Here is a 1,153,433-nt window from a genome sequence, read left to right on the forward strand (position 1 = left end):
TCGGAGGCCAGCGACAGTTTCTTTCACTTCCCTCGCTCAGGAAAGGACGGCAGCGGTTCTGTCCCGCTCTCCACGACAGGCTCGCAGATTCCCGTCCCCACGGAGGCAGGCGAGTCAGCTCCGTGGTCCTGGCCTCTTTGGCCTCCTTCCCACGTCCCTCCAGGATGAGAAATGAACCCGCTTACCGCCGTGCCTGTTTTCCTGTGGGTTCACCCCACGTCCCACGAGGGCACCATCTGCGAAAACCTTGACCATGGAGATGGTTTGAGCCCGGGGTGCCCTGCTTGGCCCCAGTCCCCGCAAGGGGATGCATTCCATACAGACGTTCGGCCAGTGCCCAGCCTCAGCAGTCTTTTGCTAATTTTGGTTTCTAAAAGTTATGTTGGGGTGCTTGGGTGGCTCAGTTGGTTAAGCTGAGACTCGGTTTCCGCTCAGGTCATGATCTCATGGGTCCTGAGATGGAGCCCCGCAGCCCCCCCTTAGGGCTCTATGCTCAGCGGGGAGTCTGCTTGAAGTTTCTCTCCTTCTGCCCCCACACTGTTCAAGACCAATGGAATCGGAAAGGCCTGCTCCTGCTTGTTGGCGAGTGTTTGAACAAGACCTTTTTGTTTCTGGCCTTGAGAACCACTGGGGTTAGGGGGTAGCGTGGAGGATTTGCTCTATTCCTTATTGCATTTATTTAGCTAATTGAAAAAGAAAATATTTTGAATTGTGTTTTAAATAATAGATCTGATATTAACACCACTTAAAGATTATTTTACTTCCATAAACCAGTGAAAAGAGAAAGCCAAAATAAAGATACATTCTTAACTCCAAAAGAAACTTCACAGTTTTCATACGGGTTTGTTTATTATTACAAGACCCATGAGGTCATAGTTAGTGGTTCAGTGTCTCAGGTTGATAAGCAGTTAAATCTGTTATGCAAACATGGTTGGCAAGAAAACAAACACAATCCTCTAAAATAAGCACTTATGGTCAGTTTCCAATAACAAATACAGGGTGTTAAAGTTACAGGTCAGCAGTCTTGATAGATAACATGAAAACAAACTCTGCATATTAGAAAAGATTGTTGCTCTCTTTAATAAACTGACAGAAACTCTGCTTCAACTGCATGAGATACAGGATAAGTATAGACTTACTTGAATGTTACAGTAATTAGTTGGTAAATATTCTCTAACTTTTCCTTCTTACATTTTTAAGCAACAGCTCACAGCTAACCAGGTGCCTCGCTTAGTGAAAGCACTTATATCAACCACATCTCCATTTAAAGTTTTCATAATACCATTGAAACTTTTGGGCCATAGTTTCACACTATAATTTTAACCAAGATTGAATCAAAGTATTTGGACTTTCAATTTTCTACTTCACTCGTACTAACGGGCACTTGGATGGGTTCCGTTGTTAGCCTAACCAGTCCTTGCTTCGGTGACAACTCCCTACACACGTGCAGCTATTGTGAAGGCTAGATCCTTCGAGGTGGAACTGTGGAAAGATTGTGTGTATTTTACATTTGATAGAGTATTGTCAAGTTATAATTTAAAGAGGCTGTTGCGGGGCGCCTGGGTGGCTCAGTTGGTTAAGCGACTGCCTTCGGCTCAGGTCATGATCCTGGAGTCCCGGGATCGAGTCCCGCATCGGGCTCCCTGCTCAGCGGGGAGTCTGCTTCTCCCTCTGCCCCTCCCCCCTCTCATGTGCTCTCTCTCTCTCTCTCTCTCATTCTCTCTCTTTCAAATAAATAATCTTAAAAAATAAAAATAAAAAAAATAAAGAGGCTGTTGCAATTTGCGTGATATATTAAAATATCCATTTTCTACATCCTTGCTAACATCTTGTATTTAAAATTTTTTTTAATTTTTTTTCAAATTTTTATTTATTTGACAGAGAGAGAGTCAGAGAGAAAGCACAAATAGGGGGGGCGACAGGCAGAGGGAGAAGCAGACTCCCCACTGAACAAAGAGCCTGATGTGGGGCTTGATCCCAGGACCCTGGGGTCATGACCTGAGTGGAAGGCAGATGCCTAACTGACTGAGCCACCCAGGCGCCCCTAAAAAATGTTTTTAAACTTTAAAATATTCCAGTAGTGTGCAAGGCAAGGAAGAGTGGTTTCTCATTGTCCTAATTCTATTTACATAATTATGATCCACTTGGATCTCTTCTTCTATTTAAGCTTCTTTCCTAATTTTCTATCAAATTATAGGTTTTCCTTACTAATCTGCAAGTGTTCTTTATATGTTAAGTAAACGAATCCTTTGTTATGTGTGTTGCAAGTATCTTTTTGTTATCTTTTCACTTTATTCTTTCATACAGAAAGTTTTAACCTTATATAATGGAATTGATTGATCTTTGTCTTTATGGATTGAGTTTTAGGCCTTCCTTTGAAAAATTTTTCTTTCCCTGAGATACAGAATGAAAAATGCGTATCAAAAATCCAGAAGTACCTAATTTGTGAAAACATGGTTATTCTCCATGAGCCGTCTGGAATTTGTACCCCCCAAGCAGGATAAGGGCACAGTAGAAATCACCACCCCTGCATCTGTCGGGCCATTGATCTCAGCACTAATCTTGGCAGTTCCCAGGGAGGCAGAGGGCTGGGTTCCAGGGGACCCCATTTGGCCCTTCTAGCCATAATGGCCTTTACTCCATGGGTCAGGGAGACCATGTGAACGTTCTGCCAGTTGCCAAGTTTATCTATTCCTTCTATGCACATGGGATGGAGGAGTGGGTGTCCATGTTGGACATCCTGTGACAGGGACTTGCGCCAGGACGCAAGCCATCACGTGACCTCCATGAGCTCCCATTCTGTGTGGCGGTCCTTAGTGATATTTCAGGTCTCTGGGGATTCATGTCAGTTCAGAGCCAGTATCTGGTAACTCCTGGGAGGTTTGTGTATTTCCTTCTCCAGTCCCAGTTACCAGGGTAAATGGCCACAGTTTGCTCCGGGAAAGCTTTGGAAGAAAATTCTAACTACACTCTTTAGCTGCATTATACTTGGTGCTTGGGCGTTTGTTCTGGGGCTTTGGGTCTGTGAACTGAGAAAGAGGCCATGCATTCCTCTAGGATCATTTGAGTTAGGTTTCTGCTAGTAAATCCACATTTGTCCTTATATAGCTCAAGTTGCGTTTTAGTAGGCTATCTACTAATTTCGTTCCTAAAGACACCATGATTAGTCATGGCCACAAATCCCCGCTGGACTGTTCTGTCCTTGTGTCAATTATGCCCACCTGGTCTATTGGATCAGCGGTAACCCCTGGGCCTACAGAGAACAGCCATCACAGAGCTATTCAAAGAGTTTTGCAGTTGTCCCATCCCCAATACACCTGTCCGTGTGTGTGGAGAGTGCTCCAGGGTCTGCCAGTGGGGTAGGACTGGGGCGAATGAGTGCCAACCAGGGTGCATAGAAAGAACTCATTCTGATCTTTCCACCTCTCTGACCCTTTGCAGGAAGGTTCTGCTTCTCTCTGACTGCAGGCTACTGTGGAAGGCAGAAGAGTTGCCGATGGAACTAAAGTGCTAATTGGCTGACCTTAAGGAGAGGATCCTGGGTCATCCAGGTGGTCCCCATATAATCACAGGAGTCTTTAAATGGAGAAAAGGGAGGCGGAATAGCCAGTGTGAGGGGCTGGTGGCAGGAGAACAATTTGGTGGCTGCTGTTGGCTTTGAAGACGGAGGGAAGAGTCTCAAACCAAGAACTGCCAGGCGGCTGGAAGCAATAGGAAAGCAGGTTCTCCCCTGGAGTCCCCAGAAAGGAATGAAGTGCTGTCAACACCTCGATTTTAGCCTGGGGAGGCCCATTTTGGACTTCTGACCTCCCAAACTTCCAGGTAATTCTTTACATTTGTTTATGTTTTAAGCCACTAACATGTGGTAACTTGTCACAGCAACAGGAATTGACAATAGCTACCACTGAAACCAAACTTCAACATAATGTCATGCCTGGGTTCTAGAGCCAACAGGTTCAAACCTGAATCTGAGACGAGTATGCCCATGACGATACATCTAGGCTTATCAAGCCTTAGAGTCCGTGGTGTGCTGGTAAAGGCTCACTGATCAGCAATCCCGGGCGCAGGGGAAAGCCTGGCTTCTAGTGCTGGCTCATCTCTGAGTTGTAAATATTCCCACTATTGCTCTCTCTAAGCTATAAACATCTCAGCCCTGAAGACAGACCTGGGGAGAGATTCGGAGTGGGCCACGAGGTAGTATCCCCACTACGCAGAAGCGGTAGAGGCAAATAACCTCAAAAGCATCGATAATAGTAAAATGTAGGGGAGAGAAGTCAGAGTGGTAAGTTTTGAGTATTTATTTTTAGTACACCTAACTGTGAGTTTATGCGATTCCAGTTTTAATAAGGTCTGTGTTTCACAAGTACCCCAAGCCCTGAAAAATGACTATTTGGCTCTCACCAGCCCATTCTAGTGAACTCTCCTACACCCCACCGCAGCTTCTCCTCTGCGGTCTGCCCCACTTAGCACGCACTCTTACGTACACTCCCTGGACTCCTGTCACACAAATTGGTCAGAGCAGAGCAAGCCTAGTGTTGATCTGCACTAGGCTGGGATCTCATTCTTCTTAGGAGTCTGGAGGCACCTCCTGGGAGTCATTGAAAGGTTTTAGACAAGTGTAGGTAGTTTCCAGGATGGGAGAGGGATAGCCTCTGGGGACAAAGCAGATGTAAGGGGAACTGGGGGGTGAGGGTGGTTCAGAATTCTCAGCTTCATTTGTGTCTGCTCAGATGTTCCCATCTGAGAGCCCCACTCCTTGTCCACCAGAGCCTTACTTCCATGCAGTGGTTCTCAGACGGCAGCCTGCCTCCAAATCACTGGGAGGACTTGATAAAACCCTGGTTGGAGGCCCCATCCTGACGGTCTGATCCACTGGGCCTTTGGTGAAGCCAGAGAATTGGCATTTCTAATGAGTACCCAGCTGATGCTGTTGCTGGCTGGAATGGAAACTACATTTTGAAATCGTCTAGTTTGAGAGACCTGGTGGGTTTGAATGTTTATTCGTTGTTGCAGTTTTGCAAACCTGACAACCCGGTGTTGGGCTTGGCCAGCAGCCCCATCGGTCTGGGATTACAGGCGACGCAGGATTCCTTCACAGCTCCCTGCGAGGCTGCTGACTTGCCAGTTCTGTTCTCAGTAGGATATTCCTGGCCTTCCATTTCTCCTGATTCCTCTGCACTCACTCTAGTTCCATTAGAAAGTCAGTGGACCCTGCAATCTCTATAATCACTAGTTCAGTTAACCTTGAAAGTGTCACAAACCACACACCCCCACCCCACCCCCACCAAAGAGAATGGCTTAAAGAAACCATCATTTTATTTAAATGCTCACAGTTCTGTGGGGCAGCCAGTACCTTTTTTCTGGTCTGAGCAGCTTGCCTGGTGCCGGATGGTCTAGAATGGGGTGCTTGGTGCCTCAGCTGGGATGCGGGAGATGGCTGGGGCCTCTCTTCACGTTGTCTCCCCCTCCAGGAAGCCCACCTAGGTGTCTCTGCATGGTGGCCCAAGGACTGCCAAGGAGCGAGCCATGAATGCTCGATAGCTTCTGCTTCTGTCACATTTGTGGATATTCCAACAGCCTAAGGAGAAGATGGCTAAGGCCAGAATCAGGGTGGAGAGAGAAACCCTACCTTTCTTAGGAGAAACTGCAAATTGCAGCTGTTCCTTTTTCAGTTTTATTGACACATAATTGGCATGTAACCTATCAGTGTAAGGTGTACACGGTGATGATTGGATATTAGAAAATTTCTTCCTGGGGCGCCTGGGTGGCTCAGTTGGTTAAGCGACTGCCTTCGGCTCAGGTCATGATCCGGAGTTCCGGAATCGAGTCCCGCATCGGGCTCCCTGCTCGGCAGGGAATCTGCTTCTCCCTCTGCCCCTCCCCCCTCTCATGTGCTCTCTCTCTCTCTCTGTCAAATAATAAATAAAAAAATCTTTATATAAAAAAAAAAAAAGAAAATTTCTTCCTAAATGTATAATTGCTGAAGCAGAGCCTTGGCGTGCCAGGAGGGCACACTCAGGATAGTTTGAGGAGCCTTTACTAAAGGGATTATTTGCCAAGGTGTATGCAGAATTAAAATAAATGTGTCATGTTTAGTACAATGTCGTGGAGTTAGCCCTTATGGGGTCCTTTGGGGATTGTTGCTTCCTAAGCTCGAAGGGACAAGGAGAGGGCAGAATTTCTAGAACCCTGAGAGAGTAGCTGCATAGGGATATTTTTCTGCTGGTAGCTGAAGCCTTCTATAGATGATAGGGTCAACTCCTGATAACCCGATAGGGAGGGTGCCAGGGGAATGAATACCTTGACATCTCTGCTTTCATGCCCTCCGATCATCTGCTGATGTCTCCCTTGGCCAGTCCTGACTGATAGCAAAGAGGAGGGAGCCACTGACCTATTCCCTACAGGTCAGCCTCCCAAGACCTAGAACGAGGTGGTTGTGGGGGCCCATAAAGAGCCTCCTGCTGCTCAGGGCTGGCCAGTCTGTCCATGTCTGGGTCAGATGAAGGAAAAGTAATACTCCTTGTGATAACTAGAATTATCACCCTTTCCAATTTAATCATCCATGGATTGATCAAGAATGCATGTGAGCTCTGAGGAGGCTAGTTGCAACAGGGTTCCATTTTGTAGACAAGGCAACTGGGTAAGTACCTGGGCCTCTGAGCTTTAAAGTCCTACAGCTGGTAAGTGGGATTAGAGCCCACTTGAGTTCTTTGATTCTATCACACATGCTTCTGTGCGGCTGAGGCTACGGTGTAAGCAGACTCTCTCCTTAATGCCCATAACCAGTTTGCTAGGGCCACTGTAACAAAGTCCCCCAAACTGGATGACAGCACAACAGAAATTTCTCAGTACTGCAGATGAGAAGCCTAAGACCAAGGTGGCAGCAGGGGTGGTTGGTTCTCGGGAGAATTTGTTCCCTGCCTCGCAGGGATGTGATGGTTTGTTGGCAATTTGGCATTTCTTGGCTTGTAAATGTATTCCTCCCACCCCCACCCCCCGATCTCCATTTTCATCTCCGTGTGATGGTCTTTCTGTGTGCATATCTGCCTACGTGCAAATGTCCCCTTCTTACAAGGACACCAGTCCTATTGGATTAGGGCCCATACGAATGACCTCATTAACCTGATCATCTCCAAAGACCCTGTTTCCTATTAAGGTCACAGTCACGGGTCCTGAGGAGGTAAGGTTCTGTTTTCTCTTTACCTGGTTTGAATCTGTTCTGAAAGGTAGGTGTCGCTGTTGCCTGCTCTGTGATTGTTCTCAACCAAAGCCTGGGGTAGAAAAACCGGGCAATATAGTCACTGAATGAGAAACTGTATCCAAGGTTACGGGAACCCAATCTTTGCAACTGCTAGACATTTTCTTGTTCACTTAACTCTGCAATCCATTTGGGGGCTTGTCCGTGGCAAAATGTGGAAGCTTCCTGGCTTTTCTCTTGGACCCCGCTCAGCTATCATGTTTGCATGCGCTGGCCTCGGGGACGAAAGGCGGAAGACCAGGCACTGGGGAAGTCAGAGCTAAGGCCAAGGCCGTCCAGATCTCTCCATGTCCCGGTCACTGCGTCTGCGCTGCTGGGTAGCAGAGAGCACTGGCTTCCGCTCAGGGGCTGTTGGGATTGTCATGGGTCACAATGCTCTTAAGAAACATGCTGGGGCCTACCATGAACCCTCGTTCTCATCTTTTATCGGAGCTAAGAGGTTTATTTAAAATTCTCCATTGGGGCTCAGTCAGTTAAGTGTCTGACTCTTGATTTGGGCTCAGGTCATGGTCTCAGCGTTGTGAGATTGAGCCGCTTATCGGGCTCCACACCCTTTTCAAGATTCTCCCTCTCCCTCTGCCCCTCCACCCCCTCCCTCTCTTAAAAAAAAAAAAAAAAATTCTCCCCTGGGTTTCCATTTCAAGATTGAATTTAATATTGTGAAAGAAGGGCTTAGTGCCACACAGTAGGGGTGAGGAGGAGAGTGGGGTGGGATCCTCTTATTCAAACACTCTGATTCCCACTGTCTGAGGCACGGAGTCCATTCAGTGATCAGGTCATTTGGGGCCCTCTCCTTTGCTCCCCCTTGTAGGATAACCGATGGCAGGGAGGTGCATTTATAAAGGTCGAGGCTCAAATAATACAGCCCTTCCTTTATTTTCTCCCCCCTCAAACACAAACACGCGAAATGCATGGCTCCACAGGAAACTGCTGGAAAGAATCCTGCTCTGTGGGCAGGATAGGTGGGGCAGGGGAAGAAGAGGAAATGGATCTGCTCAGGGAGCTGGGGGGGGTGCTGGGGGTCACGTGGGGGGGCAGCTGCTCCTGGTGGGGGGGTCGAGGAAGAGGGCCAGGAGAGAGAGGAAGGGGAAGTCAGGGGCAGTGTGCGGCCACCTGTTTCCAAGGCGGCCAGAGGGTTCTGCAGCAGCCTTGTCTCTGTGGCCTGTGGGAGTGGAGGAGTCTCTTCCTGGATTTCCAATCTCAAGGATGCATTGGGTTGGCTATAGGTGTAGATAACCATTCATGTGATCCTACTTACTCGCATAGATGTAGGTATTGCTGTCATTGGCTTAGTTTTAAATTTCCTTACCTGCATTACCTTTCCTGGTTGGGCAGCATGGTGGGCGTGTAACAAAGTGTGCTTTAATTGTTATCCCTTTCGTAAGGGTTTCTGGACAAACGGTCCCATAACTGAAAGAAATTTCTTATCCAACTCTTAGTCAGGATTTTTAGTTAGGGCTAGACCTGTAACCATGGTGACATTTTAGGAGGCTCTCTGATCAATCCGATGTAAATTCCTTGGGGCAGGAGCCGTTGTTCTCATTTTTTTATGTGTACAGCTGAAAAACAAAATCATGGGCCCTTGATAAATGGTGGTTCTTGTTATCAGTGAAGATTCCCTCCCTTCCCCCGTCTAGTTGGAGAGACGAACCAATAATTATGACAACTCTTAACATTTATAGTAACAGCCTTTATCATATCTCAGCCCTTGGGAAGGAGAGCACAGCGTCAGGGACATCTTGCTGGGTTGGGGCCAAGTTAGCGGGAGTCAGAGGGTGTGAAGGTGTCTTCGTTCCTGAGCAGCCTTTGGCGGGGGGCGGCGTGGCCCAGAGAGGAAGGACCAAAAGGATAGACAGTCAGTGTGGCTGGAAAGCAAGGGTGGAGATGGTAGGGAGGCTGGCCCTGGGAGAGTGAGAGCGCTTGGCTCCGTGGATCAGCAGGAGCACTCCCTGCCCGAGGGGAGGATGGACAGGCGCGGGGGTGATGATGACCAGACGCCAGGGGGCCAGAGTAGGAGAAGTCGGAGTCATTAGAGGGGGACTGGTCAGGACCTGAACACGTTGTGCTTTGGGATGAGAGAGGTCAACTGACGCCCAAGCTGTCAAGGCAGGAAGGATGTGGACTGAGTGCTGGGATTATCACACCTCCCTAGGAGATTCTAATAGTGTAGCCAAGTTCGAGAACCACTGAGCATGGCAGGCTTGTATACACCAGGCATGATATGAATAGCTAGGAACATCCCTTTTAACTAGTAGTTCTCAAAGTAGGGTCCCTGAACCAGCAGCATCAGCATCCTCCAAGAACTTGATAGACATGTAATTCTCTGGTTCTTAATGAATCAAACTCTGGGAGTGGGGCCTAGCAGTCTATTTTAACAAGGGGAGAGAATCATAAGGGTTCTCTAGTTGAGAACCATTGACTTAAAGGAGTGAATCTCTAATGGTGGAATTCCAGGCATCAGTGAATTATGTTAAGAAATATACTGGGGACAGAGCGACTTTCTCCTTGCCTCCCAAATAATATCCACAGGCAACTTTCCCATGTTTCCTATTCTTTTAATTGGGGGAAGAATGAACATATTCTGTCTGTACCCTTTGTCTTTCCATAGATTAAAAATCTGTCAAATACAGCAAAGCAGCATGCTGGTGATTATTGCCTTCTAAGATGACTTTCCTCCCAAGTGTCAGAATGAGGAGGGATCATTTTTGTCCTTTTACCCCAGTGTGAGGCATAGACTTTTTTTCTGCCTCTCAACAGTCTTTTCTTTAAAAAACACAAGAGAGCAATTGCTCTTCCACTTCCTGCGCCTGCAGGGCACCCCCCCCCCCCCACATGCTTCTCCTGTTACTAAGAGCTCCCCTGTGTGGTGGCTTCGGAGAAAACCCGGCCTCTGCCCTCCTGAATTTATTCTAGGTGGTGAGGAATGAGGAATGGTGTGCGGAATCTCCTGGATAACAAGCCTGACAATAGCAAAGTCTTACCCCTCCTGATCCCAGTTAGCCCTTTAACGGCCTTTAATTTCTTATCCAGAAGAAATGAGCAATGGGAGTGATGACCGGAACTGATGCAGGCTCTCTGGTGTAAATGCTGGAGAGGGACCCCCACCTCCTCCCCTCAGGTAACTTCCTTTTGCCCCCCTGCCCTCTTGCCCTTGCATTGTGGGGATTGCTCAGAACTCCCGGTGTTCTGCAAAAAAGTACATTAGCAAACAGCTGGGTTTCTGTACTACAGGACTTCTCAGGGCCTTTATAACCCAAATAGGCTTTGGGAAGCTCCAAAGAAGTAGCTGCAGTGTGCAGAGTTGTCTAACTCTTAAACACACAACCTCACTTACCAGGGAGGTGTTCTGTGGACCACATTCTGGGAAGACTGATCTAGTTGTAGCTTTCAAGGAACTAGCAATAACTAGCAGTATCAGTGAAGAACACTCGAATCTGAAGTTTCGGAATATAGTTCCTATAGTCTCCTTGCTCAATAAATGGGCACAATCTTCCCCTCCTTCCTTCCAGCCTGAATTTGATAATCTTTGGTCCTGAATACTTCTTTTCACCTCTAGTTTTCTGCTGGGTTTTAAATGGACAAATGCATATAAAACCCAGGAATCTCTTTAGCTGCTTATGTACGATTCATGCCCTGTCCATAAGCTGTCATGTCATTTTGTATTCTGAAAGTGACACCAGCCAAGCCAGCCTTCAGCAGAGACTGCCAAGTCCTTACTGCCTGGAAGGCGGGAACCGGGCAGGAAGCTTTTCTCCCCTCTCCCATTTCCCATTCTAGTGAAACAATAACTCTGTTCTAGAAGTACCATAGAAAGAAAATGCTCAGCCCAGCTCTTGGAAAAGACCAGAGTTGACCTGATAATATGCTGATGATGCAGATCTGGCAGTTAGTGAATAAAGCATGCTCCTGTTCTATTTTTTGAAAGCCCTTCATACATATTTATCCCCAATGAAATGAGGATAAAAGATCCAGGGGTGCCCCCCGCCCCCGCCCCGTGTAAAACCATCACTAAGATGTTGACTTCTCAAGGGCTTGAGGATTGCCAAGGAGTGTATATGTTGGGGGGGAGGGCGTCATGGATGCTGTTGTACCCCCCCCCCTTGATTGAGTATTGGCTTTTGGCAACTCCCAGCTACCCTTGGTCTCTGGAGAAGTGCCCTTGGCCAAATGGGATCCACCTCTGCCCTTGCCCATGACCAGCGCCTCCCCACCCCCATGGCCAGGGGCAGACCCTGCCACTGACTGAGTGGCAACAGCACAGAATGCCAGCCCCATTGTCCCAACGTAGGACTACTATCTTGTACATTGTGGGTTCCCCGTGGGCTCAGGCGAAAGCCAGGATCCAGCTCTGCCTACCTGCTTGCTTACTTCGCTCCTTTCCCTGACAGTCCTGCTTCTGTTGCGTTCAGCGTTGCCAGACCTAGCAATTAACAACACCCCTTCGATTTAAATTTCAGATAATGAATAACTTTTGAGTTGAAGTATGTTCCACGAAATATTTGGGTCATACTTGCATTGAAGTTATTTGTTGGTTATCTGAAATTAAAATTGAAGGAGACATCCTATATTTTATCAGCAACCCTATTTGTACCCCTTCTCCTGAGAGGATGCCCCCAATAAATCATTCGAAAGAGTTGCTGTCTCAAGCTCTGTTTTCGGGAATCTCCTAAGAAAGTGGGGGAGGGGGCAGAAGGAAGGAATAGACACAGTTGGAGGTGCTCAGGATCCTTTATTCAAAATGACCAGCCTAGTGGCCTGTAAGTAGCTTCCCTTGCAAGCCAAATTCTAGGAATCTGAGGACCAGACCTGGTCGCAGTTCGGCCTGGCCCCTGTGAAGAGCAGTCAGTTCCCAGAGAAACCACAGTGGCCTCCCAATCTCCCCAGAGCAGGATTCAGCTTTCTTAGGTTGGACCTAATTAGGCATGAAATCTTGATGGGAACAGATGCCAACAGATTTTATTCCACTTAAATGCTGCTTCCTTTGCAGCCCTCGTGGGTTACCTCATTGACTTGAGTCCTAACGGCAATGACTGAGCTTCATCACCTCCTCTTTCAGCAGAGTAGACCTCTGGTCTCACATGGCCGTATTCACCTGAAGACCACCATCACTCTCTGAGCTCCATCTGTGAGACGGGTCTGGCCTCATAACCCACTCACGCGCGAGTCTCACGGATCCGACTGAATGATGCATTGCAGTGCACTATTTTCTGGTACAGCACAGTGATTCCAAATAATGTGCAAATATATCCGGGGATCTTGTTAAAATGCAGGTTCTGAGTCTGTCTATGGGCGAGCCTGAGGTTCTGCATTTCTCCTAGCTCTCAGGTGACGCCAGCCATCAATATTCTCCTCCTCTTATAGATGATCAACCAACCAGCCCTGATGAGCACACAGGTGCTAACTGGAGAGCTGAGATTGGAACCCGGTGATCTGGCCCCAGAGCCCATGTGCTTTACCACTAAATCAGGGCAAGAGGGAAGCTGATTAAAAGTCCGGGGGGCTGGATGGGTATGCAGAGGAATTGACAGGGTGCTGGGCCAGGAGACTCCCAGAAACTCCGAGAGGTGGCCAGATCCCCTTGGTTCACGTTCAGCTACTACCTCTCGCTGCATGAGCTAGGATGTCCCTTCACTTGGTGAAGGCACTGTGAGATGGGGTCATAGCAGTGAGCCCTGACAGTGCGATTGGAGGATTCCGTGGCATAATGCATGTTAAGTGCTTAGCACTGAGCATGACGGAGTAGACATGTAATAACTGGTCACTGTTGTTGTTAACGTGACCTCACACCATTGTCCTTGTGCAAGCAAGGCCGTGGGCTGTGAAGGACTTGCAGTGGATACGGGGGGAGCTGGCCTCGGGTCAGGCATGGGCTGGAACGCTGTCCTTCTCTTTCACGGTCTGCTTTTCCTTGTTGTTCTGCAGCAGCTTCTTTTTCTTTAGCACGGCACTTCAACGATGACGTTCAGGTCCTGCTGTTTCTAGAAGTCCGTAGGCATGCCACAGCTAGCACCTATTAAAAACGGATAAAGGCTTCTCAGGGGAGGCAGCATCATTCTCCGACTCTCCTATGTAGCAGCGACACTCTCTGTGCCACCTAAAGACATGTTGTCCCCGGGAAGATGAAGGGGCACATCAGACCACTGTGGGAATAGACAGTGTAGACAGCGTACCCGGACAACTCCGCCCCGAGCCTTATTTGCCTCCATGGAGTTGATAGCTTAATGCCTTCCCTCCTTGCGTCCTTGTGGCAACTCCCTCCCAACAACTGTCACTTGGCTTTTCTAGTGGAGTCTCCCTGGGGCGAGCTGTAAATTGCCATAAATGTAACCCATCCTGGCAGCAGGGTATTACCTGCATTCACCCTGAGCACAGGTCCGCATGTTCTTGTCACCTTCTTGGAATAACTGGGTCTCGGTACGTAGAAGCCACTGCCACTCACAGACGCTGACTAGACTATTAGAGTATCACCGGTCCCCAGGAAGCAAACACAACTTCCAAAAGAAAGAAAAGTGCTGTGTGTTGGGGAAGACTGAGCTTTTTATTTTTAGCTGTGAATGATAGGTAAAATTATGACTCTAGATTGTGATTCCTCAGGATTTGGAATAGGGTAAGGTTTATTTTCATTTTTTAAGTATAAAATAAGTTATTACAGCAACCAGGAAAGTGGTTTTTTTTTTTTTTAAAGATTTTATTTATTTATTTGAGAGAGAGAGAATGAAAGACAGAGAGCATGAGAGGGAGGAGGGTCAGAGGGAGAAGCAGACTCCCCGCTGAGCAGGGAGCCCCATGCGGACTCGATCCCGGGACTCCAGGATCATGACCTGAGCCAAAGGCAGTCGCTTAACCGACTGAGCCACCCAGGCGCCCCAGGAAAGTGGTTATTTAAAACACTTTTCGAGATATGCAATCAATCGTCCTTTGCAGAATAGCATTCTATGGTGGAACTTGGTGCAGTGATGGAAACGTTCTCTGTCTGCTCTGCGCAGCAGTGTGGACAGTAGTCCAGGGTGGCTCTTGAGCACTGGAAATATGGCTTGTGTGATGGAGGATAGAATTTATTTTAAAGATTTTATTTGAGAGAACAAGTGGGGAGACGGACAGAGGGAGAGGGAGAAGCAGGCTCCCCGCTGAGCAGGGAGCCCAACGTGGGACTCGATCCCAGAACCCTGGGATCATGACCTGAATCAAAGGCAGACGCTTAACCAACTGAGCCACCCGGGCACCATAATTCCAAGTTTTTAAAAATAAGTTTTAATAGCCATACATGGCTAGTGGTTACTGTCCTGCATAGTGCAGCTCTAGAGAGAAAAAGAACCTGATGCATCAAAGCCTCGAGAGGCTTACTGTTAGCATATGGAATATCAGGAGAGTCTGAAGGCAGCATGCTAAATTGAAAGTATTGGCCAGCCACCACATGGTCTCCCCTACTTGCCCCTCCCTCCACAGGAGGTGACTCTTCCAGGATGATAATGTAATGAACAAAATGTCTCTTCCTTGCCCTGCAGAATTCGTTGTTATAGTTCAGAGGCTCTTAATGAACAAGGGTGCAAATTGTAAAATCCTACACACTGTAATGTGACTCCGTTACGGGAAGGCAGGGATAATTCTCGGTGTGGGCCTTTGGACCACCTCCATCCAGCATGGGTGTCCTGTTTTGCCCTCTCTTTTTCTTTCCTCCACCTACCTTCTCCCTGTTCCCCACCCCAGTCTATGATTTAGTTGGACCCAAGGAAACTCTGGGAATTGCTTATTTCCTGGTAGAAATGATAATAATACTGTAGCATGGATGACTCTTAGGTGTGATCTTTAAACAAAATTGCCAAGCCGGACAGGAGTTGAATCTCCGGTATTTGGGCAGACAGGCTGAGAGGCAGCCTCGTGGGAGCCACGCTCGGTCCTCTGAGTCTTGATGCTCCTGGAGTGTAGCCAGGGAGCTGGGCAGGAATCCTACAGCCGCAGAGTGGTCTCCACTCCACCGCGGTTTCCCTTTTCTGCCCAGGGTGACCCATCAGCGCAAGCTTACTAGACCCACAGAGTGAAAGTAAAGTGCTCTTTGTGCCCCTGAGGCAAGGGAACATAATGGCCTGACCTCCCTCTTAGAATGGAGGAGGGAAAAAATGATAGAACAAAACCCAAACTAGCCAGGTTTTTAGTGCTCAACAGCCATCTATGGAGAATGTTACTCTATGGGACAGCATAGCTAGGGAACATCTCCATCCTCCCAGCGGGTTCTGTTGAGACCAATCTCTGGTCAGATCTTACATGCATTAACCATTGACCAATGAGTTAGGTAGTAGTGGTGTTCTCATTTCAGAGAGAAGGAATGAAGGCCCAGAGAGGCTTACGATGAACCAGATACCCAATGGCCCAGTACAAGTTTGCAATCCAGGTGTTTCGGACTTTTGATCACCTCTTACCTCAGAGCTTAAGAGGCGACTCACCTCTGCAACGGTGTGTGGCTACCTTAAGACCGTGTTACAGACAAATGTTCAGAATACCCTGTGAGAACATGGTGATTAGAACAGGGAGAGTATTTAGTAACTGGGAGAGTGGAGTGGTGGGCCATATGCAAGAGCAGGAGGTTTTGCCTTGTGAGCCCCAAGTCTCAGCCCCAGAGAGATGTGGAAATCTCCGTGGTCTGTCCTCATTGCCTTAAATAACCTACGATAGAGCCCAGACTTCTCAGACAATGGTGTGATTGTTCAGTGCTCTGCTTTTGAGACCAGCTTCTGTTATCCAGCAGATGGAGGCCTACTTGTGACCAGATTCAGATCTCACCAGTCTGGTGCAGTCATGGGGGCCTGTCTGGACCTGAGCCTCAGTGTCCTTCCTCAGGCCCCCATCTGAGGCCCTCCCAGCAGCCTCAGCTCCATGGGTTTGCTGACTGAAATTAGAGCTCAGGGCAGCACAGGACCCATGTGGAGGGCAAAGGACATCTCTGTACATGTTCCCTGTATTTTTAGATATCAAGGGGTCTGGACAGACAGACAGCTTCTCCCAAGATCAGTGGTCCCCTTCATGGAAATCACGGGTCTAAATAGGAAGTCTGCTAAGAGAGGGTGGAAAAGAACAAAGGAAGACTAAGAAGGGGAGATTAAAGATTTTTTCTTTGATTAATTTTCCCCCACTTAAGGTTTGTAGGCCACACATTGGATTATACTGGAAGCGTTTAAAAAGATTTAACTCTTATTAATATGCCACAAAGCTATGTAAACAAAAGTTTGTCTTAGATGTGGGGTTTTCAAAGGGCGAATGCAAGTGAGGATCTATTTTGTTAAAAAGCCAAAAATGTATGATTGTAATGAAGGAAATTCTTTTTTTTTTTACTTTTTTAAAGATTTTTATTTATTTGAGAGAGACAGAGAGAGAGAGAGCACATGAGAGGGGGGAGGGTCGGGAGGGTCAGAGGGAGAAGCAGACTCCCTGCCGAGTAGGGAGCCCGATGCGGGACTCGATCCAGGGACTCCAGGATCATGACCTGAGCCGAAGGCAGTCGCTTAACCGACTGAGCCACCCAGGCGCCCATAATGAAGGAAATTCTTAATAAATATTTGCATAGTACTCTTCAATATACAAAGTCCTATTCTATACATTATGTCATTATTGGCCCTGGTAGATGGGTGGGATTATTATTCTTCCCACAGAGCCTAAGCAGACTACAAGGTCATGGGATTTGGAATCAAACGGATCCAGATTTGGATTCCATCTGTTCTTTAATCTGTGTGACCTTGGACAAGACCACTTAGCCTATGTTTCCTCAGAGGTTGGATGGCATCTATTTGTCTAGGATGATTGCCACCAATACATTCAACTACAATCCAAGAGCATCAGGAGGGAGAAAGAGTCAGGAGAACTAGTGGAAGCAGCCAGGGAGCAGTGACAAGAATTGAGGTCAAGTTCAGGCCTGGCAAGAAGGATCAAAGAGGAAATCTAATCCTGCAGTCTGTGTCCAATATAAAAGCAAGTGGCTGAGTGTGGCAGACATACCCTGAGGTGACCCCCAGTGAGTCGTACCCTTGTGTCCCCCCTCCTCTTGAGTGCGGGTGAAACTGCACTCAATATAGCGGTTGACAGCTATAGTGATTGGGTAACTCAGCAAGTGGGAGAAGGAGACTCTGTCTGTAGCTGTGAAGAAGGGTGCCACCATGTTGTAAGATGACCACACAGCAGGGGACTGTGGGTGAGCTCTCAGAGATGAGAGCCCCTCCCCCGGCCCCCGCCCCAGCAAAATGCCTGGGCCCAGAGGCCTACAGCCACGAGGAGAAAGCTGCTAACGACTTGGGTAAGCTCAGAAGCAAGTTCTTCTCTAGTCAAGTCTCCCGCTGAGAACCCAATTGACAACCGCAAAGACCCAGAGCAGAAGACCCAGCCATGCTGTGCCCAGACTCCTGACCACTGGAAGCTGTGATGCTAGATGCGTGTTGCTTAAGCCACTAAGTTTGCAGTGATTTGTTAGGTAGCAACAGAGAACTAATACACTGAGGTTTAGAAGAGACTCCCTCCAGCTGCCTGAAAGGAGCACGAAAAGATTCAACAAGAACCTGTGTGCAAAGTGGCCCAGGAGCCTGGCCTGACCATGTGCAGATGCACGGACTGGGGGCACAGGCTGCCTTTGCAAGAGAGTGGCTGGAGCCTCCATCCTCTGCTCCAGGCAGACAGCACTCTTTACTCCATGCTGTTTAAAAGGCAGCTACTGCTGGCCACACGGTCCCAACCAACACCTGCCCACTGGCTGACAGAGAAGGCTGGTGGCCCAGTAGAAGCAATGGCGTGAAGGCCGGGAGAGCAAGCCACTTCTTAGGGCAGTGGGAGGGGGGGATGAAATGAGGCGATGTGTATACACCCCTGCTCCCAAGCCTGGCGGGGCTCAGGTCTACATTCCTCTTCCCCTCCCAGGACAGATGAGGATACTAAGAGGCGTGCTGGATGATCAGAGAGACAAAGATACCAGGGAGTCGATCTGGCTTGCAAATATGACAGTCCATTGACTAGTAGTTTAGCAATCTGGACAGTCAATTGACTCGTTGTTTAGCAACCAAGTTCTTTAACTTGGATTCAGATCCATAATTAGAAGCTCTCTGTTAGCTCCTAGGACAAAAGTCCACATAGCCCCCTGTCTGGGACTTCGGCTCTCCACAGAGGCTGCGAGTGACCAAAGTTCTACTCTCTGACTCTATCGTCTTGCTTGAGCTCGTGGCTATGTAACTTTGAAGCCTGCTCCAGCATCTTACCAGATGGCAGCCCATCGACAGCTGTAGTCTGTGTGCCATAGAGGGCCAGCTTATCTTTGATAAGTGCCAGAGCAGTGTGCTGTCGGCTACATGACCATCTTCTTTCAGGAGCTGTCAACAGAGCATGCTTAACCTCCACGGTGGCCCTCGCTGGCCATACAGGAAGCTGGTTCTGACTGCTTTCCCATAGAAATCACTGTTAGGCTGCCTGGGTGGCTCAGAGGGTTAAGCGTCTGCCTTCGGCTCAGGTCATGATCCCGGGGTCCTGGGATCGAGCCCTGCATCAGGTTCCCTGCTCAGCAGGGGAGTCTGCTTCTCCCTCTCCCTCTGACCCTCCCCCCTGCCCCCCGCTTGTGCTCTCTATCTCACTCACCCTCTCAAATAAATAAATAAAATCTTAAAAAAAAATCAACACTGTTAGAACTGGGGCCTTTAGACTTGAAATAAAACTGGGGTCCTCCACCTCAGGCTCACGTTAGAATGTCCGTGCCGTGACTCAGAACCCCTGGGGCTGGGAACCAGGCATCAGTATTTGGTGCTGTCAAGGGGGGAAGCCACTGAAATAGTCTTTTCAGGTCTGGCATGTAGGCCTGAAATTGGCCGATCCCTGGATATAATATGTATTTAAATATATAAATACATCTGTGGCTATATATATATACACACATATTCTTTGAAGGGAGATGGACATGTATATGTAGATCTCCCATTAAAGTAATAGGCTATGAATTTAGCATCCCATAGTTATTACCCTTTTGAGCTTTGACAATAAAACATTCATTGGTGATCAATAGGTTCATACACTTATCTCCTGCCTTTCGTGTTGACTCTGGACCTGCAGCCATAGGTATGAGTACTTGCTAGTAGATTGTGGCAGCTTTTCAGCAATGGAGCAGAACTATACTTCCTCATTGCTCTTGGTGAGCGCCATCAATCACCACCGCAGCCTCAGACTTGCACTCATGGCCTCCGGAACACCCAGCTGGCACCCAGAGCCTGGTCTGCCCCAGAGTCCACAGGACCTCTATCCTGGGGATGTGGAGATGAACACTGAGGGCCCTGGCCCTCACTTGGCCCCACAATCCTCTGTAGAGTCAAGCTGCCATCTTAAACCGGAAGAGTCCAGTTGTTCTCTCTCAAACCTACTGAGTCATATCCTTGGGATTCGGAGGCCAGGAAGTAGAATGAACATCTGACTTTGGAAAAACTCAGAAACCTGTCTCCTGTTCATATGTTTTAAAGAATTATATTGTTGTAGCGCTATCCTTGGGCTCAAGACACAGATTCCATGCTGTCTCGTTTTCCTTGGCTGGTTTTTATGAGAAGGTTGAATGGTGGAAATGGCCTTGGAAATCGTGATATTTAACAAAAGTCCTGTGTACGTTTTCGCATTATCTTGACTGTTTTTGGTTTAGCATCTCACTCGCCCTAAGTTGCCTTCTACATCGAGATTGAGATGAAATGCAGCAATTTGGAGCATGGACTGTGGTTTTGGAGCATGGACTGTGGTTTTCTGGAAGATACAACAGTTGATCAACTGGAAACGGAAGATAAAGTTCCTGCCCTTGCCCCTCCGAGGATTGGTCTGAGCTGCAATTTCTCCTTGCAGACTTTCTGGGAAAATCCCAATGTGTCCCGTGAACATGCCAGCTCACTAATTTGCTGTGATCAAGTTGTGGCAATCCCAACTACCATGAACATAGGTGTGGCCTCCTGAGGCCTTATGAAGCTGGCCTAATGCCTGGTGAAAGGAACAATGGTGCTAGTTCTCCCATCCTGGAAGTTCTGAGAATCTCTGAGCCTCAAAAGTAAATAGTTCCAGTGTGTCTTGAACCTATTAAAGGTATTCCCACCTAGATGCTGTCTTCCTGACACACAGCCAGAGGTATGGGTGGCTTTTGGTGGTGGATTTTTGGTAGGTAGCCCATTTTTCCATTAGGCAGAAACATCTCCTTTTAGAGTAATTATTACTAACAATTCATATAATCAATATGCAAACATTTTATATTAATCAAAATTGGCCTTTACCCTGTGAGCTAACTGAAAAGTCAGAGACCAGTCTGTTTCTCATACAATATCAAACACTTTAAGGGCGCCTGGGTGGTGCAGTTGGTTGAGTAGTGATCTCAGGGTTGTGAGATCAAGCCCCACGTCAGGCTCCGCACTTAGCGCAGCATCTGCTTGAGATTCTCTCTCTCTATCCCCTTGGCCCACCCACTCCGCTCGTGCTCTTTCTCTCTCTAAAATAAATAAAAATCTTAAAAAAAAAAATCAAACTCTTTAATGAGGTAAAATAGCTGCTTTTAGGTTAAAAAAGCATTTAACTCTGCCTGTGGAAAGAGGGAAGATGTACACAGCCCTGTGAAATGTCATAGTTTGGCAGCATCTTCAGATGGCAGCAGATGGTTTTTACTTTGTTACCCACTAATAGTTTATTTATACATTCAGATACAGGAGTTCTTTTCCACAAAAAAATGAGGCAACAGGATACTTAAGACCAGACCTTGCAACTCTTGCTTTGGGTGTGATTCTTCCGCACGGCTTTTCTCCCAAAAATTCTAGAAGAGACTGCAGACATTTTAACAGAATGTGGCACCCCCAGGAACCCGTTTTCCCAGAACCATACTTAGAAAGCTTAAGTACAGCAGAAGCTGGGAAGGATCAGGGCCCACCATTTGGGCCTTGTCACTCCGGCAGGCATCGGGCGGCGTGGGAGCAAGAGAGCACCGACTGCATTCGGTAGGAAATCCTGATTTAGAAGTTTGAAAAAGGAAAGAGGGGAAAAGATAGACTCTTTAGGATGCCTGACCTGATTTAAAAATGAAAAGAGGACCAGGAAAATAATTGAGTGGTCAAAAATCTGGTAGCCGGGCCCTTTTCTTGCAGCCAAAATTGGATCTTTAATTTGGTTTTTTAAATTTAGTTTTGTTTTTATTTTTTATTTTTTGCCGAGTAAGGGGTTGTGGGAAAGAGATGAGAGTTTTACATTTTGAGGGGTAATATTTTTATTTTTTAGGTGATTTTAGACTCGGAAGAGTTGTAAAAATAGTAAAGAGAGTTACTATGTATACCTGACTTGTTCCTTCCCATGTTAGCATCTTACATAACCATAGACTATTTGTGTAAACTAAGAAATCAACCTTGGAACAATATATGAAGCTACAGCCTCTAATTGGATCTCATCACTTTTTCCATTACTATTCTTTTTTTTTTCTATCCAAGGATCCCACATTGCTTTTAGTTGTAGGTCTTGTTGGTCTTCCACCATCTCTGACAGTTCTTCAGTCCTGTCTTTAATGACCTTGATGTTTTAGAAGAGCATTGGTCAGTTACCTTAGAGATGTTCCTCGATTTGGGTTTATCTGATGTTTCCTCATGATGAGATTAAGATGATGTAGTTTGGGGAAGGATAGAACAGAAGGTTCTCCATGCGTTGTATCAGGAGTACATAATTTTGATGCCTGTTACTGGTGTAAACTTTGGTCGCTTGGCTGAGGTGGTATTTGACAGGATTCTCCACCATAAACTTACTATTTTCCTCTTGTAATTTTTTTTTTTTTTTAAGATTTTATTTGACAGAGAGCACAAGTAGGCAGACAGGCAGGCAGAAGGAGAGGGAGAAGCAGGCTCCCCACTGAGCACGGAGCCCGATGCAGGACTGGATCCCAGGACACTGGGACCATGACCTGAGCTGAAGGCAGATGCTCAACAACTGAGCCGCCCCGGCGCCCCTCCTCTTGTAATTATTAAATGTTTGAAGAGAAATACTTTGAATCTATGCAAGTATCCTGCTTCTGTTGAAACTCTCACCCCCTGACATTAGGATCTTTCCTTGCATCTTGCTTTCAGCAGTGATTACTGTGATGGTCTAATGGCGATTTCCTCCTTTCCTCATTCCTTCTGTATGTGTTAATTGGGATTCTGTGAAGAAGACTTGTCAATTATCTCTCATGTATTTATTTGTAGCAGTATGGATTCATAGATACCTCATTCTTTGGGTTCTAATCTAAACCCTTCATTTATTTTATCGCTCAAATGGTTCCAATTTTGGCCTTTGGAAGCTCTTTCTGGTAGCTCTTATGCCCCTTTGATATGCTCCTATCTTTTTGTTGTTTAGCTCTTCCTTACTTTCTGGCACCATAAGAGACTTCAGGTTCATCTTATATTATTTTCTGCTCCAATCCTACAATTAACCAGTTCTCCAAGGATTCTTGGTTCCTTTTATTGGAGAATGGTGTTAAAAACCAAGATCTGGGGGGCACCTGGGTGGCTCAGTCATTAAGCATCTGCCTTTGGCTCAGGTCACGATCCCAGGGTCCTGGGATCGATCCCCGCATTGGGCTCCCTGCTTGGCGGGAAGCCTGCTTCTCCCTCTCCCACTCGCCCTGCTTGTGTTCCCTCTCTCGCTGTGTCTCCATCAAATAAATAAATAAAATCTTTAATATATATTATATAAATATATATTATATATATTTATATATTATATATTTATATATATTTATATATATTTATATATTTAATATATATTTTTATATATTATATATTATATATTATATATTTAATATATATTATATATTAAATATATTATATATATTATAATATATATAATCTATATAATATATATTTATATATAATATATATTATATAGATTATATAGATTATATATATATATATAAAACAAACAAGATCTGGGCAGTGGATTACTCATTTGCTCCTGGAATGTTACTGCTTCTAGCCTGTATGTAGATAGAAGTAGGTAATTACATGTATGTTTACCACCTCATGGGTGTACACACCTCTCTTGTTATTTCTGTGTCTATTTATCTGTGTGTGTATCTTTCAAAGATACAAATCTATATTGATACCTCTGACTCCGATCTAGTACCTGAGGGTTTATTCTAGCTTTCTTCCTTTCTTCCTTTCTTGTTTATTACTTCTTTTTCCAATAGTGAGAGATAGGCTATAATTATCTGTAATATAGTTGCTTATTTTTTCCTCTCTAGTACACAAATAGTTTCAGAATTTCTAATCCTTGCCCCTGTGAGACACAGATTTACCAACTAGAGTACAGTGTGGTATGTGAACAGTTAATTTTTTACTTTAACTTTACAGGATCCAGTCCAAACTCTTCCAAAGGGCTTTGGTGGATGACATTGTAGGTAGGGTCCTATGATAGTGTGTGTTAACTTTTAAGAAGCTACCAAATGATTTTCCAAAGTGACTGTACCATTTTGCATTTCTCCCTGCAGTATGACATTTCCAAGCGTTCTGTATCTTTACCAGCACTTGATAGTGCAGACTTTTTGGCAAACTACTAGGCCTATTTTTCTCAGTTTCCTCATCTGTAAAATGGAGGTAATCATAGTACCTCCCCCATTCAGCTGTATGAGAGTTAACTGAATCGGTATGTATAAAGCACTCAGAATAGGGTTGTCAGACAAAATACAGGACTTCCAGTCGAAGTTGAATTTCAGACGAATATTTTTTTAGTATAAATCCTTCCACATAATATTTGAGATATGCTAAAAAAAACAGTTTATCCAAAATTAGGCTTCAGCAAGCAAAATAGAGAATGCCCAGTTAAATTTGAATTTCAGGTAAGTAAGTATTTTTTAGTATAAATATGTCCCAATATTACATGGGACATTCTTATACTAAAAAAACTGATGTTTTAGGGGCCCCATTTCGAAGCTACCTAATTCTCAGGCTTCGGTGTAGGTGCAAAAGCTTTGGAGCTCTTCATCAAAGAAATTTTCCAACATCCATGAGGAAGATGTAGAGGAGACTCAAAAGGTTCTTGGGTGAGCTTGGACTATGTATATCTCCTGGTAGGGTATTTGTTTTAAGTAAAATTTATATTGAAGTCAAATATACATACAAAAATGTGAACAAAGCACGAATGCATGGCTGGATCCATTTCCACCCAGTAAGCACACTCAAGGAGCCAGCCTCAGACCCAGAAACCGCATATTACTAACCCACTATCCTGACTTGTAACACAGTAGACTAGTTTGGGGCTGGCTGGCTTTTAAGCAGATTTAAGATACTGATATTTTCTCCTGACAGATTACTAGGGAATTTCCTGAGAAATTTCCTCTCAAAGTGACTTCCTAGGGGCTTTCTACTTAAAAGTAGGTCATTATCCTTTTGAATCAAATTGGCAAAGGTAGACGAGTCTGAGCCAAAGAAAGGGATCTTATAAATAAGGGGTCTCCTGGAATGCCGGCAGGTGCTTAATTGATTGGAAGAACCGGTAATTATATTTACTCTTAAGTCTTTTTCAAAGACCAGGTCCTAACAGCAAAAACTCCATCGCATTAGCCATGTGTCAGATGTTTGCAGCCCTTTACAGTCATGAACTCACAAAATCGCTACCACAGCCGAGACAGGCAGGTACTGCTATCATCCCCATTTTTCAGATGAGGTAATCAGGGCACAGAGAGGTAAAGAAACCTGCTCAAGACCTCCCAGCCAGCACGGGGCAGGGCTGGGATCTGAACCCAAGCACTTCGGCTATAGATGCTCTGCATTTTTAACAACCGCACCGTACAGCCTCACCAGTTTGATGGGATTCCCGGGCACAGCCTATCCTCTAAGTTGGAAATGTAGTTCTCAATCATTTTCCTTTCCTGGCATCCGTTTTACCTCGTCTTTAATAACTGGTTGAACAAGTGAGTTTTGCCTTTTCTTGTATTGTTACTTGGCCTCGCTCTGGCATCTTGGTGGATGCAGGTGGCTGAGGTGCAAAGCGAATCAATATAACAAACTCTTAGTAAGCCCAAGAACAACGGTCCACGCAGCATCGGGGGACAAAGAGAAAGAGAGAGAGGTGCTGGGTAATGAGCTGAGCCCGAGGTCTCCAAACTTACTGGAGAGGGGATTGTAGCTAATGGAGCACTGATTTCTCATTGCGGGTGATAAATCTTCCTAATAGCATTTCAAACACATTGTTCTAAATTTAAATATTTTAATATTAATTTATTCTAATGCCACCTCAAGTGGATAATGAACATTATCAGCTGAATTTAAAGAAAAGAAAATTAAAAGAAAAATCAAAGACAAAACCTCGTGAATTCTCCACTCTGGGAGAATCCAAGGGAGAGTAAGAAACATTTCATCAAAACTCATTTCTTAAAAAAAAAACAACTCATTTATTTTGCAGTTGGGTAATTATGATACCCAAAATCATAGGGGGCACCTGGGTGGCTCAGTCGGTTAAGTGTCTGCCTTTGGCTCAGGTCATGATCCCGGGGTCCTGGGATCGAGCCCCACATCGGGCTCCTTGCTCAGCAGGGAGTCTGCTTCTCCATCTCCCTCTGCCCCTCCCCTCTGCTCATTCTGTCTCTCTCTCTCCAATAAAATAAATAAAACCTTTTAAAAAATCATAGTAAGTATAAAAGTAAGTTAAATTTTTAGCATTTTGAGGAAGGCAAAGCATAGCTGGCTATTTCTCTGGGTGTTCGACTTTCAGCCATTGGCAAAACATAGTAATGATAACTATTGCCAGGCATTTACTGTTACTGGTACTTTCTATGTACTTTACGCAAATTGTCTCATTTAATGGTTCTAACAATCACCTGAGCAGGTGCTCTTTATCCCCATTTTATAGACGAGCAAGGTTTCAACACTTCATGCACAACTTAACTAAAAACTGGGACTGAGCTATGTCTGATTCTGATACCTGAGCTCTTAACCATGGTCTCTCATGACAGGAGCTTGTTTGTGTCATAAGGACAATTAAGCAACTACAGACTTTTCCCCCCAAAGAGAGACCATGAGAAGTGGAGCATGTATTGTAACCCCGTGGTCTGGAATTGTGGGAAATGGGAGTGTCCAGAACAACAACCTGGGAGTGAGCTGGGCAAGCAAGGTCAGTGAAACGCTGGAGTAGATTCCAGAGAGAGAATGAGTGCACTTAGTGGCTGGAAGGAATATATGACAGAGCCCGTGACAATCACAGCAGAAACGGAGCTTATCCTCTTGAGAGCTGCAACTTGGCCAAATTCCCCACGTTGATACCCAGAATGAGTGGTAAGCAATGCCTCACGACCTAGGGATGACGTAAGAAATTCAGCATAGCTACCGACTCAGCTTTGTGAGCTAAACAGCCAGAAGAATGACCACATTTTTCAGTTCCCACTAGAATGTTTGACCTCCTCTGGCAGCTCTCAACTCCGAATACACCCTGCATGATGCTCTGTAATAAACAATGGGATTCCTTTAAGTATTTCTCCTTTAAAGTGAGCAATAAGTAAAATTATATATTTTTATATACGTGTGTATATAGACATATTTGCACACACACATATACAATAAAAAAATGTTTTTAAGTAAGTGAGCTTAAAATGGTAAGCTTTTTCAGTAGAGGGCACTGGAGGGACCCCAGGGAACCCTACAGAGTTTCCTTATATCTTAGTCTTTTTTCATAGTTAATCATTCTTTATATTAAACTCCCTCATTTAACCCAGTGTCTGAAATCTCTCTTCTGGTGGGACCAAAACTGCTGCATCTTCCATAGACCATCTTTCTGAAGCCAATTACGCTGTTGTGGTAGGAAATCCGGGCAGCAAAATTAATTTTTAAAAAACTTCTTGTGCTTTTAAAAATGGACTTATTTTTAATTGTGTTGGTACAGGACATTATATTCGTTTCAGGTGTACAATACAGTGACACGACAACCCTATGTGTTGTGCTTACCACAATGAAGCTACCATCTGTCACCAAAAGATGCTTAAAAATTTGTTTTTAAATTTGTCTTGCTTTTTTATTTTTGGCTTTGAGGGTGGCTTTAGGAGCAAAATTTCTCCAATCTAATCAATTTGGGTTGCATAAGATGATTCTCATCAAGGATGTAAACAGGAGGTTCCGAAAATATTTAGAATATAACACCTTAGCTGAAAACTTCTTTGCCTACCCATCCGCTACTGAATAGAGCGGGAACTCCTTAGGATGACTTACAATGCCCTCCATAATCTAGCCCTGGCCTTCCTTTCGGTTTTATCTCCTGCCATCACAGCAGTGCACTTCACAGTCTAGAAAAATTAAAGTCCTATGGTCCCCAGCCCCACGCTTTTTCTGGCTTCTCTGCCTTCGCCGATGGTGCTCACTCTGCCCGTACTGCCCTCCCGTCCCTCGTGACTGCATCCCCCCCAGGGGTGTGCTGGGAAATGTTCAACAACCATCTCTCTAAGAGGAAAAACTGGGTTTATAGGGTTTGCTGATTGCTGAGGTGGGAATTCTCATGCCATTGCTGATTTCAAGTTACCAATCTGGTCACTAAAGGCAGAATTGGGGAGAAATGTAGGTAATTGGCTTTTTAAAAAAAATTATTTATTTATTTATTTGAGAGAGAGAGAATGAGAGACAGAGAGCATGAGAGGGAGGAGGGTCAGAGGGAGAAGCAGACTCCCTGCCGAGCAAGGAGCCCAATGCGGGACTCGATCCTGGGACTCCAGGATCATGACCTGAGCCGAGGGCAGTCGCTTAACCAACTGAGCCACCCAGGCGCCCGGTAATTGGCTTTTGCCAGGCACACTGAATGGCTTCAGCCCATTCTTGACTCCACCTGTCTGCTCAAATAGCATCTCCTCCAGGATGTCTTCCCTGATTACGGCCTGCTGCCTGCTTTCATGAAATCCTGTGCATTTCTCATCATTGCACTTTGGTAGTAAACCGACTTGGACTTTTCTGTTTCTACATCTGTTTCTTCCTCAGGCTCAGTACCATGAAGACGGGGATCACATTTTTTTTTCCCCTCTGGATTTTTGGTGCCCCTAGCACAGTGCCTGGCACATAGTTGTTCCCCCGAAACATGTTTACTGAACGAGTAAGTATAGCTCCCCTTGCCAAACAATGTAATTTTTCCTCCTTCAGCTGGACTATATTGTCTAGTATTCTTAGGAATCAACCTTATTCCAACAACCTGTTGCTTATCTGGACTTGTTAGACTTGAGCCGCGAAGGTTAGGCTGTATGAGAGTTGGGTCAGGATGGCAAATGGCTGGAGAGCTGGTTTCTCCAGGTGGCTCTTGGTGGCACAGAAACCCCCAGGTTTCCATGTGGGCCAACACTGATAATTACAGTGCCTTCTAAACTCATGCACTTTCTTTTTCTAATACCGTGTCATTATGTAGGCAAGCAGGGACCTTGCAGTTAACTTTGCACTTTCTTTCTAAACCATGGATTTGCAAGGCTTAAGACTTTCCCATTGGCTTGCTAGTTCTCCGTACTTGACCTAAGCCCTGCCAGTTACTGCTGGTTGTACTCACGTGGAAAACGTTGAGTTACTAATGCAACTTGGCATTAGCGAGATCGATGTGAGGCTCAAAAATAGCTAGTAGTTCCTTTTCATCTTGCCAATAATGACTATGCTAGAGTTGTAGGCTTCCAGGGTTGAGACTGACTCTCCAGTGAGGCCACCTACCCCAGGAACGAGCTCCCTAGTCTGCAGAATTATGCCCGCTGGGAGCCATCCACTCTCCTTACCTTGGCATCCAAGGCTCTCCAGGCTCTGGTCTCAACCTTTAATCACTAAAATAACTTTACCACAGTGTGAGCACCGTCAGAGTACGAAAAGAATACAATCGGCTCATTGTAGCAATTACAGCAAAATGGGATACAATTGACTCATTGGCTTTTCACTCCCGGTGGTCACCTTTTCTGCAGTGTAATTCACCTTCTGTTTTCTACCCCAAGTTCAAAGTCAGAACTTCGTTTTATTGCTTTTCTCTCGGCAGTGAAAGAAAGTGAAGTCCTCATTACCGAAGGCCAAAATCTACCCCTCAGATCAAGGGTAAAGCTGCTTACCTGGCAGCACCCAGATCTCTAATTGCTGAATCCTCTGGATCTTCTAAGGGAGTGGATATGAATCAGCCTTTTCTTTCTTTCTTTTTTTTAAAGACTTATTTATTTATTTGACAGAGAGAGAGAGAGAACCCAAGCAGGGGGAGGGGCAGAGGGAGAGGGAGAAGCAGGCTCCCCACCGAGCAGGGAGCACGACCCCAGGGCTCGATCCCCAGGACCCTGGGATCACGACCTGAGCCGAAGGCAGACGCTTAATGACTGAGCCACCCAGGCGCCCCGAATCAGCCTTTTCTTAACACAGAACCCAGGAAAGCTGGAGAAAAGCCCTCCAGCGTAACCTTCACCAAGCATCAGTATCACCTGGCCAGGGGACTCCGAATCGGAGCGGGGGGAGGCAGTCAACTGTATTTTTTTTTTTAAAGCATCCCAGGTGATACTGAGGCCCTACGCTGGCGCTGCTTAGGTCTCCTGGGCAGTGGGCATCTCTGCTAAGGGGCCCCTGATTAGCCCCTTCCAGCCAAGCCTCCTTCTGACGCTACATTGTCAACATGACTTCTGGTCCCTTCTTGGTCTAAAGTAGACTGTTGTCCCCTCTCTTATCAGTCCTCATCTCCAGAGGACTGTTCTGCAGCTTCCAAATTTCCATTTTTCATGCCTCAGGAAGTCAGACCTTTCTTCCAGGTTCCTGTCTTTCCCCTTATTAGCTACCATCAGCCCCAACATCAGTTAAAAATGGGTACAAATAAAAGCTCAGTTTGTGTTTCATCCCACATCTGGAATAGGTTATTGCTGTGATTCAGTCAAAACCCTCAAGGAACGTCCCTTTTTTTTTTTTTTAAGATTTTATTTTTTTATTTGACAAAGAGACAGCTGGAGAGGGAACACAGGCAGGGGGAGTGGGAGAGGAAGGAGCCGGCTCCCAGTTGAGCAGGGAGCCTGACGTGGGGCTTGATCCCAGGACCCTGGGATCATGACCTGAGCCGAAGGCAGACGCTTAACGACTGAGCCACCCAGGTGGCCCCTATTTTTAATAGTGTTATTGAGGTGTAAGGAACATTCCTTGAGTGTCTAGGGCATGCCAGGTCCTGGGCTAGCCCTCAACTTACACAGATGAATGTTTGGTTCCTGTTTTCAAGGAGCTTAACATTGAGAAGGAAAACAGAGAGCCAGGCACATAATTGTAAGGTAGCGTGGCAGGAAAGGGTGGGTGCCACCGGAGTGCTTAGAAATGGTATTGTTGTAAATTGAGAAAGATAATCTGATTCGATATCATAGAAGCTTTCTATAATAAATTCAAACCGTGGACTTTTACCTCAGCTTCAGAAATCTCTGACTTCAACTGAACTGGCAGAGGGCAAGGAGAACAATTATTGTAAATGGACTAGGATAATTTTAAAATAAATGTTTTTTGGGATGCCTGAGTGGCTCAGTCGGTTAAGTATCTGCCTTCAGCTCAGGTCATGATCCCAGAGTCCTGGGATTGATCCCTGCATCAGGCTCCTTGCTTAGCGGGAAGCCTGCTTCTCCCTCTCCCACTCCCCCTGCTTGTGCTCTGTCTCTCTCTCTCTCTGACAAATAAATAAATAAAATCTTTTAAAAAATAAATGTTTTTCTTCTTAGGCAAGTGCAAAGACCAACTCCAGAAGATTAATTGACTTTATTTCAATTATATAAGCATGTGACCATGACTCTATAGCCATTGATATTTACCCTAAGAGAGACAGCATATAGGAAGAGACAGTATTCTGATTATTTCTCTCTCTGGATGTTTTTTAAAAAGTAATGTAAGCAGGCTACAGACTGGGAGAAGGTATTTACAGTATACATATTTGAGAAAGGACTCATCTAGCATATAAAAAACACTCCTACAATTCAATAGGAAAAAGACAATAAAAAATGAGCCACTGACGTGAATGGGCTTTTCAAAAGGGGGATTTCTAAATGTTCAATAAGCCTATGAAACATGTTCACCGTCTTCACTCATCAAGGATATGGCCAGTACAATCACAACGAAAGACTGCTTCGTAGTCACCGTAATGCCAGAGAGTGCTGCTAAGTACGTGAAGCGACGGGCATTCTTGTACCCCGCCAGTCAGACCATCAGCTGCTGCAGCCTTTGGAAAACTCTGGAGCAAAATCCACGTCAGCTAAGTCTGCAACTGTCCCGTGACCCAGCGCTTCGCCTGCGACATGGAGAACTTGTGCCTGTTAGTGATTCGTTCTGTCTCAGCAACATGTTGATCCTTTGTAACTGCTCTGCGAAAATGGGCTTGGGCCCTTCACATATTTTTCCCTTTGCCAGCCGGTACTGAAGCTTGGTTAGTAAAGGCTGTGGGTGAGAAATGACAATTTATGGGGCGCCTGGGTGGCTCAGTGGGTTAAGCGTCTGCCTTCGGCTCAGGTCATGGTCCCAGGGTCCTGGGATCGAGTCCCACATCGGGCTCCCTGCTCGGCAGGAAGCCTGCTTCTCCCTCTCCCTCTGCAGCTCCCCCTGCTTGTGCTCTCTCTCTCTCTCTCTCTGACAAATAAATAAATAAAATCTTCAAAAAAAAAAGAAAGAAATGACAGTTTAGCTTCCCGGCCGCAGGGGGCTGCTCCTCAGTCTCCCACAATGTCCTCCTCCAGCAGCCAGCTCCTGCACCACCAGTGACTTCCTTGCGGTCCATGCACCCCCCCCAACCCCCCCCCGCCCAGAGTCCAGCGCCTGCAGCATGGGTGGCTCCCCACTTCTGAGCCCCTGCCGTGCGGGGCGGCCAGCCACACCTAGTGGCCGGCAGCTTCCGTGGGCAACCACTTCAGTCAGCTTTGTAGTAGAGCGCCTCAGGTGTAACACTGCCCAGTGAATGGCTTTCCTTGGTGTCCCAGAATATGGATTTCCAGCAACTTCCGAGGGCAGATTTCTGGAAGATTCTACCAGTGCAAGAATACAGTGACTTCTCTGGTATTCAATGAGCCACGGGGAAGCCTTCCAGTAAGGTCTGTATCTCAGACCATGTCCTGAGGGCAGGGGTGGGGGAGTGGTTCTTCCTTGAGTACTTTATCTCAGCTCTGAGGTTGGTAACCTCTCCCTATATTCATCTTTACTTCTTAGTAGCCAACCTCTTGTTATTCCTGTTAAAGTTAAGATATTCTTCATATTAAACCTTTTTTTTTTAAATGATCATGTGGTTTTGCTTTTCCTGTTTTTTTTTTAAGATTTATTTATTTATGAGAGAGAGAGAGTGGACATGAGCAGGGGGAGGGACAGAGGGAGAGAATCTCAAGCAGACTCCCCGCTAAGCCCAGAGCCAGATGCATGCGGGGCTGGATCTCACCACCCTAAGACCATGACCTGAACCAAAATCAGGAATTGACTGCTTAACCAACTGAGCCACCCAGGCACCCTGTGGTTTTGCTCTTCTGATCAGACTGAGAAAGCACCCAAGGGAAAAAAATATCCACCAAAAGACATGTACAAGAATGTTCACAGAAGTTTTATTCATAATTGACCAAGACTGGAAACCACCCAAACTCCCATTAACAGCAGAATGGATAAGTGGTGGTGTATTCACACAATGGAGTACTACTCTGCAAGAAAGAGGAGGGAGCTGGGGATGGAGCTCACAGACACAGTTTTGATGGGGGAGGCCAGATGCAAAAGAGCGCAAGTATAAGATCTCATAAATACCAAGTTCAAGAGGAGACAAAGCCAATCAATGGCAACAGAAGTCAGAATAGTTACTTCTTAGGGCAGAGGTGAGTATTGACTAAGAAAGGGCACAGGGATTTGGGGGGATATTTGAAATACCCATGTTTTGATCAAAAGGTAGTTACATAGCTGTATGTTTATGTAAGAAGGTCTCAATTTGTGCACTATACTATAGGTCTATTATACCTTAATTTTTAAAAGCCATTAAAACTAAAAAGGAAATGTAAATATAAGGTCATAAAGAAGGGCTGTGGGTAGCATAGGAGAGCTATGGAGACAAAATCTCCCCCAGCTAATTCCCTTGGCCCCATCCATCTCAACATCACTCAAACACAAGGGTGGTATTTTCCAATCATCCCCTATAAATATTGATGGTTGATGACTATAAACATTGTCCCGAACTCTGCAGTGTTCAGGGGGTGAGGCTGAGGGAGGAGATGAGAACCAAGTGATTCTATCGTGTACATGGCCAGTTAGAGGTGAAAATGGGAACACCCAAGCCTTCTGTTCCCAACCAGAGCACCCTCTGCCCATCATGTGGCCTTTCAGGGGGTTTCTTTCTAAAGATGTTTGAGATGAGTAATGTGCCTTGCAGAATATGGCAGAGAGTTTCATACAAGTAAAGCCAACAGAATAATTTTGAAATAAAATTCTGTCACAGTTGGTTGGCATGGACACACATTTTTTTTTTTATAACGTCTCCGTGACTGCAGTGATAAAGACTGTAGGGGAGTTGGTGAAAGGGAGAACTTGGTGCCGATTTGGTGGCTGTAAGAAATCATTTCACTTCAAAACACAGAGCAGAAATAGGAGAAATCAAAATAGATGATCCTCACCTCCCCGCCTTCCCACTCTGCTTGGGCAAGAATCACAGGAGAAAAAGCTTAGTGGTACACGGCGTCTCCAAGGACTGGTGTCGGGGTGAGCAACTGCCACAGAGACAGATACGTAATTCGCCCCTCGAGAATCCTGGCTGTGCTTCCTGAACATGTGAGAAAACCGGCTCGCTTTGCATGCACACAGAAGCAAAGCCAAGAAAATGGGAGCATGGGGTGAGATTCTCAGCCCTGGACATCATTGCTAGGGAGTTAGTGTGGGTGCAGTTACTCTCCATTAAAAACTGCAGACATGACTGAGACCAAAGGACTTAGCTCAGGATACAGTGTTGAGTCTCCATCTTCTGATTTGGGGAGAGGGGAGATTCAAAGTAATTTCTCTTCTCTCTGGATTCATGCAATACTTTAACTGTAGTTTTCTCTCCATGCTTGTTCCAGTTGATGCATTGCTTTTCAGCTCCACCCCCCCCCCCACTTTTTTTTTTGTCCTGCTTTGTCCTCCTGGAGCTGGACTACTGCGCCTTGCATTTCTCCTTTGAATGGGCGGCTCCCCAGTCCACTCTACAAATAGAGGGCGCTGTGAAGTGGGAGCTGAGGACGCTTGATTCCTATTCTGTTTTGGGAGGAAATGCTAGCAAATCAGGGTGCAGAGGGTCCCAGCAATTTTCACTGTGGTTGTGGCAGCTCTCAGGGTCCTGGGTGGAGCACCCCCAACACCCCATTTCTTTGCTGGGGCATCAACCACTCCCCCTTCTCAAGGGTCTGCATCTCCACCTTGCCGGATCCTCCTCTGAATTTCTAAGTTCTCTCCCTTTTACTTTTCCCTCAGCCTGAGGGATGGTAGTTAGCTGCCTTCTAAGTTTCTACATCTGTTACACCTTCCAGTTCTCTTTTTATCCCTTTTAGTAGTGAATCATCTTTTGCCTAGTTCACAGTTCTTTACACTAGACGTCCCCTGTTCAGATGACTCATGAGGTTTGTCTCTTGACTGTCCCTGATGGATCCAACACTTGACCCATCTGACATGTGCAGTGGTTGTCTGTGTATGTGTCCCAGGGTCCCCTGTGGGGCCTCTATGCCTTTGGCTCCTGGGAAGCAGCCTTCTAGCTCAGGTATATTAGATTGGATATATAGCAGGGATTAATTTCCAGATCCTAGACTTACATGTGTACTCTTTCCTAATAAGATTGGCCTGAGAACCTGCCTGCAGGGGAGAGCCCATGGGAAAGGTTCTTTCCCAGCTCACCATCCATGTTCAAAAAGAAAACTATACCTCTCATTTCTCCTGATCTTATAGTGCATTGTTTAAAGCTGTAATATATTTGTTGTTTTGATTAATTTTGTTCTCATGATTTTTTTTTAAAGATTTTATTTATTTGACAGAGAGATAGCGAGAGCAGGAGCACAAGCAGGGGGAGAGGGAGAAGCAGGCTTCCCGCCAAGCAGGGAGCCCGATGCGGGGCTCGATCCCAGGACCCTGGGATCATGACCTGAGCCGAAGGCAGACGCTTAATGACTGAGCCACCCAGGCACCCCTGTTCTCATGATTTTAACAATAACTCAATCCAAAAGAAAATTTTAACCTTTTAAGGGCTTAAGATTATAGGAAATTAAAAGATCATGTCGATGTATATTATTGTTACATAGGACATGTTAGGGTGATTAATAAAAGGTTTTCAAGCATGAAATACATTATAATCAGGTAAAATTGGGGAAATGGAATGGACTATGAATTTAAAGAAGAAAAGGAACACTAAATGTTCTTTTTTTATTTTTTATTTTTTTTTATTTGACAGAGAACACAAGCAGAGGGAGAAGGAGAAGCAGGCTCTCTGCTGAGCAGGGAGCCCAATGCAGGACTCGATCCCAGGACCCCGGGGTCATGACCTGAGCCAAAGACAGACGCTTAACCGAATGAGCCACCCAGGTTCCTCAGAACACTAAATGTTCTGACTGTTAAAAGATCAAATATTTTAAAATTTGGATGATGATAAATATAAAATAGCTAAGGTATCTGTAGTCCTTTGGATACGTAAAATATGCAAAAGCGCTTGTTTTAAGTTGTCAATATTGACGGCATGCCAGAATTACTTTTACAACTATTTAAATAGAGGGAGAGCTACATTAGATTTCATCTTTAAGAAGTTAAAGAGGATAAGGGCTCCTGGATGGCTCGATATGTTAAGCATCTGTCTCTTGATCTCGGCTCAGGTCTTGATCTCAGGGTTGTGAGTTAAAGCCCTGCATTGGGCCCCACACTGGGTGTGGAGCCTACTTGGGGAAAAAAAAAGTTCAGGAGGATATGTAATTTTCTCAATTGTTTTAGGAGATATGTGAATAAATGAAGTTGCCTCACTTGTAGTAAAACATGAATGAATGCAGACTGATTGGATGAATGGCTGAATAAGTGAATGAATAAGAGAATCAGCAACAAAAATCAGAAATCCTCTTTCCTGAACAAATGTTTCCGTGCTCAGGTTCAGTTTCTTAGCTTCTCCTCTTGGGGAAATGTGCATATGGAAAATGACAACAACACATCATGCTCTTGATATTGGGGCCCCGATTAGGAGCCAAGTCAGTCCAAGTCTTCCCTCTGTCTTTGAGAATAATCTATGGCTGAATGAATGGCTTATAATAACACATTTTCTTAAGCCTTGTGTCTTGTCTTTATTTTGTCATCTGTAAAATGGATTTAGAAATTCCAAGTCAGTGGCTGCTGGAATATTCATTTTACCCTTTGGGGGGGAACAACCATGGAATAGTAGGACAACACTACCCTGGAGATAGAAGACCCGGGTCGATGTATTCGTTTTGCTAGTAACTGGTTGCATGATGGTTATCAAATGCCTTTGTATCTCTGCACCTCAATTTCCTGGCCTGTAAAAAGCAGGTGGTGATAACTGAGCCTTAGCTGAGATCATGTGTGTAAATGTGCTTTATACATGGCAGCCTCTCAGTAAATGTTTGTTGAAGCTAGAACTGAAGCAATAGATGGCAATGAACTCTGGCTATATCCACCTTTCCCTGCCCTAAGGGCCTCCAGTTACCCTCCCATAAACTAAGCTAGTTGGCCGTCAAGGGCTCCACACAGCCCCAGGTCTTGGTCACATACGGGACCTTCCAGCCTAATGCAAGTACGCGGAACATTTGATTGTCGCATGCGGACGGCTCCTCCTTCACTCCCACAAATGTGGTCAGTGTAAGCTTCAGGCTCCAAACAGCACACTCTTCTGTCATTGCCTTGGAAGAAATGCTTGCAGCCCCTTCAACTTCAGAAGAATCGACTGAAGAAGTCATGGTCAAGGGTTTATTTAGGGTCCGTAAAACCATTATGTATTACAGAAAATACTATACACAGGCAGCAGCGCTTCTGGCCAGAGTGGTTACTGAATCCACTCTCTTGTGAGTGTTCGGTACTAGCTGATGTTCACACCAGAGCGCATGCACACACACACACACACAACACAACACACACACACACACAGAGTGGTTTCTTTACACCAGTCGTTGGCAGATCTCTGTCGCTAAACTCGTGGTAGTTTATGTGGCACCTTAGAAGCGATGGAGACCAGCTGACAAAGTGAAGTGCTTGTGCAAAGAACATGATCATAAAATTGGAAGTTTCTGCCCATCACCGGTCCATCTCTGAATGAAGGACAGTGACTGGTTGCCGTTGAATCGGGCTAGGCAATGTTAGAGCTGCCTCCACGCTCACACCGCCAGCCTTTAAAATCAGGATTGCCCACGCAACTCTCCATGCATTTACGCTAATAAGAGGGTTTTAAAATGAGGTTTTTGATGCTCTCTGGAGCATACACCCTCAAGCCATATTTCTATAAAGATTAAGAATCTCATTCCAGACCCCAATTAAACGAAGGGAAGTAACGATTGCCGAGAGGCACAGAGGAAAATCAAGTGCTCCAGCGTGCTCGATGCTGGCTAAGTGCGTTCCCAGCTGATGTCTCCTCCCTCTTCGCGCTGCCAGTGTGGGGAAGGCGGCGTCCCTTCCGCGTCCCAGGTAGGAACACCAACAGGGAGGTTAAATTTGGGACCAGGACTTGAGTCCTTGTCTCTCTGGAACAAGGTCCACATTCGTCCGCCTTCACATCATTGACTCTAACCCTGGCTCAAAAAAGTAGATGTGCAGAAAATGAGGGCTGTGAAGGTGAGAGAAACATTTCTAGCACACAGACCCAGAGCCGTGGTGCTCAGTCTGGGCTGCACGTTGGAATCGCCCCTGCGCCAGGGTCCACGCTCCTGCCTTCTAAGAAATCTGTTAGCGATGCCTGGGTGGCTCAGTCGGTTAAGCATCTGCCTTCAGCTCGGGTCATGATCCCAGGGTCCTGGGATCAAGTCCCACATCGGGCTCCCTGCTCGGCTGGGAACCTGCTTCTCCCCCTGCTTGTGAGCTCTTTCTCTCTCTCTGACAAATAAAATCTTTAAAAAAATCTGTTAGCATGAGGGTTTCTCCACCTTCACATCACCTGGGGATCTGTTGAAACCCATGACTGGGCCCTGCCCCCAGCGTTTCCGATTCCTTAAGTCTGGAGTTGGCCTGAGAATGTGCATTTCTAGCAAATACCCTGGCGCCACTGTTGCCTCTGGTCGGGGCCCTCACTCTGTAAACTGTCCGTGGACGTTGTTTCTCCGAGTCAGGATTACATATAGACTCAAATGCAGATTTTTGGGTCCAGACCCAGATACAGAGGACTTAGTCTCAGGCGGTGGGCACCAGGGTCTGTCTTTTAAATTCTGTCCCATTTTGAATGACGATTGCACAGAATTCCATTTACAAGTGACTATTAGCTGCTGTTGTGACTTGCTTCTGGTTATTTATTTATTTATTTTTAAGATTTATTAGAGAATGTGTTGCGAGTGGGGGGAGGGGCAGAGGGCGAGCGAGCGAGAGAAAATCTCAAGCAGACTCCCTGGTGAGCATGGAGCCCAACATGGGGCTTGATCTCATGACCCTGAGATCACGACCTGAGCCGAAATCGAGAGTCAGACGCTCAAATGACTGAGCCACCTAGGCACCCCCACTTCTGGTTATTTAAAATGCCCATAAGTAAAACCAAAAAATGGAAATATTCACTGATTTTTAAAGTAGTTCAGTTTCTACTTCATGGGGGGAAAGAGGCCTGACTGGTTCGCGGTTGTTTTGCGCTTCCTCACACAAGTGAAATCAGGAGAAGAAAAGCATTCTGTGAAGAGGCTCCTTTCCTTTCTTCCCGCCCCCTCCCTCCTCATTTTACCCTCAGCTATTCAGTTCCATCAACCCCGGTGGAAATGAAGCTCAGACTCTTGCGTTTAAAGGGGGTTGGCTGCTTGGAGTCCGGTGTTCAGCCGGGAAGCTGGGTTACCACCCGGCTTCCTCAGAGCTGAAAAATGTACCCGGAAAGTGCCACTCGGAGGCTGAGGGCAGCGAGGAAGCCTGGCCCGGGGGCAGACGTGCCCTGAGGAGCTGCAGGTGCTTCCCCGGGCCCTGCCCCTCAGCTGCAGGCTCCCAAGGGAAGCCAGCCGCCAAGAAGAGTATTTATAGCCACCTTTGCTGGCTGGTTCCTGCCTGGCTCTCGCCCGGCCACCTGAGGATCCCAGCGCCACTGGCTGACCAGACCAGGGAAGCACTGGAAGGCTGAGGTGGGGATGGCCCAGCTGTCCTCCCTGAAGAGTTGCAGAAATTAGTTCCCCTTATCTCAAGTTACAAATACAATGGAATTGAAAATGAGGGCGAAATGAAGGTCATGGGAAAAGATTTCCCATTGTTCTTCCACAGCTCCAAAATAAGCTGTTCCCCCAAGAGAACCCCAAGGGGAGGTCTGTGAGGCCATCTGCAGAACGGGTGTGTAATCGCTCTTGCTCATAACAGACACACGAGGGTCCAGGAAGCTCCCTCAGCCCCTGCTGCCAATGCCCAACCCTGCTCAGAGGCCCTCGAACTGAGAGGCCAACTTTACTTTCCAGATTCTTAAGGCAAACCTGTCAGCAGAAACAGTGGCCCTTTTTTTCGTTCATGTTTTTCAGGGCTTTGGGTTTCAAGAGACTGACAAACACAGGTCTCAGGGTCGCCGCCTCACCCTGAGTGGATAGCCCAGAGTTGACTCGGGTGACAGAAAGTGCACACTTTCGGGGGGTGTCCAGTTGTCAGTTTAGGGGGAAGGACCATGGGGTCCCCACTCATGCTGAAGAGTATTAGGGAGCCCATGAAATATCAGGTCTCACAGGGGGACACTGTACAGCATACAGCCGGTCAGTGAAGTTTCTAGGTGAAATCAGTTAAATCTCCGGGGGAAAACCAACAAAACAGCAACTGTTCGGAAAGGGTTTCACTTCCTAACTGGCAGTGAGCCTGAGATCAAAACCTGTTACTCAGAGCCCCAGGTGGAATCCCTGTCAGAGGCACGGCCCATTCTGTTGTTCTGGCGGAGACCCTTGCTTCTCCCGGGGCTGCCGTGAGGGGCCAAAGCGGAGACCCCTTAGTGACAGACTCTGGAGCTTAGGGGCCATTTTCCCCATGCGCTTGACCAGCATGTCTACAGTGCGAGTGGTCTCCGTGATCTTCTTGATGGGTGTTAATTTCAGACAACCCTTCCTGGAAGTGGAAGGGAATTTATGTTTTAGTTTTTCTCTTTATGAGGAAGTTGATGAGAGCGGAACGACACATAGTCAGAGGCCACTGAAGTCAGTGCAGAGGCTGGAGCCAGGCATACAAGAATACTACTACCTATGGGCGCCTGGGTGGCTCAGTTGGTTAAGCGACTGCCTTCGGCTCAGGTCATGATCCTGGAGTCCTGGGATCGAGTCCCGCATCGGGCTCCTTGCTCGGCGGAGAGTCTGCTTCTCCCTCTGACCCTCCTCCCTCTCATGCTCTCTGTCTCTCATTCTCTCTGTCTCAAATAAATAAATAAAAAATCTTTAAAAAAAAAAAGAATACTACTACCTAGGGGTGGGCATGCACTTTCAAGTTGCCTTGCAGTGTGCTAAGGGCTTTCTAGACATTATCTCATGTAATCCTCATAGTAACCCAGTGAGGTAGATGCAGCTACTCTTTCTCCTTTGTAGCAGAGGAAACTGAGTCCTGGAGAAACAAAAGGACTTGATCCTTGTCATAGGCCAAGGATGGCAGAGTTGGGATTCAAACTCCTACGTCCCACAGAGCCCCTGCCCTACACTGTGGTCCTAAGAGCAGTTCTGTGTCATCAGGCAGAACCCACTGGCCCTGTGGCTGTTCTTCCCCAAGAGCTCCTCAGGCAGCAGGGCCGTCGGGCTTCCCCCTGGAAGGGGGGCCTGGGAAAGTGGGACTCAGCCTGCATCCCTCTGAGAGCCAGTTTACAGAGATAGCCTTGTGCGCTGGCCCAGGGAGCTTCCTTTGCCCCATTCCTGCAGGTTTCCCCATGACCTTCCACCTTCCACCTGATACTAGCTCCTGGTCAGCAGCTTCTCTGGCCTGGAACTTGTGCCACTGGGGTGCATTTGGGGGCACTTTCTAGAAGCCAAATTCACAGTGGCTCCACTCAGATGGGAGTGTTTTGCCTGACTCTTGGTTGGGGGATGGGATGGGTGAGGGAGACGGAGCCGAAAGCAGACAAGGTGGCTGGCAATGCCAACCGCTAGACCACGCCAGGAGTTGGCAATGCTGTGTCATTGTGTTGCCATGGATGAGCTGAGCTGTTGCCGTCCGGTGGCTGTGGGTAGGGGGGTGTGTACCGTGTGGGGTGCAGGAGAAGTTACGGGGCATGGAACTGAAGATCTCTTCAGTCTGTCGGGATGATCATTTAGCATGCTTTGGCATCCGGTAGAAGATACTGCTTTGAGTCCCAGCCACACCCAGAGAGCACTTTTCCTCCATGGGCTCCTCAAGGCTTTCCATATTCTAAGTTTGCCTAAACAAGATTGTCACTTATGTCTTCCTTATTCACATGATATCCCCTGGATCCAGCACAGTTCCTGGCACATAGTGGGTGCTTAACCAAAGCCTACCAGAGCAGTTGATCCAATGAATAAGGAAGGGAACAAGGGAATCCATGAACCATTAATGTTGGGTACTGGGTTCCTAAAGATAACCAGAGAACCCGACACTAGGATTTTCTCTGGGTCTTATAAAAGGAGTGTCACTTGCAGAGATTTGGGGAGTGTGTTCAGGTCCTGCAAGAAGCAGACACCAGAAGAGAACTGAGTTCAGGTGTACTGGGGAAACAGCTGGGGAAAACGGAAGAAGCAGGGTCAGGTGAGGAAGGCCCCTTTGCCGAGGTGCTGCTGCTAAAAGAATGGGGGGCATAAGCAGGATTTCAGAGCGCACTGGCTTCCGCTGGGGAGTGCCCGAGTTGTGGGCAGCCTGTCAGCTAACCGCAGGTTCTTTCTTCAAGCGGAAACTGAGTGCTGCCAATCCACGGCTGAGAGGGGCTTGGAGTGTCAGGGTTATCTGGGTATGCCCGTGGTTACTGCTTTCCCTTCTCCAAGCCGTGTCTTCTCATCCTATGTGTCTTCCATCCCAGGGCAGCTGTGTCTCCATCACCTCTATACCTTCTTTCTTTCCGACAACACCTCTGAGAGGCGAGGTGACCCAGGGCACCCTGATCCTCTCTCGGCCTTCCACACACTCTCTCCAACCAATTCCCAAATGTCTCAAACTCACCAAGCCCAAACCACACCGGACCATGTTCCTTTCCATCCAGTTTTCTTTCCCGAGGTTCTAACTCTGGCAGAGGCCCATCGATCCAGCCTTCTTCTCTTGCCCTCACCCTCACTTCCTCTCCTGATGCCTCCGACATTCTACCACTTCCAACCCCAGACGCTTGAGAAAGAGCTCTTCAAGACTTCCCTCCTGCCCCGCAGCCTCCAGCTATGGGCCAGGCCGCCTCTGGTGGGGCAGCATCCGAAACCCGGGGCCCACAACGTCCTGGTTTGAGCCAGAGAGGGCGTCTGGTGATCAGAGTCAGAGCAAACAACCAAAATCGAGAGGTCTCTCTTATCAGCAGGGGGGAAAACATGTTTGTTTTCTTGACTCCTTGCATCCTGGCAGTTGGCGCGCTGAGCAAACAATCCTGTTTACTTACAGTAATTCCTTTTCCCTTGAAAATGGCAGGTTACAACTCCAAACTTTTCAGCTGTGTTGTGAATATGGAACTGTGTGTTAGACGCTTCCTCTCACGGTGATGTTTTTGCCCAGCATGGTTACAGTGATTGTCATTGCTTTGTTCCCGATCGTTTGTTCGTTCGTTTGTTCATTCATTCATTCATTCGGTTTTTATTTATTCCACAGACATTTACTGAGAGAAAGCCACATGAAGTTGTTGTTAGTGACGTGGGCTCTGCACAGACTGCCTGGGCTCAGATCCCAGCTCAGTCACTGTGTAGGAAGTGGGCCACGGAAGAATTACTTAACCTCTCCCCACCTCGGTTTTCTCATCTGTAAGTGAGGATCATTAGAATGCTCATCTCAGAGGCTAACAAGGATTAAATTAGTTAAACTGTGCCTGACACCTGGTAGAGCAACTAAAGGGATACCAGGTCAGTGACATCAAATCCTTGCTGTTCACATCAAAGCAAGGCGGTCCCAGTGGAATGGAAGGAATGATATGTCGTCATGAAGAAGGCAAATGGGAGCTACAGCTGCGGCGAGCTTAGGACTTAGCCAACCCGGCACACCTAGGCCACGGGGGTGCTTAGAATAATGGGAATTACATAGCTGTTTAAATTATTTATTGACTAACAAATTAGTTTCAGCCTAGTGGTAGAACTATAAATAATTTTCTTCAAAAATGAATATAGGGGCGCCTGGGTGGCTCAGTCGGTTAAGCAACTGTCTTTAGCTCAGGTCATGATCCCAGGGTCCTGGGATCGAGCCCCATGTCAGGCTCCCTGTTCAGTGGGGAGTCTGCTTCTCCCTCTGCCCTTCCCCTTCTGACCCCTTCCCCCGCTGCTCATGCTCTCTCTCTCTCAAATAAATAAATAAAAATCTTTTAAAAAAAGAATATAAAAATGAAATTCTTTTTAAAAAAATAAAATTGTTCATATATATAAAGCAAGATTTTTAATAAACTATATTGATTAAGAAAATATAAGCAAAATGCAATAATATTGTACATACATAAATTCACATACTTGAATCAGTTTTTCAGTCATAATTGTCTCTTGCAGTAAGTCCCTGGCACTTTTGAAGAATGTATTCATGCCAATGTCTTTTTAACTTTAATTTTTAAAATAAAATTGCCACATCATTTACAGTTGCATTTTATGCTTAATAATTTGAAATTGACCCTTTTCTGTAGACCAAAATTTTTTTTTAAGATTTTATTTACTTACTTGACAGAGAGAGACAGAGCGATAGAGGGAACACAAGCAGGGGGGTGGGAGAGGGAGAAGCAGGCTTCCCGCGGAGCAGGGAGCCCGATGCGGGGCTCGATCCCAGGACCCCGGGATCACGACCTGCGCCGAAGGCAGATGCTCAAGGACTGAACCACCCAGGCACCCCGGACCAAAATATTTTTAATTGAGAGGATACTCTCTAGAGGTGCTGAATTATTTTTTTTTAAGATTGTGTTTATTTATTTGAGAGACAGCAAGAGAGAGAGAGGTAGCGAGAGAGAGAGAGCATGAGCAGGGGGAAGATGGAGAAGCAGACTCCCCACTGGGCCAGGAGCCCAATGTCGGGCTCAGTCCCAGGACCCTGGGATCATGACCCGAGCCAAAGGCAGATGCTTAACTGACTGAGTTAAACAAGTGCTGAATTATTTAGAAAGCTCAGAGCAAGTGCAGATTAATAGAGGATAGTCTTCATTCTAATGTTTCAAATCAGATTGTAATATTTCAGCCCAAATAACTTGCCAATATATGTCTTTTGCTGCCACTCACAGCATCTTTATTCAACAAGTATTTTTACAAGGCATCAATTGCCAAATAATTCCTCACTATTTATGATTCTTTTGAATGTTTCACTGAAGTTAGATGTTGTTAAATTGCAGGCCTTTGCAGTTTCATTTTAGTACAAGATATAAATTGATCCTAATTAAAAATAGGAGCTTCCTCAAAAGATTTTTCTCACAAATCAAGATAGTTTATACCTCTGAGCTCCTAAGATTTAATTTTTCATTTCCTCCCTTCCTTGGGTAGGGACAATTTCAATCTGTCCCTGTGTAAGCTTGTTTTAGATAATTACGATGCATAAAAAGTTTCACAACCTGAATTTTTTTGTGCTCCATCTATTGAATAATTTATTAAAATATTCCAATTGATTTTCATCACAATGCAACCAACATTTAAGGAATTATTTCAAAAGAATTCAATAGTATTCCAGGACACGTAGGGTGATTTACAAAATAGTTATTATTCAAAGGCTCAAACATTTCTAAAACGAGATTGCTGATGGGCAACAGAGAAAGGAAGAAAATGTGTACTGCCAAGCTAAAGTTTTTGTTGTTATTGTTGATGCATGGGGTTTTTTGAGAGGGGTGATCAGAAACTTAATACAAGCTCTGTCACAAGAATTTTGTACTTTGGTTACTTTGTTCATATATAGAAACATTTGTAAGTTTTGACAATGATGGTTTCTGTTTCCTTTGGTGGAATAGCACAGTTGTTTGGATACAATCAGGAATTATGTGCTCCACAGCAATTTCCAAGTACATCCTGCTCTGTGGCTTTCTTAATTTGGTAAGAACATTATTTTTCCATGAGCCTACGTTCTCAACAAAATTTGTATTCCTGCTATTACTGTAGAAACACGTTTTATCTTCGGATATTGAACTTTTGAGCTGAATTTTTAACAGAATTCCCAACGATGTCAGATGTTTTACCTGAGAATAAACTTCCAGCACTTTACTTTGATTTCATGAATTGTATGGGGAAGGAAGATCACACCATCGTTAGAGTTAATTGATTATCTGAGGACTTATCGAAGTATCTGAGGACCTTAATATAAAAAAGACTTCGTGCAGCTGTTTGGCAGCCCTTCTTTGCTAACATCACCAACACCTGTGTAGCTCTCTGCTCACTTTGTGAGTGTACAGACTTGGAATAAAAATGGGCGAAATTAATTGAGAAGAATAGTCATTTGATCTGAGTGAAAAGTCATGCTTCCCAGAGTGATATGTCAACACCCCTCCGGCAGCTGCGTATGTGAAATTGTCATTGGGGACACAGCCTTTTTTTTTTTTTTTTTTAAGATTTTATTTATTTATTTGAGAGAGAGAATGAGATAGAGAGAGCATGAGAGTGGGGAGGGTCAGAGGGAGAAGCAGACTCCCCGCTGAGCAGGGAGCCTGATGCGGGACTCGATCCCGGGACTCCAGGATCATGACCTGAGCCGAAGGCAGTCGCTTAACCAACTGAGCCACCCAGGCGCCCCAGGGACACAGCCTTTTTAAAATAGTTCTAACTTCTGAAATAGAGGCTGGAAATCTTTCAGTAGATTTGTGTCTGGTTTTAATGCAGTCAGTGATGATACCAGAACCCAAGAGTGGATGGTAACTGTTATCAAAGATGGTATGCATGTACATACCCATCAACTTTCTTAATACATGGAAATTCAGTCGTTTTTCATTTAACATGTACATTCTTTGTTCAGTTGCTGCTGCAAACATTTATTGCCAAACAAAAAAAAGTATTAACAAAATAGTAAAATAAATGTAATTTTTAAAAAAGATTTTATTTATTTGACATAGGGAGAACAAGAGAGCACAAGCAGTTGTGGGGGGGGCAGGCAGAGGGAGAGGGAGAAGCAGGCTTCCCGCTGAGCAGGGAGCCCGATGCGAGATTCGATCCCAGGACCCTGGGATCATGACCTGAGCCGAAGGCAGACGCTTAACGACTGAGCCACCCAGGCGCCCCAAAATAAATGTAATTTTATGCCATAGTATAAGTGAAAAACCTCTATAGCAAGAACATTCAGATTACTCATTACATACTTTATTGTCTCTAACTCCTGCATATTTTACACAGGCACCTTGTGTCTAATTTCCCTTATTTCCCAGACTACGCTGACTGGAGCTTGGTGGCTTAGTGTATCTGCCAGGCCCCTGCACCCGCCAAGCCACACCTGGCTGGCACACCAAACAACAGGCAGGAGTGGTGCAGCTGAATACGTCTCCGCCACCTCCCAAGACCAGGAGTTACAGAAATCTACTTCATTGTATCAGCAACAAGTGCAGTGCATACTGTCCCTGAAAGGGAGATGTTCATTATCACCTGTTCTGGTTTGCATCTGGAAAAGTTCAGGAAAGGAGATAGGTTGTTGCCGGTCGTCTTCAGATTTAAGCACCCTTTAAAGTCAGGACGCTGTTTCCTGCCCATGCATCTTACATATCTGCAGACGAGAGCTTGGTAGAAGCTAGAAGTACAAAGTGGACCCCTACCAAACTCACCCCAACGTATGTTGATGCAGTCATCGTGGACAGTATTTTACAGAAAAATAAACATGTGGGACAGATGCTAGAAACTGCATGGGATGCCAAGCATAAACTGGGACAGTTCCAGGGGCAGTGGGATGTATTATCACGCTGGCTATGAGTGAGGTAAGCAGGGAAAGGCACCCAACAGCAAGGGGAGGTCGGGGGAGCTTTCTTGGAACAGGGAGTATCAATCTTAAAAGATACACTGGAGATGGCCAGGTAAAGTATGAAAAGCAGTTAAAAAAATTAGCTCTGGAGGCACCTGGGTGTCTCAGTGGGTTAAGCATCCGACTCTTGATTTTTGCCCCCCCACCCAAACTTGCTCTGGTTTGTTCCTGCCTGCTACTTCCATTTTAGCCACCTAGCATTACCTTATGGTTGCGCTTCCTACCTCCTTTCCTGCTCCATCTGAGTAACAAGCTCATTCTCTTCCTGGCATTCAAGGCTGAGTGAGTCCAGGTGGGCAGGCAGTTGACTCGTTAGTGCTTCATTGGCCATTCTCACTGGTGTGTTACTGGATTTTAATCTCAGTGGATTAACGTTCACGGGTTTTGGTACGTCTGACCAGATCTAGTGGACCTGTGTTAGTAACCTTGTAACCACTAGTCACAGCTGGCTATTTAAATTTAAATTAATTAAATTTCAAAATTCAGTTCCTCAGTCATATTTCAAGTCCTCAGTAGCCACACGTGGCTCATGGCTATGCCTTTGGACAGCGCAGATTTAGAACCTTTCCATCCCTGCAGAAAGTTCTATTGGAACAAGGCAGTTGATTTGGGGTGAGAGTATTGAATATGTTAACAAATTCTGTGGTCAAACTGAACAATATAAAACAAAGATTTGACAGATGAGTCTTCTGGCTTGTTTATTATTTAATATGATGTTAGTAGGATTTCTAGGGATAAAATTACTTTGCAGCACTTCTATAACCATTTGTTGAAGACTCTGTGACTTCTAACAAATCTGTGAGCTCTTTCAGAAGAGGGAATGTGTTTTTTCTTTCTGTCTCCCTGGCAGAGAAAGGGCTCAAGAGGTGATGAGATGATGAATCAATACATGCTTAGAAACAGCATTTATTTTTCTCAATTGCTAACTATAGCCATTTGGCTCAGAAACTATATTCTGAAATGTACCGTTTCGTAACCTATTCTTACTATTTTTGATGCCGTGTAGTCTGATGATATGAAAGAAGAAGTTCAAGAATGAACTTCTTTTGAATAAAATTCATTTGAATAAAAATATGAGAGATGGATATGGTTGGGGACACAGAAGGAAAAACTCCCTAGGGGATCCTCATGGGTTCGGTGGAGTCCGTACCCTGGGGGTGAGGTAACCATCACTTGTCTTTCCTGTGGAGTGGGCGGGAGCTGGTATGAGCGTCATGACTTTTGATGGCCACAGGTGCTCTGCCCTTCAGTCAAGGAAGGCAGTACAGACTATGGAAAGTCAGCTTCCTGTCCCTTGTCTTTCCCTGGAGGGGCCCTCTGCCAGAGCCCTGTGTTGCTTATCTGGGCTCTGCAGATCTTCGGAATGAGGTCATCCAGGAAGTTGAATCCCTTTGATAACAATTATCTCTGCATCCTTGGCCCTTTGTTCTCGTGGAGAATGGCCGGTTACCCCCGTGCTTCTTACGTGGTTGGAACAGCTGTGGTGAGGCGGGGTGCCAGGTGCTCGCCCCTATGTGGATGTGCATGTCCTTCCCCGGCTGTCAAGATGGGGGCCAATAGAGGTAGGGGGGCTCGCCCAGTAAAGCGCAAGCATGAAATTACAAAGGAGTGAGAGGATAAAAGAGAACCTTATCTGTGTGGGGAACCTCACACATATCTACACACACACACACACACACACACACACACACTTGCTTACACATACACACATGTACATTCATCATGACAAAGCCCAATATTTTTCCTCTTCAATTCATCTTAGTTGACAACCAGTTAGACCAGTTGCAAGGGCTCATTCTTTCCTGAAGGAGTAAGGGTGGGTAACTTTCTGGAATAGGATTTCTCTGCAGTCCTGAGCCCATCTCTTCACATCATTTAGCATACTTTTCCCTATTGTATGTGGGCATCTTGCAATATTTTCTACCCAGTAGGAATTCTCCTGTGTAGCAGGCTCCCAACCCCATAACTTGTACCCCCTTTCCTATACAAAGCCTCCCTCCCCAAAACTGGTTTGGCCTGACCTCCTCAGTCCTGCTGTGGGCACAAGATCTCCTCCCCGGGGTCACAGCGAGCCCGCATGTGGAGGTGGCAGAAGGGTTGGCAATAATGAAGGGATGCTCACCACTGTCACTGAGGTCTGGGTCAAATAGCCAGGAGGCTTGTGAAGTGTGCATTTCTTGTGGGATAACTCATTCATTTGGGCCCTGTTCCATTATGAGAATCCTTGTCCACTCTCTCTCTCCTGTTTTCCTGTCTTCTGTTTTCCAGTTGATTATCGAACTGTGCTATGAGCAATCAGGCACCATTTTTGGCACAAAGACCAGGTCTAAAGATCTTAGCATTGTTCTGCCTGAGGTGGGGCTCATGAAGCAACTGGAAGTCCTTCACTCTCAGGGAATGACGAGAGCATTTCTCTAGAAAGAGACAGGACTCCTATTGTGTGTGTATCTGTTTTAAAATATTATTGATATTGTATGTAATCCATAGCAGAATAACACGCTAGAATACTAAACGGTCTGTTAGAGACCAATGAAGGGCAGTTTTCTAGTTTCCCATCAGTGTGTGAGAGGGAGTGGGGGGGAGGGCAGGAGCAGTGGGTAACGGAGGGCATTTGCTGTTATCCATTATTCTTTCCTCTTGGTAACGTTTTCCCAATCTTCACTCAGATATCGTACTAGTAAGAGAAGACACAACCACAGGGTTTAGTGAAGGGGCTAGTTACAGAGACATCAGTGGGAAGGGGACCAACAAAGGACGATGGAGGGCTAAGGGACTGGCAACAGCAGAGAGCTGGAGAGCCATTTCACCCCGTGGCTGATGGAATGAAGGAGGGAACAGGGGACCAGAGGCTGGCTAGAGCTGCCACTGGAAAAGTTGGGGGCCACCCAACAGGAGTTGTCCCTGTAGAAGAACACAGCCTCTGCTCAAGACGCAGCAAGGCAAGGAGCAGCTGGGAAAATAGTTACCCCCACCCTGTTTCCCTCCCACCTTCTGATCTTCCATTGGTGTTCCCAGGATCAAATGCAACTAGAAACTAGAGAGCAAGACAACTGGTGTAAGGCATTCTGACAAGTTTGTCCCTGAGGGTGTAGAACAGAGCAGAGCATGGATCTGGGGACGAGGGTGGAACAGCAGAGGAATTGTACCTCTTCTGCCAGCCCTCATGCTCTGGGAGAGGAGACGACCATTCCAAAAACATAGCCTTAGACTCTCATTAGCTAATCCTCAGTCAGAAAATTCCGTCCCCCTGGCCATAGTGCTTAGTTCAGGACGTACAACCCAATTCAGGCATATGAACCGAAGGAAAGATTTTCTAGAGACTTTTGGAAAAGAAGACATCTCATTTCTCAGCTACTGGGAGAGAGATTTCTTCCCCCTTCCTGCTAGACATGAATGAAGAAACACGTAGCCTCTAAAGCTGCTTCCAGCCATTTTGCTAACATGCAGGGGGTCAGCTTTAGGATGAAGCTGCTATCATAGAAGAGAAGATGAAAAGAAACCATGTCTTGGTACCACCATTGGGCCACTGACATTCACCCTATTACTGTGGTTTTTAGTTATTGAACCAATACTGTCTTTAGGTTGGAGTTTCTGTTACTTGCAACCAAAAGCATCTTACCAAAGCCGGCAGGATTGTGCCTGGAACCAGAGAACGCTTTCCTATTCAGTGCCTCCCAGAAGATGGAGCCCTAGAGGGCAAGACAAGCTTTGTTTGATGGGGAGGACCATACTGTAAGTGATAGGGAGACTAAGAACAGGCCCAAGTCCAAAAGGCCTCAGGAGAGGCAGAAGCAGGAATCATGGAGTCAAGGGTTCCATGTCCAATATAAACAAGATTGGGGAAAATGCAGGTCAAGAGCAAACGAGGAAGACCGAGTCATGGTGGTGAGTGTGTCTGTCTGACAGGTTTGAAAGGCCTGGGGCAGGTTGGACAGACAGTTTTGAATGAAGTCATCACATTCTTTAAGCAGGAGGACACAGCTTTCTCGAAGCTCCTTGAAAATACTTGGCTGTTGAGGAAAACTGTGGTGCTGTGTTCTCAGTGTTCTTCATCATGACTCTTTGTAAGCCTTTGGGCTCAGCCTGTGGTTTCAGTCAAAACCAAGCCAGCCATGGGGCAGAGGGAGGAGGACCAAGTTGTCCCCTGCCTGGCACTCGCTTTGCTGTAAGCGACAATACCAAATATTCTTTGATAACTTCTTCCTTGGGTAGCGATTTTAGTAATTCCTGTCCTTGATCATACTTAAAGGTATGCTCTCCAGGCAGTGCTGGTGGTGAGTAAGAAGATAATGGTACTAGTTACATTTGCTGAGCACTTAATAATATGCCTGGCTCTAAGCCAAGCACTCCATGTGCACTAATTAATTTCATCTTCACCACATTCTATGAGAAAATTACTATTATTTTTCCCAATGGGCTTGTGAGGGCAATGTCACATGGGTTGAATTTTAAGTGATAGAAAAGGTTCTAGTCATTTGGTTCACTCTCTTTAACAAACTTAGAAATGGAGCATATACATAGAAGAACATAAATATACATGTGTATATGTTATAAAGAATAATGTAACCCCCATATGTCCACAACCACTTGAAGACATCGTGCTGTTGAAGGCGCTGTGTTTCTGTTCTGTAACCGAGCCCCACACATTCTCTTGTCCTTCTGGCAAACCCTTGGCTGAATTTTGTCTTGAGCGCTCCTTTGTTTTTCTGTATGGTTTTACTACCTATAGATCTGCCCAACCTACATCAGGCCTTTGAAGACCATCAGACCACTTATGATCCTGAACAATATGTTGTTTAGGTTTATGAGTTTTTGAACTTTGTAGAAATTGTATTATTCTGTATGTATTCTTCAAAAATATGCAACATGATGTGAGAGTTATCCATGTTGACGCAGGTAGCTCTGTTTATTCATTTTTTACCGAAATGTGTTATTCCTTTTTATGAATACGCCACATTTTACTTTTGTTATTGTGATTGCTGGACATTTGGGTAGGGGGTTCTTACTATTCAAATGCTGTCATTATGAACACTCGCATACTGTCTTGTAGTGCCCCCAGGCAAGAGTTTCTCCAGGGTCTGAAGCTAGAAGGCGAGCATCTACGTGGTAGGATCTATGCAGCACTGAGTGCCCTGATATTGACTAGTTATTGACCAAAGTGATTGTGTCAGTTAACACTCCCACAAGCAGTGTGTGAGGGTTTTGTGTACTGCGGAGTCTGGCTTACCTTTGGTATCCACCTCTAATTATGTTCTGCACGGTTTTCCTTGTTGAAGAAACCAGGTCTTTTATTCCCTATACCTTCCCACGGTCTAGATTTTGCAATTATGTTCCAATATGTCAACCAACTTGTTCCACTGAACCCTCTGTTTCCTGTAAATTGGTGGAAAGATCTAGAGAACTGATCGTATTTAGCTTTAATTTTCTGACAAGAATACTTCAGATAATGTGGTGTACTTCATCCATCAGGAAGCATATAATATCTGGTTAACTGTTCTTTATGGTGTTAGCAACAGCCATTAATGATTATTGTCCAGATTCATTATTTAATTCTGGCATTAAAATATTAAAATTCTATCACCCCCACTTCATTTATTAGCTGGGATACTTCTATAAGGAAATCCTTTTTGAAGCGCCTGGGTGGCTCAGTTGGTTAAGCGCCCAACTATTGGTTTTAGCTCAGGTCATGCATGATCTCATGGGTCATGGGATTGAGCCCTGAGTCAGGCTTGTGCTCAGAGTGGAGTCTGCTTGAGATTCTCTCCCTCTGCCCCTCCCCCCACTCCCTCTCTCCCTTGCTCTAAAAGATAGATAAATCTTAAAAAGAAAGAAAGAAGGAAAGAAAGAAAGAAAGACGGGCACCTGGGTGGCTCAGTCTGTTAAGAGTCTGATTCTTGATTTTGGCTCAGGTCGTGATCTCAGGGTGGTGAGATTAAGCCCCAAGTTGGGCTCTGCACTTAGCGTGGAGTCTGCTTAAGATTCTCTCTCTCTCTGCCTCTGCTTCCACTTATGTTCTCTCTGTCTCAAAATAAATAAAATCTTAAAAAAAAAAGAAATCCTTTTCCTCATCAACCATTTGGTATCCTAAGATATAGTTTGTAAACAGATTCAGTTGGCCTGATGCTTTCCCCTTATTTACTAGTTTTCATAATAACAAATTGATTTCCAACATCTTCTAGATATAACCGGTGAGTTTTTAAAATTATTATTTACTGCATTTTAAATATGTTTAATATTTCAGTCCATTGCAGTTATTAAACTTATTGATGCTCAACTGTCGCATCTCTGGCCAGTGGGAGCGTCTCTTTAAGTTGGTCTATATGTCTTTTTGACTCATCTGTAACACTCTTCAGCAGCTTCCTAATTTTCTGGTATGACAAGAAATGCCAGATTCGTTGCATACATTTTATGTCATGGACCTGGAATCAGCCATCTCTCCAGAATCCTGGAAAAAGTTATTAGAAGCAACAATCTAGGTGCTAGGGCTTGTTATTTGCTTATGGTTAATTTATTGTTCTTGGGTTGGTCATTGCTTATCCTTGGTATCGTCGGCTTAAAAAATTTTTTTGTCAGATTGCTGTGTTTAAAATAATTATCTCTTCAATTTGCTAATGAGTTTGAACATCTCCCACATATTTACGGATTCACCATCCCACTCACCATTTGTAATTCCTTGGTGGTGAAAGGCCTACTCATAACCTTTAATTTGAGGTAAGTTAAAGTAAAAGGTTTTCTAGTATTAAACTAATCTTGATCATATGTATTTTACTTTTCTTTTTTTTAAGATTTTATTTATTAGAGAGAGAGAGAGAGAGAGCGCACAGGAGCAGGGAGGAGGGGTAGAGGGAGAAGCAGACTCCCTGCTGAGTGGGGAGCCTGATGCAGGGAGCCTGTTGCAGGGCTCAATCCTGGGACTCTGGGGTCATGACCTGAGCCAAAGGCAGACACTTAACTGACTGAGCCACCCAGGCATCCTGTATTTTACATTTCATACACTGGTAGATTTGGTTTGCTAATATGTGATTTAGAATTGTTGCATTTATATTCACAGATGACTGTTGTGTAATTTTTCTTGTATGATTCTCAATTTGATACATTAGCTTTATGACATTAATTGGGATGTTCCTTCTTTCCTCCTCCCTCATCTTCCTCCCCCTCATCTCTTTCTCCCTCTTCCTGTCCTTCTCTTTCCCGTTCTCCTCTTAAGAGTTTACATAACAAGAATGGCAATGCTGTGATCTTTGAATGTTGGTTAGAATTTACTGAAGTTTTCTTTGTGGGAAGACAAAACCCACAACCCCTGATTAAATTTATTTCAAGCTTATAAGAATAGCCAGGTTTCTTCTTAAATCAGAGTTGGAAGGTTAGACCTTTTTTGGAAACGTGTCTATTTTGTCAAAAATTCCTGGTGTAACAACCATATCTGCAATCGTAGGTCTCATGGGATGTCAAGCCGAGTACACCCACACCTGGCCAGACGATCTCCACCAGTCTTCCACCTGTCCCTCCCCACCCTTCCCCATCTCAGGAAAGCCAACCCTCTTCTTCCAGTGAAATCAGGCCACAAGTCTTAAAATCACATTTGATCCTCTCTCTCTTGCAAGGCACTTCCAGTCCATCACGACATCCTGGTGGCCGTTTTTGCCATCTCCATTATGCCAATTGTCTTAGTCTGCTCGGGTGACTTTAGCAAACTTCGATAGATCGGGTGGCTTATAAAGAATGGAAATGTCTTGCTCAACAGTTGTGGAGCCTGGAAGTCCAAAACCAAGGCACCAGCATGGTTACTTTCTGCGAACCAGCCCTCCTCCTGGTTCATGGCTCGTATCTTCTGGCTGTGCGTTCACATGGGAAAAGGGGCTTAGGGAGCTCTGTGGGGTCTCTTTTATAGGAATGCTGATTCCATTCATGAGGGCTATGCCCTAATGACCTAAGTTTCTCCCAAAGCCTCCACCTTCTCATACCGTCATCTTTGGGAGTTAGGATTTCAACATGTGCATTTTGGGGTGATACAAACACTCAGACCATAGCATGAAGTTGTCTAGGCCACCATCACTTCTTGCTGGGCCTGTTGTATTAACTGGCTCTCTGGCTTCTGCTCTTGCTCCCCTATGGTCTGTTCCCCCAACAACACTCCGAGTAAGCCTTCTGAATGTTAACTCAACCTTCATCATCTTCTTAGCTCTTTAGAACCAATTCCAAGTCCCCATATGGCCCACAGGATGCTCTGTGGTCTGGCCCCCCACTGTCTCTAGGACTCTATCTTCTGTGCTCTTCTTTTGCTCAGACAGCCCTGGTTTAGGAGCTCTTACCTTTTTGGTCCCCTCTTCTTGGAAAGCACTTCCCTTTAACCACTGCCCGATCACTCCCTCATTCCTTTCAAGTCTTGCTTAGATGTTATGTCACCAGAGTCCTTCCTTCACCAAACTATAGAAAATTCTACTCCTATCCAGTCACTTATTATCATCCTCACCCTTATTTATTTTTCTTCTTAGCATTCATCATCACCTGATTTATATATATATATATATATATATTTTTTTTTTAACTGTCTGTCTTCCACAGTTAGAATATAATCTCCTTCAAGGCAGAGCTGACCTGTTTTGTCCATTGCTGTATTTTCAACATCTAGCTCACAGCCCGGCACATAGTAGGTGTTCAATAAATATGTGATGGATGACAAAATGCATGCAGGTTGGCCTTAAGTGGCCAACACATTCTCAGGGGAGACTACTTTCCCTTTCACCTGGAGCCATAGCTCTGCCTTCATGCGACAGTTTTGTTCTTGCTTTTGCTGTCACTCTCCCTTTTCCTGAAGGTGTAGGTAGCCCTTTGGAGATTTAACTTAATTCATGGAGTTAGGATGGCAGAAGAGAGCGTCTGCTTTTTGACCTGATACCTTTTAAAGGCCCAAGACCTCGTTTCTGTCTTCCTGAGCAATGATTATCAGCAAATGTCCTCTGGCAACCTTGGCTTCACCACTTTTAAAAAATTCTGATTTCTTGCTCTCACTTCATTTTTTTTGGTCTTCTGAGGATTCCCCTTACTTTCTTGTGAGCTTAGCTATGCATTTCAACTAAATGATGTTTCTTTATTTTATTTTGCATTTTAGGGAAGGATTTCAGAGGATCTGGTTTACCAGATTCCTTTTTTTTTTTTTTTAAGATTTTATTTATTTCTTTGACAGAGAGAGACACAGCGAGAGAGGGAACACAAGCAGAGGGAGGGGGAAAGGGAGAAGCAGGCTTCCCGCGGAGCAGGGAACCTGATGCGGGGCTCGATCCCAGGACCCTGGGATCATGATCTGAGCCGAAGGCAGACGCTTAAGGACTGAGCCACCCAGGTGCCCCATGGTTTACCAGATTCTTGAATATGACACTTTTCAAACTTTCCATTTTTTGGTGCAGTGCACAGCTGTGCAGCAGAGAGGCTTAACCAAGGTTTCGCTGCCAGTGAAATCCCTGAGACCAGACCTGGGGCTCCTTACCTCCGAGGTAGTACTTTCCTTCCACGCTGGGCTGGTGGGGTGCCTTCTCTCCTTTGCAGGGGTTAATAGAACAGATATTTCTAGCCTGATGAGTATCCATACACAGAGAGGACAAACAAGAGGGAAGACAACAGTAACACAACAGTCCAAGGAACCTGTTGTAGCCACTGAGGCTGTAAAAGCCGTTCGTAAATATGAAATGGGAAGAAGCTCTGGGAATTAGGGTTGATTTCAGCAGGGTAGCTCTTGTTAGAAGAGGCTCCTTTTGCTTTTTCGTTAGAAGTCAGATACGAAGGACTTGCTTTCCTCCGAATTTCTGCTCTGGCATAAGGCTGGATGCCTCCCAGCTCCTGCAGTTCATGTAGGCTGTGCCGCGGGAGGTTGCCTGTCAAAATGGAAACCATGGTACCTTGAAGAATTGTATCGCAGATTTTTAAAAATTTATTATTAGCTCTAGTGAGAGAGTATAGCTGGAAACAGCTGCAGGTTGGACTGCTCAGAATACTATGCAAATCAGTTGGAAAGTGAGAAGTTCAGTCAATCAATCAGTTTTGCTTCATGTGATACCAACTGACTTTTTTTTTTTTTTTTAACCTTATTCGCATCACTGAATTCACTGACTTTGGGCCTGGATTGACTTAATTGCATGGTTCCTTTTGACATACTGTAGACAGTGATTGCTCTGTTGGGCCATCGTCAAATGCGACAAATAACGCCATGAGTGTTGGTGGACAGCCCCAGCTGGGAGATGGCTTGCTAACTTTTTCCTTGCAAAACCAGCTCATGCTGCCAACCTAGCAGTTAGTGGGTTTAAAGAACATGTGAATAATAGGCAATACAGCATCTGTCCGGTGAATTAAAATTTAACGTATGACACTAAATCATTGGGGGTTAATCCAGTACGAGTTTTTGATACACAAGGTTATGATGACCTTCAAACCATAGGCAGTGAACTATTCTGGGGTACCTGCCTTTGGTCTTTTGCTTTGAGGATTTCCTTTTAATAAACACCATGAAATTATGTTTTCTAAAAACTATGAAAGTATTGTTATGATACATATTTGAAAATCCCACTTAGAGGTGGTAACAGTTAATATTTTAGTATATTTCCTTCCAGTCTTTTTTCCATACATTTTTTACTAATCGAGATGATATCCTAATGTGATTTTTTTTTCCCCCATTAACAATTTGTATACCGATGGGGTTTTTTTTCCCACAGAACATGATGACTCAAATATGTCCCCATGTTATCAAGTCTTCGAAAGTAATTTTAATGGTGACATAGTATTTCATTGTATGAATGTAGAATAGTTCACTTACATATTCTATTTCAGGTTGTTTTTTGTTATTATAAATAGTACTTAGTTGGACATCTTTGTACATGAAGTTTTCTTCTGCATCTTAAATTAGTTTCTCAAGCTAGCACCCTATAATTATAGTAGAATTATTTAGTCAAAAGTTATAGATTTTTTTTCAGGCTTCTGAGACAAACAACCAAATTGTTTTGCTGAAAAGGTGTCTTTATTTATATTTACGGCAAGAGAGCACACAAGAGTTTGTCTCACCGTACCTAGGCCAGTATGGAATGTTTTATCCAAAACAAATTGCTACTTTAATAGCTTTTTAAATGTACATTCTTCTGCTTATTCTCAGGGTCAGATATATTTTTCTAATGTTTATTAGTCATTTTTCAAAGAAGGGGTGAAGTAGTCTGTTGGTATCCTTTACCCCACTTATAATTGGGATCTCACTACTTTGTTCTCATAGATTTGTATGCAAACTTTATATATTAATTGTGTCGTTTCTGTCTTATATATGGTAAATATTGTCAATTTATTCTTCTATTTCTATTTTGTGTTTTGATGTGTAACACCTCTACGTTTTTATGTAATCATATCTAACATCCCTCTGTTATTTTTACATTAAATTTAAGTTTGGGAACCAGAAATAGATAGAAGGTAAAGTCATTAATTCCAGTGTTTATTTTTAACAGTGTTTTGTTTTAATTAAAATATTTTCTTTTTTTAAAAGATTTTATTTATTTATTTGACAGAGAGAGACACAGCGAGAGAGGGAACACAAGCAGGGGGAATGGGAGAGGGAGAAGTAGGCTTCCCACTGAGCAGGGAGCCCTATGTGGGGCTCCATCCCAGGACCCTGGGATCGTGACCTGAGCCGAAGGCAGATGCTTAACGACTGAGCCACCCAGGTGCCCCTATTTTTAATAGTGTTATTGAGGTGTGATTGAGAACCCATTGATTCATTTAAGTGGTACACAATTCAGTGACTTTTTAATAAATTTACAGAGTGGTGCAAACCTCACTCCAGTCTAGATTTGGAACATTTCCATCACCACAAAAGACATTTCCTGCAGTCATTCCTCATTCCTACTTCTAGTCCTGGGCAAACACAAATTTACTTTCTGCCTCTATGAATATCCCCATTCCAGATGTTTCATATAAAGGAAATCATACAATAAACAATTTTTTGTGACTGGTTCTTTTTACTTAGTGTAATGTTTTCAAGGTTTAGCCATGCTGTAGCATATATCAGCACTTCATTTCTTTTCATGGCCGAATAGTAGCCCATTGATGGGTACAACACATTTTGCTTATCCATTCATCCACTGATGGGCATTTGGGTTGTTCTACCTTTTGACTATTATGAATAAAACTGCTATGAACATTCACATACATGTCTTTGTGTAGATATATATTTTTATTTCTCTTGAGTAGATGCCTGGGAGTGGAGTGGCTGGTATATAGTAAATTTATGCTTAACTTTTTAAAAAAATATTTATTTATTTGAGAGAGAGAGAGAGAGTGGGAGGAGAGGCAGAGGGAGAGGGAGAATCTGAAGCATGCTTCCCGCTGAGCTCAGAGCCAGACGCAGGGCTCGATCCCACAACCCTGAGATCTTGACCTGAACCGAAATCAAGACACTTCACCAACTGAGCCACCCAGGTGCCCCAAATTTATGCTTAACTTTTTTTTTTTTTTAAGATTTTATTTATTTATTTGACAGAGAGAGACACAGCGAGAGAGGGAACACAAGCAGGGGGAGTGGGAGAGGGAGAAGCTGGCTTCCTGCTGAGCAGGGAGCCCAATGCAGGGCTCGATCCAAGGACGCCGGGATCATGACCTGAGCCGAAGGCAGACGCTTAACGACTGAGCCACCCAGGCGGCCCTATTTAAGAACAGCCAAGTATTTCCCAAAGTAGCTGTGCCATTTCACATTCTCATCAGCAATGCTCCAGCTTCTCCACAGCCTCGCCGGCACTTGTCCTTGTCCCTGTAGTCTTTTTACACTGCATTTGTCTCTATTCTGCTCTATAACATACGGTAAGGATTGAAAATAATTTCGCCTTATCCCAGTTGTTTGTCATATCTTATTATGTTAAATCTATATTTCAATAAAGAATTTTTATGATCTTTTTCTTCCAAGATTTCCTTTTCACCTTCAACATAAAACTTGATTTTTTTCCTTCACATTCAAACAAGTATTACCCTGAAACTTGGTCATACGAAGTCTTAGGATAAACTGATGTGACGATTTAAGTGGTCAGTGACTGCTTTAAATCTTAAATCTTTTTGAAAGTAGTAAGACTGAAAACGCTTTTTAAAAATCCTACTACTGAGTATATTTAAGCTCAAATGAGAATGTTTATCCTCAAGGTATTCAGCTTGAATATTTAATGAAGTTCTCCCTCAGGTCATTTGGGGGACTGTTCTTTTGAAATTGCCCTGCAGAGCCCAGGGCATATTCTTTTGGCTCTCCCTTAGTGGTTACAATATTGATGGCAGGTAAAGTTTGTTTTTAGAAAGAGCATAAAGTCATTTGGAACCAAACATACTCAGTAACGTGAGCTATTAAAGAGAACCAGAAATATGGACTGCATCATAACACACACACGTGTGCGCACATGCACATGCATTTTCTGTGTGTTTCCTAGATTGAACCAGAAAACAAATCTAAAAATAAGACTATCGATATTTTTAAGTGCTAACACTATTAAACAAGAGAATAACCTTCTATGGTATCATTTTTAAAGATAAAAACATTCAAATAGTTCAAGTTCTAGCATATTTGTTTAAACGTTTATCCCACTATTTGATAGGGACATTTGATTTCAAAGTTAACTTTGATAATTCCAAGTTCAAAGTTGTGTTCATACTGAAAATGTTCCCATAGGAGGTTCTAATTACAAAGTCGGGTGTATATGGGAAGAAGAGGTCCATACTTTGGTTTTCAGCTCCCTACTGAGCACGTAATGAGTTTCTGGTCTCAGTGGCACCATGTGTTGAACTTGATGACTATCATGCTCATCTATGCTTGTTATAGGCTTCTTCGGAATGCCAGTGACTCATGTTTCCTACAAACTGCTTGGAGAAATCTTTTGTCTTTGCTTTACTGGACTTCCTCTCACTATATATTCAAGATGTTGGACTGACAACATCGGAGCTGTCCTGAAATGTCAAAAAGGAAACTTTCAGAATTGAGTTGGAAGACAGATGGAACACCCTGGCTGTGGTGTGAGTGAAGGTGATGGAGGGAAACCCCTACCTCTACTGCCTGATAGACAGACTATAGAGGAGCAGCCTGCATTGTGAGCTCTTTGATGTGCTGTGTGGCTTCTGACACCTCCCTGGGCCTCAGTTTCCTCACCTGTAAAATGGGCACAACATGAAAAATATTTGTCTCACAATGTGTGGCAAAATTGAAATGTAATGACACGCAGCACGGTGTGATGCACACATCAAGGCTTCAGGTAATGTAACTTTTAATGCTGTCCTCCTATCAGTCGTCGTCATCATCTTTGTAGGCCTTCAGCACCTGCCACAGGGCCTCTTTCATAAGAGTGCAGTAAATGGTACCTCCTATTACTGTCATCCTTGTATTCTTGTCATCGCTTAGCACAGAGCCTAGCAGACAGCCAGTGTCCAATGAATGAATATTAAATGAAAAAATCTACTTTATCTTGCCAAGCATAATTCGCATTGTAGATTCAGAAAAATGGTGTTTAATGTCATTTTTTAATGAATCAAAATCTTCCTGTTCTTCTATAATGTGCTCTGTGAGGGAGGCAGTAGTGTGTGGTTGTTGTAAGTACAGATGCTTGAGCTGGACCACCTGGGTTCAAATCCTGGTTGCGTGACCTGGGAAAGTTACCCACCCTCTCTGTGCCTCCATTTGTTCATCTGTAAAATAATAGTGCCTTCCTCACAGGGATTAGAGACTTTATACATGTAAGTAATTAGAACGATGACTGGCAAATAGTACAGGCCATATAAGTGTGTGTCGGGCAAGGGAAGAATTTTAAAAAGGGACAAGACAGTGTCTCTCCTCAGAGAAGCTCTCCAGTCTTCAAGAATCCATGCATGCCCATGTGGTGGGCAAGAAGATGAAGGAAAAGCCAATTGTATGTGAAGGATTGAGCATGGAGACATGTACACAGTTACCAACCAGCTCTCTGGGAGAAAAAAGGCCCTGATTTCCCAATTTCTGTGGTATAAATATTCCTACCATGGCCAATTTCAAGGCACCATTGTGATATTCCTAAATGTGGCACTGGGAAAAGATGCTCGCAGCTGGTTCCTGGAGGCTGATATGAGCAGGCTCCAGGACACTACTGGGTAGAAGCTTCAAGACTTCAGAGAAAAACACCACATATTAGTGATAAGGACTGAGTGCTTTACAATTCCACTGGTTGGAGAGTTCTACCTGGTTCTGGGGATAAGGTGGTAGGCTAGAGGGAAGGGCCGCTTTCTTTACACAATCTACTGCTTTAGAAAAAAATCCCTTTACCACTTGATCCCTAAATTCTTCCAGTAATTCAGTTTCTTTGACCATTCAGTCCTTGACCTTGAGATTGCCAGTAGGTAGGACCATTACAAAGACGATTCAGGTTTGTTGAGTTTCAGAGAGATAGGAGAGAAACCAGACCCACGTTGCCTCCTAATGTAGTCTTCTTTAGGCATCTCAGGGAGAAGGAACCACACCACAACCCTAGGCCCACACTCTCTGGGGGACTCTAAGAAAGCACTGAAACTTGCCATTTCTCATATTTTCCATAATACAATGGGTAAAATAATGTGGTGGTGGTCCCCACATCTATTCAACAATTTCTTGTTGCCTGCCTTCCGGTGTCTGATAGGATCAACCACGTGACCAGATCCTGCCTGTGAATTGTGAGAGGAAATGAGAGTGTTACTTTGGAGCGCAACATTGACTTGCTAGAGTGGAACACTCCTGAATGCTCTCTTCCTCTGCCACAATGAGCAGCCATGTTCCATGATGGCCACTCTCAGTGTAGATCCTACAGAGATGACAGGGGGGTAGATCTCCCAGCTGACTCATGAGAGAGAAAGCAAGAAATACATATTTGTTGTGTTAATCCACCAAGATTGTGGGGGTTCATGAGGGAGCACAACCTATCCTATCCTGACACAAGGATCGGACATGAGAATCAGATGCAATTATAAACGTTGGATGGCAATGTTCTGACAACATTAAAGCACTCTACCCAAGGAAGGAATTAGCATCTCTAAATTAGCAAGTGGGTAGAACAATTTGACAAACTCATTCTCAGAAAATTACTTGCAATTATTTCTTTGAAGTAGAACTTGAACTCTGAGGAACTACATCAGGTCTTTACACTAGGTCAAATTTGCTGTTAGCTTTCTTAGACCTAGGCTGGAGAGCAGTCAGCTTTAAGCCTTTGAGGTTAGAGTTTCCAGAAGTGTTAATGAGGAAGGAAAAGATGTTTTACAGTTGTTTAGGAATAGAAACAGTGGAGCACCTGGGTGGCTCAGCCAGGCTCAGGTCATGATCCTGGGGTCCTGGGATCCAGCCCCGTGTTGGGCTCCCTGCTCAGTGAGGAGTCTGATTCTCCCTCTCTCTCTCTGTCGCTCTACCCTGCTCATGTTCTCTCTATCACTATCTCTCTCTCTCTCAAATAAATGAATAAAAATCTTAAAAAAAAAAAAAAAGGAATAGGAACAGTTGACCATAGAACAATAGCACCTCCTTCAGTAAAGAGTAACAGTAAGAATGGCCATTTCTTGAAGGGTTGGGCACCAGAACTTTATATATATAATAATGTCTAAGCCCTGAACCAGCTTTCCCCCTTTCCAGAGAGTGAAAGCTTTTTAAAGATCATATAGAAAGAAAGTACTGGAGCTGGAATTCAAACGAGGTCTGGTTTAGAGTCTGCCTTAGTTAGGTTTTCCTAACTCAGGAGACCCTGAGACAATAATTCAAGTGCAAATAGTGTATTGGGCCATGGAAAGTAATCCAGGAGAGGGGAGGCAGCCAAAAAAGTATACATTATTATATCAGCTAGTACAATGGCAATTATGATTTAATCTCCAAAAGAAAAAGCACAAAACTCATGACCCCAAATTAGCCCACTCAAGAGCTGAGGGAGCTGGGGTATTTATACACCAATACCCGAGAGCCATTGGTTGAATGCCTAGATTGGGGAACAAACACCCTCCGGTGCAGAGATGCAGACCGTGACAATTGGAAGTCATCTGGAATGCATGATTGTCCAAGGGTTGTGGGTGGAGATATGGTAGCATTTGCTCTAGGCTATAAAGCCTGAGATCTGCCCACCACTCTACCCTGCTCCACTACCTTGGTCCCTGAGTCATGGTAGGCTCATGGGCATGCCTCCCCCACCCCCAGGCTTCCCTAAGGGCAGGGAAACCCTTCTGTGGTTCCAATGGGTGGTATCTAGAGGACATCTGGTGCCCAGCAAATAGAGAGAGCTCTTGGATGAAACTACCTTAAATGGCGCTAATGGAATCCTTCCTAGGGTGTGTGTGAGAATGAGTATATGCGGCATTCTTGGAACAGTGTCTGATGCACAGTAAATACACAATAAATGTTGGCGATGGTGGTGTGGAGGACGATGGACTGGGCAGGAGAGGATGAAGAGAAGGAACAACAGAAAGAGGAGGGAGGGAGGAGTGATGAAAAGAAGAGGGGTGGCAGGCTGCCTGGGTGGCTCAGTCAGTTAGTTAAGCGTCTGCCTTTGGCTCAGGTCATGATCCCAGGGTCCTGGGATCGAGCTCCCACATTGGGCTCCCTGCTCAGCGGGGAGCCTGCTTCTCCCTCTGCCTGCCGCTCCCCCTGCTTGTGCACGCTCTCTCTCTGTCTCTCTCTGACAAATAAATAAAATCCTTTAAAAAAAAGAGAGAGAGGGGCGGAAAAGCTCTTGTCACAATGTATCATTCACACTGGCTGTCCATATCAGCAAACTCTTCTCTTTCCTTTTCTCAGGGTTTGAGGGTGCTACACTCCTCTATCAACCGGAACAGTCCGAGATCGCTTCCTGCAACATCTGCAGTTCATATTCCTGTTCAGGGTTATGCTCCTGATGTTGCCACCACTGAAAGGACAAGACAAACCACCCGGGGCTGAAATTCTGTGCTTCAGAGCAGCCGAGGATGGGGTGGGCTTTCCAAATGGCTTCTTGCATTGAGCCCAAGGCGCGGAATGTAAGGTTAGCTTATGTTTAATGCAGATTTAGACTGCCCTGAGAGTGTGTGTGTGTGTGTGTGAGAGAGAGAGAGAGAGAGAGAGAGAGAGAGAGAGAGAGAGAGAGGGAGTACCGCATGTGTTTCACTTGCGCATATACAGTTGTAGACTTTATAGAATTGTAGACTTCCTGGAAACTAATTGCTCCAGATAAGGACAAATGCAGTCACCATTTCCTAATTTCACTGCAAGCTGAGGGAGAGAAGCAATGGCTTGAGTCACAGAGCAAGGGTTTCAGATTAGATATAAGGGGAAATTTCTTTTTCAGATGAATTTGATAAACCCTGGAATGGATTGTCAAGGGGAAGTTTGAAGCCTTTCTCCAGGAGCTTTTAAAAATAGACACTCATCTGACTGAGCCAGTTGCAGCCTGGTGCTATCTGGAGATGACATGATGGATTGGCTTCTGGCTGGGAACAGAGGAGAAAGGAATCTCCTTTCTACTGAGGTCTACTGACTGAGCATTTCACCTCACCTTTCAGAGCATTTCAGCATTGCTGATTTTCTCTGACTAAAGAAATCACAACTGTTCATTATTTAAAATTCAGAGAGGGGCGCCTGGGCGGCTCAGTTGGTTAAGCAACTGCCTTCGGCTCAGGTCATGATCCCGGAGTCCCGGAATCAAGTCCCGCATCGGGCTCCCTGCTCGTCAGGGAGTCTGCTTCTCCCTCTGACCCTCTTCCCTCTCATGATCTCTGTCTCTCATTCTCTCTCTCACAGATAAATAAAATCTTAAAAAAAAAAAAATTAAAAAAAATAAAACATTGGCCCATATTATATTAAAAAAATAAATAAAATAAATAAAATTCAGAGAAACTGTAAAAAAAAGGAAAAACTAACAATCAAATAAAATCCTATAATTCAAAGGTAACCCAAAATGGTTTCTTTCTGATATATATTATTATATTATGTTATGTTATATTATATTATATTATATTATATATAATCTATATAATATAATTTGTAATCTAGCTTTTCATACTTAGTATATCATGGATTCCTTTTCATGTCAATAAATACTGCTTTATGTCATTTTTGGTTGGTAAAGACTAGTCCATGCTATGCGTGTAGCCTGACTTATTTAATGAGCTCCCTCTGTGGAGGTTTGGGTTGTTATCCCTGGATATCCTCGCACATACATCCTTGTGGAATTGTGCAGTTATTTCTTCAAGATAAATACTTAGAAGTAAAAGAGCCAAGTTAAGGGTTTGCCTGTTTAAAATTTTCCTACCTGTTGCTAGATTTCCCTCCAGAAAGGTCGTACCACTTCACATTTCCATCAGCAATGCTGGAGAATATAGTCCCCCCTTTTCTAAATAACACTACTCTCAATATTTTAATAGACCTTCCTTTGAGTCTTAGAGAGGTTGAGGTTTTCAAGCATTTATATTTCTTTTGTTACTTGCCTTTTGTGTCCTTTATCCATTTTTTATGGGGAAACTTAATAGACACATGTATGCATACATATGCACACGTACATACAGATTATATTTTATCTTTATGTGTCATTTTCCAAGTTGTCTTTAACTATACTGATCATGGATATGCTGTTCAGAAGTCTGCTACCTAGATTATTCTTTAGGCTACATTAGTGATGACCAGAGTACAGTGAATTTCTGGAATCCTGGCCATAACTGTGTCACCTGCTTCTGGACCAGATGTCTCAAGTCACCAAGGAGTATGAGGCAGAGTGTGGCTAGGTAGGTAAGATGTGTATACATGGCCAGTGTGTATTTTAGAGAATCAGGTCAAGCATTCCCTGTCATTGAATGAAGTCAGAGCCCCTGGGCTTGACAGCAGAACATCAACTTAGCCTTCAGCACATGGAGCATGTGGTGGTGGACAGAGTGGGAGATGAGGGACAAGGGGAAGGAAGGGATGATGGTCTCTCAGGGCCAGTAGCAACATCTTCCCCTTCTCACTAGCCCATTCCCACAAAGTACACATGCTAAGAGGCTTAACTAACCAGGGCTATTGTTGATTGTCTCCTTTCTCTTCCACTGGGCCAAGACGGGGGACATGAACACTTTTCATACTTGTGACATAGGGCAAGGAAGGCCTAACTACACATGGGTAAGGTAGACAGGGGAAGGGACAGGGCAGTCTCCCTGGGATGGGGCTGCTTCTAGGGAGAAGGACCAGCAGCAAGTGGAGTGGAAACAGAGCGTGTCATCATGCTTTATCACAGAAGATGGAGCTAGAATGAGGACCACATCCTAGTTTTTCTGACTTCAGCTCATCTTTGCTCATTCCTTGTTATTTTAGCTGGCTCGGATTGCAAGTTTTGTGAGTTTTTGACAAGAGTATTTTGTTCATTTCGCTTAGAGTAAAATCCAGATTCCTAACCCTTTACGTATTACATCTGCCACCTCTCGTACCCCATTTCTTACCCCATTCCCCAAATCATTCGAGTCCACTTGCTCCTGGAACAAGCCAAGTGAGCCCGTGCCCCAGGACTATTGCACTTGCGTTCTCTTTGCTTGTAATGCCCTTTCCCCATACATCCACATAGCTTACCCCCTCCTTCCTTCAGGTCTCTGCTCCAATGTCACCTTACCTTAGTGGCATGTGGAGGTCTTTGGCAGCAGCCCTTCTATCTGGGAAGTCTCTCAGAGAGCAGGGCCCAGACATCGGGGAGGGTTCCTGAGGTGGACGACAGGCTGGGGCAGAGCTGACTGACAGGATGGAGGTGAAGCCAACTTTAACAGGGTCCAGGCCCAAGCAGCTCACTGGGACAGGGAGGTGGCACAAGGGACCCAGGTGGGGATTCAGTCACTGGGACTGGATTCCCTTTAGTTCTCCAAGCCTACCTGTCCACTGCTAAGCTGGTCCCACCCACAAGCAGCATCTCTCGTCCTCAGCCTCTTTCCGGGCTCATGCTCAGAACCCCACTACCCTGCATCCCAACCTGCTCCCGCGCCCCATTCCTTGTGCCCCCCTACTCTGCCCCCTTCTGTACTGATACTCATATCTTTCCTCATCCCATTCTGGAAAATCTCCTTTCCCCTCCAGGTGTATTGTGGGTCCAGAACCCACATTAGGGGGTGGGCATTGTCAGCTGCAGCTGTTTTAGGAGGTCTGCTGGCTCGATTTTCCCAGAACATCATTCCCTCAAGCCTTGGCCATGCTGACGTGAGCCCGTGCCTTCCACTTGGGAGCTCACTAGTCGGCCAAGGAAGGATTTTTCAGAGAGCTGCAAATCTCTAAGTACTAAAGCCCCCCGGATGTGACAAGTCCATTTAGGAGATTAGGGGGGAAGGGAGGGAGAGAGAGGCTTAGGCTGACAGGCGTCTCCTCAACTAGGAGAGAAGAGAGTGATATCAGAGAAAGATCGAGGCAAGCCGAACCTACACACACTGCACTTTGGTCACCTTGGCTAAAAAAACCTGTCCATTATGTAAAGAGCTGATAGAACACATGCCTAGGCCCCACACCAAACATTTCTGCTCATTTAGTCTAGGGTGGGGCCTGGTTTGCTTGTTTTTTTAAAGATTCCCAAGTAACTACAGGTCTCACTTTGCCTGCTACTTGGTTGTCCTGTGTGTGCCAGGCAATGCGGCGACATGGGGGGTACAAGATGGGGACCTTATGGGCAGTGATGGAATGGACCAGTCAATGTAATCAAAATGCCCAAACTAATGCTGTGTGACGGCCCTTTCCATAGGATAGCACGACAGCTGCTTGAAAAGAGGAAAATTTAACCAATCAGTAGGATGTTATGTCTACATAATGCCAGATCATCAGATTGATTTACTTTTCCTAAATTGATGCAATTAAATTCGTATTGTTGTTTCTGCACCATATACAGACAGCCAAGCACATTGTCTCTTCAAGCGGAATCCAGGTACCTCCTATTTTGGGAAGACCGTTTCAAGTTCAATTCCTGAACCCCCACCCAGACCTCCTGGATCAGAATCTCTGGTTCCCAGGTTTCTCTTAGGCAGCGGTTCCCACCTTATCTGCACATTAGAACTACCTGGGGAGCTTTGTTGTTGGTTTTTTTTTTTTAAGATTTTATTTGTCAGAGAGAGAGAGCACAAGCAGGGGGATGGGCAGAGAGAGGGACAGACAAGCACAGTCCCCGCTGAGCGGGGAGCCCGATGTGGGATTCGATCCCAGCACCCTGGGATCATGACCGGAGCTGAAGGCAGATACTTAACTGACTGAGCCACCCAGGCATCCCTACCTGGCGAACTTACAAACAGCCCAGGCTTCACCTACACCAATTAAATTAGGAGCTCCAGGTGGAAGTGGCACGGAGCGAACCCAAGCATCCATGTTTTAAAGCTTGCCAGGTGGTTCCCCTGTGCAGCCAAGGTTCAGAAGTGGAGTTAAGTGGCGTGGGAGGAGACAGGCATCAGGATCTTTTAGAAGCTTGCTGTGGGATTCTAACGTGGGATTGCTATGAGAAACTCCAGAGCATGCCCTCCGGGCAGACGTCTTCCACACGAAGAGCCTGGCAGCCTTCTTCCCGCGATCCTAAAGCTGCCCGTGACAGTACGGCTCACGGTGAGTTCTGGCCCAGGGAACGAGGGCTACCAGTCCTGCGTCTGTCTGTTTCTACCACAACGTCCCCACTGCCCAAATCCTCAGGCCCTAACATTTTTCTCGGTGGTTTGCTTAGCCTTCCTGTGTTCGCGCTGGGCTGGGCTCCGGGCCCTCCAACACCCAGGAGCTTGCCTCCTGCATCTGCTTCCTGTGGGCTGGTACCCGTGGGCATCTGTGGCATGCCACCCACACTGGCCACCGAGAACAGCAGACACCCACAGTTCTGGCTGTCGTGGCTAACAAAATCCGAACCCTCTTCTTTTCGGGATTTAATCCCCCCCCTGGGGTCTTACATGCTGCTTCGGACCACGGCTTAAGGGGAAAACACAGGGCGCCAGCCACATGGTCAAGTCAGCACAACCCAGGCTTGGCGTTTTTCTCCAAGGTTTGAATGCCGCCCTCCTGGAGCTGGGAAAGGATATTGGCTCACAGGAAATCCCACATCTTGTTACTCACCAAGTTTGAGAAAACCTGGAGTTTCTCCTCTTCGCTGCCAGGTGCAGAAGGGTGGTCCTTAACCACATGTTAGATGCCCCTGAGGGGTTAGGAAAACTCTCCGAGCTGGGTCCCACTCAGGCAGATTAAATCAGATCTGCCAGTGCAGCCCAGGTTCGGGACTTTTCCACATCTTCTCAAGTTAGTGTGCAGCTGGGTTGAAGACCACTGATCCAGGAGAGGGAGAAGATGGTGGAGCCAGAAAACGAATATTTTCCGAGTATCTCCTATGTGTGAGGCAGTTTACCTAGTAGTAGCTGATATCACCTGAGGGCTTCCTATGTGTAAGGTCCTGTTTCAAGGGTTTTATATCTATTGACGGGTATTTATAACATTCTGAGGAGTTACCTCCATGTCTCAATACAGAAACAGGCTCAGAGCAATCACAGAGCTCATGGGTGATAAAGCTCAGCTTCAAATCAAGGCAGTGCGGTTCCAGAACTCACGCTCTTGGCTGCTGCATTTTGCTACCTTACAGTAACCCTGGCCATTAGGAATGGAGCAAGGAACTCGGAAATCCTTTAACACAACACAGAGGATTTCTTATTCATGCTATCTACTCAGTGAGGGGGCATGAGGAGATGACGGCAGGGGGAGAGGGAAGGGCGTGCTCGGCTCCACAGAGTCACTCAGGGACCCAGTTGAGCCATCTTGCAAACTGCACCATCTGAAAAAAAATGTGGTCCTCTCCATCCCTTGGACCAGGGAAGAGGGAGGTGGGATGATCACACACGGGCTTTTCACCTCAGCCAGAAGTAATACACGTCATTTCCGCTCATACTTCGCTGGCTATGACTAGTCACATGACCCGCCCAGCAGCAAGGTGGTTGGAAATAGAGGGGAGCAAATGCAGTACCCGGTAGCCTTAATTTCTGTGCCACGTTCCGTGAAGTGGCTGTTGTTCCCGGCTCCAGAAGCAAACTTGGAGAGATTAAGAAATGTGCCTGAAGAGACTCAAAACTTGGAGTTGGGCCTCACACTCAGGTGGCTTCGCTTGAATTCTTGTGTGTTGTTTTGTTTTGTTTTTTTTACCCCATCGGTGACTGACTATGCAACGGGAGGGATATCTCTATACCATTTAGCATGTATTTATCCTTGAAGGCATCTGGTCAGTGCTAAACACCGCCACCAAATGTAAGGTAACACTAGAAATTTCTCGGCTGTAAATATAGATAAGTATGCTATTTTTACGAGGTAAGCTCATCAACTCCTCAGGTGAAGTACCAACTGCCATCCCGGGAGTAGAGAAGCTCGTGTTGGGGGCCTGAAAATAGAGGACTGATTCATTGCGGGCTGCTAATAGATGTCGCTTCAAAAACAGGTGTCACCAAGTAGCAGGGCTCCGTCTGGGTGCGAGACCGCGTTTACTCCGTTGAGGGCAGCTGTCCGCCGTCTCTGGAGCTCTGCCATCCCACAGGCTCCAGGTACGGAGCCGCGCAGCGAGGGAAGTGCTCCTTTCTCGCTCGCTCTCTGATGGGCCGGGGCCACGGCTGTTGACTAACCCACCGCGCGAACGGGAGGAAGGAATCCGCTAAACTGGAAACTCCACAACTGGAACCTGAAACTTGGCGACTGATGGAACCTCTCACCCCATCCACTTGCTTGGGGTCTATTGTTTTGATAAGTATGTGTTACAATGCTGGACAGTTTCCAAATGGCCAGCCGCGCGGGGAGGAAAGAGCCCTCCTTGCGTGCGCCTTGATGTGGAGCGGGGCGCCAGCCAGTAGCCCCCACTGCCGGCCCCCGGAGCCGCGGGTGCCGCGTGCCCCTGGGGACCAGGCGAAGGCAGGAAACCCACGTGCGTGTGTGGATGTGGAGGCCGGCGGCGGTTCGGGTCTTAACCAATCAAGGAAAGGCACCGAAAAATAGGCTTTGGGGGGGGAAAGCATTACTGACGAGAGGTAACCGATGGGTCCCTTCCCCCTTCTGTAAGGCCCAGCAAGGTCAGGCCCGGACTCGCTGTGCTTCCACCGGCCTCTGGACCCCAAACTGAGCTGGCCGCTGAAAACACTTGGGGAACTTAAAAAGGCATTAGCCAGGTCCTGCTCCTGAGCCGCTAAAACCGTCCGGGCCCCCCGAAATATTTGACATTAAACTTGATCCTGGGATCAAGTCCCGCATTGGGCTCCCTGCTCAGTGGGGAGCCTGCTTCTCCCTCTGCCTCTGCCCCTCCCTTCACTCGAGTTCTCTCTCTCTCTCTCTCTCTCAAATAAATAAAATCTTAAAAAAAAAAAAAAAAAAAACCAGAAGAAGAAAAGTAAAGCACCAGCGTTCTTACCACCTGGCGTTTCACAGCTAAACTTAGGTGCGCAGAACCACTTCCTGCCAGACAGGTTTCCTGTGTCTGGCTTGGACATGCTGGCAGCAGCACCACCATTTTGCCGTCTGCCCACTTTGCTGAGTGGCGCGCCAGCGGGTGCCTCGTCCCATCAGTAATGTGGGTTTGAGGCTCAGGGCCCCGCTGAAGAGCTGAGCAGCTGGGGTCAGCAGGCTGATGGGATTAAGGAAAGTCTGTGCAGCATGGACTTGCTCCGGTGGAGCTGCCCCACGAGCCACCAGCCCGCCTGCCCCGTCAGTGCCACTGCCACTGGCTGGCTCCAGCTCAGAACCACAGTGTCCAGCCTAGCGGAGACCACCTGTGGCCATTTCATAACCCAGGACGCCGAAGTTCGGGAAGGTAACTGTCAAGCCCAGCTGCCTACCTCCGCGGGCCATGAGTTCTCCTACCCCTGAAATGTAACTGGTTCTGGCAAGGGAATCAGGTGACTCCTAAGGAACATGATGAATGATTGGGCCATCAGAAACAGAGGAGCAAAGCTCGCTGGAGCTTAACTTTGTGTAAATCCTGGATGACCACCGGCTCACCTATTTGCATAACCTAACCATGGCTTAGTGGGGCAAAATCCATCCAACAGACCCAACAAGGGTTGCATGCCTACATTTTTTGGGTGTGACAATACCCCCAGACACCCCTTCCTCCCTTTCTTACTCTCTCCCCCTGCAATGTGATTAGTTAGGCTTGGTCAAGCCAGCATTTGTAATTTTTGAGTATCTTAATAATGGCCATTTAAATAGATTAACTTGTAAAAAATTTGTAGAGGTTGGAAAACTTTTTCTTAAGGTCATATACTAAACATTTTAGGTTTTGTGAGCTATAGGGTCTCTATCACAACTTCTCAACTTTGTCGTCACACAAAAGCAGCCATAGACAATATGTTAATGAATGTGCGCGACTGTGTTCCAATAAAACTTTATTTACAAAAATAGGGGGCCAGCCTGCCAAACTCCTGTTCTCGTGAATAATCACAGCCTCTCTAAAAAGTCTTAGTTATTTGATCCGATGCCAGAAGAGAAATCACTGAATCTTTAGAGTGTGTGGCCAGATCTATTCATCAAAAAAAGTTCACTTTGTTCTGAAAACTCTGCTTTCCCTGTTTTGTATTGACTTCCAGAGCAATGATCTTGCCAAATGTGTGTGTCAGGGACTCCATGTGAATATATTCATAGTGTAGAATTATTTAAGCTCAGGCTAGACACAGTCCATGGGTCTGTCCATGACATTAAAGTGGATGAAGGGTGGGATATCAACCACCAGTGCTAAAATTTCAGTTGTTGTTTAAGCAGAAAATGCTGTCAAAGTAGCTAATTTTTTGTCATGATTGATTCCTATGTCAGTTAGTTGTGAAAACAAACCACCCTAAAGCTTAATGCCTTAAAACAGTAATTATTTGGCTTATGAGTCTAATCACCTGGGTGGTCCTTGTGGTCAAGGCCAGGTTCACATGATGACAACCAGGCTTTCTCGTGGCGCTGGTGGGTTGGTTTGGAGCTGCCTGGTGCAGGGTGGCTGCCAGCGGAGGAAGGGGTGCGTAGGACAGGGGCTACTGGATCGCAGGTCTCTCCTCCAGCAGGCTGGCCCGGGATTGTTGACACTGCGTCCCCAGGGGCCAAGATTGTGAATGGAAGCACGAAAGGCCTCCTGAGACCCAGGCATCCCATTGGCTCAAGCAGTCACAAGAGCAGTTCATACTCCAGACATGGGAAAGGAGACTCTGCCTCTGAAGGAAAGGAGTGCAGAGCAATAGTGCAGAGGTTCACAGATCCAGGGAGGTGTAGACAATTTGGCCATGACTGCAATGAATCTAGCAGAGTTTCTAAGAAAATAGAATAATTGTCTTTTAAAGGTAGGAGAGGAGGGGCGCCTGGGTGGCTCAGTTGGTTAAGCGGCTGACTCTTGATTTTGGCTCAGGTCATGATCTCAGGGTCGTGAGATCCAGCCCTGTGACGGGCTCTTGCTGGGTGTGGAGCCGGCTTAAGATTCTCCCTCCCTCTGCCCCTCCACAATCCCCTCTCTAAAAAAAAAATTAGGACAGGAAACCCTATTGACAATATCATTCACATGGTTGAGATGGAAACAGAACCAGCAGGACTGACATGTATTTTCATAGTGTTTAAAGCCTTTCTTATTGTTGAACGAATCTAAACCATGTCTCGGGTTTGATTCCTGTCCACCACACAAGCCTGTCCAAATTCCAACATTTCCTTAGTGTGCATAATTGTGCTCTACCTTCAGAAAGCCCTGGGTATGAACATTCAAGCTGTCAAAAGAGAAATTAGAATGTTATGCTTTGATTGACAAGAATTCTTTTAATTTTTAACCGAAGGTTTTATTATAGAGTTCCTTGAAATACTGAGTGCTCTCTTTGCCATATAATTTACTTCCCACAAATTTGGCATGGAGATCTTCTGGGCACTCTTATCACAAGAAATGTGACCTATCCATATTTTTCTCATTATATATTGAAATGATCCTCTTAGTTTTGTTTTCACCATGCTTGAATATATGAAAAGGCCAAATCTGCAACACTAGTACCTCTATTTATTTATTTTTTTCCTTTTTAGGGGTCAATCCACACCAGGGCTGGGGGGAAAAGCATTGGACAAAGGTTGAGCAGATGTGAGGAAAGCCTCCGTTCAGTGAGATGGCTCCGGCGGCAGGCTTGGAGCCAAAAGATCCGGATTTGGGTCTCATCTACAAAGGTTTTCTTGTTTCTAACACATGGGTTAAGTCCTCTTGCCTTCATTCGATTAGTGTGGGAGCCTCCAGGATCTATCCGTGCACGGTTCTCTTTGTTAGCTGTGTGACTTCTCTGGGCCTCAGCTTCCTTATCTGTACCATGGGGCTGATGGTACTTACCTTAGCACTTTCACTGGAGGGTAAGGATCAGTGAAGAAATGAGAAGTGAGTTTACCATCAAGCTCCTGAGGATTGAACTTTAGAGCACCTCACTTGCATGGCTTTCTTCTCGATAAATATGCTTTTATGCCTAATTTTATGTTTATAGTTTTGACTCGATCATGGTTTCTTAAGAAAAAAACAAAGAATAAGGAGTGTTGTAAAGATTAAAGAAAATAATATATAATAACTGTAAACTTAGGTTTCTGTTAATTTATAAATATAAATAATAAAGAAAAGAATAAGGCTGGCTTTTCAGGATATCAAAACCTGAACCTGCCTTTGGAGAAAACATTAAGGAAGTGTTTTTTCAGGGCTCTATAGCTTAGAATTGGGGATGTAGTTCTTTCATTTAAATTAAAGCTTTCACCTCTAATTAAATGCGAATACTGCCGAAATGGGTTATCTGCCATTTATACTTCAGAGTGTGTGAGTTATAGCTTTTCCTGAGAGCAAATTTAATAGGGAAAGAAGAGAAAGCAGATAGTGTGAGAACCTAAAATGGTGCGGGAGAACCGAGAAAGAGAAAGTAGGGCGACATCTAAGGTAAGACATACACAGTGACCAAACAGAAGGGATGTCAGCCCAGCCTGGGGTTGGGCTCCGCACACCTTCATTACTGGATCCTAAGTGAGGTCCAGAGATACTGGGGGCAAGGTTGAAAGTCCTTCACCAAAATGGTGACAAAGCCTTTATCTTTGGGTGGCATGAATATTATTCTTTCTGTGTGTGTGTGTATACTTTTATTTTCCCTCAACTATAAAATGGACATGAATCTGCTGTATCAGAATTTTTTTTTAACATTTGAGAAAGAGTCGACATTTCGAAGCAAAGAGTACACAGAGGATATCTGATGCTATTGGACCAAAAATAGACTGAATTGCTTAGAGCTTAGACGACGTTTCAGATAAAGGCCCTTTCTACTGGATGGTTTTATATTTCCAGACAAGCATACCTATTTGAAAGTAGCGTTTTCCTCCTTGAAGCTGATTTAGGCTAAATAAGATTTTTTAAAGCTATATAAAAGTGAGTCTAATTTTCTTATGGAAACACCATTAGGATAGAAACCTTTACCAGGGCTCATTTAATTTAATTCAATTTTATGATCATTACTTATTGAGTGCCAGTAGGTGGAAGGTTCAAGATGAGTAAGGCTTGATCCCTGCTCTCCAGATGCTCAGAGCCGATGCTCTCGGGTGCAAAGGCCAGAGCCGTCATGCTGTCTGTGATAAGTACTCTAGCCCTCTTAACTCTTGCCACCTCAATCTTTTGGTCTTGATCCCAGAGACATGGAGGATTTGGGGCAGAACTTCCTATGGAAGACAGCTTCTCTCTACAGCTGTTCAGCAAGCATCCCTGCCAACACAGGTGCAGATTTCCGCTCTTGTTCCATACGTTGGGTTTTAAAAACTTGGCCCCATTCTCTGGCTCTCCCATGGAGACCTCATCCCCAGATCTGCTGGAATATTCTAGAACACTTTGTCCCCTTCAAACCCACCAGCCTTGTCTACTTCCCTTCATTTACACAAGCATGGCACACACACCCCCCAACGAAAAGGGATGTGAAATTCAAAATGCCTTTATGTGATTTGCCCTAGTTTTTCCTAATTACCCCAAACATCTGCTGCACCATGGACCCATACTTCTAGTAAGGTCCATGAAATAGAGGCACAGGGTGTGGAGGGAGAAAATGAATTCCAATTAGGAAGGGATATCTGAGAAGGCTTCCTGGAGGAGATGCCCTTTAATGTAAGCCTGGAAAGGTGGGTGGGATCTCCATAAGGAAAGGGTCAGATTTGGGCAAATGGAAGGTGGGTTTGGGGTGGCAGATATGGAGTCTGCTCTGGGACAGCTTCACTGCTTATGGACAAGCATGGCTCAGGGGAGGGAATTAAAGGCGGAGAAATGATTGGCAGTGATTTTTGCAAAGAATTTTGGATGCCGGTCTAAGGAGTTTTACATTTATTCTTTGTGCAAAGGAGAGAACCCTAAAATGTGGTGGAGTGGGGAGCATCCATGGAGTCATGTGTGCTGAAAGTCAGCACAGAATTCTTCTCTGAAGACCTCTCTACACAGCCTTTATCCTTAGTTTCTCTCCAAAAGCCAGCTTGCCTAGCATGAGATGCTCCTATAACAGAACTTCACAATCAGCCCCCAGAGGCCTGCAAAAGTAGATGCTCTCTGAGCAAAGAGTTATTTTCTCCTCTTCTGCTCTACAAAGAAATATTTATTGAGTCTAGGCCTGAACCACAGGAGTGCCCTGGTAAGCCTCAAGGCATTGGAACTTCACGAAAAATCATTCCTCGTCCAATTCAAACACCTGAATCCAGGAACCTGCACCAAGTAAAGGGGATGTATTGTAAGAAGTAGGTTTCCTATTATTTTGTTGTGAAAAAAAAAAACAGGCATTCCCTCTTGCCAACTTCTATCATGGGCGAAGGAAGTACATTCAGCTCATAAGGAGGCAAACAGGTCTCCAGGAAGAAACACGTTAGAGAAATAATCTCTCCGGAGTCATTCTGAATATTGCCTCTGCTGATCTACAATGGGAAAAACAAAGGGCATTGGATGAATTCAGCTGAATAAAATCCTGGAAAATTATGAGTTAAAAAAAAAATTTTCAAAGCAGAACCTAAAAGCATTAGCTGGCTTTTGGGGAAAGAACATGTGTGCACACGCACGCATACACAATGGCAATTAATGCCTTATGGTGTAGCTTTTTGTCAGCGAGTGCCTATAACTTCAAGTAGTGCCATTTATTGTTCATTTCCTATGGGGAGAGGGAGGTGGAGGGCCAGCGAGAGGTGTGCATTTTAAAACAGACTCCAGGAGTAAGTAAAATCATACGGTCTTTTTCCCTGGGAGGAACCTGAGTCTCTTACGTTATTGTTGAAAGAGTTGAAGCGTTGGGTCTCGTGGGTAGGACTTCATCTTGAAATTTGATGGCTACATCCAACACCTAGAACAATACATTTGGGGGCACATGTCCAGGGAGGCAAGCAGAATTCTTACTCTTTTGACATTTATGTGCTACGTGTTCTTTATTCTTGGAACAGGCCATGAGAGGGAGGAACCCATAATTACCTGCTCCCTCCCTCCAGTCCCCTGAACTTCGCTTTGTAACACCTGGCCAGGTTGTGATACAGATCTTGCGCCCCGTGGCACAGGGCTTCCTGGAATCCGGAGATGGTGGCGACTCTGGGCACCTGTCCCCCAGGTGCCCGCTGCCCTCACACAGTCGCTCTCCATGACGGCTGCCGCGGCAGACAAGCACCCAGAGCTCTGGGACACAGGTAAGGCAGAGAGCATCTGAGGAGGCATGGAAGATGCGTCTGATGGGGGGAGCCAGAATCATCCATTGTTACCCTGCGTTGTTATGAAGACCTAGACTTCTCGCCAGATTCTGTAACAATCGTAAAATCAGCATTTTAGAAAACTTAACAAAATGCTTAGTTGATGGAGTTTGGGGAACATCACCCTACTTGTGCACTTAGGCAGCGACAGTAATCCAAGAGTAGGAAGCTAGGAAGTTATTTTTGAGGCCTTGTTCAATGTCCTCTCTTGTTGTAACTGTGTGCTATTGATTTATCCGTGTTCAGAGTTCTACCAGGGGCTGTTGAGCCCAGGAAAGTGGCCCTAACCAGAGCAAGCCTGAGAGGCTGTTCCAGAATGTGCCTCATCACCAGATTGAAACTGAATATTTTTTTTTTTGAATGAAAAATATTTTTATTTTTATTTTTTTATTCTTATGTTAATCCCCATACATTACATCATTAGTTTTAGATGTAGTGTTCCATGATTCATTGTTTGTGCATAACACCCAGTGCTCCATGCAGAACGTGCCCTCCCCAATACCCATCACCAGGCTAACCCATCCTCCCACCCCCCTCCCCTCTAGAACCCTCAGTTTGTTTTTCAGAGTCCATCGTGTCTCATGGTTCGTCTACCCCTCCAGTTTCCCCCGCTTCATTCTTCCCCTCCTGCTACCTTCTTCTTCTTCTTTTTTTTTCTTAACATGTATTGCATTATTTGTTTCAGAGGTACAGATCTGAGATTCAACAGTCTTGCACAATTCACAGCGCTTACCAGAGCACATACCCTCCCCAGTGTCTATCACCCAGTCACCCCATCCCTCCCACCCCACCCCCCACTCCAACAACACTCAGTTTGTTTCCTGCGATTAAGAATTCCTCATATCAGTGAGGTCATATGATACATGTCTTTCTCTGTTTGGCTTATTTCGCTCAACATAATACCCTCCAGTTCCATCCATGTCATTGCAAATGGCAAGATCTCATTCCTTTTGATGGCTGCATAATATTCCATTGTATGTATATACCACATTACTAAGTACCAGGCCCTCTAAGAGCAGGACATACAAGGAGAAGAGTGTACAGAGCCCACTTTCTAGGTCCTCACTTTGCAGAGGGGGGCCTTTTGCAGCGGCCCTTGCTGGCCTGCTGGGCTCACATGGAGGAGGGTCCAGGGTTTATGCTCAGGATCCTCAACATCTACTTGAGTGGATCTCACTCCCTTCCAGTCCTTGCTCGGATGTCACCTTCTCAAAGACCTACTCTGAGCACCTTGTTTTTAGCTTGCCACACCTCTGATCCCCTTGCACTACTCTGCTTTTTTCTTTCCATACATACATCTTTTAAAAAAATTTTTTTTAAAGATTTTATTTATTTGTCAAAGAGAGAGTGAGCACAAGCAGGGGGAGCGGCAGGCAGAGGGAGAAGCAGGCTCCCCACTGAGCAGGGAGCCTGATGTGGGACTCGATCCCAGGACGCTGGGATCATTACGGAGCTGAAGGCAGACGCTTAACCGACTGAGCCACCCAGGCGGCCCTACCTACATCTTCTAACACACATAATTTAATTCATGTTATGACTATTATTTATGAAGTTTCTTCTTACCCAAGAAGGTAACCCCCCTCCCCCAAGGCAAAGTTTTTTGCCTGTTCGGTGCACTGTTTTGTTCACTGGCGTATCCGAGGCACCTACTTGTTAACTGACTGCTAACATAACCATCAGCGCAGCCCTGGATGCCCTGGGTCCCCTGGTCGTGCCTGACCAGGGTTGGGCTGTGCTCCCACCTCAGCGGGCTTCTGGACCGTGCCTGAGCTGGGCTCTCTGTTGCACAGCTCAGACCACTGCTTGCTCCTCCTTCGTGACAGAACAGTGGCGACTACAGGGATCTGGGGTGACATCTTACACAGCTCTGCACCAACAACTGGGGACAGAGATGGTTTCTCTCTCATTTCTGCCTTATCTCTGATCACAGTGCCTGGGATTTCACAGGAGCTCAACGAATGTTTATGGAAATGAAACTCAGTTGTCAATGACATTTAGTCCCTCCTTTCCCAAACACAGGAAAAGCCCGATGGCACCCTGTTTCTGTCACCCAGGAGCTGGCTCTACCAAACTGCCTGTCTCCAGACACAGCCATGCGGAGCGGAAGGCTGGGTGGGTGTGGGGGCGGGGAGGTGGTTCTTGTGTTCCAGCGCCAGCTCTCACCACAGCTTTTCCCTCTTCTGTCCCTCCCGCTCCTCTCTAGGGAGTTGCTGCAGTCCTTGCAGATAGATGCCCGCTGTCCTTGCTGGCCTTCCTGCCATCGTTGGGTCAGCCTGGAGTTAATCACACCCCTCCCTGCTGACCGGGCCCCAGATCTCCACTGTCAGAAGTATTATTTACATCTCTCAGCTCCTTTCTGGGTTACCCAAGCTAACCCAGGGGAGGAACTAAAAAATAGGGCATGAGGGCCATGAGATGCCTGAAAGAACTCTAATGGGTCATCAGATCTTTCTGGGCCAAGAGTCTCATCTTTGACTCGTGCTTGATGGTGAGTTCCATTTCTAAGAGACAGCTGTCTACACCGGGGCCAGGTGAAGGATTGCAGCAGAATTCCTTCACAGTCGCTTCAGTTCCAGAAGGCTGACTGCAGATGTTTCCAGCCATTTTTTCCCTCTGGCCAGGGGCGTCTAGGAGGTTTGCGGCAAGTTGGAGGTACTGCACAGAGTCCCCTGTGGCTGTCAAGCGAGAGCTTGTGTGAGGGGAAGAAGCCCTTCTCACCAAGCTAGATCCATCCTCTATAGGCCAGACAGGGCATTAGAGCCGAGAGCTGGTTTTAGACGGTCCTCAGTCCATTGTTCAACCAAGACAGGGAGGCCAAAAGTCTTGAGAAGGAACACCGTTCCCTCTTGCTGCTACTTCTCTGGGGAGCTATCTTTACAGTTCGAGCCAGATCAAATGGGGTGGAGCCAGAGTGTGAGATCAGCTCTGAAGGAATGGTGAGGAGAGGGCTTCCCTCATCTTTTGATGACTCAAAACTTGAAGGTGATGACAACCTCACATGTTTCTGCTGGGACCCCAGCTGGAGTTTCTGACCACTTCCTATCCTATTTTGTTGAGGTTAGAGAAAGCAGGTATGGGAGGACTGGGTGGTATGGGGTGGGGTGGGGGATGTGCTGTATGGCAGAAGTATGGGAGATGTTCTGGCAAGGTTGCAACCTTGAGAAAAACACAGAGGACCCACCATTTGGACCAGGCACCCTGTTTCCTTACCCCCGAAGCTTTCTTCTCCTCATTCTCTTAAAGGACATCAATTATTGTTAGTAGCTAATATAGGGATCTGGGTTCCCACAGCTGTCCCCTCTCCAGATGGCCAGTGGGCATTGATGACCACCGCAAAGCCTCAAAGCAAGGGAATCATGCTATCAGAAGACTGTACTCCCATTGAAAGGACCTAGGTTCCCTTCCCTGCCCTCACACTCTGGCTCCACCCCATTTGATCTGGCTCTAACTGTAAAGAGAGCTCCCCAGAGAAGTAGCAGCAAGAGGGAATGGTGTTCCTTCTCAAGACTTTTGGCCTCCCTGTCTTGGTTGAACAATGGACTGAGGACTGTCTAAAACCAGCTCTCGGCTCTAATGCCCTGTCTGGCCTATAGAGGATGGATCTAGCTTGGTGAGAAGGGCTTCTTCTCCTCACACAAGCTCTCGCTTGACAGCCACAGGGGACTCTGTGCAGTACCTCCAACTTGCCGCAAACCTCCTAGACGCCCCTGGCCAGAGGGAAAAAGTGGCTGGAAACATCTGCTTCTCATTATCCCCAAGTATAGGTGTGAGAGGGCTGACCCACTGGTAGCCTGAGGCTGGGATTCCTTGGAGAATCCCACCACCATAAGGAAGCTCTACATAGTCACACTTTTCCTCAGCCTGAGGCCCAACCATCCGGATGGGGAGGAGACAATGGGCCAGAGGGTGTGGCCAGTGTCATACCTGCCAGGGCCTCAGTTCAATTTAGCATGCCCATTGTGAAAGCTAGCATGCCCATTGTGAAAACAAAGGACTGGTTAAAAATGAGAAGAAAGCTATATAAGGAAATAAATCCTGGATGTTTCTACTGATGTTTGGCTTTCCATTGTATCTGGAACTGGGATATTCAACCCTGTGTCATGTAGGAGATTGGCCTGTGATTTGGTCTGGTCCATTTAGGTTGAAATCAATTTTTAAAATGTATAATAGCACTAACAGAGACTCCCACCTGTGGACATAATTGTAAGTTACAAGTGCCTGCTGTATCTGGGAAATCAATAAAAGCAATGGTAACCCAGTCTTTGTTGTCGGATAATATTATTGCCTATCTATGTATCATGATCATTTCTAAATATTTGTTGTGGCTCTTGTGAATCATATAAAGGGCCCACAATGGGTAGAAATCACGGTTATAAAAATACTTCCCTTTCTTCTTGTTGCCCTGAACTGATTTCAATTCTTGGCCAAGAGGTGTGTTCAGTGTCATCTGCTCTTTGTTTCCTATTAGCTCTTTCTAAAAGAATTGGCTTCTCAGTGAGAAGTGTTTGGTGATATCATCTCTTTGGAAATGTATGCTCATCAACTTCAGGTACGAAGTATTCCTCCATAGAAAATAAAAATATATAAAGGCCGATTGAAAATTCAGGAACCAACTGACCAGTATTTATAGCATCTTTTCTGAAATGACCAGCTGTATACCAGGGAGTTCCCAGAATAGCCTGAGAAGGATTAGGGAGAATAAGTCCTTGTTCATTTGTTTGCTTCTCCTTTGATGGATGCCCCATGACACCGTGATCCCTTAGACGGATGTCTGGGAGAAGAAACACTGAGGGATGAATGAAATGTCAGTTAATTCCATCATGGCATTTACTGACATCCTGGTGAGGCTCAGTCTATCCCTAGGGGACTCTTTACAGGGGAGTACATCTGATGAGAAGTGTGGATTTTTGTCCTAATTAGCCAAAAAGGCAATTACAAGTCCTGGGGTTGGCAGTGGACGATGTCACACTGAGAGCCAACAGAACTGGACAGATTCTTATTCTTCCTCTGTGTGCCATGCTCTGTGAGCTTGGGAGCATTTGCAAAGACTGGGTTAATATTCTGTAATTGGAGCATGAGCGACATACGGAAAATTACAAATGGATGAAAGATCTGAGTTCAGACCCTGTTTCTCTAGTTATCAATTTGTAGCTCTCTTAGCACATACAATGGTGATAACCAGTCACTTGCTGAAAACATATGGAAAACGTTGAGGCAACATTCAAATGTAAGCCATCATTGTCACCATTACAACACATGCCATTATGCCCCCTTTCTTCCCTTTACTTTATCTTCCCCTATTTTACCTTGTCGTAAATAGTGGAGCAGTGTCTTTAAAAAGAGCTAGTAATTTCTTGAGTTATATCTTCATGCTTCCCCCTCACATTGCCCATTAGAGATCGCTCTTCTGACAAGCCCTGGAAAGTCACCCATCTCAGCCTCCTCTTTCAGAGATAAAGAGCCAAGTTGGCAACTGATCTTCCTGAGAAGGGTTGAGGAATCTTTCAGTTGTAAGAATCTAGGGGTTGTTTTGTTTTGTTTTGCTTACCTGCCTAATAACCCCCTCAAGGTGAAACCCTGCTGGGGTAATTAAGGGTAAAAATCAGCAATAACATCCTTCATTGAATTTCCAGTACTCTATGGAATTTTGTGTACTTTTAAAAACATCTTAACCAAGGCTTGCATTTATTAATTAATAATGTAAATTGAAAGAGTATGCTCCTTTATTATTGCTTACTATGGGAAACTAACCATTCCATTCCAGCCTGAATGTTGGCACACTTAGGAAATCAAAGCTTCCTCAATTCATCATATTGGATTGGATAAGTGATAAGGAGTTTCCCTGGTCTCTGCCCTAAAATGCAGAGGTGTTACAGTAGGAGGTAGCTGATGTGAGTCAGCGACCTTGACATGTGAGTCTTGGATAACCGGAAGGAAGCACCAGTTGGGTTTTGCAGGAAGATCACCTATATCTTGGTGATCACAGATATTTAGGTAATAAAGATTATATCAAGGACTTGCAGTTCAAATCATAGTAAACCTAGAACACAGAGCCATAGATTTAGAGCTGGAAGGCACTTTCGAGATCATTTAAACTCCTGCTACTCAGGAGGGTGGTCCAGAGGACCAGCAGCATCAGCATCACCTGGGAGCTGGTTAGAAGCGTAGAACCTCGGGCCCCACCCCAGACCATTGAATCAGAGTCTGCATGTGACAAAATCCCCAGGGCCAGAAGGCACATTAAAGTTTTAGATACACCGGTCTAACCCATCCCTCTTGTTTCATAGATAAACTAATTCACAGCAAGTCTAAAGGACCAAATCAAGAGCCTACAGCTGGTCACTGGCAGAGCAGGAGCCATCCCATCTTATAATCTGGTTCTTAGATCTGTGAATTTGAGTAGCAGTGAGTCATGGGCCTGGTCCCAAAATCAAAGGCTGGTTCTCCCAGTGAAATGTGCAATAGGAACATCAAGCAATATTGAGTCAAGAAGTCAGTTCTCATGCTTAAACTAAACTTCTCATGCTAAACTAAAATCTCACAGTTAAACTAAAATTTCTACACCATCTGTAAAAGTGGGTTAGTCTCACTAAAGAACACCTCTCCTGGTGGCAGTTTATTCTGGTTATAGGTTGAGTACTTAGATGCCTTGGAAATCGAAGTGGTTAACGTGACCACAAAGAGGAACGTTGCTTTGCATCCATGGCATATGGTAATGCAGCACCATGTTGTGATGGGACACACTTCAAGGCCTTTGCTCTTGCTGTTCCTTCCACCTGTGATGCTCCACCTCTGAACTTTCCACCTAGCAGTCTCCATCTTCTCAGCCAAGTTTCATCCTTGGAGAAGTATTTCTTCTTCTCTCTAGTGTCAACCTCCCTCCTCATCCCATTCTCCTTCGTCACTCTCTAGCTCTTGGTCTTGTTTTACTTTACTCATGGCAACTATTAATTTAAATTATTTAGCTTAATAATTTATTGTCTGACTTCCCTCCTATAGCATGTATGGTTGAGAGCAGGGACCTGGCCCCGCTTATATACCAGGACATCTCTGTTAACCAACAACAATGCTTCCCACATAGTGGGGGCTCAATGATTGTTGGCTAACTGAATGAATAAGCAATTTAGAACAAAGTTTGCCATGTTTATGTCCAGGATAATCATCAGTAAGAGCTAACATTTACTGACTTTAGCAATGTGTTGGGCATTGTGCTATGGGCCTTATATACATTGCCTCATTTCATTTAATATTTTATTATTAAAGTTTCAAAAAGTGGGCACTAGCGTTCACTGCTTGGAGGTTGTGGCATTAAATGACTCTTCTTCGAACTGGGGAAACTGACTGAAATCCAACTTGACTTCAGGACATTTCCCTAAAGGAAAGCAGTGAGTGGCCTTCTGCATAAAGTGGTTGACACTGGCTGAGGATCTCAAGGATCCAGACTAAACTTGGACCAGGGAAATCATTACACCCAAAATTGTGTCTCGATACCCTTGTCAGTTTTCCTTTGAGCACATGAATAGGGACAACCAGACATAGAGGTATGGCTGGGAATGAAATGTCGTGATAAGCTTTCTAAGTGACGATGGAAAAATGAACTCTTGTGCATTCCCCCTGGCATGACCTATAAAACCACTGGTAATAAGTTGTGCATGGAAGAACATGATGCCAAACAGAAGACAATCCTTGATCTTCTCAGTTTTCACCAAGGAAACAAAGCAAAGAGGCCAATGGCCAATGGCCTCAACCATTTCATGGCACCTACAAGAAGATAAAGGGCAATCAACTTGCTCTCATGATGGCAACTCAGTATTCCTGCCCATTTTTTTTTCCAATTTAAAATGTCCCAGAGCACTCATCCCCATCCCACTCCCCATCTTGGCTTCCACCAGATCCACACATCCACACCAACAGCGGCAACTGGCTGACTCAGTAGGACTGGGCCCACCAACTGGGAAGTCAGCCGGAAAGGCACATCTATAATGAGAAGCAGGAGGATGGAGGGGAAAAACAACTTGAGTAAATGCATTTTGTTCCAGAGAAGAGCTTTTTAAAAAACTGCTTAACATTTAAAGTTCTATTATTATTTTTGGCAGCATGTTGAGTCCATGTCTCTTTTTGGCTACTTTTCTAGTACTTTATGTATCTGGAAGCAAAATTTGCAACTGATTTCAGTAACACTGGGGAAGAATTTTTTTTTTTTCAGTGTAATTATAGGAGGTATTTAAATGCTATCTAAATGTTATTTTGTGTACTCACCAAATAAGAGGCACAACTTAAAATCACCACATAAAATTACCTATAATATAATTTGTTTATATATCATTGACATAGAAAATGCCTTAAGCATTAGTCATTACAGAATTAATTGTATAACTAAAAAAAATCCAATAACAAATACCCATAAATTCCAAATTCATTACCCAATGCAAAAAACAGGTGGGTTTATAAGGCTGTGGATTGTCCCTTCCTTCACATGGTCAGTGGGGGAGCTTTATTTTATTTTTATAAACTTTTTATTAGGGAAAATTTCAAATATACATGAAAGCAGAGAGACTATGTACCCATCATCCAGCTTCAACAGTTACCTGTTTATTGACCCTGTGCATTGATGGGCAGGGAGGGGGGAGGATGATGGTATGGTCCTTATGATAGTTGGAAAGGCAAAATGATCGTCTATCATGGCAAGGATGTGTCTATAACTGGGTGTCCATATTAACTGTTGGAAGCTGTAGGTAAGATAGGTGGTTCACAAGCTTGATCCTGACTTCTGCTTTAAGATACGAGGCAAAAAAAAATTTCAAGTTTGTAAGCATTAATTATCTACCATGAGCCCATCATTGTCCTCGATAGTGTGTTGGATATAAAGTAGTTGTTAAGATATTGGAATGGTAGATAGTTTCCATTTGCCTTTCCACATATGGTCTCCCCATTACCCCACCTGGCTCTGCATCTCGGTAGAGAGGCTGATTTGTACTACACCAAAACTCCCCCTGCCTTCTGGCTTCTGGTGGTTGATGGGTTTAAACTCACTTTAGAGATGATAAAGTTAAGATATGGAGAGACCCTGACTCTTCAAAGATCATAGTTTACTTGTGGCTGAAAGGGGACTATATGCCAGCACCCTCATCTTTAGGCTGTGAGTGTCATGACAATGCAGAAGTAGCTCTAGAATGGTCCTTAGATATGTTCACGTGGTGGAATGTACATGTCATACTGACTTAGGCCAAGCACCGTGAAGGAAAAAACCAAGCCACGGAATGCTAGTTTCTTATATAAGCAATTGTAGTTGATAAGAACAGTTTTTAAGAAAAAGTTTGTGAAGGAAAACTCCCAGTTGGATGTGCAGTATTCACTAACTTTATTTTCTACAAGTTGGGAAAAGCCCACTGTTAATTGAATTTTAGAATTAGAGAAGTTCAGACATGCAGATTAAAATGTTTCTGCTTTTGCTTCTATAATCTCTCCTTTGCCAGCCAGCATTTCTGTGAGTCAGTTACACTTAAAAGGAAAATCTAACCCTTTTGGAAAGTAAACCCTGTCGAACCCTGTCATCTCTATTAATATCTATCAGGAACCAATGGCATCTCTTTGCACAGTCAATTCTAACTGCTTCATTACCCCCCTTTTGAAATACAGACTCCTAAAACACCCAGCTGACCTCTATCTTTTAACTTCATTTTATTTTATTTTTAAAGATTTTATTTATTTATTTATTTGAGAGAGAAAGAGAGAGCACATGAGAAGGGGGAGGGTCAGAGGGAGAAGCAGGGAGCCCGATGCGGGACTTGATCCCGGGACTCCAGGACCATGACCTGAGCTGAAGGCAGTTGCCCAACCAACTGAGCCACCCAGGCACGCTTAACTTCATTTAATCAACAAATGTTTATTGAGCACGTAACATGTGCAAACACTATTCTGATCTCTCGGGACAGGTTAAAGACCAAACAGATTAGAATCCCTGCCCTCTAGAAGCTTGCATTCTAGCAACTTTGAAGGTAACTTAGTCTTCAGACATTAATGGCATTAAAAACGTTGCTTTCTAAAGGAAGTAGAATCCATTACATTATTCTGATGTAGAGCTTGTTTCCAACCACAGCCTTTGTATTACCATATCTGCAAGCAAATAATCTGAATAAGGAATATCAAAAGGAAATATTCTTATAAATTCAATATGGGTTCTGAATTCTCCTGCCATTTGGGCCCTACCTCAGCTGGGAGTCTGATAAAAGTTACCAGCTAATACCCCTTAAGAGTTAAGGTTAAATTAGAGTCAAGAAGCATTTCCTTTGAAGCAGTCAATGCTAAAGAAACTTTTCCTCCACACCCCACTCCAAGCATTATTCTAACCATCTTCTGCCCAAGAATTTCAGACATAGATTTTATTTTTCTGCACAGAGTTCCATAATAACAGGAAAACCTAGGGCTCAGGGTGTAAACAGGGCAGAATGTGGAGAGAGAGAGAAGGACAACAGGACAGCCTAGTGGCTTAGTATCCTAAGCAGTGTCAGTGGGCACAAAGAGAAATGTTTTATTCTCTCTCATATTGCCTCCCAATCGAGGCCAATCTTTCGGCATATAATACAGCCTTGAAAATTTTTAGAGACTCTTTGCAATTCAAAATCTAAAAGTGTCAGGTAATGGGGAAGTAGTGTGGCTTATTATTTCCTTTAGAAAACGTGTTAATGTATAGATATCATGAATTCTGTAAATACATTTTTAAAAGCTAATGTGAAAAACGTTGAGCTTATATATTTATATCTTTAACTTTATGAAATTTCTGACTCATAAGTTAAGAATTTTTAAATTAAAATTGTTATCTTGAGATAATTATAGATTCTGTGTATTTTTTAATTATAAAATTTAGCATATTCTATGTGTAGTTTGTTCATAAATGCCACTTGGTACTTCCTTTGTGCCCATCATTTAAGTTTTAAAAAATTTGTTGTTCATTAGGCCCAGCTGACAGGAGAAGTTATAATTTTCTTGGTTTTCTTAAAAAAAAGAAGTGACAGTTGACATTTTGTGTCTTTTGAATGTGGGTGGGAAGATGACAAATAGTGGAACGAAGATCGTTAGGCACTGTCACAGAAGTTTAAACTGTGTAATGTGTGTTGGGGATAGAGGCAGAAAAAAAGGAAGATTTCTTAGCAGACCAACAGCTGAGCAGAAGCACTGATAACTGACTGCTGAAGTGTTTAAAAAGTGCTTGGATGCTACACGGGATTGAAGCAGCCTCTTGCTCAAGGTTAAGAAAAAGAAGAAGAAGAAGAAAAAAAGATACCTAATTAGGATTAATAAGATAGTCATCTCCTGTGTGAAAATCTTCATTGTTGTAACTATTTACCCTAAAAAAATACCTTTAACAAAATTTTATTTTTCACACTTTCCTCATTGATGCATTCTAGACTGTTCCTTTCATGGAATTTCTTGCTTTAATCCTCATGGGCACTTCAATTTAATTAGTGTGTAATCTCCTTGGCTAGAAACTAGAAGTAGAGCTCTTTCCAGATTAAACCTCAGAGAGGTATTTTTAACCTTTGTTTAATTGCAGATGGGAAAGATTACTTATCTATCTGCAATGCTGAGATGTGTACGGAGAGAAGTCAGATTCATAAATAGAAAGGCAGAGACTTGGCCTGAGTTATTTTATTCTGACAAGCCTGGTGTCTGTGTGTGTGTGTGTGTGTGTGTGTGCGTGTGCTTTTTAGTGGGGGGAACATTGTTCAGATAAAGAAAAATCAACCATGAGCTGAACCACAGGTCCTCCATTCCATTTACAAGTTTAGGAAATTGAGTTGAAGGAGGTATTTATTGGCTACACAAGCAGTGAATTATGGTCCATCAAGAACCCTTCTTTAATTATCAGAACTGCCATTGGCGTTGGACTGGACCCCACTGGGACAAGTTAGGAGACAGTTGTGTTTGTGCTGAAGCCCTGTGCTGCATCCCTTGCACCATCCTCCATAGAGCCTCACCTCTCTGGGCCAGTGAAACAGATCACTCCATCATGCCCTGCAGTAGATCAGCCCCTGTTTTAATTCACCACTGTTTTCTTCTCAAGATACTGCCCGAAATGCAAAGTAGGGATGCCCTAAAATTGGGAGGTGGGCAAATAACAGTAATTTGAATGGTCCATTAGGTACTCCACAAAAGCTTTTTGGAACTCTATTAGGAGCCTGATAGCATTAACATCATTATAATTCAAACATTACTATAAACATACATGCAAATTCCTAGTTTTAGTCTACCATTTATTGCTTACTCTCAAATTGGAAAAGTATCAAATGTCAAAAAACGTTTTTTTTTTAACAATATAAAAAGCAACATGGAAGTATGAATGCAAATGATAGTTGAGATTAAAAGCTTTGGCCAAGAAACTATTTATAATATTTTGTGGGAATAATGATTGGTTAAAGTTGAATACTCTTCTCTTGAGTCTAATGGAAAACATTGAACAGCATTTACCTGGCAAATTGCAGAGATTCTCTGCTCCTCAATCCTCTACCTGCTGAGAGGTTGGGGAGCCTGAGGGTTGGGAAGGCTTGTGAACCACACATACTTTCCTGACAGTGCATGATGTAGGAATGCAAGCAGGAACTAAGGTCCTGGTAGGTTTTTCTAACAGTTAGGGTGTAGTGGAGCTGATCCAGCAGTTGTCAGGGGACTAATGTGTTCTAGCTCTTTCTTGCCTCTTCAGAGATAGGCCTACCCAAATTTCTATCTTCTGAGAAACCCCAAACCTTGGCTGCCTTCATTCAGAACCCAATACAGACAATGTATATTTGGAAATAAGTGGCCACAAATTAGCTTGTAGGGATATATTGGAGGAGGGGAGTGGTTAGTGGAGAATATGCTGAATGCTTATCAGAAATACTACCTTAAAACTATATTTGACACCAATGTTTTTAAACAATTCGGGGATCCTATTGATTAATATAAATCCTATTGTGTTTTATGTGTGGCAAACTATAAAAATTGTATCTTCTCTGGGGAGACACTATGTCACAACTTTTTTTTTTTTAAGATTTTATTTATTTATTAGACAGTGAGGCAGTGAGAGAGGGAACACAAGCAGGGGGAGTGGGGGAGGGAGAAGCAGGCTTCCCGTGGAGCAGGAAGCCCGATGTGGGGCTTGGATCATGACCTGAGCCGAAGGCAGTTGCTTAATGACTGAGCCACCCAGGCGCCCCATTATGAAGAACTCATACACTGTGGTTCCCTACCTCTTGAGAAAAGAATCTATTGTCCTTTTCCCCAAAAAGCTTTGAGATGTAATTAGAAACATTGAACTAGATGTATATAAGAACCATAGATGAGTCTTAAATACGCAGTGTTGAATGAAAATGGTTTTCAGTGAAAAAGAATGAAGTAAAACAAGATTTACAGAATGCTATTCATTTATGTACATTAAAAACACATGCAAACCATGACATGACACATTTTCTAAGGGTACATGCATATCAAACACTTTAGAGTGACGTACCTCTGGGAAGAAAGAATGGGGGGTTGAAGATGAAGAGGTAAATGAAATAAAGTAAAATAAACAAGGAAGGACCCGGCATAGACCAAGGATGTTGTGCCACAGACTGAAGAAAAGAATCCATTCTCCTCTGTGAACCTGAGGGTCGAAGATAACAGAAGAACAAAACTTCGAGATTCCTGTGGTAGGATTGAGGAGACATGTGAAAAGGGAGGTCCCTGGGCACAGGGAGGGGAAAGGGGACCTTGGGTCATGCTTCCTCCTCCATCTTGCCCTCTACCAAGCATTCCAATGAGGTCTGGAAAAGGGGCCATGCAGCAGGGCAGGGGTCAGCAAACTTCTTCTATAGAGAACCGTACAGAAAATACTGTAGGCTGTGCCGGCCACGTGGTTTCTGCTGCAACTACTCAACTTCCTCACTGTAGTGTAAAAACAGCCGTAGATGATCCATAACAAACGGGCATGGCTGAGTTCTGGTAAAACCTGATTTAAAAAACAAAGAGGCGGGCTGGATGTGGTCATGGGCTATAGTTTGCTGACCCGTGGCTTAGGGAGCTGGACCTCCTCAACTGGCATCACCCCGCCTCCGACAGAGGGCCCAGAGCAGAGCCTCCAAGATGATTCTGTCACTTTCAAAAACACGACCTGTGAGGACAAATGCAAAGGCACCAGGCTTATTTAAATTCAGAGAAGAAGAGCCTGAGGTCTACTGGGGCTTCCATGATAATAGAATCTCAGCCTCACTGAGCCTTCGCTGCTGGGATGAGTAACCCGTGGGCAGGGTTCACATCGTTTTTCATTTGATCAAGTCAAAACCATGTTTCATAAGCAAATGCAAATGTTCAAGAGCTTTCTGAGTTTGTAGCAAGCGGCATGAATTGACAGTCTATGTCTCCCGGTAGAACTGTAAAAAGGGCTTCCCTCCACCTTTCTCAGACACCCTGGCTAAAGTCCTAGGGATATCCCCTCCGTGAGCCCCCATGCTGGGCAAGAGGCTGTCTAGGCGATGGCTAAGCCCATGCCTGAGCCTCATGTTAAGGGAACGTAGGACACAATTTATAAAGCCCTCAAAATGATCATTTCTAGATGAATAGGCCAATTAAGCACTGTTGATTCAGCAGGAAAAGGCAAACAAAATCAAGCAGCTGGCCTGCTCTTCACCTCCACCCTGGTCCACTTGCTTCTAGCTGCTAATTACCGTCTCCTGAAGCCCCTCCCCTGTCTTTCCAGCGAGCATCTTAGGTTCTCTCCCATGGCCGCGTCCCCAACTGTTTCCCAGGCACTGGAAGGATCTGTACACCGATGCGGCTGACATCTTAATTCAGTCCGGGTGACAGTGCGCTTGGCCGCGACAATCCATTTGTTCCAAGTTAGATTTCCCCAGGTGCCCCTGCCCTGCGTTTTACTCAAGTCTTTACTTTCTTGCTACAGCTCCTATGCTATACTCTCCCGAGGACAGGCTGGAAGGCAGCAAAGACCCCTTTTTAAGCCTGTATAAATTAGTGTCAGTCATAAAATTCACCCACAGATTTGCCCAGGAGTCCACGGGTCAAGAGAGGTGAGGAGCATCATTGGCTAAGAATGCTCATCTGCTGGGGGCCCATCAGGATTTCACTCCAGGGGCTGTACAGCCTGCCTATGAAGGGAGGGAGCTCTCCAAGCAGACTTAGGGGGGGGAAATTCATAGTCAAAGTCTCCATGGGCCTGTTATTCCCGTGCTTGGTATAAACCCAGAATGTTGAAATATTGGAAGTTGTTTGCGAAGGAAGACCATCGTGTTAATTTTTCTCTAAAGTCCTGGGAAATTGCCCTCAGCATGGTTAACTGTAGCTGATTGGAAAGTGTATTGTTGGACGAGTGTGAAAATGCTAATCTGACCGCATACTTCCCTATAAATAAGTCTTACCTCAGTCATTCAAAATGAGGTGAAAACGTTCATCTTCGCTCACTCCCACGTAGCCCTGGGTGCCCAGTAACAACTACTTTTGCATTTTCAGTGTTGTGCTGGGATAGAGGGAGAGACGAACACAGTCTTTGAGTGTCCTGTCTTCCCTGCCCCCCTCCCCCTCTGTCCAAATCCGCTGTTGTTGTCGCTTGCTTCAGCTCTGCCACTCTGTCCTCTCTTTTTTTTTCACTGTTTTTCCTGCATCTGGACCCACTAAGCCCACCACCTATGTAACTTCTTCACCTTCACAAACCTGCACTTCCTTGGAGGAGGAAAAACAAGTGTGTCTTCTCCTTTATAGGGGCAAAGCTGACAGTGAACACTCAACAGAGAAACAGAGAGACAGAATGCCTACCACTTCCGGTGAACGTGAACACTCTGGACATTTTGTTCAAAGGGGCGATAGACTGACCTTTAGTTATAATTGGCTAACATTGAGCGGTTGCATATGTCATACGCCTGTAGCCTTTGTATATATTTATGTTCATGACAACCCCATGTGAGAGGCATTAATTGAATACATTTCTCAGATGGGAAATGGAGGTTCAATAAGTTAAGTGACTTGCTCTCGGGTAGAGTTTGAAACCAGCGAGTCTGGCCTCTGTTTTCAGCCTCTACACCACAGTAGGGAAAGGAATAGAGGAAGTACCACCCTGAGTCCAGCCGCTTTGTGGTTATGCAATTTCTCAGGGGAGACCAGTCTCCATCAACTCGTGCAGGATTTACTCAGTGCAAACTAGAAATGCCTTGTGGGTTAATTTGGCAGCTTGCACCTTGTCACCCTCCTCCCCTTATCACGCAATCAGTCCCTGTCTATTCAAGGAATGTAAACTTGCATTATTATTAGCTGAGGAATAATTATGAATTTATATATAATTCATGTATGTAAATTGTAGAAGTGTTACACCTTTTTCCTGTCCTTAATCTTGTCTAAAGTGTTATCATGAAGGGGCATTTTGATGTCTATAACTTAATCTCTTAGAATAGAGTTTTGTTTGTTTGGATTGAATGTGGGTATGGCATAAACCCTTAGAATAATCGCAACTGATTTTTTTTTTTTTTAAGAAAAATGTTTGTACCTGATCTACTAAAAAGATGTCACTGATCCCTTGGCAAATGGAACATTTTTCTAGACTATTTTCCCGGTGCCTTTTTGGAACAATGACACCCATTCAAAAAATGGCCAGGCTGAGTGCAGGTCACAGAACTGCTTTTGGAACAATGCAAAAATAATCGTCTGACATATGCCCCAGACATTAGCATTTTTCTCTATGGAGGTAGTTATCCAGAGACAAACTTAAACACCGACAAAACCCTGCAACCACGGTGACAATAATAAGAGCTGACCTCTATCTTGAGTTTTCTATGGGGTCAGGTGCTGTGTTAAGCAAACTACGCACAGTAAGTTGTTGTCCATTCAAGTACACTGTTACACCAGTGTAGCAGATAAAGAAGCTGATGTCTAGGGAAGCAAATCACACACTTGTAAAATAGGAGAACCAAGATTCAAACACAGATCCCATGGACTTGTTTGGTCCTCTGAGTCACCATGATACTTAGCCAAGTGGCAGTCGCAGCTGCTACAGGGGCCTGGCAGGCAACGGAGAGGAAGGAGGTCAGCTGGAGCAAGAGATCGGGGAGCGATGGGGCTATGGACAAATGGAGAGATTGCAAGCTGGAGAAGGAGAGGCCGCTGCTCTTGGGCAGGCGTGCAGGCCAGGGTGCCCAGGTCTTTTGATTTGTCCAGAGCAGCCAAAAAGCTGGAGTTCCATAGAAATCTCCCACTTTTAAGAAGTTGGCACTTAGGGTGCCTGGGTGGCTCAGTTGGTTAAGCGACTGCCTTCGGCTCAGGTCATGATCCTGGAGTCCCAGGATCGAGTCCCGCATCGGGCTCCCTGCTCGGCGGGGAGTCTGCTTCTCCCTCTGACCCTCCCCCCTCTCATGTGCTCTCTCTCATTCTCTCTCTCTGAAATAAATAAATAAAATCTTTAAAAAAATAAAAATAAAAAAATAAAATAAAAAGTTGGCACTTACTTTTCTAAAGGCACTCTGCAGACCAATAGCAGACACCTGCGGCTCATGCGGAGCCCACGCGCTGCCATCCTCCCCCTGGGCCACACTGGCTCCCTACAACACAGCGTCGTCAGGTGGATGTGCTTGCTCTCCAGTCTCGACCTTCCGTGTGGACGTGCTCCTGGATTCTGAGCTCTAGTTCTCTGGTCAACCTTCTGAGCTCCTGCTGCAGAAGAACGGAGAAAGAGTAGAGGAGGAGCCTGCCCATGTCAGTGCTCCATATTGCAATTTTTTCAGCTCAGTTTCAACTGTGCCCTTAGGTTTTCCTGTGTCCTCTTGGCCTGAGTTGTCATGAGGCTGCGCACTGCCCTGGGCTGGGTGCTAACTCCGTCTTGCCTCGTACGTTTCTCCCGTCTTTCTATTGCACGGCCTCTTGGGACGAGCATACAGGCTGATTCCCCCACACTTTCCCACCTTCCCCTAAGCCTGAGCTCAGTGATTAAAGGTTTACCTTTCAAATATTTACTGAAGTAAATATAAAAATTGCAGCAGGTGAGGCTTGTCTTTGTATACTATTAGCTGGGAGATAGGTTCCGTTGCTTTAATAAAGAACGAAACATACAGTGACTTTGCCCCCTCCAGCCCGTTTTCTCATTTGCTAAATGGTCATCATTACTGACTGCACAGGAATCCTGTAAGAGGTGCAGATGGCTCAGCACAGCGCCTGCTGCAGAGAGGCACTCAGTAGGGGTCGGTTATCGTTGTTATCCAAAGTTCCACAAATTGCTTGTGGGATTTAATATAATACAGCCAGGATTTATTAAACCTCAGGGGGACCATTGCAAGTGGTCCTCACATCATGGGTGGAGATCTAGACAAACTCGTAAAAGGTCTCTTCCAACGTAAGGCAAAACTTAGAGTCCCACGTATACTTCTGTCAACTGTAATTGTTTGCTTGCACCTAGTTAACACTGTTTTCCTTCTTAACAGAAATATACACAGATCTCCCAATGAAGAATGTGTTAATTACTCTCTGTTATGGGCTAAGTTTTTCCCCCCTAAAATTCCTGACATGAAGCCTAGCCTCCAGGATTTCAGAATGTGATTGTGTCTGGAGATAGGGCCTTTGAAGAGATAATTAAGGTTAAATGAGATCATATGGGTGGGCCCTGATCCATTCTGCCTGTTGTCCTTGTAAGAAGAGGAAATTTGGACATGCAAAAGGATGCTGGGGATGCACTTGCAGAGGGAAAGGATCATCTGAAGACACAGGGAGAAAATGGCCATCTACAAGCCAAGGAGAGAGGCCTCAGGAGAAGCTAAGCCAGCTGACACCGTGATTTTGGACTTCTAGCCTCCAGATCTGTGAGAAAATAAATTTCTGTTGTGTTAGCCGCCCAGTCTGTGATACTTTCTTATGGCAACCTTAGCAAACTAATACACGCTTCCTTCTTTGGACCTTTGCATCTTTCCAACCATGCAACTTCAGAATATAGGAAATGGGCATCTGCTTGAAATAAGTTGGCGGGGGGGGGGGGGGATGTACTTTGGTAAAAAAGAGCATGTTTTTCTAAAAACTCCATCTCCTGGCCTAATACATAGGGGATTTTCTGAGGAATACCTCTGCAGCAGATCCTATCCATCCCCTACATATGTTCCCTCAGGCTTTATCCCTGTAGCACACATAGCTTGACTTGAAAGTGCCTGTATCACATCTCTGTGTGTGGAGGATTTATTTTGGTGCCTGAAACCTGCTCTGTCGATGCTCAGGGGGCTAGAAGTGCCAGAGAATTGATGCCCAGTGACTGATGGGAATTGGAGTATAAATACCCCAGCTCCCTCATCCTTAAATGGGATAACTCCAATAACTCTACATTGGCTGCCAGAGTTCTCCAGTAGGATTAAGCTCCCTTGATCTTTTTTTTAAATTTTTTTATTTTTATGTTAATCACCATACATTACATCATTAGTTTTTGATATAGTCTTCCATTTAATCTTTCTTGATAATGCACCTTTCCTTGGCTCCCTTCTTATCCCTGTTGAAGTTCTCCATTCTTTCACTCCATTCTTCACTTGAAAGCATCTCCCAAATAAATTACATGCCCTAGAATTCTTATTTCAGGGTGTGATTCTGGGGGAACCAAAACTAAGACAATCTGCTTTCTGGCTACCTGTGTGTGCATATGAAACTTCCATATTTGAAGATGCTGTTGCAGTTTCTAATTTAATGAGCTGACACTGGGTTCTTTACAGGGTAAGTAGCCCTTCCACCGGTTAAGTCTCAGAGCCTCTCCTTGTGGGGAGGGGAGCTCCACAGTCCTGCCTGGTGTAAATGCCTTTGCCTCAAATCAACCACTCTGCATTTTTTCTTCCATAAACACAAAAGCCCAATCCTTCCAATGCTTATTGGCTTTTATTAGCTTGTGGCTCTTGCATCATATCCGTATGTTTGGTAGGTATATTTGCATCAGTGTTGTTTGATTTTAATAGGTCATCTTGTAGCTGAGCAATGTATTTCCATACGGGCAGCTACAGTAACTGCTGTGAAGTTTGGTTTGCCCATGGGTGTGGGGAGGTTGACTCTAAATAGGAGTCCAGGAGACTGTGACAGAAGCAAACTTCTTAGGAACAATGCAAGCTGCCCTGGGTGTGCAGTAAAGCTTCCAATAAGGACCCCCAACCTAAGGTTGTTCTCTGGTACTTACAGAGGTTTAGGTCTTTTCAGCAACTGCTCAGGACAGTGCTAAGGAAACTCCACGTTAAGTAACATGTGGCATGCTGGGCTCCCTTCACCTTCTGCAAACTCTTTGTACCCAAACTCCATAGTTTTGGACTAAGAATGGCTCTGAGGTAAGGCTGTAGATGAGTGCATTAGCGAAGCCTCACCTGACTATGCGCTTTAAACTTCTCAGGTGTTCGACGGTGAGATCACGCATCTTTGCCACTTTGGGAAATGCTTTGTCACTGAAGCTGTTTTTATGTTGCATCTTTTGTGCATTTTTGGTATTAGTGCATAAATCCTGAGAAGCATTTCTGGCTTAAGGGATTTACAGGGAACATTCAGGGGCCCACTGTCTCCATGTTGAAGCGGCCGGTGATGCTACGTGGTCTCCGGCACAGGACTCCAGGCTGGAACCACAGTTTTAAAGCGCTGCAACTGACTCACTCCACGCATCTCAGCCAACTTATTTACCAGTAAAAAGGAAATAATAAAAGTATGTGGTACTCTATTATTTCCCATCTGATTATCTAGAAAAGCCTCCCCTATGAGTTGATGAAAGTATTAAATAAAGAGAAGATTTCAAATAGGCTCTGGGTAAACCTACTAACTTGTGTAAATCCACCCATTACATTTAAATGGACTTCTTTTGAAGTAGGTCATTCTGTAAAATGACGAGAGCCTTAATCCTGTCTTTAGTTTAAACATGTTCTGTAAGATAATTTCTCCTAGCAACCTGTTGGGGTATTAGCTTGGCTCTGATGCAAACAGCGTTAGCAATGAACTACGATGCACAAAATCCCTTGTCTGGTTTCCCAGAATGTGCTTCCTGGAAGATAAAAATATTTTGCTTTTGTTTCTTGTTTTGTTTTAGTAATGGGAAGTGAGCTTATTAGATTGAAGAGTTGACATTATCTGATTCAAGAGAAGGGCACTGGGCACCACAACAGTATTTGGCAGTTCATCAAAAGCAGGTGTCCTCTTGGCCCGAATCTTCTCTCTCACCTCCCATCCCCCATATCACCGTCTTGTTTGGTTTTGTTTCAATATGTCCAACTCCTCCTTTCCTCTCCCTTCCTACTTAGACTGTTGGTCATCACCTCACCCAGTGTCACTATGATACCTCTGATCTGGCCTCCCTGATCCTAATTCTCCGTATTCCAGGCAACTCTGCCTCCTGTTTCTTGGTTAACTGTCCCAAAACATGCTTCCACCACGTCCCTCCCCAACTCAGAAACCTGCCTCCTCCCTCTGGCTTGCCTATGGCCTGCCAGGCACCGTCCAATGTCCTCTGCCTGACTCCCGCTACCCGTTGTTATCCAGCCTGTCCCACACAGCCCGGCATACTCTCATGTCTCATGACTCAACATGCTTTGCTTTTTCCCCTTACCATGAACAAGCCATGATCATTTCAGGGCCAAGAGGTCTGGTCGTACAGGTCGGACACTTTCATGCCCAGGGCATTGTTCCCAGTCATTATGACCTAAATGACAGCTCCTGGCATTGTGCATCATGCAGCACTCATCGTTTCTATTTCCCTGATTTGTTCCTTCCCACTGCTTGTCCGTCTAATTCTCCTCCCTCACAGCGTACCTTAGCTGTGACATCTTAACCATGCCAACTCTCATTTGTGTCCTCCTCCTTTGAGGTTCTGGAAGTCATCTAAGCTCTTACCCCAAAACAGTTCCTTGTTAGAATTCTCCTGCTCCAAAGGGCGTGAATCCTTTCTGATTCATCTTTCCCTCCTTACAGCAGAACACAGTGAGGCTTGGTGACTTTTGAATAGTTTTCTCCTTTTTCAAATGGGATTGTTTGAACTCTCCCAGTTGGTTTCTGAGCCCCTTAAGGGAATGGATGCTGCCAGCCACATGGGCAGCTAGCATGGTGCTAAGCAGACTGGTATTCTACAAATATTGATGATCTGATTCCTGGACATGGACAATACCTCCAGTGTTGACGTGTGTCTTAAGACAAAACCAGCATCATCTCTAGTCTGTTTCCAGAAATATCTAATGTGATCTCGAAGAAGTAAGACCCTTTCCAGAAAGTTGTCAAAATTTTCCAGAGAGAAGAAAGAATTCGTCACTTTTTAACCAACAATAATAAAGTAGATTGCAAGCAAGCAGCTTCAATTATTTAGAATACAGAGTAGCTATTCAAGGTTATTAATATGCAAGCTGAAAGGCAGAAAAGCTAGGAAAGCAACATCTCTACCCTCTTATTGGAGCTTGAAGTTTTATGAGGATTACCTGTTGTCATGGCAGAAAATTATTCTAAATACATATCTAACAGTAACTATGAGGAGTCGTAAATTCTCCAGTAAATGCTCCAGAAAACACAGCCGCAAAATTCTGTCATCCCATCTGTCTTTTTCTTCTCATGGAGGATCTGTGCTGCCTTAGGAAGACAAATGCAAAACCGGAACAGAAAATCAAGTTGCCTCCTGCAAATGCCTTCTCTTGGCATTTTCTCCTCTTGCATTTACCTCTCTTATCTGATCCTGGGATGCTGTCACTTCTTCAGGGTATTTTTAGGATTCGAGCATAAACAGATGTGATGGATTTCCATTTGTTTTGCTCCTTCCCACACTGCTTCCAATCCCCCCAAATTCTCTGTGTCAGCAGCTAATGGTCCATGTCACACACACCCGCGTGGAGGGTTAACCTTTGTTCATCTTCAGGTTTGTATGCTTTGGGGGTTGGGGGTGGGGAGCACCAAGTTGTACTACTTAGATGTTCACTAAGAGAAGGAGCACTCCTTTTGATTGTAGTTGAATTCACAGTTAATGCCTTAGTGTACATGGGCAGCTTACATCTATCTTTGTTTTTGGCCTGTCTATACATGCTAACATGGACTCTAATCCAAATGCCATAGGTTTTAGAGATGCTGTTATTAGATTACTTCCTTGGAAAATCTGATGAAGCCTATGTCTCTTTCATCAGAAAAGTGCACCGACATTTTTCATATAATTTCAGGAGGTTCCCAGCCATTGTAAAGCCTACGGACCCCTGATAGAAAAGAATAGTAAGTTTAATCTCTAACACATCTGTCCTCCTGACTGCCCCAGCTCCAGTCTAAGTACTTGACACAAAATAACTCGTTTATTCCCCCACACGAATCTAATGAGGCAGGTCCTATGAGTATCCTCATTTACAAATGGGGAAACTGAGGCCAAGATGTGACCTGTGGAACTTCTTGGGACTGGTAAAGGCAGTGGGAGGATTTGAATCCAGCCAGCCTTGCCACAGAGACTCCCATACTACAGTGGTGCTCATCTAGGATTCCTGAATTAGAAACTATAAGGAAAGCTGAGAAGTGAGTTATTAAGATAGAACACCCAGTGCTTCCAAATCTTTCCTAAGATTTCATGGACTCTTGACTTCATTTCATCATTTCTTCCAATGTCTACATCATAGAGATCTAAAACATCACCTTTTTTTTTTTTTAGATTTTATTTATTTATTTATTTGACAGAGAGAAAGAAAGAGAGCACAAGCAGGGGGAGCAGCAGAGGGAGAGGGAGAAGCAGGCTCCCCGCTGAGCAGGGAGCCCCACTCAGGGCTCGATCCCAGAACCCTGGGATCATGACCTGAGCCACTTAACCGACTGAGCCACCCAGGCGCCCCTAAAAATTACCTTGTTCATATAGCCTGGGAAAAACTCTGAAAACTCTTCAAACATGAAGGCTTATTGATCCTTTGAGTGTCCCGTGTAAGTAAATATGAAATTTTGTTGTTACCATTGTGAATGGTATCTAAGAGAATGTTTCAAATCTACGTATTTGTGGGGCGCCTGGGTGGCTCAGATAGTTAAGCGTCTGCCTTCGGCTCAGGTCATGATCCTGGAGTCCCGGGATCGAGTCCCGCATCGGGCTCCCTGCTCGGCAGGGAGTCTGCTTCTCCCTCTGACCCTCCTCCCTCTCATGCTCTCTGTCTCTCATTCTCTCTGTCTCAAATAAATAAATAAAAAATCTTAAAAAAAAAAAATCTACGCATTTGAAAAGTGAAACATTATCAGTTTTAATCTAGAATTACAAGATTTCAGTTCCACTTAATGTCCACTATGCAAAGAACAATACAATAAGTAATGGGGAATTTACATGATATTCACAAGGAGTGACATCAGTCCTTAGGAATTGCACAGCTAAAGAGGAGTCAAGGGTAACAACTATGCAGATACCCCAGTGGACTGTGACCAAAACTGGCTGGTCTTGATTTGACTGGAAAATGGAGTCAGTTTCTCTCAGCCCTGACAATGCATGTTTTAACATTTCACCAGGAGTAAACAGAAACTTAATGGCTAACAGCTTTTCCTACTTCTAAATCAATAGACATAAAAGAGCACCTGTTCAGATGCAGTCAGCAGCTTGGCTAATAGCAGTTATGAATTATCACCTCTTCAGCATCTCAGAGCCGTCCTTTCCTTCCCAAGGGACCAGGTCATAAGGAGAGAATCAGATGAGTGTCACATTTTTAACTTTTTAAGAAAGTTCTTTGTTGCTGCCCTTATCAATATTACCTCTTTTAAGTAGGTTTATTTAGAAATAAGGATTGATATGCCGTAGAGTTTCTCTTTATCTGGGTTTGACATAAAGCATTAGAATAGAAAAACAAATTTGGGGGATTGCCCAGAACACATTCACAACATTTGTGTGCTTGTAAAAATTAGTGCAAATTTCATGTTAACATCCAATAAATGTGTACCCCTGTGTCTGTGTGTGTTTGTGTGGAGATCATTTTGGCTAAATATTCATTGTGGAATTTTTTAGGCTAGACAAATAGTTTGAACATAGAATAGATGGGATGTATTAATGACAACAAATACATTTTTACAACTTGTGAGGTGTTTTCATAAGCATTGTTTACTCTAGCTTTTATAACCACCCCACAGACCGGTTATAATTGTTATATACATTATCATTGGTTTTATTATCCCTTTTTATAAATGAGGAAATAGGCTCAAAGAGGTGAAGTGCTGAGCTAAGTTCACAGAGCTAATCAATCGGTCATTCCCTCCGTCCGTCAATCAATCAGTCAATGTGGAACATGACCTGGGTTTTTTAAGTCCACGTTCAATGTTTATCCTGCTATCCTACACCTGTATGCAGAACATAAAGAATGAGGAAGTTATATTTTGATGGCTGGCAGTAAAGAAGGTGCTTCGGGAATAACCTGTCTCAAGCTGCAGAGTTTGCCTAGACGGGAACTACATGAGGAAAGTTGGGGAAAATGCTATCTAGACCTTCGTTTGTTCATCGGGTCATGCAGTCTCCTTGGGGTTCACCCGGGACTGAGTAATCGCAGCTCTGGCCACATAGAGAGCTACAATTTAAGGGGCACTGTAATTGGGTTAGAGTCTGCATATGTATCTTGTCTAATCTTCTCAACAACCTGGGACTATAAGTATTACACAGCACAGAACATAGATACTCAGAGAGGCCAAGTAATTTAAGGCCACATGACTAGGAGATAGAAAAATCTGGGTTTGAATTCAGGCCCATCTGATTCCAAGGCATGGGTGTTCTCATTTCAGCACCTGGGTCCCTCTAGTGAGCCACCTTTGAGGAAATCACTAGCCTTGTGTCAGGATGAAAGTGATGTTAACTCAGTGAAGGTACCTGGGAAGTGGGCAAAGAAGAAAGCCTTTTAACCTGTTCGCATCTTCTGCCTTTCTTAATATTAAAGATAAATCCTTTTCTGACCATGCCCCATAATAGCATAAAGTTTTTTGGTCTTAGAATCCCTTTACACTCTTAAATTATTGAGGACCCCTAAGAGCTTTGGTTTATATGGGTTATACCAATGGATACTTATTACACTAAAACTTAAAACAGCAAAATTTTAATAATATTAATTCACTTTAATAATAAGCCGATTATATGTTAATATAAATGATAGGTTTTATAAAAAATAACTGTTTTCCAGAACAAACAGAATTTCGTGAAAAGAGTGGCATTGTTTACATTTTTGTGAATTTCTTTAATGTCTGGCTTACTAGAAGCAGCCAGATTCTCCTATCTGCTCCTGTATTCCGTTGGTTGCAACATCATGTCTGTAGGCTCTGGAAAATACCAATGTATACTCATGATAGAATAACAACAAAAGGGGCAAATAACGTTTTAGAATTATTAAGACAATAGGTTCAGCCTTGTCGAATTCCTGAAAGGGTCTTGAGGGTGCCCAGAGGTCTCCAGACCACTCTTTGAGAACTGTTGTCCTACAACTGCTTCTCTATGCACACCAGCCAGTGAAATCACTGGGTTGGAAGGAACATTCCAGGTCATTGCGTCCAGTCATCTGTCTGATGACATGAAATCCCATGCAGTCCAGTTTCACCTCCCCATTTTGCAAGGATGAGGACCATGTGCAAAAGGACTTGAAATGGATAGAAAAGCCTTTACTATGAGAAGACACTTTTTTCTCCGTGGTTTCCTTCTTTGGTCTTAGCTATGTGTACAATGAATCCAATTCCTCTTCTACATATTCAAAATATTTGAAAACAGCTACCTTGTCACCCCTTGAACTCTGCCATCATTTTCAAGGACCTTCTTTGGGTCTAAGAACTTTGGAGACCTTCCTGCTCCTGCAAGAAACCCTAGCTCTTCCTGTTTTTTAGCTCCATCTATCTCTTCTCTCCAAGGTCTTCAAAAGCCAATTTGAACTCATACAGTGTTGCCAGACTCTCTCAGGTAGAGTTTCTCATGGCTTATTCTGTAGTTGGCTTGGATCAATGCTACAAATGTTTAATATTCACAAATAGGAAGCAACATATTCTTGGTGGCCTTTGTCTTGTAGTTGGGCTTGATCTCCCACCAACAGTTATATCTTCCTTTCCCGCTCCTGTCTGTCATCACAGTCCAGGCTCTGCTTCCTCCAAGGCATCATTTCATCTGCCCCCCACCCTTTTAGCCCCCCAAGAAAGGCGGTGTTTTTTGCAAGTGTCTTAAAGTGTACAAACAGCTTTACAAACATCAGCTCATTTAATTAGCACAGACACTTTGTACACAGAATACGCCCATGCAAATAGTGTAAGGAAAATACAGAAGTTTCCATCAACCCAATTTTATGGATTACCATTTTAATACTTCATGCCTGGGATCCTGTAACCTGCTTTGCTGGCTGCCCAGCTTCCTGCATCTCCCTATTCTGAAGCATTTCACATACTGATGCTAAAATCATCTTCCTTCTCAGCTGATCTGAACATGCCACCATCTGGAGTCCATTTATAGCCTCCCCTCACCCTTGGGATAATGTATTTTCCTGCGACCTCCGAGACTCTGCATCTGCTAAGACCTCTGTCTTGCTCTTTTTCTACTTATGATGACAGTGTTTAGCTAATCATGATTTTGTTTATTCATTTTTGTTTATTCATCCATCTGGCATTCACATATGCATGGATTCATTAACTTAGCATCTACTATGTGCTAGGCACTGCGGAAGACACTAGAGCGGAATGCAAAGATGAATATTTTCTGCCCGCAAGGACTTTATAACTTCACATAGGTCTTCTGTGTAAACATTTAATTCAAACATACAACAGATATTCAGACAGACTGTTATAAGGGAGGTGGTAAAAGTAGATTCATAGTTGTAGGTAAACCCTTAGCTGAGGAAGAATTAATTCCAAATGGGAAGAGCAGAAAAGGCTTCTAGGAGGAGGTTTTGTTTGATCTGTGTAAGGGTGAGTAGATTTGTATAAGCAGAGCAGGGATGCTGGGACAAGATTGGCTTGCCTTTCTAGCTATCTGCTGGTCAAGTTAGTTCTCTTACTGCCTTCTTCCTCTGTCTTCTTGAGCATTTGACCACAAAGAATTTTTTTTCTTTTTCTTTTTTTTTGCAAAAGTATCCTAAATACCTAAAGGCCTGGCAAACTTGCACACTTGACTTAAAGGAAGAAATTTCCAAGATGATAATAGTAAATAGCGTATGAAAAAGTGTAAATAGATTTTGTTTCAAGATTATGAGTGTAATGAATAGAAGATGAACTTACCATGGCACCCATCTTTGTCAGCCAGTCTCGGGCTAGAGCCGCTGATGCAAATAGTGTAAGGAGAATGTCTCATCCACAAGGGGAATACTTGTGTGTCCTGCCTTACAAAAATAATAGCACAGCATCACACAGGGCTGTCAGGAGCAGTCTGACAGCATATAGTTCTATTTATGATTCTTGAAAACTAAAATGAAGTGAGTAAGCCTTACTATTTTTAGTTCTGAGACAGGCTTCATCATTTTGCTACATTTCTCCCAATTGCGTATTCATTCCCTAAGAAAACGCAAAAAGAGTGTTAATGTCAAGTACACCGACAGTTATATCTGGATTTCTCAGTAGAGGCGGTATGGGCAGTACCGAGTTACCTGTGCAAGGTCTGCCTTCTGAGCTCCCACTGCTCAATGTTGGCCTTTGGGAAGGTCAGGTTCAGTCCATTTTGATCATTACACACTAAAGTGTTGGCAGGCTCCAATAGGGAGACACCATTGTACGTAGGTTTCTTTTATTTTTAAGGAGCTGGTAAGGAATGCAAAATATCTTAAATGGAGGAAAAATTTAAAAATGAGATGCTGGGAAGGGATGAATGCCAAGAAGACTTATCACAGTCCCAATGGCAATGAGTGTTAGGAGACTCATTAGCATGACCTGTCTTTTGTACATTTATCAGGAGGCAAGCAGGTGCACAAGGTGTGGAAGAACACAAGGGAAAGCTCAGCCAATAGATACTGTGGTAATCCTGGGAATCATATGCGACTACAAGGATTAAAGGAGGAAAAGCCCCAAATTTCACACACCTGGAAGTGGAAAGTCATCTGCTGAGTGTGCTCTGAGGGCCCAGCTTGGGAAGGGGAAAACTGTCTTGCGCCTCTGCTGTCCTCTGAGCAACTTGGTTTAGTCCTACCCTTTGCTGTCAGCCTTGTTAGCACATTGGCACTGGCCTGTCTCTCACTCCCATCCTCTCTCTCTAGCTCCAGCTCGCCCTCTGCCCGCCGGCCACATCTTCATCTGGGTGCCTTCCAGTTTAGTCAAGGTGAACTTCCGTGAAAAACGAAATCCTAAAAACCAGCTCCTCCCACCTCCCTGACTTGTCTAAATCTAGTGACATTTTGAAAATGTAATTGTTGGGGCGCCTGGGTGGCTCAGTTGGTTAAGCGACTGCCTTCGGCTCAGGTCATGATCCTGGAGTCCCTGGATCGAGTCCCGCATCGGGCTCCCTGCTCAGCGAGGAGCCTGCTTCTCCCTCTAACCCTCTCCCCTCTCATGTACTCTCTCTCTCTCTCATTCTAGCTCTCTCAGATAAATAAATAAATCTTAAAAAAAAAAAAAAGTAATTGTTTAGGGACGCCTGGATGGCTCAGTTGGTTAAGTGTCTGCCTTCGGCTCAGGTCATGATCCCAGGGTCCTGGGATCCAGTACCGCATCAAACTCCCTGCTCAGTGGGGAGCCTGCCTCTCCCTCTCCCTCTGCCTGTCACTCCCCCTGCTTGTGCTCTCTCTCTCTCTGACAAATAAATAAATAAAATCTTTTTAAAGATTTTAACTACTTTAAATAGGTAATACAGATACATGTTTTTAAAAAACAAAAACCATAAAAAGTTACACATGAAAAATCTTCCTTCTTTCCTTTCCCCATGTAGCCAGTTCTGACCATTTGCAAGAAAGTTCAAGTTTCTTCACACATATAAATAGCAGTATCAATTTCCTTCCTTTTTACTCACAGGGGAGTATGTTCTTCATACTTTTCTGAACTATGTGTCTGGTCACCTATTGTTGTATTACAAATACCTCTAAATGTAGTGGCTTAGAACAATTTATTATTATCTCTCACAGTTTGGTGGGTTGACTGGGCTCAGCTGGGTAGTTCTTGCTTTGGTTTCTTACCTACATGTGGTTGTAGTCAGATGTTGGCTCGTGCAAAGGTGAGGTGAAGACTCAGCTGGACTGCGTGTCCAAAATGGCTTACAGGTGGCCAGCACTTGGTGCTGGTTGTTGGATGAGAGTTCAGCTGCCAGAGCACCTCTACATGGTCTCTCCAGGTGGCTTGCTGGCCTCCGAGTGGGAGCATCCCAGGAGTGAGCATTCCAGGTCAACTAAGGGCTACTTACAGAACTAGCACTGTTATTTCTGTCGTATTCCATTGGTCACAGTAGTCACAGGGCTAGCCCAGTATAAAGGGAATGGAGGAAGAAACCCTGTCTTGTCATGGAGTGGGGGGGGCGGTGAGTAGAAAGATCATATTGCAGAGAAGATCTTGGGACATACGAGGTCCTGAGTTGGTCATCTTTGTAAGATACAATGGGTAACACCACCTGAAGTACTTTTCTTCTCCTCCTAACACATGTTAGGCCCGAGGATCTTTCTTTGCAATGTCTGACATCTCACCTCCCCCAGTTTCCATTGATCCCACTAATTCAGACCCTCATCTCTTTGTAGTTAGTTAAATGTCAGCATTATCTTCCCAGTCTCCAATTTCCCCTCACTGCAAATAGCCAATAAAACATTGTGTTTTCTTACCATAGGTATTTCCATAAATGTTAGCTTTGACCATTGTCATTCTCTTAGGTAAAAATAGGCTCTGGTACCTGAGTGGCTCTGTTTGACTTGGGTGATGTTGGCACGTATAGGATTTACATGTTTTGTTTTGTTTTTTAACTTCCAATATTGCAAAACTAGGAGATTTTCTGTAAAAATCCAGATTAAGCTCCTTCTGAAAAACTGAGTTCTCATATGTGGAAAAATTCTTCAACTAATATGTTCTTGATACTGAACAAAAGAACAAAAATCAGGTCCTTGTAACATTTACATTCTTGTTGTGGAGAAGCAGATAATAGATGAAATGAATAAGTAAAATATAAGGAATCTTGGATGGCAGTAAGCTCCGTGGAAGGTTAGAAGGAGATAGAAAAAGGAGCGGATGGGAAGGGCTACAGTTTTAAATCACATGGTCATGGAAGGCCTCACTGAAATGGAGACATTTTAGTTTAAAAAAAAAAAATGAAGGAATACAGGAAGGGAAACATGGATTTCTAGAATCTTGCTTTCAATAGGGTAACCCAGAACCATCTGTGGCCAACTAAATTTATATTAATTAAAATTAAATTAAAATTAAAAATTCAGCTTTTTAAGCACACTACATTTCAGCCACATGTGGCTACTGGTACAAAACAGATGGAGAACATTACCACCCTTGCAGGAAGTTCTGTTGGTTAGCATTGCAGACAGAGGGTACAGCAAGTACAAAGGTCCCAGGTTGGGACATCGCTTGATTTGAGCTAAATGGTGGCATAGCTCTTCTGTTTACACATTTCTACATTCCCTGCTGTCTGCCTTATATTATGGCTGTGTGGCAATTGACCTTTATCACCTTAACCCAAGCCAACTTTCCAAAGGCCCTTACAGATACTGAGTTTTAGACTCTTGATCAGTGCCCTAGAATCCATGGGATAAAGTCTCAACTCCTTGGTCTTACATTGAGAAGCTATGTGAAAGAATGGGAAGACCAAGAAACTGGGATACAGAACACCTATGTTCTATTTTGGAGCAGAGTAGGTTCATGGTGTGATTCAATAGGTATTACCAGGGGTGATCTGGCACAAGCCATAACAGAGTTATGTTGACCAAAAGTGTCCTGGAGCACCTCTACTGGACCAGGACTAAACTAAATGTCTAGTGGACCTCTAGTTGGTGTTTAAGGAGGAAGTCTGGAGTACGGGGTGGCATTCTGGGGCTCAAGACGATGACTGATTACCAAATGGAACGGAAGTACTTAAACATTATATAAACTGATACAGTCTTTTTTTTTTTTTTTTGAAGATTTTATTTATTTATTTGACAGACAGAGACACAGAGAGAGAGGGAACACAAGCAGGGGAAGTAGAAAAGGGAGAAGCAGGGAGCCTGACACGGGGCTTGATCCCAGGACCCTGGGATCATGACCTGAACCGAAGGCAGACACTTAACCGACTGAGCCACCCAGGCGTTCCTAAGATGGTATAGTCTTATATGATAACACAAGGGGGATTTCAACCTGGAATAAATATATGTGATAGGTATTTGGAAACTGGAATGGACTATAGAGTTCATTGCAGAACTCTTTCCAGTAAACACACACAACTGAAGGTGACAGGATTTAAAGCCTTCTGCAGTGTCTGACCAGCATGCATTCTGATATTTTCTTCCAGCTTCTCCATTATGCTACCCCTCTCTCTCAGCACTATGACATATTCAGTGCCCAATAGGTTCGGTGTCCTACCACCTTGTGTTTTTCTCATGCTTTTCCTCCTTACCTGAAGGATCCTCATCTTTCTTTTTGCATGATTTAATCTTCTACTCTCAACCTTACGGCATAGCTCAAACACCCTTCATTGACTTTTTTTTTTTGCCCATCTCAGGCCAGAAACGTTTCTTACTTCTGTGGCCTGGAATGCTCATTCTCCATACTCACTTGGCAATTACTAAGAGTACAAAGCAATATCTTTGTTTTTCTATGTGTTTTTCTACTCCTGGGCGAAAATCTTAAGTTCCTTGAGGGCAGAGATCACACACAGGTCATTCTTCTTTTTTCTGAACTTGGCCATATTTTCCCATATGATGGCCAAGCATCTACAATGTGAGGGGCTGAGGGTACAGTACTTAAACCAACTGAGAGCTTTGACCTGTAATCCTTACCTGCCAATTCTTTTTTTTTTTTTTTTTACATGAATAAGCTTACTCAATTTTAACAAGTCTTGGGCAAAGATGGGACCCCAGTGTCCTACTGGTAAGGAGTAAAAGCCCTAGCTGGCCCTTGTCAAAGACAGACTGCATGGGGATGTGAAGATTCGGGGCCATCTGGACTGTAAGGCCCTGCTGGGAGAATTTCACTCCAGATGCTCCACTCTTCCTAGCTCCTGGAATGGCGTAAACAATGATTCACACCATGGTAGGCCTATGCAGTTTACCAAGCACATTCATCACATGCATCAGGCTTTCAGGGAAGGTCAGGTTCCAACACGTTAACTGAGATTCACCTTTAGGTCAACAGACTTGCATCTCTTTTGCTAAACACCTATCCTAGCCAACGCAAGTTTTCTCCCCTTGTTCTTTAGCGATGAATGTGCCAAAGAGGGGACAGTGTGGAGGCAATTCTGTCTCAATGGTGTTTGACTTGTACCAGAATGTAGAGCCTATTTTGAAGTTCTTTGGCAAAAACCGTTTTGAGGAACAGCGATTACGGTTTGGGTCTAGACTGTGCAAAAAGCAAGGAGGGGCCCAGTTCACACGGTCCAAGTCCAAATCAACCCAGGCTGTTAGGTAAAAGGCAGTGAGGGGAGACTTTTCAGCCTCAAGGGAATTGGGGGTGGGGTGGGATGGGCATTAGAGTGGGTTTGGTGGAGGATTCCAGGAATCCCGCACCTGTGGATGAGCGGGTGCCCAAGCTGTCCCACCCCTTCCTCCTGGGTTCCGGGAGTGGCTGAGGGGGGCCCGGCGGCTGGCGGAGGTGAGCCGCCGGAGGGGGCGGGGCGGGGCGGGGCGGGGCGGGGCCCGGCGCACCTGGGCGGAGAGGGGGAGGTGCGCGGGGCCGAGCCTGCCGGGGGCCGCGGCGCGCGCCAATGGGCAGCGGCTGGCAGCGCGCCCCGCGCCCGAGCCGCAGTCGCGCCCTCTCGCTGCCTGGCGAAGGCGCGGACGGCGCGCGGAGGCGAGCGCGGGGGAGACTAGCTGCCGGCGCCGCAGCCGTCGTCAGGGCATGAGGATGGCTGTGGGCTCCGTCAAGATGCAGCCGCCGTGCGAGAGCCCGGCCCTGGCCGCGGCGGCGGCGGTGGCGGCGGCGGACGGCGCCCTGCGCCGCAGCCCCAGCGCCCGCGAGCAGGAGCGCGAACAGCCGCCGGCGCCGCCACGGCCGCGGCTGAGGGACCTGCCGGCGCTGCTGCGGAGCGGGCTCACGCTGCGGAGGAAGCGGAGCGCCGCCGGGGCCCGGGTGAGTGGCCCGGACCCGCCCGGCCCGAGTGGGCACGGGCGGCGCGCACGTGGAGCCCGCGCCCACTCTCCCGGGCCGCAGAGGGGGCATCTGGAAGTTGGGGAGGTGGCGGAAGGGGCGCCCTCCGGCGGGGTCCCGGGACGGCGGGGTCGAGGGGGTGCGCCGCCCACCCCCGGTGAGCGAAGGCTTCCCCTTCCCCCACATGCACCTGACTTAACCCAGGGGCGCCTGGATGTAGAACGGCGGACCGTGGGCATCGCCGGAAGAAGGGCCGTTTGCCTCTCCCAGAGGGGAAGCTGCAGGTGTCCCGGACCTCACAGTCCGCCAGCCCTGTCCCGACAGCAAGCCCCAGGCCCCACAAATGGGAGCCCAGTTCGCAGGAGGCGTGAGACGTGTGAGCTTGTTTGGGACGCCCGGTGGCAAGCGCTGGGCATCGGGTCTGGTTGTGGCCGCAGCTACCACCACCGCCACCGCCGAGGTGGAGACGCAGGAGTTGGAAGTTCCCGGGCGAGCTTCTAGCTCCTGGGTTCTGGCGTCTCCAGCACTTAGTACTTGGTGACGCTCCCTTGAGCGGGCGGGTGCACGCCCCCCACGCCGCCAAATCTTAAATATTGACTTCCCGATGGTGTGTTCAGATACGATTTCCTGGTGAGGGAGTGTCCCTGGTTGTGCATCTACGTGCATTTAATGGCCTGAGCAGGTCGGACATGTTTTGTTAAGAAAAGCGGGATGGCCTGCTGATTTTCTCCTGGGACCTTTCACAAGCCTCTCACTCAGGAGGCCCTGCTGAGGCCTCAGGCCAAGGGGCTGACTTTACTTGGGTTTCCCCTGCCCACCAGGGCTTTGGGGCAACTTTGGTAGGTTCTAGTCAGTTCTTTAGAATTTGTCACCATTAAGCAGGCTTTACTGAGAAGATGCAACAAGGTAGATTTGGGGGGGGGGCTGTAATACATTGAAGTCTTGGTTGCCTGCTTTAAAAGAAGACCTTCCTTGCTGGACGACCTGTAGCTCTTACAAAGATAGGTTTGTGGAAGCGTGAGAGTTGGAGAGAAACCTTTGTTTGGTGTGGCTTCCTTTGGGCGAGAAGGGTATGAATTGGTGTAGGTCTTCAGCCTCTCCAGGTTGTGTTTCGGCTTTCTTACCCATTTTCCTTCCAATGTAGGGATGACTGTACATGATCTACCTCAGAAGGATATTCTGAGGATTAGCTGGATGTAGGACGTCTTAAAGTCCATGAGCAGTGGAGTTAAGGAATTGCCCACAAGTGACCTTAATGTGGGGCATACCAGATTGTCTGCAAAGAAAGCCAGGAAATGTGTCCCAAAGATGTGATAGCTAAATAAACACAAGAAACAGAGTTATAGACTTTGCAAGAATCTAGGGAAAAGTAGGTCAAATTGTGTTCCTATTATCCTTGACAGTTACTTTTTCATGGCACAGAATACTGAAGACGTGAGGGCAGCCAGGCAATCTGTGACGGGAATTGCTGAAGGTTTCTGTATAAATAGATCTGTGTGTTCATCTGCATAAAGGCTTGTGTTTCTTGCTGCCTGGGATGATGTTGTGTGCCTTGCCAATATACATATTTGCTCTTCTTAATTATTCTGAATGTGGTTACTTCTAATAATACATACTTCATTAACCCTTCTTTGATCCTGATACTATATTACTTTGGGACATTCCAAACACATTTCATCGTGCATGGCCAGTTTTTTTATTGGGGAAAGATTGTCAAAATTTCCAATGTTAGAAACCCATACTTTTCAACTATTTCCCTTTCCTTTGGCTTTGGAACCTTACCTTTGTGACTTTGGAACCTTCCTTAACAGAGATAGGAAGGAGTTTGAAAGAAAGAAAAAAACAGGTGAAATGTGTACCTGTATTAGTCTGTTCAGGCTGCTGTAACAAAATACCATCGACTGGGTGGCTTAAACAATAGAAGTTTATTTTCTCACAGTTCTGGAGGCTAGACAGTCCAAGATCAAGGTGCCAGCAGACTTGGTTTCTGGTGAGAGCTTTCTTCCTGGCTTACCTTCTGTCCGTTCCTCAGTGCACATGGATGGAAAGAGAGATCTCCCTCTCTTCCTTTTAATATAAGTCCACTAATCACATCATGGAAGCTCCACCTTCATGACGGAGTCTACCTTGGAATACCTCCCAAAGGCTCCATCTCCAAATACCGCCACCGGGATAGGGCTTCAACATATGAGTTTTGAAGGAACACAGACATTCAGTCCATAACAGAAGGTTTACATAGGAAAGAGAAAAACAGGCAAAATGTCTGCCATACCAGCTGGTGAGCATCTGGGGTCACCTGGTTAGCCTTTTAATTAGATCAGAGATGCTCATGCAAACAAATTATGGCTTAGATCCTTCTGTGGACTTTTAGTTTTATATTTTATGGGCTGCACCTCCAGATTATAGCTGAGTGATTGTAGGGACAAATAAACACAAATTTATTACCACTGGTTAAAAAAGCAGCTCTAGGTATTACACAAGTTGGTAAGAAGGTTTGCAATTTCTGTATTGACCAAGATTTGATTTAGGAATACTTGTGGAACTTGTCCATGCTGCCTTGGGCTCTCACAAATCTGGACAATCTGACATCAACTGTCATCAAGTAAGCTCTTTGTAGGTTGTGTTGCCCAACCCATGTGCCTTGTAGGCTGTCTCTTACCTGGAAAAATGAAGCTGACATTTGGTTAATACAGCAGAACTCCTGTGTGCCTTGGTGTAGTCACTTCTAATCATATTGAATTCAAAATGCAAACTGATCAAGACTCTGCACTCTTTGGGCTAAGTGGGGAAGGACTACAGTTCGCTTTGTGGGAGGACCCTAGCTATCTCCTAAAATAGTGGTAAGATAAGGCACAGCTTGAATTCCCACCAAAACCCTTTAGTCACTTTTTAAAAACTGTGTCATGGAGATTATGAGAAATAGTATGATAAACACCCAACCTTCAACACTTACTAACATTTTGCCAGTCTTGTTTCATTTATTTCTCTTCCCCACTTTTTTTTTTGTGGGTGCTGGTGTATTTTATTTTATTTTATTTATTTTTTTTTTTTAAGATTTTATTTATTTATTTGAGAGAGAGAGAATGAGAGAGCATGAGAGGGAGGAGGGTCAGAGGGAGAAGCAGACTCCCCGCCGAGCAGGGAGCCCGATGCGGGACTCTATCCCGGGACTCCAGGATCATGACCTGAGCCGAAGGCAGTCGCTTAACCAACTGAGCCACCCAGGCGCCCCGGTGCTGGTGTATTTTAAAGCAGAATCCTAAACATCCTATCATCTCACTCATAAATGTGTCAGTTTACATTCTCTGATAAGGACTTTTTTCTTTAAAAACAAAAACAAAAAACAAAGACTTCTGGTGTTTTTCATGCCTAAATATATTAACAGTGATTTTTCTTAAAGATTTTATTTATTTGAGAGAGGGAGAGAAAACGAGAAAGGGGGAGGGGCAGAGGCAGAGGGAGAAATAGACTCCCCGCTGAGCAGGGAGCCCCAGACATGGGGCTCAATCCCAGGACCTGGGATCATGACCCGAACCAAAGGCAGATGCTTAATCGACTGAGCCACACAGGTGCTCCTTAACAATGATTTCTTAATATGATTCCCATATTCACATAAACTCAAAGATCTCTTTTTATTTATGATCTGTTGGAATCAGGAACTAAACAAGGTCCACACATTGTATTTGGTTGTTAGGTTTTTAAATCTATTTTATTTTATAATAGTCTTCCTTCCCTTCTTTTTTCATGCCATTGATTTGATGGAGAAAGACAGTACAGGTCATTTGTCTGGTAGAATGATCCATTTTCTGGGCCAATTTCTCACTTGTGTCATTTAGCTTGTTTCTCTCTTCCCCATGTCTCCTATAATATGGCAGTTAGATGTAGAGGCCTGATTAGATTTAGGTTCAAAGGCGAACATCCTTTGTAGATAGTGCTGTTAAAATCTGTTGTATCACAACCACAAGACACATGATGTCTGCATATGTCTCTTTTGGAGATGTTAAGATTGATTAGTAGGTTCTTACCTTTCTACCTTTCACCTAATGATTGTAACATCCATAGATTGTTGTAGCCTAGATCCATTTCGTTAGGGATTGCAAAATGGTGATGATCAAAATCTATCAATTCTCTTGCATTTATAATTTGGAATTCTGTCTGTAAGGAACTTACCCTCATGAGCTTTTTGTATCTCCTGAAATTCAGATTGTGTAGGAAAGACAGGGAGAGTCTTAATTTTTTTCCTTTTATCAATTTTCTGAGTACCCTAACAATCTCCCATGATAATCGATGAGTTTTTCTTCTTTAAGTATTATAAGAACTTATAGATCTCAATTTATTTGTTTCAGTCCATTGCAATCAATATTTTTTTGGACCCACAAGTTGTCCTTATCTGCTGTATACTTTTTACAAGGCCCCAGTAGTCTCTGATACCGTTCTTGCTTTTTGGCACAAGATACTCTAAGCTTATCTTGTCCATTTCCTCCTCCAGACCTGAAATCAGCCATTTTCCCAAAGAGTCCTAATTCTTTTTACTGAAAACCTTTTCCCTCCAACCTTTGCCTCTCTTAGTGGTTGTGTTATTTTTTACCTTGGTCTTATGCCTTCCATCTTAAGTTTTTGTTTCTTCTTAAATTCTTCTCATCAGGCTGCTTCTAAGACTGTCATTTTCTCCCTCTAATAAAATAGCTGGTAACTACCATTCCCTCTTTCTATATATACTGTCAAATTGCTGGCTTATTTTGGGCTTTGGCGGCTGTGATCTTTTCTGCAGTGTTCTACCACTTTCTTCATCTCTTCAAAATCTGTTTCATTTACAGCAGACAGAATGATTCACCAATTGTGTCAAATTGACTGTTCACCAAACAGTGACAGTCTGCCTTTGGATTAGTCTTCTCTCCCCTGATTTCTTCTCGCTCAGGCAGGGTCCCTGAGGCATGGCAGGTGCTCTTCAGACTTGAGAAATTGGAAGAACAGCTAGTGGCTCTCTGCATGAGGTTCTCTCTTTTTCATTTGTAGTCTCTACCCGGATGATTCCCTCTCAAAAAAGAACAAGGTAGCCTGTTTCCTTTGTCCAAGCTGGAGTGTCTTAGGTGTGACTTAACACCCTCCCCTGCTGGAACTAAGACCTTATTGACTGAGAAACACATACTGCTTCAAGTTGTACCAGTATGCCCGATTTATAGTCATTTTGTAAACATATCTTACAGGCAAAGCATATAATTTTAATTCGTTCTTTGTATTTAAATTCAAATCAATGGCTAACACCTCATAGCACTTAATGATGTGCCGTGTGTGTTCTGATACAGACTTCATTTAGCCCTCACAACAAACCTGGGAGTTAAATGCTATTATCTGCATTCTACAGATGAGGAAACTGGAATAGAGATGGAACTTGCCAAGATCACAGAGGCAGAGGGAGGTTTGAATCTAGCCAGTCTGGTTCCATACATAGTCTCTGCTCTGAATTGACTCTCTGGTTTTCCTCAAATGCACTGAGGACAAAGGGTCTATTTTAGTCTAACTTAATTAGCCTTATAGTACCCGAGAGTACTATATTACCTTACCACTCGGAGAGTGGTCAGTAAATGCTGTCGATAATGCCAGACGCTAATCTTTCTTTCATTTGAGCACTCTGAGTCTTGTGATAGACCTACTGGGTGTGGGGGCAGGGAGAAGGGGGAAATATTGTGGTTATAGGTGAATGGTAACTAATATTGACTAAAATTAAAAGTAGCATTCAGTGTGTCATAATCAAGTCACCCAGGCCCACCTCGATCAAGGCTAATACAAAAAGTTTGTGAATTCACCTGCTTACTTTTTTCTTATCTGTTTATGGTAGCCTGCCAGAGATCAGGGCCATTAAGGGAGGCGTGCATCTTCCAGGGAAGGTGAGTCAGATCAAATATGAGGGACACGTGATGATCTTATTTGAGAAACATTGACTTTGTACCAGCTTAAACCTTGATATTATAAACCTATGTTGACCATGGCTACGAATAAAGTAGAACTCCACGAATACTACCTCTAAAAATATTTGACAAGAAAGAAAAGAAATTATAGATTCATTCTACTTTAATTTCATGTAAATTCGAGTAAAAGACCTCAATGGCAAGTTAATGCCATATTTACTTTCTTTGTCTCTCCTCTGACCCCTGGCGTAGGCTTTGTTTACACAGTTAGATCCAAGGAAAGGAGCCTGCGCTATGGCTTCAGAAACTGGGTTTCCATCCTTGCGTTAGTTATTCTTGGAGTTCTCCAAGCCTCCACTCTTCCTCCAGAATGACATACATCATGGGTCAGGCTTTTCCAAGAAGAGAGACAATGTATGGAAAGTTTGGGGTACATTGGAGCTTAAATTTTTCCTTCCCCAGCTAGATGCTTATTCTGGGCAAATTGACATTTATAGACATATTTATAGGAATCTAGTAACAAAAAAATTTTGCTTTTGTATGCAATGTCAGATTTCATGTTTTTAAAAAAACATAGTATCCTAATATATAGTGAATATCTTAGGTGTTAGCTAAATACTGGTACCATAACAAAATATTCTGTTTCACATTTGCCCTGTTTCTTAAATTGACTTGGCAGTAATTGGTAACTTGTGTAGCTGAAAATAGATGGAAAGGTGGGAGATAAGTCACTGGTGATGACTTTGAGTACTTGTGATTTTTTTTTTTTTCTCAATGTTGCATAACAACCTTTGTTAGGAATACCGATAATCCCAGCAATGCTATGTGATCTAGAACTAGTTCGTGAGAAGTTAGAAAATTTCATGTGAAGGCAAAGTAGTTAAAATCAATGACTTAATTTTTTGTGGTCAATTATTATTGTGATAAATAATTCATAAATGGATGTGAAAAAGGGATGGGCTACAGACACCCCTGTGGATACTGGCATGTCTTTGTCAGGTTAGGATGTCAATAGTCCCCTAAAGACAGGACGTATTTTCACCTCTGAGGAAACTACAGTCTAGAGAAGTTAAGTAGGTTTCCCACGGTCACCCAGCTAGAAAGTAGGAGAGGCAGAATGGAGCCCAGGACTGTCTGATTCCAAAGACTATGGCCTTTGCTCGATACCGTGTTGTCGAAGACTTTGACATAATTATAGCCTGTGGTATACTGAAAGAGTGGATGCACAAGACATTTCAAGGTAGTGTAAAACATAGCTCATTTTCTTTCCGGTGTCTCCAGTAATGGCTTCCAGGATCAGTCTTTAATTACTCACAGGGTTGACAATGGCTTGGGCAGCAGCTGTCCCTCATCTTCCAGCAATACCAGCCATTGTACAAGAAAGAAGGCTTGGCATGACTCATCCCGGAAGCCATTGTTTTCCCAGGAGAGTTGGAAGCTGACTAGTTCCCCAGTACAAATGTTCTCGGAAATTTATAAAGCAAGCAGGTTCCTTTCCTGGCATGTCTAGAAGATGAAGAAAAAAAGGAAGAGTTTCTTGTAACCCAGGATTTGGGTTCCTGATGGCAACTTGTTTGCTGTTGAAGAAACTTCAGGAAGTAAGAAGTGTGCATACTTGTCAAAGTAACTGAATCCATTTACAATTGAATAAAAGTATAGAGAATATACAAATATATTAATAAAATGAAACTTTGGTGTGTTTGCCTTTTAATGTGGTATTACTACCTGAGGCAAATGGCTCATAACTTTTATTTATTTATTTTTATCCCAGGCCTTTTTAAGAATCAAAAGATAGCACCCCAGAAAAATGCACGTATAGATGTACTTTTTGCATCTCTTTTCAGAGGACTTGTCGATATCTTGATCCCTGGTCACCACAGACCCTCTAAAAGCCTTTCCATACTCTGTCTTCTAGAGAGTACCACCATGGTTTTATAATTATTTTACTTTTTATCTTTACTTCTAAACATTTAGCATAGTATTAAGCACTCACTCAGTTGTCAGTAAATATTTCCTTGAATTAACGTATTTTATCAGTGTGTTGAATTAGAAATTATTCGCCTCTGAATGTAGCAAATGCTTCCATGGACCCTGGTGGTGGTGGTGGTGGTGGTGATAACTGTTACTGTTTAACAAATCCTCATATCACACTTGTGGTGTTGGGATTGTTTGGAGTACTCCTAACAACTTCGTGTGGCAGTTACCCTCCTTGTCTTCTTTTTTCCCCAAAGAGGGGAACAGAGAGGTACAGAGGTGCAGATTTTAGTATCTCCCAAAATGAGGTACAGAGAGGCTAAGGAAGATGCCTGAGGTCACCCAGTAAGTAGAGAAGCCAGGAATCCAACCCAGGAAAACAGACTCCATATTATGAAGTCTACCTATTCTGCTGTATCCCCTCTCTAAATAAAATAACTAACGAATTTCTTTAATTACAGTCTCTCTTTTTTATTTCAACGCTTTTGAAATAGGGATGTATATTAGAATTCATGTGAGCATTTAATGGGATACTTTTTCCCCCTGTGAAGCTATTATTAAATTGATGGTATGTCTTAAAATTTTGGTATCTTAGAATAAAAGAACTATAGTAAGTCATGTTTTAGTTTTTAAGTGTAGCTGCATAGTTTATTTTTAGAAATATCGAAGTAAATCACAGCTTTAGAAGGTGCATATAAACACAACCGTGTCTATTTATGAAGTGTGAAAAATGTGGTTTAAGATTATATTAACAATTTATATGAACACTGATATTGCTTGGGTAATAATTTAAATGTCAGGGGAGAATAAATTTAATATTTACCTACCAAAAGCATGAATAGTCTCAGAGTAATGTTGGAGACTGAAGAAACTGAAATTCTTTTAAGTGAAATTATATATATATATATTTTGTATTTCTATGTTTTTATATAACTTCTTATATACAATATAATATAAATATGAATTTATATTATGTGTGATTATATATAATTTATAATTTATTTTTAAAATTATATTTAAATTTAGTTTAAAATTTAAATATTTACACTTTAATTTATAATTTATCGTATATAATGTATATTATATAACTACATAATTTATTATTATACAATTTGTTATATAATATATTGGTTTCACAGGTTTTTTAAAGTAAAATTTAAGTTAAACTTCTTATATAAATTTATTTTTTTTAACTAAGAACTATGAATATACTGAAATGATAATAGATTTAGACTTGTCTTTGAGTCACCACTTTGTGTGGTGAGTTGGCAGATCTTACCTCCTGTGACTCAGTTAAACTTTTAAAATTTTGTCTGCTTTGTTCATGAGGCATTGGCTTCTCCCTTATAAAAATGCTTTTCATTTTGCACTATTTGTCCTAGAAAAAAGCTTTACTAAAGTTAAAAGTTCCGAAAACCAGGGCTTCTGCAGTCTAGCTGGTTGTCTTCCTGTATTTTTTTTCTAACTGGTCTAGCAACTTAAACTCCAGTCCCATTGGTGGTTTTGTTATTCAGTTGAATTTGACCTTGTCAAATCATTTACCTGCAGCTGTTCTGAGGTGTACATGCAAATACTTGTGATTGCCCAACGCTTACACCTTTGGTGCTGACTGTAAATTTGTTTTACTCTCTCCTGTTACTGTTGCGGGAAGTGAACAGCTTATCACTTCTGTTTGGTCTAACACTCTAAATGTTGACTATAATAATGAACAAACACTACAAATGGTTCACTCCATCATTTTGTGCGAATTTATATATAGGTATGAAATCTTTGGTAGAAAAAAAAAAGGAGGGAAGATGTGTGATGATACCTTTTAGAAACTAGGGCAAGTATTATGCCTATTTCCATCTCTTAAAATAGAACTTGATTGTGACATAGTAAACAGTGTTCTATATGTTTGTCACTTAATAGCTGTATGACCTGGAATAAGTTAAATAACCTTTCTGAGTTTCTGTCCCTAAAGTGGAATACCATTGCTCTATCATGAGAATCCGTAGTGAATGGATAGGGGACCAGTTTTCATTTCTTGTTCCTTGTCTGACCAAGGTCAGAGAAGTGGTCTTTCTCCACTGAGATGCCAGTTGAACCCCAGAACACTTTGGGACCTACCTTAGACAGATGGAAAGATGGATCATTAATATTCACCATATCTCTTGAGTTGGGGAGGGGGAAGATAATGCATTAGTAGAAAGAGTATTTGAAGATGCAGGAAGAATCTGATTAAATCAAGAATCTGTCATGAAAAGAGTAAAAAGAACATATCTATAAATCTATTTCTAGAAGATTAAATTGTTTGGCCATAAACAGAATTCTCTGAGAGGTATCAGAAGAGAACTTATGACAGCCAACCCTTTGTGTCCGGGGAGATCTTACCAGGAAGTTTTACCTTCTTTCAGATAAGAGGTTTGTTGCTATTTCTTGTCATCACTGAAAGCTGTTTCTCTGCCTCAAATTAGCATCAATATTTGTTTTCCTCTACTATTTTAAATTTATCACAAATCTTCAAATAGCACCCATTGAAGCATTCACATTTCCTATTCTTCTTGGCACATAGCTCCTTAAAAAAAAAAAAAAAAAAAGCAATCTAGTCATAGTCTAATCTACCTTGAATATCTCATGAATTTTGAGCTTAAAAAAACCCAGCAAATTCAGTTCATTAGTAGTTGGCTGTTCACTCTGCTGTCTTTTATATAATGATTTACATTTACAAAATGCTTTCACATACATTCTTATTTTCCTGTTTTCATAACTTTGGAATAAAGCATTCCTTTCTTGTATGGATTCAAAGGCAAGTTACTGAGTTTTTTTATATGCCACAACCTCAGCATCTGTGAAGCAAAGATAGGATGGTGAGACTAAGTAAATTAATATGTGACGGCTTTAAGACAGAGGTAGTTATGCAGAGAAAACCTAGTGTGGGCTGCCACTGTTGTCATTACCATCATCATCATCAACATCGTTGTCTGAAATAACAGATCTGAGGGAGTCCAAGGTCAATCCCTTTGAAAAGCTGAAAGAGCTCTTACTGGTTGTACTGATAGCAACGGACTAAGAAAACTGAGGCTCAACCATTGCTGTCTTACTGAAGATCATAGTGAGGAAGTTAAAAGAGTGAAGGGCTCTGTAGCTTGGACTCCTGGTTAGTCCAAGGGTCTCTGTAAGGTTATCTGTGGACTCCCTAAAGTCCCTGTCTTTAGCTCTCTAAAGCTAAAAGAAGACCTTTCAAATTTTAGCATACTTGAGAATCCCTGGAGAGCTTGGGAAAACACAGATTCCAGGGCCCCCACACTTGGAGACTTTGAATCAGAGTCTCTAGCATGGGTGGGGCCCAAGAATCTGCATTTATGTCAAGTTCCAGGTGATGCTGCTGGTCCATGGGCCACACTTAGAAGCACTGGTCTAAAGGGCTGCAAGAGTTTGGTGACCTTCATAATCAGAAAATTACTGAGGCCAGGACTCTACCTGGTTTTCTGTTTGCCACTTCCATGATGGAAAACCAAACCAAGATGGAGGACCATGACTGTGAGAATTTTATTCAATTAATAATATTGGAAACTACCCCTTATTGGTTTCTACAGACTGACTGGTAGTTAAAAAGGAAGTGATAAACATTTGAAACATAAAGTGTTTATGGCATCTGTGCTGATTCTCCTGTTTGTCCATCCCATGTACTCTCTACCCTTTTTTGTTCTGCTCTGAACCTTGGAGGCTGCCTCTGGGTGTTCATCATTGGGGACTTTGGTTTGGATTCAGTCAATGGAAGGCCAGGAGAGAGAAGTCAGCAGTATCTGTCCCTTGTGCTCCTTCTCTTCAGTGGTGATGGTGGTGACCATCTAGAACTAGCTACCACTGGGCAGTCACTCCTCAATCGCTTGGGTGCTCTCCAGCCTCCAGGGAAACTGTGTCTTTTCCTAGTACCTCCCACTTGTGGCTTTTAAAGCCTTGTTGTTTCTGGCCCCTGTGTGCTACAACATCTCCTGTGGGGTCTCTGAACCTTGCCTGCACATCTTTGATAGGCTCTTTGCTGAGAGGACCCTTGCCTGATGTAGGGGCCCAAGGAAGAGCAGCGTTGGGAAGAGTGACAGTAGAAGGGATAGTCTTGGGGACATTGGCAGTGATTGAGGCGAGGAATCCAGCCTCTAGCCCCTGAAGTTTAAGTAGAAGATGAGGGGTGAGGAATGCAGGGAAGGGGCCTGGCCTCTAAGGTGATCTGGGCTCAACAGAAGGTCCTGTGAGGTCCCCGGTAGGAAGCTAGAACTTGTGCTAGAATATGACAGAGTGCCCGTCCTGCCTCATTCCTGTGCATGCACTTGGATGGCTGGGGTTCAGAATCAGAGAAGCTTTTACATGAAGAATTTACATCCCTTCTCTATGATTGCCTTAGTTTTGTTTTTTGGTTGTTTGTTCTTTTTCCCCTGCCCCTGCCTTTTTCTCAGACACCCTTAGCATTGCTAGTCTATACATAGGAGCTATAAGACCTTTATGTGGTACTTTGATCTTGGTTAATTTTATTGCAGTATATTGAACATGTTCTGAAATGCCTGGGAACACTGCATTCACAAAGTAACAAACAGTTGAATAGGATAATTACACCTTCAGTTCCTTTGCCCAGGGGTTCCAGTGGTGGGCATGTCAATAAGATAAAAACCATTTTTCATGGTTTTGGTGCTCAGCCAAGTCATCTTCTTCAGTAACCTCACCATGAAGCAAGGCAACAGCACAAACTCATACCAATTCTGTGTGTTTATCCATTCTTTTATATTGAAATGTTATGCTCAGGGTAAAACTGTTTCACACCCTTTATAGATCGTTTTCGGGTAGTACAGGTGGAATGCTACCAACATCTAAATATTGTGTGTTAATCAGTGAAACACTTAAAGACAAAACAGGCTCTCGATTTCAAATTTTTTATTGTTGAAATTTTTTAGGAAGAAATAAATTTCTCTATGAGGGAAAATTAACTCTAGAATTTTTGTCCCTTTTTCTGGGTTTTTATATATTTACGTCTTGGAAAACATGGATGTGTGACGGAATTGGGGCTGTGACCTCATATAATTGAGGCAAATCATAATGAATCCCCTCATGTTATCCAGTGTGGCACAGATTGAAAGCATACGAGCCCTTCGTGTTTCCTCCATTTCCCCTCCTTTCTGGTCAGTCATCCACTGAGGCTTGGTGGCTGGGCACAGAGAGGAGCCCTGCTCTGCCAGGAAGGGGATGGAGTCCAAGATGAGGACTGCCCAGAAGTGGTGGTGCACCTGCTAGTGGAAACTGACCAGAGGGAGTAAGAGGGATTCCAGTGCAAATGCCCCTGGTGAGGGAGTCCAGATCCTTTTCAGACAGCAGAGAGGAGCTCAGTGTGGAGGAGTGGGCTGGCTGCGCCCCAGTCAGGCAGGCTTTCTAGTCTCCAATGCTTGCTTGTTTCCATCTCTAGTCTAGAGCACAAGTCCTTCCAACCCCCCTCACTGGGGAAGGAGCTCTAACTTTTTTTAGTATCTCCTTCTCTGGGTTGGCCCCAAGAAATCTCTGGTGAGCCTTTCTCCTGGGTTTTTGAAGACCATCTCCTTACTCACTTCCCTTGGAATGAGCTATCCATCTTCCTTTGGGTCTGGTTTCCTTTGGCTGTATCATCCCTGTTTTCTTCTCCTCCTCCCCTCCCAACCTTTGTTCCCTTAAGGCTTTGTGGGTGGGCTGTCTGCCCAGAACGTCTTCTGTGAACTAGCTTGGCCTATTTGCTTTCCTTGCTTCACTGAACAGCCCTCCTATTTCTTCATCCTTTACTGGTTACCTGGCCCCCTCTGAGGGCTGTTTCATATAGAAGAGGATGCCAGATGCTCTTCTTAGGAGTTGGGGTGATTCAGCCCATTTTTGCATGTTAAAGAGAATTATGTTTAGACCCTCGGGAGAAGTCCTCATCCAACCTCCCTTCAATTTTTTTTAGGTGATTGACAGCATTTATATCATTCTCTCCTCCTCCCGCCTTTACTCCCTCTCCCCTTCCCCCAACCTCCCACCCCAAAAGAAGAGGAACTTTTGCAAGGGTAACCACTATCTAACTGGTCTGCATGGAGGGATGGAGAATTTATAATTGTATTGATTGCTGATTAGCATTACATTTTCAAAACTACATCCTTTAAATAGGGACTTCTGTTTTGGTCAAAAGATGTATATACAAGAAGGCATTGCTCTCGGAAGAAGTAGGACTGTGAAATTCAAAATCCATTTCATTTCTTTTTTTTTTTAAGATTTTATTTATTTATTTGACAAAGAGAGACATAGTGAGAGAGGGAACACAAGCAGGGGGAGAGGGAGAGGGAGAAGCAGGCCTCCCACCTAGCAGGGAGCCGATGCAGGGCTAGATCCCAGGACCCTGGGATCGTGACCTGAGCCGAAGGCAGACGCTCAATGACTGAGCCACCCAGGCGCCCCAGTCCATTTCATTTCTTAATGACTGTCATAAATGTAGAAGCTTCTATGTAAGCAATTAGCTTTGGGAGTACAAGGCTAAACGGAAGACCAAGTATAGTGGATTAATGATTTTGTTCATTATTCTCTCACTGCAGGCAGCCTCTTGTAACATAGCACCTGCCCTTCCCATCCCAGACTGCCGCCCATTGCAGTCATCCCCACTTTGGCATTTCCTGGTATCTTTCCTTCCTTCTAAAAATCTGTGTTATACAGAACTATCTGACTTGTCAGTCAGGATAGTCTAGGTTTTGCTGTAGTAACAAAAATACACAAAAATCTGTCTGGCGTAACACAACAAAGTTTATTTATTGCTTACAAAAAAGACCCTTTTGTGAGTCTGGGCACTCTCCAGGGTAGCTGTCCTCTGTATGGTGGCTCCGCTTCCATCTTAGGACCTTTCTGTGTCATCACCCTCCACAGTGACTACAACCTGTGAAGAAAGAATGGGGAATTTCACATCGGCATTTCAGTGCTTCTGCCTGAGGTGACTTTTGCTCATATCTCATTGGCCAGAGCAAATCCTATTACCTCACTAATTTCAAAGCACTGGGAAAGTATCCTCTTTCTAGGAGCTTTGATGAAGAAGAGAAGAACCAATATTAGTAACATCTACCTTAAGCATCAGAAGCTCAGAATACAGAAATGAATAAAGCCACAATCCCAGTCTTAAGGCCAACAAGGGAGATAAACATGTTAATAGTATTAAATCTAGTTTTACAGAACCTCCCTGAGCCTGGAGATGAGAGGAAAACTTAAGAGTAGAGGTGACATAGGGCTGGGGCTTGTTGTTTGCCAGCTTCAGATCTACATTACCTTGGTAAGGGTGGTATCTGATTTTATTTTTGTGCTGTATAACATCCAAACTAATAATGTGGGATACAGCTCTAGGAAATAGGCTTTCTCTTCTCTAAGACCTCAAAAAAGAAATGAAAGCTGTCAGCAATAGAACAGATCTGCTAGTTCATATGAAATGCAACACAAAGGTATCTTTTAATGAAGACTTAACAAAAACTACTTTTACTGAGCAATTATGCCACTGACAGTTCTTTGATCTTAAAAATTAAACTCGCTATTACAGTATGAAAGGAATAAAGGCAAGCGTAAAATAACAATCAAGGTTAGTTATTAGGCAATGAAGGTTGCATATACAGTACTTTGATTTGCCCACAGATTCTGACATATTTTACATTAGATATAAATGTGAGTGGTGTGGTAACGGTGCAAGGAATTTGTTTTATAAACAAGAGAAGAGTCTCATCCTGAAATCTAATAAAGCCATATTCTTACTCTCCTTCACTGCTTTGGGCCCCACTGGCCTTCCAGCGGGTGCTTCATCACACTGGGCATGCTCCTACATCAAGGCCTTTGCAGGTCTGAACCCGTTTTTCTTCAGATAACCATTCACTTGCTTTGAGTCTTTGCTCAAAGACCATTCTTTTGATGAAGCCCCTTGGCCACTCTGTTTAGGACTGTAACATCTATCTCCTTCCCATATCCTATTCCTATTCCACCTTCTAACATAAATAGTTGATAATTTGCTTATTTGTTTTACCTATGATCAGTCTTTCACCACTAGTATATAAGCTACCCAAGGACAAGGATTATTGTCTGTTTCACACATAGTTGTATTTTCAACCAGTTAAACCACTGCTTAGAGCATAATAGATTCTCAGTAATACTTATTGAGCACATGGGTGGGGGTTCCATTAGAGTTCCTCTAAACTGTACACAAAGTTGTAGATTTACATGTATTTGTTCCTATAAACCATGACCACTTTTTAATTCAGTATTATAATGTGCCAGCTACCATTCCCTAGGGGAGCAAGAGTGAGGATCATTTAAGGAACTCATAGTCTGGTGGAGAAACTTGTTTGATTCTGCTTGTAATATTTAATTAAGCGTAGCAAGTATTGGAGTGACTAATGCATGTAGATATTAAATAGGATTCCTGAATTCTAGAAGCTTACTGTTTTTAAGTGTGACAGGCCAGGACTGAAGATTTGTCTCTTCGTGTCATGAACTTTGATCAAATACCTCTCCCACAATGTTTCTTGGTTTAGTCCAGTGGCTCTCAGATTTTTCCTCTGTCATGAGACACATGAAGTACGGTGCTGGTGCTCACATGCTTGACCATTCCAGGGGTATATTGAATTCTTGATCAACAACTAGTGGATTGATTTTCTCGTAAGAATTCCACCAAGCTATACATGAAGTTGTTCTTCACCTCTGGTTTGCCCACTTAGGAAAGTATACTGGGAAAAAATGTTTTAGAATATCAGTCTGCTTTGATTAAAAAAAAATTATTCACAAACCTCAGTACTTGTCTTACGAATAATAAAGTTCTTGTGGCATATAGCACCTAAGCAAAGGGTGTCATGACAGCTCATTTTAGAATAATTGGTTTAGAGGATATATACTATGAGGAGAAAGGAGATTGAGCTTGATTAGTAAGATATAAGGAAACTACTGGGTAGAGGTAGGATTTGAGGACTAACTAGTTGGTAAGAATAATAGGTAAGGAAGACCTAAGAACAGGTCAGGGCAGAAAGGAACGTGGCGTGTAATAGGGACATTGAGGGATGGGCCTGGCTGGAACCACGTTCAGGGTTAAAGGGTTGGACTCGTAAATTGAGAAAAGATGATAGGTAACTTTGAGTTTGGCTTTGTATTAACCTTGTTATCAGCAATAGAAAATGTCCATGGAAAACCTGTGTACCGTAGAGGTTACCAGACTTTGTGTTTAATGCCCTAGTAAAAATCTTTTTTTTTTTTAAATAAGAACAGTGAGCATAGCATAACATACAGAGAAATTGAATCACTATGTTGTACCTTGAAACTAATGTAGGGCGCCTGGGTGGCTCAGTTGGTTAAGCGACTGCCTTCGGCTCAGGTCATGATCCTGGAGTCCCGGGATTGGGTCCCGCATCGGGCTCCCTGCTCGGCAGGGAGTCTGCTTCTCCCTCTGACCCTCCTCCCTCTCATGCTCTCTGTCTCTCATTCTCTCTCTCTCAAATAAAAAAAAATATAAAAATAAAAATAAAAAACTAATGTAACATGGTGTGTTAACTATACTCAAATTAAAAAATTAAAAATAAATAAGTAAAAAGTCACAAAGATTCACCTCTAAAAAATAAAATAAATAAAAAATAAAAAGTGAGAACTAACTTGTGACTTTGGACTTCATTTTGCCAAGTAAGGGTGCAAAAAATTCAGTAGGTCTTATATTTCATAAGAGAAAGACATTTTAACACAAAAGCAAAAAAAATCGCACAACCCCCTACTAAAGGACTGCTCTTCATGAGTAAATAAATACAGCTTTATAGAAGACTAGCCACATTGTCCTTATTCTTTTTGTGCCTCATGATGACATTTGGAAACTACTTCATGAGATACATATGTGGGTTTGGGGGACAGAATAAAGTTGAGACTATATGTAGACATGATCTAACAGATGTCAGGTGGCAGTCACCATCAGTTGACAAAAACATTAGAAAGATCAGTGTAGGTGGGTGGTGTGCAGAATGGAGAAAGGAGAGGTTGAAGGCAGGGGAATCAGGGGGCTATAGTCCAGTGACAGAGGCCAGGGTCTGACATGGTGGAGGTCTTGGGGATGAGAAGTCAGAGTTTGGAGAGGACAGGATGCTGAGATTTAGTGATGTCCATTCTGTTTTCATGGGCAGCTAAAAATCAGCAAGAATTCAAAATAAGTTTCTGATTTTGAGAGGAATATAACTCTGTCCAAACTATGACCCAAGATTATCTGTATTCTGTCTTAGATTCCCAAGACTGTTATTTCAGAAATGATGAGAGGGAGAGATAGCACGAGTGCGTGCAAGCTGGTGTGCTTGAATGAAAAATTGTCTCTGTGCGTGTAAGTCACCTTATGTGAAGGAAGAAGAAAGGGGATGCTTTTTAAAGGACTAAGGGTGGTATTTATCTTTAGTATATTTTTTGAAGTTTCAATTTTTTCGTTCTGGGAAGGAGAACTAAATTATGGCAGTCTGCTCCCATTCTGATGGTCCTGTCAGAGTTGGGGCTGCCTTGTGGCCTCCAAGCAGGTGGAAGGGAAGCCTCCCCACCCCCTTCCGTCCTTCCCTCCCTATACCTTGTCCTTAGGCTGCATCTGCTCTGTGCCAGGGCTCCACCTTCAAAGCCAGATAAGCTTCGTACCAGCTGCCTTCACAGCCAACCTTGGGTTAAGTAGGGGAAGGTAAGGTAGAAGATGATAGCCTATGTGGGAAGAGAGGCAACTGACTGGATATAGAGAGGAGTGTTTATTTCCTTTAACCACTCCTGACTTTTTCCAGTTCTTAAGTTTCTGTGTGAAGTCCAGGGAACTGTGGCCAGAAGATACTCAGAGCTGCTTTTCACAGTAGGCTCAGGTAGAAAATTGTGAAGTTCTGTAGCTGTTCACATGAAATCCACCTCCTCCTGCTTGAAGGTGATGGTAACAAACACCACTGTTTCTTCCTTTCATAAATTTCACCATGGCTGTTGTTTCCCACCCTGTAAGATGAGGATTTAGCTCATTTACATGACAAATATGCCTCCCCCTTCCCTGTTCCTCAGGTAATTGACTTGTTATTGGGCCAGAGTACAGTGGAGGCTTTTGTGTTCACATAAGCTTGTCTCTATAATTGGATTTGGGACTGAGTCAGTCAAGGGTCTTGATTGCAAACAAGAGAAACCAACTCTGAAATTACTAGAAGGATGTTGGAGTGCAGGTCAGCCTGCAGAATTATTAGAAGACTGGAGGGGTAGGTTTCAAAAGGGGCAGGAACCCAGGACATTTACAGAGAAGAAGCCACTGAATGTAGGGATGAAAAGCACTGAAACCAACCAGCCTGGGTTTCTCTGCCACTCACCAACTGAATGGCCGCAGGCAAGTTACCTAATCATTCTGTGCCCCCCCAAGGACAGTTATGAGGAATAAATGCGTTAAGGTTTGCAAAAAGTGCTTGAAACAGTGACTGATAAATAATAAATATATATTAATGCCTGATAAGTATTTCTAATTGAATTGGTGTGTATACATGTATATATATTGGCATTTAGCTGCTAAACATAATGCTAGGTTGCTCTCTAGGCTGCAGACTTCCCTTCCATGCCTACAACCTGTTCTTTGCTCAAACTAGCTTTTCCCTTATCACAAATTGCCAACCTTTGTTCAAGGGCTTTGTTTCAGTTGTGGTTCCCTCAGAAACGTCGATTCTGGAACGTTATTCACAGCAGAAGACATAAAGATCATAGTCTGTACAGTTGGGACTTTAGTTTTACTTTACTACTCTTAGGGTTAGTATAGTAAATTTTTTCTGCCACTTTGTCTTTTTTTTTTGATACCATGTTTTCATAATCATTATTAATATCTGCTTTAGTCTTTCCTCCTGTTATTTTGTTAAAGAAGAAACAGCCAAAATGGAAACTCTTGTAGAAGATAAACCATCCTACCTCCATGAAGGTTTTTATAGCCCCCCTGTAAAAATGTAGCATTAATATTTAAGCATATTAATATTTAATAATTAACACTGCTATTGATATTATTAATATTAATAATTTTTAAAAGAACAGAAGATTTCTGCAATACATATTGTTTTTCCTATTCAGTTTGGTTCAAAGAAAGTTACACTATACATTCTTTTGTTGAAATAGCCTTTACTTTAAGTAAGAAGTTAAGGGTTGGTTATTCTGGCAAACCAGAGTAGAATCTATTTAGAGAAGCTTTACTTAAAAAAAAAAATCAGTGACTTAATATATCTCATGTGTTGAATATGCTGTTGTGGGTCCCAAGGTTAGTAGATTAGTCTCATTTTCTCTCTTCACATAAAAACGCACATAATATCTAGGTGTATAGTCTTTGGTTCAACCTGATTTTGAATATGTAAAAATGTAAGTACTTAAATATTTATGTGAATAGTTTGAAGATTCTGGTAGCTAAAATAAAGTGGAAGTTTTCATTGGCAATTTTAGACTCATAATGAAATGTTAACGTTTCATATGAATATATATAAAATAACAGGCTCAGAGTGTATCTCATTTGGTGGGCAGTAGAAGGGAGTGAATACAAGTGTTTTGTTTCAATTATTTACATATATACATATGTTTGTGTGACCTAGGTCATCACATAAAATGTACTCCTTACTGTGGGTGGCAGTCAAAAAAGTTTGAAAGGCATTGGTTTAAAAAAAAAAGTCACAGCTTCTTCAGTTGAGTCTACTCACCTTGTAGTGGGTTGGTTGCTCCCTCAGGCATAGAAGGGTGTGAGAAAGCCAGAGAGAAGGTGGTTCAAGATTTAATGCATCACCTGATGGTTAATAGGACTGTGATTGTGTTGAAGTGTTTGTTGTCCAGCTTGAGATACATTCAGTGAGAATTCTCTGAAAGGAATTGCCTGCCGTGAGTCATAGCATTAATTTGTGGTTGAAAAGCTTTCAAAATAAGTTTCCCCATGTATGTCAAATATAGTCAGGAATAAGAAATGGGGATCACCTTTTGAAAACCTTTTGTTAGCATTGAAATGTGGGTGAGAGTAGAGAGAGAAAGTGCTTTGCTAGGAACGAGCAAAGTTCTGTACCCCACAGGTGGAACAGTCCTCATTTTTACCTTCATGTTTAAGGCTTTATTTAAATGATGACCTTTGTGCTGTATTTAAATATAGTCATAAGAAGAAAACATGGGCACACAATTGTGTTAATTAACTCCTGGAGCTTCATTTGCTTGTGATTACATTTCCAGCCGTTGCCATGTAAAACATCATTGAAATTAAGACAGATCTGGCAAGGCCAAATCTCCACATGGCGTGGATACGGAGGCAAAGTGAGAGTGGCCTGGAAGAGAACCTTCAACCTGGATAGTATGGCTTTTGTTACGTGCTTATGTACTTCGTGTTGCAGATTTAGTTTTAAGTAAATTTGGAATTTCAAAGTCTATCAAATATGGCTTAAATTTTTTAAATATTTAATTGTGGCAAAATACACATAAAATTTACCATCTTATCTTTTCTCTAGTATTTGATAGTGTTAAGCACATTCACATTGTTGTGCAACCAATCTCCAGAATCATATATGGGTTTAATGACAGAGGGAAGAAAAGCATTATTATAAGTATGCTTTTAACAGTATTTCAGTATTCTAAACAAGTGTCTTTTAATTCATGGCTTTTGAGATTTGTAATAGAAGGAAAACCATGGTTCTTTGCTCACTGCTGAATGTACTCCTTTCTTGAAAGTTCTTGGTCAATTCAGTAGCTCTTCTAACTATTTTTTAAACAAGTCTTGGTCTTTTATTCCAAGGGACACAAATAATATCCAACTCAAAATGGTGTAGAAATACCAAGCTGCTTCTGCAAGACTCATACCCTGAAGAGGGGCATAGCTCTTAGAAAAAATGAAAAGGTTTCAATCTTGTGTTCTTTTGAAAAGATTTCGGTATAATTAAGTTTTATATTCTATCAATGAGAGGTATGTGTGTGTGTGTTTAAGATTTGTTTATTTTAGAGAGAGAAGGAACCTGGGGGAAGGGCAGAGGCAGAGAGAGAGAAAGTCTTCAGTGGATTCTGAACAGAACCCGATGTGGGGCTCCATCCCATGACCAGTAAGATCATGATCTGAGCCAAAACCAAGAGTCGGACACTTAACCCATTGAGCCACCCAAGCGCCCCATCAATAAGTTTTAAAATAGTTTTCAACCAGGCTTAGGAACTGATTTGAAAATGACTATCTTAGTGATTTAATCTTACCTTCAGTGAAAGATCTATGTGAAAAATTACCTAAAGACTCTTCAAATCTAATTTTCCTGCCATAGGTCAAGAACTTCATCTCTATCTGCACCCTGATTTACGAGTACTGACACTCGTATGTGACTGGAGAAGCGTCACTCAGGACTCGGGGAGGAGTGTGATGAACCATGAAGGCCACTAGGCTGGAACGAAAACTTAAATTCTTGCTTATGGCTCTGATGGAGTCAGTGTCCTATACATGGAGGATCATGATTAATTAAAAAAATTAATGTGCAGTTTCGTATCTGAGAGCAGTGAATGCAGTACCTGTTCTCTGGGACAGAGAGAGAGTTTAGATTTTATTAGAAAGTACATTGACCGTGTGGCTTCATATCATGTATTAAATGTATTCATCTGAGCATAGTCCATTGAGTGTCTCACATTCTTCCCTTGGAAGCTGATATCTAACCAGGCTGTGTACAGACAAGTTCAAACATGGGCAACCCAGAAATTATTGATATTTGACTTTGGGTATTTACTTCCTGAATTTTTTTCTTTAGATGTTGTTAGTTCTGAGTATTCAGAGGTTAATGGCAAGAGAAAGTGATCCTAGAAACTTGAGCAAATGTCCACAAAACAGATACTCTGAACACTGACGTTATTAATTAGAGTAGGAACTTTGGGCAGAGGAAATTGATACCCTTTGCCCACCAAGGGCACTTAGAAACGGAAGGCCTGCCCCATCTTGTCTTGCTGTGCTGTTTGAGATGATCCCACTGTAGTCTCTCACTGTCTTCTGTCACAGAGGGCTCCTTCTGCTTAACCTCCATGTGCCTCTCCCATGCTCCTCTCTTTTTAGGGCAGGCAGAGATGGGGATCCATAAGCAGAAAGGGGAAATGGGTAAAAACATCCTTCCAGCAGAATCTTTAACTCCATCCTATCTTTTTGGGTCTTTACCACAGTTTATCTCACTCTCCTCAAACCCGTGAATATACTTTGGTTAGAGCTAACTTAAGTTTGGATTTCTTTCTGACTGTAGTTATGTTCTTAATTTATTTATGAAGAGTCACCATCTTCATCTGTGTAACCTGGCCTTTCCTTTATAGAGTTGGAGGTGGAGGATAATGGTATAAGTGGAGATTTTATCTTTTACAGCAGCTTTTTTCCTGGTTATAAAAGTAATATATTTAATATAGAAAAATGGGAAGTTTGGAAAGAAACAAAATTCTACCATGACTATTACTAATAGTAATCTATTACATTACTATTGGAAATATGTTGGCATATTCCTTTCTATTTGTTTTTTTTTAAAGATTTTATTTTTCAGTAATCTCTACACCCAACGTGGGGCTTGAACTCACAACTCTGAGATCAAGAGTCGCACACTCCATCGACTGAGCCAGCCAGGTGCCTCTCTATTTGGTTTTTAAGTGTATTTGACCTTTACTGTTTATTCAGTTTTACTTTTTTTTTTCACTTTTCACCAAAATACTTCTGTGTATTACAAGTTCGTTAAACTATTTGTATGGCTGCATAATATTTCATCATGTACCTGGAGTAGGAAGGGAAGGAAAGAATGTGGGCGGAGGAAGACTAGGAGCATGGGCAGTAGAGGGGGGGCATGGTGTTTCTAGATAAGCAAGGACTGTAAAACCCTTTTGAGTGGTAAAAACACCCTGACAAAAGGTCTTCCCTCTATCATTCATACATGTAGTGTTGGTTAATTCCTCAGTCACCCACTTTTGGAATGTAGGGCACATTACTAGCTTTTGATCTTTCATCTAGAAACAGATTATGAGTGTTAACATACTTTGAAAGGGGCCTCTTAAAAAATTAGGGTTGTGATTGAGTCTAGCTGAGCTAAATGAAGTTAGCGAAGATAATACATTTGTTACCCAATTTCATACAGATAGAAAGCAGAAAGAGTACAGTTGTAGGTCTTTAAGATGAAGTTTGATTAAAAATTGAGGGAGTTCTGAAAATGGAACCCCTTATGAAGGTACCTCTTACAGTAATTATGCTGAAAGAGGAGGGGTGAACACAAAAACCTTGAAGTTGCTTTTGGATCTTTTTTTTAAATTTTTATTTTTAAAAATTTTTTAAAAGAAGTTATTTATTTATTTGTCAGAGAGCAAGAGAGAGCACAAGTGGTGGGGGGAGAGGCAGAGCGAGAGGGAGAAGCAGACTCCCCGCTGAGCAGGGAGCCCGATGCAGGGGCTCCATCCCAGGATCCTGGGATCATGACCTGGGCCGAAGGCAGATGCCTAACCGACTGAGCCACCCAGACACCCCGCTTTTGGATTTTTTATAGCAGAATTCAAGTAAATTGGAATCTGATGTGACTTTTTCCTCTTAGATGGTGAAAACAGTAAAGAGAAGAGGGAAGGTATGTCCAGAAAGTTTGCGGGCATCACAGGCTGGTTTAAGTGGGGGATTTGGTAGCTCTGGTGTTTGGCCTCTTTCCCTTCTTGTTCATCTAGGTTGTATAGCGTCCTGCCAAGGCTGGTCTCTGCTTGACCTCCTCAACCATGAAGGTAGGAGGCAACATCTATTGAACTTCATTAATATCTGTACTTAAAAGTCATTGTTATATAAGCCAGAGGAGTAAGTGCCGTGCTTTGTCGAATGGAGGTGCTTATTCTTTGGAGCAGGCTTCTTAATTTACTGCTTTCCATTTGCACCAATAACGTGCTTTGAGATGGTAACAGATGTTTATAGAAATAAATTTTTTAGATTCCTTGGCCAGATATGTTTGAGAAACGTGGGATTACTGCAGGAGTTTTGTAACATCTCCAATATCCTTAAGTGCATTTTTTTCATCTTTAAGGAGGGAGAATAGAATAAGCAACATCTTCAAAACTCGTTTTGCCCATATAATCCTTTTTTAGGAGGACCTCTGTTGATACCTTCAAGGGCTTTTTATGATTCAGAAACATGTGTAGCAGAAGCAGGATTTTGTATCTAGGTAGTATAGGTGAAACCTCTTTGATCTTTACTGTGATATGATTCACCTGGGGATCTTGTAAAGCCTTGTCTGACTGCATTGGTGTGGGGTGGAGCCTGAGGATCTCTATTTCCCAGAAGTGCTCAGGTCTGCGCCACAGACCACACTTGGTGGAAGAATGTAGATACCTGTTGATTAGTAGCATCTGAGATTAGCTGAGATGAGACCTGAGGAAGATAATACTTGCCAGGTGGTTGTCATTAGCATTCCAGAAGGTTCTACTGGGAGGCCCGTCATGAGCCAGGAGAACTAATGGGACGTTGCTGATGTCTGCAATGGTGGAAGGGGGATTTCTAGGGGGAGCCCCGAGAACTCAAGATCACCTTGAGTTCCAGAACATCTAAACACTGCCCCGGTGACCTGCGGGGTAAGGTCTGTCTTTCTTGTCCTGGCTGAAGGATCACTGGTTATGTTGGCCAGGACTGGAGTGGGCCTTTGTGCCAGAGTAGAAAGTTGGGGGAGGAGGGAAACAGTTTGAAGAAGGACTCTTTACGATGACTTACTAGAGAAAGGAAAAGATGTGTAGACAGGTTAGAAGAAATAATTTAGTAGGGAGATTCAGTGGAGGTAGAAGGACATGTCAGTCAGGGTCCAGGGATGAGCAGGTGTGTGCTTACAATCAGGACAATAAACCCAGTGGCTGCAGAGTGTGGCACAAGCCTGCCCAGCCTCGGTCTGCTTTAGAGAAGGGGCCCTGCGGGAACGCTGCGCTTCGTGGAATCGGATTTTAACAGATTAAGAGAAGTGATAGAGTATCATAGCTGGAAACACTAAAAGGAAAGATGCTCAAGATGGGAGTGGAATTCCGATTCTGTAGTATTATTGGTAGAAGGTGTTGGAGAAGTAGAAGGAAGTGAAAGAAGCTGGCGTGGCTCTACAGTGAGCCTTCAGTCGACCTCAGATTTTAAAAAAGTCAAGGACATGAGCGGAAGGAGGACGTGTGACCCAAGATAAAGTTTCACAAGCCTGTAAGAATCAAGTGCCCGCTGAGTGCTTGTGCAATAAGTGAAGGCCAAATAAGCTCACATTCTCTGGGCATTCAGAGCCTGAAGAGAAGGAGGGCACAGGCCTGCTCGTGGTGGCAAATGGTAAGCTGTTGACCGATGAGATGACACTGTTCTACGACCATCAAGAGAATGATTCTTCAAACTGGAATTACACACGATAAGCAGCAGTTGTTCCCAGCTGCTTTCAATGACTTCGGGGAGCTAGAAAAATGATCTTGCCTGATACCAAAGGTCTGCACAGGGGGTCACAGTGCTGCTGTTAGGATTGTTTGTGAAATTGCAAAGGATCTGTGTCCTAACCCTAGCGTTGCAAGTGTCCTGAACTTTGTAAGCTGCATATGTGAAATTGTAGACTGCTAGGTAAATATTCTCTCCAATTCTAAAATCTGTTATTAACTCAAAGATTTGGGAATGCTAAAGAAGGTAAGTCGTTAATGACCAGAAAGGTATAACTTTCGAATGAATGACAGGATTTCCACTTGGCAGTGTCCAGATGAAATTCTTGTTTGTATAAGAATTGACTATACCTACGGGGCACCTGGGTGGCTCAGTCATTGAGTGTCTGCCTTCAGCTCGGGTCATGATCCCGGGGTCCTGGGATCGAGTCCCACATCGGGCTCCCTGCTCGGCGGGAGGCCTGCTTCTCCCTCTCTCATTCCCCCTGCTTGTGTTCCTGCTCTTGCTATCTCTCTCTCTGTCAAATAAATAAATAAAATCTTTAAAAAAAAAAAAGAATTGACTATACCTAGAGGGTTTGTGTGTGTGTGTTTAGAGAGAGAGCGCATGAGGTAGTGTGGGGGGAGAGGGACGGCAGAGAGGGAGAGAGAAAATCTTAAGCAGACTCCACACCTGGCTCGGCTTGGGCTCAGGCATGGCGCTGGGCTCCATCTCATGACCCTGAGATCATGGTCTGAGCTGAACTCAAGAGTAGGGTGCTTAACCGACTGAGCCACCCAGGTGCCCTGACTGTACCTAGAGTCTTAAACAGAAGTAGCGGCAGGTGATTATCATTGACAGAACCCATAGAAACTCTGCACCCATTTGGGAACAGATCTGGTCTCAAGAGCCTTGTAAAAGCTCACTGATTATGAGTTTGCTCTTGCAGACTCCCAAGTATGGGATATGGGACCTAACCCTCATGAGTCATGTGTGATGTGAAACCCCTGGGAATGTTGCCAGTGGGAGAATTTTCTTCCCCACAAATCCTATTTTCTTTTCCAACCAGGGAGATCCTTGGGTGAGAGGCAGAGAATTCTGTCAGTGCTCTACTCGTGTTCCTTTGTCATAGGCACTCTGTCCTGACCTAAGGATGTGGATGAAAAACATACCGTCCTGTCCCTTGAGAAGCTTACAGTGTAGTAGGAGAGACCCACATTCATGGACATGGTAATAATAGTTTGCTGAGTGCTCAACAACACTAGTTAACACTCACTATACAGCAGGCACTGTTCTAAACTCTTCACATATTTGGGGCCCCTGCTTAGCTCAGTCAGTTGAGCATCTGCCTTCGGCTCAGGTTATGATCCCAGGGTCCTGGGATCAAGCCCCACATCGGGCTCCTTGCTCGGTGGAGAATCTGCTTCTCCCTCTCTCTCTGCTGCTCCCCCTGCTTGTGCGCACTCTCTGTCAAATAAATAAATACATTTTTTATTTTTAAACTCTATACATATTTTAAGCCAGTGGTTCTCCAGGTGTAGTGTATCAGCATTAACATCCTCTAGGAGCTTATTAGAAATGCAGATTCATAGGCACGCCAGACCTCCTGAACCCAAAACTTCTGGGGATGGGACCTAGCAATCTCGTTTCATAAGCCCTCCAGATGCATAAAGTTTGAGAACCACTGTTTTAAGTCATTTAAGCCTTACAACAACCTTATGAGTAGATTTTATTTCTCCCATTTAAAGACGTGAAAGAGAGGCAGAAAGAAGTTTAAATAACTTGTTCAAGGACACATAATACAGATGGGCTTTGAATCTAAGCCACATAAATTCAGAGCTCTGCTCATAACCACCACACAAGGCTTGGGTCCCAGGAGAAGGTGGTGCAGGGCATGGAGGAAGGAGCTGTAAATTCCCGAAGGGGGGAGGGTTTAAGGAAGGTATTATCAGAGCTGGATTTGTTTTTCCTTGACAAGCATTCAGTGAGGATTAACTGTGCAATGAATCATATTAGATATTATGGATATTTATATATATGAGTAAAATATAGACCTTACCTTTAAGATTCTTATAATGAATTAGGGGGAATCCAAATGTTAATAAGTATCTGGAATCTAAAATACTTTGAAAGTACATAAGAAGCTCTAAGAGGGGAGTATTGAGCATATGAATACATTTTAACATAAACTCAATGAAAATTTAAATGTATGAGGAGGAAGTCATTCCAAGCAGAGAGACTACTGTGTGCAAGATTCAGATATTTGAAACAGGATGTTCTTGCATTTACTGGTACTTTTGTATATTTGACCCATTGGCATTAGTTTTGTGAAGTCTAAACTTGTCTACATTATGGTAAAGGTTAGAAGTTCCTAATTTAGAAGGGGGAGTTTGTGAAACTAATTGCTCCTTTTTTGTTTGTTTTAATCTTGGGAGCCAAAAATTGTCTTGACCTGTTTCTTGCTTTTATGTGACATGTAAGTGAAGATGGAAATGTGCCTTAAACATTTTTGGAGCAAATAATCTTCCAATGGCAGTGGGAGATAATGTGGCTCAAGAGGGAAAGAAATTCTCATCAATAACTAATTGAGCACGGGAATGTACTGCTAGGGATTTTATAGAGTAACTCCTGTTCTGTAAAATTTGATAATCTAGGGGCGCCTGGGTGGCTCAGTCGCTTAAGCAACTGCCTTCGGCTCGGGTCGTGATCTCAGGGTCCTGGAATCAAGCCCTGCATGGGGCTCCCTGCTCCGCGGGAAGCCTGCTTCTCACTCTCCCACTCCCCTGCTTGTGTTCCCTCTCTCTCTGTCAAATAAATAAATAAAATCTTTAAAAAAAAATTGATAATCTAGACCAGGGTTGGTAAGCTTTTTTTGTGAAGTGCTGTATAGTAAATATTTTTGGCAAGAAAATAGCCAGAGACCATATGCAAACAAATGGAAGCATCTGTGTTCCAATAAAACTTTATGAAAAACAGGTGGCAGCTGGGTTTGATCTGTGGGCTGTAGTTTATAGACTCCTGATCCAGATTCCCACGTGACTCAGAGTGTAGATGAAGGCTGTGGAGTAGGCCAGGTGACCTCAGGATGTCTTTTCTGGTGCTGTATTTCTGAGGTTGTTCATATGTCTTATATGAGTAATTGAGAAAGAAAATCTAGATCTAGTTTTCTAAATCTTCCTTCTGCTGGAAGACAACATTATCACCTTTATAGCTTTCAAAAATTTTTATATACAAATTACGAAGAAACATTGAAGAGACTAATTTATTCCCAGAGCCAAGGAAGGAAAGAAAGGTGGCTGCTCCAGGGTGTGTTTCTTTGGCACATTTCTGACTTGCCAGTAACATAGAAGGAAAGTGAACGTTTTTTTTCCTCTTGAAGACCCCACACAAAGTGACTTCATGGAAGTGTTTCTCACTACAAAGAAACAATTAGTATTCAAATGTATCTTTAAGTTTTAAAATGAGCACATAAATAATTCAGTGTATAGAAATAAACTATGTATATACTCTTGCTGCATACTCGACCATTTAAAACAGAATTGAGAAATAAGAGAAAGGAAGGGTAGTGGTCTCTCTCTCTCTCCCCCTTCTCCCACCCCCATCAAATAAATAAATAAAATCTTAAAAAAAAAAAAGTGGGGGTGGGGTGTGCCTGGGTGGCTCAGTCGGTTAAGCACCTGCCTTCAGCTCAGGTCATGATCTCAGGGTCCTGGGATCGAGTCCCGCATCGGGCTCCCTGCTCAGCGGGGAGCCTGCTTCTCCCTCTCCCTCTGCTGTTCCCCTTGCTTGTTCTCTCTCTGTCAAATAAATAAATAAAATCTTAAAAAAAAAAAAAAAGGAAGGGCGGTGGTGGTATGGCAGAGGTGGCAATGGGTTTCATGGATTTTGAGGTGGTAATAGCACGTTTGCCACTTGGCCTGAAAGTCTGGAACATCAGGTACTGTGACAAGGGGAAAAGTCACCACTGGGTGGTCATCCCCTGCTACACACCATAGAAGGGCCTTGATTTACAGAAGGGACCAGTAAATACCGGGGGGTTACAAGGCTGGCTGAGGAGAGCCGGCAGGAGGCATTATATCCTAGTGGCAGAGAAAGACAAGTGTTAGAGTGTTTGGGGAACAGATTAGTCATGGGCGGCTTGGGCCTGGAGGGGGCTTCATGCAGCATTTGCGTGGATCTCAGGAAGAGCAGGGTATGGAAACGTAGAGAAATGCAGGGAGCAGAGGTGATGGCCAGGGCTTGGATACAGAGGTGAGAATGTGTACCGTTCGCATAGTAAAAATTGGACAGTCTGCCTGACTAGAGCAGAGCATATCTAGGACAGAAGTGTGGCAGGGTATCATTGAGAGTATCATCCGCTGGGCACGTTGTGAGCACTCAGTGAGACCAAACTGTATTTTTTAAATAGATATTTTATTTAAAAAACAAACAAGGTGATATGTAAAAAGATGTTTTAGGGAGATAAATCTGATTTGTTCTAGAGGTCAGAGTGTGCAGGGCGGCAAGTAGGGTCATTCTGTTTTGCAGCCCGAGATAATGTCATGGTAAGGGCCACGCAGCATTTAGCAAAAAAATAGATGGTTTATTTTGAAATAATATTTGATTTTTTTTTGAAATTTTATTTGTGGGGAGGAAAGAGGCCATTACTTTTTTTTTTTTAACTTTTCCTCTTGAAATAAATTCAGACTCACAAGTTTCACAAATAGTACAGAGTCCTCTTAAAACCTTCATCCAGCTTCCCCAAATGTTAACATTTTATGTAACCACAGTACACTTGACAAAAACAGCATTCATAGTCAATTAACTCAAATATAGACCTCATTCGGAGTTTGCCCATTGTCCCACCAAGGTCCTTAACCTAGTTCAGAATCACACATGGCCTTTCATTGCGTTTCCTTTTGTCCTCTCCAACCTGGGGAGAGCCCCTCAGTATTTCTTGGTCCTTCAGAGCCTTGACAATTTTTGCAGAGTTAAAGGCTTACTTACATTGAAGAATGCCCCTCGATTTGGAGTTGTCTGTTTTCTCATTGAATTCAGGTACACAGTTTTACAAAAATGCCATAAAAGTGCCTTCCTCATTGTATCCTTTCAGCGGGCAGATGATGTCAACGTGTCTCATGATTGGCGATAGCTTTTATCACTTAATTAGGGTGAGATCTGCTATACTCCACTGAAAAGTGACTCTTTTCTCCGTACTTACTATCTTGTGAGAAGCCACTTTGACACTGAGCAGATAGTCTGTATATCACCCTTGTGTCCACTAATTTCAGTATCCGCTGATTTCTTTCTTTCTTTTTTGTCTGCGATATTTAGTACTGTGGTATTTGCCTAACGGTGATCTTGTTTTCCTCCTCTTGAATTTAGTAATTGGAATTCTGATAAGATCTGTAGGGAAGATCTTGTTTTCCTCCTCCTGAATTTAGTAATTGGAATTCTGATAAGATCCCCACTCCCTCCAGCCTGCTTGGCCCAACATTTATTAATTGAATCATTTATATCAGTATGGACTCATGGATATTTATTCCATGGGTTGTAGTGCAGTTCTTTGATTATTTTGCTGCTCAGAGTGTCTCGGTGGGAATATCTTCATGTTGGTGGCTGTGGAAAGGGTTCATCTTGGAGTCCAGGTGTGACTGGGTGGGTTGATATTAATACAAGTAGGGAATCCAGTGACGAGTGGAGGTAAGTAAGCTTGCTAATTTAACTATTCTAAAATCTTTAGTGACTTGATTCCTAAATTTTAGTCTTTTCTGTGATTGCATTAACCAGAAAAGCCCACTGTGTTAGGCAGAACTATTGTCTTGCTTGTAAACGCAGCAAGAAGAAAGATTTTCTCAAGAACTGAGTAAAAAGTTGATGACATGTTGGAGTTTGTTTCTGTTGTACCTATTTTGTATATTTCCCCAAAACCTGCTGGTTCTTGCTGATTTATTTTGGTAGGCCGGCAAGATTTTGAAATATTTGTAAGTATTCCTAGAACCCACTTCAGTTTTCTACTTTAGCTTTTAAGTGAGGCAAACATGTTTATACTAGAAGAGCGTCCTTTACTAATGGGAAGTAAAAACTAAGTTTAATGCTGTGAATGCCATTAAAAGGGTATGACTTTTCAGAAAGTATGTAGCTTCTTCCTTTTCTGCAGACACGAAGGTACCTTGGCTTAGGGCTGTGTCTGGGATGGGGTAAAAATAAAACACATAACACAAACAGGGACGAGGTGGGATTTCCAGAAACACTGGCCCTTTGTTTTACACGAGGCAGACTTAGAAGCTCAGCCACAGATCCCAGTGCTTTCGGTCAAAGGACTTGTATCTGTACTAGGTTCTGAACTCAGCGGGGCCTGTGAAGGAGGCAGTTTGAAGAGTTCTCCAGGTCTCATAGCTGAAGTGGATGATGAGAGGTTCAAGCTGCCAATTCCAACCACTGATTTGTACAGTGGTTACCCATTAGAACCACCTGGGGAACTTGGCAGAAACCGCCCAGGTCCCACTCCTAGAGGTTCTAATTCTGTGGTCTGGGGGTGGGACGTGAGCTCCTGTTGGGTTTTTCTCTTCAGTTTCTCGGATGGCTCATAATTTATATCCAGGGGCTGAAAATCACTGGATCTAGTGCTGTTTGTGACTTCTTAATGCAGTGAGATGCACTCAATTTGTCATGTTACTCTTAAATCATCACAATGTATAAATGACAACTGTGGAGTAGTAACTACAGATGGGCTTGGGCTGCAAACTTGGGTAAATTTTTTAACCTCTTGAAGTCTAGTTCTGTCATCTGGGGAATAGAATTAATAATAGTACCTACCTGGGGTGCCTGGGTGGCTCAGTCGTTAGGCGTCTGCCTTCGGCTCGGGTCATGATCCCAGAGTCCTGGGATTGAGCCCCGCATCGGGCTCCAGCCCCGCATCGGGCTCCCTGCTCCACGGGAGGCCTGCTTCTCCCCCTCACACTCCCCTGCTTGTGTTCCCTCTCTCACTGTGTCTCTTTCTGTCAAATAAATAAAATCTTAAAAAAAAAAAAAAATAATAGTACCTACCTCGAAGTTTTTCACAGATTAAGTGGTATGTTGCATGTAAAATACTTAGCACAATCTGTGGCATGTAGAAACCCAATTATTAATTAATAGCATGCAGTGTATTACAGCAGAGTGGTGGCTTTGGAATCAGTCACTTTCGTTTCAGTCCTGGCTCTGTAACTTTCCAACTCAGGGACTTTAAGTAAATTTCTTTCTTTCTTTCTTTCTTTCTTTCTTTCTTTCTTTCTTTCTTTCTTTCTTTCTTTCTTTTCTTTCTTTCTTTCTTTCTTTCTTTCTTTCTTTCTTTCTTTCTTTCTTTCTTTCTTCTTTCTTTCTTTCTTTCTTTCTTTTCTTTTCTTTCCTTTCTTTCTCTTTCTTTTCTTTTCTTTCTTTCTTTCTCTTTCTTCCTTCCTTCCTTCCTTCTTTCTGGTGGGGGGGAAGTGAGGCAGAGTGAGAGGGAGGGAATGAATCTTAAGCAGATTCCAAGATGCAGGGCTCGATCTCACAACCCTGAGACCATGACACGAGCCAAAATTAAGAGGCAGACGCTTAACCGACTGCACGACCCAGGAACCCCATATAAGTAAATTTCTTAATTTCTCTGTCCCTGTAAAAATGAGAATAGATGGGTGCAGTTACTATTATGGGAAAGTGCTATAGACAAGGGAGGTGCTCAGTAAACATTTCTGCCGCTTTCCCTTTCATTCCATTTTTCTTAACCCTACACTGGGCAGTAGAAAAATACAATTTTGAGAACATGACTGACGGTGTGGCAAGGCTATGCCGAGAAGGTGCTATTACATATGGCTTTGTGGCAGTGACTGACTGGTGGGAGCACATCCCTTGGAGCCCTGAGGACATTGTGGTGGGCCTGAGCCACAGCCAGAGCTTGGGGGAGAGTGGTGGCGCCCTGCCCCATGCTTCCCTTTTAGCAGTTGGCTCCAGCTTATGTAATGCCTAACTTGTGTTGCCGTGTAATTCTCAAGCCCACATACAGGCTGGAGTTTGGTCCCTTTTACCTTGTTCAAGCTCTGATTGAGCTAGAAGTGTATCCTGGGGCTTAAAAAGGACTCATAGTCTTAGACTCATAGTCTTAGAACTCTGCTGGACAGCCTGCTCCATCACAACCCTTATTGTTTGAGCTGGTAGTCATCTCTTTACATAGGGGCCCTCTGGTAACTTCGGAAGCTTGCTGGTTTCCTAGGATTGTAAGAGAAGCAGGTGTATTCATTCCACTGTGATGTCTTCATCTTCTACTTGATGGCCCAGAATAGGGAAAGGGCAATGGCTGCAGGTGACAGAAAGTCATGTCAGGAACTGAATTCTCAAGGCATCAATACATTTGGTAGTTCTTGTTGGTTCCTCTTTGAAATAGACGAGGTCATACTTTTGTGGGGATTGAAATGATTCACTCTTTCTCCTTTCTCTCTCCCCTTGGCCACCTATGTACTTTAATTCAATCTAAGGAGAGTATTAAGGCATGCCCTTTAAGAGCTGATAAGAAATGTGCTGTAAATCTATCATATAGTATAGTAAGATATTTTCACTGACTCTGTAATGAGTTCTATGCTCGGTTCAGACCCAGCATCTTGGACCATTATAATTTAACTTTAGTGGACACCTAACTTTAAAAAAATGAAGGTAATACATGATTGCTAACCAATTACCCTTTTGAGTTATGCCATTGTTTGTTTCTGGAAGTTCATATGTGAATATTAAAGGGCTGCAGTTTTCTAATACATGTTTAAAATATGAAAAATATTTTCCTAGAATCATTTAGGGAATCCTTTTCCATGGTTCACTAAAATGGAAAGGAGAAGAAATAAATTTGAATTAAAATCTAATTTCATTTGTATTGTTACTAGTCTTCTCTCTATGGTAGATATATGTCTTTCATGAAAGTATCATTGCATGTAGCCGAAGTAATTCTAGGAAATTGGAAATAAAGGGGGAAAAAAGCATTATTTCACCTGGACATTTTATTATGAAATATTATGGTGAGAGCCATTTAAAAGAGGACACTCTGTATCACTGGGAACAGCCATCCAAGATTATAGAGTAAATTGATAGGAAATGAAGATCAAGTAAAAGAATTCATGGGTTTAAAACATGTTCTTTAGCTCCTATGTGTTCTGATAAATGGATTTAGATGAGGAATAGTATCACATTCTTGTGTATGTTTCTGGAAGTTCCCACAGTGCCTGGCAAGGAGCTCAGTAGGTGCTTTGTAAATGAGAAATGAATGGAAGTTCGTTGCTACCAGAAGGATTAGATGAAGCCTTGGAATGCTCAGAGGAGAAATAAAACCAAGGGATTCAAAGAAGGGACAAAAACAGCTGATGACATATTAGGAAAGAATATCGAAACAGAGAGGGGTGCATTTTTAAGGGTGTTCTTGTGACACTCTTTCAAGTAAACGCTGGAGAGCAATCCTTGAGGTGATTCAGAGCAGTGATTCTCAGATTCTTGTAAGGTGGCCCTTACCGTGTTCCTGATGACAAAGATTACGTAATTTCCTAATACCTCTTAAAAATCGAGGTCGTGGATAGTCTGTTCCATGTTCTTTTTTCTCAAGGTCTTTGACACTTGCTATTTTGGGTCAATACCAACGACTAACAAAAAGTGGTCTGTAAAGCACATAGTTAGGAGAGCTGTTTTAAGTTTAACACATCAGAACTTTACTGAGTTCTGCAGGGAGCTCTGTGGTTTCCTGGAGCCCAGCGGAGGTTGAGAGCCACTGTCCTAGAGTTAGTGAAACAGAGCCCTCCTGGGACCAGGTGAGGGAGCGCTTCACAGGAGTTTCTGACAACAAATGTAGGTGTTGTGTTCTGGAAAAGGCCGTTCTTGTGTTGCCCTTGCCGATTCCCTGTGGGCTAGTAGCTTATCTGTCACTGTTATCTAGTCAGCATGGAAGAATCTCATGGCTTTATTTACTCACCTTACCGATCTTTTGAAACTAGCCATCCACGGGGAAGTTTCTGTGAAGTACAATTGTGTGAGTGTAACACTAGTGCGGAGACAGCCAGATTTAGGTTGGCAGCTGAAAGAAAGGAAGTGGTTTGCTTTCTTTTGTGAATTTGCCCCTACCTAGTTCTTGAGAACTTGTTTCTACCTAGAAAGCTTTTTTTTTTTTTTTTTTTTAAACTAAATCATGTGAAGTAGTTGCTTTCCTGGGCTGATTCAGGCAATTAGATGAGTAACAAAGACTGTCAGTCCTGGCCTGCCATATTGACTTTTAGAAGTCTATTTAGGGGGAGAAAAATCACTTATGATGATTCATCTTCAAATGATAAAGCTAGTGCATATGCAAATTTTAAATTGTTTGGTATTTCAATAAGTGAATATATTACATAGGCTCAGACGACAGAAGGCTTGAGAAGGGCCGATTGGGAGTGTGTATAATACCACACCAGAAGGGGTGGGTGGATGTTTTATTTTAATACATGGGAATTAAAAATGGCCTGTCTACCTTTGTAAATTTCATTTTCTTTGAAGCCTTTGCAAATCTTCAGCAGAGTAAACCAATTGGCATCTCTGGAGAGAGTTTGTATGTTTCTTTCAGTCTAAGATAAGTAATAGGGGAGCCATGTGGAGTGGGGAAGATGCAGAATGGGAATTGTGCCTTAGATTAAGATTTGGTAGAAGGTTCAGATGCTGGAAGGCGATGACTGGCAGGGTATGTTTTGTAGTTTAGCCAATGATTTTGAGAAGTGGAGGCGGCAGACTAAAAACGATGGGATCTCAAAAGACAGCAAGCCTTGGAATAGAGGTGTAAAGAGCTTTTAAACATAGGTTGGGAGCTCAGTAAATGTTAGTTTCTCTTTTCTGTTCCCCATACCACAGTGGGAAATGATAATAGTTTTCTATTGTGCTTAGGCATATGTGGGTGATGGTGCTGCCCACTGGATCATTAGGTATGAAAAATTAGCTCCTACAATTCAAATCATTCAGCAAATACTTTCTAAATTGATACAGAGATGTAAATATCTATAAATAAATGAATAGCAAAGTAAACATTTCTGTGCAAGGTTGTATGCTAGATGCTGTGAAAGCAAGCACCCCCTCAAGGAGCTTGTGGATTTAGTTGGGGCAAATGCACACTTACTGACGACCAGCAATGCAGAGCATCCAGAAGCTGCTACATGAATAGTACAGAAAAACAGAGCTGCAAAGAGGGACAAACCCCAGTGGACCGGGGCAGGTGGGAGGAGCTTCACCCAGGGGGCGACTCCGCTAAACCTGGACTTCAAAGTCTGGTGGGATTCAGGGAAGCGTCAGCAAAGATGGAGGGCTCTCCAGTGTGGAGAATGGTGTGAGCAGAGGTGGGTATGAGTGGCGAGCTCTTCTGATGAGGAGATCTTGTCCTGTAGGGAGGTGGAGGGAGAATGAATACTGGAAACCTGTTGGAGGCAGACCGTGGTGGTTCGGATGGACTCACCTAAGCAGTAAGAGACCCACTGTAAGGCAGGGGGACAGTTGTTCAGTTGAGGTTTGCAGGGTGGCTTGCAGGGGCGTGACGAGAGGTCAGGGAAATCCACGGAGAGGCTGAAGCAGCAGTGTAGATGTATAGTGATGGGTGTCTGAGTTAGTTGGTGAAAGAGGAAATGAAAAGAAAAGGAGAAACAGAATCAAATCACATGGAGAATAAAATCACAAGTATGAAAACCTCCATCTTTTCATGGTACTCCTTAAAGTTGTAACCTTTCGGTTGGGAGCTGTTCAGATGGAATAACCTGTCCCATTGGAATGAATGTTGACCAGATGCTTGCACTGAGTGAGAATAAGGACATGAATCCTTTATGGCCCATGACTTGAGATTTAATCACATTTTTTGGTTTGGACAACTGCTAGACCTGCCTCATTGCAGACATTGTCCCTGCTGGTACAAAGATTTGTTTAGTTCTAATTTTTCCCCTCTTCTTTCTTTTAAAATAGACTCTATCGAGAAGAATTTCCAATCCATACCTTGAACACACTCCTTCCCAGGTATGATTCTTTGCTTTTACTGCATTTTCTGAAACAATGATTTATGAATCCTGATGTAGAAATCTCTAGTTATAGCTTTTCCGTCTGCCCCTGGGCACACTGTCTTCTTCACCTGGGGATGACACAGCTGAAGTTCTTTGAAATGCTCTGATCATTGTGTCATGGTACAAGATGTTCATCAGACAGGAAAAGAAATACTGTCCCATCTCCCAAGTCCTTATATGAATGTGTTATCAATATGGTGGAGTTAAATATATAGTTTTTCAATTTGCTGTCTTAATAGAAATGCTGTATTTTTAAAATAGTGGGTATTTTACACTAAGAACTTGGTGTAAGAGGGCATTATTTATATTTATAGTTATCTATTAGTAGAATATCTATGTTCATTGAAAAAAGATGGGGAAGCCTTCATTGTGTTTAAAAATAATTTGACAAAGAGTTCCTTTTTTTTTTTTTTTTTCTAAAGAGTAACAGGAGGCTGTGAGCGTTGTGAGGTCTGAAACTTTTTGGCCTTGTTCACTACTGTATCCCCAGAATCTAGAATGGGGTCTGAGAGCCGCTCATTAAATAGTTTTGAAAAACTAAGTGAATGAACATTGATACCTTGTCAGGACCCGTCAAGGGTGAGCTGACTTGTACCTCTTTTAGGGTAGTACTTTTTCTTTTCTTCCAAATTTTTATTTAAATTCTAGTTAGTTAACATACAGCGTAATAATGGCTTCAGGAGTAGAATTCAGTGATTCATCATTTGCCTAGGACACCCAGTGCTCATCATGACAAGTGACTTCTTTTTTTTTTTTTTGAGAATTTTTTTTATTATGTTAATCACCATACATTACATCATTAACTTTTGATGTAGTGTTCCATGATTCATTGTTTGTGTATAACACCCAGTGCTCCATGCAGAACGTGCCCTCTTTAATACCCATCACCAGGCTAGCCCATCCTCCCACCCCCCTCCCCTCTAGAACCCTCAGTTTGTTTTTCAGAGTCCATCGTCTCTCATGGTTCATCTCCCCCTCCGATTCCCCTCCTTCATTCTTCCCCTCCTGCTATCTTCTTCTTCTTTTTTTTTTTTCTTAACATATATTGCATTATTTGTTTCAGAGGTACAGGTCTGTGATTCAACAGTCTTGTGCAATTCACAGTGCTCGCCATAGCACATACCCTCCCCAATGTCTATCACCCAGCCACCCCATCCCTCCCACCCCACCCTCCACTCCAGCAACCCTCAGTTTGTTTCCTGAGATTAAAAATTCCTCATATCAGTGAGGTCATATGATACATGTCTTTCTCTGATTGACTTATTTTGCTCAGCATAATACCCTCCAGTTCCATCCACGTCGTTGCAAATGGCAAGATTTCATTCCTTTTGATGGCTGCATAATATTCCATTGTATATATATACCACATCTTCTTTTTTTTTTTTTTTTTTTATACCACATCTTCTTTATCCATTCATCATGACAAGTGACTTCTTAATGCCCATCACCCATTCAGCCCATCCCTCACCCTAGGGTAGTACTTTCTGTCATCTGACTTGGTGCAGTTTTTGTTTTGTTTTGCTTTGTATACAGTTGCAACATGTTAAAAAATCATTTCCTGCCCTTCACATTTTCTCATCAGGTTGTGTTTAGGAAGTGATAATATTAGGGAAGTGTAAGGATGGGGTTGAAATGTTCCCTGTCAAGTCATAGTCAATATACTATTAGTTGGTTTGCTTCAAGAGAAGATATAAAATATTCAATAGGTGCAAAATAGTGTAGGTGCAGAAAGAGTTCACCAAGAAATAAGTAAACAGATATAGCATGCATTCCCAACATATATTAATTTTAATGAGCATGAAGACAGTTCATTTTCATTTAGCTTTCTTTGTGAAGCAACATTGCACTATGGAGGAAGGTACCAATTATAGAGATAGGAGGTAGGATATAAAGTAGGACATGGACCTCTTTAGATCTAAGGAATACCCTCCATCCTCTAAGAATCAGAGATGCCTATGGGTGAATTAGAAGATAAATAAGGAGGTTAAGTAAAATTTTTATCTGCTAGGTGGAATCGTGATGTAGATGAAACCAGGATGCTTGGAATTAACGATGAGCGCTGCAGCTGAGTGAAGCTTAAGAGTGAAGCAGATAGCAGCCTATCACATCGTATCACAGAGTGAGATGTTCACTAGATAGGAAAATGTTATTTTCCCATCTTCCAAGACTTTTACATGAAAGCATTATCAATATGGCAGAGTAATATGTAATATAAATATACTTCAATTTGCTGATTGATAGAAACTATTTTAAAAAACATATTTTATTCTGGAAACTTGGTATAAAAGATTACTTATAGTTAAAGCAGTTTACTTGGAAAATAGTTACTGTAGCTTAATAGCACAAGTGGACCAATAGCAAAAATAAAATGGGTAGTAGTTGGTCTGTAGCTACGTAGGCTAAAGTGTTTTTAAACTTAGGGACGTGGGCATGATTTTTTTATATGGTATGCTATTGGCAGCTCACAAATTGTCATATTATTCTAAATTTATGGAGAATATTTGTCTTTTTCCATTTAGATTTATGGAGAGAATTCTTCTTGTGCAGGAAGAGCATTGAGGAATATTATTATCGTTCAGGCAACTGACCTGATAAAGGACAGAGTGAACCTCAAGGGATTTTACAGGTAACACAGTTTTCTAACACCTTGTCAAAAATGCTCCTTGAATAATAATAAAAAAAAATGTGTTGAAATCATAACCTTGATCACAAAGAGCTGGGCTGTATCAGTACTGGGAGGATTTGTTTGTTTGAAGGTATTTTATTTATTTATTTTATTTTATTTTATTTTATTTTATTTTATTTATTTATTTGGGGTACTGATGGTGATTTTTCTCTTAAACTCAGCTGAATATTTGTTGACAGTAGACTCCTAGTTCTGAAGTTGGGGTATGGAATCTCCAGGTGCAAGTGGATGGGTTCCTGAGAGAGTCTCTGCTCTGCTTCCTCTGAAATGTGATGTTTTATATATTTGTACTGGGTATGTGCTGCACTGGGACTTCAATAAGCCCAGGCACCTTCTTCAGGGACCTTATCAAGGTTCTTTGAAATACTCTTGGGAGATCTGTGGGAGAGGGAATTCTGCTCTAACTTGCCAGGGGAGGATGAGCCCCTCCTTGGGCGCTGCAAGGAGGGGTAAGGGCAGGTGGCAAACGTTTGGCATTTCTCCATCTTGGCTTGTGAATAAGGGCAGAGGTATAAAAGGAAATGGATGGGCTAAAATGGTCAGTTTTAAAGTATAGCTGCACTAAGAGAATTGTCACTTAGAAAGTTGAGGACACATGTTCTCATTTCATGGAGCCATTTAAAGAAAAAACAAAAGTGGATTACCATACCAAACAATCCCAAAACTAAATTATAAAGATAAAACAAAAAAAAATTTATTATCATTTTTTCTTACAGAAACGAGATTGCGATATACCATAAAGAATAGGAAGAGTACTCAGAATAAATGACACCAAAAAAAGTAGGAAAGGGGCACCAGGGTGGCACAGTCGGTTAAGCCCCTGACTCTTGGTTTCAGCTCAGGTCATGATCTCATGGTCATGAGATCCAGCCCTGCCTCAGGCTCAGAGTGGAGTCTGCTTGAGACTCCCTTTCCCTCTGCAACTTCCCCCCAAAATAAATAAATAAATCTTAAAAATGGTAGGAAAGATTCTCAGAATAAGGACATTCCATTAAGTTAACTAAATTTAGCTTTATCACAAACTCATTATAATATTCCTGTTTTTTCCATTTGTCACAGTTGGGAAAAATTCATGGCCTGGATTTGGGGGATAGTGGATTTGGGAAAAAATCATGGCCTGGATTTGGGGGATAGTGATTCCTAACCTTTTTGAGTAAGAAGACCTCCTTTTCATTGAGACATGACTTAAAATGCACAATTCTTGAGGGTACAGCTTGATGAATTTTTTATTATTATATACACCTATGTAACTATTATCCATACCCTAGATAATTCCTTAATATTCTTTTCTAGTCACTATCCCAGGCTACCAACTACTTTCTAATCAGACTCTTGGCAGAATCTGTTTTCTGAGGCACCACTGAGCAAGGGTGGGAGGGAAGGTTGGAAGAACTACAATGAATTAATACTTTAAAATCCCATATTAAATTTTTTAAAAGATTTTATTTATTTGAGAGAGAGAGAGTTATACAGAACACTAAAACAGAGGGGGAGGGGCAGAGGGAGAAGCAGGCTTCCCTCTGAGGAGGGGGCCTGATGTGGGACTTGATCCCAGGACCCTAGGATCATGACCTGAGCCAAAGGCAGATGCTTAATCAACTGAGCCACCCATGTGCCCGAAAATCCCATATTAAATTAACCACATTAGTACATATATAGGTTTTGAAAAATATTCCTAGGTTAGACATGATCTATTCTGTTGAGAAAGCATGTTTTTGTATATATGGACTTATGAACTTCTTGAAAAAAGCTTGATCCCCCACCTCCCCACCCCCCCATAAACAATTCATAGCCCAATGTCTGAGAACCTTCAGTTTAGAGCCCGGGCCAACTAGACATGACAGGTGAGAAGAGTGGTTGCAGTCCTGGCTGGACCACTTCACATAGAGCCTTTTTAATTTTTTTTTTAATAGATGATGGTATCAACTTTAAACCTATCTTTTTTTTTTTTTCATTTTTAAAAAATAAAAACTCGTTGGATATGACTTTGGGTCTAGTCGTGAACAGGCTCCTATGATGCTTTTTAGCTACCACATAAGGCTGTGTGTAAGATGCGTCATTGCTCTCAGTTCCTTTATGTGGTCTCCATGGATATAGATTGAAAAAAGCATTGGGAGATGTACGTTAATGAGGTTCATGGAAAAGAACCATCCATCCAAGTTAGAACACATTTAGGGTTCAGTGGGAGTAGAATGGGGAGAGAGCATGTGCTGTGCTATTTCAGATTCCCAGTGGTCGGGCCAGAACTTCATCTTTCATAATCTAAGGATTGATGAGTGCCCTGGGTCTAAAGATAAAGTGCTAATATGATTGCCTAGGATGAGTCATTTTCCTTTGTCTGGTAGTAAATTGAGGTGAAGTGTTCCCCATGTCCTACATGAGAATTACTTTCAGAACTTTGAGATCTTTTCTATTCCTTTTGCACTATAGGAAAAATCATATTGGTTTCTGAGACTTCAAGTAAGTCTTTAAATACCATCACCCCATTTACATTTGAGATTAGGGTTCTGTCTGCAGTACCATGAATGAATTGCTAAAAATGCAACTAGAGACAGAAGGAGACCAGGAGAAATCAAATTTTCAGCTCAAAATATTGGAGCTGAGATAATGTTTAATGTTTTGTTATAGCAGTCACCTTGGCCTCGTAGCTAATCACCTCCATATCACAATGTTCCTGCCTCGTATTGCAACTCCAGTTAGATCTACATGTACTCAAATGGTTTCTGGATCCAGTACAAGACTGAAAATACACTGTGAGTAAGAACTGGGTGTTCAGATCGCTCCCTTCCATCTCTCCCTTTTCTTCCTCATTGCTCTCCCCTAAGTCCTGTAGGTTTAGGTACGGTAGCTGGATTGCTGCAGCCCTGGTCAGCAAGCCAGGGGAGTAGTTCAGCGCAGGGGCCCTCACCTCATGCTGTTGGCTTTGGCGATATTAAGGATAGTGTTTGTCCCTATTCCTAGTGGGATTTTCCCTGGTGCAGATGGATTGTTGAAGGAGATTTGAAGCATAACTTAATCAAGTTGGAGGTGGAGGAGAAGGGGATCACCAGCAACTGAAACAGTAGCTTGCTGGCCGGGTCGGGGGCTCTGATGAACTATTGTCACAGCGGTACTCTGGCCATATGTTTAGTGTGTGGACTCAGCCCTCTTCCCAAGATAGAGTGAGCCCTTCCCAATGAGAAGGTAGAGCTGGGGGATTGGGGCTTTGTGGTCACCAGTGTCACCTGGGCCCCGTTCAGCCACACTGCACCCAAATCTACACATTAACCGAATCCCCCAGGTGCTCCTAAACACAGTTTTGAGAAGCCCCAGTCTAGGAAACTTCTTCCCCATCACCTGTGAGCAAGGCAGACATACTCGTCCATCTAGCCACCTTTTGCAATTTGGCAGTTTGGTTTGCTTAGTAAATGTTTGGTTATGTCCTATTCCGGGTGGTCAGACACTGAGAGCAAATTGAGGACTGGATTGTTCTTAGAATAAGGATTACGATGATACAGTGTTTTAATCCATGGGATAAAAGTGCTTTACAAGCTCAAAGATGCTGGCTAATTGACAGAGGGGTTGAGGAATTAATTAACACTTTGAGCCTTTAACATGAAAGGTCTCTTACAGAATTAGAAGTTAATATTGACGGTTTTGTCTAATTGCCTAGTTTATTGTGATCTGTTTTCTCCTTTTTCAAAAAACATCCGTTTATTTGACAGTTAATCTTTCTAATGTCTTAATGCTAACGCGCAACTAAATGTGTCTGGTATTGCCTTAATTGCCTTAGAGTATCTTTCAAATAGTGACACTTCACCAAAAAAAAAAAGTGATGCTTTATCAAAAGCTGGAATATTTGTTCAAATTTCTCAGCAGAGGGGCGCCTGGCTGGCTCAGTTTATAGAGTATGCGACTCTTGAGCTTGAGGTCGTGAGTTCAAGCCCCATGTTGGGTGTAAAAACAAAAAACAAACTCAAAACCACAAAACAAATACCTCTGAAAATGTAGTACCTCATGGCATTTCTTCATATTATTGGTCACTGTGTGATTTCTAGATATTGATGACTATGACCAGTCACAAAAAATAAGTAGTATTTTTCTGTTTTAGGAATAAAATAAATGTTGATGTGTTTTGATCCTTAAATATCAAATATGGAATAAAGACAGCCATTTACACGATACGTCTTTTAAAAAAAAAAACATTTTAGTGACGTTTTCATAAGGGAGAATGATTTTCAGTGAAATTTCTTCAAATGAAAACCGTATTTCAAGAAGTTGTCTTCTTTTGAGTTTCCATCTGAGGCTGATAAAGATGAAAAAGTAGGCATGAAAATACTGCTTGTGATACCCAGACTGGGGCATGCTTCAAGTATAGTTGTGTATTTTAAGACAGATTACAGGGGATATTTTTGTGTATGTGGTTAGCGGAATCCATCACACACATCTGGGTTTATGAGTTTATGATCTAGGCTGCTTAGCTAGATTGCTTAGATGATATTAAAAAGAATAATGGTCATATTTATTGTTCTTTGAGACAAATTTTAGGATTTAATATGTTTGGAGAGTGGCAAACAAAACTCTTTACCACTCACTGTGGTCCTAACTTTGTGTAATCTTCTTGGAGTTATTTTGTTCTCAAAAAGACTAGATAAAAATCTGTAAAGGGTTGAACAAAAGTTTATCACCATCACCTTGATGCTTGTCTTACCAAGGCAGAAGCATTATATTTATATAATGGATTGCTGAATTTATTCCTTCATTTGTTCAAACACATGTTTTGAGAACTTGCTATGTGCCTGGAATATTCTAATTGTTGGGGTTTAACAGTGAGTTATATACATAGTCCCTGATATCCTGAAAATGATTCTGAAGTGAGGAAAGCAGATATTATTCATTCAGAAGGATGTACAATTACTACAATTACTAGGCGATTTGAAGCAAAAGTATAAGAGGGTATGATTCTAAGTTTTCTTATGGAAGTGATACTGGGCTGAAATTGGAAAGATGAATAAGAGGTGCCTGTTCATTTATTATTGAGTCCCTTGTTTAAAAAAGCATGAAAAGGATGATATTAATGATCAATTCTTGGGCAAATGAGTGGCAACACTGTCTTACTATGAATGGCTTTCCTTTTGTTCAGGAGGAGCTGTGTTGGGTCAGAGCTGGTAGACTGGCTTCTAGAACACTGTCCTTTTGTCCAGTGCAGATCTATGGCCATAGGGGTCTGGCAGCTCCTACTGGATATGGGAATTATGTTATCAGGTCAGTATTACATGTTTTGAAAGCATGGAAGCGTTATTTGATTAAGCTACCAGAACAAAATTTACGTTGATTTTCTAGAGGATGTTACAATCTGGATGGAAATTGTTTTCACAGGTAAATATTTGCATTCTCTCACATTTTATAAACGAAAGTGACCAGTCATCTTTTGATTAATTCTCACACCTTTTGTAAAAATAATTAGGTACTTGCTGATGTATAGACTACTACGTCTAAGAGTCTTTCCCTTACCCTCTTCTCTACTCAGAAGGCTGCTCACAATTTTTTTTAATCAGTGACATCTTTAGTTGCTCTAAATGTGTGATTTATCTAGCTGTACTTAGAATAATTATCAGAAACTGATTTTATGAGTGGAATGTTACGCCATTTTAATTAATCATGAACAATTAGAGATATGACCTATGAAAATTAGCTGTTTAAACAGAACACAAAATTGATGTTAACTAGCAACTAAAATAGATGGCAGATAGCACTTTTCTTAGTTGAGCCCAGGGAATTAAAGAATTAGAAGTTAAGCAATCTGGATTCTTAATTTAGCTTTATCATGCAGGTGCTAGTTGGTCACTAGGAAGCCCCTTTGTCTCCATAAGTAATAAATATTGAGAGTCAGAGAGCATAGTAAGGTTCAGAAAGGTATACCCAAGTCCCAGTGTAGTACAGATGGGAATGTAGGTGTAATTTCAGTGAGTTGTTAATACCTAGCGCCTGATATTCTTATTTAGAAAAGTGGTAACTACCTTTGAGGAATGTTACCAGCTTGCTTGTGAGGTTCATGTTTCTGGTGAGCAAAAAAATTTGTGTCAGTGTTTTTTTGGATAAGTCTCTAATTCTTGATTCCTTTTAAAACAGCCTTGGTAGCATTGACACTTTGTGCTAGGTAATCCTGTTGTAGGGGCCTGTCCTGTACATTAGAGAATGTTTAGCAGTATCACTTTTTCTACCCACCAGATGCCTGTAGCACCCTCTAGTAGTGAGAACCAAAAATGTCTCCAGATACCGCCGAACGTCGCTTGGGTGTCACAGTTGCCCCCAGTTGAGAACCACGGTTTAAAACTTGAGATAGTGTTACATTTGTGTATCGCTCAAGTAATTAAATATATCTGTTTGCTTTGAGACACACAAGAAATTCTCCCCACTTTTTGAATTGTTACTGATTTCACCTGTCTGTGAAGCAGAAGAATCATAAAATATATATGAATATGCTGGCTAAAGCCTCAAGTAATAAAAATAGGTTGGTCATTAAGTCCCTTTTAATTCAATGGGATTGTGAACATGAATGGACTTAGAATATATAATTATAATCCTACCGCTGGGTTCTCCCTAATAATTAGTAGGGCTTTCAATTTATTATTTGGTTTATGACTCACTAAATAATAGACTTTAAAAAAATAGATCCTCCCCTTTTTGTTTCCAACAGTGGACCAGAATTTATACTTTCAAGATACCTATGTTTTCTACCAGTTTTCTTCTGATGAATGTAGCTACTTGTACTGTGAATTTGAAAGAGAAGAAGAATGGCAGAATGGTGTCAAACTTTTACTGCAACTTGTGCCTCTCATTCCTGCTAGAGCGGGCATCTGTGAACTGTAAGTAGATGCTCTTTTGTTCTAATATAAAATTATTCTCACTTAGAGAATATTTCCTGTTTCTAGGCACTGTGCTCCACTCTTTAAGGTCACCATCTCCTGTAAGAGATAGCTGTCCCGTTCCCATTTCTCAGAGGCAAGTTCAGAAAGGTAAAAGGAATGGCTGGAGACTAAATCCAGCTAAAAAATGGCTGAAGTGGTATTCAAATCCCAGAAGTTCATGCCTTGCCAGCTACACCATGCTGCGGCTAATTTAATCATCACTGTGTGAGTTGTGATCTAAATTAGGAGTAAAAATGACTTGGCTTAGGTTGAAATAAAATAATAACTGACATATTATCCGCTCTCCAAATCGTGACTTTCCTAAGAAAGAGCTCAACAGACCTTTCTGAAAATAAGCGAGAAGCAACATTTGGCAAATTAAAACACGTGAATCACTATCACATGAAGATAGTGAATCACTATATGATTAAAATGAATTAAAATTCATTAGAGAAGGCTTGGGAACAAGGCTTGAGTCATGAGATGGTGTTGTTGATATGTCTTCGTCTCTCCACGGAATTCATGATAAGCTTATTTTGGAATAATGAATTTTAGATTAAAATTTTCCGTCAATAACTTCTCCATATTCAGTTTTCAAAATACGTTCCCGTACTGTGGACTCTCAGGTCTGTGAGATTAGCAGGGCAAGTGGTGTCATTTTTATCTCATGGATAGGAAGGTAGGTTTCAGGAGAAACACCTACAATCATCACAAAGATGAGTTACTCTTAAAAAAAACAACAACTGGACAGTTAATCCAGGCTTTTAGAAAAGAAATAAGTGTTAGAATATTAATGAGATACTGTGCTAATAGGTTGATTGTAGAAACACATCTTAATGTCAGGAACTACGCTAACTGCTTTATATTATTTCATCTTCAGATGAATTCTAGAAGTTACTACTATTGTTGCTTTATTATAAGTGAGGAAAGTGAGGCACAGAGGCCAGGTGGCCTGTCCAAGGTCACATGAGTAGTAAGTGGAACGTTAGGGTTTGAATCCATGCCTGGGTGACTCTAACAGCTACTCTTCTAACACCTGCCAGAGTGTGATCCAGGAGTCATTCCAGCTTCCCCTCCTAAGACAGTATAAACAGAAACTATAAAAATGTTAGACAGACTCCAAAATGGTTATGACTTTCCCACCACCACCTCGCATAGAGGACCTTGGAATGGTAAAGCAAAATTCAAACGTAATTCTTCAGAAACAGAAAATGTTCTTTAGTATAAGATGCTTTTTTTTTTTTTTTTAAGATTTCATTTATTTATTTAGCAGAGAGAGAGAGATAGCGAGAGCAGGAACACAAGCAGGGGGAGTGGAAAAGGGAGAAGCAGGCTTCCCGCCAAGCAGGGAGCCCGATGTGGGGCTCGATCCCAGGATCCTGGGATCATGACCTGAGCCGAAGGCAGATGCTTAACGACTGAGCCACCCAGGCGCCCCTAGTATAAGATGCTTTTAATAGAGGTGAGAATTTCCTGAGAAAAGTCAGAGAGCATTTTAATAAACTTTAACAAGCTTTCCAAGAAGGAGTGTGTGCTTTGGAAGCTAGAGATGACTGTGCCTTGCCTTGAGGCCGGGAGACTGGCCTTCTCTAGCAGCTCTTCTTCTTTATTTTTTTTTAATTTTTTTATTGTTATGTTAATCCCCATACATTACATCATTAGTTTTTGATGTAGTGTTCCATGATTCATCATTTGCATATAACACCCAGTGCTCCATGCAGTATGTGCCCTCTTTAATACCCATCACCAGGCTAACCCATCCTCCCACCCCCCTCCCCTCTAGAACCCTCAGTTTGTTTTTCAGAGTCCATCGTCTCTCATGGTTCGTCTCCCCCTCCGATTTCCCCCCCTTCATTCTTCCCCTCCTATCTTCTTCTTCTTTTTTTTTTTTTTTAACATATATTGCATTATTTGTTTCAGAGGTACAGGTCTGTGATTCAACAGTCTTGCACAATTCACAGCACTCACCATAGCACATACCCTCCCCAATGTCTTATCACCCAGCCACCCCATCCCTGCCACCCCACCCCCCACTCCAGCAACACTCAGTTTGTTTCCTGCGATTAAGAATTCCTCATATCAGTGAGATCATATGATACATGTCTTTTTCTGTTTGACTTATTTCACTCAACATAATACCCTCCAGTTCCATCCACGTTGTTGCAAATGGCAAGATCTCATTCCTTTTGATGGCTGCATAATATTCCATTGTATATATATACCACCTCTTCTTTATCCATTCATCTGTCGATGGACATCTTGCCTCTTTCCACAGTTTGGCTATTTCTAGCAGCTCTTCTTAACCATTTCCTGTCCTGCACGCAGGATGGAGGTGTCCAGTCGCATGGGCGTACACGGGGTACCAGGGCCATAAGGGCAGCTGAAATCAGCTTGCGGGCAGTCCTCATGATTTCGCTCCACTGCTTTCTCCCTGACTCAGAGAGCAGATTGGAATGCCACTGGGGGAGATGACCTTGTTAGAGGAAAACCCTGAGTCCACTCTAGGTTCTAAAAATTACTTTCAAAATTCGATTCCTAATATTAGTTCCAGATTACCTGCAGTCATTTGTCACATCGATCACTAAACACAAATGGCATGCATCTGGAGTTGAGAATCACTTGTGCCTTGTTTATCAGCAGGTATTTTATTGGTGGTGGTACATTGGGAGTGGTCATTCCTCTGGGGCAGTTGTCATTGGGGAGCTATGGATCCATCTGTCCCATATTATAACTACTAACTATAAAGGATAAAATTAATGAACCACTGTGAGTCTCAAAAGGCAGGAGATGGGTGTATACACATATTTAATATGTGTATATAATATACAAATAAATAATTTTTTTCTGTGCTAGAGTTACAAGCAAACCTCTAAGCTAGGGTAAAATTTTTGCTAAACTTTGGAAAGCCAAGGTTTAGGTTATCCAGACTTGGAAGAAAGTATGGTCGGAGAGGAGGTGCCCAGGGACACTGTCCTCTTCCAGCTGTGATGGCTCAGCCTTTCTGGGGCTCGATGCTTGTGATGCCCGTGGGAATTTCTGCTCTCTGGTGATCCCCATTCATTCTAACCCCCCATCTCACACCCGTTTACTCCCTCCTGTGCTGCTCTTCTTCCTCTGCCTCTTTCCTTATCTGGTCAAATTCTACCCACCCCTCAAGGGGGAGCCCAAGTCCTACCTTGACCCCAAAACTTCCACAATGTCTCCAGTTCCTGTCAATCTGACTTTTAGTAACTAATGGCTCTTGCTGTTTGCATCCCACAATTTTTCCATTCTTCTGTGTCATTCTTCGTCCTGTGCTGTCCATTCTGCTCTCTTAACCCATTTTTATCTGTTCTGCTGAAATGGCCTCTAAAGTCGTTTTGATGCATTAACTTGCATTGTCCTTTCACGAGCTGAAAATCCCGTCCTGTGGGTCGTTTTACTAGCCTTTTTGATATTTGAAGGCTATTAAGGTCTGTGTATGTGGTTCTGCATTAGGTCCCTCTAATTTGCTGTCTTCTAAATCTCTGTAAAATTATGTGAGGAAGCTACTTAACATCTCTATGTTAACGTCTCTATGTAAACACAATTCTGTACAAATGTATTTTTTTAAAGTGGATTTTTTTTTTTTTCCATTTAGAAAAGAATGTTTAAAGCAGGACGGCAAATGGAGGTGTTGCAGGTTTCTGGGCTAATTTGAGGAAAAAAAATTCCTATTGTATACAAAAAAGCTTTTACATCCAAACTGAGTAGATAATTTGAAAGGAGTGTCGAGGGTACTTTCTCTGGGAGAAAAAAATCACAGTCATGGTATTTTATTCAAACTGAAAGCCAAATCAAGTCATCCAGAATGGACTTTTTTCTAACTCTTTTTTTTTTTTTAATTTTGTGTGTGGGGGAGGTAGATTGGGGGTGTGTGGTTGGTTAGAAATGCTGAAGTAACAGCTTAGGGAGAGGCAGCCTAATAGTGCCTTTAGGACTAGTGAGAAATGGGAGGATTTACTCTGTGAGGAAGCGGCTATTTCAGTTGAACCGCCTTTACAGTGGCTGTCAGCTTACCAGGGGTGGGAGCAGTAAGTAGGGCTCTGAATAGACAGAGTCTATGAACCTCGAATACACGAAACTATATTCTCCAATTACAGGGCAGTTAACATTTAAGCTGTTATTTAAAAAGTTCTAGAGGATTGCTAAAATGTAACTCGTGCTACACTCAGACATGTAAAGAAAAATGTGATGTCTTCATTTTTCCTCTGAGCAATCTATTATTTATTGTCCACATGAGCCTCCATCTTGCTAGGTAGCTGGAAAGAAGGAAAAGAAGCCCATAATTTTAGTCTAATCCAGTTAAATTATTCTAATAAGGTAATTTAAAAGGCTGTGGAGCATATTTTGGTAAAAAGGTTCAGTCTGGGCCCACTCCCTCTTCCTCAGGAAGACAACCTCTGGTATGTGGTGAGTGGTGTGGGTCTCTTAAGCCTGGTAGAGGAGGCTCTCCTGTCAGGGTGGGCTCTTTCCCATCCCCACTGATTTTGCCTAGTGGATGGGCAGCCACTTCCCTAATGATCCCTGAGGTATAACTGGGGTGTTCTCTTGGCATCTGCTGTGGAGCCTGGGGCTGGTACAAGTTGGGTTTGTCTATCCTGGCTGGATCAGTGTCTGTTGGTCCTGCCTGGCTGATGGGCCTTCCTCTGTACCTACTGGTGTTGCCAATGCTCCTGAGGAGTCTGGCTGTGGCTTCCACAGATAGTCCATTCAGCCACTTGACATCTGTTGAAACAGCTCCCTCTCATGGCATCCCAGCCTGAGTTTTCCTGATTCTAGTTATTGAAAAAACAAAACAAAAACATGTTCGTTGTTGTTACTCTTACTTAGCAGTGCGCTTAATTGAATGGTATCTTAACCTTTAGATTCCTAACTAACCAACTCTAGGGAAAGCTCAGTCCAGTGGGTTAAGGTGAATTTATTAGCCGGGCACCTGGGTGGCTCAGTCGGCTAAGCGTCTGAGTCTTGATTTCGACTCAGGTCATGATCTAAGGGTTGTGAGATGGAGCCCTGCATTTGGCTCTGCGCTGGGCGTGGAGCCCACTTAAGATTCTCTCTCTCTCTCCCTGCCCCTCCCTTCCATTTCCTCTCTCTCTCTCTTTCCCTCTCTAAAAAAAAAGAAAAAAGGTGAATTTATTAGCATTCATTATTTCATGCTCTAGACAGAGACACAAAAGGGTATTTGAGGTAGATGGAACAGCGTGCAGGGCATGAGGTTAGGAAGAGCGGTGGCATGTCGAGGCAGTGCAAGGCGCCTGGATGTGGTGGGAGCAGTGCGCCACGGCGAGAGGAACTCAGCCTTTGAGAAGGGTGGGGAGCACGTCTCACATGGATGCAGGGCTGTGTAAATCCATGGGGAACACAAGCATTATCTTTACACTGAATAAAGAAAATGACCTAACTGTATCGTTGGTTCTGAAATAAATAAAATACAGTTTGTTACTTGAAGTCACGGTTAACATTTTTGTCATGTGTTTGCTTAATCAACATGTACAGAGTTTATGGGTCTGTGATCCATTTCTATGTAAAAGGGGTCTCCCTACTTAAAAAAAATGGGGAAGAATTGGCGTAGTCACTTGGCCTAAGCTGGCCTGGCAGGGACAACAATAATAAAATCAATAGTAGCAGTAATGATTAACACTTCTTACAACTGAAGTTTGAAGTTACAGATGAAGGAGCTGAGGCAAGGCGGGTTGCATAACTCGCCAAAGGGACAGGCCTTTGTACTTGGTGGCGGTGACGTAAAATGAAGGCAGAAGGTGACTTGGAAGTGACCTCTATGGCAGTGGTTCTCAACCATGATCCTTTCAAAAAGAAGGAGGCATAATCTGAGATCTACTGAGTCAGGCTTGGGATGGAGAGCTGAGACAACCCTATCAGTACTTAATGCCAAGTTCTAAAGGGGAGGCTAATGTACACCAAAGTTGAAGTCAACAGTTCTGTAAAGTCAGCCATACAGAAAGAGCTTGGTTAAGTGATAGGAAATGTGAATGTTAATTAAATCAGAGTTGTAAAATACTATGTAAAGAAGTCAGATTAAAACCATTATGACGAAGATTTTATCAAGCATGGTACTTACCACCACTTGGCTGACACTCCTGAAATTCCGTACATTTAGCTTCATAAGCATTTATATTTGGAAGGGAGTCCGGAGTCCTTAGATAATTGAATTTGCTCCTCTTAGCTTTTAGGTAAGGAAAAGGGACAGGGAGAAGAAGATCTGGGAAGAGGCAACCACCCATACTCTTCCTCAACAGGCATTAACTGACCATCAGGTTTGTGTGAAGTACAAGTTTGTGCTTGGCCCTGTGGGGATACGACCATATGTAAGTAATGTAAGGCCCTTTATGAGGCCAGCATTATTAGGACAAAGTTCAGAAAGAGAAAATGAATGTGAAAACCAGGAACTTTCCCAACAGGGGCGCCTGGGTGGCTCAGTCGTTAAGCGTCTGCCTTCGGCTCAGATCCTGATCCCAGGGTCCTGGGATCGAGCCCCGCATCGGGCTCCCTGCTCTGTGGGAAGCCTGCTTCTCCCTCTCCCACTCCCCCTGCTTGTGTTCCCTCTCTCACGCTCTCTCTCTCTCTGTCAAATAAATAAATAAAATCTTTAAAAAAAAAAAAAAGAATAAAAGAAACTTTCCCAACAAATATTAGTAAATGGTATCCAGCAATTTATAAAAGTGATAATACATCATGAAAAACAGGAGTTTATCCCACGAATAAAATGATGGTTCAAAGTTTAAAAATCAATCAGTATATATAGTTCACCAGATTTAGTCTAACAGGAAAAACTGTATGATAAACTCCATAGATACAGAGAAAGCATTTGAAAAAATTCAGTATCCATTCAGGATAAAAAGTCTTAGAAAACTAGGACTATAAGGAAACTTCTTCAATCTGGTAAAGCTTACATAAAACCTATGGCTTACATCATACTTAATAGTGAAAGACTGAATGCTTTCCCACTAAGGGAACAAGGCTAATAATCTCCTTTTAATTATTTCAACACTAGTCAGTGCAATAAGGCAAGATAAAGAAATAAAATGTATACAGATTAGAAGAAAAAATAAAGCCACCTCTCTCTGCAGATGACTTAATTATATAAATAGAAAATCCCAAGGAATCTACCAAAAACTTACTAGAACTAATAAGCAGGTTTAGCAGGGTCACAAGTTACAAAGTCAGTATACAAAAATCAATTCTATTTTTTATGTACTAGCACAAAAAACACTGAAATACTCAGGTACATATCTAAAAAGTGTGCAAGAGCTGTATGTCAAACACTTCCATGAGTCTGATGGAAAAAAAATCAAATAAGACTTAAATAAGAGGATTGCTCCATGTTCATGGAATGGAAGACTTAATATTATTAAGACCTTAATTCTCCCCAGACTGACATATCTTTTCAATGGCAGTCATCTCCTTGTCTGTTGGCCTTACCATATCTACATAATAATAAAACCTACTTTGGAAACACTGACCTCTGAACAGGGAGCATCCTGGTGCTTAGTCCTCAGACTTCTTTCTCTGCTCTCACTCTGGCTGTGCCCTCACTCAGTCCTTTATTTAATATCCTCCTCACGATGGTGATTTCCAAAATTCAGATCCCTGTCTCCCCTTGGCACCCTATGAACGCTAATGCCACCACCACCTTCCACCCTGTCACCTCCATTCCTTTATTGTCCTTATTCTGCCTAATTTTGCCTTGTCTACCTGACATGTTTAAGCAAGGTGAGAAATCCATTGGCATCCTTAATTTCTGAACTGGTGCTGAATTAACATCTTTTAAGAGGGAGATCAACTTCAAGTCCACCATTCCTGTCCCAAACCTACCTTTTATATTCCTGACTTTTCCTAATTAGATTCTCATTTTATGCTCTTTGGGGAAGAGGAAATAAATACTGGATGAGTAAACATTTTTTGAGTCTTTCTCAAAAAAATTTTGTGATGGAATTTGGCATAAGTTTCGTATTAGGATCTTAGGTGAAGAAAGTTTCCATTTACTACTTTAAATTTTACAAAAAATGCTATGAAATCAGCTGGTCTTAGTCTTTGTTATTACTCATCACCCCCTCCCCCAAGGAAGCACTAAGCCCTCCAAAATTTCCATTGTTTACAGAAAAGGCTTATTCTAGATGTGGGAACAGATTGCTTATTTTTATCAGAGTACATAATTATTTAAGAGTAGTACAGGAATTTTAACAGAAGTTGAACTTTTAGGCCTGGTTGTGCTAGCATTTGAAATGTAGCTGTTTAATTAAATATTAACTATTAATCCTCAAATCTTCAATATAAAATGCAAAAATATCAATAATAATTTTATTCAATTTTGATGAATGTGTAACTATATATCCTGGACTCAGTGAAACCTGTCACATTCACATTTTACTAGTGTTTGGTAAATGGCCTCTGTAAGCACAACTAGTAGCCTGATCCTGTGAAAAATTAACTTCCCTTTAGAAGGTTGAACAGAAGGTTGTATTCATGATATTAAAGATCACAAGAAAAATCTAATTCTCATTTTTCTACCAACCCACTTTTTCTTTTTTGTCGTAAGAATTTGCTTTGTTATGCAAAATAGGTGTGTCCAGAATATAGATGTTAGAGAAGGTGAGTGTACTTTCTTACTCTCCTGGGACCAGTGGGTGTTAGATGTGGTGGAGATTGAGTCTGTCCTGGAGGAGCATTCTCTTTGGCAGTGTCTAGGACTTGATATCAATGATTTCAAAGAAAGAAAAATATCAAATCTGGCCCAGGAAATATTTCTGCAAGAGAAAGGCCCTGAAGTTTCCTTGCCTGACAGTCAGCAAGTACAGAACAGACTCTGTGAACTGTGACATCGTCCGCTGACTTAACATCATTTATTCTCAGTTTGGTGGAGGGAGAGTCTCTCTTTCTGCTCAAGACTCATTCTTCTCTCTGGGCTGAGGGTCCTACCCCTCCTTGGAGACTTCCTTTTCCTGCTTTCTCATATCTCTTTGTTGGCTCTTTTCTTTCAGCAAACAAATGATTCCCTCAATCGTAATAACTGGAAACCACCCAACCTTTGATTTTATATCCTCTTCTAGTTACTTCTCCATCAATCTAGTTACTTCTCCATCAATCTTCATAGCCCTCAGCACAAAACAAAATCTCTTTAGCAGTATCAGATGAGGCCCTGGCTGGTCTGGCCTTGGCTTTGTCTCCTGCCATTTCCTACTTCCTTGCCCTGGTAATCCTGCTACAATTCCAGGGCCACTCCTTATCCCTGGATAGTGGTGTCACCCCAAAAGTGATATTCTGGATATCACTTCTCCCAAGAAGTGGCCTCTGACAATCACAGATAAGGCTAAGTGACTCTCACTTGTGTTGGCAGAGTTATTTTCAAGATGGATTTTGCCAAACCCACTGATTGTCTTGTTTTCTTTTTTTTTAAATACAAACAATTTAACTTTATTGAAATTAGGAAAAAATACACCTCAGAAGCTACATGTTTCTCTGTAGGAATGATAATCTGATTGTGGCAAAACTCAATATTCATGCATTCTTGAAATTTGCCCGATTTTTCTTCTTTAGCCCATTAGATTTCCTGGTATATTATTATCATAATTTGGCTTGCCTTTTCCTGTGTAATTTGTGTATATTTTTCAGAAATGCTGATTAATGGGCACCTGGATGGCTCAGTTGGTTAAGTGTCTGACTCTTTTTTTTATTATTATTATGTTATGTTAATCACCATACATTACATCATTAATTTTTGATGTAGTGTTCCATGATTCATTGTTTGCGTATAACACCCAGTGCTCCATGCAGAACGTGCCCTCTTTAATACCCATCACCAGGCTAACCTATCCCCCCACCCCCCTCCCCTCTAGAACCCTCAGTTTGTTTTTCAGAGTCCATCGTCTCTCATGGTTCGTCTCCCCCTCCAATTTCCCCCCCTTCATTCTTCCCCTCCTGCTATCTTCTTCTTTTTTTTTTAAACATATATTGTATTATTTGTTTCAGAGGTACAGGTCTGTGATTCAACAGTCTTACACAATTCACAGCACTCACCATAGCACATACCCTCCCCAATGTCTATCACCCAGCCACCCCATCCCTCCCACCCCACCTTCCACTCCAGCAACCCTCAGTTTGTTTCCTAAGCGTAAGAATCTGTCATATCAGTGAGGTCATATGATACATGTCTTTCTCTGATTGACTTATTTCACTCAGCATAACACCCTTCAGTTCTATCCACGTCGTTGCAAATGGCAAGATTTTATTCCTTTTGATGGCTGCATAATATTCCATTGTATATATATACACAACCTCTTTATCCATTCGTCTGTTGATGGACATCTTGGCTCTTTCCATAGTCCGGAGAAAGGGGAACCCTCCTACACTGTTGGTGGGAATGCAAGCTGGTGCAGCCACTCTGGGAAACAGTATGGAGTTTCCTCAAAAAGTTGAAAACAGAGCTACCCTACGACCCAGCAATTGCACTACTGGGTATTTACCCAAAGATACAAATGTAGTGATCCGAAGGGGTACATGCACCCTGATGTTTATAGCAGCAATGTCCACAATAGCCAAACTATGGAAAGAGGCAAGATGTCCACCGACAGATGAATGGGTAAAGAAGATGTTTTGTTTTCATATGGGTGTGTGCTGTCCGTGCATCTCTTATTTGTGGGATCGTGTTTGAAAGATTCCTATATAGTTTGTCTTGGTTCTGTTTTTTCCCATGCCCTAGAATTTCATCAGCCTCTAGCAGAGGTAGTCTCAGGTCCATCCTAAATACTGCATTTCCCTCCAGTCCCTCCAAACCAAACAAATAGCACAGGACAGCTCAACATCAGCCCGGCTTTAGGGGTTGGTGATGGTGGGAAGTAGTGAACAGGCCTGCCTGACATCCCCCTAGAACAGACTCTTCCCTGTTAGAATTCTGATTTGGAGAGGGGCATGTTCCCCTCCCTCCTTGGGTCCCAATCTAGAATATCTCTGTTTGATGTGAAGGTTGATGTGTACTGTGTAGGCAAGAAGCACTCAGACACAAACGAAGCCCCTGGGAGAGCAGTAATAGCATTTTACATGAAAGCTGACTGAGGCCACAACTCCTGTTACTAGGTTTTGTAACGTGCAGCTCAGTGTAGTGTTGGCACGAGTACGTCTGGAAAGTCATGGATAACCGCTCAGCGGGTTTGGCTTGTGCCAGTTATATGCAGTCTCCACCTCTTGAACTGCTTGACTCCAAATCTTTGCAATCCCAACAACCATCCAATAGACATTTAACACATTTTCCTAAAGGATCGATGTTATGCACAGTGGTAGCTCTTGGCAGCCCACATACGCTGTTCAGTACTGAGACATAGATGGACAGACAGAATTCATGCACTTTCGAAGTATCAATACACAAATGTAAAGTGGTATTATTTGGATAATATTTCCATAATAAAATGCCTCCAGTTTTCCACCCTGAAATACCATGAAACTTCTTTCAGTTAAAAAGGAAGTAGGGTTTTCCAACTCCAAGATGGTGTTGGTTCCTCTTGAATCTTAAGGCACAAATATTTTGGCCAAAATCTGGTTGAGAAGTGTGGGTTCTGTCTCTCATATAGAAAATTTATGACAAGCTTTATTTTTAAGAACGTCATTGGAATAATCTCAAACCCATTATACTAATTCTCATGAAGGCATTCTCACTAAAAGAATTCTGGGAGACCCTGCAGGGATACCAGTTAAATCCAAGTTGTTAGAAATTACACTGGGCCTGACTGGTATCAAACGAATTCCATTGCCCAGATAATGGCCCCCAGGTGCTGCCTCCTGAGGTTCTTCATTGGAGCTCAACACTATGTGACTATTTGGCTGTCAGAGCTGAGAGATGTTCTTGAGTGGGGATTTACTGTTCTTTTCTGCTGCAGGATGAATTGTGCAAATGATTGTCAAATGATTGGCCAGGTTGTAAACTATCACTACATCTATACTAGTTATTTCTTAGAAGAAGATGAGGAGGTGGGGTGATCCTTGTACTGTTATTACTTTATTTAAGATACTTTCAGAGTTAGCACATCTTTGGTATTTGATATAAGAAAGTCATGGTTGGATTTGAAAGACAAGAAGGTCACTGAAAGACGGAACTGCTGCAGGGAGCTGGGAGAACAATGGAACAGCTCAGGGAAAGCGTTCTTGAGTAAAAGCAGGGTCCTTCAGTTGAACTGACTACAGATAACAAGCTAATATCTTATGCAGTGGTAGTCTTGGGATAGTGATTCATAGAGCATTCCTTGAAGTTTCAGGTACTCTGTTAATTTATTCAACAGTTATTTATTGAATGCCTCTTATAGACTTTCTATAGGTTGTGTTCTAATTGTTGGGGATATAACCAGGAACAAAACCGAAATGTCTAGTCCCACAGAGCCTACAGTCTAGTAGGGGAGGACAGACAATTTCCTAAATAAACAGATTTAAGTTGGTTAAAGATAGAAAACTTCATGAAGATACATAAAGTAGGAAGTGAGGGATATGTAGATAAGGGTCAGGAAAGAAGTTGACAGAGACTTCAAGGCTGTGAGGCAAAAGTGAGGTGGCTATCTGAGGGAAGAGTGCTAGGTTAAAGGGATAGCTCGTGCAGAGGTCTAAGATGGAAACATTAAAGTTGAAGCAAATGTGAAGGGGGGGGAGAGTTGTCAGGCACTGTGAAGACTTTGGTTTTATACTGAGGGAGATGGGGAGTCATTTGAGGATTTTGAACAGAGGAGGGACATCATGATGTGACTTACATGTTAACAAGACCACTCTGGGGCGCCTGGGTGGCTCAGTTGGTTAAGCGACTGCCTTTGGCTCAGGTCATGATCCTGATGTCCCTGGATCGAGTCCCGCATCGGGCTCCCTGCCTCTGACCCTCCCCCCTCTCATGTGCTCTCTCTCTCTCATTCTCTCTGTCTCAAATTAAAAAAAAAAAAGACCACTCTGGCTCCTGGGTAAAAGATTTGATGGCTGGGACAACAGTGGTGGTGATGGTAGAGGTGGTGAGAAGTGGTCAAATGGGAGATACACCTGGAAGGTAGAGCCGATAAGATACCTCTCAAACTACTGAAGACATCTACCCACAGTACCCGCACTCAGGACTTTCTGCTGGAGAATTACTGGGCCTGCCTTGGACTGTTGGTAAGCAGGGACCTTGAGAAGCAGAATGGGAATTTGTAAATCTGTGGTGCCTGCTGGGCCAGAGCTTCCTGCTGGCACACACACTCTGGGATGGGTCTTCCTTCCTGGGGTCACTGCTGGTCTCTTTCTGTCTCATGTCACTTGTCACTGCCATTACCTGCTGATGCCAGCCGGGGTTTCTCCGCTTCCCTTCTCTGAACACTGACAAACCACACGGAGCTTCTCTCTTCCTCTCCTGTTCACTGATCCCCTCGAGTAATAATGGGAAACTAGGCAAGTATTAGAGTTGATTCTTTCCTTTATTCCCCCTTGCCCTGTTTCATTACCTGTTTTGATCTGACATGGGAGAACTTTGTCTTCACTGGATTGCACTGACATGTATTTACATACATAAAATCAGAATTTATCTTATTTCATAAAAATACGTTCGTTGGGGAAAGAGAGTCTGGTATTTTTGGGCATTTTGGCATAGAGCTGGGGAGGGGACACAGTGGTGAGGAAGGAAGGAGTGATGAGGTGTGATCCTCCCCTCTCTCTAAGCTCTTTCACTGTTTGCCTGTTACCATCAGAGCCGCTCCTAAGACCTTACTCTACGCCAGGTCAGATGCAGATGCTGGCCAGTGCAGGGGGGATGGGGCACAGGAACGGGAAAGGAAGAGTATTTCTGAATTCTAGAGTTTTCAGTAGGCTGTAGGATAATCCCTGAAGGTTTGGACTCTGAGAGGAGCAGGACCAGGTCTCAGTTTTAGAAAGATAATCCTGGTATCTATGGGAGATTGGCACAAGAGGAGAAGCCAGGGACAAAGAAGTTGGTTAGAAGATAGTAAAAATAATTTGTGCAAGAGAAGGAGAAGGCTTCAGTTGTCAGTGAGGCTTAACAGGGGGGAACTGAAGGAAACAGAGGGAATGGCCACAGGGTGACCATGGAGCTGAGTCGTGAGAGGCGCTCATAGAACCCGCGGAGGCACGAGGCAATAGGAGTACAATGTAAGTTATGTTGACTTCACGGAGCCCCTAGAAAATAAGGTTCCTGGAATTGCCCCCCAGAGCCCCTTTGAAGGCACATGGTAAAACAAGGTGAGCTCAGGGGAGATTTGGGGGCTGGAGAAAGACTTGAGAGCTCTGGTTGTGGTGATAAAAATGGGATGAGGGCTGCAGGACAGCTCTTGGGAGGTCATCTCTGTCTGTCTTACACACACTTCCTTCAGATTTTTTTTTTTTTTTTTTTTTGCCAAGGCATGTTTTGTGCTGGAAGAATGACCGAAGGTAGTTTTGCTCCTGAACAGGGACTAAATTATTTGTCAATAAACCATCAATGGCTCAGCCATTACTCACGGAGTAGCCATTATCAGTCACATACACAAGAACTTCCCTTGGAATTCAGAGTTCCTTTCAGCAGTTTGTTGAAAACACATTCATGATGGAATCTGTGCTGGTGCGAAATACCTCATGCCTTTGACCTCATCGTTGAGCTATGTGCCGGGGTCTGAGAAGCAGGAGCCAACGTGACCAGCCCCTGCTTCGCTGCAGATGCAGACGGGTGCTGAAGCCCTTGCTGGTGCCCTCGTGCCCAGTGCGTTTGGCTCTCGATTTCCTGTCACATCTGTTCAGTCACCTCAGCTTAACCCTCTACACCTGGTTGGATGGCGTAGGTTATAAAGGGTTGCAAATCTCTTCTCGATGGAACATCATGTATATGGAAACCTCGTGCATAGATCATTTTAATAATAAAGTTCATTGTTCGAAATATGCATTTTCAGGGTAACTTGCTTTTTGGGGAATACGGGAAGTTACAACACTCCGTTCCCACTGTCTTTATATGGGAGGATTTTTAGCTCATGTTTCAAAAAGACTTGGCAGCACAGGTCATTACGGGACTTGACAACGTCAGCCCAGCTTTGTAGCCAGATCATGCAGTTCTTGTAAAGACAGTGGTTTTTCATCCACTGCTCTGATTTAGAGGGTTGTTGTTGTTGGGGTTTTTTTCTATAAAAGGTTTTAAAAACATAGAAACAGGAAGCTGATGCCAGAATCGATCCGACTCGCTTTTCCCTTCTTAAAGAGCTTCTCCTTAGCCCTCCTGCCCTGCCAGGCAAGCACGGGAGCCAGCCCACTGCAGTTACGGAGATTGAAATCAATCGGAGCACTGCCATTTTGATAACACCACCCTGTGGGGCAATTACCGGCGACCCCTCCGAGTCCACGGGAGGCGTCGAAAGGATTGCTGTGGAATAGATCTGGGAGACGAGGACATATGTATCAGTTGGCATGAATTTTTTTTTTCTTTGACCAAGCCAGGAAAAAATGTCATTCTATAAAATTTGCTTTAAGTAGATAATTTTAGTACACCTGAAACTAAGGTAATATTGTGTGTCAAATATACTTCAATTAAAAAAAAAGGAATAGATCATTTTATATATTAGTGTATACATTTGTGTGGTGATAATTTTTTCATGAGTTCCATTACAAAGGTGATTCCCCTAAACAAAGTAATCTTATATGTTGTATGTCTCTTTAGTTATTTAGCATATGCACAATTTTCTTGGCTTCTCAACCGGGCTATGGCATTTTCTCTCTCTCTGTCTTCTTTTTTTGAGAGTTTAGAGCCTTCTCAGGTATAGGCTCTGATATTTTAAAAAAGAGTGAAGAGCGGGCGCCTGGGTGGCTCAGTTGGTTAAGCGACTGCCTTCGGCTCAGGTCATGATCCTGGAGTCCCTGGATCGAGTCCCGCATCGGGCTCTCTGCTCGGCAGGGAGCCTGCTTCTCCCTCTGACCCTCCCCCCTCTCATGTGCTCTCTCTCTCTCTCTCTCATTCACTCTGTCTCAAAAAAAAAAAAAAAATCTTTAAAAAGGAGTGAAGAGCTTCTGCTGCTATTATATTCCACATAATTCCTGTCACAGTATTAGGCCTATAGTAGACCACTTCAAAACAAATCTGTTTTAGGTAAAATTCAAATGTAGTGGGAAATTCATGTGTCAGATTTTCAAAATCTGGACTCCATTTAGGCTAGGAGGGACTTTTGATACTTAACCACCTTCCATTCACATCTGTTTATGCTTTGTGCATGCCCACATTTGTGAATCTCGTGTGTCAGAACTATTCTGTGATACCATTTGGAGACAAATACTCGACCCTCAGGATTTAATTGGTATATTGTAAAGAGGTTCCTGCTAATTGATTTTGAAGGAAGAGTTGGGCCTCAACAGAGCTAGGTCCCCTGGCATTTTCGACGCCACGTTATCTGCATGGGTACTTTCACTCATGTATTAAACAATAATGCCATTGGGGTGCCTGCATGGCTCGGTTGTTAAGCGTCTGCCTTCGGCTCAGGTCATGATCCCAGGGTCCTGGGATCGAGCCCTGCATCGGGCTCCCTGCTCGGCGGGAAGCCTGCTTCTCCTTCTCCCTCTCCCACTCCCTCTGTGAGTGTTGTGTTCCCTCTTTCGCTGTGTCTCTCTCTGTCAAATAAATAAAATCTTAAAAACAAACAAACAATAATGCCATTATTTGCCATGTGTTCCCCATAACTTGGTAGATAAATTTGAGCAACCACAACTAAGAGTAAATCATTCTTTGTTTTTCAAAGGTCTCATCAGAAAATGGAAGACTCAGAAGAAAGCAGTGATGAAATTCTCGCTCGTCTAACGTCTGCGGTAAGGCATGCAGTTTTCCCTGCCTACGAGGGCAGAAAATAAGAAGGGCCAGGGTCTTCAAAGGAAGGCGTTTGGGTAGCAATGCAGAGAGGAACTTGCTCTGTAGGTGCACGTCAATGAAGGAGGCCCACATCAAGGCAGAAGGAGACATGGCATTGACTTGCTATCCTCAGTGCAGCTTCTCCAGCAAGATCATAGATATTCCTGGTGGAAAGTTCCAGAACCGTAGCGGGGGCGTGATATCTGATTTTCAAAGTACAGTATGACTTAACCTAAGGATTGTTGTGACCTGCCACACAAAGGAGAAAAGACCTTATGTTTCATTAGGGAAAAAAAAAAAAGAATTACCTCAACCAACAAAAGACCAGGTCGTTGATTTCTAACGTACTAGGTTGCAGCATTATCGGTTGTTTTCTAAAGCCACTAATCAAGAGTTGGTAATTACCTTGTTAGTTGAGGAAAAGCTCATGCCCTTCTTAATAGAAAAAGCTAGCTATGGTTGCTAATCATTGAGCCCTAGTTTTTGACAGACTCTAACTATCCAGACACAATATTTATCCATTGGTTTGGCTTTTTGGAAACTTTTCTAACCTCTCCAAAGATTCTTCAGTTCTGCTTTAACTTCATTATTGAAATGGTAATTGCTGAAAATTGTGCTGGATTGGGATGTGTACGTGGATGAAACTGATCTTTCACAGAGTTTTATACACCAGGTCTTAGCATCTGCACACAGCTTGAAAGTTAAAAGTTGCCTTTCCTACCCTTCTGGAATGTAGCTTAGAAAAGTAGTTTTTTACTAAATACAGGGATTGGTGGTATAAAGCTTCATGTGAAATGGAATCTTGATAGCATGTTAAGAAAAAAATATTTAAAGTGACCTTTGCAGTTTTTTATTTAACCTTTTTTTAATTGAGGCATAAATGACATACAACAGACATTAGTTTCAGGTGTATAACCTGATGATTTTGTGTTTGTATATATATTGTGAAATGATCACCACAATAAGTCTAGTTAACATCCATCACATCACATAGTTACAGAATATTTTTTCTTGTGATGTGGACTTTTAAGATTTGCTCTCTCTTAGCAACTTTTAAATATACAGTAGTCACCATGCTGTACAGTACATACTATGACTTATTTTATAACTGCAAGTTTACCTTTTGACTCCCTTTACCCATTGTGCCGACCCCTGAACTTCTCACCTCTGGCAACCACCAATCTGTTCCATATATCTATGAGCTTGTATTTTACTATTGCTGTTGTTGTTGTTTTAAATTACACATATATGTGAGAATGTGAGATCCCATGCTATTTCTCTTTCTCTCTCTGATTTATTTCACTTAGCAAAATGCTTTAAGTTCTATCCATGTTGTCACCAATGGCAAGATCTCATTCTTTTTTTATGGCAAAGTGGTATTCTATTGTGTGTGTGTGTGTGTGTGTGTATCACATCTATTTTATCTATTCATCGATGGGCACAGGTTATTTCCATATCTTGGCTATTGTAAATAATGCTGCAGTGAACGTAAGGGTGCATATATCTTCTAGTGTTTTTGTTTTCTTTGGATAAATACCCAGAGATGGAATTGTTGGATCATATGGTAGTTCTATTTTTAATTTTTTGAGGCACCTCCATACTGTTTTCCAGAGTGGTTACACCAATTTACATTCCCACAAACAGTGCACAACAGTTCCTTTTTCTCTATATCCTCTCCAACATTTGTTATTTCTTGTCTTTTTGATTATAGTCATTTGGACAGGTGTGAGGTAATATCTCATTGTGGTTTTAATTTGCATTTCCCTAATGATTAGTGGTGTTGAGCATCTTTTCAAGTACCTGTTGGCCATCTGTTTGTCTTCCCTTGGGAAAATGTGTATTCGGGTCTTCTGCCCATTTTTCAGTTGGATTGTTTGGGTTTTTGCTATTGACTTGTATTTGATATATATATGACTTGTAAATATTATCAGATATATGAGTTGCAAATAGTCCCATTCAGTAGTTGCCTTTTTATTTTGTTGGTGGTTTCCCTTTGCTGTACAGAAGCTTTTTAATTTGATATAGTCCCACTTACTGATTTTTGCTTTTGTTGTTTTTGTTTTTGGTATTGGATCCAAAAAATCATTGCCAAGACCAATGTCAGGGAGGTTACTGCCTATATTTTCTTCTAAGAGTTTTATGTTGTTTCAGGTCTTACAGTCAAGTCTTTAATCCATTTTGAATTTATTTTTGTTTATGATTTAAGAAAATGATCTAGTTTAATTCTTTTGCAGCAGCTGTCCAGTTTTTCCAGTACAGTTATTGAGGAGATCATACTTTCTTCACTGTATATTTTTGGCTCCTTTGTCGTACATTAATTGACCATATATGCTTGGGTTTATTTCTGAACTTTTTATTCTCTTCCTTTGATCTGTGTGTCTATTTTTATGTCAGTACCGTAGTGTTTTGATTACTGTAGCTTTGTGATACAGTTTGAAATTGGGGAGCATGATGCTTCCAGCTTTGTTCTTCTTTCTCCACATTCCTTTGGCTTTTTGGAGTCTTTTGTAGTACCATGCAAATTTTAGAATTGTTCTATTTCTGTGAAAAATGCCGTTGGAATTTTGATAGGGATTTCGCTGAATCTATAGACTGTGCAGTTTAAAATATTGACCAAAAAGGAGTACCTGTTGTGTGCAAAATCATAACAGCCATCTTTTTAGAAAGCACTCACTATGGACCAGTTACAGTGTTAAACATTCTATGTATTCATATATACACATACATATACATTCTGCTAAACTTCACAACAACCCTATGAAATAGGTGGCATTATCCCTGTTTTATAGATAGGAAAGCTTGTAGAGGTAAAGTAACTTGCCCAAGGTCACTCACCTAGAAAGGAACAAAGCCAGAATCTGAACTCAGAATTTTCTACTTCCTAATCATGTTTCCTTACCAACTATACCTCATTTTTTTGGTAATGTAATATATTATCGGGATAGTTTCAGAAGCAGCAAAGACATGTGAGATGTTTCCTACAGCCATACCAGGAAGACAAGTACTTTTAGAGAGTTCAGGTACAAAGTGATTGGCAATTGAGCACTGAATATAGTGGTGTATAGATAGTAGATTCAAGAACAGTAATAACTTAATCAAAGAGTCTTGAACTACCATTGAAGGCAGTCAGGATTTGAACATGTGGTAATTAGGAGGACATGTACTCTAGCAGTGGGGTTTATTGTGTGCAGGTGGAGAAAGGAGAAAGGGAAAATGCTGAGTAGAGCCAACTGGTTAGAGAAGAAGCTCCTGGTTAAGAAAAGTGAAAGACTTTTTGAACAACAGATTAACAAAATGAAATAGATACATAAGAAAAAAGAAAGATGAAGGGCACCTGGCTCAGTTAGTAGAGCATGTGACTCTTGATCTGGGGGTTGTGAGACCAAGCCCCACATTGGGCATAGAGCTTACTTAAAAAAAAGAAAGAAAGAAAAAGTAGAGTTGGAGGTGGGGATACTGATTGAGAGGTTGCCAAATACCTACTTTATTGTGATTTTTGTGGGAACAAAAAGAAAAATGAGTTCAAAAAGGAGCATAAAGAATTTTTAAAAAATCAGTAGGACTAGGTAAAGATAGAAGAGGACTCAGAATGGAAAAGTGATGATACTCTTAGGAAGTTGAGTAAAATATGTGGAAGGAAACATGGAGTTTGAACATGCTGAGTTTGAGGACAAAGAAATATAAAATATATAAATATTCAAGAAACTTCTGGAGATGTGAACCTGGAGCTTAGAGAGGTCAGGGCTAAAGTTAGAGGAACCAGTCACAGAGAGGTTGTCAGTTGAAGAGCATACTTGGGAAATGTCCAAAGACAGGAAATGGAAACATGAGCATCGTTGAGTAGGAGATAAAGCTGATTGGGGGCTTCCATCTCTTGCTTACTTAAGACCAACATCCAAAACAAACCCAATTAGGCTATTTCTCTTTCTTTAGGCTAAATTTTCATGATGGAAATTCTGGAGATAAGAAAACACAAATATCTTCCCTGGGCTTGACTGAAATTTGTGATTTTTGTTCACACAGTGTAATTGTCGAGCCACTGAGGTAATGTAAATTAGGCTAAGTTGTGAATTATGTGTATTAGATGCCTATTTGGTGGGATGGGTACATTAGTGGCACTTACAGAAGAACAAGGGGACATGTGGTGTGGTATGCTGTGCTGCTTGGTCCAGTGAAGTCAGCCATTACTTAGATGGTGAAAAAGAACAGTGCTGAGTATCTGTAATAAAACACTAACCTGGTAGTGGTAGTGATGGAGAGTTTGTGGACATATCTTGAGAGATGAATTAAAATTACAAATCATGGGGCACCTGGCTGGCTCAGTTGGTAGAGCGGGTGACTCTTGATCTTGGGGTTGCAAGTTTGAGCGCCCCTGTTAGGTGTAGAGATTACTTAAAATCTTTTTTAAAAAATGAAAAATCGACTGTGCTGAATCTAGGAGGAAAGATCACTGAGGAGGAGGGCAAAATCTAAAATTCTGGGATCATTAACTAGACATTCTTACTCCCTTGTATTCCTTCTAAAAGCTGATTTGGTTTATCATTCTCATCAGTTTCATTTTCTCTGTATGTTACTGCTCTCTCCCTTTTCTCATTTTCTTCAGTTCATCCAACTTTATCATAGAAGCTCTACATTTAATGCTTTGAATAGAATTTCTAAATTCCTTCTCATAGGCTATAATATCACCCCTCCAAGAAGTACCACTGAGCTGAAAAAAAAATTATAACCCAAATTATAAATGGAGTGTTGGCTACAAGTTCTAGAAGACCTTGAAGCAAATAAATCCCCCCCAAAGCAAAAATTCATGCTAGGATATATAATGTTTGGTGAAAGTGTTAGAGAAAAAGAAACCTGCAATGAAATTTCTTTTAACACGTCTCTAGGAACAAAAAACATGGTTATAACTGACTGCTGCCCATTGTCAGTGTCACAAAAACATCTTCTGCTCAGTGCCCAGAAGTTGTGATGTAACTCCATCAGTTTTCACATCACCTGTGAACTTGTTCTCTTGTGATTTCTAGCATTCTTTGTAGTTAAAGTCTTGTTCTCACTTTTTTTCACATTTGGGATTCTACTTTCTGGATAGAACGGATCTGGTTTACTCTCATTCACTAAGACCTGCACTAAACTTAGGCCTTTGTCTGATTCTTCACCCAATTTGTCTTTTCCTTAGAGTTCTTTTGGGAAATACTTGTTACAGAGACATGAGGAACTGGGTCTTAATAAACAGGCAGTTATCTTGTATCATCCAGTGCCCGATGGAACTCAAGGATGCAAACTTTTCAAGATGCTCTGTCTTGCTGGCTCTCCCCTTCCTCTGCTGTTGCCTGTCCTTGTGTTCTGCTTTTGCATATTTGGATCTCCTCTCCTTTGCCATCTCACCTGAAGCCCAGTCATTTTCTCTAAGGATGTGCCTTTCACAGGACTCTGTTCATACCCTTTCTGGGTCTGGGAAGCATGTAAGGTGACTAGGATTTCCTCCATTTGTCCTTGATGAATCTACACGTGGGGTTTGGTACATTGGAGGAATCCCTTTTTGAATAGTAGTATCTGAAGATAACAGTGACAGCTTTCAAGATGGTACCAGTTCAGGAAGCAGAAATAGCATGGGATTTGGGTTTTGATGAATCTTTAGAAAGTTAGAATTCTCTTAAGAGATTGTGCACCAAGTTAGCAAGGTTTGGAAATAATCTTAGGTTAGTGAGAGTGGGGAAGATTCAGTCACATTTAGTACATGATGAGCACAATCCAGTGATGATTCTTACCATATGTAGAGATAGATTTTTTAAAACACTGAAATGCTAGTTTCCACTCACCCTTTTTCCTGGCTATCTGCCTCTCCTTTTCTGGGGAATAGAGAAATGGAGTGTAGTTAATCTCCCTTTTCTTAGTCTATCACAGACTCAAGCGGGCATGTTTGCTTAGAGCATAAAAGTAAGTTAATCCCCCAGGGAATGACTAACTTTCCGAACGGCCAGCTGCAACAGGATCATGAACATCTTGTTACTTTATATTTCTTATCTGCGGGGAACATAAAATTCCTGCTTGGAATCCTTACTTTGGCTCCACTTTTTCCAGTGGCTTAAGAGCTACTGTGTGATCTGGGGAAAGGCCAAATAGATTGAGTTTTGAGACAAAGTGTCAAGGGAGGCCCCAGAAGACAGTCCTGGTTTCAAAGATCATCAAAAATGCACCAGAGGAATTGTAGCACATTTGGGGGCACAGTATTCATTGTTCTTGTTACTTATAAGGAGCCGTAGGACTCGTCAGTACCTTTCCTCATTATTCTTTAGAGCTACCCTCATCCGCTGGAGTGTCCACAGGGCCTTGGGTGTGGATCATAGGTCTCTGGGACCACTTGGACAGCTGCAGTTTTCCTCAGGTAGGATCTCACAGTGACACTTCACCGAACCGTGATCGTCAATACTTGAACAGACAGCTGAATAATAGATTGCTATCCTTTGTCAATAAAAATGCTTAAATGTGTTATATCTTTTGCACATCAAAATGATTTTCTTTTTTTTTTTTTTAAAGATTTTTATTTATTTATTTGACAGAGAGAGAGATAGTGAGAGCAGGAACACAAGCAGGGGGAGCGGGAGAGGGAGAAGCAGACTCCCTGCTGAGCAGGGAGCCCGATGCGGGGCTCGATCCCAGGACCCTGGGATCATGACCTGAGCCGAAGGCAGACGCTTAATGACTGAGCCACCAGGCGCCCAAAATGATTTTCTTCATCCTGGGAATAGATCCCTAAATGCCACATGTACACACACACGCAACTTTGTAACATTAATTACCGAGTTACCTCTATTTCCAAAGAAACCATCTGCGCATACTCAGATTATGTGGTAATCTCATTTAACTCTAGCCTTGAGAATTTGGTTTTGGTGAGCAACATAATACATGCTGTTTTGCCTACTGAAATGATGCCAGTGAGGGAACATTTATTTAAAAACATTTTTTCAAAAAAAAAACAAAACAAAACATTTTTTCAGAAAGGTGTGAATGTATAGAACCCATTCAAGAATGAAACAGGTAGGTCTCAACAAACCCCTTGTGAATAGGAGTAGAAGTGTGTGTTTGTATGTGTGTTCATGTATGCATTCATGTATATTATGGTATTTGAGTATCTCTTCCCAAGGTGAGGAAAAGCATTTTGATGTGCAATACACATAGAAAACCTAGACATTTTTAGTTAACGAGCAATAGAAATACTCCATTCAGCTATCAATTTATATATTGACCGTCATGGGTTTGTAAAATGTTACCATGAAATCTTATCTGAGGGAAGTTGAAAGTTTTAAGAGGATGATTCATGAACATTTCGTATTAGTTGCTGTTTTGTGCATTTGTTTAAAATACAACTTCTTATAGCTGCTTAGAGGAAATGTAATTTTGCATCCTGAAGGCAATGTTATAGCTTTATACAATATGTCCATATGTGCAGAAGGACCAGGAGGCATATAAAAGAGTGAAAATTACTTGAGTTTTTGTTAATGATGGAATAAGGTAGATTTTGACTTAGTTCCTGTTATTTTATATTGTTGTAGAACTTAAGTATATAATGAAATTTTATGTGAATAGTGGGTAGAGATAATGTGAGTTCTACTGCTATATTTGTAAATGTCAAAATGATGGTAAAGCTGATAGTGAGTTGTCATTACTGTGGGTTATGTTTGCAGTTCTCTTTTATTTATCTGACACTTGGATTGTTTGAACATAAAGACTTCGCAATTTAAAAAATTCCACAATAGAAAAAATTCCCATAATGGAACCATTCATTAGTAACTCATTATTAACTTCAGTATTTATTAGTTCCTAGGTTATTTCTCTTGTATGTATACTTTTTACAAAAAAAAAAAAAAAAGACCCTTTTATTTTGTGGTCTGTACTTTTCACCAAATATGTTTTCAGTGCTGAAAAGCTCCTCCTATGGCATTTTTGTGGCTCTAAAGTATTGTGTTCCATGGATTTTTCATTATCTCCTGTTCTGGGCATTGTGGTTATTTTCAATCTTTTGCTATTATAAACAATGCAGAGATGAACTTCTGTGGGAGGAAATTATTGAAGAAACTTGCTTGCAGATGTCATTTATCAGCATGCTGTTGGTTTAAGAAGACCAAGTGAGAAATGGGTAAAAGGCTAAGACTGGCTAATATTTATTGAGTCCTGACCTTGTGCAGGCATTCTGCTAACGCTTTTTGTGCACTGTCATATTTCAGTCTCCCAGAGCAAGATGTATTATTCACATTAGAGAGATGGAGTATTTAAGACAGGAAATATTGGAGTGCCTGGGTGGCTCAGTCAGTTGAGCGTCTGACTCTTGATTTCTGGCTCATGTCACCATCTCAGGGTCGTGAGATCAATTGAGCCTCAAGTCAGGCTCCATGCTCAGCGGGGAGTCTGCTTGAGATTCTCTTTCTCTTCCTCTCCCTTTGCCGTTCCTCCCCAACTCTCTCACACACACAAATAAATACATCAATCTTAAAAAAAAAAAGTAGGAAGTATTAAGAGTCCACATTAATTTAAAATAACAGTTTAGGGTTCAAAAAGCTATTTTCCACATTGTCTTCACTTAAAATACTTCAGAGTTACTGAATAGGTCTCAGAAAGTTGGGTATAGGATTTGATTATAGAATTCTCTTCTTATTTAAACAATCTTATGAAATGAGACCTATGAAGTTACATTAAATAGTATTTTAATTTTTAACTTGTTAGGAATCATTAAATACTGGTAAACATGGCTGCATAGTTTAGCAATTGAGAAATTCATTCAGACTGGTTCTTAAGGTCTTCTGGTTCCCTCGTGTGAACTCAGAGATACGCTCTGATTTTATAGCAGGCAAATCATGTTCCAGAACTAGGCTGTATTGACAAGTTATGACAAGGCCCTAAAAAGTGTTCAGGGATAATTTTTTGGAAGGCTCCGAGGATCTGTGTCACTATTCTTTAGTAGAGAGAATGGTCCTCCAAAGATGAATACATTACTTGACACCTGCAAATATTACATTACATAGCAAAAGAGATTTTGCAGTTATAATTAAGGCTTCAGACATGGATTGTCTACATGGACCCAGTCTAATCACATGAGCCTTTAAAAACAAAGAAGTTGCTCTGGCAGGAGTCAAAGAGAAATGGCAGAAGAGAAGGTAAGAAAGAATTCCAAGCATGGAAAGGATTCAGGGTGGCATGGCTGGAAGTGAGAAGTGGGATCCCATGTACAAGGACCAGAGAAAGGTCTCAGGAGCTCAGGGCAGGCTGCCAGGGTCCAGCAAGGAAACAGGCACCTCAGTTTTACAGATGCAAGAACTGGATTCTGCCAACAACCCGAATGAGCCTGGAAGCATCTTCTCTCCCGGAGCCTCCAGTAAGGAATATAGCTGTGCCCATGCCTTGATTTTGGCCTTGTGAGTCTCTAAGCAAAGGATCCAGTTGAGCCACCCTGTACCCAGACTCCTGACCTATGGAAAAGTGGGATGATAAATGGATGTCATTTTAAGCCAATAAATGGGTGGTAGTTTGCAATGGCAGAAATACAAAATAAATACACATTCCTTGTTGAATATATACCCACAAGTCTCTTAATTCATAAAAGAACAATTAATCTCTCATACATCCAAAGCTGCCAGGCCACAGCTAGTTAAGTTTATGGATACCTCTGAAATTTGAAAGTGAATTTCTAGGGGAGCCTGCATGGCTCGGTTGTTAAGCATCTGCCTTTGGCTCGGGTCATGATTCTGGGGTCTTGGGATCGAGTCCCACATCAGGCTCACTGCTCAGTGGGGAGCCTGCTTCTCCCTCTGCCTCTGCCTGCCACTCCCCCTGCTTGTGCTCTCTCTCTCTGACAAATAAATAAAATCTTTAAAAAAAAGTGAATTTCTAAAACTAAATTCTGGCCTTCATACATTTGTGAAATCTTGGGAATTCTGTGGACATTTAAAAGTTTATTCTTGGGGTGCCTGGGTGGCTCAGTCAGTTAAGCGTCTGCCTTCAGCTCAGGTCATGATCCCAGAGTCCTGGAATCGAGCTCCGCATCGGGCTCCCTGCTCAGTGGGGAGTCTGCTTCTCCCTCTCCCACTCGCCCTGCTTGTGTTCCCTCTCTCGCTGTGTTTCTCTCTGTCAAATAAATAAATAAATAAAATCTTAAAAAAAAAAAGTTTATTCTTAAAATAAATTCTGAAAATACAAACACTTTAAACACAGTTCACCACTTTTCAATGAAACCCATCAGTCCTTTTATGCGAGTTGCAATGGAGCAGGGGGATAGGTAGGTAGAAAGTAATAAGCAGGGACAACACTGGTTGTCAAGGAGTATAATTCAGGTGAGAAGGAGGGTCTTAAGCATATGAAGTATTAAAGTAATTAAGGACTGGATCCTTATATTTATTGTAAAGCTCAACTATATTAATTACAATAATATGATGATGATAGTTTCAGGCACTGTTCTGGATGCTTTAGGCGTTAACTAGTTTGATTCTAAAAACAATCCTCTGAGGTAGAAGGCTGTGACTCCACCCCACAAACTGGGATCCTAAAACTTCTTCCAAAGTTGACATAAAATAAATGGAGATTTCCTTCTCCTATTTCAGGCTTTTGCATCTTAAGCTCTGAATCTGTTCTTCCAGGGAGCCCTCCCATGTTAGCCATTTTATAGATGGACTTTCTGACTGGAAAGGGTTTTAGTTGATCTGAATTCATTCAAATACAGGTGTTCCTAACGTAACATCCATGCAGATAAGAGACCCTTAGAATTTCTGGGACCTGACTGGTGTTACAGTTACACTGTTGCTGCAGTTGAGAACCTTACCTCTGAAAAGTGCAATGACTGAGAAAGGATATTCTACCATGTAAGGACAGACATGTAATAAGGAATAAAAGAACTGAGTTTGCAAGTTATATTATGTCCTTAAAGACAACTTTGTTAAATAAGCTCTAAATCCACTGAAGAATTATTTAAATGTGGTATAGATTGAAAATACTCTGGGCTTACCAGAAAGTGGAAAAAATAACGAGAAATAAAAACTAAAAATAGGGGCACCTGGGTGGCTCAGTTGGTTAAGCAACTGCCTTTGGCTCAGGTCATGATCCTGGAGTCCCAGGATCGAGTCCCTCATCGGGCTCCCTGCTCAGCAGGGAGTCTGCTTCTCCCTCTGATCTTCCCTCCCTCTCATGCTCTCTCTCTCTCTCTCTCTCTCATTCTCTCTCAAAAAAATAAAATCTTTTAAAAAACCTAAAAATAAAAAGGAAATAAACATAATGTTTTATTTGGTTATTATAACTAAAATCAGATTGTCCAACATATAATTGTTAACTTAAAATACATTTCATATATATGATATTTTTATTTGTCAAGAATTAATACTGCCCAGCAGTTAAGGCTTTGGGGAAATCAGTGATCAGAAGCAGTAAGAGCAGTTTTGAAGACTGAAGGAGCAGATACACCTGTTCTTTGGAGAAGATGTTAGTGTTGTTTAGCTCGCCCTTTTCAGATTTCTTTCAACCAGTACCTCTGTAGCTTCTCCTGCAATTTGTGTCATGAAATTTATGAGATTTCCAAGAAAAGGCTCCCAGCAGTTATTTTTCATCTGTTTAAGATTTGTACCACCTTTATCTCTGTTGAGTGGGTTAGATGGCTGTGACACCACCAACTTTTCAACTGTAAGCTGACAGTTACCACTACCTACAGGAGACCTATGCTTGTTCTCTTTTGGTAGTGAATGATTTGGAAAGGAGGCATTGGTAAAACAAATCTTTAGAACAGCCCTTTAGTCTGAGTGCCTCTGATCTTTACCTTCCCCTATAAAGCATCCTCTACCGAACTTCACATGGTAGACCATTTCCACGGTGGACAGCTCTGATTATTTGAAAGCTCTTAGAGCTAAAACATACTTTTTCGTAACTTCACTCCATTGGCCTGAATTTTACCTTCCACCTTTCAAATATCTGAAGCTCATGATCATGTTCCCCCTAAGTCTTCTCTTCTCTGCAGCAACTACAGACACTTCGCTTCTATTCTCAAGCACAAACGTACATACTGTGAGTGGTACCAAGAACCAGGGTCAGAATGATGGCTAAAGGAGTTCATTTCAGGGGCCTTATAATAAACTATTGGGGACCCCCAACTAAAGGGGAGATTTCACTAGCCTGTGAAAGCCTTATAATTGAGGTAAATGTTATTGGGGTATAAGCAAGGAGGATGTGGCCCCACTGGGGGAGATGGGTAGCATTCAAGAGAAGACAGTAACTAAGGAGGGACCTGAAGGACAAGTAAGTGACAGTCACACAAAGTGGGGAATTGGAGAGGCATTCCAGACAGAGAGAAGAACATGTGGAAAGGCCCAATTGAGGAAAGAGCATGGTCCTTTCAGAGAATATAAGAGTTCTGTTTTCCTAAGACTGGAGTATTGACTTTTTTTTTGGGGGGGGGGAACATAGATTTTTTTGAGAGAAGGAGAGGAGATAGAGATAATACTAAAGACCAGATCAGAAGAATACTACATATGCAGTGTTAGACATTGGACTCTGTCATAGTGTCATGGAAAAGTATTTGAAGAGTTTTTTAGCAAGAGATATAATGTAAAATTTATTTTGTAAGATGATTAGTTTTGCTGTAAAGAATCATATGGTTTGAAGAGAGAAGAGTTAGGGACAACAGTCTGAATGGGAAAAGATGGTGGTGAGCTAAGTCAGGGACACCTCAATTTTTGGCTTGAGACCCTGGGTGCATGGTGCTACCATTCACTGACTTGGTATGTGGGACATGGAGCAATTATATGGGGTATGAAGAAGTGGTAAGAAAGTGACTTCACATTTGGAAATGTTGAGTTTGAGCTACTCGTGGAACATTTAGGTCCGGAAGGTGAATGGCCCTAGAGATACAAATATAATTGAAGCACTGTGAGTAAATGAAATGACCTATGGAGAATGAACAGAAGGAGAAGAAGGTCTAGCGGGCTGAGGATAGATTGCTAAGGAGTATCAAAATTTAAAGGTAGAAGAAAAGTAGAGCCTTGGGAGAAGAGAAATAGCAGCCAGAGAGGAAAGAGAAAAGCCTGGAGTATACAGTATCATGAAATCCTAGTGGTTAAGAAGAGAAGAGGTAACAATGTCAAATCCTACAGAGAGGACGAGGTAAATAAAGAGTGCTGCATTCAGCGCATTTAGCTACAAGGAGGTGGCTATCCCCTAGTTTCCTCCTGTCTCCTCCTCATGAACCTAAACAGATGATGCTCCACACCGAATACAACCCAGATGTTGATCTTTCTGGATTCTACCAGTTTTGGGGGTTTTTTTGGTGGTCTGAATGTCATCTTTTCATAATATTCCTAAACACATTGTTATTTATTCTAAGTAATCTCATTTCCATTGTTAATTCACACTATGCTTGTGATCACCTAAAAACTACCAGATCTTTTTAATGTGAAGCTCTGTCAAAGTAGATGTATATACATATAGCCAACTTAAATAGCAGATTTAAAAACTTAAGTGGAGGAATTCATTCTAACGCATCTTGTTGCTCTCAGGCCACTTCTACATATATATTGGTCTTTGAACGGTCAGCTGTTGTCTATGTTATAATAAAATTAATAGGCCTATCTGTATATGTTCAACAGAATATTCTACATAAAAGATTTTTAAATATCCCTAATAGCCTTGAAATAGATGAGTAAGCATATTTTATCATCCCAGTATGCTTAACAAATACATCTTTGATGTGGTGACAGCAATTACTGGGAAAACAACTATTTGTTAAATAAACTGTTAGGTGGAGAGCAGTAGTGTCTGGACAGATGTATAAACAACTTTCTTAATTTTCTAATTACTGGTTTCTAATTATTGGTTTTCTAATAACAGGTAATTGCAAGATTATCCATGTGTCAGGCTTGTGGCAATATTAGTTCTTTGGAACAAAATAATGAATTTGGAAAGAGGAAAAGAGGCCTCTGAGGAAGGAACAAAGGAAATTGTAACTTAGCTCATGGGTGTTCCTTCATAGGACAAAGGTCTAGCCACCCTCACTGCTCAGTTTGTGTCTTATCTCAAAGCGTGTTGATTAAGGAGCATACATATTTGTTTCTTTCTGGAGTTCTTCATGTCCTTACTAGCTTAAGATTTTATAGTGGTTTAAAAGTGAGTATATTTGGGAATAGAACAGGGAAGAGAATTGAATAATGTTTCTTCTTACATTTAATAGAGGAAATTGAGAAAATAGGTTCTATGTTTGTAAAACATTTCTATCATGGTATCAAAATTTAAATGTTTCTAAAATAGATTTACTTGAAACCTTTAGGAAATCTTTGGCGATTTATTCAAAGTTAGTTTGTAAGGACAATGCTCTGGTTAGCTAAGACTTTGCCACACTTGATCTGTCTCCCCATAATGACCTTCATTCTATCCAGCTTGGTTTTTAAGGGCTTCTTCCTCCATGTCTTCTCAGTTAACCTGTCCCAGAGATGCTCCCTGGCACTCAGAGTTTGCATTTGACACTTTTCTTTTGCCTCTTCAGTCTTGGCATTGCCACAAAAAAACTTCATGAGCATTTGGATTTGGGGGCTGAAGGCACAATTAAAGTGCCAAAGAGAAGAGAAGACAAAATGCTAGAAGTAAGACTGGCTCTTACTCTTGTTGAATTTCAGGGCTATTTTGTGAACAGTCGTGCTGATTGTTGAAGAAGTTTCAAATATTGCAACATGTTTCTGATGGGTAACAAGGGGAGAGGGAAAGTTTCGAGGAATGTCTTCTTAGTCCCTTAATTACCCTATCTATGTAAATATTAACAAGAGCAAATATACCCTAAGCTACAGATGTGTTTTTAATTATTTAGTGCTCTTGCATGTTGAGTCAACTATGTTTTCAATTAAAGTTTCAGCTTCTTAAAAAGTGTCCTTGCAGTTTTCCTTGTACTTGAGTAGTTGGTATCTATGAAACTGCTGATGTAGTAGCTGAATCTTATCATTTGATTGGATTATAGCATAATTCTATAGCTAGAATACAGGGAAGGCCATGTTCCTTTACAAATGAATTAAATTAGAGGAGAACAACATACAAAGTAAAGATGGATTGCCATTTGAAATGATTCTAAGATTAAAAGGTTGAGTCTTGGGAAAACTAAGATACCTTATTGATTAGAGCAGTGATTGTCAACCCTGCATATAGCCTGGAATCACTTAGGGACCTTTGAAACACCAACAGCAGCTAGTACTGATGCCTGGGCTCTCCCCCAGAGAGGCTGACTTAGTTGGGGCTCAGGGTCAGTAGTTTTTTAAAGCTCCCCAAGTGATTCTAATGTGCAGTCAGGCTTGGGAACTGCTGAAATAGATTGATGAAAATCCAAGCTAGTTAAAGAAAGCATTTCTACATAGCTATTTGACAAGAGGAAACATGAAGGGAAAAAATGAGGGAGAGAAGCTTTTAGTGAACAATTTGTAGAGGTTTACCATCTATTATTCACCTCTGAAATACAAAAGCTCTGGACAACAAGTTTCTCCGTACTTGGTGACAAAATCTAACCTACTCTGAACATATACAGTGGAAAATCCCAAGGCTTTTTCTAGTTTTCCATTGTCTCGTTTGGTATGAATAATTACACATTTCACTGCAGAAATATATTCATGTGTCTGATTTCTGATGATGAGTTGCTGCCCCAGACCTCCCTGAGGATGTGACATAGATAGGATCCCTTTCTGAAATGGATAAAAGTTTGAATTCTGAACTACATCTAGCCGCAGGGGCTGCAGATCATAGTGGGGAAGGGTTGTGATAGGGAAGGCCAAGGTAATAATGCATCCTTCTTCCACTTACCCAGGCAGTGGATTAGCACCCACATTAAATAAAAACAAGGGCCAGTATCAGAATGTGGCTCTTGGCTGTGCATGCGTACATGTCTTGAGCCTGATCTAAGAAGAGGGTTCATTTCAATCACAGAGAAACTAAGGTTAACCAATAACATGAGTAGATCAAGTAGAAAAATAGTCATTTTCTTATAAAAGACTCCTCAGTAGAGCAAACTACCTCAAACTTTGGTGGTTTGGAACTACATATTTATTATCTCAAACAGTTCCTGACTGTCAGGAATTCTGGAGCATCTCACAGCTGGATGGCTTTTGCTCGGGGTGTCTCAGGAAGTTGTCAGAATATGGGCCGGTATCCCGGCCGTCCGAAGTTTTGGTGCTAGAACTTTGTGTTCAGTGCCAACCAGTCCCTTCCTAGAAAATTCTAGTTTCTGTTTCTGCAGCTGCTTAGAGTTTCAGTTTTCAATATAAAAGTAATAATTATTGGCAGAGGAAGCCCTGAGTCCTTCTAATATTCTGTTCTGAAGATTCCTGCTGGGAGTAGCTTATTTATTTATTTATTTTTAAGATTTTATTTATTTATTTGAGACAGAGAGAATGAGAGAGAGAGAGCACATGAGAGGGGGGAGGGTCAGAGGCAGAAGCAGGCCCCCTGCCGAGCAGGGAGCCCGATGCGGGACTCGATCCAGGGACTCCAGGATCATGACCTGAGCTGAAGGCAGTCGCTTAACCAACTGAGCCACCCAGGCGCCCCTGGGAGTAGCTTATTAGTGGGGAATGCCTTCCCTTGTCATTTTTCTCTCCCCTAGGTCCTTCCCACATTTTCCCTAAAGTTGTGTATGCATCCTCCTCCTGTGGGCCAATGAATGATTGTCGGTGATTGCTCTGGATAATACCATAAAAAGACAAACAGGTCCCTGCCTCAGTGGAGCTTCCATCCAGAAGACAGGAATTAGTCATTCATTTGAAAATGATTAAATACTTGACAGTGTGCTTTAAAAAAAAAAAAAGGTTCTGTGGAGATGCTATAGGAACATGTAATCAGATCTTAGCTAGTTTGTGTTTTTGCTTGATCAGCACTTTGTCCTTTGTGTTTTGTAGGAAGAATACCTACCCTTGGGGTTTTTGTCAAAAGCCTCCATCCTGGGGCAGAAACATGGAAGCTGTTCCACACCCCACTCTGCATAACACACTCTGAAATCCTCCCTGACTGCAGACAGTCGGGGGACTTTGTGTGGTTCTGTAGAGTAATCTCATTTGCTTTAAAACTTTTTTTTTAAACTTAGGTTCCTTCAACATTCACCTGTGAAGTTCTTGTCTCTCTCGTTGCCCTCTCACCCCTCCTTCCAGCTCTGCCGAAATGTGGTGTCCTTTCCTCACGCATCCCCTTCCTCCCTTTCTTGCCCCACCGCATCTTTGAAAAGATGATGTGTTACACGAAGTTGGGAATCTAATACCATCCTTTTCTGAGCTCTTTGTATTTGGGACATTTCTAATTAGAGAAAGAAAAACTGAAGATCTGCTGAAGAGAATTTCAGGTTTGGAAAACTTAGAAAAGGGTGAGGAAGACTGTTTTTGATCTTCTGTAAGCAAATGAAGGGGTCTGTCTCCGACATCTTTTCCCATCTGTGCTTTCTTCCTGGCCCTGAGCCAGGGTGGGATCTTCCCTGCGAGGTCATAAAATCAGGAAGCCTGGACAAGATTCCAGGGGATGTTTATAGTCTGCATCTTTGCCCCCAGCCCCAAGTATTTGTGACGCTGTGAGGGAGGAAAATCCTGGATAGAGAGGGGGATACATTACAGATACATAAAGTATGCAATAAATGATGTTTTTAGTGTGTGGCTGTTGTTATGTGACTACCCATACGAGTATTTGTAAAGGTTTTTCTGTGGTCATATAACCCTTCTCTTTCCCATGGCCCTCTTTTTCTCCCTAAGTTGTTCAACTGCAAATTTTCCTACCATGAGCATTTTCAGAGCTGAGACTCCCAGGGTTGAAGAGGGACTGGATGGCCTTCTCATTACTGTATAATTTTCCAGAGAGAGAGAGTCTGAAGGTATCAAAGAATGGGCTAAATGAAGAGTATGCCCTTTTGCATGGCATGCATATTAGCCAGGCGGGGACAACACAGCAGTAAAGCGGTGGTGGGGGAAGCTGCCTTCCTCAGGGGCGATGATCGTGGCTGTTGTGAGAGCAGTCCGCAGCGGGGACCCAGAGTCTAGCATATAGATCTACTTTCGCCTTCAAGTAAATGAATATAAATTAGATTAATTTCAATGGCAAGTCTTATGTAACCTTGAACTTGTAGTATTCTCCCTTTAAAATGTCATTAGTGTAATAAGCTGCAGGACACTTCCAAACTCACCAGCACCTCCAAACACCTGAACACATTCGTACTTCTACGCTTAAAAGACTGTCCTAGAGAGGAATGAGCTTGTTCATTATGGAATTTTTATTGCTGCTGAACATAGATTTCCCGAAGATTATCTTCATGGTATCTTTTTTTTTTTTCATCTTATCTTTGAAATTGACTATGATTATCTTTTTTGTCTCTGTTTTATGGTCCTCTTTGGGAATGCTTTTAGGAAAGGATTTAAGCATTCAGATTTGGGGGAGGGGGTTGGAGAGAGAGAGCAAGCAGACAAATAAGTGGGGTTGAAGGCACTTAGGATTTTAAAGGCCGTCTTGTCTGTTCCCATTTCACCTACCCTGTGAGTCGATGACACTTGCTTTTCTGGGGCATATTTTCCAAGATGGTTGCCGTAAACCTGTCAGACTTCAAATGAGCATTGATAGTGTTTGAGTAGAGACCCAGTTACACCAGGACCACCTATTTAATTTTTCTAGAATTTCTAGATAAGCTACAATCGTTGAGGGATAAATAATATTTAGTAACTTTGCCAAGGTATCATGCATGTTTTAATAATTGGTTACTTATAGTATTTCTATATGTTTTACAGTTACAATTTTGAGGCTCTTCCCATAATCATATCAAAAATACCAATGTTTTACAGTGTATACATTCTGACGACTGTCTAATTTCTTTTGAAAGTAAGTCAATATGATTCTTCCAGATTTTTGGCCTAAAATTCCTATGCAGAGGTTTTTCCCTGATACTAAAAACAAACAAAACCCCAAAGCATGACAGCAAACTTAACTTTCATTGCAGTAACTCTTAATTTTGGTGCATACCTAAACATGAAGTACTGCTTTTGATAACTACATTTTTCTTATTCTAATTTTATTTTTTCCCCCTAATATCTTACTAGGTGCAGAGAGAACTAGCAGCTGTTATTGCTTTGAAAGCAAGGAAATCTGGTGAGTAGTCTTTCCTGGGGCTGAGTGTATCTCAGGAAGTTTTGATGCAGAATGCAGAGAAGTATCACTGTTTGTTTTTAAAATTATCTATTCTGCCATTGAAATAGCACAGACTATTATATATAGTTCCTTAAAATTTCACTGCTTTGCTTTAATTTATTTCATATTTCAAGGAAAAATGAAATTAAAAATAAAAAATACATTTGTAGTCCATTGCAGCCATGAAGAAAGTCTAAGTACACAACCCAAGAAAGCAAACCACATAGCATTTACCTATCATAATGACAGAGGAAAATAACATGAAGGTGGTCTTTCTTTAAGGGTATGTTTTTCATCTCAAAGGAGTTTCTTCTAAAAATAATTGTTTAATGACATTTAAAAGCAAGCATTTGGGGCGCTGGGTGGCTCAGTTGGTTAAGCGACTGCCTTTGGCTCAGGTCATGATCCTGGAGTCCTGGGATTGCGTCCCACATCGGGCTCCCTGCTTGGCAGGGAGTCTGCTTCTCCCTCTGACCCTCTTCCCTCTCGTGCTATCTCTCATTCTCTCTCACTCAAATAAATAAATGAAATCTTTAAAAAAAATAATAAAAGCAAGCATTTTATGTAGGACTAATTGCGTGGATCTGATCCCTGATACCTGTAGGACACAATCTGGAAGCGATATGTGGAAAGGAAAAGGGAGCTTTCAGATATATTTTGAAGGAGAGAAAGCCATACTCTGGTGAAATTCAATATGAGATGGAGACTCATTGAGGTAGAAAAACACTTAGGAAGAGTGCGAGAAGGAGGCATCGTTTGCTGTTCAGAGGGAGGAGGTCAATGCTGAATAGAATGACAAACTGAAGGGAGGTGCTACTTGGATCATGGTAAATTGGAATAAGATTTTTCAGGCAGAAAGACTATGAGAAAATCAAAGACATGACAAAAATCGAAGAAATAAATAGAACAGAGATGTCTTGAAAACACAAACCATGCATTTTACATCTTTCTTTCTACACTTAAACTCTAAGAGTTTGCTTTTCCCTCAGTTACTTTTTGAATCAAACACACATTAGTGTGAATTAGCTTATCATATGTAATCTCTTTGTTGATTTGGCTGAGGAGAGGACACAGAGACTGCGTGCCATAAAGGTAGAGAGGAGGATGCAAAGAACAGCCATCTTGACCCCCAGGGTAGTGAACAGAGCGGGCAGTGTGGATAGGGCTCTTCAGTGCCAGCATTGGATCATGGCTGTTTGCATAGGATTACATATGGTAGGCCTGATGGAGAAAGGACATCAATATAAAGGTTTTGGGAGAGAGGGCCTAGAAATAAATTGTGCTAGAGCTGTGCTTCATTCCTGTAATCATAAGGAGACAAAACTTACAGTCCGTATGAGTTGGAATGGCAGTGCTGTAGAAGGTAGGGGGTTTTTTTGTTTGTTTTTGTTTTTTTAAGTTTCAGGAAAAAGGGAGAAAAACAGAGCAAATAAATATAGATAGGGAGGCTGGAGAAGAGGGTTACTAATTCACACAGGGTGGGATGGAAGGCCCTCTGGTAGGGGACATTTGAATAAAGACCTGAAGTCAGTGTAGGGGGAGCCCTGTGGATATCCAAACAAGAGCATTTGGGCGGAGGTGTGCAAAATGTGCTTGAGGAATAGCAAAGAGGTATGAGTAACTAGAGCCAAGTGAACAGGGCAAAAAGAGGTGGATTTGGGATGTCAGGCTAAGAAGTTCGAACTTTCTGGAGATGAAGAGAAGTAAGTAAGACCCACACATATTAGAGCATGCAAAATAAAAGATTGTGGTTGGGGGGGAGTTAATTTAGTAAACCTTGATATGACTGCATGAAGTTATATCTGTCTTCCTTACTCATTTGATCTATGGAGCTTGGAGTGTGAACACAACTTTGGAGGCTACTTAGGACAGAGTGAAATGGTCTCTCACATGTACACTAAAGGTGGGGACATAAAATCATAGTTTTACAGAAAAGCAATGTTTCAGTGTGTTCTAAGAGCCCTAACTCTATGATCCAGTAGCTCCATGACTGGAGGTCATAATCAGAGATGCATGTGAAGATTCAGGTAGAAGGAATCTATTGCGATTTTTTTTTTTAACAATAAGAAATTAGAAACAATCATTAAGTCCTTGTAGTAGAGAAATAATAAAATTGATCAATGTAATGGAATGTTTAAATAGCTTTAAAATGATATTTTAAAGAATTAATATAGTAAAATGTTCAGTGGAAAAAAGTATATATAGTTAGCGTATAGTCTTTCATAATAAAATAATTTTAATTGTTCTTTTTCTTACTATTATAGTGTAGTGTGTGCAATGAAAAAAATTTTGATAGTATGTGAATGTATGAAGAAAGTGAAAAATCACCCATCATCTCACCAACAGAGATAACCAGTTACTTTTCTTGTATTTGTTTCCAGATGTTTCCCTTTTAATATGTAGATACTATATTATTATATATTAATATGCAGATTTGATAAAAGTGGGTCATTTTATCTGCACTCTTTTATTTTGAGGTAATTACATATTCATATGCAGGTGTAAGAAATAATATAGAGATCCCATGTTTTCTTTTCCCAGTTTCACCTAACAGTAACATTTTGCAAAACTATGGGACAGTTTCACAACCAGGATATTGACAGTGATAAAGAATACTTCTAGCACCACAAGGATTCATCTTGTTGCTCTTTAATAGCTACACTGAATTTCTTCCTGCCCCTACTCCTTCCGTAACCCTTGGCAGTTACTACTTTGTTCTCTATTTCTATAATTTTTATCACTTCAAAAATACTAAATAAATGGAATCATACAGTATATATAACTTTTTGGAAGTAGCTCTTTTCACTTGCTGTAATTCTCTGGAGATTCATTCAGGTTGTTGGACATCAGTAGTTGATTATGTTTTATTGCTGAATAATATTCCATCATATGAATGTGTGACAGTATGTTTACCACTCACCCACTGAAGGACATCTGGATTGCTTACAGTTTTGGGCTATTATGACTTAAACTACATCTGCGAATATTCATGTACAGGTTTTTGTGTGAACCTAAGTCTTCATTCCCCTGGAGTAAATGCCCATGAGTATGATTGCTGGGTTGTTAGGTAGTTGCATGCTTAGTTTTTTAAGAAACTACCAAACTGTTTTGCAGACTGGCTATACCATTTTACATTCTCACTAGCAATATGTAAGTGATCCAGCTTCTCTGCATCTTTGTCAGCATTTGGTATCATCACTGTTTTTTATTTTAGCCATTCCAATAGGCATGAAGTGATATCTCTAATGATATTGATCACTTTAGGTTGCTTATTTGCCACCTGAATGTCATCTTTGGTGAAATGTGTCTTTATGTCTTTTGCCCTTTTTGTAATTGAATTATTGGTTTACTGTTGAGTTTTAAGAGTTCTTTACATATTGTAGATACCAGTCCTTTGTTGGATATGTGGTTGGCAAATATTTCCTCCCAGTCTGCTTGTCCTTTCATTTTCTTACCAAAGTCTTTCACAGAGCAAAAGTTTTTAATTTGGAAAAAACTATTAATTTTTTTAATGGATCATGCCTTTGGGGTATGTCTAAGAACTCTTTGTCTAGTGCTAGATCCCAAAGATTTCTCTTGTCTTTTTTTTTTCCCCTTGAAAGTTTTATAGTTTTATGTTTCAAATTTGAATCCATGATTTGGTTTGAGTTTGTTTTTGTATAAGGTGTAAGACTTAGGTCAAGGGTTTTTTTGGTTGTTTTTTCTGTTTTTGTTGTTTGGGTTTTTTGGCTTATGAATGTCCAGTTGCCCCAGCACCTTTGTTGAAGAGACCATCATTCTTTCATTGAATTGCTTTTATACCTTTGTCAAAAATAAGTTGGACATATTTTTGTGGGTCTAGGTTCTCTGTTACTCTCAATTGAATAGATTGTGTTGGTATGCACCAGTTTTGATTACTGTAGCTATATATAATCCACTTTTTTTTTAAAGATTTTATTTATTTATTTGACAGAGAAAGAGATAGTGAGAGCAGGAACATAAGCAGGGGGAGTGGGAGAGGGAGAAGCAGGCTTCCCACCTAGCAGGGAGCCCGATGCGGGGCTCGAATCCAGGAGCCTGGGATCACGACCTGACTGAAGATGTGGAGCATCTTTCCATAACCATCTGAGCCACCCAGGTGCCCCTATAATCCACTTTTTATAGGATTTATTTTCATGTCAATAATGTAGATCTGCATCATTAGTTTTATTAACTATATATACTGTACACTTTAACTAATTCTTATACCTTTATTTAACTAAATCTTGTTCATTCTTGCACAACAACTAATTATTGTACATTTAGGTTTTTAATTTTTTTCCTATTATGAATAATAATAGAAGGACCTAAAGATATATTCTTGTGCTTGTGTTATTTGCCCTTTTCCAATTATTTTCTCATAATAAATTATTAAAATTGGAATAGCTAGGTTGATAGCTAGGTGTAGATAGTGTTAAAGTTTTGTTTTTCACATTTAGGACCTTAAGTCATCTGGAACTTGGTTTTGTATGTGGTGTCAGGTGGAAATCAAATTTTATGTTTTCCTTATGCTAAGCCAGTTACTCCAGGAGCATTCATTGGACATGATGCTAACACCATCACACATGAAATTCATATATATTATTTCAATTACCTACCAGAGCTTTATAATAAAACTTTCTCTAGGGTGGGAATAAGGCAAATCTCTTCTTACCTTTCTTATTCTCCTCATAGTTTTATTTTGTCAGGTTCCGTGAAATCTCCTTTGGAATTTTTTAAAGTATATTGCACTTATAGATCATTAGATAAATTTGACACTTTGGAAATAAGTGTTTCCATCCTTGAACCTAGGATATCTTATTTTTTCAAAATTTTAGTACTGCGGTGGAAATTTCTCCATAAAGGCCTTGCACATTTTGTTTGTATTTTTAGTTACCTTGTGATTTGGGTTACTGTTGTAAATGAACTATTTTCCTCTTCTCTCTCTTCCTTTTTTAGTTCTCTTCTGTGATGGTTTCTCAAGTCTTTATCTTGCATGATGCTTTTTGTTTTAATAGATATACTTTTTGGAGAAGCTTTGGATTCACAGAAAAAGTGAGCAGAGAATGCAAAAGTTCCCATACACACTCTGCCCCTACCTGTGCACAGTCTCTGCTACTCTGAACATCTCTGGGTGGCACATTTGTTACCATCAGGGAACCGTATAGTATACTGACACGTCATTATTGCCCCACGTCTATAGTTTACGTTAGGGTTCACCCTGTATTGTACATTTTATGGGTTTGGACAAATGTATAAGGATATGTATCTACCATTATGGTATCATATAAAATAGTTTCCCTGCCCTAAGAATCTTCTGTGCTTCACCTGTTTATTTCTTTCTCCCAACCCCTGGCAACCACTCATCTTTTTAATGTTTTCATAGTCTTGCCTTTGCCAGAAAGTCATACAGTTGGATTCATACAGTATGTAGCCTTTTCAGATTGGCTCCTTTTGCTTAATAATACGCATTTAAGGTTCCTTCATGACTTTTCATGGCTTGAAAGCTCATTTCTTTTTAGCAGTCGGTAACATTCCATTGTCTCTGTGTTCTGTGGTTTATTTACCCATTCATCTACTGAAGGACATCTTGGTTGCTTCCTAGTTTGTGCAGTGATGGAATAAAGTTGCTATAACACTGTGCAGGTTTTTGTGTAGATGTAAATGTTCACATCCCTTGTGTAAATATCAAGGGGCACAATTACTGGATGGTATGGGAAGAGTATGGTTCATTTTATAGGAAACCACCAAACTGCCTGCCGAATTGGCTCGACCATTTTGCATTCCCACCAGCAATGCATGAGAGTTACTGTTGCTCCGTATCTTTGCCAGTGTTAGTTGTTCTAAGGGTTCTGGATTTGGGCCATGCTAATAGTTGGGTAGTGGTGGCTCATTGGTGTTTTAATTTGCTTTTCCCTGCTGACAGAAGATGTGGAGCATCTTCCCATATGCTTATTTGCCATCTGTATATCTCTGGTGAAGTGTCTGTTAAGACCTTTAGATTAGTTGTTTTCTCATTTTTGAGTTTTAAGAGTTTTTTTTATATACTTTGGGGAAGAATCCTTTTTCAGATGTCTTTTTTGCAAATATTTTCTCCCAGTTTGTGGCTTGTCTTCTCATTCTCTTCCCATTGTCTTTTGAAGAACAGATGTTTTTAGTTTTGATGAAGTCAAGCTTATTTTTCTTTCATGGAATCATGTCTTTGGTGGTGTATCTAGAAAGTCATGCCATACTCAAGGTCATCTAAGTTTTCTCCTATGTCATATTCTAGGAATTTTATAGTTTTGCATTTTATATTTAGATCTGTGATCCATTTTGAGTTAATTTTTGTGAAAGGTCAGCACCATGTCTAGGTTTGGGTTTTTTTGCGTATAGATCTCTAGTTGTTCCAGCATCATTTGGTGAAAAGACTCTTCTTTATCCATTATATTTCCTTTGCTCCTTTGTCAAAGATCAGTGACCATATTTGTGTGGGTCTATTTCTAGGCTCTCTGTTCTATTCCATTGATCCATTTGCCTATTATTTCTACAATGCTCCACTGTCTCGATTACTGTAGCTTTCTGGTAAGTGTTGACATCGTGTAGTGTCAGTCCTCCAACTTTGTCCTCATTTAATATTGTGTTGCTATTCTGGGTCTTTTCCTTCCATATAAACTTTAGAATCAGTTTGTTAATATCCACACCTATTATCTTTTATAATTGGTAATTTTTGCTGTATGAAATTTTGGGTCTAGCAAAAGTGTTGAACTCAAATGAATTCTAATAATTTGTTTTAAAATGATCTTAGGGGCGCCTGGGTGGCTCAGTCGTTAAGCGTCTGCCTTCGGCTCAGGTCATGATCCCAGCGTCCTGGGATCGAGCCCCACGTCGGGCTCCCTGCTCTGCGGGAAGCCTGCTTCTCCCTCTCCCACTCCCCCTGCTTGTGTTCCTGCTCTCACTATGTCTCTCTCTGTCAAATAAATAAATAAAATCTTAAAAAAAAAAAAAAGTTAAAAAAAAAAATAAAATGATCTTAGATTTCCCATATGGGCAAATATATTATCTATCAATAATGACTAATTTATCTCTGTCTCATCCATCTAAGTAACTCCTTTTTATCTCATACTATTTCATTAGCTAATGTCTTCCAATATAAGGTTGACTAAGGTCATTGATAGTTGGCATTCTCATTTTGTCCTTGACTTTAAATATAATATTTTTGGTTAGAAAAGTAACATGAGGGTGCCAACTCAGTGGGTTAGGCGTCTGCCTTTGGCTCAGGTCATGATCCCAGGGTTCTGGGACTGAGTCCCACGTTGGGCTGCCTGCTCCTAGAGGAGTCTGCTTCTACCTCTGCCCTTCCTCCCACTCATTCTCTCAATCTCTCTCTCTCTCTCTCAAATAAATAAATAAAAACTTTAAAAAAATGTAACATGAGTCAACAAGATTATTTTAGAGAGAAACAAAGACATTACTCTCCTGCACTCCCAAACAAATTTGGTAAACAGTCTAGGGACAGAAATAATCAACAAGTCCAACATGTTGTATATTAAAGTATTCAAGGAATCCAGATATGAAAAGTACTAGAGATACTTACCTGTTTCACTCCATACTCTCATTGCTTGAGTTGACATTGAGAGTAGATGAGAAATGACAATGGCAAGGTACAAGAGAGGCTATCATAGGTATTACATTCCTTCATGCCTTTCTCAGATTCTAATTTGGCACCTGCTATATTCAGGTACAGTATAAGGTACCTGGAATATACAGTGAGATGGTATATCTAATGAGGATATAATAGCAAAGATAAATATGGCCCCTGCTGTTTTTAAATTACAACACATGTTTCATAAAGGGAAAACATTAATGAATCACTGGCTGTTTGAAAAAGAAGAACTTATTACTGTGTAGTTAGGAGGTGATAAAATGCAGAGACATTAAGCATAGCCTTAATTAAGTAGAGTTCCAGCTGCAGAATGGTACATTCTGTGTATGCTTGATGTGGTTTTCTAAAACTATTTTGAGGTTGTTTTTTAAGGAAGAAGAAAAAGAAGTTGGTGTACATCTAATAAAAAGTATGAAAATGATAGCACATCTGGGGCTTGACAGAAGGAATTGATTACCCTAATATCTTATGTCTTGCAGTAAAACTGTTAATTAGGGCTCAGGTGGTCATGATAGATTTATGTCTCATTGCCAAGGGTTATTAAAACAAGAATTAGTATAAAGCAAAAGTTTTTTTATTTCAGCTCACCGTACAAACGAAATAAAAGTAAATGACAATCGATAGATTATATAAATGATTCAAGGCTCTAGCTTAGTAAAAGATCCATTTTGTTGTAATTTTCTAAAAGGCCATTAGGATGTGCCTTTAAACAGTTTTCTCCTCCAAATGCTAACCTTAGTGAATGTGAATAGCATTTTAAGGCTTCAAGAGATTTACAAAAATTATCACAGATATCCTTGCACTTTCTTTTTGTTCGATTGCTTATTCCCCTGCTAATGTTAGCTAATTAGAGTCTTGGGAGATATGGTTTTTTTTTTTTTTCCTTTTCCAGGAATCTACAGCCAAAGCACTTTTAGCTCTCATTCTCTTTAGATCATATGAAATTTGTACCGTGGTAGGCTTCTATTTCTGGAAAGCCAGAAATACCATATTGGTAAATCTCCTTGGCAGTTGTTATATTTTACTCTGCTTAGTCCATAGCTAGTTAAGTGCTTTAAAACTGAAAGTTTGGAAAAGAAAGAAAGGGATTCTAGGCTCTGTTTATGCCATTAATTGTCACTGTGACCTTAGCAAAGTGATTTCGATTTGCATCATGAGGGGATTGGTGTAGAATCTGATAACCTGAGAGATGCCTTTCAACTCTAATATTTAATTATAGCAATACATATTTTTATTAATTACCTTCATTATCCTTAATGGAGTCACACCCTTGAGAATATTTTATTCAGGACTCGTTTAGGAGCAAGTGCTAGAAAAACAAAAACAAAACCAAAAACAAACCTGAAAACCACAAAGGGAATTTAAGGGCTCAGAGAATCTCTGGAGTTAATCTCAGCAGAAAGGGAGAAAACCTCTATCCGGGTAGTCTCCACAGACGTCTCGCTGGGGACCTTGTTGGAAGAATGACATGCCCACCTCCGGAGCAGTAGAAGCAGGGTGGTTCGAGAGGTCAGGTGACCTGCACACAAGAGAAGACATATGGCCTACGGCTGGGATGGATGCAGCCCCTCAAGGAAAACCAGCAGAAGAGGGACCCGTGGTGAGTGGGCACTGTGTGTGCCCACCACAGGAGGCGCGGTTTGCGTTTGTGTTGTGTCTCAGTGTCAAGATTTAGAGAGGAAAGGTTACTCCTGAGATCACCTAGGCTAGCCAGCCCACAGCCAGAATGCAAACCCAAGGGTTTCAGTGCCCCATCTCCAGTTTTTCCAACTACACTACGCTCCCTCCCTTGTTAGTACGTTTCTGGATTATGAGAATAATGATGGGATTTGCAAAAAGATGTTCCTATTTTCCACTTTGGTTCCTGGAATGGAAAACACCAGAGTAAAAGCTCATACGTTTTACAGGTAGCAGATAGCAGCATTTTTTTTTTTTTTCTCTTCCCAGGATAAATTAGCCAGGGATTGAGATTAAAGTGGTATTTGTGTACCAAGATATTTTATTATTTCTTGGGGATATTAAAGATATATAATATAAAATAGTATAAAATAGCTTCACTCTACTGTGTTTAATTTGAGCTTTTTGTAAACATTATTTTTAATAGGTTTTAATAGAAAGCATGAGAGGGAAGCCAGTGTTTTACATTGAGGTTAAATTGTCTCTCCTAGCCTTCTAGATCCTCTTGTTGGTTTTCTCATCTTTGGATCCTATAGTCAAGCTTAATTAGGCATTTGAATGGGTGTGTGATTTCAACAACCTGGTTGCTACTCTGGGCCGTGCAGTGAACTCTGTGCATGTAACATATTCAAGAAGGCAACCCCAGATCTGGTCGTCAGGGTGGACCCATCAGACAGGTTGAGGGGCTTCTGTCACCCCTGTAGTCTGGGTCAATTGCCAGCTTTGAAGATCTCCTGTTAGTAACCATCACTGGGCATCAGCAGTACTTACTAGGAAATTTCAGCAGTTTTAAGCCTCCTTCTTAAGAATATGTATGTACGGGGGCGCCTGGGTGGCTCAGTCGTTAAGCGTCTGCCTTCGGCTCAGGTCGTGATCCCGGGGTCCTGGGATTGAGCCCCACATCGGGCTCCCTGCACCGCGGGAGAGCCTGCTTCTCCCTCTCCTACTCCCCCTGCTTGTGTTCCCTCTCTCGCTATGTCTCTCTCTGTCAAATAAATAAACAAAATCTTAAAAAAAAAAAAAAAAAGAATATGTACGATTGGGGGAAGTGAAGTGTTGACAGGAAGCTCTGATGTGAGACTTGAGGTCTGACACAATTGAAAAAACATCTTCAGGGCAGAAGCATTCCAAAGACAAGATATTCATGTTGCTTTGTCATGAAAAATGAAATAGATTATTTTTAGCATAAAGAAGGCTTTTCCTTTTCCACATTTAGAAGAAAAAAAACCATTAAGCCTATGGAATTGCTCTGACTTTTAACGTCCTCTAAATTTTTACTTTTTATTTTTAGTGGACAGATTTCTCCTTTTAATGGAGAACCTGTTTGCCTTGACCCTTTCCCTTTTGTAAACACACAGCTCGTATGTAGAAGAAGGCGCAATAGAATGGGATTTTAGAGTAGGTGTTAATAATACAGTTAGGGCCAGCAAAGACAGCCTCCCATGCTAGTACAGTTACTGCTGTGTCAGACTCCTTCGACCTTTCCAGTTTTCTGTGACATTTTATATTGAAAATTTAAAGCTAGAAGCTATGGTGATCTTCTCTTACAGGTCTTTACTCATCTGGTCTCTGATGGCTCTAATAATGAACGTTGGAGCTAAAAAAGACTCTCATGGCAGAAATCTGTTGGCTGGATTTTAAGTAATTAAAATCTAATGCTTAATTTTTAGGGATACTTTCAACCACTTAAATTTTCTTTCTTTCTTTCTTTCTTTTTAAGATTTTATTTATTTATTTGTGTGAGAGAGAATGAGAGAGAGCACATGAGAGGGAGGAGGGTCAGAGGGAGAAGCAGGCTCCCCGCCGAGCAGGGAGCCCGATGCGGGACTCGATCCCGGGACTCCGGGATCATGACCTGAGCCGAAGGCAGTCGCTTAACCAACTGAGCCACCCAGGCGCCCAACCACTTAAATTTTCTTAAGTCTTCCTTAGCCTGCCCTCTAAGGATGCACCTTGTCCTCTCAGAATTGATATTTCCACACGGTGTGTTTTTTGTCCTTTTTCTTCTCCTTTGCCACCTCCCGGACGCCACCCCGGCCCATGGCCGTCACTCTCCTTCGAGGTCAGCACAGACCCACACGGATTGTCTTGGAGTCCCACTGAATGTGTTCTTTGGCATTCGTCAGCCAAGAGGAAAGAAGTCGCGTGTGTTTTCCCCTAAAACAATCAACACAACATTGTGGTCTTCCTGATTGATGACAATGTAGGATGTTTTCCCTAGAAGAGAGAGCTTTGCCTAACACCATGCTGATTGTTGAAGCTTGTAAAATCTCTCTCCTTCTCTGGTGCCATAACAACTCCTTGTTCTAACATTTCCAGAGCCTGTTCTTCTGTCCCTGCTTTGCTGACAGGTTTTGTGCGTCCATATCCCGTCTCCACCAGTGCATGTTCTTATCAGAGATCAATTCAGTGGTTGACAGGTTAGATCTTTTCTTTTTTTTTTTAATGGCATAAAACCACGAGAAGAGTCTTAAGAGTAGTTACCAATGCATTGTCAAGTTAAAGATCTTTGAAAATGTAAAATTCTTGCAATCAAGAAAATAATAGCACTGGTAAAACCCAGAAACAATTGAAAATGCATGCAGCAGATGCTTTGTAAATTTTTCTAACTCTCCCACTGGGATACAAAGAAAATTGCCTTTAAAAAAAATCCCGTGACACTGTCTTTTGTAATTAGAGCTATTAAGTTGAAATGATAAATAACCACTCAGTGGCATACTATAAAAGAAAATAGCCCTTTGCCCTGATTTCTCCTTGAACAGCAAGAGATCTGAGTGTATCGAAGTTGGGTTCCTTTAACCCTGAGGATTGTTTAGAATTGAGGAAAGCAAGCGAGCTGATTTTGTCATCCTTCAACATGGTCATGTCCATTAGGATAGTAAATGAAACTGATTTGCCGAGGAGGTGAATAATTAAAACCACAACAGAGTGTGCTCCAGAATGCAGGGGTTTTGTTTTCAAAACAAAGTGCTGTGGGGCACTTCAGTGGCGGAATGTAATGCTTATAAGGCTCAATAGACAAAGGTAATTATCGCTCTAAATGGGTGCTTGTCCCTGTCTTAGGGAATCAGATCCTAGGAAGGAGAACTGAGTACTGATGGTAACTGTCTCCAGGAATATGAGAGCTCACAGACCAGGCTCTTGTCCTATGTGGTCCAGGACAACGATTTTATGTCATTCGGATTTTTACCTGTTAGTGCCCATGTTTTATACATGTTGCCAAGCAAGCCTCCTTGAGGTGCCTTTGGAGCAAAGAGGTGGGTGGAAGGCAGGAGAGAGGCTTTAAAGGAAGAATCAAGTTTTCTATTTGAGTGCCTGAAAAGCAGCTTCTAGCATTGCAGCTCCTGGGAGCATTATTTTCTGTGCGGAAACTAGATGAGTATAATGAGTGTACCCTGTGCATAAATTCAATATTAGTTCTACACCCAAGGTCAAATGAAAGTTAATGACCATTTGCACACCAGAGATCTGAAACCCACATTTTACTTCTTTCTCGTAATGACAAAAAAGGAGAGCAATTTATATTTAAATTGATTTAAATTTCAAAGCATAAACACAGAGGTCTCCCTGGTACTCTCTCCTTGCCAGTGAAACTTCCTGGCAGGGCTCGACTTTCATAAAAAATTGAGCCACATCCCATTCCAGTTCCCTCGTGTGGACAGTTTTTGTTTTCTGTGGAACTACCCTCTTCCCACCCTGCTGGGTTGGTGACACCAAATCAGAAGCCAGCAATGCAATCATGGCCACTTTCTTTAATGATTTAGGTTTTGCATTTGTTGAGCTAATTAGCTGATTGAGGCAACTAATGGGTGTCTTTAATCCACTGTTGACTGGGCAGCTTCTCCCTGAAGCCTGCCAGCTCCTTTGTTCTTGGTCTTCTGGGGAGTGGGAGCTGCTTCCCAGATGAACATATGATACATGCTACCCAGTGTCCCGAGGCCAGCCTGAGAGGCTGGTATGCTAATGACCAAGTGCCCTAAAAGGCCGGGCATCCACTTAAAGCTCTGTGGCTGACCAAATCTTTGTGTATGAATAAAGGTTTGCGTTTGAGGGGTGCCCGGGTGAGGGCAGGGAAGAGGATTGATCTATCCATCATCCACTTGCAGAATTGATAATTCTGTGATTGCTTCTTTGTATACCCCGAAGGTACAAAATGAAAGCGATGTAGATGTTTTAAATATTAGAATATTTGAGGACATATTTAAAGAAGATGATTAGCTAATAAAATGGAAAGCTGTATTAAAATCATCTCTCGGGGCACCTGGGTGGCTCAGTCAGTTAAGCGTCTGCCTTCAGCTCAGGTCATGATCCCAGCATCCTGGGATCGAGCCCCCGCATCTGGCTCTGTGCTCAGCAGGGAGCCTGCTTCTCCCTCTCCCTCTGCCTGCCTGTCTGCCTACTTGTGATCTCTCTCTCTCTGTCAAATAAATAAATAAATAAATAAATAATCTTTTTAAAAAAATCATCTCTCTTATGAACTAAAATGTTCCTTTAAAAGAACTCTTGCTATATGATGTTCTTACAAAGTTACAAAGTTCTACAGCCTGGTAAACACACCTTCCCACCCAAATCCAGCAGTCCTGAGCATGTAGCTAGGAAATTTGACTCGCATGCTGTCTTGTGTTCAGTCACTCTGGTAAGTCAACTGGCTGCCCGCAGCCTCAGCTTCCATTTTTCATAAAAGGAAGCGGTCAGCCGTGGTTGAGGACGAGAGTGCCATGCTCAGCCTGTGTGTGGGTCGTGTCCTAAGTACCAAGTTCTAGGCAGCTTTACTTCTCTTTAATTATACATTGATGCCTACTCAGTAAGAATATGGGAATAATAACTTTTGATCATTTAATTTCCTTTCTAAACTTTTGTGATTCGGTGCCTTTTTCCTCCGGGAAAATGTGTGGAAGGTCCTTCCTGCTCCTGCCCCCCTCCTCAGAGAACATTTTCTAACTCTCATTTGTATTGACAAGTAAGAGCTATCAAGGGAAATCTTTGTCTTGGCCACATGACCCAGCTATTGTCCAGCATTCGTCACATTAAAAGTCTAATTGTGTAAACAGGCATGAAAATGGAGCTGTTCTCAGTAAAACTGCAATGACATGAGCAGTGTGTGTGAGTATAATAACGCTCCACAGTACCGAACGCAAAGCGAGCCATTTGATGTAGCTGAGTTCTACCAGGGATGCTGTTGCAATAAAAGTGAAATTTGCTTCATGTACTATTCTTTCCATTTATGTAAGACACACATAAATACTGAACATTTGAGAATTTCTAAATCAGACATTTTCTTTGTAAGCGGCCGAACTGTGGTTCTAGCTATTTGCTTTTTTCAGATAGGTCATAAAAATACTGCATTTTAATGCCGCATACAGTGATTGAGATCTATTTTTGGAATGAGATGGGTGATAGAAATTTTGACCCCAGAGGCCATGATGTCTTGTGTTATACAACTTCTTAAATTTTGACAAAGGGTTTTTGTTTGGAGATGAGGAAGCAGGGATGGATAGATACTTTTAAAAATAATCCTAGTTTTGTTTTTGTCAAGCAGTGTTTCTCACATTTAATTTGCATAGCAGTTAATTTGCAGTGCTTGTAATTCTTGCTCTGCACCCCACCCCCCCACTCCAGTTAAGCTTGGATGGAGGCCTTGGTGTCTGAATTTCTAACCAGCCTTCACCCCTAAGTGATTTAGGTGCCACACTTTGACGGACACATTCCAAAGTCTGTGCGATCTGCAGTCTCAGGGAGTGAGCTAGTGTTTTATGAAGGGTGTTGGTCTAATGAAGCAAGCATGGTAGAGGCAATCAAAATGTTGTTTATACTTAGGCTACTAACTCATTTATTGGACAACTGCCTAACTTGTCAGTGTTTCTCTACGCGACTGGAGATTTTGTCATGGGAATGATAACAGAATTATAATGCTCTCATGGCATTGGCAGTAAAAGCTTTATACATGAAGTGAATTATTACCAAGGTTTATTTGCCGGGCAGACTCAGGAATAAGTGAACGTTCTCACTGAGGTTTTCCACACTAAACTTACCAGGAAGACGTTTGAGAGGGGAGTGGTTGGCACAGTTTAAAGGGGAAGTGAATTTAACCCTGGCTCCCATCAGGTGCCCCTGAACCAAAGCCACATCCTTGCAAAGCCAGTCCTTGTACATTGTGGGCCCATCCCCAATCAGTAGAACGGACGGGTTTGTCTGGTTCCCCTTTTGCTAAAAAGTGGCTGCCTTCTATCTACTGAAAATACGTTTAATAAAAACAAAGCATAAAAGAAAAAAACACGAAGCATTCGCTTTAAGACCTATCAGAATCGATGGAGGAAGTTTACACGTTATCACGTCATTGTTTTCTGGTAGAACAATGACTGTGGGAAATGTGCGATTGAGGTTACTTTGTATCTACCTTGAGGAACAGACGGCAGAGAGCCAAGCCTGACAGATACAGTTGTCATCTCAGTTGTATAGATTCTTATTTTCTTCATTTTGATTTTTAGTTTTGTTTTTATGTGTTTTAAAGGCCCATTTCCATATCATAGTTCCAAAGGTAGAGCTAAGTACAGGTGATGTTCCTCTGTCCAAAGAGGGCAGTAAACAGTAAACACAGAATTGTCACATATTAGCAATAAAACCAACTTCCCCACCCTTCAGATGTGGTGGGTCTTGCAGGGAGTTGGGAGATTGGCCATAAGCCCTGGCTGAGAGCCTCTCCTGCTGACGGTGAAGGTGTAGGGGGCTGTTGTCTCAGCAGCCTGTGGTCCCAGGCAGTGCTGTGGTGTGTCCGCCTTGTCAGGGAAGGGGCACCTTCCACCACGGGCATCACGGTGTTAGCGCTCTACACATGGGCTGTAGGCCCCGACAGTGCACGCCTCGGACCCTCTGGGCCTTTTAGACTCATCGCTGAAACTAACGACCGATGTAGAATTCACACGGAGCCTTTGTACCTAAGTCCAAGTCACTGAAGTTGCTTCATTTTGCTGGTAACATTAGGCCCACGTGAATTAACTGATTTCAGGGTTAGTCTTATAACCAAATGGACAGTTTCATCAAAAGATGACATTCATATGGGTGGTCAGGCCCCTCCAAGGAAATTTTCATTTGGACCTGCTCTAAGTGCAGTTTTTTATTACCTTGATATTTCAAGAAGAAAGACAAATAAAACTACTGATAGTTTTATCAATTTTACATGAAAATTCAAAATACATGTACTTCTATTTGAGAGGAAATATGACTCAGTGCCTTTGGCATGGGTGTGAAAAATAGTTCGTGTTGACAGGCCATGCTGTATGAAAAACTTTTTTTCCCATGTGTGTTTTGGCTTGGTTTTGTTATCTGGTAATCTTAGGAGATTATTTTATTTTATGAGTCATTAAAGCACTTGCATTGACCCTCAGAAGTGGTAATTAATGGATTCTCAGAATTATTCTCTCCGCTGAAACATAGGGGTGGGAAATGCTGTGTTCTTTACTTGAGACCACTGCACTGTGGTCCTCAGCAAGTTGCCACTCCCTGCCAGGGACCAGCATTTGAGCTGTTTTTGATTGAACTCTTTTTGTGATACATGGTCCGTTCAGAATATTGCTCCTGCCTGGGCTGAGGATAAAATATCCCCGTTTGGATCACTCAGTCCCTGACATGGGAGGGTCATTGGACCCCCACGATGCTCCTGGGCTGCTCTGGTCTCAGAAGAAGTGTCCACGCCAGTCATTGCTGCCCCCGTGGTATTTGCAGTGAGTGTCTGGGGCACATCTCAGCCGGGTTAGGGTCTCTGGACCTTTTTGGCTGTCTTGCCCTATGTTGCCTCTTGCTGAGGCTGTAAACCCCACTACTTCCTTGTTGCATACTCCTTACAGCCTATGGCCCTTTATAAGGTGGGCTCCCTTGCAGGCCTCTATCCCCAGAGCATGTAGAAACTTTTGAGTCCTTGCAGATTTCCCATCCTGGGAAAGAGGAGCAACTCAGGAATAATAAGCTCTGGACCTCATCTACCCCTTGCCTGCCCTTAGCTTTACTCTGCTCACTGCCGAATCCACCGTGAGCATGCTGACCGCCACTTGGGGCTGGGGATAGACTGACACAGTCTCCTCTGTGTACTAAGTCACAGTCTGTATGTAAAACTGTGTTCCTGTCTTCAGTGTTCACTCAGCCATCTACGTAATTTCACCGTTTGGAGCCCAAGCCCAACAAGGGAAGATGAGGCCCATAGCTCTTACCTTTCATCTCTGCTGCCTCTTTACTGCCCTGCCCCCCAAACCCGACAGTCCCCTTGCAGTAACTTGGGGACAGCCTTGAGCTTTTCTAGCCCATTACTTACTGACTGCTTCTTGAGGGGGACAGACCTGTGGCTTCGCTATTCCAGGAGAGAGGGATTTGAGATTTGAAACTTACAGAGTTCGTTGTTGATGTACAAAGGAAGGTAACATTTCTCTATAAAGTTTGGCCTTTCAAGGAAAAATTCTAACTTGGATGTCGGAATACAAATAGTAATGACTTTGTTTCTATGTTCCTTATCTTGCACTCTCCCCCAATAGTGGGTGGGTCTGATTAGGAGAAAGGCCCCATCCATGGCTAAAAAGAAAAAAGGGAAAAAGCACATTACTGTGTTGGGAGTAAAAGGTAGCTACCCTCGATCAAGCACTTCATGTCTACCCTTTCTTCCACATAGTCATCCTATGGGGTGGTGGTGGTGATTATCACTCTTTTTCAAGTAATGAAGTTAAGGTTTGGTGAAGTGATATAACTTGATAAAGATCGTATGCTAGAAAGACTGTAGGAATGATGCTGTATTTTTTTCCCAAATGTGTAATAAAAGGAAGTTTCTTTAAATTCTAGCAGGACAGATTAGGTAAGGGTTAAGGAAAATTCACATCTTTCCCTGGCCCCCTCTTGAGGGGCATACCCTCCATGGATTGCTCTATTGATTGAACTGTTTGGTGTCTTCACTTGTATTTGCAAATACAAGGACTCTTAGGGAATTGGTGGTGGTTGCTCTGTATGCTTTAGAATTTTCCTGTAATGTCAGTGGGAAGATTTAGCAGTAGCATTACTGACAATTCAGGAACAAAAAAAGCTTATGAACATCATATGTGTGACAGAAAGCTGTAATGTTATTTTTAAAAGCAGATCGTTGGTCTACCATAGAACCTTAGTTAAGTGTCAGTGTAGATATGACCTGTTGTGTTTTCTTTTTTACAGTCCTCGAGGCGGATTTGTGTAGCTGTGAAAAGCAAACCAAGAAACTCAGGTTCAGTTCTAGCTTAGCCACTTGCTATGACTTAATGGCTTCCGGAGGCTCATTTTCTTATTCTGTAAAATGGAGCTAATGGCATGTGCCTCTGGGGCTTGTTAGGAGTGGGGAAAGTTAAATGAGATGCCGTAAAGCATGTAGCTCCACATTGGCACATAGTTAGACTCAGAAATTACTTTTCTTTTATTCCCTGAGATAAATCTTTTATTTTTTTTCTTTTCAAATTTGTATTTAAATTCTAGTTAGCATACAGTGCAGTATTGGTTTCAGAAGTAGAATTCCGTGATTCGTCATGTTCATACAACACCCAGTGCTCATCATAACAAGTGTCCTCCTTAATGCCCATCACTCTTCTCACCTGTCCCCCACCGACTTCGCTCCATCAACCCTCAGTTTGTTCTCTATCCCTAAGAGTCTCTTATGGCTTGTTTCCTTCTCTCCCTTCTCTCTCTCTCTCTCTCTCCCTCTCTCGTGTGTGCATGCGCGCACTTTCTCTTTTCCCCCCTCCTCATATGAAAAGATACTGAGCATCGTTCATCGTTAGGAAAATATAAATCAAAACTTGGTGAGATACTACCTCACACCTTTCAGAATGGCTAAAATTAACAACACAAGAAACAATAGGTGTTGGCGAGGATGCGGAGAAGGAACCCTCTTACAGTGTTGGTGGGAATGCAAACTGGTGCAGCCACTCTGGAGAACAGTATGGAGGTTCCTCAAAAAGTTAAAAATAGAACTACCTTATGATCCAGCAATTGCACTACTAGGTATTTACCCAAAGGATACAAAAATACAGATTCGAAGGGATACATGTACCCTGATGTTTATAGCAGCATTATCAATAATAGCCAAACTATGGAAAGAGCCCAAATGTCCATTGACTAATGAATGAATAAAGAAAATGTGGTATATATATATATATACCATATATATATATATATATAACTCAGTACATATATATATGTGTATATATATATATATTACTCAGCCATCAAAAAGAATGAAATCTTGACATTTGCAATGACGTGAATGGAACTAGAAGGTATTATGCTAAGCGAAATAAGTCAGTCAGAGAAAGATAAATACCATATGATTTCACTCAGACATGGAATTTAAGAAACAAAACAGATGAGATAAATCTTTTAAAATTTAAATCCTGAGAGAGAGAGTAGAGAAATGCACTGGAGACTTTTTGTTTTATTTTACTATTTTTTAGGGGAGGAGGGGCAGAGGCTGAGGGAGAGGGAGAGAGAGAATCTTGAGCATGCTCCACACCCAGCATGGAGCCAGGACTGGGGGCTCTATTTCACCGCCCTGAGATCATGACCTGAGCCGAAATCAAGGGTTGGACGCTTAACCAACTGAGCCACCCAGGCGCCTCTGCCTTAGAGTCTTTTTAAATGAATGAACATCTTGGAGTGTCTAAGTACCATTGCTGCTCATATCTCTAAGATGTGGTTATAGCAGATTGGCCTGAACCTTCCTGTCACCAGAATATATCTTTGTAAGGCACTTAAAAACCAAAGGCTTTTCTGTCTCTCAACAAAAATGCTGAAGAAAAATTGTAGCTAAGGTTAACTCAGTTTTTTTAAAGTTTTATTTTAGTTTGATCATGTACAAACTGTCTTTGCGTTGAAAGGAAACTTGTGTTTTTCTGGTATGTTTCCTCAAAAGGAGGGCAACCAGACAGGTTCCTGGGCTCAAGTACTGATTACTCTGGCCAATGGAGCAAATATTTTTGATCTAATTAAAGGATTTCATACAGGATACACTTTGTTCTTTTGACGTTATCATTTTTCTCTGTTGAATAACTTTTCCATTGACTGGACATCTATTAGATGTTACTCAAAAGAAAGCACTGTAAAAACCTGTTACAAAGTGGAGGAAAGGAAATTTGAAGGGTCTCGGCTCTAAGACAAAGGCATTAAGAATTGAAGGGGAGCCCTCTCTGCCTGAGGGCAGGATACATCATGCAGTCAGCAAGGTGGGGGGCCCGAAGCAGTCCGGAGCTGGTGTTTCTCTGGCTTGAGTCACCTTCAGCCAAGTAGGCAGAGCATGTAGCGTCTGATGGGGGAAATGGCAGTTTTTCAGCTACCTCTGATTTTAACCTCCTTACTATAGATTTATTATGTTGTCTGAGTGATGTGAATTTCCAGAACATCAGTGCCTGTATATTCAAATGTTAGTAAAAGCAATACCTTTCTTTTGTGCAGCAAACATGTATTATTTCTTTATATAGGATTCGGTGTTTAGGAAGCATGGTGAGGGTTGAAGGGGTATGTGGGAGCACTTAACAGTGAGTAAGTCATTATGACTCTAATTTTTATAGACTGAATTCCTCGTAGGAAATTCAAGTCGGTTCTCGCTTAGACTGTTTACAGTAAACCTCCTGTTTCCTTTGTTTTCAGTCTCACTCCTGTTCAATTCATTTTGGACAATTTAAGTCTTCATGGTGTTGTTGGAGCAGGTAAAGAGTCAGACCTGGGTACTTAACCATCTCCTCCACTGATTTCCTGTGTGATTCTGAGCCAGCTAGTTAGCATTTCTCAGGCTCAGTTGTCTCATGTGTGAAATGAGGATAATCATAATAGCACTTGGAATCTGATCAAGGAGAAGGCCAACCGTACACCTGCCCTAACACATCCATAGGATCTGATTTAACTCCGATTTCTATACAAAATGAATCAAGTAACTATTAAATGGTAAATGGATCCTGCTTTGGCCAGGGAAGCTGTTTGTATCTGCTGGAAGTGTATGAATGTTCCTTGCAGGGTCTGAAAGTGGCCGATCAGTACTTTGTCAGTGAACGTACACACATTACTGAAGGCCCACCAAGGCGGCCCCATGAACCTGTGGACTTGCTGGCTTTTAGTTGGCAATGAGTGATCATTCTGAAACCAAGTCATGCATGGGATGTAGCTGGGTTTGGGGAACACAGTTTTAATCCATGTCGACAATTGACCTTCCTCCTTAGTAAGTGTGTTGGAAAAATTACATATGTGAAAAATTAAGGATTAAGAATGTCAGTTAAGGGACGCCTGGGTGGCTCAGTAGGTTAAGCGTCTGCCTTTGGCTCAGGTCAAGATCCCAGGATCCTGGGAACAAGCCATACATGGGGCTCCCCACTCAGCTGGGAGTCTGCTTCTCCCTCTCCCACTACCCCTCCCCCGACTCGTGTGTGGGCATGTGTGCTCTCTCTCTCTAATAAATAAATAAAATCTTAAAAAAAAAAGAATGTCAGTTAAATTACCAAATGACACAATCCAAAAGAAGCAAATTGCTAAATTCCAAGAAAAAGAATTTAATAAATTATTAAATTTTTTATTAAATAAAAAATTAAATAAAAATTATTAAAAGTTCTTTTATTTATAGAAACTTAAGTTTCTCACGAGCCCTACTAAAAAAGTACTGAATTGATATTTAACAAACATTGGCAGGGGCGCCTGGGTGGCTCATTTGGTTAAGCGGCTGCCTTCGGCTCAGGTCATGATCCCAGCCAGGGTCCCTGGGATCGAGCCCCGCATCAGGCTCCCTGCTCGGCGGGGAGCCTGCCTCTCCCTCTCCCTCTGCCTGCCTCTCTGCTTACCTGTTCTCTCTATCTCTCTGTCAAATAAATAAATAAAAATCTTTTTTAAAAAATTGGCAAAAAGAAGTATTAAATTATTAGCCTGCTCACAGTGGCCACATACCTCGGGCCAGCCTTGCCAGGATCTCCAGCAGAGGGATGTGGGAAAGATCAAATGGGAACGCCCACATTGAGAACATGTGTTTGAAACATAAGAGCTCAAGAACTGTACATCGTTAGCAGAATGATGGTGATAGTTTCTTTGCTCACATCACCTCACTTGCTACTAAGTGAGTCTCCTCAGCCTAACATAGAAGCCCAGCCAACTGTCCTGGCTTTGTTTTCTGGTTTTCCACAACACTGGGTACGGCTCACTGGGCCCATGTCAGGTCCCTTGCTTTTCTTCACCTTACCTTTGTTTATAGCAGCTCTCCACCTTGACTGCCCTTCTTCCCTTCACCTCCTCCACCCATCAGAATCCACCTTTTCCTCTAAGACTCTTCTTCCATCATCTTACTGTCTCCCCCAAACTGGATGGGCCAGTGAGTGTTTGTATCTGCCTTATAATTTTTACTTTCTGAATTGGTCATATTAGTTCAATAGACAATTACTCAGCAGCACTATGTTGTAGAAATTATTCCAGGTGCTTAGAATGGGAAAACATACTCTCTACTCTTGAGGAACTCATAGTGTAGATTAATAAAGACAGAAGTTTGTGTTGCTACTTATAAAACACTGAGATAAGAAAATGCATGCGTACAGAAAAAGAGCTTTGTTCGGCCAAGAGGAAGGAGGACTTCATTTAATCTAGAGTCTTGGGCGCACGTAGTGAGGACTCAAGGATCGTCACTAAGGAGATGGTGTTAGAACTGGAAAGCCCAGTGGACAAGAGGATTTTCGCCTGTTGAAGGCAGGGACAAGGCGTTCCAGGCTAGAAAGAAAGAAATGTGGGAGGTGCCTCTGGGGAGAGAGTCTGGGACCCAGGGACCTGGCCAGCAGGGTCAGGCTGAGGCTTCCACCTGAATGTTTCATAGAATGGGGGTCACAGGGGCAACAGGGGTCAAACCTCACAGTCCTCTAAGCCCCACTGCATCGAGGAAGCCAGGGATGGGGCCTCACTTGGTGCTCGGGCTCCTGGGTGACTCTCATGTTCTCTGGGTGGGAAGAGGCGGGAGTCTAAAGGGATGGGGTGCTAGTGTGATTAGACTCGCCTTTTGGGAGTAGAACCTGGCACCTGTGTGGAGGAGAGAATGAACCAGAGGACAGGCTGGCTGGGAGGCTGTGGCGGTGGTCCAGGGGAGACGTGGTGCAGTCCTGAGCTATGACCGTGGCAGAGAGGAAGGAGGATGGAGACATTTCAGAGGTGGAAGCGACGGGGTGTAGTGAGAGACTGATGTGAGGGCAGAGGGGAAGGAAGAACATGAAGACATCTGGTGGTTACTCAAACTAAAATTCTGCAGGAGGAGGAATAGGCTTGTGAAATCCAGTGGACATGATGCTTGTGATTTCGGACCTTTCTGTCCATCCCCGGGGACAGAGGCTGTGCCACGGCACTGTGAGAGCCGCTTGCCCGTTGCAGGTGCATGATGGAGCTGCTGAGTGTGAAACTGGAGACATGGTCTGGGGCTCTGAGAAGAGAGCAGAGATGGAGACGCAGATTTGGGAATAACCTGCATAACCGTGAAAATTGAAACCGTAGGAACAGATAAGATCACCGAGGAAAGCGGCAGAGAGAGAAAAGAGAGCCTGCAGGGAACTTGCATTTTTAGAGGCTTCGAGGATGATAAGGACCCAGAACAGAGAGTTTTAAAACAACAATCTCAAGTTCAGCTCAGAGGCTGAACTGACTGGGACTGAGAAAAGACAAGTGGGACAGAGATGTCGCAGGCATCGGTCAGCTTTCAAAGCAACTTTCCGATGGTGCTCGGGATGGGCCAGCTTACAGTACTATATGGCCTGTCCTGGTGAATGCTGAGCGGTATTTTTCAAATTTTGACACTAAAAAAACCCCCACAGCAATGAAGTAAAGGCTGTAACTGCTTCTTCTCCCTTACTTTTTAAAGACCAGAAAAGATCTGAGCATTTTGAAGCATTTGTGATTATATATCACTAACCAAAAATAAATAGACTCGATCAGCATTTCTCGCTGCCAGCTCGTTTGTGCGCACTGCCCGCTGAATGGGGATGGAGCCTTGGAGAGGAGCCTCCTAAAATAAATATTAGGGCCTTTCTCCAGGAATGGTACAAAAACATAGCTGGTTATTTAGATAACGAGGAACAGGGCTCTGCCTCGTGTGTCCTGGAAACACCTCGGTGTTTTCTGAGCGTGGTGAAGTCCACAACCCACGGAACACACAAAACAGCCTGACCTGGCATGCGTCTCATCCACGGGGGTGAGAAATTCTTGATATTACTAGTGGGGTTGCATTTTGATGTCTAAACTTCGTTTCTGGGGACGCCTGGGCGGCTCAGTCTGTTGAGCAGCTGCCTTCAGCCCAGGTCATGGTCCCGGGGTCCTGGGATCGAGTCCCACATCGGGCTCCTTGCTCAGCGGGGAGCCTGCTTGTCCCTCTGCTTGTGCTCTGTCAAATAAACTTCGTTTCTGTTCTTTCTATTGTATTATGTTGTGTTTCATTAGAAAAGAAATACTGGTCAGGACCCACGTGAATGGACTCGCCTGTGTGCAGTGTGACCAGCACAGTACCGTTCCGTCCGCGACAGACTCGAACTGCCGCAGATACATACACACGTCATACAGGGAGGGCTAGCGCAGGTTACTGAACCTCATCGCTAAAATGGGGGGGATTTTACCTGTCCCCATCTTCAGGGGGTGTGGACATCAGATGAGACCCTTTATGAAAATTCTCTCTCTGTAAAAATGCTACAAAGGTGAAAGATTCTATTATTGCCCAAATTTTAATTCTTGGCCAAGTACTCCATGAATTCTTTTTCTTGACTGTATTTGCTGGTTTCTCCTACGGAGACTTGAAATGCTAAATTTCTATCTGTAGTGAAATTTAGGGTTGGCTTGTCAATAAGAAAAAAATTAGTTTGGTTGGTTTGCAAAGAACACTTTCAAGTATAGTCACCTAGTGCATTATGATCATTCTGTTTAATATTCTGTGAGTACGGCTCTTTCTTACCTTGGCAAAATTGATCAGAGATTAAATAAGCATTGTTTTGAAAGGACATCAGTCTTCTTTGTGTTTAACTAATAATATTAATAGAGTTATCAAGAAAGTTTTCTTAGCAATCTTCCTAGTAAGTCATGAGGAGAGAAGACCTGTTCTGAAGATAACACAGAAGTGATATGAAGGCAAGCCCTAAAATCTTGGAGGCTGTCTCCAGTAGCTCATCTTGAATGGCTCTTGGCTAACTTACAAATAGATACATTTAAACTAAGTACTCTTCTGTGAATTAGTGCTAAGTAATCCACAGATACACTTAGTTCTCATGCGGGCTCTCATATTCACTGCTCAAAATATATGCTTTAGATCTTGTGCTTGTGACTTTTGTGGTGGTAAGTTATTTTCAAAGGCCTTTTCTTGCTTTTAGACTCTGTGTTGAGAGATAAGGAGGTGGTTTGTGTTGGCAGAGAGGGTGGCTCAGGGCCTCCCTTGGTCCCAGAAGCTGTCATTCCTGTGTACGTGTTCCACTGGAGGGAACTGTCCCAGAATCAATATTTGCATAGGAAATTTTCCCCAGCCTACTCTTACTCTGATCAGATAAAAGAAAATTCGGCTCAAAAATCTAAGTAACTGCTTCCTCCTCCTTCTATCACGTGAGGCATACCACTAGGAGGCATGAAGAAAGAGATTGTCTTTTTATTTATTTCTTGACATTCATCTTCATATTCAGGAGTCACTAGAACACTCCTTTTTAGGTGACTGTATTTCATACATGAGGCGTCCCGGGGTGATCATAAATCCTCAGCATAAGTATATTTTTGTTCCCAAGTAGTATATGTGAACTCCCAGCTAAAATATATTCTTGGAATCATATTTTTTCAGTATTTCCAAGAAAATAATGTTATTTGTGTATTGGAGGAGACCACACTCTTGTCCTTGTCATCAGGGAGCTGCAGATAAGAGTCTCCGAGAATTTTGAGAGTCTCCATTGTGCAGACTGAGATGGATTGCTGAGTTACCTTTGCCACATCCCTCATGAACTTGCTTGTGTTTGTAGTTCTGGCTCTGTGAATCCAACTATAGTGCTGGGCAACTAATTTTGAGGTCTTCAAAGATGTGACAAGAAATGTAGTGTTGTTGTTTGGGGATAAGCCAGGAATATAGGACTGAATCTTTCTCCCAAGTATACTTTTATGCTAATCCCCACCTCCTTTGTTTCTATTTATATGTACTAAGAATTATGCCTAAATCTTAAAAAATAGTGTTCGTGCTCAATTCTGAAATTGTTATTCATTGTCCTGCATGTCCTCTGTTGTAGTATAATGTGAAATAATTAATGCATAGAGCACCAGAATGTTGTTTTTTTTTAAATTTTATTTTATTATGTCATGTTAATCACCATACATTACATCATTAGTTTTTGATGTAGTGTTCCATGATTCATTGTTTGCGTATAACACCCAGTGCTCCATTCAATACGTGCCCTTTTTAATACCCATCACCAGAATGTTGTTTTAAAAACAAAAACATGGACAGGATGGTTTCTGCTCAAGAGGTCCTGCCTTTGCGTCCTCGCCCCTCCACAGTTACTATGACTTAACCAAGCTGGGTTGTCTTCTGGCCTCAGAGTATCCCTTGTCAGAGCCTTGGGCCCCTGGGCCTCTTCACTCAGGACTTGGTGGACCATATCACACCCTCCTACACAGTGGCCACTGGCTTGCCTGGCTGATTCATTTGGGAGAGTCCTTGTAGCCATGGTTTTGTGTAAGTCTAAAGGCATCATGGATGGTCGGGCTCAACTACTCTGGTTCCTACAAGGTTTCCCCTTTGGGATGGCGTCTCTCTCCATCTTGATTGCTTATAGACCAAAACGTCAAAAACACACTTAAAGAAGATATCCAAAAACTTTCTCTACACTTTTGACATTCAACTTCACTGTTTTGGGGGCGGGGCGGGGATGGTGGATGCTGGGGGAGTTTACTTGATCTTTCTACTTTCCAAAAATTGAAGACCCTCTAATTATTCATTATTCTTTCATACGCTCTTGTTGAGCTTGCCTAGATAATAGGAAAGGATTTAAGCTTCCCAATCCTGCAGACTAACTTATTTGGCAGAGGGCTTCCACCTACCTTCTTGAGGCCCTTGGCAGTGTTGGTGCTCTTTCTATCATGTGGATTAAACCGTGTACTAAAACTGCTTGTTGGTATAACTTTGCTCCCACTTTCTGACTAAAACGCCATACCCTTACCACCCCATCTTAGCTCTCCTTTCCCCAAATTTTTTCCACCTTTCTGAACCAAGACAGAGTGACATTTCCACGACACATCAATTCCACACACATTAGGCACCTGTGAGGCAGGATCTTATCCTCTCAAACTTCCATTTCTCACACACCAAGAAAGATAAGGAAGATAAGCAAGTGCCTGGAATGGGCCAGGCTAAGCAGTAACCTAGAGGCACAGAGGACATGCTGAGGAGAGGATCGGGAATGCCTTCCCTGATCGTGCCAGCCAGAAAGCCATCCTTCCCTCCAAGTGGCCCCAAGGACACAGCACTCCATGGTGTGCAGGGGTCTGATAGCCACTGCTAGATGGCTCCTTCCGGTCAGGATCACATCTTAGCTAGATTTTTTCTCAGCAGCTGTCCCTTTGTCTGGCACACAGGTGTTCTATCAGTGTTTTCTGAACCATGGATGGAAACTCTGGTTTAACTTTCCACTTGTTCAGTATCATTCCAGTTGTTATCTGAAAACTGCAGAACCCACTCAGTGTATTCTCTTCTCAAAGAAAAGCGCAGGACTGCCCTGGTGGTGGCCCCTTTCTGTGGGTTCCCCAGTAGGAAACCTGTATCTTTTTCACACTTGCCAATTTTTAGTCACTTTCTCCAGACTCTATATCCTCACCCTCCAGCTCCAGCTTACTCAAACAGACATTCCTGAGCTAGAGATTCTAACTGGAAGCTAGTTACTACCTCTCCCACTCACCTGGTTAGACCTTTTTACTGCTGACTGATCAGGGCAGGAGTGTCACTGACTCTGTCCCCTGACCTTGGCAGAATGTCACCCAGGAGCCATTAGGCTTCCTTTCCTGGAGGACCACCTGTCTGTTCTCTAGGGACTAGACCTTATTCCATTCTGTGATGCAATAGGGCATGTTCTCTGTTTTAAGGAAATATCTATGAGAGACAGCTCCCTCCCCCCAAAGAAGCCCCAAGTAAAAGTACAACCCTGAAAGATTATGGGCTATGAATTCTTCCTGGGAGATATCACTTTCTACAACTAAATCTCAGGTTTTCCTGTTTCTCTTGTGATGAAGGGGTTGCCTTTTGGTAAGGAAAAGGATTTTTATAGAGTTAGACATCATGGAAACCCAACCCAGATTTTTTAAAAGCATGGTCCTCTCAAAAAAGAAATTGTAATGCGATAATCTTAACGTGACAACAACAATATGGCAGATTATTGAATGAAATGGATTAACTCGAATAAATGCTGTGCAATGTCTTCTCTTAAAAATAAAAATAAAAAATAAAAACATGAATTTAGTTGGCAAAATATTCCAAAATTTAATTTTCTTCATTTTCATCTAAACTAAAACTTTAAAGAGCAAAAATTCAAATTAAAGCATAAATGAAGTGCCAAGGTATGGTTCACACTTCATATGGGTGCTCTTGTCCCACATTAGTTGCCCTCTAGGAGAATGAGTCCCCATTACAGGTTGAGGAAAGACTTATTTCAATTAGTTAAATAGAATTCCTTACTTCTATAGCCAATGCATTTCTTTTCAAAGTGGGTTCCATGCCTAGCATAGAGTGCAGTGCAGGACTTGAACTCACAACCCTGAGATCAAGCCCTGAGCTGAGATCAAGAGTTGGACGCTTAACTGACTAAACCACCCAGGAGCCCCTAGCCAATGCATTTTTAAGTGGAATTTACAGTGTTATTCTGTATTTTTCTTTTGGCATTCTTGCCTCTAGTTTTTCAGAGAAAACATGGGAGTTTTTCTTTCTTCTTAAGTTTTCTCATAATCAGGCAACAGTAGCAACAGGGGACCCCCTTTGAACAAGCATGAATGGAACTTTTTGCTGAAAATAGAAGAAAAGCTTCTATCCACTTCCACTGTTCTTGCCTTGCCTGTAGATGCTCGGTGATAGGAGTTTTCCTAGTTATTGGTGGCGTTTAACAGAAGAATTTCCCTCCCCTCTTTTTTTCATAAAGAGTTGCGAAAGCAGTCGTTTCTGTAAGTAGGGGTGGTCACGTTGTGCTGTTTGGGGCAAATGGGGAGGAACCGTTCATCCCGTTAGTTTTGACAGAGCTCATACTGCGTGCACAGTACTTTAGGTGTGCTCCGTAGTAAGTACCACAAAGTAGGCATAAAAGGCATACGAAAGCAAAAGGTATGTGAAATGATACTTTAAAAAAATACAGAGCAGAGAGCACAGTATTTGAAAGTCCACAAAACAATGCGAACTGAACCCGTAAGTACAGTGCGTGACCTCACTGTCAGCAAGACTGGTGATGTTTTTGTCCTGCTTTTGATGGAGAGGGCAAAAGAAAAAATGGCATGGCAGATGTGAGGAATAACTTACTCTACTTAGGAGTATTCCTTGATTGCTTCTTATCCTCATCTCCCCCAACCCCCCATCCATATTCAGTTCATTGACAGGTGGTGTCCATTTTGTCTAAAAATTCAGCTAAGATCCTCCTTGTGTCTTCAGCTCGTTGCCACCTCCCTGGTCCGAGTCATCCTCATCTCAGGTCAGGATGTCAGCAACAGTTACCAAACTGGTCTCCCGGTTTCCTCGTTTGCTTCTCTTGAGTCTCTTCTCTATAAAGAAGCCAAAAAGAACTCTTGAAAATATGCATCAAATCATGTGATTCCCAATTTAATATTCCTTAGTGCTTTCCCCTGTTTTTTGGCTAAAATCTGAATTCACAGAGTGGTCTGTGCTCTCTCTAGCTCCTGTCACCCTCACGTGCCAGTGGGATCTCAACTTTGAGGTCCCACCCCAATAACAGTTCTTCAAGGAATCACCATCCCTGCCCCCCTCCCTAAAGTGGCCTCCCCCAGTTTGTTTTCTGTCATATCCCCATTTGTCATGACCATCTTATTTTTTAAAATATTATTATATTTATAATTATTATGATTGTTATTGTTAGTTGTAGTAGTAGGAGTTGCTGATCATTGGCTGTCTTCCCAGCTAGGATGTGTACTTCATGAAGTCAGGGCTCACCCACCTTTTTCCAGGAGTAGCCCCCATGCCAGGCACATAGTCAGCACTCGGTAAATATTTTGAAAGTGAAAGAGCAAACTGTACAAAGAGTAAAATAATGAAATCCCTCTGCCTGGATCAGGGTTGTATTGAATGTCAATGTGAAGCTGGAGATTAGGAGGAAGCTAGAGAATTCAAGGAAGACCTTCAATGATGAACAGGGAATTCATACTTGATAAGATAAGTGATACATTGACCAAAGCATGGCACTTGTTTTATTTTTTGAGACTGATTATTTAAGCTGTTGTGCCCCAGCTGTATTGTATGAGGGAGAGGAATTACAAGCTTTGTCTTAGGGGATGATTGCACCAGCCCAGAAAATGTGACAAGGACTTGGATAGGGAGATTCTGAGGAAAACAAGGGAGAAGAGGTCGATTCAGGATTCCACAGTTTGGGATTTTGTGGTAACAATACACTGGAGCGGTCTAAATAGACAATATTATGCTTTCTTTATTATGTGACCATAAACTACCAGCCAAAAAAATCTCACATTGTTTAAAAAAATGTTCTCAGATAAACTTGATAGAAGCTTTCAACTACACCCCAACTCCCTCTTGGATGAAGCGCAATAGTGACAAGCTGATGTCAGGATGGGTTTAGGTGAAGAGAAGAAATGAGAGCAAACTTTTCCACTGCCATTGATTTAATAAGCAAGATAATGTACATGAAAAGTGCCCAGTGTGGTTAAACTTTCAACCAAATAATAAAAAATAGTGCTGATATTTACATTTTGTGAATCTACCTCACAGTGTTTTTTCCTGCCAAATTACCATCTGAAAGGAAATGATCTAAAACTGTTTTCTTATGATGCTACATTTTTTTTAAACATTCTTTTTCTTTTTTTTTTTGTTTAAAGCAATTGAACAAGATGAAGAAAACCGTGACAAACACGTCATTGTGACAGAAGCTGGAGGTGTTCCAGATTCTCAGGTATGATCAGTTCTGTGCCCATCTCTCATTACACCTGTCTTCTGCACTGAGAGTGGTGGCATAAGGCAGGTGTCTGCAGATGATACAGGTTTGATCTTCTGTGTTCTGTAAAGAGTGGTATTACTGGGAATAAAGTACTTATTTTTAATAGGGAGGCATTTCACAAGAAGGACCCTAAATTGTTAATTATATTTCTAATTTGATTCACAAGGGAGGGACAGATGGTCAGACATCCTCCACTTCCCAGAGAAAGCAAGGAAAGTAAGTGAAGAACCAGGAGAGACCACCTGAGAGCAGACCACCCCCTGGAGACGGCAGAGAAGAATGAGCTGGCTGCCAGCCGGACAGCTGGGGCTGGGCCACACAGATGAGTGTGATGCCTCACCTGCCAGAGATTCTCTGCCAATGCCCAGTATCTAACTCACAGCATGGACATACTTTTAGCAGCATCTGACCTGCAGATGCTTACCTAGAGAGCAGAGTAGGAGCTTGCCATGCTCTGTGGTATTTCATATTATTGCAATCTTCACTCCGAGCATATTGTAAGCAAGTAGAAATTAGTTTCTCATTCCTTCCCCATCCATATGGGGAAAATACCCTGGGGTTGTTGAAAAATTTGGGTATGTAAAGGGTTAAGATGGAGAGACTGGGTCTCCTATATATGTTTCCCACCTGCCCAGAAGCCCTAATTCTCACCTCATATGTTAGCTCCTTTCTTCCTTTTCTCCCTAAAAATATCTTTTCTGCCTAAGAAACTCCCTGTTTTAATGCAGTGACGTGTGGGTGGTGTGGAGCGAGCCTGTAGACTTGAGTTTGCCTCCCAGCCCTTCTTCTCTATAGCCTGTGTCTTTACACAAGCTCTTTAGCGTCTAAACCTGTGAGTTCCTGCAGGCTAGCATCAGTGTCTTCGTCACCATAGTGCCCCTGCCTGCAAGTGACTGGCATGCAGGGTTTTCATCTCTGTAAAGTAGAGATCTTATAAAGTTGTCTGGAGGTTGAAATGAAACAATGCAGAAAATGCCTGCACGTAAGAGTTTCAGTAATTGTTAGGCAGCGTGCATGAGGTCCAGAGTGCAGCCTCCAGGGCCAGACGGCCTTGGCTCTCCTCCTGGCTCTGCCGCTGTAACCTGGGTGACTTATTCTCTCCTGGCCTCAGAGTCCTTTTCTGGGATAGTATTGAGAGTTCACTTGGGCAGCCCTTTGGATGCAGTAGGCACTTGCCTAAGCTCCTAGTTTTCTTAACTCCACAACAAACCCTATATTTACCGCCACTTGACAGATGAGCTGGTAAGTGCTGGGGCCAGGAATCAAACCAAGGCAGTCCGGCTCTGACACCCTGGCTTTTAACACCTGTCCTAAACTGCCTTTCTAACATCTGTGAATTGGGGATCATTGTGGGGTTGTTTTGAGGATTAGATAAATATATGGGAAACAGAACAGTGCCCAGCACATAGTAAGTAGTCAAAGAAGTTCGTTTCTATGAGTTATTACTGTGATCATGATCATCTATGACATTGCTTTTCGGTTTGAATGTTTAAGGTGTCTAACATGGCTCGGTTGCAATATTACTCCCTGCCTACCATTAGGGTATCTTCACATACATGGACTTCTAGACTCATTTATCACTCTTTATATAGGACTAAAGGATTAAAGAATTTTTTATCAAAATGTGTAGAATTTGGGAGGGTGCCTGGGTGGCTCAGTTGGTTGAGCATCCGACTCTTGATTTGGGCTCAGGTCATGATCCCAGGATCGTAGGATTGAGCCCTGAGTCGGGCTCTGCACTCAACGGGGAGCTGGCTTGGGATTCTTTCTCCCTCTCCCTCTGCCTCTCCCCCAGCTCTCTCTCAAATAAATAAATAAATATTTTAAATTAAAAAAAGTATAGAATTTTTGGGGTACCTGGGTGGCTTAGTTGGTTAAGCGTCCAGTTCTTGGTTTTGGCTCAGGTCATGATCTCAGGGTCCTTGAATTGAGCCCCATGTCAGGCTCCGTGCTCAGTGGGGAGTCTGCTTGAGATTCAATCTGCCTCTGCCCCTCCACCTTATGCTTGTGCACCCGCTCTCTCTCAAATAAATAAATATTTTAAATGAAAAAAAAAAAAAAGTGTAGAATTTTTGCCAGGTTCTAGTTTAGGGCTCTTAATGTGATCTTCAATGAGTAATTTATAATGTACTGAACTTTGGAGATTCTTCCTTTGCTTCAGGTGTCCATTGACCCCTGGATTCAGTAATTATTTTCATGTCTCCTGTCCTCCATTTGTAGCAATCATTTTATTTATTTATTTATTTATTTTTAAGATTTTATTTATTTATTTGACAGAGGGAGAGAAACAGTGAGAGAGGGAACACAAGCAGGGGGAGTGGGAGAGCAGGGAGCCCGATGCGGGGCTCGATCCCAGGACCCTGGGATCATGACCTGAGCCGAAGGCAGACGCTTAACAACTGAGCCACCCAGGCGCCCCTCAATCATTTTAACATTAAGTGATGGTAACTGTTAATTGTATAAAGTAATTGCCAAATATTTCATGATTTTCAGTAGCCAAAATGTGACTTCTTTTTTTTAACATATAGAAGAAAGCTGTTATTTAAGGCTGTGCTAGTGATCATAGAAAACAGATGCTCATTTAAAATGCTTTATGTTGGAATTTACTAGAATTTGCTTTTTTTTTTTTCTTTATTATTTGTCAACTTTGCTGTTCTGCTTAGAGGTGTGGTCAGTGATGTTTACAGACCTGAGATGTAATTTCAGGTCCAAACAAGACAAAATATTGGTATCCTCCCTACTCTAGTATGAAAGTTCAAGGAATCAAGTATTGGAAATAAGTGAACCATAAGCGATGTAAATGTATGGCGATGTATTTTTTTAGTTTTCTCAGAAGAGAGAATTATGTACATAAAATAGATTAAGAAAATATTTGAGGGACAGCAATTATAAATTCCATGTAGCTATGGCTTCTGCCGGCTTCCCTCCTCCCACTATGCTCTGGCAGGATTTAGTTTCATACAGTGTTTGTATAGGATGGGTCTGTCCAATCCAAATGGTGCTTTAACACATGCAATTCCAGAAAGGAGGGGGGTCAGAGAAATGAACCTTCCTGAGGTTGATGCCTTACCTGTACATGGAAGGGCCAGGAGTCACTGGATGACTCTCTGTGATGCCCCAGCACGGTGTCTGAGGCCTGTCCTAGTGATGCCCTGGGCATGAGTAAATCTGCCTGACACTCCCCATCACATGCACTTTTCACTGTGGGCGCCACGTGGCCCTTTCCCTCAAGGAAAGGGTATATTTTTCTAGCCCAACCAGGAGGAAATTTTTCATAATTTTCTTTCCCTCTCTGAAGAAATTTGAGAAAATGAATACTTGCCGCCCTACAAAATAAAATGGTTCTTTATTATTATTATTATCAGTTTATAATTTATTATATTTAATATATTATAAATATTATGATTATATAATTGCCATATGATATATTCTATTATATATTACATTTTATATTATATTATTACTATATTGTATATTTTAACATATTATATTTTATGTACTTGTTATTAATATTACACATAATTTATTATTATTATTATTTAGTGTGAATTATCTTCTGAATTTTCCTAGAAGGGATTCTTAATATTTGTTGTTTAGAACATACGTGCATACAGTTGAGTCATGTAATATATCTTCCCATCCTATCAGTCTTTCATCATTTGAGTTTTCTGTTTAAAGTAGGAAAAAAATTTATGAATTTCTGTGTGAGATTGAATTGTGAAAGAAATGACTCTGTTATGTAGTAATGAATAAGAATTTATCACCGTGCATTTGTATTAAGTAGCATTCTGTTACTGCAAAAGTGCTTACTTGAAAAGTGGGCTCTTTCATCCTGGTTTTCCTTCTGTTTTGCATGATGTTTTTTTATCTAAGTGTTTGAGAGAAAATGATTCTTTAAGTGAAGATAATGCAGACACTGTTTTTATACATAAAATGTGCTCTTTCACCTTTCGTCATGAAGGTTTATTCATATATCATCCTTGTAGCCTTTCCTAAGGGACTCCTGTCCAAGCACCATTTTACCACTAAAAGAATGGGCCCAACATTTTTATGACTCCGTTTATAAAGGAAACAGACTTTAATTTACATTCATAACATTTCTCTCCTCAGACACTGAAAATCATATGAATAGTTTTAATTATACATTACAGAGGTTTTTCTTTTTTTCGAAGCAGACCTTGAAATAAGGCTCTTAAATAACTCTTCTGACAGTTCCAGATTAACCTTTTATTTTTTTTCTGGCTTAGCAATGTTAGGTAAACTGTTTATAATTAATTTCGTATAGCAAATTAAGTAGTTCAAGAATGTGAAAGTCTAGATCAAGGGCTGTTACTTATCTTGCTTCTCCTGCCATAATAAAGCTCCCAAAATATATTAATAAATTCATGGGTGTTTCAAATTAAATCACTAAGTTACAGAGCTGTGAAAGAGACCCCCAGAGAACATCTGGCTGAGCGTGGTACTTTCACAGAGGACTGTCTTAGAAACTATCTAGGATGTATGGCAATCTTTCTGGGCTTCAAGTTCTCCAGGGAATGAAGAAGCATTCATAACCCTCCTTGAAGGCCTTTTTTTTTTTTTTTTTTAAAGATTTTATTTATTCATGAGAGACAGAGAGAGAGGCAGGCTCTCCGCGGAGCAGGGAGCCCGATGCGGGACTCGATCCCAGGACACTGGGATCATGACCTGAGCCGAAGGCAGATGCTTAACCAACTGAGCCACCCAGGCATCCCCTTGAAGGCCTTTTTTTGATAGTTGTTATGTAAAGAGTGCTGTAGAATTGATTATCTTACAAAAATGCATCTAGAAATTGTGCAGAAACCAGAAAATCAAGACAGCAATATTCCTTTTTTAATTATAAATACGAAATAATTAAGTTGCTCTGAAACCCATTTTTAAAAGTAATAGCATTTTGTGTTTAAAGTACATAATTTGTGCACCCAAGTATCTGGTTCTAATAAAAATGTATTTCCTCATTAAAGAAGAGTCTATATTTAGAATCCTAAACATATGATAAAATAGAATGTTTAGAGTTTCTTAAACACTCATGTTCCCACAGCAACCAAAAAAATAGTTAAGGTATCTTAAGTTTTCACTACTCGGTCCCACCCTCTTAATCCTAATGATATTATCAGTTGTTTTATTTTATTTTATTTATTTTTTTTTTTAAGATTTTATTTATTTATTTGAGAGAGAGAGAGGATGAGAGAGAGCACATGAGAGTGGAGAGGGCCAGAGGGAGAAGCAGACTCCCCGCCGAGCAGGGAGCCCGATGCGGGACTCGATCCCGGGACTCCAGGATCATGACCTGAGCCGAAGGCAGTCGCCCAACCAACTGAGCCACCCAGGCGCCCTGTTTTATTTTATTTTTAAGATTTTATTTATTTGACAGAGAGAGACAGCGAGAGAGGGAACACAAGCAGGGGGAGTGTGAGATGGAGAAACAGGCTTCCCAATGTGGGGCTCAATCTTAGGACCCTGGGATCACGACCTGAGCCAAAGGCAGACGCTTAATGACTGAGCCACCCAGGCGCCCCCTATCAGTTGTTTTAAAAGAATGTATATGATGGGGTACCTGGGTAGCTCAGTTGGTTGGGCATCCGATTTTTGGTTTCGGCTCAAGTCGTGATCTCAAGTTGTGAGATTGAGCCTTACTTTGGGCTCTGCACTGAGCATGGAGTCTGCTTGAGATTTTTTCTTCCTCTCCCTCTGCCCCAACCCCCACTCACACACACTCTCTCTAAAATAAATAAATAAAATCTTTTAAAAAAAATAAAAGAATGTATATGGGTCTGTCTCCCATATACATACAAAGGAAAGACCGTCTCCAAATCAGAGCACATGGGAGCTTAGCCCAGTTAACTCTGGAACCCATGCTGGTGAGAAGTAACAGGCTCAGTCTTGTGCCTATTTAGTTCCAAGACACTTTCCTCCTGTGTATCCCCCCTTCCGGCCCCAATCCCACACACACCCTCTATTATACAGGGCGCTGCACTGGGGAGCACCAAGAGATTAGGACTAATCCATCACACTGCAGAATAAACAACCACAGGGCAGGTCCTAAGGTTGCAGGGTCATGAGCCTCCTTTCTCCGCTAGCAGGACAGTATGTTAAAACGCTGTCAGGATGACATGGATGGAGAGAGAAGAAATTCTAGCTGGCTGACATCAATGAATTTTTTAGATAACAGAAATTTATTCCTCTAAGTGTCAAAGCTTTTAAAAGATGTTAATCATTTGTAATATAGGAAATCCGCCCCGCAAAGTCTCCTTGTCTTTTTAGTTTAAAGGAGGATATTTAACACCACTGATCCTCTTGTACCCTCTCTAGTATTGATGAAAAGTGCCTCTTCAAGATCAGCCCATGTATTTAGCATTATATCAGGTTATGGGCTCCATTAAAATCCCGACAAACAGAAATATGCTCCAAGGAGGATGGCTAGTATGTTAAAAGGATCTAAAAATAAAATCAAGTGGGCCCTTAGTAATGCTTGACAATCTTATTCTACTTCCCTTGTCCCGTTTCCTCCCAACTCAGGAAGGGGCAAACCACAGTTGACTCCCTATTTTTGTAAGTAAAGCGTTACTGGAACACAGCTGTGCTCTTTCACCTACCTATTGTATGGGTTGCTTTTGCACTAAAACTGCAGAATTGGGTAGTTGCATGAGAGCCCACATTACCCACAAAGCCTGGAATATTGACACTCTGGCCCTTTACAAAAAAATTGGCCAACCTTGCCACTGAAATGACCACTACAGGTAGCCTTCTTTTCTTAAACCTCCACAGCATCTTCTCATATTCCCTACTCTCAGCTAATAACTTGACTTATTTTGGGGGGAAATAGAAGCATTCAGAAAAGAATTTCCAGGAGTGCCCGGGTGGCTCCGTCGGTTAAGCATCCAACTCTTGATTTCAGCTCAGGTCATGATGTCAGGGTCCTGGGATTGAGCCATGTGTCCAGCTCCCTGCTCTGCTGGGAGCCTGCTTGAGATTCTCTCTCTCTACTCCTCCCCCACCTCGCACATGTGCGAGTGCTCTCTCTTTCTCTCTCTCTCTCTCAAATCTTTAGGAAGTAAAAAAAAAGGGGGTGCCTGGGTGGCTCAGTCGTTAAGTGTCTGCCTTCGGCTCAGGTCATGATCCCAGGTCTCTCGCTGTGTCTCTCTGTGTCAAATGACTAAATAAAATCTTTAAAAAAAAAAAGAATTTCCACATTTTCCCACCACCAAACGTGCCAGCCTACCTGCATATTTATCCCTGTACTTCACCTGCCCTCCTGTTACAGTGAGTGAAAGATTCACAGTCCTGCTTCTGTCTGAGAGTAGATCTTTATGCTCTCTTTGCACCTGAAGGACATTACTCCTAAAAATGCCCCCTCTCCATCTGCATCATGAGGTCTCTCGCTGTGTCTGGGTGATTTCTAATAAGATAAGTAGACTGGAACATCCCTCACCATAAACAAGCAAGCAAGCAAAACTCCTTTCAACATCACTCTTTAGCTAGTGTCCTGTTGCTTGTAACAAAACTCGGAAGAGTTGTTGCTCGTTATTTGTAAACCCCAGGCTAATACAGCTTTTTTCCCTACCACTTTTTTGGTCAAAAAAAACTATCATCAAAGTCACCGATTACTTCCGTCAAATTCTGTCAAATCCGTCATTTCGAACCCATCTTACTTGATATTTCAGCAACATTTGGTACAGTTTTTCTCTCCCTCCTCTTTGAAACACCTTCTTCACTACTCACCAGCTTCTCCTCCTGAAGCCACTCTGTCTCCTTTGCTGACTATTTGTTGTCTTTCCAATATCCAAACAGGGGACTCAATTCCTGGATTTCTTCTCTTCTTTGCTTACATCACTCCACTGGTAACCTCTCTTACTCCTCTGGTTTTAAGTACCATCTACACTGATGCATCTGAGCCTCCAAATGGCCAACCCGGCAACACCACTTAGATACCTAATGGGCATATTCCTTCCCAGACATTCTTCCCCAGTCTTCCCAATCTCAGTAAATGACAACCCTACCTTTCCAGTTGCTCAAGCTAAATACCTTGGAGACAACAAAATCTGTTGCTGTACCTTTAGAAAGTATTCAAATTCTTTTTTTTTTTTTTGAAAGTTTTCAAATTCTAACCATTTCTCACCATCTCCACCACTACCACAAGTTCCAAGACTTTGCTTCTCTGAAGACCAGTCTCCTTATGGGTCTTCTGGTTTCAGCTGCTTCTTCCCACCCAACAATGTTTTCTCAACCCAGAAGACAGAACGATCTTGTTAAAATGTAAGTCAGATGATGCCAGTCCTACATTCAAAACCTTCTAAAAGATTTCCATCTTGTTCAGAAAAAGAATCCAAACTCCTTACCCAGCCTGTAAGGACACTATGTGATCTTTAGATAACAGAAATTTTCTGTTCCTTGAACATGCCAATCACACCCAGGCCTCAGCACCCTTGCACTTCTGTTCCTCTGTCTGACCAGACACTCTTCCTCACTTCTTTTAGATCTCCATTCAAATCTCACTTTACTAAAGAATCCTTCCCTGACATGCCTTGTCTTGGTAACACTCCAGTCATTTCTCTACCCCCTTGCCTGCCTTATTTTCCTTCCTATCATATATTACCAGCTGATATATTATATCTATATATGTTATATAATCCACATCCCCTAGTGAATGTAAGCTTCATTACACGGGGGGTTGTTTTTGTTGTTGTTGTTGTTCAGTACTATATCCCTAGAACCTATAGCTCCTAGCTTGTGTTGGTTGCTCAAATAAAATCTGTTGAGTAAGTGAGTGAATGAATGAATGAATAAAATAGGGAGCTGGGAGGGCATATATGGGCAATATTAAAAGGAAAATATAATAAATATTGGTGTTTAAATGTTTGAAAAATTAGGGCGCCTGGGTGGCTCAGTTGGTTAAGCGACTGCCTTCGGCTCAGGTCATGATCCTGGAGTCCCGAGATCGAGTCCCACTTCGGGCTCCCTCCTCAGCAGGGAGTCCGCTTCTCCCTCTGACCCTCCTCCCTCTCATGCTCTCTGTCTCTCACTTTCTCCCTCGCAAATAAATAAAATCTTAAATAAATAAATAAATAAATAAATAAATAAATAAATAAATAAATAAATGTTTGAAAAATTATCATATTGAAAAGAAATAGGCATAGTTTCAGTTGCTTTAAAAGGTAAAACCAGGGGCACCTGGGTGGCTCAGTCGGTTAAGTGTCTGGCTCTTGATTTTGGCTCAGTTTGTGATCTCAGGGTCTTGGTGTCAGGCTCCATGCTCAGCGGGGAGTCTGCTTATGGATTCTCTCTCCCTCTCCCTCTGCCCCCCTCCCCACTCGCTCGCTCTCTCCCTCTCTTTCTAAAATAAATAAATAAATATTTTTTAAAAATAAAAACAAAAGGGGTGCCTAGATGGCTCAGTCAGTTAAGCGTCTGCCTTCGGCTCAGGTCGTGATCCCAGGGTCCTGGGATCGAGCACCGCATTGCTTCTCCCTCTCTCTCTCTCCCCCTGCTTGTGTTCCCTCTCTTACTGCCTCTCTCTTTGTCAAATAAATAAATAAAATCTTAAAAAAAAAATAAAAATAAATAAAAGACAAAACTCGTACTCCTGGATTTAAGTTGAATGATTTCAGAGTTTTGTCTAGTGTGGTAAGGGACTTTCCAGGAACTGTGGCTCTCCAACAGGGCTCAGGCTGTCTTAGGATAACCTGAGATCCCTGTGCAAGAAGCCTTGAAGACGAACTGGAGGCCTGCTTGTGAGGGATGTTTTAAAAATAAATAGCTGACTTTGGGGGAGGAATTCCACTTGCTGTCTCCTGGGAATCTGTGATTTAGGCCACTTGAAGAATTTTCTGTTTTCTTCCTAATTGTTGGAGACACTGCTAGATAAGAAACTATCTTTGCCCATGGGAATAAAGATAATAGTCATTGTTTTACATGGATGATCCCATTTCTTCGATGCCCACTCAACAAAATGGATATCTTTGGCACAATTAAGACCATGAAGCTGAGCATCACTTTCCGTCCCCCTTCTCCATATTTGGTCCTGTTGCTAAGTCCTTTCAAATCCTGTAGTTTGTATTATAGATTCCCAAATTTTGACTGCTCCTGCCAAGAGTAACTTCAGATTTCATTAGATCATGTCCTCATATGTCAGTATGAACCATTTTTTTAAAAGAATTTGAGCAGAAACAGTTCACAGTTTGTGTTATAATGAACATCTTTTTTTTTCTAATCAAAGTCCTAGATTCTCCTCCTTTGTATTATTGTTACTTAGGTACTTTGGCATAATAAAAAATGTGATGCTTTATGGATCATTTCCAATCCCTGATGACATTTGAAGCTTTCTTTTTGTAGTTTATTTTTAATAAACTTTTTTTTTACCGTATTTATGCAACATTGGAGGTATTTTGCTAATAATGTCCCATAGTAACTTTCCAGTTGTTAAAAAAAAAAAAAAATCTGGTGATCTTGTTAAACTGTGTATTTGTACGTGGAATAATCTGGTGGAGTGAAAAAATTAGGAGCGTGTATACTGTTATTTTTAGTACTCTGTATCATTTCACCCTTTTTGTCACAGTGGTTCCTGGCTAACTTTCCCATGAGTTTTTAACCTCTTGTGAGGCTTTGCTTATGTAACAGGAAACAGGCTGTCAGGAACAAATACTGGCATATCAGAAGCACACTTCAGTCGCAAATGATTCAGTTTGCTCTGCCCTTCTCTCTCTTAAAGTGGACCGATACATGATCTTAACTTTAAGACTTGTGGTGTGACCTTCCTAGGTTAAAATCATTCAATTTCAGTTTTGGAAAGGCAACATATTTGACCAAGACCAGGCATTAATCCAGGCAACAGAGAAGATGAGCTCATCATAAGGCGAATTTTGCAGTGGTGTCATGTCCTGGGACTGCGGATTTAAGTATATCTTCGCTTTTTCCCCAACTCTTAAGGCAGGAGTGATGTGCAAACTTCAGGAGAGAGATGACATCGGACGAATTGAACTGGTCCAGAAGCTGGCGAGAGAAAACTGTCAGTTTCTACAGACAGACAAAAAAGAACAGGAGAAATCTGAACACGTAAGCCCTTTTTCTCTTGGGGACGCAGGTTTAAAGGGGGTGGAAAATGTTTCCGCCTGGTTGTATGTTTGAAGGAAAAGATATTTTAAATTCTTTAGTTTTGTTTTTTCCCCCAAAAATCATCCTCCTTAGTAAAAATAACAGCTGCTCATAACTCCAAGCCAGCCATTTACAACACTGGATTTATAAGAGAACTCTCCTCAAAAGTAAATCTTGTAGAAATAGAAGAATACATGTAAGCAAATCTATGAATGCTTGTCTATGATTTTGATTTGGTGGCTTTCAAGTTTGACTTTGGGAATTTGACCACATCAGATAGTTTGTGGAATATGAATTTTGAAAGAACATTCTGATGTACTTTTATGTTGAGTATGGCGTGGCTCTGGTTACCAAACAAATGTACCCTGAGTCAGTAGAAAAAGGTAAGAGTAGAGTAACAGATTATAGATGCTTTCACCAAGTGGGAGAGTCAGAAGGGAGTTTTCCCAGTATCTTATGAATGTTTGTGTTCCAACAAAAGTTCTATTGTTTGCATGGAGTTAAACTGGAGGAAAGGGACGGACGCTCTGCTCAATTCTCCTGAAAGCAGTAATTCAGATCAAGCCTTAGAACTGAGAATGTTGCCCTCATGCTGGGGTACAATGGCACCACTTTCTTTGTTGTCTGACTTTTTGGGGTTGTTTGTAAAACTACGCTCTCAGTGCTCAACTATCCAGGGTTGCTCACGAAGGGGAAAATTCTTCAGTGCTTATAAACATGTCTTTCTCTGACTTTAATTTTTCCTTGGAATTTTAGATCCAACCCCTTCCAAAGGGGAAAAATTGCCTCATGATTTTTCTGCCCTAAGGCCCAATACAAACACCAGGGTTTTACTGAGCAGGAGGGGAGGTAAGATGTTCAAGGGGGCAGGCTGTTTAGTTGAACATAACATGTCTCTCACAGTGCAACATCGGATGATAATAATTGGTGTCTCAAGGGGGAGAATAATCAAGCAGTTTCAAAGCCTTGTAACTGAGCTGTTTCAGGGGTGACCATTGACTTTAAGTGAGAGTGGACATCTCAGGAGCCTTCACTTCACTAGGTACTATTGAAAATTCCAGGGACTTGTTTAAATTGTTAAAAGCACCCTGACGGTTGACTGTATCAAAGACTGACTCTTAATCTCTGCCATGTCCTTAGAATATTTGAGTGAGTATCCTAATGTGTGACTTAAGTTTCTCAAAACAGTGTACCTTTTGGTTCATTTTAATTAGAAGAGCAACAGTTTTCATATGCCATATTTTGTTGATTTCAAAATGCATATTTCCCCCACATTTTAGCATCTCAGAAATCAGAGTAAGTCTTAATGATTGATGATAGGAAAACACATCATAGTTTAACTGTGAGCACTTTTCTTTCCTAGTGGTCCTTAAAATGAATGATATATTTTACAATGAATTGCATGTTCAATTCAGTGGACCAGTGACAGCCTGAGGGTAGGGCAAGATCTTTCAAAGCCAAACCAATAGTAGAGTACCAGTTCACCAAGGCTAGAAATCATCGGCCTTAGGCCACAGACAACCTTAGGCTTATTTTAAAAGATATCAGTATTGCCTTTGCCTTGTATTTAGTTCAATCCGGAATATTATAGGTAAAGCTAATGAGACTATCGTACCCCCTCCCCCAAATATATATTAGAAATCCAAACTTGGTGCTGGTAATTGTAAACACTTCTAACATGAGGCAGAAATTTAGTGGTAGAAGATTTACAGCTTTGCTTATGGTTATCTACTGTTGCTATGTGCTATCCCTACGGTTATCTAAAATGAAGGTTTAGTCCTTCATTTGAAGACTGTAAAATAGAACACTAGGGTTTGTTACTTCTTGCATGAATGTCATGATGTGAATGCATTAGCAGCTCTGTTTATGCTCCTGAGAGGAAAGATGGTGTATAAATCAGCATTGGAATTACGACATTTGCTACACAGACTTGTCCTCCTGAAGCTTAGAGTAAGGAGAGGTGAATATTCAGGCTCTTTCTTCCTTAGTGATGAATATAATCTCAGCCATTCTGCCATGTCCCTCCTGCAGGATGACAGCAGCTGAACGGATCAGCTCTTGAGACTGATACTGATATCGTGTTCCACTCTCTGGATTATTTGATACTAGATGTTTAACTTATTGCAATAGTGTATTAGGAATAAAAACCATCTGGTAGATTATCTGACTCATTTAGGTCTTGAGCGTTTGATGTGGCTCCACCTTTGCTTACCCACGGAGTTCACCGTGTTCATGAGGTGGGTACAGCGTTTGCCTCTTTCCTGCCCTCGCTCTCTTTTCACTGGTAGTCATCTGCTCTGGCTCATGAAAACTCAAGTTATAATGCGCAGGATGTACAGAGGAAACTGCAGTTTACCTAATGTAAACGCAGGCCCGCAGTTTCTTCTTGTAATAACAGTACCAATAATGACCAAACCCCAGAGTTACATACAGATTTCCTTTCTTTGATGATTTTAAATGCTTCATCTACCTCCTCTGCCATTCCTGGGCCAAAGGTATTTAAATAGACAATGGTAAAATTTGAGTTAGAGTCTAAGTTACCCATTGAGTTTTGCTTTTGTTTTTGTTTTTTTAAACTAAACTACATTGCTTCTCCAGTTCTAGAATACCACATCCCTTTAAATATGTATGTGCCAAAATGAGAAATCTACTTTAAAGTACTACTGAATAGAAAAAGAATAAAGCTTTTGTTGCTGGTACATCTTGTTACAAATAGAAGGAGCTTCAAGCTTTCTGAGTAGGCATTTCTCATATTTTCTCAAACTGGTCAAGACCATGATTATAAATGCAGCCAATGAGAGACACACTTCACTCTGAGCTTTTGCCCAGGTATTTCTGAAAGAAAAATATTTAAATGTATAATTACCACAAGTTTCTCAGGAAGCACTTGGTTGTATTATTTTACATTAACAAGCTGTCGGCAAAATTAGCCAACACTCATTACTAAGTGTTGAAAATCATTATGTGAGAACTTTAGGAAGGGGACAGAAATTGGTTATTTCTTCTAAACATTATGATAGTGGGATTAAAATTTGGTCATTAACTCTTTAAAGTAATTACTTCTTTTGTAGGCATCACATTTCCTAGTCTTAATCTAATTGTATTAATAGGGGAAGGGGCATGTGTTACCAAATGGGGACTTTCAGCTTGACCTGGAAGGCTGACTAATGGCCCCCGCAGGGTGGGACAGGGCAGAGCCTGGAAGACAGAGGGACTCGCAAGAATGCACATGACTTGAGCACTGGGTGATTCATGGGGAATAAAGGGGAGTGGGTTGTGACGGAGGTTACCTTTCAGCTGCATAAGACCTGGTAAGCCACTGTAAGGAGTTTAGACTTGCCTTTCTGGCAAAGGAAAGCCATCAAAGAAGGGAAGTAGCACAATCAGACAGAGTCTTTGTAAGATCTCTTTGGCATTGGCTTAGAGGAAGAAATGAGTGGAAAAGAGGAAAGTGTTAGAGCGAACTCTTGGAAGACTATTGTAGTGAGTCAGGTGAAAGATGAAAGCCTGAACCAGTGTGGTAAGGCTGTAGATGTAGATCATAGATGGCAAAATCGGCAGGATTTGATGACTGGTAACAAGGAGGTGGGAATGTGTGTTATTTTCTATTAAATGGTAGACATAAGAATGTTATGTTTAGCAATAGAGGGGTTGGTCCCCTTTACCAAAAAGCTACAAGACATTTACCTTGCTTTTGTGTTCCTGCAGTATGTTTCAGGTATCTGAGATACATGCTAAAGCGCACAGTGTTTATCTCATTGGCAAATTGTGAGGTGGGGGTTCTGGCTAGCATGGAACTACATAAACCATCTTCTCAGACCAGACCTTTTGAAAATACCTTGGGCAGACAGAATCTCTGGTAGCCCCCAAATGAACTGGATTATTTAGCCAAAGCTTTGGCATTTGCTGCAATGATGTGTGTGCCTTCTTCAGAATTAACTGTGATTTCAGGAATCCTCTCTTGACCCATATAGTCTGAATTGGTATTACCATGCTGTTATTTTAGAGTATTCTCGGTTATTTATTCATTGAGTATACCTTTAGTAAAGCCAATGTCATGGGGGATTCAGAATAACTATGTGGCAGCTACCCTGAAGAAGTATAGTCATGTTGTGGAAAGAAGACATTGACTCAGATAACTGAGATACAAGGAGACAGTATTGGTAATCCCCAGAGATATACAGAGATGGTAGAAGAAGAATTTCCACCTGGGGAAACAGGATTCTCTCTTACGGCGGAGGTAAAGTTTGATGTGGACCTTAAAGTAGGTTTGGGTTGAATTAAACGATTCAAATTAAAGAAAAGCATTGCTAGCAGGCAGAACAGCATTAGAAAATGCACAGAGCTGTCAAAGTACAAGGTGGTTTTTTTGTTTTTGTTTTTTAAAGATTTTTATTTATTTGACAGAGAGAGACACAGCGAGAGAGGGAACACAAGCAGGGGGAGTGGGAGAGGGAGAAGCAGGCTTCCCACGGAGCAGGGAGCCTGATATGGGGCTCGATCCCAGGACCCTGGGATCATGACCTGAGCCAAAAGCAGACACTTAATGACTGAGCCACCCAGGCGCCCCAGTACAAGGTGTTTTTGAACATCAGAAGCCATTCTGTGTCACCAGCGTACCACAAGTGGAGCCAAGGGGCAAGCTGATGATATTGGGACCAGACCATGGAGGATTTTGAGGGCTGAAAAGTTTTACTTCATTCTAGATGTAAGGAGAAATCATTGATGACTTGGTTTTGTTAGTTTTCCTAGAAAAGGAGGAAGGAGCGGGGGCTCTTGTGAGGTAAATGATGACATTCAGTTTGACATATTAGAAAGCTGAGGCTGATGAGTGGCTAGGCAGAGCTGGGCTAAGAGTGGATTCAAGTTGGATGGCTTCTGGGATGTATCTTCTCTCCACAGTCATTACTGGAGGGAGGGCTGATCTGAGGACAGGAAACCAGGACAACAAGAATCGTGATAATCCCAAGAAAGAGGAATGGCCAGGACCACCCTGGAGGAAAGAGACAGAACAATTATGTATTGAAGGGATGGTGGTGGCAGATACGGGAAGGATTAGAGAAAAGAGAATGCTAAGGTGCTTGCTCAGTTTGAGTCCTAACTTAGATTTGAAAAGCAAGTAAACTATTCATATTTTCGTATCTGTGAGATAACTGTATTAAAAGTATTTATCTAGAGGTGGGTCCCTTTTTTTTTTTCTTTCCTGGAATACAACCATACTCTTGACCAGAAAACCAGAACTATTTTTTCCTAACATGTAGCTTTGTAGTGTATTAACTTGGAGAGTAGAAATGCCAGTAGTGGTTGCTAAACCGAGTTCCTCATTTCCAAACTGCAGAAGTGTGGATCTGTGGAATGTATGTGCTAAGCAGCCCTTTCCCTAGGGACTCGGCCCATAACCCGCCCTCCCCCCACCCGTTTTCTTCAGTTCCTTTGTTAAGTCTGAGGACCCACCCTACTTCCTTCCCCTTTTCTCATTCACTTCTGAAAAATGGGTGGGAAGGGGATTTTGCTGAAACTGAATCTTGGCATAGCCCGCTGCCAGGGTAGGGTCCCTATCACTCAGCCTCGACCGGGGCTTCCTTTTTCCCTGTTTCCTGCAGCCTCATCCTGGAATTCTGCCTATGTCAAAGGGTCCCTTGTTCACGGACGACTAGGGGAGAAGTGGTTTGGGGTATCCTGGCAGCTGTCCCTCTTATTTCACCTATTAAAAGTTAGTCTCTGCCTTTTTCCAACTTTCGTTTGGCCTCTTACTTTGTTTAAAAAATAAGGCTAAGTATAAGGTGAAAGCCCTGTTTTTACTCTATATGAAATACTAAAAGCAAAGGTGGTTTTACCATTCTTTATTCAAACTTGCATTATATATCTAGTGAAGTTAAGAGCAATCATGGCATTATTTAAAGTTTATCAGTAATTTCGTTTAACCAAGAAACTACTTAAATACAGAGTTTTACAACATCACTGCTTAATAACGAAAGCCAGGATTCAGATGTGATAGCCAATTCATCATATATTAAGTTGCCCACCTATAAACTGAGAAATCGCTATATAGAAACGATGTTGTTTTTCTTAATAACAGAATCTTGACTTTGTGTTGGTTTGGTACTAAAGTACCTTTTCATAGGAGAGAGATTGCCTTGAATGAACATCAGTTTTAGTTCATTTTCGATCAGGATTAATATGGCCACAGAATAAGACAAAAATGACAGAAGGGAGTTCATGCCTCTAAGAAGTTTACAGTTGAGCTGGGAGGGGGCGGGGAGAATTCATACATGGAAAACAAGGAATCATCTAAGACAGTATTTAATCAAGTGTTTAAATACTTTCACAGGCATTGAGAGAGAAGGAAGTACCTCTGATAAACATTTTTCACAGATGCAACAATCTGTGCTCTTCTCCATTAGACGGCAAGCTTTACAAGTTTGGTTCCCTCCATGTGTTCTTTAAATTCTAGTTTTGTTGGGATTTTTATCTATCTATCTATCTATCTGTCTACTTACTTACTTACTTACTTACTTACTTACTTACTTACTTACTTACCAGAAGAATGGCAGCCAAGCTGCCCGTGAAAGCGATGTGCTCATGCTGTCTGGTAGAGCCATCTGCTCATTAGCTATATTTTTAAGTTCCCACAAGAAGCCCACTGCAAGTCCTGACATTTATTTTTAAAAAATGAGTTTCAGCGTTTTTGAAGAGAGGGATTTGTCATTAGAGTATTTGTTTATTTTTCTGAAAATACTCAAGTTTATTTTAAAAGGCCCAATTAGGAAAAGTGGTAGGGGCTCTGATAGGTTTATCAAAATCACATTCTTGAAGATCTTGTATTCCCCCTGGGACAGATGCTGCTGCCTAGGTTTATTAAGTTCTTATTCTTATAAAATTAAAATAGCCATATCATCTCTAGAATGTCTGAGATATCATTAAAATGAGATACCGAGAAATAGGTTACTTTTCTTTGGTTTATAGCCCCCTCCATGGGCATATCTCACTCCAGACCCTGAGCAACCTTACATTCTTTCCTATTCTACCCCCATCAAGGCCTGATCTGCATTACAATTAATAAAACAATATTATTGCCTTCCAGATGGTTGTCTGATTAGATCACACTGGAAATCTTTTTTTTTTTTTTTAAGATTTTATTTATTTCTTTGAGAGAGAGAGAGAGAATGAGAGACAGAGAGCATGAGAGGGAGGAGGGTCAGAGGGAGAAGCAGACTCCCTGCCGAGCAGGGAGCCCGATGCGGGACTCGATCCCGGGACTCCAGGATCATGACCTGAGCCGAAGGCAGTCGCTTAACCAACTGAGCCACCCAGGCGCCCACACTGGAAATCTTTGTAGTTGAGTTCCATTCGAGTTCTAATGGATGCTTTATGACAAAAAGGTAGGGAAAAGATGTGCAGACAGACAATCCTTCACAGACACAGTCTTTCATGACAATTGTGTACCACTGAGGCTTGGAGAAATAAAAACGTGAAGAGATCTCAGGGAGAAGGGAGACATAGGTACCAACTTAAAATGTGCTTTCATTCTTGCGGGACGCCCTGATAACATCACTGCCTTTGGAGAGCTAACACTGCAGGAAATTCCGAGGCTGAATTCACGGTTACCTGGGGGATAAGTGTTATGCAGAGTGCTTTGGAAGCCTGTCACAGGGAGCTCAATGGGTCTAGGGAGACATGCACAGGTCCCTGAGGAAGAGAGACTGAAGGGCGGAAGCATTATGAGGAGAAGTGAGGAAAGACAGGCGTTTCAGGTGGAGGAAGCGCCGCGTGGTGAGGACGATGTGAAGGGCTCACGCACGGAGGGATGCTGCAGCTCCAGAGGCAGAACCAAGTGGCCGGAGCATGGCACCTAAAAACTGTGTGCTATTCGCAAAATACCTTTGAGCTCTTGTGAATTTAATACGCAAGAGAGAAAAAGGTGATTACATTCAAATTTTGGAGATTGCTCTACTGCACCACGGGAATGGGTTTGTAGGAGAAGAATGGGTCACACTCACTCCCTTTTCTCGTGGTCCTCTTTGTTGGTTTTACACGAAGCAGTCACCAGCATCAACTAAGGATTTCACGTGAGGAGCTCAAGTCCAGACTTGAGCTAAGTCCCTGGGAAGACAGAATGTCCAATTATAGCTCAATTCTAGTTCATTAGCTTTACCCTAAAATATACCACTATATCATCATTTTCTTAAAAAAGTTGACTGTGATTTGGTCCTGTTTTTATAGAAGTGAATTTTGAGCTTGCATGTGGTATGAATACTATCTGTTAGCAAATACTACACAGGCTTATATGTTCACTTTATATATACACTCTGCTGTATGATATTTACCTCATACTGATTCAGCCAAAGTTTGGTGATTTCTGAGTGATTCAAATACTTCAGTTGATAAAGATGAGGAAGACAAATGTAGAAAAGATTTCCATGTAAGATGCAAAAAACTTTTTTTTCCTTTTGCAATGGGAAATGGATGGAAAGGAAAAAATTCCATCTGGCATACAGCAGCCCTAAATGTTGTTTTAAGATAGCAAAAATAGAAGATTGCTTAAAATATCATAACAGACTGTGGGCAAGTGTACAGTACATATTTCTCTGATAAATCACATTAAATACCTGTATTTTACTTAAAACATGACCATGTTCTTAATTTTCATTACATAAAAATTTGTCTTTCATTTAAAAAAAAAAAGTCCATTCCATGGCTGAAGCAGAAAAGACTTGTTTTAGTCTGTAGAAATTGATGTACAGCACTTAGGTTTACCTGGAGTAGGTTTCTTAATTTGTTGTTGTTGTTGTTGTTGTTGTTGTTGTTGTTTTCAAGTACTTTCCTACTGTATTAAAAAAATGGAGAAATAGGATATGGCATGTAGATTCATTTAGGTTACATTTGTATATGATTAAGTGAACAAGGCTCAACAATTTTAACAAACCCTTGTAAATGTCCTCTTTATTCAGGTTCCAGGAATGGCTGGGCATGACTGAGGCAAGCTGAGTCAGAATAAAAGATTAGGGGCTCCTGGAGATCCAAGAAACATATAGAGGGAGAGAATAATGATGATAATAAGACAATTAAGATGGCAGGAAGTGGCTTGGGGGTAGGGATTTGTAAGGAGGCTCATGAAAACTTAATGAGTCATAAGAGCGTATCTTGGTGATTGCAAAGGTGGGGGTAGGGTAGAATATGTCAAGGTAAAATTTTGGCCCTGTGCAGTCAGTGAGAGGAGAGAATGGTACTTTAGGCAAATGAGTCTTTAAACCTTTCATGATCTTGCCTTAGCTAGGATTTATAAAGGTAAAACAAGCTTCATATTGATACTCATATGAATAGAGAAGTCTAATGATCCCCAAATGGTGCAATGCATAATAAAATCCCAAACTGAATTTTATGCTTGATGGATGCTATCACTTTCTCCCTGCTCAGTGAACTTACTGTTATTACAAGTCGGGGGATTGTGATGATGCGTTATTTTTTGCAATCAGTCTGAGTATCCTGGAGTTTTCCTCTGAGAGTCATAGCCATTGGAAAGAACTTTAGATATCCTGTGTCTTGATTGTTTGGGTAAGAAAAAACTTGCGTTCAAAAACTGGCACCTGCTAAATAGGATTATAAAGAGTTTCCTCTAAAATGAGCAATAAATACTATACAATCCATTAATTCTGTTGGGAGTTTGTTAATCGCAAGGAAAGGTTAGAAAAATTTCCATTGATGATATTCTTTTAGTAAAATAGATACCTTTTAACCTCTGTTATCAGAAGCCAAAAAAATCATTAATAAAAATAATAGCTGGGGGGGCGCCTGGGTGGCTCAGTCATTAAGCGTCTGCCTTCAGCTCAGGTCATGATCCCAGGGTCCTGGGATCGAGCCCCACATCGGGCTCCCTGCTCCGCGGGAAGCCTGCTTCTCCCTCTCACACTCCCCTTGCTTGTGTTCCCTCTCTCGCTGCCTCTCTCTCTGTCAAATAAATAAATAAAATCTTCAAAAAATAATAATAATAATAATAGCTGGAGATCTTTCAGGTTTGTTAGAGAAAGTTGCGATTCACTCTTTGTGTTTTTATATGTGTTCCTAAAGATGGATTTTGTGGGGACCTAAAGTGAGGCTAGACTGATTGAAATGACCCTTGCCCCCATAAAATATTTCTGATTAACTGTTTCTCCCCTGCTTATTCGCAGTTACCCTATCAGAAAATTAACACAGCAACTCCTGAAAGGCACAAAAAATTTTGTCAGCAAAAAATAAATGGGATCATCCAGTGCTTCTCATTAAATACCCATAGGGAGTCAGAGATCCAAAAATTAAACTCAGTATTAAAACAATACTCAGATACAACTCCAAAAACATGGGAACCAAGAGGGTAATGAAGCCATGGAGATAATACTGTTTCCTCTAGTAACTTGTATCACCGGAGTGTTAAAAGATGTGAGTGAGTAGAGCTACAGAAAACAAAATGACAGACACGGTAACACACATGGGCCCAAGCTGGCGCTGATTTATACCTACAGGTTTGAAGTTAAGGGATAAGCCATCAAGGTGGTAAAGGGAAGGATTTGAGCTTGGATGAGGCAGAATACAGACTTAAAACCTTGGAACGAAACCTTGGAACGAAACAGAGAGCCAATTTTATTCTGATTGTCTTCTGAGGCATATACTTTAATGCCAGATGCTTGTGGACAGAAACGTTTCGTGACTCGTTGAACTATTAAATGCCATTTGCATTATAATTTGGTAATCAAGTCTGACTTATCTCAATTTTAAGTAGATTCCATTTCCGTCCCAACTCAGTAAATCTCAAACTCCTGTCCTTCAGTATTACTCATAATCTTGGCCATAGGGAAGAGATGTGCACAGACCTGAGAAGAGCTCACCACACCCTGGAAAGATCCTTGTTACTGAAGATCCGAGGGCCCTAGGTATACTCAGCACCTGCAGCTGCTTATTCCCCCGCGCCCCCCCTGCTGTGGCTTGCCAGTGCTGCATCTTTGCCCCAACCTCTGCTCTTATGTACCACATCTGGCGACTTCAGAATCTTTGGGAAAGAATGTAGTGGAAGAGATTTCTGTTGGTCCCTTTTGGCCTAAACCTAAGTTTTGAGACTACTTCAGTCCAGAATAGAAAAGCCAGGAATAACTTCTCTTCCTTCTGAGTGACAGAGGGGAGCAGGCTGCAGGCGTATCAGTCTGGGGGTCCCTAAAAACAAGAGTTAGGTAGCCCAGGCTTATGGAAGACCCAGAGTGAATTGAATATGCATTCCTTGGTTGAATGTGCTGACCCATCAACACTGGCGAATTCGGTTAACTTACCTAACTGCCCTGAGGTCATCAGACAGAAGCCAGCATCCCTCATCAGACATTTAGTTTGTCCATTAGCAGCTTATTTCGGATTCCCATGCTTGAGCTCATAGAGATGATTAGAAAGAATCCTACCAGGTGAGGATGGGTAGCAGCCAGATAGCTCTTTAGTTTACTGCTAAAGCTTACAGCCATTACACATAAAATTAACTTCGCTGAGGGCCAAATTTTTAAGCTCATTAGAACTTTGTCCTTTTCAAATATAGAGCAAATTTTTTAAATACCTGGCTAAGATTAACTTAGTCTTGCCTTCCTTCATTGAGAAAAGCATTTGTGGAGCACCTGTGAACCAGGCACCACACAAAATAGAACAGGAGTGCGCAAGATCTGATTTGAGCCCCAAAGGCACCCTCTAGTTAGTGAGGGAGAAAACAAAGACGGGAGAGTGAAAAGCACTCTGCATGGGGAAGAAAGAAAGGGGCGTACGTTGAATAAGGTATTTGTTTCCAGAGAATTGTTGTCTCACATTCCTTTGAGACATTTGCTAAATTAAGCATCATCTTTTTTACTTCTTGGGTTATGACTGGGAAAGCACATAAATCATAAAAGGCAAAAGATAATAAATCTCAAATCTAAAGAAGCTTACATATTGTTGGCATTTACCATTTTCCCTTCCTCCCACTTTTTAGCTACAAAAAATTTTTTTAAAGATTTATTTATGAGAGAGAGAGAGTGCGAGTGCGAGTGCGAGAGCACGGGAGCGGGCAGAGGGAGAGGAGACAAGCTGTGACTCCCAGCTGAGTGGGGAACCCACCACAGGGCTCTATCCCAGAACCCTGAGATCATGACCTGATCAAGAGTCGGACGCTTAACTGACTGAGCCACCCAGGTGCCCCAACTACAAAATATATATTTTTTAAATAGTATATTGTATGTAGCTCTGGACCTGTTTTACTGATTGATTTTGTTTCTGAAAACAAACTTCTTTTTTTTTTTATGTTATGTTAATCACCATACATTACATCATTAGTTTTTGATGTAGTGTTCCATGATTCATTGTTTGCGTATAACACCCAGTGCTCCATTCAACACGTACCCTCTTTAATACCCATCACCAGGCTAACCCATCCCCCCACCCTCCTCCCCTCTAGAACCCTCAGTTTGTTTCTCAGAGTCCATTGTCTCTCATGGTTCGTCTCCCCCTCCGATTCCCCCCGCTTCATTTTTCCCCTCCTGCTATCTTTTTTTTTTTTTTTAACCTATAATGTATTACTTGTTTCAGAGGTACAGGTCTGTGATTCAACAGTCTTACGCAATTCACAGCACTCACCATAGCACATACCCTCCCCATTGTCTATCACCCAGCCACCCCATCCCTCCCACCCCCCACCACTCCAGCAACCCTCAGTTTGTTTCCTGAGAGTAAGAATTCGTCATATCAGTGAGATCATATGATACATGTCTTTCTCTGATTGACTTATTTCGTTCAGTATAATACCCTCCAGTTCCATCCACGTTGTTGCAAATGGCAAGATTTCATTCCTTTTGATGGCTGCATAATATTCCAGTGTGTGTGTGTGTGTGTGTGTGTGTACCACATCTTCTTTATCCATTCATCTGTCGATGGACATCTTGACTCTTTCCATAGTTTGGCTATTGTGGACATTGCTGCTATAAACATCGGGGTGCACATACCCCTTCGGATCCCTACATTTGTATCTTTGGGGTAAATACCCAGTAGTGCAATTGCTGGGTCGTAGGGTAGCTCTATTTTCAACTTTTTGAGGAACCTCCATACTGTTTTCCAGAGTGGCTGCACCAGCTTGCATTCCCACCAACAGTGTAGGAGGGTTCCCCTTTCTCCGCATCCCCGCCAACATCTGTCGTTTCCTGACTTGTTACTTTTAGCCATTCTGACTGGTGTGAGGTGGCATCTCATTGAGGTTTTGATTTGGATTTCCCTGATGCCAAGAGATGTTGAGCACTTTGAAAGCAAGCTTCTTGAAGAGGTTTATAAATGTTTAACAGTCAAGAACAAGAGATCAGGCAACTTGCTAGAATTTATAGCACATTTCTGTGAAAGATTTTTTTTGTTTAAAATTGTTCTACTACTTGTAGAAGTAATACATGCGTTTTGCAGAGAACTTAGTAATAATAGAAAGCTACAAGGAAGAAAAATTTGGTGAAAACTAACCATGATTCCCCCTCCCTTACCCATATCAGTATATACATTATGAGTCTTTCCTTATGTTTTCATGGCATACTTTGCTTAATCACCCTTCCATTTGGGCAAAAATACGTTTATAAGATTTTGCTGTTACAAATGATCTGACATGCATATGTCTAGAAAAATTTTTACCTAATTTTATATTTCTTAAGGATAAATTCCTAGCTGAGTAATTTCTACTTATAGGTTTGAACTGTTTTAATCTCTTTTATGTTTTTGCTCAGTTACTTTCCATAAAGCTTGTGCCAGTTTTCACTTACATCAGCAATACATGAAAGTACTTGCTTTGTAATGCTCTCACCCTTACCTTCATTGAGCATTATGATTCTCAGGGGGAGAAATTAATTATTTTTTTTAGGTTGATGGGGGGAAGTATTATCTTGTTCAAATTTATATTTCTTGTGAGGTTGGATATTTGCAATTTCTATCAATCCATTATCTTTCTTCTGTAAATAACCCATTCACCTCCTTTGCACATTTTTCCATTGGAATTTTCCTCATTGATCTGAATATGCTCTTTATATTATTAAGGGTATAAATCCTGTTTGTTGCATGTAGTTTTCCCCCATTTGTTTCTTATTTCTTTACATATATGTATGTATGTATGTATATGTGTGTGTGTGTGTGTGTGTATATATATATATATATACGCAAAACTGTTGCTTCACATTTTTAAATTTTTTTTTAAGATTTATTTATTTTTATATAGAGAGTTCGTGAGAGAGCATGTGAACGGGGGAGGGGCACAGAAAGAGGGGGTGGGTAGAAGCAGACTCTCTGCTGAACCGGGATCTCTTTTTTTTTTTTTTAAGATTTTACTTATTTATTTGACAGAGAGAGAGACAGTGAGAGAGGGAACACAAGCAGGGGGAGTGGGAGAGGGAGAAGCTGGCTCTCCGCCAAGCAGGGAGCCTGATGCGAGGCTCGATCCCAGGACACTGGGATCATGACCTGAGCTGAAGGCAGACGCTTGATGGCTAAGCCACCCAGGCACTCTACATTTTTTAATTTTTAAAAATACCCTTAAAATAAAAAAGTCGTTCCCCATTCTGTGGCCAGATATTCAATTTTATTTTCTCTATTTCTTTTAGAGTTGAACTTTTCACTCAAGTCTTTAACATAGCTGGGATTTATTTTTATAATGTAAAAGTGAAATTTCTTGATTACCTATCACATATAAAATTTTTCTTCAATTAATTTACTATTTTGTTACCGACATTTTTTAAAAATCCATTGTATTCTGGAGGAATTGAAATTCTGTTAACAAATTTCCTCCAAATTAAATATATTGAGTACAAATTTAGTGAATCACATTACCCCTCTGAGCTTGACTTTTCTCATCTATAAGGTTAGGAGATTAGAGATCTAAGATTTCTTCTAGCTCTGAAATTCTTCTAGCACCACCCCCCTCCCCAATTCAGCAACATCCATACTTTTGAGTGTTGAACACTTTTTGGGAAATTGTTGCCATTTTATAGCAGATAACAATCGATTACCCAGGAAGCTTTCAGTAGCTTTTTTTACTCTGATTGAACGTGCCTATCAATGCCAAGAATCATTCTGTTCTTTTATGTTCTAAAAATACTCACGTGGATAGAACTTCTAAAAATTTACTCTTCGTGAAATAGCGTTGATATGGGACAGATGGCTGATCTAGCATATCCAGCTAGAAGTATCTCTGCTCTCAGGGTATCATAGTTATATTTCATGTCAAGTCATTAAATATTTGGAATTGTTTTTCTGAGTTCAGAATGTCCTGAGGAGGATTGAGAAATACAATTCCCAAATAATGACAAACTAAAAAAATGTTGGATCTTACTGCCTTGAACTCCTAGAAGTAACAAGAAAGTGGCCTAGTTATTTATACCGGCTAAGTTCATTAATGAACCACTATCCGCAGCCTCGCTCCAAACCACTCCTTAAAAAAATATGGACTTTGAGAAACAAACTGAGGGTTCTAGAGGGGAGGGGGTGGGGGGATGGGTCAGCCTGGTGATGGGTATTAAAGAGGACACGTATTGAATGGAGCACTGGGTGTTATACGCAAACAATGAATCATGGAACACGACATCAAAAACTAATGATGTAATGTATGGCGATTAACATAACATAATAAAATAAAATTTTAAAAAATGCAGATTTATATCTCTCCTGTAAAGAATTTATTCTTTGAGGGTAATCCCCATTTTTATTTGGACTTTTATCCCCAGTGTCTAGCACTAGGCTTTCAATCAATATTTGTGGACCTGAATCCAGTAGAGAAGGCAATTGTGGATGATTTGAAATGTTTCCCCAGTTCACGCACCCAAACCAAATCGGTGCAAATCCGAAGTTGTACCAGCTCCAGGCTTCCAGTTCTTTGGAAATTTTCAGCTTTAAATGAAAGGTTTTGTACTACAGGGAATTCACCTGGAAATGACAAGCAGAAAAGACAAAGAGGTTCATCAACAACAGCCAGTTTGTAAGTGTATGTAGACAAGCCTTTGGGAGAATTCATACTTGGTAAAGAATAGACACGAGCTTTCAATCTTCAATGAATCACAGTTGATGGAGTAAGGATCTTACCTAGGCAGATTTGTTTATGATGATTTCAATCCTCTTTGGTACCCCAAGTGCAAGTTGATACTCAGAAAAATAGAAAATGTTTTTGTATTATCCCTGAAGTACTTCCATTTCTTTTCAGTTCATCTTCCCTTCCCACACCCCCAGCCCCACCCCAGAAAAAAAAAGGAGAAAGACCAATACTGTGCAACGATTTTTATTTTTGTCTTATTTTAACCAAGTCTCTCTTTTTTTTACCTTCTAATTTTGTTTGTTTGCCTCTCAAAGAGTTAGCAATATTTCGTTGCATTTTAAATTCCTTTGATGTATTTTAATACCAACCTTCTGTGGGTCTACAGTGAACCAGGAGTGACACAATCCTACCTTTCTCCCAGTCTGCTTTCAAACTGTGAAATGAGGTTTCTGAGATGGTTACGGCAGAGACCAAACGTGTACCTCTCTAAAAACACCAAGGAATGTACAAAACGTGAAAAAACAAGAGTATTTACTTACATTGCTTGTATCTCCTTGCCCCCATGCCATTTGATCTAGCAGTTGCTACGCTAACTAGGAATTTTTCATTCCCTAACTTGCATAAATGTTCAGGCTGCCTCTTTTATTACTGCTTTGCCCTCCCTGAAGTTACAAATGCATGCATGGGCGTGCACACATCTGTAAACACACATTTACATACACACAAAAGAGATTTGGAAAGAGCTACAGAGTTCCTTGACTTGAAGCCTTTCCGTTTTCCAAGCATATTATTTTATACTTTTTAAATTTTTTATTAAAAAATGTTTTATAGCTTTACTAAGGTATAATTGACAAGTAGAAACCATATATATTTAAAGTATACAATGGGATGATTTATGTATACATTGTAAAGTGACTATCACAATGAAGCTAATTAACATATCCATACCTCACATAGTTCATGGGTGTGTGTGTGGTGAGAGCATTTAAGATCTACTCTTAGCGAATTTCAAGTATTCACTGCTATTTTTTTTTTTCACTACTTTTTAAATTTGAAGAATACTTCTGCTGGGTCTATTCAGAGTCAAGAGCTAGCTTTTTCAAGTAACTTCAGTTTATAAATTAGGTTTCAATTTAATCAAGAAGTATTTTCAGGAGTGCCTGGATGGCTCAGTCATTAAGCATCTGCCTTTGGCTCAGGCCATGATCCCAGGGTCCTGGGATCGAGCCCCGCATCGGGCTCCCTGCTCGCCTGGAAGCCTGCTTCTCCCTCTCCTCCCCCTGCTTGTGTTCCTGCTCTCGCTATCTCTCTCTCTGTCAAATAAATAAATAAAATCTTTAAAAAAAAAAAAGAAGTATTTTCAAACATGTGAATTTCCTACAAGAGGCATTTGGGAGGAGAAGACACAGTGATAGGAAATAGGGCTAGCTATCAAGTGCTGCTCTAAAAATCCATACTATCCTCTTGTTACTCAGATTTTAAAGGCTTCTATAAAACTGCTACTGTGAATTATTCAAACCCCAAGTGACAAGTATATCTGCAGACAGAATGTGGAAACTTAGTCTGAGTCATAATTTAGCATAGGTTATCATCCCATCTCTGGGCTGATTGGGGAGAGTGTCAGGATATTTTCCCTGTAGAATAACTCTGCACGTATGTCACACACACGCATACACATACATACACACACACACTTGAAATGATTTGAGAATACTTGGAAACTAGAAGGTATCTCTATTAACATTTATATTTGTCATTTTTGTAAAATCTCCTAGGAAGCAAGATTTCAGGTATTTTTTTAAACCTCAGGTAACCTATGTATTATATTTTGACGGCCATCAAGATAAAGCAATAGTGACAGGAACACGACAGGGATGTCCACTATCACCACTGCTATTCAACATAGTATTAGAAGTCCTAGCCTCACCAATCAGACAACAAAAAGAAATAAAAGGCTTCCGAACCGGCAAAGAAGAAGTCAAACTCTCATTCTTTGCAGATGACATGATACCTTATGTGGAAAACCCAAAAGACTCCACCCTAAAACTGCTAGAACTCATATAGGAATTCAATAAAGTGGCAGGATATAAAATCAATGCACAGAAATTAGTTGCATTTCTATACATCAACAACAAGACAGAAGAAAGAAATTAAGGAATCGATCCCATTTACAACTGCACCCAAAACCATAAGATACCTAGGAATAAATCTAACCAAAGAGGCAAAGAATCTGTACTCAGAAAACTATAGAATACTCATTAAAGAAATTGAGGAAGACACAAAGAAATGGAAAAACGTTCCATGCTCACAGATTGGAAGAACAAACATTGTGAAAATGTCTATGTTACCTAGAGCAATCTACACATTTAATGCAATCCCTATCAAAATCACCATCAACTTTTTTCAAAGAAATGGAACAAATAATCCTAAAATTTGTATGGAACCAGAAAAGACCCCGCATAGCCAGAGGAATGTTGAAAAGGAAAAGCAAAGCTGGCGGCATCACAATTCCGGACTTCAAGCTCTATTACAAAGCTGTCATCATCAAGACAGTATGGTACTGGCACAAAAACAGACACACAGATCAATGGAACAGAATAGAGAGCCCAGAAATGGACCCTCAACTCTACGGTCAACTAATCTTCAACAAAGCAGGAAAGAATGTCTAATGGAAAAAAGACTGTCTCTTCAACAAATGGTGTTGGGAAAATGGGACAGCCACATGCAGAACAATGAAACTGGACCATTTGCTTTTGCACAGCAAAGGAAACAGTCAACAAAACCAAAAGACAACTGACAGAATGGGAGAAGATATTTGCAAATGACAGATCAGATAGAGGGCTAGTATCCAAAATCTATAAAGAACTTAATCAAACTCAACACCCAAAGAAGAAATAATCCAGTCAAGAAATGGCAGAAGACATGAACAGACATTTCTGCAAAAAAGACATCCAAATGGCCAACAGACACATGAAAAACTGTTCAACATCACTCGGAATCAGGGAAATCGAAATCAAAACCTCAATGAGATACGACTTCACACCGGTCAGAATGGCTAAAATTAACAAGTCAGGAAACGACAGACAGATATTGGCGGGGATGCGGAGAAAGGAGAACCCTCCTACACTGTTGGTGGGAATGCAAGCTGGTGCAGCCACTCTGGAAAACAGTATGGAGGTTCCTCAAAAAGTTGAAAATAGAACTACCCTACGATCCAGCAATTGCACTACTATTTACCCCAAAGATACAAATGTAGGGATCCGAAGGGGTACATGCACCCCAATGTTTATAGCAGCAATGTCCACAATAGCCAAACTATGGAAGAGCCTAGATGTCCATCGACAGGTGAATGGATAAAGAAGATGTGGTATATATATATACAATGGAATATTATGCAGCCATCAATAAAATGAAATCTTGCCATTTGCAATGATGTGGATGTAACTAGAGGGTATTATGCTAAGCAAAATAAGTCAATCAGAGAAAGACAAGTATCATATGATCTCACTGATATGAGGAATTTGAGAAACAAGACAGAGGATCAGAGAGGAAGGGAGGGAAAAATGAAACAAGATGAAACCAGAGAGGGAGACAAACCACAAGAGACTTAATCTCAGGAAACAAACAGGGTTGCTGGAGTGGTAGGGGGTGGGAGGGATGGGGTGGTTGGGTGATGGACATTGGGGTGGGTATGTGCATTGTGTAAGACTGATGAATCACAGACCTGTACCCCTGAAACAAATAATACATTATATGTTACTAAAAACATACAGTTTTGTTTCAAAAGAAAACCCCAATACTGAGAGGTAGAAATAAGTGCTGTTCTCAGCACTAAAGTCATCTCAGCTTTTTGAGGTATGTCACAAATGTTTCAGTCTGCATGGATGCCATGGATTGATGGAATTCATATTTTCAGAATATTGACAGTTTTTCTCCAGTGACCCCAGTTGTTGGATTTTTTCCCTTTCTTCTTCCACGTGTTAGGAAATGCTCACAGATCTAATTTAGAACTTGAAGCATCCGCCTATCTTCTGAATTACCTTCAAATAGGCCTCTGTCAGATCATGTATGTACAAGGCAATGCCCTCCATTGCCTTTGACCTAGACTTCTTAATTCCAGAGAAGCCTAGAGGTGAGTCTTGGTGATTCCCAGCTGATCCTTTGTATATTTCCTCGGGCCCACTAACTAGGGTGAGTGTATGTAACTCGTGAGTCTTAGCAGAATGAAATGACCATCGTATCTGGGACAGAAAATCAACAGAAGCCGTCCTGTTCGGTGCCCTCACCCCACTGACCATGGCGACCTCACACCTTGTTTATTGCTGCTGGTGTTTTATCCTGTTTATGCTTTAGATTTGCTAATGCTAAACACTGCTGACTACTCCTCACATTAATTAACTCTTGAAATTTTATTTTTAAAAATGTAAGAGTCAGAGACAACTGAAATTCATTCTCTCCCTTCTCTTAGATTTTCGCTTCTAGAAGTGTATGGTTTCTTGGCAAGTGAGACTTAGGGTTGAGGGATGAGGTGGGCGCCAGAGAGAAACAACCCTGCATTCCCACGAGAGTGATCCATTTTCTTGATCCTGATCCCAGTTCTCTAGCAGAAGGGCTTGCAGCCTTCTTTCCTCCAGGTTCAGTGAGCTCTGTAATTAACTTGCTGTGATGGCCTCTGGCTCTCTGTGGTGCTTACAGCACCATGGGAGTAGTTTTCAATGCAACTGAAAAAGTTTGAGGACATTATTTGTGTTTCTTTAAATATGGATAATGTTTAAACACACATACACATGAACAAAATTGTAGCAAGGCCCTGATACAAATTCAATTTGTAACATTTCGGTGTTAATATACCAAAATGGCCTGGCATACAGATGGATGACATACAGGTACAATACAGTTTGTATGTCTTTATGCATCCATTTATTGAGGGCTTTCTCTATGTCTAGCACTCATAATTGGGTCAATAAGGTAGATATTATCCCATTTCACAGGCAGGAAAACTGATGCTGAGAGAGATTGGACAACCTTGTTAAGACCTCCCAGCTAGTAAGTGGCAAGTCTAAGATTTGAACCCAGGCAGCTCTGTCTTCACCCTGATGACTGTCAGTTTAATTGGATTCAGGTCATAGGTTCTTTGAAGGGCTATCATCATCTGAGTTTAAGTTTTGTGCTAAGAACTGATAATTACCAATGAAATAGAAATGGACCATACCTCTGGCATGGGGTCTGGTGGAATGGAGGTTAGGAAGGTGTGTTGATCGTTAAATTATTTTACCTAGTCGTTTGTGATAAAAGGGCAGTTGGGTGGGACTACGCTAGGCCTTTTGCAAACACAGTCTTTTTTAGTGCCTAAAAACCTTCTGAGAGGTATAATATCCTCATATTTCAAATGACGGTTTGGGATTTGGGGAGTACATTTCTTCTCCTGGAACACAGCCATTAAATGGTTGTAGGATTTTACTCTGGATAAGGCAAACCCTGTCACTTCTGTCCACTCAGCATAGTTTGAGGGCACCTCTGCAGCTGTGGACCCAGATTCTCTGTGAGGACAGGGCTCTCCCTGGATGAGAGTGCCCCAAGAAATCTCGGAGTCAGAATCAAGCGTCATTCCTGTGATGGGGGAGCTGAGTCCCTTCATCAGACTCTCTGCCTCCATCTGACTTTGGAGCAACTGGTTCCTAGCTACAGGTGGCCTAGGTCTTGTCCTTTGGTCCTGCAGACTTGTAGCTTGAATTTCTCCTTTCTGCCCTAACCTGCTCTCTGGACTGAGTCCCTCTGTGGCTGAATTTCTCCTTTCTGCCCTAACCTGCTCTCTGGACTGAGTCCCTCTGTAGCTGAACCTCTGACTCCTTACCTCTCCCAATCTCTCTGTCCTTGATCTTGGGCCATTCTGATGTATAATATCAGTGCATGCATCCATAATCCACCATGCTATTCATTCATTTAATAGGCACTGTTGTTCTGGACCGTGACAACAGCACAGAGAATGAAATAGACCAAACCCCTGTTCTCATGTAGCTAATATCAGAGTAGAATTTGTCCTGCCCCTTCTCCTCTCTATTCTCCCCTTCATCCTCACCCCCAAATCTGCTCTTCAACCACAAACTTTCATACTGAAACTAGAGGAGGACTTTCTGGGAAATACTTAGCAAAATCTAAGCTTTTTGGAATATTATGCAGCCATCAAAAGGAATGAAATCTTGCCATTTGCAATGACATGGATGGAACTGGAGGGTGTTATGCTGAGCGAAATAAGTCAAGCAGAGAAAGACATGTATCATATGACCTCACTGATATGAGGAATTCTTAATCTCAGGAAACAAACTGAGGGTTGCTGGAGTGGTGGGGGGTGGGAGGGATGGGGTGGCTGGGTGATAGACATTGGGGAGGGTATGTGCTATGGTGAGCACTGTGAATTGTGTTAAGACTGTTGAATCACAGACCTGTACCTCTGAAACAAATAATACGTTATAGGTTAAAAAAAAAAAGAAGATAGTAGGAAGGGAAAAATGAAGGGGGGCAGGAATCGGAGGGGGAGATGAACCATGAGAGACTATGGACTCTGAAAAACAAATTGAGGGTTCTAGAGGGGAGAGGGGTGGGGGGATGGATTAGCCTGGGTATTAAAGAGGGCACCTACTGTATGGGGATTAACATAACAATAAAAAAGAGAATATGTAAAAAAAAAAAGAGGAATCGGAGGGGGAGATGAACCATGAGAGACTATGGACTCTGAAAAACAAACTGAGGGTTCTAGAGGGGAGAGGGGTGGGGGGATGGATTAGCCTGGGTATTAAAGAGGGCACGTACTGTATGGGGATTAACATAACAATAAAAAAGAGAATATGTAAAAAAAAAAAAGAGGGCATGTACTGAATGGAGCACTGGGTGTTATATGCAAACAATGAATCATGGAACACTACATCAAAAACTAATGATGTAATGTAAGGTGATTAACATAACGTAATAAAAAAAAACTAAGCTTTTATGGTAAAAATGACATGTATATGATTTAACAACTCTCAAGGGTCACATGGGGAGTATCGGGTATGAAGCATGTTGTGGGACGTGAATTGCAGTAAACTGATATAGGAAGACTGTTAAGACACAGAAGCATGCAGGAATTAAATTAAGTCAGTTGGGTATTACTGACATGCCCTACTCGAAAGAGGCTAGATCTCTGAGTTGCTTTCCTGAAACAAGATGCTGGACTCCATGACACGTGTGGGGGCATCTCCATTAATGGTGAGTTGACCCCAGCTTCCCTGGAAACGGAAAAGCCGTTGTGCTGCATCATCTGCATCTACATCCTCTCCTCCATTTCCGCTTCTCCGCTCTGTGCTGCTAGCCGGGTGAGTCCTGACTCCTGCGGACTGTATCATCCGCGCTTTCTTGCCTGCCACCTCCAAAGGGGACCTGGCCAGGGGGAGCTAGACATCAGAGTGTAGGAGGAGAGGAAGGTCAGGTGTTTGTGGTTCTCACCTCTGTCCTACTCCTTCCTGCAGTTCTGAGCAGGACCACACCCCTCTGTGAGGGCAGATCCTCCCTGGGAGCCCCTCACTTACCTCTCCAGCTCCCACTGGGATCTAGCACTCACTCTTGTCCTCTTGCCCTTCAAGCCCCAGGGTAGATAAAATCTCCCTCGAGGCTGGTTATGTCACCATTTTTTGGTTAATTTCCTCCAAGCTACTGGCACTTCTGTAAGTAGTCCCTTCATTAAATACTTCCAGAACTCTAGCTGAGTGTGCCTTTCTCTTTTTTTTTTCCCCCAGAATAGTCAATCAGGCTAATACAGCATATTGCAATATACTTGGGATAAGAAGATATTGACTTTATATTTCAAGATATTTCAGTCTCTTCCCATTTCTTCTGCTCTTATTCAGTAGGTTTACTTGCTGAAATTGGCGGATCAAAGTCCTAGGCTTGCCCTAATATTAGGATTCTTTGACAGCTTGTTTTATAGCATAATAATTACTAGAGGCAATGAAATTTAATAAATACGGTTCTTCTCTAGCATCCAGAGCTTTCCATCCAGACATGTTTACCGGTTTCCTGTGGGAGTTTAGTCACATTCACGAACAACTTTGTGTTAGCTTTTATACCCGTGGAAGTCAGACTGTACCTAGATTTTGTGAGTTTGGGGATGATGAATCCTATTAGTTCCATTTAGGCTTTAGATTGAGTTATTAATCTTAATATGTGTGGGATTGAAAAAAGGAACGAATTATCATTATTTAAATACTCTTTCTGCCTAGAGTAGCCTCTGCCAAGATGTAATTGTCAGGTCAGCACTCTGGTCCTGTAAATCCAAGCCACCACTCACCTTGACACACATCTGCTTACTTAATCTTTCTCTTAGTGTATTCTGTTAATCAGCTCTGTCTTGCCAGCAATATTCTTTTGACCTTTTTTTTTTATTATTATTATTCTGTTTACTTTTTTTCCAAGAGAAAAAAGAATCATGAGATACATTGTCAGCAAATTCTATGAAGGTTGTTTTCAGATAAAATTGTTTTTGGCTGGGGAGATTTTTTTTTCAGATAAGTATTTTAATTTTGCTGTACCCACATTTACGGTACAAGAATAGATGTGGGCATTGGTGGTTTGGTTTTCTAAGCTCTATGTGAATTTCCGTAGTACAAGATGAGAAGAGATACTGCTAAATCACGTGCATCTCTCCTATTTAGGAGAGCCTATATTTTGGGCTTCTGTGAGAAAAGTGAAGTCAAAACAGCTGAATTTTTGTAGAATCATAATGCTGGAAAAGATACCAGGGTCATCTTGCCTGGCCCCTACTCTCCCTGAAGAACCATCTTCCCTTCTTCCATAATATTATTGACAGGCTCTGCCCCAGCTCGAGGGAGAGCTCATCCCACCTCTGTTGTTAATACTTCCTTAAATTGAAACACAATCAGCCTCTTTTATCTAGCCACCCTTTAATGGTAGGTCACCTTTCTAGAACATCATGAGTAATCCCGTGGCTCTTTCTCCCACAGGAAGGGTAGGGTAGCTCAGAGAATGGAAATTACCTACCAGGGTTTCATTCTCCCAAGCTTTTCTTTCTTAGACATTTCAGCTGCATGAACTGTACCTCACAGGGCATGTTTCTCAGAACCCCTTGTGACTCCTTGGTGTAGGGCCCCGTGTACCCCAGTCAGCAAACTTCTGTGCCCACAGGCTTATCACAGCCCAGTTTTGGTTTGGTTTGGGTTTTTCTTTTTATTCTTTCTTTCTTTTTTTTCTTTTCTGAGGTAAAATGCACATTTTAGAGTGTATAATTCAGTATCTGCCCAAGGCAGCTAATGCACTGGAAGTCCCACCAGCCTTAACCTGCATGTCTCTGTGTACCCATGTTGTGTGGGCACAGGTGCCCAGAGTCTCACTCTTCTGATTCCTGCCATGTTTAACTCTATTCCGGCTAGCACTTCATTTTTCCTTTGCTGGTTCTTGAGCTCTGCCCTTGCCTGAGCTGGTTTAGTTGTGGTCTTGATACTATGCTCAGCCCTTTTCAACCCTCTTCTCTTTTCAGTCCCTTGATGGCTTTTCCAAATCACATGGGCCATCTAGAACTGAAAACTGGCTGCCCTAGTAGTTTTGAGCCTCACCATGACTTAGACACGCCTGTTATCTGACCCCCAAGCAGATTGGCCTGCTTTGGCTAGCAGGACCAGGATAAACCAAGTCTAGAATGTACATTATTGACCATCTTTAGGGCAACATCTGTGGTTCTGGTTAAGAGCTCTCTTGTTGAGACTGTCTGGGTTCAGCTTTACCACACCCTCGCCCTGTGATCTTTCTTGGCTAAGTTACTTTATCAAAATGGGGTTTTAATAGTATTTACCTGATAGAATTATTGTTAATGATAAGATAATGGATGTGCAGCTCTTAGCTTTGCCTGATGTATGGTAAACCCTCAATAAATGCTTGTTGTCGTACATTTATCTGCGTGGGTCTTGGCTTGGTCCCTTCCTTATCACCCTTCCTTGTGGATCTGTTTGTTGCATATGGCAGTGCTCTTTCCTTATTTCTTGAGTTGTGGTTACCTCCGTTCCCATGATACTAGCTTCCATTGGTCCAGCCATTAATAATTGCATGATTTTTATACTTCGCAAAATATCGATAATGTATTCTCTTAGATAGGGGCCAAGTCTTGGAGCTACCTTGCAGTGATTTTCACATCAACCACCCTCAGGCCAAGACCCTGAACTAGAACAGGTCATTTTGATCTGATCTGTAACCCCTTGCCTATATTTATCCTTGTCCAGTTGGATGAGCATGGCAGCTCTTCTTTTCAGTTTACCTGATCTGAGTGCCTCACCCAAATTGATGGTCAAGATGCAGAACTGCACAAGCCAGTGTCATCCACCACCAGAGTAATTTGATGACCCTCCCTTAGGAAGAGCATCTCTTCTCTCAGCAAAATGTCCCCTACATCAGCACCATCAGACTTCACAACTTGAAATGGATTCTTCGAGATTTCAGGTGTTGTTCTCTAAGCCTCCACTCTAAAATACGCTTTTATCCTTTCATCTTTTGGTTCATTTATTCATGCAGTGTTCTTTGAGTATCTGTGAAGTGTTAAGACCTCATTGGGAATTCAAAGTTGAAGATTTGGTACCTGCCCCCAGGTGAGCTTTTGCTTTGTGCTTCTCCAAGTGCTGAGTCACAAGGAGTCACGTGGTACCATGGGGTCACGGAGAAGGGCCAGCCAAATCAGACTGGAGGCAAAGGGAGGGGTGTTCCTGGAGGCAGCAATTCTTGAAGTGAACTTTGTGGAACAAAAAAAGGTTAGACCAAGAAGGTCATGAGGTGAAAGGAGTCATAACAAGCTATTGGCTCCAGGTCTTAGTCCATTCGGGCTGCCTTCACAGAACACCACAGAATGAGTGGCTTATAAATGACAATGATTTATTTGTCACAGTTGTGGAGGCTAGACGTCCAAGATCAAGGCGCTGGCAGATCCAGCGTCTGATGAGAGACTGCTTTCTGGTTCATAGACCACCATCATTTTACTGTGTCCTCACGAGGTAGGAGAGGTGAGGGAACTTTCTGGGGGCTCTTCCATAAGGGCACCAGTCCCATTCATGAGGGCTCCACCTTTATGACCTAATCACCTCCCAAAGGTCCCACCTCCAGACACCATCACACTAGGGATCAGGTTTCAACCTAGGAATTTCTGGAGGGGGGCACATTCAGTCTATAGCAAATGCTTTCTCATAAGTAAGTTAGCATCTTCAGGTACTGTTTTCATAAACTTGAGGGAAAACAGCTTTGCAACTTGTGCAACTTGTGAACACCACGGTATCAAGCTAGGTGATTCTTTGTGTTCTCCATTTGAAGGGTTCTCTGGTGCTGCCTACTTCAGACGGGTTTGATGATGGAGCACGAGGCCATGTGAGGTTGCTGAAAATCCCATTTGGGGCTGAGCAGGAGAGGGAGAGTAGAGGGTACAAAATACACATCTTGCCCAGTTCACAATTTAGCCCACAGTTCAATCTGTTCATGTCACCCCCTTTTTATATGCCCTAGACCGAGGGACAATACCATTTAGTGAATGCCTTCCTAGTGCTGTGTTAGTTACATGGCTTCTTATATATTAGTTATATGGGACCTTGGTTTGGTAGATGGAATAAATAATTATAACATGCAAGTTCAAAACACAATTAGCTCTTATGATGAGCATTGTAATAGGAAAGTGACTAAGTGAAGGGTGAGGGAAGCCTCGCAGTGAGAATAACCTTTGAGCCTTGCAACATGGCATTCTGCCTTTTAGAGGCAATTCACTCCTCTCTTGCTTGTTCATTAATTTGTAAGTACAGTAAACCTTTATCAAGTGAATATCATGTACCCTGAGCTGTGTGTTAGAAAGAGAAATAGAAGTCACAGTCCCTGCCCTCAAGATGTCATCATTTAATGGAGAAGACGGAGAACAAATGAATAGAGGTCACTGTGATGGGCATCATGACCGGGTTCTTTGGGCATCTTGTCTGGTTGGAGGCTGTTAGGGGCAGGACTTGCAAAGAAGTTTTCTTAGAGGAGATGATAAGTAAAAGTTCCATCGTATGGAATGGTTTGCACTTCTTGGTGTTCGTAGACTTGAGTGAGACTGAGGACTCTGGACTCTGCCTAGAAAATGTGCTTACACATAAAAATTTTAGATACTTTCAGAGGGTTCTCTGAGTCCCTAAATCCCATCCATGAACCCCCAGTTAAGCGCTCTTGTAAGAGTTCATGCTCATAAAGCAGCAGAGACATGATGCCGTAGAGAATATCAATGGATGCTTTATGTGAGTATTTGAGAGAGGAATATTTTCCATTATCTGTGATAATGGAAAAATCAAGCAAGTAGTTGTGACAATTCCAGCAGGCCTGAGAAATCCCTTAGTAATCACTTTTTCTTGCTAGTGCTGGTGATAAGTGAAAATATAAATACAGTCAGAAACTTGGTTCAGGATAATGCAAGTTAAGACCTGCTAAACTACGAGCATCAATTCTTCACCTTATTTTTAAAAAATCAATAGTTTTATTATTTACTAGGTATTTTCATCCTAAAAATAAATGTCTTTCATGTGAATAAATGAAAGAAAAAAAGGTTGATTTAGAAGTAAAAAAAGCTGATCATGATCACTGAAGTAAGTCAAAGGCACTGGTTCTATAACTCATTCAGAATTGACAGGCAAGATAGCAATATAGCCAGAAAGAGGAAATAAATCAGAGCTACCTGCCCAAAGAATGGAACAAAGATGAGGAGCAGGGACAACTTGAAAACCCTCCTTTGTTTTCATGATCCTGATGGGTTCTGTTCAGTGGTCCTATAATTCTGTGATCCATCAGCCTTCCCTGTTGGCATTTAGTACACACACACACACGCACACACCATTTTAGCTGAGGACACCTGTTCGCTTTTGCATTTCCCCTCCTTCCCCACCTCTGCATTTATCCCAAATCACATCCCATAGGCAAAGCTGTGAAGACTCCATCTGGCCCAGTTGTTGGAGTTTCTCATTCTTCCCACCATCCCTTCAGGAGAGCAGGGAAAGAACTGGTTTCTGCAGATCTTGAGGCTCATGTGTGTTTTGGGAAGAGATGGGAATTTTCACTGAACATGTACAAAGCAGGGCTGAACACCACAAGTAAAGGCATGGGGGAGTGTGGTGCCTTCTGGGAATACACCCTGTGCCCCTCGTCACCTCCCATGTCATTGTCACACCTGCAGAAGCCCCTTCTCTCCTGAGGCCTGTGCTACCTGCTCAGGTCATCTTTCCTTCCCTCCAGATGTTCTTCTACTTGTCTTCAGTAGCTTTATTATCTATCTCCTACTTTACCATACGTTGAGCCCTGTTCCCTGCAGTCACTTTCAGGAACATTCCTTTGTATGACTCTTTCATCACCCAGACAAGGAAATGCTGTTTTGTTTTGTTTTGTTTTTTTAATCCTTGCCTCCAGTGACCACCATCTCCACACCACTCCATACCTATGGCCAGGCAGCATCCTCTAACTCTTGTCAATGTCCTCTAGCCAGAGGCCACCAGGGACACACCTGTAGTTGGACAAGCTGGGTTTGTTGCCTGTTGCTGAGGGGGAGACCTCACAATATGGGGAGCCATGGGGCAGATCAGAATGAGAGGGTGCTAGGAGAAAGGACCGATAGGACTTGGGTTTGTGTCCAGTGATTTGGGGGTGGGTTTACAGAAGCAGGGCTTTGCTGTCAGGAAATGGGGTAACTCCAACTGGATATCTTGAGTCTTACCTACAGGGAAGACAGACTAGAGCAAAACTGAAGTGGCAATTGGGAAAGAAGCAGCAGTTGCTCGTTATCCGGGCTTTTGGGTATTTTCTGGCTTGGCCAATGTGCGTGCTTTGTCTGTGTTCAGGTGTGATTACTATGTGGCCATGTGTTTATCTTGTTCCATCACAGTCACAGATTGGCCTTGTCTGATGTCAATTTTCCGCACAGTCACTGATGCTCACAGGAGAAGCCCCAGCCTAGCTGTGAGTGCCAGGCCAGCTCCTGAATATCGGGGCTGCTCTTGTCTTTCTCAGTCTTCACCACTCTGAACTGCTCCACTTCACGTATTTGCCTCCTTGATCAAAGCTTCCACCTGCTTCCTCGTCCACCCCCTGCCTGCTCCCTTAGCTCCTGTGGGGACTTAGCCTCAGCCGTTCCATGTTTTCCCAGTTTATCAATGCCTTTCTTGGCTCACTGCTCTCCCTAACCAGGCAGAAACTATGTGGTGATGAGCTGCGTTCATGGTATGCTGATAACCACCCAGAAGCCCTGCCCTTGTCACCTCCTGTTGTTTCCTTTGCCAGCCCCTTCCTCTGGGTGGGCCCCATCATTCACTGTTCCCCTCTAAGATTTGTGAGCCCTTCAGCAGAAAGGCATATAACCATCAACATGTGTTTCTACCCTCAGCAGTCCACAAAGCTGCCTAGCAATGCTCTTTTTCATAACTTGTTTATCCCCTCTTATATCCCTGGAAGTCATGTGTCCACCAACTTCACCCTGAACCCTCTCTTTCCAGAAGGTATTCTCAATTCCCCCTCTACTAAGAAGATAGAAGCCACCTCATATGCTCTACTGTGGCTTCCTTATTTTCCATACTTTATTTTTTTTTCTAAGTCTCCACCCATCCTCCTTCCCTTGAACCTCTCTGAGGGAAAGAAATATTCATCCTTTCTTAGCCTGCCCCCTCCACTGTGTTCCTGATCTTGTCCCCTCTTCTCAGCACCTGCCTTCCCCAGCCCCACAGCCTCTGTAGTGTGGCCCTTTCCTTTCACAATGCAGTTCCAGGAAGTGAGCTTCTCTTTGGACTCCCTCCTCATTCAGTTGCACCTTAGCCCTTCTCTTCTCACTCCCGGACCAAAGTGATCTCGTCATCGATTTTTCTTAGACGTAGTCTTTGTAAACTGTACAGCATCAGACCAGCGTTTTCCTTGAATCTCTTGAGACCATGCTCTCCAGATTCTCCTGGCTCATCTTGGTTTTATTTCTGCATCATCTCAAGACTCTGACCCTCTTCCTATTCCCCAGTTTTCTGTGGGTTTTTTCCTTCCCCTATTCCCATCTTTATAGTTCCCTTTCTCTCCTATTCCCTCTTAACAATCTCAACCACTCCCAGAACTTGAATAATTCACAAATTTGTCTCTGCCCTTGACCTCTGTTGGAAGCCTAGTTCATTATTTCTAACTGCCTGCTAAGTATCTATAGCATGATATATTATTGGTACTAAAACATCACTTGTCTGAAACTAGATTCATTAGTCTCACCAGAACCAGAGTCTCTGTATAGTTTTTGTCCCATTTCATGGCATTCCCATTCTCTGTCACTTACAGCTGTCTTGACTATCAAATCCCATGCGTTCTACCTTTGCATTGTCTCTCGTATTTGACCTCATCTTAGGGTGCTTGCCAAGTTATAGTTACGTTGTTAGGGAGCCTATTAACTTGTTAGTTAGGGGCAAGGGACTTGTCTTACTCATCTCTGCTTGTTCCTCTGTATCCAGCACAGTGCCATACCCATAAGACACCATCACTGTTTGTTGAGTGAATGACTATAAATTAAGCATTTTAATGCTTTACTTGCCCTTCATGAACTATTTGTGATTGAACAATTTTCCATCATTAGACCTCTAAATACTTTTATTCTTCAAGCAAGCACCAGAACAAAGTTTCCTACTCAGAACCTCAACCATGGTACTTCTGCTCTTTTTCAGGAAGAGCAATTAGGTAAGCATGCATGGGTCATGAGGCATTCATATTCCCTTCCTTTTTGAAAGCCAGATAGGATACCTAGGATTATTATGTTTTCATGGCAATTTTAGATAATTTACATCTCCCTTTATACATTGATTTTTCTGCTTTCTCTTTTCTTTATTTTTTAACAGGTTTTCAAAATGGAAACTATCACTATGACATAAGATGCTATTGATAGTACATCAATATGATTCAGCTGTTTCCCTGCCCAGCAGAGTGTGGCTGCTCTCTGCATAGCCCTGTAATACATATTAGTTACACAGACGTTAGCGAAGCCCTTCCCATCCATATGTATGTGCGTGGCCCTTGGCAGTTAATAATGCCATATATCACGTGCATGTAGAATGTAAAATGTACTTCACAATGACAGCAGGCTCATAGAAAATGAATATTGGCTTATGATGAGAGGAAAACCAGGGAAAGATTTTTGTCCTTTCAAATCCACTGTTGAGTGAATTATTTGTTTCTGTGTCTCAGTATCCCAAACCCACATTCTGCCTTTTTTTTTTTTTTGGGTCACTATATGCCCCTCTCTCCAGCCACCTTATTTCACTTCAACTACATGGATAACAACAGAACCCCTTTGGAGAAATGAAAGATAGCAATTACACATTGGTATTCATGTTACAGGAGTCACGCTGCCATCCTCAGGGAGTTGAACAATGAATATCCAACATTAATTGCCACAGTAACTGAGCTTCTGACCTTGCTGAAATGTAATACACCCATTTTACATAGTAAAATTATTTGCCACTAAAAGATTTTTTAAATTATCATAAAATTATATTGCTGTTTAGAGTTACCAATAATTTTTATTTTTGTCTCTACATTTTCTTGGGAATCAGGACATCAGCAGTTGCAATCATAATTTTATCACCGATTTGGCTGACAATTATGGCAAGATTAGTGCCTTTGTATTCTTAGGAAGGGTGAATAAAATGCATTGCCATCCCTGGTAGATCTATAGAACTGATTAATAAGGTATAGTGGACATAGTACATTTTACCCATTGGGGAGAAAAATATTCTTTTTTTTTTTTCTTTAATGCTTGCTCCTAATTATAGGTTGGATTTTCTGCCAGTGGCAGAAACATGCTAGGAACTCTAGGGCATGTTTCCCTTTTGAAAGAAGTGATATCATTTTTCAGGTGAAGCCTACTGACTATCAACTTTTCTTGCTTTCATCTTTTGCTCAAATCCTCAGAAATACAGAAGCTAGCTTTTCTTACGTGGATTTTACAGTTCTTTTTTCCTGGGCTACCTCACCCTTCCCGGGTGTCACACACTGGGAGAATTTCACACTATATATATACTCTGGAAGTGTTCATCACTCAGGGCCGGCCTCCACACTGCTGGGTCAGCATTGAGCCGGACTCCGACAGAGCCTAGTCAGCGGGCCACGGTGGCTCTGGGCTGTGGAAGCTGTGTGTGCAGAAATGAATGATTGTTCAGCCTTCTCTCCTTTTTAAAAGGGACTGAGGTGAAGAAAGTCAGTGCACTCACCCGTGACATGCGAATTTCAGCCTAGATGAGATTCTAACTAGAGATCCATTTTTGCTTGTATTCCAGCAAAACCAGCACAGGATAAATTTGAAGGCCATCTTACGTCTGGGGGGAAAAATGAACCGAGTGATAGAATGGGTAATTTTTTGCCCACCTTTTAAAGTAGGGCTGTGAGGTAAATGAGTGTGTGTCTACCCTAACTACTTAATATAGCTTGCTCATTGTTTTAGTGTTTAAGTCGTTTATGACTTTCCAGTTTTAAGCATTGATAAGATAAAAGAGAATACATATGCAATTAGTATGTTGTGTCTTTTGAAACTTTGAACTTCGGATTTCTTACTTCAGATCATTCAGGTAGTTTTAAAAGCGAGCTCTCTGAATCCTAGCCCCACTTTATTTATATTCTCCCATTTCCTTTACAGTACTTATGTCTCCCTAATACTTGTCTGTGTCTGTAGAATTTGAGCCCGGACACTCGACCATTAGGGGGAGATTCTTGCCCGGACTCCTCATTTTTTTCAGGATCTTTAAAGAAATCCTGGTGGAAAGCAACTTGAGAAAAACGCAGCTTCAGTTTAGCCCCTGCTTGGGGGTTGGGGTTTGTTTGTTTTTGTTTTTGTTTGCAGGTTTGTTTAATTTCCTCTCCCCTTTTCGTCCCATCCATCACGGCCCTCCCCTCCGCCCGCCGAAAGCAGGATGATGAGGTGAGGACAGTTCAGGTGAAAGAGCAAGAGCACAACGTCCTGGTGCTGAAGAGGGTGCAGTGCTGTGGGCCGGCCCCCCCGGCCGGCACCGCCGACAGTGATTGGAGGTGAGTTCGCATGGAGGCTCGCGCTCCTCTTTCCTCGGCCCTGCCTGCCTCCCCTTCTCTCGCTCCATCTCACTCGCTCCCGCTGCCTCCCGTCCCTCCCTCCCCCTCTTCTCCCCGCCTCTCGCCTCTCGCGCGTCCTAGCTGCCTGCAGAGCTCTTGGCAGCCAGATGGACTCAGTTCCCGGCGAAAGGACAGAGATGGCAAGATCTTTTAGCTCTTAGGGGATGCCTTTGTTAGTGGCCGTTCACAATGGGCAGCTCCCGGCTGAGGGTCTTTGACCCTCAGCTAGAGAGGAAGGAGTCCGCAACGCTCTCCGACCGAGAGCTGCCCTTGCCTACCTTCGATGTGCCTTATTTCAAGTACATTGATGAGGAGGATGAGGACGATGAATGGAGCAGCCGCTCGCAGTCTTCCACCGAGGATGACTCGGTGGACTCTCTGCTCTCTGACAGATACGTGGTCGTGTCCGGGACCCCCGAGAAGATTTTGGAGCACCTTTTGAATGACTTGCACCTGGAAGAAGTCCAGGACAAAGAAACAGGTAAGGCACGGGGGGCGGGGGGGCGGGGGGTGTCTCCAGCTTCCAGACCCACAGCTGCGCCTGCCCTTGTCAGCAGGGGCAAGACTCCCGCTGAAGCCGAAACCAGCATGGGCAAAAACAGCATCTGCTTTGTGCGCCTACCCCCTTGGCCTCGTGCTGTTTTGTTTCCATCCAGTAAATGGACACATGTAGATCCAAGCAGCTGCCTGGGAAGTCGCTGTACAAAGAAAACGATGGGAAGGCAGATGTTCTTGTGTCTTTGGCAATTTTTACGAAATCTCACCTAAAGGCAGTTGGCAAGAGGCTAGCATTTTAATAGCCAGTGTGCATTGGGAAGAAATACAAGGGACGAGCATTCACCTGGCCTGTGGGAAGCACTGAGCTGAGGGGAGTAGCCTCCCTGCGGAAATGCCAACAATTAATGCAACTACTCAGCAACTGGAAGCTCAGCAGCAACTTCTGCCTTTTTCCAGGTGGTTTACAAACTGCTCAGAGCAAGCCTTGCTGTGCAGAATATCCTACTCATAGCTTTGCAGACTAGAAACTGTAACTCACTGAAGTCTTAGTGATCAGACTTCTTGTCCTTTCTATCTAATCTGGGAGCAAAATACCCATTTAGCTTTGTCACCCTTGCACTTTGGGAAACAGTACCATTGCATGTACAAAACAACCTAACCATGCTTCCTTTATCACCAAAGGGCGAGTACTTACTTCTCTTCACCAGAATTCGTAATTTGTTCCAGCGTGGAACAATTATTGCAATGAATAGGCCTCTGGCTGTAGCCTGGATTCTGTAACTTGATCTCCTGACTAAAAGGCACTGTTTGCTGTTATCAGAGCACCTGTGTTTGTAGGTTGAATTCCTGCAGAGTAGCACCTTAGGTTTTTCCCCTCGTTGGAAAGATTGTGAAATGACTGTGTAGGTGGGAGCAAGTTTCCTTGGGTCCCAGTAGTTTTTTGTCTGAACCTAATTGATGTCTGATTCTAAAAAGCATTATGAAGGACGTGAAGAGAAACAAAGTTGTGTGAAATATGTAAATGGGTTAAAAAAAAGAAAAGGAAAATGACCCAATCCCGTATCCTACAGTAATGTTATACTTTGATCTCAAAAATCAAATAGATACTTTATTTTGCGTATGTTTGGGGTGGTGGAAACCAGTAGCTGTCATTTATACCCAGGCTAAAAGAAAAACATTCTCATGGCATTTGCTGGGTTGTTTTTGTATGTCTGTTGGTTAATATTTTGTGCATTTGAGCACTGTTCCCATGTTCTGCTTCATCAGATATAATCATCATGGAACCGGGAATAATTTTCCACGTACTGATTACCAGACTGCTCTACACAGGTGGTTTGGACTAGATTACAGGCAAATAATCTGCCGCAAAGAGGAGACCTTTCAATGTGGATAGATGTTTCAGGGGTTTGAATGCTTGCTTCTTCTTAACAGCACCACAGTTCTGGTCTGTAATGTCAGACTCTGTGTCTAGGTCATGTGAGTGGGTGTAAAAATTATTAATGCCAGTATTAGGCCTAACTTGATTTCTTTTTTCTTTCTAATTGTCAGTGGTTTTTTGAGAAAGATGGCCTAGGTGCCCATAACACGTTCCCACTGTCCACGCTGGGAATGAGAAATCTCCCAGATTACTTTACTAAGTATGCCCGGAGTTGCCTGCTGCTGGGAACGGTGTTGTGCATGGTGTCTAGTGACTGTTACACCACGCCTGGGATCAGATGTGTCACTCTAGCCCCGTGCTCAGCAAAGCAAAGAGGACCAGAGCCCAGTGGTTTGCCCTCGGCAAAGCAGGAAGAGGCCTCTGGGGGTCAGCCTCTCATCGTTCCTACTCATTTCCTCAGAGTTTTCAGAGGACGCATGATACTTCAGATTTTTGTAGTGATACTTGAAAGAAAGCACGGTAGCAACTTTTCCTGTGATTAACAGAGAACTTTATGAAAATGAAAAGTCAAACTTAGAGATTGATGTGTATGCGATAGGGAGGCCTAAGTGAAGTCCTATGCGGTTCTTCAAAACGTCACATTCCAGCACTTGGAGAAAATACAACAGAAAAGCCACCATGTGGTTTTTTGTTGCTACAATGAAAAGAAATATCATATATGTAAAAATAAAATAAATTCCATGGGCAACTTGAAGAAAAGAGGTGATTAGTTTGTTCTAGCTTGAATACTAAATGAATCACATATTTAAAAGAATTGAGGCCCCTTGTTACCAACAGAGGTGAATTTGCGTTCTTTATTTTGGTCAGGCTGGCAACCCTCATTATAAAAGGCCTATGTGAGCAAGAGCCTAATAGCATCGTATAAACATATGGAAGGCAGATGGAGGAAAATGAGAAGGGGCTGCAATAAAAGTATACAGCAGCGTTTTTATGTTCTCGAGCACCCCTCTTAGAGAGAGCGCCATCTGGGGCCGGCTGGAGCCATCTGGTGGTCGTCCACATGGCCCCAATGGCAGTGAGGAGGTAAGGGTACATGGGAGGACATAAGTGCTCCCATAGACCAGGATGAGCCTGTTCTGGATTGTTACATTCCTGTGCCCACCAGAGGCTGGGGGAAATAATGGTGCCAGAGATGTGAGTCACTTCCCATCTCTTTCCCACAAAAGTCACTTAGTTGTGAAAATGGAAGTACAAGGCCCGATAGAAGAGACCTTCTGCACTCACAGAGGAGCAGTTGAAATGATTACTAATTGATACGGACGTGCAAGTGGAAAAAACGTTGACTTAATTGAATGCAATAGGAAGGAGAATGCCACAGAGCTATTGACATGATGTAATCCTGTTGCTACCTGAATCGAGAAAACAACAATTCACATGGTAGTCTATCACCAAGTCAAACCGGGTTTTAAAAGCAATAACATTAGAGATGCTTAAAAGCAGCCTACTAACGATTTTCCCAAGTGATTAGATTCACACAACAAATGCCCCGTGTGTTTCCATCATCCCCTGTGTGCCTGCCTTTCCTCCCTTGTAGGACCAGGCTCAAGGAGTCTTTCCAGGAACAGCTGTAGAATGAATGCATGAATGAATGCATGCATGCATGAATGAATGAATGAATGAGTGATTCTTCATTGTTTCAAATGAAAAAGCTATTTGAGTCTGGCCACTGGATACCTATTTATGAACATGGAAAGTGATTGAAGCAGCTTTCAAAGATGACCTTTTCTGTCAAGGTTCAGATCCTGGCTTATACCTTTGGAATGGTAGAGAAAAATCAAGCAGCTCTTTCATCTTCCCTGTGTAGGGGAGACATCGCTGAGCACTCCCAGCCCAGGAGAATTACAAAGCAGGCAAGGAGAAAGAAAAACAAGGAGTTGTGAGTAGAGGAGCTGGAGGGAAGGAAGAGCAAGCTCCCCCCAGCCAGCCCTGGTCTGTGGGGTCTGTAGGGGTTCATCCTCCTATTTAACTCTTCCCACTCCCTGGAAAGGATAGAGTATGTTTTGTTTAGGGCTGCTATTGTTGGGAATAATGACTTCTGGTTCAAAGCAGGAGGAAAATTATGTATTGGATGGATTACATAGAGAAAAACCTTCTTATTGATTTTTCTCCCTGAATCTGCATTATGACAGGTCCACCTTAGGGAGAACACAAGAGGAAACACATTTGCTGGCCTCTTTTTTTTTTTTTCCGCCATTTTCTTATTCTTCATTCATCCTTTTGAAGCAAATGTGCTTAAGGTTATGTGTTTTTAAGAAAAACAAGCGAGCAGAGAATAGGATAGTAGGAACAGGTAAAGCCAACCAGCTCATGCTTATTAAGCTTGACCTGCTTTCTTCGAGGTGTGGCTGGTTTGGTAACTCAGGAGGCTGTCATTCAGCATACCCTGTGGAGGGTACTCAGGGTGGAAGCGCCTCTTTGGTCACGTGTTACTGGTCGGCTTCCAGCAGCACTGCGTAGGGCGAGCAGATCATTGAGAAACTGAGTCGTTTTCCTTTGTAAGGAGGCAAAAACCTCCGTGAAAGTGCCTGTCTTAGATCGTAGGGGTGTCTCGATCGATAGAGTCCAGAGGCTAATCTCCATTGCCAGCTTGCAGGTGGCCTTTTTAGAGCAGTGCTCTAACAGAACCTTGAGGAAAGGAGGACAGGCACTGATTTTTATGAACTTCTCTGTCCTCTTCCCGGCCAGCACCAAGCCTGTCCTAAGTGCTCGATGCGTGTTTCTTGTGAAGAAAAATTAAGAAGGCTTTTTTCCTGGTCATTGGAAAAATAGAAGGCAACTTAGATGATCTTCCTCCTTGATCTCCTTACCTCTTAGGATTTCTGGAAAGATGTTTGGCGTTTCTGTTCCAGGCTTCCTCTTGCAGGTGGCAAAGACCTCGATGACCGTGTAGCAGCAAAACTTGTGCAGGGCCAAACATCATTGAGGCTAGACACAGAAAATTTTTAGATGGTGGTAAATCTCTCCATGATTTTGCACAATTAAGATGCACCTAAAGTTATCTTGTATTTATCTTTTGTTTTTATTTTTGTAATGTCACGTAACAAATAGACCAGTGGATCTTATGTATGGCTGCACATTAGGGGCGCATGGGGCACTTTTTAAAAATTCCAATACCTGGGTCCCACCCCAGAGGTTCTGATTCAGTTGACCTGAGATGGGACCTAAGCTTTATGGACTTTAAGAGCTCCCCAACTGATGCTCATATGCAGCCAGATGTGAGAGCATGGAAACAGAACATTGACCTTGTCTCTTCCACCACTCCCAACTTTTTAAGATTTATTCCGAGTTTCTAATAGTTACAAATATATACCTGCCTCGGAGAGTTAGGGGCATCATTTCCCCTTTTCTCCACCTCCCCTCCATCCCCCTCCTCCTCTCCAGGGCTTTATGTCCACTGGTCAGCCTCATGTCCACTGGTCCCTGCCTCTGCAGCCTGAGAAGTTCAAAATTTACAAGCTTGCACTGCTGGTCCACCCACTGAAATAATTTTGGAAAAAAGGAAACAATCAGAGGAGACAGAGGTACTGGACACACAGCTGTTGAATTTCCCAACTCTTGGAAAGAGGAGGTGATGATATATAGTGAACAAAACCCATTTGGATTTTTGCCAGGGTTCTGTCACACCATAGAAATCCCTGGGTGGCCCTTGAGTCTCACAGCCAAGATGCCTACTTCTGCAAGAAATCGTGCTTTAAGAAAGGAGAAAATGCACATAGCAGAGGAGAAAGGGTACTAAAATGAGATTCTGAGGTCTTGGGTCCCAGATCTGGGCTCCATTAATAAAAAGCCTGAGACCTTAAGCAAGTCATACAAAAAAATCTTTGAGATGTCTTTCATCACTAAAACACCTTGATTCAAAGGGATCTACATCAGTCTCTTTCCAAATGTCACAGAACTGTGGAATTCTAGGTCTGGAGGAGAGACCCTAGAATTCATGTAGACAGTTTGCAGAAACCTGTGGTCATTTTATGTTGAAATCACCATCACTTAGCCTTTGCACAAGGACATAGGCTATTCAGTCTACCTTTGTATTTCTTATATTACTGCTGCATTTCTTCAGACTCATAGGGCAGTTAGAATGTTGATGGAGGAGGAAGCCTGGAACCCACTGCTCAGTGGCCATACCTGGTGATGATTTATGTGTGTTTATGTGTAACCTTGTTCAGTGGGAAACTTCTTAAGCTCTTTGAGAAATTATGCTATAACATTTCCAAAGAATGGCTTTGATTTATCACCTACTAGTAAAATCCATTTGCAAAATTGTATTACCAAGCCATCTTGGGATAATCAGAAAGAGTCTGTTGCCAAGGAAAAGTGGCAGTTTTCCCCCAGTGGTGAAAGATACTACATCCTATCTCTTATCCTAGCCATCTCCCTGTAATTTCTTTACTTTTAACTTTATACATTGCTTCTGTGATAAAATATAACTGTTCATTTTTAATTACTCAATTTCTGTATGCCCATGAATGAATACCTTAGAAAAACTTAATTCCTTCATTCCACAAATATCTTTAACACTCCCCTGTCTAGATGTGGAGATATAGTTGTAAACAAAACAAACTCTTTACCTTCATGGGGCATATATTCCAGTAGAGGGATTCAGACAAAAAAAAGAAGTAGGGAAATGGTAGATATTAGATGCTAATCCTTATAGGCACTATTTTATAACTATATCCACATGTCTTTAAAATTAAGCTAGAGGAGGGACGCCTGGGTGGCTCAGTCAGTTAAGCCTCTGCCTTCAGCTCAGGTCATGATCCCAGGGTCCCAGGGTCGAGTCCCACACTGGGCTCCCTGCTCAGTGGGGAGCCTGCTTCTCCTTCTGCCTGCTGCTCCCACTGCTTGTGCTCTCTCTCTCTCCCTCTCCAAATAAATGAATAAAATCTTTTTTAAAAATAAGCTAGAGGGTATTTTAATGTATTTAAAGTATTTTCAAGGCACACCTACGTGGCTCAGTTGGTTAAGCATCTGACTCTTGATCTCAAGGTTGTGAATTCAAGCTCCACCTTGGGCTCCATGCTGGGCGTGGAGCCTACTTTAAAAAAAACAAAAAAGGTATTTTCAAGAATTAACATGAAACTATTGGTTGTAGCAACAAAGTTCAGAATCAAAGGAAATAGACTTAATTGAAGAAAAAGGGAAGGGAGGGAGGGAGGGAGGAAGGAAGGAAGGACCTGTGAAAATAACTTTTTCATAGACAAATAACTAGACTAGGTTGCCATTTGAGGTCTTTTTCAGCTTTCCGAAACTGCCACTTTTAAATAATAGGTTAATTTTGTTTGCAGACATGCTTTAGTAAAAAAGTCAACAGCGACTAAATTCATTAGCACCAACTCCAGATGCACAGCACGGCTGTTCGGTGAAGGCTTACTTTTCCAGATAAAGAAAAGGCTTGAAATAGCTATCCATGGTGACGGTGAAAATCCCCAAAGTGCTGTCGAGAGAGAGCTAGAAGTAGAAGTGTTCACGTGAGAATATAGTTACTGCTCTACTGTTTAATCTTTGTACTGTGGATTTGGTTTGCTTTGGTTTGATTTGGTTTTTTGGCAATGCCCTTAGCTTCCCTCCCTATTACTATTACGGAGAATGTAATGTATTAGCCGGCCGTAATTGAAGAATTGGGAGACTTTAAAAATTAACACTGACAAATGATGAGGTATTAGAATTGTGTAGAAGTTCTCTTCTCAGTTGCCTCATTTATGAAAGCAGAAGATTTAGGCCACATGTTGTTTGAGGACCCTTCCAGATTTGAAAGCCGGGATTGGAAGATTACTCAAGATACCCCTCCATTTATCCAAACTTCCTCTCCATCCAGTGGATTTTAGAACAGGATAATTGTCCCCAATCTAATGGACGTAGAGGCTAAGGTAGAAGTTATCTAAACTGCTTCAGAGATAGAATGATCATTTGAAACTGGAAATGAACTCAGGTGTATCCCTAGCTTTTCCCCAGAGATAATTTTTTATCTAGTGACTAGAGTCAGGGATAAAAGGCCTCATTGAAGTAAAAACCTACCATTCAACTCCAGCTCTAAACCCCAAATCAGGTGCTTCGGTAGCTGCTTAAGAGTGCTCTAATCTCCAGCACAAAGGCCTGCTTCTTGGTTTCCAGCTGTGAGCTGGATGGCCACTGGGTGAGCTGCCTGTGTCCCTGTTTCCCGGAGGTTACAAAAGAAGGGATGTGGGGGAAGAGGTCCTAGTACCAGCTGATGGCGGTCAGACTGCTCACAGGAGATGGAGTTAAAAATCAGATTTTGACTGTGGATTTCATTTGAGGTGTTCATCATCTGGACTAATCTATTCGCATCACCTTTAAACATGTGATACTATGTATGATAACAAGGGAATTGATGCTTTTACGCTGCCAGTAGGTTGTGGGTTAATTAATACTCTTGTTGGGAATGAAGCAAGGTGAAATGAAGTGAGACCGAGCTGAAGCATAAGGTCATTAACATACACTGATTAATAATGGAAATGTGGAAGTTTTCATTACCACATAACCAATGGGCAAAGGAAGGTGTGTAATGGATGAGGGTGTAAGTAGGAGGACAGCATACTTTCCAGGCACACCATCCCTGTTTAGAATGAGAACAGATTGCTGGAATGCATTTCTTTTAATTGCATCATTTTCGTGTTGAATCCACAAGACCTCTTCTAATACTTGACGTTCAACTGTAAGTCCAGAGCACACCAGAAACAAACTAAAATATTATAGGGCTATAGAACATTAATTTCAAGAGGACCTGAAGATTTAAAAAAAAGGGAAAATAAGATGCATGAGGAGCAAGAATTACCTGAGAAATGAAATCTTAAACCTCTTGACTGTAAGAATATTGAAAAACTTGGACATCTTGACAAGTTTCTAGACTTTGTTCTTTGAGTACTTTTAAGAAAAACATCAACAACTTTCTGATGGGGTGAGTGAAGGCCTTGTCCTAGAGCCTGGAGGTGAGAAAGAGGGTCTTTGAGGGTTTCCTTCACACAAGCTAGGGATACACCTGAGTTCATGTGTTCGAAATGAAATTGACATGTGACTGTTGTCTCTATAAAGTCAGTTCTGGTGCTGATGTCCTCAACCCATGAACCATGAGGGTTTTTCCATGTAAACTGCAGACAATATGGAAGACATAGAAATGAATGGACTTTCTCCCTCATTCACCTCTGCACATTTTATTTGCTTTATTTCCCTTATTTACATTTTATTTGCTTTCCCTTCACCTCAGATGCCCAGTTTGACACAGGAAACAGGTATTTCTTTATAGTTCAGTGAATTTCTAATTTCCTAGAATGGCTGGAGAATAATTTATTACAAATAATAAAATACTCTGGTACATGGAAAGTTGCCATAAGTATGTACATGAATTATCAATTTTCAAAGAATCTGAATATATAAAAAGTACAATCTGTTTTTAAATATAAACTATAGAGGCCCTATCTGATAAGACACAAAGTTCATGTAGAATCATGAGGCCCTGAGAGTCTTCAGCTTTATTATTGTGGGAATAGAATACTGGCTTAAATCTTTCTAGTCTCTTTGGCATAGGATGGAGGTTGCTTACAAAACACAGATCCTCGGTGCAACTTGAATCTTCTCTCATAAAATAAATTTGAGAAAGGTAACAGCTTTGTTCAGTTTTCATATTGTCTCCCTAATGTGTACCTGTTAAGAATCTCTATAGTACACCTTCTCAGTTTGGTACTAACTGATTTTTTTGTTCTTGTAAATTGTTTCTTTTTTGTTGTTGTTCTTTTAAAAGGAAAATGGGGGCACCTGGGTAGCTCAATCAGTTAAGCATCTGCCTTCAGCTCAGGTCAAGATCTCGGGGTCCTGGGATTGAGTCTCATGTAGGGCTCCCTGCTCAGCAGGGAGTCTTCTCCCTCTCCCTCTGCACTCTACCTTCCTCCCTCCCTCTATCTCAAATAAATAAAATCTTTAAAAAATAAAAGGAAAATGGATTTCTGTTCCTTTAAAAAGAAATGCTGTTCTCAAATCTCTCAGTTTCTAAAATTACCATATTTCCTAGTGAGTTTTGGGTCTTTGGGCATGTTTAATGTTGTACTTTAGTGCAAACATGATTTTGTCGTGTCCAGCTGTATTTCCAGAAACTTGTTTAAATGTGTGATATCAGTCAGGCTTTTTTGGAGGAGCAAATTGGAAGGAGCAACAGATTCTGAAATTCATGAAGACAAGATACTGTGTCAATAGAGTTGACAATCTAGTAATTTTAGCAAGACCACAGTTTTACTGGAACATCAGCTGCTAAAGTTACTGGAGACAATGCTGAAGGATGAAAAAACTCTTTTCTCTTTCTCTTCTTTCTTTCTCTAAGAGATCTTGTGTGTCATCTCCCCAGACAGTTGGAAGATTTAAAGTGAGATCATCAGATGTCCTTGTCTGTATTTTAAAATGCTGTACCACCTTCCTCAAGCAAAACTAGCATCCTATCAGGAAAAAAAAAAAAAAAAATAAGTCATTTTTCTGTGTGAGAGTGTGTACTTCAGGTAGTCTCCTAAGTGTGAGGAAGAAATGTTAGTCAATGGCAATTTGTTGATTATAATCACTGCATGTTAATCTCTCAACAGCATGTTTCAATCAAAGTCTTGCTTCATTGAAAGGGTGCAGTGCCACAGAATTGCTGTAATTGACAAGCACATGTCTGAAAGGAACAGTCTTTGAGCAGGAGAATTTTTGCCTTTAACATACCTATAATTGAGCTTTCTCTCATTTCTCTTTGCAGTCTTTCTCATTATAACCCTCCCCTCCCATTTCCCATTATCCTCATTTTCTGCCCTTGGGGCTTTCTTGCTCTACAATTGAAACCATTCTTTTCATTCTGTTTGCAGCTTTTTGCCTTATACATAAGGCTGCTGCTTGGCTGGCAGGCCTTCCCCGTATCTTTCAATAAATATGAAATTAGACGGAATTGTTAAATATGAGTGAACAGAAACTGTGGAAAACTAAAATATCTTGTAATCCCCAAAATATCTTATTGTAATCTGAATAGCGCTGGGAAATTATTTTTAGAGCAATTCTGTATCCTCTTCTGCTTCAGACTTCCTGTTCTTGTCTGTTTTCTGCATACAAGATACTTTGTGAATCTTTTAAATCCTTTAATCCTGTAAATGAGCATCACTTAGTGTGAAGATGAAAAGTACAAGTTAGAATTGCCTTTTGCATACCTGGCTGGGTATTTCTACTTAAATTCTCAGCCTTAAGTGAGCATAGTTTTTGGTGAATGAGTGGTATATATCAGGACTCCAGATAGATAGTTCTAATATTAAAGCATCTGGTATACTACTTCAATAATTACATCCCTTCAATGTGCCTTAAATATACTTGTTATGAAGAGAGATTTGTATAGTACTTGAAGCAAGTTAGGTTTTTTCCCCTAAATTTTCTTCCTTGCTTGATATCACAAATCTTGTTTTTGTGTAGCAGGCTTAAAGATACCATAAATAGTGTCATGTGTTTTGTTAAGAAAAAAGAACGCAGTGGAGATATTTTCAATTTTGGACCTTATTCCCTAGAGTTGGACATATAAAATGTAAACTCTTGTTGTCTTGTTTCAGTTTGATCTGAATTTAAAGGCATTGCAAGACATTTTTATTTACCACTGTGCTGACTTTTGTAAAAATATTTTAGTTAGCTCAAGTTCTGCCAGTGCTGATTGGCATAATGCAAGCACACGTCTCAGAATTATTATGACAATTTACTCTATTTTACAGTCTCCTAGGGAGGGTGTTTGTTCTTTGGGAAAAAAACATGCAAGGCAAATGTGTCTTCATCAGCATATTCTGGAAATCCACAGTAGTGAGATCAGGATAAATTCACAATACTTATCTCTTGGTAAATGTACTTTGCCTGCTTTTGATAATAGAGAAGCTTGAGAAGCAGACCACATTACTCCTTGTGTGTTTGAGCTCCTAAGAATTTTCTGTGTGTATATATTATTTGTTATTAGGCATGGCTGCGCGTAACAGAAAAACGGATGGTAACTTAAACAAGGTATATACTTCTCTCTCATGTGAAAATAAAAATAGAGAAATGCAGTGTAGAGCTGGTCAGGCCACTCTGGAATCAGCCAGGACTGAGATTCCTTCCACCTCTTTGCTCCAGTGTCCCTGGAGTCTGACCTCCATCTCATAAATCAAGATGGATACTAGCTAGCATCACAGTCCAGGTAGCAGGATGGAGCAAGTCAAGAACACACCTGTACATCACACATGGCTTCTGCTTTTATCCCATGGACCAAAACTTAGTCATAACCACATCTAGCTGCAAGTGAAGCTGGGAAATATACTGTTTGGTTTTAATATATGTGGAGAGCAGGGGTGCCTGGGTGGCTCAGTAGGTTAAGCATCTGCCTCCAGCTCAGGTCATGATCCCAGGGTCCTGGGATTGAGCCTCATGTCTGAGGCTCCCTGCTCAGCGGAGAGTCTGCTTCTGCCTTCCCCTTTTCTTGTGCTCTCGATCACTGTCTCTTTCCCCCTCTCAAATAAATAGATAAAATCTTTAAAAAATATATTTTTCACAAAACATGAAACATATGCTAAAAAATATTTCCTATATTATGACTTCAACTAAGCTTAACAGTAGCACACATTCAATTTGTTCTCATAAAAATAACTTATAGTATATAATTATATTATATTCTTTGTGATATTTCAGAACTCTTATGTACCTGTTACATACCTACTGTGTGGGTCAAATCACCATAAATCATGTGATTTCAATGCTAGGAGAAAGGCCTAAGGATGTTCTTCAGTGTGTAAGTAGTACATTTATTTTGAAACAAAACAAAACTGACTTATTAGAATCATTTGAGACAAAGGAGTTTGTATGAATGCCTTTAGCCAAAAAGACAAAAATACCTTAACCAGTGACAGGTAATACATTTTTAATGGCTTGATTACTGAGATGTCGGAGTAATAGGTATATGTGATCACTGAGGTGAGGAACAGACAAGACTTTGATGTGGAAGTCAGTTTTTTTTTTTCTTTTAGGAAAGAGAGGACAAAATAAAATGTGACTAACAATTCTCAGTATCTGTGATGTTTAATATGGAGAAGTTTAGAAGGAAAGGAACAGTTTTATGGTTTGACCATTTTAAAAGATTGTTTCAGTTTCTACCTTCACACTTCAACTTTAAAAAATATAAATATGTGTAAATGGTCATTAAAAGATCTTAAAAGAGGGGTGCCTGGGTGGCTTTGTCAGTTAAGCACCGGACTCTTGATTCTAACTCAGGTCATTATCTCAAGGTTGTGGGAAGGAGCCCATCTCTGGCCTGCTTAAGATTCTCTCTCGCCCTCTGCCCCTCCCCATCCCTCTCCCTGCCACGCCCCCCCGCCCCCCGCCGTGCTTGTACTTGTACATGTGCTTTCTCTCTCTCTCTCAATAAAATAAAATAGATCTTAAAAGCATTAGGAGTTTGTGGACTAACTTAATCCTTCCATGTGATTGTCAGTTCTACGTTTAGAAAAGGAAATTGGCTGATCCCTTATAGATATTTGCTATTTACCAAGTGTTTGCTAGAAAATAAAAATGAAATTTGAGTAGGAATAAAGGAACTCCAGCATGCTGGTGTATAGATGGAAAATGACTTTATAGGGGCATTTTTGGCAATTCAAAAATAAAAAGACTAAGTTCCTGTATCTGTGGCACTTCTCCCCATCCAAAACCAGGACTCTGTGGCTTTCCTGCACATCCATTACCTCCACGTCTGGTATGGACCATTTGGATTCACAGCCTTAGAAGAGTAGAGTGCAGTGAAATCCGGAGTTGGGCATCAGCCCACCTTGGGACCTAGCCCCCTTCTGATATTAACTTGCAACAACTCTGTAGTTTTTCACCCTACTTAGCTCAGGCTTGATGTCATCATCCCACTTAGAGAGTATCCCTCCTAGAAAGAATATGAGGAGCACAGATCATGTGAGCAAAGCTTCTGGTACAGCACACAGTACGTGGTCAATAGAGGGTGGCTGTTTTGAAGATGTTCGAAGAGAATACCCACTATCTTCCCTTCTCTACTTTTCCTTGTTGCCCATCAAAGCTGCCGTTAACTTCCTGGTGCACACTAAGGAATAGGTGTGGTTCAGAGCAAATTTGGGGCTCTCTAGGGCTAAAATGTGTGCTGGGTAGGGGATGAGGGTGGTAGTGGGGGTAGAGGTTTGTTCAGACATGCCCATGAATGGAATATTTATCAGCTTGGGGCTGTAGGCCCCTATGTGGTCCTTTTATGATCTCACTGATTAAATTCCAAACCCTGTGAAAGTTGAGGCCTTAAAACTTGGCCTTCTCCATGGCAGTGAGCACAGTGCTCAACCCCAAGCAATAGGTGTTCAGTCAGTGGTCGTGAGCAAACCTTTCTTTGTGACCCTGAAGTACTAGTCTCCCTTTCATGGGTGTGAGAAAGAAACCAGCTGTGTGTTACTGAAAAGAACTCCAATGACTGTTCTGGAACCCAGAGCACAAAGGCGTCCCAGCTGTCAGTCACTGGATGAAATATTTGTCCTAGAAATATTTTTAAACATGGGCTGTGCAGTAAAGTAAGTTTTCTAATATTGGACATTTTCAGTTTGTGTAAGGTTTGTGCCAGGTTGTTTAGAAAGAGGCTTAGTTATGTTTAATTGTGTTTATTTTTTAAAGATTTCCTTTTTTTTTTACAAGATTTTATTCACTTATTTGTCGGGGAGGGGGGAGGGAGGGGGAGAGAGAGAGAGGGAACACAAGCAGGGGGAGCAGCAGGCAGAGGAAGAAGCAGGCTCCCCGCCAAGCAAGGAGCCCCATGCAATGCGGGGCTCGATCCCAGGACCCCGGGATCATGACCTGAGCCAAAGGCAGATGCTTAACCCACTGAGCCACCCAGGCGCCCCTAAAAGATTTCATTTTTAAGTAAGCTCCATGCCCAACGTGGGGCTCAAACTCACAACCCCTAGATCAAGAGTCACACACTCCACCAACTGAGCCGACCAGGCACCCTAGTTGTGTTTAATTTAAACCAGTAAATTGGTAGAGGATCTTTTTATCTTTAATATGTCTAGTTATCTTTCTTAGCTTTAAATTAAGGCAATTGACTATTGCCTCAACTTGGAGGAAAATAACTTCTCTCTCATAGCTCTAGAATTTCTGTTAAGGAGAAACAAAAAATAAAATTTTACTCATCTGAATTCAGTGATAATGATTCAGTGACCAGGGTGGAAAAATTAACATTCAGAATGGTGATATATTTCAAGTTTTGGAAGAAAGCTGATAATAGAGATTCTTCTTGGTGCCTGGGAGATAAAAATATCATACCTTGTCTTAAGTTGATTCCACTATTAGGAGTTATTGCTTCAAATAACCATGCCCCAGACTTCTAATTTAAGATTTAATGTTTAAATTAATTTTTTCTTCATTTCATGAAATTTTGGAATGTTTAATTAACAAGCACTTAGGAACACAGTTTGTATCTTTAAGAATGCATTCTGTGATGTTAATCATACCAGATGGAGCAACTCCGAGAGTCGATTGTGTTAGACTGAGTGACTCTTGCGACTGGTTATTAATTTTTTTTTTTTAGATTTTATTTATTTATTTGAGAGAGAGAGAATGAGAAAGAGAGAGCACGAGAGGGGGGAGGGTCAGAGGGAGAAACAGACTCCCTGCTGAGCAGGGAGCCCGATGCGGGACTCTATCCCGGGACTCCAAGATCATGACCTGAGCCAAAGGCAGTCGCTTAACCAACTGAGCCACCCAGGCGCCCACTGGTTATTAATTTTTGTTGGTAGATGGTGGCAGATTGGTATTGAAGACTCCATACCCATGACACTTCCCACGTTCTAATCTATACTGTTAGATAAAATGATACTTGGATTGATCAGGAAGAAATGTTTCCTCCCAGCTTATTTGTGAGAGCTGCAGTTACTAATCAGCAAGCTATAACACCTGCAAGAAGAGTCGGCTTTGGGGGCGCCTGGGTGGCTCAGTCGGTTAAGCGACTGCCTTCGGCTCAGGTCATGATCCTGGAGTCCCAGGATCGAGTCCCGCATCGGGCTCCCTGCTGGGCAGGGAGTCTGCTTCTCCCTCTGACCCCCCTCCCTCTCATGCTCTCTGTCTCTCATTCTCTCTCTCTCAAATAAATAAATAAAATCTTTAAAAAAAAAAAAGAAGAGTCGGCTTTGGGGAAAAACTGTGATGGATGGTGTGAGGGCGATTATCAGAATATCCTTAGTTCCTTTTAGTCTAACTTGGGTATGCCCCTAACATTTTCCAAGGAGCATCTCTCCAAAGCCGTCAGACAGGGACCATCCACGCACCAAATCCTGTGGCCTTTGGGTGCGGATGAAGGCTGATGAACGTCCCTCCAGCAACTTTTGACACTCAGGATCTGCTCTCCTTTCCATCATCCTTTCTTATTGGCTTCTATTACATTTGTGTCTCCCTGTTCTCCTGTTTCTCTCTCTCTTCTCTTCCCCCTTCCTGAACTCATCTTTCTCTTAGCATTGCCCAAATGTGAACATACACCCCAGCTCAACCCTCAGTTCCCTGCTTACAACTTCCTAGGATTGTATCTGAGAGTTTTTGTTGTCCCAGCCACCCTCTTTATACCTTCTTTGTATGGTAGCTCCAGTAGTCATCCAGACCTCTTTTGGCAAGCTCTGGTCTTTGATATTTCTGCCCAGAAATATGGGTACTCAAGCTCAATGTATTTAAAAAGTAAACTCCCCTTCCCTCTCCTTATTTTTCCTTTATCCAGTCTGACTGTCCTGATGCAGCAAGTGTAATCTGCATCTCTTGTCATTTCTCCCCTTGAAAATTTCCATTCACTTCCCTTTTCCTATAAAACAAGCCCCAGGCTTCTTGCTCTAGGGCTCAAAGACCCTCCAGGAATTGGCTCCAACCTACTTTCTAGCTTTACTTTGCAGTTATATATGTGATCCCTTCCATTACTGTTTCCAAACTATACCATAGACCAAGACTTATAAAACTCACCTGTCCACAGACCACTACTAAGAACAAGTGAAGCCGATGAGGGCAGAACCGTGATAAACTGCAGAGTGTGCCCAGCATGAAAAGGGCAGCTCAGCACTACACCATGGTGCCTTATGAGATGTGGGCCTGGTGTTGCCAGATCTTCTGATTTTTATGTTTTGTTTTGTTTAAAGATTAATTTATCTATTTTAGAGAGTATGGCAGAGGGAAACAATCTCAAGCGGACTCCCCACTGAGCGTGAGCCCGACCCTGAGATCATGACCTGAGCCAAAATCAGTAGTCATATGCTTAACCGACTGAGCCAGCCGGGTGCCCCTAAATCTTCTGATTTTTAAACATCTTTAAGGGCTAGATAAGGCCCAGAGGCCACAGGTTTGTGACTCAACCACAGACACACACGCAGTCCCTCCTTTGCTCACATTTATTTCACCGATTGTGAAATATTGTCCACCGATTCTTCTTAGAAGTGCGGGGGTGATCTCACATGACGTGTTGGAGTTTCCTTTCCTGGCATGTTGGAGTTTCCTTCATCCCTTAGAACATTTATGATTGGTGCTGCCCAGTTGAAGTGTTGCCTTATTTAGTTCATTTCACGGGGACAAACGTCTTGGCTCCCTGACTAGTTACGAGCTTGAAGCCATGGATCACTCTGTGCTTTCTTGTCTCTCACCCCCAAATCCCTTAGCAAATGCCTTCTGCATAGTCTGTTCTCAGTACTCGGTTTTCCTTGGTTGATTGGTAGCACTTGGAGAATTGGGACAGGCTCTAAATATTATTTTATGAAAGAACAGGTGGTACTTATTGAGTGCCGAACGTATACCAGGTTCTCTGCCAGGTGCTTGAGAATACACTATGCTATTTCATCCTGACTGCAATTCTGCTAGGTGTGGATATGATACCCACTTTAGAGCTGACTTAACTAAGGCCCACAGAGGTTCAGGACCGTGCCTAAGGCTATCCAGGTAGAAATTCAGCTCTCTGATTCCCTTAGTACTTTCCCCACTGTTTTCTAAGCTTCCCAGCAGGTTTAACAGACACACGCATGAGCCACAAATGGATTGTAATTATAAGTGTGCCTAGACGCTGAGAGCAGCTGAGGGCTGGGACAGCAGGAGCTCAGGGGGCCTGTCACCTCTCTCCCTGCCCAAGGGTGACTTGCAAACATGACCCTTGGTGTGGAGAACATGGGCAAGCCCTGGGTTTATTATTAGTCCATGCTCCGTCTAGTGACGTTTTTAAAAGGCAGCCTGTGGAATGTAATATAGTTCAGAACATAATTCCTGTTGTATTCAAATCATTTTTTCCTAAGGAATGATGGGATTCCAAAACCAAACTTTTCAAGTTACAATAAAAGCAGATTGCACTATTTGAAGAGTGCCACCCAAGCTCTGTGTGTAGTAAGCTCTGCCATGAAAGAGATGACTTTTAAAATTCAATGTAGAAACAGCATTCAATGAATAAGCATTTCTTATGTAACCAATAAGGAAAAATAAAATGAGATCTCAAGATTTGGTCATTTTAGAATGACTAAGCAATACTCTGGTGAATTGTAAAAATGTGCCGGAATTGAGTGAATTTAAAAGCTGTGGTCAACAGTTGCACTTGAGGTCATGAATATTGCTTTCAGAAATGTAAAATAGGGCGCCTGGGTGGCTCAGATGGTTAAGCGTCTGCCTTCGGCTCAGGTCATGATCCCAGGGTCCTGGGATCGAGTCCCACATTGGGCTCCCTGCTCCTTGGGAGCCTGCTTCTCCCTCTGCCTCTCTCTCTCTGTCTCATGAATAAATAAATAAAAAAAAATTAAAAAAAAAAGAAATGTAAAATAAACTGAGAAAAAAAGCATAGCTCTTGACGGCATAGCACTTTAACCTGTGATTCAGACATGAACGTTAGTTTTTCTTTATTTTGTGCTTCATCAAATTACATGGTACATTTGGGCACTGCTTCTCAAAAAATAATGGCAAGTTGTAATATTCCAGGACCACAAACAAGAACTTTCAAGTATGGAGTTTTTCTTGGCTTCTCGAAATAAAGTTTAAGTAGAACTTACTTTAGAGTGCCTTAAATTCCATTGCATCTGAAGTAGAAATATAGGTGAAACAAAACTGCCAACAGTACTTAAGGGAGTATGGGTCACTATAGAAATGCTGAATATTCACATTACCATACTTAGTTTAAATAGCGACTATAGGCAGTTGTCTGTTAAAATTCTTATCATTTGCTTTCTTGGCAATTCACTTACACCCCCCCCAAAAAAAAGCTTTAAGCTTAGACCTTTTTGAAACATTTAGATCCGTTCCTCTGATTTGATTACATTTACATAACAGAACCCTATAAAAAGGATCTGTACCAAACCAATTACTAGTCCACCTGACACAACTCTAGGATGCTCTAGAAACACTTGTGTTTTACAGAAATAAATGGAAGTTTTTAGTGCTTGATACACTTAGAAAATATTTTAATATCTGCGTAAAAGAAAAATACATTCAAGTAAAATCAAATGAAAATGGACAATTCTTTTCTTATACCTTAAAATTAAAACAGTAACAGATGAGAGAGAAAAGTCCTGTATTAACATCATTACAGTAAATAGTAGACGTGGATTTTAGAGTCATTTCTATCAAAGCTTTAGATTTTGACTACACCTTGATGTATTTTAAGTGAACATAGTGCTTAAAACTGTAATATATTTGCTTTCCAGTTTTGATTGTTATCAGCATGTTTCTTTTATACTGCAAGAGTACTTCCTATATTTAAAAAGCCACAACATAAATATTCTTTGATTTGGGGGAGTGAGGGGTATTCCCAAAAGGATGGCTGAATATTTTTGTCCGTGATGAGCCAGGAATTTGTGATTAGATTTAGTGATTGATTTAATGAATAGAATTTCAAAGGAAAGGTTTTCTGTCTATTAATACGTAGGTATTCACAGAGTTAGAAAGCATAATGGATATATCTTTTTATTCAGAATGTTAGTGTATATGGCAACTATGAATCTGTTTAAACAAAAGATACTTTTATACACAAAGGTGCTTTTCTGCCTAGAGTCTTAAATTACTGTTAATTAAGCACTATATAATATAATAGATAATTATAGCATTTTAATGTGGATGCTAGAGGATGTGCTAGTCTTTCTAAATGGCTATTGTTGGCTAATAGTCTTCGGGGGATCATTTATATAGCCATTGTGGTTCTAAAAAATACCTCTGAATACCAAGGGACAGCCTTTTTTAATACATGGCTATTATAAAATGCATTTTTATTTCAAGTGTGTCATTTTGATTATATCATTCAATTACTTTCATACGCAGCAAAAAAATACCAGTGCTGGAAAAGAGTAAGGGAAAGCTCTTTATATAGAGAAAAATTTCATAACAATATGGTAGTTAAGTAGGGAAAGATTTGAATCAAGGGTATTGGGAATCTGTTCTGTTGATGAGGATTTTTAGCAGTTCAGTAGGATTTTAACTGGAGATGTTTTTATGTAGCCTTGTTGTTTTTATTTTAATTAATATTTCTATGGCAAAGAGATAATTAGGTAAATGCTGTTGAATATTAAATATGGTAGTTGCTTAGGGGAAAGCATTTCTGGGTCAAAGCCCTTAACAAAATATTGTCATATGTGAGCTCATTAATTGAATTGAATGCCAAATGGTTTTGCCACCATATAAACCAGACTCTTAAAGTCACTCAGCTCATTATCCAAGGCTGTTCCAGAATGGAAGGACTGGTTATGTCAAAGTTTAATGGCATTCTTTTTCATCTCAGTTGCTAATGGAGTAAATTTTGATTAGAGAATAGTGCCAACCTCCTTAAATCAGCTAAGTGTTAAATCAGCTAAGTGTAAGAACATTCCAAACAGGCTGAACCTATATCCCATCAAGCATTTTGAATGCTGAATGCATGAGGTTCTCAGGGCTCTCGCCCAGTGGCTTCTGTATATCTCCAGCTCTGATCTCTAAGAGCCCACAGAGACCCCTAAAATAGATTCTAGGCTACTCTGTGGTTCTTGCTGCCTGTACTAACACTGGATGCAAAAAAGACTCAATTTCTAATGAGAGCAGAGAACTTGAGGATGTTCATCAACTGTACAGAGCAGTGTTAGAATCGGTGAACATCCCTATTCAGTAGTGTCCCAGAGTGATAGTTTTTAAGTTGTATTTCAAAATACCCTGGGGGTTCAGACATTATGCCACTGTTTGATTTTTCTTGAAACTATTTTAAAAACTGTGATGAAGGACACACAAAGCTTCAAAATGTGTATTTCAAGGTTTTCATTAGGATAACCAAGCGATGAACTTCTGCTGCTACGTTTAACTAGTTTTGAGGGCAGATCTTAGAATACAGGTTCTCCTGCCTTTTCGGGCAGATGAATATTTGAAACTGCATGGAATCTTTCCTGTGAATTTGGAAATTATGTTGGAGGTCACAGCTTGCCAGTAACTTTTGTAAACCGGGCCTCTAGGAGAGGGCTCCCAGGCCTTCTGGGAGTGCGGGCTGTGTGTGTGCTCTCACAATAAATTGTCCAACTGGCCAGACTCCCATAGTTATCTTCAGCATAGAGCTGTAGAACTCTATGCCAGGCTCTTCTTTCCCTTTACACACTTACAATGGATAGGTCTTAGTTTATGCCTAGCAAGGCCCAGACACATCTGTTTGAGAACTTACTTTTACAACTAACAGTAAGCTGGAGCAGTAACTGTTAATATATTGTGGTGTGATTAAATTTTAAGTGTCGGCTTATTTTACAAATAGGTGCCATTTGTCAAACTTATTTTTTTAATAAGGAATACTGTTACTTAGCATAAATAGATATCTTTGAATAAAAAAACTTTTTTTTTTTTTTTTTTTTTAATTCATGAGAGACAGAGCGAGAGAGAAAGGCAGAGGGAGAAGCAGGCTCCCAAGGAGCAGGGAGCCCGATGCGGGACTCGATCCCAGGACCCTGAGATCATGACCTGAGCCAAAGGCAGACGCTTAACCATCTGAGCCACCCAGGCGCCCTGAATAAAAAAACTTTCTTAATACTCTTCATTAGCATCTCTGGTTCATTTCACTTAAGGGCATTTTGCAATTAGAAAGCAAGTTTGTTTTTTTTTTTTAAGATTTTATTTATTCAACAGAGAGAGAGAGACAGCGAGAGAGGGAACACAAGCAGGGGGAGTGGGAGAGGGAGAAGCAGGCTCCCCATTGAGCAGGGAGCCCGATGCGGGGCTCGATCCCAGGACCCTGGGATCATGACCTGAGCCGAAGGCAGACGCTTACTGAGCCACCCAGGTGCCCCCAAGTTTTGTTTTTTTTTAACATGACCATTTGCAACCACTTATGGTGTAAATTGGGATTATCTTTATGTTCTGCAATCAAACAAAACAGAATTAACTGGGACAGCTGATAAGGAATGGAGATGTCATTCACTGCCTCTTTATATCAGAGTTTTGTGTTCGTAAACATAGCCTTGTTTTGCATTGATCGGTTTTTATAGTAAACGTTATTGGTTATTTCTATAAATTCTGGAATTTTTCCAGTCTTCAACGTAGACATGCAGAGCTCTATACAGGGCAATTCTTTCTACTTACACATTTAGTATAGCTCTTGGAGAACATAAATGCTATTGCGTGTACAAGCTCATTATTCTTACAAGTGATTAATTACTATTTCAAATTACTGGAAATTTGATGTCTGGATGTAAAAGACATGAAAATGATATAATAGTAAAGTGAATTTTAAGTTCAGGAGGTTGGATAAAGACTATTATGGCAAGAGCTCTACTTCGCATTCTGCATGTAATTTTTTCTATCAGTTCGGAAATTGTATTGCAGGGTCAGAGTTTACCTGTTTAGCTGTTCCATATCACATGTAAGCTGGACTTTTCCAAAAACACACAAGGCCAAGAAGCAATAAAAATCAAAGCTGTTTTTGTCAGTTGAGGAGGTAGGGAAGGGATTGGGAAGGAGTATATTGTGATATGTTATACCTGCTCCCGTATTAAACGGGACTTAGCTCTGTCTCTCTCCACAGCAGTAACATCACCCACCACTTTCGCAACTTCTTACAGATGCATTTGAGAGAGAAACATGAATGGCCTCAGAACCTGTTATGTGTCCTCTAAGTTTTATTATCCATTGTTCTTGCCCTAGTCTTAGGTAAATGGCTATAGAAAGCCTTGATTTATTAGAACATGCAGGCTTCATTCCCTGTAGAACTGGAGCATATACCCCAGAAATACTGTAAAATTTATCTTTAAAAGGACATTATTTATGCGCTGGTTTTCCATAACATCTTTACCCACAAAAATAAATGATGTTTTAGGGAGTGAAAAAGATGACAAAAGTTGTATGTTTAGAGAGCCTTGCAACAAAAAAATAATCCCATTGCTTGAGGTATTCTGTGTAAGGAGCTCAAAAAATCTTAACTTCAACAAATAATGTATTTTGTGGCTAAAATTCTCCTATCCTAACCCCTCCCACACCCACCACCATTTATCGTATTTCTGTTTGAGAGCCTGAATAAGCAGTTGCCCTTCTTGTCACTGGTGTGCTTACCTTGTGTTTGTTTTTCTTTCTTCGCAGAGACGCTCCTTGATGATTTCCTTCTCACGTACACGGTCTTCATGACGACTGATGACCTGTGCCAGGCGCTGCTGAGGCAATATCCTTCATTAACTTCAGGATGCTGCGTCGGCTTCCTCTCAGACAGGCGTCTCGCATTAGGAATTAACTGCCTTTCTTAATTTACTCAGCCCCTCAGTAGAGTGTGGATATGTTAAATATTAATGTAATGATATCCAAGGTAAAAGATGAAATGAGACAGAATAGACAGGGGGACCTGGAAGGCAGGTCTGCTGTTTTCGCCTTCTGGGTTGTGGGTAAATTGTACCGTTTGTATTAGGTTTTCTTCAAACGTAGGTCTCAAAACTTGAGAAATCTGGAGGTAAGTTTGGTCCACTGGGTAAAGCCCAGAGTCAAGAGGTTGAGTTGGACGGGCAATAAGTGAACTTGTAAGACAATCGGGCGGTTAGTGCCAGGGGACTTGGGCAGGAAAACTTACGTACATAAAACCATGTTTCTCTGCAAATGTCCCGAGGCCAGATGAGCCGTCCCCCACGTGGGAGGTCAAAACTACCCCCTAAGCAACTGTCAGCTTTCAGAAGCTTTGTGAAGACATGCTCGGTTAGAATGACAGATGTGATGAGAAGGTGAATGACCAGTTAAGGAAGCTTTGTGATTTGATACATGAACTAGAAGTGATGTAACAGATGAACGGCCAAAAAGCCAAGCCAAATAAACTTACTTAGAGTCTCCGTTCGGGCTTCTTGACTCACAGTGTGCAAGGAGGGTGCTTGAGAAGCATTTAAGAAGCCTGTTAACTGTCAGGTATTTATCAAACCAAACTGAAGAGTCCACTAGAGCCAGGTGAACATTTTTAGGAAGTTGGAATTTTTTTTTTTTTTTGGCATATACCTGAGTTTTATTGAGCCCTAACGGTAATGGCCTTGGTAGTATTCTTTTCCTGTTAAATAATTGTTACATTTCCCCCCTACTTGATAGCCTTTTCCTGCTTAAAAGAATACCTTAAAACTCCATAAAGGGTGTAACTGAAATAAAATTTCTCTTAATAAACATATAAACTAGAAATCGTGATTACTTGTTAGTGCTTTGCTATGTGCACATGGCCACGCAAAGCTACAGATCTTGGGAAGCTTTTTCAAACCAGTTCATAAAACTGATCTTGAAACATTATTCATTTTGAATTTGGATAATTTCAAAACCAGACTTCTTCCACAGCTTCCAAGTGGGTGTTACTAAGAAATTCTGCAATAATTACAAGGTTTTCAAGTTCTCCTTCTTTAACAGCGTTTTAGAAAAATAACTCTGAGCTAATTTCTTCTACATTAATGCTAACGGCTTTTCCAAAAGTATTTACCGTCTATTAAACCATAGTTTGCTTCATAGCAAATAGATGCCTTCAAACCATTGTTTTTAAATAGGATCCAAATAGGCGCACCTGGGTGGCTCAGTCAGTTAAGCATTTAACTCTTGATTTTGGCTCAGGTCATGATCTTAGGATCCTGAGACAAGCCCCGTGTCGGGCTCCACGCTAGGTGTGGAATCTTCTTAAGATTCTCTCTCTCCTTCTGCCCCTCCCCACATCCCTCTCTCTCTCTCTCTAAGTAAAAATAAATAAATAGGATTCTAGTATTATTTGTGGTTATTATTGAGTAATTTAATGCCTTGTAGAATTTCCCTGAAGAATCTCTAAAACTTCACTTGGATATGACCATGTTTTGAGTCTTTGACTAAGGCTATAAAATTTTATATTTTGTCTGTTAAGAGAAAAACTAGGAAAAAATGGGTGCTTTAACTGATTCTTTGTGTGTTTGCCTGAGTTTATTTCTCATGTAGAAATAAAAAAAATCAAATGGCCTGAATGTATTTTTGCAGGTTGGGGAGACAGTGATTAAAGTATGTTTTAAAATATTTACAAAGGCCGACATAGATATACCTATTTTGCAGTTGTATATCAGCATTAAAGAGTGAAGAATCCTGTCCAGCAACCCCAAAGCCTACCTGTCTTTGGTATCATAGCATGTCCTTTTCCTACATAACTTTCCAGTATGCTCAAGATAGTCAGAAATAATAATTTAGGGAACAAAAACACTAGGTTGGTTTGGAGAATGCCAAGCTTCTGTCTCATTCCCAAGGCTTTAAGCACATTGCTTTTGAGGTTGTTATATAATTTGAACTGCACAGTTAGCTGCTGTTAACTTTCAACATATATCATTTCGGGTGATGACATTTTTCTTATAAATAAGCATAGTTAATGGAAATGGATGATCCCAACATATTTTCTTACTTGCTTTCCTACTCAACAGTACATTGTGAATGTTCACTGTCTATAAATGCACTACTAGACAATCAGTTTTATGGCTGTAGATTGCCTATTAATTGATATGTGATAATTTAGTTAACTATCCACAGTGTTTGATGCATTTAGGTTACTCCTATTTTACTTTTTTTTATTCCAGTGAAAATGAAAAGTAGCAGTCCTTTTTAATTATGTTTACAAGTTTATCCAGTCTTTTTTTCCAAGCAAATTCCTGGGTGTGGGCATTTAAATCATATCACGAATTATACTCCAGAAATTGGTGCTCATTGGGGCTAATTGAGAAGTGACTGCTTTTATAAATTGTGAATTTCTTTTTTTTTTTTTTTAAAGATTTTATTTATTTATTTGAGACAGAGAGAATGAGAGACAGAGAGCATGAGAGGGAAGAGGGCCAGAGGGAGAAGCAGACTCCCTGCCGAGCAGGGAGCCCGATGCGGGACTCGATCCAGGGACTCCAGGATCATGACCCGAGCTGAAGGCAGTCGCCTAACCAACTGAGCCACCCAGGCGCCCTATAAATTGTGAATTTCTGAAGATCAAAGGATATCTGGCCTAGTTCTGATGTAATTTTTATGGAAAGTATCTACCTAATGTAGTGAGGGCAACTCTGCTGTAGCTACCCTTGAAATTCGTGGGCCACTTAGAATCTCTTCATGGTGGCATCGACCCGTGCCTGTCAGCAGCTGTCAATGCAAATCATCTCATTAACCTTCACGACCTGCCACCGGGCGCGTGGAAGTCATTTTCCTGGGTTTACTTACTTTGCTCTTTCTGGTGCACACCTTTTGCCCTTGCTACGAATACTCTTTTCTTCCCACATGCTTAGGTACTTGCAGATTCTTTGGCAAATGCTTTAGCATGTTTTGTGAAAATAAGAATAAATGGATCTCTTCATATTTTGATTTCCAACAATGCAATATTCTCTCTTAACCATTTCCACCTATTCTGCTAAGAAGTATCAAGGCAAAGAAGAAAACTCAGATGTTCCTTGTCGGAAACGAAAGGTCTTGCATCTTGTGTCCCAGTGGATTGCTCTCTACAAAGACTGGTTACATGAAGACGAACATTCAAAAATGTTCTTAAAGGTAATGTAAAATTTCAAGATATTCTTTGATGCCAAATGACTGATTTTATTTTCAGTTATGTACTTCAAAAATCTCTTTTGTAGGTGGCAGTCATGCAACTTTTTTGTCATATTCAAGCTGTGACTTAAAGAAAATATTAATTTGTTTTGATTTTTGAGGCCTGATACTCTGTACATAGAAATTTTTTTAATTGAAAATAATTCATTATGAAAAAAATGTAGGCAGCCAGGTTTACATTTGCTAATTTAAGGTTATTTTATATAATTCATGGGAATTTTGATTACAGATGAAATAATTAAGGTAGATAAAACATATCTGAAAACTTGACACTATTCAATATGTTGAGATTTATTCTGAGCTTGAACTAACCAGTCCCATATACACAATATTTGGATAAAACATTATCATTTAAAAACTATATTGACAAGACATACATTATGAAAGGTTTTCAGACTGTGATGTATTTTGAGAATTTTAAGCAATAGTAAGAGTAAGTTGCAAAATGGGTACTAACCTAGATTTACATTTGGAATTAGATAAACTGATATATCTGTCTTTCTTTTCTTTCTTTTTTTTTTTTTAAGTAGGCTCCATGCCCAGCAAGGAGGAGCCCAATATGGGGCTTGAACTCACAGCTCTGAGATCAAGACCTGAGCTGAGATCAAGGGTCGGATGCATAACCGACAGAGCCACCCAGGCGCCCCTAGATAAACTGATAGGTTTTTCTCATCATTAATAGCTGCAATACCTTTTGAACACAGCTGATTCTCTGGAGACAATATGTAGACAGTTGGACTCCCTTGGCCACCAAAACCATATTAACTATGCAGGTTAACACAGAGAAAGGGTAGAATGGAATTTGAGCTGGGAGCAGGTCTATTTCAGAATGGACAAGTGTTCAAACTGATTTTGCCTTTCATGAAGGAATTCACTTTGATTTCAAAAGTCAGGTGTCCTTTAGACATCCAGTTCAAAACTGGTTTAACCACTCTGTGCCTAAACTAATGTTATTTTCTTTTTTTAATTTTTTTTAAGACTTTATTTATTTGAGAGAGAGAGACAACAAAAGCTGGGGGAGCAGCAGAGGTAGAGGTAGAGGTAGAAGAAGCAGGCTCCTGGCTGAATAGGGAGCATGACGTGGGGCTCAATCCCACTGAGCCCAAGGCAGATGCTTAACTGACTGACCCACCCAGGCATCCCAAAAACTAATGTTATTTTTAAAACAGCTGGGTAATAGGATTCATTCGATTTTTTTTTCCTTTCCAAATGACTATGTGGATATTATTTTTTTAATGTAGAATAGGCATGAAAATCTTGAGTAGTTTTCCAGGTGTCTCTAAGTTTCCAGCATTGACTACTTATGGCCCCTGAAAGCTGTGAGAGCCAAACAGTTGAGTGAAGCACTAGGAGGCGGAATCCCACTTAGGATCTCACTGGTACCTGGTTTAACCCCCTGTATGATTCCACATTCCACCTATTCCCTCAGCAGGTTAACCATCGTGTAAATCCTAATCCTTACAAAATAGACCTTTCAGCTGCCATTTTTCTTTCTCCCCCACCCCCCAGACTATATACAGGAATGTACTGGATGATGTATATGAATATCCAATACTTGAAAAAGAGTTGAAAGAATTTCAGAAGATACTTGGAATGCACCGTCGTCAGTGAGTATTTAATTTTCCGTATTACAGTTAATAAAAGAAAGCAGCCAATGTGATAGAATTTGAGTGTCTTACAAATTTCACCTTGGACCCTTTGAATCTGGGATCCCTTGATTCCTTAGCTTTTCTAGTAGTGAATTGTGTATTTTGTTTTTAGATCAAAATGAATGAACACAAAATCAAGCTTATTGGCTATTTTTTTTTATTTTTTCACACTTAATGCCGATTTTTAATTTATGTTTTTATTTATTTTTTTAAATTTTTTATTTTTTTTAATTAACATAATGTATCGTTTCAGGGGTACAGGTCTGTGATTCATCAGTCTTACAAAATTCACAGCACTCACCATAGCACATACCCTCCCCAGTGTCCATCACCCAGCCACCTCATCCCTCCCACCCCCCTCCACTCCAGCAACCCTCAGTTTGTTTTCTGAGATTAAGAGTCTCTTATGGTTTGTCTCCCTCTCTAGTTTCCTCTTGTTTCATTTTTTCCTCTCTTCCCCCATGATCCTCTGCCTTGTTTTTCAAATTCCACTATCAGCGAGATCATATGATAATTGTCTTTCTCTGATTGACTTATTTCACTTAGCCTAATACCCTCTAGTTCCATCCATGTCGTTGTAAACGGCAAGATTTCTTTTTTTTTTTTTTTTGATGGCTGCATAATATTGGCTATTTTTTTTTAACACTGATAGGTAGAAACCAACTGAGCCATAACAACCTGGATACATAAAAACAATTCTTTAATAAGTTATTATTTAATTTTAAAAGTGTAAATATTTAACTTGTCATTTGGGGGGCTCATAGCTATCTCTAATGGAATAGGAAAAAAAAATGGTTTTAGAAGTAGGTTTCAGCAAGTCATGAAGCATTTTTAAAGCTCCATTTTATGGATTCCCTGAGGTTTATTTATCAATTTAGAAAGATTAAAGAAAACCATTTATTCCCTGACTTTTGGCATGTGTAAGTATCCCCAAGGTATCTGTCATCTGTCTTTCAGATTGCCAATACCTGATTTACCACTAACTCTCCTTATTAATTTTGGTGAATGAAAAACATCAGGTCATTTATTCAGTTTTCAGATAGAGCTGCAAAGTTAATCTGAAAGGAAAAACTGTTCTCTGATTTACAGTGCACTTTCTACTTAGTAAACATGAAATGCATGTGTTGTCAAGTGGTGAGAAACTTCTATGAAGATTTCAGCAGTCACAGAGGCACTTCTTGTAGAAAATATTAATTCAGGCCTTTCAGATGACTAATTTGAGACTTAAAGCCTGACCTAATTTTAGTAAAGAGAGATCCTATTGCACATTAAATGTCTACATAAATTAATTTTAGGGCACAAACAAATCATGTATCAGCTTTAGTCCTCAATCATGAAAATCACACTTTTAGAAATTCAGAAATGAGACACAGTTTAGGACAGTGTTAGAAACAAATGTTGGGAATTTGGGTGATGTTCCTTTGTCACGGTCTACACCATAATAAGTTCTCAGCACCTAAGACTAGTATGAAAATGTGAACAAATAATTGAAACAGGAAAGAAAAAGACAACTTTTATATCAAAATAATCGCCCACATGGAGGTTGGTCTCTGCTGTAAGGCAGGCCTGGTTACCCTTGGGAAACTTTAATTCATAGTTTGGTACATTTAAATGCATTCAGTACATTAATGGAACTTCATACATCCCATTAAAAAACTTACATAAAATGGGAAATAAAAGGTTAAAATAAGAAAATTATATAAGATATGACTCTTGCCTCTTCAGTAAAAGATTATGAGATATCTCTAGATTCTAGAAAAAGATTTGAGCTGGGAACCTACAGAACGTCCCCTACTTCCACCACCATGGAAACATTCTGGAAAAGATGTGCCTTAGCTAACTTAACCACCTGAATAACAATAATTTCACCCAAAATCTATCAGTATATGAGAAAACTTAGAGTTTCTGTGGACTGAATAAATCCAGTTCTTCCTTCAGCACTCACTTTCTGTGCATAGAAAGTAAAATATACTTGTTGAGGAGATAGCATCTTTTCTCCCTTACTCAGTCGAAACCCAGAGCCCAATGTCAAGGATGTTATACATAGTGACCTAATGAATACTAGGTTTTATCTTTCTGAAAAGCAGAAACCTCTGCCCAGTACCTGAAAATTAGTCTTCTGTGACAATCACTGCATTATTCTAGGTGTGGGATAAAGACTGACTTCTTGTCCTTTTCCTTTCAGCACTGTAGATGAATATTCACCACAAAGGAAGGTGAGGCAGACCTTTCTTTATCCGAAATGGGGCCATCAAGTTTGGAGAGCTTGCTTTGCCTCAGTTGGCATTTCTTCATAATTAAAATGAATCCTGCCTCAAGCCGACCAGGGGCAGGCAGGGAAGCCTGGGGCTGTGGCTTACACACACTTTGCTGCTTCACTTCACTTTGCTGCTGTAGATCCAGACTGGGTGCTAGCCATGTGCCCTTGACTGGACATTCTGCATATTTTTGGAATCTCAGAGTTTTCCCAGTGTTCCCAGAGTGATCTAAATTTGAATTTGAAACATTGGTGCAAAAAAAGGGGAAAAAAAATGCATGCAAGAATCTTGACGGCAAGGGTGAGGAAGTACCCGACAGAAAGAGAAAGAAGGAGTGTGTTTCCTAGTCACCTTGAAGGGGAAATGCAAAATGAGTTGTCAGGCACGAGTTTCGTAGAAGCTGATCTATCGGGTAGATAATCAGAATGAATAATGTACTTATTTCCCTTAAGCAAGTCATTGTGCTACAGCAGAAATATGCAACCGTCTCAAAGTTGCTTTATCCAAAAGCATGGTTAATGTTGGGGTGTCTCTCTCTAGAGAAGAATCTGTGGGTATTTGCAGTAGCCAGAGTTCAAAATCATGCCAATACTCTCCAGCATGTTGCAGGGAATAATTATAGGAGCTTTTTGCCTGCTTCTGGCTTTGGCCAAGGTCTGTTATGTTGCTCAGAATCTTTACCTCCACATGCATTAATAGAGGCAACTCCCTATTTATTCCTCTAAAATTGGATGGGTGGATTTCATACTTAAAAAAAAAAAGAAAGAAAATTGGCTAGCTCTTTTGGAACATGTTGTAAACAGCTGTGGTTTTCCAAAGGGCAGGAATGCATTCATTCATTGTTCTCTTTCTCGCTTCTCACAGAATAAAGCCCTTTTCCACCAATTCAGTCTTAAGGAGAACTGGCTCCAGCATAGAGGAACTGTGACTGAAACAGAGGAAAGTGAGTATGATTTTAACGAGGGTTTGGGGTAGGTGGAGTAGCGGTTAATCACCCTCATTGTCCAGCATTAACACATCAGCCTGCCTTGGAGAATTTCCAGCCGTCACACCCCTGTGACGAGCATGTTCGCACCCAATACGGTGGTCTTTATTTTCTTGCTTTGAGTGTTGCAATTTTCTTGCTCATACACCAGTGTCTCAGGGACCAAGGACGTTTTTAATTTGGAAGGAAGGAAAGAAGACTTTGAAGAGCCTCTTTACTTTCTTAGGGAGAGGTGCAGAATTGCCGGGTAGGTACCGCCTGTACCTCTTGGCTGCTTTCTCCCTTGATCTGTCAGCCCATTGCCTGGGACTGACTGGAAAGTCCACGAAAGCCAACATGCAGGGCTTTGGTGGGGTCGGTCCCTGAGATGTAGAGGAGACTCTTGGCGAGAATAGTGGAAGGAAGAGAGTGCAGCTGAAATCCCCCGCAAGGCAAGGCTTCTCACAGCAGCAGTGCCGCAGGCCCAGTCCGCCCGCCCACCCTTGGTCAGCACTCCCCACTGCTCCCCGGTGACAGAGCTCGGGACCCACTCTGAGGACAGCTACTCGCTCGGTGCCAGGGGGACACCCTTTAGCCCCCTGAAGGTGCTGCCTTCTGTTCCTACTTTGTAACAGAACAGGAAATGGCTTTCTCCTGTTTGCTTAAAGGTTGAGTCAAGTGCCGAGCCTGGGGAAACACAACAGTGGAAACATTCACGCTCTTGTGACTAGGAGATTTCTCTTTGAGCCCACCTCTCGGTCTGTGCTGAAATTCCAAGTGTGAAGGTTTCATGTCTGCTCAGCTTCTCACATACTTAAGCAACAAAGTGTCACACACGGGCTGCTTCTGCTACATAGTGTTTGTGGAAGCTGGGAAAGAAATGATCTTACCTCCTAATTCCTTAGCTGCTGATCCTCCAGGCTGATTTGTCTTATAGTTTGATCAGATAATTTCCCAAGCTGATTACAAAGAGTATAAGTATTTCAAGACCCCTGGCCTCTTTTTGTTCATCAGTTTATTAAGTAAGCTTTCCTCATATTCAGTGGTTTGTGTACTGGATCTTGTCTTGCTCAAAATTTCATTTTTCTGTGGAAGCAAAAAAGCTTTTTTTGCCTCTCCCGTGTCTGTTGACAACATATAAAGCAACTATTTGTGAGATGCTATTGTTTTAGTGACGTACCAACCCAAGCCAAGATCAAAATATCGTCAATGCCTTCCGGTGGCGTGTTTACTTTGAGGTTCCTACACCTAAACTCATAGTTGTTGGGTTTTTTTTTTGCTTCATTTGCCTTTCTGTGGGAACCATCCTGAGTTTCTTTTTGTGGGGCCATTTAAATTGCATGTAAGGTTTTTTTAGGAACTGCACTCCCCCTTTGTTTTTTATTTTTTGCAATATGGCAGAGAAGAATATCTAATTGTATTATCTTTTTGAAAGAAGCTAGTATTTTATAATTCAAAGTAACTGCTGTAAGAAACAAATAATGTATCAGTTATCTCCACTGCTATTAAACAGTTTCTACTCTCAAGTCATAAAGAAAATTTTTTCAGGACCCCAAGTCACCCTGATAGTGATGATGTCCCAGTAATAATTATTTGCACTGCAGACAATAAAAAAAGGAAACTTAAAGGGCTAGAAATGTGACTTCTATTTGGAAACCACACTCACCCCATCTTGATCAGGGACCTCATTATTAAATGATCAAGACACCCGAATACAGAAAGCATGGCAAACTGACAGATTGTTTAGATAAGCTTATGAGAGCTCTAATAGCAAAATGTAGTGTTCCTGATTGAGCCAACTGTGCCTGTCCAGAAATGGAGTGTTAAATAAAAATTTATGAGTGAGATATCTTAATATAGTGCTTTGGGAAATCTCAGTAGCCCTCAAAGAAGGAACTCAGAGCTATAGTTCTTGTAACCATCCCCCCCACCCCCCGTGCCGTGGCCAGGCCATCTCCACCATGAGGGCATGCTTCCATGACATGGGTCTCTCATTAGTTTGGGAAGCCTAAATCCTTGGCATGCTCATTCACCAGCTTTATAACGTTACGTCTGTATCTCAGGTGTGGGCAGGCACCAATTTCTATATGGATGTCCTCAGGCACCCATGTGCAGACATAAATATGTAAATCGAGTTGTGTAGGTTTTATACTGACGAGAATAGGAAAGTGGATGCCTTTATTTGGAAAAGTCTGTACCTCATGACTGCAGTTCTCTATTGACTAACAATTCTTGTGTTGTGTGCAGTTTTTTGCCACGTGTACGTAACGGAGCACTCCTATGTCAGTGTGAAGGCAAAAGTTTCCAGTACGGCGCATGAGATCCTGAAAGTTGTGGCAGAAAAGATCCAACATGCGGAAGAGGATCTGGCTCTGGTGGCCGTCACCTTCTCTGGGGGTAAACTGTTTTCTGTCCTGGAGTATTAATCTTTCTCTGGATCGCCCTGAAAGAAGGAGAGTCGACATTTTTATAGGGTAAACGTGTGGCTTGTCCCTTCTGGGCCCGCAGCTGGATGACCACAGTAACAATAAGAAGCTGCCTAGCGGAGGCGTTTCCATGACAACAGCCGGATACTGTTGGATCCTGAATTTCCTCCCCAAGAACTGAATAAAGGGCCATGCCAGTGTTTTGAAATATATTATAAAGCTTTTCATATTTTATACTCTAGATAAGCCTTCTATTTTCATATTTAAATTAACTTGGGAAATTGCTAAAGGATGAAATTACTTGAGGAAGGAAAAAGAAAGACAGCCTTGAACTAGTCATATTGCTGGCTGACAGTTTAATACTTAAAAAGACTCCCCGTTGAAGGAAATAAAAACTCCAATAAGCTGAAAGCTCACAGGCAGTGTTCGTTCAGGTGGACGTGGGGAGTGAGGTCTGGTTATAGCTTTTCCTTCTGCTGGGCCTTATTCATCCTCGGAGAATGGTTTATTGTCTGTTTTGAATAAGATCACACAGATTACAAGCTGACACTATTGATCTATGTGACCTGAACAGACCCCTTCGTTTTCACTGGGGCCTGTCAGATCTCAATGTTGCTGGCCTCCTTTTTGGCTTACAATCTTTATTTAATATCTCATTAACCCTGAGAAAAATACAAAGAAAGTGACTTAGCATCAGTAGTTGAAAAATGGGAGTACTATGTGAACTAATCAAGCAGAGATGTGGCAAGAAGGAGGGGGGGAGCCGATACCCGGCGTTCCTGTTTATCCTTTGTTATCATGTTAGGGGAAGGAGGAGAAGATGAGAATTTAACTTGGTGTTAAAGCATTTCTGTGACAGAATCTTCTATTGCTTTGTTACTCAGAAGCAGGTAAATGGTCCTATAAGCTAGCGGATTGCATAAGCAAAGTGTATAGCCCTTCTCCCTGGGCCTAATGAGAGTCTCTCCTCCCTCTCACGGGGCCCTAATTGTGCATCCCATCAAAACATTATCTAGAGAAAAAGAGCAAAAGTGGGAGAAACATCTGGGCTACATGAATTTTAATCAGAGAGTGTTGAATTTTTAATAAAATATTTCAGACATTCCAGATAGATACGCTAAATGCATATCTTAATTTTAAGTGACCAAAAATATTAAATGATTCTAAACAATATTATGCTTCATCAAAACCAACATTTGCCTCTCAAGAAAGTACCATGACAGAAAGTAGTCATCAGGTCCCCATTCTGGAGGAGGAAGGACCCTGAGTGAACTTGGTAGCACGACTGAGACCCCTCTCCCTTGGGGCTGACTCAGACTCAGCCCAGGGCCACACGTGAATCTGGAAAGTAATGATTAGCTCTTTTACTATCCAATATCTATTTGATGGCCATGAAATACCATTTTTACACTCTATTAAATTAGATTCATCAGGGAGGCCAATGTCGTTCTAATGTGTATAGACTCATTGCTAATCTTCTCTAGAAATACCAGCTTATCTCCTGAATTATCCCACAGATTTGGAAATGTGCCATCATTTCCCATCAATTAGTACTTTGGTCTGTTAAGAACCTTTCCGCCCGTAGCTTCATATCTTCCAAACAATAATGCTTTATGAAGAAAAAGGAGAAAAACAGTGTTTAATGTATTCCTTGCTCTATTACCTAATTTTTAGTAAATAATGTTTTAGATACTACTTCAAAATGAAATGACAGTGAGATCTACTCTTATTTTCTTTTTGTCAAAAAAAGTTTGAAAATGTTGCAAATATTGTAGGTTTTGTGGATTTTTCTAAAAGGACTGGGGCTATTATCCTCATGGCTTTCAGTAGGTTTCTAGCTTTATACCCTGAGTAGGTATAATGTATGTAGTAACAGAAACCTACCTGCCTAGTTTTTCAGAGCTTAAAATTCTATGAGCTTTTATCTTTTAGAGTTTAGTGACAAACCTGAAAATAAGAAAAAAAATATTTCCCAGAAAATGGAAAAGTTACTGTCAGAGAGCCATGGCATTTTATTCTGTAGCAAGGGCAGAATGGCTCCCATAAATTCTGATGTAAGGTGAACATAGGCACACACAAGGCTGCAAGAAATTGAAGCTAGAGAAAGAGGGAGGAGAGATGGAAGAACTTCAGAGCCCAGCCATGTGGGATCATTTACCACACACGTCAATGGCCTGACACGGAAGTGCTATTGATCTTTATAATGCTGGGCCATAAAGAATATATTGGATTATCATTTGTGTACTTGGTATTAAGCAGAAATGTTCAAAACAAAATTTGGTCTTTGAACTGATTAAGTTATCTAGAAAAAGATATATGGAATATAGTGTTCCCCAACCATGCTGGGTAACTAAAAGGCTGACTTAGAAGCTGATCATGTTACAGTGCAATAAACTTGAGGATTAGTTTAGTCAATTCCCATCTGTAATTTGTAGTTAAGAGGAGGACATTTTTCTACAAAGAAGGCTATTGTGTTATAAGAGAGCTCCAACGATGGTAGAAAAATGGCTGAGGGACAGGAATAATTTGTAATAAGGGAAAGAGAAGAATATGTGAGAAATACTTGGCTTTTCCAGTAGTCAAGAAATTTAAAATAAATGGAGAATCTATTTTTGGTTTTAGCTAAATAGCAAACTTACCACAAGGAATGAACAGTATTGGTCAGTGTAAGAATTTGAAAGCAATTTGGCAGTTTGTATCAAAAACTTCAAAAAATATTCATTCCCCTTTGACCTAGTAATTCCATTTCTGAGAATCTATTTTTAAAAATCATCTATGAGCAGCCAACGATTTATGCATAAGGATGCTGACTTCAGCAGTATATATTATGGCTGCTGTAATAATAGATCCCATTTATCGAGCCCCTCTTATGTGCCAGACCCCATGCTAGTATTTATATGTATCTTGCCATCTAATTGATAAGACAAAAACATTGGAAACTATTAAATTGGCCAACAATAGAGGAAAGATTACATGATGGTACAATGGACTGTTATGTAACCAATTAAATATGACATACGTAATTAATTTTGACAAGTGGATAAGTGCTTAATAAAATCAGAATATAAAACCATATATGGAATAACTGCAAATGTATATGTATGTACCCATACTAATTATGAATGCATATGTGTAAATAATTGCAATCATATGTATGCGTGGATGTTGTTTATACACATTTACATCAAGATCAGAACAAAAACATACCCAAATGTTACCAACATTACCATCCTATGGTTATCTTAGAGTGATGAGATTATTATTATTTTTTAAAAGATTTTATTTATTTATTTATTTGACAGAGAGCAAGAGTGAGAGAGAGTGAGAGAGAGAGAACACAAGCAGGGGGAGCGAAAGGCAGAGAGAGAAGCAGGCTCCCCACTGAGCAAGGAGCCCGACGTGGGCCTCAATCTCAGGACCCTGGGATCATGACCTGAGCCAAAGGCAGACACTTAATGGACTGAGCCACCCAGGCATCCCCGAGTGATGGGATTATGAGTGATTTTTACTTTCTTTCCTAAACTGTGTTCTAAAAAAAATGACTAAATATTATAAGAAGGAATTGCAAAAGGCTTCCACTTTATGGATATTGAGCAGTGATGTCCATGGTCCCATTGGTGCCATTGAACACAGTTTGCAGAACTGAATTAAATCTGCATTCTATGTACTTTTAAATATTTTTCTTTGGCAATTCTCACTCTTTAGATATACTGTGTATGCCTACTACTGTTCTTGTGTTTCTAATTACTGTTTGTTTGTTTTTTTTTAATAAAGAGAAGCATGAACTTCAGCCAAATGACTTGGCCATCTCCAAATCCCTGGAAGCATCAGGTCGGATATATGTCTACAGAAAAGACCTAGCTGACACTTTGGTAAGGACTTTTAGCCTTTACTTGAAACACAAACAGCAGACTAAAGTCGTATTTTTGTATGTTTTATAATGAATGTTAGAGAAACACATTGAGCTACTTCCTCCTCTGGCCAGTAATATACTTGGCAAACAACACCACCTTTGCAAATCAAAGACAGGTACACCTTGAGGAATCCTAAGCCTTTCCTGAGTCAAATCCTGCTTCCCTCTGGGCCTCTGAAACAAGGGATATGAGAGAAGTAACCCCCCCCCCATTAATCTTAATTCCCTTCCTTCTTTTTTGATGGATATGAGGAGATCAGGCTGAGAAATGTACCCTGTGCAAATTTAGGGGGAAAGAGACTGTATTGTTTGTCAGTCTATTTGGCACACTTTGAGTGTACCATTCCCTGGAAGAAAGGGTCAATTATCAGCCTTCCTCTGTAGGATAGGCTCATAACAATGGTACATGGGATGCCGGTGAGGAGTAAGAGTTGGAAGAAATGTAGAACCCATGCTGTAAGTTATTTTCATTTCAAATGTAAGAACATTTACACCTAAGCAGATGATTTGTCGTTCTTACTTTCCTAAAAACCTCAGCCTTGTGATTGCTTTCTGCATAGTAGGATCAGGCCTCAGACCCATCACCCATAAAGAGCAGGCTCTGCCAGATGGTGATAGTATCATCTAGAGACATGGTCCTAGTCTATTTCACGGAGCCATCACTGACTGGGATGGTTCTTTCTAGGCGACTCCTGTTGAATTTATAATTGAGGAATGTATATACCACATGGGTTAACCCAAACTGCTTATAATAAAAATATTTTATGTAAAATTATCTACAAGTATCAACCTACCAGAATACTAATCATTGTCATTTTTGGCACTTACTACCAGACAGTTAGGTGCTGGGTGGTTTACATACAGTATCTCATTTAATATTCCCAGTAACCCTGTGAAGTTCAGAGAGGCGGAGTCCCTTACTCTAGCTTCCTGCAGCCAAGTAAGGGAAAGTGCTAGGATTCCAGGCCAATATTTGCTTCTGAAGCTCTAACATACCTTTCATTTGTATATGATGAGGGAGCAAAGCAGAGGGAAACTTTTGTCTTACTTGGGCCTTTCTGCTTCAGAGTGTCCTTCAGCAGGTCACAGGTCCTGTGTCTGTGCATGAGGTAATTCCATCAGGGAACCATGATGAACAGGATGCACAGCATCCTTGAGTAAACAGTGAGACTGGCTTAACTTTAACCCTCCCTATGAAGGAGGACGATCTACCCTCTGGCTTCTGTGGAGCTCCTGGATGATGGTGGAAACTCACACTCTTGTCTTCCATGCCCTCCTTTCTCGTATGACCCATAGACTTCTTGGTAGTTCCAGAGCTCTCCTACCACCATCTGGGGCCAGCTTCAGAAGAGTAGAAGGCAGGCCTAAGCAATGTCCTAGTGGAATAAACGGGTGCTCTGAAGTATGTTCCCAGATAAGCCAGTTGCCATCCTGCCCTCAAACGTTTCCAACTCTGCATCCTGCCTGAGGTTCCCCTGTTGGAATCCTAGCTTTCAGTGTTTTATCTCCGAAAGATTTCAGTTGAAATGGAATATTCTAAGGGCAGGATAGATAACATGCGGAACCATTAGCACCCACTCCACTTACATATAGATGAGTTACTCTTCTCAGAAGGTGGGAATTAGAGCCCTGAATGAATGGGTTAGAGAAATAGGAAGTGTTTGTTGGAGAGGGCCGTAGACAGCCTTGGACAACCAGAGGGCAGTACCAGGGCAAAGGGTGCATTTAGGGAGAAAAAGCAGGAGGGATAAAAAGCCAAGTGAAAATATCCTTACATCTCCAAATTAGTATGCAGAGATTTATGTTACTTCCCAGCTCTTGGCTCTCCCTCTGAATGCCTGCAGTGTAGCATGGCATCTATCTGGTTCCAAACTAATCAGGCCATGAGAAACGTGGGCTTTCCCCTACTCAGTATTTGCACACGCATTCTTTCAGTCCACCCTCATTGAGCTCCCCACTGTGTCCCACTCTGGGCTACAGGGACAATTTGTACCTTGACCTGCACTGAAAAGAATCAAGTCTGTGGAGAAGCTCTGGGGAGGCCTTTTGTCTTTTTTTTTTTTTTCCTTCAAATTAGGAAACCTTTTCATAACAATAAAACTTGTAAAATGCAAATAACTTTGCAGTTTTAAAATAGGAATTAATATTCGGAACCTGAAATATTCTCTTCATCCTGGCATGTCATTTATTTTTGCAAAGTCCCATCTTTTTTTCCAAGTCATTAATAATTTTAACATCACTAACTACTCAAATCCAACCCCTCAATGGGAGAATTTTTTTTTTTTTAAATAAACTCTAAGCCCAATGTGGGGCTCAAACTCACAACCCCAATATTATGTGCTTTACTGACTAAGCCAGCCAGATGCCCCTGGAGAATTTGTACTTTAATTAGAAAATATCAAATATTTTTTTTTAAATGCCAAATAATTTTTAACAAATTTAACAGTGACAAAATATTTAAAGTTTTGGTGACATTTAATAATTCCATGCCAGATTTTAAGGAAATGCTATTACCAGACTCATACCTATTTGTGTAGGTAAAGCCACAGATACTTAAAATAATCATCCGCCATGGGGTATAAATGAAGTAACTTACTTTTTATTTCTTGTTTAAATTTTTTTTCACTTTCCACAGGCATTTTAATAAAATTTGTAAATGTGTGTCTGGGATGAGGCTTGTTAAACGTATTTCCTGCAAAAGCCATGTCTGTCTTTATTGAAGTGCACCATGACATTTCTTTTGTTTGTTTTTATACTGACCTGCTGGCACATTAATTCTTACCAGAAGCCAAAGTGATTTCAGGGCTTTCGCTTTCATTACGCTGTCTGCTGGGGCAGTGTTTTATAATCAGATTTGCGGATGCGTGCATGTGCGCGCGGGCTTGTGTGTGTGTGTGTGTGTGTGTGTGTGTCTGGGGGGAGGGGCAGGCTAACTCAGTGAAGTATCATTGATCACATTCTGCCGTTTCCAAGGCTGTTTCCCAAATTGGTTGTAACTCACCAAAGATGAACAGACCAGGGAAAATATTAAGTGCACTCAGACAAGATTACTTTCCTAATCTGGGCTTCTAGTGGCTTTTCTGTGGCCAGCCAGTTCAGCGCCAAACATTTGGGAATTACTGAGGATCCTTCTGCTTCTGTCTGTCGGTTTAGAACCCATTTGCAGAAAATGAGGAATCACAGCAAAGGTCGATAAGGATTTTGGGAATGAACACTTGGGATCTTGCTCTGGAATTAATGAACTTTGATTGGAGTCTCTTCAATTCGATTCACGAGGTAAGTTAAGGAGTGAAAAGATAAAAAATGTGAGTGCTATTTTAACTTTGCATTCTTTTTGAAGAGTATTTGTATGTGACTCAGTTTTAAGAAGATCCATCATCCGGTGATATAGTTATGCTTAGGATGCCACAGCCCAAAAGATTTTTGGGGACTTGAAATACATTGAAAGACTGACCCAAACCTAGGAAAATCAGAATACATGATCATGCTTTATTTGTTCCTAATGTAATCATATGTATAGTATAAAAATGCTGTATTTTTATACGTGTGAATACTTAATATTTGCATGTTTATGAAGCTCTAATGAAACTGAAGAGCCATTTTACATTTGACAACTTTGATATTGATTCTTTTATTTTTTCCATAAAGTTCATGGTAGCAATACAAGAATCATATTTATGCACATACCAGCATACACATAGAGTCATTCTTTCCCTCAAGAACATTCTATACATTTAGACTATGCTGCAAGACTTAAAGTACTTTCTTGAAACTTCGGAGATATATTTCAAATTTTTAAGTTCATCAACCCTCCCTTTGAAGACAGCTTAAACATTTATAAGATAATAGATTAGGGACAAAATACTACTGACAACTAAGGAATAAATGTAGCCAGTGGAAAGGCTCACAGGAATCAGGAGATGAAAAATGAGACAGCTCTGTGCAACCATATGTTGCATTTGCTTTGCCATGTAGGGAAATTTTTCATTACAAAACAGCCTTTCCTTCTGAAGAAACTCATGCCCAACTTGGGGCTTGAGCTTCACTTTCATTTTGGAATGTCTTTTAAATGTCCTCATTAAAAAAATGCCAACGTTATCATCTAAATTTAAGCAAGTAGTGAACTCCTTCAAGCTAAATGATTTGTGTCTTTGGAAATGTTAGTAAGAGTAGGATGTGTCCCTGCTTGTGCTGCTCTCTCAGTGGGAGCATGGGAGAGTGCGTACACCCCTTCATTTAAAAACAAATCGCTTCTGTTGCTCTGCATATGATCAGTCTATATAAATAGTCACTCGTCTTGCTCAATTTTGTAAATTTTGGACCTAGCCCTAATCTCACTCTCTTTCTGTTTATGATTTTACTGTATCTTTTATCCGTGGTTCTCAAAGAGTGGGACAGCATCAGCAGCACCACCTGGGAACTTGTTATAAATGCCGGTTTGGGGCCCCACCACAGACCTACTGAATGAGAAAATGTGGGCGATGGGGCCCAGCGAGCTGTTGTAACAGGCCTCTAGGTGATCCTGATTCACACTAAAATTTGAGAGCCCTTGTCGAAAGAATCTCCCTATACTAGTGACAATCATGTCTACTTGTTTTTGCCGGTATAACAAGTTCAGGAAGTTTGGATTTGATTCAGCCTGTGATTTAAACTTTAGAACTTCTTAGATTTTCATGTAAAACTGTATCATCTGCACATTCTAAAATAAGATTTTCCTGAGGATTCTAGGTGCACATTATTTAATAAGGCATCTCTAAAACCGCATTGTTTCAAATGGAATCTATTGTTCTATTCTCATGACACATTATGAGAGTGGCGAACTGAGGCAGCTCTTAAAAATGGACTGACTTTTGTATCAGCTTGTCTCTGTGCTAAAAATAAATGCTGGTGTGAATCCATCTTCTTGCAGCAAGAGCTGATCTACTTCACCTTCAGCCGACAAGGCAGTGGGGAGCACACCGCAAACCTCAGCCTTCTGCTGCAGAGATGCAATGAAGTCCAGCTCTGGGTGGCCACGGAGATCCTGCTCTGCAGCCAGCTGGGCAAGCGAGTGCAGCTGGTGAAAAAATTCATCAAAATCGCTGCACAGTGAGTTCCTGGCGGTGAAAAGGGCAATTCCTCTTGTCTCCTTGAGAGAGTACACTTTTTCCCCTTGTGATGATAAGAAGGGTTAGAAGGTAAAAGTAGAATACTGAGTTAAGTGACCAAATGATTGAAAAGGTCTGTGCTTGAATATTTATGTCTTTGCATCTGAAGTGCTTATACTTTAAAGTCAATGCCAAAATACTCCAACCCCCTGCTCCGTGCTGCAGGACGGTTAAGCAGCCAGCGCCCACGTGCTCTGTCCCTCAGCTGCACTACAGTGTGGCCAGCGAGCTACAGCAGGCTGGGAAAACCGGGAAGATGACGTGAGAGGGTAGAATCACTGCAAATCAGGTGCACTCTAGGATTCTGTTCTTGGCTGCTTGATGCCCACAGTGTGGACTTTGCACATTCCTCAGCAGGCCCAGCCCAGGCTGGTCCCACCTGAACTCGGAGCCTCCCCCACTGGGTGCACGCCATGCTACAGCCCCTCTGAATGGCTGTCTGTCCCACGCATGCCATCCTCCAGGCCTGGACGTGGCATTGTTGGCTCTGCCGAAATGACCACTTCCACCTTGCAAATTGCTGTCATTCTTTAAGACCGAGGTCAAAGGTTGCTTCCTTCCTGAAGCCATCTCTGACTTTCAGATGCAGGGTGAACTACTCCCTGCCCCCACTCTCCCTCACACACGTGCTTTTTCCCTTTTAACTTTTTTATTATATTTATTAAACTTCTCTGTTTATATAGAATCCCTTCACTTGGCTGTGTTAGCCTCCAGAGGACAGGGACCATTACTAATCAAACATTGACTAATCAAACCTGATATGTCTGATGCAGAACTTGGTAAATAGCAGTGACTCAGTAAAGGTTAGTTGAATGACATTTTACTAACTTGCTGAGAGCATCTCTTAAAATACCAGATTAGTATCCTGAGACTGCTTTTTGGACAGCCTCCCAAAAGAAGTAGGCAGTGTGAATGAGAATCTTTCCCAGTTGCTTCTATTTCCCATTTTATTTCTCCTTTGTCTTCCAAAATAGTTTTTACATCAAACAGTTTTGGAGTATACAGCAGTGTAATATGTTCAGGAACTATGTATTGATCACTCATTACTTGTACAGATCCTTGCAAGGGAACCATGCATTTCCATTGGGAAACCAGACTGACCCTACACCCAATCCATGCCTTTGAGGAGTTTGCAACCTGCTGAAGGGGTACTTTGATAACTCAGATGGCTAATGTGCAAATTAGAACAGGGGGTGCCTTATTCTGAGATCAGATTCTGCTGGGGCTTTGGAGGGGGGAAGCTCGTATGCCAACGATGTGGAAAAGGAGGATTCGCAAACAAGTAGCATTCAAGGCTGTGTTTGAATTCTGGGGGGAACTGGACAGATAAGAATTCCGAAGTGCTTACTCTCCATGGAGGTGAAACTCACTGGAGGAGGGAGGCAGAGAGGTTCAGTGGAGGCAGACAGCATATGGTCAGGGAAAGGAGCCTCATCCACTTTCACCAGAATGGAGTGTTATTTATACAGAAATTGTGGGAGATTAATCTGCAAAGGAAGATAAAACCAAATTGTGAAGGATGTTGAATTTCAGATCGAAGAGTTTGGGTTGAATTGAGAAGACAGGGATTCATTGCAATTTTTGTGCAGGAGACTGACACGATCAGAGCTGTCCCTCAGGAAGGTTGATCTGAAGGTAGCACATACACTGAACTATAGGCAAAGAGACCCCCCAGAAGTAGGGTATCTTGTTTACCTAGCAAGAGATAATAGAAGTACCCAACCTGGTGTTTGGTGTGACTGGGAATGGAAGGAGAGAGATACAACAGATATTCCTAAATCTTGGACAGTTTTTATGGTGAATATTCCTTTTTTTTTATTTGGCCAGTGCATTCCAAATGGCCTGTGAAATTCATAAAGGTGAGGCTCTTTTGGATCAAAAGCTTTCTTATAACTGCCAGTTATTTGGAGAAATGGGACATTAATGTCCCAAGGAGTAAAATGACACCACACAGCTTAGTTCCAGTATAAGATTATATCTATCCTCAGGGAAATGAAATATATTCACATCTTCTCCATATGGCCCCATGCTCTTGAATTATTTACTGTACTGGTCTCTCCATCCCTAGCCCATGGAATAGAATGCCAACAGAAACATAAAGTTAAATTCCTCATAATCACACTAGTAGGAATAACCAAGGGAAAACAGTAATTTCCATGATCATGAAGTGTCTCCCCTGCCTAAGGCATCTATTTGCATATTCATGTTTTCCTTCCTTCTCGCCCTCCCCATCCCCCACCTCTGTGGGCTGAGTGGAGTTTATACCCTCACACAGACAAAGGAATGTTTGCTAAACTGGAATGTTTCAGTGTCAGTTTGTTCTTATCCTGGAATGAACGAACCTTGGTAACAAAGGATTCCAGACCAGATTGGTATCCAATATTTGTACTGTATCAATTTGTCTTCTAGAGAAAGCATTTTTTTCTTTCTATAGGTTCAGACGTTAGTTATATGTGCTTTTTTTTTTTTTTTATTGTAAGTATAACTACAAAAGAGATCTGAGCCAGGAAAATTGTTGATGGGAGCTAAAAGATAAAAAGATGAGAATTCTGTCTGAGATTCCAGACAGATAAATGATGCCAAATAAAAAGAGGAGTAATAAACCTTTTTATAATGAATAATAATAAAACCATTTCCCCAAAAAGTCTTGTTTTCAACTCCAGCAAATGCTCTCCGAAAGGCTTGCTGTATCCTGGGTATTTGGGTGACGGGCAGAATATAAAAATGAAATGGATATACCCTCTAGCTGTGAGGAACCTAAAGTCTAGTGAGGAATCACAGGACCGTGGGCTTCCATCATGTAGTAAGTGGGAGGACCTGGGAGTCAGAGAGAGCCTCTCACAGAGGTGCCTGTGGCCCAGGGGCGGGACAGTTCTCCCAACCACAGGAACCTCTCCGCAGAGGAACCTCAAATCAGCACACCAAGCCATGGAGCTGCCTCACGTCTGTTCTGGCTGGTGTGAACTTTCCAGGGGGGTGATGAGACAGAAAGGGAAGCAGAGGCCAAGTATGGATGCCTTTGATCACCGATAATTTACAAAAACAGGTGGATTTCTAAATCATTGACCCAGAGGCATCTTTATGTGTTCATTCATGGAATATACCAGCAGCGTCCACCCAGGAGAAAGTTGGTAGAAACCAGATGAAGGGGCCAGTTAGACTGAGTTTCGGGTCCTCTCGCCAACCCCAGAGCTGCAGGCAGGGCCAGACACCGGGCAAGGAAGACTCTGAGAGGCACAGCCCATGCCCATGGAGGCTCCGCAGTGAGGGGCCTGCAGGACAGTATCTACCCCAGATACTTCGGACCCTAGGTATGGAGGCAGCAGTGTCTTTCCACATTCCACTATTATGGGGACAGAACTTCCCACATGCTCCCTGGTGGGACCTTGTCTGCCCTGGAGCCCAGGCCCAGCTGTACTTGGGCAGTATGCAGCCCCCGACTGACCCTGGGAGCAGCCCCCTTAGGGAGGACCTGCCAGGCACAGCCAGCTCTGTGTGTTACTCCGGAAGCAGCCCCATCCATTCTCCCGGCTCTGAACTAGATACTTTCATATGCAGCCTATGCTGCCGGAAAGCTGTACCGTTTTGGGGGACAGTTTTTAGTATGTGTCGAGAACCTTTAACGTCGAGATAGCTTTTGACCAATCATGTTATGAATGACTGAATGTCTCACTTAATTAAAGGAAGTATAAATCCAGTTAAAAAGTTTTATGCACAAAGATACTCATTGTAGCATTCTGTATTGAATTGAATTGAGAATAACCTAAATGTTAACAATAGGTGAATAAGTAAACAAATCATGAAATGTTTTTGATGAAGTTATATAGACATTCATGATGATAGTGAAGAATTAATAATACACGCTATAACACAGTGTAATTGAAAAAGCAGGACTTGGAGTTACACATACACTGTCCCCAAGTTCCATATGAGCCCCTGGTGGAGATGCGGTGGAAAAGAGGGGGCTCTGGGACAAGCTGGTACTTTTTATGCCCCGACTTACTGTTGAGCACTTTCGTATTTCTTCATATTTATCAAGTTAGAGTAATTCCTTAATTTTAAAAACTTTGCTTGGAGAAGTGGTTTTTTAAAATGCCCCAGATGAAGGAGTGTCTGGAACCCACAGGCTGTCCTGGCTGACCTGGGAGACCAAGCCTCCTCCGCAGGCTTTGAAAATGAGTGGAATTTTGACCAATTAGGTTGAAGGGCATGATTGACGTTATGCAGAACAGATAAGCTTACAGAGTGAATGGAGCTCAATGTGATTTTATTTTGCACTTTATCTCCGCCTTTTTTTCTCTAAATGAGAAACATGGGACAGTATCCCCACAATACATGCCATATTTTACATAGATACATAATACAGTAGCTATATGGTGGATGGCAAAGAAAATGCACCTGAATGTCATGGCAGGGGGAGCTTGGGCTGGTGAGGGGTGAGGTGAGAGGGGCTTGTCTGTCAAAACATAACGACAGCATCCTGAGTACAGAGATGGGACAAGAGAGCTGTTACAATGAGAGTATGCTACATATAAAGAAACGTGAATTCAAGAGTTTTCAGTTGAAATCATAAATGTATCATCCAAAATAGATTTTTTTAAAGGAGGAATCTTTTGAAGTGTCCAGAGGGTGTCTGGAGCACAGATCTTTTCCTAGAGGTAAGAATGAGCTGGAGTGTTTGGTATCTGTCACCTGTGTGAGGAACGGTGGAGGGGACACCCTCCCCCCCCACACACACACAGGGGCACTCAGTGTGTGTTGGTCTTGGAGCAGAGTTTCATCGCTGCCCTGGACTTTGAACTCTGTGGCCTGGGAGAGTCTTTTCAGCTTTATCTTTTGTGGTCATCTGGCAAAAGGATGTTGCTCCAAGTACCTTGTGCTTTCTTTATTCCGTAGCTGCAAAGCCCAGAGAAACCTGAATTCTTTCTTTGCTATTGTGATGGGTCTCAACACTGCTTCTGTCAGCCGGCTGTCACAGACCTGGGAGGTGAGCCTTGGGGGTCCATGTGGAAAGGGGAGAGGGTGTTAGAGATAAATAAAACTGAACGGAAAATGTTCCAGTGAAAGGCCTTTCTTTAAAATAAATTGATTTAGATGGTTTAAATAAGTACTACTAGGGAAAAAAAAAGTTAAAAATGAATGTGTCAGGTTGGACTATTTTGATCAAATGGTCTTCAAAATGGTTCTATTATTTATATAAAATACATGAAATATATTATATGTATTTTCATATACATAACATATATATATATGAAGGAGATAAAAATTGTAAAATGCTCCACAGGTAGAATTTTTTTTCTGCTCTGCTGCCATGATTGTGTGGTTCCAGCCCCATGTTGGTCCTTTCAAAAGTGGTAACATGTCGGGAAGCAGATTTGCTGAGATGCTAGTGAATGTAAGCTTCCAGGCCTCTCTCTTGCAGGGCCCCCCCCCCCCCCCCGGCAGTGTGTTCACGTGGATGATGTATACCTTTGTAAAATTTGCAGAAGTAAAGTAATTTTGTATTCTTTTTTTCAACGAGGGCCCACAAAGTGTTAAGTTTCAGGTCTCCCAAGTTTGGGTTCTCTCTGTGTCCCTGTTGCATGATGGGGTCTACCTGAGTTCTCAGATGGAGAGGCCCACTCAAGTTAACCCAAGCTCTGGGACATGGACTCTAAGGGCATATGTGGGAAGAGCTGAAACCGGGGCATCCCTGAGTGTGGCCAGACACAGATAGAGGGCTCTGGCCTCCCCCCTGGCCCCATCACCTTCTTTCTTTGGGCTTTTGTTTGTTTCTCTCTGTTCCCTGTTGACTGGCTACTTTGTTGCATGTACCATTTCTCTCCCTCCGCCTTTCTCTTTCACCATCAAGGCTGCTCCCTGATGGCCCTGACCTGCATGTGGCTCATGCGCTCTCCTTAGCTTCTCTCCAGTCCCCTCAGCTTCAGCTCCTGTCACTACTCGTTCTGTATATGGTTCCCAGTTCTCACTCCTGCAAGATAGGCCAACTATTTTTTTTCTTACATGAGATGTCAGCACAGGGCTCTGAGCATCTTAGGGATTCACTTTCTTTGCATCAGGGGCCATTCTCCATTGGAATGCGTGGTGGTGACCTGAGGTCAGGGTCAGTGCTCCTTAGAGGAGTGCAAAAGAAAAGAAAGGAAAGGCTTGCCTGCCCTGGTTAAGCAAACAAGACCTGCGCGTGCATCATAAGATGAAAGGAGGTGGACAACCATTGCCACAATCCATCAGAGCAGGGGGGAAACCAATGGCCAGCAAGGGTCAGAGGAGAGTGGAATTTGAATTAAACCTGGAAAGAAGGCTTGAGGTGCAGAAATTGAGAGGAGAAAGAATTCAATTCAACTCAAACAGCATGCATTTCATGGGCATGTGGACGGCCTACTATGTGCAGGGCTCTGCATCCATGCCATGGCTGATCCATGATGGGCCGGACCAATTAGAACAGAGTGTGTGGTAATGGAGGAGGTCCAGAACCAATTCCCATTGGACCCCAGGAGGGCAAGTGGAGACTCACCCCAAACCACCCAGCTGGAAAGGGGCAGCATGGGAATTCAAATTCAGATTGACTGACTACTAGGGAAGGCCTGAGTTTCTACCCTCTGTGACTTCCCATGCCACCTGCTGGTGTAGGGGATCTTTGCAGTTCAGCGATCCTACCCGTTGGTGTGCAGGCTTCGTCAGTTAGGGTTTTTATGGCCTTTCACCATTTAACCCTCTGCTGTGAAATGCAGTTATATCATTTAAGCAGAAAAAATGCCAGCCAGTATTACTATTTCCCATTCAGCAAGACTCTGTGAGAAGTCAAGAGCATTCGCCAAAAGTGGGATATGGAACTGAAATCCCAGTTTGTATTGAAAAATCACCAGTGTGTGGAATGTCTAACCAGCTAGATCCCTGAGTCATGTGGCCGTTACTTATTTTAAACTATTTTTAGCAACACTCCAAGGGAATGTCACATTAAGGAATGATGAGGATTGCATAGTGAGAAGCAATCAGGGTAGAATCAAATGATAGAGGTGTTTGTGGTCAGAAACGTGATACATGGAAGCTCAGCTTAATAAACTTTCCCCGTTGGTGCCTCTGAAAGTAACAGACTTCTTTGACCTTTTCTTCTTTGTATTTTGTTTGTTTGATTTTAGAAAATCCCTGGGAAGTTTAAGAAACTTTTCTCTGAACTTGAAAGTTTAACAGTAAGTAGTGAGCCAAACGGGACTTACTCTTCAAATCAATTGATAGCGCCGAATTTCTTTCTAGATTGCAGTGGCTAGGACCCACACTTCACCCTGTCTGACTAGACTAGACCACTAGTCTCGATCACTTAGTACAGTAGACTAGATCACTTGTACATTAAACTATAGCTTTCCTTCTTATGAAGAAGTTGGCAGTTAATGCTTCTTCCTCTCCATGGAGAAAGGTAGTGAGAATGGTCCTTTTGACATGATTTCCAGAATGCAGATTTTTAAGTATATAGTCCATTTCAAATGTCTACAAAATTAATTGGTATAAATGGAATGTGCAGTCAATATCTTATGCATGATTCTTTTCTCCTTTTTCTCCTTTCTACCATTTCTTAGGTTTAGATTTTTTAAAATGTCTAGGTGCTTGTCAGAACACAATAAAACAGTGTTCTCTTATTTTCTATGTATTGTCCGTGCTTTATGAGGGAGGTTTTTCTTTGCAGTGTACCTACAAAAGACTTTGGGGTTAACTCGTGATAGAAATTATGCAGAGGAAACTGTACTTAAAGAACCTATTTGAGGAAAATAATAGGGCAATCAAAAGGTGCCTCCCTTTTGCAGTCATTTCCCATTATTGTAAACTAATAAGTTGACTTTTATTCATTGCCTACATTTCCTGCCCTAATTTAGTGAGTTTATTCTCCTAGGAGACCTTTATCTACTTTGTTCTGAGAAAGAACCTCTCGATATCTACATCATATTCAAATTGTATAGCAAAAGTGGATTTAGAATTGTTTCTATAGCACATTGATTTTTCTTTCTCTTTATAATCCGCTTGGTTTGGCAGGATCCTTCCTTGAATCACAAAGCCTACAGAGATGCATTCAAAAAGATGAAACCACCCAAAATCCCATTCATGCCCCTGTTGCTTAAAGGTAACAATTTTCTGTCTTTTATGCTGTCCAGTTGCATCTGCAGAAATGTATCACTGTAACTGTACAGGGCTAAAAAAAAAAGAGAGAGAGACTTGGTATATTTCCTTAGAGTAATTTTGACATTCAAACCTAACCACATTTGCTCGCTGTCGGTTTTCACATGCTCCGTTATATCTTAGGTAGCTGAAATACTTAATTGTATTTGAGAGATACCAAAGCATTTTCACCTGACTCCCAGAACTTGGCACTGGAAACTTGTGTTTTGGGTTTGCTCTGCTTCTAAGTGCAGTCTTATTTTCTTGGAGTCGACCCTCCACTTAATTCAACTAAGAAGAGGGCTGAGAAAAAGAACCCAAACAGAGATCATGCTCTGCATTTGCAGCTTATATTTCCAAGAGCTAATTTGCCAGGCTGCTGGTGTGTGAGAGAGACATACCTATGGTCAACCCCAGCAATATAGTTTATGAAAATTACTGGTGGAGAATGTACTGTCTTTCCAGGAGTGGCATCCGTTTGGGAAAGTATGTAACGGCTGCAAGCTGGTCCACTGACTTCTCTTCTGTAGAGCACCAAATAATTTATCCCGAAACATGTTAGTTAAATTTGCTAATGAGATCTCAGTGGTCTCTTTCAAACCAAGGGAGTTCATTATAAGGAAGTTCTTTTGAATCTGGCCTGTGCTAACATTCAGTATATAGCCTACCTATGTGCTTTCCAGGAAAAAGGGATTTGGTCATTTTTCTTGGCCATATTTTGATTCTTTCCAAGGGATTTTATGGGAAGACTTTTTTATATAGCCTCCGTCCTTCAGAGGCTTGTAATTTCTGCTGGGTCTGGCCCCAATAACTGGACTCATAAATGTGATTCTGGAAATGAGCTGCCCGGGAACTAGTTTGCTGGATGGCAGGGCCATTCTCCTCCCAGCCCACCCCGCCCCCATCGCTACCCCCACTGGCAATGATGCTGATATTCCCTCCTTGGCTTCTCCCTAGAACAACCTGAGCTTGCAGAATTACTGAGTTGCTGTGATCCCGGCAGCCTCTCATCCATTCTGCATCAAGTATAAAGCAAGAATCTTCCTGAAACAATACTCTATTAAACACCACTGAGGCATGCAGATGCTTCATGCAAGCTGAAAAGATTCTGCTAAATGTAAATGGATGGGATAGGGAGAGATTGTAATGCCAAAATAACAATTTAAAAGTTTATTCAGGCTTCTGATTTTTATTTGCAAAATAAAACAACATCCTCAACTGGAGAGTGGGGGTGGCAGGTGGGAAGTAACACTTAGAATCTTTTAGACACAAATAGGAAACATAGGAAATGAAGACAGATCTGGGAAAGGAATTGATTTTAAGCAGAAAAAATTTTGAAAGAAAACTTTTAAGGTAATGAGAAATTAGTTGACAATGTCCCTTTAGCTTAATTAGATATGAGCAGTGCTTTTTGCTGTACATTTGTGATTTTCCCCAAAAAATATTTAATGCAGTCAAGTGTCTCACACGTCTTAGCTTGGATGCAATTTTCTGCTTTACTGAGTTTATCTAGACCTCTTTGTTGGCAGCAAAACAAATTTCCTTTTTTTCTACTGAAAATACATTCACTCTAGTAAATTAAACATTATTTCTTTTTTCGTTAGAAGCTTTCTTGAGTTTAAATAAGCACTTAGTTTTCCTTTTTAAATATTTTGTCATTATAAAAATAAACACCATTACCACTTTATATTGTATTTAAAATTATTGTTTTTGTGTGAAATAATCTCCAAAGAAATATCGGGTGAAAATTTAAAATATGTATGTATCATGCCTGAAACAAAACATTTTGGAAAAAATAAACAGCATTAATTTTGGGGTTTTTTAATTGCAAATTTTTTTTAAAGTTGCGATAAACTACTTTAGAACAACGAAACTTTTAGTGAAAATTCGCCCCTCTCCCCCTTCCTTGTGCCTCCCACTTTGGGTTACTGTTAGTTAGAGAAAAAGGACCAAATTGAACTCTTTGGGTGTTAAGAAGGATTAGGCCTCCCATGTTTCATTTTTGTGAGCCGGTCAGTTCTCAGTAAGCATAAGTAAGATTATCAAGTGAGTTCTTAACCTGAGGATCCTTCCAGCATCAGTTTTCCTGTTTCCCAGTTGAATTCTTGCCTTTTGATTTTGTTTCCCCCCTACTGTGGTATGGAATCCGTTCAGAAAGCGGATGAATGGAAAACCCTAAATAAGTGTAGGGAAAAGGATCCAGCTGAGCTAAAGTCAGAAGCAGCCGAACAGTCTGTACCATGCAGTGTTTTTGAAGATGGTAGTCCTTCCCAACAAAGTGAATATCAACAGGTGTGTGAAGATGAACCGAGGTCCTCCGGTGGGTTGTGTGTGTATCTCAGAGCCAAGATGACTCCCGCAGATTTGCAGGGGCATTTAAATAAAAGGAATATTAGGGTGCTTGTATATTTCTTCCTCCTCTTTTACTTGCCATCTCCAAATGGAGTCGTTTCATCCAGTGGTTCTATTATATGAAGTGTTTGGAGAATGTTCAGGTGTCTCCAGATGAACAGTGCTCATTTCACACACTCAGCCTGGTGGGTACCCTGAACTGCTTCATAGCCCAGGGCTTAAGTTCTGAGATCCCGGGTTTCTCCCTCTCTTTCTTTCTTTGTCTCTTTTTTCTTTTCTTTTCTTTTCTTTTCTTTTCTTTTCTTTTCTTTTCTCTTCTCTTCTCTTCTCTTCTCTTCTCTTTTCTTTTCTTTCTCCCCCCCCACCCCCTCCCTCCCTTCCTTCCTTCCATTTATTGGTTTATCTCTCTCACACCTTCCTCTTCACACACCTGCCATTCACCTGCATCAAAGCCTTCAGCCCCTTGAGCCCCCTTTTGGGTGGCAGCCCCTTCCAGCCTCTCTCCTTCCCACCTGGCCGTAAGCACCTTCCCTGCTCTATTCTCATGCCAGCATCAGCTGACCTCAAAGCCCCTGAGGGTTGGGGTTAAGTGAGACCACCCAAGAAGAGAAGAGACCTCAGGCTGGAGAGGAGAGAGGGAGCCACCAAGGAAACTTGAAAAATTGCAGACATACTCCATGTGCCATAAATCTGGCAAGGCGACTATGACGGGTTGTAAGACATGCCCAGGTCTATTCAGCTTGAGCTCCCAGAGAGACACAGTGGTGAGAGGAACCAGGCTCCCTGGGTTTGAATCCTGGCTGGGACGGGGGAGCTGTGATCGTGGGCCAGCTACGTGTTCTTTGGCCGACAATTTCTTCACATTCTGTCCTGCTAGGGCTATACCTTACAGTCTTTTGTTAATGCTGTGTCTGATGCTGTTAATAAAGATGAGTGCCATTATTGCCGTGACCCCTCATCATTATCCATGGGAACACAGGGAGAGGATGACAATGATGTAACACGGGGGAAATGGACCAAGGGACTCAGAGATGGCGTTTGTAACCTGAGGTGTCGGGGAGTTAAGGGAGACTAGGCTTTTAGGTGGTGTGCGGTGTGTGATGTAGATAGAGTGCACATAGTGCTATTTGCCACACACAAAAAGGTAAGAGCTAACTGGGTCGACTAGTCTCTAAGATTTTTTAAAAAGATTTATTTATTTTAGAGAGAGAGTGTGCACAAGTTGGGGGAGGGGCAGCAGGAGAGGGAGAATCCTGAAGCAGACTACATACATTCTGGGCAGGGAGCCCGATGGGGGGCTCCATCTCAGCACCCTGAGATCATGACCTCAGCTGAAACCAAGTCTGCTACTTAACCAGCTGAGCCACCCAGGCACCCCAAGGGTTTTTTTTTATTTTTTAAGTAATCTTTACACACAACGTGGGGCTCAAACTTAAAACGCTGAGGTCAGGAGTTGCATGCCCTTCTGACTGAGCCAGCCAGGTGCCCCAGGACTACTCTCTTCTAAATATGGTGACACAGAATGAAAGCTTGTAGTTCTTTTCTGAAAGCAAAGTCATGAAAGATTATAAAATAACCAGAGAGTTTGTCAGATGATCATGTAATTGTGAATTGTTTTCCTGTTAGAACATCAGTTTAAAAGAAGGGGGGAAAATCTTAGGAAAACTTTGCAGTCAGTACTGGAAGCCGTAAGGAATGCCTTTGAGGAAAGGTTTGTTATCAGGGTATCCTGTAACTATGTAACTCGTGTCGCCCCCTGGTGGGCTGTCAAAGCTCAGCGGCCAAACACATTCGAGGCAGGTTTCCAGAGCACCTAGCTCATAATTGCCCCATAGGGACCAGCAGAATGAAAAGTCTTGATTAGATACAAATGCTTTCCCTTTCTATTTATAGGAATCTAAACCTGTTCTTTTCCCTCTTTTATGTCAGGTTACTTTAACAAGATAATTTTCATTCGGTTTGCTCTCCATGTTTGTGATCTAACATGATTATTTGCAGGCTCTTTTAACTGTAATATATTTCTTACTTTGATTCTTGTCTTTGAGGATTCCCTTAGTGCTCAGTCATTGACCCTCTGAACTGAGTTTTTATGAGTCATCCACTCATTGAGCTTCAGCTGCTATCTTTATTTTAACTAATTCCCAAATCCCTTTCTCTTGAGGAGGCACTTCCTGGGGTTTTTTTTTTGCAACCAAAAGGAGATTTTCGCTTGAATATCTTCTGCCACTTTAAATGCAGTGAGGCTCAAACCAAATGTAACTTTCCCTTCCTCTGAAAATATACCTTCACCCTACTTTCCTTATGTTCTTTTCGTCAGTGATACTTTTTTGCATCCATCAAGGAGGGCCAGAAACTTTGCCATTTTCTAACCTGTCCCTTTCCTCACTTCTGATACACAATCAGGCACTGGTTTTTGGACCCAAAAATCTAAATTGAAACATCTAGGGCGCCTGGGTGGCTCAGTTGGTTAAGCATCTGCCTTCGGCTCAGGTCATGATCCCGGGGTCCTGGGATCAAGTCCCACGTTGTCGGGCTCCCTGTTCTGCAGGGAGTCTGCTTCTCCCTCTGCCCCTACCCCCCTCATTCTCTCAATCTCTCTCTCTTGCTCTCACACTCTCTCAAATAAATAAATAAAATCTTTAAAAAAAAAAAAGAAACATCTAGATCTTCTAACATTTTAGGTAAAGCAGGCCCCATACACTTTGCCAGGAATTGTTAAAAAGCAAACACATAGATATTAAAATTCTTTTGTTTCTGGTTATTTAGTTCTCTTCTGCTCAATATTCTGGCCTAAAAACATAGTGGACTGGTTAAGTTATATTGGTTAAGTTGAAGTCAAGCACTTCACCGTAAGTACAAAATATATCATTGCATTTATGTTATCTTCCCACACAGACACATAAATTATGCCTTTTCACATCAAATACCATACAGATTCAATTTCAATTTGCCTTGTCAAATTATGGAATAATGCACTATGTTTAAGAAAAATTAATAAGTTACACTGCATCTAGACCTTCTTAGCCCTGACTCATGATCCACTCCTAACAGCACATATATCTTTTTGTTTTTGATTTTCAGATGTAACATTTATTCATGAAGGAAATAAAACGTTTTTGGATAATCTTGTCAATTTTGAAAAACTGGTATGTAAATTTCATTATTTCTCCCTTTTCCCCCCTATAAGGAAAGTGTATGCTTTTCTTTCTTGCTCCAAGAAACAAATGGTTTAAGTATTTTTCTCCTTTGAATGCATCGAGGTTTCCAGGAGCTTATCTGCCACATGTTCTGCGTTGTCACTAAAATGCATTCCAGTTAGAAATAGGGGTGCTAGCAAGGTTTTGAGAACCAAATATGAAAATCTGTTTTTTAGGTTTGAAAATGGAACTTCATTATGTTCACATCAGAGGTCGAGGGTGTGTTACTGAGCCAGAAATAAAACTGTAAGGTTCTGTCAGAAGGAATTCACACTCGGGAGGCTAAGCTCAACTGCTTGAAAGGCATCGCTCTGTGTCTTGGTGTGCACTGCTTCCGGGGCTCAGGAGAAAGCTTTTGGGGAGGTGTGCTCATTTCCAGTGCTCCCCACTCGGACATGAAGGTGGAATTTGTAGGGGGGGGGTGTGTGTGTGAGGGCAAGCACCACGCCTCTGTCAGCCCGGGGACAGCGTGCCTCTGTGGAGACAGCAGCTCTAGCATAGGGCTCTCCCTGCTCACCAGTGAAAGGTCCTCAGTCAGTTCCTCCTTAGACATTACCGGAAGGCCTCTTCCTGAATTATTCCTAGGACCTTCCCAGGTTTTCTTCTCATGTAGTGGGCTCCTCCTCACCTTTCAGACTGGCCTGGGACAGAGGAGGGGTTGCCTGCAAGGACGGAGCCGAGTGTAAAGTCGGAGGGCTCCGAAGAGGCCCAGCTGCCGGCAAGGATGGGTCTGTCTGATAAATGAACCTTAGTGTCATAGATGAGACTGTCCTTCGTAGAGATGATACCAGTGACTGTCCAGAGATCCTGACCTTCGAGTGACTTTTTCAGCAGTGATAGTGGGTTTGTGTGAACTCTTTTAGGAACTGACCCTCGGATCCCTGTGAACGAGGTCAGGCCTGTGACAGCAGGTTGAGGAAGGCAGGGGTTGCAGACCATGACCAAAGAGCAGTCCAAGTTGATGAGCCCAGGCGAGGTTTGGCGTCTGACCTTTGCCTCATAAGTGCCCTACTCTTACCGTCAGGTTCGCTCACCACACAGAGGGTGAGGCAGCAGAGAACCCCTGTGCAACTTAAAAGCCCAAATTCCTAGAATCTGGGAGACAGACATCTTGGAATATCTTGTCATAGCTCCATTTTAATCACTGGAGGATGATAGATTTGTGCCCCTTTTTTTTTTTTTTAAGATTTCTTTATTTGATGGGGCGCCTGGGTGGCTCAGTCGTTAAGCGTCTGCCTTCGGCTCAGGTCATGATCTCAGGGTCCTGGGATCGAGCCCCACATCGGGCTCCCTGCTCAGCGGGAAGCCTGCTTCTCCCTCTCCCACTCCACCTGCTTGTGTTCCCCTCTCACTGCCTCTCTCTCTGTCAAATAAATAAAATTAAAAAAAAAAAAAAGATTTGTTTATTTGAGAGAGAGCATGAGCAGGAGAGGCAGAGGGAAAATCTCAAGCAGACTCCGTGCTGAGCACAGAGCCCTATGCGGGACTCGATCTCACAACCCTGAGATCACCACCTGAGCCAAAACCAAGAGCCGGATGCTTAACCGACGCCGCCACCCAGGCACCCCTGTGCCCAGTTATTCTTTTTTTTTTTTTTAAGATTTTATTTATTTATTTATTTGACAGAGACAAAGCGAGAGAAGGAACACAAGCAGGGGGAGAGGGAGAGGGAGAGGGAGAGGCAGGCATCCCCCTGAGCAGGGAGCCCAATGCGGGGCTCCATCCCAGGACCCCGGGATAATGACCTGGGCCGAAGGCAGACGCTTAACGACTGAGCCACCCAGGCGCCCCTTTGCCCAGTTATTTTTAAAGTGGATGAGTCTAGGGGCGCCTGGATGGTTCAGTTAGTTAAGCATCTTCTTCAGCTGGGGTCATGATCCTGGGGTCTTGGGATCGAGCCCCGTATCAGGCTTCCTGCTCAGCGGGGAGAACCTGCTTCTCCCTCTCCCTCTGCTGCTCCCCCTACTTGTGCTCGCTTGTTCTCTGTCAAATAAAATCTAAAAAAAAAAAAAAAATTTTAAATAAAGTGGGTGTGTCTATAACTTTTCAAGTCCCTCCGCACTAAGTGCTTTGGAATCAGAGCTCAGTTAGAAGATTCTAGAAGATTCTACAGTCAAACCAACACAGCCAGAAACGGATATTCAAAGTGGGGTTTTTTTTCTACTTATTCTTTAGAGATTTCTGCTACATCACTGTGTCATGTCCTGAAGATCACAGGGTACCTCTTTGCAACCAAAGGCAATAGGCGCTAACGTTCTAGACCCTATGTAGGTTCATCTCCAGTGTTTGATATTAATGAAATGATTTTGGGCAAATGAAGCCTTTGATCAATATCTCCTTCAAACCCTGGCCAGCACATCTGGTTAAGAATGCCTAACCAGCACTGGAGAGCATGTGTGAAGATGTGGGATGAGGTGTGTCATACTGAGTGGAATTCTTTATAAAGGTCTAGTGAGTTTCCCTCTGACTAACTTAGGGGAGCATTCTTTATAAGCTGACTCTTGTCTATTGTTGAGGGCAGACTGGCAGTGGATCTCCTCCCTGAAGTGAACCAGTGGTTTGGTTAAGTTCATTGTGTCGCTGCCCCTCAGTGCCAGCAAAGTAAGAGAACAATTCGATAAAGGCCCAGATGGGAGAGAGCAATGGAAAGATCCCTGCAGCCCTCTCTCTCCCTCTGACCAGCATCTCTGGCTTCCCCTGCTTTCTCCAACATGCCATTGGAAGCCTTTTAATGGAGTTCGTGTAGTCTAGGGTCTTGCTTTCAGATATGTCAGGACTTCAGACTGACCACAGGGAGCGAAACAAAGTCCAACAGATAGTCCTTCTGTTAGAGTCAGTAACTATCTGTATCCCTTAATTCTTTAAGATGGTTTGGGGAAATAACATGGCATACATAAGTAATCATATTCTCTTTTAAATTTTATTTTTTAAAAGATTTTATTTATTTGACAGAGCACAAGCAGGGGGAGCAGCAGAGGGAGAAGCGGGCTCCTTGCTCAGCAGGGAGCCCGATGTGGGGCTTGATACTAGGGTCCTGGGATCATGACCTGAACCAAAAGCAGACACCCATCCGACTGAGCCACCCAAGCACCCCTCTCTTTTAAATTTTAAATTCCTGAAGAGAACTTTATGCAAAAAAGACAGCTAGAAAATAAATGCAAGTATAGGGCAGCCCTCTTGGGTCCCCTCCCTCTTCAGGAGCTTTGAACTATCACTCAATAAACTTTGCTTTGCTGCCCACCAAAAAAAAAAAAAAGAAATGCAGGTATACATGCACAGAGCGGGCCATAGCACCCACATGCATCCATCAGGTGCTTGTAAGCACAACATTGCTAAAGAGAGCAGATTCTGGGGCGCCTGGGTGCCTCAGTTGTTAAGCGTCTGCCTTCGGCTCAGGTCATGATCCCAGGGTCCTGGGATCGAGCCCCGCATCAGGCTCCCTGCTCCGCGGGAAGCCTGCTTCTCCCTCTGCCTCTCCCTGCCACTCCCCATTCCTGTACTCTCTCTCTCTGTGTCAAATAAATAAAATTTAAAAAAGAAAAGAGAGAGAGACAGCAGATTCTGTAATATTGGGGAGTTCCTGGTCCTCAAAGTAAATGGCACTTAAGATGTAGCCCGCCTCATGCTGACCCCCTCCTTGCACAGAGAAAACAGGGTGAATTCACATTTTTTCGAAGGACAGAAATCTATTTTACATTATACACAGCCCTGTGTTCTACTTGCATGCTGGGGAAGGAAACTAAATTTCCTAATGGAGTCAATATTTTGAAGGAATGTTTCTTAGCAAGGAACAGCGTATCGCTTAAGCAAAAACAGGATCATCTTTCACAATAATGAACCAATAGAACCTAACTGAATTAACTGGTGAGAAGCCAATTCCTCATGATGGATATTAGCTTAAGCCAGCTAGCAAATAATTCAGTGTATTCTCTTTATCTGGCTGATACAGGCCAACCCATTAAGTCCAACGATGCGAAGGCCCAGAAGTGCTCATTGGGTCTAATGAGACGTCTGCTGTGCCCTCTGCTGTCTCAGCAGCTCTAACCGTTTCAGCCCTGAGCTATTAAATAACGAAGAAACAGACGTTTTTCTATTTTTCTTCTCAACTCCTCCATGTCGAGAGCGTCATCCTTTACCAGATCTTCCTCCTCCTCCTCCTCCTCCTCCTCCTCCTCCTTCCTGCTTCAAGAAAGCCAAAGATGAGGACCAGGACTGGGGTTTCACTGCGGCGCTCGGTACTCAGCCTTACATCCGCTCCCGTGGGCCACACGAATGGCACACGATAGAAATCAGTGTGACGCCATAGCTTAGAATGAGAGACCTGCCCTGGGAATAGCGGTCAAATCTGGGGAAGGAAATGTAACAATACATTCACAGGCATGAGTCACGTCTCATTTCCTTTACAAAGGCAGCCTGAGCTACTGCTCTAATCACTGTCCTATTTAATTTTCCACTATTGAGTAGAAATAAATTAGAAATACAGTGGAGAACAATTTAATAAGTAGGTCATGTTCAAACAAAGTTTCTATAGTTTTGACAGATATTAAATTTAAAAAATTTGTACTAATATTCTTTAAGCAATAATTCATTGAGGGCTTGCTGTATATGGATGAGCCTTTGCTTGGTGTGTACACACAGGATGGGAAAGATAATGACACGTTTGGGGAAGTTTGGAGGACCAGATAATGAATAATGTTGATTCTCAAATAATAGGATGATGTTTGGATTTTGAGATGAAGCAAATTAGAAAGTCACTGTGGATTTTCCAGAGGACTAGGACATGATAGCAACAGTGTTCAGAGATTATTCTAGCAACCGGAGGGGAGGAATAGTAGTGCAGAATGTTGTCCTAAATGCTGTCTTTCTCCTTCACGGTGGAACACTAAAAATGAGAGAGCTAGAAGACTGTTGGAGGTACCCGAGTATGAGCTCATGGGATCTGGTCAGAGGCAGCCATAAGGTCAAGAAGACTTCTGCCTGCAGATCAGTGAGAACTTCAAAGAAAGAAATTAAAGCAAAATCCTGAAGACCATAGGAGGGAATGTAAATCATAAACAGAGAACAGTCTCTGTAATGACACTGGTGTTTTAGAAAGTGTTTGCCTTTTGTAACTATCTCCTTTCCTGTCCTGATTTGAGATACGGAGTCTTTGATGCCACCAGTATTCCTACGGGCATTCAACACGTATGCGGGAGTCACCGTGTGCCATCTGACAGGTGCTAGGCATGCAGAGCCCTCTAGTGGCACCCAGCCTAGAGGAGGCGCAAAGATCCCGAGCAGTGCCGACCACACAGGCCAATCTATACTGTCCCGAGGAGCCTCCCAGATTCAGAAGGGAAATCTCAGAAAGGCTTCATGGAGAAGAGGCAAAACATCCCGTGACATGAAAAGCCTAGGCAGATTCGGACAGGGAGATGGGGGTGGGGGTGCTGGATTTCCTGACACTGTGTAAACAATGGGCTGTTAGAGTCCATGGCACGTGGAAACCCAGGGCTCAGTTGGACTCTGTGCAGCCCGGGTTGAGAGTGCTGTTTCTGCAGACGAAGACTGAATGTCCTTTTGTAATCTAAGCTCACTATTCTCAGTTAAAGGCCAGTTCCAACTACAGCTCTTCTGTTTGCACCCAAGGGTGTAAAATCCTTCCATCCCGGCAGGTACCGCTATCCCAGCAGCACCCTAAATGACCCTTCCATTGATACGTTTCCTGCTCTCCCTTGCAGCACATGATTGCCGACACTGTCCGAACCCTGAGACACTGCAGGACTAATCAGTTTGGTGAGTACTGGGAGTCGGGCACGGGATGTCAGCTCACCGCCCCTGGGCACAGACTGCGAGCCAGTCACAAGTGTTTGGTGGGAATGTACTGAAACCGATTATAAAGTGTAACATGCAGATGCTGTATTCTCTTCTCATTTCGTCACTGCCTGTTTGGGATGCAGAGGAAGACAAGATACGGCAGCTTTTCATCCTCTCTCGGCAGCAGGTTTCCCCCATACAGAGTGACTTTAGATGATCAGAGGCTCCCCACCGTACCCCTGACCCAGAAAGTCTGCTTGCTTGTCCCGGGGCTCCCAATTACCAGTGGGTTTATCAGGGGTGACCCTGTCCCTAAACTCCTTGTTTGGAGGCTTCCTGGAATAGGAACACAGTTTGCAAAAGTGCCTGAAGCGGCTTCCCAGAATCTTTACTCCTCTCCAACAAAAACTTCCTGTGTGGAGCCACCTTTCACTGAAAATGTATTTTTCTGAACACTTCAGTCCACTCAGTGGACTCCCCACTGAGATGAACGTATGTAGGAATATGTGTTCCTTTTTAAACCTCAAGCATAATTTACACTATGTTTAAATAGCATTAAAACCCTGCAGGAAGGAAGGAAATCAACTCTGTTGAGTTCAAGGAGCGTTCACATGGGCACCAGCCTCCCGACACCAGTGTTGGTGATAGGTGCATGGAGACCGTTAACACAGAGCAGAAAGCGGAGCCTCAGAGAGTTAACCCGTTCGGCAGAGTCCGCCTGATTTCCTACCCATCCTCTTTTCTTTGTCTTGTGCAGGTCCTGTAGATAAGAAGGGCAGTAAAAAAAATTAGAAAGTTAAATTCAATAATTACAAATCAATCAAAGCTGACCGCTAAATAAAGCTTTAAGTAAAACATCCTCATCATAAAGTAATTGTCTCAATAATACAAAGTACACACAAAGTAGAAAGACCCAAGTCCTACTTCCTAAGGATAGGTGCATATTCTTAAGAAATTTTTTCTGTCCCGGCTGGTCTTGACTGGCCATATTGTCCCCTACAAAGCAACGGAAATTCTGTATGAATTACCAAGTTTCTGCTTGAAAGGGAGAGTTACCAATACAGGACCTAAGTTTTTAAATACTTACATCAGTTACTGCCGCCTGATACGTGCTTATGTAATTCTCTGTGAAGCACACAATAGATTCACTTTCCATAGAAACGGTGATAATAACACTGTTGTGGAGATTGATTCAAATGCGTAAGCATAATGTTGCTGAGTGTGGGGCTCATAGTCCTTTCATCCTCCCTTGCCTCCCAAGTACTGGTGGGTGCTCAGCTCATTCTAAGACATCCGTCTCACTGACCAAGAGACTCTGCAAGTGTGGGCACGAAGGTTATACAGGCTTGGTGACCTCGACCCTGTCCTAACCTCCCATCACCAGGGAGTAAGTCTGCGCAGTACAAAGCGTAACTCTTTGTGTTCTGTATTCACATATCTTTAAAAAATTGTGTTTGTGACTGAATTAGTGAAATTAATTTGACAGTTTATGTAGACCTAGCATGTCTACCATGTCAGCCACCAGGATAAAATAAGATGACATTGATCAAGCCACTTAGAAATTATACAGTGCCAGGCAGCCGTCACTGTCGTGGTTGGGACCATTCATTCATTCTGCCATCTTCAGGCCAAAAAATTAAGAACAAGATTATCTTTGTACCACTATGTTTCCTAAGCCAGTATTTACTAAACCAAAAGCAGTCTCTCACGGTCTCACAGAGAAGGTGTTCTAGAATAATACAACTTTTTGGTCACTTCCAAACAAGTGGAATGGTAAAAAACTTTAACTCCTGGTGCTTCGACTCTTCGAAACCAGGAAGCCTCATTTGCCATTAAACCTTAAGAATTACAAGCTACCCATGTCATACACGCCTTAAGTGATAAAACACAGGGGTCACAGAGGAGGAAAAAAAATGCACCTCAGCAAGAGAAAAAAGTTGCCGCTTTAAAATGCTTAGCCTCGGGCGCCTGGGTGGCTCAGTGGTTGGGCGACTGCCTTCGGCTCGGGTCATGATCCTGGAGTCCCGGGATCGAGTCCCGCATCGGGCTCCCTGCTCGGCGGGGAGTCTGCTTCTCCCTCTGACCCTCCCCCCTCTCATGTACTCTCTCTCCTTCTCGCTCTCTCAAATAAATAAATAAAATCTTTTAAAAAAATAAATAAATAAATAAAAAATAAATAAATAAAATAAAATGCTTAGCCTCCTGCAGGCCCTTCTCCTCAAGCCGAAAGCCACTGCTCCCATCTGAGATACCGGGAAGCCGGCGGGGGGGGGGGGGGTGACGTCACCACCTGTCTCGCAGGGACATTGTTTCTCTATAGCAGTTTAGTCAGGCCCCCGGTGCCTTGAGGTTTGGGGGGAGTTTTTTTGGATTGGGTTTGGGTTTGGCTCTGGGAAGTGGCCTTGCCCCATTGTGCAGGCGGCTTTATCTCAGGCTCCTTATCAGAGCTGTCACCGCGTGGCATGGACGTACGTGCTCAGAGGGCACGAAAGCTTCTTGCAGCCCTTCAGGTGCTTAACGGCCCTGGCTTTGGGAGTGGAAAACCCCCTTGCCTTGTCCTTTGCTGGGTAGACATTTTTTTTTTTTGCTGGGTAGACATTAGCCCATCCACATACTTCTGGAAGTTGCTTTGCCTGTTAAGCATACCTTAAGTTCAGTTCTGTGATACCTGTTCATTCAAATAGTTCCTTTTTTTTTTTTTTTTTCCAAAAGTAGAGACGCCAAAGAATTATACAGCATCTAAACACAAACTCTGGTGTCCATGCACTGAGCAGATGGGCAGTGATTTCTGACGATTCCAGACTGAGCTAGAAGAGCCAGGGAAAGCCACCGAGGCAGGCAGTTGCTGTGTCATGGGACTGTGGACACAGACTCGGGAGCCACATGGCCTGGGCGCCGGTCGTGCTCTGCCCCCTCCTGGCTGTGTGTCTGCAGCTTCCCATTCTGGAGGAGGTTCACTAAGGCAATCACTGAATACTAGATAGCGTTAGGTGATAAGTGCTCTATGAATGTTAGTAAAGCAAATAGCTTGCCAGTCTAATTACCTGACCTGAGGACCAAGTCTGAGCTGGAGAAGCATCTCCACCGTGAGGATACAGACCTCCCTTCCGGCATGCTGACTTTAGGCATCTACCTGGTAGATGTACTCGAAGCCTCAACGTGAGACTTTACGGGTATTTAGACATAGCGTTTCTGCTCTCATGAGATTGACTTGTCTTTTTTTTTTCCTCCAAAAAAACAGGAGGCGACGTGTCTCCAAAGGAGCACCAAGAGTTGAAATCCTATGTAAATCACCTGTATGTCATTGACAGCCAGCAGGCCCTGTTTGAGCTGTCCCACAGGATTGAGCCGCGGGTGTGAGGGCCCCCCCGCACCTCCCCCATAACTGCAGCGCTTTTAGCTGTGGGCGCGTGAGTGCTGAGCACGTTGCTTTCCTGTGAGAAAAGAAGTTGCTGAGTTTTATCAGCATAAGATGCACACAGGAAAGCCAAGCAAAGCATGTTCAGGAAGTGATGTCAGCCGCCAGAGATGGGGAGAGGCCTCTCCGAGCTGCTCTCAGAACAAGAAGGCAGAAAGAGTCAGAAGCATTCTTGAAATGGAGAAGTCTGGTTTCTTCTGACTGCCTTTTTGATCCAACCCAACTTTGATCTTGAGATGTGCCAGCGCTAAGACAAGAGCATGTCTTGTCCTAGTGACCAAATGCATCAGCACGAGTGTGCATGAGCCGGGAGTTTTACTTTGCCTGGTGGTAGATTACTGTGTATAGGCTGTCAGAGAAGCAGCTCATTCGAACACCTAAAGACAGTGATGGCATCTCAAGATTTCCAGGGAAAAGGAGTGGCTGCTGTCAGTACAAACAGTGACATCACCAAAAGCCCCTCATGTCGAGGAAGTTAGTGCGCACCGGCAGCTGGCCTCTGTGCTCTGATTTCCAGAAGGCAGATGTCAAGGCATGCATTTCTTTGCATCCACAATCACTTGTCGATGTAGGCTTGCGGGGGAAATGCGTTTCTGCACAACTGATCTGCAGCTCTAGGCTGCGTCGCTTTGCCAATAAGGAAAAATAGTAGTCATCTGCAAGAAATGGGCTCACTGTTTAATTTGGGGGGATTTTCTTCACATATGCAAGAAGATTCGCATTTCTTATTGGGAACAATGTGATTTTTTAAAAAGCACAGTGTATGATAGAGGGTAGGCACTCAGTAACGATTTCGAGGGGTACCGGAGTCCCAGAGGTCTGCCTTCTTGTGCCTGATGAGGCCCTGGTGTTTTGCTGGCCTCCAGCAGGCTGCTCAGTAACAGCCACCACAGGGAGGCTAAGTGGGATTGATGTGGCACGCACTTAGTCCTCATGAGATAAGAGCAAGGTAGTGACTAGTGACCGCCCATCTTACAGCAAATAAGAACCCCCAAATACCCAAATGTCTGATTGATGTTGGACACTTAGAAGTCCTGCAGTCCACCTCCCAACCGACGGCCGGAGCCTTTCTATAATTTGTCTTTTTTCCCCCTGCCCAAAGTCTCAGAGTCTTTTAGTCTATTTTTATTCCTATTTTGGCTCCTCTAGCAAATAAAACCTCTTGTTATTCTGAAGAACTGGTTAGAGTATTTCCCTCGAGCTTCCTGTGAACAACAAAAGCCTGTGGGATACAAGAGTGAAATCCACCGCTGCGGGCTAGGTGCTCGTCACGTTGCTAAAATATAAGGGCCCTGCTTCATGTCCTCAGCCTTCATTTTCCATGCGTGTGAATTCTTCACGCTCCTGCCTGCTCATCCCTCAGGTGCCCGCACAGAACTGCTTCCTGCTGTCCCATCCACACCTTATGACAGAGATGTGCCCGACGCTTGCTGATACCCTCTCAGCGGCGCTGTTTCCTGGGCTTAGGAACCATACTGAGTTTGCAAGATCACGGGAAGGAACCACGTGGAGAAAATTTGGGGGACGACTTTCAAAAAGACTCCATCTGTCCCCACAGTTGAAACTTGAGTCCTGAAAACTAACAGGGCTATAAGAGAAAGGCACCATCCAGGGCTGGGCCACTCAAAGACAAGCTCAGGCTACCGGGTAATGGACTGAGACCCTGGAGAAGATGAGAGCTGGCGGAACCGGGGAAAACCGGCTCCTCTCACAGCTGATCAAGGCGAAAGCTCTCCCCTTGGCAATTGTTGGGGATAGCCTGGGCTTACAGCACAAAGGCCTGTGTTCTCACCTTTTCTCTGCTCTAGGGAGGATCAGTTTGGCCAGTGTGATCATGTCAGGCCATTTTGACCTTGTCTCCACATTTTACCATTAGATCTGTTCACATTAGGTCTCCATTGCTCCCACCAGAACATTACCTCTTGAGGACTCATTTTCAGTGGGGAATGATTTCAGCAAAGCACCTGCTGCTTAGATCCCAGTTCAGATACGTACACAGCCAGATGAATCCACACATACATCGCATTTGAACACCTTCCGATGGTGTGGTCAGTATTCCACCCGGTGTGGGTAGACCCAGGCCGGGGAGAACGTGATGCTTGCCAGCACTTCGCTCCAGCCATGGTCACGTGACTCTCAGGGCAGCAGCGGGGAGGGAGGGTTTTGTGTCGTTTACATTTGCTTTTTCATCCCTGTCTTCTGAATGTCAGAATTTCCAAGTCTTTCTGAAATTTAACAACTGTCTCCAGAGATTTCCCAAGCATCAGCAGCTCAGCAGTTTCCGAAGCCCGTGAAGACTTAAATCTGGAACTCAAGAATCAAAGGCAGAACCGTGGGAGCCTGATTTGGCTCAGCATGAAACTTGCCCTCACAAAGCCGGGCTGTCCCACAGCGAGGCCGCCTGTGAAGAGGGATGGGCTGTATTCCCTTTCCAAATACTTGCCCACATCTCTTGGGAGTGGGTTCTGTTCTGGCTAGAAGGGCAGACAGAGATGTCCAAGCTCCTTCCCAGGTCTTAAATTTGTGTGGTTGCCTAAGATCTCCATTCACTCTGAAAACCTCCTATCACCTGCCGCCTTCCTCAGCAGGTGGCGCGTGAGCACGTCTCCGTGGGTTCTTGCTCCTGCAGCAGAACCTCCAGACAGTCCTGCAGGCCTGTGGATTCGTCCGCGTTCCAGCAAAGCAGCCCTGCTTAGAAGTTAGCACAGGACAGGGTCCTGCGGGCAAAACTGCAGCCTTTCTGAAACTTTTCTCCATACGTATTTGCAGATGTTCCAAAGGCTACAGTGTTTTAAATTCACTTTTGTTATAATCTGTACAATTACCAACTGGTTATAGTGCTAAATATTATGACCTGCATTCACTTTATGTTAGTATCATTAATGATGTTTGAATAAATGCATTTTCCTAGACCCCTGTCCACAAGCAAGTTGTGTGGAGCATACATTGAATTCACAAGGATGAGGAATAAAGCAAAAAGCCAGACCTCCCTGTTGGTAAGCAGAAGGCGTTGTGCCATGTAGACTAGCCTCTGAATAGAGAGACAGTTGCATGAAAGAGGGAGTTGGTGATTTCTGGTCCCTGGAGCTGGGCTTCACCACGGCCCCAGTCCCAGCCCCACTGTCTTGTTACGGCCATCGCGCACAGCACAGATCCCAGAGCTCGCGTTCTCGGGTGGCATAGCTAATCCGAGCTTCTCAGAAACTAGGCAGAAACATTAAAATGGAGGAAGATCAGGTCCACTGCAGTTGTCTAATATAGAGTTTCTTTTAAATGCTTCAAAGACATGTCCTTAAAATTTCAGCCTGCATATTAATGAGTGGGCCATCGTGCTTAAAACTAGTAGGGGAAAGAAGTTTTTAAAAATTGCCAAAAAGTTAGATGAAATTGTACTACTGTGTAAAGCAAAGCTGTGTATACTACACGTTTTTTAGCAGAGTAATATTTATTTGCATAGCCTATTTATTGTATTCGTATTACACGGTTATTAAATACTGGGATGAAATGGATGCCCTGAAGCAAGGACTCTCGCCTTTTAATGTACCATTAATTAGGACTGATGTGACATTGTCAGCTTGCGTTAACAATTAGAAGACAGAAACCCCGCAGTCAGGGTGTCTACCTAACTTCTCAGGGACTACACTTTGTAGTTTTCCACCATTATAAGAGCTGGTAAATATGAAACACTTGTGGAATTACCAGAATTGCCATTAACAGTATTTTCTTTCTCCTTATGTTGTGCTTTCTGCTTCTGTATATATGACTGTGCTGTGTATTTATCGAAGCTAGTAAGCAATAATTTATATGTAAAAAATGGCCAAGCAATATAAGGTGAAAACTTATATAAGTCACTGTTACCTTATCTTGTATTTTCAAGTGTTTTTTAAAAATTGCTTTTCCAAATATAAGATTATGTTCAAGATACTATTCGTGCCTCATAGCTTCTTGCCGCATCTGTGGGCTCCGTAGCCTGTGTCCTGGCCCTCACTGTTTGGGACCCAGAAATCATTTGCTCACTGAGAGAGCCACCAGTAGGTGGAGAGGTTCCCAGGCTGCCATGGGGCTGTTGGGGGACCTAAGACCTTGTGTAGGAAATGACATCAGTATTCTCCCATTCTGTCGCCCCTGTCATCGCACTCAGGTGGGATCAAGACCTCTCCCTTACCAATCCAGATACCGAGGGAAGCTCCAGGCCCTGCCTGCACCAGAGCTGTGGGAGGGACACTGAAGCACAGGGTTCATAACCAGCTCTGGGGCGGTGGGAAGACTAGATCATATCATGGTTCAAAATCTCTACCCCTTCCTATGGCAGGATCATACCTCCTGCTCACCGATGTCAAGCTTTGGCATGTGGTAATTCCTTCCTGTCAGAGGATTATGTATCTCACCATGTTGAACTCAGGAGCGGCCAAATGTCCTGCTGTGTCCAGTGAAAAATGGGGAGAAGTGACCTGTGCAGCCTGTAAACTAAAGCTTGACAAGATAGCCATGCCTGCCAGGTCGCTTCCGCCATGAGACCTACCATGTTCCGGGAAGAGGTGTCTCCGTCTGCCTGGGTCTCCAGCTTGTGAAGGACACATAATTTGAGTGAAACATAAAACATCATCATTAGAAGCCACTGAGGTTTGGGGATGATTTGTTACCTCAGCAGAATTAACCCAAGCTAATGAAGTCTCCCAGGGCATGTCTTTCTTGATAAACTGTCCTTTCCCTCAGTGTATGGGCAATAGTCAGGCTTTGCAGAGCGCCTCATGGATGAAACTACTTGTTGTCACACAGCCAAGCAGAGGCCTTGTCTTTATATGGGAAAGGGTAAAGAAGATCAGAAGATGATTTTCTTGGACTCTCATCGCCCAGAAGTGGCCCTTCTGGATGTCAAGGGAAAGTTCTTCTCTGAGGTCGTCTGGGTCCCCGCTGAGTCGCCTGTGTATTTGCTTTCCACTCACTACATTAAACAAACAAGATTTCTAACACTTTAGACCCGCTAATATTCTTCAGTAGAGTACTCCTGCTTCGGAAGGCCCCACAATTGCGTCCTAGTTAGCAGGAGCACCAGCAGCCCTTCCCAGCACAAGAAAGGCATACCCAACAAGCAAGACAGACATACTTTGCAGAAGCGTGCGGTCCCAAGCGTCTGCACTTGGCTCTTGGGGCCGTGAGCGGAGATCCCTCCTCCAACCACACTCAGAACTGGGTCCAACTGTAGCTCTCAGTTTTGTTTCTCTTACGGTGACATGATGTTTGCTCAGGAGGAACTTGACCTACTCCTCAGCCCTACTGTGGCTCCTTTATGCCTCCCTCCTCCCCCACCCCGGGCTGGGGGGTCTTCCAGGGGGTGGGTTAGGATTCCCTATGGTTGGTTTTCAGGGTATTTCTGCCACAGGGTCATTTCACTCCTCACCACAGCAGTCCCATAGTAAGCTCTGCAGCCACCCCTGAGTCCTGTGCTTCACCCCAACCTGGGGGGAAAGGAACTTCTGGGTCCTCCTCACATGGCTCTGGCACTCCAGGGTGAAAGCAGGGCAGGGGATGGAGGGTGGGAACTCTTCCCAGCCCTTCCCTGCTGGCCAGCCATATCACCTCACCATTTCTTTCCTGCTAACACTGTACCATGTTACAGATCTCAATGCGCCTGGGCATTTTCCCCTAGGAAGACAAGAATAGGTCTACTTGTTGTGGACTTGCTCCCAATACCTCGGGCTGTTTCTGACATCCCCGGGTTTTAGACCTGGAAGTGGGGAGGGTAGAAAAGTCAGGCATTCCTCGCTGGACCTCTCTTCTCCCAGAAGACCCATAGGCAGGCCCAGCCGGGAGCCTTGCTTGCCTGAGATTCTCCCCTGGGAAGTGGTTCTGAGCGCTCCTCCCCAAAGGCCCCTTTCCTGCTCACAGACATCTGAGGTTCCCATGTTGTCTGTGTGTGGTGAGCGGTGGTATTTTCTAGTTAGAACTTGCGAGAAAATAATCGCGTTCTGAGAGAATCCCTGTAGCTGACCACTTGCTCTGATAGACCCGAGAAAAACAAAACCAAAAACGGTGCAGCAGAAAGATTAAAGTCTGGAGGCACCTGGGTGGTACAGTCGTTTAAGCATCTGACTCTTGATTTCAGCTCAGGTCATGATCTTAGGGTTGTGAGATCAAGCCCCGAGTCGGGCTCTGTGCTCAGCAAGGAGTCTGCTTAAGATTTTCTCCCTCTGCCCCTCACGCTCGTGCTCTCTCTCTCTCTTTCTCTCTCAAATAAATAAATCTTAAAAAAAAAAAAAAAAGGAAAGATTCAGGTGTCAAAAGCAATTAGCCCACATGGGAGACTTAAGGTAATGGCAAGATCTTTCCCAAGTTTTGTGACAACAGTGTGTCTCTGGTATCTCGTAACTCAGAAGTTCCTTTGGGAGAATCTCATATGGTGAGCCCACCACCAGGCTAAGTCCACCGTGTGGAGACCATCTGGACTGCCCACTCCGACATCCCCTGCTCATCAGCTTCACCAGCATCCCCATCCCGTCCCCCTGACTGAGCTCAGGCCCTTGCTGTCTAGTCTTTCAGTCATTACAGCAAACTTCTACCTGTGTCCTTCCCTCACCACAGGCGGTCCCATGAATTTCCCCCCATATAATCTCCAAACTGCTCTCAAAATTTTTGTTTCCTAAAATGCAGATGTGATCATGCTTCTGCCCGGCTCAAAATCCTTCAGTGGCGCCTCCAGGCTATAGAACTAAAGCTCAGTTGCATGTAAGTGCTTCATCCTCTGGCTTCTGCTTACCTCTCCAGGCCCAAGAAACAGGCAGATGCCCCAGAAGACTAATAATTTGGTACCCTCCTTAAACTGATATTCTGGGGGGCGGGGCGATTGATTCCTACTAAATTATCTAAATAAATACGTGTATGTGAGGCTTATTTGCTACTTCTGAAGTGTAAAATCTTAAAGCCCTACAGATAATGCACAGCTAACTGGGGTGTGGAGGGCCCCTACCCGGAGGAGTCCAGGCCACCAGAATTGCCTTAGGATACTGAGCTCCTCCCCACCAGAGTCGTGCAAACAGACCTGAAACCAACTCGCTCATTACATGAGGACTGTGCTAGAAGACCCTTAAGGTCCCTTCCAGCCAGCCACTGGCTGCTAAGAAAGCTGGTGCAAATCTGTGATTGCTAGAGCTAATTGGTTTTGTTTTGCTTTGGTTTTGTTTGTTTGTTTTTACAGAAGAGACTTGGCTGATGTGGGAAATAAGAACTGTTCATGCTCCTTTGTATTCAGTTGACCCCTGCTCCGCCTCAAGCTGGAAGGGAAAAGGCCCCCGCCCCTTCCCTGTCCTATGCCCCATGCTGACTCCACAGTCCTACCAGAGATGAGTGCTGGCCATAAATAACCAAATAAAGGCCCTGGAATCACTGTGGCGGGGCCTGCTTCTGAGTACCAAGCGGGCTACTGCCTCCCGAAGGGTAAGGAGGAGACACAGGAAGGGTAAACTGTCCATTCAGTGGCCTCCGCATGCCCCGTTCTGCCATTTGGCCTCAGCAGGCCTTCTCTCCCAGCCCCTCCACCTGGATCCAGCACCCAGGTCTGCCCAGTCTCTTCTCCATGCCCCCCCAAACACATTGTGCCCGCGACCCCTCCGTCCCTCCCAAGTAAGTCTTGTCCACTCCAAAGCCCTCTTGGATGACCCCATCCCCCACGGGACCCCCTTTCCCCTATCTGCATTCTTGGAAGCAGGGCCCACCCATTGCTCTCTGGGAAACCACCCCCTGTTGTCTTGCCCCCCATCAGCGTGGGCTGCCTCGAGGGTCAGGAAAAGGCTTAACAGGGTGGCCTCTGAGTCCCGACTGCCAGGTTGAGATCAGGCTCAGACATTTAAGAGTTGGGGGAACTAGTGAATGTTTCCACCTTGACTGTGCATCATAAATGGGAGGTTAATATGCCCCCACCCCACAGGGTTGTATGAGAACCACAGTAAGATGCATGTAGAAGTGCTGACTACAGTGCCTGGTACATCGTTGGCACTCAACTGGTAACTACTGGTGAAGATGATGATGATGAAGAAGAAGATGACAACTGGATGCATGCCAGGAGATTTGCACTCACATTTCTACTCTATTCTGGGCAAATCCCTGAATTTCTCTTATGCTTATTGCTCTCAATTGTCAAACAAGACAATTAGCACCATCTCTGCCACCGGGCAGCCGTGACCATGAAAGGGACAGTGCGTGTGAGAGTCCTCTGTGCGTGCTAGAGTGAGAGACAAGTAGATTTCCTTTTGAATCCCCGCATGCCCCGCACGACCCTGGGACACAGCAATGGCTCCCTAAATGTTTGCTGATCCATCTGAGCAAAGATGTCTGCATAGAGCCTGCAAAGTTGGGGTCCTACTAATGTCAGCATTCACACTGTCATTCACAGATGAACACATGGAGAAAAGAGGCAGGTCAGACCTTGGGCCTGTTCACACCTGATCCAGGGCCACCGCCTCTTGCAGCTCCCGGGAGGGAGGGCTTTTCCTTGGTCCCTTCCACCCCATCCCCAGCTGTCCCCCCCCACCCAAACTCCGACCCCAGGGCCAGGAACTCCTGGGCAGCAGCTCCACCTAACAAGCTTCGGGCTTCCTGGTGGCCAACCAGAAGCATCATGCTTCTGACCCGAGACTGAGGACAGACACTTACTCTTCCCCTCAAAGGGATTTACTGTGGTTTCATTTAGAGTACATTGGTGCAAGCACTAGAGGACTGAGCCCAGACTGAGCCCCGGATGGAGATGAAGTGCCCTTTGTAAGGCAGAAAAGCCCGAGAGAGGCCGGAAGCAGGAGGGCCAGCCCATGCCAGACCTCAGGTTACACTTGCCTAGTGTTTTTCTTCCCTAAATCACCCAGTAACTTTCTCTCTCCTCCCGCCTCTCTCTTACTAGTAAGCTAACACTAATCTGCAACATACTTCATCAACTCTACCTCATACACATTTCTTGAGCACCTACTATGTGACAGGTAGTCTTCTAAGTGATAGGAAAACAGCCATGAGCATAACAAAGATCCCTTTCTTATGGAGCTTCAATCCACTTGGAGAGCTAGACAATCAACAAGACACATAAGTAAAATCAGCAGGAGTAGCTCAGAAGGTAAGAAGCAGGGAAGGGGACTGGAGCGAGCCAGGCAGGCGGGTGCAATACTTGACAGGACAGCCAGGGAAGGTCGTTGCTATGGGTTGCATTGGTCCCCTCAAAACTCCCATGTTGAAATCCTAACTGCCAGGATTTCAGAATGTGACCTTAGTTGGAGACGGGGTCTGTACAGAGTTAAAATGATGTCATTGCAGTGGGCCCTCTAGTAAAACTGCTGTCCTTATAAGAATGGCAGATTCGGAGATCACACAGGGAGAACACCACGTGAACATGGAGGCAGTTGCTTCAGACCAAGGAGAGAGGCCTGGAACAGACTCTCCCTCACAGCCCTCGGAAGGAACGGACCCTGCCAACACCTTCATTTCAGATTTCCAGCCTCCAGAACTGCGAGACTATAAACTTCTGTTGTTTGAGCCATCCAGTTTGCGGCACTTTGTTATGGTGGCCCTGGGAAATGAATAGAGCCTTGCTGAGAAGACCTGAAAAGAAGGAGGGAGCCAGCCACGATCCCAAATGTGCACCTGGCCTTTAAGGATCAACAGGGAGTCTGGTGTGGCTGGAACCCATCAGCGAGGAGAGAGAAGCAGAAGAGGCCAGAGACAATGTGTCCAGAACACACAGAGCCTGGATGTTTCCTCTAGCTCAAAGGAGAAACCACTGGAAGGTTTCAAGCAGAGAATGACATGATCTGATATGTGTTTCAGTGAGATCATGCTGGCTGCTGACTTCCCAATAGACCAAAAATGGGGTAAGGGTGGAAGCTGGGAAATCAGTTAGGAAGGTATTGGAATGATCCAAGCAAGATACTATGGTGATTTCCACCAAATGGGGGGAGTGGGGTGGTATGACAGAGAATAATTCTAGATATGTTTAGAAGGTAGGTATGCCCGCATGTACTGACAGACTGGATGTGGAGAAAGGGAAGAGTCAAGGTTAAACCTAGGGATTTTGGCTCAAGAAACTGGAATGATGCCATTGTAATTATCTGGTATGAGAAAGACCTTAGAGGTAGCAGGTTTGAAGGAGACTATCAAGAGCTCAGTTTGGGATGTATTAGGCTTGAGGGGCCCACTAGGAAGCCGGAAGGAGTTTTTCTACACCAGGTCTGGTGTGTATGCTAGACATGCTGGACATTCGTGCCCATCCATTTCTGGGGTTTTCACCAGGGCCAAAAGGGGAAAGCTCGGTGTTGTGTAGGATGGGCATGTGCTTCTGGTTGATTTAAGCTAAATAATGATCCTTCAGACCGCCGGGTCCATGCCCCAAGCATGCCCAGCACAGCCATGTAGAATGACGTGGAAGCCCCCATCCCTTCCAAGTTCCACCCAACATTCACCACCCTTATGGACAGCAGGCTCTCTCGTGGGGCCAACAGCCGAGGCTCACGACACTGTTCCCCTACCAACCACATCTTCAACTTTGACTTCACAGATTTGTTAGGCGGCTGCCTTCTCATCCAGGCTTCCCGTCCCAGGAGAAATGCAGAAATATGAATTACATTTTTGTCATCCCAGATTCTGGAGGCTGCAGTTAGCCAAGTGGAATGCAGCATGCCTAAAACCCGAATCCTAATAGGCCCTCAAGACAAGCATTTTAAGGTGGTCCCAGGCTTGCAACTCAAATTTTCCATTGTACAGACAAACTTTATCTAATATAAGAAAGGACTTTCTTTTAACCTCAGAACAATCCTGGGAAAAAGGAATTTTTATCTGCAACGTGCTCGGCCAAGCACACAGTGCACTTTCGGTGCTTAATGAATATCGTTGATGGACAGGGGCCTCGGAAACGGTCATGACCAAAATTTGGGACTTTAGCGACATCTGGTGGGCAAGGGACGATCCTGCGCAGAATTTAAATCTCCGTTAAAAGGGCTGTTCTTGAGGGCCGGGTTAAATCAAAGGACACAAAGGGGCCCTGTTAAAGCCCGCGGCAGAGGGAGAGGCGAGGGCTTTGAGGCCATCCTTACCCGGCCTCGGTCCAGTAGGTTTTGTTCTCTGTTTTCCCAGTACAATGCAGAGCCTTTTATAAAATACAGAAATCAGGGAATGAGAAAGGAGCTGAACTACAGAATGTTGACGCTTGAAGGGGTCAGGCAGGCACTGTAATGTGTTGTCTCCTAAGGGGATGAGCGAGGGCGACGGCGGGAATGGGATGGCTCAGCAAGTCCCCACTCGTCCCAGCTCCCCGCACCGGCCCCGCCCTCGGGAGAAAGTGAAAACCCCAAACAGGGCAGAACAGGCGCCTCCCATCTGACCTCCGCTTTCTCCTCTCCTCCGGGACTGCTGCTCACCGCCACCCAACCCTCATCCCACCCTTCTCCCCACCCCACCCCTACCCCGCTCCCCGAGAGACGCAGGTTGGCTCCACTCCAGCCCAGTTACACCTTTCAGACATCCTCGCTCCCAGGCCTTCGGACGGTTCATTCAACCACCAGTTGCAGAGCGGTCCTCCGTGGCCTAGGGGGCGCTGTGCTACACCTGGGACTCGGTTGGCGTGCACGGCCCCGCCTGCATCACCTCCCTGCTTTTCAGGGGAGTGGCTCCTCCCAGGCCCCGGGTCTCGGCCCCTCCAGGAGAGCTGTCCGGGGCCCCCTGCTTGGATTCCCCTCTGAGGGGAGCCTCCGACCCCCCACCCCCCAGGTTGACCCCCTCCAATGAAGCGACAGCCTGTGCACTGCTCCGCGTCCCCTGCCCTCCTGACTGGAGTGGATGGTCTCTCAGGGAGCAGACTGTCGTCTTAACCACTGATTTGTCAGCGTTCAGCACCCGCCCAGGCAGGTGGCCGGTAGTGGTGTGGTTGCTGGGAGGCCGAAGGTAACTGCCACAGCGCCGGGGACAGGACAGCGCTGGCTACACAGAGGCGCTGCAGCAGCCCCGGGCGGGGGCGGGGCAGCAGTCTCTCCATCACGGGGCCAACTCGGCCAGGGGGTCCCTTCAAGGCCCCGGGAGGATGGCCATAACCGTGAACCTGCCTGACAGGTGCGGATCCCCTGGAGCTGGGGCTGAGCCCGGGGAGGTACCTTCTGGCCCCTCCCAGTGTTCTGGTGACTGCCTGTCCAAAGAGCTGTCCAGCATCTTCCGCAGCGCTTATGGCTCAGGGGAATCCAAGTTCTCTTTCCCAGAGCAGATTCCACGTAAGCCAAGCCTGAGGTCCGTGTGAGCGGCCGTCAGTCCGGGAGTCCGGGATCCACATTATCACGTTCTTCCTCAAGGCTCTGGAGCACCATCCACGGCTCAGAGGAGACCATGGGCGACATTAACTAAGCTGTGCTCAGAAGCAACGCTGGCGCTGGTTAGGGGTGCCGGGAATCCTCATCCTTTGCTCAACTTTCACCTCTGCCCTGTCATCCCGACAGTCCTTGGTGGCTCACCCCGAAGGCTAAGAATTTCCCCAACTCTCATAATGGCTGAGCAGCCCTGTTTCCCCAGCCATTACAAGCATCTGGAATTTTCCCAGGTGTGGACTCAATGGGCCACCTGCAACCCACTAGATTGGAGTATTGGGGGGGTGGGGCACAACAGGCAAAGACAAAGGATTATTCCTTCCCTCCTCCTGTCTTTCCCATGAAAGAGCCTTGATGGCAGATCCAGGAGGAAAAGAAGGAAAAGTCATCAGCTTTTCATCTCTCAGGCACTTATATTGGCCCCAGTGGTTGCCACTGGGGCTCCTTCTGTTCTTTGCCCCAGGCACAGTGGGGCCACACTTCTCTGGAAAGGTCAGAGTCAAGATGCTGGGACCAGCCAACTCCCCAGAGGAACCTGGTTTCCATTGTGCATTGAAATTCCCATTTGCCTGGGGCTGAGCGTCCCCTTGGAATCAAAGAGGTCAGTAAAGGCCTGGGACAAAGCACAAACAGAGCCTGGAAGCCAAGAGCCACTCATGAAAATGGAGAGAAAATGGGCATTTCAGAGCTGTGCCGGCAGTGGGTGTGGGTGTGAGGCACGGCCCCTTCTCTGGCTGGCCGTGCCTGGCCATTTGGTCTCCAAACACTCCCTCCGTTTTGGAGATGCCAGGTTGGTTTGAACCCAAGACTTGGCTGTTTCAGGGTGGAATTAGGGGGGATCGACAAGAAAAAAGGCACCCTCTGGATGACAAATTTGGTACTTCCTGCATTTCATGCTCTGGTAATAAGCCCTCCAGACATAGACGACACTCTATGTTGTTATTTTGTTATTTTTCTTTTCTTTTAAAAAAAGTTCCCAATCTTAGGGGTTTTGTTTTGTTGCCTTTTTTTTTTTTATGGTGCAGATACTGGCCATTCAGAGCTGCTTAGCATCTTCAGTTAGATGTTAAAAAAAAAAAATCCAGTTTTCTCCTACCCTTACCTCTGCCCTTTATTTCATTCAGTGCTCTAGTAGAAAGATTCCTGGATCATGAGTCAGGAAACCTGCGTTCTGGTTCCTGCTCCACCTTCTTCCCAAAAGTGTGACCTTGGGCAAGTCATTTCTCCTCTCTGAGCCCAGTTTTCTAACATTCTGTGACTACACAGAATCAGAGAGGGAGGAGACACGGCTTGGCTAGTTCGCTGTGTCACCATGTAATAACTGTTTTGATTCTCTGTTGGAGAGTTCATTTGTTCATTCACCCATCAGATATTTAATATATGCAGAATCATCACAGGCATGAAGATACAAAGTTGACTAAGACATAGTCCCTGCCCGTGAACAGGCAGCACGCCATGGTGGAAAGAGTACTGATTTTCTGAGGGACACAGCCAGGTCCCAGCACTAATTAGCTTTATGGGCTTCGCTAAGTTTTTGTAACTTCTCTGAGCCTCAGTTTTCTCGTGTGTATAATGGGCTTACTGTATAGGATGACTAACCATCCCCATTTGACTGAGACTGAGGAGTTTCCTGGGACACAGGACTTTTAGAGCTAAAACTTAGGAAGGTCCAGGCAAAGCAGGATGAGCTGGTCACCTAAATGAGAGATGAATTGAAGGGACACAGTAGCACAGTGCCCTGCATCTAATGGGGGCTCTATAAATCTAATCCTCTGAGTACGTGTGCTCATGCAGACACAGGTGAGCACGTGCTCATGTGTGCGCATGCGCGTGAGTGAACACACGCCTCTTAACATGATGAAGGAAAAATGTAAACACACAAATACGGGACCGCTAAGGTGGCATATGCAGGAGCCAGACTTTGAAAAGGAGCAAGGAGGGGCTGCAGAGAGCAGGAGCCTGGGAGCTGGGCGTTGAAGGGGGAGGTGGATTTTATCAGGGGAGGGTGATGACGAGGAAGGTGCATCCTATTCGTGAAACATTTGCAAGTGCACAAAGGCTAACTAAGGGTATTCTGTGGCTGCTCACAGAAGTGCTGGAAACAGAGAGGCCAGCAGGAGGCTATTGTAAAAAGCCAGGAGAAACGTGCCCGTGGCCTGGACTTAGGTGGCTGCGTGGGCCACCTAAGATTGGAGAGATATTTAGGAGAAAAATCAAGAGGAATTTGACCGAGAATGGGTTCATTGAGTTAACTAAATAGATGAATGCGTGCCTCTTGGGAGATGTTCATAAGGAGAGATGTACCCTGGAAACTGCCTTAAATTCCAATGGCATTTTTGATCCACACAGTAAATGTGAAGCAGAGAGATAAGGCCATGTTGTGACTTTTGTGGGCCCTGGACGTTTTGCTTTCATGGAACCCTTCCTGCATTGAAAAAAATAAATCTATAAGCGTTTATATATAAAGAATGTAAGTATATATGTATATAAGCATATTGGTATAAAGATGAATATAATCCAGGAGTATTGTATTCCTTTTTGTCTCTTGATTTTAAAAGAAATTTTAAAACTTTTGTAGGTCCCTAAAAGTATGGTGGACCTTAGACTCTGGGCCTGTGGTGCCTGAAGGATGAGGCAGCCCTGGAAGGCCACCAGATTCTGTTGCTCTGACTTTTCTCAAGTTCAATGTGAGCGTGGAGCACCATCTAGTGGTTCCCATGCTTGCATTGCAGCCGAGCACCTCTGCCCTGCTGAAGAAGGTGAATCAGCAAAATCTTCCATCGGGGTCGCAGCCCAGACCCAAATATCTATCAGCTGGTGAATGGATAAACAAACAAACCACAAGAAATTACAGTATATACATAGATTGGCAAACATTCAGCAATAAAAAGTGATGAGCTGCTGTTGAACACGAAGTGGATAAATCTCAAAGCACAACACCAAGTGAAAGAAATTAGATCCAATGACATGATATATACTTCAGTTTATATGAATTCTAGAAAAGGCACAAGTATGGAGACAGAAATTAGGTCATTGTTTGCCGGGGGCCAGGGGTTAGAGCAATGTATAATGTATTAACTCTACAGATGCACAAGGCAACTCCTATGGTCTGAATGTGCTCCCCCCCCCATTCGTATGTTGAATCCTAACCCCAAAAGTTGAGGAGGTGGGGCCTTGGGGAGGTGATTAGGTCACGAGGGTGGTGCCTTCATGAATGGGATTAGTGCCTGGTAAAAAGAGTCTCCAGAGAGATCACTAGCCCTTTCTGCCATGTGAGGATACAGAGGGGAGGTGCCAGCTATAAACCAGGAAGCAGGCTCTCACTGGAACTTGACCTTGCTAATTCCTTGATCTTGGACTCTCCAGACTCCAGAACCAGGAAAAATAAATTTATGTTGTTTTGCAAGCCACCCCAATCAATAGGAACATTTTGGAGAGATGTATATATTCTTCATCATGATTATTGTCACGTTTATATTACTGTATACATTTCTCAAAGCTCAACAGACTGGGGCACCCGGGTGACTCAAGTCAGTTGGGCATCTGCCTTTGGCTCAGGTCATGATCCCAGGGTCCTGGGATAGAGCCCCGTATCAGGCTCCTTGCTCATCAGGGAGTCTGCTTCTCCCTCTCCCTCTGCTATTCTCTCTCTCCCTCTCTCTTTCTGTGTCAAATAAATAAATAAATAAAATCTTAAAAAAAAAACCTCAACAAACTAGTAATTTCATTGTCAATTATTTCTCAATAAAGCTAACTAAAAAAATAAGTGTAATGTCAAACCTCCAGACCAGACAAATTAAATTAGAATCTCTGGAGACAAGGCCCAGGTATGCTGAGTGGTTCTAAGAACAACACTGCAGAGGGGAGTTGTGAGGCCAGCTTCACTGAGGCATCCCCAATGGGAAGGGTAAGTATGAAACTTTTTCTTAGTAGCTCCTCCCACTGGGCTCTGTTCAAGCCTCAGGCGGGCTCCCTCCACATCTCAGACTGACTCTTCCTCTCCAATCACCTCGTTTCAATAACGGCCTTATTCCAGTTACAAAATTTCCTTCCTCCTCATTTTTACAGCTTGATTCTCCTGTCCACATTCACCCCTCTCGGCAGAACTGAGAGGGGACGGGGATGTTCTGCTCCCCGCAGCTTTTCTTTCCTCTACATTTACCTGGTGTGGGGACGAAGAGACTGGCTGCAGTTCAGGAGGACCCCAAGACCACCCTCACGTTCCATGATTCTCTAGAAGAACTCACAGGACTCAGAAAAGCCCATATACTCACTCTTAGATTTGTCCAGTGAACGGATACAAAGTCAGCAAAGGGAAGAGGTGCATAGGATGGGGTCCAAGAGAGACTGGGCATGGGCTTCCATTTGTCCTCTCCCAATGAGGTTACAGGACAGTGCTTACTTCTCTCAGTAACTATGTGAGCCGACACACACAGAGTATTGCTAACCAGAGAAACTCACGTAAGCCTTGGTCTCCAAGATTTTTATTGGGAGTAGTCACGTAGGCAAGGCTGCCTGCTCATGAGTGACTTTAGTCTTAGCCTTTAGCCTCCAGCCTGTAGAGATCAAGCTGAAATTATGTGGTCCAGGGTCCCCACCAAACATCACATTGTTGGCATAGACTATCTGGTGTGGCCCAAGGCCCCCATGGAAACAACTACACTCCTCTCAGGCAGGACATTCCAAAGGCTCAGGGATTATCACCCTGGAGCTCAGCAGGGCCAAACCTTTCTTTTGGGCAAGCTTAATCCTTCGCTGCACACAGGCCTATCTGTATGGCCAGGGAAGGAGTTGTTAACTTTGTTGGTCTAGCTCATTGTCTACATAGATTCCACGTGAATATTGGTAACCCTGGTGGACCTGAAGAATATGGGGACCTTACTGATATTCATCATTATCCCCGCACCTTGTTGTAGCCTCTGGAGTTAGAAATGGATCTCAGGAACGCCTGGGTGGCTCAGTCAGTCAAGCGTCTGCCTTCGGCTCAGGTCATGATCTCGGGGTCCTGGAATTGAGCCCCACATCAGACTCCTTGCTCAGCAGGGAGCCTGCTTCTCCATCTTCTCTACCCTTCCGCCACGGCTTGTGCTCTCTCTCTCTCTGACAAATTTTTTTTTTTTTAAAAGATGGATCTCAATCAGTATTTCATATCATCCTATTACTGTAGCAACACATACAATTTAACAGTGAATTCATGACATCCCTGTATTTAGAAAAAAAAAAAATCCCTTGGCTATTTTTCTATAATACAGGCTCCAGCTTCCCACTCACTTCCTCTACTGCATCCCCCTCAGGAGTAAAACCAAAGTCTCCCAGCTCTCTTTTGTTCCCACCACCAAAGTTTAGCTCCAGGGCACACTCTGCCTATCTAAATCCATTTAGGAACTTGGCAGAATGAAAGCGCTTTTCATTTTTCCGGGGTCCACCCTCAGCAAGGCACTTGTGATTATAGACAGCAAGTTACTTTCCTCTGTTACAGTTCCTGCTGCCTAATCGTCCACCTGGAGGATCCCCCTTTGCTGGCGATCCTCTGCTGCTTCCAGCATGCTTCACAAACTAGGATTTGGTTCCTCAATTCTGTTGGCTTGCAGGAATACCCAGTGGGACCAGGGCTTTGTTGAGTTTTTCCTGAATTCTTTATGTTCTCATTGGCATGAACATTTATCAGTGATGTTGAGGTTACTCTTTTTTTTTAGGGGCAGAGCAGAGGCAGAGGGAGAGAGAGAATCCCAAAAAGGCTCCGTGCCCAGCGCATGACTCTGACGTGGGGCTCCATTTCACAACCATGAGATCATGACCTGAGTGGAAATCAAGAGTCACATGCTTAAATGACTGAGCCACCCAGGTGCCCAAGGTGACTCCTTTTTGTAATGAGATATTGTTGCTCGTATCTTATCGCTTGTCTCGCTGAATAGCTTTGATTTGCTTTAAGTAAATATCTCATGGGAATGTCACTCAATTGAATTGTTTCCACAGATGGCATGCAGAGTTTCATCTGTACTGAGTTTCCTCCTAAAAACAGCTGAGCAGATATGTGTCATATAGTCAGCCCTGCCGTGGTGATGGAACACAGCAGGGCACATGCAGGAGCAGGGGCTCTGGTCTGCAGGTAGGACAATGGCTTTGCCCTCTAGCCAAGGGCATGCATCCAAAGAGAAAGCACCTGGGCTCCCACGGGCCGCTGAGCTTGAGGTGGGCGCGGGAAGATTATGATTGACAGGGTCACAGAGTTGATTAAGACCCATGGCTCAAAACACAGTCCTTTCCAGAGCTAGTTCCTGGGCAGGATCTGAAGCAGAGCTCGGCTATGAACAGCCACCGGGCTACAGAGCTCACAAGACTTCAATGTGGCATGCATCCAGGGTGCGTGCAGGGTCACGGACACGTGACCAGCACAGCCACACGGAGCCCTGGGCTCAGAGGCCCGGGCGTGGGGTGTGATGCTCTGTGGCCTCCATCTGGAAAGTCTTCATAATTTTAGTTTGGAACTTGGGTGTTGTAGATAATGTCTGCTGGGACAGTGTGCTTGGAGGCTCTTCAAGTTGGGGGGGGAGGTTGTCTTTTAGCCTGGCTTGTAGTTTCTTCTTGCAAGCTGGACATGATGTACTGGGTAAAAGGAATCAAGGGAAATGGGCCACTTAGTGCGAGGGTTTAAGTTTCTCTGGCTGAGGCCTGGCCACGCGCACGGGTTGCTGCAGCTGTAGGTGTGAGAAGCGAAACTTTCCTCTGGTGTCCTGGTTTTTGTCTCCCGTGTTGTCCTCGGATTTCCCCAGAGCCTTCTTAAATCTCTTGTGCGGTGCACAGTGCTCTCAGCTACCCGCGTCGCTGTCCGGGAGCCCGAGCGATGCCCAGGAGGCAGGTGGAGGGAAGCATCCTATAGCCCGGCGGGGGGGGGGGGGGGGGGGCGGTCTCAGGCTCCGGTGAGCCCCGGGGGCGGGGCCTGCAGGAGGGCGGCTCAGGTGTGTTTCCCCTCCCCTCAGGGGAGGCTGGGAGGCCGCAAGGGGCTGGGGTGGGCAGCTCCCTTCGCCCAGGTGCCCTGGGCTCTGCGGAAACGGTTTCTCTGGAGGGCTGGCCTTGTTAAGCAGCACGGGATGCTCCGCGCCTGTTTAAGGAGGGCTCTGTCTCCCCACCCCCTTCCCAGAAGCAGGGGGGCCTTTCCTCTGCCCTCCCGCCTGAGAGCCCGGCAGCGGCAGCGGCGGCGGTCACTCTGGTCCAAGTGTGGGAGTCCCTCCTGGGTTCTGCCTCTCAGTCCTGCCCGCACGGGGCCCCCGGCGACCGCCCGGCGCGGGTGTCCCGGGGACTGGCGCCGCCGCGCTCCCGCCCGGTAAGTCACCGTCCTCGGGTGGGCCTGCTGGAGGCAGCGAGCCGCTGGGCTTGTGGCCTCGGTTCTCTGCTGCGCTTCAGAAGAGTTGTCGGGTTGTAGTTTGTCGGGCGTTTCATGGTGTTGGGGGGGGGGGGGATGAGGGGACGCGGGCGGGAGCGGGTGGTCAAGAGCGCATTCCTGAGATGTTTTCGGTGCCCAAAGGTGGTCTTAGTGACGCAAAGGGACAGGACCTGAGGGCCCGAAGAGCTGCCCCAGGATTTTGAGGAGTGATTGATTATATACGTTCAAGTTGGGGGAGGGGAGGGTGGGTGGAGATCATGGAAGTTTCTGAAAGGATTTTCAGATGTTAAAGAAGACTTACAGGATCCTGGAGGTCTGGCTCCTGTCAAGCTAAGGTCGCTTTTTGCCTCTAGCAAAGCATTAACATTAAGACCGTTGCGAACTCCTTGAGGCTTGTCATGCTCTGCCTGTCCCAAGTAGTTGTCAATGGGCTGCAGGTTGTAAGGAAATCTATTTATTTGAGAAAGAGGGGGGGAGAGAGAGCGCGCCCAGGAGGGTGGGGAGGAGCAGAGGGAGGAAGAGGGAAAGAGAAGCTCAAGCAGATTCCAGGCGCAGCAGAGTCACGACCATGAGATCATAACCTGAGCCGAAATCAAGAATCAGACACTGAACGTACTGAGCCACCCAGGCGCCCCAGGAATTTAAATTTTATCTACATTTCGTTTCCCTTTGTTCTCCTCATCAGGCAAGGGAACTTGCAAACTTCCTTAAAGGCCCTTCTGGAAACCAGATGTCCATCAACACAAGTTAAAATTTTTCCTGTACAGTTTTAAGTGGTTGTGGAAAAGAGCATGGGCTTTGGAGACCTGGATGGTTACATTAGCTGCCCAGCCTCTCCGGACTGCTTCATTTAAAACCTTGCTACTCAAAAAGTGTATTCCTCAAACTAGTGGCATCTTCCATACTCAGGAGCTTGTTAGAAAAGGAGCTTCCAGGCCCCACCCAGGATCCACTGAATCAAAATCCACATTTAAAAGACAAAAAAAAAAAAAATCCACTTTTAAACAAGATCCCCAGGCCATTCCTGTGCGTGTTAAAATTTGAGAAGATTCAACCTCAAGTTACTTCAAACCTTTGAACGTTAGTTTATCATCTCAGTTCCCAAACTGTGCACCGAGGCAGCCTAGGGCACCACCGTGAACTCACAGAGGCTCCCTGGGAAACTTTCAATTTTTAAGGGAAATAGGAGCATCTGTCCACCATCATGTGAAACTCTAGCTTGAGATAGTTCCATTTCAACATTAAATCATATCATTCCTTTTGATGATGTTGTATCAATGAGAAGCTAGGAATTGAGCTGTGATAAGATACTAATAGTGTGTGAAGATCAATATGGAGCCAGAAATGAGGTGTCCTGATTCCAAAATCTCAGGAGCTGTGCAGGGCCCACCAGGTGCTTAGTTGTTAGGGTATCAGCACATGTTACATTGTTTGAACCTGTCCTCAGAATAAATAGAACAGCTAGGTATTTCTTTTCCTAGGGATGCTGACACTCAGAGCCCTGAGAACTGAGAAAGTTTGCGAACCTCAGGCTTAATGTTTGGTTGATTACATCTCTCTCACTTGATTTTTGAGAGGATTAAGTGATAAAAGGCATAATAAATCCCTGCCCATTGAATATTGGTTCACTTTGCCTTAATTCAGTCTACTACTTTCCTGTTGAACTTTATCTGCATTCTGTAAAGACAAGTGCAAAGCCATCATAGTAAGGTCCACAAACCCTGGCCTTAGAAGCAAGCTGTGTGTACAAGGCCACATAATCGGTTGCCCTACCGTAACGTACAGTACTTCTATCTGTAGCATTCCTTCTTGTTTACAAACCACTTCACATCCACAACCTTAACTTTTCACAACCTCATGAGGAAAGCCATTTTAGAGAAGGAAAACTAAAGCCTTCCAATTCAGAGACGTTGCCTACCTGCCCAAGCTCACACAGCATTCTTTTCCTCCCTAAAACCAGTGCCCCTTATGTCTCTTGCTGCCCAGAGGGAAAGGAGGATCTGCAAAAACTGGGTGGACTGTGGGTAGGGAGTTTGAATTTGAACTTGGCAGCTCGCTGGAGTGCTAGCTTCCTGCAGGTGCTGAGGCCTCTCACTGCAAGTTCAGAGGGCCGCTAATAGCTGGCCTGAGGGTCACACTTGTGATGCCCTGGGATGATTGGAGCCCAGCGCATTGCCCCAACTTGCCATGAAATTGCACAGGTCCTAGGACAGTAGTGGATGCCCCCCAGTCTGCTGGGGTGATTGCGTTTGTCACAGAGCACCTGCCACCTAGGAATGACTGTTCTCAGATGATCACTATGTCCTCAGTGACTTGAAAGAAGTGCTACAGGCTTTAACAAGGAAAAGCACCTCCGAGATTGCATAATACCCTGCTCCCTTGATACACCCGGCTTGCCATCTGCCTTGGGACAAACTCTTGTAAGATGAGCTCCAGGGGTGCCTGGGGGGCTCGGTCGTTAAGAGTCTGCCTTCAGCACAGGTTGTGATCCCAGCGTCCTGGGATCGAGCCCCGCATTGGGCTCCCTGCTTGGCGGGAAGCCTGCTTCTCCCTCTCCCACTCCCCCTGCTTGTGTTCATGCTCTTGCTGTGTCTCTCTCTGTCAGATAAATAAATAAAATCTTAAAAAAAAAAAGATGAGCTTCAAATTCCCAGTGCCAGGCATTGGGGATGAGGGGGCTGGTGGGAAGCAAGTGGGACCCCGATGGCTTAGGTCACATGCACACACCTGGGTCCATCTGGCTGTCTGTGGACAAATAGAAGTAAAAGAAGTTACCTGATGACAGAGGCTGGGCTCCCATTGCTGCAGGATGACAGGGCTCTGGTCTCACAGCGTCGAAGAATGAATCTCGGGACACAGTGGGGTGAAGTGAAGTGAGTGTTGATTAAGTGAAGGGGAGAGCAGAAAGGAAAGAAAAAGCTCTCGAGACTGAGAGGGGTCCCGAGTGGGTTGCCACTGAGGGCTTTTAGTGGCAGTCTTTTATTGAAAACTTGAACAGGAAGCTTGTGGCCTTGCAATTCTGGTGCCGTCTTGGTTTGAGCAGGACTGTTGATAACACCCTTAATGACTGACTGCTTTGAGGTCTGGTCATATTCTGTGATTACAGTGTAGCCGCCAAAGAAAATTACTCCCTAACGTCCGGGCCAGGTGGTCTGGTCTGTTCCCTTATCTCTTGTTCGCTCTGTCTTAGCTCCTTTGCCTACCAGGAATAGTTTCAGAGCCTAGTCAGGGCCCTGTCTCTCCCTGCCTATACCTTAACCCTTTCCTTACTATCTGAGGGTGGCATTGTCTAACTAGCAGCCAGATAGCTATGCTGTGAGTGTTGAGGAAAGGGAACTTTATTCTGCTTCATTTATTTCCATTTTAGGTGATTTAATGAGACTTACACCCCCCCCCCCCCACATGTGCGCGCGCATATACACAAAGGCAGTTTTGGAGGGTCTGAGTAGATCAGGGGGTTGGTAATGGATGCTGGTCCCCATGTCAGGGACGCTTACGACCTGGAAGGGCTGGGACAGTTCATGGAAAGCAATGGAAGCCTCCATAGAGAGCGCTTTCGAGACGAGGAGAGCTACATCAGAGCTGAACACACCATTGCCTCTGGATCCCTCATTTGGTTCTTGTCCAGATCAGGGGTGACCAGAAATGATGACCATCTGTCCAGTGTTTCTCAGCCTCCGGCCAGGGCCAAGTAGGCCTGGCGCACGCCACCGCTCTGCCCACCCGAGCCTCAGTCCACTGGGTGGAATGTCCTGCTTTCTTCCTTTTCCTTGGGTCGAATTCCTTCTTAAGGGGGCAGTGTACAGAATCACCTTCATTTTTAATAATAACCAAATCTAACATTTGCTGAGAAGTCACTAGGAGCGCGCCTTGTCCCCAAAACCCCCCGTACTAGCTTGTTAGGGCTTCTGTAACGAAGTACCACAAATGGAGTGGCTTACTCGACAGAAACGTATTGTCTCACGGTTCTGGTGATCAGAGTATGGACAGAGCCACGCTTCCTCCAAAGGCACTAGGGGAAAAAACTGTCCCAGAAAACTGTCCCAGGTCTCTTAGTTTCTGGTAGTTCCTTGGCTTGTGCCGCATAGTACTGTTCTTCACATGACATTCTTGCTGTGTGGTTATCAGCCTCCAAGTTTTCCTGTTTTATAAGGACACCAGTCATACTGGATTGGGGACCAACCCCACTCTGGTATGACCTCAGCTTAACTAATTATGTCTGCAAAAACCCTATTTCTAAATAAGGCCACATTTTGAGGTTTTGGGAGTGAAGATTCAATGTATAAATTTGGGGGTGGGGAGGATACAATTCATACAATCACACCCTCCACCCACCCCCCAACTAACCCATGAGGAAGCTGAAGCACAGAGAAGATAACCTTCCCAGAGCCACACTGCTAGGAAGTGACCAAGCTGGGATTCGAATCTGAGGCCCATTACCCAGGGCAGTGGTTTTCCTAACTTGGGCAAGAACCAGCATCACCCCGGGGCTCATTAGACACAGACTGGTGGAGCCCACCCCCCAGAGTTTCTGGTGCCCCAGGTCTGGGTTGGGGCCAGAGCGTTTGCATTTCTAATGAGTTCCAGCTGATGGCGCTGTTGCTGGTGGTGTGGGACTCTCAAAACCACTGCCCTAGGGCTTCTCAGGCTTCCGGGAGTGTAAACATCAGGGGAAGTGTTGTTTGCTCTTTTGAGTAGACCCTGTGGCTCACTCCAAGGGATTTCAACGTGATAAGTCTGGAGGGGACCCAGAAACGTGTATTCTTGACAAGCAAGCCCAGCGGTTCTGAGTCACGGGATGAGTAGCCACACTCTGAGAAAGAATGTGGTTCCTGCTGCCCACCCCCACCCCCACCCGCAGACACTGACTCCCCGCCCTCCAGTTCCTTAGCTTTGACTGCTCACCAGAATCACCTGGTAACTCTCAGAAGTATTGGACTGATGGCTGGGATTCATCCTTGAGGCTTCTGATTGCGTTAGTTGCCGGGGGCAGGGGGAAGGGGGGTGGCCTGAGCTACTGAGTTTTTTTGTTTTTTGTTTTTTTTGCCATGTCTTAGAGGTGACTCTGACGTGCAGACAAAGTTGAGAACCACTGCCACAAGCCCAAGCTTGGTGAAAAGCTGTTACACGCTGGTTACTGTGGGGTGAGTTTCCAGAACGTTCATCCGCAGAGCCTGGACACCCCAGGAGCTCCGGTTCTTCCCCAGCACTAAGTCAGAAGGGTCCTCCTTGTCACTAAGAACTTGTGCAGCCCAAAAGTCTGTATCTTTCCCCTAGAGAACCAGCATTTTTATTCCTTCATCCACAAGAGGCAGGGTGGTGCCCTGGTGAGCTATGAGGACTCTGGAGCCAGGTTGCCGGGGCCTGACCCCAGCTTCTACCTTTGCGAAGAGCATGACCTCGTGTACATTATTTATGGGGTGCTTCCCTTCTCTGAAAATCTGGTCTCCTCGGGTGGTTGTGAGGAATAAGTGAGTTTACTGCAGGTAAAGATCTTATAACAGCACCTAGCACAGAGCGAGCTCCAAGTTAGTGTGTCTTATAACTGTTCAATGAGCAGATAAGTATTAAGCAGCTGCTATGTGCCAGGCACTGGGGTACAACAGGGAATGAAACACTAACAGGGAATAAAAACCTCTACCCCTCAGAGCGGACAATGGAGGGAGCAGAAGATGATAATATATAACTCAAAGGGTACTAGGTTATTTCTGTCGGAATTCCCAAGATGTCCTGAGGCACCCTTTAACGGACTGCATGTTTTTGTTATCTGCCCCCCCCCCCCACTTCGGATGTTAAAGCCCTAATTCGTAATGTTGATGGTATTGGGGGGGGGGGGGCGCTTGCAGTTGTAAAGAGATCATCGGTGTAGAGCCCTCATGAATCTGTATAGTGCCCGTGTGAGAAGAGACAGCTTAATCCCCCTCTGCTCTCTGTCATGTGAGGCTCTAGCAAGACTTCACTCTGCAAACCAGGAACCTACCCTGCGGACACCCTGATGCCTGACTTTCCAGGCTCCAGAACCCTGAGACATCAATTTCTATTGCTTACGCTGCAGTCTTTGGTAATTGTTCTAGCAGCCCGAGCTAAGACATAGCCTACGTGAAAGAGATGGCAAAGTCACGTCCTGTGTCTCCAGGCCGGGCGCCGTGGGACTCCGGTGGAGGGCAGGGAGAGAATGATGGAGTGGGCATGGAGAGGCGGGGAGGGAAGCGTGTGGGCCACAGTTGTCATTCCCCAGCGCGCTGCCCTGCCCTCTCACCGCCTTCCTCTTCTTGGATTAAACTTTTCCAAGAAAGCTCTCTGGATCTCTCTCCCCTCCCTCTGTCCTCTCTTTTATCTGCCTCCCCCAGTGGCTGGCTGGAAGATTTCCCAGTCTGCCTAGTGCTTTCGGTCCTCCCGCCTGGGAACGGGGATGGGCTGGACCGGAGCAGGGCGCAGAGACACACAGCAACCCGGGGCGTCCTAGCGGGAGCGGCTTTTCCCTCTTGCACGGTAGGGTCGCTTCCTTCCCTTTCTGGGAGGCTCGTTCCCGGACAGAAACGCTCTCGCCTGGTGGGCGCTGAAGGGTGCTGGTCCTTCGATTTCCCAAAAGCCGTGGACTTCCTGCAAGATCTCGCCGCCAGCGGGGCTCTCCTCCGAAAGTTCCCCCCGGGGCCCCCTTGGGCTGCAGCCACAGGTGGCCATAGCCGGGCGAGGGAGGGCCCTGCGCCCCTTGCCCCATGCGGTCTCCCTGCCCCACAGGGCTGCGGGGATGCTCAGCCAGGAGCCCGGTCCCCAAGTCGCACATACCGCCTTGCCTCAGCAGGTGTCACTGTGGTTGGGAAAGTGAGCGCCTGCAAATGCCCGAAGGCTGTGCACGCAGACTTGGGCGGGGGGACACTAAACGGACTGAAATGTTCCCCCAAATGAAGAATTGTTCCCATTAGCACTTGCACCTCCTGAGGCCGCCATGGTCGAGGCAGAGGGTCCTTTTTCGCAAAGCAGGGATGAGACTTGGATCAAACTCGTCCATTCGGGTGAGGTCTTGGGCCCCCTTCTCCCTGGACTTCCCTGCAGCCTTCAGGGGGGTGATTCTCAGTCACCACCACCCTTTGAGGAGCTTTAAATGCAGATCCCTGCCCTCACCTGGGAATTCTGTTTGGAACTCATGGGAATCTGCATTTTTAAAAAATTTCATTATAGTTAACGTACAGTATTATATTAGTTTCAGGTATGCAATATAGTGATTTAACAGTTCTATGCATCACCCAGTGCTCATCATGGTAAGTGTACTTTTTAATCCCCATCACCTGTTTCAGCCACCACCACCCCCACCTCCCCTCTGGTAACCCATCAGTTTGTTCTCTATGGTTGGGAGTCCGTTTCTTGGTTTGTCTTTTTTCCTTTGTTCATTTGTTTGTTTCTTTTTTCTTTCTTTCTTTCTTTCTTTCTTTTTTTTTTTTTAAAGATTTTAGTCATTTGACAGAGAGAGACACAGCGAGAGAGGGAACATGAGCAGGGGGAGTGAGAGAGGGAGAAGCAGGCTTCCCGCGGAGCAGGGAGCCCAATGCGGGGCTCGATCCCAGGACCCTGGGATCACCACCCGAGCTGAAGGCAGACACTTAACGACTGAACCACCCAGGCGCCCCCATTTGTTTGTTTCTTAAATTCCACATATGAGTGCAATCTTGTGGTATTTGTCTTTATCTGACTTATTTCACTTAGCATAATAAGACACTCTAGCTCCATCCGTGTTGTAAATGGCAAGATTTCAGTCTTTTTTATGGCTGAGTAATATTCCATTGTATGTATATGTATACCTCATCTTCTTTATCCATCTATCGATGGACACTTGGGCTGCTTCCATAATTTAGCCATTATAAACAATGCTGCAATAAACATATGGGTACATATGTCTTTTTGAATTAGTGTTTTTGTGGTTTTTTGGGTAAATACCCAGCAGTGGAATTACTGGATCATATGGCAATTCTACTTTTAATTTTTTGAGGACCCTCCATACTGTCCTGCACAGTGGCTGTACCAGTTTCCATTCCCACCAACAGTGCAGGAGGGTTCCTTTTTCTCCAAATCCTCAAAACACTTGTTGTTTCTGGTGTTCCTCATTTTAGCTGTTCTGACAGGTGTGAGGTGGTATCTCACTGTGGTTTTGGTTTGCATTTTCCTGATGGGGAATCTGCATTTGTAACAAGTGCCTCTGATATCACAATTGGTGCATTCCTTACCTTGAAAAACACTAAGATACTCAGTCACATTAAATCAATTTCTGGAGATTTGCCAGGAATCTGGATACTGTTTTAAAAGATGTTTCACTGGGTAATTAGAAAATTACAGAAGTATTTTTCTCTCCAAAGGGCAGAAAGTGGCCATTTTCACCACTGATATAGCTACATTTTGGATTTGATTACAACCAAATGCCTGCTACTCTCTTCAGCCCTTACTTATATAATTGTCTCATTTGTTTCTCTCACAACTTGACGGCATCGGCCTCTCCATTTCCACACTGCGTAACTGAGATTTCCCAGGTTAAGAAATTTGCCCAGAGTCTCTGCTCATCTGTACAGGGTGTTGGCTCCACCCCAGATCTGTGTGGCCCCCAAAGCTTTGCAACCCTCTGTAGTTGGTATAAATGGATAAGGGAAGCATGGGCTCTTGGTCCGTCAATCTGACCCCTGATGGGATGACATGCAAGTTCTGCAGACTTCAGATTGGAGCTAGACACAAAATGTACTGGAGATTTAACTTGGAGTCCACTGCAAACCTTACCAGGGGTTTTGGGTCCAGATTCGGCCAGACACTGGCCATTTCTGTGTATCAGAGTCACTTGGCATTTATTCCAGCAGCCTCCAAACGCAGAGCTCCCTGGCTCTGTGCGCCCCCTACAGTCCATTCTCAGCACAGCCGCAGAGTGCGCTTTCTAAAGCGTCAATCAGATCCTATCACTCCAACCTTCCAATGATTAGAATAAAATCTAAAGCCCTGATTGTGGTCCTCAAAACTCTAGTGGCTATAACCCAGGCTACCTCTCCCTCTTCATCTTCTACCATTCCGCACTGCTCACTGAGCTCTTTTCTTTTCTCATTCCCATCTTAGGGTCTCACCTGCTATAATATAATGGCCACAAGGATAAGAACTTTGCCCTATGCACTGCTAAATCTTCTGTGCTGGCATTTGAGAAATATTTGTGAGTGAATATTTATGAATGAATTTGTGAATTGTGTTTTTTGATTCTTAGGTATCGTTTCATTAGGAAAAATAGAGTGGGAAATAGTTGGGGGGGAAGCTCAGCAACATTCTATTTCACTTCTACATATTTGTAGGTTTTTGAGGTTCTCCTGTCTACTCTCTAGAGTCAAAACACACTAAGAGCACGGTTTCTGAAAGGAAAAAACATACCCACTGAACAGAGGAACGCCAGTCCCCCTCCACCACTCCCTGTGTTCACATCATGGGCCACCTGCGAGGACCCCTCTTGGAGCAGACCATGTTCTCTAACCTGCTGTGGAAGAATTTACACTGGTTTTTTAGTGTGGAGACCAGGCAGACGACATCAGTACCCAATATAGAGGGGCACGTATAACAAAAATGGACCACAAGGCAGAAGTTGATGTGCCTGCCCATCCAGCCAACAACAACAAAAAAAGAACTCTCCTTTCTCCTCTCAGCTAAGTTAATGGATTTGGCAAAGAAAGGATGAGGTTCTTGGATGGGATGAAAGAGGAAGGGAGGTTGCTGTCTTCATTGTTTGGTTTGTTGGTTGGTTTTGTTTTGAAGGGTGTTGCTTGCCAAAGATCAGGTGGTGGTTATCTCCACATCTTGGGTCATGTTGGGGAACTATTTCAAGGCTGGAATTGCCTGGGATCCGAGCGGAAGTGATTCACGCATGCTCAGCCCTGCCTCACCACTGCCCTTCCCTGCCGCCATGCATCTCTCGTTGTCTGTGGACCTGACACGCTATCCAGTGGCCACATCTGTACAGAGAGCCCTGGTACAAAAATTACTATTTTTGTCAACACAAATATGTAGAAGCAACTGAATTTAGGTGTTATTACAGAATAAGGCTTCTGTCATTCCTAAAGCTTTTTTTTTTTTTCGATTTCTAAAAAAAACCCCAAAAACCCAAGTTAAACTTTTTTTATAGCCGAGGCACACTCATAGTGGAGCTAATAAAGCAGAAGGCTCAGAGATGTGCATTTGCATGGCTTCTTCCAAGGCCCTGGGTATAACCTGGGGATGTATTCACATGTCACATGACCCATGTGTAAAATTTTGTAAAATTTGAAACATGAGCTATTTTAACCGTAATCAGTTAGAACCACTCTCTTTTTCCACTTTCACTCCAATGACTTTTTGCTTCTGGTGGTGTTGGAGGTGGTAATGGTCATTTTGGTGATCTAGCTGCAGGAAAGTTGCATTGCAGGTACATTTGGTTTGGATGTCCATAGGATATGTTTATTTGGTTCCCAGTTAGTTTGTGGAGAAATAAGTTATACAGAGTTTTGCTGATTGCCCCAGTGGGGGAAGGGCCCTTAGTACCTGTGGTCTATTACGCTTCCTCACCGGGCATTGTAAAACAAAGATGCCCAAGACCAAAGTGTGTATATAATGAAGGAGAAATAGGTTTGCAATGTACAAAGCCAGAAGCTAGTCTGTGGAAAACTCATGTAATCGTCAGAACTTGAATATTGTGAGTAAAAGATTTGTTTCTCCTTGGTGCTGGGTCAAAGCAGAAGTAATATCCTGTCTAGATAAAAAACTAGAAAATAGAAAGACATACCATATGATTTCACTTATATGTGGAATCTAAACAAAACAAATGAATAAACAAGCAGAATCAGACTTGTGAATGCAGAGAACAAACTGATGGTTGCAAGAGGGTAGGGGGCTTTAGGGGTGGGCAAAATGGATGAAGAGGAGTGGGAGGCTTAGGCTTCTAGTTAGGGAGTAAGTCAGTCATAGGAATAAAAGGTACAGCATAGGGAATACAGTCAAGGTTATTGTACTAGCCTTGAATCGTGACAGACCGTAGCTACACTTGTGGTGAGAAGAGCATAACACACAGAGAAGTTGAATCACTATGTTGTACAACTGAAACTAATGGGACATCATGTGTCACCTATACTCAAATAAGAAAAATGGAAAAAAATGAAAAAAATCTTCGTAATGGGCCACCGCAATAAGGACATCTGTCACAAGCCGATTCATAAATGGCTTCAATTTATAGCATTTAGAGTTATTACTACTTAAAATCTGAAGACTTAAAGAAAAACATAATAGAGTTTTCCTAAATTTGACAACAATCCTAAAATTTGCATGACATTAAGAATAATGAGATGTTACTATTTGGTATTACAAAAATCATTATATAAAAAGTGTAGCCAAAAATATAGGAAAAAAATAATGGGCTGGTCAGTCAGCTTATATATTATATATAATTATTACCTTAATTATATATAAGGCTATGTCTGGATTTTGTGATGTTTGTGGTATTTGTCACCTTTTTATTTTTTTATTGAGCTATAATTGCATATAACATTATATTAGTTCCAAGTGTGCAATATAATGATTTGATGTGTATATATATTGCAAAATGATCACTACAATAAGTCTAGTTAATATCCATAACCACATATAGGTACACTTTTTTTTCTTGTAATGAGAACTTTATTTTTTTTTTTTTTGGAGGGGAGAGAAAATGCGCTCATGAACAAGGGGAGGGACAGAGGGAGAGGGAGAGAGAAAGGATCCTAAGCAGGCTCCACACCCAGCACAGAGCCTGACTTGGGGCTCAATCTTGCTACCCTGAGATCACGACCCCAGCCAAAATCAGGATTTGGTCACTCAACCAACCCAGCCATGCAGTGCCCCTGTAATGAGAACTTTTAAGATCTACTGTCTTAGCAACCTTCAAGTATACAACGCAGTATTATTTCTTTTTTTTTTTTTTTTTAAGATTTTATTCATTTACTTGATGGAGAGAGAATGAGAGAGAGAGCACATGAGAGGGTGGAGGGTCAGAGGGAGAAGCAGACTCCCTGCCGAGCAGGGAGCCCGATGCGGGACTCGATCCAGGGACTCCAGGATCATGACCTGAGCCGAAGGCAGTCGCCCAACCAACTGAGCCACCCAGGCGCCCCAACAACGCAGTATTATTAACTATAATCACTGTGCTGTATGTTAGATCCCCATGACTTATTTATTTTATAACTGGGAGTTTGTACCTTTTAATTCCCTTCACCCATTTCTCCCACATCCCATCCTCTGCCTCTGGCAATCATGAATCTGTTCTGTATCTTATGAGTTCAGGGTTTTTTTTTTCTTTTTTAGAGTCCACATATAAGTGAAATTATATGATATTTGTCTTTCTCTGTCTGACTTATTTCACTTAGCATAATGCCCTCAAGGTCCAACCATTTTCTCAAATGACAAGATTTCCTTTTTTATGGCTGAATAGTATTCCATTATATATAATGGAACATTATTATAATGGAATACATATATATATATGAATATCTGCATGGGGGTGCGGATATCTTTTCAAGTTAGTGTCTTCGTTCCTTCAGATAAATACCCAGGAATGGAATTGCTGGGTCATGTGGTACTTCTATTTTTAATTTTGTGAGGAATCTTCATGCTGTTGTTTACAGTGGCTGCACCAATTTACATCTCACACGGGTGCGTGAGAGTTCCCTTTCTCGGTATCCTGTCGCCATCACTTACTATTTCTTGTCCTTTGATGATAGTCATGCTAACAGGTGTGAGATGATAGCTCTTTGTGGCTTGGATTTGCATTTCCGTGATGATGAGTGATGTTGAGCACCTTTTCATGTGTCTGTTGGCCATCCGTAGGTCTTCTTTGGAAAATGTCTATTCAGATCCTCTGCCCATTTTGAAAATGGATTGTTTGGTTCTTTGCTATTGAGTTGTTTGAGTTTTTAATATATTTGGATATTAACCCTTATCAGATATATGGTTTGCAGATATTTTCTCTCATTCAGGAGACTGCCTTTTTATATTGTTAATGGTTTCCTTTGCTGTACAGAAGCTGTTTAGTTTGATGTAGTACCACTCATTTATTTTTGCTCTTCTCTCTTTTCTTAAGATTTTATTTATTTATGTGTTTTTTTATTTGAGAGAGAGAGCGCGCGTGTGCACTACTGGGGGGGTGTGCGGAGAGGGGTAGAGGGAGAAAGAGAAGCAGACTCCCCGATGAGCAGGGAGCCTGATGTGGGACTCGATCCCAGAACCCTGGGATCGTGACCTGAGCCAGAGGCAGGAGCTTAACCGACTGAGCCACCCAGGTGCCCTATTTTTGTTTTTCTTTCTTTACTTTTAATGTCGGTCAGCTTTTTAAAGTTCGTAATTGGTTGTGATTTCATTTCTCACTCTAAGTGAATACTTTGGTACCTCTCCTACGTACCTATTAAGATTCTGCTGCCCGGGATGGACAGAAACAGGTAAGCAAGACTTCCTAGGGGAACGTTCCTTAACCAGCCGGTGGGGCCGTCCTGCACGCTACACTACCAGCTCCTTGGAAAGGGAAGGCAGAAACCGATCAGAAGAGGGAGAAACCAGAGAGGAAAGGAAGGAGTGCAGACGTTCGAGCTGAATAGGTGAAAGTGGGCAAGGAAAGAGATGAAGACTCGTAATAGCTGCTAACCAGAAAGAGACACAGAAAGCAAAATATTAGGAAAATGTGGAGTAAAACAGACTAAACATTTTAGAGGGTTTTTCTAACTCTCTGCCAGGCCTTTCCCAGATGGCAACTGAACCATTTGTTTAAATTAAGTCTTGCTTAAATTATAAGGAGCTGAGCTCATTGTCAATGTCAAGAATTCTTGGAAGCCAGCCACGGGAGGTGGGAGAGCATACAGTGCTATAGGGTGGGGAGCGGCTCTCCATTTGCCAGCTGAGGGTTTCTGGGATCCTTCTGGTATTCACTCATGTTTGAAACAATAGTCAGCCCTCCAAAAGTCTGCCACTTTATCATGACTCTAGGGCGGAGGCCAAGTGCCATGAAATATTAAGCATCTTGAATGGAAAACTTCTTTTTAAAAATTCTCGGAAATGAAAGTAATGGGGGAAAAGCAAAAGCTGGGGTAGGTAGCTGAGTGGGTTGGTGGGTCTCTCCCCTCTCTTTTCTTTTTCTTCCTTTTTTTTTTATTTTGTTATAGTTCCTATAAAGTTCTTTAAATCATAAATAATTTTAAAACCAAATATGCAACCCACAGGATTAAAAATTAAGATAAAGTTGACCTGTTAAAGGGTCCTAAAGAGTCATACATAGAAATAAGAATTTCCTGACATTACAAAACAGAGTCCTGCGTTTTCACATTGGTGGCCCGGGGTCGAAGATGCATTATCAAAGGAGAGTAAAGAAAACAGGCTGGAACAGGGCAGAGATCACAGGGTCTGGTCTGAACATCCAATAAAGAGAAGCACTCTCTGGATAAGCACAAATTGTCCACTTGCACGTCTTAAAACTCTTAGCGCCTTTGCCCCCTGGCAACAGCTCGTGGGGCTGCTCCCAATCCTCCCCCAGCATCTCTGGCTAATCTCCGTTCTCAGCCTGATGGCTTCCTTCACACCCACCTGCCCCAGCTGTGTCTTTCGCAAACACTTACAGACTGCAGCCAAGCTAGTTTTCTTTTTAACTTTCAGTTTTTATTGAGGTAAATTAGGAGTTGGGAACAATCCCAACTTAACTTTCCTAATACTGTCACTAAGTGGCCACGGGTAATTGCTTAAAAGCTGGCCGCCAGATGACCGTGTGATCAGAACAGCCCATGGTGGCCGGCAAACCTCAGAAGGGTCAGCCGTTCGGCGCCACTCCGCAGCCCATCATCTGTACGCTTTACTGAACCTTCCATGGGAAAACCAAGCCTCTGGATCTGTGCAATTTGGATCAGAGCTACCCGAACAGCCTCTCCATGGGCTTCTCTGGGCTAAAGGGACAAGGATCTTAATTGTTGAAAGTAATGATGATGATGTCTAACAGAAAATTACTTGCCCATGTACACAGCAAGCTGGATCAGTTACTGGAGACCGTTCACCTAGTGCTAATGACTTTTAGAATATCTCTGTGCCATAGGGGTGAGCATTTTGGCTCTTTAAATTCCTGCAGGGTATATAAGGCGGTGTGCCATGTTGAAAGGAAGTTGAGCCCCGTTCTGGGCCTGCCTCAGTTGCCTCCCAGTAAATAGTGTGAAGGTAGGTCAGTCACTCCATTTCTGGGGTCCTTAACATAGCTGTCCATAAGAGGGGGAGGAGGCACTCTGCCATATTGACTGGAAAGTGTAGTTATGGAGGTCAAAGTGATGAATGCTATGAACAGATTTTGGACATTTCTATTCAAATGTAAGTAAAGTATATGACACAAATGAAAGATTCTCTATCCCTGGCACCTCACCTTGTGGTCCTGCTCTCCAGCCCCTGCTGGACCTGCCATCCCGGGCCCCCCCGCCCCCCGGGCATGTCAGCCGTTGAGGAGCTCCACTGTAATAGAACATAATCATCCTGATGTAGCTGGTTGGTGAGGGATGAGATCCATGAATTCTGACAGTTAACATTGCTTTGCCTATCAAAATTTTATTTTATTATTATTTTTTTTAAAAGATTTTATTTATTTGAGACAGAGAGAATGAGAGACCGAGAGCATGAGAGGGAGGAGGGTCAGAGGGAGAAGCAGACTCCCTGCTGAGCAGGGAGCCCGATGCGGGACTTGATCCCGGGACTCCAGGATCATGACCTGAGCCGAAGGCAGTCGCTTAACCAACTGAGCCACCCAGGCGCCCTGCCTATCAAAATTTTAAAAGGAGTAAGTATTCCATGATTCTATCCTAATTCTAGGCATATGCTTTGGGGCTTGTCCTTTAAAGCTATGGGGCTCTGAAAAATGTTAGTGGGCCCAGCCAGTTCATCTTTTTTTATGATTGAGACACAAAGGGAGATAAAGAATGAATATTGCCGTTTTTATCCTTGCTCATGGGGGTAGAATTGTTTTCTACAGCGTTCCCTCAACCTCCAAAATCTCGAATCAAAGGAGAGAATGAAAGAGAAGAATGGTTCCTCTAAATTATTCAAATTTAAGAATATAGGTACAGATCAGACTGAGGCAACAGCAAAAATCTGTCTCACTATGACGTAGCAAACATCCCCACGCCCAATCAAAGCCAATCAGCTTCCACTGAAGTGGCCTCCCCAGTCACAGAGGCGATCTCCCTTGTTTTCCTTTGTACCCAGGGTTCCTCATCCATCCTGGGGAATTTTGGAAAGTTTTTAACTTTTTCAATAATATTTTCTAAGTCAGTCTGTCTCTCAGCACAAAGGCAAGTTTTCAGATCAGTTTTTAAAAAATGAGTTGCATCTGGTGTTTTTCATACTACAGAAGTCAGTGAACATGTTGACGTATTGAGATTACAATTTCCCATATCTAGATGATTTCCTGCTAAATTTTTCGAGAGGTTTATTGGCTTTGGTCCCTCATTTTAGTTCAGGATGATAATTTAAAAATGCTTATAAGGCAAAAGCCTTTCTCCCTAAGAAGGAGCCATGGAAAATTAGAAGTGTGGCTATCTGTGAACACAACTACATACACATGGATGTGTCAGAGAAAAACCAGAGTTGGACGGTAGGTAAAGGAGTACAGAGTTTATTCAGGACTACTGCAATAGGGGAAAAGAGACCTCAGTGTAGAACTAAGCTCACTTCCAAATGCAGCATGAACAGCGGGAACTGATAGCCAAGAGCAGGGTTGGGAGTAGTGGATAGAAAATTACTAAGAGGAATTATCAGTAATAAGGAGATTTTTGGCTTAAACCAATCTAACAGGATTCTTGCTGAAGACATGCCCGGAGTGATCAGGCATCACCTGAGGGATGGTGAAGAATGAGGAACCTGCTCAGGAGGATGAAGACTTTCACTAAACCCACTTAGTTCCTGCTAGAACTGGCTTTTACAAGGAAGTGTGTAAATGGACCTAGGAGAGGGTTCAGGAGCCTGACTAAAGTTTGGTCACGCAAGGAATCTTTGTCAAAATATTTATACATATAGATATATATGTAAACATATACACACAATATATCGATAGGTATATTTTTTTCTGGATTCTTAAAATTTCAAGTTTTTAGTGAAAAATTTCCTAGGGCAGTGGTTCCCTTGTGGGAGTCCATGGAGCATTTGCGTGAGAATAATCTGGGGGTATATATTTTTTTTAAATATAGATTTAAGAGTTCTAGATCCCCCGATGATCTGACTTAGTGGGACCTAGGAATCTATATTTTAAACATATTCATCAGTCATTTTCATGCTCAGTTAATTTGAGAACCACTGTCTAGGGCTGTGTACTTGTCAAGTCTTGAAAAAAGCAAAGCCATATCTTATGCTTTATTTTCTAAAATAGTAGTGACGGGGGCTACCACTTAGTTACTTTTATGTTTCAGATTCTGTACTAGGTATTTCCTCTATATTATTTTGCGTTAAACACGTAGTTATTGAGAGCCTGTTATGGTGTTGAATTTGCTGTCGTCTAACCCAAATCAAGAGGGTTTCTTTAGCTTTAGGAGAATGAATGGTTTTTGAGCTAGACAGCTTTTGAACCATCTTTATTAAAGCATGCCTCCCCTTACCTCAGTTTACTTTCTTTTTGTGAGGCGCACAATGTAGAGCTGTGGTAAACTAAACAACTGTCAGATACCTTAGCCTAGAAATACCATTGAAATTGATAGCAAGTGCATGGTTTAGATGCAAAAGAGTGGAGTGGAGTGCAGTTTGATAGGTCAGGAGTTAATAGTCTGTGTTTTCAGGTAGAGCATCATAGATTCCCTTCGGGGTACTGATAGTTTGCATAGTAAATGCCTCCACATATATATTTTTTCTTGTCCATTTTTTTAATGTAACGATGCAATTGTGCTGATTTGTGTTGTTAGAATTCTTGGTATTTTTCCATCTAAGGTGAGTCATTTGCAAATTGATTCATTCGTAAATATTAAGGTATATTCCAGAGACAGTTTCAGGGTATGGTGTTTTATCTCTCTTTCTTTATTATGTTAATCACTCTACATTACATCACTAGTTTTTGATGTAGTGTTCCATGATTCATTGTTTGCGTATAACACCCAGTGCTCCAGGCAGAACGTGCCCTCTCTAATACCCATCACCTGGGTATTTACCCCAAAGATACAAATGTAGTGTTTTATCTTTTTTAAAGTCTTCTCAAGGTCACAATCATTGGCAGTGGAGGTAGAATTGGAATCCTTAAGTCCATTCTTTCACTCCCAGCCATACTGATAGAAACAACGTGATTTTTAGATCTAGGACATGGTTGATAGCCACCATCCTTACTGTCCTGTCAAAGCATTTGAGGATGGATAGAAAGAATTGCCATCCCCCAGTTTACCCTGTGAATTCCAAAAATCCCAATGTAGACACTATTATTTTTTTTATTTTATTTATCTGAGAGAGAGAATGGGAGACAGAGAGCAAGAGAGGGGAAGGGTCAGAGGGAGAAGCAGACCCCCCCTGCTGAGCAGGGAGCCCAATGTGGGACTCGATCCCAGGACTCCAGAATCATGACCTGAGCCGAAGGCAGTTGCTTAACCAACTGAGCCACCCAGGCACCCTGTAGACATTATTTTTATTTTATTTTTTAATTTTAATTTTTTTTAAAGATTTTATTTATTTGACAGAGAGTCAGCGAGAGAGGGAACACAAGCAGGGGGAGTGGGAGAGGGAGAAGTAGGCTTCCCACTGAGCAGGGAGCCTGATGCTGGGCTTGATCCCAGGACCCTGGGATCATGACCTAAGACGAAGGTAGACGCTTAACGACTGGGCCACCTAGGCACCCCTAGAAATTATTTTTTAAAAGATTGAGCAAGTTTGGTTTTAAAAATGTTTGATCTCTGCTTCTGTTTGGGTTATAAAAGCATGGATTATCCGTCTTTGTGGTTTTAAAGGCTCTTTATATCTCCTGGCATGGTCTGATTTGTTTCAAGTACATCTGCTATGAATGTAACTGAAAGGGAGACTGTCAAAATTTACAGGTCTTGGGCAATTCCTCCCCAATGAAATAGAGAAGGGGGATCTGTTTAATAATCAAAGTTTCAAAGGTTCTCAACCAATAAAGCTATAGCAAAATTTTTAAGTATGAGGAAAAGAGAACAATTTTCCTTTTATCTATCTAGACAGCCAATCTCACGGTCATGGAGTTCTTTTCTGACAATAAATATGAAATGTCTCTTGAACATTGGCTAGTCATTCATTGAACAAAGATTTATTGTGTGCCTATCATGCACCAGCATTTTAGGCACTTTAGATACATCAGGGAACAAACAGATAAAGATCACTTATCCCCCAGACCTTTTTTCCTCTTAAACTTTTGAGCATTCTGGGGAATTTGAAAATGTCAGTGGAATACAGATATTTCGTTGGTCTGTGGGTTGCAAACTGGTAACCAGAGGCTCAGTTCAGCTCACAGATGATTTCTTTGGTTAGCTTGAGTGGGTTTTATTTTTATTTTATTTTACTTTTTTTTTTTTTTTTTTTTTAGATTTTCTTTATTCATTTGAAAGGGAGAACAAGCAGGGTGAGCAGAAGAAGGAGAGGGAGAAGCAGACTCCCTGCTGAGCTGGGAGCCCGATGTGGGGCTCGATCCCAGGACCCCGAGATCATGACCTGAGCCATAGGTGGATGCTTAACCATCTGAGCCACCCAGGCGCCTCAGCTGAGTGGGTTTTAAATCTTAGTTTAAATGCTTTAAAAGAGCTACACACTGACCAGAAGACCCAAGCCTGTGCGCCATTTCTTAGTGTTTTCACCTCATCAGCTTCAGTGCCTGGCCACTGAAGGCATCTGAGTTTGTGGCCCTGGGCATTCAGTTTGCCCATCCCTAGCATTGGTCCCTCCTGCACATCTGGAATTTTCAGCGTGAACTCTTTCGTCACCTCAAAGAATTCAGATGCTCTGAATGTGTTCAGAACTCTATCTAAAATGCCTGGTCATTCATGGGTGTCAACTCCCACACATAGTCATATAAAATGATTCTGAGGTCAAAAGGGCCAGTGGTTTACATGGCTGGAAATAGCTGAGATGTTTCTAGAACTTACTGTGCTGTTCCTTCCTTTATGCTGGAAAATCAAGTTGATTTTTTCTTCTATTGGCAAAATTGTACATGGTGACTACAGGGGAAACAAGCTCTTACATCTCTTTTTTAGGAAGATAGTGGAAGTCTTCTCATTCCTCTCAGGTGTCAGCCTGTTGCATTGTCTAGACTCCTATACTCTTGCTCTCCTTTTGAAATGGAACTCTCCTCCCCACCCCCCTTCCCCACAGATCCTCCCTGTCTGTTCAGTCCAGTTCATCCCTCCCTTAGGGTTCCCATCTTATTCATTAAAACAATTTATTCTACTCTAACTCTTGTCGAGTTCCCCTTCCTGAACTGAAGGCACATGTAAGATAGTTAATACCATCCATTCATTTATTTGTTTAACATTTATGGATTGGCTACCCTGCCCTGCCCCAGGCACTTCAAATTTAGCTCTTAATTATCTATTGTTCTGTAGGGTTTATCAATAGTTATGGTATGTGCGTCCCTTCTCCTTAACAAAGTGTACATTTTTCATCGTAAGGGACCATGCCTGAAGCCACCATTCTCCACACAGTGCTCTTGTATGAGTAAGAAAAGGAGCTTCTGCTGGGTGCAATGTGTGCAGGCAGACTACCCATCCCCCGCTCGCCTACTCACCTGTGCTCCCTCCCTGGGACTAGAACACCTGCACAGCCATATGGGAGAGTCCACGGAGCATCAGTGAAAGACCTAGCAAAGAGCAAATCCCTCAGAAAGGCTTGACAAATCATTCATCTTGTTTAAAACAGAGGAAGTCCTCAATTATTGTTAACAATGAAAAGATTCTTCCTAACTTCATGTTAACCAGGCTCCCAAAGGTACCAGCCAATTTCAAATCCTATATTATAAGCATCAAATCCTTGTTCCACTCAGTTTTTACTAGGGGGTCATAAGTGGGTGCTTGTGAGGGTAAGAGGAGGTTCTGTTAATAATTGCACTAGCACAGGTGAGAACAAGCAGGGTGAGCAGAAGAAGGAGAGGGAGAAGCAGACTCCCTGCTGAGCTGGGAGCCCGATGTGGGGCTCAATCCCAGGACCCCGAGATCATGACCTGAGCTATAGGTGGATGCACAGGGGTGTCTGGGTGGCTCAGTCGGTTAAGCATCTGCCTTTGGCTCAGGTCATGATCCCAGGGTCCTGGGATCGAGCCCCGCATCGGGCTCCCTGTTCAGTGGGGAGTTGGCTCTCCCTCTCCCTTTGCCCCTCCCCATTTGTGCGCTCTCTCTCTCTCTCTCTCAAATAAATACATAAAATCTTTAAATAATAATAATAATTTCACTAGGACAGTAGGGGCTCATTGGGCCCATCCCAGGCTAATGGGGATATGTGCGTGCACCTTGGCATCCCCAGTAGTAAAATGAGCAGCACGTTTTACCACCACCCTCTAAGGTATGTTAGTCTGTTCATACCGCTGTATCAAAAATGCCTCAGTTGGGTGGCTTAAATTTATTTCTCACAGTTCTAGAGGCTGGAGAGTCCAAAAATCAAGGTGCCAGCAGATTTGGAGTCTGTTTCATAGAGAGGACCTTCTGTGTCCTCACATGGTGGAAGGAATGAGCTATCACCTGGGCCCTAATTATAAGGGCACTAATCTCAATCATGAGGGCTTCACCCTCCTGTCCGAATACCGTCACTTAAAGGTTAGGATTTCAATATATGAATTTGAGCAGAGTTGGGGGGAATGCACCCATTCAGACTGTAGTAGAAGGTATCAGTTCTAGTCTCCAACAGACACTGGGCAAAGGGGGGGACAACCTGCCTCCCAGATTCAGGTCAAGGACTGTAGCAGAGAGCTCACATCATTAAATTTTAAAGAGTTAAGTGGGCTTTGGTCTAATTAGTCACCATGTTCTCTACTACCCTGGCTTTAATACTAATCCCTTTAGCATTCGTACTGGGGCTTTCCCAAATATATCCCCACCCCAGTGAAAGACAGAGGTACAAATCCTCCTCTTTGGCACCATTTTCAGCAGTGATTATCCCCATCCATCGTCTTTCCACCTCTCAACACTCAGAGTAGGGTGGTGTTACAGCTCCCTGGAAAATACACCCCAGTGAGATCCAAAGTGCCCTTTGATCAACACAGCAAGATACTCAGCTCTGTGTAGTCATGGGACAAATCCTAATTGGATGTCTGACCATGAAAAACAAAAACAAACAAAAAAAACTGTTCTCATCCCACACTGGAGGTTTCTGAGATTTTTGTCTCCAAGGCAAAGAGAAGTTCCACCTTACTATGTCATTAAAGAAGATGGCAGAAGGGGAGGTTAACCTATTTCTTGGGAGCTTCTTTAATCTCAAGATCAGGAGTTTCACTCGACTCCAACTTCCTTCTTAGAAAGTTACACTCTCTTCTCTTCGTCTTTCAAATGTGGAGGACAAATGTTGAGTCTTGCAGGAGTTTCCAGTCCTATTTGAGGACACACTGAAATATTTTCTGACCCTGAGCCTTTTTAAATAGACTAAGAAACTCACATGCAATACACATGCACGAAGCCCCCTGTATTTATGGCTGTATGTATAGCTCATCTCTGTACAAATAGATGCACACAAACACCTTTTATCTCAGTAAAGAAAACACGTTCTATTCATAGGAAAATAGTTGGGTCAGGCTTTCTGGGCTTTTTGTTTGTGCGCCGCAGGGTGCCTCCTAACGCTGCAGGGGTAGGCATCCGATGTCACGCCAGCCACCTACAGCACGCACCGTGCCAGAGGCAGAGATGAGAGCGCTAATTAGGGGGTGTCAGGAGACTAGGCAAGAAGGGAGGGGGCAAAAAAAATAAATAAATAAAACTTTCTGTGAAGATGGAAAATAAAGGAGGGTGGGTTTCTCCTTTTTTATTTTCGGTGGGAATTCTCTGCTTTTCCACTGTACGTACTTCAAAATAGTACTCTGTCCTTGGTTCTGTAATGTATAACCCACATCTGCATTCATGGAAATAGCTGGACTGTCTTTTGCGTGTTGCCTCCATGCTTGTAATAAACATGTGTTTATCTGCTTTTATGCAAACCCACATCACGATGACTCTCTCTGCCTTATACTAGCCATTGCTGACAGAGTTTGTACTCGAGAGTCTTCAGGAAGGCTCCCCAGTTTCGTGAAATTGATCTTAAATAATCCAGCACTTCCTATCTTCCTAAGTGCCATCTGTAGCTTTGTTTTTCAGGGATATAGCTTTTTATTTAAGTGGTCCAAACCCCCTCTCCCTGGATGGTTATAATGTCTAAGGACATTACAATAATGTTACTTACAAATTACAATGCCTTTCAGTAACTAAAGGTTTGGATGGGTCCAGTCACCTATTTTGCATTTCTCTGGATCTGAGAAATTGTTGTTTTTTATTCCCTGCGCAGAGTTGTCATCTTTTCTAGGTAAGCCTTTCACAAGTCACTCTCATTATTAAAGTCATCTGGGAAAGTTACAGAGTACCTGGTATCAGAGTCTCATGTCAGACCAGTGAAATCAGAATCTTCAGAGGGGTCCTCCAGGCATTGCTGTCTTTAGAAGTTCTCTAGATGTTTCCACTGTTCAGGGAGAGGGTGAAGAATCACCAGCTATGTTCTCATCGTGTGACACATGGGCTTCAGGAGTGTCTGTGAGCAGATAGGTGGACTTGGCCCCATTCTCTTCTCCCTTGCACTCCCTCTTCCCACCTACTGCTTAATCGCCCTTTTTAAAAAAAATTCTTAATCAGATCACCAGGAGTAGGGAGGTGTGATTAAGGCATTCAGGGCTAAAGTTTAAGGAGACACTCACTCTCAGGGTTCTGAACTTTGTACTTGATTGCTCTTGAAATAAAACCATTTACTCCCTTATTTATCTCCCCTCATCCCCACCTAAGCCTACCTATTCTGTACCTCATTGGGCAGTCTTCTTTAGTAAACACATTTTAAGGAAACAAGGGATGTCTTTTTTTTTTTTTTTTAGATTTTATTTATTTATTTGACAGAGAGAGAGGCGGGGAGAGGGAGAAGCTCTGTCCCAGGACCCTGGGATCATGACCTGAGCTGAAGGCAGACGCTTAACTGACTGAGCCACCCAGACGCCCCAAGAGATGGCTTTTAAAATTCTCTTTAGAGCCAGCACCAAGCCGTAATTTAAGAAGCAGTTGTCTTCCCTTTAGAGGTACAATTGTTTTTTTAACCAGAATATTTTATCCTGAGTAATTTGCTTCTTCACTTTTTTCCAAATGTAAATTCCTCCTCAAGAGCCCAAATTCCAAAATTCTTTGTTCCTTTTCTGAGATGATGCCGTCACGGAGTTCCAAGGGCTTTGTACCATATGTTCTATGTGGACACCCCAAAACCACCTTCTTGGTGTGGGATTATTTAGCTTTCACAAGGATTAAGTGATATGATACATTCTAGATAGCTATTACAGATCTTAGGCATCACAACAGATGTCCATTTTCTTGCTTTTTGACCCTGATTTCCACTTGCCCACTGCATATACCTCCATCAGAAGGTCCCACAGTGACCTCAGATGAACATGTCTGAAACAGACCCTATTGGCCTTCCTTCTAGACTTCCTTCATCTAAACCTCTCATCTCCCATTCCTGGTGATTTGCCCTACTTGCTACTTCACTGCATTAGACCAGAATCCTGCCCCACTCCTATTCACTTACCCCGCCAACCAATCCAATGCTAAGACCTTCTCATTCCACTCTCAAACTGTTCCTTATCTCTATAACCAACGCAGCCATTCCTGACCTATCACATTCTCTCACACCTCTTCATCTTTGCAGAGGTTGCCTTCCTGCTCAGTGAGTTCTTCCGACCCTAGCCAGGTGCACTGTCCTCCTGACCTCGTTTACGGCCACCTCCCATGGGAGGTCCCTCCAGAGAGTGAACTCCTCGGTTCTAAGTTCCCATAGCCCCTGGTGGATGCCCCACCTTGGCTTTTATCATAATTACTGTAATTGTCTGTGACTATGACTCTGTCTTCTCCATGAAACCTGGATTCCTTGGGGATAAGAGCCACTTCCCATTTATCTTTGCAGCCTCAGTCTTTAACCTAGTTAAGGACGCCTAACAGGTTTACAAGGAACATTCGTTAAGAGAGAGAAGAGCGTAGTGGTGGTAAGGAATAAGGACTCTCGAGATTAAACCCTCTGAAATCAAGTACTTCAGTACTGACACTTAGTAATTGTATGAATCAAGACAAGTTGCTTGAACTGTGTCTGCTACAGTTTCCTTGTCTATTAATTGATAAAATATTAAGACATATTCATGGGATTATCATGAAGAGTAAATAAGCTAATAAATTCAAGCATTTTTCAAAATCATTGAAAATACTCCCTCTCTTCTCTCCCCCTAGCAGGTATATACACGAATTCAGGGACCATGTATGATCTTGAAATTACCTGTGGCACCTAAACCAGTGTAGTGGTTAAGATCAGGGCGATTGTGAGAATGAATGAATGAACACATGTAAAGGACTTAAAACAATGATACACAGTAAGTGCTCCATAAATGTTAGCTCCTCTTCTTAATAATAATTTTTGTTGTTATTGCCATTCCCTTTCCCAATTCCTTAAGTAGCATTCCAGTTTTAACCTAATTAAGTGCAAAATCTGTAACCCAAGAATATGCCCGATGAGCCTGCATCTCATTTGTAACCAACACTTAACTACTTTTGCAAATGCGGTTCTCTTGACCCAGGACTCTTTGCCAATCCCAGTCTTCTTCACTTGTTAGAATCCACTCATTCTTTAAGGCTCATCTCAAATGTCAATTTCTTAAGAAAACATTTTTTTTGCATTTCTAATTACATATGAGCTCTCTTCTGAACACTCTGTGAACTTTCTTTGTACTTATTATATATTTTTTAAATACAAAACACAGGTGTCCTCTCATTTAACTGCAAGAAGAAGGAGGTTTAAGTGGGATCGTATCCAAACAGGACCATCATGGGGGTGCGGTGGGTAAGTAGGATGTGGCTTTGGCTTTGCTTCCATCTGAGTCTGCCATTTTTATGGAAAATAACCCAGGTATGACTTTCCTAGTTGGCAGAAGAGGACCATTTATTTTTGTCTTGGGGGCCAGGAATTGTGCTTTACCTTTAGTATGGAAATGGTGTATTTTACAGCCAGTAAGTTTTTGTTTTTGTTTTTGTTTTTCAAATTTAATAATGCATCCTGGTTAATACATAGAAGTTTTACTAAATCTTAACATTAGAGAAAATGTAATATACTTCTTGTGTGTTGATCCAGACATCTCCTCTGTCAGTAGAAAGATCCACTATTAGTGCTGTACAAAACACATAAGTACAAAGAAAGGTCTCTTCTTTATGTCACAAATCAGCTATGATTATAGCCATTAGCATTTGTTCTTATTTTATTATACTCCCGGTCAGTGCAAAATGTGCTGCCTCTTCCTCTGATCAACCATCTATATGTGTTCAAGGTATAGCCAGTTGATCGTTAACCCCCTACTAGTGGAAGAGTTTGGGGATCAGAGCATCTCCAAATGATATGTAAATTGTCTGAGGAGTTGACTCCCCCAACTCCCCGGATGGGGAACATAGCATCCTTGGAATAATTCCTGATGTGCATTAGCCTATGTGGAACATTAAGCATGTTGACATCTTGAGAGCATTTATAGAACTTTTTTGGATAGCTTGGTGTGCTGAAAACCATTCTCCTTATTAGTTCTGCTCTGTGCTCTGGAAGGTTGACCTGAAATCCATGAGTTCCTTGATCTTCTGTTTCCAGTTGGGTTTTGGCCAAGGGGGAGCACCAATCAGAAATGGAGGGAGGGAGGAAGTGACTAAGTCTTTCTTTCCTGGCCGCTCCCTGCAGTGGTTTCTTTGTCCTGGCACCTACCTGTGACACACACACACACACACACAGTCTCTCTGGTTGTAGATAACCACTCCCTCTCTCTTGCCTTTCAAAGCCTAGAGGTGGTAACAGCCTGAGGGGCACTAATCTTGTGCTCTTCTTTACCCCATGACCTCTTTCTAAATGGTCTCTGTATCAAACTTCCTTCAAATTCCCAAACTTGGGTATGCCCTCTGTTTCTAGATACTAATAACCCATTGTTGCATTTACTTATCTTAAAGTAATTCAGCCTCAAAGGTCAGGTAGGCAAAAAAGAGACAGCAGGGTGCCGCGATGAAGCCTTTCCAGATATGTAGCAAGTTCTAACTTCAGGTCCTTCAAAAGCTCTCAAGGAAAAGCCCCAAATGAGGGGGGTATTTCTCATATGGTCCCCACTGTTTCTTCCTTGAATTGGATCCTGAGCAAAAATGCCAGTAAATTTGTCAGTTCCAGTCCATGTTTACTTAAGAGGTTGTAGATTCACTGCAGCATGTTTTGAGCAGAAAATATTTTCTAAAGCGAAGACATGGAAGCCAAAACTTATGATTAGAAAACAGAAAATGTCATATTTTAAATGGGGAAAGATGGTTGTAAAAGTGAAAGATTCCATTCTGTCCTTAATTATGTGGCTGGGTCTTCCTGGACTCTTCGTCTAATCTGCATAGATACAAAAATTACACAGCAATCTGGAAGCTTAAAAAAAAAAAAAAAAAGGAAAAGAAAAGAAAAAATGGCGGTAATTAAATGACAAAAAAACTATATTCAAATAAAATTAAGGGTTTGACTTAAAGCCATGGGGGGGCATCTCCTTTTGTTTCTTCCTATGTAGCATTTAAAGGAGAATGAGACAAAAAGTGCATTCTGCAAGTGTCTGAGCACTGACTTGTAGCCCAGCCCGAGGAGAGGTCCGCGCTGGTCGAAGAGGCACTCGATGCGCCCAGCACATCCACTTGCGACTTTTGGTCTTATCCCTGGGCTTCCCGTAAAAGCCCAGGGGAAGAGGCCCAAGAACCAGAAAGAAAGAAGAAACTTGCAATTCAGCTGTTAGGTTTATCTGTCCTCTCAAGAGGTTAAAAGATCCGTTCTTGACCAACATAGAAGTTATTATGATAATTATGAGAAAAGAGAAATAGCTCAGAGATGCAGAAAAGCACCTATATCCATGCCCACCCATATTTAATATCTATGAACATTGTGCCATTTTGCTTTATTTTTTTATTTTTATTTTTATTTTTTTTTAAGATTTTTTATTTATTTATTTGAGAGAGAGAATGAGATAGAGAGAGAGAGTATGAGAAGGGGGAGGGTCAGAGGGAGAAGCAGACTCCCTGCCGAGCAGGGAGCCCGATGCAGGACTCGATCCAGGGACTCCAGGATCATGACCTGAGCCGAAGGCAGTCGCCCAACCGACTGAGCCACCCAGGCACCCCTGCTTTATTTTTTAAATAAAATCTTCTGGAGATAATTGGAGCCACCAACGCAACCCTCCCTCTCCCCATCCTTCCCACTCTCTCCACAGGTTACCACAGTATTGATGGTGGTGGTTACCATTTCTGTCCGGTGTGTGTGTGTGTGTGTGTGTTTTAAGATTTTAAGATTTCATTTTTTTTTCTTTTTTCTTTTTTTAAAGATTTTATTTATTTATTTGACAGAGAGAGACACAGCGAAAGAGGGAACACAAGCAGAGGGAGAGAGAGAGGGAGAAGCAGGTTCCCTGCTGAGCAAGGAGCCCGATGTGGGACTCGATCCCAGGACCCTGGGATCATGACCTGGGCCGAAGGCAGATGCTTAACCGACTGAGCCACCCAGGCGTCCCTTAAGATTTCATTTTTAAGTGATCTCTACACCCAACGTGGGGCTCAAACTCCCGACCCTGAGATCAAGAGTCGCACGTTCTTCCGACTGAGCCAGCCAGACGCCCCCGTCTATGTTGTAATACTTTGAATACGTATTTAGAACTAGTGTACATAGTAGTAGTATTTTGTGTGCTTCTAAACTCCACATGAATTGTGGTATAATACTCCATTGTATTTTCAAGAATTACCCATGTTGATACATCGTGCGTTTGCAATGTCGTACCCTATTCCATTACGTAAGTATATACAGTGGTTTATTTCTCCATTTCCTATTGATTAATATTTAGAATGTCTCCCTTTCTTTCTGTCATTACAGACAGTGTTTTGATGAGCATCCTTGTAAACAGTTTCTTGTGTATATCTGTGAGAGATTCTTTAGAATCTATACTTCGGGAAAAAATGTTGGGCTATGTGTCAAGTACGCCATCAACTTCCCTGCCAAGGCTATAACCTTACCCTCCAGAGTGGCTAGACAACATTCTTACCAGCAGGACCTGAGAATATCCATTCCCACCCTTGTCCTTGTTGGTAGTTTATATGATCAGACTTTTAAAAATCTTAAAAAAAAAAAAAAAATGGGGCGCCTGGGTGGCTCAGTTGGTTAAGCGACTGCCTTCGGCTCAGGTCATGATCCTGGAGTCCTGGGATCGAGTCCCGCATCGGGCTCCCTGCTCGGCAGGGAGTCTGCTTCTCCCTCTGACCCTCCCCCCTCTCATGTGCTCTTTCTCTCTCATTCTCTCTCTCAAATAAATAAATAAAATCTTTAAAAAAAAAAAATGTTGCTCATCTAATGGTGGTTTTATTTGCATGTCCCTGTGATGACTAGTGGGGTTGAGTTTCCTCAAACGTTTATTGATATTTCAAGTTTTCTTTTTTTCAATGACCCATTTATCTCCTCTTGCCCTTTTTTCTTTTGGATTGTTCACCTTTTCCTAACTGATTTGCACAGCTTCTTAATGCTGCATTTTTGTCCTTTGGCAGTTGTAGGTATCAAATAGTTGTCTTGGGGGAAGTTCCAGGTTCTGTATGCTAAGCAGCAAGCCTCCCATATGCCTATCTCAAATGATGCATTATTCCAGGGTTGATTCTAGGCTCTGTCAAAGAAAGAAACAAACCTGTTATGATATATAGTCCTGAACATGCTAGAAGGAGAGCAAGTCACAGTCCTTTGTGGATTAGGGCTCTAGTTTTGGGGACAAAACTCCTGGGAAGTAAGGGAAGGGGGGGGGGATTAGGAATGTGTTGGAGAATGAGTCAAAGCTCATGCAGCCAGGGGAAACCTGGACATTGAGAGTGGGGCAGGAAGCAGAAGGGTTTCTATGAAAGTGTGTTAAGTGGTGGGGAGTGGTGTGGGTTCTGTGATGGGCTGCGTGACTCCATAGGAAGATGGCCTCTAATGGCTGTCAGGACCTAGAGAGGGAGGCGTCCTCATTCCTGACTGTCAGCCCAGTGTCACAGCATGCCAAGGTAGGCGGGCAGTGAGGAGAGAAACCAAAAGGGATTCGAGAAAGACAACCTCCCAGTTAACTGCCGTGCCCCACTCTCAGGGACACTAAGGACTCTGCAGTGATCAGCTGGAGAGGCTGGCCGAGAGCCCCCGCCAGTCTCCTCTCCTGCTGCGAGTGTGATAAGATAGGGTAGGGACCAGGAGCTCTGATCGGTCACCAAACTGGAATCTGACTTCAGACAGTCACGCTTTGTGTGAAGCTGCCTCCAACCTCCAACCAACTAGCAAAATGCAAAATTGCATGGTTTGCATTTTACCTTTGCTTTCCCTTCCTCTGCACCTGGTAGAGGTCGTATGAGTGGCAAAATGACCCTCACATCGGGGGAGGCAGGTCAAAGGAAATCCTCGGTGTCCCTGCCTGGTCCCTGAAAGGATTGATGATAGCCTCTTAGCAACGGTGACCCTATCTTCTGTTCTGTGGTGCAGTGACCTGGAAGGTAGGTTAAGGCTGAACAGCAGTTAAACACTAAAATCCCCCATCTCTTAGGTTTCTAGCTATTTCCGATTCAAAGAAATAAATCTGCTTGATAAGTCTATTTTCACCTGGGCGGTGAAACACTGTCTCATAAATCACCCAAGTGAGGGAACTGAATCAAGCCCAGGGTCTTGGGCACAATTAGCTACATTAGAGAAGGAAGGGAGAGCACTCCTGCCTTTACCACTTAAGCTAAGTTCAGCCTTTCCTTGCAAAGCCAGACTTCAATCTTTGCTGTTGTGGGTTCTATCTCCTGGGTAATAGACATGTTCTCACCTGAGTGAAGACTGCATAGCGGTGAAAGAGAATGTACAGCAGATGTAGTGAGGCTTGATAGAAGCACAAATAAAGATGCTAATAGATAAATAAACGAGTCTTGCAATACTGATGAATCCTGAAGATGTAGTTCCTTTTTTTTTTTTTCTGTTTCATTCAGCAAAATCTATATTCTCTTAACTTCTACCTTTACGAATCCATCAGAACCAATTCTGCGTGTCCTCCAAGCAAATTTGGAAAACAAAGGCAGATGAGAAAATTCCCAGATTTCTTTTTGGCACCATCAAGTGGTTATTATCCCAGAGCCAAACAGTGTTGCCAGAGACTATTAACCAAAAAAAAAAAAAAAAAAAAAAATCAACAAATAAGGGAGAATCAAATCAGTCTAGTGTCATATCTGCCAGGGAGTGAATAAGCATATTAGAGCATGTCTCCTGCCTCTTCCAACATTTAGGAATAACAAACAAATCTTGGGTTCACATGAAATTTCAAACAAAGCAAATGCCTTGACATTCATCTTTACAATCTTATTAAAAAAATCTTTTGTAAGAGTAGATTATTGGGTTTCTGGAATTGGACAGTCATCACTACATACATTTCTTTTCTAAGGGTATCATTTGCACAGTCTCTTGAATTTCTCCTGCACTGCAACTTTTAAGCAAAATTTACTTTTGCCCAGGGTTGTTATGCTCCAAATTATCGTGGGCTCTTAAGCAGTAGCCCATTGTAAATTCTCTAGATCCCTTTTACAAGGAACCCCACTTTCTCTAATGTTTCTAATTATGCTTCTAAGAAAAGAAAAAGCATGTGCTTTATATTAGATTTTATGGAAAATCCCAAAATCTTGTTCCCAATCCTATCCTGATCAACCTAGTCATTTGTACACTTGGATCACCTCTCTCCTCCAATAAAGCAACATTACTGTTCTCTCTAGAACCCTATAAAGAACCTTCTCCCCTTAGCTAAGAAGTACTGAAGATGAGACTGAGGGCTTTCTCCTTACTGTGTGGAAGAAGGACGTGCGCTCTCTTGGTCAGGTTTGTGTAGGGAAAATCTCTGCCTTGCTCAGTGGTTCTCCAGCTGGGACACATTTGAATCACTGGGGAATTCTGAAAAAGAAATAATCAAGTCCCACCACATACTGATTAAATCGGGGTCTCAAAATGACGGCCCTGGACCAGCGGCACCCAGGACCTTGAAATGCGAGTTCTTAGGCCCCAGCCCCGACCTGCCGAATGTGAAACTGTGAGGGTGGGGCCCGGCACTCTGTGAACTAGCACTCCAAGGTGATTCTGATCACATTCAAGTTGATGGGGAAGCACCCCTGTAGTTGACATTTTTTAAGTGATGACTCTAATGTGTGACTAAGATTGAGAAGCTTTAGGTCTTTCCTTTTCTTCCTATTTATTTACTTCTGTTTGGTTTCAGCTGAGCAAAGGCCAACTGTCTGTTTTATTTCTGGTGCTGTAGATCAAACAGCCATAGCTGAGAGAGTTCTGGCTTCCTAGCTATGTTTCTAAAAAGCTGTTAAGATTCTTAAAAAAAAAAAAAGGGACTATTTTTGAAATACTCGAGTGGAGAAGACTTTCAAGCATAATGAAAACCCCAAAGTCAGCCTAAAATGTGTCTGGGAGAATCTATGTCCAGGACCTACCTACCTACCCCTTAGAGATGAAACCTCATCCTGGAGTACCAAGAAGTATTGCAAGATCCTGGAAGAAACAGGAAAGCACAACATTATTTTATTAGTATATTAATCGTAACCTTTTTTTTCTTACTGATAATGTTAAAAATCTCAGTGCCTTTTTGGCTTGTTTTGTTCTGCAAGCATCTGAGGGGCTTCTTACAGCTACGCACTTAATAAAACCTCCCACCGACATCACTGAGCTTGAAGTCTGATAAGCATCCTTGCGGCTTTAAATAAGAAGAGTCAACTGTGAGAGCATTTCCTCCTCTCCAGCTTCTCATGGTTTTTATCCTCTCCCTTCTTCCTTGCCCCCTCCTTCCCATTTCCATCCCATTCCCTTTATTGGCAAGCTTTTGCTTCTGTGTAAGACCAGTGACTCTTAGCAGAGCCCCAGTCCCCTTTCCAAAATCCTTAGGAGCAGATATGTTTTTTAAAATTTATACTCTTTTCAATTTTGAAAGAATACAGGGTGTCTACTGTATATGGAGGTCCACAGTGAAAGGTATAGACGTTCAGGCTAAGTGGATTAGGGGCCATAAGTAACTTTATGATGGATAAGTTTCGATTTTGCCATCAGGTGAATTATGACAAAAAACTTGAGGGCTTTCTGAGCTTTGTAAACCATGTTCTATTCTGGAACCAAGAGGCAACCTGGCCCCAACAGAATTGAAAAATCCCAGAATCTTGAAACAAGCTTAAAACATCTTGATTATATGAAGTAGAGATTTTGACATTTAAGGACAGAAGTTATGAATATGTAGCTTTGAGTGTTCGTGCCTAGATCCAGGATAAAGCAGGAGGCTTGAAACCTTTCTATGAGATGACAATCTGGGGTGGTTACACTGCCCCTTAAGATAGACTACAGAACAAACAGTCTTAGGATGATGGCCAACCAAGTGGAAACAAAGTGAAACTGGATCTCTCACTCCCTTCTCAACGACAACTCATCCCAGATGGATAAAGCCATAAACATTCTTAAAATAAATATAGAAGTGACTATTTTTATAATACTAGAGTGGAGAGGACTTTTCAAGCATAATGAAAACTCCACAAGTCATAAGAGGTAAGAATTGTTATATCTGCATAAATAGCCAAAAATTTCTTTAGGGTAAGAATCATTATAGAAGAGTCAAAAATGACCCCAAAAATTCATAACACAAACTGGATAAACATGCATTAAAAGGATGCTTTTATAAATCAATAAGACCATCAATCTAACTGAAAAATGGGCAAATCAGCGAGCCACAGAGAGAATTGCAAATGAAACGATTCTCAACCTCCTATTTAGTTAAATAAGACTGAAGTGGAAACCAATCACCTGTCTGATTAGCAAGGATTATACTGTTGAGTAACTCTGTTTTTAGGAATTCACCTTACAATTATACTCACAAATGCATGAAGATATGTATAAAAGGATTTTTGCTAGAAAATGTACATGTTATTTTCAATAAAGTGAGAACTGGAAATCCTTCAGTAGGAGAGTGGTTAAGTACATTAACATGCCCTCCCAGGCCAAAGAATTCTAGAGACGTTAAAACAAATGAGAGGGCACCTGGGTGGCTCAGATGGTTGGGCATCTGCCTTCGGCTCAGGTCATGATCCCAGGGTCCTGGGATCGAGCCCCACATTGGGCTCCTGGCTCGGCGGTGAGCCTGCTTCTCCCTCTCCCTTTGCTCTCCCCCTCCTCGTGCTCTCTCTCTGTATCTTTAGAACAAACAAAACAAATGAGATAAATCTACATGTGTTGACATGGAAAGGTGTCCACTGTGTCTGGGTCAGTTGCAGAACACAGTGGAGTATGATTCCATCCATGAGTGTGTTTGTAAAGCATAGAAAATGTGTGGGATCTGGGGCCCCTGGGTGGCTCAGTTGGTTGAGTGTCCGACTCTTGGTTTTGGCTTAGGTCGTGATCTCAAGGTCAGGAGATCGAGTCTGAGTTGGGCTCCATGCTCAGTGGGGAGTCTGCTTGAGATTTTCTCTCTCTCTCTCTCTCTCTCTCTCTCAAATCTTTTTAAAAATGTCTGGGATGATACACAATGTACCTCATAACAGTGGTTACCGCTGGTGAAGGCAAGCACAGAGGGAGCAGTGATTTGTACGATTTTCTATACTATTAGATTTATCTACGAGAAGCATGCATTAATTCAGTGTTAAGAAAAACTTTTGATATCTGTGCATCCTTCTTGCAAGTCAAAGACAGCTTTGCATCAGTCCTATTTTGATAGACTCCTCACTGGGCCCGGATGGAGGTGGGGTTGAAGGTACAGCAGATCGTCCTATTGCAAGGGTGCCTTATTTGTGGTGGACCCCTTATTATCTGTTTGTAAGAAGGCCTTATTATAGAGGCTTTTTGCAAGAAACTTAGAGTTTGATTCCATCCACAAAGGGCTTCCAGACTGAGAACATGAACCTCATCCAGAAGGAACTTGATGATGTTCAAATTTTCTGGACTGAGCAATTTCTCCTTTCACTCCTTATAACACGTTCTATGTCATCCAGTGCGTCAGGAACAGTTGACACGAAATTGTATCTAAAAGCGTCCAGGAAGGGCCCAGTGCAAGCCCAGTCCTGGGGGATGCCAGAGACTGTGCCCGTGAACGTCCTTACTGCTCCCCCTTGCCCAGCTTCTCGGTGTGCACAGACCGCGGGGACGGCAGTCCAGCCAGATTGCCCAGGCCCTCCCCGCGAGCTTTTGCCACCTGCCTAAGGGGACATGATGAGCAAGTCTGGAGCCAAATGGGGACTGCCAGAAAGAGGAAAAATAGGCGCCAGCTAGGAGACCCGGTTCCATTGGATTCCTGCTGGTGTGGAAAGAAGCTTGCTGGTATGGTACTCCTTCCAGGCTGTCCTCCCACAACCCAGCAGTGTGGCAGCAAAATGGTCAGAATCCACTGGACACCAAAAAGCCCTTGGTTCCCTGTGTGTTGGGGCCTGCGGGGGGGGGGGGGGGCGCGGGGGGGGGGGGAGAAGGAGCCTGCAGGGGAAAGGGAGCAGGTGCGGGAGGGAGTATGAGCCCAGTCCCCTGAGGAGAGCAGCCCCTTGCCCTGTCCCAGGACTCCTGAGGTCTCAAAGTTTGGGGCTGTGGAGATTTTCCCTGTCATCCTCTCTCATTTTACATCTCCCCCGCCCCGCCCCCAACTCATGTTCAGCTTTAGCATGCAAGTAGGATTTCTATTAGCAGCCAGTTGCGCTGCTTGCAAAATAACTGATGATCAAAAGGGGATCTACTGTGAAAATAAAAGCCACGAAGCTTTTTATCACTGCCATTTGCATCCCGAGCTCCCTAGCCATCCATCCGATTTACAATGACATCCTCACGACTCCAAATTTAGAATTATTTATTTGGGAGCTTTGCCTCCGTCTCTTAACTGCTGCCTCCTGACAAGGCACCCGAGAAGCCAGTGCTGTATGTTGTGGGTTCGCTAATCCGGCAGTCATTTCTGAGATCCATACAAATGGAAAACATACCAATAAGACACGAAACCCGTCATTATTGTAATGTATGTCCCCGGCTCTGCTCTCCGCGCCTCCCCCCACCCCACACCCCCTTCTCCCTCCACCCCAACGTCTCACTCCTCCGGGGGGCGCAATGCAGAGCCCGGAGCATCCAGCCCAGCAGCGCCTTCCCTTGCACGGCTGCAGGAAATTTGTTTTACAAGGCTGGTTTTAACTGAACTACCTGCTGTGCGGCCCATTGCTACTGTTTGTGAAATGAATGATGGGAAAGGCAAGTCTGTGATTTCATTTGTTCAGACCGATTACTCACCCGTTGCACACGGTATCATTTGCTTGTCACTTAATGACTGACCAGCCTGCCTGAATCATTAGCGACTGTGGCTCACTGAAAGGAAGACCTCGCCATAATGAGGAGCTGAAGGAAGCCGAGTGCTGTTTTACCTAAAAGAAATGGTGCGCAGAAATCCAGCACAGCTGCAGGTGTTCCGATGACAATGTGGGAAGCAGTTAGCTTCCAATTTAGCAGAAAATTAAGAGCGAAAAAACTGTTATTTGTGAGAGAAGATACTCATGGCAGGCAATCATCCTCGCTCTGCATCCACAAGATGAGCATTCAGCTGTCTTTGTCGTGACTTAAAACAATTGGTATCTTGGGCTGCATTCAACACCAGATTGGTGCTTATTATCTGCAGTTTATTCTTTCTTGGGATATTTTGTCCCCCCCCCCCCCCCATTTTATGGTTAATTTGCTTGCTTGAATGTAAAGCCATTTAAGCTGAAAAATCTGGATTGTGGCTGAGCATTGTGCCAGGGCTCTGGGCTGTATGATACAAGATAATTGGCAATTTTCAAATTCATAATCCATTTTGTTTCCCTCGTTCCCCGCCCCCCCCCCCTTCTTTGTCCCTTCTCCTAGCTTTTCTACCCTGTTCTTTGGCGTGATCTTTGAAACTGGGAACAGAGGGAAGGTGAGGAGGCATAGATTCCTCCAGTCAAGACGCCCGAGACTACCCTTTGGGGAGGTTAAAGAGCGAAATTCCATCATGCACACCCGGGTGTACACCTCCAGGAAAGCCGTCTTGAAAGCAAACTGGTACTTTCCTGTGGAAATTGAATTCCATTTGAAACCAAAGCTCCAAGTCCTCTTGGAGGATGATCCAAAGATCTTTGCTTTACTTGAGGGCTTTGTTGTTGGAGGCCGGCACAAAAACCCTGACCTCCTACAAACCGACTCCCAGTTTCCCACTTGGTGGTGATCCAGTGGCTCGAGCTGATGTAGCATCTTCTAGTCCTCCTGCCCTTTGCTGTGACAGTCAGGGGGATGATCGATATCTAAATCTGGGTCTGCTGATATTCTTTTCTATTTTAAACAAGTCTAGCCCGTGGGATTGACTCCTCAGAGTGTGATCTCTGCTTGTTTCATTCTTTTCTCTTTGCCTGACATAACAGTGTCCCCGGAGTTCACTGATTTCAGTCAAGTTATTCCTGAGCAGCCAAGTTTCCTTCGAGAGATTTCTTTAGGAATGAGGCAGCATGCTCCTGTTATTCTCTCCTAACCTGAACTCAGGACGGTGGTCGGACTCCACCTACAACTTCACGAGATTTGTATGGCTGATGACAGCAAGATGCTGAACACACCGGGGAGCTACCCACAATGGGCCTGCTCTCATTAAGGGATTCGCTCTCATTAAGAAAATGTACTTTTCGATGATACTTTTATTCTTTCAAACGTCCAGACCTTCTTTCCAAGAGAGTAGCATCCTTGCCACTTTTATGCTGTTTATTAATTGCACTGCATTTATTTTCCCATTCTGTCAGTCTGATATTTCTCTGGACCTACCTGCTCATAGCACCAGCGAAAACTGTAAGACGTTATGTGTCTCCATTTTGCAATCATTTTCCACTTGAATTGTGATGTTATTTTTCATGTACATTTGTGTAAATTCACAGAAGGAAAAGGTGGAGGAAAAAGAATAGTGAGCACGGCGGCCAGTCCGAGACCAAACGAGCAACACATTAGTAGGCAGAGGAGAAAAGAACCAGAGAGAAGGGATGGAAGGTTTTCCGCCCAGCTTCTATTTGGTGTTTATCTTTCATTACTCTGCCTTTCTGCCCTCACCTTCCTCCCCAGCTCAGACACTCAGAGTCCCCCTTGCCATAGCTGTGTTTATTTTTCAAAATGCTGGCAGGCCTCAATGTCCAATTTATGCACTGCTTTCTGTGGTCTGACTTGGATTTCCAAGTCCTCCCCATCCCATGTGTGGGTTTTCATTTTCCTACTTCCTCGCATAGATATTCTGCAGTCACCAGCTAGCCTGAGAACACACTCTATTTTTGTGTCCCCTAATAGTCACTCAGTCTTCTGTTCTGCCAATTTGGTGCATAATATTTTCATTTTCTGTATATTCATTTCCAATTCTCCTGTCAGCCTTCAGCATCTACTTCATTAAGCTTTTCCTCTGGTTTAACAGCAATCAGCAATGAAGGATCCTTTGTGAGGCCGGGTGAGAATTGATCTTGCTTTCTTGCTGCACTTGCCGACCTGCCAAAGCAGGAGGATTTACTGCATGTCACACAGATTGCCTGGAGGACGCTCGGTGTCCCCCATTTGTCACGGGGCTCCCATTGCTCACCAGGCACAGGGGCTTGTAAACTTATTTCTGAAAATGCGGAAGGATTAGCCTCGCTCATAAAATGCAAAATTTGTTTAACTGCCTTCCAAGATTTAAGGCCCTCCACTTGTTTTTCAAGAGAGGCTTATTTGAATTACAAAGTCAGATTGCCCTGGTGGTGGGAGAGAGAGAGGTGATGGTCACCGACCTCAGGGCAAGCCGGGCAAGAAGCCATGTTAATGGCCCATAAAGGAAGCTGCAGGGCGCCTGGGTGGCTCAGTTGGTTGAGCGACTGCCTTTGGCTCAGGTCATGATCCTGGAGTCCCTGGATCGAGTCCTGCATCGAGTCCTGCATCGAGTCCCGCATCGAGTCCTGCATCGAGTCCTGCATCGAGTCCCGCATCGGGCTCCCTGCTCGGCAGGGAGTCTGCTTCTCCCTCTCCCACTCCCCCTGCTTGTGTTCCCTCTCTCACTGTGTCTTTCTCTGTCAAATAAATAAATAGAATCTTTAAAAAAAAAAAAAAGGAAGCTGCAATGTTGCCTATGTGTGATTCTCTACTGCGAAACAAAGTAGTGGGGAAAGGCGTCTCTTTCATTTAAGGAGTTCTTGGTCCAATCTGCCTAATTTTCCTAAAGGGCAAAGAAACTTACCTGCAAAAGAGCATCTAAAAAGAATTCGACTCCATTTGCTATTTCACTTGATTCGGCTCTGAAGGAATTAAGAGATTCTAATTAGAAGACACAGAGACCCAGAGCAAGGATAGAACCTTCAGATTCAGTAAGTCCAGGAACAACTTCCTAAATATGCATGTGAAAGCTTTCTTGGCTTTTATCATTTACTGAATCCCACAGTCAACTTATTTTTATACCCAACCCAGGCAGAGGCCAACTCCTACAAACTAAGTTGGGTGTGATGTTTATAACACATGCCAAAACCATCAACCAACCACAAACACAAAACAAAACAAAAAACCATGGTTCCCTTATTAAATCTAGATCCTTCAAAGAGCACACCTTCTTGCCCTAACAATAAAAGAAAAATCCTTGTGAGAGGAGGCACTTCTTTCTCTCTCGATGGCCCTTTGTCCAGGGCCAGCCTGGCAAGGCTGACTCACTCATCCATCTCGCCCTGCAGATCCCTCAGCTACAGTGACGAGGTCTTACTGGAATTTATATCCCAAGCACCTATATGGGCAATTGGTACATAGTAGGTGCTTAGTAAATGGCTGCCGAATAAGTGGCTGACGAGTGTGGTTCTGTGGTCGCCTAATTGTTCCTCATTCTCAGCGGATAATTTCAGCTCCGATCCGTCCAATCAGAGCATTCAGTAAATTCATACATTACAAAAAGATAGGGTAGATAATTCTGGTGAGGAGTAAACTTTTCTTGAGGCAGTGTGAAAATGTAAAGATTTATAAAAGAGGATATAAGAGAGAATTTTGAGACATAGTCTCGTGTGATAGGTAGAATGAATGATAGCTGTAGAGGTGGAAGAAGGAAACGTGGGTGTTATGTGACCAGCTGAGCCAAAGGTTCATCCCCATCGGAGGTGAGAGGAAGAACACAGATTGCAGCACGTGGAAGTGGGGCAGCACAGGACCAGGCTGTATCAGACTTGTGAGTCGGGGGGAGTTGGCTACTCTTCCTTTGTCTTTCTTTCCATTTCTCATCCTCACTCACAAGGTACATGGTGGCCTTAGACTGCCACGTTCCTCTGTCACTGAGGGAACTAGAGGGCGATTCACCAGGTCTCAGACCAAGGCAGGACACCAGAAAGTTCTGTCATGTCACTGAAGTTCATCAGTGTCAATCAGGAAAATGAACTGGGGATATAGAAACATAGAGCTGTTCTGTGTGACACACTCATGAGCCTCCTCTAAGCCCCATATTGGCTATATTTGATAAATGAATATTCTTTTTCTTTAGTTTCCCTGCTATGGTACTCAATTTTTGTCCCATCCCCGTCACTGATTTCATTTCTGTCTTCAGTCTCCTTCAGGTGGCTCTCTCCTGACTGTCCAGTCAGCCCCAGCCTCTCATGTGGAGATGTGGTGTTCCTTGTCCAGCCCTCTCTGGGTGGCTCCCTTCCAGTGTCACTCTCTCACTCTAAGTGGCACCCCTTTGTGTTTTCCCCTCCTGTCATTTGTTCCAGCCTCATAGCTCCCCCGCGCTTGACTAGCGAAATGTCCTTGACCCCTCGCTCCTTTTCCCTTAACTAATCAGTTCTGGCCAACTGATGTCAACAGTTCACTGTTAGTCTCTTCCGCCTTTCTCCACCTTCGCTGTCCTATCCCGATCACAGTCTTCCTAGCTTTATACCTAAATTACTGCTTTAGCCTCGACTCCGCTCTTCTCATCACGAACACCACTCCCCCCAGCAAATACATACACACATAGTCACCTTCTCATGCATCCAACATGCAGTTGCCAAGTTAATAGTGCAAAACCACCATTTCTGTTAAGCTTATGTCCTTCTTAAGAGCTAAAAGTGTTTCCTAATTGGGAGAACAGCATCGATTTTATGTAATTAAAAAAAAAATTCTCTCAATATAAATTTACATGTGACTTTTTTGGTACCTTAATGCCAGGGATATTATTCTCTACAGTTTGAAGTGCAACTAAAATGCCCCAAGATGATTATCTACAGGGTCAAAAAATAATCCTCTTTTTAGAATTCAGGGATCTCCAAACTCTGATTCCATTTACCTGGAAGATCCCTTGTCTGCATTTCACTCTTTCTGCAGCCCCACAGAGACAAAACTTTTCTTCTATCCATGTAGATGGTTTTAAGTGGAAAGAAGAGAAATATAGATATACTCAGAGGATATAGAAATTACATAAAAATTAGTATGTGTTCTTTTCCATTTAGGAGACGCTTACCTTGATACCCAATTGACACCCAACCGGTTTTTTCTTTCCAAATTCTGCCAAGTTCTGGACAACCACGTGCTTTATAGAAATTTATTGAAAATTTATTTTATATAGACTGCTTTAAGATTATATTCAAGACTATATTTTAACTTTCCTCACTAATAGGTTGAGCTATTCAGTGTTATTGAATATCTTTTTGTAAAAGAACTATGGGTCTTTCTCTTTTGGATTATTTTAAAGCGCATTGGAACAGAGCAGTGTTTAAACATTTTTTGGGGGGGGGGAGGGTCATAGTTTTGCACAGGATGGGAGGTATTTGAGAAGAAGAGAATGCTTTGTTCAGCTGAGATCTTGGCTGGTTTGTAACTATACAAAGTCAGGTTGGGGCTCATGTCTGGGACAAGAGGCAGGAGAGCTAAACAGTGGCGCATAATAAGAGGAAAGACTTTGGAGGTCTGGGAGGCCAATCTGAAAGGGAGAGGAGGAAGAAGCAAGTGCAGGAGAAATAGAGAAGTCAGGTCGCTAGACTGAGATGCAGAGTGTTGTGTGGATGGGTCAGCCCATGAGACATCCCTAGGGCATGGGCAAATGAAAGGGGAATGGAGGGGTTTTCAACAGAAATGATGGAACACCCTAAGAGTCCATCATAGGGATCAGTAGATTTGGGTGTATCCATACAAAGGAAGGCTCCATAGCAGAAAACATAAGTGATTTTGAGCTATGTAAATTAACATGAACCTTATAAGCTTAACATTGAGTGAAATGTTTGCCAAAGCAGATGTCATATATGCAATCAATACAAATTTTAAAACATGCGAAACAATATGTCATAAAATGGACATCATAAATACCAGATAAAGGACAGTGGTTGCCCCCGGGAGAAGGGAGTTGGGAGTGTAAATGAGGAGGGGTACACAGGTACTTCAACTCTATTGGTAAACATCCATTCTTGAGCTGGGAGGTGGGCATATGGTGTTCTTTTTTTTTTAACTTTTTTTGGTATTTCGTAAGTACTTCATAATACATTTTACTGAGTAAATTGTATTTCTTAGAAGTTTCAGAGTTATAGAAAAATTGCAAAGAAAGTGGAGAGTTCCCATATGCTCCAAACAGCTTCCTCTATTACTTAAACCAGTATGGTAAGTTTGTTACGATTGATGAACTAATAGTGATACAGTATGGGGGGCTGAAGTCCATATTTTATTCACATTTCTTTGGTTTTTAGCTAATGTCCTTTTCCAGGTCTAGGATCCTATCCAAGATACTATATTACAATTAGTTGTTATATCTCCTTGGGCTCCTCTTGGCATGACTGTTTCTCAGACTTTCCTTGTTGTTGATGAACTTGAGTGTTTTGACAGTACTGGCCAGGTGTTTTGTAGAATATCCCTCAACTGGACTTTGTCTGATGTTGGTCTCATGATTAGACTATGTGTTTTGGGGAAGAAGAAGTAAATTGCCACTTTCAACACATCATCTAAAGGGTACCTGACTTACCACTGTCGATGTTGACCTTGATCACCTGGCTGAGATAGTGTCTGTCACATTTCTCTACCATAAAGTTACTGTATTTATAGTGAAGTTTCCCCTTTTTATACTCTACTCTTTGGAAGGGTGTCACCATGTGCGGCCCACACTTCATAATAAGTAATACTATGTTACATTCTACCTCCTTGAGGGAAGAGTATCTGCGTAAGTGATTTGAAATTCATGATGGGATATTATCTCTTCTCCCCATTTATGTATTTGTTCAAAAATTTATGTCAGTATGGACTCACAGATGTTTATTCTCTACTCTGAGTTATAATCCAATACTGGTTTATTTGTTACTGAAATTTTTTCAGCCTTGGCATTGGAAATACTTTCAGTTGGTTCCTGTGTCCCTTGGACATACCCCCCTGGTTGTGTTGTGTTTGTTTGTTTTTAAGTCACTTCCTTACCTGCTGGTACTGCAAGATTCTCCAAACTCACCTTGTGTATTTCCTGTTCAGGTCCTAGAATCAGCCATTTCTCCAATGAGCCCTGATTAGTTCGATTCTTGAATGGTATTAGAAACCAAGATCTGGGTGCTAAGTGTGATTGATGCAACTGGGGTGTTTTTGCTTCTAGGCCCTCTTAGCACACAGAGCAAAGAAATACATGTATAACAGCCCATGCATAGACACATATTTATAAATATTTTCCATACATAATTATCTGTATCTATCTTTTTTTTCAAGATTTTATTTGTTTGAGAGAGAGAGTATGAGTGGAGTGAGGGGCAGAGGGACAGCAGACTCCCCGCCGAGCAGGGAGCCCGACGCTGGGCTCGATGACAGGACCCTGAGATCATGACCTGAGCCAAAGTCAGGCACTTAACTGACTGAGACGCCCAGGTGCTCCTGTCTGTATCTATCTTAAGCTAAATATGTCTCCAAGTACAATCCATTACCATATGGGTCATCCTAACCTCTTCCCTTTGCTTATCTGTAAATTCTCACTTCAACAGTGAGAAAGTGGGCTCCCACCATAATGCATTTTTAAGCCAGTCTAAAAATTGGAAGAAGAAAAAAGGCATATGGGGAGTAAACGTTAATAGTTCTGCCACTGCAGAAAGTTAATGCTGCCTATCCTCAGCCTACACAGGGAAGTGAAAAACATGGCAATGGAATTGTCATAATACTGTAAATTGCTTAGAAGTGGAATGTATATGTATCCTACTTTAATATATAAACCACACACACACACAATTTTAATGTAGGATAAGAAAACTGAACTAAATAGGTACCCATGTGTCTCCTACTTCCAGAAGAAGAAATTTATAAATCTAATGAGCCAAACATTTCCACATCAATTTTATAGATACTCAGTTAAAATGAAAACAACAACTTGGTATTACTTTTACCCTAAATAATTAAGAGCTCTTCATATATCAAGAAGAAAGAAGTGGCACTCCTAGCGAGTATGTGGTAAGCTGGGCATTCTGCTGGGGATCTGAGACTGATGTAGGTTGTTACTCCTTTCCCAGAAAGAATGCTGGCAGTGAGGATATTCTTGTCCTTTGGCGCAATGATTTATCTTTTGAAAGTCTTGTCTAGAAGTTAACACTCCGAGAGGTAAGCAACTATTTTTGCTCAAAGATATTTATCACAGGATGATCTCAAACAGCCAAAGAGGAAAACAACTACGTTGGTGACTGAAAAGACAGGTAGCTAATTTAGGGCAGCTTCGTAGAAACACAATTTTGTAACCACTGAAAAGAATGGGTATAAAGAGTTTTGAATAATATGGGGAAACGATAATACCCAAACGGTCAAGGTAGAAAATAATCAAGAATGAAAATTGTTTTACAGTATGATCTCATCTCTGTTAAAAAGTAAACAGCACAATTTCAAAATCTCCAGCAAAAATGTCTGAATGCACGTGTCCCCAGGAATTCAGCCCACACTCTGTACTGGCTTACATGTCACCTGCGTATGTCAAGGAGATGTTTTCCCGCACTGTTGGTGACAGCAGAAGTTAAGCGACGACTTAAATGTTTATCAAAAGGGGACTGACTGACTAAGTTACAGTGCACCCAGACAATGACTAGCATGCATTGAGGCAGTTTTGTATGATTATATGTGATCTCAAAAATTTAGTATTTAATGAGAAAAGCAGGTTGTGGTATAATCTTTTCTTCTTTTTCTAAAAGATAAGCATATGTTCACATAGTTCTTATACTGATAGGACAGCTCTGAAGGATACACCAAAAACTATTAGGTGTAGTTGCCTCTGGGGAGGGGACCTGGGATGCAGAGGGTCAAGGGTGGGAGCAAAAATTTTTACTTTTTTGACTTTTGCATATTTTGAATATATTGCTAAAGGCATGCATGCCTTTTAAAATAAAATAATGTTTGGATTTAAAATAAAAGAACAAGGGTATCTAGTAAACAATCTTAAGCTGCTTGCTAGGTGTGTCAGACTTGTAAAAAAAACCTCTCAATCTCTCCCAAACATTCACATCAAGGCTTCACTCAAGTGCCCTTTGGGAATAAGGGTCTTGTATGTTTGTTTGGCCATCAAGGAAAGCAGCTGAATTTCACATCTAGGCCTAAAGCAATGAAGAAGGGGAGGAACAGCAGTTTTAAGACAGTAAAGACATTCTCAAAATCATCTGAAGCCACAGAAGGAGGAGCTCAAGGGGCCAGGGATGACCATTAAAAATGCAAGCCATCCAGAATGACAGATATCCTGGGGAGGGTTTCAGAATTCACACAAGACAAGAAAGAGATGGAGAGTGACTGAGGTCATTTTATCTAGAAGGGTGGGTGCCTCCATCTGGCAAGAGGGTCTACATTTCTATGTAAAAACTGTTGACACTTATTGATAGTTTCTCAAGGAAACAGACCCTGGAAAAATAGCCAACAGAAATATTGTCAAGTTTAAAGACAATAGAACTGCAGATTGAGCTGGGTTCAAAAGCTTTCCTTAAAATTCCAGGCAATGTTTTAGACTCATTCGTTGAAATTCTTCAATGATTTTTCAGCAGACGGGAAGTTCCTTACATGGATGGGTGCATGGATCATATTAATGCACAAATCTGACAGAAGTTTCACAAAATCTTATAAACCCATTAGACTTCTAACTAAAAAGTATTTATAGCTAAAGTAATTAAAAACAAACAAACAACAACAACAACAAAAAAACAACTTTGGCTGTAGATCCGAACCAAAGATTTAGCATGAATAGGCTCTTGGAAGATCATGAGAGAGATTTAATGCACTACCTTTTACTAATTTTTGATAGATCACTAACTGTGCATAGCAAATACTAATAATAGAAGCTCGGACAAAATAACCATTGTTTTATGGAATCAATGACTTTAAAAATTTGTGATTTAAAGAAAACTTCCAAATAACTAACACACTGCCATGGTCCAATGTCATGCAGCTGTTAGTCTCTTTGCAGCTGGTGTTAGATTACCTTGAGGCTCAGAGTAATAAACAATGCTCTGTTGAGTGTAAGATTTTCAAACTGTCAGAAGCTCTCATGTTGGTTACCGCCGCAGAGAGAAGACAAAGGAAGGCTTGTGGTTTCCATTATAAGAAATCATAACGTGTTGGAGCACGTGGGGCTTAGCTTGAGGCAGGAAAAAAAATAAAAGTAAGTTCATTTGCAGTTCAGTTATGTCTGAACTGATTAACAGTAAGTATAATTTGTGAACTATTACTGTTTCTAACCCCAGGCAGGTTTTATGATTTTCCACAATTATCTCAAACATATTTTACAAACTTTTGACAGCAATAAAAATATAAAGGTCTACAATTCAGGTGGGTAGAGACAGGCTCTGCAGTAAAACAATTTGACAAGTTTCCTTGAGAACATAGAGGAGGGATTTACAACACAGTAACTGAAAAAAAAAAAAACAACAAAGTGATTTTAGATGCATGGAGATTGCTTCATAGTTTCCTTTTAATTAGTGGTTGAATTCCTTCTTAAATGGAGATTCATATTTCTGATACTATCTTTTCTAAAAGGGAATTTGTAATTTACTATAAAAAATGTAGACACTGAAAATTTTTCTAGCCACTGGCTGCAAATCTCAGATTATAAAATCAGTGATAACAACTCAGAATTTGCAGCAATGCATTTAGTTAATGGCCGCCTTTGCTATTGCTGGTTAGGAAAATATGTGATTTTAGAAATCACTAAGAGTAAATGTGTCTCCTTAAATCTCCAGTTTGGTCACAGGCTTTTATACAAAATTATTTTATTGAATCAAAAAGCCTTATTACATCGAACAATTCTCCAAATACCATTTGTTAGAAAGACAGCCTTAAATTTTATTTATCTTTTAAGCCACAGTATCACATATGTATTGCTGCAGGTAACCAACCCCAAAACTTAGTAGCTGAAAAGAGTAGTTTATTAATTCCCATGGTTCTGTAGTTTGGCTGAGAAATTACTCTGCCGGGCTTGTTTGAGCTCAGTCACTCAGCTGCATTGGACTAGCATGGGGCTGTCAGCTGGGACACTTCAGTTCTCCTTTCCATGGCCTCCCATCCTCACTAGGTTGGACTGAACTTCTGTATAGAACGGCGGAAGTGTCCCAAAAGGGCAAAGGCAGAAGCTGCAAGGTCTCTTGAAACCTACACTTTTGAACTTGGACAACATCACTTTTCCCACATTCTATTGGTCAAACCAAGTCACAAGGCAGCCCAAATTCAAAGCATGAATAGAAGCCATCCCTTGATTGGAGTAGCTGCAAAACATATTGGCCAAGTTTTCCAGTCTACAGCCATATAGTTGGAGATGCCAAAACTCAGTTCCTACTGCTAGTTCTGCAGATTATGAAAAGGATGACTTGAGATACTTTACTACTGTCCTTTAGAAAACTGTGATAATGGCAGATATCTATCAGGATTATTCATGGGAATGATATCTCCTGGAGTCAGGAAAAGCACATAAACACAACTGAAAATGGTTGTCCTGCCCAATTTCACATTAATGGGCACTATAGTAAAAGTAATACAGGCTGGAATATCAGTAGACACTTAGACACGATACTAAAATAAAGAGGGTTAGGGCACCTGGGTGGCTCAGTCGGTTAAGCGACTGCCTTTGGCTCAGGTCATGATCCTGGAGTCCCAGGATCGAGTCCCGCATCGGGCTCCCTGCTCGGCAGGGAGTCTGCTTCTCCCTCTGACCCTCCCCCCTCTCATGTGCTCTCTCTCTCTCTCTCATTCTCGCTCTCTCAAATAAATAAATAAAATCTTTAAAAAATAATAAAGAGGATTAGAAACCAGAAATCCTAGTCTCAAGTATTAATGATGACAATAGATTGTAATGGTCGAGAGCTCAGACTGTAGAGTCAGACGATCTGAAAGGAAATCCTGGCTCCATTGTTCATGAGCTCTGTGATCTTTTTTTTTTTTTTTTAATTTGAGACAGAGAGAATGAGAGGGAGGAGGGTCAGAGGGAGAAGCAGACTCCCTGCCGAGCAGGGAGCCCGATGCGGGACTCGATCCCGGGACTCCGGGATCATGACCTGAGCCGAAGGCAGTCGCTTAACCAACTGAGCCACCCAGGCGCCCCCATGAGCTCTGTGATCTTAAGCAAAGCATGTCTGTGTCTCAGTTTCCTCGTCTGTAAAATGGTCATATTAATGGTACCCCACGTCAGCTTGTGCTAGGACAGTGGCTGTCATGGAGTTAAGGACTGCGTAAGTATCCTCTGTTTTCATTTCCATCACTGTCGTCATCATTATCAGTAAAAGGGGACATCCATCCAGTTTGGTACACTTGTTGAAAAGGGAGGGAAATCTTTCTTTTAAAACCAAAATAATCATATTATATCAGCTATCATCTTTATATCCAAGCTAAACGTTTGGGACAGATGGAGGAACATTTAAAAAGACAACTTTGAATATTTCTGAGATCAAACTTTAAGCAAGAATTTATCTAGAAATCGTCAAAGTTGGGATACCTCATTTCATCAAATAATTAGGAATGGCACAGCGCTGACAAGGACAGGACGAAAAGGTAAAAAGTAGGAATTGTCCAAGGACTTTGGTTTGGATATTTTATTCAAAATATCTGAAATTTTAAGACGTCTCTGAGTGATCTAGAAATTGAGGGATTTATAAATGAATATCAGTGAGTTTCCACAGAAAATATGACGAATATATATTTGCATATTACCTATTAATAACCTACCTTGTCCCCTCCTCTGAAAATGTTGTTCCATGAGCATGGATGTGTATATATGTGCGTTTATACTTGACAAGAGTCCAGGAATCCATGTTTATTTTGGTTTTATTTTTGTTTCTTTTAGGAATCCTTATTTTTAATAATCATCCTAGGGGATTCTTACAATTTATCATGATTGGGGTACACTGCTCCTACGCAAACATGGTCTGAGAGCCGGGGCACTGGCATCACCTGGGAGCTCGTTAAAATGCAGAATCTCAGGCTCCATCCCGGACCTGAATCAGAATCTGCATTTTAACAGGATCTTCATTTGATACTTATAGACGTTAAGGTTTGAAAATAACTAGGTAACAAGTTTTGTTCACAGTTCCATTTTCCAAATTGTTCTCAAACATTACAGTTTGGCATTGAAACTAATAGGTGATTACTTGTGTACTCTCATATAAATTTCCTCATTTCAACAAACTGCCCACAAAATGATAAACCAAATGTTCGTTTTTGTCATATCTGGTATTTATGCCTCAAGATTATTAAGTCTTATAATGATGGCTTTGAAGTAGCAATTTTATAATAAAAGTATATAATATAATTGTTCTGTGTATATATATATAATTGTTCCATTTAGATATGCACAGACTGTATATAATTTTTTATACGTACATATATATACACACACACATAGAATCTTCGTTACTAATTCAAAAAAGATAACAACCGTCACCATAGCAGCTACCATTTTATGGCATCTTTGTTTGATAATAGACTCTCGCACACATTTATATATGTTTATTAAACATAAACCTCAAATTCCCCATAATCAAACCACAACATATTATTATATGGTAGTAATTTATATGCTTCCGCTTAATGTACAGGTAAAATCCCCCATAGCTATGCTTTTCCTTCCTCTACCTTTTAAGAAACTTAAAACTTCAGTACTTTAAAATTAATTCCCCTTTAATTATGTTGCTCATTTATATATCACTTTACTAGTAAACAAGTATTCTAGTGGATAAGGCATAGTGCAGTCTCTTTTTATGACTTTCCCCCCTTTTGTTCACTTATTCCTCTAACAAATTATTATTGAACTCGGCATGTTTCAGGCTTTCTTTTCATGCAAGAGACACAGAGGAGAACAAAATATGATCCCTATCTTGGAGGAGCATCACCTAATAGAAAAGACAGGCAAGAAAGTCGGCAATCATGACTAGTTTCAATAAGTAGTTTTTAAATAGCGTTTTATGTGGTGCAGAGGGGAGAGGCTTCTAACTGGGGAGGGCTCAGGGACCACCTACACAGAATGAAGTGACCCAGGAGCTAAGTCCTGATGGAGGAGCAGAGTTAGCCAGGGGACGTGGTGAGGGAAGGTGCTACAAAGGAAGCAAAAAAAAAGGAAAGAAAAAAAGAAGGTGTGAAACAGCGTGATGTGTTTGGGAGAATAGTTCAGTATGGTTGGAGTAAAGTATGTGCATTTGTCTAGACATGGCTGAACATGTTGGCAGAGGCTGAATTGTGAATGCCAGGCTAAAAAGTTTGAATGCTATCCTGACAGCAATGGAGAGCCATCGAAGGATTTATTCAGAGGAGCAAGACAGTCAGAAGTGCAGTTTGGAAAGATCCCCCTGGCAGATATGTGGGTGATGGAACTGAGACAGTGGGGGCAGGCATCAAATACTAAGTCCATGAGCCAAAGCAGTGGGCGTAGACAGGAAACGACAAATGAGAAGTCTGAAAGGCAGAATGGACTTGTCTGACTCTCCACTTGCGTATAAGGGCTGCAGAAGAGAGCCAGCTTTCTAGCAGAGGTCCCAGGCGGACGATGGTGTCGGTCACCTGAGTGGGGAACACCACGTGGGGAGCAGAGGTCGGGGAGGACAGATTGGTGGGTTGGAGCAGGTTGAGTGTGTGGGGCCTGTGCATTCCCCACTGGAATTGTGAGGCGCTCAGCTAGTCTAGGACCCAGACGAGGAGCCCCAGTTTATTTGTGGAGTGTCTATTATAGGTGACTGACCATGAGTCATCCTTCTCCCTTGTAACCATGTTAGCTATCACATGTGGAAAGGGATTTTCTTCCCAAAGCTCTAAAGGAGAAGTTCCCCTAGTTGACAGAATGAAGCAAAATTCTCCATTCTCTCTTGTAAATCATCAACACTGACCTCACTGAACACCGCCAGGTGGTAGGTTCCTCTCAAATAGGACCTCCCACATCCTTTCCCACCAATTGAGTTGAATACTTACCAAGAATTAGCTGTATTTGTTCCCAAACCTATATATCCCAGTTGTAGTTTGCTATTACAATTATATAATTTAATTAAATATTCTATAGAGCAATGAAATATGAATGTGAAAATAAAGTTAGAGTTTCTGTGAAAACAAAAGATGAAACTTTGAAAAGACTTAATAAAAATACATTCACTTAAAAATTGCTGTCAGATTAGTGATGAGACAAGTATGATATATTAGGGGAAATAATCATAGTCTGGAAGTACTCAAGTATTCAGATTGCTTTACTTGTGTATTAATTCTCTTCATTCCACTTTGAGGCGAGCAAGCTGGAAACTGCATGAAGGATTGGGTGTATAGTAAATGCAACAAAGACATTGAGGAATTCTAATCAGGGGACCCATTTTCAATGACAACATCTTGGCTCTCCATCAAAAAACTAAATTGGCTAGTTAATGTGTTCTGATATGAAGGTTCCTAATATATATGAAATCTATGTCGGATACCATCTGTAGATTTTAAAGAAACAAAGCAGCCGCAAAGAACCTAACCTCAGGTCCTCACAAAGCATAGATCCTCTGGTGGTAGCTCTGCCTTTCACTGTAAGTTTGGGCTCAAATTTTTCCAGCTCTCTACCCCAGTTATTTCTCTTGAAAATGGTAATTTTATTTTATTTTTTTGACTTTTTTAAAGATTTATTTGAGAGAGCGCGCGCGTGTGCATGCGCATACAGAGGGAGAAGGAAGAGAATCTTAAGTAGAATCCCTGCTGAGTGCAGAGCTTGATGCCAGGACCCCAAGTTCATGACCTGAGCTGAAACCAAGAGTCGGACACTTAACAGACTGAGCCACCCACGTGCCCCCAAAATGGTAATTTTTAAGCAACTACCTGTATTAAAAAAAAGTTTGTGTCAAAGGTAAAGAAAATTTTGCTTTAACAAAACAAGGCAACAAATTTTACCATCTCATTCCAACCAGACCACAAGAGATGTCATCATTCAGTATCATTTAGGATTTCCTACAGGCATATTGATGTTGGGAACTGAAGACTTCCTAAGAACATGACCTTGCTATCTTATTTGCTTTCACTTAAAAAGTGTGTGTAAACAAATATATACTATTTGTTCAAGTGAAAGCAATTAAGTGCAATTAAAGCCTATCAGTCAATGTTTCCCGAGCTTCCTGCATCACAGCATATTATACCTGCCAAAATGCAGGACTAATGGGGCTTAAGTGACACCCCAGTGGTTAATCCATTGGCGACATTTGGAAACATGGAAAAAATACTATGGGGCGCCTGGGTGGCTCAGATGGTTAAGCGTCTGCCTTCGGCTCAGGTCATGATCTCAGGGTCCTGGGATCGAGTCCCGCATCGGGCTTCCTGCTCCTTGGGAGCCTGCTTCTCCCTCTGCCTCTCTCTCTCTCTCTCTGTCTCTCATGAATAAATAAATAAAATCTTAAAAAAAAAAAAAAGAAAAAGAAAAAATACTATGCAGTTGAACCTATCTGCAACCCAAGCATCTCTAGAAGGAATGCCCTCAATGATTATTAAGGAAATCAGCAAAGGAAATACTTGATTTCCTTTTTTTTTTTAAAGTCTTTCATTACAAGGATTTTATTCACATTGTTCTGTAGGACTTTTTTTTTAATTAAAAAAAAGAGATTTCAAATAAGAAATCAGACCTTGGGGCTTTTTTCATGAAATCAGAAGTGGCAAGAATCCACGAGAGCTGAGCTGTATCTGCCCATTTTGGCAGAGTATATGCTCTTCCTTCTCAGTTCCCACACACTCCCTGTGTGTTTGCTGTGGGCATTTAAGCTTGTTACTCTCCCTGGCTTAGGAAGTTACCATTTTAAATTAGCCATTGGTAGAAAATTATGCCCTAAACTTTACACTCATTCAGTTCTGTTCCTTAACTTCTGTCAATCCACCTCCCTCAATAATTGGTCTTTGTCAATATTTAGCCATGTGTCAACCTTAGTCTTTTCTAACCTGTATCTTTGTATTAATTACTGTCTCACTTCACCTGACTGCTACGTGCTGCCTACTTGTAGTATGTGTCGAGGGCTTTCCCCCTCATTCACAGGATTGCTTTAGTCTCCAAATACGGCTTGGGAAGGTAGCACTCTGCATCAGGCTCAACACACCTTTCCTGGAAAGGACCGGACAGTAAATATTTTTGGCTTTGCATGTCATGCACTTACTATCCAACCCCTCAAGTCGGCCATATAGCCAGAGAGGATGTTCGAGTCTGCTCGGGTCGCTATTACAAAACACCACAGACTTTTATTTTCTCATAGTTTTGGAGGCTGGTCATCTGAGATCAGGGTGCCCGTGTGGTCAGATTCTGGTGAGGCCTCTCTTTCTGGCTTGCGGATGGCTGCCTCCACCCTGTGTCTCACATGGCCTCACCTCCATGTGTTCCTGGAGAGAGAACTCTCTCTCTCCCTCTTTTTCTAAAGGTCACCAATCCTATCAGACTGGGACACCACCCCTAGGACGTCATCTAATCTTAATTACCTCCTAAAGCTTTAATACAGTCACATTGGGATTTAGGGCTTTAGCAAATGGTTTCTTCCCGGTGAGGGGGTGAAGAGACAATTCAGTTCACAGCAGATAATATGTAAGTGAATGAGCGTTAACAGTATTTCAATAAAGTTTTATTTATGAAAACAGGCAGTGTGGGCTAGACTTGGCCTGTGTGCTGTATTTTGGTGACCCCTGTTCTCGATCATTTCTTGATTTAAAACCGTACTTTCAGGTCAATTTCTTTCTTTCCATCTCTCCTGGCTATTAAAATCGGTCTCTCCCTAGCAGGCTAAATGGAACATGGGCTATGAAAAATGAAATGTGGTTTTCCAATTGCAAAGGTATCTTCGTATGTGCAATGTGTATTGCTTAGCCTTGGAGAGGAGAAGACCGGGAAATGGGCTCGCTCATTAGCCTAACTGGCCTAATCTCCCATTTCCAAAACAGGATCTTTTTAATCTGGTGGGAGCAAAGCACGGGGAGGAGGGACAACCTCCAGGGCATCACAAATTTCCCGGGACGCCCAGGAGACGGCGTGGAGAGTATTTTTCAACACCGGGCAGCCGTGTGGCCCCCTCAGCCTGGGGGGGGGTGGGGGTGGGGGCGGGGCGTGGCGGCGAGCCCCCCCCCCCCCAGCCGCTGCGCTGAGCGGGAGACCCCCGCGTTGCCGCTCTCTCCCTGTTTACATTCTACCCACACAGCCTTCCTCCGTCAGCACAAACAGTGTCACGGCGACATTCGCGGCTGTTTTCATGGGAAGGGTGTGTTGACACGAGCCACCTAGCTGTGAATATAAACACGATGCCCGCAGTGCAGCCGGGTTAGCAGGTACCACCGCTCACCGCGGGCAGATGCTTAACCTCGGCAGGAAAAGTCATTAAGCAGAACCTTGGAAACCGGCGCCTCCCCGCGAGCCAATTAATACTTTGGTGGGGGAGACGGGCTATGCAAATTTCCGCGACAAACCGCTGCAGAGTGACATCCCACCCCCCACCCGGTGGACTGGGCTGGGGAATCATTCGTAACAAAGCCCTGTGGTGCGGGTGTGAACAAATTGTAATTAGGCAAATTAAATGAGTGTTGCATGTACATCAATTAATTTCTGGTGGCAAGATACACAGGATCGGTATTCCCTTGGTTGAACATCAGAGGCTTGGTCCTGGGAGAAGAGCCTACCCACGTCTCCCCACTCCCCTCCCCTTTACACCCCCACCCCTTTGCCCCCCTAATTCTCCTTGAGGTACTTCATCCCAGTTTTAGTTACTTCTTTTAAACACCAGTGTGGCAATACACATCTTTCTATTCAGTCTTCTGACTTCTAAAAGAAAAAAAAAAAATCCCTTCACCTGCTTAAAATAATGTTTATAAAATGCCTATCTAGCATATATTACTCTTCCGGGCACAACAGTGATAACATCTATTTCCTCCCCCACTGAGGCAAAGAAAATAAAATAAGGCTTCGATGAAAGAATGGCAGGCGCAAGTTGGGGACTTCCCCACAGAGTAAATTGTCTGGGGAAGGCGTGTGATTCGATGTAATTGTCCCAAGTTAGGTCCCCCTACTGTGGATTTCTGTGGGACTGAGTCATCCCACTAAGAAAAAAGGCCTTACAGGAAATGGAGTTAAATAATCAGCCTCTCAGTTCTTGCTGCTTAGACAGATTGTATGGCGTTAACCCCCCTCCTCCCCCAATGCTGTAGTCGGGCCCCTGGAGAGCTGTCTAAATTTGCACGCTAAAATTTTATGGAAGAAAAACATAATAATTCCTTTTACTATATAGGGCCCAGCAGGCAAGGAATAAATAAAAGCAAAGTTTAGGCCTCCACTATAATTTAGCCCTAATGGTTCCTTCATCTTTGACTGAAGTTCCTGGATGCTAAACATTCATTCAAGCACCATTATTTCATTTTTTACAGAACCTATTAATCCATTTTTTCCTGTGGTAAAACTGACCACTCAAGAGTTGAAGAGTTGCTCTTCTGTCCTAAGTGGGTTGAAGAAGAAAGTTGTCTAGACTATGAGCGAAAGGACACGAGGCTGTCCTGTTCGCTCCTCATGGCAGAACCAAAGCTCCTCCCCAAATCAAGCCGCCCGGATTAGCAAATTGCCCATGTTCACTTTGGGGATGCTTTTTATAGCTAAGCACTTTTCATTTATATTATATGTAAATCTACATAGATGAGAGATATGGATAAATGGAGGGATGAGTATTTCCTCATATCTAAGTCCCTCTCTGCGCCCCATAATGCTCCCCATTTGTGGCGCTCACCTGGTCCCATCATCCTCCACTAGACACTATTGTCTCCATGCAGGACAAGCACTTCAAACACAGAGGCCAGGCCTTTTCTTGCTTTTGCATCACCTTCCCGGCCCCACAGGCCCATAGCCCCACAGCATCTGGTGAGGCACCATACCATAACATAGGTTCAGAAAACACTCCTCGGATTGAATAGAGCAAAGGAAAGTAAAAGCCCTGAGGAATTCTAGGAGTTAGGGAACTGGAACTACATTCCTGGATGCTAGGGACAAAGCCTCCCTGCTGGGTGTGCCCCACGTGGCTTCTGCCCACAGGGCCCACAGCCCCTCCGTTGCTCCCTCCCTTTGCTCGCTCTGCTCGTCAGACTGAGCTCTTTCGGTTTTTCGAAAAACAACCATGTTCTTTCCTGACACCCGTTATCCTTGTCACGTCAACTGAAGTACAACTTCTAATTGTTTTTCTTGTCTCAGCTGAAAAGTCATCTCCTCTGAAGCCCTCGTTGCCTTCTCAGGGAGAGGTTAAAGTCTCCTTCTGTATACTCCCATGGCAGCTACTTGCCTCCTTTGTAATCCTCACCCCATAGGTAATGTTCAAGAACTCTCCTTACTCATGTCCTTTAGATTTGCTGAGAGGGAAGGGACTGTGGCTGTCATGCCCACCATTTTATTCCCAAATACCTAACATAGTAGATGTATTGTTGGATGCTGGGGTACCAGATGGGTCAATGGATAGAAGGATGAATGGATGCATGGATGGTGGGATGGATGAGTAGATGGATTGGTGAATTTGTCTGTCCTGACCCCCTTTTTGGAGCTGGAGATCCAGGGCTCTGCTCTGGGTTGACCTCTCCGGAGCTGAGCCCAGGAGGTACTTGGGCTGTGGAGGCCATTTGCTGTGAGGGGTAGGTCAATGGACAGACCCAAAGATATGGAGGCAAATAAAAAAACCCAGAAAACTGAAGGGAAGACCAAGGAGGAGAGAGAGGTGTGTTCTGAGGATGAGGGACCACAGCCAGGAAAAAGGAAGAACAGGAGTCTGAAAATTGCCTTGTGGGGGGCTATACTTAGTGTTAGGCCCCATTAAGTGGAGGTTTTCTGCCTTCTGATGAGAAAAACACAGATGTTTTAATGATTTTTTGAAAGATTTTATTTATTTATTTGAGAGTGAGTGAGTTGGGGGAGAGGGAGAGGAAGAAAGAGAATCTCAAGCAGACACCATGCTGAGCGCAGAGTCTGATCCAGGGCTCGAGCTCATGACCTGAGTTGAAACCAAGAGTCGGAGGCTCAACCAACTGAGCCCCTCAACTCAACCCAGATGCCCCACACTAAGCTGTTTTAGACAAACATACAAACTTGAGAGAGTCACCATTTAAAATATTTTCTCCCAGAAGTTAAACACAACAATATCCTCTGTTCTACTTTCTGATTCCATCAAGTCAGTAACCTAATGATGGAATACAAATCTCCAATTTATCATGCCCTAGCTCAGTGTTGTTGTTTTTTTTTATTTAAGATTTTATTTATTTATTCGGGGGAGAGAGAGTGCACGAGGGGGAGGAGAGGAGCTAAGGGAGAGGGAGAAGCGGACCCCCCGCTGAGCGGAGAGCCCAACTCCAGGCTCCATCCCAGGACGCTGGGATCATGACCTGAGCAGAAGGCAGACGCTTAACCAACTGAGCCACCCAGGCACCTGCTAACTCAGTGGTTCTTAAACCTGTCTGGAGATTGGAATCACTGGAGAGCTCTTAAAAAACATCCCCATGCTTGGGTCCCACCACTGAGATTCTAGTATGTGACACTGCAGAATTATCCCCTGTGACACAGATTCGAAGGCACAGTTACCAGACAGCTACTCTGGTTACTCAAGAATGCTACAGTCTTGCTTCTCTAAGTGTGGCTCATGGACCAGCAGCATCAGCATTACCCAGGAAGAAGCCTGTTAGAAATGCAGAATCTCAGGTCTCACCCAGACCTACTCTATCAAAATACACCTTTCAGCAAGATCCCTGGGTGATTCATATGCACAAAACATTTGGAGGAACTGAGCTCTAGTTAACCCAGAAGTTATAAGAATCCAGAGAGTATCTATTCACCAAGCACTGGACCAAGATAACTAGGTCTCTGTACTAGTTTGCTAGGGCCGCTGTAACAAAGTACCACAGACTGAGTGACTAAAACAACGGAAATTTATCTCACCGTTCTGGAGGCTGAAGTCTGAAATCAAAGTATGGCAGGCTTGGTTCTTTGTGAGGGCTGTCGGGGAAGGGTCTGGTCCAGGCTTCTCTCCTTGGCTTGACAGTTGCCATATTTTGTGTTCACACGGTGTTCTTCCTGTTTGAGTGTCTGTGTCCAAATTCCCCCTTTTCATAAGGGCACCAGTCACATTGGATCAGGGGCCCCTCCTACTCCAGACTGCCTCATCCTACTTTAAATAATTACATCTGCAATAACCCTGTTTCCCAATAAGGTCACATTCTGAAGTACTGGGGGACTTCTGCATATGAATTTTTGCATGACACACTCCAACTCCTAACAAATTGGCAAAGCCAATAATTAGGCATCCCTTCAAACACACTTATGTATTTTTCATAATCTATAAATTTTTTTTAGGATTTTATTTATTTATTTGACAGAGAGACAGCACAAGTAAGCAGAGTGGCAGGCAGAGGGAGAGGCAGGCTTCCCGCCGAGCAGGGACCCCAATGTGGGGCTTGATCCCAGGACCCTGGGATCACGACCCGAGCCGAAGGCAGACGCTTAACGACTGAGCCACCCAGGCGCCCCCATAATCTAAAATCTAAAGCAACTTATTCTAGGTCATGAGAAATAGGAAATAAAGGACAAAATGAGAAATTTATAGCTTTCCTTTCAGGATAAAGCCTATCCCACCCTCCATTTCCTCCTTCTCTTATCTCTCTGCTTCCACCCCCAGACTAAAAACAAAAGAAAAGAATGATTTCAGTAACCAGGGAAATGCTAATTTACAACAGGATATGATAACAAGAGCTTGCTAGAGTGCTCATAGCAAAGTACCATGGACTGGGTGGCTTAAACAACAGGGCTTTTTTGTTGTTAACAGTTCTAGAGACTAGAAGTCCAAAATCAAGGTGTAGGCGGGTTGTTTCTTCTGAGGCCTCTCTCGTTGGCTTGTAGATGGCCATCTTATTCATCTTCCTATGGTTTTTCTTCCGTGTATGCCTGTGTCCTAATTTCTTCTTATAAGTATAGACACCAGTCATACTGGATTGGGGCCCACCCATATGACTTCCTTTACCCTGACCACCTCTTTCAAGGCCAGGTCTCTAAATACAGTCCTATGCTGAGGTCCTGGGGGTTAGGACCTCAACATATGAATTTTGAGGGGACGCAGTTTGACAAAATGTGGCCATTGGCAAGCAGTCAAAGTTGGTTTTAACTGCTTGCGAGAAGAACAAAACCAAAGGTTGAACCAATATAGGGAATCCGCGTGTTGTAAACCGTATAGTCGTTTTGCTGAAATGGTGGCCCCTTTGAATTCAGTGCCCGGTTTGCTAACTGCTGTCTCCTGCTGGGAGGGGCCTGGGCCTGTGTAGCAACAGCTTGGTTCAGGGCAGCTCCTGCACCCTGATGAAGTATGCTGGCCTTCCGAGCCTCCCTCTTTCATTGTCACCAGGATCCCCTGTGCCACTAAAAAAGCTGTGCTCACAGAGCTGATGTGCATTTACAGCCCTGTTCCGTGAGGCAGAACCGAACCAGCTGCCCGCCCCACGGCCTGGCTCTCTGTTTATGTCTCTTTCCTTCCTCCACCCTTTGCACCAAGATTTCACAGGAAACATCACCTTGCTTTTCTGACCAGTTTCTCTGTTCCTGATATGGGAACAGCAAGAGAGAAAGACATGGAACAGGACAGACCAGGAAAAGGAGAAAATCCGAGATGAATTGCTAACTAGACAGGTGTTTTCACTTTTAGAGGTGGTCTTAATAGCCATTAACGTTTTTCATAGCACGGAAAAGGTTGGGAGGTTGGGGATACCCCCAGTCCCTCCATTAATAATTTGCTTGCGTTGTATAGAATTACATTCAAAATGTGAATTTCAGAGGACTTCTTGTTTAATATGTATCCTATGATATGTAGAACCTTATGAAAATTCTTAATCTCAGTTAATGTATCTTAACATACATTTCTATAATGTGTAGGACTACTTAATTTAGCATAGTTATCAAGATGAACCACATCTAACATTACAAGAAAATTGCAACCTGTCATAAAATAAGAGGGCCATATTATAGCAGAGTCCTCACCCTCTGAGTTTCCCAGTTAGAAAAGCCAAATAATGCAAATAAATCGTCACTCCCCAGTTTGATGCTGCTTTGGTGATTTGATTAATTATTGTGAAATGAAACAGCTAACAAAGAAGGATAAATAAAAATAACTTCTTGCATCCAGAAAAGGGTGTAAATTTTAACTCCGATGCATGACAGCAAATGTAAGCAAGAATTATAAACAATGGGGCCGGCTGAATGAATTAATATGCATCAGCCTTTATTGCTGGAAATAGGACCCTGTATTGTACTGGTACACTGTGGTTTCACTCAACTGCAGATCTGGCATTTCTTTTCCACTTTTCCTGTGAATTTGAAACTGTGTTCTTATTAACAATGAAGAAACACCAGGGCAAAAGGGAGAGCCTGGAAATGTGTCCCATCTGTTTGGGTGCTTTGCCCTTCTTTCCTAGACCCTGCTATTTTTATAAAGTGTTTCGTTTTGGTTTTGTTTGAAAGACGAATGGAATACAATCATTTCTCTTCACTTAATATGGACTAGCTAACTCGGCAGACATTAAAGTCCCACTACAAATTTCCTGCTGGCCGATTTCTACTTGTCTCCTCTTTGGTTCCTTGTTCATTAAAAGTCAAATCCCAATGCGAAAAGCTATTCTAAATATTTGAGCTTTCTTTAATCCCCTAACCCAGGCTGACCTCTAAGCATCTACTGTATGGAGTTTAAGAGAAGTGCCAAGCACAGACCTGGCACCTGTTAAGTACTTAATAGATATTTGTGGAGGGACCTACCACTCCAGTATGTGTCTGTCTACACGTAGTCTTCCCTTAATGCTCTGCCCTCATTCTCACCCCTTTCTGGTTCTGGGGAGACCTTCTGCCACACACTTGCATCTTTTTTTTTTTTTTAAAGATTTTTAGAAAAAGATTTTATTTGAGAGAAAGCATGCACGTGTGCACGCGCGTGTGCGCGCACAGACACACACACACACACACACACACACACACACACACATGATCGGGGGAGGGGCGGAGGAAGAGGGAGAAGCAGACTCCCCGCTGAGCAGGGAGCCTGATTTGGGGCTCAATGCCGGGCTCGAGATCATGACCTGAGCTGAAAGCAGACACTTAACTGGCTAAGCCACCCAGGCGCCCCTAAGATTTTTTTTAAGTAAGCTCTCCACCCAAGGTGGGGCTCCAGCTCAGGATCCCTAGATCAAGAATCACATGTTCCACCCACTGAGTCAGCCAGGCACTCCGCACACCCCTCTCCCAACTTGCATCTTCTATACCTTCTCAACTGCTCTCTTTCCTAACTGCTCCTTTTTGGCCTCCCAACATGTTGCCAAAAAAAAAAAAAAAAACCAAAAAACAAAAAAAATGATTTACAAAACAATCACAAAGCAACAATGACAAAAAAAAAAAAAAACAACAAAAACCAACCTGCTAAATAAACCAAAACCAAAACCAAAACAAAACAGAAAAAAAAACCCAAAAACCCAACATCGTAAACTCGCCATTAAGGCTCTTAATCCCCTGAAAACAGACTCATTCCATCACAAAGTAGGCCCCCCTTCCCGGCTGTCAAATATGTCTGCACCTGGGTCTGGAGGAGGGTGTACACCTTCCTCTGCTAAACCTTTGTGCCCAGAAGAGCCATCTGGCATGGGTACCGAAGAGACCCTCTCCCCGAGTCTCCCTCCATCATCCCTTTATCCTCCATCTGGATACTCCAAGCCTTCCCTTCCTTCGGTGCTTCGTGGATCTAGGCCAGCAACTCCCATTTGTCCTGGATTCTCCTTTTCCTTAGCATGGAGCACCTTCAACACCGTTCCAGCCCTATGATATGATGAGAGGCCTGGACCGCCTCTCATCACAGCATGGATGTGTGGTATTGCTGTAAGGCCCCCATCCCACAACGCCAGATGCCAAGGAAGGATCATGGGGGAGAGGGACAGTTTCTCCTGACCTGACTGCTCTGTCCATCTGCCTTTCTATTTCTCTTTATTTCCTGATAAATTTCTCTAAATGGTCAACAACTGCAGCTCCCATTCCCTTGTTTTCCAAGACTGGTTTTGGCCTAAACTACCATTTCCCTCTTGCTCTCTAGGGCCACTCTCTAGCACCCTTCTGAGTGTGCACTTTCCCCAGCTTCCCTTTGTCTAGCCCCAGGGCACCCCTTCCATATCTGTCCGTGGGCCCTCAGTCATTCCCTCTTTCTGTCCCATAAACCCATCCAGCGCCCATGGCTTAAAGTTTCCCATCTCTTTTCCTCATCAAAACTTACATTCCCGGGGCTCCTGGGTGGCTCAATCGGTTAAGCGGCTGCCTTCGGCTCAGGTCATGATCCTGGAGTCCCGGGATCGAGTCCCGCATCGGGCTCCCTGCTCGGCAGGGAGTCTGCTTCTCCCTCTGACCCTCCCTTCTCTCATGCTCTCTGCCTCATTCTCTCTCTCAAATAAATAAATAAAATCTTTAAAAAAAAAAAAAAACAATTTACATTCCCATTTATGCACATTTAATAGCTCTGCCTGGTCTGCTAGGTTCAGAGGGCTTATGGACTGTGACTTCACCCAGACTCAAACCAGCTTGTCATGAAATCATCAGATTCAGCCACCTCTCCAAAAGAAGTAGATGCCAACATTTTTCTTTGGCATTCTGTTTAGTGGGCATCTGGTCTTAGTATCGCTAAGTACCCAATTTCACCAAGCCAGTCATGCGTCCCCCACATCATTCACTAAAGCCAGAAGTAAAGTGTGCGTGCGTGCGTGTGCGTGTGTGCACGCACACACCTGTGGGAAACTAACTTTAGGTTAAAAGTCTTAATACAATCTGGAGGAAATGAAGCAGGGTCATGCTAAGGTTTCCGAAAACACATCATGTGTTTTCATGTTTCCTACTATTATTGCAAAGTACAAAAGCCACAGCTTCTGTATTTAAATTTACTGACTATCCTGTGTCATTAAATTTCCATTAACATTTTATTCCTGGTCTCAGTCTTACTTTTGTTAGGGCGTTTTTAACCCGTGCCTGCTCAGGTGACAGCTGACACCTTTCGACATCTCTCACCTGACAACAGCTCTCTTGTGCCGACAGAGGCTTTGGTCATCCTGACTTCATTCCTCGACAGCACCTACCTTTGGGAGTGATGGCATTCTGTTTAGTGGGCATCTGGTCTTAGTATTGCCATGGTGGGACACTGTTGAAGAGTTTGGTACCAAGAAGTATGAGGTGAGAGTCTTGCCCTAAAGAAGCTATAAATACCTGAAATGATGATGGCAAGTTCAAAGTGTTATTAGCAGTGTAATGGTAAGTGGGACTGAAACCATTAACCAACACATACAGATCAGAGCAGAGAGAATGAGAGGCCAAAAGGGCTCCAGGGTTGGATAGGAAGGCATTAAAGCTGGTGGGCTTAGGGCACCTGGGTGGCTCAGATGGTTGGGCATCTGCCTTTGGCTCCGGTCATGATCCCGGGGTCCTGGGATTGAGCCCCATTATTGGGCTCCTGGCTCAGTGGGGAGCCTGCTTCTCCCTCTCCCTCTGCCTCTCCCCCTGCTCATGCTCTCTCTCTCTCTCTGTATCTCTGTGTCTCGAATAAATAAAATCTTTAAAAAATATAAATAAATAAAGCTGATAGGCTTAACATATCTAACAAAATAAGCCGTTGGTCAGAAAGGAGGTAGGCCAACATAGAGGATCTAGCTCATGGAGAGTCCATGAGACAACGACTGGCAGGGTCCCCTGGCACACTGCCAGGGAGAGCAACCCGTGTGGTAGCCAGTCTACTGTGAGGATGAAAGCAGCAGGCTAGCAGAGCCAGATGCCATTATGCACCAAGAGGTTCTGATTGTTTGCTCACCAGGCAACCCTCTGACAGTTTGCACCCCACCTCTTATTCCGGGTCAGCTTATACACATGAAACAATTGTGTGTAAGACAATCCAGCCAGTCTCCTTGGAAAGAATATTTTTCACGGTCATTTTTATTGCATTCTGATTTCACACATCAGGCTCTTGTGAGATTTTCAGTGGGAGTCAGCCTCCCTGAGCGTGATCAACTCTGGGACACTGAAAAGATTAGATTCCTCTGAGGTTTTACAGCTGATGGCCAAACTCCATACCTAGGACAGAGATTGGGATTTGCTTCCTGAAATTGATTCTCCCTTCTTCTGTGAGTAGCAGAACTTCTGAATTTTAGCTAGATACATGACCTCACAAAATAAAGATTATATTTCCTGCTTCCCTGTACCTTGTGGCCGTATGACTACGTTCTGGCAGAAGAAACATACTTAGAAGTGATGTACACAAGTTCCAGTTCTTGACCTTGAAAGGAAAGAATATGCTCATGTGCCCTTTTCCTCCCTACTTTCTGGAAGGTGGACAGGTAGACTCAGATGAGATAAAAAATGGCTTAAAAGATGGTGCATCCAGGCACTGGGTGTTATACGCAAACAATGGATCGTGGATCACCACATCAAAAACCAATGATGTATGGTGACTAACATAACATAATAAAATTAAAAAAAAAAAAAAAGATGGTGCATCCAGGACCCCAGGTCCCCAAGACCACGGAGTCAACAATTCATCCCTGAACTTTTTACTCTCAGTGATTACATGAGAAATAATATCTATGCTGTTTAAGATATTATTATTTAGGGGCACCTGGGTGGCTCAGTCATTAAGCGTCTGCCTTTGGCTCAGGTCATGATCCCAGGGTCCTGGGGTCGAGCCCTGCATCGGGCTCCCTGCTCAGCGGGAAGCCTGCTTCTCCCTCGCCCACTCCCCCTGCTTGTGTTCCCTCTCTCGCTGTCTCTCTGTCAAAAAATAAAAAAATTAAAAAATATATAAAAAAAAGATATTATTTAGTTGGATAGAGGGACCATATCTAGCAAACAGTGAACCATAATCAGTTCTTCTTTTGGAGGACCACCACTATATCTTCTTCAGGCCATTTGCTTCCATCTATCTCATTGGGGGCCTTTCCACCGGAAACATCTAGAGTGAGGCCAGCTAATGCTGTAATCAAACGAACAATATGATGAAAATGGAATACCAAAGTACTAAGAAAATATGCACAGGGACAAGTTAAAAGGGAAAAATGATAGCAACCACCGTTATCTGTCAAGCACCTTAAAGGATCAGGGTAGTTAATTTGCCCAACAGCCCAATTTGGTAGATATTATCTCTATTTTTAAACCAAGGCACAGGGAGTTAAAATTTTTCCCCAAAGTAACACAGCTAGAAAGTAGCAAACCTAGGATTCCAATCCAATTCTATCTGAATCCAACACATTCTACTGGCCAAGTCAAACCCCATGCATAAGTCAAATTGGTAGCAAGTGGACAGCAAGTCTCACACCTTTACACATCAGCATCCTGGCTGTGTGGGAGGCCAGACTGGGAAGAAGTCAAGATGATGTGTTTCAGGGGCGTCTGGGTGGCTCAGTCGTTAAGCGTCTGCCTTCGGCTCAGGTCATGATTCCAGGTCCTGGGATCAAGCCCCACATCGGGTTCCCTGCTCCGCAGGAAGCCTGCTTCTCCTTCTCCCACTCCCCCTGCTGTGTTCCCTCTTCGCTGTCTCTCTCTCTCTGTCAAATAAATAAATAAAATCTTTAAAAAAAAAAAAAAGATGATGTGTTTCAGAAAGATTTTATTCTTACTTATTCAATCCCCAAATACTTACGTACAAGAAGAGGGGGAATTGTTCAGGATAGCAAATGCAGAAAATTCATCAGATCATTAACTTGTAGAACAAATAACCATTACTCCAATTGAGCACTTCTTGTGGAATGACTCAGGCATCTGAGCAACCTGTGCTTGAGGCCTGTTGTTCAACTGTGTCATTAAATCTCACGGTGGGGGCACCTGGGTGGCTCAGTCGTTAAGCACCTGCCTTCAGCTCAGGTCATGATCCCAGGGTCCTGGGATCGAGCCCCGCATCAGGCTCCTTGCTCAGCAGGGAGTCTGCTTCTCCCTCTGCCCCTCTGCCCCTCCTCTCTCTTTGCCCCTCTTCCCACTTGTGTGTGCACGCACGCTCTCTCTCTCTCTCTCAAATAAAAAATAAAATCTTAAAAAAAAAGAAAAATTTTAAATCTCACGGTGACCTGGGCCACACTGATCAGTGCTAATCTTTTTAACAAGTCCCCAGAAAGATGTAAATGTTCTTAATTAAATCATCTTATCTTGAAATAACTCCCATATTTAAAGTGCTTTTTTTTAAATATTTTTAAGATGCTAAATTAGTGTTCTCTTTGTTCACCTGTTGCTTCTTAGAATAAATATTAAAATGGAATGCTCATCATGCCAGGCATTCTGCTAGCTTTTGGGAATGCGGGGATGAATAACCCCAGGGGGACCCATCGGAGTGGAAAACACTCATCCCTATAAATAATGAATCACAGAAAAATGCAACAGGCAGAATCCTAGAGGTACAGAGCAGCCACGATGTGGGAGTTCTTGGCCCTTACTCAAGGGAGGGAGGTTTTCAGAGCTGCCCTGTCTTGTCCCCCTTGGTACCCGACCATTCTCTTTTCATCTCCACGAGTCTCTCAGGAGAGAACGCTGGGAGAGAGTGACTGCATGTCTGGTCGATAGTTGCTTGTCAAACACATTATAAAATATCGTATTTGTGCCAAAATACATAAAATTGAAACGTAGGCAATCTGGTCAAAGTCTCTTTCTTCTGGACTGGTGGCCCACCATTGTAGGAGAGGTGAACTTTCTCAGTTCCCTGAGAAAAACTGCAAAGCTCAATTGGTAGTTTTTAGAAAATATAATTTGCTTAATTAATTTTAGGACTGGCTTTGTGTATCATGCTCCTTACCATTATTAAATATATCTATGTGATATTTTGTTAGTGATTTCTTTAAAACCTCATCTGGAAAGAGGCAGCAGCAAAATCAATATTAAATAAGAACATATCTGGGGCGCCCTGGTGACTCAGTTAAGTATCTGAGTCTTCACTTCGGCTCAGGTCATGATCTCATGGGTTGTGAGACTGAGCTTCACGTTCGGCTCCGCGCTCAGTGGGAGTCTGCTTGGATACTCTCTCCCTCTGTGCTTCGCCTACGCTCTCTCTCTCAAATAAATCGGAATAAAAAATAAGGGCATATCTTCAAAATTATTTAACTTTTTAGCTGTAAAAAATTTCCCAAAGCAATTAGACAGATGGCTACCAAGCTACCAAAAAGGATTGACTATGGAGTAGTAAAGGCAAGGGAATCCATATTTGGAGAGCTGTCGCAACAATAAAGAATTTTGACATTATTATATTTATGGGCACAAGAAAGTACACTGATTTTTGACCAGTGCTGTCAAAATCCTGTTACAGTCATAATCCCACATATATAGTGGGGAAGAAGACCAAAGATGTGCCTCAGACTGGCCAGTAACCAAAAGAATATAAAATAATGTTTAGAAAGAAAACCTCTTATATCCAAAATTTGTATTAAACTTCTGCTTTTATTTCCACGGAAGGTAATAGCCTCATTTATATGGGTATATTTGAATATTGAATCAATTCCAGCCTGTAAGTTATGTGACATTTTTTACTAAACACAATATAATTTCAAGTGCTAATAATAAGTCCCACACATGTTATTACTTTTGAAAAATCACTGAAGGAATAACACCTCAGAGAAGAATATCTGTTTTAAACAGATGCATGAAAACAGTCATGAACTTAACAGTAGGAAAATGGTTCAAGAAGCAACAGTGTGTTCAAAGAGTAAACTATTACCTAGCCAGAAAGATGTTCTTTTCAACAGTTCGAACTTGGGAAAATACTGGCAGTAGAATGTGAATTGAAAAGGCAGGATACAAAGTTGAGTATGCAGTGTGGACTTGTTACCAGACTCAGGTCCTTGGACCCCAGTATGGTAGAAAGGATCCTGGACCCAAAATTTAAAGGCACAGGCAAGGCTTTATTGGGACTACAGCTGCCGCTGAAGGGAGACCCAGTTATGACAAAGGTGTCAGACTGGCTCCCCGAACAACAGCCAGGGAAAGTTTGGAAGGACTTGAGGCGGGAAAGGAGTGACATGTGAGCATGTAAGGGCGGGGGGTAATTAGCACCTGAGTACTTCAAGGTCATGCTTCTTCACATGTTAAATCTCCACCCCTGGGCATGATTTTTAGTATTATCATGAGTAGGCAAGTCGGTGACAGTTCAGCACTGGGGTCCATCTCGGCGCAGATTGGTTTGGACCCGGGCTTGCTCCTCAGCTGGTGCTTTCTCTGCAAGAAAAGCTCAGGGAACTTTCCAGGCGCACAGAGGCTTGTTCTGGTTCCCAAGGTCTCCAACGGTCTCAGCCTGAGCCTTGTAAACAATGAAGCAAAAGAAGTGAGCGTAGAAAATGGCTGGAAGAGTAAAGAGAAGGATCCATTCATTGAGGTTATTTCTCAGTGGGATTTTGAGTAATTCTTATTTTTTGGTATCTTTTGTACATATTCCTTCCTTCCCCTTTCCTTTCCTCCTCCTCCTAGCCACCCTTCCTTTCTCCTTCCCTCTTTGGATTGATTACCTGCTAAGTGCCAGGCAATATCTAGACCAGAGAATAACCAGATATAAATAACAGCATCCCCTGAGGAAGTAGAAGCCCCCTGAGAAGCCTCGAAGCTTCCAAAACGGCTATAGACGGATTGAGGATGCCATTCCCATCCTGGGCCTGTCAAAAATGGAGGCAGAGAGAGTCATTCTGAAACATATAATAACGACAATAATTTAAAACAAAAACAACTTCTTTGTACTTTCAAGTGAAACGTAGCCGGTGGTTATTCTATTGTAAATTGCGGACACCTTTGGACAAATACAGACTATAAATTTTTCCATACAGAAATGCACAAAACTAGGGACGCCTGCGTGGCTCAGTCAGTTAAACGTCTGCCTTCGGCCCAGGTCATGATCCCAGGGTCCTGGGATGGAGCCCCGCATGGCGGGGGAGGGTGTTCCCTGCTCAGCGGAGAGCCCGCTTCTCCTTCTGCTGCTCCCTCTGCTTGTGCTCTCTGTCTCTGACAAATAAAGAAAATGTTAAAAAAGAAAAGAGCCCGAACTAGCACCGATCTCCTGACATGGGTGTGAAGAAGCACGAGTCATTTTGGGTTCTCCGCAGAGGATCCTGGGGAACCTCTGCAGCGTGAAGGCTCAGCGGTGGGCGACTGCCTCGGGAAGCAACTCAGCTTTGGTGCATCTGCCACTTATCACACATCTGCTTCTGACTTAGTGCCTTGTGGGTGACTTCCGGGATTCAAGAGGGAGGCAGCAAGGCAGGCCACTGGGTTCTTTTGACCCTCTGCAGACTGGAGGCCTCTTTCGAGAACACTGCCTGCTCTCCTGGACTCCTCTCTTAACGTCTGAGGGACGGACTCCCCACTCCCTCCCCAGCGGAGCCCTCAGCAGGGACCCTGAAGGCCCACCGGTTGGCAAAGACAAAAGCCATTTACGCCTGGTGACTGAACAGCTGTAGGAGAATATGAAAGCTTTCTCTTTCTCAGACCTCGCCATACACTTTCTTTCGTACAGTTCTTTTTTTTTTTCCTTCCTTTCTTTTTTGGTCTGAGAGGCTGTTTTGAAAGACCAGCTGAATTGTAGCTCAGGAGAAAAAAAGAAAAGAAAATTGAAAAGACAAGTAAGCATCCAGAAACCTGGAAAGAAAAAAGAAAATCTCATGAATATAACCCTGACCTCAGCTGACTCAAATAAGGTGTTCATTACCAAACGATTAGAAACCACCTACACAGGACAAAGTGAATTTCTAATCAACAGGTAGTAATAGCAAAACCCTCTCAACAGCCAAGAAGCATTAGAGTGGATTATCCATGAAGAGAGGATTAGAAAAAGAGAGACCCAGGATCCAGCAAAGGAAACCCCAGCGGCCAGCTGGCTAATGTTTGGGATAATAATTCCAAACGTATTAAAATAAATTGTAAGAAAGAAAAGGCTGAAGATAATAAAAGCAAGCTTCACACGATACTGTATATTGTGGATAAAATCATGCACATTTGCAGTAATCACTTCCCCAGAGGCAGGCAGAACATGCACCGCCAGCAGAGACGGGTAGAATGTAAAGACACAAAGCCTGGTGGGTGCTAACAAGAGTTGCTAGAAGGTGGGGTTGGGACTTAAAACAGAGCAGGCCGATAGACACCCTCCTGGTCCATTTTTCTGCAGCCTGAGGACCATTTCACAGTGTTGAAAGGGGAAGGAAAAAGGAGGAGACAACTTCACTCCTCCACTGTCTTAAATGCGATCTTGCTGGAGCACTTCACTCCCATTAGCGAGGACAGAAATGTCTTTTCTTTCTTTACACTTAGGGAGTGTTACCAGCAATGCAGATGCAGAGGGTTAAAACCCCTTTACCCTTCTTGCAGCTCTGCTCCACCAGGGAAAGCACGAGGATTCAGAAGCTCACAGGAGAGTGGAGTGACCTGGTTTTGTTTTCCCCGTATCCAGAGCCTGCCTTGTCTTGAGTATCTGCCATTTTCTTGTTGAGTGTTTCTTGCCTGTTTGAGGTGGTCTTGTGTTAACTTCCGGGAAATCTGTACATGTTATTTAAATGCCTTCCATAATTTTTTTCCATTTTTAGTCTAGGTCAGTAAAATCCAACACCTGGTCTAAGCTGGGGGCACATCACTGGGCGCCAACCCTTTGTTCCTGTAATTATAGGCTCCTTCTTAAACGTTTTCTTCGTGAAGTCTGAAATTCCTTTATCCTTAATTTTTGAGTGATTAATGGTGTCTATACTGAGGAGTCTCCTTTCTGAGTTGATCTGAGAGTATGTGATGAGTCCTTGGCTCAAGTTAATACCATCCATTGAACTATGAAGTACCTAACCTGCAGTAGGCCCTGTTTGAGGTGAAGTGAGACAAGATGGTTTTATGGTTTATGGGGAAATCGGACATGCACCACATAATTAGAGCAGTGGGTGAAGCAAAAGAATAAAGGCTCTCAGGGGGCTCCTTGGGCAGCCCAAAGAGAACGCTCCTGATTCTTTTAATGAGGAGGCAAAGAAATGTCTGGAGAGGATCTGAATGTGAATTAACCTTGAAGAAAGAGTAAGCAGCCAGAGGTCAAGGATATGCATGTGAGGGGAAGAGCAAGAGGCATTTGCCCAGGAGCTGGGAGGGAAGAGAGCTCCTGAGCTGTTCAGGGAGCTGCAGGAAGTTTGCCCTGGGTGGCAGGCACGTGTATGCTCACATTTTGAGGTTGGCGGGGAGGAGGTCGATAGGGGGAGGTTGCAGGAGATGACCAAAAGGGAGTCAGGGGCCAGATCATCCCCACTAGGATGCCCCATGAAAGACTTTCACCAAAGCAGAGTTTGCTGGGTACTGAATGTCGCACTAACCATGGTTTGCTCCTATCCTACCTTCCAGCTCATTACGTCTTGCTAAATATTCCAGTGTCCCCTGATTTGGATAGCTGTTCATCTGGTTGGTCTTGATGCGTGTTGATACGCGAGAATGTCAGGAGGCCCTTACATAATTTGCCTACCCTGGTAGATGTCTCAAGGAATCAGACCAGGGTTAAATCTGCTTTCCCAAAACCTGACATTGCCTTGTACAACCGTCTAACCAAAGAGCTGCAAATCTGTCAATGAGGGTTTAGAACAGAAAACTGGGGACCTGGATCCACCAGATCAATTCAAAACTGAATGGTCTTTCCCCAAGTCTACCAAGTTATTGCACTGCAGATGGGAACTCATGCAAGAGATGTCTGTGTTTGTGAGGAGCGGAAAAGTTAATGGGGTCAGCCTATTGACATAACTGTTGAGAGTAAGAATTTTTTTTAATAAAAATTGTTCATTTATGGAACAATGCTTGTTGAATCAAGTGAAGCAACAAAAGATAGATACCTCTGAAGGCACAATTGTAATTCATATTAATCTACACTAAACACAATAAAACAATATAAGAATGGAGGTAGTCTGATCTAGTGGTGACTAGCCTGGGCATATTGGTCAGACAGACTAGTTTTAAAATCCTGGGCATGCCACTTGCTAGCTAGGTGACCATAGACAACTTACTAGATTTCTCAAAGCCTCAGTTTTCTTATCTGCCAAATGGGAACAATGGTACCACCCCCTAGAGAATTGGAGTGAGGATTAAATGAGATAACGTCTTAGGTGCATGCATGCAGCTGACCAGGTAATGGCCATATGTTCGCTGGTGCTATTTTAAACCTGATGGGATAAGTAGGGTCTTAGCAACTCCATTAATTGCTCCCGGAGGCTGGTGCCTCTGCTAAGAAATATATTCCCATAGCATCTGATTCTACCATTGCTCGGGAACACGTCTATGATGCAGTACGGTTGCCTAGTGGTGTGACTTGCCCGGTCCCCCAGCCTGTGAAAACCTTGAACCTAGGAATTGTGTCTTGTTCATCACTGACTTTCCAGGTCTTGGCACCATGTCTGCCACTGGGTCCCCTCGAATGACTTCTCTTAGGCTTTGGGTAAGAAGAAATCTGTCATGATCAGAAATGCATCTTTTTCACTCTGAGCCAAACTGCCGTTATTATATCAAACAAACAATGCACAAAGGTTAACGGCATTTAGGATGCTGGCTTATGGCTTTAGCAGAGGAGGAGCCTGGGTTTTAAACCAGGTTTTGCCAGTTGGTGGCTGTGACCTTAGGAAAGTTACTTAATTTCTCTGAGACTCCAAATTGCCATCTTAAAATGGGGATAAGACAACAAATGAGAGAAAATATGGAATGTGCCTGATATATAGTAGGCTCCCATCAAATGGAAAATGCTGATTTTATTAATGTCATTTAAATTGTGTTAATACTTTTGCTGATGTTTTTGAGTACTTGGAATACCTATTAGTGTATGATTTTATTGACTATGTACATAATAGTAACTAATATTTATTGAAGGATTTTTATTTGCCAGGCACTGTTTTAAAGGCTTTATTGATTTATTAATCATCATAATAACTCTAGGATAATGTACCATTATTATCATCATCCCATTTTACAGATAAGAATACTGAATAAAAAGAGATCAGCAATTTTCCTAATGCAAAGTTAAGTAATGTGCAGACCACAGACTCATACCCCTGCATCCAGGTCCATACCCTTGACTGTCACCCTCATCAAGGACAGACCAAGAATGTAACTGAAGACAAGTGCACGGTGGAAGGAAGACTGAGATGCTAGCCCCCTGCTCTGCTTCTTCGGAGACAAAAATCCCTCCAAGTCTGAGACTTCATTTCCCTTCTGTAATATACGAGGAATCCTGTTTGTCCTCACAGAACTCCAGCATCAAGTGCAAACATACTACTTTTGATTCCCAAAAGGGTCTCCTGGAAACCACACTGTGAAGGAAATCATTGCCAAGTGTTGCGTATTTTCCCATAGGAATGATGTTTAATTGGGGGTTGTATTCCAGAACAAGGCCTCGGAATCAAGTAAATCATCAGTATGAGCCAAAATGTGTCAAAGAAGGAGCTATAAAACAACCATAAACCTGTAGCAGGTTTTAACAAATACAATTATCTCCCAGGTTCTGCTAAATAGGCACACAGTACGATACCCAGATCAAGCAAAAACGTAAAGAGGAAAGCACCACTCACAAACTGAACCCATGGGAATTGAGTGTCCTTGCTATCAGTAACCCCTAGTTTATGATAATATCACTCTGTTTAGAGGTTAGAATAATTTCAGAGGAAATCATTCTGTGGCTTGTGGCTTCCAAATTTCTCTGGGAAAGCAAAGGCATTCAGAATAATTCCAGTGACCTTCACGTTGTGCTTAGAATTAGTCTTTTCCAATTTAGTCACTACAGCTTCTAAATATTTAAGGGACCACGGAGGGCTCGTGGTTCAGAAGCCTTTTGAAACTGGTCTTTTAATTTATTTTCTGTTTTGTGATTCAGCCTCCCTGTCACCTCGCTTCCCCTTGTCCATGTGAAGGGCAGCTGGAAAGAGGGGGAAACTGACAGAGTTGGGGAATATTTAGCTTCTTGTTCCTTTGCATTCTTACTAATAGACAGTGTTTTAGGGCTGGTTGCACAGATACATACCCACAAGAGAGCCAAGCCCCTACTTAGAGATGTCCTGAGACCCTGTTGTCCAAATGGAACTGAAATAAAATAGTTATATGCATTGACCTAAACCATGAGGATTAAAATTTTTGAAACAGTGATTATAATATTCAGAACAATTATGATTATATATAATAATGATTATATCATTATTACTAAATGGAAGAAAGAGCTTATAGGACAATAGATGGGATTTCACAATTGTGAATAATGAAAGTATAATCCAAAGATTGCTATTTTTTTAGCAGAATTTTGATGATTATGTTTCCTTTTGACCCTCTAAATGTTCTTATCTTTCTACAAAGAACAGCTTCTTTGCAATAATTTTTTTTTTCAATTTCAGAAGAAAAATCTGGAGTACCAGATACGCATCTTTCTCTTTATTCCAGTTTGAAATCCTTGAGTGACATTTGTAGGCTGTTGTGTGGTTTTAGTGCATAGCCAGGAATCGACAAGGTCTTTGCCCTATGAAAACATATTTATTAATAAAATAGAGCCTAATAACAGTAACTGAAAATGGAAATCTTAGTTTTTAGCTCATTTTAAAAGTAAGGGAAGCTGAAAAGAGGCTGAAAATTTCTAGAGTGCCCTGTAATTCTAAGTTTTTCCAGTAGATGGCACTGTTGTATAAAAGCAGCCCATCAATTAGGGTTAAGGGACTAAGGAAAGATTTTTGCTGTCTTTCTAGAACCCTCTCTCCCCCAATGGACAAATCATAGGAAAGAGGTGAATAATGAAGAGATTTTTTTTTTTTCCTGTGGTACAATATGGATGGCATATTATGAGAAAGTCGTATTCCAATGTGTGTATGTTTGGTAATTCCAGGGGCTGTACAGCTTTTGTCTATATTAATGGGGTTTGCAAGGTTAACCCTCTCTCTTCCCATGCCTCAATCCCCAAGTTTTTTGTTTTTTGGTTTTTTTTTAAGATTTTATTTATTTATTTGTCAGAGAGAGAGAGAGTGAGCACAAGCAGGGGGAGCGACAGGGAGAGGGAGAAGCAGGCTCCCCGCTGAGCAAGGAGCCCGATGTAGGGCTCCATCCCAGGACCCTGTAATCACGACCTGAGCCAAAGGCAGCCACTTAACCGACTGAGCCACCCAGGCATCCCTCCCTATCCCCAAATTTAACAAACATTTGTTTTTAAAAAAAAGAGACCAAGAAACCTGAACTGTATCTTGATTCTTTCTCCATTATTACCATTCTGAGATAACAGTGTGGAGTGATGGATTGACCCAGTTTTTGTTGTGTTGGTTGTTCATGTTTTCCATGGCTTGTTCACATTTATAGAATTGCGTGGTGGAAGGGTCATATGCTTTGTACCCAAGAAAGTTCACATCTTGGCTTTTCCACTTGATCCTTGTCAGCCCCCATGGTCCTTGTCTGGAAGGAATGAGTCAATGACAAGTTCCAACGGTGCAGCTCTGAGGGATCAGAGGTCTCCATATACACAGCCTGGCAACATTCCCTGCACAGAGCAGGTCCTCAATAAATGGTGGCTATTGATATTAAAACTGATATTGCCACAGGATCTGAGTAATTGATTCAATTATTCAGTGATCAATTTCTGGTCTTATTCAAACTTAGAACGTTGACTTAGGGGGTAAGACAATTGAGGTAAGAGACTGGCTAGACTTTAGGTGGGATCAGTTCCTTCTTCAAGAAATACAGATCCAACAACTACTTCAGAGTAATGCGGGTATGCTGTGGTGCACCTTATCAGAAACAAAATACTGTTTTGGTAAATCAGGACGCTCCTCACTGCTCAAGCACATGTGTTGCTGGTAGAGGGGTGATGTTTGTCCCACATGGCAATTGCTGACTCATGATTTCATATCCAAAATGGATCTTATAAAACACATGGTGCAAAGCACTTGTTTTTCATCAGAAACCTCCGGTTCAACAAGGTTTTTCGGGGTTTTAACAACAGTAGGTTATGTAAGGGAGTTAACTTTGGTTCAGTACTATTAACTAACTGCTTCCGGGTGTCACTGTTCCTAGGCTGTCCCAGCAGACGAGGCACGTCATGTATGTATACTGACCATACATACACGTACGTCTGTATTTATTTCTCTGTCTACCCACACACGTACACATGATCTTACGCTGACACCCCTGACTTTAATCCAATACCACCGTGTTCGTTCTTGTTGAGGTTGTCTTCCTTCTTGCTTTATTTGTAACCTCTTTTTCTCTGATGGCAAGAACTCTTCATATTTGTTTCTTTGTTCAGTTCTAGGATACACATAAAGTAGTTTCAGAAGAACTAGCCCCCATCCCTGTTAGAAGTGACCAGCGAAGGCATTTGTATACAGGGTCTTTAGCTTTTTAGCCTTACGGTATCAGGTCAAAATCATGTTTTCCAAATTTACTTAGGTGAGTTCCTATTCTCCCCACTCCCTTCAGCACGGTTGCATTTTTCATTTGTTATACACATAGGTTTATTTGTAACTGGGTAGGTTATCATGTTCCATTTGGGGTTTTCTGCATGTTCCTGCTGATTTTAATTCTGTTTTGAGGCATGTGAGATACTACATCCTTCTAAGAGTCAGAGCTATGAAAGACATATTCTGAGAGAAGGTGGCTTCCCCCTCGTTCTTGCTACCCCATTCCCATTCTCCCATCCCTTCCAACCCATTCCCACCCATTCTCTCTGGTAACCTACAGGATTTAATTTCTGGTGTTACCATCCCTATGTTTCTCTTTCACAAGGAAGCAGATACGTGTATGTTTTCTTATGTCCTTTCTCTTGTGAAAGAGATCACACTGTAAATAGGTTTTTGAACTTTGCTTTTTATACCTAACAATGTATCCTGGAAATTACTTCATATTGGTTCACAGAAAGCTTCCTCTTTCTTTTTTACACATACATACTGCGTATTTTTCCACTGGGTGGATGTACTATAGTTTATTCAACCCACTTTCCTCCATGTGAGCATTGACGTTGTTTCTCATATTGTCAGTTAGAAACAGCACTGCAGCAAATAACTTTGTACATATATAATTTTGCATTGGTGGATGTGTGTCTTCAAGGTGGATTCCTCAAGGTATGATTGCTGAATCAGAAGATAATTACAGCTGTGAAAAATGATGTTTGGTAGTTTCTTGAAAAGTTGAACATAAAATTACCATGGACCTAGCAATTCCACTCTAACAGAGTTAAAAGCAGGACTCAAGCAGATACTTGTACACCTATTTTCATAGCAGCATTATTCCCAGTAGCCAAAGGTGGGGGCAACCCAAGTGCCCATCGACAGATGAGTGGATAAACAAAATGTGGTATACACATACAGTGGAATAGTATTCAGCCATAAAAATGAATGAAATTCTGGTACATGCTGCAACATGCGTCAGAAACATTAGTCCTTAGTGAAATAAGCCATACCCAAAATGAAAAATATGATTCCACTTATATGAGGTACTTAGAGTGATCAAATTCATAGAGACAGCAAATAGAATAAAGGTTATCAGGGGGTGGGGAGAGAGGGATTGGGGAGTTAATATTTAAAGGACACAGAGTTTCTGTTTGGGATGATGAAGAAGTTCTGAAAACAGATAGGGGTGATGGTTGCACAATGCACTTGTGCCCCTGAATTGTACACTTAAAAATGATTAAAGTGGTCAATTCTGTCTCCTGTATATTTTATCACAATAAAAAACAACTTAAAAAAATACGTACATATGTAGCTTTGTTAGGTATTGCAAAGTCCCCCCCCCCCCACAACAGGATTGTATCCATTTTCAGTGCCTATTTCCCCACAGCCTCAACAACGGAAGGTATTATCAGTTTTTCAATTATTGTGAATCTGATAGATGAGAAATGGCATCTCAGTATTGTTTTAATTTGCATTTCTCTAACTATGTGGGAATCTGAATATATTTTCAGATTGTCGAGGGCTATTTTATGTCCTTTTCTGTGAATTGTATGTACATATTTTTTTCTTCATTTTTCTAGTGGATTTTTGGTCCTTTGCTTCTCCATTCTTGAGATTTATATGCACACACACATATACATACACATTAGGGATATTAACCTTTTATCTGTAGTACATATAGCATATATTTTCTTTCAGTTTGCCAGTGGTCTTTTGACTTTGACTATAATGCTTTTGCCATGTAGATTTTTTATTTTGATGCAGGAAAACTTACTGATTTTTTTCTTATAATGCTTATATTTTTCTTATTTTTCTTATATTTCTTATATTCTTATATTTCTTATATATTCTTTATTTTTGAGTCATACTTTAAAAGCTTTCACCCCACACTGAGGTTGAAGAAGGATTCACAATATATTCTTCTTGTATTTGTATGGTATAAATTGTTATACTTAGACTCTCTAAATTCTTGTGGGTTTTGAGAGATACAGACCAAATTTTATCTTTTTTTCCAAGTAGTTTCCCAGTTTTCATGGCACCATTTATTAAAATGTCCCTCATTTCAACAATAATTTGAGATGCCACCCTTATCATATATTTGATTTCCAGATGTACTTAGGTCTTTCTTTCTGGGCTTGCACTCTATTCCTCTGTTCTGTGTATGTACCATTATCATACTGTTCATCAATACTTAATATTTCTATTGGGATTATGTTAAAATTTATACATTAACTTATGGGAGAACTATATCATGTTCAGCTTTTCTATCTAATAATAGACTACATTTTTCCAATTGTTCATGTCTGCTTCTGTATCTTTTTTTTTTTTTTTTTTTTAAAGATTTTATTTATTTATTTGAGAGGTAATGAGAGACAGAGAGCATGAGAGGAAGGAGGGTCAGAGGGTGAAGCAGACTCCCTGCCGAGCAGGGAGCCCGATGCGGGACTCGATCCCGGGACTCCAGGATCATGACCTGAGCCGAAGGCAGTCGCTTAACCAACTGAGCCACCCAGGCGCCCTCTGCTTCTGTATCTTTGAGGAGTGTTTTAAATTTTTTTCTCATGGAGGTTTGCACATTTTTCATTAAATTTATTCCTAAATATTTCATCTTTTTGTTGGTTTTATAAGTGAGTTTGCTCTGTAAATGACTGTAAATAAATTACAGTTATTTATTTTACTGTTTGATAATACTTTTTTTGTAATACTTAAAAAATCTTCTTTGGGGGCACCTGGGTGGCTCAGTTGGTTAAGGGTCCAAGCCTTGATCTCAGCTCAGGTCTTGATCTCAGGGTTGTGAGCTCAAGCCCCTCATTGGGCTCCATGTTGAGCATGGAGCCTACTTTAAAAAATAAAATAAATAAAATAGAATAAAATAAAAAAGTCTTTTTCAGTTAAACCATTTCAGCTACTATGAGCTAAAAAAACCTAAGTGCATCTTCGCTTAAAAATTAAATTAGAAGTTCTGTTTCTCATGAAAGTTGATGATGAACTTGTACCTTGCCCAGACTGTCAATACTTAACCATCTACTATGGTCTCATAATGATGTTGTATCGCTGAGCATGAAAACCAGAAGACACAAATCTACTTAAAGAGAGGCAGCATTTACCTTAAAAGTTATTGTATTATAGGAAAAGCTTGCTTGAACTTAACATACAACTTCAAAGATGCATATATATATCAATCTGTGGAGCACAACTTTTCAAAAGATTGTTGTTCTAAATCAGTCCACAAACTTTTTCTATATAAGTCCAGATAGTAAATATTTTTGACTTTGAAGGCCCCATATGGTCTCTGTCACATATTCTTCTCTGGTTTGGGTTTCGACTTTGATTTTCAACCCTTTAATAACATAAAACATGATTCTTACCTTGCAACTGTGGTCTGTAGTTTGCCCACCCCTGTTCTAAAATAATTTCACTCATTTTCAATTCCAGGTTTTCTTGTGCTTGTTCAAAACTAAAGCAATAGGGGTGCCTGGGTGGCTCAGTCGGTTAAACATCCACCTTCGGCTCAGGTCATGATCCCAGGGTCCTGGGATGGAGCCCCACATCAGGCTCCCTGCTCGGCAGGAAGCCTGCTTCTCCCTCTCCCTCTGCCACTTCTCTTATTTGTGCTCTTTCTCTCTCTCTGTCAAATAAATAAAATCTTTTTTTAAAAAAATAAAGCAATAGCTTTTAATGTGTTGATTCCATTAGGAAAAGAAGAACTTCAGAAACAATTAGATGATAACTTTTATATCAATGGTGTTTAAAAAAACAGTTAATTCGAATAATCGTCCAGTTTTTTGACCTAAGTCATGGATTCACCATAGAGCATTTGGAAGTTCATTCTGTCAAAGAACATCTGACATTATTGTGAATGCTACTGTAAATTCCATTATAAAGTTTAAAAAAAAAAGATAAGCCCATGGGTTTTTGAGTTGTTTTTTTTTTTTTTTTTTTTAAGATTTTATTTATTTATCTGACAGAGAGAGAGACGGCGAGAGTGGGAACACAAGCAGGGGGAGCGGGAGAGGGAGAAGCAGGCTCCCCGCCGAGCAGGGAGCCCGACGCAGGACTCGATCCCAGGACCCTGGGATCATGACCTGAGCTGAAGGCAGACGCTTAACGACTGAGCCACCCAGGCGCCCGGTTTTTGAGTTTTTTAATTGATGAGGTGAATATAAATATTGGTGGAGCCTAGTATGGTAATATCACGGTAAAAACAATATTCTTTTTGTTTTTTTTGTTTACACATATTTATTCAATAACCTTTCTTACAGCAAAAATACCACTTGGAATAACGTCAATTGCTCTTGCTACTGTAATAAGTTCACTGCAGTTTTCAACTTATTAATTGTCCTTCTTGGTCTCTTTGCAGTCTACGATTAGAGTATTAGAAACATGGAATTGCAATTTATACTTTATACCAAAAAAGCAGAAATCACACCAAAAGACTAGTTCATTGCTCTTAAGTGGATGAATCATGCCCTTTTGAAAATCCAGACTTAGGTATTTACTTATTTTTTTACAACAGAGATTTGCAGCTTCCCCAGATGCTTAAAATGGGGCTTTAAGGGCACCTGGGTGGCTCAGCCGTTAAGCGTCTGCCTTCAGCTCAGGTCATGATCCCCCCGCATCGGGCTCCCTGCTCTGCGGGAAGCCTGCTTCTCCCTCTCCCCCTTCCCCTGCTTGTGTTCCTGCTCTCGCTGTCTCTCTCTCTGTCAAATAAATAAATAAATAAAAATCTTTAAAAAAAAAAAATGGGGCTTTAAGTTCAGGCAGTTCAAATAATGCCATCTCTTCTAGCTGCACAAAAGTTCAGAGTAGGCCTTCCACCCCTCACTCCTTGAGAAACTGAAGATGAACCTTTGGTAATGTGCTGCCTGAAACAGACATTACCACTGCTGTCCTGTGGTTCCTTAAGTAATGCTGAAAAGGCCGATGACATGCTTGAGAGATGACACTTCCTAGCTATTCAGTATTTAAAGTCTGAAATCTCATTAAGGTGAACCTGTAGCCTTGGCAAATTCAGTATTTGTGGTCATAATGTTTGTGGTAAAAACACAATGTGCCTTAGCTTAAACTCATTAATAGTTGGAAAACGAGAAGGAAGCTCAAATGAAGTTTGCCTCCAGCGAGTATCACATATCTTACTGAGGGGGTTTCTTCACAAAACTTTGAGGACCTTAGAATCGTGTTATAAAATTTCTTTTCTTTCCTCCAGCTTTACTGGGACATAAGTCACAAAAATACTGTATCATCTTAAATGTGGAATGTAAAAAAAATTGAACTCCTAGAACGGGAGAGTAGAATGGTAGTTACCAGGGACTGAGGAGTGGGGGAAAGTGGGTAGATGTTGGTCAAAGAATACAAACTCTCAATTATAAGAGGAATAAGTTCTGGGGAGCCACTGTATAGCCTGGTGACTATAGTTAAGAAAACTATAGTCTTGAAATTGGCCGAGAGACTAAATTTTTTTTTAATTAATTTGTTTATTTGAAAGAGAGAGGGAGGGAGAGGGATACAGGGAGAGGGAAAGAGAGAATCTCAAGCAGACTCCCCATGGAGCATGGAGCCCGACCCAGGGTTCGATCCCAAGACCCAGAAACCATGATCTGAGCCGCCCCTGAGAGAGTAAATCTTAAGTGTTCTCACCAAACCTAAAAAAAGGCTAACTATGTGAGGTGATGGGTATGTTACATAGCTTGATTGTGGTAATCACTGCACAATGTATACATATATCAAACCACCATGTTGTATACCTTTAAACAATATTCTTATGGGAAAAAAAATCCTAAAGGCACAGAAATGTACTTGGAATTATATTACATATTTTTTATAATTTCATTCATATAAGTTGTAATATTCTAATCAAAATGGAAACAGTAGTTGTCAAATAAATAGATTTTTAAATGTGAACAGAGTAACTGAAACTCAGAATTTTTGTGATGAAGCTGTTGATTTAAAGAAAAACAGTGGGGCATGGCAGTATTCACTCTCTCTCCTGCCTGCCATAAGTTGGTTTTTAGAAACTTCTAGCAGTTAGGGGCGCCTGGCTGGCTCAATCAGTAGAGCATGTGACTCTTGATATCGGGATTGTGAGTGTGAGCCCCACCTTGGGTGTAGAGATTACCTAATAGACTCTTTTTTTTTTTTTTTTTTAAGATTTTATTTATTTATTTGAGAGAGAGAGAATGAGAGAGAGCACATGAGAGGGGGGAGGGTCCGAGGGAGAAGCAGACTCCCCGCCGAGCAGGGAGCCCGATGCGGGACTCGATCCAGAGACTCCAGGATCATGACCTGGGCCGAAGGCAGTCGCTTAACCAACTGAGCCGCCCAGGCGCCCCATATGGTTTTTTTTTTTAAATGCGACTTTTAAATTAACCTGTTTAACTTTTATTAATTGTAACAATCTATCTGTAGATACTTTTGGATTTGCCACATACATAATAATGACATCAGTGAAAAATAACAATTTGTTTCTCCTTATTTAATCGTTAGTCCTTTTATTTTTCTTGCCTTACTCCACTGACTAAGGGCATTCAGGGGCAATAACGTACATTCTTTTTTTTTTTTTTAAGATTTTTATTTATTTATTTGAGAGAGAGAGAATGAGAGACAACACATGAGAGAGGGGAGGGTCAGAGGGAGAAGCAGACTCCCCACTGAGCAGGGAGCCCGATGTGGGACTCGATCCCGGGACTCCAGGATCATGACCTGAGCCGAAGGCAGTCACCCAACTGCTTTGATTTAAAGAAAAACACTGGAGCATGGCAGTATTCACTCTCTCTCCTGCCTGCCATAAGTTGGCTTTTAGAAACTTCTAGCAGTTAGGGGCGCCTGGCTGGCTCAATCAGTAGAGTATGTGACTCTTGATATCGGGAGTTAAAGAACTACTTTGTAAACCAACATAAGTGTTCTGTGATGTGTAGAACTTTTATATAAAATAGTCCTCTAGGGCGCCTGGGTGGCTCAGTTGGTTAAGCGACTGCCTTTGGCTCAGGTCATGATCCTGGAGTCCCGGGATCGAGTCCCGCATCGGGCTCCCTGCTCGGCAGGGAGTCTGCTTCTCCCTCTGACCCTCCTCCCTCTCATGCTCTCTGTCTCTCATTCTCTCTGTTTCAAATAAATAAATAAAATCTTTAAAAAAAATAAATAAATAAAATAAAATAAAATAGTCCTCTACATTTTAGTTGTATTTTGTCAAAATCAGTTGGAAATCTATCATATATAATCTTAAATGCACAAAGAAAGAGCATCAAAAAATTTTAGCTTTTGACATGTTTAGTAAATTTCAATTACTAAAAATAGAGTTTGCAAACAGGAAGAGATTGAAATGAAACAAAAGCAAGGAAGGACCTGAGCTAGTAAAACCAATAAACACCCAAGGGGTGTACAAGATACAATTTTGAAATACCCCAAGTGTTTTTTGGGAATATCTCCACGTGGAGAAAGCATTTTTTGATGGTGCTCCTAATTTTAGTTGGATAAATTTATATTCTCTACTAGAACATTGAGTAGCATCTTAATTTGGCTTAATCTTCAATAGAATCATAAGTAGAGAAGTGATCTGATCAGTGTTATCTAATAGAAATATTTGTTTAAGGAATATTCAGAATGGGATTGAAACAGGACACACGAGGCTCTTTGGGCTGAGAGATTTTCAGACTTCAATAGGAAATAATTAGAATTGTGGATAACCTCCATTTAGTGCCATTTGCTTTGACCTTAGCAGGTACAGCAACACCTGCAGAGGGAGTATTTTCTCAGTGAAAAATACGGTCTGCTGACAAAGGTCAGCTTCAGATACATCAGCCATAAAATATAAATGGGAAGATTGATGGCAAGTTTATAAAAAAGTTAAAAATAGGACACATATTCTCTCTGGAAAGATAGTAATGATTGTGTAGACAGATACAGCCAGGAAATGGATTAAAATGAAGGAATATGTACCCAGAATAATTTTTTTAAATGCTTACATTATTTTTAATATTGTTCTGGGTATAATCTGAAGGATTGTTTTGATGATCTATATAAAAAGATTTTGTTTCAGTGTACATAATTTTTATTTTTAGAATTGTATTTTGAATAAAATATCTGAATAGAACCATTATATATGTTTACCAACTTCATAAAAAGCTCTTTTTTTTTTAAGATTTTATTTATTTATTTGAGAGAGAGGGAGAGAGAGCACAGGCAGTGGGGGGTGGGGCGGGGGCATAGGGAAGAGGGAGAAGCAGACTCCCCGCTGAGCAGGGAGCTCGACAGGACTTGATCCCAGGACACTGAGATCAGGACCTGAGATGAAGGCAGATGCTTAACCGACTGAGCCACCCAGGCGCTCCATAAAATAGTTCTTAGTAAAAAATCAAATGTTCTTTGAAATTATGTTTACTTTGTTAGTATCCTCTTCATGCTCCAAACTATCCTAGATGGTAAAACATGTGGTCACATATCGTTATCCTGTATCCTACTTAAAGATCATCTCACCTGCAAAAGACAAAACACACCAGACAATTAAAAGGATGATTTTATCCAGGTTGTTACAATAGGGAAAATGTTGATTAAGAGGAATATCTCAAGAAAAGGAAGAGAGCCTGGATAATATCATTCGGAGGAAGGAAAATATTACACAGGGACACGATGAGAGGTAAAGGCCTTTGTAAATTACATAAACACATATGGACACAAAGAGCTTCTGGCTTCAATTCTAAAATTTCAGCCCTGGATAAAGTGTGAATACAGAATTACAAAATTCACTGAACCATATCAAAGGGCTGCTCTCTTCCTAGTAGGAATGACTTCTTCAGTGATTTGAACTCAAAGCAGACAAATAGACAAAACAACAGGAGAAACTAACAGATTCTATCTCATCATTCATCCCGTTGAGCCAAGAACTCAAGAACCGGGGCGCCTGGGTGGCTCAGTCGTTAAACGTCTGCCTTTGGCTCAGGTCATGGTCCCAGGGTCCTGGGATCGAGCCCCGCATCAGGCTCCCTGCTCCGCGGGAAGCCTGCTTCTCCCTCTCCCATTCCCCCTGCTTGTGTTCCCTCTCTCTGTGTGTCTCTCTGTCGAATAAATAAATAAAATCTTAAAAAAAAAAAAAAAGAAACCATCAATCCATTTGCAAAGATCACCAAATGGTCAGACCACAAAACCAAAAGAAGGAGGTACCAGAAACGAAGAAAGTACTCAAAAAGAATCCAGTTTAAATCCATACAAGCAACAGGCAGGAGTCTGCAGCATGGGTTAAGAAGTTGAACTCACCACTGGTTTCCAGATCATCAGTCAGGAACAGAACCGGGGTCTTGTTACTCAGATGGAGTTAATGTAATTCTGAAGGTGAGGTCCAATCCTATCCAAGTCACAGAAGCAAAATGGGGCAGGATGAAATGCACCCAAAACTAAGGAGATGGTTTTGTTTAGACTATAGCATTAGGGAGAACTTTCAATAGTGCAGGACATCTCAAATAAAAGGAAGAGGATCTGGGGTTTTACAGAAGCAAGTATTTTTCTGAAGAATTTCTTCTATATAACATCCAGATAAGCAACTTTGCAGACTATTCTTGAAGACCTGCTTTGATGGGAACTTCCCCTTGAGACAGTTCGTTTCACAGTGAAATAGCATTCTTACAGAAAGTTTGAGCTGGAATCTATGTATCTAAAGCTTCCACTCAGTTTGCCTTCTGTTTTGGCCCCTACTGGGTCAGATCTAATCCCTCCTTCACAAAACAGCCCTGCAGATACTTGAGGAAATCAATAACCTCCGAACTAAATCTTCTCTCTCCAGACTAGGTATCTCCAGTTCCATTCACTGGTCCCACCAGGCCCTGCTTTTCACCTGCCCATCCTGTGTGCCCTTCTAAGCACAAACTAGAAACTGAAGTAAGTTTTTTGGTTAATACCTCAAATAACTTGCCAGTTGGGGGTCAGGTTGATCCCCAATTTTAATTTTAATTATGCTAAAAGTACATATATCATCAAATTTACTACCTTAACCATTTTTTTAAAAGATTTTATTTATTTATTTATTTGACAGAGAGAGACACAGCGAGAGAGGGAACACAAGCAGGGGGAGTGAGAGAGGGAGAAGCAGACTTCCCACTGAGCAGGGAGCCCGATGTGGGGCTCGATCCCAGGATCCTGGGATCATGACCTGAGCCGAACAGACACTTAAAAGACTGAGCCACCCAAGCGCCACAAGAGCCTTAACCATTTTTAAAGGTATAGTCCAGTAGGGTTGAGTATATTCACATTGTCGTGCAACCGTTCTCCCCAACTGAAAACTGTACCCACTAAACAGTAACTCCACATTTCCCCCTTCCTCAGTCTTACAACCACAGTTCTACTTTCTTTCTCTACGAATTTCACTACTTTAGGTACCTCTTACCAGTGGAATCATACGTAACGTTTGACTGACTTCACTTAGCATGTTTCCAAGGTTCATCTGTGTTGTCGCGTGTGTTAGAATTTCCTTCCTTTGTAAGGCCGCATAATCCATTGTAACCACCACATTGTGTTCGTTCATCAAGAGACACTTGGGTTGCTTCCACCTTTTGGCTACTTTGAGTAACACTGCTAGGTTTTGACATACGACAGTAATGAAAAATCTAATTGGCTAAAAAATACCAGAAGCTTCAAGTCATACCTTACTCGTTCATTCATTCATTCATTTCTTCAACATTTATTGAGGACTTGTGGGTAAGATAGTATTCAGAGCGCTGTGGGGAGAAACAAAGATTAAGTCAACAGTAAATTCTACTCTCAGGGCGCCTGGGTGGCTCAGTTGGTTGACAGGTCATGATCCTGGAGTCCCTGGATCTAGTCCCACATCAGGCTCCTTGCTCAGCGGGGAGTCTGCTTCTCCCTCTGACCCTCCCCCCCCCATGCTCTCTCTCTCTCTCATTCTCTCTCTCAAATAAATAAATAAAATCTTTAAGAAGAATAAATTCTCTCGGGTGCCTGGGTGGCTCAGATGGTTAAGTGTCTGCCTTCGGCTCAGGTCATGATCCCAGGGTCCTGGGATCGAGTCCTGCATAGGGCTCCCTGCTCCTTGGGAGCCGGCTTCTCCCTCTGCCTCTCTCTCTCTCTCATGAATAAATAAATAAAATCTTAAAAAAAAAAAAGTAAAAAGAATAAATTCTCTCAATGGAGTATATGTCTAATAAACTTGATCATATACTTTTTCTTAATAAATTATGCTCCCTATGAATAACACCTGGCCATTTTCAGGCTTAATTTCAAAAAGACCAGTAGAAGAACAACAGAGATCAAGAGAAAGTAACTGAGATCAAAGGGAGAAGAGGAATTCCCCAAAATGGCCTTTGGGAGACTTCTGAGCGAACACCTTTCCATGGATGTGTGAATCCTTGTGTTCTGTTGTCTCTGAGTGCTTTGTGGATTTCTCAGAAAGCCCTGGAACTTTCTGAACGAGCAAATTTGAACTTGTGGATCCCCTGAGCTAGAGGATTCCTTACATTATGTATTATTAGAAAATACTGATCACGTAGTTGATAATAGATTACATAAAGTCACAGCAGAAGTTCTGGGGGAGGGAGAACGCTGCTAAACTAGATATTCAAGAATGCTTGTGTGTGTTTAGAGTTGCCCATTTTGCACAAGTTGCTTTAAAAATCAGAGGAGAACCTCATTTGGGCGCCTGGGTGGCTCAGATGGTTGAGCGTCTGCCTTCGGCTCAGGTCATGATCCCACGGTCCTGGGATCGAGTCCCACATCGGGCTCCCGGCTCGGCGGGGAGCCTGCTTCTCCCTCTGACCCTCTCCCCTCTCATGCTGTTTCTCTCTCGCTCGCTCTCTAAAAAATAAAAAAATAAAATCTTTAAAAAAAAAAAATCAGAGGAAACAGGGATTGTAGCCATATTCCATTGAAATGGTGATGACCCACTGATGCTCCTGATAAAGTCCCTCAGTTCCAGAATCCCACCACTTTTCATACTTTGTGCATAAAAACTCAGAAGAGTCTTGCCTGTTTCATATTTTAAAATTAATTTTGATAACTATATGCTGCTAATTATTTACTCCTGCAATTTTGCGATGGCCTATCATCACATGCATTTAAATTTCTGTCCCTTACGTCAGATCCTTTGGAAGTTGGCAAAACATAAAGGATAAATAGAGAAGCAAACATTCTGCTCTGAGAACCTAAGGTCTTTCTCCAGAATGTAGCCATGTGACAGAACTATTTCGGGAAAGCCACAGGATAGCACATGTAACAGCAAGTCTGTCAGGCACTGAGCACCCACCCTGGAGTCAACTCGAGTGTCCTCTGAGGGTCTGCAAGGGCTACGTGCACTCTCTGCTCTCAGGGTCCTTCCTGTCCAGTTGGGAAAGCAGCTCTTGAATGAACAGGAGGCAAAAACAAGCAATAGAAGATAAAGTTAAATGCAAAGTTTTCTAGTATGAGCCGACAATCATCTCTGTGGAAACGTGATTAATTTGGGGATCTTAAATTTGTTCCATTCATTGACTGAATCCATTCAGGAATCAAAACAGCACATAATTAAAATAGCCAGGCCTTGAGTGCTCCTTTGCAGCTTTTAAGTTAGGATGGCCTGTGCAGAATGATACTTGGGGTGCAGTCTAACCCAACGATCCTCAACCTTGGCTGCACATTGAAATCACCTGGGAGCTTTAAAAAAAATCCTGGTGCTTCTGTCCTACCTCCAGAGATGGCAGTTTAAGTAGTATGGAGTGTGGCCTGGCTTTCTGGAGTTTTTTAAAGCCTCTGGGGATGATTCACATGTGCAGCCCACTTTCCCATGAATACCAGAGGAGTGTCATACAGACACACGCAGTGTGTGAGTGATGCAGAGAGTTAGCCATACAAGGGGCTCAGGACAATGCCGGGATCATTTTGCATTCGACAAATGATACCACTAGCTAACGCTTACATGGCGTTTACTATGAGCCTGCTCTATTTCTTTTTTTTTTTTTTTTTAAAGATTTTATTTATTTTATTTGAGAGAGAGAGAGAATGAGAGACAGAGAGCACGAGAGGGAAGAGGGTCAGAGGGAGAAGCAGACCCCCTGCTGAGCAGGGAGCCCGATGCGGGACTCGATCCCGGGACTCCAGGATCATGACCTGAGCTGAAGGCAGTCGCTCAACCAACTGAGCCACCCAGGCGCCCGAGTCTGCTCTATTTCTAAGACCTCGACATAATGTTCATTCACTTAATCCTCATCCCAATTCTAAATACTAATTTTAACTCCCATTTAAAAGGAGGAAACTGAAGCATGGAAAGTGTAAGGGACTGGCTAGTTTATTGAGCTTGTGAGTAGAGGAGCCCAGGGTTCTGAAACCCATGCTGGTCACCCCCTCCCCGTGACTGCTAAGACTCACCCGTGGGGCTGCCTCTTACACTGTCCTCTAGTGATCGGTGTCTGGGCTGTGATGCTTCCTTCTCGGGGCTGAGCGGGCACTGCCCAGTGCTCCTGAGCCTTCTGGTTCTGAGCAGTAAGAGATCGCAGGGGCCCAGGAGGACCTGGGGAAGACCCAACATGGGGGCTGCCTTTATGCATCGGAAGGTCAATTTAATGATATGAGGACACAGAAATGTAGTAGATCTTGGTCAGTGTTCAAGCAATTCTAACATCAAAGCGAATGATCCTTCTTTCTATGTCTGAGAATACCCATGCCTGAGAGCCCAGAGCAAAATTTTAGAGAATCAGAAAACGGTCTCCCCAGGCCAAGTGGGGGCCTGCTGACAAGTCCTTCTTGTGTAACTCTCCTTCTCTGATGACTTACATTGACATTGATTGCATTTTTGATTTTTCTCCCAGTGAGTAAGGGAGGGGAAACACAAATTTGCTGTTTGAATTCTCATTCACTGCAGGCTGAGCTCTTGGCCTCCTTTACCAAGGCCACTGCTCTGCTAGTGTCCGTGCCCTGGGGCATTCCTGGTGTCCGAGCAGAAAAATGTTCCCTGCTTCTGTTCTGTGGTTCTTTGGCTGAGCTAATAATTAAACCAATATAAGACAGGTTAACAGGAGAAAAACAAAATTACAGACTTATGGGAGCCCCATAAAGATATGGAGACTCAGTGGGCAGCCAGGTAATCGAAGCTTACGGAACATCCCAGCTATGGAAGCCAGTGCCAGCGACGGAGCTGGGCCAAGGTGTAGGGTTTGAGGCTAGAATAGGGGAGGAAGGCTGTTCCCAGGAAAGCAGAGGCATTTCCTAGGGCAAAAGTTATCTCTGGTCTTTGTCTCTGGTCATCTTTCTTCCTGGTACAGGCCCCTTTCCAAAGCAAATTTAGGCAGTTGAGGGGGAGGTAAAGAGCTTTTCCTGAATCTGCTGGGTTTTGATTGCCTTTTGTTCAAAATAATCCTCATGCCCAAATTGACATATTTTGGGTAGTAAATTCTGCTTGCTTGCACTGGACAACGTTAACTCTTTGCTTCCTTTCTCTCCTCTCTACATTAGATCACACACCCCTGTGAGCTGCCATGCCTCACCTCACTTCACAGATAGTGGATTAATCCAGGCTACTTAACTGGGAAGATTTATAATTCATTTCCAGACACATTTATCAAGTTTCCTGCGTGCGAGGTACTCTTTAAACACTGGGGATGAGGACAGAAGGATCTAGTACAGTGATGTACACTAAATATCAGCTCAGTAAATGTGTGGAGCATGAAGGAAGAGCACGGTCTCTGTTCTCACAGGGCTCAGCATCTGATGGGAAGTGTAGACAGTTCAAGATGCCTGCTTCCCAGAGTGGGACGTACTGTGGAAAGAGGTGAGCACTGTTTGCTCAGGGATGAGGCCATGTCTATACACAGGCCTGAATTCAGGACAAGCAGGAGCCACGTCACATGAAGAGTGAAGGAGAGTGGCCTGGGATGCGGAGGCGCATGGCGCATGCTGTAACTGGATCCTTTCTGTAGGGCTGCAGAAAGGAAGGAGTTGAGTGTGTGGTGGGGGAGGGTGAGAGAAGAGGCTGCTGAGTCAGGCAGGGGCCAGCCCTGGGTCGTCTCATTTGCATATTCTCCTGGGGAGGCTTTCAAATGGGGGAGTGATCAGGTTTGTGATGTAGAGCTCCCTGGCGGCAGTGCGGAAGGTGGTTGCTATAGGTTGAATGTGTGCCACTCCCCAGAATTCCTATGTTAAATCCTGCCGCCCACTGTGGTGGTATTAGGAGGTGGGCCTTTGGGAGGTGGGTAGGTCATGAGCGTGGAGCCCTTATGGATAGGATTCATGCCCTTAGGATGAGTCCCCAGAGAGACTCCTCACCTCCTTCCCCCCATGGGAGGTTATAGAGAAAAGATGGCTGACCGTGAACCCGAGAGTGGAGCCGCACCAGACACGGAATCTGTGGGTGACTCCATCATGGACTTCCCATCTTCCAGAACTGTAAGAAATACATTTCTGCTGCCTATAAGCCAGCCAGTCTCTAGTGCTCTGTTATAGCAGCCCAAAGGGACAGAGAGAGTGGATTAAGAGAGTGGGGGCACAGGGCAGAAAACTGGGGGTAGAGAGACTACTGTTAAGTTGTCCAGGCAAGGACTGGGTGTGGCCAAGACAGTGGCCGTGGAGATGGGGTCAGAGCCCAGAGACGTTGAAGAGGTAGATTTGTTCAATGACGAGAAGTGGAGGCATGTGGGCAGAGCAGAGGAGATGAGGATGACTCAGGTATTTTGAGGGAAGAGAATGAAACTTCACGAAGACAAGCTGAGTAGAAAGAAGAGTCGGTTTGAGAAAACTGAAGAGTCTTATCATGCTGTGTGGAAGCATCTGTGATATTTTCCTAGAAGATATCGCAGAGGTCGTTGACTCTCCTAGGTGATGATGATAAAGGTGTTGAGGAAGGTGGTGATGATGATGCTGTCGTGAGGGGGAGATGAGCAGGTAGAGTGATCACATACACTCTGTTCTTTTTTCTTTTTTGTTTTTTATTGTGGTAAAAAATGCGTAATATAAAATTTGTTATCTTAATCATTTCCAGGTAGACAACTCAGCTGTGTTAAGTCTATCTACATTGTTGTGCAACCAATCTTCAGAACGTTTTCATCTTGCAAAACCAAAACTCTGTACCCAGTAAACAACTCCCCATTTCCCCCCTCTTCCCAGCCCTGGCAACCACCATTCCACTTTCTGTTTCTAGGGATGGGACTACTCTAGATACCTCATATAGGTAGATCATATAGGACTTGTCTTTCTGTGACTGGCTTATGTAACTTAGCATAATGTCCTTGTTGTGGACTGAATAGCATCCCCTCCCCCAAAATTCGTATGTTGAAGCCCTAAACCCCCTCCCCCAGAATGCGACTCTATTTTGAGATAAGGCCTTTAAAGAGGTGATTATATTAAAATGAGGCCATTAGGTGAGCCCTAATCCAATCTAACTGCTGATCTTATAAAAAGAGGGTATGTGGGCACAGAGAAAAAACCATGTAATAACACAGCAAGAAAGCAGCCATTTGCAAGCCAGGGATAGAGGAGGCCTCAGGAGAATTCAAACCTGCTGACACTGTAATCTTGGACTTTGATCTCTGGACCTGTGAGAAATAAATTTCTGTCATTTAAGCCCTATAGTCTGTAGTATTTTGTTATGGCAGCTCTAGCAAACAAATGCAGTCCTCAAGCTTCATCTTTGTTGCAGTTTGTATCAGAATTTCCTTCTTTTTTAAGGCTGAATAATAGTCCATTATATGCATATATCCATTTTGTTTATCCATGCATTGGCTGGTGGATACTTGGCTTGCTCCCATCTTTGGGCTCTTGGGAATAGTGTTGCTATGAACTTGGGTGTGCAATGATCTCTTTGAGATTCTGCTTTCCGTTCTTTTGGGTATATACCCAGAAGCAGAACTGCTGGATCATATGGTAATTCTATTTTTAATTTTTGAGATTTTTATACATAGCACCATGGCTATGTTTGATAGCCCCTGTATCGCTCTACATTCCCATGAAAGGTGGCGAGGGTTCTAATTCCTCCACATCCTTGCCCAGACCTGCTACTTTTTATCTTTTTGTAGTAGCCATCCTAATGGATATGAAGTGATACCTCACATGGTTTTGATTTACATTTCCCTAATGATTAGTGATGTTGAGCATCTTCTCATGTGCTTGTTGGCCATTTGTATATCATCTCTGGAAATTATTCAGATCCATTTTTTAATCAGGTTCTTTTTGCTGTTGAGTTGTAAAAAAGGTTTTTTATATTCTGGATGTAATTTCTTTCTTTCTTTCTTTTTTTTTTTTAAAGATTTTATTTATTTATTTGAGAGAGAGAGAATGAGAGACAGAGAGCATGAGAGGGGGGAGGGTCAGAGGGAGAAGCAGACTCCCTGCCGAGCAGGGAGCCCGATGTGGGACTCGATCCTGGGACTCCAGGATCATGACCTGAGCCGAAGGCAGTCGCTTAACCAACTGAGCCACCCAGGCGCCCTCTGGATGTAATTTCTAATCAGACATATGGTTTGCAGATATTCCCTCTTATTACATAAGTTGTCCTTTCACTATGTTAAATGTGTCCTTTGATGGATGGAAGTTTTTGGGTTTGATGTAGTACAGTTTGTCTATTTTTACATCTCTTGCTTATACTTTTGGTGTCATGGGCAGAAAATCTCATCATATCTAATTTGATGAATCTTGACCCCATGTTCTCTTCTAAGAGTTTTATCGTTTTATATACACTGTTCTTTAAAAAGTTGGACTGTGTAGGAAAGGAGAAGAGAAAATCTAAAGCCACGGGAAGATTATTTTGAGATAAGTAGAGAAATCTCATATTTATAAGCTAAGAGAAAAATGCCCAAATTGAGGTTGAGTTTGAAACATGGAAGAAAGGGGATGATGGGTGGATCAAGTTCGGAGATCATGGATGGGGGCTTGAAGAGGAGGGTGGAGAGAGGTGGTATCCAGAGGTCAGAAGAAAGGAGCAATCAAGGTCTCCTGTCAGATGGCTTCCATTTTCTCTGTGAAGCCGTCCCCACATCATTTAATGAGAGGAAGGAGCGGGCGATGGTGAAGACGTGGAGAAAGTGCTGAGGGGGTAGGACAGGTTGCTGGCCGGGGACATGTTGACACGTTAGAAGGCCTGCAAAGCAGTTAGTCCATGGGTATGCACTGACAGTGGTACCAACCACATGATGCCCTCTTCCAGGCTCTAGCAGCTCAGGTGGAGAATGAAGAAGTTAGGCTGTTGGACTGAATTTGGTAAGGGTTTTCATCTCAGACATCCTATCTTTCATTTTTAGAAGTTCTATTTGGGCCTTTTTAAAAATAACTTTCATGTCTGTGCTTAATATGCAGATGCTTTTATCTATCTTCTTGAACATAATGTTTGAATGTCCTTGTCTGCTAATTCTACCATAAATGTCATACCCGCATCAGTGTCTGTTAATTGATTTCTTTCTCCTCATTATGGGCCATGTTTCCTGCCTCTTTGCATGCCTGGTAATTTTTTATTTCATACCAGGCATGGTGGATTTTACCTTGTGAGGTGCTAGATTTTTTTCTTAATTTTAAAAATACTTTTTTTTTTTTTTTAAAGATTTTTATTTATTTATTTGACAGAGAGAGACACAGTGAGAGAGGGAACACAAGCAGAGGGAGAAGCAGGCTTCCTGCAGAGCAGGGAGCCATTGCAGGGCTCGATCCCAGGACCCTGGGACCGCTTAATGACTGAGCCACCCAGGCACCCCAATTTTAAAAATATTCTTCACCCTAGTTCTGAGAGGTAGTTAAGTTGTAAGGTAACACTTTGATTTTTTAAAAGGATTTATTTATTTATTTGAGAGAGAGAGAGAGCTCACAGAGGGAGAGGGAGAAGGAGAAGGAGAGGCAGACTCCCTGCTGAGCAGGGAGCCCTATGTGGGGCTCGATCCCAGGACCCTGATGATCATGACCTGAGCTGAAGGCAGATGCTTAACTTACTGAGCCACCCAGGCGCCCCCACTTTGATTTTTTGAGGCTTGCTTTTAAGCTTTATTCAGTAGGATCAGAATGGTCTAGGCTAGTTTTTCATCACTACTAAGGCAAGACCATTCAGAGAATTCTGTCCAAAGCCCATGGGCTTTACAAGGCTTTTCTACTCTTGCTGGTGGGGATTATGACTTATTCTTGGCCCCATATGAGTTACAGGGACTGCCTCTGAGAACCTGGGGTAGTTTAATGGCTTTGGATAGTATCATCATATGCATGCACTGATCAATAATACTCAGCTGAAGGCTCAAGGGGAGATCCTCTCTCTGCACAGTTCTCTCTTCTCTGCCCTGCAGACTCTAGCTACTTGGTGCCCCCAGACTCCCAATCCCATCTATCAATTTAGAGAGACTTCCAGTTTCTGCCTGGTTTCTCCTTTCCTGAATTATGGTTGCCAAGCAGTGAGCTGGGACAATCATGGGGTCCACTTTAATCATCCCTTTCTCAATGAACAATGTCCTACACTGCCTGATGTCCAGTGTTTAAAAACTGTTCCATATATTTTGTCTGATTTTTCAGTTGTTCAAGGTGGGAGAGTAAATCTGGTCTCTGTTACTCTATCTTGCCTGAAAGTGGAAATTTAATATAAGGGAATTACAAGGTAGCTATTTTAAAGAGAGAAGAAGGCAAGATGGTTGAAGGCAACAAAAGGTATAGAGTTTGGGCTGGCTAGAAAAAGTAATAAGAAAGAAGGGGATTGATACAAAACAACCTATTTCTTCAATGAGGTGGGAGAAGAGATGTGGTAATGGAACAAGAGAACTAGAGGAACAATGGATATAATTTCCAGAAATATAGGAACTCTACCTATTTTATGAGCCGACGTATCTCCAACACCTGCAACTGCACCTGGAACATAGTAGAGTCAATAAATAATTGTGGAATAAACAAATGCAAGGAGAACAGAGAGCAAATGTTACAAATTTTTAAGTCCAGAGTATAGCATTTCTAGGTGATGACAAAGAATGATATTTGTCTATAAGAATGAGTAGAATATGTGGCATGGAGATAAAGCTCACTGTATTGAGAAGGACAAAGGACTATGAGGCCACTGAAATCCCCAACGGATATTGAATGTTTGGAAGGGGTGATGATGAGAATGATTCTGAACGTAGTGACGAAGTACATCATGACTACAGGCTATGGATCTAAAATCAGTAAGGAGATTTAGATTGAAAGAAATTTACTTCCCTAAAGCAGAGTTCCAGAAGGAACAGTGAAGAGGTTTAGAAGTATGGATCAGGGGTAAACAGACTCAGAGCAATATACGGATGTGGAGAAAACAGCTAATGGTAGGGGCCTACATTAGGAGTGGTGAACAAAGATGTCAGGGATAGGGCACCTGGGTGGCCCAGGTGGTTGGGCATCTGCCTTTTGCTCGGGTCGTGATCTCCCGGTTCTGGGATTGAGCCCTGTGTTGGGCTCCCAGCTCAGTGGGGAGTCTCCTTCTCCCTCTGCCTCTCCCCCTACCTGTGCTCTCTCTGACTCTGTCTCAAATGAATAAATAAAATCTTAAAAAAAAAAAAAAAGATGTCAGGGATTTAAAAAAATGTGATGAGATTAAATAGTTTAAGTATCTAACTTAAATTCCTTTTATCATTATGAAGTCACTGTTTTTCTCTGTTAATACTCCTTGTCTTGAATTTGACTTTGATATTAATAAAGCCACACCAGTTTTCTTATACTTATTGTTTACATGGTATATTGTTTTCCATTCTTTTACATTTAATTTTTCTGCATCTCCATATTTAAGGTGCTTCTCTTGTGAGTAGCATAGAGTTAAGTCTCATTTTTTTACAAGTCTGACAATCTGTGTCTTTTACTTGGAATGTTTAGTTCATTTACATTTAATGTACATTAATGTAGTTGGATTTTAAATCTACTATCTTGATACACATCCAGACAGATACAGCCTCAAGTCTTAGTTTCACCAGTTCCTAGCTGCCTAACCCTATGTAATTGACATAATCTTTCTGAGCCCCAGTGTCCTCACCTATGCAGTGCAGATAAAGATTGCTGTATTAAAGACAAACATAAAGTTTAAGGCACATGGTAGAGGTCTGATAAATTGTGACTATTGAAAGTATCATTTCAGTAACTGTCTATATTCAGTTTTATGATAAAGATCTTTAGCTCTAGCCTGAAAAAATAGTTCAGCAGCATTCTATAGATCATTAAACTTTTTTTTTTTGAGGTAAAATGTATATAACACAAAATTAACCATTTTTAAATGAACAATTCAGTGGCATTCAGTACATTCATGGTGTCTTGCAGCTACCATCTCTAGCTCCAAAACATTTTTATCCTCCTAAAAGGAAGCCCTGTACCCATTAAGCAATTTTCCTCCTCTCCTTAGTCCCCGGCAACCACCAATATGCCCTCTATGTCTAGATTTACTTACCCTGGATGTTACTAGTAAATGGAATCATACAATATTGACCTTTTGCGCCTGGCTTCTTTCTCATAGCATAATGTTTTCAAGGTTCATCCATGTTATGGCATGTCTCAGTACTTCATTCCTTTTTATGGCTGAATAATATTGCATTATATGAACATATGACTGTTTACCATTCATCTGTTGATAGGCATTTGGGTTGTTTATAATCTTATATGACATAAGAAAGGAGAAAACCCTCAAGAGGAAAAAAAAAATAAGAAAAAAACCCTTGGAAAACCATTGAATCGATGCTTAGAACTCTAAGGCACATCTAACACCTAGTCTAACCACATCATTTCTCAGAAGATCAAGGCCCAAACTCTCCCAGAGAGTTTAAAGCAGAGCTAAGATTAGAACTTGAGGTCTAGGCTCCCGGAAGTAAACAACTGAATAAAATCCTCTTAGGAAAAGCCTGTTGAATGAGTCTCATCCAGGAACACACACAGAAGGAAATGTATGAATGATGGTCCTGCCCAATGTGGAAGCAACAGCAAATTCAGTTCTGGTTTGGACTCTGTATATCATGACATCAAAAAATTACAGTCCTGTGCATAATTATCTGAAACTGCTTAGTTTAGCCGCTTAAGACTCAACATCATGGTGTTTCCAGAAGCAGATCCTGACACAAAGCGTTGTATGCAAAGAGTTTATTTGAGAAAGTTTAGGGAACATTCCTAAGGAAGTAGAGAAGTATCCCAGAGATGGGAAGGTGGGCATTAAAGTCGCTACCATTAAGTCTACTGTCTTAGTGGCAGCTGGAGCTTAATCTTCTAGAAAGTGGTACAAAACATGCAGAGAATTATGCCCCCCCCCCCCGCCCCCCCAGGGGACTAGAAGCCAGGGTATTTACACACAGCTCAGACATGCACGCAAACCAAATGAGCCCTGGCTCAGGGAGGGAATCTAGAAAGTCATATATTAAAAAGTGGAACCAAAAAAATAAGAATAATTGCTACCTGTGTCAGGAAAAAAACCCATTATTTACTGCGGCACAAACGCCATCAAGGCTGGAGTAAAATTCCTCCTTCCCTTCATGTGCGTACTTTACCACAAATAAGAAATATTTGTGGCCACCAGGTGCATGAGCTGTCAACACTAAAGTATGTGGTATTTAGAAGAGATTTGGAAAGTGACAGGAAAATTCACTGCAAGATAGCAGGAGAGAAGAGGGCAGAGCTCTTTGCCTTCATACTTAACTGAGTATGACCTTGTCCATTGGTGCCAAAAAATGATGACAATACAAATAGAGCTTGGGGAGGAAGCAGGAGATGGTGGGGAAAACACTAGAATAGAAATCAGGAGAGGGTGCCTGGGTGGCTCAGTCGTTAAGCATCTGCCTTCAGCTCAGGTCATGATCCCAGGGTCCTGGGATCGAGTCCCACATCGGGCTCCCTCCTCGAGGGGAAGCCTGCTTCTCCCTCTCCCACTCCCGCTGCTTGTGTTCCTGCTCTCGCTATCTCTGTCTCTGTCAAATAAATAAATAAAATCTTTAAAAAAAAAAAAAGTGCTTTAAAAAAAAAAAGAAATCAGGAGAATGTGTTCCCAATCCTGATGCTGCAGGACAAGTCAGTTCTCTGAGCCTCAGTTTCTACGTCTCTAAATTGGTAAGTGGGATAGATAGCGTCAAAGATGTCTTTTCCAAATGAAGCTATGTGATTCTCAGTTGGTTTTGAAAGCTCAAAGTCTTTCTGAGTAAAGATTTAGTTGATTAGTTTATTAATCCATTTAAGCCACCACTTACTGAAGGAGGAGGGGTTTAAAGAGGCAATATCAGTACAGATGTTAAAAGACGAGCCTGGGGGCGCCTGGGTGGCTCAGTCGTTAAGCATCTGCCTTCAGCTCGGGTCATGATCCTGGGGTTCTGGGATCGAGCCCCGCATCGGGCTCCCTGCTCTGGGGGAGGCCTGCTTCTCCCTCTCCCACTCTCCCTGCTTGTGTTCCCTCTCTTGCTATGTCTCTCTCTGTCAAATAAGTAAAATCTTTAAAAAATGAAATAAAAGATGGAGCCTGACTACCTGGGTTCTGATCCTGGCTCTGACAAGCACTTATTGTATCATTCTGGGCAAATTGCTCAATTGTTCTGTGCCCAACTTACCTATCTATAATAATAATACCTACCCTAAAAGAGTGTTATGAGAAATAAATGAATTACTGTATTGTGGCAGAAAATAATTAATACATTATGTGCTCGCCAGGATGGATTCACTTGCTGTTCTGGGAACCAAAGCTAGACTACATTTCCCAGCATCCCTTGAGGCTTTTAAAGGCCATGTGATTGGGTTCTGGTCAGTGGTATATAGGGAAAAACTAATGTGCTGTTTTTAAACCTGGTCCATAAAGACCTCCCCAGCAATTCACTATGGCTCTCTTTTCACCTGCAGAAGAACCAGCAGAGAATTCTAAGGTTCTAGGGGATGATGGGACTGCAAGATAAAAGGAAGCTTTCCAAACACTCATCGAACTTCATGTGAGAAAGAAACTTCTATTGTGATAAGCCACTGAGGTTTGGGTTTATAGGTTACAGTAGCTAGTGAGTCATACCCTAACTAATATAAATTGTCAGGCATTTAGCCCATTGTGTGGCAGAGTTGAGACGTGAATGTTAAGTGGTGTTTAGACCTACCAGAAAGGAAACTGCTAGGACTGGGAACCGCCTATGTAAACAAATGCCTAGGGTATGTTTGAAACAGTCACCTGGTATGGCTGGAGGACAGGTACCCTGGAGGAGACTGGGCATTGATAAGGTGAGAAGGGACGGTGCGGTCACATTGTAGAGGGCCCCGAATACCAGGTTAAGGACTTGGAGGATATCCAGTTAACAATGGAGAGCCGCTAATGGAAGGAGAGTTAGAGCATATGTTATGTATGTTAGAGATATGTTGCCTAGAAAAAGACGCTCAGAGCTGTGATGTGGGGGTTGTTTTTGTTTGGATTTCCCCCAAAGTAGCCTCTGAGGGAGGACCTAAATGAAAGTAATTTATTTGGGAGGTGATCTCAAGAAGCAGTGCGTGACCCGGGAAGAGAGGAAGATGAGTGAGGGTAAGTTCATGAGTAGGTTATTGCTGTGGGTATCTGGGGCTCAGTCCCACCGGGCACCCTTGGAGGAACCATACAGACCGTGATTCAGAACTGTCCCACTTGAAGAGGGAGAAACGGAAGGAGGTATTTATCTAGGAGAAAATAAGGTCTATTCCCAGTACATGAACTCTTGAACACTTTCAGCCCCCCACATGCTTACTGAGCTCTCTGTCATAGCCTAAAGATGCCCTCAGCTGAGAGTGACAAGAAGCTGTTGGCCTGTTGGGGAACCTTGAGTGTGTGGTTGAATGCAAGAAGCTATGGGGTGGGTCCTGACTATATCCGACTCATTTCAACCACCCCTCTATTTCTAGGAAAACACCCTTCCTATGATCTACTAGCTGTTGACTGTGGGAGGAGTGTGGTGATACAATGCAAAGAATAAAGTTTTTGGGATCCAGGAAACCTGAGTTCTCATCATGCCTCTACCTCATATTAGCTGTGTGACATTGGGCAATTTCCTCACCATCTCTAAGTCCCTGTTTCCTCATCTGTGAAACAGTTAAAAATATCTCACAATAAAAACTCAGTAGAGGCATATATAAAGAATGGGGTAATGCTAGCTCTCTTATCTTCTCTCTAACTCTGGGAGGTACCTTTCATGACATGAGGGAAGAGTGTTGATGCAGAAAGAATGGATGGGGAGGCGAGGGGCAGAGAATGCTATGTGCTGACATAGTAACAAGAACTATTATTCTTACTTCTGGGCATTTTTTTTTTTCCCTAGACAGGCTATTCTACTCTTCTACAACATTCATTTATTTATTCATGTGTGTGCTTGGTTTTGCCATTTTTAGGCCACCAGTCTGGGACAGGATGAGGGAGAAAGGATAGGGCTAGACTAGACTTCACAAGAGTTGTGCATGGATGTCACCTGCCAGGAGCTAAAGAGACCTGTGTAGAAAAGAGGCCATGGGATTGAAATCACTGAAATGGCTAAGACCTCCCTATGATGTGACATCATGTCCTGTGATTCATGAACACTCCATAAGCCCCCAAACTCATGCTAGGCTTAAGTGCAGTTGGGTTTCCTATAGAAACAGACAGTGGGGTATCCATGTCAGCTGAAGACCGAACCATGATGGCCCATAAAAGACTTAATTTGTGAAATTGAGGAGATTAGGAGGAAATAAAGTCTGGGTTTGCAAAAATTATGAGGAGGATGGAAATGGTACAGTCTCTCTTCTATTACTGCAATGTTTGACTTTGTTTATGCACAAAAGATAAGTAGGGAAATTAAAACCATCGAGATGTGTGTGTTACCTGGAATCTCTGGGGAGATGCCAAGACCGGGGGTGGGGGTGGGGGTGGGGTGGGGGGGTGAAACATACGAGAAATATATTAGGAAAAACATGTGTGACAGAAAATGGGGTGGGAGTCAGAGGAGGACCTCACTGCAGGTGGAACCTCAGGTGCTGAGAGAGGGAAGAAAGGGAGGAAGTGTGGGTGGGAGGGTCTCAGGCTGCAGTGCAGCTCAAGGAAAGCTTAGCACTGCCCTCAGGGAGTCCTCTAGCCAGATGCCTGATGGAGGACTCCCATGTCTTCCAGAAGAGCACCTGCTCTGTTATCTCTGTCACAAAAAGAGAAGGGATAAGAAGGGGACTATGCTTTTTGCTAGCAAACACAAAAAACACCATCTTGCTGAAAACAGTGACCCATGGAGGAATATACAATACACCCCAGTTCACCTTCTCTGTGGTGATATCACACTGTTGTCCCAAGTTTGTGTAATTTTCTTGATGAAAATGTTTAATGTGCCAATGTCACTTTCCCACTTTTGATAATGTCCTGTAGTTATATAAGAAGTTATTACTGGGGACGCTGCGCAAAGGCACGCCTACCGTTTTTGCAACTTGTTAGTCTATAATTATTTTGAAATTAAAAGTCTAAAAAAGTGTTTAATACAGAATCCCAAACATGAGTAAGCCTACTGGTTTTAGGAGCCCACATAATAAATAAATAGGGAAAGCCTTAATTATGGAGGAGGATCTTGAAATAATAAATGATTTTTGACAGAAATGATAAGAAAATGAATGTGATACCACAAGTGCAACGGGCCTAAAGGCATATGCATTGTACCTTCAGAGACAAGGTTGCAAACCCAGCAAAAAGGAGAGCGTAACACATCCGTTTTCTCTGCATTCAGTGGCATTGAACAGCACTTGCTACGGACTAAAACCATGGACGATAGTGCCAAGTGCCGCAGGCTAGCATTTCCTGGAATCTGGTCTTACTTGGAACCATACAAGCTGCTGCTTTATAGAAAGGGGGAAACTGAAAACAACAACAAAAGCAGGCTTCCCTCTTAATCCAGACCGGAAGAAAGAAAATCAGGACAATGAGTCACAACATTCGTCTGCAAGTACGATGACCCCATTCACTACGCTTCTTCTCACCTGTTGGGATGCACAACAGCGCACAACCAGATCCGTTTTCACGAAGCAAACTTCACATCTTTAACCCAGGCAAAGGCCGCTGTTTATTCTTACTGGGAATTTAAGATGTTTAAAACGGTGATAATATTTGAGGGGGGGGCAGTTTTATTTTAATTACTTTTTTAGCATATTACTTTTGAGACTTTATGGTTTTTAATGTTATGTTTGTAATACCTTTATCTTCATAGGCCTGTTATATATCTGGTACAAGATGCCATGGTGTGGTGATTTTTAGTAATACTTACCCAAGTTACTATCTTATTATAAATTAGCATTTCCTTGCTCACTAAAATCATTCTTCTTTTGTTTTCTGGACATTTGTGTATCTCTTTTTATATCCTTTTTTTTGTGACACAAGTCATAACCTTTTACCCATTTTTCTATTGGCTTGTCTTTTTCCAATGCGTATGAGGTTTTTTTTTTTTTTTTTAAAGATTTTATTTATTTATTTGAGAGAGAGAAAGCACATGAGAGGGGGGAGGGTCAGAGGGAGAAGCAGACCCCCCGCCGAGCAGGGAGCCCGATGTGGGACTCGATCCCGGGACTCCAGGATCATGACCTGAGCCGAAGGCAGTCACTTAACCAACTGAGCCACCCAGGCGCCCCTGTGTATGAGGTTTTAAGAAATATATGCCGGATATTAATCTTTTATCAATTACGTATGATCCCAGTGTTTTCCCAATTATGTAACATTTTTTTCTTTCCATTCTGTTTTTATCAAGACAATATATGCACATAGTTAACAAAATAATAACTTCACATCCACAGTGGATTTCCCTGGAAGCTAATGAAGCTTAAACTTCAGGGCCTTCACTTACATGGGTTTTTTCTAGAACCCTGTGAGAGGTGCTAGCAAAGTATGCACACAGTCATGGGTTTTCACAAAATTTATGAAAGGGGGATATATTAATAACAATCTGTTGAGGCTGCTGCCTCTTTCCACTCCTACTTGCCTTCATGTTGGGGGCGGGTGCTGGAATTATAGGGATCTGAGGGGGTGTTGACTTGGAGACATATTTTGTTTGGGTGTAGTGGGATTCATTTGTGTGGTTCACAGTCACTTCCACTTTGAGCGAGGTTCCTGTTGGCCACCACGGTGGAGGAGTGGCTTTCAGGAATACTTTGCTTATTCTGTCAACTTACCTAGTATCATGACACAAGGTCCTGGGGCCAGACGTCACACGGCAACATGAATGTATTCCATTCTCCCAGCACTAGAAGTGTGTAAGAGAGGAGAAACAAAATTTGAAATTTACAAAGCCAGAAACCAGTCTATGGAACATCCTTCCAATGATCAGATATGTGAATTATAAACAGAGGATTAGGTTCTCATCCTATGCCTAGAAGTTCTTATTTCTCATAATAAATCACTACCTCCATACATAATATATCACTGCAAGAACATGGATGACAAATGGGTTTAGGAGTATCTTCAAATTAAAGAGTATTTTTTAAAATGTTTTTTAAATAAAGAGTATTTAAGATTAGTCATTGCACACGAATATTTTAAATGCCTTGAAATTTTACTGCTCATACTTTAAGAAAAGTAAATAGAGCTTTTCCCAAATTTGTCATACATTCTAGTTAATTTAAATGACATTATCAGTATTAAGTTGTGAAGCTTAAAGAAACTTTTCTAAACTGTCAATAATGAAGGACAATTTCAATCACCCATGTGAAAGGACTGATACATTATTCTTAAATTTGTCATTTTTGTGGCATTTTTCATTGTAAATATTCACTTTTACAACTAATTTTTATTTATAAATTTTATTCTTTTGCTTCAAGGGCATAACTGCCTCAACCCCCAACAATTATATGAGCTCCCAGTGACACACAACCTAGATCTACCCTTGGTAATATTTTTAAAAGCTTATAACAGAAGCAAGAAGTCCCTTCTATTGTATTTCCTTTCCTCCTAATCCCCAGAGTCCTCCATATTTTGCCCCCCCCTTTTTTTAGCTGTGATTCTATTAGGGATTATCATATTCCCTAAATAATATACTAACATTGCTACTTCTTGATTTACTTAATTTTAGATATTATCCGATGGCTTCTTCCTGACAGATAAAAATGTGCTCCTCTTTATATTACATTTACTCCTCCCTCTTTCACCTTCCCAATATACTTTTTATAACTATCTTTAGTGTAATAATCAGTATTTATGTCAGAATTCTACATTCTCATACATTGTAGAGCCAAGCTTTAGTTCAAGTCTCCAATCACCTCTTCCCTTGTCTAACCTGCTATCCTGTGTTTTCCCCAAATGCTCCATCTGATCCTGTATTTCTAAATTTCCCCCTTTTCCCCCGGGACCTGCTGCTTACAGCTCCCTGGTCCGCTCCAGTCCAACGTTTGCTTGCTTGGCCAGCTCTCTAGTTAACTGTGGAGCACTGCCCGCTGCACGTTCCTTCCTCCACCCTCCCTAATTTTACTCCGTGGTCTTGCCGAACTCCATCCTGTCCTACCTTTCCTCCTACAAAACAATGGCTTATTTTATGCTTACCCTGAATTACTAGTTCCGCTGGTGTTTAGTTGTTGTTAAAAATCATTTTCTGGCTGTATTTTGGTAATATTTCTCCATTTATTTCTATATCCAGACTACCTGAGAAGCCTGATGGTATTGAGACTTGTGGTCTGTTCTTTCTGTAAACTTTTGGGATCTTCTTTTTATACCCGGTGTTCTTGAAATTTCGTGGTAATTTGGAATTGCATGAAGATGAGGATGCGTTATGCCTGTGACATTAGCTACTCGGTGTTCTTTCAGTATGGATATTCATGCCCTTCATTTCTGGATCTGGATCTCTTCCTCGCCCCTCCCTCCTCCTCTCCCTCTGCCTTGTCCTCCTCCTCCCCCACTACCACCACCTCCTCCTCCTCTTTTCTCTCTCTTCCTCCCTCCCTCCCTCCCTCTCCCCTCCCTCCTTGTTCCTCTCCTTCTCTCCCTCTCTCTCTCCTTCTCTCCCTCTTCCTGCCCCCTTTCCTTTCCCCCTCCCTCCTCTCCTTCTCTCTCCCTCTTTTCTCCCTCTCTCTCTCTTTTATTCTCCACTCTATTTTCTCTGTTCTCTCATTCTGAAACTCAGCTTCATCAAATATTGAAACTTCTGCCTTAACTCTCTATGTGTCTTAGCTTTTCTCTAATATTTTCCCTTTTTCTTTTTGCTTTATTTTCCAGGAGATTTCCTAAACCTTATCTTCAGAAACTTTCATTGAATGTTTTATTTTGATGATCATATTTTTAATTTATGAGAACTATTTATTATTGTTCCTCTCATGGTATCCTGTTCTTATAGATGAGTATAGTATTTTCTAGTATATCCTTGAGGACACAAAGAAGATTTTAAAAATATTTCTTCTGTGTGAATTATCTCTTTTTTGCCAGGTTTATTTTCCCTTTTGGCTTATTTAAGTTTCTTTCATGCTGGAGCAGTTTCTAAAATGCCTGGTGTTCCCTTGTTTTATTATTTATATTCAGGAGGGATCCATACAATGCTGATTGGAAGCTCTGGTGGCCTGGACCTGACTTGTTGGCTAGTGGGCTTCATGTTAGGACAACAGAACAGAGCACTGAACATTGACTTGGGGACCCTCAGAAGTCAGTACGAGGGGTTTCCCTCCTTGGCTGTCCAGTCTCTCTGAAGAAGAAACTGCTGATTTTGCTCCTGCAGCTTGGATTCTAGGCTTCACAAAGAGTGAGGGAAGAAGTCTGGAGGTCCATGGAACCACACTTTCTGCAGACTTTGAACCAGTCTGTGGGTTTTCAGGGTCATAGCTCACCCTGCCCATAGCCATGCTTAACACATCCAGGCCGTGGAAGCAAGTTGGACCCCTCTGTCCCTATCCTCCTGTGGATTTTAGCTTCAAATTCTTCCACTCTGATGGATCAATTAGCAGTCATCCATTTCTCTGTGCTTCTCCAAAAATAGATAGCAGTCTGTCCCACTGGTATCTCCTGTTCCCATCTCTTTACCCTCGTGGGTTTATACATTTGATTATGATCTCACAATTATTTTAGTGGAGCCTTGAGAGGAGGAAAGGTAAAAACGGTCAATCTGGCATCTTTAACCGAAAGGTTGCTTATCTTTTAGCTTTGCCAAAATTTTTTTGATGTAGTTGCATTTGTCGATTTAATGTAAAATATTTCTCCCAGAAGACTCACCAATTATCCCAACAGTATTTACTGGTAGTCTTTCATTTCCCTGTATATTTTAAGTATTGATTGTATCCTGTACTAAAGTCCTGTATGTATATTGATCTCCTCTTCAACTTTCTATTCTATTATTTTTCTGTATTAACACCATAGTAATTATTCTGTCTTCCTAATATGTTTTGATATCTGGTAAGGCATATCTCCTCTATGTTCTTCTTGTACAGAATTAGCTTTACTATTCTTTTTTTTTTTTTAAAGATTTTATTTATTTATTCATGAGAGACAGAGAGAGACAGAGGCAGAGCGAGAAGCAGGCTCCCCGCTGAGCAGGGAGCCCGACGCGGGGCTCGATCCCAGGACTCTGGGATCATGACCTGAGCCGAAGGCAGACGCTTAACCGACTGAGCCACCCAGGCGTCCTTCTTTTTTTTTAAGATTTATTTATTTATTTGAGAGAGGGGGGCACGAGCATAGGGAGGGGCAAAGGAAGAGGGAGAGAAGGTCTTAAGCAGACTCTGTGCTGAGCGCAGAACCCAATGCGGGACTCGATCTTATGACCCTGAGATTGTGACCTGAGCCGAAACCAAGAGCTTAACCGACTGAGCCCCCCAGGCGCCCCTTCTTGAAGCCTCTTCTTAAATACTGATTTCAGAATTTAAAGCTTGTCACATTGCACAAAAATTGTGTTGGCCTTTTGATTGTGATTAACTTGTATATTACATTATGGAGAATTTTTCACCAATGAATGTTTTCATTCACCAACCCAGTATATCTGTCCCTAAAGGACAGACTTCTTTTATGTCTCTCAGTAAACTATGTTACAATTTTCTTCATAGGCTTCATGTATTTGTGATGGTTTCGTCCAGTGGAGCCATCTAGCCACCCATTCCAATTTTCTAACACCTGTTTTGACTTTGAAGGTAGTCTGTGTGACTTGCCATTTTTTTAGACCATGTCTTATAATGTTGACTAGTGGGTATATATTCCAGATGGGGAAACTTTAGGCTTGAGGTCCTAGTTGATGAAGCTTTTGCCCTTGTATAATGCTAGCTGCCAAAGCCTCTGGGATAAGGAACACAAATTCTAAATCCAAAGAAGTATCAACTTCCTTTACTATACAGCAGGCCCCTCTCGCCCTGTGGACGAGGCTCTGATATAGTCCATCTGCCAGCAGTGGGTGGTTTGTACACGTTTGAGCTTGTGCCTGGTGGTATTCACTTGTTCCCACTCTGCAGCAGTATTTTGGTTTTCAGAGAGACAATGAGACCTACCTGAGCAAGTGTGGAGCCTACCATGCCCTGATACTCTGTGAACCCACTTGATGTTCCACAGGTTAATAAAACTCTCATCCCTATGTACCGTTCAAATTTGACCTCGATGGGCCCAATTTTTTCAGCATCTGTTGAGCCCAAACATGGACTGTCTTACACGACCCAACTCTCTACTGTCCACTTGGCCTTAGTGGAGTTTTGGCAATTATCCAGGAACTGGTATGAATATGTACCAGGTGGCCAGCGATGATGCCAGCCAAACTTTGGCCTAACAGACAGACTGATTATTCTCTGTTCTTTCCACTTACATACTTCGAATGTTGGCTATAGCCTGGCAGTTTACCACCAATAGGCATCAACTAATACTGTTGGTGAACCAAGCTGTGGCTTATAATTATTTGGAAAGGATCTCAAAAGTAGAGCCCATTGAGCCACAGATGGAGACTGTTCATCCAAAGACACTAAGGAGTCATCAGTCTTTGTGCTCTGCTGGCCTTGTTCAAGAACCCGGCTCTCCACCTGGATCTTTCCAGTTGGCATATTCCTGACTACTGCCTTCCATTCGATGGAGACACTCTGCAGCTCCTTTTTATGAGATGATTGCTCTGACATGCCTCAGACATAATTGCATACTCCCCGAGGAGAGTAATAAAAATGCCCACTGATAGTTAGGGTGAGCTCCAGTGAAGCCCTGTAGTAATCACAATAAATGATGAAGATGATAATAAAAATGTTGAGGGCTTACTCTCTGCCAGGTACTATTCTAAGTGTTATACATGTGTTAACTCATGTAACCCTCACAGCTATCCTATGAGGTTGGTTTGATCATTAGTCCCACTTTTACAGATCATAAAACTGAGGCACAGGGAGGTTTAGAAATTTGCCAAAGGTAACGCAGCAAATAAGTACCAAAGGCAGCACTTAAGCTCAGGCCCGCTACTCCTGGGGCTGTGAGACCAAATACTTTACTGCCTCCAGGTGTAGTTCAGATTGTGAATATCAGATGTCAGTTACAGGGAAACACTGAGTCCAGAACGCAGTGTTACAAAGCCACCATCAGCCTTGAGTAGCCGCAGCTGATACACCAAAGTCCAACGGACCTCACACATGCAGCTCATGTCATTGCCTTTTAGAAATAACTTAGCGGAGCGTGTGCTCGGTTCCACACCGTCAGTCCGTCTTCTTCCGGGTTACCTGAGATGTAGGACCCAATAGGATCCACAAGTGTGGGGTAGGATTTTGCCCAAATCCTAATAGTTCTGCCAGGGGTTAGACTTCTTCCTTGGATTTGAGGACTGTCAGGGCTAGTCACTTATTCTTCAGGTTTCGGTATGGTTCCGTGACTGCGTGTTCCTCCCATGCTGTTCCCATGGGCAGGACTGACGACCGTTCGGCTCAGAGGGCACAGTGCCTGGGGCCCATGGTACTTAAGGGCCTCCAAAAATGTCTTCATTTCTTTAAAAATCAGAAGAGAAACATGAACATCATAAAAATGAATCTATAATCATGAGCCCAGCCTAGGTTATATTTGTCTCTATACCAACATGATCACAAAATAGAATTTGTAATGTTTACAGAGGAAGGCACCTACAAAGGCCAAAGTGGGGCCCACAGAAGCTGGAATGCGGCCCTGCCTGTGTGTCTTAGTTATTTTTTCTGTATCACACCCTCCAATTTAGCAGCTTCAAGTAGCAAACCTTTATTATTATCTCGTGCAGTTTCTGAGGGTCAGGGGTCAGGGAGTGGCTTAGCTGGGCTGTTCGGGCCGCAGGTTCCTCTCAAGGTTGCCATCATCTGAAGGCTTCGCGGCAGAAGGTCTGTCTCTGGGCTCAGTCCTGCGTCTGTTGACAGCTCGCTCTTCCACGTTGGCTGTGGGCCAGATACTTCAGTTCCTCACTGCTGTGCCTCTTCGTAAGCTTCCGGATGTGTCTTCACCAAGTGGCAGGTGGCTTCCCTCAGAATGAGTGATCAGAGGGAGGGAGAGAGAGAGAGGCACCACAACAAAAGCCACAGTCTGTATTTTTGTTTGTTTTTTTGTTATTGTTTTTGCTTAACCCAGCAAAGCATATTTCGCACATATGCTCCCCGTCTACCGTGGGTGGGCAAGGAGGTCTGCTCATCCCAGTTACCCAGAGACCCGGGCTGATGAAAGTTCCATCTGGACACAACGCTTCCAGAATTGCAGAGCCAAGGAATAGAAAATAGAAAATAAGACGAACCGCATGCTGGCTTTTAAACAATTATTGTTTTTATGATTTGAAATAATTATAGACTCACAGGAAGTTGCAAAAACAGTACTGAATTTTTAATTGTCCACTTAGAAAACAGGCATCTCCTCCAAAGAAAAGTCCCTGAACTCGGAACTCTGTTTTGAAAACCTCTGTTAGCTTCACCACCCCATCTAGTTCCAAGGACTCTACTCTTCTTTCTGAAGCTAGAGGTTCTAATCTGAAAAGAGCAGGATGATCGCCTCACAAACATTAAAACAGAAACTCTACTTAAAAGTGATCATGTAACACATATGTAGATACACTAAAAAGGATGGGGCAGACACCGTTGACTGGAGATCCCCTCTGGGAGTTGATGTGCATGGGTGGGATGGGGGAGGGGACAGGAATTAAGAGGAACTTTAAGATTTGACTTTCTGTATGTCTATATAGTTTGTTTTGTCAGAATGTATTCATGTATATATAATAATAATCGTCAAGAAGTCTTTTATTTTTTCTTTATAATCTACTTCCCTCTTTTTTAATCAGTCATGCAGGTAGAGTTACATCCAGTAAACATTTCTCAGGTTCATTCTCACTCCTTCCCCCACCCCCCCACAAAAATCAGCTATGATCCAATTTCTGCCTGCAGGTCTCCAATCACGAGTCCGCTGGGGGTGTAAAGGGCTTTCAGTGCCTCACCTCAACTTTTCCTACTTTACTACTGTTGGGGCTCCAGGTGTCAGAGATTGGTCCATGACCCAAACTTTAGGCGCCCCCACTTCAGGGATTCTCTGTTCCCCAGACCACCTTGGCTGTGTGGTTCTGAGAAACCAGGCAACCATGTCTGAGGGTACCCTGCCCTCCCCTCAGGTTCAAGTAACTGCTGGGCAAAGCCAACTGGTAGCCATGGGAAAACTGGGTAAATTCTATGAACACACTCCTTCAAGGGCACAAAGCCTATCCTGTCTGTCCCACCAGAGTGCCTGGGATATTCTTCATCAGATTCTCCCTCCAGCTTCCTGAGCCTCAGCAAAGGCCATTTCCTTGCATTTGTCCTTTCTGTGTCCAGTGTGTATGGATGCCATTTCTCTCTTTTCGCCATCAGCAGTCTTGTCAGATGACTATGTAAGTTGTCTTTTCCAAGAATCAGCTTGGTTTTTCTATGGTGCCATCATTGTTCATTTTCTTCATTGTTATTTTTATTGTTATTATTTTCTTCTTTTTTCTTTGAGTTCAGTGTACCCTTTTTCTCTTTTGAACTTTCAGCTGAATGCTAAGCTCATTTATGTGCAATATGTCTTACATTCTAGTGCATTTTAATTTAAGGCTATACATTTCCCCCCAATTTTTTATCTGTATCCTCATGTTGTGATTGGAAGCACTTTGAATATTTCTTGGTACTATTTCATATTTTGTATTTTAGTTCCTTTGAACCCACAAGTTACTCAGAAGTAAATTTGATTTCTGTCTGTTTTGAGTTTCTTTTTCTTTCTGTTTTTGATTTCTAATTTATTTCGCATTGAGATTAAAGAACATGACAGGTGTGATTTTGACTCTGCAAATATCTAATATGGTCTTATTGCCTGCTCATAGTACATTTTTAAATGTGTTTTAGGATTTGTGAATCCCGTAAATTGTACATGTGTGTGTTCTGTATCCTTCCTAATATTTGGTAAACTGCATAAAAAATTTGCCAGGAGATAGATATGTTTAAAGTCTCTCACATTAGTGTTATGGATTTGTCAATTTCTCCTTGTAATTCTTAATTTTTTTTATATTTGAGATTATTTTGGCAGGTATGCAAAAACACACAATTATCATACATTCTTAAGGGATTATTCCATTTATTATTATATAATCTCTCTTAATCCCTAGAGTGCTTCTTATGGACTGAACTCTGAGCCCCCCCATCCCAAGATTCATATATTGAAATCCTAACCCCATCCTAGTACCTCAAAATGTAACTGTATTTGGAGATAGGGCCTATAAAGAGGTAATTAAAGTAAAATGAGGTCACGTGGGTGGGCCCTAATCCGACATGGCAGGTGTCCTTATGAAAAGAAGAGATTAGGGCACAGACATTTACATATACAAAGGAAAGACAAGTGAAGACTCAGTGGGAAGATAGTCATCTGCAAACCAAGGAGAGAGGACTCAGAAAAAAACCAATTTGCCAAAAACTTGATTTTGGATTTGTAATCTCCAGAACTATGAGAAAATAAATATCTGTTGAGTCACCCAGTCTGTGGTATTTGGTTATGGAAGCCCTAGCTGACTAATACAGTGCTTTTTATCTTTTATTAATAATGCTATGCCAGTTTCCTATTTGTTATTATTTGTCAGGTACATCATAAAGATTGGTAAAAAGGAACAAATGTGTGGTTATTTATAGACGCCATGATTTTCCTGATAGAAAATCCTATGGAATCTTACAAAAATTCCTAGGATGAGTGAATTTAGCAAGATCTCAGGAAACAGAATCAATATATAAAATTCAATTGTAGTTGTATATACTAGCAACAAACAATTGGAAAATGAAATTTGAAAAAAAAATCCAACTGGAGATGAAAAAACAGACCACTGAATATTTAAATCAGGAGTCATGGGATGAGACTGATTAAAGAGTTGAAATAATCAGGGAAGTGGTCCCAGGATCTAGCTCTGGGTATTCCAACATTTACACGTGAAACTGAAGAAGAGGGGACCAGCAAAGGAGACTGAGCAGGAGTTGCCAGTTGGATAGAGGAACCAGAGGACATGGTGTCTCAGAAACTGAGAGACGTCATGTGGCCAGCTGAATCCATTGCTGTTGAGCAGTCATGAGTGATAAAGACAAGAGAAATGACCATCATTATTGGCAACACGGATGTCTTTGTTAATGCCGACTGAAGCCCAATTAATTTGGTTTCTGAGAGAATAGGACATAGGAAATAAAGATAGCTACCATAGGCAACTCTTTCAGAATGTTTTGTTGTCACGTGGAGGACAGATACGGATTAGTAGCTGAAAGGAGATTGTGAAATCAAGGGAGGTTTTTTTCTTTTCTTCTCTTTGTCTCTCCTCCCCACTTTTTATTTCTTTCTTTCAAGTTTTGAGGCTTTTCATAGGCCATAGGGAATAATCCAATGGAGAGGGAGGAACTGATTACAGGAAATGAGGGGATGATAGTTGCAGAAGTGAAGTCCTTGGGAAGAAGAGAGGAGATGAAAGCCAGGACCCAAACGGGGGGCTGATCTGTCATAGAAACAGGGTCACGTCACCCATTCTGCGAGAAGGAAAGCAAAAAGTCTAGGCTCAGATACAGTTAGCTTGGTCTATCTGGTGACAGGAAGTTGAGGGAGCCTACTGTAAGATGGTTTCTGTTTTTGCCATTAAATGAGCGAAAAGGTCATTAGCTGGCAGTGATGGGGAGAGGGGTAGAGTGAATGAGACTAGAGGAGAAAGAGAAGTTGTAAAATGTGAAATAGTATTTGGGAAGGGAGGGAAGTAAACACACCAGGAAGATACGGTCAAATTGTTGAGGAATATTGAGGATCTGTTTGAAATGTATGATCATGGAATTAAAGTGAAACCAGTCAACGGTCAGCTGCTTTGCTGCGGGCATAAAGTGGTTGGATCATTTGGGCTTAACTAGAGATGGCATTCTGATGGGCAAGTAGGACACAAGGAAAGAAAATCCAGGGAGTTAAAAGTAAGGACGTGCCTATCATGACGTGGAATCCAAGCTGTGTAAGGAGGCACGTATAGTTAGAAAAAGAGGGATGGTGACTCTCTGTTGAGCATCAATGGATTGGACGTTTTAATGAGGTCAAAGTGATGCCGAAATAGGAGTATTAGAGTGGGTGAACCTTAGGTATAGGCGTAGTCGTCAGAGAGTGAGATGCTGGAGGTTATTATTTCAGAGGTGACGCAGATACTGGTGGTGACAAGCTCAAGTGCATGATCATGGGAAAGACCGACAAAGGTGAGGGCGCCTGGGTGGCTCAGTCGGTTGAGTGTCTGCCTTTGGCTTGGGTCATGGTCCCGGGTCCTGGGATCAAGTCCCGCATCGGGCTCCCTGCTCAGTGGGGAGCCTGCTTCTCCCTCTGCCTCTTTCTCTCTGTCTCTCATGAATAAATAAATAAAATCTTAAAAAAAAAAAAAAAGACTGACGAAGGTGAGGTGGGAGAAAATGTCACAGGAGATGTGACCACTGTTACGCCCTTGTCTCTTTGCTCCAAACTCACCTTGTATACTTCCTCTTGGGATACTAGGGCTGGAACTTTGCAGCTCACTTGTGCTTTGCCAGTTGGCTCCCCGCTACACTTTGCTGGTGACGGAGTGCAGAGCGAGACTGCAGGGCTGGAGGAGAAAGAAGGGACTTGCTCCTTCCTGTTTCCCATTTCTATCACTGTTACCCAGCAGGGTTTCTTCACCCAGGCAGCAGTTCCTTCCTATAGCAGCCAAGGAGTCCAGTTTGTGTTTTCCCACCAGTTGCAGACCCGGCTTTATGGAGCCCATCTCAGAGACCCCAGCACCAGCCGAGCACACTGCCCTTCAGAGGTGTGTGTTTCAGCTCTGTGGGCCCTCTTCTTAGTGTCTGATTTTTGATAATCCTGGCCTCCTCCCTGCCCTCCACGCAGCCCTAGGGATGGTAGCTGCCTACTGTAATAGTACCTTAGTGTTCTCTACTTAACCCTTTCAGTGACCTTGTTAAGAATTTTATACCTAGCTAACAAGTCTTCATAGTAAATTCTCTCTGTGCAAATAGCTTTCTTGTTTCCAGACTGGACTCTGACTGACACAGAATGTGAGGAAGTCAAGAAGCAGGACACCTAGATGTCAGAGTCAACAAGAATGATGCTAGGAGTAAGGGTGAAAAGCAAGACAGTGATTCAAATGGGAAAGTTACCATGAATGTGACAGATGGAGTACTGTGAGAAGGGGGACATTAGGTGCTAAAGTCTGATGGATTTTGTGTACTTAAATATTTAACTTGTCATCTTCCCATCTACAATTTAGGCTTGAAAGTGACCACACTTAAAATCCACCAGGTTCTTCTCATAGGCATACTTATTTTCATCTTTTCCTTCCCCCTGGTAGGAATTGTAAGTTAACATCAACTCACCAGGTTGGCATTTCTCAAAATATAGTCTGAAGATTATCCACACACAAATTTATTAGAATGCTTGTTAAATGGGCAGATTCCAGCAGATAGACCCAGAACTGAGGGGTTTCCCAAGTAGCATGATTTTCGTAAAACCAGGACAGTTCTGGGCAAATTGGGATAGTTGGTCATCCTAATGCTGGACCTACTGAATCCACATCTTAAAGGGTAGCGCAGATATCTGCAATTTGAACAAGCATCTCAGGTAGTTCTTGGGCATACTAACATGAGAACCACTACTCCAGGTATCCCTGGGCTTGACGTATGCCTGGACCTCTTTCTGTCCAGGCTTCATGCTACTTCCAAATTGGGAAGCATTCCTTGATTGAGGTAGAGTGTTTCATTGGCTTGTCCTGGAACATTGTGGAAATCCTAGCAATTTCTCCTGCTGCTGATAATGAGATCTTAGCGTAAAAGGTGCATCACACTTCCTTTTCTTTCTTCCCTTGGTCCTGAGGACAAGACGCACCACCAGTGCTTTCTCATGGTAGCGTGGGCTGGCCAAGCGTAGTGGGGGGCTTCTGTGCCAGGGTGTCACTGGCACAAGTCCAAAGTATCAGGTAGCTCAGCTTGCCCTAACAAAATACCATAGACTGGGTGGCTTAAGCAACAGAAATTTATTTTCTCAGAATTTTAGAGGTTGGGAAGTATAAGATCAGAGCGCCAGCTGATTCAGCGTCTGGTGAGAGCTCTCCTTCCGGTTTGTAGACAGTTGCCTTTTTCCCCCGTGTGCACACACACAGCAGGGAGAAGGAGAGGGAGAGATGTCTTCCTCTTTTTATAAAGCCCATAGTCCTATGGGATTAGGGCCCCGCTCTTATGACCTCATTCAACCTTAATTACCTGCTAAAGACCTTATCTTCAGATATAGTCACATTGGAGGTTAGGGCTTTAACATATAAATATGGGGGGGGGGAGACAATTAAGTCCAACACATGCAACAAAAAATGTATCATTTTGCAGCTGCCCCACATGATGCTGCCATGGTGAAAAAATATAAAGTGCTTGATCATTAATCCCCACCAGAAATGCTAAACTTTTCCTTTTTTTTTTTAACAACTACATCTGTTGACTACTATCTGACATTTTGAATTATGTGCATGGGCCCCTGTTCTAGTCATGAAGAAGAGGGAGAGGGTACAAAGAAAAGGTTGCAGAGGAGTTTTGCTATTTGCCAGAATCTACAGCTAAAGCGACAAAAACTTAGAAAATCCAAACATTTAAAATGAGTCTTTTACTCATATTCAATATTGTACTGGGAGATCTAGCCACTGCAGTAAGGCAAGAAAAAGAAATAGAAGGCATATCACTTAGAAAGAAGGCAATAAAACTGTCCCTATTTGCAGGTGATATGATTGTCTATATAGAAAATCTCTAAGAATTTCCCCAAACCTCCTAGGAGTAATAAGCAAGTTCAGCAGGGTCACAGGATAAAAGAACAATGTACAAAAATCGACTACATTTCTGTATAGTAACAGTGCACATATAGAAGCTGAAATTAAAAACCATTTGCAACGGCATTGTAACAATACTATTTACAGTTGCTCCAAAGAAAATGAATACTTAGGCATGCACTTAAAAACATGTAGAGCATCTATATGCTGAAAATTACAAAATGCTGATGGAAGAAATCAAAAGAGACATAAATAATGGAGACACATAACTTGATCATGGATTGGAAGAATCAGTATAGTAAAGACATCAGTTCTCCCCCAATTAATCTAAAGGCTTAATGCATTTCCTATTAAAATTCTAGCAATCTTTATGTAGCGATAGGCAAGCTTATTCTTAAATTTATATGGAAAAGCACAGACCTGAGAGTAGCTAAAATAATCTTTACAAAGATGAATAAAGTGGCAAGAATTAATCCATCTGATACTTAACTATCCAGCTACAGTAGTGAAGATGGTGTGATATTGGCTGAGAGTTATCAATGGAACAGAATAGAGAACCCGATCGTAGACCCACACAGACATGCTCAACTGACTTTCAACAAAGGTGAAGAAATTATTGAATGCAGAAGGGATAGCCTTTTCATCAAATGGTGCTGAAAGCAACTGGATATAGGGGGAAAATATGAACCTTGATCTAAATCTCACACCTTCTAAAAAAAAGGAACACAAAATGGATCATAGACCTAAATATAAAATGTAAAACTATGACCGTTTCTGGGAAAAAAAGTGGCAAATTGAATTGCATCAAAACTAAAAACTTTTGCTCCGTGAGACTCCCCTGTGAAGAGGATGAAAGGACAAACTACACACTGGCAGAAAATATTTGCAAACCACATATCTGACAGAGGACTCCTATGGAGAACATAAAAAGAATTCTCAAAATTCAACAGTAAAGAAACAGCCCAATTAGAAAATGGGCAAAAAGAAAAAAAAGACAGACATTTTATCAAAGAGGATATACGGATGGTAAATAAGCGCATGAAAAGATGTTCTACATTATTAGCCATCAGGGAAATGCAAATTAGAAGCACACTGAGCTATCACTACACACTGCTCAGAATGGTTAAAATAAAAAATAGTAACCCCAAATACAGGAGAGATGCATCTGGAGCAGGATCCTGGATCCAGGAGAGGAGATTGGATCACTCACAAGTTGCTGGTGGGAATGTGAAATGGTACAGACAGTCTGGGAAAAGTCGGCAGTTTCATCTGGAACTAACTTACAACTACCATATGACCTAGCAGGTGTGCTCTTGGGCATTTATTTCAGAGACATGAAGACTACCTTCACACGAGTGTTCATAGCAGCCTTATCTGTAACTCTCCCAAACTAGAATCAACCCAAGTGTCCTCCCACAGGTGATGGTTAAAACCTGTGGTACATACATATCATGGGCTACTACACAGCAATAAACAGGAGCGATACGACTATTTGATAGATGTTACTATTTGGATGACTCTCCAGAGAATTATGCTGAGTTTAAAAAGCCAATTCCAAAAAGTCACATAGTGTTCTCTAAGAGGTTTTAATAACATTTTTTAAGATGTAGGCTCCACACCCAACACGGGGTTCACACAACTCCAAGATCAAGAGTTGCACGCTCCACTGACAGAGCCAGCCAGGCGCCCCTAACATTTTTGAAATTATAAAATGTTATAAATGGAGAACACACCTCTGGTTACCAGGGGTCAATTTAAGGAGGGGAGTGGGTCAATAGCAGGGAAGTGGGCATTGTTATAAAAGAGCAACAGGACGGATCCCTGTGAGGTTGGAATGTTCAGTATCTTGACTGCTGAGGTGTAGGCACAAAGTTACATATGTGATAAAATTGTATGGAACTAGATACACACATGCACACACACATGCAGGCCAAAGGGGGATATCTAAATTGGAATGGTAAATTGTATCAGTGTCGATATCCTGGATGAGACTGTACCGTAGTTTCCCAAAATGTCACTATTGGGGAAAACTGGGCAAAATAACACACAGAATTTTGTCCTATTTCTTGTAACTGCCTGTGAATCTACCATGATCTCAAAAAAAGTGGACACTTTTAGAGGTGTATTTCATCTCTTTGTGGGTCCCTGGAGAGAAAGAAACAATCTACTTTTTAAAAAATGAAGAAACAGTCTGCTTAAAGATGGGCTGTTGGCCACAAGACCACAATTAGCCACAAGACCACAATTATGTCTTTATTTGCAGCTCTTGGGGATGCAGGGGAACTTCTAAAGCATAGAGGTCTACAATGAGGATCAAATACCAGCTGAAATGTGAAACAGTGAGGTTGCACAGCAGTTCTATTGCTGGAGGGAGTTGAGATGAAGATGCTGAAGCAGAAACTGTCAGCCCAACCACTTTTGCTCATCTCCAGGGTTTCGGTTAAACGATTTCTTGAGGATTAAAGATACTTAAACACTTTTAAGCAGTTACAGTTTTACCCAGAAGTTAATAAACTTAAGAAACTGCTGATTTTAGGGGCGCCTGGGTGGCTCAGTCGTTACGCGCCTGCCTTTGGCTCAGGTCATGATCCCAGGGTCCTGGGATCGAGCCCCACATCGGGCTCCCTGCTCCGTGGGAAGCCTGCTTCTCCTTCTCCCACTCCCCCAGCTTGTGTTCCCTCTCTCGCTGTGTCTCTCTCTGTCAAATAAATAAATAAAATCTTTAAAAAAAAAAAAAAACTGCTGATTTTAGCGTGTGACTTTTGCCTAATCTATTTCAATAGTTTAGTTTGCCTTTTTTTTTTTTTTAAGGAAGAGCAGAAAGCAAACGTTACATTTACGAGGTCAAATAAATGGTTTGCTTGCCTTGCTTTTTCTTTCAACCTTGTGGGTGAATTCCCTTTTGGTTGTAGTATAGGCACTGCTTTACCTTCTCTCAGAGCAAATTTTTTAGGCTATGACTATTACCCCAGGCACTAATCGTCAATAGGACATGAGCAGTTTCTGAAAAAGTACACCTCCATATATTACTATTATTATTGTCTTGGTTTCTGTTTGATTGTTTTGCTTATCTTCCTCTTTTGAGAAGCATGTTTTAATTTTCAAGTATAATAGATTCTGTCTGGGCCATCACATACCCCGGCTTTTCTAAACAATGGCAGAAATTTCTTATATAAGAAATCCTTTCAGCCTTTCCTGGGCCCTGTAGAGAACTGCAAGTTCTGGGATATAAAATGCTTGACAGTTTTAGAGTGTTTGAAAAGAAAGTGGTGAGGAAAGATGGAGTGGGAGCAATTCTAGGAAAGAGGCAGGGGAGCTGGTATGTTGCTTTTCTTAAAAATCAAAAAGACTAAAACAACATTTCAGTTTACTTGGTCAATATCTGAAACAGTCCACCTCCTGTTTGTAAGAGGAGGGTGGTAAGGCTGTGTGTGCAAAATGACATTCTGTAACAAGCCATGTTTAACATGCTTTCTGAGTACGCGACGTCTAGTCCATATTTCATATACAGATATGATTTGCTTTGGAAATAACAGTCAGAAATGCCCAAGTCCTGTTGTATTCCATTTCCTGAGCCTACCTTGGAATTTATGGTTATTGGTTCCATTACATAGTCTTAAAATGAGACCTTGAATTTTATGCTGCCAGAAATTTCCTGGTACTGGGCTACAGTTAGCAAGGTCAGGAGCTCATTTGGACTCAAAAGCTATAAACAAATCCAGACATGATAAGCAGGTCAGAGCCGAAAGCTGTAGAAGGCATGGTGATCAGATTATCAGCTGAGAGTAATCTTATCTGGGACAGTTGAGCCACATGAGAGTCCAGAGTGTGTAGATTTTGGAAAAGAGAGACGGTATGTGTGGTCGGGGGAAGACTCTTGAAAAGAATGCAGAGACACCTGCTAAAGGTGCCCTGTGGATGGAGGAATCATTACTTTCAGAAACAAGGAAGGAGAAGATAGCCGAATTCTAAGTACAGTGTAGGTTGGAATGATAGTACATAAAGAACCTCACTCTCATTTTTTAAATTAAAGGTTAAATTTCTCCCCCCCCACCCTCAAGCTACCTGAATCAAGGCAAAAATCGAGAGTACCCCCTTTGTGGTAGGATCGATCTGGGTTCTCTCTTGGCTCTGCTGGGTCACCATGAGCAAGTTTATTAAACCCTCAGAACATCAGTTTCCTCATCTGAGAAATGAGGATTCTGTTACGTACATCCCATGTCAGTGGTGGTGACTGAGTATAATAATGCGTATGCAGTTCCTGGAATGTGGTCAATGTTCAATAAATGGAAAGGTTATTACTGTTAATACCACAAGTGTCCACCACGCTAGCCTTCTCAAAATACAATCACATCTGATATGACATGTTCATCTTTGTAGAATACTGTTGGCAGGGATTCCGCAGGTGTGCAGTCTCCCCATTTTTCAGATGAGAAAAAGGAAGCTCAGTGATTAGTCCAAGGTCACCCAGCTGGTGAACAGTAGACCTTGGAGGACAATGACAGTGGTTCTTAAATTTAAGCAAAAATCAGAATCACCTGGGTGGTGATTAAAAAACCCAGATTGCTGAGCTCCCCTTCCACAGTTTCCAATTCAGTAGGTTTGGAGTGGGACCCAAGAATTTGAACTTTTTTTTTTTATCAGCTAATGCTGATATTGCTGGGCTGAGGATCCTACTTTGCAAAACGCTGAGCTAGACTAGGGCAATGGTTCTCAAATACCTGTGCTCATAAAATCACCTGGAGGCTTAAGGGAATAAATGAACAATAAATGAACCCATAATCACCCAAGTCTGTGGATTTTCTATCACAAATGTGATTTACTCTTATTACCAGTATAAATACTTGATTATTCCAAGTAAAAAAAGAATAAATCTGTAATAACTTCAGAAATTCTACAAAGTCTGGAAAGTTGTTATAAAATGTGTATGTAGAATTAATACAAAATATTCATAGAGCCAACTATTTAGAGAAATTTTACATTTTTTTATCTTTAAAGATTTTATTTACTTATTTTACAGAGAGAGACACAGCTAGAGAGGGAACACAAGCAGGGGAAGTGGGAGAGGGAGAAGCAGGCTTCTCGTGGAACAGGGAGCCTGATGTGGGGCTCGATCCCAAGACCCTGGGATCATGACCTGAGCCGAAGGCAGATGCTTAACAACTGAGCCACCCAGGTGCCCCTACAGGTTACTTTAAAATAATGCTGCATAGGGGCACCTGGGTGGTTTAGTTGGTTCTATAGCCAGCTCGGGTTTTGGCTCAGGTCCTGATCTCACAGTGGTGAGATTGAGCCCTGCATCAGGCTCTGTGCTCAGCGTGGTATCTGCTTCACATTCTGTCTCCCTCTCTCCCTGGCTCTCTGTCTGTCTGTCTCAAGTAAATAAAATCTTTAATAAAAAAAAGGCTTCATATGTAATTCATTGTGAAAAAACTTAGTTCTTTAAAAACCGCATATCACAGTACCTTTGTCGAAATAGATTATTACCCTTTCCTTTTATAATACATTAGGTTCTTAGAAAGGTAAGAGCTTTGAATAATCAGTTTTCATTTTCATCCCTCTATTGTCAGTGCCTAGTTATAATGATATTTTATGTTCACAGACTAAATTATTAAGACCATTATTTTCTAAAAACCCTACGAAATATGGATTGCATTAATCATGTTTCGAGTTTATTAAGAAATCTCAAATGCTTTGAAAATATTCTTTCATTTATTTTCCCAGCACTATTTTTGAGTAGCAGATGGGTCACTGGCAGAGTTGAAAGATTAGATGAGAGAATGCTTGCAAAGATGAACTCAGCACAGGGTTTGGTGCCCAGCCAGTGCTCATTTAGCTAGCTGCTGTTACTGATACCACTACCATTCTTGGCTTTGTGGTGGAACCATGCATGGGCATTACAGTTTCATCATGATGTGTACTCTTCTGCACCCAATATATGAAGGCATCAGTTATTGGTCGTTCACGTCTTGTTCTCCGTAGCCGTTCAAGTGGTTATTATCAAAATGTATTCAAATTGGCTGTGACGGCAGTGTCTTGGCAAGCCAAGTCAGGAAGATAGAATACCAGCTTGTAATTAAAGAAAACTTCCCAGATAGGCACCCAGTCACTGTTAGATGATGGCTTTGCTCTAAGAGACTTGATTTTAGATCTTTTATTCTGCAACAACTTGGAAATGTTATCCCTGAGGTCTCAAATGTAGTGATGTCTCCCCTTCTAGGTGGGGTGTTATCTAAACTCAACGAGATGGGAGTTTCAAGATACCGAGATAGAGAACAAGTAGGGATGTTATCTTGTGTGACTGTCACTTCACTTATTCATGATCAAATATAATGCTAAGCGGTATTCAGATATTACCCACATTGCTTCCAGCCCTCTGCCAAAGGTGGATTCTTTGCTGGGCGTCCAGAACACCAAACTGGCATGCTTCTCTGTTATAAAGGGTGCACTGAGGATTTGCCCACAGCTGAGCTCCGCGGGGAGAGCAGAGCTACTACTTCAGAGCAGAGGAGAAATGTTTGGACTCCTTTTACTGAGGAAAAAGTTGTGGGCCAGGGCTGATAAACAATCGCAACTATTTCATGTCATTGAGGCCAAATGACATGAAAACCAAGGGAGAAAAGTTGCATTAGTCTTTATCCTTGGGCGTTTTGGCTAACTTGCATGAGATGTTGCGACTACATAATTGTATCCTTATGTGATGATTAATGCCAGACATTAAATTAGAATTGAATATCATCCTTGTTATTGATCCACACTGTTTTATTGCTATGTGCTTTAACAGATTTTAACTAATAAACTTTCATTCATAAAAAAAAAAAAATTTTCATGTCATTTGAGGCATGTGTGGTGGCATTTAATCCCAAATTTCTTATCTTGTCGAAGGTACTATGGACCAAGTTTTTAATCTCAGACACATTTAAAAAAAAAAAAAAGCATAGATTTCTAGACAGATTCTTAAAGAAATTTTGCAAACATGACATCTCATTTTCCTCTGTTGCAATATGTATACTATTGCTTCTGGGAAGGGACACTCATTCTTACAGTGCCATGCTGAAACCCAACGCTCACAAGGCATGAGTCCCATCCATAACCATGAGTAGGAAGTACAGTAGACCCTTGAACAGCATGGGTTTGAACTGCAGGTCTACTTACATGTGGATTTTTCTAGACAAATACAGCACAGCACTGTAAGTGTATTTTCTCCTCATATGATTTTCTTAACATTTTCTTTTCTCTAGCTTACTTTATTCTAAGAATACAGCATATAATACCTATAGCAAATATGTGTTAACAGGCTATTAGTGTATAAGTGTTAGGGGAGTCAAAAGTTCTGCATGGGTTTTTGACTGTGCTGGGGGTTGGCCACCCTCACTCCCAGGTTGTTCAAGGGTCAAATGTAGACAGAATGGAACCAAAATCTGACAACAAAACACACCACTATAGAATCAATTACTAAGTACTATTCAAGTGCATGGGCTTTGCCTGACAAAGGAGGAAAGTTTCCACGTTGCCATTTGAAGACTTAGGACTAAACTTCTAAAGCGAGAAGGCTCAGCTACATACAGGTTTCCAAATAAGGACTAGGTTACTTCAAGGGCTTTGCAAAATCTGACCTATTTCAAATTTATACTCCCTTTTGCAAAAGGGATTTGATGCATCCTACAATGAAAGGAAATAAGTGAAAACAAGATCACTGGTTCATGGGAAAGCAAATATACCAAAAAGAAAAAAGTTCCAATGGAACAAATTTCACTCTTGAGTTTCCCAGCAGCCAAAAGGAAAAGGTAAAGAAGAATGGAGACAATATTGAATTTGGAGGCATAAGGAATGTTTTCCACTTTGGCAGTCTGCAATTGTCATTTACTAGCAGGAGGACAGGGATCTTTTTCTCTTAATGCATCTTCTTAGATTCTGTCTCCACATTTAAAAAATGTGGATAATAAGAATCTGGAAGAATGTGGGGAAGATTCAAGAAGATACTATATATGAAGGAAAACTCTAAAGCATAATAAAAATGAAAGTGGCTCTAATGAATAGTTTGTTACCCAGTAAAGAGAAAACATTTAAAAAAAATCATACTATGTTTTATTGGTCTTTCTTCCCCCCACAGTCTGGAACATGGAGAGCACATAACACATGTCTGCTGAACCAGTGAAAGTAGGAAGGACAGTTTGCAGATGTTCTCTCCTCAAGCTTGAGCAAATGTTTGGCCAATTTCGTTCACTGCTTCAACAAAAAAAAGATGAGTGTCAGATCCCGAGCAGCCAAGAAGGGCTGCAGAAGGTCTCATGCATTCAGTGATCCACTCCGAACGCATGACCACAGTGCTAAAAGGCTTTCCATACTGCCCTGCAAACTTGCTCTGATTTCAGGACAACTTCATCTACCACCCTTCCCCCAATACCCACTTCACGCCTTCCACAGTCTCCACCCAGTGGATTCTTCGCTCTTCCTACCTGAACTTTTAAGAAGTCGTCCCTAGGGGCGCCTGGGTGACTCAGTCGTTGAGGGTCTGCCTTCGGCTCAGGTCATGATCCCAGAGTCCTAGGATCGAGCCCCACATCGGGCTCCCTCCTCAGCGGGAAGCCTGCTCTCCCTCTCCCACTCCTGCTGCTTGTGTTCCTGCTCTCGCTATCTCTGTCTCTGTCAAATAAATAAAATCTTTTAAGAAAAAGTCGTCCCTGACCTGTGCCAAAAAATTAAGTCTCCCTATTTTAAACCACCAGAGTACCATTTACCTTTTCCCTCGTGGCATCTATCATGGCTCCAAATTTACATTTATTTGCATCATTATAATTGAACTTATTATCACATTAATGGTATTTGAATCGTTAAGTTATGAATCAAATTAATTGTTACATTATTATTACACTTACTTGCATCATTATTACATTTATATCCTCTTGCTGGTGGCTGGCTCCCTAGCCATAAGCTCCAACAGAGCAGGGACCTGTTTTTTTGTTGTTCCATCTCGTGTTCCCAAGGTCTAACACACAGTGTCTGACGCATAGTAGCCACTCAGCCAATATTTGTTAATCAGCGTTTCTACCCTCTAGAACTCTCTGTCTAGTGGGGCTGCAGGCCTACGTGTATAATGGTATATAGCAAAGGCTGCCTCAAGTTCGAGGGGATTTTGCAGCTCCCCAACCTCAGGGCCTCGGTAAAGAAACCCGGGTTGCTAGTTTTGCAAAGTGAACCCTGCAGCAAATGTTTGGGGAGGCGGCAGAACCCCGCCCCTTTACAACAACTAAACAAAACGAGCCCTGAAGTGGCTCTAAAATGCTCTCCCGGAGCAGAGACGGAGTGCCGCGGAGGCATGTGCTTCAGGGCAGGACCTGGAATAAGCGCTGCAAAGATCCGGCGCGCGTAGCCGGGCGTGCCAGCTGGAGGCTGCGCCGGGACTGCCCCCTCATTTCTCCCGCGCGAAACCCGGCCGGACGGCTCCACTCCCTCCCTCCGCTGCAGGGGGGAGCCCGGGGCCCCCGCGCCGGCAGCCGCCGCGGGCCGCGCCCATCTGCAGCCCCCTCTCGCGCCGCGGGCGAAGCGAGGTTCCCCGGTCGCCAAGTTCGGTCCGAGACCCGAGGCTCGCCGCCGGGCGCGGCGGCGCCGAGTGGACGGCGCGGCGCGCTCCCCCTGTCCCGGGCGCCGAGTGCGCCCCTCCCCCGGCCCGCCGGAGCTCCGGGCGCAGCGCGCGGGCTGCGCGGCCGCGGGTGTTCTGCGTGCGCCGGCCCGTGGCGAGCCGGGTTCCCGTGGCCGCGTGCTAGGAGGAGGCCGGAGCCCGGGTGGGAAGAATGGAGCTGGCGTCTCGCTCCCAGGTGAGGGTCCCGCCGCAGCCCGGCCGGCCTGCCCTTTGCGCCCGGCCCTCCTCCCCGCCTTGGGCTGGAAACGTGGCCCTTGGCCGCCGCGTTGTGGACCTGGCCAGCCTCGCCCCGGGAACGCCGGAGCGGCCGCGCGCTGCAGGTGTGCGCGGTGGGTCACCGCTGCGCCGGCCCGGACTGGAGAGGTCGGGCGTCCCCCCGCGCGGCGGTCGCCTCGGGCCCGGGGGGTCGCCCGGGGGGTCGCAGGCCGGGCCGCTGGGGCCGCGAGCCCCAGGAGTGGACGGACGCGTTTCGAGGGAAGTGCGGGCGGGCGGCAGCAGGGGCGTAGCGCCTGCCTTTGCGGCGCTGGTGGATCCGGCGGGGCGGGGCGGGGGGGGCGGCGTGTGCGGGGAGCTTTTCTGGTGCGCGCCCCCCATTTTCTCCGGGAATTGGCGCAGAGATGGGGAAGTTTCAGAAAAGTGTAATTTTTCTAAAAAATTGCCGGGAGTCCGGTTCAGCTTGGGTGAGGGAGTGTAATTTACAAGGAATTGCTCTTGTATTTGTTCTAGAACTTTTGTGTTTTTAAGGAATTTCAAACCACTTGGAGGGGGAAGTGGCAACGTCATGAGGCCAAGTTAAAAAACAAAAAGCCCCGAGATCACAAACCGTAAACACAGCAGGACCCCAAACTGTTTTAAAAACCTCATTTACAAACATTTGAGAGTACCCCCCCCCCCAAATGTTTCAGTAGGTGGTGGGAATGTGAACGTGACCTCAGTTTTCTATTTTGCTTCTTAAAAGAGCTTTTCCTTACTTTCTATTAACGAATATACCTAGTATCTTCAGAGGTAAGCAGTACCCACTTTTTTTAAATGAACTAAAAATAAAACTTTTAGAAAGGGAAGGAAGCAGCGTGTGGGAGCCCCGAGAGAGGCTTTGTGACGGTTGGATTTTTTTCTTGCTTTTTTTGAGTGCCTTTGACTCACCGCTTCCACTTTACCTTGGACTGGTAATGTTTTACCTCTTCTCCACCTGGGTGCTGGGCCTCGGAAAGAGAGGCGGGGCTCCGGGCGTATCCTTGGAAGACCGAAGCGACCCAGCAAGTTCAGTGGTGCTTGAGCCCAGGCGGTTGTCACCTGCCTGGGTCCTGGTGCCAATTAAAGGCAGAGCCATTAATGGTTGGTCGCTTTGGCCATTTAGTGATGTCCGAAGGGCTTCCTGAAAGTAGACATTTGAGAAAGAATTGTTGCGGAGGTTGATGAGAAAGAGTACTGTTTTTAAATTTCCCCAATGAGGGGGAGGTATTAAAAGCAAGGAAAAGAAACAAGACTAAGGACTGAGACAGGGTCAGTTTTTTGTTTGTTTTATTTTTCACTGACCTTTACCATATAATTAGTATCCTCTGCTTCTAGGAGGCTTGGATTTCTCTAGGACTTAACCCTTTCTTCAAGGAGCCTCGAGCCACGTGTGAATTTCATCAGTGTATCTTGATAATATAGGACTCTAGAAACCTGTTGTTCTGTTCAAACTGTACTTCCACCACTTAAATACACAGTTCATGTTTAGATTTAAAATGTCCCCAGAATGTGTGGTCGGGAGTGAACCTTTTACCATCAAATAACAAGGCTAATTTTTGGTACCTCTAAAACGTTAAATAAACAGTTTACCATGTGGGGGTAGTCCACAAATTATATCTGACCCATTATGCACCAATTAGGGCAAATTACTATATGTAAGATAATCAGGTTTTTTTCCCCCTTTTCCAAAGACCTAATTGGCAGCACAAATTAAGATGCATGACGTTTTTTTCCAGTGGAAATGTTCCTGTTCATCATAATTTAAATGTGAGCAGATTATGGACTCTTTAAATTAGTGGAGAGGTTCAGTGGGGTGGGCAGGTGACTGCAGATAAGAGCCCTTAATGAACATTTCAGGCACAGCAAGATGTTAAATCCGTGCGGTTCTACCCTGTACCCCAGCCTTATGAATAAAGCAGTGTGATGAACCACCTGAGGCAGCATTAGTGCTCAGTGGTTCTTACTCTCACACATACAGTAAATAGAATTTCCATCCCTTGGAGGGGGCAGAGCGGGAGGGGCTTCCAGCAAAGCAGCTTAGGCCTGATGTTATGAGAAGACCGTGATTTGAACCGACGTCCTTTCTAGCTTCTGCTTTTTTGCACCCTTACCCGTGTGTCGGATTTAATGTCCACTGACCGGGACCACAGCTCCCAAGGGTGTAGTCCTTGTTGGGCTGACCACCGATCTTTGGGTCTTTATGTCGAACGACAGGAGTAATACTCAAGGAAGGCAAGGGTCTGGTCCCTTTCTGAGAGCTCTCAGCAGTGCAGCTCAGAATTTCTGGAAGATGAGACTACCTCCGCCTCCTAGCAGAGGACCCAGCAGGTCCTGGATGTCACTGTTGTCCTGTTACTCTCTTCTTGCTCTAGGGTGCAGGTTGGACTCGCAGAGAAGGAAATGAAGCTAACTGGTCTCAGGAATAGTATAGAGCATGCTGTTGGGAGTGGTAAAGGGGAATTTCTCTGGTGCTGACTTCATAGCTACAAAGTGTCCTCTTCTCATTCTCTGACTGAATGTGTATGCCCAGAGCCTCAGAAGCTGCTCACAGAGGGGGATGGTTTGTGACTTCTTAGAAGGACAAGTACAGTGATTTGCCTTGAAGAACTAAATTCTCAGTAATTAGGAATTTCAGAGATCACAGTAATTCTGATCTGATCAGGCACACGGGACAGTAATCCGTGAGATAATCATGTGACTTAAAACCGTTTATGAATATTACAATAAATTAATGAAAAAGATCAATAAAGCCGTTCAAATAGAATAGGCATGTTCATTTTAAACTGTTCTTGAGAGTTCTGCTTTACCCATCAGCACTTTCTCTGAGCTACAGTTTACAGTTTTTACCTCCAAGATACGATTTTGTTTCATAAAAGACATAGCTTTATTCACCAAAGTGGGATTGATAGAGGCTGATGGAGGAGCCTTATCTAATAGAGATAAGACAATATTAGTAGGACTATTTTCTTTTCTTTTTGGAAAGCAGTGGTTTCTGAATGTTTTATTTTTATTTTTAAGTTTTTAATTTTAATTCCAGTATAATTAATAAACAGTGTTGTATTAGTTTCAGGTGTACAATACAGGGAACCAGCAATTGTGTACATTACTCAGGGCTCATCACGAGAAGTGCGCTCTGAATCCCGATTACCTCTTTCACCCATTCCTCACCCAGCTCCCCTCTGGTAACCATCAGTTTGTTCTCTCTCTGAATCTCTTTAAATAGGACCACGCAGAGGCATGTTTGGTAAATACAGCTGAAGATAACGTGCAGGAGACTTTGTCTACCACGGTGGTAAATGCTACCATCTGTATGCAGTGCAAAAATACGCTGTAGTCTCAAAGTTAAAGGGGCCAGAGTTTGAGTTCAGATAGCGGATGGCTTCTGCCTGTTCTTCTTAATCATCAGCTGTTGACAGAGGGCTCCCTGACTGGGTTAGTCCATTTGTCAGATATTCTTTGAGCACTTATTATGTGCTGGGTACTAAGGTCACTCTGGAACTCCTTGCCTCTTCTGCCTTTGCCAGAACTCAGCTGGCTCCTGCTGTGCTTTGGGGATCTGCAAGGCCTTGGGTTTTGGGAATGGGAGAAGACCTGAAGAGCCATCCTGTCCCCCCCCCCCCCCCGCCCAGAAACTATCATTTCCTTTTACCAGATTTAATCCTCACTGTAGTTCCAAAATGGCTTGTATTATCTATATTTTAAAAAGATAAGGGGAAGTAGAGCCATTTGCTCTGGGCAGCCCAGCTAGGAAGGGGCTGAGCCAGGATTCTGTCCTCAGAGCCAGTGCCTGACTGGCCAGTAGACTCACGGGATCTTGGCAAGTCACACAACTTCCATGGAAATAACATTGGGAAGATAGACATCTTTGTCCAACTTACAGTGCCATTGAGTTGATCAAGGACATGCTAAGTATAATGTATTTAAATACAAGGGGTTGTCAGCGCTTTGGGGTTTTCTCCTAATACCTTTGCTCCTCCCTTTAACTAGAAGGGCTGGGGCATTAATAGCAGCTGGTCTGGTACTTTTTTAGAAACTGGCCAGATGAGGCTTTGGACAGGATTCCTTGGATACTGACTGTAAAAGTCAGCCTGGGAGTATGAATCCAATCCAGAAGGGTTTTACACAGTAATGGTATTTAGATGAGTTTTGTATTGTCCAAGTAATATCCTGTTCATAGCAGCTGAAATAAAAACAAAGTTGGAACTACTGCTCTACCTCCCCTACTCCCTGGGTGTCATTTTCTAGATCTTTCCCATCCAGTGTTTGCCTGTGTTTAGTCACCATTTGTGCCTAATTTTGCAGTATGATTGCAGTTTGAATTCTGTCTTTAGCACTCTCAGTGCTATTTCTGAGTAGCTCGGAGGTCTTCACGGTTTTCGTTTTTAATTACTGCGGCCTTTCCCTGAGGTGTGTATTTTATGTACTTTGCTGTTGAAAATTTTTTTCTTGATTAGAAGGAACTTTGCAGTAGATGTCTTGGGGTGGTACGTGTCTTGTGCCTTGTGTTGGCGTCCACGTTTCTTTATCATGTACTTACTGTTTCCCGGAAGGAATGTGCCTGCTTTGCAGTGGATCAGAGTCTCTGACACAATGTTTGCCCCCTTTATCCTGCTGTGTTAGCCAAGAGAAAGCAGTGTTTACTCAGGTTAGAACCAGGGCTGGCGGTAACGACTGAAACAGTGTTTTCTTCCTGAACCTAGAACACCTAGCAGTGTGTTTCTAGTTTGGGGGAAGGTGAGAGTCGTCTTAGAGGTATGTTGTTTACCACCTAGGAAACCAAGAAGACCCAGGCACGTGCTCATGGACGCATAGTTGACAGTGCCTGTGGCTTGGGCTGTCCCCGCATTTTGCAAGTTGGTCACGTGGATGCGGGAGGGCGGGGATACCCTGCTCTGAGCTCCTCTCCCCTGTGGTGCTGAATCACTTTGTTTTGCCTTCTTTTGTATTGCTTATTTCAACTATAAATCATCTCCTGGATGCCTGAAAATAGGTGTTCATTGAAGGTTGGATGTCTAAAGGTAAAACCGTAGGTTCCTAATAAGGGGTTTCTAAGAGCTGAGAAGAATGTATTTCGGGATCTGGGTGCTGGTTATCATGGGTCGGTGCAGTCTGTAAAACTTGACCAGACTGTGCGCGTAAGCTATATGCACTTACCGTTGCACTTAAAATGTTTAAAAAATAGCATATATAATCCCTACGAAACAGGCCCAAAGCCTGTGCTTTTAGACTGCCGAGCCTGCCCAGGGGTGTGGGTGCCGACTGCCCAGGCGTCTTGTGCCCTTCCGGTTGTAGGGATACCCCCCGCATTGGGCATGGTCCAGGGATCCCTTCGCACAGACCCCCTCTGACATTCCCCCCAAGCCCTGCAGAGCGGTGGCACGGCTGTTGGGGCAGCCCGCCATGGTTAAACCTCTGCAGCGGGAGGGCCCTACGGACCTGGAGAGTCCCTTGCGTTGTGATTGCGCTCTGGCATCTGGGTCTTCTGGCACAGAGCCTGGCCTGGTCCCCCCTCGGCTGCCTGCTGGTAGACCTCACCCTCTGTTAGAAGGGCCCTAGGATTTACCCCACGGTGGTGACCCTCAATCATGTGGCAGGCCAAAATGATAATTACCCCGAGTGTGCAGGGCCCGCCATATAGCAGGTGCTAAATATTTGTTGAAAAAAAAAAAGGTTTCTTGCTGTCATCGTGTAGTGAGAGGAAGTATGAGTTATGACCCGCTGCGGCATCCTTCAGGGGAGCGTCTCAGATCCTTCTGTCAGACTGAGTGCGGAGGCCAGTCCGAGCCTGCCCCAGAGCCCGGAGGTGCGGCAGCCCCACCCTGTCTGTGCAGGGGATTTTTTTCATCCATCTCCAGTTTTGTCTTTTAAAGTTAGGCCTATTTTGCATTCTATTCCGTAATATATGTTTGTTTATTTTAACACAGAAAGGATTTTTAAAATTACTCTCCTGGGAGAAAAAGTCCCCTCCCCTGTCCCACCTGTGATCTTGAAAGCCTTGTGGCTGTCACTGAGCTCCTCAGTTTGAGAAGTGTGGGATTGCGGGCTGAGTGTACCGGGCGGAGAGCATCGTTGTAATAAATCCTGAAACAGAAAAGATAACCTCCATGTCTACTCCCCCACCCCATAGTATCTTCCTATTGCAAGCTCCACGACTCTGAGGGTAGTTAAATGGAAAAACAAAAACCAAACCAAAACACTTCAGTTGATGTTGAAATAAAATCCCTAAGCATATTTTTTTTAAATGCAGAATGTCTAGCCTTTATTTTGTCCTCCATAACGCTGGTTTAAAATGGGAAGTTAAGAAAAATAAAAGTGCATTTAAAAGTACTGGTTATTCTTAATTCTTTTTTTTTTTTTTCCTTGACACTTGGTCCCAGGCATTTTTTATTGGGGGAGGTTTTTAATTAAAATAACTGAAGGCATTCCCGTGCTCACACGGGCCTCCTACATAAGGCTGCCCTGGGCCGACCTCACCAAACAAAGCCCCCCTGGTTCTGTTTGACCACACTGCGGCTTCAGCATCCCCGTGAGAGCTCCTCGTCGTCAGGACCTCCATCGCACCAAGTGTATCGTCCTCCCTGGCTGTGATCGGGACCTGAGAAAGGCTGCCCTCGGGGAGGGTGCACCTTCACTGTGGCACAGTGCCAGGAGCTAAGTGCTGTCAGCAGCCCGAATGGCCGCGGTTCAGGGATTGTTCGGCCACGTCTCTACCCCCACCTGTTTGTCCCCCCCCCCCCCCGCCCCCAGCAGGGCGGCCCATGTATCCAGAGGATCCCAGTATCAAGGCTCTCAGGGCGGGGCGGCGGGATGAAGATCCCTCCCCCACACTCCTGTCCCTGTGAGGGTCTGTTCGGCGCTTCCTGGGAGCGAGCACAGGGACACTTGCCTCCCCCTGCCTGCCTGGTCTCCACTTTTTTTTTTTTTTTTTAAGAATTTATTTGAGAGAGAGAGAGCGCATGCGCACACAAGCAGGGGGAGCTGCAAGTAGAGGGAGAAGCAGACTCCCCGCTGAGCAGGGAGGGGGGGGGGGCCCATGCGGGGCTCGATCCCAGGACCCAGGGATCTTGACCTGAGCCGAAGGCAGACGCTTAATGGACTGAGCCCCCCCAGACGCCCCCGTTCTGCACGTTCTTGTTTCCACCTGTCCGTCTGCTGCAAGTCCTCCTTGAGACTGACTCCGCCCTGCGGCTGTGGACACGCGGCCGACCTGGAGGCTGCCCGCAGACTTTGTGACCCCTCACTGCCGGGTCAGTTGCCCTGCTGCGCTTGCTGCCGTGATGATCCTATGCCTCCCACCGCATTGAAATAGTGTAAAAATTGCTTCCCCCGCCCACGGCTCATCCTTCCTGGGGCTCCTTAGCCTGGCACCAGTGGTGGTACCCTCTCCAGGCCTACACTGAGCCTAACACGCTCTTCGGTAACTTTCAGTGATGAACGTGGGCCTAGCATCCTCACAGAATGCTTTTAAGTCATAGCTGGGAAGCAGTTAGGGCTCTGTACAAATGATCTCTGGTTCTTTTCCTTCTGGGTAAATGGGAGGAATGCATTTTCCTGGCCCTCCTAAAAGGCAAGACCATATGATCTGCTTTGACCAATAAAATATAAGAAGTGTTGTGTGTCACTTCTAGGTGGAATTTTTATAAGAAAGACTTTTTTTTTTTTTTTTAAAGAAAAAGAGACGAGTGGAGGGAGAGGGAGAATCTTAAGCAAGCTCCATGCCCCGCGCAGAGCCCAATACAGGGCTCGATCTCATGACCCTGAGATCATGACCTGAGCCAGAATCAAGAGTCGAATGCTTAACTGACTGAGCCACCCAGGTGGCCCCCAGGTGGAATTTTTAAATGCCAGTACGTCATTTGCTGTGTCTTCTTCCCTCTTTGTCAGCCCAGGTCCCGTGTGAGGACAGTGTGGAAGAGTGTGGAATGTTCCACCTGGCTGGCCCGGGAGGAACAGGTCATGAACAAGAGAGAAACCTTGTTTAGAATTGTTTGTTACTGCTTTATAACTTGACACATCCTGACACACACAGGCTCTCATATTTCGGTTGTTGGATTCACTCTGTGGTGTTCATCTGAGTGAGCTGGGGTTGTGGTGGTAGTAGAAATTTGTGGGCTTCTTCTCGATTGCTAGTGTAATGGGGTGAGGAGAGTGCTCCTATATTAAAGGGTTTGGAGTTCAGGGATAGTAAGTGCCCTGTGGTGAGCAGGAGAGTCCCACCGAAAGCAATAGTCATTCTTGTCCAAAATGCCGATAGCCCCTTGTTGAAAACCATGGAAAGCAGACTTGTCCAGTTTGATAATCAGTCTGTTAGTCACCAGTGAAATCTTGACATTGGCTGTTAGTCACCAGTGAAATCTTGACATTGGCTTCATATTTCCTGTCTGCTGACCTTTTTGGAAAAGGAAATCACCGAGCATTTCCCAAGTGGTTTGGCTCACTTCCCTCCTAGGACCTCTGCCAAAGCTCTAGTTCCTCTGTTACTCACCTGGATAGCTCTTCTAAGCCCTCTGCACATACATGTCTGTAAGTTTCTCCTCATTTACATGATCTCTTTTTGAAATAACGGTCATTTGTTTTGCCTTTTCTTTTATTGTGGTAAAATATGCGTAGCATAAAATTTACTGGCGTGAAGTATAGTCACGTTGTGCAACCATCACCTCTGTCCATCTCCAGAACTTCTTCATGATCCTCATCCGAAACTCTGTATCCTCTAAACACTAACTCCGCATTCCCCACCCTCCCCCCTCATTCCACCACCATTCTCCTTTTCTATCTCTATGAATTTGACTAGACTAGGTAAGACATGGAAGTGGAATCATAGAATATTTAGCCTGTTGGGTCTTATTTAGTTCGCTCAGCATAATGTTTTCAGGGTTCATCCATGTTTCTATATATCAGAATTTCATTCCTTCTTAAGGCCGAATAATAATGCATTGCATGTATATACCACATTTTGTTTATCCATTCATCCATCCATGCCAGTTGGGCTGTTCTCACCATTTGGATATTATGAATAATGCTTCTGTGAATGTTGGTATAAAATAACAATCTCTGATTTCAATATTTTTGGACATACACCTAAAGTGGAATTACTGAATTACGTGGTAATTCTGTGTGTGAGTTTTTAAGGAGCTACCATATTTTTGCCATAGCAGCTGCCTTGTTTCACCTTCCCTCCAGCACTGCACGGAAATTCCAGTTTCTCCACATATTCACCACCACTTAATTTGTTTTTTTGTTTTTTTTTTTTATTTTTTGAAATTTTATTATGTTAATCACCATACATTACATCATTAGTTTTTGGTTGTGTTTTTTTTTTTTTTAATAGTAGCCACCCAGGGCGCCTGGGTGGCTCAGATGGTTGGGCGTCTGCCTTCGGCTCAGGTCATGATCCCAGGGTCCTGGGATCGAGTCCCGCATTGGGCTCTCTGCTCCTTGGGAGCCTGCTTCTCCCTCTGCCTCTCTCTCTCTCTGTCTCTCATGAATAAATAAATAAAATCTTTAAAAAAAAAAAAATAGTAGCCACCCAGTGGATGTGAAGTAGTATCTTATTGTGGTTTTGATTTGCATTTCCCTAATGATTAGTGTTGTTGAGCATCTTTTCACACGCTTAACTGGTCATCCTTTTATTTTTGGAGAAACGTCTAAGTCTTTTGCTCTTTTAAATTGGGTTTTGCTGTTGGTGTTGAGCTCTAGGAGTTCTCTATATTCTGGATGTTAAACCCTTATCAGATGTATGATATGCAAATGACTTTCTCCTATTCTGTAGGTTGCCCTTTTCAATCTTTTGATAGTGTTCTTTGATACCTAACAGTTTTTGATTTTGCTGAAGACCAGTTTATTCTTTTCTTTTTTTTTTTTTTTTTAAAGATTTTATTTATTTATTTGACAGAGAGAGACACAGCGAGAGCGAGAACACAAGCAGGGGGAGTGAGAGAGGGAGAAGCAGGCTTCCCGCAGAGCAGGGAGCCCGATGCGGGGCTCGATCCCAGGACCCTGGGATCATGACCCAAGACGAAGGCAGACGCTTAACGACTGAGCCACCCAGGCGCCCCTTATCTATTATTTTCTATTGTTGCCTGTGCCTATGACGCCATATACAGGAAATCATTGCCAACTCCAGTGTCATGAACTTCTTTATGTTTTCTTCTGAGACTTACGTAGTTTCAGGTCTTGGATACATTTTGGGTTTTTTGTAGGTTCTTGTGTTAAGGTAAGGATCCTGCTTCATTCTTTTCAGTGTGGATATCCAGTTTCCAGCATCATTTCTTGAAAAGGCCATCCTTTCCCCCATTGAATAGTCTTGGCACTTGGTCAAAAATCTGTTGATCTGCATGTACGTGAATGTTGATTTCTGAGCTCATTGTTCTATTGCGCTTGTCTGTCTTTTTTTTTTTTTAAGATTTTATTTATTTAAGAGAGAGAGAGGGACAGCACAGGGGAGAGGGAGAAGCTGATTCCCCACTGAACAGAGAGCCTGATGTGGGACTCGATCCCAGGACCCTGAGATCATATGACCTGAGCGGAAGGCAGATGCTTAACTGACTGAGCCACCCAAGCGCCCCTGTACGGCTTCCTTTACGCTAGGACCACTCTATTTGGATCACTCTAGCTTTGTAATAAGCATTGAAATTAATAAGTGTGAGCCCTCCGTCATGGTTCTTTTTATTATTTATTTATTTTTCAAAGATTTTATGTTTAAATAATCTCTGCACCCAACGTGGCCTTGAACTCACAACCCCTGAGATCAAGAGTCACATGCTCCACTGACTGAGCCAGCTGGGGGCCCCTAGTTCTTTTTACAGATTTTTTTTTTTTTTTTTTTTTGGTTATTCTGAGCCCCTTTAGATTCCACGTGAATTTTGGGAAGGGCCTTTCTGCAGAAAAAATGTTGCCGGGATTTTGATAGAATTGCATTGGATCCATAGATAACTTTGGGTAGTATTGTCATGTTCACAGTGTTCAGTATTCTGATCCATGAATGTGTGATGCTTTTTCATCTGTCTTTAATTTCTTTCAGTGATGTTTTGTAGTTTTCAATGTGGTCTTACTGCTTGTTGCCTCAGTTAATTCCTAAGTGTTTTATTCTTTTTGATGCTATGGCAAATTGAATTTTCTTAATTTCCTTAGCAAATTGTTCATTGTTAGCCTGTAGAAATGCAACTGATTTTTTGTGTGTTGATTTTGTACCTTGCAACATTATTTACTTAGCTAATTAGTGCTCACAGGTTCTGTGGAATCTTTAAGCTTTTCTATATAAATGATCATGTCACCTGCAAACATAATTTTACTGCTTCCTTTCCAATTTGGATGCCTTTTATTTCTTGTATAATAGTTCTGGCTAGATCTTCAAATACTGTGTTGAATAGAAGTAGTGAAAGTGGAATCCTTGTCTTGTTGCTGATTTTAAGGGAGAATGTTCAGTCTTTCATCGTGGAGTATGGGGTTACCTGTTTTTCTTTTTTTTTTTTTTTTTAAGATTTTATTTATTTTTTGACAGAGAGACAGTGAGAGGGGGAAGACAAGCAGGGGGAGTGGGAGAGGGAGAAACAGGCTTCCCACTGAGCAGGGAGCCTGATGCGGGGCTTGATCCCAGGACCCTGGGATCATGACCTGAGCTGAAGGCAGACGCTTAACGACTGAGCCACCCAGGCGCCCCTGGGGTTACCTGTTTTTCATATGTGACCTTTATTATGTTGAAGTTTCCTTCTATGTTGATTGTTTTTTGGATTGGTTTGGTTTGGTTTTATCATGAAAGGGTGTTGTATTTTGTCACATGCTTTTTCTGCATCTGTAGACATGATCATGTGTTTTGTTTTCTATGTTGAACCATCTTGCATACCAGAAATACATCTCCCTTGGACATCTTGTGTAGTCCTTTTACTATGCAACTGAATTTGGCTTGCTAGCATTTTGTTGAGGATTTTTTCGTTGCTATTCACAAGGGGATATTGCTCTGTACTTTTCTTGTCTTTGTTTGGCTTCAGTATCGGGAATACTGGCCATATGGGATGAGTTAAAGAAGTGCTCTCTTCATTTTTTGAAAGAGTTTGAGAAGGTTTAATGTTAATTCTTCTTTAGAAGTTAAATCGAATTCACTAGTGAAGCCATTTGGGTCATGGGATTTACTTTGAGGGGAGGGCTTTTGATTACTGATTCAAATCCTTAGTAAGAAGTCTGTCAGGTTTTCTATTCATGAGTCATTCTTGGAAGGTTATGTGTTTCTAGGAGTCTATCCATTTCATCTAGCTAACCCAATTTGTTGGCATTCAGTTGTTCATAGTACTCTGATTATCCTTTTTATTTCTGTCAAATTGGTAGTGATGACTCCACTTTAGTAATTTGTACCTTTTTTTCATAGGTGGTCTAGCTAAAAGTTGGTCAATTTTGATATTTTCAGAGAACCAGCTTTTGGTTTTGTTGACATTTCTCTGTTGGTTTTCTGTTTTCTATTTATATCTGCTGTAATCTTTATTATTTCCTGCCTTCTGTTATCTTTGGGTTTAGTTTGCTATACTTTTTCTTGTTTCTTTTATGGCGTAAAATTTGTTGGATTGAGATCTTTTCTTAATATAAGTGTTCACAGCTTTAAATTTCCCTTTTAGCATTGCTTTCTCTGCATAGCGTAAGTTTTAGTGTAATTTTCTAATTTCTGTTGTGATTATTTCTTCTTTGGAGTAACCCCTTGGTTATTTGACAGTGTGGTGTTTCATTTTCAACATATTTGTGAATTTGCTAGTCTTCCTTCTGTTACTGATTTCTAGTTCCATTCCATTCTGATCAGAAAAGATAATTTGTATGATTTTAACGGTTTTAAATTTATTTTGACTTATTTTATGGCTTACATATGGTCTGTCCTGGGGAGTTTTCCATGTGACCTTGAGGAAAATGTATCCTGTGTTGGTTGGTGTGTTCTATATATGTCTGTTAGTTCGAATTGGTTTATAGTATTGCTCACTTCCTCTGTTTCCTTATTGATCTTCTGTGTCATTCTATCCATTATTGAAAGTGGGATATTGAAGTGTCCAACTATTATTGTAGAACTATTTCTCCTTTCATTTCTGTCAGCATTTGCTTTATATGTTTTGGACCTCTGAAGTTTTGTGCAAATGCATATTTTTAATTGTTATGGCTTCTTGGTGAATTGACCCTTTTATCCATATGCAATGTCCTTGCGATATTTTTTGACTTAACGTCTACTCTGTCTGATGTTAGTATAGTCATTACATCTCTCTTTGGATTACTATTTTCATTTGCATATCTTTTCCGTCCTTTCACTTTTCAGCCTCATGTCTTTTTTAGGTATGAAGTGAGTCTTCTGTAGACAGTGTATAGTTGGGTCCCATTTTTTTAAATTCTTTCTGCCGATCTGTGTCTTTTGATTGCAGAGTCTAATCTATTGGCATTTAAAGTGGTTACTGGTAGGAAAGGACTTTTGCCATTTTGTTTTGTTTTCTGTATTTTTCTTAAAAGCCTTTTTGACCCTCGTTTCCTCCATTACTGCCTACCTTTGTGTTTTGTTGATAAATGGCATGTTTTGATACTTTCATTTCCTTTTCTATGTATTCTATAGATTTTTTCCTCTGCGGTTAGCATGGGGGTTACATATAACATTCTATGATTGAAATAATCTAATTTGAATAATAACCAATTTGTCAGTGGCATACAAAAACTCTACTGCTATACAGCTCTTCCCCTCCTTTTGTTATCAGTGTTACCAATTCTATCTTTATGTGTTGTGCACCACAAAATATAGAATCATAGGTGCATTTTTATATTGGAGAAAACGAAAAAGTGAAATTATAGACTGAATTTACATTAATACCAGTATTTATATTTTACTTAAAAACTTTATATTTCATATGTCTTTGAGTTATTCTCTAGTGCCCTTTCATTTCCTCTTGAAGAACTCCCTTTAGGATTTCTTGTTAGGCAGGTCTGCTGCTAATGAACTCTCTCAGCTTTTGTTTATCTGGTAATGTCTTACTTTCTCCCTCATTTTTGAAGGACAGTTTTGCCAGATTTGGAGTTCTTGGTTGACAGTTTTTTTCTTTCAGTGCTTTAAATATATCATTCCACTGCTTTCTGGCCTCCAAGTTTTCTTCTGAGCAATCAGCTGATAATCCTTTTGAGGATTTCTTGTGTGTGATGAGTTGCTTTTTTTCTGGCTGCTTTCAGTATTCTCTTTGTCTTTCACTGGTTTGATTAAAATGTGGCTCAGTGTGGGTCTCTTGGGTTTATCCTACTTGGGGTTTATTGAGCTTCAAGTCTTCCATCAAACTTGGGAAGTTTTCGGTCGTTATTTTGTCAAATAGTCTGATTCTCTTTTCTGCCCCCTCAATTTGATTTTGAACTTCTCTAATAAAATTTTCAATTTTGGGGTATTGTATTTTTTCACCTCCAGAATTCCTGTTCCTTTTTATAATTTCTTCTTGTTGATATCATTTTTGCTTATACAGTTGACCCTGAATAACACAGATTGGAACTGTGTGGGTCTACTATACATGGATTTTGTTTTTTATAGTCCAGTACTGTAAATATATTGTCCTTATGATTTTCTTAATATTTTCTTTTCTCTAGCTTAGTTTATTGTAAGGATATAATGTATAATACATATATCAAACCTGTTAATGGACTGTGTTATTGGTAAGGCTTCCAGGCAACAGTAGGCTATTAGTTAAGTTTTTGGGGAGTCAAAAGTTGCATGTGGATTTTCAGCTGTATGGGGGGGGGTCAGTGCCCCAACCCATGGTGTTTAAGGATTAACTGTTTATCATTTTCCCAATTTATTTTAGTTTTTTTGTGTTTTCCTTTTGTTCTTTGAGCATACTTAAGGCAGTTGTCTTTTGTCTAGTAAATCCATAGTCTGTGCTATCTCAGGGACAGTCTCTATCAGTTTGTTTTGTTCCTTTGAATGGACCAGTTTTTTCTATTTCTTTGTATGTCTTTTTTTTTTTTTTTTTAAAGATTTTATTTATTTATTTGAGAGAGAGAATGATATAGAGAGAGCATGAGAGTGGGGAGGGTCAGAGGGAGAAGCAGACTCCCTGCCGAGCAGGGAGCCCGATGCGGGACTCGATCCGGGGACTGCAGGATCATGACCTGAGCTGAAGGCAGTCGCTCAACCAACTGAGCCACCCAGGTGCCCTTTTTGTATGTCTTTGATCTTCTGTTGAAATTGGGTGTTTGAGGAAACAGCCACCTCTTCTAGTCTTTGCAGACTGGCTCTGTGCCAGGGAAGTCATTCATTGATTAGTTGGGCATGCTCTGACCCTGTAAGCTTAAAGTCTTGTCAGATCTTTGCTGAGCATGTGTCTGGCCTGGCCCAGCCCCATGTGAGGCTTTCCCAATTCCCCAATGTACACAGCTGCTTTGCAATGCCTTGGTTTCCCAAGGAGTCTTACCCAAGCTTTCCCTTGGGGCTTTGGGTGGTCTGTTGTATTTCTTCTGCATAAACTCTTCATCTCAGCCATTTGTAGGTCTGTAGTCCTTTGCAATTTTCATGAGCAATGGCTGGTGCTCTTCCTTGCAGGAGACTGAGTTAGGTGAGAGAGGGACCAGTCCGTTCAGGCAGTCCCCGATTGGTTAGAGTGTCGCAGTCAGTGTTGTAAGGAGCTGCATTCTGCATACAATTTGCAGTGTTTATAAACCACTTGCCTACTTGTACATAATTATAGGCAAATTTGAATAGTAGGATGATAAGTTTTTCAATTCTTATGATGAGTTTAGGTTTTTTAAAAAAAATAGGTGAATTTCACAAAACATCAAATTAACCATTTTAAAGTGAACAATTTATGGGACCTTTTGGGTCTGGCTTCTCATTACTTAGTATAACATTTTGCAGGTTGACCTACGTCGTAGCATGGATCAGTACTTCATCCTTTTTATAGCTGAATAACAGCCCGCTGTATGATGTATATACTACAATTTCTTATCTATTCATTTGTGATGGACCTTTTGGCTATTGTAAGTAGTCCTGCTATTAACATGCATGTTAATCTGTTTGCAGTTCTTTTAATTACATACCTAAGAATGAAAGCGCTGGGTCAGATAGGAATTCTGTGTTTGACTTTTTGAAGAATCCTCCAACTGTTTTCTATAGTGGCTGAACCATTACATTCCCACTAGCTATATATAAGTGTTCTGGCTTCACTATATCTTCTCCAACATTTTTTCCTTATGATTTCTGGACTCTAGAGGATGTGAAGTGGTATCTTGTATTTTTGATTCGCATTTCCCTAATGACTAATGATGTTGAGCATCTTTTCATTTGTTTTTCATTTGTGTATATATATATTTTGGGGGGGGGGAATATATATCAAGTCCTTCATGCATTTTTTGATTGGATGGTGTTTGTTATTGCATCGTAGGAGATCTTTATATATTCTGAATGCTGGGTCCTTACCACTTACATGTTTCGCAGCTCTTTCTCCCATTCCATGGGTTGCCTTTCCCTTTCTTTTTTTAAAGATTTTATTTATTTACTTGAGAGAGAGAATGAGATAGAGCATGAAGGGGGGGAGGGTCAGAGGGAGAAGCAGACTCCCTGCCTGAGCAGGGAGCCCGATGTGGGACTTGATCCCGGGACTCCAGGATCATGACCTGAGCCGAAGGCAGTCACTTAACCAACTGAGCCACTTAGGCGCCTGCCTTTCACTTTCTTGATAATGTCCTTTGATGAAAAGATGTTTTCAGTTTTGATGAGGTCTAGTTGAATCAGTTTTTTTCTTTTGTTGCTCATGCTTTTGGCCTATCAAGTTTAGGCTTTTTGATTGAATTAAACACTAAATACTAATTAGTAGGTAGTTATTTTATTGAAAAATAGCATTTGCCTGGAATGTCATTTGTAGGGGTATGACAAGCTGTGTGCCCTTGAGGAAGTAGGCTAAGGTTTGCTCCTTTTTGAGAGGAAGTGCTCCACCTGATGGATGAGATCTTGTCACACTCTGGTCATCCTTGACTTGTGATCCTCCTAGCTATAAATAAATAGTTCATATGCTCCAACACTGAGTTGGACCATATTTTCTGGAGGTTTTCAAATCTCACTGCGTATACTTTTAAAAAACTAACTACCCTGCTTTAGATGTACATGACCACGTTGGTGTTTTGAAACCTCAGGCCCTCTTGTCCGCCCACCAGTTCTGTATCAGGGTGCTTGTCTTGTCACACCTACCCCATCCTCGAGCGTGCCTTTAAGGGACAGAGAGCATGGCTAAGTTGCTAGTTGAGAAGGGAACTTGTCTTAATTTCTCTTGCTTTCATTACTTAGGGTGGTTGAAGACTTTATGTTCCCTTTATAGTGAGTTTTCTTTGGTTTACTTACTTTATCTGTGTGACTCTTGGAACATTTCATTTTTTAAGAGCTTTTCAGTAACAATAATTTATCTATTTGTGGCAGATGTTTTCTCCCAAGTTGTTTTTTTCCCCTGAATTTGTTTTAAGGCGATTAGAACTGTTAAGTGGTCCATGATACTACACTTTTCCATTTTGATCTCCTTTATGTGGGGGCTTAAAGTCTTCCTCATTCACAGGCCAGCTGCATATTCACATAAATTATATTCTCCTCTGTGGTTTGTTTACCTAATTTTAACTCTTTGATCTTCTGATTCATAGGTAGTATTGGAGAGAAGCAAAATGGACTGTTGAATTCACCTCAAATAGGCAGTTTTGCCAACATCCTTTATTGACTTACTGACATCTCTTTCCCATTGATTTGTGGTGTTTTTCCTATCAAATTTTAATGATATGTGCTAGGATCCATTTCTAGGCAATCTGTATGTCCCACTGTTGCTACATCATTTTCTTTCTTTTTGACTAAGGCTTAATTTATATACAGTAAATTTCATCCTTTTTAGTTTTCAGTCCTATGAGCTTTTTGTGTAATCACTATCACCATTGATTTTATCATTGCTCAAAAATTCCCTCTGACCTCTCGTGTCAGGCAACCGCTGATGTGTGTTCTGCTTCTCTAGTTTTGCCTCTTCCAACATGTCTGGTAAGTGGAATCAGACAGTATGTAGCCTTTTTCACTAGGCCTAATGCATTTGAGATTTATCTGTGTAATTGTGTCTATCAGTAATTTATTCTTTTTTATTGGTAGCATTAGTCCATGGTATGGATGTCCCCCGTTCTGTTTATCCAGTCCCTTGCTGATTTGGATTGTTTCTGGGTTTGGAAATAAAATTGCTGATGACAAGTTTGTTGTGAACCTAAGTTTTTGTTTCATTTGGGTAAACACCTCGGAACAGGATTGCTGGATCATGTGGTAAGAGTATGTTTAACTTGATGAGAAGCTGCCAAATTGTTTCCCAAAGTTGTCCTACCATTTTGCGTTGCCACCAGTCGTTTAGGAGAGTGCCAGTTACTCCAAATCCTTGTCAGTCAGCACTTGGTATTGTCCTATTTTCTTAAGCCATTCTAGTAGGAAGATAATCGAGTCTCATTCTAGTTTTAATTTGCATTTCCCTAATGGCTGTGGATGTCAGACATTTTTCATGTGCTTATCTGCCATCCTGTATCTTTGGCAAAGTGTCTGCTCACATCTTTTACCCATGTTTAAATTGGGTTCTTTTCTTATTGAGTTTTTTTTTTTTTATTCATGAGAGACAGAGCGAGAGAGAAAGGCAGAGGGAGAAGCAGGCTCCCAAGGAGCAGGGAGCCCGATGCGGGACTCGATCCCAGGACCCTGAGATCATGACCTGAGCCGAAGGCAGACGCTTAACCATCTGAGCCACCCAGGCGCCCTCTTATTGAGTTTTGAGGGTTCTTTATATATTTTGGGTATAGGTCCTTTATCAGGCATATGGTTTGTAGGTATTTTCTCCCAGTTGGTTGGTTTTTCTTGTCATCTATTTAAAGTGTTTTCTGAAGAGTGGAAGCTTTTAATTTCGATTGTCTGATATATGAATTTTTAAAATCTGTATTCTGCTTCTGGTGTTGTATCAAAGAATTCTAACCTAAGGTCACAAAGATTTTCTCCTGTTCTTTTCTAGGAGTTTTAGAGTTTTAGGTTTTATATTTAGGTCTTCTCTATTTTGAGTTAGTTTTTGTAAATGGTGTAAGGTATTGTATGTATCTTAGGGATCGACCAATTTAATCGTAAGAGATTTAAAGAAATGACAGTGTTTGTGATAGAAAATGATGCAAAACAACCCTATTTGTGGAGGGTTGAAGGAATGCTTTTCTCTGTGTAAAAGGTTCTTTCGCAGATGCAAGGTAGTACACGCTGCAAATTCTGCTTTCCTTGCTATCAAAATTGCTTTGAAAACACTTAATAAGGAAAATGCAGTAGTGTGCATAGATTTCTTTTGTGCTCTTCCTTAGGGCTACAAATGGAATTTGTTTCCAGGTGAAATATATGCAGTGTTCCTGGAATAAGAAACATTTCCTGAAGCTTTATCAAAATCAGCTCTGGAATCAGTTGGCCTTTAAGAAGAATCTGTTTCTTTCCTTCAGAAACAAGTAGATGATAAATATGTGCCTTCCAGCTAGGAGGTGGTGTTTCTTAATCTAGGAAGAATATATTTATATATCATTGAGATCTAGAAAAGCCTTAATTAAAAAATTATACTTAATTTTAAAAGTACAAGATTTTAGATTAATGATAGGCTCATTTGTTTTCAAGGGTGAATACTTGATTGAAAAGCAGCTGGTGGTTTGAGGCATCTTTTTATGGCTTACTAGTTTTCTTTTTTTAATTGAATTTTAATTGAGGGTTAGGCTGAGGTGGTTACAGAGATATGGAGAGCTCCAGAGCATTGCTTTGTGAAATGCTGAAAGGGCACCTGCTAAATACGAAGCAAGCAGCAATTTGGCAGGATTGATTTTTATTAGTATAGCTTAGTTGGGAGAGAACAAAGCCAGATTTTAAACCAAGTGCAGTTCTGCAGATGGCTCTGTCTCCCAGACTTGCAGTTAACTTCTGGGTTTTGGAGACCAGGTACCTGGGTTCAGGGTCTGGTGCTGCCAGGCTTGAAATCTGAAGCCTGGACTCAGGAGCTGATGTTTCTGAACCTGCCTTAGGGTGAAACGTTGGGTTCTTAAACCACATGCCCCTCAAGTGCTGGTAGCACAAGAAGTGGATGGAGGTCTAGACTTGCTCTGGGAGTTTGGGAACAGATTGCGTTCATTTAAGGAGGGAAGATTTTCTTTGTTAGTGTATATAAATGCAGTAGACTTCTGTGCGTTGACTTTATATCCTGCAACTTTGCTGAATTCCTGTATGAGTTCTAGCAATTTTTTGGTGGAGTCTTTTGGGTTTTCCACAGAGTATCATGTCATCTGCGAAGAGTGAAAGTTTGACTTCTTTTTTGCCAATTTGGATGCCTTTCATTTCTTTTTGTTGTCTGACTGCTGAGGCTAGGACTTTCAGTACTGTGTTGAACAGCAGTGGTGAGAGTGCCTGACCTTAGGGGGAAAGCTCTCAGTTTTTCCCCATTGAGTATTATATTTGCTATGGACTTTTCATAGATGGCTTTTATGATACTGAGATATGTTCTCTTTATCCCTACACTGTGAAGAATTTTAATCAGGAAAGGATGCTGTACTTGGTCAGATGCTTTTTCTGCATCTTTTGAGAGAATCATATGGTTCTTGTCCTTTTCTTTTATTAATGTAGTGTATCACATTGATTTGCGGATGTTGAACCACCTGTATCCCAGGAATAAATCCCATATTTGTTTATAGCAGCAATGTCCACAACAGCCAAAATATGGAAAGAGCCCAGAACTCCATCAACAGATGAATGGATAAAGATGTGTTATAATACATACAATGGAATATTACTCAACCATCAAAAAGAATGAAGTCTTGTCATTTGCAATGACGTGGATGGAACTAGAGGGTATTATGCTAAGCGAAATAAGGCCATCAGAGAAAGACAAATACTGTATGATTTCACTCATACGTGGAATTTAAGAAACAAAACCGATGAACATAGGGGAAGGGAAGGAAAAATAAGACAAAAACAGAGAGGGAGGCAAACCATAAGAGACACTTAACTCTAGAGAACAAACTGAGGGTTGCTGGAGGGGAGGTGGGTGGGGGAATGGGATAACTGTTAGGGTGATGGACATTAAGGAGGGCCCTTGATATAATGAGCACTGGGTATCATATACAATTGATGAGTCACTGAATTCTACCCCTGAAGCTAATAATACACTGTGTTAACTAACTTGAATTTAAATAAAAAATTTAAAGAAAGGATGATTTTCCCGGCAGTTTTAAATTCTTTTTTTTTTTTTTAAGATTTTATTTATTTAACACAGAGAGACAGTAAGAGAGGGAACACAAGCAGGGGGAGAGGGAGAAGCAGGCCTCCTGCTGAGCAGGGAACCCGATGCAGGGCTCGATCCCAGGACCCTGGGACCATGACCTGAGCTGAAGGCAGACACTTAATGACTGAGCCACCCAGGCGCCCCAAATTATCTTCTAAAGTTGGTCTTTTATTGCTGAATTTTAAAAAATTGTGGTAAGGTACACATAATATAAAAATTTATCCTTTTAATAAGTAGCGTTGAACACATTTAAATTGTTGTCAACCGTAAATTGTTGGGCAAGCGATCTCCAGAAGGTTTTCATTTTGTAAAACTGAAACTCTGTACCTCTCCCCTCCCTCACCCCTGGCAGCCTCCCTTCTACTTCCTGTGTCTGTGACTTCAACTGCTCACATGAGATATCTCATGTGAGTGGAATCATAGTATTTGTCTTTTTGTGACTGGCTTATTTCACCTAGCATAACGTCCTCAAGATTCATTCACGTTATGGCATGTGACAGGATCTCTCACCTTTTCTTTTTGAATTAGTTGACGCTGCTCATCAGTTAATCAGATATTAATTAAATACCTCTAAGTACACAAGACACTGTTCTTGGTGCTGGAGGGGGTGGTATGGTGAGAAAGATGGCAGAGAGCTCAAGAGTCTGCTGTGAGAGTTAACTGTCCGTTTAGGAGGTTGAGATAGGCCCGTGGATAGCTGGCATCGCGTAGGAAAGGGCACACCCCACGGGACAGGAACAGAAAATGGGCCCGCACCTCTGTGCTCTGTGTGAGCGAGTGTTCTCTGTGTGTCACCAGGGAACTTCCTACAACTGTGCAATCTCAGGCTCTCCCCCGCCCCACCCGACAGACTGTTTCAGACTAGTTCTTTTGTTTATGTTAATTTTGTGGAGGTATAATTGACCTGTAACATACTAGTATCAGGATTCGATAGTTTTAGAATTTCCTTCCTAAGGCTGAATAATACGTCATCATACGTGTCTCTGAATTTTGTCCGTTCTTCCACTGATGGACACTTGGGTGGCTTCCCCTTTGTGGCTGTTGGAAATTGTGCTGTTGTGAACAAGGGAAGGGCAGTTTTTTAATTAGTTAATTTTTCTGCTCCAGTCGGTGAAAGGGAGACTTGATTGAGGTGCCAGGGCCTTGGGGCAAAGTGGGAGCCAGTGGCGGGGCCTCGTGTGACCTTCTCAGGGCGCAGTTGTTGGCGTGGTGCACTTCCTGAAGGGGTGCAGGTGAGCAGAGCGCTCGGCGGCGGGTCATCTGTGGCCGTTGCTTTCTGGGCCAGCTGGCCGAGGGAGGCTCAGGGATGCTGAGCGCAGGGCGCGCTCTTTCTGGATACTGTGCGCTGAGAGAGGGCGGGCCTCCTGCAGCTGTTCAGCTGCTGAAATCGGACGCTGCTGGTCATGCGGGTGCCCTCCCTGCCTTGGATCTTGTCTCTGACGTTCTCAGCGGTGTCCCTGGGCTTGGCCTCGGGGTGCTGGTCTCGCCCGTCAGGGTCTTCACAGGGATCTGCCTCGCTGTGTCCGCAAGGCCGCCGCCACCACCCCACCGCTCAGCTGCCTTGTTGTAGGGGAAGAGGGTGGGCCGTGCTCTTTTTAATGTGAAGTTTTTCTTTTTACTTCGTTATCTTAGCACTCCAGTGTCCACTGCTATTCATACCAGACGCTAGTAGATAGACTGTTGGTAATATTTGAAAGTTTGCATTTAAAATGTCCTTGGTGTTCCAAGAAGCACCACGAATGCTGCTGAGCTCTTTCCCTGAACAAGTGTGAGGTCCAGCCTGGGGACGTTTGCTTTTTACCTTAGAGGCTGATGTTACACGACTGGGAGATTTCTCAGCAAGACCAGGATTCCTGGCTTCCCTGGGGAGCGGGGGGAGGACGGGGGTCTGAAGGTGCAGCACACGGGACCCCCGTTTCTGCATGGCAGTGGTCTACTGCCCTGGAGAGTGGCTGCGCCTTCTGGACCTGTGTCTTCAGCTCACCAATGAGCCTCGGCCCATGGTGTCTTACCCTGAGCTGCTGCCTTACCACCCTCCTCTTCAGCCCCCAGAACTGCTGAGCCTGCATCTTTGTTTGAGATGAGCTCTGAGGTCATGTTTAGGGCTTGCACGTGATCTGCAGTCCTTTCCGAAGGAGGAGCTGTGAATGGGACTACTTTGTACGTAGATGGTCTGGGGGAAAATCTTTAATTCCTCTTGTATAGGAATGGCATAGAGTGCACCTTTTCACCCTGTGCACCTTCCCTAGGAAACGGATGACAAGGGCAGATGCATGTCGATACCTTCAGCATGGATTATTGATAACCTGCTTTAGGCCAGGCCCCGTGTTAGGTGCTGGGAACTCCATCCTCGTTCCTGTGCCCTTGTAGGGGATTTGGCTCCCAGCCCCCACTTGACTCTTGGTGATACATTGTTATCCCAGCAAGGACTGAGGGGACAGATGTGGCGAGTGTATAGGAAAGAAATAGAATAAATATATGTACTTCAAAAAATTTTGAATCATTAATCTTTTCACTTTCAGAAGGGAATTTTCTTGATTTCTTTTTGGTTAGCTAGATTGCAGTTATCTTAATGTGCAGGTTTGACTACTATATGTAAATGTACTGGTTGGCAGTTTTTAATACTTTCTTTTCAGTTACTTTAATTATTATTATTATTAGTAGTAGTAGTAGTAGTATTTTGTGAGTGTCATGATTGGGGTTGCAATCAAACGGAGCATGGGCTTCGGAGAAAAAAGTCTGTTGCACTCTCTGTCTACACAATGCGGCTACCCAGTGAATCCCTGGTGATCTGAACAGGGAAATGACAACTCCTTGGGCCTAATGTATTATGATATTGCTGAACTGCTCACACGTTAGAAGGGTGTTCCCATGAATCTTTTAGCAGGTGCCTTGCATAGAAATCCTGATTTCTTTGTCAACTCTGTTAAACAGTGTCTTGCAATGAAGACACTTGAATATCTTACGGAGATTTTTGCTAAATCTTGGAGCTTGTGACTGAAACTCTTCTCTTAACGCCTTGTGAAGTTAGGCAGCCAGAAACCCAGCCCTGCATGCCCCGAGGATGCGTACTGGTTTTTGCTTTTCTCAGAGTGTGTTCTTGCCTTTTGTTCCTCATTGGTAATTCCAGCCCCCCTCGTGGTACCTGTGGAGCAGACTCTGGAGCAGATGCAGAAGTCCTAGATGAGTAGGGAGGATTGGGAGGTGTCGGGGGGGACGACACAGGCTTCGCTGCAGCCGTACCCAGGCTGATGCAAATGCTGCTGGAAGTAGTTCCTTCACATTACCAGCCTCCATTCCTTCCAGGTGCTTCCATTAAATCATGACAGGGCATGCTGCTCCTCCTTTAACCTCTTTAGGGTAAAACAAACTTCTGGGCCAGTGGAGCTTTCTGGTTCGTGGAATGGGGCTAGGTCAAAAAGGCGACGACGGAAGCCAGTCCCGGCCGGTGTCTCTCACTGCCCCGGCAGGGACGGACCTCGGGGGCTGTTACGTAAAGTGTAACACACTTACACTGTGATAAGTATCATCTGTGTTTCTCTTGTTACCAGTGTTATCTGGGTGTGTTGGTTTCATGACGAAACAACTAAAAAGTATCTTTGAAAAGATAAGAGGTGCCAAATACTATTTAAATTTACCTCCTTATGAAAAGTTTCATTTTTCTCCCAAGAACCATTTCAGGCTTTGTTAGGAGCTTCTCAGCATAAATGGGATGGGTTTTTTTTTGTTGGTGGTGTTGTTACTGTTACTGGAACTCTACTTCTGTGTCTGCCCCTTAGTCCCAAGGGGTGATTTCTTTAGATGGTGGGAAAGTGTGCTAACCCTCTGACACCATTAACCTTGGCATATTCAGTTTCTGGATTTGTGTTCTCTGTAAACCAAATGTTAGACTTCCTTTGATTGAACCATTGACTTTCTAATCATTTTTTAAACAAGAAGCATTAAAATCATGATAAAAATAATATTAGAGATTAGTGATTTCTTAAATGAACCCAACTGTAAAATTAATTCAATGCACAGAAAAAAATTCAAAGAATTAAAGTGACTTAAACGTTACTGTGTATGCTAGTGCCCACACGGTGTGGTCTGGGGAACCCCGAGGGTTCCACAAGGGCAGAGTGACTGTGGTAATAATTCTAAATGCCAGTTTCACATAAAAATGTCTTGTTGCAGTCGAGGCGCCTGGGTGGCTCAGTCAGTTCACCGTTCAACTCTTCGTTTCGGCTCAGGTCATGATCTCAGGGTCGTGAGATGGAGCCTGCTTAAGATTCTCTCTCTCCCTCTACCCCTCCCCTTCCTCTCTCTAAAAAAAAAAAAAAAAAAAAAAGTCGTGTAGCAGTAAAAATTATTATATTAAAATCTCAACCCGTGAAGGCATCTCTTTAATATTCATGTGATGAAATGTGAAATGTAAAGTACCTTTGCATCCCCACGAATAGTGATTGTCAGGTTATCTCAGGGCAAAGATCTAGGAAATAGTGGGACTATATCCCAAGGATAGAAAGAACTACAAAGAAATCTTACACTTGATTGTTGTTGATGGCTATTGTTGGTAGTGGTGTTGGTGGTAGAAGTTTGAAACTGTTTTGTATGTATTGTAGATAAAGCAAATGGGTAAGTGTATGAGAAATACTGAGAGTTGGAGCTTTCATTGTAGGGGGAAGGGAAATAATGTGGGATTGAGGGAGGTGAGGAAGAATCCTGCCATTTTGGATTTGAATTCAAGGTGTCACCGTGAATGTGTGATTTAAGACATTTAAAAGATACTTACTCTGTCCAAAGAGCCGAGAAATAATGATACTTAACTAGCAAGGAGCATACCGAGTCCTCACATCTGATCTTTTAAAAAAAATTTTTATTGTTATGTTAATCACCATACATTACATCATTAGTTTTTGATGTAGTGTTCCATGATTCATTGTTTGTGCATAACACCCAGTGCTCCATGCAGAATGTGCCCTCTTTAATACCCATCACCAGGCTAACCCATCCTCCCAACCCCCTCCCCTCTAGAACCCTCAGTTTGTTTTTCAGAGTCCATCGTCTCTCATGGTTCGTCTCCCCCTCCGATTTCTCCCCCTTCATTCTTCCTCTCCTGTTATCTTCTTTTCTTTTTTTTTCTTAACATACAATGTATTATTTGTTTCAGAGGTACAGGTCTGTGATTCAGCAGTCTTACACAATTCACAGCGCTCACCATAGCACATACCCTCCCCAGTGTCTATCACCCAGTCACCCCATCCCTCCCACCCCCCACCACTCCAGCAACCCTCAGTTTGTTTCCTGAGAGTAAGAATTCCTCGTATCAGTGAGGTCATATCACATCTGATTTCTGAATGCCTGTGCACCTTGGGGAAGTGGCTGATCCAAGGGCTGGGGCAGGTGAAGTAGAAGGCTAGCTTGGTACACTTGGTACACTTGTGCCGGGAAGCAAAGAGGTGCCCAGAGACTGTTAGCGTTGTGTCAAAAGGACACAGAAACTGGCTTGAAGGAGCTCCCAGTGGCCAAATTTAGGACAATTTGAGCATCAGAAAAAATGGTGACAGTAATGGATTATAGCATGTGGAATAAAAAAAATTCCGTGAATCTACATGGGAGCGAGAGATGCAGAGAAAGGGAGAGACAGCAAGAGAGAGAGAATATTGTGTTATAGAAGAATGCCAGCAAATATATGTAGAATGGATAGAATTTGAAAATGACCATTTGCAACCTCTAACGTGTAATCGTTGATTCAGGTAAGAGCTGTGAATGGATGCCGAAACCACTGTGAGTGAATTGTTATCGATCAGGGGGAAGGATAGTCATAGAATGTCAAGTATCACCCTCCATACTTCTTACTAAATACAAAGGGGAAAATTTATTTTTGCTAAGGAGAAATATGACACATCCCACCTTAACTTGTTGATCAGAGAGCATCACCACTAAAAACCAGTGACAGCGAGACATTTGCTTTCTAAGAATGTAGTACTACCTATGAAGTAGTTATCGTTTTGTCAAAGGAAAAAGAGGACATATGAAAAAAGACTTTAGAGACCTATTGACCAACATATGGATCTTATTCAAATCATGATACAAGTAGACTGTGTATTTGCTGATGATACAGGGTGAAATGATACTGTATCTTCATTTGCTTCAAAATAATTTGGAAGGAGGGCAGTTGGTTCGGGATACAGACGGAACAAGATTAGCCATGGGCACAGAAGTGCTCCAAAGTCCGTGTGTGTTCATTATACTGTCCTATGTAGGATTGTTTGAAAAATTACATAATTATGTTAAAAAACACTAATAGGGGATAATCTGATATTTTATGCCTCTTTATGCATTGCATTGAGAAGTGCATGTCATCTGTATAGAATTGTTGCCAAAAATATTTCACTTAAATGTATCAGGAACCAATCAGATAAGTTCAGAATGTATGACATTTGATAAGGCTGTTGTCTTGGGCTATTTAAATGATGTCAGTGTTATGAAAAGCAACAAAAAATAGTGTCATTAAAAAAAAAACCAAATATAATGCATGATCTTTGCTTGAATGGATCCCCTTTGTCCCCCAAAAGTTATTAAAGACATTTTGGGGACAGTTGCAGACATTTATTTATTTATTTATTTATTTATTTATTTATTTATTTATTAAAGATTTTATTTATTTATTTGACAGAGGCACAGCAAGAGAGAGAACACAAGCAGGGGGAGTGGGAGAGGGAGAAGCAGGCTTCCCGCCAAGCAGGGAGCCCGATGTGGGGCTCGATCCCAGGACCCTGAGATAATGACCTGAGCCGAAGGCAGACGCTTAACGACTGAGCCACCCAGGCACCCCCAGTTGCAGACATTTAAATATGAACTTGTAGTAAATGATATTATTGAATTGTTAATTATTTTAGATATGATTGTAGTTTTATGGCTCTAGGAGACTCTTTTTATCTTCAGGAGATGTGTGCTAAGGTATTTTAGGGTGAATTAGTATGATGTCTGCCGTTTACTTTAAATATACACAGGTTGGGGCGCCTGGGTGGCTCAGTTGGTTAAGTGCTGCCTTCGGCTCAGGTCATGATCCTCAGGGTCCTCGGATCGAGCCCCACATGGGGCTCCCTGCTCAGTGGGGAGTCTGCTTCTACCTCTCCCCTTTGCCCCTCCCCCTGCTTGTGCTCTCTCTCAAATAAATAAAATCTTTTAAAAAAAAAAACACACATGGATTAAGTTGACTCATACCAAGTGACTGTTTCTCTAGGTCAGAAGCTGAAATACTAACAAATGCCTATGGTTCCACTAGATGTTTGTTGAAAGAGACAGAAAGCAAATGTGGTGACACATGGGGGCTCCCCTTGAAGAATATATAGATGTTTGTACCATTCTTTCACCTTACTCTGGGTTTGAACTTTTTCAAAATGAAGAGTTGGGAACAAATAGGTAGTCATTATATGGAAATGAACTCTGAACAGATACATACTTGTTAGATGAAGTGTGCTGACAACATTCTCGAAATACCTGCCTATAATATATGTGTTTAAATTCTCCTGGAATTCTGAAACTACTCGATTGAGAATATAGACAAGGAACAAAAAAGCTACTTATTTCATTGTGTGAATTTCCATGTCTGAATCAGCAGATGACAATGAACAGAAAAATTAAAGAGCTATAGGTGGAAAGGAAGAAAAGAGGGAGCTTAGTAATACCTTATTTTGACATAGATGACAATTAAAAGACAAATCCACTGTAGGAGAAAAATAGATCATTGGTTTGTCAGAAACGGAAGACTGTTTCTTTATTTTTTGTGAAGAGATCACACATGGCTTCTGTCTAGGTATGGCCTTGATATTGTTTGTAAGATAGGATATATCTCTAGAGTTTGAAAACTGTCTTGTCTTTCCCTCCCCCACCTTCATTTGTTGCCGTGAGGAATCAGCTGAAGCACGTTTTGCTCTGGGGTTACTGGACTCTTCGGGGCGACCTCGGCAGATCGATAGAGCTAGGAGATGCTAATTCCTCCTGCTCTCTAGAAAATTTCCCTAAGTGATGATAACAGCCCCTGGTTTGATCCTTCATTTTTTGAATCCAAAACAGATCCCTAAAGAAGTGGCTGACATCTTTAACGCCCCCAGTGATGATGAAGAGTTTGTCGGTTTCCGAGATGATGTTCCCATGGAAACCCTCTCATCAGAGGAGAGCTGTGATAGTTTCGACTCACTGGAGTCAGGGAAACAGGTACGGATGCTTCCTTTCATGGAAGGCACAGTCTTCTGGAAGCCTGGATCTTGGTTCGGATATTCTTTTATTTGAATTTGGTCTGAGATTGGTGATAGCGCTTAACTGTCGAGCATGTATTTTATAAGCGTTTTGCCTTCATGTTTCAAGAACCAGTAAGAGTACCTAGATCACTTTGACTGTTTAAGCCCTTTCTGCGTATGATATATATATATATTTTTAAATGGGGCCTCACATGATCAGATCCATTTTCTTTGCAACCTCGGGGCTGCAGACTGTGCCGAGGCTGCATTCAGAGTGTTCCTGCTTGGCCGGCAGGAGAGGGCTGGGGGCCCGCACAGCTGTGGGCCACCCCACAGTGCTGTGCAGGAGCGCGTGGTTGCCGTGAGCCAGTCGTGTCCCCGTGCTCTTGGAGCGTGATTCTCTGGGCATCTCACTCTTGGAATTGCCAGGGAGGGCGTTATTCTTTCTTGGATTACTTGGATCTCTGGCAAACACAAGTTACATTTCTCTGAGAGCTGGTTTCCTGGAGGTTTCTGTTGTGTCTTAGCGGGAGCACGGCCAGTCAAAATTGCTAGGCTTCGGTGGCATTTTCTTCTGCGTTCGTTGTGACTCTCAAAATTCTTCATTCTCCCTGGACCGTAGCCTCTCTTAAAAGACTGTAAATTAAACCCACCTTGCTTCGACTGGGCGGGTGCAGGAGGAGAAGCAATAAATGATATAGGGAAGTACCCACTTGATCACGTGGCTGTCTGTGTGTGTTCTGGCCTCTCTGCGAGCGGGTCTTGCCCCCCGCGCCCCCCCCCCCGGGTTCAGGGGCCTCCCTGGTCTCTGTGGTCTGCACTTTACGTGCTGTCTCATTTGCCCCGCCAGCCACCTGCTTCCACTCCCCCTGGTCTCTTCCTCTCTCTGGAAACAAAGCAGCTTCCATATCTTGGCTGTTGTAAATGTAATGCTGCAGTAAACATATGGGTGTCAAATTACGGTTTTTTGGGGGGAGGGGGAGTAAATACCCAGTAGTGAAATTACTGCATCATAGGGTAGTTCTATTTTTATTTTTTTGAGGAACCTCCCTGCTGTTTTCCACAGTGGCTGCCCCAATTGTCTTCCCACCAGTAGCACATGAGCACCTTTTTCTCCCATTTCTTTCTCCACATCTTCACCAACACTTGAGCTTAGCCATTCTGACAGGTGTAAGGTGATACCTCATTGTGGTTTTGATTTGCATTTTCCTGATGATTAGAGAGGGGAGCAACCTAAGTGTCCATCAATAGAAGAATGGATAAGGAATCGCTGAGGATGTGTACAGTGGAATATTATGCAGCCATAAAAAGGAGGTTTTTGCCATTTGCAGCAACACGATGGACCTAGAGGATGTTATGCTCAGTGAAGTAAGTCAGAGTGAGAACGACAAATACCATAGGACTTCACTCATGTGGAATCTAAAAAATAAAATAAATAAGCAAAAAGCAGAATCAGACTTATAAATACAGAGAACAAGCTGATGGTTGCCAGCAGGGAGAGGGGGAGGGAGATGGGCAAGATGGGGGAGGGGAGTGGGGGGCAGGCTTCCAGTGACCGAGCAAATAAGGCGCAGCGCAGGGGTTATAGGCGATGATACTGGAGCCGAGTCGGATGGCGACTGATGGCAGCTAGGCTAGTGAGCGCAGCATGAGGTCTAGAGAAGGTGAAACACTGTGTTGTACCCCGAAACTAACGTAGCACTGCGTGTTGACTGTACTCAGATACCAAAGTCTAAAACAAAAAAGCCAGAGCAGCTGCTTTTGCTGCTCTGAGCACTGCTCGTTCCATGCAGTCAGGCCTGCCCTGCTCCCCCTGCCGAGGAGGTGACGCCAGTGTGCCCGAGATGGCCTGTGACCGTGTGCTTTTGTACAGCTCGCCCGGGACAGTTTCACAGGGGATGGAACTGCCGCTCAGGGCAGCAGGGTGACTTGTCTAAGCCCCCACGTCTGAGAAGTGTCCAGGCCGGAATGTTTGAAATCTGGGAGCATGACTCGGCAGCCTTGTCCCTGTCACTGCTCCCCTATGCTGCGGGGGGCCAGAAGCTGCATGGACACCCTCCTTGTACGCCGTTCCTCCTGCTGTAGGCGCTGGTCCCTGCTGTTCGTTCTGCTTGTGTGTCCTCTCCTCATTTTTCTAGAGTCTGCCCCTGTTCAGATCCAGTTCAAATGCTGCTGCTGCCTGAATTTTTCCTGGATTTCCTTCCTCCCTCCCTCCCTCCCTCTGTCTCCCTTACAACACTGATCCTCACCTCTGTCGAACTGCCCCAGTAAACCATTACCTCCTCAGTGGGAGGAGGTGTCTTGTACATGAACGATGCTTTCCAGCTTTCCTGGGTTGGACTGCTTACTCGTGTTTCCCTTTCCTCATGTTCCGTGCGTTCAGCACCCATTAGTGAATGAGTCCCCACAGGGTGGAATTGAGATGGGAATGCTGGTCTAACTGGTTCAGCTCACCATCATTTTCTAGTCGGTTTCTTCATGTCCCATGAGCTTCAAAATAAAAAGTGTAACCACTCTGTTAGCTCCGCTTCTCATCTATTATTTGCTTACGTTCTCGATCCTGGGAGATAGATACAGGGAACCCAGGGCCAGAGCATATCGCCTGCTACTGACTTTAAAGGATCACAAATTCCGGAGAGCAAACTGCTATGTGAGGGTTGTAACCAAGATTGCAGTGAGACCATGGAGTGGATATTTTGTTTTATACAGACTCACATTAAGAACAATTTTGGGGGGCGCCTGGGTGGCTCAGATGGTTAAGCGTCTGCCTTCGGCTCAGGTCATGATCCCAGGGTCCTGGGATCGAGTCCCACATCGGGCTCCCTGCTCCTTGGGAGCCTGCTTCTCCCTCTGCCTCTCTCTCTCTCTCTCTCTGTCTCTCATGAATAAATAAATAAAATCTTTAAAAAAAAAAAAAAACAATTTTTTGTTTTTGTGTTTTAAGTCGGCTCCATGCACAGTGTGGAGCCCCAAGTGGGGCTTGAACTCACGATCCTGAGATTAAGACCTGAGATCGAGAGTCGGACATTTAACTGACTCTGCCACCCAGGTACCCCCAAAACAGTTTTTATAGCTTGTGGAATGAGGAGAAGAAAAGCAGGGGTTTAGGACTGTGGCTAAGTTGTTTTTGGGTTCGATCTGGTCACCAAAGATCCTGATTTCTCCCAGGCTGACCACTTCCCTGTGAGGCCAGCTCAACGGGTAAAGTGAGCCAGAGGACCGGAAGGTTGGAACTTGCTGCTTTAAGATGTGACTTGTTCTCTCTGGGCCCTAGGCAGGGACAACGGGTATATGATGAAATGTACACATAGACCCCCAAGTGCCCTAGAGCCACCTGCAGGGGCCAGCTCAGGGCTCCATGAGCCAGATGTTTCCTGCCCTTGGAGGTGGCAGGTTTGTGGTGGGTTTTCGTGACAACGAGCTATGCACCAGTCTTCCTTAAAAATCAGCCCAGGCCTATTGCTTCTCCACCCTGACCCCACACATTCATGATCCATGTTAACCAGCCAAGAGAAGCTGCATGAACTTGCACATAGTATGCAGCAGTGTTGACTTTGGTCTTCCTTAGACACCATTTGAATTTCACTTTAAAGAAACTTCCCTTTTGTGTGTGTATTTTTTTTTTCAAGCAGCTGCACCACAGCTATCAACAAAGGAACAAAGTAATTTAGCTCCAAGCACACTCACTCCAATTACCCATAATAATTCATAGGAGACATTTAAGCTTAAAAAAAAAATGCTGGATATAGACATTTCTTTCTCTATCCCCCTGTAAATTTTCCTACTCATCTATTATATCTATTTTTCTCCAGAAATGATCTGAGCTTGACGAAGTATATAATTAAAGTCAGGGAGAGGCAATGGGGGAGATAAAGATTCTCCAGCCACATGTGCTGTGATGAGGGGTCATTGCTATATCGGGTGCGGGAGGAAGAGACATCAGAGGCAACTGGGGACACGGACTCCAGCCCTGGCTGCCAGCTTGGAGGAGGCCGGTCTGCGGGTCTCCTTTCTGTACTGCGGATCTGTCTGTTCCCTCCTTTCTTTCAAGAGAGCCATTTAGAGAGCCCAGTTTCTTGCCTTTTATTGGTTCAAAAGACAGAAAACGTCATTTGAAAATGTCTTTCCTTTTTAAGCGTCCTAGAGCATCTTTGCTTCTGCTCACTTGCTACCTGTCTGTGGTTGCTGGCCTCCCACCTCCCGCAGGAGAGGCTCTCCTGGAGGCTGGTGGGGGTTGGGGGGTGGTGCTCCTATCCACCCCTGCTCTGGCCCTTTCCTGCACAGGAACTTGCTGTGTCTGGGAGGCAGGCGGGAGGTATGCCACGGACTTGGAGGAGACAGCTTTGGGTAGCTGCTAGGAAGGAGGGCCAGCCTGTGGCAGGGAGCCAGGGTTTCTCCTTCTGGCTCCTTCCCGTGTGTGTCCGCTTCTGTGTGAGAGCAGACCTTCCTGATGGCCGGCCCTGGCGGGAGGAACCGAATTCCGCCCGTGCGCACCAGTCACAGAGGCAGCTGAGCCTGTGGCTGTGCTGATTTCTAGAAACGGTGCAGTTGTCTGATGGTTTCAAATTGTTCAATTGTTCTGTTTCTGTAATCTGTAGAAAGATGTGTCTGTGTGTGTGTGTTTGGTTATTGTGGTAAAATATACGTAGCATAAAATTTACCACTTTACCATCTTTTAAGTGTAGAAGCTCCCCATTAAACAACTCTTCACTGTCCCCTTAGCCCCCGGTCACCTCTGTTCTTCTTTGTTTATGACATTTGTGTGTTTTTAATTTAGCAAGATGTACGTTTCCGTTCCAAATACTTCACGGAAGAGCTAAGAAGAATTTTTATAGAGGACACTGACTCAGAGACCGAAGAATTTGAAGGATTTACGCAGAATGACCTGAATGGAAATAGTAACTCAGAAGTCATGGTAATAATTATCAAGACGGTAGAGTGTGGGTTGTCATATTTTCAGTCCTGTTTCTGAATTGTATTTTCTCGTAAGAAGTCACTTCACAAATGAATGACTTTTTCTTACGTGTTTATCTTCTAAGCCAGTTAACAAAATATAGAAATGGCTATTCTAAGGCTAATCCCTCCAGTTGTCTTTCCTTGGTACCTTAGGGGCTTGGGGGGACATGTCTCAGGTGTCCCTTATTGTCCTTCTGAAAGAATTTATTTCAGACTTTCTGGAACATCTTTTATCTGGAAAGAGGACTGTCTGTCTAGGAATAGCAAGTTCCTTAAAGTCATTTCTTGTTGTGTGTAAAGTCATGTTCTTAAGTTTGGAGTTAATTTGGCTAAAATTTAGCTGTGGTATAAACTCAAGAGTTTTCCCTGTGTATTCTTGATTTGGATGCTGAAATGCTCTTTCAGTGGTAAAGATGACCTGGACTTGTCTGACTCCTGAGGGAAGTCTGCTCTTAGCACTTGACCTTTGGAGACTTGATTTCTTCCTTCACTCCCCTATGTTGAGGCCAGCGTACTGCCGATTAGTATTTGAATCTCAGGGTACCTCTACAGAACAGCCTTTGGGTTTTTTCCAGGCATGAAAGTGTTTTCTGCTAACTGAAAAATCGCATACATTTATCCCCCCACATCGGTCCACCGTTTCCTTCTTTGGTATCAAGATAAAGGATAGAGGTTAAACCTCACATTCAGAAGCTCCTGAGGAGCCACGGCTGGCGTGGAACTTGTGTAGAAATTTAAATAAGCTATAACTAGTAGGTTTGCTTTGTTCCTCACCTTTTCCTGGGGGGATCTTAAGGCCTGAAAGCCCTAATGGTAGGCTGCCTCGTTTGATGTCGATCCCCCCCCCCCCGCCCCTCCCAGCGAGTAGCAACGCGGAGCCCCTGCCAGCCTGCAGTCACCAGCCCTCCTTTGGCTTTCTTTACAGAAGCTGCTTGTGAGGCCGTTGATGTGTTCTGGCCAGCAAGCCTCCAGTTCTTTGCCAGCAAGACACTAAAATTCTTCCAAACCCTAATGGCTATCATCTACTCTTAGTGACTTACTTATCTTCTGATTTTTAGCTAAGTGATGTCAGGTTATTCAGAGAATCTGTGTTTCTAGCACTGGGAAGACTACCCCGAAAGTTGTTGGGTTTTTTTTTTTCCCCCTGTTCATGGTCTATACATTTGGGGTATGAATTCTGACATGTTGACTGATGTAATAACTCATAGCTTAGGGCAGGTCCGCCTGCAAATTTTATTTTACAATTCAGTGAACCAACAAGCATTCTTGCCTCCCTCCCCAACCTCCTGCCCACCCTAGCGGGGACTGATAAGACCCTGTTTTCCGATAATAGGATGTTACTGCCCCTTGGTGTCCCCTTGGTGTCTCGTGGTCTTCTAGCCATACATGAAGAGGCCTTGTGTGCTTTGCCTCCAGCCTCCACTGGTGGTTACAATTTGCTCTTGTCTATTTTAGTCCTTTACAGAGTCCTTAGCAAAGAGATATGGGTTAGAGGATGATGAAGATAAATAAAGCCAATCTGAGAGAGAGTTCCTCTGAAGTTCTCCAACACTGTCTTCCTAAAATTGGATCCTCTAATCCCACCATTTTGGATTCCAGAGCTACTGATGTAGAAAGTTCAGGATACTTTAAAAAAAAAAAAAATCAGTACACTATAGTCTTATTTCTCTACTTGGTCTGTTGTGGATTGATACATACACCAAGGTTTGGAAGTTATCTGCAGGGTTTTTTCCCCCCTCCCTTTTCCTTGTTTATTTTATTTTTAAGTAGGCTCCAGCCCAGTGTGGAGCCCAATGCAGGGCTTGAACTTAACAACACTGAGATCAAGACCTGAGCTGAGATCAAGAGTCGGACGCTTAACCGACTGAGCCACCCAGGCGCCCCAGTACATTTAAAAATTTTTTAAAGTAGGCTCCATGCCCAATGTGGGGCTTGGAACTCACCCTGAAATTAAGAGTCATGTGCTCTATGGACTGCGCCAGCCAGGTGCCCTCCTCTGCCTTATTTTTAGCTTGAGTCCAGCTAGAATTTGGGAGCGATGGTCACCGAGGAGGAAGTGGAGTCCTTTACCTCAGTCCTGGGCCCATTATGATGCTGCTCCCTGTTCTCCTCAGAGCAGCCCCGTTGTCCAGAGTCCCCGACAGAGGGTCTCAGCATGTGGTAAAGATGCCCAGGAGGTGGCCTTGATCTCGATACTGAAGCCTAGCTCTGCCATTGCTAAGAGCCCCCTGGCATCTGAGATGTCACCCACTCTCTCCTGGGTAATGTCACCCTGCCACTGCCTTCTGTTCTGTGTTCTCGTGTGTAAGACTGAGTTCCACTTTAATGCCAGAAACCTACATACCAAGCGGAATCAGAACACTGGGGGCAAGAGTTTCTTGAGCTGACAGAATGGATGCTTCGCAGCAACCCACGGGCTGTCTGCCTTGGTTTCACCCTGTGGCTCTGCACGTTGCAGAAGAGGGAGGGGGCGGTCCTGGGAGTGAGGACCCCTCATGTCCTGGGGATGAGGCTCCCCTGCTGACCCTCCTGGCCGGTCATCTGCTTGCAGCTCTCCTGTCCCTTCTACCCCTGAGTCCTGTTCCCTCTCTTCAGTGCAGAATAGTATTCTTCTTCCCCTTAGTTCTCCGTTGTTATCTGAAGATGACCCTTAACGCCATGCACACCCTTTTCTTCGGCCGGTCCTCATAACACTTGGCCGTTCCACAGTGGGGGAGCCCCCCTTTGTCAGTGTCCCACTCCAGCCCATGCAGTGAAGGCAGCAGTCTGCCGGGGCCGGACCAGAGGGCAGCAGTAGAATGCCTGCTCTCCCACCAGATGCCTCAACAGAGCCCTTAACTGAAGGTTCAGCGGGAGCTCACAGCAGGAAGGGGAAGCTCTTATTTTTTTCTCTGCAATAATGTCTGAGTGCTTTTAAATAATGTGTTTGGGGAGGTCTGTTGGGAAACATGGTCTCTTTTCTCTCCTTTTGTTTAGCTTGTGGAGTCAGATTTGAGTGATGCTGGTAAGGCGTCTTCAGTGAGTGAGGAAGAGGAGGAGGAAGAAGGAGAAAAGGCTACACCCAGAAGAAGCAGGCCTAGGAGGAGCAGTATTGGTCTTCGAGTAGCCTTTCAGTTCCCCACCAAGAAACTGGCAAAAAAATCAGATGACAGTTCTTCAGAGCCGCTGTTTTCTAGCACATGCTTACAGGACAGTAAAAAAGCAATTCTTGGCAGAAAGAGAAGCTGCAGACAGCGGAAGGAAAGGGAAGATTCGGTCTCGGAGTCTGAGGATGACTCCAGGGATGAGGGCCAGGAGGGCTCGGACGCGCTGCTGAAGAGGACCATGAACATCAAGGAGAACAAAGCCATGGTAAGGCCCTGCGGCAGGCGGGCCGGGAGCTGGCACCGGGCGCCGAGGCTCCCGGGACTGCCCTTAGAACTGCTGCTCTGGCTTCTGTTAGGATATGTGCTCTGGGTATTGGGTGTCCTTCCTCTGTTCCCAAACCCCAGCCAGTTATTACCTGATCAGCTCTGGTTTGGGAACAGAAAGCGACTCCCCTGGACCATTTTAGCTCTACTTCCTGGTACGATGACCTCCTGCTGCTTACTGTCTATTACAAAGTTAAGTTCTAAATAGGAAGTGGTATTGGAGAGGGGAGGGCTGAACAGCTAGCTGGTTCCCAGCAGAAAGGAGCGGAGTGTGAAGAGAGTGTCGAGGAGCCCACGTAAGGTTTGCAGTGTGCAGGGTAGGCAGGCGGCTCGCAACGAGAAATCCTTCTTTGATGACCCACTGGGGCTTGAAGACCTCAGGTGAGGGAATGCAGGAGGCCTAGGTATTAAACTGAACAGTTTTGAATAGCATGAACATATCTTCGCTGGAATGAATGATGGCACACGGGGAAGTTTTTGTTATGTGTATTTGGTTTTTCTATATTCAGTCAGTAACTTGTTTGCTTCATAATTTTGTATATACAGAATTAAGAGAATTCTACCATTCAACCACTTTTAGCATTTTGGTGTATTTTTAATATTTTCTTTTTAAAAAGCATAGTATACTGTATATGCAGTCTTAGATGTCTAGTAAGAAAATAAAAAGCCTACTTTTGAGTGAAACTTATCCTAAGACATATTTATGCTTATTAGCTAAGGGAAATTTTTAGCACTGTATCTGCATCTTATTAAAATAACTGTGTTCATGATTTTTTAGTGACACCTACACATTTGTATAAATCTAAAATTAAAAATCCTAATTGGAATATTAATGCCTGTTTGGTGTTCTTAGGTGTTTATTTGGGAATATTTTCATAAATTAATGAGAAATCAACTTAGAGTTTTTTTGAGCTCTAAATAACTGTCCGAACAGTCTAGTTGAGCCTTTCGTTTTGAACCTGATGAAACTTGACTTAGGTGTGCATCATGATCTGTTCCAGGGTCACACTTTGTCACTCTAGGGACCCGTTCATCATATATGTTATGATGGTCTTTATATATAAAGAATGGGCATAGATTTTATTCCTATGAATGATGATCCTAGCATCTCACCTTTGGAGATAAAAATCTTTGAGCCTAAAAATATAGCAACTCTTGAGATCGTACCTGAGCTACGTGAGTCAAGTTTCTCACGTTGCCAAAACTGAGGACTTGGGGATAAGGTGTTAGATGAACGAGGCGTGGCAATACTGATGTGAGATCCTTTCTTCTGTTCGGAACCTCAGCTCGCTCAGTTACTGGCAGAACTGAACTCTATGCCCGATTTCTTCCCAGTACGAACCCCGAACTCCGCTTCTGTAAGTAGAACTCCTTTATAATTACTGATTCCGGTACCGATGGATAGAGTCTGTTGCCACATGGCTTTTATCCAAGGAAGCACCTGGTTGCATACGTCTGTGCTCTTGTTTTCAGAAGAAGAGAACAGCGAGGCGGGCTTTCTCAGAGGGACAGATCACCCGGCGCACGAACCCGACCCGGAGCGCACGGCCTCCCGAGAAGTTTGCCCTGGAGAACTTCACCGTCTCAGCTGCCAAATTTGCCGAAGAGTTTTATGGTTTCAGGAGAAGGAAGACAATTAGTGGGGTATTTTCTGAGCACAATAACCAGATTATTCTTGGTCTGAGCCAGTGCTGAGGCCCTGACCCAGTAGATGGGCAGCATCTCTGCCAAGTTCCCAGGTGGTGCTGGTGTTCCCGGGACCGCACTCCGAGAAGGAGCCCCCCCATCTAAGGTGAAGGCTGGAGTGAGCCCTTCACCTCCGCCGAGCAGAAGAGCTGCTCAGGGTTAGGAGCCTCAGCCTCATCTGCAGGGGAGGTGGTAAAAGCCCGTCCGTGGCACCAGGCTGCCTTGTGGTGTTGCTTGTGGGAAAGGGCAGTGATTTCTCCAGGCCTTTCAGTTGTAGGAATGGGGCATTTTCAGTGCTTTCCAAGTCTTCAGCGAGAAACGAGGTCCTTCCCATTTGCAGGTGTGGCTGTTCATTGTGGGTCACTTCCCTGTCCTCACAGAGTTTACAGCTGCGTACTACGTACTGGTCAGGGACAACTGGGGCTGTTCATTTACTGTTGTGTCTGTCACCTTGCTGTGGAGGCCGCTGACACCGTGTCTGGCAGGAGCTCCGTAAATGATGGGTTCCAGGGAAATTGAAGAGGGACATAGTTAACGTTAATGGTGTTAGAGCTCTGAGAGTGAGAAACGATTTTTTTTTAGATTTTATTTGAGACAGCATGAGCAGGGAGAGGGAGAAGCAGACTCCCCACGGAGCAGGGAGCCCGATGCGGGGCTCGATCCCAGGACCCCGGGATCACGACCTGAGCCGAAGGCAGTCACTAAACCCACTGAGCCACGCAGGCGACCCTGAGAGTGTGAAATTTTTATGTGTGTTTTTTATCCAGTCAAAACAGCTTATACCAGGTTTTGCTTTGGCTCATTTTGCAGGGGAAATGCCAGGGGTATAGACGGCGTCACCGAGTATCTTCTTTTCGGCCAGTGGAGGATATCACTGAAGAGGACTTAGAAAATGTTGCCATAACTGTTCGAGATAAAATCTATGATAAAGTTCTGGTAAATTATGTATAATGAATAATTTGCATGATTGTGATTCTAATGGGGAGTCCAAGGCACTGGTATTAGAAATCTTACAGTTTTCAAACTGTAGCTGGGCTTATCCCCTTAGGTCTTCTCCCCTCTGACAGGGTCACCTGTGACTGGGAAGGGGAAGTTGGCTAGTGCAGGAATCCTCCTCAGGAAAGGTCTCTCCGGGGGATGCATACGCTCTGTGGGAAGGCAGGTGTATAGTTTGGAAAAGCATATTTATAATAGTTACATTTTAAGCATTTTTTAAGGTGTCTGAAAAAACATACTGTGGGGTTTTTTCGTGTGTGTGCTTTTTGGTGCATATAACCATAGGAACTGAAGTTTGAATTACCTTTGCTCAGTAGGAAATGGGTTAAAATATTTTTTATTAAACTGATTTGGAGGGAGGCTTTGTGGTGGTACGCATCATTTTTTAGATGAGGCAGCGTCCTATTACTTAAGGTAGTATTAAGAGGTTTTTAATTGCCAACATTTTAACACCAGGAAATTGTATCCTAAAAAGACCCAGATCGCCGGAAGCTGGGCCAGAGCCCAGTGCTGCTACCTGGGGCTCAGGGCCATGGGGCCCGTCACTCTCTGCGGGCTCCTCCTCCCCTGCCTCAAGGCTTTCTGCTGGTCTCTCTGATCATGTCCTTCCTTCCAGACTCCTCGCCCGTCTTACCTGCCCTGATGTGTTTCTCTGGCCCCAGAAGGAAAAGTGCTTCCAGGCTTCCCGAGGGCGCTGTGGTCTGTGCCAGACAGGCCGTGCTGCTTCATGCCCACCCCGCGTACACCGCCACACGCGGTCTAAATCCCCGCCTTCCTCCCTCAGGGCAATACCTGCCACCAGTGCAGGCAGAAGACCATCGACACCAAGACCGTGTGTCGGAACCAGAGCTGCGGGGGGGTGCGAGGACAGTTTTGTGGGCCGTGCCTGCGGAATCGCTATGGGGAGGATGTGAGATCTGCGCTGCTGGACCCGGTAGGGACAGTGTTCGCCTTTGTCATGAATTGTACGGGCGGAGGGAAGCAGGTTGAAGGTGGGGCTCCCTGGGCCCTTGATCGGGGACCTGTAGCTGCAGAGCTCAGTCTACCCCTCAGCACTCTAGAGGAAATGAAAAATACGGCTTTCTTCTGGAAAGAGAGCAAGCTGACCAGTAGGACAGGAGAGAGGAGGGCGTTTTCCAGGGTCAGAGCCATGCTTTCTTACAGTTCTGGTTTGTAAGGTGGACCAGGTGCCTGGCCCTGGTCTAAAGTTTTTTCTCTGTTAATGCAGTCGACTGCTTCAGGTGTTCTAATTCGTTTAACCTAGTAAAATAGGTATATACCCTCCCTGTTCCTCGGTTCCCTCTATAATTAGGACACATGCACTTGAACCTGGGCAGTCTAAGTGCCGTTAGTTAGCCCCTGCCCTGTGTACGGCCTCTTTACTGTACGGGGTGAATACATCCTGTCACCAGTTGGCAGACGAATCTGTACTACTCAGGTGAAGTGGTTTAGGAAGTAGAAGAGGTAGAATTCACACCTAGGTCTCACTGCTCTTTTGTACTCCTAAAATTCTGCACGATTTTTGATTGTCTAATTTTCTGGGTTTCTGCACATGTGGGACGCTGGGGTGGTCAACCCGTCTGGGCCTTTGAAACCTGTGAAGGAAGGAGACATGTTGGGCACTCTGTGCCATCTCCTAGAAGGAGCCTGGGCCTCACGGTGGGAGGGGAGGCCTCGTGAGCCGGGTCAGAGCACAGAGGTGACGGTGGGGGTGGGGGGGGCGGCGCTGCTCTTCCAGGATTGGATGTGCCCCCCCTGCCGCGGGATCTGCAACTGCAGTTACTGTCGGAAGCGTGACGGCCGCTGCGCCACGGGAATCCTCATTCACCTGGCCAAGTTCTACGGTTACGATAATGTTAAGGAATACCTGGAGAGGTAGGTCTCCCAAAGCAGAACAGAGGCTGTGATCCCCAGAAACCCTCATGCGAGGGCCAACCATTCCGTGTCTGCTCGCGTGGGAGAAGCTCAGGACTGCCGGTCCCCCCCCACACACCCCCATTGTGTAGAACAGACGGGAAACAGCGTTGCCCTCCAGAGCTCAGTTTTGGAGTGAGGCATGGGGACTCCTGCACCCTGGCTGCAGGGTCTACTGTCACGGAAGCAGGACGAGGCAGCAGAAGCTCTGCCGCTGGGCTCCATACTCTGGGTGGGGGGTTGAGCCTGGAACGCAGCTCCATTTGCCTCCATGCCCTGTGCACTAATGCCTCCGTGCCCTCTTGCTCTCAGCTTACAGAAGCAGCTGGTAGAAGACAACTGAGAGGAGGACTGGCCAGCCGGACCTGCCATGCCACTTGGGCCTGAGATTTCTTACAGTTGTGTTTTTATACAGAAATTCTTTGTAGATCTAAATACTATTTTTTTTTTAAGATTGTTTATATGCTTAAAAAGATTTCTCAGGAACACGGCACAGCAGAGGAATCTCTATGCATGTATCCATAGGCCCCTACGTATAGTGAATTGTTTAAAAGCATCTGCATACGATGAAAAAAAGCAGGTTTAAACGGGGTGGAGTTAAAAGTCCAGGTAAGTTCCAGAGAAAACCTAGTATAAGCAGCTCTTGCCTTTGACACTGTTTATCTGTGTGGCCTTGATCTTTACCTCCAGTCCGGGACCACATAGTTAACCCTTCTTGGGGTCATTGGAATTTAAAATTACAAAGTGCAATTAATCGTAGATCTTGAGAGTAGTAGAGTTTTATTTTTATGAAAACGTGAATAAACAGGAAGTAGACTGGCACGTTACCGCTCGGAGGGCGGCGGGAGCGGCTGCCCACAGTGTAAGCATGTCAGGGCTAAATCTTAATTTAAAAAGATTTTGTTTAAGGTCTGCAAGAGCTAAAATCCCCCTTCACTGATGGGGAGACTTTTTTGTTTAAACACCATCCTTAATAGTTAGGGAAGTGGGAGGAGGGTCTGTAGCTGTCAGTAGAAGGACCCCCCCCCCCCCCCCCCCCCGCCTCACGCCTCGAGCAGCAGAGCCGCGCCTGCCAGGACCCACTTGGCCGTCTTGTCTGAGCTCTTCAGCCGGAAGGTCCACACGTAGTTGGAGCCCCTCAGTTTGGTCTTATACACGGGGCATTCATACGTGTCTTTGATTTCTTGTTTGTCCGTGGGGACGGCTTTGGCAAAGATGACTGGCATCACCGAGGTGACCTCCTTGAGGCAGGCTTCCACAATGCTTCCTGACTGCGTGTCCCATCGGGCACCTGCCGCAAAAGCACAAGGGTTGCAATAGTATGACATGTTGGTACCGCTCCTCTCCCTGTTGGAGGCAATAAATGTTTGGTTTTTGGCACGTTACTGCTTGTCAGGGGCTTTCTTACCGCGGGGGGAGGGTGGGTTAGCTGCTCCCCACCTGCCCCGCACACCCTGGAGGCAGAAGTCATGGCTCCCCACCTCCGCTTCCCTTTGAATAAACGCAAAAATAAAAACGTTCTATAGGAATCCAGGCCCAGTAGAGCCAATGAGTTCCTCCTCTCTTAAAAAGACAGAAGTCTCTAATTCAGTACATTCCCTCATCACCCGCACCCCCCCCCCCCCTTAGAGATTCACAATGTGCACTGGCATCTTCAGGGCTTAAAGAAGTCTTGTAGTAAAGTAGCAATTAAGTTGCTTTTTTTAAACTAAGATTTTGAATTAAATCTGCATCTAGTGTGACCACCACAGGGTAATTTCAGGCCTACACTGAATTAAGTGACAGCCATCCCCCTAAATGCCTTAAAATTTGGCTCACCTTGAATACAGAATCTGGTATAAAATTTTGTGAAACTGGGAAACGAGGTGACTAAACACTAGATACAAGTGACTGCAAGCAGAGAGGTGTGGGCAGGGGAGTAAACAGGGCAAACACCAACCCGGACTTAAGAGAGGTCCTTCATGGGTGCCTGGGTGGCTCAGTCGGTTAAGCGACTGCCTTCGGCTCAGGTCATGATCCTGGAGTCCCGGGATCGAGTCCCGCATCGGGCTCCCTGCTCAGCAGGGAGTCTGCTTCTCCCTCTGACCCTCCCCCCTCTCATGCTCTCTGTCTCTCATTCTCTCTCTCTCAAATAAATAAATAAAATCTTAAAAAAAAAAAAAAAGTCCTTCACGTACTAACCATACAGGTGCTCCTCATGGTGTAGCTTACCTTCCATGACGAGCCCGTGGAGATAGGCACCTTCCCGTGGAGGATGGCCGTAGTCTTCCTTCGTTTTTTTGGTAACATCAACAGTCAAGCACGTTTTATCCAGTGGCCACCCGTTTCTTCGAGCCATGGTCTGCATGATTGCTGTGGGAGGAGAAGGAACAGGAAGATTCGCAGGAGCCGGCAGCAGGCTGCCCACGGACCCGCGGCATGCTTCCGGCCACGGTGGGGGCAGGTGGCCGCACTAGACCAAGGCCAGCAGAGGCCTGCTCTGGTGGAACAGCCACACCCAGTGGGTTACGTATCGTCGGGGTTTTGCACTGTCGTGGCAGAGTGGAGCCGTTGGGAAAGGGGCCACGTGGCCCTTGACAGAAAATGTTCACTAGAGTGAACCACATCCCACCTCATGTGGCCGTTCCGCTGCGAATTTTCCTCCCTCTCTCCTCCACTCTCTGTACTGGCCCGTGTGAGCACTGGGGAGCAGGGCAAGAGGGGCTAGCAGCCCTTACCAGTTAAGAAGGACTGAGGGTTGAAGAAGCCAGAAAGCCACACCACAGCCGGGAGGGCAAGATCGTGGGTCCAGGTTTCGAGTTCCCGGCATCGCAAAAGGAGGTCACTAAACCTGGTAAAATACAAGGGAGGAAGAAACAAACATGCTCTTCAGTGACAGTTTTCCAGTAAGATGAGGTAGATTTGGGGGAAGATGGGATAGATACACCACTGATAACCAAGAAAATCCTTACCTAATGATTTGCAGAACACCGTCCCTTTAAAAAGCTAGATTTTTTTTTATTCCTGTTGAAATTTTGTAACTATTACCATTAGGAACAAGAAACATGGGAATGTGGAAAATTCATCTCCACTTACTGAATGATTTTAGGGATGGGTGGTGATCACACACAAGTGACAGGCTCCAGCGCAGAGTGAGGACAGGGTGCGCGGGAACGCAGGTGCGCGTGAGGATGGGCAGGGGAAGGCTGCCGGGACAGGCAGGGGCGAGGAGACAGGTAATGAAGAGGAATAGCACCTGCCCGCCTCTGCATGCCTGTGGTTTGAGCGAGTGCTGTTTTTACCCAGGCTCTGAACTCATCGGCACAATTATGCAAGGGTGGAAGCCGACTCCCAGAGGCTACGGGAAAATGAACCTCTTTGATAAAATCAGACATGTCAAGCCTTGAAATGTAGAACTGAGGGCTGCCAGAAAGAGAAGCTGGAGCGGGGGTAGGAGATGGAGGACAGCCCCGCGATCAAAGCTGGCAGGCAGTTCTCCAGGGGGAGGGCCACACAGGCTAGCTCCGAAGTTTTGTGGGACCTGGTTTGGTTAAGGATTACAAAAGTAGCAGGACTGACATTCACAGAGAAACTTGGGTCACCACCGTGAAAATTCCTGCCATCTTAGGACATGGCCCTTCCTGCCCCATTTAAATTCTTTCAAATAGCTGGTTTAGGGAAAACCTACTTGAAGATAGTTAAGGTGAAGAACAGGAGCAGCAAAGATAGGCAAAAAAGGGAAAAAAAAGACGTTTTATCTAAAAATGTTGCCACAGGAGGATAGGGATTGTAGCCAATTTCCAACAAGTTTTTAAAAAATGATTTTGCCCGTACAAGTAGGATTAAGGTTTGGAAGTGATGAGGTAAGAAAAAGACATTAAGTAGAAAGATCTCAGAGTAAGAAAAAGTGAAATGGGATGAAAGTTGAATACAATTCTAGGAAATTTGATTTTTCCTCAATTACAAATTTGACTCTAAAATCAGGGACATGCCATGTTTCAAGAAAATTTGGCCGCAAATAATCAATACTAAGATATATCTTAATATAGACCGAGGACAGAATCCTAGGAAAAAACACGAAATTTTTTTTTCTCTATAAATTAGCGGCAAACACGTCCCCAGTAGCATTTGATCAAAGAATGCCGGGCTGCCTACAAAGCCCCCCAATGATTGGGTTAAATTTTTTTTTATAACCCACCAGCCTGTCGTTTGAGGATGAAGACAATTGGTTATATGGTATAAAAAGCTGGCACCAAATCCAGCGAACAAGAAGGTTGATAACCCAGCAAATAAAAATAGAGGAATCTGAAAAAAGGTCTCTTACTTAATATGTTTAAATTCCTAAAAACTAGAGTAATAGTCATAAAAACAGGAATTTATGAAACCAAGTCTGGTACCTCCCCTGCCCCCAATATAAAGAATGTGGAATTGAAAATTGATTTTGGACAATGAAATTTTAAAAGTCAAGGGGAGACACAGTAAACTGGAAACAGGTTTCCCCCCAGGACCGACGAAATCAACCAGAATACAGCAGAGCAAGACATAGATTGAAAATACAAGATTTCAGGTAGGTAAATAAAATGAAGACAATGGGGGAAGGCAGTATTTGGAGAAATAAGGGCTAAGAATTTTTCAGAGTGGAAACAATAGGTAAACTTACACATAACTACACACAGTACCAACGGGGATACATTTAAAAAAGTCCACACGTAAATTAGTGAAATTGCAAAACATCAAGGGTGAAGAGAAAAATCTTAAGAATGTCCCAGAGAGAAAAGATTAGTTGTGAAGGGATGACAAGTACATTTAAGAACAGTCTCATCAGCTATAATAAATGCTAGAAACCAATGGAGGTACCAAACCACAGGGCTGCGAGAAAATCATCGTATCCTAGAATTGTACATGTAGGTAAACTATTTTGAGCGAGAGTGCAGTAAGGGAGATTCAGATACACAAAGAACCCTATTTACTTCCCACCACATACCCTGAAAGCCCTTCAGCAAAAAGGTAAGAGGGCCCAGAACAAAGGAGCCCAGAATGAGATACAAAAAGTAACAATGAGCGAAAAAGTCAATATATGTTGTTAAAGCAAAAATAATTGACTATATAAACAAAAATACTATGGTTTAAAATAAGGTTGAATTACAATTGCAGACCAGAGGAGGCTGGCGTTCAGAGGAGGTTAAAAGTGTTGACTTTACATTGTGTTAGAAAAATCAAGTGTGTAGGTTACAGTGAAGTGTCTCTGCTAAAATAATAGGAACTGTACAGGGATAAACATGGAATAAAGAAAACTATTAGGGGCGCCTGGGTGACTCGGCTGGGTGTCTTTTTTTTTTTTTTTTTTAAGATTTTTATTTATTTATTGAGAGAGAGAATGATAGCATGAGAGAGTGGAGGGTCAGAGGGAGAAGCAGACTCCCTGCCGAGCAGGGAGCCCGATGCGGGACTCGATCCTGGGACTCCAGGATCATGACGTGAGCCGAAGGCAGTTGCTTAACCAACTGAGCCACCCAGGCGCCCTGGGCGTCTGACTCTTTGATACCCGCTCCGGTCTTGATCTCAGAGTCATGAGTTCCAGCCCCATGTCGGGCTCCACACTGGGCATGGAGCCTACTTTAAAAAAGGAAAAAGGTGGGGGAACCCAAACTATTAAATGGACAGAAGCCAGAAAAAATTGGAATAAAAGAAGAAAAATACAGAAATTAGAAGGCACAAAATAAGATGGTAGTTATCATAAAATTTATTATAAAATTTAAGTGTAATATATTTTTGATTGGAAATAGAAAATCTGATTTTGGACATCCCCAGCATTCACAGAAAGCCAGTCAGTAGCTCTGCTCTGCTCTTCCCCGCCATGGTCCTTTGCTGCCATCTGTGTCCCTTCCACGTCGTACCTTCCGTTCTTATGTTTGCACACGGCCCACACAGCCAACACTTGGCTGCCTGGCGGGCAGTTCCAAGGTGCAGTCATTTGAAAATGTTTTAAGATTTTGTTTAAGTAATCTCTAGTGCCAACATGGGGCTCGAACTCACAATCCAAGAGTCGCAGGCTCTACCGACTGAGCCAGCCAGGTGCTCCTCATCTGGAATTCTGATAGAGCTTTCCAGTTTAAGGCTCAGAGTAGCATTCTGGTTCATGGTAAGAAGACAGGAGGAAAGCAAGGATAAAAAAATTTCGGTACGGAGAAGACAGGAATAGAGAGAATCTTTGAAACTTCCTGTGTTGACTACGAAGACCAAGGAGCAGTTGGAGAGAGCACTAGCCGTCAGGGAGCTATGAATTTCGGCCCCAGCTTTGGAACACCTCTTCGCACTCACACCCACACACTCAAGCAGTCAGATTTACTGTATACTGTAAATTTTTTTTAAGATTTCATTCACTTATTTGCCAGAGAGAGTGCGCACAAGCAGGGGGAGTGGCAGAGGGAGAAGCAGTCTCCCTGCGGAGCAAGGAACCTGATGTGGGGCTCGATCCCAGGACCCCGAGATCGTGACCTGAGCTGAAGGCAGACGCTTAACTGACTGAGCCACCCAGGCGCCCCTCTACTATAGTCTTTTTAAAAAAGTTAGCTATGAGGGGTGCCTGGGTGGCTCAGATGGTTAAGCGTCTGCCTTCGGCTCGGGTCATGATCTTGGGGCCCAGGGATCAAGTCCCGCGTCGGGCTCCCTACTTGGCGGGGAGCCTGCTTCTCCCTCTCCCTCTACTGTTCTCCCTGCTTGTGCTGTCTCGCTCTCTCTGTCAAATAAATAAATCTTTAAAAGAAAAAAAAGTTTAAAAAAAAAGTTAGCTATGAAATGGCATTGGTAATCACTAGCTTTGAAAATAAGCATATGAAGTGACATGAAAGCAAACTCAAGTTGCCTCCCATGGCTATTTAAATAATGGTGGAATTTTATTACCTACATTTTTCAGATGATAGAAATTAGGAAGATCAGGTATTTTGTCCAGGACCAAACAATTTGATTCTTGCTTTGACCCTACCTTCTCACTGATTTTTGCCTTTAAAGCAACACACAGAAGAAACTCAAGTGAAAGTGGTGGTACTCTGTTTGCAGCATCACAGGCCAGGTATACTCACAAAGTACACTCTTCATAGTTGTTCCAACACAACTGTAACTGAGAACACTGAACCAGCACCCAGATGGATAATGGCAGGGGGAGCAGTGAGGGGGCAGCTTACCACTGGGCCAGGCTGTATGTAGATGGATAAGCCAGTTTGCTCCAAGTGTCTGGGACTGTGTCATAACTCAGCTGGGACTGCTGGGCTTCCATCTCAGGAGATAAGGTCAGCTCCCCCTTGCATGGAGAAGAGAGGCCACAAAGTCAGTGTCCCCCCACGTGGTGACGCCAGTTCTAGTACCACTGTTAAACTTACCTTGTAACCAAGGTCTAATTGTTGAAGGGACACACGGATTTCCCGCAGGAGAACATTCATCCTTTCACACTCTTGGAAGCAAACAAGAACATAGGGGCTTCTGTTTGAGCTTTTTTGCATTATCTCCACCATGTTGAACTCTTCTGGAAGTTTGTCCAAAAGGTCATCCAAAACATTCTTAACCTTAAATCATTAACACACACAAGATTGAGCTCGTCTGTGTTTCATTTTTAGTTACAGGGACTATGCCCTTGATTTTTCAAAGTCCCAGAATATATTCTACAACTCCTGAAGATGCTTACTAATGCTTTTAAAAGATAGCCACTGCCTCCTGGAGATGGGCAGACAGGCACTCTGACTAGCTCAACTACCTCTGCATCAGTGCAGCCCTCCCCCCTCTGTAGATCCCATCAGGAAGGAGCTACTATTTGTCTGCAGTTTATTCACTGTTAGCATTTAGGGAATAGAACGGTCATCAATGACATTTCACTTGTACATAAAGATAAAATCAGAGGAAGTAGAACCCCAATGTTTAGGTATTACAGTTTGTAATCTAATGCTAATTGAAGGAAAAAAAAAAACATTTGAAAAGTCACATGAACCAAAAATGCCCTTTAGGGTTGAGCTAATTCTGGTGAGTCTATGATGTTGCCCTCCCAACTGACATAGCCTAAAATTTTAAGAGCAGTTTGGATCCACATTTTCAACAGCAAGGGAGCCCCTGTCTTCTTCAATTATTGCCTTGAAGAAATAAAAGATTTATACATTAAAGATGTGAAAATGTATGTAGTACTTCAATGTACATATTTTTTCTTTTAATGAACTGGGGAAAACCAACAGATACCTAAAATAGACAAAAGTTTTAAGGGTATTGCCTGTCTTTAGCCTTAAGCAGCTTTCACTCTTTCCTCAGCTTCTTGGATTACTGCCTGTGGTTCTGATATCCTAATCCCAAATTGCTTTAGCACCCTGGCAGGTTATTTTTCAGGTCCTGAAATCTTAAACTCATCTGCAGCAGCTGTAGAAAATATGAAACAGTGTAGTAGGCAAGTTAGGTAGAAGAATGGCTTTTGGAATCAGCTGGAGCTTGGTTTCCTTCATTGGCCCTTTCTAGCTGTCTGACAAGTCAGTCACCTAAACCTAATTCTGGAATAGGGATCTTGATACTACTTCGAGCCATTGAGGATTAAGTGGCTTATTTGTAAAGCACTTCCTTTAGTGCCTAGCATATAGTAAGCACCCAAAAGAGTCGTCGCTACAATCTGTTTGCCATGTTGAAGCATCTAAAGATCATTTGCTTTGCAGTTTCTGGTTTAATGGTCAGCTTCTTTGTTGGAAAGATTGAAGCCCCAAAACTAAATGAAGACTTCATCCATCTCTCTGCTTCTATTAATACTATAGCTTTTCCCAAATGGATGAATGTTTCCTTTTGTATCTTAAAAAAAAAAAAAAAAAAAAAGTCTAACATTCATACAAGGAAAATGTTAGTATAGAGGATAAAACACCCCACAACAAATCCTAAAGCCTCTAAATGACAACCAAGGGCCTCAACAAATGGCCCTATTTCAAGAAATAATATGGAAAATTCCTCGGACCTCGCTATAATTAAATCTGATGGTTAGTGTTTTCCAACAACCCGAATCCTTGTCAATCAAATCCTGATTAAATGGGGGAGGGAAATAAGGGCTAATTTATCTGGGGGGTGGAATAAACTAAATGTAAAAAAAAAAAAAGCATTTGATGTCTATTTCTCATTCCTGTCATTCTAGGACAATATATACCTTCAAATGAATAATGCCAGTCTCCCAAGATAATGTAAGAAAGACACCATAACAAAATGACAGAGCCAAAAAACACAGAGTGAAAGGCAAGTCATAGATTTGGAGATGTTTGCAATACAGCTATCTGAAAAAGGATGTATGTTTAGAGTCCTTACAAATCTGTAAGAGAGACATTGACAACTCAATTAAAAAATGGGCAAGCAACTGGAACAGGCACTTGATATAAGATTACATCCAGATGGCCACGATCATAGGAAAAGATGCTCAGCATCACTCCTTGACTAAGGAACGCAAAGTTAAAAACCACAAAGAATTACTACCATTAACACAACCCCAAGGACAGAGAACAGGTGAAACTTGCACACTGCTGGTGGAAGTGTAAGTGGTCCAAACACTTCAGAACTGCTTGGGAATATCTACTGAAGTTACACATTACACCCCACAATCCAGCAATTCCACTTCTGAGGAAAGAGGGGTGAGGAGTATGGGGGGACACCTTTGAAAGTTGCTTGTGCTGGTTGACAAAAGACTACAAGAATGTTCATGGCTGTGCTAAGTCAAAATAGTGAAAAACTAGAAATAACCCAAACATCCATCTACTGTAGAATGAATAAAGCATGAACTGTATATTCATATAACAGAATACTAAACAAAAATGAGTCACTGGCCCATGCAACATGGATGAATCTCATAAATGTAGAAAAGGAGCTGGACACATATCAGTACCTATTGTATGAATGCATCCATTTGACACTGAAACACAGGCAAAGCTAGTCTATGGTGATAGAGGTAAGAGTGGTAGTTATGTCTGGACAGCAGGGGGAGGGATATACTGACCCCGAGTGTTGGAAATGTTAAGTATTTTTATCTGGGTGATGATTATATGGGCATATGGAAAGGGAGAGAAAACCATCGAGTTGTACACTTAGATCAGTGCACTTCACTGTTAGAGCTGAACAGAAAAGAAAGACCTTCTACCTTCTCTTCTGTGGACTGCCCCAGCTCCTCACTGATGAGTGCATTCCTGGGCTGCAGCTCCAGCAACGTTCTGAAGAGAGTGTTGGACATCACGGTCAGGAATTCTATTTCAGCATTTGGGTGGAGGCCATACAGTGCTGGACTTTCTGGAGGAAGTTTCTCCTCTATGTACTGATGGTAGCCCGAATAATCTAGATTAGGTGGGGCTGCAAATCCTGGTGCCAGCATAAATTCATCTTCAATCTTAAACCACAAAGGGAAAAAGTCCGTTATTACAAGTCTAAATGGAAACCAATCTTTGCATCCTAAGACACTTTGAGAACACTCTTGATAAGAATGTCCAGCGCAATGCTGGATGGGTAGCAGGCTCTCTCAAATGTTTCATGATGCTTTTGTAATTGATCATTTTGCCCCCGTGTATAGTACCAGGTTGACCTCTGGGGAGGAGTCCAAGGAACACACGCGAATCCTTGCCCCAAGGAGACGGGAGTCTGCAGTTTGCTTGGGGCAACGTGATACATGCACACAAAGGAATGACTGGGTGCTGAACCATCTACTGCGTACTGGTCACCCTGTCACATGCTCCAAGTCACTGATTCTCCCAAACCTCTGCAAACATTCTGCAGAGAGAAATCGAGCCTCAGAGTGACTTCCCCAGGCAAGAGGTTTGATTTAAATCTTAATTCTGAACTCACTTCAGTAGGACTCTATAGGCTTTGCTTTCCTAATGTACATACTTTCCACAGCACTGCTTCAAATTATTTTATATGATATATATGCATGTTATAAACACAGAGTTATATGTACACATACTGAAAAACAGGACTGTGCATATGTAACATTTTATAGGGCAGTATATACAAAGAGTCCTATCAGTGCTACCTCTTTACCTTTGAGCTACTCGGGGCAGAGTCAGTGTTGCTCATCTCAAGATCCACAGACCCCGGGACAGTTGCTGGCACATACTGGTGCTCAGGGAATGAGGTACAAGTGCCTCATGAATGAAAGACTGGACTGATAAGGCATTTATCATGCCCGTCTACTTCATTAAGGCTTGGGTAGAGCGTAGACATTCCATGTAGAGGAAGGTTCTTAACAAAGGCAATGTGAGTAGCAAGACCAAACCTAAATATGTGAATGTAGTTCTTCTAACAAAAGAATTTATGGACCTGGTTCTCTCACCAACCATAAACACAGTCGAGTGCTTATAATTTTCTAGTTCACTCAGCATCATCTCAGATTTCTTCCTAATTGCTTTTAGTTCCCAGGGGCCATAACCAACTTTGTTTTCATTTTCCCAATCTCTCTTGTTATAAATTCTGTCTAGATATGCTTACATGTACAGAGGGATACTTTAAAAAACACCTAATGTAGCTATTTTATGACAAGATTTTCTAAATCATTCCTTGAAATTGGGGTTTTCCTCTATAATTGTGTATGTTATGCCATCTGGTCCCCTCACTATCACTCAAAGTATTCACAAATTCTTATTCAATACTATGTACTCACCACCTAGTGTACCCCAACAAACCTTGGAAGTGTACCAGGTCCATCTACCCTAGTTCTTAAGAAACTCCCAGTCTGGTGGGGAAAAGGAAGTGATTTTCTACACAACCAAGTCATCTGTGAGTACTGAGAGTTTGTTCCTTCTCAGACCCGCAATCATCGGTTTCCAGAGAGCCTGTGTCCTTACAGACGAAGCTCAGTGGTGGGCTGTGAATTCCAAAAGGCGTTTTAAATCTTTGAGTCAGCATTTCTTTTTGGCGCTAGGAAGATTTCCAAGTTAATCTAATCTTTCATTTTGTGAGAAACAGAAATCTGGACCAACGAATGTGAGAAGGAGCAACTTGGACCATCCCCCCACCGGTATCTATTAGCGTGGTTTATTGCACTCATTTATCCGCATTTTCTATCATTTCATTCTTTTTTATTTTTAATTCTTATGTTAATCCCCATACATTACATCATTAGTTTTAGATGAAGTGTTCCATGATTCATTGTTTGTGCATAACACCCAGTGCTCCATGCAGAATGTGCCCTCCTCAATACCCATCACCAGGCTAACCCATCCTCCCACCCCCTTCCCCTCTAGAACCCTCAGTTTGTTTTTCAGAGTCAATCGTCTCTCATGGTTCGTCTACCCCTCCGATTTCCCCCCCCTTCATTCTTCCCCTCCTGCTACCTTCTTCTTCTTTTTTTTTTTCTTAACATATATTGCATTATTTGTTTCAGAGGTACAGATCTGAGATTCAACAGTCTTGCACAATTCACAGCGCTTACCAGAGCACATACCCTCCCCAGTGTCTATCACCCAGTCACCCCATCCCTCCCACCCCACCCCCCACTCCAACAGTTTGTTTCCTGCGATTAAGAATTCCTCATATCAGTGAGATCATATGATACATGTCTTTCTCTGTTTGACTTATTTCGCTCAACATAATACCCTCCAGTTCCACCCATGTCGTTGCAAATGACAAGATCTCATTCCTTTTGATGGCTGCATAATATTCCATTGTATATATATACCACCTCTTCTTTATCCATTCATCTGTCGATGGACATCTTGGCTCTTTCCACAGTTTGGCTATTGTGGACATTGCTGCTATAAACATCGGGGTGCACGTACCCTTTCGGATCCCTACTTTTGTATCTTTGGGGTAAATACCCAGTAGTGCAATTGCTGGATCATATGGTAGCTCTATTTTCAACTTTTTGAGGAACCTCCACACTGTATTCCAGAGTGGCTGCACCAGCTTGCATTCCCACCAACAGTGTAGGAGGGTTCCCCTTTCTCCGCATCCCCGCCAACATCTGTCGTTTCCTGACTTGTTAATTTTAGCCATTCTGACTGGTGTGAGGTGGTATCTCATTGAGGTTTTGATTTGGATTTCCCTGATGCCGAGCGATATTGAGCACCTTTTCATGTGTCTGTTGGCCATTTGGATGTCTTCTTTAGAAAAATGTCTGTTCATGTCTTCTGCCCATTTCTTGATTGGATTCTTTGTTCTTTGGGTGTTGAGTTTGATGAGTTCTTTATAGATTTTGGATACTAGCCCTTTATCTGAGATGTCATTTGCAAATATCTTCTCCCAATCTGTCGGTTGTCTTTTGGTTTTGTTGACTGTTTCCTTTGCTTTGCAAAAGCTTTTTATCTTGATGAAGTCCCAATAGTTCATTTTTGCCCTTGCTTCCCTTGCCTTTGGCGATGTTTCTAGGAAGAAGTTGCTTCGGCTGAGGTCGAAGAGGTTGCTGCCTGTGTTCTCCTTTAGGATTTTGATGGACTCCTGTCTCACATTGAGGTCTTTCAACCATTTGGAGTCTATTTTTGTGTGTGGTGTAAGGAAATGGTCCAGTTTCATTCTTCTGCATGTGGCTATCCAATTTTCCCAACACCATTTGTTGAAGAGACTGTCTTTTTTCCATTGGACATTCTTTCCTGCTTTGTCGAAGATGAGTTGACCATAGAGTTGAGGACCCATTTCTGGACTCTCTATTCTGTTCCACTTATCTATGTGTCTGTTTTTGTGCCAGTACCATGCCGTCTTGATGATGACAGCTTTGTAATAGAGCTTGAAGTCCGGAATTGTGATGCCGCCGGCTTTGCTTTTCTTTTTCAACATTCCTCTGGCTATGCGGGGTCTTTTCTGGTTCCATACAAATTTTAGGATTATTTGTTCCATTTCTTTGAAAAAAGTGGATGGTATTTTGATGGGGATTGCATTGAATGTGTAGATTGCTCTAGGCAGCATTGACATCTTCACAATATTTGTTCTTCCAATCCATGAGCATGGAACGTTTTTCCATTTCTTTGTGTCTTCCTCAATTTCTTTCATGAGTATTTTATCGTTTTCTGAGTACAGATCCTTTGTCTCTTTGGTTAGATTTATTCCTAGGTATCTTATGGTTTTGGGTGCAATTGTAAATGGGATGGACTCCTTAATTTCTCTTTCTTCTGTCTTGTTGTTGGTGTATAGGAAAGCCACTGATTTCTGTGCATTGATTTTATATCCTGCCACTTTACTGAATTCCTGTATGAGTTCTAGCAGTTTTGGGGTGGAGTCTTTTGGGTTTTCCACATAAAGTATCATATCATCTGCAAAGAGTGAGAGTTTGACTTCTTCTTTGCCGATTTGGATGCCTTTGATTTCTTTTTGTTGTCTGATTGCTGTGGCTAGGACTTCCAATACTATGTTGAATAGCAGTGGTGATAGTGGACATCCCTGCCGCGTTCCTGACCTTAGGGGGAAAGCTCTCAGTTTTTCCCCATTGAGAATGATATTCGCTGTAGGTTTTTCATAGATGGCTTTTATGATATTGAGGTATGTACCCTCTATGCCTATACTCTGAAGAGTTTTGATCAAGAAAGGATGCTGTACTTTGTCAAATGCTTTTTCTGCATCTATTGAGAGGATCATATGATTCTTGTTCTTTCTTTTGTTAATGTATTGTATCACATTGATTGATTTGCGGATGCTGAACCAACCTTGCAGCCCAGGGATAAAGCCCACTTGGTCGTGGTGAATAATCCTTTTAATGTACTGTTGGATCCTATTGGCTAGTATTTTGGTGAGAATTTTTGCATCCATGTTCATCAGGGATATTGGTCTGTAATTCTCCTTTTTGATGGGGTCTTTGTCTGGTTTTGGGATCAAGGTAATGCTGGCCTCATAAAATGAGTTTGGAAGTTTTCCTTCCATTTCTATTTTTTGGAACAGTTTCAGAAGAATAGGTATTAATTCTTCTTGAAAGGTTTGGTAGAATTCCATGGGAAGATGGGAAGCCATCTGGCCCTGGGCTTTTGTTTTTTGGGAGATTTTTGATGACTGCTTCAATTTCCTTAGTGGTTATAGGTCTGTTCAGGTTTTCTATTTCTTCCTGGTTCAGTTTTGGTAGTTGACACATCTCTAGGAATGCATCCATTTCTTCCAGGTTATCTAATTTGCTGGCATAGAGTTGCTCATAATATTTTCTTATAATTGTTTGTATTTCTTTGGTGTTGGTTGTGATCTCTCCTCTTTCATTCATGATTTTGTTGATTTGGGTCATTTCTCTTCTCTTTTTGATAAGTCTGGCCAGGGGTTTATCAATCTTGTTAATTCTTTCAAAGAACCAGCTCCTAGTTTCGTTGATCTGTTCTACTGTTCTTTTAGTTTCTATTTCATTGATTTCTGCTCTGATCTTTATGATTTCTCTTCTCCTGCTGGGTTTAGGCTTCATTTGCTGTTCTTTCTCCAGCTCCTTTAGGTGTAGGGTTAGGTTGTGTACTTGAGACCTTTCTTGTTTCTTGAGAAAGGCTTGTATTGCTATATACTTGCCTCTTAGGACTGCCTTTACTGCATCCCAAAGATTTTGAATAGTTGTGTTTTCATTTTCATTGGTTTCCATGTATTTTTTTAAATTCTTCTTTAATTTCCTGGTTGACCCATTCATCTTCAGTAGGATGCTCTTTAGCCTCCATGTATTTGAGTTCTTTCCGACTTTCCTCTTGTGATTGAGTTCTAGTTTCAAAGCATTGTGGTCTGAAAATAGGCAGGGAATGATCCCAATCTTTTGGTACCGGTTGAGACCTGATTTATGACCTAGGATGTGATCAATTCTGGAGAAGGTTCCATGGGCACTAGAGAAGAATGTGTATTCCGTTGCTTTGGGATGGAATGTCCTGAATATATCTGTGAAGTCCATTTGGTCCAGTGTGTCATTTAAAGTCTTTATTTCCTTGTTGATCTTTTGCTTAGACGATCTGTCCATTTCAGTGAGGGGGGTGTTAAAGTCCCCCACTATTATTGTATTGTTGTCCATGTGTTTCTTTGCTTTTGTTATTAATTGCCTTATATAATTGGCTGCTCCCATGTTAGGGGCATAGATATTTACAATTGTTAGATCTTCTTGTTCGATAAACCCTTCAAGTAGGATATAGTGTCCTTCCTCATCTCTTATTACAGTCTTTGGTTTAAAATCTAATTTGCCTGATATAAGGATTGCCACCCCAGCTTTCTTTTGGTGTCCATTAGCATGGTAAATGGTTTTCCATCCCCTCACTTTCAATCTGGGGGTGTCTTTGGGTCTAAAATGAGTCTCTTGCAGACAGCATACTGATGGGTCTTGTTTTTTAATCCAATCTGATAGCCTGTGTCTTTTGATTGGGGCATTTAGCCCATTTACATTCAGGGTAACTATTGAAAGATAGGAATTTAGTGCCATTGTATTGCCTGTAAGGTGACTGTTACCGTATATTGTCTGTGTTCCTTTCTGGTCTATGTTGCTTTTAGGGTCTCTCTTTGCTTAGAGGACCCCTTTCAATATTTCTTGTAGGGCTGGTTTTGTGTTTGCAAATTCCTTTAGTTTTTGTTTGTCCTGGAAGCTTTTTATCTCTCCTTCAATTTTCAATTTGCTCCATTATACCTTCTGCCTCTCTCTCTCTTTCTTCTTCTTCTGGGATCCCAATTATCCTAATGTTGTTTCATCTTACGGTATCGCTTATCTCTCGAATTCTGCCCTTGTGATCCAGTAGTTGTTTATCTCTCTTTTTCTCAGCTTATTTTCTATCATTTGGTCTTCTATATTACTGATTCTCTCTTCTGCCTCATTTATCCTAGCAGTTAGTGCCCCCATTTTTGATTGCACATCATTAATAGCCTTTTTGATTTCTACTTGGTTAGATTTTAGTTCTTTTACTTCTCCAGAAACGGTTTCTCTAATAACTTCCATATTTTTTTCAAGCCCAGCTAGTATCTTTAAAGTGATGAATCTGAACTCTAGATCTGACATCATACTAATGTCCGTATTGAGTAGGTCCCTGGCAGTCGGTACTACCTCTTATTCTTTTTGTTGAGGTGATTTTTTCCATCTTGTCATTTTGTGCAGAGGAGAATAGATTAATGAGAGAACAAAATGCTAGCAGAGTAACAACGTCTCCAGAAAATATACTCTAAACAAGTCAGAAAAGACCTGAAGCAGTGGAAAAAGAAACGGAAAGAGAGAAAAAAGAAAAAGAAAAAAAAGACAAAGACAAAGACAAAGATAAAAACAAACAAAAACAAACAAAACAAAACAACAAGAAAAAAAACCAGAATGTGATCAAATATGATCAGGCTGGTATATAGATCAGTGCCACACACTAGATTTGGGGTGTATTTTGGTCTGTTAGAAGAAAGTGCCTCCCAAATTTTTAAAGAAAGAAAAACTTATCTATGTACAAAAATAAGGGTTGATAGATTGAAGGGATGGAATATGACTGTAAAGATGGAAATTATAAAAAATTTTATAATAGGAATTGATAAGAAGTTGTTTGAAAAAAGAAAGAAGAGGATTTAAAAAAAGAAAAAAGAAAAAAAAGGGAGAGCATGTGATCAGGCAGGGGAGTAGAAAAAACCATATACTAGAGATTTAGGGTATATTTTAATCTGTTAGAAGAAACTATCTCAAAATTTTAAAGAGAGAACAACTTATACATATATGCCAAAAATACGGGTAACTACTATGAAGGGATAGAACATGACTCTGAAAATGAAAAAGAAAAATGTTTTTTAAAAAAAGGGATTGATAAGATGTTGGTTGAAATAGGGAAAAAGAAACTAGAAAAAAAAGACAGTTAAAAAAAATTAACTTTAAAAGACTAAAGAATCATGGTAAAAAAGCCGTGAATTCTATGTGCAGTATTCCCCTAGCGCTGGAGTTCTGCCGTTCTCATTGATCGGTAAACTTGGTCTTGGCCGGCTGTTCTCGCTGATCTTCTGGGGAGGGGCCTGTTGCCGTGGTTTCCAAATGTCTTTGCCGGAGGCGGAATTGCCCCGCCCTTGCCCCCTCCCGGCTAAGTAATCTGCCCGGGTTTGCTCTCCCGGGCTTTTGTTCCCTGCGAGCTTTCCGTACAGCTTTGGAGGCGGAGAGTGACGATGGCGGCCTCCCAATCTCTGCCCCGGAGGAGCCGAGAACTCGGGGCCGCTCCTCAGTGCGCCCCCAGAGAAAAGCCGTCAGTCACTCCCGTCTCCCCGATCTCCGGCCGCACTCCGTGCTCACCCGGCCTGTGACCGCGCGTTTCCATCTCTGGCACCCAACCCTGGGTGGAGTCTCCAAACCCAGCAGATCTCTGCGGTGCACTCCCGTGCAGCTCCTCCCAGGGGAGGAAGGTGAGTCTCCCCAGATCTGCCGATTGTTGGGTCCCTGCTGGAGGAGCAGGGGCCCGACTGTGCCGCGGATCACGGTTTATGGCCACCCCGAGCTGAGAGCCCGCGCCTGGGCTCCGCCTCTGCAGCCGGCTTCCCCGCTCTGATACCTGGGAGCTCTGCCGCACTCAGGCACCCCTGGTCTTTCTGTGACCCCGAGGGTCCTGAGACCACACTGTCCCGGAGGGTTCCACCCCCCGCTTAGCCACCAGAGTGACGTCCCTCGGCGGAGCAGACTTTTAAAAGTTCCGATTTTGTGCTCCGTGGTTCTATCACTTGCCAGAAGCGGCCGACGGAGGCCCCTCCCCCGCCGTCTATCCTCCCGAATATCGCCGCGGATTCACTTCTCCGCACGTCCTACCTTCCAGAAAGTGGTCGCTTTTCTGATGAGAGAGTTGTTGTTCTTCTTTTCTTCGATCTCCTGTTGAGTTTGTAGGTGTTCAGAATGGTTTGATCCCTATCCAGCTGAATTCCTGAGAGGAGACGAAATCCAGGTCTCCTACTCCTCCGCCATCTTGCTCTGCCCCCCTATCATTTCATTCTTATAAAATCAAAATAATCCATTTTTTTTTAAGTTGTCATTTATTTGAGAGGGAGAGAGAGAGCGCACGCACACACAAGTGGGGGGAAAGGCAGAGGGAGAGGGAGAGAGTCTGACGTGGGGCTTGATCCCAGGACCCTGGGATCATGACCTGAGCCAAAGGTAGACACTTAACTGAGTCAACCAGGTGCCCCCAGAATAATCCATTGCAATCTCACCTGTTCAGGGTGACTGAAACAAAACTGTGGGGGAGATTTCAACTCATTTTATTAGTCTATGAGATAATTTAGTCAAAATACAGATATGGGCACAAAATACGAATAATGAAACCAAAAGTTAGAATGCATATATACAAACCACACTTTATTCCCTGCAAACAAGGACTTGGTGTTCTAAGTGCTCACTAGACTGTTGAGAGAAATGTTAAGAACCAGTTAAATTGTCCTTCAATTAAAGACAGAAAGTTAAAAAACAGAGTTTCAAGCAAAGAAACAAACCAAAAAGTGGAACCACTTAAAAATGTTAAAATGTGGGGGGCCTGGGTGGCTCAGTTGTTAAGTGTCTGCCTTCGGCTCGGGTCATGGTCCCAGGGTCCTGGGATCGAGCCCCACATCGGGCTCCCTGCTCAGCGGGAAGCCTGCTTCTCCCTCTCCTACCCCCCCTGCTTGTGTTCCCTGTCTCGCTGTGAATAAATAAATAAAATCTTTGAAAAAAAACGTTAAAATGCCATGGGGACTGGAAGCGTGTTTGAGTGCCTACTCCTATAGTGCTGGTGGGTTCACAAATGGTCCCATACTTTCTGGAGAGACAGCTAGGCAGTCTTTTTACAAACACATGAAGAGTGCCTTTTATATGTTCGTTAATGAGCAAAACAGAAAATCACGAAGGAAAGGCAAGGGCTTAAGGTTTATGGTCAGCCAGACGTGGTTCAGTTCCCATCCCTGAATACGGGTTGGTGGCTGGTGGCCTTAAGAAACGGCAGTTTGAGTTTTAATCTCGCCAGTGAAAGGTCGCTCCTACTAGCGACCTAGTGATTGTGGCTGTGGGAATTTAATGACCATGTATGCGAATAGCTAGGCATGTAAGTAGGCTTTTATGTTAGTTTGCGTTTTTTCTGTGTCCCAGGAACAGACATGATTATTTCAAGTACATTTTGATTTTCTGGAAGGAAACAGACAACCTGAGGAATGTTCTACTGTACATTCCTACTGTGAGGTCAAACAGGCAGTTTGAAGTGAGTCTTTGTTTATATAGGTTCTTATGTGTTCTCTTTCTCCTTTAAGAAAACTGTAAAGACATCAGTGTACTCAAGGAACTCTGTGAATCCTAGCTGTGAATCCCTTCCCACTCGAGGCTTTCATGAAAAGCTGCTGCTTATTGATGGAGCCCGAAGAGTAGAGCTCTCTGCATACGGACCACCTGTCTGGGCTTTGGGGAAGGATATTTGAGGTTATTGTTACTCCTCCAAGAATCAGTAATTCTACATAGACATTTCTCCAAAGAAGATAAATGAATTGCCAATAAGCACATGAGAAGATGCTCAATATTGTTAGTACTTAGGGAAATGCCAATCAAAACCACAACGTGATATCACTTCACACCTACCAGGATGGCTTAAGGAAAAAAAAAAGGATAACAAGAGTGTTGGCAAAGATGTGGAGAGTGGAGAACCTGATACCCTGCTGCTGGGAATATAAAATGGTGCATCCACTTTGGAAAAATAATATGGCAGTTCCTCAAAATGTTAAACAGTTACATCCAAAAATTTCACTCCTAGGTATCGAGCTAGGTATCGAGCTCCCAAGGGGAATGGAAATGTATGTCCACACAAATACTTGTTCATAAATGTTCATTAGCAGCATTACTCATAATAGCCAAAAAGTAGAAACCACCCAAATGTCCATCAACTGATGAATGGATAAGGAAAATGTGTCCATACAATGGAATATGATTTGGCCATAAAAAGGATGCATGGACATATACTATGGTACGGATGAACCTTGAAAACCTTATGTTAAGTGAAAGGTAGCAAATACACAAGGCTGCATATCATATCGTTCTATTTATATAAAACGTCCAGAATAGGCAAACCCAGAGATAAAAAGTAGATCAGTAGTTGCCTGGGGCTGGGGAGTGGGAGAGAGGACGGTGACTCCTAACGGGTGCAGGGTTTCTTTGGGGAGAGATGAGGGGTCTAAACAGACTGTGATGATGGCTGCACGGCTGTGAATATGCTTAAAACCTGTGGATTGCCCAAATGGAATTGGTAAACTTCCGTTTGAATTTGTCCCAATAAAGCTATTTGAAAAAATTAATGGCGTTGTGCTCAAAGAGAACGAGACTCCACATGATGAAGAAAAAACCCATCAAGGATCTGAAGTCATTTGTGCAGAAATCAGTGACAGGCACAATTATTAGGCCCTGGGGAAGCCGGCACCCTACCACTCTGCCCACTCCGTAGGACTGTGGTCCTTCTTACAGTTGGCTTTCTGGGATTTAATAAAAGACCCACCTCCTCTGCTGCCTCTCCAAGTAGTCTTGCCTATGACAAGAAGCTCCCAAGTCAGTGCGAATCTAAACAAGTCCATTTGCCCTTGGCCTTTTGAGGCAAAAAGGCCATGGCCCCAAAGTGCTGTAAGGGATTTTCAGCAATTACTAAAGGTTAAATTATATCATCATGGTGTCTTCAGAGCTGACAGGTACCGGAGTGATTTTCTAGACAGTGCCTTCATTTTGCAAATCACTAAACTGAGGCACAAGGAGGTCCTGCACAAAGCTGGACAGCAAGGTAGTGCCAGAACCAGAACCTGGAGCTCTGGGCTCCCGGATTGCCCGGTTTTGTTCACAGCAGCACCCCGGGCTGCCCATCGCGCACAGCACAGACACGAGTCAGTGGTTCGGAGACTCGCGCTCCAAATACTACAAACGGATCAGCATTCCAACCGCTGTAGACAAAGCCGACTGTCTGTGGAGGCCGACTGCAAGTTCGAATACCGGTTTAGCTACTTACCAACTGTTTGACCTCCAGGAATCTGGGTTTCTTTTCTGATTACAGGGGATATTAATACCTACTTGGCAGAAGAGTGCACAGAAGAAATAACACACATGAGATGTGTAGTCCTGACCAGAGCAAGTGTTTAATAAATGGCTTCCATTGTTATCATCACAGATTAAATCTAGTCAAGTATGCAAGAGATGTCATGAAAATTTATACTTAATAATAAAAGACCTTCCATTTATTAAGCATGTTGTTCTAACACTGTACCAACGTTTAAACCTAACAACAAACCCAGGAAATGGGCCATTCTTGTTCGGTAGGTGATGAAACTGAGGCTCAGGGGAGGTGTCTAAAATCAAAGCAAATACAGGGAACCCTAGTATTGTTTTTTATTTCAAAGCCTAGCCTCCTAATGGTTACTCTTTATTACCAGAAGCTTTTTTAATACATGACAACTTTCAGGAGACCTGATACCTTATTTTCCGAAAGTAATTTTCTGTGTTACTTGTTTAGCATTGCCAAGTACATGCCTTAGGTCAGAGAATAGTAATAATAATAATTCCCTAACTCTGGCTGGAGACCTCAAAGGCACACTGCCATCAGGGAACCCTCTCCCAGTGCAGCCCTCACTTATCCAGCAAGAAACTCATCCATCCTCCTAACAGGACACCACCGAAGGCATTCGGAGCGGAGCTCTGAATTCCACACCACTGATGAGTTGCTTTTCTTTTTTTTTTTTTTAAAGATTTTATTTATTTATTTGACAGAGAGAGAGCGAGAGCAGGAACACAAGCAGGGGGAGTGGGAGAGGGAGAAGCAGGCTTCCCGCCGAGCAGGGAGCCCGATGTGGGACTTGATCTCAGGACTCCAGGATCATGACCTGAGCAAAAGGCAGATGCTTAACGACTGAGCCACCCAGGTGCCCCGATTAGTTGCTTTTCTGATCACGTTTCAGTGCAACCAGAGATGCTAACTCCTAAATAAGTTAACCGATGTGAGAAGTGGTGAAAAGATGTCCTGCAGATGCACAAGTGTTAGATCAAGCTCCTGATACAAACAGCAAGAGTAGGACACATTTGCGAGAGAACAGAATAACTGGGATGTTGGCGGCGTCTGACACCAAGTCAGCAAGTGTTTTAACCTCCTCTGTCGAGTTGAGAAGGTGGCGCTGTCTGGTGAGGATGCAAGATGGCAAAGGAAGCGTTTTGAGCCTGAAAGTCGGCGGATCTGCAGGGGAGGGTGGATACCTTCGCTTCTCAAGGGCTCACGCACACTCCAGTGCTGCCCCTCTGCTTTCATCATCTGTATTTAGTGTACCACTATTTGAATGGGAGTTCACACTTGTGAAGGTTAATGGACTGTCTAGTTTGGCAACAGTCATTCGCTCCTTATCCTCAGGCCAGAGCCAGAGAGGGAACATCAGCATGAGCTGCTCACTCTGCTCTGTGACCTCCACCATCGTTTGGAGAAATCAACCTCTGTAAAGGTCGCGCGCCTGGCACTGTTTATCTTTCCCATCTCCATGGTAACCTGCTCCCAGACCTCTTCTGAGGAGTGACTTCCAATTGTAGCAAATTGAAAGTGTCTTTCTGACCTGTGAAATCCTGCTCATTAGAACTAAGGAAAGACCAGGAGACTCACGGCAAAGGGAAACAAATAATGGTCACATGTCAGGAAAGGTTTTTTTGGGGGGGGGGGCACTGTCCCCAAATTGTTTAACATTATTAAAAGTAGTAAAAAACAAAATCTGTCCTCAGTTTTCTACATTAGACAACAGATAATACCCCACATTTTCTAATACATGATTATTTACTTCTCAAAATGGACTCAAGGAAGGTGATCAAAACTATGTAATACTTTTAGGAGATGAAGTTCTCAGAGAAATGATCAACAGGAGGTTGCTCAAACTATTAAAAAATATGCACTACTTTGTTATTTTTTGTAGTCCTTTGCATTATTTTTTAAAGTTTTTATTTAAATTCCAGTTTGTTAACTTATCATGTAATACTAGTTTCAAGTGTACAATATAGTGATTCAACACTTCCATACATCATCACCCAGGGCATCATCCTGAATCCTCATCATCTATTTCACCCATCCCCCCATCCACCTTAATCATTAGTTTGTTCTCTGTAGTGAAGAGGCTCTTTCTTGGTTTGCTTCTTTTTCCCCTTTGCTCATGTGTTTTGTTAAATTCCACATGACTGAAATCATAATAGTATTTGTCTTTATCTGACTTACTTCGCTTAGCATTATACTCTCTAGCTCCATCCATGTCCTTGCACATGGCAAGATCTCATTCTTTTTTATGGCTGATAGTCCATTGTTATATATATGTCCACTGCTTCTTTATGCACTTGATGGATTCTTGGGCTCTTTCCACCATGTGGCTACTGTAGATAATGCTGCTATAAACATCAGGATACATATATTCCTCTGAATTAGCATTTCTGTATTTTCTGGGTAAATTCCTAGTAGTGCAATTGCTTGATCATAGGGTAGGTTTTTTTTTTTTTTTTAACATTTATTTATGAGAGGGAGAGAATGAGTGCACGAGCAGGGGGGAGGGACAGAGGGAGCAGAAGAGGGACAAGAAGACTCCCTGCTGAGCTGGGAGCCCGATATGGGGCTCAATCCCAAGACCTTGAGATCACAACTAGAGCTGAAGTCAGACGCCTAACAGACTGAGCCACCCAGGTGCCCCTCATGGGGTTGTTCTATTTTTAACTTTTTTTTTAAAATTTTTTTATTGTTATGTTAATCCCCATACATTACATCATTAGTTTTAGATGTAGTGTTCCATGATTCATTGTTTGTGCATAACACGAAGTGCTCCATGCAGAACATGCCCTCCTCAATACCCATCACCAGGCTAACCCATCCTCCCACCCCCCTCCCCTCTAGAACCCTCAGTTTGTTTTTCAGAGTCCATTGTCTCTCATGGTTTGTCTACCCCTCCGATTTCCCCCCCTTCATTCTTCCCCTCCTGCTATCTTCTTTTTTTTCCTTAACATATATTGCATTATTTGTTTCAGAGGTACAGATCTGAGATTCAACAGTCTTGCACAATTGATGAAAAATAAAGAAGCTGAGAAAAAGAGAGATAAACAACTACTGGATCATGAGGGCAGAATTCGAGAGATAAGCGATACCATAAGACGAAACAACATTAGAATAATTGGGATCCCAGAAGAAGAAGAAAGAAAGAGGGGCAAAAGGTATAATGGAGCAAATTATAGCAGAGAACTTCCCTAATTTGGGGAAGAAACAGGCATCAAAAGCCAGGAAGCAGAGAGAACCCCTCTCAAAATCAATAAAAATAGGTCAACACCCCGACATCTAATAGTAAAACTTACGAGTCACAGAGACAAAGAGAAAATCCTGAAAGCAGCTCGGGAGAAGAGATATGTAACCTACAATGGTAGAAACCTTAGATTGGCAACAGACCTATCCACAGAGACCTGGCAGGCCAGAAAGGACTGGCAGGATATATTCAGAGCACTAAATGAGAAAAATATGCAGCCAAGAATACTATATCCAGCTAGGCTGTCATTGAAAATAGAAGGCGAGATAAAAAACTTCCAGGACAAACAAAAACTAAAGGAATTTGCAAACACGAAACCAGCCCTACAAGAAATCTTGAAAGGGGTCCTCTAAGCAAAGAGAGAGCCTAAAAGCAACATAGACCAGAAAGGAACACAGACAATATACAGTAACAGTCACCTTACAGGCAATACAATGGCACTAAATTCCTATCTTTCTTTTTTTTTTTTTTTAAGATTTTATTTATTTATTTGAGAGAGAGAGACACAGCAAGAGAGGGAACACAAGCAGGGGGAGTGGGAGAGGGAGAAGCAGGCTTCCCACCGAGCAGGGAGCCTGACGCGGGGCTTGATCCCAGGACCCTGGGATCATGACCTGAGCCGAAGGCAGACGCTTAACGACTGAGCCACCCAGGCGCCCCAAATTCCTATCTTTCAGTAGTTACCCTGAATGTAAATGGGCTAAATGCCCCAATCAAAAGACACGGGCTATCAGATTGGATTAAAAAACAAGACCCATCAGTATGCTGTCTGCAAGAGACTCATTTTAGACCCAAAGACACCCCCAGATTGAAAGTGAGGGGATGGAAAACCATTTACCATGCTAATGGACACCAAAAGAAAGCTGGGGTGGCAATCCTTATATCAGACAAATTAGATTTTAAACCAAAGACTGTAATAAGAGATGAGGAAGGACACTATATCCTACTTGAAGGGTCTATCGAACAAGAAGATCTAACAATTGTAAATATCTATGCCCCTAACATGGGAGCAGCCAATTATATAAGGCAATTAATAACAAAAGCAAAGAAACACATGGACAACAATACAATAATAGTGGGGGACTTTAACACCCCCCTCACTGAAATGGACAGATCGTCTAAGCAAAAGATCAACAAGGAAATAAAGACTTTAAATGACACACTGGACCAAATGGACTTCACAGATATATTCAGAACATTCCATCCCAAAGCAACGGAATACACATTCTTCTCTAGTGCCCATGGAACATTCTCCAGAATTGATCACATCCTAGGCCACAAATCAGGTCTCAACCGGTACCAAAAGATTGGGATCATTCCCTGCCTATTTTCAGACCACAATGCTTTGAAACTAGAACTCAATCACAAGAGGAAAGTCGGAAAGAACTCAAATACATGGAGGCTAAAGAGCATCCTACTGAAGAATGAATGGGTCAACCAGGAAATTAAAGAAGAATTAAAAAAATACATGGAAACCAATGAAAATGAAAACACAACCATTCAAAATCTTTGGGATGCAGCAAAGGCAGTCCTAAGAGGCAAGTATATAGCAATACAAGCCTTTCTCAAGAAACAAGAAAGGTCTCAAGTACACAACCTAACCCTACACCTAAAGGAGCTGGAGAAAGAACAGCAAATAAAGCCTAAACCCAGCAGGAGACGAGAAGTATTTTTAACTTTTTTAGAAAACTTCCTATGATTTTCCAGAGTGGCTGCACCAACTTGCATTCCCACCAACCATCAGGAGGGTTCCCCTTTCTCCCCATCCTCACCAACACCTGTTGTTTCTTGTAGCTGATTTTAGCCATTCTGACAGGTGTGAGGTGGTAGCTCATTGTAGTTTTGATTTGTGTTTCCCTGATGAGGAGTAATTTGAGCATCTTTTTATGTGTCTGTTGGCCATCGGTATGTCTTCCTTGGAAAAATGTCGATTCATGTCTTCTGCCCATTTTTCAATTGGATTATTTGTTTTTTGAGTGTTGAGTTTTATAAATTCTTTATATATTTGGGCTACTACTAACCCTTAATCAGATATGTCATTTGCAGATACCTTCTCCCATTTGATAGGCTGCCTTTTAGTTTTGTTGAATGTTTCCTTCCTGTGTAGGAATTTTTTATTTTGATATAGTCCCAATAGTTTATTTTTGCTTTTGTTTCTCTTGCCTCAGGATACCTACTAGAAAGAAGTTGCTCTGGCCAATGTCAAAGAAGTTACACGGCACACCTTTAAACATAGTTGGTATCTTGTTCAAGTGGGAAGAGACTGCATGGTATAGGGTGCCCTGTGTTTCCATGAAATAGGCAATGGCCATGAACATGGAGGCCTTTAGAAAGATAGCATGAGGAAAGCATGGCCACCACTTTCGGCTACTTCAAGAGGAAAAACAGGGACTGAGCACTTTTGCCAGACACACAGCCCTGGTCACAAATGGAGCAGCTGTTTGGTCTTTGCAGACACAGGGTGGTTAAGATGAGAACAGGGAAAAGGAGCTTGGTCTCTCTCAACTCCAGTACAGGGGGTGCTCTGCCCCCTCCTCACAGACAGAAGAACTGGACTCTCGCATCCCATTTTTCTTGAGCATATATTTAAGAGTTAGTGACCAAAACTGAGGATACTCCATGGCTTCTGTGACAGGGAAAAACCTAAGGATTTCACTTATTTTAGAACCCTCAAATTGATATCAATACATCTGTCTTCTGGCTGGAGCTCTTCTTGCCCAAGGTAACCGATGGACCCGGGGCACGACATGCCTCAGTCTCCATAAAACAGGTTAACGGTGTCAGTTCTGCGGACCTCCCAGGGTTATTCCTAAGATCCAGTCAGTCAATTTATGTGAGGGTCCTTGGCCTGGGTGTAGAACATGAGAACACACACAAAAATCACCTAGGAGGTCTTACTGAAACAGACTCGGATTTCATAGATAGGAAATGGGGCCCAAGACTCTGCATTTCTGGAGCACCTGGTTGGCTCAGTCGGTTAAGCATCCGACTCTTGGTTTCAGCTCAGGTCATGATCTCAGGGTCAAGAGACGGTGCTCCATACTGGGATCTGTGCTCAGCAGGAAGTCTGCTTCAAGATTCTCTCTCTGCCCCTCCCCGCACGTGCATGCCAGTGTGTGTGCGCACTCGTTCTCTCTCTCTCAGATAAATAATAAATCTTAAAAAAAAAAAAAAAACAGACTCAGCATTTCTAACAAACTTCCAAACTCTGTGACAGTGGGCAAGAATATATTCACAAAAGGCTAAGATTCCTCAATAATATTTAAGAAGTCTTTACATAGTAAAATTAGTTTAAAAAATTCTTACTTGAGGGGCGCCTGGCTGGCTCAGCCAAAGGAGCATGTGACTCTTGATCTTGGGATTGTGAGTTCAAGCCCCATGTTGGGCGTAAGAGATTAAAAAAAACTTAAAAAAACTTAAAAAAAATTCTTACTAGAATTTTCTCCTCTGTAAAATGAGTTATAGTGTCTTACCAGAGATGGATTCAGGAATTCTTCCAAATATGCCCGACACAGTTTGCGATCCCAGTCATCTGTGATGTGGCCCCCATACATGATCTCACCAAAGAGGTAACGGAGGTCTTCCCATGGGACCTGGGAGGGATATCATGCAAATGTTCATTTCCAGGCCTGGTGCATCTGCCTCACAGAGGCCAATTAGCAGTACATGCCTCTCTCCAAGCCCCTCTAACACCGTGTTCCCCCAAATCCCCATCAACAGGAACATTTAAAAGAGGTTCAGGAATTGTCTGGGCTTCTCCTATAGAGTTTCCTGACAGAATTACATTCAGGGTGTTTTAATACATTCGGTGAAAATTCACTAACACTGAACTTTTCATGCAGATTTCAAAGCAATTATTCCTAGAACATGCCATGCAGGGAAACTTTATAAATTCAAAATCTCATCCAAAGATCCAGAAAAGGTATTAGTTCGCAGGGCCTTTGAGGTATGTCATGTTTTTATGATCTGACTGGCAGCAGGTTTTATGAGCTCATTTAGGCAAATAAAGGAAACCTTATATGATCTGAATTTGGGGTATATTTAGGGTATCCTCCCCCTGCAAAAATCCAGGCAAACCGATCCCCTTGCTGCAGACTGATTTGAGGGCTTGGTTTATGGCACGACTGGCCTACTCCCTGATTGTTCTAAGGGTTCCCACCAATGACTGTACCATGTGGTATTCAAGAAATAACAGTATCGGGCGCCTGGGTGGCTCAGTCGGTTAAGCGTCTGCCTTCGGCTCAGGTCGTGATCCCAGGGTCCTGGGATCGAGTCCCGCATCGGGCACCCTGCTCCTTGGGAGCCTGCTTCTCCCTCTGCTTCTCTCTCTCTCTCTGTCTCTCATGAATAAATAAATAAAATCTTAAAAAAAAAAAAAAGAAAAAGAAATAACAGTATCCCCTCTCTACTTGGCTTAGCAGGATTTGAAGGCTCTCTCTGCTACCCTTTCGCTTCCTCTGGGTTTGCACAACATGCCAGTCTGTGATGAAGCCTTTCCAGACAGGAACCTTTAAACCCTCAGGGCAGGAGACGGCCTCCCAACAGTTCAAGTAAAAACTTAATTATAGCCTTCATTGGTTGCATGATGTGACAGAACAAGTAAAATTGCTTCAACTATTCCAATGCACTGGTTACAAGTTTATTTGAATTTGAATAAATGAACCTCAAAGAGGTCTTTCTTTTAAGCCCGTCTGAGGTGAGTGAGGAATACGAGAGGAGTGAGGGGACTGCAGGAGGCTCCCTGAACTACCACGTGGGCCCCTTCCGCGTCGCCCTCATGAAATGGATGGGCAACAGAGACCTCTCCACTTCATTTCTCTGAGTGTGTTTTTTTTTTTTTTAAGATTATTTATTTATTTATTTGACAGAGAGAGACACAGCGAGAGCAGGAACACAAGCAGGGGGAGTGGGAGAGGGAGCGGCAGGCTTCCCACGGAGCAGGGAGCCCGATGCGGGACTCGATCCCGGGACCCTGGGATCATGACCTGAGCCGAAGGCAGACGCTTAACGACTGAGCCACCCAGGCGCCCTCTGAGTGCGTTCTTAATAGAATAGTACCTGCTGTATATCCTACCATCGGATATGCATCGCCCTCAACATTTTCATCAGCTAGGGTTCTATTCTTTTCAATAACAGGCTCTTCTTCCCCCAAATCCTGATCCTTGCTTTTAACATATACCTTCCTGAAAAGGACATTTTGTACCACCAAACTCCGTGAACATAACCTAACTCCCAAATCCCAGTCACTGGCTTCGCCATACTGGTTTTTCCACGTGTGGTGAATGACTCGGGTGTAGACATCTGAGAGAGGAGAGAGCATTCAAAGCCAAGAGCTGTGTTGCTCCCGGAGTGCTGGTGGGGGGTGGGGTAAGCAGCACAACACCATTCACTTGGGCCACCTGGTTGCCACATCTCGGGATGTGAGAGGCAGGGACAAACAGAAGTCCACTCCTCTCTTTCTCCCCATCATTTCTAACTCGACTCTGTACAGGATTCAGCTGAAATGGGATAATATTCCTTGCCTCAGCCTCAGGGGACAGTTACAAAGGACTTGTATAAAAGGATTAAGTGGTCCATTTCACTTTCTACCTAGAACTATTATAATAGTTTTACCTGCAACGTTTTACATAAAATGTGTTAAGATCAACTCAAAATATTATGTATTACGAAGATCAAAATATGCTCAAATTTTGTATATTTAAAAAATGATAGCTATGCGGGCACCTGGGTGGCTCAGTCGTTAAACGTCTGCCTTCGGCTCAGGTCATGACCTGGAGTCCCAGGATCGAGTCCCGCATCGGGCCCCCTGCTCGGTAGGGAGTCTGCTTCTCCCTTTGCCCCTCCCCCTGCTCGTGCGCATGCGCGCGCTCTCTCTCTCAAATAAATAAAAATTAAGAAAACAAATTTTAAAAAATTGATGGATATGCAATGTTGATCATCACATACTATATTAAAGCCACTTATTTTGGATACAACTTGCTCAAAATAGGTTCCTTAGGAGAACACACCCATGTTATGCACTGAGTGTACATACTCTGATAGCAGTCCCATCACCTTTGAAGCCTGAGAAGACTTATGTGGCAACAAAAATTGTAACAGTTTGGTTACCAAAAGAACATAAAGCAACTCTCTATACACAGAAACACAGATGAGTCATTTTAAAGGTCCTTTACAGAAAGTGTGGCCCAGAGCGTAATACCTGGTTTGGGTAAATGTTATCTCAATTTTAACAGCTTTAACTGAATGGGAGAAGTTTCCTTTATGAGGACTAAGCCAGAAAATTCTTACAAATGGTTCTTCCTTTTTGAAATCCAATCACTGGGTTTCTAAGAGTTTACACAAATGTTCTTGATGAAGCATTCCCGTTCCCATCTGTAAAACACATTTTAGCTATGAAATAAAATCATTCATCTACCTTTAACTTCCAATCAAGGGGAACATTACTGAGAAAGTCACAACAAGGTGGCATCCTTAATACATAATAATGACATATGCAGGAAATGCACCATTATTTATACATGTGACGTGCTGTAAATTGCTTCCATCATAAGAACTAATTGTAGTGATTATTAATGCAGTGTTATGAACTGTCAGAATTGCTGTATGTAATTACATTTGTGCAAATGCTTCATTACCTGCCTAATGAATCTGGCATACATGCACATGTAAACCACTGTTTTTGTTAACATAATGAAGGACATTTTTTTTTTTTTTTTTTTTTTTTTTGCACTAAGCTGCTATGTAGAACTGGTTTGACCTGTCTTATGAAGTTCGAGCATCCACTGCTGGAAAACCTTTGATCTGGTGTATTTTCACACTTGGCAGAAGATGCACATACGGTGTCAGCTATTTCAATAATAGCTTCAAAAGAGAAATTATGGTCCATTTGATAGTGGCCAAAGACTGACAGATTCAGTACACTCTTTGGAAGAGGTTATCTGGCCACCGGCACTTACGTGAGGGTTTGCCTCTAAGTAGTTGTAGAGGACGTTGGCGCAAATGGTGAGGTCTCCAGGACTGAAGGGGTAGCTGCGGCTCCAGCCCCGGGGGCCAAACCTCAGTCTCCCGGCCACACAAGCATGGAAGTAGCACAGAGAAAAGAGGATGCTTTTAAACTCCTGCTCCCTGGAGCACGCCTCAAGTGTATCCTGGGAGAAAAGGAAAATATTTGATTATCCTTCTGCACCCTTTCCAAGGGCAAGGGTCTGCATGTTCAATGACCTTGTGTATAACTCCGAGGGAGATCTAGGACAGGGGTACCATGCAGGTTGAAGCACGGCTGCCTGGCCTATCAGCGCACAATAGAGGACTGACCTTCTGGCGCTTGCTGCTCTGTTAATTTAAGAGGAATGCTTTCACTTTGCTTCAGTTATTTTACCAAATGTATCTAAGTTCGCTAGAAAATAACAAAATTCATTCCGAGCCGTGGCGATACTGCTTGACATCATTTTCCCCTGCAAAATTCTCCTTGAGAAATCTAGCTGATCAAAGGACACCACCCTCGTTTCATCAGTGTAGCAGAATACTACTTAACCCCCAGCCCTTCATTTCCTCTGGTTTCAGAGTCATACAGATTACCTGGGCACATGGCCACCCACCAAAAAACCATTTCCCATCTCCCGTTGAAGCCAGATGTGTCATATGACCAAGTCCTTGCCAAAAGAATTTGAGCAGAAGTGATGTGTACAATTTTCATGTCGTTTACTTGAAAGGAAGTTGCTTGCCCTGGGTGTCACTCTTTTCCCTTCTCTGTGGGCTAGACAGGAAGATGACCAGACAACCACGGAAGCCACGAGTGAGTTCCAGGGGAGACACCTACCAGCTTGGGTGTGCAGCTGAGCTCATGAAAGCTGCCAGTTATATGTGAGAGACGTCATCTTGTTTGGATCACTCTAATTATGTAGTCTACCTGAGCTAATACAATCATCCTGACAAATGGTCTCCTTCCAATGAACTTAAAGTAGAATTCATTGCTGGGTGGAGAGAATGGCATATGGAAGGTGGGAAAACACACCCTGTAGACTAGATCTCTAACATTTTTTTGAAATTGCAGAGGGAAAATTAAATCCTGGCATGCTGGTATGGTTATGGCTCCCACCGCCATAAAATTAAAAGGTGAACAACAGCCATCCAGTCTCTGTCTGAAGTAAGTAGTACTTTATTCTCAGCTTCGGCAGTTCTGTGAGGCAAACAAGGACTACTTCAACTGATGTTGGGCAGTAGAGGAAGATAAGGCCAAAGCTGTACCTTCTTGCCTTGTCCTTTAAAATGGCCAAATTATAGCCAGTCTACATTTAAAATGAATCTGACAACTTGGGCCATCTATAAAGTGTATTTAGCACCTTTCAGGTGGGAGTTCAGATCTGGTCTCCCAGGCAACTTCTAGTAAAAGTCTAAACCAAACCAAGACTAGACTTGTTCTCTTGTTCTAAGACTAGAAGAAGCTTTTCAGTTTCTTTCTGTCTCACTTTCATGAGAATCCAAGGTTATTACTAAATACAGTTCTAGAACTGGCCAGGCCATCCACAGTGCAGACCCAACTAAATCACTAGGTCATTCTTTTTTTTTTTTTAATTTTATTTATTTATTTGACAGAGAGACACAGCAAGAGAGGGAACACAAGCAGGGGGAGTGGCAGAGGGAGAAGCAAGCTTCCTGCCAAGCAGGGAGCCCGACACAGGGCTCGATCCCAGGACCCTGAGATCATTACCTGAGCTGAAGGCAGACGCCTAACGACTGAGCCACCCAGGTACCCCTCACTAGGTCATTCTAAAGCATTAGGCCATTTCTAGGTAATTTATGGGGCTTGAAGATACACAATCATTAAACATAACATTTCCACAAACATGAAATAAAAGACAAGTTTGTGAAAGAAGAGAAACCATATAATTGGAATTAATCTTGAAGAATATAAAAAATGTATGTCTTAAATGTAAGAAATTTCTAGGAGATGAAATAGAAATATCAAACTTTTACTTAGGAATTATGATCTAACAAGTCACCTAACACCTCCCTGAATAACATATAGTCCACAGAAAACCAAGGTACTACAATAACCAGGACATTAATTCCATAAATAATTCATATAATGGATTTAGTTTTATCCTCAACGCTTAAAAAAAAAAAAACCCAAAAACTTACAATTTGGGCACCTGGGTGGCTCAGTTGGTTAAGCATCCGACTCTTGATTTCAGCCCAGGTCATAATCTCAGGGTTGTGAGATCAAGCCCTGCTTTGGGCTCCTGCCCCTACCCCACCCCCCCCAAACAAATTACAACTTAACGCCCATTTCTTTATGCTCTGATAATATAAATGCCACTGGAAAAAATATGAATCAAGTTTTTCTAATTAGGAAAAAGTATGAGTCTACCTAACATTCTACACTTCAGGTCAGTTGTATTTTTACAAACCAAAAGATGAGCAAATTACTATCAGAAAATACACAAACAGCACTGTGAACAGAGAACAGGCATCCACACTCAAGCAGATGAGAGTTTTACGTGAGCAACTACCAGTTATTTGTTTCTGCTGCAAATCTTAGAGAAAAAGAAATCTAGGGGTGCCTGGGGGGCTCAGTCGGTTAAGCGTCCAACTTTTGATTTTGGGTAGGGTCATGATCTCAGGGTCTTGGAATTGGGCCCTCTGCACTAAGCATGGGGTCAGCTTGGGATCCTCTCTCTCCCTCTGCCCTTTCCCTGCCTCCCCTAGCATGTGCTGTCTCAAAAAAAGAAAAAAGAAGAAAAAAGAAATCTATATCTTATTTCAAAAATGTGGTTATTATCTGGGTATGAAAGGAGCCTAAACAGTACTCCCTTATGACATCTTCTTTCTTTCTTTGGTTTTTATTTTTTTTTAATTTTTTAAATTTATATTCAATTAATTAATATATAATGGATTGGCTTCAGAGGTACAGCTCTGTGACTCATCAGTCTTTTTTTTTTTTTTAAAGATTTTATTTAGGGGGGCGGAGCAAGATGGCGGAGGAGTAGGAGACCTGGATTTTGTCTCCTCTCAGGAATTCAGCTGGATAGGGATCAAACCATTCTGAACACCTACAAACTCAACAGGAGATCGAAGAAAAGAAGAGCAACAACTCTCTCATCAGAAAAGCGACCACTTTCTGGAAGGTAGGACGTGCGGAGAAGTGAATCCGCGGCGATATTCGGGAGGATAGACGGCGGGGGAGGGGCCTCCGTCGGCCGCTTCTGGCAAGTGATAGAGCCGCGGAGCACGAAATCGGAACTTTTAGAAGTCTGCTCCGCCGAGGGACGTCACTCTGGTGGCTAAGCGGGGGGTGGAACCCTTCGGGACAGTGTGGTCTCAGGACCCTCGGGGTCGCAGAAAGACCAGGGGTGCCTGAGTGCGGCAGAGCTCCCAGGTATCAGAGCGGGGAAGCCGGCTGCAGAGGCGGAGCCCAGGCGCGGGCTCTCAGCTCGGGGTGGCCATAAACCGTGATCCGCGGCACAGTCGGGCCCCTGCTCCTCCAGCAGGGACCCCACAAGCGGCAGATCCGGGGAGACTCACCTTCCTCCCCCGGGAGGAGCCGCGCGGGAGGGCACCGCAGGGATCTGCTGGGTTTGGAGACTCCACCCGGGGTCGGGGGCCAGAGATAGAAACGCGCGGTCACAGGCCGGGTGAGCACGGAGTGCGGCCGGAGACCGGGGAGACGGGAGTGACTGACGGCTTTTCTCTGGGGGCTCACTGAGGAGCGGGCCCCGAGTTCTCGGCTCCTCCGGAGCGGAGATTGGGAGGCCGCCATTTTCACTCTCTGCCTCCAAAGCTGTACGGAAAGCTTGCAGGGAACAAAAGCCCCGGAGAGCAAACCGGAGCAGATTACTTAGCCGGGAGGGGGCGAGGGCGGGGCAATTCCGCCTCCGGCAGAGACATTTGGAAACCATGGCAACAGGCCCCTCCCCAGAAGATCAGCGAGAACAGCCGGCCAAGACCAAGTTTACCGATCAATGAGAACGGCAGAACTCCAGCGCTAGGGGAATACTGCACATAGAATTCACGGCTTTTTTACCATGATTCTTTAGTCTTTTAAAGTTAATTTTTTTTAACTGTCTTTTTTTTCTAGTTTCTTTTTCCCTGTTTCAACCAACATCTTATCAATCCCTTTTTTTAAAAAACATTTTTCTTTTTCATTTTCAGAGTCATGTTCTATCCCTTCATAGTAGTTACCCGTATTTTTGGCATATATATATAAGTTGTTCTCTCTTTAAAATTTTGAGATCGTTTCTTCTAACAGATTAAAATATACCCTAAATCTCTAGTATATGGTGCTTTCTATTCCCCTGCCTGATCACATCCTCTCCCTTTTTTTTTCTCTTTTTCTTTTTTTAAATCCTCTTCTTTCTTTTTTCAAACAACTTCTTATCAATTCCTTTTATAACATTTTTTATAATTTCCATTTTTACAGTCATATTCCATCCCTTCATCATATCAACCCTTATTTTTGTACATATATAAGTTTTTCTTTCTTTAAAATTTTGGGAGGCACTTTCTTCTAAAAGACCAAAATACACCCCAAATCTAGTGTGTGGCACTGACCTATATATCATATAGATCATATTTGACCACATTCTGGTTTTCCTTTTGTTGTTGTTGTTTTGGTTTGTTTGTTTTTGTTTTTATCTTTCCTTTTTTTTTTTTCTTTTTCTTTTTCTTTTTTCTCTCTTTCCCTTTCTTATCCCACTGCTTCAGGTCTTTTCTGATTTGTTTAGAGTATATTTTCTGGAGACGTGGTTACTCTGCTAGCATTTTGTTCTCTCATTAATCTATTCTCCTCTGCACAAAATGACAAGACGGAAAAAATCACCTCAACAAAAAGAACAAGAGGTAGTACCGACTGCCAGGGACCTACTCAATACGGACATTAGTACGATGTCAGATCTAGAGTTCAGAATCATCACTTTAAAGATACTAGCTGGGCTTGAAAAAAATATGGAAGTTATTAGAGAAACCCTTTCTGGAGAAGTAAAAGAGCTAAAATCCAACCAAGTAGAAATCAAAAAGGCTATTAATGAGGTGCAATCAAAAATGGGGGCGCTAACTGCTAGAATAAATGAGGCAGAAGAGAGAATCAGTAATATAGAAGATGAAATGATGGAAAATAAAGAAGCTGAGAAAAAGAGAGATAAACAACTACTGGATCACGAGGGCAGAATTCGAGAGATAAGCGATACCATAAGACGAAACAACATTAGAATAATTGGGATCCCAGAAGAAGAGGAAAGAGAGAGAGGGCCAGAAGGTATAATGGAGCAAATTATAGCAGAGAACTTCCCTAATTTAGGGAAAGAAACAGGCATGAAAATCCAGGAAGCACAGAGAACCCCTCTCAAAATCAATAAAAATAGGTCAACTCCCCGACATCTAATAGTAAAACTTACGAATCTCATAGACAAAGAGAAAATCCTGAAAGCAGCTCGGGAGAAGAGATATGTAACCTACAATGGTAGAAACCTTAGATTGGCAACAGACCTATCCACAGAGACCTGGCAGGCCAGAAAGGACTGGCAGGATATATTCAGAGCACTAAATGAGAAAAATATGCAGCCAAGAATACTCTATCCAGCTAGGCTGTCATTGAAAATTGAAGGAGAGATAAAAAGCTTCCAGGACAAAGAAAAACTAAAGGAATTTGCAAACACAAAACCAGCCCTACAGGAAATCTTGAAAGGGGTCCTCTAAGCAAAGAGAGACCCTAAAAGCAACATAGACCAGAAAGGAACACAGACAATATATGGTAACAGTCACCTTACAGGCAATACAATGGCACTAAATTCCTATGTTTCAATAGTTACCATGAATGTAAATGGGCTAAACGCCCCATTCAAAAGACACAGGCTAACAGACTGGATTAAAAAACAAGATCCATCGATATGCTGTCTGCAAGAGACTCATTTTAGAACCAAAGACACCCCCAGATTGAAAGTGAGGGGGTGGAAAACCATTTACCATGCTAATGGACACCAAAAGAAAGCTGGGGTGGCAATCCTTATATCAGACAAAGTAGATTTTAAACCAAAGACTGTAATAAGAGATGAGGAAGGACACTATATCATACTTAAAGGATCTATCCAACAAGAAGATCTAACAATTGTAAATATCTATGCCCCTAACATGGGAGCAGCCAATTATATAAGGCAATTAATAACAAAAGCAAAGAAACACATGGACAACAATACAATAATAGTGGGGGACTTTAACATCCCCCTCACTGAAATGGACAGATCGTCTAAGCAAAAGATCAACAAGGAAATAAAGACTTTAAATGACACACTGGACCAAATGGACTTCACAGACATATTCAGAACATTCCACCCCAAAGCAACGGAATACACATTCTTCTCTAGTGCCCATGGAACATTCTCCAGAATAGATCACATCCTAGGTCATAAATCAGGTCTCAACCGGTACCAAAAGATTGGGATCATTCCCTGCCTATTTTCAGACCACAATGCTTTGAAACTAGAACTCAATCACAAGAGGAAAGTCGGAAAGAACTCAAATACATGGAGGCTAAGGAGCATCCTACTGAAGAATGAATGGGTCAACCAGGAAATTAAAGAAGAATTAAAAAAATACATGGAAACCAATGAAAATGAAAACACAACTGTGCAAAATCTTTGGGATGCAGCAAAGGCAGTCCTAAGAGGCAAGTATATAGCAATACAAGCCTTTCTCAAGAAACAAGAAAGGTCTCAAGTACACAACCTAACCCTACACCTAAAGGAGCTGGAGAAAGAACAGCAAATGAAGCCTAAACCCAGCAGGAGAAGAGAAATCATAAAGATCAGAGCAGAAATCAATGAAATAGAAACTAAAAGAACAGTAGAACAGATCAACGAAACTAGGAGCTGGTTCTTTGAAAGAATTAACAAGATTGATAAACCCCTGGCCAGACTTATCAAAAAGAGAAGAGAAATGACCCAAATCAACAAAATCATGAATGAAAGAGGAGAGATCACAACCAACACCAAAGAAATACAAACAATTATAAGAACATATTATGAGCAACTCTATGCCAGCAAATTAGATAACCTGGAAGGGATGGATGCATTCCTAGAGATGTATCAACTACCAAAACTGAACCAGGATGAAATAGAGAACCTGAACAGACCTATAACCACTAAGGAAATTGAAGCAGTCATCAAAAATCTCCCAAAAAACAAAAGCCCAGGGCCAGATGGCTTCCCAGGGGAATTCTACCAAACCTTTCAAGAAGAATTAATACCTATTCTTCTGAAACTGTTCCAAAAAATAGAAACGGAAGGAAACTTCCAAACTCATTTTATGAGGCCAGCATTACCTTGATCCCAAAACCAGACAAAGACCCCATCAAAAAGGAGAATTACAGACCAATATCCCTGATGAACATGGATGCAAAAATTCTCACCAAAATACTAGCCAATAGGATCCAACAGTATATTAAAAGGATTATTCACCATGACCAAGTGGGCTTTATCCCTGGGCTGCAAGGTTGGTTCAACATCCACAAATCAATCAATGTGATACATTAATCAAAGAAAGAACAAGAACCATATGATGCTCCCAATAGATGCAGAAAAAGCATTTGACAAAGTACAGCATCCTTTCTTGATCAAAACTCTTCAGAGTATAGGGATAGAGGGTACATACCTCAATATCATAAAAGCCATCTATGAAAAACCTACAGCAAATATTATTCTCAATGGGGAAAAACTGAGAGCTTTCCCCCTAAGTCAGGAACACGGCAGGGATGTCCACTATCACCACTGCTATTCAACATAGTATTGGAAGTCCTAGCCACAGCAATCAGACAACAAAAAGAAATCAAAGGCATCCAAATCGGCAAAGAAGAAGTCAAACTCTCACTCTTTGCAGATGATATGATACTTTATGTGGAAAACCCAAAAGACTCCACCCCAAAACTGCTAGAACTCATACAGGAATTCAGTAAAGTGGCAGGATATAAAATCAATGCACAGAAGTCAGTGGCTTTCCTATACACCAACAACAAGACAGAAGAAAGAGAAATTAAGGAGTCCATCCCATTTACAATTGCACCCAAAACCATAAGATACCTAGGAATAAATCTAACCAAAGAGACAAAGGATCTATACTCAGAAAACGATAAAATACTCATGAAAGAAATTGAGGAAGACACAAAGAAATGGAAAAACGTTCCATGCTCATGGATTGGAAGAACAAATATTGTGAAGATGTCAATGCTACCTAGAGCAATCTACACATTCAATGCAATCCCCATCAAAATACCATCCACTTTTTTCAAAGAAATGGAACAAATAATCCTAAAATTTGTATGGAACCAGAAAAGACCCCGCATAGCCAGAGGAATATTGAAAAAGAAAAGCAAAGCCGGCGGCATCACAATTCCGGACTTCAAGCTCTATTACAAAGCTGTCATCATCAAGACGGCATGGTACTGGCACAAAAACAGACACATAGATCAGTGGAACAGAATAGAGAGTCCAGAAATGGATCCTCAACTCTATGGTCAACTCATCTTCGACAAAGCAGGAAAGAATGTCCAATGGAAAAAAGACAGTCTCTTCAACAAATGGTGTTGGGAAAATTGGATAGCCACATGCAGAAGAATGAAACTGGACCATTTCCTTACACCACACACAAAAATAGACTCCAAATGGTTGAAAGACCTCAATGTGAGACAGGAGTCCATCAAAATCCTAAAGGAGAACACAGGCAGCAACCTCTTCGACCTCAGCCGAAGCAACTTCTTCCTAGAAACATCGCCAAAGGCAAGGGAAGCAAGGGCAAAAATGAACTATTGGGACTTCATCAAGATAAAAAGCTTTTGCAAAGCAAAGGAAACAGTCAACAAAACCAAAAGACAACCGACAGAATGGGAGAAGATATTTGCAAATGACATATCAGATAAAGGGCTAGTATCCAAAATCTATAAAGAACTCATCAAACTCAACACGCAAAGAACAAAGAATCCAATCAAGAAATGGGCAGAAGACATGAACAGACATTTTTCCAAAGAAGACATCCAAATGGCCAATAGACACATGAAAAAGTACTCAATATCGCTCAGCATCAGCGAAATCCAAATCAAAACCTCAATGAGATACCACCTCACACCAGTCAGAATGGCTAAAATGAACAAGTCAGGAAATGACAGATGTTGGCGGGGATGCGGAGAAAGGGGAACCCTCCTACACTGTTGGTGGGAATGCAAGCTGATGCAGCCACTCTGGAAAACTGTATGGAGGTTCCTCAAAAAGTTGAAAATAGAGCTACCATATGATCCAGTAATTGCACTACTGGGTATTTACCCCAAAGATACAAAAGTAGGGATCCGAAGGGGTACGTGCACCCCGATGTTTATAGCAGCAATGTCCACAATAGCCAAACTGTGGAAAGAGCCAAGATGTCCATCGACAGATGACTGGATAAAGAAGATGTGGTATATATATACAATGGAATATTATGGCAGCCATCAAAAGGAATGAGATCTTGCCATTTGCAACGACGTGGATGGAACTGGAGGGTATTATGTTGAGTGAAATAAGTCAAAAAGAGAAAGACATGTATCATATGATCTCACTGATATGAGGACTTCTTAATCGCAGGAATCAAACTGACGGTTGTTGGAGTGGGGGGTGGGGTGGGAGGGATGGGGTGACTGGGTGATGGACACTGGGGAGGGTGTGTGCTCTGGTAAGCGCTGTGAATTGTGCAGGACTGTTGAATCTCAGATCTGTACCTCTGAAACAAATAATGCAATGTATGTTAAGAAAAAAAAAAAAAGAAGAAGAAGAAGAAGAAGAAGGTAGCGGGAGGGGAAGAATGAGGCGGGCGAAATCGGAGGGGTGGACGAACCATGAGAGACGATGGACTCTGAAAAACAAACAGGGTTCTAGAGGGGAGGGGGGTGGGAGGATGGGTTAGCCTGGTGGTGGGTATTGAGGAGGGCACATTCTGCATGGAGCACTGGGTGTTGTGCACAAACAATGAATCATGGAACACTTCATCTAAAACTAATGATGTAATGTATGGGGATTGACATAAGAATAAAAAATTAAAAAAAAAAAGATTTTATTTATTTGACAGAGAGACACAGCGAGAAAGGGAACACAAGCAGGGGGAGTGGGAGAGGGAGAAGGAGGCTCTCCTCTGAGCAGGGAGCCCGATGCGGGTCTCGATCCTGTGACCCTGGGATCATGACCTGAGCCGAAGGCAGACGCTTAACGACTGAGCCACCCAGGTGCCCCTCTTTTTTTAAAATTAACATATAATGTATTATTTGTTTCAGGAGTGAAGGTCTGTGACTCATCAGTCTTTTTTTATTAGCATATAATGTATTATTTGTTTCAGGGGTGCAGGTCTGTGGCTCATCAGTCTTTTTTTAAATTAGCATATAATGTATTATTTGTTTCAGGGGTGCAGGTCTGTGACTCATCAGTCTTACACAACACACATCTTCAAGAGGCAGGTGCTACTGAGCTGAAACACACAGGGAGACAGGACCCTATAAGAAATGCTTCTTTACATCTTGATCACTTAATGATTGCATTTACATAAATAAAGGACTAATATTAAACTTGTTCATTATGAACATACATATCAAAGTTCAAAGGTAAATTCTGACTTGGGGTAAGATTAAAAATACAAATTTAATTGATTTGAACAGTAAAACATGCAAAACAAAAACACCGCACGGGAACAGTTCATTTGTCCAGATCCCTTGAGTGCTTTTCTCATCTGAGGAGGGCGCCCAGACAACAGAAGTGATGACTTGGACTTGTTTCCCTAACCCAAAGGAGTACGCAAGGTAGACGGCATCCATTACCCTTTGTCCGTGTCGCAAGCCTCAGCTACATAAGACCGTGGCAGCAACACAGAGCACCCAGGATGATACCAGCAGCCGTGGCAAAGTGGGAAGCCTGTGATACAGATCACTAACTGCCTGTCTGAAAATATCCTGTTGCTGACTTTTAGCTGGGCATACGCTGCCCAAGATAAATTGGCTCTTCCTAGCCTCTCGTGCAGGTAGGTAACACAATGTGACTACGTATAACCAGTGAGAGGCAAGGAGAAGTATTATGTATTCACTTGTAGGAAGCACCTTAAAAACAAAACAAAAACAAAAACATGTGCCCATGGTCGTCATCTTTGTTTCTTCTCTCATCCTACTGTCAGGAACATGGATATGGGGGCTGCCACCTGGGACCCTGGCAAGCCCATTCCAGAAACAGCGAACTGTAAAAGAACTAGATTGATGACAACTTCATGTGACAGTGAGCTCTGAATGACCTACCTCCAGAATTCTCAGGTGGCAGATAGAGTTCTTTAACTTTTTTTACGCTACAGTTGTTTCCTACTTCTTTCACAGGTAGCCAAGCATAATTCTAACTGGGAACATACTCACAGATGACCAGGGAGTACAGGTTAATACCCTTGAATCACATCATCTGAATAAAACCCACATTTTATTTTCTAACATAATGACAAGTCAACATTCATAAGACTATTCTAAAATTTTTAGATATTCTTTAGAGTTTTTGTTGGGTAGGTTTGGGCTGTAAGAGGTTTGTTAGGAAGTTTATTAAATAAATAACTTTGATATCTTTGCTTTTGCTACTTCTGATAAAATTTAGTCTTAATATTTCAGAGGATCCTTTCTACTAGATAAATATTTCCCCTTTAGGTACTTAAGAGTCTTTCCAATAGTTGTCATCTTCAGTTAATCTAAGTGGCTTTCTAGGTAACAGTCAAAAGAACGGATACTTTCATAAATAAACTAGAACAGGGGAAGGGATTCATGTATAGGTTTTGGGGGATCTGTTCATCCCTATCATGATATGCAACAAATTTCTCAATGTGCATTTCCCTGGGGAGAGTATCCGTGGTTTTATCAGATTATCAGAGAGGTCCTTCCCCCCTCCCCCCAAAAAAAGCTGACAATTGGGCTGAGGCATATTTGATCATGATATGCTCACTTTTCACAAATACAGATAATTGTCCTATGGGTTGGATAAATCCTATTTATTTTTTATTATTATTATTTTTTTAAAGATTTTATTTATTTATTTGAGAGAAAGAGAATGAGAGACAGAGAGCATGAGAGGGAGGAGGGTCAGAGGGAGAAGCAGACTCCCCGCCGAGCAGGGAGCCCGATGCGGAACTCGATCCCGGGACTCCAGGATCATGACCTGAGCCGAAGGCAGTCGCTTAACTGACTGAGCCACCCAGGCGCCCCGATAAATCCTATTTAAATGTATTAAATTCCTGTTTTGTATTTACTTTGGGAAAGAGGTTGAGAATGTCCTAAGTGGTCAGAAATTATCAACCGAGGAATAAAAAAATATATATATATGCCTGCCATGGTTCACAAAAGAAAACATACTGCAACTATGTAATACTGTCAACAAGATTTCTCAGTGCCTTCTTTATACAGTGGACCATGTTTATATAGGCTATAAATTAATTACTTAATTAGGTAATTAACTGTATTCTTCAAAACTGTAATCTTAGGTGGCCAATTATTATAATTCCTTCATAATGTTGGCTTGAGTATTGGCCCAGAAGATACTAGTGAAGAATAATATTTCTAACAGGAGTCTTTTTTTTTTTTTTTAAGATTTTATTTATTTATTCATAAGAGACAGAGAGAGAGGCAGAGGGAGAAGCAGGCTCCCCGCCGAGCAGGGAGCCCGATGCGGGACTTGATCCCAGGACTCCGGGATCATGACCTGAGCCGAAGGCAGACGCCCAACCATCTGAGCCACCCAGGTGCCCTAACAGGAGTCTTAATATACCAAACCATGTGCATTTCCTCTTTAGGGTTCATTCTACTTCTCCTAATAAGAATACTATTTCCTGGGGTGCCTGGGTGACTCAGTCGGTGAAATGTACTACTGTCGATTTTGGCTGGGGTCATGATCTCAGGGATGTGAGGTGGAGCCTTGCATGGGGCTCTGTGCCAGGCATGGAGCCTGCTTAAGATTCTCTCTCCCTCTCCCGCTCCCCTCAACCCCTCGTTTGCACTCTCTTTCTCTAAAACAGACAAACAAAATACTGTTTCCCAAGGGTGTCTAAGAAATCAGAGGGAATGGCAACTCAGAAAAACAACAACAAAGGAAATTTGTTTGAAACACTTGATTATGATACAGATGTGATAATATGCATAAGGAGAGTAGTGATAATAGGAGTGTTTATGTTTGTATTAATTTATTTATTTTGGAAGGAAATCAAAGTATAAATAAGATGGCAACATGGATATACGGGGAGAAGATGATTTAAGTTTACTAACATCAAAAGCAGATCTAAAACACTGAATATTATGCTGGAACTCTCCCCAGGTCATTACTGTTGTTGCTGTCCTCAGTACCAGTAACCAGAATAACAGTGGCTTCTTCTCTTCCCGTGCTAAGAGATATTGGTCTGCCACGTTTGTCTTCAATAGCAGGTTCTTCAGAAAGGAATGTAATTTATTCTCCTAAAATGTAGCTGCAGTATTTTTTTAAAGATTTTATTTATTTAAGAGAGAGAGCACATGTGCGAGTCTGAGTGAGGGGGAGGGAAGGGGAGAAAGAGAATCTTAAGCTGACTCCACGCCCAGCGCAGAGCCTGACTTGGGGCTCCACCTCACATCCCTGAGATCATGACCTGAGCCTAAACCAAGAGTCGGATGGTTAACCCGCTGAACATGTGGCTGTAGTTTTAAGGCAAAACATAGATTTTCTAGTCGCTGGAATAGGGAACGGCAGGGGGATACTTTCAAGAGATTAAATCAGACAGATTTCACTTCATCCCTCTGCATGAGATGCATGAGTAGCTAATGGCCCCATGGTTTTGTGAGAAGACCCTGACTTTGCCCTCAGACCAGGCTTCTGTTTTCTTACCTGATCAAAGTTGTAGAGGGCAGCATGCAGATTGGCCAGCATTCCTGTGGGGGGTTCATTAGTAATTTTAATGGAATTTTCCAGGAGTCCTTGAGGGATGATGTGTTCTTGTGGTGTAGCTGCAGATTCGGCACTCATGAAAACCCGGTAATCTCTGTGGCCTCCTTGGCTGAATCTTTCGAGGAGTTTCTCCAAGGTTCCTAGCCACTTGGCTACCAAATGGACATTCTGAAAAAACAGTATGGCTTATAATTCTAGTGAAACTGAAGTAGATTACTTAAATTATGGGATCACAATATTTTCCTATATATCAATGTGTAGAAAACTCAGAGAACCAGGATTTAATTTTTCCTGTATCATCATGTTAGGGAACAAAACAAAGCACCAAAACACGACTGTACGGTGAACACATGTAGGGTTCCAAATCACCACAGCTTACCTTTGCAAACCCAAATCTCCTTCAACACACTTAGCCACTTCCAACACCCATCAGTCACCTCTGACATGGAGTTCCTGACACTCTTCTTTGTTATAGTTCAAACTCAATTATGGAGACTTACCTGGTTAGTTTAATCAAGGATAAAAACTAAAAGCCAGAAATGTACCTCATCACCCATTTCATTGTTTCTGATACCAACCTCCTCTACTCAACGCCTACTCATTAGTATGTGAACTCCAAAGGATGTGAGGGGTAAACGGCTAGCCGAGAAAGAAATCACTCTGTTAAGATGCTCTGCGGATCCCTGATAGGTTAATTTCCTTAAACCAGAACTTTCAAAAATTATGAAAGAAACAAATGTCACCACCATCACTTCTTGATTTTCAGTTTTATGATTCACAGTCCTCCAACCCTCCAATCCTAAACACCCGTGGAGCACATGGTAGTTGGTGTGGTGAGAACAGTGTGAAGGCCCTGCCCTCACACGCTCTCTGGCTCTGGAGACGTCCTTATTGTAGTGATTGCGACATCACACCTAGGAATATGTAGTTACTTCCAGCAAAGAAAAACATTTAATATTATAAAAGCTACAAAAAACCCGAAGAATAAAGGCAAATCGGGAATGGAATAGTAATGCAGGTAGCTTTCTTTGAAACAGTTCTGTTGTAAGAAGATCTATGCCAATTTAATTGTTCACATTATGAGGCTTTTTCTTCCTTTGGCAAATACTGAACATCGGTAGGTATCATAGCTGAACTGTGTCCCCCCAAATTCAAATGTTGGAAGTCCTAACCCTCAGTACCTCAGAAAGTGACTGTATTTGGAATAGGCCTTCAAAAAGGCAATTAAGAGTAAATGCAACAATTAGAGTGAGTCTTAATCCAATATGGCTTATGTCTTTATAAGAAGAGGTGATTAGGGGACACACACACACACACACACACAGAAGGGAGACCATGTGAAGACACAGGGAGGAGACAACCATCTACACACCAAGGAGAGAAGCTTCAGAAGAAACCAACCCTACTGACAACTTGATCTCAGACTTTTGGCCTCCAGAACTGTAAGAAATTAAATTTCTGTTCACTAAGCTACCCAATGTGTGATACTTTGGATTGGCAATCCGAGCAACCTTATACAGCAAGTAAGGGCTGTGAGTTTCCTGCCCTCCATGCTTGCTACTAGATTATAGCGAAAGCACTTCTCACACCTAACTGTGCCACTCACACAAGCAAGCAGAAAAAACAACAACAATAAAACCTATTTTGCAAGCTCAAATATGACCTATCTTATGGCCTACAAGACCTTACTCCAGAAGTTTACTTGAAACAAATATAAGGATACTCTAGGCAGTGACTTTGGAGTCAAGGAACAGAAAAATCTCCAATTGAGCCATCCCTGAACACAGGCACATTCTGGAGTCCAGCCTGAGGGTTCTTGATCCTTGAGGATCTTCTTGAGGCTCTTGGCTTTGACATTGGCTAGATTCTTGTGCCCACTTGTCCAAGGGCAGCAATGCCCGTGCAACATTTTTAGCCAATCCATGTATCTTGGAAACCACCCATTTTGCCCATGAAAATAGATTTTTAATAAATCCATTATGTCAATTCACAAGCCATCTGGTGTATATCTGAGACAAAGATAGATGCCATCCTGCTATCTCTGCACTAGTTTTCTCTGGCGTATGGGCTTCTGATAAAATGCTAGCTAAACCTCCCTTGAAGGGCTCTACCTGATCACAGTGACTGACCATTGTAGGGTCTGGTTAAGAGCTCATTAGCATGAGCACACATATCATGTCAGCCTACGTGGATATAATTTAATGTACATTACAAACAACATAACAAGTTCCCATTATGCTAGTCTCCCCTTTATTCAAAGTCCTGCTTCTCTTTTGAATGGCAAAGAGATATAGAAACCTCCAGAAACTGGGACAGCCACAGGCCTGGGGCCGAGCCCTGCGTCAGGCTCCCTCTCCCTCTGCCTGCCGCTCCCCCTGCTCATGCTCTCTGTCGAATAAATAAAGGAAAGCTTAAAAAAAAAAAAATAAAGCCACTTGCAAATGTAAGGTATTATGACAATGGCGTTGGCAATCTATACAGGCCTGTTTGTCTTCAAGCACTCTTAGAATGTTCCAGCTATCTGTAAGTCAGGAGAATAAGAGGGTTCCCTCTAATATTTTTAATTTTAAAGCACAATGGCTAGAAAATCCCTCAAAAGATGATGGCGACCCTTGTCAGCTGAGTCTCTTAACACCTGCGGAGGGGTCACCAGGACTGAGAGAACACTGGGGACTCTGCAAATCACCATCTGTCAGGAGGAAGGATCATTCCTATTGGCCTGGACGACTCTGCACCGTCCATCCCTTGGAGCCGTTCCCAGTTTTTTCCAAGAAGATGAAACACTCACTTGGAGGATGACCCAGTGTCCTCCTTTGGAAGCTTTCTCCAGGGCCTTTTCTGCCACCACCTCCTGACCTTGTCCTAAAGACACGTTGTGGAATTTTCCCGAGTCCATTGTAAACCCCAGTCTTTTGCCTGTGGGAGCATACAACATGGTAAGAGGAAGGGTGAATCAAGGAGAGGTGAGAAGAGTCTGGAATCTTGTGTCTCATGTCCATCTGTGGTTACTGCTGCCACCTTCTAGGTCACTTTCCTGAAGAATCCAAACTCCACTTCTGTTGTTTCAACAGGCAGCATTTTGGGCTCTCAGCAGCAGCCTCCTCAGGAGCATTAGCAGAGCCTGTGCAAATAAGTTCCTCTGGTTTTACGGTAATGAAGCTTTTGACATTTTGATAGATGGCAAATATTGTTATTGAGCTTTATTAACTCTTGCAGGAGTAGCAAAGCATTGCCCTCATAAAAACGAGCAACATGTGGTAGCTATCACATCATTTTTTGAACAAAGAGGCTCACTGGGGAAGTGCAGGAGCCTCTCACCTTGTGGCCATGCTTGAATCGAGCACAGTCAGGTCACAGCTCTGTTAACCTGGCATTCTCGGTGCAGGCTGTGCAGAATAGTAATCCAAAGCACAAAGCGACAGTGCCTTGCACAATCGAATGGGCTTGCTCTAATGACCACTATTTAGTCACAGGGGGCACAAGATTACACTAGAATGGAGAAAATTGCCCTCTGGCCCTTACATAGTCAGAAGGTGGAAAACAGTACAAAAGAAACTTGCATTATGCCAACCAGAGGAATGTTCCGTTTGAACATTTCTTCAGACCACTGTGTTATTAGCTTACATTTTCCATATACTCCATCTCCCACAAATGAAAAAGAAAGAAGGAAAGAGAGAGAGAGAATGAAAGTAACTAGCTATGAACTGAGAGCAAGGTTGGGTGAGCACTGGGTGAGAGGGAGGGCGGGAAGGCAAGCCTCCGGGCCCCTCACCAAGGATCTCTAGATCTTTAAGGGCATCCACCCCTGGAGACAGGATGAAGAAGATGGGCGTGGCCGGGCTGCTTTCTTCAAATGCTTTAACTAAATCCACTCTGGTCCTCCCCACATAGTTGGCACCCAGTTTTTCCTCCACGAAATTCCTATAAAAGAGGACAATGTCAAAGACATGATCAGTGCTCATGACCTTAAAAAGTGCCACAACTTGGATCAGCTTAAATCATAGGCACAGGAAGGAAGCAAACTACGTTCATTACGTGGGATCTTTTCGCGGACAATACGAATCCAGCTAGATTTATGCATCGGTGTCAGTGAAATCCCTTCCTGCTTTAGAAGCTCTGAAAATCAGAAGCCTACGTTCCATTTTGGGGGCTACTGAGACCCCCCCCTGCGTACCACCAGCTGCCTGCGTATGGCTTTGTATCCCCCAAATCTGCCAGATCCCCCATTATTTATTAACAGTTCATTAGATTTGCCACAGTGCAATTTTCCAGCCTGCTGGGTTTCTCATGAATATACAAATGCTTTTCGGGGTGTTTCTAATATAGGGAAGCTCAATTAAGCAGGGATTATTTTCCCGCGGTATCAGATTTAGCAGAAAGTGAGTACTACTAAGCAGAATTAACTTGTAAAGTAGGGCACGCTGAGGCATCTGCAAAGGGGAAATTAGTTGGAGTGGAGGAAAAGACCTGAGGTGTGTCACTGCTGTTGAACGAGGAGCAGAAAAGGAAGGAACCTGAGAACTCTTTGGTTGGTGAATTCAAATGAGAACATGACTTGCGTGAATTAAGCAGCATATTACCATTTAGAAGCCGAAAGGGCAAAGAAAAAGGACACACGGACCAAGACACAGACAGGGGTTCCTGCTTTAAATTGCATTGGTTGTAAAGTTATAGGACTATTAGTGTCTCCATGAAAGGAATTCATTTTTGTTTGATGTGCAAAATCGTCGGAGCCCAAATGCTACGGCTAAATAAAGACCGTGGAAATCGCACCGGGATAATGCATGCTCCTAGCCTCTGAACTCTGCTGACACCCATCTCTCGGGCTAGAATATTTCCAGAGGTTCCCCGTCTCCCCTCCTGATGTCAGAAGCAAGGTTTTCAGGAAGAATGGGCTCAGCCTGACGACAGAGCAGCGCACTGGTTAGCGTTCCGCGAGTTTCAACAATAGTAATGACGACACCATCAAAGCTGCAAGCAGCATTGTGGCTCATCAGCAGGGACCACAAATGCGTCCACCAGATGCTCCCCGCCCCCGAAGACTAAGTCTCCTCTAGGTCAACATGTATTTCCAAAAATGCTAACTGCCCCACCTGAGAGCATATGTCATTCTGTCGGGGCGCACTGCCCTCAAAATAATCAGCTTCTGTACCAAACTTTTCTTCTTCCATTCTTGCGGCAACTTCTCTTTCTCTGGGCACTCGGATTCCACCCATTTCCTCCACTGCTTGGCTGATCCTTCCACATCTCGGTCTATGCCTCGAAATTCTTCCAGGAGGGCTACTGCCTGTCATACAATGGGGCACAGATAGGACGGGGGTAAATAGCTTAGAGTCTGAGAAAGAGACTAGTGGAAGTATCGAATCCTCTGTGAACACGCTGGGCTGGAGAGTCTTCGTTTCCTTGCCGGATGTACTCTCACCCTTTCCTGCCCTGCTAAGAGGGTGACCAGCGAGGCTTATTGGAACTCAACTCCCCGGTTGTCTGGCCTGGTTGGGTTTGGCCAAGAGGAGGCACTGGCCAGAGACTGGAGGGCTGGAGGAGAGAGATGCAAGGTTATCCCTTCCTCGGTGCCGTCCCTGTGGTGACGTACGTTGGCAGTGGCTTTGTTCGTCTACGGTAGGTCACAGCTCCTATAGGTTGGCTCTCTCCCCTAACTTCATTTCTCTACAGCTTCAGGAACTACTCCTTTTCTTCCTTTTCCCATCCCCATTCCTGGCTGATTCTCTTAGTCTTCTTCCCATACGATGAAAATATACTCTTTCTTAAACTTTTTTTTATCACCTCTTTGAATGGGCCATCTGTTTTCTGCTGAGACCCTGAGTGATAAACAAGCAGACTTGAATTTGTAATTCTACATAACCTAATAAAAAATTCTATTACAAATAAGCCTAAATATACTCTAAAAAGAGGGATCATGGTTATTTTCAATGGGCAGAAATTTTCCTTCTTAGAAAAAGAATGCAGCAAATACCATATGTATGTTAGCATACAACAAGCATCTTTAAGGAATTCCAAAGTCTCGGGGAATAAACTCTTTTAACAGTAGGATCTTCTGACCAAAAAATGAGGTAAGGATCGGTACCTGGGGTTGACGAATAACTTTTTTCTCTACAACATCCTGTTCTGCTTAAACAAGTTATAATGAGAATAAACTACTGTGTTTTTGTATGATTAACAAAAGTATTTGGGAAAAGTGGACAATATTATTAAAAAAAGAAAGCAAACCTGATTTAGGTAAATTGACAACAATGCTCATTTCTGTTCCTTGACTTTTACCAAAGGTCCTGCAGAATATATCTATTGAAGTAAGTTTTAGAAAGTGAAATACCGTCTTCTTCACCTACCTTGAGAGTACTCCATGACTGAGTAGTGAGGAAGTCAACAGGACTCAGGTAAGTGTGTTCAACTGTGAATCGAAGCAAGAAATCCAATTCCAGAGGGTCTATCTCTTTCTTTCTCAACAAAATCTTGAGGATACATAAATTGAAAAGGGTCATTTAGTTTACATCAAAATCAAAACACAGGAGGCAGTCACGATTTAACAGGATTGAATTGGCAGGACCAAGTCTACCGATAATTCCTATAGATACCTATCTGTTCTAAAGCTGAAGTAATATGCTCATGATCTCAAAACTTTGACTGAAAAATCTAGGAACAAATAATTATTGAAGACTGCTCCCCCCCCCCAATTTTAACACATACCTATTAGCAAATTATTTGAAATATACATTCATATTTAGTCTTTTGCTGTTAGATCAAACTTGTCTTAAAACTTGTAACAGGGCGCCTGGGTGGCTCAGTTGGTTAAGTGACTGCCTTCGGCTCAGATCATGATCCTGGAGTCCTGGGATCGAGTCCCGCATCAGGCTCCCCGCTCGGCGGGGAGTCTGCTTCGCTCTCTGACCCTCTTCCCTCTTGTGCTCTGTCTCTCATTCTCTCTTTCTCAAATAAATAAATAAAATCTTAAAAAAACAAAAACAAAAACCTTGTTACACAAATTGGGAAAGCCTCAGGTGGTAATAGACCAAATTACTAAACAAAAGATAGAACCAGTATTGTAATTCAGCCTTGATACAGAAATTACATCTAATAAACTATGAGATATATGAAAGATTTTTTTTAAGAGAGGTGGGGAAGGGGCAGAAAGAGAGGCAGAGAGAGAGAATCTTAAGCAGGCTCCACGTGGAGCCTGATGAGGGGCTCGGGCTTGATCTCACAACCCTGAGATCATGACCTGAGCTCAAATCAAGAGTTGGATGCTTAACTGACTGAGCTACGCAGGTGTCCTGAAAGAATGTTCTTAAATGTGAGATTATATTAAGAAAAATAGGAAATTATTGTTTTATAGATACAACTAAACAAACAGTATAAATGGAAATAAACTTTAGATATCTGCATTAAAAAAAACTGGTTAAGTCCATAGAACATCTTAGGGGGTAAGGGAGGATGAAATATTCCTAACTTTCACATAAAAATTATAATACCATATAAACAGGTAAAATGTTTGAGTTTTATGCTATTTTAAAACTCTAGGTATTTTCAAAGTGTATTATAGGTAGTAACACATTAAAAGGATATTTTATTCTATTGATTTTCTTAATTCATTTCAACAAATAATTGCCATGTATATACAAAGCTTTGATTTACAGAAATTGTCAGGATTTGAGATGAGCTATAATTTATCTCTGGCTTTCAAGGAGAAATTTTTTTTTTTTTTTTAAGACAGAGAGTGTGAGTGGTGGGGGAGTGGTTGGGGGAGGGAGGAGCTGGGGGAGGCGAAGAGAGAGAGAGAATCTCAAGCAGAGTCCCACTCCTGCTGAGCACAGAGTCCCACTTGGGACTTGATCTCAGGGCACTGAGATAATGACCTGAGCTGAAATCTAGAGTTGGATGCCTAACAGACTGTGTCACTCAGGTGCCCCAAGGAGACTGTTTTAAATAGATGATGTGCATACATGTGTGTGCATGTCATATAGTCTCAGTCCTGGCTTTTTACTGTTAATGAATACTACGTGTAAAAACAATTTCATTTTGTAGTGCCTTGCTCCGATTTCTCACATACATTATGAAGCACCTACACCTATATATTCTTACATAACCCAAAGGAATCTATAAACACCGAAAGTATTGAAAGTAATAGTTTGCATTGTTAACAGCAGGTATTTATAAAATGCCTTCTTTGGGTGAGGCACTTTGGAGGGTACAACACACACCAGGCATTGACCTTCCATCTAGATTTGGGTTGATAGAAAAAGTTATACAGCAAACTAATGAAAGGACAACATGCTTATTTCATCTAGGCATTCAGTCCTCAATGTTTTCTTCTTATCACGGGCATCTTTATTTAAAAACAATCTTTTGCTGGGGCACCTGGGTGGCTCAGTCGGTTAAACATCTGACTCTTAATTTTGATTCAGGGGATGATGGGGGCTGTGAGATTGAGCCCTGCGTTGGGCTTCCTGCTCAGTGGGGGGAGTCTGCTTGGGATTCTCTCTCCCTCTCCTTCTCCCCCTCCCCCAGCTCTCACTCTCTCTCAAATAAATAAATAAAATCTTAAAATCTTTTGCTGCAATCCATATTAAAAAAAAGAAAAAAGAATAAAAGGATAGATCTCACTAAAGATGGCAGCGTGAAACCTGGAGCTCTTTTACGCAGTCACTGTTTTTTGTTTTTTGTTATTTTATTTTATTTTATTTATTTATTTGAGACAGAGAGAACGAGAGAGAGAGAGAACACATGAGAAGGGGGAGGGTCAGAGGGAGAACCAGGTTCCTTGCTGAGCAGGGAGCCCGATGCGGGACTCGATCCAGGGACTCCAGGATCATGACCTGAGCCGAGGGCAGTCGCTTAACCAACTGAGCCACCCAGGCGCCCCCAGTCACTGGTTTTTAAAGGGACAGAGAGACTCCTAGGACCATCTAGATCTGGACTCATAATTCCGATCTTAAAGAATCTCCCTGGTAGTACCTGGGAGGCTCTGCACAGGACCTAAGTAGTGAGGAGGAGGTCTCACTGATCTGCTTTTCAGGGTGACAGCTAATGTGGTCAGCTAAAGTGCATACCCACCCAAACCAACACCTCAGGACCTACTCAAAGGCTGTCATGTGTCCCAGTTTCCCCTGGGAAATTCAAACTTAACTCAGGCTACCAAGGGCTTCCAAGAAAGGTGGCATGTCTCCCTTCAGTGGAAGTAAAGCATATAATAAACAGAGGTATGGGGCTCTGGGGATGCTTTCAAGTGACGGATTTCCTTACCTGAAAAGCCATCTGGGACAGGAAGGTGAGCTTGTCCCTCTCAAACAGCGCCTGGCTGGTAGAGAGGAAGACAGCATAGGTGATGTTCTCCATGAGGATTGAGACGCGCCCCTGCACGTCCTCCACCTTGTCAGCCTGCTCAATTGCTCTGAGGAACAGCATGTTGAAAGCCTGGGGAATTTAAAGTGACTGGTAAAGGCTGGAAACCAATGCCTGATGTCTAGCTAGCCCCAGACACAAAGTAAACACGTGGAATCCCGTTGTACACGTTTATGTTGAACTTTATACAAAACTGCCGAACTGTTTTCCAAAATGGTTTTACCACCTCGAGTTCTCATCAGCAACATGAAAGAGTTGCGGTACGGAACCTGTGTTAACGCTTGTTACCGCCGCTCTTGTACAAGTGTGGCTATTCTTTTGGTCTATAATACTACTTCATTCTGCTTTTACTTTGCATTTTTCTGATGAATATTGAGCATTTGAAAATGTGCTCATGGGCAGTACACATAACTTAGCATAGGACATGTCTGTTCAAATCTTTCATTGTTTGAGTTGTCCTACCGAGTTGTACAAGTTCTTTATACATTCTGGTATAAGTTCATTATTAGATACACGTATTGGAAGGAGATTTTAATAGTACGTGGCTTGCCTTTTCATTTTCTTAATGTCTTTTGAAGACCATACATTTTTAATTTGGTAAGATTCAGTTTATCATTTTCTTTCTATTGTATCCTAAGAAATCTTTGTCTAACCTGAAGCCCAAAGATTGTCTCCCATTTTTTTCCCTAGAAATTTTATAGCTTTGCTAACTTATTTTGAGTTAATTTTGTATAAAGTGGGATGTAACGGTTAAGGTTCATTATATTCTCTGTGGATATCCTGTTTTCTCAGCACCATTTGTTGTAAAAACTATCCCTTCTTCATTGTCTTGGTATCACTGCCAAAAATCAATTGATCATACATCTGTGGGACTACCCCTGGACTCTGTTATCTATGTATTTTTCTTTAGGCCTATTAGTATAGGTTTCTAATAAGTGCTGAAATCATGTACTGTAAGTTTTCTAAATATCTTATTCTTCTTCAAAATTATTATTTTAAATCCTTTGAATTTCTACACAAATTTTAGAATCACATTGATGTCTACTAAAAAAGCCTTCAGAGATTTGAGATGGAACTGAATCTATAGATCAATTTGGAAAGAATTGGCATCTTAGTAATATTGAGCGTTCTAATCCATAAACACGGTATACCTCTCCATGGTCTAGCTCAACAATGTTTTGTAGCTTTTAGCACATGGATCTTGTCTTGTTAAAATTATCCCTAAGAGTTTAGTGATTTTGGAAGCTATTATAAATAGACTGAGTTATTAGTTTTATTTTCCAATTGTTTATACCTCATATATAAAAACAATCGATTTTGTATATTGACTTTATATCCTGCCATCTTGCTAAAAACTCACTTCTTAGTCCTAGTAGGTTTGTGGTAGATTTCTTAAGATTTTCTACATACATGATTAGATCATTTGTGGGGGAAAAAAAAAAGACACTTTTTCTTCTTCTTTTTAAATGTCTGTGCCTTTTATTTTATTATTGTACTGGCAATAACCTGCAGGGCAGTTCTGAATAGAAGTGTTGCGAGAAGACATTGTTCTGATCTTAGGGGAAAGCATTCAATTTTTCAACATTAAGTATAATATTAGCTGTAGATTTCTACAGATGGCCTTTTTCACTTTTAGAAGTTACCATCTATTCTTAGTTTGCTCAGTTTTTTTTTTCTTTTTTTGACCAGGTGTTGAAATTTGTCAGATTCTCCGTCTGCATCCAATGAAGTGCTCATATGGTTTTTCTCTTTTGTTCTATTCATATGAAGACTTGTGTTATTTTTTAAATGTTTAACCAGCTTGCATTCCTGGCATAAATTCCACTTGGACATAATATATTGTTCTTTTTATATGTGGCTGGATTCAATTTGCCAATCTTTCCTTGAGAAGTTTGGCACCAGTGTTCATGAAGAGGTCTGCTCTGTGGTTTTCTTCTCTTGTAATGTCTTAGTCTGGTTTTCGTATTTGGGTAATGTTGGATTGATATTACTGATTTAATTTTATTACTCTTTATACAATGTGGTTGTTCCAAAATCCAACCACTCTGTGCTTCTCAGAATTTCTGCACCTAGCTCCATATTACTAGAAACCTGCTAGTTATTCTTTTTTTTATTTTTATTTTATTTTTATTTTTTTTTAAAGATTTTATTTATTTATTTGAGAGAGAGAATGAGAGAGAAAGAACACATGAGAGGGGATAGGGTCAGAGGGCGAAGCAGACTCCCCGCCGAGCAGGGAGCCCGATGCAGGCCTCGATCCAGGGACTCCAGGATCATGACCTGAGCCGAAGGCAGTCGCTTAACCAACTGAGCCACCCAGGCGCCCCCCTGCTAGTTATTCTTGACTCTTTTCATTATTGTCCATATCTAATCCATTTCCAAGGGCTGATTATTCTAGCTTCAAACCATAGGTCAAGTCTATTCACTTTTGAGTCTTTTGTCATCAGTCATCTGCTTCAAACCATTCAACGGCTCCTTTTTGCAGACAAAATATAATCCAAAATCCCCCACCTGGCAACAAGGTCTCCCATGATCTACATTTTCCCACCTCTCTAGACTCCTGTCTTGTCATCTTCTCCCTCACTCATTAATTACCCTCCAGCCACATAGATTCATTTATCATCTGGAATCCCAAACTCTTTCATGTCCCACACATCCTTGTTTTCTCCAAACACTCCATAGGTGGCTAAACTCTACAGGAATCAACTATAATGTCACTTCCTCTGAGAGGCCTTCTCTGAGCTAAGAGTGAAACAGTCCCTCCCATCCTTATTATTCTCTCTCATTGTACTTAATCACTTTTACACACACACACACACACACACACACCCCTATGTATCTCCATTCATATCTTTTTTTTTTTTCCGGAATTGTACACTCAGCACAACATCTGGCATGATGATTGATCTCAACAGCTATTTGTTTAAAAACTGAGTGACAGAATGAATGAATACTGCCCAGAGGCACAATGATGCAAAGTAAAGAGCATGGCTTTTGGGATCACAACCATGAGTTCAAATCCTGCCTTTTACCATTATAATGTGAATTCTTGGGCAATTTATTTAAAATCTGAAAATGTTAGCTTCCTTTTCTTTTTTTTAAATAGGGATACAATAATATATTGAGATGTTTCATGCATAAGAATGAACCAAAGTATGAAAATGTCCAGTATGTAATAGAGTGACTTAATGAATAGTTGTTCTCAATCTTTCTCCTGTTCTACCAAAATATGAGAAATCTTTATATAAAACACCTACATTTTCACAGAGTAAAGGAATCACAAGGGGAGTTCCCTTATATATAACAAACTCAAGACTCGGTTTAAGAACAAAAACAAATGTATTATGATGCCACATAATTTAATTATTTGAAAATGAAAATCATAAATAAAAGTTCCTGAGAAAATGAGGATTTCTTTTTCCCCCCTCACTAGATCCTCAGGATTCCTTACTGGATATACTGATTGCTTAAAAATAAATTCTAAACTTCCAGAAACAGGTCGAACTCATGAAATTAAAAATTTTTCTTAGCCTATTCAGCATTACCTTCAAAGAGAACTGATAGATGGGGTTAATTTTTCTGAGATCATTAATAACAAAATAAAGAAGAGATGCTCTTGCTGCCACTGGTCTGTAACATTCCCGGGCCTCATTGATTTTTCTTTCATTTTCTTTAGCTTCAGTCACCTATGGTGAGATCAAACAATGTAAGTAACTCATAACTTACTCTTCATATTCTTTATACTTACCCAGTTGATGGAAGGGATGTATCTGAAATGAAAAATTATTTGCATTAAATAGAGAACATGTATGGCATCTATGTGCTTCAATTTTTCTAAAATGATTAGATTCATATTTTAAACCATTTTTTTTCATAAATTGAGTTCTCAGCAAGAATGGACATAATCCTAGCTGTTTTACAGTTACAGATTAAGCAAACCTGATTGGTTTTGGTTTTACAGAATTTGTTCTGAGTAATGTCACCTTCCCCTGCCTCCTCTCTCTTTTTCAGGTTTAATAACCCAGCTAGGGCGCCTGAGTGGCTCAGTTGGTTAAGCGACTGCCTTCAGCTCAGGTCATGATCCCAGGGTCCTGGGATCGAGCCCCGCATCGGGCTCCCTGCTCCACGGGGAGCCTGCTTCTCCCTCTGCCTCTCTCTCTCTCTCTGTCTCTCATGAATAAATAAATAAAATCTTTAAAAAAAAAAAAAAAAAACCCAGCTCTATCACCTCCCAGGGAAGCTCTCAAAAGTCTGCTGGGTCAATTCAGTGCCGATAACTTTATTGGTCAACAAGGTATACAAAAGCAGCCAAGGGCAATAATATATCCAACAGCCAGGCTTACTAAAAAGCCTTTATATGAAGACTCTCATGACTGTCTGACTTTATACCAGATGATCCATATGCTCACATTTTTCCATTTAGTTTCTGCATTAGCCCCTGGTTACATTCAGAGAGATAATTAAAACAACAATAATACCACCACCACCCATCAACCAACATATTCATTTTTACTCAAGGTTCAGATATCTTTTTTTTTTTTAAATTTAGGACTATTGCTGGTCCTACAGCTTTTTAAGAAAGTTTTTTTTTTTTTTTTTAATAAAGTTGATTCTTCATACTGGTGTATAAAAGGAAATAAAACAGAGCAGAGGGCGCCTGGGTGGCTCAGTTGGTTAAGCGACTGCCTTCGGCTCAGGTCATGATCCTGGAGTCCTGGGATCGAGTCCCACATCGGGCTCCCTGCTCGGCAGGGAGTCTGCTTCTCCCTCTGACCCTCCCCCCTCTCATGCTCTCTCTCTCTCATTCTCTCTCTCAAATAAATAAATAAAATCTTAAAAAAAAAAACCCAAAAAACATAGAGCAGAGGGGGGAATCCCTACATAGCAATATACTAAGAAGATGGGAAGAGACATTTTAAGAGACAATTAGAAGCTAACTTCAAAGCTAAGACCTAATTTACTTAATTGCCTCAATCTTTACCATCTTAGGAGCTACCTAGAATTCACTTAAAAGGACAGAGTAATTTGGGATTCCATTTCTTAGCTTAAATTAAGACAAACATATAGGATGTGTGGTGACACAGCCTCAACTGGGTAATTAATAGATTACTTAGTAATGAGGATATTCCAGAAGGGAAATAAGGTTCCTCTCATTCCGAAACAATGGAATTTTAAAGTTCATGGCCATTGTGTGAGTCCAAAGTGCACATCATGCGTAAGGCATATTGGGACATAGGCTGGACATTCAGCAGGAAATCTAATCAATAAAAATTTTTACTGGCATTCAGGAAAGGTCATTGTTTCCCAGGGTGAATAATGCATCTGAGTACAGCAAGAGACTGTCCCCCTTGCTCAGTCTCTGACCACTGAAGGCCTGTAAACAAAACATCAGCTCTAAATATTTCCCTGAAAGGCACAACAGACTGGGAAGCCTGTGGTGGGACTGTAGGGTGTCAGTCTGCCAGAGCTGGACGCTAAGCCTTTTTAGATTTTAGACCATATAAGCCAGCAGGCTCCAATTTTCTTCCGATTTGGCCACTCAGAAAAAATAATAGCCTGACAGAGTCTCATGTGAATGACTGGATCTCTGCTGAATTAGGACAAACACAAGTTCAACCACCTCCGTCTCCATGCACAGCCCTGCACATTTTAAGGGTAGTTTATTAAATGACCTGAAATCCGCCACAAGTCAGTCCTCTTAGAGATGCTGTCAAGTTTGATCACATGTTTACGCCAACCACTTGATTCAAAAGGAGCACTGTGACCCTCTGGGTGTCCTTGGCGCCTTCTTACCTTGTGTTCTATCTCTGCCACGGTTGCTTTTGTCATCTCTAGTCTCTCCACCAGCTCGGTGTCATCTAGAAAGCTCCCCTCTGCCGCAGAAAGGCACAGGAGGAGGTCATCCTCCAGATACTTCAGCTCGATCTTAAAGTCATTTTGGTGCTTTGTCAAAACCAACTAACACAAACCAGGAAAAGTGTGAGAAATGGTGATACAATTCATGTTTGAAAGCAGTTTCTTTAATCATTGATTTCATGGAATCGTATCACACTTAAAATTAAAAACATACTAATCATCATCTTTAAAAATTTATTTTAAAACAAGTCAGAAAATATGTTAAGAACTGGTTGCACTCCAGGGTCCAGAGAATGAATATTTGTCATAATCATTTAACATTGGGGACCTACAGGAAGAATCTACTCTATAGGAAGAAACTTCTGGTTTCTGCTTCATATCTAAAGAGTTGGAAGTCATCATTTCCATCCTTACAACAGGAAAAAGCGAATCCTCAACTCTTCTTACATCCGTCAAAGAACTGAGGTCATAGGGCCAACTACTACCCTCAAAATCAGAGAGGTGGGTGAATACAGACCATCACAGCTACTGGCAAATTCACAACAGTCACTGGCTAATTGCTGGAGGCAGAGCTTGAGGGTTAAAAACCTCTGGGGATCCAGTCTTAGGAAGCCCTTCATACTTTTGTGAATTCACCTCCAGGAGACTTACCAGGTTCTCATGGTAAAGATCAGAAAAAAAAAAAAAAAAAAAAACCAAAGACAAAAAACCCCACTATATGTTTTTAAAAAGAAGTATAACTTATATGCTGAGATAGGACAGGCAATAGAAGCCTATAAAATGCTCAATTAAAATCAGAGAAAGCAGAAAGAAAGAAAAGAAAAAAAAGGGTAAGGAAGAGTGCGGTAAATAAAAAAAGAAAAATACGGTAGATTTTAATCCAACTGAATCAACAAAAATCTCTTTGTGAATTTTCTAAATACATCAAAGACAGACACTGACACAGTGGATACAAAACCAAAACCAAAAAACAACAAAAACACAAGACCCAACTGTCTATTGTGTACAAGAAATCTACTTTGCTCAAAGGCAAAGGGATGGAAAAAGATATACCATGTAACACCAAACAAAAGAAAGCTGAAGCAACTATATTATTTCAGCCAAAACAGACATGAAAACAAGGAAAATTATCAAAAGCAAAAAGGGGAATTACATAATGATAAAGGGGTCAATTCTCAAAGAAAATGTAAGAATCCATAATGAGCACGTCTGACAACAGAGTGTCAAAATACATGAGGCAGAGACTGATAAAACTGCAAGAAGCAGACAAAGCCACAGTGCTGGAAAATTCAAAACTCCTCGATACGTATAGTTAATGCATCTAGTGGGCAGAGATTCAGGAACGATAAAGTTGAACCAAACACGACTAACACTGGACGTAACTGACATTTACGGCACACCTTCTCAACTAATAGCAGAGTATGCATTTTTTTCAGGCTCAGATAGGATATTCAAAGATAAACCAAACTGTGGGCCAGAAAACACATATAAAAAAGTTTAAAAAACCCCAGAAATACAAAGTATGCTCTCAAACCACAATGAAATTAAAGAAGGAATCACTAATGGAAAGACAGCTGGAAAAATCCCAAAATATTTGGAGGTTAAACAACACACTTCTAAGTAACATATAGGTGAAAGAAGAAATCTCAAGAGAAATGAAAAATACACTGAAATAAAGAAAGATGAAAATACAACTTAACGAAATGTGTGAGATGTAGCAAAAGCAGTGGTTGGAGGAAAATTTACAGCACTGAACACATATATTAGAAAAGGAGGAAGATTCTAAACTTAATTATCTAAGTTTTTACCCTAAGAAACTAGTGAAAGAAGAGCAACAAAAAGCAAGGAAATGGAAATAATAAAAATTAGAGCAGAAATCAATAAAATATAAAACAGGAAACCAATGGGGAAAAAATCATCAACCATTGTTTTTTCATATAAAAATCAATACAATTTTAACCCTGTAGCCAGGCCAATCAAGGAAAAAAAAAAAGGGAGAAAGCAAAAATTACAATGTTAGTAATTAAAGAAGGGCCATCACTATTGAGTCTACGGGTTAAAGGACAATAAAAGACTATGATAAACAATGGTATGCCCATAAATTTGATAATTTAGATGCAGTAGACCAATTCCTTGAAAGACACATCTACCAAAAACTTATATAAGGAAAACTATATAATCTGAATAGACCTATGTCTAATTAAAAAATTGAATTGACAATAATCTTCCAAAAAAGAAAGCACCTGGCCCAGATGACTTTTCTGATGAGTTTACTGAAGATTTAAAGAAGAAATGCTATCAATTCTTTACAATTTCTTCCAGAAAATAGAAGCAAAGGGATTACTTCCTAACCAATTTTATGAGGCCAGCTTTAGCCTAATATCAAAACCAGATAAAGCCATTACAGAAAAACCCCAAAACTATATACCACTATTTTTCATGAGCATAGATATAAAAATCCTCAAAATATGAGCAAATCAAATCAGCACGTGTGTGAAAGGAATTATATAACATACTATGTAGGATTTATTCCAAGTGTGCAAGTCTGATTCAGCATTGAGATGTAATTCATCTCATCAAAAGGCTAAAGAAAAAGCATATGATATACCAATAGATGAAGAAAAAACATTTGAAACATCCAACATTCATTTACGATAAAAGCTCTCAGCAAACTAGAAATATAGGACTTCAACTTGATAAAGAACATCGAAAAATGAAACCTCTAGCTAATAACCCACTTAATGGTCAGAAACTATATGCTTTCCCCCCAAAACTGGAAACACGACACTAATATTTCCTTTCACCACTTCTATTCAACGTTGTACTGAAAGTCTTAATGAATGCTGCAAGACAAGAAAAATAAATAAAAAGTATAGAGAATGGGAAAGCAGAAATAAAAACAGTCTTTGTTCACATATGGCATGGTTGTCTTTGTAGAAATTCCTCAAGCATCAACAAAAGGACTCCTAATAAGAGATTATAACAAAGCTGCAAGATACAAGGTTAATATACAACAGTCAGTTGCTTTTCTATACACTAGCAATGAACAAATGGAATTTGAAATTTATAACGCAACCCATTTGCATTAGTACCAAAAAACTGAAATGCTTAGGTATAAATCTAAGAAATTATATTGAAGATATATATGAAGAATTCTACCCTATTCTGTAAAAAGAAATCAAAGATCTTAAAATGTAGAGAGAATCCATATTCATGATAGGAAAACTCAACATTGTTAAGGTATCATGTCTTCCTTTCTGTGATTCACCGTAATATCAATCAAAATTCCAGCACATTATTTTGCAAATATTGACAACCTGATACATGGCAAGGCTTAAGATCCAGAAGAGCCAATAGTCAGTGTACAGAGGAGGAAGTTGAAAGGTTGGCAATACCCAACTTATAGGCTTGCTATACAGCTACCACTAATAAGGAAGGTATGGTTTTCACAAAGTAGACAATAGATCCACAGAAATATCGTCAATTGATCTTTGACAAGTAGCAAAGTCAATGGAGAAAGGACAGTCTTTTCAACAAATGGTGCTGGACAACTGGGTATCCACATGCAAAAGAATGAAGCTGGATCCCTACCTTACACTATATACAAAAATTAACTCAAAATGGATCATAGACCTAAATGTAATAACTAAAACTATAAAACTAGAAGAAAACATAGGAGTAAGTCTTTATGAATTTGTGTGAGGCAACGGTCTCTTAGATAGGACATCAAAAGCACAAGCAACAAAGAAAAAAAGACTGGATTTCATTGTAATTAAAAACTTCTGTACATCAGAATACACCATCAAGAAAGTGAAGACAAACCACAGAATGGGAGAAAATATGTCCAATAAGAGTATAATACTCAAAATATATAAAGAACTCCTATGACACAATAAAAATAACCCAATTTTTAAAATGGGCAAAGGATTTGAAGAGATGTTTCTCTAGAGATGACATATAAAAGGCCAATAAATATATGCAAAGATGCTTAACCTCATTAGTCCATAGGGAAAAGAAAGTCAAAACCATAGTGAGATACTGCTTCATACCCACTACTATGGCTATTACCAAGAGGAGAGACAAGTATTGGTGAAGATGTGAAGAAATCGGGTCCTTTCTACATAGTTGGTAGAAATGTAAAATGGTGCAGTCACCTTGAAAACAGTCTGGCAGTTCCTCAAATATTAAACAGAGTTACTATATGACCCAGCAATTCTGCTCCTAGGTACATACCGAAGAGAAGTGAAAAATATATGTCCACACAACTTACAGTGACCATTCACAGAAGCACTGAACATCACTGCCCAAAAGTGGGAACAACCTGAATGTCCTTCAAATGATGAGGGCATAAATAAAATATGGTATATAATATCTACAAAAGAATATTGTTCAGCCATAAAAAAATAAAGAATTGATAGATGCTATAATACGGATGCACCTGAAAAACATTATGCTAAGTGAGAGAAGCCAGGTACAAAGGCCAGATATTTTAAGATTTCATTTATATGATATGTCCAGAATAGGCAAATCTATAGGGATAGAAAGTAGATTAATGACTGCTAGGAGCTAGGTGGGTGGGGATGCTGGGGAGCAACAGCCAATAAGCATGGATTTTCTTTTTGAGGTGCTGAAAATGTTGTAAAATTGATACTCTGTGAATGACCTAAAAAACCACTGAATTATACAATTAAAAAGGGTATGTGAATGATATCCCAAACTTATAAAAAACAGGGAGAAATATTACTATGTCTTAATGAACGACAATGAACAGATAGGTTTTACTGAAGCTGAACAGTATTTTAAATAAATTTTATATTAAATAAATTTTATTTTTATATTGCAAAAAGGAAGGATAACATTAGGAGAAAGTGAAGTTGGGCTAGTGATGTAGAGGAACTCTGTAGTATCTTGCAACTTTTCTGTAAATCTAAAATTATTCCAGAGTAAGTTAACATTTATTTTAAAATCTTGCTTCTGATAAAAAAAAAAAAACAGGGGAGAGAGGCAAAATGTTGCTAATTACTGAAGCTAAATGATGATGAAACTTAGAACTGTTTTTTTTTTGTTCCTATGTTTGAAAAATTTCACTATCAAAAATAAAAGCAAATAAAGAAATTAACCGAACTGTCAAGGCTTTTGGAAAAAAGGAAAACATGTATACATAAATTACCACGACAAGACGATTTTCTTATATGGTCATACGGTGTTTCGAATTGGACATGTTCCCTGTCCAACTTCGCAGTGATGCACCAAGCAGCCTGGGGTCCTCGAAACCCTGGCCTTGGATCATTCATCGCCGGCAGGTTGCGATTTCACCGCATGGGAGCATGCCCGCGAGGAGACCGGAGGGAACTGTGCCCACCCACTCAGCCTCCGTCCCAGGGCTGTCTCTGCCCTGTTTGTGGACTGGTGCAGAAGTAAATCCAACTGAAAGCCGCTTCCAATGGACTCTGAACATGCGTGAGAGTCCCTCGTAGGGCCTGGTAACACAAACTGCTGATCCTGCCCCCAGAAGGTCACTTTTAGCAGGTCTGGTCTGTGGCCCGAGATTTTGCATTTAAGGTTCCCAGCTGATACTGATGTTCTAGGAACCACCATGTGAGAGCCGCTAATTTATATCGGGAATGGCGAACACTTTCTATAAAAGGCGAGAAGGTATTTTTGGTTTTGTAGGCCATATAATCTCTGCTGCAACAACTCACCTCTGCCATTGACTTCCTTCTACATTTTCAGGCTTCCTCTGTTGTTTTGGGGTCTGTGTGTGTGTGTGTTTTAATTCAATCTTCCTTTTAATTATTTTTATTAATTTTTCTTAATCACTGTACTTAAAGCCATACATTTTCTTTTAAATGCTAGTGATCATCAGCTATGAGCCCCTGAATTTTTCCAGCCTTATTCCATTACGCCTCTTTTTTGTTCTTTTGCCCTGGCTGACTTGGATTATTATCACTGAACCTACCAGGGCATGTTCCTGCTTCTCTCCTTTTGTTGTCCATGACTCCTATGTCTCCTTGCTTGTCCTTGTCACCTGCATCAAAACACACCTAGAGCGAGCCCATCTCCTACTGGGGGCACAATGCTAACTACCTGCTTTAATAGGAGTTCCCTTGAATTGTTAACTGTTCAAATACATCCTCATTTTTCTCAATGAGACTGTAAACCCCTGGTGGGCAAGAATCCTATCTTAGACTCCTAGGTCTAAGCACTCTAACTTGGGCAAAGCAGATACTGAGTAAGTGTTGATGATTTTGTAATTTTTACCTTAAGTTTCTCCAGATCTGGTCTTTCAATACTGACCACCTCTGCCAGGAGCTGGGCTTCTAGACCATCTTCTGTGACTGTGAAATTGAGGAGGGTTGTTTGAGCTTGCAATTCTGGTTTATAGTGAGGATTTGCCAGTTTTGTGTGAAGGATAAGGCGAAAGTTCTTGTTAAATTCACATTCTTTGTCTCCAATCCTGATGTATCTAAAAGGGCACAAAACAAACATTCAGAAGATTCCCGTGAACCATAACTAATATTTAGGTGGTATTCCATTTCCTCTATTCTGATAATGTACCTAGGCTGTAAGACCAGGTAATTCAGGATTTTTCAGCTACTCTGTCTCCCTCAAGTACAGAAGAAAAAGGAATTATCCACTGAACTTCTACAGGATTGTTTACATGCAAAATGGTGATAATAGTATTCATCTCATAACGTCACGATAACAAGAAAATGCAGTACTTCATATGAAGGTCGTATAACAACAAACATTAGCTTCTATTATACTTCTGTGATTAACCTTCTATTAGACATTTTTTTTTTTTAAAGATTTTATTTATTTTTTTGTGAGAGAGACAGAGAGCACGCACAAGCAGGGGGGAGCGGCCGGCAGAGGGAGAAGCAGACCTTTTGCTGAGCAAAGGAGCCTGATGTGGAACTCGATCCCAGCACCTGGGATCATGACCTGAGCCGAAGGCAGACGCTTAACAACTGAGCCACCCTAGAAGTCCCTAAAATATTGCTATTCTGAAAGGATGAGTATGTATTTGCATATATCTACCTGTGTGTATTAAGTGCATAAATATTTAAAATTTATATACATATTAAAAGTACACATACACTTTAAATTACTATTTCAGTATTTTTAGTACTGGCTCACAAGCAAAATTTAAGCAGCTTCCTGTGTGGAATGCATGGGGATAGGATCTCAACAACCATGCTTCTGTCCCATATCCCGATTCCCTGGGTCACAGGGACCAGAGCGGGCACTTCAAAAATACTCCAATCAGGGCGCCTGGGTGGCTCAGTCGGTTAAGCGACTGCCTTCGGCTCAGGTCATGATCCTGGAGTCCCTGGATCGAGTCCCGCGTCGGGCTCCCTGCTCTGCAGGGAGTCTGCTTCTCCCTCTGACCCTCCTGACCCTCCCCCCTCTCATGTGCTCTCTCTCTCAGTCTCTCCCTCTCAAATAAATAAATAAAATGTTTAAAAAAAAAAAAAATACTCCAATCAGAGTGAGCTTTCCTGGGGCTTGGGACTGGAACGAAGAGAAGGGAGCAGTGGAACCTTTAGGCTCATGTTGACGTCATCCTTCTCTTCCTGGTAAACCACACAGCAGAGAAAGACATTCCTGGTTTCCCCAGGGACGATTCAACCAATATTCAAGTTGAAGAGTCATTCGAAGGGAGCAGGTTCTGGATTCTATGGGCTTCCAGGTCCCATGTTCCTTGAAGCCTGGCTGCCTTTTTACCACAGTCACCATGATGCCTGCTGCCTTCTGACACGGTCTGTTTGGCTTCAGCTAGATGGAGGTGGTTTCTGTAACTGCAAGCAGCTCTGAATGAACGCAGCCTCGCCCTGGGGGGAGGGCCTGATTTTTGTTCTGCCTCAGATACTGGGGTCTAATTTGCAAGGACCTCATCCCCCAGGCTCTGTTGCCCTCTGCGTTCTGGAGGGCTTTGGCCAACGGAAGCAGGAGCAAGACGGCAGTAAGGCGACGGGGTTCAAGGCAGATTTTCCCTGCCTCAGGGCCGTGGTCTGGTGGGGGCTCCGTCCTGCCATGACCATACTCCAGGTTTGGGATGGTCCCCTTCCCACAGCTCCACTCACAGGACTAAGTCGCACCTTCGGGCCTAGCGGGGGTAATGGCTTCCTGATGTTGTAAAGCCCGCATTGCCTGGACTCTTCTCCTGGGTTCCTTTATGCTGCCCTTGGAACATTCTTTCTGTCAACAGTCACTCTGTTAATTCTATTAAAAGAATTTCCAGTCTACTTTGTGGTCTTGTTTTTCTGCTAGGAACCTGCTATGAGGATTCCGTAGAGGGGTTTTTGAATTCACGCAACAGACAAATGACAAATACTGAAATTTTTCAAACTCTTCCATCAAAGAGTTCTGAATTGCACAGGAGGAAAAATAGATGTAAAAAGCCTAGGAGTGAGCCTGAAAAGAGTATCTTCTCAGTCTCCTATTTTATATTAAATATAAAACTTCTGCATTCTCCCATAGTCCATGTATAAAGTATTTTAGTTATAGAGGTATCCTAATGATGACAGAATGTTATCCAAAGGCCATATTATTTTTACTGTAAATACAGTATTTAAAAAAATACTATTTATCTCACTGACTTACAGGCAAAATGTTATTTCACTAACATGGAGGACATTAGGAGAAGGAAGGGAAAAATGGGCGGGGGGAATTGGAGGGAGAGATGAACCATGAGAGACTATGGACTCTGAGAAACAAACAGGGTTTTAGAGGGGAGGGGGGATGGGGGATTGGTTAGCCCGGTGATGGGTATTAAGGAGGGCACGTACTACATGGAGCACTGGGTGTTAATCGAAAACAATGGATCGTGGATCACTACATCAAAAACTAATGATGTATTGTATGGTGACTAACATATTAAAAAAAATAAATTTATCAATTTGAATAACAAGTTTAGCATTCAGGCAATATTCCTCTTTATTAAAATGTCACAATACTTGCAACAACTTTTTTTAAACTTGAGGAGAGGTGTCCCAAATTTGTGATGTGGCAATATTTTAGGTTGCTGCTGGGGGATATTTCATAATTTTATCTTGCTCTGAGGTTTTCTCTTGTGCCACATGGTGAGGAAAGGGCTTCTGAACCACTGGCCATTTTATCTGAGTAGGAAGAATTTTATAAAACAATTGTAGTGTGTAATGATTATTTAAAAAGTCAGTTTTCTTAAATCACTAAAGCTCATCACAGAATCCCTCTTAATCACTAAGGATTTAATCATTATAGCTAAGAATCTCAAAAGACAGGTAAGACTCATTACCTCTTCATCCAACTCTCAAATTTTGTTTGCATTGTAATAATCTTATATTTTCAATAAAAACTTTCACAGGTTTTGATTAAGGGTCTAAGCTTGAAAAAGATCTGTGAAACAAACCACTGCTGGAGACATTCTTTATTAAGTTGAATGGTCAATCCATTCGTGTTATCTAGCTTTGGGCTGTTTTTACTGTGTCAAGACTTCCTACTCTTTAATATTTTTTTCCTAGAAGGATGAAGAGCAATTTAGGTAGCAACTTTCTTCTAAGCCAGTATGTATTTGTATAATATGCTTCCCTTTAAAAAAATAAAAAATAGGGGCACCTGAGTGGCTCAGTTGGTTAAGCATCTGCCTTCAGCTCAGGTCATGACCTCAGGGTCCTGGGATGGAGCCCCCTCGGGTCGGGCTCCCTGCTCAGTGGGGAGTCTGCTTCTCCCTCTCCCTCTGCCCCTCCCTCCACTCATGGTCTCTCTCTCTCGAATAAATAAATAAAATCTTAAAAAAATTAAAAAAAATTAAAAAGAGTATTCACATTACTGTTAAAGAGAAACACTGAGGAAAAAAAAGAGAGATGAATGAACCACAGGCCATATGTTATAAATGAACCCGAGAGCAGCTGGTGGTGAATCCAGTGAGCACAAGGGCCCTGAGCCCTTGTTTCACAAGTCATGGAAATGACCCCATCTGTTCACATGTTTGCAGATAGTTTCCAGCTGATATCATGCTCATTAAAATCATCATGTACCTTATTGTTAATTTCTTCAGTTCTTTGTTTTTATAGAAAAACATGTTACAACCAAACATTCATTCACCCAAAAAGCAGTGACTGAACACCTACACCACGCCAGGCGGTTGGAGAGTCTTGTAGGCGCTGGTCATATAACAGGCACAGTCTCTGCTCTCACCAACATTCTTACCTAACTCTCTCATCATAGGCATTATGACTGTAAGATCTTACATACTGATGCAGCCATTCTTCTGTTTAGTCCGTTCAATAAATGAAAACACCTTAACTGCCTACAACATGACAGCCATATCAAGATCAAAGATCTGCCTCGATTAAAAGATAGGCAAAGAATGTGAATAGACATCTCTCCAAAGAATATATACAAACGGCCAATAAGCATCTGAAAAGATGTTTGACACCATTAGTCATCAGGGAAATGCAAATAAAAGCCCCAGCGAGGTGCCACTTCACCACTAGATGGCTAGAATAAAACAAACAAAACCCCACAGACTGTAGTAACAAGTGTTGACAAGGAGAGAGAGAAATCAGAACCCCCCATACACTGCTGGTGGGAATGTAAAATGGTACAACCACTTTAGAAAGCAATTTGAGTTTCTCACAATCTTATATACACAGCTACCATTTTACCTAAATATTCTACTCCTAGCTATATACCCCAAAGAAAGATACCCTCGTTATATAAGACCATCCTAGGTCATGTCTTTCTTGGTTAACCCAATTCTTTTTGATGAAGACATATTCAACCATACCTTCATTTGGAGCATGATAAAAATTTCTCCCACTACTTGAGCCTCTCTTTCCAAGGGTTTCCAAAATTAATTTCAAAGGTAGCTTTGAGAAATATCTTTCTTTGCTAGCACTATTCACTGACTGGCTTTTAAAGGAACTTTCAAGAGTGAAGGTTTCATTACCGTGCCTGGGGTTCCCACACATAAGCGATACCAAAGCTGATACTCATTTCTATCACCACGGTGATAAAATCCAAACTTGAAAGAAACCTCTGGTATGTTTTATGATCTTGTGATACTGCTCCATCTTGGTTTACATTCTTTCCCTCTCAGAGCAGTATCTCAGAAATGCTAAGTCTGTCACCACCTTTCATGACTTCAGATTTAATTTTCCCTAATTTGCTTATGAATTTTTACTGGATTTGAGTTCATACCTCATAAACTTGCTGTTTTAATCACCAAATTATATCCCTGATTAAAAGAAAATGTAAATATTTTTACCACTTAAAAATGTGCATTTTAATGAAGGACACTGAATGAACTAACTTCACAATTTTCTTCATTGTTGTCCACTGGGGCAGCTCAGTGTGGCCGGCTGAGGAACTGAGGTAAGAAGTTTAATTTCGAGGTCTGCATGTGTGTGTGTGTACATGTGAGAATCAGAACAAGCCCCACGAGATGACTAACTTACCTCTGGAAGTCCTAGCTGTCCAGGCCTCAGGGAGAAATCTCTCTAGAGTGGGGGTTGGAGAACTATTTCTATAAAGGGTCAGAGAATCAATACTTCAGCGTTTGTGGCCACATAGGTCTTTCCCAAATATTCTTCTTTGTTGACCACCGTTTAAAAACCATTCTTAGCTCACGGGTTGCATCGAGACAGGTTGTTTGCGTATCACCATTATAGAAGACCATGCGGTGAGTGGTATGAATGTAATCTCCTTGCAAGAAAACATCAGCTAATCACACTCAATCTCCTAGTACCACCAAGCTATAATTTTTCCAAGCAGCTACTACACGTAACATTGATCCCCTCCCTCAGCTTTCAAGAAAAAAAAGTGTGAGACCAGCCAAAATGAAGCATGAGGTTTGAACAACTTTGCTTCTGGGTGTAGGTGACAAACACTTTCAATGGGTTAAATACTTAAAAAATACCTGACTTAAGGCAATGCTCCATAAAAGGGCTCAGAAACGACTCTGTGGCTCCCAGTTTCCCTTGCACACCTCCCTTCTATACCTACATGTACCCTGAAGTGTTCACATACCCTAGTTTGAGAGTCAGAAATCTATCTGCTTGAGGGACAGGTCTGACTTTCTCGGGAAGAGACAGTTAATCAGAGGAAAAGAGAAGGATGTCTGCCTATAAAACTGGGTTTTACATTTTGCTTGGAAACATTATTTCATAGGTTCAAATTTCCCAGGGATAGTAAATTATTCTCAATTGGGGTGTTTATGATCTATGAAAGGCAAAAACTGCATAAGGACTCAGTGGATTTTATCATTGCTGCTAGGTTAATTTTTGGTTAATCTCCTATCTGGGAAAATTAAACAGACTGCTAGTGCTCTCTCATGATTTGAAGGATCCAAAAAACAACGGAGTTAACCAGAGGGGTGGGAAAAGCAAACAATCACTTTGTTGTCTCTGTGAAAGACATGAGTCCAGACTTCATGACTTCTAGAACACAGCAGGCAGCTACAAGCTCTTGAACTTGAACTCCAATGAGAAGCAATAGCAGGTGTGAACAACAACATAAAACTTGCAAATGTGGCTATTATCTTAAAGCTGTAGGTCTTAACCCATTTTCCGGCCCTATTCACCCCATGAGCAGGACTTGCCCCTGTCACTGTATCCCAGTGAGAATCAAGTGGGGCAGGAATCTCTGAAGCCGGGTGGAGTTGCTCCCAGAGGGTTTTTTTTCATCTCTCCAAGGGAGTGACCAACTCCTGCCCCTTTTTTTCAACGCCTGGTGTGGAGGTTAGAGATGGATTATACGACCTCAGATGAGAAATAAAATTATTTTCCCCAGTACAAACACTATAGTTTTACCGGATAGGACACAGGGTGAATCAACAACATTGTTTCACCTGGCAGTCCTGCAGCTTTAGCGCGAGAAGGGCCCCTAGAGATCATCAACTGATTCCCTTTCATGGACCCGCAGAGTTTATGGCTTGTCCAAGGTCACAGAGCTTAGTGGCCGAGCTGGGACTAGAACCTGGGTCTCTAGACTCCTAGTATAAAGTTCATTTCACTGCATCACACTGTAGGTTAATTTGCTCTGTTTGATGGTGACAGCTTGAAACCCCAGCCTCCGTCGACCTGTCTGACCGTTGATCACAAGAGGGTACTGAGAGAATATGACTGACTCGGTACAATCTATGGCCACTAGAGAAAATAATATAAAGATAGAGCCCAGAGAACATGCCCTGCTGATCTTTGCTTCGAAATTCTGTCCTTGTTTATGAAGGAAAATAGCACTCATTATCGAGGTGCCCAGGTCTAACCAAAGAGTTGAATTTCTGGTAGATATTTTCATTAAATTAATTAATTTATAAAATCTTAAAAAAAACACTCAACGTACAGAAAAATTTTCTATCTTCTGGCTTTAAGGGGAAAAAAAAGTCTTTTAAATATGCCAAAATGCTCACTCGTTAGTTGAATAAATTATTGTATAAAAGAATATCATCTACAAATTAACTATTAATTCAGTTTTCCATAGGTCAGGTTTACATAAAAATCAGGTACATTGGGAATTTCAAAATTCAGAGTTTATTCAAAATCTAGCTGAAATGTGTTTTGGGATGAAAAGATTCCTAACTTCGTCCAGTCATAGAAAGTCATTACCACTCTATGGACTGATATAAATACATGTGAAATGAATTCGTGGCTAATATTCACAGCACTTCTGTGACAGAACAGGGAAACATTTCTCCCAGCTACCAAATTTACCTGAAAACCAGAATCTCTGTGAGTCGAGGCACCATTATCTTAACATAATCAAGATGGGAATCTCAAGTTGGGGATTATAAGCTGGATCTCTTGTATCTAAGATATCTATGTAGAAACTGAGGAAGTATCTTTTACTTTTGTTGGAACTGTTCTCAAGATTAAGTGTAGCTCCTGCTGAAAATGCCACCAGTCCTGGATCATAAAAACCCAAACGACTTTCCGTAGCGATTAGATATTCTGAGTACATGAACCAACACTATCGTTATTTTTTATTGCCATCTAAAACAAAGCTTGGAAAAGCAGCATATTCAGTTTAGAACAAGGACCCGCTGCAGGAGGACTGTTTTAAAAAAGATTTGCAAAACCTTTCTCCCGATGCTGTGGAGAGAGCCACTTCCTAGGACACCGTGTTGGCACTCTGGAGGCCCTTACTCTAAGATGGGCAATTCAGAGAGCTCCCAAGTTCCCTGGACTGGAGGAATTCTCCAGGCCTCTCACCAGGGCCTGCTTGTCAAGGTAAAGAAATGGCAGGTGGGTTTTGAGATAAGAAAATAATACAGTCGCACTCGTCGGGGAAAAAACACACTCAGGAAAAGAAAAGGAAAAAACCAAACTTTTCAACGGACATCTAAAAGCCTTACTGCACGTCCTGCTGCTTAAAATTAAACGCTTCTCCATGAGGCTTGGGAGCTCCCACGGCTCTGGCCGGGAACACGGTGGCAGGCCCCAGGCCCGCGTGGTGGGGGCCATGTTACTTCGCAACTTAGCAACCCCATCAGGGGGACCCCCCTGCGGAGTTGGTCACCGCCCCCCCCCGGCTCCTGGGGAAAGGTCTGGGCTGAAAGCCACACAGCTAGCAAGATGGGCCCAGGAAAAGGAGGAAAGAAGTCCTGAATAGAAAGGAGTTAATTGACTTGCTGCTTCATATAGTTAATATAACTAACACGTCCTTCTCAGATAAAAGCAAACTTCAATTAAAAAAAAAAAAAAAAAGACTGGTGTTGCAGGGACTCCAGGTACCCTTGCACAGAAAGAAAAAAGGAAGCTAAACAAGAAAATCCTAGCAGGTTATTTCCCTTCTGAGAAACAGAGTATGTACACATTTTACATATATTACGTTCAATATGATGACATACATATATGTATCTCAGTATCTATTTCATATTTCAATATGTCCATATTAAAATATTAGAATGTAGCATGAAAAAGAAATTCCGGTTCTCTTTGCATTTTTTTTTAAAGGAAATTTGCTTTTCTAAAGAAAGTAATGTAAAGGTTCTTTATCTGTGGTCTGTTTGGAGTCACATGAAGACAACTACTACGCAAGATAAATAGGAGTTGTGTGCTCACTACCTATAGACCCGCGATGTTATTCTTAAAAAACAAAACAAAAAACAAAACAAAAAAACTTGACTGAATTTAGGAATAGAAATGTCTTTTCTGTAATTAAACTTTATGTTGAATTTAGAAATTAGGAGAGACTAGAATGCTGAATTTTACCACATGAGGACATGAATTAACTTGAAAATAAAGCAATTCCTATCGGCAAGGGTGATAATGAGAGAACTACATACCTCCTGAGTTTGTTTGTTTGTTTATTTATTTATTTATTTAATTTTATTTTTTTAAAGATTTTATTTATTTATTTGACAGAGAGAGAGATAGCGAGAGCAGGAACACAAGCAGGGGGAGTGGGAGAGGGAGAAGCAGGCTTCCAGCAGAGCAGGGAGCCCGATGCAGGACTCGATTCCAGGACCCTGGGACCATAACCTGAGCCGAAGGCAGACGCTTAACGACTGAGCCACCCAGGCGCCCACCTCCTGAGTTTATTGAAAAACCAGAAACTCCCAGCTCAAGAGAACACATTTTATTACAGTGTGGGATTTAATTTATCATGATTCTCTATCTTAAGTCTGACCCAAGACCTCATCTATTTAAACAGATCTAACATCAACTCTAAGGGTAACAACATAATCATACCGAATACACTGAAAACTGGCTAACTGTAAGCAATTCCCCCGATTAATCTTAGTAGCACTTTTAGGAAACACAGTCATGGTAAATATCTGTAAAATAGCTTTCATTGTATTATTTCTGTAAAATAAATTTATAATCATACAGTTAATATTTCAGTTTTAAGTTTCTTTATATGACATGCTACTTAAGGACTATAATTAAAAGGACAATTACACGAAAAATATAGGAAAAGTATAAAACGTCTTTTAGAAAATATTTATATGCTTCGAAACAATCTGAAATACGTCTTACAGTAAGGTTACTCTAAGATTAAAGTTAAAAAATTCCTTCAATAATATTCGGGGGGATTTGAAAGATTAAAGAGAGATAATTTTATGAAGATGCTTCACAGATCAGCAACTTCTCTAATATGTAAGCCAGTAAATTTGCTTTGGAAAAAGTACATGTTGATAAATCTTCCCAGATATGTTTTCTGTCGATTGATATGATAAGATGTATTTTAGTTAAAATTAGGATTGTCTGGAGTTTGGTGGATTTAATTATTTGTAATTACCCAGCTGTTGTCAGCCTGTGGCCATTTTATGACAGTGCTATCTACTATGTGGGTCAGGTTCAACTGTATATCTTCTCAAACACAGATTTAATGTGCTATCGATGAAACCATTACTAGAACCAAATTAAAGTCTGGGCTGATGTATTGGTCCACAGGGACCTGTCAGACATGAAAGGAGTAATTAGTATTCATTACTTCATACTCCACAACATTCCAATTATTAATGAACTTCAACTTTTGGACTATGCTATATCTATCACAAGCGTCTTCCCAGACATTCATTATCAGGAAGAATAAACTCATATTGGTTAAAAAAAAAAAAAGCCCTCTAAAACAAACAGAACTGAAACAAACAAAAACGCTACTGACGCTGGAAAACTTTGTGAGGGATGTGACTGTCAAAAGGGTGCAAATGTTACCGCACCTGCGTGGGAGGAATAGGATGCGGTGAGGACACACTGGGTGAACGCACTGGCATTGCAACCCTTGTGGGTTGTGTCCCCCTCTTTTCCTTGTTTTCAATGCCACTGTGCCTTGACGATAGGAAGGGAACCGTTTGCAGTCACAAAGGTAATGGCATGGACAGAACAACACAGAAGTGTAAAGACAGAGGGGAAGAGGAAAAAAGTAAAATGTTCATTGTAGGACATGAGAATAGGATGTCCATCAGACAATTTACAACCATGTAGGTCAGTCTGGGACGTGATCAAGGTAAAGTCAAAATTTTTCTGTTCCTGTTCTGATATTGCAAATGGGTATCTCTATTTTTAAAGCCCAATTGACCTTCTTCCATCAGTTTTCTTTTCCTTTACTTCATCAGAAGAAAAATAATTCTTACATCAACCAATTTATTTTAATTTTGCATATCCCTTCTGGTTTGTATATATTTTTCAAATTTTTCTTTTTTTTAGAGTTACATGAAGTCACAAGGAAGCATTTGCTTTGTTTAAACAGACATTTTGTCAGGTGGAAATAATACTCTCACTAAAATATCAAACATTATTCCAAAGTACTTTTAAAGCTCTTGTAAACAAAACTAGTATCAAAATGTAGAGTGTCCTCAACTTTTTCCATTCAAAAATAAGAGGTGGGAAAAAAAAATAGGGTGTAGAGTAGTTCCTCCTAGGAAGAGGCAGCTAATAGGACTGAATACATAACTTGTCTGTATTCAAGAAAACACCAGAAGGGCACGAGTCCTACCTTGGCTCTCTGAAAGCCTCCACAGATCTTACACACTAGTGGTGAGCATGTGAGTTTGTACTAACACTTTGGAAAACAATTTGGCATTATGTTTTAAAGCTATTTGTGTACACACTCTACAACCGAACTCTTCTACCCCAGAATATAAACTCTGAGGACCTCCTGCTGTGCGCACCTGTAGATGCACATACAGATGTTCAGTGTATTAATATGCACAGCAGCATGGCTTGTAATAACCAAAATGTCCTTCAATAACAGTATTAAGTAAACTGAGGAGCAGTTACACCACTGAATATGATGATGATGATGAAACAGAGCTAAAAACAAGAATTCGGGTAGGTCTTAGATATGTAACAGTACAAAATTCAAGTCCCTTTATATACACAATGATTACACTTTTGTAAAGCCCCAACTCAAACAAAAATAAATGAAAGTATTTTAAATAAGTTTTGAAATGAGAACAAAATTTAGGATACTAGCTTTGGGAGAGGAGGCCCTGTGGGGAATGAGAGGAGTGCAAATGTGGCTTAAAGAATATTGGTAATCTTTCGATTCATAGTTTGAATGGAAGATATATATCTAATTTATTATTATGCTTTCTAACTTTTATATATTATGTATTTTATATGTACCAGCACTAACTAATACAATTTAAGTGACTAAAACTCTCTCCTGTTCTTAGGAGTCAACTTAAGACACCAAAAGCTATGACTGATTCCTTGTTCACACATCCCACATCCAAAAAACCAATGTCTTACTTCAGGATCTCTGGCTTAGCCTCTGATTCAAGCTCCCAATCACCCACATACTATACTTATCACTGGTTCAAGATTCAAAGGAAATAATATACTTTGACTCCCTATCTGTGCTATGTTGTATTCTTTTCCTTATCACCAGGTAAGAAAATGTAAAGGCAGAAAAATGGCCTGAACGACTTACCCCAAATCACCAAACTAGAGGGTAGCGGACCAAGATCTGAACCAAATTTCATCTTCCTTCTTCTACCCCAATGCTAATTTCTAACAACCACATGCTAGCACGTAAGCCCCAACTCAGAGCCTTAAAGTCTCTCTTGAAAATGCTCACACAGCTAGTTCAAGACCATGGATTGATCATGGTATTTACTCTCTTCCCCCCATGCCAAGTCCTATGGAAAAGATGGAAAAATATATGTTGAAAGAAAGAATAAATTCAAAATCATGTTGGAAAGAGAGCAATGAGTGGAAGCAAAAAAAATGAGGAATAAAAGAAATTGATGAACATCTCATGGAAAACATTAGTAAAAGTTAATAATAAATAATCCTTGGAAGGCTAATAAACATGTCCTCATTAACAATCAAGGAAATATGAAACAAAGCAGCAATGAGATAAGGATTCTGTTATCTGATGTAACTATTGGGTCTCGTTCATGATGCCTTATTTCCTATGTTCTGTGATTTTGGCCCGTGAACTCATATACCCTGGAATTATATCTTGTACTTCCTCTGAAGTCTGGGTGCATAATTACAGACAGGATTTTTGTTTGCATCTGCCAAGTACTTCAGGGTGTGACCAATCCAGCACCACTTAAAATAAGTTATTGGTTTGAGGTTTTTAGGTCATCTAAGTAAAAATTTGTCTTAAATATTTGTGAGAGAGACAGTTCCTGAACTCTCAGGGCACACTTTCCCACCTCTTCTCAGTGCCAAGGTACAGAAAAGGAAAGCCCTCTTCTGCAGGGCTGGGTTTTGTTTAATTTTCGACAAATTTACCCTTAAAATGAAGGTATGGCCCCTTGAGTCTCTAGCTTTATACAGCAATCTCTAGGCAGACTTCACACCCTCAGTTGGCTTGGTCCAGGCTCTAGGCATCCATCAAAACAGAAACCCATGGTCATCAGGTTTTAGCAGGTGCCCTCGAGAAGAAAACCAGCTTTGGTGTTCCTTGTCTATCCAATTCCCGCTTTTTGGTTGCACTTTGTCAACCAACTGCCAGAAGGTATGAATATTTTAACATATTTAGTTGTTTTTCAGCATTCACACATCTAATCTGCCATAATGCCAGAAATAAAAGTCTATGTTTTGATTATTTTTACTATTTTACTTTGGTTAACCATCTTTTTAAAGACAGATGTTTCTTATCCATCTAAGAGAACTTGCCACCTAATGCAGATATAGGACTGAAAAAAAAATTAACATATCATAAGAGGGACAGATAAAGGCAGAATGTCACAGTGGCCCAGTACAGAATGGACTGTGGGTGGGAGGCAAAGAAAGTGGAAACTTAAAATTCCCATTTAATTAGTTAAATGGCAGTTGAATTCTGATTTAAGTGAATATTAGATTTGTAGAAAGACAAGGTAGGTAAAAGAGCACATCATAGGAGAGGGCAAGTAATCTGTGTGAATGAAGGGAATAAGAAGCATCAAACAGGTAAAGCATTTCGTAGGCCTCAGAGCAGAGCTTCATTTCAATTTAATGTAATAGGCAACAGAGAATTCTTAATGGGTTCTTCAACAGGCCAGCAATAGAAGCAGTATTAGGGAAAGATTATTTTAACCCCTCTCTGGGTTGGAAAGGAGTGAGCAGAGAATGTAAAGACATTACTCCATCCAGCAATAAGAAATGAAAGGTCGGAACTCATGGTAAGATAGAGATTAAAAAAAAAATGAAACACGGATTCCAAAACATTGATGAGAAAATAAACAAGGTTTAGGGAAAAAAAGAGTAGGGAGAGTTGCGATGGCCACGTAGCATTCATAGGAATTCTACTGAAAGAGGGTAGTGCCTATTTATTTGGAAAAACTTGTTAAGAAATTATGATTCCACATATGTATGAAACTTCATATGGTCAAAGGGCTTTCAAGAGGACATTTAGTTGCTCGTTTAGTCCCCATTTTTCTCATCTGTGAAGTGATTGTGACCTCTGATCACACTGTAGAACATGTCCCTAAATAATCACATTTATGGGGGTGCCTGGGTGGCTCAGTTGGTTAAGTGTCCAACTCTTGGTTTCAGCTCAGGTCATGATCTCATGGTCTTGCGATCGAGCCCGCATCAGGCTCTCCACTCAGTGGAGAGTCTGCTTGAAGATTCTCTCCCTCTCCCCCTCCCCCTGTTCACGCACAGGTGTGTGTGCTCTCTCAAAAATAAATCTTTAAAAAAAAAAAAATCACACCTACCATGCTGGTTTAACTACCTCTCCATGTAGATATTCCCCGATCTACACAGTCAGCCAAGATCTCCTTGTGAAGCTCCATACTCACATGTCCATTGGCTTCTTAGACTTCCTGAGAATCTTAAAGTAGCACCTACATCTTGGAAAGTCTAATAAGTGAAATCATTACCTCTTTCCCTACACGTACTCCAGTTGCTGTACCACAACTCTCCATAAATCACACCATCATTTAACCGGGCAGAAGAGTGGAAATCACCCTTGAAACTTCCTTTTTTTCCCTACCTACAAAATTCCATTAACGACCATGAACTGATGAAATTAACTCCTTGAGGGGCGCCTGGGTGGCTCAGTCGGTTGAGTGTCTGCCTTCGGCTCAGGTCATGATCCCTGAGTCCTGGGATCGAGTCCCACATTGCACTCCTTTCTTGGCAGGGAATCTCCTTCTCCCTCTGCCTGCCGCTCTCCCTGCTTGTGCTCTCTCTCGCTCTCACTCACTCTCTGGCAAATAAATAAATAAATTCTTAAAAAAAAAAAAAAAAAGAAGTTAACTCCTTCAGAATTCTTTCGTTTGTCCTCTCCTGTCTTTCTCGTATCACTGCCTTACTTTAGGGTCATGATGGGTCATATCCTGTCTCAATTGGATGAGTCCCAACTGTTTGCTAATTAGATCCTGGCCCCACGGACCATGGTCCATGTCCCTCCATACAATACTTTACAATGCCAACAGCACATCCTTTCAGAAACAAATCTGATTATGTTACTCCTAGGAGGCTTAAGCGTCTTCACTAGCTGCCCCATTGACATGCTCATGATTCTCAAGTGAAAATACGGAGACTCCAGATGTGTTACTCCAGGAAGGCAAGGTCTTTTGGTTAAGAACCACTGCTGCTCTTTTCAGCTAATGTTACTGATAGGAATGGGCCCCTTTGGTGGGTTTACTGGGTTTACTGGGTTCAGTAGTGAAAAGAAAGAGAATGATCAACATATAGGAAAGAGCCAACTTAGAAGTCACCTGTGGGTCCCCAGGAGGTCCACCCTCTGGGGTTCCTGCCCATCTCTCAGGTCTCACCTCACCCAAGCCTTACTGTCCTTTCTTCCTTCCAACACAAGACTCTCCATTGATGTGGATCCCAAAGCTGTTGGGCTGTTTTGTGCTTTGCTATTTGTTATTAGTTTTCTCATTCCAAAATTCTCTTCTCCCACTTGTCTATCTGACAAATGCCCACTCATCTTTCCAGACTCATAGTAAATGTCAATGTAACCATATGTAATTTTCTCCACGACGTCTTTCCAAGTCTCCCCTCTGGCAATGATGAATCCCCGCCACGTACACTTCTTTTTTTTTTTTTTTTTTAAAGATTTTATTTATTTATTTGACAGAGAGAGAGACAGCGAGAGAGGGAACACAAGAAGGGGGAGTGGGAGAGGGAGAAGCAGGCTCCCCGCAGAGCAGGGAGCCCGATGCGGGACTTGATCCCAGGACCCTGGGATCATGACCTGAGCTGAAGGCAGTCACTTAACCAACTGAGCCACCCAGGCGCCCTCTGCCACGTACACTTCTATGGTCACACCAACAGCACAGTATTTCTTCTGTTTACAGGTCTGCCTTTCCCCTAAGGAAATGGAGCTTCCTTAAAGGCAGGCTCTCTACCTTATCATACTTTGGATCTGCAGCCCCCAGTACAGCGCCTGGTAAACACAGACCTCAGAGAAGTTTTATTAGTGACTGATACAGTATGTAAGGAGTCCACCAGCACTCAGATTCTCTGGAAAAAGAAACTAAAAATATCTGCAAGGGAGAGGGAAGTGGGAAAAACTGGAGATACAGATATGATTTTACACTCATGTAAGTCATTGTTCCCACATGTATGAGTTTAGGAACTAGGATTGTTAACGTAATAACTGCATGTGATAAACACCACTTGTTATGTTCTTACGTATCATTTTAAATTCTCTTGGTCTTTAAAAAAAGTGCTGGAATGATAAGATCAGTTCTGTAAAGTCTAACAGAGAGTACCTATTCAGGAAATAATATAATTTGGAATAAGCTGTTTTAGACTGTTTGTGATAAAGTCTTGATGCTCTATGTAAAATAATTTGTTTCTGAAAATAAGACTTCTGGGATTCACAATAATATGTAACTATAGCCATCCTGAAGAAAAATCATGACTCAAATTTATTAGTCCTTGGAAATTTTAAATTTATATATATATATACATATGTATAATTATAATTATTTTATTTATATTCATTATATATTATTTATATTATATATTTAAACATATATAATATAAAATTATGTATTTATTTTATATTTATATTTATATTATGTATTACTTATATATTTAAATACATAAAATATAAATATACATAAAATCATTTATAATATTATTTATAATTATATTTATATTTTATTGTATATTTTATTTATATTTATTATATATTATATATTTAAATACATATATACAAAATATAAATAAAAATAAAATATTGTTTATAATATTTTTAAATGATATAAATATATATAGAGAGAAAAAGAGCGAGAGTGAGAGAGAGAGAGAATCACCAAATTTCTTACACCTAAATTGTGTTAGTAAAGGTCCAAGTTAAAGCTAGAGAATGTGTATTTCACTGACAAAAAATTTTAGGTCTTTCTAATAGAGTCAAAACCTTAATAACAAAGATTTCACTTCAGTGACATTCACGATTTTACACTATATTTTTAACGCATCAGACGCAGCTACAATTATATTTATGTCAGAGTTGCAGTTTGTCAAGTAGCTTATTAAATTTTTCTAAATGCATGGCTGGGTAAATTTTGGCTTATTAAACAATTATAAGTTGTCAGTCACTGTAAATGGATTTCCTTGTATAATAAATATTATACTAAGCTGTTAGGGACTCTTTAAAAACCAGAAGTTAGGTATCCTTATGTAGACCTATTTCCATTTAAAATTGACAGGAATGAACTGGTGGTGAGAAAAGAGACCATTAGCTCTGAGGCAGAGACGGGGTGTCAAAGAAGGGTGCTGGAGAAATTTTGAAATCCTATCTCCTTGAAGGAAAAAAACCGCACAAGAAGAGAAGGAAACCCAGTGAATTAAGTCTAGCAAGTGTTGATTTCGCGAGTGAAGAGGCACAGAGAGCGAGTGGCATGCCACAACCCTGTGAGCCCGCAGAGGCTTGGTCAGAGACACACCTGCTGCATGCGACCTTTCACACATTTATAGAACGTGCCAGGAGGACTCCCTGGAAATGGCTTCCTTGCCTCTGGGAGAATGCCCTGGAGAGTCTGGTGCCCAGGGGAATGGCAGCTATCTGGAACATCACACAGAGCTCACAGGGCCTGTTCTTTCTTGGTGGCACCGCTGCTGGTATGGGAATGATTTTAGGGGTCCACTAAAGAATTTTTTAAAAATACATTATCTACATATTGTAAGTGTATTAGAAAAAAGAGAACTAGCACAGTAAACCCCTCATTTTGTGGATGCCATTACTCTGGATGAAGTTGAGTTAAACCAAAAACATTAGTGGACTTAGAAGTGTTCTAAAGAAAAATATAGAGTAAATAAGGATACAAAAGATACACAGTATAAGTAAACACACTAAAGGTGTTTTGCGAAGTCTTACACTTCTTTGGTGTGAACTGATAAAGGAGCAACTACTCGCACATTTGTGACAATGCATTTTTTGGTTTATAAATCAGGGACTGGATAACATGAGTCTAAATCTACCAAAGAAATAGTCTGTAAGTCTGGATCATGTTGAGGTTGCTTCTCTCTTGGAATGGAGGTGCCACGGAATGGAAACTCAGAAACCTCATCAAGAAGATTCCAGTGGACTGCGCTGATTCTGAGGCTAACAGGAGCTGCTGATCACATTCACATGCAGCACAAAATATAGGTGAAAATTCAAGAATACTTACTTTCCTTTTTTAATTGTGTTTCTGCCAAGCAGCGGATCAAGGACTGGATCTATTGTTTCCTCCAGATTTTCAACTAAGATGACATCTCCAAAGGCCAACGCAGTTTCAATGGCATTCAAAAACCTTAAAATTCAATCAGAATTGAGATAAATAAGCACAGCAAAAATATTCAAAATTATTTATATTAAATTATATTTGATTTAATGTATTTTTTTTGACAAGACAAACTTAGAGAAAACTGTTTCATAAAGTATTCAACTAGATTACATAGAAATTCATGATTAGATTTTGAGATGAATTACACAGTGATATTTTCCAAGTGAAATTCAAGAGTATGAATAAGTCCATGTGTCAATTAGTTCTTTTGACAATAACCATGGTTGAGACAAATGTAACTTACCCAAACATCATAAATTTAAATTCATTTAACAAGTCCTTTTTTTGATTAAAAAAAATCAAAATATATTAAATGTCTTGTGGTTTTGTCAAACATTCATTTTTTTAAACCTTTAAGTTCAGTCATGACAAGTGGCATATTATCGCTATATTTCATTCTCCCTCTCCAAAAATAGGCTCTCCCCCTCAAAAATAATTTTCCCCAAGAATTCAGATAAGCAAGGAGTACATTTATCTGTGCAGTGGCAGAAATTATTTCATTTTATATGTGAAAAGATAATGAAAGGATCAAATCAAATACCAGTAAATCTAAAATTATTCAATATTAACCGAAGACCAGCTATGTCCAAGACTTTATTTATCAGGCAGTATTGTCATGAGGACCCAATGACACAAAGTCTCAGAAGAGATAGAGTTCTCAAAGGCGATATATAAAACTCAACTAAGGAATTATCTTCAGGCATTCAGTGTTGGGGCTTGAGCCATGCTAAAATCCTACAATAGGCCAGGTATATATTCAGGAATAGGATTCTAATCCGCTGACCATTCTTGGGTTGCCATATGCCAAATGCCCTAACAGTCCCTCCTACTGCATTTTTGGCCTTAGGAAACCCACCTATTTCTCCACTCGGGGGCAGTGTTTGTTCTCATCTTCAACCTCATTTCATCTTCAGGTAAGTGGATGCCACCTAACAGAAATGCCCTTTCAACAAATATTTTATGTGAAACCTGAGCAAGCAGATAGACAAGGAGAGCCAGAGTGTCACGTTTAACAGAGAGGGGACCGTTTAGCAATCGCCAGGACCTCGTAAAAATCAGACCCAGTTCACAGCAGCTCAAGAGAAAGTCAGTCCTTCCGATTTCACATACCCTCTCTGGCCCAAATGGGTGACTTTCAGGTCTGTTCCGTACTTATTCCTGATCCACTTAATTCCCTGCTGTTGGGGATCTATCATCAGGGGCCAGCGCTCACAATGTGTCAGGATAGTGGCATTTTCGGCGGACATTCTGTCACTGGGCAGCCCCTCGTTATTCCAGGTGGCAATGGTAGCGTCATCCGTCAGCACGGCAATCAAGTCCAGGCCTTCGGTTATTGGGATGGAAACCTTGAAAATCAGAGTTGAATGCAGTCAACGGTCAGTGTGGCAGAGCAAAAGACTCCGCATGACAGACAAGAAAACGAGAGACCAAAGCCAAGACAACACATGCCAATTCTCTCTGCACTCTCAGAAGCCAAAATGAAACTCTCATTGTGAGATACAATTTGACAGTTTGGGGTTATTTACCTCTCTGAATTCTGTCAAATGCCATATTCAACAACTGGTTATTATTTTTTTTTTAGATTTTATTTGAGAGAGAGAGAAAGACATAGTGAGAGAGAGCACAAGTGAGGAGGAGAGGGAGAAGCAGGCTCCCTGCAGAGCAAGGAGCCCGATGCGGGGCTCGATCCCAGGACCCTGGGATCATGACCTGAGTCAAAGGCAGATGCTTAACGACTGAGCCACCCAGGCGCCCACATCTGGTTTATTATTGAGTCTGACTTCAAATGCAAGAGACATGGCCCCATGCAGACATTGATGGCTGCTCCCCCCAATGGGGGGTGCGGGGGACTTAGACACCAGGAAGGACCACAGGACAACAGAAAGGTACTTGCTCCAGGGGTTCATCACCCCACATGAGCAATGCTCAAACGCAATATCTTGCTCAGGCAATTCATCCTGTTGCACAGGCCAACACTATGAAGAGAGGACTTCTCTTCTGTGGATAGGTTAACGGAATGTATTCAGCCAGCGGCAACTCCACCAGCTCGCTGGCTGTGCCCAGGACCTCAGATTGCAGCCTCGTGTGCCCGAGCATGAACGGGAGTGGGGGTGGGGTGGGGAGGGAGGGGCAGAAAGCAGAGGGAGAGGGAGAGAAGCAAACCCCCTGCTCAGGGCTGAGCCCTATGCGGGGGGACTTGATCTCACAACCCTGAGATCGTGACGTGAGCTGAAATCAGAAGTCAGATGTTCAGAACTGACTGAGACACCCAGGTGCCCCCAAAACCCATTTTAAAGAGTAAGGAGCATTCTTTACAAAAGTGGACTTTACAAAAAATACATGAGATTATAGAAAGGAATTTATTCATTTGGTCATCCATCACCCAATATTTATGGAGCACCGCCCATGTAATAAACACTGTCTGGTGGCTGGGTGGGGGCTAACATGGAAACACGCCTCCATAAGAGAGTAAGAGCCCTACTTAGCGTGGGCCAGGGGGCTGTTGCAGCAGCTGGAGTCAAGACTGAGAGGTTGGCCAGGGATCTTCAGCAAAGAAAATGCTGGAAGAATTCTTACAATATAGAGGCTGCGATGCAATTTGATATCAATAAATCTAGGGAAAGTAGCATAATAGCCCCACTGTCTCTGACCACAATGTTATCTTAGAAATAAACTCTATCACCTACTGATATGAGCAGAGAGCCTTGGTATTGACACACGGTTTTCTTAAAGACACAAGAAAATTGGTATCTTTTAGAATAGGCATCCTCCTATTAGCAAGGGACCTGTGGCTTTAATTTCTTACCTTCTACTTAATGCAAACAACTTGGAACAACCGGAGGTTTGAAATAACTTTAATTTCTGATGCAAAAAGGAGTAAGAGACAGTATACATGTAGATCTTGTGTCCAAATTTGACAGTTTGAATTGTTTGAGCCCCTACCGGGCACACCTCTGACCCCCTTTGTCTCCTTCCCTCCCACCTGAGTTCAAAGAGCCTTGCTTCTCCTATCTGACGGTCATTCTACTACCTCGATTCTGGAGCCCATGCCCTCCCCATTTCTGGTGGCTCATCCCTCTTCACCCTTTTATCCTCCACAATTCCTTTTCCTTTTCCTCTCCTCCTGAAGCAAAGAAACATGCTCCTGTTTTATTCACACTGAAAAACCAACACTGCACGTAGCTCCGTGTCTAACTAGGCACTCTGCTTACCTCCTTCCCGTCGCAGGCAAATTCCTCCAAGAATAATCTGCCTTTTCCTTCTACTTCCTCACCTCCCACTTACTGTGTAACTCTGTGCAATCTGGCTTCTGGCTTGTCACACTTTCGTGGTCACAGAAGACCTTCACATTTCCCTATGTGAGGACATTCTCGGTTCTTAGCTCTTCTCTCCGAGTCTCTGGGGCTCTGACCATTCTCATGTTTATACTCTGGTTTCCCATGGCATCACGTTTGCCAGAGGTGGTCTCCAATCTTCGCTCCTGCTTCATCTTTTTCTACTTCCCAGCGCTGAGTCATTTCCCTTTACTCTGAAGTTCCTCTGATGTGATCTCGTCCAAGGTCAGTTCTAACAACTCCCTACACATCAGTGACTCCCAAATCTGACTCTCCACCCAATAACACTCTTATCCAGCTCCCTACTGGTCACGGACACTTGAATGCTTCCGAGACACTGTGCAGTCATCTTCCTGTTATCTTCATCTTTTCTCCCAAACCAATTTTCATCTCCGGAAATGGCACCTACACCTACTTACTATCTCCCCATCACTCCCATGTGCAAGCCAAAGCTTTGTTTTTAGCAGTCCTTCCTCCTGGCCTCCTCTGGTATCACTCCCCAGCTGGCCGGGTCCGCTGCCATCACTTTGTTCAGCTGTCTTCCGAACTGCCATCATAACATGTGGCCTCGGTAACAATGGTCTCTTCCCCTTCAAGTCACTGTTCCTTCTGTGCCCAGTGTCAGCTTTCGAATGTGTAATTCTGACCACAGACCTACCTAAAATCCTTCAATGACTCCCGATGCTTACGATAAAATTCAAACTCTGTTTCTCAGTTTATAATATGGGGGCTATAATGTGGCTCCTTACTAATTCTGTCATGTTCATCTGTATTTTCCAGTCTATAATGATATACCAGGGTATTTACAGTTTTTAAAGCTTACTTAACATTCTAATACTTAAAGCACTTGGAACTCTTTTTGTTTGCTATGAAGCTATGAAGGATAGGGCTAACTGTTGTTTTGCCCAAAAGGTTGGTTTGCAGTTCAATCACCATTCGTTGAAAAATCCATTACTTCCCCCACTGATGTACAATGTATATGTAAGCATATATTCCTTTATTTTAGAATACATATTGATAGTCTGGTAGTTCTTCAAAGGATTAAACAGAGAGTTACCATGCAGCCTAAAAAAAAACCCTCACTCCTGTGTATATACCAAAGATAAATCAAAGATGTCCATGCAGAAACCTCTATACAAATAATTCTAATGTTCACAGCAGTGTTTTTCATAATAACCAAAAAGGAGAAGCAACCCAAATGCCCATCAACTGATGAATGTGTAAATAAAATGTGGCACATTCATGTAATAGAATATCATTGAGGCTTAACAAGTAATGAAATCCTGATACAGGTTACGCGTCATGGATGAGCCTGGAAAACATGCCAAGTAAAAGAAGTCAGGCATCAAACGCCGCACATTGTGCGAGTTCATTCGTAGGAAGTGTTCACAACAGGCAAATCTCTAGAGACATAAATTAGACAGTGATTGTCTAAGCCTGGAGAGGATGGGGTGATTGGAGTTAACAGACATGGGGTGATGAAAATGTTCTAGAATGGACTGTGATGATGGTTGTATGACTCTCTGAATACACTAAACACTACTGAAGTGGATACTTTAAGTGGGTGAATTGCATGGTATGTAATTTACATCTCAATGAAAAGATATACTGAGCATCTACAATGTTCCAGGTGCCATTCCAGGACAGAGTAGTTAACAAAACATACAAAATCCTTGCTCCATGGATCTTACACCGTAGCTGAGGGAGAGGAAAGCTATTAACCACAGCAAATGAATAAATGAAATAACATATTAGAAAGTGATAAACATTATGGTGGAAAAAATGGAGTGGGATGAAGTGTGCTGAAGGATGGAAGTTATAATCCTATCTAGAGATACGAAGATGTTATTTGAACAAAGACCTGATGGATGGGAATGAGGTACTTTTATGTCCTGAGAGAAGACTTTAAGACAGAGATAACAACTTGTGCAAAGGGTCTGCGGTCAGAACGTATCTGGTATATTCAAGAAAGGTGGCCCATGTGGCTGCAGCAGAGCAGTGAGGAAAGACTAATAGGAAGTAAGATAAAAAGAGTAAGGGGCAAAATCACAGAGGGTTTTATAAGACTTTGTAGGATTTCTAGCTTTTGCTTGGAGTGCAGTGGGAAGTCATCAGAGGGATTTTCAAAGAAAATTCACTTTACCTGACTTGAACTTTTAAAGCATCACACTGGCTGACCCGTTGAGATCAGATTTTGGAGAGAAGCAACAAATGCAGCAACAGGGAAACCAGTTAGGAGATTTCTGCAGTTATTCAAGAGAGGGATGATAGCTTGGCCCAGGATGGGAACAGTGAAGGTGGTGAAAACTGGTCAGATTCTGAATAGATTTTGGAGGTGTAGCCTACAGAATTTCCTAGATGGACTGGATATGAGTGCCAGAGGGAAGAGTCACATCAAGGTGACTCCAAGGTTTTTGGCCCAACAGAAGGATCGAGCTGCCATTCAACAAGTTGGGAATACCCGGGTAGAAGGAGTTTTGGGGGGAAGGTCAGGATTTCGGTTTGGAGGTGCTGTATGTGAGACATCTTTCAGACATAGGAGTGAAGATGCCAGGTCTGGGCCACTGATATACTTCCGCAAATTACTGATGTGCAGGTGACATTTAAAGCCACGAACCTGATGAAAAGCAGCTCAAAGATTAAAGGCATTTCACCATTAAGGTTGAGGAGAAGAGGAAAAATGTAACGAAGTCCAAGAAGGATTGGTCAGTGAGGCGGGAGGAAGATGGGGAAAGGGGAGGTCTTAGAATCAAGTAAAGAAGGTACTGATGGAAAGATGGAGTGATTGATTGCATCAGATGCAGCCAAGAGTCAAGTATGATAAGAATGGAAAACAAACCGATAGACTTAGCAACATGGAAGCAAAATCACCCCAGAGGAGTCTTGGTGGAGTGGTGGGGACAAAAGCCTGTCCAGAGTGACTCAGAAAAGGGAGGGAGGACGTGGAGACAGGGGCTACAGATGACTCTTCTGAAGTGTTCGCTGTAGATGAGCAGAGAAATGGAAGAGTAGCTGGAAGGGCAGGGAAGGTTCAAGAGAAATTTTTTGGGTGTATCTGGTTTAATGGGAGAAATAACTACGTATGTGAATGCTGGTGGCAATGATCTAGTAATGAATTAGTAGGGAGGGAAAAATTGGTGAGAGGGGAGAACTGCTCTGGAATTATCCTTGAGGAAGGGAAAGGGGATGGAAACTAGTATAAACCCAGAGGATCACCCTCAGATACAAACATCAGCTGTTCCTCTTACAGCATCAGGAGGGAAGACATGGTATGAGCATACGTTTGTGGGAGTTTATACACAATTACATATTAAACAGATCAAATCTCTCTCGACATCCTCAATGGCTTCTGAACTCGATTCTAGTTTTCCCTTTCCCCTGCAGAACCACCTTGTTGTAATTATTGTAGTTTTAGAACACATTTTACTATCTTGAAGGACAAGTGCTTTCTTACTGTTCTATTCCAAAATTATCTTGGTGTTCTCAAAAACATATTCTTCCAACAAACTTCAGAATCACTCGGTCAAGTAAAAATATAACTTCTCCCTGGAGTTTTGACTTGAACTGAGTTAAATTTATTTCCTAAATTGGGGAGAATCGATCCTTTAGAATATGAAGTCTTCATTTCTAGGAAGTAGTAAGGATGGCTGACTAACTAACTTTATAAAAACGTTCCTTCCAAGGTCACCTTACCTATGGCAACAGGTCATTAACAAATGACATGCTTGGTTTGCAGGTTTTAAAAATCACAACAACCATAGTCACTTGCTGACTGCTTAACTTACAAACCATCTGAATCCCCAGGACACCTGAGCCAAACTGACAAGCCAGAGACACTTAGGGCACTTACAGGCAAATGGAGCTCTAGAAAACACCCTAATACAATGGGGAGAAATAACAACAGTGGCTTCTTGAGAGGACAGGACAAAGAAACACTTCTAGGGGAAAATTAATTGAAAAATTAACACTATTAAGCAATTTTAGCTCCTCCTGGCCCCTGGCCCAGGTTTCACACAGATGTGATCATCTTCCCACTTCGCTGTGACTGGATCTAAAGTAGGCAAGGTTAACTAGACTCAGAAACTGGAACCCTCTTTCCATAAGGACAGACAGTTGTTAGGTTTTATGGGGCACATTCTACCCGGTGTCTTAGAGACAGAGAAGACTCTTCCAAAGGAACGTCATTCATATAACTTGGAACCCTCTTCTTCCTTTAGCATAGCTATGCCTGGACAGAAGTGGAAGAGTAAGCTGCTCCCGTCAGGGCCTGCTTCTCAGTTTGCACAGGGCCTGTGTGCTCAAGAGGGCGGGAGAGAGCACAGGGATGATGGGAAACAGGCGTGAGGCTCCCTGAGGACAGTTGCGGGGCCACAGGCATGCCAGGCCCACGGTTAAAATGACTATGTGTTCAGCATACTGCATCAGAAAGCCGCTATTTTGCTTTGGGGATAAGTTTAGCATGTTGAGATGTTTTGGATAAGTCAATCAATTCTATTGTTTTGTTTGTACGACTTCTTCGAAACAATATTTTATTTAATGTTTGGGCTTTCAAGTAAGTGGGAAAATACACATGGGTTGACAGGAAACTTCCTAGAAACACACACACTAAATAATGCTCTATCAGCGATTCAAGACCCATTTTAAAATTAAATTTGAGAAGGCACGTTTTAAACTTAAACACTGTAAAATGACTGGTAGCTTAAGTTCCCACTGTCAGAACTATGACATGCCCCAAAGTGAAGAGGAACTGAAGCAATGAGAAGACAAGGTGAAGTTCAATAGTTTGGACAGATCAAGAAGAAGGTGAACTTCCCTATAATTTTGGAAAGAATGAGAGAGCTTTGTGGATGATGGAGAATGCAGAGGGGACCATGCAAGAGGACAACTGTCAATCTAAAGTAGTCACGGGGTGACCCAGGCAAAGACACCCATACAGAGGATCGAAGTCTGGCGAAGGTGAAACTGAGAAAAAGGGCCCGAGCAGAGTCAGGCAGCTGATACCCTGAAGCTCACGACACAGTCAGAGTTGGACGGAGCAACAGAATGCTTTATCTTCTTACGTAAAAGCTACGTTAGGGCAGAAATACTTAAAGAGAAGCCTTGCACTTTTGGGGAGTAAGAGAGATAACCTCTTTTAAAAATCCTCAACAGTACAAATGTTTGATACCAAAGGTATGTTAAAGCATTACAAAAGGATGGTTCTTTTAAAATTATCAATTGTGGAATGCCTTTAATAGTGAACTTTCCCTCCATCATTTCATCTGCATGAGCGCCGGACATGTATTTATGTCATGAAAACAACTATTGTGAAAATCGAGGCATTATTACCAACGCAGAACGTTACTATACCGAGAGATGTAACGATATCTTAAGGGCTTTGTCAACTGAGCTGACACAGTGTCACAGAGCAAACAGAGGTGTGGAAATCAGGAGGTCAGACTTCCTCTTCTATGGGACCTTAGTCACTTAGACTTCCGTGACTCAGTTTTCTCTTTTGTACAAGGACCATCATGAACTAGATGATTTTACATCTTCCAAATCTGTGATTTCACTTCGCTTGTGGGTTTGGATTTTTAGATTTAGGAGGAGTTATTTTTGCACTTGCATACAAAATGCTCACTTTTTATCTGAAAGTAGGTGTGAAAAAAAAAGTCTTTAACAAATAACCCATCATGTCAGGAAGAAAACAAAACTTCATGTTATACCATAACAATAACCCCAATTTGATTTCAGTTATCAGTTTTGTTAAAAGCAGTTTGCAACTGTATCACTAGAGTGTATAAGAAATAATTTATTATTTTTCATCTCTCTGGTGAAACCATCATTTAAACAAGAAACACTGCGACACACAAGAAATGTCTTTGTCATATGAGAATTTCCAGTCAGTCAGAGAGTCATGATAGAGGTACCAAAGAGCCTGGCATACAGACTGTTTTTTCTACTGAAACGCCAAGATGATGTTTCCAAATGCTGCCAAGGTAAGGAAGTGAGCTTACCTTGTGCTGGAGAAAGGGAACCCACTTGCAGTCTACCAGTTCCTGGCGATATGGTCTTGTAAAGGATCCAACATAAGACACAAAGGCTGCTGTAAGGAGAACATCTCCACAGAGGGTCTTCTCTTGAGCTTCAAACGATTTAATAGACTGACCCCAGCGAATCTTCTCTGACTGAAAGGCAAGATTACTCAGATGTAATTGCAGGGTGAACACCAACTAAAGAAATGCTTAATAAATATGACCACCTTACAGCTCCATCTTAGTCTACATCCTTCTGCAAAGCCTTTAGAAGGAACAGAACTGGACTGCATGACTATCATCATCTTTCTTACGTTTGAAACCCATCATTAGGAAGTGCAGTTTACTGCAATATGGCATTAGATCTTTCACATCTCCTTGTTGGATGCCCTAACTCTTTCTTCAAAAGCTGACAGTCACTTTCCCATCCCTCTGAGAGTGGAGGACCAAGAGCTTCGGCCAAGCCTGAGTGACATTAGGATTTCTAATGGCAGCTTGGCGGCTCTGCCTTCCTTCCACTTTGCAGCAATGATACTACACCGCCCTAGACAAATGTTGTTTTAAACATACTGGCTCTCAGCTGATTACAGACAAAGGAAAAATGACCAACACCACTCACATCAATTAATTAAAATGCAAAGCTTTAAGAGCTACCTATCCTGGATGCTATTAAAAATTAACACTAAACTCAGGTTATTTCTTTAATATAATCACTCTATCAGTGGAAGAACCTATAGCCTATGTAAAAAAAAGAAAGAAAGAAAGAAAGAAATCAGGAGGGTTTCACTAGTCTTGAAGACAATACACTCAAAGAATGCTGTTGAAGTCCTTCTATCTAGTTGGATGGCCATTTAAAATCTGATTTCCGGGGCACCTGGGTGGCTCAGTCGTTAAGCGTCTGCCTTCGGCTCAGGTCATGTTCCCAGGGTCCTGAGATCGAGCCCCACATCGGGCTCCTGGCTCAGCGGGGGAGTCTGCTTCTCCCTCTCCCTCTGCCTCTCCCCCTGCTCATGCTCTCTCTCTGTGTATCTGTGTCTCAAATGAATAAATAAAATCTTTAAAAAAAAAATAAAATCTGATTTCCAGGTTGAGTATGTGGAGGCCTTAATATTGGATTTAAATAAAACTGCAATAAATGTCTATGGATTGACTGAAGGACAGCTCACTAACCCACCGTTTTGATGCATGCTAAAATTAGTATCACATTCTAAGAACAAGCAAATTAATAGGTACTGAAAAAAATCAGCAATCTGATAGTCAAAGCAAAGAACCCCCCTGTGGAATTTAGCTCTACTTGTGAAAGAAGAGAGACAGAGCATAGAAAGCAAAAATGATGTTATGTCATATGAGACTGGAATGCCAGTTCCCTGCAAGCCACCATAATAACCATAATAACCACCAACACGGAGGTTGTGAAATTAGCAAGTGAGAATGGTTATCAAAGCTATTTTAAGATTGTCTCTTTGCTTTGCTTGATAAAGATCACCCCAAGTAGCCATACAAACACTAAGGAACTTCACAACTCTTTAGCCCTCGTTAGAGAATTCATTACCCTCCCTCCTCAGCTACCAACCATATATCCATTAATTTTGAAGAGAAATTTCTCATTTGCCTTTCCTCCATCTTTGTTGTCTTTGGATAGTGAATGATAAACAATAAAGTGCACCCACCTCATTCTCCAAAACAGCTTTGAAATTTGAAGATTTACTAAACACAGCCTTATTGGCTATTGAAATCGTCAATAATTTCACTATACCACCCACACAACATAAATCATTACTGACATTGGCTAACAAGGGTTTAAGAGTTGGAACATGTCCTGTAATAAATTTCTAGACAGTTAAAAATCACTATAATTTTATTCTAATGCATTATAGATTGCCTGTAATGTCATCCTGGCTGGGGTGACCCATTTCTAATTTTGAACAGCTGTTCAGCTCAGGAGTTAGTTAATGATTAAATATAAATTGCCTGATCTATTAGTCTGAATGGTTGAGACTGTAGCTTCCAGGTCAATGCTATATAGACAAAATCATCAGTCTTGATGCTATTCAGAAGTTAACTGTCTCCTGTTCTAGTCAGAAAGAATTTATTCTCAAAGGAAAAGGTCTGACGTTTTCAATTACTCCTTAAAAACGTGTGTATGTGTATACAAATATATATGTAATTTGTTTTTTGGCTAGTTAACATGCTTTCACCTTCTTTCCTCGTCTAAATCATCATGAGTAAGCCAAGCCTTTGGAAGACATTGCCGTGTGTCAGAGACACATGGTAAGCCTGCTCTTTACACTTCCTGGAAGTTTTGGACATCCCAAACCTACTACAAGGAAACAGTCAATTAAGCAGCACTTTTTTATTTTCGTAGGTACCTCAGAAGTGGTTAACACTTCAAACTACTTAAATCACATCCCCTTCGATGGGAACTCTTATAAACTCCACTAATGGCCACGGAATATCTCAAGTGAGCTAAGAAGAAAGAGTCAGTCTTCAGAGGGCTACAGAATTTTTTTGGTTTTGAACCCAGGAGGCTCCCCAAACTCAACCACTCACTCATTCAACAAATATCTATGGGTGCCTATGATGGGCCAAGGATTATCCTCTCTACTTGGGGACCAAGCGGTGCAGACAACAGATGTAGCTCCTGTTCCTGAGGAGCTTATATTCTTGTTAGGGGAGAAGACCTCCCCCAGAGTATACACATTCACGTACATACATACGTAAGTGTGTCATGTGGTGGTAGATGCTGTGAAGAAAACAAAGCCGACTAAGGGCAAAGAGAGCTATGGCATGGGGGGGGGGGAGGTGTACGGGCAGAGTGAAACCACGTGATAAGGAGAACTTTCAGCAGCCGCCTGAAGAAAGTGAGGGAGCTAGTGATGTCATGATTTGGAAAAGTGTAAGCCATGTGAAGGAAAAAGGCAGAGGCCACAGGTATAAGAGTGACTGACAGTATGAGGAAGAGCGTGGAGGCCAGCGAAGGTGGAGCTGGAGGGAAGGTGACAGACGTGGGGACAGAGAGGCATCTGGGAGCCAGATCATGCAGGCCAGCGAAAGCCTTTGGACTGTACCTTGATTTAGACAATTAATTATTGGAGACTTCTGGGAGAGGGAAGACATGAATGAACTTAATTTTTTAAATTACTCAGGTATAACAAGGGGGGCAATACTCCAGAGCTGAGGAGTGGGTAGCCTGAACCAGTGTGGGGGAGAAGGCTGGGATGAGGAATGGACTTCAAAGGCAGAGCCAAAACAATATGATGATGGACCGGGTATGGGTCATGAGAAAGAGCACAAACACTCACGAGTGAGTCCACAGCTTTTGGCTGTAAACACTGGAAAAACAGACTTGTACTTACTGAGATGGAATGCAACGAGTGGATTTTGCAGGACAGACCCCGAGTTTACGTACAATGAACCATGAGTGTCAGAGAGGGATTGAGTTCAAATTTGTAGTAAATTTTAACTAGATTTTTTTTTTTTTGAAGTCGACTTTCAAGGTTAGGCTGTCGCCCAGTCCAAACCGTCCTGACACACATCCTCCCCTCCTTTGTTGCTAAGAGAAACCAGATTTTCAAGAGGGGTGATGTGTGCAGCCCCACGAGATGAACTGTGATTGGCTAAGCCAAGGATGATAACCCCATCTGCCATCTTCCTGGCCTTCTTTGAAGCTAGATGGGGTCAATCGAGTTCTGGCTAAAGAAGGGTTAAGTGGCTGTCTGCTAGACAGGTTTCCAGGAAGACTTCAGATTTTCATGTAAAAGGAGAAGCAGCCAGCCGCTGCAGATTATTTTCTCTCCCCTGGAATCTGGAGGTGTAGCAGCCGTCTGGGAGCAGGCTGCAGAATGCATGAGGGTGAAGGACCACGGGCTAAGTATGGAGAAGCAGAAGGGTACAAAGAGATTTGGTGTCTGACCACCAATTCCCCAAATCAACAATGATAACTGCAAAAAAAAAAAACAAAAAACCCAGATAGACGGTTATGTGAAAAATAAATTCCCATTTGTTCAAGCCACTGTAAATCAACTTTCCTATCACCTTCGGTTAAATGCATTTCGAATAGTTCAATTATATACTTCTGGTAGCACTTAAATAAAAATAACAGCTTTACTGAGACTTAATTCACATATTGTGATATTCACCTTGTAAAGTACATCACTGAGTGGTTTTTAGCATATTCACAGACTTGTATGATCCTTCCCACTAATTTGAGCATGTTTCTATCACACAATGGACAAATTCTATACCTATTAGCAGCTACTCCAGACTCTGCCCCCTTGTCCAGACCCCGGCAACTGCTAATCTGCTGTCTCTGTAGCCTTGCCCATTCTGGACATTTCGTATACATGGAATCATGCAACATGTGGCATTTTGTGTCTTTTTTCACCGATTTCCATTTATTTTATATTTTCAAGGTTCCTCCATGTTGTAATATGTACCAAGACTTCAATCCTTTTTATGGTCAAATAATAATCTATTGTATGACTATATTATACATTGGAGAGCAAATAAAACCTGGGACTTCCTTAGGACAAAGGCTGCATGTTCTTCTAACGCTTGTGTTCAAACAGGAGGAATTTATTAAGAATTATTTTGACAGCATTTATTTAATAGGGGCGCCTGGGTGGCTCAGTCGGTTGAGTGTCTCTTGATTTTGGCTCAGGTCATGATCTCAGAGTTGTGAGATCGAGCCCCGTGTCCTGCACGTGCTGGGCACAGAGCCTGCTGGTCTCTCTCCTTCTCCCTCTGCCCTCCCCCCACCCCGCACCCTCTAAAATAATAAAAATCTTTAAAGAAATCTTTATTTAATAGAATAACCATTAACATTAGTATGTCAGTCACTTGTCAAAAGATGTCACAGGAAGAACAAACCAGCCAACCAAGCAGGCTTAGCTTTAAAAAATGTTCTGATGGTACAACTCAGTGGCAAATGTGTATTAAAAGGATCAGACAACAGTTCAACCCCACAGTTATCCAACACCTGTCCTCAGTTTCTAACATAGCCTAGAAAGCCCCTGAATTCATGGATCTATACTAAAAAATGCAAAGAATTCATCACTTCTTCCTTTCAGCCAGTTGCAACTACAGTGTGAGGGCTGATAATTTCCTTTCACTATTGATTCCCCATCTATTTAGTTATTATCGACAGGAAATAAAGATAAAATCCAAAAAAAAAAAGGTGATCTGAATCTTTTAGTTAGAATTTTGGAAGAAAAGGTCAACTTGCCTCAAGTTCCTTGACAAGCCTATTGGCTAGTTCAATAGTTTTGTTGGTTTGGTTCACCTCTTCTTGACATTGGACTTTCTTGGCTATTGCTTTTTCAAATGAAGCTGTGAGTCTGCTCAGATGTCGATCCAGATCCTAGGTAAGAGTGAAAATTAGCTTGTGAGCCATTGTTAGGTAAAATGGAAATAGTATAATCATCTTAAAGCATCTACTACCTTCAGGTCAATCAAACTGACCTCCCTGCCTCCTTCACCTTTGCCCCTGGTAAGCATACATATTTCACCTGCCTTCTGCCTTCAGAGTGTACACAGCCACTGGGGGGGGGGGGGCAGTGGACGAGCCCTCCAGACTCTCACACACCCTGGGTACACTGTCCCCTCTCCCTTGTACCCAAGCCTCATCCTCTGGTATCATCTTTATTCATAATAATGGTCATCTTTTGGTTCTCCACCTCCTGACTCTTTTCTTATTTCTCAATGACCCGTAACTCAGGCAATGAAGAGTGGTATTGATGACTGAGCCCCTCCAGACCTCAGCAACCTGACCCAGCCTGGGCCAGATTGTATCTTCTGGAAACGGGCCACTGAAACGCAGAGGTATGTCACTGCTTTTAGCATCAAAAGACCGGGAAAGAGGTGTACATTTTGGAGGGCTTCATACGGAGAGGGACCATGTTCAGGGGCACAGGAAAGCAGGGGAAAACCACGCTGGAGAAAGAGAAAGAAAGGGCAGCAAGAGGAGAAGTCACAAGGCTCTGGAGAGACACTAACAGACATTCACGGCAGCTTCCTGTTTCCTGGATCTCTTTCCTCCTGAGACCAAGTCACACTTCTTTCCCTCAGAGCTCTGTCACTCATCCTCATCTCCTTTTTGGCTTAAGGTTTTCTAATTAGATTTCTGTTACTGATAGCCAAAAAAACAAAAACAAAAAACCCCCAAAAACCCACCAAAAAACAAACAAAAACACTTAACTAAGATAACAGTACTAGGGAGACTCCTTACTACAGCATCTTGCTATCTGCCAAATTCTAACAATCCTAAATAAGATTTATAACACTGCTTTTGTGAGTGCCAAGTTCTAAGAGACTTTAATAAGCAAACCTGTAGAACATACACTATTCATCATTTAGAGATTGCTTACATTTGCCAATGACCCAATTATCATATCATGGTCATTAAAGCGGCGCCTCTAAAAGAAAAAGATGTACGGGTCCTACTTAAGATTAAGATGCAAAATAAGATCAAATATATGAGAATGGGAGAAGATCATCACACATCACCAGTTCGAAATCAGATTAAAATAAATAATATTTCAGTGTCTGTTTTAGGTCATTCAAAGTACTCGTGGTTCCATAAAATAGAGGAGCATATGTGAACTGTGGCATCCAACAGCCGCGTTCACATTGAGACTCCGCTACCAGCGAAGGGGCATCAAGGCGGACTGCTTGCTTGCCCTCTCTGTGCCTCAGCTTCATCATCTGCAAAATGGAAATAATGTTACCCAATTCGTAGGGCTGACCTAAATACACACAGAACTAAGGCAAAAAATGGTTTATATTCATTCCCTGCATAAAGTTGGGAAGGGGAGCTGGATGTTGGGAGACCATAGTCTCTTGCACTGGTTTCTGGGTCTCTTGTGAAGAAGCACGGGGAGCTTTTGTTCTGGATGCTCTTTCCTAAGATATCTGCATAGCAAATCAGGAAGACAGAGGCAGTGTTCCTCTCTGAGCAGAAGACAGAATTGTCTCCTGGGAAGAAGAATAACGGTAGGTTTCTTTCCAGGGGAAAGGCTGAGCAAGTTTAGTTGCTGTGCTCTCTATACTGAGGGCTCGTGCGCCTGGCATGTCTCAGCTGCGACACTAACAGGGGGAGGACAGCATCAGCTCATCCCCAGTGCATCAGTCCCACGGGGACTGGGGGCCCAGAGAAGCGATGCACGACATCCGTGCTGTTGGCTGCGCTGTGCGTCACGGGGTCCCCCGGCCTCTCACCCCCAAGGGTCAGGTCTTTCGCCCGCCTCCGTGAAACTAAGGCAGGCTAACTTGTTAGCTTGCAAGTAGCATCAAATCTTGGTTCCTTCACAGTTCTTGACAGGCAGGCCCTGGCCTCTCAGGTTCCAGAAGTAAATGGAGTGAGAAAGGAAGGCACACAGCCCAAGGGACCCAGCCCATCAACTACCCTGAAACCAGGGCTTGGCACACCTGAGTGTGTATCAGAACCACCTGGGGGGCTTGATAAAACCCAGATCCAGGGGTCCCCCACCACAATGTCTCATTCCGTCGGTCTGGGGTGGGGTCTGAGAATCTGTACTTCTAACGAGTCCCCCGGGGACCCTGCTGCTGCTGCTGGTCTAGGGAACACGCCTGGAGAACCCGGGGTCCCAACGAGAATGACTTCAGGTTTTCTTTATGGCCACCTTCAGCTCCTGTAGATTTGAGAGACACGCAACCTTTCTTCCACTCCAACTCGGCCAGCTCTTTTCCACTCAACCGTCACTAAAAGGCCACCTTTTAGCCTTACACTAGAGATCAAGAGTGAAAGGAACAAAAGCATACAGACCGGCACTGGGATGGAGGAAGGGCCATCACGGCGCAGATGCTGGTATCAGACACACCCCTCCTGTGCGAGGCAGGAAAGCAACAGGAGATGTAGAACCAGGAGGAAAACCCAGGAGGGAGGAAAACCCAAGAGGCTGCAGGAAACGAAGGCAAAGCTAGCAAACACTGTAATTTCACTTGGGCTCCAACATCCATCTAACCTAACCTAACAGCATCTAACCTAACAGCAACGGTGCAGAGGTACTTTGTCCTTGCCGTCACCAGCATGGCGGCTGCACAGCGAACGGAACCTTGGTGGGAATGGCAGAGACTCTGTTGCATTAGGAACTACTCTTCGGAAATCCATTTGTGGTAGGGGGATAGAGGGACCCATTCTTCATCAAGACATTTCAATTATTGCTCTGTCTTCTTTTCTCTGTGTCTGCAAACTTAGCTCTGAGGCTTACTGATAACGTGAACCTCTGCTTACACTGTGGGTCTCTGAAAACAACCGACAGGAACAATTCTATTCAGCTAGTTGCAGGCTGTGTCCAAAGGATTACTAATTTTACAACCGCAGAAATGCTTATGTTTAGGGTCCACATGTAGCTGGCACCCGCATCCCTTTTTCTATAAATTAAATTCATTAAATTGCTTACAACGGACATGAAGCCATTCACAGTAGATGGCAACTTTTTTAAGAGGCTTTGGTCAAGTTGACAGAGTTTTGAGCAGTGAAGGTAATTTTTCTAAAATGAGTATGCTTGCTCTACGTTTATCTAAATCAACAGTTTGCCTGTTTTTCTTTCGATAGTCACCAGGTATTTATTGAAGAGCATGTACGGTGCTGTAATAGGAAATGTGTGTGGATGCTGAAATGTTCCATACCTTAAGAAAACTTTTGGGGTTATTAACCATCTTATCAAAATAGCTGTCAGGAAGAAGACATGTTTTCATGATTGAAGAGTAAAATGGCCCCTGTCTCTAGAATGCATGAACTCTCGTCAGTCATCTTTATTCTTGTGCTCATGGTTCAAATTCTAGAGGATGAGGCCAAAAGTGGCAAAGTGTGGATCATATACCCAGTCCTCAGCTGGAGAAGGCAAAGGCATCTCTGGGAAAAGCCCTGAGTGTATCCAATGAGGAGGGACCATTTCCCCAAGATACATCAGGCTATTATCACCCCGAGAAGGTAGACTGGATCCTTGGGAGCCACAAATCACAAACGCCCGCCTTGAAAGGCAGCTGTTACAATCACTGTGTTACAGAAACAGAACCGAAGCCCACTTAGGCATTCCGTAAGTTGCCAGAGACGGACAGCCTCAGCACTCTGCCTGCGCTCCTCCGGGCCAGGCACAGTGGGCTCAATATCCTTCTTCTGGTTCGTTCCTCCTCCCCACCTGCCATCAGCCAGCCTGGCCTCCACTTCGCTCTCTCCATCACAGCTGCCCCTGCCTTAGTGGAGGCCCTACAGGGACCCACCGCAGGGCTTCGGACTTGTCTGCCTGCATCGGGACGCTTCCCTCCCTCCTGCCTCTACTCAGTTATTTAAAAGGTAGTTTAATCACACCATTAGCCTATTAAAATCTTTCAAAATTTCCATTTTCACTCGTCAGATAAAATTTAAATTCTGTAGCATAAAAGTCAAAGATGGTCTTTGCTCACCTCTGCCAGTTCATTCCTCGTCACTCTGCTACTCCTGACCTTCCCCCCGAATGCTCATCTTCCTTAGGGCTCTGGCCCGTTGAGTTTCCTCAAGTGCACCAACTGCTTCTTCCTTCTTTGTCTTTAGTCTTTGTTAGGAATACCTTTCCCAACTTACTTATCCCCAGGATTCCTAGGAAACTTTGGAAGCCCATGTCAAGTACAGCTTCCTTATGAAATGTTCTCTAATTTCTCCAGGAAGAATCCTTTTTTGTTGCCCCCTCACAGATATACATACTCACAAATGTACTTATAACCCTGCGCTGGAACGACTGGATAGATACATAGTTGTAAAAATAGTAACAATGACAGTATTTGTAGCTGATATTCTCTAAGCACTTACCATGTGCCCAGTTCCATGCTAAATTCTTTTTTTTTTTTTAAGATTTTATTTATTTATTTGACAGATTGAGAGAGACAGAGAGAGCCCAAGCAGAGGGAGCAGCAGAGGGAGAGGGAGACGCAGGCTGCCGGCTGAGCAGGGAGCCCGATGCGGGGCTTGATCCCAGGACCCTGAGACCGTGACCTGAGCTGAAGGCAGATGCTTCACCGACTGAGCCACCCAAGCACCCCTCCCTGCTAAATTCTTAATATTAATTACTCTCATTTAATCCTTATAACCCTATCTAAGAAGTGCACGCTATTACAATGCCTACTGCACAGATGAGCAAACAGAGGCTCAGAGCGGGGAACTAACTCATGCAGGGTGAAATCGTACATGATGCAGCCAGGATATCAATCCACGCAGTCTGACGCCAGAATCCTTGCCTTTAATCACCATGTGCTATGCTCCTCCTTCTACTACCAGGCCAGGAAAGACTTTTAAGTGCAGAAACCATCAACGTTTCTACTTTTTCAGGTCAGGGTCTGGCATACAGCAGAAAAGAGATATCTACTGAACGAGTACGTCAATGAGTGTATCGAAGAAAGCTCAAGCTCCTCTCTGCTTGCTTGGACTCAGACGTGACCCTTTCTGAGGGGGGAGGTACCATCTTTAGTGTTCCATTGGGCACTCACCTCAAGCTTCTTCCTGATAGCCTTGAGTTTTTCAGTAGCTGCAGCCAGTTCGAAGTTGGCTTGGGCTAACGCTTGCCGTTTGGGCTCCACATCACAGTACACCTGCAAATCCATATGGGATTTAACTCATGGGGTAATGAGAGGCAAAGAGGACACAGAACCATTCAATCCTACATTTGAGGGAAGCTTTGTCATTAAGATTTCTATCTCACCCGGCAATTTGGGTTTTATTTCTTAGCAATGGCACTACCCAATGGCAGAGCCAAAATTTGCACAGCCTTCCAAGTTCTGTCTGGTTGTTCACGATTGAGTCATTGATTCTGGACATGAGAGTTATAAATCCTTGCATAAAGTGCTATAGACATCAAACAACATTAAGATGCTACAGTAAGTCTGTCCTAAAATTTGGAGATAAACTTCCTATCATTAGAAACTGCAGTGGGCAGGAAACAAACTGAGTGTTGTTGGAGTGGGGGGTGGGGTGGGAGGGATGGGGTGACTGGGTGATGGACACTGGGGAGGGTGTGTGCTCTGGTAAGCGCTGTGAATTGTGCAAGACTGTTGAATCTCAGATCTGTACCTCTGAAACAAATAATGCAATATATGTTAAGAAAAAAAAAAAAGAAGAAGAAGAAGAAGGTAGCGGGAGGGGAAGAATGAAGCGGGGGAAATCGGAGGGGTAGATGAACCATGAGAGACGATAGACTCTGAAAAACAAACTGAGGGTGCTAGAGGGGAGGGGGGTGGGAGGATGGGTTAGCCTGGTGGTGGGTATTGAGGAGGGCACATTCTGCATGGAGCACTGGGTGTTGTGCACAAACAATGAATCATGGAACACTTCATCTAAAACTAATGATGTAATGTATGGGGATTAACATAAGAATAAAATTAAAAAAATGCAGAAAAAAAATAAAATTCCACATATAAGTGAAAAAAAAAAAAAAGAAAGAAACTGCAGTGGGGGGGCGCCTGGGTGGCTCAGTCGTTAAGCGTCTGCCTTTGGCTCAGGTCATGATCCTAGAGTCCTGGGATCGAGCCCCGCATCAGGCTGCCTGCTCAGTGGGAAGCCTGCTTCTCCCTCTCCCACTCCCGCTGCTTGTGTTCCCTCTCTCGCTGTATCTGTCTCTGTCAAATAAAATAAAAAAATCTTTAAAAAAGAAACTGCGGTGGGCAGGAACTATATAGCTCAAGTGGGGACCAAGTCTTGACTTTAAAGCAAAACTCAGTGTGGAGAAATTCTCTGAACCCAGAAAGGACCGTAGGAGATAGCCTCACAGTATTAACCGTGTTTGCACTTTCCAAACTTCTGCCAACTTTCAGGGTATGTTATCTGAACGGGTGGTTTGAGAATGTGGGGCACCCACTTTCTTCCCTGTTGGCGAGAGAGGAAGGAAAGGACATTTTCTCTTTTACAGAAAAACCACACAGAACACAGCCACTGTCTAGCTCCATGCTCATCTTTCTACCTATGGTGCAAAGAGAGCACAGGGGTCAGACATGTTCTTAGGGAGAGAGGCCATACGTCAACTACCACCTGTCCAAACACTTGCTCTATACAGGCTTCCACTGAAGAGATAGATCCATAGGGTCCCACTCCCGTGGGGGCCCCAACATAAAGGCTACAACCTGGTTTTATGAAAATCACTTTGGGACTGCCAGTGATTATACTTGGTATTTCCTCAGTAATTCTATTTTTGAATATAACATATAACCTTCCAAGAAAAAAAAATGAGATGGTTCTTCCAAGTTAAGGGCCATCCATTGTTCCCTTTTTACATCCAGCCATCTGCAAAGTACTGGCAAGACAGGTGGTAGGCGGTGAGTACCTGATAAATAAATGACTAAATGAAATGATCATCTCTATGCAGCTTGAAAATACAAACTTTAGATTAGACTGTAATACGGTCAGAAGGGTATTTGTTGTTAAAATACTAAAGCAAAAAAAAAAAAAGCGGGGGGGGGTACTATTTCCTCATCTCATTAAGTCTACAATAGATGGTGTCAATTTCTGCATTGAGAGCAGGGATTGAGTTGAAACATGAATTGAGACCTGCGGTTGCTTTGAGTCAATGCAAAATTAATATTTATTTATTTATTAAAATTTTAAAAAGATTTTATTTATTTGAGAGAGAGAGTGAGAGAGTGAGAGAGTGAGAGAGCGCACAGAGGGAGAGAGGGAGAAGCAGACTCCCCGCTGAGCAGGGAGCCCCATGCGGGGCTTGATCCCAGGACCTGGAGATCATGACCCGAGCCTAAGGCACACGCTTAACTGACTGAGCCACCCAGGGGCCCCGCAAAATTAGTATTTTAACGTAAAGAAATATAATTAATCTACCAGCAAGTTTTTATCTAATCAAATCAAATTAACTGCTATTTGATCTATAGTAGCTGGTCACTCTACCCTAAAAGATAGTTTCAAACATTTCAAATATCCTCCTGTGTAGAACTCTGTTTAGTCTGACACTTTTGGATCTCATTCTTAGAACTTCATCTTATTTAGGTAATTAAACTTCAAACTATTTTACTTTTTTTTTTGCCACTACAGAAATTAGTATCTTGATGGTCCTTGCGAGTAACAGCGATACCCAGCGGAGTAAGACTGATACCTCATAGAACTTCACGATGTTGATGACCCAGGCACACAGACCAGCTGCTGCAAAGGATTTGGTCCGAATCAGGCTTGGATTGAACTCCGGGTCTTTCAAATACTGCTCATTTACTACTTTTAGACAGTTCTCTGGAATGTGCTCTTTGTCATAGTTAATTAACGCTTGCAAAAAATCATCAACCTGTAAAGCAAAAAGGCTGATTGCAATGAACCCATTTTGGCTGCAGAGAAAATTCCAAGATCAAAAGTTAAAACCAGCTTTTAGGACTCACATTACAAAGGCAAAATTGGCAAGCTGCATTTATCCTACTGTTTGACTTGTTCAGTCTTTATGGTATGAAGTAAGAATTAGCAATGGACACTTTTAAAATCTCTTCTATCCCAGGGTAAAATATTCAGTCCCCACACAGGAGCCATTCACATTTTGAAGAAAAGACAGAAAAGAAAAGGAAAAACACCTACCAAAAAGCCCCTCTGCCTCACCTTCTTGGGCATTAGTAACATTTTTCCAGCATAAGAAATCCATGTAATTTTCTCCCTCCTACACTTAACCGCTTTCATCATTTTGCAAATAATTAGCAACCTTCTGAGTGCTGCTAGTGTTGACTTAAGTATGCTGTGACACCAAGGTAACCCCCAACTTGGCAAACAAAAATTGTAAGTCTAGAGCACACGCGGTAGATTACACTCGACGAACGCAAAGACGATTTCCTCTGGTTTGAACACCTTTTGCCGTCAAGCAGGACCATGGTACGAGGAAGAGCAACTGTGGGGATTTTCATCTTGCCAGGCTGTCTGATACCTTTCCCATGAAGACTCTAGCTGCTTTCCAACTCCGGTCTTTAGGCACTCTGCCCCGCGGAGCCAGGAGGACCATCACGGCCGCGGTAACATTGGTAACGGCATTCGGCGGGTTGGGAAAGGCTTTCAGCTCAGTGAGATTGACCTGAAGAAAAGCACAGCCACACTGAAGGGCAGGCAGGTCTGGACAAGAGCCGGGAAGTTAGCAAGCTGGTCATTGGGGGCCTCCTCCCTCTTCTTGTCCCACTAGTCTTGGCTTGGCAGTTTTTGTTCCCCACAGTGACTCCATCTTGGGACCCCAGGAGGTTCAGTTCTCACCGGACACTTTCCTGATGCTCTGGAAGCAGCACTGATTTTTTTCGCTTCCCCCAAATTCTCCATCTGCTATGCCGGTCCTGTGGAGCCTCGCTCACCAAACCCGGGGAATTTTATATACCAACTCTTTGTGTTCATGGGTTCTATCCTACCTATGTAATAGATGTGCATTTTAACCAGGCCCTCCCAGAAACATCATCCCTTGGTGGAGAGTCTCTTGGTTTTGTTTTTGTGCACAAGAAACCTCTTCGATTACTCTACGATGACTCTCAACTGGGAACATGGCCATGTAGGCTGAACCTATTCTCTGCATAACTCCCTAATCTCCTCTGGTCAAAATCTTGATTTACCCCACAGTTGGTATTAATGTTTGTATGAACTACAAGTATTAAGGCAAGTACTTTGAGGCAGGAATTACTATCTTTGAGCAATATATGTAAGTTCATGATACAGGATTTACAAAACTACTTCCTGTGATTATTTCATGAGCTACCTAATATACTCTTGCTTATAAAACCCTATCACATGTTCAACCTGGGTGCTTCTCCCGCTGTCCCTCCCCCCAGCTCATGCTCTGTTTCTCACTTTCTCTCTCTCAAATAAATAAAATCTTTAAAAAAAAAAAAAAAGGAAAGAAAAAGAAAAAGGACTTGAATTATTTCTTTGAAGGGCAGTTGGAGTCTGGATCCTTTACTCTTTGAGGTTGAATCTTAAGAACCTCAGGCCTGGTTATTCCCCGGGATACTCCCCAGAGGCCTAGTGGAACCTGAGCACAAAACTAGCTGCAGACTCCTAAAATACAGTGCCCACAATTCCATTTTTCCTTATAATACCCTTCTGACTATCACACATTATTTTCTCTTAGGGGAATTTGAACGGTCAATGAGGTTTTGCTAATAAGCTGAAGCTAGGGAAAATGATGTGGGCCAAACCTAGGTATCTCTGTTCCTAGCGCATTGTTCTTTTCATGAGGATCTCTCATTAATGCCCCTTTTTATATCCCCAGGAAATAAAGAGTCTGCACTTAGTTCCTAAAGCAACACACAATACGAACAACCGGATTTGGGCCAAATCCAGCAGCTAACAATAGAGCTGCCTCTCATGAAAGTATAAATCCCACGGTATTGGAAGTATTCAAAAGGAGACTGCTTGTTGCAAGGGTGTGGAAGGACAGACTCCCAGATGGGAAAGGAAGTCACACTATTAATGATGACCTCAAATGCTTGTTCCCACTTTAATATTTCATGTCTCTTTGGTTGCATGGAATCCACTCTGAGTTCACTTATTCAAACTCTGAGAACCTTTAAATACTATGTGGAGGAATCCCACGAGCCAGGCAATCGTCTTTACCCTGTTGAGCGTGTTGAGTGCAGCCGTTGCGGCCACGAGCGCAGGCTCCGCCTTGAGTACGTCAACCTCACACTCTCTCTGTTTCTGGGACACTTCAGTCTGAATGGCTGTCACCTAATCAGAGAGGAAAGAACACAAACCCGCAAACACACATCGTCACCTTGGATATCGCTACTGAACAATGCAGGCTGACTCCGATGCGCTGCTCAATCATTCCTTCATCTTTACTTTCAACAGGTGAGGAGTCTGTCCTAAGGATGAATTTCTCTCAGGCACCGTGTACACACAAAGCTTCATATATGCACAAAATACACTCACAAATCCCAACTCAAACGGACTCAAATATTGAAGTGCCCCAAGAAGGGCTTTGACTAATTCAATTATAAGGTGCTAATAATAAATTCAAGACTGAGTGATTCCTGAGTTCTTCCATTTTCTTTTCTTTTCTTTTTTTTTTTGCTAGTCATTTTTGGCTTTATTTTTGTGTTTTTAAAGTTTCTTTTTTTTTAAAATTATTATGTTAGTCACCATACAGTACTTCATTAATTTTTGATGTAGTGTTCCATGATTCACTGTTTGCGTATAACACCCAGTGCTCCATGCAATACATGCCCTCTTTAACACCCATCACCAGGCTACCCATCCCCCCCACCCCCTTCCCTCTGAAACCCTCAGTACAATGGAGTATTACTCAGCCATCAGAAAGGATGAATACCCACCATTTGCATCATCATGGATGGAACTGGAGGGGATTATGCTAAGTGAAATAAGTCCATTTTCTTTTTGAGAGTGTCCAGGCTGGCTCAGTAACATAGATAGAAAATATTCTTGTTAGAAATCCCTATCTAATTTTTGTTTACATTTGCCCAAAAGCCACGTTGGCTGTTCTTTAAGAATAGATGGGAAACTTTTTTTGTTCAACAGAAGATACTGCGCTTTCTGTGTATGCTTAACCACCAATCTAATTTTTATAAAGACTAATAACCGGTGTCTCTAAGGACCTGATAAGAAACTAGCTAGGGTAGCCCAGTTCTGTCTTCGCAACACGCCAATCACACGGATGTGCACCCTACTGTCGAGGTCCAGTGGCTCCTCTCTCACGCCAGACAGCGCGCTGCATCCGCCTCCTGAAGTGAGCATGTATGTTATGCCTATAGGAAAGCCATGCTGGTAAACCCAAACCAAGACCAAATGAGAAGCTTTGGAGTTTTTACCCTCCTCTTCCTCATAAGACACATATAAAATTCAAATGGCCAGATGAGTCAATTTTGATCCTCAGCAGAAACTGGAGGTCCAAAGCTGTGGCACTGGGCACTGAGACCCACTCACCAGGGGGCATGGCTTTAGGGATGGTGACTGGGGCATGTAATGTGTGAACAAAAGTGCATTTCTTCAGATGTGTCTGGAATGAACAGGTTTAACTCTACCATAAATTTAACAGTGCTTACAACAAATTATGTTGTCTAGTACAGCTTTATTAGCGGTAACTACCATTATTCTGATTAACCATTATTTTGCTGTATACTGTAGCTTTTATGAACATAAGTGGTTCAGGGTAGAGATGTGATCTCCTGCCAATCCGTACACAGCCACCGTTAACGTAAACGACCCTGAATGCTTACTGAGAACTACTCCAACCCCCTCGGAACTGCCAAGAATGGACCATGAAAATTCTAAGACTAGGACACCGTTGGTGTGCTAGTTTCATCCGCAGATGAAAGGGAGCGGAGAGGTGAGTGAGTGAGTTCGTACCTCAGGGGTATGTACCTTCCATAAGGATACACTCAATCTAAAAATGCTGTTTGCTACCATTTATAATAGCATCATTTTAAATTGGTTTCAAGGTCACAGAGTTTTCGTACTAGAACAGTATTTCTTTTGAATGCTGTTTCGATGAGACTGGGTGTTGCTATTCTTCTCCATCTGACTCCCTTACCGTTCACAGAGTATTATTCGTTTGGGTAATCTTTATAACCAGAGCAATCTTGAACATTAACAAAAACCCACAAATGAAAATGAAAAAAATACCCTAGGCTGGTCAACTTATTTCTCATTCCCAATTCCCTCTGCGCACTTTTGTTCACAGATCCTATGCCATAATCACCGTGGGGACTGCGCCCAGTGCCACGGTCAGGACACTCAAAGTTCTGCGGAGGACGAAAACTTAACTCCTCCTGGCCTATTCAAATTCTAAGGTACAATAATTTACATATTTCAGGTGCAATGATACTCGAGTGGGAAAAATGCTTTGTAGATCTTAGTGACCTGATCAGCCTCAGTGTGCAATTTCCTCTGCCCCATGGCTCCTGGGTAGTAGTCAGCAAGGTTCAACTTGGGGAAGGAGGGAAGAGCTACACACATCACTTGGAATGTGTGCTTTTTCTTGACAGCTGTCTGTTAAAGCAGAGTTTTGGAGATACTCCCATTCTTGGATACACAGAACTTTTCTACTCTCTATTCGGTCAAAAGCTCCTTGCAAATGCTTCATGAAATTTAGTGACGCTCACACAGAGAGAATTAAGTAGCAATAATGGCTTGTTATGAGCTGAAGTATATCCACCTAAAAATGAATATGGTAAAGCCCTAACCTTAGTATGTCAGAACATGACTGTATTTGAAGACAGGCCCTTTAAAGAGGTGATTAAGTTAACATGAGCCTGTTAGAATGGGCCCTAATCCAGTCTAATGGGTGTCCTTTTAAGAGGAGAAAATCTGGACAGGCACGAGGGACACCAGGGAGGTGTGCACGGAGAAAAGACCATGTGAAGCCACAGCGAGAAGGTGACCATCTGCAAGTCAGGAGAGGGTCCTGTCTTGAGAGGTTCCTCCCAGAGGGAGAAACCAAACCTGCTGGCATCCTGATCTTGGACTTGCAGCTTCTGGAATTGAGAAAAGAAGTTTCGGCTGTTGAAGCCATGCAGTCTGTGGTATTTTGTTCTGGAAGCCCGAGCAAGCTAAGACACTGCTCTCATCTGCCTTCAGACCATAGGAAATCCCAGACGATCCTTCAAAATCCAGCCATTCCCACATTTAGAAAAGAAACACATAAAAAACTGAAGACCGGGCGCCTGGGTGGCTCAGCTGGTTAAGCGACTGCCTTCGGCTCAGGTCGTGATCCTGGAGTCCCGGGATCGAGTCCCGCATCGGGCTCCCTGCTCGGCGGGGAGTCTGCTTCTCCCTCTGACCCTCCCCCCTCTCATGCTCTATCTCATTCTCTCTCTCAAATAAATAAATAAAATATTTTAAAAAACAAACAAACAAACAAACAAAAAAACTGAAGACCGCTCCAAATCAAGGAGGATGTCCAACTTCTGAAGAGATTATATTAGCCCCGCGATGTGGAAGGTACTTTAACTCATGAGGATTATACTCAACAAAGAAAGCAGTGTGAAAGGGATCAGAGGATCCTTAGAATTTGGAACTGGTAAGTCAAACGAAGATGCAAGAACTAATTTTCATAGGTTTCATGGTGCTTGTGTTCCTTGGTCACTGCCGGTCATGTCAGTGGCTTGAATGGCTCTTGACTATTTCAGGAATCTGAAGGAACAATTTCAACCTGCTGCGCTACAAGGGTTGTCAAGATGCATGGGAAGGCGGTCAATATCTGCTTAGTCATATTAAATATGGCAATGTACTTTTTAATAACTTCTCGTGTATTAAGCCTCGAGATCCCAACTTCATAGGATCACAGTGCCCACCATAATATACCCATTTAATAACTGCATACAATCCAGTACATTGCTGAACCTATGATAAATGTGAACCTATAGCACATACTTGATATTGATTAGTTCCTTGACTCGATATACTCAATAAACTCCTTCTATGACCAATTTAAAATAATTCATTCCACCATCACCTCGATTTGATTTTTATCTTAGCCCTAATCACTAACCCAAAGTATCTTGTCCCTTGTCTCCTGCCAGTCTTTTCCATTATAATGTAAGCTATGTGAGGGTGCCTTGTAGGTCATATATGCTCAAGAGCCTAGAATAGTGCCAGGCCAAAAAAAAAAAAAAAAAATTGCTTGGTATCTGCTACTGATAAATTAAGCATCATGGGTAAAGTGAAAATATATTTCTTTGTATAGGTTAGATATAAAAATAGTATTGTTGGGGCATCTGGGTGGCTCAGTCGTTAAGCGTCTGCCTTCAGCTCAGATCATGATCCCAGAGTCCTGGGATCAAGCCCCTCATCGGGCTCCCTGCACAGTGGGGAGTCTGCTGCTCCCTCTGCCTGCCACTCCCTCTGCTTGTGCTCTTTCTCGCTGTCAAATAAATAAACAAAATAATTTAAAAAAAACAGTATGTGTCTTTTTCATGTTTGAAGAACTTCATAAAACAACCAGTCAGATGAGTTCTCATTTGCTAGAACATTTTTTTCCTTCTTTGCAAGGATGATTTTGCCTTAGGAATTCACGTGCAGAATGTGAAAATACTTCTGGAGTATTTTAAGATCTCTAAAAGGTATTTGTAGAGATAGGTTATAATAGAACAATTACCAGAACATCACTTATTTATGTAATGCTTGAAAAATACCCTTGGGTGGAAATGGCTCGTGATAGTCACATCATATGTGATACCTAATCGCTTAACATAATACACTTTTTAAGGATATCCTCTGCTTATCTGAAACTCAATAGAAACAGTTATTGCCAGAATTAGGAATAATATGCCCATCAGCCATGCCAAATGTAGCTTATCTTCAACTTTAAAAACAGTTTTTTTTTTTTTAAACTATTCAGCGTTTTGATTTTTAACATACATTTCAACCGTTTAGTTGTGCAAGCGACACATAAACATGCTCAATACCTATTAGAAAAAAGGGAAAAACAACTCAATTGTCTATGGATGAATGGCAACCCCAGTGGAAAGCTCAAGTCTTTCTGGCATCATAAAAACAGAAGAATAATGGCATAAAAGCTACTGATTCAATGGCTACAAGTGTGGTATAATTTATAATTTTTCATCAACTAAGCCCTGATTACAATCTTTTGTCTAAAATGAAAGAATTTGTCTCAAAAAACATATTCAATTCTTAAACAAATAAGATGCCTAAAAATGAAATACCTTCAATTTGTGGCCAAAGTTCTGGTAAAAGAAGAGGACAAAGAAGTTATTTCAGAATTGCCAGTAACCCAGGTACAAAGAAAGCAGAACCTATATAATCTTAAAAGTAATTGTTTCCAACAGTAAAACGCAATACAAAATGCCAGGGCCCTCAACTGAATCAAAAAGAACAAATTTGGCTTAGGATTTAATAATCAATTCAAGTTGTATTATTAAAATGAAAAATCTGAAAAACCATCTTGCAAAGTGATGGAATGGGCTTTGTTAACAATTGAGTTGTTCAATTTGCCTAAAAACTGAAAACCTTTAGAAACCTCAGAGGTGACTTCGTGACCTTTACTGTATTACAAATCAGCCTGATGTTCAAGATCCACATCCATTATATGCTTGAATGAGCTCAGTATTTATTGTTCTTGCGTATCATTAAAAGAGCTAAAAGGGTGGGAAAATGCATAATGTAAAGAAAGGTCAAGTGGTAATCATGGTGTGAAATGCTGTTCCATGTGTAACTATAATAATTCTTTAGCTTTTATGCTCCCTGGAGAGAAAGTTGTTCAAAATTGTTCACCTACAAAGGTTTATTTTGTGCTCAATATAGCTCAGCGCTCTAACTGGTGGAATGAGCCTGACCTTTCGCTCCTCAGCGTCAGCAATGGCCTTTTCCCGGCTCGCTTTCTCCGTCTGGAGCCCAATCTTTGTGATCAGAGCTTCGGCATCATCATTTCTCAGTCGCAGCTCATCTTCTTGAGAGGCCAGTCTGGCTTTCAGATCTGCCACCTGAAGGCAAAGTCGGTATGTGGAAGCAGCTTCCGTCCATAAACAACAAATAGCAGGCACGGCTTAGTTTTGGTTAAATGAGCTCACAGATGCCTACCAGTCTGCATCTTTTCCTTCTTTCTACCCTGTTCTGACGTCAGGCCCGTGTGCAAAAATACAGCCCCATTCCCCCCACCCCCCTCCACAGAGGAACACACAGAGTCCTTGTTTCCAGGGGTTTTCTGACAATGGTCATTTATGCCGGCACCAACTAGACATGTATCTTCTCCACCCAGTCTGTGTAGTCAGGGCCGTGCCAACAGCCACGCCAGCCAGAGCACATGTCCCTCACAGCCCCGGGTTTTCTGGTCCTGCAAAGCCCAGGCTCAAGACAGCAGAGGCCAGAGGAAGACTTGCTTGGAAAGACAAGCTGGGGAAACTAAGGCCTGCACTCTCCCCCAGAACCTCACTAAAGGCTCAGAGAAGCTGAAGGCATCAGGACGCCCTGGCTGTTAGCTATCAGTTTATTTAATCCATTACTTACTTCGATGGAAATGCCCACAGGTCTCATCTCTTCCCACAAAATAAGAAACAGTCCTCTTAGCTTCTTCCACCTCATACAACATTCAACTTAGTACCTACTACAGAAAGACAAACCACAAGCGCCCCGTGGGGATCGGCTGGGCTGTGCAAAGCCTGGTGAGTATCCTGGGTGGGTACTCCTCCTCTCGGCTCCCCAACTCAATAGCCTTACTCAGCTCTTGAGGAACTCAACTCTTTCTGAGGCATCAACAAATTAATCTGCTCTAAAGAATGATCCTGCCCTTTTAGCGTTCAGAAGGTACCACTAGGTTCCTAAGTGTGAGGATTGTGTAAAGAAAAGCAGAAGTGCTGGAAAACAAGATCTCATTACTGCGGCCGAGGACTCCTGTAACCCCCACCTCAACACAGTCAACTTGCCCTTTGCCCAAATGACACAACTACTACTCTTACTGCTACCTGTATGATTTATTACAGTTTAAGCTAAGATGGATTTTTTTTAGCCTCTCTGTGAACTCAGGGTAATAATGCACAGTGATATTTGCTTGTCTGTTCCCTTTAGCCATGTGAAACTTGTCGTATATTAGACTATAATCAAAAGAATCATCCAAGAGACTATGAGGAAACGGTTATTTCAAGCCCTGACTTCAGTTTCTAAGGAAGCCGTTAGGTCTGAAGTATCTAGTGACTCAATCCCTGGAGGCGAAGCCTTATCTATGAAGAAAAGGTCACGAGGCTATCTTTGATGACCCAAGCTGACATCTAGAGAGGAGATACGTGGCTCTAACAGGAATTTATGGCTTTATTGCAGTGAATAAACAAGGCTGAGTTTTAGACACATATTTCAAATGGCATGGATATTCTCCTCTGAGTAATTACTGAAGGCAGGTCCGTAGAGGACGCATGCTCCAATATGAAGGCGTTCTGTTCCACACACAACCTGATCTTATATATTATAAGGCTTTCCAACTGCCCACACAGGAAACTATGCTTCCTTTCCATAATCAATAGAAATTTTTAGAACTCTTAGGGACATATTAAATATTCCAATCACTCTTCCGATATTGAGAGCATTCCATGCACTAATACCTAATGAAAAGAAATCAGCAGTAGTCCTTCAATGAAGACTTCACGTATCTTCTTCTTAGACTTTCTGCCTATTGTTTCTAGCCAAGGGGAAATGAGGAGACCCAAGCAGCCCTGAACTTGGCAGACACCCTGAAGAGCCAGTCCCTTTCTTTCTTTCTCTCCACCGCCTCTTCTTTTTCCCTATGGCTGAGAGGCTGCCCCCAAGAATGCTGCTCTGTTTTTACATTCTGAGCTCTGTTATTTGGGAAGGGAACACTAAGTGTGACACCATTTTTTTCCTTGCCAAGGGCTGGCCCACCAGTATGACCGTTCAATTTAGTCAACGCTATCATTTCCTGGGGCAAAGTCAAGGGGTCCAGTTTGGGACATTATTCAAAGGGACATTAATGCTCTGGGACATAGATCTCTTGCACTCAGTGTCTTCTAGCTCAACAGGACTCCTAGGCCAGTCTTCACTAGGAAAAAGAGTCATGATTTCAGTGAGATGGAAGTGGAGAGATCGGCAGAGAGAAGAAAAAGGAAAGAGAAAGAAGGCAGAGAGTCAAAGAGTAAGGTAACATGTACACAAAAACAGTAAAAATAAAAACTTTTTTTTGGAAAGAAAAGGGAAAGATGCACAAATACAGATATACTCTTTGGGTGCTTCCCAACAACTATTCTTTGCATCATTAGATTCTGGAAACTGTCCTGGAAACCTCCTCACTCTGGTTCCTCTTTCCCAATCGTGGTCCATCTACCCACTATTCAGCACACGTGAGTGGTTCACCAAGAGACATTCCTGATTTCGAAATGAAGGGCGCAGGGGCCAGGAGGTGCTTTGGCTGACAGAATGCGTGGAGGACGTGGCCAGACAGGCCTTCAGAGTGAAAGGCGCCACCGTGTGCTCCCCCAACCAGGTTGTAGCTTATTTCTAGCCTGGGCACAGATAGGCCACGCGTCATGCTTGGGGAGAAAACCGGCCTAATCTCTTGAAAAGCAAAGGACTATGACCTAATGACAATCCTCTGAAGAAGCCCGCTGCAATTCCTGGCCTTGAAGGGACCACCAGGGAGAGTTGTTCCCTTTCCAACCCTAGAGCCCAGATGGCTCAGAGCAAGCTGAGCAAGTCTCCAAAGTCTCCATATTTTCTTATTCTCATCTTTTTCTCCCTTGGTCATAGAGGCAGCATGGGGCTATGGACAACAGCTTTAGAATCATACAACCCTGGGTTCAAACTCCAACCTCACAGTTTCCGTGGCCTTTAACGCTCTAAGTTTCACCTATAAAATTATAGTAGCAACACCGACTTCATAAAAATGGTTAGTTTTTACCAATGAAATGAGATGACAGATGTAGAGACCCACACATGGTTAACATCGGGAGGGTGTGAATTCTCTCCCGACTTACTCCTGGAGGTTAACAGTACTGTCCTTCGAGGCAGCAGGGGCCTTATGACTGAGGATGAAGACTACCCTGGACACTCTGTTCAAAGAGAGATTATGGCCAAAAGGAGATGAGACGCCAACGTGGGAGGAAACGGCTATACTTTGGGACCTCACACAGAGCAAACCGTGTCGTGTCATCAGACTAGAAATAATGCGCTCACTGGGGGGTTGAGAATCTGAGACCAAAAGGGATCCTACTTCCATTACTGTGTGACAAAATTCCTACCAATAAATGCAGGGCACCAAAGCAGGCGGATAGAAGATGGAAGTGAGCCGTGCACTGAGTCAGGCCAACAGGTGAAGGGCTCTCTCCAAACCAGCATGAGAGAGTAATTGGCCAATCCCTTTCTGGACTTACAAAAGCATGAATAGTGCTGTTTTGGTGTCATTCAAGTGTACATTTTAGGATTGAGCATCTTATATGAATGGGCTGAAACGCTGCTTTCCAAGTAACTACATATTTTTTAATTTTAAGAGCATACATTTTACTCAGTAATAACACATCCTGATCATACCTGAGAGGCTGTGGTCTTTAGCTTTTGGATGCCATTCACCAAGTGCTCTTTCTTCTCAGATACCTCTTTTCGTTTCTTCTTCAACAGATTCTTAAACAGTGATATTTGTTCTAGAAAACTCTTCGGGGTGGTATAGTTGTATCTTCTCTCATTCTGGTAATACCTGGTACTCATTTCATTCACGCTAGTGTGAACATGGGCCATGAAGAGGCTAATAGAATCTTTGTCCAGTGGCTGAAAATATAAACACTGTAATTCATATGCAATTCTCTCAAGTTAAAACAAAAATGTAATTTAAGAAAAGAACAATCAACAAAATTATGCAGTATTTTTTTTTGTCTAAAAGCCAGAACAAATTACAGGAGGTTCTGGGAAGACTTATTAGTCTTTAAGAGATAACCACAGGATTAGAGAGGTAACAATAAAAAGCATTCAGCTTTGCCAAGTAGAGCAAAGGATTTTTATGCAATCCACACACCAAACCCACAAGTCAACATATAACACAAACACGGCTTTTCACAACTTGATTTTTACCTATCAAGTGTATGAAAGAAAAAAATGGAGAAACTGAGACACAGTACTCTGACAAGTATTTCTGGTGTTGCTTTCAAACTAAACTATAGCAGTCTCTCTCTCTCTCACCGACACTCTCTCTCTCTCTCTCTCTCTCTCACACACACACACACACACACACACACAGAGCTGAAACTGAGAAATACAGTTTTATAAGAACCCAGGTGGAAACAAACAGGATGGTAAGGTATAAAAGTCACTGCTTCTGGGAGAAAAATGCCATTTCTAATTCTCATTTGGAAAAAAAACAACAAACAAAACAGAAAACAAACCAAAAAATCGAGTAACTTCCCTTAGAAGATTTACTAGAGAACCCCCCACTACACCACTCTTTCTGTTTTGTCCTCTATGACTTCTGAAGTAGTTAACTTTTTAATTTGTGGAGTCACATCTCCCTCATTTTAATGATTATTTATTGCATTCTGTACAAGATGAACCAGGTTCAATTAATCAAGGGAAGCCTAAAAATCAATTAATATGAATTAAATGAGCTACACCAACTCTTAGGAAAGTCACACATAATTTACCAAAGTGTTGTCAATAACGCTCAGACATCTTTGGGAAAATTGCACACAAGTGGCTGGTGATGCAGTTGAACGTTTCCAACCTGCACCATTAATATTACAACCAGGATGTGAAAAGAGACAGGCCAATTCTTGTTGGTGAAAAACAACTGCTCCCGAGCAACTAGGTCTAAACACTTAGCTTTCCAACCTCATGGAAAATCCGTGAATGGGTTTCAAATGTGCATGTATAGGATTGTCCTGCATATCAAAAACCCCCCTCGCTAGTAACTGAAATAATGTTTTTAAAGCCAGAGTTAAATATAGAATGATGCAAAGCCTGAATAGTCTTTATTCTCTAGATCTGAGACATATGTGTATGTTACCCAATAGTGGACTCAGAGTCTACACTTCCAAGGAAGTTCTAAACTCCATATAAATGAGATCCCCTGAGGGATTTTTAAAAGAGCTTCACTGCAATATAAACAGGGATAGAAATTCATTCCTGTCCTATCTTGTTTTAATGAACCAAAAGCGAGCACACGTCCTTCCACAACATAAATACTTCCCTGGCCAAGAACGACCTCCTCGCGTGGGGCGGAGGTCGGTGGGAGGAGGACCTGGCCTCTGCCCAACCATGATCCTTATGAGGAGGTTCCTAGGCTGCCCTGAAAAGCTCTCTCCAACAACGGTTTCATTTGTAAATCTGGGATGGAAGAAGTGGCTTCCGGGAGAGCTGGAAGTGGCCCGAGACAACTTGTCTCAATGGGGCAAAATCACTATTGTTATCGGGCTTAACAAAATGGCACAGCATGGGAGACTTGCAGGGCCAGGGAGCAGCTGGTTGTAATTCACACTGTTTTTCAGAAAACTCTAATCGTTCCAGAACAGACCTCTTTGATGACTGGTCTTCCCTGCATTCTCAATTTGTCACTTTTTCTTATGATAAGGTCAGTAGTGACAGCGCTTCTTGACATTAACAGCTGTGGCTTTTAAAAGGGTCATTGTAGAACTACTAATTGCAGTAATTTCATTAGCATAAATTATTTATTCTGCCATTCATTTACCTCCAGTTTTCTTTTTTTGGTGGGGGGGGGGGTTGCGGGGAGGATATGGCTGCTGGTGCTGCTGTAGAAAACGAAAGGCAAGGCTGTATTTTTCGTTTTTAGAGATGCAAGCTGAGAGCACCGTTCCTGCTACATTTGGCCCCGTAATGACAACCAGGGGATCCGATTCTGTCGTCATTTAGCGGCCAATCGTGGTGAAAGCAGAAATATAAACAAGCAAAGTGCCAGTATCACACGGTTATAAATCCAAGATTTCTCCACTACGATGCCCCGGAAAACACTGCTGTAGCCAAGGCAGCATCAGATATACCCGGGAACGGCTTTTTGTCCTCCCAGTTAGGAAGAGGTTTCATTTTCACTCTCTCGCTGGGCTCACTGTAAATGCAAAGACAAATCGGCTATTTGGGGTGACGGTTCTCAAGCGGTGGCAGTCGCTGCCATAGCAAGTCCCCCAGCCACCTGACGGTTGCAGCAAGTGCCCAGGATGGCCCCGTTGTTGAAAAGGACGGACAGCACAATTCAAATGAAAACCAATCCCGGAGGCCAACACCAAATCAAATATCCTGGGTTATACAGGATTTCACACCTGCCCTCGACCAGCTGGTCTCAGGATTATACTGGTCTGTACTTTTACATTCGGACTTTCAAGAGCACTGTCTTCAAGGAGAGGGAGAAGGAGGGACAACAAAAGAGAATGGAGACGAAAGGAATACTATGTCTTAAGTTTAACTTGGGATCGCGTTGTAACGTGTGATGTCCTACACCTAACAGTCCGCCTTGAAAGTTGGTCTCAGAAATTATTTCTGTTTATTTTTTACAGTTTTTTTGGAAGCACTGGTGATATAGAAAAAACTGCCCGTATTTAATATCTGTTCTTTTATAGTAATCCCAAACTGCTGGGTTTCAAAATCTATTATTTGTACTTTTTAGCTCCTTTGGGGGTGCTCAGTAATAGAGACTAATTAGATACTGTGTTTGTAAAATTGGCTTATTAAATAAAGAAAATGTAATGATACACGAAATGAGCACGCTGCATTTGAGCACTTCTAAGTTCCTCAGGGTGCGGACTCCCTCTGAGGAAACGTGATCCTGGAGGCCGCCAGGGAGGCTGGGTTTGAATCCGGGGATGCAGGGTAGACTCCTGGTTCTGTATAGTCGGGCAAATGATTTAGTCTGTCTCTTCTTTTCCTTGCCGTCCTTTTTCAGAACAGTCAAACTCCTCTGCACGGGTCCTGAGCAGGATTTAAGACTGGGTTCTGGCGTCAAAGGGCTGAGGGGCCCTTACCTGCTGACCGATCTTGTGCCTGGCCCCCATCCCCTCACCTGGAAGCCCAGGGATCCCTCCTTAGAAGGTCCGTGAGCAGAGGCGGTGGGCATCGCTGCCATCAGCGATGGGAACAGCGCAACAGTGTTGGTCCCGGGAAGAGGACTTCTGTCGCACTCAGCAGCACGGGAGTTAGAATGCAGCGCCCGGCAGGTTCCTGAATCACATACTGGTGTCTTGTTCTTGCCTTTTCTGTTTGTGTGTTTTTACTTGGTCTGGTGAATGCATTTTGTTAGTTTGCTTGAGTTTTTAAATTTTTGTCTCTAATTTTCGAGGCTAATTTCCAAGGCCAAAAGGCAAGATCCAATCCAGCATAAGCCAGCTGTCTTCAAGAAGAGTTTCCAGTCGCTGAAAAGGTAGCCTCACTGGTTCTCTGACACAACGTTCGAACAAAGAAGCAACAGAGGACAGTGGGGGCGAGGAGGTGAAACGCAACCCAGCTACGCCTCCCAGAGCCAGCAGGACAAGGCAGATGTGGTAGCTGGTGCTGGTGAGGCCAGGAAAGTCACAAAGCTAAGATTTGGAGGGACCGATGCCTCCGTTTGATTGACTTCGACTTTGGGCTTAACAGCAAGTCCAGGTTTACGGGCAGCCATAATCAGTGGACCCTACTTTCAAGGTAGGGGGGATTCCTGAAGTTTATCTAACTGCAAAAACCCTGGAAAGCGGCATTCTACCGCTTCTTGCAATTCTGCTCTTAATTTGATTCCTGTGCACAGAGAAAGAAATGCATGATGAACGGTGTATTAGTGCACATGCACAGGAGAGGTGGGCTGAAGAAGAGGGAAGGATGTTAACAACCACACGGGCCTTTCCTCATCTGTCTGAATATAGGCTTAAGCCAGTTAGAGATGTAGGCCGATTCAGGATAAATGTGATTGCATTTGCTTCTGCTTTGATCTCTTAAAATGACTTCAGTACTCCTCAGGTTGAGGAGATTTTCCTCAAATTCACAGAATTTCTACTGCACAAGGCTTTCTACTTCTAAAATTCATACTGAACAATCCTCATTTGTATTTCAAAGAAAAAACTGCGCTAAAAGTCAGTAAGAAAAACACTGCTAACATACTTATCACTGACAAAGTGTTGATGACTGTTCTTCATGCTGTCCCTACCATTTTAAAAAGGAACCTAGGGGGAAGCACTGAAGAGATCGGTCTTTATGTACAGCAGTAAAGTAACTTTCCTCTTTGAGGGGACGCTTTTCGCGATCGGACTGGCAAGTGCTCGTAAAATATGCCATTCATTTGTTACCAGACCTTGCAACAAGTTCAGGATTGGAGAGGTGGAAGTCTGTAGAAATTAATGAATTTCACTGAAAAAGCTGATGATATTGAACTTATGGCATTATTCAGTTGTATCGCATCCAAAGGAGGGAGAACTTTAACTTGTCAGGTGGCCAATATGCTCAGAAAGGACGGGTCCTCCACCTTGCTCGGATCTCAATGAGAACAGAGACTCCTCCCAATGCAAATCTCACTCCTCAGTCAGAGTGCTCACCTTTTCATTTCCAGGCAGTAATTTCTGCTTTCCTCAAGCCCAGCTCTCCAGTATGTCTATTACTCACTTTGAGTCAAAAACCAACAACACTACTTATCTTTTAACACCTGTTTCTCCTGCATTTTCCCCTGCGTGTTCCTATCTGGGACCCATGCACCTCTCGTTCCAATTTTAGTATATGTGCTGCCGAAGCGAGCACCCCACGCACCTCTCGGAAAGGGCTCCTCCCAGTTACCTCCTCACAGCGTGTGCAACCCCGCTCCCAGGGATGCCCAGGGTGCCTTTCCTTCTCTCCCTCCCCACACCACATGCCCCCATCTGCACTTCCAAACCTGAGGAGTGAGAAGTGTATGTTGACACAAAGCCTTCATATTAATACCTGGTGATACTTAAGGGTCAAACTATTTCGGTCATCTGCCAGCTCTCATTTAGTTCAATACCAGGTAGCAGAAAAGCAGCACAAACCTTTCCTTAGACACAGGCAGCGCACATCCCTGGGTGCTAAGCGCGTCCTACTAGACGAGTCTATGCCAACACACACAAAACCACTTGCCTTTCATGAATCCTTTCTCGGTGGCTAACGGGGGTCACCTTGGACCTTACACTTAGCAAATAAGGTCAATAACTAAGAAGTGCCTAAATTATTCAGATACCGTTCAGTCTTAATGGTGAAAATTCAAACTAAGAAAAAATGATCGAATTGGTGCCCATTCAAAAAATTTAAAAGCTATTTTTGACCTCTGCAGAAAAGGCACCATGTATTTTTAGAAGAAGATAGACACGTTGCCCTCTTTATGATAATTACTGCTCCGAAGCAACAAATTGGGAAGGCGGGAAAGTTAAATAAGCACACTGCACTGAAACGAAATCATCTGGCTGAGCTCTTTGCAGGCATCATTCAGCTCAGCAGAAATGGTTCAGCGCTTTTAAAATTCCTATTTGACAATCAGCATCCTATAGGAGGCGTCACGACACCACAAGATAGAGCTTAGCACCTGCCAGGAGGCCTCTGGCCTGAAAATGATGCAAGTCCGGCCTTATCCAGCAGATGTCAATGGTCACTGGCGTATCAAAGCTCCTTCACTTTTTGAAGTGGCACCTAACTTTGCAGGACCAAGTCTGCATCAAAGAAGTAAAGGCAAGAAACTTAAAAAAGCACCGAGCCAAGCACTAAGTCAAAGCATGCTACTCGCTTTGGGTTCCTCCCATTTGAGAAATTGATATTAATATATGAAGTGCACTGGTCTTTAGCAAACCCGTGTGATCACATGAATGGTATAAAACAGAATTATGAAAGATACATACTGATTCTCTAATCAATTGGTATTTTGAACCCTTTTTATAATGATTAGGAGACAAAACCAGGCCCTATATATAATTCCAATAATGCAGTGATCCTAGCAAGAGCTTGCGAAATGTGCGGGCTTAATAACTGTCACTATTATTTGTCATATTTAATGTGTTTTCAGATTTTATTTTATTTTTTAAGATTTTATTTATTTATTTATTTATTTATTTGACAGAGAGAGACAAAGCGAGAGAAGGAACACAAGCAGGGGGAGGGGGAGAGGGAGAAGCAGGCTTCCCCCTGAGCAGGGAGCCCGATGTGGGGCTTGATCCCAGGACCCTGGGATCATGGCCTGAGCCGAAGGCAGACGCTCAACGACTGAGCTACCCAGGCGCCCCTGTTTTCAGATTTTAAAGTATAAAATATTTCTGGCAGACTTTACTTAATGCTAGTGTTAGTCTCCATTAAAATGCTGTTCCTTGGGCTCTTCAGAAAAACACAGTGAATGGTGAAAGCTGGGGCTCAGACAGAAATTAACCACTTCTGGGAGTATCTCCTATTCCACTTACCTATCATGAGAACAAATTTACATAGATTTCCCCAAAGGTAAGAAGTGCTATGCAGTGCCTTCTGACCAGTGGAAAAAAGTGAAAATCACTTAAAAAAAAAATCCAACTATACATTCCTATTATTCACTCTTTAGCCAGAAAGCCAGTTGTCACTGTTTCCAAGGTCCAGGTAAGTGCATCCAACGTTGAGTACAGAGACAGGCAAAAGAAAAACCTTCTGGATGTGGAAAAAACATCCAGGAACAGAAGGAATCATTTTTTTTTTCATTTCCTTAAAAGATTTTATTTATTTATTTGACAGAGAGAGAAAGAGAGCACAAGCAGGGGGAGCGGGAGAGGGAGAGGGAGAAGCAGGCTCCCTGCCGAGGAGGGAGCCTGACGCAGGGCTCGATCTCAGGACCCTCAACTGACTGAGCCACCCAGGTGTCTTTTTTTTTTTTTTCATTTCTTTACAGAAATGTTTTTAAGTGTGTGAGAAAAGGAGAGAGGAAAGTAAGCATCTAAGTAGATTAATGGACATTTCAGAAGACAATAAACCACATTATAATAAAGCTACCCATAAAAATAATAAGCAATAAAGCTAGTTGCATACAAATCATACAAATAATTAGGTAAGTATGCAAATATGCCCAGATTTCTAACCATCTGGCCACCAAGAGATAGAATAGTCAACAAAACGTGAAAGGATTCTTGGGAGAAGTGATAGGCTCTTGGGATGAAGGGAGGCCAGAGGGGGTTGTCTCTGCATGCAGACACTTCCAAGTGGAAGCAGACATCATTCCTTACACAGCCCCGACTCTATTTTTGGCTCCGAGAATCACTTTCAATGTCTAGCCTTATCGCTCAGCGGAATCAGAAGACAAACCTCCCGGGGCAATGTTCACAACTACCACATTTCCAAGCTATTTAGTCATGAAGGTGCAAGATACCAATAACCTTCATTTCTAGGAAGCCTAAATGATGCCTTCGTATTTACATTCCTTTTTCCCCTCTAAGTGGGGAAGTGTACTGGAAGTGCTTTTTTTAAAACTTTATGCAAACATTTTAAAATGTAATTGGATCTGCAAATTTCATTACAGTCAAATGACAAACCTAATTTATAAAACATAAACCCATACAACAAAGATGCAGATACATTATTTGACTTAGTGACTGCTAAATTCATGGGGCTGATTTTTCACCCATCCATACTGTAATGAGAAAAATCAGCTAACTGCTTTACTTTGTTAAGATCAAGAATTGCATGACTATGAATGGCTACTTTTTTGTTTGTGGACTTGAAGGATTCATATTCAGCAAATCCTATCATGACTCAAGGAAGTCATGATCCTGGCTTTCTGGTGAGTCAGGCCACATAACATGCTTGTATGCGGTATGTGCTCATGTGTGCACAGACATCTCAACCTGGTACAAAGAGGTCAACTACCATATTCCATAGAATGTAAACAAACAAAGATGATCTTATCTCTAATAAAAGGGATAACTTTTCTATAGGAGATGTATTTTGGAAGTTACTTCTTTACTGAGGACTTTTGGTCAGAGTGAGTGAGTATGCCTGTGTGTGTGTGTGTGTGTGAGTGTGTGGGAGACAGAAAGACAGAGAGATTCAGAGGCTGACACAGCATACCTCAATTCCCTTGGTTTCCTCAATGAACCTCCTGCTGACTGAGACCAGAGCCTCCTGCGGCCACGCATGAAACCAGTCAATAGCCGTGCAGTTAACTATGGCTGGGAACTTCCGAGCTCTCCCTCTCAACGTGTGACCAACGGGAGAGAAACACAGAATGATCTGTGGAGACATGGGGGCAGGGCAGAAAGGGGAGGGTGATGAGTGAGCCAAGAATTACATTGCAATCCTAGACAATGAAAGCAAGGAGCGCAGCCATGCATGACATGAAACTATCCTAAGGCACTACGGAGGAGAAAGCAACATTAACCTCCTTGCTAACCGAAGGATAAACCTCCCAGGTGGCTGCCCCATGGAACATTCAGAAACACTGCTGTGTACTTTCCTTCAAATTGGTCCCTCTCCTTTTAAACATTTTTGATGATTATCATTAATAATGAGAAATGTGTTCTTTTCTATTACACAAGTAACAGTGTAGCCATAGAAAATAAATATCCAAACCAAATCACCATGATAAAATAACACCAGTACTTTCATCTTCTGTCTTCTTCCATTCTGTAATTCGTCAGGTCCAGTAAAACTTTGTAAATCACTTAAAAACAATTTGTATCATATCGAATGTTTATTTTGTTTTCATTTAAAATAAACCCACTTGCATTCTTCACCTTTTTAAAGGAATAAAAAATTCAGTTTATACATGCTCCTGGTGAGAAAATTTTAGGTTTCTGGTTCAAACCCGAAGATCTGTGTATTTGATGATTTAAGAGTTAATTTATATCTGATTAGGTTTCCATGCTCTCTGTAGTGACACAGGGATTCGACCTGGAAGGAGCACCTGAGCTTGGCTGTGGCGGGGTCCACAAGCTGAGTGAGGGGAGACGAAGGAGGCTGGCTCTGAGTGTCCCTTCTGGGCATCTCTGAGTGTCACATGGCTCTCAGATTAGAGGCCCTATGTGAAGTGCCAGCACAAAGGAGGTGTTCAGGAAGCACTCCTTTCATGCTCTCCCTTCTCTCCTAGGTTCCTGTGGACTTGAGGGCACTGGGGGTAAGAGTGACGCCCGCTGGGTTAAGGTCTGGGAATGCCACCCATCCTGGTTTCCTCTTCTCTAGGAATGGCTTGGACTTGAGAGAAAACAAAGCCTGGAACTCTCTCACCTCAGTCTCTAACCCTTTGAGATCAGGCAACCAATGAAATCATTTTTCAAAAGGTATGCTATTTTTTCTTAGAACATTTAAAAAAAATTCACATCCTAAAAATCTCCAGCATATAGGAAGCCATATAATATCTTATTTAACATGTGTGTTCACTATGTTTATTTTACATACTATGGCTCTTGAAAAACTTGATAAATCCTAATATTTAAAATGTTCAACAGTACATAAGCTGACTGATCATGTATTCATTATATGCGAGAGTCTAGTTACAAACTGAATAACTGCTCTAAGAGTGCATGTACTGGGTTAACGAACTTCAGTTAGAATGCAGAATTTTCACTTCCATCACAGTTCTTAGGTTTCTCCCACCAGCCTTCCTTTCTCTCCCCAGACCTGAATATTTCTTTCTGTCCTAGAAGTTCGGTTTCCACACCCAACTTCTCTCCCATTCCTGGCAAATTTAGAAGCTTCATTTATAAATGATTGTAGCCACGGCAAAGGAGGGAAAAAAGGATCCTTTTGCGATCTTCAATATTTCCATCATTTCTACACTTACTGCATTTCCCTTTTTGGTACTGGCATATTACCAGGTCTGTGGAAAATGTTAGAAAACAAAGTACCAGAACCATGTGTGTTTAAGCCTCAAGGAAAAATACTTTGAGTTAATATAATGGTATAAATTCATTATTTATTGAAAGATAATACAGATTTCTCATGGAAATAATTATTTTTCTTTTCTACAGTTTTACAGCTGAAGACATCGTTCCCTAGGTTATTTATTACGGCTTAAATAAGGATCCTCGTAATGCCAGCTACATTTTACACAGAGGGCGGTTGGTAGGCCATCAGTGATTCTCGAAGGATTATTAGGTGCTGGTTAGAAAAGCAAATTCTTGGACCCAATCTAAACCTAAGGAATCAGAAACTCTGGATGGGGCTTGGCAATCAGTTTTCAACAAGCCTCCAGGTGACTCAGACACCTGCCGCTATAACCTTCTAGTTTAAAATTTTCTATGGGAATATTTAAATTGAACACTTAACATTTTCAATGCTTCTGCAGTTGGTGGAATACTCATAGAATGTAAGTCTCCTTCTATATAGAAAGTGAAAATGAAAAATTTAGAGGATTTTAAATAAATTAGATAATCATGAATAACCTAAATTCTATCATCTAAAACAGACCTTGGGAACTAATTTACAGAAAGATGCTTGGTTACTAGTATCTCCTAAGAAGGGAAAGGCCAGTATCACACCAAACTTGAGTTGTGCAATTATTGACCCAATGCGTTAATAATTTCTAGTTTTGCTAGAAGTCTAGCACAGAATTTCTCCTGCCATCCAGCTTTCCTTGATAGTAGTCCTATGTGAGATTTTTCTGAGAGCCCATGCTAATGTCTGGAAATGGGTGGTTGTTCTTTTCTAACATGGTCCCCACATTTTTTTGACTACGAGCATGGAATGGAATGTCAACTCTGCCAGCAGTTCCTAGACGATGTGAGAGTAGGCACGTTTCTTAATTGTCCCGCACTGTCCTCATCTCCAAAAAGGAGAGATCACAGTCACCTCCCAGGGTCACCAGGAACAGATACATATGCAAGTCCTCACAGTTGCCAAAGCATGAATTGTGCTCCATCAACTCCATGCTGTGTTACTTAAAAAAAAAAAAAGTTTCAACAACTTTACAGGTAAATAAACTCGAGTTGTTGCCTCAAAGAACATTACTATGGGGAAAAATCATCCTGGATAATTTCCCTATTGTATTTCCCTTAATTTTAGGAGATTAAAATAGCAGAGGATTTTTAAGTAATAAAAACACAAATGATTTTAAAAAGGGTGTTAGGTTATCTATCATTTACTTTTTTTAGGTTTACTGAGGGATAACTGACAAAATTCTAAGATATTTAAAGTGTACAATGTGATGATTTTATACGCCTAGACAGTGTAAAAGGATTCCCCCACTGAGAGAATTAACACATCCATCAACCCATATGTTTATCCTTTGTTGTCACTGTTGTTGAGAACATTGAAGTTCTACTCTCCTAGTAAATTTCAATTATACAATACAGTGCTTTCAACTGTAGTCACCACATTACATGTTAGGTCCTTAGATCTTACTCATCTTGTAAGTAAAAGTTTATGCCCTTTTACCAACTGCTGCCTATTTTCCCTACCCTCTGGCAATATTCCACATGTAAGTGATACCATGTAGTATTTGTCTTTCTCTGCCTGGCTTATTTTGTTTCATATAATGCCCTCGAGATTCATCTGTGCTGTTCCCAATGACGGGATTTCCTTCTTTTTTAAGGCTGAAAATACTCCTTTCTATTTGGGTCCAGGTGTGTGTGCGCACACGTGCGTATCTCTCATCTTCTTATTCCCTTTGTCCGCTGACCGACACTTAGGCTGTTTCCATACCTTGGCTATTGTGAATAATGCTGTTATGAATATAGGAGTGCAGGTACCTCTATGAGATAATGGTTTTGTTTCCTTTAGCTGTATCCTCAGAAGTGAGATTGCTGGGTCATAGGGTACTGCGACTGTCAGTGTCTTATGGAACCTCCCTACCATTCTCCAGAGTGGCTGCACCATTTGACATTCCTGCCAACACTGCACAAGGGTTCCCTTTTCTCCACATCCTCACCAGCATTTGTCATTTCGCATTTTTGAAGAGAGCCATTCTAAAAGGTGTGAGGTGAAAAATAGCATCTTTCACGGAGCTAGAACAAACATCCTAAAAGCCATTCTAAAAGGTGTGAGGTGAAAAATAGCATCTTTCACGGAGCTAGAACAAACAATCCTAAAATTTGTATGGAACCACAAAAGACCCTGAATAGCCAAAGCAATCTAGAAAAAGCAAAGCAAAGCTGGAGGCATCACAATTCTGGACTTCAAGTTATATTACAAAGCTGTAATGATCACAACCATATGTTACTGGTATAAAAATAGACTCACAGATCAATGGAACAGAACAGAAAATCCAGAAATGACTCCACAATGATACGGTCAACTAATCCTCAAAAAAACAGGAAAGAATATCCAATAGGAAAAGGGACGGTGTCTAACAAATGGTGTTGGGAAAACTGGACAGCCACATGCAGAAGAATGAAACTGGACCACTTTCTCACACCATACACAAAGGTAAGTTCAAAACGGATTAAAAACCTAAATGTGAGACCTGAAACCATAAAAATCCTACAAGAAAACACAGGCAGTAACTTTTTTGACCCTGGTTGTAGAAACTTCTTTCTAGATATGTCTCCTGAGGCAAGGGGAAGAAAAGCAAAAATAAACTACCGGGATTTCATCAACATAAAAAGCTTCTGCACAGCAAAGGAAACAATCAATACAACTAAAAAAAAAAAAAAAAAAAGGTAAGTTATGAAATGGGAGAAGATATCTTCAAATGATATATCCAATAAAGGGTATCCAAAATATATAAAGAACTGATCAACTCAGCACCCCAAAAAACAAATAATCCAATTAAAAATGGGCAGAAAACATGAGTGGATATTTTTCCAAGGACATCCAAATGGCCAACAGACACATGAAAACTCATCATCAGGGATATACACATCAATACTAAAATGAGATACCACCTCACACCTGTCAGATGGCTAAAATCAACAACACAAGGAACAGGTGTTGGTGAGGATGTGGAGAAAGGGGAACTCTCTTAACACAGTTGGTGGGAATACAAACTGGTGCAGCCACTCTGGAAAACAGTATGGAGGTTCCTCAAAAAGTTAAAAATAGAACTACCCTATGACCCAGCAATCACACTACTGGGTATTTACCCAAAGGATACAAAAATACTAATTCAAAGGGGTATCTACACCCTGATGTTTATAGCAGAATTATCTACAATAGCAAATTATGGAAATAGCCCAAGTGTCCATTAACTGATGAATGGGTAAAGAAAATGTGATACACACACACACACAGAGGAATATTACTCAGCCATAAAAAAGAATGAAATCCTGCCATTTGCAATGACATGGATGGGGCTAGAGTGTATAATGCTAAGTGAAATAAGTCCATCAGAGAAAGACAAATACCATATGATTTCACTCCTAAGTTGAATTTAAGAAACAAATGAGCGAAGGAGAAAAAAAAAAGAGAGGCAAGGCAAGAAACAGACTCCTAACTATAGAGACGTGATGGTTACCCAAGGGGAGGTGGGTGGGGGATGGGTTAAATAGGTGATGGGGATTAAGGAGTGCACTTGTTATGATGAACACCCGGTGTTGTATGGAAGTGTTGAATCACTATATTGTACACCTGAAACTAATATTACACTGGAATTTAAATAAAAATTTTAAAAAACAATGAGGAAAACAACAAAAGCTGTGAGGTGTTATCTCACTGTAGTTTTGATTTGCATCTCCTGATTATGAGTGATGTTGAATACCTTTTCATGTACATGTTGGCCATTTGTGTATCTTCTTTGAAAAAAGGAGTGTTCAGGTCCTTTGCCCATTTTTCAGTTGGGTTCTGAGTTTGTTGAGATTGTTGTCTGACGTATATTCTCAGTTTGTTGAGTTTTCATTATAAACGAATGTTCTATTTTCTCAAATGCTTTTTTTACATCTATTGAGATATGATTTTTTAAAAATTTTTTATTGATGTTAATCACCATACATTATTACCTCATTAGTTTTTGATGTAGTGTTCCATGATTCATTGTTTGTGCATAACACCCAGTGCTCCATGCAGAACGTGCCCTCTTTAATACCCATCACCAAGCTAACCCATCCCCCACCCCCCTCCCCTCTAGAACCCTCAGTTTGTTTTTCAGAGTCCATCATCTCTCATGGTTCGTCTCCCCCATCATATGATTTTTATCCTTCGTTTTGTTAATATGGTGTGTCATGTGGATTGATTTGTGGATGTTGAACCATCCCTGCATCCCAGGAATAAATCCCACTTCATCAAGGGGTAGGGCTGCTTTAATGTACTATTAAATTCAGTTTGCTCCTAGTTTGTTGAGGATTTTCGTATCTTTCTATCAGGGATACTGGCCTCTAAGTTCTTTTCTGGTGACATCCTTGTCTGCTTTGGTATCAGGGTAATGCTGGCCTTGTAAAATAAGTGTTTCCACCTCTTCAATTGTTTGGAGGAATTTGAGGAGGATTAGAATTCATTCTAATATAAGTATTTGATAGAATTCACCAGTGAGAGCTATCTGGTCCTGTATAACCTACCTCTGAAGTAACTTCACTCTCGTATGATCTGCATGGAAATACTCATTTTCTATCTTAGGGGCCACTGGTTCATATCTGAAGTACTTCAAGAGAAACTACAGAGGCCAGGGATGCTTACCCAGCATTTCCCATTTCTAACAGAAACCCACACTGCAAGGTCGGCTACCTGTGCTTTTCGCTAACTTCTTTCATCAACATAAATGGTTGATTAGTTAGCATCATGCACACTGGATCTGATTTTTTACTGATGAAAGGAAGACTGTTCAAGGTATCTGAGGAAAATGGAAATATTAGACTTCTACCTCCACTGCTGTAGGAACCAAAGAGGAAAGTCTAGATATCAAAGTATCCCAACAATTACACCCTTTGGCTTTTTAGACTTTGATTTTGACCAGTCCTGTGGTAAATAGCTTCCAGAAAAATTGTTCTTACGTGATTCCAGTGAGAAGAGCAGCTGAATCCTACCACGAGAATACTACTACAACTGCCCCAGAGGGTCCTTCCAGTAAGAGCTCTTCCGTTTCCTAAAAGAACAGAGCTAAGACCGCAGTAGGCTTACAGAGCTGGTTTTGGAAACTTTAAGACCCACAAACTCTGTGTGTACCCGAGTTTAGTCTGACTTCCTCTCCTTGAAACATACCTGAGTTGGGATACTGGGGGACAAGAGCTCCCTCACCCCGGAACAGGTTCCATCTACCTGTAAGGACTGAATGTCACTGAAATATACACCTCCTCCCAAACAGTCCCTGACAACTGCAAATGACCAAATTGGCTTCAGTTAGTTCCCAGCAGCAGACTGAAAGAAAAGTCTGCTAAGAAAATAAAGTTAAAAATGCCTCAGACAGCTGTGCTCTTTTCTTTTTTTTTTTTTTTAGATTTTTTATTTATTTATTTGACAGAGAGAGACACAGTGAGAGAGGGAACACAAGCAGGGGGAGAGGGAGAGGGAGAGAGAGAAGCAGGCTTCCCGCTGAGCAGGGAGCCCGATGCGGGGCTCGATCCCAGGACCCCGGGACCATGACTGAGCCGAAGGCAGACGCTTAACGACTGAGCCACCCAGGCGCCCCCAGCTGTGCTCTTTTCTAAAAGCAAATTCTCACAAGTAAGAAGCAAACCCTGAAATCACCATCTATGTACTTCCTACAGCTCTAACTTCTTCTGGACGTCAGAATCTTGCTTTTGGAATCCATACCATAGAATTTTCTATTCCTTTTTTCCCCCCTAGCACAGGTGTTAGGACTCATTTGCAATAACCCATTTTTCATTGTGCTTTGTAATACATTTCAATTTCTTTTGGGTAAGATTCCATCATAAGTACATATTTATTTGTATATCACTAACAGGACTCAGTCCATTTCCTTTTGTAATGGAAATGTGAATTGCTACCGTCACTCTGTATTTTTTTCCAGTCGATATATTCTCAGATAGAAGTAACCCTCCCACATATTTACTTCAGAAGCTTCTATCCGTAACTTAGGTTTGCATTTATTCTCAAAAGTCTAAGTATTTTTCAAGAGTGATAAGATCTGAATCTTACTGAGAGAATCCTCTTAGGAAGTTTAGCAGACAAACTCTTCCCTTGTTTGACTGTTTTAATATTTTATCATTCTTATATTTTCCCTTATCAACCACCATCCAATAACCTTTCAATTTCAATTATTTTCATGAACTCCAACAGCATCTTCAACATATACACATTCAATACATTTTTATATTTCATTCTCTTTTTAGGTAACATATAATGAAATAATTCACACAACGTTTTACTTATGAATATTGGTCAGTGCCAATTTTTATAAGAGGTAATATTTTACACTGGGGAGTTTTTGTTTGTTTTTTTGGGGGGGGGGAAGAGGCAGAGGCAGATGGAGGGAGAGAATCTTAAGCAGGCTCCATGCCCAGTGTGGACTCGATCTCACAACCCTGAGATTGTGACCTGAGCCAAAATCAAGAATTGGATGCTTAACCGACTGAGCATCCAGGTGCCCCTACATTGGGGAGTTTTCTTTCTTTTTTAAAAAAACAAAACTCCTCAATTCATAAAGAGATTGTATGCAGAATCCCAAAAGAGAGCAAGAAGCAAATCCATTCCTGGGGAGTAAAGACAGCAGGAGTTATATTCCCCACTCTGTACTCCCTGCTGTATATTCCTATCTACAGGAGGAATGTATTCCCTCATCTCAGCCGCCCGGCTTGATGCCAGGGACTCACGTGCCCGCACACTACTTTCCAGGCCAGTCTGCAGCTCCGTACACTTGTATAACAGTGTTTTGTTTTCATTTTCTCAAACAGACAATCGGTGCCTAACGATCTACTGAATAGGCCCATATTTGAACAACGTCATGCAAAGTTTTTGGCTTGTGCTCTGTGCTGCTCTGCTTGTAGTGGGCATTTCTGCTGACACCAGGTGCTAACTCCACACACACATGCATTTGCAAGCACAAGCCCCATACTGTGCTGCAAACCCCGCCCAAATGTAAACAGAATGTGAAAAACACGAGCCATGCTTTCCAAAATGCAAAGCTTATTCAATTTCATTTCTTTTCTTTTCTTTCTTTCTTTCTTTCTTTCTTTCTTTCTTTCTTTCTTTCTTTCCTTCTTTCCTTCCTTCCTTCCTTCCTTTTCTTTCTTTCTTTCTTTCCTTTTCTTTCTTTCTTTCCTTTTCTTTCTTTCTTTCTTTCCTTTTCTTTCTTTCTTTCTTCCTTCCTTCCTTCTTTCCTTTCCTTTCCTTTTCTTTCTTTCTTTCCTTTTCTTTCTTTCTTTCCTTTTCTTTCTTTCTTTCTTTCCTTTTCTTTCTTTCTTTCTTTCTTTCTTTCTTTCTTTCTTTCTTTCTTTCTTTCTTTCTTTCTTTCCTTTTCTTTCTTTCTTTCTTTCTTTCTTCCTTCCTTCCTTCCTTCCTTCCTTCCTTCCTTCCTTCCTTCCTTCCTCCTTTCCTTTTTCCTTTCCTTTTTCCTTTCCTTTCCTTTCTTTCATTTATTTATTTATTTGCCAGAGAAAGAGAGAGAGCGCGCGCACAAGCAGAGGGAGAGGCAGGCAGAGGGAGAAGCAGGCTCCCCACTGAGCAGGGAGCCCGATGCAGGGCTCGATCCCAGGACCCCGGGATCATGACCCGAGCCAAAGGCAGACGCTTAACACTGAGCCACCCAGGCGCCCCAAGTTTATTCAATTTAAACAGATAAATCCTTTAGTCTTTGATTAAGCCCTTTACTTCTGGCATTAAAAATTTCTTTTATAATATAAAATAAGGGAGATGATATCTACGAGAATAGACATCTTGGAGGTACTTCCCAATCCTTTCTCCCGCTCAGTGAAACCTTTCTTGTTCCATCTTTTGTTATCCTATATACCCCTTACCTCTCAGATACAGAGGTGTAATTGTATACTCAGTTTGTGTGATTTGGAGGTTCAGGCTTGTCTTTCCAACAATGAGGTGGGCAGGGGCCGGCTCTTGCTCACTACCCTAGGCTCAGGGACCAGCACATCACAGGTACTCAGCAAATACTTGCTGAGGCCCGGTGGAAAGATCAAGGAGTCAACAGATGGCGATGCGAAATATTCTTCAGAGCAAGATGAAATTTTGATATCTGCATCTTAATTTGTTTTGAACCAGCCCTTGGACCTCTTCTCTTTTCACAGGTCACAACTTCATCTAACCCCATAGGTGGCTTTAAACTCCATCTCTAGCCCCACCCACTTCTCCAGACTCCAATGGCTATGTTCAACTGTATCCTGTTCGTCTCTCTTTGAATGTTTAATGGGCATGTTAAGTTAACTTTAGGTAGAACTTTTTATTTACCCTCATCCACCAAACAAATACAAGGCATACCGCCTCCCATGTTCCCTATTTCAATAGATGGTATGTCCCTTATCCCGTTTACTCAGGCCAAAATCCTTGAAATCATCCTTGACTCTTTTCTTTGACCCTACCTCCAAAAAACAAAAATGTTTTGCTGTTTTATGAAATTTCAAGAACAGTGAACCTCAGGTACAAAATCCAAGGTCACACCTTTCATCTCTCTCTGACGTTCTTCCCATTCCTCTTATGTAAATAATATCCAAAAATGCAAGGGCAGGAGTTAGCATACTATATTCAGAGAGGTGTGGTCCTGGTCAGCAAAACACTGTCAGCAGGGCAGAGCCTGACAGGGCCTGGGATCGGCCCTGGACAAGCTGTCCATGAGAGTGGGTGCTATCTTCCACCAACTCGAGGATCAGGATGAGGGGCAGGAGGGATAGAAGACAGCAGTCCTCAATGATAAAGCTGTTCTGGGTGGGCATCCACTTGAAGGAAAGGAAGCTGGTGCTCTGCCTGTTAACCCATGAAAATCTGAGGAGATTAGACTTGACCATCATGCAAGGGTAAGGTTTTGCAACATCTGATTTTCAACGACTTTCTACTGGGCAGGTTAAGTATTTGAGCTTTTTATACAAGATCACAAACATATCATGAAAATTACTTGTGTGGGTGCCAAGTCTTGTGGTTTCTACTACGTGCTTTTGTGTTAATCTGTTGCTTCAGTGGGAGTGTTGCTCAACGTCTCCACTCAGACTCTCAGGCTCCCTAGACGAGCTGCAGTGTGAGCCAGGAGCCTGTCACCTACCCTGGCTGTTGTCAAACCCCACATGTGAATTGCTTTCTATTCTATCCAAGAAGGAAGGAGGAGGAAAAGGAAGAGGGAGAAAGAAGAACAAAAACCAGAAGAATAAGGAAAGCTCAGCTGGGGCCTGAGGAAAAATATTATGGAAACAAGAAATGTTTGAAAAGCATCCAGAAGATTTAAGGGAAGGTAATTCCACTGAGGTATCTAAGAACCTAAAAAAGAAAACTTGCTTCACACTCTCAAAAGGCTAGAAGGAATGTTGTAAAAACCCCATAATAATAAAACAGTCCAAGATTAAAAAAAAAAAGATAAGAGGATTTATGAAAGGACATAGATGATAAAATACAACACCTTTTCCTAAAAATATTAAAAATATCTTAAGCCTATATTTAACCCAATATAATGATAGAAAGCTTAATGATGGAAAGCTAAAGGCATTCCCATTAAAATAAAAAATAAGACAAAGATACTACTATCATCACTTTTTTAAAAGTTTTAAATGGTATGCAAAAATTATGGTTATTATAATACACAGAAAAGAGGTAACTATTAAAAAGGAAGAGTAAAAATTCAAAGGTTACGTAACTACCTACTCAGCAAACTCTAAAGTACAAAATGAAAAACTTACTGGAGCGTTCAGTGGACTGGCTGGTAAAACAAACAAACAAGCAAACAAACAAACAAACAAACAGGCATCTATCCATCCATCCCTCCCTCCATCATGATCTTATATGCCCACCATGATCTGTGGGAAAATTTGGCAAGAGCAAAAAATAATTTTATAAAATATTGCGAAAGAACTTAAGAAATGTGTAAAACATATGAAGATAGCTAGCTGCTTTACTGAAGGTCATTGAAGACATTTTGACCAAATGACAAGATATGCCACATTCCTGGAGAAGATCATCTCTTATAAAGGTATTTATTCCTCTCACGTTCATTAACAAATTTTGGGCAGTTCTCGTAAATTCCCAAAAAGATGAGTGGAGCTTGACAAAGTGATTCTAAAGCTCTTATGCAATAAAAAGGGCTAAGGACATCAAAGGACATTTGTAAAAAGAGAATATTCACAATTCACGCTGTTGAGGAACAGAAGTTATAAGTTATTAATTAATAAAGCAGTACGGAAACATTTGATCCTGTAGATGTATCCATCACCCTCCATTTAGTCTCTACATTCTCACAGGATTTAAAAAAAATTTTTTTATTGTGAGAGAGAGTGGGAGAGAGCCTGTGTGCGAGCCCGAGCAGAGGGGTCCAGCAGACAGAGAGGGAGGGAGGATCTCAAGCACGCTCCACACGCAGCTTGGAGCCCAACATGGGGCTCGATCTCACGACCCCGAGATCATGACCTGAGCCAAAATCAAGATGCTTAACCTACTGAGCCACGCAGGTGCCCCTCACAGGATTTTTTTAAATGTTAAGCTGATTCCATAGTTCATCTAGTAAAGGTACAAATAGCTCAGTAAATGTAGAAAAGGAAGAAGGTATTATTCTACGAGATTCCAGAATATACTACAAAGCTAATAAGCAAAGCAGTGTGGTATTGATGCAGGCTGAGATGAAGAGAGTTCTAGGACATAAGAGTAAAAACCAGAATACCATGTATTTAGACATTTAGTTTATGATTATGAGACAGGGAGCATTTGAAATCAGTGGTGAAATATTATATAATAAATGGTGTTTGGAGAATCCAGGGGTGGGGAGAGTAGAAAAGCCACCTTGTAGTATATACACAACAATCCAGAGCTAACCGTTCAGAGTATTTTACGTTAATTTAAATAGAATTCAGAATAATATTTTCATAACCATGAAGTATGGAAATGCTTCCTAAAGAAAGCTTTAACACATAAAATCCATGTAAGAAAAATTAGGTATGTTTTGGTAATATAAAAGAGAAGTCATTGTAAACAAAGTTAGGATTGTGATGAACTTGGACAAACAATGGCAACATGTAAAATGGACAAGAACATTATAGATACAGGAATATTATCCAGATATAGAAAGAGTTTCTATAAATCAAAGAAAACAGTAACAAACCAGTAGGAAATGTGGTAAAGGGTTTATATGAATAAAGGTGTTCTACAAGTAGAGAACTTGAATAAAGTACATGTGAGTGAAATATTTCACTCCATACACCAAATTCTTGGAATCATTTCATTTTTTTTTTCCTGTGGGAGGCTTCTAGTAAAAAAGGCAAAGAGGAATATGAAGAAAATTGTGACAGACGTGGAAAAACACTTCAGTTTGGAATATGTGCTTTGCATGCATTTATGTACATACAGAAAACTAGAAGGAGATATACCAATGTTTTCAGTAGTTACCTCCAGGCAATATAATTAAAGCCCAATTTTTTTTCTTTCATATGGCTCTGTATTTTTTAATTCTCTACAATGAACACATAGATCTTATATCATCAGAAAGGATGGTTTCATTCTCTAAAAATACAGAATCACATGAGTATGTATGTACATATACATACATGCATGCGCACGCACACACACACACACACACATCCCTCAATAGACAGATACATAACAAGACAGATGAGTATCTAAAGTCTTGGGAAACAATCACAGGCTGCTATATTCATTAAGTGTTCCTTTCCCTATGGCATCAGATGGCCAAGAAGGAAGGCAAGAAAGAAAAGTCTTGGGTTAACTAAAATCAACAGGAGAGAAGATGAAAGTACTACGTTCTAGTTGCAAAGTGAGTATTACGTAGGAAAAGATGCACGTGTGCAAACGTGAAGGAGAGAAGGCATTTGGCATTTATTCATTGGTTTACTTCAGGCAATCCAAGGGCTCGCATCTGATCATCATTAATGGGAACTGCCCTGTGAGATTCGGAGGTCACATTTTGCATGCCAACAGGTTCGTACTGCCCTGGCATTCCAAATGGGAACTGGCTTTGGGTGGTGAGCATGGGTAATGGGGTGGTAACTTCACATCATTGAGCTCGACCTGCCAGGTGTGCTCGCCAGCCCTGTAACACATTTAGCTTCCCATGTTGCCCAGCTAGGAACATATGCAAGAGAAGGATCCGCTCATCGGGAATTCGGAGTCGTTAGTACACAATGGTGAATATCACAGCATATGAAACTGACACAGAGCAAGCCAGAATTCTTTAAAAATCTAAAGATGCCAGGGTAGTATTTATGTATTGAAGAGAAAGATGTTGCCATTTTCTAGCTAAAGGGTGACCCACTTTCATGCCATGTTATTTCTCCCTCAGGGTAAGATGCTGATCACTATGCCTTCTCATGATGCAGCAACCTGAGTGACAAGGCCAAGAAGGTTTGGGAGTGTTTGAGGGAAATATCCTATTCCCCCTTAGCAGGAAATAAACCAAAACAATACAAAGCCCCCCAAAACCCTCCTACTCATTTTAGTAGAAAAGAGATTATTCAATCAGAAATCCTGTGACAAGGTGGGGAAAATGATCCATACTGAACTCCAAAATAAATTCTAGCTTGTACTGAGGTAAATGCTGAAAAGGGGTCTCGGAAAAGAGAGGAACATAAAACTGGTCCCAGCTTTGGGAAGTCTTCCTGAAGTGGAGTCAAAGGAAACAGGTGAAGGGAAAGACTGATAGATTTATTTTTTACTGTTTAAAGATTTATCTGAGAGAGAGAGAGAGAAGGAGAAAGAGAGAAAGAACTCAAGCAGGGGGAGGGGCAGAGGGAGAGAATGTCAGACTCTCCGCTCTGCACAGAGCTCCATCCCAGAACCCTGGGAGCCAAAACCAAGAGTTGGACGCTTAACCGACTGAGCCACCCAGGCGCCCCAAGACTGGTGGATTTAAAACAGTATAAAATGTAAAACTTCTGTACATCCATCTGTACTGCATGAATATTAGTAAGTTCAAGGAGCAAAACCATATAATCATCTCAACAGACACTGAAAAGGAATTTAATAGAAACTTCCTTGACAAGATAGAGCCAACGTAAGACCTAGAGAAAAGCTGATAAATAGAATATTAAAAAAGACAAAATATTACCTGCATGCTATGTGATAGCAACCCACTAATAGAAACTACCAGAGAGGCTGGTTATAAACAGAGTGGGTTATAAAATTAAAAATCAATAGCTCTCTATATACAAACAATATACCATCAGAAAACCTTATGAAAGAAATATTCCTTCTATAAAAACTTTATATAATAAAGATTAAATTCTCCCAAATATAAAATAAGCCATCAGCACAATTTCAATCAAAATTAAAATGGAATGTATTTAGAATTTGAAAAAATGATTGATATTTTTCTAGATGTGTAGGCATGTGAGAACAAAGAAAAACTAGACAAGAACAGTGAGATACTTGATATAAAAATGTGTAACAAAACCGTAATAATTTATACAGTACAAGGCTGGGATCAGTAGTACAGAGACTTACCAAGAAAAGAAAATAGAGGATCTAGAAACAGACCCAATATGACATATAATAGATGTATTACTCTAAATCAGTAAGGAAGGAATACATGGTTTTAAGATTAAAAAGATACCGTTTTATGGGGCGCCTGGGTGGCTCAGTTGGTTAAGCGACTGCCTTCAGCTCAGGTCATGATCCCAGGGTCCTGGGATCGAGTCCCGCATCGGGCTCCCTGCTCTGCGGGGAGCCTGCTTCTCCCTCTCCCACTCCCCCTGCTTGTGTTCCCTCTCTCGCTGTGTCTCTCTCTGTCAAATAAATAAATAAAATCTTAAAAAAAAAAAAAGATACCGTTTTGGGAAAAAAAAATAACTTGAAACCTCTCAACTCACTCTCTACCATGTATGATAATATATTCCAGATGTAGTCAAGTTTTAAACACAAAACATAAAGATACTGGAATGATGGATTCTGTTGCTATTCCAAAATCCATTTCTAATTTTATTCATAAAGGCCATGTGACAAGATAAAAAATTCACTTCCTTCAACTCCCTGGTAGGTGGAGGTGGCAGGTGATACACACGGCCTCCAAGACGTCAGCTTAGGGTCTTGGGGGAAGCCTTGGTTTCCTACCCAGAGCGCCCCGAGGTTGCCTGCCCCCTCCTTCCTGTGAATGCACACCCCACCGCTCTCGTGTGGTGCTCACGAGGCAGGAGGCACCAGGAAGAGCGCTGGCAGGAGGGAAAGACGAGAAAGCATGGGTCTTTCAGTTTTCTCGATATTTTCTTATTTACTGCCCAGTTGAGTTCTAAATGCTTCTAGCTACTGAGTTTTATCATCTTGGAGAGAAAAACTATGCTATGAATTCATAAGCACCTCCAAATCTAAAAAGAAAACACTTCTTCAAGTTATAAACAAATACGTACTGTATGTACATTTAAAAGACAAATGATATTCGGAAAAATAGACGCAACACATTATGCAAGACGAACTGCTTGGTATACAGAGAACTCTGATAAAAAAAAAAAAAGTCACGTGCAAGTCAGTGGAAAAGCAGGCCCTTTGGAGCTGAGCCTCCCAAGTTCCTCAGCGTCCTGCCTGGGGTCCTACGCTCGCAAGCCCACCCTGATTCAACAAGAGAGGACTGAGACCCTACCTGTGAGTAAGAAGCACGGCAAAGAACTGGCAGGTGTATTTTAAGCTGCAACTATTGGACCCAGCAATACCCCTTCTAGGAATTTATCCCATGGAAGCAAGCAAAGGTGTGTATAAAAGACATATGTAAAGGGCACTTACTTCAGCCTTTTTTTTTTTTTTTCCCCCCAGAGAGACAGAGTGTGTGAGAACGAGCAGGTGGGGAGGGGCAGAGGGAGAGAGAGAGAATCTCAAGCAGGCTCCACCCCCAGCACAGGGCCCACATGGGGCTTAACCTCACAGCTCTGAGGTCATGACCTGAGCTGGAATCAAGAGTTGATGCTTAACCGATTAAGCCACCCAGGCAGCCTTGCATTATTTTAAACAATGGTTGTCAAAATTTCAGCGTGCCTCAGCATTACCTGGAGAGCTTATTACAACATATATTGTGCATCCTGTGCAATGTTTCTGATTCCAGAGGTCTGGGCTGGGACTGGGGGAGAACCCACATTTTTAAAACGTTTCTAGGTGATGCGGATTCTGTTGCTCTGAGGAACAGACCTCGATAGTCAGTGATTTATAACATTACCATCTCATATTCTATTATTGAACTTGTTTTTCCATTTCATAAAGAAAATGTGATCCAAATGTATTGCCACGGAACAGGGAGAAATCTCTGGCTTTGTTGCGTACGACCTGGCAAAAATATTCTTAGTAACATTTTGATGGGGACAAAACTCTTTGGGCCACTGAACCGTAAATCCTGATTTAACATCAGCCCAGAATTGCTCAGTAAGATTAATGTGGAATTTAACAGAGTAGGGCGGACGAGCAGTTTACAAACACTCCACACCTCCAAGGAGAGGTATATTCCCAGCTAATGCACTGCCCCCATCCCCCTTCCCTGGGGGTTCAGGCTCTTTTGCTGCCTGGGCCCTGTTACCAGCTTGACGGACCAGGGATACGAGAAGTAGCAGCCAAGTGGAAACTTGTCTAGGTTACTAACCATTTCTACACCAGGAAGCCGGATTTTGCCTTAAATTGAGCTTCCTGCCATGAGTCCGGAGGCATTTCTTACAGTGCTTGCTCTTCACTGCGGCTAGTATTTGGTTACATTATATCTCTAGGAGCCACAGTGAAGCAGAGTCATCTGCAGGGAAAAACTCCCGGGGGAGCCTCAGGGCATCTGGTTAATACACCTAAATTGCTTGCCTTGAAGTTCTGACATTCAAACCTCAGTTCTGTAATTCAAACCTTGCCAACCCTCCCTTCGTCATTTTCAGCCCCCTACCTCATCCTAATTTACTTCCCTGCCTGATCCACCTCCTTCTCCCCAAAGGAAGCCTGTGTTCCAGTCGTCCAGAGCCACCTAGGGTTTCTCTGAAGGTGTCCTGTCCAGTCCAACCTTCCTTTTACATAAATGCTATTTCCTCTCCCTGAAGGCTCCTCCCCCACTCACTGCTTCTCCATGGATTTCAACCCATGCCCGACACATGGCACAGCGCTTCCTCCAGCAGAGCCCAGTGCAGCGAAGGATGCTGCCCTCATCTGTAACCCACGGCACTACGCACATCAGTCCTGTACTATCATTACTTGTGAGGGTCCTTCTCTCCTGGAGCAGTGTCAGCCCCTCCAGGACAGAGACCACGTCCAGTTCAATCGAGCACTGCACTGTCTGCTCAGCGCCATGTTCTGCAGATGCTCAGCATCACGGGCAACTTCAGGAAGGTTTACTCCAAACGTGGGCACACGTAAAAATGCAAATGTCCTTTCAAAACGAATGGCTGCAATTCAAACTCATAGTACGAATCCTGACAGAACCGTGTCATAGTTCCAAGAGCAGGTTTTAAATATTATGCAAGTAAACAAGGGTTACTTACTTTGAGCTGTAGCTGAACCCTGGCCAGAAAGAATTTCCAACAATTTTCTCTGGAGTCCGCCATGCCTAGACCACGAACTTCATTACGAATTCCAGAAATTATGTTGTCTACATCTTCATCACTGAACAGATCCGGGATTTCTCCTGCCCTCAAAGGAATGAGAAGAATTACTGAAAGACAGTCACAATTTAAATTTTAGATAGGACTGTTTAGTGCTTGCAATGCTCTATCATACAAAGTTCAGTTTAAAGGATGAAGAGTTTGAAATCAGAAATGGTTTTTTTTTTTTGCATTTACAAGACACGCCACACACTGAGGACAAGCTCTGATAGACACACCCACTAAGCTCGTATGTGTAGGAATAACATTTACTTCACTGAAGGCTTCTCCAAGGCACCTCACATCCGTAAGCAGACTAAGAAAGTGATACACCTCAAATTAGTTAGGTTTATAGGTTTCTCCCCAAAGACTGCCCCAGCAAACATCTCAAAGACAAATTATCTCTCTTTAAAGTTCACTGCAACTACAGATAATTTGTCATTGGGGAACATCTTTCAAGGAATGTGTTGGTTTAATCACCTGATGCCAGCAAGTCATTAATCAGCACGAGAAAGCTCTCATCTAGAACCTGGGCATCTGTCAGCAGGAACACAGTGGGCATGTTCTTGGCTCCAGTTCTGATGTACAAATTGGCAAGATCTACCTGTAAGGAAAGGAGGCCATCATTCATGCGCTGTTAAAATGCTGACGTGACGTGGGGAGTATGTGTGTGAGGGCTGGGAAGAACTCAGTAACTATAATTTGAGAGCTTTCCCCATTCACACCTTCTTCCCTCTCAGTGATCCCACATGGGGGCAAACAGCATGACATCACCTCCTTTCCTGGCATTTAATGATGAGCGCCATGTTCCTGGCTTAATGGACCATAGGGATGACAACCGGCGGCTGGTGGACACCTCCCTCCGAATAGACTGAAATGAATTTGGTGATGCCCTTGCCAAGCAATGCAGTAAAAGGAAGATTCCGCTCATTTCAACAACTATTTCATTGAAAACAGTTTTTGTTTGGTTATTTATTTAGCTTTGTTTAATAATTTTGAAAGCATGGGATTTGTTTTCTTTTTTGGGTTGAAATGGCTGCATTACACCCACATTTCACTTGCCACAAACTCTGAATATTATTTTTAAGTACTGTTGTGATGAAAAAGCCAACTTTTAAAAGCACACGGGGGTTTCTTGAATGTATTCTCACCACATTTTATTTTCATGATTCACCCAAAGTGGACTTGTAAAGGCAGTATCTTTTACTTCCCCTCCAACGTACAGGAGTACTAACGGTGTTGAACAGCAGGTGTGGTCAGTACAAAGGAAAAGCCATGTTTGTTGTGAGCAAGCATGTAAACTATTTTTCAAAAGATTTATTCATTCGAGAGAGAGAGAGAGAGAGCGCACACAGGGAGGTGGGGCAGAGGGAGAAGGAGAGAGAAACCCAAGCAGACTCCACGCTGAGCACAGAGCCCAATGTGGGGCTCGATCCCACAACCCCGAGATCATAGCCTGAGCTGAAACCAAGAGTCAGATGCCCAACTGACTGCACCACCTAGGTGCCCCGTGTTGTAAGCAAGTATTTAATAAAATATTTTCTGAGTTGGGTCTGCAGGCTTATAGGTTTATATAGCTATAAACGCTTAAACAAATTTTATGATTACTCAATTCACCATGAAGGAGAAACAGACAAATATAACTAAATCCCCACAAAGTCTTCCCCCTCTTGGTTGGGGAAGCCTTGGCCAAACCTGGGAGTCAGAGCCGATGTGGGCACGCGGCCGGCTCAGGCTTTATGTGCCAGGCAGGGGGGCAGACGGGCTGCCTCCCACTCTCACTCACCCGAAGTTCCTGGATTGCGAAGCCTTCCGTCAGGGCGATCTGGAAGACCTCGAGGCTGCAGATGTAAGCTGCCAGCCGGGACAGGCTCTGCTTGCCGCTGCCGCCCACGCCAACCAAGAGCGCGTGACCCTGAGGGGTCCGAAGGATTCGGCTGATGCGACACCTGCTCAGAGACAGCACACCATGGCAGAAGACTGCCGGGCCTAGGAACGGTGTCTGTTTCATGTTTTAGAAAAGCGGCTAGACACGAAATCTGAATTTTCATTTTACACCTTTAGCCTCTGTTCATCTGCTTCCCCGTCAGAAAAAGAGGCCCCTCACACTGGATGCCCAACCAAGTGTCCCTGTGGAGATCACATCCGGGACTCTCACTGCTTCCTTACTGTCCATATACAAGGCCTTTCTGCAAGGCTTCAAGTTTTCTTGACTAGCAAGAAAGACCCCAATTTTACACCAGCAGCCATGTGCACCAAACATCAAAGGGAGAATGACTTCATGCCAGAAACTTGTGCTGTAGAATTATTTTGCAAAGACTGGATTTGTTTAGGCCAACAAACATCTCAATGTGATTTACTTCATGCAGATTCAACACTTGCCTCTAGGATTCTTACTTCCTTTGCAACAAAGCTTTGTCTGTCCTCGAGCATTCTAGAAAATTTATGAAACTTTTCAGGAGATTTACTGAAACCTTCAGAATCCAGCAAGGCCAACTAATCCCTTGTTCTATATTGTGGAAGAGATTCTGAATGATTGAGCTACTGATATTATTGCTACATTTTACAGTTCGGAATAAGTTGGCCTTATCATCTTGAATGAAGAAATAGGTCATAATTATGTTATAAATACTGAGAAAAGAAAGAAACTGAAATATAAGGATACGGATACCCAAATGCAACAAATGAGACACCATCATGTTAGTTCTAGGTTGCTTTTCTCAAATGAATGTAAGCTTCCGGCCTTGACTGATGCACCTAGATGATTTTTTACCAAAGCACTTCATGGAAAAGCAAGGCTGCGGTCACTTATACCAGGCCAAGCACATATCAGCTGCAAACCGTCAATAACTAAAGAGACGGGTCATCGTAAGAGGCTCAGGCAGGTCCATGAGGTTGACTTCACATGACCATACAACAAAACCACCTTGGGAAAGCCATGAAATTACTCTGAGGCAAATGAAACCCCAAGTTACAAAGCTGAGTTTTCCTTTTGTTTAAATGTATGCTTTGAGGTTTGGACCTCACCAGATTCTCGAAGCAATAAAGTTCCTTCCTAGGAGGCCTTGAGGATGCGTTCTGAGATCATCTCTAACCCTGAGTAAATCAGTTGTGAGCTCACAATCCCGGATCAAAGCAACAGCCTTCCTCTTGAAAGCCACTGAGAAGCCCCCGATGAATGATCGGGGAGAAGACTCTCGCTCTCGGTGGCAATGGGCCGTCTCTCTCACCTGCCCCATGATTCCCATTCACAGTCAGTGTCCTAAGCCAAGCAGGAACTGCAACACTAATACTTCAATTAGCAGCGCAGTCATAGACTTTACCTACCACCAGTGTGTGCCATCAGAGGACGGAAGCTGCAAAGGGACCGATGAATCAATCAATACTTCACATGCTTATAATAACTCATGATGGGGAGGTCTGCCAAGTTTTTCTTCGCCACTCGTGAAAACTGAAACCTGCCTTTTTGGGGTGTCTCTTTGAATTTCCTTCTTCCCATACTTCCTTCTTTCTTGACTCATTTTTAACCATGACTTCCTTATTTTAATCTTTGCCCAAATATCCCTTGTTGGAAAGTCCAGCGTTACTTACTGAATGGCAACCCCCCCAATTCATATATGAAAGTCCTAACCCCTACTACCTCTGCATAAAAGCTTATCGGGAAATAGGGTCGCTGAGGAAGTAATTGGTTAAGACAAGACAGTATCATTCTGCAGTAAGGTGGGCCCCTTATCCACGATAACTGGTGTCCTTCTAAAACGGAGAAATTTGGACGCAGGCACACAGAGTGGGAGAAGGCCATGTGAGGGCTGGAGGTAAGCCGCCACAAGCCAAGGAACCACCAGAAGCTCGCAGAGAATTCTGGAACAGATCCTTCCCAGCATCTGCAGAGGGAGCATGGCTCTGTCACGTCTCTTTCAGATTTCTTGCCTCCACTGTGCGACCATAAGTACCTGTTTTTCTAAACCACCCGTATGTGGTATTTCAGTACAACGTTAGCAAACTAACAGAGCCAGTGACAAATCATGATGAGGGGAGCAGTGCCGGACATGACAGTGCTTCCAACGGCCCGCACAGGTGCAGCAAGGGCCGGCTGCTTGGACTCTTCCACAAATGACGTCATTCCCATGCTAAAATCTGTTGAAAAACTTCTCACTGCACTTAGAGTAAAACGGAAACTCCTTCCTCTGGTTATAGGGAAATACCCTGTGTCAGTAAGACCCGTTCGGGCGTCTCCATACTTGTCGAATATTGCTCTCTCCACTTTTTCTCCATTCTGCAGCCATGACGACCCCTTTTCTGTTTTTGAACATTCAGCCTTGGGGCCCCATGAAATATGCCCCTGCCTAGAATGTTCTTCCTCCAGGTCTTTCCAGGCTTCGCTCCTGCTTACCATTTGATCTTACCTTAAATGTCACCTCCTCATAGAGATACCCAGGCCTTTTATGGGACTGCACATATTTATTTCTCGGAATCGATCTATTTCTCAGCATGACACATCACTTCCTGCCACCTTGCTTGCTTATGTCTTTATAAAAGTTCATCAGCATCACTAAAATGTAAGCTCAACTAGAATAAGGACTAGACTATCTTGTTTGCTGCTGTATCCTCAGTACCTAGAACAATGTCTGACGGCAAGGGAGCGATGGATGGTTGCATTATCTGTGCACTGCACGAGGCACCCAGTCTAGGAGGTGAGCCAGAGCCTTGTCAGCCAAGCTCTACATCAGGACAGCGGCATCTGTCTAATTATCTGCCAAGAAAACATGCCCCCTTCCTTCACTAATTTGTACCAGAAGTAAATCGGCTGCCACTGTTCCCGTTTAGCACTCAGTAGGCACTCAGTAAACATGTTTCATCAATGACCAGCAATTTCCATTCATCTTGTTTCTGTCAGTTAGGAACCTTACGGCTTTGAATGAGTCCCACGCCTTTCTCTTTCTCAATCTTCTTACCTATCAGGGCTACAGTGAAATAAAATGAAATTATGGCTGTGACGATGCTTCAGAAAGTAGTGTACTGGCCTCAGACATGATTAAGATTAGGATGTAACTTAGACACTTGCAGTTTTATACTGTATGGCAAACAAGAGACAGGAGCTGCGAGCTTGGAGTACTGAGTATGCTGCACAGAAGCACAATGACTGTGGAGACCTCGCCATTTTTACTCTGAGAGAAAGAATCGTGACTGGTCAACTCACACATGCTGCATGGCGTCTTCAAATAAGACCAGGTGCATGGCAGCATTCAGTTCATTGTAGTTGGCTAAGGCTTCCGTGAGGACGGTCTTCAGCACCTCCCAGTCCCTCACCGGCAGGTAGCACGGATCTTGGCCGCCGTGAGCAAAGTGGCAATAGATGAGGGGCTTTTGAAATAGCACGTGACTGTCTACACCCTGCAGGAGGAGGGAGAGAACAATCTGCTCACGTCAGCCATCCAGAATGAGCCATCTGGAAGCACAGTGGCCCACCACAGGCAGAACCTGCAGGTCAGTCTGTGAGTCGCTGGGCAGAATGTTCCCCAGGACAGACCCGAGTATATTCTGGAATCATGGCTGTTCCAGCAAGGTAAGCACGTGCCCAATTTGTTCACATCCTTAGCTGACTCTGCCCCAACGCTGATTAGTGCCAGAGCAAAGAGTGACCTTGGACATCCCACACACTTACTTCAAAATATTTACAGGCAGTTTCCAGCATTTTTTTCTGAAACAAATCACAATCCTTTGGGTCTACCAGTTTGTCTCCATAAACACGAGAAGACTCGTGAAGCCACAGGCGGATTAAATCATTTGGACATTTTAAACATTCAGGAGAAGCAAATAAAATGCCCTACAAGGCAAGAACGGGAACAATTAAAAATTCGGAAACTGGTGACATTCTACAATAGTATTTTCCTTTAACATTTTAACTGTATACTAAATTCAGCAATTTATTAAGTTAGAAGAATTACCGTAAGTAGAATTATTATAATAGTAGTTTTACTCTCTGAGAAGTAACATCTTAAAAACCCGAATATCATTATACCCAGTTTCAGAATATAGGTTAAGACTGTATTTTACAAGCCAGCCCAGGAAATAAATAGCTCGTCTGAGGGCTTGTGTTTATGTCTCCCAACAGATGAAGTTTCCCAAAGGACAAAGAGCTAACATGAATGTCACAGGATCAACATTCCTTTTTATCCTAAAATCCTTTGATATCTGTTAATCTAACCCTTCCATTTAGCAGATGAAGAATATGAGACCAAAAGTAAATTGTCTGAAATCACACTTTGTGGGTAGATCTGGAACTAGCCCTAAAACATTTTGACTGCCCCCCCTCCCTTCAATACTACCCTTCAGTATCTTGGATTCATAGACCCAATCCTTCGGGAAAGAGTCAGCTGGCTCTGGACTTCGAAGAGACACAGAGAGTTGGAGGCAAGTAGTTACAAAGCTTCAACAACTGTTTGGTGGCATGAGGTGTAGCTGACAGACTGGACATAGCGGTGAGCAAGCCTCTCATCCCGTGTCACCTATGGCTTTCCTTCCTGTTTTTCCCTAAGATTAAAAATCAGCTTTGGTGCCCCTAGGTGGCTCAGTCAGTTAAGCGTCTGACTCTTGATTTCGGCTCAGGTCACGATCTCAGGGCCATGAGATCGAGACCCGTGTCCACCTCTGTGCTCAGTATGCCATCTACTTGAGATTTTCTCTCACCCTCTCCCTCTGCCCCTCCCCTGCCTCCTCTCTCATGCTCTCTAATAAATAAATAATTTTTAAAAAAATCAGCTTTTAAACAACACTGTATTGAGCACAGTCACTCCAGCAGGTGCTAAAAATACAGCGATGAGAACGAGTGGAAGCTTGGTCTCAGGAATCTGTTGTCTGACACAGTGTTATGGTTATAGGGCATTTGCAGAGTGATTTAGAAAAGAGGGTTATAAAAATATAAAGAAGCAAAAATCACCAAAGATAAAGCCTCCTGAAATTCTCCACTACTCCTCTCACAAAAGAACTTCAGGCCATAAATAACCCTCTAACTGCTTTTTCTGTGGAGGGTAGAGCACACCAGTTGATTTTTTTTTTTTTTTTTAAATTCCGGTTTCAATTCCCTCTTTGGAATTTCCTTACAAACCAAATACAGAAACACTGTCCTTTTACCAGGTAAGCCAATAGGTGTCAAGGTCAAGTAAAAATAATCCAATGGTGTAAGAAATTGTGACGTTTCTCTTGATGTATGTTTAAAAATCATATCGTATAAATATGAATAAATAACAAATGATCCTCCTCACTTGGCCCAAAATGAGGCACTCAGATATTTATATGGAATACAGAGAACAGGGAGTCAGACTTCTACCCTTGCTTCTGCAGCTAAGTCTCTGCACTTGAGAGAATCCACGAGTCCCATCGGTAAAATGAGAATAAACCTGCCATATAGACTTTACAGAGAAGTTTATGGTGTAACACCCAAGAATACACACAACAGTACACAGCATCACCTTGAACTAAGTTCCGTAACTGAACACCATTAATCTTACCAAAATCATTCCTCCACCCAAGATGCATAACCCAGAGCCACCAAGGTACCTGGAAGACGTTTGATAAGTCTCTCAGATTAAAGACGTAGTGGAATTTAACAGCTGTGGGTAAAAAGCTATGTGTCATCATCTGATGGAACGTGATTGTTGCCTGTATCAAAGAGGGGCCACTCCTGAGAAGTGATGGACCAAAGGCTTGCTGCTGAAAGTGGAAGTTAAGAATTTGGCTATAGATGGTTTGCAGCGTATCCAAGGATGGAAAGTTGAATGCAAACACAGTGAAATGTCTCTGAAAAACAAAACAAAAGAAATGTAAGAGTTACATATAATAGGGATTATAATGGAACCATTAGATTGCAAAAAAAGGCTTTTTTTTTTTTTAACCCTTCCTGTATTCCATGCCCCCTGCCATGTCACTGTGGTACCTTTCTCTGACTCTGTGCCTGGCTATAGGACTCGATTGAGCTAACAGAGTGAGGCGGAAATGACACTGTGCCAGTCATTGTCAGAAGCCTCTGTGTTTCCACTTGCTCTCTTAAGGCCCTACCTTTGCCATGGACTGTACAAGCCTATTAACGGATGAAAGACACATGAAACTGAGCCACCCTGTCCCTATCACTTTAGTCAAAGCTACCATAGATTCGCTGATAGAGTCACCCAGCCGACCCCCAGCTGATTCCAGATAAGGGTTTAACCAACACTTACTGTTGTATACTGTTGTTTTTTGTGTGTTATAGTTGGTGGGGGTTATTATTATTAAAAGCTTATATGTACACATAAAACATGCACATTAATATTTTTATCAGCTTTATTCATAATTCCAAGATGTGGAAATAACCAAGGCATCCTTCAATAGGTGAATGGATAAACAAACTGGTACACCAATACAATGAATATTACATAGTGGTTAAAAAAAAAAAAAAAGAGTTATCAAGCCATGAAAAGACATGGCAAAACCTTAAATGTGTATTTAAGCTAAGTCCAAGAAGCCAATCTGAAAAGGCCACATACTGTGGGATTTCAAATGTGTGACATTCTGGAAAAGGTGAAACTATGGAGACAATAAAAGGATCAGCTGGTTGACAGGGATTCAGGAGTGGGGGGATGGATGATTAGGTGGAGCACAGGAGATTTTTAGTACAGTGAAACTATTCTGTATGGTATTTTCATGGTGGATACCTGGCATTATGTATTCGCCAAAATCCACAGAAGACACAACACAAAGAATGAGCTCTAATGTAAACTTTGGACTTTGGTTAATAATAATGAATTTATATTGGTTCATCAACTGTAATAAATGCAGGACACTAATGCAATATGCTCATAATAGGGTAAAGTGAGGTGGGAGGAGGGTGAGAAGGTATTAAGGGAACTCTTTGCAGTCCTTTCAACTAAAACTGCTGAAACAGTTTGTAAACCTGTACCTGCTCTTAAAAAAATAATTAAAAAAAAAAAAGCTTCCAACAAAAGTCCAGTAGGAGCCCTAGTTTGTACGAAAAGCTTCAAGAATCACAATCTATAATGTTTGAGGTTTTACTCAGGGCCTATGTGGGCGAAAGCAGGACTCCACATCCTACCTGTAGTCGAGGATTGATCGTGGAACTGCCCACCATCAGATTCATGCAGGCGATGTACTGACAGCTGTGGATTTCCTTAAGCATCACCTTCTGTCTATCATACCTGAAAACCCGGAAACAGAACCTTAAGTCCAAAACCTGAAGATGACAACACAACAAAATCCCCCAGTTTATGAAGGACTTCCTCACAAACTGTCTCCCTTGATTTTTATAATCTCTCTGTGATGCTGGGCGTGTTAGCCTCAACTCAGAGACACGAAAACTAAAGCTTAGAAAATGGAAGGCTACATAGCTCTTCTGATGCCCGAATCAACATAAGGAACTGAGTCAATACCTACTGTTCCTGCTTACTGATTCCCACGTGACTATTTCTGGTGAGCAATATCCACAGCAAGGCTGGGGGCTCTCCCTCTACTTAACGGCAGGGATGGACACACTGCAAGGCCCAGACATTACCCAACAGCTACATCCCACAGAATAAGGCTAGGTGTCTGAAGTAATTTAGCGCGAGTTAACATATCTGAGAGTTTAATGCTTCAACTAGACAGTAATATATCTAAGACACTTTTCAATCCAATTCTTCCGAAGATACAAACGGAACCTACAGCATTTATGATGATGAAAGGGGGATGTAAAACGAAACCTAAAAGTTATCCCAGAAAATGCTCCTCCTCCTCAGAAGAAATTGGGGTAGTTTCATTCTTCGGCATTCATCCACAATAACAATAATTAGATTTCAGTAGAGAAGAAGACACAGAGAATCGCTTACCAGTGTCCGTAATCGACGTGCTGCCGAATCAGAGTATGGGGCTGCACTGTGCCATAGGGGTCCACTTCGGGCATATTCATGTCGTCGATGAAATAAACTAATTTTTTATTTCCTCCTGGACCATAGATCCGACCAGCCTTTTTCTCTAGAGGTTTCTCAAGAATTCCTGAAACAAATGCATCGTTTTGCCCAACGATCAGATAAAATGTCACTTTCTGTCCTTCGTCTTTTTTTTTTTTTCCTCGTTTTTCCTCATCTTCTGTCCATTTCATCCACTCCTAAGTCTTCAAGTATTAACTCTGTGCAGTTCAGTATCAGTGATGACCCTCTGGTCACCTCCTCTGTGTCATGCTTTCCTGCCAGCCTCCCTCCTATTGGCAGCTCACCTCACCTCTCCTTTCCTGGAGAGTCAACATCTGACACACGACATCACACTGGCCAGCAATCCGAGGCAACACTGCTGCTGGTCTGAATGGTTTGCCGCCTGAACACACTCTAACCCACGGTCTGCTCCCTCTGTCCTTCCCTATCAGCCCTGCAGGAGAGGTACCTACGCACAACAGAGAGTCCCCATACCTCTCTTCTTGGGTCATCCAAGGGCACAAGTGTAAGGGAAGGCTGTACACAGACTCTATCCTGTGCACACATTAACTTACATTTCCTCATGTGCCTCAGTGACTGTGTTGGGAGTAGGAAATCCTGAACCGAGTGTGTGTAAGACAGAGTGTCTAATAATTGCTGGCCCTCCGAATAGACTATGAGTAGCTTGAGGACAAGGAACTGCATCGTGTTCATGACTGTATTCCCGATGACAACCACAATAAGCCATTTGTTAAATGAATGAAAGAACAAAGAAGTGCATCAGGAATAAATTAACAAAGCCCTCTTCCAAGCAGTGGCTTGGCACTTCCAAATGCGTGCTTCCTACCGGCCACTGGTGCCTGGATGTTTGGCCCACACCAAACAAGCCTCTTGCCCACGCACAACCCATCTCTTCCTTTTTCCCTTCTGTGCTCCTCTTTGTGCGATTAACACTCTTAGCCAGGTGCCAAGCTTTAGTATCATCTTTCTCTCCTGGTCCCAGATCTGCCTGACTACAGCCTGTAAATGGTACCTCATGTCTCTTCCCTTTCACCACTCTTTCTACCATTTTAGTCAGAGCAATGTTACATTCAGCTGGTACACTACCCAGGGGGACTGGTCTCCCCACCTCAGACATCTCCTCCCAAAGGACAGCCTGCATCCTTGCTCCCCATAAATGGCTCGCCATTTCCTACCAAAGGAAATACATTCTCTTCAGCTTGCATCTTAGCTCGTTCTACAGTTATAGTGACCATTCCACATTGCCTGTGGCTATCCTGGTTTGTTTGTTTATTTGTTTTCTGAGAGAGAGAGAGAGAGCACACATGTGAGTTGGAATGGTGGTGGGGTGGCAGTGAGAAGGCAGAGGGGAGAGGAGAATCTCCAACAGGCTCCACACTCAGTGCAGAGCCCAACTAGGGCCTCAATCTCATGACAACAAGATCATGACCTGAGCCAAAACCAAGAGTCAGCTCAGTCAGCCACTGAGCCACCCAGACCCCCTGAACTATCCTGATTTTAACAATAAAAATCTCATGTCCCAGAAATCCCCTCACTCCATGGCAAACCTAACAGTTGGGCCTTCTATCTAGTCTAGCTCCAATGCACCACTGTAACCTTTTCCCTATGTTCTACCCCATCTCTGTGCTTCAGCCAACTTAGAGATTCAATTAATTGCATGTCTTCTTTAATTTTCTCTTTCCTCTGTTTGCTTACACTCATTTTTCTATCTCAAATCCTATCTTTGCCTGCATTACACCCCATCCTGAAGGTCTGAAACCCAAATCTTTCAAGTACACTGGTCTATTTGTTGTGCTAACAGGCAATGTCTAAATCTTACACCATGCCTGTACCCTTTCAGGAATTAGCAAGATGAACTTATAGTACAGTGAAGTATTTTGTTCGATTATTGAATTGTAGACCTAATCTTCCATTTACAAGTGATAAAGTGATCCCTCCTTCTGTGTCTGTGAATGAAAAACATGCACTGGACACAATGCCTTGGGAAAAATAGATAAATAATATAAATTTGCTAAAGAATTAAATGAAACATCTTCAAGTTGGATTTTTTTAACTGTTCCATTCATGAGGTCAAGAAAGACAAACCTCATTAAGAGATTACAAAAAATCACTCTTGGCTGAGTTAATGATGTCAGTCAGTAAGAAAATTTATTATTAACCTCTACTGATAAAGCTAGGAAAGCAGTAACAACATATACCGATGTGCATGACCATGTGCACACATACACACACACATACACACAGAAACCACAATCAAGGCAACTCAATAGGTTTAATCAACTACTAGATAATAGGGAGTTTCACTGCCCCCACCACCAACATAACCCTGACACTTTCCTGGATAGTGACAGACCTACAAATAGCAGCTCTTTCTACACTATCTCCTTCACTTCCCATGTCTACTTAGCTTGCCCCTCCTAACTCAGAATGCCCCAAATCTGTTTGGTTCTTTTGTTTACACCGATATATTTATTCAAAGGCTAAAATTATTCTTACAATTTTCCTAAGATTTAATTAACAGCTCATGGCCTGGCATTTCATCAATACAGTTTTAATGAAGTTCTCCTAAATCAATCCATTACTTGAAAAGGTAACCAGGACACTCTTCCTTGTGGACACCGTTATGTTGCTAGGGCTCCATAAAATTGACTAAAGGTGGTCAAACTCTGTAGAGGCAAAGCAATGAACACTGCTGATGTCGATTCTTGCTGTTCTGAACAGTAATAAGTGAAATATAGCCACTAGTGATATAAAAAGCCAAAATCACAATACTGAAACAAAGTATATTTTACCCAGATTGGTGGTAAGTAAAAATTCATCTGAGGCCAAAGCAAAATGGTCTAAAGCCTAGAGAAAGTAGTCGTCCCCTCCAGCTACATGCCCCAGCCTTGACAGTTTCTGATGCCTTGTTTCTAAAATATAAGCAGGAGAACACTTACTTTGCAGAGCTGCAGATGTTGTATAGTAGTTGAAAGGCACATGGGACACGAAGTAATCCTCAGAGAGACTTGCCAGTGTATCACCTACAAAGGCTGTCTTTCCCACCCCACCATTTCCTACCAGCATTAGGGGTTGTCCTTTCTCAAGCAGCAACTCTACGAAATATCTGAGACGAGTTGTCTCTGATGTGTGAACCACAACTCTCTGTGGGGGGGGGGGGGAGGGGGAGAAGGACAGAATGAGAGAAAAGTCAGAAAGAGAGGCATTCCAAAATTTTCTATCTTAAGCAACACAGTCATTTGAGAATTGAGATCCAAAGAATTCTTAACTCAAGTTCACACTCGGTAGGAGAGATCTTACCTGATTTTCAGTTTTGAGTTGTCAGAGTTCAGACATCATAACTTGAGGAGAGCAAATGGGTAGTACCATCAAAATGCAGTAGCATAAGCAATGGATTTATCTTTTCCAACTTAAGTACTAGCCAAAGCCCCTTTCACAGAGTACCTACAATCTGTCCAACCCCATGTTAGGCATACCAGGGAATCCAATAAAAGTTTAAGAAACCGTCCACCACTCTCTAGGAGCTGACAAAACATTTGAAAAGTCAAGCCACACATAAATCAAAGTTGGGAGCAGTGCCTTGGCTGGGTAAGATTAAGTGGCCAAACGATTAGGGCAGAATTTAGACTAAAGGAGTTCTGCATGGGGAGAGACCCAATGGCAGGAAACAGTGATTTTAAGTGAAATATTCCTAAGTCCAAAGTACTGTCAAACATATTATGCATTGTTTTGTTAAAAAAAAAAAAAAACTATAGCAATGCTTCTGCTTTGAAAATTAGTGACTTACTTATATACTTTATTGTTTCACAACAAATTTGAGGTGGCTTAGGGGAATAAAATAAAATGAAGAACAGAGGAGGAGGGGAAAAGATGGCGGAGGAGTAGGGGACCCTCTTCTGACCGGTCCCCGGAATTGAGCTGATATCTACCAGACCACTCTGAACACCCATGAAATCAGCCTGAGATGTAAGAAAGTATATCTAGATCTCTACAAACAGAATCTCACAGGCGGTTGGTTCCCAGGTACGAAGTGGGGAGCTGTGACTCCGCGGGCAGATATTGGAGGGTAAACGGCAGCGGGAGGGTGCCTGGCCATGAGGATCCTACATCACCGGTGAGTGACAGCCTCCTGCACTGGGGACGGGGCACAGACTTGCAGACCGGTAACGGCAGGGAAAGGACTTTAGACGGAAACCAGAGCAGTGGGGCCATGTGTGCGAACTGGGGGCGGCTGGAGGTTTTAGAAGCACAAAGGGCAGAGACATGCTCCGACCTGGAGGCGGACTGGGAGCCATGTGCAGGGGCGCACAACCCAGGACACTGCAGTTTATAGCAGCACAGACACAAATGGATATAGTGTGGCCTGGAGAGCTCACTGAAGAACAGACTGCGATCTCTCCACTCTGAGGCAGAGAGTTGGAAATGGTCTCTTCTGCTCTGACTCTCAGAAGAGATGCGGAAAGCTGCCAGGGAAAGCCACCAGAGAACAAAAGCCCCCCAAAACCGGTTTTTACTGAGCCCATCCCCCACCACAGGGGGCAGGGCAACAGGGATGCCTGAGTAACAGTGCGGCAGACCCCTCCCCCAGGAGACAGGGTGGGAGAACAAGAGGCCAACAACCCTAAGGTCCCTATAAAACAGGTGCGTCTTGCTTGGGTTGTGGTCAATAATTTTGGACTCTGTACATTCCCTCAACCACCCCTCAGCAGAATGACTAGGAGGAGGCACCCCCAAAATAGAAAAGACTCAGAGACTGTGACTACTTCTGCCACAGATTTACAAATGGATACAGATATAACCAAGATGTCGAGATGGAATTCAGAGTAGCAACTGTGAAGACAATAGCTAGAATGGAGAAATTGATTAATGGCAACATAGAATCCCTAAGGGCCGGAAGTGAAAGCTGAATTGGCAGGACTTAAAAATGCTATCAATGAGATCCAATCTAATCTAGATAATCTAACAGCTAGGGTAAGTGAGGCAGAAGAACAAATTACTGATCTAGAAGACCAATTAACAGACAAGAAGGAAAAAGAGCAGACCAGGGAAAAACAACTCAAAATCCATGAAAATAGAATCAGAGAAATAGGTGACACCATGGAACATTCCAATGTCAGAATTATTGGGATCCCTGACGGGGTGGAGAGCGAGAGAGGACTAGAAGATATATCTGAGCAAATCATAGCTGAGAACTTCCCTAATCTGGGGAATGAAACAAACATTCCTGTCCTAGAGGTAGAGAGGACCCCTCCCAAGATCAAGGAAAACAGGCCAACGCCCTGGCATGTAATAGTAAAACTCATGAATCTCAGAACCAAGGAAACCATCTTAAGGGCAGTTAGGGGGAAGAGATTCCTTACATACAGAGGGAGGAACATCAGAATAACGTCAGACCTATCCACAGAGACCTGGCAAGCCACAAAGGCCTGGCAAGACATATTCAGGGTACTAAACGACAAGAACATGCAGCCAAGAATACTTTCTCTGGCAAGGCTGTCATTTAGAGTGAATTGAGAGATGCAGAGCTTCCAAGACCTGCAGAAACTGAAAGAATATGTGACCACTAAGCCAGCCCTGCAAGAAATATTAAGGGGGGTTCTATAAAAGGAGAAAGACCCCAAGAGTGATATACAACAGAAATTTATAGGGACAATCTATAAAAACAAGGTCCTCACAGGCAACATGATGACAATAAATTCGTATCTTTCAATAATAACTCTCAACATGAATGGCCTAAATACTCCCATAAAACGGCACAAGATTGCAAATGGGATAGAAAGACAGGACCCATCCATATGCTGTCTACAAGAGACTCATTTTGAACCTAAAGATACATCCAGACTGAAAGTGAAGGGATGGAGTTCCATCTTCTATGCCAACAGACCTCAAAAGAAAGCTGGGGTAGCAATTCTTATAAAAGACAAATTTGATTTTAAGCTAAAGACGGTAGTTAGAGACAAAGAAGGACACTATATCATTCTTAAAGGGTCTAGCCAACAAGAAGATCTAACAATTGTAAATATCTATGCCCCCAACATGGGAGCAGCCATCTACATAAGCCAACTGTTAACCAAAACAGTCATATTGATAAAAATACGTTAATTGTAGGAGACCTCAATACTCCACTCTCAGCAATGGACAGATCATCTAAGCAGAAAATCAACAAAGAAACAAGAGCTTTGAATGACACACTGGACGAGATGGACCTTATAGATATATATGGAACATTCCACCCTAAAACAACAGAATACTCGTTCTTCTCGAGTGCATATGGAACTTTCTCCAGAATAGACCACATACTGGGTCACAAATCAGGCCTCAACTGATACCAAAAGACTGAGATTATTCCCTGCATGTTCTCAGTCCATAATGCTTTTTAAAACTGGAACTCAATCACAAGAAAAAATTTGGAAGAAATTCAAACACTTGGAAGCTAAAGACCACTCTGCTCAAGAATGTTTGGGTCAACCAGGAAATCAAAGAACTTAAACAATTCATGGAAACCAATGAGAATGAAAACACATTGGTCCAAAACCTTTGGGATACTGCAAAGGCGGTCCTAAGGGGGAAATACATAGTCATCCAAGCCTCACTCAAAAAAAAGGAAAAATCCCAAATTCAGCAACTAACTTTACACCTTAAAGAACTAGAGAAAAAGCAACAAATGATGCCTCAGCCACTCATTAGAAGAGAAATAATTAAGATTAGAGCAGAGATCATTGAATTAAAACCAGAAACACAGTAGGTCAGATCAACAAAACTAGAAGCTGGTTCTTTGAAAGAATTAATAAGATCGATAAACCACTGGCCAGACTTATCCAAAAGAAAAGAGAAAGGACCCAAATTAATAAAATTATGAATGAAAGGGGAAAGATCACGACTAACACCAAGGAAATAGAAACAATTACTAGAAATTATTATCAACAACTATATGCCAATAAATTAAGCAACCTGGAAGAAATGGATGCCTTCCTGGAAATCTATGAACTCCCAAGACTGAAACAGGAAGAAACTGATAACCTGAATAGATTCAGACAATAACCAGTAACGAGATTGAAGCAGTGATCAAAAACCTCCCAAAAAACAAGAGTCCAGGGCCTGATGGATTCCCTGGGTAATTCTACCAAACATTCAAAGAATAAATAATACCTATCCTCCTAGCCTTATTCTATGAGGCCAGCATTACCTTAATCCCCAAACCAGGCAAAGACCCCATCAAAAAGGAGAATTTCAGACCGATATCCCTGATGAATAGGGATTCCAAAATCCTCAACAAAATCCTAGCTAATAGGATCCAACAATACATTAAAAGGATCATCCACCACGAACAAGTGGGATTTATCCCAGGGATGCAAGGGTTGTTCAACATTCGCAAATCAATCAATGTGATAGAACACATTAATAAGAGGAGAGAGAAGAAGCATATGGTCCTCTCAATTGATGCAGAAAAAGCATTTGAAAAAATACAGCATCCTTTCCTGATTAAAAGTCTTCAGAATATAGGGATAGAGGGAACATTCCTCAAGTTCATAAAATCCATGTATGAAAAACCCACAGTGAATATCATCCTCAAAGGGGAGAAGCTGAGAGCATTTCCCTTAAGATCAGGAACACGACAAGGATGCCCACTCTCACCACTATTGTTCAACATAGTACTAGAAGTCCTAGCAACAGCAATCAGACAACAAAAAGAAATAAAAGGTATTCAAATTGGCAAAGAAGAAGTCAAACTCTCTCTCTTCGCAGATGACAATGATACTTTATGTGGAAAATCCAAAACACTCCACCCCCAAATTACTAGAACTCATACAGCAATTCAGTAATGTGGCAGGATACAAAATCAATGCACAGAAATCGGTTGCTTTCTTATACACTAACAATGCAACTGTAGAAAGAGAAATTAGAGAAACGATTCCATTTACAATAGCACCAAAAACCATAAGATACCTCAGAATAAACCTAACCAAAGAGGTAAAGGATCTATACTCTAGGAACTACAGAACACTCATGAAAGAAATTGAAGAAGACACAAGAAGATGGAAAACATTCCATGCTCATGGATCGGAAGAATAAACATTGTTAAAATGTCTATGCTACCCAAAGCAATCTATACCTTCAACGCCATCCCGATCAAAATTCCAATGACATTTTTCAAAGTGCTGGAACAAACAATCCTAAAATTTGTACGGAATCAGAAAAGACCCCGAATTGCCAAGGAAATGCTGAAAAAGAAAAACAAAGCTGGGGGCATCACGTTGCCTGATTTCAAACTATATTACAAAGCAGTGATCACCAAGACAGAATGATACTGGCACAAAAACAGACATATACACCAATGGAACAGAACAGAGAGCCCAGATATGGAACCAGTTAGAATGGTGTCAAATAATCTTCAACAAAGCAGGAAAAAATATGCAATGGAAAAAAGGCAGTCTCTTCAACAAATGGTGCTGGGAAAATTGGACAGCTATACACAGAAGAATGAAACTCAACCATTCTCTAACACCATACACAAAGATAAACTCAAAATGGATGAAAGATCTCAATGTGAGACAGGAATCCATCAAAATCCTAGAGGAGAACACAGGCAGTAACCTCTTTGACATCGGCCACAGCAACTTCTTTCAAGATACATCTCCAAAGACTAGTGAAACAAAGCAAAAATGAACTTTTGGGACTTCGTCAAGACAAAAAGCTTCTGCACAGCAAAGGAAACAGTCGTCAAAACAAAGAGGCAACCCACAGAATGGGAGAAGATATTTGCAAATGATACTACAGATAAAGGGCTGGTATCCAAGATCTATAAAGAACTTCTCAAACTCAACACCCAAAAAACAAATAATCCAGTCAAAAAATGGGCAGAAGACATCAACAGACACTTCTCCAAAGAAGACATACAAATGGCTAACAGACACATGAAAAAATGTTCATCATCATTAGCCATCAGGGAAATTCAAATCAAAACTACACTGAGATACCACCTTACACCAGTTAGAATGGCAAAAATGGACAGGGCGAGAAACAACAAATGTTGGAGAGGTTGTGGAGAAAGGGGAACCCTCTTACACTGTTGGTGGGAATGCAAGTTGGGTACAGCCACTTTGGAAAACAGTGTGGAGGTGCCTCAAAAAATAAAAAATAGAGCTACCCTATGACCCAGCAATTGCACTACTGGGTATTTACCCCAAAGACACAGATGTAGTGAAAAGAAGAGCCATATGTACCCCAAAGTTCAAAGCAGCAATGTCCGCAATAGCCAAACTGTAGAAAGTGCTGAGATGCCCTTCAACAGATGAATGGATAAAGAAGATTTGGTCCATATATACAATGGGATATTACTCAGCTATCAGAAAGGATGAATACCCAACTTTTACATCAACATGGATGGGACTGGAGGGGATTATGCTAAGTGAAATAAGTCAAGCAGAGAAAGTCAATTGTCATATGGTTTCACTTATTTGTGGAACATAAGGAATACCATGGAGGACATTAGGAGAAGGAAGGGAAAAATGAAGGGGAGGAAATTGGAGGGAGAGATGAACCATGAGAGACTATGGACTCTGAGAAACAAACTGAGGGTTTTAGAGGGGAGGGGGTGGAGGGATGGGTTAGCCTGGGGATGGGTATTAAGGAGGGCACATAATGCATGGAGGACTGGGTGTTATATGAAAACAATGAATCATGGATCACTACATCAAAAACTAATGATGTATGGTGACTAACATAACATGGAAAAATAAAATTAAATTAAAAAAAAATGAAGAACAGAAATAAACCCGATTCAGGGAACACGGACTAATATATAAAGTCAGGGAAAGAGGTAGCAGGTGCAGATATGCAAGAAATAGAATCCTGCACAGTGATTAAAACAGAGTTGACATTTCTTGCATTTTTGGTGGCCAAATTAAAAAGGGGGTAAAAAAAAAACCACCTGCAAGATTCAGATTGGTTCTTAAAAAAAACATTAACACCTAAATTCTGCAATATATTCTCCCCTGTTTGGTTAGCTTATACTGAACACAACTGAGTATTTTATAGATCATTCAGGATCATTTTCATGATTATGAATATTTACACTAGAATTCTGTTTTAATTTGGTGATACTCTCAGGGCCTACTGAAAGGCACAGACTGTTCTATGCTACATCAAACAGTCCCAGATGACTGTTTTTCATCAGAGTTACATTTTACACTATTTTTTTTCTCCTCTTTGGCTGCTCATTGTCATCATGTGCTTTTTAATTTGGCTATTAGCTCAGTTCTCTACACAATAATTCACACTTCCTGAGAGCTGAGTATGTGACAGGTACGATGTTAAGCAGCTTCATACGCTAGGTCATCTGATACTCATAATTAATTTACGAGGGGACTTGTGTCATGATTTTCATTTCAGACACGATGAACCTAAAGCTTAGAGAACAATGGTAACTTGACCAAGGTCACAGCAAAGTAGTAAGTGGTGGTACTTGGATTAAAACTCAAGCCCATCCAGAGCCCAAGCCCTGTCTGCCCTACCACACAGAAGGTGCGTCAGGACATGGACTGGACACACGTTATGTCATCTCTTGGCTCTCCCATTTTCCATATGTAAAAGGTTATTAATAGGCTATGCCTTAGAAAGTTGTTTTAAGGATTAATCTATGTAAAGCAATTAGAAAAGGGTCTGAGATAGACTTATGTAATATTAGCATTGACTATGATTGCTGACTCAGTATGGTTCCCTTCCAATATGTTAAGAAGCTGTTAGTGGAATAACCACACTTGGTACAACTGTGTGTAGAGTAAGATTATAAAGTTCTAATAGGTTCCCTGTTGAATAAAAGATGTCGTTGGTCGGATCCATCAACCTCGCCATACCAGTTTTTGGTCTTTGGTTAATTATGAATTCTCACCTTTCAGCCAGCTAGGTAATACTCCCAGGTAGGTGAAGTCCAGGCAGGTTGAGCAAAAGCAGATTTCAAAATATATCAAGCAGATGGAACAGACATGGTTGGTTGCCTCCCAGCACCCATCTCTTCACTTCCCTTCCTGGCAGAGCTCCCACTTTGTCCAAGTCTCCATGCTTCTTCCACGCACTCATGTGCTCAACCTGGCTCCTATGGTAGTGTGATGCCCCGTCAATCCAGTTAGGGTAACCCAGTACCTGGCCTGAGGCAGGTTAGGGGCGGCTTGGGAGCCCTGGAGTATTAGGTGTTCGAGAGGCAGTCTGCTCTGGGGCTTCTGAGAAGTTTCCTCGCTCTTAATAAAAAATATGTGACAAAGTGTCCTTTCCCTCCGAAGGTAACTGCTGGGACACTGGAGCCAGACCAGGAAGGATACTAGGCTTAAAAATGATGCCAGTGTTAAGAAGGGCAGAGCAGAGATGGAAAGACCCAAATCCTTGGTGATATCACCAAGTCACAGAATTAATCAGTCTTGGGGCCATCCTACTTCTGATTGCTTGTTCGTGAAGTTTCCTCACGGTTAGGTTTATGGGTTGAACTGTGTCTTCCCCAAATCCATATGGTAAAGCCCAAATCCCTACTACCTCAGAATGTGACTGTATTTGAAAACAGGATCTTTCAAGAGATGATTAAGTTAAAATGAGGCCGTTAGGGTAGGCCCTACCCCCATCTGACTGGTGTCCTTGTGAGAAGAGGAAATTTGGGCAGACTTGGAGACATGCTCAGGGAGGCACACACACACACACACACACACAAAGGCCATGTGTGGACACAGCAAGAAGGCGGCCATCTGCAAGCCAGCGAGAGAGCGCTCAGGAGAAACCAAACCTCCCAACACCTCAATCCTGGATTTCTTGCCTCGGGAAAGAACTGTGAGAAAATGAATTTCTGACATTTAAGCCACCCAGTGTGTGGTATCGTGTTAGGGCAGCCCCCAGACACTAACACAAGTAGAGTAGGCCCCTAGTGCGATGACTGGTGTCCTTATACAAAGGGGAATTTGCACACAGAGACACACACACGGGGAAAATGCCACGTGAGGATTGGAGCTATGCTGCCATGAGCCAAGGCACCTTGAGATCGCCAGTGAACTCCAGACGGAGGCCTGGAACGGACTCTCCCTGACAGCCTCAGAAGGAACCATTCCTGCTGACGCTTGGTCTTTCAACGTCTAGCCTCCAGAACCACGAGACAAGAAATGTCTGTTGTTTAAGCCACCTACCTTGTGGCGCTTTGCTCCAGCAGCTCCAGGAAGCGAATACACTGGGTTTTCTCTTATTTCACACCAGCTGCCTAGTTAATACCATGGAAACCCCCTATACTCTCTAGTCAGCGCCATTGGAAGCACTAAGCTCCCAAGTGAATCAGAATGTCGAGATTTTAAGAAGTCTAATGAAAAGGAAGAGAGATTGGGGCAGAAGAAGACGACGACTGAAGAATAAGTCAACATCAGAGAAATGTAAAACAACAATCTATGAAGAGAAATAATTAAAAAACAAAAAAGATTCATTTTGATTTCTCAGCGGCCATGAGAATTGGAAACCTCTGAGTTGAGGAGCTTGAACACATCCATTTTATGGCTTAGGGGGCTAAAGGAAAGACGTTCTAGTGAAAAGTGCTGTCTAATAAATTCACAATATGGTCAGATATGAGAATCACTAGAACTAACAGAAATATGTCTTTGATTTTTAATAAAACTCACAAAATGTCTGAGATCTTAAGAAAGCAGTTACTCTAGACTTAAGCTGAAATTTTTTAATAAAAAAGTTTGCATAAACTTAAGAGCCATCTCACTAGTTGTTCTTATAACTAAGATTCTTCTCTCCCAGGCAATATGCTATATATGCTTGACCATATCAACAAAAATTTTTCCATCAGGCAGGAAAAGAAGGACGGCTCAAACGTGAAACAAAAAGGCTCAAAGCAGCACAGTGTGGTTTGAAAGTTACTACGTTCCATCCACCTACCTGCAGAGGTACCTCTGGATCCATAGTAAATTTGGGGACTTTATCAGCCCAAGGCAAGAATTTCTTAGTTTTGTGGTCCAGATAATAATCGAAGATTGTCCCCTGGGATGGAAACTTTACTGCTTTCATCTCTTTATGCCACCACCGACTGAATTCAGCTTGAGAGCCAGAAAGCTAAGGAGAACCAGAGAAATCCTTATTGCAGACCTAGAGGTAATTTTGAACACATACAAAGCCTCTCCAAATCCTGTTCAACACAGTATTTGCCATGTAAAGAGTTATAATTACAAATGGGATTGAGAAACTGACCCAAGAAAAATAAATAACTAGAAGGAACTTAAAATGAGTGATAATATCAGAGAGGCAGAAAGCTATAATTGCCATATATCCATCAGGTACAAATTTTCTGGAGTAATTATTAACTTAAAAAGCAAAGTAAGGTTAGGTGAACCTTAGATTACCCCTGGGTTATTCAATTTAACAGTGAGCTCCATGCAAATTACTATGCTAGGTTCAGCGAGACAGTGGTTCTCAAACACTGGTGTTGATTTCTACCAATATTCACATCAATTCGTGATAAAATAAAAAAGGTAAGAACACAGGAATACTTTTTTAAAAGCTGGTAACATTATTTGATTTCAATACTGCCCTCTACTTGAGCTTATAGGCTTCTTGGACCTTTTGGTGTTGAAACAGCTTTCCTTTTATAAAATTATGGTATTCATTATGGTCCTTGTTCATAAATGTCCTCATTTAGAAAAGTAAACATTTGGTAACCCTATTTCATTCCTTCAAGTCATTAATCAAACCATTTATCTTTGAAATTCGAAATCTGGGAACCCCCACCATGAGGGACGAGGAAAGGCATGTTCTTGGTTTTCTAGCAGGGCACAAGTAAGGGGTGCAGTTGAAAACTCTCGAGAGAGAAACTGCGCCCTACAGAGAGGAATGACAGTGGCAGGGAACAGGCTCTCCTCGCTAGAAGGTGCTCCTTTTTATACGATGGTAGGTACAAGCCCTTTGCTACTAGATTAGGGTTTGGAAAACAAAGAAGGGGAAATGGCAGCTTATCAAACCCTTCTGTATCTATACGAAGACCTGGCCTACTGTCTCCAACATCCACTGGACGACCCGGCCCACTAACTCCCTCCAGCCACAGCACAGGCTGGCATAGTGACTTCTGTATCCGCAGGATCATCTACCACAGTGAGCTCCGGTGAACTCTAAGAACAGTGTGTTTGAGTGGCCATGGCATTCAGCAGTCTCCTACTTCCTAAGACCTTAACTCCTATTTTTCTCCAGTGACATTCTTTTTTTTTTTTTTTAAAGATTTATTTATTTATATGACAGAGCGAGAGAACACAAACAGGGGGAGTGAGAGAGGGAGAAGCAGGCCTCCCCCTGAGCAGGGAGCCCGATGCGGAACTCGATCCCAGGACTCTGGGATCATGACCTGAGCCAAAGGCAGACGCTTGACCCACTGAGCCACCCAGGCATCCCTCTCCAGTGACATTCTTCAAACTGCTTTTTCTTTGGTATCCTATGTCCTTGGACTATGGCCCACTTCTAGTGCTGGGGTGATCACACCCATGAGCAGAGACAGGATGGTTGGAGAAGAGGTGTGTGTGTCGAGGGCAGAGAAGGGTGTGGAGTCTTAGCAGGCAGAGCTTGTCCCCATCCTCCAAATAGGCTGAGCTCACACTCCTATGCACCACCACTCATGTGTCAGTGAGGCTCGTGTGAGTTATTTTCCAGTTGGTGCCATGGGTATTTTATCACCCTATGAAAGTTGGTCTTAAATCAAATCAGTTCTGAAGGTAAAACACTTGGCACCATTCTCTGTAGGCAGAATACAGAGGACTTCGACTTCACATCAAAATTTGCTAACCACTACATCAGCAAGATCATTTTAGTAACACATCTTTGACTCATTAGTTCACTCAACTACAACACATTTGTTCTAGACTGCGGAAGAAAGCCAACAGAATGTCTGCCGTCACAGAATTTATGGGGAGATAGAAGCAGAGACACGAGGAAGCACAGGGGAAGCAGAGGCTAAGCCGATAAATGCAGAAATAAATAGGTGCTGTGAAAGTAGAGTTTGCTCTAAGTGAGAGTAACGGGTGAATCTATTTTTATTTCAATTCTAGTTCATTAACCTACAGGGCAATACTGGTTTCAGTAGAATTCAGTGATTCATCACTTACATATGACACCCAGCGCTCATCAGAACAAATGCCCTCCCAAATACCCATCACCCTTCTAGCCCATCCCCCACCCACCTCCCTCCATCAACCCTCAATGTGTTCTCTCTCTTTAAGAGTCTCTGTGGGGGCGCCTGGGTGGTTCAGTCTGTTAAACCCTTTCTCCGCCTTCTCGTCAACAAGGGATGAATCTATTTTATTTTTTTAAAGATTTTATTTATTTGACAGAGAGAGAGATAGCGAGAGCAGGAACACAAGCAGGGGGAGTGGGAGAGGGAGAGGGAGAAGCAGGCTTCCTGCTGAGCAGGGAGCCCGATGTGGGACTCGATCCCAGGACCCTGGGATCTTGACCTGAGCCAAAGGCAGACACTTAACAGTCGTTAAGTGCGCCCGGGGGTGAATCTATTTTAATTGGATGTCCAGGTGAGCCATCTTTGAGAACCGGCACAGATTAGGGAGAAGACAGCTCCAAGAAGCAGGAAGAGGTCATCACGGGCCAAGATCCTGTGGTATGACAGACCTTATATTCCAGAAATGGGCACTGCAGCTGGTGGAAGGGGGTGGGAGGTGGGGAGAGAGGTAGGGGTAGGCAGAAGAAGCAGGGAAAGACTGGCAGGACCAGATCCAGGGGCCGTGTAAATAGTATTACATTTTTCACTTTATCCGAAAGGCAAACGGAATCCATTAAAGTGTTTTAAACTCTCAAGTGTATCATATAATTCAATTTACATTTAAAAAAATTGCTCTGGCTGCTGAGAGGATAATGGATTATGGGGGAGGTACAGAAGCAGACCAGTGAGGCTGTTACCTTAGAAGCCAAGGGAGAAGTACTAATAGCGGTTTATGGGAGCTCAGGGAGAGTTGATCCAAGACCTATTTTGGAAGCTGCCTGCAATGGCCTGGCTTCGGAACACCGGACCCGAGTCAGCGTGCTGCAGTCGGAACGTGGCTCCGACATTACCTGGGCATCCTCAAGCAGGCTATCTAAGTTTCGGCTCCTTTTTTTGTTAAAAGGGGAGGAAGGTAGTTGTACCTATACATAGAGGTTTTATTTTTTTGAAGATTCAGTAAAATAGCCAACTAAGAGGCCTAAGTACCTTCTTGGACATCTGGCAGGCGCTCAGATTTGTTCAACTAATAAATGGCTATCTTAAGAGCATTTCTTCCGTCTTTTTTTTTGTTTGTTTTTTTAAAGATTTTATTTATTTATTTGACAGAGAGACAACGAGAGAGAGAACACAAGCAGGGGGAGTGGGAGAGGGAGAAGCAGGCTTCCCGCTGAGCAGGGAGCCTGATGCGGGGCTCGATCCCAGGACCCTGGGATCATGACCTGAGCTGAAGGCAGACGCTTAACGACTGAGCCACCCAGGCGCCCCATCTTCTTCTGTCTTTTTCATTCATGTTTCCAACTATATAGTTTCTGTTTTGAATGTTTCGTAGTTAGAGCCCTTTTGAAGATGTGAAGGTGATGGGGATGAGGAGGAGGATGAAGAAGATGAGGCTTATTTAGGGAGCGAGGTCTGGAGGAGTGAGGTGACCACTGTGGTGGCCCAGTGCCCGGCTTGACGGACTGCTGGGAAGGCCGCCATGTTTGAAAACTGGAAAGATGAAAAGGCAATCAGTTGGGAGGGAAGTGGTCAGGAATAGAGGGATCTCTGCTGTCCACATCCTACTCACACAATTTTACCTGGTTTACATCCTAGCGAAGGAAAAAACCTTGTGGAGAACCCCAGGAGGACATAAAAAAACATGGGGGAGGGGGAAGCTGGGGAGAGGGGAGATTCTGCCCGTGGCCTCCATGAAGAAGTCCACGCATGTTGTAAATTGTGCCTGAGAAAAACCACATGAAGTCACCCAACACCAACTCTTGACTTTCACTAAAGAAAATGGGCTGCTTTTCTTTAGAAAGCCCCTGGATACTACAGAAGGAAATGTGGCTTCTGAGAAGGATCAAAATCAGATCTAGCAGGCCAAGTGAATTCCACACCTATTTATAGACACGGTTTATGGTAACCTAGTGACAAGAAGCAGAACCGGCAACAGGTTTTAGTAACCATGTATCTGAGGATCTACAACAAGTCAACCAATGGAAATATGGGGCCCTCTTGGCTGTGATATCTTCCAATTTAAATTCCCTGTTTACATCCGGAAATATCTGGCAAAGTCTGGAAGATGCATGCCATCTATTTTTAAGGCAAAGATTCAGGGGTACCCGTAGGATCAGTCATTGAGGTACCCTGGCCCAGGTCGCCTTTGGAGATGTACATGGGTGTGAATCCTGGTACTGTCATTTCCTATCAGTGTAACCTTGGTCAAGCTCCTTTGCCCCTCTGAGCTTTATGAGCACCATGAAGATAGACTGAACAATTACTGGAAACATTACGTGACAAAATCTACATGCAGAGGAGCATGGTGGAGATGAGATGTGCCATCCTCTAATGTTGAAACACTCCCACTTTGCACCTGAGTAAGTCTAAGCCGTGTGTACACGTGTGTGTATGTGTATGCATGCACTCGAGCAGGCTCGTCTCAAGTGTTTGCCCAAAAGAAATCAGCCACGGATGAACTATGCTAGCAATGCTGGGCAGGCATGGTAGCCTCATGTTAGGCTGAAGGCAAGACCCTTGGAAAGGATCTGGCCTGAGTTGAGTCTGATTCCTAAATAATTACCCCAGGAATCATGTAAGAGACTGATTGGAGGTAAGAGACCAGAGACAGGGAAACCGATTTCAAGGTTCTTACGTGCTGTATACTGCATGTGTCCACTCCTCTCACCCCACATCTCTATGTTGAAGCTCTAACCGCCACTGTGATGGTATTTGGAGATGGGGCCTTGGGAGGTAACTCGGTTTAGATGACGTCATGAGGGTTGGGCATTCATTATGGGATTAGTGCCTTTATAAAAAAGACATCAGAAAGCTTTTTGTTCTCGGTCATATGAGGACACAGCAAAAAAGCACCTGTCTGTAAGCCAGGAAGAGGGTCCCAGCCAGAACCAGACCATGCTGGCACCCTGACCTTGGACTTGAGCCTCGAGAACCGAAAGTAAATTTCTGACAGTTACGCCATCCAAGGTACGGTATTTTGTTACGGCAGCCTGAGCTAAGATGCTGTGACGGCCCAGGACAAGCTAAAGATGATACATTCCTGAATGGAGGCTGTAGGGACGGGGAGGTGGGGACTGACCTGACAGCTGTTGTGTGACTGAAAGGGTCTGATAATCACGGGATACAGAAGTAAAGAAGAATGGGGTCTCCCGCGTTTTTAGCTCGAGCAACTGGGAGGAATTTGAGCATCCCCGAGGATAAGAAAGGGAGCAGAGGAGGAGCCAGTGGGGGGCTGGGGCAGATGAAGAGCTCTGTCTTCGTCACAGAGAGCCGAGCGGCATCTGGAAGAGCATACTGGCGGCCCTGCTCCCGAGGCAGGCGGAAACACCGACCCCTGGGCTCCGAAGAGAGACCGGGGCAAGGCTATGGGTTCGGCAGCATCCGCCAAAGTTAGAGCTACCAGCCTGGATGAGCTGGCCTAAACACATTGGCTTACAAGAGAACAGGGCAAATGGCAGAGATTTATGATGATATTAAAAAAAAAACCAAAAAAACCCCAAAACACAGGGATCACATTACAACCTGCCTCCCAAGTAAAACTGGTGCTATAAATTATTTCTGTGAACTATCTCAAAACATACCTGATCTTGCAGCAGAGTGCCTCCGAATGCCCAGATACAAGCAAAGACAAAGTAGACTTCATAAACCTCTTTTGGGCTGTCCGAAGGTACGTTGTCAGGAGTCAACAAGCATTCTAGAAGGGTACAAAGAGTCTAAAGAAAAATAAATAGCTACTTACTTAGGGCAGCAACTCCTTAATAGCAGAGTAAGGTCAAAGGACATACTAACAAATCCACTTACTCCTTATGAGATTATAGAATTTTCCCCAATCTGGGACTTGCTACATTGAGACAGACCAAAATTACTGCCTTGGTTTTCTAAGGCAATACGGGAAAACCTTTGTCACTTTTAATGAAACCGATCTTCTAAGTAATCAAGTCTTTTTAAAAAAGGACTATCTTATCCAGTTCATGATCACTATAATAAACACGAATACATATAGGCACAAAGAAAAGATAATGGGGAATACATTTAAGCTCTCTCTCTCTTTTTTTTATTAACAGGGAGTCACAGTACAGAGTCGCCTACAGCTCACATTCTCACTCAGTAACAAACTAAAGATACCTCGCCTTCCCAGTGAGCGCTGCCCTACGGTATCGGTGGGAATGAGTGCGTAAGATTCCACTTGACAGGGAGGTATTTATTCATTTCCCTCTTGCTGGACATTTAGATAACCCATTTTCCCTTAGTGCTTTGGCAGTGGTTTTTTCCCACCTGTTGTATAAACTTAGAAAGTCGGACCGGCAGCCTTCGCCTATGACTTTTTTTTTTTTTAACACCAAACTAAATTTAACCTTGGAAGAAATGCTCTCCAGGAACTTGTCCTTCACTCCCTCCATGTGAGACAGCAATGTGCTGTTGGTCAGAAACAGAGCCTGAGTTCAGGACAATCAGGTCAGTGATGAGGGGAACATGGCTGCCTGCAAAGGCCTTTCCCAAAGGGAACAACAACCAGTCATGAACATGTTTTCCAGCTACTTCTCTGAATCACAGAAACAGTTGTCACTTAGTAACATTATCCCAGACTCTCAGAACTCCTGGTACCCTTCTCCTGGTTTCTGAAGGCAGCCGGAGATTTCATACAGACAGCAAGCTGTAACAAAACAGGTCAGGATTGCCTGTGGGTCTTTCTTCCCCAGCCATGAAAGCAGGGGAAAACCTATGGTAACCTGGAAAATAGCTCCTGGAAATAATTTACAAAGGTTTCCAATTTGAAAAGTTGACCGCCTGTTATATTTTTCAATTTTCTCTCTTGATTTCTATTATGTTATATAGTTCCATATCTGCCAATTTAAAATAATCCTCCAAAAGAAATAAAAATCACCCATTTGTTATCAAGAAAAGCCCTGGTGCTCTAAGGGACTGTTAAAACCAAAACCAAAACCAAAACAGGGACTGGAAGACTTCAATGTGATGTTATCCGCTCACCTGGAGACTCTACTAACTCACCACTTTTCTGTTTTCTCCCAAACACAGTACTTGGAAAACACTTAGAGCAGCTCTATGTCAGAAACTGGTAACATCAGACTCTGGTGTATCTTATGAAGGAGTTAATATACCTAACCAAACTTAAAGCAAATACATGTCATTTATTGGAAAATGGAGCACATTAATTTCTTAAAGTAGTCATTTGAAGGTATTCCCTTTTGTACTCAAATTCATCTCGAATTTTGTCACGTAATCACAGAAAAGACACTACTCTAAAAAAAAAACAGCTGAAAAGGAGCTGAGGATAAAATGCCATTTCTGAATACTACAAAAGGAGGAAGTGAGAGGGAAAGTCATATTAATTCCTACTGACCTATTTTCACACTACTCTTGAATGAAAAAATTCACACTACAGAGAATCACACAAATACATAAGTCAACTTGAGAAAGAACACAATCATGCTTTTCCAAGTACTACACCAGAGGAAGTCTAATTTGGGTAACCACATAATTAATTCATTATGAATAAATTCAGACCTGCTTTCAGAAATAAATTATACCTTAGATAATTACTGTTGAAGACTATCGTTTACTTAATTGGTGTGTGAATTATCCAAAAACCTAAACTTTCTCTTCTTATTATGCTTGTGACTATTTCTAATTTAGCTTCAAACAAATCTGGTAACATAGTACTCTGAAACCAATTTTGTTCCTAGAGGAAAAAAAAAAGGATTTCTAATTGTAAACCTTTTGTGAAGTTTTATGCTTGTAAAGGCTGGGGACTGTTTTTCTTCATGCTGAGATTAAGATCACAACCTTCATTTCTGTGTGCTGTGAATTATTTTCATTTGCTTCCATGACAACCTATCACATATACCCTTCAGTCTTACCAGCTGTCTCAGAAGGAGAATCAGAACAGACTAGTAACTGGAGTATTATGAACTCTCCATTGGGAGTGACCTGACTTTTGGGGGGAGGGGGGAGAACAGAAAGGAAGAAGAGTGTGGGAGGGCCGCGGGTGGTCAAGCTCAGAAGCTTTCTTTTACTAGCCTGCATCTTTAGTTGCTGGATTTACTGTAGTCAAAAAACATACTGAACCCCTTTCTCTGGGCCAGTTTCTTAGAAGACAGAAAAATAAATATGGTTGTTACTACTTTGTTCTTCTTATTCTATTCCAATATACTTGGAGGAGCACAGTGATTAAGTAAACACATACTTGGCCCCCGCTATGTGCGAGGAACTCTGTAAATTTCTGGGGATGTCAAAATAAATACAAGGTAGCTTCTGCCCTCTAGATGACAGTCTCATGGGAAAAAAAAAACAAAACAAAAAACCAACAGACTACAACCCAGAGTGATAACAGACTGTGACAGGTGTGTAGGTTTGTAAAAACACTGGGGGACATGGAGCTGGGGAAAGGGAAAGACAGATGGAGCAACCTGACGACCCCAGTGATCTTTGCCTCTTCTTTTTTTAGGTTTCATTTTTTCAAGTAGGCTCTACACCCAGCATGGAGCCCAACACGGGGCCAGAGCTCACGACCCTGAGATTCAGACCCGAGCTGAGATCTAGAGTCGGATGCCCGACTGCCTGGGTCACGCAGGCGCTCCTCTCTGCGTTTCCATCGAGCAAACGAAACCTCCTGCTGCCTCAGTCAGGTCACACACTACCACATCAGGACTAGAGCGTGGATGGTGTGCCCAAAGCCGCACCTGCACCAGGCTGTTCTCCAGAATTGAAGTGATTGTTTTAAAGCTGGTTCTCAGCTTATCCAAGCATGCAGGAACATATTTATCAAAAAGAATAGTTAAATTGGCCTTTTCTGATTGATGCCGCCTTCTGTCTATCCAACTGGCCACATACCTGAAAAAGACCACAGAAAGGCTTTTATTGAACACGAGGCTTGAAAAGCCAAATTTCACCAACTCAAAAGCTTCCCCCCGCCACTCAGCACAGCGTGGTGCCACCCTTCGGGGACATGTTTAGTGAGTTCCTTCTATTTCTCAAACGGCAAATATTTTTAAATGACCCCTTAAAAACTTGTTCTAATGGCCATTTTTACTTTAATGAAAAAAATGTAACAGAAACTCCTAATAGCACTTAGAAGGCAAACATAATAGAGTCTAAGCAGGCCATTACTGAGCATTTATAAGGAGGTACAGCATGTCATTTCCTAAGGGAATGAAACTGGTTTCATAGGGCAGGCTTTATTTATGAAAACAGCTTGGGATTTTTCTTGATTAATCTTGGCATCAATTGTTTAGTAATGACAAATCAGTTACATAGAAAAAGGTGAAAATTCCATAGGGGCTATTTCAGAGTCCCTCCTTTTGCATTGGATTGGAGGTAACTCCAAACCAATAAGCAGATAATGTGTTTCTGATAAGTAGCTCTGAAATGGTTATCTCACGCTTGGGTACATGTGTATTAATCTGGAGCTTATAGAAGGTTATCAATTCTGATACACTAATGTTCTTAACATATTAATAAAATCATACTTATCAATAAAATGAAACATAGCCTAGAAGCTCCCACAGTCGTCTCTGCAGAGAAACTGTGTGATGTTAAATGAAAAATAACGGCTCGAAAAGTTCTCATCAAAGAGAAGGCGGTGATAACAAATACATTTAGCCACCAGCCGGGCAGCTACACAATTACCACTATACCTTGCTATAAGCAAATCAGATTTCACATTTCTACTATCAGAAGAAATTAAGGCAAGATAATTATCCTATAAAAGGCTCCCTTTGATTTTTACAAAGTGCCACAATAGGGCTCTATTAACCATTCGATCACATTTACACTATAGTGAGACTTATACAATATCAACGGTCAAAACCTCTTCAGGGCCAAGAGAAATGGTTTTCAGGTGAAGTCCAGGTGCAGGACGGTAACTTGAGAGAGCGTCTCTGGGCGGTGGGGACAGTGGGCACCAGGGAACAATGGCAACCAAGTGTGAGTTACTGGAAATGAAGACACGAAGGCCTCACCTACCTCTGAGCTACTTGTTTAACCGCACAGCAGCTGCTGGGAGCAGAATGTTAGTGTCCGGGGTAGTGGGGGTGGTGAGGGGACTGCTCTCCTGAGCTCTCAAGTCAGACTGTCTGGACCCGTATCCCAGCTCCACCATTTTTTAGCCGTTACCTAGGCTGAGTTGCTTCACCTCTCTGTGCTTTAAGTTTCTCACAAACTTCCTAGGATCGTTGAGGATGAAACAATTTCTTGTGTAGAAAGTGCCTGGATTACTATTTGACATACAACAAGTTCTCAGTAAGTGCCATCCAGCACAGAGTTGGTTCAAGTCCGAGAACTGGGGTCAGACCCTGGCTCGGCCAATCTGAGCATCTCCTAACGGCACTAGAGTCCTACAGGGCCCAAGAGTTGGTGGCCAGTGCTCTGTTGGGTTACAACAAATTCTACCTCCACCCCCTGGTCTTTGGTGTCAGTAGGAGCAAAAGCCTATGTGGGGATGACTAGGGGCTGAAGCCTCAAGAGAGCCAGAGAAGGGGAAAAGGGCTTTGCATGACTTCAGTTCAACCAAACCAGGAGACATGGCAAAAGGTGATCTTGCAAGCCCTCCTAAAAAGGCCCCAAATGACCTCTGCTAGGGGTCAAGCACACCATATGGCCTAGGGAGTAAAAAAGTCTGTATTGTCAAATATAAACAATTTAAAATTTCACATATAAATTACAGATAAATTTTCATAGTTTGGAATAAAAATAGACATTAAAACATCGTGAATTCAGAAGAAGACACTATTACCTTCAGCAATGGCAAAAACCGAAGATACAGATCTTTGTTGGCAATTCTTTCCACCTTACTTCATGAAAAAGTCCCTTATGGTTTCCAAGAAATGCTATACATTTGAACATGATCAAATGAAACAGTGCTATTATATGACATACACTGGAAGATGACATGCTAAAAGGTTATATTTATTTCTTACCTACGTGAGAGATTGTTGGTGCCCCTGCCTCAGGAAGTAGCCACATAGTGATGCCTTAATGCATCATCTTCATGCCAATATCCAGGTCACTAACAGAGCATCTTCACCTCTTCAGCGTTTGCAAATGTGGTTCCATATATTCAGCTGTGTTGCCCTGCCCTTCTTTAGAAGTGCTATTCACATGATCACATGACTCTAAGACCCTCGAGTTTGGAAACTACCTAGGTAGCCAAAGTTTTCAGGCTCCTGAAAACTTTTCAATGTATTACTCACGAGTCTGGGATTGGAATAGTGTCCTGGAGGAGAGCAGGAACTCATGAGAACTCTGGTTATATACGTGCCCCCCACAGTAAGCTGCAGGTTCTCCATCATTCACGGTGACCCGGAAAAATGGCAGAAGTTAGACATGCTGACCAGCAGCGTTATGCCGATGATTTCTAAATCTATTTTTGCAAATATATACAGGATGCCAAGATGGAAGGATGGGATTGCGGGGGTAAAAGCCAACAAGCTTGGGGTGCTGGGTGGCTAGGTCAGTTAAGCACCTGCCTTCAGGTCAGGTTGTGATCCCAGGGTCCAGGGATCGAGCCCCACATCGGGCTCCCTGCTCAGCGGAGAGCCTGCTTCTCCCTCTGCCTCTGCCCCTCCACCCCGCTCATGCTCTCTCTCTCTCTTGCTCTATCTCAAATAAAATCTAAAAAAAAAAAAAAAAGACAACCAGCTCATCCAATGCAGATCAGAAGATGAGAGAGACAAAATCAAAAGGATATTATGAAGTAATAAAGGAGTAAGTATGATTTAAAGGTGGGGCTCCCAAAACTTATCTTCCAGTAATCTCTTAGAATTAGACTAAATTCCAGAGATATTCCACCTTTTCCTATCATTATCTAGAAGTTGAGTAATACACCATTTGGTAGATCTCATTTTCAATTGTGTTTGCTTTAAATAATTTTAACATAAGGGACTTAAGTAATTTTAAGTTAAAGGACTTAAATAATTTTAAGTGAATTAAATAATTTAATTCCGAATGAATTCAAATAATTACCTGTTTGCTTTTCCTTTTCTATTCATTTAATCCCTTTTTATGCATTTCATCCCTTTCTAATGGGAATAAAAAATCTTGCTGGTAATTTTTTAGAAATTTTCTTCTAATGCCCATTCTTTCTCTATTTCTCAAGATCTCAACAGACATATATGAACTATCCAGCATTCATCTAGTAAACTTACTTAGGACTGAGAAGTAGAATAGTATTTGATTTCAATAGCCAGTCATGTGCTCATGTGATTTTAAGGATGTTTGTTGTCTGACATGATATGCTCTGTGTCTGTTAAGTGTGGATATAAAATTATTTTTTAGAATAGCTCAGTGAATTTAAAAAATGTCGAAGAAGCTTACATGATAATGATACTACTTTCATTCCTTAAATGGAATCACAGGGAGATGCCATAAACAAACTATTTTATCATCTCTTCTATCCATGATAACTTAGGGTTTCCCACAGTATGAGTTAAGAAAATGTATTTCCTAATTCCATTCACTGAAAGAGCCTAAAAGCAATGGCCTATTGGTAGCAATGAGCACACTTAGCATCGTTATCTGGGATTCTAAATACCATTCCTTATACAAAAAGTCGTTTCTTCTGGCTCCTTGGAGAAATGACGGAATCAGGCGAGGGGAAGGAAGAATGAAAGGAGCCAGAATCATGTTGGCTAGCCAGAAAGCCAAGCGCTCCAAGACTGAGGAGGAAAAAGTGAAAAAGAACATGTAAGGGGCTGGTTGGAAGGGGCTCTTGTTGGCAAATTTGGGACAAAGCGAGCGTTCAATAGGATCATGTTGGTAATGAATTCTAACCCACTGAACTGAAAGAAAAGAAACCATGAATAGAAAATGATGCCCATGAAGAAGGAAAGGGGGAGAGGGAAAGGGAGAGGGAGAGAGAGAGAGTGAGGGGGGGGAGAGAGAGAGAGAGAGAGAGAGAGAGAAAGTGAAAGAGAAAACGGAAGGGAGAAAGACAGGTGAGGGAAGGAGGGGATTAGGAGGAAAGAGGAGGAGGAATTCTTTTAGGAAAATGTCACCTCATCTATGTAAATAGAAGGAATGAATTAGAAAGTCACCACCTTGCAACCACCAATGGGTCACTCTTCTAGGCATCTGGCAGGTTACCCTCAAAACTGTCAATGTCATGAAAGAAAAAGGTGGGAGGATATTCTACATTAAAGGAGAAAACACAGACAGGTAGATGCAATGCATGATCCTTGTTTTGACACTGGATTTAAAAAAAACAAAACCAAAGACAAAACCTACCAAGGAAATTTCTCAGTTAACTGAAAAAATTTGAAAAATTACTGTTTAACACATAATACTGTATCCAGAACAAATATTTTAGTATGTTAACTGTACTGTGTTCATGTAGGACAATATCCTAGAGTTCTTAGGGAAGAGATGCTCAAGTTCACAGTGGTGAAGGGGCTTAATGTCTGCAGATACTTTTGCAAAAATAAGTAAAAGGAGAAAATATGCCTCTATGCCTGTGTGAGAGTGTGTGTGTACATTCAGAGAGAAAGTAAATGTAGGACGATGCTAACAATTGGTACCGTAGAAAAAAAGTGTAGAGTGTACTACTACCATTTCAGAGTTACTGTAATTTTCAACACTTTCAAATTAAAAAGTTGGGGGAAATTGAGACCTCAGATACTGGTTTGGAAAACTAGGTTGATAATTTTATCTCAGAACGTAATTAAGGATTGAATGAGTCAATACATGCAAAGCTACCCTGTAATTAATATTATGACATTAAAGGTAGCAATGTACCCAATAAATATGGAGTGAAAACATGTCCCCCAATCTGAAAAAGCCGCTTTTCTGTAGTACATTTAAAGATTCCGGTGGTAGGAAGTAAAAATATAAAAGTATCCTTTAGGGAAGATTCCCATTGTTTTGGATAATGAGTCTGTGGTCACACACATGAAAATTAAAACTTACCCACTGATTCTGGATCAAAGAAAAACCTCCATAAAAATAAAGTGTAATGGTGAAGACAGAGTTGTTTAACTTTCATAGGAATGCAAATTGGGTGTTTTTTCTAATTGAGTAAGACTCTTTGACTTACTAGATAAAAGTTCTTCTTGAAATAAGGATTTAGACAGCTTTTATTAGCACGAATCTCCATGTGATGCTACTGAGACCCTGGGAATTGTGAGGTTCATGACTGAAGCCAGACCAAACCCAGAGGGGTGAGGGGTCCCCTGAAGGAAACAGGGTGTGGGGAATGCCTCTGCTCTCTGTCTGGGGGGGGATCAAGGGATATTGGAGATTCTCTGTTAGCCAGCCCCAAACCCATAGGAGCATCCTAGAAGACAGTCTGAATCCTAGCTGGGGAAAGGACCTATTAGCTCAAGAAGAACTCTCCATTTCAGGCTTTTGAAAATGACCCCTTCCCCAGACAGATCCAATAAAACCTGTTAAAACAGAAGCGTGGGCATGACTCTACTTTGCTGTGGTGAGACCTCGAGTGAACAAATCAGTGTCCAGAGAAAGCAGCCTGGAGAAGTGCCATCAGCCAAGCATCTGGCAGGGAACAGAGGTCATCCTCAATCAGGGTAACAGGGAAGGATCTAGAAGGATCTAGAAGGCAAAGGTGGGCATGGAGCAGGGAAACGAAGGGAGAGAGCTGTGCCACAGGTATCAACTGAGGAACGGTTAGCGTACGTGTGCATGCAAGGACAAGGGAACGAAGGACTACCAGTGTGCAAGGGACGGATTGTACAGAGACATTTTAGAGGACAGTGACCTGCCGTCGAGGGACACAGTCATCCTGATGCGACGCTGCAGGGAGGGAGCCAGGGAAATAAATAGCCTGACCTCACTTTCCTCTCTCTCCCTCTCATTTCCTGCCAGGGCTCCTCATGGGCCAAGCCAACCGGAAGCCGGATGGCAAGGAGCCCACTGAAGTGGCTCTGGGGTCAGCCTGCACAGCCCGGACAGCGTCTGGGGTCAACAGAAGATTCTGGCACCAGCTGCACACCGGGCACAAGCACGTGTCACTCGCGGAGGTCAAGCATTATTTCCGCAGCTCCTAGTGGAAATGCTAGGGGCGGCAACACGTGACCTCCAGGATGAATTCTGGGAAGCGTAAGCATCTGAAGAGCAAGCAGGGGGGCACAGTCAACCTGTTCTGAATCAAAGCATTACCGCTATTCGTGTGTGGCTATTATACACATACATACGAATATGCATGTGTTTATAGGACATATTAATATATTTATATAAATGATTTATTTATGTCTCAGTGCTCCATATGAATTTTTTTTTTAAGATTTTATTTATTTATTTGAGAGAGAGAATGAGATAGAGAGAGCATGAGAGGGGGAAGGGTCAGAGGGAGAAGCAGACTCCCTGCTGAGCAGGGAGCCCGACGCGGGACTCGATCCTGGGACTGCAGGATCATGACCTGAGCCGAAGGCAGTCGCTTAACCAACTGAGCCACCCAGGCGCCCTCCATATGAATTATTGTTATTACTTATTCACTTATTTGACAAATACTGAGTTCTTAACTTGTACAAGGTGTGAACAGGGTAATGTCCAACTAAAATTGACAAATCATACAGGTGCTAATTTCATTCTCTTTAAATTAGCCTATTCAATTAGCTTTCAATTTATTTGCTAATACTTTCTTCAAACGATCACATAAAATTTTAGTTTTAAAACCAAGACTGGAAAAAGAAATATTCACAACAATAAAAACAAAACCAAACTAGATTTAAAACCTAGGCAAAAGACTGAAATAAGCATTTCTCCAGGGAAAATACGCAAATGGCCAAGGAGCACATGAAAAGATGCTCGATATGACTAATCATTAGGGAAATAAATAAATCAAAACCAGTGTGACATACCATTTCACACCCATTAGGATGGCTGTCATAAAAAATAAAGAAAATTACGAGTGTTGGCAAGAATGTGCAGAAACTGGAACCTTGTACACTGTTGGAGGGAACACAAAATAGCGCAGCCACTATGGAAAACAGGATGGTGGCTCCAGTGAAAATTAAAAATAGAATTACCACATCATCTAGAAAGTCCCCTTGTGGGTATGTATCCAAAATAATTGGAAGCACTCAAGAATATACCTGTATGCCTATGTTCACAAAAGTATTTGCAACCATCAAAAGGCAGAAGCAGCCCAAGTGCCTATCAACAGATGAATGGATAAGCAAAAGGTGTTGTATACATACAATGGAACATCATTCAGCCTTAAAAAGGAAGGAAATTCTGGAACATGCTATAACACGGATGAACTCTAAAGGCATTATGCTAAGCTAAATAAGCCCGCCACAAAAAGACAATCACCGTATGATTCCAGTTATAAGAGGTACTTAGCAGAATCAGATTCAGAGAGGCAGAAAGGAGAAAGGGACTGAGGGCAGGGCATACTGGGTGGTTACTGTTTAATGGGGACGGGGCTTCCGTTGAGGAGGATGAAGAAAGCTACGAAGATGGATGGGGCTGATGGTTGTTTCACAGTGTGAATGTACTTAATGCCCCTGAACTGTACACTTAAATATGGTGAAAGTGGTTTGGGTTATGAATATTTTACCACAATTAAAAAAAAAAAAAAAGCAGTACTCACGGATTCCAGCCCAGATCTTGTGGGTTCACATACAGAATACCAGCTCTGGAAACAGTAGCCGGGGTTGCGGTCCGCAAGTGATGAATCTCAAAGAGCAGCCTCATGGAGGGGGTAAGTGCTATGCGCTCATTGCTGGCTAAGGTCAGCACCTGGACAGACCAGCACAGCAGAAAAGAGGCACTGTCGTTGGGGGGCAAAGGCTATGCGGCTAACTCCCCAGAACACCACCAAGTACTCCCTCTCCCGAGCCCCCAGTACAAGTGCCAAAAGCAATGAGCTCACTCTCCCGAGTCTGAAGAGCGGTCTGCATAAAGATCTCGGTTGATCCCAGAGGGGAGCTCACTGACCCTTGAGGAACAAACTCCCCAATACGGACTCATTCATGCCAACCTTTAAACGTCTGCGGTAATTACTACTAAATAGGAGACATTTGTTCTAAGAGTTGATTACATGAAAAGGCCTGAATACCACACAAAAAAATAAACTTTCTTTAGAATCTGAAATACCACAATTACCAATTGTGCTATAGAAACTCATGCAAGTATAAAGATCTCAGACCTACATTTTATGATGAACAATGTCTTAATGCAGAAAGCGGTAATTACCGCTCATTTAAGGGGGTTAGTAATTCTGTTCTGTAGCAAGGATGATTGCCTATTTCTTTCTCCTGACCCTAACCACAGACCTTGTGTTGCTTTAAGTGCTGTCTCCCGGACCTGGACTATCACTTTTTGTCTTTGTTGGGAATGCTGGATCAGCCACAGCAAAATGCTTAGAAATGCATTTACACTCATTCTGTAGCCATAGGAATTACTTAATTTTAATAGCTATATTTCATCAATTTACATAGGGCACAAACTCGTCCTTTTACTATCCAAGTATTGCATACTTAACCAAAGACATAGTAATTTATGCCTGGCTCTTAGAAAATGGTGAGGCGTGTATGAACTAAATTCTCAGATGTATATCTCTCTTTAAAGGTGGTTAAATTTATGCAGACAAGAAAAATGTCTTTCCCTTCAATTCTTTACCAGCGAAATTAAGAGAACTATCAGGATAGTGCCACTTACCAAAATAGCAATTACATAAAGAACATTAGGTTAATGATTAAAAACTAGCATTCAAATCAACAAGTGAAAAGATCTTCCTACACTCCCAGTGTGATATTTGTTTAGCTAAAAGGTATTATTCACCTTGTTGTCATCCATGACAGTATTTAGTGACTCAATCCACATGGGATCAATATCTCCATCCAGGATGATCCATTTTGGTCCATCATGCTTAAGATTTGCTTGTTCTCGCAGAATGGATGAGAAGAGACCTATACATTAAGAGTAAATGATCCACAAGAAAAAATGCTCCAACACTTGCCATCAGGGAAATACAAATCAAAACCACAGTGAGATACCACCTTACACCAGTTAAAATGGCTAAAATTAACAGGACAGGAAACAACAAATGTTGGCGAGGATGTGGAGAAAGGAGCACCCTCTTACACTGTTGGTGGGAATGCAAGCTGGTGCAGCCACTCTGGAAAACAGTATGGAGGTTCCTCAAAACATTAAAAATAGAGCTACCCTATGACCCAGCAATTGCACTACAGGTATTTACCCCAAAGATACAGATGTAGTGAAAAGAAGGGCCATATGCACCCCAATGTTCATAGCAGCAATGTCCATGAGAGCCAAACTGTGGAAGGAGCTGAGATACCCCTCAACAGATGAATGGATAAAGATGTGGTTCATATATACAAGATAATATTACTCAGCCATCAGAAAGGATGAATACCTATCATTTACACTGACATGGATGGAACTGGAGGGGATTATGCTAAGTGAAATAAGTCAATCAGAGAAAGACAATTATCATATGGTTTTACTCATATGTGGAATATAAGGAATAGCAGAGAGGACCATAGAGGAAGGGAGGGAAAACTAAATGGGAGGAAATCAGAGAGGGAGACAAACCATGAGACTCTTGACTCTGGGAAACAAACTCAGGGTTTCAGAAGGGAGGTGCATGGGGGAATGGGGTAACTGGGTGATGGGCATTAAGGAGGGCACGGGATGTGATGAGCACTGGGTGTTATAGGCAACTAATGAATCACTAAACACTATATCAAAAACTAATAATGTACTCTATGTTGGCTAACTGAATTTAAAAAAAAAGAGTAAATGATCCTAATAGAGTTGTGTGCTGTTTATTTCTAAAATAAACTGCTATTATTTCTATAGGCAGCTCTTTTATTAAGTAAATAAATTTGCTGTACATTTGCTGCCTCTTTCTGCTGGGCAGTGTGGGATACCTTTTGAGCTACACCTGGACTGCAGACCAATGGGCAGGTTTCACTTCCATGAGGATGCGCCTTACCTTCTCGGAGGCTTTCCCACAGCTCCGTGAAGATGACAGTAGCTTTCTTGAAGAACATGTGTGGGGATTTATAGAGGGTAACATACATGCAGCTCAAAACTTACACCAAATGAAGACATTATCCTTTTCCATGTACATATATTCAGTATCTATTTTAGGCCAAATACTAGTTTATTTAACCTTTCTCCGTTTTTCTATAACCAATATTCATGGGATAGAATTCTGAAGCTAATTCAGAGGTGTTTTACATTTCTTTGAGAAATTTGGTCATTGGCTTAGTACCTTACAAGATGAGAAGATAAAAACATTTTATTTATTTTTTAAAGATTTATTTATCTTGGGGGGGAGGGGCAAAAAGAGAGGGAGAGAGAATCCTTAAGCAGACTCCCCACTGACCACGGAGCTGGACGTGGGGCTCGATCCCAGGACCCTGAGATCACATCCTGAGCTGAAACCAAGAGTTGGACGGTCAACCAACTGAGCCACCCAGGCACCCCGATAAAAATATTTTAAACCCACAGTCCTTTTTGCTGTCACTACTTTTCCAGACATTGTATTACATGATGTATTTAATAATCATTGCTTTTTCAAAACTCAAGTATATAATATTATGAGAAAAACTGTTCTGATGCACGTATGTGGAAGGTTTTGTTTCCTGTGAAATATTTTGTGCAAAAATCAACAACAGTATGCAAAACCTACTACCATGACTCATTAAATTAAAAAAAAAAAAAAGCCAGCAACGTTTTCTAATGATCACTGAGCTGAATGGCTTCCACAGGTTTTCAGCATAAACTGGTATTAGTCCTTTCCTGCCACAGTCCTTTAAAAAAAGATGATGGAAAGGCCAAGAGTAAAGTTTGATTGTCCCCAAATTAAGGAAAGAATGGATACACAGGGTAAGCAAACAGAGAATGGGGAGGCATGCTCCCATAGACAGGATCCTCAGCGAAGCCTTCTCTGATGTGGCATTTGACCAGACGCTTCCATAACTTAAGGCTGCAAACGGTGGGAACATCAAGTGCAGGGGGCCCTCGATGGGAAGATGCTTGGCATGTTCAAGGAAGAGCAAGGAGGCCAGAGTGTATGGATTATGGTAAGTGAGGAGGAGAGCACAGGAAATTAGATCGGAGCTGGGGGATGAGGGCTCTCTTCTCATAGAACCTTGTAAACCTGGGATAAAGGTTGGATTCTAAGGGAGATGGAACCCACAGGAAACTGCAAGCAGGGAACTCGTATTTTGAAGAGCGCCCTCTGTCTGTTATGTGGAAAATGAACTGCAGGGAGACCAGACAGAGAAGGCAAAGGGTACTGGAAGACAATAGATTATTTAAAGGTAAAGCCTAAAGGATTTGCTGTGAGGTTGGATGTAAGGTGTGAAAGGGAGAAAGGACTCAAAGATGATGCCAACGTTAGTGCATTTACTGAAATGGGAAGTAACAGATTTGAACAAAAGGATCTGCTCGTCTACAAATACTTTCAGGACAAGAAACATGTCCCCTTAACTTTCGTCCCTGGTGCCTAGAATAATGTCTGCCTGAAACTCAGTCCGTGTCTTGCATCAGATACTTTACAAATTCTCCTGAGGCATTCAAGTTCACTTCTTGCCTGGTTTACAGGGAGCCCTGATATAATTAACGTGGGATAAAATACACAGCTCTGAGCATAAACTTGCTGAATGCAAATTGACCACTTATTCAAATCTGGTTTTAATTTACTGGTTATAAATGCTGTTGTGAGCTACTCCATTTCCAATAATGCCAACACGTAAACAATAAATCTACCACTATGACTGAAATTGGCCTGAACTGAGAAATGGTTTTCTGGATAAAAAAATTTTTGCACTCGTAACGGGGAAATACTACTTGCCATCTTTCCATTCTCGAGTAGCGTGATGTATGAAACCAAAGAGTTCATCTGTTGTCACAGCTTTGGGGTTTAAGTCATTCCAAGTAGGTTTTTGTTTCATGTTAACATATGTTCGGTTCAGTGTTCTCAAAATCTGAAGGGAAGAAGGAAAAAGCTAAGAAAATTAATACTCCTGTAAAGCAGATGGAAAGCAAATGATTTCTAAAGGATTTTCCTTCCCTAGATATTCTGTGTATTAAGTATGGGGAAAAACTGACATGTGCACATTTTCATTACCGTCTTGAAAAATGTACTCCTACCATCTCTTAGGATCTTTTTACCGGATTCTTTGAACCATGTAGACTAGAGGAACTCACTCTATCACTTAAAATTTTTAACCCTGTGTGCAAATAAGTCAACAAGTGTTCCTGTTCATGTTATGAAAATCCACTCTGCCCATAGGTAGGCGCATCAGAACCGCTCAGAGGGTGTTAAGACACAGATGGCAGGGCCTAAGGATCGGCATTGCTAATAACGTCCCAGGTGACGCCTGTGATGCTAGTTTGGACATGTTCTAACACCCAGGGACCTAAAGCAATAGTTCTTAGCAGGAGATGCTCTGCACTTGAGAAAGAGGGCACGCTACTGACCAGAGGCCACGGATGCTGCTCAATAGCCTACAATGAACACACGGGACAGCCTCCATGACAAAGAGTAATCAGACCCAGCATGGCAACCGTGAACGCAGCTGAGAAACTCTCATCTGGATAACTGAGCAAAAGAAGCCTTGAGGATTAAGAATTTACCAGATAGATGCTTTATCTATGTCTGTTTAATTAATTGACACCTTATGCCAAATATCTGTCCCAACTATCCTTTTTGCTTTCTCTGAAAAGCCATGACTTTTATTTTAGGTATTTATCATTTCCTAATCGACTCACAGGCATTCAAAGGACTGATAAACAATTGCCAAATACTTTGGAACAGTAAGTTGCTAAGTAACATGGCCCTGAGCTCCAGTGTTCTAGTTCTATCAGCTTAAGTAAAGGTTGGATAGAACAGAATCAGTGAAGACTAGATGAAAGAAATTGAATGCTTTAGGAATATTAAGCTTGTATTTTTAGAAACCATTAATCTACTGGAAATAATAGAATTTAATTTTATCCTTCCCTGAACCATGGCCCACATCTGAAACTTACTCTAACAAAATAATTACAGGTCTATCAGTTATCTACTTCAATATTTCAATTCTTACATTTTTCACTAGAAAATTCTGATACTAGGCCTCCCTTTGCAATTGTCCCACTTTGGGTTCGGATCTAATACTGGCAAGTTCTATACACTCATGCTCTAAAGTCTTATATGCCCAGTCTGATTATTTTTAGTCTTTGGCTACTCAATATGTTTATACCCAAGCACCCTGAATTAAAATGCATGCAGTTCTGCATATACCGTCTGCCAACCAAGAAAATAAGTATGTTGCCAGGATTGTCAGTAAGATCAAACAAAATCAAGCAGGGAGGTAAAAAATGGGGATAATAATACCCAGAGCATATCATTGCCGTGCACAATAAATTACACATAATGCACCCAACAGCACATAACAGGTACCCCCAAAATATGGGTTTTGCTGTCTCCCTTTTCAAGTTTTCTTTTGCCCCTACAGAGGGCTCTGTTTCTGAAAAAGTACTGAAGGAAAATATTTGGGTTTTTCTTAGTGATATGGGAAGGAGAATCTAAAATAACTTGGGAGAGATAAAGTAGTTTTGATAAATATGGAAAGCCCAATCTTCTCTTAGCTTGCTTTTCCTATTTGAACACAAGGTTCTATGTGTTACATTCTCCCCGCCGCTAATATGAAAAAAAAAAAAAAAACAGTGTCCATGGATCAAAAAGGAGTATCAGAGACTTGGATTCCAACTCAAAATTATGGGGGACTTTGATAAGGGAACTCCTCAGGAGAAATGAAAATATGCCCGACCAAAATGTGTTCCTTCCGTGGCTGAAAACGAACAGGCAATTTACCATACCTTACTCTTTCCCGTGCCTGCATTTCCAACCACAAAGACAGAGTGCCGCACGGCCAACAGCTCCTCAAGCTGGACAACCTGCCGACCAAACAGTCAGTCACTGGTTCCTTTAATGAGTTGGTCATTTAAAAACAAAGCAAAAAAACACAAAAACAGGAACCTGGCTGCCCCCACCTGCTGAAAAAAATCCCTACCCATTTTTTGCTTAATTCTTGGCTGACAACTCAAGCCAGCTCCCACTGACAAAATTATGTTCCAGGAAAGTTAAAATAGATGACAAGTGCAAACTACAGTTTCTCCTCAATCTCCCCAAGTACAACATGGGAGTAAGAATGAAGACAAACCATTACTCAGTGAGTCCTGGCCACAGGCAGAGTGGGGTACATTAGTACTTGGTACGTGGCAGGAATTACTTACAAAACCAATGACTTCACGAAGTGCTGAACAAAAACAGTACAAGACTTATTACCCACACCTGAGTAATGACTTACATCCTTGACAATATCTAAAAGAGATACTCTCTAAGTGTATTTTAACGTCTGTGTATTCACTACACCCAAATTGAGCATGCATATGGACAAGCCCTTGAGAAGTCAGATGTCACACATGTTGACATTTCTTTCCCCACTAAAAGCACGTACTAAGGATTTACTTCCAAGTTTCTCTAAGATGGAGAGAAGAGAGCAAAATTAATTTCTGATGCATGTCACCAAGAACAACGAAGAAATTTTACCAACTGAACAAAAGTATGCTTACACTTAAAACCATGACTTATTCGTATGTTCCTTCTCACAGAATTGAACTACAAAATAATTATTTCTGTTTACTGTGTAAAGCCTGTCGGGTTAGAATGCTTTAAAGAACATATTAAGATTGCATGAAGGTCCGTGGAATATGTAAGTTAACGTTTTGGTTAAAGATCACTTAAATAGAGTAATTCTCACTGCAAATCCCAAGAGCTGCCATGAAAAGCACATGCTCCTTTTACTTTAAGAAGGAAGCTCTCCTCAGGCTGCAGGTGGAGCTCCAGGGCGGACTGCCTGACCATCTGTTCGAAGTGTGGCGCTCTCCTCCGGGGTACATCCAGGGCTGGAAAGAGGTCACCAACCAGGCCCAGAAACACAGGAATGTCGTCGGTCACTATTTTAGGCAAATTGAAGTCCCTCAATGCTCTCATGAGTACCTAGAAAGAAAACACTTTATTGAAGAAGCTGATACAGGGTGTAATAAGCAGCTTGACAACTGAAGATGTTATTTTTAAACCTTAAATCTAAAGCATGGGATATTGATACTGGTCCTCCATGAGGATGGCACTCTATCTATAGGAAGGGTAAATGCTTCCAGGTTCACATATCAGAACACGAGAAGGCTCTGCGGATATCACAAACCTCAGACTCAAGTCAGGAAGGAGGCTCTGTTCCTGCAACTCCCTGTTTTGATCTTGACAGAGAGTCTGAGGCCCTTCCCTCCTTGATCCCCAGACTCCAGGATACAAATTAACCAGGCCCATCGGATCATTTTGTTCAAAGAGAATCTCTGAGAATCTCAGAGTGATAAACTGAACCATTTTTAGTTTGCGTATTTGTTCTGTATTGGCTGAAAACCAAAGAGGGCTTTAGATTTTAAAAGCAGTAACTTGAACATCAGCATGACTTTTACAGAAAGGTAAGCAATCCAACAGTAACAACACAGCAAAGAAATGCAAGAAAATCCCTACCCAGTGGTTAATTATGACTGAGAGGAAGAGAAAGAAGTATTATGGAAGTAGAAAATTATGTAAGTATCCTTTAACGTGAAAAGAAACTCATAGGAATAGATTTTTTCAGCTTCTCAAGCCGTACAGAATATGTACAGTGTTGCATATCCACTATTCTCACTCTGTAATAAAGGAAAAACGCTTCCGAAAAACTCAGAGAAGGCTGTTACTGTTTCTCACCAGCAGGGATAGAACATTGCCCCAGAGGCTCTGACTAATCACCTGAGCATTTCACTGGTGTCAGGCGACCATTCTGCCTGTTCCATTCCTCACGCTCATCGTACAGCCCATGAGAGGAACACACTTTGCTCCATGAGATCATGTGTTCGCAGACTTTTCAGGATTAATTTCCCAAATCAATTAATCAGATTCTCTAAATGTTCCTCAGAGGAAATCAACCAGTGATTGCTGAATTATTTGATTATGACTGCCAAAATATTTTTTGTAGCTGATATTTCAAAAGCACCTAGAAATTCCCCTTTTCTTTCCTGTATTTATATCCTTATACTCAAGAATAGTTATCTTTTATAACATAAGAAATGCCAGTCCTCAGGATATTCTATGTGAAACAGAGATTCTATTTGTTCAAAGTTGCGCTAGGCATGGCCCACCATCCGGGTGTATACTCTCATTTCTGTGAAGCTGTTGAGCTACTCACGCCACAAAACCAAGTTAGCACTGTGGTCGGTACCTGATCTTCGGGTCTATTTTTATCTCCTCGTTTCAGGGAGCCAGCTACAACCAAGACAGATTTAATAGTGCGAAGTCCCCAGTCATAATGATCCTAAAAATCAAAACATAGGTTATATTTTCTCAAACATTTTATGAGGCAGTAAGTTTCTCATTCCAGGGGTAGAAGCCAAAAGCTCTAAGGAAAGAGTTCAGACAAATCCATGCTCTAAGGATGTGAAGTAGTGTTTTCCCTCTTCTCTTTCCACTGTGAAAACCATGTCCCTTCAGTCTCCTCCTGCCTCTTCCCCCTGGCTCTTCACCTCTGTCTGCAGAGCTCTGCCCAAAGCACTGAGCTGCAGCGTGTGCCCCAGGCTCCAGCCGTCTTCCTGGCTCTTCTCCCCCCAGAAACCTCCTAACTCAGGAGTTGAATGACCTGCACGTTTTCACCTCCAAACATGGCCCCGTGAGTCCATCCCTCCCAGCCCCAGATCTCTATTCGTCCTAAGGACTCTACCTCTTCATCACTTGGGCACGCCAGCACCGATGTTGGTGTTGAATACAGTCCAAGCTCTAGTATTAAAATTCAGTGATAAAATAGTACCACTCTGCTTTGAGACTTTTACAGAATCCCGATGGAAGATGCCTTTCACAGGCTCGGGGCTCCTGGAGGACAGAGCCCAGATCTGTTCCCTTTTGTCTTCTAGGTCTCAGCATGGGGCACTGCCCAGGGCAGGTGCTCAGTAAAGGGACAATGAATTAACGGACTGATCATATACAACAGGCCTACTGTCTTTTGCCTTTCATCTACAACCCACAGAGTGAGAACCCTTCTCTCAACTATCTCCCAACTATGCCTGTGGGAAAATCACCACCCTCTCCAAGTATCGTCATCTATAAAAAGGCACATAAAAGAATCTAACCACTCTACAGGGCTGTTGTAGGAACAAAATGAGTTAATGCTTTGTGGGCAATGAAACAATATATCCATGTATAAATATGTTCTTCAATCCATTAGTGCATTAGTAAATTCAATTTAGTAGGTCTTGACCATCACTTCTGCTGGTAATAAAATAGAACAGAATAGAATGAAACATTCCAGAATGCGTTGCAAATAGGAAGGGTAAGAAGTGTCGGGTGAAAATTGTTTCACAGCCGTGCATATGACATACATGGGTGTGTCTGGAGTCTCAGCAGAAGTAGTAGTTTATATGCTGGGTCATGGAGAGCCACTGATGCAAAAGTAGACTAGGGCTTGTGGAGAAGTGGAAAGGGTGAAGGACCAGAGCGTGAAAGCCAGAGAGATTGGGAAGGGGGCTTAGTCAGTGCAGTAAGAACATTAAAGGAGAGGAGGTAGAAGAAATTCTGGACAGAGGTTTAAGAGAAGTTGGTGACCCTCCTAAACATGTCAATGCAACGAGTACTACAATAACCTTCACCATTTTCATTATGTCACTCCGTTAGTCAGAAATGTCCACTGGTTTAACTATAGGAAACAAACTGAGGGTTGCTGAAGGGGAGGAGGGTGGGAGGATGGGGTAACTGGGTGATGGGCATTAAGGAGGGCACAGGATGTGATGAGCACTGGGTGTTATACCCAACTAATGAATTATTGAATTCTACTTTGGAACTAATGATGTACTGTATGTTGGCCAATTGAATTTAAATAAAAATGAAATTAAATTTAAAAAAATGTCCACTGGTGGGGCACCTGGGTGGCTCAGTGGTTTAAGCATCTGACTCTTGATTTCAGCTCAGGTCATGATCTCAGGGTCGTGAGAGAGCCCAAATCGGGCTCCATGCTCAGCTGGGAGTCTCCCTGAAATTCTCCCTCTCCCTCTCCCTCTGGCCCCTTCCCCCTCAACACTTGCATTCAAAAGTAAACAAATAAGTAAATTTATTTATTTTTTTAAAAATGTCCACTGGTTCTTCTCAAATCTATTCCTACAGCTTAGAAACATATCAGTGACTGTTCCTAACTCAGCCCTTCTGTCCTGGTCTCCCTGCCTTCCCTCATCTCATCCATGACACTCGTCTAGTTGGAGAGCACTTCCCTTGATTGTTCTAACTTTATGCCCAACACCTTCCTCTTAAAACCATGATCATTGTCTCATCCTTCATTTTCTTCTCATTTTTATTTCACGTAAACTGAGTCTCCTAAGTTCTCTGCACTCAGAAATCTGAGTGCACTTGCTTCATTTGCTCTTGTTTACTTTCTTCATCATCTCCAGCAACAAACATAATACTTGGATATAGGAAATGCTCACTAAATGTTTAAATACGACCATTGGGAATGGATGTGGTTGTAACTCTGTGTTGCCTGGGTTCAATGACATTCTTTTCTTCTGACTTCTGACCATTATAAAATTAAAATGAACTCCTTGCAAAAATAAAAAGGATACTACAAACAGGGAGAAAAATAAAAAATAGTCTTATTACCCAGAGACACTAATTAAAAATCACAATATATTTTCCAGGCACACACACACGTAAGTAAATATATAAAATGCACAGAGTCTAAAATAAGAAAACACATGCAAGTTGTACATCACATCAAGTTTGGAATGCTGTTTTCTGCATGCAACGCTGCCATCAACATTTTTCCATACCATTAAATTCGCTATGATTTCCCCCCAGCATGTAGATTTACAGTTATTAAAATGACAACATGAATCTCTCTCTCAGATCCCAATTCCACCTCAACAACAGGTAATTTAAAATGAGTACACCTGTCAGTACAGGTAACTATGTGGTTCTAACTGTGGCATTTTAATACTTCCACGCTGGAAAAGCTGCAAAGTAATGTCACCAGGAATTAATGAACGGTCATCAAAAGACCAAAGTCAGAGGTGACCACAAAGCTGAATTTAAAAATCAGGAGGCTGATAACCTATGTCATTTGTAACATATCAGCAACTTTGGCGAAACAGCAAGCAGCCCGGGACTGGACAGGAATAAAGGGCACAGCACAAGGAAGAATCAGTGGTACTGGAACAGTCTTATAGGGTGCCAGATGGCAGCTACCCTTGCGGTGAGCACAGCCAAAGGTAGACATATCGAATTACTCTGCTGTGGACCTAAAACGAATGTAGCATCATTTTCAACTATACCAAAAAAAAAAAAAAAAACAACCAAGGTAGTGAGGAGCGTAAAGAGTATGTTTGACCCACTTCAGAGACTAGGGACTTGTAGAGCAAAAGTAAAAACAAAAAACAGCCAACCCCACCTTCAAATAAAACATTACCAGCAAAATGAGAGAAATTTTAATTTAAAATTTCTTGAGGGGTTCTTCTGAGAATCAGCTTTTGCTTCTTTAAGATTTTATTTATTTTTTTGACAGAGAGAGACATAGCGAGAGCAGGAACACAAGCAGGGGGAGTGGGAGAGGGAGAAGCAGGCTTCCCGCTGAGCAGGGAGCCCGATGCGGGGCTCGATCCCAGGACCCTGGGATCATGACCCGAGCCGAAGGCAGACGCTTAATGACTGAGCCACCCAGGCGCCCCAGCTTTTGCTTCTTTTGATTCTGAGAATCAGCTTTTGCTTCTTTTGATTCTTACGAACTGCCATCTCTTACTAGAAAATAATGTTCTCACCAAGAAAGGGAGACATCATAAAATTCCATGTATAATTACAGCATTGCTGAAGGTTAAAGAAAATCACAGAGCCCACTGATAAAAATTACATGAAGTACCAATAAAACAGTCGACTTAAGGGGCGCCTGGGTGGCTGTCGGGTAAGTGTCTACCTGCAGCTCAGGTCATGATCCTGGGGTCCTGGGATTCAGCTGGCTGGTGGGTCGGGGTCAGGCTCCCTGCTCAGTAGGGAGTCTGCTTCTCTCTGCCCCTCCCCCCCATACTCTCTCAAATAAATAAAATCGTTTAAAAAAGGTCAACCTAAAATGTCTCAAGTTTAATTTTAGAAAAAAAATTAAAACCGTAAAATAAAGATTTTCAAAATTTTCTAGAAAATAAAAAATTACTCCAAGATGTCTAACCGTCATGTGAGTGATAAATTACCCAGCATCTATATTTCCAAAGCAGTTTTAATGGGATATAAACACCAAGCCAAAGGAACAAAAAGCCCCTCACCTGCTTGGAGAGAAGCCCCCTGCAGAGCGTGTACAACGTAAGGAACTTGCGGGCTAATGAGCGAGCGTCTGCAAACCCTTCAGTGACTAACATGATTTCACAGATTAGCTCACTGTCAGGGGCCACCATGGCACAGGGCCTAAAAAGTAAGTAAGAAATTTAGCTTTATTATGTCATCAGGTAGTAAGTACACATTGCCGAAATCAATTGATTAATTTGTATCCACATTCTTACCATTCCCAAGCAGCTCACAATTACCTCTGTTCGTCACGGTTAACAAGACCCCTCACTTCAACTAAAAAATGTCCCGTTTGTTTCTAGATATGTAGAAAACTATGGAATGTGTGAGAAAGGCAGAAGAATGGGTGTAGGAGTTTAAGGGAAATCTGTAGTATATCCAGTAAACTCCTACAAGTTGTCACTGCAGAAAGAGGAGTGATATTTGGGGCTAGAGGCCACCTTTACCCATGGCCAGAGCTAGGCTGGTCAATGTTTAATGACCAGCTCTCCAAAATAGAGCAGCTGCTGGTTTCCATGGAATAAACACCTCCACCCTGGCTAACTTCCATCTATCAACACATCACTAAGCACGGGCCTGGGAAGAGATGCCCAGTAGCACATCGCCAAGCAGAAAAAATAGAAAGGACCTAAGAGCATCACTATTAACGAGATAGAGAAATTCAATTAGGCAGTGATGTGTTTGCAGTACTCGTCACCTTTGTTTTAAATATAACCATACGTCCATATAATTTAGTTTCTAGCGGTGGCCGTGCTTAGCAACAAACACAAAAATTTCATGAAAATTTAACCATCAGCTCTTTCAAGGTGGTACAGGCCAGTTCTGGAATACCACTGCCTCAAGCCAGCTTGGTTAGACTTTTAAGATGTTCCCAAAACATAACGTTCAAATCCCCTTTTTGGAGGGGGACCTCCAGAAAGTCTTCCCCAAAGACCACTGCCATTTAAAGCAGCATCTGAAAAAATTTCACTTAACTGAACTGCAAAGAAGGAACCAAGTAAGCAAGCCTGTGATTTTAGACTTCGTAAAGTACACAGTCCAGTAATATTTATCCACCTGCTCTTGTAAATATAATTACAGTCCACTTCATGCATACCTAATTTTCATGGTGAACATGCCTAAATTTCATTGGATCTGTGCCGTTAAGTACTTGTATTTAAACTAAGCCCACATTTTCCCCACATTCTGTATTCTGTCATACAATAGAAGCAGTAAAGATCAACAGGAAATAGGGGACAGAAAAGGTAGCCAATTGACTTGCTTGGTCTGTACATTAATATTGAGAACTTGTGTTTACTGAGTATTTTCTTGACCCTGTACAGGGTGTTAAAAGTTTTTCATGCACTCTCTCCCTTATTCTCACAACTCCAGGAAGTGGCTACTCTTCTCACCTGTATTGTGCAGAGATGCAGGCCAAGGTTCTGAGCAAGGTGAGCACATGCCCCAGGCCCCATGGCAGGTCAGGGGTAGAATCATGGTGCTCTTAAGGCTGAGGCACGCTGCTGCCTCCACTCATGAATGCTACCTGCATCCTCCAAGCTGTCCTTCAAACTTTGCTGATGCAAGTACTAGCATCCCAACAGTAATGATGCTGCCCTTGGTTAAACCAAATTTACGGAAACGTCACCAAATAATTTCAAATTTTAAGACCTAAGTGAGGGCGCCTGGGTGGCTCAGTGGGTTAAGCGACTGCCTTCGGCTCAGGTCATGATCCTGGAGTCCCAGGATCGAGTCCCACATCGGGCTCCCTGCTCCATGGGAAGCCTGCTTCTCCCTCTCCCCCTCCCCCTGCTTGTGTTCGCTCTCTCGCTGTGTCTCTCTCTGTCAAATAAATAAATAAAATCTTAAAAAAAAAAAAAAAAAAGACCTAAGTGAAAACAGGTAGGAGATGAACTGGGACGCAAATGTAAAAATACTGCATAGGGGTTCAAATTTTCAAATGAAAGTATTCTATAATCTTGACATTGCTAGGATATTATTCTCTAAAATTGTTTTTCAAGAAAAACAGACATGATAGAGCTGCTATGCTAGACAAAGCAGGTCTCGGGGGAAAGGAAAACATTTGGTAAATCATGTTAGAGTAGTTGACTGTTTGGGAAAAGAATTCAGTTTAAATACTCCTGTTATCTGCCAAAACAAGTTCTCAATAAAGAAAGTACATTTAAAAAGTATAAAAATGAGAAGAAAATACAAATGAAACATGGTTTAATAGATGGATGGACAAGCAAATTTTAAGCTTAAGAGAATCAAGAGAAATCATACTAAAAACTAGAGGCTCTCACATTATATGTTAAGTAGTGTATCCTTTTGAAGGCAGACAGTGAATAACAATACAGACTGTGAACACCAGAGAGCTGGTTAAAAATGTAACGGATAAGCCTCTAGCTCAACAAAGCAAGAAAAGAAGACACAAATGACCCAGGACACACACGGACTGCAGGACCTCATTACTGATAATAAGGGAATATCATGAACAAATTAATGCCAATGCATTCAATAATCTAGATAATGTGAAGAGATTTCTTAAAAGATGCAAATTATCAAAACTAATTCAAGAAGAGAAAAAATCTGAATGACTCTGTATCTATTAAAAAAATGGAGTTTAGCAATGAAAAAACTGCCACAAAGAAAAATCTAGGCCCAGATGGCTTCATTGATTAATTCTATCATATATTTAAGGGGTAAATAATACCAATCCTACACAAACTCGGAATAAAACAGACAAGAAAATGGCCAACTCATTATACAAGGTCAGCATCACCCTAATGCCAAAACCAGATAAAGATATTACAAGAAAGGACACTACAGACCAATATCCCACCTGGCATAGATTTAAAAATCCTTAACAAAGTGGTAGCATATTGAACCCAGCAACAAATACAAAAATGGTAACTCCTGACCAAGTGGAGTTTATCCCAGGAATGCAACACTGAAGAATTGTTTAGCATTTGAAAAATCAATCGATATCATCCAGCACATTAACACAAAGAAGGAGAAAACCACATGAAAACTGTAACAAAACTTCTGGAAGAAAACATACTCAAAAACTTTTGCAACGTGGGACTAGTCAAACATTCTTCACTAGCCTATTTTAAAAAACAAATTGATAAACAGCATTTCATCAAATTTAAAGACTTTATCTTTGATGGATACCATTAAGAACATTAAAAAGCAAGCTACAAGTTAAGAGAAAAATATTTGCAATATATGAACTTAACAAAGGAAGCACACACAGGACAGCACTTCACAGAAGGAAAGTGTGGGAATGGCCAGCATGCTTTGCGAGAAAATGTTCAACCTCCTTAGCCGTCATGGAAATGCAGCAAACTAAGCCCACAATGACGTACCACTACACATCTATGAGATGGGCTAAAACTAACAAGACTAAATATGCTAAGTTTTGATAAGAATGTAGAGCACGTGGACTTCTTACACGCTGATGGTGAAACTGTAACAGCACAACCACCTTAGAAACCAGATGGGCCGATTCTGACGACGTCAAACACGCATTTGCCATGAGACTGTCATTCATAAATATTTACCCAAAACAAAAGGTATGTTCACACAAAGATCATAGATGAATGTTCAAAGCAGCTTTATTCCTAAGAGCCCCCAAGTGGAAACAACCCAAATGTCCATCACTGGTGAATGGATATACCAAATGTAGTATGTCTCCACAACAGAATACTAACCAGCTACAAAAAGGAACTACTGGGACACTCAACTTGGAGGAATCCGCACACCTTAATGTTCAAGGAAAGAGGCTAACACAAACAAGTACGCACTGTATGGTTTCACTTGACATGAACTCTGGGAAAGGCAAATTGAATCTCAGCGCCCAAAAGGCACATCCTGGGGTATATGGGGGATTCACTTCAAAGAGGCACAAGACAACTTCCAGTTGTGTCGGAAATATTCTGTACCTAGATTGTGGTGATGTTTTCATAGTTTGTACCCTTAGATACATGTATTTTCTTACAGGAAATTACAGCTGAACAACGCTGATTTACAATAGGAGTTAAACCTAACTGGTTCAGATATAGCACAGCTTCTCTGACGGACTGTTAATAAGTGTATATATTGGTGAAATATTTTTGGAAAACAGGTCATCAAGAGATATTTTAATCTTTCACCGGGTAGTTCCACAGGTAGGTATCTGTTCTGGGCAATAATCTGAAATAGGTAACTCTTCATGTGAAGAGATGTTTATAGCCTGCTCTTTTCTGATCAGGAAAAACTGAAAAGAAAAACACAAACCCTTCATGTCAGACAATAGGGAATGGTTAAGAAAATTATGGAGAAGCCATGAGAGAGACTATTTTGAAGCTACACAGAAGAGCATTTCCAAGGAATTTCCAATAATACGATCAACTGCTTATGTCAAAATATTAAATAAGAAATAAAAATCATACCTAACCTCGTATCTTAACTCCATGAAATCTAAATTATAAAAGAGACCAGAAAAAAATACAACCATCATCATTTCTTGGTAGTAAAACTGTCACTTTTTCTTTATTCTTTTCTATATTTTCCAAATATTGCATAACTGGTAAAAACTTTGATATTATATATAATAATAATAAAAATATTATTACAAAAGAGCTGGTAGTAAGTGTTCAAACGTACCATGTAACTTTTAAGTAATGATTTTTAAGTTCTGGCTTTGTATTTCAAAAGAGTTAATTTATCATGATGCAAGTTCTCCCTATCAGGGAATCCCAAAGAAATAATCAGGGTTTTCCATAGGAATTCTCAAGGAAAAACAAATCATTTAACAGTGCAAACCAGCAACGTTAGGTGGCATGAGTGTTCCAGATGCTAAACCACAAAGCTTAACACTTGCCTGAAAAGAGCTTTGAGATTTTCCGGTAATTCGGTTCGACCAGCATATCCTGGGTTCATAGTAATAAATATTCCAACTGATGGCTTCAGTGTGACGGCTTCCCCCAGAAATACAAATCTACCGCAAGAAGAATGTTGACGGAATTAAATGGGGTCCCTGAATGTGAATACACATTGACAAATGCAAACCACTGCAAAATGCAAATTATTATTAGGGAGCTGTTGATTCCCGGTGATTTTCTTTAAAACTCATATGCATGCATATTCTGGAGAGGTTTTGAAGCATGTTTATTAAAAAATGCACTCCCTTCCCTGCCAAGAGTTACAAATATGGCAAGTACTCTTTTCTATTTTAGCACAGCCATATAGGCTGGAATATAAAAATGAGGACTTGACTACTTTAACAGTTATTGAAAGGTGATGTCATTTCTGCCTTCATTGTGGGCTGCGATTCCTTGAATGGGATACTGCGAAGATAGAAAATACTCATGTTAAGAGGAGAGAGTGGCTTCTTTGTTCAGTCTTCATTTCGCCTATTTGCTAACCCTCCCCCATTCACTCCCTCCCACCCTTCCTCCCTTTTATTCAGCAAGTATCTGTCGACTACCACGGAGAGACAGAATAGCGTGGTGGTTATGACTGCGAGCTCTGGGGCCAGATGGTGAGTGTTCAGAGACCAGCTCTATCACTTTAGACATGTGCCAATTCCCTCATCTTGTAAGAAGGAAAGGGGGAGTGGATAAGAATATTACCCACGTTATGGGATTATAGGAGGATTAAAAGAGATTATGCATATAAATGGCTAAGAGGACAATGCCTAGAATATGGCAAATACTCAAAAGATGTTAGCTATGACGGCATGAGGGAAGCAGTGAAAGATTTGTAGGAAGATCTGCAAGGGCCCAGTTAGACTGCTGATGGCCAGGGTAATGGAAGGGGCAAGGGACGGAGGAGCCAAAGTGAAGGACAAGTAGAAGGAAACTTTCAAATGAGGGTTAAGGACAAAGTATAAGATTTTCTCTTGTTGTGAAAGAGAAGGGCTGAAATGGTCAAAGAGCTGGGCCGATGTCACAGCATAGAGAGCAAAAAGAGACAGTCACAATTTTTAGGACTAAGAGCTTCTTAGATACTAGACAGTTAATGGATGATGGATTTTGTGTAGCCAAGGGAAGAATGGAGAAACCTTCATTCCCAGCCTCGCCGGCCCGGGAAGGCACACAGGCCTGCTATAACAGGGTCCCCGACTGCTCTCCCGTGAGACACAGCAGGAATAGCCCCAATCAAGAGTATGGACTTGGAGGGGGCAGAGCCAGCAAGATGCTTGTAGGCTTCCCTGAGGCATGGTCCCACAGATTAAGTCCTCAGATACAAAGAGCACGTAATAAAATGCATGGAATCATGAAGAAGCCTAGCCATCTGTCCATGGGCTAGCATGAGATGAACAGGTACAATTCACATATACACAGACATGGCCAAAGAGGAAACTATCAACGAGTATGGTTGGGAGTGCCCAGAAGTCCTTGCATGGATCAGTTATATAAATCTCCATCAGAAAGGATGGTCTCAAATGACATCTGGGTTACATGAAATGGTAAGATTTTTACTAAAAACTAAAAATAGGCTGGGGGGGGGGCTGTCAAAGAGGAAAGAATCTAGCTTCTCTAACATGGCCTTAGAATAGGGGCAGGTAAGTAGCAGACATGTGGTCACAGGCAACTGGTATCCCAGAGCCATGCAGAAGAACGGAGAGGTTTTCTAGGAGGTGGAAAAATCCAGATGTTATCTACAATAACTGGAAACCTCTATAATAGAGTCATAGTTTCAATAGGCTAGATAATCCTTCCCTCACTGGGAGACTGAAATGTTCCTGTGGACAAGATAGCTGGCTGAGCAAAATACCCTAAGAAGGGGGGTAAGTGAGTAGGCCAGAAAAACGTGATTGCCTTGTATACAAAAATGTTACAAGGAAAAACACAATTGAGTACTATAATACTTACATTTTTTAAGATTAAAATTTTTTTTTTTTTTTTTTTTTTTACAGAGATAGAGCCATCGTAGGGAGGCAGAGAGGGGGAGGGAAAGGGACAAGCAGAAGCCCCACTGAGCACGGAGCCTGACAGAGGCCTCAACCTCATGACCCTGAGATCATGACTTGCGCTAGAACCAAGAGTCAGATGCTCAACTGACTGAGCCACCCAGACGCCTCTATAATACTTATTTCTCAAATTAAGCCATCAGACCCCAAGTGCCAGTCATGTTTTATCTTTTAGAGTATGGTATCATGTTGAGAAGTTCTTAGGCTCTAGAGATACTGGGAAGTTTCTGAAGTAACTGAGGAACTAGCAGAGTGCGTGGGTGTAACCCACTGTGAGGGAACAATGAGCAAGCAGGTGTTGCTGGAGAGACCAGGATTTTGATTTTGGATCTATTAAATCTAAGAGGCCCACACGACATCAAGTGGAGTCTTGAGATGCTCCTACAGGCACAGTCTTCAGAGGTGTAGGTATCAGGGAAACAAAGTCTGGGCATCTGGCAGCCAGCAGCAAACAGATGGTTCTCAAAGCCACGTGATGGGGTGAAATCACGAAGGGAATGAGACCCAAAGATTGAGGCCTGTGGCATCCAGTATTAATAAGGTCAGGAAATACTAACAAGAAAAAATAACAGCAAACCCTGACACAGTGCTTGCTACGTGTCAGACACTTGTCCAAGTGCTCTGTATTTAGTTATCATCGTCATCCTTATGGTAGCCACTGTTTGCCAAATTTGTAGAGGAGAAAAAATCAGCCCAGGAGCATCCCTGAGGGTGAGAGAAAACCAGGAGGACGGTGGTGTCCTGGAACCTACGTGAAGAAGTGTGCCCTGCAGAAGGGAGGGACCAGGTGTGTCCAATGTCACCAGAAGGTCAAGTCAGATCATGACTGAGAACTGGTAACTGGATTCAGCACTGTCAAGGGTGTTTATTTTTTTCAGTATTAATGTAGTATGCTCTTGTTGTACTCAACAATTAAAAAACACTAATAGGGCGCCTGGGTGGCTCAGTCGGTTAAGTGACTGCCTTCGGCTCAGGTCATGATCCCGGGGTCCTGGGATTGAGTCCCGCATCGGGCTCCCTGCTCCGCGGGGAGCCTGCTTCTCCCTCTCCCACTCCCCCTGCTTGTGTTCCTCTCTCGCTGTGTCTCTCTCTGTCAAATAAATACATAAAATCTTAAAAAAAATAAATAAATAAAAAATAAAAAACACTAATAAAAAATGAGAGGTTATTCAAACTCATTCTTCAAAATAAACCAGTATCTCTTCTTTTATCCATTTCCTGAGACAGGGAAAGGCATCAAAGAGAAGGGCAGGATGAGACTGACTGCCTTACTTCATGTTCCTCTCTGTCTGTAACAACAGAAAGAAGCCAGGCGCTACTCACCTCTTTTTCCTGTTTCTGATGGCGCTGTGTATCAGTTTCACCTGTATGGCTACCACAGACAGGACTTCCACAGAAATTCGATTGAACTCATCAAAGCAGCCCCAAGTCCCTGTCTGCACCAATCCCTTATAGATATTTCCTATGGACTAAATCAGAGAGCAAGGCATTAACAATTTCACAGAAGAGGGTTTTGAGCTCTTAGTTTCAATCATTCCAAATCGGGGATAACATTGTTAGAATGTAACATTTTCTAACTCACTCACTTTGTAGTCCATTTGCTCTGAGCAGTTGAATACATAAACCATCATGCCAAGGGCTCGTCCAAGATCTTTGGTGGTTTCGGTTTTCCCTGTACCAGCTGGGCCAGCTGGAGCTCCACTCATGGTTAAATGAAGTGACTGAGTTAAAGTGATGTAACACCTTTAAACCATTGACAGCACAAATATTACAGTCTGATATGAGATTTTTAGAGAACATTAGAGGCAATCTAACTTTTTCCTTAGTTTAAGAGGTCAGGCTCTAGAATGTGTTACTAACACACAATACTGACTGATATACCCACGATTTGTTCACGGCAATAACAAGAGTCAGAATAACATTTTATACCAAATTCAATTTTAGGTTGGCTATTTAAAAATATAAAGCATGTACTGCTTTGTCTCATTTCCTAAGAACTGTGCATCAATACAAGTAACACTTGATTCCCAATGCTACTGAATTTCTGATGTGTCTAGGCAGAGATACTATTAATATGGCAGATGACATTCCAAACTATTGTTTATAAAAGAAAAACAGAAGAGAAATCTTGGATGATGAATGAATTAAACATCGACTTCATTAAACTGCTATTTAATGAATACATTAAGAGATATGTAAATACACATAAATGCAGAGTATGCAAATATATACATATTTCAATGTATAAAGCAAATACACAAATGACAATTTGCTACATTAAAATATATGTCAGGAATTCATTTTGAATGTGTTGCCACATGCATTTAGATTTTGAAAATACCTATTTTTGCAGGAAAGATTCGAGGTTCTCAGACTGAGGAGAATTATGCAAAGACAGAATTTGATACTTGTATATTATATGATCTCACGGATATGAGGAATCTGAGAAACAAGGCAGAGGATCATAAGGGAAGGGAGGGAAAAATGAAACAAAACCAAACCAGAGAGGGAGATAAACCATAAGAGACTCTTAATCTCAGGAAACAAACTGAGGGTTGCTGGAGTGGAGGGGGGTGGGAGGGATGAGGTGGCTGGGTGATGGACATTGGGGAGGGTATGTGCTATGGTGAGTGCTGTGAGTTGTGTAAGACCGTTGAATCACAAACCTGTACCTCTGAAACAAATAATACATTATATGTTAATTAAAAAAAAAAAAAGAAGAGGGTAGGAAGGGAAAAAAGAAGGGGGGAAATCGGAGGGGGAGACGAACCATGAGAGACTATGGACTCAGAAACAAACTGAAGGTTTTAGAGGGGAGGGGGGTAGGGGGATGGGTTAGCCTGGTGATGGGTATTAAGGAGGGTACGTACTGCATGGAGCACTGGGTGTTATATGCAAACAATGAATCATGGATCACTACATCACAAACTAATGGCGTAGAAGAATGAAACTGGACCATTTCCTTACACCACACAAAAATAGACTCAAAATGGAGGAAAGACCTAAATGTGAGACAGGAGTCCATCAAAATCCTAAAGGAGAACACAGACAGCAACCTCTTCGACCTAAGCCGCAGCAACTTCTTCCTAGAAACATCACCAAAGGCAAGGGAAGCAAGGTCAAAAATGAACTATTGGGACTTCATCAAGATAAAAAGCTTTTGCACAGCAAAAGAAACAGTCGACAAAACCCTAAGACAACCGACAGAATGGGAGAAGATATCTGCAAATGACATACCAGATAAAGGGCTAGTATCCAAAATCTATAAAGAATTTATCAAACTCAACACCCAAAGAACAAATAATCCAATCAAGAAATGGGCAGAAGACATGAACAGACATTTCTGCGAAGACGACATCCAAATGGCCAACAGACACATGAAAAAGTGCTCAACGTCACTCGGCATCAGGGAAATCCAAATCAAAACCATAATGAGATACCACCTCACACCAGTCAGAATGGCTAAAATTAACAAGTCAGGAAACGACAGATGTTGGCGGGGATGCGGAGAAAGGGGAACCCTCCTACACTGCTGGTGGGAATGCAAGCTGGTGCAGCCACTCTGGAAAACAGTAGGGAGGTTCCTCAAAAAGTTGAAAATAGAGTTACCATACAACCCAGCAAATTGCACTATTGGGTATTTACCCCAAAGATACAACTGTAGGGATCTGAAGGGGTACACGCACCCTGATGTTTATAGCATCAATGTCCACAATAGCCAAACTATGGAAGAGCCTAGATGTCCATTGACAGGTGAATGGATAAAGAAGAGGTGGTATATATATACAATGGAATATTATGCAGCCATCAAAAGGAATGAAATCTTGCCATTTGCAATGATGTGGATGGAACTGGAGGGTATTATGCTGAGCGAAATAAGTCAATCAGAGAAAGACATGTATCATATGACCTCACTGATATGAGGAATTCTTAATCTCAGGAAACAAACGGAGGGTTGCTGGAGTGGAGGGGGTGGGAGGGATGGGGTGGCTGGGTGATGGACATTGGGGAGGGTATGTGCTATGGTGAGTGCTGTGAATTGTGTAAGACTGTTGAATCACAGACCTGTACCTCTGAAACAAATAATACATTATATGTTAAAAAAAAAAAAGATAGTAGGAAGGGAAAAATGAAGCGGGGGTATCGGAGGGGGAGACGAACCATGAGAGATGGACTCTGAGAAACAAACTGAGGGTTCTAGAGGGGAGGGGGCTGGGGGGATGTGTTAGCCCGGTGATGGGCTAAGAGGGCACGTACTGAATGGAACACTGGGTGTTATACGCAAACAATGAATCATGGAACACTACATCAAAAACTAATGATGTAATGTATGGTGACGTAACATAATAAAATAAAATTAAAAAAAAAAACAAAAAGAATTTGATACTTTTTTTTTTTAAGATTTATTTATTTATTTGACAGAGAGATAGTGAGAGGGAACACAAGCAGGGGGAGTGGGAGAGGGAACACAAGCAGGGGGAGTGGGAGAGGGAGAAGCAGGCTTCCCACAGAGCAGGGAGCCCGATGTGGGGCTCGATCCCAGGACCCTGGGAGCATGACCTGAGCTGAAGGCAGATGCTTAACGACTGAGCCAACCAGGCGCCCCAAGAATTTGATACTTGTAAAAGAAGAAAAAACTAACAAACAGCAAGGATCTACTATGAGGTTTCCATAAATTAATTTTGTCTTAGTACAGACAGTGGATCTAATAAAAAGACATTCACATGGAGGTCTGAAGACCAGGGACCAGGGTCTACTTTGCCAATCATGAGATGATGTTAACCTTAAATAAGTCTTTTGACATCAGCATGCCTCAGATTTCTCCTCCATAATATGAGGTTTATTGTAGGTCTATATTTAGAATGCCCAAGGTAGATGCCTTAAGAAATTCAGAGTACTATGCAAACAGAAGCAGTTCCTTAGGAAAATGTAAAGTGTTTCTGTATTTCATGGCCGGCACATGTTTAATTGCTCCTTACAATGCACCTGGACCGGAAAGACCCCCTGAACTAGGAATTACAGCGTTTTTTATAGTGCAGACTATCCCCTCAGCATCTTTTCTCATAGTTCCAAGTTTTGGCTGGACACGTGGCTGTCTGTCTGCTGATGACCTTTCGTACCACCTTCCAGTCAGGAGCTGCCCAGTGACCAAGCTCCAACCAACATACTCTATGCTGAGATGCCGTGTACAAATCCCACAACACCCCCGTCTAGATGGTTTGCCCTTGTTCCCTGGCTGACATGAAGGTGGAAGTCACATGTGGCATGTCGGCCACGTGCCAGGCTACACTGCGGAACCGCTCTCCTCTGGACTGTGACCCAAGTGTCACACCAGCCTCTGTGGAACTGCAGCTGCTCTATTTTGGGTCTCCCGGTAACAGCTTAGCCTTCTGTGCTCCTAAGCAGTCCACCTGTGCTCCTGCTCCTAACACGCCGCTGACCTCCGTCTCTCAACCTGCCCACACGGGGAAGCAGCCCGCCTACCCCACAGAGGGAAGGTCAACGTCAAGTGAGATGTAGTCAGCACGTCCGAAACGCATTACTGTGTGAAGGTAAACAACTAGTAAACGACCCAAAACGTGAAATGGAAAAGAAATGTATGCAAAGTGAACATTCGCAGCACCACTCACTCCATCAAAAGGAACATTCAGCTTCCTTTTAACTTGCAAATAAACCACACAGTGATTTTTTTTTTTAAATTAAAAAGCCAACAAGCTATTAGTCCTCACATACTGGCACACTTTCAAGTGTCTCTCTTCCTCCTACAGCCAGTGCCTCCCTTCTTCTCAGCTTTATTTATCATGGTGCGGACGCGGTAGACTCTTAGTGTCTGCAATTTTGACGATTCTCAAGTGATTTTGTCAAGGTACAAGTTTTAATGTCTCATACTGGAAGATGTACATAAATTAACCAATTAAGATAGTGAACACTGAGTTTCAGTTAGAGACAAGTTAAAGAGAAGTGAATTGGAAAAACAATTACAGGGGCGCCTGGATGGCTCAGTTGGTTAAACGTCTGACTCCTGGTTTCGGCTCAGGTCATGATCCCAGGGTCATGGGATCGAGCCCCACATTAGGCTCTGGGCTCAGCAGGGAATATGCTAGAGATTCTCTTTCTCCGTCTCCCTCTGACCCTCCCCCTGCACTCGCATGCTTACACATGCTCTCTCTCTTAAAAAAAAAAAAAAATTACAATTTATCAGTGATGAGCTCATGAGCAGATTAATACAAACAAGAACAATCACAAAGCTTGTGGCAGAATTTCACGGACTTCCCAGGACCATCAACAGAAGCCAGCTTTACTGACATATTTAAAACTGTCTACACTTTCATTCCCAGATAAATTGTATGGTATGGTTATACCACATAATTGGGAACACTCCTGTGATTTTGAGATGTTTTTTTCCTTTCAGGAATACCAATGAGTCAATGGGCTTCCCCACCACCAAGTAATTCAGCAGAGGCTGAAATACTGATAGGGAATTCCTTATTAATGTGACAGATCCTTATCTCTACAGCATTCTGACTGTGTGTATATACTGACTTAAAGTTAAGTGGCAATGAACTTCAATAATGGTAACCCCCTGTCCCTTGACATTCTTGAGCCACACTGGCTCTATATCTTTTTTTTTTTTAATTAACATATAATGTATTATTTGTGTCAGGGGAACAGGTCTGTGATTTATCATCTTACACAATTCACAGCATTCACCATAGCACATACCCTCCCCAATGTCCATCACCCAGCCACCCCATCCCTCCCACACCCCCCAGCACTCCAGCAACCCTCAGTTTGTTTCCTGAGATTAAGAATTCCTCATATCGTCCCTGGTGTGATTCCATCCTGCGTGGCTGTTGTGTGGAACAGTAGTTGTTTATCTCCGTCCACCTTCTCTTCCACCTAAGTGCGTGCCACCACCCCATGGAAGATTCGATGGACATGGACATGAGCCCCCTGAGGCCCCAGAACTATCTGTTCTGTTGTGAACTAAAGGCTGACAAGGATTATCACTTTAAGGTGGATAATGATGAAAATGAGCACCAGTTATCTTTAAGAACAGTCAGTTTAGGAGCTGGTGCAAAGGATGAATTGCATATTGTTGAAGCAGAGGCAATGAATTATGAAGGCAGTCCAATTAAAGTCACACTGGCAACTTTGAAAATGTCTGTACAGCCAATGGTTTCTCTTGGGGGCTTTGAAATAACACCACCTGTGGTCTTACAGTTGAAATGTGGTTCAGGGCCTGTGCATATTAGTGGACAGCACTTAGTAGCTGTGGAGGAAGATGCAGAGTCAGAAGATGAAGAGGACGTGAAACTCCTTAGTATATCTGGAAAGCGTTCTGCCCCTGGAAGTGGTAGCAAGGTTCCACAGAAAAAAGTAAAACTTGCTGCTGATGAAGATGATGATGAAGATGAAGATGATGATGAAGATGATGATGATGATTTTGATGATGAGGAAGCTGAAGAAAAGGCTCCAGTAAAGAAATCTATACGAGATACTCCAGCCAAAAATGCACAAAAATCAAACCAGAATGGAAAAGACTCAAAACCATCAACACCAAGAACAAAAGGTCAAGAATCTTTCAAAAAACAGGAAAAGATGCCCAAAACACCGAAAGGACCTAGTTCTGTAGAAGACATTAAAGCAAAAATGCAAGCAAGTATAGAAAAAGGTGGTTCTCTTCCCAAAGTGGAAGCCAAGTTCATCAATTATGTGAAGAATTGCTTCCGGATGACTGACCAAGAGGCTATTCAGGATCTCTGGCAGTGGAGGAAGTCTCTTTAAGAAAATAGTTTAAACAGTTTGTTAAAATTTTCCATCTTATTTCATTTCTGTAACAGTTGATATCTGGCTGTCCTTTTTATGATGCAGAGTGAGAACTTTCCCTACCATGTCTGATAAATGTTGTCCAGGTTCCATTGCCAAGAATGTGTTGTCCAAAATGCCTGTTTAGTTTTTAAAGATGGAACTCCACCCTTTGCTTGGTTTAAGTATGTATGGAATGTTATGATAGGACATAGTAGTAGTGGTGGTCAGACAAATGGAAATGGTGGGGAGACAAAAATATACATGTGAAATAAACTCAGTATTTTAATAAAGTAAAAAAAAAAAAGAATTCCTCATATCAGTGAGATCATATGATACATGTCTTTCTCTGACTTATTTCGCTCAGCATAATACCCTCCAGTTCCATCCACATCATTGCAAATGGCAAGACTTCATTCCTTTTGATGGCTGCATAATATTCCATTATATATATATACATATATACCACATCTTTTTTATCCATTTATCTGTCGATGGACATCTTGGCTCTTTCCATAGTTTGGCTATTGTGGACATTGATGCTATAAACATCAGGGTGCATGGACCCCTTCGGGTCCCTGTATTTGTATCTTTGGGGTATTCAGTAGTGCAATTGCTGGGTCGTATGGTAACTCTATTTTCAACTTTTTGAGGAACCTCCCTACTGTTTTCCAGAGTGGCTGCACCAGCTTGCATTCCCACCAGCAGTGTAGGAAGGTTCCCCTTTCTCCGCATCCCCGCCAACATCTGTCGTTTCCTGACTTGTTAATTTTAGCCATTCTGACTGGTGTGAGGTGGTATCTCATTATGGTTTTGATTTGGATTTCCCTGATGCCGAGTGACGTTGAGCACTTTTTCATATGTCTGTTGGCCATCTGGATGTCTTCTTTGGAAAAATGTCTGTTCGTGTCTTCTGCCCATTTCTTGATTGGATTATTTGTTCTTTGGGTGTTGAGTTTGATAAGTTCTTTATAGATTTTGGATACTAGCCCTTTATCTGATATGTCATTTGCAAATATCTTCTCCCATTCTGTTGATTGTCTTTTGGTTTTGTGGACTGTTTCCTTTGCTTTGCAAAAGCTTTTTATCTTGATGAAGTCCCAGTAGTTCATTTTTGACCTTGCTTCCCTTGCCTTTGGTGATGTTTCTAGGAAGAAGTTGCTGCGGCTGAGGTCGAAGAGGTTGCTGCCTGTGTTCTCCTCAAGGATTTTGATGGATTCCTGTCTCACATTTAGGTCTTTCCTCCATTTGGAGTCTATTTTTGTGTGGTGTAAGGTAATGGTCCAGTTTCATTCTTCTGCATGTGGCTGTCCAATTTTCCCAACACCATTTGTTGAAGAGACTGTCTTTTTTCCATTGGACATTCTTTCCTGTTTTGTCAAAGACTACTTGACCATAGAGTTGAGGGTCCATATCTGGGCTCTCTCTTCTGTTCCACTGGTCTATGTGCCTGTTTTTGTGCCAGTACCATACTGTCTTGATGATGACAGCTTTGTAGTAGCGCTGGAAGTCCGGAATTGCGATGCCACCAGCTTTGCTTTTCTTTTTCAACATTCCTCTGGCTATTCGGGGTCTTTTCTGGTTCCATACAAATTTTAGGATTATTTGTTCCATTTCTTTGAAAAAAGTGGATGGTATTTTGATAGGGATTGCACTGAATGTGTAGATTGATCTAGATAGTGTAGACATGTTCCATGCTCTGGCTCTGTATCCATCTCTTGAACTGGCCAATCTCCTTCCAATCTTAGCAACTTTGCACTTGTCTCTGCCTGTCACTTTCTGCCCCAGGATGTTTGCAAAGCTTCCTCGGTATCATTTAGGTCCCAATTCACACAATCTATAGTGGACTCTCCATTCAAGATACTGTGTAACATATCACCCTGTTTTATTTTAGTCATAGCATATATTATCATCTAAAATAACTTGGTTAACTTGTTTATCATTCCTCTTCATTCCCAGACACTCACATGCCACAGTCAACTAGAAAGTGCACTCTACGAGACCAGGAACCCTGCCTGTTTAACTCTGGAGGAGTACTCAGCACCGTGCTTCCTAAGTGTTGGTTAAATCATTTAACAGATGTTCCCACTCTTTTCTTCCTTTCACTGTAGGTAACCCTTCAAAAATGAATCAGCATGTAGGCAATTCCTATGTTTACACTTTTGATAAAGGGATTCGGGGGTGGGAGGTGGGTACAAACCCTGGAATCAGGATGTTAGCCATAGATAATCAGAGAGAATGGACTCAGTGATCAAGTGTGCTGCCCTCCCCATTAATCTGCTCATGATTTCATGATTTATATACAGTCTAGTATACTTCTGCTTCTCTAATTTGGTTCTCTTTAACTTATCTCTACCTAAAGTCAACATTTACTGTGTCGCTTCATTAGTTCACTTACACACAGCTTTCATACCTTTCCAGTTTGTTCATCATTTTCTCTTACTTCTCTCAGTTCCATCTCACACACCTTTACCCAGGCTAGGGGACTCTTCCGGCTCGCTTTTTCCCATCTGAATCCAACTTATCACTCTTACCTGTCAGTTAGAGGAGTGATCACTAGCCGAGGACTGTTTCCTAAATATTCATAGAAGTACTGGAACTGGGCATCACAAATATTAACAAAGCAGTGTTTCTGGACGTCCTCCCACTGGTGACGAAGTTGAGACAGCCAGGCAAAGGCTTGGGGACTGACAACCTGAAAACATCACATGATCATTACACACAGGACACTGATCATTTTGAGGCAACAAATTATTAATCTAATCAATCCTGCTGATTCGCATCTCTAATACTCTCACAAAAGGGCCATGTCTTGTATGCTATTGCATGTTGTAGTTGCATGTAAATGGTTCAATACTTAATCAGAAATACATGTCATGTCTTCATTTTAAGAAGGCTTTTACTGTAAAACAACATCAAATTGTTCAAGCAAGGCTTTTTTCGCCCCTTTTATGAATCAGTCTAGGGGAATCTGATTACTTTTCTAACTTTATACTCATATCATTGAAATCAGATGGAAAAATACACTCCGTAGTCAAACACATAATCCATAATTTCTGCATGTCAGAGATAGCAACAAACTGTACCTTCAACAAAGTCCATTCTAAAGCCAGTTTTACTTTTAGGACAGAGATTTCCCACTTCGTTTTTCAGTCACTCAGATTACAGTATTTGTTTCATTGCTATTCATTGCTATTGCCTATCCATTTTTTTTCCATTTTGAAAAAATAATTTCAGTCTCATACATTTGTGACCCTAGGATTTCTCAGGGACCATTTAAGTTACCAAAGTTATTATATACTATGTGTTCTGACATCTACATAAATGTCAACACTGCACATTTGTGCATATTAAATGATCAGAAATTAGGCAAAGTCTTTACCTCTTTGAATACAAAGGACATGTTTTAAATCGTAATTTATCCTACTGCAAGTGATCACCACTGATAAAACATAATATGTAAGAAGGTACAAGGTCATATTCAGAGTAGTTATCAATAGTTCATTATCAAAATGAGAATACACGGTAAGTGGCATTTTGCAAGGATCAGTTTTGGATTAGCAATTAAACAACATCATTCACTAAAGGTCCAGAACTTGAAGAATTTTTTTTTACGTTTATGGCTTACACCAAAAAGTACTGCTTGCACTCTCTGGAGAGAATTAAAACTCACTTTGATTTTAATAAATTGAAAAAGAACTAGCAAAACAACAAGAAGCATCTCAGAACACATACATGCATTCAAAATTGAGAAAGGAACGGTCTTGCTTTAGAGTACCACCCCCCTGAGACAACAAAAGGGGTGTGGAGAAAGTAGCTGATAGGCATGATAAGTCAACGTTGTTCAGGAGACAAGCACACTTGTGACATTTCTAAGTAGGAACATATTTTAGAAAAAAGCTGAGAAAATTCTTTCACATTAAACACTGCCAGTATTTAAGAAACACATAGGCTTTGTAAAGAGATAAGAAGGATATTAATGCCCTGGAAGGATTAGAAAATGACTTCTCTAAAATCTGTCATTAGGCTTAAAAAGACAAGACAAGGGGTGACCAGTATTTGTCTTTCTTCAAAACAAAGGCACAGAGAGATGGTTTAAATGACAATCTTTATGCCACAGGCTGGGAAGCCACACAGGTGATAATCACAGGCCAAAGGACCAAGATGATGACATGCAAAAAGTCTGAAGGCAAGGAAATGAACACGGTGACTTCACGAGGTTCTCCTATCCTGGGTTAATTATTTGGATGATGTGTATTAGAAGTTCCTGACTTGGAGAAACTCTGTGGGATACCACTTGGGCTAACTCTCATGAAGATAATTAGCTAACTCAAATCAAAGTCACTCTTAGTAAGTACAACTAACTTCATAGGACTCATTAAAAATACACAACATAAAAAAATGACTTCCTCAGAAGTACTCTCGATAATAAAAACCACTTTTAGGAAACAACAAAAAAAGACATGGCATTTCTATGAAGAACTTGCCTTCTGAGAAATAAGTTTGGCCACCACATCTCTGGCATGGACGTCGATGGTACAAATTGTCATGACCTTCTGACGGTCTCCAGGTAGGAGTTCTCCCAGTAAAAGCGCAATCAGGGTATTCAACTGAGAAATCTAGAAGAAATTGTGTAAAAAGATGAAGATTACAAATACAGAGTCTAACAGCCCAACAGTCTTCTTATTTGTGAAGACCCCTCTAGTTTACAAAACCTTTTCAAATATGTATCTCAGCTAGCCCTCAAACAACCCACGGGGAGGAGAGAAGGGAAGGGATGTTACTAAATTAATTACTTAAATACAATAAATATTATAACCCCCACTCCCATCCCCTTGAGCTGAGACTCGAGAAGGCAGGCAAATGCGTGAGTAAGGACAAAGCCAGAGGTTAGCAGCAAGGTTTCCTGGCTGCACTGAACTGACTCTTCATCCTCATGACGTTGAGTCCACAACTTTGCTGGGATAGACAAGATGACAAATTGTAAAAGGTCAAATTGAGCTAACCTCCATAAAAGTACATTAAGAACTAAATATCAAGTCATCTTTTTGTTTGGTTTTTGTTATTTGGGTTTTTTTTAAAGATTTATTTATTCATTTTAGAGAGAAAGAGAGTGAGTGCGCAATGGATGGGCAGAGAGAGGAGAGAAAGAATCCTTAAGCAGACCCTGGCTGAGTGTGGAGTCTGATGCGGGGCTCGATCCCACGACCCTGAGATCATGACCTGAGCTGAAACCAAGAGTTGGATGCTTAACCGACTGAGCCATCCAGGTACCCCATTATCTGGGGGTGTTTTTTGTTTGTGTTTGCATAGCAGATAGGTTAGTAGGAAAATATTTAGAATGTATAGCTGAGGACTATTGCTCTAATTCTTCTTACTCACACCCCTATTCTTAGGTCCACTGATTTCTTATATCAATATTTTTCAAACTATGGGTCTCTTTTCACAGAATGCAAAGGAACAAAATGGAATGACAGGGAATAGAAAATGGTGCATTACAGAAGAGTATGTATTGTTTTGTGAAATTTTCAGTTTCAGACTGTTGAGTACGTATACATACATGTGTAAACTAGATCTGATACAAAATATTTCTTACTGTTAAATTGTGTCAGGAAGCTGATGGTCATTTTGTTAGCATGCTTATTTATTCAGAGCATGCCTGCTTTATTCAAGGCTTCTTAGCCAAACCCCACCCACCCCAGTTCTGCTCTATTTCAGGGTAACACAGAATAAAACAATATTGCCTTTTTCCTTTTTTACTCTGCAAAGGACAGTCCACTGCAAACTGTTCGCTCCTGAGAGAACTGGTAATGAGTGAATAGGACACATCAACAGAGGCTCTCAAACCTTTGTGGCCTATTGTCAAAAACACACTCCCCACAGCACCATTATCACATCCCAGAAAACAGCCAGCACTGCACACTTCCCTGAGCCTGCTGGGCAGCTGAACTGGAGAAGGTTATGTAACTCCAGTAAGGATGCAGAAGGCAGGCAGAAAGACAGTAACCAGAACATGCACAGTTCACATTCAATTAGAATATGCAAGGTGCCAGGCACTAAACAGGTTGCCTGTATCATTCCATTCAATCTTCACAAAAACCGATTACTATCCTAACTTTGCAGATGAGGAAACTGAGTCACAAGCATATTGGCACGAGAGGGCTAGTTCAAATCCAGATAGTCTGCCTTCAGAGCCTGAGCTCTTACTGGTCCCATCTCCTAAAGAGCCACCTACCACCTCTGAGGTGGAGAAATCCATGTCCAACAGGCATTCAAGAGAGACTTAAACCCAGTGGAAGGTTGGTTCAAAGGAATAAAAAGTATGTACTTTAGACATTCAGAATATACAACATCCTTATAAGTATTTATCTGCTTTTAATACTTTACATCTATAAAAGGTAGCCACATGATAAAAAACAAACAAACAGAGGTGATCATTATTTCACATATGCCATATTCAGTGTACCCGAGATTTTAGGTTCCACGAAGGCACATCTGCATCTGTCTAGTACACTACTTGGTCCCGAGGGCCTCTAAGGAGCTGGCTGTCCAACAGCATGTACTGTGTTTGCTGAGTACATTAATGAATGTAATTAGCTTATGCACATCGAAGTTTACTAAAAAAGTTCACACGCATGTTGGTTAGAAAAGAGGTATTTTGGCATTGGCTATTTTCTCATCTGGGTCAAGATATCCAGGCTTTATGGTCTCAAATCTTACACCAGTTCTGGTATTCGGTTAACAAGAATGGGCTATAGCGACAGTAATAAGATCTTATGCCTTGTATGACCATTTATAATTCCAAGTGCTTTCACGTGCATTGTCTTGTCTGAGGCTCCTACACCCTGTGATTTCTCCTTTATTGATTCATTTGTCACCAAAGTTCAGTCAAGTGAAAGAGGATTAAAAATATAACTCGTCAACATTATCTGCTCAGCTTCCTATGCTGGGGATCGGATGTTGTCTCTCAGGATTCCACGTTCCTGGCAATGCTCTCTTGTAAGCAGTACAATTCTGTGTCCCAAAAATAAAGTGACAAAATGTCTATCACTGGGGCAGCAGCCTCAGGCACTCACCATCTGGGCGTACTATAAATGCATACCTGTTTATGGCCTGTGACATATAAAACATACCTGGGCAGCTCTAAAAAATACATACCGTCTCATGTAATCAGCACTTACTTCCCTTGATCAAAGCAGTGTTAGGTGATGTTCTGGGAGGATCATGGATGTCTGCCTCAAGTCAACAGCCCAGCCCCACCAGGAAACACAAGTGGCTCTTTTTCTTGTACACCTTGCCTTTGGCTGGAGCCTAAGCACAGCATATATCCAGAGCCGGAAAGAAGCCTACCCTCAAATACAATCCAAACTCCCCTTCATGAGCACAAAGCCCTCCATGACCTCCCACCCCTCCTTTCCTACCTCATATCACTCCACCTGTACCAGCCTTGATGTTCTTCCATCATGGCTGTGACAAGGCCAGAGAAACGGTTTCATCTTCCTGGAGGTGATTCCCCCCTTATCTTTATACAGTTGGCTTCCCCTCATCATTCATCTCCTAGTTCAAAATCGCCTCCTCAGATCGGCCTTCCCTGGCCATCCCATTTAGTATGACCCCTACCCCATTATTCTACAGGCTCCTATTTTATTTCCCTCATGGTACTTACTAGTATCCTATCATTCACTTACTTATTTCCTTGTTTACTATTTGTCTCCTCCACCTGACTCTAAGCTCTAAAGGAACAAGGCCCTTACCTGTCTTTTTCAGTCCTGCAATCCCATCCCCAGTACAGTGGCCAGCATAAGGCATGATCTCACTACACTCATCATATGAAGGAAGGAAGGAAGGCAGGAAAGAAGGAAGGAAGGGAGGGCAGCAACAATCCATACCACATAAACATTTTTTCTCTCAGTCACGCGGTAACACAAATGTGATGACTGTTTCCAGAGGTTACAAGTCAAAGCAGAACTCAGATACATAATTAGAATCCTTTTGCTAGGGCAAAAAGAAAGTGCTATGATAGTACACATCGAGGGCTTGGAAAGACATTTTGGAGGAAAGGGTATTTATGCTAAGGCTTAAAGGATGAGTATAAACTAGGATGTAAAAAAACTAAGAGGCTGGCCCCCCCGAAAAGCAGGGTGGAAGCCACCAGAGGCAGCCCGTGTGAACACACAGGAGACAGCAGGGTGGCCTCGTCAGGGAACTGACACAAGTCTCACACAGGAGAGGGGCGGGGCCAGGTCAACCACACGCTTGAGGACGTGCAGGGCTTGGCCGGCTTCTTAAGGAGTCTGACCTTCAAGGGCAATGAGATGTTGCTGAAGAGTTTTAAGAAGTGTGATAGTAGTTAGATTTGTGTTTTTACAAGATTTCTCTGCTTGTAGGATGATGAATTGGAGGGAAACCAGACTAGAGAAGAAAGATCTGAGAGCAGAATGCTATTGTCATCCAAGTGAGAAAAAAGTGTGTCTGGGACCAGGATATTAACAAAGTGGTGGAGGAAACCGTGAGAACAGGTATATTTAGGATAACTGAAGAGATGTGGTGGCTGATTGGACAGCAGGTAAAAGAAAAGTCAAATAGGCTTCTAGGTGAGCAACTAATGAAGGACGACGGGTATTTTTTTCTGAACCTGGGAACACTGGAGAAGCAGGTTTGAGAAGAAGAGTGAATATTATTTTCCATGTTCTAGGTTGGAGATGGCTGTCAGACACCCAGTGGAAAAGCCCAATATACTTTTGGTCATGCTTCAGGAGAGAGGTTCGAGCTGAAGGTCACAGTCATGAGCATCGTACAAAAGAAATGAAGCAGCCGTAAAAGCAGATGCGATGAGCAGGGAGGTGTGGTGAGAAGACATAAGCACCTCAGTCAGAGACACAAGGGACAGACATGAAGGAGGAGGAGGAAGAGGAGCAAGGAAAGAAAACTGAAGAGCCCAAGACATTGATGATGAAGTAGATTTCAAACAGACATGAAATAAGGCCAGAGAGTATTAAAATAGGAGGAAGTATTTCTAACAACAACAACAACAACACAGAAAGGGACTCAGTCAAGTGGTAGAACTGGGTCATTGAGAGGAATGAGAATGAGAAGATAAAACAGGCAAGTATCAATATTTAGGTCAAACAGCTTGGTTATAAATAAAAGTTACAGGGTAAGAGCAGGAAATGGGAGAGGTGACATCTAGGAAGAATTTTCGCTGGCTATTTTGTTTATAGGCAATGGGAGACTTGGGAATGTTTAAATGCTGACAGCAAGGAGCCAGAATGAGAATAGGAAGACACAGTAGAAAAGGCAGCCAGGGAATCCCGAGAGTCCATTTCAGAAGAGACCTGAGCACAGGTGGAGAAATGGCTCCCAACAGAGGCTCCACTTCCGTTCCAACAAGACAGTGGTGCAGAGGGCTGAACACCAGCTCATCATGGTTGATCTACTTCCTCTCTGATGGCATCAACAGATAACAAGAGCTGATATTTAATGAGCTCTTACTATCTAATAAGCACTGTGTGTGTGCATATGTATGTGTATACATAAAGCATATATGTATATAATTCTAATTTAATCATCAGAATAACACTATGAGGAAGGTACCACAACGATTCCAATTTTATGTAAGAGAATTTGCTCAAGATCACACAGTTCTAAACAGTGGAACCAGGATTTAGGACCTGATTCTAGGATTTTATTGCACATTTTATAAACACAAAACTTTCCCATGTGGACAACCTATTATTCACTACCAGGTCTTGTTGGCCAGCCAAGAGCTGACCTATAATGATTCTGGCAATGAAGGGAAATAACTAGGTATCCACCACCTATGAATTCTCTTGTTTGGATACAAATGGAAACACTTTCCCAAAAAGCCACATGAATCATGACCACCACTGACGTTTGTATGTTAGAGACGTCTAAGATACTAAGGTGTTCACAAAGAGGGCCACCTGCTTGGTGGGATGATGGTGAACTCACCAAGAAGGAAGGTATCAAGGTCAGAGAAAAGGGCTGGTTCTTGATCCACGATGGTGGCTGATTCTCAATTCTGTTCTGACCCACCCAGCTCTTGTGGTGGTGTAGTATGAAGAGACCATATATGTGAACCTAAAGAACCATGCCACTAAATACTCGAGGCTTAAATAACACAACACAAGAAGAACATCTTCCTTGCAGCAGAAGTGTGCAATCTCCCCAGCATCTGGCAAGGCACTTCCCAACTGAGGCACACCTGAGCCACGGTGGCTGAGAAGCTGGAAGCGCCCCTCTATTGCAGTGGTAAGATCTGAGCTTACGGTCGTCAGCGAACTTTGCTGTGCAACTAGCACTTGAGGGGTTAGCTACCAGAATCTTCGATCCCTTTCCAACTGGACATAACACAGAAGTAATGTTCTTTTCGTTTTATAACAACAGCATCAAGGATCTCAAATCCTGAAAATTGCCCATGTTTCCGCTTTAGCAGAATCAGAAGCAATGGATTTTCTTTTCAGCTGGAACAAAGCAAAGTGCCGAAGAAACCAGGTCCCATACTCTCTTGACACCATCAGGGCATGTGCTGTGGAGCCCCTGTTGTGGCCTTCCTTTTCACTGTTCATTTCCTACTTCTCCATTAATCATATTGCTAAACCCAGCACAATATTGAGTAATGAACGTCAGCGACAGTGCATGGAATTACCTCATTATTGTCACTAATGGAAAGGATTCCAAAGTTTCACCATTAAGCATGATTTTCTCTGCAGGTTTCTAGTGGATATTCTTCATCAAGTTGTAAAGTTTCCTTCAAATGCTTGTATTAAGAAAGAAAAAAGATGTATGATCAGTAAGCCACCACCTTAAGAAACTTGAAAAAGAGGAGCAAATTAAAGTAAGTAGATGGAAGTCATCAAGAGAAAGCAGAAATCAGGGAAATATAAAACAAGAGACAGAAATCAACAAAGTCAAAGATTAGTTCTTTGAAAATGTAAATAAAAATGACAAACACAGAGAAAGCCTGATTTCAGAGAGAGAGAGAGAGAGAATACAAATCACTAACACCAGGAATGTAAGTGGGACATGATAGGCGATCCTCCAGATGTGCTAAGGATAATGTTAAGAAATGAAGACCAATTCACATCAATACATTTGAAAACTTAGATCAAGGCTGAAAGTAAATGTCCTGTAAAGGTCCAGATGAGGTCTCTATCGAAATGACTCCATGTAGCCATGGCGGTGTTAAAGCATCCAAAGACACAGGCACTGGACCAGATGTGGCCAGGGAGCTGTAATGTGCCAGTCCCTGACTTTGATAAAATGGATAAATACCTTGAAAAACACCAATTTTCAAAAGTGATGCAAGAAAAAAACAAAGAAAAAAAGCTAGAGAGCAGTGTGTGTGTGTGTGTGTGTGTGTATTTACATATATATGTAAAAGAAATTGATTTAAAATTAAAAAATGATCCACAAAGAAAACTCCAGGCCCAGATGGTATCTCCAGTGATTTCTATTGTAAACTCTTTCACAAAATACATGAGAATACAATATTTTCCAATTCCTTTTAAAGAGCATAATGCTGATGCCCAAACTGGCAGAGGTATTATGGGGAAACTACATATAAACATCCCTTATGAACATATATAGAGAATTCCTGGACAGAGTATTTGCAAATGAAACCCAGCAAAAATACATATATACATATATAAATGATCATCCATCATTAGCCAAGTGGAGTTTATTTCAGGAATGCAAAGTTGGCTTCACATTCAAAAATTCACCACAGTAACAATAAAAGAGGCAGACATACGAATAATCTCAACAGATTTGAAAAAGTTCTATGTCTCTTCATGATAAAAATTCTCAGTATAGAGCAATGGAAGGGCTCTCCCTCAAATTCAGAAAGGGCCTCTCCAAAACCCTGTAGCAACTATCATACTTAATGGTGAAATTTTAAATTATGCTTCCCTGAGACTGGAAAAAAGCCGGGATGTCTGCTCTAACTACTTCCATTCAACATGGCACCGGAGGTCCTAGCCGAGTCAATAACTCAAGAAAAGGGAATAAAGGGCAAAAAAGAATGGGAGACCAGAAGTAAAACTGTTATTATTGACAGATGATATGTTCATGGACACAGCAAGCCCTATGAAACTATAAAAATACTTACTAAAACTATTAAGCAAATTTGGCAAATCCTAAGACAAAAGGTGAATATTAAAAAATCCACCTATTTTATATGCCAGCCACATTGGGAAACAGATTTTTAAGCATCAAAACATATCAGCTATTTAAAATTATGTCTAGCAAGAAATGTGCAGGACCTGACATTGAAAATCACAGAAAATATTTTGAGAGGAAATTAAAGACAACCTATGTCAAGACATATACCATCTTCTTAGATAAGATGCATCATGGTTGAGATATCCACCCTCCCAACATTCCTATTTATATTTGATGTCATCCTAGTTAAAAATTAGGCCAAAAGATTAGGCTTCTAAAAATGAACAATAGGATAATTATGTAGAAATGAACAGAACCTAGACTGGCCCATGGCCCAAACAATTTTGGAAAAAAAATTTAAAAATAGAACTAAGCTGGAGGCTATATATATATATATATATATATATATATATATATATATATATATATGATTTCAAGGCTTACTATAATAAATAATAGTTGGATATGGCATAAAAACACAAAAACAGATGAATACAACAGGAGAGTCTGGAAATAGACCCCTATATAGGACTTTGATCAAGGTGCCAAGTTAATAAAATGGAAAAGAAAAAAAAATTACATATGGATCACAAATCTAAATGAAAAACCCAGAACCATAAAGCACCTAGAAGGAAACAGGAGAATCTTTTCATGACATTGAGATAAGTAAGAACTTCTTATGCATAACACAACACTTATCAATCATAGAAGAAAAATTTGCTACACTATACATCAAAATGAAAACATTCCACTCACAAATATACCATTAATAAAATGAGCGGTCTGTTCACTTCCTTCAAAGGAACTGTAACCAAATAAAGAAATCCTCTAACCAACAATAAAAAGACAAACATCCCAATTAAAAACAAACAAAAAAACTGGGCGAGTTATTTGAACAGACACTTCACAATAAAAGATATATGAATACCAATAAACATGTTAAAAGTTACTCAACATCTCTAGACATTAGAGATAGCCAATTAAGACCACAATGAGATACTATTTCACACCCATTAGAATGTCTGCGATTGCAGAGACTGATGACACTCAATATTGGCCAATGTACAAAGCAACTAGAATTGTGTCACCTTGTTAATGGGAATGTAACAATGGAGATCTGTCTGGCAGTTTTTTAAATGGGTAAACATATACCTTCCCTGATTCAGCAATTTCAATTTTAGATATTTTACCCAGGAGAAAGGAAAATCTTTGTCTATCAAAAGACTTGGACAAGAATATTCCAAGCAGCTTTAGAAACAGTAGCCTCAAATTGGAAACCCCAGTGTTAGTCAACAGAATGGATACACAAAGTGTGGTATAGTTATACAATGGAATACTAAGCAACAAAAAAGAATGAACTTCTAACACATGCAACATCACGCTTGTTAAGAAATGAGAACAGTCTGAGATTTTACCCTACTTGTATGCTCAAGTCAGCCTGGCTCAGATTAAGGCACAAGACACAGAGCCTCTGGGTCACGGATAAAGGACAAGTCATTAGTCACACCAATAGCACTGAGTAGTATCTAAGTATCAACATTTGCACCTGTCCCCGATCCCCAACTTTTAAAGGATAAGCCCAAAAGAGCCACATAATCCTTGTATATGCAATGAGTTGTGTTATAGGACAGGAAACTTGAGTTTAGGGAACCCAAATCTTTTCTAAAGGAAAACCATGTCTGAACTTAGCCCTGGAAAGAGATTTTTTCTTTATTATACTGGACAGTAAGCCAATCTACCCTTTGCTCTGGAGAGAAACGCTATAGAGACTATCTTGCAAGAATGTTTGTATAATAAACATCCTTGGAAGATAGCCTAGAACAAAGGCATTAAGTTCCTCCGCTCAAAAAATGTACAAAACTTGAGACCCACAGAAGATGGTCTCCCAACAGTGTTAAGTGAAAAATTCATGAGATTGGCCAACAGAATTTTCTTTTGTACTTTATCAATGCCTGCATTTTCCATCAAGTTTATTAGAACTTTATAAAATGAGTAAAAAAAAATTCCATCTTTTTCTACACTCTAGAACAGGGGATATAACATGGCATGTATCTTTTTTTATTTTATTTTATTTTTTTAAGATTTTTTATTTATTTATCTGAGAGAGAATGGGAGACAGAGAGCATGAGAGGGGGAGGATCAGAGGGAGAAGCAGACTCCCTGCTGAGCAGGGAGTCCGATGCGGGACTCGATCCTGGGACTCCAGGATCATGACCTAAGCCGAAGGCAGTTGCTTAACCAACTGAGCCACCCAGGTACCCGGCATGTATCTTTTTTTAAATGTGTGATAAAACCACTGGAGCAGGGCTCAACTTAGGGGGTAGGTATGCAAATTCAACTGCCTTGATTACCATTTCAATTATTTCTGTGGTTACTGGTCTACTCAAATTTCCACCTCATTTTGAATCTATTTCAGAAACAGTGTTCATGGAGAATCATCCATTTATTTTAAATTTTAGTTTAAATTTTTATGCTAAACATTAAGTCACACATAGTGTTATACGATCTTTTTAAAATCTCATAGGAAGTTATGGTTCCTTTCCGTGATTTTTTCCTTCTCCTTCCCCGCCCCCTTATGTTTTTTTTTTCTCCTCTTAACTACAAAAATTTGTTATGGGGACACCTCGGTGGCTCGGTTAGTCAAGCATCTGCCTTTGGCTCCGGTCATGATCCCAGTATCCTGGGATGGAGTCCTGCATCAGGCTCCCTGCTCCACGGAGAGCCTGCTACTCTCTCGGCCTGCCGCACCCCCTGCTTGTGCGCTCTTTGACCAATAAATAAAATCTTTAAAAAAAAAAAAAAGTGCTGTTATGGTCTATTTAAAGACACAGTTCTTGGATTTATGGATTAGATTGGACTCACATGCATATGTGTGTAATAAATCTCCTTCTCTTACATCTGTCACTGTGGAGATCTTGAATTACTTCAGGATCTGTTCTGCTGCTTTCTCTAGAACAGGGATTTGCAAACCACAGGCCAACAGACAAATAAAGTTTTATTGGAACCTCACCATGCCTATTTATTTAAAAATTGCCTATGGCTTCTTCCCTACTGCAACAGCAGAAATGAGTGGATGTGAAAGAATTTCTACAGCCCAAAGAAACGAAAATATTTCTACCCCATCCTTATTTCAAAGAAAAAGCTGCCCAACTAGACCTCTAGGGTCAAGATGGAGTCATGGCAAAAGTCCTCAAGAGATATCCCACAATATTTATGACGCACTTCTCAGGGCTTTATCCTGGGAGCAAACACACTCACTGATAATCTCTTGGGACGTACAGGAGACAGAACTGTTCATCTCTTCTACATTTACTCCTTAACACTGACCATGGACCCCACTTTTTTTTTTTTTTAAGATTTTATTTATTTATCTGAGAGAATGGGAGACAGAGAGCACGAGAGGGGGAGGATCAGAGGGAGAAGCAGACTCCCCACTGAGCAGGGAGCCCGATGTGGGACTCGATCCCAGGACTCCAGGATCATGACCTGAGCCGAAGGCAGTTGCTTAACCAACTGAGCCACCCAGGCGCCCCAAGGACCCCACTTTTTTTAGTTATTGAATCTGAGTTTGTCATTTCCCTGGAATTTCACTGGATCAAACAGGCTTATCGCTATAATAGTCTCTTCTTGTTTCACCTGTGGTTTTCTCTGCTCTTAATTACCCATTGCATCTGCTGTCAACTTCTAGGCATTCCTCAAAGTATCTGGTTCAGCGTATCCAGATACAATATCATTTTTTTTTAATTGCTTATCATTCAGTAAAATTTTGGCTGTGTTAAAGTAACCAGATGAAGCCCAAGAGGAAGTCACTCATGCTAAATGCCCTGTGTCAGCAAACTGAAACTTAAGTTTCTATGCTCAGCTTTCCCAGAAAGGCAGGCCTAGATCAATCAGTCAGCATCTGCCTGCTGCATACAAGTGACCTGACCCAGCTCCAACCCTTCCCTTTGCTCCGTATGAGGAAGGTAAACCTGATTTAACCAATCAGCAAATGCCCAGTATAATTTCCTTGTTCCTGCTCACTTGGACTACAAAAATTCCTTGCTTTATCAGCATTTTGGTGCTCCTTTCTGTTAGACTGGATGATGCCTGATTCATGGATCACTGAATAAAAGCCTACTAAATTGGTAAATTACGGAAAATTTTTCTTTTAATAGATGAGAGGGGAGGTAAAGAGTATGTGCTCCACTCATATGGGTTCCTGCTACATTATGAAGCACGAGGTTATCAGATTACACTTTTCTAGAGAAGCAAAAATAAAAATGTGTGTCCAGTATACATTGGATAGCTTCAGGCTTCATAGGCTTTCCTATTCAAGTAATAAAGTTGGGATAAGGAACACTATCAACATTGTATCCAACTGGTCTTGAAAGAATCGCTCAATGGCTAAAAGTGAGGCCAAACACTGGCCCTAAGAAGCAAAACCAGAGTCTCTTTCTTATATGTATTTCTTAGTCCTTGTGGTGGGGGGGTGATGAATGATCTTATATTGCTCATCTTGGGTCTTACTGAGAGTGCTCTGGGTCATGTCCCAGCACAGCAGCAATTAGGTTTTCAAGTCCAAAATGCTTCCATCTCTTCTTTGATGATTTTCACACAGCTTAATAATAAAGGAAGAGTAGAAAATCCTTCTTACCAGATCCCAAGCCTCCAGAACAAAATACTTTTGCCAAGGACCCCTCAAATCTGAGCAAGTGAATTTACTAGATCTGTAATATTTTCTAAGACTCTGGCAAGGCAGGGATATATATCCAAAATGCAGTATTTTTGCCTTTAATCCCAACATTACCTCACATAAAATCACATAAAAGGAAAAACAGAATTTAAAATAATAATTTATCTCACTACAATTTGGACGTGAGGACTAAGCAAAGAAATTATTTGTGCAGGTAGATCATCAATTATAGCCAACTCTGACCTCAGTTTAAAATGGAGTGATTTTAAAGGACTAATGTTCATTTTAAAAACTGCTCACAGTATTAGCGGGAGTAATTTTAATTAAAAACAAACTCCAGCAGATGGTTACATCCATTTTTGAAGAGAGGATGCTAATGGGGTTTCAATTTAGATGCACCCACTTCTCATGAACCTCACTAAGGCTTCAACAGTATTCAAATGTTAGCTTCTCTAATATGCATATTAGTATCAGTTACAAAACTGAAATACTGTATTGAAGGCATCTGTTGGCTGGTCTGTCAAACATTTCAATTTGTGCTAAAAGTGTTTCATAATTAAGCAGATAAATGCTTTCTTCATAAACCTTCCTCTTGTCTGCTTCTCATCCAACATGAAAAGGAAGCATTACATAACTCTTGAACAGAATGGAAAACTTTATTTGAAGGGAGAAAAAAAAAAACCCTATAAATTCTGTTAATTAGTGAAATATGCTGAAGCACCTGGGATATGAAGAACTTTAGCTATTAGAATAAAAAGAATCAACCCAGTGTTGCCAACAGGGGAAAGAGTGGACACCTCTCATACACTGATAGTGGGAAGGTAAATTTGCACAATGTTCCAAAGGCTTAAAAGAGGTATATCTTTGGGCGCCTGGGTGGCTCAGTTGGTTAAGCGACTGCCTTCGGCTCAGGTCATGATCCTGGAGTCCCAGGATGGAGTCCCACATCGGGCTCCCTGCTCAGCGGGGAATCTGCTTCTCCCTCTGACCCTCCCCCCTCTCATGCTCTATCTCATTCTCTCTCTCAAATAAATAAATAAAATCTTAAAAAAAAAAAAAGAGGTATATCTTTAACCTAGCAATTTTACTTCTGGAAGTTTGTCCTGAAAAAATAAAGAAAAACATGAACAACATGTATGTATGCATATACAAGGCTGTTTACTGCAGTATTATTAATGATAGTCAAAAAATAGAAAACCAACCTAATCACCAGTCTTAAGTATAGTAATAAAAGACACTCTGCAATGTACTGGATTAAGCCAAATGGGCAACTCCTTCATTAAAACACACACACACACACACAGCAAAAATACACCCATGTACAAAGTCCACAGCAGACCATGAGAGAGGTGGAAGGAGATGGGACAGAAGGAGGAGGAGTGGGTGGAAGGGAGTAATAGTCCCTGATGCCAGGAATGCGCCTCAAAGCCAGAACAGTAGCAAATGTCATGGAAGCCTAATGTAGGATTTGGGTACAGATTCAAACATCTGGAAACTGAGATTTAAACTGCCACACAGGAACACAACATTTCTGTCTCCTGCCTCTCACACTCCCTGAGCAAGGCCGTGAGTTGGAATTGAGATGCTAACATGTAGCTGAGATTCTCAGAGTCTTACATAGTCTAAGAAAGAGCTCTAGAAAAATTCTACCGACCAGCTCAGAGAAGCAAGATGAAAGCCTTTGGAGAGGAAAAAAGTCCCTTTAGAGATATCAAAACCTCAAGCCCATGCCCTGTGATCTGGAAATCCTCAACTGAGTAACCAACCACAAAATTAACCCAGCATCCACAAAACTTGGAAGAAGCAAGGAAGAGAAACACACTATGGGGATGCACACTCTCTTCAGGGCACACAGAATTCCTACAGAGAAAAAAATAACCTAAGTTACAGCACAAAAAAATGGAGAGTTTGAAAATATGATAAGAGGTTAAAAGATGGAGGGCATGAGAAGGTTCAACATATAGCAGATAAAATTCTAAATGAAAAAATAGAGCAAATGGAAGAAAGGCATCAATCAAAGAAAAAATGAAGGGGAATTTTCCAAAGTTAAGACAGACATGTAACTGAAGATTCAAGAAGTTCACAGAGTACTTAGCAGCTAAATTGTAAAAGCAAGAGAAAAAAATCTTCAAGTAGATACAATAGAAGAAAACATCACAACCACAAAAAGAAAAAAATTCATAAAAGCAGCCAAAGACCAAAGACCAAATGTTCCTACAATTAACATGAAGGAAAAATAATTTGACCTGAAAGTTTACAGCACCAATGAAGGCCATAAGATAACAGAATATTTTTTAAAGTTCTGAAAGAAAATAATTCTCAACTTAGAATTTTAGGCCTTATCTATCAAGAAAGAAGTCAAAAGAAAGACAAGGATCAGAAAATGTCCTACTTATTATCCATCACTGCATAAACCACTAAAACATACACTACAGGAGGAAGGGAATTGGATTTTAAAATAAGAAATGGGGTAAAAAAATAATGAACAAAGTCACTGCTTAATATGTTGGTAAATCTGATTTAAAAAAATGAAATTAGGGATGCCTGGGTGGCTCAGTCGCTTAAGTGTCTGACTCTTGGTTTCAGCTCAGGTTGTGATCTCAGGGTGGTGAGATCGAGCCCCACGTCGAGCCCCGCGCTCAGCACAGAGTATGCTTGAGATTCCCTCCCTCTGCCCCTTTCCCTGCTGATGGTTTCTCTCTAAAAGTAAATAAATAAAATCTTTTTAAAAAATTAAACAGCAGCATGTAAAATAGGAAGTGGATATCAGAATAAAGATTTCCACCGTCCTTGCGAGGAAGAGGTAAGATCTATTAACAGTGAGCCAGAACATAAGCACCGTGAAGTCAAGAACTTCACTGCTGGAACCACAGAACCTACACCAGTGCTTGATGAGCTCTCAGACTATCAGAGTAGACCTAGAGAAGGGAGGAAATAAATTCTGGAATACCCAGATAAAGGGATACTATTTGGCCATTTTTATTGTCAATTTGATACATATTTACAGCAAGAAAAAAGGTAGACAATACATTGAGTGAAAATACAAAGTAACAATGTATTACATGTAAAAAATATTTTTTCTATGTATATTTAGATAATTGACACATATCAGCACAAATACACATTTATGTAAATAGCTACAAATGGACGTATATTTAAAGAGAGACAGATAGATGTCTACACATTCACAAAGAAAGAGGAAAAATTTTTGACGTCTATATGCCAAAACGTCATCAGTGATCACCAGTGGGAAGAGAAGTCTAGGCTATGGGTGTTTTCTAAAAATTATTTTCCTTTTTTTCTTTCTCAACCTGTACTTTCTTCTTCTAAATCTTTAATAACACACGTTAATAAAGAAATCATGACATTGAAAATAAAGTTGATAGAAGAAATATCCATAACACATAATTTACTGTTTTAAGCAATTAAATATTTAATTATCACAGAAAATGGTATCTTGTAAGCAAAGAGATAATTAAATGAAGCAAGGGAAAAATAAAGTAGGAATATGTATGCTGAAAAGTTTAAGTTTGAGCAATGACTGATAATACCTGAAATCTGAAAGGACGTTAGAATTTTTTAAAAAAATCCTCTCTTCAATAGATAATGAAAGTACTTTTAATAAATGCACAGATATCAATAAATTAACTAACCAGAAACTTATTTTTATAAAACCATAATATAATTGCAATTTAATGAACTATTAATGTTCATAAAAAAAAATTACCTACTTAGCTTCCTCATCCAAGTGGCATTGACTTGAACTGTAGAGCTATTGCCCTAGGAGGAAACCAGTCACTTTTGAAAATCCAATCTTGTAACCTAAACCCAGCTCAATATAAACCAATGCCCTCTTTTCCTAAAGATGTACATCAAGAATATACTTCTCTCCAAAGGAAACAATACAAAGACTTCTTTAATAACATCAATGAGTCAGGTGATCTCTACTCAAGATTCAAGCAAAATTAAAAGAAATAATCAAAACACTCTAAAACCTAAAATTCCTGAATATGTTAACAATACAAGTATCCTTCATCCTCTGCATCTATTTGACTTTTCAGGGACTGAATTAAAAGTCCTGCTAAGAGGACAAGCAATAGAGAGCAGTGGAAAGCATTCTGAATTCTGCTGGTCCTGCCAGTGTTACTTACAAATTGTACAACATTGGGGAAATCGCTTAATGTCTCTGGATTCACACTTCATCCACTGAAAATAAGAAAGGTAAACACACTAATATTTAAATACTTTCCAAATCTAAAAGCCAATAAAAAAGGCCAAATCTCTGAACTGTTCCACAACTAGGAGCACACCTTAAGTCGGGAGGCTCACGTAGAGGTCACAGGGTAAGCGGGGTGAATAAAATGGAATTCGAAATAGATCATTTTCCACAATTGCTCATCTGTGATCTGTAATTAACCAAAACCCAAAATACATGAAAACATCTGTCTTTGCCGAAGAGCTCTCCATCTCTCTGAGTCATGCAAATCATGTACATATTTTGTAATAAATACTCCATTAGCCTAGATGGAGAGTCTTACACAGAATGACAGAAATAGGCACAGTGTCTAAGTACATGTGATATACTAGAGACTTGGGGGATGAGTGATGTGATTTTTTTTTTTTTTAACCCATGTAGCAATCCAGAAAGATAACACAAAGCTAGAGAAAGAAAAGTCAAACCACTGATTGCTGAAATAGTCCTAGCATAGTGCCTGGCACACAGAAAACACTCCCCTAAATGATGGAGGGATGAACGCCAACCTCTTCAAGTCCCTTCAAGCCTTGAAATCACGTCTATAAAATACCTGTTTTTTATGGAAGTCCTTTAGGGCCGTTTCATAGCCTTCCTCCAGTCTACTGAAGGCTATCACTACATCTGTCGTCCACCAGATCTGTGAGCCTGTGAGTGCAACCTGGGCGGGGAACTCCAAGATCCACAGTTCCCTAGGTTTTTCTTCATAGGCAGCTATGGCCTCTGTGATGGAATGTCGCACTGTTTCCTGCATCGTCTTTTCAAGTCCCAGGAGCCACATTTCCACCTTTTGATGCAAGTTGAAATGATTTAGCACAGGCTTAACTCTGGAAGAGAGATAATTCCACCCTCCCACGGGCTTAAAAGCCATGCAGAGAGAGAGGCCTCAGGTGTGTTTATATTCAAGATTTATTTATTTATTTTGAGACAGAGCACAGAGGAGCATGAATGGGGGGAGGGGAGAGGGAGGGAATCTTAAGCTGGATGTGGGGCTGGATCTCACCACCCTGAAATCACGACCTAAGCCGAAATCAAGAGTCAGATGCTTAACCGACTGAGCCACCCAGGAGCCCCGGATTTATTTCAAATCCAGGTAGAAAACTAGAGGAGGTATATAACTCCAAGGATAAGGTGAACAATGGATGAATTCCATTGAACCTGTCTTCTCCCAGGATACTGCTCAACTTATTTCACCTACTGGATGGCTAATAACTTTCTGCAGCCTCAACAGAGGAGGGGTTCTTAATTACTGATTTTTCACATCTGAAGACAAGGGGGTTCTGGACCGAGATCCCCTGTGGTAATGCACAGTGTTGTGAGAAACCAAACATCACAGCCATCTAGTAGATAGAGTAATATGGTGGAGTAATATTCTAGAGCTTTGGGGATAATGGTAGATTGATTTTTTTTTAATGTTTTTTAAAATAATTTTTAAATATACTGAAAATTCTTCTCTAAAATCTTCCTAGTTCTTAGTCTTAAGACAAAGTGCTTCCAGAAAGTGTCTTAATTATATTCCCTACTGGTTCTCATCTTCACACTTGTCAAAAATTAGACAGCAGGAGAGTATAAGAGATAGGACAACTGCTGACTTGTGAAACTTAATCTTTTTTTTTTTAAATGCAAGTATATTTTGCCCCCACAAATTTATCTTAACCCATTTTCTAACCTATTCAAATATGCTTTGTTATATTTATCCACATATCTGTTTCCATGGGATGATATTATCTAATGAAAAAGATATGTACACTATCCACAAATAGTTGACCTCAGCAATAAAAAATGATGATAATAAATCAATTCCAAGGACCATATGAGATCGTGAAGATGTTAAAACTGTTTTTTGGGGGGCGCCTGGGCTCAGTCAGTTGAGCGTCCAACTCTTGGTTTCAGGTCAGGTCATGGTCTCAGGGATGGTGAGATCAAGCCCCTCAATCAGCTCTGCTCTCAGCACGGGGTCTGCTTGAGATTCTTTCACCCTCCACCTCTTCTCCTCACCCCCACTCATGTTCGTTCTTATTCTCTCTCAAATAAATAAATAAATAAATAAAATCTTAAAAAACACAAAAAACCTTTTATTCCCCCTGTGTCTGTGAAAATGGCAGAAACATTCATTCCTAGAATCTTTCTCTGGAGAACTGGGAAGCAGTACTGTGTAGTTAATGAGGTGACAGCCTTCCCTACTGAAAGAAAAAGGTGGCACTGCCCTGGCAATGGGCCCCATCATCCCAAGAGCCTTTCCCTCTGACTTTGTAACTGGGTTTTGTTTCATGTGCCCGAGTTCAAGGTCTCTGATCCCATCAATACTTTAGTCACTAAGCACAACACTTGATGTCACCCAGCAACTAGTTCCTTCAGGAAATCAGACATCATTTGAGCATTTCCCAAACATTCTGGGATCCCTGTCCTCAACTTGGCCACCTCCTCGTAAGAACTTTCCAGTCCATCTGGGAAGACCAAACACACATATAAGTTGATGGATCATCTCCTGTTCAAATGACTATGCCAACAATGGCTACTTAGCTCAGCGTGATCTGAGAACTAAGCTCTGATGAGATGTTGTTTGATTCTGGTGTTTCTTCAACTTCTGCCTGACCCTCTATAACAACAATTACCACTTCCCATTATTGCCAACTATTCATTTCTTCAAGGAGCCGAAGAGCTCCTCCAAGAGAGGGACCATGTCTTACTCATTTCTGGATCCCCAGAAGCTTAACCCAGCATCTGGTACATAGTAGGTATTCAATCAACACTAATCAAACAAAATACAAATAGTCTACATTGGGAGGAACTAATCATCACGGTGCGGGGGTGGGGGAGTAAAGACCTAAAGGAAAAGCATCTTTTTATCAAACAAAGGCAATTAGAGGATCAATGTGGTGTATGCTCCAGTCTCTGGCCTAAACTGCTTACACAGAACAAATGAGAGCACTGTGAAAATGCTCAGTACCAAGGGTTCCCGCGAGCGACAACCACATCCGTCAAGTGGACTGTCCTCCTTCTGGGCACTATGCCAGTCGGCTTGCAGTCTGCCAGGGAGGGAGCAGACAGCAACACACTTTTGTCAAGATAGTTTATGGTGACTTTTCTAATCACTGTAATAATATCCTAAAGAGCCCAAGAGATCAAAAAATATATTTTAATCAAAGTATTCCACCATCTGCTTCCCCTTCATTTGGCAGGATTTCTTGGTACAATATTAAAAAGCAGCAGAGAGAAAGAAAGAAAACCCCTGTTTAAAAAAAAAAAAAAAAAAAAAAAAAAAAAGCCTGCCATCACATTTCTGCAAGGGACATTTTAAGGAACCCCGCCTCAACCCAAACAACTCTGGAATGGAGGCTACTGTCTCAGTGACTCTGTGGATTAACTCAAGCTACACAAGCATCATTATAAAAAGATGCAATTCCTCCACATCATGTGGAAACACCAAGAGCTCTTTCATAAATCATAATGAGCCATTCTCGCCGTTAATCATTAAGAATATTTTTGAGGTATTTGGCTGTGCGAGGAGAGAATATGCTAACTTAACTGTGAACATTTATTAGGGAACATGACATCAGTGTGGTAGATGCCATCAACTTTATTTATGAGCAGCCATTTAGAACATTCACATCGCAATCCTGAACCACAAGCCCCTTTAAGACATGCTTTTCTACAAGGTGCTGCTTCACCCCAACTCTCAGTGGTGAAACCAGTAAGCTTTGCAGGAGATTCTGTCACTGGGCTGGCACCTGCTTCTCCTTCTGGGGTCCACTCACTCAACCTGCGACAATCCTTCCTGACGAGCTCAACTGCTAGCATTTCTGAGACTCTGCAGGGTGCTGAAGCCACATGGGCACAAAGGGGGAAACATGGCGGATTCCGGCGTGACATGGAGGTCAGACTGGACATGGCTAAACAGGGAGCTCTGATCTCCAAACCAACCAGGGCCTGATTTGATAGCAGCTGATTTTTTTCTTATTCAAGTCAACCTTTAAAAATTATCCCCAAAATACTCCCATAGCACAGAACATCTCATCATTAAATCTTACGTGGCCTATGCATTCGCATTCGGCTTGGAACGGGACGTATTCCTTTTCTTTGCTGTACATTCCAATTGCTCTGTGGATGGACACATCCTGACCTTCTTCAAACTGCAGATCTGCAATGCTGTCAAAGAGTTTGGCAAGGTGACGCGTCACCTAAGATAATTTGAAAAGACAAGAGCATTTTTTACTGGAGATATATTCAGGCTATCTAGTGATGATGCCATGTGAATTCACAAAACTTTCTTTATATAGTTACAGAGCTTTCTCAAAATGTTTTTCTTCAAAATAACCATCACTTCTTAAATTCCAGAGTTTAAAATGACCTTGATGGGGGCACCTGGGTGGCTCAGTCAGTTGCGCAACATACTCTTGATTTCAGCTCAGGTCAACCACCTCGGGGTTGGGAGATCAAGCCCCACGTGGGGTTCCGTGCTCAGCATGGAGTCTGCTTGAGATTCTCTCCCTCTGCCCCTCACCCCCCACCCCCCTGGGTCAGTCACACACTAAATAAATAAATCTTTAAAAATAAATAGGGGTGCCTGGGTGGCTCATTCATTAAGCGTCTGCCTTCGGCTCAGGTCATGATCCCAGGGTCCTGGGATCGAGCCCCACATCGGGCTCCCTGCTCGGCGGGAAGCCTGCTTCTCCCTCTCCCACTGCCCCTGCTTGTGTTCCCTATTTCGCTGTCTCTCTGTCAAATAAATAAATAAAATCTTTTAAATCAATCAATCAATCAATCAATAAATAGGCCTTTATGGAGAAGTGGCCAGGCACTCTGGCCGCATCATCAGGTGTTAGGTGGTGAATGCTTACCATAAAAAGTTACCTATCTTTTACTTGGCGATTAGACACTTACCAACTTCCCTGTCTGCACCATATACCTGTAGCTATCACCCTGCTGGGAATTTTATGGTCAAGTTTTTAAAATTCAGATATATTCTTATACTATAAAAAATCATTTACTACAAGAAAGGTGTGTTCAAATATTTGAAAGGGAAATTTAAGTTACATACAACTTTACTCTTGTGTTGGGTCTTACGTTAGTGTGCACTTGCTTTGATACTTAAGTGCACTCTATGGCATATTTATTATATAAAGAAAGTGAATAAGATTCCCCCATTTTTATTGACAAGGAAATTGAAGTTGAAATACTAGATGACTTTGTCAAGTTGACAATGCTAACATTAAGTGGCTTTTAGATGTTAAGTCTCCAAATCTAGAACATATCTATGAAGTTCAAATTCTTCTGGCTTAACTTTGATACCCTAAATTGTGGCATCTCCAAAGGAAGCCACAATAACGTACTGAACTCTACTATAGATACCAGACTATTTGAAAAATAAAACAAACCAAATTAAAAGACACAGATCAACATTTGTTCAGCCAGAGGCCAATTTAAGAGACTAAAGCCTAAGTGGAATACAGAATACTGGAAGACCCATACTTGTCCATGGAGTCCCGTCAGCACAGACCAGGACAGGGCTCTCCATCTAGAGGTGCTGGCACAGAGAAGAGGAGAGGAAGACGCACATTCTGAAGGCAGACTCACAAGGAGAACAATCAGGTGAGCCACGCTACCTCTTTTGGGGTAGACTGAGGGGCAGGGAGTGAACCCGAAGCAGTATCAAGAATGGGAAGGAGTTCCTCCTTACGCATGGTACAAACAAACACTGCTGAGTGGAAAATAGTTTGGTGTTCCTCAAAAAGTTAAATATACAATGAAGACCCAGCAATTCCACTCCTAGGTATATACTCAAAATATTTTAAAACAGGTACTGGTACACAAATGTTCACATCCTTGTACACAAGCATTTATAGCAGTCTTATTCCCAAGAGCCAAGAGGTGGAACCAACCCCAATGTCCAATGATGGATGACTGGACACAATGCGGCACATATATATAATGGGATGTTGTTCAGACACAAAAAGGAATGAAGTGCTCATATATAGGACACGGATGAACCTGGGAAACGTGATGCTAAACGAAAGAAGCTAGTCACAAAAGACCATATATTGTATGATTCCATTTAGATGAAATGTCCAGGACAGGGAAATCCCTAGAGACAGAAAGCACATTGGTGGTTGCTAGGGGCTGGAGGGAGGAGGGAATGCTGAGTGACTGCTTGATGGACATGGGGTTTTATTTTGGGGTGATGGAAATATTTTGGAACTAGATAGAGATGATGTTTGCACAACACCATGAGTGTACCAAATGCCACTGAATTGTATACTTTTTTAGCATTATCATCTCCATTACTTCATAAATGAATGGCATACAATGATTTTTTTCTGTCGACAAATATTGAAATACCTAGATGAGCAATCAAACCTAATCAATAAATGGGCAAAAGACATGAACAGACACTTCTCCAAAGCAGGCATACAAATGGCCAACAGATACATGAAAAAATGTTCAACATCACTAACCGTCAGGGAAATACAAATCAAAACCACAATGAGATACCACCTCACACCAGTTAGAACAGCAAAAATTAGCAAGACAGGAAACAACAAGTGTTGGCGGGGATGCGGAGAAAGGGGAACCTTCCTACACTGTTGGTGGGAATGCAAGCTGGTGCAGCCGCTCTGGAAAACAGTAGGGAGGTTCCTCAAAAAGTTGAAAATAGAGTTACCATACGATCCAGCAATTGCACTACTAGGGATTTACCCCAGAAATACAGATGTAGTGAAACAAAGGGGCACCTCCACCCCAATGTTCAAAGCAGCCATGTCCACAATAGCCAAACTGTGGAAGGAGCTGAGACGTCCTTCAACAGATGAATGGATAAAGATGTGGTTCATATATACAATGAATTGTATACTTTAAAATGGTTAATTCTATGTTATGTAAACTGTGTGCCTCAATAGAAAGGAAAGGTGCTGATAACCAGAAGATGGTTTAAAGCTATATAGCATTTACCAGCAACATATAGATGCCATCTCTATAATGAGTTTTTCTTGAAATACAGTTTAACTGGACTTCAAAACAATCCCAATAGCAGCTTCCAGGAACAACACCAACCTGCCTCAATTTCCTGCATGACAAGACCAACACCAATACTGGTAAGGAACTCCTTAAGGGTGATTTAATCTTTGAAGCTTTTGGCCTTAACATATGTGCTGTATTTGCAGTTTTAGTACTAAAGAAAATCACAGCTAGAAATCTGAGTTTAAAATGGATGAGTTTTTGAGACTCTCACTTACTTGCAAGAGCTGATGATCACTGCTTGGGTTATCATATTCTCCTCCATCCCTGTACATTACCCAGAGGACATTTATACACAGAAAGTATCTCCAATAATCTAACAATTCACTGTCACAACTGAAGTGGCCAGGAAGTGCACGGATGTTTAATGGCTTCTACCATGTAGTGGGCCTAAATAATATTCAGGTGAAAAGCCGCAGGATAAATGAGACCTCAACTGTTAGACACTCTCAGACATTACTGCTTTGGTGAGAAAACAGTTTCAAAACAACTTCTAGTCTTTTTTTTTTTTTTTTTTTCAAAGATTTTTATTTATTTATTTGAGACAGAGAGAATGAGAGACAGAGAGCACGAGAGGGAGGAGGGTCAGAGGGAGAAGCAGACTCCCTGCCGAGCAGGGAGCCCGATGCAGGACTCGATCCCGGGACTCCGGGATCATGACCTGAGCCGAAGGCAGTCGCTTAACCAACTGAGCCACCCAGGTGCCCCAAAACAACTTCTAGTCTTGTGGTCTCTCGATCAGTGACCAGGAAATGCAAACCCCGCGCTTGCCATGCTCATGTTACTTACCCCTGGCATGTTTGAAGTTGGGTGTGTTCACACCCTGTCTTCCATTTAAAGCTTCTGAGACAACAGAGCTGGGTTTTTTCTTATTTTGTTTTTGTTTGTTTTTTAACTAATGTGGACCCCAGTGTCCTCAAATTTGTTCTATTTTTTTTTTAAGATTTTATTTTTTTATTTATTTGACAGAGAGAGACACAGTGAGAGAGGGAACACAAGTAGGGGGAGTGGGAGAGGGAGAAGCAGGCTTCCCGCTGAGCAGGGAGCCCGATGCGGGGCTCGATCCCAGGACCCTGGGATCATGACCTGAGCCGAAAGCAGACGCTTAACCATCTGAGCCACCCAGGCGTCCGAATTTGTTCTATTTCTATGAAGATCTCTGTATTTTTTAACACTAAAATAAAATTCTTTACTAGTTTGATGTTCAGAATAACTTTTTATGATTAAAAAGAAAAATGAGTGCCTTAGAGGCCCCTGTTTTTATCTCACTAAAGAAATAGAAAGGATTTGAACACTTTAAATCATAAACAAGTCAATAACATCATTATATATTACATAGGTTTTTAACAGTGAATTGTTAGATTACTGGAGATACTTTCTGTGTATAAATGTCCTCTGGGTAATGTACAGGGATGGAGGAGAATATGATAACCCAAGCAGTGATCATCAGCTCTTGCAAGTAAGTGAGAGTCTCAAAAACTCATAACCTAGGCCATAACATAGGCCAATCACAGCAACAAAAGAAAGGTTATTCCCTCAGTTAACAGTTTATAGCAAATCAGGTACATCCACCCACTAGTGAGTAGACACACAAGCAGTCCTTGCTTCACACAGTAGTGTGGGATCATAGCAATGACTGTGCAATCTTAATAATTGATGGGAAACGTATGATCGTCCTCGGACTTCTAAAAATCTTTATTAAAACATTACAATCCCTCTCACTCTTGGTTACAGAAGTACAAGGATATAAAATAAAAACTTTAAATATTGGGCGCCTGGGTGGCTCAGTTGGCTAAGCGACTGCCTTCGGCTCAGGTCATGATCCTGGAGTCCCGGGATCGAGTCCCGCATCGGGCTCCCTGCTCGGCAGGGAGTCTGCTTCTCCCTCTGACCCTCCCGACCCTCCCCCCTCTCATGCTCTCTCTCTCTCAGTCTCTCTCTCAAATAAATAAATAAATAAAATCTTTAAAAAAAAAAACTTTAAATATTTAGTACACTATAATTTAAAATATTAAAAATATTGACAATTTTTATTTCTTTATAGAAAACTTATCAGGGGTAGTTTGATTAGCATTTGTCTTCTTATCTTAGAACTTGATACAGAACGAGCATCTTTACTCTGCCTTCAAGAACGGTCATATTCCTTTCAAATCTGGATCAGCTGCCAGCATTTTATCCCTTGAGTTTTCAATGTCATCAAATTTCTTTCAGAGTTTCTTTAATGTGAAGCTATCTTTGGGGGGCTGGTATTTCCCTCATTTCCCTTGGGACATTTTCATCCATTTTGGCACAATGACTGTTTTCATTTGTATCAGTAAGTTCATTTTCATGAAAATCCTCTGACTGCAAATTCAGAATTTTCAAAATGGTACAGAGCTATCATTCCCAGTGAGCATTCTCTCTGTAACTACATCTATGTTTGATTCAAATTAAACATTTAGCATGATCAATTTTCATTTCTTCGCTAGGCCTCCAATTGTATTACCAATTCCCTCCTTCAGTTATGTGTGTCTGTAAAATGTTACATGGCTCATCACTGGGGATAAGGAGGTAACACATTACATGCTTTGCTGTCTCTGTGTAAAGAGTAACAGATGCGTGATGGCCAGTTATGGACAGACTTGTCCAAACTGTCCATGAGGCAGGATGCACCTCTGTTACCCACCCAGGGATTTTTGTGAAGAACTAGCAATGAAGTCTGTGCCTTTTGCACTTACTCGCATTTAACATCCTGTAGTATCTTAACTTTGGATTGCATTGTGGGGGGACTGGCGCTATTTACCCAATCCTTGGTAACTGAAATTCCTACACGTGGGAACTGTGCACAGGAAGAGCTACCCATTTAAGAGCATGTATTTATCTACCTGTAAATAAAGTAAAAAATATTAACTCATTTGTGTAATTTTAGAATGTAACATGTGAACCAATAATATCAGCTGGCCTACTCGATGCTCACCTAGAAAATAAAGGCAAAGAAAAATGAAATTACTGTAGCTTCTTACTGTATTCTCAAAGCTTACCACCTGCCTTTTGCCCGTATCTAATTTCATATTTACTCCATCTTTCTGAAAGATGTCTCTGTGGGATAACATAAAAACCTACTATCACTCCTGGCATGGAGAGCACCTCAAGGTTGATTCCTCTGTAGTCATTAACTCATTTATTCATAATAATGGTAACAGTCGTGATGCTGAAATTTATATGGATGTAAGTAATGTCCAAAATGTAGGCAGTCCTGCCTATTGTGGATATTATCCTCTGGAGTAAGATGAAAATGAGTTATTGGTACATGAGCAAAAATTTAAGCCAATCTGTCAAAATGTCACCTTTTAATTAATATTACTCAGTATTGGGGACAGTACAAGGAAATGGACATGCAACATTGCTGAAAATCCAAATCTTCAAAAACTTTCTAGAAGTTGGTTAAATAAATTATGGCATATTCATGTAATGAAAACTTTCATAGACATGAAACATCATATTGTAAAAGAACATTCCAATTTTAAGTATATATGCTATGACATAAACATAGACACATTAAAAACTATAATCACTCAAAAACAGTTTCTAGCAGTATATTATTCTGATCTTTTACCTATTTCCATATTTTTCAAATTTTCAATAATGAAGATGCAATTACTTACATAACCCAAAAAGACTAAATTAGCTTGTTATAAATTTTGTAAATCACTATAGCCAATACTAGGTAACAGGCAGTGCTTAGTTTATTTTTACTAAAAATAAAATATATAATATTTTGCAATTTGACTTTCTTTTTTTTTTTTTAAAGATTTTATTTATTTATTTGAGACAGAGAGAATGAGAGAGAGAGAGAGCACATGAGAGGGGGGAGGGTCAGAGGGAGAAGCAGACTCCCCGCCGAGCAGGGAGCCCAATGCGGGACTCGATCCCGGGACTCCAGGATCATGACCTGAGCCGAAGGCAGTCACTTAACCAACTGAGCCACCCAGGCGCCCGCAATTTGACTTTCTTTTTATAACTGGACATACAGACCAGTGCTGATTCTGTTTAACATCTTTAGCATGCATACATAAATTTATATAAATATAGTCACAACATAAATGCTGAATTTTTAAATAACTTTCTGAAAATTGAGAGAAGTAAAATCATGTGTGTACATCTTAATAAATTTTAGCAAAGTGAACATGACTCTTATAAACACCCAAGAAGTAAGAAACAGAATACACCTGCACTAGGAAAACCCCTAATATCCCGTGACAGCCACTAGACCCTCCTCTCAAAAATGGACATTATCTCTAGATAATGTAGATTCATACAATCTGTACTTTTTTTTTTAAAAGATTTTATTTATTTATTTGAGACAGAGAGAATGAGAGAGAGAGAGCACATGAGAGGGGGGAGCATCAGAGGGAGAAGCAGACTCCCCGCCGAGCAGGGAGCCCGATGCGGGACTCGATCCCGGGACTTCAGGATCATGACCTGAGCCAAAGGCAGTCGCTTAACCAACTGAGCCATCCAGGCGCCCAATCTGTACTCTTTTGTGTCTGCCTTCTATAATTCAAAATTATGTCCGTGAGGCTTATTTTTGATATTAGGTAGAGCACTAGTTTGTTTTTTTCCATTGCTAGGTGGCATTCCATTGTAGGAACATAACACAATGTTTTTATCCATTCTACTGTTAAGGGACATTTGGATTGTTTGCAGTTGGGCCTATGATAAATAATAATGATGTAGCTATGAAAATTCTTGTCTACATTTTTGGGTCCACACATGTATATACTTCTTCTGAGCATACACTGAGAAAGGAAAATGCTGGAAAATAACGTATTCTTACATTCATATTTATAAGACACTGTTAAATAGATTTCTTGAGAGGCCATATCAATTTCTGATCCCACTGGCTAGAGAAGAACATGTCCCTGTCCCACATTCTTACCATTATTTAATATTGTCTCTTTAATTTTAGCCTTTTGGTGGGTCGGATCTTGGTATCTCATTGTGTGAGATATGTGTGCAGGTCAAAGCCTGAGGAACTCAATGTACAAACTGACAAGAGAGGGAAATATGCCGATTCACGATATCCTCACCAGTCCTCCCATACTCAGTGACGTCAAACCAATGCCACAGCTCTTACCAAGGTATCTCCAGCTGGGGGGGGAAAAAAAAGGAAGAAACCAGACAAGACTAGTTCCATGGGCCAGTATTTGATATTGTTTTGTTTCTAAATTTCAAGTAAAATCTTCTACTTCAAAAATCAGTAGCACATAAAAGTCCTCGAGACTGGGGAATATATATTCAGGTACTTAGGCGTATATATGTAAAGACCTAACTAAAGTGTTTGAGTTTGTTTCTGCAGTGTAACTAACTACCCCGAAGCTCAGGGGCTTGAAATGGCAATATTTTCTTTGCTTCCAACTCTGCGGGTCAGCCTCTGGGTTGCCTCAGCTGGTCCCCTCGTGTCTGTGGTCCGCTGGTGATCAGTGGCTTTGCCTCTGGAGCTGGTAGCTCGGGCACGGGTGTGTGCCTCCCCTTCAGCCGGCTAGCTGTGGCCCCCTTCACGATGAGGTAGTCCGAGGTTTCCGAAAAGCAGCAAGAGGGTACACCCCCTGGCGTGTGTGAGCTCGGCAAACCTCTTGCTAATGATACGCTGGACCAAAACAAGTCACATCGCAATCCAAACAGAGATACAAGCTCGAGCCTGGATGAAAACTGCACCATCACACTAATAAAATGGCATGGATGCATGAAGGGGAAGAATTTGTGGCCGTTTTTACATTATTATAAGTACTTTTCATATTTCTTTACATAATTTGTTTCCCTTCTTGCTCAGAAACCAAAGAGATAGTACCTACTGTTTTCCCCACTTGGTATACAAGGAAACTGATGTTCGGGAAAGTAAAGTAGTAATGTAGCCACTAATCAACAGAACCAGGGTTTGAGCTCATGTAGCATTTCAAGGTTTCTGTTCTTTCTTATCCTTCTGCCTTCTGATGGATGGCTGATGTACCTGTCTTGTTTCGTTCCATACAGTTAACATTTCAATGCTGACAATTTTTTGTGTAGATCCAGATTTCCATCTGGTACCATCTTCCTTCTGCCTGAAGCACTTCCTTTAACATTTCTCATATTGCCAGTCTGCTGGTGATGAAATCTTTCAGCTTTTGAATGTCTGGAAACATCTTTATTTCGACTTTACTTTTAAGAGATATTTTCCCAGGATAAAGAATTGTAGATGGATTTTTTTTCTTTCAGTTCTTTAGAGCTGTTGGTCCACTATTTTCTCATTTGCATTGGGAAGCCTTTCATTATGCTTACATTCACTCCTTTGTACGTACTGTGACTTTATGGATGATCTTTGGATCTCTTTATCACTGGTTATGACCAACATGAGTGATCTGATAGAGGTTTCTTTGTAGCTTGTGCTTTGGTTCACTGAGCTTAAATCTACGGATGTCTACTTTTCATCAAGTGAGAAATCTTTTGGCTGTTACTCCACAAGTATTTTTTCTGTCTCCCTTCCTCCACTTGAGGATACCCGATATACACATAAGGAGCTTTCTTATCTTTTCCATATCTCCACTTTGTTTTTTGAACATACAAATACAGCTAAAACTTTTGATGTTTTGGTCTGTTAATCCTAACATTTGTATCTGTTTTGATTGGTATTTTTCCTCATTATGAGAGCTGAATATTCCTTTTTTTTTTTTTGAGAGTTGAATATTCCTGACTCTTTACATGCCCTGTCATCTTTAATGGTATGTCACACATCGCAAAGTTACCCTCCTTGGAACTAAATATATTTTTATTCTTCTTGAGCTTTGTTCTGGGATACAGTTAAATTACTTGGAAACAGTTTGATCCTTTTGGATCTTGCTTTTAAGACTTGTTTGGCACAACTGGGATAATGTGTAACCCAGGGCTAATTATTCCTCCTGCTGAAGACTCCAGGAAGCCCCTCTAGAAGTTTCCGCAGTTCTCTCTTTACAGTTCTCTCTTCTTTGGTACTCAGCTCTGCCAACTCTCACTACCTTGTTCTCCTTGGACTCTCAGCTCCGAACCCTCAACTCCAGGAGACCGCCAAATCCTACCTGGTTCTCCCTCCCTGTACCATGCCTGGAAACTCGCTCGAGGAAAACAACTGGGACCATCACAGAGCTCACGTCTTTTGTTCCAAGTCTGTCATAAACTGCTATCCTCTGCTGTCTGATGTCCAGTGTCTAAAAAGATCCAGCACTTCATATATTTTGTCCAAGTGTTGTGTTCTTTCAAGCAGGTGGGTAAATCCACTCCTCTTACTCCATCTTGGCCAGAAGTACAAGTGTATCTTTCTTTGTGGGTTTACTTTGCATTTTTCTGATGACTTACAGAGTCAAGCAACTTCTCCTGTTTACTGGTCATTACAATACCTTCTTTTGTGAACAGGCTGCTTATGTATTCTGCCCACTTTTATACCCAATGATCAATCCGTCCTTACTTCTTTGAATGTAGCAGTTAGCTGCATATTCTGCATACGAGTCTTTTGTTTGTTTAAGGCACTGCCAACATCTTTCCCCACTTTGAGGCTTACACTGTTAGTGCCTTAACAGTAACCTCTGATAAGGCAAAGTTTTCAACTTTAATACAGTCAAATCCATCAACCTTTCCCTTACACTCAATACTTCCATGTCCAACTTGAGGAATTTTTGCTCAAATATCATTCTTTCTCGTATGTTATATATTTCATTGTTGTACCTTTCAAATTTCTAAGTACATCCACCTAGAATTGAGTTTTTAGATACGGTATGTGTTAGATGCCCCTTTCCCCCCATCCCTGCACATTTACAGCCAATTCACCCCAGAACCATTATCACTGTTTGATTCTCTGGATAACATCTTCCTTGGTGGTGCCTGATTCCAGGCACCTTTTTTTTTTTTTCCTCCTCCTTTTAAGTTCCATGATACTGATGAAAGTTCTGATCAGCTTTTCAGACTTTGTCCTATCTTGTAAGTAGTCACATGTCGCCAAGGAAACATCAATAGCAAACATCAGGTAAATCTATGGTTCTTTCTGCTCCTATCTTAGGCCCTGAGCTCTAGACTTTCCTTCGATGCTCTTTAAGACGCTGTGATGCATTTGAACAGATTGTTAACTATTTTATTCAGCTTCTCTAGTGGTTCCCAGAATGCACAGTACTCTGTGAAAAGCTCATCTCTTGGGGCCAGAAACCCTGTGCCCTGATTTTAAGCTGAAGCTGAACAACTTCTGTCAGGACCAGGAGCTCTAGACACCACAGCAAGGCCGAAAACTACTTGGCAGTAGGATCCCACATTTGTAATGCTTAAGTTTTGGATCTCCTAACATTAAGGTGATATTTTATTTGAATCCCACATTGTAATACCCCTGATTGTATTATAACTTGGTTGTGGAGAAAATGCCAAGAAAGGAGTGGTAACAAAAATCTCAGCAGTGAGGGGCACCTGGGGGCTCAGTTGTTAAGCATCTGCCTTCGGCTCAGGTCATGGTCCCAGGGTCCTGGGATCGAGCCCCGCATTGGGCTCCCTGCTCGGCGGGAAGCCTGCTTCTCCCTCTCCCACTCCCCCTGCTTGTGCTCTCTCTCTCTCTGTGTCTCTGTCAAATGACTAAATAAAATCTTAAAAGAAAAAAACTTAGCAGTGGCAACACATTTGCAAAATGAACAAAGAAAGTGTATCTACTGTTATACAACTTGTGGTTAACCATATATTAAGTATCCCGTGAGGATAATCAAGGATAATCCCCAGGCAATATATAATTTATGACATATTTAAAACGAGATGGTCTATTTTCTCGGCACACATATAAATACCTCAGTCCTTTGAGTATGAGGCTGCCTTCATAGGAAGGCATCCATGTCCAACATGACATATTCCCCGCCTGCACTGTGACTCTGCTCTCACGTGGCCATTTGCAGGACAAACTACACTTAGGTAAGTAGCTTCTATTCCTCACTGCTGACTGGAAGGCCAGTGCAAGACGGTCGAAACCACGAACACCTTCTGTGCTTGTCTCCTTCTCCTGCCTCGTCCTCATTCCATCCTCAGTCCCAGCCCAAACTCAAGGGCAACTCCTTCCTCCACTTTACGTACCTAACAGCCCCCCAGCTTTCTAATTCCTCTAAGACGTTGCAATTTTTCACTCTGTTTCAAGGAAAACTCATTCACTCCTGTGTGCCCTCAACTAACCACTCGACTTCTGGGCCTTTTTCACCGTAGTTGTTGAAGGAAGACTAATCTCTGTGAGGAAAGATGGTGACACACTATGAAATCATCCTGATTTCTGAAATTCACAGCGTGAGACACATTCACTCGATGGAGACAACCAAACACTAGTGCTCTACGGGAACGCACTGTGCTTGCGGAAATGTGGGGGCTTACCTATGTACCCCGAAGATCCAGCAGGGCTTTCTGTCACTTAATATTAAGCCCCCTCCTTACAAGCACCTTTCCAAATGCCCGTATTTTTAGGCCATTACGGCTTTCAGCTTAGTGTCATCTGTGCAATCACTGCAAATTTGGGGCTTTCTTAATAGACAAGTTGGCAGATTTCCTCTTATGTGGATTTGGGTTGACACCGCCGAAAGACAGTTCTTGATGGAAACTTTTAACATTTCTGAGTATATGTATTTCTGACCTTCTCACTTCATTTTTTTTAAGATTTTATTTTTAAGTAATCTCTACACCCAATGTGGGGCTTGAACTCACAACCCCAAAATCCAGAGTCACATGTTCTATGAGCTGAGCCAGCCAGGCACCCCCTGCCTGATCTTCTCATTTTATTTTTTTATTTTTATTTATTTTTATTTTTTTAAAGATTTTTATTTATTTATTTGACAGAGAGAGATACAGCGAGAGAGGGAACACAAGCAGGGGGAGTGGGAGGGGGAGAAGCAGGCCTCCTGCGGAGCGAGGAGCCTGATGCGGGGCTCGATCCCAGGACCCCGGGATCACGACCTGAGCCGAAGGCAGACGCTTAACGACTGAGCCACCCAGGCGCCCCTGATCTTCTCATTTTAGAGAATGCACTGTGGCCTCGATTTCCACAACAGTGGATTCCTAGTCGCCACATTAAAACACGTAAAAAGAAACAGGCAAAATTAATTTTAATGTATTTTATTTGACCTAGTATATCTGAGATGCTTTCAACATATAACAAAAAAAATATTAGATGTTTTACACTCTTTTCTTCATAGTTAACCTTTCAAGTCAGGTGTATAGATTTATAGGATATCTCAGTTTGGGTTCTTCATCAGATATACTTGATCTGTATTTCAATTTCATAAAATATACTGTTGCAAAAGTAGATTTACATGCTCAAGTTGATTCAAACACACTTTTGTTTCCCAATAACTGAATCAAATATCAGTATTTAAATGTAAATCAATTAAAATTTTTTGAGGTTAAAATTCAGTTACTCAGGGGCACCTGGGTGGCTTAGTCGGTTAAGTGTCCAACTCTTGATTTGGGCTTAGGTTGTGATCTCAGGGTTGTGATATCAAGCCCCTGCTTAAGATTCTCTCCCTCTTCTCTGCCCCTCCACTCCCATGTTCTCACATGCTCTCTCCCTAAAAAAATAAATAAAAATAAAAGATAAAAATTTCAGTTCCTCAGTTGCCCCATTTCAAGTGCTCCCTGGCCACGGTTGGCTCATGGCTACCCCACATTAGACAACACAAATGCAACTCCTCCCATTGCAAGTTTCTCTTTCTTTAGTATAGCTCCATCTGGAGAAGCTGTCACTCATCAGGCAGCGGACAAGGGAAGAAAAATGTGCAAACTCTTCTAGGACAAAAGGATCTTTCAAATTATTAGGAATCAGTGGCTAAAAACATCTTGACTTCACAAAAGTGTCAGCTATTTGAAGGCACCGCGTAACAAAGGGACTGTTATTCTGTCTGCCTCTAACCACTACACCAGCCCCTTGAAAAAAAAAAACAAAAGGATGTTTTTCTAAAGGGGGGGAATAAAAGAATGTTAATAATGAATGTGTAACTTCAAACCCGTTGCACATAACTACTACACCATGTCAACAAATCCTGCAAGTACACCTCTAAGTATGGATTTCCATAATAGATTACCAGAGATTCTGATCACTGCAGTTAGGCAGGGCCCACACATGGGTCCTTTAGAGCCTTCATGCCAATAGGAGAGCAGGGTGAATTCTGGAAGGAGAACATCTTTAAAACTTGATCTTAACCAAGTTCCCAGCAGCTAATCCTCACCGAAGGCACTCTAGACACACTGATTTCATCCCTCTGGCATTCCAACTCACTAGGGAATTTCTGCTTATGGGATGGAGGTTGTAGGGATATCAGACCTCCCTGGCTGAGGAGTTCAGGCTGATCAAATTCCATAATTAACTGCAGAAACTCCCATTTTGGTCAACACTCTTAAATTGAGTGTGGCAGGTGGAGGGGAGGGTGGCTGAAGAATTCAAGTCATTCACAAGATGTCAACATGAGTTATCGCCCCACAAAGGATTTCTTTTCTGGCCAAACTGCATTGTTATTCCACAGGCTGCAGTGGCCATGTAATTTTGGTCACACTGCAGGGAGCACATTCAGGAATCTAAGGACAAAAGGCAAAGGCGGAAAAGCTGTGTCTGGTGGTCCAAATAGGATTCCGATATTGAAAAGAAGGTAAGAGTGTAGCAAGACCAGCCTCTTTGGTTTAATTGCCAAAGCCATTAACTAACTACTGCCTAGTAAGTGACCAAGAATTCCGAAGGCATCTTCACTCTGCAGAACCACGTCAGGGAAAGAAGTGGATTGTGGCTCTAAGCGACTCAGACTGCCCTTAACTCCTTCTAGCTTCCCTGTCCACCTTAGTCACTCCCGAGTGGATATCTGCATCACAGAGGAAGTGAAACACCTTTTTAAATAATGCACCTTTACTAACAGTGGGATACCATTTTATGTGAATTTGAATTGTTAGAAGTTTCATTAAGACCTCAGTGAAATCACTTTTTGAGCACAATTTAAAGTATCAATTGCAAAAATATAAAAAATCTAATCCTTTCAAAATGTTCAATGTCACTGGCACCAGGGAAATCCAAATCAAAACCACAATAAGATACCACCTCACCCCGGTCAGAATGGCTACAATGAACAAGTCAGGAAACGACAGATGTTGGCGGGGGTGCGGAGAAAGGGGGACCCTCCTACACTGTTGGTGGGAATGCAAGCTGGTGCAGCCACTCCGGAAAACAGTATGGAGGGTCCTCCAAAGGTGGAAAATAGAGCTACCCTACGACCCAGTAATTGCACTACTGGGTATTTACCCCAAAGATACAGGTGTAGTGAAAAGAAGAGGCACCTGCACCCCAAAGTTCATAGCAGCAATGTCCACAATAGCCAAACTATGGAAAGAGCCCAGATGTCCATCGGCAGATGAAGGGATAAAGAAGACGTGGTTTATATATACAATGGAATATAATTCAGCCATCAAAAAAAATGAAATCTTGCCATTTACAATGATGTGAATGGAACTAGAGGGTATTATGCTAAGCAAAATAAGTCAGAGAAAGACAACTATTATATGATCTCACTGATATGTGGAATTTAAGAAACCAAACAGAGGATCATAGGGGAAGGGAGGATAAAAATGAAACAAGATGAAATCAGAGAGGGAGACAAACCATAAGAGACTCTTTTTTTTTTTTTTAAGATTTTATTTATTTATCTGAGAGAGAGAATGGGAGACAGAGAGCATGAGAGGGGAAAGGTTAGAGGGAGAAGCAGACCCCCCGCTGAGCAGAGAGCCCGATGTGGGACTCGATCCCGGGACTCCAGGATCATGACCTGAGTCGAAGGCAGTTGCTTAACCAACTGAGCCACCCAGGCGCCCCCATAAGAGACTCTTAATCATAGGAAACAAACTGAGGGCTGCTGGAGTGGAGCGGGTGGGGAATTGGGTAACAGGGGGATGGACATTAGGGAGGGCATGTGATGTAAAGAGCACTGGGTGTTACACAAGACTGATGAATCACTGAACTCTACCTCTGAAACTAATAGTGCACTATATATTAATTAATTGAATTTAAATTTAAGAAATGCTGCAGAATTGAGGGGAAAATCAGAGTAAAAAAATCTAATCCTTTCAAAAGCTGACAGGTCAGGACATCTATAAACCATGTGTACACTGTAGCCACATGGCTGGACCCTTTTTTTTTAAGATTTACTTGGCGGGGGGGCACCTGGGTGGCTCAGTGGTTAAGCGTCTGCCTTCGGCTCAGGTCATGATCTCAGGGTCCTGGGATCGAGCCCCACATCGGGCTCTCTGCTTGGCGGGAAGCCTGCTTCTCCCTCTCCCACTCCCCCTGCTTGTGTTCCCTCTCTCACTGTGTCTCTCTGTCAAATAAATAAATAAAATCTTTAAAAAAAAAAAAAAAGATTTACTTGGTGGGGGTGGGGTGGGTCAGGGGGCAGGCAGAGGGAGATGGAGAGAGTCCCAAGCAGACTCCGTGCTGAGCGTGGAGCCAGATGCAGGGCTTTGATCTGAGCCAAAACCAAGAGTTGGACACTTAACGACCTGCACCCACCAGGCACCATCGCGGAGCCTTCTGCGGACCCACGTCCTTTGGCTAGCACAGGGTAGACAGCACTGCTGGGGGCATTCATCAGCAAGGCTGTGAGCAGTTTGGGAGACCTCTGTGCTGTGATCTTAATATTCAGCTTCATTTTAATTTAAAATCTTTTTGATGTCTTAGACTATCTAGTCATTCACTAAGGAGTGGTAGTTGTACTAGGACTGAGCAATGTACCCGAACTGGAGATGTCAAACTTCTGATTACGAAGCTAGAAGGAACAGTGAGAGGGCTTCCACAGTGAGTCCCAGGGATGTTAGAGAACACTCCAATATTGAAGGGATACTGAAAACATAAACTGAATGACCTAAAAGGTACACCTTTGAAGTTTATATACATAAAAAAACAACTCATCCTACGACTTAGAAAGGATAATGAAAAAGAAAAAAAAGTTGGCATTGGGGATGCATGTTCCGGCGAGCCAGCATGTCGTCTGGCTAAGGTGTGAAGCATTGCTTGATTCTTTGAAAGGAGGTAAAGTGACAAGTACAGTAGTGAGCTGTTCCCTCAGCAGCAGCCTAGGGCTTCCAGTAAGGACCAAGACGCACTGGGTATGTGCATGTTCTGAGGACAGCAAATGGGTCAGGACCGCTTAGTCCTTCCAGGGCCTGTCAGACACAGCTCAACCCCTTACCATCTTCTACTGCCACCCCCCCGTTTCTATAGCTAGTTCCACAGGGCGGAGGGGACTAGAGGTGGCCATCTCACGCCTGCAAGCTATCGGCCCATGAGGGGTGCTGTGGCTTTTCCTCACTCCTTATGGGGCAGGTGAAGGACTGTTTCACCCAAACCTAACCCTTAAGTCATCAAGTGAGAGAGGTGTGGGCCACTCACTCATAGAAGCTACAGGTACCTGCAGGAAGTCCATCTTTGACATGACCCTTGCTGGCCATCTGCTGACGAGGAAAAGGAAAAAGAAGAGGTAACCCAATGGCTGATTTCACTGCCCAGAGCAAGAACTGGGTGGCTCAGTCGGTTAAGCGTCTGCCTTTGGCTCAGGTCATGATCCCAGGGTCCTGGGATCGAGTCCCGCATCGGGCTCCCTGCTCGGCGGGGAGCCTGCTTCTCCCTCTGCCTCTCTCTCTGTCTCTTATGAATAAATGAATAAAATCTTTAAAAAAAAAAAAAAAAAGAACTGGAAGCGCCAAGACAGAGCTGACTCTGCAGTATATACCCTGTAGGAGGTTCCCTCTGCCCCCATTTTCCACCAGAGACCCAACACGTTGATGCTTGCTGTTGAGGACAGAGAACAGTCAGTCAGTGCTGGTGAAAGGATCAAGAACAAGCAAGAAGAAACGCCAATGACTGACAGATGGTGGTCCCACCTCCTCTCCATGATCAATGGGTGGGAAGGGCATGTGGAATAAAATTATCAGTGTCTCCCTGCCAATTCCAAATTTATTATGTGAAAGCCTGGCCTCAACACAGAGGTAAGACTGGGTTTGTAACGAGACCTTGCTGAGTTGCTTTTTGTTTTTTTTTAAAGTAAGAAAAAGAGACCAGGATGTAAGATACCTACCCAGAGTGTAATTAAGGGGTCTGCTATTCAGTTCACGGAGATTCAGCGGGGCCCATTTGCGATTCAAAATCATAGCTAATACAACTTCATGTCTCTACTCTCTGGAATTAACACTGTTCAATAAACAGGTCATACAAATATTTATTATATTTAAAGGGTGTAATTAAAAGAAAACCAATTATCCTAGGTATAGATTTATGCACCTCTTCAAATTTATGTACTGAGAATTCAGAATTGTAATTTTGGATTTTGGATTTCAAAGACCTTGGGAACGTATACCTGTAATGGAATATGGTACCTTCTACCTCACAATCACGCACGAGGACCCAGCTTCTGGTCATGAGAATGTTCCCAGGAGGCTACTGAACTTAAGTGTGGTTATGACTATTCTCTTTGAGACTAATTAAAAACAAAACAAAACAAAACAAAAAACAACCCAACACTCCAAACATCCAGTTGTGTGATATGTAAATGAGAGATGGATATACCGGATTGCTAGTCAATGTAATCAGAGGGATTTTATTTACAAAGCCATCTGGAAATTAGCATGGATATAAGAAACCATAACTGAGGGTTGACCCCAGAAATGTTGCCCAAGTCTGACTGACAAGTCTGTCATTAATAGCAGACTGCACACATATTGTCGACAGCAAGAAGAGCCATCCCACCAAATTTAGGTTCAAAGAGAAATGAAGGTGAGAGAAATGATGACTAACTTCTTGCAGGTCACTAAACCTTGCACACTTTCACTTGAGGACCCAGTTCCTTTTTTTTTTTTTTTTTTTTTTTAAAGTACGCTCCACGCCCAATGTGGAGCCCGGTGGGGGTTTGATCTCATGACCCTGAGATCAAGACCTGAGCTGATATCAAGAGTCGGACGCTTAACCGACTGAACCACCCAGGTGCCCCACGGATTGGGGTTCCTTTAGCACCAGCTCTGACATCCTTCTGTTGCTGCATTATAAGTTTTTATTGCCAATTTTCTAGTTCCTGACGCATGTGACAAGGTAGGTGGCATCTGACAATGACATTCCTTAGTAAATGTAGTAGAATATGAGACTTTCAAAAAATATCCATTACCTGCTTAGGCTGAGCTCCCTTTGAGAGGATGTCAAGTAAGTCTGCAGAAGAGATGAAATAGAACCGTGGGAAAGCCACACGCTTGGTCTCCAGGTACTCAGCGAGAGCTTTTTCACAAAGAGAAAGCCTATGGGAATGAAAACTCTTTTTAAGCCTATCTTGCCCATTCAGTTAGTAAAACATCAACAAAAGTAAACCCAGCTCCTCTCATCTGTCCACTCACCATAATAAGCTTTACTGTCTAACACGTAGCCTGACTCCTCTTTGACACCATCATGTTGCTTGTGAATAATCTACAAGTCATGCCAAGGAGGAGACAGGTACACACACACCATGGGCTGAGGCTAAATACAGATTAGACTTAGGTTGATGTCACTCCTCACTTTTTTTTTTTTTAATATTTCTTTATGTTGAGAGAGAGAGAGACAGAAAACGAGCAAGCATGAGAGAAGGGGCAGAGGGAGAGGGAAAGAATCTCAAGCACACTCTCAGCAGAGCACAAAGTCTCAGGTGGGACTCGATCTCACAACCCTGAGACCACCACCTGAGGTGAAATCAAGAGCCAGATGCTTAACCGACTGAGCCACCTGGGTGCCCCACTCCTCACTTTTCTTAATGACATTCTTACTCAGCAAGGGCAACTAGGTTCGGCATCACTCATCCTGAGCACAAAATGCATTCGTTAAGATGTATTTGGTTCAAGGTCTTCCTTTACCCACTGAGTGCCTAGAGAACACACATGGCTTCAGCTCCCTCTGGTATTCAGAGGAGTCCTAGGAGTCAGAATCATTTCTGCTTTATCCTTCTTAGCAGAGATGACCCAGAGGCAGAACTCCCAAGTCCCCAAGATCACTAAGAAATAATTAACTTCTGGGGCGCCAGGCTGGCTCAGTCAGAAGAGCATGTGAATCTTGATCTTAGGGTCATGAGTTCAAGCCCTGCACTGGGTATACAGATTACTTAAATAAACTTCTTTAAAAAAGAAGAAATAATTAACTTTGGTGGAAATCCACTCTTAAAATTATGGCTAACTTTATCTCTAAAAAATTTACAGATTATGAAATAATTTTGCTTATGTAATATTCTTTTATCTAAAGCTCTTTTCTACCTTGCAATAAAAAGTGATCAAAATTCTGCACAAACCTCTTCATTCAGTAGCTATCTGCCCCTTTTTAATCAAAAGCCAGAATATCCTAACCACCATTAGCTGTGTAGAATTCTATGTGAAATTACAAAAGGCCCCTAAGGATTTCCTAAGTACTAACTGGCTTCCTAAGAGTAATTTCTAGTATAAACTATATACAGAATAAACGATATGAAATTACTAAGTGCAATCCAAGTTCTTGGAATAGAGTAGATGCTTAATGAGTGATCAATCAAACTTATCAATACTCTACATACACACACCATCTATTCTGCCCAAGGCAACTAGACAACTCTAAGCAAAACTATGAAGTAATCTGATACAGATCTATCTACAATAACACGATGTTAGATACTGTAAAATACTTGAAAGCAATCTCATAAAATTATAACAAATTGATCACTTCATAGTTTTATTCTTACCTGTACTGTAAATCTTTAAGTTTTTCATAGAGATTAGGTCTGCATGTTGCTTCTAGAACATTCTTTATTTTAGCTGTTTTCAACATTAACTCCTGTATGAAAGTATAAGATGGAGCCATTGATATTAGAAATTACTTTTCTCAATTTTTCATCCATTTGGGGCATTTAAAAATGAGGAACAAACTCTAAGAAAGTAAGGTTAAAGAGACTTCTAACACCATGCCTATTCACTTTTGCTTTTAAACTTTTAAATGAAGATCAAAAACAAAGTATAATCACACAGTTCTTATCAAAATAAATTGGATAGGCATTACCACCATTCTGGGTCCAAACAAAAAGAATAGAGAGAGAGAGAGAACCCAGAATCTCAAAGAGGACATTCACATATGAAAATGAGATGAACACTGAACAGTCTATTCTTTCTTCCTTAAAAGTTAAAATAGTATTCCTCCAGGTGTTCTTCTTCAATAAAAAAGAAAAGTTATTCCTCATTTCTATATGAAAAACTATAGCCATTATTCCTTGCTGAAAGTCTTTCAAATCACTCATCATTATCATATGTACATCTCTGTGTGTTTTCTTTGGTTCTTATAAAATCAACAAACAAGTAACTAATAGTACTGTTATTGGTATCCCCTCCGCAGTATTTACTTCACGAAGATTAATGTTATCACACCTCACTGCAGGGCTTAATGGAAATATCAGGCTTGCTGTTGCTTTTTGTATGGCCAGAAGCTAAAAATGGTTCTTACATTTTTAACTGGTGGAAAAAAAGTCAAAAGCAGCTTAATATTCTGTCTCACATGAAAATTCTAAGAAACTCAAATTTCAGTGTCGATAAATAAAGTCTTACTGGTGCATAGCCACGCCCGTTTGTTTACCTAGTGTCTGTTCTCTTTCATACTACAATGGCAGCACTGAGCAGTGGTGACAGAAACCATACACGACCGCGAAGCCTGGAATACTTCACAAGAGCAAGCATCCTGCACCGCTCCCTAAAATGCAACACTGTGCTTTTATAAATACGATACCCCAAACCATGGTTTTTCACAAGATTTTCTTGTTTGGAAAACTCTGCTAGGATAGAAAACAGTATCTTCTATGAACCTTAAATTCAGCATCCACTCCATCGAATCTCCTAGCATCTTTCACAAGCTGGATTCGAATGTCTTCTGAACAAACAAAGATGCTTTCCAGGTGAGACCAAGTTCGCTGGACTTCCATCCAAGTGGAGATGACCAAGTCTGCTATGTTTAATTTATTTTGCCAGCTTAACACTTGTTCAATAAAATATTCCACATACTTGCTCTGAAGCAGACTCTGCAACTGAACCTAAAAGAAAGAAAAAGAATTTTAAATAACAAGTCAGTTGGAAGACTGCAAGTACCATGAAGGAGGGACCATACCTCTCTTCTGTTGATTCCTAGATTTCTAGGATCTAGCATGCAATACCTGAAACAGGCATTCAGTATTGGCTAAATAAATGAACTAATGGCATTAAATACTCATATTGGCATGTTTTCCAAAAGAAAAAAGATAAATACAAGAAACTGCATTTCTTGTGTCTTCTACCAGAGGACCATGTATCTCTCCATAGGCAGAAAAAAATACTGTGCTCCAGGGTGCAGCTTCAGGAATTAAATTTTATTCCTTCATCTTCTCTCATTCTTTCCTTGGGGTCCATGCCTATTAACCATTGCAAGGTATAAATATTTTTTCCCCAGTACTACAAAAATAAAACCAACTTCTCTGTAGCTTCCTAAGCCCTCAGCTTCCATTTTTCCTCCCCTCTCAGTTGACTACCAAGCACGGATGCCGAGCAGTCTGGTGAGCACTTCCCACCACTCTCTGACATTGAGATCTCAGAAAGTCACTGAGTAGAAAGGCCTCTTCTCACTCTCACCTCTAACTATTTAGTACATTTGACTCTTCTCCCCCAGAACCAATTTAAGCTATTATTGACATGTTCTGTGAAGTTTAAAATGTACCACGTAATACTGTGATACATATATATATAGTAAAATGGTAACCACAATAAGGTTCCTTAACACTTCCATTCCTCATGGAATAACCTCTTTTGGGGTGTGGTAATCAGGTCTATTCTCCTAACAACTTTCGAGTGGACAATACAGTACTGTTACCTATAGTCACCGTGACATACTTTAGATCCCCAGGACTTACTCATCTTATACCTGGAAATGTGGGCCCTTTGACCAACATCTCCACATTTCCCCAACTCCCCAGGCCCTGACAACCACTGCTGTCCCCACTGCCCCAAACACCCATCTCTCACTGCCATTCTTTACGGACTTACCAGCCCAACTCACAAGGCTCTCCCTGAGTCTTTCACCCTCCCCAACACAAAGCCTCTCTGTCTCTTGGAGCCCTGCTCAAGTCCAAGTTCATACCTTTTGATCCCAAACGGTACCATGCCCAGAGTCTGGGACAAGGAGATACCCAATGAATGAATGAATACTGAGTACTGGAACTTAGACAAATTCTGAAATTGCCATTTAAAAGAAAAAATCTGTAATCAAAACACCCATCTTACTTGGTTGTGCTCTAGAGTCTCAAAAAGTTGTTCATCGGATTTTAGTAATGGAATGCCCGTCCGATAGTGAACTTCGTAAGAGAACTCCATGGATGCCCAGGTCTGACTGATTTCAGTAATAGCCTAGACATAAACAGCATTAAGTTATGTGCACAAAAGTTTAATTTATGACGAACATCTAGGCTATCATCTGAAATTAAAAAAAAAAAATTCTTTAATTCTCAAAAAAAATGTTACCCAATAGTATTGGCCTCATTTTTTTCCTGCAAATAATTCATGAAGTTCAGAGAATGAATTCCATCCCCCAAAAACAAGCATCACCCTATTATCAAATGTCTGTTGGATCTGAGTTTTACATCCTTCACGGAAACAGAATGCCAGAGCATAAAGGGACTTCAAAAGTTATCTGAAGGTTGTTTTTAACAGAGATTATGTACACATCGGCCAGCAGGAGCCAGGTAGTGCTCGGAGAGCCTGAATGTGAATCGGAGTGAGTCAGTTACCACGCTGTACCTCAGTTTCCTCCTCTGTAAGACAGGGCTACGAGTATTACCAACCTCAGAATCAAATGAAATAATACAAAGTGCTTAGAGCAGTGCTTGCAACAAAATAAATGACATGTAAGTGTTCTCTGCTATCACCACCGCCACCACCACGACCACCACCATCACCCGTCATCACCGCCCCCCATCACCACCACCCCCCGCCATCACCGCCGCCCCCCGCCATCACCGCCGCGCCCCCCCATCACCGCCGGCCCCCCATCACCACCACCACCCGCCATCACCACCGACTGGGCCCACCCTCCTGTTTTACACATGTACTGTGGCTTAGAAGGATTCAGTTTCCGGCCCAAGGCACACACACACTAGCAGTGGAGAAGAAAATGGGCCTCAGGTGTATGCACACAAGCCCCGGCGTGGGGAACTTCGAGTCTTAGGGGCTACTGCAGAGAACTAGTTCAGTGTAACAGGGAACAGCCCGAAGACACCACCTTTTCCGTCCCCAGTTCCTTCACAGCTTGGTCCACAATGCTTCGGACATCATCTTCCACTCGGTGTAACCGCAATGCTAACAAATCTGCCAAAGTCGTGGCTTCGTTGATAGAAAATCTGACCTAATTAGGAAGAGAAAAGGGCAGAATTTACATCACACGTGTGTTAATGGTTCTTGTGCCTAAAGGCCAGAAGGATGAATCACAGCTAAATATATTCAAGTCAGCTGCTGAGCACACCTCTAGTTCTGGAAGGTGGGGACCATTAAAGACACTGCTTTTTAACTCAGAGTTACTGAGGCATCACCCACCAGAAGCTAGGGCCAAGGTTCAGGCCCACATTCACACTCCACTACTTTCTTTTGTTTCATATCCTTCCCTTGTCAGCTCATTTCTTATCTCTTTGCCCACAAAACCCATTTTTAAAGAGAATCACAGTGTTCATTTATTTTAATTTGGTTGACATCCCAGGAATCAGCGAGTAGCTCATTTGTCTTTTCTTCCTCAAGTATTCTATTCCCTGGACATAATTCCTAGTTGCTTCCGTGATTTAACTTATTTTTCTCACTAATTTAATCTGAGTTCCTTGGCAAAAAAATATTCTTACTCATAGTATCATTATTCATATTTATCATGTGACAAAATAATTCACATTTATTTCCTCATCATCTTGTTGACTGCCACCCCCCCACCCCCCCCACCCCCCGCACAACCCCAGTATTTACTGAGAAGCTCTCTTCTCTTCCTAAGTGCTCAAACTCAACCGCACCCCTCACCCCTGAAGAGCCAGCCGACCCTGCCCCGCAGTTACAGGAAAGCCCCTTCCTTTCCTGCGGCTGCTAATACCCAGTCCCTGCTTCTTGGTAGCTGTAGCCCTCTCTGGCTCTCCCCAGCCTGTGACTGAGGTTCTCTGTGGCCACGCTGTGCTCTACACAAGGCCCTCACGTCCTCTCACTTGATCCTTACGAGATTCCTCTGCTGAAGGAGAGCACACAGCATCCACTCTTTTTATTAATAAAAAACAAAACTCAAAATAGGGATGTTAAGTGTCTTGTTTGAAGTTACATAGTCAGTAAAAGACAAAAGGAGGGCGTCTTAGTTCAAACTGCTGTAAGAGAATGCCATAAACGGGGTGGGTTAAACAATGAACATTTACTTGCTCACTGTTCTAGAGGCTGGAAGTGCGACACCAGGTGCCAGCATCGATGGCTTCCTGGTGAAGGCTGTCTTGGTTTACAGATGTCTGTCTTCTTGCTGTACCCTCACATGGCAGAGGGTAGAAATTTCTGCTCTTTCCATCTGGTTCTAATGGCACTGATCCCATTCATAAGAGCTCTACCCTCCTGACCGAATTATCTCCCCAAAGCCCCACCTCCAAATGCCATCACATTAGAGATTTAGGCTTCAATGTATGAAGCCTCCTGTGGCTTTAGTCCACAGGAGGGGCTGAAGGAGGATCTTTGCATGGTCAGTCTGTGGGTTCTATCTTGAGGAGCTTGACTTCCCCCATTTGACTTGAAGTCTTTTCACAAATCCACTTTATCCCAGATGAACAATGTAAACCAAGGAATAACTCTCCACAGTCACAAAAATATTCAATTAACAAGACTCAGGAAACTGACCCCAGTGGCCTTCATCAGCTGGTGCCAATGCCTGCCTCTGAGAGCAGGGCTCTGTAACTCCATGACAGCTCTCAGGGAGGCCGCCATGTCCTTCACCGTGCTTTCCAGGCCTGCATAAGCATCCCAAACACGGACTTCCTTGTCTAGTGACCAGATTTCCTAAAGTAAAAACAAACAAAAAAACAGATCCCCAGATATATTAGTACATTTCCTAATTTGTGTTCCATGAAAGAATAAATCTACCTTTCCCTGGATTATGAAAGAATAGAAGCATTTAAGCCCCTTGGTTAAGGGCTAAAACCAGAGAAATAGAAAAGGATCCACTCATCTGTCTATCACAAGTTCTCGTGTGTGTAAGCCATGTGGATACACTGGTTTCTTATTCACAGGCTCTCACTGGGGGTCCCATGAGGAAACCTCATGAGTTGACGCAAACACGTTCTGAGAAAAAAAGCCAACGGCCCTGCCACTTTTTAGCTGCATTTTACTTCTGTGCGTTTTGGCTTTATCCGAAGAGGTTCTACCCTCTTTAGAGGGCATATGACTAGGTACCAAAGCACTGCATTCAAATCAGCTCCGTTCTGTATATATTGAGCCCCTGTGGGATTTCAGAATAGTCAAGAGGAAGAACAAAGATCACAGTATTCCATACATACTCCCAAGGGGCATACTTCAATTAGTCGCCCCAAATCTCAGATTCAAAATGTATCCTGCAATACAAAATAATGTTTGCCAAGGAAAGAATTCAAAAGCTTTCATAAGCCTAACCTCTCAGCCCTGGTACTTTTAATCTTAACATCCTCCATTCTAGATAGCCAAAGGAAGTTCAAGATTATAGCTGCTACTCATCAATCCACTTGCCCTAACATGTTTTCATCCACTCATTCACAAAAAAGGCAGGCTTGATTAGAAATGCAACTAGCTCAGGGTTTAAAAAAAAAAAAAAAAAAGGTACTGTCTACTATCATCCTGTTTGAAGTAAATAAGGACATGTAGCCCAATATACCAGATACTCGGTTAGGCAAGATGGAAGGAGGTGGGGCTGAGAAAGAGAAATGGTTGTAATCGACAGTTATGGAACTTGCCTTGGCAAACCTTCTGAGTTCTACATCCATCTGTTCCACATTAATCTGTCTCCACGGGGTTTTAGTCCAATTATCAATGCTTCTCTGAAAACGCACAAGCAGATAAAAGTGTCAACAACATTTGGTGAAAGCAAGTCTCCACAGCAAAATATATAAACTGATGATACACAGTGATTCCATCATCCAGTGAAAAGTCAATTATTTAAATATTAACTGCACTAGTCAAAACTTCCCTATCAGCAAAACAAAAAAGTTGTCAGGACATGTCAAACTTAAGGTGAAAACATTATGATATATTAATTTCTAGTAGCGGTGACAAATTCCATTTACATACTATCATTATCATTTAATCCTGAATACTCTGAATTGATAAGTGTATTACCATTAAATACCAGGTTTTAAAATTCTGCATGTAATATAAAATGAGCTTCCATAAGACAGTCTTTATCCATTATCAACAAAATGCTCATTAACTTTCTGACCATATTCTATGTCCCTTAACACTCTATATGGCTTTCAACTCACTTCAAAGCAAATTATGAAGAATATGTGTTGCAATATACCTAGTTCCCCAGAACTTATTTTTATATTTAAGTTTGGGACTTAATTAACAACATGCAAATTAACTTCAGTCAGGTCTCTTATATATGCACATACCTGTAGGTAGGAATATATACATGAATTTGCATGCACAGGTCACCATATACATGTAGTATATACTTAAGTATTATTTTCATTTATATCCTACATAATCCCTGAAAAGAATCTGAAGCAGTCAACTCATTATACAGTTTCATTCAGATCCAAAAGGAAAACAACTGATAACTCAGAGAAGAATCTTCTCACAGAGATAGACAAATTCTAATTTGGGGGGCAGGGGAATATAACGCCCACAGATTTCAAGACATTATAAAACCCCCATGGGGGGCACCTGGGTGGCTCAGTCGTTAAGCGTCTGCCTTCGGCTCAGGTCATGATCCCAGGGTCCTGGGATCGAGCCCCACATCCGACTCCCTGCTCAGCGGGAAGCCTGCTTCTCCCTCTCCCACTCCTCCTGCTTGTGTTCCTGCTCTCACTATCTCTCTCTCTGTCAAATAAATAAATAAAATCTAAAAAAAAAAAAAACAAACCCCACGGAATGATATAGACACTAAAAATTGCCTATTTATACAAAAGAACTATTAAAAAAAAAAAAGGCAGTGTCTTACTGTAACGTAAGTAATGACATCCCAGAGGCCCTTGAGCAATTTTATTTCTTTGCAACACCGCTTCATCTGTTTATACTCAGGAAGAGCCACTTCAAAAAGGTGGGTAGCTTCTTGCATCTGTAACATTTCTTCTTCCAATGCCTCAAGCTCTTGATTTGCCTAAGGAAAAAACACACACACACATGCACCCCAACACCCTTCACATCAATGAACTGCCAAAGAAAGAGAAGCTACACGGTTCTGTGAACCTCTGTAAAGGTCAACATCTGCAACCTCTATCTTAAAATGAAAATTAAAAGAAGCCGGCAGTGTAATTATTGGTAAACTGTAGGGTTCTGATGAACAAACTCATGGCTACTCAGCAAGTGAGAGGAGACTAGTCATCAATACAATCATGTCACCAATACTGCCCCCACACATACTTCAGCAAAATTTGCTCTTGCATCAGATTTCTATGAAAACCATCTTCCTGATTTTCATTGTACAGCTGGGGACTCGGCTAGGGAAGCCAAAGGTGAGGCTCTAGAGCTTCCACTGAAACAGCAACCACTTCTTTAAAAAAAAAAGTTTTGGATTTAAAAAAATATCCTAGAGATTATCAATAGTACAAAATGCACTTTAGAGAATTCATGAAATAAAACCCTGGAGCTAAAGACAGCACAGTAGGAGAAATTTCACTGTACGATGACCTTTCCTACAACTGGTCTACCATCCCATCTATGTAGGATAGTCTGTGTTACGCCAAATATAAGTGGAGTTATTTTTTTCTTTCTTGATAAGCCAACTCTTAATTTTAGTTTTTATCAACATAGTAGCGTATTCACATGGTAAAAGTTAGAGGATGGAGGAGCCTGTCGTGCAGAAGCAGCTGGTTCTCTCTCCTGTTCTTCTGGGTGCTATTTCTCTAACTCTTGATTCTGTGTGCAGGCCACGCCTTCATTTATCAAGTTGAGACATTACACTAGGTTACCGACTTTGCAAAAAAAAAAAAAAAGGACTTGACTTCGTTTTTCCACCTTATATTTTCTCCCATCCTCCTCTCAATACCCAACTATTACTTTAGTTCTTCTGTTTTTTTAATTTAAATACTCATACTTAGTCCTTTCTGCTTCATCAGTTTTCAACTTTACTGACTTCCTACTATGTCAAGAAGAGTATCAGCACTTTCATCTTCTTTCATTGTACAAGTTATGGTTTTCATTTTTATAAGTTATGTTTATAAATGAGAACCACAATTCTTAGTTTTACCCATTTTCTATTATGAAAAATTCCATACACATCAAAATGAGCAGGTGTGTGTGCACACCATCCAGCTTAGGACTATGTTATCAGTAACTTTTAATGGACTCCTCAGTTTTATGCCCCTCCTTCCCACTACAGAATTAGCCACCTAATTTTTATTTAATATTTCCGATTTTTTTTTTACTACCTATATATGCACTGCTAAATGCTAAAATGTTAAAGTTTGTTTCTGAAGTTTATGTAATTTTATACTCTATATTAAGACATTTCAATTCCTATTTATTTTGGAGGCTTATTTATATATATTTGTGAGGCTGTGCAAAATTCATTGATTCCTACTACTGTGTAAGCACTGCCTTGCATGAATACATTTAATTTATTACCTTGTATGAATACCGCAATTAATGTTTTCTGCTTCTAATGGTCATTTAGGCTCCCTGGGTAACCAGTACTCATGCTCCCAAGTATCTCCATGTCTCCTGGTAGCAATGTTTCATTTGCCGTCACAGTAACACAGGCTTCTATGTTTGCCTCTGGCTTTTCACCCTAGATTCAGCTCCTCCATTTTTTCCCCTGCCCTTTAGGAGATTCCTCTTCTTTTCCAGGGAGCGCAGCAATACATTTTAAGTTGCACATCTGTGAACGTGTTTCGGCATTTGTTTTTCCAAAGGATTTTTCAAATTGTCTAGAGTACCATGCTCCCCAAAGTCAACAGCCCTTCTAGTTGCCATTTTTCCTATTACTGATACTAAATCATTCCTAAATATATACACCGAGTTAACTCAAGTGTTTTCTGTGTCTTTGCATATGAAGAAACAAAAGCTCATAATGTAAGTTTACTGATGAATCCATTATAACACAATATACAATATAATATACCATACCACTCCCTTTGATTCTGGTGGGTCAAAGGTTTCTGCCTTGTGGAGTGAGATGCCTTGAGTACTAAGGTCTACCATACCCCCCAGAACAAGCATATATGTGCCTCTGGATGAATCCACTGAGGTATTAGATGTGCATGCACCTACACACACACACACCACACACATAAATGACTTCAAAACAAAGGTAACCCAGCCCTAGTACATGCAAAACATCCCTCAACACATTCTGTAGGTCCAAAGATAAATATCTCTGACTTTTAAATATTTAACTCCATGCTGTTATAGCACGCAAATGGTAGCATTCAATGAATAACTGTAGTAAATGTTTATATACAGCACATTGGTTAGTCAAGTAAAAATGTCTCCCCTTCTACAATCTGTTCCGACCACCTGCAATTTAGATAGAATCTTTAAAAACCCCACAACTCTATTAGCATATTCTAACCCACAATGAATACATTAACCGGTTTTCTGCAGCCAAGTGCAAGAGAAGATCTTCTGCTACAGAATGGTGCTTTCTGAAAGGGTGTAAAGCAGTTAAAACTAAATTCAACCCAGAATTTGGACAGAGAGGTACAAGCTGTGTCCACTCTAAGTTTTCTACCAGTCTAAGGAGTCAAGCCTCTCTCTAGTATGGAGTAAAAACAGGATGGCAGCCTCCATGAAGATCTCAGAAAGATTCACTGCTCCTGAATCTAAACTTCACCATCACTGCTCATTTTGGCTGCTAGGTTAAGAATTCCTCAAGAAATCCAAGTGTTAATTTTCTAATAAACTTTTAAAACACCTTTTTCAAGCCTCATGTGAACCACTCACCATTTTGGGTTATTTGCCCATTATGTTCGTTCTTATAGTCAACTATAATAAAGCAGTTCATTAGAAACTAGGACTGTATGACTCCATAATATTTCTATCCCAAGTTAAGAGTAAGTTATGGGCTTTCTTTACCATGGTTAAAAGTCGCTAGCCAAGTATCACAGGGCAAACAATAATAGTGGGTAAAATTCCTGATTAAAAAAAATTTGGACAGCTAGAATTTTAATACTAATCTGTCACTGTGTAATCCCCAACGTTACTCAATTACACATGATGGTTTCTCTATCTGAAAAGAAGAGAAGCTATATTGTAGGGATATTATAAGAACCAGAACAAATAACATAAGCGATATGCTTAAAGTTTTTGACACATTTACATAGTAAGTGCTTAAAAAATAGCAGTTGTTACTTTCACTAGCATGATCACTTTGATAATGATGGTGGTTTTGGGAGACACGATTTAAAACACTATTGGGGTGAACGGTTCATAACCCAGTTTGTAATAGTTAATTCTCAACTGCTCTAACTGCCAAACTAAGGCAAAATATCTCAGTATGTCAGTGTCTAATTTGACTTTCTACAAGGGCTCTTGTAGCAAAAAACAATTGGCTTCAGCGTTACCTTATCAAGCACTGCGTATGGATTTTCTGCATTAAAACCAAGAGGAGCATTGAGTCTGAATCTCTCTCTGAACTCGGCCTGCTTCCGCTGAGGAGGGCAGAAAAAAACTGAAGGTGAATCTCAAATAGCTTCAATTACCCTTGTAAAAAAATCTTTCTTAAAGCAAAGAAAATGAACATAACACCCACAAAACTTAGTAGCTCGCTTACATCAAATGAAATACACTTTTTCCTTATGAGGGTGACTTCTGCATTTTGGAGAGGTGACACAGCATGTCTGATAGTTCCTGCAATCTTTTTGGTAGTTTCCCATCTTTCAGGTAATTCCTACAAAAACAAGGGTGCAGATAGGAAAATATTTCAGTGCCTGAAGTAAATGAACTCCACAAGATTCAATTATTGCAACCTCTATACATTAACCCATAACGTCTTCTCATTCTTCTTGAACAGAAGGAGTTTATCCTCAGAAAGATGCAAACGGCTGAAGGCCCCGAGCCAGGCTGATCCACTGGCACCACTGCATGATCTTCCAAGCATAAACCAGAGTTGTCCTCTGGTATAAGATTTATCTCAAAATACAGGACATCTTTTCCAAAGACACACCAATTTCCAAATTGTTTTGCTGTTAAGGGAATAAAATTCAAGTACTCTGGAAAGGAACTTCCCTGCTGTCTAACAAGTGGAAATGGGAGCCAGGTTTAGCAACTTAGCAAGTGAAGAAAGATGTTTTGAATCTGGTGGGGCACAGAGGAAAACGTGAATCAATCTCATCTGCCTTTTCCTCTAGCTTCCAGAGCTCTGTGTGTACTCTGTCTTGATGGAGAGTTCGCGCATTTAGGTCAGGTTCATTGTAACTAACCAGGATTTCTGAAGTAAAGAGAGGCCAAGGGAAGGGAAGGTTAATTTCTACTTGATGTAGGACAAAAGCAGCAATAAATAGTTCAGGTAGCAACTCAACTCTGCACTGCTTGACTACAATGCAAATAGGACAACAGCAAATTCTTTTCTTTGAAGCGCCGTTGTGCGTAAATGCTGTCGAAAAGCATTCCTTGTGCCCAGACTAACAAAGCATTGTTTCTCTGGGTGATCTCCTAGGACACTGAAATTGTGTTGTCATACAAAACCACCCATGGTGAGGGGACTCTACTTGTGTAGCTCGAGTGCAAAAACAAAGGTTCTAAAGACTGTTTTGTAAGCCTCAATAAATATTTGATGGATGATTGCGTAGCTGCTAATTATGAAGAGTATGCTGTGCTAAGTGTCAACTGTATCCATGTGGGGGAGGGCTCCTGGAAACATAAAATACATTCTTCCAGTTAAATTGTTTTGCAGTCTGTCAGAGTCAATGAGAGGCGCCCAAGAACTCTCCTATGGGACAGAATGCTTGGAAGGCAACACTCCTGATAGGAATTACCAAAACAGACCAGAGACCAAGAGACCTGGGCTTTAAACCTCTTTGTCCTTCGTCTCCTCCTTCCATCCTTCTCATCAAAACTCCGCACCCTCATCTGCGCAGCTCACTTCGCATTTCCAACTGATCCCATGGAACCTAACCATCACCTGGCGTCCCTTCAGGAGTAAGGGCTGCAAACGTCACATCCCTGAGCTCAGGCCCCTTAACCCTTATTGACTAAGGAAGCCTGCTATTACCTGCTTCTTTTTTAGGGATTCCAAATAAGATTCCACTTGATACAAATAGATGTTCCTTGAAAACTAAAAGATCAGATGATCTCCAAAGCCTCAGTGATAGGATTCCCCTAAAGAGGGAGCATTGAATCTGTGGCTCAAAGTAAGGACCAGGCTCCAACAGGCAGAAATTTGGGTGCGATCCCTTGAGATCCTGCCAAGTAAGACGACCAATGCAGGCTGGGGGTAGAAGAGCACTCGTAGGGCAACTAGACAGTATTCCGAGGCTAGAGGCAGTCAGTGAAGGCTTCTTAACAAGGAAGGGACTTGATAAAAATCTATACGTTAAAGTTTAATCCTGCTTCAAACCGTATTATAGAGAGGGAGTGAGGACACAGCCACCTGGAGGGCTTTCTTAGCACAGAACCAAGCACAGGCAAGTATTTGGAAAATGTTATAACTGCTGTTAATGATTATGAGGAAGAAACAGTAACTCTCACATAATGCTTTAATTAAAATAAAATTGGGGCACTGTTATCCTCCCCATGAAATTTGTTTTGCCTATGAGTCTTGTTTTTTCTCTTGAGCAGCCTGAATTACTGACAAAGGCAGACACATAGCTAGAACTGTGGCCCACTTTCGAAATACTAGAAAGCCTAGCGCACTTTCAATAATTCATTAACCGTAAGTAAGGAGCCAGATTCTTACAGTGAAAATTCTAGAAGCCGTAGCTAAAATCCCCAATATCCATGACCTGGGTTATGACTAGTTTCTCTATTTTAAGGTCCAAGATCTGGCTCAAAGAATATCCAAAGCTTTCTAAAAACAAATATTTACATTGTGCCCCATACTACTTCATCTCTCTTGTTATGTATCTATGTATCCACATCTCATCTCTGTGTCTAAGTAGATTTCAGTTATAAGGACAGTTTTATAGGTAAAGAGAATTTAGTAATTCATCTGTATTAATTCTTTATAGTCAAAAGAGAGCACCTGTAAATACGCTGTTGCATTTGATCCTCACAAAACAAAACCAGAGATATAAAAGGCAGCAGCTGCCATGTAAAGTTTGGCGTTTTCTCAGAAAGTTAAAGTTAGAATCACTCTGAGACCCAGCCATTTCACTCCTGTGTTACAAAAGAAATTGAAAACAGGTACTGAAGGGAGGGAAGGAAGGAAGGAAGGAAGAAAGGAAAGGAGGGAGGGAGGGAGGGAGGGAGGGAAGGAAGGAAGGAAGGAAGGGGTACTCAAATACTTGCACACCCACACTCATAGCAGCATTATTCACAATCGCCAGAAGATGGCAACAACCCAAATGTCCCAATGTCCATCAGCAGATGAAAGGCTTAACAGGTTGCACCCACAATGAACCGGTGGGTGTTCAGACACAAGAAGAATGCGGCACTCACATGCCACAATGCCAATGAACCTCAAACATACCATGCCAAGTGAAAGAAGCTGGACACAAAATACCCCAGATTGGACCATTGCATTTACATGCAGTATCTAGAGTAAGTCAGCCCACAGACCCGGGCAAAGATTGGCGGCAGGCCGGTAGGGAGGAGGGACGGGGAAGGACGGCTCATGGGTGTGGAGGTTCTCCTCGGAGTGATGCAAGTGTTTTGAGATTAGAGGAGGTGGTTACACAACATTACATATGTACTAAATGCCAAGCACTTTGAAAGGATTACTTTTATGGTGTGTGAACTGTGACTTTCACCGCAACAAAGAAGTGGGAAACCGGAGACCATACCAATTTTAGAAGTGAGGAATCTGGAGAGAGATTTTACTCAAGAGGAAGCACGCTCTGAGGCAAACAGATGAGATGGCCTCACACAGTACTTGAGTTCCAGGCTTGAATCACTGAACTAGAATTTAATACAAGTTTTTTAAGTTCATGTGTCCACTAGTCCCACTTGCAAGGTTAAAGGTAAGCCCATCCTGGAAGCTGGTGGATAATGGAAATATATGACCTATAGATCTTCAACACAGGCATGGGAAGAGAAGCTTGGCCTTGAGACTGTGATTCATGGTTTCAGTTCTAACTAAAAAGACTTTGCTTGGGGCACCTGGGTGGCTCAGTCATTAAGCGCCTGCCTTCGGCTCAGGTCATGATCCCAGGGTCCTGGGATCGAGCCCCACATCGGGCTCCCTGCTCGGCAGGAAGCCTGCTTCTCCCTCTCCCACTCCCCCTGCTTTTGTTCCCTCTCTCACTGTGTCTCTCTCTGTCAAATAAATAAATAAAACCTTAAAAAAAAAAAAAAAAGACTTTGCTTATCACTGGGCAGAGAGCAGCTACCTACTCTTTCTAGATAATAGAAACAGGAGGAAGACACAGAACTCCTTTTTAGAAAACAGTGATTTCTCCACCCAAACTGGGCTTTCCTTATTCTTTATTAAAATGTCCATGATAGGGCGCCTGGGTGGCTCAGTTGGTTAAGCAACTGCCTTCGGCTCAGGTCATGATCCTGGAGTCCCGGGATCGAGTCCCGCATCAGGCTCCCTGCTCAGCGGGAGCCTGCTTCTCCCTCTGACCCCCCCTCCCCCTCGTGTACTCTCTCTCATTCTCGCTCTCTCAAATAAATAAATAAATCTTAAAAAAAAAAAAAGTCCATGATATGCTTCCGAAGACTAGGACACTGTTCAACTGAGAGGCAGCTTTCAATGAAAGAGAACAGGGGTATGTTTCACGTCTAGAAGGAATGGTCAAGGGGAACTCCAAGGAGCAGCTCAGAGGCTGCTCGCTAATTACCTCCTAATAAGAAGGCAGTAGGCACAGCGGTTGACATGGAATATCTTGGCATGAAACACACCTAGATTCATACGGACTGGAGTGACAACTTGTGTGACTTTGAAAAGTGTATTACATCTCTCTAAGTTTCAAATTCCTAACCTGCAGAATGCCAACAGTTGTCTCCAGGACAGGTTGTTATAGCACGTCCTCAGAGAGGGCATGTGAAGAAGTTGGCTAAAGGAGGTGCCCAGTTTATGTTAATTATGGGTGTTTTACCATGACACTTACCTCTAGCTGAATATAGACTTGCTCAGGCATCTTCTGGCCGTAGTTTTCCAAGAGCATGATGGTTTGTTTTAAGGGTTCAAATAGTTCATCCGTAGTTCTCTGTCGGCTTCTTACTGCCAGAAGATGCCCCATGATATCTACTAAACCATCGTAATCACCCTCACTTAAATCTCTCTGAAGTCCAGCATCTGTCTCCTTTATAAATTCCTGTAGCTCATTCAGACTATTAAATACATATATAGAAACGTACACAGACACATATACGTACATGAACACACACAAATCCAAATTAAGTTCATTAAAACCTTGAGAAGTAGAAGACTTCTGATAGGTCAACAATGAAAGTAAGATTCTATTTAAACATCACATCTCTGCTAAGAAACTGGTAGTTTTAATGTTCTTAAAATTTATGTCTCAACTTTAGAAAGCAGTCAGGTGTTAAAAGTTGTAATTCCAGGGCGCCTGGGTGGCTCAGTTGGTTAAGCGACTGCCTTCGGCTCAGGTCATGATCCTGGAGTCCCTGGATCGAGTCCCGCATCGGGCTCCCTGCTCGGCAGGGAGCCTGCTTCTCCCTCTGAACCTCCCCCCTCTCATGTGCTCTCTGTCTCTCTCATTCTCTCTGTCTCAAATAAATAAATAAATAAATAAATCTTTAAAAAAAAAAAAAGTTTTAATTCCAAATGCCAAAAGCATAGAAGACTACCTGTCTATGACAAATCTCAAAAGATGCTCCTGAAACATCCAGCTCCATTTCTTAATAACGTTCAGCAAGCTCACTTTGAAAGGCTTCATGTCCACCTTGAACCAACCATCGAACACTCTGAAGTCATTAAACTTGCTCATTTGAACATACAAAGCTTCATAAATGTCAATCTATAATTAGAAAAAAAAATTCCTTGAACAGTTCAATCAAACAGGAGTAACTACATTGAACACTAAAGGTTCTCCTTGCCTGCTCTTTGAATTGTTCGAGAGTTGGTGGTTGTTTGGGGACTTCTTCATTTGCATGAGCATCCATTTCGCTAGATGACCCAGTCTGGCCGTACATGAGAAAATGCTTCATGAACTCAGCTCGGTCATCAACCCAGAGGTAAGCGTATGTGTCCAGGGTATTTCTGAAGTCCAAGACTTTGCTGATGACATCTGCCACTCTCTTCATTATCTCCTGCCTGACCTCTACCAGGCCCAGCATATTCTCCATGTCATTCTAAATGAGAGGAAAAGCGAGCGTTCGTTAAAACCCACCTTGCCCTGTCAGTCACGTGCAACGTACCACCACCCAAGGCTGTGCTTCGGTAAAATCAGACACTGTGCTGGTTTTTTTTCCGTGTGCTCCCCGTTACCTCCATTTATTTTTCCATCATTAATACCAAAGGTCATACCCCTTTTCAAAGATAGTACCTGATAAGTTGCTATTTCCAGGTGTGAGGCCACTCGCTCCATCTGGGCAGACATTCTGCAGCTGCTGCCAAGCATTTCTTCTACCAGATCGTAGAAGCCATGCCCAGCCTCTCTTTCTAAAGAAGGTTTGAAAAGAATCTCAGGAGGCATTAAAATCATCTGTGCTTGAAAAAATGGCACAGGTGTCCGTTGTTCTTCCGTATTCATCAGAAAGAAGTCCAAGTCATGCATGAGAGCTTGAAAAAAGCCTTCTACCACCATGTCATCGACGAACTCCACATAAATCTTCCAGGCATCCAGAGAAGGACTGGCTTTGAAGAGCTTCCTATTTTCCTGGAAACATAAATATTAATAGACGGGTACAAACAACAGTGAGCACAAAAATGAAGGCTTTCCACTGAAATGTTTTGTTAAAGAAGGGACTGCATTTTTGTGCATGAGACAGGAACATTTAAATGCCAGGTCATAGAGCCTCAAGCTGAACAGTAAATATCTAAGCAGGATTTTGCAACATTTAGATCATTTACACCATACATTCAAAAGTCATCTTTTAAAAGAAAAATCATTATGAAAATTGCTGTCTTCAAATACAAACAAGAGATACAGGAGTTTTTAAGCATTCTCTGTGTCCTGGACGTAGGTCCCAGCCCTTGCTCTGTGCCGAACTCTATGTGGTCCTGGGCTTTGTCTTCCAGGGCCTCGTATGTAAATGAGGTTTCCCAAACTGGTCTTTCAGAGAACACTGTTCTGGAATATCCAAGATCACTGAGTCAGCAAAGTGCTACGTGCTCTAGGCCTTTCTTGGAGATTCACGGTGCTACTATTAAAAGTCGACTTAACTTGGTTGAACGAAAACAAGCAACCAAACAACAAATACTTCGTGCAAACCACCCATAAGCAGCCTATGGAATAGTAACTCAACTTGAGGAAAACCAGCCTGGTGAAGTCAAAGCTCCCTTTGTGCTTCAACAGCATTAAGTTCTTCTACCTTGACATCTCCTCCCAAGAGTCTGGGTAATGAACAGGTCAATAGGGCATGACAAGGTCAGAGAGGACTACGGTTTAGGACTGCTAGAGGTTGAGCAAACGGTGTGGCAGGACTGGGGACACAGATTTGAAAAGGTCAAGTGGGCAGCAAGGGTTGATTCCAGAGATACCTGTCTGAGTGGTAAAGGTTACATAGTCCATATAATCCAGAGGGCAGATGCCCAAGGCAGAAACTAGATCAGAGAGAAAAAGAGACACTGGAATGAGAGCTGATTATAAGGTAGACAATACTCTGCCCTTTCTTTGATCATTTGCTACTGCGGATGTATGATCCACGATTCAAAGGTATGTGTTACATGCAAGAACCACAACTACAGAGGTGATAAAATAGGGCCAAGATTGGAAAGCTCTTTGAAGGATTTCTTGCCCTCAACAAATTTAAGGACCTCTCTTTTCAAGGATGCTGTCTTGCCCATCCAGGTGGAACCATTCACATCTGTATATATCTGTAATATATGTGGCCCACACCCCTGGAGTTGTGTAATGTGCAGTAGATATCCTGGGCAGCTGTACACAGCAGTCCTGGCTCCTTTGTAGGGACTAGAAAGGAGAAGTACAGATCTTAGAGCTGGAAAAAAAATCCTTAAAGACCATCTTGTTCAGTATATTCATTTGAAAGATATAAAACAAAGACCTAAAACACATCAAGCGTCACACTGGTAGGAAGTTAGCACCCAAGCTAGGACTACAAACAGGACCTTTTGACTCCTTTGGATCCCCAGGGTGGGGCTCTTCCAAACACATCTTAACACAGTACAGTACCTGTGATTGCTCATTGTTTATACTTTTTCATCCCAAGATATCCAGTTTATATACTGCAGTGCCATTCATAGTAATTGTTTTACTTTCAACAATATAAAGAGGAAAAGGGAAGAAGAGCTTTGGGTCACTCAGTGATGGCTCAGGTCCCTTCCAGATCCAATCTTCCATAGTTCCACTCCTCTCTTCATCTTAGATTCTGCCTGCAAACTATCCCTTGGAATCCCCCAGCCACACAGGGTGCAGCATAAAAAGGCAGAAATGACCTACCCCCTGCAGTATTTCCACAGCTTTCCCCCAAACTATACTCCTCAGAGGTAGTCTGAGAACCAGGCTCAAAATCATGGGCTGATGCTGGGGGGGGGGGGGGGGGGGGAATCACTGAAAAGATACAACTTCTAGAAACAATCATTTCATCCCTGTTTGGAAGTTGACTTCCCTCAAGTTGGAACCTCTCCTCTCTTCTCATACTGAGAACAAGGACTCCAGAGTTGTTTAGTTTTTGACTTGAGGAAAAAAGGAGAGAGACAATTTATTAGCAGAAAAACTCCAACCTTATTCTCTGAGGGGAACAAATTCTTAGAATAATCCTCAAGGCCTCCTCCTACAATGCTCCACATCCAGCCTGGTAGGAGATTCTGTTTGTTCTACTTAAAATATACCCAGAATCCAGCCACTCCTAATCACCTCCATCGTTATGGGCCCAGTCCAGGCACCACACGTCTGTCACCTAGGTTACTGCCACAGTAACCCCCCAGGCCCTGTGCCTCACCTGGGCTCCCCTTTCAACACGACAGCCAGACTCTCTTCCAAATCCAAGTTAGATCATGTTTACTCTCCTGTCTTTCAAGTCCTGCAATGAGCTCCCCACATAGCTCAGATAAAAGCCGAAGTCTGTACAAAGGCCCGTGAGGACCTCCCTGATGTGCCCGGCCCCTCCATCCCCTCCTCACAGCCCACGAGCATCTGACCTGAGCTCACTGTCCCCTGCACCCCGCCACCCCCTAGCGTCACCTCCCGGCTTCGCACCAGACACCCGGCACCTTCCTCCCGGATGCGGGTTTCCTCTGCCTGGAATACTCCTTCCCCCCCGGCCCCCTGCGCTGACGCTGTAACTTGGCTTTCATCTTACCTTCTCCTTGAGGCCTCTCCTCATCACCCCCAGCCCAGCATTGGGAACCTCCTGCGTCCTGCTCTAATTCCATCTTGGTTCTGCAGCACTCAACCAATTCTACCATCCCTGCCTCCCATCTGCTGTTGCTGACGTCTCTCCCCTCACTACGATGGGAGCTCCACAGAAGGGTCTTTCTTCTGTTCACTCAAGTATCTCCAGAAGCTAAAAGGGTACTGGGCCCATAGGAGGCTCACCTTAAATATTTCCTAAAGAAGTGAATGATAATGGAACACTAAACTACATAATTGGTTATAGTCAATTTCAGTAGAAAAACCATAGTCCATTGCTCGTTCTCCCACTGAGAATGAGCCCAGAGACAAATGTCTTCACTTTACGCATGAGGAAATTCAGGCCTGGTTTCTGGAAGGCACAAGACTAAAAACCCTGGTTTCTGACCTCCTCCAGGGCAAACCCCAGGCCATAGTGCTTTGTGACGGTGGGGAGCGGGGGCGGGGGTGGGGTGGGGTGTGTGTGTGTGTGTGTGTGTGTGTGTGTGTGTGTGTGTGTGGTGAGGGGTGTTGGTGCCCTGCCCAAAGGAGAGTGTCATGGTCTGAGGACTGTATCCATCTACAGAGATGATTCCATATAACGAACACACTCAAGAAGGAAATGCAGAGTATGCTCTTTAAAAAATGAACTTCCCCACATCTCCCTCACTGGAGTTGCCCCCCTGTGAGCACCACATTCCTGTGCTCTGCCCCCCTCCCTCCTGTTACTACGGATGAACTCTCCAAGTTCCTATCTACAGCCGACTTCCACATGTATTTACAGAATCCCTTTTCTTCCAGGACTTTCCTCCAACAATTATTTCCCCTCTACTAGATCATTCCAATCAACATACCACCCCTCAGAAACACCTACCGACATTAAAAATAAAATCCTCCCCATCCCTCACATGCCCCAGGCACTGCGGAGTTTTAGGTCCCTGCCACCTCAGAGCTCCTCAGGAGCTGAGTGGCCTTCTGGTCCCATTTCTCCCGTTCTTGTCAGCCACTCCATTCTGGCTTCCATTGTATCAAGTTAGCTCTGTCAGTCACCAACGGCTTCCACGGGGCAACATCTGGCTGCCAACCTCGGCCCTCACTTTCAGCTCCTGAATCAGGATGGGACAAAGTCAAATGCTTCCTCCTCCTTGGAATGTCTTCTTGACTTGCTTTCCAGGAGAGCATCTCTCTGGATTTTCCTTCTGCTTCACTGGCCTCCTTTTCAGCATCCCGTGCTGGACCCTCCCCTTCTCCCTGGCCTCAGAGAGGACTTCAAGGTCAGGCCTTGGACTTCTTGTCTATCTATGATTAAACCCTACACAAACTCATCAAAGTCCATGGCTTCACATATGACTCTCAATTCTATGTCACTGGCCTGGACTTCTTACCCCAAACCCCAGCCTTGACTGCAGTGCCAGCCTACTCGAAATAATCCCTTGCGCATGCATCTCTAACCAACGTGGCCTAAACCAAAGCCTCTCTTTTCCATTCAAAATCCGCTCTATCACAGTTCTCCCCCTATCAGTGAAGGCAAACTCCAATTTTCCAGTTGCTCAGACCAAAAAATTTGAACTCATCTTTGACTTCTCTCCTGACTCATCACAGCAAATCCTGTTGGCTCTACTTTCAAAATATATCCAGAGCATGACGGCTTCTATCCCTACCATTCTGACCCAAGCCATTATCACCTGAATTACTAAAATAATCTCTCAAAGGTCTACCTCCTACCACCCCCTTGCTCCCCTCTGATTTACACTCAACAGAGCTAACCTCTGAGTAGAGAGTGTCTGGCTGCTATTTCACCTTACAGTAAAAACCCAAGTTCTCAGAACGGCCTGTCAATCCCACATATGTGTCCTCAGTCCCTTCCAAGCTTCATCAACTGCTACTATTCCCCTTGCAAATTCTGCTTCCGGCATGCTGGCTCTCTAACTGATCCTTGGACAGACCAACTGTGCTCCTTCCTCAAACTTCTGTACTTTTTGCTACCTAGAACATCCTTCTCCTGATATCCACATGGCTCATTCTCTTTCTCTTTCAGTTCTCCGCAGAACTACTACCTTAGCACAGAAGCGTTTCAAACCACCTCATATAAAATACACCCCGTACCAATGATTCCCTATCCTACCTGCTGTATTTTTCACCATTTCTCCTATTCTGTATATGTTATTTTCTCTACCTCGGCCAACTAGAATGTAAGGTCCAAGAGATAAGGGACTTTTTTGTTTGGTTGAGTTTTCTTTTTCTGCCTTGTTTCATTTGTTTTATTTTGTCTTCTCTGCAATTGACAACTCTAGAATAGTGCCTGTTACTGTTTTTAAAACTCAAATATTTGTTAAAAGGAGAGTGACTACTGTCCACCCTCAGGAGAAGGTTGAGAGGGTTGCACAAGGTGATGTGGACAAGATGGTTGGCACCTACGGGCACTTCACAAACCGTGCCAGCTGTCAACAGCATCCGAAAGAGCATGTAGCTAGGACCAAGACAAGGATCCCATCTCTAGGCTTTCCGTTTCACCAATATACCTCACACTCCAATCTCTTCCCTCAGGAATGAAAAGAAGCAAGGACTGCAGAAGTTACAGGTGAGCCATGCACATTCCTCCATTTTAAATGCTGAACAAAACCATACATAAAGCTCCCTCAGGCGCAATTAAAAAAACCCTACCTTATTAGGTTGAGTATGTCTGCTCTTTTCTCAACTAACTGAAAAGATCCTCAATTTCCAAACCTCAAAAGCCATTACCTCCACCAAGTTATGTATCCTGCAGCCATCTTCTTGAATTTGCCTGTATTTTTTAGTAAACAAATCACCGGTGTCCTCCAAAGTCAAGGTAGTCTCTCTTCTGGGCTCCCTCCTGGGAAGGAGTGTACAGTCTGCCCAAGCCTTCATGGTTTTCTGGATCACCTTCACGTTGCTCTGCGTGAGCTCCACTCTGCATGCCAACGCAGACGTGGCCGCCTTCGCCCTCTCAATGTACCCCCAGCAGTCATCCCGCCACGTGAGCGATGTCGCAGCTGTCTCCAGGTGCTCATCCACGGCCCTCAGCTCATCTTGCACCAGAGGATATTCCACTTCCAGGAGGGTCTGCTTCAACTTATTATATCCTTGCACAACAAGTTCAAGATTTCCAATGTACTGAGCAAAAGGAAACCCCGAAACAGAAAGGGTCAAATGTGTTAAAGCTACATATATTAGAGGCACGAAAGTATTATAGGTCTACATGTTCATAATTATGAATCAAAATACGTCTGTTCAAAGAATATCTACAAACACTCACCTTTAAAATAGTGTTTCTTTTTTGGAAGATGGCTAACGCTGAATCCGGTATGTCAGATTTCTTCAGCATCAAAAGGTATTTCACCTCTCTCAAAACAGCCACGAGCTATTAAAAGAAAATCAAGGATTATGTATTTTATGAATGACATTCTCTTTTAACACGTGTTAAAATCCAAACACTTAAAATTTCATCCAGTGATTACAGTATTTTCCAATTGTCAAGGTGAAGAGGCTGTTGTTTCATATGGTTTTTAAAAGCAGTCATCGTACATTCTTGTGATACAGAAGTATAAATAACAATGTTATTTATGGCTATGGTCCACAGTCAGAGAAAGAATTTAGGCAAAAGACAGCAACACGTGCACACCAAGCTGTGAGATGGAAGGTTGTACACGGACCTCCATCTTTTCCCAGAACTGTTCTTTCTGTCGCAACGTTTGTTTTGAAAACATAAATTTGTTCCAATACAACTGATAGACTAGCAATGTGGACATACAACAAATTTTCTCTGTGCTGATCTGCAATTTCATTAGCAAGAAACTAGGTAAATGCTAAAAACTGCACCTAACTCAACTGAAAGGCTTAGAAATATGCAAAATGCTCATATGCCAGGAGCCACCAAGCACCTCAGTTCACTCAAGTACGATGCGCCACGCCCGTTCATGGGTAGGGGTTCAACTTTCTGCCAGATATCGATAACCCTCCTTCCATCACTTCACAGCAATGCACAAATCGTCACCTACCCAACACCCACTTCCATGAGCAAACTTCCAGTCTTTGTCAAGGCGAAGTGTCATATTTACTGTAGTATTTATGTATGACTTAGCCATTTAAAATGTATAAAATGCTGTTTTTGTAGGTTCCTGTTTTTCTAATGCACTGCTGACAGCTTTGAAGTACGAGGGCCCTAGCCCCCATTTTCCCCATAAGCTCTGTACTTTTTATTGTGCAATCTTTCACAGCACAGTGATTTTTTAGGAATGGGTGTGTCATGTTGTAGCAGAAGGGACTATACCTCTAAATCACAGGTTCTGAGGAACAGACTGCATAACACGTTTAGAAGGTAAACCAGTTGACTTCCTTAGGCTGTCACACCACAGGTGAACTAGTACCATACATAAATCACAGGAATTATCCCTGAAACATCTCAGGCATTTAGTTTGTTAAGTTGGTTTTATGAAATCAGAGGTGGAAGAAATCCTAAGTTCTCTCGGTTATGACCGAGAGATATATATATTTATATATGTGTGCTAAGTTTTGTAAACATAATTAAATGATGCTACTCTGTGTACTATCTTAGGACAACAGATGAGAATTTGGGTGCAGATTATGACAGACAGATCCAGGGAGGCTTACTTCCTCACTACTTACCTAGACATATATTTGAACTGACACAAAAGACAGGGCAGTCGCTAAAAAACAGCATATAATCTTCACTGTCTAAAAAAATTAGCCAAATGCTTACTAATTTTTTTGTAATGGCAACTTACAAATAGTTATTTTCATATGTGTGCCCTTTCCTGTTAAGCATATTCTTTTAAGTAGAGAAGAAAGCTTATTTTGTGCCTCCTACCAAGCTCTCAAAGTTGGAGACAGGTTAAAATATATATGTACCTACATAGATATCATTTACCAGATATATGCACATATAGTACATTATATATAAATATATACACACAGTGATTTAGAGGTATAGTCCCTTCTGCTACAATATTGAAGTTTCTGCATTTTCATTATTACATAACATGTAATGCAATTTTAAGAAAATAAACTTATTCAGAGAATCTATGAAATTTCTCTGTTAGGTGGTTTATCATAGGGAAAAAAAAAGGATCTTCAATAAAGGTAATTTTCATCCTGAGTATATTTAACTGTTCATATTACTTGGGGCATTTAGATGTTGTTTTATGTGTTTTGGAAAACTGTTTTATAAAAATAACCTATTTAACCAGCATATTACAGTTTACTGACCCTTTGAAGGATATTCTCATTCCATACATTTTGTGGACTCCCCAAACCTTACATGATAAAATTCTAATTAACTGAAAACACTGGTAAATGTGCTACAAATCTAATCCAAGCCAGAAAACTCTTATAAAAGATTACATTCAATTGAGTTAACGTTTATTAAGTATTACCAAGTGCCCAACACTACACTAGAAGCACAGGACACAAAGATAAAATGAAATGCACCCTACTCTCAGCTCATTGTCCAGTAAAGGTGGAAATGGTAATTACAAGGCCAAAAAAAAAAAAAAAAGAGGAATTAATATAGTATTTGGGAAACAAATCTCTAAAACAAAGACCTATTAGAAGTTGTTTTCAGTTATAATCCTCACAGGACTGACATTCTCCCCAAATTAAATATAAATCACTGGAAATATCAGGAATATACTTGTGATAAAAATGGCATCTATAAAACAACTTAAAAATATCAAACCCCTACCTGTGGGTCAAAGTTGACACTGAGAAGCCCATTTATGGCACTGAATTTAATCAAGGGTTGATTCAAATTGAAGTCACAGATTTCATCCACGTTACTTTTCCATTCATTATAGATACAATTTTCAAATTGCTCTAGCAAAGCAGTCATTTCAATATACTTCTGATAAACTAAGGCATCATCAGGACTTTCTGAGAATCTGTAGGAATAGGATTTTTCTACTTTCCTACATGTTAGATTTCGGCTTAACTACTTTACAAGGAAATATACAATAGAAAGTATAATAAAATGCACTATAAAAAACAGGAATAGAAACAAGAAAAGCCAAATAATGCTTATGAATGGTCTTTGCCTTATAAGATAGCATTATGAAATGAATGGAACTCCAGAGAGTTCCACTCAACATCAATAGCAGAAAGTTACCAATTCCTACAAAGACAAGAGGAAAGTACATTAATTTGCAAAATAAAAGTAGTGCTAGTTACTGAAGAAAAGGAACCAAAAACTACCAACATACTGTGGGTGCAAAGGAAAAGTGAGAAGAAAACATGTAAGGACCTACAACAGGGAAACGTATGGAAGTTTTAAGCGTCCCAGTGAATGTATTCTAAAACCATGGGGATGAAATCATCTCAGGGAACTCAGCCAAGGAAATCCTCAAGTGCTAAAATGAACAGTTCACTGCCCTCTATAAAAACTGCCTGTCTCATTAGGATCATTTTTACCATGAAATAGGCCTAATAACTTACAAATACCGGAGAGATGCAAAGTTGGACCAGAAAGTCTGAAGTCGTTCAAAGACCTCTTTAGCCCATTTGATGTTGCCTGCAGTAAATGGCATATTCCGGTGAAGAACTACATTTCCACGTTCAATCTGCAGAATTATATTTTGGTGAAGAGGAAGGAAGGGCATGTTTAATCAGAGTGCATTCCAACCTTGAAAGCAGTTGTTCATTTCGGTGGTTTTACAGTGCAAAGACATAAAATGTATGTGTTAAGTAACCTGATTAGTTGAGTTATGGTCCTAAAGCAGGTTCTTCATCTGCATAAGGAAACCAATTAAATAAAGGCATAAAAGGTTTACTGTCACTATCTCATCTTTAGGTATCATTAAATAAAGTTCTAGTTGATGGCCATTACCCACAAAAATGATGCTCAACTTCATGCCCTACTTACCTGTCTCACGTGTTCATCATACAATTGCTTACACATATCCAACTCTGTGTTAAACATGTGCAGTAGTGTGCTGTAATGTGGGCTGAAAATTTCCATGACAACTGGTTTCTCTAGAAAATTCCCAAATATGGTCAAAAGCTGTAAAAATCAAAGTTGAAAGGTTAAGAACTGTGGATTTTTAATGCAGATACTCAGTTATTTTCCCCATTACACCTCCTACGTGCTTAGAGTTAAAGCAAAAATCTAGAACCCTACAAGAATCCTGAAATAGCTCCAAATCTAAGACACATTTCCAATAAAAACAAATATTAAATGTAACCTCCCTTTCTCAGCAGAAAATGAGAGGAGTCAGAAATTAACTACGATCTGTCGGCAATCCCTGCTCACAGATAACATTACTTCTTCCTGCTGGGTGCCAGGAAATGTTTGAGAAGATGCTTGCAGATACAAAATCAGAAGCAAAATGTATATCCCATCTTTCTTTGTTCTCCCCTCCTACACAGGTACTCTTTTGATCTAGAATATCCACGTCGAGGACCTCCAGGTCATACCATTAATAATTACACTGAATGGATCAGTTACTGGGACTGTCCTGTCTGTGGCAGCCCACGTCCCATGCCACACCACCCAGCCACCCCAACACTGTGGCCTGGGGCAGCAGCAGTGACCTGTGGCAAGGACAACCACCCCCCAGGCAGACAGTTCCTTTGACAGGAATGTCCTACCTCAAACTGATGCCTTGAACTAATCACATTCTCTCCTCCTCAGGAAGAGAACTAGGGCATGGCAGGCTGAACCTATGGAAGCGAAATTATGAGGGAGCAAGAACTGTTAGCAAGCAGAGGAAGGCAGTGAGTAGGGAGACTGGGGGGGCAGGGCGGGGGGGAGACACATGGACTGAAGCAGGAACACACAGGACCAGCAAGCAGACAAGTCAAAGTCCTGAAACTCTGCTCGCTCAGTCCGTGCCCCCCACTCAGATCCAAACTCACCTTCACCACCAGCTTCCACAAAGCTCAGCTGCCTGCGGAGCCTAACCTGGGATTTCCATTAGCCTCCTGCCTTATTCTCTACCCCATGTGGGTCCTTCTGTGTGCCGGCACGAGACAGCCTTCTTTGCGAGCACAATAATGTAATTAAAATGCTTGTTTCTGTACAAGCAGTGTTTATATAAGGCTGACAAGGTGCCAGGTACTCTATTTTAATGGCCTGAAATTGCTGTTATGACAGGTTTCAGGTAAGAGAACGGAGTTGTGGGGAGGGAGGAAGCTCCCCAAGTTCACACAGCTAGCGCTAGAACCAGCATCTGACACCGGGCAGTCCGGCCCTGGGCTCTGCGCTCCCCTGTGTGGGCTCTCAACAGCCACGGTGCCATTGGAAATGATTCTGTTACTTGCTGACTCTGGGTGGGATTCGTACAATGTTAGTTAGTAGGCCTGTTATATAGAGATTTCTTTAAAAGAAGGTAACTCCTCAGGGCGCCTGCGTGGCTCAGTCGCTTAAGTGTCTGCTTTTGGCTCAGGTCGTGATGCTGGGTTCCTGGGATCGAGCCCCGCATCGGGCTCCCTGCTCAGCGGGGAGCCTGCTTCTCCCTCTCCCCCCTGCCCACCAGCTCGTGGTCTCTCAAGCACACTCTCTCAAATAAATAAAATCTTAAAAAAAAAAAAAAAAGATATCTCCCCAAAGTAAAATATAATCAAGAGGGCAGAAAACCATATACCATGGTCTGTGCCTTGTTAGCAACATGGCCAAAAAGAAAGTTTCGTTACTCTTCTTAGGGAAATAATAGGTGTTCCTCAAAATTTGTTTTCTTTAAACACCAACTGTTGACAAGGATGTGGAGAAAAAAGGAACCCTCGTGCACTGTTGGTGGGAATGGAAGCTGGTGCAGTCACTGTGGACAACAGGATGGAGTGTCATCACAAAATTAAGAATAGAACTACTGGGTATTCATCCAAAGAGTATGAAAACAGATTTGAAAATATATGCACCACTATGTTTACTGTAGTATTATTTACAATAGCCAAATATGGAAGGAGCCCATCAAGAGATGAATGGATAATGAAGCAGTGTATATGTATTCAATGGAATATTACTCAGCCCTAAAAAAAGAATGCAGTCTTGCCATTTGCAACATGGATGGATCTAGAGTGTATAATGCTAAGAGAAACAAATCATGCAGAGAAAGACAAATACCCTACAATTTCACTCATATGTGGAATTTAAGAAACAAAGCAAAGGAAAAAAGAGAAACAAACAAAACAGACTCAACTATAGAGAACTGATGGTTACTAGAGGGAGGTGGATGGGGGGAATGGGTGAAATAGGTGACAGGGATTAGAGAGAGACACGATGAGCACTGAGTAATGTACAGAACTGCTGACTCACTACATCGTACACCTGAAACTAACATAACACTGTATATTACTTACATTGCAATTAAAGTAAAATAATGGGGGGAAAATCTGTTTTCTTTAAAAATAGCTTCATCGTTAACATTCTCTAAATATTTACATCCACTAAATTCACTGAAAAAAAAAAAACAGGTGAAAAAATTGTACAATGAATATGTAAATCAAACCATATCTTAGAGGTCAGTTTAGACACATTTGGCTTCCCCTCCCCCGCCCTGGGGTAATATCAATTATAAGAGTAGAGAAACTGCTAAATATTTTAAAACCTTCTTGGTTAGTTGCTCCCTAGCAAAATGCTTATTAACTTTCTTCTTTCAACCACTCTTGTTGACTTTGGGTTTCATGTTAACAATCAAAAGCAAACACTGACTCACAGATTTAACAAAGAAGTGCAATCCACCTACACCAGGGAAATGTATTTACTTTGCCAATTTGTTCTTTTCAAACACTTAACATCCTGACCACGATTGAAATACCAGAAGCTCTCCAGCTGCATCTATCTTGCCTAGCTGATATGCTTAGTGGGACTTGACTCCAAGTACAAAAGGGAAAAGACACAGAAAAAATATTCTTTTAGGAGGCTATAAGGCCAGAAAAGAGTAGTAAGGAAACCTTAACCTTTTAGGTAGTACACATTGTCATAATTTTTCAGCATCACCGATAAAGAAAAACTACCCTATGGGAAGAGAACAAGGGTCAGGTGGGCCTCCTGCTTCCATGTCCTCACGAAACTGAGAGCTCTTTTGTGAAGAGTATAGACATTTTCCTTCCTATCAACCCCCAAAGATTAAAAATGGACTCCTACCACATGCTTCTTTCCCTGACAGTCCCATCTGAGATCTGCACGGTCTACCTTTTCTTCTACTCCTCAGTTGCACTCCGTAACATGGCTTTTCATAATGCCCTTGCTACTATTCAAGTAGTACCTATTTGTAGTTTTCCTGGGTTTGCCTCTTTCCAAGATGTTTTAAATGTTGCCACCTGAACCAATGTACACTTCCCAATTTTAGAGCTTTCAATTTTACTGTCCGAAGACTTTTCTGGATACTTCATCTTCGACATTTCAGTCTACCTTCATGTAGACATGCTGTAAATTTTAGAGGAACATCCACTAGTGTTTTGCTTCGTTTTGTTTTTTATTGAGTGCCAACACTGTAGGCTTTGAACCACAGTTTCCTATTCAAGTAGAATAGTGTCTGGTCCCAGTGCCCTTCCTGGTCATGTCTTTGCCGAGAGCAGGCATGAATCATGGTCTCCAGAGAACCGTCTGCAAATATTTATTCCCTGTCACCCAACGGCACATGGTCAGAGTTCATCATCCTGTACCTATGGTAGACATCATTTTTTCCTCAAGATGTCATTCTGTAATTTTTTCTCTTCCACCACGACTCTTCCTGCAGTTTAAACCTCATCCGTGAGTCATTCCAGTACTTTGACTACCAATCCATCCCCCCAACCTCAAGCAGTTATTAGACATCTGCTTTATAAGACACTGAAGACAGGGATCTAAATAGAACACAAACTGTGACATGATGTCCCACCCCTGCAGAGCTACTGGGCAGGGGCTGATGCTATATGTTTCCACAGACAAGATACAAATAGGTGCAAAGTTAAAGACAAAAAACATGACAAAAAGATAAAGTAGTTTAGAAAAAATAAGTGGCATGTACTAGAACAGAATCCCTATCAACAGCTGTGCTACGGGAAGGAGAGAGACTTGAATTAGAAAAAGTAGGAGCCTCTGTAAAGGGAACAATCTACATTCTTTCATCCTGTTATTTATAAAAGCATGAAAGCAAAGTAGGTCCAGCAACAGAGAGTATGATACACTGTGGAGCCATTACAAAATACTGAATTCTACTCTAAAACCAAGAAAACGTTTATGATCCATTCCTAAGTGAAAAAGGTTACTGAAGAGGGTCAGCCTCTGACGTCACTCTTGTCAAACGGATACATATACATATATGTAGCCAAAGACAAATTGCTGAGAGATGGAATCACAGGCAGCTTAATTTTACAATAATAAGATTTTATTTGGGCCAACAGCAACTCAGTTTCATCTACCAGCTCTTACAAAACAATGAACTATTTCATCCTTATGAATTTTTTTTGTAGGCTCCATGACCAGTGTGGAACTAAACATGGGGCTTGACCTCACAACCCTGAGATTAAGACCTGAGCTGAGATCAAGAATCAGACAAGTCACCGACTGAACCACCCAGGCCCCAATCCTTGTGAATTCTTCGTGTTAAAATGCTCGACAGGGGCCAGGAGATACTTGCACCTTCACCACCACCTGACCCATCATGTGAATTTGAAGGTCAAAATCAAACAGTATCCCATATAAAGTCTGGGTCTGTGCTATTGTTTTGCACAGCCATTTTCAATGAATTATGCCCATGATCCCCAGTGTATTTCTTTGGAAACAGAAGCCTCCATTCCTCTTTTGGGATGTCATCTGGTTTTACACCTCACTTGCAGTTCTTTCCTTTGACAAGAAAGTTTTGCATGGTGTCCCTCTTTCCCACATCTTAAGTTGTCCATTTGGGAGGTCTAAGAAGGTGCGTTTTTTAATTAATGCAATTCGGAATACATAAATACCATATTGCATTTCTTTAATTCTCTGTCCAACATTTCTTCACGTCTTAACATCTGAAAGTGGACTATGTTATATAATCGATGGAATAATTTTTTGGGCAGCATTTTATTTATATACAAAATAATGGCGTGCCTGATCACCAACGGTGTCTTATGCCTGACGGAATGTATTATACCAACTGCTATTTGTTTCAGTCAGAGTAATGAAGTGGGCGGGTGAACCCAACATATGTAAACAATGGTACAGAGAAAATCTTCCATGAACAGGTATTTTTCACTTTTCACGGTGGCTTAATTTGGAATCAGGATTTCATAGGCTATGCCAAACTAGTTCTAAAGGTAACGAGAGCTAAAACTGAATTTGAGAAAAGATCAATAGTCCAAAGTCCTAAAACTGACCTTGCCCCACGTAAACATCATGCATTAGTGCCTTATGTAAAATTTAATTCAATGAGGTGAATACAAACAGGATGTGACTAGTTGTTTAGCTGGGTCAGAAAGGAACGTATTCACTCCTTTCATCTAACAGTCAAAATTATTCATTCGTATTTTTTTAATGATAGCTTCTTCAGAACTAACCTTAAATGCAGCTTCTAAACCGTTGCTGTTAAAGAAAGCTTCGCAAAGAATCGTCCCAAGCCTTCTGTCAAAATCCAAAGTTTTGGACTTAAACACAACATAATCACTTTCAAATTCCTGTAAGATTCAAAGTAAAATAGTTTACAGGAAAGTTTCCCACAGCGAAAATAGCCATCACGGGGGCATGACACGCCTCCTTCCCTCCCCCTCCCTCCCTGTCTCACCCTTCCACCGCCTCTTCCCTCCCTTCCCCTCCCCTGCCCCATCTCTCCCAATGCATGTTTCATAGCAGGATTCCAGGGACTATCAACAAAGAGCTGCATCTGACTGACTGTTCAAAATGGCAGTCTTAGAGGAACACGGAGCCTTTAGCACTGCCAGCCCATGTTTCCCCTGTCCTTCTCACTGCCCAGACCCCAACGTCAGCACTCCGACCCACCAGTCTGCCAGCCCTCTCCCAATCCATTCTGATTATCAATGATAAAGCAAAGCCTTTCCAAAAATCAAAAAGAACCCATTCTCATCACAACTTCAGTTTAAGTTTCAATAGGAAAGTTGTTTGTTTTGTTTTTCATGGAGCGGAAAGCCTAGCAAGCAACACTAGTTCTTCAGGTGAGGAGTAAAAGCACAGGTCTGTAAGAAAGCACCGTTAGTGATAAAGATGAAACTCAATGCTCTTCCATTTGCCCGTGTGTTAATATGCAGTTAACAACCCCAGTTTCCTCTTCACATTAACCATCCACTCTCATAATCAGAAAGAACGAAACCATCAGAGAGTAACTATCATCCGCAGGGCAGTGCAATTCACAGTGAAGAAGTCCCAGAAATTCACACGCACTTTGGGCTTTCCAGTCAAACTGCCACACGTTTAATGTAATGAAGTGCTCTATTACCTATCTAAATTAAGCCTCATCTATTAATAACGGCCGTAATGACAGCTAACATTCAGTTTTCTGTCCTAAATGCTGTACATTTTTAACTCAATTTGCACAACACATGATGTAGGTAATACTGTTTCCATTTTATAGGTGACAAAACAAACTCAGAGAAGTTAAATCATCTGCCCACAGTCACACCATTGCTAATTGGTGGAATCAGAATTTAAAGCCTGGCAACCATGATGTTTCTATGTTTCTATGAAGGACTGCCCCCTTGTGTGGACTCTAACACACCCCGAGAACAGAGTGTAATGGCAACGTCCTAGGGCACTGTGTGTCATACACCACAATGTTATATTTAGCATCAAGAGGAAGTCTCCAGGTCTGAATGAGACACAGTCTCTTCATCCAAGCATCACTTTTAAAAGTAAACACAACCTCCCAACAAGTCGTAACAAGCCTAACTTAGCCCTCCTCTCCGTATGGCAACAAGAAACTTACAACTTAAGATGCTCAAATATTATTTAAACACATAGCACTTAACATCTCAGTGAGGGGAAAATGCAAATCTCTATCCCAACTATCTCTCCCTCTCTCCCAAACTCTGTTTTACTCATTCAAGCCAAATTCAGAACAGCCAAAGGCACCTCTCCCCATCAAGTCCCACAGATAATTCAAACTCATCTTGCACAAATCTCAGTTCACCATCTACTCTATAAAGCAGCTCTTTTAAGACACCCAAACAAATTTTGGCCATCTCCTTTGCTCTCTTAACCACCTCTTGAGCATGTCCACTATGCTTCCTGTCTCCAGGTGTCACTCTGGTCTAAATCACCATCACCACTCACCGGGATTTCTGCTAATCACTTTCCAACTACTTTCTCTGCCTCTATTACTGTCTCTCTGAATAATTCCTCAAAGTGCCATTGAAATAAGCTTTCTAAAATAGAGATCTTGTCCCTCTTTTTTTAAAGATTTTATTTGAGAGAGAGATAGCGAGGATAGAGCACAATCGGGATGGGAGAAGCAGGCTCCCCCCTGAGCAGTGAGCCCGACTTGACTAAGGGCTCAATCCCAGGACCCCTGGGGAACATGACCTGAGCTAAAGGCAGACACTTAACCAACCGAACCACCCAGGTTCCCCTGTCACTCTAATTTTTAATTCTCCAATTCATAAGACTTTATTTTTTAAGATAACGTCTCAAAGTCTTACCATACTCTACAAAACCCTATGTGATCTGGACCGCATTTATTGCTCTGAACTATTCCAGCACCTTCCTCCCTTTACACACTAGGATCCTGTCACACCTGCCTTGTCACATCCTCTCTCTCTGCAGGATACAATTTCCCACTAATCCCTTTCTTTTTACCTAGTCTTCACCTGCTTAATTTCTACTTATTTTTCAGTTCTATTTATCTTTCAGTTACCTTCTCAATTTCCTTGCACCTCCTTTGGCAAGGGGCCCTTCACAAATGCTCTCATAGCTCTCTGTACGTTAGATACCCTAGCACGGAGCACCCTGGGTAACTGCCTACCTGTATTTGCCCCTGGATTCAAAGCTCTGGGAGTATAATGAATAGGTTTAGTTTTCAGAGTTACAGTACCAATATTTAATAGGGTTCTTATAGCACAGTTATTTCTCAATAAATACTTATTAAAGCATAAACAATATGCCAGTACTACTCGAGGGTCGTTATAGACTTTTTTTTTTCTTTATCCTGACAACTGCAAAATTGTCCTTATTAGTGACATGGGAAAGAGTCTTAGCCAGAGACATGCGCTGGTTTGACTTAGCTCCAAAAAGGCATTCATGCTGCTGGGGGAAACACAGACCCTGAGGGAGCCTGAAAGGGGCTGAGGAAGCAGTTTCAGGGCAAATGCAGTAATTCGGGCCAGAGAGGAGATCTGGATATATTTTCAGGGTTTATCTGACAGAACCTGATGCTTATCATGAGAAAAAGAACAAGGTCATGAATGACTCCAAGGTTGTGCACCATGGAGCCCACTAGGTGGAGAAGACCAGCAAGAGCAGGTTTGAGTACAGGTAGAGGTTCAGTTTTGCAAGTTCACTTTGAGATGTCTATCAAATATTTAAGCACAGATATTTAGTGGGCAGCTGAAGATACGCTATGGGTTTACCATTATGTAGCTTTCGGGTGATGTTCTTCATGCAAATTGAGGCACTTACCCTCTGTTTCTAATTCTGAGAGTTCTTATCAGAAATGGGCATTGAATTTGGTAAAATGTTTTGCATGCATCAGTTAACACAATGTTTTTCTTCTTTAGGGTGGGTGCTACCTAAAATTGTGATAATCATTTCTCCATCTATGCCTAAACTCACGATGCTGCACAACTAAAACTAATACAGTATTATACATCAGTTCGAAAAGTTATTTCTTATTGGATGATTTGTAATAGTTCTGGTTTTTGAGGAATTGGTCCAGTTCTTCTAGGTGTCAAATTTATGTGTGTAGAGGTTGTTTCTTGTTTTGATATTGCCTATTATTCTTTTAATGTCTGCAGAGGATGTAGTGGTAGCCCATTTTATTCCTGATAATGGTAACTTGCCTTCTCACTAATCTTTCAAGAATTAACTTAGTTTCAGTGATTTTTCTCTATTTTTTAAATTTCATAGACTTTGCTCTTTATTATTTCTTTCTGGTTGCTTTGTAACTATTTTGCTCTTCTTTTCTCTAGGTTCTTAAAGTGGAAACCTAGATTACCAATTTGACACTTTCCTTTTTTAATGCATGCATTTTCAGTGCGATCAATTTCCCTCTGAGAACTGCTTTGGCTGTTCCCACAGATTTTGGTATGTTTTATTCTCATTTTCATTAAGTTCTCTATGTTTTGTTTCCCTTGAGACTACTTCTTTGACTCATGGGATATTTAAAGATGTGCTTTTCAGTTTCAGAGTGCTGAAATTTTCCTATTATGTTTCCATTATTGATTTCTTTTTGATTCTACTGTCAACAAAGAACATACTCTGTACCATTTCACATCTCTTATATTTGTTAAGGTTGTCTATGGTCCAGGATATGATATATCACGGTCTATGTTTCATGAGCATTTGAAAAGAATGTGAATTCTGCTGTTGTTGCATGGAGTGTTCTATAAATGTTGATTAGATCCTCCTGGTTGATGGGACTGAATCCTTCCATATCCTTGCTAATTTCTTATCTGCTTGTTCTTTCAATTTCTCAGAAGGGAGCAATGAGGTCTCCAACTTGAACTGTGAATTTGTCTATTTTTCTTTTTGGTTCCATCAGTTTTTGAATCACATGTTTTATTACTATCTTCTTTGGTACATACATTTAGGATTGCTAGATCTCTTAGGTGGGTTGACCCTTTTATCATTATATAATGTCCCAGTCCAGTAATTTTATTTTTTGCTATGAAATCTACTTTATCTGATATTTATACAGCCATTACTGCTTTCTTTTGATTCACATTTCCATGATAGGCCTTTTTCTGTCCTTTTAGTTTTAATCTACATATATGGTTAGATTTAGAGTTTTTGAAAGAAAGCATACAGTAGGGTCTTATTTTTTAATCCACTCTGGCAACTCTTTGTGTATTTTGACCATTTACATTTAAGGTAATTATTCCTACATTAAGGTTTAACTCTGCCACTTTCTTTTTTTCTTTTCAGTTGGTTTTCTCCATTTCTGGTTTTCTGTAGCTCTCTATGTATTTTTTTTAGAATTACATTTGATGTATCCATAGTGTTTTAAATTTATCTCTTTTTATTTCTCTAGATATTATGTATCTAGATACATATATACATTTGTACATTAGTTATCACTGTCTAATGTTATCATCTTTCACCAGTTCAACTAAAATATAAAATCTTACCTCCCACAACCAATGAGTCAAGGAAGAAATCAAAAAAGAAATGAAGACTATGTTGACACAAGAGTTCTATGAGGATGGCAGAGTAGAAGGATCCTGAGCTTACCTCTACCCATGACACACTGAGGCAACAGGTACATATAAGGCAAGTCATTCTGAAAATGGCCTGAAGATTAACAGAACAGACCATCCATAGCTAAAGACAAAAAAGGAGCCACACTGAGAAGGTAAGAAGCTGGCAGAGATGGAGTTTGTGAACCGAACCCCTGGTGTAGGGACCTACAAGTGGGAAGGATATCACAAGTGGGAAGGTCCTCCCTGAGGAACAAAGAGATCAAGCCACACATTAAGCACCCCAGGCCTTGGGAACCTGTACTTAAAGACAAGACCCCATAATACAAGGCTCTGAACAGGGCTTAACTCCAGGAGAGCCAGGGTGTTATAGGAAACTGAGACTTTTCCTAAAGGGACAGCATGCTGTACCACTCTGTCCAAGGCCCAGCACAGAGCAGTAGTTTGTAAAGTACCTGGGTTATAAGTGAAGATTTACTGACTAGTTTTAGGACATGTAAAGGGGCAGGGATCTACAAGGGCTTTCTCAAAGAATGGAAGTGCTAGTGGGTGCCATTTTTCTTGCCCTCCTTCCGCCCAGCTGGCTGGCTGCTTGCTAGAGCCTGTTCTGACAACTCGCCATCTGCACTGCTAGCATTGTTCACCTCACCCAAGCATTCCCCTGCAGACCCACCTGCCCAGGCATGCATCCCTCCAAAGCAGCTCCTGCCCCTGACATACCTGGCAGGCAGTCCTAGCCAGGACTGGCACCCCCACAAGAGGCTCCTGGAAGGGGGGTGGGCAGAGAGGGAACACACCCACAGCAGCTACACCCTGGCCTCTCAGCCAGCTGTGCCAGAAGCTAATCCTACCCACCAGGCAAGCCTGCAACAGCTACAGCCAGGCCTCTCAGCCAGCCACAGCTGGGGCCAGCCCTGTCCACCAAGGCACAGGCAGTACTCAGGGCCAGTAAATGCAGACAGTTAGGCTGGGGGCCAGCAGCAACCACCAGCACAACTGCTGCAGCAGGTGCAGCCCAGTCACAACAGGAGGGTGCATACAGCCCACAGAGGGGACACCCCTGGACCACCTGGTGCTGGTGATGAGGGGGGACTGTACTACTGGGCCCCACAGGATGCCTTCTAAATAGCACCACTACCTTCAAGACCAGGAGACACAGCTGACCTACCTAATACATAGAAACAAAGAGATTGAGACAAAAGGAGGAGACAGAGGAATATGTTCCAAAGGAACAAAATAAAACCTCAAAAAAATACCTAAGTGAAATGGAGATAAGTGAGCAATTACATACAGAGTTCAAAATAATGGTCATAAAGATTCTCACTGAATTTGAGAAGAGTGGATGAACTCAGTGAGAACTACAACAAAGAAATAGAAAATATAAGAAAAAGAACCAATCAGAGCTAAAGAATATTATAAAAGAAAAATGGGCGCCTGGGTGGCTCAGTTGGTTAAGCGACTGCCTTTGGCTCAGGTCATGATCCTGGAGTCCTGGGATCGAGTCCCGCATCGGGCTCCCTGCTTGGCAGGGAGCCTGCTCCTCCCTCTGACCCTCCTCCCTCTCATGTGCTCTCTGTCTCTCATTCTCTCTGTCTCAAATAAATAAATAAAATCTTAAAAAAAAAAAGAATATTATAAAAGAAAAATACAGTAGAAGGAATCAACAGCAGATTAGAGGATGCAGAAGAATGGATCAATGATCTGAAAGACAATGTACTGGAAAGTACTCAAACTGAAGAGCAAAAAGAAAAAAAAAATGAGCATATACTAAGGTACCTCTGAGACAAAATCAGGCATATGAACATTTACATTATAGGAGTACCAGAAAGACAGAGAGAGATAGGGGCAGAACGCTTATCTGAAGAAGTAATAGTTAAAAATTTCCCTAAACTGGGGAAGGAAACAGGTATCTAGGAAACACAGCCCCAAATAAGATGAACCCAAGGAGATCCACACCAAGACACAACAATTAAAATGTCACAAATTAAAGAAACAGGAATCTTAAGAGCAGCAGGAGAAAACAAATTACTATGTACAAGGGAAACCTTATAAGGCTATAGGCTAATTTTTCAGCAAAGACTTTGTACCAGAACAAAGTGGCAAGATACATTCAAGGTGAAAGGCAAAAACCTACAACCAAGAATATTCAACCCAGCAAGGTTATCACTCAACACTGAAGGAGAAAGTTTCCCAGAGAAACAAAAGCAGTTCATCACCACTAAACCAGCTTTATAAGAAATGTTAACAGGACTTCTTTAATCAGAAAAGACAAAGCCATAAAAAGAAGAAAATTATGAAAAGAAAAAAATTCACCAGTAAAAGCAACAGAAGTAAAAGTAGTAGATCAATCACTTATAAAGCTAGCATGAAGATTAAAAGCAAAATCAATTATACCTACAAAAATTAGTTAAGGGATACACAGAATAAAAAGATGAAAAATAGAACATCTGCAGTTTTATATACATAAAATAGTAGGGAATAAAATGTAGTGTTTTCAGAATGTGTTTGAACTTAACTGACCATCAACTTAATAAAGGCTGCTATAAACAGAAGATATTAAATATGAACTTCATGACAACCACAAACCAAGTAAGTATGATACACAAAGAATTTACAGAAAGGAACCCAAGCATAACATTAAACAAAGACATCAAGTAACTAGGGAAGAGAGCTAAAGAATAAAGAAGAACTATAAAAACAACCAAAGAACAACTAAAATGGCACTAAATACATACCTATCAATAACTGCCCTAAATGTAAATGGTCCAAATACTCCCATCAAAAGACATTAAGATACTGAATGGAAAATAAAAGGGGATCCATCTACATGCTGCTTACAAGAGACTCACTTCAGACCTAAAGACACATACAAACTGCAAGTGAAGGGCTGGAAAAGACATTCCGTGCAAAAGGGAGTGGGGGGGAAAAAAAAGCTGGATGGCAATACTTACAGCAGACAAAACAGCATTTAGAGCAATGACCGTTAACAAGAGATAAAGGCATTATGTAATGATAAAGGAATCAATCCAGCAAGAGGATATAACAATTGTAAATATCTATGTACCTAAATATGTTTAATATATAAACAGAAATATATAAAGCAAATATTAACATAAATGGAGAAATGGACAGTAATACATTAGAAGATTTTAACACCCTGCTTACATCAATGGATAGAGCATCGAGACAAAAATCAGTAAAAAAAAAAAACAAAACAAAACAACAACAAAAAAACACAACAAAAAACAGTGGCTTTGAACAACACATTAGGCCAGATGGACCTAACAGATATGTACAGAACATTCCATCCAAGTATAGCCAAATACACATCCTTTTCAAGTGCACACAGAACATTCTCCAGGGTAGATTATATATTAGGCCACAAAACTAGTCTTGATAAATTTAAGAGGACTGAAATCCTATCAAGCATCTTTACTGACCACAACAGTATTAAACTAGAAAGTACAAGAAAAACTGCAAAATACAAACACATGGAGACTAAATATGCTACTCAACAATGGGTCAATAAAGAAAAAGAGGAAATAAAAAAAATACCTGAAGACAAATAAAATGGAAACACAATGGTTCAAGATCTTTGAGACAATGCAAAAGCAGTTCTAGGAGGGAAATTTATAATATACAGGCTTACCTCAAGAAAAACCAGAGAAATCTCAAACAATCTACCCTTACACCTAAAGGAACTAGGAAAAAAAGAACAAAGCCCAAAGTTCATAGCAGGAAATCAAGATCAGAGAGGAAATAAAAACTAAAAAAATGAAAATAAGATCAGATCAATGAATCTATGAGCTGGTTCTTTGAAACAATGAACAAAAATGATAAATCTTTAGCCAGGCTCATCAAGGAAAAAAGAAAACTCAAATATAATCAGAAGTGAAAGACGAAAAATTACCACCACCACAGAAATACAAAAGATTAGAAGAGACCACTATGCAAAAGAATACACCAACAAAGTGGACAACGTGGAAGAAATCAAAAGATTCCTAGAAACATGCTATCTTCTAAGACTAGGTGTGAAAGAAATACAAAATCTGAACAGACCAATTACTAGTAACAAAAATGCATCAGTAACTAAAAAAAACACCCAAACAAGAGTCCAGGATCGTGTAGCTTCACAGGTGATTCTACCACTTATTTTTTTTTCTACCACACATTTAAAGAAGAGTTAATACTTGTCCTTTTCTAACTATTCCCAAAAACATCTACGAGGAAGAAATGCTTCCCGGTTCTTTCTATGAGGTCAGCATACTGATACCAAAACCAGACAAAAACATTACAAAGAGAATAACAGGCCAATATCCTTGATGAATATAATTGCAAAAATTCTCAACAAAATATTAGCAAACCAAATTCAACAACACATTGACTCATTCACCATGACCAAGGATACATCAACAAAAAGAAAGATAAAAATCATATTATCATCATCTCAATATATACAGAAAAAGCATCTGACAAATTCCAACATCCATTCATGACAAAACCCTCAACAAAGTAGTTTTAGAGGGAACATAACCTCACCCTTTTAGAAGGAACTCACCTCACCTTAATAAAGACTATATATGACAAACCTGCAGATAATATCATTCTCAAAGGTAAAAAGGTGAAAGCTTTTCTTCTAAGATCAGGAACAAAACAAGTATGTCCTCTCTCACCACTTTCATTCAACATATTACTGGAAGTCCTCACCACAGCAATCAGGTAAGAAAAATAAATAAAAGGCATCCAAATTGGTAAGGAAGAAGTAAAGCTGTCACTATTTGCAGATGACATGGTACTATATATAGAAAACCCTTCAGATGCCATCAAAAAAACAAAAAAAACTATTAGAATAAATGAATTCAGTGAAGTTCCAGGATACCAAATTACTATACAGAAATCTGTTGCATTTCTATAATAACAAACCAGCAGTAGGAAAAATTAAGAAAACAATCCCATTTAAAATTGCCTTGGAAAGAATAAAATACCTAAGAATAAATTTAACCAAGGACACCAAAGACCTGTACGCTGGAAATTACGTAACAAAGAAAATCTCCAAACTGGATGGCTTTAAAGAAGAATTAACACCAATCCTTCTTAAAATCTTCCAAAAGACTGTAGAAGAGAAAATACTCCTAACTCATTCTATGAGGCAAACATCACCCTGATAGCAAAGGCAAATAAAAATACTACAAGAAGGGAAAAACTATAGACTCGTATTCCTCTTAAGTAATGATGCAAACACACTAGCAAATAAACAAAAACTAGCAAATAAAATCCATCAGCATATTAAAGGAATTATACACCAGGACCAAGTAGATTTATTCCTGGAATGCAAGGATGGCAAGTGAAAATCAACGTAGTTCACCACATTAATAAAGTGAAGGGAAAAAACCTCACACAATCATCACAATTGATGCATAAAAAACATGACAAAATTCATGACACAATCACTCAACATAGTAAAGAATGGAAGAAAACTTCCTCAACATGATAAAGGCCATCTATCAAAAATGCACAGGTAATATATTCAGTGTTTAAAGGCTAAAATATTTTCCATTAAGGTCAGGAACAGGACAGGATGCCCACTTTTACCACTTTTATTTGACATAACATTACAAGTGCTAGCCAGAACAACTAGGTTAAAAAAAAAAAAAGAAAAGAAAGAAAGAAATTAAAAGTATCCAACTTGGAAATTAAGAAGTGAAATGATCTCTTAACAGACTGAAGGATTTTATATGCAGAAAAACCTAACGATTCTGTGCTCCTCCTCCAAAAAAACTATTAGCGGTAGTATATGCATCGAAGTCACAGGATACAAAATCAAAATGCAAATATCAGTTGCATTTCCATACATTACTGATGAACAATAAAAGTGATCCTTACAAGGTACCCCCAATTTTTTTAATATTTTGTTTGAGAGAGAGAGCACAAGCAGGGAAAAGAGTGAGAAACAGGGTTCCTGCAAGCAGGGAGCCCGATGTGGGACTCGATCCCAGGACCCTGAGATCATGACCTGAGCCAAAGGCAGAGGCTTAATCAACTGAGCCACCCAGGTGCCCCAAGACATACAAAAATTAACTCAAAGTAGATCAAGACCTAAATATAAAGAGTTAAAGCATGAAACTCTTATAAGAAAATACTGGAGAAAATCTTCACAACATTGGATTTGGCAATCATTTCTTGGATATGACATCAAAAGGAAAAGACAATAAAAGAAAAAATGGATAAATCTGACTTCAAAGTTAAAAACTATTTTGCATCAAAAAACACTATCAGGAAAGTGTAAAGATAATGCAAATGGGAGAAACTATTTGCAAATCTTCTATCTAATGAGGAATTATGTCCAGAATACAGGAAAAATACAAGAATCCAATTAAAAAAAAAACAACGGGCACAAAACTTGAACAGACATTTCTTCACAGATATAAAAATGGGGTGCCTGGGTGGCTCAGTTGTTAAGCGTCTGCCTTTGGCTCAGGTCATGGGGCAGGGTCCTGGGATCGAGCCCCGCATCAGGCTCCCTGCTCCACGGGAAGCCTGCTTCTCCTTCTCCCACTCCCCCTGCTTGTGTTCGCTCTCTCACTGTGTCTCTGTCAAATGACTTAAAAAAAAAAAATGGCCAATAGTTACTTTAAAAAAAGACTAGTTATTAGGGAAATGTAAATCAAACCACAATGAGTTATAACTTCACAGCCATTAGGATGGCTAAGAGAGAGAGAGAGAGACTGAGAGAGAAAGAAAGAAAGAGAAAAAGAAAAAAGAAAGAAAATTAGTAAGTGTTGGTGAGGACATGGTGAGAGAAGAAAGGGAAAGGGGAAAGGAAAAAGGGAAAAGGGAAAAGATGGAAAGGGAAAAAGGACAGGGAAAGAAAGGGAAAGGGGAAGAAAAGGGAAAGAAAGAAAAAGAAAAAAGAAAGAGAAAATTAGTAAGTGTTGGTGAGGACATGGCAACCTTGGAATCCTTCTGCACTGCTGGTAGGAAAGCAAAATTGTTCAACCACTATGGAAAACAGTTCAGAAATTCCTCAGAAAGTTAAAAAGAGGGGCGCTTGTGTGGCTCAGTTGGTTAAGCGCCTGCCTCTGGCTCAGGTAATGATCCTATGGGATAGGGCCCCAAGCTGGGCTCCATTCTCAGTGGGGAGTGTACTTCTCCCTCTCCCTCTGCTACTCCCCCTGCTTGTATGCTCACTCTCTGTCAAATAAATAAAATCTTTAAGGAAAAAAATTTAAGTATAAAATTACCACACGATCAAACTTTTTTTTTTTTTTAATAAAGATTTACTTATTTGAGAGAGAGTGAGTGAGAGTGAGTGCATAGGGGCGGGGGGTAGGGACAGAGGGAGAGGAAGAAAGAGAATCTCCTGCACACTCCCAACAAGCATGTGAGCCCAATGTGGGACTCAATCCAAGGACCCTGTGATCATCACCTGAATCAAAATCAAGAGTTGGGACACTTAACCAACTGAGCCACCCAGGAACCCCAAAATCAAGCATTTCAAATATCAGGTATATACCCCAAAGAAGAGAAAGGACTCAAACAAATACTTACATACTATTGTTCATAGCACCATTATTCACAAGAGTCAAAAGGTAGAAACAACCCAAGTATTCATCAATAAATGAATTTCAGGGGGAGGAACAAGATGGCAGAGGAGTAGGACACCTAAATTTCATCTGGTCCCAGGAATTCTGCTAGATAGGGATCAAACCATTCTGAACACCTATGAACTCAACAGGAGATGGAAGAAAAGAATAGCAGCAACTCTCTGAACCAAGAAGCGACCACTTTCTGGAAGGTAGGATGTGCGGAGAAGTGAATCCGAGGCGATATTTGGGAGGATAGACTGCAGGGGGACGGAGCCTCCGTCAGCCTCTACCAGCAAGTGATAGAGCAGCAGAGCACAAAATCGGAACTTTTAGAAGTCTGCTCCGCTGAGGGACGTTGCCCCAGTGGCTAAGCGGGGGGTGTAACCCTCGCTGGGACAGTGTGGTCTCAGGACCCTCGGGGTCACAGAAAGACTGGGGGTGCCTGAGTGCGGCAGAGCTCCCAGGTATCGGAGTGGGGAAGCTGGCTGCAGAGATGGAGCCAAGGAGCAGGCTCTCAGCTCGGGGTTGCCATAAACCGTGATCCGCGGCACAGTCGGGCCACTGCTCCTCCAGCAGGGACCCAGCAAGCGGCAGATCCGGGGAGACTCCCCTTCCTCCCCCGGGAGGAGCAGTGCAGGAGTGCACCGCAGGGATCTGCTGGGTTTGGAGACTCCACCCGGGGTCAGGTGTCAGAGAGAGAAACGTGTGGTCACAGGCCAGGTGAGCACAGAATGCAGCCAGAGACCAGGGAGACAGGAGTGAGTGCTTTTCTCTGGGGGCTCACTGAGAAGTGGGGCCCCGAGTTCTTGGCTCCTACAGGGCAGAGATTGGGAGGCCGCCATTTTCACTGTCGTCCTCCAAAGCTGTACTGAAAGCTTGCAGGGAACAAAAGCTCCCGAGAGCAAACCCGAGCAGATTACTTAGCCCAGACTGGCAAGGGCGGGGCAACTCCACCTCCGGGAAAGACATTTGGGAACCACGGCAACAGGCCCCTCCCCCAGCAGATCAGCAAGAACAGCCAGCCAAGACCAAGTTTACCGATCAATGAGAACGGCAGAACTCCAACACTTGGGGAACACAGCACATAGAATTCACGGCTTTTTTCCCATGATTCTTTAGTCTTTCAAAGTTAATTTTTTTTTTTTAATTTTCTTTTTCCCTTTTTCAATCATCTTATCAATCCCTTTTTAAAAAAATCTTTTTTATTTTTCATTTTTAAAGTCATATTCTATCCCTTCACAGTAGTTAACCTATCTTTGGTATATATATATATGTATATATAAGTTGTTCACTCTTTAAAATTTTGGGATACAGTTTCTTCTAACAGATCAAAATATACCCTAAATCTCTGGTGCATGGCTTTGTTCTAGTCTCCTGCCTGATCACATTCTCTTTTAAAAAAAAAAAAAAAAAATCCTCTTCTTTCTTTATTCAACCAACTTATCAATTCCTTTTATAAAATCTTTTATAATTTTCATCTTTACAGTCATATTCCATCCCTTCATTGTATTTATCCTTATTTTTGTACATATATAAGTTTTTCTTTCTTTAAAATGTTGGGAGGCACTTTCTTCTAACAGACCAAAATACACCCCAAATCTGGTGTGTGGCACTGATCTATGCACCAGCCTGATCATATTTGATCATATTCTGTTTTTTTGGTTTATCTGTTTTTATCTTTTTCCTTTTTTTTTTTTTTTCTTTTTTCTTGCTTTCCCTTTTCTCCCCCTCAGTTTCAGGTCTCTTCTGATTTGTTTAGTGTATATTTTTCTGGGGTCGTTCTTACACTGTTAACATTTTGTTCTCTCATTCATCTAGTCTCCTCTGGACAAAATGACAAGATGGAAAAAATCACCTCAAAAAAAAGAACAAGAGGCAGTACTGACTGCCAGGGACCTAATCAATACAGACATTAGTAAATTGTCAGAACTAGAGTTCAGAATGATGATTTTAAAGATACTAGCTGGGCTTGAAAAAAGCATGGAAGATATTAGAGAAACCCTTTCTGGAGAAATAAAAGAGCTAAAATCTAACCAAGTCAAAATCAAAAAGGCTATTAATGAGGTGCAATAAAAAAAGGAGGCTCTAACTGCTAGGATAAATGAGGCAGAAGAGAGAATTACTGATATAGAGGACCAAATGATGGAAAATAAAGAAGCTGAGAAAAAGAGAGATAAACTACTACTGGATCACGAGGGCAGAATTCGAGAGAGAAGCGATACCATAAGACGAAACAACATTAGAATAATTGGGATCCCAGAAGAAGAAGAAACAGAGAGGGGGCAGAAGGTATATTGGAGCAAATTATAGCAGAGAACTTCCCTAATTTGGGGAAGGAAACAGGCATCAAAATCCAGGAGGCACAGAGAACCCCCCTCAAAATCAATAAAAATACATCAACACCCCGACATCTAATAATAAAACTTACGAGTCTCAGAGACAAAGAGAAAATCCTGAAAGCAGCTCATGACAAGAGATCTGTAACCTACAATGGTAGAAACATTAGATTGGCAGCAGACCTATCCACAGAGACCTGGCAGTCCAGAAAGGACTGGCATGATAATTCAGAGCACTAAATGAGAAAAATATGCAGCCAAGAATACTCTATCCAGCTAGGCTGTCACTGAAAATAGAAAGAGAGATAAAAAGCTTCCAGGACAAACAAAAACAAAAGGAATTTGCAAACACAAAACCAGCCCTATAAGAAATATTGAAAGGGGTCCTCTAAGCAAAGAGAGAGCCTAAAAGTAACATAGACCAGAAAGGAACACAGACAATATATAGTAACAGCCACCTTACAGGCAATACAATGGCACTAAATTCATACCTTTCAATAGTTACCCTAAATGTAAATGGGCTAAATACCCCAAGCAAAAGACACAGGGTATCAGATTGGATTAAAAAAAACAAGACCCACTGATAGGCTGTCTGCAAGAGACACATTTTAGACCCAAAGACACCCCCAGATTGAAAATGAGGGGGTGGAAAACCATTTACCATGCTAATGGACACCAAAAGAAAGCTGGGGTGGCAATCCTTATATCAGACAAATTAGATTTTAAACCAAAGATTATAATAAGAGATGAGGAAGGACACTATATCCTACTTAAAGGGTCTATCCAACAAGAAGATATGACAATTATAAATATCTATGCCCTTAACATGGGAGCAGCCAATTATATAAGCCAATTAATAACAAAAGTAAAGAAACACATCGGCAACAATACAGTAATAGTGGGGGACTTTAACACGCCCCTCACTCAAATGGACAGATCATCTAAGCAAAAGATCAACAAGGAAATAAAGGCTTTAAATGACACACTGGACCAAATGGACTTCACAGATATATTCAGAACATTCCATCCCAAAGCAACAGAATACACATTCGTCTCTAGTGCACATGGAACATTCTCCAGAATAGATCACATCCTAGGTCACAAATCAGGTCTCAGCTGGTATCAAAAGATTGGGATCATTCCCTGCATATTTTTGGATCACAATGCTTTGAAACTAGAACTCAGTCATAAGAGGAAAGTCGGAAAGAACTCAAACACATGGAGGCTAAAGAGCATCCTACTAAAGAATGAATGGGTCAACCAGGAAATTAAAGAAGAATTTAAAAAATTCATGGAAACCAATGAAAATGAAAACACAACTGTTCAAAATCTTTGGGATGCAGCAAAGGCGGTCCTAAGAGGAGAGTATATAGCAATACAACCTTTCTCAAGAAACAAGAAAGGTCTCAAATACACAACCTAACCCTACACCTAAAAGAGCTGGAGAAAGCACAGCAAATAAAGCCTAAACCCAGCAGGAGAAAAGAAATAATAAAGATCAGAGCAGAAGTCAATGAAATAGAAACCAAAAGAATAGAACAGATCAACAAAACTAGGAGCTGGTTCTTTGAAAGAATTAACAAGATGGATAAACCCCTGGCCAGACTTATCAAAAAGAAAAGAGAAAGGACCCAAATAAATAAAATCACGAATGAAAGAGGAGAGATCACAACCAACACCAAAGAAATACAAACAATTATAAGAACATATTATGAGCAACTCTATGGCAGCAAATTAGAAAATCTGGAAGAAATGGATGCATTCCTAGAGATGTATCAACTACCAAAACTGAACCAGGAAGAAATAGAAAACCTGAACAGACCTATAACCACTAAGGAAATTGAAGCAGTCATCAAAAATCTCCCAACAAAAGCCCAGGGCCAGATGGCTTCCCAGGGGAATTCTACCAAACATTTCAAGAAGAATTAATACCTATTCTTCGGAAACTGTTCCTAAAAATAGAAATGGAAGGAAAACTTCCAAACTTGTTTTATGAGGCCACCATTATCTTGATCCCAAAACTAGACAAAGACCCCATCAAAAAGGAGAATTACAGACCAATATCCTTGATGAACATGGATGCAAATATTCTCACCAAAATACTAGCCAATAGGATCCAACAGTACATTAAAAGGATTACTCACCATGACCAAGTGGGCTTTATCCCTGGGCTGCAAGGTTGGTTCAACATCCGCAAATCAATCAACGTGATACAATACATTAATAAAAGAAAGAAAAAGAACCATATGATCCTCTCAATAGATGCAGAAAAAGCATTTGACAAAGTACAGCATCCTTTCTTGATCAAAACTATCAGAGTACAGGGATAGAGTGTACATACCTCAATATCATAAAAGCCATCTATGAAAAACCCACAGCAAATATCATACTCAATGGGGAAAACCTGAGAGCTTTCCCCCTAAGGTCAGGAACACAGCAGGGATGTCCACTATCACCACTGCTATTCTACATAGTACTAGAAGTCCTAGCCACAGCAATCAGACAACAAAAAGAAATAAAAGCCATCTGAATCAGCAAAGAAGAAGTCAAACTCTCACTCTTTGCAGATGATATGATACTTTATGTGGAAAACCCCAAAGACTCCACCCCAAAACTGCTAGAACTCATACAAGAATTCAGTAAAGTGGCAGGATATAAAATCAATGCACAGAAATCAGTGGCATTCCTATACACCAACAACAAGACAGAAAAGAGAGAAATTAAGGAGTTGATCCCATTTACAATTACACCCAAAACCATAAGATACCTAGGAATAAATCTAACCAAAGAGGCAGAGAATCTGTACTCAGAAAACTATAAAATACTCATGAAAGAAATTGAGGAAGACACAAAGAAATGGAAAAACGTTCCATGCTCATGGATTGGAAGAACAAATATTGTGAAGATGTCAATGCTACCTAGAGCAATCTACACATTCAAAGCAATCCCTATCAAAATACCATCAACTTTTTTCAAAAAATGGGGCAAATAATCCTAAAATTTGTATGGAACCAGAAAAGACCCCGCATAGCCAGAGGAATGTTGAAAAAGAAAAGCAAAGCTGGTGGCATCACAATTCCGGACTTCCAGCTCTATTACAAAGCTGTCATCATCAAGACAGTATGGTACTGGCACAAAAACAGACACATAGATCAATGGAACAGAAGAGAGAGCCCAGAAATGGACCCTCAATTCTATGGTCAATTAATCTTCAACAAAGCTGGGAAGAATGTCCAATGGAAAAAAGACAGTCTCTTCAACAAATGGTGTTGGGAAAATTGGACAGCCACAGGCAGAAGAATGAAACTGGACCATTTCCTTACACCACACAAAAAAAATACTCAAAATGGTTGAAAGACCTAAATGTGAGACAGGAGTCCATCAAAATCCTAAGGGAGAACACAGGCAGCAACCTCTTCGACCTAAGCCGCATCAACTTCTTCCTAGAAACGTTACCAAAGGCAAGGGAAGCAAGGGCAAAAATGAACTATCGGGACTTCATCAAGATAAAAAGCTTTTTTTTTTTTAATTTTTTTTTTTTTTAAAGATTTTATTTACTTATTCATGAGAGAGAGAGGCAGAGGGAGAAGCAGACTTCCCGCAGAGCGGGAAGCCCGATGCGGGACTCGATCCCAGGACTCCGGGATCATGACCTGAGCCAAAGGCAGATGCTTAACCATCTGAGCCACCCAGGCGCCCAAGATAAAAAGCTTTTGCACAGCAAAAGAAACAGTCAACAAAACCAAGACAACCAATACAATGGGAGAAGATATTTGTAAATGATGTATCAGATAAAGAGCTAGTATCCAAAATCTATAAAGAACTTCTTAAACTCAACACCCGAAGAAGAAATGATCCAATCAAGAAATGGGCAGAAGACATGAACAGACATTTTTCTAAAGAAACATCCAAATGGCCAACAGACACATGAAAAAGTGCTCAACATCGCTCGGCATCAGGGAAATCCAAATAAAAAACTTGATGAGATACCACCTCACACCAATCAGAATCGCTAAAATTAACAAGTCAGGAAACGACAGATGTTGGCGGGGATGCGGAGAAAGGGGAACCCTCCTCCACTGTTGGTGGGAATGCAAGCTGGTGCAGCCACTCTGGAAAACAGTATGGAGGTTCCTCAAAAAGTTGAAAACAGAGCTACCATATGACCCAGCAATTGCACTACTGGGTATTTACCCCAGAGATACAAATGTAGGGATCCGAAGGGGTACGTGCACCCCGATGTTTATAACAGCAATGTCCCCAATAGCCAGACTGTGGAAGGAGCCAAGATGTCCATTGACAGATGAATGGAGAAGATGTGGTATATATATATATGTGTGTGTGTGTGTGTATACACACACACACACACACACACACACACTGGAATATTAGGCAGCCATCAAAAGGAATGAAATCTTGCCATTTCCAACCATATTAATGGAACTGGAGAGTATTATGCTGAGCAAAATAAGTCAATCAGAGAAAGACATGTATCATATGACCTCACTGATACAAGGCTTTTTTTTTTTTTTTTTTTTTTTTTTTTTATTTGTGAGAGCGAGAATGAGAGACAGAGAGCATGAGAGGGAGGAGGGTCAGAGGGAGAAGCAGACTCCCTGCCGAGCAGGGAGCCCGATGTGGGACTCGATCCAGGGACTCCAGGATCATGACCTGAGCCGAAGGCAGTCGCTTAACCAACTGAGCCACCCAGGCGCCCAAGATACGAGGAATTCTTAATCTCAGGAAACAAACTGAGCATTGCTGGAGTGGTGGGGGGTGGCAGGCATGAGGTGGCTGGGTCATAGACATTGGGGATGGTATGTGCTATGGCGAGCGCTGTGAATTGTGTAAGACTGTTGAATCACAGACCTGTACCTCTGAAACAAATAATACATTATAGGTTAAAAAAAAAAAAAAAAAAGATAGTAGGAAGGGAAAAATGAAGGGGGGCAAATCGGAGGGGGAGACAAACCATGAGAGATTATGGACTCTGAGAAACAAACTGAGGATTCTCGAGGGGAGGGGGTGGGGGGAAGGGGTAGCCTGGTGATGGGTATTGAAGAGGGCACATACTGGATGGAGCACTGGGTGATATACACAAACAATGAATCATGGAATACTACATTAAAAACTAATGATGTAATGTACAGTGCTTAACATAATAAAAAAAAATTTTTTTAAATGAATTTCAGCATTTACATATATTATCTAGCCTTGAAAAAAAATGAAATCTCAACACATGCTATAATATGGATGAACCTTGAAGACATTACACTAAGTGAAATAAGCCAGACACAAAGGACATTGTGTCAGTCCACTAAACATGAGATACATAAAATAAACATGTTCAGGGACAGAAAGCAGAATCGAGACCACCAGAGACTGAGGGGAGGAAGCAAGGGAGAGTTGTCATTTAAGGGGTACAGAGTTTTTGTGTGAGATGATAAAAAATGTTTTGGAGGGCGCCTGGGTGGCTCAGTTGGTTAAGCGACTGCCTTCGGCTCAGGTCATGATCCTGGAGTCCTGGGATCGAGTTCCGCATTGGGCTCCCTGCTCAGCAGGGAGTCTGCTTCTCCCTCTGACCTTCCTCCCTCTCATGCTCTCTGTCTCTCATTCTCTCTCTCTCAAATAAATAAATAAAATCTTTAAAAAAAAAAAAAGTGTTTTGGAAGTGGATAATGCTAATGATTGTACAGTACTATGAATATACTTAATGCCATTTAACTGTTTAGTTAAAACTGGACACAAAAGTAAAATGTAAAACACATCTTACCACAATTTTTAAATAGGCAAAAACAGAAAAGCCTTACCTCCATTTTGATCCCTTTACGCTCTTCCATTTAAAATATAATGGCCTTAAATATTTTCAGCACATACACTTAAAACCACAGTGTTCTAATTTCTGCTTTCACTGTCAAACAATTTAGGCAACTCAAGAGTACAAGGAAAGTCTCTTATTTTTACACATATTTTTCCTTACCATATTCTTCCTGGCATCCCAAGGCTCCCTGTTTTATCGTTTCTTCTCTGTCTTGAGAAATTCCTTCAGCTGTTCTCTTAGGGTCAGTCTACTGGTGACAAATTCTTTTAGTTTTTGTTCTTCTGAGAATTTGATCTCTCCTTAATTCCCGAAGGGTTTTTTTCACTGGGTAGAGAATTCTGAGTTACCAGATTTTTTCTTTCAGGGCTTGAAAAATATTTTGCCATTTCCTTCTGGCCCCTATGATTTCCAATTAGAAATTCCCTGTCATTCAAATTATCCTTCCCCTTCGGCAAGCTTTTCCTTGTTGAAGATTTTTTGTCTTCAGTTTTCTCAAGTTTAATTAAGTCTCTTAGCTTAGAATTCTCTGGGTTTATCCTTGGATTTACCTGAGTTCTTATTTCCTCTTGAATCTGAAGGTTTGTATCTCACCAAATTCAGGAAGTTTTCAGCCATTATTTCTTTGAGACCTTCAGCCTCACAGTCTTTCTCCATGTCCAATGACACAAATGCTAGGTCTGGTACACTCTCACAAGCCCCAGAAGCTCTGCTCATTCTATTTCAGTCTATGCCCTCCCTATTGTTCAGACTGAGTGGTTTCTATTGCTCTACCTTGCAGTTTGTGAATTCTTTATCCCTCCATTCTGCCACTGAACCCCATCCCTGTGCTTTGTATTTTCTTCTATTTTTCAGTTCTAAAATTCCCATTCGTTCTTTATATCATCTATTTGCTGAAAACGGTATTTCTTTACAGAGGCTGTTTTTTCATTTGTTTCAAGTATGTTTCATAATTACTTACTGAAGTATTGTTAGCATAGCTCTTTAAAATCCGTGAGAGAATTCTAACATCGCTCTCAGCTCAATGTTGCCATCTATTAGTTGTCTTTCTCATTCAGAGATCTTCCTGGCTCTTGGTATAGTAAGTCATTTTCAATTGACTCTGGACATTTTCATATTATCTTAGGAGACAGTGGATCTTAAAACTTGTTTTCGCTGACTTTCTCCGATACTGTTCCAGCCTCCTTATTGCAGGCAAAGATAGAAGTCCAGGTTCTCATTGGCATCTATTAATACCTAAGTGTGAGGAGCTCTTTACTATAGCTGGGCATTCAAGTTCCCCATGTGGTCTTCACAGATGCCACAGTGTAGGTGACTTGGTTACCACTTGGCCATGGTCAAAGTCCTGGCTCTCCAGCAGCTTCCTCTGGAGATGGGGTAAGGATGCTACTGGATGAGGAAGAAAGTCCAGAATTCCCATGCAGTCTCCACTGACTCCACCAAGAGTGAGCTCTTTAGTGGCCAGCCAAGATGACAATCACAGCTCTCTAACTGGCCAATCTCTGGCACCATCCCAGTGGGGTGGGGGCTGAGGCACCTATTATAGACTGTTTTTTTCTTTTTTTTAAAGATTTTATTTGTGTGTGAGAGAGAGAGAGAGAGAGAGAACAAGCAGGGGTAATGGCAGGCAGAGGGAGAAGCAGGCTTCCTGCTGAGCCGGGAGCCCGATGCGGAACTTGATCCCAGGACTCTGGGATCATGACCTGAGCCACCTAGGCATCCCCAGACTGGTTTTAAGTCTAGGCTCCCCACTCGGTCTTTGCTAGCATGAATGGGAGTAAGATACATTTTCTTCTGTGGGGTTTGGCTAAACTAGAGAAATTATGTCTGCAAGTTTTCTTACTATGCTGCCCCCTTCTTAAGAGAGAATAGGCTTTTACTGGGGCATTTTATGTCTCTGCCCATTGGTGTTTCCAGGTTGCCAGTGTATCCAGTCCCATGTCTAGGTAAATTTCAGGTAACAAGAAAGGTCCCTAGCCAACTGGCCTTCTTTTAATCCTACAGTCTTACGTTTATTTTATATAAAGTAATCAGTGCTTTAGTCCTACTTACTAAAAGGTATAGGGAAAAGTACATCTATTTCATCTTCCCAAAAGCAGAAGTTCCTAAATGTATCTTTAAAGAATGTTATCTACTACTTTAACATTTAAAAATAAATAGTACATAAATACAATGGAATAATACGCAATTGTTTCACAAAAGTAGGCAATGCTTTTGTAGTGATACAAAAGGACTGCCAAAATACACTAAGTGACAAAAGCAAGGTGTAAGTGATGTGTAGAGAAGGCTATCTGTGCAAAAGCAGAACACAAAAGAATCCATACATGGATTTGCTAGTGCATGAACCAAGTATCTTTGGAATATTATACAAGAAACTCATAATGGTAGGTGCCTTTTGGGAAGAAAAAAATGGAAGATTAAGGAAAAAGACAGCAGGGTAAGAAGAAGGAGACTACACTTTTGCACATATTATGTTTCCAAAAGAATGTCATGTTTTTAAAGAACAAATTTTATCTTGAAAAATAAGCAGGTGAGACATATGAAAATCCTGTAGATGGCTAACAAGTTTTTACCACTAAAATTAGAAAATGCTACATATAGCAATAGAAGAATTAATCATTCAGTAGACTAGAACAGAACAGAGGACTAACTGTAGGAATTGGAATACAACCCAGTATAGATTAACTAAATAACAACTTTGAAAATGTATTTTAAATTCTGGTATAATGACAGACTAGAAGCAAAACACACAGTGTATCCTGGATCAGTCCACCTCGGGGCACAGGTGCTCAGGTCAATTCCTCCAACTGCAGCCACTGCCCCCAGATGAACTTATTCCCTTCATTTCGATGAGGAGACAACAAGGGAGGCAAATACTGAAGAGTCAGAGTGGCACAGGGGAGAGAGTGCTGGACATGGGCTTCAGAGTTCGGGGCTGGAATCGGTTCCACTCCCGGGGGACGGTGTCATCTCAGGTAATTTTCTTGTTATCATCCACCTGGGCATCACTCTCAGGGTTATAGTGAGAATGAAGCAGGAATGTGTGAAGATTCTGCACAATTCCTGGTACCCAGCAATTATTCAGTAAATATTAATGGACTCTGATTAACAGAGACTAAGTGGAGCCAAGACATTACTCTCACCAATAGCCACCACCCTTGATTAAATAAAATTCTCCAGATAACTAAGCAAGTAACACCTCAAAATGACAACAAAGCAAAGCTGCTGAGCCTAAAGTCATCTGACTAGCTATTAAATACAAACAATAAAGCAAATATCTTAGCAAGTTTGTTATTTTAATACAATACTGTTGTGTCTACATTCATTTAATATGAAGCTTGCTAAGAGACTAGAACATAATGATTCCAGCGACTAAAAGGAAAGCATAATTGTGTAGTGTGATAGAGGTGCTAATTATCATTACAATGACAATAATATATAAATGTATGAAATTAACAAGTTGTACACCTTAAATATGTACAATGTTACATATCAAATCAATTTCAACAAAAAATAAATAATCCAAGTCTCTCCCCCATAATTGTCTAAATCTCAAAAGTTCCATAGGAAGAAGTCAAAGAAAATACTTGAAGTGATCTTTCTATTCAAAAATAAGTGAGAAACCCAAAAATATTTTTATGGATATGCCTGAGAAAATCCCTGTGTTCTGTAGGGACCACAGTGGCACATCTCTTTTGGCTGATTATAGGCTTGAGATTGATTGAAAGAAACAAATACTAGCATATCCAAAAGCAAATTAGCAATTATTTCTTTAATTTACTGAAACATATTTAAACCATTATTATACCGAAGTTATGACACACTCAACTGTTATGTCGGCACTAGTGTATATTCACCGGGACCAGGGAACATGCAGAAACATATGCAGTGGGTGGAGAAGGGTACGGGGTGGGCATGTGGATATACCTGTATGAACATACTAGGTTGGAAGTATTTTGAGAAAATGTCTCATAAAAATTACCAACTGAATTCATCGTAAAAATCAATACAATGAATTCAGCTGAGAAGCACCAAATAAAAAATTTATTAAGCTAAAAATACATAATCATTGCAACATTCTGAGGCAACAATGATAACCAGGACACATGCAAAAAAAAAAAGCTCGGGACGCCCAGGTGGCTCAGTCAGTTAAGCATATGCCTTCAGCTCAGGTCATGATCCTGGGGTCCTGGGATCGAAACTACTCAGTGGGGAGAGTCTGCTTCTCCCTCTCCCCCTCCATTCATGCTCTAATAAATAAAATCTTTAAAAAAAACAAAAAAACCCAAAAAGCAAAACAAAAAGCAAAGCTCTTCAACATAAGCAAAGCCATTAAATGAACTTTTGTTAATAAGTATTTTAAGGAAGGACCAAAGTCAAGGAGCTTCTCGGTTCTCTTCTAAAGTGAAATAACCAGAAAGGACAATGAAGGAGAACTTCAAGGGCAAGTTACTGCTGTCTCAACCCAGACACATCAGAAGTAAGCCTGGGGGCGCCTGGGGGTGCCTGGGGGGCACGGTCGGTTGAGTGTCTCGCTCTTTATTTCGGCATGGGGCATGATCTTGCGGTTGTGAGACCAGAGGCCCGTGTTGGGCTCCGCACTCAGTGGGGAGTCTGCTTGAGATTCTCTCTCTCCCTCTCCCTCCTCTGCCCCTCTCCCTGCTTGTGTATGCACTCTCTCTCTAAAATAAATAAATCTTTTTTTTTTTTTTAAAGATTTTATTTATTTATTTGAGAGAGCGAGAATGAGAGAGAGCACATGAGAGGGAGGAGGGTCAGAGGGAGAAGTAGATCCCCTGCCGAGCAGGGAGCCCGATGCGGGACTCGATCCCGGGACTCCAGGATCATGACCTGAGCCGAAGGCAGTCGCTTAACCGACTGAGCCACCCAGGCGCCCTAAAATAAATAAATCTTAAAAAAAAAAAAAAAAAAGAAAAGGAGTAAGCCTTGCCCATTTTACTTGCAAAATAAATGGGGTTTCAAAACACTCAATACCAAAATACAAATACCAAGCAAATATGTAGGTCAAGAGCAAATGAGTATTGTATTCGTCCTTGTTGGTGACTGTGTCAGGCTTTGGGCAGACAGGAGGATAAATTCAGGACCTTTGGTGTTGCCAAGGTGGTGACATCAGCTAGAGCTCGCCTTGTTCTCCAACCCCGGCACTCTGAAAACCTGCCAGGCGTTCTCATCATGAAGAAATCCAGACTCTGCTACTCAAATGCACCTGAGGATCCCATGCCCGGCGGGTCTCACACTCCTCTGCCACGCTGCTTAGGAGAGCTAAGCCAAGGCCCTGCCAGAGTTCTGTTCCATCCAGATTCACGGAATGCCTGCCGAGTGTGTGAGACATCTTCCCAGGCTCTCAGTCACCAGGGTCCTAGGCTCCTCCTACTTTTGCACAAAGTAGCAGGACACACAATGGCTGCGTCCTCTTGCCATTACTCCACTTCCCAAAAGCTGACTACAGTTCAGAAGGATTAAGTTTGCTGACCTTGTCTTCAACAAGGCTAACTCACTGCACTTGTGCATTACAATCAATTATTTGACCAAATATAAACACAACAGTGAAGAAATTCACATTCTATAAAAAACAATGAAGACAAGAGCAAAATCTTTTTTTTTTTTTTTTTGTACCTGGACTTCACCGTTCTTGGCCAACAACTGAAATGAAGCTATTCCTATCCTAGAGCTGCAGGGATGCTCACAGGTAACTCCCCAGCTACTAATGTGCTGGGAGTGGCAGAAAACAGAAAGCACCTAAGTCTGAAAGCTTCCCCTTAATTCCTTGAGCCTGAAATTATGAAACTACAGATAACACTAAAGAAGAACAGTAAAAATATATGAGACAATATACATCTTAATAATATATGTAGTAAATAGACCGAAACTAAATGTTCAAATAGACCAAAAAGTTATCGAGTGATTCAGGAAAAGGATAAAATAAAACACACGAGTTACAGAGACATCAGAGAGTCACATGGAAATGAGTTAATGTGAAAAGTTCCTTTTCAATACACATAAGCCAGAAACAAATCCAGATTGAGTCCTGTTCCATTAGAAACAGTTGTCAATGTTCTCAACTTCTAAATGCAAAGGCCTAAGTTCCAGTCCCTGATCTACCACTAAGTAGATAAGAGACTTCGGGCAAGTCATTTAACCTCTTTCATCCTAGAGAGATTGTACCAGACGGTACCTATTACCACTGTGACCTTTCATCCTTTCTAGCTTTAAAATTATAGGGTTCTATGAAATGAAAATGCAAAGGTATAGTATTACCATATTATTGTAATCAGATGGGTCATAAGTGCTCTGTTTAAAAACTTCACACAGTTCCATAAAGTCTTCTATCATCTCGTGGATTTGTCCATTTAAAATCGCTCCTTTGGTACCACCAAATTCAAGTCTTTCCAGCTTTTCAAATTCCAATATTGTGACAAATATATCCTTTGTAAAAACACAGTACAATAAAGAGCTTTCCACCATCTTGGACAGGACAGGAGCATTTTAAAGTTGCAAAGAAAAAACACTTTCAGGCATTCAAAAAATCAGTGAGTTAATGGACACTTACATGACAGAAAATCATTAATGATTTAAATGAACGAAGTTACTGTTTTCCAAATCCTATTCCCATTATCACATTTCCTAAGAATTTTCTAGCAGTACAGGCAAGACCTACTTTGCCATAGCTAAACCTATGCTTCCCTAATTTTACATCCTTCCAATCCTAAGTCAGATCCCCAGGTAAGATCTAAAATCCTATCTTCAGCCACCCCTACTTGGCAGTGAATCACCTCCCTTACTGAAAGGGGGTCTAAGACTGTTAAGAAAGGGGGGCCAGTCACCCGGAGTTAGGCATTTAGCAGTCGGACTTTGAGAGGCATTCAGGCTGATGAAGGGATGGGAATTTTCAAAACATAAAGCTCCAACTACGTGCGCGAATGTTTGTCCATGCGTGTTTTCATTCAGTGTTGTTTTTGAAGTATCTGTAACACATTTACACACAGCACGTATTTCCATATTTCTTATGAAGGGCTTTAATATTTTTTATAGTCTGTATATTTATATACTAAAAGACAGTGTGGTATTTTAGATAATCAAATGGGTTTTCCAAGGATAGAATCCCAATGTCAAACATATAAAGGAAAAAAAGATACAGTTTAGAGATGCCTGGTTCACAACGGTCTTCCAAGTGCTTAAGTTAGAAATCAGAGGTCACTAATACATAACAGAGTCTCACTTATACTCAGCATACTAAAAGAATTAAAAATGCGTAAAAGGAAAAAAAAAAAAAAAGGCAAAGCTTATAAAACCACCCGAACAGCACTGGCCTGGTCAGCACTTCATAATAACTGAGACAGATCTCCCACTCTCCCATCCAAATAGAATAAACTATCTCCTGAATGATACAGAAAACTACAAGATTTTTTTTTAACCCACCCACCATATGAATAAATCACAAGTCAATAAATGAATACCTCTATTTTCATGAAACGGTCCAGAAATTTGTCAAATCTACAAAACACCAGTTGAGACTGGAAATCCCATGGTTTTAGCTCATTTCCCTTAAAATAGTTTGCCAATTCTTTTCTATAGTTGAAAAAAGACGTTTTGAAAGTCTTTAAGACGTTAATGGCCACCTGAACCTTTTCCAAAGAGTCTTCAACTTCTCCTTTCAAAAGGTCTTCAGGTGAAAGGTAAGCTATTGCCTAGGATTTAATAAAAGGAAACTCTGATCAAAAATATGTTTTAAAAAAGTCTACTTTTAGTGAAAACACCTGTTTCAATGAATTTTATTTTTTTTCAATGATTCATTTTTTTTAAAGATTTTATTTATTAATTTGAGAGAGAGCATGGTGGGGAGGCTCAGAGGGAGAGGGAGAAGCAGGGAGCCTAACATGGGGCTCGATCCCAGGACCCCGGGATCATGACCTGGGCTGAAGGCATACACTTAACTGACTGAGCCACCCAGGCGCCTCTCAAATAATCTTTTTTTTTAAGATTTTATTGGAGAGAGAGAGAGAGAGAGAGAGAGATAAGCACTCAGGGGAGGTAGAGGGACAGAGGGAGAGGGAAAGGGACAAGAAAACTCCACCCTGAGCCCTGAGCCTGACTTGGGGCTCAATCTCATGATCCTGAGATTATGACCTGAGCCCAAACCAAGAGTCAGACACTTAATGGATTGAGCCACTCAGGCGCCCCCTCAATGAATCAGTTTTAAATGATACAGGTCTAGAATTGGGCTAGCAATGCTGTGAGACAAAAAGTAAATTCTAGAAATTCATACACTTGGATTTCAAGACATACTTGTATACATTAGAATAATCTACAGGAGACTACAATTTCTGAATATACTTTCTAGCAATGACTACGTTTTTGCTAAGCTCTGCAGGTATGACAAGTGTATAATGAGAATTTGCATGGGTATATTCACTACAAATATTCTGCATAATTTTTCCTTCATATAAAGAAATACACAAGGGCGCCTGGGTGGCTCAGTTGGTTAAGCGACTGCCTTCGGCTCAGGTCATGATCCTGGAGTCCCGGGATCGAGCCCCGTGTCAGGCTCCCTGCTCGGCAGGGAGTCTGCTTCTCCCTCTGACCCTAACCCCTCTCATGTGCTCTCTCTCATTCTCTCTCTCTCAAATAAATAAATAAAATCTTTAAAAAAAAAAAAAAAGAAATACACAAGCCAGAAGGGGAACTCTTGAAGACCATGGACTTTAAAAATATGGTTACCTTACCTGGGAGCATTGGGTCATTTGTAAAGGTGAGAAAGAGCTAATATAGTTAAGGGTATCACTGGCAATTCTTTTAGGTTAGCAAGCATCTCTTCTGTGAACATTATAGCACATGAAATCTAGTGGAAATAATGCCATATAAACTAGTTTTAAGTGGAGGAAACGGAAAGGTGAGGAGGGTTTTTAAAAGAAAGACTCATGTAGGGGCACCTGGTGGCTCAGTGGTACAGCATGTGACTACTGATCTCGGAGGCAAGAGTTCAAGCCCCATGTTGGGCATGGAGACTACTTCAAAAAAAAAAACAACAACAAAAACAAAACTGACGTAGCAGATTCATGTAGCACTGGCCAAATTCTCATAGGTCAGTCATCTAGGTACCTTCCAGTCCTTCCTTATCCGTATTTGTTAGGAATATTCAGAATTTCCCTCATTAAGGACCTCAAGAAAATATGAATTCTAAAGGTTCTTTTATATTCTATTTCTTCCCAAAGCATCTTCAACTCATATAAATCACAGGCTTAAATTGTGTGCCTTGAATGTTGTGGTTGCTTACAAAGTTGTTACATATCTCAGTGGAGTACATAATGAAAGCCACTGAGTTCAACCTACCGGATGGAAGGATTTTTTTTCTAAATGTAGACATAAAAAAAAATAATAAAAAAATAAAAATAAATAAATAAAATAAATAAAAATGTAGACATATTATTCTCCTTCTCCCATTAATGGCTACAGTTTTACATGTAATATAGACTGTGCCATAAATTTGTAAGTAAAAAAATCATGTTTAGTTTCTAAAACCCCTACTGATTAGAATCCTTTGAGTTCGAGCTGTGGATTGGCAATCTATGGTCTTACTTCCCACTCCGACTGCATGGAAAAGTAACTTTTACATGTGAGCTGCTAACACTGCACAGAGAACCCTGAAGAGAACCACCAGTAATCCCTCAGCAATGTGTGTTATAAAGGAGTTCACATTTTGGTATGGGCTAGGGATTCCAGAGACCTTTATGTATTCTTTATAATAAATGTGTCCTATATCCTTTTAGGAAGCTTAAAAAAAAAAATCTATGAAGATGACTCAATTGCCTTCTCTGTTTCAGGAGCCCCCTGTGACTTAATTACCTAGATCTAATTTAATTTCCAGGCAAGCCGTTCTTATTTTCATTCTTACTCTTCCTGACAGAACTTCACACAAATGAGACAATCACAGCAGTTAACCTCCCCAAGACAAGGGTACAGTAATAATAGTGCTAATTATCCTCGATCAGAAAATCCAGTCTATAGCCGTTCAATGGGCAGTAGGGTGTGTGAGGGAAAAACCACCAACAGGAGGCAGGAGACCTGGCTACGATCCAGTTAGGGGCCACTAATTGCTTTTGTGATATTAGCTAAATTATCTCCGAGGATCTCAGTTTCCTCGTCTACGAAAGGAGAGAGATGAATTAAGTGAGCCTCAAAATCCCTTGTAGCTCTTCAACTCTGAATTCTTTTTTGCTCCCTAGAGCAGCTCTCTGGAGCATACCCAACCATGCGTACCCTATTCTCCCATACTCAAGTATCAGCACACAACAACAAAAAAACCCATGGGATTTAGGATGACCTGGTCCCCACTTCAGAGGCCTTATACACCAAAATACTGCTAACCAATTTATTTACCAATAAGCCCACTAATCAATTATTAATTAAACAATTTATCAGTGATACTATGTTAATTGGATGCCTGTCTCCCTGCTGCTGCTTTTCTTTTTTATGTGCTTTTATGGATTCTTACTTTTACTCAAACCTGACATCTCTTTTCCAAGCTCACCTCTCAGACTTAAACTTTTCTACACCTAGTTTTTTTTAATAAAGATTTTAATCATTTATTTGACAGAGAGACAGAGAGAGAGAGCACAAGTAGGGGGAGTGGCAGGCAGAGGGAGAGGGAGAAGCAGGCTTCCTGCTGAGCAGGGAGCCCGATGTGGGGCTTGATCCCAGGATCCTGGGATCATGACCTGAGCCAAAGGCAGATGCTTAACCATCTGAGCCACCCAGGAGCTCCTCATCACCTAGGATTTGAAGGGCAATATCCATAAAAGAGATACCAAGCTATGGAATAGACAGAGTGGTGGGCCTAGAGTGGTAATGAGGTACAACAAACAGTGAGTAAAGTCAGGTTACCAGAGAAAAGAAGTAAGTCATAAGAAAAAAAAAAAAAAAAGACCCCATTATCAAAACTCCGGTATGCCATCATGTGAGGTGGCCAGATGATGAGATGATGCCTTTTTTAAGTCTGGCCTAAATGACTATGTTAATGGACACTTAGAAAACAAGTGAAGAGAAACATATTTACTTCTAAAATAAAAAGATCTGAAACTGGAATGCCTAGAAGGATCAGTCATATAATGAAAATGAATGGAGCCAACCAGGAACAGCAGCAAATGGTGGAGGCCATGGTCACCTAGACAGCACATGACCTTCCCAAAGGGGTACCTGAAGCTCTCGTAAATGTTTTACTGTAATTCACCAGCTTTGAGCAATTACATTTTTTTTTTTAAAGACTGTATTTATTTGAGAGAGAGAGAGAGAGAGAGAGAGAAAGCAACAGCAGGTTAAGGGGCAGAGGGAGAAGCAGGCTTCCTGCGGAGCAGGGACCCTCAGATCATGACCCGAGCCAAAGGCAGACGCTTAACAACAGAGCCACCCAGGTGCCCCAGACATAACCTTTTAAAAAAGAATTTGTAAATGTCAAAAATTGTTCAAGAATCATGAAAAGATTATACCCTTTGATCAATGTCAAGAATTTATATTAAACCATATAAAAAAAAAGAATTTATATTAAACCAATTACCCAAGTTAAGGAAAAAGGACTCTCATATAAAGTTATTTATTGCTTTAATAGAGGAGACTGGAAGCAACCTAAATATCCAATAATAAAATAACTTTTCAAGGAGCTAGTAAAAAAATTATATGTATGATAAAATGCATAAAAATGCGTAAGTTCTCAGAATGAAATATAAAAAAAGGTGAATTTTATGGTGATAGATGTGGAGTATTTCTATTATTATAAGTTTTATGCAATGAAAATATTTTATAATTATCATTAGTACACCACATATCACATTCTAATTAAAAATCAAAACTGTTGGGGGATGGATGAAATAGGTGATGGGGATTAAGGAGTGCACTTGTGATGAGCACTGGGTAATGGACAGAAGAGTCAATGATGTACAGAAGTGTCAAATCACTACATTATACACCTGAAACTAATATAACACTGTTAACTACTGGAATTAAAACAAAACCTTAATAAAAGTAAATGAATAATAAATATATAAAAATCAAAACTGTCATTTTAAAATATGGAGCCTATAATGGTTAAGAAACTCTGCCACTTAAAAACTGGGTAACCTTAGGAAAGCTATTTATCTTCTCTTGACTTCAAGGGATTTTTTGAAATTATAAAATGGATTACTCATAGTACCTATATGTTATAGTATTGCTAGGGAATTACATTTGTAGTTTTTGTAAAGGCTTAGAAGAGTTCCTAGCAGGGGCGCCTGGGTGGCTCAGTTGGTTAAGCGACTGCCTTCGGCTCAGGTCATGATCCTGGAGTCCCTGGATGGAGTCCCGCATCGGGCTTCCTGCTCGGCGGGGAGTCTGCTTCTCCCTCTGACCCTCCCCCCTCTCATGTGCTCTCTCTCATTCTCTCTCAAATAAATAAATAAAATCTTTAAAAAAAAAAAAAAGAGTTCCTAGCAAATAAAAGGCACTATACAGTGCTTGTTAATATAAGAAATAAACTGGAGAGCAAATCACTGGGGAAGACTTGGGGAGAGTTCAGCTCTTCAGAGAACCCAGGTATGAAAGTTGGCCCATTACTGATTTGTGATTCCTAACATGTTGAGACACATTACAATGAAGTCCACTTGACCGTAAAGAAAACCAGGTCATCAGAACATTTGGACAGAAGCCAGAAACACTAAGCAACAAGGGAAGCTACATTATTTCCTTGGGAGCTTGGCAAACTGGCCACTGACATAGACTAGAGACCAGGGATAATAGGTTTACAGGCTTACAGGACTTCTTATAAGCCACCTACTATAATAAATAAATAAATAAATAATGAAAACCACCTCTGAAGTTTACACATTAGCAGGGCTTTGTAGTAAAAGTTTTAATAAATCTCAAAATGAGATGAAGATCCTTTAAAAGGGGTATAGCATAAGTTGTGAGTCTAACTGTTGACTCTTCAATAGGGATTATGGTCTTTAACATTGAGATCCAAAGCCATTAGGACCCAGCACACTTGTTTAACAACGAAGAAAGAAACAGAACAAAGCCAGAGGAGAGAATAAAATATAGTAAGGAATGGACCTGTTATCTCCCATCAATAGCTACAACTAGTTTGGAGGTCAATAGCTTAGAACTAGCTTTGACTGAGCCTCTATTAAATGCCACACAAGGCACTCAACTTAGGTTACCTCTTGATTCTCAAAACAGCCCATGAACTGGGCATTATCCTCACAGATATGGAAAACTGAGGTTTTGAAGAACCAATTTAACTCCCCCTTCAGTGTTTCAATTAGAATTGAATTGAGGTTGGTCTGAGCCCACAGTCCTTTTCCATATACTCCACCTCTTTAAAAGCAGAGAGAAACACACACATTGCTGACTCAATCTCACAATCCAGAAACTCTAAACTGCCAAGTTAGGAGACCCATTCTCTAATCTGGATTTCACCCTCAATTTTCAGGGAAATTTAGCAAATGATGTCATTTTTCAAGTCTCAGGTAATTCATCTAATAAAAACATCAGGGACTGGATTGAAACACAGTTCCCAAACCACTGCTGTTCATCCTACAACAATGTTCTCTTTACTGCTTCTAACAGCAAGGTTCCGGGGCCTGGGGCAGTGGGAGTTACAAGCTATTCGCCTTGTCCATGAGCACACTTTCAGGGTTCCGAATGCCCTCCAACTTACCCAAATGTACAGTATTTTTATTTTCTTTATTTTTTATTTTTTATTTTTTATTTTTAAAGATTTTTATTTATTTATTTGAGAGAGAGGATGAGAGGAGAGAGAGAGCACATGAGAGGGGGGAGGGTCAGAGGGAGAAGCAGACTCCCCGCTGAGCAGGGAGCCCGATGCGGGACTCGATCCCGGGACTCCAGGATCACGACCTGAGCCGAAGGCAGTCGCTTAACCGACTGAGCCACCCAGGCGCCCCAGTATTTTTATTTTCTATGCGAGTCACAGTGTCAACACCACTGGGAGGCATTAGTCTCGATCTGAGATTTAGGTCAATCACAGTCACCCACCCTCCTCTGCGCAAGTGACCCAGAACTGTCCCAAGCAGCCTATCTCCTCTGCCACAACGATTGCTCCCAGAACGGAATTAGAACCCACTGGACCAGAACTAAGAAAGGACACCCTCTTTCCGGGGAAGTTCCTCTGCGAGAAAGATACACATTTGGAGCTACTAAAAGCCATCTTACTTAACAAGTGATGAGAATAAAGTCAAACACAATGACCAAAATGGAGGATGGCTGGGAGCTTGGAATTTATTATCGGAGACCTCGGAAACAAGCTGTTCCAGAAGCCACTGCATTTTTAGACTTGCCAGTTCACACAAATTTACATTTTTTTTTTTTTTTTTTTTTTGCTTCAGGTTGTCAGTTGCAGCAGGAGGCTCTCCACTTCTCAGGGAAAGCATTCCTAACAACTCAAAGTCAAAGCTATAGACAGAGATTCTGCTTCTCTGGCGTTTGTTTTACAAAAACTACTTAGTGGTTCAGATACACACCTTGCTTACGGGGCTTGCTACGGTGAGAATGTCTCCTCCCCAAAATTCATATGCTGAAGCCCTAATCACCAATGTGACTCTCTAGAAATAGGTCTTCAGGAGGTCATTAAGGTCAAATGAAGTCAGAAGAGCAGGACCCTAATGTGATAGGACTGTGACTTTTTAAGATCTCTCTCTCCACCAGGTGAGGACACAGAGAAAAGGCAGCTACGGAAAGCCAGGAAAAAGAAACCTCTCACCAGAACACGACCATCCTGGCACCTTCATCTGAGCCCCAGTCTCTGAAATTGTGAGAAAACAACTTCTGAAAATAAAGCCACCCAGTCTGTGGTATTTCATTACGCAGCTCAAGCGGACTCAGACACACCCCCAACTGAGAACCACTGGGTTATGTGCCCTCCAAGCATCTCTTAGCTCTCAAATTATATAATATTCTCTGATTTTATGAACCCATGAAGAATTAAAGTTCATACAGAAAATTTAAGCAGTCCAATTTTTTAAACATTTTCCAAGTGAAGAATAGAGAAACAAATACAAACAAGAGATTTTTAAAGATCAACTATGAATCAATTTTTAAAATACAATTGCATTACTATATTTTCAGCATTTTTTTTTTTTTTTTTTTTGCAGCCAGGTTCTCTTACTTTACTTTCCAAAAGTCTTCCATCAGTCAGTGTTCCTGTGGAAACCAAAGGGAAAGCTACGAAGAAAGGACTATGCCTATCTGCCTTTTATTATTTATTTTGTGTCGGGGGGTGGTGGAGTGGGAGAGGAGCAGATGGAGAGGGAGAATCTCAAGCAGGCTCCATGCCCAGCGCTGGAGCCCGAAACAGGGCTCAATCCCACAACCCTGAGATCATGACCAGAGCCAAAATCAAGAGTCAGACATTTAGCCAACTGAGCCACCCAGGCACCCTATCTGCCTTTTATTAAAAGCTGCCTTCAATCTCTTTGAAGAAAGGTAGGGTATTAAATCCAGTAACAAACTGCCCTTTGAATGCACTGGACTGATTTCCAGAGCTTCTCAGACATTTAGAATAAAAAAAATCACCTGGTCTGGGCACCTGGGTGGCTCAGTCGGTTAAGCGACTGCCTTCAGCTCAGGTCACAATCCCAGGGTCCTGGGATCGAGTCCCGCATCGGGCTCCCTGCTCAGCAGAAGCCTGCTTCTCCCTCTCCCACTCCCCCTGCTTGTGTTCCCTCTCTCGCTGTGTCTCTGTCAAATAAATAAATAAAATCTTAAAAAAAAAAAAAATCACCTGTTCTTTGTTACCATAAAAGTCCTTTCTGAAAAAAGGAAAATGGTGTTCTTACTATAGATTAGATTTATTTGCTCTCCCTTGGTTTATTAAAACCTACCACATGGCACTGATTGTTCTTCCTTTTTTTTAATACTACATACCTGGTCAATGAAGAGATTACCAAACTCTTGCAATAAAACTATAATCCGAGCAGGAGTATTATAAAACTTGGAATGACTCCAGATGAGGCAGATGGTATGAAATAATGGGGCAATGAGTACACGGATCTGCGGGAATTCCGTCTCCTGGAGACACTGAACATGTCTTCTCAGGGGTCTCAGGTAAAGCTCTACATCCTGGGCTTCCAGGAGCGCTGAAAGGAAAGAAAACCACCATGAATGTGATGCAGTCTCTTTTTCTAAATTCACTTCACAAGTTCAACAAAACAATGCAAAAGAACATGGCTATTCTTATGCAGTCATCTTTCTTTTTTTTTTTTTAAGATTTTATTTATTTATTATTTATTTATTTTAGATTTTATTTATTTGCGAGACAGAGAGCATGAGAGGGAGGAGGGTCAGAGGGAGAAGCAGACTCCCTGCCGAGCAGGGAGCCCGATGTGGGACTTGATCCCGGAACTCCAGGATCATGACCTGAGCTGAAGGCAGTCGCTTAACCAACTGAGCCACCCAGGCGCCCAAAGATTTTATTTATTTAATACAGAGAGAGACAGCGAGAGAGGGAACACAAGCAGGGGGGGTGGGAGGGGGAGAAGCAGGCTTCCTGCTGAGCAGGGAGCCTGATGCGGGGCTCAATCCCAGGACCCTGGGATCATGACCTGAGCCGAAGGCAGATGCTTAACAACTGAGCCACCCAGGCGCCCCGTCATCTTTCTTTTTATATGGCTTATCCCACAACTGAGCTACTATGGGTTTGGAAGGCTTTATTCACAGTCTGTGTGGAGCAGCCATTCAAGAGAGCCCTGGTGTAGTTACCTACACAGCCCAAGTAAATCGTGACGCAAGACTCCATGGGAAAACATATCTTTAAGATCTAAGGAACTTCACTCAACTCCATGAAACCGCAGGAATAAAACAGGTCTGCAAAGTGGTTGTGACTTTATGGTTGGGGTTACAAGCTCATCCCTAGAATGTTAATTCCTCTTAGGCACTTGGTACCAGCACAATTTTAGCGTCTCATCCCAGTGTCCTAGGAGAGTAACTCAGGCAATGACAGTGGAATTCTAGATTATTCAAAATACAACTACTAAAATTGTTAAATACAGGTGATAAAAAATGTTTTGGAACTAGAGATAAAGGTTGTAAGACATTGTGAATGTAATAAATGTCATTCAACTCTACAATTCAAAATAGTTATCTTGATGTGAAATGAATTTTATCTCCATATTAAAAATCATTATGCAGGGGCACCTGGGTGGCTCAGTCATTAAGCGTCTGCCTTTGGTTCAGGTCATGATCCCAGGTTCCTGGGGTCGAGCCCCGCACCAGGCTCCCTGCTCAGCTGGGAGCCTGCTTCTCCCTCTCCCACTCCCCCTGCTTGTGTTCCCTCTCTCACTGTGTCTGTCAGATAAATAAATAAAATCTTTAAAAATAAATTTTAAAAAATCATTAAGCAGGGTGAATAAGGAATATCTCCCCCAAAAAATCCGTGTACTCATTGCCCCATATATGTATGTATATATATATATGAAGAAAAATATTATTACTGCTTAATGTAATCCAAATTTTCTCTTCATTAAAATTAGTCATTTTAGGGACTCCTGGCTCAGTCAGTAGAGCATGCAACTCAATCTCAGGATGGTGAGTTCAAACCCTACACTGGGTGCAGAGCTTACTTAAAAAAATTGGGGCGCCTGGGTGGCTCAGTTGGTTAAGCACCTGACTCTATTTCGGCTCAGGTCATGATCTCAGGTTTGTGAGATCGAGCCCCACATCAGGCTCTGTGCTGGGCATCGAGCCTGCTTGAGATTCTCGCTCTCCCTCTTCCCCTCCCCTCCACCCCTCAACCTGCTCCCTCAAAAAAAAAAAAAAAAAGTCATTTTAATGTACCCTAAATCAAACTGCATTTTGTCCCTGAAACTGCAAATGCCTTTGATTAACTGAAAACTGGATTTACTTATGAAGGTAGGGAATGAAGTAAATTCTTATTTTCTGGTGTTATGCCAAAAGACTCCTGTCCAGAGGAGAGGAAAAAAAAAACAAAGCAACACAAACAAACCTGCCAACTTTTTTTTGGCTGTCAGAGTCAGGAATGCACCCACTCCTATTACTCCACTTAACATATAACCCATTTATCTGTCCACCTAAACAATAAAGACCTCGGAAGAGAGAGAGCATCCAGGAAGTATTTTCTTCCCTGGTTGTATTCCTGTTTTCAAATTAGAGTGTTTTTAATCATGTTTATTTCAAAATTAAATAATCACATCTGCTAAGTGCCTTTAAAATACGATAAGCACATGTGGTGATTTCACAAGTCCTCAAGGACATCCTTGAGAGGGGCCTTCCACCTCTAACTGACAATGGCTTTGGGCCACTTGTTCTACTGAAAGTGCTTATGTCTGAATCTCGAAGTCCATGTGCTCCTAAGGCCCTGAGTACCGCTGGGATTTGTTCCTGCAGAAGCTTTACCCACAGAAAATGTTCATCTTATACTAACACATAAAAAATTCAAGCAGCTTCTACTTACTGAGGACATGCTCACTGGGTGCCTAGTACTATGTACCCTGTATATTTTATCTTCAATTCAATGGTTCTCAGCCAGGAAAGGTTTTGCCCCCAGGGGTCATCTGGCAAGGTCTGGTGACATTTTTGATGGTCACAACTGCAACAGGGGGAGTGGGTGGGAGCCAGGGACGCTGCTCAACATCCAGCAATGCATGGAGCAGCTCCCTACAACAATCATCCTGCCCAAAATGTCAATGGTGATAAACACTGACAAGATTGAAAAGAAAATGACCATGTTTTGAAATATTACTCTAATCCTCAGAATAATTCTGCAAGGAAGGTGTTAATATGCCAGTCTGGCCAATGAAAACCAGAGGCTCAGCAAATTTAGGATGTACTAAGTGGATCTGGGACAGGAATCCTGATCTGACAAACCTTCAAACCCAAATATTCCCCCTCATGATCCCTTTCCCAACAGAGCTCCTGGGGAAAACCCTGAAGAGATAACAATGAAGTGTATTTTAAGTATTTCCTAACTTTACATAGTTATATTAGAAAGAAATTAAGAACTCATTTTCTAATGTTAGAAACCAAAAAAGCTATACCCCCAAATAGCTTACATTTTCAACATTTAAAACTTCAGTCTCATTTGTATGCCTTTTTGCTTGAATATGCCTCAAGAAACATGAAGAGAAACCAAGAAACAAGAGGGCTGTCACCTCTGGGTGGAGCTGACACTGGACAGTGAGGAGACAAGGAGACTTTTCACTGGAAATTCTGGTTTTTAACCGTATGCATGCACTTGTTCAAAATTCAGCAAACAAACCTCCTCTATGTTTAATCCTCACCAAAACTTCGATGAAGACTTTGAGCTCTTTTAAGCTAGGTAAGCGGTGGATGCCAAGCACGAGAGACTCTACCAGAGAGCTATGGGATTAAATGTAGCCACACTGTTGACTAGGAAACCCCCATGTTGGGCTTCCACTCACCCCCTGCAAAGGTCTTGCCCCTACAAACACACACACACACATTCCCATTAGAACTTCCATCTGGAGCCCATTTGCTACGTCCCCACAATCTATTCTAGAAATAGTTCAATATAACTGGAGAATGAAGTACTGATGAAGATGAATTTATCCTTAAAAGAGTCAAGGGCCATCACTTCATGAACATGTTAATGGCAGAAGGGTAGAAGAGGCTGGGCGGGCAGGCAGGGGTCAGATCAGGCAGGACACCAACACCAGGCCAAAAAAAACAAGAATCTTACCATTTTTCACAGCCGTGAAAATGTCCTTCAAAGTTGGAAAATAGCTGCTTTGTTTAATTTTCAGGATCCTAACCATGTTGAGGACAACAGGAGCTTGAAGCTAAATTGAAAAAGAAAATGTAGTAGAAGCTGGATTAATGACTAAATAGATGCATTCGGTAATAAAATACTTCAGTTCTATTCCACTCATGCATAATACACACAGCATTTCATACACAAAGACTTATCTGGTTTCAGGTTGAAATTTTTTTAACAGCATTTCTTCCTTAAGCTTGAATTTTATTTTACATTTATAGCTCTTGAGTTTTCAAAAAGTGTGTCAATTTACACTTCGTGTAAAATGTTAAATTTTCCACATAAAATTTCTTGCTATGTTTCAGAAAATCTGAGACATGTGAACATGCAAATGAATGTCTTAATTTTCAGAACATTAAATCAAGTAATACGTAAGGCAAACACAAGAGGAAGCAAAGTTAGCTTTTCCAAAGCTGTATCTCTCCACCAAGCAAGACTCTACTCCTTCCTAAATCAATTCAATCAACTAAATTAAATTTTACCATCTTCAACATTTCCCTGGGGAACCACTCTATGCCACAGTGTTTCCAATTATCAAACGCTGTCAAAATATTCTCAAAAAGGCAAAATTACTTTTAATCCCCATTTTTACTTTTTCTTTTTCTTTTGAAAGAGAGAGAGAGCATGCACAAGTTGGGGGTAAGGGGCCGAGAGGAGAGGAGAGAGAGAATCCCCAGCAGGCTCCATGTCCAGCTCCGAGCCTGATGCTGGGCTCCAATCTCACGCCCCTGAAGGTCATGACCTGAGCAGAAATCAAGAGTCAGAGGCTTAATCGACTGAGCCACCCAGGTGCCCCAATCCCCATTCATTTTTTTTTTTTTTTTTTGAGAGAGAGAATTTTTTTTTTTTTTAAAGATTTTATTTATTTATTCATAAGAGACACAGAGAGAGAGAGGCAGAGGAAGAAGCAGGCTCCCCGCTGAGCAGGTAGCCCGATATGGGACTCGATCCTAGGACCCTGTGATCATGACCTGAGCCGAAGGCAGACGCTTAACCGACTGAGCCACCCAGGCACCCAATCCCCATTCATTTTTCAAGTGCACACCATATAGAATTTTGGAATGAGAACAAACTATTAAGTCATCAAAGACAGTATGTTGAACCTTTCAAGTGAAATCGTTGCTCCAGAAGCCAAATTCTACAACTGACTTTGCTAATTTAGCTTACAAGCAATTTGTAAGGCTATCTACTTACTTGGTCATAAACGCATGATAGATTCTCTCTCCTCATCATCCAGAAATCCAGTTCAGTTTGAGGATTCGAGTGAAGACCATTCAGCAAAGGCTGCCCTGAATCTTTCTCTACAATCTCTTGGATTTGATGTGACCATTTAATAACCACAGATTCAATCGCATGGAGTAGTGTCCTTTCATTTACCTCTACCGTACAAACACTGAAATGATCAATAAAATAATTCAAAAACCAATTACCTCATCCAAAGGAAGATAGGACTTGGATGGTAAGCAGTATTTTTTCCATGAACTAGTTTTCCAAATATAAATATTTCAAAATCAGATCCTTTATTTTTATAGCCTCAATTTCAGTTGTGGCATAAACATTATAAAACAAATGATCATATCCTCAAACCATTATTGCCAAAATAATTTTGTTGACATCATGGCAATTGTTACAGCTTGCTTTTTGGGCAGTCTGCTTATAAGAAGGATACTTTGTAAGGAAATAATATATAGGTGCTCTGCATAACTTTTTAAAAAATAATATAGTTCTAATAATTCTCTATCTTACTAATAGTTTTCTGGGGATATGATACTAATTGGGTATGTGGGCTTTCCATTTTAATATCCTATATAAACCATAGCATTACATACTTGGTCTCAGAGTATTTCCGACCCAGGTCCATTTTCCCTGCTATCGTGGGAATTGGTAGAAGAGTTCTTCTCAACATTTTGCCCCGAAAGACATGCATTTTACTTTTCATGACTTCTAAGTGGCATTCCATGTCTTGTGAAATGAAACAGGACCAGGATTTATGGTTGTTCCTATTAGAAAGAATTGGCACTAAAATCTACAGAAAGAGAAACATTTTTAAAAGAAGTTAATTTACAGACAATTTACTCCTTCAAAGATTTTCTTGTCACACAAAATCGGCCACAAAAACCACTCAATTTCTTAAATATTTTCCTAGGATATCAAATTTACAAAGAGAGGACAAAAATCAGTATCCCATTTAGACTTCATCAATTAGACAAAATCTTTCAAAGTGGAAATACAATGCGGCTTGTTCATTCATCTACCCATTCATTAGGCATTCGAGGAGGTTCCCAATGACTCAAACACGCATAAACTAAGCACAACCATGTCAGGTAAGCAAACGGCTTTCTTCATGCAAACTGAACACAATGGCAGGTACATAAATGAAAAAAATCTTTTTGAATCACATCGAGGCAAAAGTAAATTAATCTTCTCAAGCCCTGAGTGGCATACCAGTGGATTCAAGTTTCACAGTCAAAAACTTGTTTATTAATCATATGGCCCTTTTTTGGAACTCCCTCTACCATTAAATTGGGAGCATCATATATGTGACACCATGTATGTGAAAGCCTTTAACAATTATTTTTGTATTCCCAGGGCCCAGCATATGTTAAGAATTTGTTGAGTGAAGTTATTAGCCTCTTCTTGCTTTCCCACCCCTTTCTAGTATCTCCTAATTCTCAACACTTTTCATTTTTCTGATAATCTGCCAGGTGTACCGGCATTTTTCCATAAAATTGCCATTAGCTAAAATGCTCAGAATATAATTACTCCACCTTTTCAAAGTCTATTTCAACAATACAATCACTTTTGTTTTCTGACAGTGTTGAAACAAATCTCTCCAAATTTTATTATTACATTTTCCTGCATAGCGCCCACTACATGTCAAGCTAGGAAAACAGCAGAGTAAGAAATAGTCTCTGCCTGCGATGAGCTCAGTGGGTTAGGTCCTTTGCTCTAAGAACGGCCATCATTCGAGGCATATTCAGGATGCCAAGTGGAGACACAAGATAAACACACTGATACATAAAAATCATTCAGGGCTCTAGAAATAGAAGGCTTCTGCAAAACTGCCAGTCTGGCCTGCCTGGAATTAGCTTTGGGAAAGGCAGGGTAGTTCACGAAGAACTTTGGAAACTACACTGAAGAGTTAAAGTTTGTTGGGCTTGGAACATGCACTGACCCACTGGAAAACTTCCTTCTCGACTAAATCCCAGATCTCAAAAACTATTTCTGAACATCAGGCGTGAGGAAAATTCTGATTATTCGGCATAGCTAATTCACTGGGTACGGTTTCAAACTTTCACTCCATTTATGATTCTATGACGAAGCCAACTTCTTTTAAAGTATTTCTGTCACACTCTGTAGATAAAACTGTGAAATTCTGAGCCATGTGCTTTGCAGAGTGATTAGTCAAAGAGCTAGAGCATCACTGCAAACCTCATTTAAAACAAATAGACCTGGGATGTGCTGTTTAATTACAAAACAATTTGTTAAACTATATACAAAGTAATTCAATTAGTTGGGGGTTTTGTTTTGTTTCCGTTGGGAAGTTTTTTTGCCTACTTTTTGTGGTTTAAAGGAAAAATTCCAAACTTCTTCTGAGAATTAAAATAATTTGAATGTTTACATATTCAATTGATGTACAATGTATAACTACAAATTAAAGAACTATAGGGCCCTGGCTATGGTTTTCTCTACTTACCTTCTTTGATCTTTTTTTAAGATTTTATTTTATTCATTTGAGAAAGAGAGAGAGAGAACATGAGTGGAAGGAGGAGCAGAGGGAGAGTGACAAGCAGATTCCAAACCAACTGCAGAGGCCCAAGCAAGGGCTCCATCCCACAACCCGGACACCACCTCAGGAGCTGAAATCCAGAGTCAAAAGCCCAACTGACTGAGCCACCCAGGTGCCCATCTCTTTAATCCTTCTTTAAACTGGAGATTTTCTTTTTACAATGGTTCTTAAGTAGAGACTAATACCTGGTCAATACTTTCAAAATTGTAGGAGCCAGGGCCTCTCCCAGACTTCTTAAATTGTAATGCCCAAGGATGGGACCTGGACACTACAAAAACCAAATCAGACTTCCATATGGGCTCGATAAGTCAAATGAGTAATAATGATAATTCACAACTACTGTTTAAGGATTAGGGTCACTATAATAAAGAAATAGCTATATAACATTTTAAACAGTTTGGCTAAATACAATACAGCTACAAACCATACTGTATGGGAACACATTATAATGTAGAGAAGATTGGGAGTTCAACTTTGGATAGGTTAGGTTTGAGACATTACACACTGAGTGGCCATGTCCACAAGGAAGGGGGACATCTGAGCTTGGAATTTAGAAGAGAGATCCAGGCTGGAGAGAGAAGTTTGGGAGGCCCCAAGCACATCAGCGTCAATTCCCATTACTCTGTGGGGCGGAGTCAAACTCCAAAAACTGTTCAACATAAGTGAGAGTATCATTTAAATGAGAAAAAAGTAAATATGAAGGCACAAATGACCTTCCCCACCTTCAGTTCAAACACTTGGTCCATCCCTTCCTTATTCTATCCCCATTTAAGAAGCCAAACACTGGGGGGCACCTGGGTGGCTCAGTCGTTAAGCGTCTGCCTTCGGCTCAGGTCATGATCCCGGGGTCCTGGGATGGAGCCCCTCATTGGGCTCCCTGCTCGGCGGGAGGCCTGCTTCTCCCTCTCCCACTCCCCCTGCTTGTGTTCCCTCTCTCGCTGTGTCTCTTTCAAATAAATAAAATCTTAAAAAAAAAAAAAAAAAAAAAAAGCAGCCAAACACTGGAAAACTCCCTCAGTACCTTTCAAAGCAATCACTCTATCAGTCTCTCCTTCATTCAACAGAATCACCAATCCACCAGTCCTTGTATGTAGTGTGTGTTTCTCGTTAATGTACAAATCAGAAAGTTACAAGTTGATTAGCTTGGAATGCAAGTCATGAGGGACCACTGACATTCCATTTGACTCTACAACTTCCTAATTAAGCCTGCTCTGATAAAAACTTTCCTAGAATGTGCATTACCACAACCATCTTCCAACCAACACATGAATTTGGGCTTGAAACAGGGAGAATGGCAAATCATTAGTAATAAATATGCTGGTAATTATTCCTACCTTAAGCATTGGCCTTGGCAGGACTGAACTGATGCCAGAGATCTGATTTCTAATCCAGCGTTTCCCAAAACTGGGGACACATGAGAATCACCTGGGGATCTTTAACTTCCACTGGGTTCCAAGTCTTTCTCATTTAATTGGTATTAGGAGTGACCGGGGCAAGGGTCGGTTAGAAAAATTCCCCAGGTGATTCTCATGTTCAGCAAAGTTTGAGAACCACTGCTCTAGCTCTATAGAACCTGATCATTTGGTACATCTTTTCTCAAAGCTGGTCTGTGAACGAACACCAGAAGTAGGAGGTTAGACAGGAAGAAGACTGGCCCCAGCCCAGACCTCCTGGAGCAGCCTGCCTTTAATAAAATCCCCCCGCATCCCACATTAAGTCCCACTTTAAAAACCCCACATTAAAAAACCCTACATTAAAAGTGTAAGTAACCTGGGTTTAGAGAGCTTTTCTCTGATTTAAGGGAAGAGGAAAGAGGAATTTTAACGCAATCATTTCAAAAACTTTGTTTCCATTACCTTTTCCCCCTTATCTGAACTGAGTGACACAGAAACTAAGGGAAATCTGAAAAACTAATACTCATTTCCAAAGTGTCAGTTTGTCTCTAATCAACGTGAAATCTAAAACTACAGCTAATTACAAAAGCCTATTCAAGCTGCTTTTTACTTCTGTTATTTAGAAACAAAGAAGGATGATCCTACAAATTACCGTCCGTTGAATATCAGCACCAGTATCATCTCATTTCAGGAACAGTCTGTTATCACATTCCATCTACTTGGCTCAAGAGATTACTGGCTTCTACAGTTTTTTAATAGCCAGAGTTTTTCTGAATAATGCCAAGCGTCATAGAGATAAAGATTCAAATATTAAAAACTAGTACCTCATCTAGGAAAGCAGTTACATGTCCAAATGATGATGCAGTTAACTCTCCAAATAAAACCGTCTGAGAAAAATCATTTACTCCAATGTTTTCGGTAATCTTCTTGGCAATATAAACAAGTTTATGTTTTGCATCTCTTGGAATCTGAAACAAGAGCAAGATAATTAGTTTAAGTTCACAGTATAGTTTCCATGTTAACAAACAGGATTTGCTGTATCTAACTTGTAGCTCGATCGCTAGAAAAAAGAAAAAACCCTGGCATCTTGCCTACCTTTATAAATAAGGTAGTTCTGCTTCCCTTCCCCCCTTTCTACAAAATGTATACAGTTTTCTTTGTTCTTTTATAATGCTAATTTAATGACATTATTGGTGTGGAAGTGTTGCCTTTAAAGGGCATGTCAGTTACCCAAGATCATTACATCCCATAACATCTAGTAATTAAAAACAAATTCAAGGAGAATTTAGAAGTTTTCTATCTCAGGAAAGGTTTAATCCTTTTTATAATCTTTTTGTTGTTGTTGTTTGGAAATAAGCCAAACTGAAATGAAGACCAGGCACAGGAGGTTAATTTTTATTTCTATTCTCGAGATAAAGTGGTTAATGAAGATATTCTACCATTTCCACAACTACTGCGTTATTTCTTCAGATATAATCATTTAACTTGGGTAATACTGGAGTTAAGTGTCCTACTTCCTTGTTTGACAAAATTTTTAATTAGTTATAACTGCAAAAGTAGGAGAACAAAAAATTTCAAAACTCAAAATCCTAAGGCAGACTCCTGTTCTCTGGGATTCCATTTCCCAACTATTAAAGTGACCACATCTAGTGATGATGATAAACACTTGTATAACATTACACTGAGGCACGGTACAACACTGAAGACTGTAAATCATGTTCCAAACTTTTCACTTAAAAAGAAAAAACTGAATACAAATGCTGTACTTGTGATACCTTAACCTTCAAGCGGAGGAGCAGTCTAAATTTTTTTTTTTTAATTAAAAAAAAGGGGGGGGAGAAGGAAGGAAGGAGAGCAAAGAAAAAGGGAAAAAGATGGAAAGAAAAAAAAATTTACCATGGTTGCTAAATACCACGTGTGTGCAGACTGCCCGGGGAACTCCTTTAAGGACTATTTTACTCGAGATGAAATGTGACAAAGCAGTCAGAATGAGCACAGAACCAATTATTCAGACTCTGCTAAACATTTTTTAAAGACAGGCCCCCAGACTGATCCAAGAGCGCCTGAAACGGAAGTTATCGGGAACCGAGAACCCACCTTGCACCTAAGGCCCAGGCAGCTAAAGAAAGCACAGCTTTTCCTCCTTTATCCCGGTCGAACAAGCCGACCTTCTAGAAAACTAAACTACAGCTGCTTAACTGCAGAGTGGGCGCACGTGGGGGATTTTGCAGACTCCAGGGCAAGAGCTCCAAAGAGAGCTTTTTAAAGCGCCCGAGCGCGTGCCCCACGGGAATCCAAGAAGGCGCGACTGGTCTGTCCCCGCTATGCAGGGCAGGCGGCGAGAACGGGTCCCTTTGCCTGCCGCCCCTTACCTCCCGGGAGACCGCGAGCGGCCCCGCGGTGGCGACTCTGAACACCAGGCAGGCGGGGCTAGGGCTCTCCAGGAACTCCCCCAGCACCTGCCGGTGGTCCTCGCTCTCCAAATACTGGCTCCATTTCTCCGCCGGGAGCCCCAGCATCAGCTCCAGGCGGCCGCCGAGAAAGCGCACCCGCGCGTCTCGGGCGAAACTCCGCGCTCTTCTGGCCGCCGCCGCCTCCTCCTCTTCCTCCTCTTCCTCCTCTTCCTCCTCCAGCTCCATCACGCCCGCCACCCCCAGGCCAGCGACCGAGGTTAGGCGAAGGCCCGGGACTTCTGGAAAGCGGCGCGCCTCCGGGGCAGCCATCCCGCAGGTCCGACAGGGTGCGGGACCGGTCGGCTCCACGCACTCGCCCCTGCCCAACGAGGACGCCTCTTCCCTCCCACACGCGTCGCGAGAGGCGCCCACCTCCTCCGGCGATTGCAAGCAGCGTGGCCCCTCTCCCCCACCTGCTGCTACTTGGCTTGAGGGCTTTGCCCGCAGTGCGAGACCTGCGCGCGGAGGCGCGGGCCGGAGAGGAGCTGCGCGTCCCGTTTCCCGGGAGACGGCGTCCCCGCCCCAGCCTGCTGGGGGCGGAGTCAGCGCCGGGGGTGGGGCCTTCGGGCTCCGGGCTCCGAACCCCGCGGGAGAAAGGGCCTGTCCTCTGTGGGTCTGAGCCGCTGGGTGGGGGCCGCCGCTTCCGCCCTCCGGCTGCTTGGCCTACTGGATGTTCCGTGAGGCTCCCAGCAAGCGAGAGCAACAGCCCAGCACTGATTAATCTTGGCTTAAGCAGTGCTGTCTGGTGCCGAGCTCCATGCTAAATGCTTCACCTTGATTATTTCATATAATCCCTAAAAAGTCAGGGCTCCAACTGGTCAGCTTGTTTTATGGGCGAGGGAACTGAGTCACAAAGTGGCTGCCTAACAAGGAGAAAGTGGAACAGGAATTCAGGCCCAGCGCTACGGACTTTTATTCACCTTGCTGAAGGTTGTCCAAATATTACCAGAAAAGAGCTAACCGGGCAATGCAACTTTCCCGGTTGTGGAAATAGAAGATCTAGGTATTCGAAGTCCTGCTTCTGATCCTCACCGGCCACTTAACTAGAATGTTAATACGCCCCATACGGAAATGCATACCGCTCTTTGTACACTACAACGTAGTACTTAGAATTATCACGCAATCCAAGAGTAAAAGGTTTGGGGAGAAAAGTTCCAGATTAAAGACAGTCTCCGTGATATTGCAATGGGATTTCAGTATGGCCTATTAATGACATCTGTTGAGACTATTAAGGAAACTCCGATGACTGAAGTAGCCAGAATTTTGAGGGGGGTTCCTCGAACTAAACTTTTTTTAATGGGTCCCCTTTACTTGTTCATTTCAAAATAAAATCTTAAAACCCCAATTCTCTCATAGTAGCTCTGAAGGAGTGTTGCCCTCAATAATCCATTATAATAACTGATTAGTGATAAATAGTTATTTCTAGCAAGATTTGAAGCCTCAGTAATTTCTCTTTTTGGGGATCTGAGTCTGATGACAATCTGTAAGCTTTTCTAGTGACATGATCAGACTCTTGAATTAACACAGGCTCCTGGAAAGCCTTTATAACAACTTCAGGCCATCAAGGGTGCTGGGTATGGGCCACAGCAATCCTTGATCCTCCGGTGCCTAGGGTGCAAGTCTGGGAATCACAGCAAACACCTTACAATGGGCTTCTTCATCTCTACTCTCACCCCTGCAGTCCAGCTTTGCATCCCCTACCCCAGAGAAACAGAAATTCTGTAAATAAGAGTTGACTTAAATTAAAAGTGAAAACCCACCTTCAGATTCAGGGAAAAAAACAACTCGATTACAGTGCTAATATTAAAGTACAATTTTCAAGAAGTTAAATAACTCAATACAGAGAATGAAGACATGTTAAAGATATACTCAACTCATTATTGAGGGAACAAAATGGTGAAGTTGTTCCACAGGGAATTAGAGAAAAAGATTTCTTGTCCGTGGAGGAAGACTGTTAGAATAGATTACTAGGTTAGATACAATACTCCTTAATGTCCTTCAGAACACTATAACATTAACTTTTGTTTGGGGGCTTTTTAAACAATAATTTGATTTTAGAAATATTTAAATCTGTAATGAACAAAAATCTGTAAATAAAAATACAACTTCATAGAGTTCAGATCTGTAATCAGTAGTAAATAGTGAGTCAATGATCTCAGGGTCTTTAGATCAAGTCCCACCGGGTTCCACGGAGTCTGCTTAAGATTCTCTCTCTCTCTCCCTCTTCCTCGGCCATCACCCCTCAAATAAAAAAAATAAATCTTAAAAAAAAAAAAAAGAGTCAAAAGAGGTACATTTCCATAGATAATTAAGTAATCTTCTGGTTAAATGATGTTCCAATGTGACACTGAAAAGACAGGCTGCCTTTCCTTTACCTTCTTCCCAAGTTTTGAATAATTTTTCTTAATAATAGCTAACATTTATCAAGTACCAACCAATCAAGGGCTATGTACTGTGCTGAGTTCATTTATTTGCTCCACAAATATTTATTGAATGCCTTCTAAGTGCTAAACACTGTTCTAGGTGCTGAGAATAAAACAGACTAAGTTCTTGCTCTCATATCAGTGGTATAAACTAGAGTTATATTGGCTAGACGAGAACTATTCCACCAGTATTGAGTATGTGACCTTGATCAGCTACCTACCTTCCTAGGGGCCTCAGTTTCGTCATCTAAAATAGGAATAATAAAATGGCAGATTTGATGATTTTTCAGTAAACATTCCCTTCCCCCACCTTCATGATTGAGTATACTTTTCGGTTCCTTTCAAGTTGTATTTGGCCACATGACTTGCTTTGGCCAATGGGATGTTAACAGACATGACACAAAGGCTTGAAATGCGTTTGCATGGTGGGGCTTGCCCCCTTGTGCCCCTGCCATTGTCATGAGCAGAACATCCTCAGCTAGTTCTCTGGTGCAAGGAACCAACTTGGACCCAATTTGAGCTCAGAGGCAAGTCCAGCTAAACCTGCTCTCAATCTACCCTTGGTCAACTTACAGATACAGGAACAATAATAAATGATAATTGTTTTAAGCCTCATAATTGTGGGAGGTTCGTTATGTAGCAATAGCATGGCAAGAGTCAATGAGGGGGTTGTCCTGAGAATTAACTCAGTTTAAATATATAGAAAGCATGAGCACTTAGGTCAGTGCTCTTAAACACTTACACATTACAAAGAGTTTATCATTAATTAGGGAGTGCAAAACATGAGAAACTGAACAAGCAAAGGTGGAATATGTTTATTACGTCAGATAATGATAGGTTCTAAGAAGAAAAGCAAAGGAGAGGCAAGAGTTGGGAAGGACAATGCTAATCAGTATCAATGCTCAAGAAAGCAGAAATTTAAGTGAGGAAGTGAGCCATGGATTCTGGGAGAAGACTATTCCAGGTAGAGGAAAAAGCAAATAGAATCATAGAGATGATGCTTGGTTTTTAGAGAAACAGCAAGACCAGTAAGAAGGAAAATAGTAGCAGATGAGGATAAAGAAGAAACATGTTGGGGCGCCTGGGTGGCTCAGTTGGTTGTGTCCAACTCTTGATTTCGGCTCAGGTCATGATCTCAGGGTTGTGAGATTGAGCCCCTTGGTGGTCCCACATCAGGCTCCACATGGGCATGGAGTCAGCTTAAGATTCTCTCTCTCTCCCTCTGTCCTTCTACCCCTGCCCCTGCTCCCTCTCTAAAAAAAAAAAAAACTAAAAAGAAGAAGAAGAAGAAGGAGAAGGAGAAGAAGAAGAAACATGTGACCAAATCATGTAGGGCAATGGTGATGGCTGGGTTTTTCTTAAAATGAGATGGTGTGGTAGAACTGTCTCCACCGTCCACTCACCCTTTATTCCTTCAGGTAATAGAACACTTACCCCATTCCAGGTTTTAATGGAACTCATGGTCACCCAACTGGAAATTTCACTTCCTAGTTTCTCTTGTAACTAATAGAAAGTGAAAGTTACGAGGTACAACTCATGTGTCATGTTCTTAAAAAGAATCTGCCAACCCTCCATTTCTTTTGTCTCTCCAGCTTGCTCACTAGTATCAGAACATGGTATACTGAGTCATATTCATTCACACAAATGATCCTTAAGCATATGAAAAGATGCTCAACCTCCCTCACAAGAGAAAAATACAAATTCAAACTATAGTACAATACTATATATTTTTTTGGTTACTAGCTTTAAGATTGACATATTCTTGGTATGAGTAGGGAAACAGGCACTCACATCACTCCTGGGAATTCAAAATGATACAATCCCAGAGAATTAGTCAGTTTCTAGAAAAATTATCTATGCATTTGCCCTTTGACCCAGCAATCTTTCCTCCAGGAATCTATATACAAAGCTAGTTATCACAGCACTACATTTTAAGTAGAAAAGACTAGAAGCTACCTAAATGCCCAGGAATAGTTGACTGGTTGAATAAACTACAGAACATCCAAATAATGGAGTAGTATGCAGCTACAAAAAGAATGAAGATACCTCTATACGCTTTAGTGGAATGATTTCCAAGACATATTTTCTTTTTTTCTTTTTTAAGATTTATTTATTTATTTGAGAGAGAGAGCAAGAGATCACGAGTGGGAGGAGCTGAGGGAAAGGGAAAGAGAGAATCTCAAGCAGACTCCCCACTGAGCATGGAGCCCGACTCGGTGCTTGATCTCACAATCCTGAGATCATGACCTGAGCAAAAACCAAGAGTCAGAGGCTTAACTGACTGAGCCACCCAGGAGCCCTTCCAAGATATATTAAGTGAAATATGAAAGGGAGAGAAAAATGTGTATGTTTTGCTACAATTCATCTATGAAAGTGGGGATGGTACATCCCTGCTCTCCCCACAGTATTTGTTTATGTGAAAATATAATTACCACAGGGGCGCCTGGGTGGCTCAGGCATTAAGCGTCTGCCTTCAGCTCAGGTCATGATCCCAGGGTCCTGGGATCGAGCCCCGCATCGGGCTTCTTGCTCCGCGGGAAGCCTGCTTCTCCCACTCCCCCTGCTTGTGTTCCCTCTCTGGCTGTGTCTCTCTCTGTCAAATAAATAAAGAACATCTTGAAGAAAAAAAAAAAAAGAAAAAAATATAATTACCACAATGGGAGAATAAGCCAAAAAACTTTTTAAATGTTTACACATTAGAAAGGGTGGAAAAAACAGGGACAGAAGCTAGACTTCTGAAAATATACACCATTTTCTATAGTTAATGGGACTCATGTAAATATTTTACATATTAAAAAATAAGTTTAGGGGCGCCTGGGTGGCTCAGTCGTTAAGCGTCTGCCTTCGGCTCGGGTCATGATCCCAGGGTCCTGGGATCGAGCCCCGCATCGGGCTCCCTGCTCAGCGGGAAGCCTGCTTCTCCCTCTCCCACTCCCACTGCTTGTGTTCCCTCTCTCGCTGTATCTCTCTCTGTCAAATAAATAAAATCTTTAAAAAAAAAAAATAATAAGTTTAAACTTAAACCTCGAAAATAAAAAAAAACAATGAACCAAATGAACTTACGTAATTATTGAGTTCTTGTCATAACCATACAGAGAGGAACTATTTCAAGTGATTTTAAAATAGTAATTAGCATATCCCTAAAAAGATAAAACCTAAGAACAAAAAGAAGTACACAAGATAAAATAAAAATGATATAAACAAATCATTTTAAATTGTTTTCAGTAAGTATGTTGCTAGGAATAGTATGGGTAATATTACTGTAAAAATGACTGTGCATTGTGAGTACAAAGCTGCCATAGATTGGATTCTTCGATAAATAGATTCTAAGACTCTATGGAATTTGCATGCAGATCATTTACTAGGGCGTGTGCTCAGGAAAAAAAAATACCTGTAAGGGAATAGAAGCAGCAGGACGGGGCAGAGGGAGCAGTTGAATTGTCAGGCAGTTGCAAGAGAAGCTTTGGTTGATCCCATGGGGAACATTTTTTTTTTTTTTAGATTTATTTATTTATTTGAGAGAGAGAGAGTAGGGGGTGGGGGGTCAGAGAGAGGGGGAGAGAAGCAGACTTCCTGCTGAGCACAGAGCTCAATGCGCAGCTCAGTCCCATGAGCCTAAGATCATGACCTGAGCCAAAATCAAGAGTTGGATACCTAACCAACTGAACTACCCAGGCAACCCCCATGGGGAGCTCTTTTTTTTTTTTTTATTTGAGAGAAAGAGAGACAAAACATAAGTGGGGAGGAGGGGCAGAGGGAGAGGGAGAAGCAGGCTCCCCACTGAGCAGGGAGCTCAACACAGGGCTCTATCCCAGGGCCCCAGGATCATGACTTGAGCTGAAGGCAGACGCTTAACCAACTGAGCCACCCAGGCACTGCCCGCACCCCCCCTCCCACCACCACGGGGAGCTCTTAAACTGGCTCTTTAGAGATGTCCCAGATTGAGGCAAGAGAACCACACCTTTGTAGCCCCATATTGTAGGGGGAGGAGGTATAATCTTGGCCAAGTCAACATCCCCTGGCTGAGGGCAATTCCTGGGGAAATTCTCAGCATGATGCCTCAACAGGACTCTCACCCAATGTTTTTGGTAAGAATTCTGCCATGTCCATAGAAAGAGGTCTACGAGTGGGTGGGTACACATTCCCCTTGTATCTGTGGCTCGAACAGGCTCTATATTCTTAAAATGAGATCATTATTGATGGGACAAGTAAGTAAATAAATAAGTACCCTCTCTTGACCCTCCACAAATAATTAATTAAGTGATCAGTCAACACCCCTTCTGTCCAGAACATGTAGCCTAATTCCCCTCCCCTTGAAGGTAAGACTGGATTTAGTCACTCTTCTATTGAATGGAATATGGCAGAAAGACCTAAAGGTGAAGCAGACATTGAAAGATACTTTCTGGCAAATCAGCTCCGTCGTAAACACAAACTAATGTTATAGGAATTTGAAGCTTGGGGTGCCCTAAGCGTAACCATAGCAACAATAAATCTCAAACCAGGTCAATCACACACACCATAACAGAGATGAAGAATGCTTATAAGTGCATCAGAAGACTCAACACATGGGTGCCTGGGTGGCTCAGTTGGTTAAGCTACTGCCTTCAGCTCAGGTCATGATCCTGGAGTCCTGGGATCGAGTCCCGCATCGGGCTCCCTGCTCGGCAGGGAGTCTGCTTCTCCCTCTGACCCTATCCCCTCTCAGGTGTTCTCTCTCTCTCATTCTCTCTCTCTCAAATAAATAAATAAAATCTTAAAAAAAAAAAAAAAAAAAAAGAAGACTCAACACATCTGAGCAAAGAATCAGTAAACTTGAAGATAGGGCAATATAAATTACCCAAAATGAAACATGAAGAGAAAAGAGTATAAAAAGGAGGACTGGGCGCCTGGGTGGCTCAGTTGATTAAGCATCCAGCTCTTGATTTTGGCCCAGGTCATAATCTCAGGATCCTGGGATGGAGCCCCACATTGGGCCCCGCACTCATTGGGAGTCCGCTTAAGGATTCTCTCCCTCTGCCTCTCTCTTAAATAAATAAATAAATCTTAACCCCCCCCCCCCCAAAAAGAGGACAGACATCCAAAAGCTGTGGGCCATTATCAAAGAGTCTCAAACATGTAGTGGGAATTGCAGAAAAAGAGAGAGAATGAGGCCAAATAAATATGTTTTAAATCATGGCTGAAACTTATTTTTCAAAATTAATGAACAATACTAACCACAGTGGCAGGAAACTCAGAGAACACCAAGCAGGATAGATACCAAACAAAGCAAAACAAAACAAACAAAATCCCACATACACACCTAGGCATATACTATTCAAACTGTTTTAAACAAAAGCTAAAAAGAGAAATCTTAGAGGCAACCAGAGGGGGAAAACACACACGTGGTATAAAGGAAAGAAGTACAACAGATTTATTTTCAAGCCATAAGATAGTGGAGTGACATCTTAAAGGACAGGGGAGAAAAAAGAGTTAAATCAGAGTTCTATAGCTGGCAACAATATCTTTCTAAAATGAAGGAGAAATAAAAAACTTTCTCCGATAAACAAAAACCAAGAGGATTCATTATCAGCAGATCTTCACTACAGGAAGGTGGCAGAACAAGATAGACGAAACCTGGCTTTCAGGATCAATTGATGGAGTAGCGCTGCTCATCCTTCTGGACTTCCCTCATGGCTTTGAACTTCTACAAAAAAGAGAAATAGCTTTTTTTTTTTTTTTTTTTACTGTATTTGGGTCTCTGTTAAAGCATTTTAGCCTATATTCTAATTTGTACAGATGAGAGCCAGCTAGGGGGTTCTTTAAGCAAAAGAGTGACATGATCTCAGGGCACCTGGGTGGCTCAGTCATTAAGCGTCTGCCTTCGGCTCAGGTCATGATCTCAGGGTCCTGGGATCGAGTCCTACATTGGGCTCCCCGCTCAGTGGGGAGCCTGCTTCTCCCTCTGCCTCCCTCTCCCTGTCTCTGATGAATAAATACATAAAATCTTTTTTAAAAAATTAAAAGGATGATTCTAGCTGTTTGCTGTGACGATACAATAAAGAATCAGGATTACAGCAACAACCCAGATGAGGGATATTGGTGGTGATATTTAGTAGTGGAAGTGGTGAGAAGTTATGAGAAGTGGTTAGATTTTTGAGTATCAAGGTGAAGCCAACAGGATTTCTTGAAAATTTGGATGTGGAATATATGAAAAGAAATAATTATGGATTAATAGAATTTTTTTTTTGTCTGAGAAGATGAGAGATAGATTTGAGATGTGCTGAGATAAAGAAGCCTGGAGATAAAACACATTTGAGGAAGGAAACCAGAAGACTGGCTTTGGACATGTTAAATGTGGGATGTCTAATAAATGTCCTACTGGAGATAATGAAATGTCAGCTGGATATATAGTCTAGGTTCAGGGGAGAGGTGAAGCTAGAGAAATAAACTTTAGAATTATCGGCATAGAGATAATATTTAAAGTTATGAGACTGGGGAACCTGGGTAGTTCAGTCAGTTGAGCATCTGACTCTTGGTTTTGGCTTAGGTCATGATCTCAGGGTCACAGGATCGAACCCTGGGTCAAGCTCCATGTCCAGCAGGGAGTCTACTTTAGATTCTCTCCCTCTGCCCCTCCCCACACTCGCTCTTGTGCTTTCTCTCTAAAATAAACAAATAAATCATTGACAAATAAATAACGTTATGAGACTAGAAGATATCACCTGGGGTTATCTGAGGAACAAACCCCGGGACTGAGGAGGAACCAGCAAAGGAGACTGAGAAGGAGAATCTAACGATGTAAGAGGAAAACCTACAGAAAGCAGAGTTTTAGGAGCCAAGACAGGAAAAAAAAAAAATGTCTCCAGAAAAAGGGAGTAGCCAACTGTACAAAATGTTTCTGAGAGGTTGAGGTGAAGACTGAGAATCAGCGGTTGGACTTAGTCACACAAAGGGGTCATTAAAGACCTTGAAAAGAGGTTTGTCAAAAGAGTGGTAAAGTCAAAAACCTGGTTGGAATGAGTTTAAAAGAGAATGGAAGAAGAAAATTTGGAGACAGTGAGTATGGAAAACTCTGTTTAGGAGAAGCAGAGAAATGGAGTAGGAAGTAGGTGTGGGAAGAATTTTCTTTTTCTAGATCTTTTCTTGTTTTCTAAATATATCAATGCATTTTTTTCCTGATGAGAATGGTATAATAGAAAGGGAAAAGTTGCTGATGCTGGAGAGAAAAGGAAAGGATTGCTGTCTTTGAGCAGGTAAGTAGAGGATGGATTCTAGCTTTAAACAGGGGTTTGCCTTAAAGAGTAACACAGAGATTTCATCCACAGAAGCAGAAGAAAAGGCAGACGTAGCCTGATACATGTAGGGACGGGAATTGATAGAGGTTGTCTTCTGATTGTGCCTATCTTCTGATGAAGTAGGAGCAAAGTTGTTATTGGAGAATGGCAAATAGGGAGGACGTGTTCAAGGTTTGAGATCAGTGAAGGTGTGAAAGAGTGGCTCGGGAGACTGGAAAAGTGAATAAACTATCCAAGTATAGAGGGTTTGCAGAGCAGCACCAAAGGCCCACTTGAGTTTAACTGGTATCAGTTTGGGGGTTTTTCTTCAGCCATATTCAGCTGCATGGTTTGTGAAACTAAGTTGGCTGGATTTAATCTTAATTGGTTGGTTTTTGCCAGGATAGTTTGATGAAGGAGACTGGGGCAGGACAGTTGAGGGTGTATGGAAATTAGTCATTAATATTTTACTACGAATGCAATATCACCTTATATCTGTTAGAAAGTCTATTGTAAAAAAGACAAGATAACAAGTATTTGGGAGAATGTGCAGGAAGGAGAATCCTTGGGCACTGTTGGTGGGAATGGAAATTGATGCAGCCACTATGGAAAACCGTATGGAAGTTCCTCAGAAAATTAAAAATAGAACCACCATATGATCCTGAAATCCTACTTCTGGGTATATATCTGAAGGAAATGCAACCACCGTCTCACTATCTTGAAGAGATATCTGCACCCCCATGTTCACTGCAGCATTATTCACAGTAGCCAAGACATGGAAACAACCTAAATGTCCATCTATGGATGAATGGAAAAAAAATCTCAGATGTATATATATATTTATAAACACACACACACACACACACACACAGAAGGAAATCCTGCCTTTTGAGACAACATGAATAGACCATGAGGGCATTATGCTGAGTGAAATAAGTCAGACAGAGGAAGATAAATACTGTATAATACCACTTGAATGTAGAATCTAAAAAAGCTGAACGCATAGAAATGGAGAGTCGAATAGTGATTACCAGGGCTGGGGGTTGGGAGATATGACGAGATGTGGTCAAAGGGTATAAATTTCCGCTTATAAGATGAATCAGTTCTGAGGATTGGGCATGATGAGCATGGTTGACAATACTGTGTTGTAATCCTGGGCTAAGAGAGTAGATCTTAAATGTTCTCACCACACCTAAAACAACAACAACAAAAAAGGTAATTATGTGAGGTGCTGGAGGTGTTATCTAACCTTGTTGTGGTAATCATCTCACAATATATACGTGTATCAAACCATGACATTGTACATCTTAAACTTACACAATGTTATGTGTCAATAAAGGTGGAAAAACTATTTTATTATGGTACCTAAGCTGAGTAAGGCGAGAAATGAGGGGTGATGGGGCAGTAAAAGGGTAACAATCAATGGATTCTGACGGGGAGAAACATGAATAACTTGCCTAAAGCGTGTAAATATTCAGTTTCTCCTCTGGGAAAGTAGGATTTCTGCTAAATACATCCAAGGATGAATTCAGACTTAGCCTTCAGGACCAGCCTCATAAGTAATAGTATGCGACTATTTTCAGTGTCTCAAAAAGTTCTCCTCTACTGTTTGCTAATGCCCTAAATCCCCTCAACCCATTTGCTCCAATCACACAATCATTCTGTGAGGGTAAGTGATCCAATTTCACAACTTTTTTCAAGCGCGATGAATAGAGTATTTAAAAGAGCAGGAGGATACCCAACAAATGAAGGAGAAAAGAGTGTCCTGAGGAGAAGAGTAGAGGAGAATGACAGTGAAAATGAAAAACAATTTAACGATCCCGTCACAAGCGATATGTCAGGGAGGATGCCTCACTTCTAACTGCAGTTAACCAAAACCCCAGCTGGTAGTGGCACATAATAAGGACATTTATAACCTCACAAAAGTCTCATTGTAGTGACGTCGTTGGTTTGTTAGTTCAGTGACTCAGGGATGAGACTTTGCTCGTCACTCTTTTCTGTGGTCTCCAACAGGTCAGTGATTCTCCTAGCACACTGCTAGGTGGCAACTGGGCTTTTTAGCACTCCGTGTAGGTGACAATATCCAAAGGGAAGCAAAGGGAACATCTTCATTTCTGAGTGGAGAAAACTCTCCAGAGTCTCCCAGAAGACTTCCCTTTACATCAAAGCAGCTAGAATTACATCTCATGCCCACGTCTCAACCTTGCACTTCTCAAGGGAAATGAGAACTCCTCAGTTAGTTGAGCTAATGAAGATCCAACTCCAGCCTCCTCTCAAGGATATGGCCACTAGGAGGAGCCTGAGCAAAATCTGGGTTCTGTTGGCGGGGTAAAAGGGAAAAGTAAGTGTCCGTTTGGTAGTTAACCAAGAGAGGTATTGAAGGTGTTTTTTTCCTCAGAAGCCACTAATCACCTAAAACATCATGAGAAATACCACCTTACGCTAACACAGTTTCTCATGAATTACAGAGATGTTATCACCTTTTTTTTTAAATTTCTATCTTTTTTTTTTTAAGATTTTATTTATTTATTTGAGACAGAAAGAATGAGAGACAGAGAGCATGAGAGGGAGGAGGGTCAGAGGGAGAAGCAGACTCCCTGCCGAGCAGGGAGCCCGATGCGGGACTCGATCCAGGGACTCCAGGATCATGACCTGAGCCGAAGGCAGTCCCTTAACCAACTGAGCCACCCAGGCGCCCCTCACCTTTTTTTTTTTTTTTTAAGTGCAGCTAAACATTTAATGAAATTAATTCTTCTAGAATTCCTTGACTGAGGCCATCTTAAGATTTTGGAAGGAGAAAAAGAAAAACAGGGTAAAACTGAGAAAACTATGCAATTTGAGGAATTCTATTATCTGGGTTTTCAGAGATACCGCAACATTAAAACAAGTTGGTGAGAGAAAACTCTAACAGGGAGCCCTAACATATGTAACATAGGCATAGAGAATGGTGACTCTTGGGTGAAGAGACATGCAAATCAGACAGGAACGGAAACTCATACAGTCAAGATCATTCAAAGCAGATCTAAACCAACAGTTTAGGGCGCCTGGGTGGCTCAGTCGTTGGGCGTCTGCCTTCAGCTCAGGTCATGATCCCAGGGTCCTGGGTCGGGTCCCGCGTCGGGCTCCCTGCTCCGCTGGAAGCCTGCTTCTCCCTCTCACACTCCCCCTGCTTGTGTTTCTGCTCTTGCTGTGTCTCTCTCTGTCAAATAAATAAATAAAATCTTAAAAAAAACAAACAAAAAACCAACAGTTTATTTTCTTACCACTGTTGGGTTTGATTTAAAAAAAAAAACCAAAAACACAAAACCACTTAAGGCATCTTTCCAGAATATAAGCCTGAAAATAAGAGCTAAAGGCAGAAATAACAGTAGAAAACAAAAGGATTTACAGAAAGAATAATTTCATAATACTTAGAAAATACTGAGTTGTACTGGAAATGACTGACAAAAGCAAGCGAGGAAGCAAACAAGAACCACAAGACTCTCAGGAGAGGAAATCCTCACCCAGTACTTGGTGTAATCTCTTCCTGTACCATTTGTCATGCGCTCCACTTGACATTATAGTTATCTGTGGAGGTTTCTTATTTTTTTCTTGTTAGCAAGAGGGCAGAAACTATCAGGGAGGGGCCATTTATTAATTTATTTTATCCCTTACAGCATCTAGCATAGACCTTCTAGCAATACTATTGTTCAAATATTTGTTGACTTGAAACAAGCCCTTCAAAAAAAAAAAAGCCAGCAAAGGGAGCACTTCTGTTCCCTAAGAAATTTTAGTCAGAGAAAACGTTAGTCTTTGAAGAAAAAAATAAATCTGTAAAAAGAGATTAATTCAATTACAGGTGATCAGAACAAGAAAGCAGCTTTATGTTAGGAGCACTAGTTCCAGAGGAGGAAGAAGATTTAGAGATTAAATAAACTCATCAAAAGAATATGAAAGGCAGTGAAGTTGCAGGGGGTATAAACACAATTATTTCTGAATAACTTCTAAATCATATTAAACATTATTATTTCTATTCCTGTTTGTTAATCTTTCCTTGAAAACAGAATAAGGAGAAAGCCCAGAGAAAGTGCTCAGCTTAGGGCGCAGGTGGGAATTAAATGAAGATTGGTGATCCCTCCCGGCGTGGAGGCAGCAGACATGTATTAATTAAGCCTTACGCTCAAGTTTAGCGCTCAGCAGTTTACAAAGCCCTCTCATATAAGATATCCTATTTAGTGACGAGAGATTTAAGGAGGAGAGCAATGTGCTTAGGTCAGATAAATCTCCTTTTTCTTTTCATATTTACATTGCTGATGTACCTAAGGTTTGTAATGTTGCTAAGGTTTCTCTCTGAACCAGTAAGCAATTGTTTGCTTTTCTCCCTAAATAAATATTTATATTCCTAATAGGTTAGTAGTGAATTGTTCCCGGATACAGAATTCCTCGTAAAACTAGAATATTCCCAAATCTCCAAGGATGATCATGCCCTATTAAAATGCCCAAATTTTGCCAGCACCAAAAAGCCCCTACCACTTTCCCAGCAATTCCTCTGTGACTCTCCAAGGGTTGCTGGGACAGGTTAGAGTTCATAAAGTGTTCTTCCAGCTCACACCAGCAGCCCCTTTCTCAGCCACCCAAGCCCTTCGTTTCCCGTGTAAACAATGGTGCAAATACAGCAGCCCCCCACCGTGAAGCTCAGTACTTTTGTCCTGAAATGGTCAATAAAACTGCCATTGGCAAGATCAAGGTCTTCGAGAAGAAAGGGGGTGGATGAGAGCAGAAGGCAAATCACAAACATAGCTTCAAGTGTATTTCATCCATTGTGTGGTGCATATGTTTTCACGTCTCTGAAATTGGGGTGTGTCTGAATTTGTGGACTGCCGAGAACCATGTCTGTTGTTATTAGTGCCCCTACCATCCATCTGCAGCAAAGCTTGCAGAGAAATTCCTGGAGATAAAAGTGAAGCCTTCTTTTATAGAATGCTGCATCACTGATGCTGTTAATGTCAGAAAATGATATTGGTTGAAAATTCATGATTCTTGGTGTATTATCTATGGCTGCAAAACAACTCCCCAGTGTAGCAGCTTGAAACAACAAACACTTGTTAGCTCATGCAGTTCCTGTTGGTCAAGAATCTGAAAGGAGTTTAGCTGGGGGCTGCGGCTCAGAGTCTCTCATGAGGTGTAGCCAAGATGGCGTCGGGGCCAGTAGTCATCTGAATGCTTGACTGTGCTGGAAGATCCACTTCAGGCTCACTTACATGGCGGTTGTCCAGAGGTCTCAGTTCCTTACGGTGTGGGCTGCTTACAACATGGCAGCTGGTTTCCTCTGAAGTGAATAATCCAAGAGAAGAACTAAGAAGGAAGCCACAGTGACTTTCTATGTCCCAGTCTTGGAAGCCCCACACTGTCACATCCACTTTAGTCTGTTCATTAGAAGCAAGTCACAGAGTCCAGCCCACACTCAAGGGGAGGGAAGTAGGCTCCATTTACTGAAGGAAGGAATATCAAACAATTTATGGACATAGTTTTAAAACTACCACTCTTGGGCACAAACGTGATTGAAAAGTGAGTCCCTGCATATGAAGAAACTTTCACTTAGATTCTTTATTTTTTTTTAAAGACTTAAATTTTTAAAGTAATTTCTTCACCAAATGTGGGACTCGAACTCGCAACCCTGAGAACGAGAGTCACATGCTCCACAGACAGAGCCAGCCAGGAGCCCCTCATTGAGATTCTTAAAGTATGTACAGGAGTGATATATGAGAAAATATCTAAATAGTCTAAGAGAGCTCTTTCATAAGTGTAAAATGAAACTTCTCAGTCATATTAAAGCATCGTGTTGTAGTGTTATTGGCAGGGATTTTTTGTGATATATAAATTAATATACATAAAATAACCGATGTGTCTCAGATTCAAGATAGTTAACAGGCTTTTAAAAACCAGTGAAAATAAAGTTTAGGAAGCAATCGCCTTTGTTGCTGTAACAAACCCTTTCTCCGACTTGCCTTTTAAAATTATTTAAGTCGTCATAACCCCCAGAAGCTCTATCTTACACAAATATTACAGCAAGTTTTTAAATCAGTCTTATCTTTAAGTGAAATGACTTTTCCACTTGCATTCCTCTTTGATTTTCATGTGTCTTAGTAAAATGCTTATGTAACTGCTTGAGCTTTTTCATGAATTCAGCAATTAAAAGGATAATTTTGGGACTGGGTTTTCTATCCATATATTTAAAGTTCGGAGGATAAATGCACTGTCCAGGGCTCACATTCAGTGGTATAGCCACAATGGTTATTAAGAAATTGAGACAATTCCACACCAAGAAGTACATAGGCACTATGGTTCCTGATCCCTCTCTTACCATCCCATGACCTCCCTAGGATCCAGCAACTGAAAGAGTACTGCCTGGCATCAAGGGGTTGGGTAGGGGTGTGTGGGGATGGAGGGACAGGAGGGACTCTGGGACCTTCCTCCATTACTATGTCTAGCGTCTTTTCTGACGGATGCATGCTGTGCTGTGACTGTTACAAATACTTGGACTATCAAACGAGTACCTATGGTAATGAGAACCAATAATTACTTTTGTATTTGTGTTTAAGAGGAATGCACTGAACTTGGAACAGGGTAATTCTTAGTTTGACATCTAAATATGTCTGAATTTTAATTCGATGTTGTAGATCCCTGAAAACAAAGCACTGTCCTCTGGATTCACTAGATGGATGTACGTTAGGTCAAATTATAGCTCAGCTACAAAAAATTAAAGCAGGAGGGTTACTTGATGTTTTTACAGATCATAATTATTTTGGAAGGATTCTGAACAAAGCCAGAGTTTAAAAACATCTTATAATTTTCTAAGTAAGAGATATAAGTACTTAAATCATAAATCTGACCAGCATTTCTATTAGAATGCAACATATAAACTCAAGGCGAATATTTTATTTGAATATATTCTTTGGTGATTCTCAGCTCTTTTCTCATACCAATAATTCCTTAGAGAATCTTTCAAGATCATGGATTCAAATACGGATAATATTTAAAAGAAAATAAATATTTAAAAAACATTTTACAAACAAGGTAACACTTCTCCTAAAAATACAGAAAATGTATTTTATATCTGCAAAATGGCCAATTTAATAAAAATTCTTTAGGTAGGTTTGCCTTTCCCCCCATTTTTTTTTTTAAAGATTTTTTATTTATTTATTTGAGAGAGAGAGAATGAGAGACAGAGAGCATGAGAGGGAGGAGGGTCAGAGGGAGAAGCAGACTCCCTGCCAAGCAGGGAGCCCGATGCGGGACTCGATCCAGGGACTCCAGGATCATGACCCGAGCCGAAGGCAGTCGCTTAACCAACTGAGCCACCCAGGCGCCCCACCTTTCCCCCCATTTTTTAATAGATTTTATCCCTAAGAAATCTCTACATCTAATGTGGGGCTTGAAGTCACAACGGTAGGATTAAGAGTTGCACACTTCACTGACTGAGCCAGCCCGATGCCCCCTTTTCCTTTTTTTATGTCAAAGTCTACATTTACAATCTGATGCAAGGATAAAAGTAAAATAAAAGGACTTGGTGGACATACTTACAAAGACTTTTAATACAAATTGGCATCCCCACTGTTCTGAAAAACAAAACAAACAAGAAAACATATGAAGAACTGAGACTCTTTCATAGGTCCCCAAACCCCTTTCTAGTCATGATTTATTCCATAAAAGTGAGGATTAAAATAAGGTTGTATATTATCATCAGAAGAGGGCTTATTTTTTCTCACAATCTTTTTGTCCACATAATTATAGAAAGTGAGAGTAAGCAGCTATAATACAAAACCACAGGAACTTAGAAATTTAAATTCTGACTTCTGACTGCATTTAGAAATAGACATGATGCTTCACCAAACATGCATGCACACACACACATTTTGTATATACACATATAAATTCGACAAAGAATAAGCTGACATAAAGGGAGCTTCAAAGATGTCGAACAGTTAAGTTACAGTTGTAACCATTTACAATATTCCTGAACTGAGGTGGAATCTTTTTTCCAGTTAGCTTATTGTTTGCCTTTAAATTATTTTCCTCAACATGTTTTCCAAACTTGTTAGGGTGACCAAACTCTTGGAAGCCATGATGCCCTTTACATAGCACCATGAATTACTGATGTACTTAATTCTAGCATAAAATTATACAAGCTGGGAACGATTTTACCAGCAGAAGATATAACCTTTATTATGGCTCTCACATCTCAAAAATGATACTACTACCAATAAAATATTTATTAAACCACATTTCATAGCAAGATAATAAATAACACAATTTGAGCCAAGCCAACCATCTAGAAATGCATGATTCAAAGACAGATGGGTGATTGAGACAACTGCTTATGCTTAATTTCTTCCTCTTCCCTGTAATTTGCTTTTTTTCTGATCTTCGCTTCCAGGGTCTGATTTCTTGGCTGACTCTGACTTGAAACCTGTTCATCTTAACCTGGCCCAACATGATCTGAACCTTGGCTCCTCCCTGAAGATGCAGGCTATTTTAATACACTCCCATTTCTGCAAGTGCTGCCAGCAGGTCCCTAGGATTGTGGCAAGAGGATCTTGAGGTGCTCTAGAAATCTAGCTGAGGTACAGATCCAAGGAGACAGGGTTAGTGCAGAAAAGACGAATAGCATTCCTTGTGCCTGAACGTGGCATGCAATAGGTGCTCAATAAAGTACTGGCTGATTGGAAAAAGCATCTCCAAAAGTCAGCTTGGGAATGGAAGGGGCAAGTCAGAATTAAGAACAGGATCTGAAGTCAAGGTAAGACAGTAAAAGAACAAGGCAGGGGAAATGGAGAGCAGGAAATAGCCCGAGGTGCCCCTGAGCCTGGCAGGACACTAAGCCAGTTTGGACAATCTATATCCTATCTTATTCCACAAATAATCTGAACAGCTAAGTGAAAGTAGCTTGGAGCTCATAAATGTAGAGCATCCTATTATTCTTTTTCTATGTCAAGTCTGAAATGTAGTTGTCTAGGATAGAAAACCTTTGGACACCAAATTGCACATTTTCTTTTTGTGGCTGTAATTTGGTAGGGAGCTGAAAACACAGGAGTACTTTTGCCCTGTAAGCTCGGATTCTTTTTGTCTATTTAATAAACGTAGGGAATGATTTTAAATATAGAGCATTTTCCATACATGTCTACAAAATGGTTATTGAATACATGGGCAGCTGCTTTTGTTTTTCACGAATTGGTTCGCTTCTGTTCACTTGTTTGGTTGTCTGCTATCACTTTGGAGGTAGGCAAATTGTAGTTGGAATTAACATTTTAAAATTAGGAAAAAACTAGGGGTGTCCGATTCTTAGTTTCGGCTCAGGGACACGGTCTCAGGGTCGTGGGATCGAGCCCCACGTCAGGCTCTGTGCTCAGCAGGGAGTCTCCTTCTCTCTCTGCCCCTTTCCCCGCTCGCTCTTTTTCTCTCAAATAAATTAATAAATCTTAAAATTAGGAAAAAACGACTTGAAACTTTAATTTTGTTTACATTGGGAAAACATGACTATCCTCTAATTTTGAGATAGAGCATCCCAAACTAGCTCATAGGCAGACACTTTGAGAAAAATATACAATTGAATCAAGAAATTCCCACTGAGGGGCACCTGGGTGGCTCAGTCATTAAATGTCTGCCTTCGGCCCAGGTCATGATGCCGGGGTCCTGTGATCGAGCCCCACATCGGGCTCCCTCCTCAGCGGGAAGCCTTCTTCTCCCTCTCCCACTCCCCCTGCTTGTGTTCCTGCTCTTGCTGTCTCTGTCAAATAAATAAAATCTTAAAAAAAAAAAAAAATCCCACTGAATTTTTTCCCTCTTTCCTTTGTGGGATATTGAAAATTAACTTTATAACATATTATTGTCCACTTCCAAAGCTTTTCAGTATTGGTCCAACTGAGAAATATTCCATGTCCCCTCCCCCACCTTTTGGATTAATTTATAATTAACGATAACTTCTATTGAACACTATCGTCTCAGGGGCTTGGTACAATTACCTTATCTGATCCTTTAACAGATCTGTGAGGTATTATCCCCATTGTGCAAAGGAGGAAAAGAGGATGCAGAAAGGTTAGTTTGCCCAAGGTGGTGCAGCGAGTAAGCGGCCAAAGCGGGAATGAAGCCCACGCCCCTCTGGCTCCCAGTTGGTGATCTCTGGAGCACAGGGCTTTGCTAGGACCAGGGTCATCAACCCACTTGATCGTCAACAGGCCTTTACACTCGGGCCCTGCAGGATGCTGCCGTTCTGACGCGTCTTCTCTCTCTCCTGCTGCCTTTTGGCCCCTCTGGACTGCCGTGCTTTCGCCACAGTCCAATCTTAGGGTTCATCCCTCCAGCTGGAGTCCTCTTCCCCCAACTTCTCCTCAGATGCTCATTTGCAAGGCTCGCTTCCTCACTTGGTTTTGCTCTGACATCACTTCAGGAAGGCTTTGCTGACTACCCTAGTTACAACTGCAGCCTCAGCGCTCCTCACCTTTATTCTGCTGGTCCTCCCTCACCCTTACCACTCTGCAATGTGTGTGATCTCCAGGAGGGCAGTGAGAGGGCTTCTGGTTGCTCTTGGTCTCTGCCACCGGCATTAGTGCCTGGCACAAAGCAGACAATATGGGTTCAACGAGTGGAGACTCAGAAACTTAACCTATTAGCCTTTGCTCTTGTTAAGTCGTATAGCAAATTAATGTTCAGAAATACAGGGACTAGATAAAAAGGTAGTTTCATGGAAACTGTTGGTGCAAATCTTCATATAGCATTCATTTTAGGCCATGTGTGTGCGTTTAGGCCTAACTGTAATTTCTTATGGTTTTTCCTAAAGCATCTTTAAAAACAAAAGTTTTATTCTGAAGTTTTTTTTTTTTAAAAAAGATTTTATGAGAGAGAGAGCGTGTGCACAAGCAGGGGGAGCAGCAGGCAGAGGGAGAAGCAGGCTCCCTGCTGAGCAGGGAGCCCGATGTGGGACTCGATCCCAGGACCCTGGGATCATGACCTGAGCCGAAGGTGGACGCTTAACCATCTGAGCCACCCAGGCATTCCTGAAGTTTTAACTTCTTAATCCAACCCAAATGTTATGATATATATCTACAATGTTACACATAGCATAATCTATATACATGTACTTTTTATTAAAATATAGGGAACATCGGGACACCTGGGTGGGGCAGTCGGCTCAGGTCATGACCTCAGGGTTGTGGGATTGAGCCCCAGGTCGGGCTCCACGCTCAGCACGGAGTCTGCTTAAGTTTTTCTCTCCCTCTCCCTCTAATAAATAAATAAACCTTTTAAAGTATATATAGAGAACAAAAAACCCCTATGAATTATGTTTACATTGAACAAAAATTTTAAACAGCGCCAGCTATGCGATGACAGTATTGTTAATTGGGGGAAACCCAGCTACTGTTTCCCTAATAAAATTTTTTATTATGGTACTTTGTTTTTATGGAATATTTCACACATAAGGTTACATGAAAATTTTGCTTGACTGTCACCCAATTTTCCTGGTTGACTTCACTAAGCAATGTACAATGTACTTAAGGCTTCAGTATCTGCACTTGATTGTGGGCAGAATAGTGATACATGATTTATCATAAAACTACCTTTTCTGTTTAAAGAGAACAGATTTTTACGTCTGTATGGTCTAGTACATGTACTGCTAATTCAAATCCTTATTGTAAATAGTTGCACTGTATGTACATGCATACTTAAATTGCTTTTCTGGGCCAAAGTATTACAAGCAGCATACATATTTTTTAAATACATGAAAACTTGGGGGTATTATTAAAATTCTGAAATCTAGTAACCTAATCTAATTGGAACATTTTTTATTCCAGGAGAAATTATCCAAACTATTACCTTAGACAAAAATAGAGGTTTACAAGATCTATCTTCTTTCCTCTCTTCCCCTCTCCTTTTATTTGTACTTGAGATTACTTGCAGGTATCCAAAAATAAATTATTTCATTGCCACCTATTAGGAGGAACACAGCCCAAGATGCTAATTAGCAAATCTGAAAAGAATGAAAATACGTACCTTAAAAATCCTGCTACACAATTACAAGTTGGTTGTGTGTATATCAAACAGATATTATTGCTTGGGTAATAAATAGTTAACACGATTCAGATGTATTCAAGAAAAAACTTTCGCGTTTCTTGCACACACCTTAAGTCTCTGCACCCCTTAAGCATGTGAACTTTTTTTTTTTTTTTAAAGATTTTATTTATTTGACAGACACAGCGAGAGAGGGAACACAAGCAGGGGGAGTGGGAGAGGGAGAAGCAGGCTTCCCACGGAGCAGGGAGCCCGATGTGGGGCTCAATCCCAGGACCCTGGGACCATGACCTGAGCCGAAGGCAGACGCTTAACGACTGAGCCACCCAGGCGCCCCAAGCATGTGAACTTTTAAATACTAAACAAATGATACTATCTCTTTCCCTGCCTTGAGGTTATCCTCCCCAACAGCACTGTGAACCACACGATATTATAGTACGGTCTTGCTCTCAGCATTGCTTCAACTTCCCCAGCTTATTATACTCATGTCCACAATCTAGGAGAAAGTAAAAAGCATTACTTTCGTGGTCTTTTCTTTCACTCAGTCTTGTTCATAGTTATGTGGCTGAAGTTCCTAGAAGTCCCAAGAATCAAACTGGTACTATCATATTAATAATTTAAAAAACACAACAAAATTTTAATTCTCTTTCATTATCACCTCTTTTATGTAGTATCCTGAAGCTTCCAAATGTGAATTTTTCTGGTAATTCTATCATCTTTCGTCTTGATATCAATTTTTTGAAAAATTTCTTACTGGTCTTGTTTGGCAGAATAGCATAATTTAACTGTTTCTCGATTCAGTCATTGTTATGAACACATATTACACGACACGGAGTTCTGACATAAACATACGTTTACCTTCGGGCTTTCCTGTACAAGGCAATCTCCCCACACACTATTTAGCTCCTGATTACTATAGATGTAAAAAGACTCTGTGGAATCTTCTATCAGTGAGTCAGTGTACTTCCCCTGCTGCATAACATCCCCAGCCCCTCGTGTGGCTGTATCATCTAATCTGGCCTGGGCTTGGAAATCTGATAACTAAAGCTGTTACAATAATGTATTCATTACGTTAGCAAGGTTCTTCATGGTATTTGCTGGGTTCTCCCCTGAGGAAAAGACAACAGCTTTTGCTTACAGATTCTGTGGCATTTATGTGGCACACTCTGCTTCTCAGTGTTTCTGTGAGCTTAAATATTTTAATTATGTTTTCATTTTTAGCTCTTCCTACAATGTCCTAACATTTATTGCTTAAAAATATTTAAGTAAAAAATGTCCCTAAATCAAATTTTAATTTCCATAAATGTCTAGAGCAATGGCTATACAAATTAACATGAAATCAATTGCATTGGTGTTCTTTGGCAGTATGTTCAGAGAAATGGTGACCAGATCTTAATACCAGGAATTATGAAGAGTTGCCAATACGTTTTCTAGTGAGAAGCATTTACTTCCTAGTGTTCATCGTGATAAGAAGGTTGATACTTCAAATAATTTATTGCTGCTTTATAGTATACATAATTAAATGAAGAAACATGTTAAACTCAAGGGAATTTTTAATAGTTACTTGCAATTGTTATTGCAGGCAACAACTTGTACATGATTTTATTTCCAAATCCACAAAAAACAAATTTTATACAAATCAGCACTGTAAAAATGTCAATTACAGCCCCAGAGGCTTTGCTGGCAGAATAATTGTCTAAATTCTAGGATATGGGGAACAGGTTTTTTCTGGATTCATCCTTTTTTTTTTCATTTTCATTTTTTTTACAAAAAAAATTTACAAGTGAAATGTTACTACAAAACTTTTTATAAGGAATTTTTGTAAAACATTTACATTTTACCATCAACTATTTGTTTTAAAATCATTATGTAGATTTAATACCCTATGCTGCACATCAATTTATGTGGGATGACAACTTAGTGACATGCATAAAAAAACACCACAAGGCATTAAAATGAAGACTTAAATACAAATATTGTTGCAATAAAACAGTTATAAAATTGAAAAATAGGACCTAAACATCATGCTTATCTAAGTTTGACAAATTAACTTTTTCTCCTAGATTACACACTTTTATTACTGCTCTCATGAGAGTGTGATAAATAATGACTTAACATCAAGTTCTAATGTAATCAGCAACACATACACAAACCTAACCAAAGAAAGTATACTGTAAGAAAAAACTATTCTAACACTGGAGTTCTACCATGATAAATACATATCTTTGCACTGATAATTACAATAAAGAAAAGTTTTATAACGGTGGCAAAGGGAATGAACAGTGAAATGCCATTAAATATGACTCTACTGCACATCTGTGCCCTATTACTTATAACAGCTATATCCCACTGAGTCAAATAAAGGACACTGAAATTTACGATTCTTATAAGACAGAAAAGTGGATTCAGAATGGTATGCAGAACAGACTGTCAAAATATTTCTAATTTCAGTGGTGAAATGTGCACCTGCTAACACAAATTAATATATTTTATATGCTATAAAGCTATCCAGATTCAGTTTGTTAAATTTATAATAGGCCTCATTGTTGATTAAAAAATAACTTCCATTTCTGATGAGCATACACAGGTATGCATTAAAACTGGTTCATGGAATAACGGTGCAGAGAGCTCATACTTGGTATTAACAACAACAAAAAGTGTCACTTTGAGGAAACATGATTCAAACGTTAGGAAAGTTTCTTTGCATAAAAAAATTTATAGCACTGATTGTGTAGCATAATGATAGATAAAATATATATTTGATGTTTCAGCTCCTATATAATAAAATTAAAATTAACACTACCAAATGCTCCTCTGTACCAAACAAAACAACAAACTGATTCTGATGTTTTAAAGCCAGATACATCAGTTGTTAAGAGTACATTAAATAAAATATACAAAACAATTTACAAAATCCAACTAAAATTAAAGACTTTGTTACAAGTCTACAAAAGCTTTAAGAAACTTGAAATTTATAACCACAGTGTAAAAATTTTTTTCCTTTAATCTCAAAGCTTTTTTATACAAACTGAAAGCACAAAAGACCTTCAGTTTTATATAACGCTACAAAGGGCTGGCCTAAAGTGTACATAGTGTAAACAGTGATCATTACAGTATTTCTCCTTCATCAAAAATACAAGAAACATTACAATTTTGGAAGAGAATTCGCATGAGTAGTACTTTTCCTGAAATAATAGAGAATGCACAAGAAAACACGTACCTTTATTCAAACGGTTCCCAAACAAATGTTAATAAACCAGGCAGTTAAAAATTTTAGTTTTCCAATTGTCAATTCCAATTCCATTAATGTTTCCACGTAAATACATTTTTAAAGTAAGAGGTATCTTACTAATACGTAAGCTGTTGGTATAATCCAAATTTTTTTCATGAGACTTTTGGCCATCTTTCCTATAAGATCCTTGCATAAACAATAAAATACATTTTTTTCCTTTAGTCACTTATTTGAACATTATTCTGATTTTTAAAAAATAACCTGCTTCGTAATATCACATTGTTATATATTTGTTAGGCTGTCTTTTTAGGGAAAATTCAGTTATCGGCATAACATAAAGACATTTCTATGTTATAAATTCGTAACCAGCCTTCTAACAGAGTTCTAGAAATAAATGAGATTGGCTAAATTTTAGTAGAGAGGAAAACGGAATTTGTAATGTAGTTAAAAAGATAATTTTCTGCTGGCCTTAAAAAAAGGTGTGATAATTCCTTCTTTGGCTACCAAGTCAAAGCATAAAGAATTCTGCACATTGTCAACATAAATCATATTTACAGAATATGAAACTACAGAATGATTTATACTCTATGCAAATATTTCCAATATAAACATTTAAAATGAATTTTGTGGTTTAACCTAGGGTTAGGAATATAATCAATCCTAACTTCAAAACCTTACATGTTAAGTTGCCTCATTTTATTTTTCTGAAGCTATTATGAGTTTTGTTTTAACCACCCTCCCCACCCCAGTATTTTTCTAAGGTTTCAATCTAAAATTTAACCTAAAGTTTAGCTCTAAGTTCTTCTTGTGTCTCCAAATGGAGAAAGTAATTGGACTTCACTGATTGTCTGCATACACACTACTATAATGTAGTGGTAATAAAGATCTGAGCTGCATCTCAGATTACTTTTTTGGAACTTACTCTAATTCAAATGTTGAAGAATTTCTAACATTTAGAAAAGACGGCCAAAACTATTTTCAGTTGACTTTCCAAAAACAAGCTAAGGAAATAAAGTATTATCCCTATCATTAGTTAGCTGTTTTCTGTGCTACAAGGGGGGAAAAAAAACCTACATAAAAATATTACTGACTGAATTTGTAACAAAGTACTTCCAAAGAAAACAAGTCCAATTAAGGTCCAGCCTGCAAACACTGAGGTCTGTCTTTTTAAACATGTTAACACATAATGTTAAGAGAGGGGGAAGATTCAGTTTAAGGATTATGTGATCTATTTCCAAATAACTACAACTTATAGTATGGAGGAAATACTTTTCTGTTTCTAGTATATCAGTTTGCTTTTTGTATTTTTAAAAATTCAACACTTTATGTGTTGACCCAAAATCTTGGAATACTTAAAGAAGCCAAGAATGAAAACATGATTTCCTACTCTGTAATCCACTTGACCAGCCCATTTCCAGATTTTCAAAGGTGTGTAAACTTAAGTGCAGCACTAGAGGTCTCTGTTATAAATAACTTTTCAGAATTCTTCCATGTTGGTTGAAACATTGGGAGTTGCTGGGTTTGAATCTTGAGAAATGGCTGCAACTGTGACAATTCTTGGGGAGCCAAGCACCTCTGTAACAGATGAGTCCAGTTCTCCCGAGGTAACAATGGCAAGAGCTGTCCCACCACCTTTCTTATTCTGGTGCGTTTTGACATGTTTGGAGAGATGATCACTCCGCATAAACCTTTTGGAACATTCTGGGCATTCAAATCTCTTTTCACCTAAACAAAAAAAATAGTAAATGAAGTCATACACATTTTATTTAAATGAAATTATAATTTTAAATAATTTCTCTTTGGATCATACTTTGCTTTTGTTTAACTTTTGACTAGTTGCAAAATACCTTCTTTCTGTTTTCATTTGAAAATGCCATCAAACAAGGGGCACCTGGGTGGCACAGTCAGTTAAGTGTCCACTCTTGGCTCCGGCTCAGGTCATGGTATCAGGGTTTCTCTCTCCCTTTCCCCATTGTGCTCCCTGCTCTCTCTCTCTCAAATAAATAAATCTTAAAAAAATTAAAAATAAATAAAATGCTATCAAACAAGCAGTGCAGTATAGAAGAGCATGTGATGGGGAATAAATGACCTGAGTTAAAGTCCTGATTCTACTAAGGCCTGGAAGTAAAAGCTGGAGCAAGTGAAGTACTACTCAGTTTCCCCATCTACGATACAAGGGAATTTCTAACAGATGATCCCAAAAATCTCTTCCAGGTATAATAATATATAATGTTCGAGGCTTATGTCCACTCTTCCTTAAAAACTACCGTCTCCAGGGCACCTGGGTGGCTCAGCTGGTTAAGCGACTGCCTTCGGCTCAGGTCATGATCCCAGAGTCCTGGGATCGAGTCCCACATCGGGCTCCCTGCTCAGCGGGGAGTCTGCTTCTCCCTCTGATCCTACCCCCTCTTGTGCTCTCTCACTCTCTCAAATAAATAAAATAAAATCTTAAAACAAAACAAAAAACAAGCTATTGTCTCCATTTTAAGTATAATACCTAGAGGCATAAACTATCTTAGAACTACTTAAAATAAAATCAGTTAACAATTTAATACTGTACCAAGTTTCTTCACAAGGCAAAAACAAGTTGGACAAATACTCCATTTCAGATTTAACACAGTTCTGAGGTGTCACAGAATAAGGCGGTTAGGTTCTCGTATACAAATTGATCCTTAAATATGCTCTCCTTAAGATGTAAGATAATTCCACTGGAACTAACTACTTCGCTATTTTGGAATAAAAACTAAATGTTAACTAAAAAGAAAAAATGCATTTCACTTCTGTGTGTAATGGGTGGAGTGCACAAAAATTTGGTTAAGTGGTATACCATCATGTTCACAACAGATCAACCATTAGCTTTAGTCCTTCCCTCTAAAACTTGTTACTTAAGGGAAAGAAATGTTTTCCATCTGATACTAGAATTTGAATCCTAAGAAAATGGAGTTTGGCTGACTTCTTCACTTAGCCCTACTTTTGACTTATCAGTAGAAAATCTATAGGCTCAACTTTATATCAGATAATCCCCTCTTCGTGTTTGCTTTTATTTTTAAAAAATTACACTGACGGTATTTCATTAAACTTTTCTCTTTCAGTCTTGAAAAATTAAATGAAAGGATAAATATATGGTTTAAGCAAAATTCTCAAAAACATTTGCGCATTTTCTGAATGTTGATACTTAGACAAGGGCAAAAAATGATTAAATGAGGGTTTTAAGGTTAAGATAATCTTGAATTCCTCCAACCTTTCAAGTCTCCCATTTTATTACAAAAGAAAAATTCACAGCTTACAAATTTTAAAGTTAAAAGAAATCTTAAAGATCTTATTTTACATTTTTCATTTTATAAATGAGTAAGCTGAGGCTCAGAAATTAATTAATCTTGGGAATCATACAACTTATTAATATCACAGCGGGATTCAAGGCACTGTACTTCTGGTTTGGGCTTTTTATTCTAATCATCAAAGTGCGATTACAGACCTCCTTTCTTTATAGCAACAATGGCCAGGTGGGCGCCGTGGCTTAGTTGGTTAAAGCGCCTGTCTAGCAACAATGGCCAGGAATAATCAGAAAAAAATCAGGTGGTGATGGCTCGAAGACACATCATTTAGTAAGCACTGAATCAACTGGATGATCAACCTGCACATAGTAGCTGTTTAGTAAGTCTTCGTTAGCTGTGATGCTCATGAACTCAATCATTTTGAACAAATATTTGTGCAATATCTACAATGTACCAGGCACCAGTGATACAAAAATGAACAAGTGAGAGTCTGACACTTTAAGAGGATTCTATTATCTTGTGATAGTCATTTGCAACCATGTGGAGCTATCAGTACCAATTAAGAAATTTAAGTCCCAGCCAATCTAGTGGCAAACTGTGTGGGATATCATGGTGACAGGGTGTGTATGTGGACCTTTTAGTCTGTCTATTCTTAACTGATGTGGGTGTCAATTAATTTTAAGCAATAAAAGCTGGCTAGAATCTTTTTTTTTTTTTTTTAGATTTTTTTTTTATTTATTCATTTGAGACACAGAGATAGAGAGAGAGAGAGAGAGGGAGAGAGGAAGAGAGCATGAGCAGGGAGAGAGGCAGAGGGAGAAGCAGGCTCCCCGCTGAGCAGGAAGCCCGATGTGGGGCTCGATCCCAGGACGCTGGGATCATGACCTGAGCTGAAGGCAGACGCTTAACCATCTGAGCCACCCAGGCACCCCTGGCTAGAATCTTAAATTAAGTAAATTACACTGCACAATTAAACTAACATTATGGAAATGACATTTCAGTTTGCTACCCTTTTCCACAAAGAAGTGTGTTTTCTGTAGTGTCAGACAATTTCTAAATTTCTTACTGTTAGCAAACATTATTATCCTTTATCTCAAGGAGGTCAGAATTCTTATACTAAGAGTATCTTCCTTATATTTATAATTATCTTAATTATTTTATAATTATTCTCAGGTTAATACTTCTGTAATTAGTATAACTAATTATTGAAACTTGGTATTAGTTACTTATGATAAGCAAGAATGGCCATGCCTTAATCCTTGGAATTTGTGAATACGTTTTATTACATGGCAAAGGGATGTAATGCAGATTTCAGGTGTTAATACAGAGAGATTATTCTGATTTATCTGAGTGGGCCCAATCTAATCACATGAGCTCTTAAAAGCTGAGTTTTCTTCAGCTGGAGTCAGAGCTGCAGCAGGAAAAATCAGAGAGATTAGAACTGAAAGGGACTTGACCTGCTATTGCTGGGAGGGTGCCACATGGAGAATATGACAAAGAATATGGACAGCTTCCAGGAGCAAACAACAGCCCCCAGGTGAAGGCCAGCAAGGAAACAGGGACCTGTGTCCTACAACAGCAAAAACAATTTGGTTGACAGTGTCGATGAGTTTGGAAGCAGATTCTCCCCTAGAGCCTTTGATAAGGAATAGCCCAGCTGACACCTTGATTTTGACTTTGTGAGATGGAGGTGGAGGACCCAGGCCAAGCCTACTCAGATTTCTGACTTAAAGAAATTGTGATATAATAAATGTGTGTTCTTTTAAGCTGTTAAATTTGAGATAGTTTGTTATTGTTATGGCAGCAACAGAAAACTAAGAGATATATAAGCTATAATCTTGAAAAAAGTAAGGCCTAATAAGGAAATAAATGATAAATGATCTATCACATGATCCAAAATCTGTGAAGTATTTTCATTACAAGTATCCAAAGCATGTCAAGGACAAATCCCAAATTTTACTTCTGTAAGAAAATATCAAGAACATAACCCAAACAATTTTGGTTTAATAAACTGAGTATAGAAAAAAAAAAACTGCTTGGGGTGCCTGGGTGGCACAGTCAGTTAAGCGTCTGACTCTTGGTCTGAGCTCAAGTCGTGATCTCAGTGTTGTGGGATTGAGCCCTAAGCTGGGCTCTGTGCTCAACGCGGAGTCCGCTTGAGATTCTCTCCCTCTCCCTCTGTCCCTCCCACTTATGCTTTCTCTCCTTCTCTCTCTCTAAAAAAAAAAAATAAATAAATGAATGAATAAATAAATCTTTAAAAAAAAGAAAAGAGAATTGCTACTTTGACCTAGGTTATCAAGAGAATGCCATGTTGTATTACATGACTGTTAAAATACAGTAGTCTTGAGGCGCCTGGGTGGCTCAGTCGTTAGGCGTCTGCCTTCGGCTCAGGTCATGATTCCGGGGTCCTGGGATCGAGCCCCGCATCAGGCTCCCCGCTCGGCGGGAAGCCTGCTTCTCCCTCTCCCACTCCCCCTGCTTGTGTTCCCTCTCTCTCTGTGTCTCTGTCAAACAAATAAATAAAATCTTAAAAAAAAAAAAAATAAATAAAATATAGTAGTCTTTTAAAAGGACGTAAATAGAAGACTCATATTTAGAAACTATTTTAGATTACTTCCTAGCATAATATTAAGAGTAATTTCTCTCAGAAAAGCTGAGATTGTCAATGGAATCACAGATTTGAATAAATGCAATAAATCAGATCTTTTAAGCTTTATTTGAAGTACCATCAAGAGCCAACTATCTTGCTGTCACAGTTCTGCCTGTAATCTGGTTTTCAACATGTTGCCCTCAAATCAAGCTAATACAAGTATAAAACATACCTTATGAATTAATGTTATTTCTGTTTGTCATGGTAACATATTTATAAATTAAAATTAATTTTTAATATATTTATAATTAAAACAGACAAACTAAAATTAATTTCAGGAGCAAGCTAAATGACTGTATTAGTTTCCCTGGGTTTTTTTTTTTTAAGAAAGTAACACAAATTGGGTGGCTTCTAACAACAGATATTTATTCTCTCACAGTTCTGTATGCTAGATGTCCAAAATGAAGGTGTCAGTAGGACAATGCTCCCACCAGACTCTAGAGAAGAATCTTTCCATGCCTCATCCTAGCTTTGGTGACTTCTGGGCAATCCTTGGCATTCAGTGGCTTGCAGCTGCATCTCTCCAATCTCTGCCTCTGTCTTCACATAGCCTTTTCCCATGTCTCTGTGTCTTCTTCCCTTCTTACAGAGGTATCAGCCATTGGATTTAGGGTCCACAGGTCCTAAATTTTAGGCACTAGGTATGGTAAGACCTCATCTTTAATTTTATCTGCAAAAAACCTATTTCCAAATAAAGTCATATTCATCAGGGATTAGGACTTTGAACATCTCTAAGAGACAAAATTCAACTCACTACACAGGAACACTTTTAAATGTCTCGCATTTGTCACAGCCAAGTAAAAAACATACCCCTTGGCTCATGAATAACTTTCACCAAATATCCATGTGTAGCATATACAGGTGACCTTGGAACAACAAGGGGTTAGAAGCACTGACCCCCTATACCTGCAGCACAGTTGAAAATTTGTGTGTAACTTTTCACTGCCCCAAAACTTAACTACTAAATAGCCTATTGTTGACTGGAAGCCTTACCAATAGCACAGTTAATTAACACATACTTTGTGTTACATATATTATATACTATATTCTAACAATAAAGTAAATCAGAGGAAAGAAAACATAACTAAGAAAATCATAAGGAAGAGAAAATGCATTTGCAGTACTTTATTTAAAAAAAAACACAAACAAATCCACGTATTAGTGGACCTGAACAGTTCAAACCTGTGCTGTTCAAGGGTCAACTATACAATTTTTAAATAACAATAACAACTTTAATAATCCACACTAAATAATTTTTTTTATTTGTTCTAAGAAGCCTAGTTACTCAAACTGTGAGGCTTGTTGGATCCCTCAAACCCTCCCCTCCAACACCTTCAACTTATTAGTCTCTCCTGGACACTCTTCTTATACCTACCCAGCCTAGAATATCTAAATGAATCTTCTCACGAGTACCCTCAATTCTATCTTTACCTGTGGATAAAAGTAAATTAAAAGGGGGAGCAATGATAATTTCCAAGAAGTTACATGGCTTATATTCTTGACGTAGAAGAAATGGGAGTAAACAGAGATTGAGTGGGAAGGACAATGGACATAAGACTTAAATATTTTTAAGTAATCTCCACCCAACACAAAGTTCAAACTTACAACCCCAAGATCAAGAGTCACATACTCCACCAACTGAGCTAGCCAGGTGCCCCAACAAAATTTAGATAATTATTAAAATAATGAGGAATCTGACCAAAAAAAGTAAGAATGCAATGCTATTCTGATTGATGGGCTGAGATGTGAGACTATGACTTTATAGGGACATCAATTTGCATAATGAATAATTTTTCATTTACTTCTTAAGCAATTATCTATTTGAATACACAAATCATTTGATCAATTTTATCACAAATGCTTTTTAAAAGTAATCTTATCTACTCTAATAGTTTTAACTATGATCTATAAAATGGATAATGGCATCAAGATTCAGATTCCTAAATCAAACTGTGAATTCCACATCTCTTAGATGTGCCATACACATCATTCAATGTGTCACAAACAAAATTCACCACTGTTTATTAAAGGAAAATGGCTGAATCTTGATTAGAACAGCAAATTTTATGGTATTTTAACTTCCCTAATTCCATTTTAAATTCCCCAGAAGCCTAGCAGCTACCAAAGGGAGAACAGAGCTGGAACTCTTTCAAAACCTCATTTCCAAGTAAATGATAATGGGATCTGTCTGTGGTTCTTCAGAAGACCTCACTTAAAAAACTACTGTATTGACCCTGACTTGGAGACAGCCCAATGTAAAAAGTCTTTTTCCAGGGATGGAAAGGAACGTGTGTTTGTCTAAAACAATTGTAGGTAAGTGTTTTAACTTCATGGAATCCCAGGGCAATGGATAATACTTGGGACAAACAATAAAAAGACTTAACAAAAAGCTTAAAAGGAAAAACTGGGAAATAAAAATATCCATAGTGGCTCTGAAAAGTTCTGGCATACTCCCTGGAATCTAGATGCAACATACATGCTTTAAAGCTGTGAGCATGCCCAGGAAAGACCTGAGAAGGCCCAAACTCTCATGTGTGCTTAACTGTTGAGGGTCTGCATAGGCAGGAAGTGAAAGCTAAGGCAGAGTTGTCAATTGAGGGCTGAAGGGCATTCCAACATACACACAAAACCTCTCAGCAAGAGAGAGATATTTATTGATCCAAGATATTTAAGAATATCTGCAGAATATTTACGAATATTTACAGAAAGGATAGCTGAATACTTCTCAAATCGATGAAAAACATTAATGTACACATCCAAGAAGCTCAATAAACCCCAAGTAGGTTAAATGCAATGAGATTAACACTGAGACATATCATAAACTGCTTAAAGTCAAAACCAAAGAGAATCTACAAAACAGCAAGAAAAATGATGCATCACCTACAAGGGATTGTAAAAAAATAATAACTTATTTTTTATTGGAGTTCATAGAGGCCAGAGGCAGTGGGATGATACCAGATGAAAGGAAAATCTTGTCAACCAAGAATTCTACATACAGCAAAACTATCTTTCAAAAATGAGCATGGGGTGGGGGGGTTACCTCGGTGGTTCAGTCAGTTGGGTGTTTGACTCTTGATTTTGGCTCAGATCATGATCTCAGGGTCATGGGATCAAGCCCTGCATTGGGCTTCTCACTCAGCAGGGAGTCTGCTAGAGATTCTCTCTCTCCTTCTGCCCCTACCCCAGCGTGCTCCCTCTCTCTCATATAAATAAATAAATCTTTAAAAGAGATGAAGAGAAATTCAGACATTTCCAGATTAATAAAAACTGAAAGAATTTATTGCTAGCAGATTTGCACCTAGATTATTTTAAGATGTGAATTGTAATCCCCAAAGCAGGCAACCACTAAGAAAATAAAATATTATATTAGTATTATAGAGAAATCACAAGGGGATTAAAATAACACACAAGGAATATTTAACACCAAATGCCAATAACAGAGGAATACAGGAACAAAAAAGAAGATACGTAGAAAACAAATACCAAAATGGCATTAAGTCCTCATCAGTAATTGTATTAAATGTGAATGTATTAACTGTGAATGCATTAATTCCTTCCAATTAAAAGGAAGAGGTTGCCAGAAAGAATTACAGAAAAATATGATCCAACTATACACTATCTAAAAGAGGTTCACTTTAAACTCAGACATGAATAGGCTAAAAGTAAAGGATGGAAAAAAGATATAGCATGCAAAAGAGAGCTGAAATAGTTGTATTAATAACAGACCAATATGATAAAAAGTTACTACAAAGACAGTTTACAATGATAAAAGACTCACTCCATCAAGAAGATATAGCAATTATAAATATATATGCACCTAACAACAGAGCCCCAAAACAAACAACCATGAGAAACAAAACAGACAACTGAAGAAAGGTAGACAATTCTACAATATACTTATCCTTCTCCTGTAGTCTCCATTTCAACTGGAAGCAGTTATCACTGGTACCTATTATCTCTTTTCTCACATTTAATAATCACCAAGTCCTGTCAATTTTATTACACAATCATTTCTTGACCTGGTCCCACATACTCTCAAAACTTTAAAAAAGAAAAAAAAACTTTTGTTCTAGTTAGGATCTTGTCAACAACAGCTATTGTCTTTGGCTAAATGGTCTCAAAATTATTCCCTATAAATCTATTCTTCCTACATATACCAAATGGTCTAAAATAAAAAGATGACCAATCTGATTAACTGCTGAAAACTTTCAGTGGTTCCCATTTCCTAAGGCTGTGAAAAAAACAAAGTTAAATAGTTTATAACATACAATGGTAACTAACCTCTGCCTATTTTTTTTTTTTTTAAATCTATTGTCACAAATATTATGGTTCCAAACACTGAACTGCTTGCAGGTCCTCACATATGATACTTCCGTTTTTCGTAGGAATTGGATTCTTGTTCAGGATAAAAATCTTGACTCTGCTTTACCTACCAGCCATGTAACTTTGGGCAATTTCTCTCTCCAATTCTCAGTTTCTTCATTTCTATTTTTTATTTTTTACTTTTTAAAAAGATTTTATTTATTTATTTGACAGAGAGAGACACAGCGAGAGAGGGAACACAAGCAGGGGGAGTGGGAGAGGGAGAAACAGGCGTCCCGCCAAGCAGGGAGCCCGATGTGGGGCTCGATCCCAGGACCCTGGGACCATGACCTGAGCCAAAGGCAGACACTTAACGAATGAGCCACTCAGGTGCCCCAGTTTCTACATTTTTACCTAGGAATAACAGAGATACCTATTTTGTGTTACTGTTCAAAGGATTAAATGAGAAAATGAATGAAAAAGAGCATTTAGAAAAATCCCCGCACAATGAAAGCCCTCAGAAATGTTATCTGTGACTGTTATTGCCTGTCTGAATTTGTTTACTCTACTAATCCAATGGCTCATCCTTACTCATCACTAATCACTCAACTTAGTTCAAGAACTAAGTTTGGGCCTTAGTAAAGAAATCAATCAACCTCCTAAAACTTCAGTTTAGTCCTTATTTATAAAATGAAGGGCTGCACAAAATCATTTTTAGGTATTCCTCTGGCTCTAAATACTATCATTCTTGGAAGAGTTAAGAGACGTGCTGTATGTTACTGAGGCATATGTATGAGGCTGAAAAGAAAATGGTTTTGGATTCTCAAAAAAAAAAAAAAGAAAAGTCTCTCTCCCTTTTTACATTAGAATTTCTCAAAAATGAGTTTGTCTCCCACTTTAAAACCTTATGTTTTCATTTATACAAAGTAAAATTATTCTTTTCGGGACACAGCTCTATGAGTTTTGACAAATATATTAAATCATTTAGTCATCACCAAAATAAAAATATGCAAGTTGTTATGACTTTCAAAAATTCCTTCACGATGCCTCTAGTTGAATTCTTTTCTCCCTTATGCCCTAGAAAACAATAATCTATTCTCTGTCTCTATGGTTTTTATTTTTCCATATATTGTCATACATAAATGAAATCATACAATAGGTAGACTTTTGACACTGGGATCATTCACTTAACGCATCTGAATTTCATCACTGTGGTTGTGTATATTAATAATTCATTCCTCTACGTTGAAGAGCAATACTCTGTTGTATATATCTATATGTTGGTTCACCAACTGGCCCTGTACACAAAGGGTAAGGAGAAAACAAAGGAGGCAGACCATTCCACATTGGTAGGTGGCAATTTTAACTTATAAGAAAAAGGAAACTTACTTATGAGGCTTGTTTTGGATGGCCACCAGACAAATAGGTCTCTACATCTACCTGCCAAATCTTAAAAGTTTACAAAGAGGTCTTAACTGGGTTCAGTCATATATACTGTCCAGATGGTTTCAACATCTTTCTCTCTCAAGGCTACATCCTTCTAACAGCTCCCATTATGGGAACAGTGGGCAGAAAGTATATTCTAAGGACAGGGGAGGGATGAGAAGCCTCTGATTACCCAGGTCCAACCAGCAGTCAAGTCTGTTGGATTACCTCCTCTAGCAATATACCACAGTTCTTTAGCCATTCAACCAGTTGAAGAATATTTGGGTTGTTTCCAATTTGAGGTGATTAAATAAAATCTGCTATATTCATTGCTTTTTGTGTGAACATACTTTTTATTTCTTTGGGGTGAATACTCAAGAGTGGATTGCTAGATCATAGCCTAAGTATATGTTTAACTTTTACAAGAAAATTCCAAAATGTTTTCCAAAAACGCTGTGCCATTTTGCATTTCACCAGCTTGGCCATTCTTGCCGGTTCTTCTAATTGTCAGGATTTTGGTGTCCTTGTTTTTAATTTTAGCCATTTTAATAAATGTGTACTGGTATTTCGTTGCAATTTTAATTTGCATTCCTCAAATAAAGATGATATATGTTTTCATGTGCTTGTCAGATGTACATCCTCTTCAGTGAAATGTCCAAATCCTTTGCCAATTTTTAAAAAATTGGGTTGTTTACAAATTGTTGAGTTTTGAGAATTCTTTATAGATTCTGGATGAAAGTACATTGTCAGATATGTTTTTGAAATGTTTTCTGTCTCTGTCTTATGTTTTCATTTTCTTAACAGAATCTTTAACAGAGCAAAAGTTTATAGTTTTTATCAAGTCCAATATATCAGTTCTTCTTTTATGGATTGTGCTTTTGGTGTTGTATTAAAAACTCTAACATATCCAAGGTCACAAAGATTTTTATATTTTATTAAAAAAGTTTTATACTGGGGCGCCTGGGTGGCTCAGTCGGTTGAGCGACTGCCTTCGACTCAGGTCATGATCCTGGAGTCCCAGGATCGAGTCCCGCATTGGGCTCCCTGCTCGGCGGGGAGTCTGCTTCTCCCTCTGACCCTCCTCCCTCTCGTGCTCTCTGTCTCTCATTCTCTCTCGCAAATAAATAAATAAAATCTTAAAAAAAAAAAAGTTTTATACTTTCAGGTTTTGGTCTGAGTAATTTTGAGTCAGTTTTTGTAAAAGATATGCAGTATGTAGCTCAAATTTCTTTTCTTGCATGTGGCTGTCCAATTCTTCCAAACCATTTATTGAAAATAATTTCCCCATACAATTATTTTTGCATGATATGTGTGTGGGTTAATTTCTGAATTCTCTATTTGGTCTTATCTATGTGTCCCTTTTTTCACCAAAACCTCATAGCATTGAAATACTGTAGCTTTATAGGAAATCTTAAAATCAATTAATGTCAATCGGCTGACTTTTTGTATTTCTTTCAAAACTGTTTTGACACCCTAATTGCTTTGCCTTTCATATAAATTTAGATCACCTTACTAATATCTACAAAATACTGCTGTAATTTTGAGAAGAACTGCACTAGATTTGTATATGTATCTGGGAGAACTGACATCAAAACAATATTGGGCCATGGAATCCACTAACATGGTATATGTCTACATGAATGTAAATCATCTTCAATTCTCTCATCAATATTTAGTTTTCAGTATACATATCTTGCATATATTTTGTCAGTTACAGCAAAGTGTTTTACTCTTTTCACCTTATTAAAAATGACAGTATTTATTAAGCTACTTGTATCCAGTTGTTCATTGCTAGTACGCAGTAAGACAATTCATTGTGTATATTAACCTTGTAATCTTACCAAACACTTATTAGTACAAACAGCTTTCTTGTAGATGCCAGGATGTTTCTAAATAGACAACCAGGTTGTCTGCAAATAAAGACACTTATTTCTTTCTTTAGAATCTGTGTTGTCTTTTTTTTTGCTTTATTGCACTAGGTAGGACTTCCATACCAGTGTGAAGAGAGTGATAAAAATCAGTCATCTTGAGGCACCTGGGAAGCTCAGCTGGTTATGTGTTGAACCCTTGATCTCAACTCAGGTCTTGATCTCAGGGTTGTGACATCAAGCCGTGTATTGGCTCCATGCCAACTTAAAAAACAAAAAACAAAAAACAAGACATCTTTGCCTTGTTCCTGACCCTATGGATAAGTATTAGGTCCTTCATCAGTAAGTATGATGCTAACTGTAGTATTTTAACAAATGCCCTTTACTTGGTTAAGGACATAACCTTCAATTCTTAGTTATGTGAGAATTTTTATCAAACTGAATGCAGATTTTCCCAAATACTTTTTGTATATATATTTAAGTAATTATGTGATTTTTTTTCCTTCTCTTGTTCGTATGATAAATTACATCAACCGATTGATTTTGGAATGTTCAGACTTCCATTCCTGGAATAAACACAACTCAGTCATGATAAATTATTCTTTTAATATATTACTGGACTTGGTTTGCTATTTTGTTGGGGATTTTGAAATTTGTATTTTTGAGGATACTGATAAGTTTTTTTCTTTTTCCCTAGGAATGTCTTTGTCTGGCTTTGGTATCATGGTAATGAAGGCCTCATAAAATAGTTAACAAGCGTTCCTTCATTTATTCTCTAAAAAAGATTGTGCAGAATTGCTATCATTTATTACTTAATAAAGAATTTTCCAATAATTCGATCTGAGCCTAGAGTTTTCTTTGTTGAAAGTTTTTCGCTAAAATTCAATTTCTTTAATAGATATAGTATCTATTTCTTCTTGAGCAAGTATTGGTCAATTTTGTCTTTTAAGGAGCTGGTCCATTTCACCTAAGCTCTCTAATTCAGAGTGTAGAGTTATTCATAGCATTCCTTTATTATTATATTGTCTATAGGGGCTCTAGTGATATCCCCCTCTTCCATTCCTGGCATTGATCGATAAATTTTCTTGGCCAGTCTAGCTAAAGACTTATTAATTCTATCTTTTTGAAGAAAAACAGATTTTGGTTTGACTGATTTTCTCTATTAGATCATTTGTCTATTTTCAATTTCACTTATTTTTCCTATTTATTGCTTCCTAACTTCCTGTTTTGGGTTTAATTTGTTTGTTTTCTAGTATTTAAGGTAGAAACTTATTCTACTTAAGAATTACTGACTAAGGGATGCCTGGGTGCCTCAGTTGGTTAAGTGTCTGCCTTCGGCTTAGGTCATAATCCCAGGGTCCTGGGACTGAGTCCTGCACTGGGCTCCTTGCTCAGTGGGGAACCTGCTTCTCCCCCTCCTGCTGCTCCCCCTGCTTGTGTGCTCTCTCTCTCTCTCCCCCTGGCAAATAAATAAAATCTTAAAAAAATAATTATTGACTAAAACCTTTGTTACTAATAAAAGCACTTACTGCCATAAATTCCAAGCACTGTTATACCTACATCCCACAAGATATGTATTTTCATTCAGTTGAAAATATATTTTCTAATCTCCCTTAAGATATCTTCTTGACCCAGAGGGTTAATCAGAAATGTGGTGATTAATTTCCAAAATATGGAATTCTCAGGGTTTTTTTGTTACTGACTTCTAGTTTAATTCTATTGAATGATCTGAGAAAATACTTTGTTAAGGTGTAACTTATGGCACAGAACAAAAGTTCGAGAATGTTCCATGTATTTATGAAAAAAATTAAGTATTCTGTTGCAATTGGCTTGAGTACTCTATGAATGTCAATTAGGGTAAACATGATGTTCTAAACCCTTTCTACTTTTCTACTTGTATCAATCACTAAGAAACTGTGGATTGCTTTATTTTACCTTTTAGTTCTGTCAGTTCTTGCTTTATATACTTCAGAGCTCTGTTGTTAGGTGCCTATTACATTCAGAATTGTTACCCCTTCATGTAAGGTGAGCCATTCCATCATTATAGAATGTCTTGTCATATCTAGTACTTTTCATTGTTTTATGAAGTCTATTTTGCCTGTTATATTAATATAGCAACTTTGGTTTTCTTTTGATTAGTCTTTGTATGGCATGTATGTTTTTTCTATCCTTTTTAATTTATCCATATAATATTTAAAGTGGGCTTTTTGTACACAATATATAATCTGGTGTTTTTTTAATGCAATTCAACAACCTATATCTTCTAATTGTTAGGTTTAGACCATTGACATTATATAATTACTGATTTGTTTAGATTTAAGTCTATTATTTTGTTGTCTGTTTTCCATTTGTCCTCTGTTTTTTTCATTTTTGTTTTTCCCTTCTCTCCTTTCTTTTGGATTATCTGAATATTGTTTAGCATACTATTTTAATTTATTCCCCTTTCCCCCCTGAATCTCTGTATTTTTGGTAATTGATAAAGCGATTACAATATATATAGCTAACTTTTCACAATACATATATACTGTGTTCTATATTTTCACCTGAAAACAAAGCAGCTTTAAAACCATACAGGTTTCTTTACCCTCCCCACATTTTTTTATATTTTATATTCACATACATTGAAAATCCACCACTACTAAAATTTTTACTTTAAAAAACATATTTTTTAAAAACTTAAGCAGAGGATTAACAGCCTGCTATATTTACCCAGGTATTTACCATTTATTTTGTTCTTCCGTATTAAATTCCCAATTTCCCGCTGGTATCATTTCCCTTCAGCCTAAAAAACTTCTTTAGCATTTCCTTTGTGGAGTAGATCTGATGACAAGAAATTCTTAGTTTCTCTTCATCTGAAAATCCCTTTGTTTTGCCTTTCTTATTGAGGACACTCACTGGATATAAAATGCTGAGCTGGCAATTCTTTTCCTTTTCTGTCCTCCATAGTTTCTGAAGAGAAATGATTCATCATTCAAATTTGCATTCCTCTATACATAATGTGTCATTATCTTTAGGCTCCTTTCTAAATTTTTTCTTTACCTTTAATTTTTAGCAGACTGATTTTCATGTATCTGGGCATGACTTCCTGTCAATTCCTGTATGGGATTCAATAAACTTCTTAAATCCATAATTTACACCCAATATAGGAAGTCTCAGCCATTATTTTGTGAAATATTTTTCTACATCGATCTTTTCCTCCTTTTCTTCTGGACTCAAATGACACTAATTTTTTAAGTTCCACAGTTCCCTGAGACCCAGTTAATGTTTTCCTCCTGATCATTTTCTTCTTTGGTCTTCAGACTGTATAATTTCTAGTGATCTGTCTTCAACTTCAGTGACCCTTCTATTATCTCTATTTGCTCTTGAGCACACATAAGGAATTCTTAACTTTGCAATGATGCATTTTTTTTTCAGTTCCAAGATTGCCATTTAGTTCATTTTTAGAGTCTCAATTTTGCTTCTGAAAATTTCTGCCTTTCTTTTTATTTCAAACATGTTTACCTTTACTCCATGGCTGATGGTTGTAATAGCTGCTTTATAGTCACTGGCTGATAATTCCAACATGTGGATCATCTTGACACAGTCAGATTTACTTGGGTTCATAGTATGTTGAATAATTTTGGGTTGTATCCTAGGATATTTTGGATATTATGTTGTGGTGACTCTGGGTTCTGTTAAAGAATCCTCTGGGAAATGTTAAGTTTTTGTTTTAGCAGGTAAATGACCCATTCAGTTTCATACTAGTTCTATCTTGCCTTCTTTGGGCATGAGTTCCAATATTAATTCATTTTCAAGGACTCTGTTATGTTTACGTCTGCTCAGCATATGCTGGCAATCAGGTGATGGTTTATAAGATAGTTGAGTTCTTGAAGCCTTTGCTATGGTTCTTTGGGTCTGTTCTGTGTATGTGCAGCTCAGGAATGAGCCCTGTATTTTTGTTCCGTTAATGAAATTAGGGATCACCTTTTACAGATCTCTGCAAAATTTTCCTCATGCTTTCTCAACCTCCAGGTGTCCCTTCTTCTTGGTTCCTCGGGCCAGAAAGAATTCTTGAGGCTTCCTATATCATTCTGCACATACATATGACTGCCATAACCATCAGAGTAAAATGGCAAAAGAAAAATAATAGTGATTCCCTCACATTCAATGGAAAAGAAGGTTCTGGTTCCTTTGGCCAGAGATATGGGTATTTTCTCAGGTTTTTAGGTGTCTCTGCTGCCACTACTGCAGTGGAAAGTACAAAGAGGGCTGGCCTTAGAGCAAAGGGGCCTCTTTTCTCAGCCCTCTGGCTGGATATATATGGTGTTTACACCTGCTATTCAGGGCCCACAGGGTCAATGCTAGGAGACAAAGGAGGAAAAAAATCCTGTGAAACTCACTTGTGTTATACAATGTTATACAAGTTTTGATTGCATCAAATTTCTGCAGACTAGAACAGAGATTATTAAGAGGATATATCTAAAGAGAGCCAATCTGTCTTCTGTAGAATTATGTAGACGTCTCAGACTCAAAATGGTGAGAGGGAGATGTAAAACATATAATAGTAAATTAAAGTCTGTACATGGATTATTAATCCTATCAAAAAATTGGGTCAGAATATTTGATGATTTGTATCCACAGAAATATGGTCCCACAGTTTATTACTGTATTTTGGTAATTAGGTATCTTGCAGCATAACTCACAGTATCCCTGCCCAATTGTCTAAAATGAAAGTCACCAGTTCATAAAGCTTTCTCCTTTACTTAAACATAGTTATCAATCATCATCATCAACTTGAATAAAAGCCAAGGACCAGTGCACAATTCAGGAAAGCCTATAACATCAGGAAAAAGCAAGGTACAGAGAAAAAAATTACCTTGGAAGAAACGTAAGTATTAAGAAAAAAATATCTAGCTGGAAAACTCAAGAGATTTTCAGTGAGCTCCCGCATCTCTACAATGAGAAGAGTATGCTATAAAAAAGGAAACAATAGAAAGCACTCTTGGAAATTAAGAAAAAGTTCAAAAGAAATATCTGAATATAAAGTTAAGAAATCTCACAGAAAATAAAAAAAGTAAAAAGACAAAAAAAAAAAAGAAAAGCTGTTAAGATATTAAAAAAATCAATATAAGGAGTTCAACTTACACAAAGTAAGACTGCAAAAAGAATAGAGAATAAAAAAGGGAGAATGGGGAGGTTGGAAGGGGTTGGGGGAGAAAGAGTTGAAGAGCCCAACCAGTTTGCACAATAAATGAAAAACTATGTAACATACATAATTATGAAATCAATAGAACATAAAGATTAACAGAAGCTCTTATGGTTAAAACAAAAAAAACCCCAAGAGTATGTCAAATGGACAGAGGAGGCAATCTAAAACAACTTCCAAATGGCCAAAGATGGAACAATTTGAGCAAGAAAATAATGACAATAATGAATTGTAACCCCAAAAATAAAATACTCATGGGACCATAATGGATTATAAATAAATGATTAAATAAACAAATAATTGGGGAAGAAGGTATAAATCTTCCCTGCACAAGAATCAAAACTAAAAACTGTACAAGCAAAGAGGGAAACAGAAAATGACCTTTAAAACAACAAGGTAATTGCTGTAGGCAGGATAACAATGAGGAATGCTAAAAGGGAAACATTAGAATTATCTTTACAGAGAAACAGGATATTTGCATAGACTCAAAGAATCCACCCTTTCCACCCTGCCCCACACATTTACTAATCACAGTGGTTGTTTTACAGTACATCCATAAATTCCTTGCCACTCCTCCCTCCAAGAGGTGGAGCTTACTTCACTGCCCCTTTAGTGTAGACTGGACCTTACTGACTTGCTTCTAATAAACAGTGTACGGAAAGAAAAAAAACAATAACTTCAGTGGTGATACCTGGCACACACTATCTTAACCAATTCACCAGCAGTAAGACACACTACATTGTCTACTTCCTAATATGATGAAATGAAGAAGGGCAATGGTGTCTGTGATATTCTTCCTAACAATTCATAATGTCAGTCTAATCATGAGAAAATAAACCCAAATTGAGGGATATTCTACAAAGTACCTAACTTTCAAAACTGCCAAGGTAAGAAAAAACAAACAAAACCAATAACAACAAAAAGAATAAGTAAAAAAAAGAGTAAGGCAATTTCAGATTACAGGAGACTAAACAGCCATGATTAATAAATGCAATGTGGTATTCTGGATTGAATCCTGGAAGAGAAAAAGTATTATTTGTGGAAAAGTCAATAATTTAATTACTAGTATTATACCAATGTTAACTTCTTAGTTTTCATAAATTATGTGGATATGGAAGAGGTGTAGTATTAGAGGAAGCTGTGTGAAAGGGATAGATGAACCCTCTATACTATCTTTACAACTACTTCTGTAAATGTAAAATTATTTCAAAGTAAAAATATAAATAAATAAATAAGTTCTTAAAAGTTGACAGGGGAAAATTAGGTCACCTACAAAAAATGAAGAAATGGACTTCATATTAGTAAAAGAGCTGCAAGAAAATTATACAGCACTGCCACTAATATTTTGAGTATCATTTTCAACCTAAGATCCTGTATTAGCCAAGCCATCTACTAAGTTGGAAAGCAATATAAGGCCACTTTCAGACCAATTTACTTCCTAGAGCTTTACTGTAGGAAGTATTTCAGAATGTTTTCCAGCAAACAAGTAAACCAAGAAAAATGAAGGCAGGAGATCTTGAGAACAGTGGATCAAAACCAATACAGCAGGGAAGAGAAGTCTCAAGATTATACCTATGCAGCAGTCTTAGAAAAGAATCAGACTGATTAGAAAGCTGGAACCTCCAAAGAAAAGGAAAAATTGGATGAAGCTGTTTTTATTCCTTAAAAGGCAAAATAACAAAAGGAAGTGATAAAGTTAGCCAATGCAAGGGGAAAAAAGGCAATTAGAAACTTCAAGAAAAAAGAGGAAAGGATATGTAATCACACTCATTACATCAGAGTCATATTGTAATTACTGTTTATTGGTTTTCCATTTTAAGAACTAAGCTACTAGGGTGCCTAGGTGGCTCAGTCAGTTAAGGGTCCACCTTCGGCTCAGGTCATATCTCCGGGGCGAGTCTGGGATCAAGCCCCAGCCCTGAAGAGAAGCGGGGCACCCTGCTCAGCAGGCAGTCTGCTTCTCTCTCTCCCTCTGCCCCTCCGTCCCCCTTCACCTCCCCACCCCCGCTCATGCTCTCTTTCTCAAATAAAATCTTAAAATATAAAAGAACTAAGCCACTAAAAAAAAGGAACAGTGCTTATTGGAGAGAAAGTAAACATTTTAACATCAAGAGAAAGAGAAGAGAGATAGTAAAATTTATCTAATTCTCGAGAAGTTAAGAGGTGAAACAATATGGAATGAAGGACATACATGCTAATATCTGTACCACAGAGTGGTGAGTCAAGAGATAGTGTTAGGCCTGCACTCAGTTAAAAAAATTTGAATGTTGTCAGATGGTGTAAATTGAGGTAAATTCTTAATTTGCAACGCAGGAAGTCAAGAGATAGTGTCTACTATTGATAGATCAGTAACAATAAGCATATTTAGCTATATAACAATCATCACAGGAAGAACACAAATGCAAAAACAGTTACAAAATTAAATATGGTTCTCTTGGGTATTAAAACAAGGGATGGGGCAAAGAGTCCCCTAAATATTTATATATGACATATCTAAAATATATAAAGAATTCTTAAAATTTAACATCAAAAAAAAATCTGATTTAAAAAATGGGCAGAGGACAAGAATAGACATTTTCCCAAAGACAACATACAAATGGCCAACAGATACATGAAAAGATGCTCAGTATCACTAATCATCAAGGAAATGCAGATCGAAACTCCAATGAGCTATCACCTCACAACTGTCAGAATGACTGGCATCAAAAAGACAAAAAATAATTCTTGGTTAGGATGCAGAAAAAAGGGAATCCTCGTGCACTGTTGGAGGGAATGTAAACTGGTGTAGCCACCGTGGAATATACTATGGAGGTTCCTTAACAAACTAAAATAGAAATAACATACAATGCAGTAATTCCTCTTCTGGGAAGAAAAGGAACATTAACTTGAAAAGACATAGGCTCCCCTACATTTACTACAGCATTATTTACAATAGCCAAGATCTGGAAACAACCCAAGTGTCCACTGACAGATAAATGAATAAAGAAGATGTGGTATAGACTGACAATGCAATATTACTCAAGCAAAAAAGGAATGAAATCTTGCCTTTTGCAAAAGATGGATGAAACTAGAGGACATTACACTAAGTGAAGTAAGTTAGCCCAAAGACAAATACCATAGAATTTCACTTATATGTGCAATCTAAAGAACAAAACAAAACAAAAACAGAATCATAAATCCAGAAAACAAACTGGTATTTGCCAGAAGTGGGGTGGAGGGAAATAGGTGAAGGGGAGGCAAAATAAGTGAAGGGGATTAAAAGGCACAAACTTACAGTTATAAAATAAATAAGTCACAGGAATGTTAAAGTATAGAATAGAGAATACAGTCATAACTGTACAATGACAGACAGTAACTACTTACTGTGGTGAGCATTTCATAATGTATACAAATGACAGATCACTGTGTTGTACACCTGAAACTAATATATAATGTCAACTATACATCAAATAAAAAAATTAATTTTAAAAAGCAAGCCCCTTAACATTGTAACCTCTATGATTTAAATTTTTTTGTATATTTTATTTTTTGAAGTAAACTCAACATGGGGCTTGAATTCATGACCCTGAGATTAAGAGTCCTGTGCTCTACTGAATGAGCCAGCCAGGTGCCCCAATGATTTGATTTTTAAATACCAGGTACATGTATCATTTGGAAATTCAAAAAAATTTTTTTCCTCAAAAGCAAAAAAATTGGCATTATTTTCAAAAGTGAATAAAAATAACTCGTATCTTCATTCACACTAGGTACTGAGTTTTTACTCAGTGTAGTGGTTGGCCTTTAAATAAAACATCATTCTTGGAATGAATGGCCAAGGCTTTCAATTTAACATTTAAATGCTTAATCAATACTTATTTGTTTCAAAAGATACTGTTTCCTATTCTCTTCAAAAATTTTAACAAATACTTAGAAGTTACTGTATTCAGTCACTAGAAGTAATTTAAGTATACTGGTATTAAGCTTAACAGTTTTCAACGTAATATGTTTAATTACACAATTTTGTGTATGATGTATTCAAGATGTTTGAAACACTGAAAGTAAGCTTAACATACATTCAATTCTGAATTATTCCAGCTTGTAGAAGATTATAATGGTGTGAAACATTAAAAAAAAGGAAAATACGCCTTCAAATCATTAGTGATTTGATTTTAAAGTATATGTGTATATGAATCCTTGGATAAATTTGTTTTGTGTATCTCTATGAGTTGTGGATAGGTAATAAGAGAGACTTTAGAGTCTCATATTTCTCAAATAAAATGATGAAATCACAATGTGAGTTTCCAAATCAAAGAAAGTGGCAATTTTTCCTGTCTTCCTTAACTTGTCCCACTGCTAATCCAGAGTGGAAATATTGCATCCTAACATTCTGACATAAACAGCAGAATATTTTCTTTTAAAACAGACATCAATACTGTTATGGGATTAATCACACTATATTTGCCAATATCAATGGTGAGGTGGCATTATTAGAAGCCCCAATGCAATACCATAAGGAAACCTTTTAAAACTTAAAAAAAAAACCCAAAAAACTAAAATTCTTAGTTTTAGTATTATGCTAACTCAGGAATTCAGCCAGTATACTAAGACTCATTTGCCTATTAATTTATTTACATATCAAACTAAACTTTTAATAAATTTAACATCTATTTTTTGTTTTCTGAGACAATTTTCTGATCTGTAAAATGAAGCTAATTATCTACCTCACAGTGTTAGAATTAAAGGAGATAATTTATTTGAAACATGTAATGCATAGTAGCTGATCAATACATGTCAATTCTATTTCCTCTTCTATCCCACATGTACCTTGGTATAAGTTAAAGGTTAAAGTCTAATTAGAAAATTTATCCCAGGGGAGGAGCAAGATGGTGGAGGAGCAGGAGACCAAAATTTCGTCTGGTCCCAGGAATTCAGCTAGCTAGGTATCAAACCATTCAGAACACCTACAAACTCAACAGGAGAGTGAAGAAAAGAATAGGAGCCACTCTGAACAGAAAAGCGACCAGTTTCTGGAAGGTAGGACGATCGGAGAAGTGAATCCGAGGCGATATTCAGGAAGACAGACGGTGGGGGGAGGGAGCCTCTGTCAGCCGGCTACTGGCAAGTGACAGAGCAGCAGAGCACAAAATCGGAACTTTTAGAAGTTTGCTCCGCTGAGGGACGTTGCTCCAGTGGCTAAGTGGGGGGGGGGGGGGGGGTTGGAACATTCCCCGGGACAGTGTGGTCTCAGGACCCTCAGGGTCACAGAAAGACCGGGGGTGCCTGAGTGTGGCAGAGCTCCCAGCTATCGGAGTGGGGAAGCCAGCTGAAAAGACGGAGCCAAGGCGTGAGCTCTCAGCTCGGGGTTGCCATAAACTGTGATCCACGGCACAGTCGGGCCACTGCTCTTCCAGCAGGGACCCAACAAGCAGCAGATCTGGGGAGACTCCCCTTCCTCCCCTGGGAGGAGCAGCGAGGGAGTGCTATGTAGGAATCTGCTGGGTTTGGAGACTCCAAACGGGGTCATGTGCCAGAGACAGAAACACTCAGTCACAGGCCGGGTGAGCACGGAGTGCCACCAGAGACCAGGAGACAGGAGTGATGGACTGCTTTTCTCTAGGGGCGCACTGAGGAGTGGGGCCCGGAGCTGTCGTCTCCTCTGGGACCAGAGATTGGGAGGCCACCATTTTCACTCTCGTCCTCCAAAGCCGTACAGAAAGCTTTCAGGGAACAAAAGCTACTGAGAGCAAACCCGAGCAGATTACTTAGCCTGGCCCCTGGCAAGGGCAATGCAATTCCGACTCCAGCAAAGACATTAGAGAATCACTGCAACAGGCCCCTCCCTCAGAAGATCAGCAAAAACATCCAGCCAAGACCAAATTTACCGATCAATGAGAATGGCAAAACCCTAGCACTAGGGGAATATAGCACACAGAATTCATGGCTTTTTTCCCATGATGCCTTAGTCTTTCAAAGTGACTTTTTAAAATTTTTTTTCTGTATTTTTTTAGTTGAATTTTTCTTCGTTCCTTTTTCAACCATCTTATCAATTCCGTTTTAAAAATCTTTAATTTTTCATTTTTACAGTCATATCTCTTCATTGTATTCAACCTTACTTTTTGTATATATGTAAGTTTTTCTTTCTTTAAAATTTTGGGATACAGTTTCTTCTAACAGACCAAAATATACCCTAAATCTAGTGTATGACGTTGTCCTAGTCTCCTGCCTGATCACATTCTTTTTTAAAAAAAGTTTTTTTTTTTTTTTAAAGATTTTATTTATTTATTAGAGAGAGAGAAACAGCATGAGAGGGGAGAGGGTCAGAGGGAGAAGCAGGCTCCCCACTGCGCCGGGAGCCTGATGTGGGACTTGATGCCAGGACTCCAGAATCAAGACCTGAGCCGAAGGCACTTGCTTAACCAACTGAGCCACCCAGGAGCCCCTCTCTTTTTAAAATTGTTTTTCTTTTTTCAACTTCTTATCAATTCCTTTTCTAAAATCCTTTTTAATTTTCATCTTTACAGTCATATTCCATCTCTTTATCGTATTTACCCTTATTTTTGCATATATGTAAAAGTTTTTCTTTCTTTAAAATTTTGGGAGGCAATTTCTTCTAACAAACCAAAATACACCGAAAATCTAGTGTGTGGCTCTGTTCTATTCACCAGCCGATCATATTCTCTTTTTTTTTTCCCCCTTTCTCCCCCCCATGTCCTGTTTCGGGTCTCTTCTGATTTGTTTAGTGTATATTTTTCTGGGGTCGTTGTTACCCTTTTAGCATTTTTTTTTGCATTTTGTTCTCTCATTCATCTATTCCCCTCTGGATAAAATGACAAGATGGAAAAACTCACCTCAAAGAAAAGAATAAGAGGCAGTACCAACTGCCCGGGACTTAATCAATACAGACATTAGTAAGATGTCGGAAATAGAGTTCAGAATAACGATTATAAAGATACTAGCTGGGCTTGAAAAAAGTATAGAAGACACTAGAGAATCCCGTTCTGGAGAAATAAAAGAACTAAAATCTAACCAAGTCAAAATCAAAAAGGCTATTAATGCGGTGCAATCAGACATGGAGGCTCTAACTGCTAGGATAAATGAGGTAGAAGAGAGAATTAGTGATATAGAAGACCAAATGACGGAGAATAAAGAAGCTGAGAAAAAGAGAGATAAACTACTGGATCACGAGGGGAGAATTCGAGAGATAAATGACACCATAAAGCAAAACAACATTAGAATAACTGGGATCCCAGAAGAAGAAGAAAGAGAGAGAAGGCCAGAAGGTATATTGGAACAAATCACAGCAGAGAACTTTCCTAATTTGGGGAAGGAAACAGGCATCAAAATCCAGGAGGCACAGAGAACACCCCTCAAAATCAATAAAAATAGGTCAACAACCCGACACCTAACAGTAAAACTTACGAGTCTCAGAGACAAAGAGAAAATCCTGAAAGCAGCTCAGGACAAGAGGTCGGTAACCTACAACATTAGAAACATTAGACACAGACTATCAGATTGGATAAAAAAACAAGACCCATCAATATGCTGTCTGCAAGAGACACATTTTAGACGCAAAGACACCTCCAGATTTAAAGGGAAGGGGTGGAAAACCATTTACTATGGTAATGGACATCAAAAGAAAGCTGGGGTAGCAATCCTTATATCAGACAAATTGGATTTTAAACCAAAGACTATAATAAGAAATGAGGAAGGACACTATATCATACTTAAAGGGTCTATCCAACAAGAAGATATGACAATTGTAAATATCTATGCCCCTTAAATGGGAGCAGCCAATTATATAAGCCAATTAATAACAAAAGCAAAGAAACACATTGACAGTAATACAATAATAGTAGGGGACTTTAACACGCCCCTCACACAAATGGACAGATCATCTAAGCAAAAGATCAACAAGGAAATAAAGGCTTTAAATGACACACTGGACCAGACGGACTTCACAGATATATTCAGAACATTCCATTCCAAAGCAACAGAATACACATTCGTCTCTAGTGCACATGGAACATTCTCCAGAATAGATCACATCCTGGGTCACAAATCAAACAGTACCAAAAGATTGGGATCATTCCCTGCATATTTTTGGACCACAATGCTTTGAACTAGAATTCAGTCATAAGAGGAAAGTCGGAAAGAACTCAAACACATGGAGGCTAAAGAGCATCCTACTAAAGAATGAATGGGTCAACCAGGAAATTAAAGAAAAATTTAAAAAATTCATGGAAACCAATGAAAATGAAAACACAACTGCTCAAAATCTTTGGGATGCAGCAAAGGTGGTCCTAAGAGGAGAGTATATAGCAATACAAGCCTTTCTCAAGAAACAAGAAAGGTCTCAAGTACACAACCTAACCCTACACCTAAAGGAGCTGGAGAAAGAACAGCAAATAAAGCCTAAACCCAGCAGGAGAAGAGAAATCATAAAGATCAGAGCAGAAATCAATGAAATAGAAACTAAAAGAACAGTAGAACAGATCAACGAAACTAGGAGCTGGTTCTTTGAAAGAATTAATAAAATTGATAAACCCCTGGCCAGACTTATCAAAAAGAAAAGAGAAATGAACCAAATCAACAAAATCATGAATGAAAAAGGAGAGATCACAACACCAAAGAAATACAAACAATTATAAGAACATATTATGAGCAACTATATGCCAACAAATTAGATAATCTGGAAGAAATGGATGCATTCCTAGAGATGTATTAACTACTAAAACTGAACCAGGAAGAAATAGAAAGCCTGAACAGACTAAGGAAATTGAAGCAGTCATCAAAAATCTCCCAACAAACAAAAGCCCAGGGCCAGATGGCTTCCCAGGGGAATTCTACCAAACATTTCAAGAAGAATTAATACCTATTCTTCTAAAGCTGTTTCAAAGAACAGAAATCGAAGGAAAACTTCCAAACTCATTTTATGAGGCCAGCATTACCTTGATCCCAAAACCAGACAAAGACCCCATCAAAAAGGAGAACTACAGACCAATATCCCTGATGAACATGGATGCAAAAATTCTCACCAAAATGCTAGCTAATAGGACCCAACAGTACATTAGAAGGATTATTCACCATGACCAAGTGGGATTTAACATCTGCAAATCAATCAATTTGAAAGAATACATTAAAAAAAGAAAGAAAAAGAACCATATGATCCTCTCAATAGACGCAGAAAAAGCACTTGACAAAGTACAGCATCCTTTCTGGATTAAAACTCTTCACAGTGTAGGGAGAGAAGATACATACCTCAGTATCATAAAAGTCATCTATGAAAAACCCACAGTGAATATCATACTCAATGGGGAAAAACTGAGAGCTTTTCCCCTAAGGTCAGGAACACAGCAGGGATGTCCACTATCACCACTGCTGTTCAACACAGTACTAGAAGTCCTAGCCACAGCAATCAGACAACAAAAAGAAATAAAAGGCATCCGAGTCGGCAAAGAAGAAGTCAAACTCTCACCCTTTGCAGACGATATGATACTTTATGTGGAAAACCCAAAAGACTCCACCCCAAAACTGCTAGAGCTCATACAGAATTCAGTAAAGTGGCAGGATATAAAATCAATGCACAGAAATCAGTTGCATTTCAATACACCACCAACAAGACAGAAGAAAGAAAAATTAAGGAGTCGATCCCATTTACAACTGCACCCAGAACCATAAGATACCTAGGAATAAATCTAACCAAAGAGGCAAAGGATCTATACTCAGAAAACTATAGAATACTCATGAAAGAAAATGAGGAAGACACAAAGAAATGGAAGAACATTCCATGCTCATGGACTGGAAGAACAAATACTGGGAAAATGTCAATGCTACCTAGAGCAATGTACACATTTAATGCAATCTCTATCAAAATACCATCAATTTTTTTCAAAGAAACGGAGCAAATAATCCTAAAATTTGTATGGAATCAGAAAACACCCCGAATAGCCAGAGGAATGCTGAAGAAAAGCAAAGCTGGCGGCATCACAATTCCGGACGTCAAGCTCTATTATAAAGCTGTAATCATCAAGACAGTATGGTACTGGCACAAATACAGACACATAGATCAATGGAACAGAATAGAGGGCTCAGAAATGGACCCTCAACTCTACGGTCAACTACTCTTCAACAAAGCAGGAAATAATGTCCAATGGAAAAAAGACAGTCTCTTCAACAAATGGTGTTGGGAAAACTGGACAGCCACATGCAGAAGAATGAAACTGGACCATTTCCTTACACCACACACAAAAATAGACTCAAAAGGAATGAAAGACCTAAATGGGAGACAGGAGTCCATCAAAATCCTAAGGGAGAACACAGGCAGCAAACTCTTTGACCTAAGCTGCAGCAACTTCTTCCTAGAAACATCGCCAAAGGCAAGGGAAGCAAGGGTAAAAATGAACTATTGGGACTTCAACAAGATAAAAATCTTTTGCATAGCAAAGGAAACAGTCAACAAAACCAAAAGACAACCGACAGAATGGGAGAAGATAGTTGCAAATGACATATCAGATAAAGGACTAGTATCCAAAATCTATAAAGAACTTATCAAACTCAACACCCAAAGAACAAATGATCCAATCAAGAAATGGGCAGAAGACATGAACAGACATTTTCCCAAGAAGACATCCAAATGGCCAACAGACACACGAAAAACTGCTCAACGTCGCTCGGCATCAGGGAACTCCAAATTAAAACCTCAATGAGATACCACCTCACACTAGTCAAAATGGCTAAAATTAACAAGCCAGGAAAAGACAGATGTTGGAGAGGATGTGGAGAAAGGGGAACCCTCCTACACTGTTGGTGGGAATGCAAACTGGTGCAGCCACTCCGGAAAACAGTATGGAGGTTCCTCAAAAAGTTGAAAAGAGAGCTACCGGGCGCGTGGGTGGCTCAGTTTTTTAAGCGACTGCCTTCGGCTCAGGTCATGATTCTGGAGTCCCAGGATCGAGTCCCGCATCGGGCTCCCTGCTCGGCAGGGAGTCTGCTTCTCCCTCTGACCCTCCCCCCTTTCATGCTCTATCTCATTCTCTCTCAAATGAATAAATAAAATCTTTAAAAAAAAAAAAGAAAAGAAAAGAAAAGAGAGCTACCCTATGACCCATCAATTGCACTACTAGGTGTTTACCCCAAAGATACAAATGTAATAATCCGAAGGGGCACATGTACCCCAATGTTTATAGCAGCAATGTCCACAATAGCCAAACTATGGAAAGAGCCTAGATGTCCATCAACAGATGAATGGATAAAGAAGATGTGGTGTGTATATATGTGTATACACACACACACACACACACACACACAATGGAATATTATGCAGCCATCAAAAAAATGAAATCTTGGGGGGTGCCTGGGTGGCTCAGTCATTAAGTATCTGCCTTTGGCTCAGGTCATGATCCTGGGGTCCTGGGACTGAGCCCCACATTGGGCTCCCTGCTCTGCGGGAAGCCTGCTTCTCCCTCTCCCACTCCCCTGTTTGTGTTCCTGCTCTCGCTATCTCTCTGTCAAATAAATAAATAAAATCTTATAAAAATTAAAAGAAAATGAAATCTTGCCATTTGCAATGATGTGGATGGAACTAGAGGGTATTATGCTAAAAAAAATAAGTCCAAAGACAAGTATCATATGATCTCACTGAGAAGAGGAATTTGAGAAACAAGACAGAGGATCATAGGGGAAGGAAGGGAAAAACGAAACCAGATGAAACCGGAGAGGGAGACAAACCATAAGAGACTCTTAATCTCAGGAAACAAACTGAGGCTTGCTGGAGTGGAGCATGGTGGGAGGGATGGGGTGGCTGGGTGATGGACACTGGGGAGGATAGGTACTAATGGTGAGTGCTGTGGATTGTGTAAGACTGATGAATCACAGACCTGTACCCCTGAAACAAATAATACATTATACGTTAATTTAAAAAAAGGAAATTTATCCAAATTATTAATCTATTCAACAATTAAATACTGAAACCGAAATGTATATCAGATACGTTCTAAGTAGAAGGTAGTTGTTCTATGTAAAACTTAGAAAAAGAGCCGAAACTTACAAAAAAGAAAACTTTAAAGCCATTAGAAGAAAATGTTTTTAAAAACTTTATGATCTTGAGGGGCAGCTGGGGGATCAGTTGGTTAAGCATCTGCCTTCAGCTCAGGTCATGATCTTAGGGTCCCGGGATCTAGCCCCGAGTCAGGCTCCCTGCTCGTGCTCTTGCCTGCACACATTCTTTCTCTAAATAAATAAATAAAATCTTAAAAAAAAAACCAAAACAACTTTATGATCTTGGGATAAGAGAGGATTTCATTAAAAATAAGAAAAGCAAAGGATAAGAAAACATATCTGACTAAATAAAAATGTACAAATTCCATGTGGCAAAAAATAGCAAAAAGACTAGCAATATAGGGGGAAATTACAACATGTAAATCAGTAAGAAAAAGGAAAACAACCCAAAAGAAAAGTGAGCAAGGAAATAATCAACAGAAAAAAAATATATAAATGACCAATAAACATGAAAAGATGCTTTATATCTCATGGATAACCAGGAAAACTTCTACTTTAAAAAATGAGAAACCATTTTAGATTTACAAAAACTTTTTTTTTTTTTTTAGCAATGCGCATGTTTTCATTTATTTGTTTTTTAAAGTAGGTTCCACACCCAATGTGGGGCTTGAACTCACCACCGTAAGAGTTCCATGCTCTACCGACTGAGTCAGCCGGGTACCCCAGGACAACAATTTTCAAAGGCTAACACTACTGAGTATTGGTGAACACACAGCAAACTGGAAACTCTCAGTCACTGCTAGTGAGGCAGAGGTGGTAACAGCCATTTTAGAGATTCTTTAGCAGTTATCTAGCAAAACACATAAATTCTCTGTGATCCAATAGTTCTACTTCACATACATGTTCACTGTATGTTCACAGCAACAAAGTTTGTGATAGCAAAAAGCCTAATGATAATTTAAGCAGTAGAGGGAATGGATTAATACAGTATGGTAGAGTCATGTAATAGCATACCATATAGCAGTAAAAAAGTACTACAAACATGTATATATTCATTTATACATACATATATATGAACTCAGATCTTAAAATATAATGGTAAGTGAAATAATACTGTATCATTTATGTAAAATTTCACAACACATAAAATAATATTTTACACATATGTCTATGAACCATATATGTAAGAGTATTAAAAACTCTACTAAAAACTTACACTTTAAATTCATGGTAGCTATTTTCTTTGAGAGGACAAATATAATGTCAACTTTGTATAATTTGCCTTATCAAAAAATAACACATAGATTAACAGCTCTCAGTTCTAAGTGAGAGGTATATATTTGCTATATTAATCTTATACTTTAGTCAATTTTCTAAATTATTAAAAAACCCCAAAACTAATAAAGGTCACCAATAACATTATAATTCAACTCTCTTAACCTTTTTAAATACTGACAAAAACGAATATATGTGAATTCAACCTGCTAATACAACAAGATAAGCAAATGGAAATGAATATAATTCATGTTACATAATTATGCTGATAAACCTTACAAAAAGTAGAATAAAATATATTTCAGAAATGTAAAAAAATTTGATCTTAAACATCTTTCATAAAATCACTAAAGTAAATTGTCTTTAATTTGTATATTTCCAATTTGATAGCTAAACTATCCTACAATTTTCATTTAAACACTAAAAAATAAGTAAAATGTACAAGCCCTAAAATAAAACAACTAACCTGTATGGGTTCTTCTATGTCTCTGAAGCTCATCACTCCTTGTGAATCTTTTGCCACAAAACATCCAGTTGCATACAAAAGGTCTTTCTCCAGTATGCCAGCGAAGATGTGCTCGTAGGTGAGATGTTTTGCCATAAACTTTTCCACATCCTTCAATATGACAGATATGCTGTTTCTTTTTTCCTGGTTCATTACTGCCTCTAACAAAAACAAAAACCAAATGTTAATTACACTCCCAAACACCAAGCTTGTAATTATGGGAAAAAAATAAAAGGGAATCAAGGTTCTTAAATGATGCATTTCTGAATGGGTTTTTAAAATCATGATGCTACAACTGTAGTTCAAAATCAGAAAATTTTCAATTAAAAGAAGAGTAATGTACTAAACTCAAAACTGCTATGAAAACATGTTTATCCCACAGAGTTCATGTTCTACCATGGACTTCATGTTCCTTCCCTAATAGGCTCTTCCCTTGCAGGGGAAAAAAAAAATCTCTAAGCTTTTCAAGACACTTGAAAATTCTTCTCTAAATACTCAAATGGTAATTCCCATTTAAAAAAGTAAGGTTCAGAGTTTCACTTCCAGCAAGCCTGAAGAGCTTCATGGGCCTACTCCCCAGTGAAAATTATTAAAAAACAAACAAAACAAACAATGAATCATGAAACACTACATCAAAAACTAACGATGTAATGTATGGTGATTAACATAATAAAGAAAAAAAATTTTAAAAATTTAAAAAATAAAATAAAAAACAAAACAAATACCATATACAATCTCTGGAAATGGTTCTATGAACATACAGCACATAAATAAATAAATACTCAAGAAAATAAGAGTAAGAATAGTGAGGGTCTGTAGTAATTGAACCAAAACCCAACCCTCTCTGAGCCCTCTGTCCCGTCACCTCCTCCGACATAGAAACACTCTAGACTGGTGCAGCCAAGAGCAGGGTTCCCTTTTCTCACCTCCCAGTTGGAGGGTTATCTCCCCAGGAAGGGGCAAGATGTCAGAACTTCTCATTCTACTCCCAGTTATCTGTTGCTAAGGCTAAGTTCCAGGCAAGTATGGCTGACAGGTAGGGAACTCTGTTCTCCACCAAACCCAACTCCTGAGACCTCGGCTCTGCCTTGGATAGGGCACAATGAGAATAGTGCAGTACAGATAATCCTTGACTCAGCTCATTTTTAGTGTATACAGTAGAACTGCCAAGTCAGCAGAGGCAAGGCAAGAAAACCCGAGGCTACTGCTGCTCGCTTGCCACCACTCAGCTCCTAGAGCAGGGATGCCGCTCAGAGAGAAATGTGCCACTATCCCAACCATGACAGGAGCCATGACAAAGAGATCTTGGCCAGGGAGAGAGCACAGCATAAAACAGAACTCCAAATCTCTTCCCAAAGGAATTGAATTCATGTGCAAACAAAGTGTGAAAAAGTTTGAGCCTAAGGGCGCTCACAGCCAAGACTGTTGCAAAACACAAATGGGAGGAGACTAATAGATACGTTGGAGAAATAGGCAAAACTATAGGCTGACTAGGGTGTCAGAAAGAAGGGAGAAAAGAGGCAGCTGGGAGTGGCCCTCCAGAGTCAGAATAAATCTCAAACACAGACATGTTGATCTAGTCCTTAAGAAGAATCTGAATAGATCAGTCTGTAGAGTAATACATGTTACAGGGCACTGTGGAAAACAATAGAGCCATCAGCTGACAGTGGAGTTTAAAAGCTGGGTGTGGTCAGGGACAGGACAGTCAAAGATCCCTCCCAAACCATGTCATCCAGGGTCACTAAGCATACCCAATTCTGCATCCATTGAGGAGCAACATGCTTCATGGGGGTGGGGGGGGCGGTAGGGGGCATTCACCAAAATAACCCAGCCAGTCACTAAATAAGCAAGCAAACAGTAGCAATAAGCCAGGGGTCGGGAAAGGCAGGGGAGGCAGTACAAAGCTGCTACAATATATTAAACCAACCAGTTTCCAACCAAAAGTGAGACATGCCAAAAGTAAAAGAGGGGAATATGACCCATACACTAAAAAAAAAGCAAGTGAAACTATGACAGCAAACAGATTTAACAAGACTTCAAAGTAGCCATTAATAAATATGTTTAAAGAACTAAAGGACACCATGATAGAAAAAGCAAAGTATAATGACAATGTCACATCAAATGGAGAATATCAATGAAGAGTTACAAATTATTTAAAAAAAAAAAAGGGAAACTGTGGAGATGAGAAGTACAAGTGAAATGAAAAATTTACTAGGGGGACTCAAAAGAAGAAGAAATAGCAAAATTCAACATAGATCCATAGAGATTATGCAATCCAAAAACAGATAAGAAAAAGAACAAAGGAAAATGAACAGGGTGCCTCAGAAATGTGGGACACCAAAGTAATGAGTGAGGGGCACGGAGAGGAGAGGAGGGGAGGGGAGAGGGGGAAGAGAAAATGCAGCAGAAAAAATATTCAAAGAAATAGCAACTGCCTTCGCCTCAGGTCATGATCTCAGGGTCCTGGGATCGAGCCCCACATCGGGCTCCCTGCTCGGCGGGAAGCCTGCTTCTCCCTCTCCCACTTCCCCTGCTTGTGTTCCCGCATGTGGATCTACACATGCAGGAAGTTCAACAAACTCCAAGTAGTATAACTGCACAGATCCACAAATAGACACTTTATTTTTTAATTTTTATTTTTTTAAGATTTTATTTATTTATTCATGAGAGACAGAGAGAGAGACAGAGGCAGAGGGAGAAGCAGGCTCCCCGCGGCGCAGGGAGCCTGATGCGGGACTCGATCCCAGGACCCTGGGATCATGACCTGAGCCGAAGGCAGACGCTTAACCGACTGAGCCACCCAGGCGTCCCAAATAGACACTTTATATACTAAAAATCCTGAAACCCAAGGACAAAATCTTGAAAGCAGCAAGGGAAAAATAACTCCTCATTTACAAGGGAACCTCAGTAAAAGAACTGACTTCTCAGCAGAACAATGGAGGTCAAAAGGCAGGGTGAAAACATGTGCAAAATACTCATGAGAAAAAAAACTGAAACAAGAAGACTCTACCCAGCAAAACTACCTTTAAAAAATGAAGGTGAAATAAAGATACTCAAAGATAAACACAGAATTTGTTTTGAGCAGACCTGCTTTGCAAGAAACTAGACTAAAAAAGTTCTTCAGGTTGCATTAACTGAACCCAGAAAGTAATTCAAATGTACACAAAGAAACAAAATAGCACCAGCAAGGGTAATTAAGTAATTATAGAGGACAGTGTAGTGCATATTTCTTGTCTTACCAGATTTAAAAAGTAATTTTATAAAACAATATGTGTAAAATGTATTGTCAAGCCCATAACATTATAAAAATGTATATATTTAATGTATTTGCAGTAACAGCACAAAGCAGGGAGATGGGAGCAAAGCTGTAGTGGGCCAAGAATATGATGCCATAAAGGAACTCAAATATCAGGAACAAATAAAAAGAACTAGTGATAAAATTAACATAGCAAAAGTTATATATATACTTGTTCATCTTCTCAACTTCTTGCCCCCCCGCCCCCAATGTCAGAGTTCTTGGTCAGGCATGAAAACACTTTAAAACAAGTCCTTGGCAACCTCCAGATTATTCTTGGTGATCCTATATCCCTCTGGCCTCTCAACTTCCTTTAAAGATACAACATTATATAAAGTAGTAATTTATAACAATATATTGTTGGATCTGTAACACTTACATAATATATAACAATATACATAATATTACATAATATATAATAACATCACAAAAAGAAGCAAAAGGGAATACACTTACAAAGAAATAACTTTTCTATAATTCACTGGAATTAAGTTAATTAAGCTGATTATGACAAGACATATATGGTAAGGTCAAGAGCAACTACTATGGAAATAACTCAATATAGTGAAAAAGTCATTAACAAAAATAAAATGCTACTTTACAAATTAAAGTGTTATATTATATTCACCTAACGCAAAAGAGGGCAGTAAAGGAGGGAGAGAGAAAAAGACATGAGACACAAAAAAACAAAAAGCAAAATGAAAGACATAAATTCAACCATATCAATAACATCAAATGTAAATGGATTATACAATCCAATCAAAAACACATTTTGTCAGACTGGATTTAAAAAAAAAAACCAACAGGAGCACCTGAGTGGCTCAGTCAGTTAAGTGCCCATCCGACTCTTGGTTTTGGCTCAGGTCATGATCTCATGGGTCATTGGATCAAGCCCACATGGAGCTCCACACTCAGCAGGGAGTCTGCTTGAAGGTTCTCCCCCTCTGCCCCTCCCCCCACTCTCATCCTCATTCTCTCTCTAATAAATCAATCTTAAAAAAAAAAAAAAACACAAAAAACTAAGATCCAATTCAAAGACAGAAAGATATAGGGAGATTCAAGTAAATCAATTAGGCAGAAAAGCAACAAGGAGACAGAAGACTTGATAAACTTGACCTAACAGACATCCATAAAACACTCCATCAAACAGTAGCAAAATATACATTCCTTTCAAGTGCACATAAAATGTTCTTTCAAGATAAATCATACACCAGGTCATGAAACAAACCTCAATAAAAGACAGAAATAATGGCACAGTATGTTTTCTGACCACAGTGTCATGAAAGTAGAAATCAATTATAGGAAGAAACTGGAAAATTTACAGATATCTAGAAATGAAATACACTCCTAAATAACCAGTGGGTCGTAAAAGAAATCCAAAGGGAAAGCAGGAAATACTCTGAGAAGAATGAAGATACATCATACCAAAATTCAAGGGATACATGTAAAGGTAATACCTAGAGAGAAATTTTTAGCTGTAAATGCCTACATTAAAAAAGATCTTAAATCAATAACCTTCCATCTTAAGACAATGGAAAAAGCAAATTAAATCTAAAATAAAGCAAACGGAAGGAAATAAAGAATAGAGCAGGAACTAATGAAACTGAGAATACAGAAACAACAGAGAAAAATCAATGAAACCAAAAGCTGATGTGACTTGATTTTTGAAAAGGTCAACAAAATTGAACAAGCCTTTAGGTAGACTGACCAAGAAAAAAAGAGAAGACACACATTACTAGAATCTGAAATGAAAGAAGACTTATTACCAACCTTACAGAAATAAAAAGAATTATAAAAGAATACCAAGAATAATTGTATGCCAATTACTTAAACAACTTAGATGAGATGGATAAATTCCCCAAAAGACACAAAGTACCAAAACTGACTCAAGATCAATCAATCAGAAAAAACCCTTACCAGTAAAGAGATTAAATTAGTAGTCAAAAAAATACCTGTAAGAAAAGCCCAGGACCTAGACAGTTTCATTGGTGAATTCCACAAAACATTTAAAGAATTATTACCAGTTCTTCACAAACTTTTTCAAAAATTAAAACTGGAGGGAACACTTCCCAACTCATTCTATGAGGCCCATATTACCCTTACCAAAAGCAAAGACATTATAAGGAAACTACAGACCAATTATCTCTCATGAACACAGATGCACAAATCCTTAACAAAATACTAGCAAACCGAATATAGCAATACATAAAGAATTATGTACCAAGACTAAGTTGGATTTATTCCACAAATTCAAGAGTACTTTAACATCTGACAATCAATTAATATAACACACCATACTGACAGAATAAAACACAGAAACTATGTGATCATCTCAACAGATACAGAAAAGCATCTGACAAAATCCAACAACCTTTCATGACAAAAATACAATGAAGTAGGAATGGAAAGGAGCTTTCTTCATCGAGGGCATATATGAAAAGCTCAGAGCTAATATCATACTTAATGGTGAAAGACTGGACCCTTTTCCCCTAAGATCAGGAAGAAAACAAGGATGTCCACTTTTGCCACTTCTATTCAATGTTATACTATAGGTCTGGACAGAATAATTAGGTAAGAAAAAGAAATAAAAATCATCCAGAGTGGAGAGGATGAAGTGAAACTATCCCTATTTGCAGATGACATGATCTTACATGTAGAAAAACCCTAATGAATCCACTTAAAAACCATTAGAACTAATAAAAAGAGTTCAGTAGGTTGCAGGATACAAGATCAATAAACAAAAATTAACTGTATTTCTATACACTTGCAATGAACAATAAAGAAAAAGGTTCCATTTACAATAGCCTCAAAAATAATAAAATACTTAGGAATAAATTTAACAAAACAAGTACAAAACTTATAAGCTGAAAACTACAAAATAGTGTCAAAGGAAATCAGAGATCTAAATAAACAGAAAAACACATACCATGTAAAAGGATCGGAAGACAATAGTGTTGAGTTGGCAATATTCCTCAAACTGATCTAAAGATTCCATACCACCCCCATCAGATCCCATCTGCCTTCTTGGTAGAAAGTGACAAGCTGATTCTAAAATTCACATGGAATTATAAGTGTCTCTGTCACTATCAAGAAAGTAAAAAGACAACTCTCTGAATGGGAGAAAATATTAGCAAATCATGTAACTGATAAGGGACTTGTATCTAGAATATATAAGGAGTTATTACAATTTGATTTAAAAAATCTAATTTAAAATGAGCAAAAAAAATCTTTTTTTTTTTTTTAAAGATTCATTTATTCATTTTAGTGAGAAAGAGAGAGCACCCAAGCAGGGGGAGGGGGAGAGGAAGCGAAATCCTCAGGTAGACGCCCCACTGAGCGTGGAGCTCCACATGGGGCTCAATCCCTGGACCCTGAGATGATGACCTGAGCTGAAACAAGAGTTGGATGCTCAACCAACTGAACCATCCAGGCGCCCCTCTTTTTTTTTTTTTTTAAGATTAAAATGAGCAAAAGATCTTAATAGACATTTCTCCAAAGAAGATATACAAATGGCCAATAAGCACATGAAAACATACTTGACTAATGAAGTCATCAGGAAAATGCAAATTAAAACCATACTGAGATACCACTTCACATACACACTAGGAAAGCTGTAATCAAAAAGCCAAATTACAACAAGTGTTGGCAACAACTGGAATCCTCATACACTGCTGGTGGGAATGCAAAACAGTACAGCTACTTTGGAAAATAGTCTGGCAGTTCCTCAAATGGTTAGACTTAAGAGTTACTATATGGACCATTAATTCCATTCCTAGGTATACACCCAAGAGAAATGGAAAACCTATGTCCACACCAAAATTTGTATAAAAAAGTTTAAAGCCAACAGGTGGAAAAATTCCAAGTGTCCATCAACTGATAAATGGATTAAGTAAAATACTGTATATCTATACAATGGAATGTTATTTGTTCATTTAAAAGAATGAAGTACCAATACCTAATACATGCTATAATATGGATAAACCTTAAAAATACTATGCTATGTAAAGGAAACCAGTCATGAAAAAAATCACATATTACATGATTCCATTTATACGCATGTCCAGAATGGCAAATGCATAATGAAAGCAATTTGTTTAATGGCTGCCTAGAGCTGGGAGGATTGGGGGCGAGGGGGTGATGGCTAAGAATACAGGGGTTTCTTTTTGAGGTGATGAAAATGTTCTAAAATTGTGATGATAAATGCACAGCTATGCGAACATACTAAAAACCAATGAAATGTAGATTGAGGGAATTGTATGGTATATGAATTTTATATCAATAAAAATAAAATTTTTACATAATAAATGAAACAAGAAAACCATTACAAAAAAGTATAAGGTACATGGTAGAAGACCACTAAAACTCCATTCCTAGACTAGTTCAATTTAATCCCTGTCAAAACAACACTGTATCTCAACTTTGCGCTACAAAGCTAGTGACATTCTAGTGATCAAAGTACCCAGCCAATGGCTTGGTTTTAACTATTTTATGCCTTCCAGAGAGATAAAGTTGGTAAAAGAGCATTTACCTTCCTTCTCCTTCCCTACAATTAGGACAGGAACAGGCAACTCTTCGAAGCCTCTTGCCAGGCTGCACCTCTTGATCAGAAGCTTGCTGGCCTTGCTGCAAATGCACTTGTGTGAGTTGGTCAGGACTAACAGCACCTATCGTTGCGTTAGCAATTCCTCCAACTGCTACAGTTACAGGAGCTATTGTGGCTTGTTGGACCTTTACTCCATCTTGTCCTTGCTGCTGACCTAAAAATTGGGGGGGGAGGGGGAAAGAGTATTATAATGTTTTCTATTTCTAAAGAAAGGATTAAAAAAAATTCCATGTGGACATTTTAAAGCTAACATATTTGTTCTAACAGTTAATCTGTGTAAAATACAATAGCAAAGGGGTTAATGATTTTTACTATGCAAATCCTCCTGAAATATAATATTCTCATTTAAGTAGCTCAGGCTGCCTCTCTATCGGGTTGGTGGGACTATACATAAATCATTTAACCTCTGGTGGCTTCAATTTCTCCATCTGTAAAATGAAGATAGTAATACTTGCCACCTACCTACCTCACCAAAGTGCTGTGAGCATTCATGAGATACTATTTGAAAAGCACTCTGAGATCCTCAGATGAAAGATGCTGTATCCACTTCCACAGTAAGCAGCATATCTCATTCACTTCAAGAATATATAGGAATGAAAAGTAACTAAACAAATTATTAAGTTTTATAGATATTTCTCATTCCTCCATACTTTAAAATGAAGCAAACATCTCTTTATTGAGGCATCTTTTTTTTAATTATGCACAGTGAGTTAAGTAGTTTTTTAAAATGTAAAACCATCCATGATTATTACATACTATCACTATAATCATAAAACAGACATTTACGGTATTACTACTTCATTCACTCATGTTATGTAGCTTAGACTTACTTTACTTCTCAGGTTAGTATATATACCAACTTGGCATCTTCACTTAAAGAAAACTATGATAAATAATACATAATATAACCAAAAAACCCCCATCTACTTTATCTATGGTTTAAACTGATCCTGAAGTGCAAGTGAGTATGCCTTATAATGATCCTTTCTTTCAACATGGTTCTTTCTCCACATCAGGTATGGAATAGCAGAAAACACCAATTTATAAAGTAATGCTCCCACCTCCGAGAGTTGATGTAAGAATTAAACAAGTTAATTTTTACAAACCCCTTACCACAGTGCCTGGTACAGAACTGTTCATTTGTTAGCTATTATTGCTGAGTCTCCACTGAGTTAGGTGGCAACACAAGAATAAAATACGGTAGCAGAAATAAACACGTGAGTACTGGGTGTAAAACAAAAGGGCTTATTTCAAAGCTGCATATGTAGTACTTTAAACATGGAGAGCAACCAAGAAAAGAAAAAAAATTAACGAGTGAGGAAAGAGTACACATTTTCTAAACAAAACTAAACCTCTGATTGTCTCAGCCAAAGTCAATCTCATTCTCCTCTGTGTATTCAAAACACTCTGAAACCTTTGGAATAGCACGAATAACTATAATACAAATAAAAAATGTCTTTTGCACTGTTTTAATAAGGATACATATTTTAGTTTTTCTACTAAAATTTAAATTTCTGATCATCTTTGAATTAACATACTGTGATAGGTAAAGCAATGCAAGTAAAGTCAGATGTGAATTCATGTGCCACTCAATGACCACGCACTTGAGTATCCTCAAGTTTCCTCACCTCTTAATAATGATGACTTCCCTAGAATTCCTGTCTCCTATCTACTTCAGAGAGTTCTTTATGAAGATCAAGGTGATTTCCTAAAGGGTAAAGACTCTATAAACTGTGAAACAATACACCGTGTAAAGTGTAACTCTCATACCCCTATGTATCTTCTGAATACTTAATTTTTCCAGCTGTTGTTCATACAATACTAGGTCATTCCTTTCAGGCTGCAAAGGTATTTAAGATGTCCTTCATTATGTCAAAGAAATGCTAGGAATCCCCGATCACTGGCTGATCATTCTCAGATCCCTTGACCATTTCCTTGATAGACTCCTCAACCCTTCACATTATGAACATTTATTTGTTCAATGCCTAAACAACTTGGCAAGTTACTGCAATGAATAATACCAAGCCAATCATATTTGAATTTATATATTTAAGCCTGACAACTCTCTTGACTTCTTCACCTAGCTGTCCTAGACAGTTCAACATAGCTCAGTATTACTTTTCTTTCATTTCCACTGCTACCAGTCAAGTATAAATCACCAAATTCTTTTTTTATTAAAAAAAAATTTTTTTTAAAGATTTTATTTATTTATTTGACAGACAGAGAGCACAAGCAGAGAGAGAGCACAAATAGGCAGAGCGGCAGGGTGAGGGAGAGGGAGAAGCAGGCTCTCAGCTGAGCAGGAAGCCCAACGTGGGGCTTGATCCCAGGACCCTGGGATCATAACCTGAGCCGAAGGCATCCGCTTAACCGACTGAGCCACTCAGGCGCCCCTAAATCACCAAATTCTTTACCAAGGCTTCCAGGCCCTGCTCAAGTTTAACCCTACACCCTCAAACCTCATCACGTATTATCAGTCCTCTCCCCTGTTCACGCTGCTCCTGACACACTGGCCTTTTTCCCTAGCCCTCAAACAAATCAAACTCATTCCTTTCTTAGGGCCTCTGCACATCCTCTCCAGTCTGGGTGGGAATGCCTTGGCACCCAAATCTCTGCACAGCTGATTCCTTAGTAATATTCTAAGTTCAAAACTCTCCTCTTTAGAAATACCATTCCTAATCACATCATCTAAAATGGTACCCTTTAGTCCATTTCTGTATCATCACCAAGTTTTGTCTGACTTGGATTAAATTATCTTGTCCTTTTTAACTTTTTTGTCTTTGCCTCACTTCTGAATGTTAAGTTCCATGTGAACAAGGATCTTGCCTGTTATGTTCACTGGTGTCTCCAGCATGTGGAACACTACTCAACACACAGAAGCCACTCAATAACATAAGCTTAATAAATGAATGTCTAAAAATTAATTCATCTTCAAAACTTACTCCTATTAATGATTCTGTTTTGGTAAATGCTAACTACTACTCTCCCTATTAACTACACTCGAAACATTAAAACGTCAACTTTTAGGCTAAAGTTCTCCTTTACCCATTAATTACAACCATATGATAGCCAAGTTAAAAGGTACATAAAAGCATAATAGCTCTTGCATTCATCTTATCTTTCTGTTGCCAGAACCATCACCCTGGTCCAGGTCCTTATTACTTCATGCCTCTAACAGCCTACATGGGACCCACACCTCCTATCTCATCCTTCAAACTGTTGCCAGAAAATTTTAAAATGCTGTTCTGATCATATCACTTCCATGCTCACTAACTTTCAGTCATTCCCCATCAGACAAAGTCTAGCATTCAACTCCACCACAAAGACCTAACTCCTGGCTCGCAGACTTCCTCCTTATGGCCAAATCCAATGTATATTTTCTCACTGCTGCATGTGACATAATCAACCATTCTGTTTTTCCTAAAACTTGACTGAATGAGCTATAACTCCTTACATTCTGAGAAACCCCGTCCTGTTAGCCATTATCAGCATTTAAATCTAAGCTTGTATCACATTTTTAGTTTTTTGAAAGATTTTATTTTTAAGTCATCTCTACACCCAAAATGGAACTCAAACTCACAACCTCGAGATCAAGAGTCACATGCCCCACTGACTGAGCCTGCCAGAAGCCCCTGTGTCATATTTTTAAAAGATTTATCCACACTGGTTGCCTTTACTCCACATTTCCCATTCTTTCCTCAAACTACTAAAATTGTATGTCCAACCCATCACTCTACTAAAATCATGACAGAATTAACAATTCGTCTAGGAATCAGACCAGTTATCCCACTCTCCTAAACTAGTTCCTTCTCATTGCCCAAACTGAAAACTTGAAGCCATTCTTAACTGTCCTCCATCTCCTTTTTACCCCCACAATAGCAGCTATCATTTTATACTTAGCTACTGGATGTCTTACATCTGTTATTTTACCTGTTCCTCACATCCCTATGGATTGAGTACTGCCGTCCCTATTTTAAGTTAAGAAAACTAAAGTTCTGGGGGAGCCTGGGTGGCTCAGTCGGTTGGGCGTCTGCCCTCGGCTCAGGTTGTGATCCCAGAGTCCTGGGATCAATCCCAACGTTGGGCTCCCTGCTCAGTGGGGAGCCTGCTTCTCCCACCCCCTCTACCCATTCCCCCGTTTGTGCTCTCTCTATTGCTCACTCTCTCAAATAAAAACTTAAAAAAAAAAAAAGAAAGAAAACTAAAGTTCCGAGAGGTACATAAAACACCCAAGGTCACAAAATAGCTAAGTGACAGAACTGGGATTTGAATCCAGGTCTAGCTAACTCCAGAAGCTATTCTCTTTCCACTGCATGTATTACTTATATTGATCAGTAGTCCTTGTTGAGTATATCTCTTCAAAGTATCTCAAATTTGTCCATTTTCTCCATCCTTATTGCCTATACATTAGCACAGGTCCTTTTCACCATTATGCCAAGTCTGCCCTTTCCAATCTCATAATGCAGATACAAATCTGGTTCCCCCAAAGTCAGTAAGTCTTCAAAGCATTCACAGTAAAGTCAACATTTCTTGGCACAGCATGTAAAAAGCTCTTCATAATCTAGCTTTTGCTTACTTTTATAGCTTCATCTCAGTAATCCTCCTCCATCCCCACTCTCAACACCAGCTACACTGAACTCCTACTTCCTCTAATGTTCCATGCTTGATTGTCTCTGGGCCTTTGACTAATGTAGCCAGTATCCAACATATTTTCCCATTCTAAATCTCCGTCTCTGTTGGTCTGACAAAAGCCAATTCATCTTACAGAACTCAGTTCATGTGTCATTCCCTTTGGAAAGTCTTCTTGAAAGGTGTCTTTCTGAATCTAGGTCAGAAAACTCTTCTTTCTTTTCCCATAGATATCTTGTGCATAATTTTATTATATCAACGGACAAACTATATAATGAACACATACTGTAAATGCTTGTTTTGTCTTTCCAAAAGATCATATACTCTTGTCTCTGAGGGGCTAAATACACCTCCCTTTTTTTTCCATTCCTAAAAATGGATTGCCTCAGTATGTTAAGACTTAAGAACAGATGATTGGCCCATGTGCTAGTGGATGCTGTCACTGTGTTGAGTTGAAATTATGAGTACAAAAATTTCTCAAGTGTCATTTACAGGCTAAGCTGCGTATAGGATGACTTATAAACGAGACAATGAAATTTGCATCAATGAGACCACTATTTTACTTATAATTCAATCTGGAAAGTTAGGACTATAATAAAAAAATAAGCACAGGAAAAAGCTCTTATATAGGAAAAATAGTTGGTTTGTTGCAATGACTTTGTGTTCAATTTGTCAAGGAAAAGTTAATAATAAAGATGCTCAAAAATACAAGAAGCTGTGCTGATGATATTGCTGGTGAAAATGGGAAAGACAAGTAATTATAGAAACAAACTACACATTTACAGTTATTAAAATTCTGAAGGAAAAAGTTATTAATGCTCTTTTGAAACTTTAGTCTCTAACCTCTGTGTTACCACTTAAACTGTTTTATAACATAATCTTACAAATAACTCAAGATTTCTTGGTCCTATAACTATGCATCATGATGGAACATAGAATGATCCTTCTTTTCTTTTCCTTACATGCTGTCAGAGGTAAAAAACATTTCAAGGCTGCCTGGAACAAGCAAGCCATCTTTCCTATTTCTTTCCTTTTTTGTTCTGCTCCCATTTTTCAAATACAAAAACTGGGCCAAGGGTAATGGGGGCCAGATGGTTGGTAGGTGACATGATATTAGATCGCTAGATACTCAAGAACATCTAGAATGGGTATTTAGGAGAAACTCTGTTTCTTGCACATTTTCCTTTAGCAACAGCTGGAGTGGTCTTTTGTCTCAAAATGGTACTAAAAGACTTGACTTTAAGCTTAGAGGAAGAAAGGAAAAAGGAGATTTAACGAGTAAAGAAAAACAGCATGTTCCATATAGACTAACCTAGTTCTCTGAATTTTGAGACGGGGGGCCTACACCTAAGACAGTAATGTATTACTCTGACTTGAGTTTCAGTATATTTAGCTCCCTAAGAGACCTTAGGGATTGAATTAGAATCTGAGTATTCCTGGTTTCTCTTAACAGATACCCTCTCATTCCATCACAGTATTAATCACAAATTATTTCTAACAAAAGCTGCTCAGGACATAGGGCCTCTGTGTGGTTTTATGTCCTTTGGCTAGCAAAGATCCTGGCACACTAGAAGTACTCAATGAATGTTTCTTAAATAAAGTGGACGGCAATCTAAAATCCATATAAACACAGCAAGCTTTCTTATTAAAGTAGGCCAACATCAGGTCACAAGGCTACTAGATGATACCAAGCTTGCAAAAGACCTGTAACATGGGTGGCAAGACAGTAAGAAACAGAGCAAGTGTACATTTACCACAATCATCTCCTGCTTCATTGATATAAAATTCAGATCATTTAGGAGTATATCCCAAAGTATAAGTCACAACCTGCCACTGAAACTACTGTTTCTTTTCTCTCACATATATGCTTTACCCTATGATAGGTGTTACCCACATTCAGCAAAACCTTTTTTTGAAGAGTATAATAAGAGTATACTTTAAAAAATAATTATAACCAATCTTGACATTTAATGAAATGGGCTAAAATTTCTTCCGTTCCACATTATTTTGAAGAGAGTAAATACAGCTTTGTATTACAGATATATACACTTTAAGTTTTTTCTTCCGATTTTAACAATGCATACTCACCACAGAAAAATATTAAGAAGAAAATAAAATCATCCATATATCATTATTCACAGATTATTACTATTACCATTTTGATGTACCTGCTTCTAATCTATTCTGCATTTTGATAATGATGCAACTCTACTACATACAAATTCTGTTGTATTATGTTCTTTTTTACTTATTTAATAATATAAATGCCTCCAAGTTATTATAAATTCTTTTAAAACAGTATAATGATTGTGTAATATGCCATCATACACATATACCAGAACTTACAAAACCATCTCCCTAGTATTAGACATTAAGGTTATTTTGAAACACACAAGTAATCCATAGCAACATAAATGATGAGCAACTTGAACAAAAATATTTGTTCTTATTACTTCCAAGAGACGGAGGCCTAGAAGTGAGATTACTTGGTCAAAGGATATGGAAACACTCTTAAAACTTTATATACAAATTAAAAAATCACAGGAGCATATATAAAGAGCTGCAGTCATTTAAATTTCCACTAGAAGTATACAAGAGTACTTTTGCATCTCATGCACAAGAGAAATTCAGTAAGATTTTAAAGAAACATTTAATAGAAAAAAATTGGTATCTCACTGTGGTTTTCAACAGAAGTGATTCCTACTCTTGTCTTTAATATTCTATATATTGTGAAGGTGCAAGTCAATGCAATAAGATAAAGAAATAACAAATCTATATGAGAAAAGAAACTCTAGAAAATCAACAAATTATTAGAACAAATAAGACATTTCAGCAAGATGGCCAAATACAAGATCAATATAAAAAATCCAACAGCTTTCCTCTGTAACAGCAATAATCAACTCAAAAAAATAAAAGAAAAAATAAACCATGAATACCCAAGAATCAATCTAATTAGAAATGTGCAAGTTTCATGTGGAGAAAGAATGGGGAATCCTCTTACACGACTGGTGGGAATACAAGCTGATGTAGCCACTCTGGAAAAGAGAATGGAGGTTCCTCAAAAAGCTAAAAATAGAGCTACCCTATGACCCAGCAATTGCACTATTGGGTATTTACCCCAAAGATACAAATGTAGTGACCTGAAGGGGTATGTGCACCCCAATGTTCATAGCAGCAATGTCCACAATAGCCAAACTGTGGAAGAATCTGAGATGTCCATCAAAAGATGAATGGATAAAGATGACGTGGTATGTATGTATATACACACACACACACGCACACATACATATATACATACAATAGAATATTATTCAGCCATCAAAAATAATGAAATCTTGACATTTGCAACGACATGGATGGAACTAGAGGGTATTATGCTAAGTGAAGTACATCAGTTAGAAAAAGACAAATACCATATGATCTCACTCATATGTGGAATTTAAGAAACAAAACACTACTGGCTATCTGGGTGTGCTTTGGGGGTGGGGTGGGGTGAGGAAGTTCAGATCTCAATCTTACACCATTCACAAAAGTAAACTGCAAACAGGTATTTAAAAAAAAAGCAACTAAATATAAAAGCAAAACGAAACTACAAACAAAAAATATTAAAAGAAAATACAGAACTACAGGGTTTTCTTAAACAAAATTCCAAAACAAAGACAAAGGAAAGTATTGATAAATTTGATCATTATCAGAGTTTTATATAAGACAAAAATACAACTTCACCTATGTAACTCCACCTTTGCTTAGATCAAAACCTGTGGAATAATCCTTATTCTTGATTCCTGTCTTTCTCTCATACTTTATTCCCTACCCTGCAGTGTGCTCCTTCAAATCAGAGCCAGGATCCGAGCACTTCTCCACTACTTGCACCTTAGTCCAAGTTAAAGTTAGTCCAAGCTTTTCTCCTGCTTGACTACTACTGTTAACTGCTACCACTGCCCTAACTCTATAAATTCATTCTTAACATAGTTCCCAGAAAGACAGTGTTGCTTTTCTGCGTAAAATCCTACAGTGGCATCCTACTGTATTCAGAGTAAATGCCAAAGGCCTTATAATCACCTACAAGGTCCTATATAGAAACTGGCCACCCACCAACTCTTTAATCTCATCCTCTGGCTCACTTCAACCATGCTGGCCTCCTTACCATTTCTTGAACACACTAGGCATAATCCCAATTTAGGGCCCCTGAACTCTGTTCTTTCTGCCTAGAATGGTCTTTCCTCAGCACATGTATGTTCAACCTTCTTGCTTCTTTCAAGTCCTTATTCTAGTATCACCTTCTCAATGTGCCCTATACCCAGACTGCTCTATTTATAATAGTTATGGCCTTCCCTCCCCAGCAATCCCATTCTGCTTAATTTTACTTTTTCCATAAACTATGAAAAGATGAATACACTGTATCAGTGTTTAGTAAAAAATCAGAAACTACCTAAATAGCTATGAATTGGGGAATACTTAAATAACTGTAAAATAGTTATACAACAGCAATGTTGTATACTGGTTAAAAAGAATGAGAAAAATCTCTACAGACAAACCTAAGACAGACCTCTAAAAAATATGATTGAGTGAAACAAAGTTCCTGATGTTTACATTACAAGCATTATAGATTTCCTACAATGATATTCACATGTAACAAATAAACTGGAAAAGGTCTGAAAGGACATGTAACAAACTGATTAAGAGTGCTTACTTCAAAATGGGGATCTGAAGAATGGAATGTAATCAGCAGAAGCTTGTTTAGCTTTACTTATACTAGGTGCACTTTTTTTTTTAAAAAACAAGGAAAATGTTTCCATGTATTACTAACATATTAAAGATTTATTTTAAAACGAAAAAAAAGTTGGTAATTCATAAACCCAATATGGCATTTCATTATTGTTTTATCTGCATTTTTAAAAATTCCTAATGGAGTTGAAATGTTTATTGGTCATGTGAATATTCTTTCTGAATTAAGAGCTCATGACCTTTGCCATTTATCTACTAAGACTCAGGCCTTTCCTTTTGTGTAGTTCTATTTATTAAGGACCCTTTGTCTTATTTGTTGAAAATATTTTATGTAAGTTGTAACCATATACATGAAAACCAAAGGAAATGTGGCTTGGTCAACCTCTGTGAAGTCAGCTATAAATGACATTTTAAAAAATTATGACCCCTTAATAACATTTAAACATAATAGGAAAATGAGGGGGAAATAGAAATAAAAAATGAAGGTATAATCTTACCATCCACTTCCTTCAACTATTACTGATTTGATTCTTTTAGCATTTCAGACCAACCCTTTGAGGTAAGTAGGGCACTTATTAATATTTCCACATTAATGATAAGAAACAGACTCAAAATAATCCAACTGGCCCTTACTTCCTATGGGAAAAAAATGTTTTACATGTTTTTTTCTCATGAGTACCAGGTTAACATTTCTGTGTAGGTAAAACAGACGCACAAATACGGAAAACAAACGGATCTATCTTTTTAAAAAATTAACCCAATTACCAATTCACTGAAAATAATCTACTTAATAATAGTGAAGCAACAGGTTCACGATGCTATTTTAGGTATATGCGTTTCATAGTTGTGTTTTTTACACATAGACTAGGAATAATGTTTATCTACTAGAACTGATCAGGAAAAACAAAACTGTTTATTTCTATAACATAAAATTTGCCATGGAGGGCCAGGAGACTTCTTACTTTTCTGAATAATACTAAAATGATTCTTAACTCAGCCTATTTAAGGTTTATTTCCTCTAGAGATTAAACTTGGAGTCTACCTAAATAAATCTAAGGGCCTCTAAAGGTATACACAGGAAAGAAGAGAAGTCTCTGTACCTTTCAAATGATTTTCACTAAATACACTCTGAATTAGAAGTTGATTTGCTTTATAATGACTTAACACAGACAAGGAGAATGTATATTCCTAAACATAAAAAGAAAACCAGGTATGTCTAGGGCTGGAGGACAGGAGGGAGAGATGGGAAGTGACTACTTATATGCCTGGGGTTTCTTTATGAGGTTAGGAAAATGTCCTAAAATTAGATTGTGGTGATGGTTGCACAACTCTGTAAATATACTAAAAACCAATGAATGTAATCTTTAACTGGTTGTATTGTATATGAATCATAATACCTCAATAAAACTATTCTAAACAGGGAATAACTAGAAAAAAAAATGTACTTTTTTTGGTTCTAAATCTCTTCAAAATAGTGTTCTCAACTGGAGGTAATTTTGTTTTTTAAGGGATATTTGGCAATGTCTGGAGATATTTTTGGTTGTTGCAACTTGGTGGATCATTACTGGTATTTAGTGAGTAGAGGCCAGGGATGCTGCTAAACATTTTACCATATACAGGACAAATCTCCAAATCAAAGAATATCTAGCCTGAAATGTCAATAGTGCTGAGGTTAAGAAACTAATTAAACTGAGCTCCCAAATAACTAATGTTCATGGCTCTCATATATTTATATCATTATAAACAACTATAACCAAAATTGGAATTACAAAAAAGTAAAATATGGGGCATTTGTATGATACCCATAAAAACTATAAAAAACTACATGAGTCTCCACTTAAAAAACAACAACAACAACAAACTACATGACCGAATTAAAGCCTTCACAAAGAGAGTAATATAAATTTTGGAATGGGCTTTGACAGCTTTGACAAATGACTTGGATAGATTCCATAGTACAGTGGCAATACAAAGAATAATACCCTAAGTTTGGTAATTCTGCTCATTAATTACAAAATGCTTCTTTACTTTATTCAAGAACTGTAATAAGTGTTTTCTATAGAAGAACTATAACTTGAGAATATTAATAACTTAGTGCTCTCTACATTCTTTAAATGAAGATGAACCATATTAGCCAATGACTTCTGAGACTATTTACACATCATGGAACATGTATAATTTTTAAACCAATACTGAGTTTCTGAGTAGGCACAACAGACAGTTTAGCAGAGCATATAAATTTAACAAAGCTTTGGAGTCAGGCAGACCTGTCTTTGAGTTCTAATTCTCTCTACAGTTTCTTTTTTTGAGGACCTGGGAGTGGTGGGAATTAACTGAGATAATGTATGTAACACACTTAGCACAATGCCTACAATAAGATGAACACTCAAGAGGAATGTTAACTCCAATACAGTTGAAATTGCGTAATTTATTAAGTACAAATAACTAGTAACAGCCATCCAGATTTTTATAAGTCTTAGATCTTTGGATAAGAACTTAGGGTACAAGTGAGATTTACTCATTCAACAAACATTTCCTGAGTACCCGCTGTGTGCTTAACACTGCTGGGTAAATAAAGATGAATAAGATCTGACCTGAAACTCTCACCTGTAGGGGAGACAAGCAAGTAATTATAAAATGTACAACAACAACAAAAAGCATAAGATGCTTAAGTAGTAGAGAAGAAAGCAATTCACTGTCAAGAAGAAACATGAAGGCTTCATGGAAGAGAAGAAACCACTGACTGGTGGAAAGAGTAAAGGCAAATAGGAAGGCCATGGGAAGAGTATATTTAAAGGCGTAACTCTAAGACAACATACTGCCAGAGATTAAAGTTCAAGGAAATGAGCTAAAGACAGAGTTGGAGAGAGAGGTCAAGGACCTTATTCAGTAATTTCTTAAAGCAGTGACTTTTGCGGGTAGGTGAGGAGTGGGTTCTTATTAAGGTATCATGCTCATCCCTCCCATTCCCCAATTCAGATAATACCTGCCATATAATAATTACTTATGTTTACTGAACTTACTAAATTAGGCCGGAACTGTACTCAACTACTTTACACTTACACTTTGTCATCTAATGCTCTCTCCTAAGGCTCTGAGAGGTTATATAAACTTCACTATCACGTAGCAAAGCCAAGGTCTGAACCTAGGTCAGCCTAAATCCAGAGCCCTCCACTCTTCTATAGGCTATACCACCCTCCCTAGGAACCAGGGATACTATTTGGGCTTTGGAGGCAATAGAATTATAAATGGTTTTAAGTAGGAAATTAATGGGTTCAAATCCACATTATAGATACAACACTGCCAATTGCTCTGAATGGAATGGAATATGGAAGTTCTATTCATCATTTTTAAATAAAACCTGTAGGAGATCTATTATATCCTCTACATTACATTATAGACATGATTAAATCAGTGTGCTAATATGACCTTTACTTAGATAGGAAAGTTGCTTTGACCAAAATATGCATAAATTTAAGATGTGGGATTTTCATTATCTTTTATTTAAAAAGTGACTAGGTCAAGCTTGATTTACAGGCTAAACATCTCTTAAAATTAAGGATCAGAAATTCAATAATGCCTAATACACAGTAGGCTGCATTTCTAGAGCAAATATCTCAGAGGTATACATAGGCAAAACCTGCCTATCAATTCTGATTCTTGAAGATACTGCTCTATTGAGCCTCGAACAGGAAGGAAAGGCAATTCCAGGCACTTAGAATCTGCTACTGATGAGGGGAGGTAGGTGGTACTTAAGCTTTTTCTTCCCATTTAAAGTTCCAGAGAAGTTGCCATTATTCACAAAGAGCAGATGTGGACATTTTTGAAAATGTAGCCTAAACTTCATGAATGATCTGATACCTATCAAATTCAAGAAAGTTTAAGGAAGGACTAACATATTCCTAACAGAATAGATACACTTACGAGGGACATCTAAGCAGAATTAAGAAGCAAGCACAGAGAATGCTGATTTTAAGAAAATAAACACCAGTGGACTCAAAACTTTCTTTACTATATAACCCCATCATAAAGATACCTTAACTTTACAACCTAATATATTTATTTATTACATGCATATAATAAGTGCATATCAATGCATACATTATAAAATAAACACAAGCAGCAGACATTTGCAGTTATGTGATTAGAAAAATAAACTCTAGCATTTTCTTCCTACTTTCTGTTTTGGAGATCAACATCTTTCAAAACAACATGAATAAGATATAAACAGAGAAGTATTAAAAAACAAACAAAACCCAACTAGACACACACTGGCAAAAGTTCACCCAAGGAAACTGCTAAAAGCTCACAGCTCAGTTTGCTCAAAACCAACTGTACTGATATGGTTTGAGATGGTTATGATTTGATTTCGAGATCTATCTAAAATGCTTAAGGAAAACAAAGCAGTGTATCCATGAATACAGAGAACAAACTGGCGGTTGCCAGAAGGGGGGGGTGGAGAGACTGGCAAAATGGGTGAAGGAGAGTGGGAGGTGCAGGCTTCCAGTTATAGAATAAGTCATGGGGATAAAGGTAGAGCATAGGGAATATGGTCAATGACACTGTAATAGCATCGTATGGTGACAGATGGTAGCTACAGTTGTGGTGAGCATAGTATAATGTATACAGTTATCTTGAGAGCTGTAGGAATCACCCTGTTGTACACCTGAAACTAATGTAACATTGTGTGTCAGCTATACCTCAATAAATAAGTAAATAATAAAAGCAGCCCACTCATCACAGGAGACTGTATATTTCCCAGAAATGTCACACCAAGATTTGAGGACACTTGGCTAAAAAAACATCAGCATGTAAAACTGCTTCTGACAAGAAGAAACATTAGAAGAGTCAATGTGAAAATAATTTTTCCTATAGAATTTCATATGTAGCATTATAATAAAGTTTAATTTTAAGATGTTTTTCTTGAGGAAATCTAATGACATTTTTAATGTTTGATACAGAATACGGGAAAAAAATATGGGAAAAAACAGTAAGAAGAATTTATGACTATCACTGGAAGGCAACAATATTCTAGTTATTAGATGTAGAAAGATGGATACAGCTTCAATCCTGAGGAAAATCATAACCACGTCAGGCACTGTGTTAAGCACTTCCACGTATTTCACACATAACCTGCTGAGACAGGTTATTACTCCAAAAGACTATCTACCCCCTAATGCTCTGATTCCATGCTCACCAATTAATTCTGATTATTACTTGGTTTCTCAGGTACCTTGACACCAGAAATAGATTAACAGCATTCCAGTAATTGGAGAGATTTATCTCTTAGCTTATATTAGAAAGAAAAAACAGTGTTGTACTTTATAAGTCAGCCTCTTGTCAATCCTGATTTTATAAATCAATTTCTCTAGGATCCGAACCTAAAAACCAGTTCTTGAAATTTCAAAGCCACAAACTAAATCATAGACTATTTTGACTCTATCACAGAACACTTTAGGAAGCCATACACTAAAAGGGGAAAAGTACCTAATCATCTTAACTACAAATAATTACATGCATGTGCGCACACACACACAAACACACACTCTTCAATAATGCAGTAATAATAAATTAGTTTAAAAGCAGGCTGACAACTTTTAAAGTTTATATGGCCAAGTACAGTCTCCAAATTATGCAGAAATATACAAAATACATATTGAGTCAAAAGGATTCAATGTGCCTAACAAAAGAACTCTGGGAAAACAATGGTAGAAACCCCCCAAATTAATGCCTCAGGGACTAGCAATACCCTAGTGTCATGAGAAAGTTAAAAGACCTCCCTAAATGCCTAATTTAAAAAATATGACACTGGCTTTTAAATAAATTTAAGTCTTTAAGTGTGTCCCACTCATTTCCTAAAGCCCATGTTTCACAGAACACCTTATGTATTTTCTTATATTTAACTTGTAGCAGTACTGTTCCTACAATCTACCACTGAAATGATTTTTTAATGATAAAAATATGTGATATTAGTTTGTAATAAAAATTCACATTTTCCAAAAAAAAATCACATTTTCCTCTAAAATTACTTGATTATAGAATATTAGGCAGTTCTTAGGGTTACAAATTAATAACTGGCACACAAACAAAAGGACTCAATTTGTATTTTCCCTCTTCATAATTTAGAAAGTTGACACACAAATAATCCAACATATAAAGCAGCTCCACTCCATGTATTCAGTTCAACTTATTATAATAAGTGTTTACTGAGTGCCTCCCCTAGGTGAGGAATACATAGATGAATAAGGCAGGAGTTGGGGAGAAAAGCTCAGTCAAAACAAAGACATACACTTGTCTTCAACTCCTAAGTTATTTCTGTTTACCCTGGCCTTAATCCAGATTAAGGGTCAACTCTTCTCAACTCTTTGTCTACATAGGGAAAAGTTTACATTATAGAAACCCTTCCCAAGAGGCAAGCAATTGACCCAGGAGGTTCTGAAGATTTCCTTTAAAATTGCAATAATAATAATAAAAAAAATCCAATTTCCTAGCATCTCATTCATTCTTTATTGAACCATATCCACTTAAGAAAGTAGAAGAAAAAAAAAAATCAAAGGAAAATGTGACTCCTTCTACATGAAATTTTAATAGTTTTTACAGATTTGAAGCTGTTTCAATTCTTCAGAGGTAAACTGAGTTACCATAGATTGTCCTGAACTGATACAGCCTCTATCACAAACTTTATTCTACATCAGGCTCTTTCACTTCTTGAAAATGTAATATATAAAAGTTTAATAACTTGAAAAGTCTACAACTGGAAACCTAGGAAGGTTTTGAGGAAGGGAAAAGGAGTACATGACCAAATCTGGGTTTTAGGAAAACTCTGGAATGTCAAGTATATGACAGAAAAGCTAGAGGCAGAGAAGCCAGTTAAGAAGCTATTCTACCTGGGGCGCCTCAGTGGCTCAGTCGTGAAGGGTCTGCCTTCGGCTCAGGTCATGACCTTGGGGTCCTGGGCTTGAGCCCCACATCAGCTCCCTGCTCCGCGGGAAGCCTGCTTCTCCCTCTCCCACTCCCCCTGCTTGTGTTCCCTCTCTCGCTGTGTCTCTCTCTGTCAAATAAATAAAATCTTAAAAAAAAAAAAAAAGCTATTCTACCTTCTAGATAATGAAGCCCTGAGAAAGAACACTGACAAGAGAAAGAAAGAACTAGATATAAGAATAATAATTATAATAATAATAAATAGCTGCTAACACTTAGTGAAAACTTTTCTGTGTTCTAAGCACTGTGCAAAGCACTTTACATACATTATCCCACTAAAGCAACGTTGATTATCGCCATTTTACAAGTGACACTCATATCTAGAGAAACACTTGATCAAGATTTAAGTGGCAAAACCAAGACTTGAATCAATTGCAGGATTCAGACCTAAAACCAAAAATTTCATTTAAAATCATTGTTATGAAGATCAAATCAGTCTGTAAGAATTCTGGTCTGGATCACAAGAAAAGGATAAGCACTTCAACTGAGACAAAGAAACTCAGGAGGGAAAGCAGGTTAGGAAGGAAAATGGGTTCTATACTCAAGATGTCTCCCAACGAGCAGAGTTCCAGCTCAAACTTCGTCACCAATTAGACTCCACCTCCAAGAAGTCAAGTTCAGCACTGCCTCCTCTCTGACTACTATCATTTAACCTTCTGCCATCTTTTCTCCCAATACTCTTGAACTTCACCTTCACTTTGTTCTACTGTCATTTGACTGGACGCACACTCTTAATCCAGCAACCCTCCTGACTTCATTTGGCATCCTTTGCTAATCCCTTGCCTCTCTGAACTTTTGTCATATCGAGTGGCAATTCTCCTCAGAAATGCCTCAGGAAACAATACGATTTCATCTCCTACCACTGCCTCAGAAAACATACTAAGTTGTTCTCTTAGTCTCCACTCTCTCTCTCTAGTCCTTCCCTCTCCTCTCTGTTCCTACTGCACCAACCAACCTCCTTGAAATTAGATTAGCTTCCTCTCATCCATGTCCAAACTGTGCAATCCAAAATGTAGATTTGACCATGATATTCCACTTCTTAAGGCCCTTTGGAGGTTTCCCATTGCTTTCAGAATACCATTTAAATTCCTTATCATGGCAAGGGAAGAATCTCCCATCATGTGGTGCTTGCCACCATGACTACAGCACATGAACTCTTGGTCTGAACACATAAAACTGTGTTCCCTTCCCTGATCATATCTTGCTATTACATGACTCTGACCTTTTGCCTGGAATATCCTTTTTCTGCCAACCTGGCTAATGTTCTAGTCATCCTACCTGAGCTATCCTGTATCAATCACCACCTCAATGAAACCTTCCTCACAAATTCCCTCTGATTATACAGTACACTTGTATGTTTCCACAGAAGATGGGTCCTGCTGTTTAAAGCATTATCACAGTATATCATAACTCATCTGATTTCTAACCCCCAACATTCCTGCTCCAATTATATGCCTATATACTCCTTAGTAACTTCTTAAGCATTGTGGTATCTATAACCTAGCACAGTACTTGGTAAATAATAGGCCCTCAATAAATACTTACTGTATGAATAAACATAAATCATAGTCTTACAAAGACTTTACCCGCTCCCAAGATACTATCCTCTTCCTGTTTTCATCAAACTTTTCCAAATGTATCCTATACTTGCTAGGTCAGTATTTTCACCATTCATTCACATAAATGCTTTCAGTTTTGCTGTAGCATTCCTTAAATTTTATAAAGTAGTTCTACCCTACAGAACTTTCTACAAGAATGAAAATATTCTGAATCAGGGCTGTCCAATATTGCAGCCTCTAGCCACATGTGGCTATTAGCTATTAAAATGTGGTCAGTGCCAAGGAACTCTCTTACACTGTTGGTGGGAATGCAAATTGGTGCAGCCACTCTGGGAAACAATATGAAGGTTCCTCAGAAAGCTAAATATAGAACTACCCTACAACCCAGCAATTGCACTACTAGGTATTTATCCAAAGGATACAAAAAACAGCAGGCACACGTACCCCAATGTTTGTAGCAGCATTATCCACTATAGCCAAAATATGGAAAGAGCACAAATGTCCATCGACTGATGAATATATCAAGATGTGTTATATATATGCAATGGAATATTACTCAGCCATCAAAAAGAATGAAATCTTGCCATTTATGCTAAGCAAAACAAGTCAGAGAAAGACAAATACCATATGATCTTACTCATATGTGGATTTTTTTTTTTAAATGTTTTATTTATTTATTCATGAAAGTCAGAGAGAGAGAGACAGTCAGAGGCAGAGGGAGAAGCAGGCTCCCCGCCTAGCAGGGAGCCCGATGCGGGACTCGATCCCAGAACCCTGGGATCATGACCTGAGCCAAAGGCAGACGCTTAATCATCCGAGCCACCTAGGTGCCCCTGTGGATTTTTTTTTAACATTTTTATTTATCCATTCGAGAGAGACAGAGAGAGAGAGAGAGCACAAGCAGAGGAGAGGGAAAAGCAGGCAGAGGGAGAAGCAGGCTCCCTACTGAGCAAGGAGCCTGATGCAGACTCGATCCCAGGATCCTGGGATCATGACCTGAGCCGAAGGCAGACGCCTAACCAACTGAGCCACCCAGGCATCCCTCATGTGGAATTTAAGAAACAAAACAGATGAATATAGGGGAAGGGAAGGAAAAATAAGATAAGATAAAAAACAGTGAGGGAGACAAATCATAAGAGACCCTTAATTATAAGGAACAAACTGAGGGTTGCTGGAGGGGCGGGGGGTGGGTGATGAGTTAATGGGTGATGGGCATTAATGAGGACACTTGTTGGGGTGCCTGGGTGGCTCAGTCGTTAAGTGGCTGCCTTCGGATCAGGTCATGATCCCAGGGTCCTGGGATCGAGCCCCGCATCAGGCTCCCTGCTTGGCGGGAAGCCTGCTTCTCCTCTCCCACTCCCCCTGCTTGTGTTCCCTCTCTCGCTGTCTCTCTCTCTGTCAAATAAATAGATAAAAATCTTTAAATAAAAAAAGAAAAATGAGGACACTTGTTGTGATGAGCACTGGGTGTCACATGGAAGTGATTAAACACCAAATTCTACCCCTGAAATGAATATTCACTATATGTTAACTAACTTGAAGTTAAATAAAATGTTGAAAGAATAAAAGAAACAGAGAAAGAAAGAAAGAAAAGAGAGGAAGGAAGGAAGGAAGGAAGGAAGGAAGGAAGGAAGGAAGGAAGGAATGCTGTCAGTGCCACTGAGGAAATGAATTTTTAACTATAATTAGTTACCTTAAATAGTCACATGTGCCTGGTGGCTTTCATACTGAACAGCACTGTTCTCAGGTCTTACCAAATGATCCAAACAAAATCCATGAACTTTTCCCAATGCTCACTCTCCAAGTCATCTTTCCAACATTCAACACTCTCTGAGATTTCTCTTAGCTGTTGATATACCATCCTGTTCTCTTCCTATCTCTGTTTTCACTTTTCTTGACTCAACATTCTCCTTTTGTCCCCAAATGATTGAGTGTAACACCTAAGACTAGGTCTCATCCTTCTGCACTTCAAACCCAAAACTAACTCCCTCATCAATTTCACACGCTGCCATAATTTCAATCACCACCTGTATGTACAAGATTTCCAAATCCAGATGCTGACTCTGATCCCTCTTCTCAGATTCACACTCCAAATACAAACTGGGCATCTCTATTGGATGTCAAACTTAACAAACATAAAATTCAGGTTCATCACCTTCTTTTTCTCAATGTCATTTCTTTTAATGAAATGATGGGATCACTCTCACAGTGACCTAGGCTCAAACTCTTAAGAATTACCTTTATTTTTCCTCTCTATATTCATGAATTAAATCTTGTTGATTATTTTCTTAAAGTCTCTTGAGTCACATGCTTTACACCCAAGTTCAGATTTCCCATCACTGATACGTGAACTAACGCTATGGTCCCAAAACTGGCTTTCCTGTATCTTCTGCGTCTGCTAGGTAGTAAGACTAAAACACAAATTTATACAAGAAACTTCCCTTCCCCTAACCCTCCACAAATATACACATTCACACACACCTTCAATGATTTGTCACCTGTCTTTCGTCTGACATTGTCATTCTAAAATCAGACTTTTACCAACCTTGCCAACTTCATTTTCTGTCATTTCCCTCAAAGTCTCTACTAACTCAAACGGCCTACCAATTCTTTCTTAAATACGTAAAGCATATTTCAGCTTCCTCTTCTGTACCTGTTGTTTCTTGAGCCTATAATGCCTTCCTTCTTTATTCGTGTTTTTTTTTTGGGCGGGGGGCGCTTTCCTTTCCCTCAAGAATCATTTCATGCTTCCTAGGCTTCACAAAGCCTTTTATTTCTGCCCTGGCCCTCATTTTTCCTGCTCCTAATTTCAACACTGCTGCCTTTTACCATTCAGTCTGCTTTTAGCATATATCACACTGCATATTACTTCTATGTACTATCTTTAATTTTAATGAATATTCTGTCTCAACTAGAACAGAAGCTTTTAGAAAGCAAACACTGTCTTATACCACCCTTTTGTTCTAGGAACTTAACCCTGTGCCTACACTGAGTAGGAATTAAGGAAAAAGCACAAAAAAACAAGTATGATGTTGAAAGGTTGTAAGTAATAAGACAAAGAGAAAATCAGCAACCAAGGGCACTAACTACTAAATGGATAAAATAGGAAATAAGAGGGGAAATAAGTAACCTAACACAACAGCCGAGGATATGGGCAAAGGCAATCAGAGAATCAGGCATCAGTGTAATAACCACCTAAAAACAGCAAAATCTTATAATGGTCATCATTAAATGACTCTGGGTTTTTCTGTTTTATAGGCAGTTCCCTCAAGCAATGCTCAAAATAAATAGGTAAAACATAGGATTTGCGGTGTTTTTTTTTCCTACAATGGTATTTTTTTTAATGAAATCCTATATATCAAGGCAAGCTAGCAGTTTGTGCAGGTGGGTATGAAAATTCTCAAAATATTAGAATGATAGCCTTAATTGCATAGAAATTTATAGCTGATCTGTCCACCCCTGGAAATACAGAACTGGCACTCAGTGCTATGAGGGTATAGTATGCCCTGTCAGTTCTTAAGGTCACAGCTTAAAATAGTTACAGAATTCAGGGCCAACAGAGGCTGGGCCAACACTATCAGGCTATCATGGATCAGTCTAACCCCACAGATGTCTATTTTAAGCTACATCTCTAAACAGCAAATTGAGCAACCAGGAAATACTAGTTTTCTACTTTCAAATGCAGATGAACAAGCCAAAGATCGTCTCTAAAAATGTGGATGGGATCATTCCAACCATATAAGAACCATACACTGCCATGCAATCCAGACCCATCTATCGTTGTGGGGAATTCAGTCCTAGTCATCTCTTTTCACTTTCAATGTAGATGAGAAAAGTATGAGCTCATCTTTGTGGGGAAAAGAGTTCTTAAAATTATACTGACTTTCTTAGATACAAATTTTGGCATATTTTTTTTTGGGGGGGAGGTTAGAACACCAGCAAAGAGAAAGTTTTATTTACTTACATGAATTCATAATCTTATTTAAAAGAAACTTCATTTATAGAAATAAACCTTAAGGTAAGACAACTATGTACATTTGATAGAAGAGACTAACTTAAATAAAGATGTGTGACAAGGAAAACAATACACTTCATTGTAAAATTATAGTCAAAGCCTAATACTTTTAACAAATGATCTTTATATTTTCTCTTCAAAAGTTATAAGAACTCTTGGGGCGCCTGGGTGGCTCAGTCAGTTAAGGGTCTGACTCTTGGTTTTGGCTCAGGTCCTGGTCTCAGACACCTGAGATTGAGCCCCACATCAGGCTCTGCTTGTTCCTCTCCCTCTGCTCCTCACCCCCCCCCATATTGTCACTCTCAAGAAATAAAAAATCTTAAAAAAGTTATAAGAACTCTTCAGTTTAACTACTTTGTCCTCTCAGTTTCTTCATCACAATAAAGCTCCAGAAGACCATGAATTTATAATACCTCTATTACTATTTTCTAAATTAGTGGTTTATTTCAGTAATTGCTCACAGCTAAGATTAGATCTCAAGATTATATCCACATACGTGCCCTTAACCATGATATATGGCAATAGACAGAAATTATTTAAAGCAAAAGAACTACTGAAAAGAAAAAACAGTGGATCACATTTGTATCCCTTTCCCCTTTATATAAGGGAGTTTATTATTTTATATTTCTATTCTGCTGTCCCTTAGAAGAATTCAATGTACTTTATCACAGCTTGGGCAGGCAATAATCTATTCATTATCGAAGAATACTCTTTGCCATTATCAAAGAATACCCTTGATGATTCTGAAAAGGAAAGGAACATACACATTTCTAAACCTAGTAAATATTATATAAACTAAGAGAACAGCTTGAAAAAAACCAAAACTACATTTAATTATTACTTAGCCTAAAAAGTTCTTAAGTTAGGTTCTTACAAAGGCTACCAGATTTGGATCATATTAAAATTTTAGTTTCAATTAATATGCAAAAAATTGTGAATGATTTTAAAATCCTCAACGAGAAAGTGTAAATTTTGACTAGATTTACAATATCTGGAGTACAGCTATCCAGCTGAGTATCTAATGTTTCAGTACAAAAAGGAACTAAATGCTAAAACACAAGAAAAAACTTAATGTAATGTTAACGTTTATTAGCAGTTATAAAACACAAGGTCAATTTAAAACTAATAGATACCATTATATAAAATCAGAGGATTTTACAGTAACAGAACACTGAGATTTTTAATACTACCAAAGAATTAATAATTATCTTTTATTCAATTAACAAAAAAGGCAAAGCATTCCAAAATGTGAAATCCAAAGTTTCTGTACACTACAAGTGAACTAAATATCAGTCCTTGATATAACTGATAAATTTTTTTTTTTAAAGATTTTATTTATTTATTTGACAGAGACAGAGATAGCAAGAGCAGGAACACAAGCAGCGGGAGTGGGAGAGGGAGAAGCAGGCCTCCCCTCGAGGAGGGAGCCCGATGTGGGACTCGATCCCAGGACCCTGGGATCATGACCTGAGCCGAAGGCAGACGCTTAATGACCGAGCCACCCAGGCAGCACCCATAACTGATAAATTTTAAAGAATGCCCATATACTTAGGGAAAATGAAATCAAAGCACTGAATATAAAGCATTTTTTTCAACAGAGCTATAAATATTTACCAAGTACCAACCATATGCAAGGCACTATCTAGGCACACTGGAGGAAGCCAAGATGATCATTGTACAATCAGAAGTAGTAGAGTGGACCATAACTTAGTTACCTCCCATTCAAAACTGTTTGTTTTCCTATGGCAATAAGAGCATCTCAGGGCCTCTAGATCAGGTACAAGGGTTGCCAAGAAAAGGGTAGATGGGAAATCTGGCAGGGAATGGAAAACTTTTTTTGAAAATCCAAATGAACCAGATTATTCTACATCACTCCTCCATGATTTAAGGCCATACTATAAAGAAGTTATTAAGTGCTTTACTCTATGATAAAAAATATAATTTCTCTTATTCAGAAAATTAGAGGATCCCTGAGGAGTAGCTGACATGCAATTCTAGAACAAGCTAGAAGGCATTAAGAATATGAGATTTTCATGGGCAGAGATTCAACAACCTTCCTCAATAAGTTATACCTTGTTCAATGACTTAATATACTTCCTTAATTTAACCTAAATTTCACCTCCCAACATAATTACACTTTGTTCAGTTTTCTAAGGAAATAGAGAACTATCATTAGTATCTGCATGGAGAACCAATTTAAAGCCACCTCTCATGCTTTCCTTCCTTTCTGTTTCTTTGATATGGAAAACCAAACTTGATCCAATATTTATATAAAGATCCAGCAAAACAGAACACAGAAAAAAACTCTTTCACCCCAAATCTTGTTCATTTACCTCTTAATATTATGTCTACCAAAAAGCAAAAAAGAAACAACAAAAAAACGCTAAGAAAAACCCATGAAAAGCCCTAACTCATTCTTTGTTAACTATAATTCACCACTCTCAACAATTTCTCCCCATACTATTTTATGCACAGTATGATTATTTAACCCAGTCAAATGTATCATAAAAGTACAAATACTGGAAAATGTTTACAAGAAAGTAGCTACTAGCGTAAAGGCCATTACAAGTTTCTAAGTTTGTGACTCTAACACCAAAAATAAAATTAAGGGGGGGGGGGAAGAAAAGAGCAGAGATACAAAATGGGTGAATTCTGGACATAAAACATCTGGATTTGGACATAAAATATCTATTAAAATAGTTTACAAAATAAAATTTAAATAAAGTTTTAGTTTTGCTAGATGAAGAAACTGCATCAATAGGAAACTACTTAGCAACCAAATCATTGCCACTTGGGACAGGAAAAAAAACAAAATTAACTTTAAGACCTTATTCCCCTGAGAAAGGAAGAAAAATTTGCCTGTAATTTTCTTTCTAATAAAAAAACTTAAAATACTTGGATGTCTACTTAAGCCTCAAAGAGTTAGACCTAAGTTACCTGGGGTTTGCCACCAACTAAAGGTGTGATTTGGGTAAACTATCTACTTTGGGCCTTGGTTTTTTTACTTACAAACAAAAAAAGCTGAACCAAAGATGAACTGTAAAGGTAGCTTGGAAATCAGAATTTGTCATCTTTCAATCAGGTTAAAAAAAGTTGTATACACATACATATATGTGTGTATATATATACATACATACACATGCATACATTTAATTACCTATACACACACATAGCTCAGTATCATCCTGAATACTCAAGTTACTTCTAAAGAAAACTTCCCATTTAACAGTATTTAATACTATTTCTTTCTTTTTTTTTTTTAAGGGAGGAGGAGGGCATACAGGGGGAGAGAGGGAGAGAGAATCTTAAGCAGGCTCCACACTGAGCAAGAAGCCCGACACAGGGCTGGATCTCACAATCCTGAGATCCTGAGATCATGACCTGAGCTGAAATCAAGAGTTGGACACTTAACCCACTGAGCCACCCAGGAATCCCAATACTATTTCTTAGTAAGATTCTTTGCCATAAGCATTATAAAAGAAATCAGCAACTTACTGTTTTAAAATATGTATTAATAGAAAATGTGGGTATAGTAAGGCTGACAGATGAGAAGAATGCCTTGAAAAGACTGTTGTTCAATTCCCAAGAGGAGGGGGCAAGCCATGCCACAGGAGGCCACACAGGGAAGCACCAGGATTAGTCAGAAGGCAGAGGAAGGGGGAACTGTGGACAAGATTCCCACAGGAAGGAAAAGACAAGACAGGGGCAAACAGGTTTAGGACTGGATAGTTTTGAGTAATTTCAGAGGGTCCTGGGGCACTGAGGCTGTGTCCCTGGTTGTCTGGGCGGGTAGATGGTAGCCGAAATGTGAGAGACTAAAAAGGATAGACTGGGGAGTGGCTGGTTTGTATTTGAAAAGCACACAAAAGGGGGAGTTGTTTACTCTCTCTAGGAAATGATGAATCCTGGAAGGGGCAGTACTTTCCAGGGCCAGCAAGGCCCCAGATGTCAAAACATCAGAAGACAGAAAATAAAGCCACAGTTTACATATCCAATTAAGGTGGTAACAGAGAAGTCTCATTTCTGCTGGGTATTTACTGACACTCAGTATATACAGCACTGCACTATATGCTACAGATACAAAAATGACCATGTAATAGAAAATGAGACCGCAAAATGCTAAATACACACACCTATTAATTTAGAAGAGTAAGGGTAAATTTATAATAATAATACTTTACATCTATTTAGTGCTTTGGTATTTATAAAACATTTTCACATACTACTCCATTTAATCCTCAGAAAAACCCTGTGCAATAGGCAGTATAATCTTCATTTTACAGATGCTTACTAATCGCTCAAGAAAGCTAAAGGACATCACCATATCACATATAGTAACCAGCAGACCAGGGGACTGGAGCCTGGTCCTGATTCTTGTCCACTGCTACTTTCACCAGCATCACAAGGTCTCCTTCATTTTAAGTTAAAGCTATAGTATTACTGTGTAGAAAAGAATACTTACCTATTCCTAACCACTGAGAACTGACTGCTCAATGGCCTCTAACACACAGAAAAGCATGTAGGATTCTTAATAACTAAAGAAACATAAATAACTTACTGGGGTACTTTTAATAGTATTTGAGGGCACAATTTGTGTGGGTTTTTTTTTTAATTTCTGTATAATAGTAGAGTGCTAGACCCCACATAACCTAAGAGATGATTTCCAAAACAGCTTTTATTTCTCAGTAATCAGGGGTAACTAAATACTTTTAAAAGTGTTTCTATAAATTTAAATTAACTTACCAAATGAAATCCAAGCAAATATTATAAGTGCTTTTGAAACCCATGTTTAAGAAAAATCCGTTTTATCACTATTTAATAAAAAAAAAAAATACTGGGGTGCCTGGATAGCTCCCTTGGTTAATTGTCTGACTCTTGATTTCAGCTAAGGTCATGATCTCAGAGAGATGGAGCCCCACGTCGAGCTCTGAGCTCAGTGGGGAGTCTGCTGGAGATTCTCTCTCCCTCTGCTTCTACCCCTCCACCCTAAAAAAAAAAATCTCCACAGAAGACATTCTACAAATGCATCTTGACATTAGTACGATCCAGCATTTAAAGTACTTTCTTCCCAAGGTAGCAACTGGAATCTGTTATTAAACTCCAAGCGCCAGCAGTTGTGATGCCGAAAATGGTGTTTTCCCGCTATAATACTTTTAAACTTAAAATTCTAATGTTCCAGCAGATGAAGATACTACTGCTCTCATGAGACATCTCTGGACTACAAATCAGCGGTCATATCCTCCACCTTCCAGAATAAGCAGTAAAAAGTTTTCTCCTTTGAAACTGAGATATAAAGATCCACCTAAGTCTTTTACTTCTATATTCCTAGATTTGACTCTATTATCCCTGGGGCAGGCTGACAAAGTCTACGTCATGAGGTGATAAGGTAATAAAACAGGTAGGCTGGATGATCACTGTTAAGTTGCAGAGCAAGAAGGCAACAAGGACTGTAGTAAAATCATTGGTCTGAAGATCAGGATCTAGCTTTTGGAAAAGTTAGGAGGTAATATTGGGTAAGAGAGCTCTCTGAAGTTACTTCCTGCAACGTTTATTCTCACAGAGCTAATCTATGCTGCTTGTTAGCTAGAGGAGCTCAGGCCTAAGCAAGCATACTCCCTGGCTTAAAGGGCAGCTGGTCTCTGACCAGGCATCTTCAATGTCTATATCCACTGGCAAGGGCATTTTCAGGAGTCAGATGAGTTCCCACATGGCAATATGAATGCCCAAGGGTATAGAGCCCTGACTCTCATTTTTGGTGTTGCTGAAGGCTAGGCATGTGCTTAGTTTAAAAGGATGGTAGCTTATCATTTTCTATAAATTCTGCAAATCCTTAATAATGACTCAAACTTAAATGACTGACCTTTTTTTAAAGGACAACAGCATTAGACTCAATACTAGATTTGGCTTCAAAAATTTGCCACAAAAACAAAACCTTACACATTTAGAAATATGGACATATCTCATTCACGGTTTTACTCCCAAAAGTAATCAACTTGACTTAAAAAAGAGAAACACGGTTAAATGATATTTTTCCTGAGTTTTCCTCTTGGCTTATGGAAATAAAATAAAATCTAAGTCCAATTTGGTTTTCACATGCTTGTGCTTAAAATTTTAACACTAAACAAAAATCTCAAATATCATACTTTACAAAATACATACATACACAAACATTTCATTGTAACAAAAGGAAAAAACCAAGACCTCCATTTAGTGGCAGAGTTAATCTGCTACCCAGCAACAGAGCTCTTTTCTTAAATATATCATGGTTACCTCTGCTCATCAAACTGCTTATGGAATGAAACATGTTTGCCTTCCAGTTTGAAAATTATACATAGGAATCATTATCTGTTCCGATAGCTACCAGAGAACCTTTTTAAAAGCACATGAAAGCTGTGAACATGTTGATTTTCAAGAATCAAGTTTTCTTTGTGATTTGGGGTAGGGGTGGGAGTGTGAGGAAGTATGTTAATTTTTTAGAATCACCCCAAAATGAGTTGGTATCCTTAATTAAAAGACAGTGTTGGGGGCGCCTGGGTGGCTCAGTTGTTAAGCATCTGCCTTTGGCTCAGGTCATGATCCCTGGGTCCTGGGATAGAGCCCCACATCGGGCTTCCTGCTTGGCGGGAAGCCTGCTTCTCCCTCTCCCACTCCCCCTGCTTCTGTTCCCTCTCTTGCTGTCTCTCTCTCTGTCAAATAAATAAATAAAATCTTTAAAAAAATAAAAAATAAAAAAAAAAAGAGTGTTGGGAGAACAAGGAAGGTGATGATGAATAGGCCCACAAATATAAAATATAATCTCCTGAAGTTTTTACTCAATGTTTACAATGAGTAAATATATATATGTAAATGTGTACATACACACAAACTTAGAGATAGATGAAATGAACTCAATCATATCTTTTCAAAATACAGAGACTAAACTAAATCATTCTCATAGACTATAAATTTACTCGGGTGTATCAATCTCTTGTAAAATGTAAACTGGTCTTTAATTTTCATTGGTAGTTACTTTATTTTAGTCTTTTAAAAAGATTTTATTTATTTATTTGTGAGAGAGAGAGAGGGCGCACACGCAAGCGCGGGGCGGGGGCAGAGGGAGAGGGACAAGCAGACTCCCCACTGAGCAGGGAGCCTGATGTGAGGCTTAATCCCAGAACCCTGGGATCATGATCTGAGCCAAAGGCAGAAACTTAACCAACTGAGTCACCCAGGTGCCCCTGGTAGTTACTTTAAAAAGGAGGAAAAAAAAAAACTTTTAAAACTTTTCATAAAAACTAATTTTCCCAGACACAAGGATTTATGATTAAACTGGAATAAGAGGCTTTTGGTGTTTTTGTTTTGTTTTGTTTTTTGGAATAAGAGTTTTGAAGCCAGATGGAATCTGGGTTCTTTTCCCAATATGCCCATGTATTAATTCTCTAACACTGGACAAATTATTTAACCTTCCTGAGCTGTGATTTCCTCATCTATTAAAAAGAGCAATAATCTAAGATTGAGATAAAACACCTAAAATAAAGAATAGGACCCATGATTACAGAACATGTCTGTTTTGTTTCCCCAGCATCTAGAACAATGTCTGGTATACAGTGGCAGATATTCAAATATTTTTTATTATTTATCCACTAGACAACAATAATAAAGTTAAAGCACCTGTCAATTGAACTAATGGTACACAAAAATGACTAAAGAATTATTTGAAGAACATAAATTCTATACATAAAATTCTTACTGTCTTTGGGTTCTCCTAAAAGTCATTTCTTAACATTTCCTTCAGATAGTAAATTCCTATCTACTGACATGTCACATGCTGATCAAGAAGTAAGTCATGAAATATAGGCCTCATAAAGCATATACTTTTTGGCATGCCTGATAATTTTATTAATTTTTGTATCAGTATAATATAAATGACATATAAAATTAATATAACATACTCATTACTATAATATCAATTGTATTTAATAATGTTTAATATAAATACTGATATTACATATTAAATATTAATATATTATAATAAATATTAATATTACTGTATTATAAATATTGTAAGACTCCTCTATGGTTTATATTCTTAGAATGTTTTAAAAAACTCATTCAAAATTGATTTATGGTACACATATATTTAATAAAGGAAATGTTCTTACTAACCTCAAATTCCCAATCAACACAGGATACACAAAGTAATAAAATCTTTTTTTCCCCCTAATCCTCTCTGTGGCATTTCTGCCCTGTGCCCCTAAAGGGTGATAAAGAGTAGAGTGCTCAGCTAAAAATACAGGAATCAATGCCTTATTGAATCTACTACACTAATTACAATAAGTTACTTAAAATAGTATCGCTTAGCTGTAAAGGTAGGTGATAGTCCTGTTCATCCAGACCAGCCTTATCAAAAGTACTTTAACTTACCAGCCGAATAACATTTTGGCTGTATAACCTTGGCCAAGATACTAACCTCTGATAACCTTGGTTTCCTGTTTTATAAACTGACCTTATCTTTACCTTCTTCATAGAATTGCAAAAATTAAATGGGTTAATATACATAAAATGTTTAAGCCCAGTGCCTGACACACAGGAAACAATGAATTAATTCCACAAATGATCACAGGAAACACACACTGTAGCACAAGGGGACTGTATAGTGAGAGACAATTTAAGTGGTAATGGACAAAGTACAGGGTTCTAGAGACAAAATGTGTTTAGATTATGTGACCCTGAGCAAGTTATTTACCACTGGAGGCCTTAGTTTTTGCACATGACCACAATGCTTAACTTTACACAGTGTTCTGAAGAGTAAATGAGTTAATGTATCAAGTGCTGCATACAGTATCTGGCACACTACAAATATGCAATAAATGTGAGCCAAATATAAGAGTTAAAGAACCCTTTTACTTGTTTCATTCATAAAAGAAAAATGAACTAATTTCTTTCCCCATTAAAACATTATGGAAGAGGAAGTTCAATCCCATGTTATCTGATCATATAAGGAACACATCAAGCCTCATGATACAGATGCTTAGTACCCAGCTGCTGAATTTATGAATGGAGTCTCCCAGCAGAGTCCATAAAATGAGTAAAAGTATATAAAGAGATTACCAAAACCATGTACCTGCCCTACCATTAGAATCAATATAGGTACTGAAATCCTGCCAGTGAGAACAAAGGGTGAGAGAAATTCTAGAAATAAAAATACAATGTGTTTTAATTTTATAAAACTATATTAATAAAACCACAATTGTGATAAAATTAAAATAATCCAATTACTGCTTCAACAAGCATATTATCATAATTTGTAGCATTTCTGACAAATACCTGTCAAATGTTAACACCTCAAATTGGTTCATATGTAGATTTAAATATATGCAAAAGTGTATAGGATTTACAAACCACTTTAAGTATAATAATTTCTCCTATATAAATTCAGTTAGTACTTGTCACCATATGCACCTACTCTCTTCTTCTTCCCTCTTCTTTCTCAACTCCTCAGCCTAGGCACCCTCAACTACAGCCAAAAAAGGATGTTCCACCCCTCCCCACCCCCACACCAGGGACAGGTACCCACTTACCACAGCACAGATCACTATTTGGTTCCTATACTCCTGTGCAAAAGCAGCTCCGCTTCTGTGAACAAAAAGCTATGGTGACTTGACTCATTATTTACAGAACTATACTAAACCCTCTCTGGCTACATTATGAGGCACCTACATAATAAATTCAGAGGGACAGAAACAACCTGTAAACTTTAAATACCTTTGGATTCTCCTCAAAACTCCCCTCACTGCTAAGATTCTCACCTGTAACTGTCTACCACAACATATGGAACAATCAGATATAAGTTCCTTTTATTTCATTTTACTAATCAATTTTCCTTTTATGAACATAAACTCTCTCATTCCTTTTTTAAGTATGCATCTTGAATCTATTCCAAGGACCTATTGATCCCATTCTCCTATGAAATCAAAGTTCTCCACCTGTGTCCTTTTCCCTAGTTCAGTACCAGGATTATAAGGTACCAAGCAACATTCATCAATGTGCAAGTTGAAAAATACCATAATAGATAAGACACAGCCCCTGCCCATAGGTTTACAATTCGCCTTTCATGTGTGTTAATATTTCTTGATCCCAGTCCGAATTTTTTAACATTTGTAGGAAACTCCTTAAATGGATCTCCAAACTGCATGTAAAATCCAACATAACCATTTAAAATGGCCCTCCTCATCCTGACCTGGCAAAACTTTAGTAATCCATTAAGGTCCCCTTAGAGGCTCAGTTATAACCCTCTCCATGAAAACATTTCTGGAACCCTAGAAGCAGAACCAGTTTTTCTTTCCTGTGGGCTTCTATAACACCTCACTCACCGTCTTTATAAACCAAATGCCACGCTGTAATTTAATTAACTATATATTCATCATATCCCATTGAGTCTAAGATGTAAGTGACTGTAAGGACAAAAAATTTCTGCTAATTAAATTATGACATGCCTTTGACTGTAAGATGCATTTCAAATTCAAAGATGTTAAAATGTTAAAAAAAAGAAAAAGTACGTCTTAGAAGCAAAGAAATAAAATACAGTATGTCTCTGCAACAGGTAATATATTCTGTGAAAGCAGCAAACATGTCTCACTTCATCTTCAGTTTCTTAATGCCTGTTACTATACTTGGTATGGAGTAGAGGAAAAGAACCAGCAAACGTGATGTTTTTACCTAATCCCTTACCACTTCTTTCAGGTCAACATTCTCGGTACTAAAGGGAAGTCTGACAACCTGTTTTTTGTATTAAGCAAGTTCACTGCCATAGCCTTTCTAAAGGCCACTGTGAATTCATGACTAAATTACTCCAACAACATGCTTGTTTACTGGCCTCCTGATTCTAACTTCTCCACACTTTTATCTATAAACACTTTAATAATATCATTTGCTCTGCCAATCCTTCCATCCAATCTCTTCGATCCACTAAATTCAGGTTTTTCAAACTTATTTTTATTATTATTTTGGCAGAGTCCCTTCTTCAAACAACACATTAGGAAACAATCCAATAAACACATAACTTCTCTGAAGCAAAGGTGACAGGCTGCTAACTTGGGATACTCTGAGCTACTCTATAAGACCACTGCACTGCTATGGAGCTCAGGCGAGAGAATGCCGCTTGCTGTGTTAGCTCCCTGCTTCCTCGTGAGGACTTCATGCTTTTTACTTCAGCTGCTTGGCTCAAGACATCCACTCTCTTCACCTCTCTATCGTCAGTCTCAAATGTCCACTTTCCAAACCAATCTTCGAGGCCTGTTTTAAGTCTTCACCACAGAAAACCTTCCTTGTTTACTCTAATCCACTGATCTCAGCTGTCTCTGAACTCTTGTTAACTTGTTTTCCATATCTCAAAACCCAGTATTTAAGAATAAACTCTCATCTGCAATTGTAGCTGCTCTGTAATTGTTTCATGCATGTAAGCCTCACCTCCCCACCATGAGCATCCTTTTAAGACAAGTGAGTACTTTCAGAGTCTAACACAGACAGAGCATGCAGCAGACACTCAGCTCTTCTACAGTGAAACACACTGCTTTTTTTTCCCACCTGTAGATTACCTCTCTCCATCCTTAGCTGAACTTCATAGGTTTCTGATAGTCCTTTTATACAACTTTCTCTTTTGCATCTGATATTTAACTCAAGCTAATATCCACATCTAAAACTACTCGTTCTCCTACTGTATTTTCTCTTCCTTATGATTTTCTTAATAACATTTTTTTCTCTGGTTTACTTTAAGAATATAGTATATAATACATACAACATAAAAAATGTGTTAAGTAACTCTATGTTATCAGTAAGGCTCCCAGGCAACAGTAGGCTCTTAGTAGTTAAGTCTGGGGGGAGTCAAAAGTTACATGCTAATTTTCAACTATGTGAGGGTCATCACCCTTAATCCTCATGCTGTTCAAGGGTCAACTGTAGAATTTTCTTTAGAATATTCTAACTTTTTTTGTATGTACTATGTCATGTATCTTTGCTACTCTATGAGATAAAAAGGGAAGGAATTAATACTATTTTACAAATGAGAAAAGGACAAAACTCCAACTATAACATGTTTGCCCAGGATGGATAAGCTTATGGGGAGCAGCACCTGAGCAAAAACTTAGGAGTTCTAATTCTTAGTCCTGTTGTACTATAAATTTTAAAGTGTTTTCCTACAGCATATACATCTTCTCAAGCAAGCTGTAAGCACCCCGCCCATGCAATCAGGTGCACCAGCATGATAAGGGGACCTCCTGCAGCACAGTTTCCCTTCTTATCTTCCCCTATGACCTAGTAACATTTAAATGAAATCCCCTCATGTCTTTTCTTGTGTAGTGCATCCTGACCAATAAAAGCATGTGGCTAGGGGTCCTCCCTCTCTCTGTTCCCCAGCTGCTTAGCTAAGCCATCCCCTGGCATTCCCTCTCATGTGACCCCCTCTCTCAGTGTACAGTGACAGTCTCTTTAGCACGTGCGAGTATAATAAACTTTCTTTTTCCTCTGCCTCTCCTGTCTCCTCTTTCAGCCACACCCGACTATCACCTAGAACACAAAATACCTGGGCTCTAGGAAGCCTCTCAGTACGTACGTCTGCAGAAGGAATAAACCTACTACTTGAACCGCACCTCTCTGATAAAGCAGATAGTCCCTACTCCTAACTGTATTACCATATCTAAGGAAAAGAGAACCTTCATATATCTCAGTTAATACTCTTTCTATTTAAAAGGGTCTCGAGTCTCAAATGACTTTTTTTTAAGCCTTTCTCCTTTTTATTTTAGCAATGGATTGTGGAAAACTGATTTTATCTTGATGTGAAAATACAATGCATGGTGATCTTGCCTGATGGGTTTAGTATTTTCTGCATAATTTTTTAAAAAACACCTATGTGCTACATATTCTGTGCCAAAAAGAAAGAGATATTGGATCTGTTTATTCCAAGGAGTAAATTCACAAATTCGAAGCTGTGAGTGCTTCCAGAGTTTGAACTCTGTAAGAATCCTAGATTTTCCAAATGTTCTCCAATTTCACTAAAGAAAAAGTAATCACATTGTTCATACTAAAGTGACAGTATCAGAAACATAACTAAACATGGTTAAAGAGCTACTGAGATAAAATATCTTAACTAGAAATCAATGTTGGACAAGAAATGTATGTTTAAAATACTAATGCTTTGGTAGTTACCAAATAAAAGTGCAAGTAACATAGAAAAATAGCATCTAAGAGTGCAGTAAGTCTAACAAATAGTGAAGAACAGAAATCTATTTATGAATTATTATACTTATTACTTAATAGAATTCACCTTAATTATACTCCAAGAAAAACTGTAAATGTGACCCTCAAAATCCCCACCCCCCCAATCTGTAAATATTTGTGGTCAGTCATTAAGTTTAACTAAGACAGAGAACTCTCACCATATGCTGGATGGAAATACCCAGAATAGGACCATATAATCAAATATTCATAGAATCTTCAATTTTAGATTAGAAGACTTACAGTTTACCTAATCAAACTTTCTGTACAAGAAATTCTTCTACATTCTGCATTGTCTCTGAGAGATGGACATCCAGCCTCTAATACAGGAAGAGCACTACCCTCTGAAACAAACCATTCCATTATTTTACAGCACTAGTCCCTGTGTGTAAATATACATATTCTATTGGCTTCCCAGGGCCAAGCAAAACAGATTTAAAAAAAAAAAAAAAAGCCAAAGACAGTGGTCACACCTTCTCTTGTTTTAACAATAAAACCCCCCACTCTTTAATTATTGCTAATGAAATGTTTTCCACACTCTGCATCTCAGCAATCCCTCCTGATATGCTTGCCAGTTTGTCAGTGTCTCATTTAAAATGTGCCACACCTAGCAATGCATACAATATTGCAGAAATGGTCTGACAAACACAAAATAAAGGAGGAGCTTTACTCTACTTAGTTCATATTAAGCCAATAAATCCCAAATCACCTTCACATGTCCTGCTGCCAACCTAGGTTTTTCATCTTGTGGGTATACGATTTCCCCTACCCCTTTAAACAGAGGATCTATTGTATTTATCTTGATAATTCTGACCCAGCATTCCAGAGTATTAAGATCACTTTGAATCTCAAGTCTATCCCCATCATAATTATTAGCAAAGTCTCCCAGCTTTACCTCACCTTTAAATTCATTAAATAGGCCATCTTTCACTATAGTATTTGTAAAAAATATTCAACTGGACTATACCAAGGATAGAACCTTATGCAATACCACCACTGACTTCCACTGAAGTAGACAATCATTTTTCATGTAATTGAGCAACCAGGTATGGGCCTTTAAAGAAATCATGACTACCAACGCTGATATCAAAATACATTGTGGCGACATTATTTCTTTTCTATACTCACCTGGACACCCTAGAGGAAGAATACATAAACCTAGTTTCTTAGTGAACCCATACGGGTTCCCAGTGATCCCTGAATTCTTTTTTAAATGCTCAGAAGCCAACTACTGGATAATCCACTCAGGGACTCTGTTAAAGATGTTATCAACTCATCTGTCTGCAATATAGGATGTTTTCAGAAAATGAGGTACTTAATTCATGCTCAATTCTTCCATGCTGTGTAACTTTTAAGTTATTTATACTGGCCTGAAACTAAATTTGAAAGTTCCTTCAGACCCGAGGATGGCATTTATCTGAATCATTCTGACTCCCAAAAAGCAACTAAATGTCCCTTATCTTCTCACTTACCTTGAACAAAGAATTTCAGTGAATTACAGCTCTAGTCATTTCAGGTAGAAGTGCATTTTCCTTGCTGGTTAACAGAGGCACAGTAGAGTATCTCTGTCTTTTCTTCATATTGCACCATTTTGCTGAAGCAGTAAGTGTCTTTTGCTGTGATCTGAAGCCTTATGAGTTGTTTAGAATTATTGTAAAAGCCTACTTTATTATGAGTTTCTGCTTTCCTGACATTATTCTTAAAATGTCAAGCTGCTCTTTGTTTTCATTCTTAATCCTATGTCCTTCCTTCTACCTTCCACGTATAGTATTGTAAAATGTGAGTTTAACACAGAGATCTCCATGCAGCCATAATAGTTTCTATTCACCATTTCTTTTACCACTTTTAGTCATAATTGTCTGTCAGTGCCACAGAATGTTAGGACTAGAACAAACTTTAACTGCATAGTCAGCATTTCAATTTTCAAAACCACCTACCCTTTATGGGATGTAAAGACAGATCAGACACAAAAGGGTGAAAAATAGCCTTTACCTGTGAACTCATCCTTTTACCTTATGTCTCCTGAACAAAAACCTCAGAATCACAGATGATTTTAAATCATGGTTCTACCACTTACTGGAGGGTAAACTTTCTTAAATTAAAGCTCATGAGGCTATCTGTAAAATAGGCACAATAAGAAAATCTAACAAAGATATTATGAGTTTTAATGAGATAACATAAAAAATACCTATCTTAGCACCTAACACACTAAGGTAAACAATAAATGTTTTCTTCCTCCACAAGTCTCATTAAAAAAAAAAGCCATTTCTAAATATAGTTTGAGAATAGATACAGTATCTGGACAGCCTAATGATTTGCTTACCTACATACAGAATGTACTAATCTCATTAAGTTCTGAATTTGCTCTTTTAAGGACAAAATAATACCACTAAGATTCCACCATTAAACTCAGTAACAAGGAGACCTAGGGAATTGTGCTTTTACCAACACTATATTCAATATACTAAAGCTGAATATCCAGTGACAACAGACACAATCCATCTGGAGAAGACCAAGTCAAGCTACTCTCCTTGTCTGGTCCCTAAACTTCAACTACATGTACTCATTTACTAGCAAAAGATTTGGGTAACAAAGCCAGCAATAGAGCAGAAAGACAACTGGAGCGCCAGTCAAGATTCCAGTCCTCACTCTGCCAAAATGTACAAGAAATTCATCTTTCTGGGCTTCAGTTTCTTCATTTTTAAAAATACCACTAAGGAATGAGGGAGAGGGAGAGACACTCAATTATATTTAAATTACATTAGTTAACTACAATTTCATTAGGCCTTTAACTCACCACATACATACATAAGCAATTTGTGGTTCAACAGGTTTCCCTTTGCCACAATTTGCTCATTCATTAAGTAGCAAACTGACAGGCATTATGAACATCCAATCTTAAAGTACAGAAGAGCCCACATGTCCCCTCTCAATTATTACTATGTCATCCCCAAGTACTTCATGTAGCACTCTAGAACCTCTTACCCATATTTCTGCTCTCACTTATAACAGAAACATACAAAATTCCTTTATAAATACTTCAGCAACGATACCAAAAGGCTACAACTGGTGAATGACAACCTCAAAGATCCTTTCAAACTAGAATTCTATCATCCTGTAAATCCATATTATTTCTTTAAGATCTATGTATGGCACTTTCCCATCTTCCTTCTTAATCAAGCTTCCTTCTTTTTCCTCTCCAACTTGCTTTTATGCCTGCTCCAATATTAAGTATTACTTATTATATGTTCCCTGATTCAGATTCAAAAAACAGATAATTAAAACTATTTTCCCTTGCGCCCCTCTCTATCCTGAAATCCTTCTCAAAGATGCCCTCTAAAAATTAATGTGGCTTTACAACGGATATGTTTTCATCTTCCATGAAAAACTTAAAAATTAGTAATGATACTGTTATGTCATCATCAACAAATCTTAAAGGTCATGCTATACATCATCCAATGGGTAAAACCAACTTGGTAATTCAGAACCTAAATTACTTGTACAGGGTACAAGATATAAGTTCCTCATAACAAATTCAATATGTAATAAACAGTACTCTAAGATTTTAGAGAAATAAAATTACAAGAGCAAACTGACTTAAAAAAAAAAATTACCAAACACAGGAGGCATTTGTATAGTTACACACACAAATGCGTGCATATGTTTATATATCTGTATATATGTATGATACATGTATCTTATTTTAAGATGCCTAAAAAAATCCAAATTAACAGAACATATATAGCTAAGAAAAATCATATTAGTATTAAAATTCAAGTCAATTTCTACTTTTAGGAGCTCTGTAAAAAAGTTTGGTGTAAGCAGTTGATTCTACTAGATAGTCAGGTTTCTAAATTAAATATAAATGTCAGTTATTTTGTTTGGCCCCCATTTTCCCTAATTATGAAGAACTGGCCTTCCCATTCCTGATTCTGCTACATCCCCAGGTTTCATATTTTAATCCCCCCAAAAGTAAAGGAAGGTTTGACAGTCAAGTTCTTGAAGGGCGAGCAACATCTTTTGAGTTTGAACTTCCTTTGTGTAGGAATTAGCCTAATAATGTGAACTGCCACTAAAGTGAAAAAAAGAAATACCCATCCATCAAGCAAAAACATGACCTATTACAACAGATGGATGATTAAGGCCAAAACCAAATCAAATCCCCAGTCAATGCAAGTTAATTACAGATTTAGATATCAATGGTCCCTACATGTTCCAAATTTTTTAACTAAGGAGATGTAACTCCTAAAGTTCATTTTATCTAAGGCTCATTGGCTACCTGAGTACACTGTGCAAACAGGTAGTTCTCTTAGAGCAAAAATCTTACTTTTGTCACTTAGTTAAAACAAAGGATGTTCTTAAACCAGCAGTACGACGTTACCTTTGTTCTTAAAGAGGGAATTCTGCTTTTCCTTCCGTCAAAGTCAAACTCACAATTCCAACAAGAAATAAACACTAAGTATGTAGGAGGAACATGTACTTAGTTCCTACTACAATTCCAACTAATTAAATGCTAGATACTCAGCCTGGAAGTCAGGATTCTGAGAGGAGACCAAACCACAGAAACACATTATGCTGAATTCATTATCATGGAAAGAGATTCCCCCTGGGTTGTCACTAACATTCTCATTTCATAAAATCAAGTATGAAGCTCCCTAGCTTCAAGAACTGGTTTCATTTGATTACCATATAAATTTTTTTCTTCCTATCATCCAGACCCTTCCCATGTCTCTTGAAGAGTGACATGAGGATGGATGATAACTTTTAGCCCGTTGTTATTGAGCTAGTCATTACATTCTGTCAAAGCCAACTATTAATAATTTTTTCAAGCTTAGTAATAGTTGTCATAAATATTTAGAGCAAAAATTTTCCCATTAATTAAACAAAATTAAATAATACCATTTAGGGGGAAGGAACAGACATATGAAATAATTAAAAAGTACCAAAAGGTGGGGATACAAAGTAAAAGATCAGAACTTACAGGGTTCATTTATAAAAGGGATATATGTGCACTATATATCTAGGCCCAGATTAATTGCACTGACTTGTAGAAGTCAGTACAATTCTGGGCTTTATAACATGGCTATCTTCTTAAAATGATTGAGCTTATCTATTAGAACATAAACTCTTTAACATCAACGAAATTTTAAATCTTTGGTTTCAGGAGAAAAAAAACCCAACTTGGTAAAGTTTAAATTTCCTGATACACTTAAGTGATACCCAAATCATGTAAACTTAAATAATAATAAAAAAAATTAGCTCTGAAAATGAAGACTAAACATACCTCTTGGGATTGCTCAGCATGTGGCTAGTCAAAATATGCTTGTGAAATAAAAACTCTAAGTTCTCTCTGCCATCAAAATCCATTCCATGAGGCACACATGAACTAGCTCCAACACCCATCTGCTTCCATATTTTGCTTTACGGTTCACTACTAATGTCTAGATCCTTGGTTCTCAAATTTCAATGAGATTTAGAATGACCTGGAAAGTTTATTTGAAAAGCAAATGCCTTGACCACACCCCCAAAAGTTATAGTTCCAGAAAGTGGATCCTGCCTTCCTAATAATGCATCATTCAAATAAATCTGAGTTAGGTCGTCAGAAGACCATACTCTTATCAATGATTTGCTCTCACAATGGGTAAGGGGGAAACTCTGGGTTGTAACTGATACCAATTACAGTACAGAAGAATTAACTATTCCTAACCTAAATTATAACTCATTCAATTCTCTTAATCATAATTCACTAACTAATGCTTAAAAGGCAAATCAAAATGTAACTAAAGTAACTTTTGATAATGCAAGCTGTCATTCAACCCATCAAAAAAAGACATTTTTCTTTAATACTTAAGATATGGTCAATTTTTAGAAAAGAGTATGAACAAAGCAAGCATGCTATGGATTGTAATCCAGAGAAATACTTATATAATTGTGCTGCAATAGCTTTAGGGGAGAAAAGTACCACACTCAAAATACTTTGATTAGGTTACCGTGCTATCAATACAGAAGCCACTAATCACATGTGGCTATTTAAATTGAAATTAAATAAATTAAAAATTCAGTTCCTCAGTTGCACTAGCCACATTTTAAACACTCAACAGCTGCACATGGCTAACACACCGGATAGGATATACAACACTTCATCATCACAGAAAATTCTACTGGATAGGTCTGGTTTAGAGGTAATGGGCATCTAAATAAAACACATAATCTCTGTTCTTCATCACAGAACTCTATCTGACAACATCCAATTATAAATATATACATTTACTTTAGGTAGTAACTGTAAAACAAAAACCCTAGCATAATTTTTCTGAAACCTGTTTCAAGAAAGATCATTAAAAAGTGATGTGCTTATTCATTTCAGATTATCAAAATAAAAATATTTAACTAAACAGATCTGACCGTATCAAAGGCGCTAAAACCACAACTAGGTTTTCACCAAATCAGAATCAGTAAAAAGTGTTTAATTACTAGAAAACAAAGGTATTATTAGGTAAAAAAAAGATGAATCAAGAAAATTTAAAATAATAAGACTACTTTTCCAAATACTTTAGAAATCTCCTTATATGCATAACCAACAACCGCTTTATAATTGGTTTTAAAATAACTTTTACTACAATTCAAAATAGCAACATTCTATTTCATTTTTAATTGTTTTTCAACAACTTCACACTAAAAATACCTGAAAATAATATAACAACCATAAGATTTAGGTATAATTTTATATGTAAGTAACTATTCAAAATCCTGGGAAAATCCTGGTTTTAGCAGAAAAACACATAAAAATTAATCAATTTGTAACTTACAACTGTATCTCTAAACTGCATCAATATCTAGTTTAAAACACTGTATAACAAAACGCAAAAGCATGAGCAACAAGATACTGAAGCAGAACTTCCAATTTAAGAAAAAGTTAGCCTTATTACAAAGTAGAATTTAAAGTTCAACAGATTCACAACTGTATACTAATTCAGCTTTAAATCTACTTTCTTTTAAAGAAGATATAAACATCATTTTTATCAGAGTTCTTTCTGAAGAGTTCAAGTGTATTCAAATATGATCTCTAAATTACAGAAGACAATTATGATTCTAATCAGGAAGTTCTGCTCCATGGAAGAATAACTTTTTAAAAGTGTCTAGCAAATTTTACACGGAAAATCTAATATTAAAATGTACAGATGTGAATGGGTCACACTGATGACGATATTCATGGCAGTTAATATAATATTCCTGTGATTTTAGATTCCTTATGATTATGTTTATTTCAGAGATCTACATCAAATCTAAGAGTTAGCAAAGAAAAGCAGTAACTGTTATTAAAAACTACATGAAAGGATCTTACAGAGAAAAGACCAGAGTAACTTACCTGCAACACTAGTGATTGTAACTGGAACTCCTTGCACTTGAACACCTGCAGCACCCAGGTTGGCAACACTCACTGTCTGAAGGTTAGGCACTGATGCAAGCTGAGCAGTATTCAAAGTTATTGGGGCACCAGCAACAGCCACAGGAGCAATCTGAGCAAGAGTTGTGCCACCACTTGAAGACACTGGGGTGATGGTTAATTGTTGGGATAACCCAGCATTCTGAACTTGCAAATTTGAAAGACTCTGAATATTCTGAACCTGTACAGTTTGCCAACTGATTTGCCCTGAAGGTGTTAAAGTTGGAGCCCTGATAAGCACCTGAGTCGGATTTACTGCTTGAAGTTGAACATTCTGCAAAGGCTGCTGCTGGATGGTCTGAATTGTCTGCCCTGACTGCAGTTGAAATGACTGCGGTGGAATAGCCTGAATGATCTGTTGCTGAGGCTGTTGGATCTGGATCTGCTGTAAGATAGGTTGGCCTACAATTTGCACCTGCTGAAGAGAATTGGATTGATCCTGTGTATTCTGTATTCCATTAGACTGAAGCTGACTGGAGCTCTGTGCTTCAGACTCAGTAGCAGCAGGTGTTTGAGATTCTTCAATAGTGCGTTCGGAACTACTGGCTGATGTGCTTGCATACTGGCCCGTGTCTGCTGAGCTCACTAATGTGTCACTGCTCGTCAGAGATGTTGAAGCAGTGGTTGTGCAGGTAGTGGAGGAGGAGGGAGATTCCGGCATAGTACTGGCAGAAGCAGTGGTGGTGGTGGGTGTGGAAACTAACTGACTCCCATTGGAAGTCCCACTATCAGTAGTAGTAGCAGGCTGGCCAACCTGTCCAGTCCCTCCTCCAGCAGTCACGTTGTTTATCACTGGCAAAGCTAAAGTCACTCCTCCAATGTTAATTGGTAGGGTTGTTACAACTTGAGCCTGAGTACCAGGAAGGGTCTGTAATTGCAGTGGTATTGAAACACCAGGTCTAATTTGGACTGGAACGGTCTGATTTGCCAGGTTTTGAGCAAGAATATTCCCAGAAGCTGTCCTGTTAGCAGCTGTGAGTATAGCTTGATTATTACCTGCAGAAATGAGCTGAATTTGACCCTGCAAATCCTGTAGAGATGAACTACTAGTTGGATTGATTTGAATTTGCTGGCCTTCCACTGTCTGAAGTTGTGGGATCACTTGGTACTGTACACTACCACTTGGATTTTGTACTTGTATGACTTGAAATTGACCAGGGGTGGAAGAATTACCTGATTTAGTTTTTGTAGGAGATGCACTCCCGTTATTACTGCTGGAAGAACTAGATGAACTAGAAGCTGGCTGAGAAACGTTATTTTCTTTTGAAGCAGGAGGAGTGGAGGCAACAAGTTGCCAAGTGTTTCCAGCAAGTTGTGTTGTTACCAGTTCTAGCTGTTGTGGTTGATTTTGAAGTTGCACCAATCCTTGGCTTGGGTCTATAATTATTTGTTGTTGTCCAGTTGCTTGATTTTCACCAGGAGTCCCTATTTTGCTGCAAGTAGCTGCCAGTAAAGCCAGAGGAGAGGGCTGAGAGTCCTACCCAAAATGAGATGGTAAAGGAGAGGGGGGGGGAAAAAGTGGGCGGATTTAGTGGAGGCCAGTAGTTGGAAGGGGTTTATTTATTTATTTATTTTGACAGCTCTACGTTTCAGAACTTACTCAGGAAGTGACAGAAATAAAAAAGAAATAGTAACAAAAGCAGTAAGATAGAAGAATAAGGAAGCAGATACTGTAATATAAAGTTCAAATAAAAGGAAATGTCTAACAAACTTTTCTAAAGTACATTCTCATGAATTCAAAATGCCCTTGGGAAAATACACACCGTTTTCTACTAGTCTGAGTCCCTAATGTAATTTTAAACAACGTTATAACCTCAAACATGTGAAATCTTTATGAATTTACAATTTAACTTCCTCACTCTCAGAAGGATGCTTTGAGTGGATGAACATTTGTATTCTGTTCTTCAGTTCTGGGCAATTAAAGGACAAAACTCCCTCTCTCCCCTAACGTTTCGTGATGAATTTTTTTTATGTTTGCTTTTACCTGGGAGCCTGAGGTTTTGGGTTTTTTATTGTTATTCTCTGGCTCAGAGGTTTTCCCTCCTTCTGTAGCCATCGCCGCTGCTGCCGCCGCCGCCGCCGCCGCCTCCTCCTCCTCCTCCTTCTTCTGATCTGCAACAAACCCCCCCCCAACGACAACAGGTTATTAGGATTATTATTATTCGTCTTCCCCCCTCCTCTTCTCCCCCTCCCCCTGAACATTAATCTCCATAAACCCGCGATCCACGCACACCGGCAGGGGGTGGGGGAGAAGGAGGGAAGGGAGGAGGGGGATATCACAAAACGTGGTTTGAAACCCGACCCATCCGCTCCAGAGCAACACCCAGAAGGTTGTTCTCTCTCAGACATTAAGACAAAACACAACCCTCCTTCCCACCCCCCGATACCCTCCCTTCCTCTCCTCCTCCCCTTAAAGCATCTCAGCGGCCCCGGGGGAGGGGGGAGAACCGAGCAGGGTCTGGGGAGGGAGGGAGGGAGGGAGGCGGTGAAGGAGACCGAGGGGGGTGGAGAATACGTACCGCTCATCCCGCATTAACAGGACAAACCCTCAGACGGAGACACAGGGATAGAGGTGGGTGGGGGTGGGGGCGAGGCGGGAGGAGAGGCCGGTCCCGCCCGCCCGCGGTGGCTCGGAGGAGGCTGTAGCTGGCACAGGCTCTGCCTCTTTTTCCGCGAATGGCCGCCGCTGGGCTGTGGCGTAGCAGCTCCTCTCTCCGCCCGAGCCCGGCTGACTCGCCCTTGATTGACAGCGGCGGCGCGCGGCGCGGGCGGCGGCGCGGGCCGGGGGCGGGGCCAGGGCGGCGCGAGCCCGGCCGACTCCCCACCCCCCTCGGCCTCTCTCCGCCGGAGCCGCCGACTCTCCACCCCTTCCCCCAGCGGATTGGCCGCCGACCTGCCGGGGGCCGGGGCGCTGGGGCCGCCTCCTCTCCACCCCCTTTCCCGGGGTTAGCCTTTCAGCCGCTTTTCTTTTCCTCCGTTGGCTTCTCCGGTGCTCCTTCTCTCGGCGTTCTAGCTCAGGCTCGCTGCCGGTAGGCCCTCCATACAGCCAAACTTGTTGTCTCAGGATATCCCGCCCCCTACTCATTTCCCAGCGCCCTCCCCTCAAAAACCTGCTCCAGCATCCCTCGGAATTGCCACTAACGAAAAAAGTAGGGCTGCCGCTCAAGGGAAGCGAGCGGGTCGGATAAGCGGGCTTGCGAACCACCGACTACTCGGCGCGCCGGGTGAACTGCCCGCTGCCCCTGCGCAGGGAGCATGGCTTTCCTGAGGCGCATCCGGACCCGGGCGCCCTTTTTCCCTGGCTCGGTCCCCATTGGCTGAGCTCCTGGTGACGCGCGCTGAGTGGTGGGAGAAAGGGGGCGGTTCGCTGCCGCAAAGGCTCTCGGCCCTTGTAGTTTCCGCTGGCCGCGGCGGCCCATCCCAGGCACCGCCTTCCCTCCCGCCCCCGACCGAGGCCTGGCTGCGGAGCGGAAAGCTGCCCGAGGGGGCGGTGGCGGCAGGGCGTGGCCGGGGCCGAGTGGGAGTTGAACTAAGCGAGGGGGAGGGGGAATGGGTGTTGTTTGTCTGGGCCTATCCGCCGCGCGGGGCTGCCCAAACCACCTCTGCCACCGCCTCCTCGGCTCCAAGCCGCTCCCCGCGGGGCGAGCTCACGCCCGGAGCGCTTGGCGATTGAGCGGGCGGCGGCGTGGGGAGGCGGGGTTTGCTGTCCTCCGGGTTTGAATGAACCCGGTTTCTAGGAGCAGTGCCTTCGCCTTTCCTTTCTTTGCTCACCTCCCTCCTTCAGGCCTTCCGTTTCAAATAAGAGGCCTGCTTTGCCACAGAGAAGGATCTTCCATTTTAGTTGTTGTCTCTGGCTGGCTGCTGGAACCGAGCAGTGACCCACCTTCTAAGGTTGCATCGTGTTTTGGCAAATAGCCCCTGTGGTTGGCGGACCTCTCGCTCTTACCGGTCCCACAAGATTCTGGAGGCGAAGAAAAGCCCAGCTCCGTCTGGGTCAGCCCCGGTCACCGTTCAGCATAAGCTTCTGGGCAGGTGGAATTGACATCTGGCTGCACAAAGCATTGTAATGTTAAATGCACTTGAGTAGTCTTCAAAGCTGTCCTTTAAAGTCCTGAAGTCAGGATGACACCATAGAATATAATAAGCGCCTGATTAAGTGTACCAAAGGGGGAAGTGAATTGCTAATAAACACTGGCCCTGGGAACAAGGCGCTCTTACACACCCAGGCTCGCAGTCACCCACTCCCTTTTTTACCTGGGCTCCACACACAGCCTTGAGCGTGTTTTGTCTCCTGCTTGAGGCCTAATGTGTTGCAAGGGTGAGGAGGTCCCAGGTGCTGCACTTGACTGGCATTTCCTTTGCTTGTTAAAGTAATTGCAACGTTGGCTGATGACAAAGCCAGCAGTGCAGAAAGACAAAGCACTTCAAATAAAGAATTACATAGTATTGTCTACCCCTTCTTTAAAAAATGAGACTAAGATCCTTAAATAACCTGCTTCCCCACCACCACCACCATGTGCAATATAGAAGCTCAAAGTGCTTCTTGCATTTACAGATAAACCGTCTATTCTTGAGTCTTTTTTTTTTTTTTTTCAATTCACTATGATAAATGAAGGAAGACATTTTGCAGTCTTACGAATTGGGGCATTCCTTGGCAGTTTTCTTACCTTACAAAACCTGCTTCAGAGGGACAGTGTCACTGGCTCTGAACCACAGATTTTAAAAAGAATGCTTATCCATTCAGTATAGATCTACAAAGTCTTTTAAATATTCTGTACCCTCTATTAGTGGTAATTCTGGTATTCATGAAACACACTGTAGAGGAGGAAAAACCCTCTGGTTTCTTAGTAAAGACTTCTGTAATAATTGACAGCAACAACCCCCCCCCCCAGAATTTTATTAACATGTATACGTCATGTATGCATGGGAGAAACCCAGGAAGAAATGAATAGCTCCCCAAAATGGCTTAAAATTCAGTGTTAAATATCTTTTTTTTTTTTCCAGGGTTAAATATCCTAATAGGAAAAGGGGATGTAGACCTCTTAGGGGGACAGCAAATAGCTTTTAGGAAAGACAAATTGGCCAGTAGCCAAATAGTTGGAAGGTATGATAGTTTGTGAAAAAGTTTTCTGGGTATGGTTTAGCTTGTTGTCTCCTCTTCTGTGAGTCTGTTTTCCCTGGTTGATGAAACTCCCTAGGAGATTTATAATAATTGAGTTCCTTTTAGAGGATCTGTCTTTAGACAGATAAGGTGGGTTGAGAGAACTCTCTGCATTTGCTGTTTTTCAAGTGCCTACAGCTCAAAATAATCAATATATGCCAAAGTGCCGTATTTTGGAATGGCATATTCTGCTACGCTTCAATAGTTAACCAGCCTTGCTTTTTGTGGTGAACCAAAAGCTTCTCATCCACGGCTGAGCCATAAGACCACGGCTGAGCCATTGGGGCTGGGGACCTAAATTAATCACTTCTCAGGTACCATCATTTTATCTAATTGAAGGTTTAGCTAGATGAGACAGTTTATTCTTATAGCACCTTCCTAATTTAAGCTATGAAACACCTATACTATGATATACTTAATATTTTCCTTTAAATCGTTATACTTCTAGTTTTAACATAATTAAAGAAGTTGATATCACCATGGTAAATGGAAAGCCAGTATCATTCTCTATGTAGGTAAGGATAAATATAAATTCAATATAATTCTCAACCTTAGGCCTGTCAGAGTGGTCTCTTCTTGGGAGGAAGTAGTTGGTTTAAAAGGTTCCTTCCGGGCGCCTGGGTGGCTCAGTCGTTAAGCGTCTGCCTTGGGCTCAGGTCATGATCCCAGGGTCCTGGGATCGAGCCCCACATCGGGCTCCCTGCTCCGCGGGAAGCCTGCTTCTCCCTCTCCCACTCCCCCTGCTTGTGTTCCTGCTCTCGCTATGTCTCTCTCTGTCGAATAAATAAATAAAATCTTTAAAAAAAAAATAAAAAAAATAAAAGGTTCCTTCCTACACTCATATTGCCTATAGAACAGTGGCTTTCACACCTTTTTTTTTTTTTATCATGACCCAATGTGTATACACACACACACACACACACACACAGAGAAAAATGAGCATTTTTATTAAAAGTGTTTAATAACGGAGGCGCCTGGGTGGCTCAGTTGTTAAGCGTCTGCCTTCGGCTCAGGTCATGATCCCAGGGTCCTGGGATCGAGCCCCACATTGGGCTTTCTGCTCAGCCGGAAGCCTGCTTCTTCCTCTTCCTCTCCCACTCCCCCTTGTGTTCTCTCTCTCGCTGTGTCTCTCTCTGTCAAATAAATAAATAAAATCTAAATAAATAAATAAATAAATAAATAAATAAATAAATAAATAAATAAATAAATAAATAAAAGTGTTTAATAGGGGCGCCTGGGTGGCTCAGTTGGTTAAGCGACTGCCTTCGGCTCAGGTCATGATCCTGGAGTCCTAGGATCGAGTCCCGCATCGGGCTCCCTGCTCGGGAGGGAATCTGCTTCTCCCTCTGACCCTCCTCCCTCTCATGCTCTCTCTCATTCTCTCTCTCTCAAATAAATAAATAAAATCTAAAAAAAAAAAGATATTTAAAAAAAAAAGTGTTTAATAACACTGAGCACTGACCACTCAGATAAAACACTGCCTCCATGATCTAACCAGTATCCTCCAGGTCCCCTGCCAGGCATTACCTACAGTTGCTGGGTAGAGTGCTCCAGAGGGTGGAGAAACAATGTTGGGCATGGGGAGGCGTCTTAGACACTCTTTATTTGTCTGGGGCCAACAGCTTTTAGAGCCATATTAATATGTATTAGTTGAATATCAATTAATTATATTAACTGAAACAGTTTCAAGGAAAAAAAATACTTAGTTCTTCCTACTCTCGCCCCTTAAAAAAAAAATTCTAGTAGCATTCCAGAATTTGAAAAAACAGTGTCCTATAGACTTTTTCCCCCCTTCCCTATCACCTTTGTGGTGCAGAAAGTTCATATTTCCAATTATACTGCAGAACAAGTCTAGAATCTAGGTAGGTATCCTGTGCATTGCTCTGCATTCCTAAATCAAGTCTTAGTCTACATTTGGAAAAATGCTGCTGGAATTTTTAACAGGTCTCTTTCAGATATAAAATATCTCCTGGTCCTCACTTTCTAGGACCTGGCATTTCTCAACTGACCATTCAATCAATAACCCTCGAATGCTCATACAATCACAATGAAACCACCACCCTCCTCCACGCCCCCTCCCCCACTGCCCCCAGGGTAGCCCTCAGCTCTCTGAGGGCAAAGGCCAAGGCTTTAAGCCCCTACAATGCTGAGGATACATTTAGTAAAATTTCAATAAGTATGCTTACAGATGAATGTGATAGAAGCAGCTCCAGAGGATATTTAAATATTACCGGAAAAGAAACCAAGGCCCAGACATGACAGGTGACTTGAATGAAAGAGAGCAATTCCAAATGTCTCGCTTCTTGTTGAAATAATTGTTAAACTGCTTCATTTTGTCTTTGGGAAGCAGAAAGCAAAAGTTTGGAAAGGCCACAAACCAGAAAAAGGTCCAAGTTTAACATGCACCTCTGCTTCAAAGTGTATTAACTGAGAATGTAGTCAATTAGGAAATAGACATAGATGCAATGAGCATATTTTGTTGAGAACAAGTAGCTTCATTAGTATATCTAGGAGACCATGGATAGTTGCTATCATGATAAAACCCTGGTAGTGTATGAAATAACATTTAAAAATAAATGTCTTAAATACCAATAATAATTGTTTTCAGGAAGCAGAGAAAGGTTTGGAAATTTAGTTGTAATGTAACTGGGACCTGGATATAGAACATTTATAGGGGAATGGGTAGAAGAGGTGACTATACACGTGTAGGCGTTTTAAAGACATAAGTAGTGTTGTAACTAACATTGTCAAACAGTGAATAAAGATAGATCTTCATGGGGCGTCTGGATGGCTCAGTTGGTTAAGTGACTGCCTTCGGCTTGGGTCATGATCCTGGAGTCCCGGGATCGAGTCCCACATCGGGCTCCCTGCTCAGCGGGGGGGGGGTCTGCTTCCCCCTCTGACCCTCCCCCCTCTCATGCTCTCTCTCTCTCTCTCTCTCAAATAAATAAAATCTTAAAAAAAAAAAAAAGATCTTCAGACTGTGTTTTCTTTAGCAAGAGTTGATGGCATTGCTGTTCCTCATATGCACTTATAACTATTTCATGGATTGCTCATATAAAATTTCAAATTTAACTTGATCTTTAAGTGTGTAACGTTTGTGATTTTAACCAAGTTACATTTATTGTTAATTTATATGAGAACATAATTAATAGCTATTGGTAGTTAATGGGTATAGTATAAACATGTATTCAATTTTTATATCAAGTTGTATGTGTAAAGGAGTATAACAAGGCTCATTGTTGCCACGAAATGAAAGATATTTGGTAAGTGTGGAAGTTAAGACATAGATAAATTAATTTTCTTAAGCCTTTATATAAACTTAGTGATTAAACATCATGGAAACACAAATGCCCAGTTTGTTTGCAATTGTTAACTTTCCAAAGCATGCCAATTCCATATACTCAATTTATATTTTTTCTTGTTATTTGTTTATTTACTTTAAGTAGGCTCCACACCCAATGTGGGGCTTGAACTCACAACCCCAAGATCAAGGGTCACATGCTCTACTGACTGAGCCAGCCAGGCGCCCCTTATATTCTTTTATTAATAAAAAAATCTTTCATTGGATTTTTGTTTAAAGAGAATAAGCATTGCAAAAAAAAACTATGTGGGTTTAAATTCTGGTCGGCCTGTTACTAAAAGTGCAGCCTTGGACAAGTGACCAACCCCTCAGAGCCTCATTCCTTTGTCTATAAAATGGTGAAATGATAATATTACCATCCTAAGAGATTAAAAGCTCTTAGGACAGTCTCTGCTACATCTTAAACTCTCATTAAATGTTAGCTATGATATTAATCATCATTATTAATATTATTCCTAAGAGATATTATTTGCAACAAGCCAAACAGAGTAAAACCCTCTTTCCATTCACCTCCATTCCAAACACTAAGCAGTAATAACTAATTGGCAAATACTTTCTCACTTTTATCTGGCTTACATGAGTTTTATATATTACACATATATGTTATACATATATAATGTGTGTTTTTAATGTAAAATTTCATGCATGAATGCAACATATAGATACATATATATGCAAACTTGCTCTTTTTTACCTTAATATATAATGATCATATCTCCAGTTCAAAATATAGAAATCAAAATCACTATTTTCATAGAATTTACTGCTAGAATTTATTTATTTTATTCAATAAAAATATTCCTACTGATAACCTCAAGTTGTTTACTATTTTCATCCCACCATAAACAATTTGCAAGAAACTTACTTGTACTGGTACTTGCAAAGATTGTCTCTTACGTTAGTATTTTTGTTTTAGTAGAAAGATTTCCAACAGTGGGAATGCTATCACTAGGTGTATGCATATTTAAAATACATACAGTAAGATCATTGTACAGAAAGTTATTTCATTTCACAAATGCACCTGTTAAGTGTGAGTACTTGTTTCCCTATAATTTCTTCAGCACTGATTATTCCTGGCCTTGTAAATTACTACATCTCTAATGGGTGAAGAGTATTTACCTGACTGCTAGAGACGTTGAGCCTCTTTGCGTTTGCTTAGTGGCCATGTGCATGTCCCACTGCAGCAAATACTCCATTCCTACCCTTGCCTCTTTAATTTCCAATGGCATTGTTTTTCTGTTATCAATTCCTAGGAACTGAATATATGATAATATTAAGCCTTTGCTTATCATTTATATTGCTAATATATGTCTTTGATTCTTCGCCATATATTCTGTATAATATATTTTATACCCTATTTCAGAAAGGATAATACTAAATGAAAGCTTTTCCTAGTTCATTAAAATATTCTTTATAAATGGGATAAGATACCTTTTGTACTATTTAGGTAGAGTTGTTTTCTCCACTAAAGTAGGAATGGATTATTATCTCTCCACCCACCCTCTACACCTCCATAACCCACCCCTCTCCTATCCGGTACACATAAGCCTAAATGTGCAGAATAATGCCTGGACAATCGTAAGTATTCAATATATATTTATTCAGTCAGTGAACTTTAAAGTTTCAGTACATGATCTGTAAAAATAAAATAAAGTAACCCTGCCACAGCAAAATGGCTGGAATTATTTTACATCAAATTTGGAAGATATTTGGAATGGTTTGAATTAAAACAGACTATCAAATTCACCAGGAGTGGGGTTAGAGATATGTATACCTCTGGGAGCAACCTAAATATTATACGCGTTTATTCTCCCTGGTAGCTGCAAGCATTGATTTTTAGTGATGGTTATGGATTCTCTCAACTATCCCTAGGACAGCTAGCAATACTAATATTCAGCTCTATTTCCTTGTTTATATTCATTGATAACATTTTTCTTTTCACAAAGACCTGAGTCATATGTAATAAAATAGTGAAATATAAGTTAAAATAAAAATCAGGGCCAATGAAAAAGAGAAAGCAAATATGATCATTAATAGTGTCAACAAATATGTTTTATCTGAGCTTTAATTTTGACATTGAACTTCCTAGCAGCCAGAGCATATAGAGAAACATGATTAGGTGTACAATTCTCATTCAGAAAAGAGAAAAATGCCAGTTTCTCAAGAAAGTAAAACCCTTCCTATCTCCAAAGATTGATAGCTGTTTTATAAACGCCACCTGCATGTTAGGGCTGTGAATTTGCCAATTTCAAATATTTAAAATGCTTGGAAGGGGGTTGCCTCGCTGCTCAGTTGGTGGAGCATGCAACTCTGGATCTCGGGGTTGTGATTTTAAGCCCCATGCTGAGTGTAGAGATTACTTAAAAATAGAATATTGGGACACCTGCATGGCTCAGTTGGTTAAGTGTCGAACTCTTGATCTCAGCTCAGGTCTTGATCTCAGGGTCTTGAGTTTAAGCCTTGTGTTGGCTTCATTTTGCTATTCTAGTTCTAAAATATAGTGAGCAATCTAAGTGAGTAAAAAGTGTTTTCCATGAGCAAATAGTAGCTTCTGGGGTCATCAGTGGCCTTTTCGGGTCTCAGCATCTGTATGTATTTAATTTTGTTAAAGAAGATTTATTTATTCTAGAGAGCAAAGGAGAGAGAGGGAGACAGAGAGCAGTTGGGCCAGGGGCAGAGGAAAAGAGAGAGAGAGAATCTCAAGCAGACTCCCCGCTGAGCACAGAGCCCCATGCGGGGCTGGATCTCACAACCCTGAGATCATCACCTGAGCCGAAATCAAGAGTTGGATGCTTAACCGACAGAGCCACCCAGGTGCCCCTGTATTTAATTTTTTAAAGCAATCTGCTATAAAACTTACAGAGAGCAATTTAATTAAAATTTAATAGGGAAAAAAAATCTTCACTTATGTCCAAAAGACCCTGACCTCTGAAGTTCTAACTTCTCTACCTAAAAGACACAGTGAGGAGTCTGTCTGGCAAAAATAAAAAGCATGAGAGAGATAGGAAGAAATCTTTGGGAGATATAAAACAATGTGGAAGAAAACAGGGAAAAGGGCAACAAGAGTACCAAAGCTGAAACCCTGCAGGGAATACACTGTTTGGCTTCCCTCCAAAAGGGCATATCACCTGAGTGTGATGTGCTCACTCAGTGTAGGAGATACATGGGCCTGGGGGGCTTCTCTATCCCTACATCACCAGGACAGGACAGAGGGAATCCTAAAAAAAATAAATGAACGTGCAAAAAGATGAGAGAAATTCATGTAGAAAATAATATAAATGGCAAATGGAACTAAGAGGAAAAAAAAATCGTAATTGTCTTGTTCAATCCTCCTAGAAAGATTTTTTCCAAATGTGACAAGTGGCTTGAGAAAACCTAGATTAAGAGTGTGAACTTAGAGGGGGGAATGCCCACCAAGAGGTACAGACATGGTTGTATTATACACAGGGACAGCTGTAGGTGTGCTGTCTTCCCATAACACATGTCTGGAATGTGTCAGGAAGCCTTCTTGCTAAGTCCTGCTAAATCCAACTCCTGAAAGATCATGTGATGTGAATAATATCACCACGAGAAAAGTAGGAAGCATCTTTTGAGAAGATGAAGCCTGGGGCGGGGGGTGGGGGTGTGGAGAAAGAGGAAGATGAAGCCTGGGGAAAGAAACAAAACAAGGGTACAACATGATTGGGCAAACTACAACAAAGAGTCAAATATAACAGCAAAGATAAATTTCCACAGTGGGTAAATGCAAAGTCTTCAGGAAATAAGAGTATCAAGGAAGTTGCTTTGTTCTGTCAGTCAAGACAGACCTAGAATGCTCTTTAAGAAGGACATCAACAACTAGAAGAGAAGGTGGGCCAAGATGGCAAGAGATGAGAAACGGTTGTAAACTTTGAGGATGGCTTGGGAGAGGGTACTAGAACAGCCTTTAGGTACTGTCAGACCTATTGTATGGAGAGGAATTAGATTTACTTTATGTAGTTTCAGAAGGCTGAACTGAGATCAATACGTGGATACTGTCAGGAGGTAGATTTTGGCACGATATAAGAAGAACTTCCAAGGAATGAGAACTATCTGAAACGAAACAAACTCCCTGCGGAGTGGTGAGCTCCTCTTAATTGGAGAAATTCAAGTACAGGCTGAACTACTACTCATTAGGAATGTTCTAAGAGATTTCTATATGATAGTAACAGAAGCAGATTCAGCTTTATGGGACTCCAATTTTTTTAAGTTCAGGGAACCCTTTTTAAGAAAAAAGAACAGGGCACCTAGCTGGTTCAGCTGGTAGACCATGTGTCTGTTGATATCAGGGTGGTGAATTCAAGACTCACATTGGGCATGAGTCTTGAATTTTTTTAGGAAAAAAAAAAGAATACAAAACTGTGAATAAAAATTAGAGAGCCTTGGAAGTTACTTTTATAGGTCAGGAATCCTTGAAACTTAAGCTTCATTAACTTTGTCATAAATTCACATCAAGTGAGTCCATTGATAACAAATGCGTGATTTAAATTTTTTAAATGACAATTCTCCTTAATTTTGAAATAATTATTTGTTATCTATGGGACATCAAGGAGGTAGTAGAAAGAGAGAAGAAGTGAAATTAGACTTACCTGGGTTCCTAGCCTAACTCTGTTTTCACAGCTGGGTAACCTTGAGCAAATTACTTAACCTCTCTGAGCCTGAATTCCTTCATCTGTCAAATGGAAGCGATCATCTCTATTTTGAAATATTGTTTGGGAAAAATCAAATAAAGTTCTGTATGTAAAGCATTGGTATATTGAAGTTGTGTATTTAATGACAGCTAAAATGGAGGACGAATAAGATTTGGGTAGTCATAATGAAAAGGTTTTTAACAATGACAGCTGGGGGTGTCATCTGTCATCCTGAAGATAATGATGTGACATGGTACCACGGCTCCCACTTTAAGGCTTGTGGACAGACTAGAAAAATCACTCACAGGACTGATTGGTCATGATAAACATCTTTGTCCTCCTTACCCCCTCTTCACTCTTCCAAAATTTGGGGTCAGAATGAAGGACTGGGACATTTCTTGTCACTCCATCCCCAAGAAGCAGTTTGGCCAAGTTCAAGTGTACACAGATGGGCCACACTATCTAGAGGGTAGTAACTTAACAGGAGTTCCTATGCATCACCCAACTCTAGGTCACCATTCATCTAGAAGACTCTTGCTACTCAAAGAGAGGTCCTCAACCAGCAGCAATGGCATCACCTGGGAGCCTGTTAGAAATGAAGAATCTCGGGCCTACCCAAGATCAGCAGGTCATCTGATGCACAGCAAGTTTGAGAAGTGCTAATCTAGACTCCAATGCAACTGGCTTTCTCCCAGTGCTGTGAGGTTGAGGTCCTTTCCTTTGCGCTCTCGAATGCATTTCCTTTTATGAGGTCAGAGAGGTGAGAAGAAGCAAAGAGGGCTGCTCCCCTCAATTGCTAGGGGCAGGCCCAGTCCACCTGATTTTCATTGACCTTTTATTCTTTGGATTCTCCTCCTTTCCTGTAACCTACGAGATCAAAATAGTTCAAATTTGAAATGGCAAATTATTCTGGACAGAAGGTCCAGCCATTTCTCTCTGGCTACCACATTTCTTTCTAAGAGGTGGAATAGAAAAGATGGGACCAGGGGTTGGCTTCCACTCCAGAGAGTCTCTAAACCACTTCTCCCCTCTTCCTTCTCATCTTTCTCCCTTCCACCATCACCCCCCACCTCTCCTCTACAAGCTGGGCAAAATAAGCCAGGGAACAAATTCTTTGGGAATGACTCCACTAGCCCTGGGAAGATCCAAGTGGCAGACCCAAGCAGCACTGGGACTCATTGTCTGTATCTTCTTCTAATTGGCATGTTCTGGGTCTACCTTTCCTAGCCTTGGCTGTGGCCTTAGAGAAAAGGGGAAAGAGGAGGAGTAGCCAGTTAGGCCTGTATTACTCATAAACCTCTGGCCTAGACAAAATGAGTCCTCCATCTGTCCCAGGGGTGCGTTGGTATTTGAAAAGGCTTCTCTAGTACCAAAAGACATGCCTTTGCTGGCACTGAGTGCATATATTAATAGTAAATACTGGGGCATCTGGGTGGTTCTTGGGGTTAAGTGCCCAACTCTTGATTTCGGCTCAGGTCATGGTCTCCCAGTCATGGTCGCTGGGTCTGTGGGATTGAGCCCCACTTGGGGCTCCAGGCTCCACTCTCAATGTGGAGTCTGCTTTAGGTTCTTTATCCCTCCCCCTCTGCTCCTCCCCACTCATGCTCTCTCTCTCAAATAAATAAAATCTTTAAAAAATAGTTGATACTTATCTAGCACTCACTTATATATAAACACTTCACGTATATTTACCCACAGTAACCCTATAAGGTACATACTGTAGTTGTTTCCATTTTATGGATGTGGAATCAGAGGCACTCAGAGGTTAAGCAATTTGCAAGGTCACCCAGAAAATAAGTAGTAGAACTGGGATTCAAATCCAGGCAACAGAGCCAGAGACCTTGCTCTTAACCTGCCTCTGACACACATCTCTCAGGAACCCTGGAGGGAGGGCTGCCTGGTTTGGGTGTTCTTACTCCCCCAGCCAGCTACTGTCCTAATCGCATTACCATTCCCTACAGAGCTCCTTTGTCAAAGCACAGCAACAGATTTTAAACCACAAAGATATGTATGACTGCAGTTGTTTGTTTAGTATTCCAACCAGATTTGCAAATGAGAAAAGGAAGCGTATCACGGGCACAGAAAGACTTCCCACAGCACTAGTAGTTAAAAAAAAAAAAAAAAAAAAATGAAGGCCACATAAGATAATCAGGATAATCCAATCAAAGTGAGACAAAGAGTTATTCTTTTCCTGAAGCAAATTTTCTAAGGGTAAGATTTTCAAAACAGAACCAATTAAATTTGTTTCCTGTTCTCAACCACAGTTCCTTGCTTTGGGTAAAGCAAGCTGCTATTTAAAAAGGACTTTAACAGATGTTTACTCCTTGATCTTTATGACATCCCAAAGAGGTTGAGTGTCTTGCTTAAAATAACACACGAACTAAGTGGCAGAGTTTAGACCACAGCCTGGTCTCCTGAGGTGGACACCAGAGCCTTCTAGCTTCACCCCACCGTCGTTCCTTAGTGGTAAAAGTAGGGTGGAAAGAGGTATGAGAACCTCATACTTTAAATCTGGAAATTTCTAGTCACCCACAAAAAACAGTAAGTACTGAGGGCTTTATCATGCACCAATGTCAACCTAAGAATGTCACATGGTATAATTCACTTAGTCATAAATAAGTCACAATAAATCAAAGAGAAACATATTATTATAATCCCCATTTTACAGATGAAGAAACTGAGGTGTGGAAAAGTTAAATACCTTGCTCAGGCTCAGCCTCCTAGCAAGTGGCAGAGCTCATAATCAAACCAGGACATATGATTTTATTTTTTTTAAGATTTTATTTATTTATTTGACAGAGAGAGACACAGCAAGAGAGCGAACACAAGCAGGGGGAGTGGGAGAGGGAGAAACAGGCCTCCCGCGGAGCAGGGAGCCCAATGCGGGGCTCAATCCCAGGACCCTGGGATCATGACCTGAGCCGAAGGCAGATGCTTAACGACTGAGCCACCCAGGCGCCCCAGGACATATGATTTTAGAAACTCTTATCCACCAAGCTCTCTGGCCTCTGCTGAAAAATTAAGACCGAATTGTTCAACAGAGATCCCCACAGCATCAGTCCCCAGAATCATCTGTGAATGGAGAAGGGAGAGTACATAACACGTTTATGGTAAGAAAAAAATAATAATATTATAGTGCTGTCGTGTTAAACAATCATTTGAAGGTAAGCAGAACTATCATTTGGGTGTCAGCATGGAATATTAATGATTAATAAATCAATATGCATCAATTTATATGATCTGAATATCTTCTTTGTGTCAGGTCTATGTCAGATAATGTGGGGGCTGCAAAGACAACAAAATGTGCCCTGCCTTCAAGAAGCCTGCAAGGAAGAGACAGAAAGGCATTATCTCACACATACACACACACACACACACACACAAAGTGCCACCCAGAAGGTGTAGATAAGAGTTCAATGCAATCATTGAAGAGATGTCACAGGGAGTAGGTGATTAAATGTTAAATGAATTCTACAGTCAATAAGCGCTACAGGAGTTCAAGGCAAGGAGCAATTCTCTAGGCTTGGGTTGTAAAGGAAAACTGTCCTGGAGATTGGGTTTGAGTTAGGTGTTAAAGGATGCCAAAAATGTGAGTAGTTCTAGGAGAGGAGAAGGACATTCCAGACAGAGAGGGCAGTGTGAGCATAGGTGTGGAGGCAAGAAAATGCTGGAAGGGCACATTTGCGGTGAGGACAGGAAACACAAAGCCTGCCAGCACCCGACATGACTTCATTGCCAACCTCTCATCCCTCAGGGCTACTGCTGTGGACAACTCTGGGTAGAGTGCCCTGGTACTAACCAATTCACCTGCTCCCTGCCTGCCAGGGAGCCCTTAGTAACATATCTGTCCACAGGATGGGCAACTCCTTTCAACAAATCTTCCTTCCACGCCCCAGGGACTGCTGTTGTCCCTCACAAGGATTTCTTCAGAAGTGCAAATCAATCCAGATGTACAATCCAAAGGCTGTTGGTTCTAAGTCTTTGGGAACTCTAAAGCCAGCAAATGTCATCATAGTTCCCATCCCTGTCATTGTCTTTGGAGACTTCCCAGAAGGCAAGTTCCTCCAATCATCCACCCTTGCTGTCTTTGTGTCCCCATACAGCTCCAGGCTTCCTCTCAATGACCTGTGCCCCCTGGCCCACCAACAATTCCCAGAGTTCCCACTGGAAAGCCATTGCATGGCAACAACCCCCCTACCCCTGACATGCTCGCATGCTTCCCTCTACACCTTTTCCTGCAGTTCTCTCACATACATCCTTCTCACAACCCCCTGCCACTGCCTTCATTCAAAAAAATATTAATTTAGGGGCGCCTGGGTGGCTTAGTCGTTAAGCATCTGCCTTTGGCTCAGGTCATGGTCCCAGGGTCTTGGGATTGAGCCCCGCGTTGGGCTCCCTGCTCGTCAGGGAGCCTGCTTTTCCCTCTCCCACTCCCCTGCTTGTGTTCCCTCTCTCCGTGTGTCTCTCTCTGTCAAATAAATAAATAAAATCTTTAAAAAAGTAAAAAATATATTAATTTATACCTCCTATATCATAAAGCAGTGAACAGAACAACCCCAAATCCTGCCTTCAAGTAACTTCTATTCTTGGGGGAGTGTTGCTAGGGGAAAAAAAAGGTAAACATATGTCATGTCAGATGGTGATGAGTGCTCTGTAGGAAAATGAAACAGAGATGGAGAATAGGGCCTTCCTGTAGGAGTGGGCACAGGAGAGCTGGAAGGCCTTGCTGAGCAAGTGACAGTTAAGCAGAGAGGGGATGAGCAGGCCCCTGGGAAGACCTTTCCAGGCCAAACCATGAGCAAGTGCAAAGGCTCTGAGGTGGGGACAAGTTTTGTCATGTTTGGAAACAGCAAAGAAGCTGGTGGGCTGGAGCAGGATGGGCAAGTAGAAAAATGGTACTAGATAAAGTCAGAGAGGAAAGACAGATAGCCTAGTGAGGGCCAAGGTGGAGATACTGGAGTTACTCAGAGGGAGGTGGGGAGCCATGAGCAGAAGACCAACATGAGGGTGCCTGGGTGGCTCAGTCAGTTAAGCATCTGCCTTTGGCTCAGGTCATGATCCCAGAGTCCTGGGATTGAGTCCCACGTCGGGCTCCCTGCTCAGCAGGGAGTCTGCTTCTCCCTGACTCTGCCTCTTCCCCTGCTCGTGCTTGCTCGGTCCTGCTCACTCACTCTCTATCTCAAGTGAATAAAAAAAGTCTTAAAAAAAAAAAAAAGACCAACATGACCAGAAGTGCATCAAAAAAAATTTAACCCAACTGTTGTGTGAAGAATAGACCGAACCAGGGAGATAGTTCCTGAATCACTCACTCTTCCATTCTTTTGTAGAAATTTTGCATCTTTAGAGGTCATGTCATCCAGTTGTAGAATCCTCTTCGCCAGACCATTACCTTCGTAACTCTTCTTCCTCCGCATCATTCCTGAAGACTTCAGCCTTTCTTTCTCAGTCTTCTTCTCCCTAAGACTTTCCATCAACCAGGGGAATTTAGCATACACTTGGATGCTCCATGCCACTCACTGGCTTCTTGGTTCGTTGACTTCCTTGATCCCAATTACCTTCACATGGTTTTCCCAATTAGTCACTCAGTCCCACTGCTAGGTCAAGATCTTAGCATCACCTGGGTTTGATCTGCTCCTGAAGGCATAAAACAGCACATTCCACTCTAAAAGGCCAATCTCTTATCTTTGCAGTTTTCTTACTTATTTACTCCTAGGTTAGCTGTTCCCCAACTTCATGGAAAACTCCAATGTGTTTGCTGTTCACTCAATCATTCCTACTCAGTCCTTCTGCAGTTGTTACAGCTACTTCAAACATTCTTCACACTCCGCAAACCATCTACCTGATTTGCCCCCTCACTGACTTTGCAAATGAAATCCATCAAATTCCTGCCATCCTATTCACCACATCCATCTTTGCTCTTTCTTCGAATCCCACAGAATGGGTCTGAAGGCTTCACCTTCTCAGCCTCTCTCACAGTAGACATCTTGCCCCAGAGCTCCTCCCCTCAACCTCTCCTGACTCTGGCTTCTTTCCTTCAGCATTGGAACTTGTTCACATGTCTCTTATCTTAGAAACACAGACACATAATAACCCCAAACACTCCCTCTCTTTGCCCAATCTTACTAAAGGGGCCCATGGGCAGGCCAAACTCATGGCTGGGATATTCTTCCTTCCACTACACTTCTCTTGCTGTTAGTTTCAGAAACTTCCGGCCTCAGAAAAGCCATTTCGAACACCCTTTACCCCCTACCCCAAGTTACTGGGTAAGATGCTCTATGTGCTGGCATAGTGTCTTGTGCTTGTTCTTTATTGACATTTATCACATTGTATGGAAATTTCTTATTTACTCGCGAGCTTCCCTTTCTAGACCATGAGCTAGCTGAAGTCAAGGTCTGTATCCATATCACAATTTCTCATATATTGAATACGTGCTCTTTTGAATTAAATTTACAGAGGAAGTTGAATTATGAGTAACAGCATATAGAATTTGGGTTTTCACCTCTGCACATTAAATAATAATTGAGAGTTGTCCACCAAAGTTGTGACATGACCAAAGGGGTAATTTATTGAATCTATTTCATTTCCCTGTTCTCTTTGTGTTTATAAACCTCCCCATTTTGTTGGGCCCTATGAAACCACTACTCTGCTGTGTGCAAAACTGAGCTGACTCTCAAAGTCTTTCCCACTTTTCAGGATAGGGAGTAGAGGCTGATAAGCTGGATAGAGAAGGAACAATGTGGGGCATTTGAGTTTGGGACATGTATGGGACAATCAGGTGGAAATGTCTAGTGGGCAGGTGAATAACAGGGGCTGTGCTCAGGGAAGGTCTGAGCTGGGGACATATACTTTGGACCCAGAAAATATGCATAGCAGTTGAAACATGAGAGGGTCTGTGCTCACCAAGAGAGAGCATGCAGAGCAAAAAGACTAGAGAGCAGCCCCTGTGTCCAAAGGACACAGATATTTAAAGGATGGCAAGAGAAAGGAGACCATGGTCAGAGAAGAAAGAAAGAACACAGGAATTTTGCAGGGTCAGAACATTCAGCTTATAATAAGTTGTAACAGTTCTTTATATATTCTAGATACAAGCCCCTTATCAGATAAGATTTTTTTTTTTTTTAAGGTAGGCGCCATGCCCATTGCAGACCCCAGCAGGGGGCTTGAACTCATGACCCTGAGATCAAGACCTGAGCCGAGATTAAGAGTCAGACGCCTAACTGACTGAGCCACCCAAGAGCCCCTATCAGATACTATTTTTAATATTGGGTTGTTTTTTCACTTTCTTGAGGTTCTTTGAAGCCCAAAAGTTTTTAATTTTTATGAAATCCAGTTTATTTTATTTTATTGTTTTGGTTGCTTGTAATTTGGTGTCATATTTAAGAGATCATTACCTAATTCAAGGTCATAAAGATTACTCTTCTGTTTTTTTATGTGTTGTTCTACTCGCATAATTTGGTAGTTAGGAGCACCTACTTCAAAGTAATGAAAGACTGGATTTGAGCTGTGCCTCCTCCTTTATCAGTTGTTTAACCTAAGGCAGAGCGTACTGAACTTCTCTAAGCCTTGTTTCCTCTTAAGTGGAGTGAGTGAATACAAGCAATGTACTTCCCAGGAAAGTTTTCAGGCTCCATTGAGTTCCTATTTGTTAAAGCTCCTAACACAGTGTCTGGCGCATGTAAGTGTTCTATCCATGTCAGCTGTTCATGACCACCAACTGTAGCTTCTCAATATTTGCTCACCTGCATCTTAAATGTCTCTGTTTTCCCTTCACTTTCATATCAGAACAAGGGTGTAATTGACTTTCAAGTTATTTATTGCTAATACTATATAATCACAATTGTATTGTTTAATGTGCATTCTTTTATCTAAAACTATGATTAACACTTTCCAAGATCTAACTTTTGGGTGCATTCCTATATTTTTGTTATGCAAGATGTCACATTATATTGATCATTTTAGCATTATCATACAAGCTGTGTTTTTCATGAAATGTAATTATGGCAATTTTACATTGCATTATTTAAATCAAAATGTAATACAGCTATTAATTTGGATAGTAACAACAGCATATTTATACAGAATGAAAAAGAAAAAAACCCCACCAAAACATTTTGTTTCCACATAATTATACAGTACATTTATTTATGGAATAAATGACCAGCTAACAGTATAATCTACACTGAAGCCATGATAATTCTTCATGAACTTGGTTGGGAGTTATTTGGAATAACGACTCCATTTTCTTCTGACAGATCAATAATGTGAACCATAATAAAGTGTGTTTTAAGAGTCTGGCTAGTAATACACAAAGGAGGCGTCTGGGTGGCTCAGTCAGTTAAGCGTATAACTCTTGGTTTCGTCTCAGGTCATGATCTCAGGGTCCTGGGATCCAGCCCCATATTGGGCTTGTCACTTAATGGGGAGTCTGCTTGTATCTCTCCTCCCCCCTCCCCTGCCCCCATGCCCCAGACTCGCTCTCTCTCTCTCTGTAATTAAAAGAAAAAAAAAAAATCTTAAAAAAAAAAGGTCTGGCTAATAAAGTTCATTTCCAGTCTGGTCTGGATCAGTGGTTCTCAGACTTCAGTTGCATTAGAATCAGCTGGAAGGGGGGCACCTGGGTGGCTCAGTTGGTTAAGCGTCCAACTCTTGACTTCAGTTCAGGTCAGGATCTCAGGGTCCTGGGATAGAGCCCTGAGTCAGGCTCCCCACTCAGGGGGAAGTCTGCTTCAGGATTCTCTCCCTCTTCCTTTGCCCCTCCCCTGCTTGTGGTCTCTCTCTCTAAAATGAATAAATCTTTTTAAAAAAATTTTAAAAAAGAATCACCTGGAAGTTTTGTCAAAACAGATGCTGGGTCCCCTCCCCAGGGTTTTTGCTTCAATCATCCTGGGTAAGGGCCTGAGAATCTGCATTTCTAACAAGTCCCCAGGTGTTGCTGATCCTGCTTATTAGAGCCCAGACTTTGGAAACCACTACCCTAGCACGTAGTTAACACACATTGGGAATATCTGGTCTACTACATTTCTAATTTGGCCAGCATAGGGAATTCCATGGGTCTTCTTGACACCATCCAATCTATTAGAGCTTCCTAGAGGATCCATGGAACTCCAGACATCTCATAAATTCTTTGGACTTATTAAAAAAATTTGAGGAATAGCACTTTTTAAGTTTCTAGGAAAGCATCAGGTCCTTGGAGACTCTGTTGACTCCTGAGTCCAGACCATAGTCTTCAGCCTCACTAATAATGTGCTTGTTCCAGTTGATTTTGTTCTGACTTGTTCTCCACTGCAGAGGAGATCCTACAACTGGCTTTGAGCCTCCTACCCCTGCCCAATTATTCCCTTGTAATATTACAGGTCTGTTATATACATTCCTAAATTTACAGACATTTCAGTGGGTTTTATGATGATTATAATTTGCTTCCTGATCCCTCTCATATTACATTTTTTGGCTAACAAGTTTTTATTCCTTTCATCTTCTTCACTAGTTGTTCTGTTTTTTTCTGCCAACAGAGGTTGGTGTGTAACTAATACTTGGGCAATTGCCTTGGTCATGTTTGGAGTTAGAGTACAACCACCCCAAGCAAAAATTAGCAGGGCAAGTTTATCTTTCCTATGGACTCCCAGTGTGGAAAGGTATAACTCTGGGGCCCTCATTAACCATTATCTGTGTACCATGGAGATTGCTAATATACAAAGAAAAGCAGACCCAAGAAAACTTGATGATATTGTTTGAACCTTGATTAAGTCATGCCTGGGAACAGAAATCATTTCTGGGAACAGAAGTACCCTTGTCATTATGGATTATTTGAGCTCATATATTTCATTGCTAAAAAGTCCTGATCATATAGATCCTGAAATTAATTACCATAGAGGGGAAAAAACACTCCTATGTTTCTCCTCTAGTCTCAATACTACACTCTATTCACAGAATACTTTACCTCTGACCCTTCTAGTCACCAAATGTGTGGGAATATTTCCGCATACCAAGCAATTCTCTGATTCTCCAAATACCAGCTCCGTGTCCTACAATTTAACTAAATTCTGACACTGTCTACACTATGCTACCTCGAGTTAGCATCAGATACCACACATTATGAGTTTAGTCCCACAAGACTGCTCCTTACCTCCCTTCAGATGCCAAACACAAGTCCAGATTGTCATCTGGGCTTCTGACCTATCAACTGCCTATGAACATGACCCCCTCCTCAGGTTCATTTATTTCCTAGAATGGCTCAGAGAACTCAGTGGAACACGTAACTTACTATTAATGATTTACTACAGATTAAAAAAAAAAAAAAAGGAAAGAAAAAGAAAGAACAGGCCCCCAATGGCATCACGTGCTCCCCAGACAGCAAACCAAGACTGAATTGAATGAATGTGAGCTTTAACCAGTCAACGTGGAATTTCCTGATCAGCCCCAGTGAGGTCATCTGCTCTTCCCCCAAAGGAAGGTGAACTTGCCTGAACCAATCCTTTCTTTCCTTTTACTAAAAACTTTCTTGTCCCGCCCTGTTCCTGCCCCCATTTTGTACAGTTCCCAGGAGCAACTTTCCACTTGCTACATGGGAGGATGCATGATTTATGAATAATTGAATAAAGTCAATTAGATCATCAAATTTACTCAGCTGAATTTTTATTTTTTAACATAAAGGATACTTCAAAGGATACAAATAAACATCCCAATGGAAGAGATACGTAGGGCACAGTATGGAAGAAGGGCATGAAAAATATTCTTTGCTTGACCAAATTTTTGGCTCTCCTGAACCTACTCTCCCACAAGGCCCATCCCTTGGGCAGTACTTCCTTGTAGAATCCAGTTTCAGCAAGAATCCTGTTGAATCATTTTAGTGAAAATTCCCCACTCTTGATATCTGATCAAACTCTAAACCCCCACTATTCTGAATCCCCCTACAACTTCCCCCTCCCCCCTCAACACACACATGTTATCTGATCACTCTGGCCTGCCTTCAGCAAGAATCCCATTAGGTCAGTTCAGCCAGAATCCCCCAGAATTAATGCTGGCCCTTAGTAATTTCCATCCACCAATGCTCCTCCCCTCAACTAATTTCTTGGGTATAATTCTCCACTTGTTCTGGTTGTATTTGGAATAGAGCCCAGTTCTATTCTGAGGAATGTCTTTTTCTCTATTGCAATCTTTTTTTTTTTTTTAAATGACATCTCTCTCTACCACTTTATTTATTTATTTATTTATTTTAAGATTTTATTTCTTTTCTACCACTTAAACTTCTATTCTCAGCTTAGGACATAGAACTCTCATGGCCTCTCCAGGCATGCTACCCTCTTAGCACCTCTCTGTTATCAACAACCCAGAAACTCCCTGAATCCCATCCTTTTGCATTCTTATGGAGGCTTCAGTACATAGGCACGACGGAGTAAATCTTGATGATTAATTCAAATTTCAGTCCCTTCCTCCTACCCAGAGGTTAGAGGGTGGGACTGAAAGTTCCACTCCTATGATCACGGGATTGGTTCCCCTGGCAACCAGATCTCATCCTTAGGGAATTTCCAAAAATCATCTCATTAACATAAACTCAGGTGTAGTTGAAAGGGTCTTGTTATGAATAACATAAGACACTTTCACCTTTATTACTCGAGCTATTTGGAGAAGAAAGACCAAAACAAAAGATGCTCCCATTGCTCTTATCACTGAAGAAATCCTAAATGTTTTAGGAGGTCGGTGCCAGGAATGAGGAATGTAGATCAAATATATATTTCTTATTATAAATAACAATATCACAACTACTAATGAAAGATCATTTTTCATGAGAAAAGGTTGAATTATGCACATATAATACAACCAGTTTACATTCATAGTCTTCAAATGAAATGCTGACCACCATATTTTGAGCCTTACTTAGTTACTACTATTACTAAAAACTTTTAAAGAAATCCAAGTTGTGAGGCACCTGGGTGACTCAGTTGGTTAAGCATCTGCCATAGGCTCAGGTCATGATCCTGGAGTCCAGAGATTGAGCCCCGCATCCAGCTCCCTGCTCAGTGGGCAGCCTGCTTCTCTCTCTGTCCCTCACCCTACTCTCATGGTTGCGCGCTCTCTCTCAAATAAATAAAAAATCTTAAAAAAGAAAAAGAAATCTAAGTTGTTTGACCATGGTATCAAGAGTCATAAAGAAGGAGCAAAAGAGGGGTGCCTGCATGGCTCAGTTGGTTAAACGACTGCCTTTGGCTCAGGTCATGATTCTGGAGTCCCGGGATTGAGTCCCACATCGGGCTCCCTGTTTGGCGGGGAGTCTACTGCTCCCTTTGACCTTCCCCCGTCTCATGCTCTCTCTCTCTCTCTCTAATAAATAAACAAAAATCTTTAAAAAAAAAAAAGGAGCAAAAGATGTCAAGAGGGTCACTAATTTATTGTTAGAATTGTTAGGATAAATATTAATATGATTTTCCTAATTTGCCATTGAAAATTAATAATCCCAAATGGTGTTTGTAATATGGAATTTCTCATAATTTGAAAAAATTGTTTATCTCTATGAAGCTCTCAAATTTACATACCATTGTTTAACTGACATAAATTCATAGTACTCATAGAAGTGTCATTGGAATACTTATCTTCCTAATAGCTAGATGCTCAACTTTATTCTGAAGAAATCAGAGTTAAGCTACTTGAAACACTTGGAACAACCAAATGGCAGCTACGGATGGTTCATTGAAGACTGATGATGACATCTACCTTTGAATTTGGCTTTTCAAGTGCTTTCATGAATTACCAATTTTATATTTTACTCACATAATGAAAAAAATCAATGCAACTGTTTGTAGAGAATTTAGGCCTTAAGCTGTTTTGTTGTATGAGTGAATACTTTCCATTTTGATTTACAGGTCCTCTCACGATACCCAATCCTGATCTGAATTTAGTCTCAGAGCCAGCTGCAGACAGAGCTGAGTACTTCTCATCCTCCCCATGTGAGGCTGCCATAACTCTACCATGTGCCATCCATCCAGCAGTTCTCATCAGTCTATAGAAAAACTTTCCTCTGATTCCTGCCTCCATGGAGCTTCTGCTCTTCAGTTACCTTGATCTAGCATAGGGTATGAAGTAGGGGTTGTGGATAGCATGTTTCATAATTCCCAGACTGCTGTAAATCATCAGTGATGGGCTTATATTTACATGCTGGAGGAGGAACTGGTTAACCCAATTGAGGAAAGGTTATTTGAACCTTAAAAATTCAAGTAAATTAATTATTTTTAAAATTTAAAAATTAAAAATTCAAGTAAGTTAAAGTAATTAAACAAGGAGGCCATTAGGCTGAGATGGTCAAACCAAAACTTAAGCCAGCAAATGCCTCAAGGTTAAGAAATAAAAAACTAAGGACAACCAATCAACTAAGCCTTTCTAAATAAGGCAGATGCTTAAACTATAGCCAATTAAATTAGTTTCCTTGTTTTGTTTCTGCCTTTTCTTTTTCTTTTTTTAAGATTTTATTTATTTATTTGACAGAGACACAGCAAGAGAGAGAACACAAGCAGGGGGAGTGGGAGAGGGAGAAGCAGGCTCCCAAGGAGCAGGGAGCCCGATGCGGGACTCGATCCCAGGACCCCGGGATCATGACCTGAGCCGAAGGCAGATGCTTAATGACTGAGCCACCCAGGCGTCCCTGTTTCTGTCTTTTCCTTATAAAATTCTTTCCTCTGGCTCTGGCTGGTAGAGTATTCTTAACCACTTCCGGTTTGGCCCTGCCCAATTCCAATTAGTTTTTGCTCAACTAAACTCTTAGATATTTAATACACCTCAATTTATCTTTCAACACATGTTATCAGGCCTTTTTTTCCTCAATTATGAGTTTTTGTTTCTTAAGAACACAAAATGTAAGAATAGGAAACAGAAAATAAGAAAAAAGATCAAAATGTCAACTGTTAAGATTTAGACAGGAGGTGAAAAAAATAAGGAAAAATGTCCATATAGTTGTCTTCTTTGATTATAAGACACTTAATAGTAAATGTGCATGTCTCTCTCCATTCACAAAATGAATTAAAAGCTTATTTTCTCTGGTGCATGATAATATGCCTCAACAGATAGCCACCTCTGGATTTAAAGCCAAGGAGAATTTGTGATCTCAAGAATTGTACACAGAGTCCCACAGAAAGGAAAGCAAAAAACAATAGTGCTTAGAGCTTGAAATAACTGAGCATTTATCCCTTACTCCAACCCCACCCAATGCTTCTCACTTGCAAAGGCAATGTGCTGAGTGAAAGGCTCAGCTTCAACAACTATGGAGCAAGGCTTTCCTATTTCCCTTCTTGACAGGGCAGAAAGTTAACCTAAAACCAAACCAAAACAAAAAAACCAACACCTTAAACTTCTCAATCATTAATAAGAATTTATACCAGGAAGGGCGAAACTACAAAACTTCAAATAAGTTTTGTTCATTCTTTTGCCCTAATATCTGTAATTATGTCCTGGTCCACTTCACTGGGGGTGGCAGAATATTTTGAAATAAGCTTCCATTGAACTCCCTAGAACAAAGAGGAGAAGGGAATTTTGGAGTATAAAATTTTTACTATAGAAACCCTTTAAGAAGCAAATATCAAGTTTCTGTTGTCCATAATCTGATTGATCTGATCATGGTGTTTATATATGCATTAGTGTGAGGTTTTCAAATAAACATCTGTGAATCACATACCAGTAGTGATTGTCAAAACAGATTGTGAGAGAAAACACATAAAAAAAAAAAAAGCCTCACAACAATAAGAATAAAACTTTCCAGCATTACTTAAAACCACTTTATTAAACTTCTTTGCCCATTAGAGGCCATTGCAATACTTTCTATGTGAATATCTGCTTAAATATGTTTTTATTAATAAACTAATGTCATAGAACATTAGTACATAATTGAAAAGCCTATTCTACTGGGCATTCGCTCTATGATGCTAATCAATGAATATTCTATGGTTAAATGTGATATACTTTTGGGTTAAAGAAAGTTAAACAGGATTTGTGTTTATCTTTTTTAAATAACCAGACCAAAAGAACATGCATTGTAAATCTCATGAAGTAGACTAATTCTCAGTATTTCCAAAATGTATTTAATTGCCAAACACTTTAGGAAATGTTGTATATTTTTAACTAGAAAAAAAATGGATGGGTATTCACTATGTGCCAAGCTGTGTGTAAGATTGTGGAGATTCTGACAAATAAACTAGGTTCTTGCCCTCATGGAGCAAACATACATTTTTAAATAGATTCTCTTTCTTAAAATAGAGCTAGATAATCATTAAAGATTATTAGATTCATTGCCATAGAAATTAAAAGAAATCATTTTAAGTATAAAATATAATAAAAATTAAATTAATAGAAAAACAGATTGTATAAAATATGAGTACTGATAGGTTAATGTAATAATATATAAAGAATTAACACGAATTAAAGACAAATGTTAAGCCCTAGTAGCAAATGAACAAAGACTATAAGCAGATAAACCACATAAACGAAAATGCAAATAGCAAATAAGTATTATTAAAAAATCTATTGCCCCGGGGCACCTGGGTGGCTCAGCTGTTAAGCGTCTGCCTTCGGCTCAGGTCATGATCCCAGGGTCCTGGGATCGAGCCCCGCATCGGGCTCCCTGCTCAGCAGGAAGCCTGCTTCTCCCTCTCCCGCTCCCCCTGTTTGTGTTCCCTCTCTCCCTCTGTCTCTCTCTGTCAAATAAATAAATAAAATCTTTAAAAAAAAAAAAATCTATTGCCCCTAGGACTCAAAGCCAAATTTTAGTATCACTTAACATCAATGAATTTGTTCAAATTAAAGAACATCCAAACAAAACAGATAAACACAATATTGACATAACTGTAATCAAACAAGCTTTTTGGAAAGCATTAAAGGTAATTCCCATCAATATCCAAAAACTAAGTCCATCTGCTCACTGAGTAATATTACTGTTGGGAATTTTTTCTAAGGACATAATCCAACAGAATAAAACTATATTCATGATCCAATACATATTCACTCTGATTTTATTTATAATATTAAAAATTGGAAACAACCTCAATTATCGTAATAAGCAATGGTAAATTAAATATTGTTATGCTAATTTGGCAGATGATTACAATTTCTATTATGCATCTAACGTAGACAGCTTAGACTTTCTGGAAACAATGACAAAAATGAGGTTAATTAGGTGTGCTGCAGTGGGTTTACAAAATCCTACATTTATGATGAGTAACACTTCATGCTTATGTGGAAAAGATTGTTATTGGATGATTAATTTGGGTGGTCTATGGCTGGCCTTAGGGGTTGGTGGCCAGGGTAACTACCTGCGCTTCAACTGTGACCTAAATGTAATTTTGATAAATTAACATGGAAACAATATTTTCCTGTGCTGGAGACTGATCTAAAGCAATTTATAAGCATGTTGCATACATCTGTGTAATCTGTAAGTAATCTATCATACTGTTAATAGAATGGCCATCAAATAGTGGTCAAAGAAATAGATAATGAGTAACATATAAAAAGGGTGAAAAAACTATGAAGGGGGTATGAAATTCAATTAACTCTAATAATTGAAGGCAATTAGCTGGATTCCATGTGGGTGGTATAGAATTCCATCTATCTGAATCAGTTAATAAAAAGTTGAAAACATTTATATAAAGGTGAAATTTGAAATATACCCAGAGAATGTATTTTAGGAGGGCATAAAACTATATGGCAGGTAAAAACTTTCTTTTGTGGTTCCCCTGTTGATGTGGCAAGCAGCATTGGTTTGGAAAAAGCAGCACTAATCTGATCCCACATTCTCATCCTCAAATTCAGACTAATTACCCAGATCTGTAGCTATACCTTAGTTTTGAATCTTTACCCAAGGAAACTCGTCCTGCTGGAGATACTAATTTTCACTCTGTAGTTGGATAAATGACTTTGCAAACCCAGAAAATTGTAAAAATAAGTAAGGAGATGATGAAATAAATCTATAGAAAATATTAATACTGCGGTGGTCCGTTTATGTGGAACATATTTTAAGTCACAATAATAATGTATTTTTCTTATACATAGTTTTGAAACGTCCAAGAGATGTCATGTTAGAGACTGTCTGACATGTTAGAGGATCTAATTTTTTGCCTTGTTCCTTTAATTAGGAACGCCTGATTGCCACTTGTGACTTAAATTTGACATGCATTTGGGAATGTAATTAATTAAGCTTAAAAACAGTGTTAGAATGCTTACTAAAGTTGTAAATTCAATTTGTTATATTTCTAAAAGCTACTTATGAACTTACAAAGATTGCTTTAGTTTATAACCTGGCCTTATTAGGAATATGATGTACTTAAGGAAAAAAATTAAATTTGCATATGTAAGTTAAAATGTCTAAGGATATTTAGTGAAATAAGACTTCTTGCATGGATTTTAGTAATGACATGAGATCATTTAACATATTGAGTTTATTAAAAATTAATAAAAATATAAGTAAAAGTGATTGTGCTTATTTTTAATAAAAGTGATTTAATTCATTAATCAAGTAGCAAAAATTCTAAGTTGAATTTAGAGGTTTAAGTAAAATTCAGTCTTTTAATTAACTACAGTCACAAATTGCATATTTAGACAGCTCTAAGTGGTTCACTTTGCATATAAAAGCCCTCCCTTGGACATTAAAATATTCACTGACATGCTAAGCCCAATGATAATTGTCAACTGAACATGACAACATGACAAATGCATAAGTCACTCTGGAAAACCCATTCCATTATACCATTTGCATTTACACGGTGACATTGCTTGCATTTTAAATAAATATTAAATTGAAAAGGATCATATTTGTTATAGAAAATTTGTAAGTTAAAGAAATATATGAGAAACAAACATTAGTAATCTGCCCAAAGATAATCACTGTTAATATGCTGGTGTATTAGCTCTCAGTCGTTTTCTCTATTTTAAGCATTAGCAGCCTCTAATACATTAAAGTAAATTAGCAGCCTGAAGTACATACTGCACATGCAGCTTTTTGTAGGTTGCTTTTAAAATTTTAACTTTTTACAATGGCAACGTTTGCAGATTTTCCACATCCAGAAGAATGAGCCAGGAGGCTTGGGTGACATTTGATACCACGTGATGGAGGGAACGTAGGATTTGGTGTTAGCGAATTAAATCCCAACCTCAGCGTTTACGACAAGGCAGGAAGGCTTTGGACAAGCTCCTTAGCCCCCCTTAGCCTCAGTTTCCATGCCTGTGGAGCGAGGATGATGATGGCTGCCTAATTTGCTCACTGGAGAACTGAAGCAGCTATATCTACAGGACACAGGGCAGCAACTGATACTCGCTAATAACAGTTATCTTGATGCTTAGAGTCCTAGAGGTTGGTGTCAGTAGTGATTTTTGGCTAAATTTGTGATCTGAGCTGCCTCTGAGGCCAAGGAATTTCAGAGACAGGGAAGGCTTCTTTGTGCTCTCAGTCTCACGTACCCCTAGCCAGAGCTGTTCAGTGTGACTGTCAGCAGTTGGGAGTGTGTTTTAATAGCTATGCAAAGGGAGCACAGACGGACTCATGGCAGGAAATTCAAAATCAAGAAACAAACCAAAGAAAAAACGGTTTAGGGTCATAACACCTGGGTTTGTAGGAACGTATTTGTCCCAGCTCCTTTTATGCATAGTGAGAGACGCATGATTCAGAAGGACAAAAACAGGTGCTTTGGAAACTCAGCAAGCACTTAGGACCCTGGAGAGCAATAGTTAGGCTGGAGAAATACTAACAGGGTGGCCCTCGACTTTCAATAGGAAACTCGGAAGCTGTGCTTGCGTGAGTCCAATTAGTGTAGCTGGTCAAGTCCTGTCAAAACGCGGAATTGTAAGCAGTTTTTAGAAAGAAATTATTTATGTAATCCTAACAATTGTCCGTGTCCTGTTGTGGTTAGAAACAACGCTTTCTGCGAATGTTTCTTCTCAGAAAGAGAAGCATTTCACTTTATGTACAAGACATTCTGTCTTCTTAAAAGAAGAATGAGCCTCACAGAAAGACATCCTAGCAATGATCAGAAGCCAAGTTATTTTCCACATATACGTTCTGATTTCCAAGTATTCCCATCCACCTTTGCTTAGAAACCCTCCTGCCCTTCACCTGAGGCTGCCCTCACGGCCAAACTTCTCTGACAAGCTTTTTGCTCTTACTTATCCTTGGGCTGATATCCAGTGTCAGAACGTTGTGAATTGTGCTGGGAACACCGTGTTATTATATGGGCTTTCTGTGCTCCAAGTTACTTCCCCGATCTCATCATGATACTTTTCTTTTTTAAAAGATTTTGTTTATTTATTTATTTGACAGAGAGAGAGAAACAGCATGAGAGGGGGGAGGGTTAGAGGGAGAAGCAGACTCCCCGCCGAGCAGGGAGCCCGATGCGGGACTCGATCCCGGGACTCCGGGATCATGACCTGAGCCGAAGGCAGTCGCTTAACCAACCGAGCCACCCAGGCTCCCTCATCACGATACTTTTCTAACAGGGGAAAAGAAACCCAAGATATAAGACATCAGTGGGAAATTGGCACCGCAGATATTGGAGAACCAATGACGGCATATTAAACTTCAAAATGAAAGAAGGATACTGATGGCAAAATTCACTTGCTTCCACTTTCAAAGGTCAACAGATAACATCCCGGAAATGGGAGTGATTTTTCAAGTGATGTGTAAATACTTCATGTGCTTAGAAATGAACGTTGTAACCTAATCATTGTGGTGACCATACATTTTCAGACATCATTGCTCTCTGTCTTGCCCCTTATATCTGAGAATCTGCACGATGCATAGACTACAATAGGTTTCCAGCTAAAGTAGACTATCAAAGTCATGCGTCAGCATTTTTTAATTAAATATTTTAACACAATTTTTAATATGTTCAGATTAAAAGGACTGAAAGAAAGTGGGGTTTTGAATATAAATATATTCTGCTTTGTGATTTGAAAACAATATTTATCTTCACAAAGTCCAATAAGTTGTTTTCAATCAATTAGCATTTTATTGGCAGCGGGGCTAAGTGTTGAAAGAAAAAAATAGGAACAGCATTAAAAATTTAAAGCAATCTATTTTGGTATCAAATGACATTATTGAGGTTATCTGATGTGTGCACTTTTGAAACTTTCAAATTCAATGTCTTTTCTACATTGACATGCAAAGATTTATTATAGAAATTAGAGGAAAAAGAAAAACACTAAGAATTACTGAAGTGTACAAGTCATACGATTTTAGTCTTTTAAGCAGGTATGAAGGGTGCTTTAAAAATGTTGCATAATAAGTAACATAGTAAAAGTAATGTTTTTGTCTTTGTGTAAAAATGCTTCGGGAATCAAGAGCTTTGTCTTCTCTTAGATCAGTAAAAATAATTTTCACTTCATTAGTTAAAGATGCAGAATTTATTATTCTTACTATTGTGGCTTTGTCAAAGGTAGCTTACCCTGGTCAACTCTTAGGTCATCAATTTTGATGGACTAGACTCTGAAGTTAATTAGGGATTCTGTTTTTTTTTTTTTTTTTAAAGGTTTTATTTATTTGACAGAGAGAGCACAAGCAGGGGGAGCAGCAGAGGGAGAGGGAGAAGCAGACCCCCCTGCTGAGCAGGGAGCCCGATGTGAGACTTGATCCTAGGACCCTGGGATCAAGACCTGAGCCAAAGGCAGATGCTTAACTGACTGAGCCACCCAGCTGCCCCTTAATTAGGGATTCAAATCTTTTTTTTTTTTTTTTAAGGATTTTGTTTATTTATTTGAGAGAGACAGAGAGAGACAGAGAGAGCACAAGCAGGGGGAAGGGACAGAAGGAGAGGGAGAAGCAGGCTTCCCACTGAGCAGGGAGTCCGACATGGGGCTCGATCCCAGGACCCTGAGATCATGACCTGAGCTGAAGGCAGACACTTAACTGACTGAGCCACCCAGGCACCCCAGAGATTCTAATTTCTAAGAGGTCCTAATACACTGGATGCAGCCACTTAAAAGTATCTTCCAATAATAATACATATATTTTCAAATACTCATTTCTAAATAGGTTCCCTTTAAAAATACAAACATTTTTGTTTGCCTGGGTTTCTACTTTGAAGAATCAGGTTTGTCCTCAGAGGTCAACATTCATCATTGTCTTCTGGAGATGATCAACTCAAGGTCAGTTGACCTAATTGGTTAGATCAGAGTGATGACTCAAGGCAGAGGGTTCAGCCTGTGTGCTACAGCCCATCACCTTCACAAAGAGAAGAGTTCTGACAGCCACAACCCACGAGCTCTAACACTAGCATTCTAATCTACGCCACTGGCCACTGAGAACCTAGGAAAATTGGGAAATAGGGAAAGCGAAGGCTTTGTAGATCCGCCAGAAGTGGAAACCTGCTCAAGTTTATGTTTTTGGGTCATGATGGTCATTTAAAAAAATTTTTTTTTAATTTAAATTTTAGGTTGTTAACATATGGTGCAATATTGGTTATGATGGTCATTTTTGTATACAAAGAACAGCATACTCATTTATAGCTCTAGATCTGCATCTGCTAAAGCTGTGTCTTCTAGGATGGACTAGCTCTAGAAAGAACAGTAGCCTCCGATAAATGCAAATGGGTCTCTTTTCCTTTGTACATAAGGCAACATTTTGACTGTATGGCTTAGTCAAGGAATGAAATAAAGAGCAGGTGCAGGGGCGCCTGGGTGGCTCAGTCAGTTAAGCCTCTGACTCAGTTTTGACTCATGAGATTGAGTGCCGAGTCAGGCTCTGTGCTCGGTGCGGAATCTACTTGAGATTCTCTCCCTCTCCCTCTGCCACCCCTCCCACCTCCCCCCTGCCCCGCTCACATACATACTCCCTCTCTTTCTAAAACAAATACATAAAAATCTTAAAAAAAAGAATTAAAAGAGCCAGTGCAGCAGCAGAAACAACAGCAACGATGTACGAAGCAATGAAAGGGGCACAGTCAGCAGGACAAAGGGTAGTTTGCCTCAGGGAATTGGCCAACTATGGCTGGAGAGCCAGCTACCTGTTTTTGTAAAATAAAGTTTCCTTTTCTTTTTTTTAAATTTAAATTCAATAAATTAACATATAACGTATTATTTGTTTCAGGGGTTAAAGTTTTCATTTTAATTGTGGTAAAATAGACGTAACATAAAATTTACCATTTTAACCATTTTTGAGCGTACAGTTCAATGGCATTAATTATATATATGCACAGTGTTGTACAATCATTACCACTATCCATTTCCAGAACTTTTTCATCATCCCCAACTGAAACTCCATACCCATTAAGCACTAACTTCCCATTTCTTCCTCCCTGGAACCCCTGGTAACCACCATTCTACCTTTTGTCTCTATTCTAGATACCTCATTTAAGTGGAATCATATATTGGCTCTTCTGAGTCTGGCTTACTTACCATGCTTTCAAGTTTCATCCATGTTGTCGCCTGTGTAAATAAAGTTTTATTGGAACCCAGCCAGGCCCATTCACTGGCACATTGTCTAAGGCTATTTTTATATCACAATGACAGAGCTGAGTAGTTGTGACAGAGACTTCAGGGCCTGCAAAGCCAGTTTACTCTGGACCCTTTACAGAAAAAGTCTAAACCTCTGGTTTAGATGAAAGAACCACAAACACCTCCTTGTTTTTCTAAAAGCCTGTTTCTATTGTTACTTGCCTACAGTGATTTTGGCTTATTTCACAGTCTGATAAATAGGATTAATGAACTGTTTATCATACTGTGGTCGTTAACAGGCTCACATGTCAAGACTTAAATTTTCCTTTCCTGGATCCTGGTTACAGTGAAGAGGGCTCATTTTTGCGTTTTACTGATACATGTCTTACCTGAGGATGTGTGAGCCATAGCCGATCAGTGGATCTTGGGGCAGAAGTCCTAAAACATGACAGACAGTTGCAGAAGCAAAATGATCAACGTTTCACTGCCTCTGTCCTTGTTCATCGTGTGTTTGTAGGAAAGATCTCAATGTTTACACAGCATGTAATGACAAAAAGCATAGGTTTTTGCTGGAAAGTCTGAAAACTCATTTTCTACCTGAACTATTTGGTAGAGTTCATTATTTTATTGTATTATATTAAACATTTGTTAGGAGTCTAATTAGTGCCACTAAATTATATGTTGACGAGTACAGACTAACCTGAGAAGAACATTTCTTTCACTGTTATCAAAGTAACCAGGAAGGAAATTTATATGGTAGTTGTAAAAAAACCACTGAAATGGTGGGTAATGCTATTTCCCATGAGGTCAGGTTTCAATGATCAGTTCCAGGTTAGCAAAATGTGCAGTGTGCATGGGGAACATTCCAGATAAGACAGCGCCCAGTTTTATCCTATGTAATAAACATGAAAAGATCTCAGGGATGTTTTATAGAAACCATCAAGGTAATAAGTACAAAACAGTAGTAGACTGTGCCAGGCATTACAGCCAAGGACTTGGCATATATCAACTCATTTGGTCCTGGGGCAAATCTATGAAATAGGAACTATCCTTGTTATCCTCATTTGACAGAAGAGGTATTTGAGGTGCAGAAGTGAATATTTCTAATTTTACTCTGCAGGTAGAAGTGGCAGTTGGCTACAGAGCAGCTGCTATGTCTATTCTGTTTTGGAGGTCACGTTCTCAATCCAGAAACCCAGAGGACACGGTCCACACAGGGAGGGGCATGTCACTGGGTCACAGGGGAAGATCATGATGGAAGTGATGGGTTGGTGACCCTTCCCTCCTCCGGAGTGTCCCCATGCCTGTGTCTCTGTCGCTAGGCTTGCCTCCGCCAACCTTCCAAGGTGTCTTCACCGTGGAGACTCTGATCCCTCCTCCTGCCTCATCCTTTGCCCTTCTTCCACTCCTTGACATTCACGCTTCACTGCAGTCGCATCGAACAATTTGGAACTCCTGCAATGTGTGTGTTCCTACCTGGTTTCAAAGGCAACTTTTCCTCGATGTGTTGTACAGCCCTGAGCAACTTACTCAACTTTTTTTATTTTTTACCATCTTTTTTCCCTTTTAAAATATTTTGGTAAAATACAAGTAGCATAAGATCTCCCATTAGTAACACTTAGCCCCTTCATAATGTGGTACAACCATCACCACTAGCTGGTTCCAGACATGTTCATCACCACAAAAAGGAAATGTCGAGACTCATTAAGCAATAATCTCTCATTCCCCCTCCCCGCAGTCCTTGGCGGCCACTAATCTGCTATCTCTATAGATTTACCAACTTTGGATATTTCATATAAATGGAATCATACAGTATGCCACCTTTTGTGACTGGTTTCTTTTACCAGGCATTATGTTTTCAGGATTCACCCACTTTGTAGCATGTATCAGTACATCATTCCTCTTTATGGCTGAATAATGTTCCACTGTATGGATGTACCACATTTTGTTTAACAATTCCTCAGTTGACAGACATTTGGGTTGTTTCCACCTCTTAAGCTATTGTGAATAGTGCTGCTATTAATATTCATGTGTAATATTTTGTTTGAACACCTGTATTGAGTTCTTTTGGGTGCATATCCAAGAGTGAAATGGCTGGGTCATAGGGTGATTCTGTGCTTAACTTATTGAGGAACCACCAAACTGTTTCCCACAGTGGCTGCAGCATTTTATATTCCCAACAAAAATGTACGAGGGTTCCGATTTCTCCACATCCTTATCAACACTTGGAACTTTCTGTTTGTTTTTTTAACCGCTATCTTAGTGGGTATAGAGTGGTATCTCACTGTGGTCACTTAACCTTTTTAAGCTTTTGAATTTATGTCTGTAACAAGGAGGCAAATAACAGCACTTAATTCATAGGATCATATGAGGGATAAATGGGGTCATGCATGCTTGGGACTTGGCAAAGTGCTCAGCAAATGTAGGCTCTATTCTAATGGCTGCCCTTGGGGCTGTGTTATCTCTGCTGGAAAAGACACTATAGGCAGGGCTCAGATGCTCGGACTTGAACTCGAACTCTGCATTTGGCTGTGTGACCTCAAGCATTATTTAACTTCAGTTAATAATAATAACTTCCTTGTCTCTATGTTCTCATAGTACCTGCATTGCCTGCTTATTGGAAGATTCAGTGAGCTGCTATATGTACAGAACAGTACGGGGCCCAGAGGAGGCACTGTTAGTGTTAACTATCGTTACCCCCTCTCTCCACTTCCCAGGGTAATTCCTGCTTAATCTCCAGATTTCAGCTTGGCCTTTTTCCTCTAAGAGAATGTTCTCTTAACCAACACCCTACTCTCCCCTCCCCACCCCCAGCCTGCTCCCACACAAGGTTAAGGTAGATGCCCCTCCTATTTACCTCCCGAGTTTATTATGTTTGTGGCACTTTACAGATTGCTCCCTGTCTCTTTTGTACCTTTGTGTGCTCAATATCTAGCACAGTACTTGTCCATAGTAGCTGCTCAATTATTAGTAGTTGACTAAATAAATGGGATGAATGCTCATCAATTAGTATGATGGTAGAGTAGATTCATTCATCCATAAGAAACTAATGTTTTCTGGGACGCCTGGGTGGCTCAGTTGGTAAGCGACTGGGCTCAGGTCATGATCCTGGAGTCCCGGGATCGAGTCCCGCATCGGGCTCCCTGCTCGGCGGGGAGTCTGCTTCTCCCTCTGACCCTCCCCCCTCTCATGCTCTCTCTCTATCTCATTCTCTCTCAAATAAATAAATAACTAAAAAAAATCTTAAAAAAAAAAAAGAAAGAAACTAATATTTTCTGGGTATAATCTTGGGATTACATATGCCAGGAGAAATTTGCTCAATACCATGAACTCAAGATACTAAAGAATTTTAAATGAAGACTTACTGGAATTTAAGAAATGAAATTGTACACACTAAATTAATGCATCAAGAGAGGCTAGATACAATGTGCTTTAAGTGCTGATCACAAGGTCCATTTGTGTGGAAAAAGTCAGGAAAAACACTTGATGTAAATGATGTACATCCAGAAAAAAAGCCCATAGTATACCTATTTTAAAGGAGCGCTTGAGACGTTAAATATAGAAAACTTCCCAGAAGAGGAATACTGCAAAGATATTTCCCGTGTTATAATCATTACCCTTGGCTGAGTCCAGGGGCAGAGTATGACAGAGGAGGGGGAAAGAACGTTTTCTGTTATTGAAAACAATTATTTTAAAGCTAAAGAATATTACCTTCCATTAGGTTGGTAGGAACATACAGTACATGGTATAAAGTATGGAAATTTTATAATAATATTGATTCTTAATTACTGAGGATGGGACAGCTAGTGAAATTAAAAGTTATTAAAGAGGACACATTTAAATTTCTTTAAAAACGAAATACAAAACAAAATCTAGCTAATTTTATAGATTTTAGCAAACGTGAAATTATATCACTAAGGTGCTTGAATTATTTGGTAAACAGATTGAAGTCTGGTCATTGTAGGTTAAGATGACAACCAAGTCTTTTGGGGCTGCTATAACAAAATGTCACAGACTGGGTAGCTTATAAGGAACAGAAATTTATTTCCAGTCCTGGAGGCTAGAAGTCCATGATCAAGGTGCCAGCATCAGCGCCAACATGGTCGGATGAGGACCCCCTTCAGTATCTTCACATGATAGAAGGGGGGCTTGGGAGCTTTCTGGGGTCTCTTTTATACAAACACTAATCTTACTCGTGAGGACTCCATCCTCATGACCTAATTACTTCTCAAAGGTCCCACCTTCTAACACTCATCACACTGGGTGAAAGGATTCTAACATGAGAATTTTAGGGAGACACAAACATTTGGACCAAAACCCTTAATATAGGTTTTTTTTTTTAATTAAAAAAAATTTTTTTTTTTTTGGTTGCCTTTTTTTTTTTTTTTAAGATTTTATTTATTTACGAGAGAGAGAATGAGAGACAGAGAGCATGAGAGGGAGGAGGGTCAGAGGGAGAAGCAGACTCCCTGCTGAGCAGGGAGCCTGACGTGGGACTCGATCCCGGGACTCCGGGATCATGACCTGAGCCGAAGGCAGTCGCTTAACCAACTGAGCCACCCAGGTGCCCCTTAAAAAAATTTTTAAACGATTTTTTTTTTTGAGAGAGAGAGAAAGAGAGTGGTCGAGCATAGGGGGAGGGGCAGAGGGAGAGAATTTTAAGCAGACTCCCAGCTGAGCATGAAGCCTGATGGGGGGCTCAGTCCCATGACCCTGAGATCACGACCTGTGCTGAAACCAAGAGTCAGATGCTTAACCGACTGCACCACCCAGGCACCCCCAAAGCCCTTAATATTTGTTAAATTTATTGTATGTACATAAAATGTGCATTTTATGATCACTTTGGTGTTTATGTAGTTTTAGTTCCACATGATCTTTGTTTTCTAAGATGCAGCAATGACAGTTTTCAACTATAGTGACTACTGCTTGGGAAACTAATTAGGAAAATGATGGGTAAATATTGTCTGTTCCGTATGATCCTATAAGGTAACTTGCATTTTTGATAAGAGAGTAAGAGTAATTGGAACCCACATGAACTGAAGAGTTCCAGAAACTAAATATTAGCTTGGTGCCAATATTGGGGCCAGGAGTTGACGTTTAAATGCCATTTCCCCTCAGCCAAAGTTTCCAGACATATCTTTGTTTTTCTTTTCCTTAAAATAAATTCCATTTTATGAAAAAAGGCTTTAGGTTGGGCAGAGTCTCTTTCTCTTTAAATTATCAAAAGTACCTAATAATGCTATAAATAATTCAGGTCCATCTGCAGAGCAAATTAAAATTAAAGAACAGTTTTTGAGAATTTATTGCTTAATTTGCTAGATACTGTTGGGGGCATACAGATTATAGAATGAGTTTTCTGCTCTGCAGGAGTCTTCTATCTGGTTGGCATATAAAACTTATACATAAAAAGGGGCACATAACATAATGGGGTAAATAGTAGATATTTTGTGGATCACATAGATTGTGTATAAAGTAAGGAAAGGAGGGAGGAGGAAAGAATGGCAAAAGAAAGAGCAAGATTTTTATCCTTACCTAGTGCCCTTTATTGAAACAAGCCAACCTGGTTATGGACAGTTGGAAGGAGGTGATTTAGCTGACAGGTACACGAAATGCTGCTCAGTTAGGAAGCCAAAGTGGTGGCCACTGGGGGCCTGATATGTGATCAGATTCAACATCAAGGATTCTTCCAGAAAAGACTCTGGGCAACACTGAAGTCTATGGATTAAAAACAAACAAACAAAAAAAGTTGTGGATTTTTCACTGGACTGTTTGGGAACTTCTTCATGGCATAGTGATATTGATGTGGCAAAAATTGTTCTGTCCAAATCACATGAAGTTATGAAGTTACTCCTGTTTGCCAGAAGTAAGATCACATATGGGCAAGCAGATAATGGGATAGTTTGAAAGACAGTCTATGTAAGAGAGAAAGGCAAGATGGTGGAAGGAGATAGGAAATAGGATATTTCAAGTTGAGGGAACCAGAATGAATTGCAGTATAAGTAAGTGTTAATGGAGACCAGATGTGGCCAAAAACATATTCGCCTGTTAATAAAGGTCAAGTCAGATAAAATAGAGAACATGGTCAAAAAAAGTGATTAATCCAGGGAGACAAAAGACACCAAACATGGGGTCTTTACATTTTAGAAGAATACCATTTTGGCTTGGATGACAGAATGGATCCAGAGCCCCATGAGAAATTTCCAATGATACTCAAGTTTCAGGGTTGGTAGAGTCACCAGTGGCCAAGAGGAAGAGAAAAAGGAATACACTGGGCAACCCTCTCGGGTCCCCTCCCTCCTTGGGAGCTTTGTATTATCACTTTGTTATCACTCAATAAACCTTGCTTTGCTACCCACCAAAAAAAAAAAAAAAAAAGGAATACACTGTAAAAGAATGAGAGGTGTGTAAAGCTGCAAAAAGAGGAACAGGAAAATGAGCTTGTACCTTTCCAAGTGTAGTACATACAGTTTATGCCCCATACAGCTGGACACCAGCAACGAGAGAAGGTGAGATACGCTGAGAACCAAGAGATCAGGGCTAACACAGAGAAACAAAGGATAGCCTGAAAAGGAAAAGTGTGTATTTCCTTGGGGGTAGGATAATGGTAGGAAGTCTTCTGATTGGGAACACCTGCCTATTTGCTAATTTAATTTGTATACAAGTCAATTAAATAAATACAGTCTTTCATTTGCTCATATCAGGGTGGTTCTTAAATTCCAAACCCCATACAAAACTGGAGACCATGTCTAGAAATTCCCTTCATATACCATGTAGCTCTGTACAGTATTGCTAAGATACGCCCTACATTGTTTCTCTGATGCTGGGGCCAGTATGTTGGGAATCACTCTAATATGAAGGAGAGAACACAGGTTTTACTCTCGTGGATCTGGGTTTGAAGCCAGTAGCACAAATTGGTAGCTCTAATGCTTTGGAGACATTTCTGATCCTTACATAACAAATTTCCTCTTCTGTAAAATGAAAATAGCTGTATAGTAATCCTTATTATCAGTTGGTAGTTCTTATGAGTGATAATTTATAGACAGTGTCTAGGGTAGCGTCTGATAATACATAATACTCAATAAGCAATGTTGTCTTTAGAAGTCTCTAAGGACTTCCAGTATTACTACAAAATGCATTATTGTCTTGTTGTTTGAATGTACTATTTTTCTCCCCTCCTAGGAATCAGTGAGGGAAAAAAATTGTCACTTTTCACATTTCTTTCTTCACTGAGTACAAGGTGATATTTCCAAGACAGGTTATCGTGAGTACAATTTACTGTTTTTATGGTATTTTTTTTCTTTTTTCTTCCTCTCATGGCACTGATGCAGGCTGGATTTTTTTCATTTTTGTTTTTATTTTATTTCTATTGGGCATGTAGGAGCAAATTTGATTCCCTCTTCCTAGAAGAGAACAATAGACAACCAGGATTGTTTCACTCAGGAGTATTTTAAATTGTACTTTAGGTTCATCTTGGATATAAAGAATAAAGGCAGTGACAAAAAGTATCTAAGAATGGCAAGTGAACATTTTCACCTCCCTGTTCAGAGAGACCTCCCGACTATAAGAAATCTCAACCATCTAATCCCATTAAAATCTGTCAGTCCTACTGGTCAAAATAATATATGTCCATTGCTTCCATTTATATGTGTCCCTTCTTTGATCAAGTTTTCCACTTTAAATATAGTGACTTGTGGCAGAATTTAGTGATTTTATGAATCTCTTCTTGACTTCAAGAAAAGGACCGCCATTTTACACAGGTCATATTTTCCTCTCCTCTTCTTCAGTGATTGAATGACGGTCAGTGTTTAGAGAGAGTTGTTACTTTGAGTCCTTCATGCAGATTGCAATAATTCACTTATGAAGTGTTTAAACAAGGCAGCTGATAAATCACAAAATTCTTCCCTTTCCCCCAGGGATTAGCTCTTGAAACTCACAAAGGAACAGAGGAGATTACTTTCTGATATCTCTTGGAATTATGTGGCATCTTAAGGTGCTGCTCCTCAGGGGAGAAAAACAAACAAAGCTCAACATCTTTTGTGGGGAGAAGAGCAGATCCCTGAGTAGACTTCAATCTTGCTAAGAATACACCTAGATTTACAATCATACATACATATATATTTTTAAAATTTCATAGCACACATATCCAGTTGCCTGACATTGAAGGAGTTTTTCCTAGGAGTCAATTTAGTGTACCTCAAAGGCCCCCATAACTTCATTTGGCTTCCAGCAGTCCCACAGAGGGGCAAAAAATGAATGTGATACCGAGTAACCCAGATATTTCAGTCTCCTGCCAAAGAGCTGCCAAAGAGTTTCCATGTCAAGGCTGAGTCTCCTGTAATGATGGTTAACGACTCTACGCTCTAACTAGATGTGGCCGTGGGTTACTGCTGCTCTGAGAAAGAGAAGGAAACCATAATTCATCTGATGTGGCTTTTTTGCCGAGAAGCAGGTTAGCATTGACAAATAGCAAACGATTGTGCAAAATCCTGCGTAAGTTGTGTGTAACTAGAGGGCCATCATTTCCTCTGACACAGATCCCTATTGCACTGTTAGATGTGGGGCATGGCAGAACACTGAAAATTAGCATTGGGTGATTGATTTCTTTACAAATAGAGAAATGTTACGATACAACTTCTATAAAAATATTTTTAAGCTACAGTTCAATAGGGTCAGTTTGATCACCTGCATTTGAATTATGAGTACCATAACTCTCTAAATCTTCCTAATTCGTTCATACATAGGGGCATGCACACAGCTAATATGTACTAAAGCCCTACTATGTGTGAATCATTGCACAAGGAACTCTGCAGGATTAAAGATGAATCAGATATAGTCCCTGACCCTGATAGCTTGGGAAGAAGTCAAAGCAAGAGCTAAAAAAAAAAATATATATATATATATATTATCTCAAAAATAGTGACATAAAAGAGCATGTGGAAATGCTGAAATAGAGCTTTTGAGGTTGTTAGAGATGTAGAGGTTACTCCTGGCTAGGGTGGGTGGTCCAGGAAAGCTTGCAGACAAAGCTGGTGGTAGAAGTGCAGACCTCGTGGAAAAAAATGTTAACTGTGAGAGTCAGAGATGATTTCAACAGAGAAAGTAGCGTGAACAAACATACAGAGGTGGGTAATTGCCATGCATCTGGGGGGAGAAGCAAGAGACCAGCTTTACCATAAACTATAAATTTTACATAAACTGGAAAACTTCCTTGGTCCCAGAATATGGAGGACCCCAACTGTTAAAAGTCCATTATTTTTTAAAAGAGAGAAAACTGCTTAGGTTTCTGAACTGGAGAGTGACATGAGTAAAGAAATGTATTAGGGAGATGATTTGGGGAGTGGCATGTAGAGTGGATTATATATCTTTGCCTTTGAGATGAGCACGCTCGAAGAAGGCTCTGAGGTAATTATCTGCTATTGTATTTAGTTTCCAATCTACGAATGCTCTTCCTTTGAGCTTGAAAAATCAGAGTTGACTCTACTACTCATAAATAGCAATTCCTATTTCGCATCCAGATTTTTCATTTAGAGACTCAGTAAGGTTTCCTTTCAGTTTTACTGTCTGTCCTCCCTCCTTTCCTATTCTTTAATGTCAGTGATTCTCAAATTTAAAAAAACCTTTTTTTTTTTTAAATAGTCATGACTTTCTTTTTTTAAATGAGATAATTATTTTGGAAGTGTAGAGATAGCCTTCTTTGATGTGGCCTCTTCTCTACCTTTAGTCATGGAGTTTGTTCTGCCGGTCCTTAGATCGATTTCTGGGGCATGGAGGGTGGTTTGATAGTTACCGAGTTGTATTTGTGGGACGAGGTGAGCCTAGGGTCCCCTTACTCTGCCACCATCTTCTCCTTTCCTACCTCAACATTTTTTAAGTTGAGTGCCTTACTATTCTTTTATTGTGTATACTGCCTCCTGACAGTCAAAGGAGACCTAGAATTAAGTATCGAGTGATTTAAAAACTTCTACAATAACCTCTAGACACTTGATGATCAGTGCTGGTGAAACTGTTCTCCAACCCCAAAGGATGGTGGGTAAAATGACATCACTGTCAAAGTCCTTCAGATCGGTGGCTCTGCTGAGCTCAGAAGCCCTGGTCCACCCTTTTACTCTGTCACTGTCTTCCTAGAGGAAGCATGGAGAGGGCTCCCATTCACCACTGCAGAGAGTAGTGCTCCTACCACACACCATGCTTGAGTGTATAACAAGAATTCTTTTCCAGTAGGTCAGTTTCTAGGAGTTGAGATGTATTGCAACTCCTAGAGAATGGCATATTCAACACTCTTTCAAATCCCCTTCCATCTGCCCTCCTGTATTATAAATAGTACAAGGCTAAAAACTCTATTACCCACACTCCCTTGCAACTAGGTTTCTGTTTGTGAGCTAGGTGCTGCTGAGAAACAAACGTGATAGCAGAAGAGAGCAACATGAAGAGGTAGCCACCCATGAGGGAACTGGATCTTCAGATAAGCACCATAGCAGTGAAGTTTTGTTCTTCTGCGACAACTGCTCTGAAGAGTTTTCTCACCAGTTGCCCACATCATAGGTGCTAAGTATATGTGGGTTTTGCTACAACCTCACTGAATGGTTGGTCATGTCTCCTGGCCGTATCCAAACGTAGTTTTCCTCTTGCCAGTTTTGTTCACTACCTAATACTTTGTAATAAATCCTTTTCTGCTTAACATAGCTGGAATGGATCTTGTTATCCACAACTAATAACCCTGAATGATACAGCATGAACTCTGGTTGACCACGGAGATTTTCCATGGGAGCAGAATGGCCCAGCAAAGCAAGGAATGGGCTGCTGAGTCTGAGTTGCATAGTGTACTTGCTAGAGATCTTCCACAAGTTAATTTGCTTTCTTTTTCTCTAATATGCAGATGATAATATATACAGGATGGCTGTTCTTGTGACATCTTTTGGATCACAAGAAACAACTACTCAAATTATCATAGGTGCTAAGTATATGTGGACAGAAGTGGGGGAGGGGTTGAATATTGTAAGCACATGTGTGCAACAATGGCAGTTGGGATGTCAGGGGATTCCAGGAACAGGAAATATAGTGGAGTCTTAGAAGACATGATACTTGATCGATAGCTGCTGTAGGGGCCCTAGGAGAAGGATTTTGAGGGGTTTCACTTTGACGTTCTTCTATTAACATCGCCTAGCTACTTTTGGATGTTGAATAGTTACTTGTCCTCTTTCTGTTAAATGGAATATTCATTAAGGTTCCTGATTATTCTTCCCTATAACTTGGGCTTCTCATACTTGTTCACGGCCATGACCCCATCTAGAGCTCTGAGTATATCCTTTCAGCTCTAGCTCCTCTTCTAAGGGCTGGATTCTCTCTGAGGTTCTAAAACAAAATTCCCAAGTATTAAAAGCTGATGAATCAAGCTCATTGTTTTATGCCAAGTATGAGGTCACTGCTCAGAATGGCCACGTCAACCGAGGTTGGGAGGTCAACACAGCAGGGATGGCAAACTATCCTCCAAATGTGTGTTCCCTTTCCACAAGATAGAACTGTCATTTAAAAGCACCTGCATTGACTCTTTTATCTAGTGGAGCCATGTAACCATTCTTGCCAACAGAATGCGAGCAGAAATTTGTGTCACTTTAGGTCATTAAAAAACCAGGTATGTGATCTACATTCTCTCTTTCTCTTTCCACAGACAACAGTGCAGACACAAGATAAAAAGAATCTGTATCACCAAACCACCATGTGGAGGACAGCCACCAACTTCCTGAAACATCTACAGTACCCTGTCACTATTGAGTCTCAAACTTCTATTAGTAAGTTCTATTAGGAAGTCTATTTTCTGCTGAAAATTTGAGGTTTCTTTCTTAGAGCACCTGACATTATCCTGACCCTAAGCAGTTATTGGAAAGGTCATTTCATTAATTTCCTAAGTGTGCTGTAACAAAGTACCAGAAACTGAATGGTTTCAGACATTATTCGCTCATAGCTGTGGAATCTCGAGGTCTGAAATCCAAGTGTCTGCAGGGCCATTCTGCTGCCAAAAGGCTCTCAGGAAGAGTGCTTCCTGGCCCCCTCCTGGCTTCCAGTGTCGCCAGCCATCCTTGGTGTTGCTCGGCTTGAGGCTGCATCCCTCTTGTCTCTGCATCCTCTGTCATAGGCCCTCTTTCTTATGTCCGCTCTGTCTCTGTGTCTGCATCTCTCCCTCCTTTCTCCTGGGAAGACACCAGTCATTGAATTTGGGGGCCTAACTTAATCCCGTATGACCTTGACTTAATGAGTGACACCTACAAAGACCCTATTCCCAAATAAGGTCACATTCTCAAGTGCCAGCTGGACATGAATTTTGAGGGTACGCTGTTTAGTCCTGTGGTCACGTGGTACAAAAGGTGGCTCTGTAGAGTGCCCCTTGGGCAGACGATATTGGCACGTTAAGGCATATTATGATCAACATATTTATTCAAGTTGCAAAAAGTGTTACTCTAACATGGTATGGATAAAAATGAATAATGCCAAATGGAGGTTTAGAGAGCTGGTATGTGATTCTTTGAGTTCCGTATCCTTCTGTGCTTTAGTCACAGACACCAGTAAGTTACTATTGGAAGAGCTTTGCTTTGAACTCACATAAATCATTCATTTGTTCAAGAAGATTCAAGGCGGATGAGATTCCTCCCTTTGTTGAACTTACAGTTTAGCAGGGAAGTCAGATCTCAAACACTAATATGTAAATAATGATTTAAGTAGGCTTGTAATAGATGCTTTTGAAGGAGCATACAGGTGCAATATGAGTGGAGATATAAACCAGGACCCCTAAGGAAGTAATGCCTAAGCCAAAACCTTAAGAGAAGTTGGCCATGTGTGTTTGTTTGGGTTGGGCGCTGTACAAATCCCGGGGGCACCGTTTACATTGAAATCTATGTGAATGGAGCTCCTGGGTCTTGCGCTGAGCAGAGTCTATAAAGCTGAACATGGTAGTTCTGCTTCACAATGGGTAGGAATTAGATGCAGGATGTTAAGCAGGTGTGTGTGGGGGGTGGTGGTGGTGATAGTGCTGAGAAAGAAGATAGATATTTGAGATAGAGGGAACAACATATTACAGACCCTGTTGTGGGAAGGTGCTTCACCCTCCTAGCTACCAGACATGAAAAAAATTATTTAAACTCTCCGAATCTCCATTATTTGATTGGTAAAACTGGGGATAATAGTATCCAACTAGCAGAGATCTTGTAAGGCTTTGGTGCTCTGGGAGGAGGCACAGCATCCAGCACCAAGTAGTTTCAGTCCCCGTGTCTCCTTTTGTCTTCGATTTCCTAGACACCAGGTGAACTTGGGGTCACCACCGTGACACGTAATAAACAGCATCTACTCGCATACACCTCTACCACCAACACTCGAAGTTCTAGGACTGCCAATGGTTGCTAAATAGAGCTTGCTTTCCAGGCAGCCTGTGTGAGAAAGTCAGGCCTTTCTCATATCTGGCCGAAAGGAACAAACAACTCTAGGCTCGAAATGACCAAAAAGAGAACTGAAATTCTGCACCGCCCGTCCCCACCACACAGTCCACACCCTCCTCGGTGCCCACACTCTGATCTTATCTCCTGCCCCATCTGATGCTTTGATCTTCCAGGAGGCAGCTTATGCTGTTCTTTTCCTATGTTCCCACTCATTTTTTCAATGTTTTAATTTCTTTGATTGTGGGAGAACAGACATAATGTGACGCTTACCATTTAAACCATATTTCCGTGTAGAGTCCAGGGCTAGTAAGTCCATCCATTACCCATGCTGTGCAGCCATCGCTGATAGGCATTTCCAGGGCGTTTTCATCATCTGAAACAGAAACTCTGAGCTCATTAAACAAGAACTCCTCCTTTTCCCGCTCCCCTGGCAACCTCTCGTCTACTTTCTGTCTCTATGAATTTACCTATTCTAGGTGTCTCATAGAAGTAGAATCGTAAGGTCTTTGTCCTTTTGTGTCTGGCTTGTTTCACTTACTTAATGCTTTCAAGGTTTAGCCATGTTGTAGCATGTGTCACAATTTCCTTCCTTTTTATAACTGAGTGATATTTTATGGTATGTACCGATCACATCTCATTGTAATGCTACCAGTGTATCCTCACTAGACGTGAGCACCGCGACGGTAGATGTAGTAAGGAGAATGTCTGCAAGGGACCCCACAAATGTCTTCCCTGAGACCCCGGGATCTGTGAATATCTGTGGGTCAGGAGCTATCGCTCCTGAGATTTTGTTTTTATATAGGAAGATTTATCTGCATCAGTAGAGAGGCCCAATGTAATCCCATAAGCCCTTAAAAGCAGAAAGTTTTCTCTGGCTGGTGGCTGAAGAAGGCAGAGAGAGAAGGCAGGGACATGCAGCTGTTGGCTTGAAGAAGGAGAGGGCCATGCGAACAGGAAAGCAGGTGGCTTTAAGAAGTGAGAGAGGCCCCGGATGACAGACAGGACAAAAACCTGGACTGCTGTCCCATAACTACAGGAAATGGAATTCTGCCAACCACATGAAGGCATGTGGAAATGCGTTTGTCCCCAGAACCTCCACCTGAGAACCCCCGAGCCTGGCTGAAGCCTTGATTTTGGCTGTGTCATCCCCTTAACAGAGATTCCAGCCAGACCCAGCTGGACTTCTGACACACAGAGTTGGGAGCTGATAGATGGATTTTAGTTAAACTCCTACATTTGTGGCCATTTGTTACTGAGCAATAGAAAACTGCTATCGCAGGCTCTCTGCTGTTCCTTTAATCCCTAGTGTTCAGCTCAGTGCCTGGAATCGATTAGTTTCCCAGCAAACACTAACCAAATAATTAATTGAAGGAGATGGGAAGTGGGGACAGTGGAAGGAAAAGTGAAAAAAGAATGGAAAATGGAGGGGATGAAGAACAAAAGAGAGATCATGCAAAGGGGAGAGCATTTGCAAGGGGAGGGTGTCTCCCCTGAAAAGTACCTGATGGAAATATGTCCAAAAATTATCTGGATTCTTCTTCACCTTCCCCAGAAATCCTCTTTTGCCAATCCTCTTTTTATTTGCACGAGAAGTTTTGATTATTCAGTTGTGTAAATCAGCTGTTTGCGTAGTGTCCTGCTGGTGTGACTTGTGACTTGCATGAACAGAAATCATAAACATGATTTTGTTTTAATTAAGAACAGTTCAGATTTAAGGCTTAAACATTCGTTTTCTGATCTCATTTGCATCCAGAGAGTAAGGAATGGCCTGCTGGTGAAAGTCTCTGAGGGTAGTAAGTCAAGGGGAATCGGGACATTAATGTGTCTGGATTTTGAAGGAACTTGGCAGAAATAATTGTAAGTTATTTTTGTGAAATTATATGGCTTATTCTACTCTAGGAAACAAAGAATGAGTTGATCCCTTGCATGACCACATATCTAAATTTTCAATGATGTAAAGAGATGCACAAGCTTCTAATATCTAAAATGTCACTCTTATAGCTCCTCATGTAAATAGGAGGATAATTTCTTTGACACAAAGTGTTGTTCTCCTACACATACTACAGTCCTTATAATTTCACTATTAGACAACCATTTCTTCAGATTACAAATTGATGTTAACCCTTATGAAATACAGCTATATTACTAGGAGGAGTAAAATGTAAGTTCAATAACCTTTACACATTAATAAAACATACCAGCTGACTTTTCTCTCCACGTGACCAGGGAGAAACTGTTTTTATGGGGGGCAGAACACTGAGGAGAAACTAGCATCAAAGTCAACTTCACTTTTCTGGAATTCTCTGTATCACAAGCCCTACATAGAAGGATTGTAACTGAGTTCCAATTTTTTTTAAAAAGATTAATTTAATTTATTTATTTGAGAGAGAGAGAGCATGGTGGGGGTGGAGGAGAGGCAGAGGGAGGGAGAGAATCTCAAGCAGACTCTCCACTGAGCGTGGAGCTCCACGTGGGACTCAATCCCACAACCCTGAGATCAGGACACGAGTCGAAACCAACAGTTGGACACTTAACCGACTGAGCCACCCAGGCACGCTGAGTTCCAATTTTGATTTTTCAACCCCATCTTCTGCCCTGTCAAAGTCGTGTTCAAATGTCAAGGCAAGGAAGACTGCTATAGAGCTTAGCTGCTTCTTTTATCTGATTAAACACATAAAGTGATGGTGTTCATCAGGATGTTTATTTAAAAATACATAGGGGCGCCTGGGTGGCTCAGTCAATTAAGCATCTGACTTCGGCTCAGGTCATGATCTCAGGGTCCTGGGATTGAGCCCTGTGTGGCGTTCTCCACTCAACAGGGAGTCTGCTTGTCCCCCTCCCCCTGCTCATGCTCTCTCTCTCTCACAAATACATAAAATCTTCCAATTATATATATTTACCATTGATGCCATTTTTAATTTTCTTATTAAAAATTATAAATCATATTCACCCCCAGCCCCCAGCGTTATTAAGGTATAATTGACAAATACAAGGATTATTTCTCACAGTGACGGAATGATGACCTCATGGGGCTAAAGAAAAACAGGACTGTCTTTGGGTCTGTTAACTGAAGAGTCCAGAAGAGTGCAGATTTCAGAGATGAAGGGCCCTGGTGTCAATGTTCACAGAACTTGCGCCCGGCTCTCTTTCTTCCTCACCATCCCTCTCTCTCTTCTTTCATTCTTCCTTCATCCCTCACCACCCCTAATCTCTTCTCCTTCCTTTTTTTTTTTTTTTAAGATTTATTTATTTATTTATTTGACGGGGAAAGACCCAGCGAGAGAGGGAACACAAGCAGGGGGAGTGGGAGAGGGAGAAGCAGGCTTCCCGCCAAGCTGGGAGCCCAATGAGGGGCTCGATCCCAGGACCTGGAATCATGACTTGAGCCGAAGGCAGACGCTTAACGACTGAGCCACCCAGGCACCCCTCCTCCCCTTCTTTCCATGTCTCAAATTCTGCTTCACCCTGGGCTGGCTTTAATTTCTGAAATTTGTTTTCCCCTGGTAAAAGAGATGGTGTCCTACAGGGCTCCAAGGAGAGACATCCTGCTTTCAAGCTTAAATAACTTCACAGAGAAAGTGCAGCACAAGTACTGGGAATGACCCTCATTGACCAAGGTTTGATCACTGACCTCCCCATCCCTGAACCGGGCAATTGGTTTCCTGTTTGCCATAGGAGAGGGAGGTTCTCTTTATCAGAAGAGGAGGGAAAAGAACACTGTTTTATGCAGATGAATCTCTGTTTCCACCATCTAATTTCAGGGCTCTACCAGGACTGGTGGGATGAACCAATACTTGGCTTCATTTCTTTACAGCAGAGAATGAAGTTTCTACTTCGTATCAATGATCAACATCATAGTCTTTCAGCACTTCTATAGCAGAGATGGAAGAGGAGAAGGAGGCGGCGGGGGGTGGGGGGGCGGCGTGGGGGTCGCGGGAAGCAAAGCTGAAATGTGATTGCTATCTCTCCTAAGAATAAAATGGCTGAATCGCTGCCCTTAAAGATACAAATTTTTTTTTTTCAAAAATAGAAGAATGTGCTATTTTGATGAAGTGGGAGTTCCAAATTCCAATTTGACTCCCGTATTTTTAGAGTTAAAAGGTAGTGACATCTTGTCAAGAAATAAGTTCTGAAATAAGATTTTTAAAGCAAAATGAAGAGTGGTAGGTTTGGATCTGACTCCAAGTGGTTTTTTTTAAAAAAATATTTTATTGGGGCGCCTGGGTGGCTCAGTCGTTAAGCGTCTGCCTTCTGCTCAGGTCATGATCCCGGGGTCCTGGGATTGAGCCCCGCATCGGGCTCCCTGCTCCACTGGAAGCCTGCTTCTCCTTCTCCCACTCCCCCTGCTTGTGTTCCCTCTCTCACTGTGTCTCTCTCTGTCAAATAAATAAAATCTTTAAAAAAATAAAAAATTTTATTTATTTATTTCAGAGGGAGAGAGAGAGAGAGCATGAGCAGGGGGGAGGGGCAGAGAGAAAGGGACAAGCAGACTGCCCCACTGAGGAGGGAGCCCAACGCAATTTCTCCATCTCAGGACCCTGAGATCATGACCTGAGCGGAAGGCAGATGCTTAACGGACTGAGCCACCCAGGTGCCCCCTGACTCCAACTGTTTAAGAGATCTTTGTTGCTTAATCTTTTTTCAAATAAAAAATACACAAATACTAGTGCCCATTTATAGGATTAATGAAGATCAAAGACCTCTACATCAATAAGACTAGCATTATAATGCTTCCAATGCAGAAGAAAAATAGATTTGAATCTTATCTTTTTCCTCCTCAAAGTGCTTCTTGTGGACTTGCTGAGGGACGTGTTTGATACACTCCTAGTGCTAAGTACAAATATATAAGTAGAGAGGGGTCAGGGCTGCTCCCGGGAAGGATGAAATAAAGTTAAATCCTCCCAGAGAAGACACCACCTCCCACCCTTCCAGAGTGGTCCTTTTTAAAAAGAAGCCCCAACTAAAAAAGAATTCAATCCAATAGACCTAAAATTACTGCTAAAAGAGTTACTAAATGTTGACTCTCCTTGAGTTGTATTGACAAAGATCATTGCCCTCTCATTTTAAAGATACTTTTATTTTAAAAGAACTTTAAGCTTCTTAGAGTTGTAAAAATAGTATGGATTTTCCATATAACTTTTACCCAGCTTACCATAGTCCAGTAACCACAGTACAATGATCAAAACTAAGAAAGTAACATTGGGATAATACTATTACGTAAACTACAGACTTTATTTGGATTTTCTGTTTTTCATCTAATGTCCTTTGTCCTCAATTGAACTGAAGATCCCATGTTGCATTTTACTGTCATGATCCGCAGATCTCCTCCAATCTGTGATAGTTCCTCAGTCTTTCTTTGTCATTCATGATCTGGATACTTTTGAAGGGTCAGTGATTTTGTAGAAAACCCCACAATGGGGGTTTGTCTGATATTTTCTCATGATTAGTTTGGGGTTATGCAGTTTGAGGAAGGGTATAACAGAAGGTTTCCCATCTTAGAGCACATCAGAGGGCACAAGATGTCTGTATGTCTTAATTCTAGTGATGTTCTCCTTACTTAGTTGGCTAAGGTAGTGTGTGGTTTCTTCAGTATAAAGCTACTGTTTTTTATTTTTTAAAGGTTTTATTTATTTATTTGCCAGAGAGAGAGAGAGCACAAGCAGGGGGAGCGGCAGGCAGAGGGAGTGGCAGGCAGAGGGAGAGGGAGAATCAGACTCCCTGCTGAGCAGGGAGCCCGTGAGGCTCAATCCCAGGACCCTGGGATCATGACTTGAGCTGAAGGCAGATGCTGAACTGACTGAGCCACCCAGGCACATGTAAAGCTACTATTTTTTATTTTATAATTAATACAATCTTTTAGTTTAAGGCCAAATATCCTGTTTTTCCTCAAATTTGCCTACTAAATTCGGCATCCATTGGAGGATCTTGTCTGAACAATTATTACATATTATTGATTTGAATGCTTCTGTAAAGAAGAGCTGTCCTTCTTTAGTTATTAATTTGTATTGGTATGGACTAATGGATACTTGTTTTATTCTGTGGGTTATGACCCAACACCCTAGTTATTTATTTTGTTGCTCAAACTCTTCTAGTTTTGGTCATTGGATGTTGTTTCAGGTTGTCCTGTTCTATACTTCTTGTGACCAGGCATGAAGGGAGGGAAGGGGCCACATGTATGGTGAACACTAGAAAGCCATCTGATGAGCACCTTACATGAGTTTCTCATGTAATTTTCACAATAGCCCCATCAAGTAAGCAATAGAATATCTAGTCTACATGGATTATAGATCCAACACTCAGGCTAAGCAGCTTGCCTAAGACCACCAAGCAAATTTGGGGTACAAATAGGATTTACACCTGGATTTGACTTCAGAGCCTCTTTTTGATATACCACACTGCCTCACTGTAAGATTCAGGCTTTGCCTTAGGGCAACATTCCAGTAACTGAATGTTTAGTATATGTGCTCTCTCTGTATCAATACCCCCAATTCTGGACTTCTGTCTTCTTTTTCCTGAGCCTCTTTTTCTTCTTCCCTCAGAGGGACTGAAGTCAGAATCACAATGAGGGCTCTAGAGGACCTCAGAGAAATTCTGTTCCAAATCTCTTATAATGCAAGTAAGAAAAACAAGGCTCAATCTGGGGGACACGGGTATGTCGTGAACTAAGTTTGGACCCTGGGTCCCCTGACCTATAATCCAATGTTCTCTCCCTCACAAGATCAGAGCCCAGCTCTCTATGGCCAGAGTCCGTTCTCTGTTTCTGAGCTTAGAGAAACGCATTCCGGAAGCTGAAGGCTTTCCAAGGCACCTCAGAGCGATAGAGAAACATCTGTTCATTCATGTCACTATACCAGTATCTCTGTAAAAAGAGAGCCCATAAAAGAACCTTTTAACAGTACATTTTTCTGAAATAAAAAGTGTACCAGTTTTGATCCATAGGGGATCCAATGGACCCTTCCTGCCATCTGGAAGAACTGACTCCTTGGCATCTTGGAATCTTCCTGCCCCACTTGAGTCTGGGAAGTCCCAACTGAATCAGATGTAGCAACAGAACACAAAGAAAGAGGAAACCAGACAGGTGGTGGGGGGGCCGGAAGGAGAGAAGATTTTTCTGTCAGTTAGAACAAGACTGCTAACGTTTACGTCGCATACATTAAAGCTGTCAAGTATTTCATGCAGGCTTTTTTACTCCTCCCCCACCAACCAAAACCAAAACCAAAACCCCAAACTCCAGAACATTTAAAAAATGCTAATGTTGTATTTAGGGAATAGAAGTCAGTCCCAATAATTACTGCCTATTATATCTCAGGTTTTCGGAACCTGAATGATACTTTTTCTAATAGTGGAGAATAAACACAGTCAAGGAAAAAGCTAGAGGCTGACAAGATACCCAGCAACCGATGGCCGGGATATAAGCCCAGTGAATGGGGCGAGTAGAGCTGCTGACTGCACTAGCAAAAGCAAGGATGGTACCACTCACTGTCTGAGCATCTAGGTACCTAGGTACTAGGGCAGGGCCTTTACTTATAAATTCTCAGTCATCTACCTGACAGAAGTGCATGATCACTACCCTAATATTCATGTGCAGAGAGGCCAAGTTACTCAGCTAAGGTCACATGGTTTAAGAGCCAGTACCGAGAGGCCAAGTTACTCAGCTAAGGTCACATGGTTTAAGAGCCAGTACCGCCCGGGGTGACTCAAACCACTCAGCATTGGAGGCCGGTGGTTCCTGGAAGAGGTTGTGGTCTCAGCAGGCAGATGGACTGTGACACTGGGGTAGAAGGACAGGCAGTGTTCTGGAGTTTTTCGGGCTGCTGGTGTTATCAGGGAAGTCGGTCTCTGGTGTGTATTGGACTTGGATTCAGGGGAAGGCTGTGAGCCTTCAAGGAGAGTGACAAAGACAGGAAATTACAGCCTCTCGAGTGAGCCACATCTGGGCTAAAGATGAACATGACAGTGATCTGTGTCCCCGGACAGGGCACCTGACTTCTTTGTACTGCAGTATCCTCATCTGTCAAATGGGAATAATGGTCATATCTTCTCACAGGGCTTTGTGAAAATTAAGCGAGTTAATAATATATGTAAAAACACAAGAAGGCCTCACAATAATGCACATTTCAGACGTAATGCAATTAGTAACTGTCTCCCGGGCCCCGGAACTCCAGCTGCCTGGCTCAGAGGTGGGCTGACTCTGATCAGTTTATCAGCCTTGCAAGAAAGCAACTCACATTTTATGTGGCTGAATTTTTGGAACCTCCACTTACAATCTTAATGTGGGCATTTACTCAATAGTACCTGAAACATTGTACACCTTTAATAAACCCACCACGGTCATGATAATAACAATACAAGATAAAGGAGGAGAGAAAAAAATTTCTCAGGAGTCCGGGCCTGAGTTCATATATATGGGCCCAAATTTAGAGAAAAGCCCTCTCCTATCTCCTCGAAGCCAGAATTTTAATTTAGGAGAGCCGTAGGGGCCTGGAATTCAGTATTGGGATGAGAGGCTGTTTAAATCCTCTTTGCCTTCTGTCAAGAATGACAGAGGAGATGTGGCTGGTGACCCTTCAGGAAGCAAAGTGAGTGCCACTGAGGGGAGTCAGAAAACAGACCTAAGAGAAATAAGATGAAGTTTGATAAGTCCATCAGTGCTAAAGACATTTTAAACCTGGGAGACGTTGACAGGGATAAAACTACTCCATGTATCACAGCACAAAATTCTCCTGACAACAGTTTTGAGGCTCCTTGACAATTGTTCAAATAGAATTGATACTTGATTATACATAATCTGCCTAATAAAATGTATTTAAACTGACATGCTAAAAATTACCTATCGTACCTCACATAGCTAAAAAGGAGAGTTTTCTTTGGTAGAGCTAAATCACAATAATTGGTTTTAAACTGAATGGAAATGCACTGATTATCAATTAAGCAATGGGGTTGATAAAAATGCAGCACTTGGCTATTTGTTTTCAAGCTTTTTCTTTCTTCCTGATACTCCACATTTACTTCTATCAATCTAGTGATTAGAAAAACAAAGTTCTGGTAAATGATGAAAATACTATACAAACAAGAGCTATGGAGCAAAAACTGTATTGTGCCAAGTAATGATGCTCTGTTCATCTCAATGTGTTTGTCAGCAAGTGCACATAGCAATTTTCATTATGAGCTTTTACTAGAAATAAATACGGGCCCAAATTTAGGGAAAAGCCATTGCTTATTTCCTCTTCCCGGGAACCCCATTTGGCTGCATCTTCAAATATGTGACTTCCACATTCTGTTGCTACTGTTACAGCCAGAAACCTACAGAGTAATTAGCTTAGGTTTTGTCTACACAGCACCAACATAAGCAATTGGAAAGTGAAAAATTCAGCCAAATAATTGGGCTTTGTGTGCGGAGGTTCCTACATGACTTTAAATAGCCAGCTAGCTCTGTTTTGTTCACTAACAGGAAAATGCATTTGGACTAATTGGCTCTCTCTGCACCACATGGACCACATTATTGGTGATTGGCCTGGGAGAGTGCAGTCCATTTGAGCAGGTTTTGGGGATGGGATGGGGAGGAGGAGGAGGGATAAGACTGCTGAGAAACAATAGAGGGGAGAGGCAAGTGGCCTGAGGGAAACTGGAGGCGTGTGTAAAGGTGTAGGGGTGATGGGCAGAGTCTATGAGATCCACCATGTGCTAGAACTCTGTCCTTTGTTCTTCACACTTACATATCTTTTTTTTTTTTTTTAAGATTTTATTCATTTATTTGAAAGAGAGAGAGAAAGAGCGTGCGCACAAAGCAGGCTCCCCGGTGAGCAGAGAGCCCGATGCGGGGCTTGATCCCAGGACCCTAAGATTATGACCCAAGCTGAAGGCAGACACTCAACCGACTGAGCCACCCAGGCACCCCACTAAAGCATTTTAGATGTCATTTTGAAGAGGAATAGGTGGATGAGAGGCTAACTTGTCCGGGGCCACACCTATCCTGAGTAGGTAGCAGAGCTAAGATTGAAACTCAAATCTCTCTGATTCCATACCCCTGTAGCCTCCCTAGATACAAAGGTTGGTAGGGACCTGATAAGTTAAGCCAATGGGCATTTAAAAATCTTTGTCTTACTTTATGCCTTGTTCCTGAAAATATTAACTTTCTGGTGTTCTAGGAGTCCATTCTCTTCATTTCTATGCTTTCTCTTTAAATGCTGATGTCTCCCTGGGTTCCATCCTTGGCCTTGTTCTCCTACTTCAATAAGATATTATTTTGGTATATGAACAGATGCTGCTTTTCTGGTATTTGGTGACCGATCACCTTTGCTGAGAGCTATACTTGAGGTACTTACAGCTTCATGGTGAGTTGGCACAGAGAACCAGAGAAAAAAGTCATCAAATCCTTAGTTATTGAATTTCAAAAGCCAAGGTTAAGGTGTGGGGAAAAGAAGGTTTGAAAATCTACATGACAGGTAGAGTGCTTATCTTGTGGTCTTCGCTACATGAAGACAACATAAATTGGTCAGATGGTAGGAGTGTGGAGGAGAAAGGAGTGACAAGGTGTAGCCAGGATTTGAAAGGACCACCCAGACTGAGTTGAGTCAACACCCAGAGACTGTCCAGCCTCTACTCCAGCAGGCCCCATTGGGAGCTAGTGCTAGGAAGTCAAAAGGGATGAATTAGTGACCCAGACCAGCTGGTATCCATTCAGCTGACAGGCCTGAGAAGGCTCCTTTGATGACCTCCCTGCTGGTTAGCAGAAAGAGGATCTCTCATGGACAGGAGCTGCATACATCTCACTGGCCTCCTGTGCTGGACATTTGGTCCTTAACCTTGCTTAGTCCCTATTCTACCACTTTATGGGGTCACTCCTTTCAGTGGCCTAGCACACTTTTAAAACATGGTGAAGGTATGGTTTTGGGCTCTCAGATATGGATGCTGCTGGACAGAAAGTTATTGACATGCGCTAACTAAGCAGCGATGCCGCATTAATGTTGAAGCTTGAAGAGTTGGGAAAGGCTCTAACAGTTTGATTGGTTGGCTGAAATATGGACCAAAAGGTGGCCCACCACACACAAGTTAGAAATGCCGACCTGCCTTAGTTTAGTGTAAAGAAGGGAATTTCAGAGGCTACCGAGGTTTGGAATGTTAGAGTGAATTTGTCATTTAAGACCTACTCACCCACACTGGGAAGATCCAGAAAACATACCTTTCATCATGACTGTGAGAAATTCTTGAGGGTAGTCCTGTGATTGCTCTTCTCTGTAGGCAAGATCTTACAGTGGAAATTGCGGTCAGTGAATTGGGACACCTAAATGCATTGGGGTGTTGGAGATGCAGGGGCCAAGTGGAATGTTGCCAAAGGCAAGATGGGAGCGGTAACTGTAATGGGCAGCAGAGTCAAAGCAACCCTCAGGATCGTCTGGCTCCTGTACACCTCTGGGTTTGGCTAGTTAATCGTGGTGTTCCTTGAAGTTAAGAGATAGGAAGCCTACTGCATTTTTACTTGGTTTGTATAAACAAAAGAGTTGCAAGTCAAGCAAACAAAGATCTAACCTGCATCATAAAAATAGAGTCACAGCCCCTCAATCAATTCCCAGACCTGAGCCAGTTTACATATCCAGAATCCCTTGAATGAATGTTTACATATCCAGAATCCCTTGGTACACTACCAAAAATTTATACTGTTACTCTTTCTTCCAGCCTTCCTCAGAGGAGCCTATGGCCTTTCACTTGGCTAATTATGCATGGGGGAAAAGGAAATAATCAGACCTTTAGGGGACTACTAGACATGAGCTCTGGGTTGACACTAATCCCAGGAGACCCAAAAGGTGACTATGGCCCACTAGTCAGAGTAGGGGCTCATGGAGGCCAGATGATCAATGGGGTTTTAGCACAGGTGTGTCTCCCAGTGGACTTAGTGGGTCTCTGAACCCATCCTGGGGGTTATTTCCCCAGGTCTGGCATGCATAATAGGAATAGACATACTCAGCAACTAGAGAATCCCTTCCTTGGTTTCCTGACCTGTGGGTTGAGGGCTCTAATGACCTGTGGGGTGAGGGCTATGACCAGGAAAATACTAAGCCAAAAGCAACACTGAACTCCTACAGGGACTGGACAGATTAGTGCTACCATTAGGACTTGAAGGATGCAGGGGTGGTGGTTCCCATCTCATCCCCATCTAACTCACCTATTGGGCCTGTGCAGAAGATGGATGGATCTTGGAGAACGACAATGTATTCTCCTAAGCTTAACCAGCTCTGACTCTAATCATAGTTGCTATATCAGATGTGGTTTCATTGCTCAAGCTAATGAACACATCCTATGGTACCTAGTATAAGCTATTGATCTTGCAAATCCTTTTTTTTTTCCCCATCCCTGTTAATAAAGACCACCATCAGTAGTCTGCTTTCAGCCGGCAACGCCAGCAATACACCTACACTGTATTACCCCAGAGGTATGCAAACTCTCCAGCCCTATACCCTAATTTAGTTCACAGAGATACTGAGCACCTTCCCTCTTCCCAGAATATCACACTGGTCCATTAGAGTGTTGACATTATGCTGATTGGACCTAGGCAGCAAGAAGTAGCAACTATTCTAAACTTATTGGTAAGACATTTGAATGTCATTGGGTGGGGAAATAAATAAAAAAAAAATGGGGGGCCTTCTACCTCAGTAAAATTTGTAGGGAATCCAGTGGTGTGGGCCATGTCGAGATATCTCTTCTAACGTGAAGGATAAACTGTTACATCTGGCTCCTCCAAGAAAGACACACATAGCCTAGTGGATTCTCCAGAGTTTGGAGGCAACACGTTCCTCATTCAGGTGGGTTACTCCAGTTCACTTAGTGAGTGACCTGAAAAGCTTCTAGTTCTGAGTGGGTCCCAAAACAAGAGAAGGCTCTGCAGCAGGTCCAGGCTGCTGTGCAGGCGGCTCTGCCACTTGGGCCACATGATCCGGCAGATCCAATGGGGCTTGAAGGGTCCGTGGCAGGTCAGGATGCTATTGTGAGCTTTTAACCTCCCGTAGGTGAACCACGGCACAAGTCTCCACAGATAATTCCTCTCCTTTTGAGAAACAGCTCTCAGCCAGCTACTGGGCCTTAGCAGAGGCTGCATGCTTAATCATGGACCACCGAGTTACCAGGCAACCTGAGCTTCCCATCATGAACTGGGTGTTATCTGACTGAGCAAGTCACGAAGTTGGGTGTGTCCAGCAGCACTCCATTATAAAGCAGAAGAGATGTATTTGTGATTGGGCCCAACCAGGTCCTGAAGGCACAAGGAAGTGACAGGAAGACCAAATGCCCATGGGCCCTGTTCCTGCCACATTACCTTCTCTTTCCCAGCCTGCACCTATGGCCTCATGGGGAGTTCCCCATGATTAGTTGCCAGAGAATGTGAAAACTCAAGCCTGATTTATAGATGGATTGACATGATATGTTGGCACCACTTGAAAGGGAACAATTGCAGCACAATCACAGAACTTTAGGAAGTGTACCTGGTTGTTCACTTTCTGGAAGGAGAAATGACCAGACATGTAATTATATACATATTCGTGGGTTGTGGTCAATGTTTTGGATGGATGGTCAGGGACTTAGAAGGAACATGATTGGCAAATTGGTGACAAGGAAATTTGGAGGAGAGGTCTGTGGATAGGGCTCTTTGCATGGACAAAACATGAAGATATCTGTGTTCCATATGAATGCTCACCAAAGGTGACCTTAGCAGAAGAGGATTTTAATAATCAAGTGGATAGGATGACCCATTCTGTGGATACTAGTAAGTCTCCCCAGTCACCAGTGTTGCTGTCCAATGGGTTCATAAACAAAGTGTCCAGGGTGGCAGAGATGAGGTTATGCATAGACTTAGCAAAATGGACTTCTATTCATTAAGGCTGATCTGGCTATGGCCACTGCTGATGGAGCAATCTGCCAGTAGCAGAGACCAACACTGAGCTCCAAAGATGGCACCATTCCCTGGGGTGATCAGCCAGCTCCCCGGTGGCAGGTTGATTACATTGGACCACTTCCATCTTGAAAGAGGCAGTGTTTTGTCTTTGCTGGAATAAACACTTACTCTGGGTACAGATTTGCCTTCCCTGCACACATGCTGTGTCATTTCCCTTTAGCATGAGAATTTGCTTTTGGGTTTTTTAGTGCAGATCTGCTGGTGATGAATTCAGGTTTTTGTTTATCTGACAATATCTTTATCTTCATTGTGGAAGAATATTTTTGCTGGATGTAGAATTCTTAGTAGGAAGTATTTTCCTTCAGCACATTGAATATATCATTTCATGACCTTCTGGCTTCAAATGATACATCAGCCATTAATCTGTCCTTGTTTCTCTGATGGAATGGACTGTTTTACTCTGACCTCAAGATTTTCTTTATTACTTGGCTTTTGAAGTTTGACTTATAATGTTTTTAGGAGTGGTTTTGTGTTTATTACTTTTTGGTTGAGTTTCTTTGGCCAATAAGTTAGTATTTCCTATGGAATTTGGGAAGTCTTCAGCCATTATTTTTTCAAGTATTTTCCCTCCTCCTCTCCCTATGGGATTCCAGTTGTTCCTTCCATCACTTGCCATTGTCACATGGGTTCTAAGGCTCTGTTCACTTTTCTTCAATCTCTTTTCCCTCTTCTTCAAATTGGATACTTGCTATTAACTTCAAGTAATAGATTCTTCTGTTAATCTGCTTTTTAAAAACTGCTTTTAATTTTTGTAAGTTTTTAATATTTAATCTACTATTGGTAAAAGGGAATCATCGTGTAAAAATTTGTTTTAATTTTCAGCTATAGAATTTCAATTTTCTGCTGAGATTCCTGTTTTTTTTTTCATTGATGTTATGTTATTAATTCTTTGAATATCTTTAATTCTTTGGATATTTATACATATGCAGATACTGCTTAGAAGTCTCTAACTGCTAATTCCAACATCTGGACCCACTTGAGGTCACTTTCTATTGACTGCTTTTTTCTATTTTTTTGGTCTTTTTTTTTTTTTTTTTAAGTTTTATTTAAATTCCAGTTAGTTAACATGCCATGTAATATTTGTTTCAGGTATACAATATAGTGATTCAACACTTCCATATATAACACCTGGTGCTCTTCACAGCAAGTGCACTCTCTTAATCCCCATCACCTATTTTACCCATCCCCCATACCCACCTCCCCTCTGGTAACCATCAGTTTGTTCTCTATAGTTAGGAGTCTGTTTTTTGGTTTACCTCTCTTCCCCCCCCCCCTTTGTTCATTTGTTTTGTTTCTTAAATTCCACATATGAGTGAAATCATATGGTATTTGTCTTTCTCTGACTTATTTCACTTAGCATTATACTCTCTAGTTCCATCCACGTTGTTGTAAATGGCAAGATGTCATTCTTTTTTACGGCTGAGTAATATTCCACTGTATGTATATATATATATATAGAGAGAGAGAGAGAGAGAGAGAGAGAGAGAGCACGCTACCCTATGATCCAGCAACCACACCACTGATATTTATCCAAAGAATACAAAAATACTAACTCAAAGGGATACATGCACCCTTATGTTTATAGCAGCATTATCTATAGTAGCCACATTATGGAAACAGCCCATACAGATTTCTGTACATTGATTTTGTATCCTATGACTTACCTAAATTCATGTAATAGTTGTAGCAATTTTTGGTGAAGTCTTCCAGGTTTTCTATATAGAGTATCATGTCATCTGCAAATAGTGAAAGTTTGATTTCTTTCTTTCCAATTTGGATGCCTTTTATTTCTTTTTGTTGTCTGCTGTGACTGGGATTTCCAGGACTATGTTGAATAAAAGTGGTGAGAGGGGACTGCTTTTCTCTCTTTTTTTTTTTAAGATTTTATTTATTTGCGAGAGAGAGAATGAGAGACAGAGAGCATGAGAGGGAGGAGGGTCAGAGGGAGAAGCAGACTCCCTGCTGAGCAGGGAGCCCGATGTGGGACTCGATCCTGGGACTCCAGGATCATGACCTGAGCCGAAGGCAGTCGCTTAACCAACTGAGCCACCCAGGTGCCCGGACTGCTTTTCTCTTAACTATGGGTCTCACATTGCTGTTTGCATGACAAGTGTTTTTTGGTTGATCACTGGACATATTAGATGATCTGTTTTAGCAACTCTTAATTCTTTTCTGTTCTGCTGAAGATCATTGATTTTTGTTGTTGTTGTCATTGTTGTTCTAGTAAGCAGTCAACTTGCCTGGATACAAATTGCAAACTCTGTCTCCCCTATGGTTTATAGTAAGTGATGTCTCTGCCCTGTCCTTTTGGTTTCCCACCACTGCTTTTTCAGCCTGACTTCACAGAAGCTCCCCTGTGTTTATATAATTTGCTAGTCAGTTAAGGGTGGGGCAGAGTCTGGCTCATCCTTGCTGTATTTTCCTTGCTTCTAGGGAAGGAATTTCACTGCTGGTCTTCTGCTTTGTCTTCTGATACTTCAAGTCTCGAGCTACCTTCAGGTTTCTACTGCCTGAGCCATGCTCTCAGTTAAAAAAGAAAAAAACAAAAACAAAAACAAAAGAGGTAGCAAACTCCCAGATCAAGCCTTGTGTGGATCTATTTTGCAAGAGTCAACTCCTCTCTGGTCTCTCGTTTTTGTTTTTCCTGGGCCACGTGAAACACTCTCATGATGCATAATTAAGCTGTCAGTCACGGATTTTTGACAGAATTTGAGTCTTACCTCCTTTTCTAGTTCTCTTGCTGCTTGGATTTCTCCTTTAAAATTCCACCTGTTTTTCCAGCCCTGAGCTTTGAACTCTTACACCTTGAGCTGGTAGGGACTGTAATTTCCACTGCTTCTGTTTTCCACAATGATAGCTTTGGGGACTGGCAAGCGCCCAGTCCAGAAAGCCACAAACTGAGAACTGTTATATTTCCCAATTGTAGTTTTTAAAAAATAAACGATCCAATGGCTTCTATGTGCTTTAGGATGCTTTTTAGAATTTTAATTTTAAAAAATTCAGTTAAAAAAATTTTTAAATGTGGAATAGTTTCTACAACCACCATTACCAGAAGTCTAGTGAGTTGGTTAATTTTTAGAAATATGTCTACCAGGGTGCTCTAAAATCATTCTCTGCATGGAAAATAGGCCATCTTTTATTTACAGATAAACCAACAAATTCTGGAATCATGCAAGAGGATTTACAGGATGAAGAATTTTCTAAGCTTTCTAGAGATATCTTGGAATTAACACTGATCTTCATGTGTACATTGGACTCTAACATTATAGGCCTTATAGGTATGCTTACCACACAATAATTTCAATGTGGAATTTATCAGGAAAGTTTACTATTGGTTACGTCCTGCACTATCTCCATTATAATTAGTTTTCAGGTCATTAGAATTTGAAATATAAAACAATGTCTTCCTTCATAGGGATTATCTTTCCTTTTTTAGAGTCGGATGCTTTGACTATCACAACAAGAGTATAAGGTATACCATTCCTCTTGGGATCTCTTAGTTTCTTGGGATTGTGTTTTCTATTTGTTTAGAAATTGGCTGAGCCTTAGCAAACAGCCTTAAATAGACTGATAGGACTATTCATTCATGGCTGAATATTCTGAATGAACTGGCCAGGAAGGCAGATTATAATAGTCAAGAGTGAATGCTTCTATAATAAGGAAAATTCTTCTGCATCATTTGATCATTCCCCAACACGCCAATCTACAACCATCTTAAACCACAGAATTCTAATATTGCTATTGCTTTAGAGTTTTTCAATTTATAGATTTTAAGGCTAACATTGCAGAGAACTATTTCATTTTTAACTTACTGTTCTAAACATCTGGGTGTCATCCCTTTGAAGTACCTTTGAAACTACTGGAAAAATACTAACTCCATGACCTAGTCCACCTAGAGTTAATGAAATCAGTTCTGGAAGGTATTGTAAACTGGATGCAGCCAAAGATATATCTAAAGCCAGGTGAGTTATGTAGATGTTAACAATGACCAAGCACTTGTGTTAACTGCAGTGTATGCCTCTTGGATTGTTTGAAAAATTGAAACCTCAAGGGTCTTCAAATTTTCTAGACTTCAGAGGTCACCCTTCCCTTTAAGATTTAAATATTAACAATCAGAGATCCTATTCTGTAGGTTATCAAGAAGTATAGATGTGCCCCCAAATGTTTATGAGGATCCCTGGGAGGGGCACAGAAACACAACTCATCACACCAGTCTTGGAATATAGCTGTGCTAGAGATGCATTAAAAATGGTTTAATCAGGGGCGCCTGGGTGGCTCAGTCGTTAAGCGGCTGCCTTCGGCTCAGGTCATGATCCCAGGGTCCTGGGATCGAGCCCTGCATCAGGCTCCCTGCTCCGCGGGAAGCCTGCTTCTCCCTCTCCCACTCCCCCTGCTTGTGTTCCCTCTCTCACTGTGTTTCTCTCTGTCAAATAAATAAAATCTTAAAAAAAAAATGGTTTAATCAACTATAGGATAGTCTGCACAAAACTGTTACCGTCTTAGGGACAAAACCAATACAAGTTAGCTCCCAAAATATGTCAATTCAAATACTGAGGTTTATCTTACATTTATGAAAATGTAGAGTAATGGTAGTAAATAAAAGATACTCAATGAAATGATTGACAAGAAAAAAAAAGGCACTATTATGGTAGGCAGAGAAATAACCCCTAGTAGAGATGAAATCTGGCTTAATGAACGTTCAAGGAACCCAAAGGACTCTGCTTCACAACACTGGGGAGAGAGGTGACTTAAAAACAGCAAGGTAAATTTGAGGTCACCATCCTCCCTACCAAAGAGCATATTTCAGCCTTACATTCCTAATTGAAATGAATGCTTCTATGAAGAAATGTATGGGCCATAATAGCCTTGTGATTCAGATGCTCATGGCCTCACACAACACTTGGATTCCGAACTGAGCTGTGTGGGGGAAGCAGCACAGGGCAAAAACATCCATTTTGCTGGCATGGACCATGGCAGCAGCAATAGGACTCTGGAGTTGGCATCTGTGGCGGTTCATCATTGGGGTTCAGCAGTTTCCTGAGTGTGGTAGGTGCAGCAACACTCCGGGGGAGGGGGGCCCTCGTTGCGCTCTGGGCTGTGTGTATCCCTGCTGGAACACAAATCTCTAGTTTCTTTCTAGAGCTCCTCCAGTGATTTTTATGGGCTACCTACATTCCACAATAAGTCCCTGTATTGAACCTAGAAAGGAAGAGATTCTGTTATCTACAGCTGAGAACCTAGCTCATTATACTTGCCAATTCTCAGTATGTCGGCCGGATCTAATCTGGTATTCATTTATAACCTTGACAAGTACTATTGGAAATTACATAACCAAGCTCATCAAGGCAATAAACTTAAAATATATCGGGAAATCAAGTTTAGTGAAATGTCAGTGTTTCTCTATTTCAGAGTAAAGTGCAAAGTAGTTTTTGATATTATTTTTGTGCTTTACTCTGACGTAGATCATTAGGGCCGTAGTTCAGGGAAGTGATGGTTAAAGATGTCTTGAGAAGCAGAAATTACTTTAATACAAATTGGAGATAGAAGAGTGAAATGTACACACTAAAACCCTTCAACTTGAAAAAGGTAAGGAAGTGCTTATATGAAAAGAAAAATTCAAAATGTCTAAACATATTCCACAATTTTCTACATGATTTTCAAATCTTTTCCCACAAAATGTATTTTCTCTTAAATAGCATTATTTATATTGTTTATCACAAATCTCCTTCCATGACGCTGCCCGTAAGTTAAGTCGAATGTAAATTGGGACGTACGCTATGGGGTTAATATTGAGACTGAATAGTCTGAAGATCCTAAATCCCAAATATACTAGGCATCAGTAGCTCATTATAAAATTAGAGCTGTCTAGGTTTTTACTTTCTGACTGAATTTGAAAAGCAAAGTAAACATGGAAACACAGTATGTGGTCAACATTTGATAATTGATTTATAAAGTTGATAAAGATTAGGTATGAGTATTAGCATTAAAAACAAAAAGGAACAAATAAATAGAAAACTTTACTATGTAGAATAAATCTTAGATAATTTTAGATTTTTTTAAAAAATCCATGAATAATAATGAGAATATGGAAATTACAGAGACAGCTATAGTTAACTCTAGATGTTTAATTCCAGTATTTATTCTATAGTTATTATATAAGTACATGAGAATCCTATGAACTGCTTCTTTCACTTAGTTTTATAAACTAAGTATTATTTTTTTATTACATAACTCATATAAATTTATGGGTGTATATTACTGGTTAGCATACAATGGTTTAAAATAGTCTCCTATTAACTACTAGCAAACTTTGGGTTGTTTTCAGGTTTTTAAAAATTTTTTTTTTTAAGATTTTATTTATTTGCGAGAGAGAGAATGAGAGACAGAGAGCATGAGAGGGAGGAGCGTCAGAGGGAGAAGCAGACTCCCTGCTGAGCAGGGAGCCCGATGCGGGACTCGATCCCGGGACTCCAGGATCATGACCTGAGCCGAAGGCAGTCGCTTAACCAACTGAGCCGCCCAGGCGCCCCGGGTTGTTTTCAGTTTTATGGTAACATACACAACTGCATAACAAACATCATCATGCATGTAGCTGTTTTTCTTACTTAGGATTCCTTAGGAGAGATCCACAGAGTACTAATTAATAGAATATCCTGATTAAAATTAGCTAAAAGCTTTCTAAAACAAATATTCCCAATTATACTCCCCTTGAGGTACCCAGGCTTTTGATTTAACACCCCAAAGAACAAACCAAACTACTGGGAGTGAAAGAGGGCGGTGCAGAGACCAGTGTACTCATTGATTTCCTTTGAATTTTGCAATTACTAATGAAATTGAACAATTTCCCATATACTTGTGAACTAGTTGAGGCTTCTCCTTCACCAGTGGTGGTCTTGAAAAAATGATTAATTGAGGTCTTGAAAAAACCCTAACATTTATGAAGACAAAATTTCAGTATGTGGCCTTAGACAAGGTCACAAGGTAGTTGAGGGAGAGACAGATCTCAGAGTCCAAGTAACAGCTAAAGATAATGTATGCCCCTTAAAATAGACGTCCGAGCAGCAGGAGAGACAAGAGAAATAAAGATGTAAGGAATGAAGGCCTATGTCAAAAGTCAGCTCATTGGTGTTCTTGTGGCCTCATAAAAGAGTTAGTGGAGCGAACTCATATTCTTGGGTGCTTCCTCTGGAAGTGTCAATGTAGTATGATGGACAGCTGGGAAAGTTGAAAGACAAAGTCCCAGCTCTGTCTTCTAGTCAGATGTCTATATGTGGTAGATAGCACCGACGGTCACATTCTTTTTGTCTCTATGCACCTGCCCCTGTGCAATGTGCTTTTGCAGCTCCTTCCATTAGAGATAAAGCCTATTTTTCCAACACTCGAATTAGTGCTTTGTCACATGACTTGCTTTGGCCAATGCGTCCTTAACAAACAAATCTGGGCTGTGGGAATCACTGTATGTTTTTAAGCAGAACCAGGGATGTTTGAACTGTGATTTTTATTTTTTATTTTTTAAAAGATTTTGTTTATTACAGAAAGAGAGACAGAGAGTGGGAGAGAATGCATAAGCAGGGGAGTGGTAGGCAGAGGGAGAGGAGGAAGCTGGCTCCTTGCTCAGCAGGGAGGGCTCCATCCCAGGGGGCCCATGAACTGTGATTTTTAAAGTAGCTCTGATAGTGGTATAAAAAAGGGATCACGGAGGGGCTCCTGGGTGGCTCAGTCATTAAGCGTCTGCCTTTGGCTCAGGTCGTGATCCCGGGGTCCTGGGATTGAGCCCCGCATCGGGCTCCCTGCTCAGCAGGGAGTCTGCTTCTCCCTCTGCCCCTCACCCCACTCATGCAGGCGCTCTCTCCCTCAAATAAATAAAATCTTTAAAAAAAAGACAAGGAGGGTGTGCAAACAGACAGTACAAATGGGAGTTACAAGTTATTCTGGAGGAAACATCGATAGGGGCTTTGAAAGTGATTAGACAGATACATGGGGCGAGGGAGAAAACTGAGTGAAAAATAACAGGAGTTTCTAAATGATGGTCCTGGGAAGGTGGTGTTGCAGGACTGAGGTGCTGGCAGGTCATTCATCTGGAGATTATCGGGAGGCAGTGAAGATGGTGCCACGCGCACATTATAGCCCCAAGTCAGTTTCTCATTTTTCAGCTGGCTGGCTTGATTGTGTTATGTGGCTGCTCCATGACTCTATTCTGGAACCCAAAAGGCTCAAAGGACATTTGTGGGAAAAGGAGGCATCATTATAACTCCAACTTATATTTCAGAAGTATAGAGTTAATTTGTTCTATGGCTCTTATATTATGGCTAATTAATTTTCCTCATTACTATGTAACACTCATCATCAACATATTACCTGTTATAATAGTTATATGGTATGAAAAATAAATAAAATTGTGGGTATGCATTAGAGTTTCTCTTCTTACATTGTATTATTCATTGAGTAGCTACAGAAAAGGAAAGACAGTAACCAGTAAAGACCAAGGTTAGGGCTGCCAGATTGAGCAAATGAAAATACAGGACACCAGTTAAATTTGAACTTCAGATAAAAAACCAAATAATTTTTCTGCTTAAATATATCCCATAACGTATTTGGGATATATTTAAACTGTTAAGTTTTGTTTTTTTTTTAATCTGAAATTCATACTTAACCGGATGACCTATATTTCACCTGGTGGTCTACCTGAGGTGTCTTTTACTGAACATTCCTCTCTGAAATGCTGATACATGTTAAGTGGAAAAATTTTACTGGTAACTAAAAAATTAGAGAAGTGCTGGAAAAAGCAAGTTGAAACAGAATTCCTGTCTGTCAGGACTTCTCAGAACCTTTAACCAGCTACTACATAGTAAGTCTCCCAAAGGAAGATAGTATGAAGCATTTCCCACCTTTTATTTGACCAGATGTTTCCTTGATGCTTTGTAGATACTGTGTGGAGGAAGGTGGTTAATCTATTTGTGTCTCTGCTCGCATAAGTAACAGGTCGTGTGATACAGTCGACATGGCATAAAATATAAATTAAAAAATCTGGGTTCAAGTCCCTGGCCCATCAATCACTGGGTGTTTGCAAGTTGCAAACTGGACTGAGCTTCAGTTGCTTCTCTAGGGATAACATATATCTAACTCACAGGATTCTTCTGAGGCTTAGAAAGCATCACCTAGCAGAGCACGTTGCATACCAAGAAGTATAATACAGATGCCTCAAACAATGTGATAAGAGGAGAGAAACAAAATGAAGGATTAGATCTAAGGAGGAATTTCCCAGCAGGTACTGGAGTTACACACTTCACAGCACACCTGTCTCTGGGGTCCTGGCCATACGATTCGGATTTGCAGGCTGTCGGTCTGATTCAGTGTATTTTAGGCACACTGCCAAGCCTCACCATTGTCTGATACTGCTGGGTGTTTGGGAATTGTACTGTCTGAGGGGAGTATCCATCTCGTGGTTGTGACTAATAGTTGCTACCCGGTACAGACTTCCCCCAGTTCTGTCCCTGAACATAGCTGTAGCCTATGAGGATTGATAAGAACACACAGGATGTAGTCTGTCGAATTCTCTGAAAGCTAATTTAGCTAATTTACTTGTTTCCATTAATTATTTAGTTTCAGTTGACTGCTTTTCATTGTCATAACAACTGTGGTTGTTTTTGTACAAAAATTATAATAGAATTTTGAGGGATGTTCAGTTCGTCTTGCCCCAGCTTCTTCCTGCAGCTGGAAACTGAAGGGGATTGAAAAGAGAATTGGGCCAGAGAGAGGGGAGATACGAGGGGCTTACTTGAATATGAGGGATCCTTATGAAACTATTACATTACTAATAAATTATTATTTGTAAAGATTCTTCGGACCTGATATTGGTAAATGAGTCATTTGTTAAGGGATTTTAGGAAACTTGGGGCTTCTTGGCCCCAAGACAGCAATTCATATACATGTACATTCTTAACCTTTTATGTCATTAATGCAAAACCAGCAAAGTGACTGGGGAACATTGATTCCCGAGTACATTTCTAAAGAGAAACATGGGGCTTTCAGGCTTCTTGTGATTGTTAACATTTCCACTGTTTCTTTCTTAACATTTCTCACCTGCTCATCATTTCGTGTTGACTCACAGATGATGATTTCGGTCTCTGGTTCCATTGTCTATGAAATGCTGAGACTCAGAGGGACTTCCTTCCTCTGAATGTTATTAGAGACTTAACAGAAAAGGGTGTGATTTAACTTGCCAGCTAAATGCATAACTGTAGCTGCATAGAACAAACGAGGGGTGCGTGTGCTATAAGCTGGTACTCACGTGACCTTTAACATTTTAGTGATTTATGGTTGCTGGGAGCATAACTGAACTATAACCAAGAGAAAAGAATTTATTTTCTCTCTTCAGAGTATCATACTCCTAAAAGCCTTCTCTCACCCAATTTGTTAGCAGTAAGAGCTTACAACAGTAAGAACTTGCAAAAGGACGACAGAATGAAAGAATTTTAATGCGTTTTGCCAAAGGGAAATTTACCATCTGCCTGTCTTCATGAATCACATATGCTGAGAATAATATTTTAGAAGATTCTGACAACAAGATGCAGTAATTTGTAAATGAATATTACTGATGCTGCCCTTTTTACAGCAATCTGTGGAATAAATCAGTACAGCAATCTATAGGATTACAAGTCAAAGACTTGAAATAGGAGAATAATAAACTATATTATTGACTTTTTGTAATTGTAATAAAGATCCCAAATCTTTAAAATGTAATTACTTTGATTCAAATTTCACTGTTCCCATATGCATCCTTTCAATGTGTTTCCATGTGAGGTAGGATAGGAAAATACATTATTAGGCCAAGGCTACAATACAGTCTTATTGGCAGACATTGTCAGACATGCAATTAAAGAACACAGAAATGTGTCACTGACTGGTCTGATTTCTCGGAAAGCATTCCATACAGCGCAAATCTTGAAGGTGTTATCAATGGAAGACTTCATTTTTCAACGTGTAGAGCTAACTCAAAAGACTTGATTTTAACTCTCAAAAAAAGCAAAACATAATTTAAAATTATGGAAATTCAGTTTGGAACTTGAGAATAACCAAATATTTTCAAGCAGTGGTCTCATGATGTTCTTGCTTTATCTATCATACATTCAGAATGAACAGTATTTACAGTTGATGAAAATTAGGAATTAGGTATTGTCCCTTAAAAATTGGTTTGGGGAGCACCGGGCTGGCTCCGTGGGTTAAGAGTCTGCCTTTGGTTTAGGTCATCTCAGGGTCCTGGGATCGAGCCCCCATCCCCCTCCCCCTACTCGTGTGCTCTCTCTCAAATCAGTAATAAATAAATAACATCTTAAAAATGACTGATTTGGAAGAGGGGCACCTGGGTGGCTCAGTAGGCTAAGTGTCTGGCTTTGGCGCAGATCATGATATTGGGGTCCTGGGATCCAGCCCCACCTTGAGTCCCGCATCGGGCTCCCTCGCCCCACTCATCCTCTCTTTCTCTCTCTCAAATAAAAATAAATAAATAAATAAAAATCTTTAAAAAATTGTTTGGAAGAATATAAAGAAAATAGAAGAAAAGGGTTGTATAATCAGTGACAATTGTTCTATCATAAGGCAGGTGATTTGAGCCTGATTGTATATGGCCTGAGAAAACAGATTTTATACCATTTTCTCTTCTCCCACTATGTTAGTGGTGGTACTGACATTACCACAATTTCTTGTTGGCTAATAGAGGATCTTAAACATGATTTTTTTAATGATAGAGGCGTTACAAGAAAAGCAAGTCTATGGTCAGTAAGGAGGAGGGGGATTATGACAATTGTCATTTTCCAAAACAGTAAGTAAATTTTTTCTTCTCTGGAAACCGAGTAAGAGGAAAGCTTATGAAAATGAAAATGTGCATTCTGGCAATATTTATGCATGTTTCTGCCATTATTTCATTCTTCCATAAGGCTAAGTTTTTCAAAGAATAAAAGCATGTTAGTTAGGTATACTTATCTCTTGAATCTGGTAAAGAAAAGTCCAGCAGTTTCATAATTATCACTATCACGTGTGGTAGAATATATGGTATATACTTATCATATATTGTAAATAATATAGCCATAGTTTCTTTCTGAAAATAACCATTTGCATGACAATTAAGTGGCACTTTGGAACCTATTTTCTGTTTTCGCAGTCTCTTGAGGTGTAGTGTCAAGTGATTAAAAAAAGTATATTTTCATTTTACCTTCATTTCCCTCCCCCTATAATTTTTAAGAAGGAAAGATACTTAATAGTGTCTGGATGTGACACTGAATCCGTATGAATTCCAAGCTGTTAGACATTCCAAAGGAATCAAAGTGCCTGTGGAAGCTTTTTGCTTTTTCCTGAGATCTAAGAAGTACTAGGTAATATTTTGGAAGCTTCCAGAAAGAAAATGAGGGAAAACACTGTTCTCAGAGAAGAGTGCGATTCTCAGATTACTGTCTCAGATGATAATTTAAAAAAAAAATTGTAGGAACAGAGCTGTAGGCAGAAGAAATGTGAATATTTTACTCATCATTTTCATTTTGCTTATTTCTAGTGAATGTGGAAATATGGTCACAAAATTTACTTAGGAACAGGCTTCCCAAGCATATGTGGGTTGTAGACTAAATCCTCAGCCTGGCAAATTATTTGTACTCACCTAAAATGGCAATAATAAGGAGTAAAGATTAAATACAGGAGAAACACTATTTCTAGGTTAATCTGGTATATGATAAATATATGAAGAAAAGGTGAAGAAAGAGAAATGTGGAAAAATTGTGGCCCAATGTATGGTGGTAAATTACAAGCTATTTACGATTTTGACATTAGAAGGCATGACAAATTGTTCTATCTTAAGGTTTAGAAATATGCATAACTGGTTCAGGGTAATAGGATTGGATTCTTATTTCAGTCTATGTAACAATAAACTGTGCTTTATCTAATAGTACCATAGAACACAATATTTAAGTCAAGCAAAAAGTAATATTTTGATGAAGGCATAATAAAAATTAAAGGAAAATTAAGTGAATATTTGAATATTTTATGACCTTGAGGGTGGAGAAGGCTATACATACATAAATGCAAAGGAAGAGGCCGCGAAGGAAAATACTAATGATTTGGCAACATAGAATCTTACATATCTTACACATGTCAACAGACACCATAAATAAAGACAAATGACTAACTGGGGGGTGGGGAGAATATATAAGCATGAGCCTGTGATGACTTCATTGATGCAACCTGGTCAGTTTGCTTATAAACTCCCCTTCATAAAGAAAGGATGGCTAGGAAAAGAAGCTGGCATCATAGGGTGGGTCACTGTATTTACCTGATGATTTGATTAATGACCATGTTCCTTACAGCTATAATCACGTGACACAAATATTCTTACATTGTGCCCATCCTTCCTGTAACTAATTTTCCAGTTGAACTTGTACAGATCTCTGACTATTCATCTTGACCATTAGCCCTACCAATGCTGTGTCCCATAAATTTTGATATATTTTTTTTTCATCTAGCTTAAGGTATTTCCTATTTTTCCTTGTGATTTCTTCTTTGATCCATGAATTATTTAGAAATATATTGTTTAACTTTCAATTATTTGGGGATTTCTGTTGCCGCTTTCTAATTGAATTTCATTGTGGTTGAAGAACATACTTTGTATGATTTCAGTTGCTTTAAAGTTACCGACTTTTTTTTTCCAGCGTAGCACATGGTCTATCCCAGAGAATGTTCCATGTGTGCTTGAAAAGACAGTGTATGTTATTGTTGCATGATGTGTCCTATACTTATGAGTATGGTCCAGGAGTCTGAGAGTGATGTTTAAGACTTTTACATCCTTACTGATTTTACTTGTAGGTGTTCTTTCAACTGGAGATGAGCAATGAAATCTCCAATTATAGTTGTTGAATTGTCTATTTCTCCTTTCAATTCTCTAAGTTTTTGCTTTACATACTTTAAGGCTTTTTTAGGTACATAGACATTTATAATTTTTCTTTCTGAGATATTCTTTTTTTTTTTTAAAGATTTTATTTATTATTTGACAGAAGAGACATAGTGAGAGAGGGAACACAAGGAGAGGGAGAAGCAGGCTTCCCCGCGGTGCAGGGAGCCCGATGTGGGGCTCAATCCCAGGACCCTGGGATCACGACCTGATCCGAAGGCAGACGCTTAACGACTGAGCCACTCAGGCGCCCGAGATATTCTTTATCATTGTGAAATGTCCCTCCTTGTCTCTAGTCATATTCCTTGTCTTAAAGTCTGTTTTTATGACATTATAATTACTTCTGCTTTTATGGTTACTAGTTGCATGGTATAACTTTTTTCATCCTTTTAACCTATTTGCATTTACAAAATTTTTTTGAGATATAATTGACCTATAACATTATTTTCATTTCAATATAATGATTTGATATTTCTATATATTGTGAAGTGATCACCACAATAGGTCTAGTTAACCTCAACACCATACATAGACATTTTTTCCCTTACGATGAGAATTTTTAAGATTCTCTTAGCAACTTCCAGATGTACAATATAGTATTTTTAAGTATAGCCACACTGCTGTATATTACATCCCATGATTTTTTAACTGGAAGTTTGTACCTTCACCCATTTTGCACACCCCCTACCCCCTATCTCTGGCAACCACCAATATGTTCTCTGTATCTATGAACTTGGTCTTTTTGTTTGTTTTGTTTTGTTTTGTTTTAGATTCCACACATAAGTGAGATCACATGGTATTTGTCTTTCCCTGACTTACTTCACTTAGCATGTCTTCAAGATCCAACCATGTTGTCACAAATTGAGAGATTTCCTTCTTTTTTATGACTAGTAATCCATTACACATTTTATATATATCACATCTTTTTTATTTATACATCCTTTGGTAGACACTTAGGTTGCTTCCCTGTCTTGGATATTTTAAATAATGTGGCAATGAACATGGGGATGCATATATTTTGAATTAATGTCTTCATTTTCTTCAGATAAATACCCAGAAATGGAATTGTTAGGTCATATGATAGTTCTATTTTCAGTGATGGGAGGAACCTCCATACAGTTTTCTATAGCAGCTGCATCAATTTACACTCTCACCAACAGTGCACAAGGGTTGCCTTTTCCTCCATATTTTCACCAATACTTGTTATTTCTTGTCTTTTTGATATTAGCCATTCTAACAGTTGTATGGTGTTTTCTTATTGTGATTTTGTTTGCATTCCCCTATTTATATCTTTAAGTCTCCTAAAGTATGTCTCTTGTAAATAGCATATAGTTGGATCTCTCTTTTTAATCCAGTCTGACAATCTCTACTCTTGATTAGAGTGGTGAGCCCATTCAAATTTAATCTAATTATTTGATATGACTGAATTTATACCTGCAATTTTCCTGTTTTTTCTCTAAATATCATACCTTTTGTTCCTCCGTTCCTTTTTGACTGCCTTCCTTATATTAACAGAATATTTTTTATTAGGCCATTTTACTTCCTTTGTGAATTTTTTAGCTATAATTTTTGTGTTGTGTTGTGGTGTGTGTGTGTGGCTATTTTAGGCATTAACATATGTGCTTTTATCTTATCACAATCTATTTTAGGTTCGTTCCAATAAATATACTTAATAAATATACTTACTTTCTGTAAATAGAGTAAATTTATTCCAATATAGTTCCATTAACTTTTCTCACTTTTGTGCTATTATTGTTATATATACTACATGTGCACATGCCACAAGCTGAACAATACAGTCTTATAGTTATTACTTTATATAGTCTTATGGTGTTAAAAAATATTAAGATAAGAATATGTACATATACAGTTTTTTAAAAAATATATTGATCCATGAATTACTACATTGTACACCTGAAATTAATATAGCACTGTATGTTAACTGGAATTAAAAGAAAAACTTAACAAAATCTATTAATCCCCATATTAACCATTTCTGATGCTCTCCTGAATTACCATCTGGTCTCATTTCGCTTCAGCCTGAAGGTCTTCCATTAGTATTTCTTGTAGAAAACATCAATTGTCAATAAATTCTCTTAGATTTTTGTCTGTAGGTAATTTCACTTGATATAGAATTATTGGTTGACATGGTTTTCTTTCAGCACTTTGAATACACTATGCAGCTTTCTTCTGACTTCCATTGTTTCTGACAAGTCACCTGTTAATTGTACTCTTTTCAGTATGTGATGCATCATTTTCCCCTTGCTTTTTCAACATTTTGTCTTTCAGCAGTTTGACATGATACATCTGTGTTTTGGTTTCTTGTGTTTATCCTTCTTGAGACTCATCTGGCTTCTGGGATCTTTAGGCTAATGTGTTTCAGCCAAATGGGGCATTCTCAGCCATTATTCCTTCAAATATATTTTCAGCCCTTTTTTTCAATCTCCTCTTTTTCTTCACTCTTGTTATATGTATGTTGGAATGCTTATATTGTCCCAAAGATCCCTGAGACTGTTTATTTTTTCTTACTTCTTTAGGCTGTATGATTCCTATTGATTTATCTTGAAGGTCACTTATTCTTTCCTTTACCATCTCAAATCTGCTCTTGAACTCATCTAGTGCATTTTAAAGTTTCAGTTATTGTATTTTTCAACTCTTGAGTTTTTATATGGTTCTTTTTAATTTTTTAATTTTTAATTTTTTTTAGGGGGGATTTTTTCTTTTGTCCAAGGGCAAGTAGAAGTTGCTGAAGGACTTTAAGCACGATAGTGACATGATCTAATTCACAGATTCCATCACTTTCTCCTCTTCCTTTGTTTTTGTTTGTTTTTTTCTTACTGGGATGTTTGTTTGTTTTGTTTTGTTTTTTTTCTTACTGGGATGTGACTTCACTACCAGGTCCTACAGTATCTGTCTTGTTGTAGAGAGTATATGGTTCTTTTCTTAGTTTCTACTTATTGAGATTCCTCATTCATTGGTTTATTGCCATCATATTTTCCTTTAATTCTTTAAATGTATTTATAATATCTGTACTGAAGTATATAGTATATGTCTGATAATTCCAGAATCTGGGCCCACTCAGGGTCAGTTTCTATTGACTCCCCCTTTCTCTCCACCCCAGATCCCCTGTGTATAGGTTAAATCTTCCTTTTTCATGTTTAACAATTTTTGTTTGAAAAGTGGACTTTTCAGATAATATATTGTAGCTACTCTAGAGTTTTTTCTTTTTCTGGGGGGTTGTTAGTTATATTTAGTAATGTGCCTGAAGTTAAACTTCAGAATGTGTGTATCCCATACTGTTCATCTGCTTATGTCTTTTTAGTGTTTCTATTATTTTTTTAACCTAACGTCCTAGAAGTCTCCACTGTGTCTACATAATTTAGGGGTCAGATACTAATTTGGGCAGAGTTACTCTCGAGTATCTCTAGCGCATAGAGTGTCCATTCTGTACTGAAGTTATCTTGGTGTGGACTGAGGAATACTTTCAAATTTGCAGCCAGTTCTCAGCTCCCCCTTTGCTTACACTTTTTGCTAACCTCTCTCAAGTTGCTTTAGGCATGAATTATATCCCAGTGAACCAGGGATGTGTGAGGAGCTGAACTCAGACAACTTATTGCTCTCTTATTTCTAGAATCTCCCTGTTAAGTTTTTTGGCTGGTTTACCACTCACCCCAGCTAGGGCTGCAAACTTGGTCCAGTGAAGCTGGGTTTTTCTCTGTCCATTTCCATTCCACACCACCAACTTTAGCTGGAAAAGCCACCATCATTTTGTTTTCTACACTAAAGTCTAGATATCTCTGGCAGCAAACCTGGGTTTTATGGTCTGCTTCAGGCTGGTAATGTTGCATACCTGTCAACCAAGCCAATTACAAAAGATGACACACTATATGATTCCATCCATATGAAAGTCCAGAATGGAGTAACCAATAGAGATACAAAGTACTTTAGTAGTTGCTTAGGACTAGGAAGGGACTGGAGTATGGAGATGTGGAGTGGTGGGGGAGATAGCTAAAAGGTACAGGTTTTCTTTCTGAGGTAATGAAAATATTCTAGAATTGTGTTGATGTTGGCTGCACATATCTATGAACACAGCAAAAATTACTGAATTGTTCACTCTGATGTGTGAATTATATGGCATATAAATTATGTCTCAATAAAGATGTTAAAAATAAAAAGGATAAGCAGAGTTGTGGCTAAGAGCTATATAAGACAAAAGAGCAAGCTCAGAATACAGACTTCAATCAGGCAGTGAAGAAATTTGCAGAATCTAAATAAAGACTGTAAGAAATAATCTGCAAACTGAAGGGAAGTATAATATTCTATTAAGAGATGTCAGGTGCTAAAATTAAAAGAGATTATGAATGAATTATGAAAGGTATAAAAACTCAAGAGGTACAGGTTATTAAATTCCAGCTGTATGGTACAGACTTGGTGTCTTCTACTGACACAATGGCCTTTAAAAACAGTTCACTGTATTCCTGGGATTCAGATAAAAGCATTCTAAACTAACACAATCCTTGATCCCATGTCTCAGTCTTGAATGTCTCACTGATGAGTAACCATATCTTGGTTCCACGTTCTATGGCAAATCTGTTCCACTAATTAAATGACATTTCATACAGGGAACATAAATAACTACAGAGAGAATATAGTGTGACACCATTGTATTAAAGTCAAAAGAGTGGCACCTGGGTGGCTCAGTTGGCTGAGCGACTGCCTTCGGCTCAGGTCATGATCCCGGGTTCCTGGGCTCAATCCCTGTGTTGGGCTCCCTGCTCAGTGGGGAGTCTGCTTCTCCCTCTCCCTCTGCCCTTCACCCCTGCTCATGCTCTCTCTCTCAAACTAATAAATAAAATCTTAAAAAAAAAATGAAGTCAAAAGGGTCTGGTTATAATTTGAAGATGTTTTAAAATTCTTATCCATTTGAAGCAGAAAGGTGTGAGAAAATTTTATTAAGCTATAATAGTATCAGAATGAGACAACTTGACATTTTTATTTGTAATTTTAACTTACTATATTTAAAAGAGAAGTATTTGCTCATTAAGTTTTTTTTCCCCAAGATTTTATTTTTAAGTAATCTCTATATCCAACGTGGGGCTCTAGCCTACAATCCTGAGATCAAGAATCATACACTCCACTGAATGAGCCAGCTAGGCACCCCTTTGCTCATTAAGTTTTAAGTTTATCTTGTCAGATATTTGCAGTACTTAAAAAGAAAATGTTCAAACTGAATATAGTTTAAAATATTTAATTAATTAATTATGTTTCTAAAAGGGAATGATTATATAATGAGATTTTGGTTTGTTCAACTTGAATTAACCAGTGATCAAAAAACCAGCAAAAGTAATCTAACACAAATTTTTATAATTTTTTATATTTCATCACATTTAAATTGATGACAATTGGTAGATTAAGATATTTAGATAAGTAGAATTTGTCTAAGGTGGTTGTGTGGCCAAATTAGAGGGTTTTTTTTTTTTAAAGATTTTATTTATTTATTCATGAGAGACAGAGAGAGAGAATGAGAAAGAGGCAGAGGGAGAAGCAGGGTCCCAAGGGGCAGGGAGCCCGATGCGGGACTCGATCCCAGGACCCTGAGATCACGACCTGAGCCGAAGGCAGACGCTTAACCATCTGAGCCACCCAGGCGCCCCCAAATTAGAGGGTTTTTTTTCCCTTCAATGGCAGTGACCACAAGGACAGAGTATGCTTGGAGCATATTGTAATGCACAGATGACAGGAGGAAAATGTATAGCAGCAATGCATTTACAACAGCAGCAATGATACAAGTAGGTAAGAAAGATCACTAGCTGTATGTGAGTTCATAATTAAGGCAGAAAATCCACACATTTCATTAGTGGAATTTGAGAAGCTGCAGAAAATCACAGTTAGTATTTTAGTACCGATAAAAAAGAAAATTATCAACTAGAGAATCAGGCGGAGGCTATATTGTGGTACAGAGGAAGGCAGCTCAATAGGAAAAAGGAGAAGACTTGAGAAAAAAGGATGCTGGAGGCATCACACTCCCTGATTTCAAACTACGTAACAAAATTATAGTAATCAAAACAATATGGCATAAAAACTGGCATAAAACTGGCATAAAAACAGACACATAGATCCATGAAACAGAATAAAGAACCCAGAAATGAACCCACATATATATGCTCAATTAATCAAATACCTCAATTAATTTATGACCAAGGAGACAAGAATATACAATGGGGAAAGGACAGTTTCTTCAAAAAATGGTGTTGGGAAAACTGGACAGCACACACAAAAGAATGAAACTTGACTACTGCCTTACACAAAAATCAACTCAAAGTGAACCAAATATTTGAATGTAAGGCCTGAAACCATAAAAATCCTAGAAGAAAATATAAGTGGTAAGCTTCTTTTTAAAAAATTTTAAATTTTATTTAAATTCAATTTAGTTAACATATAGTGTATTATTAGTTTCAGGGGTACTGGTAAGTTTCTTGATGTTGGTCTTGGTGACGATTTTTAAAAATCTGACTCCAAAAGCAAATACAACAAAAGCAAAAATAAACAAGTGGGACTACGTTAAGCTAAAAAGCTTTTGCACAGCAAAAGAAATCAACAAAATGAAAAGGCAACCTACTGAATGAGAGAAAATATTTGCAAATCATGTATCTAATAAGGAGTTAGGATCCAAAATATATAAAGAACTCACACAACTCAGTAGCAAAACAGCAATCAAATTTAAAAATGGGCAGATGATCTGAATATACATTTTTCCCAAAAAAAGACATACGGATGACTTACAAGTACATGAAAATATGCTCAACATCCTTAATTATCAGGGAAATGCAAATCAAAACCATAATGAGGTATCACCTCACACCTGTTATAGAATGGCTATTATCAAAAAGAAATAACAAGTGTTGACGAGGATGTAGAGAGAAGGGAAAGGAACCCTTGTGCACTGTTGGTGAGACTATAAATTGGTGCAGCATCTATGGAAAACAAAAATTAAAGTAGAACTGCCATATGACCCAGCAATTCCATTTCTGGGTATTTATCTGAAGAAATGAAAATATTAATTTGAAAAGACAGATGCACCCTTATGTTAATTATAGCATTATTTTACAATAGCCAAGATTTGGAAACCACCTAGGTGTCCGTCAGTGGACGAATGGACAAAAAAAGATGTATCTACACAATGGAATCTATTCAGCCCTAAAGATGGAAATCACACCATTTTGATAACATGGTTGGACTTTGAGGGGATTATCCTAAGTGAAATTGATCAGACAAAGACAAAGGCTGTATGATCTCACTTGTACATGGACTTAAACAAACAAACCCCAAGCTCAAGGATACAGAGAAAAGATTGGTGGTTGCCAGAGGCAGGGGGTAGAGTATGGGTGAAATGGGTGAAGGGGGTCAAAGGCACACACTTTCAGTTAAAAAATAAACAAGTCATGGGGATGTGACATACAACATACTGACCAGAATTAATAATCCTGTATTGCCTATTTGAAAATTGCTAAGACTGTAAATCTTAAAGTCACTCATCACCGTAAATGTATGGTGACAGATGGTAACTAGACTTGTGATCATTTTGCAATATATACAAATATCGAAACATTATGTTCTGTACCTGAAACTAATATAATGTTATGTGTCACGTATACCTCAGTTAAAAAAAAAAAAAAAAAGACAGCCATGTGAAAACACAGAGACAGACAGGGAGAATGTTACGTGAAAATGTTGGATGGAAAGGTGCAGGATTGGAGTGAGGTATCCTTAAGCTGGGGTTGCCCAGAGCTACGGAGAGATGAGGAAGCATTACCCTACAGGGTTCAGATCAAGCACGGTCTTGCTGACAGACTTCCAGCCCCTGGAAATGGGAGACAATAAATTGCTGTTTTAAGCCAGCACATGTGTGGGACTTTGGTACAACAGTCCTAGGAAACTGACACAGTGACCTTGATCAGTTTAGTTTTCTCATTTTTAAAATAGGAATAAAAAATTTACTCACCGTTTAGGATTGAAATAACCCATACAAGCAATCAAATAATCCTGGGTGTTTAACAGTTGTTGGCCTACAAAAACGGACATGAAGGTCAGAATATACTTCTGAGCACAAGTTGGATGCCCAAAGGCCTTAGAAGCTGTCAAAACAATATTGAGAATAATAATAGAGTAAAAATACTATGATCATGTGAATTAGGATATTATGCAATTGCTGATTGGCTTTCATTCTCTGCCCAGGTTCCATTCTCAAATTGGGATAGATAAAGCAGGCAACTCAATCTTGGTAAATGACAGAAAAAAGAAGAGCCTTGTAACTCCAGTATTTTTCTTGTACAGTCTCCGCAATCATACAAATGAATTGGGCACCAGCCAATGGGGAGATTCTTGGAATGATAAGCTTGAGTCCTGGAAGTCCCAGGCAGCCACAGGAGCCCAATCATTCTGTTGATATTTAAGCTGGAACCAGAAGATTGGAACCAGAACATTGTTGATTCATGTAGCCGGACCCCTACAACTGGGCTGACTATGTGGGTATGTCTGCCCTTGAAATAACGCAACTCTGAATTTTCTGTAATTTGAACTTTTCGATTCTTCTCATCATTTAATGTTTAGCAAAATCCATCAGTTTATGAAAAGCCTTGAATAGGTATTTACACTATTAATCACTTTATCAAGTGAGTGTTTAGAAATACCTCATGTGAATCATTTAGCTGGTGTCTTTCTATTTTGAAATGGAAACCAATTATGCAACTCAGCGATGTGAATACCTGTATGTGTGCAGCTCTTTTCTTTAAATATCAACAGATATGCATATTGCACTTAAAATTAGAAAGACTGACATAGGACTTTTTTTCCCAAGGAAAATGAATTGCAAATAAATGGTCCATTAGCGCGCAGATGAGTGTTTCTGATTCATGCAGCATTTCCACCTGCTTAGATATTGTGCTCTCTGACATGAATCATCCAGATATTTGGTAGATTTCCTTCTCCTCCCCCAACTTGTCTGGATATCTGGACATAACATGGACCTCGGCTTAAAAGGAGATGTTTGATTTGGAACTTAATTCTCAAGGAACAAATTAGCCAGATTATACGTTACTAAAGTAAGACAAATTAAGAGTGACTTGGATTTTCACTCAAGTGGCAGAATTAGAGGAGGAATAAATAAGTGACTAGGGCTATTCTAGTTTGTCGGAGCAGGAACCATAAATGATTAGAGGGAGACTATCTAAACAGTGAAGAGGTCTCTATTCTCCCTCCCAACGCTCTTGGATTCTTTTTATTTTCTAGAGTCATAGAGACTAAAGGCACTCAACAAATATTTGGGAGTTCTAATTTTAGCTGTGTGACTGGTATTAGAATCCTGAAGACCGAGAGTCTATTCTCAAATGGTTGATAAATTGAGAGGATTGGTAAAATAAATCACCAACAACTGAAAACATCCATGTGTGAGGGGCTGGAATCTCATTGATAATGTTCCTCATAGAAGGCTCAGTTTGTTGAACTTCACACTGTTGCCTTCTACTAACATATAAAGTGGGGTGCAAATTACATTTCACAGTAATACCAAGTACTTGATCCTTCCCTTTGATGTGCTATGAGCAAAAGGACATTCTCCAAGACTCACTGGGACATAAATGAGAGAGGGCAAGGCTGAGCCCTGGTGGGTCTGTTGTTTCTAGCCTGCCACACAACACGCCAGAGTATTTTGAAAACAAACGTGGAGGAATATTTTGTGTCTTGATACTCCACTTGACTTTTCACTTATCCCTGCATTAGTGCAATTGGTCATTGCATGAGACCAAGATAATGGTACATTCTTTTAACAGGAAATACATCTCCACATGGATAGTTCCAGGAGCACAGGTGGCTCTTCACAAAGCCCAGAGCCTAAAATGTTCTAGTTGACATGGTCTTTACACAAAGGGGACACCTGGTCATCTGTATACAACGTGGGCAGTACCTTAGCTCAGATAGTCTAAAATTTCATGATTTGAAAGAAACCACTGTAAAGTTTGAACCATATGAAATTGCTAGTTTCAAGTTTGTCTGACTTAAAAAACAGTCACATGTAAGATTCAACCTAATTCTGTTCAAAGTTTGGGAGAAGCAAGGGAGAGAGGGCAGTTCATTTGCTGATGCTTTTTTTTTCTTTTTTAAGATTTTACTTAACCATTTGAGAGAGAGAGAGAACACAAGCAGAGGGAAGGGCAGAGGGAGAAGCAGACCCCACCCCTGAGCAGGGAGCCTGACGTGGGCTTGATCCCAGGACCCTGAGATCATGACCTGAGCTGAAGGCAGATGCTTAACCAACTGAGCCACCCAGGCACTCCCCCCTGCCGCCATTTTTTTCTCGTTGAGAACACGTTAACAAATTGAATGAAATACTCAGTTTGGTTCAGAATCACATTACTAATTCTACACATGAAGATGTTTACTCTGCCTATCTCAATTAAAAATTTTAACAAACGGGGGCACCTGGCTGGCTCAGGTGGTGGAGCATGAGACTCCTGATCTTGGGGTTGAGTTCGAACCCCACGTTGGGTGTAGAGATTACTTAAAAACAAACAAAAAAAACCTTTTTTTTTTTTTTTTTTTTACAAACTTTATTCTGTTTTGGGTGCTTTTCTAATTTCTACCTAAACAAACCGTAAACCTGATTTATAATATTTGTGTTTTCAGTCTTAGAATTGGTCATCTTTCCTTATTTTAGAAGACTCCAAATCCACTAAACAAAGGAATACCAATATGTCTGAGAACAAATACTCCACTTTCAGCTACATATTAAGCTATTTAAACCAATCACAGATTAAAAAGAAAAAAACCCAGATAATTTGTGCTTTTCTGTAATACCTCTGCTAAGACAGAATATAGAAAGTTTTATCTTTCTCATCTCTTTTAACTCAGCAAATGTTCTATGGGCCAGCTTTGAAAAAGGAGGCAGACTTCCCTAGTGCCACCTTGTTAAAGGAGCTTGGGAAGGAGATGACATGCTTTGGGGTCCTGTAACACTCACATTAATAATAAAAAATGGTATCTGCTATGTAAAGGACTCCTATTAAGGACACATTTCTGGATTAAAAATTAAATTCCATTTAATCTTTCAGGTAGTTCCATTTTCCCCAGATACTGTCTCCAATAAAAAATATTTGATTTGCTAAGGCTATGTGGCATTTCTTGCTGCCAGCTAAAACGAGGATTTTCTGAGGGGAGTGAGGGAAAGCAAACAGGAGGGAAAAAAGGAGATAAGATTTCAGATACCCTTTTGGAACTTATTCCAAGTGGTTGTAATCTATTAGATTTTCTTCTTTTACTTTCTCTTTCTTTAAAAAAAAATCAACTGGACTCAGAATTGGCAGGTTTTATGTATGACTGCTTTAAACTAATCTCCATTTGTCTCTTCTTGCCGAAATGGCGACCCTGTTTATGGGAATACTAACTTTGGAATATTCAGTTGGAGCATGGAAAAAACAAAACCAAAATTTTAAATAATTAAAAAATATTATTCATTTTTTTATTGCTTACTTCATGAGTTTTTCTTTTCAGTTCATACCCTATTGACCAGCTTTCATAGCATGTGATGGTGTTAAGCATGATTTAGCCATGTGAAGGACAGTAGGTATTAGGCACAGTAATAATTTTTTTCTACTTATACAATATTAGCTGAAGGATCTTAAAGCGCATTCTAGCTATTTTTGTTTGCAAGTACTGTTGTCTTTATTTTGATGATGATAGAAAATCACAGTGAAGTTAGGCATTTTTCCTAGGGCTTCAGATAGAAACACTGATAGTCACAGAAATGGAATTTGGAAGGCAAATTATTCTAAAAGACTGTATGCGATCAAGGACGCTCATAGAATAATAGGATTTAAAGGCACTTAAATGTTGGATGGTTAAAAGCCCAGACTGAGTCAGCACTTACTTTTTTCTGTAACATCCCGGTCTAGTGTTTGTTTTAGCCTCTGCAGCAGCCCGTTATATACAGTGAATCACCACATAGGAGATCAAAGCACTGTAGTCACATATGTGCAAGCACCTGCACCCATCTACAGAGAGAGCTGGGCTCGAGGTCTCAAGTTGGAGATGGATTCCCCTGGATTCATTAAAATAAAAAAAACCTGGCAAAATGTACACACCCTAAAATTTACCACTGCAGCCATTTGTAAGTGCCCAGTTCAGCGGTACTCATTTCGTGCACATTGTTATGCAGTCGTAGCCACGTCCATCTCCATCCACACCACAGTGACTGTGCCCTTTTACATTCCCACCAGCAATGCACAAGGGTTCCGATTCTCCACATTCTTGCCGATACTTGTTTATTTTCTGTCTTTGTCTTTTAATAAGAGCTTTTCTACTGTGTATGAAGTGGCATATTCTTGTGTCCTTGGATTCATTTTGTTTGGCCATGCGGGTAGGCCTTCACAGTGCTTTATAAAAATTTGATTTAGTTGGCAACATTGAAAATCAGCAGCATAGAGATAAAATTTCCAATTTCTGCCTTTTAATAAAAAATCAGATGACGTGGTAGCGCTCACTGGGTTCTAATTCTTGCATGCCTATCATTGGCTAGAGTTGAATGGCTGGGGTCCCCTCTGGATATGGTAGGAGATGCGCTCTCAAATTTTCCAAAGACCCCACCCTTCCTTAGTGCAAACTTTGTTTAGATCCCGCATGCTAATTTATTTAACTGCCTAAACTTACATAAGCGTTTGAGTTTGACACCAATTATGACCTGAAGAGTATTAATGATAAGGGAGTATCTTGAAATGTGAAATACAAAACTTTGAGTAGGAAGCTTTTTTTTTTTTTAATTTTATTCTTATGTTAATCCCCATACATTACATCATTAGTTTTAGATGAAGTGTTCCATGATTCATTGTTTGTGCACAACACCCAGTGCTCCATGCAGAATGTGCCCTCCTCAATACCCACCACCAGGCTAACCCATCCTCCCACCCCCCTCCCCTCTAGAACCCTCAGTTTGTTTTTCAGAGTCTATCGTCTCTCATGGTTCGTCTACCCCTCCGATTTCCCCCGCTTCATTCTTCCCCTCCTGCTACCTTCTTCTTCTTCTTTTTTTTTTTCCTTAACATATATTGCATTATTTGTTTCAGAGGTACAGATCTGAGATTCAACAGTCTTGTACAATTCACAGCGCTTACCAGAGCACACACCCTCCCCAATGTCCATCACCCAGTCACCCCATCCCTCCCACCCCACTCCCCACTCCAACAACACTCAGTTTGTTTCCTGCGATTAAGAATTCCTCATATCAGTGAGATCATATGATATGTGTCTTTCTCTGTTTGACTTATTTCACTCAACATGATACCCTCCAGTTCCATCCACGTCGTTGCAAATGGCAAGATCTCATTCTTTTTGATGGCTGCATAATATTCCATTGTATATATATACCACATCTTCTTTATCCATTCATCTGTCGATGGACATCTTGGCTCTTTCCACAGTTTGGCTATTGTGGACATTGCTGCTATAAACGTCGGGGTGCACGTAGCCCTTCGGATCCCTACTTTTGTATCTTTGGGGTACACACCCAGTAGTGCAATTGCTGGATCATATGGTAGCTCTATTTTCAACTTTTTGAGGAACCTCCATACAGTTTTCCAGAGTGGCTGCACCAGCTTGCATTCCCACCAACAGTGTAGGAGGGTTCCCCTTTGAGTAGGAAGCTTTTATTCTGGATTACGCTCCTCAAGAGGGAAGAATAGAGGTTACCCAAAGGAATAGTTAGGAGACTATAGCAGTATGAAAAGATACATATGCTATATTCAATGTTAAATCAACAAAAGGATTTATTGAGCACCTATAATGTATCAAGTATTGTTTTAAGCACTTGAAAAATATCAATGAACAAAATAAACATCACTCCCCTGTCCTGTTCTTGTAACATTTATATTCTAATAGAAGGGCAGAACATAAATCATAAGTATAATTAAATAAGTGAATAAGTAAATTATAATTAAAGAAAAAGCAGTATACAATATTGTGAGACTTAATTGCATCAGGTAAAAATCATGCTGATTTAAAAAAGAGGAAATAAGAAAAAAGTTAATTAGGGTTTAAGATTTTATATTTTTTAATGTATTATGAAATTACATTGACACTATTTTAACTTGCTAATGTAAAAATAAATTTAGATTTTTGAAAAGATAAAGAAAAGTAGTTCATTCAATTGTTGGGCACCAATTTTTTGATGAGAGACTGCAAATAAATAAGCTGTTGTTTGACCATCTGGTGCCCTAAATTCAGGGGTAGAAATTATGTTTCTGGGCCCGAATTTGTGAATATTTATTTTTTCCCCTACTCAAAACAATGCAAGAGTCAATATAGAACTTGACTCTCAGGAAGACCTTATCCTCCGGAGATAGTGACCCTCAGGGTTTAGAGCAAGTCTATTTTTCCAGTGGCAAGGACCTGATCTGAAATCTTCATATGTTTGGCTTGAATGTCTTTAATGTTAATAAAAATGCGAGTCTAGTAAAGCCATTCTGGGCATGTATGGATTTCCTTATTTTTTAATTAATCTTTATTGTATCTGTCCTTTTAAATCTTGCTGAAAAACATTTCATTGAAGCATAGTAGATTTATAAAGGTGTGTGTCTGTATGTATATACATGTGTATATATGCTATGCTTCATCAAGTCATATATAGGTATGCGTGCACACGTATATATGACCTGATGAATTCTCACAAACTGAATGCTCTTCCCTTTGACATTCTCACTACTGTTCTTTCTCATCACTTGCTTCCTGAGCTCAATGTCATATCTCCAGAGAGACCTCCTCTAACCTCCCAATGCAGAGTATCAAGTCATTTTCCATCAGAGTGGTTCTTGAAGTATGGTCTGGGGATTCCAAGAGTCCTTGAGATCTCTGCAAGGGATCTATGAGGTCAGGCTGTTTTCATAATCCTACTGTCATTCTTTGTCTTTTTATCCTCATTTCCTTATGGGTGCATGGTGGGGTTTTCCAGAGGCTACTTGGTAGGTCACCACATCTCTCTGATGGCTATTAATGGAATGGGTGCTCGAGTGTTCCTGTGTATTAAGAATTTTTTGGTTTTTATTTTGAATACACTAAATGTTGACAGATACAACCCACATTGGGGCCCTCAGTAATTTAAAAAATTGTAAAGGTTTCCTGAGACCAAAACTTTTAAGAACTATGCTCTCTTGTTTTACATTACCCCTTTAATTAATTAATTAATTTTTAAGGATTTTATTTATTTGGCAGAGAGAGAGAGATAGCAACGGCAGGAACACAAGCAGGGGGAGTGGGAGAGGGAGAAACAGGCCTCCCGCTGAGCAGGGAGCCCGATGTGGGGCTCGATCCCAGGATCCCGGGATCATGACCTGAGCCGAAGGCGGACGCTTAACGACTGAGCCACCCAGGTGCCCCTACATTACCCCTTTTAAGTAAATGGTTTGCATAGCCCTTTCTGATCAGATTTAAGAAAAAAAATTTTTAACCCATTTACTATATGACTTTCCCTAGTCTGATAGCACCATAAGATCAGAGACCTTGCCTTTCTGGTTTACTGCCATCATTTTAAAGTTTCAAATAGAGACTGGTGTGTAATAGTTGCTCAATAAATATTTGTAAAATGAATAAATAGGTAAATGGATGAGGGACAGAAAAAGAAAATTTTTTTGAAGATAAAAACAACCTCAAAGGTATATAACAATGTTAAATGTTGTTTGTAGCCAAAAAATAAAAATAACAATTATTAAAAGGATTAAAATCATTAATAGAGCTTTAAAAGTGATAATACACAGTACTGGTGAGGGTATGAGGAAGCAGGAATTCGCATTTCCTGTTGATGAGAGTGTCTATTATTTCACTGTTTTTCAAAAGTAGTAAGAATCATAAAAATGTAACTACCCTTTTGAAGCAATAATTACACTTCTGGTAATATATTTAAAAGAAATAACTTGAAATACCACATATGCTATTTATAGTAGTAGGAAAATGAGAAAAAAACTAAATGTTCAAAATATGTGAATGGTTACATCAATTATAATATATCCTTACAATGAAATATTTTTTAGCCATTGAAAATAACATTTGTAAATCATGTTTAATAGCATGGAGACAGGGTTATATTTATAATTTAAATGAAAAAAGCATGGTGAAGATGTATAAATACTGATCTGAACTAAAAAAATATGTACCGAAAAATCATAGCATGAAATTTATCAAAATTATAATAATAGTTATCTCCAGGTGGTAGGATTATAGATTATTTTTATTTTCTTCTTCTTTTTCAACTTTCTCACAGTAAGACTCCATTATTATAATAACTAGAAAGTTATTTTAAATCACAGTACAAATGCTAACAATTTGATACATAAAATGTTTAAAATTATATCTCAATTGTTAAACCATCCTAGAGATAAAATTGGAAAGACAAAATGATATTAAAATCAGGATTAGAACATCAAAAGCCAATCTGTCTGAGACTGACTTCTGAGCTGGGTGATTTACCAGCAAGTCACTTAAATCCAAAGTCTCAGTGTCTTTACCTATAAGATAATAACAGTACCTACCTCAGAGAGTGGTTGTCAGGATTAAATTTAACATATATATATGTCTTAACCCAGCACTTGGTACCCGGTAACACTCCATAACATCAATCGCTATTATTGTTACTACAATATTTAACTACATCTTCTTTGTTTAGATATATACTGACAAGGTCACAGAGGTCTATTTCTTTTAGCTCTAGATTCCCCACATACTTTGAGAAAATAAATCAAAGACAAAAGGGATATTCAGAACACAAGCCTATGTGGAAATTGGTAAAAGCTGATAAACAAACACTAATGAGGTGTTACTAGCCCTTAAACTTTTAGGCTTAAAGGTGGCTATCCTTTAGCCACCTAAAGGTAGGCTCAGTGACAGAAAGCTCTGGGTGTCATAGACTCCAGCCATGCTTGGGGCGGTTAGCAACTAAGAGAGAGTTTTCGCACTGCCTTGCCTGGGACGCAGTGACAATTCTCTCTTTGTGTTCTATATGAAGCTCCTGTTTCCTCCAGTGCCAAGTGCTGCGGAAGCCCGAGCCAGTAACTTGGGTGCCATCTTTGACACCTCTCTCTCCCTCTTCCAGTGTTCAATTTCTCACCAAGTCATGCTGTTTTGACTCCCTAAATGTCTCTAACTGTCCACTTCTGTCCTGTCACTACCCTAAAACTACCACCTCCTTCTCCTTCACGGATTGCCTTCTCTCTTGATGCTCTCCAGTCTATTTTCCCTACTACAAGTCCTTTTTTTTTTTAAGATTTTATTTATTTACTTAGAGAGAGAGACAGCAAGGGCATGCGAGCAGGGCAGGGAGGGGTGGGTGGGTGCGTGGGAGAGAGAGAATTTTAAGCAGACTCTGTGCTGAGCCTGGAGCCCGACTTGGGGCTCTATCTCATGGCCCTGAGACCATGACCTGATCCAAAATCAAGAGTTGGACGCTTGGCCAACTGAGCCACCCAGGCGCCCACGACAAGGGTCTTTTAAGAATTTAGCTCCATCATGCCCCTTCTGAGGTGAAAGTCTTTCAATGGTTTCTTAATACTATTGCTCTTTGGATGAAGTCTAAACTCCAGCTTACCTTGGTACCTTGCCTCTTTCTAGTATCCAAACACCTTACCTATTGAATTATGTGCAGATCCTTGGACAGCCTCTCAGTTTTATGTTGTCTTCCTGAAATATTTTCCATGCTCAAACCCTATTCTCCCTCTCCCTACTTATGTGTTATGGACTGAATGTTTGTTTGCCCTCCAGATTGATATGTTGAAGCTTCAACCCCCAAGGGGACTGTATTTGGAGAAAGGGCTTTATAGAAGGTACTTAAGATTAACTGAGGTCATAAGAGGGGGACTCTTATTTGACAGGATTAGTGGCTATAAGAAGAGATACCAGAGGGTACTCTCTCTTACTTTCCACTCCCCAGCCCACCATGTGAGGACACATAAGGAGTCAGCTGTCTACAAGCAAGAGGTCTCAGCTGAAACCACATTGTCTGGCACCTTGATCTTGGACTTCCCAGCCTCCAGAATATTGAGAAATAAATGTCTGTTGCTTAAACCACCTCACACTGTGGTATTTTTGTCACGTCGTCCCAAGCAGCTCAATACACCATACCCTGAACACTGCCACTTCTCTCATCTCATCTTTCAAAAGACCTCAATTGAGGCAATTTTTCTGGGGGAAGCCTTCCGTAAATGATCCATTTGGGTGTGGTACCTACCCTTCACGCTCTCAGAGCATCAGGTATTACTACCGTCCTACCTCACATCGCAGTATTATCACTCCATGTTTCATATTTGGATGAAATATGGACTCGATACCATGAAGCCAAAGAATCTTGTAGCCTGAGGATCTCACACTGGGTCTGATATAGTGATGTCTCTCTGAATATTTTGTTGAATTGATTCGACTGTTTGAAAGGGCAGGGTATTTTCACTCATTCTCTCTCTTTCCTAGCCATGAAAAGTCTGGATTGAAATTTTTGAAAAATACATTGAAGAAAAGACCAAGAAATAACACTCCAGGGCAGTAAACTGATTTATTAAAAAAAAAAAGGTCTTTCCTATGATTTATAAATATCCATGAGACTAAAACCAAATAAAGAAAGAAATTGTAAAAGTCTTTCCCAAGTATTTTATAAATCCTCTGAGCGTCATATTACACAGTGGCTAAGGCTAAGGGCTTTGAAGTCAGGCTGCCTCCAGTGGGATCCCAGCTTGCCATTTACCACGTGTGTGACCTGAAGAAGCTTTTACTTCATTTCTTTGTCACCCATTTCCTCAGCTGTACTGTGGGGATAATAAATAGTACCTGCCTCTTAGAATTGTTGGGGAAATTATGTGAAAACAACACAGGTAAAAGTCCTCAGACTAATATTCAGCACGTACTAAGGATGTGACAAATGTTAGCAATTTTAATTTTTTAATTTAGTAAACAAGGTTCAGGAAAAGGCAAACTGCAGGTTTTGTTGCCCAACAAGCCCCAGATGAAGGGCAGGGTTGTACTGTTGCAGGTACTGGTAAGAATTACTGATTTCCGTGGGCTCTCTTTCTGAAGTTGCCATGTCCAACACAGAGTATTTTATTTTATTTATACCTCACTATGTTCCAAAAAGGATTTCAGGAAGCTTACAGATGAACATAAAATCCAACAAGTAACATGAATTAAAGGCAGAGTGAAAGAAGAGAGAAAAACATGAGTGAGAACAAAGTTGGGCTCGGAATATATATTACTAGAAATTATGAGCATGTTAAAGCTTAAGATGAAGCACTAAATCAAGAGAAGCAAGGGTAGGAATGTTATTTTAATTTCTCCTCATCCCCTCCCCCCGCCTTTTCTTCAAGATGATTTAAATGCTACTTTAATTTTTAAAAACCCAAACTATTTCAGTTACTTTCAGCATCAAATAAGTCTATAGTTATGAAGACTGATGTCCTGTATTTCAGTTCAGGAAGGTGTGTTTAAATACATGAAGGTTTATTTAAACTTATAAATAGGCATATGTATTAATTAGTGGGAATGAAGGGGCTTAATATTAATTAAGCACATATGAGCTGCTGAAAGCTTCAAGCTTTCACCCAAGTGGTTTTTTGATACCACAACCCTAGGAAATAATTAAATATCCATTTTATAGATCACACACAAGTGATTTGCTCAACTTACCATAGTTATAAGTATGTAACTCAACCCTGCATCGTTTTTTTACCATTTTCTTGGTAAGTGGTATATATCATTACTTGGCTTTGTTTATATAATTGGATACTGGTAGAAGAAGAAAAATTTAGGAGTGGTTGGGGAAAAAAAGTCTTAGCAGAGATATGCAGGGTATAGGAATCACTCAGAAGTTCCAGATCATCTCACTTGTGTGTGAAACAAAAACAGAAACAAAACAAAACAAACAAACAAACAAACAAAAAACCCTAACAAACAGGTGTCACAGAGGCTAAGAGATGTGGAGTTTCAGGAGTAAAGATGGTGGACTTAAAGCCTATGGCAGATCAGAGAAGATCTTTAGAAAGGTACTTGGAGTCAAGGGGGAAATGAAGATGTTAAAGTCATTATGTTCATTTTATTCACATCTGAACACTAGGGAATGACTGTAAATGGAAGTATGAACATTTCTTCCTCCCATAGGTAACCTAGACTTCAAAAGCACAATGGAGGAAAAATTAAAATTTTATCTAGAGATATCTCTAGTCATTCCTTCTCAAGACCCTCCTCCCCCCTCAGTAAGATAGAAAATTGTCATTAATTTATTATTACACAGGAGCAGTTTGATTTAGCTTGTGAAATACCAGGTCTAAGCGTATTAACTACAGTTAGTTCATTTCTCTGAACAGTCCACGAATTGATTGTTTTTGGTTTTTTCATAGCTGTAACTTTGCACATGACTTTCAATCTGTTTTGATTATATTGTTCCTCCCTTGACCCACTATCCTGAAAAATTCTTACGCATCTTTTAACTCTTAGCTGAAACAGGAAATTGGACATGCACCACACTTCTTATTTTTATTTATTTTATCATGAAGAGGTTCCTGTCATTTTAATTAGGTTTGCCATGAAAAGCAATAACCTCAGCTAATCACTCTGCACTCCTCCTCCACCTAACCCCCATCTCCCTTCATATGCACACAGCACAGGAACCCAAAGGCCCTCCTCCCCACAATCCTCCCTGCTCTCATTATGGGAAGAAATGTCACTAAATGGCCTCAGCCTCCTCCATACAGCATGAAACAGGATGAACAAAAATATCTTCAGGAAGAGTTTTTTTGTGCTATTATCTTAGGATGAAGTCAGGGGCAGAGATAGAGGCCAAAGGCTGGGTGAGGTCTGTGGATCTCTCAGAGATCTGAATTGGCCTGAGGGGCACAGAGCCCATCACTCACCCAGAAAGGCAGCTACATCGAAGAGGACAGAGGCTAGGATGGGCTAGGCTGTACATGTGAGGATAAGGAGAGCTAAAAATCCATTCTCCTTCCCCACACCTTCCCCAGCTCCCGAGCAGGGAACAGAGTCACACTTCTCACAAGGTTTCATCTGTGGTTCCTAGAAACCTTGGGCAGGCAGTGAGTGGGGCATAACCCCTGGTGCTGCCTGACCCCCCTTCTCCAGCTCAGGGCTTCTCTCCTCCTGCGAGCACTGAGGCCTGCAGGATGTCAGGGAGGGATACAATCCCCTTGACCACATCATTCTCACCTACCACAACAAGTCAGTGAAGTTCTGCTTCCACCAGCCTGTTGCTGCTGGTCTCCAGAGTCTCATGCAGGTAGCACTTGAAGACACCCTCCAACTAATGGGATCGATGTTGTAGGGCTTTGGTCCCAGACACTTTTAGGTTGTTGTAGGTCTTTTCTGCTGCCAGACTGATAACATCAAACTTGGAGTAGATGTCCGCCACATACCTTTTCTCATCTACCACTGGCGGTGCTGAGACTCGGTGTTGTACAAAGATGCTCAGAGCCACATAGATAGCGGTGGTGGTGCGGACCATAACAATGTTGGCAGAGGTACCAATCTGTAGGTCCTCCAGAGACTTAGACATGAACTCTGGCTTGGGAAACTCAGTGATAAACCATTGGAAGAATTTGAGGATGAGCTTGTCAGTGAAGATGTATAAGGTGTTGCCTGATTCCAGGTCAATAACTGGCAGCCTGTGGCTCTTGTTTCAAGTTATTGAGGAGATAACATCACATAAGGTGGCATTAGGAGAAATGCAGGTGAGTGGTTTGAAGGAGTCCTGTCGGTGCATCTTGCTCCAAGTTTCTATCTTGTGTTCTTCCAGCTCATAGATCTGCTCCGAGGCTGATTTAGAGTAGCGATGCGGATATGGATGAGACTGGTGATGGCCAGCATGCCTACAAAACTTCGCTTCTTACTAGCCCACAAAGGGGCAGCTCGTACACCATTAGTCACCAAAGCAAAGACAGCTTTTTTCACCTGCAGGGAAGTATCAAATACAACCAATTTGGAGCTCGTGGGAATCAGGTCATCGCAGCGATGAGACTTCATGAAGGAAGTATACACACTCTTTTTGGATTCTGGGGTCTCTTGAGGATGCTCATTTTCCAGAGCTGGGGACCTGTCTGAAGAAGTGACCGTCTCCATTTCAAGAGGAGCTGACTGGGTTGGCTCGCTTTAGGAAGCTCTCGCACCACACTTTTTATTGCAGATCTCTGAGGTTCGGGGTAAGGCAAAAGTTGACAAACTAGGACCGAATCCAGTTGGCTGCCTATTTTTGTAAATAAAAATTTGTTGGGCCACAGCCATGCTCATTGGTCTGTGGATCATCTGTGGCTGTTCTGTGCTACAGTGGCCATGACAGGGGCTGTTGGGACCACAGAGCCTAAGATACTTACTATCGTGCCTTCTACAGACGTTTGCCAGTCCTAAAGGTGAGAAGGGAAAGGCTTTTCTTATTTTCCCATGTGAAAGGACAAAACGAAATTACAAAGAGGCGATGGAGGTATTGTTTTCTTTCTGGTGTGTTTCTCAGTGTTATAGGAACTTTCTCTAAAAACGTATATTTAATTAAAAAAAATATTTTTAAAGATTTTATTTATTTATTTGACAGGGAGAGACATAGCGAGAGAGGGAACACAAGCAGGGGGAGTGGGAGAGGGAGAAGCAGGCTTCCCGCCGAGCAGGGAGCCCGATGTGGGGCTCGATCCCAGGAGCCTGGGATCATGACCCAAGCCGAAGGCAGATGCCCAACGACTGAGCCACCCAGGCGCCCAATTTAAAAATATTTTTAAAGATTTGACTCAAATGCTATTTCATCCATGGAGTCTTTTTTTTTTGGGCAGCAAAGCTTGAGCAATAGCAAAGTGATAGTATAAAGCTCCCAAGGAGGGAGGGAACCTGAAGTAGTTGTCCCAGGAGTTTTCTAAGTCTAGGGGTTTTTATGGGCTTGTTAGTGGGCTGTTTTAATCTGATGAACCCTCCCTGCGCCTATCATCCAATCAGATTTTTGTCACCTATCTATCATCTGTGAAGGGGTGGAGGACTCCTCCAGGGTGGTGTAAGATCCTTTTAAGTGTGGTTTCCTCTTAGGGTGGTGGGGGGGGGAGCCCTTGTCCCTGCCTGCCTGCCTTCCAACTATCCTTCATCATTCCCCCCTGTGAAGAGGTAACCCTAACTGCTGTTAGGGAAGAAGGGCAACGACCCATCGTAGCTACTTCCTGCTGGTCAGGGGCATTGGATGGGGTGGCAGTCAGGGTTCCTCTCATCCTGATCAAGGGATCCCCTGTAGATGTTTGGTTTTGACCTTCAGGTGAGGCTCCATGTGAACCACCATTTGGAGTTTGACTTTTATTGCTTAGTTGTCCTTAACAATGGTGGAGATCCCAGAGGAATCCCCATAAATGTTGCAGGATTTTTTCTCCATCGGTGCCCACGGTTCTTGGTCTCGTGGCTTCGAGGAATGAAGAGGTACACCAGACAGAGTGGTGGGCAGCAAAGCAAGGTTTATTGAGCAAGAGCAAAGTGATAGTACAAAGCTCCTGAGGAGGGAGGGGACCCGAAGGGGTTGCCTCCCTGAAGCATTCTGCTATGGTCTGCTTCCTATATGTTTCCATGTAATGTTAGACTTTTCTACATTAGTAGTTATCATACTGCATAGCAATCATTGTTTCCATATGTCTCCCAGACAAGACCATGAACTTCATAATGACAGAGACATTGGGCTGAGTGCTTTTTTAGGGCCTAACCCAGAACACGATGATTTTATAGCATGTTGAAAGAAAGTACTTCTTTACCTTTATAGTTTACAGAATATTTTCATCATGATTATTTAAGTACCTTACTAATTTTACTGAAATGTTGCCTAATCAGAGAAGGCTTCCCTGAACATCCATAAAAAATAGCAGCTCATTACACTCTAACCACTTTATTCAATTATTTTTAAAATGCATATAACTACTTGATACAGTAATTGTTTATGGATGGCTCTTCTCCCCTCACGTCCCTAGAATGTAGGCTTCCCATGGCTAAATACTTGGGTATCTACAGTTCAGTGCTCTATCCCATTTCCTAGAACACTGCCTAGAACATAAACTCATTAGAGTAGAGCTATCCCTATCCTCATTTTACAGATAGTAAGGAAACGAAGATGGAAGACATCATTTTTTGTTTTTAAGTAGAAAGGATCTTATTTGAGTTACATACAATTGTCTTGTTTCTTTTTCCTTGGAAAATAAAGACTAACTTGCACATTTAAAATTTCCTATATGTTTATCATTTTTGAGGAAGATAATTTTATCAAGCTATGGCCTCTTTTCTAAAAGAACATCTTTTCTTTTGCATTTAATGATCTATTATGTATTTTTATTATTTTTGTGGTTTTAAGCAAATTTTTTCAGCTTTACTGGGTACAACTGACAAAGCTGTAAGATACTGAAAGTAGAAAGACATGATAGTATGTATATGTATGTATACACTGTAAAAGGATGAACACATCCATAACCTCACATATTTACGATTGTTGGATCAAGGAGTAACAAATGAGGACAACAAGAGACAAGAAACGGGGGAGGGGGCAAAGACAGAAGAAAGAAATTATATTCTTTGAGGATCAAATGTGTCAGGAGGAACATTTAGCTAAAAGGACAGAAAACGAAAACCGTCTATGTCTCCATTGTAAGAGTAGAGATAATAGTACCAGCAATACTGTTATTTCATAGACTATAAGTAGCTATTGTGTATAAGATGCTCATTTTATGTACCACTAAGAAAGAAAAATATTTCCAATTAATCTATGATATGCCATTGATTAGTATGTGCATCCTAATCTCAGAGTTGTTAAAATGGAAAAAAGAACTGTAAGAATCGATGTGATGAAGTTAACCACCTGCTCCACCCCCTGCCCTACCAACAGCGACTATCATTTCTCAGTTGTCTGCTGGCTTTCACAACTGCCCTTGGAGTTTATTGTCCTTATAACAATTTCTGCCTTTTTTTTTAAGATTTATTTATTTTAGAGAGAGAGAAAAAGAGAGAGAGAGAGCAGTGTTGGGGGGAGGCTGAGAAAGAGGAGAGACTCCCAACCAGACCCCCTGCTGACTGCGGAGGCTGAGGTGGGGCTTGATCTCATGACCCTGAGATCATAACCTGAGCCGAAATCAAGAGTTGGATGTTCAACCGACTGAGCCACCCCGGTGCTCCTGCAACTAATTTTTAAAAAATTTATTCATAAGTATTTAATGATCATCTTTGTATAACCTGTTTTGAAAACATTACCATGATATTATGTCAAAAATTAAATTTTGTGCTAAAAATTAAAAATAGTATATCAAAAATTAACAATAATCCCTTTATATCATCTGATACTCAACTTTCAAGTCCTTGATGTAAACATTTAAAAAATAACTTTGAGATACAATTCACATGCCCTAAGATTCACCCTTCTGAAGTGTACAGTCCAATGACTTTTTAGTATATTCACAAAGTTGTGCACACGTTGCCACTATCTAATTTCAGTACATTTTTACCACTCATTAAAAAACATCCCATAACCATTAGCAGTCACTCCTCATTTACCCACAAACTCCCCAGTCCTAGGCAGCCATTAATCTTTGTTTGCTTGTTTCTGTGGATTTACTTATTCCAGACATTTCAACATAAAAGGAATCAAGCAATATCTGGACTTTCATAGCTGGCTCCTTTCACTTAGCATGCTTTTCAAGGCTCATCCATGTTACAACACTTATCAGTACTTCATTCCTTTCTGTGGCTGAATATTAATCTCTTGTATGGATCTACTACATTTTGTTTAACCATTCATTCATCAGTTGATGGACATTTGTGTTGCTTTGACATTTTGGCTATGATGAATAATGCTGCTATGAACATTTGTTTATGAGTTTTGTGTGGACATACGTTCTCAATTCTTTTGGGTATATATGTAGGCATGGAATTTCTGGGTCATATGGTAACTCTATGTTTAACTTTTTGAAGAACTGCCAAACTATGTTCTGTAGGGACTCTACCATTTTATTCTCAGCTGCAATGTATGAGGGCTCCAATTTCTCCATATCCTTACCAACACTTGGTATTGTTTGTCTTTTTTATCATAGCCAGCCTAGTGGATGTGAAGTAATCTCCGTGTGGTTCCATTAATTTTTTAAGTATCAGTTTCTAAGACTGAAAAAAAGTGTATATATATATACATAATTATATATATATAATTGATCATGACTGTGTTCTCTGAAAATTTGGCAAATTGTCTTTAAAGCCACATGTGTACACATCCACCTCTCTTAAATTTCCAGGGCTTGATCTGATGGATATTAACAACTACTCCTGTGAGTAAGTTGGTAGGAAAATCATCATCTCCAAGAGATATGAGCTGAAAAAGGCTGCCAGCCAAACATAAATCATCCTATTCGAGGTTCAGTGCTTTATTACCAGGTCACTCTGCCCAGGGATAAGGAACGGAAGAAATAAGAGACAGGAAAGACTCACCGAATTGTAACCTCCATTAGAATATCTAAATTTAACACAGAACCTGCACCAACAGTATGTCTTTTTATGATTTGTTCCTTTCACTTTTAAAGGCAGGAAGGTGACAATAAAAAGACTCTGTATCATGTAAAATGACACGTTTTATTTTTCATATTTGTCCCCCAAAGAGGTAGCATTGCAAAGAAATAGCATCTTGCTGAGAGCCAAAGTACTTCCATCATTTATGAACTCTTCATGGCACTGGCAGAAAGGCAAATATTTCAGTTCTCAAAAATCAAGACACATTTAACACCGAGTCTTGTTATAAATTGTGTATGTACATGCGTGTAGAGATCCATTTTATATCAGATCCCTCAGCCATAAGAAATCATCATGTACTGCTGTTTGTCAATCAGAACAAGACTGTAATGTTTATATAAGAAGTTCCTTTTTGATGAAACCATGGACAGAAGCAAAAGGACAACAAAATATCAGCCCCCACGAAAACCCAAACTAGTTGACCCAAACACCCACATTCTGATCCTTCAAATATCTATTGCATGAGTTATCTCTTTGATACCTGCTCTTGGAAAAAAGAAAGGAAACAAAAGGAGATCTTTTAAGTTGTTAAGTTGCAACCCTTAAATGTATATTTTATCAATAAGATATTCCTATTTTTTATTTTTTTCCCAAATCAATCTTTCATGCCCATATATTGAGATTCTAAGATCAGTCGATTACTTGACACTTTTTTGAATATCCACTGTGCTAATTCATTGCACATATACTGAGTACCTACTATGTGTAAGGCACCAGGCAAGGTTATTCTTCTCTTGTTGGTCCAGCTAACATTAACAATGAGAACTTTCTTGCTGTCTAGAATGTTCTGACAAGGTAATTGTATCACCTCATCCTTCGTGTACTTTAAATCGTTTTGCAAAGCTCACTTCATAGTTGAGGAACACCCTATCTAAAAATGAAAAACCTCCCTCCCTTCCATACCTCCAGCTTAAACCATTCTCCTACACTGTCTTGTTTTTCTTCAAAATACTTATTACCACCTAATCTCATTTAAGTTAGTTGTTCATTTAATTGTTTTCCCCACTATAATGTAAGCTTTATGGGGGCAGAGATTTTTGTCTCTTTTCTCCCCACCCCCCCCATTATTTTATTTCCAGGATCTGAATAACCCTTGGCATTTAGTGCTCAATAAATAGTTCCCGAATAAACAAATGAGTGACAATGGCCACTATTTACTGGGTAGTCATAGTTTTTGACTTCCGAGATGTCTTAGATTTTTTTTTTTTATAGCATGCATTTATTAGTCCTTTCTTAACTTTGATTTTGACTTTGGATAAACTTACACTTTTTCATTTTTCCAGTTTCTTCTTTTCCAGTTTGCTTCTTTGTTCAGGAGCCCTTCTCTTTCATCCTCTATGTTGTCCTTTGTTATCTAAGGTGCTTTCCTGCTTTCTCCGTGTTGATGAGGTTCAGCACTAACCCTCTCCATTTAATCCTGCACTCTACTGCCTATAGGTCATCTCCACCTTGAGCACCTCAAACAGAATATGTCCCAAACAGAAATTATCACCTTCCCCCAATACCTGCTGTGGACTAATAAGCTCCATCTTCACTGATGACATCATTAATACTCAGTCTCCTAAGCTAACAATGTCTGAATCCTCAGTTCCTCTTTCTGATGATCCGATGAATGCGACCTCTTCAACATCCTGGACCCTACTTTCTCCACATCCACACTGCACTATCTTAGCCCAGACCCTTACCCTCCCGCTCTGAGGCAACTGTACCCTCCTCTAAGAGAGGAAATCTCAGGGACTTACCGCAGCTAGCTACATTTGGAGGAGAGAGGATTATGTCTTTCCATGGCAAGTTACAACAGCTTATGCAGCATTTGGGGGGAGGAAGCTGTATTGCTACACAATCCTATGATCAGAAAAAAGCTAAACATAACCACATGTGGGCTAGTCACGGAGGGGTAGGGGTGCAGTCATCTCTGAGATGGCTGGTGAAAATGAGAAAAGCAAACCCTGACTTGGGGATCTGGCCTAACAGCTGGGTCTCTATGTGGTTAGCAGCCCACCTGGCATTCATAGCTAGGTCATGGTGTTCTCAGAATCTCCCAGAACCCCAAAATCTGATAGGGTCACTCTTTGATTGTGATCAAGTGACACCAAAAACCCACACACACTCACCCCCCCAAAAAAACAAAAACAAATTTCATAACCTTATCTAAGCACAGATGAAAACAGGGTCATGGTGTAAACCACAAAATGCCACATGTCCCTTCTCCCAGTTCATCCGAGTGACTGCTGCTGCCATAACATTTGCAGCTTTAGCCTCATTCTAGTCTTCCCTTATCCTAGATATGATTAAAGATACCCAATCAGAGAATTACCTCCACTTCTGGAGAGCATCCAATCCCCTGAAAAGACCTGCTTTCTTGAGGGGTGCCTGGGTGGCTCAGTTGGTTAAGCAACTGCCTTCAGCTCAGGTCATGATCCTGGAGTCCCAGGATTGAGTCCCACATCGGGCTCCCTGCTCAGCGGGGAGTCTGCTTCTCCTTCTGACCCTCCCCCTTCTCATGCTCTCTCTCATTCTCTCTCTCAAATAAATAAATAAAAATCTAAAAAAAAAAAAAGACCTGCTTCCTTGATCCCTTCCCCAAATCAACTACCACCAGCTCAAATCCCATAAAAAGTGCTTTCCAACACTGTCTTACTGAGATGGCTCTCAGATCCTCACAGTGTGCTTTCTCCCTTGCTGCAAGGAACCACAGCCCCAGCTGGGCTAACTCTAGCTTTATTCTTGGTAGTCTCTGGCTGCAGGGCGTGAACTCTGGTATGGGAATTCCACTCTATATTTGAATGAACCAACCAAGTCGTTGCTTTTAGGCAATATTAGAGGCTGAGTAGGCAGAAATAAGATGGGTGGCTCAAATTCAGGCTGTAACTCAAATGCTTGAGAACATTTGAATTAAGCAGTCTTGAGAAATCTAGTTCCAGAGTGAATATATGGTTAAAGAAAAGATACCACTTGCTACTTTAGAATCCCATGGATTACTGAAATAAATCCTTAAGACTTTAGATAATGTACACCTTTAAAGAATGTGTTCTAAAGTTGGAAAGAGGAAGCAATAGCTGGCTACCTTGGATGTTGGTATGATGTTCTGGCTTTCCTCATTAATATGAAAAATATTTCCCAAGTGTTCACTATGCTCTGAGCATTTTTATAGGCATTGGAGACATAGGAGTAAACCAAATACACAAATTCCCTCTTGCTGTCTTGGATTTATATTATAATTGGGTATGAAAGGCAATACAAATAGATATATAAGTCTGAAAAAAGGAAAATACCAGCAAGTACCAAGTAATACGAAGACTGTTAAATTAGGGAAGGTTAGAGTGTGTCTTGACAGTTCCTGTAGAAAGGATGATATTAGTGAAGGCTTTTCTCAGGAGGTGACAGTCAAGCAGAGATCTGGATATCAAGAAAGAGCCAGCTCCGCATAGATCAGAGTGAGGGCATTCCAGGCAGAGTGACTGTGTAGAGCAAAACCTCTAAGGAACTATGAGGACTGTCCTAGTTTGCTTGGGTTGCTGTAACAAACTACTGTAGGCTGAGTGGTTTAAATAACAAGTATTTATTTCTCACAGTTCTGGAGGCTGGGAAGTCCAAGACCAAGGTGCCAGCGGATCTGGTCTACCTTCCCTGATCGTTGGTTAAACTGTCAACGGTGGAAGCCTAAGACATACAATGACAATAGACAATGAAGACCCCTCCCCCTGGGAGCATCAATAGGAAGTTCTGTCTCAAGTCTGTGGAACTATGTGGTAGTCATAAAACTGATTTTCATCACAGTTAAAGGTCGGAATACTGAATCTGTTTAATTTTTTCAATTAAAATATTATAAATCACAGACCAGAAAATTTCCCCTTCTCAGTCTTAAATTTTGTATTTCTCCAGGAGATGGACATTGATACTCTTGGCTTCCACTTAAGAAACCTCTCATAGTGGTTTCTGAGTCTTTCCCAGCCTTGCTGAAGACAACGAGCAAACAGGAAAATGGAATCTGAAGGCAGTCAACTTATTTCCAGAGCCAACAGCCCTTATGTTTGTTCTACTTAAATTTCCATGTCCACTTGACCTGAATGTACTACCTTGAGACTCCTCCATGCAAAAGATTTAGATGCTGCCACGTACTCAGTAAACATACAAGAGTGCCACCAACTAGTTGTGGGAAAACCTACGTTTGACTTTACTGATCAGTCAGAAGGGAACGGCAGTGGTGCTTAAGTAATAATAGTGTCCCAAAGGTGAAGTTTATTTCTCTTTGTTGGGTCTCTGGGTGTCTAGTGGTGGGTTAGCCACAGTTACGGTCTGCGGTCTCCGTCATGAGGTCAAGCTCAGTCAAGTCCAGTTATTCTAGAAAAACAGCACAACGAACCCTTTAGTGGATAAACAAAAACCATGTAAATACCAAACTGACACCTTACTGTATCTAGGTATGCAGCTTCCTTGAGGTTCACGTGGTAATATACAGACATTTAAGCCTGATCATATAGAGATTGTGGGATGATTGTCTGAGAAGATGGGTCTTAATACTGTGGACACCCTGAGAAGAAGAGCAACACCTTTGGACAAGGGTTTTTAACTTGGTTGAGTATCAGATTCCCCGAGGGGCTTTAAAATCAATCAGTTAATTTAATATATACATTGCAGCAGGTTGAATTATGGTCCCCAAAGATGCCCACTTCCTAAACTCTAAACATGTGGTTATGTTACTTTAGGGACTTCACAGATGTGATCAAATGAAGGATCTTATGATGGGGAGATTATCCTGGCTTACCTGGTGGACCCAATGTAATCACAAGGTCCTTATCAGAGTGAGGCAGGAAGGTCAGAGTGAGAAAAGGACAGGAGACTGAGGCAGAAGTCCTAGTGATATAGGGTCATGAGCCAAGGAATGTGGATATCTTCTAGAAGCTAGAAAAGGCAAGCAAATGGACTCCCTCCAGGACTTCCAGAAAGAACATAGTCCTACCTACTCATTTAGACTTCTGACCTCTGAAATTCTAAGAGAATAAGTTTTGCTTTATGTCACTAAATCTGTGATGTATTACAGAAGCGCTAGAGAACTAATAGATACACTTTTCTAGACTCCATCTCACAAATCATAAAGGTAATGGTTGTTTGTCACCACAGTGACATAAAATAAAGATACAAAGAAGAAAAATCCCCACCTACTCCATTCCGTACCTCCCCAAACCTCATTCCTAGCTCTTTAGTTAACTAGTTTTTAATTTATAGCAGTTAAGTATTAAGTATCAAGGCCTTTTAATTAGCTTACATTGCCCTACTACCATGTTCTTTCACTGAAAATGGCAGATTGCACAAATGGCCAAAAATCACTTCCCTCTCTCTATCCAGGTCCCTTTGAAAAGTGACTTACAGCAGTTCCCATCCAGAGGTGGATTTTACCTTCCGTACTAACTCTGGGCTTGGTCAGGTGACTTGGTTTGGCCAATGGGACAACCGCAAACAGAGCTCAAGCAGAGGCTGTTGGGAATTCTGCTATTATGTGACTAGGCCAAGCCAGGCCAACCCACATATAATTTATTATAAAGCAAAAAGTAACTCACCAATTAACTAAAGCTTTTGACACCTTTTCAGGTGCCAGAGGATTTTGATTTTTCTCTCTGGGTCTGAATTTCTGAATAGAATGATATGCAGATAAAATCTACATCAAGCTGAGGCACCCTATAGTTCAGTGTCAATAAGTAGTCACATCCAAAGATACAATGGGAAAACAAACAAGCAAATAAATATGTAGGTTAAATGAAAAGCAACTAAAATATTTTCTGAAGGTTCTTGAGCAAATGCCAAAGGGGAATTACATTCATAATGCACTGCAAAACTTAAGATCTTCTGTGCCAGGTTTTTTTTTTTTAATTTCTAAAAAAGATTTTATTTATTTATTTGAGAGAGAGGGAAAGAGAGCACAAGCCGAGGAAAGAGGCAGAGGCAGAGGGAGAAGCAGGCTTCTCGCTGAGCAGGGAGCCAGACACAGGGCTCGATCCCAGGACCCTGGGACCACGACCTGAGCTGAAGGCAGATGCTTAACGACTGAGCCACCCAGGTGCCCCAACCCAGGTGTTTTTCTTCTCAGTATCTCCCACACGTGCCAGCTGCCTCCAAATCCAAAAGCTCCCTCTTCTCTCTTCTGAAGTCTCCAAAATCTTTCTTACACCACGCACTGCCCCTCATTGCTCAGGTCTACTTCTTTTGGCCCTCTTTCTAGAGTAACTCCCTGTCTTTTCCAATGTAAATTAGCAAGCCAGCAAGTACTCATCTGTTTTTGAACTTGTCCATTACCCTGATGTCAACTTCGTATCAACTGACGTCAGGAATGAAGCTGGAAAGATGGAATAATCTGTACCAGTGTGTGTGGTGTGGGGGGTGTGGGGGTAGGGGGGGAGCCATGGAATGTCTGTGACTATTCCTGCTTCTGTCTCATAAGAACTTTGGTGAATAAAGACACTGATAAAACTTATAGCTCAGTTTGAATGAAATGGCTAAGATTATGGCAAATTAATTTAAAAGCTTTCTGGAAAAAAAAATGCAATAATATACAATGAAAACCTCAGAGGATCTCAAGTGAACCTGGAAATTGTTGGCAATTGTGGGTGATGAATTAAAATAAGCCATAATCTTGATATTGATAGACAAACATGTTATTATTAAACATGTTTTGTTAAAAATCTAAGGAACCATGCCAGAAGAAAAGAGTAATAGACATAATTTCTAAGCCACTCAAGTAGGAAGACCTCTAAGATTATTCAATCTGTCCAGTTCAAGAAAAGAACTATTTCAATTAAAATAATGTTAGTCTTCTAAACCAATTTGGGATGAACTGGTATCTTCATAGTGTTTAGGCTTTCATGCAAACAAATCTTTCAATATTTCCAAAAAAAAAAAAAAAACAAACTTGTAGTTTCTTTCTTATAATTGCTGCACATTTTCTTTTGCGTTTATTCTAGGTATGTTGCTATACATCGCCATAAATAAGGTATTTTTAACATTTTTATATTTATTTAAAATAGTACATTTTCACATTGCACTATCACTTTAGCGAAATTCTTAATGATTCGAAGAGATTTTCACTTGCTTTCTAAGTATATAATTCTATTGATTAAAAATAATCATTCTTCTCCTCCTTCCACTAGTTATGCCTCTTATTTTTATTTCTTATGAATTGGCCACAATACTCAGAAGAATGTTATATAATATTTGAGACAGGACATCCTTTTCTTTAAAATTTTAATGGAAATGCCTTTGGTATTTCACCATCAAACATGATGTTGGTTCTTGGCTAATGAGAGAAACTACTTATTCAAGTTGAGGAATTAGCTCTTTTTTGGCCAAAACTTAAAAATAGTTTTACAAAACTAACAGTAAAAAATTAATGAATATTGAATGTTGAATTTACAACAAATCTTTAAAGCAACTAAAATAGATCAAAACATATTTTAATATAACTTCAGTGTGTCTAGTTAGGTTAAAGTCTTTTATAAATAGTACACAACAGGTAGGAAATCTCTCCACAACGTGTAGGAAATTTATAATAAATAGCAGTGTGAAAGTACAACAGGAATGTCGTGTTCCTGCTCTTTTTCTCTTCGTTTAAGCATAATAACTCAAGTGCATGCTTTCTAATATTATGCTTATTCAATTATTTTTGAGCGTCTGTCACAAATATTTTTCCCCAGTAGGTTACAATACATCAAATTTGATTAATGCAGAAAGCTCTGACAGATATTTTAGTGAGTTAATTTGTACCTCTTAATGTTGAAATTTATATAGTTAGTTGACATCCTGGCTAAGGCAATAAAACACTGAGAAATAAAAATACAAGCTCGTATGTTTTTTTGTATCCACACCATAAAATTCCACATGCATGAATTCTGTTCATATGTTGTCATCTTATTGGAAGTAACAAATTGTTGTAATATGGATTTCTCTGAGTTAAAAAGTAGCAATCTAAAGACCTAGTTTTGTTTGCTTAGCTTTTCTGGCTTCCGCTTTAGAAAAGATCCTTAAACTAAATCTCTGTTTCAGTATCTCCATTTGAAGATTTTCCTATGGTTAGTTTTGCATGTAGACTCTCTCTATTCTTTGATTCATTGACAGCACTTATTGAATACCTACTATGTGCTCTACATGCTTGAGATGATTCATGAAGAAAACAGAGTTTCCCCACCCTAGAGAAATGTATATGCCCAAAGACAATAAACAGGAAATATTACATGTGAATTATGTGCTGTGTTAGATTCGGTATGTTAAGTGATAAGGGGTTGGGGGCAGGGAGGAAGTGCAGAGTGCAGTATAAAAAAAGTCCTCAGTATAGTCCTCACTGGGGTGGGGTTTGAGGAGACTTGACAATGGCAGGGAGTTAGTCAAGTAGATGTTTAAGGGAAAAGGGGTTCCAGAAAGAGGGAAAGCTAAAGCCAATATTCTAAGGCAGAATTACACTAGCTTGCCCGAGAAACAGTAAAGAGACCACTGTGGCTGAGACAGTGTGAGCGAAGGGAAGACGACAAGAATGCAGAAAGGTAATGGAGGGTGATTGAGAATCACTCTAAGGATTTTGACTTTCATGGGGGCCATTGGAGGGTTTTAGGCAGAAACCTGACATCATATAACTAACATTTATCAAAGGCTCTGGTTACAGAGCTAAGAATAGCCTACAGGCGTGAAGGGTAGAGGCCGTACGATTTGTTAGAAGTTATTTCAATGTCTTGAAAATCAAGATGGGGAAGGCTGCAGGTGGAGCAGGTTTATGCAGAGGAGTGGAAATCAGGATTTCAGTTTTGGACTTGTTGAGCTCCAAATTTCTGTCAGACATTAAAGTAGAGATGCTGAGTAAAGGGTTGGAGATACATGCATCTAGAGCCAGATTTATAAATTTGTAGCCATCAGCATCTAGAAGATATTTAAAACCTTGTTTCAAATCTTAATCCTGTATCCTGGACGATGCACAGAAAAACATTAACTTAACAGATGCAGAAATTGCGGCACAAAGATAGAAGTATAAAAATGCCTAAGCCAAATAGATGCAGGATTCTTCCCTGGCAGGGACAGAGAACACACTTAGAGGACTATATTGTATGTGTGGTAAGCAAACAATATAATCAAACATCATAATCAATACAAATTCATCAAAATAAAACTTTACCCACAATCCCACTCAGAAGTCTCAGTTGTCTCCAGTTTCTACATTGTCCTCCAGATCTAATCCATTTTTTTTTTAATTTTAATAAGAAGAAAGTTGCAATTTTAAACCAATGTTTTCAGGTATAATTGTGTAACATTTCCTATACTATCTTTCAATTTCCTAATTGTCACTTGGACAGCTGCATATTCTATTGAGTTGACATACCATCATTTCCTTACCTCCAAGTGATATACAAACTTGGCTAAAAGTGTTCTTAAAATTGTGCAAAAATAACAAACCAGGCTTAGGAGGAAAAGACTGCAAGGAAATGTGTCAAAGGTATTAGTCGTCCTTGCTGTCACAGCCCAGATGCGACATCCTCTGGGAAGTTTTCCTTGAAACTTTACCCGGGCTGAGTGCCCTTCCGCTAGGTGTCTAGCACCTCACGCTTTCTGTCACACTGTAGTGGCAGCCTGTGGGGTTGCATCCCTCACACCCTGCCAGCACCGTGGGTGACATGACTGCTGTGAGTTTGCTCATCGTTGTCTACCTGCGGCTCAGTGAACCTCCACACCATCACATACATTGATCAAAGAATCAAGGTTGGATGCTATGCTAGGAATGGACGGTAGAACATCACCATCTCAAAATGTGTGTTCCTGTTTCCCAAATGTCCTTTAACATACACATTTTATAATATTTAAAATGGTTCTCACGTGAGCACGTACAGGCAAAAGAGTCGGAAAAACGGAAAATCTTGAAAAGAAACTTTTTTCCCCCTTTCTAAAACACAAACGGTAGCTGTGAGCCCCAGCCCTGAGTAGGAGATACTATTTCTAGCTTTCTGCTCTTCTGGGACTGTACTTCCGGGCCCTCTTGTGGAGGGGTGGGATACAGCCATGTTACTTGTTCTTAAAAAAGAGATGCAAGAAGTAACACATCACTTCCAGACTAGAGTAGTGCTGGTGTGACTCCCTGCAGAGTTTGCTTCCCAACTTCAGACAGTGTCCAGAATGTTCCAGATAGTGGCTTATCTGTCAGCCAGGTCCCAGCGTGAGAATGACATGAAGCAAAATTCCCAGTCAATTGGAGATGGACGTGTTCTATGTGTAAGCAATTAACCTTTGTAATGTGAAGTCATTGAGATTTGGGGGTTGTCTGTTATTGAATTATAGCTTAGCTTAGCCTGATTGATACTCTGACAAACTTTGCTTCATTGTGCCACAAAGAGAGACAGTCATTGAGCTCTAGAAACTTGAAATCTAAGCCCAGGAAAATTAGCTATCTCTCTAAGGACAGAATAAAATGTAAATGCTGAAAGATGACAAGAGGAAGCATTCCAAGGAGCAACCACGGGACCTCGGCGGAAAACCATATAGCCATCTCTCCTGTGGCTTTCATTCAGAGGGAGTTAGACCTACAGTTTTGCTAATAGATTAGTAATTGGATGCAGTTCTTGAATGTAACACTGGGACCTTCTGGACATTTTCTACTTAAGTCCGGAGGTTGTAGTATTGACAAAAATAGGATGTGGCCCATCGGATTACTTCAGCATTTTTTTTCCAGTAGCTAGATTGATACGTATCACTTTCTGAAGTACAGGCAGTAAAAATAAGAGTTGTAAATGTCAGTTTTGATGTGTGTTTTTGTACCTCTGATGATTCCCGGTGGAGGAAACCAGCAGACTCTAAATATGGAAGTGCCTTGCCTTACCTAAGGCCCTACGAGGACCTACATTAATTGGTAGCTTTTAGGGAATCTTTAGAGGAATGCAGCTCCAAGATCATTGTAAAGTACCAAGCTTAGTGTCAAAAGAGCTGGATCTGAGGGCGCCTGGGTGGCTCAGTTGGTTAAGCGACTGCCTTCGGCTCAGGTCATGATCCTGGAGTCCCGGGATCGAGTCCTGCATCAGGCTCCCTGCTCGGCGGGGAGTCTGCTTCTCCCTCTGACCCTCCCCCGTCTCATGTGCTCTCTCTCATTCTCTCTCTCTCAAATAAATAAATAAAATCTTAAAAAAAAAAAGAGCTGGATCTGAGCATCAGCTCTGTCACTCTGAGTTATGATACCATATGAGCCAACTTTGAGAACTTTGGCAAATTTCTTAACTTGTACCTCAAACGCCTCATTGATAAAATGCCATATTAAAAGGATTCTTGTGAAAAGTGCATGAGATAAGGCCCATGAGAACTCAGAGCTATCTGAGGGATTAACATCTTCACTCCTAATGTTCATTCTACTGATCATGTCCCTGACTGAGACTGGCAGCTGTCAGAGATGCATTCAGAGAGAGCTCAATGCTAAATTCATTTTTTAAAAATCCCAAAGGTTGAGTATCAAGCAAGGGCCATTTTGGGTGTTGACTCAGGGATCTGTCCCATGAATAAATGGACACAGTCCATCACATAATTGGCCATTGGTATTCATGGCCAAGCCTCAGACCATGAACTCTGGTGATATCTGTCACTCTGTGCAATTTGGGCAAATTCTCATCAGCACCTTTGGTCTTTGAGAGGGAGTGGCCCACAGCCTTCCTGGTCTTACTGCTTGGCACCTGCAGATGATGAAGAGCCCTATTCACAACAGAGCATTTCTGCAGCATAAATGCTCGGAAGCATGATGCTCATGTTTTAGCTAAAACTTCTGGCTCTACCTGACAACAGCGTGCCTGGGAAATCATCAGTCAACTCTCATCAAGTTCTGACATTCACTGAGCTCACGGTGGAGCCTCACATTTGAGGCAGAAATCGTTTAAAAAAACTGACTTAGAATTAGCATCTTGGTACTGGCTACAATGAAACAGTTCCCAAGCATAGATGATGGAGCATGAGTCTTGAGCACGTACTTCACATCTTGACAATTTAGTATTTCTAGATCTTCTAAGACATTATCTAAGAAGAGGAATGATAGGAAAGAGATTTATAGTTTACTGTGCCCTCCTCCATAACTCTTGTCCTGAGGCTTTACTGAATTCAGTGGCAAAAAAAAAATCTCTCCAAAAAATTTTTGTTGGGTCTTTTAAACTTGTTTCACCTAAAAATTCCTATTCGAATATATTCTAGAAGAGAATTCATCTCAGGTTTCCTTTATATGTGTGGATCAAGATAAGGAGAACATAATTTGGAATTCTCAGTCCTCACATACAGAAGTCTAGCATTTATTTATTTAGTTAGTTAGTTAGTTTGAAGTCTAGCATTTAAAAGAAAGTTTGCCTTTTGTGACAATGTAGGATAGGCTATTTTCGCTCCCTTTGACTTTGAGGTCCTCAGTCAATTTTTTTTTTTTTTTAGATTTTATTTATTTATTTGACAGAGAGAGAGACAGCGAGAACAGGAACACAAGCAGGGGGAATGGGAGAGGGAGAAGCAGGCCTCCCACCGAGCAGGGAGCCCGATGTGGGATTCGATCCCAGGACCCTGGGATCATGACCTGAGCTGAAGGCAGATGCTTGACTGAGCCACCCAGGCGCCCAGGTCCCCAGTCAGTTAAGGGGGCATTTCCTACCCACATTTATTGAAAACTTACTATTTGCCAGGCACTTTGCATATGCCATCATATTCAAGACTCCCTAACAGCTCTGTGAGGTAGGTACTTTATCCTCATTTTACTAAGAAAAAGCAGCCCAGGGAGATTAATACCTAGGGTCCACTCAGTTGGTAAAGCATATACACCATATGCTAACAGTGTTACTCTGTGGTGGTGATTATCATTATTTCTTATAAACATAGCGTCCTCTTGATCCCCTTCATCTATTTCTCCCTCCCCTCACCCTAGGTGATTTTTATGATCAGAAAAAAAACAATTGGTTTCCATTTTGATAAAAAAACAAAACAGGACACCTGGGTGGTTCAGTCGGTTAAGCGTCTGCCTTCGGCTCAGGTCATGATCCTGGGTTCCTGGGATGGAGTCCCGCATGGGGCTCCTTGCTCAGCAGGGAGCCTGCTTCTCCATCTGCCACTCCCCATGCTTGTGCTCTTTCTCTTTCTCTGACAAATGAATAAAATCTTTAAAAATCAATCAATCAACAGCCCTCAGGGGAAAAAAAAGATACCCCACAATTCGAGCTTCTTTGGTTTCTGAGTTCAAAGGCAAGTTAGTGAAGACAGATGACAGGCTGTAAGTCTCAGGTCTGTTATCTTAGCCAAGTCATTTAACCTGGGCCTTGTTTCCTTGCAGGATTATTACAGAAAACCAAATGGGTGAGTATCCAAAAGTACCTGAGCTCTCATCAGGGCTATTACTCATTGTCTCTTTTGCAGGCTTTAGAAGGAACATTTTGTTTCCAGGGCTTAGAACTATGACAACCAGCATTTTACAAATAATACTAACAACAACAATGACAAAATCCTGTCCAAACCTCAATGGCTCTTTATTATGTTAAACAAACTGCATGTGCAGGAATCTCAGTATTTTTAAAATCCTCTTCTAAATATTATCTCCATCTATTGAGATATTAGAGGACATTGAATCCCACACCCATGGCATCCGCATGAGGAAATGAACCACGGATTCTCCAAACCCCACTCATTTGTCCCAAAATTTCCTCTGTATCATTTGTACAAATATATTATTCAGCACACTGTTCCACCATTAAAACCACAGTAGATTCATTTGGAATAGGAATACAGAGAGAGAAGTAAGCAAGAAAATGGTCTCATTCTCCTTGTCTCTCTCTCTCTCTCTCTCTGTAAGAGCTGGTCCCAAAGTCTTTATTGAGTATAAAATATTAATGTCCCAAGACATCTCAAATAAAAATAAATCTTACTTTATAACCAAATAAATATCACAGTGGAAAAATTGAGCATGAGGGTGTACAGATGGGCAAAAGTTAGAACTGTTAGTCCTTGGGTGGTTTTCACTCAAAATGATTGAAGTCTTAGTTAGGCTTTTCACTCTTGAGTCATGACTTATTTTGTCCCACTCCTAGATGCAAAAAATAATACAATTTAGATAGATATTTTATTTAAAATTCAACTATAGCAATAAATTTATCTCTTCCAGATCTGCTAGACTAAAAGCTGACTGCCCTCTGGTGGGCTGTTACTAAAATATTTAGCACCTCTTCAACAGAATTGCTTTATAAAATACTGCACAGTGCCATGAGGCTATTTTGCATTCAATTCATGTGAATAACAAAATTACTTGGGAAAAGGAGAAAACCTTAAAAAGTGAAATACTCTTTATTAATGTAAAAGCAAATTATAACTTGAGGTTAGCTCCTTTCTAACTTTTATACTTGTTTTTCCTTTAGGTGTAAATTTATTTTAGTTTCAAGCTGCAATTAGAGTGGTGGAGGCAAAGCAAACAATTTTTGGAATTTCATTTTCATTTTTGACATAGCTGCATTTTTGATAAGTATATTGCTTTTCAGCTGTTAAGCAATGGAAAAAATCAAGTGTTCACCACACGTGGGTTCTGTTTCCTGTCGCTACTTAAGTGTAATTTTGCTGTTTGAAAGAAAGAAATAGAAGTAAGATAATTATATTCTTGACAAAAAAAAAAAAAAACCGGTTCAGGGAAATAAGGCGCTAAAAAAAAAAAAAATACGACATCAAAGTATGACAGCTATGACAGTTATAAATAGGAAAGCATATTTAGGGAGTATTGATAAAACATTTGGGAATTAAAAAAAAAACTCCAATGCTTTCGATCTTGTCATACAACAGGATCTCATTCTCCTCTGTTTGCAATTCCCCCCCCAATACGTAAGCTCCAGTGAGCTGACCTGTCAGGCATGCCAACTAACTGAATATTTTAGTCTTCATCTAGCTATTTGGATTGTATGTATTAACAACCTCTGAGGCATCACTAGCCTCATTTTGTCAGAACATTAGCACTAGCTGAGAATTCCAACTCACAACTGAAAATATTTCCTCAGCACATATCTCATACAAACAAATCGTATGACTCGTACTTGAATTCACATTAACAAAGTTATTTCAAATAGATAAAGATATCTATTTCAAACAGATAAAAGTCAAGAATCAGCAAACTACTTAAAAAAAGAAACTCTTAGAGTTTCTGCAAGGAAAATGAAAAAAAGTACTAAGCAATTAACCTGGTCAATTTCATCAATATCTATAACATATCTGGAAAATTCAATTTAACATTCCCCCCTCCTTTTCTTGGTAACACTCTTTTGTGGCAATGGCATAAAGATTAATTTATTAACTCTCAATTTCACTTCACATTTGCAAATGGAATCTTAAAAAACAAAGAAAAGTCTCCCTTTGTAATAATGGAATTGAAGATTGCAATCAAATTACTACATTAGGTTAATTTTGCGGTCGCAAATACTCAGGTTTAAGAGCAGCTGGAGGAGTATTTAAATACACGCAGATCCCCCAAATTCAACCTCTCAGGCAGAACACATTTGAAACATACAATAGAAACTAGAGCGTATTTCTCCAAAACAGTCAAGACAATCACACAATTTAAAATGTTACCTGCAAGTGTTTTGGTGCATGTTAGCATTTTTCAGATTTGCTTTTAAACTGACTAACGTATGAAATGGTCTTAAAAATGTGAAGATGCCACCTCGTTGAGATTTTCTTCCCAACGCCCCTCCCCAATCCAATACATAATAAGTGGAAATACAGAAGTAGTGAATGCCCATCAGTGAATTACTGCTTTAAAATCATAATAAAATTTACTGTTTTATAAGGGCTTGGTTTAAAAGCGGTAACAGCAAACCAGGCTATCCATTTTTTTCCTTGCCCCGCAGAGACAGCACTGGGGCTAAAGGCTGCTTCTCAGCGGTTTTGCTTTCTGTCCCCCGCCCCTTCGGCACCCCCCACCCCACCCCTCCAGCCTGGGAGAATTAGAAATCGCCGTGTTCAGTTGAGCTGTTGGTACAGTTTTTCATTTAAAAATTATTTAAATTATAGATTCTGGGCATTGAGATCATTGTTCATGCCAAGTTTTCCATTTGGATTCAGAAACGTGTGAATGGAAAAACGTGTGTGTAGGTGAATCCGGGTCTACACAGAGTAAAAAGACATCTTACCTAGCATCTCCAGGTACATAGAAACTGAATAATGTGTACGTGTGTAAACATATACAATCCTACAATGGCCTCTGAACTTGCAACAGTCCATGCTCTATCAATGCCCATTAAATCAATATTTTTGTAGTTTAAAATGGGATTTTTACATCACAGATGTGTACCGGCTAATTGCAGCTTTGGGACTTCTGATGGCAAAGCTGGTTGCATCCTCCGCCACACATTCCTTTTTCCATCAACAGAGGGCACTCTGTCGTTTGCCAAGGAGCTCTGCTACGCAAGGGGCCCAGCGCTGGGAGTGCAGCATCTGACAGATGAGGTTTGCACAGAGTTTGTTCCAATAACAGGCAGAAGCTCTTCCAACTGGTCAGTGTATAATTTATTGGAAATGCTACTGATCATTGAAACAACATACCTGAATGAAAGAGAACCCCGTGATTTACAAAAGTCGGATGCAAGTGACTTTTAAGTCAGCGGTGTGTTATTATCTGAGTATCGCCCAAATGGTTGGTATTAGAAATCATCATATGCACAACACCCAGATGCACGCTCAAATACGAGCTCACCTTGTAGAGAGAGTGACGGCTTTCTTTACGTTGCCTGCCCTTGCACTGTGTGCCGGGCTGTCTTCAGCGGGCCGGCTTCAGTACAACTTAAATATATTATAGCTGTTTTATATTTGATCCAAGAAAAATGAAATAACTCCTCATATGGTAATCCAGCTGGGTCATAACTGACACATTAGAGAGGGTCTAGCTTTTTTCTCTGCCACAGGTTATAGAGAAAATTTCAGGTGCTATTAATTTTTCGCCAAAGTCACTAAATTTAAACTGAAAACTTGAAAGAATGAAAAAAGATGCACTTCAAGAAAATTAGATTTTCTCGGGCTATTTGTCCAAGATCTACATTTACGGATAGGTAATTTATTAGATGCTTCAACACAACGAAGTAATCATAACCGGGTAGTACAAGGATTGCATTTTGCTCTCTGTGGCAGAAAAGTTTTACAAATGTCTTAAAGCTATTGTAAAAGCAACAGTGAGAAATCCTAATAGACACCAAAATCAACATATTTGACAGAAGTGTGTGCATTATCATGGCCCATTGTTTTAAATGAGAGTATTCTATCTCAAAAATTGGAATGATACCACAAATAATAGGATAAATGGGAAGGTAAAAGTCAAACAGCATGACAGAAACTGCTCAGACTTAGGGAAAAAAAAAGGGCTTTTTAGGATACAGATGTGTTCTAAAAATCCTCTTATGAGAAAAATGTGCTCCATTATCACGGAAGGAAAGAAATGCAGACTTTCTTATGCCAAATGTATGTTTATGTAATATTAAGGAAGATGAAGCAAATATTTAACAGCTAGGATACCGCCTACGGCTAACAATAATTCCTTTATCATTTACCCGACCAGAAGATAAGTGCCGTTTTCCTTCTTTTGCAAATATATTTGCCAGCAGCTGTTTCAACATTTATAAAGACCATTTCCACTGATTGCCAAATAACCATAAATTCATTTACGCATATTTTTGCGTTGGAGGCATAAAAATAATTACATGTCTGATTAAATCCACTTATGCCTTCATGTCTTACTAAATCTATAATAGATATGAATTGTTACAATGTATTACATCAAAGTGCATAAATAATACAATGCCGATGTAGAGTCCAGCTCTCCTACAACAGAACGTGGGGCAATAATTTACACACACACAGTTGGGACACATTATAAAAAAATAATTTGTTTTAGAAATTGTTATGGAATGCCTGACACATAAAAGTAGGACTTGAGCTACAAAACTGAAGAAACTGTCCTTATTTATCATTGCTTCACTATCCTGAAATACATATTAATTATTGTGGTAGGCTTGTCATTAGAAGAGATTTATTAAACCTGAAACTCCACTTCTTAATATGCAAACTGTGAGAAATCATATATATACTTGCGATTTTGCCGTATTCTCGAGGTCTATTAGTTGCTCCTCCCACCAACCTCCTGCCCACCCCCACCCCATCACTCCATCCGCCCCCACCCATCTCCTCTGCCACTTAGAACCAAGGTAATTTAAATGATTACAGTATTTGGAGCAAGGCTCTAAGGGACTGTTCAAAGTTAAGAATTGCAACACTTAGAAACAACAGTTTGGTTCCACTCTTAACTCCCTGAAATAGAGCTGGAATTTTGCTTTCTTTTGATGGAGACTCAGCTTATAATAACTTTAATCACGTAATATTTAACTATATTTGTTATACCAAAACACTTGGTAACACTTCATTTTGAGTGTCCCAGCATTATTAATTCATTTGGTATTCATTGTAATAACACAGATCATAATGAACTCATTTGGTATTCATGTGGATGTCTTAAGTACTTCCATAGGAATTCTATTGCATTTCAGTATTAATTAAACACACTCCCTAATTTCCTCAGGAAAACAGGAATATATTGTATTTCTTAAGTACTATGTCTTTCAATAGCACGTACACCGGACTCTTTATTAAGTCACACATAGAATTATCTGTGCACGCCTTTATGAACCTATCATTTTATATGAGTAACAGCTAACACACCAAAAATCAGTGTCTAGATTTTTGTGGATCATGATATATTTTCTTAATATCAGCATCTCATGAATGCACAGAGAAGTAGTATTTACAATCACATTTCTCGCACAAAGGAGAAAACAAGCCTACATTAATTTCCAGAATCTCAAAGACAGAGAAGGTCTTTCTTTAAAGACAAATACGCAAAAAACAAATACCCAGAGAATGAAAGCCATCTGAGCAGAGGGAGCTGTTCCTCCGCACCCGCCTCCCCCCGACCCCCGCCGCCGCCCCTCGTTTTCCCAAATCCCAGTGATGCCCATGGCTCTGTGGACTTCCATCTGCTATTGTGTATGCCACTTGTGTGATGTCATTTACTCAGTGAGGAAAAAACACCGGCCCTCATCAGCATCCTGAGACAGCAAACCAAGTGCCTTATGAAAGAACAGTATGAAAAAATTTTAGAGAGATCTCCTAAAATGTACTAACCTTTAATCACATCAACTTCTCTAAAGTTATACAGCCTCTTAATGTGTTCCTAAGAGGAGCTGATCCCCAACCCCGTTTCTGCCAGCAGAGACCAATCATATTTCTCAGCCCCATCTTACCCCTTATATTAAAGAAAAATGATAACAGATTTGAGAGAATGTGAGATCCTGTCATTAGTTTCAGCTTGAAGCCCCAGGGGGTTTCTAGGTTGATATGGTGGGGGTTGTTTTTTTATTTGATTTTTGTTTGTTTTTTGGCTTACCACTTGTCTGGAAACTGAAATCAGGTAGCAGCATTAGGAGGTAGACCCTTACAAGGAACTACATTTTTTCCCCCCACTTGATTGTGCAGTTTCAGGGTGGGGTGGGAAGAGTGGTATGGAGAATTATTTAACTCCTAAAGCATCTTAATGTGCCTTAAAATGGAAATCTCTAAATACCACTTGAACCTTGGCATTATTTGTTCATTATTTCTCAGGACAGGAGTAGACAAACATGGCTTCATGTACGACATCGTTACCAGGGAAATACTTTCTCTCACTGCTGTGATAGACATGCAACAGTTCTAGCACTTTCTATAAGAATTATAATTTTAAAAATATTTTTAAAATAACACAAGCATTGCACTATTCCAAAACAGAAAATGAAAAGGAGGACCCTGCAGTTAATGAAGGCATCTATTTTTCCGGTACATTTAGACAAAATGCACTTACTTTCAATGAAACCCCATGCAGTGAGAGGAGAGAACTCACTTCTCAATTCTAATGCAGTAGAGGAGACAGATCTGGTTTTTTCTCTCATGGTTTGTAACCCCTGTTACATTTAATAGGAACTGTACATCAAGGCGTGGGGGAGAGACCACCATTCCCGTTCTGGAGCCTGGAGAATTACCGACTATTCAGCATCTCCCTGACACCTGGGTACAAGGCGACAGGTTAAAAATGTTGCCTCCTATGGATTCTTGGCTTTTCTTCATTTCAACATTCAAGGCAGACCCTTCATGCACAAAAACACAAAAAGTACTTCACAGGGATGCATTTATTTTTGTGTTTGTTTGTTTGTTTTCAGCTTTGCAGTCCTTTCCCTGAGAATAGTTCGGATTAATCTTTGCACTGAAATATTTTTATTATGCCAATGCCACTTACCTCGATGTTGCCTGTTTAATAGTGGCAGGATCTGTTTTGCCACTGGTGGCAAACAATTTAATTAGGAATACAAAATTGCTGCCTGCTTTATCTCCCCCTGCCCCCTCCCCCGCCAGTGTCTGCTCCTTGTCTAAAAATAAGAAACTACCACTATAAAAATCCTTTCTTTGAGCTGTCTCTAATGAAACTTCCTGATTCCACTTGTTTCCCTGAGCTTTCTCTGCAACAATTTATTCTTTCTTTCTAAACAGACCTTTAGGTATGCGAGGCTGTTCGTAAATTATATGGTACTGGCAATATCATGAAATATCATGACTGCAGTTTATAGGCAGATGAAGGGGGATGAGTTGTAACAAGAATAAACTACACAAAATACATTGGGGTAGGAATGGGAGAGCACGGTGCCAGCAAAATTATTAAACTTTAGAGTGGTACTTAATGAGGACACTAAATTAAGTGACCTTGCGAATGGGTGGACATAGCAAATGGGGTTCTCAGGGAATTATCTTCCATTAGCTGACAAAGAAATAAGGGGACACAGTATCACAGGCCAAGATCGGAAAAGTACAGGTGACCCAAATATTAGCAAATAAGGCAGTTCGCTGAAAACAACTACCCCTCTAGAATCTTCCTGAATGTACTGTATCAATTCAGGTGCTGGCTGGTGAGAAGAATGGAATTCATGGTTTGGGGCCAGAAGTTTTATACCTAATTTTGCCTTTTGACAAGTATGTCTGGCCAAAAGCATAAAAGCGTGCATTGTCTCTGTAATTAATATAAAGTTATGAAAAATATCGGGAACTAGAAAATCAGTCGTGTGCTAGAGATTCCCCTTTCTACCTGACTTAATCTGTTGGTGAAATGGGGTGAAATGGGGTCAGTCAGTTTCTGACTGACCATAGAAACTAAGTGAGGAATCATTAATATGTGGCTGAATATAAATTAGAAAATACAGTCCTATGTGTATGAATACGTGTATGTGCATGCATTTTGCTCATGGGTACCTTTTTTATTGAGGTAGAATTAACATGCAGTAAAATGCACAAAACTTACATGTTCAGCTCAATGAATTATTGCTTACAGATACTACCTTGTGACCACTACCCTAGAAAGTATCTTCATGACCCTAGAAAGTTCCCTCCTGCTCCTATCCAGGCCATACTTCCCCAGAGCTAACCACTCTTCTGACATGTCACCAGAGATCAGTTTAGAATGTTCGTGAACTTATATATATATATCAAGAACTTTTGTGCTTGGGATCTTTCAAACTCAATATGATTTTTGCTTTGTCACCATCTTCGACTATTAAGGATTGAGAAGGTTGGGAAAAATAAGATAAGTAGCGGTGAAAGCATCCAACAGCCTCCTCTCTTCTTCTTATGTATGTATGTATTCATTCATTCATTCAACATTCATTCATTCATTCTGTTCTACATCATTAGAGCTCAGAGGTTAGGAGTGTGGGGTCTGTCATCTCTCTGGCTTGGAATTTTAGCTCCCTCACTAACACTTGTGTGAACTTGGGGAACTTAAAATCTCTAAGCCTTAGTTTTCTAATTAGGAAAATGGGATTAATAACTAACCCATGTGGTAGTTGTGAGGACTAAGACAATCCACATCAAGTGCTCACTATAGTTTCTGGCCACTCAATGATAATATTAAGATCGGTCTAGAATATTCTAAGTCAAAAAAAGAAGAGCTCTTTGTTGGGCTGCTCATGAGGACAACCGGCAGAAGGATTGAGAATTCTAGGCTATGAAAACAATAGTTCTATTAAAAAAAAAAAAGATCAACCCCAAACTGCCTTACCACATCCCATGAGAGCAAATAAGGTTGCTGATAGGGGTTCTTTCCTAGGTACATCTGTGTCGTTATTAGTTATTTGTGAATAAAGGAAACACTATTGACAAAAATGTATTTACATGGATTTCTACAATTACCAATGTGTATTTGAGACAACCACCAGAAAGAATGGATAGATTTTAGAACTAGAAGGAAACTTAAAAATCATCCAGTTTGTCCTCATTTTATAGAGGAGGAAACTGGGGCAACTCAGGTGATTTCTTTAAGGTCACTGAAGAAGTCAAGATTTCTGCCTCATACCCTGGCCAATGGTTCTCCAAGTTCCTAAAGCATTAGCTACAGCATCATTAATGCTGATGGAACTGGTTAGAGATGCACATTTTCAGCCCACACCCAAGACCTACTAAATCAGAAACTGGGCAACCCTCCCACCCCTTGGCCATCTGTGCTACATGCCCTCCAGGTGGTTTTTACCTACTACCATTGGAACCTCACTCTAGGGCCTTGTAGTGTCTGTGGACTAGCAGAATCTACCTCACCTGAAAGCTGGTTAGACATGTAGACTCACAGACCCCAGATCTACTATATTCCACACTTTAATAAGATGCCAGGGTGATACGTATGTCCATGAAAGCTAGGCAGCATTGATCTACATTAGCAGCCAAGGTCAGAACCATCTGAGCCTAAATTGTCTACCAGAACTGATGCTGTTTTCTGCCATCAGAACCCATTGACCTTAACCCCTTCCAGAGGATCTGCCAAAACAACTTTATTAACACCCAAAATTAGTGAGTTCCTCCTGTGTGTCAGATCCTGTGCTAAGCAACCTTTGTGGAGACATTTGTGTTTCCAAATCCTCTAATAAAGAAACAATTATCTCCTTACTAATAGGAAATTCCTCTTACTAAGAGGGAGAACTCTCAAGTTCTTCCTCACCCAAGGTCATGCCATTAGTAGATGGATGAACTGGGGCAAAATCTCAGCTCTCCTGGAACTTTTCCATGACTCTGTTTTTCCAGGACTAAGCGCCATGGTAATTACCTAAACTGGGACCTGTTTATCTGTCCTGAAACCAATTTTATTTTACAGAAATCATAAAAAGCCTAAGGGTGTCCACGGATATGATACTTTGAGTATTACTAGTGATCATTTTTTTAAGTTTTTATTTAAGTAATCTCTACACCTAACATGGGGCTTGAATTCATCACCCTAAGATCAAGAGTGGCATGTTCTTCTGACTGAGCTAGCCAGGCATCCCACCATTGATAGTTTCTGAGAGATTAATGACAGCACTAGGACAATAAGCCAGGCCAGTGCTTCTCAAACTATCTGTTGTGAAGGATTATTTACCCCCCAAGCCCCTACCACTGCAATCTGTTATATACCAATATTTTTGTAACATACAGTAAAACGAATAGAAAAATGAGTTTAAAAGGCACAAAACATGCAAGCCAACTTTTTAAAAGATTCAATAGATGTAAAATTACACTGTCAAGTTGCTATAAAAATTTCTAAATGCTTATTCTCTTTATCTGTATTTATATTGTTATAGACCAGTAACAGTTTGTAGACCGGTATGGTTCTAGATGTACACTTTGAATAGCAAGAAACTAGGCAATCTACAAGTCAAAATTAAGCTGTATAGTCCAGACCAGTTTTAAATAACATAAAATAGGTAAAGTGAATTCTATGACTCTATTATTTCCATCCCCAGAAAGGTATGTAAGGCCATTAATACTCTCTCCCAAGTCAGCTCTACAAAAATTATTAACATTTCTTTTTTGGAGCATTCATTCATTCATCCAACCAACATTTAATGACAATTGATTAGGTGCCAGATTCTTGGACTAAAAAGCTGATTAAAACATTGTCCCTATTTTTAAGCACTCACATGGTGGTGGGTAATGATAATTTCCTTTCTGTACATTGTGTATTTATCTCTCTATCCATGTCTATATGCTTCCTCTTAAAAAAAAAGAATTTTAAGTGACTTACTTTACAGGATGAGATAAGATAAAACCAATAAAAGTTTTATGTTGTATAGCATTTTAATAGTATCTCATTCTAATCTTGCCTTTTCATACCGGTGGTGTAATTAAAATAGGTCTGGGTCCATTTTAAAAATGAGAGAACAGGTTCAGAGAGATTGCCTCATGTGCTCCTAACCATGCAGTTTATGCAGGGCAAAGCAGGGAATCAAATTTAGGTTCACTGCCTCCAAACCCAGCGCTCTGTTCGCCGCACTTATAGCCAGGGTTGTTTTTTGCCTACAATCCTTCATCCACTGTAATCCTTGTCTTTCCTTTGAATACTTGTCCATCCCCAAGCGTGATGACCTCATGACCTTCCTGGAGGTGACAAAGCTTTTACCTGGGCTTCCATCTACATTTCTGTAGAGCTAAGGATCTTTTCTCTTTTTCAAATTCAGATTTAACTGGTCTATACCCTAGTCATTCTGGAGCTCACACTATGCTGGATGCCAGCTCACCAAAAAGTTTGGAACACATGTTTCTATTTATTGGTATCCAAAGGCCAGTTTTTTTCTTTCTCTCTGGGGGAAAACCTTGTAAAGATGATGAGGGAGGGGAAGTGTGTCTTCATTACTTCTCTCTTGGTGCGGTGTCTTTATTCTCAAATCAACGACCTATGCGTGAATACTTTCGTCTTCATTCCTTTAGTGAAATATTTTCTCAGAGCATTCATTCATGTAAAGGTGTAATGGCGGCTAGCAACACGAAGCACGTCTGCATTTTGTTTTCTTTACTATTGTATTGCCTTAGCTCAACATCATGTCTCTCATGTGGTAAGTACTATGTATTTATTGAATGAATGTTAAATGAATTTGTAAATTGGTATAAAGAAACCTTTTTTTTTTTTTCCCCTGAAGGACTGACAGAAACAGAAACCAATATGTAAGTTCCCATCATTTCCTTGGCACCATGTTCAGTGCTCTCATGTTTTTTATTTCATTCATGCCTGACTCATTTATCTCCTGGCCTCTGGTCTGCCAAACTATCCTCTGCACATCTGTCTAAAAGATGGCTCTATAAAATAATTCACATCTGATTATGCCACATCCTTGCCTTAAATGTTTTCTGTATATTTCTATTGCCTTCAGTTTATAATCTAAAAAGCTTCATCAGGTGATATTCAAGATAGCAGCAGTGGAAGCAGGAAGAGCTGACCAAATGCGGGGTTATTTGGAAGATGAAATGGATAGGAATTGGGATCCGACTGGATGAGGGGGTTGATGAAGGAAGGCATTGGTGGTGATAAAGATCAGGCTGATGAGGAAGGTACTAGAACAAGCCACATTAAGAAAAGCCCACTTACATGTCTGGTCCTGTTTTCCCACTCCCCTCTGCCTTCTCTCAAAATCTACAGAGGCTAGAGAAACTCTCTTAGACTCAGCTTTCTGCATGATAAGGAAGTCAGGGGTGATACAACATAATTAGAAGACCTTAGTTTTACACATGTATATTTTGAAGGATGCTACCTTTCCCACGTTAGGTTAAAATATCTGGGTTTCCCACTGTGAAGGCAATGAAACCCTTAAAACCACGTGCACTGCATATTTTCTCCTAAGAAGAGGGATGAGTGGGGAGAAAAGATTATTTAAATGGTGTCTCACTTCTTTGTGGGTGTTGGTTGTGAACAAAATCCCAGAGCAAGGGGTGGTGGAAACTCTCAAGAACAGAAGAAAAGTCCTGGAGGACTGTTGGGGCCAAGTAAAAGGCATAGAGAAGTAGAAACTGTGGAGATGAACCACGTAAGATCTGGCATCAGAACCAGCTACATCCTCTCTACCACTTATTTATTAACTGGATGATCTTGGACAAGTTACTTAACCTCTTTGTTACAGTTATAAAATGAGAATGATAATAGTATTTACCTCACAGACATATAGGTTAAATAAGACTTTTCTCAACACAATGCTTGGCCTCCCCAAATGTTAGAATAATCAATAAAAAGAAGAACAGGTTTCTGGGGCAGTGAGAAACCAGAATTAATTTATGAAGTGTGCTTTTTAAAGATATGCCACAGAATGTGGAGTGTTCTTCTACTTCTTTCCTCCTGCTCCACATGGAAAGCCACTCTTAAAACACCAGGTCATGGGGACAGAATTCTGGGGAAGCTGAGACGGCTTATCTGAGGTGTTTTGATTCTGACAGGTGTTTTGTTTTGAAGATTTATTTATTTGAGGGGGGGGGGAAGCAGAAGTAGGGGGAGGGATAGAGGAAGAGGGAAAAGCAGTCTCTCCGCTGGGCAGGGAGCCCGATGCGGGGCTTGATCCCAGGACCCCGGGATCATGACCTGAGCCGAAGGGAGACGCTTAACTGACTGAGCCACCCAGGCGCCTCCTGACAGACGCTTTCTCAAGCTCCAAGACAATGGCTTCAATCTATAGAACAGTGGGGGCCAGACAAGCTTGCATCAGAATCATTGTAAAATGCACATTTCTGGGTCTCAACCCAGATTCACGGATCTGGGGTGGGACCATTTTCCAATTTTTGACAAGTTTCTAGAAGTGATGCCAGTGATACTGGTCTGGGACCACATTTTAAGAACTACTGCTTTAGAACTGAGAGGTCATTCCCCAGCTAAAAAAGAGTTTCAAAGTATGGGCTCTTCTTGATGAGCTGTTAGTATTATTTTTAAAACGTCCTTTTCTTCTTAGAACACCCTCTATTTATGGCCCTAACATTTCAACCCACATCATCAACATGTCCCTTTGCCCATTGTCCTTCTTGGCAGGTTAGTTTCTTCCATTTTTCCAGCATCCCTACTTTCCTCACACAAGTCTTGCCAACACATTTTGGGTTAGTGCTTTGGAGGCTTTGTATTGCTTTTCTTGCTATGTCTGTATTGGAAGTTTTGCTTGTTTTATAACTAAAATCTTCCTTTTGCTTTCACCTTTGACCTAACAGTTCCCGCAAAAGTCCTTGTCCATTTTCTTATGTATAGAACATAAATATACCTAATAGAGCTAAGTGGAATAGTATACTTCATCAGCGTATACTTACCACCTAGCACACATATATTTTTAATTGAAAGCAAAACTGAAACTACCAACACTCACAACTGATCATTTAGGCTATGTGTAATGAACGGACTCCTTTAGCAACTGTAATGAAGATTTTGCTATGGACTTCGCTTCTATCAAGGGACACTTGGGCTGAAAACGTACTGAAATTTTATTGACTTTTTTTTAATTTTTACTTTTGTATTTTGGTTTTAGCATAAATCTTCATATTGACTCTGTTATGGCCAAGTTAAAGATTTTTAACTTTTTTAAAGATTTTATTTATTTGAGAGAGAGAGTGCAAAAGCATGAGCAGGGGGAGAGGCAGAGAGAGAAAGGGAGAAGCAAACTCTCTGCTGAGCAGGGAGCCTGATGTCAGGCTCGATCCCAGGCCCCTGGGATCATGACCTGAGCTGAAGTCAGATGCTTAACTTACTGAGCCACCCAGGTGCCCCGCCAACTTAATATTTAAATATTGATTTGCAATACTATCTCAATTAGATCCCCCATTGTGTCCAATTTTGTATTTTAATTTTTAGGATGGCCAAATACAATTTTTAAAATGTTGCTCAAATAGAAATATATGGCCAGGAATAAGAATCCTAGTCAAGTTTTAGCTTTAACTTGATTCTGCTCTCTCTTTTCAATCAAGAAGAGGAAATGGGTACTTTCATTTTACTTATTACAATTGACTGCCTTCTTTACAGCTGTGAAAAAATGAACAGCTTGCCATATTCATCAAAGAGAAATCATGGTGCCTGTGTGTTTGTGTGTGTGTTTGCGTGTGTCTTTAAAAAATGCTGCATCTGCATTACGTGGTACTTAACCACAATGACAGTGACTAGCATATAATAGAAGATTACATTAATTTGTGCTCTGCTTCAGAAAAGTGAGCATTTAAGTCAGCTCCACAGTTTCAGAGAATAGGTCTCTTTCCTCAGAAGGCAAAGAAGGGAATAAATAACAACTCAAGTCCAAAGGAGAATTAGCAGAGAGGATGATCTGGTAACCTGGTTAAAAGACAAACATAAATGTCCGATCCCTTAGTTGAATTTCAACACATTCAGTTTTATCCAGTCACTATACTTTGAGTAACCACACTCAGGAAAAAAGAGGATGCAGACTGAATGTCCCTTTATTAAATGTGGAAAAGGTCAGGGAGCACTAAGCAAAGATAACTCAGGGGAGAGAGGATTTGGCTGGAAAAAAGGGAAAGGGAGAAAGGCTTCAAATTCCCCTTTCCTCTTTTTGGCTTATACTTTGGATCCCTCATGAATGAATTCCCTACATATGAAATTTGAAAATTGCTTTTTCCATGGGTATTGAACCATTTCAGATTATCTCATGCATCAGACTGAGCTCAAATAAAATAATTTTCATATTTTAAAAAAGATTTCCAAATGGCTGTCTTGAAAAAAACATAAGGACCCCCATATTTTATACTATCTGGGATCATATTTTAACCTGTAACTTTCGCCAAGATCAATTTTGGTGATACACTCTGTGATGAGAAATATGACGATTCCAGTACACTTATTTTGGTGGTAGGATAAATTGGTATAATGTCTATGGAAACCCCCACACAGGGTTTGTTCTCATGACTCTGAGATCATGACCTGAGCCAAAACCAAGAGTCTGTCGCTGAACTGAATGAACCACCCAGGTGCTCCATCAAAATGAATTAAAAATTTTAAAAGCTCATGGAACCTCAAGTCACAAAGAAACCTGCAAGTGGGTTACAGCAACTTATTTCAATGACTTCAGTAAACCAAGAACTGAAAGTCCAAATAATTTACTTATCATTAAGTCATTTACTGTAATTAATTGATTATACAGAGAATGCAGAAGTCTTACCCTAGGCCAGGCAAAATCAGGGCCAGAGAAGTATTTGTTTTTAACAACACATTTCTCAAACACACATTTGAAGAACTAAAATGGACCCAGTCTGCTTTTCCTGACATGCTTAGTAAGTTTGAAGTTTGTCCGTGTAAGGTAAAATAAAGGAAGCTTTGTAGCCATCATTAAATGTCCTCACTGTAAGATTTATGGCCATAATTGTGACAGAGCAAATTATTTTTTTTCCTGGCAGCAAAAATAGTCTTAAAAAGAAACTAGGTATTGTTTTGTCTTTTCCAAGCAAAGTATAGATACCCCCCAAATTACATGGTGTCACAGAGCATGCCATACTTAGAAAAAATGATGCATTGCCTCTTCAATCTTATTAAGAAAAGTACATAGTTAACTCTTTATATCTCTGAGGGATGTATCTGATAAACTTTGTTATAGAACACCATTCAGCTGGAAAGTGTTTACTGAAACTAACTCATTTTGGAGTTAAAGTAGATTCTGAAGTAAAACAGGAATGTCGTATCAGTAGATATAAATCCTACAAGTGTGGCTGACCATTTCAAGGATTTTTTGTAGTTGTGGGTGGTGGGGACAGTAAGAAATGTAAGGCCTTCTACTCTACTGAATGATTGACAAGTCAGTTATTAATGAACTAAAGGTAGGGACCATGCCATTTTCTGCATTACTATCTGCATTAACATCATGGGGTCCATGCTACTCACTCCCTCCCTCACTCACTCAGGAATTCATCTTTTTTGTTTGGTCCATCAGTCACCAACCACTGGTGTCATTGCCAGGTGCTGGGAGATCAAAAAGTAACAAGGCACAGTTTCTGTCCTCCAAGAACTTAGAGGTGAGTGACAAGGAAGTTGGGGGCAGAAATGAACACAGAAAGAGATAAATGTAATGCCACATAGTAAGTGTGATAAGAGAGAAGAACCCTTAGGAGCCTGGAGGAAAGTCATCTAAATCCTCTTCAAGTGTGCATGGATTTGTGTGTCTAGGAGAGGTGGGGTGGAGAGGATCCAAAACACTTATCAGGAGGCTGTGATATTTTTGAAGAGAGTTTCAGTGATATGTGGAGGTTGCCAGATGTAGGTGTAGGGGTGTGTGTGTGTGTGTGTGTGTGTGTGAAACGCCAACATAATTGCAGGCAGAGAATACAGCTCTAAAGGGTATGGAGATAAGAAATGCCAAGGTGAGAGCAGGAGTGGAGGATAGCTTCAAAGAGTTTGGAACGTATGGTGAAAGGCAGGAGGGAAAAAGTGGGTATGAGACAGAAGCAGGGTCCACCCAGGAGATTTCCAGCAAACAAGATGTTTGAATAAGTTTGGACTAGGAGAGATATGCAGCAAGAATCCCACACGTGGTCCCCTGGAAATCTATTTACTTCAGAAATGGAAACTACAACTCTAGATGCTAACTGTATATAATTTGGGTCAGGAGGGGACAGCTGACATAATAAATCAAGACTATGATAACAATCAGGTTGCTTTGCTCATTAACTGGAACTTTAGAAAAGAAGAATATTTCTTCGGTAGAAAACATTGCTTATGTGGAATTGGCTACCACCTCCACAGGGTGCTTCTGACCAGCACAGGTCACAGAAATGTCATTGGTCTGAAGTCTGAGGGTGCCATCACTAGATAGTGCTTTTCATTTGGCAACCCTCCAAAATATCTGGATTTTTCAAATAAAAAAAATTGAGTCAACTGTAAGCAGGAAAATTCCTTATTAATACCTAAAGTAACTGTGATAGGGTAGGGTAAAATGACAGGAAGTGATTTTTTTGAACATACATTTGTGCTTTCAGTGTACTTTTTTATTGTGGTAAAATATATTCTGGTAAAATTGACTGCAGCCTCTGTCTTGAGCAAGGTAACTTGCGCTTCCTTACAGTGGTGGCTGGGTTCCAAGAGAGCACAAACTCAGGTGGTCTGAGGCCCAGGACACACCTTCTGCGGCTGTTCATTGGTCAAAGCAAGTCACAAGGTGAGCCCAAAATAAGGGTCAGGGAAGTTAACTCCACCTCTTGGTGGGACAAGAGTGACAAAGACTTTGAGGCCATCTTCCATGTACCACAGTATTTATATTCAAAATTATGAATTTAGGTACCTAAAAATAAAACAAAACAAACAGAAAACCTCTTTCTATATTAGGTTGCCTGGAAGGACCACATGCTGTTCTCAGTTTCTTTAATAAAATGATCTTTCCGTAGGGCTGAGGGTCGAGGGATATGGGGAGGTGGTAGCTTACTGGCATGTATTGTCAATGTGGGCATGTTTATTTTTCTTATTTCAAGCTTCTTGATGACATTGTTAATTTTGTTTTCTATCTTCTGCTAGGTACACAGTTATTCCCCTATTGGTATTTTTTGCAGTTACTGGGAAGGGAGAAATCTTGAATTAATTCTATAGTGATCTATATTAAACTTATCTTGAAGCCTGTATTTCTTTAATTCTTGAAGTCACAAAAAATAAATTTTGATTCTACGTCCTCACATAACGTATGGCCAAGACCTTAGTGTTCTCTTAGTTTTTTTTAGCCTATCAGAACTCCAATTCCAAGTTTTTACTTCATTTAAGGTTATAAACCCAGCTTACCTTTATACATCATTTTTAATCACTCGAATCTCCTGTTTCTGTAAGAGTTCTAGACTTCTCATTGAATTCTATGATTATAATAGTTTAATTTTCTACATTTTCCATTGATTTCAATGAATCCTGCCAGCCTTTTACACTTGATGCTGCATTCTTGTTCGTTCATTCATTTATTTAGGTCAGCTGGATTCACCTTCAAGTATTCTTCTTGGGAAGGACACATAGTGCTATGTCCTTTAACCCTTGCCTAAGAGTCTGCACAGACATGCCATCAGATTTTATATAAAATTCTTGCCTTTCAACCTCTTATAACTTAAAATTCTATAGATATTAGTTTTTTGTTTTCCTTTCAATAATGTTGAAAAAGAGAAAGTTGAGTGCCCTTACTGTTGCTTCTTTCTGAAAACCATCCTTCTTTTTAAAAATTATTAGTCTTTATTTAGATGTAGGTCCTTTTTATAATTTTGCCTAGATTCTGATAAGTCCCTTTGAGTTGTGATTTTTATTTCAGCTCAAGAAAATTTCTTCTATTACCTCTTTGACTATTGCTTCACATGTATCACTCTGGTTTTTGCATTTGGAAAATTATTATTTATGTCTGACCTGAAATCCCTGTCTTTCACATTTTTTTCTCATCTCTCTTACCTCTTTGCATTTTTTACTCTGCTTCTGGGGGAATAACTCAGGTGTGTCCTCCACAGTATGAATATGGATTTGCAAATTTTTTATGCTGTCTATAAACAACATCAAAGCAAATTTACACTTTACATACTAACTCGAAGGGATACATGCACCCTGATGTTTATAGCAACATTATCAACAATAGCCAAATCATGATAGGAGCCCAAATGTCCTTTGACTGATGAATGGATAAAGAAGATGTGGTACATATATATACAACAGAATATTACTCAGACATAAAAAAGAATGAGATCTTGCCATTTGCAACAATGTGGGTGGAGCTAGAGAATATTATGCTAAGTGAAAGTCAGAGAAAAGACAAATACCATAGATCTCATTTATATGTGGAATTTAAGAAACAAAACAAACGATCATAGGAGGGAAAAAAAAAAGAGAGGTAAACCAAGAAACAGACACCTAACTATAGAGAACAAACTAATGGTCACCAGAGGGGAGATGGGGGCGGGGGATGGGTGAAATAGGGATGGGGATGAAGAAGTGTATTTGTTGTGATGAACATCAGGTGTTGTATGGAGTTGTTGAATCACTATATTGTACACCTGAAACTAACTACACTGTATATTAACTAACTGGAATTTAAGTAAAAGCTAAAAAAATTTTTTACCATTTTCCATCACAGTTTTTACTTGCACTGCTTTCTTATTTTAGCTATATTTGTAGCACTGACTTTATCACTGCTTGATTTTCCCTAAGGATGCCTGCCTTTTTTTCCAGAGATTTTTTTCTTTTTTAATTCTTTTGAGGGATCGAGCAGAAATCTTCTCTCATTTTTACCAGCTTATTGTGCGATATATCAAGTTCTTCTGAGTCTTTTGGGGCAATATCCTCTTTCCCTTAAGTGGCAATATTGATTCAGCTTCTTTTCCACAAAAATGATCTGCCAGATTACTAAAATGCAGCAAGAGAAAATCAAGTAGAGGCAGAAAAAGGAAAAATAAGGACAAAGACCTTAAACAGATCTAAGGGTAAAGCCATATAAAATGCCTACTCCAAAGGCCCATGCTCTTCTTGGTATTAGTAGGCACCTATTTGGACCATCCTTGTAAGCAACAAATGGCAATACACCAGCCACATTATCCATAAAACACAAATGAACAAATGGTAGAAGCAGCTCATTTCCTCCAGACACTAAGGATGAGGAAGAAATTATCCTGAAGGTCCCAAATACATGAGACTGTGTACCATAATGACCAAGGTCCTCAACAACATTTGGAAGGGTGGTACATGACCAGTGTCTTAAGCCCACTGACATGGGCTAACATCTTTACCCCAAAGGCAACTTAAGTATGGAGATTGTGCTCTTTGGCAATTATATGGAGTGTGATTGTTCTCTGTTCACAATTAAATTTAGAATTATACCTTTAGAAGTTTTAACCACAAGTATGGTTGAGACTTATGAAATTACTGGAGTCTAGCAAAAAACACATGACCACAAAAAAAGGCACTTTGTTCTATCTTTATGAGGGGAATGAAGCCTCTTCTTAGAAAATAATTTACAACTACTTTAATGCACAGAAAAATGGGACTGGAAGCCTCAAAGTTCTACTTCTAGACCTTAGCTACAATAATTTTAGCACAGAAATCTTTAAGGCAGGTAGGTGTACTCAAATACTCCAGTGTAGCCATAAGGCCAGTTCAATAGAGTATTCAGGTTGCACCGCTTTAAGCAAGGTTACTTCCTCATGTGTCCTTTAAAAAATCTGTTGCCTAAATAAATACAAAGCAACTAAATAAATAAAATAGTGTTATAAAAACACGTTAGTATTTTTAGTTGTCTACTTTAGTTGGCTTTAAACTAATCGAGAGGCATTTAGAGAAACGATCAGACAGGAGAGCCAGATGTCCATAGGATACACCTTAATCATGACAATCAGATCCTATCTTTTCTATGTTTGAAAACTCTTAGTTTTTCAACAGGACATTCTCCCCGAACATATTAGACAACAGCTGAAATGGCCTCCCTAAATCTTTGAAGAGCTTTGGAGGGTTCCATTTTCCTCTTTAACTTTGGGTTCTCCTCTCTGAAACACCAGAAATACCACAAAAACCCACTGGTGAGATCATTAACCTCTAAGTATTTATACACTTTCCTGTTTTGCGTTCTTGGGAGTATTTTCTTCAGACAGATTCCAAGATCATTTGTGAAAAAGTTTTTTCCAAACCGCCTAGAGAAGTCTATTTGTCAATAGGCAGAACAGTCTCTCCTGGAGATAGGAGGCCAGGATAACCCTCAAGTCAATGGGAACATTCCCAAGTCAATGGGAATATCATCTGGTGTACTTTCCCACAGGTGGGTGAGAGAGAGAGAGAGAGATTGAGAGAGAGGGGAAGGGAGGGGGGAAGGGAGGAAGGGAAGGGAGGGAGGGAAGGAGAGGGAGGGACAGGGAAGGAGGAAGAGATAATAGTGGACAAAGATAAAATAAGTCTCATTGTGTTTGAAGCACTTCGCTGTGCTTGAAGGTAAAAAGAAATCTTAAAGGACACTGCCGCCCAAGGGAGCAGTGGCAATAGGGTTAGGCTCATGGACAGAGTATAAGGCTCCCCTACTGGCAGCTTCCCTGAGTCTCTATAGAACTAACAGCAAAGGGGCAGTTTCCCCAAGAGGGGAGCCTAAAACTGTTTCCCTCCACAGGGCTCTCAATTTACGCCTTCAGGAAATCCTTGACTATGTATGATCACAATGATTTCACTATAGCTAACCTCATAATAAATTAAAAACCTATTCATTTCCCCCATCAGAATGGTGTGTGTGTGTCTTAAAGAATAAAATAAAGTCAGCAAAATTTTCATGCCTTTTCAAGTGTCAATGCAAAATATGGCAAAAGGCATCTAAATGCAATCCAATTATCCCTTTTCCATTCCAATGGGAAGATCGTTCTGGTGTGACCCGACCCTTGAGACAAATCTGAATGAAATGGTGCACTTTAAGGAAGCTCTTCTTGTGGGAGGACACATAAGCCTGTGAGTGCTGCAGGGGCTGATGAGGAATACAGTTCTGAGTCTGCTCCCACATCCAGAGATGCTACTGCTTAAGGGTGTATTTCAACATTGTGAATGTCGTTCCTGTTATGTGACAAGATGACAAATACTATCCAATGAACCACAACATAAAAGGGAAAAGTAACATTTTCTCACCTTGGGAGGGCTTGAAGGGTCCATCTAGCTGCAGACACCGGCTTTTATTATTTTGCCAACAAGGTTTCAACCCGGAGTTGGGTTCAAAGAGCAGAATTTTAACTAAGAAGGAGGTTGAAATAAAATAGGGTTTTCTCAACAAGCCAGCCCAGGCCACACAAGATGGACATTGATGAAATATTCAAAATCTAACTTTCTAAATGGGGCTTCTCGTTCCCCCCTTCTTTAAGTCTGTATTTCCATAGGTGAATGGGTGAAAATGTTTTCTACAGTCAAAGCAGAAGCTCTCAAAATAAGAAAAAGTCAAAGAGTGCTCTCATAAACAGGCCTCCAAACATCTGTTTCTCAGTCCTAACCCTACCTGGGTATCACTTACAGGCAGATCATTTTTTTTTTTTTTTATTGTTTCTCCAGGCTGCTACCAGATAAGAACTTACCCTCTATATGATCAATAGTCATTTTGTAAGTCAGCTCCACTTATGAATGCAGGCTCGCAGCAAATGGGCTGTCCGTCAACTGAGCCATCCCCTTAAACATGCAGGCTTGACTGAGTGATTCAGTTTTTCACAGACTGATCAGACAAATAGCATCCAGAATGCTATTTTTTCCCACTCTGGGTTGTTTGTTTAAGCTCAACAAGTGCCAGGGGGAATTTAATGGACCAAGTGGTAGCAAAATCAGCTAAGTGAGGGATGCTCCCTTTGATGTCCCTGTTCTTACAAGGGGATAATATGTAGTATTTGTAGACTTCAGAATAAATCTAGGGGGACAGGGCTGGTCAAATTGTATTCTGGCGAAAACTTAGTATTATTTAGCAGCGATTTTAAAAAATGCACTACCTTCAGGTGCTAGGCAAGCTCTACCTCTGAAGATAATTTACAACAGAGTAGTATTTGTATTTGTGGAATGATTAGATCTTGGTTGCGTGGAGGGACAAGGGGTGACACTGAGCTCTGGAGGTCCCATTTTGTGATTTCATGGGTAAAAGGAAATTCATGTAACGGTGAGAAAAAAGGTTCATATTTCAGAGCATTAGGTTTTGCCTCTACAATTATAGAAAATTCACCCATTTTGAGAGCTTCCTCTTTATATAGGTTTTACATGGTTGGCTCTGTATTACTTCTTTGTGATTGCTTATTGAAACCTACAGAATAGTTTGGAATTCCAAGACTAAAAATAAAAGGTGCAGAGAAGTACTCATAGTGCACAGGCTCTAGACCACACTGTCATGTTCATATCCTGCATCTGCCCATCGTCTATTAGCACTTGACCCTGGATGAGTTACTCAACCTCTCTGAACCTCAGTCTTTGCGGCTGTAAAAAGGGGATAATAACAGCAATGCTACGGAGGAGCTCTGTGAGAATTAAATGAACTGATGCATGCACAGCTCTCAGCATGGCGCCTGTTACGTCAAGATCATTCAATAAATGATCATCACTGTGAGATGTGGCGAAAGTAACCTTGAGGAATGTAGTGCTTGCTCAAGAGGTGCTTTTTCCATGTGAATTGAGTAAACACAACCTGATTAAGGGTATGATTACCTGATGCCACATTTTCCCCTTGCTTGCCTTCCCTTTCGTTACCTTTCTATCATCCATCATGGCGTCAATCTCCGCACACCCAGTGCAGGACAGTTCTGCTTGAGGAGAGCAGAGCAGAGTGGGGAGACGGTGGGGGTCCCATGAAGATGAGTAGAGTGAACAAATGAATCAAAAGAAACTTGTCATCTGGCTCAGTGTAGAATGCTCAGTAGGGGAAATGGTAGAAGTTGCGGCTAAAATGTTTTTTTTTCTATTATGTGAGATGTCAATTATTATTTTCTTGGCCACAAATAATATGGAGCATCAAGGGGTGAGGACAGGCATGTGCCTGCATCGGCCTTACTCCCCACACATGCACACCCATGTCTGTGTGCACACATGCACGCAAAATTTCCCTCGGACATTAGTCTCCTTACATTTATAATAAATTCTGCCCTCAATTCTGCATGACATTGCTGGTGAAAGGACGCAGTTGCTAGATAAGCGTTTGAGGCACTGACAGTAGCGCCTGGACTCAGACATTGATTTGCTGGTGTTCTGCCATCTTCTGTAAAGGAAAGATCATGTCCTCTGCATCAGTGATAGAAAAATCTTCAAAGAAGGGGTTGGTTAAAAATGAGCATTTTAGTAAAAAATACTTGCTATTCCTCTGTCACTACTCAAGATGTGGAGTCAATTTAGTGAGCTTCAATTGCAGCTGATTTTGGAAGGACTAATATTCTCATGTCTCTTTGGATGCATATCGAATAGGGAGCTCTCTCCAGGGCTGCGATTTTGCAGAACGCAACCTGATCAGACTTCCACACGCAGAACATCCCCTTAAAACAGTAAGAGGCAAATCCCGAGATTTTTCGAAGGCCAGTGATTTAAGGGCTTCCCACTTCATTTCTAAAACTTATGTGGGCGCTTCTCCCTTTTCGTCATTTTCTTGTCAAGCTTGACGCCAGGAAGAGGTATGAAAAAGGCCAAGTGTTGGGAGCACCCTTCCATTTGTTAGACGGGATGCTGTCCATTTCATGAATCATTAAAGAAAGCCAATCAGATCCTTACAAATATCAAAACGTTGTTTAAAAACGAGAAAAAGGGCCACGCATTACAGGTAGGCAAGGTGTGCAGGGAGGTTCCAGAGGTGAACAAAGGCCTGGTCATGTCCCTTCCACACGCCAGACTCAATGCCTGAAGGGCCACCACAAGCCTGCTTTCTAAAGTTAATTTCTTTGGAATCCCAAGTGTGGCAAGGTGAATTAAGTAGCTGTGGTGGGGACCTGCTGGGGGAGGGGCAGGGTAGACACAGTGGGCCTCCTCAGCTTGGACATGGCAGCAGTGAGTGGCCTTCAGAGAGTCAGACCATAATGACCCACTGAGTGGGTCTAATTAAAATGAGCACAGCACTGAAAAGGAGCAATGGCGCTGAAAGTCGTTAGTCGGCTCTATTTCGTGGGAGACCTTTGGAGAAAAGCCCCTCATGTGCCTGAGGCCCTGACACCAGCGTATAATGATGTTTCCTTCTCTGAGGAAGTGCAAGTAGTAAACAGACTGTGAACATCTCAAGCAGGGTACCTAAAGGCCTCTTTTCTGAAATTTACTGGTCTGTTGGCAAGAAGAGAGAATGTGTAACACCATTAAACAGCCTGGTAAGAGCCCCTCTTCTTCCTAAAGTCTCACATTTTTCTTTTTGTATTTCTATAAAAGAATAGGCAGACACTTGCCCATCTGTGTTCCAAGTGAGGCATAAGAATATTGTGTTTGGCTGTCACCACAGCCTTTATTCCTGCCTTGGAATAAAAAGAGAGGTGAGGGACACCTGGGTGGCTCAGTCGGTTAAGCTTCTGTCTTTGACTCAGGTCGTGATCTCAGGGTCCTGGGATTGAGTCCTGCATCGGGCTCTCTGCTCAGCAGGGGGTCTGCTTCTCCCTCTGTGCTCTCTGTCTCTCAAATAAATAAAATCTTTAAAAAAATAAATAGTCATACTAATTATTAGAAAATTTCATCCTTGGTTAGTGCTACGAAGGAGAGGAATATTATGTCGTGTGTGGCTGACATAGTCTGGAAGGGAAAGGGAGGTTACTCTGAAGAAACAAAAACCCAGATGAAATCTGAGGTAGGAGTTGGATTATTTAGGTAAAGAGGTAGGGAGGAAGAGAATTCCAGGCAGAGGGAACAGTATATGCAAACAGTTTGTGGCAGGAGAGGTGGAGTGTGGAGAGTAAGGGAGTGTGGAGAGGCTTGGACTGTGGAGAGGAAGGGAGCACCTGACAAGGTAGGTCTGGATCATGTAGGGCCTTGTGGGCTATTTTAATTATATTGTTTGCCCTTAAATTAGTGGGAAGCCTAGAAATATTACCAGCTTTTAAAAACTGGCAATGCCATGAAAGAGGGCATTCTGAAATTTTTTAATCCTGAAGACTCCATAAAATGCTGAGTGTTTCCAGAAAACAGGGTTAGTCTCAGGGCTGCCACATGAGGCTCCTTGAGTTGCGCACAGCATAGTCATATTTTACTCTGTTGTGGCCAAGTAGGCTTCCAAGAGTTGTGGGGATGGGGCAGCCTTGGTTAGATGTTCTCTGATCAGCAGATGGGGTTGTTTTCTCTAAATGGAAAGCCAAAGGACACACTTGAAATTGAAAGTGGTGTGAAAGGAATCTAAATTGGTTAAATGTCAGATACATCCATGATTTATGTCTCCTTTACATCTCATTGCTGATAAAGCTAACACTCCTCTATTAGTTGGGTGTGTGTGTGTGTGTGTGTGTGTGCATGTAGGAAAAAAAATTTCAAGGCAAGACTAGAGGTCCATTGCCTTAATTCTCCTGGCACAAAGTCAGGGAAACATGTGACCTAAGAAAAATGTAAATTTAATGCTCTGCACTAAGCAAACTCCTTATTAATTTTTTTTATTGTATAAGCAATTCATACACATTGTAGAAAAAGTAGGAAGTTCATAGAACCAAAAAGTAGAAAATTGCAAACTCCCAATTCTATTAATGTTTTTGTATACCACCAGATTTATTCCTGAGTGTATGTACCTTTAACATTTCTAACACACCCGTATGAATGCATGAGTGACATGTTCATTTTTAATAGAAAAACCAATTCCTATTTACAATAGAAATTAGTCTGGAAGCACCTGAAAATGGAAAAGTTACAACCTCCCTTGTGTGTTGAGTGTTTTCCTGTGAAACCCCGAATTCTACAACAAACAATTCTGACTTCCAGCTTTTAACATAATTATTTCAAGTTATTAGTAACTTTAGGTAATGATGAGAATTAAAAGTATACTATGAGGAAAAGTAAGTCACTGTCTTCAGATATCTAATAATCAAAAAAGAATTCTCCAGGTACCTTAGTGGGGGTTTCTCACTTATGCTTCTGGAGGCAGGGGAAGTCCTGGCTCATTCTGACTCCTCTTTTGCCAGAAAAGAATCTGAGCTGTGGGGCACCCGGGTGGCTCAGTTGGTTAAGCGTCTGCCTTCAGCTCAGGTCGTGATTCCAGGGTCCTGCGATTGAGTCCCGCATCGGGCTCCCTGCTCAGTGGGGAGTCTGCTTCTCCCTTTGCCCCTCCTCCGACTCGTCTCTCAATCTCTCTCTCTAATAAATAAATAAAACCTTTAAAAAAAAAAAAAAGGCTCTAAACTGTGCTTACCTGACAAATTTGCATATTCTGCGTGTATCCATTTCCTAGGGCTGCCATAACATGTGATCACAAGCTGGGTGGCTTAAAACAAAAGCAATGTATTCTCTTACAGTTCAAGAGCCCGAAGTCTAACATCAAGGTGTTGACAGGATTGGTTCCTTGTGGAATTTCTGAGGGGAAAATCCATTCCATGTCTTTTTCCTTGCTTCTGGTGGTTACCAGCAATCACTGGCATTCCTTGGCTTGTCAGTGCCTCACCCCAACCTCTGCCTCCATTGTTACACAGTCTTCCTCCCTGTGTGTGGCCCTCTGTGTCTCCTACCCAAACCTGCTGCTTTTTCTCTTGTGAAACACTAGTCAGGGGTGCCAGGATGGTGCAGTTAGTTAAGCATCCGACTCTTGGTTTTGGCTCGGGTCATGATCTCAGGGTCGTGCGATCGAGCCCTGAGTCAGGCTCCACACTCAGCATGGAGTCTACTTGGGTTTCTCTCTCCCTCTGCTCCTTCTCCCAGGCTCGCTAGCACACACACTTTCTCTCTCAAATAAATAAATACATCTTTAGAAAAAATAAAAACAACACCAGTCATTGGCTTCAGGGCCTACCCCAATCCAGTAGGACACCATCTTAATTGGATTAGATCTCTAAAGACCCTCTTTATAAATAAGGTCACATTCCCAGATACCTGGGATTAGGACTTGAACATATCTTTTTGGGGGGACACAATTCAACCTACTAGACTGATTATATAACCCAGTGGGTAATAAGTTATTTCACTCATTACTAGCAGCATATGGGAAAATTAAAATTGCAAAGCAGTTTTATTTTCATTAATAATCCAAGGATTCTACCTGCAATTCTCTACCCTATACCAAAATTACTGAATACTCAGAACAAAACAAAAGGAATCCCCTCCTTTAGCAACTGTGAAGAGACCGTAGGCCAACAGCAAATAAAATCTGGAAAAGAAAAGGGCCGAGAACAGATTCAGGAGTCCTAAGAATAGTATCTTCATGTATTAACTTATGGATGAATCAATGTGTTAATTTAAGGATGAAAAATGCAGATAAGAATATCCTGTAGTGAGTGAATTTTCATTCTTAGCGTTAAGAATGCTAAGCGGTGCACATAAAAATAAGGCAAAAACAAATGTATTACTCTACACTTTTAATAGAGTTAGGATGCTGTCTTTGAATAATAGGGTATGAAAAGGCTCATCTTTTTGGGTGGAATTTATTTATTTATTTTTAAAGATTTTATTTATTTATTTGACAGAGAGAGACACAGTGAGAGAGGGAACACAAGCAGGTGGAGTGGGAGAGAGAGAAGCAGGCTTCCCCCCGAGCAGGGAGCCCGATGTGGGGCTCGATCCCAGGACCCTGAGTTCATGACCTGAGCCGAAGGCAGACACTTAACGCCTGAGCCACCCAGGCGCCCCTGGGCGGAATGTTTTAATATAAAGTCTGGTTTTTCTGAGATTTTGAGATTTAGTATAATTGCTGGGAGCACCAATCCAAGCAAATATTGTAAGATTTCTCCTAATCCATACTGAATTCCTATATATAACTCATTTCTCTGTAATTTTTATATAAGATGCTTTTGGAACTGTAAAACAGTTCTGCAAATTGAACCACATCTGCCCCCAGATTTATACTGTTTGAGAGGAAATGCTGTATGATGATACCATCATCACGGGGGAATGTGAGATAAGGAGAGAGAGGACCTGTGTTATAAAGTTAATGGCTTTACTTCTCTGGCCTCGATCCTGTGATCGCTCACACACTCCCCACTTTTTCTACCCAGTCCAGGCCCCATGTCCACCGCAGCGGACCTCATTCTGTTGAACCATTTCTGCAAAAACTTCATCAGCTCTTCGAACGGATCCTCCTGGTTTTGAAAAGTGCTGCTGGGGAAAGAGAAACCACTCGACTCCAGGGATGGGTGGAGCTCAACAAGTTCAAGGTTTCCTCCCTCTAGGTTGAGCCGGGATGTCTCTGAATGATCCTGGCCAGGGTGCTCACTTGCTCTATGCCCATGTGGAGCGGAGGAATCCCTTTCTGCAACACAGACCTGCCGAAAGATTCCCCCGCCAGGGTCGCAGGATTTCTTCTCTAATTCAGGTGATATTAAACAGGCCAAAACGTCGTTACAACCTACATTCAATAATTTTAATCATTATAAAATACCCCATTTGGGGGGGGGCACTAGTAACAATTGCAGAAGAAAAGAGCTGGCAAATTCTGTCATCAACGTCATACAATAAGCTGACAATTCCCTTTACGAGGCTGTCACAAAGTGCATGTTAAAATGGACCTCCGTAGAAGAGGATTGAAGTGCCAAGCTGCAGTTGAAAAGTACCTGTTTACTGATGTTTAAAGCTGGCCTGAGCTCGCTCTGGCAGTACGTGCACTAAAATTGGACCGATACAGAGATTAGCATGGGCCCCACGCACGAATGACAACGCAAATTTATGAAGCATTGCGTATTTTGAAACTGGAATTTAGATAAAAACTTAAAAAAAAAAAAAGAAAAAATTTCCAGTGAGTTAAAAGAGGAAGGGAGGGAGGGAGGGAGGAAGGAAGGAAGGAAGGAAGGAAAGAAGGAAGGAAGGAAGGAAGGAAGGAAGGAAGGAAGGAAGGAAGGAAGGAAGAAGGAAGGAAAGCAAGAAAGCAAGCAATCAAGCAAGAAAGAAAAAAAAAAAAGAAAGGTGGCCTAAGCTTTAGGCTTCGTTTGTTTTGGGGTCTTACTGTTGTTTGTCTTTATAAACAGTGACATGTGCGAAAGAGTAAGTGCCATGGAGCTGTTTAAATACACTCTTTGGTCTCCTTTTCCTTTCTGATGGGCAACAGGGAAAATTACTTTCTATTGCTAGCAGTTGAGATTTCATGGTTGCCACCCCCCCCACCTCCCATAAACCATTAATAATTTTTTTGTTAGATTGCATAATTTATAGTATCAGTTGTGAATGCATAATGTAATACTGTATACTGAAGGGTAGTCTTTCTTCAAATAGGTTACTGAAAATGAAATAAATACCTAGATTAAATTTCCATACTAGGGAGAGAGAAATGAAATAATTTGCTGAGTTGCAAAAATATGTAGTAGACATTGTGGAGGTAATCTAAATTCTAAAAAATTACCTCATTGTTCTAGTCATGTCAGATGGTTTCATTCTGAAAGCAATCCCTAAGAAAAATGTTGCGATAATTGTTGAAAAGCATTTTTCAAAAAAATGAGTTGAAAAATAATCTCTCTCTAAATATTAATAAAATAAAGCCAAATTAGTTTATAACTTACAGTGTAATACAAAAGAGTGATTGTATTTATTTTATTGTCTGCTCTTGTGAAAGAAGGGGCCACAGAATCTTTAAAATACAATTAAGAGGGGCGCCTGGGTGGCTCAGTCGTTAAGCGTCTGCCTTTGGCTCAGGTCATAATCCCAGGGTCCTGGGATCGAGCCCCGCATCGAGCCCCGCATCGAGCCCCGCATTGGGCTCCCTGCTCCGCGGAAAGCCTGCTTCTTCCTCTCCCACTCCCCCTGCTTGTGTTCCCTCTCTCACTGTCTTTCTCTGTCAAATAAATAAAATCTTTAAAAAAAAATAAAATAAAATACGATTAAGAGCTGGAAAATTTTGCTTGCCTTTCAATGTAACCCTACACTTTATTCTAAGAAAAAGAATTACCAGAGGATTACTTCTATTTCTAGAAATTTGTTGGTATTTCTAGAGACTTATTTGTAGATTTTCTGTAGTTATAAGAAATACAATTCATGTTTCATATTAAGAGGCATCTACTAAAATGACTGTTTTTTTTTTTCCCAAACAACCATCTGCTCCTTTCTTGTGCCTACTATAAATCAATAACATTATTTAGTATTTCTCCTTTTGCTATGATTACCATATTTTTCATGGATCCAAACCCCTTATTTTACTAAGCTGTTGTCTTCCCAAGAAACCATCAAACTTCAACTATGGGATTGATACTAGACCCCACGGGAATTCCAAATAGAATTTTAATTTTCTCTGGGCATTGGGCACCATTTGTTGCTTATTCCTCCAAAATGGTTTTATTTTAATTACAGTAACAGGATTATGTTCATCTGGACATGTGTTATCCTCTTTAGTGGAACCTTACTTTTTCCTCTTTAGAAAGGAAGGAAAATAGGAGTAAAGGAAAGGCACGGAAAGATTAATTCAAGGATAGACGGTGGTGAAATTCAAGGTTGGGTTAATGACTTTGATGCTTTTAAAATAAGCACACCTCAAAATCAGCAGGGGAATCTGATTTGTAAAAGTAACAAGTTTTGATGATATATATAAATGAACTCCATAAAATTCTTCGTTTTAGAGCCACTTAGGATCTTTTAAGGCTGTTTTTGATACATATATATTTCTACTTATACTTTCCACACAATAAATGTTTTAATACCTCCATTTGGTTAGGAGAGGCTCTTAAACATACAGAACAATTTTGCCTAGATTGTTTATTTAAGGTGACTTGTAAAAACTGTAAATCATAAATTATTTGGTGGTTTAACATTTTCCCCTATTTTGAGGTACTAGTAAATAACACTAACATCATCATAATAATTAATACCCTTTAAGATGGAACTCTAGGGAAAAAAACTAAATGCTGAATTTATCTAACTTTTTTACTCTCTTTCTAAATGTCAGGTTGATTTACAAAAGCTTAGTAATTTTGCTGATGTCTGTCCATGTCTATAAATTCACTCCATCTCTAAATTTAGAGATTCTTTGCTAACATGATTAAAATATTTCCTAATTTGTTCTCATCTTCTTTGGGTTGTGCACAAAATAAAAGGACTGCAAACTCAAGCCAGACAACTCATATGTAACCCTGATAAGCTTCGTAATGCTAACGTTGTTTTGATAGAGAAAACCACAAGTAATGCAAATAGCAGCCTCCACTCCCCAGTACAGGTGTGTAATAAGCGCATATAATTAAGCCAAAGACACATAATGGTTTGTTGTTGGATACGCATTTACAACAGCTGACTACGCTCTTAATGTGTGGTTCATGAGTTAGGTAATTTTCTTATGTCTCCTCTCCTTGAACAGAATATTCCTCGTGGGCTCATATACAAAATGATTCTGTGCCTTTTATACAGTAGATTCCCACTGCTGCCTGTAATTTAGCGTCTTTGCCGTATCAGCATTACGTAAAGATGATTAAAAAGAGCATGTGAATTCACAAACAAGTCATTTTATTCTTCAACTCAAATAATTTAGAAATGCCCCCCAAAAGGAAAGTTATCAAAATGTAAGCCTTTCGACATGGTTTCCATCTTAGTGAAATATATCAAGCGTGCATTTAATCACTGTTATGCATAAAATATGGTTTATGGCTCTGCTCTATATATCACATAAACTTCTTTGTATATGACGAATCCGAGTCCTTTAAAGGGCATAAAGCAAATATGAAACACCAGTAAGGGCTTTTAAAAATCAGCACAGATACAGGCAACAGTGCATAAACTACTTGCAGTTTATTTTTAATTCTATACTTCCACTGAGGTTTTTTATAATGCAAAACACGTCCACACGTTTATTTATATAGTCCTGGGGTTTTGAATTGGGCAGACTAAAAATAAGAATGATGATCCTATACTAATAGCTCGTGAATTTCTTAATTTTAAACACTTTTAATCCTTTTTCTCCTTTCCACTAGGATCCCATAAAACATGATACTGTAAAGAAACATTATCATACAGGCACAAGCAAGGTGAGGCTTACTGCTTTGTACTGGAAATGGTCAAAAGAGTCTATCTCCTGAGATTGATAATGTGGAAAAAAAATAGATAATGTAAATTTGTTTTTTATTTTAAAAAAAGGTGATATCTTACACACACATTGAACTATAGTGTGTGGTAAAAATGGTCAGGATAATATCTGAGCTCAATAGCATTTTCCCATAAATTACTATGTAGGTACCATTAATCATTGTATTCAAGTGCTATGCATCGCCTGCTTAATTCAGTTGGTTCTGATTTGCACATCATTTCGAAGAATGAAAAAAAAAAAAAACCCCAGAAAAGTTTTACTTTCCACATTAGCTATACAGCTCATCCTCTTCTAGTCGTATCTCGGAACAGGAAGTAAATAATCAACCTGATTCCTTTGGTTGAATTTTAAAGCCCTGTTTACAATTAATTTTAGGCAAAAACTTTATTTTAACTGAGTCTTATGCATGAACTATAAGGAACGGAATTCAGTCCCAACATAGAGTTATTCTCGTTATGGTTGTTGCTATTTGAGTTCCTCACAAAATAAACTAGTCCTTTCCCCCTCTTCTTGAGTATGTGTGAATGTACATGTGACTGTGCCCTGAGTGTGATTGTTTGTGTGTATGCGTGTAAGAGAGAGAGAGAGAGAGAATGTGAAGGGGGCATTAAGTCCTCATCCTATATATGTGGTTAGTATAAGAGGCATGGACCTTTACATTTCTTTTTTCAAAAACAGAAATCCCCAAAAGGGAACTCCCATACCTTTCCATCACCATCGAAAAACCTGCCTCTGTTTCTAGCTTCTCTCTTCCTCCCACTTTAAAAGACCATTGAGTTCAGATGTGTTCTGGTTCCCCATTTCCCCTTCTCATTCTCTCAGAGTCGGTTACTCCTTACTGTCAGAGTCTCATTCACTCTCCCCCGAAACTGTGTTTTTAAGCTCTCTCACTAAAGGACTCGAGCATATTCTCATTTTGGTCAGATGAGGAAAATCCCCCCAACTTTAAAGCTCTCTCCTGGTTTCCCCTTGTATTTTTTCTTTTCCTCAGTCTTTTCCACACAAAGTGATTCTACTTCTTCACCTATCAGTAACTTAGCAACTAACTGATCGAACTTCAGCCCCTACCTTGCCACCAAACTGTTCTTATAATTATAATAAGCTTCTTCCTCATTCTACCGAGACTATTTTGTGTGCAGTCTTCGTTAAATGCGGAAAATTCCAAGAATGACTGAGCAAGGTATCTGATACTGGGATATTTCAACTCTGACTGTATTCTGCAAAATCCAGGCTAAGAAATGACCACTGACAGAGAAAGACAAATACCATATGATTTCACGCATATGTGGAATTTAAGAAACAAAACAATGAGGAAAGGGGAGAGAGAGAGAGAAACCAAGAATCAGACTCTTAACTCTAGAGAACAAACTGATGGTTACCAGAGGGGAGGTGGATGGGGGATGCACGAAACAGGCGATGGGGATTAGGAGGGCACTTGCTGTGATGAGCACTGGGTGCTGTACGGAAGTGATGAATCACTATATTCTACACCTGAAACTCATATTACACTGTATGTTAACTAACTGAAATTTAAATAAAACTTAAAAAAAAATGACCACTGAAAGTTAGGATGATACTGGTCAATGTTGCCAAGCAACAAGAAGTTCACAGACACAAAGTTTTCTGCTTGGCGGAGGCCTCTTCATTTTGTCATTCTTGAAGGATCAGGTGGGAGCTTTCTCAAAGTTTCTAACAGATGCCAAGAATGCAAATTTCATTTCAGATTAAAGTCAGTAAGCATAAATACTGATATAAAATGAAGATTGATACCAAAATAAAAGTATTTCTATTACAAACTCATTGTATAAAGACCAGAAAATACAGATTTAGGGGAAAAAGTTAATGTGATCTGTGTTTCAGCCATTCATCACTATAGTTAACTATGTTTTACTTTGAAACCTATGTTTATAAGCTTTAGTTATGTGCAAATGCAAATATAAAAAATTTTTAATGGCATTGTATGTTGCTTATTGAGTGGATAACTAATGTATTTGAAATATTTTTCCATGTTAAAGATCCATTTTTTTACAACTTATGTTGCTAATATATTTTAAAATGGTATAATATTGTCAGTAGAAAAGTATACATTATCCAAGTTTAGTAAGTGTTGATATTTTGTTATATTAGCTTTAGATTGCTTCAGAATGACATGTTACAGATATGGTTGAAGGCACTTATTTAATTTTCCCTGATCTTTTTAACTTCCCTTACTTCCTTGAAGTGTAGATTTTCCATATTTTAACTCTTTTACTATATATGTATGTGTCCATAAAATATATAGTGCAGCTTTTTGTTTTTAAATGTACACAATTGATTTTAGGTTTATGTACCTTTTTATACCTCTTGCTTTTCTTGTTAATCATGGTTTTTTGTTTTGTTTAAGAGACAGAAGGAGGGGGTACGGGTATTGAGAGAGAGAGAGAGAGAGAGGGAATCTTAAGCAGATTCCAAGCCCAGTGTTGGAGATTGATGCAGGGCTCTATCTCCTCACCCTGAGATCATGACCTGAGCAGAAATCAAGAGTCAGACACTTAACCTAACTGAGCTACTCAGGCACCGCATTAATGATGTTTTTGATATCTGTGTTAACATATGAAGATCTCATTCATCTTACCTGACTTACAGCTTTTAACTATGTGAATAGATATGTTTCCACAACATCATTTTAATTGACTGCAGAGTATAATAAATTTTAGTGTACCACACTTCCTTAAACCATTCCACTATTGTTTAGATTTTTTTTTTTTTAAAGATTTTATTCATTTATTTGACAGGGAGAGACACAGCGAGAGAGGGAACACATGCAGCGGGGAGTGGGAGAGGGAGAAGCAGGCTTCCCATGGAGCAGTGAGCCCGATGTGGGGCTCAATCCCAGGACCCTGGGATCATGACCTGAGCTGAAGGCAGTTGCTTAATGACTGAGCCACCCAGGGGCCCCTATTGTTTAGATTTTATACAAATTTGTGTAATACTATATAAATCTTCTAAGAATATTCTTGTAGCCATACCTTTGGTTACACCTTTCATTGCTTTCTTGCTGGGCCAAAAGGTATACGTATCTTAAATTTTTCTATATATATTTCCAAATATATATATAAAAATATATAAATTTTTATCTCCATTTTTATATTTTTACAATAATGAATAAGAATGCATTTTCTTGTCCAGTTTGATGTTTGACAAATAGACGTACTATTTCAATTTGCACTTACTTGATTATTAAAATATAACTTCTACCTTTCTTATTAGTCACTTGTATTTCTTTTGTAACTTCTTTGGGTATGTCTTTGTCCATTTTTCTATGGTGTACTGATCTGTTTCTCCCCATATATTAATACTTATAATCCAACTCTTTGCCCTTCTAACTATATACCATGAAGAGTTTAGAAATTCTGTGAAGTAAAATCTATTTTTTTCCTCTGTCTTTTCTGCCCTGGATATACCATTTTATTTTATTTTTATTTTATTTTTTATTAACATATAATGTATTATTTGTTTCAGGGGTACGGGTCTGTGATTCAATAGTCTGACACAATTCACAGCACTCACCATAGCACATACCTTCCCCAGTGTCCATCACACAGGCACCCCATGCCTCCCACCCCCTGGATGTACCATTTTAAAAGCTGTTTCCTCACACCTTAAAAACTCCAATTTTTTACACAAAACGTTCATCTCTTCCCATAATGTCAACATTTGGTGACCTCTAATCATTACACCTGAGGCCAATATAAACACTATTTCCTCAGCTTTGTACTTATTGGGTAATACAGATAGGATCCAGGTCAAGGTTAACTATTGAGGAAGGTGGGAGTTCCCTCATCATTTTTTCACAGCTTACTAATTATTTGTGAAGACTCTGAAGATATGAACCTAGTATTTAACCTTTGATCAGGGGAGCAACAACTGTTGAGAGCCAAAGAAACTTCAGCTACCAGGAGGTCTTGAGCACATTTCTTCTTGACCCCTTTACTCCCATTCTGTACATGCCTTTGGACCGAGAAATTTAAATAATAATCATTTCAATAATGTAGTATTTTGACATAGAGAGCTTTCATGTTACAGAAACAATTTCATGGCCTTTTTTCCTGTCTTCCTATGAGAGGGATTCAGACATAAAGAAACACTTCACTTCTCTCTCAGCCCAATTACTGCCTCATAATTTTTCAGACAAATCAGTTTATGCCTGTACATAAACCTGTCCATTGCTGAGGATTTTCAGTGTATAGAAAAACAGAAGAAATTTTTCAGAGGGTAAAAGTGCCCTTTGGAGCATCAGTGTCCTCACTACTTGTTTGGGAAAAAAAAAAAAAACAACAACCAGAAACAATTAGAAAATGATGGGGTTTGGGTTTTAGTTGATCCTAAAAGTTTTATCAGATATAGAGGAGCCTGGGAAGATGGTGGAATAGGAGGACCCTAAGCTCACCTCGTCCTGCAGATACAACTAGGTAACATTCACATCAGTGTCAATAACCTAGAAAACAACCCGAAGACTGGCAGAACAAACTCCACAACAAAAGGTACAGAAGAAGCCACAATGAAGAGGGAGGAAGGGTGGAGACAATGGGGAATTAAAAAGACCACAGCCATCCATGGGGGCCAGGGGAGCCAGAGACAAGGAGAGGGGAAAGAAACAGACTATCACAATGTGGAGCCCATGGGGGAAGATGAATCCCCTCAACATTTGGCTTTGAAAGCAAGAGGGGCCAAATTTCATGAGTTCTTAAGATCAGTGGGACTTAAAGCCTGGAACTTTAAAAATCAGCAGGATTGGCTCTGGGAGGGCACAGGAAGCTGAGTCCCCACCCTTAAAGAGATACCATGACAAACAGCCGTGGGGATACAGCAGAGACGCTGCAGTTTGAGAACGGCCTGGGGCATAGGGGAGGTAAAGTAGTTTACTCATTCTGGAGCAAGTCCCACCGGGGCAGGGGCAGGGATTATGGAGGGACTTTTCTAAGAACAAAGGAGCTGGCATGAGCCATCTCCTTCCCCCACCCCTCAGCATAAACATGGCCACCTGCAGGAACCAGCCCAGTGAGGGAGGGAGGGCATTCACTACCTAACTCACTTACACCAAACCCTGCCCCCATACTTTGGCAGAATGACTCTTCCCAGTCACATTTGCCTCAGTCCTGGCCCTGCAGGTCCCCTCCCCCAGAAAACCAGTGCAGACCTTGCCAACACATCTCCCAACCTGAGTGCTTTGCAGAATTTTGGTCCCTGAGGCAGTGGTAGCAGTGGTGATGAGCAATGCAGAAGCATGAGGTGTACCTTGTTAAAAATGTGCACCTCCCTCTGGCTGGGGACCAAACACTGCCCACAACAGGTAAAGAGAGTCTCTGCAGATGACTGGACTAAAAGGAAAATGCAGCCAGGACACAATAGCAGGGCACATGCAACCCACATAGGAGATAGCATCTAAAGCTCCAGGTTCTGGTGAACTGGGAACACTGCACTGCAGGGCATTAGAGGATCTCTTCTTCTTAAGGCCATTACTTTCAAGAGCAGGAGACACAGCTGACTTTTCTAACACATAGAAACAGACACAAAATTAGACAAAATGAGGAGACAGAGGATTATGTCCTAAATGAAAGAACAGGGTAAAACCACAGCAAGAGATTGAAGCATAACAAAAGAATATGCCTGATAGAGAATTTAAAGTAATGATCAATGGTGCCTGGGTGGCTCAGTTGGTTAAATAGCCGACTTTTGATTTCTGCTCAGGTCATGATCTTGAGGTCGTGAACTCGAGCCCTGTGTCAGGCCCCACACTTAGCACAGAGTCTGCTTGGGATTCTCTCTCTCCCTCTCCCTTGCCCCTCCCCCCACTTGTGCTCACTCTCTTTAAAGTAATGATCATAAAGATATTCACTGGACTTGAGAAAAGAGTGGAGGACATCAGTGAGATCCCTGACAAAAAGATAAAAACCAATCAGAGACAAAGAACACAATGAATGAAATTGAAGATACACTAGATGGAATAAATAGCAAGCTAGAGGAAGCTTAGGAACAAATTACGATCTGGAAGAATAATGGAAAGTAATCAAGCTGAGCAGGTGAGAGAAAAAAAATCATGCAAAATGAGGATAGACTGAGGGAGTTCAGTGACTTCATCAAGCATAACAACATTTGCATTATAGGGATCCCCGAAGGAGAAGAGAGAAAAAGTGGGCAGAAAATGTATTTGAAGAAATAATTGCTGAAAAATTCCTGAATCTGAGGAAGGAAACAGATATCCAGATCCAGGAGGCACAGAGATTCTCCAACAAAATCAACCCAAGGGGGTCCACACCAAGACACATAATCATTAAAAGGGCAAAAAGTAGTGACAAAGAGAGAATTTAAGATTTTATTTATTTATTTATTTATTTCAGAAAGAGAGAGAGAGAGCAGGGGGAGGGGCATATGGAGAGAATCCCAAGCAGACTCTGCACTGAGCACAGAGCCTGATGTGGGACTCAATCTCATGACCATGAGATCATGTCCTGAGCCAAAATCTAGAGTAGGATGCTTAACTGACTGAGCCACACAGGTGCCCCTGTAAAGAGAGAATTTTAAAAGCAGCAAGAGAAAAGAAGACAGTTACATGTAAGGAAAAAATAAATAAATAAATAAACCCATAAGGCTACCAGCTGATTTTTCAGCAGAAACTTTGCAAGCCAGAAGAAAGTGGCAGGATATATTCAAAGTGCTGAAAGAGAACACTCTGCAGCCAAGAATACCTTATCCAGCAATGCTATCATTCAGAATAGAAGGAGAGATAAAGAGTTTCCTAGACACACAAAAGTTAAAGGAATTTATGACCACTAAACCAGCTCTACAAGAAATGTTAAAGGGGACTCCTTGAGGGGAAAGGAAAGACCATAAATAATAGAAAACTAGGAAGCACAAAAGCAGTAAAAATTAGTGTATCTGTGAAAATCAGTAAAGGGTTTCACAAAATAAAAGGATGTAAAATATGACATCACATACCTAAAATGTGGTGGGGAGAGGAGTAAAGAATAGGTTCAAACTTAAGTGAGCATCAGCTTAATAGAGACTGTTATATGCAGAAGATGTTATATACAAACCTAATGGTACCCCCAAATCAAAAACTGGTAATAGATATGCAAAGAATAAAGAGAAAGGAATCCAAGTATATCACTAAAGAAAGCCAGCAAACCATAAAAAAGAGGAAGAGAAGGATCAGAGAAGAACTACAAAACAACCACAAGTACCAAAACGGCAGTACATACATACCTATCAATAATTACTTTGAATGTAAATGGACTAAATGCTCCACAACACATAGAATGGATTAAAAAGACCCATCCATATGCCTGTACAAGACACATGCAGATTTTTAAGTGAAGGGATGGAGAAACATTTATCATGCAAATGGATCTCAAAAGAAAGCTGGAATAGCAATACTTTTACCAGACAAAACAGACTTTAAAACAAAGACTGTAACAAGAAACAAAGAAGAACACTATATAATCATTAAGGGGACAATCCAACAAGGAGATATAACAATTGTAAATATTGATGCACCCAAATACATAAATCAGCTATTAATAAACATAAAGGAAAGTAATTGATAGTAATACAGTAACAGTAGGGGGTTTTAATGCCCCACTTACATCAATGGACAGATCAACCCAACATAAAATCAACAAGGGAACAGTGGCTTTGAATGACACACTGGACAAGATGGATTTAACAGGTATAATTCAGAACATTCCACCCTGTGGCACCTGGGTGGCTCCATCGGTTAAGCAGCTGCCTTCAGCTCAGGTCATGATCCCGGGGTCCTGGGATAGAGCCCTGTGTCAGGTTCCCTGCTCGGCAGAGGGCTTGCTTCTCCCACTCCCTCTGCTGCTCCCTTTGCTTATGTGCTCACTGTCAAGTAAATAAATTTTAAAAAAAGAAAGAAAAAGAACATTCCACCCTAAAACAGCAGATTACACATTCTTTTCAGGCTCACATGGAACATTCTCCAGAACAGATCACATAGGCCACAAAACAAGTCTCAACAAATTCAAAAAGATTGAAGTCACACCATGCATCTTTTCTGACCACAACACTTTGAAGCTAGAAATGAATCACAAGAAAAAATCTGGAGAGATCGCAAATCAGGGAGGTTAAATAACATGCTAGTAAACAATGAATGGGTCAACCAAGAAAGCAAAGAAGAAATAAAAAATTACATAGAGAGAGATGAAAATGAAAACACAATGGTCCAAAGTCTTTGGGATGCAGCAAAAGCAGTTCAAGGAGGGAAGTTTATAGCAATACAGGACTACCTCAAGCAGCAAGAAAAATCTCCAATGAACAACCTAACCTTATACCTAAAGGAGCTAGAAAAAGAAGAACAAATCAAACCCAAGTACAGGAGGAGGAAGGAAATAATAAAGATTAGAGCAGAAATAAATAATATAGAAACTAAAAAAATATAACAGATCAATGAAACCAGGAGCTGGTTCTTTAAAAAAAAATTAATGAAATTGATAAACTCCTAGCCAGACTCATAAAAAGAGGGGGGTTGGGAGTGAGAGGGAGGTGGCTAGGGAGGGAACTCAAAATCAGAAATGAAAGAGGAGAAGTAACAATTGGCATCACAGAAATACAAATGATTAGAAGAGAATATTATGAAAAATGATATGCCAACAAGTTGGATAACCTAGGATAAATGGTTAAATTCCTGGAGACATATAACCAATCAAAACTGAAGCAGGAAGAAATAAAACATTTGAACAGACCTATTACCAGCAATGACATTGAATCAGTAATCAAAAAATTCCCAACAAACAGCAGTCCAGGACCAGACAGCTTCACCGGCAAATTCTACCAAACATTTAAGGAGTTAATACCTATTCTTCTCAAACTTTCCCAAGAAATGGGAGAGGAAGGAAAGCTTCTGAATTCATTCTATGAGGACAACATCACTCTGATCCCAAAACCAGATAAAGACATCACAAAAAAAGAGAAGTACAGACCAAGATCTCTGAAGAAGATAGCTGAAAAAATCCCCAACAAAATACAAGTAAATCGAATCCAACAATACATTAACAAAATCATTCACCAAGATCAAGTGGGTATTTATTCCCAGGGTGCAGGGGTGGTTCAATATTCGCAAATCAATCAACATGATATGTTGCATCAGTAAGAGAAAGGATAAAAACCATATGGTCATTTCAACAGATGTAGAAAAAGCAGTTGACAAGTACAACATCCATTCATGATAAAAACCCTCTGCAAAATAGGTCTATAGGGAACATATATCAACATTAAAGGCCATATATCTTATATGAAAAACCCACAGCAAACATCATCCTCAATGGGTAAAAACCAAGACCTTTTCCCTTAAGGTCAGGAACAAGACAAGGGTGTCCACTCTCACCACTCTTATTTAACATAGTATTAGAAGTCCTAGCCACAGCACTCAGACAACAAAAAGAAATCAAAGGCATCCAGATTGGTAAGGAAGATGTAACACTTTCACCACTTGCAGATGATGTGACACTATATATAGAAAACCGAAAAGACTCCACCAAAAAACTACTAGAACTGATAAATGAATTCCGTAAGGTAGCAGGATACAAAATCAATGTACAGAAATCCATTGCACTGCTATATATGAATAATCAAGCAGCAGAAAGAGTAAGAAAACAGTGGTTGGCCCCCAGGCAAAGTTGAAGGCTTAAACAAAGAAAATGAATGGCTTTGGGATATTTGAGATTACATATTTTATACACACATAAATATATTGAAACATGCAATGGTATACATGCCCATGTATATTTTAAATGTTTATTTTATTAGATATGTCTTATATCTGTCATCAGAAATAGTTAAGTGTAGTCACAATGGCACATTTAAGAAACCTGGGCTTGAGAAGCCAAGTCAGAGTGCCATCAGTGCTAAAGAATCTGTGCGTCCATTCTTAGCATCAGGATATACAAATCCTTAAATCATTCAAGAGGGTTCATTTTCTTGTTCCTATAGACCTCTGGAGACGGCGGTGTCATGGACTCCTTTGGCAGACTAATATGATACCTCTAACTGTTCCCATATGCGTGAGAAAAGAAGCCTTGGAGACATGACAGTGTTCTTCAAATACAGTTCTCTCCCTTTTTAAGGGAAAAAGCTCTCCTTATTCTCTACAGTCAACTCTCTATAATTCAAATTTAATCAAGAATTGTGTAAGTTCAAAGCTAAAGGGCTAGTGAATTGTCCTTCCCTTATTGCTCCATGGAAGCACAGCTTTAGCCCATAAAGAAAAATCACCATCCTTTATCAGTCCCAGTTTTCATCCGTTTTGAATATGGAAGGTCTTCAGGAATGTATTCCTCACAAAAAACCACAACTTGGGGCGCCTGGGTGGCTCAGTTGGTTAAGCGACTGCCTTCGGCTCAGGTCATGATCCTGGAGTCCCAGGATCGAGTCCCGCATCGGGCTCCCTGCTCGACAGGGAGTCTGCTTCTCCCTCTGACCCTCCTCCCTCTCATGCTGTCTCTCATTCTCGCTCTCAAATAAATAAAATCTTTAAAAAAAAAACAACAAAAAACCACAACTTGCCTTAGTCTGAAATGCTGTCATGTGGAGGAACGTTAGATTTCTTGGGCATTACTCCAACCAGGCTATGAGCAGTATAGCTAAGTCATGAGAAAGGCATATTTTCAAAGGAGGTAAAAGATTTACTAACAATTAACTTCAACAGCCTGTTTAAAAATCTAGTGGACTCTCAGTCTCTGGAATTGTCCAAGCAAAGATAGAATGATCATGCACCGAGGGTGTTGTGAGAATACTCATCCGTTAAAAAGTTGAGTGGGACTGTACTTATGTTACCTTCCATTATAAGGTTTTATGACTAAATGGATCAATTATTTTAAACTTTTCTGATGAGGGCTATCTATCTTGTATTTCTTCAATAATCTCAGTTGTCATTTATGAATTTTTCCAAATTATTTACATATATAATATGAATTTTAAATATATACATATCACTGATAAGCAACATTTATCAAATTATATATTTGAAGTCCCGGACTTAAGATATTTGATAAAGGAGCCAAGAATATTCAATGGAGAAAAGACAGTATCTTTTATAAATGGTGCTAGGAAAATTGGATATTCGCATATAAATGAATGACACTAGACCCTATTTACACTGCTCATAAAAACTAATTCAGAGTGGATTAAAGACTTAAGTGTAAGACTGGAAACCATAATACTTATAGAAGAAGACAAAAAAAGGTTCTTGTTGATGATTTTTGGATAGGACACCTAAAGCAAAAGCAACAAAAGTAAAAAACTAACCAGTGGGACTACATCAAACTAAAAAGCTGGTACACAGAAAAAGAAATGATCAACAAAATGAAAGGACAACCTAGGGAATGGGAAAAAATATTTGCAAACCATGTATCTGATAAGGGGTCAATATCCAAAATACATAAAGAACTTACACAACTCAATAGCAAAAAAACAATCTGATTAAAAATGGGACCTGAATAGACATTTATATATATATGTATATATATATTTTTAGAGAGACTGTGTGTGTGCATCTGCGTGAGCGAAGGTGGGGGAGGTGCAGAGATAATCTTGAGCCTCTTCCACACCCAGCACCAGCCTGTTGCAGGGCTCTGATCTCACAAGCCTGAAATCATGACCTGAGCCAAAATCAAGAGTCTGATGCTTAACTGACTGAGCCACCCAGGCGCCCCTCTTTTTTTTTTTTTTTTTTGTAAGTGGGCACCATGCCTGGGGGGGGGAGCCCAACATGGAGCTTGAACTCATGACCCTGAGGTCAAGACCTGAGCTGAGATCAAGAGTTGGATGCTCAACTGACTGAGCCACCCAAGTGCCCCCTGAATAGGCATTTTTTTAAGGCAGATATATGGATCACTAATTATTAGGGAAATGTGAATTAAAACCACAATGAGATATCACCTTATGCCTATTAAAAGGACTATTACTAAAAAGGTAAGAAATAAAAAGGCTGGAGACAATGTGGAGAAAAGGAAACTCTTGTGAACTGCTAATGGGACTGTGAATTTGTTTTAACTTTATAGCACAGTCTTTTGACTGTACCTTCTTTTTTTCATTTTTTTTAAAATTTAAATTCAACTAATTAACATATAATGTATTATTGGTTTCTGAGGTAGAGGTCACTGATTCATCAGTCTTATATAATACCCAGTACTCATTACATCATGTGCCCTCCTTAATGTCCATCATCCAGTTACGCCATCCCCCCCCTCCTCCCCTCCAGCAACCCTCCATTTGTTTCCTATGATTAAGAGTCTCTTATGGTTTGTCTCCCTCTTTGATTTCGGCTTGTTTTTTCATCTCTTTCCCTATGATCCTCTGTTTTGTTTCTTAAATTCCACATATGAGATGGTGAGAATTCAAGCTGGTGCAGCCACTCTGGAAAACAGTATAGAGGTTCCTCAAAAAGTTGAAAATAGAGCTACCCTACAACCCAGCAATTGCACTACTGGGTATTTACCCCAAAGATACAAATATAGTAATCTGAAGGGGCACCCACACCCCAGTGTTTATAGCAGCAATGTCCACAATAGCCAAATTATGGAAAGAGCCCAGATGTCAATCAATAGATGAATGGATAAAGAAGATGTGGCATGCATATTATTTATACACACACACACACACACACACGATGGAATACTACTCAGCCATCAAAAAATGAAATCTTGCCGTTTGCAATGACGTGGATGGAACTAGAGGGTATTATGCTAAATGAAATAAGTCAATCAGGGACTGTGAATTTGTCCAGCTACTATAAAAAACATATGGAGGTTCCTCAAAAAACTAAAAATACAACTATCATGTGATCCAGCAATTACACTTCTGGGAGTATATCCAAAGGAAATAGAAACACTCTATCAAAGAGTTATCTGCAATCCCACGTTCACTTCAGCATTATTTATAATAGCCAAAACATTGAAACAACCTAAGTACCCATCAATGGATGAATGGGTAAACAAGTAGGTGTGATAACACACACACATGAATATTAGCCTTAAAAAAGGAAATCCTGCCATTTGTGTCAACATGTATGGACCATGAAGGCATTCTGTTAAGGGAAAGACAGACAAAGATAAATACTGTATGATCTCACATGTGGAATCTAAAAAACAAACAAATCCAAACTTACAGAAAAAGAGATCAGATTGTGGTTACTGGGTGGGGGTGGAGTCAGGGGAAGTGGATGAAGGTAGTAAAAGGTACACACTTCCAGTTATTAAGATATATAAGTACTAGGGACGTAATGTACCACATGATAACCATAGCTAACATTGCTGTATATCTGAAAGTTGTTAAAAGAATAAATCCTAGGAGTTCTCATCACAAAGCTCTTCTTGTTCTTTTTTAATCTATTTAAGATGATGGATGTTAACTTACTGTGGCTGATAATCATTTCACAATATATTTAAGTCATTGTGACACTGTACACCTTAAATTTATACAGTGCTGTATGTCAATTATATCTCAATAAAACCAGAAAATAAAATTAATTACAGGCCACTGGGAAAATATATACCATTAGTGAATGCAATGAAGGTCTGTCCATAGAGCACCAGAAATCTGCCTCCAAAGTTAAAAATTTAGCCAAAAGCCTGGTGATTTTCTCTGCACAAAGCTAAATAATGCATTGTTTTCATTATTTTTCAGTTCCCCAGGAACCCACATTATAAATCTTGATATCACTTTTGATTTCTCTTGTCTTCCTTTTCCACGTTTGTGACACCCATTGATGATAGTTTTGCACTATCTTTTCAATACATCTCCCCTTTTCCATTTGCATTGCTGCCTCCCCAATTCCTCCTTTAGAGTTGCTCACTCAGACCATGACAATCACTCTCTGTTTGCTCACATTCATTCATTCAACAAATGTGTAATGAGTGCTCACTATGTTCCACTTGGGCTATGGCAGCCAACAGCAGCAAAACCCTGTCCTCTAAGAGTCCATCCTTGTACAGAGAGATGGACCAAACCCTCCCTCCTCTCCCCACCCAGCCCGCACACAGGAATCGTTTTCTTAAAAATCGTGATGGTGATTGTGTCACCCTTTAAAAACCTTTCTAGAGTTTGTACTCTGAAATTTAAGATGCTTCATGGACTGCACCTAAAATCTCTTTCTAGGCCAAGAGTCCCCAGCCATCTTTATCTTTTGGTCCAGAAAACAATGACACATTACCAGTCTCAAAAATTCCTAGAGCTTCCTGCCCCACCCCTTTATCTCAAAAATTGTTTCTTACAGTGCAATGCCAGATGGCCCCCAGAGTTCTTACCTCCTGGTATACACACCTTGTGTAGTACTCTCCCACCTCACAGAACCTCTGAATACGATGGAATGCCACTCCTGTGGTTAGGCTCCTAATCAGGTGACTGTGAGTTAATCAAAAGGGAGATCATCCAGGTAGGGGTGACTTAATCAGGTAAGTACTTAAGAGGGACTGGACTCTTTTTAAAATCAGGAAGATCCATCTTGACGATTTTTTTTTTTTTAAGTAAACTCCTTGCCCAGCATGGAGCCCAAAGCAGGGCTTGAACTCATGACCCCAAGATCAAGACCTGAGCTGAGTTCAAGAGTCAGATGCTCAACCAACTGCATCACCCAGGTGCTCCTGCCATTTTGCTGATCTTGAAGGAACAAACTCATGTTGCAGAGGGAGACATGTGGCAAGAAATGACAAGTAGCCTGTAGGAGCTGAGAATGACCCCCCACCCCAGTTGGCAGCCACTAACTGAGTGGGGAATTAGTCCTACAACTGCAAGGAACTCAATTCTGCCAACAATCTCGTGAGCTTTGAGGAGGGAACCAAACTGTAGGGACTGCAGCCCTAGCTAACTCCTTGATTTCAGCCCCATGAGATCCTGAGCAAAGGACCCAGCTAACCGAGCTCCTGACCCAATGAAACTGTGAACTAGGAAGTCGGTGATGTTGTAAGCAGCTAAATATATGGTAATTTATTAGGCAGCTATAGAAAACTAACACAGCCACTCTCCAGGTTCACCTGGAAATATCCTGCTATGCACCAGGACCTGGTTTCAATGTTTATCTCTTTCGTGTTTGCCCTGATTTCCCTACCCAAAAGTTATCTTTCTCTCAATTTCTATAGGACTTTTTTTTTTCCCTTTTGCGCCGCTCCCTACTTTTATTACAGCCATTTGTGTGTGTCTTAGTTCTCCTCCTCGTGTGTTAAGTTCCTTGAGATCAGAGATGGCCTTGCCACTATACACATGTGCTATGTTTTGTCCGATCACTGAAACGACTATTAACGTCTGTCGTCGGGTCATTATTTCTCAGGGATCTAAGAGTTAAAGCTTCAGTCTCCAGCCTCGCACTCATTTGCTTGTGCTTATGAGCAGCTTCATGTAACTTAGCCCACGTACAGAATTTGGTGGCCTGACCCTCCCTAAAAGTGTTGTCCAAAAGGCTAATTCTTTTGTCCAAAGAGTCAACAACATGAAAGTTTGACATATTTAAAATCCAGAGTTGAAGGTCATTAAGCAGACATTTCGGAGCTGGGAAATTTACAAATAAGCCAGGTAGCATTTAGAGCCGCAGGGATGGCATGCTGCCTGCTGGACAGACGCCAGGTTTGGGACAGCAGTCGCTCTCCACACGTGTCACTTCCTTTTTACTAAAACCGCAGCTCCTCACACCTGTGTGTGCTCACGTGAATTTAAATAAGAAATAACCAGGAACCCAGGCTCAGAAAAGAGCTTCCCCCAGCAGTGGAAGCATTACGGCCAGAGTTGGTTAATTGAAATCATGCATCGAACTAAGTTGCCACTCTGATGTGATCTGACAAAAATGATCATAGGATAAAATTGCCTCTTGCTGATCCCCACCTATCTTCCATTTCAACTTGCAGCCAGATTGAAGCAAACTGCTCCAATTTACTGCTCCCGACCTGCTGATAATGGACACTTTGCCGTGCACTCTCCCTTCATTACTGCTCAGGTCAGGGCTGTTAACAGGGACTCTTGCCACTTTTGACAGATAGTCACTACCAAGATGAATGGCGGGAGCCACATGACCACTTAGGACCGGGCCTTCCCTCTCCAGCACCTTCAAAATGCCTTTAAAAATAAAAAAATAAAAAATAAAAAATAAAAAATAAAAGACCACACTTCACTGTTTAACTCTTTATTAACTAGGAGAATCAATAGAAACCAGGCATCTGTGACCTCGTGATTCCTTTACTGTAGAGCTGCAAATATTTCAAAGAAATCATTTAACAGCCTTATAAAATGAAAGTTGCTAGTGAGGATGCCTTTGTACATTTTTTACTTCGGGATGGAAACTGCGCTATACGTGGAGTTCTTTGCAGGGAGGGAGGAAGTCATTAGCCCAAAGTCTCAACTGGGCTAAATCTCATGAAGAAGTGGCTACTTTTCTGAGTTAAAATGGGCTTGTTTAACAATGATAAAAATGATTTGTTAGAGAAAATAGGCTCTTTTTACTACCACAAAGATGAACGGAACCCAAGAGGCTGGTACTCTTTCAATTGTTCGCAAACAACCCTTTTTGAAAACTTTTTAATACCAACATTTCTAAGTTATTCTACTTATATTTAGAAAGAAAAAAGATGAGACAGGAATGCATACATCAGTATCCTATTTCTGTAATAGATTCACAAGTTCAGATAGTGTATAATGACCAAGTTTCAAGAGCACATTAAAGGGGAATGCAGCACATATGTTTTCTGTTCCTTAAGACTTCTGATTTAATTCTGTGTATCAACTATGCAGTTTGTATAAAATGCTCTCATTTCTATCTAATTCCTGATCTGTTCATCATTTCTCCATTTGACAAATAGTCAAACGAGCACTCAGAACTCTTACTAGATTTACACTGCGTTGTCTAATTCACTCTGCCTCATGAAAGCAGATGAACTATTAAATACCGTAATCTATTATCCACCATTAAAATTAATTGATTTTTATGTCACTTTAGAACTAATGAATTATTTAGAAATAGTCTCATAAACTACAAAGCATAGTGGGAAAGCTCTTTTATTCCCTATCATTTCTAGTAAGGTTGAACAGTCCTATGCCTTCCCTAGTTTTCCTCTAAGCAGAAATCTCAAAAACATAGCTGTTTTCAATAATTACACTTCATGGAGAAGAGCCACATTTATGAAAAAGGTTTTGAAGATGTGGATGATGCTCAACATTACTCCGGGAGAGGTTTGTCATATGGATGGATATTTCCAGATACAGTCTGGTGTTGCCATCAGGATAATTGCAATGGACATGCTATTAAACAGAAATAAAACCCTAGCAAATAGTAATAATCATAAAAATAAATACATGTATAGTATTTTATTGTGTTGCCTGAAAAAAATCTTACTTGATATTTTGGTTCAAAGATTGTGTAGCTACATTACGATGATAATAAGTCATGGTGATGGAAAATTTATTATGTGCCAGGCACCGTGCCAAGCAATTTCAACATGCATTGTTTCATTTAATCCTCAAACGCTCCCACGATACAGGCTTTACTTCTATCCTCTTCTCACAGGTAGGGAAACTAAGGCTTAGAGAGATTGAGCACCTTGTCCCAATTCACAGAATTAACAACAAAGGAGTTGGCATGTGAACCAGAGCAGTCTGACTCCAAAGTCAAACTCCTAAATGTTCTGCCCTGCTGCCTCTTTCTTCTCAATGTCACTTTATCACTTGGCATGGGATGGTGGGAGGGGTCATTAATTGTTCACCATTTTTATCCACTTAATGTTTATTAAAAGAATCCTTTCACTTGCAAATTGGTTCAGTCAATGACAAAAAATTCTTGCTTTCTAGAATTATCTTCCAATACTAATAAAATTGCTCCACGTAAATTTTAGCAAACTAACAAAGCTCTGTATTTAATGGCACTCTTCGGCCCCCATTGCGACATCAACAGTGGGCAGAAGGTAACAATAGGTCCACGTGTACTGAAGAGACCTTGAAAAGTGAGTGAAAAGGAGGACCCAAAGAATTAAGGAGAGCAGTTGTGATGAGCAACAGCCCTTGTATGTAAGTGACGAATCATTTTCTACACCTGAAACTCATATTGCACTGTATGTTAACTAGCTGGAATTTTAAAACCTGAAAGACCAAAAAAAAACAAAAAACAAAAAACCCAAAGCATCTCAGGCTGAGTTGGGGAGACCATAGGACCATGTATTCTGCTTTGTTTGGGACTGTCCTGTGTTTTGTTAGTGGTCCTGACATAATTATTGAAGGAACCCCCTTTTTATTCTCAATATTGTCTCAGTTCGAATAATAAGCTCGAGGGCTACCACAATTTTAAGAGTGAAGTTATTCTGCTTATCAGTAAATTCAGTTTTAAACCACCTCTACCAATCCCACAGAGTTGAAGAGGCTATGGCTTGAGTGGGCTTTAAATATTTCAAATATGCATGCTGGAGCATAGGGAGGAGTAGATGGATCTGCTTCACCCGACTCCTTACCCTTTTCTCTCATTTCCTCTTGTCAGTTGGCCGTTGTGATGGTCTTTCTGATACACCAGCTTCGCTAGGCTAGAGCCCCCAGTGACTCAATCAAACAAAAACAGGTGTTGCTGTGCGGGTGTTTGTAGAGGTAGTTAAAGTCCATAATCGTTGACTGTAACTAAGGGAGGTGAGCCCCCAAAATCTGAGGGTACCCAATTCAATCAGCTGAAATGCCTTGAAGAGCAGAGCTGAGGTTTCTCGAAAGGAGTTCTACCTCTAGACCACAGTGTCACCAATCCCCAAGACTTCCAGCCAAACCACCTTCCCTATGGATTTTAGACTCGCCTGGCCAGCTCCTGTAATCATGTAAGCCAGCTCCTTACACTAAATCTCTTAATATACATGTCCTGTTGGTTCTCCTTTTCTTGTTCAACCTGATACAGTCCCTAATGCCTGTTGAGTCTTCCTTCAAATCCTTTGCACGCTCCTCCAGACTCTTCTTTATGCCTGGGTAAGGCCAGTGGCTCTCTGCCTCCCCTCTCTCCTTAGCCTGCCACCAAAGCCAGATAAATGTTCCTAGATCACTAATCTCATAATTTAGCATTTAATTCCTTTTTTAAGGGCTAATACACCCCCAAGCGCTCTGCCAGACACTGAGGACACAAAAGTAAACAAAGAACCGTTTCTATTTTCTAGGGTCTCACCACCGTGTCACTCCCCAGCATGAAACTTGCAAAATTCCCTCCAAAACACGAAGGACAGGAGAAACTACTCAGCCTGGCAAAGCAGACCCTGCTCACTTTCATCTGCCTCCTAAGACTCTGACCCAAGTGCCTGATGTACGAGCTTACCTGCTCTCTTCACGGCTTCCCGCGAGGCAGGTCTTCGATAGTATTTCCCCTTTGTTTTCAAGCCAGTGTTTTGTTGTGGGGGGCAACACCGGCCTCTTTAATGCAGAATGAGATTCAGAGAATGAGTTACAAAATTGCTGGAAGGTCTGGAGACACGAGCGCATGACTGGTCCTTCAAGAACAGCTCTCAGAGTCACTCCGCCAAACTGGCCCATCGAGGAAAGTGCTTCCCGCGCCACAATCCGGAAGGCAGAGAATCCGCTGCACTGGGGGACGAGAATTTTATCTCAGAGCCAGGAAGCTGTTGCTTGCCACCATTACCGCATCTGCCTTTCCGCTCCCGAAAAACCAGTGGCTGCTCATTGAGAAACTGCTACAGAAAAACCAGTATCTCCACGACGACGCTTGCCGGCAGAAAACTGGTGAAGCAGGGGCGCCTGGTGGCTCAGTCGTTAAGCGTCTGCCTTCGGCTCGGGTCATGGACCCAGGGTCCTGGGATCGAGTCCCGCGTCGGGCTCCCTGCTCGGCGGGAGGCCTGCTTCTTCCTCTGACCGTACTCCCTCTTGTGCTCTCTCTCAAATAAATAAATAAAATAAAATCTTAAAAAAAAGAGTTGGGGCGCACCTGGGTGGCTCAGTCGTTAAGCATCTGCCTTCGGCTCGGGTCATGATCCCAGGGTCCAGGGATCGAGCCCCACATCGGGCTCCCTGCTCGGCGGGAGGCCTGCTTCTTCCTCTGACCGTACTCCCTCTTGTGCTCTCTCTCAAATAAATAAATAAAATAAAATCTTAAAAAAAAGAGTTGGGGCGCACCTGGGTGGCTCAGTCGTTAAGCATCTGCCTTCGGCTCGGGTCATGATCCCAGGGTCCAGGGATCGAGTCCCGCATCGGGCTCCCTGCTCAGCAGGGAGTCTGCTTCTTCCTCTGACCGTACTCCCTCTTGTGCTCTCTCTCAAATAAATAAATAAAATAAAATCTTAAAAAAAAGAGTTGGGGCGCACCTGGGTGGCTCAGTCGTTAAGCATCTGCCTTCGGCTGGGGTCATGATCCCAGGGTCCAGGGATCGAGTCCCGCATCGGGCTCCCTGCTCAGCAGGGAGTCTGCTTCTTCCTCTGACCGTACTCCCTCTTGTGCTCTCTCTCAAATAAATAAATGAAATAAAATCTTAAAAAAAAGAGTTGGGGCGCACCTGGGTGGCTCAGTCGTTAAGCATCTGCCTTCGGCTCGGGTCATGATCCCAGGGTCCAGGGATCGAGTCCCGCATCGGGCTCCCTGCTCGGCGGGAGGCCTGCTTCTTCCTCTGACCGTACTCCCTCTTGTGCTCTCTCTCAAATAAATAAATGAAATAAAATCTTAAAAAAAAGAGTTGGGGCGCACCTGGGTGGCTCAGTCGTTAAGCATCTGCCTTCGGCTGGGGTCATGATCCCAGGGTCCAGGGATCGAGTCCCGCATCGGGCTCCCTGCTCAGCAGGGAGTCTGCTTCTTCCTCTGACCGTACTCCCTCTTGTGCTCTCTCTCAAATAAATAAATGAAATAAAATCTTAAAAAAAAGAGTTGGGGCGCACCTGGGTGGCTCAGTCGTTAAGCATCTGCCTTCGGCTCGGGTCATGATCCCAGGGTCCAGGGATCGAGTCCCGCATCGGGCTCCCTGCTCAGCAGGGAGTCTGCTTCTTCCTCTGACCGTACTCCCTCTTGTGCTCTCTCTCAAATAAATAAATAAAATAAAATCTTAAAAAAAAGAGTTGGGGCGCACCTGGGTGGCTCAGTCGTTAAGCGCCTGTCTTCGGCTCAGGTCATGATCCCAGGGTCCTGGGATCAAGACCCTCATCAGGCTCCCTGCTCAGCGGGAAGCCTGCTTCTCCCTCTCCCACTCCCCCTGCTTGTGTTCCCTCTCTCGCTGTGTCTCTCTCTGTCAAATAAATAAATAAAATCTTAAAAAAAAAAAAAAGAAAACTGGTGAAGCAGCGGGAAGATGGCTTCCTCTTTACGTCTGCCTTCCATGTCTGGCATGAGCGCATCTAACAGGCCCTCAGAACTGCAGCTGCAAGGGATTCTGGAAAAACAAGGCATTTAGCTTCCCAGCTGCTGGTAGCACGAGAAGGCTCAGCAGAAGGAGGTTAAGTAGGATGCTGAGTGCCATCTCACATATTCCCTCACTGTTGTTTTTTTACCCAATCTGGGAAGTTTGTATGCCCCTCCTCCTCAAATAAGGATTATTCACTTTAGTCAAAAGTCTTAGTGTCCTTAGGACACAGCATAATTTCTGGCACGTAGAGATGTGTCAGATAGATATACGTTCAATAAATGAAACCCAATTATAAGTTATTCCTTTATTGACACAATGACAAGGATAAATTATAGTTTATCTTAAGTAAATCTTTTCCAGCAAATTATAAGAACCATATGCCATATGGTGCCCAATATAACACTTACATGTAGGAGACACTCAATAAACATTTCTTGGATGGATGGATCACAGAATAGGGTCTGATATGCATACTTCAAGTAGTCCTGCATAACCAGCATCAGTTTTCTCTAGGACACTCAGTCATTGGACTGTAAGGTAATATTTTGTATATCATAGAAGCCCATGATATAAATATTACCTCTATGTTTATGTTTTAGCTCCTAGGAATTATTTTTATTGGGTGTCTCTTCCTCCTAAAATAGCAGCCTAGTGAGAACTAATTTTATACAAACATGATAAAATTTTCTGAGTAATACACTTCATTTTAAAAAGACTAATGGTAAGAAAGATTTATATAATAATCATGCTCCTGATCATTTATGTTCGCAGTGAGGAGAAAGATAAAACGTAAATGAGAAAAGATACAGCCTTGGTTGTTGTGACTTCTAGGAAAGGCTATTTGATCACCAAGTAATTTGATCACATCATTTGATGTGCCCATGGTGTGATGGTCTGTATGTTTGTGTCCCCTTAAAATTCGCATGTTGAAATCCTCATGCCCAATGTGATGGTATTAGGAGGTGGGGCCATTGGGAGGTGATTAGGTCATGAGGGTGAAGCCCCTTGTGAACAGGATTAGTGCTCTTATAAAAGAGACCCCGCAGAGCGCCCCAGCCCCTTCTGCTATGTGAGGACACAGTGAGAAGTCTGATACTCGGAAGAGGGCCCTCACCTGACCCTGAACTTGGACTTTCAGCCTCCAGAACTGTGAGAAACAAATTTCTGTTGGGTATAAGCCAGTCGGTGGTATTTTGTGAGAGCAAGCTGACTGGTCTAAGACACACGTCAAATATATAAGAAGTGCCAGAAAGAATAGAAAGATGGCCTTTGCAAGAATGGGATAAATTCCTACAAGAGAGGCTTGTTGTTAGAATGCATTTCATCCCCCCTGAAATCTGTCCCCACACACATGAGTTGCTTGCCATGCACACTGTGCCTCTTGAGAAACTTGGAACCAACTGAAAGAAGAATGCTTCAGAATGGGACACTTTGACATCTCTTTCATCTGTGTTGCAGATGCTGTGATGAGTCATGTGATGTGCTGCCCATGGAGTCACGTGATGTGCTGCCCAGGGGAGAACGGGCAATGCCTCACGTTCACCGTCTGTACCTACCCAAATGCCTCCAACAACCACCTACGGCTGGGTAGGTTGTTCCTGGAAAGGTTAGTGAACTGTGTCATTCTTCGTATTAAGTTAGGGATATCACTATACTTTCAAGAAGTCTTCCCACCCTTTCCTGAGGACCTCTTCATTAACTAAAACTCTTTAAATTTAATTAAAAATTATATATTTCTTTCCTATTAAACTGAAACTGCTGTAATATTATACACATTTTCCAAAACACATGGTGGTTGAGACATTTTCTTTGGGATAACGTCCCTTGTTAACATTTTCATGACAATAGACTAGGCTCACCCTTAATACTGTAGTTTAGGGTTTCTCGACTTTGGCAATGAGAGCATTCTGGACCAGATCAATCCTTGCTGTGGGGGCCATTCTGTGCATTTTAGGATGTTCAACAGCAACCCAGACCTCTACCCACCAGTTGCCAGTTACAAATTCCTTCTCCCCCTTCTCACCCCGCCCCCCACTAAGTGAGTGATAATCAGAACTATTTTTATTCTTGCTAAATGTCCCGTGGATGAGAACCACTGCTTCCCCTCCTCAAGGTCAGAGTTCTTGGTGATCAAATAGCCTTTCCTAGAAGTCACAACAACCAAGGCTGTATCTTCACATAATTAGAGAAAATATTTTTTTTTCAAAGTAGGCTCCATGCCCAATGTGGGGTTTATACTCACAACCCTGAGATCGAGAGTTGCAAACTAAGCCAGTCAGGTGCCCCTAGAAAATCATTATTGTCTCTTGTGTGTGTGAGATGTAAGACACCACACGGTTATTTAAATCAGTTAAAAGTGACACAAAACATGAATTTTTCCATTATTTTAGAAAGATAAATCTGAGATGCTTGGTACCACCTCCAACTCCTGCTTTTCTGCACTAGATTACTATATAACTCAAAGTCTTTAGAATTTACATTTCAATAATCAATTTACATTTCAATACCAAATCTTTATTAAACTTTCTTCATTTGAACTTCAGTTAAAATTGAGCTAACTCCTGGGGCGCCTGGGTGGCTCCATAGATTGGGTGGCTGACTCTTGATTTCTTCTCAGGTCATGATCTTGGGGTCATGATCTTGGGGTTGTGAGATCGAGCCCTGCATTGAGCCCCTAGGTGGGCTCCATGCTCAGTGAGGTGTGTACCTCTCTCCCTCTCCCTCTGCCCCTCCCCCTGCTCCTACTCTCTCTCTCTAAAATAAATAAATAAATCTTAAAAAACAAAAACAAAAACTGGGGCACCTGGGTGGCTCAGTCAGTTAAGTATCTGCCTTCAGCTCAGGTCATGATCCCAGGATCCTGGGATTGAGCCCAGCTTTGGGCTCTCTGCTCAGCGGGGAGCCTGCTTCTCCCTCTCCCCTCTGCCCCTCGCCTCCCCTCTGCTCCTTATACTCTCTCTCTCAAATTAAAAAAATCCTTAACCTCTCCCCACCCCCCCAAAAATTGAGCTAACTCACGGTAGTGAGTGTTAGTTCATCTTTCAGGCTTACATTGAAAGAAACTACCACAAAGTATGCAGGAGGCTTGACCCTATTTTATAATAGAAGAGAGGTGTGTTTAAGTTGCATTTTCTTTGTCCTTGCTTCTCTAGCTCCTGAAATAAAGACCCGAGTTGTGTTGGGGGGTGTGTGTGTGTGTCTGTCATTAGCTTGAACAAATGTCCCAGGAGTCAGATCATTTAACTCTTAAGGGAATGGGGCTGTTCCACTGAGGTTTTCCCTCCTGGCGCTTGGGCACATTCCACGTTGCTCATGGTTTCGTGACTGTGTTCTTCGTGGCTCTGGTCAAGACTTTCCAGCTTGCCATCCTCTACTTTTTGCTTAATCCTGATCTCTTTGTATTTTAGGTTTCCTGTCACAAAAAAGACCTCACATACTGAATCTCTGTATCTTCCTTTTAAAACAGGTTCCTCTGCTGT

The 1,153,433-nt window shown here is 41.4% G+C and overlaps 5 protein-coding genes, 1 long non-coding RNA gene, 1 other non-coding gene and 1 pseudogene across 14 annotated transcripts; 4 read left to right on the forward strand and 4 right to left on the reverse strand.

Annotated features, from left to right (window-relative positions):
• Positions 1-112,900: 112,900 nt before the first annotated feature.
• RAPGEF5 (Rap guanine nucleotide exchange factor 5) lies at positions 112,901-343,885 on the forward strand. 3 transcript variants are annotated; one of them, XM_064575177.1, is made up of 26 exons: positions 112,901-113,131; positions 151,325-151,375; positions 153,939-154,045; positions 159,228-159,349; positions 160,785-160,953; positions 177,738-177,804; positions 196,906-196,954; positions 228,369-228,442; positions 239,432-239,557; positions 273,574-273,692; positions 274,145-274,233; positions 297,232-297,310; positions 300,489-300,633; positions 302,200-302,297; positions 304,525-304,555; positions 305,462-305,540; positions 307,809-307,958; positions 311,762-311,859; positions 315,054-315,176; positions 316,810-316,988; positions 321,944-322,034; positions 324,187-324,237; positions 325,073-325,160; positions 330,629-330,693; positions 336,465-336,519; positions 339,782-343,885. In XM_064575177.1, exons 1-26 carry the CDS (start codon positions 112,901-112,903, stop codon positions 339,898-339,900), a joined length of 2,655 nt encoding a protein of 884 aa, XP_064431247.1. In that variant the 3' UTR covers positions 339,901-343,885. The 3 variants fall into 3 exon arrangements, with proteins under 3 accessions (XP_064431247.1, XP_064431248.1, XP_064431249.1); XM_064575178.1 differs by lacking the exons at positions 112,901-113,131; positions 151,325-151,375; positions 153,939-154,045 and adding an exon at positions 156,734-156,858; XM_064575179.1 differs by lacking the exons at positions 112,901-113,131; positions 151,325-151,375; positions 153,939-154,045 and adding an exon at positions 156,741-156,858 and having other exon boundaries at positions 273,577-273,692.
• A 15,520-nt stretch (positions 343,886-359,405) lies between these two features.
• On the forward strand, positions 359,406-531,471 carry CDCA7L (cell division cycle associated 7 like). Of its 4 annotated transcripts, none has more exons than XM_064575181.1 (10): positions 359,406-359,605; positions 516,961-517,101; positions 521,902-522,039; positions 525,057-525,431; positions 526,777-526,848; positions 526,964-527,134; positions 527,987-528,112; positions 528,957-529,106; positions 529,911-530,047; positions 530,399-531,471. In XM_064575181.1, the coding sequence occupies exons 2-10, from the start codon at positions 517,039-517,041 to the stop codon at positions 530,427-530,429; spliced, it is 1,263 nt and encodes a 420-aa protein (XP_064431251.1). In that variant the 5' UTR covers positions 359,406-359,605; positions 516,961-517,038; the 3' UTR covers positions 530,430-531,471. The 4 variants fall into 4 exon arrangements, with proteins under 4 accessions (XP_064431251.1, XP_045720546.1, XP_045720548.1 ...); XM_045864590.3 differs by lacking the exon at positions 359,406-359,605 and adding an exon at positions 487,244-487,565 and having other exon boundaries at positions 526,967-527,134; XM_045864589.3 differs by lacking the exon at positions 359,406-359,605 and adding an exon at positions 487,253-487,565.
• On the reverse strand, positions 531,130-871,114 carry DNAH11 (dynein axonemal heavy chain 11). The gene is given in 82 exon segments (XM_064575180.1): positions 531,130-531,377; positions 532,298-532,438; positions 532,804-532,916; positions 537,250-537,365; positions 537,445-537,627; positions 540,204-540,446; positions 558,682-558,801; positions 562,165-562,356; positions 576,085-576,312; positions 578,933-579,060; positions 579,917-580,065; positions 581,238-581,431; positions 582,492-582,614; positions 585,403-585,573; positions 589,047-589,187; positions 591,295-591,459; positions 597,619-597,823; positions 615,866-615,988; positions 617,132-617,367; positions 625,353-625,519; positions 630,591-630,729; positions 635,853-635,954; positions 638,459-638,641; positions 639,263-639,406; positions 640,927-641,040; positions 646,626-646,772; positions 650,320-650,553; positions 658,771-658,932; positions 677,109-677,251; positions 677,688-677,811; positions 678,994-679,156; positions 682,408-682,601; positions 682,873-683,034; positions 684,768-685,007; positions 686,296-686,398; positions 687,065-687,230; positions 690,106-690,306; positions 700,072-700,249; positions 705,968-706,099; positions 709,088-709,238; positions 716,950-717,098; positions 718,143-718,307; positions 721,172-721,321; positions 723,198-723,275; positions 724,186-724,380; positions 725,645-725,737; positions 729,711-729,849; positions 734,573-734,689; positions 737,990-738,135; positions 738,253-738,409; positions 747,010-747,170; positions 748,963-749,094; positions 766,139-766,372; positions 769,617-769,766; positions 788,781-788,907; positions 790,347-790,438; positions 791,454-791,678; positions 792,898-793,020; positions 793,892-794,014; positions 795,514-795,672; positions 796,599-796,682; positions 797,807-797,965; positions 801,369-801,455; positions 801,578-801,694; positions 806,016-806,238; positions 806,719-806,888; positions 806,968-807,222; positions 807,417-807,749; positions 813,126-813,518; positions 813,661-813,765; positions 816,106-816,301; positions 816,852-816,976; positions 817,279-817,416; positions 822,870-822,986; positions 849,692-849,859; positions 850,891-851,121; positions 859,343-859,554; positions 863,133-863,232; positions 864,402-864,584; positions 865,033-865,233; positions 869,216-869,359; positions 870,764-871,114. Coding segments are annotated over 82 exon segments (13,575 nt in total).
• On the forward strand, positions 743,497-744,785 carry LOC123842427 (nucleophosmin-like). Its single transcript, XM_045871755.3, has one exon. The coding sequence runs from the start codon at positions 743,588-743,590 to the stop codon at positions 744,452-744,454; it is 867 nt and encodes a 288-aa protein (XP_045727711.2). The 5' UTR covers positions 743,497-743,587; the 3' UTR covers positions 744,455-744,785.
• Positions 871,115-878,612: 7,498 nt separating the features above from the next.
• LOC135362103 (uncharacterized) lies at positions 878,613-891,492 on the reverse strand. Its single transcript, XR_010406505.1, has 3 exons — positions 890,998-891,492; positions 888,084-888,118; positions 878,613-878,950 (listed from the first exon to the last, which is right to left on the reverse strand). It is a non-coding gene; the product is annotated as an uncharacterized LOC135362103 (long non-coding RNA).
• Positions 891,493-894,115: 2,623 nt separating this feature from the next.
• Positions 894,116-982,012, reverse strand: SP4 (Sp4 transcription factor). Of its 3 annotated transcripts, XR_010406504.1 has the most exons (7): positions 981,289-982,012; positions 980,754-980,881; positions 978,692-980,246; positions 936,085-936,313; positions 928,223-928,422; positions 912,042-912,269; positions 897,426-897,522 (listed from the first exon to the last, which is right to left on the reverse strand). XR_010406504.1 is itself a non-coding variant. In XM_045864593.3 (6 exons), exons 1-6 carry the CDS (start codon positions 981,293-981,295, stop codon positions 897,275-897,277), a joined length of 2,367 nt encoding a protein of 788 aa, XP_045720549.1. In that variant the 5' UTR covers positions 981,296-982,009; the 3' UTR covers positions 894,116-897,274. The 3 variants fall into 3 exon arrangements, 2 of the variants coding, with proteins under 2 accessions (XP_045720549.1, XP_064431252.1); XM_045864593.3 differs by lacking the exon at positions 912,042-912,269 and having other exon boundaries at positions 894,116-897,522; positions 981,289-982,009; XM_064575182.1 differs by lacking the exons at positions 897,426-897,522; positions 912,042-912,269 and adding an exon at positions 902,044-902,406 and having other exon boundaries at positions 981,289-982,011.
• Positions 982,013-1,076,791: 94,779 nt separating this feature from the next.
• On the reverse strand, positions 1,076,792-1,077,820 carry LOC123835972 (5'-AMP-activated protein kinase subunit gamma-1-like; annotated as a pseudogene).
• Positions 1,077,821-1,125,201: 47,381 nt separating this feature from the next.
• On the forward strand, positions 1,125,202-1,125,306 carry LOC123836186 (U6 spliceosomal RNA). Its single transcript, XR_006788886.2, has one exon. It is a non-coding gene; the product is annotated as a U6 spliceosomal RNA (small nuclear RNA).
• The last annotated feature ends 28,127 nt before the right edge of the window (positions 1,125,307-1,153,433 follow it).

The sequence above is a fragment of the Mirounga angustirostris genome, unplaced genomic scaffold (genome assembly GCF_029215605.1).
Source record: "Mirounga angustirostris isolate CCGP_5_RB_7025 unplaced genomic scaffold, mMirAng1.0.hap1 SCAF_12, whole genome shotgun sequence".
NCBI lineage: Eukaryota > Metazoa > Chordata > Mammalia > Carnivora > Phocidae > Mirounga > Mirounga angustirostris.

Bases quoted from the DNA above. Each gene is read 5' to 3' on its own strand.
- CDCA7L (XM_045864589.3), top strand. From the start codon at position 487,542: ATGGAGCTGGCGTCTCGCTCCCAG. The intron at 525,432-526,776 runs GTAAGGCCCTGC...TCGGAACCTCAG, and splicing joins TCAAGGAGAACAAAGCCATG to CTCGCTCAGTTACTGGCAGA. The intron at 530,048-530,398 runs GTAGGTCTCCCA...TCTTGCTCTCAG, and splicing joins GTTAAGGAATACCTGGAGAG to CTTACAGAAGCAGCTGGTAG.
- RAPGEF5 (XM_064575177.1), top strand. From the start codon at position 112,901: ATGAGGATGGCTGTGGGCTCCGTCAAGATGCAGCCGCCGTGCGAGAGC. The intron at 160,954-177,737 runs GTAAGTAGATGC...TGTTTTTCAAAG, and splicing joins AGAGCGGGCATCTGTGAACT to GTCTCATCAGAAAATGGAAG. The intron at 305,541-307,808 runs GTGAGTATGATT...TGTTGTGTGCAG, and splicing joins TGTGACTGAAACAGAGGAAA to TTTTTTGCCACGTGTACGTA.
- LOC123842427 (XM_045871755.3), top strand. From the start codon at position 743,588: ATGGAAGATTCGATGGACATGGACATGAGCCCCCTGAGGCCCCAGAAC.
- SP4 (XM_045864593.3), bottom strand. The intron at 936,314-978,691 runs GTAAGTTACTCT...CCCAATTTTTAG, and splicing joins TACAATCACTAGTGTTGCAG to GTCAGCAGCAAGGACAAGAT. The intron at 928,423-936,084 runs GTAAATGCTCTT...TGTTTTTGTTAG, and splicing joins TGTAGGGAAGGAGAAGGAAG to AGGCAGTAATGAACCAGGAA.